The 1,035,247-nt window shown below is 45.2% G+C and overlaps 12 protein-coding genes, 3 long non-coding RNA genes, 3 other non-coding genes and 2 pseudogenes across 60 annotated transcripts; 14 read left to right on the top strand and 6 right to left on the bottom strand.

The window, feature by feature from the left end:
• Positions 1–321: 321 nt before the first annotated feature.
• On the top strand, positions 322–7,585 carry SELENOK (selenoprotein K). Of its 2 annotated transcripts, NM_001037489.3 has the most exons (5): positions 358–486; positions 4,563–4,653; positions 6,113–6,196; positions 6,773–6,862; positions 7,118–7,585. In NM_001037489.3, the coding sequence occupies exons 1-5, from the start codon at positions 468–470 to the stop codon at positions 7,119–7,121; spliced, it is 288 nt and encodes a 95-aa protein (NP_001032566.2). In that variant the 5' UTR covers positions 358–467; the 3' UTR covers positions 7,122–7,585. The 2 variants fall into 2 exon arrangements, 1 of the variants encoding a protein (NP_001032566.2); NR_144938.1 differs by lacking the exon at positions 4,563–4,653 and having other exon boundaries at positions 322–385; positions 6,119–6,196.
• A 1,328-nt stretch (positions 7,586–8,913) lies between these two features.
• Positions 8,914–24,225, top strand: ACTR8 (actin related protein 8). Its single transcript, NM_001076361.1, has 13 exons — positions 8,914–9,159; positions 12,951–13,121; positions 14,501–14,611; positions 16,237–16,341; positions 16,625–16,798; positions 17,313–17,406; positions 17,615–17,747; positions 19,398–19,551; positions 20,332–20,427; positions 21,052–21,192; positions 22,132–22,396; positions 22,950–23,113; positions 23,884–24,225. The coding sequence occupies exons 1-13, from the start codon at positions 9,037–9,039 to the stop codon at positions 24,025–24,027; spliced, it is 1,875 nt and encodes a 624-aa protein (NP_001069829.1). The 5' UTR covers positions 8,914–9,036; the 3' UTR covers positions 24,028–24,225.
• Positions 24,226–26,798: 2,573 nt separating this feature from the next.
• IL17RB (interleukin 17 receptor B) lies at positions 26,799–42,173 on the bottom strand. Of its 7 annotated transcripts, NM_001435119.1 has the most exons (11): positions 42,083–42,173; positions 40,311–40,335; positions 39,492–39,632; positions 37,646–37,773; positions 36,904–37,030; positions 35,016–35,063; positions 33,459–33,601; positions 33,023–33,088; positions 31,746–31,845; positions 30,535–30,633; positions 26,799–27,776 (listed from the first exon to the last, which is right to left on the bottom strand). In NM_001435119.1, the coding sequence occupies exons 1-11, from the start codon at positions 42,140–42,142 to the stop codon at positions 27,217–27,219; spliced, it is 1,497 nt and encodes a 498-aa protein (NP_001422048.1). In that variant the 5' UTR covers positions 42,143–42,173; the 3' UTR covers positions 26,799–27,216. The 7 variants fall into 7 exon arrangements, with proteins under 7 accessions (NP_001422048.1, NP_001422049.1, NP_001422051.1 ...); NM_001435120.1 differs by lacking the exon at positions 30,535–30,633; NM_001435122.1 differs by lacking the exons at positions 36,904–37,030; positions 37,646–37,773 and having other exon boundaries at positions 33,023–33,085.
• A 254-nt stretch (positions 42,174–42,427) lies between these two features.
• Positions 42,428–134,606, top strand: CHDH (choline dehydrogenase). 3 transcript variants are annotated; one of them, XM_059879501.1, is made up of 10 exons: positions 42,428–42,633; positions 79,743–79,879; positions 87,707–87,894; positions 109,839–110,597; positions 111,253–111,404; positions 112,352–112,481; positions 113,374–113,508; positions 131,378–131,520; positions 131,977–132,079; positions 132,804–134,606. In XM_059879501.1, exons 4-10 carry the CDS (start codon positions 109,895–109,897, stop codon positions 133,220–133,222), a joined length of 1,785 nt encoding a protein of 594 aa, XP_059735484.1. In that variant the 5' UTR covers positions 42,428–42,633; positions 79,743–79,879; positions 87,707–87,894; positions 109,839–109,894; the 3' UTR covers positions 133,223–134,606. The 3 variants fall into 3 exon arrangements, with proteins under 3 accessions (XP_059735484.1, XP_005222786.1, NP_001192493.1); XM_005222729.5 differs by lacking the exons at positions 79,743–79,879; positions 87,707–87,894; NM_001205564.1 differs by lacking the exons at positions 42,428–42,633; positions 79,743–79,879; positions 87,707–87,894 and having other exon boundaries at positions 109,895–110,597.
• On the bottom strand, positions 114,260–484,860 carry CACNA1D (calcium voltage-gated channel subunit alpha1 D). Of its 12 annotated transcripts, XM_059879482.1 has the most exons (53): positions 484,418–484,860; positions 482,143–482,452; positions 478,315–478,420; positions 303,900–304,039; positions 293,907–294,049; positions 289,129–289,281; positions 288,381–288,577; positions 281,563–281,666; positions 245,738–245,907; positions 230,639–230,726; positions 230,302–230,361; positions 229,306–229,332; positions 224,406–224,566; positions 223,244–223,469; positions 222,929–223,136; positions 219,385–219,505; positions 215,676–215,790; positions 215,154–215,223; positions 214,243–214,309; positions 213,261–213,408; positions 210,751–210,880; positions 207,468–207,527; positions 204,700–204,806; positions 202,880–202,967; positions 202,106–202,213; positions 201,967–202,019; positions 200,037–200,183; positions 198,183–198,384; positions 195,943–196,101; positions 194,530–194,640; positions 184,742–184,825; positions 177,133–177,177; positions 176,591–176,719; positions 174,329–174,394; positions 172,235–172,326; positions 171,186–171,345; positions 170,466–170,593; positions 170,235–170,331; positions 166,827–166,929; positions 166,411–166,512; positions 161,479–161,609; positions 148,644–148,760; positions 147,561–147,928; positions 146,533–146,559; positions 145,088–145,237; positions 143,757–143,926; positions 140,771–140,892; positions 139,676–139,996; positions 132,504–139,157; positions 131,328–131,606; positions 130,120–130,402; positions 126,804–130,038; positions 114,260–114,587 (listed from the first exon to the last, which is right to left on the bottom strand). In XM_059879482.1, the coding sequence occupies exons 1-49, from the start codon at positions 484,482–484,484 to the stop codon at positions 138,864–138,866; spliced, it is 6,552 nt and encodes a 2,183-aa protein (XP_059735465.1). In that variant the 5' UTR covers positions 484,485–484,860; the 3' UTR covers positions 114,260–114,587; positions 126,804–130,038; positions 130,120–130,402; positions 131,328–131,606; positions 132,504–138,863. The 12 variants fall into 12 exon arrangements, with proteins under 12 accessions (XP_059735465.1, XP_010815976.1, XP_059735464.1 ...); XM_010817674.3 differs by lacking the exon at positions 184,742–184,825 and adding an exon at positions 184,221–184,304 and having other exon boundaries at positions 126,804–130,402; XM_059879481.1 differs by lacking the exons at positions 184,742–184,825; positions 281,563–281,666 and adding exons at positions 184,221–184,304; positions 282,220–282,323 and having other exon boundaries at positions 126,804–130,402.
• TRNAH-GUG (transfer RNA histidin (anticodon GUG)) lies at positions 253,645–253,716 on the top strand. Its single transcript has one exon. It is a non-coding gene; the product is annotated as a tRNA-His (tRNA).
• Positions 484,861–564,656: 79,796 nt separating the features above from the next.
• On the top strand, positions 564,657–565,176 carry LOC783185 (microtubule-associated proteins 1A/1B light chain 3B-like; annotated as a pseudogene).
• Positions 565,177–592,127: 26,951 nt separating this feature from the next.
• LOC112443530 (U2 spliceosomal RNA) lies at positions 592,128–592,318 on the top strand. The gene has a single exon (XR_003031943.1). It is a non-coding gene; the product is annotated as a U2 spliceosomal RNA (small nuclear RNA).
• A 30,115-nt stretch (positions 592,319–622,433) lies between these two features.
• Positions 622,434–666,496, top strand: DCP1A (decapping mRNA 1A). Its single transcript, NM_001102330.1, is given in 10 exon segments — positions 622,434–622,619; positions 625,146–625,186; positions 627,138–627,265; positions 643,028–643,094; positions 647,960–648,098; positions 650,002–650,115; positions 657,562–658,311; positions 660,211–660,276; positions 661,992–662,210; positions 662,542–666,496. Coding segments are annotated over 10 exon segments (1,740 nt in total). The 5' UTR covers positions 622,434–622,484; the 3' UTR covers positions 662,623–666,496.
• A 16,741-nt stretch (positions 666,497–683,237) lies between these two features.
• Positions 683,238–706,749, top strand: TKT (transketolase). Its single transcript, NM_001003906.2, has 14 exons — positions 683,238–683,436; positions 693,007–693,124; positions 693,854–693,967; positions 694,623–694,720; positions 698,601–698,792; positions 700,252–700,370; positions 701,696–701,889; positions 702,157–702,321; positions 703,455–703,611; positions 703,732–703,862; positions 704,479–704,562; positions 704,671–704,764; positions 705,362–705,484; positions 706,460–706,749. The coding sequence occupies exons 1-14, from the start codon at positions 683,330–683,332 to the stop codon at positions 706,633–706,635; spliced, it is 1,872 nt and encodes a 623-aa protein (NP_001003906.2). The 5' UTR covers positions 683,238–683,329; the 3' UTR covers positions 706,636–706,749.
• Positions 698,629–703,462, bottom strand: LOC112443469 (uncharacterized). Its single transcript, XR_003031849.2, has 2 exons — positions 703,374–703,462; positions 698,629–701,689 (listed from the first exon to the last, which is right to left on the bottom strand). It is a non-coding gene; the product is annotated as an uncharacterized lncRNA (long non-coding RNA).
• A 91-nt stretch (positions 706,750–706,840) lies between the features above and the next one.
• On the bottom strand, positions 706,841–710,507 carry LOC104975561 (uncharacterized). Its single transcript, XR_814598.4, has 3 exons — positions 710,274–710,507; positions 709,589–709,819; positions 706,841–708,649 (listed from the first exon to the last, which is right to left on the bottom strand). It is a non-coding gene; the product is annotated as an uncharacterized lncRNA (long non-coding RNA).
• A 6,309-nt stretch (positions 710,508–716,816) lies between these two features.
• Positions 716,817–721,178, bottom strand: LOC100141064 (PRELI domain containing protein 3B-like; annotated as a pseudogene).
• Positions 721,179–722,123: 945 nt separating this feature from the next.
• Positions 722,124–756,475, bottom strand: PRKCD (protein kinase C delta). Of its 7 annotated transcripts, XM_059879513.1 has the most exons (21): positions 756,248–756,475; positions 755,261–755,415; positions 752,694–752,806; positions 743,322–743,433; positions 738,887–739,020; positions 737,583–737,782; positions 736,269–736,329; positions 735,942–736,104; positions 735,811–735,842; positions 734,575–734,660; positions 734,179–734,308; positions 733,465–733,565; positions 732,680–732,812; positions 732,402–732,499; positions 732,062–732,235; positions 731,670–731,761; positions 731,039–731,101; positions 730,162–730,300; positions 729,823–730,011; positions 729,094–729,222; positions 722,124–726,674 (listed from the first exon to the last, which is right to left on the bottom strand). In XM_059879513.1, the coding sequence occupies exons 5-21, from the start codon at positions 738,999–739,001 to the stop codon at positions 726,516–726,518; spliced, it is 2,064 nt and encodes a 687-aa protein (XP_059735496.1). In that variant the 5' UTR covers positions 739,002–739,020; positions 743,322–743,433; positions 752,694–752,806; positions 755,261–755,415; positions 756,248–756,475; the 3' UTR covers positions 722,124–726,515.
• Positions 736,522–739,162, top strand: LOC132343514 (uncharacterized). The gene is made up of 4 exons (XR_009492395.1): positions 736,522–737,057; positions 737,431–737,494; positions 737,617–737,741; positions 738,917–739,162. It is a non-coding gene; the product is annotated as an uncharacterized lncRNA (long non-coding RNA).
• A 9,196-nt stretch (positions 756,476–765,671) lies between the features above and the next one.
• TRNAG-UCC (transfer RNA glycine (anticodon UCC)) lies at positions 765,672–765,744 on the top strand. The gene has a single exon. It is a non-coding gene; the product is annotated as a tRNA-Gly (tRNA).
• Positions 765,745–788,800: 23,056 nt separating this feature from the next.
• RFT1 (RFT1 homolog) lies at positions 788,801–837,138 on the top strand. Of its 3 annotated transcripts, XR_814548.4 has the most exons (15): positions 788,801–788,886; positions 792,280–792,365; positions 794,069–794,185; positions 795,327–795,516; positions 796,529–796,630; positions 801,373–801,510; positions 808,393–808,471; positions 812,945–812,995; positions 813,875–814,005; positions 815,103–815,247; positions 821,268–821,373; positions 826,638–826,887; positions 827,209–827,495; positions 831,801–831,949; positions 832,111–837,138. XR_814548.4 is itself a non-coding variant. In NM_001192031.1 (13 exons), the coding sequence occupies exons 1-13, from the start codon at positions 788,824–788,826 to the stop codon at positions 827,374–827,376; spliced, it is 1,626 nt and encodes a 541-aa protein (NP_001178960.1). In that variant the 5' UTR covers position 788,823; the 3' UTR covers positions 827,377–828,231. The 3 variants fall into 3 exon arrangements, 1 of the variants encoding a protein (NP_001178960.1); XR_239403.5 differs by having other exon boundaries at positions 831,801–837,138; NM_001192031.1 differs by lacking the exons at positions 831,801–831,949; positions 832,111–837,138 and having other exon boundaries at positions 788,823–788,886; positions 827,209–828,231.
• Positions 837,139–852,859: 15,721 nt separating this feature from the next.
• SFMBT1 (Scm like with four mbt domains 1) lies at positions 852,860–973,758 on the top strand. Of its 14 annotated transcripts, XM_024982608.2 has the most exons (23): positions 853,453–853,616; positions 854,385–854,506; positions 864,207–864,278; positions 919,312–919,466; positions 928,863–928,957; positions 934,316–934,556; positions 940,224–940,312; positions 942,895–943,141; positions 943,864–943,955; positions 944,820–944,921; positions 946,233–946,383; positions 948,588–948,670; positions 952,426–952,552; positions 953,811–953,924; positions 955,681–955,723; positions 956,546–956,610; positions 959,157–959,296; positions 960,045–960,154; positions 960,877–961,052; positions 965,076–965,254; positions 965,437–965,682; positions 966,564–966,692; positions 967,859–968,527. In XM_024982608.2, exons 4-23 carry the CDS (start codon positions 919,439–919,441, stop codon positions 967,997–967,999), a joined length of 2,598 nt encoding a protein of 865 aa, XP_024838376.1. In that variant the 5' UTR covers positions 853,453–853,616; positions 854,385–854,506; positions 864,207–864,278; positions 919,312–919,438; the 3' UTR covers positions 968,000–968,527. The 14 variants fall into 14 exon arrangements, 13 of the variants coding, with proteins under 13 accessions (XP_010816000.1, XP_059735591.1, XP_059735588.1 ...); XM_010817698.4 differs by lacking the exons at positions 853,453–853,616; positions 854,385–854,506 and adding an exon at positions 852,860–852,941; XM_059879607.1 differs by lacking the exon at positions 864,207–864,278.
• Positions 973,759–976,169: 2,411 nt separating this feature from the next.
• On the top strand, positions 976,170–1,027,356 carry STIMATE (STIM activating enhancer). 2 transcript variants are annotated; one of them, NM_001076117.1, is given in 8 exon segments: positions 976,207–976,481; positions 1,011,791–1,011,839; positions 1,013,650–1,013,745; positions 1,017,042–1,017,163; positions 1,022,241–1,022,353; positions 1,023,362–1,023,439; positions 1,024,193–1,024,342; positions 1,026,590–1,027,356. In NM_001076117.1, coding segments are annotated over 8 exon segments (885 nt in total). In that variant the 5' UTR covers positions 976,207–976,321; the 3' UTR covers positions 1,026,707–1,027,356.
• Positions 1,027,357–1,032,013: 4,657 nt separating this feature from the next.
• MUSTN1 (musculoskeletal, embryonic nuclear protein 1) lies at positions 1,032,014–1,033,161 on the top strand. Its single transcript, NM_001040589.2, is given in 3 exon segments — positions 1,032,014–1,032,076; positions 1,032,482–1,032,614; positions 1,032,821–1,033,161. Coding segments are annotated over 3 exon segments (249 nt in total). The 5' UTR covers positions 1,032,014–1,032,067; the 3' UTR covers positions 1,032,928–1,033,161.
• The last annotated feature ends 2,086 nt before the right edge of the window (positions 1,033,162–1,035,247 follow it).

Consider the following 1,035,247-nt stretch of genomic DNA (forward strand, 5'->3'; position numbering starts at 1 on the left):
CTTTTCGGTTTGATCACCGTCTTAAGGCCCCTCCCGGCACACCCTCAAAGATCCACAATTTTGGAAAATTCTCAGGAATCTCCTCCTGCGAGCGGTTCTTCAAGCCACTCCACACGTAGCCTTGCCTCCCCAGCCTTGGGCCCTCCAAACTAGAAAGCGGCGCCTCTTCTCCAGCCGGAGCAAACCAGCTCTCCTAGAAAAAGCGAATGTTCACAGACTAAAACCGCAACATCACTTCCGATCCCCGGCCCCAGCCGCCGCTTTACACCGGAAGTCGCCGGCGTGACGTGGCCAAAACGCCCGTCGGGGGCGTGTCCCCGTAGAGCCAATGGGCTCTGTCCACCTCCCTTCTCTGTCACCGTTTTGTCGATTCACGGCCTGTGATGTAAGAGGGAGGCGCGGAGGGAGATAAGGAATCCAAGAGGGGTCAGGCGTCGCCGTCGCCCTGAAGACGGAGGAGGGGCAAGATGGTTTACATCTCGAATGGTGAGTTGAAGGGGCAAAGTGGGCGACCTCCGTGCTGGGAAGCCGGACCCCGGGTTTCTTCCATCCTCGCCCGCCGGCCTGGCACCGCTTTCCCGGGCACGCCCCCCGGCCAAATGGAGCTGGGGGCGAAGTCGCCCCGGCCTGCAGCTCCTCAGCCGATCGTCCCTGAGCCGGCGGCGGGGCTGAGGTCCCCTTGATGACTGCTATGCCGAGCGTCCGGCGATCTCGCCCTCCTGGAGCTTCTGCTTGTGGGTCTTGAAAAGTGGTCTTTCCTTTTCGGGCGTCAGTGTCCTTAAGTATTAATAGTGAAGACCACAGTGTTTACACCATCTGCGTTGCGCTATGCCTTTTTAAAAAGAGTCGCTCGTGTGTCTACGCATTCAGTCTCTATATCGCCTTATCCGGGTGAAACGTATTGTCTGTTTTGCGGGTGGAGACTTAGCCGCAGCCGGATTAATTAGTTTGCCCAGGATCACAGAAGTAGTTCTGATGGTTTATTGGGGTTTCTAACGCCGGTAGGCTGACGTCAGCTTCCTTGCGGTTATCTACTACGCTGCCTCTTTCCGTAACTTGTAAGAGCCTGGACTAAAAGCTTTGGATAGACTTTTTCCCTACAGGTGAGAGAGAGCTCGTCATGCAGGTAATTTTCTGCCCTAATATCAAGGGGCATAGGGAGAAACAGCACTCCCTGTGGGAACAAGCTGATTATTCCTGGAATGGAGAAGCTGAGAGAGACTTAATTCAGTGGTTCCCCAAAGACAGTGAATGGAAAGAAAGACACAGTATGACTGGGAAAAATGTCAGAACTGCCTGCCCAGTTGTTTGACTCAGGTAACACAAATGTTCTGGTGCCCTCTTAACTAGTTCTTGGATCACAGGAGCCAGGTTCTGGTTTCGTTTGAATCATCTGTTTATCTTAAGAGGCTATGAAGACACTGTAGTCTGAAGTCTTCTGGCTCAGCACACTTTGCATTTCTTTGCTTTTCAAAATCTCTCTTCTGCTCCGAAACTCAAAAGTTTCGTCTTGGTTTTAGGCACTTGCAGACTTTGTGTTACATCCTTTGTGGTTAAGGCTGGCAGCTTCTATTATTTACTGACTACTTACATATATTTGTAGCGTGTCTTATGTATGCCTTGTCGTCTTTCATCTACATAAATGAAGTCTTATTAGGGCCTCGAATCTCACTTGTATAGTTGAGAAATGCCAGTTGCATTCAAGCCACTTATTTCTATCTGAGGAGAAGTTTCTGCCTTCAGAAACTGGGAGAAAAAGCACAAAAAACTGAATGGTACAAATGCATTCAATAGGCTCTTTAGAACTGCATAGGAAGAAATTGACCAGTTCTAGTTAGATCTCTTTTCTTAGAAGGACTGTATCAGTATTTCATAGGTGACAAAAATTTTCTCTTACTGTCAGATGACTTTTTCTTTTTCCAATAATTCTGTATGATGACTAGTCTTGGAATGCTTTTTCTTAGAGAAGGAAAATGTCTCAATGATGCAGAGCTAGTAAGAGGCCGAACAAAGCCAGTCACATACTGTTGGTATTGTTCAGTTGCTCAGTCATGTCGGTGTCAGACTCTTTGCAGCCCCATGGATTGTAGCCCACCAGGCTTCTCTGTCCATGGCATTTGCCAGGCAAGAATACGAGAGTGGGCTGCCATTTCCTTCTCCAGGGGATCCTCCCAACCCCAGGATCTTCCGGACCCAGGGATCGAACCCATGTCTCCTGCATTGCAGGTGGTTTCTTTACCACTGAGCCACCTGGGAAGCCCTCACACTGTAGTAGCCCCCTTTTCTCAATAGCTGTGTAAGAGCTCAGATCCGAGTGGATACTGAAAGTAAGCTGGTCTGTGAAAGAGGAAAAGTAAGCTGTAGCTGGGGGTGGGGGTGTGTGTGGGGGGTGGCAGTGAGTGTGGTGAAGCCCGAAGCCCTTGGGAAAATGGAGACAACATGTAGTTGACAGATGGCTCTTCTCTCAAAATATTCTGACCTGTTGATTGACAAGACTGAAACTCTATATTCACTTTTCCTGATATAGCTTCTATTATTTAAAGTGGTTTGAAAAGTAGATGCATTTTTCTGTTAGATAAAACTGGAGTCTGTAATTAGGATCAACAGCATTCTGTTAAAGAAATAGCCATAAGCCAAATGTTCTTTAGTACTTCAGTTCAGTTCAGTTCAGTTCAGTCGCTCAGTTGTGTCCAACTCTTTGCAACCCCTTAGAGCACACAAATTTTTTGACTTTTAGGAATTTTAACATAACAACTGTTATGTGCTTATAAAGATTTTAAGAGTATGTATAAACAGTCTTTTTATCTAGGCAAGAGACTTTGCAAGTGAAAGAGATACTCCAAACACATTTAGGAAATGGAAGTGGTGTGAGCATTCTTTATACTCATTCATCTCATTTGTTTCCTCAAAATGCTTGAATAAACAGATATTTGTACACCCATGCTCTTAGTAGCATGTTCACAGTAGCCAAAACATAGAAGCAACCCAAGTGCCCATCAATAGATGAATGGATAAACAAAATGTAGTATATGCATACAGTGGAATATTCATCAGCCTAAAGGAAGGATATTTTGACATATTCTACAATATGGATGAATCCTGAAGATATTGTACTAAGTGAAATAGCCAGTTGTTAAAGTACGAATAGTGTATGATTCCTCATACAAGTTTCCTAGAGCAGTCAAGTTCATAGGGACACCAAGTAGAATGGTGGTTTTCAGGGTCTGGGGAGCAGAGAGATGGGAAGTTGGTGTTTAAGGGGTGTGGGGTTGTTTGGGGAAGATGAAAACGCTCTGGAAGTAGCTGATGATGATGGTTGTACGGTAATGTACTTAATGCCATAAAATTATACACTTGAAATGATTAAAGTGATAACATTTTTTGTGTATATTTTACCTCATTAAAAAAAAGAAAAATTCTTGAAATATTACCCACCAAAAATTACAAACTATCAGATCAGATCAGTCGCTCAGTCGTGTCCAACTCTTTGCGAAACCCATGAATCGCAGCACACCAGGCCTCCCTGTCCATCACCATCTCCCGGAGTTCACTGAGACTCACGTCCATCGAGTCAGTGATGCCATCCAGCCATCTCATCCTCTGTCGTCCCCTTCTCCTCCTGCCCCCAATCCCTCCCAGCATCAGAGTCTTCTCCAATGAGTCAACTCTTCACATGAGGTGGCCAAGGTACTGGAGTTTCAGCTTTAGCATCATTCCTTCCAAAGAAATCCCAGGGCTGATCTCCTTCAGAATGGACTGGTTGGATCTCCTTGCAGTCCAAGGGACTCTCAAGAGTCTTCTCCAACACCACAGTTCAAAGCATCAGTTCTTCAGCGCTCAGCCTTCTTCACAGTCCAACTCTCACATCCATACATGATCACTGGAAAAACCATAGCCTTGACTAGACAGACCTTTGTTGGCAAAGTAATGTCTCTGTTTTTGAATATGCTATCTACGTTGGACATAACTTTCCTTCCAAGGAGTAAGCATCTTTTAATTTCATGGCTGCAGTCACCATCTGCAGTGATTTTGGAGCCCCCCAAAATAAACTCTGACACTGTTTCCACTGTTTCCCCATCTATTTCCCATAAAGTGATGGGACCGGATGCCATGATCTTCGTTTTCTGAATGTTGAGCTTTAAGCCAACTTTTTCACTCTCCTCTTTCACTTTCATCAAGAGGCTTTTGAGTTCCTCTTCACTTTCTGCCATAAAGGTGGTGTCATCTGCATATCTGAGGTTATTGATATTTCTCCCTGCAATCTTGATTCCAGTTTGTGTTTCTTCCAGTCCAGCGTTTCTCCTGATGTACTCTGCATATAAGTTAAATAGAAGGCATTATTTGACATATGAAAGGAATGACGTCTAGATCACAGAGCTTCTCTTCCCCAAACCTTTCCTTAGGACCATATACGCATAACAGACTTCTCCTTGCGTAGACTATTTGGAACAGCGAACATGTTGAAAATTGAGCTTATGATTGTTACCCGACTGATTAAGTGTAATGTTTCTTGTGTTAGGGATTTGTAGCACTAACCAAAGTTTCTTCATTCTTATCTGCAGGACAAGTGTTGGACAGCAGGAGTCAGTCCCCATGGAGATTATCTTTTATAACAGATTTCTTCTGGGGAATAGCTGAGTTTGTGGTTTTGTTGTAAGTATAGCAGTGCTGTTAACAGCCCTGATATTTAAGTTGACAGGGGTACATTAGAGACATTACGGTGGTATCTTAAACAAGCTCAGCTTTCCTGAAGCAGTTTTCAATTCTGAATTTTATTAATAGTTTTTCTAAGAGAGATGAAGACCTGTACACTGGTAAAACTCCCCTCAAACACCTTGTATGATTATAAATATCTTCTTGAGTTAGTAAGGTTGACCATGACTTAGCCCTCGTGGTAACCATTTCAGCCTGCAGCTATGGGGCCAGACCAACTCCTTCTGTTGCCCAGTGACATACCTCACTTTCTGTACGTGCAACTATTATTGCACAGTATACATTGAGTAAACAAGGGGAATTAGATCTTGAATTTTAAGAGCTCCCAAGCCATAAACATTTTTTCTTAAATGAAGGATTAGCATCAATACACAGGATACACATAATTCACCATAATTTCAAGCAATTCTTAGTTAAATTCTTTTTTTTTTTGGTCTTTCATATTCTGTTTTATGAAAATTTTTCATCAACTACTAAAAATTCTTACTCATCCAAAATTTAAACATACATTTGAGTGTCTCATGGGCCAAGAACTGCAGAGTTGTGGGAGATAGTTTCTTCATTGACTTTAATGTCAGTAAATACTTTCATTTTACAAGGGGCCTTGGGGGAGGGCATGATGGTGGGAGGTGGACATCAGAGGAGGTTATTCCAGGTGGGAGAGACACAAGAAAGATGGCAGAGGAGTTTGAAAATCAGCCTATGGTATTTACACTTAATTTGATGGTAGCTCTGGTATATAAAGTTTAATCTGATGGCTGCATGTAGCATAAATTAAAAGGGTAAAATGGAAGAGACTACCATAGAGAAATACAACAGGGGACAGAGAGGCCTAAGTTTGGTACTCACTGCAAAACTTCTTTGCAATCTCTTACAAATTTCACCTCCATATTGTTTATTTAATTAATTTAGTTAAATTTTAATTTAATTTAGTTAAATCCTTTCCCCTTTACAAATAAAATTCCATTTAAATGAATTCCCAGAAAGCCCTGTGCCTCTGGCATACCACCTCAACCCCTCCTTCCCCAGGGTAACATTAGGTAAGCTTTTGGCACAGGAAATACACATGCAGTACTTTAAAAGCAGTCTCTGGGGCTTGACAATCAAGACAGAGCAGAGGAAGAAAGTTGGAGTTGACTCTGGTTTCAGAGTCATTGGTAGACTCTGTGTAGAAGAGTTACAGCAAATAAGAAAGACAAGAGATGGTAGCTTCAGCACAGAACACAGCATACTATGTTGAAACCTGTGTTTGTGATAGATGGTGTTGTCTAGCTGGCCTCAAGAAAGGGAGCTTTGGAGCTAAGTTAGTTTAGTCTTCCTCCCACAAAGATGATAGTTGAAGCCATGGAAATTTTACAGTGTTGAAAGTGGATCTTCTGTTGTTTTCTGCTCCTTTCAGTTTCAGAACTCTGCTTCAACAAGATGTGAAAAAGAGAAGAGGCTACGGAAGCTCATCTGATTCCAGATATGATGACGGAAGAGGGTATAACTTTTTAAATTAATAAAAGATGTTTTTACCCCTCTGTGTAATTTATTAAATTAAAAATAGGCAGACAGACATATTAGGCTCATTTAAAGGCTTAAATTCTGTTTACAAAATTAATGCATTATTGTAAATCAAACAAGTTGCCTCTGATTTGATAATCTGAATTAATCTGACAAAGCTAAATGTATCAAATATCCTATGGGAAAAGTCTAAATTAGAGATGAAAAGCGATGGTCAACATTAAAATCTAGAGATTTCACTTCAGAGTCTATAGATTTCCAGCTGCTAATGGAAATCTCAAGATCCAGCAGCACTGGGTGAGGCTTGTGTTTCCATATGGCTAAAATAAACTGGAGTTGGGTTTCAGGTAGGCATTTTAGGAGCTGTTGTTCCATTTATCATAATTCTTGCTTGACTCATGTATGTAATGTATCTATCTGGTCTCTTTCAGTATTTGAATTTTCAACTCAGATCTAAATAAATGGTAGTTCCTATTTTAAATTAAGAAAAAGATCTATTTGAGTGTTTGAAAAGAACCTACTAAACAGTAGATATTAACTTTTCTTATCTTAGGCCACCAGGAAACCCCCCCAGAAGAAGAATGGGTCGAATTAATCATCTGCAGGGCCCTAATCCTCCTCCAATGGCCGGTGGATGAGGAAGGTAACTTACAGTCTGCAGTTCTCCAGAGATTTCATTTTGAAAATGCCTCCTTAGGAAGGCTGTCTTTAGGAAAATAGATGTCACAGCATTTTATACTCAGATGTCTTATTTGGAAAAATATTTATATCTTAACCCTTGAAAAATTATCTTTTGAATCAAAATGTCTTTTGAAGAAAGTTTTATAACATGCAATGACTGAGTTTTTCATACAGATCCGAATTACCAATTAGTAACTATTATAATGTTCTCTTTTAGGTAAATGTCTGCTCTAAGAAGCAGACAACTGGACGTGCACATTAATAGCAGAAGGAAACCATCAAGAAATGGAGTATGGATCATGCTGGACAAGTTAGATGAATGTGTACGTCTAAACAAGGATTGCTCTGTGTCCTCACAGACGAATGAGGTCATGCTGGGAATTCCCTCCGCAGGGATCTGGCATGACTGACATGCAGTTCTATAAATGCACGTTTGTCTCATCTTTTTTGTATCGTCTGTGAAAGTGTTAATATAGTTTTAATAAGTAAATATTTTTAGGTTACAAAGCTGACTTCTCATCTTTATAAAATTAAAACTCAAAAAGCTGCAAATTTGAAGGAAAATAAAAGACTGTATATTGATTACTATTAGTGTCACCTTTTTCAACTTATGAAATATTGTTCGTTGTTGGGTTTTTTGTTCTCATTTATAAATAAATCACTGTGCTTATTTCAGTAGTATGCATATGATATCTATACTCTTGAATTAATTTTAAATCTTAAAACCTATCTGTCCCATGGATCTTTAATACAGTATGTCTTATTTGCTACCAAATGTAGTTAGCAGGGTACTTATAAAGCCATAATCAACAGACCTGAGCTACAGAATGTACGTTTGATAAATGGTCTTTAAAATTACGGACTTAAGTGCTATCTGCCAATTTTAGTTCTAAAGATGCTACCTGTTAGCTTTAACCCCATCTGAATCCAGGTAACTCTTCTTTCACTAGAATGAAAACTATTCAGTTAGGGATTTTTCTTCTTTATCCCAGTGCTTTGAACCGTGGCTACATGTAATAGGCACTGAAATAGTTATGAAAAAATGAATAGTACAGACAATTCTGTGTGTCTTTGGATCCAAGGTGTTCAGGTAAAAGTATTTTTGTATCCATATGTAAGCATTTATTCAACTCTGCCTGGAAATGGGAGTGGAGGGGCATTAATACACTGGTTTGTATGAAGACCGGATCACAGGAGGACAAGATTGGAAGCAGGGGAATGCGTTCAGAGGATGTTGTGTTCTAAGTGAGACAGTAGATTGGACTAGGTAATGGTGGTAGGAACGGAGAGGTGGTTGCATTGAAGGCGTATTTGAGAGACTGTGGGATTTGCTGATGGATTTGGTTGTAGAAGATGTGGACGGCTGAAGAAACAAAGTGAAACTGGATGGTTTAAGTGAGAGTAGATACGTGGGGGATCAAGAGTTCCATCTTGTATATGTTTGCAATATCTTGTAGACATCTAAGTGGAGATACTAAAGAAGCAATTGGTTATCAGGGAGAGATCCAAACTGGAAATACATATTTGGGAGTTCTCTTCATATTTAAAGCCATGAAACTGGATCAAGTCTTCCAAGGAGTGTGGGGAGAGAGAGAGAGATGTGTGTGTGTGTATATATATATATATATTAAATATATATATAATATATATATGTATGTATGTATGTATGTATGTATGTATGTGTGTATGTATGTATGTATGTATGCCCTAACTCTCCAGGGAATACTAACATTCCTAACATCCGAGGCTAGACTGAGCACAGCCAGTGAAGTACGAGGAGAACTAAAATTATGTACGTTATCTGAGAAGCCAGAAGAAACACGTGTGAGGTTTAAGCGAGATGCTAGGTATCCCCGATTCAACAGCAAGTACACAAAACAAAACACAAGTAGGTGGCCGACACGCTGCAGCCGTGACCAATCGCATCAGCATCCGCCCAATCCACTCCCCACCCCGCCCGCTCCGGGCGGCTCCGCCTCCGCCCTTCCGCCTTCCCGGAATCCTCTGGGCCGACGCCTGGCGGCCACCTTGTCTGTGGGCTGTCGCCCAAAGAGGTATCGTCTGCGCAGAGACCAATTCTCTGGCACTCGCGTCGCGTCACTGAAGCTAGAGACTGCAGGGGCGTCGGCGGCCGACATGACCCAGGCGGAGAAGGGAGAGGCGGAGAACGGGAAGGAGAAGGGCGGGGAGAAAGAGAAGGAGCAGCGCGGGGTGAAGCGACCCATCGTGCCCGCGCTGGTGCCGGAGTCGCTGCAGGAGGTGAGGCGGCGGGGGCGGACCTCGGACTCGGCTTCCGGGCCCGGGCGGGGAGCTGGGCGAGGGGAGGAGACTGGCGAGCCGACCCGAGGCTTCGGGCCCTCACCTGGGTGGGTGGTGCAAGGGGGTCATTTCCCGTTCGCTCCGAGGGCTCTGGGCAGATGGCCAGGTCACTGCGTCCCCGCCCGTCGCCCCCAGCAACTGCTGTACGAGCCCCTTCCGGACCGTGAGAGCAGGACAAGGCTGTCACTTTACTGTCATATGGTTGAGGGAGCCGACTGGATGGTGTGTAGGGGCCACCACAGTTCCACTCTCTAGGATTCTCCCACTTTGAGAGGAGGAGGCGGGAGGAGAAAGCTCCAGTTGAGTGGGGGCAGTAGGTAACAAGGCCTGATGTGGGATGGCTACATTGTTGTTCAGTACCATTGATGTTCAGTCGCTACGTCGTGTGCGATTCTTTGCGACCGCATCGACTGCAGCACACCAGGCCTCCTTGTCCTTCATCATCTCCCGGAGTTTGCTCAAAATCAGGTGCATTGAGTTGGTGATGCCATCCAACCATCTCCTCCTGTCATCCCCTTCTCCTCCTTTTTTTCAATCTTTCCCAGCATCAGGGTCTTTTCCAGTGAGTCGGCCCTTCACATCAGGTAACCAAAGTATTGGAACTTGAGCTTCAGTATCAGTGCCTTCAATGAATATTCAGGGTTGATTTCCTTTAGGATTGACTGATTTGATCTTGCAGTCCAAGGGACTCTCAAGAGTCTTCTCCAGCACCACAATTCAAAAGCATCAATTCTTCAGTGCTCAGCTTTCTTTATGGTCCAACTCTCAAATCCATGCATAACTACTGGAAAAACCATAGCTTTGACTATATGGACCTTTGTTGTCCAACCCAAAGTGCTATCTCTGCATTTTAACGTGCTCTCTAGGTTAGTCATAGCTTTTCTCCAAGGAGCAAATGTCTTTTAATTTCATGGCTGCAATCACCATCTGCAGTGATGCTGAAGCCCAAGAAAATAAAGTCTGTCACTTTTTCCATTTTTTTCGCCATCTATTTGTGCAGCTGACACCTAGACAAAGACCTAAAGGATATTTAGGAGTTAGCCATGGGGAGTGTGAGGACAGGAGAACATTGTGGAGAAGACCTGGGCCAAGAGAGCATAGGAAAGCATTGGAGGTGAGAATATCTGGAATCAGGGAAGAAGAGAGAGCAAGAAATGAGACTGGAGATCTTAAGAGGGGTGTCCTCATGAGAGTGGTATAAGGCAGAGCCTGGCCTCTTCTGAAGGGGAACTTTGGAAGAGCTAGCCAGACTCCGAGCTGCATGATCAACTCTTTTAATCCTCATAGTAGCTCTCTGAGGTAGGAACTTCAGTCAGAGCCAAGAAGTGGCACGGTCTGAATTTGAAGCCATGTCTGTGAATCCAGAGCCTGGGCCCTTAACCACTGTTGGAATATTTGTTTACCATCAGTCAGTCATGGAGCACCTTTTGGTTTTTGCATGTCCTCTGTGGCACCTCTACTGTTATTTGCAGAATGCCTTTTTTTTTTTTTTTTCCTTCTGAATCTTTTCTTAAGCAATAACGTCCAGGAAATGATATGTAGGATTCACTGGCTAGTTACTCTAATATGTTAAAATAAATATGTAATTATTAAAAAGTCCTTGTCCAGACTTTGGAAAACTGTATTTACTACCCCAGAGCTTCCCAATCACTGTCCTGCAGACTGTGTGCCATTGATGGGGTACAGGTGTCCCCTACAGCAGGCTTCCCAGGTAACTCATTGGTAAAGAATCCGCCTGCCAAGCAGGAGACGCAGGTTTGATCCCTGGGTCTGGAAGATCACCTGGAGAAGGAAATGGCAACCTACTCCAGTATACTTGCCTGGGAAACCCCATGGACAGAGGAGCCTGGGGGACTACGAAGCAGCCCTGTCGGTTTAACTCAGTCTCCTAGATATGTGTTGTCTGCCGTAACACACAAAAGCCTGAGGAGTCTGCTGAATAGCATCAGGCCTTTGTGAGAATGGTGCCATCACCATGCAACAGATGACCTCTGTGCCATGCACTGGGCATAGAGCAGTGAACGAGACAGTAACAGTCCCCTCTTACATGAAGGTTTTGTCTTCTGGGAGAGCAGTCAGTAAATCATTGTAAGAATGACAAGTGTCATGAAAAGGAGGGGTGCCCTAAGATTTTATTACAGCAGGACAAACACGCCTGGTCTAATGACAGTTAACTTAACACCTGAAGGGAAGAGTAAGATTTAAAAGGGAGAAAGAACACTGCAGACAAAAGGAAGTGCCTTTGTGCAGGCCTGAAGGTCAGCACTGTAAGCTAAGAAATCAGGAGACATCTGGATTTGGAAGACCAAAGAGACTGAAAAGGAAGTAGTTCTAGAGTAAAGCTAGAGAAATAAGCAGGGTCCTGATCTTGGATGTTCTGAACTGTATCTTACCAACAAGTTACAGAAATGTTTTGAAAGGGGGCAGGCCAGGAAGACACAACTGTAGCCAATGGGTGGAACGGACTAGGTGCTGGCTGAGGAGTCGTGCTGGAAAGGCCATTCTCAATGCAGGCATCCATTTGTCAGAAGGACTGTTGGAGTCTCTTTGAGTCCCCCCTGAGTCCCTCAGCGTGTTTCCATGGTAAAGGTTCCTCAGTCACTCAGGTTATGTTCTTCTCCATTGAGAAATCTGGATCTAAAAGCCCACTGTCTCAATTTGTGCTCCTTGGTCAGTCCTTGGTGACTGTCTCCCAAGAACGGGTGGTGAAAGGCAGACATCCGAGGATAGAATTGTGAACTCCGGCCTTTTAACTCCAGACTCTTACCAGATCAGGTAAATAGCACAGAGTCAATAAGGGTAACGTATTTAAAAAACAGTGACCAAAATACAGTTTATGCTCATTCTCGAAAGTGGTTCCTGTATTGAGCCTTACTTTCCAGCATTAGAAAACAGTGATTCTGTTCTAATACTACATTTCTTCCCTCACCTACTCAACCAATGTTGTCATAGCTGAGCGATGATATTGATTACCTCAGGAGCTTTTGTAAATTGCAGATTCCTAGGCTGTCTCTCAGAGAAGGCAATGGCACCCCACTCCAGTACTCTTGCCTGGAAAATCCCATGGATGAAGGAGCCTGGTAGGCTGCAGTCCATGGGGTCGCTGAGGGTCGGACACGACTTCACTTTCAATTTTCACTTTCATGCATTGGAGAAGGAAATGGAAACCCACTCCAGTGTTCTTGCCTGGAGAATCCCAGGGATGGGAGAGCCTGGTGGGCTGCCGTCTATGGGGTCGCACAGAGTCGGACATGACTGAAGTGACTTAGCAGCAGCAGCAGCAGGCTGTCTCTCCCAGGAGATTCTGAATCAGAAAGTTTGTAGTGAAGCCTTAGGGTCTTTTTATTTTGTTTTTTTTTAACAAGGATCTTTAGGTGTTCAGATTTAGGGAACCCAGCACTTCACGAGTCATAGTATTCCCCACACTCTTATTCCTTATTTGTCTTCTTTAGTAAATGGAAAGTTCTCTAGTGGCTGGGACTTTGTCCTTGTCATCATTGTACCTGTAGTGCTTGGCACAGAAACACCCTCAAATCATAGCTTGATTTGCACTGGGTACTTAGGATTTCATTCATTTAAACAAAGATGTGTTGACCTTTGTGCCATGAGTCAGACCCTCGAAACACAGATACAAAATGAGTTTGATAGTCATTACAGGAAACTAACGTCTTTAAGTCTGTTACCATCTATATTATTTTCTAAAGTCACACTCCTATGTTTTATATTTACAGCAAATCCAGAGCAACTTCATCGTTGTCATACATCCAGGTTCCACAACTCTGAGGATTGGTCGAGCCACAGACACACTTCCTGCCAGCGTTCCTCACGTCATTGCACGAAGACACAAACAACAGGGGCAGCCACTGTACAAGGACAGCTGGCTGCTCAGGGAGGGACTAAACGTAAGTCAGGGTGAGGACCTGGAGGGGTGCCCCGGCAGTCCAGGGGTTAAGACTCCGCTTTTGCTGCCAAGGGGCCAAGTTCAGTCCCTGGTCAGGGAACTAAGATCCCACAAGTCACGCTGTATGGACAAAACAAAACACCACACACACACAAAATGTAGGACCTGGAGCGAAAGCCCAAGGCTGTCGCCTTGGGAGGGCTTAGATACTCAGTGTATGGCGTACTCTTGAGCAACATCTTCATAGCTTTAATGTATCTTAACATAATGACATTGTTCAGGGTTACAAATATAATTTTTTATCAGAGCTAGCAATTTCAGATTGTACAGAAATAATTGTAACAAAAGAAAATTAATTTTTATAACCCATCAGGATGAATTGGGTATTGAAGAAGCTGATTTTTAGTGGAGGGTACAGAATTGTCACTTTCTTAAAATGATGCATCCAGGTGTCTGTTAACTGACTGCTGTATTTTTTCTTCCAGATATTTAGATTTTATATTGAGCTTATTTTTTCAATCTGTAGCAAATTGAATTCCTCCAATAAGTACTTGTTATAATCTTAGGTTAAATCATAATTTAAAGGCAAAAAGTAAATATGTCCTTGGGGTCATTTACGTAGGATGCAGTAAGTGTCCTATTTTGCAGGTGATAATTAACAGGAAAATTTTTCATGATAGGTATTGAATATGTATATAACATTATAATCCATTTTTAAGCTTTAAATCAAGGGTAGTTTTAGGAACTTGCAGTTTCTATAACTCTGATAGTAGGCCTTAGGGTTTCCTTTTCTAGCATAACTAGCAAACCATCCTTAAGTCCATTTCTAAGCTTAACTATAACTTGACAATGTAAGGGTTTAAAACTCACTTATATCCTGGATCTTCTAATTCTATCTTAGGGACTAAATCTCTGGAGTAAAAATAGGAAGAAAATAAAATAATCTTTTCAAAAGTATTTATGGAATGTTCTTTTCAATATCACAATAACTTGAATACTCATTAACTAAGTGAAATAACACATGTAGGAAAAAATATTGCTATAAAATTGTAAGCGTGAAAATTCTATCAATATATGGAAGAGTCTTGAAATACTTGGTAAGTTTAAAGTATGCTATGCTCTGATATTAAGTCAAAAGTCCCTTGAGGTATAGAAATTTGCAATAGTTGGTTTATGGTGATGGTGCTTTTCTGATTTTTTTTAAAATAAATAATAAAAAGGTTACTTTGTATTCTTAGGGTTAGCATATGTGACATAGTGAAGGACAAGCTTGTTGATGAGGGAGCATTTCCTCTTGCTAGATTAAATTAGTATTTTGCTGTTACTTTCTCTTTTTCACTAAATCATTGATGCTGTTCATCACTGTTTCTTTTCTGCCAGAAACCTGAAAGTAACGAACAAAGGCAAAATGGCCTTAAAATGGTGGACCAAGCAATATGGTCTAAAAAGATGTCGAATGGCACCAGACGGATTCCTGTGTCCCCTGAGCAGGTTGGGTCTCAGCTCTTTCTTCAGATTCATTCCCTGACCACTGCTATTATGTCGTAACCATTCGTGGGCACTCCCTATTTCATTATGCAAATTATTAAAGATGGGATTTTCTTTAAAAAGGAAAGAAAACCATTTATAACCACCTGCAGAATACCTAAATTGGTGTTACAAAAGTCTAGGCAAGCCAATTTGTAAGGTAGTGTTTCTTACGTCAAGTTGATGAAAATTTAGTTACCTGTGAGTCTTGAGTATATTATTCCAGCATCTTGATGAGAAGCTGTATTCTTACACGTTTGTCCTTTTAGTGTGATAAACCAGTACTGCTGGGGATGGACACGAGTCTGTGTCCAAAAAGTTCCTTCAGTTTTTAAGTAAAAATAAAAGACAAATTGTTCATTTTTACCAAGAACTTTACTGAACAACGTGTTCACTGTTTTGTTCCGCTGCCTTCTACTGTTTTTCAAGCAACTTCATAATTCTGTCTTCCCCAAATTTTTTATCTTTCTGAGCAAAGAACTGTTCTAAGTGCCTTTTACAGACTTCCAGGGATCTGAAATTTTTTTCACTAAAAATTTTGTGAATAAAATAAATGGAAATCTAAAGGTGCAGTGTCTGGTGAAAACAGTGGATGAATCAGAAATTCCCATCCAAGCTGTCGTAGTTTTTCCATATAGAAAAACATGTGGTCTTACATTATCCTGATGGAAGACTGTGCATTTTCTGTTGACTAATTCTGGATGCTTTTCAATGAGTGCTTCTTTCAGTTGGTCTAATTGGAAGCAGTACTTGTTGGAATGAATCATTTGGTTTTCCAGGAGACCATAATACAGGACTCCCTTTCAATCCCACATCAAAGCAGTTAAAATAACCAAGCTGGTACAAATATTACTCATTGCTCGATTGGGATATTTTCAGTATGTTGGCTCTCTCTTGCATGGTACAATGTTGATTATTCTCAAGTAATGTCTCAATTTGATTTCTATCAACTTCACTGGTCTACTGGACCAGGGAGCATTGTCCAGTGAGGAATCTCCAGTGCAAAACTTTGCAAACCACTTTTGACACATTCGATAAGTCATAGCACCTTCTCCATATTACTGCACATATCTTTTTTTGCATTTTTACCTTTTTTGAAATAACAAAGCATACTATGCAGAAATGTTGCCCTTTTCCCCCCATCATCAATATTAAGATGGCTACACAAAAATTCACCCGTTTTGACAAGTTTTTGTTTTAAATGCACACTGACGTTACAGCTGTCACAACATAATCTAACAGTTGTTTTGAATAAAGTTAAAGACAGCTAACTGCTACTTGAGCTGTCTTACAGAAAAAACCCAAATGAACTGTTTGGTTAAGCAAATATATAAATTTATGTTCACGTTTCAGCAGAGTGCAATATTCATTTTAGACTGGCTGTGAATCACAGCCTGAGGGTTAACACGATGGGAAAATCAAGGTTGTGGAAAAGGGCAGGAGAGTCCACTTGTGATCAATCCCTATTTTGCACCGATCTTGGATTCATTATTAAAATTTGCCACTATATCTATTCTGTGAGAGGAGAAGAGGACAGCCCCTTTTTTTCTTGCATAGACTCAGAATTTTCTGATGTTCCTTTGTTTCAGGCACGTTCCTACAATAAGCAGATGCGACCCGCGATTTTAGATCACTGCTCTGGAAATAAGTGGACAAACACATCTCATCACCCTGAGTTTTTGGTGGGAGAAGAGGTAGGAGACTTGTTTACAGTGAAATGGAAGAAGAAAACGGAGGTCCTATTTATAAAATCAGTGTGCTTTGCCACCCAGTTCTGGTTGTTCCCAAGCATTCTGTAATCTTACCCTGAGGAACAGATAGTCACACTGGCTCCTAAGATATTAGACACTCCACTCTCAACATGAGAACAGTCAGCAAATGTTAATGATAACTTCTGGCCTTTGGTTTTTGAATGTGAATCTGGGAAACCCTGAGAGAAGAGTTCTAACAATGTATTCATCTCTCCATCATTTCCAGGCCCTGTATGTTAATCCTTTGGACTGTTATAATATTCACTGGCCTATCAGAAGAGGTCAGTTAAATATTCACCCAGGACCTGGGGGCTCTCTTACAGCTGTTCTGGCAGATATTGAAGTAATATGGTCTCATGCAATACAAAAATACTTGGAAATCCCACTGAAAGATTTAAAGGTAAATGGAAATTCCCAGTTACTGGATTGTCTTTAGAAATTCTTGGTCAATAAAAGTACACTGTTCTTTGTAAAACAGTGTCCTTGAAGCCGTCTCCACTTTAAGGTGTTAAGGATATCCTTTTCCTTCACTAAATTCCCATCTGGTGCTTTCTTTTTTTCCCTTATTTTGTTTGGTTTTTGGTATTTCTGTTGCTCTGCAGGCAGCAAACTTGCTCATGTTTATACGTTCTCTCTGGACCTTTTTCGGACACATCAGTTGTCTTATTTTTCATTTTACAAGTTTTAAATAATTCAAAAGGAATAAAAGGTCCACAAAACTTCAACCTTTTTTTTTTTTTTTAATATAAAACCTAAAAGATAGCAGAGAGCTTTGAGCTTTTACTTTGGGCCTCTAGCCATTGCTGCCGCTGCTTTAGAGAGAATTCTCTCTGAGGACAAGTGTGGTGAAATTTGTTTTGACCTGATTTGAATATTAACCATTTAATCTTTTTCTCCTTTGTTCTTCTTTTTAGTATTATAGATGTATCTTGTTAATTCCTGATATCTATAATAAACAGCATGTGAAAGAATTAGTGAATATGATCCTAATGAAGATGGGTTTTTCAGGTATGTCTGTTATTCCAGGGAAACCTACCTGAAATGAGAGTGTTTTGTTTTTTCCTGACACAGTTGATTTAATTCACTGCTTGACTGAAATGCTTATTCTGGGAGGGTCAGTGATGCTTGCCTGGGGGTTCCTAGACTTTAACTAGATATTTGTCACAGGATCTTCCCTGCTCCCCAGCTGATCACCCCTCTGCCTTTTGTTTTTCAGGGATTGTGGTCCATCAGGAGTCTGTGTGTGCCACCTTTGGAAGTGGCTTAAGCAGCACGTGTATTGTAGATGTCGGAGACCAGAAGACAAGCGTGTGCTGTGTGGAGGATGGGGTCTCTCATCGGAACACTCGGTGAGGAGCTTGAGAGGTATTCTCTGCTTCCTCTTCCTTTACAGCCTATTCAACTAGAAGCATCTTGAGTTAGAAGGTTTTTAAGGAATTATATGTTGACTTTTTTTTTTTTTTTTTTTTTAATGAAGCCACTGAGATTGTGGAAGTGCAAATTTGAACAAGGCTATAAACTGGTGATTTCTGCTATAATAAGGCTATAAACTGGTTCCGTTGGAACCCTCTGACATGATGAGCCCAGGCTTCCTGGGTGGCTCCGTGGTAAAGAACCTGCCTGCCAATGCAGGAGACACAGGTTCAGTTCCTGGGTCAGGAAGGTTCCCTGGTGAAGGAAATGGCAACCCACTCTAGTGTTCTTGCCTGGGGAATCCCATGGACAGCGGAGCCTGGCAGGCTGCAGGCCATGGGATCACAGAGAGTTGGGACATGACTTAAGTACTAAAAACAACAACAATGTGAGCTCACATCATTGGGTTCATGAAAGCCCTAGTGTGTGCTGTGTGCTTTCCCACAGAAGTGTGTATGTTAGCTCTGTGTCTTTCACTGGTGTGGCAGTCACACTCACAGCAAAGCTTTATATAGGCAAGTCATTTAGGGGAGACAGTAGGTTTTTAGGTCTAAATTGTCTAGCTAGCATTTTGAGTATTTGCTTTTCTCTCTCTCTCTCACTTTTTTGGCCACACTGCATAGCTTGCGGGATCTCAGTTCCCCGACCAGGGATTGAATCTAGGCCACCACAGTGAAAGCTCAGAATTCTAACCACTAGGCCACCAGAGTCTCCTGAGTATTTGCTTTTCTTGTCAGATTGTTTTTGATCAGTGAACAGTAACTTGGTGGTGGTCCAGTCCCTTCATTACATTATCACTGATAGAAGATTTAATAAAGTAACTAGCCCAGCAGGTTTGCAGCTTGCTTATCTGAGACAAGCCCAGCACAGGTGAGCATACCAGGTAGTGCCTATGACCAGTTCTCTGCAGCATTTTGTGCTTCCAGGATGGCTGCTTCAGGATGATTTTAATTCTTCCTGTCACTCATATAGGTAGTTTGACTTTTAAGGCATAGAAACAAACTTAAAAGGGTCTAAGCAGTCCTTGAGAAAAGTTAAGCTGCTACCTCCTAGGTTACAGTGCATTCTCAAGCCCTGATTGAGTTGTTTGAGCTCCTTCATTTGTATTACCTAATGCCATTGCTTCTTGAAGTATAGAGAGAACACTGGACCCCAGGTCTTCTACCACTGAAACAGCACAGCAGTGATCCCTCCAGATGGCAGAAATGTTCAGGGAGTGGCTAGTAGTCTCAGAGTTTTTCTCCCACAAAAGAGATTTGTCTTATGATGTTATTCCTTGTCGTCTCTATATGCCAGTAAGCGTAGATAGGCAAACAGCTGTCATATGCTATACATATGGACCTAGAAATGAGCTGGACTTAATGTGTATTCTGTCTCTTGGATTTTTTTGCAAGTAGCATTTTTTACTTGATACTCACCACTGGTTTTTTTCTAGTTTCCTTTCTCTCTCCCTTACATCCATTCTGCCCTTTCATTCTTTAACTTATCGTTACAACATTTCTTGAAACTTGCTGCTTTGCTGTGCCTAACTGAGTTTTTGGAACACCCTTTGCATCTTGTTAGCTGCCCTTTTCTCTTGACTCTAGGCTCTGTCTGGCATATGGTGGATCTGATGTGTCAAGATGCTTTTACTGGCTGATGCAGCGAGCTGGCTTCCCTTACAGAGAATGCCAGTTAACAAATAAAATGGATTGCCTTCTTCTGCAGCACCTTAAAGAAACTTTTTGTCATTTGGATCAGGTGGGAGCAAAATCAAAATTGCTGATTATTTTTGTTTTCAGGGAAAATTGAAGATGTTTAAGGATAATTAAAAAATTAACAGTACTGTGCTACCCATTCAACCCAAGTTGATAAAACCTTGAGGCTGAAGCTCTTAAGAAGTGAGAGATTTGGTAAGGTCAGACCCATACAGAAGTATCTCATACTCAGGGAAACACAGCTAGTTTTTTCTTAAGAGAGTAGATTTCTCTCTTCTTAGGATCTGTGATCATTCTAAGGATAAACATTAACCTTTAGATGTAATGAACAGCAGCAGGTAAATACATAGTTACAGACAGTTAATAAAATGGTATCATTTGAAGTACTTTCTTACTATTGTGAACAGTCAGCATTTAATCGTTGTGTATATGAATTGCTACCTTTTTATACTGTTCATTGTAGACTTCTTTTAAAAAATCTTGTTTGAGTAATAAAATTCTGAGTAAAAATTTTTTTGAGAAATGTAGAACAGGGTAACATTTCCCAGTTATTGAGGGAATTTGCTTGTTGGTTTGGACATTGTTTGTATTCGTGTATATTGATAATGAAAGAAACCAGAAATACAGATAGTGGCAATTTCAGAAATGTTGAAAGAGAAACAAGGTACAGTTGAAGTCCTGTTTTTTAAGTTCCAGTGGAAGTGGTAGAAAGCTGTAGTGCAGCCCTTTCATGGGTGAGATTTAGACCGCAGAGAGGCTTGTCATTTGTAGAGTTTGCGTGCACTTTTCCTGATTGACTGACAGCATCTTTCCCCGGATTTAGGACATCTCTGGGCTTCAGGACCATGAGTTTCAGATTCGACATCCGGATTCCCCTGCCCTTCTTTACCAGTTTCGATTGGGAGATGAAAAACTCCAGGTAACATATGGGTGTGTATTTCCCATGGGTAGAAAGAAAGGCAGCCAGGTTCAGTCAGACTGAGAGAATGTGTATTTGCTGGAAACCTCATGAAGTCAGAATGCCAACTGGATGTAAATTAGCTGCTAGCCCAACATTTAAACCCCTGATAGAGTATAGGTCAGAAGAGATCTGAGCCATCTTTTTAATTAGCCACTATGTGAGGAGTTGCTATTTAGAGAGAGGCACCATTCTGGGAAATTACAAAGTAGTTTCAGTTCAGTTCAGTTCAGCCACTCAGTCGTGTCTGACTCTTTGCGACCCCATGAATTGAAGCACGCCAGGCTTCCCTCTCCGTCACCAACTCCCAGAGTTCACCCAGACTCACGTGTAGTTTACTAGGCACGTATTTTGCATTCACTTTGAGATTACTCTCTCAGGTGTTACATCACCCATTCAGTTTGGTGATGAAGCCCATTACACACTGAAGAAATAATGCTCCTTCCAAAAGAGAATGCTTACCCAATCCAACTTACAGGATCTGACCTGCCAGTTTTGTTTTTGGAAGGACACAATTTATTTAACGGGTCAGTTTTTTCAGGAGGCAGTAGCCTTGATTGGTCATTCTTTTCCGTCCCCGCACAGGCTCCAATGGCTTTGTTTTATCCAGCAACTTTTGGAATCGTTGGACAGAAAATGACAACTTTACAGCACAGATCCCAGGGTGACCCTGAGGATCCTCACGATGAACAGTACCTGCTGGCCACGCAGAGCAAGCAGGAACAGGTCTGCGGTAATTCGGGGTCACAGGAGATAGTTTTGTGCCTGAGAGAGGTTTGCCCACACTTAATGGATCGTTGCAATGACTGCAGTCTGACAGTATGCTACAGCTGATACTGTTTTTAGGACCATAGATGAAGTCCACATTTAAAATCCAGATGGCAGATTTCTTTGTTCAGCACACATCTATTTTCAGAACACTACTCCACACATGTAAAAGTTAATTTAATGATGATGCTTCCCTTTCGGTGTGTATTATTTCTGAACTGTTCCTCTTTTGAATATTTGCCCAGGAGTATTTTCAGTAAAGTCTCACCTATTTTTTTTCTCACCTGTTTTAAATTATCCATGAAAGGTGGGTAGGCACAGGCAAGGAACCGAATGCCTTTGTCCGAGCTGACCCTCGTTGTAGGGTGTCTGCTGCAGGGGCACAAAGGAAAGCTCTTATCTGCCCGTGAAACAGCAGCTCCTGATGGAGAGAAGAGGGCTGTAAACCTGCTCTGGTCTTTGTTCCTGTCCCAAAACTGAGCATGAGATTGCTTAGATAAGGTCTGAAAATGAGGACCCATGACAGCCACTGGCCCAAGAATTCCACTGAAATAACTATACTCAAAAACTCAGGGGGGAATAGTTCATCAACGTCAACATTTCAGTCTTAAAATCCGGCCAATATTAGGAAAGTTCTGTGGTCTGCCCTGCCAGCCTGGGGTTGCCTTGGTTTGTTAGCATGTCCTCGTCTTCTGCATCCACCCCACCCGGTTATCCAGGGCGGGGATTGGGTGCTAGGTTGCACGCTGTGGGGTGTTTTCTGTCTGCGGCACAGGGACAGGCCTTTGTTTTATAGAGTGTCCAGCAGTGGGGTGGGGAGGGGACGTCCAGCTGGAGAACACTGATCACTCTCATAGTCGGACCATCCATTCGACTCTCCTTTTGATTGATTTAAAGTCTGCAAAAGCTACTGCTGACCGGAAGTCTGCATCCAAACCCATTGGATTCGAAGGGGACCTTCGTGGCCAGTCCTCTGACCTTCCAGAAAGACTGCATTCCCAGGAGGTGGATCTGGGACCCTCCCAGGGAGACTGTTTGATGGCTGGCAATGATTCTGAGGAGGCTCTCACTGCACTGATGTCCAGGAAGACTGCCATCTCGCTGTTTGAAGGGAAGGCCCTGGGACTGGATAAAGCCATCCTCCATAGCATAGACTGCTGTTGTAAGCATATCTGGGGAGCCGGGAGCAAGCAGTTCCGGGGTTCAGGCTAGGGTGTAGTTTTATCCTGCAGCATGTTCATTCAAAAGCTATCGAGGACCTACTTTGTGCTGCCATTGTCAGGTATTAGAATCTGATTCCTGGCCTTCTTGAATATAGAACCAAGTACCAAAGGCCAAAATAAGTCAGATTACCACATAAAGGCATTCTAGGTAGAAGAAGCAGCCTGTGTGCAGGCCAGTGTGACTGGGGAGCAGAGTGAGGCTGTGGGAGGGGCCAGTACACACCACACTGGACTTTGTAGCCCCCTTAGAGGTTGAGGTCCTGATCCTGCTAGTAGCAGGGTTGGGGGCGGGGCATGTGTGGGGATAGCAGCTTGCTCAGGTTTTGTGCTTTGCAGGGTTCCTCTGGCTGCATTGTAGCATCATCGAAGATAGGTGGGGGAGAGCGCTTTGAGGGGCTCCTGCCATTATCAAGCAATAGATGATGGTGGCTTGGCCTAGGGTGGTGGTAGATACAGAGAGAAAGCATGAAAGGGATTTCTCTGTCTTTTCAGCATCTGATGAAACCAAAAAGAAGATGTACAGCTCCATCCTGGTGGTGGGAGGTGGTTTGATGTTTCATAAAGCCCAAGAATTTCTGCAGCACAGAATTCTCAATAAAATGCCACCTTCATTCAGGCGAATTATTGAAAATGTAGATGTGATCACAAGGCCCAAGGTATGTTGTACATGGTGCAGGTCAGACTCTTTTCCAGTGAAACAGCATTATTTGTAGTTGTATGTGGACAGAGAAAATCCTGGGAGGCATGAGGCTGTGTGTGGGGCGTTCTCGGGGGCTTGAGGCTAGTAGAAAAATGACTTTCAGCAGGTCACACAGATGTGGTGGAAGGAGCTCTGGACTCAGGGACTGGATTACTGGCTTTCAGTCCCTGCTGTGTTCTCCAGATCAGCATGACCGACTTCTGACTTTGTCAAAGGACGGGGTGGGCAAGGAGAAGACTGACTGTACTCACACTGTCAACTAGAACAAGTCCATTTTCATCTCTTTCATATTGAGAATCTGCTGGGCCCTAGACCAGGTGATCATCAAGGATCTTTTTGGTTTGAACTGTCATGGAAACCATAAACACAGCAATTTAGAAACAGATTGTGTCTGTATTTTATCATTCTCACTGACAATTCCGGGGAATATTTCTGTTTAATTCTCATTCAGAGGGAGAGGTTATGGGATATATTCATTCCACTCAAATTTCAAAATAAGTTATTTCCTTAGAAATGGTCTGGCCTATAGGGACTATTAGTGGAATAATAGTAGTGAATAATAGCATCTTTAGTAATAAAAACCAAAAAATTTTCTTGTGAACTGAAATAGAAAATATCTGTGGTTAGTTCATAGGTCCTGCATGAGTCTGCCCCTAAATTCCAGTAAATGATTAAGTATATGTCTTGTCCGTTTTCATTGAAATATCTTTGTCATTTCTTCTCTAGGACATGGATCCCCGGCTGATTGCCTGGAAAGGAGGGGCAGTGTTGGCTTGTTTGGATACCACACAGGAACTGTGGATTTATCAGAGAGAGTGGCAGCGCTTTGGCGTCCGCATGCTACGAGAGCGAGCTGCTTTCGTGTGGTGAGATGGACAGAAAAGTCCCTGTTGAAGACCAACACAGACCTTGTGGTATAAAAGACTTAGTATAATTTATTGACTTAGGTGCTTTTCAGTTTCATGAAAATAAAGGAATCTTAACTTTTTTTGGTTGAACACATTACATTGGTGTAAAAAAATAAGCTGCTTTTGTAGTCAGGACATTTGAGAATAAATATGAACTTAGTCTTCCGTGGTGAATTTTCCTGCTCTTCCTCGGGGTCTCAGACTCCCGATGATGTCTGTTGCTGCAGTAGAGTGGCTCTCAGGTGGTGAAGCCCTTCCTTTAGGTTGACTTCTGAGTGTTAGGCAGTCTCGGGTACCCATGAAGGGTGGGTGTGTGAGTACCTGAATTGTGAGAAATGTCTGATTACACATTTTCCCTCTTGTACAGCATAAACGTATGTCATGACTTCTGTATGCTGCTAAAATTCCGTGGGGAAAAAAGGTATTTTTGTTGTTGTTTCTTTCCATTTTTAAAATTTTCTCTTGGATTACAAAAAGTAGCGGGGCCCATTCAGGTCCAGATTTCCAGAGCAAAGATTTAAGGTTGGGCTGGTTGGCTTTTGTTACCCACATGATCTGGGGTGGGCTTGGGAAAGGAAACCAGTCACTATTTGACCAGAACAGAAACAGAAAAGGCAAACTCATTTTCTTCCTAAAGCCAAATAGAAATGGTTTATATATAATTTAGACAAGATACCTGTCATAATTACTAACTTAATCAGTAGCTCCTCAGTCTTCCTTGACCTGAAAAACAAGTGAAAGTTCTCAGAGTACTTCTTGTTCAGTATGATCTCTAGAACTGGGGCTGGGGGTGGGACTGGCAGAAAGAAAAAGTAGGTGAAGGTAAGAGACTCAGGCCAGTGGAATACAGAAACAAGGATGGTTGGGAGCTTTCCCTGGCGGTCCACTGGTTAGGAGTCAGCGAATTCACTGCTATGATCATAGGTTCAATCCTTGGTCAGGGCAGTAAGACCCCGTAAACATTTGGGCCAAAAAAAAAAAAAAGGATGGCTGGAAGTTTAGGACATGGAGAAATATGAGAGTATTTTAAATAAATAGGATTATCTTGAGTGTGTGCTCAGCAGGTTGGAAACAAAGAAGAGCCTGCCAATGTGACAAAATTTTAACTTGCTTCTCTTCTTTGGGATGCTTGCCCTCAATCTGAAAACTGTATGCTATTTTAATTTTTATTTTTTTTTAATTTTTAATTAAGTTTATACACTATGATTTTACATTTCTGGATTGTTTCAACACAATTTAATACTAGCTACCTAGTTCTAAAAGCATAATGAATTCTGTGTATAATAGCTCTTCACATAATAGCAATTTGCTCTCAAAACTGGTAGAGGTTGATTCAGAGGAAGTTTGTTTCTGGTCCATGTTTTGACATAGGTCATGGCCATTTTTTACTATCAGCACTTAAAAGCACCATGCAAACTGAACACGACAAGTAAGTGAGCTTTACCACAGTAACTGTTTTGCCTCAGGCATTACTAATTATTTGCTTGTGAAGCTGTACACTCTGCTTCTTTTTTTTGGTCTTTGTAAGATATGTATCCGGAGAAGGCAATGGCACCCCACTCAGTACTCTCGCCTGGAAAATCCCATGGACGGAGGAGCCTGGTAGGCTGCAGTCCATGGGGTCGCTAAGAGTCGGACACGACTGAGCGACTTCACTTTCACTTTTGACTTTCATGTGTTGGAGAAGGAAATGGCAACCCACTCCAGTGTTCTTGCCTGGAGAATCCAAGGGACGGGGGAGGCTGGTGGGCTGCCGTCTATGGGGTCGCACAGGGTCGGACACGACTGAAGTCAGTTAGCAGCAGCAGCAGCCAGGCATGTATCAGAGGAGTGGCATGGCCCTTTAGGGATACTCGACAAAAACATTTTAACAGTCGTCCACCTGAAACTGATCCACATTCTAGAGCAGATGCAGGCTTGCACTGTGTGAGAGAGACAGGCTTTCCTAGAAAAATACAAATGGTAATATAACCAACTTTTGGTGACTTCTGCATTAAGGAAAAGACGCTTTGAGAAAAGTCAAAAAAATTGGAAGACTTAAAATGCCACCCATCTCTATGTTCTGTAATGCCAAGGTAGATTCTGTTTTTTTACTTAAGTAAAACAGTATAATAACTCATTTATAAAAAATTAATTACTTCAAGAGGGCTAACTTCAACATAGGAATTATTTTTGTTTTGAACATGAAAAGTTACGTATAGTCAACAAACTCTGAATTCTGACAGTTACTTCTAATGGGTAACTTTGGGCAAAGGTAGACGTCAGCTCTGTAAGTGATATATTTTGTTGATGTTAAAAATCCCCTGCCCAAGAGTCAGGTAGGACATGAGGCTAGTTCAGCTGGTTCAGAGGGAGGGTCCTATGCAAACACCAGGTGTAGAAGTGTTTCCACACAGAGTAGGGCACATGGTCAGCAAAGATCGGCGCAGCCTGTTATTCCCTATGTCTGTTATAAAGATTTTTGTGTGTTATAGAGGGTTTTTCACCTAAGAAGTTATTGAACTAGTGAGGACTCTCAGTTTTGGCCTTCATTAATTAAACTTAGTTACAGAGCTAAACAGTTCTACCTACTCTGCAGGGCATGCCCTATTCAGGACTGGATGTTCAGGTGGGAAATGCTTTATTACTGATTATCACTGTGGCTATAGTTGTACAGTGTTCCTGATTTGTAGATATGAAATTGAGGTTTAGAGTTATAAATTTAGTTTCCGTTTTTAATGTCACAGTCTTTGGTAATATTTATAACAATTTTATTGGTATAACATTTAATTACTAGATTAAGGTGTATATATTCCTTTATAAATTATCCTGTTGTAAATCCTCCCTATTCCTTTTGCTCAAGCAGATATACATATGGTTGACTCTTGAACAGTACAAGTCTGAACTGGGCAGATACACTTAAGTGCATTTTTTTCAGTAAGTAATGCACTACACATCTGCAGATGGTTGAGCCATGGATAGAGATGATGGACTGTGAAGTTCTCCCTGGATTTTCCGCTGCAGAGGGGTCAGCACCCTTGGGTTGTTCAGGGTTCAGCTGTAATCCTCCCTGCAAGTAGCCTATATGGTAAACTTGAGATGCTTACAGACCCTTTTTTCCCTGTGATTGGAGGGGTTAGAAGGCTTTAGGGTCTCCTGCTTCGTGGCTGGGCTACAGGGAGCAGCAGCTGTAGTGACAGGTGCGTGACCTTCTCCCCACCGACACATGCTGCTTGGCACGGAGGAGCTCTGCACAGAAACCTGTAGCGTCCTTCGTGAGGCGGTACGTGGGGCAGACGCTGAGTGCCCTGTAGCTGTCTGCGATGTCACCCTCTCTGAAGTAGACCACCACGTATTTGTGCAGATGAGCCTGGCTTCTCAGATCACTGCAGAAGAGGTTAAAAGCGAGGTGGAACAGGTCTCGGGAGCTCTCACAGGGGCCGCCCTCCTTCTCATCACAGTTACCATCGCACGTGGTGTTACCATTGGAAAGAAGGAAAATGACCTTATCCGCTGCTTCCTTCTGAGTGGTAAGCCACTGCACGGGACCCATCTCGGCTATTTTCTTTTTCTGCCACTTCTCAAGGATAACTTCACTTCTGCAGCGGTTTTGAAGAAACTCAGTGAAGTAACAAACTGTGTGATGGAAGCATATTTCAGAAGGGTAAACCACAAGAACCTTAATGGAGGGCAGTAGCGTGGTAGTTGAGAAGGAAGTCTTCTTGATCCTTTCTGTGGGGGAGAGAAGCATTATGTCATCTCTGCACAGCAAGTAACAGGCTTTCACGCCAGTCGAAACCATGGCAGATAAATGACCCCTTGCTAGGGCACGCTGGCTGAGCATCAGAGGTGTTACTACTGCCAGAGAGGAAAATATCCCTAAAGTTCCTTTCATACACATGATCTGAAATATACCAGTACTTAAACCTTAAAGATGCTGCAAAAGATTTATTTTCTAAGTCCCTGTCACTGAGTTCTCTTGATCAAGCCCATCCCTTTTCACATAAATTCACAGAAACTATTTAGGTTCAGAGTACTCTGTTTCAGGTGGGTGGTTGTAACTGTAGGATTTTCAGTGCCATACATAAAAAGGACAGCTGACCTCTGCCCTTTCACATCATGTTTTGAGTTGCGTCAACTAAGTAGTAATTCCATCTTCTACCTGTAGGTGGTAGGGTTTCTTTACAGTTACATAAGGTTAAGTGGTAGGTCATTTCAGCTGGTCAACTGGAATTCTGTCCTATACATGGTACAGAATGGAAGCTAGTTATGAAACTACTGTAATGAATAGATACAGGTCAAACAATTCCCACTAATAGAAGTATTTCTAAGGTCAGAGTTCGATACAGCTTGCTTACCTAAGAAAGAACACGGGATTAATCTTGTTCTATCTGTAACATCACAGACAGCTCAAACGCTGCATTTCCATGTCTGTGTGTGGAGGGGAGGGGAAAGCAGAGGTTATCAGTGGGCCTCCCCCTAGCAGTTTATATCAATACTGATATCTGATTTCTCATTCAAGTGTTCAGTGTTTTGGGGTTGGCAAGATCCTTGTTGTTCAGTCACTCAGTCGTATCCAATTCTTTGCCACCCTCATGGACTGCAGCATGCCAGGCTTCCCTGCCCATCACCAACTTCCGGAGTTTGCTCAAACTCCTGTCGATTGAGTCAGTGTTGCCATCCAACCATCTCATCCTCTGTCATCCCTTTTCCTCCTGCCTTCGATCTTTCCCAGCACTAGTGTCTTTTCTAATGAGTCAGCTGTTCCCATCAGGTGACCAAAGTATTGGAGCTTCAGCTTCAGCATCAGTCCTTCCAGTAAATATTCAGCGTTTATTTTCTTTAGGATTGACTGGTTTGATCTCCTTGTAGTCCGAGGGACTCTCAAGAGTCTTCTCCAACACCACAGTTCAAAAGCATCAATTCTTTGGTGCTCACCCTTCTTTATGGCCCAACTTTCACATCCCTACATGACTATTGGAAAAAACATAGCTTTGACTATACGGACGTTTGTCAGCAAAGTAATGTCTCTGCTTTTTAATATGCTGTCTAGGTTTGTTACTGCTTTTCTTCCAGGGAGCAAGCATCTTAATTTCATGGCCGCAGTCACCATGAGCATTTATTTTGGAGCCCAAGAAAAGAAAGTCTGTCACTGTTTCCATTGTTTCCCCATCTCTTTACCATGAAGTGATGGAACCGGATGCCATGATCTTCATTTTTAAATGTTGAGTTTTAAGGTAGCTTTTTCACTCTTCTCTCTCACTTTCATCAAGAGGCTCTTTAGTTCTTCTTCACTTTCTGCCATAAGGTGTCATCTGCATATCTGAGGTGATTGATATTTCTCCCAGTGATCTTGATTCCAGCTTGCACTTTATCCAGCCTGGCATTTCACATGATGTACTCTGCATATAAGTTAAACAATCAGGGTGACAATATATAGCCTTGATGTACTCCTTTCCCAATTTGGAACCAGTCTGTTGTTCCATGTCCACTTCTAACTGTTGCTTCTTGACCTGCATACACGTTTCACAGGAGGCAGATATGGTCATCTGGTATTCCCATCTCTGTAAGAATTTTCCAGTTTGTTGTGATCCATACACACAGTCAAAGGATTTAGCATAGTCAATGAAGCAGATGTTTTTTCTGGAATTCTCTTGCTTTTTCTATGATCCAGTGGATGTCGGCAATTTGATCTCTGGTTCCTCTGCCTTTTCTATATCCAGCTTGAACATCTGGAAGTTCTAGGTTCATATACTGTTAAAGCCTAGCTGGGAGAACTTAGAGTATTACTTTGCTAGCATGTGAAATGAATACAATTGTGCGGTAGTTTGAGCATTCTTTGGCATTGCCCTTCTTTGGGATTGGAATGAAAACTGACCTTTTCCAGTCCTGTGGCCACTGCTGAGTTTTCCAAATTTGCTGGCATATTGAGTGCAGCACTTTCACAGCATCATCTTTTAGGATTTGAAATAGCTTAGCTAGAATTCCATCACCTCCACCAGCTTTGTTCGTTGTATGCTTCCTAAGGCCCACTTGACTTCATACTCCAGGATGTCTGGCTCTAGGTGAGTGACCACACCATCGTGCCTATCTGGGTCGTGAAGGTCTTTTTTGTACAGTTCTCCTGTGTATTCTTGCCACAGTGTTTTTCTTACGCCTTGGAAGAATTTATTTTAAAAAGTAGGAACTAGCGTAGATCAGCTATCTCGAATAAGGGGCAGTTTGTTATTAGCTATCTTTGGACCATTTCAGTCTTGGTAGGTGCCTCAGTGATTTAAAGAAAAAGGTGACTTAAAAAGGTGAGTGAAATCCTGAGTCCCAACCTTTGCTTTACCCTTGCAGGTGTGATCAGTCTTTAGGAGAGCTCTAAGGTATTAAATAAATGTTGTCTGACTCTATTCTGATGCCAAAATGTGATTGCCTCTGGAGGAAGCTCCTTTAAAAGAAAAAATCAGCGTCATTCTTTAAAGAGCTGAATTATAACCCTTACCGTGCCTCCAGATCAGATAGATGCCAGCCACCAGCACCCATGTAGCCACAAGCAGAGCGGACAGGAGGAGAGGCAGCCAGCCACCCAGCACACTTCTGTCTGGGGAGAACAGAACTTATTTATCTTAAGCAGCACACAACCAGATTTTTCTCTTATTTGAAGACTAAAATTTTTATTTGACGCTTTGTAGACAAGTTTGGGTTCCTTCAAAGCCAACAGTCAGTAGATCTCTGCAGATCGGTATTTTTTTTTTTTTATAGAGTGTCCAGGTCTTTCAGTAGATGCTCAAAAAGGAGAGGGGGCCCAGGAGTTTAGGAATGGTCCTTCAAAATCACTTTGGCCTTTTACTCCACATTTTCACTGTGGTAACCAGAGTTTACATTCAGGTTTTTTTTGTTGTTGTTCTTTGATGAATTAATGTTATTCCGGGTGCAATTACTTCATATAATACATAGTATGCATAGAGGGCATCTTTAAAGGCTGTTCTGTCAGACTGACAAATGTGAGGGTAATGCCACCCGGTCACAGGAATGCTGAGAGTCAGTTAAGCTCCAGGGTGTGAAACTGCTCAGGAATCCGTCGGCACTGTGCCCACACAGCAGGATTGTCAGGAGGCTGGGTATCTAAAAACAGCACCTTCCAACTTTTGACCCTATGCCGGGCTAGTTCCGGAAGCATTTAATTTGAAAGAACTAACATCATTAAATCCAGAGAGACATTCTCCAGAACAGGCTGCTCTCAGGCACCAACGAGGTGTGTCTCCCCGGGGCCACTATTCCTAATTTGTTATCCAAATGTCTGTGTGGCCGCATCGAGTTACAGTAACAGCCGGCCCTGGGCTACTGAGACAGATAAGAAAGTCAAAATGCAGTGAAATGCACGTTCCTTCATTCACTCAGTCCTTTTACACCACTGACGTTTTTCAGCAGACCCTTGGGGTGTTCTGAACATCTATTTTGCACCACTGATTTTTTTTCTTTCCCTTCTTCTGTATGTCCTGCTTGGTCAGGATCTTGATCTCATAAATGAAGCCTCATTCCTATTCCTATTGTAGCTGTTGGGCACAGAACCGCTATCTTTCCCTGCACCCTGTTCAGCACCCACAGGCCAGGACCCTCTCTCACTCTACCCCCACACCCCCAGCCTGTTGCATTCTGAATGGGGTAGGGCTGGGGTCCTTCCTGTCCTGAGGCTCTGTGCTGGGCACCTACCATGATCCTGAGGAGAAGAGACTCCCGTTTGTGGGCACTGCACCACGGTTCCTCTTTGTCGGATGCAGTCGTTGCCACAGGTATGGAAATACGGAGTCAGCTAAGGAGAAGCAAGGGGCTTAGCATTATTCCTCCTTTTCACCAGAACTTCTCATCCCTTTTTTCCTAGCTTCAACCCCTCTCTGGCATTGTAGTAAGGCATTTTTTTTTCCCTTGGTCATACTTCTGTTATAAAGCCCTAAAATCCAGACCAGTGACCTAAGACCAGACACCTCCTACAACTCCTGGGTTATGGATCTAAACTTTGTACATGTTGCTGAGAGGTTTTGCATGCTCAGTTGTGTCCGACTGCAACCCCATGAACTGTATGTAGCCCACCAAGCTGCTCTATCCATGGGATTTCCCCGACAAGAATACTGGAGTGGGTTGCCACTTCCTTCTCCAGGGAATCCTCCCGACTCGAATCAAACCCGCATCTTTTGCATTGGCAGGCAAATTCTTTACCACTGAGCCACACGGGATGCCCACTAAGAGGTTAGTTTCCTTATCTAAAAGGGTTAGGTCGCATCCTAATACATAAATATGTCCTCAAAAAATAGGGCAGTGGGACGCCTCTTGACCTAATCAGCACTTTTAAGTCCCTTGGGACTAGGAGAGTCTGGTTCCTTAGAAAAGAGGTGCAGTTCTAACATGCTGATGGGTATCTGCTCCCCTGGGCATGTCTGAGTGCTGCCTTTATGTCCCCAGGAATGAAGAACAAAAGAGTCTTATATCTTGGGTGTGGCTCTGTTCCAGTGGGACCCTCAATAACATGAACTCGGAGCAGAAAGAGCCCTGAGAGCATCTGCTGGTCTGACTTCCGTTCTCCAGTGGACTAATCACTGGTCCCGAGAGGACCGAGTTGCCCTTCAAAGTTCATAAACCGATCAGGAATTTTACTTCATTTTGCAGTGGAAATGGAGGCTTGGGATAACAAAATGGTATTCCTGTCTCAGAATTCCTTTGTGGCTCTGTGACAGCAAATGGGAATAAAAACATATTGGAAAGTCATCAGCCACTCACAGAAGCCAAAGGGACCTTGACAATAAGTTCACCTTCCTGACCTCATGGATTCCCCATCAACATCACATAATGGCAGAGAGGCTGCTGGCAGAAGCGAGCCGAGGAGAGAACGCATCTGCTCCAACCAGAACGGACCGCTCAAAAGCAGCGAGTGGCGGTGCAGTGGGTCAGTGAGCCCCGTTCTGTCCCCGCCAGAGCATCTTGTTCAGCTTTACCTGGACCACAGCACCTTCACTCTCCCCAGTCACGTGAACCACCACGGAAGTTCGAGTTAGTTCCTTCTGGTGCAGGTGAGTGAGACAAAATCAAGAATTAGGAGCATAGGAGGGAGTAGGTTAAAGACTGCCAGTGAAGCCACTGCTCTTCCCAGACTGACTGGAACTCGTTAATTTGCGTGAGCCAGATGCACTCTGTACTTCTGAGACCTCTACCTTTGGTGGGTTTTAGGTTCACAGGGATGTTTCCAGAGATGCCCCCAGGGGGCTTGGTTTTGTTTTTTTTAATTAATCAAAATAGCCCAGCACGTTTGTATATCAGTCAGTCCTGCCTGTTGCTCTCTCAAAAGAGTCTGTCCAGGGAAGTTCCCCAAGGGAAGGAGAGCTGGGGGTGGAGGACAGGACTGGTCTTGAGGACATGAGGGGAAGAAAGCACCTCTGACACGTAGGAAGTCCCAATCACAGCGGTACTTTGGATGAGCGCCATGTATCTGTCTCCAAGGGGACTGGTGGTAAAATTCACTTCCACCGTGTTCGCGCTCCTCTTGCAAGCGGTGATGTTTGGCTTCCACAGACTTCCTGTGAGTCAGGAGAATCACAAGGATGGAGCTGCAAACTGAGCCCTCAGTTAAGTCCCCGAAAGGGCTTGACCAAAACAGATGTCTGTTCTGAGGCACACCTCCACGAGATACAAGCTACTACACAGCGTGTCTTTTATTTATCATCTCAGAGTAACCTGCTGCCCAAGAAAGTTTAGTGACCCCACGTCACTGCTTTGCTGAAAACAGCTTCCCTGGGCTGACGGTGATGGGAGGCACAGGCCAGGTTCTACTGCTCTCTTCTGCTCTCGGCATCCATTTGGAGTGAAGGGCTGGGGGTCAGGATTTCTCCCTTTCCGGGATGGGGAGCAAGAGCCACAGCTTAGGAGACATGTCTGAGTTTATAGAGCAAGTGAATTCAGCTAGAGCTAGAATACTCTGGATTCCAGAACTCCATCCATCAGCCTGCTTTGCCCCAGCTTAACTGAATGTCAGGAAATAAGGAAGTGCCTCATGGCTTAACAGAATACCCTGACAGGTCTACTCTGTGAGAAAAGCCAGTTGTTTCAATCATGTGCCTTGCAAATCAGCACTTGGTTCATTTCCAGGAACATGATATAGAAGAGCATGCATTATTTTCCCCACCCAGGAGGCCATTTCAAGCCCTCACTCCCAACTATCTTACTGTCTTTAGGGGTTGGGTCCCAGGACTGATTCAAGGCCCTCGGGCCCCCTACACCCCAAAGGGTCCGCCGCTCCAGATGCCGGCAGGGGGCTACAAGGAGGCGCAAGCTCCAAGTCCACCATCAGCGGGAGACACATGCTCGGCCTGCTGGGGTTCACAAGGACGCCTGTGGGGCGGGGGTGCCTAAAAGACAGGGGCTGGTGCCTCCAAACCATTAGCCTCATTAGCACCCTAAGACTATCATTACCCAGAAATGCACAGAAATCCTTGTAAACACCTTGGAAATTGGATGGTTGGGACTGATTAACCTGAAGGGGCTTATTTCAAAAATCAGAGGGTAGGGGCAGTTTCTAACAGGCTGCCTGTGAGCTGTGACCCCTGTGAGGTCACAGGTTGGGAGCATGCTTCTAGGCCATTACTTTAGCTAATGCTGCCACCTTGAATGTTTGCAAATCCAGGTAGGTCCCTGTGGCCACAGCTCAGTGGTGCTGGTGTCTGAGCGGGCGGAGGACTTTCATGGAGTCCCATCCAGGCAGAGAGGGCCTTTGTTTGGGGCTAAAATGTTACTTTAATCAAGGGAATGGGGTGTTTTTCCTGTGACTTGCTCACCGCATAAACCTACCAAGAGTTTGTCAGGTTGGGGATCAGCCTTCACTGAGCAGACCTACTCTAGGCCTCAGTTCCTTCATCGTAAAAAGTCTGATTGAGCTGTGCTGGCTCGAGCTATGGATTTCTTCTCATAACAAAAGCAAATGCTGAATTTACTTACCTGCCTCGATGCACTTTTTTTTATATTTCATTACGTGGTCCAGGCACCCTGGAAATTTGAAAGTTTTCACATTTTAGAAAAAAGTAACCCTGCTCCACCCCAGTGCCAACACGTGTGCACACAACACATGCTTACACACCTGTAATGAATTGCCAGAACATTTCCGATGAGGGCAGATAGCAGATGTAAATAAGATGCTAACATACTGTTAAACAGAAGACTATCTACCTGCGAAATGATAACCAGAATCTAATTTGAATACAGCCTTTATCAGAATGCTATCTGTGATCCCCAAGAGAAGACCTCGAAACCAGCCATTCTTGAAAAATGAGGTTCGGTATTACGTGTAGATACTGCCCCTTCCAAGAGGTGGAGCTTAATCCTACTCTGTGCCCCTCCGCCCCAGGGTGGGGTAGGCTTAGTGATTTGTTTCCAAAAACTAGAGCTGGGGAAGGGAAAGATACTAGATTACATGGAGAAACCTGGCAAGACACCACTCAACAGTGACACAGGTGAGCATCACCCGTGAGGCCCTGTGCATGTCACCCGCCCCACAGGCGCCACAGGAAGACTGCTTCACCTGTGTAGAATTCTCATCAAACTCCTATATCCCCAGTCTGATCATGAGACAAACACCCGACAAGCCCAGATCGGGGGAACATCCTGCAGGAGGCATGGCCATCACTCCTCAAGACCCATGGTCGTGAAACACGGAAACACTAAGAGACCGCCACAGACCAGATGAGATGAAGACACCGGGGACTAAATGCCACTGGGACAGAAAGACGACATTAGTGGAAAAGCAGATGAAATCCAAATAAAGTCTGGACTTTAGTTCATAGAAATACCAGTGCTGGACTCTTAGTTTTGACTAATAGATTGTGGTAACATATCCTATGTAAAAGAAAAGCCTTTATCAACAGTAAGAAACTGGGTGAGCACTATATGGGAACTCTTTGTACTAGCTTTGCAACTTTTCTATAAAAGTATTCCAAAATATTTTTAAAATGAGATTTGGTCTCACCAAGAAACCTGGGAACTACTGTGTAGTAAATGATGTGATGCTGAGAATACACTAGGCCAGAACCAAGGAATGCAAACAGATTGGAAATTGCCCCCATTTGGCTTCAGTGGCACAGCTGGCACAGGGACAGGCGTGGGGACAGAACAGATGACCCAGCCCGAGCCGGAGTGATGTGGGAGCTGCTGGGGCCAGGCACCTTGCTGGGCCCTCCTCACCAAAGACCTTGTCTCATCCTCACACTGACCCCATGTGTGATCGTGCAGGTGTGACACCAGAGGGCTGAGTGTGTGTCATAGAGCAAGGGAAAGAACCAGTGCTCACCTCAGTGCCATCAGCCTCTCCTCCCAGCTCAGGGGGCAGACCCACTGGAGCCTGTACATCCTCAGAGACCAGCCACACATGGTCAAACTACACATCCTGCCCAGAAGCTGAGGCTGGAACAAGCGTTTTGCGTCGACCGCAGAGAATGGCAGATGTGCATCAGTCAAGAAGGACCAGAGTTTGACCAGCAGCTTCACTGCGCTGTGTGTGTAACCAGGGCAACTTCCTTAAGCTCCCAGTTTCTTTTATCTGTAAATCAGGGCTGTCCCAACCTTGGGGGTTTTGACAGCCCGAGTGAGATGATGGGTGTCAAGTGCTCAGTCAGTGCCCAATGCACAGGAATGGGCTTTCCCCTCTGTTTCACCTGACTCAGTCCTCTCCTTGTGAGTGACGCAGTTGCTGTATCCCTAGTACACATGAGGAAACCGAGACTCAGCAAGGCCAAACATCTCATCCAGGGGACCTGGCCTGTCTCTACCAAACCACATACCAGATCAGGTGTCCCAGCAAGACAGAGGATAAGACAGGAGTGAGGATGTGTACCTGGGGAGGTGAAGTTCACAGCCATGGAGGGACCGTCCTCATTCATATTTGCATTGGGGATGTTATGGGCCCCAATGAAATAGACTGTGTTCAGCTCGACAGGAAAACCAACGTAGGAAAACGTCCACTGCAAAGCAAAGCGGGAACCCTTGACTTGCCATGTCCTTTCATCTATAATTCCATTCCTTAACCCACTGCTAAAACTTATGTCTCTAGCCAATGTCTACTAATGAAATTGACCCCACACAGTTTGCCAGTGTAACCCACAGAATCAGAGAAGTGTAAAATTCTAGAGCCAGGATATAATTTAGGGTCAGTTTCCCTCACTTGGGCCCCCCCTGCTGGCTCAAACGGTAAAGAATTTGCCCACAATGTGGGAGACCTGGGTTCAATCCCTGGGTCAGGAAGATCCCCTAGAAAAAGAAATGGCAACCCACTCCAGTATTCTTGCCTGGAGAATTCATGAACAGAGGAGCCTGGCGGGCTACAGTCCATGGAGTCACAGAGTTGGACATGACTGAGCGACTAACACTTCCCTCACTTTGCTGATGGGGAAATTGAGGCCCAGGGATGCTAACTTGCCCAAGGCACACAGAAGAGAAATGGCCCCAAGTGGGATTTGAACCTGAACATCTAGGTTCCAGGTTGTAGCTGTCAGCAGCCTGTATGTGAATACAAATCCACACCCCCAACAAAGGACCCAGATTAGTGACAGCCCTCCCAAGTATCTCCAAGTGCTTACTTTGCCACCAGAGGGTCTGGTCTGAGTCTGGAAGGCCTGAGTGTAATTGCACCTGATGCAGCTGTAGGACTGGAAGTGGCTTTTGCCCATCACGCAGATCTTGGTGGCCTTCAACAAGCGGATGCTGGCTGCCAAGGTGGGTAAGAGGGCAGTTGTGTATTTAGTGCTTCCTCTGTAGCTGATTTGATGCTAGACAGCCTACCTGCCTTCACATTCACCGTGGCTCTCAGAGGTAGGCACTATGATTGTTCCCGGTTTACAGAAGGGGTAAGCGAGGCTGGGAATTGCAGGGAGCTGTGCCATAGCTTACAAAGGTCATAGGGACCATATGGATTCAGATTCCAAAGCCTTTCCTCCTCATAGGTGAGCCTGAGTTTCACAGGCACCTGCAAAGAGGAGGCTACCTTTACACTATCCTGGACCTCTGTTAAGAGGAACAGGTGTGCTGTGTGGAGCAGAGGCCCCTCAGAGTGTCCTCAGCAGCCAAGCCTGTTCTGTCCGTACCTTTATCCTTGCTGATCCATCCCTGCAATGCCTTTTCCTCCTGTTCTTGGGTGCATAGGGTCACTCTTTCTCCTTCAAGGCCCAACTCATGCACCACCATCTACAATGACAGCTAACAAACACAGGAGCTCACTCTGTGCCAGGGATGAAGCCAAATGCCATCTAATTTACTGTGGTCTCATCAGGGCCCGCTCCTCCTCCTCTCCCCTCAGCCCCACCGAAGATGAAGTACAGGTCCCTCCAGGATTCCCCTGACAGTCTGTCTGCCTCCCCCTGGCCCCTGAGAACCTGACTGAGCAGGAACTGGAGCTTGCTCACTTCCCCGTGCTTGGCACTCCCAGACTATGACCATATGGAATTTAGTGAGGGGACTCTACAGACATGAGCTTTAGGCCCCCAGTATTGGTTCATCCAAAGTGCCTCAGAGAAATGCTAGGACTTCCATGATGTCCTTTGGGAGATGGAAAAGTTATCTACCCAAGAGAATGTTTTCCTAAACCTGCAAGATCATCTCTGGCCCTATCCCGCTTCCTTCCATGAAGAGCAGTGTAACATGTAAAAAAGCACACCAACACCAGCACACCACCTGATGAGTTTTCGCACTTGTGCAGCCAGTACCCAGGTCAAGGAGCACCCCAGGAGTGCCCCTCAGGCCTCCTTTCAGTCACTCCCCACCCAAGAATGGGCTTCTCTGGTGGTTCAGATGGTAAAGAATCCACCTGCAATGCAGGAGACCTGAGTTCAATCCCTGGGTTTGGAAGATCCCCTGGAGAAGGGAATGGCTACTCATTCCAGCATTCTTGCCTGAGGATCTCATGGACAGAGTAGCCTGGCAGGCTACAATGAGTGCATAGGGTCACCAATAATCAGACATAACTGAGCAACTTTTACCCAAGAATAGCCTCTGTCCTGACTTCTGACTACATAGAGTAGTTTTGCCTGTTTTGCACTTTCCGTTAGTGGAATCATCTGGTGGGTAGGACCGCAGGCCTGCGTCTAGAGGTGTAAGTATGAACGCCCGAATCTGGCTTCTTTTGCTTGTGAGAGTCATCCACACATCGTAATAAATCATTCATGCTAATTGATATACTGGATTCCGTTTTGTGAATCTAAGTCTGCTGTCAGGCATTGAAGGCATTTTGTTTTTGGCTGTTGTGAATACTGCTATTGTGTGCATTCTCGTCCGTGGCTTTGGTGCATGCATGGCATGTATGGTGTATCTGCGGCATGCGTGTATGTGTTCTGCTGGGTATGCCGGGAAGGGACGTCACGGGCCACAGAGTCTGCCCATTTCTGCTTTAGTAGACATGTCGGGCCTTACCGTTGATGGATGCAGACTTACCATCTGCCCGGAGGATCCAGCTTATGTTCATCAAAATTGGAGAGTCCTCCAGGTCAACATTGCTTTTAATAGTTTCCACTCGGAGGTCCCTCAGGTCTCCTGGGGTCAGGGTGTGTCGGACCATCCATTCTGGAGACGGTCCTGGGAGAAGGCAAAACTTCCCATGACACCCTTTCCCCAGCCCAATCCAATGCCACTTGCTCTACATGACCCACTGTGACCACCCCTCACTCACAACTCATCTCTTCTTTCAGCTAAGGCAGGCCAGACATTTCTCAGTGCTGGCTGATGTGCAGCCAAGGTGATGCTGAACCTCCTAGGCCCAACGTACAGGGCACATGTGCCCACTCTGGGTCCCTTCATACATATGTATGTATCTAATTTATTCGACATGTTTATTAGAATCGCTTCTGCCCACCCCCACACCTCAGCCTGGACTCCAGCCAGCTTACCCCCATGACTCCCCCTTCCTACCCCTTAGTCTCTGTCAGTACCATCTCTTCTCCAGCTCACTCTGTCCATCCACATTTCTTGGGCAGAAACACACCCATTCTTTAAATGCTACCATCTCCAACACTCCTTCTTCTCTAAAACATTTGCTTCCTGTTCCCAAGTGTAAATGACGTCCCTCCCATGGCACTTGATCTCCTGTGCCTCTTTCCAGCCAGGAGACCAGCCCACCCGAAACCCTGGGAGCTCTGCCTTGGGCAGATGGAGGCTTCACCCGCGCCTGGTCTTCGATGACCTACTGCCGGGATTCAGGTCCCCTGAAAGTCCAACTGTACTTCTGACGTAAAGCCCTGTTTCTAGTGCACCTACCGGGTTCAGAGCCACACTGAATTGTCTGCAAGAGAGAAAGAAACTGAGTGCCATGTTGAATACCAGCAAACCACAAGACTTCATTTGCCAAATTAGACAAAACACCATCTTTTCCCTTAAATGCATATACAAGTGGTGCATGTTCAAAGAAAGGCTGATCTGGTCCCACCTCACAATTTGGGAGACATTAAGCAGCCCTATGATAGGCTATGATGGGCCATAGATTAACCACCATTTACTTGAACGTCAAGCCTGGCCATCATCTCCCTTAAAGATCAAAGGTGGGTTTACACCCCTCTCTGCAGCTCAGCCTTCCCTGCCACAAGCAGGGGATAACTCTGGACCATCAAAGAGGCCCCTTCACACTAACTGTAGCCTTCTAGGACAGTCTAGAATATTTATTGAGTTTCCCCAGGTTAAAGACAGGCTGTGCCAAGAAGAGCAGAAGAATGCAGTCCATGGTACCTTTCCAAGGTTCTTTAAAAAAATTCCCCTTCTGATATAAAAGGACTCACTCGAACTATTTACCAAATCATAAAGCAACTATGATTTCATCATGTTATCTTTTAAAAAGAACTTATAAAGAATATCATCAGTATCTAAGAAAGGCCAATATTAAATCCTTTGGATTAACTGCTCATGTCTTTTTATTAAAAAAAGTAGTTAGTCCTTTGGTTTGGGAATAAAATTTAAGACCTAAAAGGAAGCAGCAAGTTCCCGTGACACAGATGACACAGTGTAGGGTAAGTCCACCGGCTCTGGAATTTGAGCCCTTGCAGCCTCAACATTTCTCAACACCATGAAGACAGAAGGCAAGACTTTGTTGATTTGAGTAATATGAGTTGGGTGGAACTGTCAGTCACTCATCTTTGTCTTTTTAAAGCTGAACTCCAAGGGATGTCACCAGACAGTTTTTTAAACAAGCCACCATGGTGATACTGGGAGCTAAGTTCTTGTCAAGGGGCTGCTGAGATAAATTTTAGAAAGAAGCAAAGCCACAGCTCTAAGCTTTGTACAGAGTTCAAGCTACAGGCCTAGTAGCAGGTACTGCAAAAGCAATGAATTCTTCCTCTAGGGGAAAGGTAGGGGTGCGGTGGAGTGAGGGGGTGGGCTCTGAACTGAGACAGGACAAGGAGAGGAGCTGAAGACATCAAGGCAGGGTATGCCTTTCCATCAGCAAATGACATCACGCTTTAATGCTGCATGCTATGCTTAAGGGCAGCAATATAGCTTCAAACGCTATTTTGCAAATGAGGTTTTGTTTGAAGACCCAGAAAAGTCCCTCAATCCTTTAAGGCAGGGGAAGAAGGGAAAGCTGCAGAGTTCAGGGGCTTAGCTCTGGGGACAAGGGCCCCAGTATAGCAAAAAGAACACGGCAAAAAAGGCGACTGGAATGTAGAAGCAGCTCTTGCGACCCCAGGCAATAACAACAGTGAACGCCTACTAAGTGCTAGGCTCTTTGCTGCTATTTTACGGCCCCTATTTTAGCTGTCCTTCACTAAATCCTGGTGAGTGAGGGATATGACCCTTCAGTTAGACAGATGAGGACACGAGGCTTATTGAGCATAGATGGCTGGATCAAGAACGCATGGTGACATCCGAACCCGTCTGATTCCCTCGCCCCAGACTTAAGCAGTCCGACGCCCGATCCCGGCTTCAGACGGCCCTCTGCGAACGCCTCGGAGGAGCATGAGCTGATGGGTTGGGACGCGTTTGGGTCCGGGTTTGAGGGACCGGAACGCGGGAGAGGGGAGCAGACAGGGGGTGCTTACCGGCTCCGGAGGCACGGCCCCACAGCACAGCGCGGCCAGGCTCAGCAGTACTAGCGACATCGCGGGGCCACCGCCCGCCACAGCGCGGGGTCCGGATCGGCATCGGGCCGCGCTCTTATCCAGGCGCCCGGGGCCACACCTCCGGGCTCCGCCTCCCCCAGCACCGCCCGGGTAGGGGCGGCCCTCTGCCGCCCTCCCAGGGTGGGGAATGTAGTGCCCGGCCTGCAGGGGTCGCGCGGGATCAATGCCCGGGTCCGAGCGTCTCCCGGGCAGCCACGCACGCGCCGGCCCAGCGCACCGGTGCGTGCGGTGAGCCAGGTGCGCGAGTGCGCGCACGAGCCGCCCGCCCCACCCGGCAGGCCCGCCTGGCGCCCGCTCGCCGCCGGGAGCAGGTCTGGTCCGAGACGCCCGCGGTACCCCTCCTGGCCGCCCGGAGCGCGCGGAGCGCGGGCGCTGCCGGTTAAAGTGTAGCGGGGCTGGGCCGGGCCGCCGGCGCCAGCTCCTCCGACTCCGCCGCCGACCGTCCCGGCACTCGGACCGACCTGCCCACGGTGAGTAGTGGGGAGGCGCTCGACCCGGGGCCGTGGCCGCACTCCGGAGCCCGCGGCCGGGTCGGGCCGGGAGGTCGAGTGGGTCTGGAGAACCCAGGCTGGACGCCGAGGTTGGCCCCCACCCCACCCCCACCCCCGGGAAACGTGTGGGACGGGAACAGCAGAGTCGCACTGAGTTACTCGCAGAAATTTAAGTTGTGTGTAATTTGTGTAGTAGAAACCGTCCCTATCGCTGGTTTTCTGGTCAATGTATCTTTCCACAAAATGAGACCTGATGCTAACAGTTGGGTCTCCGAAGAAGAAAGTCTTCACCCTTTGGGTTTGGAGGCGAGTTCTTGAGTTTCAGGGAGCTCGGGATTTCTGAGCAAATTTTGCAAATTAAATGCGGCCTCAGAGAGCCGACCTAGCTGCTCAGAACCAAGTAGGGTCTGGGAATTGCATTTAACTTGATCTCGCTGGTTAATTCTGCGCAGATGGACCAGACCCATTCTTTGAGAGACATAGTGGGTTTGGGGAAAGGTTAATGAAAATCAGCTGGGCTAACAGTGAATCAAAGTGTTTGAAACTCTTCCGCTTTAGGCGCCTGGGTTTGCAGAGGAGGGGGAGGGTGACCAACTCAAGGTCCCTTAAACTTCTAGGCTGAGTTAACTCCACTCTTCAGATGGGAGACCAAGGCCTAGGGAGGCACGGAGTTGTCAGCTGGTGAAAAGTTGACTTAGTCAAGCAGTTGTTTTGCTGAGGTCCTGTGTACCAGTCCTGGCCCAGCTGCCTGATTCAAATTTTGGCCAGCATGGAGCAGGCCCCAGTCTCAAGGTTGGCTGGGGATTCTGGCATGCACATATGTGAGATGCAGGCGATGTTTTCCTGAGGGTTGGTCTGGTTCCTCATCAAGGTGAGTGGCTCAGGTGAGGGTATTGCCTCACCCATGCCTGGGGCTGGGTCACCCGCGGCCCCTTGCTTAACGTCTCTGAGTTGCTTTGAGCCCTAGCCCTGTAGTCCCAGAGATCACTTGCAGCTCTAATAGTTGTCTGTATTCTTGAGCCAACGTGTGCAGGATGCCTGTGCTGGCATGCAAAGGTGCCAGCTAACAGGTGCCCTCGGACTGAGAACGCAGGCGGTGAGAGTATGTTCGAGGGCACGTGGGCTCCCCACTTCTGCCATGGAAGTGCAGATGCAGTCTCATCTTCCTGCTCTTGGGATTACAACCCTTGTCCGTGGGGTGCCAGACGTTTTGGTGATGGTCATTTTTCAGTGTTAGGAAGGTCACCTGGCTGGCTATGCCAGGCCATGGGAAGTCAGTCCCTCTGAAGGCAGTGAGAAGAGGCCGCAATTAGTCTGAATCTGTTCGCTGGACGAATAGCCCAGTGTCTGTATGGGCCAGGCTTCAGGCTGCACCGGCTTTACAGCCATGCCCCAAAGCAGGCCCTGTTGCGAGAGCTTGGGCTCTTGAGGGTCAAGGCTCTGGGGGTGACCAGGGATGCAAAGGTTAGTCCTGGAGACAGAGTTTGTGAGTCAGACATTTATAGGGGTTAGTAAAGTAGGGAAACAGTGGAAACAGTGTCAGACTTTATTTTTTGGGGGGGCTCAAAAATCACTGCAGATGGTGATTGCAGCCATGAAATTAAAAGATGCTTACTCCTTGGAAGGAAAGTTATGACCAACATAGACAGCATATTCAAAAGCAGAGACATTACTTTGCCAACAAAGGTCCGTCTAGTCAAGGCTATGGTTTTTCCAGTGGTCATGTATGGATGTGAGAGTTGGACTGTGAAGAAGGGTGAGCGCCCAAGAATTGATGCTTTTGAACTGTGGTGTTGGAGAAGACTCTTGAGAGTCCCTTGGACTGCAAGGAGATCCAACCAGTCCATTCTGAAGGAGATCAACCCTGGGATTTCTTTGGAAGGAATGATGCTAAAGCTGAAACTCCAGTACTTTGGCCACCTCATGCGAAGAGTTGACTCATTGGAAAAGACCCTGATGCTGGGAGGGACTGGGGGCAGGAGGAGAAGGGGACGACAGAGGATGAAATGGCTGGATGGTATCACCGACTCAATGGACATGAGTTTGAGTGAACTCTGGGAGTTGGTGATGGAATGGGAGGCCTGGTGTGCTGCGATTCATGGGGTCGCAAACAGTTGGACACGACTGAGCAACTGAAATGAACTGAAAGAGGGGTAGAGAAGGAAATGGCACCCCACTCCAGTACTCTTGCGTGGAGAATCCCGTGGACAGAGGAGCCTTGTGGGCTACTGTCCGTGGGGTCACACAGAGTCGGACCCGACTGAAGCGACTTAGCAGCAGAGAGGGGAGGTGGATAGGGTCCCAGGAATGGATATTCCCTATTCCCTTCTTTCTGTAAGATCCTAGAGTGAGGGAGCAGCCATGGTGTCAGGTGAGACAGAAGGGCCAAGAGTGGCCTGGCCTGCGGTGGACCCCTGACTTAGATCTTCGGCAAGAAGTGTTGAGACGAGGCATGAGAGGAAGTGGCTTTCGAGATGGGAGAAGGCTGGTTTTCTTCCAAGAATGAGCAAGGTTGAGATAGTTTCTCCAGGAAAAGAAGCTGATGGGCAAAGGAGAGGAGAAAGGCGAGGCGAGCAAAATGCCAAGGTAGCTGAGCATCAGGTCGAAGGAGTGGGAGGGGGGAACCAGAGCAGTGGATGCTGGCCATTGACTTGGGATGCAGACCGAGTGACCTCCCCATGCCCTAGGTGCAGGGCTGGGCATGTGTGGGCACAGAGATGACACCGCACTGTCTCTGGTTCTCTGCTGCCCATGGCCGGGTCTGAAGGCAGGACCGCAGAGTGAGTAGTCCCGAGTGATCCCTTTAGCCACGGCTGGTGTGCTCTGTGGGCCAGCAAGTGTGCCTGTTCAGTAGGAGGGGTCCACACTGGCTCGGACGGTCATTCTGAAAAGTGTTCCTCCGTGAGAGGGCCTTGCTGGTTAAGCATGGAGCCTCCAAGCTGGCCCGCTGGAAGGAACGCCGTTTGTTGCAACGCCTAAGCCCAGTAGTGCCGTAGCTTTGTTAATGGGATGCAGGGCCCCTGTGGGTCAGGAGGTCTCAGCTGCTTCCCCTGTGACTCTGGAAGTCTCAGCCCTTCTCAGAGCCTCGGTTTCCTTTGCTGTCAAGTGTAATGGCAGTGAGGTGACTCAGGTCTGTGAGGGAAGTGCAGATGCTCTCACCTTTCCTCTTTGGCCATGAGTTCTGCTGCATCTGCATTCTGAAAGAGCCTTGTACAGCATTCCTTCTTGTCTGAGTATTTAGTAGGTGCTTATTAAATGCTTGAATGAATCAATGAATGAATGCATACCTTCCTCCAAGCCAGGGGCCCAAGCCTACCCAATCAGAGCTGGTTTGGGTTTCCTTCTACTCTTCCTTCTGTGGTGGGGTGAGGAGCATCTCATCTGGAGTCTGGAGGACCCCTCTGTCCACTACCCGTGGCCCTGGCCCCAGACTCCCCTGGGACAGGCTCTGTGCTGCCACTGGGTTCACATCTCCTGGCTGTGCTATTCGTTCCCCAGTGCCACCCTTGAGCGAGGCTCTGGGTGTCGTAGGGCCTCAGTCTCCCCTCCATAACATGGGGCTGACGTCAGTCCTGCTGGCCTGGCAGGGCTGTTGGGAGACTCTGAAGGGGTGGGAAAAAACTGGAGGACTTAAAGGTGCTGTGTAAATTTAAGGACAGGGGAGGTGGGACAAGAAAAAGACAAATGAGCCTGGCTTTGACAAGGACATTCCTTTGGACCCAAGCGCAGAGACACCTTCAGGCCGTCCCTTTGGTCGGCCTCTTTGTTTCTCTGTCCTCCCCGTCCCCAGGAACAAGGCCATTAGAGGTTGTTGACCTGTCCCAGGCCCGGCCTCCACCCACACAGGTGGAATTTTCCACTTTTTTTTTTTTTTCAAACATTAATCAAGGCCCCAGCCGGTCAACAGTGGATTCATTGTCTCTTGAAGAGCAAGATTCAAGCTGTTTCTGGCAGACACTGGCTGCCTCCCAGGGCCCCAGCGGCCCACCCAACTGGATGGGCTGTACTGGGGGCACCTCCACCCACAGTATCGCACCCCCCCCCCCACCGCCCGTGTTCTCCTCCAGTTGTGGAGTTTTGCAGAGTCAGTGGTCATGCACACTTTGAGGCAGGGACCCAGATGCCCCCCTGAGTGTTTGCCCCCTGTCCCCAGCAGGGCCACAGAGCCACAAACGGCCTCTCTGCTGCAGTGAGGAGGGCTGGCCCAGGAGGGCTCACTGGGTTAGGTCCCTGTTAAATCTACGAAACCCTGTGAGGCCGCAGCCTGTGTGTGCTTGCCTCGATCTCCACACGCACTGCCACCCTGGGCCTGGGGAAAGTCCGAGCGCAGAGGAGGCCGGCACTGCTATTCCGTCAAAGCCCCATCTGTACTTGGGTGACTGAGGCAGCCTGGGCCCAAGGCGGGGTTACTGGAGAAGTTGGTGGCGGGGAGCAGTGGCAGGTGGGGCTCATACCACAGGGCTGGCCGTGTATTTCTCCATCAGTGATGCTTTAAGTACTCTGTTATTAGTAATATCCCTGTTATTCATAGTCACAGCATCACTCTCCGTACTGAAGGGGATGAGTGAGGATGCAGGGAGGAGAGCAAGGAGGGAGTAAGGCCACGGTATGAACTTGACAAAATTACCACGTGCTTTTGACTTTACGCCTGTAATTCTCTGAAGGGTGTTTTTGGCTCATTTCTTTTTCCTCTCATAACCAACCTAAGGAATGGGCAGCTCTGTTCCCATTTTATAGATGTGGAAACTGAGGCCCAGCGTTGCTAAACCATGAGTGGTGACAGAGTTGAGACCACAAACCATGGATCTTGACCTCCAGCTCCTTTCACTCTTTTTTTTTTTAAGTGGTGAAACTTCAACGTGAAACCTCAGTATATATGACACACATACAGATGGTGATGTTGCATATTAGTGTGAGTTATCTTGTAAGTTCATCTTTGTAATTTATGTGTGTGTGTTTGACTTAAATATTCACAACCTAATAGTCAAGAGCTATGTTTCACTCACCGGGAATTTTTAGGACTTCAAGCTCAGGAGGCAGCATCTCAAGTGACCATGAGAGAACTGCTCCAAAGAGGCCAGGCTGGAATAGCCAGGTTATACAGAAGTCTTACAACAAAGGGCAGGTAGTCTGAACATCAGGAGGCTATTGTTAAGTAAAGAAATCCAGATAACCCAGGTTAAGGAATCCAGCACTTTTCCGTGTATGAGAGGATGTACGGTCTGAGCTCACTGAAATCATTCCTTTGATGTGCACCTCACTTATCTGGGGCCAGTGTCCTGTGTATTTTTTTTAATTACTTTATTTTTATTTGGCTGCGCTGGGTCGTGGTTGTGGCGTGCAGGGGCTTCTCTCTAGTTGTAGCACGTGAGTTTCTCATTGCGATGAAATTTTAAAATTATTTTAAGAGAGTTTCCCGAAAGCTGTTATCTCATTTACATTTACTGTAAAGCTTCATCATATCAAGTTATTTTGCTTGCAACAGATGCAATAACGTCCGTCTTATTTGACTTCTGTTAAACCTAGGTATGGAGAAGGCAATGGCACCCCACTCCAGTACTCTTGCCTGGAAAATCCCATGGATGGAGGAGCCTGGAAGGCTGCAGTCCATGGGGTCGCTGAGGGTCGGACATGACTGAGCGACTTCACTTTCACTTTTCACTTTCATGCATTGGAGAAGGAAATGGCAACCCAATCCAGTGTTCTTGCCTGAAGAATCCCAGGGATGGAGCATCCTGGTGGGCTGCCGTCTATGGGGTCGCACAGAGTCAGACACGACTGAAGTGACTCAGTAGCAGCAGCAGCAAACCTAGATACAATAAAGTATTATACTTAATGATTCTAAATACATGCCTATAATAATTAGATCAACAAACAAACTTTAATACCAGGTAGCATCTTAATCAGAGAAGGCAATGGCACCCCACTCCAGTACTCTTGCCTGGAAAATCCCATGGATGGAGTAGCCTGGCAGGCTGCAGTCCATGGGGTCGATAGAGTCAGACACAACTGAGCGACTTCACTTTCACTTTTCTCTTTCATGCATTGGAGAAGGAAATGGCAACCCACTCCAGTATTCTTGCCTGGAGAATCCCAGGGAGTGGGGAGCCTGATGGGCTGCCGTCTATGGGGTCACACAGAGTCGGACACGACTGAAGTGACTTAGCAGTAGCAGCAGCATCTTAATATTCAATATTTCTCAGTTCACGTGAACCTGAAAGTCATTTTGGCCTGTTTCTCTTTATTTGTAAGTACTTTCTTTGAAATTAAATAGAGCTCTTTATAAATTCAATGTTGATGATACTATCCTTTCCAGAGGCAGAGATATCTCATAGGTGCAATGTATACATAGGGCATATGAATAGGCAAAACTAGAGATCTCATGGTTTTACCTAATTATGAATCGGGTATCACAATATAAAGTTGCTAGTTTACAAAGAAAAGTTGGAATACATTACATTGGCCAGCTCAGATGATTAAGGTTTTACTCTTTGTGAAGTTTGGCTGAGGGAACTTTCCCAGCCCCGTGAACTTTAGAATTGTCACTTTGTCTCTTTTCTTCCTTGGTTTCAGGTATTGCCTGATTGAGCTAATTAGGCTCAGTTTCAGGTCCTGTGGCCTGTATTTACATTTTTGTCCTGTGGAGATTTGTAAGAGACAGACAGTTGCTTTTAGTTCCCCAGAGAACAGGTCTTTCACCTAAAGGATACTGAAAGATTGATTTCTCCAACTGTATATTGTCAGTGAGAAGATTTCTAGCTTACCTGAAATGTACAAGTTCTGTGAAAGAGTTTCAGATACCTTCAAAAGCTTGTATAAGGCCTTCAACAAAGACCCTCATTCCGAGTTTACCAGTTAAACCCAGAGAAAAATCACTACTTTTATTTTTTTATTAGCTCTTGAATTTTAGTTTGCAGTTTTTGCTTATTTGTAAGGCTCAGGAAATCCTATTGGTTTCCTTTAGAATGTTTAGTATTTCCTGAGGGGCAGATTTATATACCTTGTCTTGAAATACCATATAGTATTTCCCAGTGAAGCATGCCTGTCCTACAACATAATTAAACAAAAGAGATGATAATCATCTTCTATAAAGCCCATTAAATATACCAGTTTGATACACTTTCATCTCAATTTTGTCAACTTTTATACCTTTACTTTTCGTTAGTGTCTGATTAACAAGCTTTCATCTTATAGGAAGACTTTCAGTTTTTGTCTTTTTATTCAGTGTTTCCTGCCCATTTATCTGTTTTTATATAAAAGGCTCTGGGATCCCCAGAGAGAGGTTCAGTGGTGGAACTCAGGCCCTTTGGCCTATCTGTTGCCCCCAATAATTGCTGGTCTGGTACTCAGTGTAAATTTTTCTAGCTCATTAAATATTTATTTTAACACTGGGGGTGAATAGATCAGACTTGTTTGGCTTTTACTGTTGGGAACTAGTGGGGGTATCCTTTGACCCATTTAACTTTAGGTAGTGTAATATAAAACCTTGTGTTTTAACCACATAAATGTCCATTTTATTTATCATACTCTAAACAACCATATAAAGATTTCTTTATTCATTTGAGATAATTCCTTTAAAATTTTTTACCTTTTTGGAAATAGTATCTAGAATTTCCTTATAGGATTTTTCCCATAAACCCTAATTATTGTACTGCTTTTGTTATCATCTGTAAGACCCATTGAGGGGAAGCAAAGACCACAAATGAAGCTTCCCAAACCAGTTTTTCTTACTTGTTTTAAACTAAAGAAGTTCTTAATTATTAGATATATTTTTTCCACCTTAAATTTGATTTTTGTTTTTATCAGTTCAGTTCAGTCGCTCAGTCATGTCTGACTCTTTGTGACCCCATGAACCGCAGCACGCCAGACCTCCCTGTCCATCACCAACTCCCAGAGCTCATTCAAACTCATGTCCATCGAGTCGGTGATGCCATCCAGCCAACTCATCCTCTGTTGTCCCCCTTCTTCTCCTGCCCCCAATCCCTCCCAGCATCAGGGTCTTTTCCAATGAGTCAACTCTTCACATGAGGTGGCCAAAGTATTGGAGTTTCAGCTTCAGCATCAGTCCCTCCAATGAACACCCAGGACTGATCTCTTTTAGGATGGACTGATTGGATCTCCTTGCAGTCCAAGGGACTTGCAAGAGTCTTCTCCAACACCACAGTTCAAAAGCATCAATTCTTCGGCCCTCAGCCTTCTTCACAGTCCAACTCTCACATCCATACATGACCACTGGAAAAACCATAGCCTTGACTAGACAGACCTTTGTTGGCAAAGTAATGTCTCTGCTTTTGAATATGCTATCTATGTTGGTCATAACTTTCCTTCCAAGAAGTAAGCGTCTTTTAATTTCATGGCTGCAATCACCATCTGCAGTGACTTTGGAGCCCCCCAAAATAAAGTCTGACACTGTTTCCAGTGTTTCCCTGTCTATTTCCCATGAACTGTGTTTATAGGTACCAATAAAACAGCTTTATAATGAGAGTGCTATATATTCACCAGTTTGTTTCTCCAGTTTTAAAGGGATCCATCATTTGACCATTAATAAAATATATATTAATAGTGATTCAAACCACTGAAGTGCATGAGGCTTCCTCATAAGAGAGTGGGGCAGGATATTACCTAAGCAACATCCAGAGGGTTTGCTCTCAAAATAGCATGGCAGAGGTCAAGTTTTCAAAACAAGTACATGTAGACACACACATACACAGAATGTCCTAGGAAGATCATGTAGAATTTTACAGCTCAAAGACCCAGGAAGAGAAATGGAAGCTTTCCCCTAGAAGAACTTTGTTTAACATCAAAATTCTGAAAAGATATTTTTGTCAAGCCAGCTTTTTAACCTTAATTTAACTGCACATGCAGTAAGAGAGGCCTCTCATTTTTAGGGCAAGATTTCCTTTAGTTCCCAATTAAGTAGGTACTTGTAAGTTTTGTATGTACATTCACCTGCCTAGGGAGTTAGCTGGAGGTTGGCAGTCTGCCATTCCTTTTATCTGTTTGTACCTGTGCTGGGCTTCGTTGCGGTGCGGGCTCTCTCTAGCTGTGGTGAACAGGGGCCACTCTCTCGATGCAGTGTGCAGGCTTCTCATTGCAGGGGCTTCTGTTTCGCAGAGCACAGACTCTAGGGCACTCGGGCTTCAGCAGTGGTGGCTCCCAAGCTCTAGAACGCAGGCTCAGCAGCTGTGGTGCGTAGGCTTACGGCTCCGCAGCGTGACGGATCTTCCCAGATCAGGGATCAAACCCATGTCTCCCGCATTGGCAGGTGGATTCTGAGCCACCAGGGAAGTCCTCCTTTATCTTTTATTTTTTAACCTTTATTTCCCATTCTGAAGTTGGTTTGCTGAAATAAAATTACTAGTGATGATTCAGTGTGATGCGTCAGTGTGCCGCTTGAGAGCGTGAGTCCTCTAGGTTTGGCGTCAGATTTTGTTTCGGCTCCCTCTTAGGTGTCTTGGGTTCTCCGAGTGGCACGTAAGACTACCATGGTGTTCAGATCTCAGCGTGGTCAGTTTTTCTTCGAGTCCCTGGTTGAGCGGGTTGTTAGTGAAATGAGTGGGTCTCCCTATAGGGACAGCTGCCCAGAATGTGGTCTGGCCACCACCTCTCCTGCAAGTTTCTCAGTTACCTCAGCCAGGAGGAGAGAGTCCCTTCTTTGGAGCTCCGAAGCGCTCATAAATTTCAGTTTTTTTTTTTTTTTTAATTTTGACAGTCTCTATTAAGGTCGCCGATTCAAGGAAAACCAATAAGCCAGTCTTCCCCCCAATGACTCAGGTGGGAGTTAAACCTTCAGTTCAGTTCAGTTGCTCAGTCATGTCCGACTCTTTGCGACCCCATGAATCGCAGCACACCAGGCCTCCCATTCCATCACCAACTCCCAGAGTTCACTCAAACTCATGTCCATTGAGTCGGTGATACCATCCAGCCATTTCATCCTCTGTCGTCCCCTTCTCCTCCTGCCCCCAATCCCTCCCAGCATCAGGGTCTTTTCCAATGAGTCAACTCTTCGCATGAGGTGGCCAAAGTACTGGAGTTTCAGCTTTAGCATCATTCCTTCCAAAGAAATCCCAGGGTTGATCTCCTTCAGAATGGACTGGTTGGATCTCCTTGCAGTCCAAGGGACTCTCAAGAGTCTTCTCCAACACCACAGTTCAAAAGCATCAATTCTTCGGCGCTCAGCCTTCTTCACAGTCCAACTCTCACATCCATACATGACCACTGGAAAAACCATAGCCTTGACTAGACGGACCTTTGTTGGCAAAGTAATGTCTCTGCTTTTGAATATGCTATCTAGGTTGGTCATAACTTTGCTTCCAAGGAGTAAGCGTCTTTTAATTTCATGGCTACAGTCACCATCTGCAGTGATTTTGGAGCCCCAAAAAATAAAGTCTGACACTGTTTCCACTGTTTCCCCATCTATTTCCCATAAAGTGATGGGACCAGATGGCATGATCTTCGTTTTCTGAATGCTGAGTTTTAAGCCAACTTTTTCACTCTCCTGTTTCACCTTCATCAGGAGGCTTTTTAGTTCCTCTTCACTTTCTGCCATAAGGGTGGTGTCATCTGCATATCTTACATTATCATAAGTTAAACCTTACTCAATGTTTAACTGAGCAGTCTTCCCAGCCTTTAAGCTGAGAATAACCACTCACTATCTAAACCGAGTCTGCCAGTGCCTTTTACACTGAGCAGAATCTTCCCAGTACTTCAGCTGAGGATAACCGAGGTACCACTTCTGGAAACTAAGTTTCAAAGATAACTTATTCCCCCAGTATATGAAACTTAACGATCATCAACAGATAATGGGAGATCCTAGAACTAAGGAGAGACTCACCCAGAGTTGTCTGGACTCCTCAAAGAGGTGGGTGGGCACAAGTCGCCTCCGCTGGTACCAAGGCTCCAGATCCTTGTAGAGTTCAGGTGAAGGAGAGGAATCTGCTCTGGTCCCTTCATCAGTCTCTGTAACTGTAAACAAAAAATATTCACAACCTTTAAGTTGAGAGTTCTGTTTGATTTGGCGGGAATTTTTAGGACTTCGTGTCAAGAAGGCAGCATCTCAAGTAAACCTGAGAGTTGCTCTGGGGAAGTGGAGGGAGGAGCCAGGTTATATACGAGCTTTGCAACAAAGGGCAGGTAGTCTGAACATCAAAAAATTATTGGGAGTTAAAGAAAACCAGATATCTCAAGCTAAGAGGTTTAGCACTTTTCTATGCATGGGAAGATCCATGAGTCTGCCTCAGCTGAAATCATTCCTTTGCTATGCCCCTCAGCGCTCAGGGGCCAGTATCCTGAGTTTCTTCAGGGCTCACTGTCCGGAGTGGCTGCAGTGTGATGGCTGCTATACGGCAGGTATTCCTTCCTTCCTGAGTTCCCTCCGGGCTCAGCAGCTCACCATCGGTGGTGGCTGCAATTGCTGATGTCTGTGACATCCTTCATTTACTGATACGGCAGGAAATATTCCATTTCTTATTTGCATGTCATAGAACAGCAATACTGTTTTCTGTGAAACCAGGAAACCCCATGAAACCTGTGAAACTCTTGAAACCAGGACCCGTGGGTGCAGGTTGATGTCATCCAGCAGCCCTGCTGCCTGATTGATTTCCGTACTTCCATTCAGCGATAGAGCTGTTTGTAGTTGGCCCAAGGAAAACAGTGGACGTTTTTGAAGCAGTCCGCCTGGCATTCCTTAGGGCTCTCTGCAGCTAAGCCCCTCCAGCAGCTTGAAAGGGACACGTGGACATGTGTGGGAAAGCTGGCTGACTCATCTCTCACTGTTGGTTTACAGATCAAAGTGGCTGGCTACCTACCCCTGGGGCTGCTCCAGGGTTTGATTTGGTGCCCCTACCATGCTGTGGCTGGGATGGCACTTTGAGAGGGGCGTGTTCCACACCTCCTGGGCCTTGTGGCCGTACGTGGAGAGTGGCTCCAAGCCTGTGGTAGTGCCTGAGTGAACGTGGGTTGAAGATCAAGGAGGCCTGGCAGCTGCTGCTGTCTACCCTCTGCTCAGCCCTGTGTTTGCAGCAGATGCCAGAACTGGCACTGCCAGCAGTGGGAAGGGACACTTTGTCCTGGGGCCTTGGGCAGGCCACCTCAGCAGATGGGCCTGGGCCCCCAGGGGTTGACGTCCAGTCCGTAGTAGCATGTCTTCAGCTCCCTCTGAAGGACCACACTTGTTTGGTTTTTAAATTTTAATCTTGAGTGAAATGATTTTTAAAATGTAATTAAAGTTGTTATGATAAAAACAAAGATACCTTGCGTTTAAGCCCATTATCTTATTAGGAAACGCGAGAGACATCAAGTCACTATGTCAGATTGGTGGGAAGATTTGTAAAACTGCCTTTTGATTCGATGCTTATCTTTCACAGACAAAAATAGCATGCAGGCTGGCCCTGCCCACCACAACCCCCCACCCCCACCTCGAGCCTGAACCCTTCACATCTGGGTGTGAGGTGGGTGTTTCTTAATTGAGATTTTTTAAACTGAAATGTGTTTGAAGGAGGAAGCAGATAGCAGACCTTTGTGGAATGCCCCGACTTCTGTGGAAGAGGGTGGAGTCCACGAGCCAAGACCAGGCTCCCGGCCTCAGCGTTTCTCCCGCTCTGCCTTCTTTCTTTTAGTCCATTAGCAGGGAGATTTGAGACTCAAAACAGACAGCAAAAACGAAAGCCCTTTTTGTTGTGGAAACTTTGGAACACGTACAGAATTAGCCAGAAGAGCACATTGAACCCCACGTGCCACCCCCTCACGGGTGATCCTGGTCTGTTTGCCCCCCAAATCCCTGGGTTATAAACAAAATCCCAGATACCACTTTTTTTTTTTCTGTTGGTATTTCAGTAGGTATTTCTGAAAGAGTCACTGTAAGCCACATAACCACGAGACCAGTGTCACATCTGACAGACAGTGACCTCTAAATACCCTCCGGTATCCACTCAGTGTTCAGATTCTCAGGACCTGAATGAGATCCATGGGTCATTCTCTCTCCACGTTTGGGTTTCCCTCCGTCTCTCTCTACCTTGTTTGTTTTTCACTTGAACTTGTGGAAGAAATGCCCCTTGGCCTGCATTCCATGCGTGGGATCCCTCGGGTCCTTTCATACCTTCCTCTGACATTCGAATTTCCTCTGAATCGGTGGGTGGATTTAGAAGTGTGAGCAGACTCGGGCCTGGGAGTTTTTGGTGAGGATATTTCATTGTGTCACCCCTGTCTCCACTTGAGGGAAAATCATTTGATTTTTCAGTTGCGTCCTGGTGGTAGGGATACTGCTAGGATGCCAGCGGGACTTGGTGGGGACTGGCCCACAGATAGGCCGAGGTGGGCAGATTCCTTAGTGCCGACCCCACCCCTTACAAGAGCTGTCACTGCCCCTCTGTGCCTCGGTTTCCATTTTTGCCTCCTCTTGTGAAGTGAACACTGTGTTTTTACACACTAGTCAATAACACGTGGACTTCCCAGCTGGCACAGTGGTAAAGCAACCCCCTGCAATGCAAAAGACATGGATGCCATCCCTGGGTCGGGAAGATCCCCTGGAGAAGGAAATGGCAACCCACTCCAGTATTCGTGCCTGGAAAATTCTGTGGACAGAGGAGCTGGTCAGGCTACAGTCCATGGGGTTGCAATCAGTCGGACACAACTGAGTAACTGAACATGCACACACACACACACACACTAACAAGCATTTACTGAGTGTCTTAGTTTTCTGAATGTTGAGCTTTAAGCCAACTTTTTCACTCTCCTCTTTCACTTTCATCAAGAGGCTTTTTAGTTCCTCTTCGCTTTTTGCCATAAGGGTGGTGTCATCTGCATATCTGAGGTTAGTGATATTTCTCCCGGCAATCTTGATTCCAGCTTGTGCTTCTTCCAGCCCAGCATTTCTCATGATGTACTCTGAATATAAGTTAAATAAGCAGGGTGACAATATACAGCCTTGATGTACTCCTTTTCCTATTTGGAACCAGTCTGCTGTTCCATGTCCAGTTCTAACTGTTGCTTCCTGACCTGCATACAAATTTCTCAAGAGGTAGGTCAGGTGGTCTGGTATTCCCATCTCTTTCAGAATTTTCCACAGTTTATTGTGATCCACACAGTCAAAGGCTTTGGCACAGTCAATAAAGCAGAAATAAATGTTTTTCTGGAATTGTCTTGCTTTTTCGATGATCCAGCGGATGTTGGCAATTTGATCTCTGGTTCCACTGCCTTTTCTAAAACCAGCTTGAACGTCTGGAAGTTCACGATAGATGGGGAAACAGTGGAAACAACGTCAGACTTTATTTTTGGGGGCTCCAAAATCACTGCAGTTGGTGATTGCAGCCATGAAATTAAAAGATGCTTACTCCTTGGAAGGAAAGTTATGACCAACCTAGATAGCATATTCAAAAGCAGAGACATTATTTTGCCAACAAAGGCTGGATGGCATTACCGACTCGACGGACGTGAGTTTGAGTGAGCTCCGGGAGTTGGTGATGGACAGTGAGGCCTGGTGTGCTGCGATTCATGAGGTCGCAGAGTTGGACATGACTGAGGAACTGAACTGAACTGAATTGAGTGTCTACTCTGTGCCTGGCTCTGGGAGCTATGAGCTCCATCCCCTGCTGATTGTGAATAAACAAACATGGTCATGGCTCTGGACAGGCTCTACTATAGAAATCTTGGTAGACCACGGTCACTCTGCCACTGAGCCTGGCACAAAGGGGACCTTCAGCGCCCCCGAGAGGGAAGAACAGTCTCTCTTCCTGATGTTATGCCTTTACCGTGTAAGCGGGCAATGCCAGGGTCTTCTGTCCCTGCAGCCCACCTCTGGTTTTGGCTCAGACTTACCCAGACCCACCGCAGTGGGTCCCTCCGCATCCTCACTTTCACGTGGGCCTTCTCTGCTGCAGGAACCCACTCACCCAGGTTCGGGCAGCCCCGAGTGCAGGGGCATTCATGTCTGGAGGGGCTCCTTTGTATCTCAGGACCAGCTCCAGAGGCTTCGTCCCTGATCCTCAGCGTGTCAGGGAGGGTCCCCGTGGGAATTGAGTCCCCGGCAGCAACCACAGTATTGCACGTGCCTCCAAAGTGCATCTGTGGGAGCACACCAGCAGCACAGATTGGATCCACAGACACACCTGCGAGGGAAGGAGGAGATGGCAGGCAACCCCAGGGAGCTGCCTCTGGGTGGTAAGGTTTCCCGTCTTACCCTGCTGTTGGTGAGACCACCACCATGGGGGTTTGAGAAAGCAGGGAGGTCACTGTGGAGTCAGGGACTGTGAACGGAGGGCAGATGCCTGGAATGCACGGTGCGAGGTCTCACTGCAGAGGTGAGGAGGGAGGAGCTGCAAACATCAGAGGCCCCGCAGAGGCCAGTTCCCACGTCAGCAACCAGAAACCCCCTGGCCTGGGTCACACAGCAGTCCCGGCAGAGCTGGGGATGAAAGCCTGGCCTTCGCTTGGTGTCAGACTTGGGGCTCCCTACTGGGGCTCTTTTGGCAGCCTGAGCAGCCTCTGCCTGGTCCTGTGGCCCACCCTCAGCCCCAGGAGGGCCCAGGCCGCCAGAGTTGTCTCTGAGGCAGCGAATGGTTAGCTGTTTCAAGAGAAGAGGGGTAAGTTTCTGATTCATTTGTTTATTTGGCACCAAGATGTGGGAGATGAGAGTTTTAGGAAGAGAAACCTGACTTTTGAAGAAAATAAATCTTTTTAATTAAAAGATAAAGTATTTATAAAGATAAACATGAAGTATTTCCTGCTGTGCTGTGCTTTTGTGACTTCATGGACTGTAGCCTGCCAGGCTCCTCTGTCCATGAGATTTCCCAGGCGAAAATACCGGAGTGGATTGCCATTTCCTGCTCCAGGGGATCTTCCTGACCCTGGGATGCAAGTCACGTCTCTTGCATCTCCTGCATTGGCAGGCAGATTCTTTGCCACTGTGCCACCTGGGAAGCCCCAATCAACATGAAAGTATACTGATGTGAATTTTCATTTGTATAAAAATTATGTATGTATAATTGCACACCCAGGTGATCATCACCAGGTCAGGATCCATAATGTTCCCTGTGCCCTTTCTTTTGTATTTAGGATCTTGGTTCCTAAATCCAAACCCACACCTCCTGCAGTGGAAGCACAGAGTCTTAACCACTGGACTGCCAGGGAAGGCCCACCCTGTCCCCTAAGTGGTAGCTCTCTCTGCCCCGGCACAGATGTATGAATTGAGCGCCCACATCTCAGACAGCCAAGGTGTGGCAGCCGTAGGCTGCGTGCTGGCCCAGCCCCGTCACATCTCTGCTCCGCCTTACAGAGGGCCAGGCTCTGCATTGGGACCGAGGCCACAGAGCCTTTGGCTGGGGCGGTGGGTTTCAACAGCTCATTTCATTCTTAGAGTGGAGGTCTCCATACGTGGTATAAGGAGAAGCCCCAGGATGGACGTGGCCAGTGGGCAAGGCGGGCTTCTCAGAGGGAGCATTGGCTGAGCAGGGCCTGAGGGAAGGGAATGAGTGACCCAGGTGTGATGCGGTGTGGACCTGTTACCTGGAAAGGGGAACATGTGCAAAGACCCTGTGTGGGACAGAGGGAAGGTGGTCCCAACGCCTGGAGCCCAGAGCGTGAGGCTCATGGTTGGGTGAGAAGTGATGGCTGGGACAGAGGCAGGAGGCAGGGCTGGAGAGGGGCCCTGGAGCTGTGAGGATGCTGGCGGAGTCATCTTGGGAGGACTGATGACCTGGTCTGGGGGTGGGCAGTGAGGTGCCTGTGGCAGGAGGAGGCAGCTGCCCAGAGTTCTTGACCGGACCATTGCTCCCTGACGAGATCCTTCCCACCTGGGTCCTTTGCACGTTTGCCTCAAACTCACCTCCCACCCAGGGCTGGCCCCTTAGGTGGCCGTGCCATCAAGAAGGCTGTGCCGGACTGCAGGAAAGCAGCTGGACTTCACCAGTTTTCTTGGCCTCCAGAGCCCTGGAAGGCACGTGGTGCCTCGTTCCCATTCCATGTACTGATGGTGACTTTATAACTCCCAGGATGCGGCTTTGTTGGTCAGGCCCGTGCTGGGCGGGTCCTGTGTTTGAGTTGAAGAGGGCCAGGTCTCCCCGCTCAGGCTTGTTTCCCTTTCTGTGATGTCGGACTGACGGCGATGACGGTGACAGCCATGAAGCCTGCTCACCCAGTGTCTTTGGGGGGTTCACAGTGTGTGATATACCCATATGAAGTGCTCAGGATGGGTGGCTGCCCCTTTTGTTATTGCTGTGCTTATAACGGATTCTGTGGCTTAGTGGAGCTCTGTGAACAGACAGTGGCAGGCTATAGGACAGTAATCATTTGACCCACCCAAAGCCCGGCCTAGGAGGTTGAGAACCTCATTACAGGTCTTGTAGGAGAGTGGGTCAAGGCCGGGACTGGAAGGCCAGGTTGCAGGCAGGTGGCCGGCTCTGAATCCTTCATTGGAGAACTGCCCCCCGCCCCCGACCCTGGAAACCCCCAGGAGGGGGAGGATGGTGGTGCCTCCACCACACTTTTTACAGTTCTCCCTTGGGATTGTTGTCACCACTCCGGCCCATGGGCTCAGAGAGAATGTGAAGGCCAAGTACCTCTGAGGACCTCTGCCAGCCTTGGGAACCAAGGGGCTTAGTGCCCAGGTTAGCTTACGCCGTGTCTGCCGTGATAGGGCTACACGGTCAGTATGTAAAGAGTTAGCAGGGTGCTTTCTCATGACCGGGCCATTTTTCATGCTCTGTCCCTCAGCAGTGGACAGTGCGGCTTTCATCATCGTTTGCCATCTGAAACAATCTGGGACAGACCTCGAGGTTTCAGTCGTGCACAGTTCTCTTTTGGTTGAATTCTTAGAAGTGGGACTGCTGAACCAGAGGGCTGCCCCTGTAGAACCCTGAGGTGCCCATGACCTTGGAGAAGGTGTACATGCTCCCCAGCTTGCTCAGAGCAGAATCACTGTTACCATTGGCCCTGCCCGGCGGAGCTTTTCAAAGGTTGAAGAAGTTCTTGAGCGCTGTTTCGCGTGCAGGCCTGGCCGAGACTGCTGTCCCTTCTCCAGAGTTCTGTCCTCTCTTCCTGGGTGACTGACAAAGGCCAGGATCTCAGTGGCCCCAGGGATCTGATGCTAGTCTGGTCCACTGGCCCAGAGCTAGAAAGGAAGTACACACACGTGCACACACGCACGCATGCACACACACACGCACGCGTGCAGTAAATTAGGAAGAACCTTCTTCAAGGGTTGTTTCAAAAAAGTTTGGTCAGCCTTCCAGCTGTGCAGTTCTAGAGGCTGTGTCTGAGTATGGGTGCTCTAGATGTGGGTAAGCATTTTTTTTTGGTCACAGGTCTTTTGCAATTTGACTTCGCCAGAATTATCAAGTTTGTTGTGCAATTGACCACAGGCTTAAAATTACATGGAAATCTGGCTTATCATGCGAGGCATTCAGTGTTCCAATCATAAAATTTGGGAAATTTTTCAAAACCAGTGTTTGCTTATCGATTTCAGAGTTAAATGAGAATTGTTAGTTGCGACAAAGGACTCGGTGATGAAAGCCACAGTACTCAGAAGGGGGTGGGGGCCCTACCTTCGTTCTCCTTCATTGAATGTCACCTCTTCACTTGACGTTGTCTTTCCACACCCACTGTGTCCATCACTGGTGTTGAGGGTCATGGCCTGAATTGACCAAAACCCTCTTCCTGGCTGGAGGTACCATGCGGTCCAGGTGTCCAGCTCCAAGCTGACCATCTGGATGCCATGTGTGGCTTGGTGTGCTGCCCTGCAGCCCAGGAAGATGCATGTGGTTGAGGGTCTTCTCCCCTTGATTGGGAGGTGGAGTGGGTGGAAGCGTCCTCTCCCTCCATCTTCCACTCAGAGCTGTAGGAGTGGACAGCCAGCCCTAGTCACAGAGTCGAGGCTGGTTCCAGAAAACGGGGGAGTCAGGGTACAGGCACTCCGAATCAGAAGGAAGCCTTGAATGCCCCCACCATGGTACAACCCCTGTACTGCCCTCCTGCACCCAAGACACACACTCACACACAAACACATACAACACACACACGCACACATACGTGTGAACACATGCATGCACACACACGTGAACACACATGCACACACAAACACGCATACACCCGCTCATGAACACGCACACATGCACACACATATGCACATGCGCATGCGAGCACACACACACCTGCACGCATGCATATGCACACATGCACACACACACAGGTGCTATCCTGTCTTTCTCTGGCTCCACAGTTCCCGCCCCCGCCCCACCCCTCATGCTCCACAGTGCCCGTGACTGGCAGCCCTGGACTGTGGAAGGGGCTGCTTCCCTGTGATGCCTGACCCTGTCGGTCAGTCTGTCCACCTACCCACCCAGTATGGGAAACTGAGGGGCACTGTTGGGGTTGGAGGATCTCTGCCCTTTGGGTAGCAGGCCCCTCCCTCGTCGGCGCTCCCACTGCCCCCATTCCCCAGGCTCTGTAGGTGTAGGTCATGTACTCTGTACGTGTAGGTCTCACCACCTCCCAACACCATGAGGCCAAGACTCCTCTGCTCCCCCAGCTCAGGGCCTGGCTGCTGAGCGGGGCAGGAGGGAGGCAGCCCCCTAGGATGGGTCTCAGGGACAGAGACATGCGGTTCTGAGGTGGGAGCCTCCCTCCAGGGCTGGGCATCAGGACTGCCAGGGGCAAATAGCAGAGGCCATCCCACTCCTGGCCATGGCACGGGGTGGAGAGCTGCCTGCAAGCACCACGAGAAGGGGAAGTGAGAGTGGGCAAGTGCCCTCGGCTGTCTTGTCTTCACTATTTAGCAAATCCTGGGCAGAAGACTTAAGGGAGTAGGGCTTCAGGGTGCAGGCACATGGGAGCATTTCTCCTCTGCAGACGTGGGGCCACAGTGGAATGTCCAGCTTGGTCCAGCCCTAACCAGGGGCCAGAGAGATCTCTGCCTAGTCCAGGATGGGACTCAGACCTTTGAGGACAATGACATGTGCTCTCCATGTTGGGGCATGCTGGAGAAGGATGTCAGAGAAGAACTGTGATAGAAGCTGAGGTCTGGGGATGGCTGGGGCCACGGAGAGCAAGTGACCTGCTGCCACCCCATGAAGAAGAGGTCTGGTAAAATATATATAACATGAAACATCGTTTTAACCACTTTTTGTAAAAAGTGTATAATTCAGTGGCATTAAGTATATTCACTGTGTTATCCCATCGTAACCACTGTCCATTTCTAAAACTTTTCATCACCCCAAATAGTTCCATATCCATTCAATAGGAATTCCCCATTCCCTTTCCCCCAGCCTCTGGTAATTGCTCATCTACTCTCTGTCTCTCTGGATTTGCCTCTCATAAGTGGCTGCTGCTGCTGCTAAGTCGCTTCAGTTGTGTCTGACTCTGTGGGACCCCATAGACGGCAGCACACCAGGCTCCCCCGTCCCTGGGATTCTCCAGGCAAGAACACTGGAGTGGAATTGGAATCATACAGTAATTGTTGCTTTGTGACTGGTTTATTTTACTTAACCTGTTTTCAAGGTTCCATGTTGTAGCATGGTTTTTTGTTTTTTGTTTTTTTTTTTGGTTGACATTAATTTTTATTTATTTTAATTTTAATTTATATTGGAGAGTAGTTGATTTACAGTGTTGTGTTGGCTTCCATGTGTAGCTGAGTGATTCAGTTATACGTATATCCATCCTTTTACAGATTCTTTTCCTATTTGGATTATTGAATAGACTATTGAGTAGAATTCCCTGTGCTATACATTAGTAGGTCCCTGTTGATTAACTTTGTTATATATAGTAGTGTTTAATGTTAATCCTGCTGCTGCTGCTGCTAAGTCGCTTCAGTCGTGTCTGACTCTGTGCGACCCCTTAGACAGCAGCCCACCAGGTCCCCCGTCCCTGGGATTCTCCAGGCAAGAACACTGGAGTGGGCTGCCATTTCCTTCTCCAGTGCATGAAAGTGAAAAGTGAAAGTGAAGTCACTCAGTCGTGCCTGACTCTTAGCGACCCCATGGACTGCAGCCTACCAGGCTCCTCTGTCCATGGGATTTTCCAGGCAAGAGTACTGGAGTGGGGTGACATTGCCTTCTCCTAAACTCCTAATTTATCCTTCCCCTCCATTTTCCTCTGCCCCTGCAACCAAAAGTCTGCTTAAGAAGTTTGTGAATCTGTTTCTCTTTTCAAATAAGTTCATTTGTATCATTTAAATATTCCACATCTAAGTGTTGCCATGTGATACTTGACTTTCTCTGACTTCACTTTAGTAGGATAATCTCTAGGTCCATCCATGTTGCTGCAAATGGCATGATGTCATTCATTTTATGACTGGGTGATATTCCATTGTGTGTGTGGTATGTGTGTGGTGTGTGTGTGTGTGTGTATACCACATCTTCTTTATCCAGTTGTCAGTGGACATTGAGGTCGCTTCCGTGTCTCGGCTATTGTGAGTAGTGCTGTGAAAATAGGGGTGCATGTATCTTTTGCACTTACAGGTTTTATCTGGATATATGCCCAGGAATGGGATTGCTGGATCATATGGTGGTTCTATTTTTAGTTTTCTGAGGAAGCTCCACGCTGTTCTCCGTAGTGCTTGTTCCGGTTTACATCCCTACCACCTGTGTATAGAGCTCCCTTTTCTCTACACCCTCTGCAGCACTTTTTGTTTGTAGACTTTTTGATGATGGCCATTCTGAGGTGATACTTTATTGTAGTTTTGATTTATATTTCTCTCATAATTAGCAATGTTGAGCATCTTCTCCTGTGTTTGTTGGCCATCTGTATATTTTCTTTGGAGAAATGTCTATTTAGATCTTCTGCTCATTTTTTGATTGTTTTTTTTTAACCTTTTAAATTTTCTATTGGAGTTATAGCCAGTTAACAGTGTTGTTACAGTTTCATGCGTACATCACCATGCATACACGTGTATGGAACTCATCCATACATGTGCATGTATCTGTTCTCCCCTCAACTCTCCTTCCATCCAGGCTGCAACATAACATTGAGCCAAGTTCCCTGTGCTACACAGTAGGACCTTGTTGGTTATCCATTTTAAAAACAGTGGTGTTTATGTGTCGATCCCAAACTCCCTAACTATCTCCTCCCAGTTCTTTCCTCTGGCATTTGTTGTTGGGTTTTTTTTTTTTTTGTATAGAGCTGCATGAGCTGCTTGTATGTTTTGGAGATTTAATCCCTTCATTTACAAATGTTTTCTCCCATTCTGTAGGTTATCTTTTCACTCTGTTCATGATTTCCTTTGCAGTGCAACAGCTTTTAAGTTTAATTAGGTCCCATTTGTTTATTTTGTTTTCATTTTCATTAGGCGGTGGATCAGAAAAGATGTGCTGTGACTCATGTGCAAAAGTGTTCTGCTACGTTTTCCTCTAAGAAGTTTCTAGTACCCAGCCTTACATTTAGGTCTTTAATCCATTTTGAGTTTATGGTGTTAGAGAATGTTCTAATTGCATTCTTTCACATGTAGCTGTCCAGTTTTCCAGCACCACTTATTGAAAAGACCGTTTTTTCTCCATTGTGTAGTCTTGCTTCCTTTGTCATAGATTAATTGACCATAGGTGCATAGGTTTATATCTGGTCTTCCTGTCCGGTTCTATTGATCTGTATTTCTGCTTCTGTGCCAGTACCATACTGTCTTGATGACTACAGTTTTGTAGTATACTCTGAAGTTCCGTTTTCCTTTTCAAGATTGTTTTGTCTATTTGGGGTCTTTTGTGTTTCCATACAAATTGTAAAATATTTTGTTCTGGTTCTGTGAAAGATGCCATGGGTAATTTGATAGGGATTACATTGAATCTGTAGATTGCTTCTAGTAGTATAGTCATTTTCACAATGTTGACTCTTCCAGTCCAAGAATAGGGTGTATCTCTCTGTGTCATCTTTGATTTCTTTCATCAGCATCTTATACTGCATATAGGTCCGTTGCCTCCTTAGATAGGATTATTCTTGAGTATTTTATTCTTTTCAGTGCAATTGAGAATGGGATTGTTTCCTTAATTTCTCTTTCAGATCTTTTGTTTGGCGTATAGAAATGCAAGAGGTTTCTGTGTTTTAATTTTGTATCCTTCAGCTTTACTGAATTCAGTGATGAGCTCTAGTAGTTTTCTGGCAGTATCTTTAGGATACTTTTCTACTATGTATAGTATCATGTCATCTGCAAACAGTGACAGTTGTACTTTTTTTCCAATTTGGATTCCTTTATTTTTATTCTCTGATTGCCATGCTTAGGACTTTCAAAACTATATTGAACAAAAGTGGTGAGAGTGGACATGTCTTGTTCCTGATCTAGAGGAAATATTTTCAACTTTTCTCAGTTGAGAGTGATGTTAACTGTGGGTTTGTCATATATGCTCTTTATTATGTTGAGGTAGGTTCTTTTTATGGCTTCTTTCTGGAGAGTTTTTTTTTTTTTAATCATAAATGGGTGTTGAATTTTGTCAAAAACTTTTTCTACATCTATTGATATGGTCAAATAGTTTTTATTCTTCAGTTTGTTGATACAATATATCACAGTTTGATTTGTGTATATTGAAGAATCCTTGCATCCTTGGGATAAATTCCACTTAATGATGGTGTGTGATTATTTTAATGTGTTATTGGATTTTGTTTGCTAGTATTTTGTTGGGGATTTTTGCTTCTATGTTCATCAGTGCTAGTGGCCTGTAATTTTCTTTTCTGTGTAATGTCTTTGTCTGGTTTTGATATCAGGGTGATCTTGGACTCATAGAATGAGTTTGGTAGTGTTTCACCCTCTGCAGATTTTTGCAAGAGTTTCTAAAGTATAGGTGTTAGCTCATCTCTAAATATTTGATAGAATTTCCCTGTGAAGCCAACTGGACCTGGACTTTTGTTGTTAATCACAACTTCAGTTTCATTGCTTGTGATTGAAAGTGAAAGTGCTAGTCGCTCAGTTCATGTCTGACTCTTTGTGACTCCATGGACTGTAGCCCAGTAGGCTCCTCTGTCCATGGAATTCTCCAGGCAAGAATACTGGAGTGGGTAGACAGTCCCTTCTCCAGGGGATCATCCCACCCAGAGATCTGACCCACATCTCCTGCAGTGTAGATGAATTCTTTACCATCTGAGCCACCAGGGAAGCCTGCTTTTAATTGGTCTGTTCATATTTTCCATTTTTTTCTTGGTTCAGTATTGAAACATTGTACCTTTCTAAGAATTTGTCCATTTCTGCCAGGTTGTCCATTTTATTGATGTATAGTTGCTTATAGTTGTCTCTTATGATCCTTTGTATTTCTGTGGTGTCCGTTGTAACCTCTCTTTCTTCATTTCACATTTTGTTGATTTGAGTCTTCTCCCTTTTTTCCCCCTTGATAAATCTTGCTAAAGTTCCATCAATTTTATTTATCTTTTTATAAAACCAATTTTTTGTTTCATTGATCTTTTTTATTGTTTTCTTTGTCTCTGCTTCATTTCATTCTGCTCTGGTCTTGATAATTTCTTTCCTTCTAATAACTTTGGGTTTTGTTTGTTCTTATTTAAGTTGCTTTAGGTGTAAATTTAGGTTGTCTATTTGAGATTTTTCTTATTTCCTAAGGTAAGATTATATTGCTGTCAACTTCCCTTGTAGAACTGCTTTTGTTCTGTCCCATAGGTTTTGGATCATCACGTTTTCACTGTCATTTGTCTCTGTATTTTTCGATTTCCTATTTGATTTCTTCAGCGATCCACTGGGTAACATATTGTTTAGCCTCCACGTGTTAGTGTTTTTTATAGTTTTTTTTTTTTTTTCCTGTAATTGGTTTCTAATCTCATAACATTGTGATGGGAAAAGATGCTTGATATGATTTCAGGTTTCCTAAATTTGCCACGGCTTCATCTCTGGCCCAAGATGTCTTGGGAAATGTTTCCTGTGCACTTGAGAAGAAAGTGTATTTTGTCGCTTTCAGATGAAAAGCATTTTATACATATCAATTTTTATAAATTTTACAAATATCAATTAAGTCTATCTGGTCTAATTTAAGGCCTGTGTTTCCTTGTTGCTTTTCTGTCTGGATCATGTGTCTCTTAACGGAAGTGGTGTGTTAAAATCCCTCATTATAATTGTGTTGCTGTCAATTTCTTTTTTTATGGCTGTTAGTGTTCGTCTTAAATATCAAGGTGTTCTTATGTTGGGTACATGGATATTTATAATTGTTACATCTTCTTTGTGGATTGATCCCTTGATCTTTATGTTGTCTCTAGTAACAGTCTTTATTTTAAAGTCTTTTGTCTAATATGAATATTGCTATTCCAGCTTTCTTTCATTTCCATTTCCATGGAATACCTTTTTCCATCCCCTCACTTTCAGTATGCATCTGTCCCTCGGTCTGAAGTGAATCTCTTGTAGCCATCATACATGTGGGTCTTCTTTTTGTATCCATTGAGCCAGTCTATGTGTTTTTTGAAGCATTTAATCCATTTGCATTTCACATAATTATCGATATGTATGTTCTTACTGCCATTTTGTTAATTGTTTTGGATTCATTTTTATAGGTGTTTTTTCTGCCCTTCCTCTTGTTCTCCTCTTGTTATTTGATGACTATATTCAGTGTTGTGTTTGGATTGCTTTTTCTTTTTTGTGTGTTTATCTATTGTAGGTTTTTGGTTTGCAGCTCCCATGATGTTTTGATATAGCTGTCTATACATATAGGAGACTGTTTTTAGTTGCTGGTTGCTCAGTTTGCAGTGTATTTCCAATATCTTGCATCTGTACTCTCCTCCCCTCACATTTGCTGGTTTTGATGTATTTGTGTATTTCCTGCCTTTGCTTTGTGTTTGCCTTTACCAGTAAGCATTCCCATTTGTAATTTTCTGGTTTCTAGTTGCAGCTTCTTGTTTTTCTCTGGATGTAAAGTTTCTTTTTTGATAGGTCCCAGTCTTTTTGACTGATTGTTGTTCGGCTGTTAGTTGTGGTTTGGTGATTCTGTGCGAGGTGAGCCAGCGCGGGTCCTCCTGTTCCACTCTATTGTCCAGAATCGAGGGGCTGCTTTGAGTTTGGATGCTTTCTGCCTGTTTTCTCAGTGTGTGCTGGCCATTAGCCCCTTGATGTGGGGTGTGTAGATGTGGTGGCCCACACGCACTCCTCATGGAGTGGAGGCAGTGACTGGTGCCCACCCTGTGGGTTATGCAACAGGGCTGGTGGGCCACATGGTCCCTGCACAGCAAGGGCAGTGCTTAGCACCTCCTTCCAGGTCCCCTAGCTGTGGCCGCAGCCTACACACCCCCGGGACAGCAGGGGCAGCGACTGGCACCTGCTCCCAGGTCTCCTCGTGGCAGCAACAACCCACACACTCCTGGGACAGCAGGGACAGCCATTGGAGTCTACTCGTGGCCTGTGGGTGCTCCCCAGGTGTCGGGGGCAGTGTGTGACACCCACTTGTGGCTCTCCCAGTGGCAGCGGCAGCCTGTGCAATCCCAGGACAGAGGGGCAGCCCTTGGCACCCACTTGTGGGTTCCCTACAGCAGCAGTGGCCTATGCGTGCCTTGGTCAACAGGGACAGTGATTGGTGCCCACTCCTGTGTCCTGAATTTCATTCCTTTTGAGTACTGACTGATGTGGCATTGTTAATACAATCATCTGTTGATGGACATTTGTGTTGTTCCCACCTTTTTGATATTGTGAATAATGCTGCTTAAAAACACTGGCATTCAAGTATCTGTTCGAGTTCCTGCTTTCAGCTATTTTGGGTGCACACCTAGAAGTGGAATCGCTAAATCATATGGGCTTCCCTTGTGGCTCAGCTGGTAAAGAATCCGTCTGCAGTGCAGGAGACCTGGGTTCTATCTCTGGGCTGGGAAGATCCTCTGGAGAAGGGAAAGGCTACCCACTCTAGTATTCTGGCCTAGAGTAGTCCATAGGGTTGCAAAGAGTCAGACACAGCTGAGCGACTTTCACTTTCACACGGTAATTCTATCTTTAACTTTTGGAAGAATCACCAAACTGTTGTCCACAGCGGCTGCACCATTGGCGTTCCTGCCAGCAGTACACAAGTGTTCTGTCTTCTCCACATCCCCGTCAGCATCTGTTATTTTCCTTTTTTTTTTTTTGGATGTGAGGTGGTATCTCATTGTGATTTTTTTGTTTGCTTTGCTTATTTGAGTTTGGGTTTTTTTTTTCTTTTTTGGCTGCATCGGGTCCTGGATGCGGCACACAGAACCTTCGCTGTGTCGTGCGGGAGCTTGCCTTTCGGCACACAGACTTTCCAGTCGTGGTGTGTGGGCTCTGTGGTTGTGGTGTGTGGGCTCTGGAACGCGCAGTCTCACTCGTCATACTCGGGCTCTCCCGCTGTGGTGCATGGGCTGCGTTGCCATACAGTACTTGCAGTGTGTGGGCTTAGTTGCTCTAGCATGCGGGATCTTAGTTCCTTGACAGGGAAGTGAACCTGCATCCCCTGTATTGCAGGGCATAATCTTTTATTTTTTTAATTAATTTATCTATTTTAATTGGAGGCTCATTACTCTACAGTATGTAGTGGTTTTTGCCATACATCGACATGAATCGGCCATGGGTGTACATGTGTCCCACCATCCTGAACCCCCCTCCCCACACCCTCCCCACCCCCTCCCTCTGGGTTGTCCCGGAGCACCGGCTTTGAGTGCCCTGCTGGTCATCTATTTTACATATGGTAATGTACATGTTTCAGTGCTATTCTCTCATATCATCCCACCCTCACCTTCTTCCACACAGTCCAAAAATCTGTTCTTTATATTTGTGTCTCTTTTGCTGTCTTGCATATAGGGTTGTTCCCATCTTTATAATTTCCATATATATGCATTAATATACTGCACTGGTGTTTCTCTTTCTGACTTACTTCACTCTGTACAATAGGCTCCCATTTCATCCATCTCATTTGAACTGACTCAAATGCATTCTTTTTCACAGCCGAGTAATACTCCATTGTGTGTATGTACCACAGCTTTCTTATCCATTTGTCTGCCAATGGACATCTAGGTTGCTTCCATGTTCTGGCTACTGTAAAAAGTGCTGCGATGAACATTGAGGTACATGTGTCTCTTTCGATTCTGGTTTCCTTGATGTATATGCCCAGCAGTGGGATTGCTGGGTCGTATGGCAGTTCTGCTTCCAGCTTTTTAAGGAATCTCCACACTGTTCTCCATAGTGGCTGTGCCAGTTTGCATCCCACCAACAGTGTAAGAGGGCTCCCTTTTCTCCACACCCTCTCCAGCATTGATTGTGTGTAGACTTTTTGATGGCAGCCATTCTGACCCAGCATGAGATGGTACCTTACTGTGGTTTTGATTTAAATTTCTCTGATAATGCGTGATGTCGAGCATCTTTTCATGTGTTTGTTAGCCATTTGTAATCATCTTTGGAGAAATGTCTGTTTAGGTCTTTGGCTCACTTCTTGATTGGGTCGTTTATTTTTCTGATATTGAGTTGTATGAGCTGCTTGTATATTTTGGAGATTAATTCTTTGTCAGTTGTTGTGGTTTTTTTTTGCTATTTTCTCCCATTCTGAAGGCTGTCTTTTCACCTGGCTTATAGTTTCCTTTGTTGTGCAAAAGCTTGTAAGTTTAATTAGGTCCCATTTGTTTACTTTTGTTTTTATTTCCATTACTCTGGGAGGTGGGTCATGGAGGATCTTGCTGTGATGTATGTCAGAGAATGTTCTACCTATGTTTTCCTCAAAGAGTTTTATAGTTTCTGGTCTTACATTTAGACCTTTAATCCGTTTTGAGTTTATTTTTGTGTATGATGTTAGAAAGTGTTCTAGTTTCATTCTTTTTCAGGTGGTTGACCAGTTTTCTCAGCCCAGCTTGTTAAAGAGATTGCCTTTTCTCCTTTGTATATTTTTGCCTCATTTGTCAAAGATAAGGTGTCCATAGGTGCATGGATTTATCTCTGGGCTTTCTATTTTGTTCCGTTGATCTATATTTCTATCTTTGTGCACAAGACATATTCTTAACCACTGTACCAGAAGGCAAGTCCCTCTCATTGTGGTTTAATTTGTATTAGTGATGTTGAGCACTATTTCACATGCTTACTGGCCACTCTTGTATCTTTGGAGAAATGTCTTCCAGTGTACTGAGTGTTTTTATTATAAAAGTGTATTGAATTTTGTCATATACTTCTGCATCGAGATGATTATGTGATTTTTATTTTCATTCTATTAATGTGATATATTATATTGATTGATTTTCATATGTTGAACTATATTTGCACTCCTGGGATCAGATCAGATCAGTCGCTCAGTTGTGTCCGACTCTTTGCGACCCCATGAATCACAGCACGCCAGGCCTCCCTGTCCATCACCAACTCCCGGAGTTCACCCAGACTCACGTCCATCAAGTCAGTGATGCCATCCAGCCATCTCATCCTCTGTCATCCCCTTCTCCTCCTGCCCCCAATCCCTCCCAGCATCAGAGTCTTTTCCAATGAGTCAACTCTTCGCATGAGGTGGCCAAAGTACTGGAGTTTCAGCTTTAGCATCATTCCTTCCAAAGAAATCCCAGGGCTGATCTCCTTCAGAATGGACTGGTTGGATCTCCTTGAAGTCCAAGGGACTCTAAAAAGTCTTCTCCAACACCACAGTTCAAAAGCATCAATTCTTCGGCGCTCAGCTTTCTTCACAGTCCAACTCTCACATCCATACATGACCACAGGAAAAACCATAGCTTTGACTAGACGGACCTTTGTTGGCAAAGTAATGTCTCTGCTTTTGAATATGCTATCTAGGTTGGTCATAACTTTCCTTCCAAGGAGTAAGCGTCTTTTAATTTCATGGCTGCAGTCACCATCTGCAGTGATTTTGGAGCCCAGAAAAATAAAGTCTGACACTGTTTCCACTGTTTCCCCATCTATTTCCCATGAAGTGATGGGACCAGATCTACTCATGGTATGTAATCCTTTTTTAATATGTTGATGAATTCATCAGTGAAATCAGTTTGCTTGTATTTTGTTAAGAATTTTTACTTCACTGTTCATAAGAGATATTGGTCTGTGGTTTTCTTGTTAACACTTCTGTTTGGCTTTGCTATCTTGTTAATGCCTGCCTCATACAGTGAGTTCATTTGTCCTTCTCTTCAATTTTTGGGAAAAATTTGAGGAGAATTGACTTTAATCTTGTAAGTCTTTGGTAGAATTCACGACTGAAGCCATTTTGTCCAAGGCTTTTCTTTCTTGGGAGGTTTTTGATTATTCTGTCTCCTTACTGGTTACTGGTTTATTCATATCTTCAACTTATTCATTATTCAGTTTTTGTAGATGGCATAGTCCTGGGAATTTGTCTATTTCATCTAGGTTATTCAGTTTGTTGATACACAGTTGTTCACAGGACTTTCTTATTTGTTTTTTGCTTCTGTAAAGTTGTTAGTGATGGCCCCACTTAAATTTCTGATTTTACCAATTTGAGTCTTCCCTCTCTTTTCCTTAGTCAGTTTACCTAAAGTTTTGTTCAAAAAAAGTTTGAGAATCAGCTTTTGGTTTGACCGTCTCTATTGTTTTTCTGTTCTTTATTTCGTTAATCTGTGCCCTGATCTTTATTATTTCCTTCCTTCTGCTCGCTTTGGGTTTAGTTTACTCTTGTTTTTCTAGTTCCTTAAGATGTAAAGTTTGATTTTTCTGATATCTGTCTTCCTTTTGAATGTGAGCGTTTACAGCTGCAAATTTCTCTCCTTACTCCTGCTTATGCTGCATCTCATATGCTTTGGCATGCCACGGTTTTTTGGATCTTTTTGACAAAATACTGCACTTATTACCTATGTTCGGAAGATACATTCTTAATCAGATACATTCCTAATGAAGATATCAATTATCTTCATATTTGAAAAGAATTTCAGAGTAAATTAATTTTATACAGCATACAATCCAGGGTAGGATTGGGCTCAGGGGACCAATTCATTGTTCACAGAGGACAGAAGCCTCTGCATCCGAACGTTTTTTGAGCTAGTTTAACTTTCAGCTCTGAATCCTGGTCCAAGTCTTGAAATCACAGAAGGCTAGGCATTTGGAATTACTCAGCCCTAGGGATGAGCTTTTAGTTTAGACACGAGGAGAGGGCTTCCTGCACGGGACCAAGAAAGCATCTGCAGCAGAAACAGAAGATGAGGGCAGAGGGGGCTGAACCGAGGGGCCTGGCACGGAGGGAGGCGAGGCGCCCTGTCACAGGCCAGCCTTGCCCTGGGCTCGCTTGTGTCTCCACTCAGTGGGCCGGGGCCGGGTGCTCAGCCACTCCGTTGTTTCTGCCTCTTTGTGGCCCCATGGACTGTAGCCCACTGGGCTCTTCTGTCCGTGGTATTTCCCAGGCAGGAATACGGGAGCAGCTTCACATTTCCTACCCCAGGGGATCTTCCTGACTCAGGGACCAAACCCATGTCTCTTGCGTTGGTGGGTGAGTTCTTTACCACCAGTGCCACCAGGGAAGCCCAGAACGGGGGCATGCCACAGTTTCATTTTCATCTGTCTTATTTACTAATTTCCTATTTGATTTCTTCTTTGACACATTGGTTGTTTAAAAGTGTGTTGTTTAGTGTCTACATATTTGTGAATTTTCCAGTTTTCCTTCTGATACTGATTTCTAGTTTAGTTCTATTATGATCAGAAAATGTACTTTGTATTATTTCAGTCTCTCAAAATTTATTAAGATCTGTGACCTAACGGATGATCTATCCTAGAGAACGTTTCATGTGCACTTGAGAAAAATGTATATTCTGCTGTTACTGAGTCGAGGATTTCATAAATATCTTTAAATCCATTTGGTTTACAATGTTATTCAAGTTCTTTATTTTCTTACTGGTGTTCTGTCTGGTATTCTATCCATTATTTCAATCTGAGTATAGAAGTCTCCATTTATTACTGTATAATTGTCTCTTCCTTTAAATCTGTCAGTGTTTATGTATTTTGAGAGTCTGATGTTAGGTACATATATGAATTGCGTGTTTTAAAGCTTTATGTAAAGGCCTCATTCAAATCATACCATCTTTTTTTGGTATATTTTGAATCTATTTTTAGGATCCAACCATATTGATATGAGGTACTGTAGTTTCTTCATTTTCATTGCCACATGAGGTTTCTTTTTATCTGTACTGTAACTTTTCCTGTCATTTGCATTTCCATATACATTTTGAAGTCAGCATGTCAATTCCTTAAAAAAAAATTCCTGTCATTCCATATAAAATCTGTAAATCAATTTGAGGAGGACTGATATAACAATATTAGGTCTTGCTATTCATGGTATCTCTCTCTGTATATTTTTGGGTCATCTTTAACTTCTGTCAACAATGTTTTGTAGTTTTCAGTGTTTAGGTTTTGCACATAAATATAATCCTAATTATTGCAGATTTCCTGATGTTCTCATAAGTGATATTGTTTTGTCTTGTCGGTTAAATACACTTCCTCACATTTGTTTAAATGTTGGGACTGATGGTACCACACATGTACCAAGAGGCCATGGGAAGTTTTATTATTCCATAAGGGGACTTTCCCTGGTGGCTCAGACAGTAAAGAATCTGCCTGTAGTGCGGGAGACCCAGGTTTGAGCCCTGGGTGGGGAAGATCCCCTGGAGAAGAGAATAGCAACCCACTCCAGTATTCTTGCCTGGAAAATCCCATGGATGGAGGAGCCTGGTAGACTGCAGTCCATGGGGTCGCAAAGAGTTGGACATGACTGAGCAACTTCACTCTCAGTTTCAAGGGAGCTTTCTAGGGGGACAGGATAGGCACCCAAGCTAGTCTGGGATAGCTTGAGTGAAGGGAAGGGGGAGCCGCTCTGGGGAGTTGATCCTATATATGGGATTTCCCATATATGATTTGAGTTTTCATGGTTTGAACTTACCTACTGACAACTAAGGCAGAAATCAGAGCTTTTGTACTGACTTGCTCAGATGTGAGTCAAGAGGGAGAAATGGAGCTTGAAAGCTGTCAATGGCCAAATATAAGAAATGGACTCAGACTCTTCATTACATTTCTTTCCACTTAAAATTTTCATTACTCATTAATTGTATATAAAAATGCCATTAACTTTTGTATGTTAACCTTGTATCTTGTGATATTGCTAAATTCACTTATTAATTCCAGTAGCTTTCTTTATAAATTCCTTGGGAATTCTGTGTAGATGACTGACCATCTTGTCTTTGAGTAAGTAAACACAATTCTTTCTTGCAGTCTTTATGCCTTTTACTTTTAATTAACTAATTAATTAACCTTAAACCCTTCATGAGAATATTCAAACAATGTTGAACAAAAGTGATTAGAGTTAACATCCTGTCTGGTTTCTGATCTCCTGGGGAAAACTTCTAGTCTTTCACCACTGAGTACAAGATCTGTGGATATTTCATAGATTCCCTTTATCTTCTTTAAGTACACAGATTTTAATTTTATGGAAGTTGTACATATCCAAATACTTTCTGTATTCTTATTAAGATGATCAATCATATCTTTATTCTTTTATGGTGTGTTAAACCATAGACTGATTTTCAAATGTCAGATCAGTCTTACATTCCTGGAATAAATTCTAGTTGGTTGCAATATATGCTTTTTGTATGTTGGCTTTGATTTGCTACAGTTTTGTAAAAAAAAAAAAATGGTGCATCTTGGTTCATGATGGGTATATTGGCCTGTAGTTTTCTTGTTATGTCTTTGGTTTTGGTAAGTGGATACTGCTCACCATATAAAATGAGTTGGGGAGTGTTCCTGTCTGTTTTCTACAGACTTGATATTATTTCATCTTGAATGTTTCTTAGCTTTTACCAATGTAGTCTATAGAGTTTTCACTGTGGGAAAAATTTAAAGTATGGATTTAAGTTTTTAATAAATATATACAGCTGTTTATGTTATATAGTTCGGCTTGTGTGAACTTTGATAATCTTTTAAAAAATGTATCCGTATCGTCTTAATTATCAATTGTATTGACATAAAGTTATCATAATAGTCTTACTGTCTATGGAATATGTAGGGATGTTCCCTGTCATTTCCAGTGTTGGTAATCTGTATTATGACTCTTCTTTTCTTTGCCTGGCTAAAGGTTTATTAATTTCATTACTTATTTTAAGAACTGTGCTTTGGTTTTATTAATTTTTTCTATTTTAAATTTGTTTTTAGTTTGATTGATTTCTATTGTGCGTATTACTTTCTTCTAATCACCATGGGACCAATTTTCTTTTTTTCTGACCTTTGAAAGGTGAAAGTATAGGTCCTCAATTTGAGATCTGACTTTTCTAATGTAAGCTTTTTATTGCTGTATTATTCCCTCAAAGCACTGCTTTCCTGCATCCCACACGTTTTTGTCTGTTGTGTTTTGATTTTCATTCACTTCAAACATTTGCTAATTTCTCTTGCGATTTTTTTCTTTGATTCATGGGTTAATTAAAAGAGTTTTAAAATTTTCTTAATATTTAGGGATTTTTCAGATATATTTTTATTATTTATTCCTAAGTCAATTCTTTTGTGGTTAGACAAGATACTTTGTAGCATTTCAGTCCTCTTAAATTTGTTCAGATTTTTAGGATGGCCCTGGTGACCTGCCCTTGTGAAGGACATGTGTTCTTCTGGGTTTTTGGGTGTTCCTGCTAAGTGCTAATTAGGTCAACTTACACTATAATTAGTGTCTTCTTACTGACTTATCTAGTAGTTTTATCTATTACGAGAGGAGAGTTTTGAAATTTCCAAGTAGAGTTGTGTTTTTATTCATTTCTTTCAGTTTTATCAATTATACTTTGTACTTTGGAAGCTCTACTAGGCACACACTTAGAATTGTTTTGTCTTTATGATATATGGACCTCTTCATTATTCTGAAATGTCTTCTAGACCTTGGATAATATTCACTACACTGAAGTCTACATTGTCTGATATGAATGTAGTCACTCTCTTTTTTGTTTAGTATTTGTGTAGTATATCTTTTTTCCACTTTTAAATCTGTTTCTTATGACTTTATATTTGCAGTGGGTTTTCTTTTTTTTGCAGACAGCATTTATTTGACTCTTGCTTTTTTAAAAATCCTATTTGACAGTCTGCATTTTGATTGTATAGCCTGTTTATACTTTGTGCAGTTATTAGTATGGTTGGATTTAAACCTACCATTTTGTTGTTTGCTCTGTCTCCTCTTTGCCTAGTTTCTTCTACTTCTTTTCAATGTTTTATGGTATTTATCTCCATTAGTGGCTTATTTCCTGCAATTCTTTAATTTTTTAGTGGTTGTGCAAGGTTCTGCAATATATATCTGTACTTTAGCACACACCTCCAAATAATATTTCTTTTATACCACTTCATTTATGGTATAAAAACCTTGTATACTTATGTCTGTTCCCTCTCCCATCCTTTGTGCTACTGTTGTTACATAACTGTAATATTACATGTATAATGAACCCTATAATATATTTTAGTACTTTTGTTTTAGTCAAAACTTGCCCTCCCTCCAAGCATACTAGGAAGTCCGCCGGCTGTGCTGGACTCCTGCCTGGGTTAAAGTCATCCTGGGGTATCTAGACAGGGCTTTAGCCCAGTGCTGTTAAGAAGAGCTTTGTGTATTAGCTGTGCTCAGGCAGTAGGATTGTCTTCCCAGGGACCCCTCTACTCTTCAGCTTTGAAAGTAGCGAATCCAATCAGCTGTTGGTGGACCTGAACGTGAAGCCATCCCCGACATGTGGTATTTGGGCTCCAGGTAACGGAAGCTGTACTCAGCAGCTGACTGACTGCCCCCCGCGGTCTGACCGTGGACACGTGTGAGCTTCTTCATTTGAGACGCCGTCTGTTCCTCCGTTTCCTGACACAGTCTTGTCTTAAGCGCTTTCCGTTTTCCCTCCCGTTCACCGTCTAAGCAGATTCTCTTCTGAGGCTGTTTGCTGGACATAGCGTATCCCTTTGCTTTCTGCTTGTGTCTGTGTTCCTTTTCCTTTTTCTCACCTTAGATGCTTTACAGATTTCTTCTTGATGCCGTTCTGGTGGGCTGTGTGTTTCTAGGAAGTTGTCAGTTTCTTCTAGGTTGTCAAATTTGTTGGTGTTTAATTGTTCATACTATTCTCTTATTTATTTTTAATTTAAAACAATTTTGAATTTCTTTTGGCCACACTGCGCAGCTTGCGGGATTTTAGCTCCCTGGCCAGGGATCAAACCTGCGTACTTTTACCACTGTGGGCAGTGGTTAAGTCAGCTGTTTCACTTTCCTCTTTTACCTTTATCAAGGCTTTCTATCTTGTTCCACTGACTTATATTTCTGTTTGTGTACCAGAGCTATAGTGTCTTAGTCACTGGAATTTTCTAGTATAGTCTGAAGTCAGGGGGCTCGATTCCTCCAACTTCATTTTTCTTTCTCAAGATTTCTATGGCTATTCAGGGTCTTATTGTTCCCATTAGTGTTATTATTTTGTGACTACAAATTGTGAATTTTTTGTGTGGTAGTTCTATGAAAAACAGCATTGGTAATTGATTATGGAGTGCATTGAGTCTGTTGATTACTTTATGTAAGTATAATCATTTTCATAATATTGATTCTTCCAATCCAAGAACATGGTATATATCTCCATCTGTTTATGCCTTCTTTGATTTCTTTTATCATTATAGATTTCTGCACACAGCTATTTTATCTCCTCTGATGGCTTTATTCATGGATATTTTCTTCTTGTTGTTGCAGTGGTGTATGGGATTGTTTCCTTACCTCAACATGATAAAGGCTATATATGAAAAACTCATAGCAAATGTTATTCTCAATGGTGAGAAACTGAAAGCATTTCCTCTAAGATCAGGAACAAGACAAGTGTGCCCACTCTTGCCACTATTATTCAACATAGTTTTTGAAGTCTTATCTACAGCAATCAGAAAAAAAACAGAAAAGGAATCAAGATTTCAGGAGAAGTAAAACTCACTGTTTTCAGACTGCATGATACTGTACGTAGAAAACCCTAAAGATACCACCAGAAAGTTTCTAGAACAAATCAAAGAATTAGGTAAAGTCGCAGGGTACAATATTAACACACAGAAACCCCTTGCATTCCTATTCACTAACAATGAAAAGTCAGAAAGAGAAATTAAGGTATTTTGTAATTTAGAGACCCATTTTCAGACTCTTTTTCTCCATCCCCCAGCCTGTATAAAGACCAGTCAATGTTACAATAAAGTTAGAAATTTTTCCCTTTTCATCAGATTTATTTTTAAAAAATTACCAATTTTTAAGGATTCATTCCAGAGATGTTTTTTCTGGCTTAGAAGAGGACCCTCCCACGTTGAGTAATCTGAAACCAAGAGCGCTCCTAGAAGTGAATGAAGCCCAGCATCCCAGAAAAACTTAGAGGAGGATTTTGTCAGAAGTGGGTAAGAGTATACCCTGAATTCCTTTCTCACCTAATGGGATTCTGACCACGCTCGACTCTCCCAGGAATTAACCAGATGTCTCTGGTCATCCCCGTCCCTTGCAAGAGGGGTCCCCAGTAAGGGGCCGTTTGAACCCATGCATTGCTAGGACTCCCCTGAGAGGGGTCTGTTGTCTATAATGCTTATGTCCTATAACAGGTTTCCTGATGCTGAGTTGGATTCCTTGAAATTGGGCATTTATAAAGCCTAGGAATGGGGGCTGCTTGGACGTGGCCAGCGCAGTAAGTAGTCTGTCACTGCGTAACGGCAGCCAAGACCCGGAGTGAAGGATCTCCTAGAGGCGCAGAAAGGAACTCCTGGAGAGATTGGAGTTGGCACAATGGAAAATGGCCCAGGGGTCAGGATCTGAGGCCTAGACGTAGGAGTATTCCCACAGGGGATATTATGGACACAGAGTAAGGTGGGAGACTGGAGAGCTCAAGAACCTCAAACCCTTTCCCCTGTATGCTGGGCGGTTGTGGTAGAATTGGAGAAAGCCTGACGATTGCATCTGACACAGTCAACCGTGAGCTGGACAGTGTTTCCCATATAATTTAAGATACCAGCTCAGTTAGTTTAGGATCTCTCTTTGGGATGCTCCAGGGCCCCTGTAAAGCTTCCAAAGTTGCTAGCAGGAGATCAAAAGAACTTTAATTAGTATTTGATATTTGGGAAGTCAATCAAAAATTTCAAGAAATTTTAAAAGACCCAGTTAGAATCAGAGTTCACAGTGAAACAATTATTCCTTGAATTAAGGTGAAAAAAAGATTTCAAAAGTAAATACACGTCAGTTGAAGGCACAAAAATGCACACAATCTGTTATCAAAAGCAGCATTCCAGAAAAACTTTCATCTCTTCAGAGAGACCAAATTTAGTTTACATCAGCCTATGATAAAATCCATTTGCCTAGTTTAAGTTTAATGCAACCTTTGAAAATTCTGATGACGTTCAACATTCTTTTCTCCATGTTCTATTTCTGCCCAGTTTGCTGCTGCTGTTCTTTAGTCCCTTAGTTATTTCTAACTCTTTTGCAACCCTACGAACTGTAGCCCACCAGACTCCTCTGTCCATGGGATATTCCAAGCAAGATTACTGGCATGATTTGCCATTTCCTCCTCCAAGGGATCTTCCCGACTAAGGGAATTGAAGTCATATCTCCCCATCTCCTGCATTTCAGGCAGATTCTTTTCTAGCTCAGCCCCCGGGGAATGAAGCCACCTTTATCCCAGTTACATTTACTTAAAAATCTAGTCTTATCATTTCATTTTCCCTGTTGACAAATTTCATAACAAATATGATATTCATTTACTGACTTTCAGTAATCCTAGGTACAATGAGAATATTATACTTTATGCTGATGAGTCTAAAGGCAGGTCTGTTAATTAATATTAAACCCATAAATTTAAGCCAGAAAAGTTAATCCCTACAGAACGAGAGATCTCATAGTTCTCCTGCTTGAATTTAAAATGGCCTTTTCTTCAGTCTTGGGGACTACAGATGAATCAGGCAGTTTCTTCGAACAAAGCAAAACAGTTAAATTGCAAAGGGCAGAGGAGGGGGAAATGCAAGCTTCTTTCTAAAGTCCCAAGAAGTAACCCAAGGCTGGAGTGTCCGGCAGTGTGGGCTGTATATGTATTTCAAGATTTAAATGCTCTAGTCTGCCCACAGTCTTGGCAGAGACTTGGAGGAGCATTTGAAGAGAAAAGAGTACATAAAACAAAGACGCGGATGACAAAACCTTGAAGACACAAACAAGTTTGTAGGGTAAAGGCGATGGGAGTGCATGTATAAGGATCAAGGGTGAGGTACAGCGGGGAGGAACCAGTAAGACTGAAAAAGTGAGAGACAGGAAATTAAAGGCGAAAATACTAGGGCTTACAGCTGCAACTGATACCAAGTTTAAACCTGAATGACTCTCATAAATCTCCCTTCAGGGGAGCCTGCTGCACCAGGGTCTGCAGGGCCTGAGGCGAGCCTCTCCCACCCCTGCTTGTCTCCTATCTAGATGAGCTGTTGGCAGCCAGAGGGAACAGGTCACAGAAGTTGAGAGGAGGGAGGCTGTAGCTGCCCGACATCCACTGTCTCAGAAGGAGAGAAGACAGGACAGGGAGCAGGGAAGTAAAGAGATTTCAGGGGAGGGAGAAGGACAAGGGGGAGGGGAAAGTGTTCTTTGAATGAGATCCTGAGACCCCCAGGGGCCAGGAAAGCTGCCTTACCAAAAGCGGTGACACCGAAACAAGAGGCTCATGTGGCCCCTTGTCACCCACGAGGAAGCTGCATTCAGTGGCTAGGTCCTTTCCCCAGAAGGGGACAGCTGCCCCACCTTGGGAGCCATAAATCTGATAATGACTAGGGTTCTTGGCCTTCTCAAATCAGTACAATTTGTTTAGAGGCCAGCAAGAAATCAGGCAAGGTCTTATTGGTGCTCCTGAGCCTGCTGCCGAAGGGAGCAAAAGTCCAAGTTCCCTTGCTTCCGCCCTGAGTAGGGGCCAACCCATTCCTTATGTGGGATGAGGGTAGGCGTGTGTCCAGGAGTTGGGCTGGAGACACTGGCTGAGCTAGTTTGCCCCTGGTGGTGCTGAGTGCAGGGGACAGTCTCAGTACCCGGTTTTTACTCCCACCACCTTTTTTTTTTTTTTCTTTTTTTGGCTTCCAGCTCTTTGCAAATAGCAGTTAGGGTTTTTGTTTTTGTTTTCTTTGTCTCTGTATGTTTTGTGCCCCAGTTTGTCCCAACTACACACAATTATTTTTATTCCCATACAGTTCTTTGTATTTCATACCTTAGTAATGGTGTGTCCAGGTGCAGGCTTCATACCATTGCAGCAAAGGGTCCCAGGTCCATGTGTCTCATTTCACCTGCAGAGACTCTACACCCTTATGAAGGCATATGGGGCTGAAGTTCTCTTCTGAAACTTCTTCCTGCTGAACAGGGCTGCAGACCCCAGTCTACCATAGCGGTATAGGGGTCACTCAATGACTGTTCCAGGGACCTGTAGGGACCTGGGCCACTTTCGGTGGAATGGTTTGAATTCCTTGAGCCATCATGAGCCCTGATGCAAACTGTTGCATCCTAAAAGACACAAACATAATCAAAAAGTTAATAAACAAGTGTTAAAAATGTGAAGTACAATAGCTATTTCAGGACCTAGAAAGGGAAGACATCAGGGTAACTTTGGGAGGGCTGTCTTAACTGTTGACCAGACGGGGTGATGTTACCCCTGCCAAGAAGTCATTCTGCTTAGATATTTATTTTTGTTAATATATTTTCCTGGGCTCCAAAATCACTGTGGATGGGTGATTGCAGCCATGAAATTAGAAGACGCTTACTCCTTGGAAGGAAAGTTATGACCAACCTAGATAGCATATTCAAAAGCAGAGACATTACTTTGTCAACAAAGGTCCATCTAGTCAAGGCTATGGTTTTTCCAGTGGTCATGTATGGATGTGAGAGTTGGACTATAAAGAAAGCTGAGCACTGAAGAACTGATGCTTTTGAGCTGTGGTGTTGGAGAAGACTCTTGAGAGTCCCTTGGACTGCAGGTAGATCCAACCAGTCCATCCTAAAGGAGATCAGTCCTGGGTGTTCATTGAAAGGACTGATGTTGAAGCTGAAACTCCAATACTTTGGCCACCTCATGTGAAGAGCTGACTCATTTGAAAAGACTCTGATACTGGGAGGGGTTGGGGGCAGGAGGAGAAGGGGACGACAGAGGATGAGATGGCTGGATGGCATCACTGACTCGATGGACGTGAGTCTGAGTGAACTCCGGGAGTTGGTGATGGACAGGGAGGCCTGGCGTGCTGCGGTTCATGGGGTTGCAAAGAGTCGGACACGACTGAGCGACTGAACTGAACTGAATGTCTAACATGTTTCTCTGTTTTCGGCGTGGAAGGTCTGGACCTGCTGGACCCAGGTCTCCTCTGTGGACTGAGAAGTCTCACCCACAGGTTTACAACAGTAGGGAAGACAGCAGAGCACTAGAGGAAATATGGCATAAATCAGCACGAATGAAAAGAAAACAGTTAAAAGAAAATAAAAACTTCCTGCCAGAAAGGTTTACTGTACCTTGTCAGGTCCAGGAGAACAAACTGGCGAACCAGTTTTCAGTTTCCCCACCCATATCAAATAGCGTGGTTTAGTGGCTAATTGCTAAACCACATAACTTGTGCAGTTTTCCGTGTTGGTTTCTACTGGGAAGAGGTGTTGACATATGTGCTCAAAAAGTCTTGGCCATCTTACGTACCCCGCCTTTCCCTGCCAAAAGATAATCAAAGGTCAGTTTCCTTTTGATGCCTAGGGCAGTGACTGACGGCTACTAGTTTTGAGTTTTGAGCCACTTCTGTAAGATGACAAATGCCAGCCCCATATTTTATAGGGGAATTTTTTGCATCCATAAGCCCTTTTTCTTTCCAGATAGCTACATGGGCATGTGTATAGAATAAGGAAGGCATATTTCGAGTCTGTTCAGTTCAGTCGCTCAGTCATGTCCAACTCTTTGCGGCCCCATGGACTGCAGCATGCCAGGCCTCCCTGTCCATCACCAACTCCCAGAGCTTCCTCAAACTCATGTCCTTTGAATCAGTGATGCCATCCAACCATCTCATCCTCCGTCGTCCCCTTCACCTCCCGCCTTCAATCTTTCCCAGCATCAGGGTCTTCCCTAAGGAGTCAGTTCTTTTCATCAGGTGGTGAAAGTATTGGAGCTTCAGCTTCAGCATTAGTCCTTCCAATGAATATTCAGGACTGATTTCCTTTAGGGTTGATTGGATGGATCTCCTTGCAGTTCAAGGGACTCTCAAGAGTCTTCTTTAACACCACAGTTCAAAAGCATCAGTTCTTCAGCATGCAGCTTTCTTTATAGTCCAACTCTCACATCCATACATGACTACTGGAAAAACAATGGCTTTGACTAGATGGACTTTTGTTGGCAAAGTAATGTTTCTGGTTTTTAATATGTGTCAAGGTTGGCCATAACTTTTTTTCCAAGGAGCAAGTGTCTTTTAATTTCATTATCATTTAAAGTCACCATCTGCAGTGATTTTGAAGCCCCCCAAAATAAAGTCTGTCACTGTTTCCACTGTTTCCCCATCTATTTGCCATGAAGTGATGGGATCAGATGCCATGAAATTAGTTTTCTGAATGTTGAGTTTTAAGCCAACTTTTTAACCCTCCTCTTTCACTTTCATCAAGAGGCTTTTTAGTTCCTCTTCACTTTTTGCCATAAGGGTGGTGTCATCTGCATATCTGAGGTTAGTGATATTTCTCCCAGCAATCTTGATTCCAGCTTGTGCTTCCTCCAGCCCAACGTTTCTCATGATGTACTCTGCATATAAGTTAAATAAGCAGGGTGACAATATACAGCCTTCATGTACTCCTTTCCTGATTTGAAACCAGTCTGTTATTCCATGTCCACTTCTAACTGTTGCTTCCTGACCTGCATACAGATTTCTCAGGAGGCAGCTCAGGTGGTCTGGTATTCCCATCTTGTTAAGAATTTTCCACAGTGTGTTGTGTTCCACACAGTCAAAGACTTTGGCACAGTCAATAAAGCAGAAGTAGATGTTTTTCTGGAACTCTCTTGCTTTTTTCAATGATCCAACAGATGTTGGCAATTTGATCTCTGGTTCCTCTGCCTTTTCTAAATCCAGCTTGAACATCTGAAAGTTCACAGTTCATGGACTGTTGAAGCCTGGATTGGAGAATCTTGAGCATAACTTTACTAGCGTGTGAGATGAGTGCAATTGTGTGGTAGTTTGAGCATTCTTTGGCATTGCCTTTCTTTGGGATTGGAATGAAAACTGACCTTTTCCAGTCCTGTGGCCACTGCTGAGTTTTCTAAACTTGCTGGCATACTGAGTGCAGCACTTTTACAGCATCATCTTTTAGGATTTGAAATAGCTCAACTGGAATTCCATCACCTCCACTAGCTTTGTTCATAGTGATGCTTCCTAAGGCCCACTTGACTTCGAGTCTGTAGATCCGTTTATAATTTTTCTTTCCCCCAAGGTTTAGGCTCGAGTTAGGGTTATTAGCTCAGCCTTCTGGACTGAAGTGTCAGGTGGCAAAGGTTTTGCTTCTATCTTCTGTAGCACTGTAAGTGCTCACAGTAGCATATGCCTGCCCTCCTGATCCCATCTTTAAGGAAACTACTGCCTTCAGTAAACCATTTTTCCTCGGGGTTTTCTATGGTCTGGTCTGTTAGATCAGGCCTACAGGCATAAACCTGGTTAAATGCATCAAGGCAGGAAGGTGTTAGTCTTGGCCCTCATGGGGCATTAGTGTAGCCAGGCTAAGAGTAGGGCAGGTTTTGAGGGTTAGCTCTGGGGAGTCACAGATTAAAGCCTTGTATTAACCGTAAGGCAGCCCCCAGTGGTGGCCAGCATCTCTTGGCCTTGATGAGGGGTTTGAACCCTAGTGGCTGTGCAAAGGTAAGCTTGTTAGTTTCTTGCACTAATAAAGCAGTGGCAGCTACCACCCAGAGGCAACCGGGCCAAGCTTGAGCCCCCAGATCTAGTTGTTTGGAAAAATAGCCTGTAGGCTGAGGAATTTCTCCTAGCTTTGTTAACAGCCCCCAGAGCTGTCCCCTATGTACAAGATAAATGTTTTTTTTCAATGAGGAGTTCCAGCACAGGAGCTCTGGCGAGGACCTCTTTGATACTATTAAAACTCCTTTCTTGTTCCTCAGTCCAACGTAATGACTCTGTATCTCAGCCTTTAGTGGTTTGGCCATTAGTGTGAATCCTGGAATCCAGATTCTGTCAAGCTTTACCATGCCTAAGGAAGGATGAAGATTTTTTTTGTCTTTGGGGCACTTAAGTGTAATATAGCTTGTTATCTATCTGCAGATAACTGTCTGCTTCCAGGATTTATAGTATTGGGTTGATGTAAATGTAATTATGGTTTCAGACCGTGATTTTTACATTACATTCAGCTCAAACACATCTTTATTAATCAAAATAGGAATCATTACAATCAACACATTTTTGCCAACAAGATATAAGTTTGCTTATACCTGTAGCATAAAAATAAATGCTTTAAGATTTGGCAAACTCTTGGAATGCATTTTCTGAATCCTGCTGGTTGTGGAAGCATTTTCCCTGCAGAAAGTTGTCGAGATGCATGAAGAACTGGTAGCCAGTTGGCAAGAGGTCAGTTGAATATGGTGGATGAGGCAAAACTTCATAGCCAATTTGTTCAACTTTAAAAAAAAAAAACATTTATTTATTTATTTGGCTGCCATGGGTCTTAGTTGCGGCACACAAAATCTTTAGTTGTGGCATGTGGGATCTAGTTCCCTGACCCTGGATCGAACCCAGGCCACCTGCATTGGGAGTTTGGAATCTTAACCCCTGGAGCACCAGGGAAGCCCTCTTCAATTTTTGAAGCATTGACTGTGCAGTGTCTGGTCTGGCACTGTCATGGAGAACTGGACCCTTTCTGCTGACCAATGCCAGCTTCAGGCATGGCAGTTGTTGGTACATCTCATCAGTCTATTGAGCATACTTCTCAGATGTAGTGATTTCAGTGGGATTCAGAAAGCTATAGTGGATTAGACCAGCAGCAGACCACCAAACAGCAACCATGACCTTTTTTTGGTGCACATTTGGCTTTGAGAAGTGCTTTGTAGCTTCTTCTTGATCTAACCACCGAGCTGGTCATCACTGGTTGTCATATACAATCCACTTTTTCATTGTAGTCACAACTCGGTTGAGAAATGGTTCATTTTTGTTGTGTAGATGATTATTTTTTTGGCAGCTCACGAGGCACCCACTTATTCACCTTTACAGTTTGCTTCAAACGCTGAACGACCGTGGAATGGTTGCTGTTGAGTTCTTTGGCAGCTTCTCGTGTAGTTGTAAGAGGATCAGCTTTGATGATGCTTCTCCGTTGTTGTCAGCTTCCAATGGCCAGCCGCTGTGCTTCTCATCTTCAGCGCTGTCCTCTCCTTTGCAAAACTACTTGAACCCACTGCACGGTATGTTTATTAGCAGTTCCTGGGTCAGACGCATTGTTAATGTTGTGAGTTGTCTCTGCTGCTTTACAACCCATTTTGAACTCAAATAAAAAAATTGCTCGAAATTGCCTTCTGTCTAATATCATTTCCATAGTCTAAAATAAATATAAAATAAACAGCAAGTAGTAAGTCATTAGCAAAAAACCATAAAGTGAGAAATGCACATTAAAATGATTGTTTGGTCTTTGTATCTTTTTTGCCCCAATTTGCCCCAATCGCCTATGCACACAATTATCTTTAGTTCTATATAGTTTTATTTTTTTGTATTCTGTAGCCTGAGGATAGTCAGCCCCATATTTTATAGGGGAATTTTTTGCATTCAAAAGTCCTCTTTCTTTCCCGATAGCTGCATGGGCATGTATATAAAACAAGGAAAGCACATTTTGAGTTTGTATGTATATGTTTATAATTTTTCTTCCCCCCAAGTTTAAGGTTCAAGTTAGGGCTATTAGCTCAGCCTTCTGGACTCAAGTGTTAGGTGGCAAAGGTTTTGCTTCTGTCTTCTGTAACACTGTAAGTGTTCACAACAGCATACGCCTGCCCTCCTGTCTCCATCTTTAAGGGAACTGCTGACGTCAGTAAACATTCTTCCTCAGGCTTTGCTATGGCCTAGTCTGTTAGAGCAGGCCTACAGGCTTCCCTGCTGGCTCAGAAAGTAGAGAGTCCACCTGCAGCACAGGAGATCTGGGTTCGATCCCTGGGTTGGGAAGATCCCTTGGAGAAGGGAACAGCTACCCATGCTAGTATTCTGGCCTGGAGAATTCCATGGACTGTATAGTCCAGGGGGTCTCAAAGGGTTGGACACGACTAAGCACCTTTCACTTTCATGGGCATAAACTGGTAAAGGGCATCAAGGCAGGAAGGTGTTAGACTGGGCCCTCAGCGGGTGTTAGTGTGGCTGAGTTGAGAACTATGGCAGGTTTTGAGGTTTAGCTCCGAGGAGTCACAGAGTAAAGCCTGATATTAACACTAAGGCAGCTCCCAGTTAGCCAGTGGTTGCCAGAATCCCTTATCCTTGATGAGGGGTTTGAACCCCCAGTGGCTGTGCAAAGGTAAGCTTGTTAGCTTCTTCCACTAATAAAGCAGTGGCAGGTACCACCCAGAGGCAGCCAGGCCAGCCTTGAGCCCCCAGATCTAGTTGTTTTTAAAAGTAGGAATTTTAGGAAAAAGTAGGAATTTCTCCTAGCTTTTGAATAAGTGCCCCCAGAGCTGTCCCCTATATGCAAGATACATGTTTTTTGAAAATTAGAAGTCCCAGAGCAGGAGCTCTGGTGAGGTCCTCCTTGATATTATTAAAATCTCTTTCTCGTCCCTCAGTCCAAAGTAATGGCTCTATATCTTGACCTTTAGTGGCTTCACATAGAGGCTTGGCCATAGTCTGAATCCTAGAATCCAGATTCTGCCAAACTTTACATGCCTAAGAAAGTATGAAGATTTTTTTTTTTTTTTGTCTTTGGGGGCACGTGGGCCTAATGTAGCTTGGTGTCTATCTGGAAATAACTGCTTCCAGGATTTAAAGTATTAAGTTGGCGCAGACATAATTACGGTTTTGGACTGTGAATTTTAAATTATAACTTGGCTCAGACACATCTTTATAAATCAAAATAGGAATCATTACAATCAACACATTTTTGCCAATGAGAAATAGGTTGCTTATTCCTGAAGCATAAAAATTGGTGTTTCACAATTCCATAAGCTCTTGGAATGTATTTTCTGCATCCTGCTGGTTGTGAAATGTAAAAGCATTTTCCCCACAAAAAGTTGTTGAAATGCATGAAGAAGTGGTAGTCAGTTGCCGAGAGGTCAGGTGAATATGGTGGATAAGGCAAGACATTGTAGCCCAGTTTGTTCAGCTGTTTTTAAAAACATAATACTGACTAATATATTTGGATGCTGTGGGTCTTAGTTGGTGGCATACGAGATCTTTAGTTGTGGCATGTGGGATCTAATCCCCTGACCAGAGATGGAACCCAGGCCGCCTGTGTTGGAAGCTCGGAATCTTAACCTCTGGAGCACCAGGGAAGCCCTCTTCAGCTTTTGAATCCTTGATTGTGCCACCTGTGGTCTGGCATTGTCATGGGGAATTGGACCCTTTCTCTTGACCAAAGCTGGCTGCATGCATGGCAGTTTTTGGTACATCCCATCGATTTGTTGAGCATACTTCTCAGATGTAATGATTTCTCTGGAATTCAGAAAGCTGTAGTGGATTAGACCAGCAACAAACAGCAAAGATGAAGAAGGCAATGGCACCCCACTCCAGTACTCTTGCCTGGAAAATCCCATGGATGGAGGACCCTGGTAGGCTGCAGTCCATGGGGTCGCTAAGTGTCGGACACGACTGAACGACTTCACTTTCACTTTCACTCTCATGCATTGGAGAAGGAAATGGCAACCCACTCCAGTGTTCTTGCCTGGAGAATCCCAGGGACAGGGGAGCCTGGTGGGCTGCCGTCTGTGGGGTCACACAGAGTCGGACACGACTGAAGTGACTTAGCAGCAGTAACAGCAGACAGCAAAGAGTTACCCTGCCCTTTTTTGGATGCGAATTTTGATTTGGGAAGTGCTTTGTACTTACTGCTTGGTCCAACCACTGAGATGGTTGTCATTGGTTGTCATATACATTTCACTTTTCATCACATGTCACAACCTGGTCCAGAGATGGTTCATTGTTGTTGCGTAGGATAAGAGAAGACGACACCTCAAAACGACATTTCTTTTTTTTTTTTTGGGTGAGCTCATGAGGCGCCCACTTACTGATCTTTTTCACCTTTACGATTTGCTTCAAATGCTGAACGACTGTAGAATGGTTGCTTGAGTTCTTCAGCAGCTCCTCGTGTAGTTGTAAGAGGATCAGCTTCGATGAGGCTTCTCCATTGTTGTTGTCAACTTCCAGTGGCCAGCCACTGTGCTCTTCATCTTCAACGCTGTCTTCTCCTTTGCAAAACTTCCTGAACCACTACTGCACTGTATGTTCGTTAGCAGTTCCTGGGTCAGATGGCATTGTTGATGCTGCGAGTTCTCTCTGCTGTTTTATGACCCATTGTGAGCTCAAATAAGAAAATCTCTCAAAATTGCCTTCTGTTTAATATCATTTCCATAGTCTAAAATAAATATAAAATAAACAGCAAATAATAACTCATTAGCAAAAAACACAAAGTAAGAATTGTGCATTAAAGTGATGTATAACATAACCACATTTATTTAGAATGTATTCCAGTATCAAATGGCAAATTTCAACAATGCAAAAACCACAATTACTTTTGAACCAGCCTCATATATTCCAAATATTTAACTTGTTGCTTTGAGATTTGTTTTTTTCTCGAAGATCCTTTCGTTTGGGGCCAGAAGGAATTAAGGACTTCTAAGATCAGTTGTATTCTGATCTCAGGACTCCATAGTGGGACCCCATATTACTTTGTCATCTACATACTGTAGAATGGCCCCTTGTTTTAGCTGTAGTTCCCTTAGTCCCTAGGCTAAGGTGAACAAGTGTGGCGTCTCCCCAAACCCCTGACAGTCTTGTCCACATATATTGTTTTTGGCAAGTCCAGGGTTAGTCCACGTGAAGGCAAAGAGATACTGAGATGGGAGGTGAACTGGGCTGCAGAAGAAGCCATCCTTTAAATCAAGCACTGTATACGTTTGGCATCCTGTTATAAGGGTTGGTCACAAGGAGATGCATAGGGACCACTGCATCATCTGCTCTAAGGTCTTGTCCCATTCAGCATTCCCCATTTGGCTTAACAACGGACAGAATAGGGTATTGCATGGAGACTGACACACTTCCCAAGGAACTCACTGATAAAGAATCCACCTAACAGTGCAGGAGACATGGGTTGGATCTGTGAGTCAGGAAGATCCCCAGAGAACGAAATGGCAACCCACTCCAATATTTTTGCCTGGGAAATCCCAAAGACAGAGGAACCTGGTGGGCTACAGTCCTAGGGTTGCAAAGCAGTTGCATACGACTTAGGAACTAAACAACAATGATGGAAGCACCAAGAGGCCATGTTTTACGAATTAAAACATGAGAGGTTGCAAACCTTTTTTTTTTTTTTTTGCTTCCAACTTTATGGGGTACCGTCTCTTGTTATGATAAGCAACTTCTGGCTTAAGGCTAAATTTTACAGGTTGGGCATTTCTAATAGCATTCCCAGGATTTCCTGTGTCCCAAACTGCAGGGTTTACTACATGTAGATTATGGCTGGGAATCAGCATTGTCCTGTCAGCTGATTTGTCTTAGGGTCAAGAAAAGGGGCTGCTTGGGGCCTCCTAACTGTAATATTGCTCCAAGGAATCCCATAAGACCTCTCCCTGGAAGTGAGGTAGGACACACAGGCACAACTAAAAAAGTATGTGAAACCGAACACTGCCCCAGTGGACAAGTGAGAGGCCCAGTGAAAAAATGAGTGTGAGGCTTTCTGTGAACACCAGTCACAGCACAGCTTGGTGGAGGAAAGAAGCCCAGCCTGAGAAATCAGAGCACAGTAAGTGGCTCCCTTATCAGTTAAAAACTTGATTTTCTTACCTGCCATGTCAAGGGCCACCCGCAGCTCCTCGATAGAGATAAACATCTTATTGTAGGGAGCCCCCCAAATCCCCAGGCTGCCTCAGGTACTAGTGTGGCCATCTGGGGAGCAAGAGCCCCCACTTATGCTTCGGGCTGGGAAGAGTCCCACTTCCAGTGACCTATTCGTTTGCAGACTCTGCATGGACAGGGTTGTTCATTTTGGTATTTTTGGCCTCAGGGGCCAGCTGATTGATATTTGAAGCATCCCCGTTGCTGGTTTTACCTCCAGGTGAATGCTTAAACTTCTTGGGCCCCCTTCCGTGATCTTGTGGTTGCAAGGCATGGCTGACAGCTGTGACCATCGGTCTAGCTTGAGTCTTGGCTGACTGTTTTCATGTCAGGTTCTCTGGTCCTCAGCTTGATCTCAATTCTAAAATGCCCAAAGGCCACCTCTCCGAGTTGGGGCATCAGGGTTTGTGGGCTGAGTTGTAACTTTTTTGGAGTTTCTGCCTAATATCGGGGTGGCCTGGCTGATAAAATGTTCTCCCAGCAGGGTGTGACCCTTGGGAGTGGATGGATCAATGTTAGTAAATTTTCTGGAAAACCTCCACAAGCTATACCTGGGGCTTCCCAGGTAGCACTAGTGATAAAGAATCCATCTTCCAATGAAGGAGCCATAAGAGACACAGGTTCGATCCCTGGGTCAGGAAGATCCCCTGGAGGAGGGCATGGCAACCCACTCCAGTATTCTTGCCTGGGGAATCTCATTGACAGAGGAGCCTGGCGGGCTCTGGTCCATTGGGTTGCAAAGAGTTGGTCATGACTGAAGCAACTTAGCTATTCATGAGAGGACTGGGTTTTCTTTTGCCTTAAGTCACTCCTTAAACCTTTTCCTAGTTAACTGGCTTTTTCATACACTTTCTCATCCCTTCTAATACTCATTGGATCAGATGCTTCCTGGCTTCTATTTCCTCCCCAAAATTGGAAAGAAAAACTTCAACTGGGCTTCTGATTTGGAATTGCATCTCCACCCATAGCAAAATGTTCAGGTTGGACCCTGGCAAGCTGGTCACCATGTCCCTGGGCTGTTGCCCAAATTCTGTTTTTCCTCAGGGTTACAGCAAGTAGAAGGACTATCTGGGCATTCTCTATAAAGTTTTGTTTGTTTAGTTTTGCCTGTGCGTAGTCTCCGTTGCTGCGCTGGCATGTCTCTAGCTGTCACGAGAGGGGCATCTTTCTAGTGTGCACGGGCTCTTCATGGCATGGCTTTTGCTGCGGAGCATAGGCTCTAAGGTGCCCGCTTCAGTAGTTACGGCTCCTTGGTGCTACCGCAAGATATTTGGACATCTTTCCAAGGTAAACCCAAGGCCAGAGCTAGGGCTTAAAACCCTTCAACAAACTTACTGGGATCTTCACACCCTGACCTCCTGTCTGTTGGCCTTGTACTGAGTCCTGTAAAGAGAAGAGCACATACTCTGATTGTCTCATTACTGTTTGCCACTGAGTCTCAACTTCCTATCACCCGGATCCGGAAAAGTGTGTCGTCTGGACCCACTTTTCTGGATCTTGGGTGATAGGAAGTTCCACTGCAAGTTGTCCCTCCCTCCTGAGGTAACGGAGGGTATAAAGGAACATTGGGAGGCAGAGTGTGGGATTGGTCAGAGGAAGAAGTAGGTGAAGAAGTGGGTGCCTTTGGAGAAGTATGTGGCTGTGGAGAAGCACGGGAAAATTGGTTTCCCCCCTGAGAATTGGGGAATATTCAAAGGGGATCATCTAATTAAAAAATAAATAAAGTGGCCAAAATGTCAGGAGTGTTTCTTATTCCCCTGGCTTCTGATGAAGGGAGCCGTTTACCAAGGTTTTGGTAAAGGACCATGAAGACCTGGACATATGGAATCTCAGTGCATTTTCTGATATTGTAACAGTGAAGACCCAGTTGCAAAACAGTATGGTAATATATTCATTTAATTTATTTATTTTTAACTGGGTGATAATTGCTTTCCCATGTTATGTTGGTTTCTGCCATACAACAGTGTGAATCGGTCATAAATATACATATCTCTACTCCGTCTTGAGCCTCTCCCTTACTCCAGCCGTCCCACATCCTCATTCTTCTAGGTCTTCATAGACAACCAGGCTGAGCTCCCTGTGTTATACAGCAGCCTTCCATGAGCTATCTCTTTTACACATGGTAGTGTATATGTTAATGCTACTCTCTCAATTCCTCCCACCCTCTCCTTCACCCACTGTGTCCACCCTCTCCTTCACCCACTGTGTCCACAAGTCTGTTCTGTATGTCTGTGTCTCTATTCCTGCTCTGCAAATAGGTGCTTTAGTACTATTTTTCTAGATTCTGTATACATGCGTTAATATACAGTATTTCTTTTTCTCTGACTTACTTTACCCAGTGTGACAAGCTGTAGGTTCATCCACCTCAGTTCAACTGCTTCAAAAATCGTTCTTTTTTATGGCTGAGTAATATTCCATTGTGCATATGCACCACAGCTTCTTTGCACATTCATCTGTCAGTGGGCAACTAGGTTGCTTCCCTGTCGTGACTGTTGTACATAGTCCTGCAGTGCACACTGGGGTATAGGTGTCTTTTTGAATTATGGTTTTCTTGAAGTGTATGCCAAGTAGTGGGGTTGCTGGGTCATAGGGTAGTTTTACTCCTGGTTTTTAAGGAATCTCCGTGTGGATCTCCACAGTGGCTGTATCAATTTATATTGCCACTAGTGGGCTTCCCTGGTAGCTCAGTTAGTAAAGAATCCGCCTGCCATGCAGGAGACCCTGGTTCAATTCCTGGGTCGGGAAGATCCACTGGAGGAGGGATAGGCTACCCACTCTATATTCTGGTCTAGAGCATTGCGTGGACTGTATAGTCCATGGGGTCACAAAGAGTCAGACATGACTGAGCAACTTTCACTTTCACAACAGTGCAAGAGCATTCCCTTTTCTCCACATCCTCTCCAGAATTCATTGTTTATAGATTTTTTTGATGATGGCCATTCTCATCAGTATGAAGGGATACCTCATTGTAGTTTTGATTTGCACTTCTCTAATAATGAGTGATATTGAGCATCTTTTCATGTGTTTGTTGGCCATCTCTATGTCTTCTTTGGAGAAATGTCTGTTTAAATCTTCTGCCCATTTTCTGATTGGGTTGTATTTCTGATATTGAAATGCATGAGCTCTTTAGTATATTTTGGAGATTAAGCCTTTGCCAGTTACTATTGTTTCAATTATTTTCTCCCATTCTGAGGGTTGTTTTTTCATTTCTTTATATTTTCCTTTACTGTGCAAAAGCTTTTAAGTTTAATTAAGTCCCATTTGTTTAGTTTTGTTTTTATATCCATTGTTCTAGAAGGTGGGTCATAAAGGATCTCACTGCAGTTTCTGGTCCATGGGTGTTCTGGCAGTGTTTTCTTCTAAGAGTTTTAGAGTTTCTGGCCTTGCATGTAGGTCTTTACTCCGTTTCGAGTTAATTTTTGTATATGGTTTAGGAAGTGTTCTAATCTTCTTCTCTCATACATAGTGGCCCAGTTTTCCTAGCACCACTGAATTTTTACTCCAGCACCACTTAATGAAGTGGCCGGGTTTTGGTTTTTTTTTTGTATATTCTTTCCCCCTCTGTCAAAATATAAGGTGCCCGTAGTTGCATAGGTTTCTCTTGGGGCTTTCTGTTTTGTTTCATGATCTACATGTCTGTTTCTGTGCCAGAACTATACTATCTTGATTACCATGGCTTTGTAGTATAGTCTCAAGTCAGGGAGCTTGGTTCCTCCAACTCAGTTTTTCTTTCTCAAAATGTCTTTGGCTGCTCAGGGTCTTTGCGTTTCCATTACTGTTGTTGTTTGTGCTGTGCTGTGCTGTGCTTTGTCTCTCAGTCATGTCTGGCTCTCTGTGGCCCCATGGACTGTAGCCTGCCAGGCTTCTCTGTCCATGAGGAGTCTCTAGGCAAGAATGCTGGAGTGGGGTGCCATTGCCTTCTCCGGCTGTTGTTTAGTTGCTATAAATTGTAAAATTGTATGTTCTAGTTCTGTGAAAAATGCCATTGGTAATTTGATATGGATTGACTGAATCTGTAGATTGCTTTGGGTAGTATAGTCATTTTCACAGTATTGATTCTTCCAATCCAAGAACACAGTGTATCTCTCCATCTGTTTGTGTCTTATTTGATTTCTTTTGTCAGTGTCGTTTAGTTTTCTGCATACAGGTATTTTGTCTCCTCTGGTAGCTTTATTCCTGGATACTTTATTCTTTTTGTTGCATTGTTGTATGGGATTGTTTCCTTACCTCAACATAATAAAGGCCATATACAACAGTCCCACAGCAAACATTATTCTCAATAGTAAATAACTGAAAGCATTTCCTCTAAAATCAGGAACAAGACAAGGATGCCCACTGTCATCAGTATTAATATCATTTTGGAAGTCTTAGCCACAGCAATCAGAAAAAAAAAAAATAAAAGGAATCCAGATTGGAAAAGAAGTAGAAGTCATTGTGTGCAGACTACCTCATACTATGCATAGAAAACACTAAAGATACTATGAGAAAATCAATGAAATATGTAAAGTCACAGGGTACAAAATCAATACACAGAAGTTCCTCGCATTCTTATTCACTAACAATAAAAGGTCAGAAAGAGAAATTCAGGTGTTATAATGTAGAGACCCATTTTCAGACCATTTTTATTTATTCCCCCACCTGTATAAACCACAACACCAAGTAGTGTCACAGTAAAGTCTAAGTTTTTCCCTTTACAACACATTTATTTTTTCCAAATTTCCAATTTTTAAGGATCCATTCCAGAGATTTCTATTTGGGGAGGGGGCAGAGCTTAGTAGAGGACCCTCCCATGTTGAGTAACTTGCAACTGAGAGCCCTCCTCAAAGTGAATTCCAGCATCCCAGGAAAATATACTAGGGGGATTTTGTCAGAAGAAATCAGAGTATTCCTGAATTCCTTTCTCACCTAACAGGATTCTGAGCATCCTCGACTCTCCCATGAATTAACCAGATGTCTCTGGTCACCCCATCCCTTGCAGGAGGGGTCCCCAATAGGGGCCATTTGAACCCGTGCATTGCCAGGACTCTCCCTGAGAGGGGTCAGTTGTCCATAATGCTTTTGTCCTACAACAGGTTTCCTGATGTTGAGTTGGATTCCTCGAAACTGAGCATCTATAAAGCCGAAGATGTGGGCTGCTTGGAAGTGGCCAGCCCGAAAGGTGGTCCGTCACTGTATAAGGGCTGCCAAGGCCTGCTGTGAAGGGTCTCCTAGAGGAGCGAAAAGGATCTTCTGGAGGAAGAGAGTTGGCACAATGGAAAATGCCCCAGGGGTCAGGATCTGAGGGCCCAGAGGTGGGAGTCTGCCCACAGGGGTATCTTGGACACAGAGTAATGTGACAGTAGACAGCGCAAGGACCCAAACCCTTCCCCTGTATGTTTGGCAGTTATGATCCAATTGGGGAAAGCCTGATGATTCCATCTGACACATCAGCACAAGTTTGGACAGCGTTTCCCATGTAATTTAAGACACCAACCCAGTTAGTTTAGGATCTCTCTTTGGGATGCTCCAGGGGCTCTTTGAAGTTCCCATAGTTATTTAGCTGGAGATCAAAAGAACTTTAATTAGAATTTGATATTTGGAAAATCTGTCAAAAATTTCAAAATGTTTTTTTAAACACCCTGTCAGATAAAATAATAGATCACTGTGAAAAAATTATTCCTTGAGCTAAGGTGAAAAAAATGTTTTCAAAAGTAAATATAGCTCACTTAAAAGGCACAGAAACTCACACAATCTGATATCAAAAGCAGCATTCCAGGAAAAGTTTCTTCTCTTAACAAGAGTGAGACCAAATCCTGTCCTGATTCAGCCTATCTTAATAAAAGCCATTTGCCTAATTAAGTTTAATCCTACCTTAGAAAATCCTGACCACGTACAAAATTCTTTACTCGGTGTTCCACTTCTGCCACTTTTTGTAGCCATTCTTTGTCCCTTACTCTTTCCATTTAGAAATAATCAGCTTTAGGACAAAGTCACGCTTTTTCTGTTAAAAAATATATTTCCATTCCTTGTACCTTCTTTCCTAAAATACACATGCTACTTTCCTTAAACAGCCGTGAACTCTTTTGTATCAGTGTTTTATAGGTTGGTAGAGACCATCTCATTGAGGCACCAAACAACTTTTGTTCCTCTCTCACAAAAGACAAATTAGGTAAATTTGACTTGTTCAGCAATTAATGTTTCCAATATTTTATCTTATTTGAAATCAACTGGATAGTCAATGAGCTCCTATCATTTATCTTAGTTTATTTTTAAAATTCTTATCCCAGTTACATTTACTTAAAAATATAACCATATCAGATGACTTTCCCTGATGACAAATTTCATAACAAAAATAATATGCACTTACTACCTTTCAGTAACCCTAGGTACAATGAAAACATTATACTTAATGTTGAATCTAAAGATGCTCGTGCTCGGTCACTGAGTTGCATTTGACTCTTTGTGACCCCATGGACTGTAGCCCACCAGGCTCCTCTGTCCATTGAGTTTCCCTGGCAAGAATACTGGAGTGGGTTGCCATTTCCTTCGCCAGGGGATCTTCCTGACCCAAGGAGCGAACCCACATCTCCTGCACTGGTGGGCAGATTCTTTATCACTGAGCCACCTGGGCAGCCCCTGAATCTAAAGATAGATCTCTATTCATTAAATCTGCAATCTTTAGCCAGACAAGACAATTTTTATAGAACAAGAGATCTCATAATTTTCCTCCTTATATTAAAATGACCCTTTTTATTCGTCTGGGGAACTCTGATGAATCAGGCAGTTCCTAAGAACACAGGCAGAATAGTTACATATTAAAGGCAGAGGAGGGAAAAATGCAAGCTCCTTTCTAAAGTCCCTCCAAGTACCCCATGGCTGGAGCAGGCAATGTGGGCTGTGGTTGTATTTCAAGATTTAAATGCTTCACTGTGCCCACGATTTTGGCAGAGACTTGCAAGAGCAATTGGACAGACAAAAGTACATAAAATAAAGGCACCAATGACAAAAACTTAAATACGCAAAGGAGTTTTCAGGATAAAGGGGATGGAATGCAGCTACATGTATCAAGGGAGAGGTACAGGGAGGAAGAGCAGGGAAGACTGAAAAAGAGAAAGACCTAACAGGAAAGTAAAGCTGAGAGTGCTGGACCAAAGGGCTTCCAGCCACTGCACTCAGTTCAGTTCAGTCACTCAGTCGTGTTTGACCCCATGAATCGCAGCACGCCAGGCCTCCCTGTCCATCACCAACTCCCGGAGTTCACTCAGACTCACGTCCATCGAGTCAGTGATGCCATCCAGCCATCTCATTCTCTGTCGTCCCCTTCTCCTCCTGCCCCCAATCCCTCCCAGCATCAGGGTCTTCTCCAATGAGTCAACTCTTCGCATGAGGTGGCCAAAGTATTGGAGTTTCAGCTTCAGCATCAGTCCTTCCAAAGAAATCCCAGGACTGATCTCCTTCAGAATGGACTGGTTGGATCCCCTTGCAGTCCAAGGGACTCTCAAGAGTCTTCTCCAACACCACAGTTCAAAAGCATCAATTCTTCAGCGCTCAGCTTTCTTCACAGTCCAACTCTCACATCCATACATGACCACTGGAAAAACCATAGCCTTGACTAGACGGACCTTTGTTGGCAAAGTAATGTGCACCATACGAGGCTTAAACCTGTGTCAGCCTCATAAATCTCCCTTCAGGGGAGCCTGCTGCACCAGTGTCTGCAGGGCGTGAGGCGAGCCTCTCCCACCCCTGCTTGTCTGGTGTCGAGGTGAGCTGTTGGCAGCCAGAGGGAGCAGGTCGCAGGAGCTGAGAGCAGGGAGGCTGTAGCTGCCCAACACTCACTGTCTGGGAAGGAGAGAGGAGAGGACAGAGAGAGGAGCAGCAGAGAGATTTCAGGAGAGGGAGAAGGACAAGGGGGAGGGGAAAGCATTCCTTGAATGAGGTCCTGAGACCTCCAGGGGCCAGGAAGGCTGCCTTCTTGACACTGAAACAAGAGGGTCATATGTCCACTTGTCACCCACAACAAAGCTGCATTCAGTGGTCCTGGAGGTGCCTCTCCCCAGAAGGGAACTGCCCATCTTGGGCAGTCAGGGTTCTTGGCCTTCCCAAATAGAAATTGACTAGAGGTCAGACTGTAAACTCCCACAAGGCTTTATTGGGGCTCCCGTGCAGGCTGCAGGAGTGAGTAGGGGCAAGCTCGTTTCTTATACAGGGTGAGAGTAGGGATGTGTCCAGAGGTTCGAGCTGGAGGGGTGGCTTAGGTGGTTTTCCCCGCCTGCAATGCAGGAGACCTGGGTTTGATCCATGGGTTGCGAAGATCCTCTGGAGAAGGGAATGACTACCTACTCTGGTATTCTTGCCTGGAGAATCCCATGGACTGAGGAGCCTGGCGGGCTACATGCAGTCCATAGGGTCGCACAGAGTTGGACAGGACTGAAGCGACTTAGCGCTGGTGGTGATGAGCGCAGGCAGCATGCTCAGGACCCTGCTTTTGCTCCCAAGGCCCTTTCATGTTTTGGCTCCTGGCTCTTCAGGAATGGCAGGTGGATGTGGGTGTGGTTGGGTGTGTATCTTTTGGTCCAGAATTCTCCCCAGCTGTGCATGCATGCCATTATTTTTAGTCCCACATAGTGTCTTTGTGTTTTGTAGCTTGAGGAGAGGTGTGTCCAGGTACACGCTTTGCAGCATTGCAGCAAAGGGTCCGAGGTCCCATGCCTGTCTCATAATGTCCTGAAAGCATCAGTTGAGTCCAGCTGCTCTATCATTAATAGAATCTGTTGCCTGATTGATTTTTGTGTTTAAAAGATCTGTCCATTGATGACAGTGGGGTGTTAAAGTCTCCTACTATTATTCTGTTCCATCGATTTCTCCCTTTGTATCTGCTGGTATTTGTTTTATGTATTTGGTGCTCCTGTGTTAGGTGCATATACGTTGAGGAGTGTGAAATCCTCTTTTTTTTTAATTTATTTATTTTAAATTGAAGGATAATTGCTTTACAATATTCTGTTGGTTTCTGCCACACATCAGCATGAATCAGCCATAAGTATATATATGTCCCCTCTGTCTTGAACCTCCCACCCCATCCAACCCCTCTAGGTTGTCACAGAGCCCCTGTTTGAGCTCTCTGAGTCACAGAGCAAATTCCCACCGCTATCTGTTTCACATGCAGTAACGTATATGTTTCCATGCTAGTCTTTCCGTCCGTCCTACCCTCTCCCTCCCACCCGCCCCGTCTCCCTGTCCACAAGCCTGTTCTGTGTCTGCATCTCCATTTGTTGGTGGTGTTCAGTCGCTCAGTTGTGTCTGACTCTTTGCGACCCCATGGACTGCAGCACACCAGGCTTCCCTGTCCTTCACCATCCCCTGGAGCTTGCTCAAACTCCCGTCCATTGAGTCAATGAGGCCATCCAACCATCTCATCCTCGGTCGTCCCCTTCTCCTCTTGCCCTCAGTCTTTCCCAGCATCAGGGTCTTGTCCAGTGAGTCAGCTCTTCAAATCAGGTGGCCAAATTATTGGAGCTTCATATCAGTCCTTCCAATGAATATTCAGGGTTGATTTCTTTTAGGATTAACTGGTTTGATCTCCTTGCTGTTCGAGGGACTCTCAGGAGTCTTCTCTAGCACCATAGTCCAAAAGCATCAATTCTTCCATGCTCAGCCTTCTTTATGGCCCAAACTCTCACATCCATACATGACTACTGGAAAAACCATAGCTTTGACTATAGAGAACTTCATTGACAAAGTGATGTCTCTGTTTTTTAATACACTCTTTAGGTCTGTCATAGCTTTTCTTCCAAGCAGCCAGGGTCTTTTATTTTGTGACTCCAGTCACCATCTGCAGTGATTTGGAGCCCAAGAAAGTAAAATCTGTCACTCTTTCCACTTTTTCCCCATCTATTTGCCGTGAAGTGATGGGACCAGATGCCATGATCTCCATATTCTGAATGTTGAGTTTTAAGCCAGTTTTTTCATCAAGAGGCTCTTTAGTTTCTCTTTCCTTTCTGCCTTTAGGGTGGTATCATCTGCATGTCTGAGGTTATTGATATTTCTCCTGGCAATCTTGATGCCAGCTTGATTCATCTAGCCCTGCATTTTGCATGATGTACTCTGCATGTAAGTTAAATAAGGAGGGTGACAATATACAGCCTTGACTTACTCTTTTCCTAATTTTGAACCAGTCTGTTTTTCCATGTTCAGTTCTGACAATTGCTTCTTGACCTGCAAACAGATTTCTCAGAAGGCAGGTAAGGTATTTGGTATTCCCATCTCTTTAAAAATGTTCAGCAGTTTGTTGTGATCCACACAGTGCGAGGCTTTGGCATTCTCGGAGAAGCAGAAGTCGATGTTTTTTCTGGAATTCTCTTGCTTTTTCTATGATCCAATAGATGTTGGAATTTGATCTCTGGTTCCTCTATCTTTTCTAAATCCAGCTTGTACGACTGAAAGTTCTCAGTTCTCACTTACTGTTGAGACCTAGTTTGAAGGATTTTGAACATTACCTTGCTAGCATGTGAAATGAGCACAATTATACAGTAGTTTGAACATTCTCTGGTATTGGAATGAAAACTGACTGTTTCCATTTCTGTGGCCACTGCTGAGTTTTCCAAATTTGCTGGCATATTGAGTGCAGCACTTTAACAGCAGCATCTTTTAGGATTGGAAACAGCTCAGCTGGAATTCCAGTACTTTCACTAGCTTTGTTTGTAGTAATGCTTCCTAAGTCCATTTGACTTCACGCTCCCTGGATATCTGGCTCTAGGTGAGTGACCACACCACCTATGAAAGACCTACTATGTAGTGTCCTTTTTTATCTTTCTTTATGGCCTTTGTTTTAAAGTTTATTTTGTCTGATATGAGTTTTGCAACTCCTGCTTTCTAATCATTTCCATTTGCATGAAATATCTTTTTCTATCCCCTCATTTTCAATCTGTGTGCCATCTGCCCTATGGTGGGTCTCTACAGGTAGCATATTGTAGGCTCTTTTTTTTTAATCCAGTCTGCCACTCTGTCTTTTTGAATGGAGCATTCAGTCTGTTGACAGTTAAGGTAATTATTGATATATATGTCTAGTCAAGGCTATGGTTTTTCCTGTGGTCATGTATGGATGTGAGAGTTGCACTGTGAAGAAGGTTGAGTGCCGAAGAATTGATGCTTTTGAACTGTGGTGTTGGAGAAGACTCTTGAGAGTCCCTTGGACTGCAGGGTGATCCAACCAGTCCATTCTGAAGGAGATCAGCCCTGGGATTTCTTTGGAAGGAATGATGCTAAAGCTGAAACTCCAGTACTGTGGCCACCTCATGCGAAGAGTTGACTCATTGGAAAAGACTCTGATGCTGGGAGGGATTGGGGGCAGGAGGAGAAGGGGACGACAGAGGATGAGATGGCTGGATGGCATCACTGACTCGATGGACGTGAGTCTCAGTGATCTCCGGGAGTTGGTGATGGACAGGGAGGCCTGGTGTGCTGCGATTCATGGGGTCGCAAAGAGTCGGACACGACTGAGCGACTGATCTGATCTGGTCTGATGTGTTTATTGCTATTTTAAGCTTTGTTTTCCAGTTGATTCTATGTTTCTTTTTTGTTCATTTTTCTTTTTGTGGTTTGATGATTTCCTTTTATTTTATGCTTATGTTCTCTTCTTTTTGGTTTTTGTGACTCTATTGTATGTTTTGATTTGTGATTACCGTTTTACAAGTATATTAGACTTTTCCTATATCTGCTTACTGTAGACTGATAGTCATAAAAGCTCAGACACATTCTTTAAAAAAGAAAGAATCTGCATTTTCTTACTCTCCTCCTCCACATTTTTTGATTTTGATGTCTTTTTTTACATCTTCATGTTTATCCTTTTGCTGTTCTTTTATCATCACTTTCACAGTTTTCTTTTTTTTTTTTTATCTGTATACTGACTGATTTACTTTCCAATTGTGATTTCCAGTTTCTTCCTGCTTTTTTTCTATTCAGAGAAGACCTTTCAGTATTTCTTTTCAGATAGGTTTAGGATTACTGTATTCTTTTACTTTTTGCTTGTCTGAGAAATTATTTCTCCTCGTATTCTAAATGATCATCTTTCTTGGTGGAGTATTCTAGGTTGCGGATGTTTTCCTTTCAAGACTTTGAATATATTTTGCCGCTCCCTTCTGGCCTGCAGTGTTTCTGTAGAGAAATCAGCTGATAACCTTATAGGGATCGCCTTGTAATTAACTCTTTGTTTTCCTGTTGCTGCCCTAATAGAATCCTCTCTTTATCTTTGTGTGTGTGCACTCGGTCGCTCCTTTGTGTCCAGCTCTCTGGATCCCATGGACTGTTTAGTCCATCAGGCTCCTCTCTCCATGGCATTTTCCAGGCAGGAATACTGGAGTGGGTTGCCATTTCCTGCTGCAGGGATCTCCCCCGCCCATGGACTGAGTCCGCATCTCTCGAGTCTTCTGCAGTGCACGTGGGCTCTTTGCCTTTTTGTTACCACGTGTCTTGGCGTAGGTCTGATTGGGCTCATCTTGTTTGAGACACTTTGTGCTTCCTGTGTCTGAATATCTGTATCCTTCTTTAGGTTTGGGAAATTTTCAGCCGTAATTTATTCACATACATTTTCAATCCCCCTTTCTCCTCCTTCTGGAATCCCTATTATGTGTAGATGGGCACACTTTATGTTATCACACATTGCTTTCTTTTCTTGTTCACTTGATTTTCATTTTGTTTTTTTTTTTTCTTCTGATTGGATAATTTCCATTATTCTACCTAACAGGTCACTATTCTTTCTTCTGCATTATTCATTCTGCTGTTCGTTGCCTTTAGCTCAGCTTTCCTCTCAGCAAATGAATTTTCTCATTTTTCTTGGCTCCTCCTTACAGTTTCTAGTTCTTTTTTACAGTCATCTGCACTTCTTTCGATAACTTTCCTTAATTCCTTCAGCATTTTCATTATCTCCTTTTTGAACTCAGTGTTTGTCAGCGAAGAGGTCTGTTTCCTTGTTTATTCCTTCAGGGGGATTCTCTTGGCCCTTTAATGGGAGTGGTTCCTCTGTTTCTTCATTTTGCTTGTATTTCTCTTACTCAGTAAGTCTGGGAGAGACAATCGTCTGCTGCAGTCTTGGACGGCCTTTTATATGCAGGAGAGCCCCTGCATAGCTTGTGTGCATTTATATTTTTTGGCACGAGGATTGTTTTTGCTTTGGACGCTTGCTGTCTCTTTCCTCGGTATGTGCTGACCATTAGCCCCAACAAGGGATGTGCAGCCGCGTCACCCGTGCGCACTCCCAGAGAGGCAGGGGCATCCAGTTGTATGGCCCTCGGTGGCAGCAGTTCATGCCCACCCCTGGAGTCCGAGATGGCAGCGGTGGCCTGTCCCCACTCCTGGAGCTTCTGAAAGCGGCGCCCTGCTCCCTGACAGTGGGGACGTGGAGAAAGAGACTCTTTGGCAGTCCCGGCCCTCTCCTCGTGCTGTTGCTGTTCAGTCGCTCAGTTGTGTCCAACTCTTTGTGACCCCATGGACTGCAGCACCCCAGGTTTCCCTGTCCTTCACCACCCCCCGGAGCTTGTTCGAACTCTTGTCCATCGTGTCTATGATGCCATCCGATCATCTCATCCTCTGTTCTCGCCTTTCCCTCGTGCCTTCAATCTTTCCCAGCATCAGCGTCTTTTCTAATGAAAAGACCACCTTCGCATCAGGTGGCCAGAGTGTTGGAGCTTCAGCATCAGTCCTTCCAATGAATGTTCAGGATTGATTTCCATTAGGATTGATTGGTTTAATCTCTTTGCAGTCCAAGGGACTCTTAAGAATCTTCTCCAATACCACAATTCAAAAGCATTAATTCTTTGGTGTTCAGCCTTCTTTATGGTCCAACTCTCACATCCACCTGTGACTACTGGAAAAACCATAGCTTTGACTAGATGGACCTGTGTCGGTAAAGTAATGCCTCTGCTTTTTAATATGCTGTATAGATTTGTCATTGCTTTTCTTCCAAGGGGCAAGTGTCTTTTAATTTCATGCCTGCAGTCACCGTACACAATGATTTTGGAGCCCAAGAATATAAAGTCTGTCACTGTTTCCATTGATTCCCTATATATTTGCCATGAAGTGATGGGACCAGATGCCATGACCTTTGTATTTTGAATGTTGAGTTTTAAGCCAGCTTTTTCAAACTCCTCTTTAACCTTCATCAAGAGGCTCTTTAGTTCTTTGCTCTCTGCCATAAGGGTACATATCTGAGGCTATTGATATTCCTCCTGGCAATCTTGATTCCACCTTGAGCTTTATCCAGGTCAGCATTTCTCATGATGTACTCTGCATATAAGTTAAATAAGCAGGGTGACAATATACAGCCTCAGTGTACTCCTTTCCCATTTTTGAACCAGTCCCACTGTTCCATGTCCAGTTCTTTTGCTTCTTGACCTGCATACAAGTTTCTCAGGAGGCAGGTCAGGTGGTCTGGTATTCCCATCTCTTTAAGAATTTTTCACAGTTTGCTGTGATCCACACAGTATAAGGCTTTGGCATAGTCAGTGAAGCAGAGTAGATGTTTTTCTGAAATTCTCTTGCTTTATCTATGATCAAATGGCTGTTGGCAATTTGATCTCTAGTTCCTCTGCCTTTTCTAAATCCAGCTTGTACATCTGGAAGTTCTCAGTTCACGTAGCTTGAAGGATTTTGAGCATTACCTTGCTGGCATGTGAAATGAGTGCAGTTGTGTGGTACCATGTATGCCCCCCAGCAATGGTCCCTTGACTCTGGCACGTCGAGGCTTCTTCCCTACCCCCTCAGACTGTCGCCACACAGGCAACCCCAGTCCTTGCTCCAGGTCTGGTCTCTGAAGCCAGAGCCACAGCACCCAGCCCCCACCCACGTCAGAGGACGAATGTCTCAGGCTGGGTAGTGCTGGGTGGTCTCTGCACCGTCTCTGCAGGTCTTTCTCTGCTCTGTCCCGCGCAAGCTGGTTACCACACTCTCCTCTGAGGCCCCGAGGCTCCCTGTCTGTCTAGGCAGATCACTCCACTAGTGAGGCAGAAACGTCGTGTTTCACAGCTCCCTACTGGGGGCCCAGGTTTTGTCCCGATTCCTTTCTTTTCCTGTTTTTCTCTGTTGATCCTACTCAGTTACATGATTTTCTTGCTTTCCCCCCTCCATCTTTATCTGATCCTGGATTGTATGTTTATTATTATTTTTTTAATGCTATGACACTCATGTATTTAATTCAGTGATTTTCAACAGGGTGGTATAAAACATCCAAAAGATCGTATCTGAGTTTCATTCTTTTTTTTAACTTTTATCTGGTATTGGGGTATAGCTGATTAATGATGTTGTGATAGTTTCAGGTGAGCAGTGAAGGGACTCAGCCTTACATATACACGCATCCATTCTCCCCCAGACTCCCCTCCCACTGGGTTGTATGTGTTCTGATAAGAAGTTGCAGGCACTCTTAAATTTATTCCTCTGTACATGTTTTTGCAGGGGGCTAGCTCCTTTGATGATCTTCTGGGATTTCAGCAGTTTGACTGTGATATACCTTAGGTGTGTTTCTCATTATATTAATCTTGCTTGGGATGGTCTAAGCGTCTTGAATCTGTGATATTTTTGTCGGGTATTAATCTGGGGGCAGTCTGAGCAGTTATCTCTTCAGATATCTTTTCTCCGCTATGCGCCCTCTGTCCTCCTGCCTGCCCGCCTCTCGCCTTCTGCCTCTGCTGCTCCGCCTCTCCATCCCTCTTCTTTTTCCCTTTACCCTCTCCTCCTCCTCCTCAGACTCCAGTCGTGTATACTTCAGATAGTTTGGTCTCATCCTGTAGCTCTCAGCTGTTCTGTTCTCTCTTTCACTCTTTCTTCTGTTTGTATTTCCACTGGATGAGTTTTACTAACCTGATGTTCAGTTTCACTTGTTTCTCTGCCATTTCCAGTCAAATTGTTTATCTCTGGTAATTTTTTTTATTATTTGTAGCAGTTGTGCCTTTTTTTATTGTCAACTTTTTGCTGAAATTGCCCATCTGTTCAACATGTCCACCTTTTCAACGAAATCTTTCAAAACTTTAAACTTTGTTACTTTGAAGTCTTTGATAGTTCTAACATCTGGATGGGTTACCCCCTGGATCTGGTTCTGTTCACTACTTTTCTGTTTATAATGAGTATACATGACCTTTCTTATACATGCATGACCTTGGGTGTAACAGGATAAGAGGGACTGGAGGGTGAACAGTGTCTGTACCTAGGCAAGGGCATGCCTTTTACTCTGTCAGGTCCTGAGTGTGGAGTGTTGAAGTCAGCCCAGTTGGGAGCTGAGCAGTGGCCGCTTCTGCCTTGTGCTAGCATGAGGCCTGGAACGCTGGAAGGATCTCAGAATTCCTGCTTCAGATTTAGTTTTTAGGCGGCCTGCTGGTCTCTCTCCTATGCTTGCAGGAATGGAGTTAGGGGTAGGGGATTTGGAATCTTTCCACTCTCTTCTTAGCCTGTTTCCTGCAATAGGCTGCCGGCGACTTGGTGCAGGATTGTAGAAGAGGTGGGGGGAATCTATCAGGGTTTTCTTGAGGTTTTTCGGTTCTCTGATTGCAGCCTCAGTCTTGGGCAGGCCTTGTGTGCCTGAGCTTCATGGCAGTCATGCCTGAGCTTCTCAGAGATCCTGTGTCAGCGCAGGTCCTGATGGATATCGTGGCTCTTCTCCCCGTGTGCATTGAGCATGCTGGAATGGATGTGAACACTGTTGGGAAAGGACCCTCCAGAAATTACTGACGTTTGTTAAAACTCTGGCACTGGACAGAGTGATCTTTGAAGATTGTGGCTCTGACCCCATCCCCTGCTGCAAACCCTTCTGCACTCTGGTGCCCTCAGGTCAAAGGCTATAAGCTTTATAGTCTCTAGCCTCTCACCTTGACCTTACTTGGGTTATTTATATAAGTCTTGTCTGTCTCCCTGGTCCCAGACCATCAGTTTTGAGGGCAGATATCTTGTTCTCTGGGTATTCCTAGAGAGGGCCACATGGTGCCTGGCAGGTGGTAGGGGCCCAGCAACTTTCTCCGTGTCTTGAATGGATGAGGAGTCAGGGCAAACATGGAAGGCCCTCAAGCCCCTGCTTTCCAGCAGGTAGAGTCCTGCCCCCACTCCAGGTTCATGGACAGATGTCACAGGGAAGCCTTTCTGGAGACTACCGCCTTACACCCCGCAGGTGGGGAGGAGCCTCCTGTGCCCCCAGGCCCTGGGCTTGTCGCTTCAGGCACTGATCCCGCAGGACTGATATTCCTGCTTGTGTTTGCTCCTCCTGGTTCCCCAGGAACGTGCCACCCAGGCCTGCTGCACCCAGTGCCAGGCGGGCACCGATTCTGTACCATGCATGCTGAGTTAAATTTGCAAACCCTTTTTCTACTTTTAGGGCAGTGAATCATCACATTTCCCTTGGTGGAAGTAAGAGAACTTGGGCTTGGAAGCATGTGGTGCGTCCTGCGAGGCTGGCGGGGAGGATGCCTGGGCCCATGGGGAGCCCTGGGGGCGCAGGGCCCCCGGGGCCTCCGCGCTCTGGCCAGCAAGCACCCCCGGAGCCGAGGTGACTACAGCCACGTGGTGGTGGGTGCGGGCTCCGCCGGCTGCGTGCTGGCGGGCCGGCTCACGGAGGACCCCGACCAACATGTGCTGCTGCTGGAGGCCGGGCCCAAGGACGTGTACGCGGGGAGCAAGCGGCTCTGCTGGAAGATCCACATGCCCGCGGCCCTCGTGGCCAACCTGTGCGACGACACGTACAACTGGTGCTACCACACCGAGCCGCAGGCGGGCCTGGACGGCCGCGTGCTGTACTGGCCGCGGGGCCGCGTCTGGGGTGGCTCGTCGTCGCTCAACGCCATGGTCTACGTGCGTGGGCACGCCGAGGACTACGAGCGCTGGCAGCGCCAGGGCGCCGCGGGCTGGGACTACGCGCACTGCCTGCCCTACTTCCGCAGGGCGCAGGCGCACGAGCTGGGCGCCGGCAGGTACCGCGGCGGCGACGGACCCCTGCGCGTGTCCCGGGGCAAGAGCGGCCACCCGCTGCACCGCGCGTTCCTGGAGGCGGCACAGCAGGCCGGCTACCCCCTCACCGAGGACATGAACGGCTTCCAGCAAGAGGGCTTCGGCTGGATGGACATGACTATCCACGAAGGTAGGTGCGAGCCTCCTGATTCCCTGTCTCCCAGATTCCTCCTTTAAAAACGAAAAGCTGTTCTATCACAGCCTCATCCCTCCAGTCCCCGCCCCCCCCCCCCCCCCGCCCCCCTGGGTCAGGGTCAGTGTGGCCAGACTGGGGCTGGTTTGAGGTGGAGAGGATGTGACAGACTCACTGGCGAGAGCCCACAGGATACCACCCAAAGCCAGTGAGAAGTGCCCGGAGGTGGTGACACCTTGGGCATCCTCTGGTCCCATTTGATGTGGATAATGGAGAGCTCACCAGCCACATAGCCTCCGGTTTCAGAGCCTTACACATGGGCATACCGAGGCACAGAGCGGTGACCAGCCTTGCTGGCAGCAGGGCGGAGGCACAGCCAGGTTGGACCCAGGGCTGTCATTAGCCCTTCCTGGCCTCCGCCATCCTCTCAAGGATGAGGGATATCTGCCCACCTGCACCCAGGGACCCCAGGTCGATGTGGATTTCAGCTGCACAGGGCATCTGGGTCTCAGTCTTCCTTTGAAGACAGAGCTTGCAGAGTCACGGGAAGAGCAAACTCCCTCTTACTTCTGTCCTTACCTACCTCCTCCTGTATAACAGGTACCCAGGGAGCACGCATGGGCTTGACTGATCTCCTTGCTCTGTCCTGCAGGCAAGCGCTGGAGCACAGCCTGCGCGTACCTGCACCCAGCACTGAGCCGCCCCAACCTCACAGCTGAGACCCAGACATTTGTGAGAAGGGTTCTGTTTGAAGGCACCCGTGCAGTGGGTGTGGAGTACCTCAAAAACGGCGAGAGCCACAGGGTGAGTGAATTACCACCAGGCCTGAGCAGCTCACTCAGCCAGGAGGGAGTGGGCAGTGACCCCGAGGTCACAGTCAGTGTGGGTGGGCAGGAGTCGTGTTCTTGTCTCTGTCAACATGGTGATAAGGAGCGAGCGGCTGGTAGCAACAGCCTGAAAGACCGTCCCCAGGCCTGGCGGGAAGCAGTGGCCTGGAGAAGGGAGGGAGCCCCAGTCTGGCCACCGGCCGGTGATGTTCTGGCGTGAGCACCCTCCTGAACCTCAGTATGCTACTGCCTTCCACACTTGTCCAGAAATTGATAGGTTTATGTTAGAGGCTTTAAAAACCATATTGGGCTTCCCTGGTGGCTCAGATGGTAAAGAACCTGCCTGCAATGCAGGAGACCTGGGTTCAATCCCTGGGTCAGGAAGATCCCCTAGAATAGGAAAAGGCAACCCACTCCAGTATTCTCGGCCTAGAAATCCCGTGGACAGAGGAGCCTGGCGGGCTACAGTCCATGGGGTCGCAAAGAGTCGGACATGACTGAGCAACTTTCAGCTCAGGTAAAAACCGAATCTGTGATCACACTCCGTATCTCTGCACTGTGCAGTTTTCCACTTAGCAGTGTGTAAGGACTGTCCTGCATCCCATGTGGAGATCTGGCTCACCGCTTTATTTTAAACTGCTCGTTTGGGTGCTTGCTTCCTTTATCTCATTCAAGCACTACAGTCCTTATTTTAGGATCATTACTTTCTGGCTGTGGCAGAAAATATCAGAATATTTATGCTCACACCCACCCTGCACCCGGTACCTGTACCTACCCTTCCCCTAGTGGCGCCCTGAGCATCTGCTTCCGCCCCCTGGGGCTTGAGTAGGCTCCCTAAGTGGTCACGCCAAGGCCATGTTCTCGGGTGCTGACGGGCTCTCCTGGAAAGGAAGCATGACCTGCGTGGCCCCCTGCCTCTTCCAGGCTTATGCCAGCAAGGAGGTGATTCTGAGTGGAGGTGCCATCAACTCTCCGCAGCTGCTCATGCTGTCAGGTGTGGGCAATGCAGACGACCTCAGGAAACTGGGCATCCCGGTGGTGTGCCACCTTCCTGGTGAGCCCCCTTCCCCACTGCGCCCCAGAGGTATCTCTGCTAAATAAAACTGCTTATTATATTTTCTTAGCACGGAGTGGGGAGGGGACAGGAGTCAGGGCTCCTCAGAGCTGTCACTGTCTTCCCAGGAGCCTGAAGCCCCCCATTCTCACTGGAACATCCCCACAGGGAAACCTCAAGTCTCCGTGTTGTCTTCCTCCCGTCCCCGGCCGTCCCGCCCCTCTCAGCAGCGAAGCCCCTCTAGCAGGGAGCATCTGCCGGAAAAGCCCACGGGGCCAGGCTCAGGCGGGCCAGCAGGGCAGCCCTTTGGGGAGAGGGTCCAGGCCTTTGTGTTTTCCATCCTCAAGACTCACCAGTCATCCTGACATGCTTCTCGGGTTAAGATGGTTCTCCCAGGCCTAATATTTCTTCCATTTCTGATGCTTTGGGGGGCCTGGCCCAGTCCCTCTTGCCCTGTCTTACAAGCTCCTAGAGGGCTGGAGGCTTTATTGTAAGAGGCCTGTGAAGTGCTGGTCCATGGCAGTGAACTGCCCAGTGTCCCCTTGAGCTTGGATGGGCTCAGCATGACGCTTCCCTCCTTCCCCAGCCAGGGGCAGCTCACTGAGCAGTGCTGGCTCCAGGCCTGCGGGGAGGACTGCTTAGCAGGAAGGCACCTATGTGGTTACAGGTGGTGCCCGGGGAGTGAGGGGCAGGGGCAGGCAGCTCTGGCCAGCATCCAAAAGGGCCAGATGTGGCTGGGAGTGTGAGAACGGGGTTACTGGGAGTGAGCAGGAGCTGGCCTGGCAGATAAGTGGATGAAGGAACAGAGTTTTCAAAACCAGGGGGATGTTGAGAGGCCAGCCAAGCAAGCCCCTTTGGGAGACGTATTCCTAACCATTCCCTCTGGTTTCAGGAGTTGGCCAGAACCTCCAAGACCACCTAGAGATATATATCCAGCAGGCATGCACCCGCCCCATCACCCTCCACTCTGCACAGAAGCCCCTGAAGAAGGCCTGGATTGGCCTGGAGTGGCTCTGGAAGTTCACAGGTGGGTGTGCTCATCCATGACTGTGGGGGAGACGGTCTGTGGACAGCACAGCCTCCCTCTTGAGGTGCCTAGCACAAACTGTGGCTCCAGGTTTCTGGTTCAAAGCGGAACTGTGCCATTCATGTCAGCTGTGAGCCTCAGTTTTCCCATCCGCAAAACGGGGATACACAGTTCCTGCATGGAAGGCTGGTTTGAGGACCACACACCACACACAGGACTTGCCTGAGGTGAGTCTCTTCAAGGGCTGGCGCTGCTCCTCCTGACGAATGGACGGGGATGGATTTATCCTGGACCCGGTCGGGGCCCAGGGGCCCGGAGAAAGGGCAGTTGATGCTGGGCCACAGAATCAGCTTCCATCTCTCGGCATTTTCCATTTGGTTTCTAGCTGAAATCTTACTCATTCACTCAGCACGCAGTCCTCACCCCCTCTGTTTTGAGCTACATGGTGAGAAGTGCTAATAAGGGAGGTGTTCTTAGGGAGGTTATGCTCTAGTGGAGACAATGGATGGAAACTAAGTAACAGGCTCAGCTGTAAGTACAGTGAAGGAACAATCAGGGTGTTAAACTAGAGATCGGTGGCGTGGGGCCTGCTAGGCAGGAAGAATACATGCAGAGGCCCTGGGGGCAGGCGTTTGGTGTCTGAAGAACAAATCTGTTGGCCAGGAGACTGCAGCGCTGTGAGGTGTGGCAGGGCCTGCCAAGGCCCCAGGGCGGGCGCTCAGAAATGAGTTGTCTGAGGGGACAAACAGGCTGACACAGCTAAAGACTTTATTGGGAAGGGGGCCCTGGGTTGAAGAGCAGCCAGGGAAGGGAACCCACGAGAACTGCTCTGCTACATGGCTCACGGTCTCAGGTTTCAAGGTGAGGAGTTAGTTTCTGCCTCTGGCTGGTCGTCTTGCTTGGCTGATAATCTGCCTCGTGGTTCTTCCTGGTGACGTGCACATCTCCCAGCCAGAGTGGACTCCAGAATGGAAGGTTCGGGGAGGTTGATCGTTTCCTCCCTCTTTCGGCCCCTCCCACATTCTCTCAAGAGGTATGTTAACTCTGCTGTTGAGACTTCTCATTTTATGTGAATGCCCCTGAAATTATGAAAATTACTGATATTACTGCTGTTATTATTTGACGTTCTGTATGCATCTGAGTTGTCAGAATGTCGTCATGGTATTGGGTAGACCTAGGAAATGTTGTGGGAAGAAGGTTATATTTACCCCTACAAATATCATTACAAAGTAGAGTTTTGCTTCATATTGAGTGTATATCCTGAGAACAGTGAGACTCAAAATATACAAAATCTCCCATAATAGCAAATAACTGCTGCTACAGAGAATATATAGTGGAATGTGCAACTACGTAATATGTATCATGAAGGACAGTGTGTAGTGATGAGTTAGCTAGGATAATACCTGTTAATCCACCTATTGTAAAAAGAAAAATTAAGCCTAGGGCTCATTACTATTGCAGGAGATCATTTGATATTACCTCCATGAAGGGTTGCTAGTCATCTACATACTTTTACTCCTGTGGGAACAGCAATAATTATAGTGGCTGATGTAAAATATACTTGTGTGTCAACATCTATACTGCTGGAACATATGGTGAGCTCCTACAATGACTCCTAAGAATCCAATCGATATTATGGCTCATGCTATTCCCATATACCAAAGGCTTTTCTTTCCTGAATAATACAATATGCGGGATTATTCCAAATGCAGGTAAAATCAGAATATAGACTTAAAGGTGTCCGAAGAATCAGAATAGGTGTTGATATAAGACTGGATCACCCCCTCCTGCCTAGTGAAAAAAAAATTGTGTTTAGGGTTTGGTCTGTTAATAGCATGGTAATCGCAGCTGTTAATACAAGTAATGCTAATAGCAGCAATGAGATGGTTGGATAGCATCACCAACTCAATGGACATGAGTTTGAGCAAACTCCGGGACATAGTGAAGGACAGGGAAGCCTGGTACACTGCAGTTGATGGGATTGCAAAGAGTCGGACACAACTTAGTGACTGAACAATAACCATAGCAACAATATAGCTACAAATTAAAACTGGTCACACAAAATAATGGTGGAATATAGTGGGTGGTTTTATAATGGTAGTAAAATTACAAGTACCTAAAATTGCCTGGAAAATCCCATGGATGGAGGAACCTGGTAGGCTGCAGTCCATGGGGTCGCTAAGAGTCGGACACGACTGAGCGACTTCACTTTCACTTTTCACTTTCATGCATTGGAGAAGGAAATGGCAACCCACTCCAGTGTTCTTGCCTGGAGAGTCCCAGGGACGGGGAGGGGCCTGGTGGGCTGCCATCTATGGGGTCACACAGAGTCAGACACGACTGAAGTGACTTAGCATAGCAAAATTGAGGAAATACCCGCTAGATGTAGGGACAAGATGGTAGGTCTGCTGAAGCTCCAGTGTGAGCCGTTTCAGGCTAAGGGTGGATGTACAGTTGAGCCTGTACCAGCATCGGCTTCAATTATTGATGATGATGCAAGCAGAAGTCGGAAGGAGGGTGGAAGTAATCGGAAGCTTATGTTATCTACACAGGGAATGGCTGTGTCGGGTGCCCCGATCGTTAGTGGCACTAGTCAGTTCCCAAAGCCTCCAATTACAATACACGTAACTATAAAGAAAATTATTACAAATGTCTGCGCTGTTAAAACTGCATTGTAAATCTGATCCTCTCCAAGCAGTGTTCCAGGTTGGACTAATTCAGCACAAATTAACAAGTCCCAAGCACCAAACAGTAAGTATAACTTACCAGTATTTTTATGGCCAATTAAGAATAGTCAGTGGTTTATGAATACAAGATAAAATGGCTAAGTAAGCATTAGACTGTATATCTAAAGATGGGCTGGAGTCCTCTTTTTGCCTAGCCCTGTGGTCAGTTTTGCTTACCGAATTGCAGAATCAAAGAGTACAGCTTCAATTCTGTCGGGGCTTCTCCTGCCCACGCCCCTTTTTTTCCTTTCCTGGCAGCAGGAGAAATGGGGAGAAGTGGACTGCAGCCAGTTGACTAGGCTATTTACTTGTTAACTGAAAGTTTTGTGGGAAATGTAATCCCACCAATCCAGTGAGGATTTAGCTGAATTAAAGTGTTTGGTTTGCATTCAACTGATGCAGGAGAGAGTCCTGCAGTCTTCATTGAGCAGGAATTAAGTAAATTATACTTGCTTAGGGGCTTTGAAGGCTCTTGGCTTGTATAACTTCAATTCCTAGTCCATTACTGAAGGGATTGGTGTAAGAGGTAAGATTATTGTGGATAATATGATTACTGTTGGTAGGACAGTTGTTATATAAAATCAAGTTGTCATTTTATCTTTATATTATTTCTGGAGGGAAATATAGTTAGTGCTTCAGAATATGTGAGTTGTGTGTAGGAGCACAGGTTGAATAACTGCGACAGCTGTTAGTATGGGTAAAATAATACTGTTGTTTTCTTGTTATTTCTTGAATGATTATTCATTTTGGCATAAATCCTGATAGTGTGGAAGACTTATTGATAATGGTGTGATGAGAATGGAGGTTGTAATAATGGGTATTTTATGTGTGTGATAGTGTGGTGGTGACTGAGCTGTAAATGAATAGTATGAATATAGTAAGTGTTATTATAAAGTATAGGTTTAGGATTGTTATAGTTGGGTTATGCAGTATAATGGGTCTTACCCTACGTGAGCAATTGATGAGTAAGCTGTAATTCTTTATAGTTGGGTTTGGTTTCGTCCGCCTCATCCTCCAATTACAATACATGGTATAGATATGGATAGTACTGGGTTAGGGCTGATACATGGTGAGGTTTGGAGTAATACTGACAAGATGCAAGTTTTTGTCATGCTAATAAAATTAAGCCTGCTGTTCCTGAGACTCCTTATGCAACTTCAGGTACTCAGAGGTGGAATGGAGATAGTCTTAGTTTTTGTTTCCCTATTTGCAGCTTTCTTTATAGGTAACCGACACATAAGGTCTAAGTTTAAGGTGTACGACATGATATACATATACACTAGAAAATGCTTATCACCATGAGGTTAGTTAACACGTCACCGAATTACCTTTTGTGTGTGCTTGTGTGTGTGCGCGTGCATTGAGAGCGATATACATATACACTAGAAAATGCTTATCACCATGAGGTTAGTTGACACGTCACCGAATTACCTTTTGTGTGTGCTTGTGTGTGTGCGCGTGCATGCATTGAGAGCGATATACATATACACTAGAAAATGCTTATCACCATGAGGTTAGTTAACACGTCACTGAATTATCTTTTGCGTGTGCTTGTGTGTGTGCGCGTGCGTGCACTGAGAGCACTTAAGGTGTACTCTGTTAGTAACTGTTAGTGACAGCGTTGTCACCTGTAGTCACCCCGCCGTATGTTACATCCCCAGAACGTACTCATCTTAAACTGCAAGTTTGTAGTCTTTGACCAGCATCTCCTCAAAGTCTCTCACCCTGTAGCTGCTGGCAACCACCATTCTACTGTTTCTGTGAGTAGCTTTCTTAGATGCCATATAGGTGTGATACACAGTACTTGTCTTTCTCTGATTTCTGTCGCTTATGACAGTGCCCCCAAGATGCATCCACACTGTCACAAGTGGCAGGACCCTTTCTCGTGACGGAGTGCCACTTCACTGGATATGTACGCACCGCAGTTTCTCTCCATCACTCCACCAATGGGCATTTCCGTGGTTTCTTTCCTGGCCTCCTGTGAGTGGTGCGGCAGTGAACACCCGCGTGCAGTACCCCTCTGAGATCCCACTGTCATCTTTTTCAGATGCAGACCCAGAAGTGGGGTTGCTGGGTCATACATAGGGAAGTTCTCTTTGTAACTGAGGAACCTCCGTACTGTTTTCCATAGTGGCCGTATCAGTTTACAGTCTTGTCAGCAGTGCGAGAGGGTTCCCTTTGCTGTGCACCCTCACCACTAGTTACCGCTTGTCTTTTTGATGACAGCCGTTCTAACCTGTGTGAAATGGTTCAGCAGTGCTTTTTTCACTAATATACATCCCTCTTTAAAAAAAAATAAACTTTCCCTTTTCTGTTGGAGTACAGCCACAGCCAATTAACAATGCTGTGACAGTTTTGGGTGAACAGCACAAGGACTCAGCCACACACACACAGGCATCCACTCTCCCCCAAACTCCTCTCCCATCCAGGCTGCCCCGTAACACTGAGCAGAGTCCCAGGTGCTACACAGTAGGTTCTTGTTGTAGGTTAGCCATTTTAAATATAGCAGAGTGTACATGTCAATCCCAAACTCCCCAAGAGATAGTCCTAGTTTTATGGTTAGAGCTGTTGTTTTCACTGTTGGAGTGAAGATTCTTACAACAGTTCACTAATCACAGTAAAACAGGTTAGTGATAATGGCTATTGTAAGAAATATTGATGTAGTAGTGACTTGGGTTAGAAAACATTTAGTGGATGCTTCTATAGCTCGTGGCTTTGTTTTTTTTATTATAGTGGGAATAATGGCTAGTATATTTACTTCAAAGTCAATTCAGGTAAGTAGTCAGTGGGAGCTAGTTATTACAGCTATGCTTCCTGAGATAATGGTTGTTAGGATAATGATAAAGATGATGGGATTTTATTAGTACAGGAAGGATATAAACCAACATTTTCAGGGTATGGGTGGGCCTGGTAGCTCACCTTACTATAGAATATAGTGTAATGTGGTAACACAGAATTTTCAATTTTTAAGGGTAAGTTCAATTCCTATGATTCTAGAAATAAGATGGTTTAAACCTCCATTATGTACTCTATCATACATATACTGTATACTTTTCAGACATACATCTTACGTTTGTGATGCTTGATGTTATTATAATAGGTACTGAGACGTATCCTGCGCATAGGGCTAGCGTTGACAGTAGGAAGTTTTTCCAGAGTAAATGGATTAGTTGATCATATTGGAATCGAGGGCAGGATGCTTGAATTCATAGGAAAGCAACTGTTAGTAATAAAGTGTTTTGGTAATAAAGTTGGTTGTGTACAATTCTGATAAGTGGGGGTTATGGAACAATCCCAGAAATAGGATTGTTGAGAAAATATTTCATATTGTTGATGATACCTCATGCGAAGAGTTGACTCATTGGAAAAGACTCTGATGCTGGGAAAGACTGAAGGCAGGAGGAGAAGGGGACGATAGAGGATGAGGTGGCTGGATGGCATCACTGACTCGATGGACGTGAGTGTGGGTGAACTCCGGGCGTTGGTGATGGACAGGGAAGTCTGGCGTGCTGCGATTCATGGGGTCGCAAAGAGTCAGACACGACTGAGCGACTGAACTGAACTGAATGTTGGTGTATTTTGCTAAGAAAAATGTGGCAAATGGGCCTGCTGCATATTCTACATTGAAGCCTGAAAGAAGTTCAGATTTTCTATTAAGTCAAATGAGGCTTGATTAGTTTCTATAAGAGTAGAAAGAAATCATATTACAGTTAAGAGTCATGATGGGAAATTTTTTCGTAGATACTTTTGTGTGGTGATGAAAGTTGAGAGAGGGTAAAAAGACTCATGTCTTAAGAGGACTGATACAAGAATAATTGCTAGTGTTATTTCTTATGAAATTGTGCTACCACTCATAGGGCGTCTCCAATTAATGCATGTTTAGAGTTGGAACCCCATCAGATCATAAAATGGAGCATACAGCATACAGCTAGGCTTGGTATTGTTAATTGCAAACATAAATAATCCTGCTAGATACATACTAATAAGGGGGTAAGGTATGGGTTGGGGAATTCTTATGGTTAGGACTAGGATTGGTGCAGTGTTAAATGTGGAAATTCAGGATGTAGCTGGTTGTTGCGGTTCTTTAGTAAATAATTTGCACCAGCAGAGGCCTGTAATAGGCCACCTGGTCCTACAATATTTGGCCCTTTTTGAAGTTACATATAACCTGAAAATTTTTCATCCATTTAATGTTAGGAATGTTACAGGTAGAGGAGTGAGGATAATAAGTATTAAGATACTAATTATAAACATTTTGTTAGAGGATTTGAACTTCTAGTTATAAAAGTTTAAATTTTATGCAATTAAGCCCTGTCACCTTAACAAACCCTGGTTTCAGGTAGTATTTTCTATGTATTAATTAAATTAGGATTATACATTAATTGGTTTTAAGGTGCTTTTTAAAGTGGGCCTTTATTTCTCTGTGCTTTCATACTTGAATAAATATATACAGGATAGATACCAACCTGGATTACTCCTGAACTCAGATCACTTAGGACTTTTTACCTTTTATAGCCCTTACACCTTTGGAGTGTCCTGAGCCAGTATCAAGGTTGTAAACCCTGATGTTGGTATGAACTCTAGAACAGGACTGTGCTAGAGTCCTGTTATCCCTAGGGTAACGTGTTCCATTGATCAATTTTTTTAATCAGTAAGTGATAATGTTTTGACTGGTAAGTCTAGACTGTCATTGCTCAGAAGATTTTTTTTTGTTTTCTGAGGTCACTCTCATCAAAATTATCAACCCATATAAAATTTTGTTATCCCTTGGTGGTTTAATTAGGTTTTGGGGGGTTAATTAATTAAGTTCCACAGGATCTTATTCTGTTATTCCTGCCTCCTCATGGGAAGGTCAGTTTCACTAAGAGACAGTAAAACCCCCAAGTGGCCGTTCATTCAAGTTCTTATGTAGAAAACAATGATTATACTACCTTTGCATGGCCAGGAAACTGTGGTGTTTAACAGCTGTCACTGGGCAGGCAGTGCCTCTAATACTAGTTAGGCTAGAGGTGATGTTTTTGCTAAACAGGCGGAGTTTGTGTTTGCTGAGTTCCTTTGACTTTTTAAAAACCTTTCCTTGAGTGCATGCCTGTAGATTAACAGTGTGTTAGTAAATAATTTAGCCCAAATCAGTGGCTCAGATGGTAAAGGGTCTGCCTGCAATGTGGGAGACCCAGGTTTGATCCCTGAGTTGGGAAGATCCCCTGGAAAAGGGAATGGGAATCCACTGTAGTATTCTCACCCAGAGAATCCTATGGATAGAAGAGCCTTGCAGGCCCCAGTCCATGGGGTCGGAAAGAGTCGGACACGACTAAGCGACTAACACACACATACCATGAATAATTTAATGTTGAGTTATATTTATATACTGTTAATTATTGTATTTTATTAGTTACTGATGTAAACGTATGCAAGGAAAAATACTTCTTGTTACTCATATTATTACCTCTGTTGGCCAATAGATTAGTCCAGTATGAATCTAGGAGTTGATGTGCTTGTTACTGGCATTAATATTAAGGTAAAGTTGTTATTGAGCTTGAATGCTTTCTTAATTGGTAGCTGATTTTAAGCCAACTGTGGTGTTGTCTTTACTGTATCCATTTCTAAAAAGCTGTACCTTTTTAGATTAACATTTAAAAATACATTAACATTTCTATTTTTTTTTTTTTGGTAATTTTTACAGTTGAACTGAGATTCTTTTCCTAGACAACCAGCTATCAGTAAGCTTGTTAGGCTTGTCACCTCTACTTACACATCTCCTCTCGATGTTGCTACATAGATGAGTTTGCTCTAATAAACTGTTAATAAGTAGCTCCTCTGGTTTCAGGATATTTAACTTCTCTTTGTTAAATGTTTGCTAGTTAAATCATCACGCAAAGGCACAAAGGGTAGACTTCACTTTTCGTTCCTGTAAAGCTTCTTTCATCCTTCCCTTATGGTGCTTTCTCTATAGCGCTAGAGGACATTTTAAATTTCTATCCCCCGTACTTTAAATAAAACATTCCTTCAACATTTAGTCTCCTTATATTAGTAGATATGGAGAAGGGGTGTTGGGCTAGATGTAGTTCAGCATAGTAATAAATTATGAAATCTCCTAGGTATAAACTAGGTGCTTTGTTTGAGCTATGCTTTGATTTATCTAAGCACACTTTCCAGTAAGCTTCCCTTGTTACGACTTGTCTCCTCTCTTGTTATCAGTATTTGCTAACAGCTTATAGGAAGTTCTTACAACACTTAGGGAGAGTGATGGGCGGTATGTTCATGCTTCATGGCCTTATTCAGTTAAGTATTCTCTTCTTAATTTACTACTAAATTCTTTGGTTTTTAACTTTTCATAAAAACTTTTTTGTGTAATGGAGAAATAGAAAATGTAGCTCATATCTTCCCACCCCGTAGGTTACATCTTGTTCTAACATTTTTATGTACGATAATTAGGCTTAATTTTATTCCTTTTTAGGGTTTGCTGAAGAGGGTAGTATATAGGCCTAATTAGCAAGGGTTGCTGAGGTTTATCATTTATAGAACAGGCTCCTCTAGAGGACCGGCAAGTCCTCTGAGTTTTAAGCTGTTGCTAGTAGTACTCTAGTGAATAATTTCATCTTGTAATTATTCGAGTTTAGAACTAAGCATAGAGTATCTAGTCCCATTGTGTAGTCAGGAAATACTAAAGTCACCTTTATAGTCTGTTTTTATTTTAGTTATGACTTCTTATGGCTTAGTTAAAATTTAACTTTATTTTATATCACTGTTAATTTGAGGTAACTATATGACTGAAGTGGCCAGCATGGAATTTACCAACCCTACTTAATATAACTTAGTTGTACTTTCGTTTATGGCTTACTCTGTATCATTGCTGTTTCCTGTGGGGGTGTGGTTAAGCAAGTCTAAGTTATGTGCTACTAATATTGTGCTTAATACCTGCTCCCTTTAATCTTGGTGATTTAGATTCTTACTGGGGCACAGATGCTTGCATGTATAATTTTATTAAAAGTTAAGAGAAAGTCTGGAAGCAAACCTATGTGTTCATGGAGTTGGCAAATTCATCTGGGCATTTTCAATGCCTTGCTTTAGATTTTAAGCTACATTAACAAGCTGTTTTTACATAGTGAAATAACATATATATAGTTGTTTTATGTGGTTTCTGTTGGATTTGTTGATACAATTTTCATGACAATGGTCAATAGATCTAGGGAAATGTCTGTCTATATAGATGGCAAACATCTACGTAGTTTATTGGTATGATTGGGGTTTATTTTCTAGGCCTATCTAACTTTGAGCATTAAGTTACTCATGTTGAGTAGACAGCTAATTCTATGTATTTATATGTTTTTGCCTTGTTTTGGCAGGGTTACTTAGAGCATGGGCTTTAGCATGGGGGTGGTTAAGGGGGGTTGTTAACAGGCCATGTACTTGTTCGCTGCATGTACATGTAGAGTGTGTGTCTAATTTCCTTATGTCCTGAACTCGTTGACTGAATGACACCTTTTGATAAATAATATTCAATTAAAATCCAGTTACAATTTATTTGACTGTGTTAAGGCCACAACTGAGTCACAGCATCCCTTAAAAAATTGAAATCACAGTTATGTGTGAGCATGCGCTATTTTAGTCCATCAAGATGTCTTATTTAAGTGGAAAGACGTGGGCAGTTTTAGGTGAGATGGCCCTGAAGTGAGGTGAGATGTCTGATAAAGTTCATTAGCAGAAACGCCCACAAGTCATGGGCCTGCAGAGAGAAGAGGGACAGCCGCCAAGCAGACTGGTGGTCTCACACAGCTTGCTGATTAAGTTTGCAATCTATTGGATATGATGTTCGTGTTGACTAAAATTGATTTGATTTAATGTGCTACACATGACTAGTAATATGTGCTACGTGCTGTCAATAAGATAATGTGCATGCTTATAAACATGGGGTAAATAATGAATGTTATAACACATATATATATTATGTATGTACATCTTCATGTCATAGTGCATATATGCACAGTACATAGTTTATGCTAAAAAGAGGTGATTTTAATACTCACAGGTACTTAATAATGTCGTAATGTCCCATAACGAAATGTCAGGGTATACTCTAGGTAGAATTTCAGCTTTGGGTGCTGATGGTGGAGCTGGAACTTCTTCCTAGAGAGATGTGTTATTCTCCTTTGCTGGGTTACAAGACCAGGATAATAGATACACTGCAAAGACTACTCATTTTAGGAAATTATTTTTCAGTGATGTTAGTTGTTGGTGTTAGTACTCGAATTAAAAAGAAATATAAAATAGATGCTAGTTGTCTGACAGTAATGAAGGGGTGTCTATGGGTTGTTCTCGAATTCATGTTAGTGTTAAGAGGTCTGCTGCTAGTACTCAAAAATAGGCTTTGGCCGAGAGGTTGAAATGTTACGCTTTGTTCCTTAGATGCAGGGAGCACTGGGAAGTGCGGGAACTGAGACTGATAGGCTTAGGGCCCATACCGCTGCTAGTTTACTAGGGAGTGACTTTACTGGGGAGTGACAGCAAGGACTGTGGTGCAGATACTAAGTGCCCCTCTGGCTTGAGAGGCTGTGCAGTTATCAGGGTCTCCTAGGAAGTCAGGCACCAACATTAGTAGCATTAGGACTCCTAATAAGGCACTTAAGATGTCTTTTATTGTATAGTAGGGATGAAGGGGGATTTTGTGTCAGATGAGATTCCTGTGGGATTTTTAGATCCTGTGTCGTCAAGGAATAGTAAGTGGACAGCTGTGAGTGCTGCAGTAATGAATGGGAGAATAAAACGGAATGTGAGGAATTGTCTAAGAGTCGCTTAATCTACTGAAAAGCCAGTTCAGATGCTTTCACTGAGACTTATGCTGATATATGGAATTGCTGCGAGGAGGTTAGTAATAACTATTGCCCCTCAGAACGACTTTGTTCTCAGGTTAAGACATAGCCTATAAATGCTGTGGCTATGACTGTAAATAGGTGATTCTAACGAAGTGCAGTTTCTAAAAAAGTCTAGGATCCATAATAGAACCCTGATCCTACAGGAAGAAACAGGCACATAAAAATATGGAGGCTCCATTTCCATGTAGATATAAGATAACTCACCTGTAATCGATGTTCTTGGCTGGGTAACATTAACTACTGCTGCTGCTGCTAAGTCGCTTCAGTCGTGTCCAACTCTGTGCGACCCCATAGACGGCAGCCCACCAGGCTCCCCAGTCCCTGGGATTCTCCAGGCAAGAACACTGGAGTGGGTTGCCATTGCATTCTCCAACATTAACTAGCTAAGTATTAATGATGAGAAAGTGGTTATTGTGTTTGATGTGTAATGTATTGCTAGAAATAAGCCTGTTAACATGTGTAATGCTGAACAAATGCCCAGTAGGAACTGAAATCTCCTCATGATGGGTTTGATGGGCTGGAAGAGCAATAAATGCATTGTTAATAATTTGTATTAATGGGTGTGGTTTTCAGATGATGGTGATTGGTGTTCGTATAGTTGAATAACAATGATGATTTTTCATGTCATTGGCCATGGTTTGAGTCCATGTGAGAATAATGATAACATATATTGTATTTAAGTTCTATTTTTGTAATTTGTTTTGTGGGGTTTTCTTCAAAACCTTCACCTATTTATGGTGGACTTGGGATGATTGTGGGTGGGGGTTATGGGATTATGTTGAATTTTGGTGGCTCATTTTTGGATTTAACAGTATTTTTTTTTTATTTGGGGGGATGTTGGTTGTGTTTGGTTATATGACAGCTACTGAACAGTATCCTGTGGTTTGAGTCTCTAATATTAGAGACTGTTTTAGGTATATTTCTTTCAGGGTTGATGATAAGAGTTTTCAGTGGCATTTTATGTTTTAAAAGGTGAGAAAGTAGAGACTGTATTTAAATTTAACAGACTAGGGGTTGAGTGATGACAGAGGTGATTCTGGAGTTTTTAGTGAGGAGGCTGTGGGAATTGCAGTGTTGTGTAGTTATGGTTCTTGATTTTAATTGTTACTGGTTGGCTATTGCTTATTGGTGTTGCATTTAGTGTAGAGGTGACTTGTGACTAAATACGGATATGCTATGGTGAGGGTAGTGAGGAGTGAGAGAAAATATAGTTCTGGTAGGCCTTTTTTGATACTAGTGTAGAAAATTTTAGTTGAATGAGGGAGGTAATTTGTGGTAAAATACTCTCGAGTCCGATTAAAGCTAGGAGGGATGATGCTAATATGCTTCTTCCCATATCTGGAGTTACAGTATTACCATCACTGATCTCATATGGAACTATGTATCATCACCTTATCAGAGGCTCAGTCACACGTTTGGTAATGCAGGAAAACAATCTTGTAAAACAGGCAACATAAACAATATAGCTAGCAGTGTTAGTAAGGTCGTAAGTGAAAATTTAAGAACCTCCATTAGTTGCAGCCCAGCCCATCCCAGTTCATCTGACTTTGTCTGTCTGTTCTATACCAGCCCTTACCTTTTAGGGAAATTATATATTGGCATTGTCCACAAGGCACCCAGCCCACTAGGTTGGCCAACCCTAGTATGGTGTCACTGTCCCCAACGTAAGGGAGCCTTTAAGTTTAAATGACCGTACCTGGTGTTAACTTTCTGTTGCAGATCACGGAGTGTCCAATCTTCATCCCAAAAATTAAGCTTTAGAAAGAAACAGTGTTTCCTTTTAATAATTAAACTTTGCAGCAATTAACATAACAGCAAGGAACTATCTGAGAAGTGAGTCTTAGTGAACACAGACCTCAATAAATAACATTAGAATTTGGTATCCACAGAAGTCTCTCTTTCTCTCTAAAATTAGCCTCATTTTTATCACATATAGCCAAATCAAGATATCTTGATTTAAAATTAAGTCTGATTAATTGATTAAGATAGCCTCCCTAGGCCAGGAAAGCCACACCATGGCCTTGTCACAGATTTAGGTGAATTCCTCCCTTTTTGAGGTCCGTAAAATACCTTGAGATGCCTGCACCAATTAGGAGGTGGCCTTCCTAATTTATCTGATAAAGCTGCTGGGAACCTAAGAGTTTCCAATCTCTAGAGGAAATTAGGTACAGAGAAAGAAGTGTTTCAGTTCTGCTTACAAAGGTATAATTTAGCAAACTGCTGTAAGTCATAATTAGTTTGAGGGGAAGGTTTTTTTTTGGAAAACACATATTAAAATCTAGTAATGTTTCAGACTTTAAAACACTTGGTCAAATAAGATCATACAGCACTGTAAGATAATACTTACTCCTTACCCAAAGTTACAAGAGATCGCAAAAGCAAATACAGTGTGTGGAGCAGGGGATGGGGCACCTGAGAGCAGCACTGACACAGCCCCACGGCCGTGTGCGCAGTGGCTGGCGGGGGGCAGCTGTAGCACGGTTCGCTCAGAGCTCTGTGATGGCCTGGAGCGTGGGAGGGAGGGGCTGTATGCATACAGACAGCTGATTCACTTTGTTGTGCAGCAGAAACCAGCAAGGCATTGTAAAGCAATTATCCTACAATTAAAACTTTAAAAATAAATTCAAGGGGGGAAAAAAGCAAATACAGATCCCTTACCAGGTGGTGCTAGTGGTAAAGAACTCGCCTGCCAATGCAGGACACGTATGAGATACAGGTTTGATCCCTGGAAAGATCCCCATGGAGGAGGGAATGGCAACCCACTCCAGTATTCTTTCCTGGAGCATCCCATGGACAGAGGAGCCTGGTAGGCTACAGTCCATGGAGTCGCAGAGAGTCGGACATGACTGAAGCAATTTAGCATGCAAGGGCACAAAAACTCACACAATCTGTTATCAAAAGCAGCATTCCAAGGAAACTGTCCTCTTAATAGAGAAAACCAGTCTTGTACCAACCTACTTTTAACAACAAAATTAACTTTACTTTAAACCTAGCCAATCCTGATGATCCACAAAGTCTCCATTATTTTCTGTATCCATATGAGCCTGTCCTCCATTTTCTTCTTCTTTGAGAAACAACCAGCTGTAAGAGTCACTTTCTTTTCTTTTAATAAAATGCAATTCCATTCCTCATACCTTCTTCACTGACAATACACATCCTCTTTTCCTACTGTATACTGAAATGCTTCTTTTATTATTTCTATTAGCTTTAATTACATATTTAAATTAGAGTGCTGAACTCTTTAAAAACCTTAATTTCTAGTGAAAACTAAGAGGTAAGCAATTATGAATTATCTTTTGCATTAGGATTCTGTAGCTCAGTGAACATAAGTGCTAGTGATAATTCCTAAAAACATTTGCTTTCTTACAGAGAACATGTCAGGATGACACCAAACATATTCATTAATCATCCTAAATACCTTTAGTTTCTCTGTTTATTACAGTTAATGATGTTTCAGTGTCTTATTTGGGAATGACTTAGCTATTCAATAAATGTCCATCACTTAATTTAGAACAACTCTATATTTCAAGCAAATTTTCAAATATCTAGACAGAATTATCCTTAAGTAGACAGTCCTACAATATAATTATTCCTAAGACATTCATCCAAAAGCTCTTATCTTGCATTCATTTAACTCACTTATAAAATTTCATTATGCCACGTTACTTTCCTTGCTGACAAATTTGTAATAGATATAATAAGATCTTAATACCTTTAGTTACACCTTGGTTCGCTGCTAAGTCGCTTCAGTCGTGTCTGACTCTGTGCGATCCCGTAGATGGCAGCCCACCAGGCTCCTCTGTCCCTGGGATTCTCCACACAAGAATACTGGAGTGGTGCCATTTCCTTCTCCATACCTTGGTTTAATACAAGTCATATAACTTGATGACTCTAAAGTCATATCTATTTAAATTAACAAAGTTTAAAACCAGATATTAATTTAATACTATTTCCCAGTTCGCATGAACCTGAAATTAATTCTTGCCAATTCCTTTCTGTAGTTTTGAAAATTTATATAAGTGCTTAACTTTCTTAAGTAGAGCTCGTCGATGAATTAATTTTGATAATACCATCCAAAGGTAAGGAGATTATATATATATACAACCAGAGATCTCACAGGTTCATTTTCTAAACTTAATCATGAATTGGGTATTATAAAACTCACTAATTTATGAGTAATAGTTGGAGTAAGTATAGTTTAGAAAGGTTCCCCACCCACCCTCATCTATCTCAGGAAATAGAGATGATCTAGATAAAATAGGACCCGGGCCCTCAGGATCTGTTAAGGCACAGGGTGAGAAAACCACGTTCTCCTAGAAGGAACTGACCTCAGGGTCAGAATTCTAAAGGACACTGTATCAAGCTTGCCTTTTCTAACTGTATATACAAAAAGAACCAGTTTTGGAATTTTCAAGAGTTTCACCTAAACAGGTTTTCTCTGGAATCTAAAGAATATTCTGGCCACACAGTGTTATAATAAAATATCCTTCTCTTAATCACAGGCTCATAGCTAAAACCTTTTCAGTCAAGACAAATTCTCCCAAGAGGGCCCTGCAATGGAACAGAACCAGAGTTTCCTATTTCAGAAGGCAGAACGGCCTCACAAATCACAACACAGAACATAAAACAGGCATGGCTGTCCTAATCAGACACTCCCTTAAATATAAGATTGAAGGTTCTCAGAAAACCTTCTACAGAGATGCAGAACTTCCGATTTGAGTTCTGACCAACAGGAACTAAGGGGTGGCCTTAGACGTCTCCTGCCACCTGCAGACACCCAGGTGTGACAGGACTTTCCACCTGGGCTTACAGGAAGGGAGGATGGGAACTCAGCCTTACCGGAAACCAGATACCAGATAACTCAAGGTCCCTGCCCACAGGAGGTGATCAGGCTCCAGTCCTCAGATAACTTAGGCTCTTCCACTAGACTCCTGCATCCAGGACCAGAAGAGAAGGGTAGGATAGGAGGAAAGGGAAGGGAAAACAGGCCAGTGTAGTCGCTCGTTCCTTACCTGGTCAGGAAGCTCTGGCCAGTTGTGCACATCAGGAGGAGGCCAGGGACATTTAAAGGGTCCCAGTGCTGGCTGCTGGGTCCGGTCCATCAGCAGGCAGGCTGATCCCTGATGGTCAGGAGGTCAGTCGTAGCAAAAGAGAGATCCTACCAGTCAGTTGTTGAAGGAAGGAGGACCCCTTCTAGGGCCTGAGACCGAAACCACCTGCCTTGGCCAGGCACATGATGACCACTTCCTCAGCTGTCTCACAACAGGAGGTGTCAAGAAGAACACGGTGCTGCCACTGAAAAATAACCAGGAGGATTCAGGAGAGGGGCCAAAAGCAGGAGGAGAAGACCAGCCTCCCAGAATCCTTCACTCTGGCTGAGTGAATCCTTCAATCCTTCAACATCTTGGCTGAGAGATGCAGATGCCACCAGGAGGGACCCAGAGTCAGACTATGGGCCAAGCAAAATGACTGGCCAGAGACGACCCCGAAACTAACCCTATTCCCAGAAAACCTGAGACTGCGAACCACGTGGCAGAGCAGTTCTCCTGGGTTCCCTCACCCTGCTGCTCTCCAACCGGGGTTGGGGGGTGTGGTCCTTCCCAACAAAGTCTTTTGCTGTGTCAGAATGTGTGTCTCCTCTGACGATTCACTTCCAAGAGTTAGATAAGAGCCTACTATTGGGCCTCAGAAGGGGTTCGCCCTTCCTGCAACAGTGGGAGACTGGATGGAGGAGGGACTTGACCTTGATCGCGGTCTGTGTGTGATGGGCGGGCTGCAGGAGGCACAGAGAGGCTGGGCACCAGCTACCACCACTTAGGTGATGTGGGCTTGGATGGAGGTTGGGGTGTGGGTGGTAGTGCCAGGAAGGTGGGCTGAAGTTGATCTTGGAGCTGAAGATGGAGACTTTCTAACAGACGTGGTAGGGGGTGATGGCGAAGAGTGTTTTCTGACTTGCAGTGACAGCAGTGTAGTGTAGTCGGGGGTGGGGGCTGGGGTAGGTTTGGGACGCCCGTGTGACCTCAAGTCCCACAGTCGCGTTGGCAGTGGTGGAGTGGGAGGGGGGCAAAGCTGAAGCCTCTTGGCATGGAGCTGATACTGAAAGCCATGGTGGTGGGTGGGCCCACCTGGGGACAGAGGAAAGTTGAGGACGTGGGTCCAGTACTGGAACACAGGCCTGGAAGAGGAGGAGGAACTACCCACAGAGAGGAGTCGGACCCACCTGCCATGCCAGGACTGCTCTCTGCCTCATCATCATCTTCTGATCCTCAGGGTATGGAGCCACGGCCCATCTGGAAACGGGGGGCTTCATCCGGAGCCAGCCTGGGGTCCCCCATCCGGACATCCAGTTCCACTTCCTGCCGTCCCAGGTGATCGACCATGGGCGGGTCCCCCCGCAGCAGGAGGCTTACCAGGTGGGCAGGCGGTCTCCCCATCACAGCAAGACCTTCGGGGTAGGGGGGCCCTGAAGTCTGTGTCCTGCCCTCCAGCTGTTCAGTGTCTGAGGGGAGAGAAGCGGGGTGGGGAGTCAGAGGTAGAGTGAGACAGGTTGCACCCAGCCTGGGCCACCAGCTCTGGGTGCTGAGTACTAGAAATGGACAGAGAGGCCAGCTCTGCCCAGGGAATGCCAACCCTGAATATTTCGAACAATCAGGTATAAAGCCAGGAAGCAAGAGCCATCGACTGAGGTGGCTTGGTGCCTTGATTTGGGGAGGGGGGCAGGGGAGAGGTTACGATGCACAGTAGATGCCAAAATGCATCTGCTCTCAGTTGACTCTGGATGTCCAGTCCCGCCCCACAGGAAACCAGGGCATCTCTAAATGACTACGCTGGGGGTGACCGGGGTCATTGCTTCCTCTGGGCTCTTCCAGGTGCATGTGGGGACCATGCGGGGCACGAGCGTGGGCTGGCTCAAACTGAGAAGTGCCAACCCCCACGACCACCCTGTGATCCAGCCCAACTACCTGTCAACAGGTAATGCCCCAGTCACTTTTGCTTTGCCCAGACCTGAGCTTGTTGGGTCACTGAAAGATTGAGTGCCTCTGTGGGGTTCATATTTGCCCTGGAACCTTAGCCCTGGAGCCCACGTTTTGAGCCACAGTCACATTCTGTCCCCCATCCACCCCTCATCCTGGGCTGTAAACCTGCGCGTGCTGCACTGCAGTGCCCTGAGTCCCCACCAGTGGCCCCAGGATGGCACTCAACACAGATTTGCAGCTTTCAGAACAGCCTACCAAGAGATACACAGAGCTCTGGCTGTGTATAGACAGCTCACAGAGCATTTTTCCTACTGTTCCTGGGAGCATCTTCTAAAAGCAAATTATATTTCTGGACCTCTCTGTCTACGCACAGCCAAAATGCCGCCCCCACCAGGCAGGTTTGGCCCAAGGATACTCACAGGGCAGGGCGTGCAGGCTTATCTCCATTTTGCAGATGAGAAAATTCAAATCCCTGATTTAAATGAAGGTCCTCTGGGCCAGGCTGTGTCCGTCTAGGATGCTGTCTGGGCTTCGTGGGACTCTGCTAGGTTATGCTGTCACTGCTGCTGGGTAGGGGACAGGCAGCCTGGGGGCTCGGACCTCCACGTCCTTGAACTGTGTCCCCTTGGGCAGCTTCTTGAGTCTCTCCAAGTGGAGAATCTTCCAGCAGGGCCAGCATGGTAAGAGGAAATGTCTCACCAGTTTCTTCTCGTCAACAGAAACTGACATTAAAGACTTCCGTCTCTGTGTGAGGCTGACCCGAGAGATTTTTGCACAGAAAGCCCTGGCACCATTCCGAGGAAAGGAGCTCCAGCCGGGAAGCCACATCCAGTCAGATGCGGAGATAGACGCCTTCGTGCGGGCGAAGGCAGACAGCGCCTACCACCCCTCGTGCACTTGCAAGATGGGCCAGCCCTCTGACCCCACGGCAGTGGTGGATCCACAGACCAGGGTGCTCGGCGTGGAAAACCTCAGGGTGGTCGATGCCTCCATCATGCCCAGTGTGGTCAGTGGCAACCTGAACGCCCCCACCATCATGATCGCAGAGAAGGCAGCCGACATCATCCAGGGGCGGCCGGCGCTCTGGGACGAGGATGTCCCGGTCTACAAGCCCAGGACCCTGGCCACCCAGCGCTGAGGTCGGCCCTGCCCACGAAGGCCCAGCACAGCCCTTGCTCCACATGGACTTTCCTGAACCTGTCTAGAATGTTATCATCCAGTGGCCGAGACTTGGATAATCTCCTAAGAAAGGGGACCAGTACTGGTTAGTGAACTGGCTTCTTTCTTACCAGCATGTCCTCTCAGGCCTTCTGGGGCCCCTTCTCCCTGCCTCTGGGCAGGATAGCAAAGGGGAGGGGAGGCTGGTGCAGAACGGGCAACTCCTGGCAGGTCCTTGTCACGCGCTCCACAGCGCTCTTCAGTCCAGGGTCCTGCCGCCTTCCAGGGTCTGGGTCGGTGGGTCCTTCCCAGGCTCTGTCTGGAGGCAAGCCAGTCCAGGAACAGGGAGCTTGCACAGAGCCCAGGGCATTCTCCCCATCCGGCTGAAAACTGCACCGGAGGCCTGGAGTGAGGGAGCGTGGAGCTCAGCTGGGATGTGTGACGAGCCTCCAACATGCCTGGGCAGAGGGAAAGCTGCCTGCTGAAAGAAACAGGCTTCTTTCTCTGCTGCTTCCTGACTTCACCCCCAGAGGGAGACAGGAACTGGTGTTCAGCTGGGTCCCTCCAAGGGGCCTTGTAGCCCACCTCTATGATGCTTTTGTTCTTACTAACACCATCAGCCTGAGGCCGGAATTCTGGACCTTGCTTCAGGACTCAGGAGTCTGCAGGGCCTCTTTACTACCATGGGTTTTAGGATTTAGCATTTTTAAAGATCTTCCTGTTGCCAGGAAACCTAGAAACCCAGAGCAGACCTGTACCCCAGCCTGCTCTGCGCAAAGCCCGGGGAGATGGGGACTCAGCAGTGGCCACGGCTGGCTAATTCTCATTCTCCAGATGTCCCCAGCAACAGACCAGGCGGGAGCCAGGCTGACGGACAAAGCAGTCAAGTAGAGCTATGATCCTCGTCCTGAAAAAAAACGCAATTGATTTAAAGACAAATGAATTGGCGAAGATTTGAGCTTGGGGGAAAAACAAAGTAACATTTAAAACAGATCTCTGATCTTTAAACTTATTCTAATTCAATAAGGCAACCCCATAACTTACTTTTTAACTGAGATCCATTATCCAGACTGTCGTTACAAGGTAAAGAACATGTGGATGCGTTTTGGATTGATTTTTCTGACTGTATCCAGAAGCCCCTGTCTGGCAAGAAGGAAAGGAACTCCCGTTTGGAAACCTGCCCCACTGGACCCAGAATCAGAGGGAAGGAAGATGGAACATTCCAGGCTTTAACCCAGATCAGAGGGGGTTGAAGTGCCTTGGAGGCCCCACGGTTGAGAAAGATTTCTAGAAAGGTAGAAAGAAGAAAGCCATCATACCGGCCTGCCTTTAAAAATGTTTGAGTAAAATCTTATTTGATCTTACCTGTGTCTTTATTTTCTGTTCCAGCAGAGGGTCAAGAGAGAAAATTCTGTGTCTGTCAACAGACGTCTGTCTCCTAGAGAGGCCCCCACCAGCCCACAGGACTCCTCTGGGTCTGGAGCTGCTGGCAGGGGTGAAGGGCTGCAGGAGGGGGGTCCTGACCCCCCACTCTGAGGGCCACAGAGTGACACCTCCCAGCTGGTGACTGAACTTACCTCCTCGGGGGGGCATGGCAGGAGACGTGGCCATTCAGACCTGCATTCTCTGGTGCCTTCAGCCTCTGACACAGCAGCTGATAGGCTGGTGTGTGTGTGTAGGTGAGCAAAACTGCGTGTGTCGGGGGGGGGGGGCCCGTACTGTGGGGCACTGAGGCCCCTCTCCCGCTCATGGCGTACCATCACACAATACTGCCGCACACACAGGTGCGTTTCACAGGAGAAAAGCGTGAGTGTCATACAGCCGACACCCAACAGGAAACTGCTATTGGGGTCCAGACCTCAGATAGAATATTCTCTCTGAGGCAGCTGCCCCCTCGAGCCCTAAGTGCTGGCTGGCCGGGCAGAGTGGAGCAGTGGCCCGTGTCCTAACCACCAGCTGTCTGAAGGGTCCAGCGCCACGAAGGAACCATCGCCTGCAGAAAGAAAGGGGGCTGTTGGCTGAGGAGGCCAGAGAGGGGAGGGAAGTGCCGACCGCAATCGGGGAGGGTGAGCCAGTCAGGCAGGCCCGAAGGGCATGGAGGGCACTCAGCCTCTAAAGGAACTGCGAAGACACCTGCTAAGCCCCTTAGCAGAAAGCCTGCAGTGCCCCCCGAACAGGAGAACGTACATTTCCCAGAACGGTTGACAAAGCCTAACGGAAGCGGTGTGCGTGCCTATGGGCAGGCTCTGCGGAACACGGACCCCACTGAAGAAGCCCATGTGTGAACCTCTCCATCAGCACAGGATTCCTCCTGGTGGAGTAAGAGCCAGAAACCCAGCTAGAGCAGCGGCCCGCCTGCAGGTGACCAGAAAAGGGTGGGTCCCAGAGGTGGGACTCTGGCACCTAGAAACACAGCCCTTGTGCAGGCTGCAGGAGTCTTTTCCATAAATTCAAATAGAGTCTCCTTAGTCAAACCATGTTCCTCCACCCAAAGGGCATGTCATAGTTCCGCTGAACAACTTATCAGATCAAATACCTAGGCACCCTTCTCTTAGAAACCAGAAAAAACACACACACACCTTTCTCTGCTGGCCCTGTCTTGAGATCCAGGCAGCCTCCCGTGGCCTCTCCTGCCTCCACCCCCACGGGGCACCCTCACAGCCATGCTCACTCCAGTTCTCTGCTTGGAAGCAAGGGCCTCAGGCCTGCCTCTCTTTCTTGCATACTCTCTTGGATCCCCAGTAGAGAAGGAATATTATTTTGGAGAAATAAAAGCTTTTTCCACAAATGAAGGCGTAGCTGGAGTCTTGTTTCTGAGTCAGGAGAGGCTAATAAAGGAGCTTGGAACTCTGTGTGAAACTAACAGCTTTCAGAACAAACTGACCACCATCGTAACAATAAAAACCTTTGCAGGAAAGCAGGCAATGGGCAAAGACACTTAGGGCTGTGAAGCATAAACAGCACAAAATAAACTGCTCTGGTTTCTCTCACAAGCGTGGCATCAGACATAAAGCAGTCCGTCAGACATGTTAAACCCATTCTGTGCACCAAGAAGCTTCTAGGGCCTTCACAAGCTGCCCATCCCAGCCACCAGTTGATTCTGAAATATTTCAGAGTCAGGCTGGAAGGTGCTGTGTGGCCCAGCTGTCTGGATGGAAATCACAGAGGCTGCAGTTAACGAGGTTCGTGCTTGTCGTTTCCGTTTTGGGACGTTATGGACAACACATAATGAAGGAGACTTCATGTACTATTCCTGGGGACAGCCCCAAGATGACTACTTTTTTAGGGGATGGGAGGGGAATTAAAAAGGAGAGACATTTAAAGTTTCCTGGAAGAAAAGAAACCATGTTCTGCAACTTCAAATTTTTCTTAACAGAAAAATTTAATGTCAGACGAGCAGTTGAACCAGGTGTAATGCAGACAGATATTAGGAGTGGTGCAGTCTGTAAAAATGGCACGTTGAGTGCTGACTAGCAAAGATCACCGACTATGCCAGGAAACTCGGTCCTGGCAGGACAGTTTTGGACTAACAGTGGGAAGCCACACGCTAAGACCGACACTCAGTGGAGAGATGGAGTCCAAAATGACGGTGACCGTGGGTTAGCCCTTTAGGAGAATGGTGCTGTCTGCAACTGGAATTAAGTTACCACGGGCACCAAAGGAGCCACGAGAATAAGAGAGAATCTACATCATCACAGCAGTGCCCTCACAGAGTACCTGTTCCTCCGGAGGCTGTCACTGGCAAGCACCAGCTCTGTGCATGGAGAGCTCCCAAATACAATAAAATTCTTACACAGCCTTATTCTGAAGATCATTTTGCATTTTAATAAAAAAGAATTTATGTCAGGAAATAGTCATTTACAAACCTTGAAGTTTTTGCCTGGATCTGGAGTAAGAATGTCTTTAAGAAGAGGTTTGTAAGGTCTTCATAACAAAGTGTTATTTACAAAAAGAAAAAAAACTAACATTAACAGGTCATGTATTCTTTAAAAATTTTGAACCAAAAACTGCTACTCGTCTTTTTGACCGCAGGGAATCCCTGCCACGGTAACTCAACAAAGTTGGTGTAATTCTGTGAACAGAAAAGGAAGCCTTGATGGGTCTGATGATCCCAAAGTGGGTTTTCATTGAGAAGTAGAATTGGAGTGCGAGTGCATTCTAGTGAAAACTTCAGCCCTCATTCAGTTGCATATAAAAGCCCTCCAAGAGGACACACAGCACAGCACTGTTCTGTAAAAAGGCAGCAATGCGATTTGTACAGACCCCGCCATCTAGTCCTGTAAGAGCCTCCTCTGCCTCCTCGGTCCCCCAGCCTCCAGCACTCTTCTGTTTCCTCAGACGCGCAGCCTTACCAGTCCCAGGGGGACAGCAGCAGAGAGACTCATTCACCACTGCCATTATTTCTGCACCAGAAATGCCAGAATGTCCTGTGGGGCAGCTGAGGAAACCAGGACTGTGAATGAACGCCACAGGGTCCGAGTAACCAGCTCGACCTCCTCTGCAGTGAACTCATCGGAGGGGTTATTAAAGGAGAACAAAAGACAGTTGCAACCCATGGTGGATCAAAAGTTACAATATCAAATCACAGAACCCCTGCCCAAAGAAAAGACTGCAAATAGTCCTCTGGAATCTCTTGTGTAAAGATAGATTTATAGTGACTCAAAATATTTTAGAAAAATCTCTGTAGTGTCAAGTTCTTCTGAACTAAAGATTGTACCCCCAAAAGACTTTTCACTGAATAAATGAGAATTGGCTCTGTTTCTTCTATTATACTTCTGTATAGCCCAAGTAAAAATACTAATAGTTTCTAGATTTCAGTGGGGTACTACAGTTATTAGGACCCATGGATATTGCTGCATTTCAAATACGGTACAATAATTACAAAATATAGACCATCTCTTTACAAATACAAATTATAGTATATTACAAGTCATGTACAGTAAATCTATAATTTTTAAACAAACTAGCGTATCTAAGTTTACCTGGTTGCGAGTGCAGTATTATTCCAGTTTACAGTTGCCCTTAGCCTGACAGAAATCCGACTGTCGGAGCGACGCTCTCCTGCCTGTAAACTGGCATCACGTCACAGAAAACCCTGCTTACAGGGTCCTGCTTCCCCTCCCAGGATGACGGCTGGTAGGCTGGTCCTGACGTACACACTGTATTTCAGAACAGCTGAACAGGAATCAGGAAGCAGTGTGTTTTTGGGGTGGGGAAGGGTTTAAAAATGGATATGCTGGGCCCAGTGAACGTCTGATATGCTAGACCGATGGCTGAGGTAATGACACAGGTGTGGTGATCGTCATCACCTTTAAACCTTTCCCACCCCATGCCTGCGGGCTGCAGGCGAACGCTCCAGACAAGCCAGCAGGGCTGTCTGACCCTCCTCGCTGGTCCTCTCCAGGAGGGCTGGACCCGCCCTCGCCCACACAGCTGGGGCACGGCTGTCCCCTGCCAGGTTTATGGCTTCCTTGAGGCATGACATCACTTGTTACAAAATTCTAACTGCGAACAGGGACTCCGCGCTAGTGCCTAAATTTTCCTAACTACGAGGCACTTTTCCCCTGGCCCTCGGGCGCCCCACCTTGAGGCCAGAGCCTGTCAGCGGCCCCCTGCAGGGGCTACAGGGTGGTGATGCAAATCATCTCGTCTGCCAGGTCCTCCTCGTCCCTCCCGGGGTCCGGCTCCTCGTCGCTGTAGCCAGGCCCAAAGTCCTGGAGCTCGTAGTCTTGCCGGTGGGAAACGGGGCCCACGTCTCCATTGGCCCGCGGATGCACGTTCCCGTTCAGCAGGTTGCTGGCCGCACTCTCCATCTCGTCGATGGTTAAGTCACAGGCATCGGCGATTTCGTGTTTTGTCGCCGACACGAACTTTGGGTCCCTCGCGTACCGTCCTAAGCCTTCGGATATCAGAACCTGTATAGAGAAGAGGGTCAGTGGCATAGATGCAGAATGACAGAAAGACCACCTCATGCACTGACTGCATGATATGCTTTTGGGACCCAGCCAGTCCCATCCGCAAGACCGCATCCAGGGTAACTAAGCCTGGAGGTAAACGGGAATCTAAAGGAGCTCAAACACTGCACGTGGCCCAACAAGACTGAAACCCACAGCGGACAAATGTCGCAGAATAAACAAGTCATATTTGTGGGACTAACATACACAATCCTAGGTGCGGCCAGCAGGGGTGCTGTTTCTACGGTTTAGTAGCTAAGTCATGTCCGAGTCTTGCGACCCCATGGACTGCAGCGTGCCAGTCCCTGGTGGCTGGCGTGATGTTTTTATACTTGTGCTTTAAGTTCCATCCTTGCTGCCAAGACGTGGGCGGTTGTCCAGGTTCAGAAGAGGCATCCTGGCTCCGGAGCCCCCCCGCCCTCAGGACCACCTCCCCGGTGCCACCGTCCCTCCCGGGCAGACTTAGCGGCCACACTCACTGCCTCCACCAGGCTGTCCGCGCTCCTCTGCTTGTCGCTGTTCTTGTTGTGGAAGCTGCTGGGGACGGTCAGGCTGGCTGGTGTGAACGTCCGATAGGAGACGCTGGGCTCGTCCGTGTACCACGAGCTGCGGTGCAGGGACGGGAGGCTGCCGTTGACCTGGTCTGGGGCCTCTGGCCGCTCAACCTGGATCAGCGGGGTATAGCACGGCGTCCAGTCCCGATACGACGGCGTGGCCGGGGGCGTGGCCCACGACCGGGTGGAGTGGCTCGGCGAGTACTTCTGGGCTTTACTGGAATCTAGGCCGGCGACTGCCATGATCTGAGGAGACAGAGGAAGCGGGGTGAGGTCCTCAGGGGTCCTGGCCTCGGGTGCCCTCAGAACAGGCCAGGCTCAAGGCCCTGGTTTATAGGGGCTTCATAAGGATACAGCGCTCTGAGTAATTCAGTGAACTGGCTATAAAAACTTGGCTGCCTAACAGACTGTGTTTGCTTTTGCCCCCAATCTATATCTCCTGATCCCCAGGTGGGAATCAGTTGCTCGTGAAATTGCTTAGAAGCATGAAGACGACACAAGTCGTGGAGTACAAACATGCCACCTGGATGACTCTGGGTTTGAATAGGGAAGTGCCTTTAGGGCAAGCTGACGGCGCCCAGCGCTCAGAGAAATGGGTTGGTTCTCTCAGGCAACTCGTCTGCAGCCGGCACTCTGCTCAGAAGCACCGCCGGGTACAAGCCTGCTTCTTCCACCTACAGCGGTCCACGGCAGGCCTGCCCTGCATCCTCCTCTGCAAGGGGCACAGGGGACAGTGAGGCCAGGTCTGTGGCCAAGTCAGAAGCCGGGACCATCCAAGGGACGCACACACAAGCCTACGGGGACCTCCATGCCTACTTAGTGTGTGGTATGTGATGCCTGGGGCCTTCCCAGGGTTTGTCCTCCATCCACGACAGAGTAGGACACAGCAATTAATGTAAAAATGGTGAAAAGGGACAAGGTTGGCAGAAAGACCTGAAGAGAAACTCTGAAGCGGCAGCTCGTGTTTACGTGCTCAGGACACTGGGGTTGCGCCCCTGGAGCTGCCCGGGGGCCGCTCACCTGCTGCTGCATCAGGTGCAGAGGCAGGGCCGTGCGGGGCGGGAAGGCGGGCGACGGCGGGACCTCCTCCTGGCTGCTCTGCCGGCGCAGGCACTCGAAGTTGAAGGAAGACCTGCGGGGGGCTGAGACGTGAAGCACACGTGTGACTGTGGAACCAGCTGTCAGGCCCTGGGCTCTGGGCGTCCAGCAGCGGGGGCCCAGGAGGAAGCAAGCCAGGCACCCAGAGAAGAGCACTCAGCATGGTGGCGGGGGTGGGGGGTTGTCTCAGAACTTCAGGAAGAGAAAGCAGCCCGACTGAGGGGTGTTTCCAAAAAGAGACTTAATGTCTCGGCCCCGAAACATCTGTTCTCTCAGGAGGAGCCAGAGAGCCATGCTCTGACTCGAGGCCCCTGGCCCTGCATGCGGTAGGGACACAGCGTCTCAGGTCAAGTACATGACCGCACTGGAGAACCCACAGATGCCTGCCGACTGCCTGTTCTCTTCCTGAGCATCCCTGGGGCCGGAGTGTCCTGTGGCTGCTCCCAGGCTGTGGTCACCCTTCTGTCTGCTACCTGCCCGAACAGCTCAACCAGATTAACAGGCAGATCCCCTTGTGGGGCAAAGACCCAGCTTCCCAAGCCAGGAAGACAGAAGACACAGGAAAGGACACCTTGAACTGTAAAGAATGTGGCTAGTTGTCCTTAACAGACCACAAACAGGCTTCCCAGGTGGCGCAGTGGTAAAGAATCTGCCTGCCGATGCAGGAGACAGGAGACACGGGTTCGATCCCTGGGTCAGGAAGATCCCCTGGAGAAGGAAACGTGAACCCACTCCAGTATTCTTGCCTGGGAAATCCCATGGACAGAGGAGCCTGGTGGGCTATAGTCCATTGGGTCGCACAGAGTCAGACATGCCTGAGCACCTATGCATGTCCTGTTAACAGCCACTCCAAACAGAGGCTTCTAGACAGGCTGAGCAATGACAAGGTGATCCAGGCTCGAGGCCCCCCAGGGTGCCAGGCCCAGGCGATCAGTCTAAATTCTGGGCCCTGTGCACAGGCCAGAGGGCTCCCCGGGACACCTCTCCTTACCGGTGGCCTGCAAGGCAGCATTGAGTCACCTTGACATTCCTTTCTTGAACTCTGCTTTCTCAGCTCACAGGGCATTTATCCTACCCTAGCACAACTCCACACACCCCTGACTCTTACACTGGCAAACTGCAGGGACCAGCCTGGGGAGCCCCTGCGGGCATCCTGAGAGGCACGTGAAGCAGCAGAGCCCTCTTGGTGGAGGTTCAGCTCCAAAAGCTCATGAAAACCAGAGATAGCCCATGCCAGCCACTGCTCAACTGGGCGGGAGGCCCTACAGACAACCAACCTGTCTTGCAGGCCCACTGTACACCAGGCAGCCTGCTGGGCCTCCTGGTCTACCTGCTTCTGGGGAACATGGACACCTGCCATCTGCTCCAGATGGCCTTCCTCCCACATGCTGCCCGGGGCCAAACTCAAGTGTTCTAAGAGAAGGACAGGCTTCCCAGGTTAGCACCACCTCTAGCTTCCTCCTGGGTCAGGAGGAAGAAAGGAAAACTACCACCGCCACCATTCAGAAAGCACCTTTCAGTTTTGAAAAGGGATCCACCTACGCCTGTCATCTTATTTGCTCTGCACAACCAGCTCTAATGCAGACAGTGACCTCTCTGGAGCTGAGCACATAGGAGTTCCATTGGTCACCCTGCCAGAGATCTGAATACATGGGCAGGAGAGCAAATACAATGCATTTCACCTATTCACAATTATAAATAAAGAGGGCAGCCAGCCGCCCACTCAGGGTCCTTGACTCACAGAGGCAGCACCTGTGAACAGTGGAGACGATCATGACCACCCAACGGAGAAAAGGCAGTGACAGGAGGGCAGCGGCACTCACGGGGCCCGGGGCTCAGCCCACCTGCACAGGCGCCATCCAGGACTGACAGCCCAGCACTGCTCTGTTCAGCAGCTTGTGTTTGGGGCTGTGAAATTCAATATTAACCATGGATATGGGTCTGACTGCACTTGCCCGCAGGACGCTGACAGCTGGGGAGAGACGGGCCTGGGCACCACCCAGCTGAACTTGTTACTATGCATGTAGATGGCAGACTCAGAGCCAATGTGTCTCATTTATTTCTGGTGACTGATTAGAGTCCTACCCCAAAACACACCTCATTCCTCAGCAAAGCCAGAAGTGGATATCCCTTAACCATCAACAAAATGTCCGCGTGTCCAAAATCAAGCTGCCAGCCAGGAGATGGCAGGAGTCGCTGCTTCATCTCTTTCCCCAGCCCATGGTCCTCGGGGTAACCCAGCTCTCTTGGCAGTACTGGTGATGCCATGTGTACCCGAAAAGCAGCCGGCCCCTGCCCCGTCTCCGCAGGATGTGATTCTCCGGCCGTGGGATGGGAGTGCCTACCCTAGTGGCCACCACCAAGGCCCCAGCAGGGGCACTGGCAGACCAAGGCAAAGGTGGGGGAGAGGGGGGCAGTGAGGTGAGACAGGAGGAGGCATGGGCACCACAAACCCTCAGGCACTCCTCAGAGCCCTGGGCCTTGGTAAGAGGCTTGGGCTCAAGTCCACTCAGCAGGTGGGCCCATCCTCCACCCTCAGAGAGCCCGTGACCCCATCTGGGGAGTTAGCCTGTCGAAGCCATGTGCAGGACTTGCCCACCCATCAGGGCAGACCCCAAGCTCAAAGGCAATGATGATGTGCCTAGAAAGCCCCTCCTCAAGTGCTACAAACTGTGCGACCATGGAGCCTACACTGCCTCCCCTGTTCTCAGCGTCGGAGCGCTTCTAGCCCTACCACGTGGCGCGTGGATGAGGAAGAAAAGAAAACCAACAGCCTCTCCACCCAGGGGGCTGGTGTTGAGGACTGAAGGCCCTTGACCATGTCTGGCCCACCCCCCCAGGCTGGGGCAGGCGGACAGACACACTACCCTCTGCGAGCCTGGATCCCAAACAAAAAATCTGGCCTCACATGTAGGGGTGGGAGGTAGTAGGCGTCGCCTCGGAGACCTCCGGGAATCGTAGCCAACGGGCGAGTCGTCGTCCTCTGAGAAGCTTTGGGGGTGATGGTAGCCTCGAGGCCACTCAAAGTCCAAGCTGCTGCCCAGGTACCAGTTATAGTAGCCGCAGCCGTAGCTTTGCCTGGTGGCCGAGAAGGCCAGGAGAGAGAGCAGGGGCACATGAGAGCCCAGTTAACAAGACCACATCCACAGTCTGCTCCCACCTCCTTGGCACAGCAGGACTAGCTAAGAACGCAGCCCTCGGCTCCACAGAAGATTCTAGAAGGAAGACAAGGGCTGCTACAAACACTTCGGAGGGCAGGACTGTGAGGAGCAAGGCGCGTGCTTTCCCTCCCTGGGCGGCCTCAGTCCCGGCTCAGATGTGGACTGTGGGTGCCTTGCAGGCTGGGCTAGCCCCACTTTCTCCCGGAAAACCCTCTCCCGAGGGGCTACCCGTGGCTAGGAGGTGGCGGCAGGATGGCGCCTGGGACAAGAAAATGCATGAAACACAGTCCCCACTCTCAGGGAGCAGAGCCAATACCCCATGCACGCAGAATTCTAATGCAGGCTGGAGAAGGTTCGTGCTGGAAGACAGGGCTTGGGGTGGGCCATGAGCTCTAGGGGTGGGGGTCCTTTCAGTTCCAGTCGAGGGAGGGAGGAGCAGGCCCTTGCAGGGGGTGGGGTCAGGCCAGCAGAGGTGGGGAAGAGGATCCAAGGCATGGTGCTCTGAGCCACGGCCCTGAAGAAGGAAACTGAGAATGCGGTTGGCTCAGAATCAGTGGTTCCCGAAGTCAGGCAACCCGAGGCCCACGGGAGGACAGGGTGGAGAGTGGAGGGAGGGGGGTTCTGGCTGTGGCCGGCCTGGAGCGTGAGGCTGGCATCTAACACCATCCCAGAGGTCAGAAGGGGCCTCACTGCACAAACACGCCCACTTGGATGGGCCCCATTCCCGGTGAGATGCGTCCCCGGGAAGAGGTGCCGGCCTTTGTGCCCCTGTGCCACCTGCTACCCATACACGTCCTACAGCAAATGTCCACTTTACCCCACCCATGCCTTCTTCAGGACAGAAGCCCAGGAGGCTCATCTGCTGAGTGATGCCCCTCTGACGTCTCGTCCCCTCACCTCCAGGAGAGACCTCCTTGATGGGAGCGAGAAGCAGGAGCTGTTCGTGAAACCCAGCCCAAGCTCTGGGCCGATGAGTCCCAGCCTTCAGGCCTGAAGGAATGGCCCCCACTTCACCACTCGCCGGCCTGGGGACCATGCCCCTGCTGCCAGGACAGTCCCCGGGCGATGGAGCCCTCACCTGCTCCCGGTGGGCGAGCTGTCATCCTCATAGTACTCCTCGCTGCTGAAATACTCCTGCTCCCCTGGGCAGTGGGGGTCCCTGAAGTAGCCGTGTATCTCCGGGTCCTCCCGGCAAATCGTCGGGAACTGCTCGTCTCCTGAGTCAGACCTGCAGTGGGGAGAGAGGGGCTGAGCGGCCGGGCGGGTGGTGGCAGCTTCTCTGGCCGTGCCTCGAGGTGGCCAGAGCATCTCTGCCCGCGGAGTGCTCCTGCCTCGGTGGGGATGGACTCTGCTGCTGCCTCTGGCAGTGGTGGGCGTGTGTGTGTGTGCGTGCGTGCGGCTAGGTGTGCACACGCCTGTGTGGAGGGGTGTGTGTGTGTGTGTGTTGTAGGTGGGGGTGTGGGGGGAGTGTGTGTAGAGTGTGTGTGTATGGGGTGTGGGGGGTGTATGTGTGGGGGGAACTGTGTGGCTGTGTGTGGTGTGTGTGTGTGTGTGTGTGTGTATACACGTATATACCAGGGAGGGGTTTCTCTCTCGGCGCCTTGATGATTCTAGCACCAAACCACTACCCTCAGAGGCCTGCCTGGGAACCGAGAGAGTAGATGTAGTTTGGGCAAGGAACAGGAGAACAGACCTGGAGACCTGGAGCAATGGGCTCCCAGGCCGCCTGCTTGGGTCCCTGGGAGGCACAGGCACCAGGCCCAGGGTGATTTCAGAGCTTGGAGCCCCTGACCCAGCAAGGCTGACAGGAGCTTTGTATACTGTGTCCCAGGGAAAGAGACTCTCCTGGACAACACTCGTTGCATTTTCCAAAGACGGCCCTGCCCCAGGACTGTCATGTGATGGGGCTTGAAACCCAGAGGTCCTGGCCTCAGCCCTCAGCACAGGCAACCAGGGCTGTGCTGTCACTGCTCTCCAAACAGAAGACTCTGGGTCCCCCAAGCTCTTCACTCTCTCCCACCCTCCTCCAGCCCCAGTGACTGCCCCCTTGATGATCACTAAACCCGGAGGTCATCGTCCCCACCCCCAACACAATGACCATCCTACCCACAAGTCCACTGGGCTCAACATGCAGGGAGCAGGGCCCTCTGCACGTAGGGAGATAAAGAAGGCCCTGCTCTTCAGGAGGTGAGGGGTCACGCTTTCACAAAGCCCCCACAAAAGGCTCAACCCCACAGAGCAGAACGACTGCCCAGCTCCACAGGTCTGCTGCCCCAGCACTGCGCTGAGGCCTGTGGGGCTACAGCTGTGGGCACATGGCATGGGAATGTGGGCCCCTGGATGGTAACCCAGTCTCTGCAGATACGGATCTGAAAGCTCTGCATCCACAGCCCCGGGCCATACCACCCTACACTACGCAAGCTGGCTCCCAGGGCACAGTCACCTCCCAGCACTGGAGAGGCCCTCTGGTCCCACCGGGAACACATAGTATTTAACACATCAACATAGGCAACAAGCACATACCTAATGTAAGTTTCATAATAGCGGGTTCTATCCAGGAAAGGCATAACGTGGGAGGGAGGGAGAAAATAAAAGTTAAAATATTTCCAGCAAACTTTACACAAAGGATATTTCAAGTTACTCCCCAGAGCCGGACTCAGCAAACTGTGGTTCCCAGGCCGAATATAGGCCGTCATCTGTTTCTGTATGACCCACAAGCTAGACTTTTTAAAGGACTGGCGTGCTGCAGTCCATGGGGGTGCAAAGAGTCAGACACGACCGAGCGACTGAATGAAACTGAAAGGACCGAAACAAAATCAAAGGAAGAAAAGTCATTTGTTGCATGTGTCTGTATGAAGCTGGCATTTTACTGTCCACAAAGAAAGCTTTGAAACATGTAAAATATCATGTATGAAACGAGATGCCAGTCCAGGTTCAATGCACGATACTGGATGCTTGGGGCTGGTGCACTGGGACGACCCAGAGGGATGGTATGGGGAGGGAGGAGGGAGGAGGGTTCAGGATGGGGAACACATGTATACCTGTGGTGGATTCATTTTGATATTTGGCAAAATTTAAATTAAAAAATAAAATAAAATTAAATAAATAAATAAATAAAAAATAAAAAAAAAAAGCTTTATCAGGACGCAGCTGCACACGTGTCTCTGTACTATCCATGGCAGCTTTCTTGCTACAACAGCACAGGTCAGTAGTCACAGGAGAGACTGCGTGTGCGCCAACTCTAAAACGTTTACGCTCTGGCCCATTACAGAGCAAGTTTGCCAATCCCTGTCCCTGAGTCTGTGGGACAGTTGGGGAAGGTCGAGTTTGCAGATGCTGTGTTAAGGCGCAGGCTGCAAGCTGGCCTGTGGCCCTTTATCCTTTGGGACCATCACGTGGCCAGTGCCTGAAGAAGCTAGGACCTGAGGGCACTCACAGGTGCTCATGGAAGCGCCCACAGGGAATCTCCCGCCTCTGCTGGAGATGGAGTGAGCAAGAGCCGCCTGGGGCCGACACTACGTTACCAAGCGCAAACCCGTTTGAAATGTTACCTTTTAATACTGCACCTTCTGTGAGGCTCACGGCCATGCTTGTGGAAGGAATGATGCCCGTTTTCAGACACAAGCTCAAGGTTCCCAATGCTGGGCCGCTTTCCAGGGGCAGCTTTGCACATATTGGCATTATTGAGATTGGCATTTGTTGAGCTGGGAACTTGCTTTCCTATGGAATTATGGTTATGATGGTTATGACACACCGAATTTCCTGCTGGAGGAAACAGCGGTTTCTCAGTATCACTTGCAGGTGGAATTGAAGGCCTTTGGACATGCAGGGGACGGTGGGTGGTATTGGTCTGCTGAAGGGAATCTCTCCTATCACTATTAACATGATTGACATGGTTTCCAAGCAGGGCACCATTTCTCTGCAAAATAATGGGAGACAACACCAGGTAATTTAACAAATATTTGATGCAGGCTAGCTATGTTAGGTCATATTTTTTTTTTTCTACACGAAAAACAAATTCTAGGTAAGCTCCGTAGGATCCCTGGGAAACAATCTGAGTGTCTCAGTGATCGGGGTGCCTGTGTGTAGCTGCTGGTCCCCCTGAAATGAGGAAGGTTACCGATTCCTGAGCTGGGGAGCAAGCACGTGGCTCTCACTCGAGGGGCTCTTCCAGTTGCTCCGAGGTAAGCGCACTTTCGCCCAGCAGGGCTGTCGGTGGCCCCAGCAGCTGAGGCCAGGCCGCAGGCATGTCTCTGGGCCAGGGGCTAGGAAGCAGAGGGCCAGCTGGCAGACCAAAGAGCCAGCCCGGTGGGGAGAGAGCAGGTAGGGAGGGCTGGCAGCTGCTAGAAGGACCCAGGATGCTCGTCCACAGCCAGTGGCTGTGGCCAAGCTCCTCCAAAGTGGCCAGTGTGCGGCAGAGGAGCAAGCTCAGAGCAGGAGGCCTGGCCCTGGAAAGGGTGCTGGGGGATGGGGAGCGTCTGCTGCGGGGGGTGAAGGCAGGGCCCATAAGCCCCTTAGGCCTGGGGGCTGCTGTGCGTCCTCCAGGCTCTCTTGCAGATCGTTAACTGCCCCAACTGGACTCCTGCCCTGCTATTTCCAAGTGGCCAGTGTGTAGCTAGGCGTGGAATAATTACTTTGAACACATCTTCTTCGTCTTCTCGTTTTGTTTCCTCTGGATCATCATCTTGCAAATCGCATGATATAGCACGCCGGATTTCTGGCCCAATGTCATGCAGTGTCCTTAATCCCGCCTAGATCAATGAGAACGGCAAAACCAGTTAGATGACACGGGTGGCCGGGGCGGGGGAGAGGGCGGGGGGCAGCCTGGGTCCTGGCTGTGCTCCTGCCTGAGTCAGCTGTGGGAAAGGAAGGTTTCTCCTGAGGACAGTCCAGGGGACTGACCACTTGTCTGAATGCCCCTGATGGTGTCCCTGTGGGCTCAGGGATATAGGGTGTGGTCGGGAGTTCAAGATGGCCCAGGCTGGGGTGCTTGAGGCCAGTAACCTTCTTTCCAAACACCTCCACTCGCAGGAAACAGGCCCTGGTTACCAGTACTAGGGTCTGCCATGGCCAAGAACCCAGGCCCAGGTCTAAATGACAGTCCATGGAAGCACGGTGGCAGAGCGCCACCTCCCAGACCTCAGGTGGGGCGAGGGGCACAGCCTGGCTGCTCTCCAGTGCAGGTGGGCAAGGGCTCATTGACCGTGTTCCGGATGAGGGAGTTGAGTGCAGGGGCCAGAGGGCAAGCAAACCAAGCAGCCGTCCAGGCCAGTGGTTCTGCTTCAAAGCCATGGGAGTGACGGAGTGACACAACACACCCGCAGCCACAGCACACTCAGGACCACAGCACAGTGGACAGACACGCACGGACCTGGGCCACGTGCAGGGCCGGCTTCCGTGGCCCTGTGGGCACCATGGCCTGCAGCCTACGCTCAGGCTGAGAATGGCCGATGCTTGGGTCATCCTCTTGAAGACCACAAGACACTGAAAGGGGCTCCAGCCTCTGGAGGTGGTCTAAGACCAACCAGGTGAGCCCTTCAGGCCCCTCACAGACATCCTGCATTTCCCCAGGGCCCTTGCTACCAGCCTGCCTCACCCTGGGCCCCAGGTTCCCTCGGGACAGGGCCTGGGAAAGGCCTCCCATTGTACCTAACTGTGTTAGGGAAACATTTAAGATGCTTACAGACTATCTGTGGGCAAGGGGTAGCTCTTGGCTCCAAGAAAATTATGTTTTCACCAAAGACTTGGAGAAAACCGGCAAGCTTAATAGGGACAGTACAGTTACTCAATCCTTCGCCACAAAAACACTGGCATCTCAGAGAGGCATTTCCTCCCCACCCCAGGTCTAAGGTCACCCGTCCTGTATCCAGGCAGCACCCCTTAAGGTGCTGGCAGTCTGTCTGCACCTCAGTGGCCGCTAAAGGTGTAAAGGACGTCCGGGGTCTGGCTGTGCAGGTCTCCATCTGCAGCTAATACTTCCCAATGTGAGGGCAGTGTGCAGAGAAGGGGGCCCTGCCCTGCCCTTCTTCCGCACGCCCTGGCAGTGGGTGGGTGAAGGACATAGACAAAGCGTCAGGACCACAACTGAGACACGCCTGGTAGTGGAGCGGGTGGGGTGGGGGTCAGAGAGGATGGTGGCCGCAGTCTTGCCAGATGCGGCAGGGCTGAGCCCCTCGTGTGGGAATGCTCAGATGGGCCTCCTGCAGATGCCAGTGGTGGGGGGCGGGGGGATGTTCATTTAGAACAGAAAGGTGCATGAAACCGCCCAAGAGGCTCCCGTGAAAATGGCCTTGTTCATTGCAGCCCTTGGCCTAGGAGAGGATCTTTTCAAAGATGGTGCACCAACCAGGCTGGGTCTGGTTTGAACCATTCTTTCAACATAGGAGCAGCAGACTTTTCCATTTTATGACCTGTGGGGATGAAACTGTGGCCTGGAGTCAAATCTTTAAGGTTCCCAGCTAGGAATGCTGTGGTCTCACAGAATGACACAGGTGTTGCAGGTCCAAACCCGGAACACTCCGTGGTGTAGTAAGACTGCCCCTCGCTCACCTGTCCCTCTGATCACAGGCACAAGACACACACTCACACGTGCCCACAGGTACACATACAGGCACACACGTGCACACATGCATATACACTCTCCCAGGACCCAAGCTTCCAGCACATCTGAGCCTGGGAAATCATTTCTCTTAGAGGCACACCCATACCACTCTCAGGGGGGCATCAAGAAGGCAACTCTAATGCCAAGTGGGTGAAAGCTCTTTCACAACAGAGCTGCAGGCCTGGGCAGCAAGGGCGAGCCCAGCGGTACTGAAGAGCCTGCAAGTCAGCCAGGCAGTGTTCTCTAGGGCACACTTATCAAGGGATGATACATTAAACCAGGGTTTCACCATCTGATTCTGGATCACTGGGAAGAAAAAGCTGTTACCCACTCTGAGGCTCCCAAATAAGATGCCAGGTTTGAGACACCCACTGCCATTGCACAAAACACACACAGGTGACAAGGCACCGAGTACACATCAGGTAAATTAGGTACCGTAATCCACATCCCAAGGCACTGTGGGCTGGGGACACTCAGTTTAAATAACAGCAGAGAGTCCTAATCACTGTCATTCAACTGACTGGACTAGGTCTGATTAGAAGAAATAGAAAACTATTTATTTGGATAATTTTTAACATCATCCTCTGTTGATGGTTTGACATTTCACTGAAATACACATATGACATAATTGCATAATAAAAACAAAAACTATCTCCAGCATGTCTTCAATGGTACACAGGATTAGGAGAGAGCAGTAAACAGACACAGGACAGAGATTTGTTTCCAACAGAAATCATGGAGAAAATTGAGAGGTGGCCCAGGAGGCCACTTCCAAAGACAAATAAAGACAATATGTTTATTAAAGAGACGTCAAAGGAGGAGAGAACGCAGCACTCTTCCCAGACAGGAAAGCAGAGGCTCAGAAATCACGGTTATAGTTCGCTTGCTCCACGGAGGAAGAAACACACCTTCTAAGAGTCAGGGATTGACTTCATTCTTTCACAGGGGGTCTAAGGAAGGACAGGTGGGGAGTGGGGTGGGAGGGGAGGGGCCACAGAGCAGGGAGGGTATCTGCCAGGGTTTGGAATGAGGGAAACACATGTTCCCAAACTTGAAGCGAAGCTTAAGCACAGCACCCTGAATTTATTACATATCACAAAACATGATAATGAAAAAATTTCTAGCACACATATCAAGCTAAAAGGTAGCTTAGGCTGCTCCAAAAATTCCATAGGCACAAGTTCCAATTCCGAAAGTGCAGAAATCTATCTTAAACCCTTGATAACGTTTTTTTTTTTTCCCCCCACAGCCCTTGAAAAAAGAACATTTTTTTCCCTTGAAATAAAACACTTTACAATCAGGAAAATTAACTATTCTTTCATATGTCATGTTTGTGTCTACCTCTATCAGCAAAATACTATTTTAATTTGAAATGTGGCCATTAGCATTTAAACCAACACAAAGCCATATAAAGTCATTCCAGTAACATCACAGAATTATGGTTTTGAATAAACACAGAATTGCTGCTATAAAATAGAAACATTATTGATTTAAGATGTCCAATCATATAAAATATTAAACAGAATCAAGCCTAGTTTCTGGTTGATTTTTAAATCCTAGATGTTCTCATATTTTTTTTTAAAAAACAAAGAAATGTTGGCATTTTGCCTGTAGACTGCTGCTTTCAATGTTAGACACCATTTAATTGGAATTTTATAGATATTTACTCTAATGAATAAGTCTAAAAAAACACCCCCAAACTATAAAATCTATTTCTGAAGCAATTGCATTATGTTATGCTGTTCTAACCTCAAATAGGAACATTCACATACCTTCTTTTCTCTCACCCTCTTTCAGGGATAAGTTTTTCCTACCTGGTGCGTTAGAAAAGCTCTCACTGCTCGCCTCCCTAAGCTAGCGTCATCACACACACCGGTGGTCTGCCAGCTCTCAGCACATAGAAACGCCCAAACCACCCCCTGAACCTACACTGTAACAGTGCAGATAAGAGATGTGGGTCTCCAGGTGGGACTGAGCCAGCCCATTCATCCTCGGGTGTGAGTGCCAGGCTTCCAGGCTTCAGCCCAAGAGCCCTTGCTGGGCAGAGCAGAGCCTGGTCTCTATCACAGGCAGGTCTCGCTCAGCCAGGGCTGGCCCTGCTCGGCCATCTCCTTCAAGGCAAGTTCTGGTTAACCCTTTAGCCGGATTCTTCCCCTCCCCAATCAGAAGGGATCATTTTAGACTAGCTCCCTCAACAGAAAAGAACTGGAGATTCAATTCTCTCAGAACACACCTGCTCATCCACAAGCCGTCCTCAGCCTCCCCCGCATGTCCACATGCACACTCATCACACACAGGCACACCCCTTCTTTTGTCATCGCTCTCCGCCTCTGAGTGTGGCCTTTGCGTCCATTATCAACATTATGAACAGCCCTCGAGTTATATATAAACATCAGGGGCTAGCATCATGAGCCCAGCACCCCCGTGAGTCATGCACAGTGATTCCAACCCTCACTGCAAAGTCAGCCATACAGCTACCGTGTAAGTTACCCTCAGGGGGGACACTGCGCCGAATGCAGCAAGTCTGTTACCTTCACTTCAAAACATAAAGGAAACTTTAAATAAATTGCCTAAAGTGACCTATCACATTTCCCTGCAAACAATCTGACAGAGCTCTCTGTTTTAGTTCCACCTTGCTTCTTGGTTGTAGTTTTAACACCAGAAATGGGGAAATGCTTGCCAGTTTCCTGAAAACAGAGAGTTTTACTTAAAATGGGGGCTTAGCAGAAGTCACCAGTCACGACTCCTATTCTGCTAGAATCTTTGCTGAGTGCTATCACACTCTTTATCCCACCACATCCTGGGAGGAAGGGTGTGGGTGGGGGGCCAGGATTATTCCCATGTGGTTAAGTGACCTGCCCACCCTAGTCAAGGCTCAACTAGCAGTTCTGATGCTCAAGCCTCCAGCGACACCATGCCAACCCCACGGTATTGGGTCTATGAAGAAGAATGCTGGGATCAAGCCACGATCACGCGCTCACTCACGACTGTGATCACACACGACTGTGGCTGCCGCCCAATCATGGTGTGACCCTTCTTCCCACTAACCCAGCTGCGCTCTTGTATTACAGCTATGACAGACGATCACTCGGTACCATGAAAACTATCCTCACTACACATTCTCATCTCCGCCATGCCACCCTCAGGAGCTGAGATCCTTACAATCACTTCGCTCTCACACACGAATTCAGGCCACCATTCTGCCAGAACAGCACGCATGTAGGGTATGACTCTTAGTCTGAACGCGGCTGGGACTGGGCACGGGCCTGGAAGGCAGGGAACGGTTCAGGGTAGGGCGAGATTATAAAAAGGCTCCAGCACCCTTTTCCTTTAGGGGGGTGGGCTCAGTCCCCTAGAGCAGCAGTTCTCAAAGTGCAGCCCAAGGACCCTGGGGCCCCTGAGACCCCTGCAGGAGGTCACTGTGATTTGCATGATAAGACAAGGATGCTTGTACGCCCTCATCCTCTCCCAGAAGCACACTGGGGTGTTCCAAAAGGCTGCTTGACCCCTGGGGATCTCATCTCTCCAGCATCTTTGTGCTTGCATATTCTGGGTTTTAAAAATCTGTTTAAATTCCTAATGTAGTAAATACTGATAGATAAGGGTCCTCAGTACTTCTTAAGAGCATAAAAGGTTCCTGAGACCAAAACATTTGAGAACTTGCAGCTAACCCACCCACGGACAGGCCACAGCATCTCTTCCTTGGGTGCTGGGCTCCTCCCCATCCAGAACTCCTGTGAATCTTCAGGGTCTTTCTCTATACTTTCGGAAGAAATGCCCCCTCATGGCTTCTCTGAGTGAGCCTTTGGCATGGTTGGCCTTCACTGTGCCTTACAATGACCTATCCTCCCATTACCCCAAAGAGCCCCCTCTCTGAGGGCTACTGTGTGCCATGGACAACGAATTAGCACAGCGTGTTAGGTAGTTCCCACCCATGGATGACTGAATTGTGACACGTTTGCGCTAAAGAGGGCTACGAGCTGGGTGTTATTCAACAACATGCCCCGATTAAAAAAAAAAAAAAAAATCACACCTTTTGCAATTACATAATGTAATTTTCCTTATTTTCAGTAATTCTATCATCTCAAAGACTCGTGAAAATAAGAACCACTCTTCTCAGAGAGGAAAGATTCTACTTTTAAGAGCAGACAACTGAGTGCCCAATAACCCTGCGGATCCACTGAAGATTTAATTAGGTCACATCATAGAGTAAGTTATTTAAGAGCCCGAGGTCCAATCCTACACCTGCTGTCCTACGATGGACTCTGGCCTGTGTCGTGTCTTCCATCCAGGAGCTTAGTTAAGAGTTTAGCACCATGGATTCTGGTGTCGGGCACCGAGTTTGCTGCGAGAGGCTGTCAGTCTCACACACTCCACTTGACTCGTCTCTCACAACTTTTCTACATCCAAACCTTAGCAGAAGCTAAGATTTTAGGGAAAAGGAGAGAGGTGTCTGCAGCTTGACTGTCGCCCAGGCTTCAGGGAAGCCTCGTTTGGAGCTGAGGCGGGAGGCGGCCCCTGCGATTCCTGACTGTCCTTAACCAACTGGCCTCAGCTACCAGCCACCACCGGGCCCATGTGGGGCAAGATTCTTGCATTTCCCTAAGTCCCACCTAGAAAGTTACCGTGTTCCAGTTTTTACTCATGTGGAAGGACCGTGGAGATACGTGTGTGGAGACACCAGCCTCAGGAATCGCTTAGGGCTCTTCTGTGGAGGCTCTGGTGTACAGACTCAGATTTAGAAGACAGGTGGTCACTTGAGGCCTCTGACATGGGGTGACACAATCGGGCGTGGGGGGTGAGCAAGTACATCCTTTCAGTGCTTAATAAACTTGATATCAGAGTAGGTGGGGGACAGAGGGGTCATTTGTGATGGTGGATACACTTCTCAGGTGCCCACAGGGCTGCTTCTTTTTCAGTTATGATACACCAAATACTTAATAACTGGTACATCCTGGGCACTACCCAGCCAGAGTGGAGGTGGGCCTTCAGACCAAACCTCCACAAGCCCCAGAGGTCCCCACTAAGGCAGGCATTAGCCCTTCAGTGACTGACTCACAGAGGGGTTTGGAGTGGGCCTGGGGTGCCAGCAGGAGGTGAGGAGACTCAAGGTACCGGGGGCCACCACTGTCAGCATCCAGATGTACCTCAGCATCCTCACAGGGGTCACCCCCATGCCACGTCACCGCCCACAGTGCTGTGTCAGAAAGGCAGCCCTTTTCTCCCGTCCCATGGACTCTGCTGTGAGGAAAACCCACCTCGAGCTCCTAGACGTCCAACAGTCTGTGCGTGTCGGAGCAGAATCAGGGGCCAGGGCTGCTTCCCCAGTGGGACAAAGGTCAGAGCACAGAAGACAACACTGGAGCAGACCTCACGGCTGGGAGGGGCTGAGTCACGCACAGGACAGGCCCGGGGGACTTCTGCTCGCACCGCTCTTCCCCGTGGTGATATGGCTCCAGGAGCCGGGCTTCCCCACGCACCGGGGCTCCACGCCCCACACACATGCACACACACACCTCCAATCTGCATAGACTGTGGCTTGTAACCCTTCTCTTCTCTAGACTCTTCAGGAACCTCGGGGTCTTACACTAAGGTTACTTTTGAATGCTGACTCCAAAACTCAGATTGACTCCTCTGGGCGTCTTGGGCTCAGGGTCAGGTGTACTGACCCCTCAACCACTGCTTGGAGTTGGCTGAGAATTTCAGATGGGGCCCCCTCGCAAAGCAACTTCTTGGGCAAAAATATACCCTTTGTGAGATGTGAGAAAACAACAACCTGAGTTACTTCTGTTTATATCTTTACACGTTTCCTAGATATCTCAAAAAGGGGGGAATTCTCTTTCTCGATGGATCACTACAAATACAGAACAGAACAAAAGATCAAAGAAAAACAAGAGTTTCTTAAAGTTCTGGTAGTAAACAGGCATATGATATTATTATTGTTGTAGTCTTAATAATAAGCAATTATACGTTCAAAGTGCTTTACAATCACTTAGCTATTCCTCACAACAGCCCTGTGAGGTAGGTCGACATTATTACCCCCATTTTACAGATGGGGAAACTGAGGCACAGAGAGGTTAAGTGTCTTGCCCAAGGTCACGCAGCAAGTGAACGCTGGCACTGGGACTAGAACCCAGGTCCCCTGACTCCCAGTGTCCTTGAAACTGGACCACACTGCTTCCAAAGAGGCATCCCCGGACTGGCTTTGAATTAGAGACGGACAATGTCGGATGAGGTTGGGGTGTGGTGGTGTTTCCCGCGGACGCGTTAAGATGGAACCTGAGGTGTCACCTGGGTTGGTCTGGGCATGCAGGTGTGTGTGTCAGTGTAAATGGGGGTGTCTGCGCTTCCTGTCCTGCCCCCGTCTCCCTGCACTGTGCACACGTCACTGCAGAGAGCTGAGTGGGATGGTCAGGATGGCCTGGCATATATAAAAAGAACTCTGTCGGCCCAGCGCCGAGCGGCCTGCCAGTCTTTGGTAGTTCGGGCAAACTAGGGATGCAGGACTTTGGAATGGAGTCAGCTGCCCACCTTAGGCAGGTCTGCTTAATCGTTTTTATTAATCTTTTTTTTTTTAACTGGCCAGCATCAGGAAGTTGTGTTCATTTCATTTCTCTTGGGGTGGCTGCCCCCTCCTTCGCTCTCTCTCACTCTTTCCCTTTCTCTGAGTCTCTGCTCGCAAGGGAAAACTGTTAAGCCCCGCTCGTTCCCTTCCACGAGAAGGAGCCATGTGAGCAGCATCCACGACAGGAGGCCACGGCCCCGCAGTTGAGCCACGGCCCCGCTTCCACCTTCCGGAAGAGTGCTTTGCTTGGAAGGGATCTCTCTGGGGCCTTGGGTTTGCTTTTTCCTGCATTTCTCCCGAAATGCTGTTTCAGTAGAAATAAGCCCACTTGAGACTTTTCCCTTTCAAGGCCTTAGCCACAAACGCCTTCCGACTAACGAGCTTGGTGCTGTAGCTCAGGCAGAAAATTCTAAAGCATCCGTTCAAGCATCTGAAACAAATGAATCAGCCAGTGAAATCTTATCTGTTAGCATCTGTTCTTCTCTTAGATTAAAAAAGAAAAAAAATAGCCTTTTTATGGCTTTAGATGGAATCATGCTTTAAAAAAAATACAAAAAACCTTGCTAAGTTTTGAGACTAACATGACAGTTGTGAGATACGTGACAGGTCCGTGTCTGTGGAGTACCCCAATTTCCCTCTGGGTTATGCCTGAGTCCCTCCAAGGAGGCCGTGTGAGGGAGTCATTGGATCCGATCCACCACCCACCTTTCCCCTGGGCCACCTACACCACCACCTGCCAGCTGGGGCTCAGGCTTTCACGTGAGAAAACCTGTCTAATTCTTTACAAGCCTTAAACCTAACTTTGAAACAGGTAAGAAAAAAAAAAATATACAGCCCTCTCAAATCTTCCTGTCATGAAGATGGGCAGGCTCCCATTTTGGCTGAGCGGGAAACAGTCTCCCCCTCAGACTCTACCAGAGTGTCTCTGGCATAAAGGAAATCCTTGGACATTGAAAGAAAAAGAAATGAACAAAACTCTCCCCACTCTGGGACCTGTTCTCTTTTTCGATCCATGAGATACTGGGCTAATGCGTGTCTGGATCTTGCGGTCCTCATCTGGAAAGCCTGACGGGGCAGACTGTCTGCTGGGGAGGGGACAGAGTTTCCACGGCTGTGGACTTGTGTTCATTTAGTTGCTTGTTCCAGGTGGAAATCTGCAGGTCACTGGGATGCAGCAACAATGGATGAAGAGCAAAGGCTGAGTTAAACTAAAGTGAATATGGCACGTAGGGGATGAGGGAGGAAAAAGAAAAAGCCTGACGCAGCTTCCCTCTGATCCCCTCTGGAGAGGGGCGGGAGAGAAGGCTGGCTTTACTGATGAAGATGGATGGACGGATGGAAACTGCACACTCATTCAGACCACAGAGGCCAGAGGACACCGGGTGCCGAGCTCCTGCCCACACGGGATCCAGGAGCGCCTCAAGTCACCCCCCCTTCATGGAGAAGGGGCCCTGCAGTTGGTCTGAACAGAGGGAGACCAGATGGAGCCCACGGGGCTGATAACCAGAGTGCAGCCGTGTGCCCGCCAAAGCCGCGTCACTGTGGGGGCAAAGAACGTGGGCCAGCTCTGACCCTGCTCAGACGGATGCACCCTGCGCGGCACAAGCAGCACTGGCCTACGTTCGTCTCGGGCGCTCACCCGAGGCTTGTGCTCCTCTTTTCATTAGCAGTTGAGCTGCTGGTCTACTGGCACCCCGACACAGGGAGGACCACCTCATCCCACTTGTTAATAGGCCACGCCCACTGTGAGGAGCTCCTCTGAGGACCTGTGTTCCTGTCCTAGCGACACGGCTCACCCATTTCTCCTCCCGCTGCCATCTGACCCTGTTTCCCTAACGTCACATCTGCTCGTATTATTTCCTCAATTCAGAAAGGAAGTGCTTCGTCTTGCTAGTTAAGTGCAGAGTGACAGGATACATTTAAAGCCCTTCCTACAGCACAGGACCAAAAATGTAATGAGAACTATCCTTCACGGAGGCAAAATTTTTCTGTTTTCAATGCCTGCTGCAGAATCAAGTGCATTTTCCAGAGTATCTGTCAAGATTATGAAGACAACTTAATTTACTAGGCTGGGTACACAACATAAAGTATAGTCACAGCCTCAACTCCCAATGGAACCATGTGGAAATGTGCTGATGTTGGTACCTAACTGGAAATATTTTAATTTCACCAAGGAAATAAAACTTTCTACAAACAACAAAATGAAAAATGTCCAGGAGAAAAACATGACTGTGGGACAACGCAATAGTCTTTTAAGCCATGACGCATATGTGCAGCTTCAGCATCATTGGAACCTTTGACTTAAAGACTCAGTGAAACCCACCCCACTACGTGGTTATTAATTATACAGGCATGTGTTGTCATTCAGGTCTTAAAACATCCAAACACTATATCCAACCTCCAGAGCGAGCACTGAAGCCTTCTAACTAGGAAGCCTTGGGGACTCAGCAAAGGTATAACCCTGTCTTCAAGTGGTCATTGTACCTGCCTTCCATGGAAAAGGGAAATCTCTTCAGCACAGCACTACCTTGGTTATTTATGATACATGATGACACAGCCATCCACGGAAGAGTATGTTTCCCCCTCCAGAAAAGTCAAGCCCCACCACACCCACCAACTAGAATCTGAGAACAGCAAGTGGTTTCCTGTAAGGGGGTGGGCACCACGACACCCTGGAATCTGGGCTGCTTTAGGGAGAAGCGTGCAGAAATGTGATCATCACTCCCTGCCTTTGTACCCAATTTGGCCACACCACCCTCTAGAACACATGGACCAGACCTGTTCAAGTTTGCAAATGCGTCTTTTCAGTTGACTGGCCTCTCTAAGGCTACGTGTGAGCTGTGCTCAGGAGAAGGGTTGTCATTTTTGCAAACTGGACAGGTCAGAGGTGACAGTGTTACTGAAATTCCACAATCTGGGGCAACAGTCAGCTATTTGCGCCTCAGATTCACTAAGCTTCCTTTAGCAGATGTTCTTTGATAGATTCAGCATCCATCTTTCCCCCCTGTCCTACAGCTGTCTGGGCAAAGCCCAGGTCATATCATGAATCCACAGGTCACTGTCACACAAGGTCATCTCCTAATCCACCAGGTGCACATACCTCACATTCCTCCCTTCATTCATCATCATTCACATTCATTCTCTCTCAACAAGATCACAGACAAGCCTTCACTTTGGTAATTACCATCACTGAGAACACAAAACGATGCTGGGCATTTTCCCCGGAAAAAATGCAGAAGACTATTTCACATTGAACCTTACCCATACCAACAAGACCCAGTTTAAGACACACATGGTAAAAGGGACATAAAAGGCAAACATTCTGTGTCAAGCTACTCGGAGAGCAGAGATGACAGGGTGCGCGATTCATTTGCAGAGTTGTTTCTGACAGCTTGCCAACCTCTGTAGTTCCCTTTTTGTAGTCTCAGCATCTTTGCCTCACTCCTCCACCTGCTTTCTCCATCACTGCAACCACAGACTGCCCTTCCTAGCCCTCTTTTCACCGGTCTCCACCAGGACACCATTTCCCTACACACCTGCTTCCCACCAGGGCTCTGCGCTTATCGAGGGTTCTACACCCTTGAATACATGGACTAGAGGTTAAAACCAGAGGTTCCTAAAGCCACATTCCCCCTCCAGGAGACCGGGCAGTTGTAAGGACCAGAGGCTGGCTGGGTCACGAGAGAACAGCATTTGCACAGCAAGGCTCACAGCCACCAGGAGACGACACGTAGACACAGACACGCTGCACACACACACACGCTTACACACACACACACACACACACACACACACACACACTAGGAGGTGATGGATGTTACTGAGATGGACCAAAAACCAACAAGCAGTGGGGTAAGAAATAAACAGAAACAAAACAAAGCACTTGCGTTCGGATGGAAAGCTGTTTCGTGGGCGGCCAGGGCCCGAGCCCAGGGCCGGGGGAAGGTGGGTGCCTGCTTGGAGGACGCTGCTGTTGGAGAAGCCCGGGGGAGACAGGGCGTGGGGCAGCTCTGGCTCCCCTCCCGCGAGGGGTGTGCCTTGGCCGCTGTCCTGGGGGGGTCCTACCACACGGGCCGGGCTGCAGTGGGCATGGATGCGGGGGCACAGAGGGTGCAGGGATGGGGAGGCACTTACCTGGTGGCCCAGAAATGGCTAGTCCACCTTTGGGGGAGTGTGCAGTATCTCAGTTTAAACAAAATCCTGGTGGTAACTGCTCAACCATGAATAGTCAGCTCTCTAGTGTTTCAATAAAGCTTGTAAAATTGTTAGTGAAAAAGAGAAAAAGACAAAAACAACAATTCACCTGTAGGGCAATTGTGCTGTTCTTCGCGGGGTATTTTCCCACCAGTCCTTGTTCTTTCCGTTTCTTGAATTTCCTAAAGTAGTCCTGTATCAGGAAAGTGGCATAGAACTTCCCCACGGTTACCTCATCATCTAAACGGAGAGACCAGACAGAGCTCTCCCGAATCAGCACATTTGCACCAAGAGCCTCAACACTTGCTTTGGGCAGGGAGGGGGCAGGGGCACTGAGCTCTCAGCTTAGGACACGGGAAACTAAATCTAGCGAAAAGCAAGATTGTGCAAAGCAGTTAAGCCCCAAAATTAGAATCAGTTACATAAACTGATACTCAAAATTGCAGAAAATAATGGACTTGTCATGAGTTTCATAGAGCAGCGTATTAGTAACACCATGAAGTGCCATCTCGGTTATTGACTCAAAAGAAAAATTACAGAACAAAAAAAAAGGCTTCATGGGTCATAGTTTCACCCGTGCATAGGGATTTGCATGTGTAATTACCGCGAACACCAAGGACAATTAACCATCCAAACCCCAATGCCTGGAGAGAAAGATAGAGAACTCAGAAAGGTGACAGACAAGCTCGGAAGGAGAGGCCAATTCCGAAAAGTGACCGCAGACCCAGATTTCCAAGTGCCCCCTTAATTCTCTGCCAGTAGCCTCGACATGCCGTGTCTCGGTTTGTAATTCAGAACTGCTTGTTTTCGATACTGCGAGTGACAGCTGCAGCTCACCTCAGAGCTGGCTGCCTTGTCTCTGCTTTGTTCAGAAGCAGCCCCACCGTGCGTGCCCAGGGAGCTGGGCCTCCGCTGAGCCTGATTAAAGGCGATGCATGAGGCAGAACAGTGGCTCTTGCTGTCTCCCAGGAAACCACCCTGGCAGTGCCGGTGTGCCCGGGGTCTCCACGAGGCCTGCTCTCCCAAGGTGCTCACCCCCACTCCTGCCCAGGGTGCCCACGAGGCTGGTGACCGGTGACCATGGCTTGCAGAGGCTGGGGGAGAATGGCTGCCACCCTCAGGCTTTAGCACCGCTCGACTTGTGGCCAGGCCGCCCTTGCGACTCACGTGCCATCGAGGGTAGAGGCCCTGGCCTCTCTGGGCTTGTGTTCTCACCCACAAGTGAGCCTGAGCCTCTCAGGAGAAGCTGTGAGGATTCCAGGACAAGAGGCCTGTAGGGCGCTCTGGGCAGTCTAAGTGCCAGGGGCCGGGTGACGGTGGACCACTGCCATCAGAACCACTGTTATCTAACAGCTCTCCAATAGTGCACCTACTGAAATAGGACAAGAACCACGACAGGGTGCAGGACACCGGAACCCTCAGGGGGGGTGCGCCCGGGGGGTGCATTTCCTGCCCGTGTGGGGACGGATGTCCGCGACTGGACACTGCTGGGCCACTCTGGGCTGCCTGCCCCCAACTTCCTTGTCAGAAGCTGCTCAGGGTTACTGTGTGAGAGGATGCCTGGGGGTGGTCGGCCTGGAGAAGTGTGTCACAGTCCTTCTAAACCCAAGCCAGGCAAGTCCCACAGCAGTGCAGGGGTCACCCCAGCGAACCTCGGCCTTTGGGCAGCAATGAAACCCAGGGCCCTCATCAGTCTAGGGCTGGTCCAAATGGTCTAACAATGCCCTGTGCAGAGGCAGGGAGGTGAGAGGCGAGTGGACAGAGGTTCCATGACTTGCTCCAGGCCAGGTGAGCTGGGAGATGGGCCTCCCAGACCTGGGTTCTCATTCTCCACCCCACTGACTCCCTGAGGGATGGCCCAGCTCCACCCCAAGAGCCTCCTGGTGCTGTGGGGCTGCCTCTCCCCAGCGAAGTCTACCTCTCCACCAGGCCACATGCAGGAAGCGGACCAACTGCGGCCCGACAATCCCAGGGTCAGCCAGCCTCTGCCAGTCAGAGTCCCTAGTCTCCCCTGTGGGCTCCCACAAAAACACCGGCCATACTCACAGGAAGCCCATCTCATCCCTCGCTGGGGTGCTTCCAGCAAAAGCAGGCCTAACTGCTCTCCCCCTTCAGCCTGGATGGTGCTAGCCTAGAGGGCCCAAGGGGGCTCCTATGGGAGAGTCCTGGCTCTCCCTGGCCCAGAACCTGGGTGGGGCAGTGGCGGGGTGGTGGTCGCTGTACTCAGTGAAGAGGGTGGATCGTGTTTCTGCCCAAGGGGTAGCTCCAGGGCGGAGGTGCCCACCTAGGGCTCTGCAAGCAGGGCCTCCAAGGGCTACCTGACCTTCTGCACTGAGATGCTGAGCTACTGAGACCAGGCTCAGGAAGAGTCTTAAGACAGCAAACTCACAGCTACAGCAGGACAGAGAAAGAAGGAAAAGGAGTGAGTGCAGGGAGGCCGGCTGGGCCCGGGACTTCAGAGAGCGATGGGGTCACCGCTCTGAACGCTCCTCAGGGGAAAGGAGCCAAAGATTCAGGTCCAGGAGCGAAGGTCCAAAGACAGAAGAGCCCCTGGGAGGACAGGGGAAGAGCCACGACTCGGCAGGAGGCCACAGCGGAGCTGAGAACACGAGCAAGATCCGGATGGGAAACGAGACACCTCAGCATGGACAGAGCGGACAGGCTGTCCCCACAGCCAGAGGCAGCGCCGGAGCCCGGCATTCTGGCCTGGCTCCCAGGCTCATTCCTGAGCATCACCTCATCAAGCTCCCGATGAGCTGGGGGCGCCTCACATCACCCCTGTGCTGGCAAGGCCTTTTAAGATGGGCCCTGACTCTGCTTTCCCACCAGGGCTGTAAGGGTTCCCTGAGTGCCCCACAAAGGCCAGTCCCAGGTGCTGGGCTGGCCTGGCTCAGTCTGCTGCCCTCTGGCCAGATTACCGTGGACACCGAGTCCCTCCGCCATGGGAGCTACCCACGCGCTGGCCCAGAGGGTCGTAAATATATCCCCCTTCTCTAAGTGCTCCACGGGGTGGGAAAGGCTCATCTACTGGGAAGGTAAGAGGAAAGACAAAGAGGCAAAGGGTGAACGCAGATGCTACAACCCTGCCCAGCAACTCAACCAGAGCCTCTGCCCTAAAGCCTAAAGTCTCCACCTTCGGAAATTCAGTGACAAGAGCCCTTATTTGACATCAGCCTGGATAAGCTCTATGCTTGGCACATCCACCACCTGGGCCATAGAACTTCTTGAGCATCCCATCCCTACTAAGGTGCTGTTTCCTTTCCAGGTTTTCTGGGGCTCTGACTGCCATTTTGGAAGAGATTAACCCTTGTCACCCTAACCCCCAATCCACGTTAAGAAATGCAGAGAGAAAAGCAGGGCCCACCATTGGGCCAGGAAAGAGGAAGACTATGTAGCCTTCAAGAAAAGCCTAGTAGGGCAACAAGCTGATCAAAGGAAGGGAGGCAAATTCCAGACCCCTTTTTTTTCTTGGTGAAATAGAAACAAATGAAGTTTCACAGAAATGTGAATGACTCTCCCCAGGTGAGCCTTGCCAGGATGGCACTGATGTGAGAGATTGGGCTGTAGGGAGGGTGGTGCATCAAGAGAGGTGAGACGAGGCGGGGGCCTGCGAGGAAGGTTCCCCTGAGACAGGTACAGCCCACTATTCTGAAGCATGCATCTGCATCGTGAGAAATATGTAGGGGAATACAGTTGGCAAGAGATAACTCCGATTCCATGCCACCACCCTAAAACAGAATTGCTTCAGAATATTCTGAAAGACTGAGACTCGAAAGGAATGGAGGCTGCAGAAAAAGCTCAAGCACATTGTTACAACAATTTAAGAAAAGCAATTCGTCTCAGCCATGCGAACACCTGGGTGTGCAGCTAAAAAGAAAAGAACGGAAACCAAAGAGCTGTTTTAAAGGTGCAGGGTCAGTTCTCCTGTGGGGAGCCAGGCACCTCTCTCTGGGTGGGAGTTTTTGTTTGGTTCTGTTGGTGTTTTGTCTTGCACGCTTTCCCTTAATCATTTCTTGGTGGGTCCTCTTTCCCAGCTCTGAGCTGTTGGCCCTGCCAGCTCTGGGTGGCTCCCTCCAGCAACAAGAGCTCACAGTGCTTCTGGCGTCACGTGGGGAACAGAGCTGGCCAGCAAGCTGCACTATCCCCCAGGATCCAGAGGTTGCCACTTTCTCAAAAGGAGAGGCCACTGTCCTGGCCTGGGGTTCCAGACTCAGCTTTCAGACCTGAGCCAGCGCCACTGGGAGTGACGCAATTCAGTTTGTTACAAAACACACCAAACATTTCTAACACACCCGGGGCTGAGGGGGTAGAGGCCGGGTGTGTTTGCACTGAGCAGACGGATCCTGCACCTTTAAAACTCGAAAATGAAAGTCAAAACACAACCACCTCCACTTTTAAGTCAATGTGTACTTAAACAAAAATGGAAAAACAGTATCTGGATTATATATATATGTGTGTTATATATATATAAGTCTGAGAAAAGTTTAGTCAGTTATTTTATGATAAACAACAAAAAGAAATAAGCATGCCTGTTAGTTCCATCTCTACTCTAAATTCTAATTAAAGGGACGTTTGGGTAATAGATCTAGTCTTAGAGCATTTCAAAAATACCATTTTTCAAAAGCTTTTTTTTTGTGAGACGTTTTCGACAACATGTTGAAAGATATATGGAAACTATAGTACTGAAGTACTAAGTACTTCATTTTGGGCAACTGCCCCCTCCCCCTCAAAAAAACACAGGCTTTTGGTTTTGAGGCCCCAAGCTTGCTCTCCTAACATGACTTCCTCCACCCACAAGAGAACCTCTGCTTCAGCGATCTGGGTCTCAGTTTCCTTCTCACTGAAGCCTCTCCTTTGTCTGGAATGGTCTTCACGTTACCACAAATCATTACACTGATGGCCATAAGGGCCTTCTTTAGCTGCTGGCCTCGATGTTCTGGCTGGTACCTCAAGCCTTCTGCAAACACGCTGGGATTCCTGGAGACTAGCACTGAAACCAACATGTTGGTCAAGAGCTACTTAGGAAATAAATTGCACTGACCACCAGCTGGAGGAACAACTTGGTCAAGTAGTTTCATGCTGGTTTTCTTCCAAATTTTCTTGATCACAGCTCGGAGTTCTTCATTAGCTTGTTCCAGGTTGCCTGGATTCAAAATGCAAGAGAGGCAAATGAGCCTTGTTTCTTTTCCCCTGCAACGCCTCTCTGTTCTCACCAGAGCTGCCGGTGGCACGAGTCACCTCTGAGCTCTCTGGGACAAAGTGAGCATGAAGGGAGGAGAGAAAGGTGGAGGAGGCTGGCCTGACCAGAGGGCCCAGCACAGACATCCTGATTACATGCACCACCCCGGCCCCTGGGGGGGGGGGCTTCTGACAAGAAGAGGTCTACGTGAGAATTAAGGTGGGACATGGCCTCCCCGTCCTCTTCTCCCACCTGTCCTGCTTCCAGGGAGGGCTCACCTTCAGTCTTGATTTTAAGAGCCGTTCGAACCAGAGCAAACAGAGTTGCATTAAACATGACTGTCCCATCACTGTTGAGTGGCATGTTCATAGCAACTAGTCTCTGTAAACAGAAAGAAAAGTCCCTTGATAGAATGCAAACAACCGAGGACAGCTGCAGTCCATTCCATTTATTTTCTGTTTATTCTCTCCAGCTCCTTTCTAATGGCTCCTTGATTCAGGTTAATGGCCATTGAGGGGCACCTACCATTTGAGGGGCTCTGAGATGACAAAGCACAAATGCTGGCACTCAGATAACGTGTTTTTTTTTTTTTTAACTGTTTAGTTCCCTACTATTCATGCATTCCTCTCCCCTTCTCATCAGCTGGCTCCCCTGTGTCTTGGGGTCAAGCCTCCATTCTGGGCACATCTTTAAAGGCTGTTTGGGGGTAAAATGATATACCAGGTATGATGAGCCAGGCACAGAGTCTGAGACAAAGGTCCTCAACCAATGAAGCCCATTACTTTTCCTAACTTGGGGAGTGTCCTTCAAGGACCCTTCCCCGGAGACACCACTGTGGAGTGTTTTGTATAAGTCCATGTGGTTCCTCTGAGGGTTTGGCCTTGCAGAGCTGGATCCCCAATGTCCTGCTCCTGTCTTCTCTCTCTTTACCCTTGTAACACCAGCACTGAGAGCCGGAGAGGACTAGGATCAGAGAAAACACCCTCTCTGGCCCCAGCTGATGCAGATGACATGCCCAGAGCCAAGTGCTGTGCAAGGGTTAAAGGATATCATAGACACTAAGGGCATAGACACTTCAGCTGGGTGCCCGGCAGGTGTAAGTGCTAAAGAAGCGGTACTTAGAATTACTAATAGTTTCACATTTCTTACTTTCGGCTGACAAGGTGTCCCAAAAGAAAGATGTTAAAAGCTTTTCCTCCTCCCTATCAATGGACTACAACCTTGGGTACACAGGATTCACCCTACCTGAATTCCTAGTCCTAGGACAGCCTGAAAATTTACTTGGACTGCTGCTGCTGTTAAGTCGCTTCAGTCGTGTCTGACTCTGTGCAACCCCATAGGTGGCAACCCACCAGGCTCCTCCGTCCCTGGGATTCTCCAGGCAAGAGTACTGGAGTGGGTTACCATTTCCTTCTCCAACGCATGCATTTACTTGGACAGCCTGCACATTTACTTGCATCTCCTGGTAAATTTCTGAATCAGCAAACTGCTTTGTCCTTAGAGCACAAAGTAGTCCACTTTTACTTACACAGGTCCTTCCTTAGATCTTTTACATAAAAGGGTCTGCAAACGCAAACATAAAACAATAACCATGAGCTAGAACTCATCTTGTTCTTGGAAAGCAGAAAAGAGCCTGGTACTGTGAAATCTATGGGAAAAAGTCAACATCCATGGCTTATTCTCTGCGCTGACATCCAGAGTTCAGGATGAGCAGAAGCAAAGACTCAGGCAAGGAGCCCAAGGACTTGCCAATGAAGCTTTCTGGACTTCCAGCGCAGGGCAAAATGAGTTAGACTCAGATTTCTCTGAAAGCCTGAAATACACTGTAGACTCCACTCTACTGCGATTCTGTCTAGAGCTAGCCTAGCACCCCTCTGAGGGTAAGGTGAACCCCTGACCCTGAATCCCATCAGATCTGTGGGAAGAGGGGACCAGGTGTTGCACAGTCTGGCCGGATTTCTACACGGCACAGTTTCAACAGACAAACCCCCACATTTCTCCTCTAAAACACGGGGGTCCTTTTCTGTTTCTACAGCTGATTCCAGGTGATTTGACATGAACTCTACCGAAAAAAACCAGATCTCGAGGAGAGCTTACAGCGAGCATGGTCTGATGTGAAAACGTCAGGAATGGGGTGAGGTGGTGATAGGAATGGAGCAGGATAATTAAATACTTAGCTTCAAAGTCCCACTAGGGCATTGAAGACAGAAGGGAATTCTAAGCGAGCTTGGGAGACTGTTGCAAGCCTTCAGTCACTCAACAAGAGAATCCAGTAACCAAGCAACAGTGTACACAAGCAAAGCACCAGACAGTAGGCATGGGGTCTGAGTCTCATTCACCAAGTCAGGGAGCTGGAGAGCAGCACATCTGCATGCGGCCGTGACAGGAATACAGGTGAAAGGGAAAAGAAGCTAGGTGAAAGGGGATACTATACCAAAACCTGAGATCAATTACCTTGTTTTAGTATACACTACCACCCTTTTGTTAATAAACATACGATTTAAACACCACCATGATGGTCCTGGTTACACCATAAAAGGTTAAAAGAGGAACGAAGGGTATCAGCCTTGATATCTACCTAAAAATGAGGAAGAAGGGGATATTCTCTCCTTTACTTTTCCTTTGATTATAAAAACATAAACCTCTCTGCTCTCGGGGCTGCGCTCGCTTGCCTGCCCCCTGTATCTCTCACAAGCATCCTATGCTAATAAACTCACTCTTTGCCAGCCACTCTGCCTCATATTGAATTCTTTCCACATTGAGACAAAAAAAAACCTGAGTTTCAGTAAGCCCAGGTGAATGGTTTAAACTAAGAGACTGTGTTTGAGTCCCCTCCTAAGGCAGGGATTGTGGGTTCAAGTCTCAATCTGAGGTGCAGATGGGTTCAAGTCCCATCTGACAAAGAGTGTGGTTTTAGCAAGAGACTTGAATCCACCCCTGAGAGGCCACCGCTCGATGCAGGCTCCCTGGGAAGGGAGCCCTGGCAACAGAGGGTCACCATGTGCACCATCACACCAGCTCGGAGATGTTCAGATCACCAAGTCCTCTCCATTCTACTCCCTAAGCAGACCCCTAAGCCAACACCTCCTCTCCACGCCCACTCCACTGCCCTCCCTCCGGCTCTTGCCATATGTTGCAATGAGATAATGCAACAGCTCTCCTGGGTGTTCTCCTGTCTCCAGTTTACCTCTCTGTTGTCTAGAGGCAACTTTCTAGAACAGACCTCTATTCACGTTCCTTCCATGAGACTCAGCATGACACAGAAGGCTCCGCGCAGCTACACTCAGCTGGGGCCTCAGGCCTCTGCCACCTTCTCTCGTGTTCCAGCCACACCAGCCACTCTTTGTTCTCCTGCCTCCCCGTCTGGGCTCTCTAGGCTCCCCTTCTGTGATGCTCTTTCCGCTCTGACAAACTCCTACTTCTCTCCTGCTGAACCTGATGTGTCACCATTCCCTTCTCCCAACCAGTGACAAATTACATAATTCCCTCCTAACCTTATCGTTGGCTGAAAGGGTGACTTGAGAGTTATACATTCAAGAGCTCCTCAAGGATGGCAACCACATAACATTCATCTCAGCACCCCGCCAGCGCCTGACGGCAGGCTCCACAGAACATAAGTTAATCAGTGCTGACTAAAGCGGGGAGGCCCTCTGAGAGGCCTTCAGGCACGCCAACAAGACGCTCACCTTGCAGGCTACCCGGTGTGGACACAACTTCCCGAAGCCCAGGGGAGGCTGGATGCGGCGGAGCAGAGTGACCACGTCCAGGTGCTTGATCCTGCCCCTGGAGGCAAAGTGCAGCGTGAGGGCAGGGTGGCACCACCTGTCCAGGCTTGCGGTCCCTCCCACCTTCCCAGGGAGCACAGCCAACACCCAGAAACAGCTCATACAAGCCACATGGAATTCTTTTCCACTTACTTTGCCTCGGGGTCATATTCAGACCAGATCCGTTTGAATTCATCTAAATGGTGAGGCCCCAGAATAGACCAGTCCCGGGTGAGATAATCAAAATTGTCCATGATGACAGCCACGAAGAGGTTGATGATCTGTAAAAGCCAATCGAGGGGAGTTTCAGGTGCAGTGAGTTTAGCTGGGTTCAATCCTAGTGAGTGCTTCCTGATTATAAGGGTCACAAGACATCTGGACCCATTTCTCCCAGAAAGGCTGAAAAACTTTCCTTCTAAAGAATGATTAAGAAAAAGCAGGCTTCCAGCTTTCACAAATGGTTTGGGTATAGTCCCCAGGGGTGGCGGGGAGGGTGGCGGGGGGTGGGTAGGTATTGTCTGATCTTTTGAAACACACTGGAGTTTTATAAGTTGCACCGAATAACTCACTGTCGTAAGTTACTACTATGTGCAGTGGCTTTGAGATTTTTATAAAAGAACCAGCAGCCCTAAGAAGCTAGAGTGGTGAAGCCTGTTAGTGAGCACCAAAACCCCTATTACAACAAAGGCGTTTATATTAACACAGGCCTCACTCAGCAGAAACCTCAACTGCCCAGTGGAGTCTAGAGTGTTCGTCAACATAAGATACCGCACAGCTATTTGATGGGGCAATATTACTGGTCTGAATCTCAAATGCTACATGAATATCCATGAGAGGAGTGCAGGGGTTTGTGAGGCAATTCTGATCACTTACCAGAAATGCGCAGAGCATATAAAAACTGATGAAATAAACGATGGCGAAGTTGCTCCCACATGTGTATTCCTCCCCGGGGTTGTAATCCGAGTCGGGGTCACATTGCTTCCCCGGGAGGCAGGCTAACATGATTTCCTGCCAGGCCTCCCCCGTCGCACACCTTTTTTGGATCAAGCAAAGAAAGAAAGAAGGCATATAAGACTTAGACCCTCAAGAAATTTTAAGAAAAAATATTTTTCAATTAGATCAAAACCTAAGTAATTTGGGAGGAAGGCAGCTTGATTTAGTCAAAATTCCTAAACTGAAAATCCTATTTTCAAATGCAACTTGTATCAGTAAGTGGAGGACCAGCTGAAACTCCCTTTGATATGCATCAACCACTGGATACAAGCACATCAATTCTTTTAGTATAAAGGGATGTTTGTTTTGTTGTCTTCTCTCTTTTAGACACTTACACTGTAATTTTTAAATGATTATTATTTTTAGCAACCTAACATCTGACAGCTTGATTAGATTCCCCATTCAATTCTGTTGAAAGAAAAGAACTGGAAACTAACTTACAAAGAATTTGCTCTCCAGTCACTAGAGTCAATAGAAATTACTTGTATGGTTTCTAGAAAGTTCTCACACTTCAAGGCACTCTGTTTACAAAGTTATTAAAAAGAGTTAAAAACAATCCCATACAGCTTGAAATTGTGCATCTCACAAAGCTCCCCACTGACTGTGCAAAAGGCTTCCATGTTCCAGCTAAATTTTCATTTTCCTGGTTGTTTGAGTGCATGCGCCCACGTGTGAGCATATACTCCATACCCTCCCAGTGGCTCAGCAGACCTACTCATTCACTCCCAAATGGAGAACCTTACGCCAATCACAATGTGAATGACCAAAAGCCAACAAAATTCCTCTGTGACTAAAATGCTACCATGTCCATGTAAGAATACAAAACAAATACAAAAAACCACCAGGACCCAACTGCTTTAAGAACTCGGGTCCTCTTTTGCTCTGGAGCCCAAAGCCAGAGACATCTACTCGGGACTGGACTCGGTCACCTGAAGAGCAGCAGCACCGCCTGGGGAAAGGTCTGGAAATTGTTGTTTCTGTTGATCTGGTTGTTATCTCTCATGGCCACTTTCCCGAACATCTAGAGAGAGAAATTATTAGGGGAAAAAGAAAAAATTTTATCATATGGAGGAAAAAAAAAAAAAGCCCTCCACATGTGAATTTAGAACTCAAGTTCAGTCAATACCCAAAATGCCTGGCACTTGATTCATCCCACTGAGGTGTGCTGGGCTCTCTTCTAACCACTGGGCACATCCTCAGCTCGGCAAGTTCCTACCCTGGGGAAGGGATGCAGAAATAACCAGACAGGCAGCCCTCCCAATGGGAGTTCGGCTGGTCCAGCCCCACAGGAAGCACAGAACAGGCTCAGGGGATCCCTGAGGCTGGGGGCTGGCACCAGGGAAGGCTTGCAGGAGAAGTGAGGACAAGGACTGGACTGAAGGGTAAGGAGAACCCAGTCAGGCGACAAGGAGGGCAAAGGGTGCTCCAGGCAGAGGGTGCAAGGCCTGCAAAGGAGCAGAAGAGACATGGCCTGGGTACTCCAGGAAATGAAGCCAAAGTGAATGTGATAGACAGACCAAAGACAGGCTGTGGACAAGCACGGGGGGCTGGTGGGCTTTGCTGTAAGGGCCAGGAGAAGTTACTGAGTGCTTCACTCACAGAGATTATAGAAGCAGACTGACATTTAGGAAGAGCCTGATGCCCAGCAAAGACTCTTCAGTGAACATAGGGTGGTACGTGTGATGCAGTTTGCAGTTCTCTGTAACACTTAAGTTTTACATGAGGACGTTATGGCATAAAAGACCTTTCGGGGCCCAGAGCACCAAAAGCCGCTGAAATACAGGGGCTCAAGCACACTGACTCTTCATTCAAAACCCCTGGTGACATGGAATCTAGAAAGATGATACTGATGAACCTATTTGCAGGGCGACAGTGAAGATACAGACTCAGAGAACAGACTTACGGACAAGGGCGGGGGGTCGCGGTGGAGGAAGGAGAGGGTGAGGTGAATGCAGAGAGTAGCATGGAGGCATATACGCTACCATACGTAAAATAGGTAGCCAACGGAATTCGCTGTATGACTCAGGGAACTCAAACCGGGGCTCTGTAACAACCTAGAGCAGTGGCAAAGGGTGGGATGTAGGAGGAAGGTTCAAGAGGGAGGGGACATGTGTCCAGCTATGACTAATTCATGTTGATGTATGGCAGAAATCAAACCAAGATTGTGAAGCAATTATCCCTCAATTAAAAATAAATACACAAGTTAAAACCCTGGTGAGTCCTGGTGACTTACACATGCTTCTCTGCTTTAAGAATACAAAAGTAGGGACCACCACGTCTCTGCCACTGGAATACTTCTCCTCCTCCTCATCACAGCACTCCCTGACCTGAACCAGTGGAGAGCAGGGCAGAGAGACCCCGGGGTGGAGGGTATCCAGGACCAGACTCCTTCACCTCCCTCTCCCCACAGAGGCTCTGCCCCAACCCAGCCACTTCATGTTAGGCTCAGTTGTTAGTGAGCTCCTGTCCCCTCTTCATTAGGGCTCAGTTGTTAGTGAGCTCCTGTCCCCTCTTCACACCTCACGAGGGGCTGGAGAGCAGACCCCAGGTCACAGGAGGGCTTGCTTGCATGCTTCTTTTTAGAGGGGCGCTTCTGAGGCAAGATAATGGCTCACTTCAGCCCCAGCATCTGAAATGCTTTCAGATGATAAACAGATTTTAGTATCACTCAGTATCCTTTTAGCAACGGTGGTACAGAAAACAGGACAATTACGGCTTCTTTCAGTACTGCACTTGTCTACACTCAACTGTGGGTTTTCTCCATCAGTTGGCTCTCCTCAGACACAGATCGGGGGGTGGGGAGAGTCCTAAAGTCAGCTTAACCTCCTCACACCCTTCTAACCCTGGGGCTCTTGCTGGTACAAGCCCTGTCCCGCAGGGCCAAGTCTTTCTCAACTTTATTGCTCTTTAGCAGCCAAGCCGGGCTAAAAAACCATGACCTGCCTTTCCAGTCCACCTGTCCCAAGAGCAGCATGCTGGGGCGATGCAGCAAAGGGATCCAGGGGAGAGGTGCCGGAGCATACCTGCATGCCGATGACCGCGTAGATGAAGAACAGCATGGCGATAAGAAGGGCGACATACGGGAGCGCCTGGAAGACAGGAGGCACTCGGGTCAGTGTGAGCCTCCGGCCCCTGCGGCACCGATGGCTTGGGGGCGGGGAGGGGAGAAACTGAAGGCCCACATAGGGAACACCCTCTGTTCTTTTCTATGCTATACTGAAAGGACATCAGTAGTGAGGAAGAGCTTTGTAAATAAACCCCAGCGCAGCAGCACAGCTTCAGCCCTGAGGACAGCAGCCCATACACATGTGCTGGCCACGGTCATCAACAGTGTGTCCTCCTCTTAAATAGTGTTACCTCTCACAATAATGCTTAAATAACTGTTGGATTCCTTTGTGAAACTACTGTAATTGATAAAATGATTCCAAACTGCTTGCTTCCTTCTTTTGTGGGTGTGTCTGCAGCGGGAGCAAGCAGCTGTTTTGCAAAGGAACATCTTTATTTAAAATCACCTCGTGTCTGCTGAACTACTTCCTTAGAGTGAAGTGTTAGGAGTGGAATTACTGGGTCAGAGGGGAAGAACTACTTTTTGGCTGTGGCTGTAGAAAGCAAGACACTTTTCTTAAAATGCACCCTTTTTGAAAGAAATGCAGAGCTGGGGGCTGGGACAGGGAGGAAAAGGAGCTAGCCCTGTGGTGGCTAAGCCTGGGCTCTCCTTAGGAACACCAGATAAAAGCATGGGTGTGAGGTCAGACAGACCCCTGGTCTTTTAAGCCAAGGCTCCTCAAATGCTTTTCTCCCTCATCTCAGGTGACAGAATACATCCATGTGCTCAGCATGCCTCCAGGGAGTGCCCAGATTGTTAAGGCCAAGCTCACATGCATAAAGCCTCCACTTGTTCTCCTGAGAAAGGTCATCAGACAGCCAGTGGCTAAAAAGCCTCCCGACTTGTGCCAGGTCTGGGTCTGTGACTGCCAGCTTGGCCCAGAGCGGCTGCACCATCATGACAGCTGGGCTGGTTAACAGCCCCACAGGGTTAGTTTCCGGCTGTCCTTGTCATACCAACATTCATTTTCTCCCTAGATAAGTGTTGAAGAATTTTGTTGGCACAGCTTCTCAATTTTTATGGTCCGCTACTTGGTGACATGAATTTATCTATAGTGACCAAAACCTTTTTAAAAAGGACGAATGACATTATTGCAGGAATCATTCTATCTTTACAGCAGCTCAGTCACAAACATTGGTGCTCTGCATTAATAACAACAGCCTAGGCTTTAATCCCTTTCCAGGACCTAAGCTCACCTGCCTGGAACCCCCACTGGCCCTGTCTCTCTCAGAGCCACAGCTCGGCTCCTTCCACAACCTCATTTTCCCCAGCAGGACTCGTGAATTTCCTTCGAATCTCTGGACTGACCTCCTTCCCCAGATGCACACCTTCTCCTCTTCACCTGTTAAAAATCTGCCCACTGTGGAAAAATGTCTCCTGGGATATTAACAACAGTTACTTGAGACGTGGGGTGGGTTGTTCTCTGTGTATCTTTGGATAACTTCATTTGTTAATGTGAGCATTTATAGCTTTTGAATTAAGAACTGTCAAAAGATAAAGAAATGAAGATCCATGACTTATTTTCTAATGTTTGTGTGCATCTACAAGCTCCCCAAGTGGTGTACCTCTGGATAAGAATGTGGGCCCTTCCCAATTGAGTAAGTCCAAAAGACTGGAATATCTGGTGTGGGGTGCCAGAAGGTACAGGAGAAGCTGCGTTCTGTTTGGAGCAGCTTGGAGAGCACAGCTGACAAAGGGGACTGGCTTATACCTAGATGCCCTCCACTATGCAATCCTGCCAGGCACAGGATAACCCAGGATGGGGGATGGTGTGCTGGCCCAGGCCAGCTGGTCTCTTGACTTCGTATTTATCAACAGGTTAGCCACCGGACTGGACTGTGGCAGCCTTACGACGCTTCCAGGGATCGGCTGGGACCCTCCCTCTCTCAGACATCACCATTTACCCCGGGCGTGAAGCCCTATATCTCTGTCCGTCTTGGAAATGCCACAGAGCTCTCAGCTGCGGGTCCTTACTGCTCTTTCTTCTGCTTCCTTAAGCAACTCATCCTAGGTGATTTTCCCAAGCAATGCTGGGCGGTCTCTTCCGCGTTTTATGTCCTCCATGGACCTTGATGGTCACAGTGGTCCTGCCGAAGGGAGGGTGGATCCTCTACGATAGGGAACGACCTCTGACTTACACATGATCTTCAAAGAAGCCCCTGGCATGGATGGCTCTTACCTGGAAGGACTTAATAAAAGTCCACAGCAGCGTCCGGATGCCTTCCCCCCTGCTGAGAAGCTTCACCAATCGCATCACTCGGAAAAGACGGAAAAAGGTGATGGAGATTCTATTGCTCTCTTCAGAGTTCTGAAGGGTTATCATGGAGAGGTCAAACCCAATGGAAAGTAGAACATGCAACACTTTCAGAAAAACAGCAACAGATGCACACAGAGGTGGCAGAGGTAAGAATTCAAGATGTGTTTCTAGGGCTTTTGCACTTTACAAAGCATGATATGAAAGGAGAAGTTACATGCTAACAACACAGGGCTTTGGAAAACTGCGTCCACACAGCACATGCATGTCCATGTGGTCTAGAGTGTTAAGAGGAGGACGCTGGGCTGGTCAAGAGTACTGGACACTGATGATGAATGCAAACCACTGCAGACACTGTTCTGGAAGGACAATCATGGAGAATACAGAACAACTAGTGGAGGACTCGACATGGCCAAATAAACTCAAGGGAAAGACCCAGCCCCCTGGGGACTAGTCACTGATCTTACCCCAGGTGTAGCGGTTGGGACAGGGACACTTTCACTTTCAGTTGGCTTTAAGAAATCAAAGATTGAAAATGCATTAATGAACTGGGAAGGAAGCTGGGGTTCAGGAGAATAGCCCCTCCCCGCTTTTAAACATTCTGTGGTTTGTGTCTCAGGAGAACCCATGTGCTTCCTCCCTGAGGAAATGCCACGGCACTGCCTGGGGCTGGACTTGAGGGTGGGCAGCCACTGACGCAAGCTCAGACACACTCCTTGCCAATCGACACCCCAGGATGTGATGTTCCAAGGCTGACAGACATCCAGTAGAAGATAACGCTGCAAGACCTCGGGGTCCCCACACGCAGAAATGCAGGGTGGGATTCTATTTTCTTAGTCAGGGTTGTGGGTCTGAGGAACGAACTGCTCTGAGGGAAACCACTCCTAACCCTGGGGAACAGGATGACTCTACCCAACAGGGAAAACTGAGTGGGAGCTGCCTGTGGTCCTCAAACCTCCCAGACTCCACTCTGCTCCCAGGCCCACAGAACTGGTGGGGCTGAGTCGGAGCACACCGGAGAGGGGCTGGTTACCCCCTAAAGCTGTCACGGCCCCACTGAGAAGGCTCGGCTCTAGATAACTCCTGGGAAGAAGCAGCCTAGCACCAGCGTGCCCTGGGCTTCTTCAGCACTGCCTCACCTGAGGTCTGGCTGGGCTCTGGTCCCCAGGGTGCAGAATCCCAGCCCTTGCTGCCCTGTGCTCACCTGCCTCCCTACTCAGGCTGGGAGGCCCCAGGGGCAGGGGCCTCACCTCATTCCAGTCAGTGCCCAGCACAGTGTCTGGCACTTACCAGAGGTTCAGTAAGTGATTATGAGAATGCAAAGAGGTTGTAAGCCAACTCACAAATATCAGGAGGCATCTTCAAATTCAACAACGATGGCTGAACAAGAGTTGGGAAGTGCCAGCCTTCCCTCCAGTGGGGTCACCTCTGCTGAAGCGGCCAGGCTACCGGGCAGCCAGCACAGGAAGGGGGCTCTTCTGGCTGAGGGGCCATGAACTGCCGGGCGCTCTCCAGGCCTCTAGGGAACCTCCCTGCATGGCATGTCTGTACAGCTAAGGGATGTGCATGCATGCCTGGATGCACACAACAATCAGCTGGGTTCTCCTCCCTGGAGATACCAGGAGAGGAAAAACTCCCTTCTGAAGGCTCACTCTTGTTTACGGCTGCCTCCTAAGACCAAAACTAAAACTCTGTAAAATTCATAAAATATAAGCCATTTGGGCACGACATCTCACAACTGAAATTCAACAATGAGATTATGAAGCTAGGACTAACAGGTTCTGGAGGGGTTAGGAAGGGGTCCCTGCTTCAGCTGGGATGCTCTTTTTACATTCCTTCTATTATCTCACCTCAAAAGAGACTGTATCTCCTTAAAGGGACAGATGATGGTTTTTAACTCATGACTGTAACAAATGAAGGACTTTGTTTACCTGCTTTCCCACACCACCTCCCTCAGGGCTATGTGCAGGGGGCTCCAGTCTCACCCACACAGCTGGCCTGTGAGGAGGTGTGTGCGTGTGTATGTGTGCTCAAGGAGACCAGAGTGTGTACCAGACAACACTCTGTGGGATACTTTTGCAAAGTCGTGTTAGACCTGCAAGAGAATAAAAGGCTGCTGGTCGGGGACCACACTCTTTTTGGCCATGACCTGGCTCAAGCCTCTCCAGGAGGGGCCTGGCTGACCCCTCCCTAGCCGGCTCCAAGAATGACCGAGCTTGTACACCCCGCTGGTGACATGGGAAAGTTAGCTGCCAAACGGACTTTTGAAGCGTATGTCTCTTTTTCAACTGCTGTCTCTGAAGTATGCCAGATCTTGGGCTACGAACATGAAATCATGGGTATTCTTGTTCAAAAAAAAAAAAAAAACAAAAAGGAGGAAGAGATAGCATTTGTGGAGGGACAAGGCAGCATGACATACAAGAATGGAAGCACAGGGCAAACAGCACACCAGGCTGCATGCGTCCCCAGAGCAGCCTGGGACGCCCCTCCCCAGCCCCCACATGCTATGCTGGGCAGGGAGGATGTCACTGGTAACACTCGGGGAAAAGTCCAAGTTGCCAAAATATCTTACAAACTGAGGGACCCTGAGGATGGCTTTCCTAAACTACAAACGCCAGCCCGATGAAAAGGGCAGGCCAGCTCTCACCCTGGGCTACCCATAGGAACTATCTGGGGATCTTTAACACTCTGACGCCTGGGTCCAACTCCAAAGATTCTTATTTAAAGGACCTGGAGTATGCCCAAGCTTTGGGTATTTTTAAAAGCTCCCAGGTGGTTCCAACTCAGCCTGTCACTCACAACAGCTCATTCCCTTTAGATCTGGAGCAGCCACACAGAGTGGGGCCACCAGAAAAGCCCACACAGGCTGTTACAGCTAAGCAATGGGTTCTTCTGGGGTTGATGAGGGTTCAGTACTCAGAAGGATGCAAACTGAGTAGGGCCATCCCCATCTTCCATGAGGGATGGAGGCGGCTCACAAACCCAGGGAGCTGGCGAAGGGTATAAACGGACCCTGAGCAAGACACCACTCTGCCAGACTCCTGGGATCAACCACAGGACACTCCTAGAGGCCAGGACGCTAGGGAAGGTCTCAGTCCCCAGGAAGCTTCTACAGACAGCACTGAGGGTTAAACGATCAGTCTTCAATAGGGGGGTTTCCAGGGTCATCCTGGGCCCTGGGCTAGATGGCCTTGCTAGCTCCTTCCTGAGATGCCAGTCTTCGTTCTGAAACCCTACAGGAGCATGGACCCTCAGCCTTAGGAAGCCAAACTATACACCAGGGTCTGGAAAGCCCTTTCCCACAGGGCTCCTAAGCAGGCTCTTGAGATGTAGGCTCCAGGCCAACCCCTCTGCAGCCACAGGAGTCAAATGAGTCCTGAGTTCCCCAAGTGCACAGGGAGCAGTCTGCATTTAAGCACTAAGTCTCATCTTTTCCAAAAAAAAACTGGAAGGATGCCATTTTCCAATCCAGACACAAAGCAAACCAAGTGAAACTGAAAGGGGCTCCGTCGTGTCCGACTCTTTGTGACCCCATAAGACTGTACAGTCCATGGAATTCTCCAGGCCAGAATTCTGGAATGGGTAGCCATTCCCCTCTCCAGGGGATCTCCCCAAGCCAGGGACTGAACCCAGGTCTCCCACGTTGCAGGCAGACTCTTTACCAGCTGAGCCACTAGGGAAGCCTGCATTTATGCATTAAGTCTCATCTTTTCCTGAAAAAGCTGAAAGGATGTTGTTTTCCAATCCAGACAGGAAGCAAGCCAGCATCCCAGCAAATCAGTTACTCTGAAGCATACTGGGGAATTCCTATGGGGAGCCTCTGACTTCTGACCTGACAGGTAACACCTCTGGCATGGAAGGCTTCTGTCAGGGATTGCTGAGTCTGTCTCCAGAAACCAGCTACCTGGTTCCTGGAAAAGGGTGAGCATACAGCATGGAGGGCTGAGCAACCTGACTGTGGATTCAGAACAAGAGACGGAGGATAGCTGTGGGCCACCTGGTCCACCCTGGGTCCACAAGTCAGCGACAGTTCTGACGTGCCTGGGAGTGGGCTCCCTACTGTTGCTCTTGAGTACCAACAATGCAGACATGGCTTCTAAACAAGTGTGCTGCCTCCCCAGTAGCAACGACACAGGCCAAGTCTAAATGTCAGCGACAGCCATTCTCTGGGTTATGGAGAATATGAGGCTGGGTCATTTCTCCACTCTAGGAACAAACAGGCATCAAAGAAGGAGCAAAAAAGAGCCCGCCAGTCCTCATCTGACATTTTAGCAGCTTGATGTTGTGATGACCAACTGTGATGAAGACAAGTCCAAGAGAGCTCTCACACCACGACTGGGGCTGGGTGGGTGTTGGGGAGGAGGGAGCAGGATGAAGAGGCTTGGGTGAGCATGCAAGCAGACAACGGAAAGGGCCATCCAAACTGTTTTCACAAAGAGCACAAACGCAGGCTCGATTTCTCACTCCCAGGTCAGATCAATTCATTCCTGTGACTACGCTGGTCTGTCACAGAGCCACGTGTGACTGACCAAGATGGCCCCAGCTCAGGTGCCAGGCTGGAGACACAAAATAGGGCCCAGCAAACAATGTAGATGACCACGACCCACAGCACTCCTGTGAAATTCAGCAAAAACCAAAGGTGGGGAAGCCAAAGACAAGAATACAGTCTTTTGAGTGCTTTTGCTTTAACGACTTCACCGTATATATGTTTATATATACTTGCCGCTACAATTTTCTAAAAACAAAACCAACATGAAAATCAATTAGGCAACAGAAAAGATCAACAGAGGTTGGGAGAGACAGCACAGCAAATTAGACATTGCGAAAAATGATGACTTATGGCAGCTAAAAACAGCCAACGATGGACCAAGAATATTCATGCTCAGCTGAGTCAGGAGTGCAAGGGATAGGCCACCAGGGAAATCCTGTGTGCTGCTTCCCTGCGGAAATCGGCGTGGGAGAGGGCGGGCTGGAGGAGCCACCAGTTACACTACGAGAGTTATGTCACCAGAGGTTAAGGACACCTAGTCTCTCTTGTCTCTGTGCTGTGGCCTGTGGGTCATAGATGCCCAGTGAAGATGTGATGAAGGACTGAGTAAACGAGAAGGTGGCCGTGAGCATCCCTTCTACACGGAGGCCCAGCACAGAAATGCTGAGGCCCCTAAGGTCCCCTACTGGCCCAGGGCCTTGAACTGGCACTGCTCCCGGCTCAGGGAGGTTCGGTCTCAGGCTCCATCTGACCAGGGGAAAGGTCACAGTTACTGAAAAACAGTACAAGGATGTTAACCGGTGTGATTTTTGAAAGCCTGATGGAATGTCAATGAAAGCCTGTACTGCACAGACACCCCAGAGTCAAATGCTAACTACAAAATGGTCTGCGGGCTTTTATAGACCTGGGGCTTTCCTGACCAATGCAAGGTGAAGGAGGACACATCTGAGACACTGCTGAGCAGGGCTGAACCAGAGGGAAGGTGCAGTGGGCTCAGCCCCAGCACGTGGTGAGGCAGCCAGGAAGCTGCGTGTGCTTCTGCGGGTGCACCGAACGGGGGTCAGGCATTACAGAGGCGGGCTGAACACCTGGTGCACAGACCTTGGCCATATCCTGGCACACAGAAACTAAGCATGAACTCCATCCACCACCTGCATGACAGCACTCCAAGGAGGTCTGCTCCAAGTATCATTTATGGTATTTGCATTAGAGACCATCTCTGACTTAAGGGTCTGGTTCCAGAATGTTCACATAAGTTTTCTTTGATGGAGGCTGTAAGTGCTGTATGTGGTGAGATGATTAGGCAGGGAGATGTCTGATCGTAAACTGAGAAGAGAGCCCAGGGCCACCCAGGGAGGGTCCTGCTGTTCTCCCAGCATCAGATTATTTTATAACCAAGCATAATTTACACATGAGGAATGGCAATTTTATACCTGACTCGGGGAGTATGTCACATAAAGTGGAATTTATAGACATCTAAGCTTATGGAGGTTGGCGGATCTAAGTACCTAAGTCTAACAAAATACCATTTCAGTACCTGGTCATGGCATGAAGTTGAGTGTCACGAGGCTTAACTCACATCCTCAAGGACACAGTAAGTTCATTTCCCTTATTATTACAAGGAAAATCTACATTTAAAGTAACGATGTTCTATCTCCCTAACACTTTGGAGTTTTTTAGCAAGTACATTCATAAATACTCCTATCATTTTATCATTGCAATGTACCTACGAAGCAGGGAAGGCAGACATCATTCACCCTGGTGGGTCCATGAGGGAACTGAGGCCCAGGTCCAGCGGTCCACTATTCTATACTCCACTATCAGCCTGGCCCCCAAAGCAGTGGCATACAGAGACCTCCTTCTCCTTATTTGATACACGCTGTCTGGGCACCAGGATGGACCATACGATCCCACAGATGTCAGCCAGGCAAAGCGTGGCAACCCATTCCCAGGCAGGCGTCAGGGGCAGAGGGTCAGGCTGGTACCATGGAGCAGGAAGCCCCGCACAGCACACAGCAACCCACCCCATGCTCCACCCATCCCTGCAGAGGGCTCCACACAACCTGGGCACGCGCTGGGGACAGACCAGGTGGGCAGGGCCTGTTCTGCCCGCAACAGGCCCCCCTGGTCGAGGCATGGGTCAGATCCCAGAGGGGCCAGTGGGAGGCGGTGCTGCCCTTTTTTGGAGCCTCTGAGTTTTGAGAAAGGCTCTCTGGATGTTTCCTAAAGGGTGCAGGGGGTGTCACTCCATCTACCACACTGCTCCCAACACAGGATTCAACTGGGTGCAATGCAGGAGTGCTGACACCCTCTCCTGATACACTCGAGGGCCCCCTTGCCTGGCTTGGGGCCGCCTTCGATCTGCATCACTACTTGGGAGCTAGGACGGGGACGTTCTCCAGTGTCACCAGTAGGGCAGGGTACAGGTGAGGATATCTAGGGCATGGCTGTGGGGTTTCCCTCCTGTGCCTCCACAGAACCACGGTGGGCACCAGGGCTCACATTATCAACTCTGTTTTCCAGCTGGAAAAATTGAGGCATGAAGCAGCTGGGGGCCTTGCCAAGGTCAGACAGCTACCGAGCGGCAACGCTCACATACCCACACAATTAACTCCCAGCCCCTAACATCTTAAGAAGGTCTTTACTAATCATGTTTTCATTCCAAAATGGCAATTCCATGTTTACTTCCCCACTGTCATTCAGGGGAAGGGGATGGGGGCGGGAGGGAAAATAGTCTTTTGGAACAAAAGTGAAAGTCGTTCAGTTGTGTCTTGACTGTTTACGACCCCATACACTATACAGTCCATGCAATTTTCCAGGCCAGAATACTGGAGTGGGTAGCCGTTCCCTTCTCCAGGGGATCTTCCCAATCCACGGATCGAACTGGGGTTTCCTGCATTGCAGGCGGATTCTGTACCACCTGAACTACCAAGGAAGCCCTTGGAACAAATGTGTGCGTGAATTTCTAAACGTGTATAGAGACGCATGGGGGAGGGTTTCTGGTCTCTTCCACGTTAGACTTAACAAAAACAATTAGGTTTATAGGACACAAAGTTGGCTACTTACATTCACTTCAGTTATAGCAATATCAACGACGCTACCAACAACAATTAAGGCATCAAAAGTGTTCCATGCATCAGTGAAATAGTGCTGTTAGGCAAGCAGCCAGAAGCCACAGAAGGGAGGAAGCACAACAGGAAAAAAAGAAGAAAAGGACAGTGTTATCAAAGGGGAACATTCTAGCACGGAGCCGCTTGGCTACTTAAAAAATCGCCCTAAAATAAAAATATACTAGGTACGTCATTTTGGGTATCGCTTCTGACAGAGCAAATAAAAACAGTCACGAGTCTGTCTTGCCCTGCCTACTGTACCATCGTCAGTCCCGCCAAAGACCATTCGTGTCTCAAAAGGCTTGCGGATCAAGTTCTACACTAAAAGGCCTCTCTTCCATGCTCTCCCTAGCAAACTCCTGGTTTTGGATCAAGTGCGATCGGGCTCTGTGACTTGTCCAGGTGATGCAGTGCAGGGTGGGGGGGCTGTGCAGACAGAGACAGGACGGGAGGCACCCTGGGCGGGCACATACTCACGTCGGCTTCGCTGAGGGCCACGTCTACAATGCTGCCGATTACGATGAGGGAGTCAAAGGTGTTCCAGGCGTCACTAAAGTACCCCTGGACAGAGCAGGCAGGGGCAGATGTTCATGAGCATGTAGGAGGGAGACGCCACGCCGACCACATGGGGACATACCCAGGCCCCGCAGCACCCACGGAAACCAGGAGCCAAAGGGACGTGACCACACCGTCCACCAGTGGAGAGGGATGTGGGGTGGGGCACCTAAATGTGTGAAAGAGTCCATACACACTCGCAAACACACACATGCATGCACGCACACTCAATGCAGATCTTGGTCCTAGGCGGCACTGGACCAAGCCACATACCTGCAGGACAAATAAGAGGGAGGCACGTGGCGATCCTGCCCTGGCACCCAGAGTCACAACCCCAAGCTGAGGGAGGAGAAGGCCCTCCTACTCCTTGCATGGGGGCCCCAACTACCCCACTTCCTTTAGCCCACTTGAGCACTATGACCGGCATTTCACACATTCTCACTGTGTGCCCTGGAAACAAACCAGTATCCCTGCCCCTCCTCGCCAGTCCAAGTACTGCAGAGGGCATGTCCTGAAAGGATGTCCTCACAGAGTTCTCGGTCAAAGGGACACGAAGGTTTACAGGGAGACAGCCCGGCAATGCACATGGTCCAGGTACAGAGGTGCAGGCAGGGGGTCAGTGCAGGCAAGGTCTCATGGGGGAGGAGCACTGAGCTAGGGTGATGATGGTCGAGGCTCCAATTGTCCCCCAGAGCAGCGTCAACCCCTCAAGAGGCTCCTCTTTCTCTCCTGTCTTTCCCTCCCTCTGCATCCTCCAGGCAGGATGTGTTGTAGAAATAAAAACTCCGGTCTGAACTAAATAAAAAGAGGCCCAGCATGCTTACAACTGGGTGTACTTAGTGCTGGATCAAGAAGACCAGAACGGAAGGTTCTGTGAAGTGTCAGGTCCCAGGAACTGGTATCAAGCGCAGACCCAGAGGGAGCCGCTGCAGAGCCCGGGCCCTTTATGCCACTGTGGAGAAGGTGGACAGGCTGGCTGTTCCAGTAGCTGTGGTAGAGATGTCCATCCTGATCACTGTTAATCACCCCAAGTGCATTTACAGGGGAGCTCTAACACTGCCTGAGGGTTCGGGATTTTTAAACAATTTCATCTTAAAGAATGTACAACCTTCCCGACCAGCTGCCATGACTTCTGACCGCAGCCCCCCATCTCCTCTCCCCTCCCTGCCCACAGTCCCAGCACCTCCCTCACAGTTCCTCACCCTTGTGACTGCCACCTCCCAGACCCCTCTGTCAGCCTCTATCCAGTAAGCAAAAGCTTGCCTGCCCCAACTCTGTGATCTGTGGTACACGTTACGTGTCTGACGGGAGGGCCTGCTCAATAAATACCACATCTCACATCTTAGAGCTCCTCTTCTCACGAGGCGGGGCTCTTGGCTGGCCAAACTGAGGAGAACGGCGCCCCCATGTGAGGACAGGGCTGGTGCCCCTCAACAGACTGGCCGCACTGGGCAGCGATGAGACCAGCACCCGGCCGCAAAGGCACAATCTGCTTCCCTCACCCAGGATGGCGCTGGACCACACAGTCAGCTGATGACGCAGTGGGCGTAACGCCGCCACTATACCGGACTGTGAGAACACACGTTTATTTTCAGATTATTTGCATCACTGCAAACAGTAACGCACAGAGGGCTAACTGGCGGCCTAGCCACAGAGCACACTCTTGCAGGCAGAGCCTGTCCTTTGTTTAGGGGTTTAACAGCAACGCAGAGTCACAGAGCACGTGCAGGGCCTTCCCCTCACCTCGATAGAGGAACTGATGCCTTAGAAACACGTGGTCCTCAGGAGCGACTGGGCCTCAAGAGACACAGAGACCAGTAAAGACCCACTGTCCCTCCTGTTGCATCCCGCACACAGTCAGCCCCTGTCTTGTCCTGCTGTGGCACCTCCCTTAGCGGAGGCCACACCCACCGCCTGTGCACTCAGACCCACTCTGCTTTGGACTTTATTCCGCAGGAGCTCCTCGCAGGAGTCCCTGTCTCTCCAGAGTGATCAGTGTTCACCTCTGGACCACTCCTATCAGCCTATGAACTATTCTCCAGCTGGCCCACCCTGGTCCATTGTGACGTATAAAGTCACTCAGAACCAACCTGACAGCAACTTGACCTTTGGGGTTCCAGAACTCTTTGGCAACCTCATCAACTCCCTCTCCAGAGAGTTTACTGTACTCACTAAATTGTGCCCAAATTTCAGAGGGTTCCTGGACTGACACCCCTAATCTAGGAGACAGGAGGCTCGAGTTAGTGCAGGTGCCTGGAATCCGTAGGCTCTGGCCAGGTGGCTCCGCTAGGGGTCCAGGGGAGGCAGAAAATGCCAGCCCTCCCCTTCTTCCCACATCCCATTTCCCTGTTTAGTAGCCTCCTCTGTAATAAAGTCACTGTCACTGAGTATGACTCAGCCCCCACCCTTCCCATCAAAGTCACCACAGCATCTGGTGACCAGCAGATCAGGCCAGGGCTTCCAGCACGGCACTGCCTTCATGCTCTCTCCTCTTAGCCTGTGACAGGAGGGTCTCCTACAACTGAATGCTGAGGCTGGGGGCCCGCACGTGGAACCAGCAGGCCCTAGCAGCCCAGTCAGAGTTGGCCCTTATTATTTTTTTCCTTTCTCACCCATTTGAAAGAACCAAGCAAGTCATTCCCAAGCAATAACATCGATTATTGGAAAACACTTCTGACTCTGGAAATTCAAAACATAACCCAGATTAACGTGGACATAGGACCAGGAAGTTTGCCGTTTCTGAGAACTCCGTCCTGATTGTCCATCAGTGTCGTCTCCCGCCCAACTACAGGCTCCTGGGAGCCAAGTTGGACCCACAGCCAGGACAGAGTACAGGCGTGGCATGCGTTAGGCAGCAAGGTGTTTGTAGTGGAAACGAGAAGCCCAAGTCCATGCTCTTTTTGCTGCCTGGAGTCTCTTTGCAGATCGAAGAAGCTGAGGCAATCACTGGCCTTTTGGGGTTTACTGAGGCAGCTGAATGAGGCGGTTTTCATTCCAATCCCAAAGAAACACAATGCCAAAGAATACTCAAACTACCACACAATTGCACTCATCTCACATGCTAGTAAAGTAATGCTCAAAATTCTCCAAGCCAGGCTTCAGCAGTACGTGAACCATGAACTTCCAGATGTTCAAAGTGGTTTTAGAAAAGGCAGAGGAACCAGAGATCAAATTGCCAAGATCTGTTGGATCATCGAAAAACCAAGAGAGTTCCTGAAAAACATCTATTTCTGCTTTATTGACTATGCCAAAGCCTTTGACTATGTGGATCACAATAAACCATGGAAAATTCTGAAAGAGATAGGAATACCAGACCACCTGACCTGCCTCTTGAGAAACCTGTATGCAGGTCAGGAAGCAACAGTTAGAACTGGACATGGAACAACAGACTGGTTCCAAATAGGAAAAGGAGTAGGTCAAGGCTGTATATTGTCATCCTGCCTATTTAACTTATATGCAGAATACATCATGAGAAACGCTGGGCTGGAAGAAGCACAAGCTGGAATTCAGATTGCCGGGAGAAATATCAATAATCTCAGATATGCAGATGACACCACCCTTATGGCAGAAAGTGAAGAGGAACTAAAAAGCCTCTTGGTGAAAGTGAAAGAGGAGAGTGAAAAAGTTGGCTTAAAGTTCAACATTCGGAAAACGAAGATCGTGGCATCCGGTCCCATCACTTCATGGAAAATAGATGGAGAAACAGTGAAACAGTGGCTGACTTTATTTTTGGGGGCCCCAAAATCACTGCAGATGGTGATTGCAGCCATGAAATTAAAAGAAGCTTACTCCTTGGAAGGAAAGTTATGACCAACCTAGATAGCATATTCAAAAGCAGAGAGATTACTTGGCCACAAAAGGTCCGTCTAGTCAAGGCTATGGTTTTTCCAGTGGTCATGTATGGATGTGAGAGTTGGACTTTGAAGAAAGCTGAGTGCCAAAGAATTGATGCTTTTTAACTGTGATGTTGGAGAAGACTCTTGAGAGTCCCCTGGACTGCAAGGAGATCCAACCAGTCCATCCTAAAGGAGATCAGTCCTGGGTGTTCATTGGAAGGACTGATGCTGAAGCTGAAACTCCAATACTTTGGCCACCTCATGCGAAGAGTTGACTCATTGGAAAAGATCCTGATGCTGGGAGGGATTGGGGGCAGAAGGAGAAGGGGACGATAGAGGAATAGATGGCTGGATGGTATCACCGACTCAATGGACGTGAGTCTGAGTGAACTCCGGAAGTTGGTGATGGACAGGGAGGCCTGGCGTGCTGTGATTTATGGGGTCACATAGAGTCGGACACGATTGAGCGACTGAACTGAAGTGAGGCAGCTGAATCACCTACCAACTTCTTCTAGGGATTATCTAGGAAGCATTCAACCCAAGGGTTGACCCATCGTGCCAGCTTTGGGCAGAAACTGTTAACTCACAGCTTTCTAACCAGCATAAGCTTTCCCAAAGGGCAAGCGGAGGCTTGGAGAAAAACACATTCATATTTGGTCACTCTGCTCTGCCTAAACCCCTGTGATGGAAGAGCAGGTAGTGTCTGATGCCAAGAGCCTGAACTCACAGGCTTACCTGTCCATTCTTTTCTTCCTACCATCACTTTTCTGAGTAACCTGCATGTAGCAGGCACTGCGTGAGACAAACACGGCCCAGCCTGTGACCTTGAGCAGCTGCTCATCAGCTAATGGAGGGAGAGACATGGGTGGAACTGATGTTGACAATGCACACTGATCATCTAACAGAAGCACGTGTGCAGGGAGAGTTGACTCTGGCTGGGCTGGGGGGACACTGTCATGAGGAGCCCACATTCCAGACAGGCCTTAAAAGACAGCAAGGTGGACAAAGGGCTTCCAGGCACAGAAGCATGAGCCATGGAGAAGTCCAGCAGGCTGACAGTTGGGGATGGGGGCAGAGGAGGAATGGCCAGGAGCTCACAACCAGAAATGTGGCAGACGTGTAAGTGCGCCAGTGTTTGGTGCTGGACTTTGAATACTCAACAAAGAAATACCTCCCCCCACACCCAAGCCCGCCACACACACACAATAGATGCACGGTCACCTTTGGGTTTACAAGCGAGTGCACAGAAGGTGAAGGGAAAGGGCCGAGGCCAGAGGCAGGAGATAGTTCAGCAGCTGAGTGACGCAGGAGGGAGTAGGGCAGTGGAGGCTGGGGTGAGACAAGCTGGCCACGAAGCCCTGGGCATGGACGTGTCTTACCAGGGGAGAAGGAGACCAGGAGGGAGCTGTGGACAGCTGAGCCCACAGATGAGCCTGATATCAAGTTCTAGTTAAGGAGAGGCGTATTTCCTCTTAAGTGTTTTGGCTGCTGCTGCTGCTAAGTCGCTTCAGTCGTGTCCAACTCTGTGCAACCCCATAGACGGCAGCCCACCAGGCTCCCCTGTCCCTGGGATTCTCCAGGCAAGAACACTGGAGTGGGTTGCCATTTTTTGGCATTAAAACACATCACTGAGATATATGCACTCACTGATGAACTGAAAAGACAGTATCGAGGTTTCATTCCAGGAAGTGCAAAATATACTCCAGGAAAACTGCCGGTGCTGACTGAGCAGCCTTATTTCTGCCAGGGACCCAGGGGAGGGAATGCTGTCCTGGGAGGTGGACGGAACCAGGTGCCCAGTGTTTGCCGCATGTCTGCTCTGCACAGTAGCAGGAGGACAGTGCTCAACCGCTTTCTTCTTCCTCCAAACCCAGTAACTCGACTTTTTCCACACTCCAGTGTCTTGGTGTGTAGATCAGGCATTTTCAAGGCACAGTTGACCCTTGAACAATGCGGGTTTGAAATGTGCAGGTCCACATACAAGCAGATATTTTTCAATAGTAAATTTCACAGCACAATGTGGTCCGTGGTTGGACGAATCCATGGATGCAGGGGAACCTCAGATAAGGAGGAGCCACTCTAAGTTATACTTGGATTAACCCGAATGTTGTTCAAAGGTCAAATGTAGAACCAAGAGCAAAATGCTTAGCATTCTAAACCGTGGGAACAAAGTGTGGCTCCCTGAAGAAAGGCCGATAGCAGAGGCAGGTAACATAGTTGAACACGTGTTGGACAAAACACCACATGGGTGGCTTCCAGAAGCACAAAGAAGGAGACAAAGCCCTCCTTCGGGCAAGAGAACCACTGGAGGATTCCAGCAGCTGCCCCTCGGGAGAATTGGAGGGGAAGGCCAGGGGAACGAGACTTGTTTCTTACTCACATCAGGGCCCACCTTTCAAAACCCTAGGGCGCCCGGGTCACTCCAAGTGCGTGAGGTCAATGCCCGATGGGTGGGTCTTCCCTGGGGAGCTGACACCACCCACTGAACAGCCTACTTGCCCTGCCCTCACTCCCTGGCTCTCTGGCCTCTCGACACCTTCCATGCTTGCTGAACTCACACTCCAAACAACTCTCTCTCTGGAAGGATCCCACCTCCCCACCAGGGAAGCTCCCAGCCTTGTGGGAGGTGGTTCCTACTTCCATCCCCCAGCTCGGCCCTTCCTGCTTATGGAGACTGGGTGATCTCAGCTTGCAGAGCCTCAGACCATGTCCCCCTAAATGTGCTCTCAAGAGGCCCCCTTACCAGCCAGGCCTTGCAGAGAAAAGAAGTCAGGTTCCTCCACTGGTCGGAACCCTTCCTCTTGCGATGCCGTCTCGCTTCCAGGAGGGACTCTCACCTCACCACGCCACTTCAGGCTGTGCTCCACACAGCAGCGTAGCCGCCAACAGTACCCCCGGGCTCCTGCCTCCCTCACTATACCCCATCTCCAGCTCTGGTGCCTCCACACTCCTGACCCTCTACCTGCGAGCACTTCTCTCCCACTGAACCCACCTCCGCTCAGCCCCCAGCACCCCCTCTGCCTTCACCAGATGGCACCTGCCAGCAGGCAATCTGCCCAGCATTCACTGACTGATTCCTGAGTGCCAGGGCTGGGTAAGTCTCCAGGGACCCTGTGGGTCTGTCAAGTGGGAGCACTGATCCTGGGCGGGACCCGCATGGTAGGCAACTCGCAAACTCAGTTGGGCCAAGGGCTATCCGGACGGCCACCAGGAGGGCTGTTTTCATGGCCACCCATCGGCCAGCATGCCCGACGAGAGCCCCCATCCAGCCACCACGCTGCTACACTGAGGCCCACCTGAGCTAACTTCACTCTTCGTATTTCTACGACAAAATAGCTGCAATCCCATCTCTCTTGCCAGATGCCAAAAAGTTCTCCCAGAAGGTGTGTCCCTCACCGTGGAGAACACGACCCCAGAGGACCCTGTGATTTGAGCACTGCCGGAGAGACAAAGACTTTCTGGACTGAAGCTGCTGGGCCAGGTTCCCAGCCCTCTGTCTTCCTGGCCGTCTCCCTCACAGAGATTCTCCCCTCGGCTGCCTCTGCCACGTGCTTCCTCAGTCCCACTGCCTCTGACGGGGAGCAGGGCCTCATGGACTTCTCTGCGGAAGGCCTGACCTTGCTTTGCTAACACAAAAGAGGAGACAGGAGAGTCAGGAAGTGTTTTAAGAAGAGCTTTGCTTCTTGGTGAAATGACTCTCTCTGGCTCCTCCAGACACACAGTGACAACATAAAATCTGTCTGCTTCACACGTACAGCGACAGTGCCCCTCTAGTGTAGATATGCTGCTGCTGCTGCTGCTAAGTCGCTTCAGTCGTGTCCAACTCTGTGCGACCCCATAGATGGCAGCCCATCAGGCTCCTCCATCCCTGGGATTCTCCAGGCAGGAACACTGGAGTGGGTTGCCATTTCCTTTTCCAATGCATGAATGTGAAAAGTGAAAGTGAAGTTACTCAGTTGTGTCTGACTCCTAGCGACCTCATGGACTGCAGCCTACCAGGCTCTTCCATCCATGGGATTTTCCAGGCAAGAGTACTGGAGTGGGGTGCCAGTGCCTTCTCCGAGAGATGCTGCTGCTGCCATAAAGATTTCTCTCACTTCTAATCTGAAGTTGTCTTCTGCTGTAAAAATACCTTGTGGAGGAAAACTACAAAGCAGCGCAGTTTCTAACGGAAATCACTCATTTTAAAACTCTGATCTATCAGTACTGATTATAAATTAGCTACTGACTTCCCCTTGGCCACTGAACTCCCCTCCCAGCTTTGTTATCAGCGGCCCACTGGACACAGCCACCGACAGCGCACACACGCAGACACACACAGACTCACACGTGTGCCATGGGCAATGTGCCTTCTGGGAGCTTCATCACCGGGTGGGGGGAAGACAGGGCTCAGGGATCTGGGAAATGTTCCATAGATACGTTCCGTGTTGCCTGGATCAAGTACTTTCAAAGTTCTTATTCTGCAACCTTTCCATCAGTCCAGACAAATACTGTTCAGAGATGGAAAGGGCAGAGGGATACAAACCAAAATCGCAAAGGAAATCCAGAAGAGTTTGGGAGGGGAGGAAATGTGTATGTATGGAGATATGGACAAGTCACAGGAAACAGCATCTGGCCATGCAGAAGTGCCAAATCTGACCCCACTGCAATCACCCCGATCAGTCACTTACAAGTGTCCTTTCTTTTTGGTCCACAAAGATCTGATAAAGATGGCATAGAAATTAATTCGAATTAAAGAAAGGAACAGTTCTGAATTAGAATCCCACTAAAGTATGGAGTATGTGAAACCATCATTTCGTAATCCAGGTCTTACTTAGATCAGTATTGTCAGATACTTTCCACACCAATGAACAAATACTGGGGGTCGCTAAACTCATTCTCTAACTTGGATGGGTGGAGGGTTTGCTAGTAAAGAAACTGAGGGTCAGATGTCCCACAGTTGAGCCTGGACCTACTCCTCCGTCTAGTTTCAGGACAAAGGAACATCACTGCTTGCTGAGGAGGACGCCAGTGGTCACAGTGACAGTCCTGGCATGTGTACAGCATGGGGCTGTGTGCCAGGTCAGGCATTCCAGTAAGCATGGCACACAGAGTGATTCTTACTCCTCTAAACCATGCTATGAAACAGGACTACTAGTGTCCTCATTTCATGGATGAGGAAATGGGAGTCGCAGAGCAGAGCAGTCACTCGCTTGGGGGTTTGAATCCAGTCTGCTTCCAGACTCGCGCATCTTCCCCACACCGTACTGTCCGTCTCTCACACTATGCATTGACAACTGTGGGCTGGACGCACGGCCTCCCCCAGGGGACGTAATATGCAGAGCAGTCCAACACAGTTTAAAATAAATGTCCTGTTTTGTCTTAAAGTGAAGAGAAATTTTTCTAAATTAAACACACGAAAGATGGTGTGGCTCTGAGAGGTCTGCAGCTGGTTGAATTTTCCATCAAAGGTGAAAAAGATGCTGTAGACCAAGAACAAAGAAAACTGAAGTTTTTATGCTGGAAATCTAAAAGTAACATCAGGGCAGAATTATATCTGATGGGTTCTGTGAAAGCAATGTCTCCAATGCTCAAGTAAGGAGGTGAGCTTCTGAGACAGTGTGACACATGCTCTTCTAGAAACAGAAAATCTGGTTTCAAAACAATCTTCACTGTGCAAATTCCTAATTTGCTCTTTTTCTCAGAATTGTTTTTATGAGGTTTAGGTTTTACAAATTTATTTTCCCCTGTGTACATAGATGCCCTTATCAGGTGATAACCTAGTTATCAGCCAGAACCATTCAGCATAATCCAGAAACACAAGACTAACAGGAAATGCGCACTTCTCGGAGATGATTCAGCAACAGCCCTTGACAAATGACTTCAGCAACTTACCTTAGGCTTAAATGCAATGACTTTCAAAACCATCTCGACAGTGAACACCCCAGTGAAGACCATGTTCAGGATGTCCATGGCGTCATTAAACATCTTGGACTGCTCGTAGTGCTGTGGATGGAGGCAGAGGCACAGTTCTCAGGGTCTGCTCCAGATTTGCAAAAGGAGGCTCCCCAGCCCTCCAGCCCCAAGCAAGCATCCATCCCACACTTGGACATGGAGGTGACCTCCCCATCCAGCACCCTCTCCCAGTGATCCTACTGACCCTGCACGGGCACATGGCTGACCCCCCACAAAGTGCAGGAGCCTCGACAAGATGAGGGTGACTGAACAATGAAGGGAAAAGAAATCCATTTCCTCTGCTCAGGATAAAGGGAATCCACCCTTTCTCCCGCCAGGGTTTATATTCAGGCCCTTGACCCAGGTACAATGCAGAAGACACCCACAGGTCTATGGACAAACGTATGACTCAGTTAGGTCTACATTTTATGCCATTTAGGCCTATGTTCAATCAAAGTCAGTATTATCTTGACTGTATGCTTTTCCCTACATCAGCAGAGGATCCTTTTCATTCATAAAGAATTCTTCAATTTAAGGAAAGGGCCAGAAAATGTATCCTTGGCTGTCTTTAGAGCCATTTTCCAGACAACACCGGTTTGCTCAAATCCTTACAGTCAGTGGGAAACTGAAACTAGACCTCGGCCACTCTCGTCCTGGCACAACAGCCATCAGGCAGTGTGAGTGCTGGAAACTGTCAGTCCCGCTCTGAAATTCAACACGGCCAACTGATGGGAGCTGCAGCTCCTGCTCCCAGCATGAACAAGGAGAGGAGGTCACACAGGTCAGACTCCATACTCCACGAACCAGAAAGTTTCCCACCGTCATGCTGAGAGTGACTTGAGGATAAGAATGTCACTCAGATGGTCCCAGGGCAAAGTGCCTGACACAAGTCATCCAGCATCAACTCTGTCTCCCACTTTACCAACAAAGAAAGCCAGGCCTGGCAGATGAAAATAACTTGCCCTGGATCACCCAGGGGCTGAGGAGTCAAGTCAGGATTGAATCCCCTGTCTTTTCAGCTCCACACTGACAGAGCTTGAGTCCTCACCCACTCCCTGGCCACAGGAGCCCACAGGATAGGTTTACAGACTGGAAGGCCATGCTAAGGCTCCACAGAAATGTCACTGATGGTCACAATGTATATACAGTCAGTCTCTTATGCAAAAGAGTGCCTGTAAACTCCTGCCCTGGCAACTGCTAGCCAGAATGGGAGTCTGGCCAAACTGCAGCCCAGACTCATCCGAAAAGCAAAGCCTTCCTCCTGTGAGGGGGCGGCATTCCACCCTCAGGATCTGGGGCGTGGGGCTGCACCGAAGGCCCACATGTGATCCGCGTGGCTGTCTCCATTTTTACCTGCATGGCCAAGCAGAGTGTGTTGAGCATGATGAGGACAAACATCATGTATTCGAAAGGCGAGGAGTTCACCACGTACCAGAACTTGTACTGGTAGGGGTTTTTGGGGATGTATCTCCGCAGCGGACGTGCCTTCAAGGCGTATTCAACACACTGACGCTGCAATGGCAGAAAAGAGCAACGGGGGTCCTGAGCACATCTATGGAAGAAGGACACAGTTCTCGTCTGCCCTGAAAAGCCGGTGCACACCTACTGGGAAGGACCATGGATGACGGGAAACCGCCACAGCAACCCCCAAGGGTACCACTCAGCATCACTGACAATGGACCCCCAGATCCATCACCTCATCCACCCCCCACAGCAGCCTTGGAGGGTACGTGGAACAGCCAACGTGCTTTCATTTTGCTTATTAAAAGACTGAGGTCCTGTAGTGCATTAAGCAGAGATGCAAGGCCTTGATCCCCATCTCTGCCTGCCATTCCTCAATGCTGGAATGGTGGAATTCTCCTGCCCAGGAAAAGAAGCCAAGTAATGAGAGGCAAGGAAATCCTCAAGAATCAGAGGGGCTGGGCTGATTCCCTGAGACTGGAGGTCCCTGGCTGCTCCAGGAGGGACCCACATAAGACATCACCCAGAAAGAGAAGCGAGGGTGTTAACCCTGAGCATCTAGTGGTGAGTGAGCTGAGTGTCTGCTGAGAACTTATGAGGCTCAGGAGCTCGTTGAGTTTATCTCAGAACCCCAGGACATGGTCTGTGATGACAGCCAGGGCACTGCCCCAGGCACTCACATGGGGGCCGAGACCAGTGCACCACGTGCAGCCAGCATAGAGGAGCCTCCAGCCTCGAAAGCCTTCAGCTCAGCATCAGACCCTCCTGGCTCCTTGGCCCTCACTGACCCCTATTCTCGGCTCTGTCTCTGGATTCTGACTTTGGACAGGCTCCTCTCCATCCAAGGCCTGGCTCTGCTGTGACCTCACATACTGCCTCTTGGGACCCCTGTTCGGAGCCTCTTTGGGACCTTGTGGTGACCTAGTTTGAGCTCGGCTGCTGCTTGGGTCCTGCCCTGACGCTCTTCTTCCTTGGCGGTGGTCAGGAGGGTGAAGAGCTGAGCCAGGCCTCCCTCAGACTGTGGCTGATACAATCTGCAGGCGCACCCGACGAGAGTGACATCTCCCTGAAAACCCGGCAGTCCTCGTGTTTCCCCTGGCGGGGATGCTATAGCCCGAGACAGACGGTCTCACCACGCTTGGCCACTTCCCCCCAGGAAGCCCAGGCTGGCATATGACCCTTGCTCACTATGTAATCATCAGAGATGGCTACTGATAGAGGGCCTGGGGGAAACTCCCAAAACACAATCTCCGTCTCACAGACTACTTTTCAGGGCTGAAAGTTAACTCGTTAATGTCCTCAATTTAAAAGAGATAAGGGAGCTAACCCAGACAGGAGGGGGAAAGCACCCACAGTCACAGAGCAGGTTCAGGGAGAATATGACCAGACCCAGTCTCCCAGCCCTCTCACATCATCAAGCAAGCAGAGCCAAAGGCCCCCATGTCTGTCAGCTTGGTTAAAACGAGGTGCAGGGTCAAGAGAGAGTGGTTCCAGTGCAATCTTGGTCTCAAGGTTAAAGTTAGTAACTTTCCCTGTGCTGTGAGAGGGTACTTCCTTCTAAGTCAGTGGTTCTCAACCAGGGGACATTTGACAATGTCTGAAGATGTTTTTGGTTCTTGCCAAAAACAGTGCAGAATGGGGGGCGGTGCAGAAGGTGCTGCTGGAATCTAGTGGGTAGAGGCCAGTGATGCTTCTAAACCATGCACAGGAAGCACAACAGAGAGAATTATCCAGCCTCCAGGGTCAACAGACCCAAGGTTGACAAAGTCAAGGCTATGCCCCGCCAGGGACTGTGCGAGTATCAGGGGGTGTTCTCTGTCCCCAAGCCACACCACCCTGCATGACGCTGAGCTGTTACAGGTAGGTCATGACCACACAAGGCGGCCAAGGTATTCTGGCTTCTCACCCACATGTGGGGGTAAATTTAAAAATTACCGCCTCATCTGTCTCTGGGTAACTAACTCTCAATACTGATGACTCAGATTGGCTGAGAGTATGCTCTGAGCAGGGCCTGAGCCCCAGGGGCAGAGAGCAGGTGGGCACCCTGCTCTGCACGTGGGGAAAGCCATCAAAAGAGAGATCAGTCCTCTTTAACTCAAGGGACGGAAGCCCAAACAGTGTGTGACTTTAACCTGATTTTTGTCCAGCTCACAGTTCTTATACTCTTTCTCTCCCTGCTCCTGAAATGTGACGATGACGAAGCCCACGAAGATGTTCATCATGAAGAATGCGACAATGATGATGTAGATGATGAAGAAGATGGAGATCTCCACACGGTAGTTGTAGATGGGGCCCACATTCTCTCCGTTCGAATCGATGGCTTTGTACAGCAACCTGGAGAGCAGAGAACCAGTCAGCACCAGCCCCACTGCCTTCTGAGTGCCTCTGGGGGCACTGACAGTGGGAGCCCTCACTAGGAGCCCACCCCAAGTGCCCTGGATACACGGTGGTCCCCCAGGAAGCCTCCTGAGCATCAGGCCAGGCAGCCCAGCACCTGGGGGAGGAGGGAGCACCTGGGATGTATTTGTGAACTGATTGCTCTGAGAACCAAGAAAGATTTACAAGTATTGAATAATGCTCCTTCCTAGTCGCAGACAGAAGAGAGGAAGAACATCACACGCAAGTCTTTGGTGGAACGGAAAGCTATAAACACGAGAGCACAAGTAAGCAGCCAGGGCAATTCCAAAGAACTACAAGAGGTTCCCCAAACTGAAACAGGCACTACCGTGAAATACGTGCCAAGCAGAACTCTGAGCAGAAGGAGGGGAGATTACTGCAGCAGCCTCCAGTTCGATTCACGCCCGTTCCCATGCAGACGCAGCCTCTCCGAGGACTAACTGCACGCCGCCCTGTGCTGGATGCTTGTGCATCCAACTGGAAAGGTGGACACACTGCAGTCCTGTCTCACAGAAGCTCAGGGAGGGGTCTCAGTGTCCAAGGTCAAGGTCAAGGTCCTGGGGGGCAGACTCAGAGTGGAGCCCATCTGCCTTGAGCCCCAAGCTCATTCATTTTCCTGCCATCAGATTTGCTAAAGTGACATGTTTAAAATCTGAGGCCACAGCCAGTGCCTCTGAGAGTGCAAGCTCTCACCCCATGCTCCCCTCCCCCAGGGCCAAGCCCCATCCAAGTGTCCTTTTATTCTGCAGGTACTCCACACATCCAGAGTCCTGCCAGCCCGTCCACCCTGCACAGCTCCTCTGGGCATGACAACTTGACATGCAGACCACCACCAGTGTATGTATATTCTGGTGGCAGGAGCTGGGGTGCCATCAGAGAGCAGAGAACAAGAAACGTGTAAGAGACTCTCCTTTTGTATTCTACTTCCCTCCCCTTTTCTTACTCCACCCGTCAAAACCCAAGTCATTCCTCAGGGCCCCGTGCTACATGTCACTGACGCACCAGGTCTCCCCTGCCTGGCTTGGCTGAGGACACTGACTACATGCGGGCTTTGAAAGGGGGAACCATGTCTAGACAGCTCCGTTCCTTCCACGGGGCTTAATACAGTGTGCTGCGGAGAGCTAACATCAAGAGCACATTTCATGAACAACCGAGTGAGTGCATCAGTGAAAGACATGACACGCCGGTACGTATTAGGACTTGGAGTGAACGGACAGCCCGGGACACAATCAAGGGCCTCTCTAGGACAGCGTAATGGCTTCACTGATGGGGCAACACAGGGGCTGGCCTGAAAAAGGCCTCTGGGGATTCCCCATTCCCATCCAGGGATGCCCCCCTCACCCCATCCCAGCTTCTCAAATCTGAGAGTCCTGGCAGCTGCCCATAGAGGTGAATCATTCACCGAATCAGACAGCGGAGCCCTGTGCATCAGGAAGTGACTGCTAAGTGGCCCAAAGTTACAAAGTCAGAGAAGAGGCCTGCAAAGCTGGAGAAAAGCAACAGGACTCGCTCCAGGAGAGACGGCTCAGCCCAGGGTGCTTTCGAAGCAGCAGGGGCATCCCTAGGAGACACATGGTCCTGGTACTCACGCGGGCCAGCCCTCGAACGTGGAGACTGTGAACAGAGCCATCATAGCCGAGAGGACGTTGTCAAAGTTGAAATCACTGTTTTGCCAGATCCTCTCACGGACCACAGGACTATCAACATCCCCATCCTTGTAGAGGATGAAGAGCCCCCTAGACAGGAAAAGAGGTGGGGTCACCCAAGCTGGACATGGAATGGGATGACACGCCAATCCCTCTGCAACCCCGGGCACCATCCTGCTCAGTCCACAGCCAGGCCACAGCTCTGAGCACAGCACAGGCTGCCCTTCTCCATATACTGGCCTGTGTTTAGTCTACTCTTCGGTTCAAATAACCAGTTAAACGAGTATTCTCCAAAGCTACCAAGCAGACACCTAGCACATGCCTGATCACAAAGGAGAACTACTGAACAAGAACCATCTCTCCTACAATGGGCTCCAAGTGTGCAATGAAGAACCAAGAGCTTTGGCCGTGCAGAATTCCACAGCTCTGGGAAACCAGCCCAGGCCTCCTCTTATCTCTGTCTTAGTTTTAATCGAATTCCTTTTCTGATAGTAGCAATATTCCCAGCTTTCTTTCCAAAAGAATTCTGTAATTGCTGGCACACAGTATTTCTCATACAATTTCACTTCTGGAAGGGTTCCAGCCCCTTTGTTCCACAGAAGAGGAGGCTGACATAGTGAGGGACGGGAAGGCTTCCATGCTGTCACCTCCATGGGGACCCCCCCAACCCACAGTGTGAACGGGGCCCCCAAAGCCCACAGCCACAGTCACACGGCAGTCAGATAACTCTCTGAGAGCCCTGACCGCTGAAAAGAAGTGCCCAGTGAGCCCCCAGTGCAAGCGGCCCAGCCATGGCTGGCGACATCTCAGGACGGGGACACAAGAACATCTACGCTAAGGTCTCAGCACTTCAGGCTGTGGTTCCGTGTCTGCCTTCAGAGTCAGGTGGATGAGCTGGAGCAAGAGGAATGAGTATTCACCACCTGCTCTCTCCTGTCACCATTACTGTGAATGAAAACGAGACCAAAAGGCAGGTGAGGGGAGCACGTGGGGAGAAGCAGCCTGGGACTTAAGTCAGCAGAGGCGGCCAATCCTGGACTCCCGGCAGGTTGAGCTCTGAGTTCTGGTTTGAGGAAAAACTTGGATACGTGGCTGTAGGGAGAGCTAATTGTTATTGTAAGTTTTAGTGCCCATCCTTCAGTTTACTGATTCTACACCAAACATCAAAAGTCATCAGTCCATTCGCTCTCTTTTTTAAAATATAAGGAATCTTTGCTTCTTTTCTTTTTAAAACAAAACAAAACAAAAAATTTATTTGGCTGCACCAGTTCTTAGTTGCGGCATCTAGTTCGCTGATCAGGGAACGAACACAAACCCGAGCCTCCTGCATCGGGAGTGTGGAGTCTTAGCACTGGGGAAGATGGGGAGCTCCTCATGTGTCCATTCTTTAGGGGTGATCAAAAGCTCCGGAACCGGCCTGAGGTGTCGCTCGTAGCACAATAGGGCTGTATGAAATGCCACTGAACTGTGCAGTGTGAAGAGGTCAATTTTATGTTCTGTGAATTTCACCTCAAAACCAACTCCTCCATCTTTCCAGCTATGAGCTGAGCTCTCAGGACTCTTGTCCTCTACAACAAAACCTTCAGAGACACTAAATATGAACAAATCCTTGAAGCTCTCTATCTGTTCTTCCGAATTCCCCACTCCCACGTTCAGGACAGGCTTCCTGGGCGGCTCAATGGTAAAGAATCTGTCTGCCAATGTAAAAGACATGAGTTTGACCCCTGGTCTGGGAAGGAAATGACAACCGACTCCAGTATTCTTGCCTGGAGAACCCCCTGGACAGAGGAGCCTGGTGGGCTACAGTCTCTGGGATCATGAAAAGTCTGACGCGACCAAGCGGCTACAGAGCAACAACGGTCAGGACACTCACCTGCACTCTTCGGGGTTACTTTTGGCTTCGTCTGTGCAGCGATAGAACTTTCCCTGAACACAAAACAGACAGGCAGTCAAACTCTGGTTCCCCCTGAAGAGACGGGCTCAGCTCCGTGCTCAAGGGCCCTGCCCTGTACCTTGAAGAGCTGGACCCCGATGCAGGCGAACATGAACTGGAGGAGCGTGGTGACGATCATGATGTTGCCAATCGTCCGGATGGCCACGAAGACACACTGGACCACATGCTGGGGAAAGGGGCGGGGAGCGGACAGGGGGCTGTTACTTGCCTGTGCTATTTTAGCCGCAGGGTGAACTAATATCAGCCAAGATTTTCTATGATTACGTGCATTTTTCTATGCGTTTCCTACTTGACAGTCCTCTATGCCTTGCCTTGCAGGTAGTGATCTATGGCGAGCTCCCCTCAGTGCATAGTGGCCACTTGGGAGGGACGCCCTGTAAGCAGCTGCTCCTTGGTTTCCTTGAAAGCAGTGAGCTTAGGGTAGAAGAAGAGCCATGGGGCACAGCAGTAGCTGGCACACAAGCCCTTCTTATGTACCCCATAAGATGACTTGGGAAAATGTTAACCCTCTGGCCTTTTGTACAAACTCCCTAAGAACAGAGCTAAAGACTGAACTATACCCAAAGGAATACTATTTATAATGAAAAAAGTAATAAAGTATGACAGTAGTCAGATAAAGAAAAATATTTTAAATTAACAAAAATTTTAAAATAGCAATTTTTAAAATGCTACCAGCACTTGGGAGGGGTAGCCTCATTGACTAGAAATGTTCTTTCTAAGCCAAAACCCACTTGAAAAATCCATCAGGCCTCAGCCAAGCTCCGGCCCAGGAAAGTCGATGATGACAGCTAACCCTGACCAAAGCTAGTCCAGCCTGGGGAGGAATCCGAACCTTAAGTCCTTTCGCTCTGTTGATGGCCCTGAGAGGCCTCAGGACCCTTAGGACCCTCAGAATCTTCACAACAGAGATGGCACTGGATCTAAGGGAAAGAGCAGAGGAAAGAAAGCAAGCAGAGTGTATCACAGTTGGTAAAATGCTGCGAGATGATTTCACTGCAGTGCGATGATGGTGGGACCCCAAGGAGCAGAGCCAATCTCTCCCCACAGGAGGACGGGTCTACTCCTTCCCATCCATACTCCACCACAGTCCTGGATCAGAACTCACGGAGCCCTGAGTCACACAGCTGATGCAGCAGAGATGCGACTCTGGGTGCGCCTGGTTCTTCCCACCTGATGTCTACTCTAGGTGTGACCTGGCCGGGTTGTGCTGGTTTGGTTTTCTAAGTTTGGAGGCCCTGCTGTGCTGCTCTGATGCTGGGCTTCCCTGGCCTTCAAGGAGGCTGCTGCTGGGTGGGAGAGATGGGCAACTGCAAGCCAATGTGCAGGAGTGGCAACAGAGGGAAGGCAGCCAGGGGAGCATGCCTCGGTGGGGCTCTGGGAAGGCGCCCTGGAGGTGATAGCCAGGTGAGTACCTGGGGGTGATGGAATTACCTAGACAAACAGGGAAGGGGCTCCAGCCGAGGGGGGCAGCACCTGCTCAGGCCCTAGAAGGGAGGCTGCGGCTGGTGGAGAATGGCAGGTGGCTGAGTGTGGCCGCAGCACGAGCTCTCAGCAGGCAGTAGGTGGGGGCGGAGAGCCAGGCACAGCCGGGAGCCCCCGGGAGCTGCAGAGATACTCGTGAGAATGTCCGTTTAGGCTACGGCTACACGGCTCCCCACACTGGGCACTGAAGGGAGGTGAGGGAGAGGGTTAGCACAGGGCAGCCTCGGCAGGGATCCTCATCTTCTGATGGGGACAGAGCCTCTTATTCACCTTTAGTTCAGAGGCCGTGTGCACACAGGGCTCTTCTATGGAGAAAATGGTGGTCAGCACCCAAGCAGAAGTGCTTTGAAGTCCACAGGAAAGCAAGGCCCCCCGCCAGACGCTCCCACTGGAGCCTCTGCCCCACGCCCCCAGATACGGCAAGCTGCGGCTATTCCCCACTAGAAATCACTCAACGCCATGGAAAGGCCCCGAGGCTCTAACTTGCAGCTTTGCCCTTCCCAGATAAAACTTTTAGAGACTGGAAGAAAAGGGTCACAGCAGCAGATTTATCCTGGACAGCAAAGAAGCCTTTGATCCTCCAGCTAGAAGGGCTAAAGAGGCCACCTCGTACTACCCTTCCTGTTCAGAAGTGGAATGGAGATCTCAGGAAAGGAGGCCCCCCAGGACCTGAAGAGCCCACGGAGAACCCAGGCTAGAGCCCAGCTGCCCTCCCTCCTAGTTCAGACTTCCCTCACCCTCTTTTGAAAACAAAACAAAAAAATCAGAGAATAGTGAGCACAGCCCAGCAAATGGCATAAACAGAAAAACAGAAGCACAAGGAAGCATGCGCTGTCACAATGCTTTCTGGTGTGGGTGCAAATTAAGCTTTCCAGTTAACTGAACGCCAGTTCAGTTTATAAAAGCGTTAGTCACTCAGTTGTGTCTGACTCTGTGCCACCCCACGGACTGTTACCCTCCAGGATCCTCTATCCATGGAATTCTCCAGGCAAAAATACTAGAGTGGGTTGCCATTCCCTTCTCCAGGGGATCTTCCTGACCTAGGGATTGAAACTGGGTCTCCTGTATTGCAGGAAGATTCTTTACCATCTGAGTCACCAGGGAAGCCCCTCACATAGACCTGCCTGCCCAACAGTCCTGTGTACACACACACACACACAGAATACTTACTGGATGCCAAATGACACCAAAGACACCCCAACAACCAGCATATCCAGTAAGTTGAAGTAGTTCCTGCAGAAAGCGCCTTTGTGGAGGAAAGCGCCAAAGGTCATCATCTGTGAGCAGAATCGTAAGTGATTTAGTGTTTTTTTCTCTTTGTTTTTCTTTCCAGGGGAAAAGAAACCTGGGCTCTTTACAAAATCTTGAGCGAAGTATGACTTTATGAACAAGTGTGGGTTAGGAAGCCAGAAACGCAAAGCAACAGGGCCGAGTAATAACCAAATGCTTTGTTCAAAAATGAAAAAAGGGCAGTTGATTCCCAACACATTTTAAAAGAACACACCAACTGGGACTTCATTATGGCGATGACAAATTTCAAATATGATTATATCACTGGCACGTCCAAAGGCTCTGTCTCAGGGGTGGTCCACATGACCAGGTTTCTCAGGATGCAATCGCTGCCCAGACAACCTGGCTTCCCCATAAAACTCTGGTTCCAGCCCCTCTGAGATGCCAGCACAGCCCATGTTGCTCCAACTCAGGCTTCTCAGTGAGGCTAGAAGTGCCGGAGCCCTGGCCTCACACACACAGTTGACAAAGACACTGACTTCATTTCCCCAGGCCCCATACTGCTCTTAACAGTCCCGAGTGATCTGTCCTTTTCCAAGGGCTCCTGCAAGTCCAGCTACGCTGGCACATGCCAAGTGGGGCTCAGAAGCTGCCACGAGTACCTCATCTGCTCTCTAAGTCACACCCCGAGTGCCCGGAGCCCACACTGCATGTGCTCACTGAGCTTCCTAAGTAAGGAGCTTAGTGAGGAAATGCCCCAGAGAAAAAACTGAAAAACACATGGAGTTACTGCTTATTTTTTAAAAAGATGGGGGAATTTTCAGATAAGTACAGGAGAGGAAGAGCTGGGAGTTAATCATACTAGACCACATGTTACTGCCAATAATCAATCCTCTTTGACCCACAAACTACAACAAAAAGCCCACTTCAAATGTAACCCAGTAACCAAACAGCCTTTCAAACCTTCCCCAGGCTGTCAGGAACCACCCTTTCAATGTCAGCTGCTTCTCAGAGATTCTCCACTTTCGGAATCCCTCTTGTTTTAGCTTATTTTCCACTCTCTAAGATTTCTTCAAAATGAGGATTGATTTGGAAGATTTAAGTCACTGGGGCAAATACATAGAAAGTGAAAAGTAGTAATTGTGGGTTTTTTTTTTTCTTTTAAATAAACCTGTATCTCTTTGCCCTGAAAGCCACTTCACTGAACAACTTAAAAATGTGGAAAGGAAAATAAAACCTCAATTAACCAGGCTAACAGGCTAAGGATGACATTTCCAAATTCAGTCTGAGGAGATGGCAAATCACCAAAAAAGAAAACCTGGGATGGAGCACAGGCCAGGTGGGCACTGCTGCACCCCACACCCTGAGCCTTCAGCTGTGATGCCCGTCACCATGGAGACGGTGGTAGAATCTGCTCACCAATCCAGGCAGCATCTCACTTCAGACCACATTCAACCACATTTACTGACCTGATGGCAGGAAAATGAACTCAAACATCTAGAAGATTTTTAACAAAGGTTTAAACAGAGGTTGGTTGGTCAGTAATGTGCTAATATTTTCAGTAGCCAAAAAAAAAAAGAGAGAGAGAGAGAAGGACAAAAATAACTACTCTATTGCCTGGAATGTTAACTGAGGTTTTATTTTACAGAAGATTTTGTAAAGAGCCCAAGTTCCATGGTAGTCTACATGAAAATACTTTTTTTTTTTTTTTTTTGGTCCTGAGATGCACACACAAAAACCCCAACATGGTTTAAAGAAACTTGTGGTTACAAGTCCCCATATCCCTGAGGGTCTCCCCACCAGGAGATGCTGCAGGCCACACTGTCCCAGGACTTCAAGGATGCACACCCCTGGGCAAGTCTGGGGTTCTGGGATGTCCGCTGTGGGTCTCCAGACTTCCGAGTCCATAGAAATGGAGGCTGGCTCACCCAAGGTGGCCTTCAAAACCAGGACGCAAACCACATGCAGCAATGGCGACTGGCAGCTCATGCATGGGCAGTACATTCTGGGCACCCTGTCCAGAGGGTGCTCTTTTTGTTTGTGTAAATGTAAGCCCATCCATTAAAACATATATATCTTAACACAGAGAGACCCATGGTATCTTGCAAATCTTGTTGCAAGAAAATAGTGTGTTACTATTTCCGGGCACTGAAAACATAATGCAGTCAAAGAAACGAGAGAGGCGTTTCCTCTGTAAGAGGAAGGCGTTTCCTCTGACTTCGAGGTCAGGAGGTCAGGAAGGGTGGAAGAGAGTTCACACACAGCACTGGACTGGTTGTCAGTTGACAAATTTCAGAAGATACTAAAAAAAGGAGCAAAATGTAATTCCCAATCACTATTAGGAAGCCAAAGTAGCTCCCACATGCATTCAAAGGTTTTTTGAAGAAACAGCAACAAAAGGTTGAATGGTTACAGGAAAAAAATCCTTTGATTTAAAAAAAAAAAAAAAAAGTGGAGGTTGATCACAGAGGACAAAAACTGAAAATAGCCAAAAGCACGTCACGTGTCTTGGCCGTGTGTCACACATAGGAGCAGGCCCCTGAAACACACTCCTGCGATACCTGTTACCTTTAAAACGATCTCAAATGCAAAAGTACCAGTGAAGACATAATCTGCATAACCTAGCATCTGGAAGGTAAACAAAGAATTGCCAGCGTTATTGCTACTGCTGCGTTAGAGTATGCAAGGATCCATGAAAAAGCCGTTACCTTCAACAGGATTTCAACAGTAAAGATGGCTGTGAAAGCATAGTCAAAGTAACCCAGTATCTGCAAGGCACAACACGTGGAGATGAGAAAATGGCATCTGGACAACTCCCGACAGCCCACATGCGCTCAGAGACCCGTCATCCCGGGAGGAGCCTGTCACCCTGGAGGGAAGTGCAGAGATGCTCCAAGGGTCCCACTCGGTCCATCAGAGCTCTGGGCACACTTACCTCCTGTGACCACTCTTGCTGACTCCCCTCCCAGCCCTGTGTTCTGGGCAGCAGAGGCTCACTTAGCAAAGTGTTTTATTAATAACCTTTGTTCATCGGCACACGATGCTGATAAGATACTTGTGGTGTCAGATTAATTAGTCTCACACACATTTTAGATCCTTAACTGCCCTTTTGGCAGAATGAACTACGCTGCCCTCCTGCTGAGCTTCCGATTGGAGGGAAAATGTAAACAAAGGTATAAGTGGCATCAAAGGGGGTCTTGGGTCCCCTTCTAATTCCCACCCATTCAGTCAGGGAGCCAACACCTTCCTCCACTGCCGCGCCGGGCTGGATAAATCTGCAAGGAAGAGTTTCACTGATCCTCTTCCACCCGCCCGCTGCTCTGTGTCTAACGCTGCACTCTCTCCCTCAAGGCAGGTTTTCTCCTTGCTGGGCCCATTTTATCAGCACTCCCCCAAATACCACCGACATTATAGCCGCTGCAGTCCTGTCTCCCCTTCTAGGGTCCCTGCTTCTCCACAGATCTGGGGGGCAGGAGGGAGGGCAGGTGGACGGCAGCAGGCCTCAACTAAGGAGGCTCACAGGAAGTCCTCAGCCACGCACAGGGCAGCTGGGACCCTCCAGTGGAATCGGCCACCTTGGCTGCTTATCTTCACAACAACTGGGCTGTACAGTTTGGGGGAACAAAAGAGACCAGCGCTGAAGGTAACCCGTGGAGCCCACTCAGGCCGACTCCGTTCATTTCCCAGATGCGGATGCTGAGAACAGAGGCAGCTGCTCAGGCCAGGCGGCCAGTCTCTGCATCACTGGCATGGGGCCAGGCCTTTGAGATGCTGGTTGAGAGCCCTGGGCCCTGCTGTGTGCATGTGGGACCCACCCCAGGGGAGTCCTCACTGCTATGAGACTAAGACGAGAACCTCTGCTTCAAAGGCCAGCTGTCCTCCCCGAAGTTCTCTCTTCAGACAGCATTATTCATTTTCCAAACTGCTTCCATTTGGGGATTTATAAATGTTGCTGGAACACTTCTGGTATAACTGTGTTTCTGTCCAGCCAATTAAAGGTCTTTCGCAGGACACCACGGAGGCTGCCCACAAGGAGCCCTGTCCCTCACCCTTATCCCCTCCAAGGTCACAGCAGGTTTCTGTGTGTGTTGAAAGCGGGTGGGGCGCCAAGAAACACACAGCTTCTGGCAAGCCAACAACCCGGCCTGGTACCGAGGGGCAAGGCTCTCGGACTCAGGTTGCTCTCTGTTCACTCTGCCTACTTTTTCTTTTTCACTAATAACTCAGCTAAGGTTAAAAAAAAAAAAAAAAAAAAAAAAACAACCCGCTGCTAGATCTCAGTTATATGATGTATCTAAGGTAATCAAACTCACAGACAGAAAGCAGAAGGGTGATTGTTAGGGCTGGGGCAGGTGGACATGGGCATAAAGTTCCCCACATAAGGTGAGTAAGCTCTGGAGATCTGCTGTCCAACATGGTACTCAGAACTAAGGATACTGTCTTGTATCCTTAAGAATTTGTTAAGGAAAAGCTCATGCTAACTGTTCTGACCACAGTCAAATATAAACAGTGCAATATTTTTAAAAGCAAGACACACATTCATGTGAACATCTATTTAAAAAGAACAATAACATTTCTTGGAAAAGGCAGCAGGGAAATAAACCCATGGGGAAGTAATTACAATAAAAACTAGAATATGAGGCCTGCAGGTAAACAAACTCTTGGTCAATCTGTGTTCTACGATCAGTTTGTGACCTAGTCTGTCACACAATGGTACTTTTTCCCGAAACAGCTTTCCCCCTCTGTGTCTCATCTTTATGATGGAACTGATGACACCCTGTTGTGCTTTATTCCATCTGAGCATTTAGACAGAGACCTCAGGAACCTTAACAAAAGCTGTAACCCCTGGGTACAGGTTGAGACAGGCTCAGGGCTCCATCTTTACGTCACCCAACCATGCTTTGAGGGGAAGATCTTTTCATCTTCATATCAGGATGCCCATTATCTCATCAGTCTCAGAGATTGGGTTTGCCAGGCTTCAAACCAAAAGCACGGGAAATGGAAAGACAGCACAGGGCTTGGTTGTCACAACTGAAGTCATGGGGCACTGATCTGATGACTTGTCTAAATCCACAAATCTCAAAAGTCTCTTGTACAGAAAGAGGCACCACAAGGGCAAGGCAGCAACCCCTGACAGCCTCGCACACTGGTGGGCCTGCCTCCCCGGGCGGCTTTCTGGGAGATCAGCTGAAACTGCGCTACAGCATCAAGGCCTGGCAGTCAACAGGCTACTGTCTTGTGAAGCTGTCTTGCCTCAGGATTGCTCTCAGTGCTTATGGCTGACCTGCTGAGACTGACCTGCCCAGGCAAGAACTGACTTAGGTACCAGTCTCTGCCCAACACAGATGCCAGGCAAGGGAGTCAGCCCTGAACTTTGAAAACTGATTAATAATAGAAGATTAAACCCTCTCTTCTCTTTGAAAAGCCACCTACTGGCCCAAACTAACCTAGGCTTCATTCTTCTCCGCTGAATGCCTCAGGTCCCCATCTGCCATCTCCCTGACTTGTATTTCTCATCAGTAACAGTAGCTGTGTGAATTTGAGTCCATATAAGTCTTCCTGCCAACCCCAAGTAAGAGCCCCCTAGGCATGTGACACACCAGGTTTCAATTTTCTTTTCTCTCTGCTGGATGCTGCCACAAGCAGGAAACCTCAAAACAGGTGTGCACATGAATTTGAGGAGGGGAAAAGAGGAATCAAAATGTCGGCAGCGATGCAGAGAAGCAGGGCTCCTGAATACACTGTTACTGCAGAGTATCTGAAATGAGGTGTAAAATATATGATTCAATAAAGGTTTGTGCCCATAACAAAAAAATCTCTCTGGCACTGACAAATCTGCAGCATAAAATGCCTTCAGGGGAAGGAGGGGCCCACATGAGCTTTGACCCTCGTAGCCCCTGCAGGCCCTGCCTGGACACCGGCCTCTGCCTGCGAGCCCAGCACTGACTGGGAGTGGGGGGGTCTGCCCTGACACCCTCGCTGGGGGCTTACAGTGTTCCGGAAGGAGTGGCTGCGGATGGGGTCCTCAGCGGCGAGGGCGGCGCTGCTCAGCATGATGAAGACAAGGATGAGGTTGGTGAAGATGTGGTGGTTGATGAGCTTGTGGCAGCCCACGCGGATCCTGCAGGAAGAGCCACAGCATGGATGAACCCTGGAAGGGCCCGAGCCCACCGGCCAGCGCTCTCAGCATGCTGGGGCCACTCCATGGTGATGGACCAGGTGGAGGACCGCTGTCCCTATGCCACCCAAGCCCCACCCAGCAAACTGGAACCACCAGACCATTCTTTCCCTGAAACCCTGAGGGTTCTGTGTGGACAAGCCCCACAGACCATTCACTGCGTCCTGAAAAGCAGGAACACCACCCTTCTAAAGGTGAACAAACTGAGGCTTCAGCTTGTGAAAGAACTTTCTTAAGGTGACCCAGCTATGGGAATTCCCTGGCAGTCCAGTGGTTAGGACTCTGCGTTCTCACTGCCAAGGGCCAGGGTTCGATCCCTAGTCAGGGAGCTAAACTCTCAGAAGCCCCATGGTATTGCCACCCGCAAGTCCCCAAAAAGGTGACTCAGCTAGTAGGGGACCAGGGCATATTTCCAATCCAAGTCTGATGGTGACACCTCCCCACTGTAACATGAAGCCCAGAAGCTCCCTTTTCCTGCCTTGAAACAGAGACTGAGGTCAGAGTTCATCGTAGAAACTCACACAGAACAGGGGTGACCCCAGCAGCCAGGCTGGCTGCATCCTGACCTGACCTCAGGGAGAGAGACTGGGTGTACTCTCCTGCTGTGTGGACATCCTGTCAGAAGTGCTATTCTGGGGGCAGCTGACCCACAACAAGTGCTTCTGAGAAAGTCAAGTGGAAGTCACATCATCATATAAGAATCTCACAAGCATCTCCCTGCACCCGGTGGGGCAGAGCCATCGCAGGCTCCTCCGGTCCCATGGAACAAGGAGGGTAGCACGTGCCCAGCACCCCAGCCCTGACTCTCACAACAGCACCGCAGGCTGTCAGAGCCTCTCCTGATGCCCCTGACAACATCCCAGACTACTTAGTGTAGTTAATGTCTGACTTCCCTTAACTTCAGTTATTTGACTTCAGAACTTCACTGCTGGTTTTTTTGTCTATAGAATACATGCAGGTTTTCCTTTGAAAAGTTTTTTCCACTTTAAAAACCAGAAGTCAACTTTATATGAAGATGATGTCTTGTTTCATTTTTTCTCCCTGGGGCTGCTGAATGCCTGGCTGTGGTCCCTGGAGGGCCGGCAAGCTGTCAGCAGCTGGGGAAAGCCTGACAGTGCTGTGAGGGCAAGAAGTGCTCAAAGCTTTGGGGGCAAATGGAATTCATTCCTCCCGTATAAGCAGACACAGTGAGCTGCAGGGGTCAGTGAGGAGGCTGAATAACTTTTTAAAAGAGATATGCAAACTCTCAACAATGATGAGCTATAAAAACTACCATCCAGGGACTTCCCTAGAGATTCAGTGATTAAGACTACGCCTCCCAATGCAGGGAGTGCAGGTTCAATTCCTGGTCAGGGAGGTAAGATCCCACATGCCTCAAGGCCAAAAAGTCAAAACTTAAGACAGAAGCAATACTGCAACAAATTCAAAAAAGATTTTTAAAAATGGACCATAAAAAAAATAGATTACTATCTAATCTTCAACTCCGTAAGAACTGTTCCCACCTTGCTTCTCCCTGTGTCTCCCTGGAGCTTGAGAATTTACAGATTTCTCCTCTGACAGCCCAGAACTGCTTCTGCAATTCCAGCAACCTTTCTAGGAGCCATCTATTCCTCCTGGCATTTCACTCTGTCCCAGATGATTTAAAACCTAGAAACCAGCTAGTAAATACACATCTTCCTCTTAGAGTACTTGTGAGTAATTACCAGGTTCCTGGCAAGCACTGGATCATTTTAACAGGAGAAATGCTATTTTAAGCAGGCTATCATGGAGCTGAACTGAATAGCTACCACTTACAAACTATCACTGAGCAATACTGGTACATTGCCATCAAGCTCAATAGGGAAAAGTGATCGGCTACACTGGGCCTCTGAGTGAAGATGTTCAGGAAGCTGGTCAACACCCTCATCTCCCACAGCATCTTAGCAAAAACTTCCTTACGAAGAAAGGGTCCTTTGGATGGAAAACGCTTCACAGGTGATGACCCACAGAATACCAGAGCTGCAGGACTGCACCATTGCTGCCCCAGGGTGGGGGCGTGTGGGAGCGGGGTCTGGAATAGCATTTCTCCCAAGGCCTGGTCACCCCCCTATACCCCTGTCCAAGCACAGGAAGGCCAGGAAGAGATGAAGAGGGCAAAGGCAAAGCTGGAACAGGACAGGGGTCGGGGGAACGGGGGGCCTCAACACTCAGGCACAGAAAGGGGCTGTGAACCATCTTCCCTTGCACTGTCTGCCCCCCTACCCCTGGCCCCCAGCCACTCTCAAGCACTCTGCAGGATCCGGGGGAGATGGGGCAGCCACGTGACTAGAAAGGCGATATTTACGGGTTGGTCTTGCTGAGAATGAAGAAAGCACTCCCTTCCGGGATGGGGGCGATTTTCTCTTTCATGTTCAACTCAGAGATTCTGCGAGGACGGGGGCCAGCAGGAACCTCAGGTTCATCCTCTTCCTCCTCCTCTTCCTCTTCACCTACTTTAAAGGAGATACTTTTTTTTTATAGGCATGAAATAAGGATTGCATTTGTGTTTGAACGCTCATTTTCAATTTCACATGAAAATGTGGCTTAAACAATGTGTATCAGCTTACACAGGGCTTCCCAGGTGGCTCAGATGTAAAGAATCTGTCTGCAATGCAGGAGACCCATGTTTGATCCCTGGGTTGGGAAGATTCCCCTGGAGGAGGGAATGACAACCCACTCCACTACTCCTTCCTGGAACATTCCATGGACACAAGGTGGGCTACATTAATCAAAACCTTCCAAATATGAACTGACAGTGTGTGGGTTGGGGCTGAGAAGCGCTCTCATCTGGTGAGTGTGTCCCTTTGTGGGAATGAGGCCCCAGCACCAGGTGAAGGTGCCAGCCCCCAGCACCTGGCTGCTTCCCCAGCAACCTCCACACTCAGCTTCAGCCTGATAAACTGTGCAGGGTTTCAAGTCACACACCCGCAGTCTCCCAGGCTCCTTGACTCCACAGGACCTCCCTCCAGCAGCCCGTCAAGTCCCCAGTCAAGGTGAAAGTGTCCAGTGAGTCTTGGCCACTGGCTGCCTCCTAGAGAGATACCCAGTGCAGGCTGCACGCGCCCTGCTCCACATCTGTGTTCTCTCCCCACCACCTGGTGTCTGGGTTCCCTAAGCTGCCCGAGAAAAACCTGAGCTAACCAGCCCACAAGGGGACCGAATCTCTGGCCTCGGCAGCCCCGGCAGCCCTGCGTGTGCCCAGCTGGGCTGGCCACAGACCCAGGCGCTGATCAGTGTGAGGACGTTACTCATGAGCTCAGCGTCCATCTCTGGTGTCCGCCGCATACCTGGCACATCACAGGGTGGGTAGGGGTCCTTGTCCTCATCCTCTTCTCTGTAGTCGTCGATGGTAACCTGGGAGGACAGAGAAGTCTTGGGAGGAGGGAGACTCTGACTTCAGTGGACTCGAGAGGGGCGGTTAAAGACCTAACCCTACCATTCAGCCCGGGGTAGGGGTGTGATCTCCAAAGTGGGTGCTGTGTGAGTGTGTCAGGAGAGCAGGTACCCCCAGATGATGCCCCTGCTTCAGAGAGAAAGCCTGAGAGCAGATGAGGAGCAAACTGGTGTCCCCCCTAGCCAGCCATGGCCAGCCAGCACTGGAGCACGCGCTACATGAGAACCACCTCGCAGGTTCCTGCCTCCTCGCCAGACTGCGAGCCCCATGTGAGCGCAGATCTCACTGCTCTTGGTCATTCCTGATCCCTGGTATCTGACACACCATCGCCACTGAGAAAGGACTTACTGACTCAGTGAATAAATCAACAAATTCAGGAAAAATCCACAGCTGCCACAGTGCCTGAGTGTTCACAGTAGGGCCCTGAGTGCCCAAACCCTCTGATCCTGAGACACCCCCACTCCCACCTCCCAGGGACAGACATCTATTACCAATCTTTGATTTTAATCCCCACCGAGAAGATAGGGACACTGGTCAGATGTGCCCACACCATTCCAATCAAGAAAAAATAAGGTGTGAGACCAGTTAAATATGTATCACACCAGCTCTCTGTCTGAAATACTGTTAACAACCAGTTAAGTGCTCCACTTCACGCAGACACTCCTGGAAAGCCAGCATCTGTGACGGGGTGCCACGCTTTCACTCTAAAATAGCACCCACAACACTGTCATGGTATAAAGGTGACACATTTATGGTGATATCAACAAAATGATTTGGAAACAAAGCGGAAAATGTAACATATACCTTGTTGTCACTGTTGGCTATCTGGTTGACTTCTGGTTTGTTGTTCTTTTTATTTTCCAGACTTTCTTTTCTACAGAGAAGAGAACAGAAGGAACCAAGTAACCATCCTGTTTTATATAGAAAAAACAGTGGCCCATTTAATTGGGAACAACCCTAACAGCAAGAATACAGCACAACCCACACTCAGTTCATCTCAGTGCACTGGGTTCATAACACAGATCATCTTATTAAAATTCTCATTCAAGGGCTAATCAGCACTGGACGCATCATTTATTTTATGATGCCAGAATTAACTGCAGAGATTCATTAAGCATGGGGACGTGACTCCTACTTTCAGCTTCAAGGGAATAAGAGCCAAGGGCCTGGGATCTGCCCAAGAGTCCATCTTTTTCGGTCAGCCTCTTAGGCCAGCCACCATCCCCACAAAGCAGCAGCATGGGAGCCCCAACAGGTCACACCTATGACTGGCTCCCTGGGTCAAACCCTTCATTCAGCAAACCTCCCCAGGGGAAAGGCGGTTACCTGGCAATCTTTTTCCTTTCCTTTTCTTCAGCTTCCTCCTTCTGAGCAGTATTCAAACTTTCAGCATCAGCTAAATTGTCTACAGCGATGGCCAAGAAGACATTCAGTAGAATATCTAATTTGAGAATGTTAAGGATGAAGCATGGTTCTAAATGCAGCTATACCAGGTCAACAATGGCAGTGTCACACCCCTGTGCTCGAGAGGCTGGTGACAGGTTGACTGTCCCCTAGTGCTTTTCACTTTCCTGCACTGGGGAAAGAAACGGCAACCCACTCCAGTGTTCTTGCCTGGAGAATCCCAGGGACAGGGGAGCCTGGTGGGTTTCCATCTATGGGTGGCACAGAGTCACACACGACTGAAGCAACTTAGCAGCAGCAGTGCCATATTCACTTGGTAAAGCCAGGAGATTGGAGCCCCATTTTTCAAAAAGAACCAGAACCTGTAGAAGATAAGCTGGCCAGAAGCAAAATTAAGATTCACTAAAACCCATGAAAACCTACAGATGCCAATATTTCCCTTCATGTGTGTACTACGTGTGTGTCTATACATCTAGGTATTTATGGGTATGAAACACACTATATAAAACAACCTGTAACAAAAATGTAACGTTTTTATGCATTTTACATTCACTTTATGCACTGCGTTTTCTTTGAAAACATGCACACCCACAACCTATCTATCTGGGGTGTGCTCTCCAAAATAAGACCCCAAGAAAGGCTACGCTTTATTCAAATGATGACCTCACAAGGCAGTCTGGGCCTTTCTCATTTGAAACGATCTTCCAAGTTTGCAAATACCTCATTCATGCATTCCACACTGACTGACTAGAGCACATCTAACTTATTGTCAGATGTGCTGGCCTGTCCTTCTGCATTGTCACACAGTGACTGTATCTGTGACTCTTGTGGTTGATTTTTATTTCTTTCAAAGAGTAGAAAGTTAGGTAACTGGACAAGTTACTAGCTTTTCGGCTTTTACTATAATGCTGTTTCTGTAGTTTCCTTGAGTGACTGAAAAAAAACAAAACAAAAACATACTCTGAAGATGCCTGTTTCTTACTTGCCAGCAGTTAAGTACATTTTGGAGAAGCATAGGGATCAGAGGGCAACAAACAGGTCAATGTGACTCCCGTCTCTCACTGATGCTTCCCTCTGGCTGATGCAAGGCCATCTGCATGCAAGACAATGGGAGCCCAGGGGCCCCGAGACAGGAGAGGCACGCCACAGCCCCACACGCCCAGTGCAATCTGAACTCTCATGTGGGTTGCTGAACATGTCAACAAATACAACCTAACAAGGCAATGATAATGAGCAAGCTTCAGGGGATGTCATGCTTGACTAACCTATTCAAGTCTTTAAAAAGAGGGTAGAAATGTGAGTAGATTCTATTAAGACTGTCAAAACACCTCTGATACACTAGGATTACTTTTTAAACAGAGCTGCAACCAGCCTGGGGAAGCAGTTTGTTTTGGGCTGGCCAATGATTTGGCAACACGAGCTCTCCTCTGATGAACGTGGGATAATTGTGGCTCAGAAAATGATCAGTGCTGGGAATAACTGCACTGAGAATTCCTACTAATGATGGCAATGAAGAAATACTGTGTCTCTAGTCTTACGATGACACCAGATTCTTTCAGTAGTAGAAAGTAAACCCAGAGTAATAAACCACAGGAAAATCTTACAAGATTGTAACAGATGGTTTCCAAGAGCGAATACCCAATAGATATGTTTAGATGTATAACCCACCAGACCCTCCTAAACACTGGTGTGCCATGGAATTCGTCTGACAAGACCTGCCAAGCAACTCTGACATGCTGGTTAGAGTCCGGGTTCTGGGGACATGAGAGGAAACAGGACAGATTGGAGACCTGGCTTCCAAGTAGCATCTGTTCTAGCTGGGGGAGATAGACCGTAAACCATTTAAGGACTGCAGAGAGTGATACACCCACTATAAAGAAACTACAACATCTAACTGGAGGGAAAGTGGCTAGAGAATACTTCTGTGCAGATTGGAACCAGTATACGGCTGTGGCCTAGAGAATTAATCACGAGAACAGAAAAAGAAAATACTGATCATTCATTTAACAAACACTGACCAAGAGCCAACTGTGCGTGATCTTGTGGTGTAAGCCACAAAGATGTGAATACAAAAAGAGACTGCAGACTCAGGGAGCTTATCGCCTATTACTAGTTGGCAAGATGGAGAACTGCACCCCAAACTCTAGCAGGAGCCGCAAGTGATGAGAGGAGCATGGAGAGAAACTGGCGGGAGGGCTCCCCTGGGGGCGGGGGTGGGCAGCGCGGCTCCCTGCAACAGGATTTGTGTGGGCTGGGAGAGGGGCTTCCACAGAACACTCCGAAGTACAAAGCACTGTTCTCACAGCAGGCTTGCACTTGGGTTTCCACCCTGAAGAAGGTTCACTAACAAGCCAGAGAAAATGAAGGGGAAAACAGCCCACCAGACTTCTTAGAAGATTCTAGATTAGGATTCTTTAAAATAAAAAAGCGAAGACCAAGGAGCTGTATTCATACCTTGGTCCAAGTTGTTCTCTCACTAAGCATTAATCAAGGAGCTCTATGTGCCAGGTCTCGTGCCAGGGCAGCGAGGGCACAGAGAGAGAAAGGAGACACAACCCAAGGCTACAGGGTCAAGAGGGGCCGAGCGACGTAAAGGGAGGTCTGAATTTTCTAAAACCTAGGGTTAGAGTGACTCTGGCTGGGAGAAGGAAGAAAACAAGTCAGAGAAAGCAGGACAGAGCAGCTGGCCAAGGGACGCGTGATCCCCAAAGACATAGAGACCAGCAGAGCAAAATGAGGGCCAGGGGAGCTCAGATCAACCCACTGAAGATAAACGTCCCCATCCATTCTGAAGGGTCTCAGGAAGTCAGAGATGTACCCCTAACCTTTTAATGGGGCTTGGAGTGGGCCACCCCAAAACAAGCCAAGGTGGCATGTTGATGACTTTGAATTAAAGTTATTCGAGAAACAGCTGGTATAAGAAGAACACTCTGACCCACATCTGTTCCCCTGGGAGCAGGAAACCAGCTCCCTGAAAGGCATCCTCCCTAAGCCGGGAGACAGTGCTGGCAATTGGGGATCCGAGGCTGAGAAGGCTTTACAAACAAAGCTTGTGACTTCTCAGTTACTTTGCTATCCCAAGCAAACACTACTTTGTTTTGTCAAATCTTCAGAAATAATTGATTTTTTCTCTGAAATATATATGAAATGTATATGAACAGCCTGCTTTGGCTATTTCTTAGGTCCTACACCTACGGGGTCTTCATATGTATGAAATTAAATGTATTTTCCTATTAATCCGTCTTACGTCAATTTGATTAGTAGCTGGTCAAAAGAACCTGAAAGCCAGAGAACACTTTTCCTCCCTATACTCTCAAGGGTGGCAGCATACAGAGCACATGGCTTTGTCCTAAGCCATCCCTTGGGCTGTGATGTCACGCGGAGCGGGTGACCACTGGTGTAGCCCACGTGCCACCTCAGGCTGCCTCCGTGGCTGCTCTCATTCCTTAAGGCCCGGAGGAGACTCTGCCGCTCCCCTGCTGTCCCAGCAACAGAGGAGGACACACGGGAACGAGGTGAGGATGCTCATGTTCCCATCACCCTGGCCACCACTGCCCCCACCCCGGGGAACCTTGGAGAGGAGGACAGCATATGGTGACGACAAGGTGACCCCGGCGGTCCAGAAGGATACAGTTACCGCAAATGAAGAGGATGATGAAGTAGATGCAGACGATCATTCCAGAAGATGATGGGCCCCCATACGCCATGATACCGTCATACATCACAGCATTCCAATCTTCGCCTGTCAGGATCTAAGAAGCCAAAAGTGGGATCAGCGGGCAAGTGGACTCACAGTTCCCACGATTCTCCCAAGCTCCTGGGGCTGCCTGGGTCTGGTGTCAGCTGCCTTGCACAATTCAGTTTGCACAGAACAAATGCATCCGTCAACCCATAGTCTTCAAAACATTACACTTAATCACACAAATACATGAGTTAATTATTCTGATGAAAATAAGATGACATTCCCACATAAGACATGTGTACTCTTTGCACCCCAGCCCATTCAGCCCCTGCTGGTGTGTCTCTCCAGGACCTCTGTCTGTCTGTGCATTTAAGCACATATATACACATCCGGCGGAGAAGGCAATGGCACCCCACTCCAGTCCTCTTGCCTGGAAAATCCTATGGATGGTGGAGCCTGGTGGGCTGCAGTCTATGGGGTCGCTAAGAGTCGGACACGACTGAGCAACTTCACTTTCCCTTTTCACTTTCATGCATTGGAGAAGGAAATGGCAACCCACTTCAGTGTTCTTGCCTGGAGAATCCCAGGGACGGCAGAGCCTGGTGGGCTGCCGTCAATGGGGTTACACAGAGTTGGACACGACTGAAGCGACTTAGCAGCAGCAGCAGCAGCATACACACCCGGAGAAAACAGGCAGTTGGTATCTTATTTATTTATTAGAAATAGAGGGTATCATACTATTTGAATTTTCTGCAATTTGCTTTTTATTCTCCCTCTCGATGTATTCTGGAGACCCTCTGTGTCACAGGGTCACTTTATTCTTTTTAACGGCTGCCTAGCATTCCTCATGCTTTATCAACTGTGGAAATGGAAAATCATATCTATGATGTGAATCACTACCAAACAGAAATTTGCCAAATGATTGGAAAAGGTAAAGCAATTCATAGAGAAGGAACTATAAATGGCTCCTAGTCACATGAAAAGATATTCAACCTCATTCCTGACAAGAGTAGTATCAATTAAAACTACAATGAGAGAACACTTTCATCTACCAGACAGGCGGTGATCAAAATGTTTGTGTACTCACTGTGCTAAAAGAGAGTGAGGTGACAGACAGAATCCACCCCCATCACTGGAGGATCAACTACCACAGCCTTAAAGAGAAGACTTAAGCAAGAGTGTCGAAGTTGAAAATGGACACACCCCCTTTAAGCCAGCAATTCCATTTGAGGGGATTTATGCCATAGATCTAATATCACACACGAGCCCCACGATGTGCATGCAAGGCTACCCACTCAGCCAAGACACAGTTTACTATTCATTCAGCAGCAAGGGACCAGTTCCATGAATTATGGCACACCCACACCACAAAATGGACAGACACGGGGGGGCTCAACCCAGTGCTCTGTGACAACCTCGAGGGGGAGGGGGAGGAGGGAGGTTCAGGAGGGAGCGGACATATGTCTACCTGTGGCTGACTCATGCTCATGTATGGCACAAACCATACAGTAATTTGTAAAGCAATTATCCTCCAATAAAAAATAAATGGAGGCAGCATTGAAAAGGAAGAGGTACCTTTTTATGGACCAATAAGACAGGTTCTTAAGGACACTTTAGGTGCTAAAGAAGAAAGATTTAAAAAAGCACGTAGAATCAGCTACCATCTGTGTAAATTCATCTGATCGTAGGTAGACAGATAAATTTATTTACATCTGAGCAAGCACACTGGGAGAATACAGAAAAATCTGCTTAATGGTGGTTGCCTCCCACAAGGGGAAATTGGTGGCTGGGTTGGAGATAGACTTGCTACTTTACATGTTTTTCTAACATTTAAATTCTGTGCCATACACATGTACTACAAAAACCACCAGCAAAATGCAGGTTTCTCTGGAAGCATCAAAAAAACAAAACAAGACAAAATGAATAATTCATCAGTGGCCAAAAATTAAGTTTAATTCAAAAAGCTGAGTTAGGGGACTTCCCTGGTAGTCCTGTGGTTAATAATCCTCCTGCCAACGCAGGGGACACAGGTTCCATCCCTGGTCTGGGAAGATTCCTCATGCAATGCAGCAACTAAGCCCATGCACAACTGCTGAGCCCATGTGCTGCAACTTCGGAAGCCCGAAAGCCTAGAGCCTGTGTTCTGCAAAGAGAGAGGACACTGCAGTGAGGAGCCCAAGCGCTGCAATGAAGATGAGCCCCTGCTTGCCCCAACTAGAGAAAATCCAAGCACAGCAACGAAGACCCAGCACAGCCAAAAATAAACAATTCTGAGTTATATTATACTGTATTGCTATATACCAGGCCTGTAGCAGTGATAGCAATTCCATTCAATTCAAAATGTCCAAGTAGGAAAGAACCTTAGAGATCATTCCTTCTAGGCTCCATCTTTCAGAAAACAGTCACTTTACAAAGTCACAGTGCTGAGCAATGGAAGAGCCACCGTGGGAGGTCAGGCCTCCCACCAGGCCGCCCCGCCCTGCCTGCAGGACTCGCTGGCATTACATGTGAAAAGCAACAAGGGCAGATGGGTTTTTAAAATTTACCTGCCAGGCTCTGTCCAAGGAAGGCCACAACACACAAGGAGGGGGCTTGGAACACCTCAGGTGAGAGCCAGGTGGGGTGGAAAGGCTGGGCCTCTGAGGGTAGGGCCACCTGTGAAGCCCTAACCCCGTGGCTCCCTTCTCAGCTTGATGCCCACCAGGGCCGCACCAGCACAGACATCCCTCAGAGTCTGTGTGTCCCCATTCCATCACACGACAGGGGACAACATTGGGACAGCAGTTGTCGCAACTGTTTAGTCACCCTGATTCCTGACTATACACCACAGCATCAGGGCTTTAGAAGTCACACTATGCATAAATCCATTATAACCAGGATTATAAAACTTGCCTGCCATCAAGAATGAGCAAAGTACAAGAAGAGGATTTCAGACCCTATGAAACCCCAGAAACCTCATACAGTCAAACACAAACGTGAGGTTTATTATTTCATAAGACATCCAGTGGAGAAGGCACTGGCACCCCACTCCAGTCAGTACTCTTGCCTGGAAAATCCCATGGACGGAGGAGCCTGGTGGGCTGCAGTCCATGGGGTCGCTAAGAGTTGGACACGACTGAGCGACTTCACTTTCACTTTTCACTTTCATGCATTGGAAAAGGAAATGGCAACCCACTCCAGTGTTCTTGCCTGGAGAATCCCAGGGACGGGGGAGCCTGGTGGGCTGCCGTCTACAGAGTCACACAGAGTCGGACACAACTGAAGCGACTTAGCAAGACATCCAGTGATCTCACAAAAACATGAGATCACAGCACATCCCTCTGGACTTTGACGCAAAATAAATGACTTATATGGCACAAAATTAATCAGAGTGTTATTAGAACAGAGGTTGCTGGTACAGTGACGATGGAATCATTTTGCCTTGTTGAGTCGTGGACAGATGAGAAGGTGTCTCCTAAGGCGCCACCCAGGGATAGGAGGGCGGGGCACTCACCTGGAACACTGTGAGAAGGGCTTGCGGGAAATTATCGAAGGTGCTCCGCTTGGTTTGCGTTTCATCAAAATTAAACTTGCCGCCAAACAGCTGCATCCCCAGCAAGGAGAAGATGATGATGAAGAGAAAAAGCAGAAGCAGCAGCGAAGCGATGGACTTCATGGAGTTTAACAAGGATGCCACCAAGTTGCTCAGGGAGGTCCAGTGCCTGCAAGTCAAGACGAGGGGGTAAGCCTAGGGCGCCGTGTGGGGTGGAGCAGATGGTCCCCCCAAGTGGGGTCGGGAAACCCCTACAGTGAGCACACGCGTCCTCACCTGGTCACTTTGAAAATTCTCAAGAGCCGCACACAGCGGAACACAGAGATGCCCAGGGGAGACATGATTTCCAGTTCCACCAGGATCGTCTCGGTAATTCCGCCGCACACCACGAAGCAATCAAACCGATTGAAAAGAGAGACAAAGTACGCCTGGAGACCCAAGCTGTACATTTTGACCAGCATCTCACAGGTGAACAGAGCCAAGAGGACTTTGTTAGCAATATCTGGAAACACAAGGAGCACGTGTCCATGGGATCTCAGCATGGGAGCATCTCTGACCCCTGGTCCCCCACCTCCCCTCCCACCAGCCGCTGCCAGAAGGGCCCCAAGCTCTCGGCCCACAGTTTTGCTCTTGCCCTCTCTATAGAAATGTGGCAGGAACACCCATGGTCCACTTGTCTTCCAGGCTCCGGTCTTGCTTCTGCTACCACCCAGACGTGTGCCCCCTAGCGAAGTTCCTTGGTTTCTCTGGGGTTCACTTTCACTGACTGTACAATGGGGAGGGGCAGCTTACCACATAATCTCTGTGGCTTTCGAGGCCTGAAAGCCTACAAGTCTGCATTTAGACCATTGTATTATTTTTATTTGTTTCAGTCACACAAGAAATCTGTCTGGTCTTACTTACTGCCCCCAGATCTAAGAAACAGCTGCCTGTCAAGGTCACTTCAAAAAATGCCACCCAGCAGGCTGGAGAGTTGAGTAGAAACAGATATAACTTGACATCAGGTAGGTCTTCACAATGGCTCAAAACTGTCCAACTCAGAAAGGGGTGAGCTCCCACACCACCCTGCTGGGGCAGTCGAGGTGGGCAAACAGCCACCACTTGCCGAGGAAACTACAGCGGAAAATAAAGCTTCCAGCGGGCACAGGGAGGAGGGATATGAGGTCCCTTCCAGCTGCCAGAGTCCTTGATCCCACACAGGGTTCAGACAATGAGCTGCTCTGGAGTCATTAGCTCCAACGTGCATCACACACCACACGACCCGGACCGCACACTCTGGCCAGGTGCGCCTGTGCTTGGCTCTGCCACCCTCCAAGTTCCACTGCTCACTGGAAATGGTCCTGGACAACCACACGTCCATCTGAAAAGACTAGACTGCAGCTGGGCAGCCTCGGGGATCCCCTGTTTGGAGCAAAAAGGGAATGGCTTCTGCTTATACCTTGAATCTGTGTCAACCAGTCAGGCTGGTTGTAGTGCTCGGAGGAAATGGTTAAGGTGTTGAGAAACACCAGGACAATGACCAGCCAGTAAAACGTGACGGACTTCACAGCAGCCCTACACCTTCTGCGACTGAAGCGGTTCCAGCGGCGCCAGCGGCGGCTGTAAGAGAAGCAAACGTTACCCCCTGGATGACAGACACACACAGCACCTGATCAATATCGCTAAGGAATGACTGCACTCTGGAGGTCCCCACCAGGGTCGGGGTGCAGGGAGGAAAGAGGAGAACAAATGACACAGAAATGACCAGACCTCATAAGACAAATAACGGTGGTTTTAAAAGATGACTTTTTAAAAGCACAGTATTGACTTGATCATGCTATCTGTTTCCTTCCTATGGCTGCAGATAACCCCGTAATTTGTCATATGCAGTCCTCAAGCCGGTCAGGAAATCTAGATGTTCAGAGTCACCAGCTTGTACACATCCACAGTTCACATGCCCACCACGAGGCTCTCGGGTCTGATTGAGCTGTCAGCGCACAGAGACGCCAGCTTATCATCCACATCTCTTGCAGCACCTCGATCATCATGTGGAATTTATCAGGCAGCCAAGGGCTCCAAAACCTGAGTTTTCTTTTTAGGGAACCCTTCAGTCCTTTCGTAAATCTGGGAGGTAGCTCTGGAGCCAGAGAGAGTCATCAATGCTGAGTAGGACATGAGTCGTACTCCTGAGTCATCAGGTGCCCTTTCTAACTAGCAATGCTCAAAATATACCTTTAGGAGGAGAGCTAATATTGAATCATGTTTCCATACAAATAAAATGAACTAAGCCAAACAGACAAGCAGCATGTTCTCTACCAACTCCCAGTTGCAGTATGTAATTAGAGTATTCTCGGCCTCAGCCCGTCTCCCTACGGGAAACATTCCCTGCCACGGGACGGTTTGGTGAAGGGGGTCTCAGAGAACGGCTGACCGAGTGGCAGTGTCAGCCCGGTCCGGGCTGTGCTCACAGACTGGGGTGGTGGGCGCTTCCTCTAGCACTTGAGTCAGGAGAATCTGCAGGCTGTGTCAAGGCTGCAGCCCTGGCTGACTCAGCCGCACTGCTCTGCTAAGAACACTGTAACCCAGGGGCCAATGAAAGACTTGCGCCAGCTCTTTGGCAAGACCTGGAACAAGCGAGGTGCATTGTATTCCTGCTCTTGCTATGTGGGTTTCTGATGGTAACAGCAGCTGGAAACATGATAACAAGAGTAGAAAAATTCCACTGAGGACACTCAAAACTGTTCCCACAAGACTGGGTTTCTCCCATGATGCATAATGCAATACACACAAGCAAGGTGGCCTGAACGACATCCAGCCCAAGGGCACGCAGCCTTGTCCCTGCAGCCCTATTCATGCTGCAGGGACAAGTGACAGATGTCTCCCAAGTCCGGGGGAGGCTCGGTCTGTGACCCCACCCTGTAACAGTATGAGGGCTGTGGCAGGCAATCACCCACACCAAGTGCTACGCCCAGGGTACTGCGTACAGGAGGAAGGAGAAGGGAGCCACAAGAGAGCTGAAGGGTCAGGGAAGGCCTCCTCAGAAAGCTGAGGTTTGGGCTGGCTCTCCCTCTCGAAAGCTGAATAAGGATTAGCCAAGGGTGGACAGGGAGAGAGCAGGGCGCTCCACTTAGCTCCCGCCAAAGAGACTGGGTGGGAAGAACTGGAGTGTGTGGTCCATTTGACAGCTGGAGAGCAGTCCAGAATAACAAAGTGCGAAGTCTGGGAGGAGTGTCTAAATACCCCAGAGGTCAGAGGGTGATCTGGGGGCCAAATTATGAAGAAATTTAAATGTCCTCTGGCAACAGGAAATTCATGAAAGTGCTTTTCATTTTGAAAACGCTGTTAATTTTTTTTTTTTTTTTTTTTGGCCTCGCCACACATGCTGTGGGGTCTTAGTTCCCCAACCAGCGATGGAATCCATACCTCCCTCATTGGGAGTACACAGTCCGAGCTACTAGACTACCAGGAAAAGTCCCCTTAATTTTTTTAAAGACAGGTTTATTAAGATATAACTTACATATGGCAAAATTGACTTCTTTTTCTTCTAAAGTTTGTAATCACAACCACAATCAAGACGTAGAATATTTCTAGCACTCAAAAAAAAATCCTTAATGGCACTTTATAGTTAATCCACTGCTCACCCTAGCCCCTGAAAGCTACTGATTTGTTCTCTTTCTCTATTATTTTGCTTCATTCAGAATCCTATCAACCGAATCATACAATATATAGCTTTTTGAGACTGGCCTCCCTCATTTAGAAAAAGTTCATTTGTGATCCATTTGTCTCATTGATCTCTCAGTAGTTTTCTCCCTTCTTGTTGCTGAGTTTCAGTCCATCATATGGATGAACTATAATTTGTCTACCTTACCATCTGATGGGCATCTGAGTTATTTGCAGCTTTCGGCAATTATAAACATATAAATGTTGTATTTATCAATTATACATATATAATGTTTATGAATAAACATTCATGCAAAATTTTTTGTGTAGGCATCTATCTTCATTTTTCCTATATAAATACCTTAGAGGTGAATTGCTGGGCCATATGGTAAATACGCTGGACTTTGTAAGACACTGACAACTTGCTTTTAAAATGGCTGTGTCACCTGACCTGTAGCAGTATATAAGAATTTCCACTGATGTGCATCCTTGTCAAAATGCCAGCTTTCAACATTTGATTCATTCTATAGGTGCATCATGGTATCTCAGCTGTGATTTTAATTTGCATTTCCTAATGACCAGTGGTCATTTCATGTGTTTATTTGCCATCTACATGGACTGTAGTCTGCCAGGCTCCTCTGTCCATGGAATTCTCCAGGTAAGAATCCAGGAGTGGATTGCCATTCCCTTCTCCAGGGAATCTTCCCAACCTGGGGATCGAACTCAGGTTGCCTGAATTGCAGGCAGACTCTTTACCATCTGAGCCATGAGGGAAGCCCCCTCTATGACTACATGCCTACTAAAAATCTAGTGTCCATTTTTATTGGGTTGTTTTATTATTACTGATACTATTCTTACGTATACTTGATACGAGTCCTTTCTAAATTCTGTTTTGCAATAATTTTTTCCTCCAGTCTGCAAATGATCTTTTTCTTTCAAGAAGTAGTAGTTTTAATTTGGATGAAGTCCAATTCATCAGTTTTTCCTGTTATGACCAGTGCTTTGGGCGTTGTACCCAAGAAACTTTTGCCTAACCCAAGGTCACTAAAATTTTCTATATTTTCTTCTAGGATTTTTTTTTTAAGATATTTTATTGATAGTTATGCTTTAAATTTCCATTATTTCTTCCCTTTAATATTTCTTATTGATACCATTCATTATTACTCCCTACTTAAAGTGACATTAATTCTCTAAAGCAAATATTAAAAATTCAAAAATTCAAAATTTTGAATTAAAAATTCAAAAATTCAAAATAGAAATAAACCATCAAAACAACAGAAAACAGAAAGCATGTTACTTCTGACTACACAAAGAGAATGCAATATATATGCACATACACGTACATATGTATAATGCTCTGCAGAAATCTCAAAGAGTTTATCAACTGGCTTTTTTACATATTGGGTTTAGAATATCAATAAATATTCTTTCACAACCCAGATATTAATGGCTGAGTATGGTCCAATAGCAATACTTTTTAAATTTTATTTTATTTTTAAACTTTACAATATTGTGTTAGTTTTGCCAAATATCAAAATGAATCCGCCACAGGTATACATGTGTTCCGCATCCTGAACCCTCCTCCCTCCTCCCTCCCCATACCCTCCCTCTGGGTCGTCCCAGTGCACCAGCCCCAAGCATCCAGTATTGTGCATCGAACCTAGACTGGTGACTCGTTTCATACATGATATTATACATGTTTCAATGCCATTCTCCCAAATCTCCCCACCCTCTCCCCCTGCAACAGAGTCCATAAGACTGATCTATACATCAGTGTCTCTTTTGCTGTCTCGTACACAGGGTTATTGTTACCATGTTTCTAAATTCCATATATATGCATTAGTATACTGTATTGGTGTTTTTCTTTCTGGCTTACTTCACTCTGTATAATAGGTTCCAGTTTGATCCATCTCATTAGAACTGATTCAAATGTATTCTTTTTAATGGCTGAGTAATACTCCATTGTGTATATGTACCACAGCTTTCTTATCCATTCATCTGCTGATGGGCATCTAGGTTGCTTCCATGTCCTGGCTATTATAAACAGTGCTGCTAGGATTTTTACAGTTTTACAAAAAGAATTCCATGGACAGAGGAGCTTGGTGGGCTAGAGTCCGTGGGATGGCAGAAAGATGGACCGACTGAGCAACCAACACTTCACCTTCAGTTCTATTCCACTTTAAGTGAATTTTTGTCCACAGTGGTAAAACACTGTTTCTAACTGAAAAATAATACTTATATGGGAAAGTAACAAATCACTGGTATACAGTTCAATGAGTTTTTACCAACTGATTATGTAACCTGCACTCAGAGCAAGTAAAACCATTACGAGGAACTCAGAAGACCTCTTGAACTTCCTTCAATGGAAAAAGTTTACAGCAGAAAAGTGACAGGAAGTATCTCTCTTAGAGGAAATGACTCTGGGAGGGTATACAAAAAGGGTTGATTAGTAGGCAAAACATTATTCATGGTTGCATCTTACTGATCTGTTTTTTTTGGGGGGGAGTGGTTTTTTGGCACCTACTACAGTTCTACAAGGCAGGTACTCACTGTTTACTGGGCAGGCTGATCTTCTACATGAATGTTAGAGCCCACAGTATAAAAAAATCAGGTCTAGAGCAATTCTACATAAAGTTCAGAAGGTAGAACATAAAAAGCCCACACAAGTTTAAGAAAAATTAGGGAAAGAAGATACTGACCTGAGCTTGGACTTTGAGATGGCTTGACTGAAAGAAAAACAGAAAGAATATGATTCCTGTTAGGAAGGCTCCAGGATATGTTCCCCTCCACCTTTCAGCAGAGATACCATAAAAGCCATGCATGGAAGCCTGGTTCCAGCACCGCTGGCTCCTGAAGTGAGCCAGCTGGGGTGAGCATGGAGCAGGGGGCCAGGCAAGAGAAGACTCTCAGCTGCCTGAGCAGCCCTGGCACAGGTGGAGATGACAAGGGTTCTTCTCCCCCCACCCCCAAACTGCTCACACTGCAGCCAGCGGGGCTGCTCCTGCCCACAGCTCAGCCACGCATCTCCACAACAGCACGTGCTGCTGCTACAGTGAGAAGAGCCCTGGGCTTGGAGCTCCAGCTCTGCTCTTCACTCTACGAGAGCTCAGGCAAGCAGCACAGCTTTTTCAGCCTCAGTGTGCTCATCTGTAAAATGGCAAGACAAACCCATTCCCTACCTACTTCATGCTATTGTAGGAGGGCACAGCAAGGAGGAGGAGGAAAATTTACTTCATAAACTGTTGAGTTTCCTGCTCCTAACATCATTTTTACGCATCTCCACCAAGGAGATCAGATTCTCTTAAAAATGACACCTGTACTCGACAGGCATAAGACCTAAAGGACACCAGCAGAAAGCAAATAAAAGAGAATTGCATGGGGCTCCCCCAAAGCAGGCGGTGCTTGGTGCACTGCATGCAGCTGGAGTGCCTGCTCCTGCAGCCCAGTGCATCCAGAAAAAAAGCCAATGTGTGCTCATGTGAAGGCATCCTCCAAGGTTAGGAGAGGGGGTGCAGGGCTCCAAACAAAGTGTATGAGCCGAGAAGGGCAGGGTCTCATTATCCAGCCACTATGCACAAGGTTGGGAGAGCCCGTAAATGAAGGAAACTTAAATAGGGAGCACATTCTGTGAGCAATTCTGCCATACAAGCCCTTCAAAGCACTGACACCAGCACCAGGCTCAGAGAAGCCTTTACCCCCAGCGCCGACACCCAGAGGGCCCGGCCTTGGCAGCGCCTCTTCTTCTCCACCAGCACCTAGTGGACACAGGGGAATTGCCAGGTTACCTGGCTCAGCCCAGGCAGGTTCCATCTCAGCAGGACGGACCGCTTTGGAGGACGAGGCAGGTGATATGCTGGGGGTCTGGGGGGCCAGGGCTAGGAGGGGGACCAAGGGGCCCAGGGTGAGCCCGCCCACCCCTCTTGCATCTGAGGCCATGGCTCCAGGCTCCACCGAAACCTGGGCAACTCACTCATATCTGCTTCTCTAAGAAGCCAGGAGGAGCCCAGAGGACAGCGCCTCAGCCCCACTCACCAGAGACTCCCACAGCAGCCTCGGTTCTCGCCTTCCCCGCTCACGTTCTCTGTGTTCACAGACTCCGTCTCACTGGTGGGCATGCTGGCTGCGGGGAGAAGAAACGCTTTAGATTGTGCCGTGGCTTCAGGAATTGGTGACGGCCAGGGAAGCCTGGCGTGCTGCCATCCATGGGGTCACAAAGAGTCAGACACAACTGAGCGACCGAACTGAACTGACTGACTGGATGCCCTGCGCACCCAAGGATGGGACAAACGCAATCTCTGCCTCCAGGATGAGCCTCTGGGAAGCTGGGAGGAGGGTGAAGAACATGATGAAGGGTCCCCAGGGACCTGACTGGCAAAAGGAGGTGCTGAGAAGCCCGGTGTCTCACAGAGGAGCCTTCACTTCCATGATCTGCCAAGGAAACCCAGAAAGTATCCCAACAGGAAGAGAAATCCACTATCCAACTTCCCAAGGAAAGAAGCCTGGGGACCAAAGTGAGCCCTGTAGCTGTCAGTGCCAGCGTACTCCTCTGATTTCCAGGTTTGCCCTGAGAGGCCATCACAGCATCTCAGTTACAGCTACATCTTTTCTCGTGCCCGCAAGAAGTACTCTAGAACATCTGTGAACAAATCTAAGATTTCATAAACAAATTCTTACTTTAAATATACTGAAGGAGAGGAGATATTATCAAGGGAGGAGCATATGAAGGTACCAAGCAAAGAATCTCTTTAAAAACGGAAGTATTCAACTCATTTTCCGTTAATCCTACCTGATGTTCTTCTGCCCAGCTTGTGAAGCCAAGATGCTGAAGGACGTCAGTTAGATTAACAAAAAAGACTGTTGACCAAAGATGCCTGCACTAGAGCTCAGAACATGGTCCTATGGGGAAAGAAGGTTTTCTCCCAACCAGCGACCAGAGGGCAAAGCTGTCTGTGGTCCTAGTGCACCAGTGTCTCTGGGCACTTCTTCCTTCCCCACAGCACAGCATCAAGCAGAAGCAGAGGAAAAGTTGAAACATACCCACTCAGGTCAGGAGGCCCAGGGACCCATTCAAGAGTCACCATCTGGCACATGGGTATTTTCTTCTCCTCCGCTTGATTCAACCCTAGAAACGTCTCCAACATGTGCTGGGGAGCAGGCGGCAGAGGAGGTGCAGGACACAATGAGGGACCCGGCCCTGCGCCTGTCCTGGACGACCCAGGGGAGAGGCAGCACCCAGTGCACTTCGGTCCACCAAGATTAGAGCTGCCTCAGGGGTTTGGGCAAGTGCTGTAAGGAATGACTAACTCTGCTCTGGGGTTAGGAGCGGTCATCAAAAGCCGAATAATGGGAGAATCACCCCCACACGTGCATGTCTTTGCCCTGATGCATAATTGCGAACTGCAGCGACCTGGTTTTGGAGACCTGATGGCGTCAACAGGGAGGCCTTTCCCCTGCAAGCCCTAACCATATGGCTCCTCCTCTGAAGGATGCCTGAGTTTCAGCTGTAAAACCTGACAGAGGTACCTGGAGCGCCATGGGGAGCAGTCTGAGCCCAGCCCAGACTGGCCTCAGGGCAGCGCAAAGGAGCAGGACGAGAGAGCTCTGTCGGTGCGGCTGCACAGCTGTGGACCCTGCTCGGGGGACAGACAGGGTGTGAATGACAAGGATGGACGTGGACCCCAGAGAACTGAGAAACACCTTTTCTGAGGCACCAAAGACGACCCCTTCCCTCCTGTGAGCACCCAGAGGACTGAACTTGCCAGGGTGAGGGGGTGAAATAGCCATCTCCAGGCACACTGAGGCAAAGGCTTCAAATGGGAAGGCAAAATGAGCAGAATTACAGATGATACAATACAACCAGTACTCTCACAGAATAACCCTTTTCTTCCTTAGTCAAGTCAAAAGAAACCAACTACAAATTTGATTCACTTTTTCACAACTCCATGCAAAAACACAGACACAGAACCAAACAAACCGTAAAGAAAAACATCACAATCCAATCACAGAAACCTTAAACAAAAAGCTCCATCAAGAGACAGAAACACACATACACAGGAGGCTGCTCATACAATTTGCTTCTCCACGACTATTCCATGCCTGACTTCAGCAGAAAGACTAAAAAGTCATAAGAGTCAGCCAAGTTCACTGTTACAGGTTACTCCCACAGGGTCACCCTCTTCTTCAGGAGCAGGACAAGGAAAATCATGGTGGGAGACCCTTACAGATATGGCCAGGAGTCATCTCTGCAGAACGTTTTTCTTGGTGGTTACTGCCACCATGGACAGAAGCTAAAAGCAGCAGGGTGGGGGTGCCACTGGGTGGACCAGGGTTCTCAGGCCTCAGCAGGGTCCTGGCTCTGCCCTGGGCAGTCCCACCTCTCTCCAGGCTTCTCCAGGTCCTGTCTGAAAAGTGGGAACACTATCCCTAGGCTCTGGAGGGTCACTTTCCTCTACAGCAGTGTAATACTTCATGGTTCTAATATTAATCATGTTGTAAACTCAGCCACTATGTCCAAGAAGAACAAACTTTTCATGGGCAAAACTCTGTGGCTTTTTACTCTCTGGGGCCATGTCCCGTGATGATATCAATAGAATTACTGCATGTAAGCTCTGGGAGTTGGTGATGGAGAGGAAAGCCTGATGTGCTGCAGTCCATGGGGGTCGCAAAGAGTCAGACACGACTGAGTGACTGAACTGAACTGACTGAAATTCAGTCACTATTTCCAAGAAGAGCAAACTTCTTTTCATGGGTAAAACTCTGTGGCTTTTTAATCTCTGGGGCTATGTCCCATGATGATATCAATAGAGTTGCTGCGTTTCACTCTTAAAGCTTGTTTTTCAAAAGATCTGATCCAAACAGATAACTCACAGCTTGCCCATGGGAAAGGTGGGGGGACACTACTTTGCATTTCTGGTTCCATGTCAACTAGGGAATGAAATGTACAAGCGCTCCCTAGACTGAGGTTGGGGCTGCAGAGACAAGAAGTCAAACTGAAGTCCCCAAGCAGAAACTGAGGCTAACTGTGGGGCATGGTGTCAGGACTGCACTGACGGAGAGAATCCTCCTGCTTGCCAAGCAGGCTCCACCCTTCAAGTAGGATGGGGCAGTGGTTGAGAGCAGGCCTCTCAGGTTGGCCAGGTCTAACCTTACCCCCACATTTGTGACCGAACTTCTCCAAGGCTTCATTTTCTCATCTGTTGAAATGGGACGTACTTTAACTTCACTGGGCTGTGAGCAGAACTATAAGGGAGGGGGTGCAGAGTGATCCACAGTGTCAGGCCGTCAGTGAAGCTCCTACATGACGAATCCATCAGCTCAAAAAGCTTTCCTGGAGCTCCCTGGAAGCAAGGGGACTCTCTCTGGATGGTCCAAGCCCAGGGTCACTTCAGCCCACCCACTTCTACAGCCACACAAAGGATTCTCGTGTGAACACCTTCCACACTTCTGACCCAGCCTTGGCCTGCACTCCCAGTTTGTATCACATTCTCTGCCTTAAGCGGAATTATTTTACCTTAGCCTGTTGCATTGAGAGCAACTTTTCTGTCACCTCTATTTGACACCTGCAGAGCCACAGAACCCTAATAAGTAAATCTGCTCTGGAATCATGCCCCCGGGGGCTCAAGAGGAAGAGAGGAAGGGGCGGGTGGAGGAAGACAGCAGTGACTCCACCAGAACGTGGCGACCTCATTTGGTCCCAGAAATAGATGTGGATCCGGTCCCTCCACCCGAGCCTCAGAGCCACACTCTGGCCGGGGCTCCGGCAACCTTCCCATCCCGCCTCTCCCTCCCTGCCATAGGAGTGTTCCTTTTTCAGAAGCATACGAGACACCGGGCCCAGTGGGCATAACCAAGGAGCTTGTTTGTACATTAAAACATTTCACCCTTCACTTGCACCAGACTTTTTTTTTTAACATTCCTAAATTGATATGCACTTCACTTCACTCAGCCCCAATAGGATCTCATCTATGTTTTAAAAAAATCAAGACAGGAGAATCAGAGACTGTTAGAACTGGAAGGGGCTTCTGAGAGGACATGAACAAATACTGTGATTTCACAGATGAGAGAACCGACCCGCTTGCCTTGGGACACACAGCTCAGATGTGAGAGGAGAAAGCTCTCCTGAGCCACCCTCACCGTGCAACAACCCTGTGGCTTTGGTACATCCTTAAATACACTGGTGTATGATTCAGTATCGGTACATGTTGGTATGTGCACTGGTATACACTTAAAACTCCACAAATCAAAATGCTCCAAAAACCAAGTAAGCCTGTTACCTGCCAGCCATGCTGTGCTGTCCTAATGGCCCTCATTAACCCCTGGAAACCGGGTGTAGAGCCAGACCACTTCCAGGAGATCAGCCCAGCAAACGGGGAGGGGGGGTTATACAAAAATACAGGTGTGCCAGGGACTACTAGGACTTCATAAAAGCCCAAACAGAAAGACTCATAAAAGCCCAAGGAAGTAAACCCATGGATGACTTTATCAGAACACGTGGCATTCTCCCTAACCAGTTGCCTCAGCATCAGGACTGCCCCATTCGGGGTGATCGCTCTGTCCCTGTGAGCATTCAGCATTCACTGCTGACAAGTGATTAGGTCTAATTAGGGCTACAGCAGAGAGACCCCTTCAGACAGAATCCGGACCCTCCTGTAGAAGGAAACAGGGCCATCTGCATGCAGAGAAGCTATCAGTCCTTTTTCCCTACACATTTCAGGAAATTTTAGAGCTTTGTTGAAGAAGTTTTCATTTTTTAAATATAAATTTGAAAGCAATTCTCAATGACTCCAGCTGAAACCAGGCATTGGGACAAGCCTGTGGCCTATGCAGTAATGCTGACTGGCCCTGCATCTGCCAGGCACTGGGATCTCTAGGGAGAGCCCCAGGGCAGACCCTTGGGCTTCCAGCGTGTGTTCACTGAAAAGGGGCCTCCAGTGGTAGGTCGGCGAGGGGATGGTGCCAGCCAGCAGCCCAGGACACCCTGGACTGTAAGTGAGAGTTGCCAGGGCCTCCCGGGCAGCCTGGCTCGGCCCCTGCTCTCCGTGGATAGCAGGTCACACTATTTCTCTTTAGGATCTAATTGTAGGGCCCAGATGTCATCATGGGTGATGCCACATGAAATAAACCAGGAAACAGCTGTTTTTCAGGCCAGCTCAACAGTATCTTCACCACCATGTAAACATTCCTCTATCTACCGTCTCTCTGAAGAACAACGCACACCTCAACCGTATCCACCTGGCCTGTGGATTCAGAGGGAAATCAATACACAAGTGCACACATGCGCCCGGGCATGGATGTGCGTGCCCAGGAGTCAGAGTGAGTCTGTGTGCAGATCCAGACAGGCAGCCCCCAAACTCTGGCCCCTCCCCCCACTCCTCCCAGACCAGCTTCCTGCCTCCAGGACAGAGGTCAGAGAGGCTTGGTCTCTGTCATTGCCGGGACAAGCCCCCTTTCCTCCCAGGGCTTAGTTACTGCACCTGCAGCTATTGGTCAGTTTCATCTCTAAGACCCATTTACCTCTGACCTGACAGGACTGCTGTGAAGAGGAAACACCCACAGGTTGTCTGGTTTTACTCTCAGCACCAAGGGGGTTTTCCTCACATGTCCCGCCTCCAGCTCGGCAAACAGAGCAGGAGGTGAGCAGTACTGTGAAGTCACAGCCCACCCTTCAGGAGGGTGGCCAGAAGGCCAGTAGTAGGCCTGTAACAACTGGTTCCAAGTCACCTCCAGGCAGAGCACCCTGGGGAGTACAGCAGCTCCAGGAGGGAGCAGCCCCCGGGACACCCTGGCGACCCTTGCCAAGTGAGCCCGGAGCTTGACAGGCCCCTCCTGGACAGGTCACACTGACAGCCTCACTCACAGATGTCCGGGGCCTCTAGGAACCTGGTTCCCCTGTTCTCCACAGGACGCACTTTCTTGCACACTCAGGGGTCTCTTTGAGCGTTTCCCTCTGTGCCCCAGCAGCCTAAAGCGTCTCACTCTTTCCTTTCAGAGGCAGGGGTGGGGGCAGTCAGGTTAGATAACTGAGCAGTGGCAGGATCATAGCTGCCTTCCTTGGGGACAGGGGCTCCGCAGCCAAGATCTTGTGTTTTTATCTCATTTTCATGACAAGCACGAGCAGCGCCATGACGTCCCCTGGAGGAATTTGCCTGTGCTTGCTAGGGGTGACACGTTCAGCCGTCACAGGCTAACAGACTCTCGTTGCTGTAAAGAAGCCAGGCTCGTGCTGGAGAATGTGGGTCAAGGCCAGACGAAGGTTTCTCTGTCTAAAGCAAGAATCATGCCATGCCAGCAAATATTTCTGTATGACCAGCAACAGTGGGAGCACAGCATCCCCACGAGGGCTCCCACCCCAGTAGCATCACCAGTAATGTCAGGGGCCTTCTTCTGGGTCTCTAAGTATTTCATTAAATTAAAAAAAACTCCACCCCCAACAAAATACAGCAAGTTTTCTGAAAAGTTACACTGCTTCCTAATCCTGCGGATCTCAAGGCTAATCTGAAATTCTCAAGAATCCTTGAAAAGTCTCAAGGCCCAAGCACCAGCCAAGGAGGGGGGTCTCTCCTCCCCTGGGATAGGAACCACTCATTTGCTCACGTAACTTCTCAGACTTGGAAGCCTAAGTCAGTCTTTGCAAACTCTTTTCTCACACCATCACAGTATTTCCTGCTTAGCAGAAGCCCATTTTTCCTGCAGAGGCCTTAGGAGTTCCCCACGCCCAGCCTCTTCTTCATGAACCCATTCCCAGCATCGCAGTGGCACGAGTCAGCTGTCTCCGCCCCAGATTCAGGCCCACTCTCAGACAAGTTCCTTCTCTCGGAGCCACCACGTCTTCTCAGTGTGACAAAGGGCTCATGTCTGTACCCACTCTCCCTTTCCACTTTGGGACCTTCTGAGGAGAGTAGGACTCGAATATATCCTTCATTCAGACCACCCAAGACTTGCTCAAGTCCAATTCCCATCACCTCCGTGCTCGGCATTCCCACGAGCGAGCAAACAGGGCACCGTGAACTCTCTGCTCTCCTGGCAGCTGGCATTGTGCCCCCAGTTCTCAATCTTCTCATGGAGGCTCCTCCAAGGTTGTGTGGCCAGGGCTGACCTTGGTGGCAGCAACCACGTGTGCACAGGAAAAGCACAGGGATGGCTCGAGCAGGCAGGACACCAGCTGTCTGCATAACTGCCCTGCATGGGGATGGCCCTGATGCCAAGCCCAGGGATTCTGATGACAGGCTGTGTTAAGCATTATTTTAGAGCACAGACTGAAACTGTTTCCCACATAAGCCCTTTCCCCATTCCCATTTGTAAAGGCAAGTGCCCCCAAATCATGGCATCCTCTAGAAGTCTATTTTTAACTTCATTCTTGAAACTAGCACTTCTAGCTTTAGCCTGGTCCTGGGCAAACCAGCCAGGGACTGCACGACGCAGAGGCCAACTGAAACATGTAACCTGGAAAAGAAAAATCAATCAAACAACATCACTGGAATTTCCAAACAGTTTAGATTAAAAAGCATCATTTGGAGGGAAGTGTTTAAAAAGTCTGTCTTCCAGTCTAAGAATATTCATGCAGAATTAAATAAATCTTCTGAGTTGGTTCAGCTGCTTCTTTAAAAGGTACAGTTCAAACAAAGAGGAAACTGCAATGCTGTCTTGGCTAAGACACATATTGCGGGAAAAGACAAGAGGAAAGCAGCACGAACAAGTTTCAAGGAAATCAAATGAAAATACAGGCATCTCACAAACACACCACACAGCACATGCACCTCACACCATGCCATGTGGAAGGAACAGGCGTCAGAGGTCTTGGGAGAAGAGTCTCCCGAAGAGGAAGTTCCAGCTCAGCAGTTTACCGTGATCTTTAGCCCTGCGTTGGCGAAAGCAGCAAAATCTCCTTTTCTTCTTATCCTCTTTTAGCAAGTCGGCCACTGTGACCCCTTCAGTGGAACACAGGCAATTTCATTATGCTTCAGTAGAGGGCAGCAACAGCAACGCCAGCAGGCGTGAGGAAGCTGAAGGCGGCCCCATCTGCCGGCTCTGACAGGCGAACCCCAAATCTGCCCTCCTCCCACGGAGAAATCTACAGTTCAGGACCTGACGGGCAGTGAACGTGCGCCTTCTGCGGCTAGTATACTGTAACACCCGTCTTCAAACACCTGTCCTACGCAGACACAGAGAACACAGTTGTGGACACATTGTGGGAGGGAGAGAGTGGGACAAATGGAGAGAGGGGAACGGAAACCTACCATTACCATATGTAAAAGAGCCAGCCAGTGGGGATTTGCTGTGACACTGGGGGCTCAACCCAGTGCTCGGTGACTACCTAGAGGGTGGGAGACAGGATGGAGGTTCAAGAGAGAGGGGACATATGTATACCTGTGGTTGATTCATGTTGATATATGGCAGAAACCAGCACAATATTGTAAAGCAAATAGTTTGCAAAAAAAAACCCCAAAACTACCTGTCCTAAATACACAACCAACTAACCCACTCTGGACAAATGTTCCCAAGGTTCGGCTTCCCCTCTAGGAAGGGCATCAGGGAGAGGGCACATCAGCAGGAGTCCTAGGTGCTGACTGGCTCTGCGAGTCCAGCCAGCATCACCCTATGCAGCAGGACATGGGGTTAAAGTAGTGGGCTCTGGAGCTAAACAGACCAGGTCTAATCCCAGCCCTCCCACAGACTGGCTGAATGACTGTGGATGTGTTACCTAACAGTGTTAAACCTCAGTTTCTTCACTCGTAAGATGTTAATAACAGTCAAACCTACACTTAGAGAGTCGCTCTAAGAGATTAACACTACATACAGTGAAATATAATGATACAAACACTGGCGAGGCACACTCAACCATGAAAACTCCCTTGTCTGGGTCTCAAGACAACGATTCCAGGGTCTCCAGCCCCAGACAGCTCTGTGACACAAGGGCTGCTCCAGGCTGGCGAATCTCTGCAGTAGAGGCCACATGCCCCAGGACAGCGCAAGGGCAGCAGAAGGAATGGTGAATGGACACAGGGCAAGCTTTCACGCACGGCTGGTGGCAGTGGGAAGTGGTGTCACTCGGCATAACGCTCACATTTCTGAAACGGGCCTCCTCTGGGACCCAGAAAAGCCATTCGTGGTCATCGCTCCCATAGGACCCTGGGCACCAGTGGCCACACAGGTAAGGCATTCGGGGGTTAGAGGCAATGAATGTGCAGGCTACAGCAAAGCCTCGGTTCAAATCCCGGCTCTGCAGCAGTCATGCGGCCCCGAGAGGCTGCTTCGTCTCTCTGTGCTTCATTTTCCTCTTCTGACAAGGTCTCACCGCACAGCGGTGTTAGGAGTAACAGACTCGTGTGCCCATAGCCCTGAGAAGAATGTCTGGCACAAAGGAAGCACCTGGTTAATGTGAGCAATGACCCGGTGCTCTTTCATTCAACAGTCAACCACTGGGAGCTCGGACCTGAGACAAAGACCCTGCCAGGTGCCAGCCGCCCCGTGCAGAGCCCTGCTTCTGCCTCCATGGAGCTCCCAGTCCTGCGGCAGAGGAAGACAGCGACCACGTGAACAAGCATAAAACCACAACTCTGGTGGCTGCTGTAGAGCCCGTATGCGCTGTGGACCATACCGTCCACTGTGGCAGCTTTAAACCGGCCATTTATTGAAAACAGCCAAAATGTTGTTTCAAAACACGGAAGGATATCCACAGAACATGGTTCAGTGAAAAAAGACAAGTGGCGGGGCCATCTGTGCTGGGCGATCTAGTGGTGGGGACCAGGGAGGGTGTTGTCTGTGCAAAGGTAGGTTCTCACGTGCCCAACTGAGGCCAGAAAGAGCAGGCTCCCAACTGCCAAACCTGCTTCTCTCTAAGGAGAGGATGAACGAATGATCATGCTCCATACACCTCGGTATTACATGACTTCCTTACAGTGGGCAAATAGCACTTATGTAATCAAGGTATATTAAATACAAACACTGCCCTGAGTCAGAGCTTCACAAACCTGGCTGCCTCATCACAGTGGCGCAACCATCACGAAGTCCGTCTCCCACCGTCTCCCACCGGCTCCCAAGAAGCCAGCCCCCGGTGAATGATGGCTCCCAGGACCACCCGGGGCTGGGGGCGGGGGTCTCCCATAACCTCAGCACTGGGCTCCCTGCAGAGAGGGCAGTTGCCCTGGATGTGTGTTTACCCTATGCAGCTCTAACTGCTGCTGTTTGCTTGACAGCTTTTAATTGAATGTTTTCCATTTTGAACTTGCACCCTGAGGTGGTTTAAGCGTGATGAAAGCAGTTTTGTAAATCAACATTTGAAGACACAACCTTTTTCAACAGGACCAACAAATGTCCATGCCTTGTGCTCGCACACAGCTTTGCCATCTCTGGTTTTCTGCCCACCCCAGAAATCAAACATGGCTGTAAAAGGCATCAAAGTGACACATACAGGCGGGAACTGACAGCTGTGACAACCTTGTGTGCCGAGGGGACAGCATCCCAGTGGGAGGCAGGCAGGGACAATGCTCACAAGCCTCCAGGACTGACCTGATGAAGAAAAGACAGGGTTCCCCCCTGCATTCAGGGTGTCCTGGAGTGTCAGGGTGTCCTCCCCTCCCTTCTTCGGGGCATCCTACATCCCCACTGACAGGGATTACTGATCATCCATAGTCCCCTCAGGAAAATGCCTTGCCTTTCTGGCCAGAGTTTTAGAATGAGCTTCCTTTAAAAGGATTTCATTATTTTTAATGCTTTTTTTTTTTTTTTAAGGACTAATCACTGACAATGAGAAGAGTTTAAAATAGAACGTGAGGCTTTCAGATCTTAATGGCCCCAGCAAAACTCCATTGTTCACTCAGAAGCAGCTGCATACGTCTAAAAAATCACTTTGAGATTTGGCAGAGTTTCTTAAGGAACTTGAAGCTCAGCAAAAAGTTAAATAAATTATCCTTGAAAATATCCCATATGCTCAGGAACTAACTTCCAAGGGAATCTTGTCCATTCAATTAATTGTGTAACACTAGCTTTCTAATAGCAAATGTAGGGAACAGGCATCATAAATAATCTGTGGACACACAAAGCCAGAGCTACCTGTCACTGTGGCACCAGACAGCCCTAAAGGTAGGGACCCCACTGCCTCTCCTCTGTCTCCTTCCAAGTGTGACACTTGGTATGGTGGCATTCAGGAGCCCCCACCCTGGTTTCACACTGAAACCTCCAGGGAGCCACATCTGGGTCCCGTCCCCAGTGAATCGGCATGGGGGTGAGGCATGGCACCAGGATGCAACCCCAGTCCCCAGGTGACGGTCACGCACAGCCAGAGTTGGGCACCACATGTACAGACAGTGACATGTAGTAGATCAGAGAGAAAAGATAATGCGAGCACATCTCCAAGTGCTTGATTTGACATCTGTTGTCCGACGCCAAGGTAGAAACAGACTTCAAGGGCCAGCAAATTGCTATATCTCGAAAGTGACTGAGTTGACAGATTTGTTTTCTATCAATACTTGAGAACCTTGGAGTTCTTGAACAGTATGGAAGAGGATGTCCTCTCTCTGAGTTTGGGTAGGGATCTAGTAGAATGTCCAAAAACAATTTTGTTTCAGGTCAAGTTTTCCTGGAGCTTGATGACCACAGCAGCAGCAAGTCCTCTGACAGCTGTGGCAACTCCTACCAGTTATGGAACACTTAATCCTCATGACAACCCTGTCATGAGGCAAATATCTTTCTCCACTTCCAGCAGGAAAGGAAACTGGGGCTCAGTGATGTTGGGTAATGTGCCTAGTGCTCTAGTCCAAATTCTAAGTCACTCAACTTGATTGTAGCCACCTCCAGAGAAGGGATGTAGCCATGCTCTCCAGGCCCACCCTTGTCTTCCATGGGCTTATGACACCTGCTGTTATCAACAGTCCCCTCTGTCTAGGCTGAGCCTCAGCCATCAGGGAGGCCTCTTCTCACACTTACTCAATTCCTCCATGTCTGGGAAGAAACCATCCCACTGCATCCCCAACCCAAGTGAAAAAGACACTCAGTGGAGTCAGCATCCCGCAGGCACAGGCAGGAGCTCCCCCCGCCCTTCCCCAGGGAGGACACAGGGCAGGGCTGGGGTGTGGGGTGAGCCTCACAAGCTCGGGGAGGATACTGGCAATGCCCACACTTCACGGGCTGCTGACAGGTACAGAGACCAGACGTGGCGTGTGCGGGTGGTAAGTCAGCCACTGTCAGTGGGTGAGGAGGACCACAGAGGCGAACCCCTCCTCCCTGTGTTTCTGTGACAAGGGGGAAACGGCTGGCAGCCACGGAGGCCCCAGTGAAACCCTGGCAGGGCTGCTCCCCCAGGAAGTCTGGGCCGCAGGGGAATGCATCGCTGCGAGGGGGCTTGGGGCTCTCTTCTCAAGTCAGTTAAACCTCAGCATGGTTCCCACAGCCTCAGATTTATGTTTCCATTCCCAGCCCTGATCCACTGGGGGTCTGGAACTCTGAGGCCGGGAAATACCAGTCTCCTGGTATAATGTCCGCTCCACAGGACACCCCAGCACCTGGCAAACGAGCCCACACAGAGTCGGCGTGCACCAGAAGGAGCTGCCATTCCAGACCAAGCGCTAAACCAGTCCTGCGTGCTGATGCAGAGCCTCGCTGAGCAGAGCAGAAGCCACGACGCTGACATCCCTGAGACACAGAGCAGCTTTCTGGGGATCCGCGCTCCCATTACACAGTGAATTCTGAGGCTCTGCAACTTTCAAGGGGGCTTGCTTTCCTTCCTTGCTTATTAAGAAATACACTTCGGGGTTTTGAACACGTGTACCACTCTACCTTGTTTATGCCATTTCATTAGCGTGAGAAGCACTCCCCCCAACCTTCCACAACCAAAGGCTACACTTGTCCCTCAGAGCGCGGTGGGGACACAGCCTCTCCCGCAGGGCCTCCCCTGTACGCCCCTCATCCCACATCCCTACATCCTCCTTGGGCTCCCATGGCAGACTGCGGGCCCTTGGTTACGATGCCAGCTTCTCTGCTCTGTCTCACACTAGGTGCTGTGGGAAGGTCTCCTCAGGCAGAGGCATCGATTTTGCCATCAGACGTTTCCTCACAGGCAGAAGCAGGACACAGGAAATGCACTGGACCCTAAGAGCGACCGGGAGACACTGGCTCAAGTCCCTGCTCCTCCAATCACAGGCCACAGAACAGTTCCAGTACAATGATGTTGGCTCCACGAGGTGGACCCTGTCTGTGACTAGAAGGGGGAGCAATGAGGAGATGAAACGACATCTGCCTGCAGGAGGGCCCTGGCTCAGCCCCTACAGGACACACCGATGCTGACAGAGCAAGGGGCCCTGCTTGGAAGAAGGGACAAGACCTTGGTTGACCTAAACACAACAGGTGACATGCTGGGCTTAGGAGAGCGGGGCAGGGAGCTGGTGGAGCCCTGGGGGCAGCGTCAAGGCCACAGCCTGGGAACCAAGAAGAAAACAGCGGGACAGGCAGCCCTGAGCTGCAGGCTTGTCCCTGGCCTCGCTGCAGGGACAGGTGCTCTGTGAAGGCCATGGGATTCTGCAGTAACCCCCTCCCTAGGCAGAGCTGGGCCAAAGATGTGTAGATACTCCTTACACCACGTCATCAGAGTCTTCAAAACTCTCATCTCATAGTTGAGGAACTTGGTCTAGTAACATGCTCCCTGGTTCCTTCACCCTCAGGGGGCGGCCCCCAGGCTCTCCTTGAGGAGGCAGCAGTGCAGCCTGGGAAGCAGGGGGCCTGCACACACCTGCTCGCCCCTCCGCCTCCCCCAACCATGAGCACACAGGATTGAGTCAAGTGCGCATCCCTGATGACAAGAAACACTCTCCACAGAAGCAGAGACTCAGAGTCCCAGGCTCGGACAATCGCAAAGGCCAACTCGGTCAGGCACGGGCTCCACCCTGGGTCTCAGCCTCTGCTCACCCATTCTCCCTGCACATGCCTGGGCTCCAGCCATAGGAATAGCCCTTCATGGCCTCCCTGAGCTTTCGTTTGCCCACTTTCATGTCCTCCTCACACCACTGCCTCAACTCGGAATGTTCTGCCTGACACATCTCAGGTCCATCCATCCTTCAAGGCCCAGGGCCCAGGGCCCACTGTTCAGTCCTAGACGATCGTCACCAGCCCCCCTCCACCACCCCCCGCCGTCAGCCCCCGGGACACGGTCTGCCTCCTCTCGCGACCTGCACTCATGTGTCCTGGTGCTACGTTCACTAGGGTGTGGGCCCGTCCTCACCACCCCAGGAGTCCTCCAGGCATCCGCACGGCCTTGCTGAACGGAGGCCTGACTGCATACGGTCTGAGGGTTCTGTGTGGGACCTGCTCAGTCATCTTCCACGGGGCAGGGCCTAATCTGGTTTCCCAGGCCTCTCAATGGACGAGCACCCTAGGTCTCTACTATCAACTAGTCTAGATTTAAAACCCATCACAAATGGCTTAAGTCAACTCTACTGTTGAATTTCAATTTCCCTTTTAGAGGCACAGACCATCTCAAGAAGAGCAGGAGCAAGAAAAGCATATGCTAAAAGATGCTTTGGGTGACAGTGGCAATCCCAGTGGACTGAACACAGGCCTTCCTGCTACAGGAAGGTGCCCGGCGCCCAGTGTCCAGTGTGGGGGACCAGCCGGGTATGCTCTGGAGCGGCCGCATGGGCTCTCATGCCTCCTAACACTGCCCTAAACACTGAACTGTTGTCTTCCGGCGGGCGAAGAGCTGAGACTTTGGCGTCCCATGTTTGGTGCAAATGGAAGCCACTTCAAGGAGCTGAGGGGTGGAAGTGGCCCTACTCTTCAAGGTCCCTTCCAGTAACTTGTTCTGAATTGGCGGACCCACAGTTTCATCTCCTCTGATACAAGGCACATTCCCATCTTAACACATCCTTGTCCCAGAGCTGAGGCTTATTGTATTCCCAGGGCACAAAGTGCAGCCAGCTGATCCTCTGCAACCAAAAAGCCACAAGACAAGATACATATCTGAACCCCGCGCCCCAGGCAGAAATGCAGAGTCAGTGCAAATAGGCTCTCTGATGTGCAGGCCGACAATCCAAAGAGCTAGAGGGTGCTCTGGGTCTCAGAGCAGAAGAGATACCTGCCGCAGGTGGGCATCTGAACAGCACATCGGCCCTATGGGTCCCGAGCAGCAGAGGCGCCACTTACTATTTCGTTTGCTCTCCTCGCCTCCTTCTTCTTCATTCTCAGGATCAATGTCTTCTGCTTGGGTGATCCAGTCCAAGTAGCCCTTAAGATCCTCTTCCAGCTGCTGCTTCTCCCGGAGCTTCTGGAAGTCTCCTCGTGCTTTTGCTTTCTCCCTTTCCTTCGAGAACTCTCTGAAGCGGGCAAAGAGAACAGGCACTCGTCAGGACGTCCCCGGGAGCCGCCCTGAGAGCCATCTGCCCGGCCGCACAGCAGTCTCGCGGCAGGACGCACGGCACCAAGTACAGCCACACGAGCACACAAAGGGGGCCACACACGCGGACAGGACACACGACAGTGCCTCCCAAGCAAGACTGTGGGGGTCAGAGCTGCAGAGACCACGCCAACGCACATGCACGCCCCTCAGAAAACCAGCACCCCTTAGGAGCTTTGCACTCCCAGTGAGCTGAGGCCCCAGATACCATGTGCTATCGTAATAGGCCCTTGATCCCCCAGCAGGGGCCTCAGAGATGTCCCCCCTCCCGCAGAGCCTCCTCAGATAGCGGGCACAATGCTTCAGAGAGAAAGGACCCAAAGGGGGCCGAGCTGTGCTCCTAGAGGGCTTCTTCCATCCTTGGAGGTAACACTCAGCATCCTAGTGTGTACTGGCCTCTTTGTCCAAACCATGAGCCCTGAGATCCCACCCCCACCCTCTGCAGATCCAGCCAGAGTAGTGGACAGGCTCAGAGCAGAGAGCCTGTCCCCACCCAGACAGCCCCGCTCCACACTTCCCAGACAGGAAATGGAGCACCCGTGAAGCAGTTATCTTTCTTAACTGTCGCTTCTTGCCATGATCTTTCCCACCAAAGTCCTCCCCATAGGAGGGGAAAAGGGAGCATGATTTGTTGCCCATTTATGGGAACACCTGCCCTGGAAAGGCTCTGGCAGACGAGGAAATGTTCCCAACTGTTCATGGTTTACTCAACTTTTCCTGTCTGCAAGCATGGATCTCTGCATATATACAGAATCCCACATTGGCTGAGGCAAGGCAGGAAGTCAGGTGGATGATTACCCAGTTCTCATATACAAGGAACCATCTGCATTTCCAACCGTGAACTGTTACAGGAGCCAAGGTATGCGTGGTATGGATTTAGGAAGTACGATTACAAAGCTGCTAAGAAAGGAGATGCGACAACAGGCAGTGCAGCCCCTGCACAGAGACCGCTGGATGCCGATGGCCGCCACGTCTGCCTTCCTTCCAGTCTAAAGCCAGCACGTCTCCCCTGCCAGGACCTCGTTAACCCAACCCAACCGAGGAAGAGCAGGTGACCTGCCTAAAGTCAACCTCTCCTCCCTCTCTCCCTGCCCTCCCTCAACTCTGGGCTGTGGATGGGCTGAAGAGACACTTGAACACCCAGTGACACTGATGCTTCGGGTGAGAAACCGGATTCCTCCCCAAGGTGCCGGCTTCTGCCCGCCCCCTCTAGAAAGGACACCTTCACTGCCCCTAAGTTTTTCAGATGCCCCGGGATCTGTCCTTTCTGCTAGAGCTGGTCTGTCCCACCTTCACCTGCTGAGAATTGAGGAGGGGGCAAGGCTGTGGGGCATCCTGAGCCTGGCTCTCGGGGGAGCCGACTCGGGGGGTTCTCGGGGTGAGCTGAAGCCGATCAAGGCCTAGAGCCTCCTGGGGAGACACTTTCCCTCTCAAAATGAAAGGCCTCTGAAGGCAGCACCTTGCTGCTCACAAGAACCATATCCTGAGAACAATATGGGGCTTCTCATCCTTGGCTTCCGGAGATACCAGACCTGAATAATTCATTCCTGGGCAGGTTCACGAACTGAATCTGAACTCTGAAAATGTCACACCGGAACCAGAATCTCCTCCTTGAACAAGTGGAGGGCCTGGAGTGTCACGTGTCAACGTGAAAATGCGTCACATAATCTGTTCTCTTAAACACATTGTAAAGACCAAGTCTGTGGGCCTTCAAGTCTATTGTTTACCAAAAGTAGTAGTTGTTGTTCAGTCACTACCTCGTGTCTGAATCTTCATGACCCCATAGACTACAGCACGCCTGTCTCCCCTGTCCTCCACTAACTCACAAAGTTTGCTCAAATTCATGTCCACTGAGTCAGTGATGCTATCTGACCATCTCATCCTCTGCCGTCCTCTTTTTCTTTGGCCTCTAATCTTTCCCAGCAGAAGTATCCCAGCATAAACCTTTCTCTGAGTTTGACTCTGAACTCAAGAGTACTCAATTCACATGAAAATGTATAAACAGGGTATTCTGATTCTGGTTACATATCTCATCTGAGTTCTTAAAAAAAAAATTACTAAGATAGCAGAAGAGTCGCTCTTAAGTTTCACAGGGGATTTGGCTTTAGCAACACATTTCATTAACTCTTTTTACATCAGAAATTCAAAAGACCTTCTAACAAACTGCATCACTGTTGTATGCACATTCTGGTAGTTGGGACACAGCAAAATACACCTAAGTAAAATCCTTTTGTGACTAGAATTTCTGAGACTAAAAAACACTGCCAAGTTCTGGCTTGTAGCCCATTTACTGTAAATACTAAAGACTATTATAACTGTTCATGTAACAAAACTGTTCATATAAACTCTCTGAACTGATTTTAGACAGTTCTGAACAGTCTGTATTCTGCTAATACTTCTAATTCTAAGTATTCTGCTAATACTTAGCAGGCACGTAACCTTTCCTGATTTGGACAGAACTGAGACTGACAAGGCATAAATATCCTGTCGGCTCTGAGATGAGGCAGAGGAGAAGGTGCAGGGAGTGGGCTCTTTGTGACAAACTCAGCTGCCCCATCGCTCCTCTCAGACCACACTGGGCTCTAAGTCTGAGACCTGGACTCTGTGCCCCACTCTGTCACTTCCTCTGTCTGAGCTTCAGTCTCCTCACCTGCAAAACCGACATGCTACCTGCTCTCCTGTCTCACAGGGACAAAGTCAGACATTCAACGAGATACTATCGTGAACATCACAAAGCCCTGCACAAACATCAAGTTCAAAAGTATAACATGTAGTTGTCGAATCTGGGTATAATAAAAGGCAACTGGAGGAGGTTTCTCACGTACTGAAAGGAGAAAAATTGCAAACAGCTCTGAATGGGCTCTAAGCTACATGACGCCAGGGGAACTGAGGGAGGCACAAACGGACACGTGGGATCCTGGGGCATGGAGTGACCTCAAAGAGCCAGCAAGTACCCCATCAACCCTGTACTGCTCTCTGCTCAGCGGAAAACAACTCGTTCACAACAAACCCTGCGTTCCGTAACATCTCACCTGAGCCCACTGGAACATTATCAACTTCAGTGGACAATGAAAACAGTTTTCCATTTCATGGAAGAATCTGTCATTCTAGAAGCCTAGTACTAAGGGACTAAGTAACACTCACTATTATAAAAGTTAATTTAACAAGTCTACTGGTAGAAACCACCAGACTTTCACAAGTGACTAGAAATCTGACAACTCACACGTGAGAGAAGCCTACCTGTTGCAGATAAAGTCAAAGTTGCTCAGTTGTGTCCAACTCTTGAGACCCCATGAACTATATATAGTCCATGGAATTCTCCAGGCCAGAATACTGGAGTGGGTAGCCCTTCCCTTCTCAAGGGGATCTTCCCAACCCAGTGATCGAACCCAGTCATCGAACCCAGGTCTCCTGCATTGCAGTGGGATTCTTTACCATCTGAGCCACCAGGGAAGTCCAAGAATACTGGAGTAGGTAGCCTATCCCTTCTCCAGGGGACGTTCCTGACCCAGAAAATGAACCAGAGTCTCCTACATTGCAGGCAGATACTTTACCAGCTGAGCTATCAGGGAAGCCAAAGGGAGATTTTAAAAGTGCTTGGAGAAAAAAACACATATATTGTATTACCCTTTGGATGCAAAATAAGAGAAAATAAGGAAACCTTAACCGAATGGCAACCCACTCCAGTGTTCTTGCCTGGAGAATCCCAGGGACAGAGGAGCCTGGTGGGCTGCCGTCTCTGGGGTCACACAGAGTCGGACACGACTAAAGTGACGCAGCAGCAGCAGCAGCAGCAACTGAAGGTTAAAGCACAAAGGGATGGAGACAAGGGACTAGAGGGCATCAAGTAGGAGTGACACTAAGTATACCTTTTTCTATAATCTAACTTTTAGAATCATGCTAATATTTTACACATTAAATTCTTAATTAAATCAACAAAGATAAGATGGAGAGAAAACACCCTTAAAGTAGAAGTGAAATAAATGAATCTGATTGTTCTTCAAATGAGTGTCATAACCACCCTGACGGAGAGAGACACAACTAGCTCAAGTAGTTTATGAACATTTGCTGTACGCTTTTATCATCTGGGTAGGGCTGGGATGAGGGTGGAACCACAGACAAATGCTGAACTCTTTTTAGTAAGCTTGTTTGTTTGCAGTGAGTGATATGGATGAAATCTTGCTGAAACGATATTAGATATACTATAGGATTTGGTATCCGGTCCCATCACTTCATGGCAAATAGATGGGGAAACAATGGAAACAGTAACAGACTTTATGTTACTGAAGCACTGAAGATGGCGACTGCAGCCATGAAATTAAAAGATGCTTGCTGCTTGGAAGAAAAGCTACGTCCAACCTAGACAGCATATTCAAAAGCAGAGACATCACTTTACCAGCAAAGGTCCGTAGTCAAAGCTATGGTTTTTTTCCAGGAGGCATGTATGAATGTGAGAGTTGGATTACAAAGAAAGCTGAGCGCCAAAGAACTGAAGCTTTTGAATTGTGGTGTTGGAGAACACTCTTGAGAGTCCCTTGGACAGCAAGGAGATCAAACCAGTCCATCCTAAAGGAAATCAGTCCTGAATATTCATTGGAAGGACTGATGCTGAAGCTCCAATACTTTGGCCACCTTATGCGAAGAACTGACTCCTTGGAAAAGACTCTGATGCTGGGAAAGATCGAAGGCTGGAGGAGAAGGGGACAACAGAGGATGAGATGGTTGGATGGCATCACTGACTTGATGGATACAAGTTTGAGCAAGCTCCGGAAGTTGGTGATGGACAGGGAAGCCTGGTGTGCTGCAGTCCATGGGGTAGCAAAGAACTGGACACGACTGAGTGACTGAACTGAACTGAGGATTTCACAAATGAGTTCATGTGTCAAGGCACTTGGGAGCCAAGGTTCTCCCTGTAGGAGGGACACAGAAAGATGGGAGAGGGACAGTTAGAAAGAACCCTTTGGGGATGGACTGCAACTAGGATGCTGACATGAATTCATGATTTCTAAAGATGTACACATATGATTATATGTATGTAAATGTATCTACCTCCTAGCTCTGTCAGAAAGACCTAGAAACAAAGACATTGCCACTGCTGGTAGCTATGAGCACACCTGGCATCCAGATCTTGGTCTCTAATACTATTTCCCATATAAAGATCAGTAGACTTTTGAGAAATGGCTGATTCCAGGGATGAGGCAGGGCAGATAACAGGACTAGGAAGATAAGAAAGTGCTAAAAAAAAAATGAAAACAAAAGCAAAATGTGATGGAATATGAGAAGCCACTGGCCATAATCTGAGCCCCTGAATAACTAAAAACAGTAAAGAATTTTTTTAATACTAAAAAACCAGTCCACACCCCTTACAGATAAATTAAAAAGCAGACGCAATATTAATAATAAGTGATTTTGAGTAAAAGATATCTGGATTGTTTACTAAGCTGTTCTTCTTCTTGCAACTTTTCTTGTATGTTTGAAATCACTTCCAAGAAAAATTTGTTGACGTATTTGGAAAACGTAATCATTCTGAAAGTGAAAGTGAAGTCGCTCAGTCGTGTCCAACTCTTTGCGACCCCATGGACTGTAGCCTACCAGGTTCTTCCATCCACGGGATTTTCCAGGCAAGAGTATTGGAATGGGTTGCCATTTCCTTCTCCAGATAATCATTCTAATCAACTGCAAATTTACATTGTTTTACATTCATTTCCGCTTACCAGGTAGACTATAGGCTTACTCCCTGGTGGCTCAGAAGGTTAAGAATCCACCTGCAATGCGGGAGACCTGGGTTCGATCCCTGGGTTGGGAAGATCCCCTAGAGAAGGGAACAACTACCCACTCGAGTACTCTTGCCTGGACAAGTCCATGGACAGAGGAGCCTGGCGGGCTACAGCAGTCCATGGGGTCACAAAGTCAGACACGACTGAGCAACTTTCACTTTCACAGGTTTATTGCAGGAGTGGACAATACTGTCCATTTCTTTCTACATCTCTCTTTCCTCCATGCAGCGCCTGCCTCAAGCAGGCATGCAGGTAGAATAAGACAACACACAGAAAAACGAGCTCTACTCCTTAAGAGACCAAAATGCACCAGGACAGAAAGCCCACGGTTCCTGGGATTGTCCAGAAGCCCAAGAAAAGTGTGTCCCATAAGGAGCAATCTCCCTGCCAGCTGGACCTGACAACTGCCACGGGTCTCACTCTGGCCCATGTGCGCACATCTTTCCCACCCACTGCGGCAGCTGGAGGGGCTGCAGCCAGAGCATTTCCTTGGGGTTTGTCTCCCTCCTGGCAGGTCACCATCAGTGCACTCCGGGACTCCATCCTGGTGTCATCCTGCTCAGAAGGCCTCGGGGCCACTCACTGCTGTCCTCAGGTATGAAGGCCAAACACCCAGGTCCAGCACTCAGGGGTTTTCAGCCCTCCCCCACCTGCTATTCCAGCTTTATCCCCACTCCTCACAGATGTACACCTTGTACTGTGGCTACACTCTTCTCTGCTCCACCAACCCTATGAGCCTTTGTCCACAGAGCTCCATCCACCTGAGCAGCCTTTGCCCATTCTGAATTCTAGCTCCCTCGTCAAGACCCAGCCTTCCCTGGTCACCCTAGCCAAAGAGCTCTTCCCTCCTCGAGAGCCCTCTCCACACTGAGTACCAGCCACGGATCTGAGTGCACACCCTCCACCTGCCAGCCTCCTCAGAGGTGTCCTTAACAGAGCCCCACACAGTCCTCAAACCTCATCCTCGCTGGAGAGTATGGACAGCGAGGGAAAGCTGGTGTCACTCTCTCTATACAGAAACTGAGGACGGGGAGGCCAGTTAGACAAGCCCATCCAGCTCTTGAATCCACCCTCCTAAGGACCTCAACGTGGGCCACAGGAGGCAAAGGAGGAAGAGAGTAAGTATATGAAGGGATTAGGATAGAAGTCAGCTTACAGTCAGGCCAGGAAAGGGCCTATATTCTTGCCTAGAGAATCCCTATGGACAGAGGAGCCTGGGCAGGCTACAGTCCAAAGGGTCACAGAGTCGGACATGACTGAAGTGACTTTGCACACACACACATAATCAGTCCAAGAAGGGCCTTAAATCCCAAACTGAGAGCTGTGCTTCCCTGTAGACAACAGGGAACCAACAGAAGGTCTGACAGAAGAGAGTTGCCATCAGCTTTGTTTTACAGGAGTGATGGGTTAAGATGAGCTCGTATAAGGAGAAATTCTGGTGAGGAGGTCAGAAGACAAGGACTAAACCCTGGGCGATGGACTACATTTAACATCAATAGGAATGCGAGTAAAATTACTTTTACCTGGAAGTAAAGGGGTGGAAGGGTGACCTCCACCCCTTCCACGTGGTCTCCTGGGGCTGGCACATCCACCATTGTCTTCTCAGCTACCAAAGGACCTTCCTGTGGGGGGCAGATGACGCACCACCTGCCAGGTGAACGTTCCCTGCCTAAGTGTACGGGCAAGAAAGGCAAACAGGAGGCCAGATGGAGAAGCGATGCCACAGAGGATCCATATCCCTGGTCCTCATCCTCTGGAAGGCTCTGGAAGCAGACCTGCTGTGTGCCCCCAGGAGAGGCTGGACATTGCAGAAGACTGCTTTCAGCACAACAGAAGGGAAAATTTTCTAATAATCCAAGTCTACCAAAAATGGTAGAGCTTCCCTGGTGGCTTAGAGGGTAAAGCATCTGCCTGTGATGCAGGAGACCCAGGTTCAATCCCTGGGTCGGGAAGATCCCCTGGAGAAGGAAATGGCAACCCACTCTAGTACTCTTGCCTGGAAAATCCCACGGATGGAGGAGCCTGGTAGGTTACAGTCCATGGGGCTGCAAAGAGTCGGACACGACTGAGCGACTTCAGTTCACCAAAAATGGAGCAGGAAGCCTTGGAAGCAGCACCTTCCTTGAGGGGTACAAACAGGGCCCTCTGATAGAAGGACTAACCCCCCGGAGGAGAAGCCGGTGCGCAGGATATGGTGAAGACCCTGCCATCTGTCTTCCCCAGGCCCCAAACCTCATCGCCCTCACGTGCCCTGCGCTGTATTTGATCATAGCTGTAACTCGCATCTCCCCGGCTTCCTGAATGGCTCAGAGGGCTGTAGGACACCCCACTGCTTCATTTTCCGCTCCTTCCCCTGGGCAGTGGCCTAGTACCCTGGCAGCCAAGAAGCAGAAAGGCCGAGAGTGATTATTAGACACGGCCATGAAGGGTGCTGACTGCAGAGCCCCTGTGGTGCTCACATAGGCAAAGACCTTCAGATGGAGCGCCACCAAGGACAAGCCTGGGCCCCCACCACCCCTCACTCATGATCGTGCTGGCCCTGGATGCCAGCCATCCTCCAGCAGCTCCAGAGTGTGTGCCAGCACGGCTGGGGGAGGACTTGGTTTCCAATGGGGGAGCCCAGCAGGCCACGGCCTCTTCTCTGGCAGCAACACTGCCAACACCCTCAGTATCAGGATGTGGATCTGGAGCCCCTGGAGTGGCTTTACAGTCACTGCCCACAGGCCCCATGGTCTCCCGGCGGCGCTCGCAGCACCAGGAATTTCACTCCCATTTCACAAAGGCCCAAAGTGAGGCTCCACAAGGTGATCCCACGTCACACGCCAGGTAAACGCTCTGAACCAGGCTTCAACTCAGGACTCTATTCACAGGATTCGCGGTCCCTCAGCCTCCTGGCTCAGGAGACGTGTAGGCTGGACACTTACTGGTTGGACCAGCGAGGGAGGGGGCAGGATGGAAAGCACCATTTACACTCATATCTTGATTTTGTTTCAGAGCCCCAACTCAGGCTTCCAGAAGGGTGCTCGTCTCCCCACGTGCTGTCCTTCACACTCCAGAATGAGCTAGTCATTCTCCGGGATCCCCTACATAACTCCCAGCCAGGAGTCGGACACACACTCCTCACTCTGCAAAGAGCTCCTGAACCCTGACACTGCCCAGGATTTACAGGCCTGCCGCCCGAGTTCTGGGAGCCCTAGCTTAGTCAACACGCCCAGAAGGCAAACACTTGGCCTGAAGCAAACTACCACCCTGGAATGGCAGCATAGGCCACACCAGTGCAGAGGGATGATGCACAGTCCGCTCTGGAATTTGTTATTTCTCAAATGCCCCATGAAATACATACGCCACTGAAAATCATGTTGATTTAGAGATGGAGATTTTTTTTTCTTGGGTTGTAATACTATTTGTTTTAACCAAACCCACACAAATAAAATTTCGACAAGCTAAATGCTTTGAAATTTATACACGTAGCACAGAGAAAACACACACAGACAAGCATGAAAACCTTCAGTGAGCGAGGCCAATGGAATCACTAGGACTCAGATTTCTATTAAAAAAAAATAAAGGACTCAGAAATTCATTAAAAACTAAAACAAACTCCCCACAAAAAGGCAAAGTGGAGGGGGAAGTTGAAGAAGTCACTGATTTTTATCAGCAGAGGCTAGTGTTCTTTAGACCTAAATTATTTCCCCTACACAGAAATACAGAGGAAATAAAACAGAATGGTTCAAAAAATATTCTGTTTAATTTTTTGGAAAGCATGCAATTTCCGTTTATGTTTGAGGAAACTGGGTGCTTTATTTTTAAAAATCAACAATAGTGTGCGATGTTTCACACACATAAAATTTTTTAATTATTGACACTGGTTTAGTTCAAAGTTCATCCAAATCGTTGGCTCTGTTCCAGTTTTTCCTCAACTGCAGAAAGGCAGGAGCAGTCAAAACGTGTTCTTTCTGCATGAAATAAATAGGCCAGAACGGGGGGCGGGCTTTGGACTGCAGCACCCCATCTCTAAGATCTGATCCCTTGCAGGTAACACCCATGGAGGGTTAAGAGGGCTAACGGGTGACAGCGCTCCTCAACGCAAGTTAGGCACTGGCCACCAAGAAGTGGAGGGAACTGCCGGCAGGCCAAAGAGACAAGAGCGTCTGGACGGCCCTTGTTTACACAGCAAGGATGTCCGGAAAAATGTGTAACAAGCACACTTCCAATCACCCAACTACATTATGACTATTCTTTGGGAGTGCACTCCTGAAACAAACCCCACGGGGAATCCCTATGTAAAGGGATCCTGGACCTTCTCATTTTCCTGTTTGCAAAGATTTGGGAATATTAAGAGATTTTTCTCAAAGCGATCCTCCCCTTTTCATGTCCTTGGCTGCTTTTATTGACATCAACGTCCATGAAGATATGTTATATAGAATAGAGTTAACATCTTTGGGGAGATGAACCATTTTGAAGGGGTGTTTCCTAGCTTTTAATGACTAGGGTGAGTTATTTGCTGTGAACGGCAGGTGGGCCACCTGAACACACCAAGCTCGAAGCAGGATGGCATTTACGCTGCCCCAGAGGAGGAAGCTGGGTATGGATGGAGGGGACAAATGCGGGGTCTGTCTGCTCTTTTCTCTTTCTCCTGGGCCTTTCTGACCACTCCCTGGCTTGAACCCTGTGCTCCAGCCATCCTTATATTCCCTCATTTTCTCAAAGGCATCGTTCAGCTCCAGGCTGTGCTCTAAGTGAGGCTCAACCCAACTGCTTCTCCAGATGTCACACCACTCGGCTGAGTCAGCCTACAGAAACATTTCTCCCATTTGCCCTGCAATTTGGTAATCTATATTCTCTCTGTAAGAGAGACTGTGAGCTCTGCGATGGAGGGGCTGTATCTGTCTCATCCCTGTATATTGGTTCCTTATCACAAATTCTGGCCATTAGTAGTTGCTCAACAAGAACAGGCTAAATTTAATGCATGGTTTTATAGGCTCAGGTCTTACATTAATGATGACCATGTCAAAGACTTGGGTTGTGGGCTCCGCGTGGGATGTGCTGTGTGTGTGCTCAGTCGCTCAGTCCTGTCCAACTCTTCTGCGACTCCATGGACTGCAGCCCACCAGGTGCCTCTGTCCGTGGGATTACCCCAACAGGGATACTGGAGTGGGTTGCCATTTCCTCCTCCATACCTGACCACCAATCCTCGAGTAATTTTTTCTGTCACCTGAAACTGCACCCATTGTTGTCACAAAGTACCAAAAAACTGAGCCAACCAGAGTCCTAAACAAGTTTAAGAGGTCATCCATGGGAATAAAGTATCTCAGAATGAAATACATTCCTTTCACCACATTCCCCTGTCTGAGGACAGAAGAGCTGTTATTTTCTTTGAAGAGTCAGCTTCCATGGCTACCAAAGACATTTCCCCAAATGATAAGAATCCACGGGGGCTGCAAACTAAAAGTCACAGACTTCTTATTTCAGCTTGTTTCCATAAAAAAACATGCTTTAAGAGGTGTTCTTCAAAATCACAGGCCTCTTGCCTGACATCATCTTCTCCCTGTGAAATGCATCAATCAAGGGAGCCCTGACAACATCACATCTTCTCATGATGGCTTCAAATACTGCTCCTTAAGAAGTCATTGAGAAGCACACCTTGCTAGACTTACCAGATTTTGGTTTAAAAAAAAAAGTGAGAAAAACATGTACCAGAAGTATGATTTGGGAGGGTGGCAAAGTCCTTCAAAAATCATCACGTGGGAAGAGACCAGCAAGCCCAGGGCCTGTCTGGCTTCTGCACCAGAAGAGCCTGCTGCTAAGGGCCTGGCTAAAGAGCCTGTGGAAGACAGAGGGCTGTACCACCCATGCAAAGGGCAGCTGGGGGATCTGCCGAGGAATGAGCCCCAGGAAGAAGCTGGAACTGAGTCCACCAGCTGGGAGGTCCTCAAAGCAATCCCGGTAGGAACTCCAGTCCAGGTCCCACTCACGTCAAAGGCAGACCACCTGGAGAGAGGCACTAAAGGAGATGAGGCCCCTTTCCTCCCATCCTGAACGGCAGGATGGGCGAAGCGCCCTTTCTGAACCATCGGACCTACTTGAGAACAAGGGGAAAGCATCCTATTACTGGGGTGACTTCGGGACTCAGAGATTGCCTCCCCCAGTAACAGGATCCCAAAGGACTTCTTGAGCTAGAATGGAATTTGTTCACAGCAGTTTTAAGAGGAAGAACAAACCAGTTTCTCTGAAGTCTCCATATTCCCCAATTCCCCTTAACTTTGAGAAATTAATTTGGGGCAAGAGACAGAAACTGGAAGGGCATGAGGAAAGGAACACCTTGGGACGTACCAGCACAGAGCCAGTCTGCTAGATGGGATCCCGGAAGGGCACCCCTCACCACACACAGAAAGAGCCTCCAATGATGAGAAAGCAGCCTGGGCTCTGGAGTCAAGCCGATTCAGATCTCAGCCCCAGCTTCCTCGGAATTCCTTCCTTACGAGCTGTGTGACTTGGAGAAAAACAAACCCTCTCCAAGCTTTGCTTCCCTCACCTATAAAATGAAGGCAAAAAACACTGTACTTGAGTCCTTGAGAAGACTGAATGAAATCAACTATATAAAGCACCTAGTCCAGTGTTAGGCACAGATGTGTATAGAACTGATATAGTGACAACAATAAGAAGAAATAAAGAAAAAAATCTCTCACATGATCCATACTCCAGAGTTGACAATGCCACAGATCTCTCTTCATCTGAGAGACACTGACCCACAACCATCTTCCACCTGGTGTCCTGGACTCCCAACTCCTCACCTCCTCCCCGACCCCACGCCCCTGCCACAGCCCCCAGCCTCAGAGCTCTCCTCATTCCACTCCACCCAGAGAGGCACTTTGCCTTCCAGGGCCAGCCCACCTCATCATCTTACTGCTCAAACACCTCAACAGCTCTCACGAATTAAAGACAAAACCCTGACTCCTTCACTGGGCACCCCTAGCTACCCATCGGCTCTTCTGCCCTCCATTCCCAGCCAGCACAGAGCATCCGGCAGCCCCACTGGCCAACTCACTGGCCCTGGAAGCACGTTCTGCCCCAGGTCCTGCTCCCTCACCATTTCCAGGATCAGGGATGCGTCCTCCTTGCTTGATATCCTTTAGTCAGTTCAGTTGCTCAGTCATGTCCGACTCTTCACGACCCAATGAACTGCAGCATGCCAGGCCTCCCTGCCCATCACCAACTCCAGAAGTTCACCCAAACTCATGTCCATTGACTCGGTGATGCCATCCAGCATCTCATCCTCTGTCGTCCCCTTCTCCTCCTGCCTTCAATCTTTCCCAGAATCAGGGTCTTTTCAAATGAGTCAGCTCTTCACATCAGCTGGCCAAAGTACTGGAGTTTCAGCTTCAACATCATTCCTTCCAATGAACACCCAGGACTGATTTCCTTTAGGATGGACTGGTTGGATCTCCTTGCAGTCCAAGGGACTCTCAAGAGTCTTCTCCAACACCACAGTTCAAAAGCATCAATTCTTCGGCGCTCAGCTTTCTTTATAGTCCAACTCTCACATCCATACATGATTAATGGAAATACCATAGCCTTGACTAGACAGACCTTTGTTGACAAATATCTCTGCTTTTTAATATGCTGTCTAGGTTCATCATAACTTTTCTTCCAAGGAGTAAGCGTCTCTTAATTTCATGGCTGCAATCACCATCTGCAGTGATTTTGGAGCCCCCCAAAATAAAGTCTGACACTGTTTCCCCATCTATTTGCCATGAAGTGATGGGACCAGATGCCATGATCTTCGTTTTCTGAATGTTGAGCTTTAAGCCAACTTTTTCACCTTCCTCTTTCACGTTCATCAAGAGGCTCTTTAATTCTTCTTCACTTTCTGCCATAAGGGTGGTGTCATCTGCATATCTGAGGTTATTGATATTTCTCCCAGCAATCTTAATTCCAGCTTTTGCTTCTTCCAGCCCAGCGTTTCTCATGATGTACTCTGCATACAAGTTAAATAAGCAGGGTGACAATATGCAGTCTTGACATACTCCTTTTCCTATTTGGAACCAGTCTGTTGTTCCATGTCCAGTTCTAACTGTTGCTTCCTGACCTGCATATAGGTTTCTCAAGAGGCAGGTCAGGTGGTCTGGTATTCCCATCTCTTGAAGAATTTTCCACAGTTTATTGTGATCCTCACAGTCAAAGGCTTTGGCATAGTCAATAAAGCAGAAATAGATGTTTTTCTGGAACTCTCTTGCTTTTTTGATGATCCATCAGATGTTGGCAAATTGATCTCCAGTTCCTCTACCTTTTCTAAAACCAGCTTGAACATCTGGAAGTTCACAGTTCACATATTGCTGAAGCCTGGCTTGGAGAATTTTGAGCATTACTTTACTAGCGTGTGAGATGAGTGCAATTGTGGGGTAGTTTGAGCATTCTTAGGCATTGCCTTTCTTTGGGATTGGAATGAAAACTGACCTTTTCCAGTCCTGTGGCCATTGCTGAGTTTTCCAAATTTGCTTGCATATTGAGTACAGCACTTTCACAGCACCATCTTTTAGGATTTTAAATAGCTCAACTGGAATTCCATCACCTCCACTAGCTTTGTTCGTAGTGATGCTTCCTAAGGCCCACTTGACTTCACATTCCAGGATGTCTGGCTCTAGATGAGTGATCACACCATCGTGGTTATCTGGGTCTTGAAGATCTTTTTTGTACAGTTCTTCTGTGTATTCTTGCCACCTCTTCTCAATATCTTCTGCTTCTGTTAGGTCCATACCATTTCTATCTTTTATTGAGCCCATCTTTGCATGAAATATTCCCTTGGTATCTCTAATTTTCTTGACGACATCTCTAGTCTTTCCCATTCTATTATTTTCCTCTATTTCTTTGCATTGATCACTGAGGAAGGCTTTCTTATCTCTCCTTGCTATTCTTTGGAACTCTGCATTCAAATGGGTATATCTTTTCTTTTCTCCTTTACTTTTTACTTCCTTTTCACAGCTATTTGTAAGGCCTCCTCAGATAGCCATTTTGCTTTTTTGCATTTCCTTTTCTTGAGGATGGTCTTGATCCCTGTCTCCTGTACAATGTCACAAACCTCTGTCCATAGTTCATCAGGCACTCTATCAGATCTAGTCCCTTAAATCTATTTCTCACTTCCACTGTATAATCATAAGGAATTTGATTTAGGTCATAGCTGAATGGTCTAGTGGTTTTCCCCACTTTCAATTTAAGTCTGAATTTCTCAATAAGGAGCTCATGATCTGAGCCACAGTTAGCTCCCAGTCTTGTTTTTGCTGACTGTATAGAGCTTCTCCATCTTTGGCTAGCCTTTGCTCCAATGCGCCATCTGAGCCTGGCATCTCAGGGAGCCCTCTCCGACCTGTGAAGCCTCCACTGTCTCCCCAGGCACTCTGGTCAGTACAGATGGTGCCGAAGTACCCTGGACTGAGAGCCAGAGGGGACAGGGCGCAGATGCTGGGATCCATGCCTGGAGTGCCCTGGAGTTCCTCCCTATGTCTCCACAAGCCTGTCTGTAAGGAAGAGCATATGATTCAAAGACAGGTGGGCTTCTGGGAACAGCACACCTCTGGGCAGGCACTGGATTAGAATCCTTCAGATGCAGTGAAAGCCGTCCAGATTCAGAAGCTGAAAAGCCCCAAACTCTTGGATGCTATGAAGGTGCCAGCAGATAACTTAAACCAAGATTTATTTTAAAGCAGAATTTCAAGGGAATGATCTAGTTCTGGGTGGATTAATATTTGATCCCTGAATCCAAAACAAACTCTATGACAATCAGACTTAGAGAAATTAGGTTAGAGCTTCAAGTGCCACTCCAAGTCCTAGAAAGATGTGGGCCCTGGAGACAAGAGCTTGCAAGTGAATGTTCAGACTGCAAATATAAATTTAGTCTTTTCAAACTCACAGAACGGCCTCTGAGCTAGCCAATACTGAGCACACCTCACATTTGTAAAGGTCTTTACAGTTCACGAGGTCCCTTCCCATCCGTTTCTCTCCTTGGCTCTCAGGACAGCACTGTAAGAAAAACGACACGGCAAAATGGGGCCACCGACTTTGGGAGGTGAGAAGACCCTGGCTTGCAGAAGTGAAACATACTAAGCAAAGGCACGTCACCGGGAAACAAGGCACCAGGACAAGGGCCAAGGCTCTGACCTCTGAACTTAAGTTCTTTCCACTACAACATGTGGAAACCAATTATCACAGCAACTAGGAATCCCCTGGACCACAGGAGCCACTGCAGGTGCAGCCGCACTCAGAAGCCCCGGGCATGGCACTGCACACCCCTCAGCTGTGGGTACCCCCACTGGAGTTACCAGCACCCTTGGGCTGTCCCTGCAGAGACTGAAGCTTCTAGTACACATCTCAGGCCAGGTGAGCCTAGACCACCGCCCCACATCAAGTAATCTCCATTGGCCAAGGATCCTCTCCCAAAGGAAACCCTCACCACCACTAAGCCTCTGCTGACGCCAGCAGTCGCCTGGCAAAGCACAAGAGACATGTTCGAGGGACAATCCCCATCAGCCAGTGCATTGTCATCCCCGAGATCCTCTGAACTTCCCCATCACTGGCTCAGCTTCCTCTCACTCGTCAACCCTTCCCTGTGCCCCGCCCCTGGAACTGCTACTCCAGAGGGCACATTCTCCTGTACCCTCAACCTTCTCAAAGGGACCCTCTTCCTTCTCCTTGCTTTGATGGAAACCTGGGTCACCCTCAAGCTTACCACTTTGCTTCCCATGTAGCCCTCTCCAGACCCCACCTTCCTCTGGGATCTCAAGGTGGAGTTTACAGCCTTCTTGCTTTCCTGTTCCTCTTCACATCTAGAAAAATACTTGATTATCCTGCTGCAAAAGCCAAACAAACAAGAAGGTCCTGCTCCTCTGAGGACAGCACCGTAGGATATGTGGCCTTTTCCCCTTTCTCTGTGTATCTTCTACTTGCCCCGTGGACTGAAGTCTCAGGCTCCCAGATCCCAGGCTTCCTCCCCATCCCTACTACTACCATCTTCCTAGGGGACTCCAGTAGCCCTTGGTTACGCCATCAAGCCCTGGCTTTTTAATCCCTTGACATATTAACCTCCATTATTATCAATCCCCAAGTCTTACCAGTCCTAACCATGAATTCAAGCTTTCTGTTCTCTAACCACAACCTTCTCTCAGACAAGCTGACCTGTCTCACTACTCCCAATGGAAACAATACTAACCTCTTTGGAACGTCCAGTCTACTGTGGGTGTGCTCAGTCACTTCAGTCACCGCTGGCTCTTTGTGAACCCATGGACTGCAGCCCGCCAGGCTCCTCTGTCCGTGGGCTTATCCTGGCAAGAATACTGGAGTGGGTTGCCATTTCCTGCTCCAGGGGAATCTTCCCAACCCAGGGATCGAACCTGCATCTCCTGTGGCTCCTGAATTGGTTGGTGCCAATTGGTTGGTGCCCAAAGAACCACCTGGGATTTATTCCCGTCCAGTCCACTGAGCACCTCCCTTTTTCTCTCAATCTGTTAGGCCTCCCCTCCCATCCTAATCTACCTTAGACTTTACAATCCATCAGCGATGCATTCAGTGATGTTCTTACTGGTATACTAAACTTTCTTGCATCCTTTGATCATACAGAGAAAGGAAAACCCTCGCCCCAGAAGAGCTCAAACACTCCCTTTATCCATACCTAGGTAAGAGCAGTCAAACATGGCTACAGAAAGTCATACAATGGGATAGACTGGCATTGGTATGGATTCATCATCACCAGCTTCAAACAAGACCTCAATGCTACCAAACATCTACCTCAGTTCTCTGGTCCACTCACTCTCCAACGCCCTGCAACCACTCTCTTGAGCCCTTTCTAGTCTCCAGACATGACTCTGCCACCTACCCCCTGCCTCTGCCTCAACCCTGCCTCCTGCTTCAGAGACACCAGGAACTAAGCAGAAATACCCCCAGCTTCCTAAGACCAAACAAACGTGTATTTGCCCCACATTCTCTTCCTTTCTTCTCATTACCAAAAAACCTCTTCTTAATCCTACCTGTTTTCTGACAGTCTAAGAAAGTAAGTTTTCCAATCCTCCCATTTTTTTGAGGCTTTCTTTAATTACCTTCAGCAAAGCTTCCTGTAGAAGTGATCTGGTACATCCTTCATTAGATTTATTCTTAGGATCTTGATTTTTTTTTTTTTTTTTTTGGCTATTTGTTCATCCTCCATGTCTCTGATTAACATTTTGGACACATGGAATGCAGTTATTAATGACTCTTTTTCATGTCCTTTTCTGCTAATTCTAACATCTGCGTGAGTTCTGGATCCTTTTCAACTGATTGATTAGATCTTCTAATTATGGGTCACAGTTATCTGCTTCTTTGCATGCCTTGTAACTTGATCCCAGACATTTTACCTTGTTGGATGCTAGATATTTTTGTATTTCTACACATGCTCCAGCGCTTTGTTCTGGGGTACATAAGTTGGACCAAACTGATTGATCATTTCAGGTCTTGCTTTAACAATCTGTCAGGTCAGTCTGAACACTACTGAATCTAGGGCTAGCAATTCCATTGCGGAGGCAAATCCTTTCTGAGTATTCTACTCTGTGTCCTGTGAATTGTGAGTTTTTCCAGTCTGGCTGGTGAGAAAAGGCAATATTCCTGGCCCTATGCAAGCACTGAACACCATCCTTTCTAATCCATTCCAATTTCTTTCCCCAGCTTCCTCACACACACACACGTCCTGCATAGTTAAGGGGGGACATCTGGAATTCTCCGTGAAATTCTCTCCTCTGCAGAACTCTGTCCTGGGTTCTTTAGCCACCGTAGTTTTTGCAGACTCTTCGCTTCATCTTCTAAACCCAGGGAGACCACAGGGCTCTGCCTGGGCTTCCTGCTCTTCTGCTGTGGCCCAGGAATTCTCTTAAGCCAGTAAACTGGGACAATCATGAAGCTCGTTGAGTTTTTTTCCTGATTCTCAGGGATCACTATCCTTCATTGCCTGATATCCAGTGTCTTTAAAAACCATTGTTTTACATATATTGTCTGTTTTGGGGTTTGATTTGTTTCAGGTGGGAGGGTAAATCTGGTAACTGTTACTCCATCTTGACCAGAAGCAGAAGACTTTTAATTCTATTTTAATGGTGTTTTCAAATCAATTTTATCAAGACGCAAGTCACGAACAATAAAATGCACACAATTTAAGTTTATGGCTTGGCTAATGTTGACAGCATGTAAACACCACCACAATCAAGATATAAACATTTACAACACCTCTCAGAAGTTTTCTCATTGCCTTTCCCCATCAACTCATCCTCCTCCCACTCTAGAAAATGATTTAATTTCTGTATGATAGATTAATTTTGCCTATTCCAGAACTTCATCATGTTATTTTACAACTGGCCTCTTTTCCTCATCAATATGTTTTTGATGATAATACTGTAATAGTACTTCAATCCTTTTTACTGCTACTGAACAGTATTCCAAAATCTAAATATACCACAATTTCCTCTTTTATGCTACCTACTGATAGACCTTTGTTTTTTTTTTTTTTTTTCCAATTTTAAGTTACTAAAAACAATGCTCGATGAATGCTGGCATACAAGTTATTTTGTGGACAGAAGGCTTTCATTTCTTTTCAGTAAACAACTAGAAAGGAGCTGCTGACTTATATCTGTTTAATTTTATGAGAACTTTGACAAGCTTTTCTGAAGTGGTTGTACCGTTTCATGTTTCTATGAGAAATGTGTGAGCATTATCAGTTGCTCTATACCACTGCCAACACTTGATACTGCTTTTCTCTTTTATTTTTAACTATTCCATATATGTAGTAGAGGCATGCTCAGTCATGTCCAACTCTGTGACACCATGCGCTATAGCCTGCCAAGCTTCTCTGTCCATGGGATTTTCCTGGCAAAAATACTGGAGTCAGTTGACATTTCCTTCTCCAGGGAATCTTTCCAACCCAGGGACAGAACCCGTGTCTCCTGCATTGCAGGCAGATTCTTTACTGGTGAGCCACTGGGGAAGCTGATATATGTAGTAGAATTTCACTGCATTTTTAGCTTTCATTTCCCAGATGACTAATAATATTAAACATCTTTATATGCACATTGGCTATTTGTGTTTATGTGTGTATATATATATTTTTTGTTTGTTTGTTTGCAAAGAATCTGTTCCAGTCTTTTGCCAATTTCAATTGGGTTATCTTATTATTTGTTAAGAGTTCTTGTATGTTCTCTATACAAACTTTGTCAGATATATGTGTTGTACATATTTTCTCCTATTGCATGCTTTTCTTTCCAATTTCTTATTTATGAAATGCAGAGATATTTTTAGAAAGTATTTACATTTTAGCTTTTTAGTTAGATCTGAGTGTTGAAGAATTGATGCTTTTGAATTGTGGTGTTGGAGAAGACTCTTGAGAGTCCCTTGGACTGCAAGGAGATCCAACCAGTCCATCCTAAAGAAAATCAGTCCTGAATATTCATTCGAAGGACTGATGCTGAAGCTGAAGCTCCAATACTCTGGCCACCTGATGTGAAGAACTGACTCACTGGAAAAGATCCTGATGCTGGGAAAGACCGAAAGACAGGAAGAGAAGGGGATGACGGAGAATGAGATGCTTGTATGGCATCACTGACTCGATATACATGAGTTTGAGTAAGCTCTGGGAATTGGCAATGGACAGGGAAGCCTGGCGTGCTGCAGGCCATGGGGTTGCAAAGAACTGGACACAACTAAGTACTGTCTGGGGAGGCCTTACAAATAGCTGTAAAAAGAAGAGAAGAGAAAAAGCAAAGGAGAAAAGGAAAGATATAAGCATCTGAATGCAGAGTTCCAAAGAATAGCAAGAAGAGATAAGAAAGCCTTCCTCAGCAATCAATGCAAAGAAATAGAGGAAAACGATAGAATGGGAAAGACTAGAGATCTCTTCAAGAAAATTAAGAGATACCAAGGGAACATTTCACGCAAAGATGGGCTCAATAAAGGAAAGAAATGGTATGGACCTAACAGAAGCAGAAGATATTAAGAAGAGGTGGCAAGAATACACAATGAACTGTACAAAAAAGATCTTCAAGACCCAGATAACCACGATGGTGTGATCACTCACCTAGAGCCAGACATCCTGGAATGTGAACTCAAGTGGGCCTTAGGAAGCATCACTACGAACAAAGCTAGTGGAGGTGATGGAATTCCAGTTGAGCTATTTAAAATCCTGAAAGATGATGCTGTTAAAGTGCTGCATTCAATATGCCAGCAAATTTGGAAAACTCAGCAGTGGCCACAGGACTGGAAAAGGTCAGTTTTCATTCCAATCCCAAAGAAAGGCAATGCCAAAGAATGCTCAAACTACCCCACAATTGCACTCATCTCACACGCTAGTAAAGTAATGCTCAAAATTCTCCAAGCCAGGCTTCAGCAATACATGAACCGTGAACTTCCAGATGTTCAAGCTGGTTTTAGAAAAGGCAGAGGAACCAGAGGTCAAACTGCCAGCATCTGCTGGATCACTGAAAAAGCAAGAAAGTTCCAGAAAAACATCTATTTCTGCTTTATTGACTATGCCAAAACCTTTGACTGTGTGGATCACAATAAACTGTGGAAAATTCTTCAAGAGGTGGGAATACCAGACCACCTGACTTGCCTCTTGAGAAACCTATATGCAGGTCAGGAAGCAACAGTTAGAACTGGACACGGAACAACAGACTGGTTCCAAATAGGAAAAGGAGTACGTCAAGGCTGTATATTGTCACCCTGCTTATTTAACTTATATGCAGAGTACATCATGAGAAACGCTGGGCTGGAAGAAGCACAGGCTGGAATCAAGATTGCCGGGAGAAATAACAATAACCTCAGATATGCAGATGACACCACCCTTAGGGCAGAAAGTGAAGAGGAACTAAAAAGCCTATTGATGAAAGTGAAAGTGGAGAGTAAAAATGTTGGCTTAAAACTCAACATTCAAAAAACGAAGATCATGGCATCTAGTCCCATCACTTCATGGAAAATAGATGGGGAAACAGTGGAAACAGTGTCAGACTTTATTTTTGGGGGCTCCAAAATCACTGCAGATGGTGACTGCAGCCATGAAATTAAAAGACGCTTACTCCTTGGAAGAAAAGTTATGACCAACCTAGATAGCATATTCAAAAGCAGAGACATTACTTTGCCAACAAAGGTCCGTCTAGTCAAGGATATGGTTTTTCCTATGGTCATGTATGTGAGACTTGGACTGTGAAGAAAGCTGAGCGCCGAAGAATTGATGCTTTTGAACTGTGGTGTTGGAGAAGACTCTTGAGAGTCCCTTGGACTGCAAGGAGATCCAACCAGTCCATTCTGAAGGAGATCGGCCCTGGGATTTCTTTGGAAGGAATGATGCTAAAGCTGAAACTCCAGTACTTTGGCCACCTCATGTGAAGAGTTGACTCATTGGAAAAGACCCTGATGCTGGGAGGGATTGGGGGCAGGAGGAGAAGGGGATGACAGAGGATGAGATGGCTGGATGGTATCACTGACTCGATGGACGTGAGTCTGAGTGAACTCTGGAAGTTGGTGATGGACAGGGAGGCCTGGCTTGCTGAGATTCATGGGGTCGCAAAGAGTCGGACATGACTGAGCGACTGAACTGAAGTGACTGAACTGAACTGATGATCCATTTCAAGTTAGTGCTTGTGTTAAGTGTGATATAAATGTCAATGTTCATTTTTTTAACAGATTCCTAGTTTTTCCAGCATTTCGCTGAAAAAAAATTATCCTTTCTCCACTGAATTATTTAACATTTTTGTCAAAAAACAACTGACTATATACACATATTTCTGGATTTTCTATTCCATTCAATTGTTCTATATATCTATCTCATGCCAAAATGACAGTGTATTTACTACAGCTTTATGGAAGTCTTTAAATTAGGTAGTATAAGTCTTTCAGCTTTGTTCTTTGTCAAGATTGTTTTAGTTATTATAGGTCCTTCACAATAATATATAAATACTAGAATCATCAATTTCTTTTTTTAAAAAAGGCCATTAGTATTTATGAATGGGACATCACTGAATAAATAGATGCATTTGATGAATGCATGATAAATGCAACATCTTAACACTACTGAATCTTCCAATTCATGATCATGGGCCATTATCGTTTACTTAGATCATCTTTAATTTGACCAATCAGTATTTTGTAGTCTTCAGTGTAGAGGTCTTCCATAACTTCTCTTACCCTTACTCCTAAGTATTTTTAAATGTGTTAATGTTATTGAAAATCTTATTTTCTCAAAGTTCATTTTTTACATTATTGGAGCTTGTATATGGGAATAAGACTGACTTTTGTACACTGACCTTATACCCTGAGACCTTGTTATAGCCACTTATTAATTCTAATAGGTTTTCAAGGCAGTTTCTTGGGAATTTCTAAATAGATAATCATATTTTTTGTGAAGAGAAATACTTTTCCTTTCTTTCTAGTCTCTCTTTTATATCCTCTACTTGCCTTACTGTACTGACCTACTGGTAAAGCTGAGCAAAAGGGGTGAGAGACGAGAGACAATACTTTGTTCTTAATCTTACAAGAAAGCATTCGGCCTTTCACCATTAAGTATGGTGTCAGTTATAGTTTATGTGTTTTCTGTAGACAATCTTATTCAGGTTGAGGAAGTTGCCATATATTCCTAGTTTGCTGAGAGTTTTTATCATGAACGGTTATAGAATATTGTTGGCGGCATTTTCTGCATTTATTGAGATGATCATATGATTTTTCTCCTTCATTCTGTCAATACAGTAAATTATACCGCTTGATTTTCCAATGATGAACTGATCTGTGTTTCTAACATAAACTTCATTTGATCATGAGGTATTATTCTTTTAATTATTGCTAGATTCAATTTGTTAATATTTGAGAATTTTACATCTGTATTAATGAAGGATATTGTTCTTTTCTTATGGCTTTTGTGTTTGCTATTGAAGTTATTCTGGCCTCATAAAAATGAGTTAGAGAATGTCCCCTCCTATACATTCTAAAAGTTTTTCTAGGAATGGAATGTTATTCTTTTCTTGTAAGTTGTTTGACAGAGTTCACTCGACATTATCCAGGCCTCTGGTTTTGAGAGAAGGTCTGTGATTCAGAATTCCATTTGAAAAGCAAATACAGGGCCCTTCAGTTTTTTTCTTTCTCTTTGAGTTAGTTTGACAAGCTGTGTTTTTCAAGGAATATGTCCATTGCTCCTAAATTATTGAATTTACTGTCATAAAACTGTTTATCCTAGTATCCCGTTATTTTAATGTCTATAATATTTGTGTTGACATCCCCTCCATCATTTCTGATACTGATTGATTTTTTTAATTAGTCTTGCTAAAGATTTATTAATTTTATCAAGCTTTTCGAAGAGTCTACTCTTATCTTTGTTAACTTTACCCATTACTTGAGTTTTCTGTTTTACTGACTTCTCTCATTTCTCTTTTACTTTCCTTGGATTTAATTTGCTTTCCTTTTCTGGATTCTTAGATGGGAATATAGACCATTGAATTGAAAGGCATTTAGAGCTATAATTTCTAAGCACGGCTTTAGATGGATAATGCACATTTTGATTTGCTGTATTTTCATTATCATTTTTTCTTTTTTTACTGAAGAATAATTGCTTTACAGAATTTTGCTGTTTCTGTCAAACCTCAACATGAATCAGCCATAGGTATACATATATCCCCTCCCTTTTGAAGCTCCCTCCCATCTGCCTCCCCATGCCACTCCTCTAGGTTGACACAGAGCCCCTGTTTGAGTTTCCTGAGCCATACAGCAAATTCCCATTGGCTGTCTATTTTACACATGGTAATGTCAGTTTCATGTTACTCTCTCCATGCATCTCACCCTCTCCTCCCCTCTCCCCATGTCCACAAGTCTGTTCTCTCTGTTTGTTTCTCCATTGCTGCCCTGCAAATAAATTCTTCAGAACCATTTTTCTAGATTCCGGATATGTGCGCCAGAATGAAATAGACCTTAAAATAAAGAAGATTACAAGAGATAACAAAGGACACTACATAATGATCAAGGGATCAATCCAAGAGGAAGACATAACAATTGTAAATATCTATGAACCCAATATATGAGCACCTCAATACATAAGACAAACACTAACAGACATAAAAGGAGAAACTGACAGTAACGCAGTAGTAACAGGAGACTTTAACACCCCACTCACACCAATGGACATATCATCAAAACAGAAAATTGATAAGGAAACACAAGTCTTAAGTGATATATTAGATGAGATGGATCTCGTTGATATCTTCAGGACATTCCATCCAAATGCAGAAGAATACACCTTCTTCTCAAGTGCACATGGATCATTCAGTTTAAAACATCCCTTATTTTCACTGTAATATTTTTCTTTAACTTATAAGTTATTTGAGATGTCTTATTTCATTATCAAGAATCTAAAGAATTCTAGAATTCTAGAGACAATTCTAAATAGCTACTATTACTAGTTTATATTTTTAATCAATTGCTGTTAGAAAAAAACATACTTTTCAAGATTTTAATCTTTTGAGCCCTTTTTTTAAACAGCGCAGATGTAGCCTATCTTGGTGCCCCTGAACAGAATATGTTTTCTGCTGTTACTGGATGTAAGTACCAATTAAGGTCAGTTTCATTGGTAGTGTTCAGATGTTATCTATGTTTAGTTTTTTTCATCCCCATGTTCTTCAATTATCAAAATGGAACTATAAGTTTTTCATCTGTGTTTGCGGATTTACTGATTTCTCTATTTAATTTTGCTATTGGTTTTTCGTTCGTCCCACATGTTCTTTGTTCCTTCTCTGCCTCATCTGTCATCTCTCAGTTTGTTTGTATTGATGGCCCCACCCCATCTTGATTATAATGTTTTCCTGCTTCTTTTCATGGCCCATAACTTTTAATGATCTGGGGGAACACTTGGGAAATGTCTGAGATTTGGGGTCTTCCTTTAATGGGTGTCGACTTGTTTTGGCAGGTGTTTAGTTGGCCACTTGTCCTGATCCTTCTGAAGGTTGTCTGTAAGATTCACTGGGGCAGGTCTAGAGTGGCTTTTACTCCAGGGGTAAGGTAACCCCACCCCAAATGCCTGGTGTTTCTGAGGTTTCACTTGAATGTCCAATGTATTCATCAAGTTCAATCTAGTCTAGCTGATCAGAATCCCTCTGGTGTCCAACACTGAGACTTCCAGCAGCTTGCAGCTTTGTAGTAGCTGCTCTCTGTCACACTTCAGTAGGTCCAAGTGGCACACAGCAGCTTAGTATATGGTTAAAGATTTCAGAGACTCCTTTTCAGATATCCTGAGTCCCTGCTCTGCCTACTGCTCTCCAGTAGCCTGCCCTGAAAATTCCAGCTATCTTGGCAGTTCAAACTCTGCTTTTTGCCTCTTAAGCAAATAGACCGTGGTCCTCTCCTGGGCTCTGCCTCCCTGAGCCACAATTCTAAAAGCATCTCCGGGCAGAAAGCCAAGGCAATTGTGGCACTTACTTCCTGCGTTTCCCTTCTCTTAAGGGACATAATCCTGTGCTGCCTATTTCTATCTTCTGGGGAAAAAAATGCTTCGTATGTTTTGGCCAGTTTTACAGTTGTTTATAGTAAAAGGTCCATTCTGGCACTGTTACTATACTGTGACTGGAAGAGGATTACAATAGTCTTAAATTGCTCTCCCCTCATCTAGTCTTGCATCTCTATGGTCCATTCATACCACTGCAGCCAGAGTGATTTTTATATGCTGAGTGTTTCCAACATTAAGGAAAAATTTCACATGTTCATAAAAGTAGGAAGACTTACACAGTGAACACACACATGCCTACCACCTAGTTTCCACAATGAACATTTGTTACACTTTATCTCCTATCTATGCCTCTATCCATTATATTTGTTGAAGCATTTTAAAGTAAGTTGATGATATCAGAACACAGAGTAATTTTCATTAAACACAGATAGAAATCACATCACTCTGAGCTGAAAGTTTATCAGTGGGTTCCTTTATCCTTCAGCTAATGACCAGAATCTGTGACATGGTCTTGAAGGACCCTTGTGATCTGGGCTCTGCTGATCAGTCTCTTTGTTTTCCACCTTCTTTTCCCAGCCCCTGGGTGCCCACCCTGGCTTTCTTCAGTTTCTCTAATACCCTCTACTCATTCCTACTGTCGGCCTCTGATGGGATTTTTCCTTTGACTGTAATACCCTCTCTGAGTGTCTTTCCCATCTTGCCTGGATATGATGGCTATTCCTTCATCCTTCCCTTTCTTCAGCATGCTTCCCCCAAACATTTGTTCTCCCTGTTAAACACTCTCACAGCATCATGGACCTTTCCTTTAAAGGATTTATAAAACTTTGCAGTTTTTCCTCCCCCTCATTATACACAAGCTTCATGAAGATAAGACTCTGCTTTGCCTCACCACTCAAATCCCAGAGCCTGGGAAGGTACTTGGCAAATACATCTATCACTGTGTAGGCACATGAAAACATTCAATGAATTAATGATGGACTCATTTTTTTCTTAATAAGTCTAAGAGAGAGAAGAATATTTAGCAAGATTGTCTGCTTCTTATTAGTCTGTCACACTGAACTCTTATCAGGTGGTACAGGGTTAGCCCTAAATACTGCCTCCCAACCAAGCATATTTGCCCTTGTCCAGATTGTTGGGGACAAAGTCATTCAGAAAGCCCCCCCAAGTCAGGAAATTTACCATTTTTTCAGTACTCTTTTACTTTTTTTTTTTTTAGTGTTCTTTTACACAGTCAATCTAAATTCTTATAATGCTGTGGATCTGTATCTTCATTTGATTCTCAGAAATATAGCTCTGAATCTTGCAGTTTTATTTTTAATTCAGAGAAAATATTTTGGTTTTTGGGGGGTGCTGTGCTGCATGGCTTATAGGGTCCTACTTCCCCGACCAGGGATCGAACCCAGATCCCCTGCAGTAGAAGCTGGGAGTCCTAACCACCAGACCCACCAAGGTATACGCCACAGAAAATACTTTTAAAATATTAATAACAGCTTTAAGGGTTTAAAATAAGGTAGTGCCCAACACCTTATTCTGCACCTCTCTGCACACACACTCACTTTACATACCCTGGCAGTGACAACAGTTCTGCTCCGTGGGACCTGAGAACACTGCCGCATACAGGAGGTGATATATTTACCCTGGGTGCCCACACCTGCTTAAATACAATATCGCTTCTGTGTAGAATCTAGGAAAATGGTACAGGTTAACTTATTTCCAAAACAGAAATAGAGACACAGATGTGGACAAACTTATGGAAACCAAGGAGGGATGGGAAGGTGGCATGAACTGGGGGACTGGGATTGACATATATACATTACTATGCATAAAACAGACAACTAATGAGAACCTACTGCATAGCTCAGGGAACTCTACTTGGTGCTCTGTGTTGGCTTAAGTGGGAAGGAAATCTAAAAACGAGGGAATATATGTATACGTACAGCTAAGTCACTGTGTTGTACAACAGAAACCAACATAACGTTGTCAAGCAACTATACTCTAATAAAAATCAATTTAAAAAACAAAAAAAATGTTTAAAATAAAATGTTCCAGGAACATTTTATTTATTAGGACAACTGCCGAACTTGAATAAAGAAGAGCCCCCAGTACCACAGACATATAGGTCTTGCTATCCTAAGCTGTTCTGCTATACCAAGATTTGATTTCTGTAAGCAATTTTACCAGCCTATAAAAGAATATTACAAGGAAGGAAAAAGAAAAAAAAAAAACTGATGTAAGCTTGACAGTAGCACCTTAGGGCAATCATCAACATGTTCCTCACAGAAGTCAAATTATTAAATTCATAAACAACCCTTCACTGCAGAAATAAGAACAATTGTTAATGCCGCCAACTGAATAGGGAACACAGGAAAATTATGGCTTTAATTTCAACTGCTAAGGTGCCAGTGGCTTTATGAAGAACTGAGCCTCTGCATGAACGCTCAGTGATGAATTCTGCTAAGCTCGGGAGGGCACGTGTGGCCAGAGAGGCCTCCTGGGCCCTCAGAGGTGTTTTGCTGCATCTTATAAAAAAGGATTGGGTTAGGAATACATGATAGCCACAGCTGACAAGTGAGAGAGCTCTCCTCAATCTGCTGCTGTGCCTGGCTGCTGTCCACTGCTGTTGCCAGGGAAACCGACATCAGCTTGATGGAAACAAGGATCAGGGAAAACTTGCACTTACCTCGTTTCCACTGATCCCAACAGCCATTTCTATGGAAACAGTCGCTGCCAGCCAGTGGCAGAGAGGTTACCACTCACTTGTTAATGTCAGGTGTAGCTTTCAGCCTATTCACTTCAGGTATCACAGTACCCACAGCACTGGTATCCAGCTGTCAGCTACCCCTGACAGCATCTTAACTCTGCAACAAGAAAGCTCAGTGCTTAAAAGTCTATAAAAATGTTTAGCACAGTTCTTTAGTAGAAAAAGGAAATTTAGCGTTCTTCCACATAGAGCTGAAGCAGGGCTTAATTTCTTGTTCTACCAAAACCAAAACATGTGAAGTTACTAAAGAACCATAGATCTCTCCCGCAGCTTTCAACCCCACTCATAACACTACTTCCAAGTTCAAGAAAAGAGACCTCCAACTGTGTGGACAACTCTTTCATCTATGAGTCAAGTCAAACCAAAGATACATCCAGTTAACTGTGGGGAAATATTTTGCTACATGTGATCAGTAAGAGTGTCTTTGTCTGGCAACCTGATCATCACTAATTACACACAGGAAAATCTTTTTTTTTTAATTGTAAGAACTATCTACAAAGAACCCTCCACTGTCCCCTTGTTTTTGAACTAGACCTCTGTGTGTTTTCTCTGCCTGTTGTCAAGATATGGAATTAACTCATTAACTCAATACAATTTTATTCTGTAATGTAGTGGTAACCAATCACACTGATAGCCTGGTTATCCCATTACCCAACAATACCCCTTTCAATGTCACAAGCAATTCAACTACTCTTCTAAGATGCAGATCTGTTTATGTACAGGAAGAAATTCTGTTGTTCATTTTTTGTGAGCAGATGCTGGTAAAACATTGAATGAGAGTAAATTCTAATCCCAGTCATAAATAATTTATACAAATGCCTATTCCCAGAGGGTATGTCTCCACAATATACCTGGTATGTTTTTCCCTCTGAGCCAACATTCAAGGGGAGGGAACTAGAGGCAATCTCTGACCATGGTTCATAATGGTGTGAATTTAACAGACTAGGGTGCAAATTATGATGCCCCCAAACCCGAGCCTATTTTGTAAAATTCTAATACAGTACCGTCACCCCCACTTGCCATGCCACCCCCTTCCACTCCCTCTATACCAGCAGTTACACAAGTAGAGAAGCCATGCGTGAATCTCTGCCTAGGTTTTTTTAATCCCAACACTTTCAACCAATCACCAAGCATCCTCTTCCCCCAATTAATGTGGATTAAAGAGAAACCAAATGGACTGAAGAGAAATATAATGTTTTGGACAAATATGAGTAAAGTCTAAGGATTAGGAGATGAAATTCATTAATCACCTTTTTCCTCTAAAAAAGTGACTAGAGGGACTTCCCTGGCAATCCAGTGCTTAAGAATCTGCCTGCCAATGGAGGGGACATGGGTTGAATCCCTGGTCTGAACCCCAAATGCCTGGAAGCAACTAAGTCCTTGTGCCACAACTCCAAGGCCACACATCCAGAGCCCCCAAAAAAGAAGCCACGGTGATGAGCAGCCTACACACCACAGGTGGAGAGCAGCCCCATCGCCACAGCTAGAGAGCCCGAGCCTAGCAACAAAGACCCAGCACAGTCACAAACAAATCCATATTTTTAAAAAGACTAGGGCAGAGGTCTGTCCCAATATTGGTCATAGTTTGGCACATAATTAAAGAACCTTCACATTATGATACTGAATGTATATAAGAAAAGAGAATGGAGTTTTTAAACTCCATTTTATGGCAAGGAATATCCAGGCACCAAGACAACAGTGTTCAAAACAACTGAACAGAAAAATATTCACAGCATAGGATCCTAAAATTGCCCTTTGGATTTACTATGAAAAATGGCATATGGGGCCTGACTTCAAAGGCCGACAGAGAACAGATGCATCAAAGTCTGGGTTATATTACACTAATCTCTTAAGGGTCTTTTATCTAATCTCTTCCTGGCCATTGCTAAGTGCCAGGGATCTGACTGCTACTATATAAATATCAGAGATTATCTAAACTTCTCAGGAGAAATCCATCTAATAGACATCAAAACCAGTCTAGGCACCGTGGGTCCTTAGTCTGTCTTTGGCAGAAACAGAAACAAAGGCAAATGAAACCTTTGCTTAGCAAGGACTTCATAATTTACCAACTTCTAAGTATTTTCATTTCACCTCCCTGCTCCTCTAAGAGCATTTTTGGACATTAGATCCTCTAAAAGCAAATTCTCTACTCTCAACTAAGTAGAGAATACTTAGTTTATTAACATCCTGAGTAGAAGAATCATGCAAATTAAACTCTACCTATAGGCCTGGTCACAAGGGAAAAAAAATAAAAAGAATTGAGTTGATTAGATTTTTCTTGCATCAAATCTCATTTTATATACTCTTACTGAAGCCATCACCATCAGAGTAACGAAGCTCTCTACACTCTTCAGCTCACTGAATCCTCTTGCAACTCCCCACAGTTAATATTATTAATATCATTTTACAGACAAGCAAAGTAAAGCTCAAATAGGCAAACCATTTCACCAAATCTCATAGTTGGTAGAAGGTAGAGCAGAGAGTTATGTCTTGATTATCTGACTCTAAAGCCAGTGTTTAACCATATGTTACAGCAATGTCATGCCTCCCTACTTGTGCAAAAATAAATCACTGTCAGAACTTCAATCACGACTGAGAGCTGCACCACACTTTATAGATGACAAAGAACCTCCATGGCCTGATTGTGGGGGCACTGAGTACAGTATTAATGTGCATACAAAGCCCATTTCTGCTGGTCTCTTCCTGGGAAATTCAGAAAATGGTACACTTCAGATATTTTCCAAATAGCCTCTTAGCTGTTCCCACTTCACCCAAGGAGGGGAACGGGAGGAGGTCCACAGAGGTAAGAGAAAGATACATTCAATGAGTAAAATTCTTTGCAGTATCTCTTTTTCAAAGCACTTTTACATTCATGAGCTGACCTAAAGCCACCTATTCTGTGTGTGGGGGTGGGGATGGCACAGCAGCAGCATCCCCCTTTGAGGGGCCAAGAGATGTAGGCTCGGGACTCCTAAGTGAAGTCCCAGAGTTATTTAGCACGTGACCAGAACTCAGGTCTTCTAATTCACTTCTCATCCACCAGCCCCTTTTTGGGGGTCTGGCCCACACCACAGGGGCTCAGAGGGCCCTCTACCTTGCCGCAGGTGCGCCTGGCATCAGGTAGTCCTTGCAGGTGAAGACGTGAGCCCACTGCCCATGACCACCATCCCCCCGGGAATCTGGCAGTGACTCTAAAGACAAAAAGTGCTGAAACACCACCGTGTTCTCTTATCTTACCTACCTACAGGAAAGAACCCCAAAGGGGACAAGAGTTAAGTGAGCAATTTTGAAAGTGAAAAATCATCAAAGCCACCATGAGAAGAGCCAGCTGAACTGTAGACTTAATTGAGACATTCTTTTTAACACTTGGTCATAATGGGACCATCTCCTTGATAACAACTTAGTATGAAATCAGAACTCTAGTTACTGACTTTCTCAGCTCCTCCCACACAGCACAAGTACCTGGGTTGGGGCAGGGTGGGGCAGGAATGTCTTCATCCAGGATCATGCTTGGCTATGCAGAGCATACAGTTCATGAACCTCATACTCACCTTGAGAAAAACAGTGTGCTGTAAAACCAGAGATATTTCAAAGCATCAGTCTTAACAATGCTTCAAAAATGTACCAATACCAAATCAAGTGCACAGATTAAAATCAGTTTAAGGATACAATAGGATGGCATGGCCACATGGAAAAAAAGGAGGAGCCAAGGAAGAGCAACAAATATTTCCAAATGGTTGACTTAAAGACACACAGCATCTTACAACGACCCTTCATTAGAAAGCAGCAGTATGGTCTAAAACAGGAGAGCCTTTTAATTCAGGGCTTTTGGAATTACATTTGTGGTGGTCCAATGGTCCCTAAGGGGCTATGCAACATAAGCCATCTCCTTTTGAATATTTATGCCCTTCTGATTTTGTATTTCCTCCAATGTTCCCTAAAAAAGTTGGGAAGAACCCTAAGATTGAAACTAAAAAATTTTTTTTTATTTCATTTCTCTGAAACAAAAAAATAAATACAAATGACTGATTTTGATTTTTTGTTGCTTTAGGGGAAAGTCAAGGAGGAGTACCCAGGCAGAGAAGCCCAAGTAACTAACTGTTAGGAAAGGTGGGAGCAGCCTGTTCTCTGGTTTCTCCACCCCTAGCCCACCCCACCGCCACCCCCACAGACACCTTATCATCTTTCAACATCCAGCTCATAGACATACTGCTTTCGCAGTTTCTCTGTCCCTGCCCCTACTTTAGCTTGGCCATCCTGCACTGCCCAATGACAATTCCACCCCAGACAATGACTGTCTGCGCACAAGGCCCCCATCTGTGTCTTAGACATCTTGGCACCCTGGCCCCTGGGCCCAGAGCCAGACATGCAGCAAGAACTCAGGAAAAGCGACCAAATTTGCGAACACACTGGAAGACTGCTCTGCGGACGTGGTTCCTCCTTCAGCCAGAGCACTGCTGGACATCTCCTACCCAAGTGGCCTCGCACGTCCAGGCAGGGTCAGCTGCAGCCCCGGGGGAGCTGGGGCACGTCGTGGAACTGACTGAATATTGCTGGGAATTCTTGGGTTTTATTTTAAGAATTCAAATGTCATTTGCATTCTCCTTCATAAGAGATCTAGTTTTGTTCTGGTTTAAAAATATTTTAAAGTTACTTATTACTTTCCCCAAAATATATTTCAGCAAACTGGCTGTTCCATCATGGTGTGTGTGTCTTTATCCTCCAGCTGTGGGTACCCCCACAGGGTGCATATTTAGCATCCAGCATTATAATAAGGGGTCCCTCCCGGCTTTTCCCCCTTTTCCCTTCTTAAGTCTGCCCCATCCTGCCGGGGTGATGTTCCTGCTCTGGGAAGCTCAGAGATAAGGCATGTCACTGGCACTGTTAAAATTAGTCGTTTCCATGGCCTCAGTTTAGTTGGGTTTAGGAGACACAGGGCGCCAAGGAATTCACAACAGAATTGCTGTTAACCTTGTATGGGCTGTTCCTGTAATAAAATCAACATGATGCTGTTTCTCCAGGGATAAATTCCACCCTCACCATCCTGACACTGACCTAAGGCCACAGAGGGTCATTAGGAAGAAGGCACTTTTAAAGAATGACGTGAAAGAACTTTAGGCTTGAAGAGCCATTTATCCATAGAAAGAATCTTCGGCCGGGTCGGGGCAGAGGGTCAGCTGTCACACCCAGGACTCAGGCCCAGAACCCCTTTTCCCCTCACTGTAAGGCATGGGCTCCTGGCTCATTTCTAGATGGGGCTTCACAGGACAGTGCGCATCCATGGTGTGAAAGCGACCACACTCGGTCAAGGAGAATTCTAAACGCCTGTCCCTGAAAACAGGCAGGGTAGCTGAGAGGGAAGATGAGGAGAGGAAGCAGAGATGGGTAACCAGTTCGCTTTCTGCTCTGGAAAAGGCAGTGTTTAGAAAAGTGAGATAAAGGTCTCTCCACTGACTCAGCATTACATGAAGACATCACTTCCCCTGAGATATCAGCTCTTAGCAAGACAGAGATAGAGTGAGTGAGGAGTAGATAAACTCACTGGGAATCAAGTCTATCAGCAGTATCTCCGGAGGATGTCTGAGCTCGGGAGTGACAGGGGCTCCTCAGGGGAAACGGGCACCTATGAGCCCCGGTCACCCTCCCAGGCCCTGGCAATGGCGATAAGCTGGCACTGAGAGCCTGGGGAGGCCCCACCACAGGGGCTCAGAGGGCCCTCTACCCTACCGCAGGTGCCCACTCCCTTCTCTGGGGTACCCCCTTGTGTGGGGTGTCTGTGTGGTGGGGAAGATGCTAGGCTGCCCAAGAGGGCTCTAGGATGGCAACCACAGAAAAGACAGAGCCCCACTCTGGTCCCAGTCTCCACTGAACCCCCATCAATCCACAGAGCCAAGGAGGCCAACAAAGTGAAATTTCAAAAATGATGACTGAGGGACACGGACAATGATAAGGCCGGAGGAAATTTAGGTGCAAAAGCTGATTATTTCTCTGCATTAAAGACCGATTCTGTGAGCTAAGATTAAAAACGAATTCAAGGAAATATTCTCACAGTGACAGCAGCAGAAAACCAAGCTAATAAATGATCCCCATGGGAAGGATGTGAGATTTTAAACTGTCCAGTATTTCTGTGCTAATCTAGGCTTATTTATCCTTTACCATGAAATCTGAAACACCACTGGAAATAATCATAATACACTGCAAGTAACTTTAAAGGGCCAGGCTATGTACTAATACTAATGGGAAGACAACCACAAAAGACAAAGGCCCTTTGCTGGGGGAGACCAAGGCTGGGCATCCTTTTAGTCACTTTTAATCCACTCCTACACACTAGCATATAAATGTGACTAGCTTCAGGGAAATGGTTTCATTCAATTAATAGTTTGGCAAGCATCAGAAACACAGAATCTCACAGACAGATACGAGCATTGAGAATTACAGTTCAGTCCCAAAGCAACACACAGGGGGGACATCAGAGTCCACACGCATGCAGAGAAAGCCGTGGGGAGCTGCCTGACACATGGCAGCAGCAGAATGTGGGACACAGATCCAACTGCTTACCCACTAAGGACACCGAGAACCAGGTTAAGGACGAAAAATGAGCCAAGGATGATGAGACTAACAAAATACACCCATGGCCATTCCCATCCTATCGCATCATTTACCTGTAAAATGTAAGGAGATTAGTTATCAGTTATCCATTTGCCAAAGAGCAGAGCCCCAGGAACTGCTGCTGGACCACGAGGGCTTTGACTGAGGACTGGTGCTCCAAGGATGGGATCCCGCCAAGGGCCTTCCAGTTTTGTTCTTTCAATAAGGGCAGGTTCTGCTGTGAAAATCCCCAAATGTGGCCTACCGAAAGTCATTTAGCTACTGTTTGGTACCAATTAATCTGCATTATATTTGGATCCAGACCAATAAAGCAATTATAGATGTATCTCCTTTTGGGACAAATGGGCAAGCAATGCCAATGATTTAAACCCCAAGTGACAACGCTGATTAATCTCTGGTCAATAATTATCCTATAGCTTTCTTTCACATAGGCTGGTGAGGTTCCAGGAAATGTCTTGGTTTGGGAAGCCTCAGCAGAAAAGAAAGCATCTTGGAGGACACATAAAACACTTGGCACCCACCCGGCGGCCCCCATCTAGCAAGCCTGTGTGGTCTTGGCAACTGTCCTCAGGACTCTGCTTTCAAGATGAAAGAGGTGTAGCTTACCCGCTCAATACACCAAGTACAAGATTTAGTACGAAAAATGACCCAAAGATGACGAGACTGACAAAATACACCCAGGGCAATTCAAATCCCATAGCATCATTCATCTGCAAGAAATAAGATGGTCTCATAGGAGTGGGTTAATAAGAGAATCTAATAAGGAGAGAGGGTTACATTAGAGAGCATTCCATACATTTAATTAAACATTTACTTAGCTTCAAATCAGACAACAGTAGCCAATGCACATTCATTATATATTCCCAACACACACACACACACACACACACACACACACACACACGAGTCATCAAAACTTTCAGGGCAAGTAATAGCAAACTCTGGCTACGGCTAGGGCAATCAGCTGGAATTTGGCTCTCTCTTACAAGAAATTGCCTTGGTAAGGGATTTTCAGAGATCTTGGTAGAAGACAAAACTAGTGCTTAGCTAGAAACTATTTTCTACTCTGCCCAAATTGTTGGTAGTATTCTTGCTTTCAAAATTTGTGATGGCGGAAAAGTCTTAGCTATAGAGACAAATTTGTAGCATTTGACTCTATAAATTCTTTTTTAAAAAAAAACCTAAAATAATAACTTTCCAGTTATTGGATTTCGGGTATACTGGAAGCCAATCTATCCCAGGAAACCTAACCCACTTTAAATCTGGATTATCTGCTATCAGTCAGTGCAAGCACAGCTAAATTAATGCAAAGAAGGAAAGTATTCAGAAGTCAACTAGCCGACATATTCAGGGGTGCTTTGGGGAATGAGACTTTTTTTTCTCAACTGCACCCACAGAAGGACCCAACTGCTTGCCAGTAAGGAGAAATTTAAAAAGCCCTCACCTCTCAAATCTAGCTTGAACCTATATAATCTGCCCTGAGACAGGTGGCTCCAGCTGTGAGTTCTTTCAAAGGAACCTGGTGTCCCTACTTCTGTGCCAAGTGAAGCAGCACAGTCAGACGTGGCCCCCTGAACACACCTTCCCGGGGAGACCAGCTCATGAGCAACTTTTGTGCTGGAGCAAACAGATGCTTCAGGGTTCACGGCTGGATGCAACTTTCTAACAGCACAGGTCAGTGTTAAATTGGGCAAAGTCTTCTCCAAGAAAGATGTGAAGCACCAGTGAGAAGACTGAATGAATGACCCCAGGCCTGACTCTGCTGGAATCCCCGCTAACAGAACAGTATATGGCCTGGGCTGATTCATGGTTCTGGCTTCTGAGGTCAAGCCCTCAGGCCGTTGAGCATGTGCTTTCTTTACATTATCTGGCGCTAGGTTTTTAGCTTTACAGAATGAAACTCATGCATTTCACTGTTTGCCTCAAGCAGAAACCAAACAGAAAAAGAGAACATTAAAAAAAAACAAATTACCTAACATCTGTTGCTGAAGTCTACGGAGAGGGCATTAAAGCCCTTATGAAACACCTGTTTGGCCACATGAAAATTGATGTGCTTACTTGAACTGCTATCAGTCTGCACATCTTATATCGGCAATTAGAGTAATGAATGAGGCAGGGCCGTGGTTGCAATTGTTGATCTCATTAAGTTGGATAAACTAATTTCAGCAGGAAGGCCGAGGGTAATTCTTCCAAAGCAACTACACCACTAAACTTATTTAATAACCTAGATGTGCAGGAGAAGAAACAGGCTGCCTGGCGTAGTAACCAGAGCCCAGCCTGGAATCAGGGCCTTCCGCAGACCCTTCTCTGGGCCTGCTTCCCCTTTGCTGGGGCAAGAGGGGCGCCCACAACCGGGGAGAGTGTGCTCGCTCACGGAGAGGAAGTGGGTGCATGTCCAGGGTCCCCACTAGGCGACCCTGCCCTCTCACACCTCAGCAAAGTGTGTTAGCCGTCAGCCCAGCATCTGCCCTGCCCATCCTCTTTTGGGCCTCAGCCCTGTGCTCCAGAGGATGGTTCCGGGAACAGCTGTCTGCTCCAACTTGGGAGGGAACATTTTTTTTTTTTTCCAAATAAACTTCTGATTTCTTAGAAATAAGTGTTTTTGCTCAAATCAGAAATATCACCTGGGATAACCCATGGGGGACAAGGGAAAACCAAAGGCCACAGGAGACCCTAAATCTCCAGAGCGTGAGAAAGAGAAATAAAAATTAAGCTCTAAGGGCCAGTCTTTCTTCTGAAGAAACCTTCTCAACCCTGGTCTCTTTTCAGAGGCTAGCATTTCTTAGACTTTATCAGTCACACGGGACACATCAGAACTGGCAAGCCGGTCCCCGAAATACCCACACAAAAATAGAGACTCTGCTTGGGATTCTGTCTGCGTGTCCTTTGTCAGCAAGGGAGAAAGTGGCGTGAGCTCAATTGTTTCGATTTAGATTTTTAAAATATTTATATCAAAGTCATCATGTCGTGTCCCTGTACTCAGGAAATAATAACCTAGTTTCAGTTTCTCCTCACTTCAAAGACTGAGATGCACATCCATATCTCTGTAATCTAAGGCTTTTTGTTTTTTCTGTTGCAAAAACTACTAAAAACTTGATATATTGGTTGTGGCTCCCCTGAGCCTAGACTCGGAGAAAGGAGCAGAAAGGCAAGCTGCTAGCTAACTAAAGAGGGAGTTCCCAGGTACCCTGAATGAAGAAGACTATCAACTTGGCCAAGGGAGCTTCCTGTTTGAGTCTGATAGCCAGCACTGCCATAGGTGTGCTGCTCACCAAGAGAAGAGGCTGGCACTAAGGCAAAAGGCCACAAATGACTGATATGGATAATTCTTTCCTGAAATCAATTCTCATTATTTGAATTAATTTCCTACATTTAAAACCATTTCCTTGGAGTTGAAGAAAAAAATAATAGGATCGTGTAGTGTTACTCCGCATCTTGTGGACGACACACAGTTAAAGCCCAGAGTATTTGGGTGACCTACCCAAGGTCAGGCGCCTAGCCTTCTCCAGCCTAAGGCTCTTTCCTTGCACTACACCTTTCTGACTCTGGACAACAAACGCGTGGATCAGATAGCAGCTTAATTATGCTTATGGAATTCACTTCAAAAAAAGAGCACTAAAAAAATGGCTTTCTATCAGAAGTTAATAATCCCATTCCCCACATACCCAAAGGTCCTGTTCTACACGTGTCTTTCTGCATACTGGGCCCACCTTCCCAAGACCCTGCCTCTTGCCAGGCACTCCTGGGGACTGAGGCATCCATGAACTTGGGAACACTGACTGAACATAAACTCAACCAGACTCAAACTCATCCCTGGCAAAGACTTTGTCCACCATATACAAACACCTAAAGGACTGAAAACTTGGCTTGCAAATCGAGATTAAGATTAAAGTCGAATCTTAGTTCTCTCTCAAGATGTTCCCTTTACACTCTGGCTATGGTAAAAATCAGGAATTTTAAAAGGCCCATCTACCCTGAGACAATGGGACTGTGAACTTGAAGAGTAATGGTAGCTGGTGTCTGCTGAGCACCAGCTTTGGGCCGGGCGCTGTGCTGGGCAGGGAGGTGCTGTTCTGTGCACAGCTGTGGATCCCACCGACTGAGGCCCATAAAATAGGAAGAAGGCTGGGGCCTGGCTCCTGCCTATGTCTATGCAGAGTTAATAAATGTAATCAGGAAGTAATTAGAAGCAACTTGATATGTTTGAGAATAAGATCTCAGTGAGCACTCTGGGAGACATCCCTGAGCTGCCCCCTAGTGTTCCAGAAGGGCTCACATGAGAATGGAGAAATGCCAAGGAAAGAGAGGGGGGTTCTAGTCTAGACCAGGGGTCATGACATTATGACCTGTGGGCCAAACCAGCCTACCACCTGCTTTTGGACGGCCCTTGAGCTAAAAATGGCTTTTACATTTTTAAATGGTGGGAAAAAAAAATCTGGACTATCTCATGACACAGGAATGCTATACGAAATTCACATGTCAGTATCCATAAATAAATACTGGAATGAAGCCACAGGTGTACATGTTGTCTGCAGCTGCTTCCAAGTGACACGGGCAGAGCTGAGCAGTTGTGACACAGACATTATGGTCTGCCTGGCCACATATATTTACTGTCTGGTCCCTTATGAAAAAAAAAAAAGGTCTGTAGACCCTTGTAATCAAATACCACGACCACTTGCATCAGGACCTTGGGGATGTCTAGGGCATCTATATTCCACTGTTTCCCAGACCTGCTATAAAGGGATATAGACTGGCATAAGGTTGATAAGTTATTGGAGTTCCTCCATCAGAATAAAGATGCCATGTAATTCATAGAGAATATAATTATTATGTTGTCAAATTATTAGCCCTGTGACTGTCATATGAAAAACAGAGGTAATAATTATATCATCCTAGGTGATACTTAGAGGTTCTCAGGAAAGCAAGTAGAAACTTTTGTTTCTAGGCGTGCGGAGTCTTCTCTCCTTTAATCACACACTCCCAGAGTTTCCGCTAACTTGGCCATGGGAAGATCGTAATGAGAGAATCAATGTGCGGAAACATAAAGTCTGCAACTGTCCATTAGGAGATGTCAGATCAGCAGTGTCAATACACCATAAAAACTGGGAGAACAGAGCTGAGGAGTCACCAGTTTTTTCATTTGTTTTAAATCAAAACGTGTTCTGTACTGTTTTAGGGGGAAGGACCAAAATTTGGGCTATTTGAATCATGCTTTTTCTATTTATCAGAAACTTCAAAGGAAGACTGGAGATTGCGCCCTCCACTAATCTAACCAGAAGTGGCAACTTAAAACATAATATTGAAAATGAGCTCTTTACCTAATTAGAGGGTCCTCATGCATGGCCATGGGCTTGGCTCATCCTATATAATCTTCCTCTTTCTCTTCACAAAAAATTTTACAAAAGGCATTGTGTTATGGATATAAATAACAGATTGCATACATACACACACTCTCTCTCTCTCTCTCTACTATGACAATTAGAAAAAGGAGGGGAAGGGGAAAAAATAAGATATGACATGCTGGTGATGTTTTAAAAACCTTATTACCAAACTAGACTAACACTTTGGGGATGAAAATAAAAATGTATTTTCTTTGCCTAACACATACAGACATTTCTACAACCCTGCAAGCATGGAATTCACTTGTGAAGGGAAGCAAAAACCTATTTACAACCATTATGTTCTCTGAAGTTATAGAGTAATGGGAAATCTTATAAAGTGTCTAAAATTTAGATACTATTAGAAAATACTTCTCAACGTGCAGACTGTCTAACTGGAGACTGACCATTTAAGAAGTATGTTATTACTCATTACCTTTTAACAAATCATTATTGGAATCCTGGTTAATCCCATTTGGACCTGGGTTTATGCTCAAAATCTACAAGGCAGCTGTTTTTCCCAACAACTCTGTGCCATGGAAAAATAATTTCCAAACTTCTGTGAGTTTTTTCAAATTCTATCAAACACAGAAGTAAACAAATAAACTCAACTCTGAGAAATGACTGTTAAAATATGACTGCTCTTCATCTGTAGCAAACCCTACTGGTTCTGTTGGGAACAAGAGAAGCTAGCTCCGAGCCATACAAAGGGTGTCCATCTGTTTTCATGAACAGGTCCACCAGCCCTGGAAGGCTGATGTGCCATCTCGACCTTCTCTGCCAAAGTTCTCTAGCGCCAAAAAAAAAAGGAAGAGAGAGCTAAGGGCTTATGCTGGGCTGGTTTGTAGTAATACTGAAGATGCAAAAGGGAAACACCGTAATAGGGGAAAAACCCATTTGGGCTTTAAAGCTGTACTAAGCTATGGAAAGCCTGAAAAGAATCCAATTAATTGATGTTTTCTACCTTCCATTTAGGACCTGGTAGAGAAACCTGCCTCTAGGTATAAAAGATTAGTTTTAGTCTATGTAAGTCCGGGGGCCTCTTACTCTGGGGAATGACCCTGGGCTCTTCAAGTTTAATCAGGACAGCCCTGGCATGCTGGAGTTCCTCCAACAAAGGGAACTACTGGGCATGCTCAGTAGTAAGTCCCCAGGAGACACTGGGGATGCGAGGAAGTCCACGTCCTGTAGCAGCTTTCTACAGCTGAAAGCAAGGCCCTGACGGGGAGACGTAATGGGTCTTGCTGAGTGAAAAGGCGGTCTGCTTCCCTTCCCAAAGAACTCACTTCCAGGGGGTCTTTTCCAGCCAGCTCCCCAATGGCTCTAGCTAATGAAACACTTTTATCCGAGGAAAGCACGCTCCGTCAATTCCCTCCGCAAGCTGCTTACCCAGTAGAGCACGTCTGTCCAGCCCTCCATGGTGATGCACTGAAACACGGTGAGCATGGCAAAGGCAAAGTTGTCAAAGTTGGTGATGCCGCCATTGGGGCCAGCCCAGCCACTCCTACACTCCGTGCCATTGGCGGTGCACTGGCGTCCGTTCCCTGAGAACGCACACGGCGCTGGGTCCTCTTCAGCCACCATATCTGCAAACAGAAGCGGCAGGCTTCACCACCCAGGGCAGGAATGACCCTCGGGAGCCCATGCCTCCCTCCTCTGTCCTCACTCCCACAGCACCTTTCCTCAGCCTATACAGACTGACAGTATTTTTTAAAAAAATATTACATTTTACTCATTTGGCTGTGTCAGGTCTTAATGCAGCACATGAGATCTAGTTCCTGACCAAGAGTCAAATCTGGGACCCCTGCATTGGGAGTACGGACTCCTAGCCACTGGACTACCAGGGGAGTCCCAGAGAAATATTATTGATTCACCTCATACTCCAGTTTCAGGGGGGCCCCCCAATCTTGTTTGCCAGAACACATTACATAGGAAATTAAGATAGAAAAAGAGACTAAATTCTCATTAATTCTAAATATAATTCACACTAAGAACTGGCTTAGATTTACCAATGGATTTGGCTTTCCATTTTTTTCACCCTCCCTCTCTGTTTTAGATTTTCCCCAAACCAGAAAAGTTGTTTTGGGGAAAGCCAAATTTTTAAATAGTCTGGTTAGCAACCATTTTCATTACTCACCTGAGTCAGCAAAAAAACATGTTTTGTGCATTTTTCCAATAAAAAGCTCCAATCCTATAATAGCATAGATTATGATTACAAATAATACCAAAAGGGCTATGTGAAGGAGGGGAACCATGGCTTTTATAATGGAGTTCAGGACAACTTGTAAACCTAGGAAAGACAAAAACAAGTTTGTGAGCCAGCAAAATATTTCAGGGATACATTTATGTACTTCCTAATGATGCCTGTTCTGTATGGGGCACATGGTAATAAAACTCAAGGAGGTATTTCAGAGCTTTGAATTAACATGAAACCTGGGTGTGAGAAAAGTTAAAAAGATCCTCTCAAAGATCATCTACTCTAACTCCCTTTACTAGAAAGATGGGAAAACTGAGGCCTAGAGAGGGAACGGCTGGATACAAAAGTCACTCATTTCTGCATTTGTTCATCCACTCAACAAAATTCCTTGAACATCCGCCACATGGCAAACATAAGGCGGAGTGTTTTGGGGACTATGAAGATGTATTACACAATGTGGTTCCTCCCAGAGGTAAGGTTCCAGTGGGAGACATAAGCATTACACATGAATTACTCTAAGGTAGCCCACAGATGCTAGATGAGTAACATCACACGGTGAAAATTAAAGGAAGGATGAAAGACATCACTTCTGAGTGCAGTGTGGAGAAAGAGGGCTGGGCAGGAGCCTCCCTCTCTGGAGGGCCTGAAGGCCAAGCAGGATGGATTTCCATAGGCAGATGGGTCGTGGGCATGGGAGAGAGGCTGCTCCAAGCAGGGGAAGAAAGTATCCAAAGCACAGAAGAAAGTGAGTGTCATGTGAGCCAGGGATGGCGAGTCTTGGTTGGCGGTCATGCGGTGCAAAAGGGTAGCAGAAAAGGCAAGCAGATTGCAGCTGCAATCTACTAAGCAGCTCTGGGTTCTGGATTCGGATTACAGGGCCAGACTTTAGTCTACTTTAGGGGACTTTAGAGGCTTTAGAGGCCAGACTTTAGAGGCTGTCAAAAGACAGCTTCTTCATTTATTCTAAATAAGAGAAAATCAAACAAATGTTTCATAACATGTATACATGGGAAAGAGCCAAGAAAACTCAAAAGGCAGCCTTTTTAGAAAGATAAAAAGTGAAAGTTGCTCAGTCGTGTCCAACTCTTTGCTATCCCGTGGACTATAGCCTGCCAGGCTCCTCTGTCCATGAAATTCTCCAGGCAAGAGTGCTACAGTGGGTTGCCATTTCCTTCTCCAGGGGAATTTTCCCAACCCAGTGATGGAACCTGGGTCTCCTGCATTGCAGGCAGATTCTTTACCATTTGAGCCACTAGGGAAGCCCCTTATCAAGACAAGTGGGGATGCAAAAGGCAAAACAGGCAGAGAAGTAGCTGGAGGGTGCTGGGCTCTCCAGGGAGGACAGGGTGAGGATCCAGAAGAGATCCAGACTCAGCAAGTGAGTCTGAGTTAGAGGAAGGTGCCCAGGTCGGCAGGGTCATGAGGCTAACCCTGGGGCCTGAGCAAAAGGAGGCTCCCCTGGAGTGGGGGAGGTAAAAGAGCGTTAGAGGAAGGGGAGGGTGAGGACTGAACACCTGGTGAGTCTGATCACTTCACAGGAAGGAGGCTGTGCCCTGCGGCTGAACCTCAGACCTTAGAGATGAGGGAGAGATGTGCAAACCTTGGAGCTACCCACACCTGCAGCAACACTGAGAGCCATGGTACAGGAAGAGAAAAGACCAGGCCAAGAGGGACAGTGGGGCAATACTCAGGACCAGGTGGAAGGAAGCAGGAGCTGGAGGGAGAGCGGTCAGCAGGAAACCAGAGCCAACTAGATGCAGGCCCCCTGACACCTTGCACGCGCCCTGCACAGTGAGACACGTGGCCACCACTGAGACCCACCTCAGCTTCTCCACCATCAACAGACATACCTTCCCAGGCATTTTTAACAATTGCAGGTACTTAAGCAATCACTAGTCCACAGCTGCCAACCAGCACAGGAAAGAGCATGACCCAGAGCCCCCAATCCATCTTTCTCCCCCTTTTCTTTTTCTTTCCCTTCCTCTCCCTGCTCTCTCTCTCCTCCAAAGTGCCCTTTTCTAGTTTCTTCTCACAGTAGCTTCCCAATACATATCCAAGGAAAGAACGAAGAGGCTGAGATGCTAGAATGAAATACATTAGAAATCAGAACACACCGAGCAAAGAGAAAAATACTTATCAGCAGTAACAGTAAAAGTTCACCTTGATATGAAGTACACGGGAAGAGGTGGGGGACGGGATGGGGAGGGAAGAATGATAAGAGGTTTTTCAGACTCACAAAGAACTTCTTTCCAGACTTTCATTAAGACAAAATCCTACATGCTGCCTTCGGATATTTAAATGTTCAAATGATGTCTTCTGAAGAAAACAATGATCAATAGGATGACTTGTCATGTTTTCATCTTCCATAAGGAATAGATGAAGAGAAAAAGAAACATATGCTCTAATCTACTTGGACAAGACGGGGTTTGTTTGTTTTTTCATTTGGTTGTTATTTTAAGACATGCAAGGGCCATCCAAAATCATCATCCAGCATTAGCTCTTCTCAACTGAATGGCAGTGAGCCCTATGTTTCATAAATATGTTTATTGTAACTGTAATATTTCAGATGGGCCACATTTATGAAATAATGACATTATATCTTCAAGTGCATGTGTACACTTTCATGGTATTAGGCTCTTTTGTACACGACCAATGTGTCCAGCAGATTTCACAGAGCTCTAACCAAGGAAGCTGTGAAATGGAGCAGAAAGAACACTGAGCCAGGAACTAGGAGGCCAAGGGTCTGGTCCCATCTGGCCACCCACTAGCTGTGAGAACCTGCCCAAGGTTTCTGCAAGCTTCCTCACCTAGAAGACAGTGCTCTTGGACCAGATGATCTTGATGGTTGTTTCCTATATAATGCTCGAGGATTCTCATATGTACTTATTACCTGAGAGTGGGTGGTGAAGAGCTCCACACACATCTGAAGGACTCTATTTGAAACACATATTTACCTTCCATGGAAGGAACTTATGTCCACATACACACACAAAATCAGTCTTGCAGGACAGTCTGAGTTGTCTTCAGAAGGGATTAGACATCTCCAAGGTACTTGTAAACAGTCACACCTTCCCAGGCATTTTTAACAATTGCAGGTACTTAAGAAATCACTAGTCCACAGCTGCCAACCAGCACAGGAAAGAGCATGACCCAGAGTCCCCAATCCATCTCCCCAAAGCCCAGCGGGGTCTGGTGAGAGACTTGGATGCTCCCCACAGGGCAGTTAACGAACACAGGCTGAGAAGTCCTCACGTATGACTCAGATCCACAGAGCCACAGCACCCGCGCGTCTGCTCACAACAGAAATACCGCAGGCAGGCTGGCCTGTCATTTGCTCTTTGGGGGAAAAAGTTGCCGTGGTTACTTTGAAATTAGATTAAGCTGTAACAACTGAATCTGAAACCTCATGTTTGCTCACTGAACTTCTCATTTAATCATGGCACACGCAACAGGGCCAGTCATTTTCAAGGTATGTCTATTTTTCTCAATTGCTTCCAGACGGTACTGTGGCTTTGACTTGTGCTGATCTTTTTCAATGAAAAATAAATGAACCATCTGGAAAAACAAGTACACACAAAACACCACTTCCTACATTTTAAAATGTTAAATTTGGAAGTTTTTTTTTTTTTTTCCAGAGAATTTTTGGTGCATTCTGAGTGCCAGTGGGTTTAATACAATTTTATGAAGAACTTCTGAAGAAGCAAAAACATGATCTGTGCTCTTTTGAAGGTTTTATGAGCTGTGAAAAAAAGGCACACCCTGCAATCCCATAGCCATCCTGCAGCTGGAAGCAGGCAGTCACCTCACAGCCACAGTCCTTGGAGAGGCACTAGTATCTGCCCTCAGAAGTCCCCAAGAGAGATGTCCTCTCACGGGCAGAGCCCAGGGAAGCACACGCCTTGCTCCTTATGCAAATTCCTGGCTGGGGCATGGATGGGGCATCTTTTCCATTTTCAGGTGGCACTGGATCTGGCCTGGAGATCTGGAGCAAAGAAGCAAACGAGGGCCTGGCACAGACAGGTACCATAGACGAGCGGGTGACACAGCATCTCCCACACTGAGCACCCCGTCCGACTCCAGACCTTGTGCTGAAGGCTCTCTCTGCATTACTGCAATCAGACCTTACAACCACCTTCCGGCAGGTGCTACTGTGCCCTACACACAGGGAGGACCCAGAAGCATCCACTTCCTCCCACAATGGGATGGGCACAGCCCCTCTGCGGGACAGTTAAGTAGACGCTTTAGGATTCCAGGCCCTTGTGGCTCACTTTGAGAAAAGGCAGTCAGCTGAGCCCTCTGACACTCCTGTCTATATAACCCACCATGCTCAGAGGGGCAGGCCTGAAAGTGGGAGGAAGTGATGGTGGTGATGGTGTCAGAGGCTGAAGACCAGACTGCAGCCAGGAGGCCTGAACTCACGGTCTCCTACCACCATTCACTTGGCCTCTGCCCAAGAGAAAGGTCTCTCTTCTACAAAATTAGGAAGACAATGATCACTACCGTCCCTACTCTACTCCCACTGGGGCTGTCGCAGGGACCCAAAGTGACAACATAGCAAGAGCACTTTGTACACAGTGAAGGCCTCCACGGTGTCGCCTGCAGAGACCCTGGCTGGAGAACAGCAACTCACCTTATCACGCCCTGCTTCATAATCCCGAGACCCACCCAGAAGAAAACCATCCACAAAATCCTGGCTTTAGGAAACGAAACGTGCTTACTGGGCACTCCTGATACTAGTCGAAGTGGTCGTAACACTCGAAAGGCGCGGAGGGCTTTGACGTCAAAGCCTCCTGATTTGCCACTGGAGTGGTTACCGCCTTCTGTTTCTTTGGTTAATTGTTCCAAAATTACACTAAACAATCTGAAAGAAGAAGAGAGGAAGAAATGTTAGAGTCTGTCACCCAGGGAAGCAAAACAGGATGGTGAGCATAGCTACTTTTGAACAAAAGCTAATTCTGTAAGGCTGATGCTTACGGGAAAGCAAGGCAGAGGTGAGAACTGGGCTGTGACCCCTGGCTAGGATCCTACATCTAAAAGGACCAGAGATGGGACTGATCTCACCTGTTTTCCTGCCAATGGAGCATCCTAGCAAGATAGCCCCCTGGATCCCTCGTGAATCCCCTCTTTCAATGACGACAATGGAATTGCCCAAACAGCAGTAATGATGACAATAATCATAGCAGTTCCCATTCATGAGCGCTCACCATGTGCTAAGCACTTTTCGTCAGTTATCTTGTTAATCCTCAAAAATGTTATGCAGTGGAGATCATGGGCACTAAATTACATGTGAGGAAGCAAACTTGGTGAGAACAAACAACCTGCCCAAGGCCACACAACACATGGCAAAACTAACATATGAATCCAGGTATGTTGGCCTCACTGAATGTAGGCTCCACATGTTAAGTGGAAGTCACTTCAGTCGTGTCCGACTCTGCGACCCCATGGACTGCAGTCCACCAGGCTTCTCTGGCCATGGGATTCTCCAGGCAAGAATATTGGAGTGGGTTGCCATTTCCTTTTCCAGGGGACCTTCCCGACCCAGGGATCCAACCCAAGTCTCTCAAGTTTCTTCCACTGGGAAGCAGGTTCTTTACCACAATGGCAGGGAACTGTCGTCTCTCTGTTCGTTTAGTCTGTTTCAGCCCAGTGCCTAAAACAGTTCCTGACCACAGGAGGCACTCAAGAAATATATGATGAATAAGTCAATGAGTGAATAACTCCAAACTCCCAAATCTTATTCAGTATGTTATACCACTTCCAATACAGTCACTGAGTCACACAGCCCCACCTCCATCCTCACAGGGATGTTCAGGGCATGCTGTAAATCACAGATGCCAAGGAGCTGAGCAAAAGCCAAATGCAGAAACCTAAGACAAGGTACTAATATCGTCATTTTCTCTTTTGAAATGTGAATAATATTGTATCTGGCAGCCACCACAAATTTTTTCCTATTCTCAGAAGGTTTTTTGAATAAAGCTATTTTCAGGCAATCCCCTCACTTGACAGTTACTTTTGCTCTTTCAAATAAACATTTTTTTTTTCAAATAAACATTTGTTCTTTGGAATTGTTGCTTGTTTTTCAGAATAAATAGAAATTTGCCCCTTTCAAACAGAATCGACTCAGGCCAATCAGATTGTGGAAATGATTGGCCCAGCAACAAAGAAAAGGTTTCCAAAGTTTAATTAGCAGCTAAAGTAGAAACTCTGCCCCCACTGGCATGCCTCAGGATAGCCAAGACACTAAGTCCATAAAATACAGGGTGGTCTGATTACAGCCCTGATGGGGCAGAGCCATAGCATTCTGGGGTGTTTAAAGACGGGTCATTTGTTTTAATAACAGTACCACAATTAGCAGTGAACTTAAGGGGGTGGGAGGCAGGGCAAGTGGAGCAGGAGTATGTCAGGTCTTTACCTTTTCAAAGCTACAGAAGGCAGGCTCTTTCTGGTTATGGGAAATGTATCCCATTTATGACAGGTCTCTCTCTCTCTCTCTCATTAGCACAGTTTTGTCATTACTGTAAATCCCCCCCAGTCAAGGCTGATGTTAAAAGTCTGCCCTCCCAAACAAGTTCACAGTGTCACAAAAACAAAGCCAAAGGAAGAAAGAAAACCTCCAACTCTTCTGAAATGCAGCAGCCACAGGAATTTTCATCCCAAAGGGTTAGGAAAATAATTTACGCAGGTGGTGACTTAAGATTGCTTTCAAGTATGAGTGTTTTGCAATGTACACAACATGGCCCTTTGCTCCCGTTCTTCAGTGACGCCCTTGAAAACAGGTGAACAATGCCCCCCTCACTGAGGAGCCTGAGTCAGACAGGGAAAGCTGACTGTTGTTTCCAGGCGGCCAGAGGCCTCAGGGGCCAGGCCTTGCTTCCATTCCTAAGAGCTAGGAGGTTTTAGGAAAGTCTCTTTCCTTCTTGGGGCCTTAGTTTATGTCGGTGGAAACTGAGAAAACTGATTAAATGATACAGAAGCCTGTCCTTCCCATTCTAATATTCTGAGAGATTACACCTTTCATTGTCCTCCCCTTCCACCCAACCAAACTAAGTACCGTGTGCCTGAAGAGATGAGGACAAAAGAAGAAAGTATTTGATCCTCAGTTGTTATTAAAAGCATATCTCCAGACAGAAGGAAAAGGCAAGGAGCTACCCAAACTGACACAAATTAGAACTAAGGGAATGAGCCCCTCGTGTTCACAAAGCTTACGTGATGAGCTTGAATGCCTGCAAGACATGTTTATCGGAAAATTTAGAGGAGAGGAATACAAGTTGGCTCAGATCAAACTTTTCTATACAGAGAATTACATCAGCTCTGGTAGACACGTTGAACCTTCCTGTGGTCACATTATAACAGTTAACATTTTAGAAAATATCAATTACTTTCCTAACGTCTCTGTTATTGGGAATCTTGACAAAAGCAATAGGTCATGGTTGACTTGGAATGGAAAATCCATTGGATTAAGATAGAATCGGCAGTTGGAAACTTTAGTGAGTAGGAATTTGATTCAAGTAAAGACATAACAATTAAATTTTCCTTTTTAAACTTTTCTTCTGCTCTTTGACTATACTTTTGTACATATTTTAAATAAAGGATAATCTGATGTTCTAAAGGTCTTCATATTTAATGAGAAAAAAAGATCGAGGCCAGTTCAACTTGAGTTTCTTAGATGATTTTTTTTACGTAAACCAACTTTACTGTGGCTTACTTTATATAAAATAAAATGCAAGCATTTAATGAGTACAGTGAGACAGGTTTTGACAAAGGCATGAGCCCAAGTAACAAACACTCAAACAGTTCTCTCATGCCTCTTTACAGTCATCCTCAGCTCAGCCTCAGGTGTCCACTGACTTTATCCGTTTTACCATGTAGAGTTGTTTTGTTTTTATTTCCTTTTCTAGAATCTTACATGAATAGAGTCATACAGCATGTTCTCCTTTTATCTTGTGTTCACCATAGTTTCGAGATCATCCAAGCTGCTACATCGGAGAAGGCAGTGGCACCCCACTCCAGTACTCTTGCCTGGAAAATCCCATGGGCAGAGGAGCCTGGTGGGCTGCAGTCCATGGGGTCGCGAAGAGTCGGACACAACTGAGTGACTTCACTTTCACTTTTCACTTTCATGCACTGGAGAAGGAAATGGCAACCCACTCCAGTGTTCTGGCCTGCAGAATCCCAGGGACGGGGGAGCCTGGTGGGCTGCCGTCTATGGGGTCACACAGAGTCGGACACGACTGAGGCGACTTAGCAGCAGGAGCAGCAAGCTGCTACATTTTATTGTTGAATTATATTCCACTATATGAACATACCACAATGAGTTTATCCATTTATCTGCTGAAGAATATTTGGGTTGTTACCAGTTTCTCTCTACTATGAAGTCTCTTTGTGAACATGTATTTTAACTTATTTTGGTTAAGTACTCAAGAACAGGACTGGTCATATGAACACTGTATAGTTACCTTTGTAAGAAATTGGCAAACTTTTCCAAAGTGATATTACCATTTTCTATTTCTATAAGCAGTGTGTAAGAGTTCCAGTTGCTCCATATGTTGTTTAACATCTGGTATTGTCAATCTTTTTACTAATACTAGTGGGTATGTAATGCTATGTCACTGTTTTAATTGGCATTTCTCCAATTATCAATAACACTGAACATCTTTTCAGGTGCTTGTTGACCATTTACACATCTTTTGTGAAGATCTGTTCAAATTTTTTGCCCATTTATGTACTGGGTCATATTCTTACCTTCTAGTTATAAGGGTTCGTTACAAATTCTGAATACAAGTCCATGGTCATATATATGTAGTGGGAATATTATTTCCCAATCTGTGCCGTATCTTTTTATTTTCTTCACAGTGTCTCTTTTGAATAAAAGTTTTAATTTTGATAAGGTTCAAAAATTCTATTATTTCTTTTGTGGCAAATGCTTTTTCAGGTCCTAAGAAGTTTCTACCTAGCCCAAAGTCATAAAAATTTTCTCCTATAAATACAGTTTTAGCCTTCAAATATAGGTTTATGATTCATTTTAAGGCATTATTCGTATATGGTATGAGGTAAGAATAGAGAAAGTCGTCTTTTTCACACGGACAGTTGTTCCAGCACTATTTGTTGAAAACTGTTTCCTTAATCCATTGAGTCATCATGACACCTCTATCTAAAATCCGCTGATCACATCCATATGGGCGTATTTCTAAACTTTCTATTTTGTTCCACTGATCTGTATTTCTACCCCTTATTCTAGTACCACACTGTCTTGAGAACTGTGGCTTTGTAGACCGTCTTAAAATCAGGTTCCAGGTTTGTTCTTACAGATTTCCTTGGCTAGTCTAGAGCCTCTCTAATTGTCATATAAAATTTTGAATAAATTTGTCAGTCTCTGCAACAATCTTACTGGGATTTAGATTAGATTCAATCTATATCACAATTTGGGAACGACTGATATTCTAACAATATTGAGTCTTCCAGTCCATGAATTGGAACATTGGGTCTTCCAGTTGATAACATGTATTTAGGTCTTTTTTAATTTCTCTCAGGAGGTTTGGTCATTGTCAGTGTACTATTTATCCCTCAATAGTCCATGGGTTTGATGATATAATAAATAATAATGTTAACATTTCTTTTTCAAATTGTTCATGACTAATATATAGAAATTTACATGCTTCTTTAAAACACTGCTAAATTCTTTCAAAACATCCTTTCATATTATTTTAATCTTCTTAAGTTCACTGAGATTTATTTCATGACCCAGAATATGTCTTTACTGCTGAATGTTCGACATGCACGTGAAAAGAATGTGCATTCTGCTCCTGATGGGCACAGTGCTCTGAAAAATCAATTTCCTCGAGTTGGTTGATGGGACTGTTCAGAAGTCCCTATATCCTTAAAGATTTTCTGGCTAGATGGTCTATCAACACTTCCAAGAGAGGAGGATTAAAGTGTACAACTGCAATTGAAGATTTCTCTATTCCCCCCTTTCATTTCCATCAGTTTGTGCTTCATGTATTTTGAAAATCTGTTATTAGGCACATATATCATCACAGCATATAAGCCTACCAGCCAATCTACATACACATACGCACACACCACATACACGTTTAGGATTATTACATCTTCTTTTAGAGAAGGAAATGACAACCCACTCCAGTACTCTTGCCTGGAAAATCCCATGGATGGAGGAGCCTGGTAGGCTGCAGTCCATGGAGCTGCTAAGAGTTGGACATGACTGAGCGACTTCACTTTCACTTTTCACTTTCATGCATTGGAGAAGGAAATGGCAACCCACTCCAGTGTTCTGGCCTGGAGAATCCCAGGGACGGGGGAGCCTGGTGGGCTGCCGTCTATGGGGTCGCACAGAGTCAGACACGACTGAAGCGACTTAGCAGTACATCTTCTTTATGAAATGACTCCTTTATCATTATGAAATGTCTGCATCCTTGATAACATTTCCTGTTCTGAAGTCTACTTTGTTGGTTATTAACAAAGCTTTCTTTTGATTGGTTTTTAATTTTGATTAGTTTTGCATGATATATAGTTTTCTGTCCATTTATGTTGGGTTTAGTCACTCAATCATGTCCGTCTCTTTGTGACCCCATGGACTATAGCCTGCCAGCCTTCTCTGTCCATGGAATTTCCCCAGAAAGAATACTGTAGTGGGTTGCCATTTCCTTCACCAGGGGATCAAACTCCCACAATGGCAAGCAGATTTTTTTTTTTTAACCACTGAGTCACCTGGGAAGCCTCTTCTCTCCTTTCACTTTCAAATTATTTGTCTTTGTAAATTAGGTTTCTTATAGAATTGAGTGTTTTTCCATCCTAACACCAAATACATGTATAAAATCTGATAACCTCTGGATTTTAAATAAGGGTATAGCTGGGTTTAAATCTATCATCTTGTTATTTGCTCTCTACTTGCTCTATCCACCAAACTTTTCTTTCCTGCTTATTGAAAAAAGAATTAAATGAGCTTTTCAAGAATTCCATTTAATCTCTAATACAAACTTATCAACTATACCTCTTTATTTTTTGAGTGTCTCTTCTAGATCCAGTGTCAGCACAAGTTTTCTGTGGAGTGCCAGAGAGCAACTATTTTAGGATTTGCAGGCCACAGGGTCTCTGTGACAACTAGTCAACTTTTCCATCCTAACACCAAATAGCCATAAACATGAGTGAGTGTGACTGTCTTCCAATAAAACTTAATCTGTTAAAGCAGACAGCCAAATACTTTGTCAATGTAGGAGGTGAAAAAGGCAGTAAATGTCTTTTTTGTCTATGAGCTGAAGCTTGCTGGTCTATGCTCTATGGTTTACCATAAACTCTTTAACTTCTCATTGTCTACCTTCAAATAATTCTACCAAGTGTACAAGCACTTTTCTATGCTATATGGATATTTCCTTGGGTCTATCCTTCATGCTATTTTTATATTTTACTTTCATAGATGCTATAAACCCCACAATCCACTGCTATTATTTTTGCTTTAAACAATCAATTGCTACAAAGAAACTTTAAAATGAGGAAAGAATGTTTTCATATTCATACATGCATTTACCCTTTCTGGCATTCTTCATTCCTTTTGTATGGATTTGTATTTCTTACTAATGTCTTTCATCAGTGTGAAGAAATTCCTTTGTATTTCTTAAGGTGCAGGTCTCCTGGTGGCAAATTCTCAGCTGTGGTTTGTCTGAAAAGTTTTCTTTCTTACTTCAATTTTTTAAGGTATCTTCACTGAATAAGAATCCGAGGTGGACCTTTTCCTCTAGAACTCTAAAAATTTCTGTTGTCTTCTGGATTGCATAGTTGTTGACAAGAGGTCTACAATGACTTTTTCTCTACTTTTAAGATTTCTCCTTATCTTTGGTCTTGAGCAATTTGATTATGATCATGATATGCCTCGACGCAGCTTTCTTCGTCTTCACTTTGGGCTTTGTTGACCTTCTTGGATTTGTGAGTCTAAGTTTTTCATCACGTTTAGAAAATATGGACTATTTCTTCAAATATTTTTGTCTCCCCTCTATCTTCTATCTTCTGGGACTCCAAGTATATGAATAATAGATTATGTCAGACGGTAAAGCGTGTGTTTACAATGTGGGAGACCGGGGTTCGACCCCTGGGTCAGGAAGATTCCCTAGAGAAGGAAATGGCAACCCACTCCAGTACTCTTGCCTAGAAAATCCCATGGATGGAGGAGCCTGGTGTCCGTGGGGTCACAAAGAGTCGGGCACGACTGAGCGACTTCACTTCACTTCACCCCACAGGTCACTAAGGTGGTATTCCTTTATTTTCCATCATTATTTTTGTGTGTTACTGCTATGTCTTCAAATTACTTGATTATTCTATTGAGTCTACTCTGCTGTTACATCAATCCAGGGAATTTTTCGTTTCAGATATATTTTCCAGCTCTCAAAGTTCCATTTGGTTCTGTTTTACATTGTCCCATCTTTTCTCACTGTGGTCATATATTCCTTTTAAGTATATAAACATGTTTATAATAGTTTGTAAAGGCTTGTAAAGTAATTCTCCACTAATTCCATCCTGTCTGTCATTTCTAGGTCTGCCTCTATTAATGGAATTTCCCACTAGTTATGGATCACATTTCTTCAAAGTCTAGAAATATTTGACTGGATGCTGAACACTTTATCTGGATTTTGTTGTCTTCCTTTAAAGAGTGTTGAGTTTGGCTTTGGCGGGCATTTAAGTTACTTGAAAGTCAGTCTGCTCCTTTTCAGGCTTTTTTTCAAATACTATTAGCAGGGGTTTCAGGTAGTTTTTACAGTAGTACAGGAGTTGTGAAAACTGTTTTGTAAGGGGCCAGACAGTAAATATTTTAGGCTTTCTGGACCTAAACCGCATAACTCAACTATGTAAACAAATGCTTGTGACTGTGTTACAATAAAACTTTATTTACAAACATTGGTAGCAGGTTGAATTCGGCCCACTGATCACAGTTTGCCAACACTCACTCAAGAGTTAGTTTAGCTGTACTATTGATGGCCCTTCTGGGGTTTCTACTGACAGTCCAGGGTGTTCAACAAGGTCTTTCCACTCTGGTTGGTTATAACTTGAACAAATCCCAGACCTATATGAACCCTAGTTATTAGTCAGCTGTAGCCCCCAGCTCTTCCTTTTTCCCTAGTAGTATTCTTTGCCTGGACTTATGGACTATCATCCCATGTACGTGTAGCTTAGGCTTCAGCCAAACCTCAAGAGGGCCCCAAGGCATATTTATGGACCTCTTTCTCTGAATAGGTCCCTCGCTGCTCCCATACCATGCCTCTCCAATTTTAGCCATCTCAACCTTCCTAAACTCTCGTCTCTGTCTCTGCAACTCAATGAGATCGCCACTCTCTGCTTGATTCCCTCCCTGTCTTTGTGCTGTATGATAGTCGGAAAAGTGCCTCCAGATGGAAAGTTGATTGCAGGGTGGGACAAAAGAAATGGAGCTAAGATGAACAGACGGTCCAGAGTCAGGAGAGTTACACCAAGATTATTCCAGAACCGAGAGGCCTGTAAGGCTCCTGCTTGCCATTCTTTGTTAGAGTTCACCAAATACAGGAAGGTGTGATACATATCAACTGCCTGTTCATTTCAGTTGCACTATCTTTGCCATAATGCCTTAGGGTCCAGTGTACTAGGGTGGCTTTTGCAAAAGTTAGTATTTTTTTCCATAAGTCTAATAATACTGTTGGGCTACCATTTTGGATCCCACTCTATCTTCCTAGATTTGAAAGAAGAGGCTCAAAATTTATCCCACTCTCCAAATATCCAGCACTATTAGTCTCCCATGAAAAAGTAAAGGATTCATGATAAATAATAATCCAAAAGAAAAAATCACCCTGCTCAACTGCAAAAAGCATTTGAATGAAGTTATGGAGATGAAAACAGAAAGCCCATTTAATAATTTCTCTCTATGGGAATACATACCATTTTAGGAACAACCCATCTTACAGCTAGGCAACTAAGACTGAGTGAAGGGATAGATCTTATTTTCCTGTGTAGGTATTTGGTCCAAAGACCCAGCATTCCTCTGACACTGATTCATTTCTCTCTTGCTGGAAACATTTCCAGGTGTTGAAGGACCAAACTAACACAGGCCACTGGTTTTTAACATTCTCCTTTAACTCAAACTGTTGGTGTCTTCTTCCTGTGACAGGATGCGGGGATAGTGTCTGCTTCTCTGCATTTTCTGGCTTATTTCACTTCATGCCGGATATCTGACATTTTTCAAGCTCTTGTTTTGTTACTTGAAATGGGATAGTAGTGTGCCAAATCTTTTCCCCAAGGCAGCAGAAAAAAATTAATAGCTTTGCTCAAGGGATGTTAAATAGCAGAGTATCTCACTGCTATGAAGGATTTATTACTGCTTTATTTTGGTTTTTTAACTTAACAGGGTGTTAAGTATAAGAGCTCTACACATTGGACTCAAATCACCAGCAGAGCTGGCCTATTTGTAAAGGCCCAAGGCCTTGTAAGAAGAACCCTCTCACATCACTAGCTGAGCTTGAACTTCCTTCCTTAACACGTTCCTCAAAGAGGGAGTAACAGCAATGAGAGAATTTCAAATTGGTCTCTGGCATCGCCAGGCTTCAAAGAACTCCTGACAGGTTCTGGCTACAATCACCAGCATAAAGCATCAAGCCTGTGCCCTTAAAATACTGTTTTCTGTTACTCCCCACCTTCCATGTTCCAAAAAAACACTTCCCCAAATAAAAGGGACTTACCCTACTATGACTATAACAAAATCCAGTAAATTCCATCCATTCCTAACATAAGCATTAGGATGTAGCAATAATCCATATGCTATAATCTTCAAAAATGTTTCGACTGTAAAAATAATCAGGAAGGCATATTCTACTTTTTCCTGTGAAGAGAAACAAAGAAACAAAACAAAAAATTGGGGGTGGGGGAGAAGAAGAAAAAGAAATAGGGGTTAGAATCAGTGTCTCAGAAATACTAGCATTTAACTCCAAGCCAAGTTTTATTATGAGAAATGAACAATTAACACTACACCTGGAGCAAGAAGCCATTTTAAATTCTAACACTGACTGTCTCATAAGCAACTACGTGTAAAGCACTTTTCATCCTGGACTGCACGCTCGCTCCTTGCCACCTGCCTTGATGTGTGCATGGTGACCCTGCCTAGGACATAACCGCGTGTTTGTTATTTCTGCACATTTGCAAAACGCAGCATGTTTTCCTCCTAAGCTCGCCCAATCAGGCCCCCAGGAAAGCCCAAGGGTGCTACAAAGAGTCCCTCGGGGCTTTGAACAGAATGTCCTTGGGAAGAAAGGAAGATGTGTCTGCTTTGACCCTCTCTTCCTCTTGGGTTTCCACCTTGACTTCTAGGTCAGGATCGGCTTTGTCACTGAGCAGCAAGATGACCTCAGCAAGCCCCTCCTGTCCTCTGGACCTGCATTTCCTCACCTGCACAGTAAGGGTGTGGGAGGAGGGGATTCAGGATGGCAAGCCCATGGCCACCTTATTGGTGTGCCACCTCTCCCAGCTGACAGTGCTGATGGGTAACCACACACATTCCCAGGGAGCCTGGGCTCAGTCCTGGAATGCCCGTAACAGACTCAGTAGCCACTTTCATCTTACTGCCACAGATCTCTGAGATGCCACCCTCATGCTATGGGAATCTCAGAATCTTTCTGATTCCAACTTACGTAATTCCAAGAATTGTAGAAAATGCATCTAACAGCAAGTCTCAAAATGTTAGTTCTTTCCTCTTTTACTAAGGTTTTCTTTGTATGGCTTGGGTTTCAAAAGAAATATGGACTGTTGAGATGTATGAGGTCAATTTTACAAGAGGTATGTGCTGGCAAAAAGCTACTTAAAGAACAACTAAGTGAAAAATCCTAATTAAAACTCTTTTACATGGACCATAAAGTCCTCTGCTAATATTAATTCTCTGTGAGCCCTGAGGAAAGCTACCAATGCCTCAGGAAAACAGAAGTCATGGAATTCACTTATTAAGATGCCTAGTGCAAGAGGGCAAATAAATTTGACTCAGGAAATACTTAGTGAGCACCTCTTCTCCACGATGGGCCCCACTCCAGGAGCCAAGATAAGAAAAACATCATCACAGTGTTCCTATCTTTGAAACGTTTAGTCCAGTGCAGGAGGTAAGGGTTTCAGATGTGATACACAGAAGATATTGCAGGAGAGGGAACTGACAAAGAACAGTTCTGCACCTTGATAAGCAGTTCTGCCCTCTGATAAGGCCAAAGGGTTAGACCCTTTCTCCCCTGCTGAAACTGAAGCTCCAATACTTTGGTCACCTGATGCAAACAGCCGACTCATTAGAAAAGACACTGATGCTGGGAAAGACTGAAGACAGAAGGAGAAGGGGATGACAGAGGATGAAATGGTTGGATGGCATCACCAACTCAATGGACATGAGCTTGAGCAAGCTCCAGGAGATAGTGAAGGATAGGGAAGCCTGGCATGCTGCAGTCCACAGGGTTGCAGAGTCAGACACAACTGAGCGACTAAACAACCACCACTCCTGCAAGGACTTGCTTTGCTCCACAGAAGCAATGTTTTGTCTAGGCCACCCTGGGCTCTAGCTGCCACCAGAGTACTACCCCTCCATCGCAGACGAGTCCCAGATGGGACTTCCCTGAGTTTTGCCACTGCATTCTTCCTGTTTACCAGCAGGGAACTGTCCAACCCTGGAGGTACCCCAGCCTTTATCCCCGTTCTCCACTCCCCAGTGGTCATGCTGAAAAGCCAGTTCATCAGTTCTTCCCTTCAGGTCCGTGTCATTCCTCACATGCCCTCAAGAGCACCACTTGATCCTCAGAACACCATCCGAGTGGTCTAATAAATTCCTTTGTGGTGAAAGTTAGCCCTAGTCCATGTGTTTTCAATTTTAAAAGTCTTGCTCATCCCCAGCCCCCACATTCATGCTTCCTCCAGATCGCCCAATAGGTCCTCTCTCGGTCTGGCTCATCCCGTGTACCCCACACCACCCTTCACCAGGCTGCAAGACCTTCTTGGACCATGACCTACTCCCTCTGCACAGCAGCCACACCCTCCAGGCTGGGGTGAGCAGCTGAAATCTCCCAGAGCAACAGCATGTGTGCCACTTTGTCCCCCAGGCAGACCTCCAAGGACTCCTCTGTTTACTCTCTGGAGTCCCTGTGAGCCTCGTGAGAGCAAGGGCTCATTTTCCCATTCACCGCCACATCCCCAGCTGGTGAGCTCCCACGGGGTATACACTCAGGCCACTGTGGATGTTCTGAAGAACAGCGACCGACGTCACTACTGACTGCAGAGGAGAGATTTGGGAAGGCTTTGATGAGGTAGTGACCCTAACTTAGAGACCTAAAAGGAGAAGATTTAACCAGAAGCAAAACTCTCTGAATAAACCAATCTGCTGCCCTCAAATTGGACCCTGGCCACCAAAGGTAGACCGTCAGGATGTTTTTGAGAGTTAGTTAGAATTGTAAGGGAACAAGATAAGCAGGAAACAGCATGTCGATTTTACAATTCTTCTTCCCTTTTTATCCTTTCTGCTTTATTTACTGGGCCAAACAGAAAGAAAAAAAAAGGCTTTTGCTCCCATCAATATTCAGAGCAGTAACGTCTCTACGTCAACACAGCACTATACTTTAGAGCAGACAAACAAGACAGGGAACAGAGAGTACACTACACCTACCAAACACAGCTTGTTTTCCCTCTGCAGCTTTTACTTATAAGTAATTTTGCCACAATAATACAAGGGCTATTTGTGAAACTGAATTGTTTAGGGTTCTTTTATCCCTCTCTCATCCTCCCCTCTCTCCTTTTTGAAGATTTTTGGCTTCTCTTTCCAAAATCCTCCGCACATTACTTGATGGAATTGATTATATGAAATGTAACCTTGCTTTAATGCAGTTCTTTACTACAGAGATTCTACCATGATGCCAGTTGACCAATCACAGCCTGAAGAGCATGGCAGACCAATCTGCCTAGAAGCCAGGTCATCCTGGCCCCCAATCCTGCTGTTCAAAAGGACTCTTAGGAAACAAATACCCTTCTACGTTAAGCAAATGCAGTGTTAAAGAAAAATCTTGCAAAACAACAATCCTTAGAAGGGGAGGTAATTACTTCACGAGAGGATTGCTCACTTGAGAAAAGAATGCTGGTTAGTGATTTGAAAGGAAGCCACCAGAAAAGGCCAGGTTCTTTACCAGATAGGGTGAGAACACGCACCTGGGTGAAGGACAGTGAGAGGCTGCACAGAGGAGACACGCAGCCAGAGTCCTAGGTGGGTGGGAGCACAAGGAAGCCACCACAGTAAGGATGAAGGAATGCAGAGACTGAAGAGAGGCAAGCGAGCCCTCCAGAGATGAACATGAAGTGAGGTGGCCCCTGGGCAGGGGCTGTATCTTAAAAGCCCTATGCTATGCTATGCTATGCTATGCTAAGTCGCTTCAGTCGTGTCCGACTCTGTGCGACCCCATAGACAGCAGCCCATCAGGCTCCGTCATCCCTGGGATTCTCCAGGCAAGAATACTGGAGTGGGTTGCCATTTCCTTCTCCAGTGCATGAAAAGAGAAAAGTGAAACTGAAGTCGCTCAGTCGTGTCTGACTCTTAGTGACCCCATGGACTGCAGCCTACCAGGCTCCTCCGTCCATGGGATTTTCCAGGCAAGAGTACTGGAGTGGGGTGCCATTGCCTTCTCCACTTAAAAGCCCTACTCCAGGCCAAACAAGAAGAGTACATAATTCTTGTACCCCAATTTCCCTGCATTTGCCAGGCACACCCACCCAGACACCAGCAGGGATCCACCTCACTAACAGGGGATCCTGGATGAGCAGGGCCAGCCAAACCATCTTTTAAGAAAGCAGAAAGCACCAAGTCTTCACCAGAGACCACTCTGTTATGTGAATGAAAGTCCCCTATGAGACCCAAGTCACTAGAGAAATGAAAGCTGAACATCTAATTCTGAAACCTGATTTACCTTCTTTCAACAGTGAGGTTTCACCAAGCAGGAAAGGCTCTAAAGCAAGAGTCTCTAAACCAGTTAACCCCATACAGAGCCTTGAGAAACAGAAACTCAACTAGCAGGGAACAGTTGATGCCAGGATCCTTACCTGTACTTGGAGGTCAGCTGTCCTATTTTCAAGGATCCCTTTACTAGCACTGTGATACAAACATTCATCCATCATGAATCTCTCTCTCCATTCATGCATCCCTGAGCACCTGTGTCTCCCTCAGAAAGCCTGGTCCCTACCCTCACAGAAGTCCCCACCTGCTGTCAAAAGATCAACAGAGGCTTCGTGAGCCAGGTAAGGCTTATCTCTTTGCTTTGCTCATCACCCCTAAGGCTCAAGTCTTTGCAGAGGTCTCCTGGCATACACCCTGGCAGTAAAAGACACAGAGTCTCCCCATTCACACACACATCCCTTCTGGGTCCTCCACCTGGGCTCCTTATAGGCAGAGATCATTTCTAACTGTCTTTGTAATCCCAGCATCCAGCACCATACCAGTCTCTGATGGCTCAGATGGTAAAGAATCTTCCTGTAATGCAGAAGACCCAGGTTTGACCCCTGGGTCAAGAAGATCCCCTGGAGAAGGAAATGGCAACCCACTTCAGTATTCTTGCCTGGAGAATTCCATGGACAGACGAGCCTGGTGGGTTACAGTCCATGCAGTCACAAAAAATCAGAAATGACTGAGCAACTAACATTTTCACTTTCCAACACCATACAGGGCACACATAAAGTACTCATGGGTCCCAATAGGAGGTAGAAAAGAAAAAAAAAAAAAGACAAGGCATTAAGCAACAAGGCCAGACTGAAAGGGGGCTATAAAAACATGAGAACTTAGGATTCTCGCATATGTACCAAAAAGCAAAACAAGCAGGACAGGAATCTTTCTAAATTACCAAAAACCCTTCCTAGAACAAGCCTGGGCTCAACAGTCAGACTGTAGAGAACAGCTGATCCCAGCGTCTCCCAGGTCCTTCCTTTCAATGCCAGCTGGAGCCCCTGTGAACACCCTTACCTTCCACCCTTCTGTCCCTTCCAGCCTCCTCACTCCTCTCCTGCAAGAGCATCCACTGCACGTCACGGGCTGACCTGCTCCCTTCCACTATGCTCCCAAGTTCATGCTTTCCCTTCTCCACACCTCGGTCCATTCTGCTTCACCCACCTTGTGTGCTAGCCCTACCCCTACAGGTGTCAACGCCCATCTCTGGTGAGCACACAACCCTGACCCGGGACTGACACAAGCCCAGCACGGAGCTGTGGAGAGAACACAGGGCCTGGAGTTGCATCTGTATTCTGCTAGCCCCACTTAGGCTCGACTCACTCAGGTCCACATCCTGTTCTTCACCACAGGATGCCTCCCTCCAGCCTCACCCAATTCCTGCCTTTACATCATGCTAAGTTCCATCTGTCCTTCAAAGCTCAGCTTAAATGACACTTTCTCAGCAAAACCTCTGCTGACCTCCCAGACAAAATTCAGGCCCACTGGTATATGCTGGCAAAGCTCACCATATTTCTGCACAGCACTCTTCACAACGGAAAATTTAAATTAAAAAAAAAAACTACCTCTTTGATACTTGTCTATTCCAATAAATGATAATTTCTTATAAAATCAGGGACCATTTCTATTTCATACATCACTGTATTTCCAAGTCTGTCACAAAAACAGATACTCGATATTTATAAATGAGGAGATAAATGGGCAAAATGAGAGGTTCTGACCAAACATTAGTCAACGGCCTTTCCTGCTAAGATGTTCCGTAATTTTTTTAGTCGGCTCAGGCTGCCGTAACAAAATACCATCGGCCGGCTGGCTTAAATAACAGAGGCTTATTTCTCAGTCTGGAGGCTGAGAAGTCCAACATCAAGGTGTCAGTTGATCTGGTGTCTGGTGAGAACACTTTTTCTGGCTTGTGGAAGGCTGGCTTCTCATGCTGTCCTCATCTGGCCTTTCCTTGGTAGAAATGTACACATAGAGAGTTCACCCTTCCTCCTCTTCTCAGGGCACTAATCCCATCATGAGGGCCCCATCCTCAAGACCTAATCTAACCCTAATCACTCCCCAAAGGCCCCACCCTCAAACACCACCCTATTAGGGTTGAGTTTTGAACACATCAACATGTGGGGATACAGACATCCCACCCATAACAATACTACAGGCCCTGTCCCAGGAAAACACCCATGACTAAACACCCAGGAAGAACCTTACAGCTTCCACTCTGTACCATGACCTCCCAGCCTCGTAGGAGAGAGGAGCACCCACAAAGGCAAATCGGTCAAGGGCGATGAGAGGTCCAGGGCTGCAGGAGCACAGGTGTGAGGGGAGGGGCAACCAAAGGAACCAAGGGACACATGGACCTGGGGTGGTTCTGAGGCCTGGCTTCCATTTCTCATCTGTAAAACAAGAAGTCTGAATGATGACGTCTTCCAGCCGGGAAACTACAACTCTTGATGACATGAGCAGCAGTGTCCAGACTCAGGCTTCAGAAGGAGGCCACTTCAGAAGGAGGGCCCAGGGATGCTGGGGAGGATGACCAACCAGGAGCAGCAAGATCCAGGAGAAGCTGCTGCCTTGTCAGGTGAACAGGTCACCTGAGGTCACTGAGAGACCCTCACACCTGCTGCCTCACATTCCAGGAGGTGCTCTCAGCAATGTGTCACCTGAGACACATTTAGCCACTCGTACAGGGTTTCTATGTGTGATTCAACCTCCTGTAAACTCTGCTGGAGACCACGGCAGGGGGGACAGCAGATGGCCTCCCCTCAGAGAACTAGCATGTAAACAGAGGTGAGGCTTTCCTCTGCGAGTGTGAACGAAGTCTTAGACGGCTGCCAGTGGGTAGCTGGGCGCCAGACTTATGTTAAGAGACTGGCTGGAATAGTCAGTGTGCCTTCCTTCTTCTTCACCTTTGGTTTAAAAGTACACATTGAAGAGCACACGCGACTGAGTCCATTTCTTGTGCCTCTCAGCTGAGTCATCTGCCCCCCTGCCTCTCAGTTTCCTCATCTATAAAACCGGGACACTCATCCTTCCCACCCAGGTGACAGTGAAAACCAAATTAAGTGAAGTCTGAAAGAGCCCTGCGAATGGTCAGACACTCGCCATCAGAGGCCTCTGGCAACAGGACAGGGAGAGGCCACACTTCAAGGCTCTGGAAGTAGAATCCCAACAGGAGGATCAGGAGATGGGACAGAAAGCTTACAGGACCGATGCCAGCCAAGTGACCACCCAGGCTGGGCAGGGCCACTGCACAGGATGTCATCCAGAAGGTACCTGAGATGACAAATGGAGGTGGCCAGTGAGTGCCCTGGCTGACTGCTCCATGGAGACCAAACTCAAAGACATCTGATTGGTGGGAAGAAGTCAGATGAAGCTGACAGGGCCCTTTCTCTTGTGGCCTCCCCACTCACTGGCGGTACAGAGGCTGCAGGAGCTAAAGCAAGCCACTGGCAGGGGGTGGCTCCTTACGGTTCTTGTTACCTAGCAAAACTCACAGGGTAACAGCTTCCTGACTGTCCTCTGAGAATTGCTTCTTCCCTACTTTCAGCCCAGGGGCCTCAGGGGTGGCCTGTGACCCAGGTTAGTAGCCCAGGGATAGGCACGTGACCCAATGCCCACCAACCAGGTCCAGTCAGAACTAATCCTGGGTTTCACTCAGCCGCTAGGCCAGACGTTCTGCCACTGGCTCTACTGAGCTCTTTGAGGCTACAAGCCTGGAGTTGCCAGGAGAACATAAAGATGAAAAGCCAACACCAAGGGAAGTCGAGGCTAAAGATGAGGAGAGGGAGTCAAACGGAAAGACAGAGGCAAGCGCCCGGCTCTGATGACACCATATGAGTCCCTGGATCAAGCTGAACCTGGAACCTGAAGCCAAACTTCTCTCCAGACTTTGGGCTTTTCAGTTACAAAAGCCAATAAACTGAGCCAGTTTAGGCTGGGTTTTGGGTCAGTTGCTAACTAAAGTCCTAGGTAAATATCAGGGGCCTACAGAATCACTCTGCTTCTCTGAAAGTTAAAGAATCTAAAGAGACTCTTCAGCAGCTCCTCACTTCTCAAGAGATTCAACTCCTTGGATGACTCCCTTTGGCCCACAGGCTTAGGAATGGTTCTCTAGGCTTAGGACCCAAAAGCCCTGCAAGCAGCTGCCTCTAGGAATTCACTGAGACTCAGTTTTCCTGACTTCATTCTTCCATCTCATTCATGTTGTTGTCCTCAACCCTACGTGGTTTCTGGGACTCTATACACTCCTGTAAACTTGATGCCTCAGACTTGCCTTGCCTCCCATTCCACTCGTCCTGGGACCCCTTGGTAGCAGGTAGGTACATTCTATGGTTTGCAGCCATTCACTTTCTCACCCAGCTTCACCACAAAGGCACTGCCCAGATCTGCCCCATCTTGGCTGGCAGTTCAGGAACCCTATTTCAGTTTAACTCAACCATATTCACTGGGTGTCTATTCCATACCAGACGTGGTCCTGAGCACTGGAGATCAGTGGTAACTAAGACACTGTCCATGTCCTAAAGGAGAACAGCAGATGTATATGTAAATGTTTATAGACACAGCAGACAATGATCACAGCTAAAGTAGAGCACTGGGAATATCCTGTAGGGAGATATGGATTGGAACAACTAATTGTGTCTGGAGCATTTGGGAAAGCTTCTTGAAAAGCAGAGGACTGTATCACGTCTCCATTCCTCCATCTGGCATCCCCAAGGACCTCTACACAATCTGTCTATGCTATACATACCAACGACCACCTGATGCGTTACCCCACCAGACAAAGGGCCTCCATCCCACCCGACTCCGCCTCCTCCTCCACGACTCCCTCTGCTCCAGTGCGTCAGCTCCCAGAACACCCTGCATACACGTCACACTCATTGGAACTTCTGGTCTCTGCTGCTCCTCTCCATCACTGAAAGCACTTCTTTCTACTGATCTAAAGCCTACTCCACCCTTTCAGGAAAGACTGAGGAGTTTCATTTCCTTTGAGTGCTCTTCTGCTCCTGCTTTCATAAGCATGATGCACTTATCGAGGAAGACAAATGACCCCCAGGTACATACTGCCTCTGCTCCCCAGGCACCCCTGCAGCAGACACTCCTCACCAGTCTCCAGTCGGCAGCCCCCCACTGTCCCCTAACACAGCTGCACACGCTGCCCAATTGGGCATCACCCCTGGAATGGAGTGGGCATGTGAGTCAAAACTCTTTGCCACCTCAGAGTTAAACGTTGCACCATTTGCATTTAATCATCAAAGTAAATCGTAACAACAAATGCTTGAGTACTAACTACCCATGAGGCCGTGAAAGGGGCAGAGAGGGGCAACGTGCTGCCCTGCTTTCCAGACTTCCTGCTCTAAGTTGGGAAGGTGAACCTATGAGGCGTTGTCTTGTATTATCTGAAGATTGTTAGGACCTTGAAGACAAGAACCACTGCATCTACATCATATGCAACAGAGAAATGTGAGCTTAGCTTCAAAAAATACCATAACGGCATCATCCACCAAAAAAGAAAAAAGAATAGCCCAATGCTGCATTTCTGAGCCCCCAGGCTGAGACCTTGTCTCACCGTCAGGGAGCCCCACCAGTAGTTCTGACACCCAGACCCAGATCTATTCGCCTCTTCTGGGTGGAATTACAGAGCTCGGCTTTCTTCCTTAACTGTGTCAGGCCTTTACATCCTCTTCTGACAGCTCAGGTCAATGTAAATGGCAGTGAGATTACGTGCCCTACATGGGGCTGATCAAAGTAGCTCACTGCCTCCCTGGGATCTAATGGGCCCAGGTCATGCGAAAACTGCCAAACCCCATCATTTTAGAAATGAAGTCTTTTCTTAGCATTGCTTCTTTTGCCTGACATGAATCAAATGCTCCAACTTGTCCATCTCCTTGGCTGAAAAGAAATGAGCAAACATTTCAAAATGGCAGGAACAGAATAAGTTTAAAACCAAACATCTTCATTTTGACACGAAGACAGCCATTCCTTTTTCCCATTAACAGAACTAAGAAAAACCTTTCACATCTGCCTACGGTTAAATTTTCTGACATCTGAATTCTGGGTATAAACTCATTTCATGCCCTTGATGCTCACTTGTATGCCTGTAAACACACTATGTTGCACACCTGGACACAGCACTTGAAAGAGAGAAACATGTTCCAATCTCTTACCTCAGGGGACTCTCCAACCTATGGAGTAAGACAGGCAAAGAAGGGATTATTATTATAATCATGTGTGAGGGTCACAGTGAACAGCAACTACAGAGAGCAGTAACCATGCCCCTTGGTTTGCAGACACCTGACTGCACCTGCCTGGGGGGGAAGCACACCTCCCCACTGGTCCCGTGCCCATCAAAGCTAGCCTGGGCTTTCATGGAGCTCCACCAGGACCTCAGCCTTGGGTCATCCAGGCAACCTGGACAGAGAAATCTGAGGTGGCACCCTATGGATGGAGCAGCCGACTGTAATAGTGCTGGTACCTGCTGGGCAGTGCTATCCCCATTTAAGAATATTTGCAATCATGTGTCCAAATGTACTGTGACCTAGTCCAGTGGCAGCAAAGAGCCTGGGGACAAGTTCCAGATCCACCACTTATTGGCTATGTGGACCCAAGCAAGTGTCTTTACTCCTCTTTTGTCACTGCTTCTTCATAAAATGAGAATATGAAGGCTAGGTTTGTCGCTGAGCATGAATGAGGCAACACAGGTAAAACACAGGTTTTGTGTGGACTGCACACGCCTAGACACTAGCTCACTTGAGTGCTGCCTCTATCTTACACACTGCCCTGGCCTGGCTGCGCCCCAGGAACAGCACGGGACGTGGCGTGAAGCCCATGCTAACTACTCACCACACAGGCACTAGGACAAGGGCCCAGCTCGCTGCCCACCCGCAGTGCAGGCATCTCCTTCTGGCGGGAGCTGGCCCAGGGTCAGCACTGCCTCCACTCCCAGGGAGACAGACACCCCTCTGCAACAGCTCCCACACCTCCTGGACCACCCAGCAAAGTCTGCCTATGGCACATCACAGAACGGAGCACTCAGGAGGCGAAACACCTGCTCCCAGACTCCGTGTCACCCCCTTCTTCCCCTGCACAGCAAAGGAGCAGGTCCCTGCGGGTTGGCGGTGGGGATGAGGAGGGTGCGGGCAGGAGGAACAGGAGCCATTCAGTTCACCATGTGCTTTTCTCTACCACTCCTTTGGGATGAACAACCCTCACTGGTGGTACACTTTTTTCCCAGGGATTGTATGACATCATAGGAATATAGATCATTTCTTTCTGAATAAATTCATGAATCAAAGTTTAAAAATACATAAACTGCAGAGTCTATAACTGAGATAAAACATGTGATACCTTTACTCAGAAGATTAATAACTCCATGCCTATAATCTATCATTGTTTTAGTATTAGAAAGTAAAATTAATTTAAGAGACATTGGATGGCTTAAAAACCAGGAAGCACCTAATTGTGGTCCTGAGGTAGAATCAATACCCAAGGCAGTGACTAAGCAGAACTAAGTGTCTGCAGACCCACTCGAGCTGGGAGCACCCCTCATATTGATCTGGCCCTTCAGTCAGACCTCCCCCTCACCTGTCACTTAACACTTCCCAGAAGCAGGGGGAGGGGAGGGCTCTCCCACCAACCGCCAAGCTCAGAACCCACACGGGCTTTCTAGGAGTAATTCCACTCCCAGGAAAACCAGGGGCTCCAGAAGCAGTCACTAGAGGGGATTCTGCTTGGTCAGGTGGCTAGGTCTAGTCACTAATTGCTACTGATCTTTTTAAGGTAAAATTTTATGTAGGTCTGTCTCATTCCAAAAAAGAATTCTAGGCAGCAAGAATATAAAAATTTGAAGTAAGAAAGGGAATGCTAAATGACTGTTTCAAAGAAGAAGGAGATCTACAGACAGGGCAAGGAAGGATGCCCATCATACATTAGTACAGGAGTAACACAAATAACATGACAGCCTTGGTGTCTGAAAAGACCTCTTAACAAGCCAGTCTGCAGCAGAGATACCGGAAAGCGAAAAGGCTTGCCTCTGAGAGCAAGATCATGGTGGACTGTCTCTACTTTTGCGTATGTCTGATCTGTGTTTTTCTCATTGAGCATCTTTATAATCAGCTGAAAGTCAAAATATTTAGGACAAAGGCATAAGACAAGAGATAAAAATGAACAAGAAAGAGAAAGTAAAATGAAGCAGGAGTAAGAGCTTAATGAAGACGCATACGATGAAGTCATTTGCATTACTGTCCCTGTGAGATTCCTAACAGCTACTATGGAAGAGAAGCAGACCAGTGACACAAGTTTCCTTATCTTTTTGAATGAAATTGCTTCGCAGAACATAGAAGTATTTCTCCAGAGGATTTTCACGGAGAGAAGAATCAGCTGAAAATGTGAACTAAACACGGATTATGGGGGACATAAGAGAAATGGCCGCAACTAGATTAATTTTTGCCTGCCTTCATGGAATTTATACTGTAACGGAGAAGACATTTTAAATGGAATACATCTGAAATTAATTTTGTGGTTTACATCCAGAAATTTTTGAAAAAAATGAAATAAAACAGAAGGGAAATTATTAGACTGCATAGCAAATACCAGAACTTATTAGTATATTTGCATCAAACATGTCTCAGATAATATATACATAAATGTAAGATGTATATACTTTTGTTGGCAAAAGTTTTAAAAATTGAAAAACATAGCTCTGAAAGCCAGTAATCTGCATCTACCAGTGGACACCAGTGGGTAAAAATAACCACTCACTTTTGCTTGCTCATATACTCTTTCCACCGCCAGACACACATACATCCACAAAACTCTTCAAGTTAAAAGGTACTGAAAAAAATCCCTGTGTACAGAGCCAAACACCCACGAATCAAACCAAACAGTAAAACAGAATCAACCCAGAAAGCAATGGGAATGGAGGTACATGTCCTAGGTCTGTTTCACAAAGAAGAACTGAATCTCCACTTAAGGAAACAGCGACTCAGGCCAAGGTTGGGCAGTGAGTTCCCTGCCTGTCCTAGGCGACCAAGTGAGGCCATCCTGGGAGTCAGCCAACTCTAGCGCTACCTGGAGAAGAAGGAATGGAGATTGGGTAAGACCAAGACAGGAATTTTTATGGGAAGAAAGATTATGCAGGTTTGGAGACTTCCCTGGTGGTCCAGATGGTAAGACTTCAAGCACCCAATGCAGGGGGCCCAGGTTCAATCCCTGGTCTGGGAATTAGATCCCACATGTCACAACTAAGATGGGCTCAGCCAAATAAATTAAAAAAAAAAAAAATATGCAGGCTTGCAGAGGACCACAGAAGGGAGGATGGGATGGGGAAGGCTTTGAACCACAGATCCAGAAGGCACTCCAGAGCCCCAAGAACACTGTGCTCTCATAGATGGAGAAACTGAAACTCAGAGAAGGAAGGGCAGCACCAGCACACGGAGCACCTGAGGCAGGAAAAGCAGCAGTGGACGCCTGGGCGCTGGACATGGGAAGGAGGGAAGGTCCTAGCAGACCCGATCTACCTCACAGCCTGCCCACCTGCCCTGATCCACCTCGAGTACAAGTGAGGAAGAGCTTGTAAAATGTGACCAGAACAGAGAGTGAACCGACACCCCCAGTGGGCCCCAAGTGGGACCGCAGGTCAGAGAAGTAGGGTAGGGAGCATGCGGACATCTGAAGACCTGGGCCACGGTCCCCACCCAAGGCGGGCTCATAGGCCAACCAGAGTCAGGGGGCTTCCCGCTGTCAGGCACACACACCCCTTAGGTGGCAGCAGAGCAGGGGTGTCTGCAATTCACATGGGAGGGGGGACACCAGGGAGAAATGGGGCCTGTCTTCTCTGGCTGCTTTATGGGAAAGGTGGGTGGCTAGGGTAAAAGGCTCTCTGAGCTGGGCCGGCTCTACAGAGCCTGAGGCTGTTCTTTTGAAGCATGGTTTCATGTCTTCATTCATTGGATGAGGTGAAGTCTTTCCTCAGTTTTCTTAAGACTGCAGTGATCTACCAAAAGAACACTCTTTTAAGGAAGTACAAAACTGAAGATAATGAAGAATGAATCCAAACCCTGGTTCTGCTGGACAAGATGTATGGTCCAAGAGAAAGACCTCAAATGGTCAAGCAGCAGCTTCCTCATCCTCTCAGCGGTGCCACCACCACGACCCGGGGGAGCTAAGGATTAATAACGATGGTGGAAACGCCTGGTACACGTTCTGCACTCAGTGAGGGGCTGCTGTCACCGTGCAGCCGTGCTGTGAAGGAGCTGTGATGCTCCCAGAAGGGCCTCCACAAGCATCTCCGCAATCAAGGGTGGGGTTGTGGGAATGTGAGAAGCCACCCTACTCCTGCCACTGCACACGCCGCAGAGCTGAGGCTCAAGTAGCCACACCAAGCGTTACACCCCAACCCCAATGTTTTTACCCTGTGAAAATAGTAGAAATATTACTAGAAAATAGTATTGTAGGGTTGGCAAACACAGGAAGGAGCCTAAATAAACAAGCGCCTTGAAATCAAAATCACTACAAGTCCTGTTTGGCTACAACTACAAAACCTACATCCATCCTGTTAATTCAGGCATAGGCAGATGCCTTTTTAATGGTTTCATAATCACTCAGATCAATCATCATTTTAATAATGATTAGTGTTGGAAAAGGCAACAGGCTTAATCACAACTGCCTCAATTCAAAATTCATTAACACTCTGTGACCGACTGAAATCATTACACTTGAGCTCGCGATACTTCATAATGTATCTCCTAAAAGAACTGTCGAGCTGCTTAATTTCTATACTCTGTATTTTGAAGCTGCCTTTACATGACAATATAGTTCACTATCCACAGTCACTTCCCAATGAATTAGTGTTCAGGCAAACTCCCATCATTAGGATGACTTGGAGACCTATGAGCAGATGATCAATCCCCTGAAAGCTTCAACAACTAAATAGATGCTATTTGCTAAAATATCTAGGTTCATTATTTATAAAACATCCTAGTGAGTTAGGATAAAATGGGGCAAACAAATACAGGTTTTTCTTTAATTACAGTAGTGTTGGTGAATCAGACCTGAAATGTCTGGAAACTACCACTTTCTAAAACTTGTGATTCTGCACAAATGCCAAACTTAAAAAAAAAAAATCCAAATCCAGAATAGTTCAACTGTGACATCCAGTCGTACATTTTTTCACAGCCCAGACATATATAAGCACAGAAAAAGGCAAAGATATGAGAGAAGACTACCCCTCACTACAGTCAGTAAAAGGTGAACAGGTGGGTCCCCAAAATCAAGTGTCCTGTAACACCCCTGTAAGGCCTACACTCTACCAGTCTGCTCCCGACTTTTAAGCAACCAGACACCCCTCAAGCCAGGATAAGGAAAACTGGTAGAATGAGCAGTGGTACGCTGAATAGCGTGGTGAATTTTAGAGTCAGAGAGCCTGAATTCAAAGTTGCTACTGGGTCCAGAGATATAACCTGGGACAAGCACTTCAGCCTTTTGAGCCTTGGTTTCCTAATTGGCGATAGCCCTGTCAAGAAAATAAACAGACTCAAGTGCAACACCCAGTGCAAAGCATGCACACAATAAATGCTTATTATTATGCCGGGAATTGAGGAGAAGTTCAGGTCTTGACCTTTTTTCTAATACAGCAAAAATCCTCTAAATTGATTTGCATTTAACCAGCTGGTCAGATGAACTGACATTCATTGCTTCTTCTGGGTAAAAGATAATGACTAAAGTCCATGCCACATGGAACCCATGTGGCTCCCAAGGTAATTTACAGAAAATGTATACATTTTTGTCCTCAACACTTGTGTTGTATGCCTACCAAGAATGGGTTATGACTCCCCATTATTCCCCAAGTTTAATATCAGGTGGACGTGTCCTGTAACTATCTAATTTAATTGCATGCTGCAAAATAACTGCAGATGGAAACTGCAGCCATGAAATTTAAAGACGCTTGCTCCTTGGAAGAAAAGCTATGACCAATCTAGACAGCATATTAAAAAGCAGAGACATAACTCAGCCATGAAATTTAAAGACGCTTGCTCCTTGGAAGAAAAGCTATGACCAATCTAGACAGCATATTAAAAAGCAGAGACATAACTTTGCTGACAAAGGTCTGTCTACTCAAAGCTATGGTTTTTCCAGTAGTCATGTATGGATGTGAGAGATGGACCATAAAGAAAGCTGAGCGCCAAAGAATTGATGCTTTTGAACTGTGGTGTTGGAGAAGACTCTTAAGAGTGCCTAGGACTGCAAGGAGATCAAACCAATCAATCCTAAAGGAAATCAGTCCTGAATATTCATTAGAAGGACTGATGCTGAAGTTGAAACTCCAATACTCTGGCTACCTGACACAAAGAATTGACTCCTTGGAAAAGACCCTGATGGTGGGAAAGAGTGAAGGCGGGAGGAGAAGGCGATGACAGAGGATGAGTTGATTGGATGGCATCATGGACTCAAAGGACATGAGTCTGAGGAAGCTCTGGGAGTTGGTGATGGACAGAGAAATCCAGAATGCTACAGTCTGCTACTGCTGCTGCTGTAGTCTATGGGGTCTCAAAGAGTCGGACATGATTGAGTGACTGAATTGAAATGAAATGATGAAACACAAGTGCAAAAAGAATCATCGCTTCTACAAAAACTCAGCTGAATCACCTGGAAGTACCACATAAAGAACGCTGCTCAAGGATTTGTTGAGTTGGATACGGGTATCGAAATGACAGCAAGCGACAAGGGAAAACAATACACTTTTAGAATTGCTCCCTGTTTTCTTCTCATGTATCTTTACGTTATTTTTCTTCCTTTTTTTCTTATAAATCTCACTGTTTACTCCCCCTGCATATTTCTACCTTCAAATTAGCCTTTTGCGGTGCTGTGACGTTTTCCTCTTTGTTTTTCTTGTCTAAAAAAAAATTCATTTAAATATTTTTTTTTTGTCTCTTTTTCACCCTTTTTTCTGGATGAGTTTTTTTATTTTTATTTTTTTATATATTCAACTGCTTTTCATATAGTTCTTTACAAGCTATACCTATTCCTGAATATATATAAATCTTTTTCACATACATCTATTTATCTTTGCTTTTCTATTTTTTTTCTTTTTTCCACCCATCCTTTTATCTTTTCACTATCTTCTTTTTTTCTCTCTTTTTTCTCCTCCCTTTTTTTCTTCACTCTTTTTTCAGTAAGTTGACTTGTTGAGCTCTCCTTGCTGTATTCCCCAGCTGGCACACTGCTCGTGCTCAGTTTTTCAGATTGAGCATTAGCTAGCTCTGCTTTTAATTGGTCGATATCACTTTTCGTTTCCCTTTTTCACCAAGTCAATCTCTTGTACTCTTTTCTTCAGAAATCTTTGGTTATAACTGTATGTGTGAAAGTGTGTGTACATGTCCCATTATATCTGTAATTACCTGCATGATCTACTTGATCTCCTCCCACTAGAACACAGGCACAAGTCACCTCTAACAAGAAATCAACACAAACCAGTCAACCAACCTTTCCCTCCAAGGGAAAAAACCAAAAGGAAGAAGGAATACAACCCTAAAGCCTGGGAAAAGGAGACATCAAGTGGACAAGCTAGAGAAAAAAAAATGATGAAAAGAGAAATACAGCACAAATGAAGGAACAAGGTAGAAATTCACAAGACCAGATAGAGGAAATAAGCAATCAACCTGAAAAACAATTCATAATAATGATAGTAAAGATGCTGTGAAGACTTGAAAACAGAATGGAGAAAATGCAAGAAACACTGAACACAGTTAACACAACCAACAAGCACATAAAAGAAATAAAGAATAAGTAAAGAGAGATGAATAACACAATTACTGAAATTAAAAATACTCTAGAAGGAACCAATAGCAGAATAGCTAAGGCAGAGGAACAGATAAGTGAGCTGGAAAATAGAATGGTGGAAATACTGCTGAAGAGCAGAATAAAGGGAAAAGAATGAAAAGACAGAAGGAAAGCATCAGAGACCTTTCAGTTCATTTCAGTCACTCAGTCATGTCCGACTCTTTACAACCCCATAGACAGTAGCATGCCAGGCTTCTCTGTCCATCACCAACTCCCAGAGCTTCCTCAAACTCATGTTCTTTGAGTCCGTGATGCCATCCAACCAACTCAAACTCTGTCATCCCCTTCTCCTCCCATGTTCAATCTTTCCCACTATCAGGGTCTTTTCCAGGGAGTCAGCTCCTTGCATCAAGTGGCCAGAGTATTGGAGTTTCAGCTTCAGCATCAGTCCTTCTAATGAATATTCAGGACTGATTACCTTTAGGATGGACTGGTTGGATCTCCTTGCAGTCCTAGGGACTCTCAAGAGTCTTCTCCAACACGACAGTTCAAAAGCATCAATTCTTTGGCGCTCAGCTTTCTTTATGGTCCAACTCTCACATCCATACATGACCACTGGAAAAACCATAGCTTTGGGCAGACAGACCTTTGTTGGCAAAGTAATGTCTCTGCTTTTTAATATGCTGTCTACCTTGGTCATAACTTTCCTTCCAAGGCTCTTTTAATTTCATGACTGCAGTCACCATCTGCAGTCATTTTGGAGCCCCCCAAAATAAAGTCTCTCACTGTTTCCATTGTTTCCCTATCTAACTTTCCATGAAGTGATGGGACCAGCATATTAAAAAGCAGAGGCATTACTTTGTCAACAAAGGTCCGTCTAGTCAAGGCTATGGTTTTTCCCGTGGTCATGTATGGATGTGAGAGTTGGACTATAAAGAAAGCTGAGCCCCGAAGAATTGATGCTTTTGAACTGTGGTGTTGGAGAAGACTCTTGAGAGTCCCTTGGACTGCAAGGAGATCCAACCAGTCCATCCTAAAGGAGATCAGTCCTGGGTGTTGGAAGGACTGATGTTGAAGCTGAAACTCCAATACTTTGGCCACCTCATGTGAAGAGCTGACTCATTTGAAAAGACCCTGATGCTGGGAAAGATTGAGGGCAGGAGCAGAAGGGGATGACAGAGGATGAGATGGTTGGATGGCATCACCGACTCAATGGACATGAGTCTGAGTGAACTCCGGGAGTTGGTGATAGACAGGGAGGCCTGGCGTGCTGTGGTTCATGGGGTCGCAAAGAGTCAGACATGACTGAGCAACTGAACTGAAGTGACAACAGCAATAGGTCAACAGGCTTTCTGCTTTATTCCTAGCGGGAGAGTAAAAGGCCTCTTCCCTGTCATGGAATTAAACCTCTCTCATCATTTCAGAGTCCAATTGGTCCAGTTTACGTTACCTGGCACGATTAGCAGTTGTCTCTTGCAGGGATTAAACCTAGGATTGGGAAGGATTGACTTAGATCTCTTGGAACCCATTCTTGGCTGCTAAGTTGCTTCAGTCGTGTCCGACTCTGTGCAACCCCATAGACGGCAGCCCACCAGGCTCCACTGTCCCTGGGATTCTCCAGGCAAGAACACTGGAGTGGGTTGCCATGATGGGACCAGATGCCATGATCTTCATTTTTTGAATGTTGAGTTTTAAGCCAACTATTTGACTCTCCTCTTTCACTTTCATCAAGAGGCTCTTTAGTTCTTCTTCACTTTCTGCCATAAGGGTGGTGTCATCTGCATGTCTGAGGTTATTGATACTTCTCCCAGCAATCTTGATTCCAGCTTGTGCTTCATCCAGCCTGGCATTTTGCACGATGTACTCTGCATATAAGCTAAATAAGCAGGGTGACAATATACAGCCCTGACGTACTGCTTTCCCAATTTGGAACCAGTCTGTTGTTCCACGTCCGGTTCTAACTGTTTCTTCTTCACTTGCATATAGATTTCTCAAGAGGCAGGTAAGGTGGTCTGGTATCCCCATCTCTTGAAGAATTTTCCACAGTTTGTTTTGATCCACACAGTCAAAGGCTTTGGCATAGTCAATAAAGCAGAAGTAGATGTTTTTCTGGAACTCTCTTGCGTTTTGAATGATCCAGTGGATGTTGGAAATTTTATCTCTGGTTCCTCTGCCTTTTCTAAAACCAGCTTGAACATCTGGAAGTTCATGGTACATATACTGTTGAAGTCTGGCTTGGAGAATTTTGAGCATTACTTTACTAGCGTGTGAGATGAGTGCAATTGTGCGATAGTTTGAGCATTCTTTGGCATTGCCTTACTTTGGAATTGGAATGAAAACTGATCTTTTCCAGTCCTGCGGCCACTGCTGAGTTTTCCAAATTTGCTGGCATATTGAGTGAAGCATTTTCATAGCATCATCTTTCAGGATTTGAAATCGCTCAGCTGGAATTGTATCACCTTCACTAGCTTTGTTCGTAGTGATGCTTCCTAAGGCCTACTTGACTTCACATTTCAGGATGTCTGGCTCTAGGTGAGTGACCACACCATCGTGATTATCTGGGTCATGAAGATCTTTTTTGTACAGTTCTTCTGTATATTCTTGCCACCTCTTCTTAATATCTTCTTCTGCTTCTGTTAGGTACATACCGTTTCTGTCCTTTATTGTGCCCATCTTTACATAAAACGTTCCCTTGGTATCTCTAATTTTTTTTAAAGAGATCTCTAGTCTTTGCCATTCTATTGTTTTCCTCTGTTTCTTTGAATTGATCTCTGAGGAAGGCTTTCTTATCAAAGACCTTTGAGACAACGTTAAACACACAACATTCAAGTTACGGGGTTCCCAGAGGAAGAAGAAAAAAAACAAAGGCACTGAGAAAATTTTTGAAGAAATTATAGTTGAAAACTTCCTCAACATGGAAAAGGAAATAGTCAATCAAGTCCAACAAGCACAGAGAATCCGTTTCAGGATAATCCCAAGGAGAAACACATGGAGACACATATTAATCAAGCTAACAGAGATTAATCACAAAGAAGGAATACTAAAAACAGCAGGGGAAAAGTAACAAGTAACATACAAGGGAAACCCATAAGATTAACTGCGGATCTTTCAGCAGAAACTCTAGAGGTCAGAAGGGAAAGGCAGGGTATATTTAAAATACTGAAAGAGAAAAATCTACAACCAAGATTACTAACCCAGCAAAGATCTCATTCAAAATTGATGGAGAAATCAAAAGCTTTACAGACAAGCAGAAGTTAAGAGAATTAGCACCACCAAAGCAGCCTTGCAACAAATACTAAAGGGACTTAGATCGCAAATAAACACAAGAGAAAAGAAAGAGCTACAAAGACAAACCCAAAACAATCAAGAAAATGCCAATAGAAACATATGTATCAATAATTATCTTAAATGTAAGCAGATTAAATGCATCAACCAAAGATAGATTAAATGGATACAAAAACCACACCCATATATATGCTGCCTACAGGAGGCCCACTTCAGACCCAGAGACACAGACAGACTGAGAGTAAAAGGATAGGAAAAGACATTCCATGTGAATGGAAAGCAAAAGAAAGCCGCAGTGGCAATCCTTATTTCAGACAAAATAGACCTTAAAATAAAGAACACTGTAAGAGACAAAGAAGGACACTACACAATGATCAAGGGATCAATCCAAGAAGATGACATAACAATTGTAAATATTTATGCACCCAACATGGGAGCACCTCAATACATAATGCAAACACTAACAGGCGTAAGAGGGGAAATCGACAGTAACACAATAATAGTAGTGGACTCTAACACCCCACTTACACCAACGGACAGAGCATCGAAACAGAGAATCTATAAGGAAACACAAAACTTAAGTGACGCATTAGACCAAATGCACGTAACTGATATCTTCAGGGTTTTCCACCCACATGCCGAATAATACACTTTCTTCTCAAGTGTACGTGGAACATTCTCCAGGATAGACCACATCCTGGGCAAAGTAATCAAGCCTCAGTAAATTTAAGAAAATTGAAATCATATCAGGTATCTTCTCTGACCACAATGCTATCAGAATAGATATCAACTACAGGAAAAAAAAAAAGCAAAAAACACAAACTCGTGGAGATTAAACAATACATTACGAAATAAAAAGAGGTTACAGAAGAAATAAAAAGGAAAATCAACAAATTCCTAGAAACAAATGACAATGAAAACACAATGCCCCAAAATCTATGGGATTCAGCAAAAGCAATTCTAAAAGGGAAGTTTATAGCAATACAATCATACCTCAAGAAATAAGAAAAGCATTGAAGAGACAACCTAACTCTATATCTAAAGCAGTGAGGGGAGGGGGGGAAGCCCCAAAGTCAGCAAAAGGAATGAAATCATAAAGATCAGAGCAGAAATACATGAAAAAGAAATGAAGGAAACAAGACCAAAGATTAATAAAACTAAAAGCTGGTTCTTTGAGAAAATAAACAAAACTGACAAACCACTACCCAGACTCATCAAGAAAGAAAGGGATAAAAATCAACAAAATTAGAAATGAAAAAGGAGAGGTTACAATAGGCAACACAGAAATACAAAGGTTCATAAGAGAATATTATAAGCAACTGTATGCTAATAAAATGGACAACCTAGAGGAAATGAACAGATTCATAGAAAAGTTCAACCTCCCAAGATTGAACCAGGAAATAGAAATAGAAATTATGAACAACCCAATTACAAACACTGAAATCGAGAATGTGATCAAAAATCTCCCAAAAAGCAAAGACCAGGGCCAGATGGCTTCACAGGGGAATTCTATCAAACATTTAGAGAAGAGCTAATGCCTATTTTTCTGAAACTCTTCCAAAAAATTGAAGAGGAAGGAGCAATTCCAAACCCATTCTATCTAATCACCCTGATATCAAAACCAGGCAAAGACAATACACAAAAAGAAAATTACAGGCCAATATCACTGACGAACATAGATGCAAAAGTCCTCAACAAAATTCTAGCAAATAGAATTCAACAACACATTAAAAAGCTCAAACACCATGATCAAATCAGGTTTATTCCAGGGATGCAAGGATTCTTCAATATATGCAAATCAGTCCATGTGATACATCCTATTAACACACTGAAAGAGAAAAACCATATGATCATCTCAATAGATGCCGAAAAAGCCTTCAACAAAATTCAGCACCCATTTATGATAAAAAAAAAACACTTCAAAAAATGGGCACAGAAGGAACCTACCTCAACATAGTAAAGGCCATATATGATAAGCCCTCAGCAAACATTATTCTCAGTGGTGAAAAAACCAAAAGCATTCCCTCTAAGATCAGGAACAACACAAGGGTGTCCACTCTCACCACTATTATTCAACATAGCGTTGCAAGTCCTAGTTATGGCAATTAAAGAAGAAAAAGAAATAAAAGGAATCCAGATGGGAAAAGATGAACTAAAACTCTTACTGTTTGCAGATGACATGATACTATACATGGAAAACCCAAAAGAAACTATCAGAAAATTACTAGAGCTAATCAGTGAATTCAGCAGTCATGAGATACAAGGTGAATACACAGAATTCACTTGCATTCTTGTACACTAACAATGAAAAATCAGAAAGAGAGATTAAGGAATCAATCCCATTCACCACTGCAACAACAACAACAAAACAAAATATCTAGGAATAAACCTACCTAAGGAGACAAAAGACCTGTAAATGAAAAATTATAAGACACTGGTGAAAGAAGTCAAAGATGACATAAACAGATGGAGAGAGAGTCTATGTCCTGGGTAGGAAGAATCAATATTGTGAAAATAACTACACTACCAAATGAAATCTACATATTCAGTGTGATCCCTATCAAATTACCAATGGCATTTTTTACAGAACTAGAAAAAAATTTTCACAATTCTTATGGAAACACATAAGATCCTGAATGCCAAAGCAGTATTGAGAAAGAAAAATGAAGCCAGAGGAATCAACCTTCCTGACTTCAAACTATACTACAAAGCTACAGTCATCAAGACAGTATGGCATAAGCACAAAAACAGAAATATAGGCCAATGGAACAAGATAAAGAACCCAGAGATAAACTCATGCACCTATTTTTGACAAAAGAGGCAAGCAAATACATTGGTGAAAGACAGCCTCTTCAGTAAGTGGTGCTGGGAAAACTGGAGAGCTACATGCAAAAGAACGAAATTAGAACATTCCCTAATTTCAAATTCTAAAAGATGATGCCGTGAAAGTGCTGCACTCAATATGCCAGCAAATTTGGAAAACTCAGCAGTAGCCACAGGACTGGAAAAGGTCAGTTTTAATTCTAACTCCAAAGAAAGGCAATGCCAAAGAATGCTCAAACTACCACACAATTGCATTTATCTCACATGCTAGCAAAGTAATACTCAAAATTTCCAAGCCAGACTTCACCAGTATATGAACCGTGAACTTCCAGATGTTCAAGCTGATTTTAGAAAATGCAGAGGAACCAGAGATCAAATTTCCAACATCCACTGGATCATTCAAAACGCAAGAGAGTTCCAGAAAAACATCTACTTCTGCTTTATTGACCATGCCAAAGCCTTTAACTGTGTGGATCAAAACAAACTGTGGAAAATTCTTCAAGAGATGGGGATACCAGACCACCTTATCTGCCTCTTGAGAAATCTATATGCAGGTGAAGAAGACACAGAACCGGACATGGAACAACAGACTGGTTCCAAATTGGGAAAGCAGTATGTGAAGGCTGTATACTGTCACCCTGCTTATTTAGCTTATATGCAGAGTACATCGTGCAAAATGCCAGGCTGGATGAAGCACAAGCTGGAATCAAGATTGCTGGGAGAAGTATCAATAACCTCAGACATGCAGATGACACCACCCTTATGGCAGAAAGTGAAGAAGAACTAAAGAGCCTCTTGATGAAAGTGAAAGAGGAGAGTGAAATAGTTGGCTTAAAACTCAACATTCAAAAAACGAAGATCGTGGCATCTGGTCCCATCACTTCATGGCAAATAGATGGGGAAAGGGTGGAAACAGTGAGAGACTTTATTTTGGGGGGCTCCAAAATCACAGCAGATGGTGACTGCAGCCATGAAATTAAAAGATGCTTGCTCCTTGGAAGAAAAGCTATGACCAACTTAGATAGCATATTAAAAAGCAGAGACATTACTTTGCCAACAATGTCCATCTAGTCAAAGCTATGGTTTTTCCAGTAGTCATGTATGGATGTGAGAGTTGGACTATAAAGAAAGCTGAGTGCTGAAGAATTGGTGCTTTTGAACTGTGGTGTTGGAGGAAGACTCTTGAGAGTCCCTAGGACTGCAAGGAGATCCAACCAGTCCATCCTAAAGGAAATCAGTCCTGAATATTCATTAGAAGGACTGATGCTGAAGCTGAAACTCCAATACTCTGGCCACCTGATGCAAAGAACTGTCTCATTTGAAAGGATCCTGATGGTGGGAAAGATTGAAGGTAGGAGGAGAAGGGGATGAAAGAGGATGAGTTGGTTGGATGACATCACCAACTCAATGGACATGAGCTTGAGTAAACTCTGGGAGTTGGTGATGGACAGGGAGGCCTGGCATGCTACAGTCCATGGGGTCACAAAGACTCATACACGACTGAGCAACTGTACTGAACTGAACTAATGCCATACACAAAGATAAACTCAAAACTGATTAAAGACCTAAATGTAAGACCAGAAACTATAAAAATTCTTGTTGTAAAACACAGGCAAAACACTCGATGACATAAATCAAAGCAAGCTCTTCTATGACCCACCTCCTAGAATAGTGGAAATAAAAACAAAAATAAACAAGTGGGGCCTAATTAAACTTAAAAGCTTTTGCAGTGCAAGGGAAACTACAAACAAGGTGAAAAGACAACCCTCAGAATGGGAGAAATTAATAGCAAATGAAGCAAGTGACAAAGAATTAATTTCCAAAATATAAAAGCAGCTCATACAACTCAATAGCAGAAAAACCAACAACCCAATCAAAAAGTGGGAAAAAGACATTTCTCCAAAGAAGACATACAGATGGCTAACATATGCATGAAAAAATGCTCAACATCACTCATTAGTAGAGAAATGCAAATCAAAACCACAATGAGATACCACCTCACACTAGTCAGAAGGGCCATCATCAAAAAGTCTACAATAAATGCTGGAGAAGATGTGGAAAAAAGGGAATCCTCTTGCATTGTTGGTGGGACTGTAAAATGACATAGCCACTATGGAAGATAGTATGGAGATTCCTTTAAAAGCTAGGAATAACATGTCAATGTATGGCAAAAGCCACTACAATATTGTAATTAGCCTAAAAAGTCTAGGAATAAAACCACCATAGGACCCAGCAATCCCGCTCCTAGGCATATGCCTTGAGGAAACCAAAACTGAAAAAGACACATGTACCCCAATGTTCACTGCAGCACTATTTACAATAACTAGAACATGGACTCAACCTAGATGTCCATCAACAGATGAATGGATAAAAAAGCTGTGACACATATACAATGGAACACTGCTCAGCCATAAGAAGGAACACATTTGAGTCAATTCTAATGAGGTGGATGAACCTAGAGCCTATTATACAGTGAAGTTAATTCAGAAAGAGAAATATAAATATTTTATACTGATGTATATTATGGAATCTAAAAAGATGGTACTGATGAATTTATTTTCAGGGCAGCAATGGAGAAACAGAGATCAGAGATAGAGGTCAGAAATAGAGATCAGACCTATGGACACGGGGGCAGGGGAGGAGGGAGAGGGTGAGATGTACGGAGAGAGTAACATGGAAATTTACAATACCATATGTAAAACAGACAGCCGATGGGAATCTGCTGTATGACTCAGGGAACTCAAACGGGGGCTCTGTGACAATCTAGAAGGTTGGGATAGGGAGGGAGATGGGAGGGAGGGGACTTGAGTGGACCTATGGCTGATTCTTGTTCCAGTATTACACAAAACTACAAAATTCTATAAAGCAATTATCCTTCAATTAAAAAAATAAATTAAAAAAAAAAGTGCTTCTGTCTTTTTAAATGAGTATCCCTATAACTGACTTTTTAGAATAACCAGCTTACAGATCAGATCAAAGGCCAGGAACTGCAGGAGGCTGGAGAGACTAACCAGGCCTCAATGCTGTCCTCAGTTCCCATCTGAGGTCTAGCATCTGCCTACACTCACCATGACTCAGTCTCTGGAACCTGTATGATGGTACAAATGCATCACTGGTCAGCAGTGCATATATATTTAAGTGAATATCTTACTGTTCTTGTGATCACTTTGTGGCCCATCTGGGAAAGCACCAAGTACCCCCTCTCCCTGGGGACTCGGGCTTGATGGTGGCAAACTTTCCGAAGTTGAATCTACGTAGCCACCTCTCTCATCTTGTGTGCCAGAGTACAGAACTGTGTGGCAGCATTATGTGCTAGGGCAAGAAAGAGGAAAGGAGGGAGGCAGTGTGGGTTGAATTTAACTGAGAAAGAGAGAAAGCGTCTGAGCAAGAAAGCCCCACACAGCATCGCACATGGAAAAGGAGGCTGGCAACCCCCGGTGGAAATTCACAACTGGTGAAAATCGCCCCGGAAATCTTGCACGTGTTGACTGCTAACCATCACCTTACCCATGGACTTCATCTAGGCGCTCAAAGATTCTTTCACTCTCTGTTTCCTTGTGTTTGATACACAGTTCCTGAGGTAGTGTGAAGAGGAGGAAATGAGGCATTCTCTTGGAGTCAAAAAAATCTCTGCAGGTGTGATCACATTCTCAGAAGACTGAAGACCAGCCTGCCCTTACATCCATGTTAACAATCAGCGGGAGGAGACTTGTGATGGTACAAAGTCCATCAAGCGAGCAGTCTACCTTTGGGGCTGGATTAGACTGTCAGTGGCAACTCAAAACCTGTACTTCTCCCTAGACCATGCATACATGCTAAGTCGCTTCAGTCGTGTCCAAACTTTGTCACCCTCTGGACAACAGACCACCAGGCTCCTACGTCCACGGAATTCTCCAGGCAAGAGAACTCGAGTGGGTTGCCACTTTCTCCAAGGGATCTTCCCAACCCAGGGGTCAAGTCCATGTCTCTTGTGTCTCCTGCACTGGCAGGCGGGTTCTTTACCACTAGCGCCACCTGGGAAGCCTCGTCAGACCAGGGGCTGGTAAATCACGGCTCACAGGCTCAGTCTGGCCCACTGGCCACACCTTTGTAGCTGCAGTTTTACTGCAACTCAGTGGGGCTCATTCATTGATGGATCATCTACGGCAGCTTTTGCATTACAACAGCAAAGCTGAATCACTGTGACCAAAACCGCACAGTCTACAAAACCTAAATTACTTATTATTTGATTCTTTACAGAAAAGGTTTGCTGACCCATGCTCTGGACCCTAAGGGCCCATGAGATAGAAAGGAGAACGCTAGTGATTATCTAGCCCTGATCCTCCTACTGAGATGAATGGTCTAATGCTTTTACTTAATGGCCAAGATATGTGTGAAATACTAGCAAAAATCTTTGCAAACAAACATTTTTAAAAACAGGTCTGGCAGTCCTTCTAACTGCTTGCCATAAAAGCACAAAGGCACTAAAATTACAGTGACCAGAGGCTCTGGAAACACACACATGCACCGTCACGTATGTTTCTTATCTTCGTGTGGATAGGCAAACAACAACTCGGAATTGCAGGCACAAGAGAAACTGCTACTTACGGAATATTTTTTGAAAGACCTTGATGGACCTGACTCCTCATTATTCCCTCCTCATTATTCCCCAAGAAGCTTTCAGTTTTTACTCTGTATTTAACCAAAGTTCCTACGAGACTGTTTAAAAAAAAAAACCCAGAGCCACTGTGAAAATGAGTTAAAATAATAGTTTCTGCAAAATACTTGAATTGCCATGGCATTCATCCTTTAGAACTGGGTTATGGAGTACTATAATTTGGCCTGTCAGCACTGATGGCAGCGTACAGCAGACCCAGAACAGCGCAGGTTGACTCTCTAAGCTTTTAGGGGGCAGGAGGTGGTCTGTGACATTATAACAGCCTTAAATAAGACTTAACATTCATCCTTCTACAAGAAGTGGTCCTCAGGCTCTGACAAACACCACTGTCACAGACAGAAAACCAGAACCATGAGAAGACAGCCCCATGAAAGGGTGCAGGCTCTGCATGTGACACTCAGTGTGTGTACAGATGCGCTATGGCAGGCGGTGTGGGTAAGGATGCAAGGCTTAACTCTGTACTTAAACAGGAGCTGGCTACGATGTGTGCTGTTACGCAGGTATCAGAGGACAGGGCTCCCCGCGGAAAACAAGAAGTATTCAATACGAAGCATCTCATTTTCTAAGTCACCGAGAAAAAGGACTCACCGCCTCCTCACCCAGGGCTCACTAAGCCAGCTCTCTGCCATCAACCACCTGCCACCCCTGGAGCCACAGTGCAGAGAGGCCTGAGGGAAAGACAGAGAGTTGATTGTAGTGTCTGGGAGGAAGAGAAGCAAGAGGGAGGCCCCCTTCTAAATCTAAGTGACAAGGACTCAAGAGAGTCATGAAGATGGTCACACTCCAAAGGAGGAAACATGAGCTCCTTCCCCACTGAGGACTCTATGTCAGCCACAGTTCTGAACCACTGCTCTCCTTCCCTGAACAGAGAGAAACGAATAGGCAGGGCAGTCACCATGCCACCTGCTGGCCTGGCCGGGACCCACGAGCTTCCCCATGGGGTCCCAGGCTTGGGTTATCTCAGGGACCTCACCATGAAAGGTGGGTCAGTCTAGTGACACAGGAGGTGCAGTTGGGATTACAGGGGCTAAGGCACAGCTGCAAGACCCACTTCAGGGTATCCATGACACAGAAACAGACTGCAGAGAACAGACTTGCGGTTGCTGACGGGGAGGAAACAATCGGCAGTTGGGGCTTAGGAGAGGCAAATCGCATATGGGATGGATAAGCAACAGTGTCTTACTGTGCAGCACAGGGAATCATATTCACTAATGTGTGATAAATCATCATGGAAAAGAATATGAAGAAGAATATCTATTTAGGTGGCAGACCCTTTGCAAAACCCCAGAGACCTTGCACACAGATGCCTGCCAGATGGAGGGTCTGCCACCTGGCCAGTTTCAGGTATAAAAGCTGCAAACCAACCAGGAAGAAACTCTCAGTCATAACTGAGACAAAATGGGCACTTAATAGATAACAAATAAACAAATGAACAAATGTGCCCACCCTCTTAAAATTGTTTATTGTTACAAATCAGGGCACCAACCTGGCAGAGACAGGAGTGCTCAGGTCGGGGGAGGTACAGCAGTGATGCAGAGAACACCCCCGAATCCCACAGCAGTGAACCTTTCTGAAAGTGTAAACAGTGCTACCATGGCTCTCACACAGCTATAGAGTGAAACAACTATCTTCAAGAGAAGTGCTGAAAATGGGACCTAACCACACTTACAAGCTCTGTACAGCAAAGAAAATCATTAAACAAAAAGACAACCCACAAAACGGGAGAAAATTCTTGCAAATGATGTGACCAACAAGGACTTAATTTCTAAAATATACAAACAGTTCATACAGTTCAATAACAACAAAAACTCAATTGAAAAATGGGCAGAAGACAGAAATAACTATTTCTGCAAAGAAGAAATACAGATGGCCAAGAGGCACAAGAAAAGATGCTCCACGTTTCTAATAATCAGAGAAATGCAAATCAAAACTACAATGAGGTACCAACTCACACTGGTCAGAATGGCCATCATTGGAAAGTCTATAATAAGTGCTGGAGAGGGTGTGGAGTAAAGGGAACCCTCTTATACTGTTGATGGGAATGTAAACTGGCACAGCCACTCTGAAGAACAGTATGGAGGTTCCTCACAAAACTAAAAACAGAACTATCATTTGACCCAGCAATCCCACTCCTGGGCACATACCCAGACAAAACTATAATTTGAAAATACGTATGCAGTTCACAGCAGCACTATTTAGAATAGCCAAGATGGGGGCAACCTAAATGTCCATCGACAGACGAATGGTTAAATAAAGATGTGGTACACATATACCAAGGGATATTACTCAGACATTAAGAAGAATGAGGTAATGCCATTTGCAGCGACATGAATGGACCTAGAGAGTATCCTACCAAGAGAAGTCAGAAAGACAAATACATTTGATTTCACTTACAAGTGGAATCTAAAAGATGACACAGGTGAACATATCCATGACACAGAAACAGACTGCAGAGAACAGACTTGCGGTTGCTGACGGGGAGGAAACAATCGGCAGCTGGGGCTTAGGAGAGGCAAATCGCATATGGGATGGATAAGCAACAGTGTCTTACTGTGCAGCACGGGGAATCATATTCACTAATGTCTGATAAATCATCACGGAAAAGAATATGAAGAAGAATATCTATCAATCTATAATGAGTCACTTTGCTATTTAGCAGAAATAAACCCAACACTGAAAATCAACTATACTTCAATAAAATCTTACAAAAAAAAGAATATTACCCACAGAGAAAGAATATATTCAAAATAAAGTATGTATTAGTAAAATGAAAATTTTTAATTATGTTTTTAAAAAAGAAGTGCTGGAGACAAGAAGCAGATGTAGGGTGTAGGAAAACAGCAAAGCAGTTTCTACAACACCAAGAGGAAAGGGAAGGAGACACAGTGAAAACATGCCATGGACACAGTTATATCCCCTCTGCCAAATTTAGGGAAGGTAGATGTAGGGTTCATCTCACCAGCATCAGCACCAGTGCTGAGACCCAGCCACCCTCACTGCCCTCGGGGCTCCTTCCAGCTACTCTTTCAATGCTGGGACACGGAGGCTCAGACATGAATGAAATGTGGTTTCTGCCTCTTCGTGGTCTACACCCAGAGTCCACAGTGCTGAGTTCTGTCCACCGCCCAGGAACTGGAGACAAGTTGAGCCCTCTTCACGGAGGGCAGTAACAACGGAGGAAACCCGCGGGCCACTGTGACAATCCTGGGCTACTGACACCCCATCTCCCCCTTTCCCTACCCTTTATAGAAACAGTGCCCCATAAAAAAGCAACTGTTCAGCTTTCTTACACCTCTCTTCTATCAATGCCATTTTCACTGTCGCCAGAATGCTTTGGGTTTCTAAGCTTCTCAACATACCAACGGAGTGTACATTTCTGAGACTCTCCTACACAATCCCACTGGCACCACTTGGACAAGCCCAGTCTTGGGTCTATCAGCTGGGGACCTCACAGAAATTCCATTTCTGATGACTGACCCCAACAAAGCCATAGCTCAAGGCTTAAGGGGTGTGTTATGTAATCAAAATAACTGTAACACCAACTAAAAGTCTGTTGGCAAACAGCAGAGCGCCTCATCGGAACCCTTCTCAGGAAAAGCGCCGTATCATGGGAGGCAAACATCAGGAGAACACACCTTGCAGATAAGTGATGATAGCTGGGCTCCAACAGGCAGGAAGAGAGAGCAAAGGCCTCCCCAAAACATACCTGGGTAGGAAAGGCTCAGTGTGGCAAAGGGCACAGGGCCCAGGGAAGGACGAGAGGGAACCTGACCAGCCAGAGGGCTTGGGTTCACTTTCTTTCATTGTTTTCATTATCGTGCAAGACCTCACTAGCCAATGCTCTGGCCCCTTTCTTCTAGTTTGCCTTTCCTGTACTTACTATAACACTGACCAGGTCAAAAACTAGGTTCATTGCAAATAAAAATGAGAACAAGATCACTGGGACTTCATTCCAGAAAAAGAGAAAAAGGAATGAGTGTTGATCTAATCTCTGCCTCCCACTCACTTGGTGATTATCTGTAGTGGTTTATAACTTCCCCTCCCCACTCAGAGGCTGGCCTGGTCTAACTTGAACAGCATCGTGGGCATTTCTGTCTCAGCTCCCAAGAGTTCTAATGGATGGTTCTTGCATAATTCACTAGGACACTGCACGTGGGTCACTGGTGACAAAGGGGAAAGAACAACCCAGTTCATCTATTTAAATCTTTGTTGAAAAGCTAGCACTCTGCTGTGGTCACTGAGGATCTTTTATATTGCGTAGTGAGCTCTGCGTCCTCCCCCATATCTATTTACCAATCTCCTTCTGCTTGTCGGTTTTCTTGTTCTCCAAACAGTCAACATGATTGTGGAACTACTCCACACCTTGTACTGAGGGAAACACATCCTTGGGAGTTCATGTTCAAGCGGGGGAGAGAGAATTAAGTGATGAGAAAACTAACCCTAAGGTATCCAGGTGATACAAATGAATCAGGAAGGATGGCAGGACTCTCCTGAATTTGATAAATCGGCTCTATTGCAGAAGCTCCTGCAGAGGATTTTAATGGAATCTTGAAGAAGATAAGCAAAATAGCCCCATGTAACAAAGGGTGATAAATCACAATTATTTTCTATTCATATTTCTGCAAATTGCATCTTCCACTTGAGCAAATTTATTCTAACATTTATTATAAACATTTTCAAACATGCCAGAAGAGCCAAAAGAATTTTACAGTGAATGCCCCTACATCCAGTACCTAAATTCAGTAAGTATGATTTTGCTCTACACACTTTCTCACACATTTAAGCCACCACTCCAGCCACCCACTATGCATCTGATTTTAAGATACACTTTAAAATGAGGTACAGACCTCTGTATAAAAGTTGTGCCTTTTCCCACCTGGTCACCACCCCACATTTCCTAGAGGCGGTGACTGATTCTTATAACCACATATTAGTTCTTAGACAGGCAAACCTAATTTAAATAGACTCAAAGTGCACTTTTATGAAAGGTTTCTTTCATTCAGCCTAATGATGCTACATGGATCAGTAACACAGGCCTTTTTCCTACTGAGTACTATTCCCATGGTATGAATATACCAGTTTATTCATTCTCCTATTGATGGTCACCTATACAGTGTCTAGAATTTTTTTTTCTATTATGAATAAAGCTGCTATAACCATTTGTATATAAATCTTTTTGTGGATGTTTTCATTTCTCTTGAGTAAACATCCAGGAGTAAAACTGCTGTATAACTGGCCTTATCAAAAAACTGCCTGAGCATCTTCCAGAGCATGTGGACCACTGCCCAGTCTCACCAACAATACGTGAGAGCACCTAGTTGTTCCACAGCCTCACTGACATCTGGCCTTATCACCTTTTTTCATTTACTCACCTTGGTGGGTAAGGAATGGCACAGCACTATGGTTTTAACTCTCACTTGTCTGATGACAGTAATGCTAAACATCTCTTCATGGGCCTTTTGGCCATTTGTATCCACTATTAAAAATACCTGCTATAATTTATGAACACAGTGGGGGCAGGAGAGGGTGGGATGAACTGAGAGAGTACCAATGCCATATATGTAGTACCATGTGTGAAACAGATAGCCAACAGGAAGGTGCTGCATAGCACAGGGAGCTCAATACCATGCTCTGTGACTCCAGCCCTCTAGGTCAGGGCGGGAGTGGGAGGTGGAAGGGGGTTTCAGGAGGGAGGGGACACATGCATGCCTGTGGCTGATTCATGTTCGTATGTTGCAGAAATCAATACAGCATTGCCAAGCAACTATCATCCAATTAAAGATAAAGTTTAAAAATATCTGTTACATCTTTTGCCAATTCAAAATGCAAAAGTTTGTCTTCTTATTGTGTTGTATGGATGCTTCACATGCCCTGAATACAAGTCCTACATCCATTATGTTTTACCAGTGTTTTCTCCCAACAGGGGGCTTACTTATTCATCTTCCTTTCAGCATCTTCTGATGAGCACCCATTAGTCATTTTGATGAAGTCTACCCTATCAGTGTTTTCTTCCACCATTATTGCTTTCTATGCCCTGTCTTAGAAACCTTTGCTTATGCCCACATCCCTGATTTTCTTCACATGAGTGGATTTAACTGATTTGCTCCTCTCTCCTCTGCCAGGGCAACTTTTCTGAGCAGCACACACCTGGGCTCCCCTCCTCAGTACCAGGCTCTTGTCCCCACTCCAGCCAGACAACATCAGCATAAAAGCGGCCTCTGGCCACTCAGGTTATCTCTGGCTCAGTTCCAGCACAGAAATTTTGAAACGACAAAACAAAGGAGACATTTAGTCAAGACCCAGGGCTGCCTAGATTCAGTCTCAAATCAGGGGAGAAGCTGAGGGAGTGGCAGTCCCAGCCCCCTGCTTGTTGGTTTCCATGGATGATTTTGTTTTTTCCCCTTAATTGCATTCACAGGTCTCTATCCCAGTGTTTAAGATGGATTTTTCATTTTTAATAAAAGGGTATACGCTAAGGTTTTAAGTATCAAGGGAAGGGGAAGGTAGTGGAGTTTCAGCCTGGCATTGGAGGCTGTGTGTTGAAATGTATAGTCTTATCCTATTTAGGAGATGCCCTTCCTGCTCCCTTCTCGTGTTCTGGGGCCTGTGCTCCTATAGCAAAGTCAGGGCTTACCCTTGTGGAATGGGGAAGATGTCTTCTTCCTAAGGCCTCAAGGTCTGCACACCTACCTCCTCTCTGTTGCCCCCAATCCTCACCTAATATTCAAGTTTTTAGTATCTTTCAAACAGCAGTGGAGTCTTTTAGAAACCACCCTGAATAGTCTTTGTTGTTGTAGAAATCCAGGTATATCTGCTTATCCCCAAAGTATAGGGTGTGAACCAAGTTCTTATACAAATCTGTGATTCCAAGTGCTGGAGGAGGGGAGTCCTCAGTTAGAAAAACATCCCCATACCACAAAAGTGCACATTTTATTCCTTTGGGACTTTTTTTGGCCTTAAAAGAGGAGCCAGAACTGGATGCAAATGGTAGAAATTAAAGATCTTGATACCTTTCTCAAAACAAGGCCTCTCCCAGTCCTCCGGGCCCCTCCACACACACCATCCATGGAAAGCCCGCTCACTGGAAATCTGCCCCAACTCCTCAGAATCTGGCCTTCTCTCAAAACAGAGAGGCAGCACCACGGCCTTTCCAGAGCTGATATTAACTCATGATGACCCTATAATTTGTCTGGGTGTGTTTTTATTGTGTTCTGGCTGTACTGCTATTTAATTTTTCATGAATTTTCTTCATAGCTCTTACAACCATCTATAACAACTTGATGATCTCTTTCTCACTGCATATGTCTAAGAAATATTTTTTTTGGTCTAGTTTAGCACTGTATTACCAACCCTTAGGAGAGTGTGGGGCACAAAGCAGACCCTCAATCTCCATCTATTCCACAGAGGGAGAGGTGCCCCATGCATTGCAGCGTGTTCCTGCGTTTCTGGTGGAAAGAAACGACGTGTTCCTCTTCTTCCACCTGCCCAGGGTTTCTTCATACTTAAAAGAGAAACAGAGCAAAAGGAAGCCTTTTACTGTGGACAAGAATCTGCTGAAGAGCCTCTACCAAGCAGGGAAGGAGCAGGGAGGACTCGGGCAGGGAGAGGACACATGACGTCAGTGCCCAAAGATGAGGCCTTGCACCCCAAGCCTCCTGTACAATAAGGTCGGAAGAGGGGCCCCTCAGCACCTCTGGCGCTGTGGACCACACTGGCAGCAGTGAATGATGGAGGACGCCACCATCTAATAACACTGGTCACCTCTCCAGCACCTCAAAGACCCAGGCACCCTCCCAACGTGTCATAAAGATCTGCCAAAGTTAATTACTTCAAGGAAATAACCTGAATCTATGATCTTCACAGATAAAAAGCAAAGGGGAAAGAATGGAGAAACTTCCACCAAGAATTCCAATTCTGAGTATTAATTTTCTGAGCACCCAAGATATAAGGCATGAGCACGCTGAAAATCAAATTCCACCACCTCCTGTGAAGACCAAGTCTGAGAACAGCCAGCTCTGAGCAAGGTGTGGAAGCCATGGGGTCGGGAAGGGAATGGAAATTAGAGCCACAGGGCTCAGCACCCCTTCTCTTGGTGTGAGTCCTGCATCCTGACCCAGCTTGCTGCTGTGCTAACACTTTACAGACGTGGTTTCCACCTGGAAGGAGGTGGAGTTGGCCAGAGAAACAGGTTTGAATGAACACAGGGGAGATGGTGCTGTTAGGAGCTCCCTTTGGATCCACAAACTGCCATGTGCAAAGGGCTACAAATACCGTGGCTCACAAAACTCTGGCACATCAGAGCTGTTAACCGCACTTCACCAACGAGACTGTGAAGGCCAAGAAGTTGCATGACTTGCCCAGGTCATATGGTGGGAGAACAGCAAAGCCAGAATTGGAATCCCAGGCTGTTCAAAAGCAAAGATGATGTCGGCACTGCTGGAGTGCACTGCCTTGCAGATGAGCATGCCAGATGGAAGCAAGGACTGCCTGGGTGCTGCAGGTTATAAATGGAAGAATTCACTCCAGCTAACAGGAGGGGACTCGTTGTGACGGATGACCCCTGAGCAGGGAGGGAAGCTGGGAGAGCACGGCACGCACATTGCAGAGGCAGGTGCTGTGAACGTCAGTGTCAATGGTCCAACCTCTGGGTGTACTGGGGGGCTGCCAAAGAGTCGAGGTTGCAGAAGCACGGGTTTGGGGGCCTGCCGACTGGAAGTGAGCAGGAGATGCCCAGGAAGAGCTGATGGAGCCAGAGCTTCTCCAGGGCCCCAAATACCATGCTCAGAGATTTTACCCTACAGCCAACCAGACTCTCGAGGCTGCCGACCAGCAGAGAAACAGGGAAGTGGGGCCTGCTGTCAGAATGCTCTCGACTCTGATGAAGCTGTAGCAACAGCAGCAAGTCTGGCTGTCAGGGAAGTCCTTCAGTGTCAGCACAAACCCAGGCTGTCCATGAGCTGAGTACTCCTGCAGAGCCGGCCAGCCCGGCCATCTGAGGACAGCCACACGCTGCCCACAGCTCTGCCAGCACCTGGCACCCTCCCTGCCAGTCAGCTCCGTCAGACCGTCATGTTCCCGCCTCTCTACCCAGTTCTCCAAAAGCACAACTGAGGTAAGACATGTGCTGGGTGGACGGTGGATGCCAGCAAACCTCAGAGAACCACATCCTAAAGGCCCAGCCCCTCCTGCACTGGGCCAGGGTGGGGGAGGTGGTCCCTGTGACTTGGAGGCTGTGGGAGCTGTTAGGGCTACCCAGGTCAGGGGGACAGCCAGCACCCCAGCTCAGGGATCCTGGGTATTCCTTCCCAAAGGAGGACTGAGCACCGACGATGTGGCTGGCCTTGTCCTGGGTGCAGAGGGCACTCTCCTCACAGAGTTTCTGTTCTGTGTCCAGTCAGGCTCTTTCCCTTCTGCACGAAGATGCCTCCCCCTGCCACCTGCCCCAGCACACTGGGTGCTCACGGGAAATGGCCTTCCTCCCCACTGCACCCGACTACCAACCACCGGGCCAGCACAGTGGCCAGGGGGCTGGCCTTGGAGCCAGCACTGAATAATCCAGTCTGTGCCAGGTGGCCACGACTGACGGTGCAACCCGATGAAGTCACCTCCTCCCCTCACTCCCTCTCCCTCAACTGCAAAAATTACACCCCCACCCCTTCAGCATCTGTAAGCACTGCCTCCAGGCCAGCCATTCTGCCGAGCCCGTCATAGCCCTTGTGCCATTCAACTGTCATAATCCTACACCCAATGAAACCACAAGTATCACTCTCGGCATTTCATGGAGGGGGAAACTAAGGCACCGTAACTTATTCAGGGTCCCATAGAATAGCCAGGATGTGACTCCAACATGCACTCTGCGCCCAAACACTGAAGCCCTCCTCCCTGCTCCCATGCCCTCCCCACCCCCCACGAGCGTCAGAGGGCCTCCGGGAGAATCCGAATAGACACAGGGGACACAGTAAAGGCTGCATGCATGAGCGTCGCACACAGCTACGGCGAGGCGGCTATTTCTGTTATAGGCAGAGAGTACTGTGAGGCTGCAGTCGCTATGCATGGTTGGTCCTGACAGCATCAAGCAAGTGCTGGGCCTTGAGGGATGCACAAAACGTGCAGAAGCAGCAAAAAGGGCGGCGGCATTTTAGGCAGTTGCACGGGCAGAGGTAAGCGTCATATAAGAGAAAGGCCCAGAGGCTGCAAGAGATGTTTAACGCACAGCAAGTCAAATCGTCGCAACCATACTCAGTATCACCAGCTCCAAAACTCCCCGCTGACACCGAGCCCTACCCCCTTTGCTCTCAACCAGCCAGGTAGACACCACATCAGTGTCCAGTGCCTGCCTCGAGGGAAAGCTGCCCAGTACATCCTCCTCTTTTGTGACTCCCAAATTCAGACTGCAAGCACATTATTTAAAAAGAAAAAAGGCAAAGCTGGCGTGATTCCAAGTTTCAAGCCTCCTGCCTTGTCTCCTATACACTCTGCCACAGTGCTTATTTGCATGGCTGATTGGACAACCAATTATAGAGTAGAATATTTTTAGGTCTTCATCTCAAAAAAAAAAAAAAAAAACCCAACCACCAGGGAGAGGATAGCGTATTTCCTCGTAGGCCTGCTGCAACTGCCAAGAACAGCACAGGCCAGGGCGGGCAGGAGGAAGGAACTGGAATGGCTGTCTCCTCATTAAGACTGGTTGACTCCAGAGCGTCTGCATCTGGTAGGAAAGGAGAGAGAAAGAATATGTGTGTGTGCACCTCTGTGCGGGGGATAAGGAGAGGAAGGCAGCAGGCATAGCCTGGAAATGTCAAATGCCTCCACCTTCCTGTTCTGGTCAGCTCTCCACAGCGTGGCCCTTCCCCTTCCCTCTCAGCAGGTCTGCATCCACACCCAAAGGAAGGAGCAGTGATCCCAGAGCGCTGGGGAAGAGACACAGCGGCGTGATTACTGGTGGAGCAGTGCCCTTCCTTCTGCTAAAGACAGAACGAAATTCAAGCCGCAGACACCAAGGATAACGATGATGATGATGATGCTGGGAATGTCTCAAGGCTCAAATCCCGCCCCCCAACATGTAACAACCCTGGCATCAACAGCTCACTCTGATCCACACGTCCCAAGTGATTTCTCACGACAAACCCTGCAAGGTCACTCAAGTGAGAACACACGACAAGTGGGAGGTTTTCAAAGGATGATCAAGTCCAAGCCTCCCACTCTTCGGATGGAGAGGTGAAGATCCAGAGAGAGGAAAGGATTTACCTCAAGTTACACACCAAGTCGTAACGGAAAGCAGATGAGATAGGAAACGTGAAAATCAATGAGCCAGCTGGAACAGAAACACAGAACCTGCAGGAAACCTGGTATCAGTACAACAGCAAGAATGGTCAGGGCCCTGTCACTGGAAGCGGCTGACTGGCTGAAGGTGAAAAGGCTTTTCTAAAGACTCTGTTACGGCACCACGTGGAACAGAGCACCCTGAAAGGGTGGGATTCGGTTTCACAGGAGGCAGTCCATGCTTTGAGTCAGAAACCAACACACTGTGCAGTCTCTCTCTCAGCCAGAATACACGACCCAGAACGTAAAGGGTGGAAGTGAGCAAGCCTCCTCTCCCATCACACCTCACAGGATACCTGATTCCCATCTCAGCAGCTGTGATGCGTGGTTTGGAGACCTCCATCCCCAAGGAAGGAACACTTCCACGAGGGTGCATGAATTTGAACATGAGAACACCACCTGGACATTTAGGTCTCTTTTGCCACTGAACCAACTGGCAGGGGAAATGGGGTTAATCCACTGACTATAGTGACTAATTCCGGCTGGCAAGGGGAAACTGGGTTGCTTTTATACAACGGAGACCAGCAGGCAGTACAGCAACCAGGCAATTCTCCAGGGCTTCTCTTAATACTTCCATGCCCTATCGTAAAGGTTAAAAGAAAACTCTGGCAAACCAGGCAAGGAACTGTAGATTTGGACCCTTCAGGAAGATGTAGGTCATTCCACCAAGTAAAGAATCCTGATCTGCTGATGCTGTGTCTGAGAGCAGAGCAAATACAAACTGGGGAGCAGATAAAGGAAACCATCGATGGCAACTATGGTCACATGGTGAGTTACAGAAATTAGGACTGTAGCAAACAGAAATTAAGACTGTAGCAAATTTTTTCTGTTCATCTGTTATATGTTTATTTTTTCATTTGTACATGTTATTTTCTTTTCTCTCCTTCCCATTTTGATGTCATGTATGAGTTGTTGGAAGTTAACTTAGTTAAGAATTTCATCAATAGGCAACAGAATATTCAATGGGATTGTGATGAGGAGGAGTAATTAATAAAGTCAGGCAGGAATTCAGTGGCTCCTGGGACTGTGTCTCCTCACTGGGGTTACAGGTGAGAGCTTCTTCACATGTAACAAAGTAAGCTGCATCTCCTCAGGCAGAAACAGTCCTAGGTCCTCACCTTGTCACACAGCAGTTCAATTGTGTCGACATTCTAAGTCAGCTAAAGCACACATCACTGAGTCCTTCTCACTCTCTTAACCTGACTACTTCTACCACACCACTATAACTGGTTTTTCTGCCCTGCTTTTCAGATATTAAGGGTCCATGGAACTCACTGGTCCATTAACCCAGGATAATCCCCTACCTCAAAGCCTGTTGATCAGCAACCTTAATTCTATCGACAAAGTTCCTTTTGTAATATATTCACAGGTGTATCACCTAGGGCGGGGGCAAAGACAATGGGGACCTAAATTCGGCCTACCACACCATACGATCCAGCAATTCCAATCTGCTGTTTTTCCCAAGAGCAAAAAAACATTGTGTTAAGAAGGTTCATAGCAGTTTTATTTGTAATAGGCAAAAAGATGTTTCCAGTGTTTGGACCCAAATGTCCAACATGAACTAAGTGGATAAACTGTGCCGCATCTATACAATGGAACATCATCCTGCAATAAAAAGGACAAAGCTTTCATAACCCACACAAGAGTACATCCTGAATTATTTCATTTCTATGAAACTCCAGGAAAGACAAATCTAACCTGTAACAGTAATAAAAAGCAGATCTGTGCTTTCCTTCAGTCAAGAATAGGGGTGGAGACTGACCAGACAAGGCACAAGGGAACCTGACGGTGATGGGAATGCTCTGTATCTTCACCGGGGTGGTAAATACAGAGGTATATACATTTACCTAAACTCAACATTCTGTACACCGCAACGTATACATTTCACTGTCTATAAATTGTACCTCATTCAAATGGGTAATCTCCTTCCTCAAGCCCTTGCAGGAACCAGACCCCACATCATCTACAACCTCTGAGAATGGTAAAGAATGTCCATATTCCTTGGCCTGCCACTGTGCCCTGCACCCAGATCCTAGGCAGCTGTCATTTCCAGGTCTACCCTCCTGTCTTTTCCTTCCATGGTCAGGGATATCAAAGCAGCCAGCTCCCATCAAGGTGTGCAGGCAATAATGCGGTTACATGTAGTTCACCGTAATTGAAGGTAATTCATGTTGTCACATCTGCTGTAACCAGAGGTCTTGTGAGCCAGTGAGACTGCTCACATTAATTGTAACTGACACCTCTTCTCTCCTTCAGGGGAGTCCAGCCCCAGTACAAGGGGCGTCTTTGCTTTGGGTTCAACTAAGCCCAACTGGATCTCTCAGTCTTTCTTTTTATTTCAGTGAAAAATGACTAAGACGGTTGAAAGATAAAAAGGAAGAGACAGTTGGGAAATCTCAAGTCAGCCCATTTGGTGCAGTGGCAAAGCTGACTTCAGCACTTTGGGCCTGTGATTCTGTCCAAGAGGACCCGAGCACTGACTTGGGTGATGACTTTCTTTCACTCCCGCACAGCCTTGCTGACATCTCCCAGGCTTTTCCTCCAGGGTCCATTTAAGAAAGTGGGTAAGAGTAAAAACAAACATCTCCCCAGAGCCATGCTCAGAGAAGGATGGCGGCAGCTCTGGGCACAGGGCAGACACTAGGAGACATACCACCTTCTTCCCAAGTGGCTCAGTCCCCAGGGCCCAGGCCTTTAGGGGAAGCACAGCACAGCTGTGCCCATCGGCACTGCAGGCTTCAGGCCACAAGCCAGCACTGCCTTGGTTTGACTGTGTTTGATGTTTTCTTATCCATGGACAAGAATAGTCCTGAGCTCTGAAAATCAGCAGCAGCATACCATGCTTCTCTTCTAAATTCCTGAATGCTGGTTTTATAGCGCAGCCCTCACTATCTATAACTGCTTCTCTGATTTCTTGTTGCCTGTCTGGCTCCTGAAGACATCCCAGGTTCACAAAGCTATAAAATGTAAAACGTTCTGCATTGAAGTTATTACTCTGGTTTGCGTGATCCATGGTTGCCTGCCCTTCAGCGTGCTGATCAATTACACCACTTCAATTATTCTGAATCCTCTTCTCTCTCTGAACAACTCCTATAAAACCTAAAAGCCTACCAGTCATTTGGATTGTTCACTATCTTCCCAGAAAGACTGAAGTACTTTAAGGGACCAGAAAAACGACAGTCCATCTATCTCCCCAATAACTTCCTCAGCACCAGACACACGGGGTAGCCCACCATGGTGGTCTCTACCTGGGTTCATGGCTCTTATCTCGACAAATGCCGTGTGGGGTATCACATGTCATTTATTCCTAACAGAACAGTAGCAAAATCCATGCATAAGCTATTGTTTTTTGGGGGGTGGGGTTAATCAGTTAGATGAATCCAAGATGACCTCTAATGATCACACTCTTGAAGACAAAGAAATGGAATCACAGCAGAGTTCTGGAAACTGGGTATAACAAGTCACGCAATGCAACAGCCTCAGTGGGAAACCATCACAGACAGTCATTACAGCTGTACCACCAGAGTCAGCACAGAGCCCTGCCCTGCAATGGACTTAGGAGGGAGCCATTCCTGCATCTCAGACCATGATTTGAAGGTAATGGCACATGTCTCTAGATCCTTAGATCTGGGGCCCTATCCTCACTATCGAGTACCCCCAGCCCCATCTAGGGGCAGAGACTGCTCTCTCTTCCTGTGCCAAGGTGGATGCTATGTCCACATCACAGGCAATGTTTCCATATAAATGAATGGCACTTAATGGTTAACAAAGCTGCCATTCATAACCACTGCTTCCTCCAGCTCTATGGCAGCTCTGAAAAAGGAAGGATGCCTATCCCCATTCATAGCAAAACTGAAACCAAACCAGCTGCTAGATGCTGGTCCAAGGGCTATCACCGACCCACCCTGGCATCCCACTTAGCTTTTGTGATCGCTTCACTAAGAAACTTTTACAGGCTTTTTAGCTACAGACAGAAAGAAATGAGTATGGGGATGAGAAAGTGTTCAATGACCCTTTAATAAACCCTCCATTCCTAATCCTTCTTCTTAAGGATATGCCAGGCCTCTCTTTTCATTGAACTACAGCCTACAGCTCATTCTTTGCTCCCAGACTAATGAGTTCGGAATGACTAGGCTAACTTCCTGTCTGCTGGCCAGTCACCCAAATGCCTGCTCACCGTATCTTCTGTATTATGCCCTCTGCCTGCAGCTTTTCCTTCTGCAAAATCCCGCACCCACAGAGCCATTCCACCTACACATTCAGAATGGGAACCCAGTGTGCCATCCGCAAACCAGGATTCAAAAACTGCCCACTTCCAAATCTTTTCAATTACACCCTCACGCCTCACCCAGTTAACAGTCTCCATCACCACTGCACCCCCATGGCAAGAGAACCAGTCAGCCAGTGAACACTGACCTTAATAAAAAACAGAGCCAGACTCTCAACCCCAGGTTTCAGGTGTCAAGAATTTCTTTCAGACAAGTTTGCCTGTATAGCCTCTCTCATATTATCTAATGAGCATTTATTTAAATGCAGATACCCACTATCAGACACTCTCCCAAATTCTTTTGCACCCCATTAAATATAACCAACAAATTCTGTTAGACCATGCAAGTCAGAGGTTCCCAAACACTGGTCCGCAGACCCGCAGCACCAGAATCACCTTGAGAACCCTCTGTAAGATCATAACAATGACGAAAAATGACGACTACAACTTCCAAGGTGCACCCTTCCCTTTGTCCTCCAACATTCTGACCCTACTGGTCTGGAAAGGACCCAAATGCTATAGATTTCGAAGTTGCCCAGAGATGTTAATACACAGTTCAGTCCAGGCATCACTGCTCCAGGGAGCTCATGTCATCTCTGGGCTCCCTATCATCTCTGATTACCCGATTTTACTGCTGCTACATGAACTAGGATTATCAGCTATGCTTAAACTAGAATGTTCCATTTCTTCATCTTTCGTCATGAAGAGTATATGAATATTATTTTGCAATTTATGAAGCATTTTCATTTGGTTTAGAGAATCAAGTGATCTAACAACATGGTATATGCTCAGTCGCGTCCGACTCTTGGCGATCCCACGGACTGTATCCCACCAGGCTCCTCCGTCCATGGGATTTTCCAGGCAAGAATACTGCAGTGGGTTTCCGTTTCCTTCTCCAGGGGAAAATTGGATAGCTACATGTAAAAGAATGAGATTAGAACACTCCCTAACACCATACACAAAAGTAAACTCAAAATGCATTGAAGACCTAAAGGTAAACCTAGACATTATAAAACTCTTAGAGGAAAACATAAGTAGAACAGTCTTTGACATAAATCACAGAAGATCTGTTTTGATTCACCCTCTAGAATAATGAAAATAAAAATAAACAAATGGGACTTAATTAAATTTAAAAAGCTTTTGCACAGCAAAGAAAACCACAAACAAAAATACAACCCTCAGAATGGGAGAAGATATTTGCAAACAAAGCAACTGACAAGGGATTAAACTCCACAATATACAAAAGCTCATGCAGCTCAATGTCAAAAACATGAAAAACCCCCCAAATCAAAAAATGGACAGAAGATCAAGACAGACATCTCTCAAAAGAAGACATACCAATGGCCAAAAAGCATATGAAAAGATACTTAACATCACTAATTATTGGAGAAATTCAAATCAAAACTACAATGAGGTATCACCTCATACTGGTCAGAATGGCCATCATCAAAGACTCTACCAACAATAAATGCTGGGGAGGGTATGAGGAAAAGGGAACCCTTCTATACTGTTGCTGGAAATGTAAACTGGTACAGCCACTATAGAGACCTAAAAAAAGGAAACTAAACTAAAAACTAAAAATAGAACTACCCTGTGACCCAACAATCCCACTCCTAGCCATATACCCGGAAAAAAACCATAATTCAAAAAGATACATGCACCCCAATATTCACGGCAGTACTATTTACAATGGCCAGAACATGAGAAGGCAGTCTAAATGTCCATCAACAGAGAAATGGATAAAAGAAGATGTGGTACATATGCACTGTACATATACAATGGAACACTACTCAGCCATAAAAAGAACAAAATAATGCCATTCAAAGCAATATTGAGAGACCTAGAATTGTACTGAGTGAAGTAAGTCAGACATAAACGGCAAATATCATATGATATCACTTTTATGTGGAATCTAAACAAAAGGGTACAAATGAACTTATTTACAAAACAGTAGAGTCACAGACACGACTGAAGTGACTTAGTGGCAGCAGAGTAACAGATGCAGAAAACAAACACTGTTACCAGGGGATACACAGTGGAGGGATAAACTAGGAGCCTGGAATTAATATATACACAATGCAACGTATCAGAGAAGGCAATGGCACCCCACTCCAGTACTTTTGCCTGAAAAATCCCATGGACGGAGGAGCTTGGTAGGCTGCAGTCCCTGGGGTCGCTAGAGTCGGATACAACTGAGCAACTTCACTTTCACTTTTCACGTTCATGCATTGAAGGAAATGGCAACCCACTCCAGTGTTCTTGCCTGGAGAATCCCAGGGACAGGGAAGCCTGGTGAGCTGCCGTCTTGGGGTCGCACAGAGTCGGACACAACTGAAGCGACTTAGCAGCAGCAGCAGCATTGCAATATATAAAATAGATAACTAATAAGAACTTACTGACTAGTACAGGGAATTCTACTCAGTACTGTATAATGACCTAAACAGGAAAAGAATCTAAAAATGAGTGGATATATGTATATCTATAACAGATTCACTCTGGTGTATACCTGAAACTAATATAACATTGTAAACTGACTATAATCAAATAAAAATTAAGGGGAATAAAAAAGAAAGGAGGAAAGAGAAGGGAAACATAACTAGTTAGTGGTGGATGGGAAGGGAGCTTCCCAAAGTTTCAAAACCGCTTCATGACAGGTAAGACCCAGAACTCAGTCTTGGCTCCTGCATCAAGGTCCAGCCATGGTCCACCTAAGCATGCACTCTCGAAAGATTAAAGTCATCAGCTCTGACCACAAAACACCTTACCACCTAGTGAATGAGACTATTCACATCCACATACACCCAGTTCTCGTTCCAGAAATGATCTGTGACAGCAAAGACAATCCAGGACAACTCAGGTGAGTAAAACTTCTGTGATGCAGCAGCAGTAGCACACAGGGTAGCAACAGGAAGCTGCAACAGGGTATCTGGGTTAGAAGCACAGCACTTCGGTATCAGGTGACATGAGTTAAAACTGCAGCACCTCACTACCTAGTTGTGAGACGGGGAAAAGGCTGAACTCCATGAGCCAGTCGCTGTAAGAATTAAATATATGAAAAGTGCCCTCTGCAATGCTTAGCACATACTCAATGCTGGCTACTACCATCAGCAGCAACACTGCTAACAAAATTTAACATCTTCTATATGGAGTCAGGAAAATCAATGGTTAAGCTATAAGAGAACACTTTCTTCTCAGCACTGAGTGAGGTCTGCAGGGCTCTCCTCCCATACCCCAAATCAGTCTACTTTTAGAATCCTGGGGTTTGTTTTAATCAGTCGCCTGCCTTCCCCCTTGCTACTGAACCAGTGATTCTTAACCAAGGGGTGCACCCCACAGAGGATACATGTTGGCAAAGTGTGTAGGCTCACAGCAGTGGGTGTAAAATGGAAGGAGAATATTTCGTATCAGAATGTAATTTCATAGTTTAAAATTAAAACCCTCAATAGCTGTGACAGGAAGCAAAGCTTGACCTGACCTGTGCTGATGGGATGTACAGAAAAGAAACACAACCCTCTTTGAACGTTAATAATCCTCACACAGGATGGGTAGGAGGCAGTGAGCACATTCACAAAATTGGAAAACACATCAGAACCTTAGAAGTAGGGGCTGGAAGCTTTATGTTCATAACAAACGGGCATGACCTCAAAAAGAAAACAGTAAGTGGTATCAGCCCCAGATGGTTTCCCTGCTCACATCAAGCTTAGACTGAACTGCAAAGTTTCAGAGTCAATAACCCAGCATGTCAGGACTGCCGAGAAAGAAAAGTATCAAGACTTCATCAGACCTGCGGTATTGGATTCGGCATAAAGGGTGTGCGCACGCATTAGGTAAGAGGACCACCTATTTTATCTTTCAGAACAAAATTCTTGAGAGATTTGGGGGTTTAGATCTATGTATTAAACAGGTGAGTTACTTTCATATAGTAGTTTATTATTTTGTTGCTTCTACAATTATATGAAAATGTTCTCTGAGGACAGGTATCATACCTTTTTGTCTCTGCACACTCTGGTGCAAGAGCAGCATAACCGATGGGTGAATGATAAACCTCATGATGCAGACAGGTACAAAACACATTTTGATAAGCAGGTATTTGTTGAAAGATGGTATCACTGGTGGTTAAAAGCACGAACAGTGGAACCATACTCTGCAAGGATGGGGATCTAAAGTCTACCATTGACTAGCTGCATGTCTGGGCTTGTTCCTCTTCACCCCTCAGCCTCCTCATGCTCCTGTCCCCTGGGTAGTGAAGACTGAATACAGGAGGGACTACACACTCCGGGATCTGGAACCCCATGCCCAGCCCAACCCCTCCTCCCCCACAGCCCTTGGTGACAGCCCGAAGACTGGATCACTGGGGTTTTAACGGAAAGCAACTGCGTATTTAAGGGCCCGTGGGCCTCTCCCTCAGGAACAAGAGGAAGAGAATCAGCAAATGTCTCGTCTCTATCAACCACTGAGGAAACTGAAAGGAAAGCAAAGCCCTCCTCAGGGGAGGAGCTGAGGAATCCCTTCATCATATGCAGTGGGAACAGGGAGAGGTGACACAGAGTGGGGAGTCGTAGGGAATCACCAGTTCAGCCACGGACAGAGGTCCTGACCAAGGACCTCAGCTGGGCTCCCTGATTTCCGAGTTCACCAAGCTGGCCCTGGTGCCTGTCAGTACCTTCCTATCTGCAGAATTTCTCAAGGCTGAGAAACCAATTTCTTCCACGCCTGGGTAATTCCCAAGCAACTAAATGGATTGCTTCATCTAGCTGCAAATAAGCATGAGAAATTTCAGCCTGATTAGTTTGTCTGAACATATAAATGTCTGAAGGCAGACTTTCAGAACTAGGACCGACATCTCAACCCTGGGCACAGGGCACCAAGAGGGCGGCAGGTTTGCTCGTGCCCACGGTGGCGGCCTGGGAAGAGGGTGCAGAGGAGAGGGGACCACGCCAGGCCTCACATGCTGCTGGTGAACGGGAGTGGTTGCTTGCTGTACAAATTAACAGGTCTCCATGGAGAGAGTTCACATGCAGCCTAGGGTCTGACTTACACTCCATGATTCCACTAATGCTCACATTTCATTTAAGCTGTTATTATACCCATTCTATAAAGGAGGAAACTGAGGCCTAGAAATGTGAAGTAACTTCAAAGTCTGGGTTCTTGAATATCCAATTACTTTAACACCAAAAATTATCAATTGTATAACCTTTTAAAAATCAACAACAAAGAAATGCTTTGAAACTCATATCAACATCACAGAAACCTATGCTCTATATACTTTCTGTTGTGCAACTGCACATCTAAAAATGTATTCTAAGAAAATACTCATGGACATATATGGCAATTTTGCCACCAAGATATTTAATGCAACATGGTTTATAGCAGTTAAAAAGAAAACAACCTAAATTTCTAACAACAGAACATAGGTTAAAGGGAACAAACAATTTTAATGGAATATTATGCAGTCAGCAAGCATATCTATAGACGACCACAAGATACCAAAGACATTCACAGGATGTCATGCAGTTTCAAAAGAGTGTGTTTAAATGATTCCTTTTTTATTTCCACCAAAACATGTATTACAAGGACAATAAGCATTTATGAGATTGAAATAATGAATTCTAAAAGAAGAATCAGCCCTGATGCGAAAGGCTGACTCATTAGAAAAGACCCTGATGCTGGGAAAAATTGCAGGCAGGAGAAGGGGACAACAGAGGACAAGATGGTTGGATGGCACCACCGACTTGATGGACATGAGTTTGAACAAGCTCCAAGAGTTGAAGGACAAGGAAGACTGGTGTGCTGCAATACATGGGATCTCAAAGAGTTGGATACAACTGAGCAACTGAACTGAAAAGAAGAATCAAGCAAAGAAGAGAATCTTTTGGTGACTCACAAGCCAGCTAGGTGGCAGTACACAGTAGGGTTAGGGGCAAGTTTCTTCAGAAGTTCTTCAGAAGTTGTGTATGTTCAGAAGGTTATATACCTTCAGCATCCAACAGAGGTGAGGGAAGAGTACAAGACCTCTACACTGAAAACTACAATAGCTTGTTGAGATCAATGAAGAAAGAACTAAATTCATGGAAAACCATCCCATACTCTTCGATCAGAAGGTTTAATCTAATAAGATGTCAATACTCCATGAATAGATCTAAACATTCAAAGAATCCCTTCCCAAATCCCAGGTGGTGTTTTGCAGAAACTGACAACCAATCTAAAATGCATGTAGAAAATGCAAGGGGCTCGGAATAGATCAAGGAATAAATGATTCCATTTTATAAATGTATATTATTTTATTGTTCTTGTTCCTGTTTCCTACATGCCTGAAATGAACATGTTTTACTTTAAACTTTTCTAAGCTGATATGAAAGGGGAAATGCAGGCAGAGCCCCTTCCTTTTCAGGAGGAACTAATTTGTACAAAAGGAAGGATTCCTTCCACTGGAAAACTACTTAAAATTCAATTTTCATACAGCTTTGTTTTTAACCAGGAACATACCTGTGGTATTTACCAAAAAAGAAAAAAAGAGGATCACCGATAACATATCCAAATTTGGCCACTTAAAACATACTTACTTCCAGGGTTGGCTAAGCTGCTAGAGCTCTGAAGAACATTTTCAAGTGGAATCAAGTTTCTCTGCTGTCCAGGACCCAGAAATGTCTTCCAAGATGACAAGGGTATCAGTTGCAGAACTCTGCCAAGACGCAATCTCTCAACACCAGGCCTGGCACATTCCTCTCCACCAGCTGTGCCCCAGCCTTCCCTAATTAACCAGAAGTTCAATTCCTTTCACTGCAGCTAGCCCCAGGGGTTAATTCTTCTGAAGTCAGCCTTTCTTTTGGCTTTTGTAGAAGTAGCAGTAAGAAGAAATAAAAGGCAAATGCAGTCTCAAACTGAGTACAACAGAGCAACACGGCTTTTCTTCCAACTCCCTTTCTTCAACAGACGGCATTCCAAAACCAGTCTTAGTCTAAAATCTATACTGTTTGAGTCTATCGGGGCTTCCCTTGTAGCTCAGTGGTGAAGAATCTGCCTGTAGTGCAGGAGACCTGGGTTTGATCCCTGGGTTGGGAAGATCTCCTGGAGAAGGAAATGGCAACCCACTCTAGTATCATTGCCTGGAAAATCTCATGGACAGAGGAGCCTGGTGGGCTGCAGTGCATGGGGTCTCAAAGAGTCGTGCATGACTGATCAACTAACACTTACTTACTTGAGTCTATGAAGACATATTGATAAAACTTATTACTTATGAATTGTGACTTGTTAATGTTTGATAGTAAAACATTTTCTTTTCATTCGTCTTACTGCCAAGCACCCTTTCATTGTCAAATCAGAAATTGAGAAGTAAGTGAATGGAGAGAGGGGTAATAAGGAACAATTTTAGATATTCCCTTTAAAAGTTTGACAGCTCCCTAGAAAAACCTATTTCTAAATGTTGCAAAATGATAAACATCAAACTCTTGAGAGAAAGGCCATGCTAAAGAAGAAAACATGATTGCAGGCCACCATCTTCCCCAGGTCGTGGTCTTGCTCTCAGGCCTCCCCTGAGATGGGATGCCAGCGTTTACAGGGAACAGAAAAGGGACCCGCGTGCGTGCTGTCCTAGCCTGCTGGGCTGCCTGCATTCCTTGGCTCATCACCAGCACCAGAACTGGCCAAGTTTTCTGGAATTTTTATTGCAGAGACGGGAAGGAGTTAAAAATATAAAGTCCAGAATGGCAGCAATTTTTTTAAGCAGCAGCTGGCACTAGGGACTCCTCTCCCTTAGAAAAAACAAATAAGCAGAGTAAAGCAGAGATTTCTGCTGGCCTGAGAGGAAGATCAGATCAGGCCTCAGGATCCCAAAAGACCTGGGTTTAAGTCCAGCTGCCCCACTTCCTGGTGCTACAATTTTGAGCAAATCCTCGGCCCTGCGAGCTTCCTTCTTGTGCCGCTAATGTGCATATGACTAGTCCCCCAAACAGCTCTATTTATTTTTCAGACCAATTAATTATCAGCCTCCAATATCATTCATAATTTACTTAGTTATTACGTTTAGTTTATCATCCATCTTCCTCAAGAACAGAACCTTCAACGAGGAAGAGATTTTTGTCAAGTTTACTCACTGCTGTGTCCCTAGATCCAGAACAGCATCTCAAATACCTGATGAATAATTTTAAAAAAAAACGAGAGTTCCAAATTGTTTCTTAGATGGTGAAACAAATTAAATCACAAAACAGTGGAAAACATCTGGCACACAAAGACTGTTTATTTCTTCCCTCTCCTTTTAAACTTTTCAAAGAACTGTTTGGCTTTTTTTGTTTGTTTGTTTGTTTTAAATCTCATAGAGTTTAGAACAGAAAAAACGTGGGGTTGGGGGCAGGGGGGAAATGCATGGTCCAGTTCTCAGCCTCAGGGAAGGTATCATTTTTTGCCCCCATTTTAGAATCAAGGCAACTGAAGAAGACTGAGCGCTGAAGAATTGATGCTTTTGAACTGTGGTGTTAGAGAAGACTCTTCAGTCCCTTGGACTGCAAGGAGACCAACCCAGTTAATCTTTAAGGAAATCAGTCCTGAATATTCATTGGAAGGACTGATGCTGAAGCTCCAATACTTCGGCCACCTAATGTGAAGAAGTGAGTCACTGGAAAAAGACCCTGATGCTGGGAAAGACTGAGGGCAACAGGAGAAGGGGGCGACAGAGGGTGAGATGGTGGGGTGTTATCACCAACTCAACAGTTACGAGGTTGATCGAACTCTGGAGACAGGGAAGGACAGGGAAGCCTGGCGTGCCGCAGTTCATGGGGTTGTAAAGAGTCAAACACAGCTGAGCAACTGAACAACCCAATTCTAGAGAAGTAAGTGATGTATTAGTCTCTTAATGCTGCTGGGAAAAAATGCCATAAATGTAGTATCTTAAAACACAAAATTATTATCTTACAGATTCTTGAGGAGAGATGTCAGAATGGGTCCTATGGGGATGAAATTAAAGTGTTGGCGTGACTGTGTTCCTTCTTGAGGCTCTAGGTAAGAATCTGTTTCCTTGTCTTTTCCAGCTTCTAGAAGGTGCCCCCCCGCCACCTTCCTTAGCTTGGAGTCGAATCTCTCTGACCTCTGCTTCCATCATGACATCTTCTGTCTCTGACCCTCTTAGAAAGATTGGGTGGGCCCACTTGAAAAACCCACAAATTCTCTAGCTCAAGATCCTTGACCCAATGACACCTGCAAAGCTCCCTTTGTCAAGTAAGGTAGCATATTCATATAATTCCTGAGATAAGGACATGGACACCATTTTGGGAGCTGTTACTGCTCCATTTTCCCCCAAAATGGCACAGCAAATGACAAAGAGAGGACCACTACCCAGGGTTCCTGCCTCCCAACAGACTCCCTTCCAACACTGGAGTTACCTCTCTACAAATTCATGGGCTCACACGTGTGTACACACACGCAGTGGAGGATAAACCGTAAGAAAGCAGGAGCCCCCCAAGGGCAGAGGACCAGGCTGAAGGTCTCAGAGTAAGCCTGAGATTACCCAGGCTCTCTGCTCCTGCCCTCCTCCCCACGTGCCGTGCAATCTGCGTGAACATCGGCCGGAGGGGCATACTCACAGTGTACATGCCATGAGGTTCTCAGTGCCCCATGGATCTTGACCTCATTCTCCATTTCTTTCTGACATTTAAAGCAGTAAACTGCTAAGACTCATTTCTTTAGTGATGACAGAATTCTACAACTGAAAAGAAACACTAGGAGATCAGGAAAGTCTATCCTGATACCAGGCTGGGCTGCCTGTCAACAACAGATGCCACCATCTAGTAATATATTTTACTATACACACCCTACATCCCCCTCCTCCTGCTCAGCCAGTCTGTCTGAACCATCCCCTGGGCACATGTCACAAGATGCCTCTATCATTCACATCTTCATGAGTACCAGGCTGTAAGTCCTTAAAGGCAAGAACCATGAAAACAGTTTTCCATCCTTTTTCATTCTTACCTGGCATCTCCCTTGCTACACGTCCCACTGCATTCTAGGCAAACTGAGTGTGGTCAGACAGGTGTCACCAGGAGCTGGGCTCACTGAGTGGGTGATGGCAGGCAAGGGTCCAAGACAGCAGAAGGTCTGGTCTGAGTTGGTGGGCTCGTCAGGGAGGAGCAGGGAAGTAACTCCAGATGCTGAGCAGCTCCTGGGGCCCGTTGGAAACTGAGAACCAACGCATGGTCCTTCCTGGTTCTTGGGGCCTCCACAGTGATCTGGGGCTTTGGAGACGGTCATGTGTGGATGAGGGTTCCAGGGCAGTGGGGGGGAGTGGCATGTCCTCCACTCCTTGATTTAACCTCTGGCGCTCATCTTTCCTTCCACATTAAAGTACTGTTAGCATCCGTCTCAACTCCCACCTAATGTCCCCACCAGCATCCTCTCGTGGATGTGCCCTTTGCCTTCTCCTCAGGGAAAAGGCACACAGTCCAGGGAGGAGCCAGTCATCACAATCTAACTGTTAACACGAAGCCAGGCTGAAACTGCCAAGGTGAAGCTCCCTATTAAGCAGCTGTGTACGACCACTCAGCTGAACTAATGAACCACTCTAATGCCTAAACAGTTAGCTCCCCCAGAAAAGGGACAATCGGTGGACAGACCACGTGGAGAACACACAAACTGAAACATAGGGAAAGCCACAACAGGACATGAGAACTATGAGGGAGAAAACCCCTTCCAGCACACAACTCCAGACTGATGGGGGAATTTGCAAAGTCGATGTTTCATATTTGGGTGATTGCAGGGAAAATGATAGAACAGTCTTCAAGTCTCAAAAGGCTCCAAGCTCTGATAAGAACTCTTCACACCTTGGTCCAAGGGAAGATAAAGATCTCGGAAAAGAGGCTCCCTGATGCCCATGACTGCACCGGCTGCACACACCCACGTCTGTGGGTTCCACTAGAATGTGAGCAAGGGAAGAGGACTCGAGGGTGTGACTGCTCTCTCATGCACGAAAACCACGGGACCCACTGCATTCTCTTGTGCACAAAAAAAGAAACAAAAACACCTCTGCTTCTTTCTGTATTAGGGGCTCTGTACCTTCCTTCCGCTTTGAAAACAGTCTCAGGGCCCACCTACCGGGTACCACGTCACCTCACTTCATGTCCTCTGTAAGGCAGGTGCTGTCTGAAGTTACCTTCTCTGGTTTACCTGTTTACTGCCTGTTCCCCACAGGAAAACATCAGCTCCACGTGGAGACTGTTCACCAAGCAGCCCCATTACCAAGCATGGTCACTGCCATGCGGCAAGCGAAAACTTGAAGTAACTGAACTAATGGAAAACATAGCATGAGAAACCTGGGTCTAACTTCTCAAGTGACTTGAGTCTCAGTAATCCCAGAGCCTTTGAGGGACTTACCCTCGAGTAAGGCTCAGACAACCACCTTTCATACCAGCTGGTGACTTCAAATGCTCTAAAGGAAAACAATTTCTCACCTTAATGCTGTCTAAATTTGGCCAGTACTATTAACCAGAATGCACACTTACGGGTGAGGGCGTGCGTGTCCACGCAGTCTCCCACTTCTTTTGCCTTTTCACACCTGCACACGCACACACCTGCATGCACACACACGTCTGCCCTCCCTTACTTGTAGTTAAACAGACTTTGCCAGGCCCAGCGGGTTCTATTGCTGGACTTTTCTGCTCTTTCCTCTTCTAAGATTCCGCCTTACTCACATCTTTCTTTTTTTACACCTTCTAAGAAAAGCAGCAGCTCCCTGAAGAATGGACTCTAACATCATTTGTGATCGCAGCTCTTGCAGAGCTGGCTGGGGTTGCAGCCATCCCTGCTGGGGACCCAGGTGGGACACAAGGTCGTGTCTCAGCCGGTCGGGTGAGGCAGCGCCTTCGGCCCACCTGCTGGCGGGAGGCAGGGGTGGGGCTGGTCAGGCTGAGGAGTAAAACAGTCCAGCTCCCTGGGTGGCCTTGGAGCATAGCCCTGCTCATACTTCAAGGGTGAAGAGGAGCCACCCCTTGCCTCCCTCTTTTCCCTCACTTGCTTATGAACTCAGCACCAACTGGATGTTCCTGATAATTTTACAGTCCTCAGACAGAGGGGAACAGACCCTCTTGTACAGAGCTACGATCAACAACGTTTTCATCACCATCAAATGCCAAGTGTCTGTGGGGGGTTTATACAAGTCAGACGAATAGTGTGAAGTGGCTGAATTCAGACCTCAGAACACCCCACACTGACTTCTTCAATTTGTGCTCTCCAAAAGGTACCTGAAGTTTAAAAACAGGCATATGGGCAGTAGGGCAAGCGTCCCTGACTGGCTCAGCGGTAAAGAATCTACCTGCCAATGCAGGAGACACAGGTTCAATCCGTGGGTCAGGAAGATCCCATGGAGAAGGGAATGGCAGTCCACTCCAGTATTCTTACCCGGGAAATCCCATGGACAGAGAAGCCTGGCAGGCTACAGACCATGGGGTCAAAGAGAGTCGGACATGACTTGGCAACTAAACAACATTATGTGCAATAGCATTTTAAAATCTGAAAGAAAAATGTGATGTCCACAGAAAGTCTTTGGAATTCTTTGCCTTAGCTAGTAACAGAGTTTTGTGGTGACAAAAATATATATATAAAACCACTGGGATAGTGTATGTTTCTTCCAAAAACTGTTTACCACTTACATGTGTGCCATCAGAGGAAGAAGCAGGAGGCATTTGGAGTCACTTAAATCCAAGCAGGCTATTACACTCCTTTTGTTGATGGGCCTCACCCGTGAAGTAATTAGACAGGTGCCCTTCTGTTAAAGTACAAGTGACTTCCCGCCTCCTACAACTGAGCTCGTTCAATTTCCTTAAGCTCCTGACAGATGTCGGGTGACATTACATAAATGAGACTGTGTCCCTCTGCTCCTCAAAACCCTCAAATGGCTCCCTATCTAATTCAGAATAAAATCCTAGGCCCTCGTAGGAGCTGGGAAGGCCTCAGGCAACCTGGTCTCCCGTAATCCCCTGCCCCTACTCCATCTCTGTCAGACGCACCCCTTGCCATCTTCCCAAGACAACACACATTCTCCCATCTCCTTGGGGCCTCAACACATGCTGTTCCTTCTGGCTCGATATCGTTTCTCTGGATGTGCACAAGCCTTTCTCCCTCACTTGATTCAGGTCCCTGCTGACATATCGCCTCAGCAAAGAAGCCTTTCCTGGCCCCTCAAAACGTGTAACAGCGTCACCCTGCCGTCTTCTCCTCCCTTCACTCTGCCCATATGCCACACCCTTGCCAGAATGTCTCAGGGACGCTCCCTCCCGGTGGCGTGCGTCTCCCCCCACCAGCGTGCAGGAGAGCCTGTCCGGCTCACTGCAGCTCCTCGGTGCCCAGACGAGGGCCTGCCTGTGACACAGGAGGGAGGTGCCCAGCAACTCCTGTCCAACTGCTGAGTGGATGTGAGCAATTGCTGCCTTAGCGCAGAAAAGACTCAGCTGCTCCTGGAATGGCAGAGAAAGAACAGAAAGAGGCAGGAGGAGGGACAAGTTCTGGCCACCCAGTTTTGCCAGAAGTTGGTGGCAAAATGTGTTGAGTGACACGTATTTAACACACATCCCAGGGTACATATGATATTTAGGTATTAATTAATGAACACCAGAACTAGGTCACCTGGTTATTTCCCTCCGTCAACAAGCTTTTCCTGAATGCGTAGGAGGGACTGAGTTCATTTATACTTTGTGCAGTTTCCAGCAAAGAGAAAACATCACTCCCACCTTTAGAAGTTTATCATTTCAGAATTAAAAAGACAGAAATGAGGGCAAATCCACACAGCTCTGAGTGGACAGGGGGCCACACATACAGGGTCAACAGAGTCAGCGGACACACACACAGAGTTTGTGAAACTGGTATTAGCCGGCGTAGTCGACATGATGCTAGATCCAAGGAAAGAGAGCGGGTGTCCCAGACAGAATGAGGGGAGGAAGACGTGAAGAGCCACTTGCGACGTAAAGGTGGAGAGAAGGCGGTGATGCCGAGAGGCCCAGATGCGCAATGAGGGGGAATGAGCTGCTACTGGACAGGTGGACGCGGTTCTGCATTGCAGGCTTGAGAGGGTTTGGTGCCTTCTTAAATGTTTGTTTCAATCTCCAAATGTTTACTGAAAGCCCACATGTAAAGGAACAGCAGGAAGCACAGGTGGTAGGGTTTTAAGTCCCCACAGTGATGGAGAACAGCTCACAGCAGCAGCAGCCGACATGTCCTGGATGCTCCCTGGTGCCCTGAACCCTCTGTGCACTCCACGCCTGCATCTGCCCATTTAATCCTCTCAACAATACCAGAAGGTGCGCACTACTGCCAGCTTCTAGATGAGGAAGCTCTGAGAGGTTACCAAACCCAAGGTCATCCAGCTCTAAGAAGTGAGGTCACGCTTTCAATCAGCAGCCTGGTCCAAACCCTATGCCCTTTACAAATACTCCACTGCACCTCCAGACACCAGGGATTGTAACGAGGACCACCGTCTTCAGGAACACATGCTGACAAAAGATTTTTGAGCCGCTTCTGAGTAGCAGAGACAGTCTGGGAGATGGCATTTGGATGCCACGGTGTTAAGATTCCTGGGGCATTTCATGGACACAAAGGAACAGAAGGTCTGAAGTGAGAGCTGCCCTGGGAAGCCTGGACCAGGTATGGAAGAGAAGCACAGAGACAACGAGGGACAACACGGGCAGAGAACCAACCAGGGCAGGGAGAGACTTGACCTCAATCAGGAGCAGCCCTCCCCCCGGCCCCCGGCCCCGCGAAGCAAATGAGGGTTTTGGAGATGCAACAGCAGCAAAGTGAGAGAGGAGCATCCCAGGAAGAGAAAAGGCCCCCAGGAAGAGAAAAGGCCACTCTGGCATGAACCAGGGGACAGGCGGCCAGGGGCACAAGAGCTGGGTCCATTCACCCAGGGATGGGGATTTCTTAGAAGATGCAGTAGAAAGGACAAAAGGGAAGAAGACCATTTGGGGAATCGATTTGAAAGGTCTGGAATGCAGGTTGGGCAAAGAGGAAAGCAAAAGTGTTCAGGGGTCACAGAGGAAGGAGAACAGGTCCCAGGCAGAGCCACACAGGGAGGGGCTGCTGAGGCAGAGGCTCAGGAGCTGGAACACTACCCCAGACGACGGGGTCCAAGGTACAGGCGTGGAGACTACATGGGGAGGGAGAAAGCCCCTTGAAATGAGAGGTCAGAGTATTGCTGAGGACATCAACGATATACTTGAGCCAAAACAGGCACGCAGGGAGATTACAAGTTGCCAGGGTCATCAGTGAACCAGGGGCACTCTGGCCAGTGGGCAGATCAAAATGACCCTGAATGTGTGCCAGGAAATGGCTAAAGTGATCCAGTGAGGACCAGACTGACCCTGACCCATGACCGGCCCTTCTGCCCCCAGGTTCCTGCTCTACAGTCCCTCCCCTGCACCCCATCCAAAATGCTGCAGCGACAACCATGCCCTCAGGACAACCACACTCAGGCGAACGGCGCGCTCCAGCAGTCCACGGTCTCCCACAGTATCTTTAAATGGTCACGTCTGCACACGTGTAGAAAAATGTGCCTGTACTCTCCCATTCACTGCCTGTAAAATATCCTCCCGCCTTCGGTAATCTCTTAGTTTATAAACTATGCTAATGAGAGGGCCTCATAAACAACATTAATAATGAAATACAAGACATGGAGCTCATTTGATAAAATATTCATTAAAGGTTTAATTAAATTGAAAAACAAGACATTGATTTTTGCACAAGGGAAAACTACAGATTTGAAGAATTAAAGAATCCCACATCTGTCACTGTTCAGAAGCTTTGAGTAATTAGAGCAGTGGCGGTGTGCGAAACGGAAAAGTACACACGGGTGCCTTCCCTATGAAATGAAAGGTGTTCTCCAAAAAATGTGAGCATGACAAAATATTAATCGAGACCTTTTCTCGCATTTTCTTCCAGAAGAGACCTTTACTTCTTTTCCCCCACAAAGGAAATCAGAATCTGTTACAGTTTTACATATGCATTATATACCTCTAACTGTGAATAGCTGGATGGATCAACTCAATAAATTATTAAGTCACTTAAAAGTTCCAATTTTTTGGAATGATTTCTCAGTGGCATTAAATAACTTTAAGGTCAGAAAACATCTGGTTAAAAACTCATACCTCCAAAACTAGAAGGTGAAAAAGAGTTGCCTAGGCAGAAGGCACTGGTCCTCACACAGGCCTCTACCTTCTCTGGGTGAAGTGAGGCTCCACCTGCTGACCTGTGTCCCTCTTGGCCAGGGCACTCCGACTCTGCCAGAGACAAGAGAACACTGAGCCCAGAGCCATCAGTCACCTCCACCACTTCACTGAATTGTCATAATCTCTGTGAAGCACTTCTCTGCTCCCCAAGCAGGAGGAGCATCTCCTTCTCGACACTGCCCCCACCATGCCTAGAACTCACTCAAAGCAGAGCTCACCCTCAGTGCTAATGGTCTGTGTCATGTCTACCCAGCTATTAGGCTCCAGCCCCAGGCTCCAAGCAGGACTGGGTCTGAGTCACATTTATGTTCCTCGTGGCAACAGAGGTGCTGAGCCAGCACCAATGAGGGGGTTGTTTCCTCCCCAAGCTCTCTGAGTGTCTCAAAGAGGGAGTTCGTTCAAACCCAGGAGGGCAACACTTGGTAGGTTTCAGTGAGAGAGACATGTAGGTATTGCCCCAGCAAGCTCAGGGCTCTCACTGATGTGAACTACTGGTCATCTCCGTAACAACAGTCACGACACATGTGCAGACTCGAGAGTCACAGAAGGCACCCTCTGGGTATCTATCCAAAGAGTTAAACTACAATATATGATAAAAGTATTTCAGAATTATTTCTAATTGTGCTGTATTCTTCTATTTGGGTAAAAGAAGCCATAAAAGAAGCCATAAAAAAGTCGTCACCTCAGAGACCATGTGCCAGCATGCCTTCAGCCAACCATTAGTTCTTAAGTTAGCGATACCCAGATATCAGAGTAAGTGCTTTTGTTGGTTCCACTCACCTACTGGATTTCCCTTTTGCACTTCAGGGGCTTTGCTGAGACCCGAGGAATAGCCTTTACTAAACTATCTCCAGATGTGACAATAACTTGCTCTAGTTCCTAATACAGGCGTGAGAAAACATCCCCCTCAAGATGCATGGTAAAGCAACACAGAATATGGTGACCTAACCCAAGCCCACTATTTCACCGATTCATTCTGTGTCAATGAATTCCAAACTCACGCCTCTAGCCTTGAGCCCACTTGTATAAGCTCCCACCCAATCGCTCCACTTAGTATTTTACAGGCATCTCAAACTCAGCACGTCCCAAACTGAGGCCATGATCCCGCTCTCCCTGCCAATACCGGTCCTTTCCCCCAGGGTTTCCTAACTAGAAAATGATCCTAGCACCCATCCAAGCCTGAATCCTGCAAGTCTGTCTTACTTTCCCCCCTCCACCTACCATGACCAGAAAATCCCAAACTGCTCCTCACTCTACTGCTCAATGGCTCTTCTCTCTTCCACAACCCCACTGTCACCGACATCATCCAGTCAGTCAGGTCAGTTGCTCAGTCATGTCCAACTCTTTGCCACCCCATGGACTACAGCACGCCAGGCCTCCCTGTCCATCACCAACTCCCGGAGTTTACTCAAACTCATGTGCATCGAGCTGGTGATGCCATCCAACCATCTCATCCTCTGTCTACCCCTTCCCCTCCCGCCTCCAATCTTTCCCAGCATCAGGGTCTTTTCAAATGAGTCAGCTCTTCGCATCAGGCGGCCAAAGTAGTGGAGTTTCAGCTTCAACATCAGTCCTGCCAATGAATACCCAGGACTGATCTCCTATAGAATGGACTGGTTGGATCTCCTTGCACACCAAGGGACTCTCAAGAGTCTTCTCCAACACCACAGTTCAAAAGCATCAATTCTTCGGGGCTCAGCTTTCTTCACAGTCCAACTCTCACATCCATACATGACTAGTGGAAAAACCATAGCCTTGCCTAGACAGATTTTTGTTGGCAAAGTAATGTCTCTGCTTTTTAATATGCTGTCTACCTTGGTCATAACTTTCCTTCCAAGGCTCTTTTAATTTCATGGCTGCAGTCACCATCTGCAGTGATTTTGGAGCCCCCAAAAATAAAGTCTGCCACTGTTTCCCCACCTATTTGCCATGGAACTGGATGCCATGATCTTAGTTTTCTGAATGTTGAGCTTTAAGCCAACTTTTTCACTCTCCTCTTCACTTTCATCAAGAGGCTGTTTAGTTCTTCACTTTCTGCCATATCTGAGGTTATTGATACTTCTCCCAGCAATCTTGATTCCAGCTTGTGCTTCATCCAGTCCAGCATTTCTCATGATGTACTCCGAATATAAGTTAAATAAGCAGCCTTGACGTACTCCTTTTCCTATTCGGAACCAGTCTGTTGCTCCATGTCCAGTTCTAACTGCTGCTTCCTGACCTGCATACAGGTTTCTCAAAAGGCAGGTCAGGTGATTTGGTATTCCTATCTCTTTCAGAATTTTCCAGTTTGTTGTGATCCACACAGTCAAAGGCTTTGGCGTAGTCAATAAAGCAGAAATAGATGTTTTCCTGGAACTCTCTTGCTTTTCCGATGATCCAGCAGATGTTGGCAACTGGTTCCTCTGCCTTTTTAAAACCAGCTTGAACATCTGGAAGTTCACAGTTCACATACTGTCGAAGCCTGGCTTGGAGAATTTTAAGCATCAGTTTATTAGCGTGTGAGATGAGTCCAATTGTGCGGTAGTTTGAGCCTTCCTTGGCATTGCCTTTCTTTGGGATTGGAATGAAAACTGACCTTTTCCAGTCCTGTGGCCACTGCTGAGTTTTCCAACTTTGCTGGCATATTGTGTGCAGCACTTTCACAGCATCATCTTTTAGGATTTGAAATAGCTCAACTGGAATTCCATCAGCTCCACGAGCTTTGTTCATAGTGATGCTTCCTAAGGCCCACTGGACTTCACATTCCAGGATGTCTGGCTCTAAATGGGTGATCACATCATCATGATTATCTGGGCTGTGAAGATCTTTTTTGTACAGTTCTTCTGTGTATTCTTGCCACCTCTTCTTAATATCTTCTGCTCTGTTAGGTCCATACCATTTCTGTCCTTTATTGTGCCCATCTTTGCATAAAATGTTCCCTTGCTAGCTCTAATTTTCTTGAGGAGATTTCATGTTACCATTATTTCCCCCCCTCTGAACAACTCCAGTAGTTGCATGACCAGGCTCCCTAGCTTTTCCTTTTTTATTTTCATTTTACTTAAATACAGTTGATCTACAACATTATGTTTCACACGTACATCAAAGTGACTCAGCTATACAGATTTTTTAAGTTTTAATTTTATTGGCATACAGTTGATTAGGCTAATTCTTTCTTGTTTCATTCTTGCCCTTCCCCCAATAGATATCCACGCTGTTGTCAAAGCCGCTTTTCTAAAACACAAGTTAACCCCCTGCCTAAACCCCTCAGAGGCTTCTCACAGCCCTTAGACAAAATCAAAGATCATAAGGCCCTCTGTAAGATGACCTTGTGGTCCTCATGTTACACAAAGCTCCATCTAATTCCTTGAACATGCCACACCCTGAATCATCACATCTATCTTTATACCCTCTTCTCACTTAGCAAAAGCCAACCCAGCCTCCATGTCTCACACACCACTATCTCAGGGCAGCCCACCCGACCCCCAGACTAGTTAGGTCCTTCTTCCTATATCCCTCAGTGTCTTATATTTATCCTGGTATTTATTCAATATCTTTCTTCTCAATTAGACTGTAAGTGTCATGGAGTTAAAGACACAGCCTGTCGGGTTTTGAATTAACGCATGCGAATTTAGTTCAGTTGCTCAGTAGCTCGTAAGTAACCTTGGTCAAGGACCTTATTATCTTTAGGTCTTAACTTTCCCACCTGTAACACAGAAATATTTAATAACCACCTGTCAAATCCAGAGGGTTTATGGAAATGATGAGTAAGACAACCTAACTAAAGACAGTCTAAAGTTCACGAAGATCTGTACAGCAATGTAAAGGATATTAAATACATATAATGTATTATTAGATATATTTATTGCAGTTAGTTTTCATAATGCTAAATCAGTCTCCAGCTCTCATAAATATGTTTCAGGGGCCACAAGGAATTTTAAAAAGCGAAGAGGGTTAATTTTGCTTTGCTATCTTCTGTGATATGCATTCTTATCATTGGCGACACTGCAGGGTGAAGAATCTTTGCCTCAGAGAGAGTCAAGACAATCAAAGAAATAGATGAGAAGGATACCAATAAATAAGCAGAAGAGGCCCCTTGGAAGTAGGAGCTACTGGTCTTCCAAGGGGGAAAAACAGAATAGAGGCAAGAAATAAAACAGTGGGCAAATCCTCCCTTCTCTGTGTGAATTCCTGTGGCTGATGACTTGCCGTGGGGTTGTCCCAGCCCACGAGGAACCGGAGCCCTTCCCCTCGTCCTGACCCAGAGCCCGCCGTCAGATGAGAATGCTCAGGAGACCTCAGTGGCCAGTCTGTCACATGCAGGTCCTGCACAGTGTGGGGGCTACTTTGCTTCTGAATCTCAACCACAGCTGGATGTGCTTAAACCAAGTGCAGGGGAGAATAAACGATCTGGAAGGGAGTAGAAGCTTCCCGAGGCAGGGGCTCCAGGTCAAGGGCTCCAACAGGCCCACGGGGGGTGAGTTATCACTGCAGGCTCTAATCTAGGCCTCCCCCACCCGCCTGTGTGAGCTTCCCTTTCCTCCTCTGTGGACCAAGGATGACATGGCCCTCTGGGCCTGCCTCCCCAGGCTGCTGTCAAGGTCAAATAGGGAGACTGAATGCACTCTGTGAAAGGTAAAGCCCCATGCTTGGGGGAGGCAGCTGCCATCCTCTCCCAGGGGGCCGTCTCCCAGGCAGGGAGCAAGCAAGTGCGTGGCTCTGGGAGGCTGTACCTCAAGGAAGCTCCGCCCCCAGGCCCAGTGGGAAATTGCACTCCCCCAGACAAGGTGTTCACTCTCTCCCAGCTCAAATCAGGTGTTCAATTCATGTGACACCAATAAAAGCACGTTTGGGAGGTAGAATCACAAAGCAGGCTTTGCAAGTGCTGTGATGAAAATAGGTCAACTTGCTTTGAGATTCAAACCTGGCCTCAACCCTGATTTTTTTTTTAAGTCAAAAAAATTTTTTTAGAGAAAATGACAATTGTTTTGTCATCAGGACTGTAAGTGGGCCAGGTGTGTCTGCTAAGAAGCAGATCTACACTACACACTGTGGATGAATGCCCCAGCCTGACTCCCAGAATCCTGGCTCCCCATGTGTAAATCCAGCTCCGAGAGCAAGGTCTCCGCAGGCAGGCAGGAACCCGTGCTCACCAGAGTCGTCAGCCCTGGGTTTCACCTTCCTATTTCTACTCATTATATTTAACTCATGAAGCAAGTATTTTAGCAGAAGTCTAGGTGTGATTAGATAAAGGCACGTGAAGACAGCAGCTCTGACCCACATTAAAAATGATTTAAGCAGCTTCAATTGACACACCCCTTTCTTTTAAAAACAGAAAAAGTGGTAGAAGCATAAAGATGAGACATGAATTAAGTTTTCTCACTCTTCAGAAAAGCCTCAAGCACAGATATACTTTGGGGATTTTTGCTATTGAGACATTGTATTTTTTTCCCCCAAGTCCCTCCCAGCACTCCGGCTTTATAAACCAGAACTAAGAGCCTCTCATAGAGACATCTACGCAATGTGGCAAGCAGGAAGGCAGATGTGCTTTGCAGATACACATTCTTTTAAGCCTATCATTAAGCAAAGACACCAGGACTACAGCTCCAGCAATCCACTGAACAACAAATCTTTCAGTCTTCCATGAATATCAAAGAAGAGCTCTTCTTTGACCTTCAAGGAGCTTACAGTTAAGCTAGGGAACAAAACCCCCAAAGCAATTTGGACAATGAAAAAGCAAATCAAAGATGAGCTCCCTGAGAGCTGGGACTGTCTTTTTTTCCTGCATTCCTGTCTTGGGGCTTTTAAATGTTGGATAGTGAAGGGATAGATGGATGCATGGGATGGACAGGCAGATGATGGAAGGGGCTATAAATACAATAAGGATTACAGATGGAAACAAGCGGTAAAGATTCTGCAGGTTTAGAAGAATAGAAAGAAAACAGGTGAACTTCCTTGGTGGCCCGTGGTTACGACTCTGCTTTGTAGTGCAGAGGACGTGGTTCAATTCCTGGTCAGAGAATTAAGATTCCACATGTCTCAGAGCAACTAAGCCCTCAAGATGCAGCTACTGAGCCTGTGTGCCACAGCTAGGCAGTCTGTGCACCACAGTGAAGATCCCGTGTGCCACAACTAAGACCAGACTCAGCAAATACGTAAGTAAATAAATAAAAATTAAAAAAAAAAAAAGATATAAAACAGGAGCATGTCCAAAGGAGCAGGAGCAACATTTCTAATCACCTCCCACTGTACCACTGCAGCCCCCACCAGCACTCATCTCAAAAACACTTTAGGACACTAGCCGGTGCTACAGCCTTCTAGAAGGCTCTCTCAAGGTCAGATCCGTGTGCATCTGTTCACTCTACGTATGTCAGATGGTCAGTGAGCTACCAAAGGAATGAGAAAGAGACAAATGAGAGGGTTCATGCAAGTGACAAATGGGGTCCCAGACCCACCTGGATTAGGACCTGCCCTACTTGGCTTGTCATCCGAGAACATCACACAACATAGTTGCTGTCTTTCTCAGAAAGGCCAAATCCCTTAACAAGTGAAAATCAAATCCTCTCTTTGTGCCTTTCCAAAAAGGAAAAAAACGACCTAAAATAACCGTGAAGAGACCCCCTCCTCTCCCTTGATTTCCCCCATGGTGCTATAAAGCAGTCTGTATCAGGTGGGAACACAAATGACGCCACCACCACAGCTCCGAGCTGCCCCCAATGAGCCCCAACTTGCATACCTACTTAACAGAGTGCTAAGGTGGTTGTCTTTTCATTCTGTTCACGGGGTTCTCATGTTCTTGCAGTCCCTTGGACTGCAAGGAGATCAAACCAGTCGGTCCTAAAGGAAATCAGTCCTGAATATTCATTGGAAGGACTGATGCTGAAGCTGACACTCCAACACTTTGGCCACCGGATGCAAAGAACTGACTCCTTGGAAAAGACCCTGATGCTGGGAAAGACTGAAGGCAGGAGGAGAAGGGGACGACAGAGGATGAGATGGTTGGACAGCATCAGCGACTCAATGGACATGATTTTGAGCAAGCTCCAGGAGTTGGTGATGAACAGGGAGGCCTGGTGTGCTGCTGTCCATGGGGTCATAAAGAGCTGGACACCACTGAATGACTGAACTGAACTGAGGTGGTTGCCAGGGCCCTGCCCTCTTCTGGGCACCTCATGTCCCCCTGGCAGAGTTCCTGACCAGGAACAGTGCAGACTCGCCAAGCAGAAAGCCCCAGAGGGGTGTCCCAACTGGTAGTTTTGCAGCCACAGGAGGCCTTACACTCTAACTCAAGCACAGGCTGCTGCCAGCACAAGCTGTTCTCAAGTCAAGGAGGGGTGAGCTGAGGTTGCCAAGCATGTCCCCCACCCCCTACCAGGAAAGGTAAAGAGGCACATTTGGGTCCAGTCCCCTCTCTGCAATCACAGGGTCTAAGTGTTCTTTGAGTGAATGAGCTCAGACTGCATTTGGCAGGTACAGGGCAGACAGTCCCAGCCCTCAGCTGGTCCCTGTGCTGAGCAAGGAAGGACCAGGCAGAGGGACTGACATTCAAACTGTCTGCCCCCGACAGGGCCAGCCTCCAGATCCCACAGGCGGCCAAATGGTCTCCGAAGCCCACTCAACCACAGGGCAGCAAACATGTGGACCAAGATCCCCAGCGGAGCCATTTCATTCCCTAAAGAGACATCACAAATGGCACGTGTCTGAGGCCAAGTTCTGGGCCAGGTGGTGGGACTCGGAGATGACACAGAGAAGAAGGGGGCACTAGGGCAAGTGCCTGAGACCAGCGGGTGTGCCTGAAAAGAGGGAAGGCTTTCCCACTGAACAGAACTCCCTCCCAATAAACTTCCTATGACCTGAACAGAACTCCCTCCCAATAAACTTCCTATGACCTGAGAGTTTTCAAAATGAGTTTTTAAAATTCATCCATGTGCCAATCTTCTTCATTCTAGACTGTAAGGTGCCTCACTTTTCAAGAGAAACAAGAGACCTCTGAAAATTGGAGGGAAAAAAGTGCACACAGATACAAAATTGTGCACCCAACTGCAGGCATTCCCAGGTCACCTGAAACCCAACAGCAAGCACCAAGAGGTCCATGGGCCCTTGGTCAAGAGCCCTGTCCCAAAGGAGAACTAGTTCCACCAGCTGGCCAGGCCACTGGCACCACTTGTACTAGAGCAGGTCCGAGACACAAGATGAGGCAGGTGGTCCCCAAGTCCCCCTCCTACTAAGACAAACACTCAGTCTGCTTCTGCTGAGCCCCAGACTCCAGAAATCCTGAAGGTCCTTCCTGGATGCCCCCAGCGAGGATCCACCCCGACCCTTCTCATCTCGTACTCACTCCACCTGGAATGCTTGTCCCTGAAACCTCCAAGAGTTCAAAGCCTAATCATTTTTTTTTTTTTAAACTTTACAATATTGTATTGGTTTTGCCAAATATCGAAATGAATCCGCCACAGGTATACATGTGTTCCCCATCCTGAACCCTCCTCCCTCCTCCCTCCCCATACCCTGCCTCTGGGTCGTCCCAGTGCACCAGCCCCAAGTATCCAGTATCGTGCATCGAACCTGGACTGGTGACTCGTTTCATACATGATATTATACATGTTTCAGTGCCATTCTCCCAAATCATCCCACCCTCTCCCTCTCCCACAGAGTCCATTAAGAGACAGCAAAAGAGACACTGATGTATAGAACAGTCCTAATCATCCTTTTCAAGTTGAGCTCAAACATTCCTCCTTTCAAACCCATGCCTGCCCATCTCCCTACCCTCCTGCCCTGAGTATCAAGCACTGTATCTGCCCCTCTCTTGGGTTTTCAGTCACTATACAAACTGAGCTATAACTTTCCTATATACATGTCACCTCTCCTCAGACTCAGACTCTTCAATTAAAGGCAGGGGATTCACAGACGCAGAAGCCCCCAGAGGTAGCCTCACTGGGGACCTTATGCAGGAAATGCTCACAAGACAACCATGGAGTGGGAGGAGGTAGATTTACACATTTGTGAGAGAGTAAGGCAAGGACCACCTGAAGAAAGGAGGACCCCTTTCTGCTATGCTTTAATGGCAAGGAAAGAGAAATGTTAGGACATCTAAATGAAAAACACAGGAGAATATATTCCCACCAAGGTGAGAACCTTAAATCAAGTCCAGAGTCTGTGCCTACACACAAATGATGGTAGCCAGGAGGGGGGCCCCAGATGTAGATCTATACAGAAAATCAGCACGCGGAGAGAACAGTCCGAAAACACCAGCTGCTTCAAGATGCTCAGGCTCTATCCTCAGATACAGCGGCGTCCCCAAACCCAGAGACAAACACAGGTTGAACAAGCACTGGCTTGTCTGCTCAAAGCACCAACCCCATGGAGGCCCCGGTGCCTCCACTTTAACTCATCAGCAGGGAGCAGAGTGGCAAGAAGACACCAGGTGAGGTACTGGGTTTCAGCTCTGCTATCATCCAGCTCTGGGACCTGGGAGCCTGCTCCATGGCCCCCTCACCCCAAGGCCATAGTTTTCCTGTACTTAAAATGAGAACATTCAATTGTAACTCAGAATCTTTCCAGCCCTGAGGTTCCAGAAATCTATTGAGTATTTAGCAAATATCTTCTCTGTCTCACATCAGACAAGGCCCGGAGGAAGTTATAGAAGAATGTTAAGACAGCACTCTTTCTTCTGAATTGACCACTGTTGTAGACTGCTTTTGAACTGTGGTTTTGGAGAAGACTCTTGAGAGTCCCTTGGACTGCAAGGAGATCCAACCAGTCCATCCTAAAAGAAATCAGTCCTGAATATTCATTGGAAGGACAGATGCTGAAGCTGAAACTCCAATACTCTGGCCACCTGATGCAAAGAACTGACTCACTAGAAAAGACCCTGATGCTGGGGACTGAAGGTGGGAGGAGAAGGGGACGACAGAGGATGAGATGGTTGGATGGCATCACCGACTCAATGGACATGAGTTTGAGTAAACTCTGGGAGTTGGTGGTGAACAGGGAGGCCTGGCGTGCTGTAGTCCATGGGGTCGCCAGACACAACTGAGTGACTGAACTGAACTAATAGACTGAATGTTTGTGTCCTCTAAACATTCATTTGTTGAAGGTCTAACCCCCAGTCTGATGGTAACTGGGTGGGAGGGGTGCTTTGGGAGGTAAAGGTCATAAGAGTGGAGCCCCCATGAATGGGATGGTACCCTTAAAAAAGAGACTTCAGAGACCTCCTCTTTCACAAAGTGTTATTCCGTCACTAAGTCATGTCAGACTCTTTGTGACCCCAAGTACACCAAGCTTCCCTGTCCTTCATTATCTCTTGGAGTGTGCTCAAACTCATGTCCATTGAGTCGATGATGCCTTCCAACCATCTCATCATCTGTCACCCCCTCATCCTCTTGCCTTCAATCTTCCCCAGCATCAGGGTCTTTTCCAAAGAGTTGGCTCTTGGCATCAGGTGGCCAAAGTATTGGAGCTTCAGCTTTAGCATCAGTCTTTTCAATGAATATTTAGGGTTGATTTTCTTCAGGATTGACTGGTTTGATCTCCTTTTGTCCAAGGGACTCTCAAGTGTCTTCTCCAACACCACCATTCGAAAGCATCAATCCTTCGGCACTCAGCCTTCTTTATGGTCCAACTCTCACATCCGTTCACAATGTGAGGACACAGCAAGAAGGCGCTTGTCTGCAAGCCAGGAAATGGGCTCACCAGACATCAAATCTGCTGGCACCTGGATCCTGGACTTCTCAGCCTCCAGACTGTGACAAATAAATGTTGTCTAAAGCACTCAGGCTATAGTATTCAGTACAGCAGCCCAAGCTGACAGCAATTTACTTCAGAAAATTACACACAAAAAATAACTATCAGATGACTGAAATCATACCTCACATGTCTATGTGCACTGTGTGTGTGTGTGTGTGGTGTGTGTGTGTGTGTGTGTGTGAGGTGTGTGTGTGTGTGTGTGTGTGTGGTGTGTGATGCATGTACTTCTGCCTAGGAAAGGTTATAAATTATTCCATAAGGTTAATAGTGGTTATCTTGGGACTACTGAGTATGGGTAATTACTGTTTTCATATTTATACTTTTCTGTGATATTCTAATTTTCTACACTGAAGTGTAAATCTGATTTATTGATCTAGTTATCTATGAAAAATAAAGCCAACAGTCCTCAGGGCAGACTGAGAAGTAGGTACATGCACAGCAGCCACACATTCCATGTAACTGAATCCCACCCTGTTCTGGTAATAAGAATGAGTCTTCCAACGGGTACAAGCCTTGACTCTCCCAAGCATTTCCCGTCCTTTCCTTCCTCACTCGCACAGTCACCAGAGCAGCGACTGCTGACTGCACTCTACACGGCAGGACTCTGCTGGATGCACACAGCACACCTGGCCTACTTAGACAAGATCTCCAGACTGGTTACCAACCGAACTCCAGAGCTTCCAACTCCTACTCGTGGCACCTTCCTTTACCGACTGCCACTTCATTTCCTGAACCAATACCAAATAATCACTGTGTGTCAATCACTGTGCTGATCACTGCAGACAGGGGAAGAGGGAGAAAGAGGAGGTGGTAAGGGGGAAGAGGAGAATGTAGAAGGAGAAGACTTGAGGACTAAAACAACTTGGAGACACGCATACACAACTATTTAAGAAATGAACTTCTACTGGAACGTAAGAAAGACAGGTGTATTCCACTCATTTGTTCCTCCCTTCAACAAACATTTATTACCTGCTACATACCAACTCCTGCACCAGCCACCAGGGAATAAACACCGAGCAAAATAGAAAGACCTTCACAGGTTCTGGTGTCAAATAAGGGCCAACTGAGGTCATGTGGCTGCTTGAGCACAAAGCTGTCCCTGCACACAGAAGTCACAATGCACACTCTACAAACAGTGATGGTGTCTTTCTTCAGGCAGGTAAAACAGCATTCATTCAGCTGCACGTTTATTCATTCATCCAACAAGTACCTACCGTGCTCACAGCAAGATACTTGGGGGCGAGAAAGAAACCGAGGAACCAGCCAGGTGTCTACAGTATGTTCCCAATTCAAGGTGCCAGGCCTCACGAGAGAGGCCCTTAACTAACCAGTGCCCACAGACCAGTGCTCACCATCACTGCAGAAGGAGCACCGAGATAAGATCAAACACATCACCATCATCGAGGGCCAGAGAGCACAGGAAGGAAACTTCCTTTTTCACCTAACTTTGTGGGCCCTCCATTTATAACATCATATATTCCTCCATACTTCCCCCCGCCCCAGGAAAAAAAAACACTGTATTTAGAGTGTGGCACATCTGGATGGTACCAAGTTACTCCTTTCATAGAAAAGATGCACGAGTCAGAGACAGCTATTTTGGATGGCCAGGTGTGAGCAACAAACACCAGGAAGGAGAAAGCTACAGGAGCCTCTGTACTTCCCTAGAGGCCATTTTCTATAAAACTATGAAAAGCTGTACCAGTCTGTCCACGAGACTGGAGTGAAGTCCTCTGATCTGTTCCCAAGCCTCACACCCTGGTCCCTCTGGCCATGAGCTGCTTTCCCAATTTCAAGATGCCCCAGCACAGCATCTGGACAGCACTGCCTTGACCTCATGTCCTTGGAACAGAAGCGCTTTGTCCGTGTCTGTGCCAGACAGGAAACAGTACAGTATTTAAAAGTCAGACCTGAAGGTCAAAACCACACACCCTTCTCAGCCCCACTTCTCAAAATACTGCTTACACCTGGTTGAGACCCCAAATTCAGGGCAACCTGGACTTACCTGAAAGATGTGTTTGAAAAATCACTAGGTAAATACACAGACATGTTAATTTCTGTGTTGACTGAACAAAAGGGAAGTGCATTCCCTCATGAATCTTTGTAGATGAAACAACCTATTGAAATCTCAGAAAGGATATCATTTCCTACATGGTAAGATTTTGGGGGGAGTCAGCTATCATGTATCAGGCATCTTTAACTGGGGTACTCTATAATAACAAGTCCTTTAAGTAAAAGAAATCAAAATAGGAAATTACTTAGGAAGATGTCTCAAGATTAAATAAAGCAAAATGTGATTGTGATTAGCTGAAGTTCAAGTGATGATTTGCTGTTTTTAACATGATTGCTTGGTCCATCTGTTTGATTCCAGAATGTCTTTTCTGGTTATTTTACAATCATTGAATAAGCCTGCCAATGTCAGCTTCAGCTTACTATTGAGAGTAAAAATATTAAGACAGTCTCATAAATTTCGGTTTGAAAAACCAGCCTTATCCACCAGAAGTTCCCTGGCTCAGAGGGCAGTACTGAGCATGATGAGCCCCCAAGTCAAGAGCAGAAGCCAACTCTGGCTCCTCCCTCCCCAACCCATTCTGTTCAGTCTGAGGTTCAGGCTCAGCCACAGGTGTCTTATGCAAGCCTCCCTCTCTGTCTTCCCCGAGGTCCCCAGTCTCTCCTCTGCTAAACCACATCCCCCCCTCCACCCTTTCTCTCTTCTTCACTCTGGGGGACACGTCCCGAAGCCCAGCTCAGGCTGCTACCACATCACCCCACTGCAGGCTACATCATTCTCAGAGCCCAGCACAAAGTGAAAACACAGGGCCCTTTGTTTCAAAGTTACTAAGAGATGGGGAGGGAGGGAGGAGGGAGGTTCAAGAGGGAGGAGACATATGTACACTCATGGCTGAATCATGTTGATTTCTGGCAGAAACCAACACAATTCTGCAATTATCCTTCAATTAAAAAATAAATCAATTTAAAAGGAAAAAAAGTTGCTAAGAACTTTCAGACAACAGCAGAACATTAAGCCAAGCATGGGGCCCTGGGCAGCTGCAGTGGTCACAGGCCTGTGAAGCCTTCTCTGGAGAACCACTGCCCAGAGAATCACAGCGAACATCTGAACCTGACACCCAGGGTCCTCCACTGCCTGCTCCTTCTCACCTCCTCCTTGTGAGCCTTCTGCCCCAGAAACAAAGCTGCTCATCAGCCCATGGTCCCCTTCCACCATCCCATCTCTACTGCTGCTCGTGCCCTTCACCACTGGGAATACGAGTTGACGACCTCGTCCTCTAGTCCTCGCCAGACTCCTACAGACTCCTGTCTGGGTGTCCGGGACTGACATTCTTCCTCTACTACACTGAGGAACTCTTCTTCACCTCTGAATGCCCAGCACCACACACAGAGCCTAGGATGAGCCAACCCCCCTCCCTCACCTCTCTTTCCTGCCGCCCCAACTTGCTCCCTACAGCCTATGCCTAAAGCACCTCCCTCTCCAGACTCTCCTGCATCCTCCCGTGGTCCTCCCACAGCCTCCCTCCTCCCCAGCAGCACTTTCTCATATTCTACTTCATGTCACAGCACCTACACGCTTGACCCACCACCCACACCAACCGGCCTGCAGACGCCCCAAGAAAGGGGCTTTTCTCTGCTCTGTCCCACCCTCTCAGGACACCCGAGGGTCTTGTCTGTGGCAGAGTCTGTCCTTTTTGACTGAACAACAAAAACAGATTCTGTAACCATTCCCCTTGCTGTGCCTCCTTCCTCTATACAGATCTTTTCAAAACACTTCAAATTTGCAGCTAAGTCAAATGAAAAGTTTATGGAAGTATGAAAGGCAGAATCACCTTAAAGAAGTGGCTTTAGAACCAATCTAAAGAAGCTGCGCTCCCTGGGGAGTAAAACGAAGGGTAAGAGAGAAAGGGCTCCATCCGGGGCCTCGTCTGCCGGGCACCACTGCAGTCCACCCATGGCCACTGTTGCTGCCTCTCGCGGCCGTGGGTGTCGCCCACCCCGCCCTCCTGGCGGGAGCCTCCTCGTTGAGGGAACCTTTCCTCTTGTGGTTGTGGTGGAGGTGACTCTATCCTCTGCCACTGCAGGGCCAAAACCCCTCTTCCCTGGCCACGGTGAAAAGGACAAGAACAGACTGTACTCCAGGCCAAGGACTCAGACTGCATGGGATTTCTCTGATTTTTCTATTGGAAAAAATGCGGTCTCTTTTGGCTGGGTTGCCAAGCTGGTAAGATATGAATGTGAAGCTGCCGACGGCTCAAGCCAGCACATCGAAGGAGACAGTCCAGGCAGAGAAAAGCACTGCTGAGGGATAGACAGACAGCCCTTCACCACAACATGAGGGCTGGTATCTGGCAACACCCAAGCAAGTGGCACCCTGCCTACGTGCCTGAGCTAGTAACCCTCTCATTCTACACAAGTCAGTCTGAATTGGGCTTCTGCCACCTGGAACTTAGGGCCTGAGTGAGTACAAGTCTATGAGAGAGCACGTAGCACCCCCATCTTACAGATGAGGCTGCTGAGCCTTAGAGGCTTGCTGAAGCACACAGGTCACACGGCCAGGACACAGCAGGGACAGGAGTTGAGCCCGGGACTCTCCGATGCCCACGTCTCCCTAAGATGGGGCTGATCAGGCAGCTCAGAGAGCCCCCGCAGCAAGAAGAAGTGGAGAAAATGACACAAAGTAAAGATCTAAAGTAAACACGACTGAACAATGTAAGCATTTCTCAATTCCATGTAGTGAATCAAAAGAGTAAGTGTAGAAATTCAATGGGAGAAAAAAAGACTTCAACCCTTCGTTTGTGACACAGGTAAACTCTGATTGGCTGCTACTCAGACTGGCCACCATGTTCCACCAGATGGTAAAGGCCCAAAATAAAAAACCTCTGCGAAAGCAACTCAGAAAAATTTGAGAATAATATGAGTAGTGGCTCCATAATAGCTTATTAAGGGAAGTTACCCATGTTTGAACCGCACCCCTAAATTTTAAAAGGTGATGGCAAGAAGGGTCACCAGGGCCTCCCAGAGTGACTCCCTTAATTTCACTCTCAGCGTCAGAAAGCTGTACTGGAAAACCATTAGTCTGATGGAGGATGTAAATGCTTTTGTTCTTCCAGGAAATCATTACAGAAAGCAATGATTCTGAGTACAAGGGCTTTTAGTATTTCTGCACACTGAAGATTTCACTGAGAATTATCACATCCACAGACCAAATTTTATTCAGATCTATTTAAAATTTAAGAGGATGCACTCACCAGAAAGTGTGCACTGTTGCCATTTTAAGAACGAAAACTGAACTACAAGTCAAACTTGAAAAGCTTCTTGTTATTTTTCTGTAATATGTAACCAACATCGGTGGTTATCTTCCAACTACTTCATGGGCCACTGTGATGGAAACAAACAGTAAAATGTCCCCGGTGAAAGAGAGTAGCATACCCTGCTATGGGCCTTAGGCCTGGCCTGCAGCTAAGACACCCAGGAGAACACAGAAAGCAAAGAAAACAACAAGGACCGACAAGAACCATCAAGACTTGAGCTTTGTCAAGTCTCAGTGCTGAGAGGGAAAGTGCCCTGAGATGCAACACTTCCTCAGAACTAATACATAAAATGTCAAGAAAATAATTGTAATAATGTTTTCATCTGTGTGGCCATTTGTAAGCTTACTTTTAAGAACAGAAAAACAGCTATGCAAATTAAAGGACATTTTTCCCCTTCCAACAAGACAAAAGCAGCTTTCTCTTAATGACCTCTGCTGATCCAAAGGCAAAGCTGTGCATTCTGTGTGGGTACAAGTATGATCAATACTGCAAAAACAATCAAGCAGGAAGTCTTATCATATCAATGACTCCAAGTGTCTGGCAAAGAGTCTAGCACCTTTTAAGATAAACAAAGAATGGACTGGTGATTTTTTTAAGAAGAATGTAATCAGAAAAAAAAAAAATCTATCAAAATAGAGTAAACCGATCAGTGTCTGTCTTTATTCTCATGAAGCAACATTTAATGACCTAAAGGAACACTGCTATTTTCTACCTGGCTGAGTAATCCTGGGAGGTTAGGAAGACTGAACACTCTGTGCACCAGCAGTCTGACTGACGGCCCTGGACCCTGCAAGACTGTACTGTGGCCACCTTTGTGGAAATTCAGGAATTCCCTGACAGACACTAACATTACTATCTCTAGTGAAGGCAAGTCGAACAGCAAGTGAAGAGAGCTGACAACAGAAATGAACATAATCCCAATTAAATTCACTTTCTGTCACTGACTCTATCAGACAGGAAGCTGGCCCCAACCACAATCCTGCCCCACACCCCAGCTTTCTGCCTCACTGCTCCCCTGCACCCGTCTCCAGCCACACCAAGGGCCCTTGACCCTTGACAAGTACCTTCGTGAACGCTCCCCTAAACTTCACCTGCGCCCCTCCCTGACACAGCAGGCTTCTCTCTCTAGCACTCCCACAGCTTTCAGCGCACAGAACAGGCCCACACTGAGCAGCAGCCAGGCAGGGACAGCTCTGTCTGCGGCACTGTACTGTAAGCTCTCCTGGGGCCCAGTTATGTTCAAATCCCTTATGCCGGAATCCTCTCTGAACTCTCCAGACTGACACAGTGTCAGACCCATGGCAGCAGCATACATAAGACTGGGACTTCAGTAGAGAAGACCCAACACTTAGATGTGCCTGCCTTGTGCTTCCATCTTAAGACTTCAGTGGGGTCATGAAGAAAAGACACCACTGCAGTGTCACCAAGGAATCCAGAGCAGGACATGGGATAGAGACTCTGCCATGAGGGTTTCAGGAGAGCAGCACCTGAAATGGTGATGTGGACAAAAACATGGATGTCTGTACAATTCAACAAGCTTGTGAAAAGGAAAAAATAAATAAATAAACAAACTTTAAAGGGCTTGAAGCAATCCTCCCTTTCCACCCATCTGGGAGAGTTTCAATCAAAGACTCTGACTTGCACTTAACATTTTGGGTTCCGTGTAATCTGGTTTACTTTAGAATTAAAAATAACACTGCCCTATCATCAGTGGAATTATCCAAGGAGCTGAGAGCTCCAAGGGAGGCTTCAGAAGGGCCCTCTCCTGATAGGGATCCAATAAGAAAGGTTCAAAGGAGAAGGAGCACTTCCCTTTCACATCACTAGAAAAGCTCAGAACGTTACACTCACATCCTGAGAAGGCACGGTGCAGGTGTGAGCACGGCTGGTGGTGCATGGTGGAAAGAAGGGAAAACAGGCAGGGCCCAGACCACACAGAACCACAAAGAACCTGGGTTCTTTGAAGTAGCCACCAGGCGTCTTGCCATGGTCCTCAGACTCTGCCCCTCACCCTCCTGCAAAGAACACTGGGCCCCAAGTCAAGCGACCTTTATTGCAAACCTGCTTTCCATTCACTCAGTTGCTCACTTATTCTTGGATTCTTTCATTTCAGAAAAGAGAACAAAGCAGATGGTGGTGATGGTTGCACAACCGTGAGAATGTATTTAATGCCACCTAACTGTACACTTAAAATGGCTAACAAGTTACAGCGTATGTATACTTTACAATAAGAAAGTGTACACAGTGCCCCCTGGGTGCTGTTCACTGAGCATACATTATTCATGCAATTATTCACTCATTCCACAAACATTTATAGGATGCCTATGTGCCCAGAACTGTTCGAAATACTGGGTATGTAACAGTAAAAAAAAGAACAGAAAGAACAGAAACTCACAGAATTTTCATTCTCCATGGGGAAAGCAGAGAACAAGGTAAGTAAAATGTGCCACACACTGAAGTGATGAGTACAAGGAAGAAAATTAAAGCAGTGTTGGGCAGCATGGACGTATCAGGACAGGTGCAATTTTAGACACAGGGGCCAGAAAAGACTTGAACCAAAAAGGTAACTTTGAGTAAAAATATAAAGAAAACCAATCAACCCATGCAGATATCTGGGGAAAAAAATTTCTGGACAAACAGCTCTGCAAGTGCAAAGGGCCTGGAGCAAAAGCAAAAGGAGCACTTTTGCAGAACGACAACGAAGCGTGGCTGGAATCAAACACAGGAAAGGCGGAGTAACAGGGGATGACCTGGAGACGAACCAGGGTTTGCATGAGTGAGCAAAACCAGCATGGCAGCAGTCAGTACAGGCAACAACCAAATTAACAAATAAGTGATTATAGACAAGGCTATCAAGAAAATAAATTAGGTGTAATGACAGAAAAAAAATGGAAGAACTTCTCAGGCAGAGGAATTACCTAAGGCCTAAAGGAGGAGACATTTGAGCTAGGAACTCATGGATAAAAAGGAGTTTCCAGGTACAATGAATATGTTTGAAATCGCTGTAGCCATCAGAGCTTATTTTAAAGAAACTAAAATGATGTGGATGTGGCTGCAGTGTCACAGACAAAGGAGAAGGCAGACAGGGACGTAGGGGAGGAGGCAGAGATCACACAGAGCCTCAGAGACCCCACTGGGAAAGTCAAGTTCACTTCATGTAAGAATGATCTAGGAAGGGTATGCAGATGGGTGAGTATCATGCTCAGATTTGTGTTCACAAGGCCATCTGGCCACCATGTGGAGAAGAGACTCCAGCCACAGAAGACGATGCAGGCTTAGACGAGGGAGGTTGCAGAGCTGACGAGATGTGGAGAGGGGTCAAAATAAACCCAGCAGCAGAGAGAACAGGACTGCCTGGTGATCCTACTGGTAGGCTCAGGAATAATCAGGGATCCAGGAAATCCTCAGACTTGGAATGTCAGCACCTAGGTGGATGGGACACCATCTATTGGAAAGGGCAAGGCTGAGGGTGGCCAGGCTTGGGGCAGGCAGGAATGGGGATCTGGGCTCATTATTGGATACGTAGAGTTTGAGATGCCTTTGAAATATACAAGTCAAGATGACTGCTAGGTCACTGCTAGACAGGCATATAAATTTAGGACTCAACAGCAAATACATATAGCATTGGCATTGCTGCTGTTCAGTCATCAAGTCATGTCCAACTTTTTGCAGCACTCCAGGCCTCCATCTCCCTTACCATGTCCCAGAGCTTGCCCAACTTCATGTTCATTGAATTGGTGATGCCATCCAACCATCTCATCCTCTGTCACCCTCTTCATACATACATACAATCTCTCAGAGTCAGAAGTTCCGCATCACCTATTATTTAGAGAGTATGTGCTGAGCCGGCCAGGGTCCAGCTATGGTCTGGAGTACTCGTGAGAACACAGCAGCTTGGGATTCATGATCACGGTCACATAGCTACTGCTTTTTCTTAAGTAAGCCTTTCCAGTGAAGCTCACTGTTTTATAGCTGCTGCTGCATCGCTTCAGTCGTGTCCGACTCTGTGCGACCCCATAGACGGCAGCCCACCAGGCTGCCCCGTCCCTGGGATTCTCCAGGCAAGAACACTAGAGTGGGTTGCCATTTCCTCCTCCAATGCGTGAAAGTGAAGTCACTCAGCCATGTCTGACTCTAGTGACCCCATGGACTGCAGCCTACCAGGCTCCTCCGTCCACGGGATTTTCTAGGCAAAAGTACTGGAGTGGGGTGCCATTGCCTTCTCTGACTGTCTTATAGAGAGGTACTTAAATTGTTGTTTTTGTTGTTTAGTTGTTAAGTCATGTTCAACTCTTTGCAAACCTATGGACAAACTGTAGCCCTCCAAGCTCCTTTGTCCATGGGATTTCCCAGGCAAGAATACTGGAGTGGGTTGCCATTTCCTTCTTCAGGGGATCTTCCCAACCCAGGGATCGAACCCGTGTCTCCTGCACTGGCAGGTGTGTTCTTTACCACTGAGCCACCAGGGAAGTCCACACTTATATTGTGGAGGCCTTAAAAAGACAAGGTTATTTTCCTGTTCAGGGCTTATGTTCAACCTGAGCATGCATCTACAGCTGTGGTTCCTCTGGAGAAGTGTGGGCCTCGCCCTGTGACACTCACAGCCCCTCCGTTCCAGCCCCCCACTCCATCTCAGCTTCACTGACAAAAAAGCGCCCCTGGTGACTCACATAAAGGCCTGTGTGAGGTCTTCCCTGGTGGCTCATTGGTAAAGAATCCACCTGCCAATGCAGGAGACAGGGTTTGATTCCTGATCCTGCATACCAGGAAGATCCTGCATACTGTGGAGCAACTGAGCCCATGCCCCGTAACGAATCAGCCTATGCTCCAGAGCCTGGGAGCCACACTACTGAAGCACGCCAGCCCTAGCGCCTGTGCTCTGTAACAAGAGAAGCCACAGCAATGAGAAGGCCATGCACCACAACTAGAGAGCAGCCCCCGCTTGCCAAAACTAGAGAAGAGTCCGCACAGGAACAGAGCCCCAGCGCAGTCAAAAATAAAATAAATAATTAAATTTTTTTAAAAGGCCTGTGTGAGACTGTGAGCTCCTGGCCACCCCCTTCAGCTAGTACAACCAACTACCGACAACCATGAGAGTGAAAGTGTTAGTAGCTCAGTGGTGTCCAACTCTTTGCAATCCCGTGGACTATAGCTCACCAGGCTCCTCAGTCCATTGAATTTTCCAGGCAAGAATACTGGAGTGGGTTGCCATGCCCTTTTCCGGGGGAATCTTCCTGACCCAGGGGCTGAAAATGGCCATCCTGCACTGCAGACAGCTTCTTTACCATCTGAGCCACAACTGACACCAATGCTTTCCCAGTAAACAAAAGAGAGAGTTGAGCCAATGAATCAATATAAAACCACTCTCTGGTCACCCCAGGGCTTCCCTGGTGGCTCACTGGTAAAGAAACTGCCTGTAATGCAGGAGACCCTGGTTTGATCCCTGGGTCAGGAAGAGCCCCTGGAGAAGGAAATGGCAATCCACTCTAGTATTCTTGCCTGGAGAATCCTATGGACAGAGGAGCCTGGCAGGCTACAGTCCATGGGGTTGCAAAGAGTCAGACACGACTAAGCGACTAACACTGGCCACCCCACTGCTCCCATCCCATTCCTGACACACAGTATAACAGCTAAAGTATTTAGGAATGGTTCCATGTTTCTGTCTAAAACCTATTCCTCCTTTTTCTTCTCCCCCACAATCACCTATCACATCACCAGAGAGAAACACACAGCTAAAGGCTGCCCTCATGGAGCCATCTCTGAAGAACAAGTCAGACACACGCAGGAAACTGATGGTTCAAACACTTCCCCACAACAAGGTTTGTCCCAAGCTCCCTCTCCTGACCCTCCAACTTAAGAACACTGCCTCTCCAGTCTTAAAGTCACAAAACACCCAAAATCACAAGTGGCAAACAAGGACATGACTTAGGGACAATGCACTGTGTTCACAGGGAGGCTATGAACAGCTGCTATCAACAGCTGTTGATAGGTGATCAACAGCCCCATCCTCCTAGAGGTGGGTATAGACTGGCCGGAGAACCATCCTCTCGTTGCTGGCTGGACCAGCCTTGTCAACTGCATCACATGGAGACATGTTCTGACTTAGCCTAATGCCCAGTTCCAATCTTACTTTTTCCAGGAAGCTTTCTCTGCCCATTTTTAGCCTTTGTTAATTACTCCTTCTTTGAAACCACAGTACTTAAATTTATCCCATTCACTTGGCACTTACCACATATTGTCCAGTGAAATACATTGGACTGTACTTTGCACTGAAGATTTTACTCTAGTCCTACCAGTCAACAGTGTATATGTGTGAAACCACGTATACATATGGCCACACACAGATATGTGTTTGCAGGTACTGTCTCAACTTTCTTGCTCAGCTTCCTTTGATCCAGGGCTATTTGCAACCAACCCTTCTTCTCCAAGTAGGTACAATCAATAAATAATTATCATTAAAGCAACTGCTGTTGACATTTGGGGTTCAAAGCCAAAAAAACTGTAAGATCTCTTTAAGCCTATATTGTGCTTGTATTCAGAAGCATCGCCTACACTTTCTATAGCTTACAGCTCAGGGCAATCGATACAGAAGTTCAGGTAAGTATCTCTAGGTCAAAGTCAAGTAACCAAGAAGTGACTGAGCGCTTCCTGTACACTTAGGAATTACACTCCATGTACATATAAAGGCATTTGAGAAAGAGCCTCCCCCACAAAAGGAGTTCCTTTCTCATTAATTAGTAGATTCAATTCCTCCAGAACATTCCATTCCTGAGCACTCTAGTTAAGTAAATTTTACTGAAAGGCAGTCCTTGAACTTTGTAGCAGAATAAATTCCTGAAAAAGACTGTAAGTTGAAACAATGTAAATCAAGTCTAATTTTTACCACAGAAACAATGTTGTATTAAACAATCAAATTTTCAACCAAAGACAAACTGCCAACATTTAAAAGGAAAAACTGCAAAATTTTTATTCTAAAAATTTTAGAATTGCTAGCAACCCTAAACTCATTCATACAGGTAAGGACAGGAATTCTAACAGTCATCACTGTTGAACACCTATCATGTGCCAAGAATTACGCTAGATGCAGTCCATATCCTTCAGCATTTAACTTCTCCCAACAACCCTACAAAACCAGTATCTTTTCATATCACCAATGAGAGAAAACTAAAGCCCACGGTTGCTATGTTTTGACTTAAGCTGTAGCTATTTAGTGGCAGAGCAAGAATTTAAACTCGGAAGAATCTGGCTCCAAAGTCAAGATCTTTCTACTACTCCAAATAGCCTCCCTACATCAATCATACAGAATATACTTAACACTGCATACTAAAAATGCCTGACACTAAACAGTGTTGGGCTTCCCTGGTGGCTCAGACAGTAAAGAATCTGTCTGCAATGCAAGACACCCAGGTTCGATCCCTGGGTCAGGAAGATCCCCTGGAGAAGGAAATGGCAATCCACTTCAATATGCTTGCCTGCAAAATTCCATGAACAGAAGAGCCTGGCCAGCCACAGTTCACTAACACTTTCACTTTCAAGCAGTGTTATACAGGAATAATACCATTTTGCCAAATGGATTCATTAAGAGATTCCCAAGACCAGGACCACTGATGAAGGGCTGGAGCACCGCTGGATGGAGAGAGAGCAGAGACATTGTGGTAACAGTAAAGTATTAGTCTTCACTGAATAATGCAACCTAACACATCCACTCTGCCTGGTATGGTGGCTCCAGCAGTGAACAAAAGATCTCCCTTGTGGAGCTTCCATTCTAGTACAGAGCAGAGATGACAACCAGCAACCAGAGAGCAGAGCCACAGCTTGTCAGTGGCAACAAGTGCTTTGTAGGAGAACATGCAGGGTGAGCAGGACAGGGCATGCCTCTCCAGACACAGGTGGATACACAAGCCTGGAGGGCAGGTGCGAGGCCTGAGCCGGAGCGCCCGGGGACATCAGCCTCTGGGTATTGGCCAGAAGAGGAGGTCCACTGCCTGCATCCCAGAGCACACCAGCAGGAAGAGGTCCAGGGGGACCAGAAAAGGAGGCGGAGAGAGAGCAGCAGGGGAAAACCCAGAGAGTGTGGCAAGATGAGCAGACAGTATATCAAGGAAGAAGGGGGCTGCATGTGGCAAGTACTTTGGGTGCATTAAATACAGAAAGGGTTGAACATGGACCACTGGAATTAGCAACAAGATACATAATCATCTTGATGAGAACAGTTTTGAGGGAGTGGTTGTAGCAAAAGCATGATTAGATGAGTTCAAAGACGTAAGAAGAGAACAATACTACAGGGAATGCAGAAAATATTTTGAAAAGTTTACCTAGGGAGGAAAAGAGAAAAATGGGTTCACAACTGATGGCTGAAAAGGGATCAAGAGAGAGTTTGTACCCAAATGGGGGCAATAATGAGAGCATGTTTCTGCACTGACAGGAAAGACCAAGTATAGAAGGTGAACCCAACAGAGCAGGAGAACAGCAATGCCGTGTACTTGAACAGGCAAGACAGAACGTGATCTGGAGATGAAGTGAAGCAGCTGACCTTGGCCAGGGGCATGGGTAACAGGAGCAGCAGACGCTCCTGCAGACAGAAAGGCAGACAGATGGGTGGATGCGGCTGTGCGAGCTCACAGGAATTCTTTTCTGGTGACTCCAACTTCCTCAGGGAGGAGGTAAGTAAGGCCATCAGCAGAGAATAAGGATAGGGAAGAGGTGCTGGAGCTTTAAGGAGAGAGGAGAACACATGCAATGAGTGTCAAGGAATCAGAGAGAATGAACTTCATCAAACACAGTGTAAATGCCAGGGGCATGAAGCTGTCACTTGAGATTGGTGATCATTTTAAAGACTACCAATCAACAAAGTTTGCAACCGTGACGTTTGCAACCATGCTTAGTTGTACAGGTATAAGCACATAAGAGGATAAACAGTTTCAGTTATTCAGGTTTGGAGTCTTGCCAAGCTTGTATACAGTACTACCTCACCATCTTATTTTCACAGAAATTCATTATCCACATAATGAAGAATCACATTCACTCACTTAATCTAAACATCACCCCCTGTATTAAGTGAGGACACCAAGGCTCAATTAGGTTAAAGACTTACTTAAAGTCACAAGACTAGGTCTGCTGACTCCTAGCTCTATGCTCTGCCCAACCATGCTACTTCCAGTCAGAAAGAAACTCATAAACTAGAACTCCTCATTGTCTAGGAATTCCTGATACAATTCTGCCTGGAAAAACTGGCAAAAGCTTCAGCCCTTGCTGTGCCTAAGCACCATCCAGCCACACGCCAGGCAACGTATGCCAGACATGGAATACATTTCATCACAACCAACTGCTTATGAGTGAGGATGTTCTGAACTATAGACAATTGGCTTAACTTATCTTTTATGAATACAGATTTTTCTGTCAAAGGTTGTGTTATCTTCCCTTGATCTCTTACATTAATTCTAAACTGTAGGTTCTCATTCCTCAGTAATCTGTGGAATTAACTAAAGAAAGCTCAGCTGAAATTAAAAGTCAGAACAAGCTATAGGATGCACTCTCATGTCCTACCATGCATCATGAACTACTCCAACAGGAAAGTGTTCCCTACTTTACTATCCAAAAGGAAAAAAACTCTGGGCTGGGCCTCCAACAGCCCAGCCAATCAGACACTGCAGCAGTCCACCCAATGAGAGGCTTCCATGCTTTGGACTCTCAGCTTCCTCCAATGGGCTCTTTGGTTATTACAATCTCTCCCAACCCCCACCCACTTTCCCTACATAAGCAAGTTCCCCTTTTTTGTCCTCTGAATTGGCCTAGGGTCCACCACAGATTGCTTGTCCAGGGTCTCCATTTCTCTGGTTCTTCCTGAATAAACTTGCTTTTGCTAGTGAAAACTGGCTACACTATTATTAAAATTGATAAACACTTGAGGCTTCAACTCTCTAATAAGGAGAGAGCAGAAATGTTAAGTATTTTGGAAGTTGGATAAATTCTTCAAGGTCAAAGAAGCACCAATGAAAGAAGCAAAAGCAGTAAAGCACTCAGAAGAGACTTCCGTGTCTGAACATCTGGGAATATACCAACTACAGAATAGGGGAGGACACACCTCTCTACACCACAGGAGGCCAGGTGAACAAGGAAGGCTCTTTCACAAGACACTGTTGTTCCCTACAGAGCCGGTATGGATAGTGTAAGTAATTCTTGTAAGTTTAAAGTTTGACATCAATAATAATAATAAATTTCATATAAACTAAAGTTAATTTCAGCCGTGTGTGACTGGTAAACATTTACTGAGTGGATGCCAAGAGTTGAGCACTGCTTTGGGGGTTTTGTAGTAAACAGGTCTCTTAAAGGAAACTCAAGAAAAAGTACATATAGGAATTCAGAGTGGAAATGCTACTTCAGTCAAAAGTTTGCATAAGAAGTGGCCACTGCCTGATTTACTGCTCTTCTCCTTGCTACCTACATGCTCTGTGAACAGAACACTGAAGAGCAAGTCTACCATGAGCAAGCAACATGCAAGGCTCAGTCCTAGGCCCCCGAGGAAGACAAATGAAAAAATTTAACCAATATTCTTGCCTCTTTAGGGTGTAATGAAAAGAAATACCCGTGGAAAAAGCTACCTACACAGTGCAAGTTCCAACAGAGAGGCAAGCAAGATGCAGTGTAGAAGCTATTACTTTAAAGGTTGCTCGGAGAAGACCTCTCTGGGAAGATGACCTAAGAGCAACCTGGGTGATAAAGGAGTGAACAGGAATATATCTGGGGAAGCACATTCCAGGCAGAGGAAGAGGAGAGTCATTCTGAAGACTAATGAGGATGCCATCATGGTTGGAGTGGACTAAAAAGAGGATGTGACTAAGAGACGGAAGGCAGATGACATACTGATATTTCCTTGGTCCATGGTAAGACGTTGCTCTGGTCCGCAGGCTGGAAATACTTCAGACTGTCAAGTTTTACTCAGGGAAACGGTTTCCCCATCCCATTGTCCAGAAATTCTCTGCCCCTCAGTCAAAAAGAAACAGTAATTATAATTTTCACAAAGCCTTATCATGCCTCACTTTGGCCAACTAAGCAGGGAAAGGCTATGACTTAAGGCACTTGTATTATTTGAAAGCTGGCTGCTGTTTGCAGCATTAATGATACTTTCTACAGAAGAAGGGCCACAGGATAGAGCAGGATGCGCCTGAATACATATCATACACTGCATTTAACTCCTCTGACAGAACATCTAGGGAGTGAAAGTTTTCCCAGTAGAGGTCTTCTAGTTAAATTTCTTGGAGAGAATCAAAGTAACATAAGCACCAAACTGTACATCAGCCATTTAAGACCACTTGAGTGCTGTTACCTCTGACTTTGTAAATGAGGGAACTTAACTGATAAGACACAGTATCTTGTTTCTCAACTTATGGAAAGTGCTTTAAAAGTGTCTAGTACATAGAAAGTGCACCATAAGCACCTATTAATAAACTAAAAATAATCCACGAATGACAAGAAGAATGAATTAGCTACATTAAAATTAAGAACTCTGTTCATCAAGACAACACAAAGAACAAAAGGACGTGCCACAAACCAGGAAAAATTTGTACAGCATGTAATCAACCAAGGATTAGTCACCAGCACAAATAAAGAACATCAGTGAATGAATAAGACAAAGGCAATCCAGCCAAAAAATGGGCATAAGACTAGACAGACACTTCAAAATAGAGGAAAACTAAAGGGCTTTATGGAGAAGGCAATGGCACCCCACTCCAGTACTCCTGCCTGGAGAATCCCGTGAACGGAGGAGCCTGGAAGGCTGCGGTCCATGGGGTCACTGAGGGTCAGACATGACTGAGTGACTTTACTTTCACTTTTCACTTTCATGCATTGGAGAAGGAAATGGCAACCCACTCCACTGTTCTTGCCTGGAGAATCCCAGGGAAGGGGGAGCCTGGTGGGCTGCCGTCTATGGGGTCACACAGAGTCGGACACGACTGAAGCGACTTAGCAGCAGCAGCAGCAGCAGCAAAGGGCTTTATAAAAAGATGCTCAACCTCATAAGACAAAGAAATACATATTAAAACCTCAATGAGACCTTTTTAGAATCATCAGATCAGAAAAATTAAAAAGTACAACATCAAGTGTCACATAAATTTATATGACCCTCTGGAAAACAAGTGGCCATCATCCAGTACAGTTGAAGAGGCGTACACACTTTCCAGTTACACTCCGAGGCAATCCTGTGCAAATGTGCACCAAGAGAGATTCGGAAGCCCATGCCTGTAGCACCATCTGAACTAGAAAAACATGGAAACATCACAAATGTCCACCACCAGTAAATGTATAAAAAGATCATGGTATATTCTGATATACTTCAGTGAAAATAGATGAACTGCAGACAAACATCAGAGATACAACTGAGAGAAAACTACAAGTCAGGGCAGAGAATGTATTCAATCTAATTCCATTTATATAAACCTCAAAAACGTGCACAGCTAAAAATAGGTTGCTCAGGGATTAAAACACATGTGGTATAACTATCAAGAAAAGTAAAGATGGATAAGCATAGAATTCAGGATCGTGGTCCCCTCTGTGTGGAGAGAAAGAGAAGAGAAGGGGTACATGGAGGAGTGAAGGCAATGGTCATGTATTTAATAGGGACTGTGGGTCTGCTGATTTTCACAGTATCTTGAGTTGAATTTTAAAGTATTTTATAAATATTCTTTAGTATCAAATCAAATAAAAAAAGAAGAACAAGATTTCCTCCATTTCTAAACACAAGCAAATTATATTACAGGCCCAGCTGTCGTGCTCTTTTCTTGGTTTTCTCTTCTGGACTCCCACTGGCACTCCATTCGGCCCTGGATGAACGACACCGTGGTAAAGCAAAGCGGTAAGATCATACCGAGGTGGTAACTGTGGCTTCGCCACTCACACAACTGCATTATCTTAGGCAGACTGCTTACCCTCTTCATGTCTCAGCTTCCAAACTGTAAATAAGGAACAATAAGGGTATCTCTGTCACAGGGTCATGCTAGGGATGGACAATCCCTTCCCAGAAACGTCTGGGCTCAGGAGGGCTTTAGAATTCAGAATTTTTCAGACTGCAGAAAACAAATACCTAACATCCCAGAAGGATCTGGAGGAGCACTCTATAACCAAATACTTTTCATGTTTCTTCAGCAGAACACTGAAAATTGACACTAAAATGAACAAAAACTGTATTATAATCTCATACAGGCTCAAGAGAATTTGAGGGGATAAAGAAAATGCTGTAGGACTGAACTGTGTTAACAGTAATACAACTCTATAAATGTACTGAAAATCGCTGAATTGAATGCTTAAAGCAGGTCAATTTCATGGTATGTAAACTATACCTCAATAAAGTTGTTTAAAAGAAACTGTCAGCTTTAAAAAAAAGTCTCACATCAATTCAGGTGATGTTTTATCACCAAATTGGTTCATTAAAAAAAAATCCAGTTCAGTTTTAGAGATTTTTAAATTCAGAGCTGCGTTTCAGAGAACATGGACCTGTGTTTGTCGAGCTCTCTGAACACACAGGATGTGCTCAGCATGCAAGTGTGTATTATTGTCAATATTGTTATTTCATTCAGCCTAGTATTTCTCAAGACAGGGTCTATGGGAATTTGGGGTGGGGCAATTCTTCACTGCAATTCAGCCCCACACACTGCCATCCAATAGTGCTCTCAGCACCTGTGACAATTAAAACTGCTCTGCACATTTCTAAGTACTGAAGGAGAATAATGCCGGTTGAGAACCATTAAGCCTATTAAACTCTAAATTCCTTAATGGCAGAGACCAAGTCTTGCTCATCATGGTAAAATGAGACTACTTTGTAGAAGAGCATGTACGAAAATTGCTAGCACGAAGCAGCACTCAAATGTGACTTCATTTCTCTCCTTTTTGATTTTTTATGACTGTTTACATTTTCCATTTTCACCACATTTGAAAGAACATTAAATCAACGACATAATTAAGATATGTGTTGTGAAAGTAACTTCTTAAAACTGCTAGAGTGAACAAAGAAAGCAATGAACATTTTCATATTATGCCATCAAGTCTTTAAGAAATGCTTTACTACTTGCAGAACAGATTTCAGACAAGGTATACCAGTACTTCATCAAGACCCACAGTTTCTTAAGCATTTATTGCTGACTTCCACTGATAGAGGTTCAAAGAAAATGGCACTAACTTATGTGGTAATAAATCAAACAAAGTTCAATCTAACAGCATACTGTGAAAAACTGAAAACAAAAAAGAAGTACTATGACACTGCTATGTTGAAAATGGGTAACCAACAAGGGCCTACTGTATAGCACAAGGAACTCTGCTCCGTGTTATGTGGTAGCCTCCATGGGAAGGGAGTTGATGCATGTCTAAGTAAGGCTGAGTACTTCACTGTTCACCTGAAACTATCACAACATTGTTAATCGGCTACACACCAATGCAAAATAGAAAGTCAAAAAAAAAAAAAGAACTGGGACTTAAAAAAAAACATCTATTTCTAAGATACCACCAAAAAAAGAATGAAGTACTATGTTTCCTCTCTTTTTCTTTGTAGCTACAAAGCTCTTAGTCAACTACCGCCACAGTGCAGTCCAGGGCCAGGCGTGCTCCCTATGGCTCTCCCCAGCCCTCCAGGGATGAAATGTACCACCACCCCCTCCCAGGGTCCTCATCCATGGTTATGATGCTTGCTGCCAAAAATCCAGAAAACAAAACCCACAGTGACAGAGGGACAGACATCGGCTGGCCCAATTCCCTATTTTATAGGTAGAGAAACTAGGAACTGGAGAAACAAAGATACTTGCCCAGATTCACACAATGACATATGAACTAGTCCAGAGGACAACACAGAGGTCATAAGTACCAGGTCTTTTGCTGACCTACACAGCTATCAACAAGGCCTCTTTGTAAGACCACAAGTCAAAATGGAGAAAGGAGTCCTTCACTGCCCTAGAGCCCTGGCACTGGACCAGCCCAGTACAGTCATGACTCGGACCATGTAACACTCTCCATACCTTAGTTCCTTCATCCGCAAAGTGAGGATGAAAGCATCTGCTTCAGAGTAATATGGGGGTACACTGACACAAAGCATATAAAAGGCCCTCACTCTCTATGCTGCTGCTGCTGCTGCTGCTAAGTCGCTTCAGTCGTGGCCGACTCTGTACGACCCCACAGACAGCAGCCCACCAGGCCCCACCGTCCCTGGGATTCTCCAGGCAAGAACACTGGAGTGGGTTGCCATTTCCTCCTCCAATGCATGAAAGTGAAAAGTGAAAGTGAAGTTGCTCAGTCGTGTCCGACTCTCAGCAACCCCATGGACTGCAGCCTTCCAGACTCCTCCGTCTATGCAATTTTCCAGGCAAGAGTACTGGAGTGGGGTGCCACTGCCTTCTCCGCCTTACCTCTTTAACTGTATGTATATATAAAAGCTGGATAGCTTCTTCTGCACATCAAAGGAAACTATTAGCAAGGTGAAAAGACAGCCTTCAGAATGGGAGAAAATAATAGCAAATGAAGCAACCGACAAACAACTAATCTCAAAAATATACAAGCAACTCCTACAGCTCAACTCCAGAAAAATAAACGACCCAATCAAAAAATGGGCCAAAGAACTAAATAGACATTTCTCCAAAGAAGACATACAGATGGCTAACAAACACATGAAAAGATGCTCAACATCACTCATTATCAGAGAAATGCAAATCAAAACCACTAGGAGGTACCATTTCACACCAGTCAGAATGGCTGCGATCCAAAAGTCTACAAATAAATGCTGGAGAGGGTGTGGAGAAAAGGGAACCCTCTTACACTGTTGGTGGGAATGCAAACTAGTACAGCCACTATGGAGAACAGTGTGGAGATTCCTTAAAAAACTGGAAATAGAACTGCCTTATGATCCAGCAATCCCACTGCTGGGCATACACACTGAGGAAACCAGAAGGGAAAGAGACACGTGTACCCCAATGTTCATTGCAGCACTGTTTATAATAGCCAGGACATGGAAGCAACCTAGATGTCCATCAGCAGATGAATGGATAAGAAAGCTGTGGTACATATACACAATGGAGTATTACTCAGCCATTAAAAAGAATACATTTGAATCAGTTCTAATGAGGTGGATGAAACTGGAGCCTATTATACAGAGTGAAGTAAGCCAGAAGGAAAAACACCAATACAGTATACTAACGCATATATATGGAATTTAGAAAGATGATAACAATAACCCGGTGTACGAGACAGCAAAAGAGACACTGATGTATAGAACAGTCTTATGGACTCTGTGGGAGAGGGAGAGGGTGGGAAGATTTGGGAGAATGGCATTGAAACATGTAAAATATCATGTAAGAAACGAGTTGCCAGTCCAGGTTCGATGCACGATACTGGATGCTTGGGGCTAGTGCACTGGGACGACCCAGAGGGATGGTATGGGGAGGGAGGAGGGAGGAGGGTTCAGGATGGGGAACACATGTATACCTGTGGTGGATTCATTTTGATGTTTGGCAAAACTAATACAATTATGTAAAGTTTAAAAATAAAATAAAATTAGAAAAAAATAAAAATAAAAGCTGGATAGAAAACATGGAGCACCTGAGGACTCTGACAAGTCAATGGTAGCTGGTAGACCGAGGAAGAAAATCAGAACACAGAGGACCACCAAACCAGTGGTGAATTTTCCATTGCTGTATTTGTTCTCTATAGTATTACCCAAGCTGAATTCAAAGGTCCAGCACCCAGAAGCGCTCACTAGGAACAGAAAGAATGAACTTGGAAGAGAAGCCCTCACTTTTCAGCCCAAGGAATTAAAAAAAAAAAAAAAAGTAACTCTTAATCTCCTAATGTTCAGGGAAATCCCCTGTATTGGTTTTGCTTTTTTCTGATCTCTCTTACCTCAACCCCTGGCAATCCCAGAGCCACAGAACAACAGTAGAAGTGAGCAGGCACCTAAAATTCAGAGAAAGTGGAATGATTTTCTCTAAGAGGAACTCTAGTTCTAGAAACAAGAGGATAAACCCCCACTGCTGCTTCTTCTCACTGGCCTTCTGCTGCTCAGACCTGCACAATCACAGACAGCAAGCAGCAGAGCAGGAGAAACAGTCCTGCATTTCTGGCTGGAGGCCAGCAAAAGAGGACCTCAGGGAATCAGAATTGTCAGAAAGATTTCAGAGAGAAGGGAACTTAAGGGAATTTATCACAAGGTGGTATATTAGTATTTGGCTCATCTCTGAGCTGTTCACCATGCATCTGATTCTAAACAGCATGCCAACAGCTTTGAGATTTGCCCTTTGGAATAGATGACTGCCAGGTTCCAGACTGGGCAGTGGAATGGAACACACAAACACGGGACAGATTCAAATGGCACTGAAAAAGTTTTGAAAACTGAACTGATGTTAGAAACACAGCCCATGGAATGCAAGTCAAAGCTTGCAACCAGATCAATCATCTGCTTACAGAAGAAAAGATAAACAGTCTCCATAAGATATAAACAAGACCCAGAAAACCATAACATAATATCCAAATGTCTAGAATGCAATCTGAAATTACTCGGCATATGAAATCCAGGTAACTCAACTTGCAAGGAATAAAACAATTAAAAGATATCAACTCGTTGTCTGGCAGAAACCAATACAATTCTGTAAAGCAATTATCCTTCAGTTAAAAAATAAATAAACTTAAAATTAAAAAAAAAAGACATCAATCTCAAGATAACATAGACAATGGAATTATCTAATGAATAGTTTAAAGCAGCTATTATAACCATGCCCCAGGAAGTAAGGCTGAACACTGCTGAAACTAATGGAATGACAGAAAAGTTTAGCCCTGTCCCAAAAAAGACATCAAGAAAAACCAAATGGAAATTTTAGAAGTGTGAAAAATACAGTAGTATATTTTAAATGTCACTGGATGAACAAAGAATTACAAAGATAGACAGATTCCAGGAATATGCAGGATATTACTAAAAGGTCTAACAGTCATGTCATCAGAATCCCAGAAAGTGAAGAGTGGGGAAAATATCTGAAGAAATACTGGCCAAAAATTTCCTGTATTTGTCAAAAGGCCTCAAGTGACAGTTTAAAGAAACTCAGTTCAGTTCACTCACTCAGTCGTGTCTGACTCTTTGCGAACCCATGGACTACAACACACCAGGCCTCCCTGTCCATCACCAACTCCCAGAGTTTATCCGAACTCATGTCCATTGAATCGGTGATGCCATTCAACCATCTCATCCTCTGTCATCCCCTTCTTCTCCTGCCTTCAATTTTCCCAGCATCAGGGTCTTTTCAAATGAGTCAGCTCTTCGCATCAAGTGGCCAAACTACTGGAGTTTCAGCAAACCCTAAACAGGATAATCTCAGAGAAATCCATATCCAGATCTATCATAATCAAAATGCTAAGAACTACAAAGAAAAAAATCTTCAAAACAGCCAGAGGAAAACAGTACATAACATATAGGGAACAATGATTTAAATGACTTCTCAGAAGAAACCATGGAGGTCAGAAAGTAGAGAAACAGTATTTACAAAGTGCTGAAAGAACTGTCAGCCCAGAATTCTATAAACATCCTTCGAAAAATGAAGGTGAATGACATTTTCAGAGGTTGGTCCCATCACTTCAAGGCAAATAGATGGGGAAACAATGAAAACAGTGACAGACTTTATAATCTTGGGCTCCAAAATCACTACAGAATGGTGACTGCAGCCATAAAATTAAAAGACGCTTGCTCCTTGGAAAACAGGTATGACCAACCTAGACAGCAATATTAAAAAGCAGAGACATTACTTGGCCAACAAAGGTCCATCTAATCAAAGTTCTGGTTTTTCCAGTAGTCACGTATGCATATGAAAGTTGGACCATAAAGAAAGCTGAGCGCCGAAGAACTGATGCTTTTGAACTGTGGTGTTGGAGGAGACTCTTGCGAGTCCCTTGGACTGCAAGGAGATCAAACCAGTCAATCCTAAAGGAAATCAGTCCTGAATATTCATTCAAAGGACTGATGCTGAAGCTAAAACTCCAACATTTTGGCCCCTTGATACAAAGAACTGACTCAGGAAAAGACCCTGATGGTGGGAAAGATTGAAAGCAAGAGGAGAAGGGGATGACAGACGATGAGATGGTTGGATGGCATCACCGCCTCGATGGACATAAGTTTTAGCAAGCTCCAGGAGTTGGTGATGGACAGGGAAGCCTGGCGTGCTGCAGTCCATGGGGTCACAAAGAGTTGGACACGACTGAGCGATAACTGATTCACTTGGTTGTACAGAAGAAACTAATACAATACTGTAAATCAACTATACTCCAATAAATTTTTTTTAGAAAGAAAAAAAATTTTAATGATGCCAACAAATTAGATAAGGTACATGAAATGGATAAATTCTTAGGAAGAAACTACTAATACTGACTCAAGATAAAATAGTAACTCTGAACAGGTCTATGGTTAAGTAAGGAGACTGAATTAGTAACCAAAAATTCCCAGAAAGAAGAGCGCAGGCCCACATGGTAGTGAATTCTACCAAATGTTTAAAGAAGAATTAATGCCAATCCTTCATGAACACTTCCACAAAAATCAGAAGCCTTACCTTGATATTAAACCAGATAAAGATATCACAAGAAAAAAACTATATATAAAATCCAAAAACTTCTAATGATAAAACACTCAACAAAACTAGGAATAGAAGGAAACTTTTTTGGTCTAAAAAAATTATGAAAAACCATAGCTAACATCATAATTAATGGTGAAAGATTGAGGGTTTTCCCAAGATCAACAGATATATTTAAATGAAATGTTAACAAATATTCAAATAATCCAAAAGGAGGCAGAAAATGGGCAATAGAAGAATGAAAAAGAGACAAAATATAAATAATAAAATGGTACACCTAAATATAAACATATTGATAATGTGTGGATGATCTAAACACATTTATGAAAATAGAGATCATCCTCAATGAAATAAATCAGAGGACCTACGTAAATAGAGAAATACACTATGTTTATGAATTGGAAAATTCAATATTATAGCTGACCCTTGAACAACATAGGTTTGAACGGTACAGGTCCACTTATACGTGGATTTCTCTCAGTAAATACAGATGCAGTTCTACACGATCCACGGATAGCTGACTCAGCAGATGTGCGGCTACAGATATAGACGGCCAACTACAGTTATACACAGATTTTTGACTGCACAGAGGGTCAGCACCTCTAACTCCTACATTGCTCAAGGGTCAACTGTAGTTAACGTGTAAATTCTACCTAAATCTGTAGATTCAATGCAATCAAAGTAAGCTTTTTTAATTCCAGCAAGCTGAATCTGAAACTTAAGTGAAAAGGCAAAGAAACGAGAATAGAAAAAAACAATTCCTAAAAATAAGAATAAAGTTGGAAAATTCAAAACACTTGATTTAAGACTTAGAGCTGTACTGGTGAATGAATAGATCCATGGAACAGAACAGAGTCCAGAAAAAGTCTCAAGTATGGCCAGTTGATTTTTGACAAATGTACAGATAATTCTATTGAGAAAGGATAGGCTTTTCAACAACTCATGTTGGAACAACTGGACACCCGTGTGCAAGAAACAAACAAAAAGTACCCTCAACCTAAGCCTCATACTTTATACAAAAACTCAAAATGGATCACAGATTTTAACATAAAACTACAAAAATTTTAGAAATAACACTAGAGAAGAAGTATATAATCTGGGAGAAAGTATAACCCCTCAAAGAAAAAAACTGAGAAGTTGGATGTCATCAACAAGAAAACTTTTGCCCTATAAAAGACATTTCAGAGACAGAAAAGACCAGTTACAAAGTAGTAGAAAATATCTGGAAATTACATATCTGAAAAAAGACCTGGATGCAAAATACATAAGGAATAACAATCCAGGAAATAATAATAATAATCCAGGCTCGGGTAAAATGATTTTGCTTCAAAGTCATTATGGTTTTTCACCATTATTGTATTTCAGTATATGTTCTTTCAATTTTCATATAACCCTACCTACTTGCCAACAATATTAACAGAATGCAAACCTTACTGATTGCAACAGTAAGAAACCAAACAATCCAATTTTTTAAATGGGAAAAAGATAAAGACAGATACTTCACCAAAAAGGATATACAGATGGCAAATAATCAAATGAAATGATGCTTAGCATCATTATCCATTCAGTTCAGTTCAGTTCAGTAGCACAGTCGTGTCTGACTCTTTGGGACCCCATGAAGCGCAGCACGCCAGGCCTCCCTGTCCACCACCAACTCCCAGTTTACCCAAACTCATGTCCATCGAGTGGGTGATGCCATCCAGCCATCTCATCCTCTGTCGTCCCCTTCTCCTCCTGACCCCAATCCCTCCCAGCATCAGGGTCTTTTCCAATGAGTCAACTCTTCACATGAGGTGGCCAAAGTATTGGAGTTTCAGCTTCAGCATCAGTCCTTCCAATGAACACCCAGGACTGATCTCCTTTAGGATAGACTGGTTGGATCTCCTTGTAGTCCAAGGGACTCTCAAGAGTCTCCTCCAACACCACAGTTCAAAAGCATCAATTCTTTGGCACTCAGCTTTCTTCACAGTTCAACTCTCACATCCATACATGACCACTGGAAAAACCATAGCCTTGACTAGACGGACCTTGGTTGGCAAAGTAATGTCTCTGCTTTTCAATATGCTGTCTAGTTTGGTCATAACTTTCCTTCCAAGGAGTAAGTATCTTTTAATTTCATGGCTGCAGTCACCATCTGCAGTGATTTTGGAGCCCAAAAAAATAAAGTCTGACACTGTTTCCCCATCTATTTCCCATGAAGTCATGGGACTAGATGCCACGATCTTAGTTTTTTCTGAATGTTGAGCTTTAAGCCAACTTTTTCACTCTCCACTTTCACTTTCATCAAGAGGCTTTTGAGTTCTTCTTCACTTTCTGCCATAAGGGTGGTGTCATCTGCATATATGAGGTTATTGATATTTCTCCTGACAATCTTGATTCCAGCTTGTGCTTCTTCCACCCCAGCGTTTCTCATGATGTACTCTGCATATTAGTTAAATAAGCAGGGTGACAATGTACAGCCTTGACGAACTCCTTTTCCTATTTGGAACCAGTCTGTTGTTCCATGTCCAGTTCTAACTGTTGCTTCCTGACCTGCGTGCAGGTTTCTCAAGAGGCAGGTCAGGTGGTCTGGTATTCCCATCTCTTTCAGAATTCTCCACAGTTTATGGTGATCCACACAGTCAAAGGCTTTGGCATAGTCATTATCCATTAGGGAAGTAAAAATTAAAACCAAAATGAGATACCACTAAACACTTATTAGAAAGACTAAAATAAAAGGTACTGACACTATTAAGTGTTGACAAGGATGCAAAGTAATTGGAACTTCCATATATTTCTGATGGGAATGCAAACTAGTATGGCCATGCCACTCCGTGAGAACAGTTTGGCAGTTTCTTACAACATTAAACACACATTTACTATATGATCCAACAATTCTACTCCTAGGTATTTACACTAGACACATCAACTTATAGTCACACAGAAACTGGTGTGTTTCTAGCAGCTATACTGAAAAATCACCAAAAACTAGAAATAAAATTTCCTTCAACAGGTGAACTGTGATATATCCATAAACATAATACTACTCAACAATCAAAAGGAACTATTGCTACACTGTTGAACATGGATAAACCTCAATGGCATTATACTGAGTGAGTGTATTTACATGATATTCTAAAAAAAACAAAAGTCTACAGTGATGCAGAACAAATCAGAGGCTGCCCAGGGCTGGGGTGAAGGGAGAGTGTAATTGTAATTACTTTTTGTAACAAGGCCAGATGATCAAGTTTTGGGGTAGTGGAGCTGTTCTGTGTTCTGATTGTGTGGTGGGTGGACATGAGAAGTCTTTTATGTGTTAAAGCTCACATAACTGTACATCAAAAACAACACCAATTATGGTATGTTAATTTTTTAAATTAAAAAAAAAAAAGACTCATCTGGGCAAGGTCTATCCACATAAAACAAAAAAAACTATGGGCAGAGAAAAGAGCCCTTGGAAAGATGCAGGCAGGTACTCTATGTGTACCAGACCAAACAAGGTCTAGTCTTCCTTCCTAATAGGTCATCTGCAACTGATGAGACAGACAAAGAGAGAAACGGAGCAGCACTGAGAATGACTTAAAGGGGGGGGGAAGGAAAAAAAGAGATGAGTCAATACAGCAGTAAAGGCAAGACCTATGAGCTTTACGTATAGAAAGCCATAAATCCCCCTTTTATCCTTGCTTTTTGTTGATTTATTTCTCTATTCCCTGGGAAGAGCTTCATAGGAAAACAGAAAAAAGCAGCCTGAAGGAAACAGGGCAAAGGGCAGGAGAATCTCCCTCCAAACTGAACTCCACAGTATAGCCCTCCTACATCGCGTTCTGTCACCATGACTGAGATCCCTGTTCAAAGGTTCAATATTTTCCATGGTTTTATAAAACACAGGGTGATAAAAAACATAGCTGGAAATTCCAGTACTGATTCATCTCACAAGTGCGTGATACTAAATGCTTGATACATCTTGTTTTTTCAGTTTCTAATTCAATAATCTGGGTATAGCACTCTCAAGGGACACTTAGATACACCACCCAGATCCCAGAAATAGTGTGAGAGAGGCTCAGGAAAAATGATTTTGCTTCAAAGTCATGGTTTTTCACCACTATTGTATTTCAGTATAGAGTCTTTCGATTTTTATATAACCCTACCTACTTGCCAACAATATTAACAGAATACAAATTTAAAAGGAGGGGGTTGTTATTCGTGATTCAGTGGACGCAAGCATGTCGAGGGGAGTTTGCTATCACCCTATCCCCAGGAGAACCCTTTCCCATTCATAATCAGAAACCGTCATCGAACTCTACAGATGAAGGAATCAGCTTTAGCAATTATTAATCAACAAAGTATGTACACTGATTTCCCACTGAGTGCAAGACCATGTGTTGGTTCCTCAGTGGTGACAACAAGATAAAATGTCAGCCACCAAGATGTATTAACCTCATGCAGTGAAAGCCACACACACACATACACACACACAAAGAATTGTGAGAGAAGGAACAACCAACCAGCTAATCCCTACCCTTAAGAAAACTAAACTGTAAGTAAGGAGGGATGATGAAGGCATTTGGAAAAGACCTAGGAAGTGGGGATCAGCTCAAAGGGCACATTCAATCCCATGGCCATCTTTTGGGCTGAAACAAAGGCACACAAAGAAAGGAGTCTCTTGAGTTCATCAGGGCGAGTTCACAGAGAAGTGAAGTCTGGGGGAGGGGAACCCACACACAATATTGTGCCTGGAGAGGAGGGACAACCCATCTCTTAGGATGATGTGAGGCTGGAGGCAGCGGGGACTCCTGTGAATGTAGTTTTTATAAACAGCAGTTTACTGGCTCACAACTCCTTCCACTTTTGTAAATAATTTTTATTATTTAGATTACATACTTTATTTTTGCCTGTGGTATGATAATGAAAATGCCAATTTTAAAACACACATGCACACACACAACTTAAGACACTTTCAAAAAGTATTTACACAGCTGTGTTTTGTAGCATAATTTTGCAGATTAGCACAAGTTTCTAAGTAACAGAAACTTGTATGGAGCATGGAAAGCTCCTCTCACAAAGGCTTATCACAGTCCCCAGAAGAACCTTTGAATTTAATCCTAACAGTCCTGATTGGTACCTTCTCTTCCAACCAGGTACTGACTGCCAGGGAATCAAATCTGTTGACTGTATTGGGCTAAACATTACACAACCTGGTATCCTAGCCCATGTGTGACATGTGTACCTGGGACTTGTAAAATAGCTGGGAGAAGACTCTACTTAGACCTCCCTGGTGGACCAGTGGTAAAGAATCTGCCTGCCAACGCAGGGGACACAGGTTCAATCCCTGGTCCAAGAAGATTCCACATGCCGCAGAGCAACTAAGCCTGTGTGCTGCAATTACTGAAGCCCTCGCACCCTAGAGTCTGCGCCCTGCAACAGAAGCCACCGCAATGAGAATCCATGCACCGCAACGAGAGAGCAGCCCCACATCACCACAGCTAGAGAGGGCCCACACAGCACCAAAGACCTAGTGCAGCCAAAAATATTATTAAAAAAAAAAAAAGATGCTATTTAGTTACACTGTTTCAATTGCTTTGAGAATAAAATGGTTCTCACTACAAATTTTTAACAACTATCTTTTTCTCATCAGAAAATATTCTTTATAGAAATTGTGAAATCATACCCGCACGTACCTCTTACTATGCTCTGAAGAGACACATGGGTAATTGCCTAGAATCTACATATGGTGAATAGTCTAAGATGTTCACACAGACATATGAGCAGGGAAGCTGCATCTACCTAGAAGATTTTTAAAGTCTGCCATATTTACTGCTCTCCAGCCGTAGTTGTGCCTTCTCATTATTGGGGGTCACATTTCAGAGCTGTACCCTTGATCATAATTCTGGAACCTGAACTACTTTCTACCTGAACCAAAGATAACTCTAAGCTGACGACTGTTCTGGACTCCTTCCCCCCAGCCACTGTCCTCTAGCTCTTATTCACAAACAAAATGGTTATGTTTAGCCTGTACCCTCATCCTGGGGTAATGTCTTTCTCTTACCAGTAGGCCCTGATTTCTTTTCAGGCCACTGAATGTGGCCCTAAGGGGAAAAAACCTATTCCCCACTCCTAACTCTTTCAAGCTGTGTGGTCTTAGCATGGCACTTAACCTCTCTGAGCCTCCCCTCAAGTACAGACAACAATGGCACATGCCTTATAGGATTAAGTAGGATAACAAACACACCACTCGGAATACAGTGCAACATAAGAATGTTCATCAAAATGTTTGCACCTTGTTTTATGTCCCTGGATATGTTTTAGTGTTTCCTGGTTTATAGTCCATGGGAACTGGAACAGAATTTGTATCCTGCTGCTGTGTTGGGAAAAAAAAGAGTGCTCATCAAACACTAGCTCCCGATGACATGGCAGGGGGACCTGGTTACAACAGCAGTGGTAGTAATATTTCCTTATCCCCACCAGTATGTGTCTTTGATGAGTGGTAGTAATTTGTTCTTGGAGAAGGCAATGGCAACCCACTCCAGTACTCTTGCCTGGCAAATCCCATGGACGGAGGAGCCTGGTAGGCTGCAGTCCATGGAGTCGCTAGGAGTCAGACACGACTGAGCAACTTCACTTTCACTTTTCACTTTCATGCATTGGAAAAGGAAATGGCAACCCACTCCAGTGCTCTTGCCTGGAGAATGCCAGGGATGCGGGAACCTGGGGGGCTGCCATCTACGGAGTCGCACAGAGTCGGACACGACTGAAGCGACTTAGCAGCAGCAGCAGCAGCAGCAGTGATTTGTTCTTAAAATAAGGGGTAACAGGAAGAGAGCAGAGGTACTCCTGGAGGCTCTGCAGCCAGGTGGTGATGTGGAGGGACAGTGTAAACACATTTTTTTTAATAACTTGATAACTAAGAAACAGGGACTGTGTGAAACACAAGCCTAGCCTAATTAGATAAGTTCCAGAAATTAGGAATTTACTGAAAACTTCACTGAAATGCTCCACTAATTTGTAGCAAGTTCATTCTGAATGTGTCAACTAGAATACATTCACATAAATAAAACAGCATTACTGTATTTTTTAAATTATTGGTTGATTGATTTGGTTTTGCCGGGTCCTAGCTGCAGCATGCGGGATCTTTAGTTGTGGCATGCAGGATCTATTTCCCAGTGCAGGGACTGAACCTGGGCCCCCTGCATTGGGAGCATGGAGTCTTAGCCACTGGACCACCAAGGAAGTCCCCCAAACAGCATTAATTTAAACTGCTTTCTAAGCTAAGACAGTGTTTCCCTGTAGTGGTTCTTAGTGTCCCTGCTTTAATGCATGTGCAGGCAGCTTGATTTGTGTCTGCAAGTAATTTTTTAGTGCTCCTGAGAGCTTTTAACATAACTCTGAAGCAACTGTACTCTTATATCAGGTCAGCCCTGCACCGTTCTGTCCTGTGTTCATTAAGCACCCAGCAGGTAAAGATACAGCAGGGACACACAGAAGAATAAAACGTAGTTACAGGCCTGAAGAAGTTTATAGTTTAGAAAGGAAGGGAATTCACAGGAATACTAAATCTTTTATAAAGTGTATCATGGAAATCAGGAGTTTAAGACAGCAGCACAGGAAGAGCCTGAACTTACCTCCTTCTATGGACACAACAAATCGACAGCTACATATGGAATAACTGTTCTCCAAAAAGGACCCAAGGACTACATAAACAGTGGCTTCATAACCAAAAATAGAGATGCACCAAGACTAGTAAGAGGCAGAGACTGAGTCTCACCCGGGAACCCCGAGAGGTACGGTGCCCCGCGGGAGTAAAGAGATAGACAAAATACAAAATTCCCCCTTGAGGAGAGAAAGGACTATGTCACACATTTGGTCTCACACCAGAAAAAAAAAAAAGAGCCCCCAAAATGGCTGGTTTCTAAAATCAACAGGAAGTAAGTCCAGGGAACCACAGAACTGTAGGGAACTGAGAATCTGCTCTTAAAGGAGTGCAGACCACTGACCCTGAGACCCAGCAAAGAACCAACAGTGTAGAAAGTGCCAGGACCATAAGTGATGGAGAACCACCCACTACCCCCACAGCAGCTGCCAGAAAGGCGGGAACCTTCAGGAACGTTCTCTGGTGTTCATCTCATTCTAACTTGCTGGTGACAGAGCTGGCGGACACCATTTGTCCAGCACCACCCCACACCCACATGGTGCGGCAGCACAGGCCTGCCATGACCTCAAGGGCAGGCATGAGGGGTGCCCCCTGAGCGCTGCACTGTGAAGGGCAGAGGAGACTGCACTTCCGGGCCGCACAGATCATCTCCCTCATAATACTACACATTCCAGACTGGGAGAGGCAGCCCTTTCATCTAATGCATACAGACAAATAAAAAGAGTCAGGCAAAATGAGGTGACTTAGAAAGTTGTTCCAAACCAAAGGAAAAAACAAATCCCCAGAAAAAGACCTAACAAAATGGAGATAAGCAACCTAACTGATAAAGGATTCACAGTAATAGTCATAAAGGTGCTCACTGATCTCGGGAGAAGAATGGATGGACGCAGTGATAACTTCAAAGACATACAAAATACAAGAAAGTAACAAACAGAGGTTATGACTGAACTGAAGATACAACTGAGGGGCTCAACAGAGGACTGGATGAAGTAAAAGCACAAATCAACATGACAAAGCAATGGAAATCACTCACACAGGGCAGCAAGACGAAAAAAGAAGTTTTAAAAGGGAGGAAACCTTAAGGGACCTCTGGGACATCATCAAAGCAGAACAACATTCACATTGTAGGGGTTACAGAAGAAGAGAGAAAGGGTCAGAAAAAATATTTGAAGAAATTATGGCAGAAACTTTCCTAATCTGGGAAAGGAAACAAATATACAGCTCCAGGAAGCTCATAAAGTTACAAATAAAATGAATCCAGAAAGAACCACACCAAGACACATTAAAATTAAAATAGTAAAACTTAAGGATAAAGAGAATCTTAAAAGTAGCAAGAGGAAAACAACTTATTATATACAAGGGAAACCCCACAAAACTATTATTCAGTAGAAACTGTCTAGGTCAGAAGGGCATGGCATGATATATTCAAAAGGCTGAAAGGAAAAGACTACCAACCAAGCATCCTCTACCTAGCTAGCAATGTTATCTTTCAAAATTTAAGAAGAGATCAAGAGTTTCCCAGACAAGCATCACCAGCCCTACAAAAAAAAAATGTTAAATGAACTTTTTAAGCAGAAAAGGCCATAACTAAAAATACATGAAAGAAAAAAATTTCAGTGGTAAAGGCAAATATGTAGTAAAGGTTGTAAATCAACTACTTAAAAAGCTTGTATGAAAGTTAAACAAAAGTAGCAAAAATCAGTAACTACAGTATCTACTTGAGGGGAAAAAATACAAATTTGTAAATTATGAAATATGGGGAAAGAATAGAGTTTATATCAGATTGGTACAAAAGTAATTGTGGTTCAGACCATGACTTTTAAATCATTAAACTAGACTCAAAAACATCTTTATTAATCAAAATAGGAACCATTACAATCAAACATTTTTGCCAATGAAAATCCGTGCTTTGGGATTTGACAAACTCTTGGAAAGCATTTTCTGCCTTCTGCTGGTTGTGGAAACATTCTCCCTGAAAAAAGTTGTCAAGATGTTTGAAGAAGTGGTATTCGGTTGGTGAGAGGTCAGGTGAATATGATGGATGAGGCAATACTTTGTAGCTCAATTCATTCAACTTTTGAAGCATTGGTTGTGCGATGTATGGTCGGGTGTTGTCGTGAAGAATTGGGCCCATTCTGTTGATCAGTATCAGCTGAAGCACTGCAGTTTTCGATGCACCTCGTCAATCTGCTGAGCATACTTCTCAGATGTAACAGTTTCACCAGGATTCAGAAAGCTGTAGTGGATCAGACAGGCAGCAGAACACCAAACAGTGACCATGACCTTTTTTGGGTGCAAGTTTGGCTTTTGGAAGTGCTTTGGAGCTTCTTCTTGGTCCAACCACTGAGCTAGCTGTCACCAGCTGTCGTACAAAATCCATCTTTCATTGCAGGTCTCAAACTGATGGAGAAACAGTTCATCGTTGGTGCATAGAATAAGAGACTGTGACACTTCAAAACAACAATTTTTTGATTTGCGGTCAGCTCATGAGCACCCACTTATTGGCCTTTTTCACCTTTCCAATTTGCTTCAAATGTTGAATGACCACAGAATGGTTGATGCTGACTTCTGTGGAAACTTCTCATGTAGTTGTTTGTAAGAGGATCAGCTTTGATGATGCTCTCCACTGATCATTGTCAACTTCTGACGGCTAGCCACTATGCTCCTCATGTTCAAGGCTCTCGTTTCCTTCCCGAAATTTCTTTGTGAATCACCACTGCACTGCACATTCATTAGCAGTTCCTGGGCGAAATGCGCTGCTGATGTTGCAAGTTGTCTCCACTGCTTTACAACCCATTTTGAACTTGAATAAGAAAATCATCCGAATTTTCTTTTTGTCTAACATCATTTCTATAGACTAAAGTAATTATGAACAGCAAATAAGTTATGCAGAAAAACAAAGAAAGGTGCATTAAAATGATGTATAACATAACCACATTTAAGAATGTATTCCAATGTCAAAGGGTAAAGTTCAATAATGCAAAACCGCAATTACTTTCACAACAACCTAACAGACTACATTTGAACATAGGTGACCATCAACTTAGGATAAACTACCATATATATATATGTGTGTGTTTGTATATGTACATATCGTTATACATATGTTGTTATATATGAACCTCATGGTAACCAAAAACTAAAAACTTGTAATGTGTGTATGTTAAGTTGCTTCAGTCATGTCCAACTCTTTGCAAGCCTATGGACCGAAGCCTACCAGGCTCCTCTGTCCATGGGATTATCCAGGAAAGGATACTGGAGTGGGTTGCCATGCCCTCCTCCAGGGGATCTTCCTGACCCAGGGATTTTTCCCACGTCTCTCATGTCTCTTGCATTGGCAGGCAGGTTCTTTATCACTAGCACCACCTGGGAAGCACCGAAATTTATACTAGATACACACAAGAGAGGAAGGAATCCAAACACAAAACTAAAAAAAGTCTTCAAACCACAAGGAAAAAGAACAAGAAAAAAGGAAGAAAAATGGCAAAAACAACGCAAAAAAATTAACAAAATGTCACTAAGTCATATCTATCAATAACTACTATAAATGTAAATGACTAGACTAAGTTCTTTAATCAAAACACACAAAGTAGCTGAATGGATAAAAAATAAGACTCACCTATATACTGCCTATAAGAGATCCACTTCAGATCTAAACACATACACAGAGACTGAAAGTGAAGAAATGGAAAAAGATATTCCATGCAAATGGAAATGAAAAGAAAGCTGGGGTAGCAATACCTGTGTCAGACAAAACAAGCTTTAAAACAAAGACAAGGCAGTGCATTGCATAGTGATCAACTCCAACAACAGGACGTAACATTTGTAAATACACAGGCACCCACAGAGAAGCACCTACATACATAAAACAGGATTAACAGACATAAAGAAAAGAAATAACAGCAATACAATAATGATAGGAAACTTTAATACCCTACTTAAATCAACGGCTAGAAAGACCACCCAGACATAAAATCAATTCAAAAAGTTTAGCCTTAAATAACACATTAGACTAGACTGACCTTGGTAAACAGACCCAGAACATTTGAACCAAAAACAGCAGAATGTGCATTTTTTTCAAGAGCAGGTGGAACATTTTCCAGTACAGATCCCATGTTAGACCACAAAGCAGGTCTCAATAAATTTAAGACTGATATCATATCAAGCATCTTTTATAACAACAGTATGAAACTAGATATTACTAGCAAGATGACATACAAACATATGGAGATTAAATAGGCTATTAAACAACCAATAGGCAAACAAAGAAATCAAATAGGAAATCAAAATACTCCTTGAAACAAATGAAAATAAAAATACAATGTTCCAAAAAATCCACAAGACACAGAAAAAGCAGTTTTAAGAAGAAAATTTGTAGCAATATAAGCTTATCTCAAGAAATAAGAAAAATCTCAAATAAACTATTTTTACAAGTAAAGCAACTAGAAAAAGTAAAACACTCAAGGCCCAAAGTTAGGAGAAATCAGAGTGAGACTGAAACAAAGACTAAAGCAATGGAGAATACCAATAAAATTAAGATCTGGCTCTTTGAAAAGACAAAATTGATAAACCTTCAGTCAGTCTTATCAAGGAAAAAAAAGGCAAGACCCCAAATAAATAATACCAGGAATGACAGAAGAGAAATTACAACCAATATCACACACCAAAAAGAAAAGGATCTTAAGAAAATACTATGAAAAATAATATATCAACAAATTGGACAATCGAGAAGAAGTTGATAAATTCCTAGAAAAACACAAGCTGCTAGAACTAAACCATGAATAAATCAATTACTAATAATGAGAACAATCAGCAGTCAAAAAACTCCCACACACAAAATCCAGGACTAGACGGCTTCATAAGTGAATTATACCAAACATTTAAAAAGGAGTTAATACCTATCTTTCTAAAACTATTCCAAATAATTGAAGAGGAAGGTATGATTCCAAACCCATTTTTATAAAACAGCATAACCATGACGTCAAAAAGAAAATTATAAGCCAACATCACTGATGAATTTAGATGCAAAAATCCTCAACAAAACACTAGCAAACCAAATCCAATGATATAGTAAAAGGATCATACATCATAATTAACCAGGATTTATTTCAGGAATGCAAGGATAGCTCAACATCTGCAAATCAATGTGATACACCACATTAATGAAGGCTAAAAATCGTATTTTCATCACAATAGATGCATAAACAGTTTTTGACAAAATTCAACATCCCTATATAATTTTAAAATCTCCCACCAAACCGCGTAGAGAGGCAACATGCCTCAACATAATAAAAGTTACATATGACAAAACCCATAGCTAACATCTTTACTCAATGGTGAAAAGCTAAAAGCTTTTCCTCTAAGATCAGAAATAAAACAAGGATAACCACTTTCACCACCCCTTCTCTCAAGAGGGTATTAGAAGTCCTAGCCACAGCATCTAGGCAAGAAAAAGAAATACAAGGCATTTAAATTGGAAAGAAAGAAGTAAAACTGTCACTGTTTGCAAATGACATGATACTATATATTAAAAACCCTAAAGATGCCACCAGAAAGGGCCCAGCCCTACCCATCAATGAACAGACACAAGCCCCAGCACAACCACAGCTGCACCCTGCTGTGGCAAGACCCTTGCCACAGACCAGCAGTCCATAGCCAGCCCCCAGGCCTCCTGGGCCCAACAATCACCCACTGGCAGACCAATACCAGGCCTGAGACACCTTGTGCCCTTCGGCCACCCACCGCAGAATCCGACCCCACTCCTCAGTGGGCTGACACAAGCTTCAAGACCCTCTGGGCCTCACAGTCAGCTGTGTGAGAAAACAGCTCCTCCCATCGACAGTCTGACATTAGCTCTGGGATCCATGAGCCTGCAGCCAGAGACTCCAGGACCCAGCTTCACCCACCAGTGGGCAGGAACTAGCCCCAGAAACGCCATGGCCCCAGTCATACACACCAACAGGTAGACACTAGCCCCAGGATCACTACAGCCCTGCAGCCTGCCTTGTCAAGACCCAGCCAACACACCAGCAGGCCAGCACCAGTCTGGGGACCAAACAGGCTCCAGCTCTGCCCACTAGCAGGCCAACTCCATTCTGGAACATCTTGACCCCTCTAGTCTATGGCCCTTGGAGCCAACTCCACTCACAGCAAGCAGATACCAGCTTTGGGATCCCTAGAACCCTGCAGTCAGAGGCTGGGGACCAAGTTCCACTCACCAGTAGAAACAGCACTGGCACCTCCTGGGCCCCAGCAGCAAGCCAACACCAGCTTTGAGATACCCTGAACTCCTCAAACAGCCACCTCAGGATCCAGTCCCACCCTCCAGCCCCAAAGTGGGCGAGCACCAGCTTTGGGACACTCTGGAACCCACAGCCAGCCATGTCAGGAACTGCTACACTCCCAACCCAAACCCCAAACAAAATAGCACGCCAACACTAGATCTAGGAAGACTTGGCTCTGCAATCATCCACCTCAGAACCCAGCTCTGCCCCATGAGTGAGCCAGCATTAGCCCTGGGACCTGCCAGGGTTCTACAACCAGCTGCATCATCACTTGGCCCTACCAACCAGTGTCCAGCAGCCTCCACACAAGGCAGGGCCTGGCAAACAACCAGATTAGGGACCAATCACGACTACCAGGCGGCCCACAGTAGTCAGCCCATCACAAAGAAGGACCCATGCAACCCACAGAGGGGGCACTCCTGGAGCATATGGCTCTGGTGACCAGAGGGAAGTGCACTGCTGTGATTCATAGGCCATATCCTACAGAAGCTCACTTCACAAAGGTCAGGAAACATAACCAACCTAGTAGAAACATAGAAATAAAAACAGAAAATTAAGAAAAATGAGTCAACAGAGGAACATGTTCCAAATGAAGGAACAAGACAAAACCTTAGAAGAATTAAATGAAGTAGAGATGGGCAATCTACTTGAGAAAGAATTCAAGCTAATGATCACAAAGATGATCAAAGAACTTGGGAGAAAAGTTGATAAACAGAATCAGAAGTTAGAACTTTTAAATAAAGAGTTAGAAAACACTGAGTTGGTTAAAAGGTTTGCTCCGTTTTTTCAGTAAGATGGTTCTAATAGCTCTTAGTTGTCTTTAACTTCATTCAAAACAATTTTATTAGATTCTATTGTGACAGCTGTCATATGAGCATGCATTTAAAAACATTTATCAAAATTGCTGTATTTTGTGTATCCATGTTAATATTGAAGATGGGAGGAAAAAGCAACATTTTTGGTATATTATGTTTTATTATTTCAACAAAGGTAAAAATGCAACTGAAACACATACAAAAAAAGATGTGTGCAGTGTATGGGGAAGGGAAGATGCTGTAACTGATCAAATGTGTCAAAAGTGGTCTGTGAAGTTTTTCATGCTGAAACTTTCTCATTTAACAAAGCTCCACAGTTGGGTAGATCAGTGGAAGTTGATAGCAATCAAATAGAGACATTAACTGAGAACAAGCAACATTATACCATGCAGGAGATGGCCAACAAACTCAAAACAGTCAAGTCAAGCACTGAAAATCATCTGCACCAGCCTAGTTATGTATATTGCTTTGATGTTTGGATTCCACATAAGTTAAGCAATAAAAACCTTTTTAACCATATTTCCGCATGTGGTTCTCCACTTAAACATAATGAAAACGTTCCACTTGTAAAACAAATTGTGACAGGCAATGAAAAGTGGATATTTTATAAATAATGTGGAATGGAAGAGACAGTGGGGCAACTGAAATGAACCACCACCACCAACCACACCAAAGGCCAGTCTTCAACCAAAGAAGGTGATGCTGTGCATATGGTGGAACTAGAAGGAGTCCTCTATTATGACCTCCTTCTTTAAAACCAAACAATTAATTCCAACAAGTACTGCTCCCAATTAGACCAGCTGAAAGTAGCACTTGACAAAAAGCATCCAGAATTAGTCAACAGAAAATACATAATCTTCCATCAGGATAACAACGATGGCATGTTTCTTTGGTGACCATGTAAAAACTATTACAACCGGGTTGGGAAGTTCTGATTCATCCACTATATTCACCAGACTGCATCTTCAGATGTTCATTTATTTTAGTCTTTACAAAATTCTCTTTTAATGGAAAATTTCAATTCCCTGGAAGACTGTAAAAGGCACCTGGAACAGTCCTGTGCTTAAAAAGATAAAAAGCTTTGGTAAGATGGAATTATGAAGTTGCCTGAAAAATGGCAGAAGACTGTGAAACAAAGCCATGAACATGTTGTTCAATAAAGTTCTTGGTGAAAATGAAAAATATATCTTTTTTACTTAAAAACTGAAGGAGTTTTTTGGACAACCCAATATAAAGAATCAAAAACAGAGGTGAAAAATATACTAGCAGGAATTGATAGTTGATTAAATGATTCAGAGGAACAGATCAGTGAGCTATAAGATAGTAGTGGAAATCACTTAAGTTGAACAGAAAAAAGAAATAAAAACAAATGAGAACAGTTTACAAGATCTCTGGAACAACATCATGTTGTTGTCCCAGATTAGTAAACATCATGTTTACTAATAGTCACAGGATAGGGGTTCCAGAAGGAGAAGAGAGAGAGAGAGAAAGGGGCAGAAAACATATCTGAAGACCCAATAGCTGAAAATTTCCCTAACCTTGGAAAGGTAACAGACCTCCAAGTTCAAGAAGCACATAGAGTCCCCAAAGGATCAGCCCAAAGAGGCCTGCATGAAGATGCATTGTAATTAAAATGGCAAAAATCAAAGATAAAGACAGACTATCTAAAGCATCAAGGGACAAATCAACAAGTTGTGTATAAGGAACTCCCAGGAAGCCATCAGTTTACTCTTTAGCAGAATCTCTGCAGGTCAGAACAAGGTAACACAATATATTTAGAGTGCTGAAAGGGGAAAAACCTACAGCCAAGTACACTCTACCCATCAAGGCTTTCACTCAGATTTGTTGGAGAAATCAAAAGTTTTAAGACAAGCAAAAGCTGAGGCTAAGAGTCAACTCACTGGAAAAGATCCAAATGCTGAGAAAGATTGAGGGCAGGAGGAGAAGGGCGTGACAGAGGATTAGATGGTTGGATGGCATCTCTAACTCAATGAACATGAGTTTGAGCAAACTCCAGGAGACAGTGAAGGACAAGGAAGCCTGGCATGCCACAGTTCACGGGGTCACAAAGAGTTGGACATGACTTGGAAACTAACCAACAATGAAAGTTAAAAGAGCTTGCTGCTGCTGCTGCTCAGTCACTTTAGTCGTGTCCGACTCTGTGCAACCCCCAAGACGGCAGCCCACCAGGCTCCCCCGTCCCTGGGATTCTCCAGGCAAGACCACTGGAGTGGGTTGCCATTTCCTTCTCCAATGCATGAAAGTGGAAAGTGAAAGTGAAGTCGCTCAGTCGTGCCTGACTCTTAGCGACCCCATGGACTGCAGCCTACTAGGCTCCTCCGTCCATGGGATTTTCCAGGCGAGAGTACTGGAGTGTGGTGCCATTGCCTTCTCAATAAAACAGCTTAGCAACACCAAACAGATCTTCACAAGAAATGTTAAAGGGACTTCTCTAAGCAAAAAAGGAAAGGTCACAATCAGAAACAGGAAGCTCATCAATAAAGGCAAATATACATTAAAGGTAATAAACCAACTATTAATAACTACAAAGCTAGTAGGAAGGTTAAAAGACAAAAGTAGTAAAAGCATCTATAGCCACAATAAGCAGTTAAGTGATATAGCAAACACACAGATTGCAAGCAAACAGACTTTAATTGAAAATAGACTAAATGTTCCAATCAAAGACATAGGGTGACTGAACAGACACAAAAACAAAACCCAAATCTATGCTGCCCATAAGAGATTCACTTCAGATCTAAAAACACACATGGACTGAAAGTGAAAGGTTGGGAAAAAATATTCCATGAAAATAAAAATCAAAATAAAGCCAAGGTAGCAATACTTTTGGGAGAAGGAAATGGCAACCCACTCCAGTATTCTTGCCTGGAGAATCCCAGGGACAGAGGAGCCTGGTGGGCTGCTGTCTCTGGGATCACACAGGGTCAGACACTGTAACAAAGAAAGACACTACATAATGATGAAAGCATAAATCCAAGAAGAATTATAAATGTGTATGTACCCAACATAAGACCACCAAATACACAAAGCAAATATTAACAGACATCAAGGAACAAACTGACAATAACACAATAATATTAACAGATTTTAACATCCCACTTACATTAATGGACAGGTCGTCCAGACCACAAATAAATAAATAAGAAAACACTGGCTTTAAATGACACTTTAGACCAGACTGACTTAATATTTCTGCAGAAACTAATGCCTGTGGCTGGCAATTTGTCATGTAAGTGATTACTGAAACATCTCTGGTCAATAACATTTGGATAACAAACACCATATTAATACATCTACAGTCAATAAGTTAATAGATTTGCAGAGAATATTACATCCAAAAGCAGCAAAATACACATTCCTTTCAAGTGCAAATGGAACATTCTCCAGCACTGATCACATACTAGGTCCCAAAACAAGCCTCAGTAAATTTAAGAAAATTGGAATTGTATCAAGTGTCCTGTCCCACAACAACACTATGAGACTAGAAATTAGAAGTCAACTACAGGAAAAAAGCAACTGCAACACACACAAACACATGGAGGCAAAACAATACACTACAGACCCACCAGCAGATCGTTGAAGACATCAAGGAAGCAGTAAAAAATAATAATAATTAACAAATCAATACCTGGAGAGAAGTGAAAACAAAAACAGAATGATCCAAAAATCTACGGGACACAGCAAAAGCAGTTCTAATTGGGAAGGTTATGAGGATACCTCATAAACAACCTCAGGAAACAACCTCATAAACATACCTCAGGAAACAAGGAAAAAATCTGAAACAACCTAACCTTACATCTAAAGGAACTATAAAAATGACAAAAGCTGGTTCTTTGAAAAGATAAACAAAGCTGATAAACCTTTAGCCAGCTCATTAAGAAAAAGAGGGGTGGGGGTCCAAATAATAATTTCAGAAATGAAAAGGGAGAAAGTACAACCAAGACCATATAAATACAAAGAATCATAGATCACTAGTATGAATAACTATTAATATATGCAGATAAAATAGACCATCTAAAAGAAATGAAAAAATTCATAGAAATGTATAATCTCCCAAGACTGAACAAGGAAGAAACAGAAAATGTGAACAGTAATGAAATTAAATCAGTAATTTTACAAACTCCAAAACAAAATAGACCAGGAGCAGACTGCTTCACAGTTGAATTCTACCAAACACTTAAGGAAAGTTAACATCCATTTTTCTCAAACTATTTCAAAAAACTGCAGAGGAAGGAATACTTCCAAACTCATTCTATGAGACCAGCATCATCCTCCTACCAAAACCAGTCAAATATATCATGAAAAAAATAAAATTACAGGCAAATACCACTGATGAACTTACAAAATACCTCAAATATCAGCAAGCCAAACTGAACAGATCCAATTAAAAGGATCATACACCACAATCGAGTGGGATTTATTCCAGAGATGTAAGGGTAGTTCAATATTTATAAAATCAATGCAATACATCACATTAACAAACTGAAGAATAAAAACCATATGATCATCTCAATAGATGCAGAACCTTCTGACAAAACTCAATATCCATCTACCATAAAAATCATACTCTCCATGAAATGGGTATACAGGGAACATACCTCAACATAACAAAGGTCATAAATGGTCTGTCCAAAACTAACATCAAACTCATCTGTGAAAAACTGAAAGTATTTCCTCTAACATCAAGAATAAGACAAAGGTGCCCAGTTTCACCACTTTTATTCAACATAGTATTAGAAGTCCAAGCCACAATCAGACAAGAAAAAAAATAAAAGGAACTTGAATTTGAAAGGAAGAAGTAAAGCTGCCACTGTTTGAAGATGACATGATACCTTCTAAATGTATACACTTATAAAACTATACATTCAGTTCAGTTCAGTCGCTCACTCGTGTCCGACTCTTTGTGACCCCATGAATCGCAGCACACCAGGCCTCCCTGTCCATCACCAACTCCCGGAGTTCACTCAGACTCATGTCCATTGAGTCAGTGATGCCATCCAGCCATCTCATCCTCTGTCGTCCCCTTCTCCTCTTGCCCCCAATCCCTCCCAGCATCAGAGTCTTTTCCAATGAGTCTACTCTTCGCATGAGGTAGCCAAAGTACTGGAGTTTCAGCTTTAGCATCAGTCCTTCCAATGAACACCCAGGACTGATCTCCTTTAGAATGGACTGGTTGGATCTCCTTGCAGTCCAAGGGACTCTCAAGAGTCTTCTCCAACACCACAGTTCAAAAGCATCAATTCTTCCGCACTCAGCCTTCTTCACAGCCCAACTCTCACATCCATACATGACCACAGGAAAAACCATAGCCTTGACTAGACGAACCTTTGTTGGCAAAGTAATGTCTCTGCTTTTGAATATGCTATCCAGGTTGGTCATAACGTTCCTTCCAAGGAGTAAGCATGGTTACTTTCACGGCTGCAATCACCATCTGCAGTGATTTTGGAGCCAAAAAAACAAAGTCTGACACTGTTTCCACTATTTCCCCATCCACTTCCCATGAACTGATGGGACCAGATGCCATGATCTTAGTTTTCTAAATGTTAAGCTTTAAGCCAATTTTTTCACTCTCCCCTTTCACTTTCATCAAGAGGCTTTTTAAAAAAGTTCCTCTTCACTTTCTGCCATAAGGGTGGTGTCATCTGCATATCTGAGGTTATTGATATTTCTCCCGGCAATCTTGATTCCAGCTTGTGCTTCTTCCAGCCCAGCGTTTCTCATGATGTACTGTGCATATAAGTTAAATAAGCAGGGTGACAATATACAGCCTTGACGTACTCCTTTTCCTATTTGGAACCAGTCTGTTGTTCCATGTCCAGCTCTACCTGTTGCTTCCTGACTTGCATATAGGTTTCTCAAGAGGCAGGTCAGGTGGTCTGGTATTCCCATCTCTTTCAGAATTTTCCACAGTTTATTGTGATTCACACAGTCAAAGGCTTTGGCATAGTCAATAAAGCAGAAATAGATGTTTTTCTGGAACTCTCTTGCTTCTTTGATGATCCAACAGATGTTGGAAATTTAATGTCTGGTTCCTCTGCCTTTTCTAAATCCAGCTTGAACATCTGGAAGTTCACGGTTTACGTACTTTTGAAGCCTGGCTTGGAGAATTTTGAGCATGTGAGATGAGTGCAATTGTGCGGTAGCCTGAGCATTCTTTGGCATTGCCTTTCTTTGGGACTGGAATGAAAACTGACCTTTTCCAGTCCTGTGGTCACTGCTGAGTTTTCCAAATTTGCAGGCATATTGAGTGCAGCACTTTCACAGCATCATCTTTCAGGATTTGAAATAGCTCAACTGGAATTCCATCACCTCCACTAGCTTTGTTCATAGTGATGCTTTCTAAGGCCCACTTAACTTCACGTTCCAGGATGCAGACATCCTAGGTCTGTGATCACTCTAGGTGAGTGATCACACCATCGTGATTATCTGGGTCGTGAAGATCTTTTTTCTACAGTTCTTCTGTGTATTCTTGCCACCTCTTCTTAATATCTTCTGCTTCTGTTAGGTCCATACAATTTCTGTCCTTTATCGAGCCCATCTTTGCATGAAATGTTCCCTTGGTATCTCTAATTTTCTTGAAGAGATCTCTAGTCTTTCCCATTCTGTTGTTTTCCTCTATTTCTTTGCATTGATCGCTGAGGAAGGTTTTCTTATCTCTTCTTGCTGTTCTTTGGAACTCTGCATTCAGATGCTTATATATTTCCTTTTCTCCTTTGCTTTTCGCTTCTCTTCTTTTCCCAGCTATTTGTAAGACCTCTCCAGACAGCCATTTTGCTTCTTTGCATTTCTTTTCCATGGGGATGGTCTTGATCCCTGTCTCCTGTACAATGTCACAAACATCCGTCCATAGTTCATCAGGCAGTCTGTCTATCAGATCTAGTCCCTTAAATTGATTTCTCACTTCCACTGTATAATCATAAGGGACTTATTTTAGGTCATTAAAATACCCTAAAGACACCACCAAAAACTACAAAAGTGCACTGAATTTGGTTAAGGTGAAGGAAACAAAATTAACATATAGAAACCTGTTACATTTATATACACTAACAACAAACTATCAAAAAGAGAAATTAATAACATAATCCCATTAATAATCACATAAAAAAGAATTAAATCCATTCAGTTGCTCGGTAGTGTCTGACTCTTTGCGACCCCATGGACCACAGCACGCCAGGCCTCACTGTCCATCACCAACTCCCGGAGTTTACCCAAACTCATGTCCATTGAGTCGGTGATGCCATCCAATCATCTCATCCTGTCATTCCCTTCTCCTCCCGCCTTCAATCTTTCCCAGCATCAGGGTCTTTTCAAATGAATCAGCTCTTTGCATCAGGTGGCCAAAGTATTGGAGTTTCAGCTTCAACATCAGTCCTTCCAATGAACACTCAGGACTGAATGGATACAAAAAGAAGACCCCTATATATGCTGTCTACAAGAGACCCCACCTCAAAACAAGGGACACATACAGACTGAAAGTGAAGTCACAGGTATAGAGAACAAACTACTGATTGCCAGTGGAGAGACTGAAGAAGGAAGGGACAGATAGAGGTAGGGGATTAAAAGACACAAACTACTATGTATATGATAGATAAGCTTTAAGGATATACTGTATAGCACAGGGACCACAGCCAATATTTTGTAATAACTTTATTTATTTATTTGGCTGCAAAAGGTCTTAGTTATGCCACATAGGATCATTAGTTGTGGCATGCAAATCCTCAGATGTAACCTGTGGGATTTAGTTCCCTGACCAGGGATCAAACCTATGCCCCCTGCATTGGAAGCACAGAGTCTTAGCCCCTGGACCTCCAGGAAAGTCCTGCAATGACTTTAAATGGAGCAGAATGTATAAAAATTGTGAAATACCTGAAACTAATATTGGAAATCAACAATACCTCAAAAAAATGACAACAAATAAGTTTTGGTGAGGGTGTGGAGAAAAAGGAAACATATGCGCCAGTACTGGAAATATGAGTTGGTACAGCCACTATGGAAAACAGTCTGCAGGTTCCTCAAAAAAAATTATATCAGATTGGTATAAAAGTTACTGTGGTTTAAGACCATGAATTTTAAATTATCGTAACTAAGCTCAAACACGTTTATTAATCAAAACAGGAACCATTATAATCAATACATTTTTGCCAATGAGAAATAAGTTTGCTTATTCCTGTAGTATAAAAATCCATGCTTCAGGATTTGACCAACTCTTGGAAAGAATTTTCTGCCTTCTGCTGGTTGCAGAAGTGTTTACCCTGCAAAAAGTTGTTGAGATGCTTGAAGAAGTGGTAGCTGGTTGGCAAAAAGGTCAGGTGAATACAGCAGATGAAGTAAAACTTTGTAGCCCAATTTGTTCAACTTCTGAAGTGTTGGTTGTGCAACTTGAGTTCAGGCATCATCATGGAGAAGAACTGGATCCATTCTGTAGAACAGTATCAGCTGGAGGCCTTGCAGTTTTCACTGCATCTCACTGATTTTGCTGAGCATAATTCCCAGATGTGATGGTTTCGCTGGGAATCAGAACTTTATAGTGGATCAGACCCAGCAGCAGAACACCAAACAGTGACCATGACCCTTCTTTTGGTGCAAGTCTGGGTCTGGGTAGTGCTCTGGAGCTTCTTCTTGGTCCAACCACTGAGCAGGTCATCCCTGGCTATTGTATAAAATCCACTCTTCATCACACGTCACAAACTGAGAAATGGTTCACTGCGTAGAACGAGAGAAGACACTTCAAAATGACAATTTTTTTTTTTTTTTGATTTGCAATCAGCTCACGAAGTACCCATTTATTGAGCTTTTTCACCTTTCCAATTTGCTTCAAATGCTGAATAACGGTAGAATGGTCAATGCTGAGTTCTTCAGCAACTTCTCACGTAGTTGTAGTGGTAAGAAGATCAGCTTCAATGATCCTCTCAATCAGTCACTGTCAACTTCTGATGCCTGGCCACTATGCTCCTCAACTTCAAGGCTCTCGTCTCCTCCGCAAAACTCCTTGAACCACCACTGCACTGTATGTTTCTTAGCAGTTCCTGGACCAAATGCATTGTGATGTTGCAAGCTGTCTCCGTTACTTTACAACTCATTTTGAACTCAAGTAAAAAAATTGCTCGAATTTGCTTTTTGTCCAACATCATTTTTTCAGCCTAAAATAAATATAAACTAAACAGCAAATAATGTCATTAGTAAAAAAAAAAAAAAAAAAGTGAGAAATGCACATTAAAATGATGTATAACATAACTACATTTATTTAAGAATGTATTCCAATCTCAAACAACAAAGTTCAACAATACAAAATCACAATTACTTTTGTACCAACCTAACAGAATTGCATTAGAATCCAGCAATTCCACTTTGGGATATTTATCCAAAGAGAATGAAAACACTAATTCTAAAATATGTACACCCCATGTTCATTGCACAGCATTATTTGCAACAGTTAACGATATGGAAACAACCTTAGTGTCCACTGATAGATGAATAGATAAGTAGATTTGGTATGTGTGTGTGTGTGTGTGTGTATATATATATATATATAAATATATTTATACACAACGGAATATTACTCAGATATATAAAAATGAAATCTTGCCATCTGTAACAACCTGGCTGGACCCAGAGAGTATTATGCTACATGAAATGAGTCAGAGAAAAACAAACACAGTATGATTTCATTTATTTCTATGATCCAAAAAAAAAAAAAAAAACCAGAATCAGAGATTCAGAGAACAATTCTGGTGATTGCCAGAGGAGAGCGTGTTGGAAGAACAGGCAGAAGTAGAATAGTTGAAGGAGATTAGAGGTACAAACTTCCAATTATAAATACCTCACATGGATATAGTGTACAGCATAGGGACTATGGTTAATAATTCAGTAATAACTCTACACTGACAGATAGTAACCAGAATCATGATGATTTCATAATGTATAAAAATATGGAATCCCTATACTGCACACCTGAAACTAATATAGTATTTCAGGTCAATTACAATGCAATAAAGAATAATAAAGTGTATCATGCATGACAGTTCCAAGTTCAGATGAGGGTAAAATGGGAGCATGTTATCTTTCCACTCCAAAATCAAGCAAAATGAATACAATGTAGTTTAGAAAAACACCAGGAGAAATCAAACAAAAAAAAGAGAAATCAAACCAAAAAAATGAAATCAATCTTACATTGCATATGTCAAGAACAGAAACAGAAGAATCTGGTGGCACAGAAGAGTTCCTGACCCCACTCCACTGCTGTGGGCAATCCTGAGAAAAGACGAGAGCCAAGAAAACCCTGCACATTCCTACTCATGGGCTCCTAGCTGGAGGGAAGAAGGCTGGGGAGGCAAAACTCACGGTCTTTAAGAAGCAGAATGAACGCCTCAGGAGCAGAATGCCACAGAACACCAAGGGTATGGGTAGAGATAAGAAGAGCCTGGAGTCTCTCATTTCTCAGGACACGTACCCAGCTCCTCTGGGGAGTGGGCCAGGGAAGTAACAGGACGCCAGGAGAGGAGCTGGAACCAGGCCCCCAGCAAGCACCCACGCCCTTGTCCTGGCTCAGCCCTTACCATCCAAGACCCCACATTCCCAGCACTCCACCTGCAACCCCAGGAGGAGACACAATGTTCCAAAAAGGTGGGCAGGACACCTGGGAGAATTTGCCCAGCCACCATCAAAGCCATACACAAGGCTCCTGTCAGATACCCAGCAGTGAAGAGAAACAGCCTGGCAAACATGCAGAGATGATTCGGGAGAAGCACAGGTCCAGGCTGTCTGAGCTAATGGAGCATTAGCTGAGAGTCCAGCCTTCGTGTCCTTGGTAAAAAGAGAACCAGTAAAGGTGCCTGACCAGGGGTTGGCAAAGAACTGCAGAATGTTATCAGTGTAAACCTCAAAGTGTGGTTTCAGGAAAAGTAAAACTGGTTGATTCCAGCATCTACTGTGGCAAACCCCAAGCTCATCACCAGCAACAAGCACAAGCAAGCACACCAATGTGGGAGCTGGCAACTCACACAGCAGTGGCCACAATGCAGTGGGGGCCAGGAGATCGGCTTCTAATGGGCAGCAACTGTGCTTCTGTCCCCACCCCCTCTGCCCGCCGGCTGTCCAGCCAGGGGGCAGAGGTTCGAGAACCTGATAACTTCCTGAGGCTGTTCTCATGGAGAGCTGGAGAGCCGTAGCTCCCCAGATGGAGGGCAAGCTGGGCACTCGACCTGAAACCTGCCCAACTCTAAAACCAATCAACCCTCTGGAAAGTCGCCCTGTGACCTTGGCCAAGGAAAAGTGCTCGCTCCTGTGCTATTTAAGTGTTCATCAGCACTAAACTGAGAAGAACATTTTTTTCTGGGATTGAAATCTGGCACCCTGGGGCTTCGGCCCAACGCAAATGTATTTCCTCAACTATGAAAACAGTCATCTAATTAAACACTAGCCAAAATAAGTGAAGAGAACTATATGTTCATCAGTTTAAGATGTTTTTTGGCATAGAAATTCCTACCCCACGCTCCCCCTAAAAAATGTAGTTTTAAAGAAAATCTGGCAAAACAATTAAGCCCTAATCACTTTGCCTTGATACCTATTCAAACATTTTAAGCAGGAATGATATCATCACTGTAATTTTATTTATTTCAAAGGAAGCTGACAAAACAAATTTCAGGACATATTTCCATCCCCAAGAGAAGGACATAATTGCTCATGTAAGTAAAAAAACACTTCTGGGTCTCAGTCTCTTGTCTCTCTCTCTGCCCTTTACTAAAATATCCATAATTCAAAAATCTGTACTTTCCTCCCAGTTCTCTCTCTCTCCACCTCTGGAGCAGGTTAGGGTCACGTGGGTCCAGGGATTTCTCATGTGCTTCTCCTCAGATAAGAAGCAATAAAATGGAGATAGCAAAAGAGAACGTCTTCAAAAAGTCTACAGTAGCTGACTGCAAAGAAGACTACGAAACAACCTATCTCAAAGAACAAATGAAAAATTATCCAAATTTCTCAAACCACCTTGCATATCCATGGAGAATCTGAAAAATGATCCATGAAATGAACATCTTTTCAAAAAAGAAATTGGCAGGCAGCAGGTCACATGGCTGCCTGACCCAATTATAAGGGAAAGCCTGATAGTTCATTACGAGTCAAGGAATGCAGTCGGAGACTCAGCTGCCTCCGGGTGCCAGTGATGCTGCTGAGGGAGAGCGATCTGGACCTGGGGTGAACGGAGAAACGACTGCTGTCAGCCCCACGCCGTGGTTCCTGGGGAACTGAGCTCCAGTACTCGCTGCCTTGAACGTTCTGGTAATCGGGGGACATTAAAAACACAAAGGAGAACTTAACCTCTCCCCTGCACTGCCTGATGCAGGTGCCACATGTCACTGGACCAAAGCACAGAAAGAAACCTGGAAGGCCGGCCAGCCCCACTGCTGCCACCTGCCCTCAGCAGCACCCTAAGAAGGGTATCCTGGGTTCTCCTCCCTCTCCTCCAGCAGGCCCTTCCCCCAGGGGCCTGTGAAAATGCTCTTTGTCTTTTTTCTTTTACCAGGGGCTGTTCAGAACAGACCAACAGCACACACGGTCTCTTCCTCCCAGCATCTCTGCAGAGGTTTCAGCACAATGATCAGGCTGCTTTTACCCCTCTGTGTACTCAGTTGAAATCTCCTCCTTTTTAACTTCTTTTATTCTACTTCCGTCCTATATAGATATGCAGAGATGCTCAGGAGAAAAAATAACCCTTTGAGTATTTGAAGGGAAGGAGACTTCTCTCCCCATGCTCTCTAATTCACTCACTGTGAAAGGGCCAAGGTGAACAGACAGCACTGCTGCTGCTGCCGCCAAGTCACGTCAGTCGTGTGCGACTCTGTGCGACCCCAGAGACGGCAGCCCACCAGACTCCCCCGTCCCTGGGATTCTCCAGGCAAGAACACTGGAGTGGGTTGCCATTTCCTTCTCCAATGCATGAAAGTGAAAAGTGAAAGTGAAGTCGCTCAGTCGCGTCTGACCCTCAGCGATCCCATGGACTGCAGGCTACCAGGCTCCTCCGCCCATGGGATTTTCCAGGCAAGAGTACTGGAGTGGGTTGCCACTGCCTTCTCCGACACACAGCACAAGAACATCATTAACAGAAAATTTACCAGTTCAGAATTTACAACAGAGACTTCCCTGGTGGCTGAGTGGTAAAGAATCCGCCTGCCAATGCAAGAGACATGGGTTTGATCCGGGAAGATCCCACATGCCGTGAAGCAGCTAGGTCTGTGAGCCACAACTACTGAGCGTGTGCTCTAGAGCCCCGGAACTGGAACTACTGAAGCTTGCAAGCTCTAGAGCCTGTGCTGGGCAACAAGATAAGCCACTGCAACGAGGAGCCCGTGCACCACAGGTAAGAGAGTGGCCCTCACCTGCCGGAACTAGAGAAAGCCCGCACGCAGCAATGAAGACCCAGCGCAGACAAAAAGTAAATAATTTTTTAAAAAGAATTTACAATAAATTAATCTGAAACAGGTCTGAAAACCACTTCTGAGCTCTCTACAAAAAAACACTTGAAAAGCCAATAAAGAACATGAAGAAAATAACTTTAAAAAACACAAGACTTCAAGGGCAAGTATGCTATGCTATGCTATGCTAAGTCACTTCAGTCGTGTCTGACTCTGTGTGACCCCATAGATGGCAGCCTACCAGGATCCCCCATCCCTGGGATTCTCCAGGCAAGAACACTGGAGTGGGGTGCCATTGCCTTCTCCAATGCATGAAAATGAAAAGTGAAAGTGAAGTCGCTCAGTCCTGTCCGACTCTTAGCGACCCCATGGACTGCAGCCCACCAGGCTCCCCCGTCCATGGGATTTTACAGGCAAGAGTACTGGAGTGGGGTGCCGTTGCCTTCTCTGAAGGGCAAGTATAACATCCTTCAAAGAATCAACTTTCAGATAATTTTATAAATTAGTGGTTTACATTTAAATAGCACTGCTTATATAGCTCTCTTCAGAGCAAGCACCTGTAGACTTGCAGCTCTGGTCGCAATCATTCAAGAAAGAATACACTCTTCATAGGATGTCCCAGGCTAGAAATTCCACCAGATTTCCTTTCCTCCTCCTTTTAAAGTAGAGGAGCTTGGCACCCAGAAGAGTCATGTCTCTGCTCAGGGAGCCATAACAAGTTAGTGGCAGGGAGAAAACAGGAGCCTAAGCCTGCTGTCTAATCATCTGGTGCTGGGTTCACTCTATCGATAGGGCTTCAAAGGCTCAGGCAAACGTAAATTTAAGTGCATAGGTGCATGTCATTTCCATCTGGCAGAAGCAATGTAAATAAATTTAAATCAAGGCCCTTCAGGATGAGGACAATTAGACTGTATAAATGAACACCAATTATGACATCAGTGTAGATGAAAAACAAAAATGACTACTGCACTCAATGGAGCTCTGGTCTGGAGAGCTGAGCCGCAAAGCAATGAGACTACTTTTGCATTTTAATTCAATTTACAGACTGTTTCTCCCATGCTTAAATCCCTTTTAAGTACCATAAGACAGCACAAAGATTTATGAAGTCCTGTAAATAACCAGACAATTTATTTAGGAATATTCTATTATTCAAACTATTTCAGTGTCACTGATTAACACCCCCTACAAATTATTTTTAATTAATGATGCTTAATAGGTGGTGGCTTCTCGTGTAGTTAAGTCGATAAAGAATCTGCCTGCAATGCAGGAGACCCAGGTTCGATTCCTGGGTCGGGAAGATCCTCTTGAGTAGGAAATGGCAACTAACTCCAGTATTTTTACCTGGAAAATCCCATGGACAGAGGAGCCTGGCAGGCTACAGTCCACAGGGTCACAAGAGTCAGACATGATGGAGCACGCACATGCAAACAATAGAAGCCCCCAATGAATGCCTGTTGAATTAATTTGCTGTATTTCAAGCAAGGAGGATATGTGGTTGCCTTCTTTGCTGCTCAGTTCCCTCTTCTTACAGAAGGATGATGGCTCTACAGACCTGGCAACTGTGTGGGCATTAAATGGGAACATGTGTGCAAAGCACTACCGCAGTGCCTACATAAGAACCCACTATATGGTCGATGTTGTTCTTACATTTCCAAATAAATTGCGCTCTTGTTCCCACACACACAGATTAGAAGGGAGAGAAAGTGCAAGCAAAAGTAACAACAAACATTTGTTACTGTTTAGTCACTAAGTCCTGCCCAACTCTTTTGCCACCCCATGGATTGTAGCCTGACAGGCTCCTCTGTCCGTTGAATTTCCCAGGCAAGAATACTGGAGTGGGTTGCCATTTCCTTCTCCAGGGGATCTTCATGACCCACTGATCAAACCTGAGGCTCCCGCACTGGCAGGCAGATTCTTTACCACTGAGTCCCCAGGGAAGCCCAGAACACCTAACACAGTGGAAGGGGGTGGGAGGGTGGGGAAAGCCCAGATATAAGGATGAACAAAGTGTGAGACTCTGGCACCTTGTACTATAGGGGGAAACACCCTGAAGGCGTCATTTCCCCAGCAATGAACAACCACCTCTGAAGTTGGGAACAGTGACCCTGTGTGACGGAGAAAACACTAGGTGAGGTTCCCAGTGGTCTGCTTACAAACACAGTGTACGTGTACGTCCAAAACACTTCAGAGGATTCCCTTACAAGGTGGATTTTTTTTCATTAAAAAAAAAATTTTGCTGTTTACAATGCATAAAACTCAGCTTCAGCATTCTGGAAAACTCAGTTCTCTGAAAAGACACACTCTGGGAAGGATCACAGCAAAGATGTGTACTCTTCAATTTCTTTGCATACCAACAACTAAGCCACAAAAGAAAGAAAGTGAAGTCGCTCAGTCGTGTCTGACTCTTTGCAACCCCGTGGCATGTAGCCTGCCAGGCTCTTCCATCCATGGGATTTTCTAGGCAAGAATACTGGGGTGGGTTGCCATTTCCTTCTCCAGGGGATCTTCTTGATCCGGGGATCAAACCTGGGTCTGCCGCATGGTGGGCAGACTCTTCACTGTCTGAGCTTCTAGGGAATCCCTTCCCAAGGAAGCCACAAAGCCAGTGTATTTAACATGATTCTAGCCATTCTGCCAAATTCTCTTTCAGGAGAGAAAGGTGCAAGGAGGGGAAACAAAGACTTGACATAAGGCAAAATGAATCAAAGAACTGAGGGAGGAAGACGAAAACCAACCACAGAGAAGTCTGCAAATCACCTCTAGCCCATGATGCAAGGGGAAAAAGACTTTCCTCATTTTATGAGTCCAGACCTCCCTCTGCCCACCCGGATGTGAAATCTGGGATCATTCTCCTCAGCCCCTCTTTCCTGGACCAAGCCCAGCCATTCACACTGGAAAGGTAGCCCAGCAGTGCCAAGTGGTGGTCCCACTTTACTGCCTGCTTAGGGGAAAGCTCTGGTAGGAAGAGGATGTTATAGGGACAAAGGCAGAACTTTACTGCCTTGTCGCATCCAGCTCTACTCAGAGCAAATAAATCAGTACTAAAATTTCACAAGTAGGATGAGAGGTCCCGATGAAATTGCCAATGTCCCACTGTGGGTCATGACAGCCAGCAGGAGAGGCCATGTCCTCGAGGGACCACTGCCATCATCTTTAAGAGCTGGTTCCAAATGTGTCTCCTTGGAGCGAGCTCCCTGCCTCTCCTGTCTTCACAGCCCTCCAGCCCACAGACGCATCCTCCTCAGTCTCCAACTGCTGAGCACACAGAGCCTCAGGCATAGGCAGGCGGAATTCTAACGGGCATGATCCAAGGAGTCGTTGCAGGACTTCCCAGGAGGAGAAAGATGAAGCCCACAGAGAGCCAAGTCTCCCTGCACCCCTGCCCCTGACAAATTCACAGGAGGCAGAAGAGAAACAGGACGCACTGACATCATAATTATTATAGTCCACCTCCCCTGCCAGATCATAGGCTCCCGGAAGGCGAGCGCCAGGGCCCCTCGTTAATGACATTCTTAACACCCAGTAGAGGCCCTGGGCACCAGCTGCCCTCAGTCGAGAGTGAATGAATGGGGGCAGCAGATAGGCAGGTGAGCCCTCAGGACCATGACCAATGAGCTCGAATGCTCTGCACTCAGCACACAGTGATGGCAAGAGCACTTGCCTCACTGTATTACTTACGTGGGCCTTTACTCAGTAAATCCACCCTGCACAAGTCACAACACCCGGGAGCTTTAGTGCCCCTCCTCTGTCAAATGGTGGCTGAGAGTAACGATTCCTGTCTCCTTCTTGCACACACTTACTGATGGCATCCAAAAGAAACAACAAAATAAAAGTTTGGGGGCAAATATTCAGTACTACTTAAGTAGAGTATGCAATAATGCAATTTACTACAAACAACTTTCCTACAGAAAAGCTCACGTGACATGAGAATGCCATCTTATGCCTTTAAATTTCCACTGTTTGAATAACTTACATGCATTTCTTTATAACCATGGTATATACTGCTGCTATTATCTCCACCTTGAAAAAACTTTTAAAATTAAAAACAAAACAAAACTTAGAAGAGTCAAGCTACTCACCCAATATCAGGGGGCAGGGCCCTTTTCCATCTACTTACTTTGCAATGTTTTTTATGATGCAATGGGCTTAATGATAATCATGCTGACAGGGCCAGGCTAATGAGTTGAGCCTTATAATGCAAAGCTTTCCACAAAGATATGGGGGTGGGAGGTGGGCCTCAGTGTAGAAGGGACAAAAACAAATGCAGAATAAATGGCCAATCATAAATGAAGCAGGGTCTCTTCAGAACTGGCTTCTCATCCCTGCTAACCACATCCTTGCTCTCATGGCCTTTTAAGGGCTATATTATGGCTGTGAGCAGTCACCAGAGGCATAAGCCAAAAGCCACTCTAAGATAACAAAACCAACGACAGAGATTAATCTCAACCTGACCACCAAATAGCTCTAAACTCAGTGCCTAGCAGCAGTAGCAGCACCACCCAAACCCCAACCCACTGAGATGAAGGTCCAAGCATCGCTCCAGGGTTCCTGCATCGTCCACACTCCAGATGCAGTTGTCAGTTTCCCCCAGGGCCCAAACCTCCCTTGCAGCACTACAACACAGCAGCCGGGCACTGACCTTTCACGGCCAGGCAGTGGTAACATCTAAATTACAGCCCGGCCGCTGCGGCCACCACGGCAGACACATTCCTCATGCAGCCAGTAAGCCACTTAGAAGGAACTCAGGTGCTGGAGGGCCTTGCCAGAGAGGCCTAATACGCAATACTCATAACCCTGTGACTATCATTGCCCCAAAGAAGACTCTCTCCCTGCCCCTTCCTTACACTCCTCATCCCCGACAAGCTGACACCCAGTTTGCATCAGTTATCCATTCTAAAGGGCTCTGATCCACGCTGCTCCTGCCTGTTTGTCCCTGCTTCTGTAATTACTTTACAAGAAGGATGCGTGAAATGGAAAGTGATAAACCACAGAGGGCAGGCAGACAGAATTACATCAGGGCACACAACAGAAATAATCTGGCCTTTCCACTGCTGCCAGAGGGCCTCCTCCCCACCCCTGCCCCAATGCTGCTTTAGCCTGTGCCCTGAATCCCATCTGCTTTTAGAATTACGGAAGTATCCGGATTGAGCTAATTGCATCAAACAAATCAAATTTTGACATGATAACAAAGGAGGATTTTGAGCTCAGTCTTTACAAGCTCTTTCATTTTTCCCTGGACCCCAAGTTACTTTGTTTTCATTTATAAAGAAGAACATCACGACCTTTTCCAGCTGTCAGGAGCCTGTAAGTTACTGCTTTACTAAGACAGTCCTAGCCTGAAGCTCTCCTGGGAATCGTGTCTCCTGAAATCCTCACCCAGCTCCTCCAAGAACCTCTTCCCAGCTCAGTTTCGACACAAGGGCAAAAGACCAAGTGAGGAGTATCCATATTTCACACATTCCACCCCACACAAAAGGAACCTGGCTTTCGTTTTCTAGAATACGCTCTTCTCACAAACTCTGAGGTCTACAAGCCTGCTTCCTCATTTGGAAAAGTGGCAGGATGGGTTAACTGCCCGTTAATGTCATGGCAAGGCTCAAACACGGAAATGTTCTGACCATAGCTTGTGTTCAGTGAGACAGTCTTTAAAACAACAGAACTATACAAGGGGTGGGGAATGGGCAAAATGAGTGAGGTGGGTCAAAAGCTCCAATTTCCACATACAGAGTAAGTTCTGTACGGATATGATGTACGTGGTGACTACAGTTAGCAGTACTGCATTGCAAACTAGAAAGTTGCCGAGAGAGGAGATCTTAAAAGTTACAATTAAAAAAAAAAAATCTGTAACTATGTATGGTGTAAAACCGAAAAACTACAGTCATACAATTCTAGCATGGGTAGAATCTCAGAGATCCCCGAGAGCCATCATCTCACTGTCCAGGAAGCTGAGTCCCCAAACAACGTTAAAGTGACTCGCGTAGCCTCATAGCATTTCTGGGTGCACACAGAGAGAAGATGCCGGTTTTCCAACCGAAACATCCCATCTGTCCCCATCTCTAGAATTATCATATAAAATACTGGCTTGTCTTTACTGAGAACTCACTCTGGGCCAGGAGCTGTGCTAAATGCAGGTGTCGTAGGTGGCCCTGCATTCTACAAAGGAGAGGCTAAACAATCTACCAGGTCACACAGCTAGAATACACAACAGCCGAGATGGGAACCACTGCAGCGGACCAGGACCTGAGCCCTACCGACGGTCCATCGCTACCCTCGGACCATTGTGTCAGCTACCTCAGCCTGCACATCGAAATATGCACACACGTGTGAGATGCAGCTGGTTTGGAAATATAGCTGTTCTTTTCATATTTCTGCAAAGAGGCAGCTCTAACCACCAACCTCCCCCCTCTCAACACTGGGAACAGACACAAGAACAGGTGATTCCTGCCAATCACCAAGCAAACGACTGATGACTCACCCGGTAAAGTCCCATCTGATTTTCTTTCCCTCACCTAGCCCTCTCATTCAATATTCAATATCACAGTAACCATTCACAATAATCACTCAATATCACAGTAATCCAAGTCTATGCCCCAACTACTAAAGAAGCAGCAGCTAAAGTTGAATGGCTCTGTGACGACCTACAAGACCTTCTAGAACTGACACCAAAGAATATGCCCTTTTCATCATAGGGGACTGGAATGCAAAAGTAGGAGGTCAAGAGATACCTGGAATAACAGTCAAGTTTGGCCCTGGAGTACAAAATGAAGCAGGGCAAAGGCTAACAGAGTTTTGCCAAGAGAATGCACTGGTCATAGCAAACACCCTCTTCCAACAACACAAGAGACGACTCTACAATGGATATCATCAGATGGTCAATACTGAAATCAAATTGATTATATTCTTTACAGCCAAAGATGGAGAAGCTCTATGCAATCAGCAAAAACAAGACTTAAGAGCTGACTGTGGCTCAGATTAGGAACTCCTTATTGCCAAATTCAGACTTAAATTGAAGTAGGGAAAACCACTAGACCATTCAGGTATGACCTAAATCAAATCCCTTACAATTATACAGTGGAAGTGACAAATGGATTCAAGAGATTAGATCTGATAGAGTACCTGAAGAACTATGGAAGGAGGTTCGTGACATTGTACAAGAGGCAGAGATCAAGACCATCCCCAAGAAAAATAAATGCAAAAAGGCAAAATGGTTATCTGAGGAGGCCTGACAAATAGCTGAGAATAGAAGAAAAGCAAAAGGCAAAGGAGGAAAGGAAAGATATACTCATTTGAATGCAGAGTTCCAAAGAATAGCAAGGGGAGATAAGAAAGCCTTCCTCAGTGATCAATGAAAAGAAATAGAGGAAAACAGTAGAATGGAAAGACTAGAGACCTCTTCAAGAAAATTAGAGATACTAAGGGAACATTTCATGCAAAGATGGGCACAATAAAGGACAGAAATGGTATGGACCTAACAGAAACAGAAGAGATTAAGAAGAGGTGGCAAGAACACATAGAAGAACTATACAAAAAAGATCTTTACGACCCAGATAACTATGACAATGTGATCACTCACCTAGAGCCAGACATCCTGGAGTCCGAAGTCAAGTGGGCCTTAGGAAGGATCACTAAAAACAAAGCTAGTGGAGGTGATGGAATTCCAGCTGAGCTATTCCAAATCCTAAAAGATGATGTTGTGAAAGGGCTTCACTCAATATGCCAGAAAATTTGGAAAACTCAGCAATGGCCACAGGACTGGAAAAGGACAGTTTTCATTCCGATCCCAAAGAAAGGCAATGACAAAGAATGTTCAAACTACTGCACAACTGCTCTCATCTCACACACTAGCAAAGTAATGCTCAAAATTGTCTGAGCCAGGCTTCAATAGTACATGAATCAAGAACTTCCAGATGTTCAAGCTGGATTTAGAAAAGGCAGAGGAACCAGAGGTCAAATTGCCAACATCTGTTGGATCATCAAAAAAGCAAGAGAGTTCCAGAAAAACATCTACTTCTGCTTTATGACTATGTCAAAGCCTTTAACTGTGTGGATCACAACAAACTGGAAAATTCTTAAAGAGATGGGTATACCAGACCACCTGACCTGCCTCCTGAGAAATCTGTATGCAGGTCAAGAAGCAACAGTTAGAATCGAGCATAGAACAACGGAGTGGTTCCAAATTGGGAAAGGAGTATATTAAGGCTGTATATTGTCACCCTGCTTATTTAACTTATATGCAGAGTACAATATGCAATATACCAGACTGGATGAAGCACTAGCTGGAATCAAGATTGCCAGGAGAAATAACAATAACCTCTGATATGCAAATGATATCACCCTTATGGCAGAAAGCAAAGAACTAAAGAGCCTCTTGATGAAAGTGAAAGAGGAGAGTGAAAGCTGGCTTAAAACTCAACATTCAAAAAACTAAGACCATGGCATCTGGTCCCATCACTTTATGGCAAACAGATGGCGAAATAATGGAAACAGTGACAGACTTTATTTTCTTGGGCTCCAAAATCACTGCAGATGGTGACTGCAGCCATGAAATTAAAAGACGCTTGCTCCTTGGAAGAAAAGCTATGACAAACTTAAGGAGCATATTAAAAAGCAGAGACATTACTTTGTCAACAAAGGTCCGTCTAGTCAAGGCTATGGTTTTTCCAGTAGTCATATGAGAGGTGGACCATAAAGAAAGCTGAGCGCCAAAGAATTGATGCTTTTGAACTGTGGTGTTAGAGAAGACTCTTGAGAGTCCCTTGGACTGCAAGGAGATCCAACCAGTCAATCCTAAAGGAAATCAGTCCTGAATATTCAATGGAAGGACTGATGCTGAAGCTAAAGTTCCAATACTTTGGCCACCTGATGCAAAGAACTGACTCACTGGAAAAGATCCTGATGCTGGGAAAGACAGAAGGCAGGAGGAGAAGGGGATGACAGAGGATGAGATGGTTAGATGGCATCACTGACTCGATGAAGATGAGTTTGAGCAAGCTCTGGGAATTGGTGATGGACAAGGAAGTCTGGTGTGCTGCAGTTCATGGGCTCACAAAGAGTCGGACACGACTGAGTGGCTGAACTGAACCGAAGTCCTCCTGGGACTGGAGGTTCTCATGACCTTTCATAGTACATGGAACTTTCTCCCAGATTTGCAGGTTTTCCACTGGGTGCAAGCCAGACCCAGTCCCATTAGTCCAGGAAAGTCTCCAGCCAGCTCTATACCCACCACGCACACAGCACAGACTCTCCCAACGGGGTTATTGTTAGCCCCATACTTTTTCATGTTTACCAAACATTCTCCATAATCCTACGGGGCTGCAGCATGTGTCCCTGTACAGACATTTTCTGTAATGCTTCACAGGAGGTACAGTCTAATAGCTGGAGGAGTGGAGAAAGATTAAGGGGACACTTTGGAAAAGGAAGGCGCTCCCTGAGATGGATCATGGTGTGGACTTGTCAGGTCTGCATCCAGTCTCCATCCCACCCCAGTCCCCAGCCCATGAAGCATCCTGATTTATGCCTTGTGTGTCCTCAGTCCCAAGGTCCTTTAATGAACTAGCAACGGCCTTCACCGATGGGCTGACAGAGATTGGGTGGATATAAAAATAAATCAGAAGGCATATAAACAGACTGAAAGAAAATACACAGAAACACTAAAGATGGGCATGCCCGTGGGGTAGAATTATGGGTGGCTTTTATTTTCTGCTTTGTGCTTTTCCTTGTCTTTTAATTTGTATTAATTGTGTAATAAAAATGTTACCAACTGCATGTCCCCTCGCCGCTGACAAGAAGTTGTTCAGACAGATCTGGGAGTGAATCTACCCATCACTGGCCATATGACCCTATGCAAGACACATGACCTGTCTCAATCTGTCTCCTCACCTGTAAAATAACAGTACAAGTGCCTTCACCACCTCAGTTTTAAGAACTATGCAAGAAAATTACACCTTTGACCGTCAGAGGGTTTTTTCCTTGCTTTCGTAACAACCTAAAAATACACAAGCCCAGCACACAGTAAACAATCCACACATGTCAGTTATTAGGACAGCATTTATTCACATTTCTCTCAATCAGATGCTATATTCCTGGTAAGGCCAGAGCATCTTTACACAAGGCTTGGCAAGCACTGAGATCTCGATAAATACACATCAATTCCTAAGTATAGACCATAAACCTACCTGAGAAGAGGGCTCTGAATCCTGCACATTTGGGGACTAACAAATACTAACTCAACTGGAATATTCTGCTGAAGTAACTGCTGAAGCTCCAATACTTTGGCCACCTGATTCGAAGGGCTGACTCACTGGAAAACACTCTGATGCTGGGAAAGACTGAAGGCAAAAGGAGAAGCGGGCAGCAGAGGATAAGAGAGATAGCATTACCAACTCAATGGACATGAATTTGAGCAAACTCCAGGAGACAGTGGAGGACAGAGGAGCCTGGCATACTGCAGTCCACGGAGTCACAAAAAGTCAGACACAACTTAGCAACTGAACAACTCAACTGTACACTCAAGTTCTTCTGTACACTCAAGTTCTTCACCCTACCTCCTCACTCACGGCATAAGCAAAGCGGGGGAAGGGGAGGAAAACACCATTTAAGATCTGTATTAACTATAAATTCAAAGAAGTTACACAAATTTGAGTTAAATGGGTTTGTGGGCAATGTTTTGGTTTGGTACATTGTTTTGTGTTTTCCCTGCAAAAAGAATAATGTTGATCCCTTCTTTAAACAGCCTCTGAACAGCAGTGACTCATACTCAAGTGAGGAAGGAAACAAAGCTTCAAATCTATTGGTAAAAAAAAAAAAAAACCTGGCTATTTCACTTACATCAAACTGACATCTGTTATAGGACCCTTCCTCCAGACCTGGGAATTCTGTATCATCCGTTCTTTTAAGCAACCAGAGAACTTCTAGGGAAAGCTCACTGAGCCAGCAGAGAAAAAACAGTTGCATTGATTTTAGTATTTCTAACAGCTTTACTGAGATATAATTCACATACCATACAATTCACCCACTTAAAGTGTACAATTCAATAGTTTTTAGTGTATTCACTGATACATGCAACCACCACCACCAATTTTTGAACATTTTCATCACATCAAAAAGAAACCCATGTCCTTAAGCTATCATGACCCAACTGCCCTCTATCCCCCAGCCCTTAGCAACTACTCCTCAACTTTCTATCTCCATACATTTCCCTGTTCCAGGCTTTTGTCTTAATGGAATCATATAACATGTGGTCTTTTGCTGCTTTGATTTAAATGATGCCTTGAGGAGAGTAATACTCAATTAATGGTAAAAGCCCATGATACATATAAACTACCATCTAAACCCTCCTATGAGATAGTAATCTGCTTGAAGACAAACAATAAATCTCATAACCAATCCTCCACCTTCCCCAGAGCAGTCACTCTCCCCTAAAACCCAGTTAGGTACTCAGGAAATGATTGAGGAAAAACTACTCAAAGAATTACTAAACCAAGAGGAGGGGAAAGCATTTCAATTTGAATAAAATGTAAGATCCAAAAGTCCCTACTTTGGTGAAGATGATGACTCAGAAACCCAAGAACTCTCAAGTGAGCTGTCACAAAGAACAGCACAGTCCTTCAAAGTGGCCTCTCCGCACGGATTTTACAGCACAGTTAAGCACCTCTTGCCTCCCTGTTCTTCATGATGTATACTCCACACAGTATAGACTCTCCCAAGAAATTTGCTCCAAACTCTAATTTGGCTAAACTAGCAATTTCTTCCTTTGAAATATGGAGAATGATAGGTGTTGACTTTTTAAAATTAATCATATACAATCGATGTGGATTAGGTCTAAAAAACACTTCATATCCAGATAATTTCTCTGGATGTGATCAGTGGGACTGCTGGCTATTTCACATGTATTAATGAAGAACAAATATTAATACTTATTAATATTTAACACAAGCAAATAGTTGGACCCAGAAATTCTACTGTGTAGAATCTGTTTTATCAGTATACTCACAAAGTTATGCACAAGAGGTTTTTTCTGGCAGCACCACATCTTACCAGGAAATAAAACTGGAAACAAAGGTAGATTAGTATATGGATGATGTAGAAAGATCTCAAAAATAAAACTATGTGAAAAAAAAAATAAATAAAATAAAATAAAACTATGTGAAAAAGTAAGATGCTGTATTACTCCTGTGTAGATTGTTTAAGAGAGAATGTACATACATAGAAATACAAAGCTGTAAGGCTTTTGCAAGATCAGATTTTATTTACATACTTTTACTATAGAATATTTTACATCCTTATTATACATTCTAACCTATCTCAGAGTTGAGGAAGATTTCCTAAAATAAGATATAAAAAAGCACAAGAACTTATGCTAATCAAAAAGCCATCATAAAGAAAATGAAAATGTATAGAATGAGAGAAGACACCCACAACTCAAACAACCAATGAGAACCTGAATCCAGTACATATTAAAATGCCTACGAATTAAGAAGAAAAAAGACAGTTCAGTGGGAAAATGAGCCGAAGACTAGATCAGAAACATCACAAAAGGAATAAATCTAAACAGTTAAACATACAAAAAGGGGTTTGACCTTACTGGTTATCAGGGAAACACTGAACTGATGTCAGAGTGAGTTACCACTTCAAACCAACAGACTGGCAAGAAAATGGAAAATCTGAACAGTTGCAGGTTGGGAGAGGACATGAAGCAATAGAACAACAGAACATCTCACCGTCGGTGAGAGCATCAGCTGGTACAACTCTTTAGAGAAATACACATTATCTTTTGACACAGCAATGCTACCTCTAGTATATACCCTTTGGAAATATCAGTCGATGGACAGTCTTAGCAGCATCTTTTAACATCTCAAAAGGAGAAACAACTCAAATGTACATCATCAGAAGAATCAATAAATAAGCTATGGTCTGTTCATTCAATGGAATATCATACTGCATGAAAAATGAAAACAAATGGATCTTACAATGCTGAATGAAAGATAATATAAAAAAAATCACACAACCAGATCCATTTATATAAAATGCAAAAACAGATAAAACCAAGCTATATTGCCTAGGGATGTAGACATATAAATGATAAAAAGAAAAACTAGGAAGTCATTATCATCAAAATTAGGAGAGTGGTTACTCTGAGGGGAAAAGGAGATATGGTCAGAATGGGACCTACTAGGGTATTTCTGAACTGCTGCCACATTCTCCTTCTTGACTGAGGTGATGGTTACATAAGTGTTGTACTTTATGCATTATCTATATGTGTTTTTATTATAAAAAGTTATTTGTTTTTTTATAGACATGTACTTTTGAGCCCAGACTATGTCTGGAAATACTGTTTCCAAAAAACAAACAAAAAAACAGGACTGACTTCTTGGAGAAATGGCTGATTCCAGAACTGGGGCAAGAAATGTCACCTTGACCATCTTAATACCAGACAGAAAGAAAGCTATCAAAGACTACTAGGCTCACGGCAAAAGGACTCCGGGACCAACTTGAAAAGGCTCACGCAAGCCAAAAAGGAGAAATTTTGAACATCAATAACTTTGATAGAACACATTAAATATGTTTAAATTCATAATATTTCTATAAATTCTAAAAACAAGAAACCAAACCAGTCACTGTTAAAGGACATTAATAAGTCAATACAATACTTTCAATCTAGTAAAAGTAGAAAAAAATGAAATATCTCATCTGATAAATGGCAAAGGAAGGACAGAATTAGAGCATCACCATTGTACACACATAATGAATGGCTGCCTATACATATTAAACACCAACCAGTGCTAATATCACAGAAAGACATTTAGAGTCTCCTACTGAAAGAATCCACCATCACCTATGAAGTAGCCCTGCTTAAACACCCTCCTCATCATTAAAGTAAGCCTGAATGTGATCCAGCCTCAAGATGCAACTACTAACTCACAGGAAATTTAAAGGACAGAAAAAAAAAAAAAAACATTAAACAATACAACAGGGATATGAAACATCTACACAGCAAATAACTTGGTTTCTTTGAAAATTAAGAAGGAGGAAAAAGGAAGGGGTGTTCAGGGAACTTATAGATTAAAATTTACTTAAAAAGGACAACAATCAATCACATTGTGTAAGCCTTATCCAGATCTGATTCAACCAAGAGTAAACCATGACATTTAAAAAAGAACTGGGGGTGGTGAGGAGACAACTTTAAATAATACCTGGTGTTCAAATCCACATTAATTTATTTTTTTAACAGTTTTAGTTTGTGGACATGTTTTTGAAAGAGTCATTATCTCTTAAAGATACATACAGAAATATCTACAGATGAAATGAGGTACCTGGAATTTCTTCAAAATAACATTGGAAGTGGACTGGACAGAGAAAACAGGATTTAGTCAGGAGCTGAAAAATACTGAAGCTGAAAAATGGGTTCCCAAGGTTCACTGTGCTTTTCCGTCATATGCTGTACACGTTTGAAATTTTTCCTAATAAAAGGTTAAATAATTAAGAAATATTTTACTAGTGAACTAAGCATTCTGTGAGAATGTTGTTGTTTAGTCGCTAAGTTATGTCCAACACTTTGCAACTCCATGGACTGTATGTAGTCTGCCAGTCTCCTCTGTCCATGAGACTTCTCTAGGCAAGAATACTGGAGTGGGTTGCCATGTCCTTCTCCAGGGGATCTTTCCAACCCAAGGATCAAACCCCCATCTCCTGCATTAGCAGGCAGATTCTTTACCACTGAGTCACTAGGGAAGCCTTCTGTTTAAAAAAGGATATACATATACATATACTGGTGTAACCACAAAAAGATTTTGGCATGTTAAGTATTAAATTATTAAGTGTTAACCTTTGGGTTAAAAAACTGGGATGGGGAAAAAGTAGGGGGCAGATTTTTATTTTATACCTTACATTATTTGAACATTTTTACCATGAGCATTTTTATTTTTAATCACATAAAATGTAAATGGGTGATCTGAGTAGTGGGATTAATAGGCCATGTTTGTTGTTGTTCTCTATTAATAAAAGTTTTTAAACAGCAAAAAGGCTTAAAGTTCAAAAGCTAAACTTCAAAAAAAAAAAAAAAGCCATGTATCAACTAATGTATCTTAGAACAAATATTCCTCAGCACCTAGATTCAAGACTGGCAAACTTTTTCTGTAAAATGTCAGTCAGTAAGTATTTTAGGCAACTATTCAATCTGACACTGTAACACAAAAGCAGTCACAGACAGTATATAAACAAATGGGACTGGCTGTGATCCAAAGAAAAACCTTACTTACGGTCACTGAAATGCAAATTTTATAGAATTTTTACATGTCATGAAACAGTACTCTTCTCTGGATTTTTTTTAACCCTTAAAAAAACACATCCTTTGCTCACAGGCCATGCAACACGGGCAGTGGGCTGGGCTTGGCCAAGGGCCATGGTTTCCAACCCCTGCTCTAGAAGCTCTAGACAATTCTCGTGCCTCTTCGATCCTCTAGTCTGGAGATACCATCTGGACTGTATGAAGCACTGGCTATTTTTATGTCTTTTAACCTGGTAGTTCCCATGCATTTCAACAATGCTTCTGCAAAAATCAGTACCATATGTTAACAGGACTGTTTGCAATTATTTCATTAGAGATAGAATCTATCTTCTCAGTTTAAAAAAAAAAAAAAAGTGAATGGTCAAGAGGACATGAATTTGCTTCAACCCATGCCAAGTTCAGCATAAAAAATGACCAGAATAAAAGAAAAATCTTTGACTCTTAAACTCCCCTGTTATTAATTGCATGACTTAAGCTTCAAAATCTTTTGCAAAAAATAAAAAGGAAATTCAAAACTTTTAGTCCTTTTTGGAACCATGAGTCCCTTTCAAAATTTCCATGACAAATATAGTTAAGTCCCTAAAAGAACCAGTGTCCACAGAAGCACAAACAGCCTGTGTTATTAAGTCCAGCCAGACACTGTAACTAACAAAATGAAACCAACAAGCAAAAATAACCACCTAGAACTTCAGCAGGTTTATCAAAGGGCTTACCATTTACCCATATTTACTGAACACATGATCTGTGCTTGGCACAAACTTCCAATCGATCATCACTACCTCCTATAAGGTGGGAGGTATTCCCACCTGTATTCTGTTAGACAGTCGTTGAAACTAGAGCCCGTGGATGTCGAATGACTTGCCTATCACTGTGCTAAAACTCAAGACTGGAAACTTAATCTAACATTCTGTGTATCTGACAGCCCACAAAATGTAACCAAACTATCTAAATCTAAAATGCAATTTTTCTCTTCCAGAAAAGGAATACAAATCTGAGGTCCAAGACATACCACAATCTTCTCATCTATCTGCCCCAGCTTTCATCTAACTTTTATGGCTGATGAAACAAGATTTCAACTTCTTCGTTTACTTTCCACTAGTCTGGGAGGAAGGGGATTCTTGTTTGCAATTCCCAACCTCCAAAGAAACAACATGTTCTAATTCTGCTTTGCAGAAAACATTAAGAAGATAAGTCTACAGCAGAGCTCTAATTTACAGGCTCGCGTGCAAGCCTTTCTACATGGGAGGTGATGCTTGCCAGTCAATATTCACCCACAGGCCAGGCGGCTAGAATTCTAAGCCAGAGATAGATTTTTTATTTACCTTTAAACAGAAGTGACAAGCAAACACCACATAATCTATTCTAATACCGGATCCTCTATTTCCTGTCACTCCACTTAGAAGCCTCAGAGATGGGCTGGTTTCCCCACTGCCCATTTGGGGAGGGGGATCACATGGGACCACAGACAGGCCGGGAGAGGCTCTGATTGCTTCTGCCAGCCTGCCTTTGCATCAGCAATGCACTCAGGGGAGGGTGCTCAGGCTCCACGTAACATGCTGCCGTTTCAGAGCAGCTTGCAGAAGGAAAATAAAGAGCAGGGCATGAAACTTTAGTTCTTTATTGGTTTCTATGAGTGGCCTCTTAACTGAGCACTTCTGTTCCTCCTCACTCACCCAGGGATCCGTGAGCCTCCACAAACAGGGATTTATGGGGAGGGGAAGGGCCAGTCCATACAGACGATGTGCTTCAGAGAGAAAGACAGCAACACAGAGAGAGACATACAGAGCAGAGAGACACGGAGACAGAGAACCCATGAACATCCCAGGGGAGCTGGCAGGAGTAGACATTTGCAAACAGTGATCTGACCCAGTGCTGACAGCCAGGTCTCTTACAAATACATGCACGGAGTGACATATTGATATTAAAATAAACATATTACATATTTAATTATACCAACTGCAGTTCATGATTTAGATGAACAGATGCTTGGAGTAAAAAGAAATAGTGAGCATGTAAATGTGACAGAAGGTATGAAAAGCCAGCCAGCAAGCAAAAAAGGTCAAGATGGGGGTGGGAAGGATATGGGTCAAAAGACAAAAGGAAGCAGAGAGAGATGGGGCAAGAGGACGCAGGACCGACTCTTAGAAGCAGCAAAATATGTCAATGACAGACGACGATGACTGCAAGGAGGGGAACACATAATGCACCTGGGCGCCAGAGAAGCAGAGATTATGCAAATGCTGTCCCTATCCCCCTCAGGATGTGGAAGGAGCAGAGGAGAAATGGAAGGGACAGAGCAAGCACAGGGCCCCATGATGCTCTGGATGTACAAGGCTGGAAGAGATAAAATTAGATAAAATAAAGCTGAAGCCAGCAATCTGTAAAGAATAGCAATCAGATGAATTACAGAAAGGAATAGCCACAAAGAGGGGAGAAAAGTGGAGGGGAGGCACAGCCGGCCACCACGCTCCACCTCCAAAGGACTTTGGGAAGGCATGCCAGCATCTCTCTGGGCCCACATCAACGGGCTGAGGGGACTGAGGTCCCTTCTTCATAAGCCCTAATATCTAGAATGACTGCAAAGAGGTGTCCCAGTAGGCCCTCACACACAAGAAACACAACCTAGAGACGGGAACTCTGCTCCCCGGCCTTGCCCCACTGTACCCAGAGACCTCCGTTCCTACAGGGCCCTCAGTTCCTCCCCTCAGGCTGCTCACATCTGCCACTAGGAAGGAGTCTTCAATAGTATTCCTCCAATATTTATTGCCTATCCTATTTGTAATTATTAACAACTCTGCTGTCATCATTAAGTGCTTAAAAAATACAGCACCTATCTCAGTGCCCAGCATATAGCTTATGCCAAACAATTGTTTGTCGGGGGCATAACAGCTACTTCTAGAAGCCAGGCTAGAATAAAGGGGCCCAGTAACTAAACCCAGAATCTTCCCCCTCCGTATTCAAGAAGGATTAGCCAGCAGCTACACATGCTCAGCCCTCACCTCCTCGGCGGTCCTAGGGCTCCAGGAGAGCTGCCTCAGGCCCCAAACAAGGAAGGAGAGGGAGGGCATGTGGCCCCCAAACCTCAGGGAATCATAGGTCTGACTACAAGGTCAGAACTGAAGGTTATCCAGCCTTGAGTACTTCCATAATCAAATAATCATTATGAAGAAAAACCTTCCTCCCGATGCTTACCCCCCACATTAGAGGACAGCAAAATGAGCTGTACAGACCATCTGATAGCAAATAATAATAAAAAGGAGTTTAAATGCAAAATCTATCCCTACTTTTTTTTTTTTTTAACTAAAGTCACCCAGATCTGTTTCTGTTTGTCTGATGACTCTCCTCCTACAGAAACGATTCTTCAATGTATACCTGACCTACTTCACAAAAATGATTTAAGGTGGATGCAATCAAGGACACAAACAAGATTTTCAAAAGAAAAAGAAAAAAAGTCACGTAAAAAATATGTATTTAAAACCTTGGCCAACCCGGGAACTACAATCAAGCAATAAATTTAGCTCCAAGTTTCTTTGAAGCCAAGACAAAAAGGAAAACATGATGGGAAATGCAGATACTCCAACAACTCACGGAGAGATTGCTCAAAAGGGGCATGGCTGAGACATCAAAAGCAGTCTGATCTGGTCAACAGCCTGCTTCTTAGTCTACATATCAACCATCCTAACCAAAGGCCAAGAAGTCGTCTCCAGCACCACCAGAACAAAACCTGCTCGGAACCCTAGAAGGTCAATCAAGGGTCCCAGAGAAAAGACCATGGGCTGGGCACCCAAGTCTGACGCCGAGTGTCAGCACCTGCACCAGCTGATGTGGTATTGGGCACAAGTCACACAGCCGGGCAACGGGAAAGTGACCAGAATCCAAGATGGCTGCCTTCCCTTCACACCCTCACCGCCTCTCCACTCGTCCTGGCTATAAAAGTATCTGCCTCAGCCCACAAAGAATATAAAATCCAACAAATGTAAAGGGTTTTCACAAAACAAATATCAAAAGTAATCAACATAAAACCAGCCTACATGCAAAAGTCAGTTCCATGACAGAGCAATCTCAACTGCTAGCCAATGACACTTATCTTAAAAATCAAAAGATGATAAAACTTTAGTTATTACTGAAGTTCTTAAAATCTCTTACCCTTATCCATCTCTTCAATCTCTTTTCCTGCTGTGAAGCGCCCACTTTACACTTCTCTTTGAATTTTGTATACCCACCTCAATACAGCCTCTTGGAGCCTCAGGGTACTTTCCTGCCCTATGGTGTGACTACTGTTTATGGAACAGAGCAGCTGCTCCATCAGTTCAGTTCAGTCACATCTGACTCTTTGTGACCCCACTGACTGTAGCACGCCAGGCTTCCCTGTCCATCACCAACTCCCAGAGCCTACTCAAACTCATGTCCATGGCATCAGTGATGCCATCCAATCATTTCATCTTCTGTTGTCCTCTTCTCCTCTCACCTTCAATCGTTCCCAGCATCAGGGTCTTTTCCAGTGAGTCAGTTCTTTGCATCAGGTGGACAAAATACTGGAGTTTCAGCTTCAGCATCAGTCCTTCCAATGAATATTCAGAACTGATTTCCTTTAGGATGGACTGGTTGGACCTCCTTGCAGTCCAAGGGACTCTGAAGAGTCTTCTCCAACACCACAGTTCAAAAGCATCAGTTCTTTGTTGCTCAGCTTTCTTTATAGTACAACTCTCACATCCATACAGGACTACTGGAAAGACTATAGCTTTGACGAGACAGACCGTTGCTGGTAAAGTAATGTCTCTGCTTTTTAATACGCTGTCTAGATTTCATTCGAATTCCAAAAACAGGCAATGCCAAAGAATGTTCAAACTACTGCACAACTGCACTCATCTCACACACTAGTAAAGTAATGCTCAAAATTCTCCAAGCCAGGCTTCAAAAGTACGTGAACCGTGAACTTCCAGATGTTCAAGCTGGATTTAGAAAAGGCAGAGGAACCAGAGGTCAAATTGCCAACATCTGTTGGATCATTGGAAAAGCAAGAGAGTTCCAGAAAAACATCTACTTCTGTTTTATTGACTATGCCAAAGCCTTTGACTGTGTGGATCACAACAAACTGTGGAAAATTCTGAAAGAGATGGGAATACCAGACCACCTTACCTGCCTTCTGAGAAATCTGTATACAGGTCAAGAAGCAACAGTTAGAACTGTACATGGAACAACAGACCAGTTCCAAATCAGGAAAGGAGTACATCAAGGCTGTATATTGTCTCCCTGCTTGTTTAACTTATATGCAGAGTACACCAAGCAAAATCCTGGGCTGGATGAAGCACAAGCTGGAATCAAGATTGCTGGGAGAAATATCAATATCCTCAGATACGCAGATGATACCAACCTTATGGCAGAAAGCGAAGAAGACCTAAAGAGCCTCTTGATGAAAGTGAAGAGGAGAGTGAAAAAGTTGGCTTAAAGCTCAACATTCAGAAAACGAAGATCATGGCATCAGGTCCCATCACTTCATGGCAAATAGATGGGGAAACAAAGGAAACAGTGAGAGACTATATTTTGGGGGGCTCCAAAATCACTGCAGATGGCAACTTCAGGCATGAAATTAAAAGAGTTTTTCTTTCCTTGGAAGAAAAACTATGAGCAACCTAGACAGCTTATTGAAAAGCTGCTTCGTAAGTGGCAGGAATTACGCTTACGGTCTCCTCAGGACTATCCACGCCAAGCCTCTCCTTTATTTATATCCCCAAATCTCCAAAGAGGACAGAGTAAGTATTCACTGACTTCCTGTGGCCTTAACAACTTCCTAGGCATTATACCTAGGAATGTTTTTTATCATGGGACTAGTATTTTGTACACGTCACATCTGCCACTGGGTAAACACCAGGAAAAATGCCTTTCCAACAATTCAGCAAGTTCAAGGGTACAAGCCAGAGCCTGAGGACACTCACCTCCCATGGCTATGAACTATCAAGGTCACCTTACCTGTAACGTAAGCAACCCAATGGGAAAGCATTTACCACAGCCTCTGACATGCAAGGACAGAGGGAACCTCTGGGGTAGAGCAAAGGGAACTGTTAAGCAACCATCAGAGCCCTTGCTTTGTGCTGCATGGACATGCATTCTCTCAAATTCTGCCACCATCCTGCAAGGAAGGCTTCCTCCTCCTCCTTTTTAAAAAGAATAAAAAGTCAACCAGTGAGATGGACTTGCTCAGGATTACGTAGCCTGAGATCTGATCCTGCAGAGATTTGACGCTGACACAAATATTCCAAAAACAACTGTCAGAGAAGCCTTAATAAAAAGAGCACTGGGGCACAGAAGCCAACAGGGGAAAACAACTCAAAAATCCAAACAGAGCGGGTATGGTAGACAGAATTCATTAATGACAAGAAGGTACTGCTGCAGAAAAATCTTACCGTGGAGTCCAAAAGTAAAGGAAAGAAGGCAATCATCAACGGGTCAAACTGAGAAACCAAGACCTCAAATAACTTTTGTTTCTTTTACCCTAAATTCTCCGCTCTCATAGTCATGATAACCTAAATCCTCTGCTTGTTGCAAATGCTTCATTTCCCATTGTGTAGTATAAGAACTTTTTTTTTTTTTACTCCTGCCAAGTAAATAAACAGAAAGACTCCATTCTGTGTCACTTTATTTAAAAAATCAGACCTAGACTATACTTCCGAAATAAACCTTCAAAATGTGTTACTTCTTAAGACTGTACTAAATAATACAAACATAAAACATAGATCGTAAAGGGAAAAAAAGAGAGGCTTGAGTAGTTGGGAGGGTACTGAATGAGCCTTCAAGCATGATGGGATATGAACGGGTGAAGAATAAGGAGGGACATTTCATGCTGGGGGACTACTTTATACAAATGTGGAAATGGTCCCCAGTCCCAAGACCCTTTTGATAAGCATCCCCCAGAGGAACAGGGAGGCAGATACTGGGGGCAGCATCAAAGTCAGGCCTGTGGCATCTGAGAACATGCAGACCACCCCAAAGGCAGCCTATAACTCAGGCTCCATCCAGGAACCAGGGATGACAGCAAGGCGGAGGGAACACCTTCGGATGTCACCAGGTGCTCCAAGCAATATTTTGTGTCTCTGTTTACAGGACTCTTAGACAGAAACAAGGGAGAAGATCCCTCTAAATCACATGGGGACATAAACCCCCCTTAGGTAGCATCCTCTAGGCCTGGAGGGACACAAGAGAAGCACAGCAAGTACTGCTGAACACAGTATAGGACGTGTGTCTAAACACGTCATGCTGAAGACAGAGGTGTAGAAGTTGGCATGTTTCCTGAAGCATCACAACACACCCCCAAAAACTCTTCCAGAACGACTTCCTTTTCCCCTGTGCTTTTCCTGTACTATCACTATGGGAACGCGCATGGTTGCTCCCAGTTCCCACTCACCCACTGCTTACTTCACACAAGATTTGTACTTCACCAAAATTGATGGTGTGTTTTCTCCTAACTCCATTCTTTACTGAACTGCTTGCTGAGTTAGACTGAATTTATAACCTTTCTTTTTTTTTTTTTTTTATTATTAAAAAAAAAAAGAAAAAAAAATATAACCTTTCTTTTTGAAGGCAAGTCTCCCCAAAACAGAAACCACAGCAGCAGTGGCAACCTACAATGTCACTAGCGAAAAAATATTTTTATTTTGCCTGAGGCCATGTGACCAACTCCAGGCAAAATAACGCAAAGGTAAAAAACGCTAGCTGACTTATGAATATAAGCTTTTATTTGGGAGAAATACAACCAAAAGAGGGTAGAAAGAGAAAAACAATGAGACACAAATATGAACATACAATAAAGCTTATTAATTGAATATTCCAAAAATTACAAAGGAATGACAATCAAATAAGATAATTCATTCCCTCAGTGGTTAAACAAATTTTGCCACTAAAATAGAAATGCAATTTTAGCATAAGGGGAGGTAGGTATGAGTTGTTCATCCCACTTGAGGTAAAACATTTTTCAGCATCTGTGATGTATTACTTCATATACAACATACTATTCTATAGATGTTTTCTATAATAAATCAGGAATTCACAGCTAATTATTAAAACAACACCATTTCTTTTACCCAACAGTCATCACTCTATGCACTTAAAAGAAAACTGGAACTCTGCAGCCAGTCATGGCAGAGTAACTGGTACCAGACTACTCCTCTTCATGAGGCCAGCATAACACTGATACCAAAACCAGACGGAGCCATTACAAAAAAAGAAAATTAAGACCCCCATATTTTTCAAGAACATGCATGTAAAAATCCTTAATAAAATATTAGAAAATTAAATCCAGCAATACATAAAGAGGCTGATGCATCAGGACCAAGTGGGGTCTAACTTGGTAATAACAGTTGGTTTAACATTCAAAATTCAATGGAATTAACCACATTAATAGAATAAAGGAGAAAAAGCCTATGATTACCTCAATACATGCAGAAAAAGAACCTGACAAAATTCAACACCCTTTCATAACAAAAACTCTCAGCAAACTAGAAACAGAAAGAAACTTTCTCAACCAATAAAGCACATTTATGCAAAACCTAAACTAAAATTGTACTTAGTGATGAAAGACTAACCACCGTTTCTCTGACTTCAAGAAAAGGACCAGGATGTCCATTCTCACCACTTCCATTTCAACACAGTACTGGAATCCCAGACAACTGTGGTTTAAAGAACTGGATATCCACTGGGAGAAGGGAATGAAATAAATCCCTACCTCATGCCATAGATAAAAATATGAAATGGACATGAATGTAAAAGATAAAACTATAAACCTTCTAGAAGAAAACAGAGTATCTTTGAGATCTTTCTTGGGACCTAGAAAGTATTAATCACAAAAGAAAAAATTAATAATTGACTTTAAAATTAAAAGTAATAAAACTATATTCCTCTTCAAATACTCTGAACTCCAAACTCAACTTTTCCCTTTTAGTTTAAGTACTATTTAGTTTGATCTGGCTATGTTCATTAGAGAACATTTCCAGAATGCTGTAAGACCTTCAGGAACCTCCTTCATGATCCAATGGTTAAGACTCCCAATACAGAGGACCCAAGTTCAATTCTTGGTTGGGGAATTAGACCCCACATGCCTCAAATAAAGATTCTGCATGTTGCAACTAAGACCCAGCATAGTCAAATCAATAAATAGAAATATATTTTAAAATATTTTAAAAAATAAGACCTTTGGAAAGAAAGAAAACGTCTCATATATTCTATTTAACATTACTGAAACACACTCCCAAATATAGGTGAAACTCTAGCTTCCCCACTGTGAAGGAAAACAACTGGACAAAAGAGAGGTTCTTCAAGATTTATTCAGAAACAAGAAAGGAAAAAAACACAGGAAATTACATATCAAGGGAAGAAAAGGGACTCATTAAGACAAAGAATATAAGTAACAGAAAACAAGTAAGGACTCTTTCTACAAGGCCTTTTATAACCATTCGCATTACATATGAGGGAATTATTCCAATCTCAGGAAGAAATAGCTGAAACAGAATACCAACTAACACATTCCCTGACCACATCACATGCCCATTCAGTAGAAACCATAGTTCAAATTTTGGATTGTGATCTTCTCCAAGGCTAGAGATACACCCTCTCCTGACGTAGGGCAGGGCAGTGAGTGCAGCTCTCCATCAGCCATGCAATCAAGAGCATAAACAGCCAATAAAAGTACAACCATGTGTACCCATTCAACCACTTAATAAATTCCAAAAGCTATTCAACACTTTATTATAAAATAAATTTTGTGTTGATAAGTTTGCTAATCTAAGTGTTCTTAGCACAGTTAAGGTAAGTAAAGCTAAGTCATGATGTTTAGTAAGTTAGAAATATATAATGCATTTTCAACCAACGTTATTTTCAACTTACAATGGATGGTTTTATCAGGACATTGGGCTTCCCAGGTGGCTCAGTGGTAAAGAATCCACCTTGCCAAGCAAGAAACACAGGTTCTTTCCCTGGGTTGGGAAGATCCCCCGGAGAAGGAAATGGTAACCCACTCAAATATTCTTGCCTGAAAAATCCCATGGACAGAGAAGCCTGGGAGGCTACAGCCCATAAGGTCACAAAAGAGTCAGACACAACTTAACGATTAACCAGCAACAGCAATTTCATCATTAAGTCGAAGAAGATCTGTATGTGATAATATCAATAATCTTCTCACAACAGTCTATTGGCTAGACACCCTCAGCTTTTCTCAAATACTTAATGCCATCATAATTACTATCCACTACTGCAAATATGCTAGTGCACAATGCTTTGATGGGTGTGGTTAGGAAGAAATGAGCTAGGTGCTAAAGAAATTAAGAAATTTAGCATTTAACTCTCTTTTCCACGAGTCCAACCTCCCTCAGAAATCTGTATCTTAACCAAGATAAATGGCTTGGACTTCAGCGAGGCAAGTTTTTCTAGTTCTAATTGGGAAGCTACTGCCTAGAACTTTGAAATGTTATAAACTTGACTTATGTTATTTCATAACAACACAAATTGAGCTAATTTGGTTTAATGGCAAGAGAGGTTTGCAGTACAATCCTGATGAATTAAGCCAATGAACAAAGACAGAAGTGAAAGGATAATTTTATTTTTCACTAGATAAACTCAAGGCTTCTTATTTTGATGTACTATACAATATGGCTGTCCGTGCAAATCCATGTGAAACCATGGTAGATCTGTAATAAATTCAATGAATTATATTAGAAAGGCAAATCCACACTGGAGTAGCATAAAGCTACAAAGGATATGGGATATCTGAGAAGATTCCAGACACTCGGACTTGCCCTACCACTGTCCCATAAGGTCCTTGAGTCATGGATGAGCTTCCTTGCCCATAAAATGGGGATCGTGATTTCATCACAGGCTATTCTAAGAATCAAATGAGAGCATGCATGCAAAGGTACTCAGTGAATTATAAGGTGAGGCTATGGCCTGTGAGAGCTTTCCAACATCTCATCCCCAGTGAAGAAGCATCTCCAGTTTTCAGAGGTGTGGGCAGTGAAAGAAAGGTTTTCATAGATTCACAGAATGGTCACACTAAAACTCCACAGAGATTATCTGGTAGCATCCCTACTCATCTGAAAAGTTAGGAAATGACAACAGCTACCTCTATGGACTGGATACTATGTTCCAGGCACTGGGCTTTACTCACACTACTTCATTTACTTCTCTCAACAACTCTGAGATGGTTACCATTTATAGATGAGGAACCTGAAGTCAGGATGTACACTCAGTTCTCCTTCCCAAATCTCGGAAGTCTGTACCATTCGCCAATCTGCTATTGGAACCCCAGAAAGAGTAAAACATGCTAATCTGAATAACATGGCTGACTGGAGGGGTGCCCATGCACCACTGTCCTTATTCACCTGTATGCCTCTGAGAGTCCCAAACAGTACCACCAGGAAGATGTTCATTATCAGAGTCAAGGTCCTAAGGCTACTCTGAAATGTTTCCCTCCCAACCTCAGAAAGAACGGTGTTCTCGGGGCAGACAAGATTTGGTGTCTAAATCCACAGTGCAGCTAAACCACATGGAAACAAGATGCTCTGCTCCTCATGGAGTAAGTTGTGACCCATGGGAACGTCAGGTGGGAGTACAGCCCCAAGTTCAGCCTGCCATGATGCGAAGTGAGGCCAGAATTCAAGCCTGATCCCGTTACCTTTCCCAGAAATCAACATTCCAATTTCTCTCCATTCTTAGCCCACAGGCTTAGAGTAGAGATGGCTCCACCCTGGGTTCAGGGGTGAAGTACAGGGTCAGTTCTTAACTCAGGCAGTGCCTCACATGCCCCAGCCATGTGGCAGATTCAGGAAGGCACCTGCCCCAGCCTGAGCCAATGAGATCAAACAAGACTGCCTGGCAGAGCTGGACACAGACTCTCACACTCTCTTTTGCTGGAAGCAAGGAAGGAAAGAGGCAGGCCTAAGAACTTCTGACAGCTATCTTGCAATGACAAGGGGAGGGCATTCTGAGAACGGGGTCAACACATAGGAAGTGGAGGCAGAATGGGGAGAGAGAAGCCAGACCCTGATGACATCATTTGAGCCACTGAGCTGACTCCAGATTTATCTCTGGACTGGTCAGTTGTGAGAACCAATAAATTGCTATTTGACTTAATCCAGTCTGTGCTGGGATTGGGTTCTTTCCTTAGATCAAAGGAATACTAATACTTGGGATCATTAAGGGCCATCTGTCCCCAACTGAACTCTGAGCTCCCTGTGGTCAGGGACTGACTTCTGACTCCTTCCATTAACATTCAGTCAACTGGGCTGGTCCTTGGCACATTCTGAGAGCTCCAAATACATAAGGATTAAATAGGTCATCTCCACGCTTTACAGAGCAAAAGCTATATACCCAAAGCAGAAAATAACAAAAACCTCAAAGTTCTGTATTGATCATTTAATCATTAGTTCCAGTTTAATCCCCACCGTACTCCCCACCACCCCCACTGCAAAGCCACCACATTATATATGGTCCGTTACCTACTCATCCAAAAAATAGCAGAGAAAGATAAGAAAGCCTTCCTCAGTGATTAGTGCAAAGAAATAGAGGAAAACAATAGAATGGGAAAGACTAGAGATCTCTTCAAGAAAATTAGAGATACCAAGGGAACATTTCATACAAAGATGGGCTCAATAAAGGACAGAAATGGGATGGACCTAACAGAAGAAGCAGACGATATTAAGAAGAGGTGGCAAGCATACATAGACGAACTATACAAAAAGATCTTTATAACTCAGATCACAATAATGTGATCACTCACCTAGAGCCAGACAAACTGGAATGTGAAGTCAAGTGGGCCTTAGGAAGCATCACTACAAACAAAGCTAGTGAAGGTGATGGAATTCCAGGTGAGCTATTTCAAATCCTGAAAGATGATGCTATGAAAGTGCTGCACTCAATATGCCAGCAAAGTTGGAAAACTCAGCAATGGCCACAGGACTGGAAAAGGGCAGTTTTCATTCCAATCCCAAAGAAAGGCAATGCCAAAGAATGCTCAAACTACCGCACAATTGCACTCATCTCACACACTAGCAAAGTACTGCTCAGAATTCTCCAAGCCAGGCTTCAACAATACACGAACTATGAACTTCCCGATGTTCAAGCTGGTTTTAGAAAAGGCAGAGGAAACAGAGATCATAATGCCAACATCCGTTGGATCATCAAAAAAGAATTCAAAAAAAACATCTATTTCTGCTTAATTGACTATGCCAAAGCCTTTGACTGTGTGGATCACAAGAGACTGTGGAAAATTCTGAAAGAGATGGGAATAGCAGACCACCTAACCTGCCTCCTGAGAAATGTTTGCAGGTCAAGAAGCAATAGTTAGAACTGGACATGGAACAACAGACTGGTTCCAAATCGGGAAAGGAGCATGTCAAGGCTGTATACTGTCACCCTGCTTGTTTAACTTATATGCAGAGTACATCATGCAAAATGCTGGATGAAGCACAAGCTGGAATTAAGATTGCTGGGAGACATATCAATAACCTCAGATACGCAGATGATACCACCCTTATGGCATAAAGCAAAGAAGAACTAAAGAGCCTCTTGATGAAAGTGAAAGAGCAGAGTGAAAAAGTTGACTTAAACTCAACATTCAGAAAACGAACATCATGGCATCAGGTCCCATCACTTCATGGCAAATAGATGGGGAAACAATGGAAACAGTGAGAGACTATATTTGGAGGGGGCTCCAAAATCACTGTAGATGGTGACTGCAGCCATGAAACTAAGACACTTGCTCCTTGGAAGAAAAGTTATGACCAACCTAGGCAGCATATTAAAAAACAGAGACATTACTTTGCCCACAAAGGCCCATCTAGTCAAGACTATAGCTTTTCCAGTAGTCATGTATAGATGTGAGAGCTGGACTATACAGAAAGCTGAGTGCCGAAGAACTGGATGCTTTTGAACTGTGGTGTTAGAGAAGACTCTTGAGAGTCCCTTGGACTGCAAGGAGATCAAACCAGTCAATCCTAAAGGAAATCAGTCCTCAGTATTCATTGGAAGGACTGATGCTGAAGCTGAAACTCCAATACTTTGGCCACCTGATGGGAAGGACTGACTCTTTGGAAAAGACCCTGATGCTGGGAAAGATAAGGCAGAAGGAGAAAGGGACAACAGAGGATGAGATGGTTAGATAGTATCATCAACTCAATGGACATGAGTTTAAGCAAGCTCCAAGAGTTGGTGATGGACAGGGAGGCCTGGCATGCTACAGTCCATGGGGTCGCAGAGAGTCAAATGTGACTGAGTGACTGAACTGAACTGACGCTACTCATCATGCCTGAATCCTTTTCCTCCCTAGGAAAAGAATTTTAGAAGACAGGAATAAGTTCATACTCTGATCTACCTGGGGATAACACTGAATACTTTGAATACAAGATCACTTGAAGGGCCTGTGCTCATCTGTAACACCAGGTTTCTTACTTCCACTTCCCGGAAAAGCTAAGTAACAGCTGAGTTAGAGGCAAAATTGAGATCTGAGTTCAGCATCTATCCTGTGGCTGATTCTTAGGAGGAAGGAACAAATCCAAGCCCTCAATGTTCATCATGGAGACCTCACTGACTCGAGGACAGAACACAGAGCAAACTGTCCGCTAACTGCATGCAAGAGACATGTCAAATTTTTTTCTCCCCAGATGAAATCTTAAGTGAAAACCTCAACCACACACATAAGGGAGGGAGGGAGGGAGAGAGTGAGAGTGTGGGGAGCTGCTCTGTGGGTGAAATGGGTGGCAGGGCACAGTCCATTCTCCCAGGCCGTACCCTCCAGCTCCAGGCCCCAGAGGTATCGCCAAAGGACCTTGAATGCCTGCCTCAGCGTCATTTCATTGCTTCTCAAAAGATATGAAAAATCAAAGAATAAACAGCAAATTAATACATGGTTGAAATTCATGGCTCAAGTGAGTGTTTAAAACCATTTCCATTTTCCTTGGCTGAAAAGGCCAGATATCCACAGGCTATGTGAAAAAGAAAACAAAGGCAATGATCCAAGTAATTCAGCCTGAAAACTTACTGTGCTCCAACCAGAGAAACTTGGGTCCTGTTAAAGGCCGAACAAGAAATTAATTAAAATGAACCCAAAAACAGAGGCTTCAAATGCCAGACGGACAGGTGCTCTGACTGGGTCACATCCCTGCTCCATAATCTTGTCCCCAGAGCCCTGTTCCTAATAACTAACTTAAAAGTACAGCAGCTGAGCCTAAGATGCTTCAACCTGTTTTTAAGATTGTCGTGCAAATCTTTTGTAAACTGCATTTCCAGTGCTAAACTGGTGCATACGTTTATCTCGTAGTTTTGTGTGTTGGCACAGTAGTCATTAAGCTTGTCTTTGAAAAGAACGGTTTGCCACCTCTGGAGGACAGAGCAGAGAAGTTCCACTATGAAGTGAGATATCCTGTGTTTATGGCCTGGGAGGCCTTCCACAATGCCCTGCTTACCCCTCACTGCTCTGGGAATTCTACCCAGCATATTGTCAGGTTTTGTACACCTACTGCCCAATTTAGCAAAAAGTAGCCTTTACTCTCTTGATCCAAACATGAAAATTCTCCAGCTCTCATAAAGTTCAAAGTCGAAATGCACAACTCTCCCTGCAAACAGGAAAAAAAAAAAAAAGATTCCATTTCTCCTGGTCGCTATTCCCAAATCAGAAGTGACAAAGTTTCAGCACCACCTGGAGAAGGGACCTCGTACCTCAGAAACCCATTCAAAGGGTAGTTTTCCTGAAAAAGGCAAAGTTCACAGATATTCCCCATCTGAACACACTGTGCCAGTCCCCAAGTGGTGACAGATGACGCTGGCCTTGCCCTCAAGGCTCTCAAAGTCCAGTGAACAAGGCTGACCTCAAAAACAACAAGTCTCTGTTTCCCAACGCTTTCTTTAAAGTCAAGGACAGACCTCCCTGCAGAAAATAGATCCTGGAGATAGGGTGCAGAGAAGGAATGAGAACCTGGGTGATCCTGCCTTAATTGAAAGGTTTCTTAATATACTTTCAAATGACGCAAGCAGCAGAGGAGGACTTAAAGGCAAGACCAGTGCCTCACATGGGTTAAATTAATTCATGTCTCACCCTGGGCAACATCTCCATGAAGTCACTGTGTTTGTCCTTTATGTAAATGAAGAAAAAAAACTGGCATGTGGGATGTGCATAAGGCCAGGTGCCACAGGACCCAGATTCTCATTGGTTTTGCCACCACTAACTTGCTATGACCTGGGTCAATCCCTTCTTCTCTCTGATATCCTCTAAGGCTCCTCTCTGCTCTAATGCTCCAACTTGGTACAACCACGATGTCTTCAATCCTTTCACATAAAGCACTTCCTGTGAGAGACTTTGCGCAGCCCTGGTGACCTTGGAGTCAGCGTTCTGAACAGCCCTCAGGATTACAGGCACTAAAATAAAGGTGACTCCCACCAGGGCGCTGTGCTTCCCTGGTGGCTCAGCAGTAAAGAATCTGCCTGCAATGCAGGAGCAGCTAGTTCAATCCCTGGGTCGGGAAGAACCACTGGAGGAGGGCATGGCAACCCACTCCAGTATTCTTGCCTGGAGAATCCTATGGACAGAGGAGCCTGGCAGGCTACAGTTCATAGTGTCACCAGGAGTCAAACACAACTGAAGTGACTTAGTACCAGAGCACTACACAGGACAAGGCCACCATCTGCCATGGCACTGACTTGGTACACCACATTTCTGACTCCTCCCGTCTCCCTCCTCATGCCCCTTTGGAATCTTGCAAATCCCTGGAACTGACTGCCTCTAAAGCAGCGGCCCCCAACCTTTTTGACACCAGAAATCACTTTCATGGAAGAGTTTATCCATAGACAGTGTGAGGGGATGATTTAAGTGAATTACATTTATTGTACACTTTATTTCTGTTATTATTACATCAGCTCCATCTCAGATCATCAGGCTTTAGATCTCAAAGGCTGAAGACCCCTGTTCTAAAGGGAAAAATGAAAGCGTTAGTCACTTAGTCATGTCCAACTCTTTGCAACTCCATGGACTATAGCCCACAAGGCTCCTCTGTCCATGGAATTCTCCAAGCAAAAATACTGGAGTGGGTAGCCATTTCCTTCTCCAGGGAATCTTCCCGACCCAGGGATTGAACTCAGGTCTCCTGCATTGCAGGTAGATTCTTAACCATCTGAGCCACCAAGGAAGCACCACTCAAAAGGCTACTTCCCAATGCAGCCAAAAGAACTAAACTCCAAAAATGTTCAACTTCTTCCTCTTGTCCACCAAGCAGACCAACACATTCATTCATTCACTTTCAGGAGTTAGCCTTTCCAAGAAAGAATGCACTTCTCTCCAAGCATCTTCCAGCTCAATTTCTGCAAGACATCCACCAGCTGAAGTGAGGAAAGACACTGGTCTCACACTGGTCTCTCTACTAGCAACCAAGTCCAGAAGCCACAGAAAAGCAGTGTCTCTCCCAGTAGGACCCACAGACCATCTGATCTGAGGAGGAGGCTTGACAAGAAGCCCAGAGGCAGCTACACACATAGGAAGTCTCAGCGGTGGAGGAGGTACACACAGCAGACAGACCAAGCCTGTGGGTCCAGAGAAGCAGCCTGGGTCAGAGGTGAGGGTGGAACCAGCGCACAAGGCACAGACGCCTCCAGGCCAGCGCCATCCACCACCACTTGCTGTAGCGACGGCAACGTGTCGTATGCGTGCTGCCCCACGTGGCAGCCCTATCCGGACGCTGAACAATGCACGTGAGGGCTGTGTGGCTAAGAAGATAAATTTTGAATGTGAGTTAATTTTAACTTAAGGTCTCACAGCTACAGGTGACTAGTGACAATGACCCCTGACAGCACTGATCCACGCTAGTCTCTCATAGATGGCACCCTCCCAAAGAAAGGACCAAACGTGACAGGACCCTTCTATACTTAAAAACAAATGACCCTCGGGGAGAGGCCAGTCCATCCACAACGAGAGCTGAGTTTGGAGTCTGTGCGCCTCCAGGAAGATGAGAACAGTTCAGTGCTACCAACTCTTTCCCTACACACCTAAACTTACCACCTTCAGAAACAGTGGGGATGAAACTGAGGCTTCCCAGAGGTTAAGCTCCAGTCCTTTATTAGCCCGTGATCTTGAGGAAGGCATCTCCTCTGTGGACCACGAGGCATGTCACCACTAGGACAAGAGATTCAGAACAGGCCACCACAAAGGCCCCATCCAGCTGTAAGATGCTAAAAATGCACATGCCTCTCGGTCAAAATGTTAAACTTTTGTGAAGGACACCATCAAGCAAATGAAGAGACAACCCACAGAAGGAGAGAAAATGTTTGCAAAGCATGGATCTGATAAGGAACTGGTATCTAGAATATATAAAAAATTCTTACAACTCAAGAATTTAAAAAAACTCAATTTTTTAAGTAGGCAAAAATCTGAATATGCATGTCTCTAAAGAATACATACAAATGACTAATAAGCCCAAGGAAAGAAGCTCAACATCACAGTCATAAAAATTACAAATCTATAATGAGATACTACTTCACATCCTAAAGATGCTAGAACCCAGCAGATATACATTAACAGGTGTCAGGAAAGATGTGCAGAAACTGGAATCTTGATACAATGCTAGTGGGAATGTAAATGGTGCAGCTGCTTTGGGTAACAGTTGGACAGTTCCTCAAAATGTTAAAGTTACCATATCACCATATGTCCCAGCAAATTCTACTCCTAGGTATGTATACTCAAGAGAATTGAGAATTTAAGTTCATACAAAACTTGTTCATGAATGTTCAAAGCAGTATTCATAATATCACAATGCAAAAAATGGAAACAATCCAAATGTCTACCAATTGAGGAAAGGACACAGAAAATGTGACATATCTGTACAATGGAATACTATTCAGCCACAAAAGAAATTAAGTACAGATACAGGCTACAACATGAGTGACTCTTAAGAAGAGTATACTAAATTAGAGAAGCCAGACTTGATAGAACACATATAATTTAGTTTATATAAAATGTCCAAAATAGGAAACTCCATAGAGACAGAAAGCAGATTAGTGGTTCCCTAGGGCTGGGGAAGGGAGGGAAAGCTGGAGGAAAACAGGGAGTGATGGCTAATGTGTATGGGGTTTCTTTTCAGGTGACGAAAATAAGATCGATCTTGATGACGGTTACATGACTCTGAATATAATAAAACCACTGAATTGTATAATTTAAAATGGCGAACTGTACAGTATGTAAATTATATCTCAATAAGGCTGTTTAAAAAAAAATGTGCGTGCCTTCATCCCACCTACTTAGTGGAGACCAATTAATTGCTATTTATCTCCCCCAGGTCCCAACAAGTGCCGGTGGTGACCTTCTGAACGTGCACAGAACACGACTTAAGTTGAAGACGCCACACTTATAAACGAGAGGCTATTTTTAAAGCAGCCTGTATCGTCTCGCACACTTCACACACAGGAAGGGTGGAGCTCTTTCTGCTGTCACTACGATGAAAAAGTCTAACCTAACCAGGATCAAAAGTGCATTTTTTTTAAAGGCAAGGAAAGAAAAACTGCAGAAACTCACATATTCTAAGTCAAGCCCAAGGAGCCCTCCTGGGAACTGAAGGAATTCTACTTGTGAAAATTACCAACACGACAACTGTGAATGATACAGTTCACAAGACCCCCAAGTCCTAGTGGGGGTGAGGCAGGTATCCCCACTTCTGAGAAGCCCACATCTGAGTCCCCTGATTCCAGGGTAACATGAAAGTCTGTTGTGCCAGGGACAAGGAAGGCCTTTAAAAGCCAGGCTACAGCTGGGAGTGAAATACGTCATCTGACGGTGTTCCCGGGGCCAGTGGGTAAAGAGGAAAGTCTAGGGGGATGGATTCTTGGCACCAGATGGGACTGTAGACTTAGGGAAGTGTGACTGCAAAGTAGGAAGGCTGTTCTGTTTAATCAACACACCAGAATCACATAAACAAGTGTTGTTCCCTTCAAAGGAGGAAGCTTGGGAAGCGGGCGGTGTGGTGCTGGGAATACCGCCACCCCTCGGAGCAGCTCCCAGGGCGACCTTCTCCAGAGCCCAGGACACCCTCCTCTTGAGAGCTTCACAGACAAGAGAATGTGGCGCTCTTTGAAGACAGATTTGATTTTCTCAGAAATACCCAGAATCTCTTTAGGAAAAGGCTAGTGAATAAGGTCAGTGATCAACCTGGTTCACCCCTACCTTTTGCCAGAAACAAAAGCAAAATGAAAAGTAGAAATTGGCTTTGAAAGCGATTCTTAATACAAGCATTCCTACATCACTGGGACAAGGGCTCAGCCTCAGAACAAATGCTTTGAAGAGAGCCCCGTCTTTTGGTTTTGTAGGTTTTGCTGTTTTCATTAAACAATCACATTCTCTCCCAAAGGGAATATCTCCCTCTCCCATCCCTCCTGTCTCTCTCCCTCTCTCCTATCTTCATCTCTGCCTCTCTGTCCTGCTGTGGGTCCCCTCCATTGCTCTATCCCTCTCCCCAAAGTTCTGTTCCCAGCTTGCAAAGAGACACCATCAGGCCACATTAAGAAAGCAGTCAGAGCGATAAGGCAACCTCAGAACAGCTGACACAGACACGGTGATGCTTCACTAACTGGTCCACTATTTACAAACACCCCGTGCCAGGAGCCGAGGCGGCGGCAAACAAGGGCAGGCTGGGTCCCTGCCCACAACAAGTTCATACTCTTGTTGGAAATAAGAAAACAGGGTAACCAAACACACACAAGTACATGGCTCAGGGAACAGGCTGCCCATGGTGGGCGACTCTGTGAAGCTCCTAGGGAAAAGCGCCCAACTTCAGCTCACAAACCACCAGGATGGCAAAGAGTCAAGACCCACGGTCAGGACCTCCAGCCTCAATGGTTGCCCAGCTGGCATCCAGGAGCAGCTACGAGGCATTCCCTGACCCCAACCCTCATAACGCAAAGAGAAGGGAAGGGGCACGCTCACCAACCTCCACCGACTGGGCTACACTGAGGAAAAGAGAAACAAAAATCCCAGGGCCCCTGTTCTGCACCTTAGCACTGTTTTCTTTCCTCTTCTGAGTAACATTTAAATCCAGACAGAGCCAGGGTCTCCCACCTGGGCCGAGCAAGAACAAGACACAGCTGGTCACGTGGACTCACAAGTTCCCATGGAAGCATGCGGGCAAGGACGCGCGCCAAGTCTCGCGAGAGGCTGAGCTCTGGATTTGTTCTGCGTTGCCTCACCGGTAACTCTGTAGGGCGGGGGAGGGGGTGGCGTCAGGCTTCCCATCTGTGGGAACCAGATCCTGATCACTTAACTCAGCTCCTTTCTTTCCCCGGTGTCCCGAGGGCAAAGCAACAGCCCTGACCACTGTCTAAGCGAAGATGGTGCAGTCCAGGTCCACGGCCTCCTATAACGGGCGGGTAGCTTCCTGTTGATACGACACCAGGCCCCTCCAGCACCCTGTCTGTCCTCTACGTCTCAGGCTTTTCACGGAACAGAAGGAATGGGTCTGTCCGCTGAAAACATCTTCTGTAAAATGACTTCGAAAGCAAATCCCTGACCCAGTGTCCGGGAAACCTGGCATGGCTGGAGGGGTCCCACTCTCACCCGATGCCCATTCTCTTGCTCCCTCACGGGCAGGAGCCAGCGGTCCGTCTTCCCGAACCCAGGTTCCTCACCTGGAAAGCGGAGGACAGCAACCCCTACCTCCCAGGACTGCAGGAGGCTCAAGGATGCAGCCGCGCTGGCAACAGTGAGCCCACGACTCCATGTCACCCAGGAGTCAGGGCTCCGCTCACCCTGCCAGCCGCCTAATCTCTTTTACAGAAAAGGAAGGGACCGGGCAAGGAAGAGCAGCAGCGTGACCACAGCCCTGACTGCTCACTCTTACCACCGACCCATGCACAAGAGCCCCCACACCTTCCCTTCACGAGTAACGCTTTTCACGGAATGAAAATGCAATAAAATCAACGCAATGCTCAAACCTAAAACTCCTCCAAGTCCCATTTTAATTGGGTTCACAAGGCGCCTCAGGAGATGGTCAGAGGGCAACCCTGACTCTCTCCAGCCACAGCCCCACCCGACCTGGCAAGGCCTCTGGGCGGCGGGAATGCTTCCTCTGGAAGGAGTTTCTGGGCCAGTCCCCGAACCCAGGCCTGAACCAAAACCAGGGCCGGGAAGCCCGCGCAGAGACCCACCTGGAGGTCCCGGCGTCGCGCTACCCGGCGTTTAGACGCCAGCGGCCTATGAGGCCCGGCTCGCCTGCACCGCCTGCTGCTGGAGCGTGGGCTGCGGAGGCAGAAAGCCCGGATGCAGACCCAGGCCCTGCCAATTAGGAGGCCTCGGGGCCTCGTGTGAGCAGCTTCACCACTCCCAGACGTTTTTCCTCACCTGTGAAATGAGGCTCTCAGTAGTCTCTTCCTCATGGCTTTATCAGATCAGATCAGATCAGTCGCTCAGTCGTGTCCGACTCTTTGCGACCCCATGAATCGCAGCAAGCCAGGCCTCCCTGTCCATCACCAACTCCCGGAGTTCACTCAGACTCACGTCCATCGAGTCAGAGATGCCATCCAGCCATCTCATCCTCTGTCGTCCCCTTCTCCTCTTGCCCCCAATCCCTCCCAGCATCAGAGTCTTTTCCAATGAGTCAACTCTTCACATGAGGTGGCCAAAGTACTGGAGTTTCAGCTTTAGCATCATTCCTTCCAAAGAAATCCCAGGGCTGATCTCCTGGCTTTATGGTGAGGATTAAAGGAGAACTAAGGCGATTCCACCGGAGAAGGCAATGGCACCCCACTCCAGCACTCTTGCCTGGAAAATCCCATGGGCGGAGGAGCCTGGTAGGCTGCAGTCCATGGGGTCGCTAGGAGTTGGACACGACTGAGCAACTTCATTTTCACTTTTCACTTTCATGCATTGGAGAAGGAAATGGCAGCCCACTCCAGTATTCCTGCCTGGAGAATCCCAGGGACGGGAGAGCCTGGTGGGCTGCCATCTCTGGGGTCGCACAGAGTCTGACACGACTGAAGTGACTTAGCAGCAGCAGCAAGGAGATTCCACATACAAAGCACACCTAGATCAGTAGATGTCAACCATGAGCTCGTAACAAAGGCAATTACCTCTGTGCCTTGTTATGGTCAAGAGGACAAAGTAGGCCAGCCACCCAGAGCCAGATGACCAAGGAGCAACAGCCCCCGCCCCTGTATTTGTCAACTGGCCCCCTGATCCCTACCTACCATCCCACACCCACTGGCCACTGCCCTCTTTCCCTAAAATGATGAAGCCATCTTTGGCGAAATGATTCCTGTATGTTAATAGGCATGAAGCAAGTAAAAGAATAATTAATGAAGTAAAAAAGGTGAGGGAGGGATGATCAAAACTATCTTATGGAAGACAAAAAAAAAAAAATCGAGGAGATAAAAAAATTGAGATAGCTCAAAGTCGGCTGAATGCCCAGCTTGTTCTGAAGAGACATTCTTTTGTCATCTGATTTTCCAGATGTCACATGCGCCCCTGGCATCCTCAGACCTGCCAGTCAGATGGGAAATGCCTGATTTCAACCTGGATTCACGGCTGTAACGGAGAGGGTGGGAAGGAAACAGACCCGGAGACAGACCCCACTTGGCTCCTCTCTCACTGCGACCCTAAGCAAGTCAACTGCTGGGTCTGGAAGAGGAACACATCCATCTGAAGGTCTCTGGGGTCCTGCCCAATCCCAGCCTCACAGGGTCTGTGATTCACAGTCAATACCACCCAGAGTAAATCAGAACCAGCATCTAAGCTACTGTTCCCCACCCCCCATCCCCTGTCTTTAAGATTATCAGTTAGCTTATTCAGCTGACCAACCTAAAATAGCACCAAAGCTTTCTCAGCCCCAACCAAACTAGTCCCAACTCCACAGGGCTTTCTAGAAAAAAAGATTTCTTAAACACCTCTCTTTTACCATATTCTTGCTGGGTATCACCACTTCCCCACATTCTAATTTAGAACCTTTGATGTTTAATTTCAGTCCCACCAGATAAAAATTCTGAAGAGAGCTTTAGATAGATTCACTATTAATTTATATTTCAATAATTCAGAATTTGTGAATGCCCAAAAAGAAGCACACTTTTGCATTATCTTAAAAAAGAAAAAGTGCTAAGGGACTAATTCCTGGTATAAAGGGGCATCATTTTAACCATTTACTCTTTCAAGCTACTTTTGTACAATTTAAAAGGAGTCATTTAAACAGTGTTTCATTATGCCCCATTGTTATCTATTTACTAAAGAACATTCAAGGATGTCTTCCCTTTTAAATAGTGGTCACTTCTTTAGTACACATTAGAGTAAAATAATAAAACCACAGCTCTTCCAAAACGAGGGTCTGGGAGTGGTTCTTTGCATTAATTCATATTATCCTTTTGTACTCAGGCTTAAACTAAGTAAAGGCAGTAAGTGAGTATGTTTAATGGACTATATTTTACATATAACAAATGCTCCAAAAAGGACTTTATATATGATTAAATGATAGTTATTTTAAACTACTCTTTCTTTAATCTTCCCAGTTTTTAGTTCTGTAAGTAATTTATATCACCAAAAAGCAAAACTGTTATAGAATACAGAAGTGCCTCCGGTAGGCCAGTTTAATGCTGTGCCCTAACCCTTCAGGAGCTCTGAATCCAGAGACCATCTGCTTGCAGGGCATTTATTTCTCGTTAACAAAAGCACAGCAAAGACGCAGCTCCCCGCACCCCAACAGTACCTTGTACAAGGACCCATGCTGTAGATTCCTGCTTGGATCTGCTTCCTAGAAAGTGCCTCTCACAATGAATGAGGCCGCTTCCCATTGTTGAGAGGATAAAAAACCCTGTAAGTCAGAAGTGCTCCCTTTTGCCACCACTGCTACAAAGCCTAAAGGCCAGTTCGGTGCTCGGGTGTTTGCAAACGGTTGGCCTTGTGCAACCTGGGCAGATCTGCTTTTGGTTTGTATTCCTGGCTGCCCCATCTTTCATCAGCTTCCATTCTCTAAGCCACATCAGAGCTTTTGGAAGTAGAAAGGGGGACAAATCCTGTAATAAATACCATAATAATAGCAAGGTTCTACTGTGTGTGAAAATAGAATAATTAATAATCAAGGAGCACGAAATAGCAGAAATATACCAGGTGAGATATTTTTCTTCCACAACTAAAAGGAATATGAAGGAAGTATTTGCCTTAGAACTCAACTGTAGCAAGCAAACACTGCAAAACTAAAGGCTCAGTTTTTGCATTAGGGACTTGCTTATCTGTCAGCTAATCCCTAGTGGCTCAGACGGTAAAGCGTCTGTCTGCAACGCAGGAGACCAGGGTTCGATCCCTGGGTTGGGAAGATCCCCTGGAGAAGGAAATGGCAGCCCACTCCAGTATTCTTGCCTGGAAAATCCCATGGATTGCAGGGCCTGATAGGCTACTGTCCATGGGGTTGCAAAGAGTCAGACATGACTGAGCGACTTCACTTTCACTTTCACTATCTGTAAGCTATCTGAAATGAATGTTTCCTTTGAAAGAATCCCGGTCCCCCATTTCACGTCAGTCAGAATGGCTGCGATCCAAAAGTCTACAAGCAATAAATGCTGGAGAGGATGTGGAGAAAAGGGAACCCTCTTACACTGCTGGTGGGAATGCAAATTAGTGCAGCCACTATGGAGAACAGTGTAGAGATTCCTTAAAAAACTGGAAATAGAACTGCCATACGACCCAGCAATCCCATTGCTGGGCATACACACTGAGGAAGCCAGAATTGAAAGAGACACGTGTACCCCAATGTTCATCGCAGCACTGTTTATAATAGCCAGGGCATGGAAGCAACCTAGACCATCAGCAGATGAATGGATAAGAAAGCTAAGGTACATATACACAATGGAGTATTACTCAGCCATTAAAAAGAATACATTTGAATCAGTTCTAATGAGGTGGATGAAACTGGAGCCTATTGTACAAAGTGAAGTAAGCCAGAGGGAAAAACACCAATACAGTATACTAGCGCATGTATGTGGAATTTAGAAAGATGGTAACGACAACCCTGTATGCAAGACAGCAAAAGAGACACAGATGTATAGAACAGTCTTTTGGACTCTGTGGGGGGCGCGGGGGATGATTTGGGAGAATGGCATTGAAACATGTATGGTATCATATGGGAAACAAATCGCCAGTCCAGGTTCGCTGCAGGATACAGGAAGCTTGGGGCTGGTGCACTGGGATGACCCAGAGGGATGGTATGGGGAGGGAGGTGGGAGGGGGGTTCAGGATGGGGAACACGTGTACACCCGTGGCAGATGCATGTTGATGTATGGCAAAACCAATACAATATTGTAAAGTAAAAAAATAATAATAATAAAATTTTTAAAAAAAGAATTCTCACAAAGAAAAAAAAAAAAGAATCCCGGTCCCCAAGTGCATGGCACCCAAAGCAAGGGAAAGAATAAGCAGCCTTGATGCCTTTCATCTCAGTCAGTGGTTCAAAAGAGATGACGAGTCTGGTGCTCAGGGTTCCAGGACTTGCTGCTCTAACCAGATGCTCTGGGTGTCTACCAGACATCCAAGAAAGAGGCTGTACTCTCTCCAAGCCACTAAGATTTCCTTTCCCATGGCCTGAGATAAGGAACAAATGAGGTCACTCATCAAAGGCCGACTGATCTCAAGGAGCTGCGGGGGTGGGAGTGTAAATCGATAGGGGCTTAGTGGAAGCCAATGCAGCAGGAAGTATGGAATTAAAACGCACTGTCCTCCCACCCAGAGAGTTTACTTCTAAGTACTTATCCCGAGAAATGTTTACTTGTACACATAAAGAGCACATACAAGGATGTTCAAGGCAGCATTGTTTCAAACAGCAAAACTTTAGGAACTAACCTAACTGCTCACCAGAAAGAGAATAACTAAATAAACTATGACACATACATGGAATATTTTATGGCGGCTAAGGAGTTGTCAGATTTCTACACACAGATATGGAAAGATCTGTAAGACACATTAAGGGAGCAAACATATAAGCTTTACAATGCACACAGTCTCCTTCCACTTGTGTAAAATTTTAAAATACCCAAACTGCATAGATACCTATTTCAAAACGCACAGATGTTAAACACATACAGACGTAGTTTAAAAAAAAAAAAATTATGAAACTGATTATTGTAATTAGAAGGAGCTGGATAGGCAAAACAATGCAGTCATTTTTATCTGTATTGTTTCAATAGTTTAGAAGAACATATGTGTGTATTATTTATATAAACTATTTCGATAAGTTTGAATGATGATTTACTGTAAGAACACAAAATATGAAAAACAAAGAAAGCCTTTCTCTGACCCCACGTGGTAGGTTTTCCTCATGAAAGGGCGACATGGCACAGGAAGCCCACCACAGCAACAGCTACAAGCTACAGGCCTGGACCCCTCAGTCTGATATGCTTTGCAGAGCAGGTCTCAATAAATATTTGCTGAATAATGGTGCCTCGACTTCCTGTCTTATAAACAAGAGTCCTTACACACTACAAAAGTGTGAGTATGCCGTGCTAGACCTCCCCATGGATGCAAGGAAAGGAGGCAGGGTGGGCCCCTCAGAAGATGACCACGGCTGGGAAATCATGAACCTCACAGCCAGCCTGCTCTGCATCCTCAGGCCAAGCTGACCAAAGATACCCTCTCCTTCCTTCCCAGGTGGGGTCCACCTGTTAGCTGCATCTCTCCTGAGAAGGGTGCAGCTGGCCTTCCCTCTCTCAGGACGGTCCCCCAATTCCCTCCAGCCTGACCCTCACATTCAGTCATTCAAAAATTTCAACAGGTGATTTCTAAATGTACCCATCAACCAGTAAGGAGGAGGAAAAGAAATTAGCAGAAGTAACTGCTTTGTGGTTCTGGATAAGAAAGTCATTTTCCCCAGTCTGGACAGTGTCTGGGGCCCTGCTTAGTTAAAAATCTCCAAAAGAAGTCTTCATGCTACAAGGTGTGTGTCAGAAAAACAGCCATCTGTCTATCTACCCACCACACTCTGCCCCAGCCCTCATGCACACAGAGGGGACGGGTCCTCACTCAGACACTTCCTCTTCCAACCCCATCTTTAGCTTTTCTCACTGTGCCCTCCTCCCCACCTCCCAGGGCCAGTCTGCCTGCCCAGTCAAGCACATCACTGTCCACAAGAACCCCAGCTGTGAGAATCTCAATCTCACCTGAATTAAAAAGGGAAGACACCTTCTGGCACTTTCCTATTTCGAACACATGGCGAGAACACGTCTTGGGGACATATCCTGCAGGGCTGACGGCAGAGGGCCCCAGGACTAGGAGCATGACAGGAGGCTCAAGTCTATTCCAGAATGACCGGCCAACCCCCACTGCCACCCCACGGGGCAAGGACACCCACCAACAGCGCTTCCTGCGGCTCAGCATCCAAGCAAGCAGTAACATTCTGCTCAGGCACCAGCATTCCAGAGCCTCTGCAATCTCTTTAGAGACTTTCCTAGGGGAGGTGCAGGTGAGGGTCTCTTCTAGAGTACCCCCCACCCCCGTACCACCACCACCACCACCACCCCGAGTTAACAAGACTAAGTGTCTCTACTGCTGGGCAAGTACTTCCATAGCAAGTCCTTCTCATGTTTTGCAGACAGTTAGGTTAGAAAAAGAAGCTACCCATGAATCTGCTACATGGGTCTTCTGTTTCTCACACAATCATTTTTAAAATATTGAACTTGAACTGAGGTTAAAGAAGGAATGCATCTCCCAGGGAGGGACCCCAAAGACCCTCCCTGAAGTGGGCTTATAAGATGCACATTTCAGGTGGTGTGTAAGGGGGAGCTGCTGGAGGCCAGTCAGACTGTGCCTGGGGGACAGGGGTGCTGGGGTGCAGGGTGGGATCCCGAGTCCCTCTTTTAAGCCCCCTTTCCAGCTGTATCTGATAACAGTTTCTACCCTTTGGACTTCTCAGTTAGCTCAGTTAATAAATTACAAACACACACGTACTTCTTTTTTCCCCAACTAAGCCAATTTGTGTTTCTGCAACTGGTAATCCAACAAGTTCTGGCCAATACACCAATATATCCTCACTCCAAAATAGGCTCATTTTTTAAAACACATTTCGTTTCTTTAAGTGTCTTTTGGTGTGGACCATTTTTAAAGTCTTTAGTAAATTTGTTACAATATTCCCTCCATTTTATGTTTCAGTCTTTTTTGGCCACAAGGCATGGGGGTTCTTAAGTTTCCTGACCAGGGATCAAACCTGTGGCGTCTACATTAAGGCAAAGTCTTAATCACTGGACTACCAGGGAAGTCTCTAAGATAGGCTCATTTTTAAAGGGTCTAAGCAGGAAAGTTCCAGTGTTTGAGGTGTGTCTATAAAACAATGAGATTCACTTTTTAACAATCCTTAAAGGATCCTTTGGGAATTCTTCTTAAGGAAGTAATAGAAGTAAATCTGAATCCTTTAAGACTTGGATTTGATTTCCAAAAAACTGCCAATACTCAAAATCTGTTCAATAAAAGGTCAATCTGGGTAACTTGTTCTCTGTCAACATGAGGTAAGATGACAAAAGAGATGCTATAACTTGTACAAGACATAAATGGATTCACCGTTAAGATCAGGAAACCACATCTGGATTAAATGTTACTACACAAGTCCATCCAGTCTGGTCATTTTGCTGCCCTCCCTCCACCAACCTTCAAACGAAATGTCTCACAAACACACATACACACACAAGTACAACCACTCACACATGGTTCACACACAATGCTGAGCACAGAAGCCGGCTTATGACGCAGGGATTCAAAAAGTATTAAGCACGTGTCTTACTTCTCTCCTGCTTCAAATACAAAGAGCTAAATTTGCCAAGAAATATACAACCCTGAAATTTAAGGCAAACTCTGACAGGTATTTCCTGAGATTGTCATTAATACTGGACAACGAAAGTCAGCCTCTCAGGCAAACATTAATCATTAGCCAATTGTTGAAAGTTAACTACTAATCTATAAAGGACATGCCACAGAGCCCTGCACATCTTTCATTTATGGACCTACTCATTTCACATGCATTTCCTCGTGTGCCTACTGTGCCCCTACGCAGAGTGAAGCTCACAACACCACAGAGATCAACCAGACTCCAGCCTCAGCATGTGCTACATTCGTCCAAAGTCAGTTAGCTCATCATCCAAAGAGCCAGGCTGTCAGAGCCCAGAGACCATATACAGAACTGCACTCCACACACCAAGCGACATCCCACAGTAGTTACAGAATAAGGTGAAAAGGGGTGAATGTCTGCAAAGAGGAAAGCAAGTACTATTTACACAGGCTGGTGGGGTAGACGGTGCGGACAAGGACCAGAGAAGGCTGCAGTGAGGGCAACACAGGAGCAATCCTTAAAAAAAAAAAAACAGAATCTAGAGGTACGCAGAAATACACACAGTTCAAACAGAAAGACACAGAGACGAGGTACGGAACTAAAAGCCACCTTCTAGGCAGAGCCCAGGGAGCCAAGTGATGACACTGTGTCTCAGGTATTTCGGTTCAATTCACACCATACACTATGTGAGATGCTAAACCCTGGAGCATGCAGAGCCAATGAACTTCCTTTTTAAACCCAGGAAACACAGTGTGGGGATCTCAGCCATGGAGGACAGAATGTAATCAAAGTAGGCTGTCCCCCAGCACTCCCGGCCCTCGTAAAGCATCTGGTCTCACTGACAAGAACCCCCAGGCGGCACTGCTTCCCAGGGAGCCTCCCAGCACCCTGCTACTACTGGCCCTGGAGCCGGAGCACAAAACCTACAGGAATGCTCAGTAGGGAAACCCAGCTCCAATGGCACCTCAGCCACCGGGACATAAGAAGCAGGGTCAGAAGACCCTCAGTTCTTCAAGAGTAAACACTTGGAACTTGCCACCCACCCCCAACCAAGGATTTGGGAGGCGTCCACGGAGAGGCCTGCCACCTGAGGAAATCCTGAGTTCAGAGGAAAGACTGAAGGGTGAGGAGATTCTCCTGAGAGTGGTCATTCAGTGGTCCTCAACAACCCGCGTTTATGAACATCATGTACACACCTTTGGGCTCCGTGCTGGTGGGGTTCCAAAAGGATTCACTGTGAATTGTATTCTGAAGAGGCTTGATAAGATAAAGATAAGATGTGCACATAAATAACTAAAATATAGAGTGTTTCATATGCAAAGTGCCAGGAGAGCAGTTCAGATAACAGTGTTACTTCTAATCAGGTTCAGAAAAGGCTTCACAGAAGAGACGTCCTTTTAAGATTCTTCCTAAGGACAGTGATGACGATGAAGGGGTGGGAGGGGGGAAGAGGTATTTCAGATGGAGAAAAGGCCAGGAGGTGGACCAGAGTAGGGAGGGGTGTTTAGGAAAGGCTGGTGGGTGAATAGAATAGGGTGGGGTGGGGGGCATGAAGGAGAGGCACAGGGAGTCAACCAGAAAAGGTCAGGAAGACCAAGGAGGACTTGGACTTCCTTCGGAGAGCAGGTGGCTCCTGAAGCCTCAGGGTCATGCCACCCGGCCACAAAGTGAATGGAGAGGAAGGGGAAGGGGGGGGGGGGGGGGGGGGGGGGGCTTTTACCTGGTAAAAGGACAGGGTGGCAGAGGCCATGCCCCACCCACCCGCCCCCGCCGACTCCATGGCTGCAGACATTGAGGAAGCTGGGTGCCCCCTCTTTGGAAGGTTCTAATTTGAGGCTGTTTAGCACTATAGAGCCTAGGAGTGGGGTGGGAGTTCCAGGTACAGGATGCCCAGACTGAGGCTTAAGTCAGTTGCTTATGAGAAACTGAAGTTTGGAAAGCCAAATAAAGCATTTTCCACCACAATGAAGTACAGGAATTGTGATCGTCCCCACTCTGACACTCCATAAAGAAGCGCTCTCCGCAGCCCCTGCCCCGTGCTAACAAGAAAATTAAATGAATGATATATGCTTTCAATAAGTGGAACTGAAGAACCCCTGCGACTGACTGATCTAAGAGGGAGATGGCTGTGGGAACTGAGTTGCACCGTTTCCATGGCTGCAGCCTCCATGGGTCCCTGCAAGTCCACAAAGGAAAGCTGCACAGAAACTTGAGACTGTTTATATATATATATATTTTTTTTTATAAAAACTACCCCTGGGAAAACTTGCTGCCCCCAAGGTAATCTCAAATGCCCAAAGCTGGCTCAGTGACGTGCAACCCAGGCCAAACCCACACTGGACCGAGGGTAATGGCCACATTTCTTAGGCAACGAAAGTAATAATTTCACGACAAACTACCTGCAACAGGCAGAAACATCTTCCACAAAACTGGCCCTGAACTGTACTCTGTGTGCTCAACATCCACATTCCCAACAGAGCCTGCAGGCAAAGGAAACCACCAGCTCCCTGACACGTACAGCTTTGCAATCCGTATGGGTCTCTGCCCTTTGTTTTGCCATTCACATTCATTGAAAGGTATTTACTACAGATGAAAAATAAGCTTCATTCAGCTGCCTCTAAACCAACCCCCAAAATAGAGCAATCACTTTGGTATAAATGGGGTCACATATATTAAAAAAAAAAAAAAAAAAAACTTGCTCCCTGGAAGGAAGACTGACATGGCATGGGACCTTGATGAGAGTCAGGGGGGAATCCACAGTTTTCCCTTCCCACAGTGGGACAAGAGATATTTAAAGAGTTAGGCAGAGATTAAACTCATCCGGCCATGTGACCAGCCAAGTAAACGAAGACACAAACTAGAATGCTCTAAGCCTTAGAATATTAAGAGGTCAAAGAAATAAATGTTGGTTTTTTAAAAAGGCTTGCCAAACTAACACCCTGCCCTCTCCCATCCACAAAGACCACTATTTAAGAACTGTCAAGAAAAGATCCACTGGCGAGGGACTGCAGGGGTTAGGAAGAGAGATTTATTCATTTCCTATAGTGTGTTTATTTCCTATATTTATTCCCTCAGTTATTAGCTGAGAAATCCAAATGGTCTGACACTTCTTATATTAGTGCCCTAAATTTCCCTGGGGGAAAAAAAAATCGGAATATCAATTGACTTATACATGCAGCTACATTAATTATTCCATTGATCTGAATTAATCTGCCTTTCTGAAAGGTATTTATTTTCTAAGTTTGTTTAATCATGTTCTCTTGAGCTACAAAAAGCAACAAACTGGGTCACCATCCACGTTGTTAAATTTGGTAACAAGGCTGACACCATCTGTGGCCTAGACTGATGATCTAGCCCCACTGATGGGGGCTTTTCACTACTTCTGCTTCTCCTTTGAAATGACTGTCTAAAGGCACATGTCTACAACCAAATCAGAAGCTATTTAAAATAGCCAGAGTCACACAAATCATCTCTAACACAGTATAAATATATACTAACAGTCAGTCTTTATCTGTATATCCAACTCCCATTTCCAGTTGTTCTTGCAGTAGCAGTATCCATAATTTTTTAAAATTCTCTACACAGCAGACTACAAAAGCCCAAAGATGAAGAGACATCACACTACATATAAAATATGCTGCACATGAGAGATGCAACATGAAATCCCGTACATAAACCATGAAGTCTAAAGTCATAAGAGCATACGGTCACCGTCTCCAGACCCTGGGAGAGCTCTCCCCACCTAGTTCTACCTTTACCACACACAGCTAAGAACATTCAGACCTATTAAAATACAGCTTCAACAGAAGAAACCAAAGACAAATGGAACCAGCTGAGAGAGGGAAAAGCAAAGCAGGAGAGAGAATTGCTGTTATCTGGGACCAGGCCCTCATTCACCTCATTTCTGCATGGGCTCCGGTCATGAAGGACTGATCCTTGCAAAGAGGATGCCACAGCACCAGAAAAATTCTGAATTCTGAATCATCAAGGCAAGATTACAGGATGTCAGAGGTAAAAACAACCCTGGCGATCTTCTCGTCCAGTCCCCTGAATTGACAGATGGGTCAACAGCAATGCAGAAAGGATCTGGGAAACGCCCCAAAATACAGCCAGTTAACAGCCCAGAGGGACAATTCCTAGTCCCATTCCAGTGCTTCTCAGTGCTTTTTTTTTTTTTTTAACGATATCAACCTTTCCCAAAGGAAGTTCCATGAAACACTGTGATGCACGCTGCCAAAAAAATGTTTAAAGAATCCATGACCAATTACTTTTAGGGACTAAGCTGAGTTAAACAAAATGAAACTGGTTTTTTAACTACAGACTTTCCTGGAGCTTTTACTGAGTTAATGTGCACGATAAATCTTTAAGAGAGCAATAAAGTATATGGAAGTATCCCAATTTATTTCACTATAGAATCATTTTATCCTGGAGCATGTCATAGGACTAACAGGAGGAACTTAGACATTCTATTATATTATTCTCAGAATTATGTTCTATGATGATTAGTTTTGTCATGCTCTACTTCTGCAACAATAGCTGATGTACAAAATCTACATGATAACTCTCTACTTACCAGAAAAATCGACCAAAGTACCCCAAACTCCCAAATAACACTAGATAAGGGGAAAAAAGCTAACATTACCAGGAAGAGAATGGCAGAACCAAAAAAAAGGCTACATGGAGAGAAAAGTTATTTTTAAATCTGCTACAAACCTCTTCCATGAAAAGTTTCACATCTATTTATACAAAATTCATGACTTTAAACACTTCATTCATTCAGTATAAATTTGAGAATACAGCTCAAAAGAGAAAAAAAAAAAAAACCCACTGCTGCAAAACTCTGTGAAACATCACACGCATCATTGTAAATTTCAACCACTCAGAAAGCCAGCTGCCCACTTCAGTACTGAGGTCAATGACAAGCACACATCAAGACAAGCAGCAATTCTAAGGACACTTACCAAGTTATGATTTGTTGAATTAGAATCATCTTCAGGGAATGGGATGTAAATAGCTAAGGCCACACAATTGGCAAAAATAGCCAATAATATAAATATGTCAAATGGTCTGAAAGTTTTTGTTAAGGTCTATATGTGTCATGCTAACATACACCATCTCTCTCATCACACTCTCAATCACACCATCTTGAACTGCTTTTTAAATGACAATCTTACACACAAATCCTTATTCAAATGACTGCTGTGACGATGAGGTTTCCAGCAGCAGTAATCATCAGTGGTCAACTCACAGCAGATCTTCCTATCAAATGACCTCTCCACGAGTCCTTTTCTTCTGTGGTAAGGATTACGTTACACTCATCCTTCTGTTGGACATTCTATATGAAAACCTAAAAGTCCATCCAATTAGGGCACTGTGTGAACCAGGTTTCTGCTTCGTGTCGTTTTCACAGCAACAAGGGCCTTAGAAAGCTAAATTCCTGGCTGTTGTAGACACAAAGAAAAATCATCATGAGATAAACCTCTTTCACAAATCCCTGCCACCATGTGCTAGAGCCATTTTCTTGGTGGCTCTTCTTGGCCAGGTCCGCCTGGATCTCCTGCCTGGACTAGAACAGGACAAGTCACCGAGGACCTTTTCCAAACCACCTGCAACTGTCTCGTAGCTATTCCAATCCTGTAACAAGCGAGTCAGGCTTCATCTCCCTCCTCTGCTTTCCTTACTAATCAGTAGTTACCACTGTTTCAGATTAGAGCTGGACTGTAGCTCTGTTTATAATGTGTTGTTATTGTGTTCAATTCATAAACAAATCAAATACAAGGCCATAAGAAATCAGCACCAGACACTTTCAGAGTTCGATTTAACATTTCTAAATCTCAGGGGTCTGTCTGGAAGAATCACTCTGTGAGCAGCCTCAACAGATACTTGCTTAAACATTCTGGTGTTATTAAGAGACACTGTCAAAACTGGCAATACAAAATTTGACATCTGCCAAAAATGACTGTTTTTCCTCTCTTGGTTTTCAGCCTTTCCAAATGCAAGGTTTCACAAGCACCAATCTAATCCCGAACTCCAGGCTTGGTTGTACAGCACTGTTTCTCCCAAACGCTCATCCACTACAGGCAAAGCCACAGTTTCACTCAACACCTCCAAGTCCTAAAGCTGGGAGGACGTGCACAGATTTTCTGCATTTACCTGGACTTCCTTCTGGAAAATCCAAAGATGCTGAAGGAAATAAAGACCCCTCATGTCTCTGTTCCATTGCATTTCATGAAACCTCAACCTTCTGAAGGACTTTAACACTCACTGAAACATGGATGTGAATGATGTTATTTCCTTACTAATTTGATGGGCTTATTTTTCAAGACACTTTTCCTTCCCTCATAGTCATTCTTTTAACTCACCTAGTATTACAAAATATCTTATGTAGGGATCCAACTTTAAGGCAATCTACTTTAAAAAGACTTGAGAAACTCCTTTTCATCTTTCCTTTTGGCAATTCCTTCTAAAACTTAAAAAGTCAATTGCCCCAAAGCCATCCTATATGGAAACACACTCACTGCCTCTTCCATCTCCCACATCACCATTCTGCCTTTTAAATTTCCTGATACCTAGATGATAAACCAGCAAATCAGAGAAGTACTAATGCTATTTAGGAAAACCAAACAAAAGACTACTTTTTTCATCACAGTGAAAAAAAGTTTCAGATTGCAGGTAATGCTGGATCCTCTCCTTCTGCCACAAGATTCTGACAAGCCAAGCAGAACAGTGTCAGAGAAATAGATGGGGCTGATCCTAAATCTCCCTTCCTTGTTCCCCCAAGTGCAGGACATACTGCCTTGCCTGCATGTATAAACAAACAGCAGGTTCAAAAAACTCATTCACCCAGTGCTGACAGAGCCTGGCACAGCTGACTTTAGAAGGCTGTCTATGCCCTGCTCCCAGAACTTAAAGGAAACTGTCAACTGAAAACAACACATCACATATCGTTTCAGAATCTCTTCTGTAAACGCTTCCCGTCTGCAGGGCGGCTTCTCCCTGTGCTGGCAGCCACAGCCCCTAATTCCTGCACATACGTGTCTGGTGGTGCGGGAAAGGGAGTCAGCAGCACCATCCAGGAGTTCACTCCATAAATTACTATATACAAATTACGGAGCACAAAGAGAAACAGCACCAGGCCTCCCACCTCACTCCGCATGAAATTAATGACCCCACTGAGAGGTCTCTGCTTACTCAGAGTCACATCAAGCCAACCTGAGGGGGAGGAGACCTTTGTGACTAAGTACGATCTGACTAAGTGCTCCTACCATGTCGCTGAGAGACCACCCCTCCTGAGGGACACCCCCTCCCTGTGGATCCCACTCCCTCCTGGGCCAACACCAGCGTTCAGTCCTCAGACTCAAAAAGAACCTATACAGAAAAACACATCCACACAACCCCAGCCATGTGAGAGACACCGCAGCACCCGCTGGAGAAGAGACATCTGTTCTGGAAAGGAAACGCACATGAAAACCCCTCAAATCCTACCCTGGGCTACTCTCTCTACAACCTTTCTAGACAGTTACCTCATTTTAACTCTCCGTGAGCACAGAAAATAGCCAGCTGAGACAGAAGGCTGCCTCGCTAGGCACTCAAATGATAAGGGGGTTCCAGCTCCACTCGCCAGCCAGCTGGTAACCAGTATCCTCTCTTTAGAGCATGGCCTCTTGACCCGGGCTCGGTGGGAAAGCCCTACATACATACTCCTTCCCAAGCCTAGGAACTGCTCAAGGGCCCGGGTCGACCCCAAATATAATTCTGGGAAAAGGAAATGCTGTGCTTTACCCAAACCAGTGAATCATCTGACTAATTAGAAAGCTATTTGCTCAGAAAGAAGACCTCAGTCAACCTTTTCTGATGGGTGGCAGGAACTAGAGCCTGGCCTCCAGGTTAAGGGAGGGGCTGAGCAGGCAATGCACCCCAGTTTTCCAAGATCTGAGCCCTAATAACCTGCCTGGGGCATTTGGAGTTCAGGTTTAAAAATACAAAGGAGAAACCCAGAAATGTAACTCCAGTCCAAGGATACAGAATTTTTTTTTTATAAAGGCAACAACTGCAAATTCCTCCACGGAGAGGCCTGGGCGCTAACTCACACGGGCTTTGGAAGAAGAGGCACACACAAACCTCTCCCTCCACAGGCTCCCTCATGCTCACATTTCAAATGCTGTTTTGGAACTTGTCAAAAGGAAATTCCAGGAAATCATAGCACTGATGACCAAATCGCTCCCTCCCTGTGAAGCAAATGTTCATATTTGTAGCTACCTGAACAATCAGACTCACCAAATGGCAGACCTACAAGCAACCTTAGCATTAATTGGAGTATCCAAAGCAAATTCCAAACATCAGAATGAGAAGAATTCCACTAAAGGTCAAAAATGTATTTATTCCTAGTAGAGTTTTATTTTTTAAGGAGCATACCTTATTTGCAATAGGTTCAATTCATACCGCTGCCAAAAAGCAAAGGTGCATTTCAACTAGCCATCTAGTGTCAGATGACCAAAGGTTAATTTAAGTTTCAGGTTGTCATTCCCTGCCCCCCCCGACCACCACTACACACACACACACACACACACACACACACACACACAGTAGCCTAAATTTACCCAGAGAGATACCCTTCTGTACCCAGAGGAGATAGGAAATTATATACCATGAAACCCTGTACACACGGCTTCTGTTGCTCACATTCCAAAGTGCTATCACTTTGTTAAGTGCCATTCCAGACAACAAATCCTTTTAAAGAACAGATGGTAAAAGAGAAAATGAGAAACACTTCCCCCATAAAAGGATACTTCCATTCCACTATACTAATGCAGGCTCTTCGGATGGGGTTATTGAGAGACAAACAGAAAAGGGCACGGGCAGGTCGGCTGTTGGACGAGTTACCCTGTTTTTTGCTCTTGGCGTATTGCTGACGTTTTCTTTGGGAGAGAGATCCGACAGGTGGGGGTGCGGAGGTGCTCATAGTTTGGGCAGCCTTGGCCTGTCTAGCAGCGTCGATTGCAGCTTGCCAAGACAGGACGGTTTGCTTGGAGCTATTCGGCTGAGAAGTTGGTCCTTCACCAGATAGAGGGAGCCTGGTGCCTCTTGCATAGTTTGCCTCTGGGAAGAAGGAAAAAGAAAAATTAAAAAAAAAAATGACACAATGAGAATCCAGTGTCAGAAGAAAGCTGAAGTGGTTCCCCATCAAGAAGAGCAGGGAAATCATCCCCATGTTTGCACTGGAAACCTCATATTCTATTTTTCAGAAGCAGGGTTAGGTCAGCCAGAGCAGCAAGAAAGTCCCTGAGCTCTGCCCAGAGTGTCAATAACACACGACCGCTGCATTTCGCCCAATGGGTTAGTACCTCTCTACATCCATATCTTCACAAGAAGTCTTTCAGTGCCTTACTTCAGACAAACTGAGGTCATTTCCACTTATACTCCACATCTTTTCTGACTTTCAAAACCCGTGTATCTCTAGTGAGTTAACAGATATATACCACAGCTTTCCTCCAAAATAACTACCATCACCAAAAAAAAAAAAAAAAAAGCAGTGGCAATAATTCAATAGTCTTAATCATTTTCAGGGTGTTACTCCAACATCTTTCCACAGCCACAAATGCATTTTTTTCAGCATGGGAAAAATAAATAAAAACTGGCACCACTGGCACCAGGGCAATACCAAGAGCCCCATAACAAATACCTAGATTATGCACTGACACTTCCTGCAAATGAAAATTCATGATGCTTGGGACTCATTTCCTCCACAGGCTTCCGAAAACAGAAAACATCTTTGGGCTTTTTTGCATTTTAAATTGCAGCGACAGCAGCCAAACCAGCAACCAGAGAAACAGACAAGGCAGGCAGCCTGCATCCTTACACCTAGAAGAGACAGGCTGAGTTATGTCAGGGGCCCTCAAGGCCTAAACAGGAACCATCTCAGCATAGGCTGGGACCCAAGTACACACAGGATAGAACCCCAAGGAGGCTTCATGTGCAAAGCCCTCTCCAGCCTGGGGTCAGGCCAGGACCCAGGCAGGTCTCCCAGGAACCTGCCTGCCTTGGGTCACAACCTCCTTACTGAGACAGAAGTCACAACGAGAGGGATGGGCATTTGTGAAACCAATTCTTGCTAAGTAAAGAGCACAAGGGAGAGTCAGAGCCGAGCACAGGTCTGCCTGGTTAGCAGCCTGAGAGGGGTCCACAGGAGTGGGCAGCAGAGGTCTGAACCAGGGGAGGAGTCGTCCCAAGTCTTACCTTGGGGAGCGCTCATTGGGAAAGATGTGAGCCCACAGAGAGCTGTGGGGACTCCAGCGACCTCTAAGGAGGAGTGAAGAGGGCTGGCCAGGAGCTGCACCCTCTTCCTTCGACCCAGCCGGGCCGGCCGGCAGCGTGGTAACTGCACGTGGTGCCCGGGCCGGGCTAGGGAGGGGAGCCCCACAGCGGCTGTGACTCCCCGGGCATTGCTAGGTTACCGACGTGTGCACAGCGGCGCTGGGAGCGGGAATACACTTTCCATCCGACCCTCTGGCTAGCGATTCCGAGACCCAGCCTCCCTTTCAAGGGTAGCAAAGTGCTTCACCCACCGACGAGAAGGGTGAAACCTGGCAACCCTGTAATTTTCCAGATGCCACCAGAGACCTTCTTCCTAATATACCAGGGGGCGGGAAAGGAGGCAAAGAGGCTAGAAAGGGGGCTCGGGCTGAAGACTCACAGCCACCCTCTTCCCATCGCTCGCGAGCGTTGGAGGAAAGTTGAGCCCGAGGACACTGAACCCGAATCACCTAGGCTCACCGCCCCTCCGGCGGCGGCGGCGGCACCGTACTCCACGGACCCCACGGCCACCCCACCCCACAAATGCATAATTAACTCTGACATTCAAGGCCTGAAGGGGAGAATGGAGTGGTTGTCACGCATCTCCCCTTTCTATGTAGATGACACCGAGCTAGAAGCATCCTCTCCAACCCCCTCAACCCACCAGCGCATCAGAGACGGGAGGGGGGTGAGAAGGAAGAGGGGGTGGAAAGAGGAGGACCATGACAAGGATGAGATTTGGCAGCGGGTGCCCAGGCTCTGGCTGCTCACCGTTCGCGTGGTCCGCTTGCTGCTGCCGTTGATGCTGCATTTTTTTCATCATCATCATCATCATCATCCACGAACATTTATTGAGCGCCTACTGTGTGCAGGGCACTGTGCTAGGCGTTGGGGCGGGGGAGGAACGGGTAAAGGGGGTGACCGATAGGTAAGAGCCGCGGTCCCTGCCCTTAGTCAAGCTTCAGCAGGGGGTGGGGAGGGACGGGGACAGATAACAGAAAATAAGAATAATTTATAAAAAACCGCTGGCCACCCACGCTCCCTCTTTTTCAAAATTGGAGCAAAATAAACTTTTTCTAAAAAATAAGATCAGATGTATATATTATCCTGATAATATATACATGCAATTTTTTTTGCTGCAAAGGAGAATTGGCTTGGTCCCCCCCTCTAGCGGAGGGACGCCGCGGGGATGCCGGCCCGGCCGCCGGGGCCGCTCGGCGCGCCCCCCATGCCCGCCCGCTCGCCCGCCGCGGTGCCCGGTGCCCGGTGCCCGCCGCCGCCGCCCGCGCCGCCGCTGGCTCGGGACCGCGGGCAGCCGGAGCTCACATCCGGGGACGGAGGCGCTCGCTCGCTCACTCCGCGCCCGCCGCGCCGCGCCGCACGCCGGCTTCGCCCTGGCGACGCTGCGCGCCCGCCGCCGCGTCCTCCTCCCTCCCCCCGCCCGCCCCGGGCCTCCCACAGGCTGCGCTGCGCCCCGGCGATCAGAGGCCGACCCGCGGCTCGCCCCGCACGGCCCACGCGGTGCGGGTGGCCGCCGCGTGGGACTCGGGGGCCCGCCGGCCTGGCTCGGCTGACCCGCGGGCGCCGAAGGGTTAAGCGCGCTCCAGCCGCTGGCCGCCTGCTTAACCCCCTCGGCGCCGCGGCGTGCTCTCCCCTTCCCCCCCCCCGCCCCCGGCGCGCCGCCGCCCCCCCCCCCCCCCCGCCCAACTCGCGGGCACAGCCCGCGGATCCCGCCGAGATCGGGTGCGGATGAACCGCTCCTCCACCGGCATTTCTTCAGGTCGGGCGGCCGGGGGACTTTAGGCTCCCACGGCGGGCCTTGGCTCCCGGCTCCATCCTACCCCGCTGCACACCTGGAGGAGGCCCCGCCCCCTGGGAACACAGGTGCGGGCGGGAGGTCGTCGCTTGGGTGGCGAGGGCCTCTGCCCGGCTCCCAAACCGCTCCGGGGCGGGGCTGGAGCCCCGTACCTTTCCCCGGCTCTTTCCAATTGCGGGGGGGCTAGGGAGCCCGGCTGTCTGGAGAGCACTCACTGCCCCAGGTAACAGCCCCTTTAGATCTAACCTGGTTTGCAAAGCGTCCTCCATCGCCCCCTCCCCCGCCTCCCCATCCCCCCCATCCCCCTGTGCAGGATCTGGCTTGGCTGTGGGCTCTGAAACCGTTGGGGGAGGGGGAGGACATCGCTCTTTCCCACTCCCTCCCTCCCTCCCTCTCCATCCCCACCCCCACTTGTGTCAGGAGGCAGGTACGGGGAAGTCAAAGCCTCCAAGGTCTTGCAAACTGGGTCCCTTGAAGGAATAGGCAGTGCTGCTAGAAACTGCAGACTCCCGTGTAGAAGTAAGGAGAGTAGTTGGTTTTATGGTACCTTCACGGTCTCATTTCGTGGGGGGCGGGGAGGGGGGGGTGCGGATTTTGCAAATGGCAGTTCCCGTCCAGAGGGGAAGCTACTGTCTCTAGTGCGTGACCGGTATTTCTCATGTAGCGGTCCTACTGGCTCTTGAATAAGGACGTCTGCTTAGTTACTTCACAAGGTCCGATATATTTGCTTTGGTTCTGATCTGCATGTTCCTACAGCCTTTTAGAATGTTTGGGAACAGAGACTTAAAAGCAAAAACAAAGCAAAAAGCTCAGCGCAAACCAAGAAATTAAGGGAAGGTGTTCTTTGGCCAAAGAAGGCACACTGGGCACCCTTAGCTGTTGGGGGCCACCTGAGGAGTGGGGAGGAGGGCGGGGAGAACCTTCCAGAGAGGGCATCCGGACAAGATGGATGGGACAACCAACCTTCCTGTCCTTTTCTGTTTTTACAAGGAGAGGCAAGGAGAGAGCCTTGAGGCCTAGTTGGTAATAGAAAACTGGCCTGGGCCATCTCTGAGGCTGCTTCTGAGACCAAATCTGAAAGGAGAGTAACCAGCTCCCCTCAGAGAGTTTCCCATCCTGGACCCCTAGGTCCTGAAGTGTGTTTAAAATACACAAGTACACTTGTCACTTTCAGAAGTCTAGGTCTAAAGCTCTGCCTCTTGAGACCTATTCTGCAAAATCCCACCCTGTTATTTGCTCACAACTCAGCATTCACAAGGCACCTGGTAGAAACAGGGGACAAATCTACGGCGCAGCCCCTCCCTCAAGGACCTAAGTACACTCTAGTACAGGAAGTAAAGACTGTGTATTTCTAACACTATTTGGATCACAGGCGCTATAACAGGTATGAAGAAAGTGCTATGTGAGCATCAGAGAGATTTATAATAGAGGAAATCAAGTATTTTCAAAGAGATGACATTTTAACTGATTCTTAAAAAACGGACAGGGAAGGAAAGAGGAAGGGACAAACAGATGAAGGACGGGGATTTCAGGGCAGTGAATATGCTATACAATATTGTAATGGTGGGTGTAGAACATTATTTTTATGCATTTTCAAAACCCATAGACGTGTACAACACAAAAGAGTGAACCCTAATGCAAACTGTGGAGTTTAGTTAATAATGTAGCAATACTGGTTTATCGGTTCTAAGAAACCACAATAATGCAGAAAGTTAATAACAGGAGAAACTGTTGGGGAAGAGAAGTACACGGGAACTCTACTTTCTAAGCAATTTTTCTGTAAACCTAAAAATGCCCTTAAAAATAAAGTCTATTAAAAACAGGTGACTAATTTTGTAGGGCATCAGTGGAGTAAGAGGAATGGGCTTTGAGGGAGAGAGTTGAAGGCAAGGGAGACTGCTGTACAAGACAGGATGTGTTCAAAAATTAGCAGGAGAGCAGAGCAGCTGAGGTGCAGGCCACCAGGCTGGGGAAGGAAAGCTAGCTGGCTTGCTAAAAAGAGCAGATTTATCTTCTCTGCAGTGGAAACCAGGGAAGGTGTTTAAGCTGAGAAGTGATATTAAATTGTGACTTGGGTTTCCCAGTTTTACACTTCAGATCTTAATGAGTTTATGGAATTAGAATTTTTCACATTTTTCCGTCCCAGCTTCTGAATCCCATCTTTGCAATGTCTCCAGCAAGTTTTTGTTTCTTTTTTCTTCTTTTTGAGGGCCTTTATTCAGCTTAGTTCTGAAGGCTTTGGCCCACTGGGTAATTTAAATATTTCTATTCCCATGATAATCTGAATTCCTGAATAAATACATAATAACAACTAATATTTTTTAAAAGCTTCCCATGTGCCAGGCACAAAATACAGGCACTTTACATGTATCACCTCGTGTAATTCTCACAATGAGGCTATGAGACAGGTCCTATTAACTTATTAATCCCCTCATTTTACAGATGACAAAACCAAGACACCAAGGAGTTAAGTAATTTGCCCCAAAACACATGCAATTATTTAGTAGCTGAAACAATAAAAGATGAAGGAAGTCTAGAATAAAAGATTTCATCTCTAAATCAGCCACATGTGATAAGCCACATCACCCAATTATGTCACTAACATGCTACTGTGGAGTTTTAATCCCTAGGCCTTTATATATATAACACTATCATTTAAAGCGCCATACTGGCATTCTTGACATGGTGACCTGAATGAATTTCATTCAGAAAACCTCACCCCAGTCCTCACCATACCCCAGGGCTTCACCATCACACACCCCTGGGCCACTGATTAGATGCCCCATCTCCTTTCCTCCTCCCGCAAATAACCCATCTTGTGCTCAGAAAACACCGTGTCACTTCCCTAACTAAAACAGAGAAAAAGCTAGTTCCTCTTTCCTTCTGACTCCAGTTTAAACTCCTCTGACCAGCTTTCAACCTTATCATTTTGCACCATTCACCTTCATCGTGGTCAGCAGCCTCCTCATTAGGCTGTGAACATGCTGTGCTCATTCCTGACTCTGCCCTGGCTCGCTTTTATTCTCTGACCCAAAATCCTGCCTTGCTGACCTCTAACTAAACCCTCCCTGTTTAACAAGTCCCCAGCAACTCCCTGCCTCCTCCCAGGAGCCTGCTCAGATTCCTCTATGCTGCAAACGCCCCCACCTCCCCTTTCCTAAAGGCCTACAGCACCTGGTTATTCCTTTGATTAGATACCTTCTTGTGTCTTGTTTGATTTCTTCTTGGCTATAAATCCTGTCTCTCCAAGCACAGTGCACGTCCTTAAGCAAGGATCACCTCCTTAGCCCCCCTCCCCCAACTGCCAAGTGTTCTGCTCACAGCAGGCACTAAATACTCTGATTAATCTGCACGGGATCATAAAAGCCCACAGATATAGCTAGAAATTGTCAGCTAATATTTACAAAAATCCCATAAAATTTATGGCAGGGTACTTGGCCTTTTCGATGGTAAAAAATACATATAAACAGAGGGAAAATTGAGTCCTCTGCACTCCAGGAATTCTATTTAAGGAAGAGAAATAAACAGATCCTGAAGGCTAGATGCACCATATAGCCATAAACAGATTGTGAATTTGGGTCGGAATGAGTTTCCATCCTCAGGCCCTAAGAAGCTAGCTCTGACCCGCTAAGCAGCATACAGGTGGATACAGGAGGTGCAGACATGAATTCCAGGCAGAGGAATGACAAGAGCAGAACATGAGCAGAAAGTCAGTTAGTGGGTGGTTAGGCTGGAACCTGGAGAAGGCAATGGCACCCCACTCCAGTACTCTTGCCTGGGAAATCCCATGGACGGAGGAGGCTGGTAGGCTAAGTCCATGGGGTCGAGAAGAGTCAGACACGACTGAGCAACTTCACTTTCACTTTTCACTTTCATGCATTGGAGAAGGAAATGGCAACCCACTCCAGTACTCTTGCCTGGAGAATCCCAGGGACGGGGGAGTCTGGTGGGCTGCCGTCTCTGGGGTCGCACAGAGTCGCACACGACTGACGTGACTTGGCCGAAGCAGCAGGCTGGAACCTGGGAGTACTTCTGAGTCATAAGTGAGGTGGCAAAAGCAGGATGGAGAGGAATGGTGGCAAGTCCCCAGTATCTGGCTCACCAGTCCAGGCATTGTCCTGTAAGTGATTCTTAAGCTTTTTAGTCTCAGGACCCCTTCACATGCTTAAAGATTATCATAGACCCCAGACAGCTTTTGCCTTGTAGATTGTCTCCCTTGATATTTACCATATTCAAAATTCACAATGAGAACATTTAAAACATCATTTCTAGTTCATTTTAAAATAGTAATAAGATCATTACCTGTTAACATAATTTTTAAAGGAAAGTAACTCTAGTTTCCAAAACAAAATAAGAAGTATGGCATTCTCTTACATTTCTGCCAATCTCTTTACAGTCTGGCTGAGAAAGAAGACAGCTAGATTCTCCTATCTCCTGCAGCATTCAATCTGTAGTGATGGATTATTTGTATTGAAGTAAAGGATGAATATTCAGTCTAATGTGGATATGAATTTGGAAAAGGTTTTAATAGCCTTTTAAGATAATTGTGGATATTCTTCTTTGGTATGACACCAAAACTTGACTTTTAAAGGTTAGTTGAAATACGGAATTTGAAACCATAACAATGCAACTTTTCATACACTGTTCTATTAAAATCAATCAGTTTATATTGCACTGTGAATGGATCTTTCTACCCATGCAGAATTTGGTAACATCATGCATCGGTCATTGAAATATTTTGGCTCCCTGAGTTACACAGACCTTCCAAATGTTGACATGTTTCATCGTACAAGATCCCAAAAAACCACATTCATTGTTATCACTGCCTGTCTCATCAGAAAGTCTTTAAGCATTGGGAAGCTGTCAAGCTCTCGGTGGTAGACAGAAGTTTTTCAAAATTCTCATTTTCACTTGAAGGCTCAAATTTTATAATTGGCACAAAGACTGTCAAGATTTTTCTTGGAGGTAACTGGCTCACTTCATTCATTTTCAACAAAATATCTGCCAGATATTTAGGTCTCCATAACCAAAGTTTGTCAGTAACAATGGTGTTACACGAACAAGCAACCATTTAGCTCAGCACCTTAAACCACTGTACAAATGAGACAGCCACTGCATGCAGCAGTCACGTTTTATATCTGCTTCTCAATATGTCACCCAGCATATTAAGAAGACATCTATACAAGGATGAGATTTAATAAAACTAATGATTTTTACTGCTTCATCAAGGAGATTAGTAAAACTGACTTTTTTTTTTTACTATGAATACACGACAGAGATTGTATATCACATGATGTCCCCCAGTGCACTTTGGGGTCACTGCATTGACACCAGAAGTTTGAACTGCTGTTGATTTTCCACCATGAATGCAAATGTCAACACAGTGGGAATAGCAAATAAGTTTTAGTGTTACTGTGAAAATAGTTTTGACCTCAAAGACCCCTTGAAAAGGATCTTAAAGTCCCTAAGGTGAGGGCTATGGATAAAATACAGGATGCTCAAATATTGCGTGGGACCTAGACATGTTAAAACATTTTTTTGTTATCTGAAATTCAAACTTAATTGGGCATCCTATATTTTTACTTTCTGCAACTGGCAACAAGTAACTGAACCTTACCTCTGGGGTTCCATAAACCACACTTCAAAAATAGCTACTCTGGGGCCATCTTTGGGCAGAGAATCAGTATCAGAGTTACGCTTCATGAAAATAGCTCTAACTCTAGTGGGCAGGATGGATCAAAGAGTGGAAATATTTGTAGGTGCAGGAAGTCCTGATGCAACAGTTAAGAATATGTTGTGTCCTCAGGCACTCAGCTGTGTCCAATTCTTTGTGACCCTATGAACTGTAGCCTGCCAGGCTCCTCTGTCCATGGAATTTTCCAGGCAAGAACACTGGAATGGGTTGCCATTTTTCTACTCCAGAAAGAATATGTCACTTCTTATCTATAGTTATTAAGAGGGGCAACACTATCCTAAGCTTGGGCAAGGAAAACAGAAAGACTTGCAGAAGGCAATTTAGAAGTCACTAGAGCATGGTGAGTAGGGGAGGGCATCCCCATTCCACTATTCTAACTAGCCACCCTCCTCCCAACACCTCCATCCCAATCAAGACTTCTTGACTTCCACAGACTTGTATCCCCACCCAGGCTTCCCAAGTGGCTCAGTGGTAAAGAATCCACATGCAGTGCAGGAAACACGGGTTAGATCCCTGGCTCTGAAGATCCCATAGAGTAGGAAAGGGCAACCCACTCCAGTATTCTTGCCTGGCAAATTCCATGGACCGAGGAGCCTGACGGGCTACAGTCCATGGGATCACAAAGAGTTGGGCATGACTTAGCACTCACACAACAGCAGCATAGCCCCACCAGCAAAGTATTATTTAAAGGCCTTGCTTCTTGCTTTGGTCACATGGAAAGTAGAGCCCAGCTGGTCTTTATCCTTCATCAACTAACTATTCACTTGAAGAGCAGGATTTATGTTTCATATCAGGCTATGTAATTCCAGTTCCTTTTAACTGGTTCATTCCCATCCCCCTTGACCCAATTCTTATATCTTATCCATCACTCTCTGATGCAGCAAATCCTTTCCATTTCCCCAGTTGGGAAATCCTGGCAAAGTGTAAGATATACAGTCAACACCCTATTATCCACGCTAACTGAAGGACAGTGAAGAAGGCAAGTCTTATTTCCTGTCTGTGGAATAAACCGGTTATAAAACATGATCTCTAAGGGTTCTTACCTTTCTGATATTAAATACTGGAAACGCTACACTTTAGAGACAGGTATTCGTGGGCTCAAATCCTGCCCCTGACAGCTAGTAACTACATGGCTTTGAGGAACTGACTTCCTTCGGGTAAAACAGGGAAACTATCACCCATCTCATTGATTTATTGCAAAGATTTAAAATAACGTTGTAGAAGCTCAGAGATACACCTTCACATTGAATCAGATATCTCATGTGAATTTAAGTATATGCAGTTACAGAGAGAAAGGAAGGAAAGAAGGGTACCACTTAATGGTGCTGGCAGGGACTTCCCTGGCAGTCCAGTGGTTAAGACTCTTGCTTCCACTGCAGGGAGCAGGGTTTCCATCCCTAATCAGGGAATTCAGATTCTGCATGTCATACTGTACAGCCAAAAAAATTAAATAAAACATAAATGGTCTGCCCTTCCTTTGGTTGGTCTTTGCTCTCACCTTTATGGCCTGACCTTAACACTTAACTCTTTGCCTGCATTAAGATCAATCGACTGTGATGACTGTCCTTTTCATTTGTGAGAATCCTGTCACTCAATATAGTCCCAAAGCAAGAGAATGCACTTGGATTTTTTTTTCTTAAATAGTTTTGTATTTTGCTTCATTTTCATTTCCAGTACACACTTTACTGTTTAAGGTTTAACAACCAATACTGACAACCAAAGCAGATAAAGCGAAGAACAGAGATATTAGTGAAATAGGTATTTACATCCAGGCACACAAGGACAGTGCCATGGAACACACTGAATGTGAAAGGGGACACATACGCAGCACATCAAACATTGGGTTTAGTCAGCACCACTGCACAGCCGCCTCCATGTTAAAAGCAACTAACCACTGGAAATAAAACTGGTGTAGTCACACACAGTGATGGAAAAATAATACAAGTCTGCCTCTGATCAACCGCAGGAGCAAATTTATGAGGACAGGAAGTTGTTTGGGAGATCCAGAGAGTCAATAAACATCAGAAATTTTATAGGTCAAATGTTATAGTTTCCTTTCATTTCCTCAGAGCAGTTGTTTAAACTATTCAGTTTGCAAAACAAAAACTAAAGTTTAAATGGCACCGGTACCTTTCAGACCTGGCACCCACAATATACGTGGACTTGTTCACTTTTCTTACCGCTGTAAAAAAAAAAATCAAAGTCACAAATCCTTGATATTGACATAAGCCTTTTCCACTTTTAAATCAATGTTTTGGGAGAACATTAAGTAGGAAATGATAAAAAAAAAATTAAGAATCTTCATTTCATTAATTTTAAGTTGCTTAATAATACACAGAAATAAGCAGCAACAAATCTTAAATGCTTTGGACCCTTTAATCCCCTTGGATTAGCAAAGTAGAGAGTATTTAGCCAATTCAAGAACATTTTCTTTCCGTCTGACAAAAATGCAACATGAAAATGCAGTAACTTCTCTTAGCTTCATGATTATAGTCATAAGTAGATGCTAAAAGTTGGAATTTGACCGTGAGTTTGAAATTTCAAAAAAGTAGTCAGATCTTTCTACATCCTAGGTTATTAGAACATGCACGCAGGGGGAAAAAATGCCTCTTTTAAAAGGATTCCAGTTCGAAAAAGTTTTATAAATGAAAAGGAACATTGTAGGAGTCAAAAGAGACATTTATTTGAAGAAGAATCATACAAAGTTATGTAACGCACTACAGATTATCTGTTTTGTGTCCTAATAACCAGGTTGGCAACGTATTGCCTCCAAAAATATGGAACTTCCTATTTGTCAGTTTTATCATTTTTTCAGGTTGCTATTTTTAATGTGTGTTTATAATACACTGAAGACATCTCAGTCAATCATGTATTGAGCAAAATAATCACCATGGCAGGGAGACACACATGGTAGTCTTTATTGTCAACACGTCTATAAAACCACATAAATATTTGTTAGTGTTCCATTTTGATAAATACAAGGAACACATGGGGCTGAAAGGGAAACATATCCAGAGCTTCATAATTTTTCTAAGACTGACACTACTTTAATAGTAAATAGCAAAGAATGCCAGGGTCGGTGGGAGGGGCTTTGCAAACACTCTTTACATCAGAAACAGACTAGACTTTGATGTGGGTGAGCTGGTGGCTCAGATGATGAAGAATCTGCCTGCAGTGTGAGAGACCTGGGTTCAATCCCTGGGTCGGGAAGATCCCCTGGAGCGGGGCATGGCAACCCACTCCAGTATTCTTGCCTGGAGAATCCCATGGACAGAGGAGCCTGGTGGGCCAGAGTCTATGGAGTCACAGAGAGTTGGACACGACTGAGCGACTCTCACACAGTCAAGTGACTCCAGGACAGACCACCGCGTATCTTGTCCCTGAAGCTAGGTGCTACAAAAGGCTTTTCAGAATTCTTAATTTTCTACTAGCTTGCCCCTCTTCCCCTTTCCCTCAGCAAGTCTCTCCTGGGCTTCCTTTCCCAGCTGCCTAACTGGACCCTTTCAACACTCAGAGACCTTTCTTCTTAGAAGCTTCTTCCCTCTATTCTCTTTGTTTCCTCTTCCAAATATATTTCTTCAAAAGTCTCCAAAATGCCCCCAACTGTTAGAGCTTAGACTGCAGAAGGCAACGTGAATAAAAAGAAACCCACAGAAAGGATTAGAAGATTGAGGGTCACGTTTTGGCCACACCTGGCAGACGTCCTAGAACTCAGCAATAGTACACTTTAGAACTAGAAAAACGGTTCTAAGAGTGGGAGGCTTGGAGACCCACCTCTGCTCGTCAGTGACTGGGCGGGGGGGGCACACTTCAGCGATCACTGTCTTTCTGCACTTACTTCTTCATCTGTGAAGCACCTGCCTCACAAGGTCACAAGGTGTGAGAGGATCATAAGAGACTGGAATGGGAGAGCATTTTATAAATTACAAGGCACAGGACCCACAGTTTCCAAAGTATAGCTCGTACAATAGCACCAGCAGTCTCCGAAAACCTGTTAAAATACAAATTCGTCAACTCACCCCAGACCTACTGAATCAGAAACTCTGGACAGTTTCTGGGTGGTGTCCAGCCATCAGTGCTTTAACAAGGCCCCCAAGTGATTCAGATGCCTGCTAACGTTTGAAGATGCTGCACTGTACAGATGAATTGCTTTTCAAGAGATTTCTGCTGGTTGCTGCTTCTGATGGTTCTGAATAGATTCTGCCACCGTCAGGAACATTAATGCCCTTGTACTGCAGTGGTACTTATCCCCGGAGGAGCACAATAGCTTGCTCTCCTCTGTTCTCTCCTGGATTCTCTCAAAATTCGACAAAGTAATGCAACTGGATCCATTTCACAGAATCCCAGAGCACTTAAATGTGGATCATACAATTCATGACATCTCTGAGGGCTGAGAATTATTCCACCACAAAGCCAACCTAACACCTGAATGGAAGCCTGTGTACTGAGGTTTCAAGGATACTGGAAAGATCTAATTCTGCACTTTTCCACCCAGCTCACCGATGCCAGAAATTCCATCATCAGAGCTTAAAGCCTTAAGCTGAAATGCCAACAGCCCTAGAAATCTCACAGCCAGCCCTTTACTTCCCAGGTAAAGTGTCCTGTTCCTGAACAGTGGGACACCCTTGCCTGCTTTGCAAACCATATCCTGAAGCGTTACCTCAGGTCACTATAAGTAACTGCTTCCTTCGCAAATTTGCCCAAGGCCAGGTGTGCACACAGAACCAAATATGCATCATAGGTGTGTTAAAAAAATAATAATAATAACCTAAGGATTGACTTGGGGAGTCTCAGGCTGAAAGAGGAAGGATGAATAGATCACAACAGAGACAGAGCCAAACAGGGAGATTCCTGCTTTTTTGGTGCATTAGGAAAGACAGGGAACTTCCCAAACTATCACGAAAGCAAATCTTCCAACTTCATTTGGTCCTCTTCTTCCACATCTGTCTATACATTTGACATTCTGTGTTCTTTTAAAAAAAAAATTATAAGAGTGTAGTTTGCAAAGCACTCTGACATGCAGTACTTCATGTGCTCTCTACAGCCCATGAAGAAGAGAAAATTCCTCATTTAGCTAAGAAGGAAACTTGTGCAAGGATTCTGTCAGTAAGTAGCAGATCTCACTTAGATTTGAACCTGACTCTAAAAGACTACTACTTTCAACTTGGTGTGTATTTTCAATCTGGTTGGTACCCTGTTGCTGAAGTGGTCTGTGTATTACTGTTCAACTTGCAGCCTCCCTTTTGGAGAGGGGTGCTGGCCTGTGGATCCCTGGTGCAGAGCATGAACCCCAGGTTCCTGCCATCCACGCAGGCTCCCAATTTTCTCCCACTGCAGACCTCCTCCCTGATTCCAGGACACAGAGCTTGATGACGCCACAGATGGGCAACACCATCAGGCATGGAAAAGAGATTCTGCCACACGTAATTTTACTCTGAAAATATCACTGTGGAAGTGTGTAGCTGAGTCACAGAGTTGGCAAGGGAATGTCACACAGGCCAGGCCCTTCCGGCAATGAATTCCATGGGGCTCTACACGGGGGCCCCGGGCATGGTCCTTCACTGATCTAGGCTGACAGTTGCTGAGGCCAAGTTGGAAGGACATTCCTTGCACTACCACTGAGGTGGAGACACTTGGATCATGCAGAGAAGTCTGCCCTAAAGTCTTCTAAAATTCCTTCCAGGCCTCCCATTCTAATTTATACACAAGAAAAGCCTTTATTTTGTAATCTGGTCTTCTTATACCATTTGTATGACTCAGGCTCCCACTGAATCACAAATCCACACTTGAGCACCACCCTTTCACCTAAGCTCCAGTGCCACACCACCAAGTGCCTGGCAACTATAGTTGGCATCAAATCTAAGTGGAAATGTCTTAAGTCAAACTAACGTCTTTGCAAACCAGCTCCCAGCAGCAAATTCTAGCACAACTATTTTCTCAACCGGCAAGACTCGACCTGGTGGAGTGGCCTTCTGTTTCATTTTGTGTCTTTGGTTCATTGCCACTAATGCCTCTTTCCTGAGCACACTGCTCATACTGCTGCCTGCCTTATCTTTATTAAATCTTTCACCGTGCTATTGTCTGATCCAATATTTTCATTCTTGCTATACAGCCATGAAAACAGTACTTCTCAACCTTGACTGTAGGTTAGAGCTTCTTAAAACCTTTCATGTCCAAGCCCCATCCCCAGAAAATTCTGATTTGGGAGGCCTGGGGGTCAGAGATCAGACATCCTATCATTGAGAACCACTGTCCTGAATGACAGCACTTATCAAACTTTAAGGTGCACAGGAATCACCTTTATTGTTTAGTCACTAAGTTGTGTCCAACTCTTTGTGACCCCATGGACTGTAGTCCACCAGGTTCCTCTGTCCATGGGATGTCCCAGGCAAGAATAGTGGAGGGGGTTGCCATTTCCTTCACCAAGGGATCTTCCCAACCCACGGATTGAACCTGTGTCTCCTATATTGGCAGACAGGTTCTTTACCTCTGAGTCACTAGGGAAGCCTGAAATCACTGCTGATCTTGTTAAAATGAAGATCTGGATTCAGTAGGGCTAGGGTGGGCCTGAGATGCTGTGTTTCTAACAAGCCCCAGGTCATAATGATGCTCCCAGTTCCAAGCCCATACTTTGGGTCTCCTGGGTTCTAGCACACCAAGTATAGGAGCTTCAGCATTACCTGGGGGCTTTGGTGATTGTAAGGCCCTTCCTCATTTCCCAGGCTTCCTGTTCTCACTAGTACATCTCCTGACTCCTCCTAACACACCAGCCCTGCCTTGCATTCTGATTTATTTGGGAAGTCTGACTCCCTCCTCTCTGCCTAGTTAAATCTTAGCCCTATGTCAGTTTCCAGCCTAGGCCCTGTTCTGCAATTTAGTCTTTCCCAACTATTCCATATAGTTTATTAATTTTTTTTCCTCCAATCTCCCACAACTATAGGAAGTGTCATGATCATTCCATCATATAATAAACTCCACAGCTGACAGCAAGAAGAAAACTGTAAGAAGAGAGATCTGGAAACTAGGATCCATTTTTGACACATTGTAACCACTGGCACATCATTTTCCCTTTCTCTAAAATTTCTCTGAATTCAACAATACATTAAAAAGATCAAATACCATGATCAAGTGGAATGTATTCTAGGAACGCAAGGATGGGTCAACAACTGCAAATCAATCAATATGATACACCAAATTAACAAAATAAAGGATAAAAATCATATGAGCAAATTAATAGATGCAGGAAAACATTTGACAAAATTCAACAGCCATTTATGGTAACAACTCTCAACAAAGTGGGTATAGAAGGAACACACCTCAACATTACAAAGGCCTTATATGATGAGCCACAGCTACTGTTATACTCAAAGGAGAAAATCTTAAAGCTTTTCTTCTAAAAGAAGGAATGAAAGTGGTCCATTCTCACCACTTTCATTCACTGTAGTATCAGAAGTCCTAGTCAGAGTTCTTAGGCAAGAAAAAGAAAAACAGGCATCCAAATTGGAAAGGAAGAGATGAAACTGTCCTATTTGCTGATGACATGATACTATATATAGAAAACCCCAAAGACTATCCAAAAACTGTTAGAACTAATAAATGAATTCAGTAAAGTTGTAGGATACAAAATTAACATACAGAAACCTGTTACATTTTTATACATTAATAACAAACTATCAGAAAGAGAAATTTAAGAACACAATCCCATTTACATTTGGGTCTAAAAGAATAAAATACTTAGGAATCAATTTAACCAGGGGTAAAAGACCTGTACACTGAAAACTGTAAGACACCGGTGAAAGAAATTGAAAAAGACACAAATAAATGGAAAGATATTCTGTGCTCATGGGTTGGAAGAATTACTATTCTTAAAATGTCCACACTACCCACATCAATCTACAGATTCAATACAATCCTTGTCAAAATTCCAATGGCATTTTTAACAGAAACAGAACTAACAATCCTAAATGTATATGAAACCACAAAACAATAATCAAAGCAGTTTTGAGAAAGAAGAATGAAGTTGGAGGTATCATGCTCCATGATTTCAAACTATATTACCAAGTTAAAGTAATCAAAAGAATGTGGTCCTGGCACAAAAACAGACATATAGATCAATGGAACAGAGCCCCACAATAAACCTATGCATATATGGTTAATTAATTTACAACTAAGGAGCCAAGAATATACAATAGGGGAAGGTTAGTCTCTTTAATAAATGCTACTGGGAAAACTGGATCACCACGTTCAAAAGAATGAATCTGGACCAATATATTACACTATATACAAAAATAAACCCAAAATGAATTAAAGAATTGAATGTAAGATCTGAAACCATAAAACTCCTAGAAGAAAACATAGGTGGCAGTGTCCTTGACATTGATATTGGCAATGACTTTTTGAATTTGATACCAAAAGCAAAGGCAACAAAAGCCAAAATAAACAAGGGGGACTACATCAAACGAAAAAGCTTCTGCACAGCAAAGGAAATCATCAGCAGAACGAAACTCCAACTACTGAATGGGAGAAAACATTTGCAAATCATATATCTGATAAGGGGGTAACATCCAAAATATATAAAGAACTCATACAATTTAATAGCAACAAAACAGAATCTGATTTTAAAATCAGAAAAGGATATGAATAGACATCCAAAGAAGACATACAGATAGCTAAAAGGTACATGAAAAGATGCTCAACATCACTAATCATCCGGGAAATGCAAATCAAAACATAATGAGGAACAAACAACCCAATCCAACAGTGGGAAAAGACCTAAAGAGACATTCCCCCGAAGAAGACATACAGATGGCTAAGAAACGCATGAAAAGATGCTCAACATGGCTCATTGTTCGAGAAATGCAAATCAAAACTATAGTGAGATATCACCTCACACTGCTCAGAATGGCCATCATCAAAAAGTCTACAAACAATAAATGCTGGAAAGGGTGTGGAGAAAAGGGAACACTCTTGCACTGTTGGTGAGAATGTAAATTGATACAGCCACTATGGAAGACGGTATGGATATTCCTTAAAAAACCAGGAATAAAACGACCATATGACCCAGCAATCCCACTCATAGACATATACCCTGAGGAAACCAGAACTGAAAAAGACACATGTATCCCATTGTTCATTGCAGCACTATTTACAATAGCTAGACCATGGAAGCAACCTAGATGTCCATCGACAGATGAATGGATAAAGAACTTGTAGTACATTTACACAATAGGATATTACTCAGCCATAAAAAGGAACGCATTTGAGTCAGTTCTAATGAGGCGGATGAACCTAGAGCCTATTATACAGAGTGAAGTAAGTCAGAAAGAGAAAGATAAATGTCGTACACTAACACATATATACAGAATCTAGAAAAATGGTACTGAAGAATTTATTTGCAGAACAGCAATGGAGAAACAGACATAGAGAATAGACTTATGGACATGGGGAAAGGGGAAGAGAGGGTGAGATGCATGGAGAGAGTAACATGGAAACTTACTTTTCCATATGTAAAAGAGATAGCCAATGGGAATTTGCTGTATGGCTCAGGAAACTCAAAGAGGGGCTCTGTGTCAACCTAGAGGGGTGGGATGGGGAGGCAGATGGGAGGGAGGTTCAAAAGGGAGGGGATATATGTATACCTATGGCTGATTCATGCTGAGGTTTGACAGAAAACAGCAAAATTCTGTAAGGCAATTATCCTTCAATTAAAAAATAAATAAATTGTTTAAAAAAACATAATGAGGTATTACAGTACACCTGTCAGAATGGCTATGATGAAAAAGACAAGAAATCACAAGTGTCGGCAAGAATGTGGAGAAAAGGGAAACTTCGTGCCCTGTTGGTGGGAATGTGAATTAGTAATCCCATGGATGGAGGAGCCCAGTAGGCTGCAGTCCATGGGATCGCTCAGAGTCGGACACGACTGAGCCACTTCACTTTCACTTTTCACCTTCATGCATTGGAGAAGGAAATGGCAACCCACTCCAGTGTTCTTGCCTGGAGAATCCCAGGGACAGGGGAGCCTGGTGGGCTGCCGTCTATGGGATCACACAGAGTCAGACACGACTGAAGCGACTTAGCAGAAGCAGCAGCAGCATGGAGAACAGTACAGAGGTTCCTCAGAAAACTAAAAATAGAACTACTATATGACCCAACAATTCCACTCTGGACATATAGCCAAAGCAAATGAAAACATTAATTCAAAAGGGTATAATCTCATATATGCCCTATGTTTATAGCAGCATTATTTATAATTATTATTTATACACACATTTTATATATACCTCCATATAACTGAATACTACTCAGCCTTGAAAAAGAACGAAGTTTTGCCATTTGCCACGTGGATGGAACTTGAGGGCACTATGCTAAGTGAAATAAGTCAGACAGAAAAAGACAAGTGCTTCATGATGTCACTTACATGTGGACTCTAAAAGGGGGGAAGAAGACAAGCTCACAGGAGCAAAGAAAAGATCTGTTGCCAGAAGCAGGGGTGGGCAGGTGGGCAAAATGATTGAAGGGAGTCAAAAGGTACAAACTTCCAATTATAAGTAAGTCACGGTGATATATGTAGAGCATGGTGACTATAGTTAAAAATACCGTATTGCCTATTTGAAAGTTGCTAAAAAATAAATCTTACAAGTTCCCATCAGAAAAATAAAATTCTATAACTATGTATGCAATGATGTCAGCTAGACAACAATGATGTCAACTAGGGTTATCGTTTCACAATATATACAAATATCAAATCATTATGTTTTACATAGGAAACCAATAATGTTATATGTCAATTATACCTCAATTTTAAACGGATCTCCAAATGGTGAAAGTCCACCTGGTAAGGACAAAATACATCAGTGTTTGTTGTTGTTGTTGTTTTACATGTCATTTATTTTATCTTTAAAATATCCTCAGAAACTTGGTACAATAGAATGGCCCTATGGACATGTGAGACAAGTAGTAATTAACAAAGACAGACATACCAGTGGCTGAAACTACTCCTCAGAAAGTTCTCAGAGGAACTTTGGGGATCACCGATCTAGCTGTCACTTTCTCCATCATTTTATTGATGAGGAAACTGAAACCTCAAGAAAAGAATTGTTTCCCCACATGCCCAATTGGGTAGTAGCAAATTCAGTACCAGAGCCCAGAATCCTTGCTTTTTATGCTGTGCTTTGTTGATCCAGTAACTGCACAGCATTTATTTTAGAACAAGAAGCTTTTGATTCTTCCAGATATAGCATCTTCCTAGTGTTTATGGGGAGCCATTACTGTATTAAACAAGCCACATGTCAATGCACTGTGACTAGACGGGCTGGCTAAACCTCAGGAAACATGTGCAATGGCGAGATGTTACAGGATGGTAATCTGTGAGGCGTACACCCTCCCCGTAGCAGAATCCTCCTGCCTTCATAGGAGGTCGGGCCCTACAGTTCAGTGTCAGACTCTGATGGTGGCTTCAAGGTCCCCTATAATCTGGTTCCATCCTAACTTTCCTACATCCCTTCCTGCTAGTATGTTCTATTCAAACTCAGTTTCTCTCTCTCTCTGTCTCTCTCACACACACACACAGCTCATGCCCTACTGACTGTTAAACCACCAGAGCACTTCTCAGCCTAGAAACCCACGTGGACGGGGTTCACTTTGCTCCATGACCTTTGACATCTCGAAGTTTGGAACTGAGCTAGACAAGTGCTCTGAACAATCTGAACAAGGGTCCAGACCTCACAATGCTTCCACCCTTTCAGCAACTGCAGGCATGATCTTTCCAAGATAAAGCAGCTTTTTTTTTCCTATTTGGCTGCCTAATGCCACCTCAGGTGAAGTTCCACTCTGTGGAGCCCAGACAATTGTCACGCTGTGGCCAGAGATGTTTAATTGGATTTTAAAAGATGAGAAAGCAACAGGGAGCTGATTGTCAGTCCTCTGACAAGGCCACGCGGCCTAGGTGGCCTGGCAGCACCGAGGAGGGGTGTCCTGTCCCGTGTCAATTACTGTCTCCACTTGGGGTGGGGGTGGCGAGAAAAGGTGGGGAAGCTGGCAGTGGTGGCAGAGCCTTTTGCAAACTCAGTGCCAACATTGTCCTATGCTCTGCTTTTACCCCCAAGAGTAGGACTCTCTCAGGAGGCAACCAGGACTTCCTTTTTTAACGTGCCCCTCCTCCTAAAAAAAACTTCTCTAAGCTGTAATTTCTTTTTATAATTTTAATAACACTTTTCCATCTCCATGCTGCCCTTTAAGGATTACTAGGTCTCTGAGGCAGCTGGTCAGGCAAAATATTACCACTGCCAGTTTATAAAGCAGGAAACTAGATGAATTAAACTGGGACAAGAGTTTGCCCAAGGTTATACAACTAGTACATGGTTAAGCCAGAACTGGAGATCAGCTGTCAAAGACCACTGATGAAAAAGGAGATAAAAGCTGTTTTAAACATGACAAGTATACAGTTCCAGCTCCTGCATCTTAATACTATTCCCCAAAGAAATAAAGATCTCTTTGTTGTGACACTGCGTGGAGAACAGGCTATGCCCTAAAGGCTAATTAAAAACTGAGGTTCCCACATACACCCTTCATCCTTGGATTGACAGAAACACAGACATTTCCAGGGCACACGAGGCTCTCTCTGTGCTTTGCTGCTTCTAAGCACAAAGGAGTTTATCGGTTCATGAGAAAGCTAGTGGTTAAGGAGAACCCTCGGATGCTACTCAGAGTCAGATAGTACATGGTGTGGCCATGAACCCAGATTGCTAGATTCAACTTCAAGATGAACAGGGCTCTGGAAGATTATATCTGTCACTGAGTATGTGAGGTGATTCTTCTACATAGTTTTTCTCAGAAAGTTCTTTTTTATTAAATTTATTTTCAATTGGAGTATAATTACTTTACAATGTTGTGTTGGTTTCTGCTGTACAACAATGCAAATCAGCTATAAGGAGGGCTTAGATAAGAGAAGGGCTCCCCAGGCGGCTCAAGTGGTAAAGAACCCACGGGCCAATGCAGGAGACACAGAAGAGGTGGGTTCGATCCCTGGGTTGGGAAGACCCCCTGGAGGCGGAAAAGGCAACCCACTCCAGTATTCTTGCCTTGGGAAATCCCATGGACAGAGGAGCCTGGAGGGCTACAGTCCATGGGGTCGCAGAGTCAGATGTGACTTAGCGACTGAGCACACACACACAGATGTGAGAACACCTTGAGAATACAGTTTCCTGACGCTGAACTTTCACACTGCAAAACAATCCCACTCACACGCCATTTTTAAAGACTTAAGGGATGATACCTTTCCTGAAACAAAGAACAGCCTTCATCCTTTCAGCCTTGCCTGTAAAAAGATTTTCGTCTCTCTCAGGATGGTCTACGCATCCCTGAGAAAGCATAGAGAGTAGCTACAGGCCTGTAAGAAAACTGGTTCAGTGATGCCAAGAGCAGTGGTTCAGAGAAGACAGGGAGGTGGAAGTTTGTTTCTTAGACAGCATCTAAGCCAAACCAGCCAGAGACACACAAGCTCGGAGAGCTTGGTGTGTCCAAACCACCTGGATTTCAACATGCACCATGTTACTGTAGCTCTTATAAATTCACAGTGTTGAGAGAATACAAAAGAGACACTATCCTGGTCCAAGAAGAATTTACAACCTAAACACATCTAAGAATAACTCAAGGGACTTGAGTTTCAAGAGGACAGAGTAGTGGAGACAGTAAAGATATTTCCATCCTGATTCTTCTCCTAGAAATTACTATAAAAAATAATACAGAAAAAAATCCAACTTTGGTGAAACTTGCAGATATTTGTAACCCTGAATCACAGCACTTGAAGAGAGAAAACGCATAAAGAAAGGCAAATGATGTAGCAGAGCAGAGGAAGGTATAAATGCAGGCCCACCAGAGAGAGACACCAACAGGAAAGAAGCCAATAAATACCATGGCTGATCAATATCAAAAAAGAGAAAAAACTATATAAATTAACAATGCTAGCAATGATAAATTTATTATTTAGATAATGCTAAGAGATAATTGGAAATAGATGGGGAAACAGGGGAAACAGTGTCAGACTTTATTTTTTTGGGCTCCAAAATCACTGCAGATGGTGACTGCAGCCATGAAATTAAAAGACGCTTACTCCTTGGAAGAAAAGTTATGACCAACCTAGATAGCATATTGAAAAGCAGAGACATTACTTTGCCAACAAAGGTCCATCTAGTCAAGGCTATGGTTTTTCCAGTGGTCATGTATTGATATGAGAGTTGGACTGTGAAGAAAGCTGAGCGCCAAAGAATTGATGCTTTTGAACTGTCGTGTTGGAGAAGACTCTTGAGAGTCCCTTGGACTGCAAGGAGACCAGTACATTCTAAAGGAGATCAGTCCTGGGTGTTCTTTGGAAGGACTGATGCTAAAGCTGAAACTCCAGTACTTTGGCCACCTCATGCAAAGTGTTGACTCATTGGAAAAGACTCTGATGCTGGAAGGGATTGGGGGCAGGAGGAGAAGGGGATGACAGAAGATGAGATGGCTGGATGGCATCACCAACTCGATGGACATGAGTCTGGGTGAACTCCGGGAGTTGGTGATGGACAGGGAGGCCTGGCATGCTGTGATTCATGGAGTCTCAAAGAGTCAGACACGACTGAGCGACTGACCTGAACTGAAGAGGTAATACATTTTAAAATGTCTGTGATTTAAGGAAATTAATGTTTTCCTCTTGCTCATCTAACAGGTGAAGGCAAACCTTCTGGTTAACAGGCGGTTCTTCACCACTCATTGATTTAGGGACCCCAGTTTACACCACCCTGGTGTTTCTACATCCCCTTAGAATCTTTTAAATCTTCAAAAAGGCAAATGGATGGAGAAAAATAAACCATACTGACACTAATTCTAAAAAGCTAAATTTATGCCACACTGAGCAGGCTTTAAAGCAAAGAAAGATATCAGGAATAAAGTGGAGTGAACATTACATAATGATAAAGGAGTCAATTTTCCAAGACATAACAGTCCTTAATGCATATGTACCTAACAACAAAACATCTAACTATATGAGGCAAAAACTGACAGAACTGTAGGAGTAAATATAGGAGAAGGCAATGGCACCTCACTCCAGTACTCTTGCCTGGAAAATCCCATGGACGGAGCAGTCTGGTAGGCTACAGTCCATGGGGTCTCTAAGAGTCAGACATGACTGAGTGACTTCATTTTCACTTTTCACTTTTCACTTTCATGCACTTGAGAAGGAAATGGCAACCCGCTCCAAGGAGTAAATATAGAAATCCACTATTATAGCTGGAGATGTCAACACCCCTCTCTCAATGGAATCAACTAGAAATTAATAACAGAAAAATCATCTATCTTCTTTTGGAAATTCCAAAATAGTTGGAGATTAAATAACACAATTGTAAGTAACACATGGGTTACAGAAGAAACCTCAAGAAAGGTTTTTTTTTTAATATTTTGAACTAAATAAAAGTCAAAATACAACTTACCAAATTTGTGGGATGAAATAAAAGCAGAGCTAAGAGGGAATTTTATTTATAACTCTGAATGTACATATTAGAAAGGAAGAAAGATGTTTCCATTAAGACATTACCAAAAACCTGAACAAACATTTTGGCCCACCCAACACTTAGTTGTAAGTCCAACAAAATATGTACAAGAGCTATATGAGGAAAACTACAAAACTCAGAAAGAAATAAAAGAAGAATTAAATACATGGAGAAATATTCTGTGTTCACGATAGGAAGATTCAATATTGTGAAGATGTCAGTTCTTTCCAACTTGATCTGTTGATTCAATTCAATTTCAATCATAATCCCAGCAAGTTATTTTACAGGGTATCAACAAACAGATTCTAAAGTTTATATGGAAAAGCAAAAGACTGAAAACAGCCAATACAATACTGAGATAGAAAAAAAAACTAAAGAATTGACACTGTCTGTCTGACTTCAAGACTTACTAAAAAGCTACATTAATCAAGAAAGCATGGTATTTGGGTAGAAGAACAGACCGATAGGTCAACGGAACAGAATACAGGATCCAGAAACAGACCCACGTAAAAACAGTCAACTGGTCTTTGACAAAGAAGTAACAGCAATACAAGGGAGCAAGGGGAGTCTCTTCAACAAATGATACCACAACAACAGGACATTCGTGTGTTATAAAATGAGACTAGACGCAGATCTTACACCCTTCGCAGAAATTAACTCAGAATGGATCACATACTGAAATGTGAAATACAAAAGTAGAAAACTCCTAAAAGATAACATAGGAGAAAATTAAGAGGACCTTGTAGATGGTGGTGAATTTTCAGGTAGACTATGAAATGTACAATTCATCAAAAAAATAATTGACGAAGTAGATGCCATTATAATTAAAATTTTCTGTTCTGTGAAAAACAGTGATGAGAAAATGAGAAGACAAAACACAGACTGCGAGAAAATATTACAAAAGATACATGTGATAAAAGACTGTTATCCAAAATATACAAGGATCTCTTAAAACTCAATAATAAGAAAACAACAGCCTGATTAAAAAATGGGCCAAAGAACTTAACAAATACCTCACCAAAAAAGATACACAGATGACAAAGAAGTATTAATATACGAAAACGTGCTCCATTTAATATGGCATCAGGCAAAGGCAAATTAAAACAACAGTGAGGATTCCACTACATACCCATTAAAATGACCAAAATCTGGAACACTGACCCCAAAGGCTGGAGGACATGGAGTTGTGTGGATGGCTAGTGCTATAGCAAATGAGAAGGAAATGAGAAAGCTGACAGTGAGCTTTAAGATGAGAAAGATAGCAGAGGCATTGCTAAGGAAGACAGGGTGCCCTCATCTCGGGGCTAAAGACAGGACCCAGCATCTCAGTCTCATGCATTAAACATCCATGTTCTTTAGCACCTTGGGTACTTTAGCTCTTGCCCACTCTACAATATTCCAGTGACACCCTTTCCTGTGTTCCAGTGACCCAGCCAATCTCAGGATTCCATAATACTATTATTTTAATACTGATGGTAAACTCCTAGAAAATCATCCATAACAATAGTAAAGACAAAGGTTGCTTATATGATACAGTACTCTACTTATCGCAAAACATTTACTTTCATTTTCATAACTGTGAAGTGGGTGAGAAACTATTGTACCCATTGTACAGATAAGGAATCAGGAGGCTCAGGGAAGATTAAGTGAACCCCCTGATATCCCACAGCAAGTCTATGGCAGAATGGAATGCAAACTCACATCTTGTGACTCTGAGATTAGTAGATAAATTCAGTCCATCCAAAACACAAAATGGTATAACTCTATGCATGACACCAGACTCGCTGGTCAAGTCAGAGCCAAAGTTAAAAGTGGGAGAAAAAGCAGAAGAGGTAACTCTTAAATTTCCACATCATTGATGGCATTTTAACTGATATACAGGAGTTAGGATATAAATATATAATAACAATGTTGAAGGAACCATGGTGTCCAGGACTCAATGGATCTAACTAAAGGCAAAGGGGGTTCTTGATGGAAGCAGCAATGGTGAGAAAATAGAATATTAAAGAAAAGGTAAATGCAGAAAACTCATGTCAAGCCAGGAGCTCAATTACGAAAATGCACAGAAAAGCATATCCAGGAATAAGCAAGCAGTTGCGTTAAAGATCTTGGAGGAAGAACAGAACTCAAGAACACTCCCAGCTGGAGATGAGGAATTAAATGAGTTTTCTAACTTAAGAGGCCTCCAGGGAGAGCAGAAGTTAAAAAGGCAGAAACATCAACACCACTTCTGGGAGAGAAAAGCAGGGAAGATCTGACTCAGCAATAACTTTTATGGCCTGGGAATTAGCTTTCAGAAGGGTAGCATGGCCAGGAAAAAAAAATTTTTTAAGCTTATCAGTGATCCTAATACTGCCCTCAACCACCTGAAATGGGTACCAAAACCATCTGAACAAAAGCAGCAAAAATCTGATCAGATTCCAAAGCAGTTTTGAACTATGGGATTTTTTACCAGGATTCAAACCACAACATGAGCAATGCCATCCGACAGTCAAAGGCCGCTTTTGACTTTACCAGTCACTTGAATACACAGTATTTGCATGACAGCAGTCTTTCGCATGTTTGATGAGGAAACTGAGCACGCACCCTCCAAAAAAAATAAAATAACTCATCCAAGGTCATATGACTATCTAGTGGTGGAACTAGAAATAAAATAGCTTTGGAATCGCAGCTGACTTTAGCTTGAAAAAATTTGTTTTCTTGAAAGATTTTGTTTAAACACTCATAATTTCACTTTTCTAAGCACTAGAACAGGTCCCATTTGAACCTGGTGACTGATTAGTGCTTGTGTCAGCTGACTCATTCCTGCATTGATAGGTAATAGGAAATAGTTGAAAGAATGATTTGGAATACACAGAGGAAAGTTTCAGTTCAGTTGCTCAGTCACGTCCGACTCTTTGCGACCCTATGGACTGCAGCACAACAGGCTTCCCTGTCCATCACCAATCCCAGAGTTTACTCAAACTCAATGTCCATCGAGTCGGTGATGCCATCCAACCATCTCATTCTCTGTCGTCCCCTTCTCCTCCTGCCCCCAATCCCTCTCAGCATCAGGGTCTTTTCAGATGAGTCAGTTCTTCACATCAAGTGGCCAATATAGTGGAGTTTCAGCTTCAGCATCAGTCCTTCCAGTGAACACCCAGGACTGATCTCCTTTAGGATGGACTGGTTGGATCTGCAGTCCAAGGGACTCTCAAGAGTCTCCTCCAACGTCAAAAGCATCAATTCTTCGGCACTCAGCTTTCTTTACAGTCCAATTCTCACATCCATACATGACTACTGGAAAAACCATAACTTTGACAAGATGGACCTTTGTTGACAGAGTAATGTCTCTGCTTTTGAATATGTTTATCTAGGTTGGTCATAACTTTTCTTCCAAGGAGCAAGTGTCTTTTCATTTCATGGCTGCAGTCACCACCTGCTGTGATTGTGGAGCCCCCAAAAATAAAGTCGCTCACTGTTTCCATTGTTTCCCCATCTATTTGCCATGAAGTGATGGGACCAGATGCCATGATCTTAGTTTTCTGAATGTTGAGCTTTAAGCCAACTTTTTCACTCTCCTTTTTCACTTTCATCAAGAGGCTCTTTAGTTCTTCACTTTCTGCCATAAGGATGGTGTCATCTGCATATCTGAGGTTATTGATATGTCTCCCGGCAATCTTGATTCCAGTTTGTGCTTCATCCAGTCTGGCATTTTGCATGATGTACTCTGCATATAAGTTAAATAAGCAGGGTGACTTAATACAGCCTTGACGTACTCCTTTCCCAATTTGGAACCAGTCTGTTGTTCCATGTCCAGTTCTACCTGTTGCTTCCTAACCTGCATACAGGTTTCTCAAGAAGCAAGTCAGGTGGTCTGGTATTCCCATCTCTTGAAGAATTTTTTTCCACAGTTTGTTGTGATCCACACAGTCAAAAGTTTTGGCATAGTCAATAAAGCAGAAATAGATGTTTTCCTGGAACTCTCTTGCTTCTTCGAGGATCCAATGGATGTTGGAAATTTGATCTCTGGTTCTTCTACCTTTTCTAAATCCAGCTTGAACGTCTGGAAGTTCATGGCTCATGTACTATTGAAGACTGGCTTGGAGAATTTTGAGCATTACTTTGCTAGTGTGTGAGATGAGTGCATTTCTTTTCTATGGGAATGGTCTTGATCCCTGTCTCCTGTACAATGTCATGAACCTCATTCCATAGTTCATCAGCCACTCTATCTATCAGATCTAGGCCCTTAAATCTATTTCTCACTTCCACTGTATAATCATAAGGGATTTGATTTAGGTCATACCTGAATGGTCTAGTGGTTTTCCCTACTTTCTTCAATTTAAGTCTGATATTGGCAATAAGGAGTTCATGGTCTGAGCCACAGTCAGCTCCTGGTCTTGTTTTTGCTGACTGTATAGAGCTTCTCCATCTTTGGCTGCAAAGAATATAATCAATCTGATTTTGGTGTTGACCATCTGGTGATGTCCAAATATAGAGTCTTCTCTTGTGTTGTTGGAAGAGGGTGTTTGTTATGACCAGTGCATTTTCTTGGCAAAAATCTATTAGTCTTTGCCCTGCTTCATCCCATATTCCAAGGCCAAATTTGCCTGTTACTCCAGGTGTTTCTTGACTTCCTACTTTTGCATTCCAGTCCCCTATAATGAAAAGGACATCCTTTTTGGGTGTTAGTTTTAAAAGGTCTTGTAGGTCTTCATAGAACTGTTCAACTTCAGCTTCTTCAGCATTACTGGTTGGGAGAGGAACCAGAGATCAAATTGCCAACATCCGCTGGATCATGGAAAAAGCAAGAGAGTTCCAGAAAAGCATCTATTTCTGCTTTATTGACTATGCCAAAGCCTTTGACTGTGTGGATCACCATAAACTGTGGCGAATTCTGAAAGAGATGGGAATACCAGACCACCTGACCTGCCTCTTGAGAAATTTGTATGCAGGTCAGGAAGCAACAGTTAGAACTGGACATGGAACAACAGACTGGTTCCAAATAAGAAAAGGAGTTCATCAAGGCTGTATATTGTCACTCTGTTTATTTAACTTATATGCAGAGTACATCATGAGAAACGCTGGACTGGAAGAAACACAAACTGGAATCAAGATTGCCAGGAGAAATATCAATAACCTCAGATATGCAGATGACACCACCCTTATGGCAGAAAGTGAAGAGGAACTCAAAAGCCTCTTGATGAAAGTGAAAGTGGAGAGTGAAAAAGTTGGCTTAAAGCTCAACATTCAGAAAACGAAGATCATGGCATCCGGTCCCACCACTTCATGGGAAATAGAAGGGGAAACAGTGGAAACAGTGTCAGACTTTATTTTTCTGGGCTCCAAAATCACTACAGATGGTGACTGCAGCCATGAAATTAGAAGACGCTTACTCCTTGGAAGGAAAGTTATGACCAACCTAGATAGCACATTGAAAAGCAGAGACATTACATTGCCAACAAAGGTTCATCTAGTTAAGGCTATGGTTTTTCCAGTGGTCATGTATGGATGTGAGAGTTGGACTGTGAAGAAGGCTGAGTGCCGAAGAATTGATGCTTTTGAACTGTGGTGTTGGAGAAGACTCTTGAGAGTCCCTTGGACTGCAAGGAGATCCAACCAGTCCATTCTGAAGGAGATCAGCCCTGGGATTTTTTTGGAAGGAATGATGCTAAAGCTGAAACTCCAGTACTTTGGCCACCTCATGGGAAGAGTTGACTCATTGGAAAAGACTCTGACGCTGGGAGGGATTGAGGGCAGGAGGAGAAGGGGATGACAGAGGATGAGATGGCTGGATGGCATCACTGACTCGATGGACGTGAGTCTCAGTGAACTCCGGGAGTTGGTGATGGCCAGGGAGGCCTGGCGTGCTGCGATTCATGGGGTCGCAGAGAGTTGGACATGACTGAGCGACTGACCTGATCTGATCTGAGATGAGTGCAATTGTCTGGCAGTTTGAGCATTCTTTGGCATTGCCTTCCTTTCTTTGGGATTGGAATGAAAACTGACCTTTACCAGTCCTGTGGCCCCTGCTGAGTTTTCCAAATTTGCCAACATATTGAGTGCAGCACTTTCACAGCATCATCTTTCAGGATTTGAAATAGCTCAACTGGAATTCCATCACCTCCACCTAGCTTTGTTCGTAGTGATGCTTTCTAAGGCCCACTTGACTTCACATTCCAGGATGTCTGCTTCTAGGTGAGTGATCACACCATCGTGGTTATCTGAGTCATGAAGATCTTTTTTGTACAGTTCTTCTGTGTATTCTTGCCACATCTTCTTAATCTCTTATGCTTCTGTTAGGTAGGTAGAATAGGGAAAAGGAATCCAAAATGGCAGTGGCTAAAAGACAAGGAAGGTCCGAGGACCAGAGTGAAGACTTCAGGCAGAACAAACAGCACTCCTGGCTAAGCCCAATTTACGTAGGGCAGGCCCAGGTGGAAGAAAAAACATATAAGAGGAGGAGCCAAAGCGCTTTCTCTCGGACTCTCTCTCCCGGGTGCATGCACTCTATCTCTCTCTCTCTCACTCTCTCTCCCCCTCACTCTCTCTGGCCCCCTCCCCACACACTCCTCCACTCTCTTCTCTTCAAGTCTTGGATTCTCCTGCTATCTTCTAAATAAAATAGAGCTGTAACACTGATTTGCCTAAGAGCTGTAGCACGGTTTGTCCAAGACCCAAGAGCTGTGACGCGCCGAGGGCTTTAATGTCCGTCGCTCCAAATCTTTGTTGTGACGAGACAAAGAACCGAGGAACATACGCTCGCGTGACACTTCTGTTAGGTCCATCCCATTTCTGTCCTTTATTGAGCCCATCTTTGCATGAAATGTTCTCTTGGTATCTCTAATTTCCTTGAAGAGATCTCTAGTCTTTCCCATTCTATTGTTTTCCTCTATTTCTTTGCATTGATCACTGAGGAGGGCTTTCTTATCTCTCCTTGCTATTCTTTGGAACCCTGCATTCAAAAGGAAAGTTTACTGGGCATGAATTCTCATTCATTGGAGGAAATGTGAACTTGATAAGCCAGGTGAATTCCTAGAGGAGAGAGAGACACCCAGCACAGCCTCCTATAGGAAGGCAAATATTTCCATTGGCCTCAAGGTCTTTCAAAAGCAAAGAATGTCTTCAGAGCTCACAAACCATATCCACCATGTAAAAAAAAAAAAATTATAAACAGAAATCTCAGTTAAACAGAAGGGGGAGCTCTCATGCCCTGCAATGATAGCATAGCCCAGGAGAAGACAGACATCTCGTCTTTCCCAGCAAGAACTAAGCCAGCAAGAAGCCATGGACTCTGTTGACAGCCCTCACCACTTCCTTTCTCCTCTTCTATAAAAGTGTTTTCCTTCCCTTGTGTTGGGGAAAATTTGCATGTGGCCTGCCAGGGTTACAGACCCTGAGTTGCAATTCTCTACTGATCCTGAAGAAACCTACATTTGCCAGAGCAGTATCTGGCAGTCTATTTGTTTTAGGTCAACAACAACCCAGGGGCTCATAGGTGGCAAAGCCAGCAGCAAGCAAAAAAACTTAGCTCCTGAAGCTCAGCTTCTCAGAGCAATTTCTCCCCCTAAGCCCACATCATCACTGTCTTCTGAACCTCCTGCTCTTTCTCTCTGAAAGGACTCAAGCTTCAGTCATTTACACCTTAATACTATCTGAAGCTTTGTTATCTTTCCCCCAGGAGTTTGCATTCTAAGCCTTTATTCCTTTAATGGAAGAAAAACACCAAATTAGTGAAAGAAAGTTTAGCATCAGCCAAACCCTTTAAGGAAAATTTGCTCCCCCCAATAGAAACACACCTTAGCAAAAGAAGTTAGCCCCTAAAAATCAAAGTTATGCCTGGTTCTCTCTGGAAGAAGAAAGAGAAACACAAATATGTAACTTAAGGGGAAAAGAAATATCTATACAGGTCCTCTTGACGTTAAAAATAATGCACAAGACATATCAATACAAGGAAAGGGGGAGGTTTGGGAATAATACCTGAGAAACCTCTGTACTAATTCTGTGCTCTGGTTATGTCTCCTGTTCCCCAGTCAGCCTGCCTATTTGCAAATGTCAAAAACAGTTAAGTCTACTCTATAGCTGCTCCTCTGGCCTCCTTACAAGTGCTAACATGGTTTCTGCTAACAGGTAAATGAATAGCCCTAGCTCTTATGTCTTGAAGTTGTTCTTTCCATGTGTAACATAAGATCTTAAGGCTGTTCCTCTCATGTATATGCATAGGGGCTCAGCAGTGTGTTTGGTGCCAAACTTGGAGTCTAGTAGGGAAGACACACACTGCAAGGAAATTAGCAACAGACAAAACAGATAGTGTGTTGGCCTCTCCATCTTCATTTCAAATGACTCTTTCATCCATTCTGATGCAGCAGCCTGCCTACCCTAGTGAGATCTCTCTCTCTCTCTCTCACACACACACACACACACTGCTTCTGTTTTTCTAAATTCAAACTCCAACCTCCTATTCTTTTGATGCCAAGCAGGGCCCTGTGGGACTGCTGGGCACAGAGGCCTTTTTGTCCCCCATTTCTTATAGACAAGACGCCAGCCTCCATGACCTTCTCTCAGTTCCAAATGGCAGAACAGTTGCTAATCAAAGGAGGAACAGCGACAAAATCACCTCAGGTGAGATTAAAGGACCAGGGAGGCTCATCAAGATTAGCGGACTGGACCGCCTAAGACCCTGTGCTGTGCTTAGTCGCTCAGTCATGTCCATCTCTTTGCGACCCCATGGACTATAGCCCACCAGGCTCCTCTGTCCATGGGATTCTCCAGGCAGGAATACTGGAGTGGGTTGCCATGCCCTCCTCCGGGGCATCCTCTCAACCCAGGGATCAAACCCAGGTCTCCCGCATTGCAGGCAGATTCTTTACCGTCTGAGATACCAGGGAAGCCTAAGAATACTGGAATGGTTAGCCTATCCCTTCTCCAGGGGATCTTCCTGATGCAGGAATCAAACTGGTGTCTCTTGCATTGCAGGCAGATTCTTTACCAGCTGAGATACCAGGGAAGCCCCCTAAGATCCTGCACACACACTAATCTTGTCAGCAACTCCATCCTTTTGAAACTCTGCAGAAGACTGTTACTGCCTTGAATCTTATGATATTCTCCTGCCTGACTATATAACCTTTCCCTACTCAACAAGGGAGGGGGCACATTTCTTGAGGTACTTAGCCTACTGTGTTTCCCCTTTGCCTGGCAAAGTAATAAAGCCACTCTCTCCTTCTCCTCCGTAACTCTGTCTCTGTATTTCTGTTTGGCATCGGTGCACAGAGAGCCAAGACTTTGGCAGCATTTCTGATCTACTTGCTCCAGTATCCCACCTACACCAATTCTTCAACATCATTTTGGAGCTGCAATGCACTTTCTCATATCAGCTCTCTCTCTCACCACTTCCCCCCTATACTCTTTAGATCCCATGTTCCATCTTAGTAATCTCTTCTTTACAAATCCCCTCAATGCTCTCTTGCCCCTCTCCTCGTATTGTTGTGTCCCTCTCACAAATCTCCCTGCTTGGATGTGTTAGGCAGCTTTCTTCACCAAGGGTGCGGGGAAGTTAGAATTAAAGCAGACAAAGGATACAGTTTCAGTTGCAATCTTGAGATCAGCTGCAGTGAAAAGGCATTTCATCCCCCTAACTTTGCTCTTACCCATTTTCCTCATGAAAAGAGACCAACCAGAATCTCTGAGAATTTCTTTCCAGTTTGGCCTGAAAAGAACTACAGCATGTAATGAGGGAGGAGTTTACTTGAATCAGAAGTCAGGTTGAATTGTAAGCTTGCCTAAACTGTATTTTAACTACTCAAGTTGATTGGAAAGTTATAGGGTCTGCCAAACATTCACCAAGAGGTAGGAAATTGGGTGAACAAGGTTGAAAGCAATCTTTGGGGGAAAAAAGATGGATCTGTTTCAAGTTTATATCCAAATGAATTGAGAATCCTCAATGAACTGTTTATTCCTATTACTCCCATATTGTCTGTCCTACTCCATTGTAACATCCAGGAGAGCAGGAATCACTATGTCATATAGCGCCCAGTTCAGCCCTGGTAACAAAGCAGTTACCAAAATACAGTTCTGCTGCTGTACATATGAAACAAGTCAAAAATCGTGTGCAGAGTCTCTAAAATCTAAAAGCCAAGGGAGAGCAATGAACATGGATAGACAGAGAAGCCTTCATGGGATTAAGCTGGGCTCTGAAAAGTATCTAAATTTCCCTTCTTTCTCCCTGTAGAGTAGGGTCAGCCCTCTTTGCTTTCAGCTATCACTTTTTGATCCCATAGTTATGACCAACCTAGATAGCATATTCAAAAGCAGAGACATTACTTTGCCAACAAAGGTCCGTCTAGTCAAGGCTATGGTTTTTCCAGTGGTCATGTATGGATGTGAGAGTTGGACTGTGAAGAAAGCTGAGCTCCAAAGAATTGATGCTTTTGAACTGTGGTGTTGGAGAAGACTCTTGAGAGTCCCTTGGACTGCAAGGAGATCCAACCAGTCCATTCTAAAGGAGATCAGTCCTGGGTGTTCTTTGGAAGGAATGATGCTAAAGCTGAAACTCCAGTACTTTGGCCACCTCATGTGAAGAGTTGACTCATTGGAAAAGACTCTGATGCTGGGAGGGATTAGGGGCAAGAGGAGAAGGGGACGACAGAGGATGAGATGGCTGGATGGCATCACTGACTCGATGGACATGAGTCTGAGTGAACTCTGGGAGTTGGTGATGGACAGGGAGGCCTGGCGTGCTGCGATTCATGGGGTTGCAAAGAATCTGACATGACTGAGCAGCTGAACTGAACCGAATTGAACTCCATAAACAAGTTGCTCAAAAAGTTCAGTGCTCTACATATTGTATGGGAATTCTTTAAACATTTAATAGCACCAACACTGTTTACAATAGCCAAGACATGGTGTGGTACATATATACAATGGAATATTACTCAGCCATAAAAAGAATGAAATCATGCCCTTTGTAGCAACATGGGCAGAACTAGAGATGATCATACTAAGTGAAGTAAGTCAGACACAGAACAGCAAATATCATATGATATCACTTATATGTGGAATGTTAAAAAAAAAGTACAAATGAACTTATTTACAAAACAGAAATAGAGTCACAGATGTAGAAAACAACAGATGTAGAAAACAGATAGAGAAGGGGGAGGAGGGATAAACTGAGAAACTGAGATTGACATATACACACTACTATATGTAAAATAGATAGCTAATAAGGACCTCCTTATAGCACAGGGAACTCTACTCAATACTCTGTAATGACCTACATGGCAAAAGAGTTTTAAAGAGAGTCTGTGCTGTGCTTAGTCACTCAGTTGTGTCCAACTCTTTGTGACACCATGGACTGTAGCCCACCAGGCTCCTCCATCCATGGGGCTTCTCCAGGCAAGAATACTGGAGTGGGTTGCCATGCCCTCCTCCAGGGGATCTTCCCAACCCAGGGATCAAACCCAGGCCTCCTGCATTGCAGGCAGATTCTTTACCATCTGAGACACCAGGGAAGCCCACGAATACTGGAGTGGTCAACCTATCCCTTCTCCAGGGGATCTTCCTGACGCAGGAATTGAACTGAGGTCTCCTGCATTGCAGGCAGATTCTTTACCAGCTGAGTTACCAGGGAAACAGAGTGGATATACACATAACTGATTAACCTTACTGTACCCCTGAAACGAACACAACACTGTAAATCAACTATACTCCAAGTTTAAAAAAAAAAAGAAAATATAACAGCATTGCTCCCAAAAGATTCATCAGTTTAGGAATCACCAAGTACTGAAGTCGTCCCAGTGTGTTAACTGTGTCACAGTAACTAAATCTCCTTGTGCAAGTCCAAGACAGACTGAGTTCATACTGAATTCATCTCCACAGTTAAGGCTGTTGTAGTGGGGTTCTACGATCTGTTTCATGTTTAGAGGTCTGCAAACAAGTTTTAATAACAGAACTATGGAAATGTTGTGCTATGCTATTCTAAGTCACTTCAGTCGTGTCTGACTCTCTGCAACCGCATAGACGGCAGCCCACCAGACTCCCCCGTCCCTGGGATTCTCCAGGCAAGAACACTGGAGTGGGTTGCCATTTCCTTCTCCAATGCATGAAGGTGAAAAGTGAAAGTGAAGTCGTTCAGTCGTGTCCGACTCCTCGCCACCCCATGGACTGCAGCCCACCAGGCTCCTCCGTCCATGGGATTTTCCAGGCGGGAGCACTGGAGTGGGTGCCATACTGTGATCCAAAACCTCACCTTTCAAGTACACAGAAAACACAGCAACCTCTGGCACCTGGATCCAAGGACCTTCATCAGAGAGATGCTAGATCCTTCAAAGGCAAGTCGGAGAGTCAAAAGGTCTGGAATATGGAAGCTCTAAAGTCACTGATTCAAATATTTAACCCTGATCAGTAAAATTTTCTCAACAAAAACTCTCTGAGGGTATGAAACGTATAAAAACTGAGAATTCCAGCCTTTCTGAATTAGTCCAGGTCCTCTGTTTTTAGTTAAAGTACCCGTGTTTAACATTTCTACCAAACAAATCCTCCCATTCTGTGAAATGCAGGGAAAGTTCATCTCTCCAAACGTGCAGCAGTCAACTTCCAACTTTCTTGGGCAAAGACATCTGTTTGCCGAGCCTAGGTCCACTAAGCACGATTTCATGAGTATATACAAAAGCATGGCTGTATTATAAAATTGAAGTGAATTCCAAAAGAAGAAAACCCCTCTATTGCAAAAAGCTAAATCCCCAGAACAGAAGCTCTTTCCTGTGGTACCTACCCATAACACACTCTCTCCCTGTCCACCTGTACAATATATGGTATATGCTGAACTACCCTGAGTCATGAGCTCAATCATAAGCTCCTTGGGGCCATGAGTCTCACGTGATGCCTTGCATAATAAGATGTTCAGTACTTGTATATGAGAGATAAAGGGTGGAATAGATCATTGTATATAGTCAGTGTCAGGCCACAGGTATGTGAGACGCTCCTCTGAACTAGAACAGAAAACGCAAACAGATAGTATGTATTCTCTGTGCCTATTTTTTAAAGAAAGGTGGGGTGGGGCTGGGAGGAGAGAAAGAACAAAAGGAATAAGATAAAGGAAAACAAGAAGACATAAAGAAAAACATACCCTAATATAACTTCTGCCTGTTATCCTAGCTTCTGCCTCCCCCAAGAGCAAGAATCATCCATCTTCAACTCTGTGCCTGGGAGTTGGGTAGATGAATACGGGCTGCGCGTGAAAGTTCATTGTGAGGATTATTTCTGGAGCCATAGTATTGCCCAACATCTCTTTTATGTAGTGAAGAGTTCAGGTTCAAGAACTGACCCCTTCACTGAGTAAATAATTTTTCCCTGAATTAAACTCTTCAAGCTTTAATAACTAATACCAGAGTGCTTGTCGTCTGCGTACTCTAAAACCGTCCTACATGCTGGAGAATATTCCTATGAAATGAACACAATGATTTTATGTGCAGTGAAACATTTATGCGCTTTTCCAAACTTGGTCAAGAATGGGGCTTTTTTTGAAAGCTTGGCAGACTATTGCAAAAAGCCATTCTTTTAAAGTACATACAAAGATTCTTTTGGAAAGCTGGAAAGTGAGGGCTTATAAGTTTACCAAATAGGCCAAAGGAAAGGTAATTGGTTTCCTTGAAAAGGAGTAACTGCTTTATTCCCTTTCACATCTACAGCAGCAGTAGGTACCTAAGAGAGGAAACAGATGCTTTCTTTTGAACTCATTCGTAAGCCATAATTTGCTATTTTCTGGTGCATATAACACTCATTTTGTGTATCATTAACTGTTTTTTAATCTCTTTAACTGGCTTAAAATAAATTAAATGACTCTTAATTTAATTTTGCTTTTCAAAAGCTTTCTTATAATAAAATTAATGTGTACTCATCTTGTTTTAATCATTTAATATATTGTGAGCTCTTTTTCATGTCATTAAGCAGTCTTAACAATTTCTCTTTTTTTGACTTCTCAAAAGTAACTTCAGAAATATCTCTTTTAGTATCTTGGAATATTTTAATATTCCAAGGATGGTGCCAAATTTTATTTTGCTGTGGTTCCTCCAGTTTTGACTATATGACTAGTGTTGGGATGAACATAATTGCACTTTTATTTTTGCCCAAATTTCTGACTGATTATTCCTTTGAGACAGAGTCCTAGAAAGGCAATGATAAGATCAAAAGGTATGAATTATCTCAAGTGTGGACTGTACAAGTATTTCTCACCCTCTCCTCAAACCCCATTTAATACTTGGGTGATCTGGAATCATCTTCCCTACTGTTCATCTATGGTAAAGAATCAAGCTGCCTCTGATAAGACTTTCAATATTTTTAGACTTTAAGCCTATCGCCAAGGAGATGCTAAACATCTGGATGAAAATATCCATTAGGATTTTCAGTACTGAGATGTCCTCCTCTCAAAACTCTCTTCAAAACAAGAAGAAACAGAAAGAGAAACTCCATATAAAGTCGGAAAGTAGGTGTAGGAAGGATTAATGGCTTTGAAGAGAAAAGGGTCAAACCTGAGAGCATACAAAAGAAGAGGCCACTAAAAGAGAAGCTCATTCACTCTCAACAACACGAGAGGAATTCAGGAAAAGTTAAGTACCAGATAGAAGGCAGAGGTGAGCCTGAGACATCAGGTGAGCTCTAAGAACCCACCCTCACCCTGGCAGAATCAGCTAATTCCTCTTCTCACAGGAAATAGAAGATCAAGTCTCAGGAGACACTGAACAGAGACAATCAAGTCTAAAGGACATTAAGCCTGGGGAGTAGAGGAAATATGGTCAGGAGCAAAACTAAAAACTAAAAGATGAAGTAAACATTTGCATATTGGATATGAGAACCTCAGTCCCTTCCACTGCAGAGCTACAAAATAATGGGAGACAGGCTTCTTACAATCCTTGGACAGGTGACTGGGTGATCTCTTGGAGACACTGAAGGATACACAAACAAAGACCCCCAAATGCTCGAATTTGGAAGTCCCCAACAAAAAAGCCAGCCACTCGCCCATCCAACTGTCCTATTGTTAAGTCCATCAGACAACAAGTCTTGCACATACACACTCATTTATTTAATACATACTTATGAAGTGACTACTGTGTTTTAAACACAAAGGATTCAGCAATACAAGAAACAGAAATCCCTATCTTCACAGAGCTTCCATTCTAGGGCGTGCTAAGTTGCTTCAGTCATGTCCAATTCTTTGTGACCCTATGGACCGTAACCTGCCAGGCTCTTCTGTCCATGGGATTCTCAAGGCAAGAATACTGGAATAGGTTGCCATGCCCTCCTCCAGGGGATCTTCCCAACCCAAGGATAGAACCCGTGTATCTTATATCTCCTGCATTGGCACATGGGTTCTTTACCACTAGTACCACCTGTGAAGCCCTCCATTCTAGCAGCAGATAACAGATAATCAACACAACAAATAGATAAATGATACAGTACATGGTGGCTTTCCCTGGTGGCTCAGTGGTAGAGTCCGCTGTTGCAGGAGATCTGGGTTCAATCTCTGAGTCAGCAAGATGCTCTAGAGAAGGAAATGGCAACCCACTCCAGTATTCTTGCCTGGGAAAACCCACGGACCGAGGAGCCTGGTGGGCTACAGTCCATGGGATGGCAAAAGAGTCAGACATGACTAGGGACTAAACAACAGCAACATAGTACATGGAGGAAACCAGAGCAGAAAAGGGACGGGAGTGCCTGGAAGTCTAAATAAAGCCGTCCTCTGAGAAGGTGACATGAGAACACAGGCTTGCAAGAGATGAGAGAGTGAGCTATTGGACACCTGGGAGAAGAGAGTTCTGGGAAGAGGGAGAGGAAATGCAAAAGCCGTAAGACCCCTGTGGCTGTAGCAGAGTGACAGTGGTAGGAAATGAGGTCAGAGAGGTAACAGGGAGCCAGACCAGGTACGGCCCTGCACACCATTTGCGGCAAAGACTCCCATCTGTCTTGGGCACCCTGATCCCCAACTTCTAATGTTCATGCCTTTGTGTTGTTACCTACTTCTGCACGTGAAAAAGATCTGTGACTTGATTCTAACTGAAAGATTAAGACAAAGAGGCTAGGCTGTCACTCTTGTGATAGGTTACATTATAGAAGACTCTTGTCTTGCTAGCAAACTTGCCCTAGTCCCTGCCTCCCTCCTGTCTCTCTCCTTCCCTCACCCCCGCTCTCTCCCCGTCTCTCCTCTCCCCCTTGCTGGCTTGAGGAAGCAAGCTTCTGTGAGTCCCACCATCACAAGGAACTGAATGCTGCCGACCATCACGCAAGTTAGAAAACAGGTGCTTCCCTAGTCGAGCCTCCAGATGAGAACCTAACCCTGGCCAACCCCTTACTGCAGCCTGTGAGATCCTAAGCAGGGGACCCGGCTGAGGCATGCCTGGACTTCTGAACCACAGGAACCAAACTAGTAAATGTGTGTTGTTGTAAACCACTAAATTTGTGGCAACTTATTACACAGCATACATAAATAACATATTATTGTAAGCTTTGAGCTTTTTACTTGGAATAAGATGGGAAGCCCAGTTCAGGCATCTGGAACAGAAGTGATACAGTATGACTTAAGTTTTTAAAAGATCACTCTAGCCTCTGTTGAGAATAGTCTATAAGACATAGGTATGTGGAGAAGGAAATGGCAGCCCACTCCAGTACCCTTGCCTGGAAAATCCCATGGACAGAGGAGCCTGGTAGGCTACAGTCCCTGGGGTCGCAAAAAGTCAGACACGACTGAGCGACGTCACTTTCACTTTCACTTTCCTTACCTCCTACTCTTCTCTGTCTATAAAAGAAACTGGCATTCAGACCCAGATAAGACGATATGCTGGGGCACTAGCCTGCCATCATCTAGGATGCCTAGCTTTCCAGATAAAGTTGTATTCCTTGCTTCAAAAAAAAAAAAAAGACATAGGTATGGAAGCAGGGAAACCAATTAGGAGACTGTTGCAATAATCTAGGCAAGAAACAATGGTGATTTGGACCAAGATGGTACAAAGGAAGGTGGTAAGAAGTAGGATTCTAGATAAAATTTTATATATACAAATAGCTCTTTAGACCTCATCCTTATACGTGAATAGACAGCATTGGATTTTCAGACATTTGAGAAATATTAGAAATATTTCTAGTATAGTAGGAGAAAAGAAAATAAACAGAACCTCAGAAAAAAACAGATATAACCAAGGAATAGAAGAAAACTCAATTAGAATTTCAGAGAAATGAGAAAAGATATTAAGTTGGCCAAAAAGTTCATTCAGGTTTTCGTCAGAAAGCATGAAAACCTGAATGAACATTTTGAACAACCCAGTATTTCATCTTTGAAATAATAACAGAACACTATATATAAAAGTTTTAAAGTAATAATCCAAGAACAAAAAGAGCACTCTTCAAATTAAAAGTATATAAAATTTTTTTAAAGTATATAAAATTTTAGTCTCTGAAAATCTCTTTAAAATAGAAGTTAAAAGACCAAGAAATGAACAATAATACTGAAAAAAAAAGGGAAACAGAAGCAATCCAGGAGGTCCAATTTCTAAATAATACCTCCAGCCACAGAACAAAGGAAATGTGAGAAGGAAAATTTCAAACACAAGTACTTCTTTAAAAAGGGACATTTCTGGGAACTAAAGGACATGATCCTCCAGACTGAAAGGGCCTACCCACCAAGAGTCCAACACAGTGACTGGAAAACAACACAGGCCAGGCAAATTATTATAAAAGTTCAGAACATTAGAGTTAAATAAAAGATCCCAAAATACCTGGAAAGAAGTAACTGGCTACCTACAAAGAACTGGAAGTCAATGGTATCAGAATGGTATCAAATGGTCTGCATATGTATGGCTGAATCCCTTCGCTGTTACCTGAAACTATCACAACATTATTTTGTTAATCAGCTATATTCCAAATCAAAATAAAAAGTTGAAAAAAAGAATAATAATAGTACCTACCACAGAAGGCTGTTGTGCAGAGGAAATAAGTATGTATAAATATGTAAAGTGCTTAGACCAGTTCCTGTCATGGAGTGTTATGTAAGTGTTTGTTGCTATTATTATTACCTGTCATAAAAATATATACCTATAAAAAAGTAACCAAAATTCACTAAACATTTACTTTGTGCCACGTAGTTCACATTTATAACCTCAGGTGTTATTAATATTATCATATTCTGTTTCAAAGATGAAGTTCAGCGGTGTCAAATAACATCAATATTATGTAACTAGGAAGAATCAGGGTCAGTGTTGAACCAAATTTTTTTCCAGTTTTGTGTAAATCATATGCTCATATTTATGACTCTATATCTATTTAACAACATTAATTATATATGTATTAATTAACATATGTATTAATTAACATATGTATTAATTTTCAAATTGTTATTAGAATATAATGGCTTTATAATTGTGTGTTAGTTTCTGCTATACAACATCATGAATCAGTCAACTTGATTACCAAGTTCATTAATGAATTAAATACCTATTCCCCTTTGTAGTATTATTGTGAGGGTAAAATAAAATTAAAAAGATGAAAGTACTTTAAAAGAATTTTAAAGTAATGTGCAAATGTGTAGTGCTTTATTATTTGCTACCCCTTCATAAAGATCATTGTAAGTTTTGAATTACTATATAAAAATCTAATGGTTGTTAAAAAATCTAATGGTTGTAAAAAAAAAGTAGTATCAGACTTACCGAGAGCAACACTAAAGTTGGAAAGCACTAAAACAATACCTTCAGAATGGAATTTTTATCTAAAATTACTATACCCCGAAAAAATGGGAGTGGAAAACAGACACTTAAATTTTTCTGTTTCTAAAGATTTATCTCCCATATACTCTTCTCCAAAAAGCTACTGGAAGATGTATTTCACCAAAATTAAGGAGTAAACCAAGAAAATGAAAGGTGTGAGAGTCAGGAATTGGGGGCTAGAACACAGAAGAGGAGATGAGCTAAAAGGACTTCTCAAATGATGGAAAAGAGAAGTCCTAAGACAGTTTGCATGTGTTCCTGGAGAAAGACAGGACCAGAGTGGGAGGAAAGGACAAAGGTTGCCAAAAGAATGCCTGCAAGAAAGAAACATGAAATTGAAAGCTAACTTTTGCATCTATTAGAATAGAGACAATAAATAACATCTAAAACAATAACCTAAGAGATCATGGTACATAAATATCTTTTGAAAATATAAAGAAACCTGAAAAAGGGATTCCATAAGTTGAAGGTGGTTGCCTCTTAGGTTGGGAGAAGCCATGGGATCACTGAGTTTTGTTACTAGCCCTACTTGAATTTTTAAAACACGTTAATTTATTCTCTTGCCAATAGTAAAAATTAATCTTTAAAAACTTATGTGGTTTATCACCCAAACTTGACAACATCAGAAGAGGTAAAAGGCAATATTTTGCATTAAAATGAAATATTAAAAAATATTTTTATAGGTCAATGGCAGAAATAAAATATTTCAACCACAACTGTTGAGAATTTCATCTCCTTCCTCTCCAACTCCCCTTCTATCACACTTCTAGAGGCGTACCATTAGAGTAGACGTCATTTGGGGAATCTGGATAAGGGAAAGTTGAACTGTGGATACATTTAGTTTTGCTTTAACTGGGAAATATTTATATGGGACAAAGTCACTTCTATGTAGAGTTAAGCTTTGCGTTCACTTTTCATCTCAGAGAGACTTCCAGAAATGCGCCAGCTGCCCACTCAGCTGGCTCACTTGCTATCTATCACGGTTTGAAGATGCAGAAGTTAGGCTGTGTCGTGATCTCAGCATGTCCCATGACACCCAGCTCCTGAAGCATATGATCAGTGCATGTACCTAACTAGAAGCTAGCCTATGGAAAATTCTTCTCATCATCAAACATGTGAAATTATAAATGAAGGATCAGGTGTTCACTGATGGCAAGTCGAAAGAGAAGTTTTCTCCCAAAAGAAATATACTTGATAGTGAGGCCAACACAAATACAAAAACCCATTTTTTCCCCTCTCTTTTGGTGGGAATCATACAAAATTGAATTTATCAGAATTCTTGTCTATACATTTCCTGCTGGTTTCACATGAAACATGACTTGATGAAGACAATTTAAAGTAACATAAGCTACTAAAACAAGAACATCAATGACAAACTGGTTAATGAGTGCTGTCAGTTTAAGGGCTACTTATGATTGGTCACTGTACAAAAAAAAAAAAAAGTTTTATCTTACAGCTTACATAAAAGAAACTAGCAGCTTTCCCAAATCTGATAACAATCCTAACAATTGATATGATCATAAGGAGCCATGACACTAAAAGAAAATTTTCTAAATTATCATTAATAGAAACAAAATTTGATCAACCATGCTGAAGTAAAGACTGAATTATTCTTCCTTGTCTCTACAGAAAATGATATTAATATCATGTGAAGAGATGATTTAGAGGATACCACAGGGGGAAAGTCTTAAAGAATATTTTAAAATATAATTTTAAAATTACTAGGTGTTTGTGATGTTTGTGGTACCTATCAGCTTTTGAAATTTTCATAATTTCTTGCCATTACTTTTCACATGGTAATTACCCAAGTTCCTACCTAATTTTCTATTTGTGGTTTTGATGCTTTGTTTAAAGACAAGATCCCCAACTGAATAAGTTTTGAGACCCATAATACCTGGATCTGCCCTCTGTGGAGTCCCTGAAGACTTAGAACAGCATCAAGTTCAGTAAATCTCCAGGGAGTCAGTACTGCCTGCACCGCCCCCTTCCCTCTCCAGTATGTTTTGGAAATTGCGGTGGGTGTCTCTGTTGTTCTCCCAGTAATTTGGAGAGAACCTCCTAACATTTGCTGGGGGTGGTAAGGGATGCTCAACATCCTGCACCGTGGAGAAGAGTCCCACCCACAGAGAAGTGTCTCAGTCCTCCTGATTTCTCAAGGTCCAGGCTGCCAGTTACATAAGAGAAAGTGTGTGTGTAATTACTTATCTGAGCCTAGGGACTTTCCTGGTGGTCTGGTGGTTAAGACATGCTTCCAATGCAGGAGACCCAGGTTTGGTCCCTGGTCAGGGAATTAAATCCGACATGGTGCAACTAAGATCCAGTGCAAATGAATAAATAAAAATAAAAAATATTTGTTTTAAAAAATTATTTGAGCTTAGAACAAAACTCCTTTCTACATACAGGCACATGACTTTTTTTTTTTTTTTTTTGCACAGTTTAAATATACAGTGATTTTTTTCTTTTGGAAAGCAACCTAGAAGGGAAGATCATGCTTTATTTTGTTTGGAACTTTACCAAGAAATGCTCACCATTTTGGAAAATCACATCGCTGACAGCGATGCCACGAGTTGTATTTGATGGCCAATAAAAATGATAAATGAACGCCAACACCACATACTCCTGGTTGTAGCATTTGTAGCTGTCACATTTATAGTGATGCTATGTATAGCTGCAAATATCTGATGACTTTACATCTGGTGGGCCTGAGCATTTACATATCGAAATATATAGTATTTTATATAAAATATTTTCCTTTCATTTCTTTTTCTCTTACAGTTAAGGTACTCTATTGATTTCTTTTTCAATCCTATACGTAAGTAACTTATATTATCTCCGAGTTTCACTTCAGAATAGTCTGAATTTCTTTTCAGAACAGTAAAAGAAGAGCTTTAAATAAAAAAGAAGACATTGATATCATAGAAAAACACTGATTAAGTTTAACAGCCTTGCGTCATAAACAAACTGAGGGTGTACCCATTCAGTGTGCAAATCTCAAAGTCTTAATAACCAGAACCTAGGACCCCTCTCTGCCTTCAGGGGCCATACCCCCAGACCAAATAACTTTCCAATATTTTCAGATATTACTAAGAATCTAACCACTGTTAAAATAGGAATGCCACACTGAATCCCTTTGCTGTTCACTCGAAACTATCATAACACTGTTTGTTAATCATCTACGTCATTGTTGTTTAGTTGCTAAGCCGTGTCTGACTCTGTGACCCCCACGGAGCCCTTCGGGCTCCTCTGTCCATGGGGTTTCCCAGGCAAGAATACAGGAGTGGGTTGCCATTTCCTTCTCCAGGGGATCTTCCCAACCCAGGGATTGAACCAGGGTATCCTGCATTGGCAGGCAGATTCGTTACTGTGCCACCAGGGAAGTCCTAATCAACTATACCCCAAAACAAACAAACAAACAAAAAAGATCAAAAGAGAAATAAACTTCTGATAAAAAGGAAAAAAGTGAATAAATTTAGTTATAATACAAAAAATGCCACAGAGAAAGGAAGTGAAACAACATCCAACTTTAATAACTATGCTTGAATGGTACGATCTTATTCTCTTCAAGTGACCCAGAAGTTTAGAGAACCTTCCTGCCTGGATCACCCATTGGGAAGAAAATAAAAGTAGGGAAAGGATGTGGAAAGAAACACTGACCAAAAATGCCAAAGACAAATGTCCCCAGCAGCAGTCTTTTGCCAAACATTAATCCTGAGAATAATCCTATTAGAAAAGACATGTCATCCGCCATCCGACCTGGCAATGACATTGCCATGACCAGTACCTCCAACTCTGCAGCCTCAGCACGTGTCTGACCCTGGATACAAGGAAGGAAGGTGATGTCACTAGTTATAGAGACTGTCCTAGGAGAGTGGCCACTGCCATGACACTTGAGAGAACTCTCATGCAAATGGATTTAATTCTAACAACCACCTTGAGTCAGGCTCAAAACATTAATTTCCTGGGCATACAGGATCTTGCCTGGATTGAAGTGCAGAAATAGCTGAGTTTCCCAAGTAAACTAAGAAATCCATGCTGAAAAAAGAAAGGTAGGGTCTTTCAAACAGTCTGAGGATTAGCAACAAGGATGAAGAGGAGGCCAGATCTGCCATTCCATCATGAGCAGCTTAATCCTGGTGCATTTTCATGACCCAGGAAAACCAACCATATAGTTAGCTTTAGTAGACAATATTATACATGTGTTCAGTCTAAAATTAAACTTTTACCTCCCCACACGACCACCTCAAATCAGCTTCTCTTTCGGTTCAGGGTGCCATTATTCTAATAAGCTCAAAACCTCAGGCTTTAGTCTGTATCTGGTCCCTCATTCTGAACATTCAATCAGTTGCCAGATTTCCTCTGAAACTTTCTTACGTCCCAATTTTGTACTCTTTCTGCAGCTAGTTTAAGCCTCAGCCTCTTTCCCCAGATACCACAGGAACTCCTTAACCTCTCTCACTTCTCTCTATTCATCTTGCCAAGCAAGGTTCCTAAAGTGCAGGACCAATTACATAATTCCATCCATGCATTTATTTGCTCATTCTTCCCTTCATACGTGCATCAAAAACTTGAGCCATTATATGCCAGGCAATTGGAATACAGTGGCCACGTGTCACAGTCTGTCCTGAAGGAGCTTCCTGCCTGGAGATGGATACAGAAGACTCAGTACGTGTTAGAGTTGAGAGAGACGACAGGGTGACCATGGGTGAGGGAGGCATGTAGGACCAGAGTCCAACTCAGTTAAGAGGTGACAGGGGAGGCTTTTGGAGGAAATAATAGGTGAAACCTCAAGAGTAAGTTAATTAAGTTCAGTCGCTCAGTCATGTCTGACTCTTTGCAACCCTGTGGACTGCAGAACGCCAGGCTTCCCTGTCCATCACCAACTCCCAGAGCTTGCTCAAACTTGTGTCCATTGAGTCAGTGACACCATACAACCATCTCATCCTCTGTTCACTACAGAATAAATTAGAGTGGACTGTAAATAAAGGGATGGGAGAGGAGGTGGAGAAACAGAGGCAACAGAACAGGGAGTCTTGGTGAACGGCAGGTAGGTCATCATTTCAAAGGGTATGTACCTGTGAATTGGGATGAGGAAAGAATAGGCTAGAAAGAACAGTGTAGGGCGGATGAAGAGTATTATAAACTCTGCTAAAACTCTTCCAATACTTATCAAATTGAATGTACTTTTCTCAACTGAGTGAAGTCAGAAAGAGAAGAAATATCGTATGACATCCCTTGTATGAGGAATCTTAAAAGACACGATACAAGTGAGTTTATCTACAAAACAGACTCAGACTCAGAGAATGAATATCAGGTAGACAGAGAACAAACTTATGGTTGCCAGGGATAAGGATGGAAGAAAAGAAAGTTAGGGAGTTTGGGATCACCATGTACAACTGCTGTACTCAAAATGGATAATCAACAAGAACCTACTGTATAGCTCATGGAACTCTGCTCCATGTTATGTGGCAGCCTGGATGGGAGGGGAGTTTGGGGGAGAATGGATGGATACATGTGTATGTATGGCTGAGTTCCTTTGCTGTCCATCTGAAACTATCACAGCATTATTAATTGGCTGTACTACAATATAAAATATGTTTTTTACAAATAAATTAACTTTTCTCATCCTGGCACTCAAGGTTCTATCCACTGTGACTCAGTCTACCTCCTGGTCTTTCTCACTTGCTAGGCTTTTGCTCTGATGCTGTTCTATGATGAGGCTTATACTTCTCTCTTCCTCATTTCTGGGCTAACTTAACCTTGGCATTGGTTCTCATCACACACACACATAAATACACACACATGCTGAAGGTGGGCCTCACTTTAAGAAAATTAAATATGGGAAATCCAGGAGTGGTAAACAGATATATAATAGGTTGAGGACCGAATGAATCATGCCTCAGTTAACTCAAAGTTAATCACAGTGATCCCAAGTAGTAGTTCTTGAATATATTTGATATTGTTAGCCTATATCCTCTGAACTGCTTTACAAAGTCCCTGAGCTAGAGGGGGGAAAACTTAAAGCTTAAAATGTAAGGAATTAGTTTTGAATTCAAGGCAAATTAGAAATATAGTGATCTTTCTTCTCTGAATGAGAATCAAGAAGAAAGTCACATTCTATTTATTGAAATTCATTTTATATATCACTTTTCAGAAATATATTTCTTATAAAAGATGCACTTCAATTAATCACTAATCTCTTCACTCATCCAGCATTTACTGAATACATGCACATGCCAGGCAGTACAGTACACAGAAGGGATAGAGCCTTGAGTAAGATGGGCATATTGTTTGGTGGGAAACTCATCCCATATCAGAAAACACAGCAAACACTGAACACTGGCATCCTGTAAGGGTCAAGAAGGAGCCATTTCAGATGAGATGGTGAAATCACAGGGGCGGGGTGGGGAGAAGTGTCTGAAGTCGGGTCTTACTCCTGATTCTGCCAATTCATTAGTATGTGGTTTTATGCAAAACACATACATTTTGGGCCTTGATTTCTCCATCTATCATGTGGAGAGTGGATCAGATGATTCTAAAGTCCCTCAATCCAATAGCAAACAAAACTGAGAATAATTATCAGATGCTTGGCTTTGAACATTTTGTAGACTAGTGAATGTGCGAGTAACTCAGCATGATCACTGGAGTGTGGAAGGGGACGATACTGTGCTTGATGTGATTCTGTGTGTGCGCCTGATGGCACATGAGCATGCTGAAGAAACTGAAGCATTGCAAAATTAAATGCCCAAGATGATAACCACAGATCTGCTGTAAAATGCATAAACAATTTGCATGAGGTTGTTTACTATATTCTTCTTTAGTTGGTCTCCAGTTATTCTCCAAAATGAGTGACTTATTTAGAAGCTACACGTATCAATAGATAACCCACAAGGACCTACTGCATTGTATAGGGAACTCTAACTCATTATTCTATGATATCCTATGTGCAAAAAGAATCTAAAAAAGAATGAGTGTATGTATAACTGAATCACCTTGCTGTACACCTGAAACTAACACAATATTGCAAATCAACTGTACTTCAATAAAATGAAAATGAAAAGACAGGGATTCTCAGAATGCTTCTGGTATTAGATCATCTGTTTGGTTTGTATATTGTCTGCTTCCCCCACTAGCATGTAAGATTCATGTGGGGAGGAATTGTGTCTCCTGTACCTTAAAAGTGTTAGTTGCTCAGTCATGTCCAACTCTTTGCAACCCCATGGACTGTAGCCCACTGTGCTCCTCTGTCCATGGGATTCTCCAGGCAAGACTACTGGAGTGGGTTGCCATTCCCTGCTCCAGGGGAACTTCCTGACCCAGGGACTGAATCCCGGGAGGTCTCCTGCATTATAGGCAGATTCTTTACCATCTGAGCCACCAGGGAAGCCTGTACCTTGAACTGGGCCTAATACAGAATAAGCCCTTTATAAATATTATGGATTTGATAGATAAATGTTAAGTACTCTGAGAGAGATGAACAACCTCAGATGTTTTCTCAACTCTGAAGGGCATTTTCAGAGGGCGCTTGGAACTACTGAACAATACAGAATAATTTATAAGCAAGAATCAAATTATTTAACATAGATTTGTACTGTAGAGTTGAGAAAATAGACTAAAATGATCAGCAAATGCTGTAGCAATCAGGGAAGCTGCCAAAATATGTGTAACTTGAATCAGACTCTGAAAGATGGAGACCTTGGGGTCCAGAACGAGGGAGTTGGAGAGCACTGAAGGCAGGTCAATGAAAATGGCCCAGAGGACCACCACGCTATTGGTGAAAACATGAATTGGTGCAGCCATTATGAAAAAGTGTGGAAGTTCCTCAAAAAACTAAAAATAGAGTTTCCATATGATCTATCAATCCCATTCCTATGATCTATCAAGCCCGATGACAAAACCGCATGCACCCCTATGTTCACAGCAGCATTATGAAAAAGATACATGCACCCCTATATTCACAGCAGCATTATTCACAATTGCCAAGACATAGAAGCAACCTAAATGTCTACAGACAGATCAGTGGATAAAGAAGATGTGGTGTGGGACTTCTGTGGTGCTCCTGTGGTTAAAAAATCAGCCTGCCAATGCAGGGGACACGGGTTCAATCCCTGGTCTGGGAAGATCCCACATGCCAAGAACAACTAAGCCTACGTGCTGCAACTACTGAGCCCACACTCCACAAGCACTGAAGCTCACGTGCCTACAGCATCTGCTTCACAGCCAGAGAAGCCACCTCGGTGAGAAGCCTGTGCCCTGCAACAAAGAGCAGCCCCTGATCATCACAACAAGAGAAAGCCCACATGCAGCAACAAAGACCCAATGCAACCAAAAAGAAAGAAAGAAATCTTTAAAAAAGATGTGGTATGTGTATATACATATACAATGGAATATTAGCCATAAAAAATAATGAGATAATTCCATCTGCAACAGCATGGATGGACCTAGAGATTATCGTACTAAGTGAAGTATGAAAAAGATGAATATCATGTGATATCACATACATGGAATCTAAAATATGACCCAAATGAACTCATCTACAAACCAGAAACAGATTCACACACACAGAGAACAGACTTGTGGTTACCAAGGGGTGGGGTCAGGGACGGATGGACTGGGAGTGGGGATTAGTAGATGTGAACTATACAGGATGGATAAACAGCAAGGTCCTGTATAGCACAGAGAACTATATTCAACAGCCTGTGATAAACCATAACAGAAACGAATATGAAAAAGAACATATATACATATAACTGAATCACTTTGCCGTACGGCAGAAATCAACACAATGTTGTAAAGTCACTCAGCCGTGTCCAACTCTTGGTGACCCCATGGACTAGACAGTCCATGGAATTCTCCAGGCCAGAATACCAGAGTGCGTAGCCTTTCCCTTCTCTAGGGGATCTTCCCAACCCAAGGATTAAACCCAGGTCTCCTGCATCACAGGAGGATTCTTTACTAGCTGAGCCACAAAGAAAGCCCAAGAATACTGGAGTAGGTAGCCTTTCCTTTCTCCAGTGGCTCTTCCTGACCCAGGAATAGAACTGGGGTTTCCTGCACTAGAGGCAGATTCTTTACCAACTGAGCTATCAGGGAAACCCATTGTAAATCAACTATCTGTCAATGAAAAAAAAAACTTTCCTCCCAGATTAGCTTGCAGCAACTCTCCTTTTCTTGGGTCCTCAACAAACAATGACCAGGGCTGAATATACAGTAGTTATTTAATTACCAGTTTTGATTGATAGAATTTCAATCAAAGATCCCGATCTTCTATCAATCCTTTATTACTCACAGACCCCACTGGAAAGGGGGAACTGCATAATTTTATTTCCCATCCATCTTTTATGCCTTTTCTCATGTCTCCTGCTATTTACAGTTCCAGGCGGGAAAAATGTATTACCAACCAAGTCACTGCCTCATTAGGAAACAGAGTCTGATCTGAAAACCAATTTTTCAGAACAATGACTGTTAAGTGCTGAAAAACGCAGTGTTTAGTCATGGAGAAAATAAAGACAGATTCACCATGCAATTGGGTTTGTGTGGGTTTTTTTTAATACTAAAAGATGAGAATTTTAACAAGGGGGAGGGGGCACCAGTCCATTATTAAGTCTCTGCTAGTTCATGAAGGGACACAGAACATGTTCCTTGGTGCACAAACAGAAAAGGCTTCCTTCACCCCTGCTCCTCCTAATTTTTTTACTTAAAATTCAAAGCGAATGTCCGTTTTGTAAGAAGCTGAGCAAGCTCAGAAAGGAGGGTGTGCAACACTTAGAACAAATCTGTGAAGGCCAAGTTGGATGAGCGATTGCAGGTGAGCGGGGGGAGTGAAGGCCTCCAGGGTGGCCAGTGGAGGCTGATTTCTCTAAAGAGGACCACTTGCTGTCCTGGATGCTGAGCGGGAGTGTTAGGAAATTCAGACAGTGGGAAATCCACTGCAAACAGCAACGTGAAATGGAGCGAAGGTGATGCCAGTTTTACTCAGGAAGTATCTCAGAATAATTCAGTGGGAATAACTCCCATCCTGTCATTTATTTGCTCTCTGAAAGATAAATGGAGAGCAAATGGAAAGCACTTGACTCCATCCATTAAGAAGACCACTGAAGGAAGAAGGAAGCAGAATACTAATGCTACACTATTGTTTCAGCATGAAACAGAAAATGCTCCAAACTACGGCTTAACATAGCCCCGAGTGCATAGTGCAAGGTTCATTTCTTCTGTGAACTAGCTGTTTTCACTCTGCTCCTGGCCACAGATTTTAACCATAACCCCAACAAGTGAGTCAGCAAATGTGTACCATATGTTACCAGGAAAACCAGATCAGAGGATAGAGTCAGATCAGATCAGTCGCTCAGTCGTGTCTGACTCTTTGCAACCCCATGAATCGCAGCACGCCAGGCCTCCCTGTCCATCACCAACTCCTGGAGTTCACTGAGACTCACATCCATCGAGTCAGTGATGCCATCCAGCCATCTCATCCTCTGTCGTCCCCTTCTCCTCCTGCCCCCAATCCCTCCCAGCATCAGAGTCTTTTCCAATGAGTCAACTCTTCGCATGAGGTGGCCAAAGTAATGGAGTTTCAGCTTCAGCCTCATTCCTTCCAAAGAAATCCCAGGGCTGATCTCCTTCAGATGGACTGGTTGGATCTCCTTGCAGTCCAAGGGACTCTCAAGAGTCTTCTCCAACACCACAGTTCAAAAGCATCAATTCTTCGGCACTCAGCCTTCTTCATAGTCCAGCTTTACTCAAATTTACATTCACTTTTGGAGAAAATATCTAAAACATAAGTTCAAACTGTGTCCACCACATCAGATTTTTACCTTTAAAAATAATGTAAAGTGAAAAAGAGCAGAACACATCCCCAGTGCAGGGTAGGCTTTCCAGAGTTTCAAGCATTAGTCCCATGCTGGTCTTGTTGGAGAGAATTGTGGAAATGTTGGCTTTCAGAGGCATAGCCCTAACTATTTCATACACGTTCATTTTTCCTTTCCAGCTCTAAGAGTATGTGTGCATGCAGGATTTTGGTTCCCTGTCCAGAGATCGAACCTGTACCCCTTGCAGTAGGAGTGCAAAGCCCTAACCACTTAGTTCAGTTCAGTTCAGTTCAGTCGCTCAGTCGTGTCCGACTCTAGGTAATTCCCTGTAGATTCACTTTTAATTTAGAGCCACACGGTTTGGCTCTTAATTATAAGCTCTATTATCATGGTGGTGCTAGTGGTAAAGAAGCTGCCTGTCAATGCAAGAGATTTAAGAGATCCTGGGTTCGATCCCCAGGTCAGGAAAATCCCCTGGAGAAGGACATGGCAACCCACTCCAGTATTCTCGCTTGGAAAATCCCATGGATAGAGGAGCCTGGCAGGCTACAGTCCATAGGGTCACATAGAGTCAGACATGACTGAAGTGACTTAGAACACATATTATCATTATGGACTTCCCAGGGGGTTCACTGGTAAAAAAAAAAAAAAAAAAAATCCACCTGCCAAGCAGGAGATTCAGGTTCTATCCCTGGGTGAGAAAATGCCCTGTTGAAGGAAATGGCAACCCACTCTGGTATTATTGCCTGGAAAATCTCATGGACAAAGGAGCCTGGCAAGCCATAGGGTTGCAAAGAGTCAGCCACAACTTAGCAACTAAACAACAATAATATTATCATTATAGTTTAAGGTCTGCATTTTACTCTCATATCATCTACTGTAAATTATAAACTGTTTGGATTGAGAGACTGTCTTCACTTTCCTTTCTTCCAAAATGCCTATAAAAACGTTGGGCATACGCTTTGGAAAACAGGTTGGCAGTTCTTCAAAAATGTAAACATAGTTACCCCTTGACCCAGCAATTCACTCTTATACCCCAAAGAACTGAAAATATACAAAAATCTGTACACAAATATTCAGAGCAGCATTATTCATAATAGCCAAAAATTGGAAACAATCCCTATGTCCACCAATTGATAAATGGACAAACCAAATGTGGTATAACCATACAAAAGATTAGTATTTAACCATTAAAAAGGAATAAAGTACTGATACATACTGCAACTTGAGTGACCTTGAAAATACTATGCTCAGTGAGAGAGGCCCAACACGAAGGCCATCTACATGATTCCATTCACATAAAATGTCCAGAATAGGCAAATCCTTAGATACAGAAAGCAGATATGTGGTTGCCAGGAATGAAGTGGGAGGGACAAGAGTGGGAAGTGATGCTAATGGGGTGGCGTTTCTATTGGGAGTGATGAAATGTTCTAAAATTAGATTGTCATAATACTTGCACAAGTTTGTGAATATAGGGGGGAAAAACACTCAATTGTATACTTTAACAGGTGAACCTTATGATACGTGAATTATACCTTAACTTTTTAAAATGCTGGGCGCATAGAAGAATTAAGTGTTTGAAAGTGACTTGGCCAGAAATATTTTAGGAAAAAAAATAGAAACTACGCTTAGAGACTTTGGTACAACTTTTCCTTTCTGTGTTATGAGCCTGGTCTTACTCCCCTCCCGGCTGCATCCCGAGAGATACTGTGCAGCAGCCAGGCAAAGTGCCCCCGGCCCCCGGCTGCAGGGAGCCTACCTGAACACTGGCCCAGCTGCTCCGCCTCTAGATTTGCCACCATACTTGTGCCAGGCTTTGGCCGGCCACACCCAGCCAGTGACTGGGCACAGCAGGGCTACTTAAGGCAGACTCATCCAGAAGACACAGAGTCTTCCAACAGGCAGCTTTGGCTCGAGGACTCCCCTATCCACCTGGCTTCACTGAGAAGGCCATCAGAGAACCAGGCTTGTTAGTATCTACCGGGACAATGGGGCTCAAAGCACTAGGGGCCAAGAGAGGCAGGCAAGGGGGTTTGACACTCAGAGAGCTGGGAGATAGTTAATGTGTAAGAATAATGTTCCTGGAGGTGACATAAATAGGCAGCCATCAAGAGATTAAGGTACAGGCTTCCCTGGTGGCACAGCGGATAAGAATCCGCCGGCCAATGCAGGGGACACGGGTTCGATCCCTGGTCCGGGAAGATTCCACATGCCTCGGAGCAACAAAGCCTGTGGTGCATTTCCTGAAGCCCTCACGACTAAAGCCTGTGCACCACAACCAGAGGCACCACAGTGAGAAGCTCACGTACTGCAACATGTAACCAGCTTGAGGACGCCCCGTTGGCCTGGCTGAATCTTTGCTGGAACCATGCTGTCACCCAAGACTCTTCTTACCCTGCTTTCCTTGCCTTCTTCCTGCCTCAAGTGTCAGACCTGTATCACTGTGCCTGCCTTCTCATGCCGCCTACCTCTGCTCAAGAAATCTCCTGCATGCTTAACGCCAGCCTGGAGTCTGTAGCTCCAAGGACTCGAACTAACACGGGCTGGTTTTAGCTGGGCTCTGTGGGTGGAGAATACCACTGTGAACAGGCCCTGTGTGAGTGCAGGGGGTTTGTCATTACCCACTCTGCCCCAAATAGGTGTCATTATTACCTCCTGCCAGGAGCTGAGAAGTGATTGAGTGGAGTGCATTAGCCATCATCTAAAACACTAGAAATGATGAATGAGGTAAATTTCGAAACTGCGTTTGATCAGTTCTCCTTATCTACTCAATTTCTACTGAATAGACAGTGAGTTCTCATCCACTCCTTACCTGCCCAGTCCCTTACACACACTGCCAGGAGTGCTAGCGTTTGGAGACCTCTGAGGAACTCTGGCTTTCTGCAGAAACGTAGATGATTTGGAATATAACTAGAAAAACAGACAAGCCCCTTCATTGCTGCAGGAGGGCTCCAAACCTCCTGTCAGAGCACACCAGTGAGCGACAGCCCACTCATCCTCACTACCCTAGCCTGCGGAGCACATGAGGGTGTAAAGGCAGGGCCCGTCCATGTATTGTCAATATTCTCACTCATCTCCTTCCTGGGACCCCTCTCTTCACATCACTGGTGGGACTGTGTGATAAGGCAGCAGTGCAGTTGTTAAAATTTGTAGCTGTGGTGAACTGGGGATGCTACACTGGTGGAAAGAAAGGCATTGGCTGCCATGATGTATCATGCATTGGAGAAATAGTAAGAATGACGAAATTGTGTGGCTATTGCTAAACACCACTGACACTATGGGAAAAGATAATGAAAAGCTGAGAGTGAGGAATCATCAATTAAAAGCTACAGGTGAAAGCCAGGTGGCCTCTTTGATCACATGTAAAGAGGCTGTCATCACCTACGGTGGGAGACAGGAACGCTGAGGATAGGTCCTAGGACTTGAGAACAAGAGCAACTGAGCTCCAAGGTAAAGTCCTCACCAGTGTAGATTTGCTGTACAAAGGACAGAGTCCTGGTTGGGAAAGAACGGGACCATGACTCATGGGATGGGGGCATCCGGGTTGATCCAGCTGAAAATGCTAAATTCCTATATTTCCCCGAAACTTCTGAGCCTGCCGATGTGGCCCACTCCTCCTATGAGGGGCTAGCCCTCCGCTCTCGCTTGGAGGTGACACAGAGCCTTCTCCCCAGCAAAACAACGCATGCCCCCCTCAGGATTCACCCTCACCTCCCCTTCCCATCATTAGGCCAATAACAAGGTTTCAGTCAGTTCAGTCACTCCAACTGAAGTCATGTCCAACTCTTGCAACCCTGTGGACTGCAGCACTCCAGGCTTCCCTGTCCATTACCAACTCCTGGAGCTTACTCAAACTCATGTCCATCGAGTGGGTGATGCCATCAACGTAACCCAGCTCTGTAATCATAAATACTGCATGCAGGGGAAGTGTAGGCAAGCTGGGAGAGAAGTGGAAGACAATCATCCGGCCCAGGGGCCAGGTATGGAGGAAGGGGCCACTCAAGAGATGCGGGCCCTCCCCAGTCCACAGAGGCAGGAGGGAGGTGGGCACAGAGGGCTCCTGAGCCCTGAGCAGGCTCCCATCGATGAGGGCATAACACAAGGTTGAATAACGGAGACTTTATCTCTTGGGGAACAATCTCCTGAAATACATGATACAACACCCTGGCACGGCTCGCGGGAGAGGGAGCCAACATATTCCTAGCATCATTTCTGAAAGCACAGAAAAGGCAACAGGCCACACTAAGTGAAGCAGAAATACCAGAACTGCCATGGTAGACCACCATGGAAGAAGGGCCAAAAGGTCTTCAGGGATGCCAGACGGAAAGGAAGCCAGAAAAACCGCCAGAGGATGCAGCACTTACCAAAGCTGAGCGGTTCAATGAAGTCGCCTCCTTGGGCCAGAGACACGGTTACAAAACAACTCATTAACAGCAATGAGGATGGGACATATGATCCACGCCACCACGTTACCCTACCCCCCTGGCCAGGTGACAATGCTTAAAGGTCAGAGGGAAGGTGCATGTAATTATCACAGTGCGTGGCAAGGTCGGGGGCAACCAGGAGGTCTGAGACACAGAGTTATGAAAACGACTAACAGAACATGGGATCCCTAAGGGCAAAATAAGTGGGATCCTAACAAAGGTATTAAACTGCAAAATCAAAATAAATCAAGGTCAGGGGACTTCCCTGGTGGTCCAGTGGTTCAGACTTCATCTCCCAATGCAGAAGGTGTGGGTTCGATCCCTGGTCAGGGAGTTAAGATCTCACATGCCTGCCTCATGGCCAAAAAACTGAAACAGAAGCAATATTTTAACAAATTCAATAAAGAGTTTTTTAAATAAATAAGTAAATAAAGGCTGGATAATCAGGAAGCTGAGGTCTATTGCCTCAATAAAACATCATGGGTCTTTGCCCGGTTTCTGAACTTGAGCCAGAAACGGTTTTTAGACATGGAAATAATTGCCTGAAAGAGAAGCCAGTTGGACCATAAAGAAGGCTGAGCGCCGAAGAATCGCTGCTTTCTTGAGAGTCCCTTAAACAGCAAGGAGATCAACACTGAATATTCATTGGAAGGACTGACACTGAAGCTGAAGTTCTAATACTTTGACCAGCTGATGCAAAGAGCTGACTCACTGGAAAAGACCCTGATGCTGGGAAGGACTGAGGGCAAGAGAAGAGGGTGACAGAGGATGAGATGGTTGGATGGCATCACTGACTCAATGGACATGAGTTTGAGCAAGTTCGGAGAGACAGTTAAGGACAGGGAAGCCTGGTGTGCTGCAGTTCATGGGGGAGTAAAGAATTGGACACAACTTAGCGACTGAATAGCAACAATATACATCATCAGAGCAGACGGACAAGTGGCTAGCACACTGGAGAACTTAACACATATACTCTCCAGGAAGTGGGAGATAAAGCCTACAAAGATTTACTGTTACATCAGTAGAATCAGCTTACACAGGAGGACCCTCTAATTAGAATCCTGGAGGAGCTTCCCCCAGACTTTACACAAAAGAAGTGGATCTGAGCCCCACAGAGCTAGACTCTTCTGAGCTACAGGAATTACACTGCTGAGTGGCCGGTCAGTAGGAAGCCCTCCGCTGTTAGTCCCCACCAGACTCCTGCCCCTGGGACTGCCTTATATGGAGATCACCACCTCACCCAAGGTCACACTCCTCATCCAATCACTGATCAGTGGGAGGGGTAAGGGCCAGGCACCCAGGTCCCCATGGGATCAACCGCAGCATCCTCTGAAATGGCATCAAAGTATCCCCCTCCGCCCAATCTTGCTTTCCTCCCTTCCCTTTTACAAGTGTCACTCCCAAAGGTACTCCTGAAGGCACTTTCTGAAAGCAAATTTCAGTTGCAAAATCTGCTTCCCAATGACAACAAAGCTAGGATGAGCCTTGAGATGTGATTCCGAATCCTGATTCTGACATCACTATTGGAGAAGGAAATGAGCCCACCTCTACCACAGTCCTGGAGTCCACATGTGATGGAAGAGAGAACCCTTGCCAGTAATTTTTAAGCTTTGGGGGAAGGGTGGTGACTATAGGCTCCTTTGAGATTCTGATGAATGGTGTGGCCCCTTGGGCTTCCCTGGTAGCTCAGATGGTAAAGAATCTGCTTGTAATTTGGGAGACCCAGATTTGATCCCTGGGACAGGAAGATCCCCTGGAGAAGGGAATGGCTACCCACTCCAATTTACTTGCCTGGAGAATTCCATGGACAGAGGAGCCTGTCAGGCTACAGTCCATGGGGTCACAAAGAGTCCGACATGACTGAACAACTAACACACACACTACCACCTCCAGCAAACTATATGCACACATACACACACACATGCAACAAACACTGCTTGAATTTCAGATGGCTCATGGAATAGCCTAAGACCCCAAATTAAGAATTCGGAAGTTACATCATCTCTAACAGACCCCACAGTTCTAGAGATTAAACCATATATCCCACAGTAAAACATATCGTAGACATCCAGTAAAATTTTTTGCATTTCATAAGTACTCAATAAATCTTTGTTGATTTGGTATGACTTTAGATACAGGATGAAGGACTAAAACTAAAATTTTCTTTCTCTAATTGTGCCACCCACCCCCCACCCAACAGTGATAGCAGCTGGAAAGTCCACCTACTGCACACCTTTATCTCTTCAGCTTGAAGCTCTGCTTCAATTAAATGAAGATGCTCCTGAAAGATATCAAAATAGCTTATCATAAATCAGCTTACTCTAGCTTGCATCAATCACATTCAATCTTGAACACTGATGTCGCTTAGAAGTGAGCAAGAGTCATCAAGAGGGCACTGGATAAGAGATGAGACTCAACAATTGAAGGGCTGGGAAGAGATGAAGAAAGGAAGGTGCTGGCAATGAGTAACAACTTTCCAGCTTCAGCTGTTCTGCACGGGAGGACTAGTTCTGCCCCCAAACTGATGTTGTATCAAGTACTAGTCCAGAGCAAATGATGGTACCCCAAATTTTGCCTGATAAAAAATAGATGATTACTTTGTGACATTCTTTTTAAGGAAAAACAAGAAGTCTGTTATAATAGAACCACAATATCAACATGATTTGACATGAAATTTAATTTCCTAAGAGGTATGCAAGATCTTTTTGAGGCCACATGATTCTTTTTTTTTTTTTTTTTTGACCATGCTGTGTGGCATGCAGGATCTTAGCTCCCCAGCTAAGGGAACTAAGATGGGAACTTAGTTCCCCAACTAAGGGCGCAAGGATCAAACCCATGCCCCCTGCATTGAAAGTGGGGAGTCTTAACCACTGGACCAATAGAGAAGTCCCAAAGCCACATGATTCTCAACTGCCACTCTTTATTTCGTTTGTTCTGCTTAATCTCCTCTTCTGGCTCCCTAGCTGAGGCGGCCTGGATGCTAAAAGCATTAACAGGGTCACAGATCAAACAGCCTGTCCTGATTTCTGACATGCTCTGGGGAAGAGAAAAGGCACGTGCATAACACAGACTTCAGTTCCAGGCATCCTGGCTTTCTCTCGACACCATTCTTATATAGGAGCAGAAGATCTGGGCTGACCTTCCAGCCTAGCATTTACAAACTAGATTCTCGGGCAAATCACTTTGCCTCCGCATTCCCTAAAGTAAGAACGTTACCTGTTTACTCAGTGAACATGAGTTTGAGCAAATTCTGGGAAATAGTGAAGGACAGGGAAGCCTGACGGGGTGCTGCAATTCGTGGGGTCGCAGAGTCAGATGCAACTGAACGACTGAACAAAGAACAACCACCTGTCTACTCAGCAGTGCTCACTGAGGCAGTGAGATCATATATGTGAAAGCACTCTGCAGACTCGGATGCGTCAACACTCGGCAAGTTCTATTTCTGTCACGTCTGAGCACACTTTCCCTCCTCTTCATCTCACCCTTCAAGCCCTACCATCCTCTCTGAAATCTCACTAGTCTCTTCTACCTTCTGTATCCAACTCTATTCTGGGTTTCTCCTCCACGTCTAATATATTCTGCACAATCCTGCATTTTACCTACCAGCTTGTTCTTTTCACTGTTTCATGGATGCTAGTCCTCTCTGAAGTTTGAATAAAAACTCATTATAAACAAAGACAATGTCACATATTCTTAAACCACTCTCTAGCTGAAAACATAAGTCCCCATAAATAGGAATTTGATGAGCTGATTCTAGATCACAATATTTTTTTAATTTATTTTAAATGAAACAAAGATGAATATTTTTAATGATAAAAGGTACAATTCACAAAGAAGATAGACATCATAAACCATTAGAAACCTTAACAACAAAGAAACAAAGATACATAAAGCCAAAATCAGGAGAAATAAAAGGGAAAAAAAAATATATAATCACAGTGAGACATATTAACATTTCTCTGAGAATATCAAGTGCAGAAAAAATAAGAATAGGTACATGTTGAATGATGTCATTAATAATTTAAATATAATAGATCTATATTTAATTAAGTTATATTAATCATATCCTATACAAATATATTTAAAATTTTGTATCTCATATGTTGTTATTAGATGTCCACAGGACATTTAGAAAAACCGGCAAAAAGATAAACATTACTAAATTTAGAAAGTAGAATTCTTTTTTGTGTGTGTAATCCAGTTATACATATTCACATATGTTATTTTTGAAATTATCTTCCATTATAGTTATTACAAGATATTGACTATAGTTCCCTGTGCTATATAATAAACCTTTGTTGCCTGTTGCATATCTATTTTTTAAAATTAGAAATCCACCATTCTATTCACAGTAAGTCAAAGAAGTGTAATCAAAATGTCATAAAGTTTTTAGTTAGGCAAAAATTCATGTTTTCTAAAAATATATTTTATTTTTTAAATATATATTACATATAATATATATAATATATAATTATATTATATATTATATTTATATAATATAAATACATTTATATATTATATTAATATAATATATATTATATATTTATATTATAAATATACAATATTTATTAAATATAATATATTTAATAATAAAATTTATTAATTATTTTATTTAATAAAATATATTTATAATAAAATAAATATTTTTATATATTATATTAATATAAAAATATATATTTATATATTTATAATTATAAATATATATACACTATATTATATGTATTATTTATATATGTATACAAAAGCTTCTCTACTACACCTGATAAAGGCTTGAGAAAGAATATTAAAAAAAAAAACAGAGAAACTGGAAAACATAAACTAAATTAAATGGGAGCACTGAATATGAAATAGAAATAGACAAACTAGATAAAAGTAAAAGATTCTCATATAGTCCAGTTGTTTTTAAACATGGCTGTGATGAGCTGATTCTAAAATATATATGGAGGACTTCTCTGGTAGTCCAGTGATTAAGAATCTGTCTTCCAATGCAGGGGACGCAGGTTCAACCCCTGGTCGGGGAACTAAGATCCCACATGCTGTGGGGCAATGAGGCCCTCATGCCGCACCACTGAGTCCATGCACCACAATTAGAGAAAAGCCTGCACATCACAATGAAAGATCCCGCATGCCGCAACTTAAGACTCGATGCAGCCAAAAATAAAATAAATAAATAAATAATAAAATACATATGGAATAGCACACTTGACAAGATCTGAGGGGAAGACATGGTTTTGGAATTTGAATCCTGCCAAGGTCAAGGGGCTTAGAATGGGCTTGCTGCAGAAATGAGCTTTGCACAGATCCCAACAAAGTGTAAAACTAACTGCACAAATCCAAGGTGACCTGCCAGTAACAGAACTGCCTGACAGAACACAAATCACCCCTCTTCAGACGAAGACAATAAAATCCAGAGTCTCAGCAATGTATTGGCAATAATCTCCATTATACAATTTAAAACTATTAGATATGCAAAAATCAAAACAAAAATGTGACCCCAAGATGGCACAGATGTTGGATTAGCAGACATACTTCAAGCAGCTATAAGTATGTTCCAGGACTTAAAGGAGCATATGATCTTACTGAGTGAACATATAGGAAATGGCAGCAATTAAACAAAACATTTTAAAAGATCTAAACGGATATTCAGTTCAGTTCAGTTCAGTCGCTCCGTTGTGTCTGATTCTTTGCGACCCCATGAATCGCAGCACACCAGGCCTCCCTGTCCATCACCAACTCCCGGAGTTCACTCAGACTCACGTCCATCGAGTCAGTGATGCCATCCAGCCATCTCATCCTCTGTCGTCCCCTTCTCCTCCTGCCCCCAATCCCTCCCAGCATCAGAGTCTTTTCCAATGAGTCAACTCTTCGCATGAGGTGGCCAAAGTACTGGAATTTCAGCTTTAGCATCATTCCTTCCAAAGAACACCCAGAGCTGATCTCCTTTAGAATGGACTGGTTGGATCTCCTTGCAGTCCAAGGGACTCTCAAGAGTCTTCTCCAATACCCACCAGCAGTTCTAAATAGAGGGACTTCTCTGGTGGTCCAGTGACTAACACTCTGTGCTCCCAATGCAGGGGACCTGGGTTTGATCCCTGGTCAGGGAACTAGGTCCCACATACTACAACTAAGAGCCCACATGCTGCAACTAAAGATTCTGTGTGCCACAACGAAGATCCAAGATCCCAAGTGCCGCAACTAAGACCTGGCCCAGCTCCCCGGGTAGCTCAGGGATTCCCTAGTAGTTCAGCTGGCAAAGAATTACCCTGCAGTGCAGGAGTCCTGGGTTTGACCCCTGGGTTGGGAAGATCCCCTGGAGAAGGGAACGGCTACCCACTCCAGTTTTCGGACCTGGAGAATTCCATGAACTATTCCATGGGGTAGCAAAGAGTTGGACACGACTGAGAGATGCTCACTTTCAGCCAAAATTAAATAAATAAATATGAACAAAAAAAGATCTAAATGGAATTGAAAAGAACAATAACTGAAATGAAAAATTCACAGGATGGGCTTACCAGATGAACAAAGGGTTAGCAAACGTGAAAGTGAAAGTCAGTCATGGCAAACGTGAAGAAAGATCTTAAAAATCATCCAATCTAAAGAACAGAAAGAATAAAGTTCAGCCTCAGGAATTTATAGGGCAATTATCCAATAGCCTCATACACGTGTCTTCCAGTTTTAGTAAATTCTGTAAAATTTAGTAAAATACTAAATTTAGTAAAGTCTTGTTTGAATACAGCCCCACCCATTCACAGAGCTGAGAAGTTCCAACAGAAACTATGCAGCCTGCAAAGCCTTAAATATTTACTGTGTGACCCTCTATGGGAAAGGCTTGACGACTCTCAGTCAACAAGGGACAAAGGGAGAACACAGTGTTGTAAAAACACATAGACAATAGTCACCTGGCAGAAGCTGGAACCACAGTGGCCTGTCCAGAACCTAGAGCCAGGAGAAGTCTCAGCCGTGGCCACTTTCAGAAATACTGCTCAAAGCAGAGGGGGAAAAATGCCTGACTTCTCTCTTCCATGTCCCTCCAACACCCCCCCCACCCCCCACACTGTCTCCCATTCACCAAACCCAGCAGACACGAGAGCCTGAAGCATACAGCCCATAGGGTCCACTTCCTGCAGTACACAGCAGATCAGCAGAAAGGCAAGAAATAGACACGAGAGTAGGTCAAACCAAGAACCACCAAATAGCTTGGAGACATTCTTACATATCTACATCAAAAGACAGGTACAGGAATGTTCTAGCAGCATTGTTAGTATAAAAAAAAAAAAAAAAACCAAAGTGTTTATCAACAGGAGAATGGTTAAAAGCACTGCAGAATATCCACACAGTGGAATACTACACAGCAGTAAGAATAATTTAGGGCTTCCCTCATGGCTCAGTGGTAAAGAATCTGCCTGCAATGCAGGAGACCTGGATTTGATCCCTGGGTTGGGAAGATCTCCTGGAGAAGGGAATGGCAAACCACTCCAATATTCTTGCCTGGAGAATTCCATGGACAGAGGAGCCTTACGGGCTACAGTCCATGGGGGCAGAGAGTCGGACATGACTGAGCAACTTTCACTTTCAAGAATAAATGAACTATAAACTACACACAATAACATTTGTCTGAAAAATATAATGCTAAGTAAAAAGAAAATCAGGATACCAAAAAATAAAACAAAACCATAGTCTGACATAATTTACCTAAAGTCTAAATATGTAAAACTAAATAATACATTGTTTTGTGATATATGCCTATGTATTAAAATTATAAAAAAAAGAATTCATGATCATTCCCTGATGATCCAGTAGCTAGGACTCTGTGCTTTCACTGCTGGGGGCTTGAGTTCAGTCATGGTTGGAGAACCAAGATCCCACAAGCCATAGAAAAGTATTCAGGATAGTGATTTAATGGGCTGGGTTTGGGGAAGCAGAGAAATAAAATAAAGGAGAAATGCAAAGTAGTTTCAATAGTGTTGGTTATATTTTATTAGTAAGTTGAATATCAGCTTCATTAGTATTTTACTGTTGTTTAGTTGCTCAGTCATGTCCAACTCTTTGCGACCCCATGGACTGTAGCCCAACAGCCTCCTCTGTCCATGGGATTTCCCAGGCCAGAATACTGGAGTGGTTGCCATTTCCTTCTCCAGGGGATCTTCCTGACCCAGGGATTGAACCAGCGTCCCCTGTGTTGGCACATGGATTCTTTACTACTGAGCCACCAGAGAAGCCCAATAATCTATAAATAATAAAATTAAGTAATTTATTTTATTATTTACCTTCATAACATACATATATGCTTGTGTGTGTCTACCTATGGATAAAGATTGACTGCTTTCAGGAGATGTTTTAGGAGAAAATGCCTGGTGAATTGCAACGGAAAGAATAAAATACTTAGGAATATATCTACCTAAAGAAACTAAAGACCTATATATAGAAAACTATAAAACACTGGTGAAAGAAATCAAAGAGGACACTAATAGATGGAGAAACATACCATGTTCATGGATTGGGAGAATCAATATAGTGAAAATGAGTATACTACCCAAAGCAATCTATAGATTCAATGCAATCCCTATCAAGCTACCAACAGTATTCTTCACAGAGCTAGAACAAATAATTTCACAATTTGTATGGAAATACAAAAAACCTCGAATAGCCAAAGTGATCTTGAGAAAGAAGAATGGAACTGGAGGAATCAACCTACCTGACTTCAGGCTCTACTACAAAGCCACAGTTATCAAGACAGTATGGTACTGGCACAAAGACAGAAATATAGATCAATGGAACAAAATAGAAGCCCAGAGATAAATCCACGCACATATGGACACCTTATCTTTAACAAAGGAGGCAAGAATATACAATGGATTAAAGACAATCTCTTTAACAAGTGGTGCTGGGAAATCTGGTCAACCACTTGTAAAAGAATGAAACTAGAACACTTTCTAACACCATACACAAAAATAAACTCAAAATGGATTAAAGATCTAAACATAAGACCAGAAACTATAAAACTCCTAGAGGAGAACATAGGCAAAACACTCTCTGACATACATCACAGCAGGATCCTCTATGACCCACCTCCCAGAATATCAGAAATAAAAGCAAAAATAAACAAATGGGACCTAATTAACCTTAAAAGCTTCTGCACATCAAAGGAAACTATCAGCAAGGTGAAAAGACAGCCTTCAGAATGGGAGAAAATAATAGCAAATGAAGCAACTGACAAACAACTAATCTCAAAAATATACAAGCAACTCCTCCAGCTCAACTCCAGAAAAATAAATGACCCAATCAAAAAATGGGCCAAAGAACTAAATAGACATTTCTCCAAAGAAGACATACAGATGGCTAACAAACACATGAAAAGATGCTCGACATCACTCATTATCAGAGAAATGCAAATCAAGACCACTATGAGGTACCATTTCACACCAGTCAGAATGGCTGCGATCCAAAAGTCTACAAATAATAAATGTTGGAGAGGGTGTGGAGGAAAGGGAACCCTCTTACACTGTTGGTGGGAATGCAAACTAGTACAGCCACTATGGAGAACAGTGTGGAGATTCCTTAAAAAACTGGAAATAGAACTGCCTTATGATCCAGCAATCCCACTGCTGGGCATACACACTGAGGAAACCAGAAGGGAAAGAGACACGTGTACCCCAATGTTCATCGCAGCACTGTTTATAATAGCCAGGACATGGAAGCAACCTAGATGTCCATCGGCAGATGAATGGATAAGAAAGCTGTGGTACATATACACAATGGAGTATTACTCAGCCATTAAAAAGAATACATTTGAATCAGTTTTAATGAGGTGGATGAAACTGGAGCCTATTATACAGAGTGAAGTAAGCCAGAAGGAAAAACACCAATACAGTATACTAACGCATATATATGGAATTTAGAAAGATGATAACAATAACCCTGTGTACGAGACAGCAAAAGTGACACTGATGTATGGAACAGTCTTATGGACTCTGTGGGAGAGGGAGAGGGTGGGAAGATTTGGGAGAATGGCATTGAAACATGTAAAATATCATGTATGAAACGAGATGCCAGTCCAGGTTCAATGCACGATACTGGATGCTTGGGGCTAGTGCACTGGGACGACCCAGAGGGATGGTATGGGGAGGAAGGAGGGAGGAGGGTTCAGGATGGGGAGCACATGTATACCTGTGATGGATTCATTTTGATATTTGGCAAAACTAATACAATTATGTAAAGTTTAAAAATAAAATAAAATTAAAAAAAAAAATTCGATTATAAGAAAAAAAAAAGAAAATGCCTGGTGATGTGGAAAATTAAGAAAATCCTTTAAAAATAAGTGAATAAATAAATAAATGAAAACTCTTTATTGGGAACATTCCTACACTGTTGGTGGGAATTTAAACTGGTGCAGCCACTATAGAAAACAGTATGGACGTTCCTTAAAAAAACTAAAAATGGAATTACCATATGACCCAACAATCTCTGGGTATGTATCCAGGAAAGATGAAAACTCTAATTCAAAAGGATCTATGTGCTCCAGTGTTAATAACATCACTGTTTACAATATACAGGACACGGAACCGACCTAAGTGTCCATTAACAGACGAATAGATAAAAATATGTGCTATATATATGTGTGTGTGTGTGTACATATATATATATATAAATATCACTCAGCCAGAAAAAAGAACAGATTATTGTCATTTGCAGCAACATGAACATGGATGGATCTAAAGAGTATTATATTGAGTGAAGTAAGTCAGACAAAGACAAATGTTATACATCACTTACATGTGGAATCTAAAAATAATAAAAATGAATTTAGTTACAAAACAGAAACAGATTTACAGACATGGAAAGCAAACTTATGGTTACCAATGGAGAAAAAGTGAGGAGTGATAAATTAGGAGCTGGGAATTAACAGATACACACTACTATATGTAAACTAGATAAACAACAAGGATTTACTGTACAGCACATGGGCCTATATTCAGTATCTTATAGTAACATATAATGGAAAAGGATTTGGAAAGTGTATATACGTATAAGGAGACGACAGAGGATGAGATGGTTGGATGGCATCACCAACTCGATGGACATGAGTTTGAGCAAGCTCCAGAAGTTGGTGATGGACAGGAGAAGTCTGGCATGCTGCAGTCCATGGGGTCACAAAGAGTGAGACACAACTGAGCAACTGAATTGAACTGATAACTGACACTTTGCTGTACACTAGAAATAAACACAATACTATAAATCAACTACACTTCAATTTTTAAAACCCAGGGGGAAAAAAAAAAGAAAATCCTTTATTGATATGATTAAAAGAAAAGAGAACATCATAACACCAAATACCAGCACCTGCTCACCTTGCTCTCTACACTCCCGGGAAGTCAGTAGAACAACTCTAGGCTCTGCTAGGGAACGGTGGTTTTGTGCAGGGTAAGGCCTCCTGCCAAGACCTCCCAAAGAAGTCCCCTGCCTCTGGTGTACTGGTGGTAGTAAGGATGATGGGGGATGCTTCTAGATCTGGACTCAAGGCAGAGCAGAGTACCTTGCTAACTGATTAATGCTAAATGAATGAATGATCCCCCAGCTGGCAACGCACAGTGTGAGATGCTTCCCTGGATACAAATCGCATGGCATTCAACACACTCAGATATATTAAAACTATAAGCAAAGCCTAAGAACTTCACTGACACATTTAATAGTTCAGCATAAACATATGCAAAATGTGTAACAAATGTTTATAGAGATGATTTCATTCTCGAAAATAGTATAGTTAATGCTTCACAAGCTATATTAACGCTCTTTTTTTACTTTTTTGAGGCTAAGGCCAAATTAATCTTTCAACAGCCAACTTCAAAGATAACTCAGCCAACAACCCATCAAGACAGCCTTATTTGTGCAACCTAAGGGGCCCTGAGAATCTGCATCTTGGTAAAGGAACCCACCTCATGTGTTAGGCCACTTCTCCAGAGTCCCCAGTCACTTACGGTGTGACACACTGACCCTGTGGATAAGTGGAGTCAGCGTTCCACTTCACTGAGACAGCAGATGGCTCAAGGACGGAGGCTTAAAGAATGCAGGCAACCAAGGGAGTGGAGTCAGACAAGGTCAACAGGAGGGTTTCCAGTAAACCTGGCTGAAAATACTGAGCTCATTCTTCTCTAGATCAGCACATCTACCTTATCACTCCACAGCTGGTAATCAGATTAAATCACAGGAAGGAAAATAATTAATGCAAAGCTCCCACCACTCACCTGTTTATACCATGGTCAGTGGACTTTGTGGCTGAGAACTGAAGTTCCACTTAAAGATCCTCAGATATGACATGCCTTGTCTCCACTGGTTGAGATGCTACTAAACACAGGCTGTTCAGGAGACCTACCTGGAGTTCAGATCCTCTACAGTAAAGGATAGTCATAACTTAGTTCTTGCCAGTGGGGTACAGGACCTCCAAAGTCTAACTACATCCTTCTTATTGTGACTAATTATATATATATATATTTAGTTATATATATATAGTGCTACCCAGGAAGCATGGGTATGTGTGTGTGTGTTTATATATATATATATATGGTAAAGAGCCCCTCTGCCAATGCAGGAGACATAAGAGACATGGGAAAGATCCCTGGGTCAGGAAGACCCCCTGGAGGAGGACAAGGCAACCCTCCCCAGTATTCTTTTTTTTTTTTTAATATATTTTATTTTATTCTTTAACTTTACAATATTGTATTGGTTTTGCCATATATCAACATGAATCTGCCACAGGTATACACGCGTTCCCCATCCTGAACCCTCTTCCCTTCCCGTACCATCCCTCTGGGTCGTCCCAGTCTTGGCCAGTATTCTTGCCTGGAGAATCCCATGGACAGAGGAGCATAGTGGGCTACAGTTCATAGGGTTGCAGAGTGGGACATGACTGAAGCAATTTAGCATGCAAGCACATGTACCCACACACACTCACACACATATAATTTGCCCTTCAAATAATTTTAGGCACTCAATTCAGTGGCATTAATTATGTTCACAGTTTTGTGCAACCATCATCACTATTTCCAAAACCTTTTCATCACTTCAACAAAACACTCTGTACCCATTAAGCAATAATTCCTGATTCCCTCCTCCCGTAGCCCCTGGTAAACACTGATCTACCTTCTGTCCCTATGAATTTGACTATTCTGGGTACTACATTTAACTAGACTCACACAATACTTGTTCTTTTGTGTCTGATATTTTATTTAGCATGTCCTTAAGATTCATGCATGTTGTAGTACATGTAAGAATCCCTTTCTTTTTGAAGGCCTGATAATATTCCATTGTGTGTATATACCACATTCTGTTTATCTACTCATCCAATGATAGACACAAGTTGTTTCCACCTTTGGCTACTGTAAATAATGCTGTGAACACTGGTATACAAATATCTGTTCAAGTCCCTGATTGAAATTCTTTTGGGCATACATTCAATTCTTTCGGGTGCATTTTTAGAGTTCCATTTTTATTTGTTTATAATGTTTTTAGTATATCATTTTATAGTTTTTAATTGTTACTCTAGGTATACTGTGTGTGTATATATATATATTTATCAGTTCAGTTCAGGTGCTCAGTCGTGTCTGACTCTTTGCAACCCCATGAATCGCAGCACGCCAGGCCTCCCTGTCCATCACCAACTCCCGGAGTTCACTCAGACTCACGTCCATCGAGTCAGTGATGCCATCCAGCCATCTCATCCTCTGTCGTCCCCTTCTCCTCCTGCCCCCAATCCCTCCCAGCATCAGAGTCTTTTCCAATGAGTCAACTCTTTGCATGAGGTGGCCAAAGTACTGGAGTTTCAGCTTTAGTATCATTCCTTCCAAAGAAATCCCAGGGCTGATCTCCTTCAGAATGGACTGGTTGGATCTCCTTGCAGTCCAAGGACACTGTGATTACTGTATATATATTTAGGTAAATATATATACAGTAATCACAGCCTCCTAGTGTTGACATTTTCAAGTCAAATAAAGGGTAAAAAACTTACTTCTATTTATTAATAGATTGCTTTCCTCTTCCCATTTTCAAATACTATTTCCTCTACATATATCGAGCACCATATGAGACGGTGTAATAGCATATTCTGTTATGCTTACACCCTCTTTTAACACATTCCATTGTTTTTCTATCCTTTCTGAAGCCCTTCTGTTATCATTTGTTATGTGTGTTTGGAGAGCTTTCTTTATCCATTCTTTAAAGGTAGTTCTGCTAGCAACAAATTTTTTAGTTTTCCTTCATTTGAGAATGCTTTCATTTCCCCTTCATTTCTGAAGGATAATCTGTGTGAATGTAGGATTTGGGGTTGACAATTCTTTTCTCTCAGCACTTGAAAAATGTTGTGCCACTTCTCCCTGGACCCCATGATTTCAGATGAGCAATCTGCTGGCATTTAAACTGATGTCCATTTATGGTTGTGGGACAGTACCTAAGATGTCTGGGAGTCTTGCTGCTGACAGTTGCTAGCAGATCAGACTGCCTCCTGGCCCAAGGTGTGAAACACGGATTGTGACTCCACACTGGGTCTCTGTTGGGCTTCCCTTCTCCTGATCCTTTGGCCACAGAAGGCAGGCTTTTCTTGGTTCTTCTGTCTATGGCTGCTGGGGGTTCCAGATTGCAGGACTCCTCTGTCACCTGGAGCCAGGAATACATGGGAGATAAAACAAAAACCCTAGGAATTCACCATGTTGTCATTCCTCGTGTCTTAGCGTTTCCTGCCAGCCTGCTGCTTCTTTCCAGCTTTCAGAGTCCTGTTGTTATTGTCTGTTCAATGCTTCCAAGTATGGGGCTTCCCCAGTGGCTCAGTGGTAAAGGCTCCGCCTGCCAGTGCAGAAGACACAGGTTGGATCCCTGGTCCAGGAAGATCCCACATGCCATGGAGCAACTAAGCCCATGCCCCACAACTTCTGAGCCTGTGCTCTAGAACCTGGGAGCCGCAACTACTGAAGCCCATCCACCCTAGAGCCTGTGCTCCACAACAAGAGAAGCAACCACAACGAGAAGCCCGCAGGCTGCAACTACAGAAAAGCCCACACAGCAACAAAACCCAGGACGGGCAAAAATAAATCAATAAAACTGTGAAGTAGCTCAGATGGTAAAGACTCTGCCTATAATCTCGGAGACCCAGGTTCAATCCCTGGGTCGGGAAGATCCCTAGAGAAGGAAATGGCAACCCACTCCAGTATTCTTGCCTGGAAAATCCCATAGACGGAGCAGCCTGGCAGGCTTGGCAGGCTGCAGTCCATGGGGTCTCAAAGAGTCAGACATGACTGAGTGACTAACATTTCACTTTCATTTTCATAACTACATTTAAAAATAATAAATCCAAGTATGTTTAGTTGTGTTCAGAGGAAAGAATTGAGGAAAAGTTCTTTTATTGCATCTTGTTCCAGAATCAGCAGCCCAAATCAATTTAAATAAATTTGTATTATCAAATCAAGAAATCACCTCTCAATTATATAAGGAAGTGATTAGGTTATACGCAGAAATACCAACACAAAGACACTGTGTATAATAAAAAGCAATGACTCCATGAAGTCAATAAAGTGTTTTCAGATTGTCAGCTCAGAGTGCCATAGCGCAGAGCCAGGATCCTCAATAGTATTTTACTTTAGAATTGAAAAAAAAAAAAAAAAGAGAGAGAGATAATCAACTAAGAAAAGATCAGTTGCTAGCAAAATTTCAACATGATCATAGTCAACTTCTGGGTGCTGTACTGAGTGGTAGAGGGAAAAATTAAACACTGACATTTTAAAAATACGTCTGAATGCAATCTCTTCTGAGCCAATGGAATTGGCACAATTTCCTGCAGAACCATGGATTTTATGTAGCAACATACACTGATTTGGGTGCCCAAAAGTGAGGCTTCAGTCATGAGTTAGAAGAAAACTGGGAAACCAAGAAAGAGCTACGCTCTTCTGTCCACGAAATTAAGAGAAACCTGTTGTCAAGACTGGGTAGAGAAGGAAGAAAAGAAAAATGGCAGAGAGACAGGAGCAGAGCACTGTGATAAGAAGGATGGAACATCCAGGAAGAAATGTTGAGGAAGGACAGGAGTCTCAGATAACAAATTTAAGAAACTGTTTGCCATGTAGTTCTGAATCTGTGATACAAAATGCTCTTTGCAGATGGCCTTTGCTGCTAAGTCACTTCAGTTATGTCCGACTCTGTGCGACCCCGTAGATGGCAGCCCACCAGGCTCCCCTATCCCTGGGATTCTCCAGGCAAGAACACTGGAGTGGGTTGCCATTTCCTTCTCCAAAGCATGAACGTGAAAAGTGAAAGTGAAGACGCTCAGTCATATCTGACTTTTATCAACCCCATGGACTGCAGCCTACCAGGCTCCTCCGTCCATGAGATTTTCCAGGCAAAAGTACTGGAGTGGGTGCCACTGCCTTCTCCGCATATGGCCTTTAGGGATGTGCAGAGAAAAGACATTGTATTCCGTGTCTAGGCAAACATCAGAGAGAGAGAGAACGCCTAAAAGGAGGTGAAATCTGGGTCAGATCTAGAGTTCAAAGGAACGATAAGTTAGATGTAGAGGTGACCATGAGAACACAACACCTGGAAATTCACAAGTCAGATGGGAGAGGGGGTCAGGCTGATTTTCTGTATGCCTCTAAGGATAGCATACTCTTGGCTGCAAGAAACGTATGCATCTGTGGTATGTGAGCTCATACAATTGGAAGATAAAGAGGCAAAACTGACGAGCTAGCTGCTTTTCTCGTGTATAGCATGGGTAACGATGAGACTGTAACCTGGAGTGTCTCAGAGGTGTAGACAGTGATAAGGAACACAGTGAAGTCAAAGGGCAGGCTATTTGGAGAGAAGCAACAGAAAGGGAAGGAAAAGTCTAACCCTTCTACAGACATGACTCACTTAAACTTTTGTAGATGGAGAAACATCACAGATGTGTTTTGGAGCCCCGTCATAAGGCCTGTTTCCTGCCAGTTTGCTAGAATTACTATGAATTCACATTTTTATATATTAGACACTTTAAATTTTAATTTAAAGTAAAAATAAGATTCAACTGAATATTTGAAAATTTTAATATGATTGTGATAGGTCTTTATCATATATGCAAAGAACATGAAATGTACAAATTAAAATCCAATCTGATGTATTGATTAGCTTTGATGCGGTTTGTAACTTTAAATGTAGGTTCCCTCGACTGAGAGAAAGAAGAAATTAAGGATAATTTTAACATTATCCAAAAAGTTCATCTTGATGGGCTATGGTTTCTGCTGCACATTCTGTTAGTGAACTTCAGAGGTTTGATCGCAGATGAGTAAACATGCACAAGGTAAAAATCAAACAGAATTCCAAATGACTGCCCTAAATTCCATAGCTGCACAACTGATGATTTCAAAGAAATGGTAGAAATGTTCCTGCTCCCTTACAGAGAATTGGTAGATCCAGCCCCTGTAAGAGTCTTGGATAGTTGAAGCTGCCATAATGGCAGGTGACCATGTAGTACAGGAGAGATGGCTGGAAGGTGGTGGTGGATATGGAGGCATCCTTGGGGAAGATGACTCAAGGGAGGAGAAAAAAGGAGACACCAGAAAGGGATGGTGGGCTTCCCAGGTGACGAAGTGGTAAAGAATCCATCTACCAATGCAGAAGATGCAAGAGAGGTGGGTTTGATCCCTGGGTCGGGAAAATCCTCTGGAGTAGGAAATGGCAACCCACTCCAGTATTCTTGCCTGGAGAATCCCATGGACAGAGGAGCCTAAAGGGGTATGGTCCATGGGGTCTCAAAGAGTCAGATGTGACTGATCAACTGAGCACACACCCAGGCAGTAATGGATGATCTGCAAGCTGACCACGTCTGCTAAAGTTAGTATGTCCAGGCTGACGAAAAGGATTGATTCATTTGGAGAACAATAAATAACAACAATCACAGGCATATGTAGAGTATCAGCTTCCTGAAGACTTCCACAAGTTTTCATGTGAATAACCTAGTTTATAACCAAGCAGTTCCTGTGATGAGTCTGAAAATCCCCTGTATAAGTCTCACAGCTCAAAGAAAAGAAAGCTAAACAGAGAAGGTTTCCTCAAGACCACATGGGAGCTATACTAGATGGATGGTATCTGAAGGGTTCTAGAACAAATGGTTCCAGATTGTAAGAACAACCCGTAGTTAAGTTATTGGATGCCTGCAATATACCTTCAAATCTAGTAAAGTCTAAAGAATTGTTGTTAATATTATTCTTGTTAATGTAATTTTAAATCTGAAGACAATCATGAAAATAGTTCTTAAAAGAAATGATACATAGTGTGAAATGGTAATTTAATTGGGAGCTCAAATCTGTTGCTCTGTGACAACCTAGAGGGCTATGAAGGAGTAGAAGGTAGGAGCAAGGTTTAGGAGCAAGGGGTCATATGTATCCCTATGGCTGACTCTTGTTAATATATGGCAGAAGCCAACACAATAATGTAAAGCAATTATCCTCTAATTAAAAACAAATGTAAATTTAAATGGTCATTTAATAATAACAAACACATAGATCATGTTTGCTATGTACCAAGTACTGTTGTAAGTGCTTTACATATATAGTAGTCCCTTGGAATCCATGGGGCATTTGTTCCAGAACCCCAAGGATACCAAAAATCATGAAAACTCAAGTCCCTTATATAAAATGGTTTCAGATCAGATCAGATCAGTCACTCAGTTGTGTCCGACTCTTTGCAACCCCATGAATCGCAGCACGCCAGGCCTCCCTGTCCATCACCAACTCCCGGAGTTCACTCAGACTCACGTCCATAGAGTCAGTGATGCCATCCAGCCATCTCATCCTCTGTCGTCCCCTTCTCCTCCTGCCCCCAATCCCTCCCAGCATCAGAGTCTTTTCCAATGAGTCAACTCGTCGCATGAGGTGGCCAAAGTACTGCAGTTTCAGCTTTAGCGTCATTCCTTCCAAAGAAATCCCAGGGCTGATCTCCTTCAGAATGGACTGGTTGGATCTCCTTGCACTCCAAGGGACTCTCAAGAGTCTTCTCCAACACCACAGTTCAAAAGCATCAATTCTTCAACGCTCAGCCTTCTTCACAGTCCAACTCTCACATCCATACATGACCACAGGAAAAACCATAGCCTTGACTAGACGAACCTTTGTTGGCAAAGTAATGTCTCTGCTTTTGACTATGCTATCTAGGTTGGTCATAACTTTCCTTCCAAGGAGTAAGCGTCTTTTAATTTCATGGCTACAGTCACCATCTGCAGTGATTTTGGAGCCCAAAAAAATAAAGTCTGACACTGTTTCCACTGTTTCCCCATCTATTTCCCATGAAGTGATGGGACTGGATGCCATGATCTTCGTTTTCTGAATGTTAAGCTTTAAGCCAACTTTTTCACTCTCCACTTTCACTTTCATCAAGAGGCTTTTTAGTTCCTCTTCACTTTCTGCCATCAGGGTGGTGTTATCTGCATATCTGAGGTTATTGATATTTCTCCCGGCAATCTTGATTCCAGCTTGTGTTTCTTCCAGCCCAGTGTTTCTCATGATGTACTCTGCATATAACTTAAATTAGCAGGGTGACAATATACAGCCTTGATGTACTCCTTTTCCTGTTTGGAACCAGTCTGTTGTTCCATGGCCAGTTCTAACTGTTGCTTCCTGACCTGCATACAGGTTTCTCAAGAGGCAGTTCAGGTGGTCTGGTATTCCCATCTCTTTCAGAATTTGCCACAGTTTATTGTGATCCACACAGTCAAAGGCTTTGGCATAGTCAATAAAGTAGAAATAGATGTTTTTCTGGAACTCTCTTGCTTTTTCCATGATCTAGCGGATGTTGGCAATTAGATCTCTGGTTCCTCTGCCTTTTCTAAAACCAGCTTGAACATCAGGAAGTTCACGGTTCACATATTGCTGAAGCCTGGCTTGGAGAATTTTGAGCATTACTTTACTAGTGTGTGAGATGAGTGCAATTGTGCGGTAGTTTGAGCATTCTTTGGCATTGCCTTGCTTTGGGATTGGAATGAAAACTGACCTTTTCCAGTTCTGTGGCTACTGCTGAGTTTTCCAAATTTGCTGGCATATTGAGTGCAGCACTTTCACAGCATTGTCTTTCAGGATTTGGAATAGCTCAACTGGAATTCTATCACCTCCAGTAGCTTTGTTCGTAGTGATGCTTTCTAAGGCCCACTTGACTTCACATTCCAGGATGTCTGGCTCTAGGTCAGTGATCACACCATCGTGATTATCTGGGTCGTGAAGATCTTTTTTGTACAGTTCTTCTGTGTATCCTTGCCATCTCTTCTTAATATAGTCTGCTTCTCTTAGGTCCATACCATTTCTGTCCTTTATTGAGCCCATCTTTGCATGAAATGTTCCTTTGGTATCTCTGATTTTCTTGAAGAGATCTCTAGTCTTTCCCATTCTGTTGTTTTCCTCTATTTCTTTGCATTGATTGCTGAAGAAGGCTTTCTTATCTCTTCTTGCTATTCTTTGGAACTCTGCATTCAGATGTTTATATCTTTGCATAGGAACCTGGAATGTCAGGTCCATGAAACAAGGCAAATTGGAAGTGGTCAAATAAGAGATGGCAAGAGTGAGTGTCGACATTCTAGGAATCAGCGAACTAAAATGGACTGGAATGGGTGAATTTAACTCAGATGACCATTATATTTACTACTGCGGGCAGGAATCCCTCAGAAGAAATGGAGTAGCCATCATGGTCAACAAAAGAGTCCGAAATGCAGTACTTGGTTGCAATCTCAAAAACAACAGAATGATCTCTCTTCGTTTCCAAGGCAAACCATTCAATATCACAGTAATCCAAGTCTATGCCCCTACCAGTAATGCTGAAGAAGCCGAAGTTGAACGGTTCTATGAAGACCTAAAAGACCTTTTAGAACTAACACCCAAAAAAGATGTCCTTTTCATTATAGGGGACTGGAATGCAAAAGTAGGAAGTCAAGAAACACCTGGAGTAACAGGCAAATTTGGCCTTGGAATACGGAATGAAGCAGGGCAAAGACTAATAGAGTTTTGCCAAGAAAATGCACTGGTCATAACAAACACCCTCTTCCAACAACACAAGAGAAGACTCTATACATGGACATCACCAGATGGTCAACACCAAAATCAGACTGATTATATTCTTTGCAGCCAAAGATGGAGAAGCTCTATACAGTCAGCAAAAACAAGACCAGGAGCTGACTGTGGCTCAGACCATGAACTCCTTATTGCCAATATCAGACTTAAATTGAAGAAAGTAGGGAAAACCACTAGACCATTCAGTATGACCTAAATCACATCCCTTATGATTATACAGTGGAAGTGAGAAATAGATTTAAGGGCCTAGATCTGATAGATAGAGTGCCTGATGAACTATGGAATGAAGTTCGTGACATTGTACAGGAGACAGGGATCAAGACCATCCTCATGTAAAAGAAATGCAAGAAAGCAAAATGGCTGTCTGGGGAGGCCTTACAAATAGCTGTGAAAAGAAGAGAAGAGAAAATGGTTTCATATTAGCATAAAACCTACACACATCCTCATATATACTCTGAATCATCTCTAGATTATTAATAATACCTAAAATAACACAAATGCTATGTAAATAACTGTAAACATAATGTAAATTCTATCCAAATAGTTGCCAGCATGTGGCACACTCAAGTTTTACTTTTTGGAACTTTCTAGAATTTCTTCAAATAGTTTCAACCCGTTGTTGATTGAATCCGCAGAGGACTGTGATACAGAGGGCCAACTATCCTACCCCATTTAATCCTCAGAACTGCCCTTTGATGAAGGTATTATTACCTCTAACTTTCAAAGGAAAAAATTAAGGCAGAGAAGGTATGTAAGAAATCTCACACCATTGATAAGGAAAGGAGCTGGGATTCAAACCCAGGCAGTCTGGTTCCAAAATTTTAACCACCATTCTAGACTTCCTCTCAGTACTACTAGCGATAATCCAAAGTGAGATTCTTAGTGTATATTATGTTTACAAAAGCTAACCTCAAGGGAAGGAAAGAGGAAGTGAAACAAGCTTTTTTTTTTTCATTCAAAAAGAAATCAATTTTGTTCTTGAATTTAATCATTTGAGAAAAAATACATTCAGGTTTTAGAGAACTAGAAGGAACATGAGGGAATTTGGGGATGATGGTAATGTCTGTCTTAATATGAGCTACATGGTTGTATGTATTTGTAAAAAAATTCAGTGAATGTACACTAAAACTTTGTGTATTTAATTTTATGTAAATTTTACATCAAAAGATAAAAGCTGTACATAAATACTAAGCTCTGGTTAATGGTATACAGTACCCAAGTACTTTGAGGGAAGTACACAAATGTCTGTAATTTACTTTGAAACGTAAAATTAAGGTGAGTTGATGGATGGTTGAATGGGTTGGCTATATATATGTTAAAACAAGTATAGTAGTGTGTTAACAATAGAATGGGCTTCCCCACTGGCTCAGCAGTAATAATGAATCTGCCTCCAATGCAGGAGCCATAAGAGCTGTGGGTTTGATCCCTGGATTGGGAAAAACCCCTGGAGAAGGGCAAGGCAACCCATTCCAGTATTCTTGCCTGGAGAATCCCCTGGACAGAGGAGCCCGGAGGGCTACAGTGCATAGGGTCTCAAAGTGTCAGACATGAGTGAAGCAACTTAGCATCACGCAATAACAGAACACTTGGGAGAACTTCCCCGGTGGTCCAGTGGCTAAAACTCTGAGCTTCCAATGCAGGGGGCCGGGTCAGAGAACGAGATCCCACATGCCGCAACCAAGGGTTTACCTGCCCAACTAAAGATTCCGCATGCCGCAACTAAGGATCCCGCATGCTGTAACAAAGAACGAAGATGCCGCGTGCTTCAGCTAACACCTGGAGCATCTAAATAAAAAAGTAAGTACCCCCCCCCCAAAAAAAGAACAGAACACTCAGTAAAGTATTCTCCAGGTGCCCCACACTAATCACAGCCTCCAGCTCTCCCTCTAACCTTCCTGTGTAACCTTCCTGTGTTACTTTATGGTTTTACCAACCAAGGGCACAGTAGGGTAGTCGGCTCCCTCTGCTGACTTGGTATATCCCCGTTCTGTCCCCTTCATTTGCTCACAGTATATCTGCTGAAGTACCTAAGCTGTTTAATCTGTGCAGTTTGCTCCAGCCTGGACTTCTACCACACTACATGCGGTACAGGCCAGCATATTCCCCTATCCTGGGTTTTTCCCATGGATTGGCTACCAGATCCAGGGGGTTGATGAGACTCAGATTCCGTCTCTTTGACAAGATGAAGTGGTGATATATTCTTTCACCAGGGGGTACATAATATCTGGTTTTCATTTTCTTTTAATATTGGTAGTTGTCAGTGCTCACTCAATGCCTAGGTTAACTGATTCATTTGAGGTAGTTAAAATGGTGATATTCTATCACATTGTTTGTATTTATGAGCTAGAAGCATTTCACAAAGAAATACTTCCTCTCGTTTACTTGGTTGCAATTCATAAAGGAGAAGCAATACAAACATTCGATTCTTTGTTTTTATTCACAGTTTTCATAATAAAGAATTGGTTACCTGGCATCCTCAGAAGGTGACCAGTTAGCTTTCTTTTTAGATACCACTGTGACATCATGGATTTAAATATATTTCAATGTTATTCTCATTAAGGCTCAAACTGCTTACCTTTGACTTGTGGGAGCCTCTTCAGAATGGCCCCTGAGACTTGTCTGTCCCTCTAGTTGTCTCTGATGGCCTTCCTGCTCGTGCTACGTCAAGACGCTCTAGTTCATCTTATACATTTCCTAGTCCAGACCTGGAATCAGCCATTTCTCCAAGTCCTAGTTTCTTTTAAGGGAACACAGTGTATCAGGACTAGAGCTACTAGGGGATTGCACCCTTTATTCCGAACCAACAATCCTAGTTCTCAAGGACCGCAAAGCTGACAGAATCAGAATATCCCATCATTTGCTCTAAGCTATGACAACTGTACAACAGTCTTAGAATAATAATAACACTGTCACAGATTTTGAATAGAGAAAACACTTTAAAAAATGTTTTTCTGTCGGAGCTGTCGCCGCCTCTGCCGCCGCCTGCAGCCTCCAACTCGCCGCCCCCACCCAGCCTGCAGCGCCATGCCGTCCGAGAAAACCTTCAAACAGCGCCGAACCTTCGAACAAAGAGTAGAAGATGTCCGACTTATCCGAGAGCAGCATCCTACCAAAATCCCGGTAATAATAGAACGATACAAAGGTGAGAAACAGCTTCCTGTCCTGGATAAAACAAAGTTTCTGGTGCCTGATCATGTCAACATGAGTGAGCTCATCAAGATAATAAGAAGGCGCTTACAGCTCAATGCTGATAAGCCTTCTTCCTGTTAGTGAATGGACATAGCATGGTGAGTGTGTCCACTCCGATTTGTGAAGTGTATGAAAGCGAGAAGGATGAAGATGGATTCCTGTATATGGTATACGCCTCTCAGGAGACTTTTGGAATGAAATTATCTGTGTAAGACTAAAAGAAAAATGCGTGTTACAGAATTTTTTAAACCCTTACCAAGGAATAAAAAAGGGATATTACCAACTGAGGTTGATCAGTTCATCTAATCACCGATCATCAAAACAGTAGTTTCCTGCCTAGGAGTTTTAGGAAGTTGTTTTTTTGTACTTCAAACAGAAAAACTGAGCTCCAGATGAGCACATTCAGCTTTGGGAAACTTTATTATTTCACCTAGGCTATCTTGTTTTTAAATTTAATGTTTAAAAATAAAATACTTTGCATTATAAGTTGCCAATAAAATAGACCTTCAAGTTAATGTTTTTTTTCCCCAAAAGAAACTTGCAGTTTTGAGCATTCAGAGAGACATTGTCTTCTCTAGGTTCACAGAAGCTGCCAACTTTTTATAGAAGGGTTTGCAGTCAACTGGAGGAATCTCCTTGAGAGGATCTTTAAGTATATGTTGTCAGGTATAGCCACGCACCCCCAATGCATTTGCCATAATAGTTGGCAAAAAGCACGGTGAATGGGGGTGTACAGGAAATAAGGAAACCGTGCTGCTGTCCAGGGTCCCCACTTGCTAATAAGTGTGTTTCAAGTTAGCACTCTCGTTCCAGAGTTCTCATTTGGTTTGTTCTCTAGACAGTAACACAGAAAAACACCACTGCTCAATAGGAACCTTGAATAATTTATAATTTTGGTCAAGTTTCTCAGAAGGCCTAGAGAAAGACATTTTTTGTTTTGAATATTCTCTTAAGAGCTCAGAATGGTGCCTGCTTTGGTAAATAAACAAGCAGTTACATGGGTTTCATTCTTTGGGACAAAGGTAGAAAGCTGCAGGATACTGAAACTAAAAGCATTGACATTCAGATACTTCTGCCTTTTGGCTTGTAGCTGTAGATGATCCATGTTTTATGTTGTGTGTGACTAAAATATGTTATTAAAACATTTTTAAGAGTATTTCAGTTATCACTGTTAGGTCAGGCAGTCATCAAAGTACTCCCACTCCATGTGCATGTCAATTTTGAAAATAGCAAAAGGAAACGTTCTTCACAGATACTGATGTCAGACGTTAAACATTTTTGAAGTCCAACTAGAGTAAATAACGAGTGCTTCCTACTACCTGCATGGGATTCACTATGTACCATTTTTTGTGAGAGCTGCCACAGAAGGATCAGACCCACTTGAGACTGTACATGCAGCAGGCCACCGTTCACTCTTGTGTATCTAGATGTGTGTGGAAAACCTGTATCTGTTAGTGGCAGTTATTTACTGTAATTGAGGAAGAAAAAGCAATATTACTGCATACGGGCGCTCAGCCCCAATCTGCTCTTCCTGCTGCATGCATCTGTCCACATGTAACTTTTAATATGTATATTTTTACATTATGTACATTCTTAATTAGCCTGTCTTGTTTAGATTGTATACATCATTATATCTGACATTCTTGTAACTACTGTGTGATCAATAAGATTCCTATAAGGAAAAAAAAAAAAATGTTTTTCTTAGGTTAGCCTTATTCTCTCTTTTTCAATGGTTGCACTAGATCTATGCTGACAGATTATATAACCTTTAGATATTATAATCTTTCTCTTTAACCTTCATTAAGTCTCAGTTCTATAAGCAAACATGGATTTCATGCTCACCACCAGTTCTTCTGTATCTCTCTATGTCATGGACTTGATCTCTAGTGGATACTTTAATAAGGAAGGGCCCTTGAGAACAATATTCCCTGAGTTCTTGCAAGTTGATCACAGCTAGTATCAGTCTTACTGGAGATAAAACTTTTCGCTTAGATTTTGTTTCCTCGAGTATCTTATTCCATCTTCTGGCATAAATGTTTGCTGTCACAAAGTCGGGTAATACAGTGGGGAGGTGGTGGTTTAGTCACTAAGTTGTGTCCGACTTTTGTGACCCCATGGACTGTAGCCCGCCAGGTTCCTCTGTCCATGGGATTTCCCAGGCAAGAATATTGGATTGGGTTGCCATTTCCTTCTCGGGGAAATGGCAACTTCTCGGGAAAGGGGACCTTCCCGACCCAGGGATCAAACCCACATCTCCTGCATTGCAGATTCTTTATCTGCCTGCAGTGCAATGGGGAGAGGGGAGGGGCAATAGGTTGGGGATCAGTAGGTACAAACTATTGTGTTAAAATAGGGTAAAAGATGCATTGAACAACACAGGGAATACAGCCAATATTTTATAACAACCATAAATGGAAAGTACAAATTGCATAAAATAATTTTTTTAATTTAAGTCTGGTAATAATCTAATTTCCTTTCTTTCATAAGGCACATGCTATTTGTGCCTTAAAAGAAATTAAAAACTTTTCTCTAAAGCCCAGCAACTGTTCTAGAATGTGTCCTGGTATTTGCAGTTCTGGGTCAGTATAGCTCTTTCGATCTGTAATTCAAAACATTCCAGGAAATAGTTCAGAAAAGTTTTCTTGACCTCCAGTTTTAATGCTTGTTCTTTCCCTTTCTTTGCTCTTCTTCCCCTTCCATTAACCAGATTTCTGACCTTACTCCTACATCTCACTTCACTCAAGTTCTTTTAATTTCTCTAATTTCTTTTTTATTGTTAAATTATATTTCTTTTTACCTTCTATTATCTGTTTGTTCTATTGTTCCTTCTAGTTCAGTCTTCTTTTCTAAAATGACTTTTTTCCTTTTATTTTTAGTTCTTTCTTGAATTCTGTCACCTCATTTGTAGGTTTTGCTGCTCTGATTAATAAGGTTCTGCTTTATGGCTTTTATAATTTTCTTAATGTCTTTCAGTTCTTCTGAACTAGTATGTGACTATATTTAATGATCTTTCCAGCATGCGCCTCTGACAAGCTTTCACTATCTGTACTGTCTTCGTTTTTGCACAAAAATACTGAGGACCAGAGAGTGGTCACTGACACAAGTTCACTTTTTGAAGCATGAAAAAAAAACTTAATTTTAAAAATAAATTTGCATCCTAAGGCTTTCTTTGGACAAGAGTAAGGAAAAGTGGTTCACAACGCCAGTCAACAACACACTGAGAACTCCCAGAGACAAGCCAGCCTTGCTCCTGAGAAGGGGGTTTCTTTCTGGTAACTGTTTTTCCCTTCCAGACTTCAAAAGCAAATGAACTGTCAATTTAGGCAGAAGAAAGTGCACCCACATAACACGCTTTCAAAAAGGCCTGCTGAACCTTTCCTCAAATCTTCTGCAGTGTCAGTGCAGCTTCTGCCTTTGAGGTCCTCCCTAGAAAAGAATCGTTTCTGTTCCTTTGTGTGAGTCAAAGAGAGAGACTGATGACATCTTGAATTAATATGAAAGAGAGTTTCAACCGCAGACACCATTCAGCAGCAACACTGAGCATAAAACTGTCTTCACTGAAACATTTGATCAATTGCTTGACGTCAAGCAATATTATTTAATGAGATGTTGGTCTCTCTTCACATAAAGACAGATTAGTATATTATACAGAGGACTGAATTTAACAATTTCCTAACAATAAAATAAAATTTTGCCCTCAAAGTGTTTTAACGACTTAAACTTTTAAAATGCAAATTGTCTGTAGTTACTTTTTATTTTCTTTGAATTGATAAAAATTTATTTACTATTAAGATAAATAAATACCTATGACTCAAAGACAAAGAAAACAAACTTACAATTACCAGAGGGGATAGAGAAGGGCGGAGGTAGAAGACAAATTAGGAGGTTGGGACTAATGTATACACACTGCTATGCGTAAAATAGACAAATAACAAGAGCCCCTATTGTATAGCACAGGGAACTATATTCGTGTCTTGTGATAACCGACAATGGAAAAGAATCTAAAAAGGAATACATATGTGTGTATATATCCCCTGGTGATTCAGTGGTAAAGAACCCACCTGCCAATGCAGGAGACACAGTGTCAATCCCTGAGTGGGGAGGATCCCCTCAAGGAGGAAATGGCAACCCATTCCAGTATTCTTGCCTGGAAAATTCCATGGACAGAGGAGCCTGGCCATGGGGTCACAGAAGAGTCGGACACAACTTAGCAACTGAACAACACAACACATATACATGTATAACCAAATCACTTTGTTGTACACCTGAGGCTAACACAACACCATAAATTACACTTCTATTAAAAATGGATAAAATACCAAGAAATTCTGAAAAAAGGATAAATACCTATGAAAAACAGTTATCTTGCATAGCAGTATAGAAGATACCCAAACATCCCTTTGATTAAAAGACAAATTATCTGAGTATTTGCATATTAAAAAAAGAGGTTCTAAAACTTAATTGTGGCTGGAAATCTTACATTAGGTTTTGTCACCCAAATAAGTGTCTCTGAAATCCAGAAAAAGATCCTTATAGACTTTTCCCAGCAGTAATCTCCTGTCCATCACCAAACTCACTCCCAAGGCTTAGTCACAGTTATTCCCAATGAGAAACAAAGACAATGGCCCTGTCCTCAGGCTACTGGGCACTAAACAATCGATAAAAGAATCACCAATAATGTTAAGATACGAGCTGGGAAGGGAAAAGAAAGTCAAAATGAAGAAAAGGGGAAGATGTAAGTGGAGCCATGGAGTAGGGCAAAAGGCAAGAAAGAAATGTTTGAGGGCCATCAACCTCCAGCTCCTCCAGCTCCTAACAGAGTCACCTATCACCATGGTTACCAGCCTCATCATATGACGTCACCATTTGCTTTGTACTTTCTGTGTACTGAGCACTCTATTTGGTGCCTTACATGCCTCCTCTCACTTTATTCTTACAACAACCTCATAAGGTAGCTGTTCCCACTTAAAACCATAATTGGTTTGTAAATGAGTGTTCATGGCAGGATTATTCATACTAGCCAGAAAGTGAAAACAGCCCAAATGTCCATCAACTGATGAACAGATAAACAAAATTTGGCATATTATTCAGCAATAAAAAGAAATAAAGTATTAATACACGCTACAGCTTGGATGAACCTTGAAAACGTTATGCTAAGTGACAGAAGCCAGTCACAAAAGACCGCATAGTGTGTGATCCCATTTCTGTGACCATTCCAGAATAGGCAAATCTATAGAAACAGAAAGTAGATTAGTGGTTGCCTAGGGCTGGCTGTGGGGGCAGAGGAAGAATTGAGAGTGACTGCTAATGGGAATAGGGTTTCTTTTGGGGGGATGAAAGTGTTCTGACATTGATCATAGTGACGCCTGCACAATTTGCCCGTATATTAAAACCACTGAATTGTACACTGTAAATGAGTGAATTGCACAGTATGTGGATCATACCTTAACAAAGCTGTTATTTAAAAATTATAGATTATAAAAAACCACAGATTGAATTGGTATACAGTCACTCCTTGAGGAAGGAAACCCAAAACGGTTTGTTCAAGCATAACAATTGGCCTATTTCTGAGATATTTAAGAGGCCCTATGAATATGGTAGAAAAGAACTCCCCACCTGGGCTGGGAGCCAGGGATCTGAGGTCTAGTGTTCTCCACTAACCTGCTGGTGACTTTGAATAAGCAAAATCTTAAAATATGGGGAGGCACAAAAGCTGCTGTTATTAAAGAAAATACCATGTGTGTCCTGCTTTGTACGTGGCTTCAGTTTGTAAATTCAGCCGCCACCTAGTCATCAAGTACTGGAGACCCTGCCTCCTAACCTCCTATCCCATCGACTCCATTTTCTCCATTTCCACCACCCGCTGCCTTGACTTAGGCCTTCCTCTTTTCTGGGTTACTGTAATCACTCCTGACAGGGTCTATCTGCCTCTATCAATGGCCTTTCCATTTCCAAAAAAACTGGACACCAAGATGATCTCTTTAAAATTAAGATCTTAATCATTAGGGAAGTGCAAAGCAAAACTATGTGGAGTTACCACTGCACACCCATCAGGATGACCACTATCCAAAAAGAGGAAACACCAAGTGTTGGCAAAGATGTGGACAAACCAGAACCCCTGTGTACCACTGATGGGAATGCAAAATGGTACAGCTGTTGTGGAAAACGGCATGATGATTCCTCAGAAAATTACACGAAGTATTACCACATAATCCAGGCATTCCATTTCTCAGTATATACCAAAAAGAATTATGAGAGTCTAAAACAGATATTTGTACACCCAATTTCATAGCAGCATTATTCACAAAAGCTAAAATGTAGAAGCAACCCAAAGGTCCATCAGCAGATAAATGGATAAGCAAAACACACTTACACAAAATGCTGAATACATACAAAGAATCCAGCCTTAAAAAGGGAGGAAATTCTGACATGTGCTACAGCATAGATGAAGTTGAGGACATTATGCTAAGGGAAATCCGCCAGCCGCAAAAACACAAACACGATTTGATTCCACTTGTGTGAGGTTAAAGTAGTCAAAATCATATGGACAGAAAGCAGGACGATGCTTGCCATAGACTGGGAGGAGGGGAGAATGGGCAGTTACTGTTTAGTGGGTAGAGTTTCAGTTTTGCAAGATGAAAAGAGTTCTGCGGATGGATGGTGGTGGTGGTTGTACAGCAGTGTTAATGTGATTACTATCACTGAACTGTACACTTCAAAGTGGCTGAGATGGTAAATTTCATGTTGTTTATTTTACCTCAGTGAAAAGACTGGGATTGTTAAGTAGCAAAAAAGCAAAATAAATTTAAGTGCACTGGTCTTTATACCACTACCACTACCCTGCCTGAATCCCATCCATGCTCCTGTTAAATAAGATGAAAGTCAAGCTCTTGACTGCCCATCCTTTAGTGACCTGACTCCTAGCCTCACCTTTGACAAACCACCATCCAACAGAGACGACATTCCCATAGCTCCAGAGCTACAATGACGAGAGGACGGGGGTCCCTTACACGCATCACAATTTCTCACCCGTCCATGCCTTTGCACACCGGGATTGCCCTTCCTCCTCCCTTCCTGTTGTAAATCTCTACACCAAGGCCCATTCACCTGGTTGCCTCTGAGATGGTGGGGTACTGGCTGGAAAGGACCACAGAGGAACTCTCTGTGGTGCTGAAAATTATTAATATCTTGATTGGGGTGGTATTTCCATGGATGGAGGCATTTGTCAAAATTCACTGAACTATATTACAATGTATGCAGTTTATTTAACTGGTTTATAATGGGAAACAATAAGGAAAGAGTCAATCCAAAGCAACATTTCCCATAAGAAGTTTGCCCTGAGCCCCATGCACTGATTCAGACACGCCTGCTTTGTGCCCCCTTAACACTCCACAAACACTTCTATTGCAGGCCTTACTCGATCCCACTGTATGTCTATGAGTGTTCAATTGTCGACCCTGCCAGACCAAAAGCTTTAGCAGGCAGACCATGTCTTAACAGCTTGATTTCCCTAGTGCCCACTGTACCTTGTGACATCTCCCGCATCACCAAAAGCAGTCAGCACACAATCATCTATTGGATGGATCTGAATGAAACATGATGAGGAGCAGAAGATGGTGGAAGTGGCAAGAGGGAGACCGGAAAAGACCCCTGAGGTCATAGTCAAAAAGATATCACATCACAGTAAGATGTAACCACCGATTACAATTAGAATCCGCGTATAAACCACCCCCACCAGTAGCGACTATCCTCTTTTTTTTTAATTTATTTATTTTTTAATCGAAGGATAATTGCTTTACAGAATTTTGTTGTTTTCTGTCAAACTTCAACATGAATCAGCCATAAGTATACATATGTCCCCTTCCTCCTGAACCTCCCTCCCATCTGCCTCCCCACCCCACCCCTCTAGTTTGATACAGAGCCCCTGTTTGAGTTCCCTGAGGCATACAGCAAATTCCTGTTGGCTATCTATTTTACACATGGTAATGTAAGTTTCCATGTTACTCTCTCCATACATCTCACCCTCTCCTCCCCTCTCCCTGTGTCCATAAGTCTGTTTCTCCATTCATCATCCCTTTCTTTATTGTTCCTTTTAAACAGTTTACACCAAAATTAGTGAATTTGGGGATCACAAGGGACATTTTCCCAATGTGATGTGAAACTTGTCTGTTTATTCCCCCTCCAATCTCTATCAAAATTCCTGTAGAAAGACATTTAGAAGCCATTCCTGGTGGCTCAGATGGTAAAGAATCCGCCTGCAATGCAGGAGACCCAGGGTCAATCCTTGGGTCAGGAAGATCCCCTGGAGAAAGGAATGGCTGCCCACTCCAGTATTCTTGCCTGGAGAATCCCATGGACAGAGGAGCCTGGCGGGCTACAATCCATGGGTCACAAAAAATCAGACAGGACTGAGTGACTAACACTTTTGCTTTCACTTCACTGACAGTGAATTTACACTCTGCTTGTGGATCAACAGGAATGGTGGAAATCAGTTTTCCGGGAAAGGCTCCTTGTGAAGGGAATTCAACTCTAATCTCCTCACAACACCTGTGTAAGTGAGTTTTATCATCCTTATAATTAACTTAATTTAGATAAATATTAGTCTCCAGAAATTTTACATCACAAGCCTGGCTACAGCTGACTGCTCCAGGAGGCCCCTATGTGCTGCAGGAATCAATGAAACGTTAACCAGCACTGACAGCTCAGCAGGTGCCGCAGAGCGGAGGAGAGTCCGGAAGAGGGCTTGCTCCGCCAGGCATCTCTGCCCCCCTCATCAAGGGGACCTTCCGGCCACTCGTCCACCTCCACTCACGGACCCAGAGGCACAGCCTCAGCCTGAGCAGCCGCTGACATTCCTCCTCATCCCACATCCTTCCCCACTCCCCTGCCCACTCAGCCCCTCCGCCCACGGAAACCTCCATCAGGAAAGAACTAGGACTCATTTGCTCAATGGAAAATTCACTGATACAGTGCCATGTTCTCTCATGAGCGATTCCAAATCCCAAAACTCTAAAAACAAACAAACAAAAAAAAACCGTCCTGAAATTTGATGCAAACTCATATAGCAGCACGCCCTGGCCTGAACTGACATGAGACCATTTGTAGTCTTTATCCCATCTGGTCTAAACATTCATCTTTCATTATAGACAGTTGCTCCAGGTCATGTTGGCAGTACTGCAGTATATAAGGCATAGGCAACGTATCATCTTTCTAAAACCCCAAAATGTCTGGATGCTAAAATACATCTGGCACCAAATACTTCAGATATGGGATTGTGGGCCCGAACCCATAAAGAGACCAACCAGATCTGTTTGTAGTGGGTACCCATAAGGACACGTCTGGGCCCAGGTGGAAAAGAAAGCACCATGGTAGGTGGTTTTTGGACATCTGATGCTGGTGACAGAGCAGAAGTGGGGCAGGCAGGTCTGGCAGCTCCATCCCTGACTGCAAGCATCAGCACATCCATGGCCTTTACACGCCAGCAGCCCCAAGTCACAGGAGCTCCACAATGCCATGCTCTTGCTCTTGAAAACAATGGTTAGGAGATGATGAAGACCCACTGACTGCCCCAGTGACAGCGCCCCGAGGCCAAGCTCAGAGAGAACCTACGAAGTTTGAAAACAAACTTTCAGAACTACCATGCCTGGGTCTCATCTCCATGGCCGCAGGTCAGCTCAGCGGATGCCGGTCCCCATTCCATCATGCCAGTTTGTTGCTATCGTAAATACGCACATGGAGGTTGAACTGAATTGCTTTCTTGTTATTGAAATTGACAAACACGCAGCACAGTGCACACATCATAAGCATACCATGGCACGAATTTTCACAAGCTGAACACGCAAAGTGAAGCAGTGTCCATATCAAAATATACAGTGTGCCCACACCCCAGCACTGCCGAACTTCCTCCATGTCTCCTTCCAAGTCACAACCACGCCGCTCCCCACCGAGGGCAAGTGCAGCTCTAACATCTCAGAGTCTACGTTTCTAGTTTGATTTTTTAGATTAAATTCATCAAGTGTTTCCCACTATGTAGACCCAATTTTGGAGTTGATCAGGTCTCTTCCCACCTTCTGAAGGTAGTACTATAAAATTAGCTGAACAGGAGTTGAAGAAAAGCAACCACAGTAAATTCTGATACAATGCAAGAGGCATATGCCCTACTCCCAGCCTGGTGTTGCCTCAAGATCAAATTCTGACAAAGACCATCATTAAAAAAAAAAAATCTACAAACAATAAATTGCTGGAAAGGGTGTGGAGAAAAGGGAACCCTCCTACACTGTTGGTGGGAATGTAATTTGATACAGTCACTATACAGAACAGTATGGAGTTTCCTTAAAAACCCAAAATAGAATGGCCATATGACCCATAATCCCACTCTTGGGCATATACCCAGAGAAGACTTTAATTCAAAAAGATACATGCACCCCAATATTCATTGCAGCACTGTTTACAACAGCCAGGACATGGAAGCAGCCTAAATGTCCATCACCAGAGGAATGGCTAAAGATGTGGCACATATATACATTGGATTATTACTCAGCCATAAAAAGGAATAAAACTGTGCCATTTGCAGAAACATGGATGGACCTGGAGACTGGCACACGGAGTGAGGTAAGTCAGAAAGAGGAAAACTAGTATCACGTAATATCACTTATATGTGAAATCTTGAAAAATGATGCAGATGAACTTATTTGCAAAGCAGACACAGATGCAGAGAACAAACATATGGACACCAAAGGGGACAAAGGATGGGATAAATTGGAAGACTGGGATTACTATGTATAAACTTTAGACAACCAATAAGAACCTACCATAGAGCACAGGCAACTCTACTCAATGTTATGTGGTGACCAAAATGGAAGGAAATCCAGAAAAGGGGATACGTGTATGCATATAGCCGATTCACCTTGCTGTGCAGCAAAAACTAACACAGCATTATAAAGCAACTATACGCCAGTGAAAACTAATAAAAGACAAAATCCAAGTCTGACAGATATAAAAAGAGGCAAAGCTTGCTTGCAATAAACAGCACAGAAAACTAATTTAAATAAGATGATTCAAATATACGCATGACTTCAAGTTTGTAAAATGCCACTTCTTTAAATTGAGATAAAATTCACTTAACGTAAAATTCACCGTTAGCCACTTTTAAAGGCATAATATAGTGGTATGTTCCCAGAATTGTACAATCATCATCACTGTCTAACTGCACAACAGTCCATCACACCGAGAAGAAGCCCCATTTCTGTTAGCAGTCACTCCCAGTTTCCCCATTCCCCCCACCTCTTGGCACCCACCACTCTACTTGTGGTCTCTATGGATAGGCCTACTCTAGACACTTCATGTATATGGAATCGCACAATATGTGGCCTTTTCTGTCTGGCACCTCTCACTTAGCATCATGTTTTCAGGATTCATCCATGGTGTAGCGTGTGTTAGTATCCTGTTCCTTTCTACGGCTGAATAATATTGCGTTGCACAGATACACACCACATTTTTTTTAATCCAGTGATCATTTGGTGAACATTTGGGGTGGTTTCCTCCTTTTGGCTATCGATGCTGCTATGAGCATTCATGCACAAGTTCTTATGCACTTGTTTTCAAAAGGAAACATATGCTTTCAACCCTCTCGGGTGTATACCTGGGAATGAAATTGCTGAGTCATAGGATAACTCTAACATTTTTAAGAAATGCCAGTCTGTCTTACCAAATGGCTATTGCATTCTACATCCCAGCAATGTTTGAAGGCTCCAATTTCTCCACATCCTCACCAACACTTGTTATTTTCCATTGTTATTATTTTAATTATTATTGTAGCCACTGTAGTCGGTATAAAGCAGTATCTCACTGTGGCTTTGACTTCCTTCCCTGATGACTAATGATGCTGAGCATCTTTTCATGTTCCTACTTGACGTTTGTGTATGTACTTTGGAGAAATGTCTGTTCAGATCTTTTGCCTATTTTTATTAATTTTTCTTCCAGCTTTGTTGCAATGTAACTGACATTCAGCCCTGTATACAGCATAGTGATTTCACTTACATGCATCATGAAACGATTATCGCTATAAGTTATTTAACATTTATCATCTCATACAGATACAACCTTAAAGAAATAGAAAAACAAACATTTTGTAATGAGATCTCTTAGGAATTACTCTCTTAATGACTTTCATATATGACATACAGCAGTGTCAATTATATTTATCATGTTGTACATTACATTCTTACTGCTTATTTTTCTTATGGCTAGAAGTTTGTACCTTTTGACTGCCTTCATCCAGCTCCCTCCCCTTCACCTTCTACCTATGGTGACTACCAATCTGACCTCTTTTTCTATGAGTGTTTGTTTGTTTGAGTGTTTGAGTGTTGTTTGTTTTTGAATTATAATTGACCCACAACATTGCGAGTTCCTGTTACACAACATAATGGTTTGGTATTTCTATACAGTTCAAAGTGATCACCATGTTGTCTAGTTATAGCATGTCACTGTATGGATACTATTTTGACTGTGTTCCCACTGGACATTTCATACAGTGACTCATGTATTTGGAACTGTAACTTTATACCCCTTAATCTCCATCACCTATTTTCCCTTTGCTTATTTTTAAATTGGACTGTTTGTCTTTATATTGTTAAGTTATAAATATTGCTTATGTACTAGACCCTTATCAGAGACAAGATTTGCAAACATGTCCTCCCATTCTGCAGCTGCCTTCTCACCTTCATGATCGTGTTCTTTGATGAACAAAAGTTGTTAATTTGGCAAAAGTTCAATTTGTCTCTGTATTATTTTGTTGTTTATGCCTTTGGTGTCATATTTAAGAAACCAATTCCTACTCCACAGTCATAAAGATTCATACCTGTATTTTCTGCTAAGAGTTTTATATCTTTGTAAAATATCATTTTATTAAATCCTGTTTTGCTTTATGTAAGACAACTATCATATCAAAGCTCTCTTATTATGAGTTACAAAAACATAAAGAAAACATGCAAAATATACTTTAGTTTTATCTTCCACAGCAGAAGAGTTTAAAACATAGTCACTGGGGTCCAATCCTGGATGCAACATGTCCAAGAAGCGCCTTTGAAAAACCCATGTGTCTTGATTTAGAATGACTCTTTTAACTTATATATGTGGCCTATATATTTTTCTACAATTATCTATATGTTCAAATCTATGTAAATATAATACACAGTTTTACTACTAGAACAGTTACAGGAGACAGGGATCAAGACCATCCCCAAGAAAAAGAAATGCAAAAAAGCAAAATGGCTGTCTGAGGAGGACTTACAAATAGCTGTGAAAAGAAGGGAAGAGAAAAGCAAAGGAGGAAAGGAAAGATATATTCATCTGAATGCAGAGTTCCAAAGAACCGCAAGAAGAGATGAGAAAGCCTTCCTCAGGGATCAGTGCAAAGAAACAAAAGGAAAACAACAGAACGGGAAAGACTAGAGATCTCTTCAAGAAAATCAGAGATACCAAGGGAACATTTCATGCAAAGAAATGTTCAATAAAGGATAGAAATGGTATGGACCTAACAGAAGCAGTAGATATTAAGAAGAGGTGGCAGGAACACACAGAAGACCTGTACAAAAAAGATCTTCACGACCCAGATAATCATGATGGTGTGACCACTCACCTAGAGCCAGACATCTTGGAATGTGAAGTCAAGCGGGCCTTAGGAAGCATCACTACAAACAAAGCTAGTGGAGGTGAGGGAATTCCAGTTGAGCTATTTCAAATCCTGAAAGATGATGCTGTGAAAGTGCTGCACTCAATATGCCAGCAAATTTGGAAAACTCACAGTGGCCACAGGACTGGAAAAGGTCAGTTTTCATTCCAATTCCAAAGAAAGGCAATGCCAAAGAATGCTCAAACTACCGCACAATTGCACTCATCTCACATGCTAGTAAAGTGATGTTTAACATTCTCCAAGCCAGGCTTCAGCAATACATGAACCGTGAACTTCCAGATGTTCAGCTGGTTTTAGAAAAGGCAGAGGAACCAGAGATCAAATTGCCAACATCCGCTGGATCATCAAAAAAGCAAGAGAGTTCCAGAAAAACATCTATTTCTGCTTTACTGTCTATGCCAAAGCCTTTGACTGCATGGATCACAACAAACTGGAAAATTCTGAAAGAGATGGGAATACCAGACCACCTGACCTGCCTCTTGAGAAACCTGTATGCAGGTCAGGAAGCAACAGTTAGAACTGGCCATGGAACAACAGACTGGTTCCAAACAGGAAAAGGAGTACATCAAGGCTGTATATTGTCACCCTGCTAATTTAAGTTATATGCAGAGTACATCATGAGAAACGCTGGGCTGGAGGAAGCACAAGCTGGACTCAAGATTGCCGGGAGAAATATCAATAACCTCAGATATGCAGATGACACCATCCTTATGGCAGAAAGTGAAGAAAAACTAAAGAGCCTCTTGATGAAAGTGAAAGAAAGTGAAAAAGTTGGCTTAAAGCTCAACATTCAGAAAACGAAGATCATGGCATCTGGTCCCATCACTTCATGGGAAATAGATAGGGAAACAGTGGAAACAGTGGCTGACTTTATTTTTCTGGATTCCAAAATCACTGCAGATGGTGATTGCAGCCATGAAATTAAAAGATGCTTACTCCTTGGAAGGAAAGTTATGACCAACCTAGACAGCATATTAAACAGCAGAGACATTACTTTGTCAACAAAGGTCTGTCTCGTCAAGGCTATGGTTTTCCCAGTGGTCTTGTATGGATGTGAGAGTTGGACTGTGAAGAAAGCTGAGCACCGAAGAATCGATGCTTTTGAACTATGGTGTTGGAGAAGACTCTTGAGAGTCCCTTGGACTGCAAGGAGATCCAACCAATCCATCCTAAAGGAGATCAGTCCTGGGTGTTCATTGGAAGGATTGATGTTGAAGCTGAATCTCCAGTACTTTGGCCACCTGATGTGAAGAGCTGACTCATTTGAAAAGACCCTGATGCTGGAAAAGATCGAGGGCAGGAGGAGAAGGGGACGACAGAGGATGAGATGGTTGGATGGCATCACTGACTCAATGGACATGGGTTTGGGTAAACTCTGGGAGTTGGTGATGGACAGGGAGGCCTGGAGTACTGCAGTTCATGGGGTCGCAAAGAGTCAGATACGACTGAGTGACTGAACTGAACTGAATGTGAGGGGAAAAACAAAAACAGAAAACTGTATAGACTGGTACAATCCCACTAAGCCACAGAAAGCGAAGCGTATGTCAATAGCAGAAGAGCTGTCCACTAACATAAGATTAAAAATATTTTTTGAGACTGAGGAAAACCCAATTCAAGTTATATAATCTCTCCAAGCTTCAGTTTTTGCCTCTATAACATGAATAATATGAAGATGATAATACTACCTACCTCACATAGCTTATGAGGATTAAATATAATAATGTATGAAAAGTTATAATAGCATCTGCCACACATAATATGCTTAATGAATGTTCAGTTCAGTTCAGTCAGCACTCAGCTTTCTTTATAATCCAACTCTCACATCCATACATGACCACTGGAAAAACCATAGCCTTGACAAGACAGACCTTTGTTGGCAAAGTAATGTCCCTGCTGTTTAATATGCTGTCTAGTTGGTCATAACCTTTCTTCCAAGGAGCAAGCGTCTTCTAATTTCATGGCTGCAGTCACCATCTGCAGTGATTTTGGAGCCCCAAAAAATAAAGTCTGTCACTGTTTCCACTGTTTCCCCATCTATTTCCCATGAAGTGATGGGACCAGATGCCATGATCTTAGTTTTCTGAATGTTGAGCTTTACGCCAACTTTTTCACTCTCCTCTTTTACTTTAATCAAGAGGCTCTTCAGTTCTTCTTCACTTTCTGCCTTAAGGGTGGTGTCATCTGCCTATCTGAGGCTATTGATATTTCTCCCTGCAATTTTGATTCCAGCTTGTGCTTCATCCAGTCCAGCATAAGCAGGGTGACAATATACTAGCCTTGATGTACTCCTTTCCCGATTTGGAACAGTCTGTTGTTCCATGTCCAGTTCTAACTGTTGCTTCCTGGCCTGCATACAGATTTCTCAAGAGGCAGGTCAGGTGATCTCGTATTCCCATCTCTTGAAGAATTTTCCACAGTTTGTTGTGATCCACACAGTCAAAGGCTTTGGCGTAGTCAATAAAGCAGAACGAGATGTTTTTCTGGAACTCTCTTGCTTTTTCGATGATCTAACATGTTGGCAATTTGCTCTCTGGTTAGCCATTATTATTTTTATTATGCTTAATGTACATTAAAATTGTTTTCTAGTAGGGAATTTCCTGGCAGTTCAGTGGTTAGGACTTCACACTCTCACTGCTGAGGGTCTGGGTTCTATCCCTAAGATCCTGCAAGATCCACAACCTAAAAAAAATTTCTTAATTGTTTTGTAATAATTTTTTTTTAAATAGCACACTTCCTTTGCAACTCTCTCTGTTCTCTTTTGCCCACAGAAAGGTATAAACTCTATGCAAGCAAATGATGAAATAATTACTTAAGCTGAAGATAAACAAGCTTGGGAGAAATCTGCAGGATTGGAGAGGTACACTGGAAACTTTAGAGTGGTTAAAGACAGAGAGATGTTCATTTGTCAGTCTCTTGGATGGACTGTAATTTCTTGTCCACTGGCACTGAGCCTTTTGAGAACTAAGAAGTTAACCTTGCCCAACATACCTGAGCATCTTCCGGACTATTTCCTTGTTTACTGGGAAGGCAGTATAATATATTCCAAAGAGTGAGAATTAGGAATCCTGAGTTTGTGTTCTGACTCTGCCATTAACTCTGGGAGCCTGGAGATCTGCCTCATTTCTCTGGCTTTTGGTATCTGAGAAGGAAAGAAAAAAAAAGGAGGGAGGGAGGAAGGGAAAGAAACTCCCTCTTGATTCTAAAAGTCTGATTACTTGGAAAATTCTACATTTAAAATTTCTTCTCTCCTTCAACCAGAGCAGGCAGAATTGCTCAAGCCAGTTTTCAAGCTACTCGTGCACACTAGTCTTTGTGACAGCACTTCCATTACATTTACTTTGGAAGTAATCCATAGCCCCAAAGATAATCTTCCCTTCTCTGTTTGGCATTTCTACCTAAGAGCCAGGCATCCATACATTTGTAGGGAAGGAGGGCTGAGTCCCAGGCTCACAGATAGGCCTAAATGTTGACTCCCCAAGAACTTCGGGAGAGCAAAGGGGAAGACACACTGACTCAATGGCCAGGAGGACTCGCTGTGAGCCCAGAGCTCATTCCTGACCAGCCTGAGTTTTAAAAAGGAAACACAAGGCCTCTGGCATTTCACAACAAGCAGAAGGCAACCAAAATAATGCTTCAAAGTTCCTGTGGGGGAAAGAAGTATTCAGGCAATTCATTCACTTATTCCATAAAAATACATTGACAGCCTAAGATTTGCCAAGTCCCAATCTAGGTGCTAGGAATATAGCAGGGAACAAAATCATGTTCCTATACCCACTAACCTTACCTTTTAGTGGGGAAGACAGGCAATAGACAAATAAACAAGTAAATGAATAGGTGTACATGTGTGCATGTAGGCTGGCATCGGTGGAGAGCGTGTGCACAAGTGGATGTGTATACTTATGGCTGCATGTATGTGTCAGTAGGTAAGTGCTTTGGAAAAGAAAGGCAGAGAAAGTGACATGGGGAATGGGAGAGAGGTTGGTGCTTTTCTTTTCTTTTTTTTTTTTTTTTGGTCTGTGCGACATGGCATGCAAGATCTTAGTTCCCTGACAAGGGATCAAACCTGTATCCCCTGCAATGAAAGCAAGAGTATTAACCACTGGACCGCCAGGGAAGTTCCCATGTTATTATCTTAAATAGAATGGTCTTCATCGATTAGGTGACGAGTAAACACAGAACTGAAAGATGAGGAACTGAGATATCTGGAGGAACAGCATTCTAGCAGAAAAACAGTGAGTGCAAAGGCCCAGAGGCGAGCACAGGTGAGCTGTCTATGAGGAATCCAGTGAGGATGACTCAGAGAAATGAAGGCAGAGAGCAGCAGGAAGTGAGTGGGATGGGGTCGGGGGAGGCCACATTTAATAGACTTGTTAGACACTGTAAGAACTTCAGCTTTTATCCTGACCAACATGGGGATCCATTGAACAATTCTGAACAGAAGAGACAAGTGACCTGACTTATGCTTTTAAATGATCCTTGAGCTGCTAAGAATATACCCTAGGAGGGTGGCCGCAGGGACATCAGTTTATTGCCTCTGAGAGGTAATGGGGGCTTAGACAAGAGGGTTTAGCCATGAGGGCTGTGAGAAGGAGTTGGGTTCTGGATGTGTTCTGAAGGAAAGGCCAGGTTGATAGATGCGATGTGGGGAGTAAGAAAAACATTCAAGCGTGGCTACAAAGTTATTGGTCTAAGAATATAGAGGGAAAATCTGTGGGAGGAACAAATTGGAAAGCAGGAGGGTGTGGTGGCTCAGGAGCTCGATTTTGGACATGTTTTTGCAACGAACGTGAGACATCCAAGAAGAGATGAAGATTTAGCTCTGGAATTCAGAGAAAAGGTCCTGGCTAGGGACACAAGTTCAGGAGTCGAAGGTACAGGTGTGACGCAGGTGGGATGTAAACCCTTGAGACTGGATGACGGCCCCTGGGGCATGAATATAAAGAAGTCTGGTGTCTGAGCCCGGGCTCACCAGCAGTAAGAGGACTGGGCGATAAGGAGGAAGCATCTGAGACCGACAGATGCAGCCAGAGTCGCAAGAAGAATGCGAGAGACAGGGTGCCCCAGAAATCAAAAGAACAAAGAACAGAGATCAGTCATGGCAAATGCTGCTGATTCGTCAAGATGAGGACTCGGGACTCATGCGACAATGCGGATGAACCTTGAAAACATTACGGTAAGTAGAAAAAAGCTAGACGCAAAAGGCCACATGCTGTACAGTTTCGTTTATATAAAACGTCCAGAATGCACACATCCACGGAGACAGAAAGTAGATTAGTGGTTCCCAGAAGCTGGGGGAGGGAGAGACAGGGGCCACCTACTAATGACTGTGAGGTTTCTTTCGGGAGGGGCTGAAATGTTCTGGGATTAGAAAGTGGCGATGGCCGCACAACTTTGTGAATAAACTTCAAAACCCACTGAACCATTTATATCAAAAGAGTGAATATCATGGTATGTGGATTATATCTCCATTTTAAAAATCTTTTAAAAAGAGATGTCAGCGTTAACTGTTGGACTTTGTGACATGTAGGCCAATGGTGACATTGACAAGAGTGGAGGGAAGTATTAGAGTTTAAGAGAGAGAGGGAATAGAAAAATTGGAGCATCATATGAATAACAACTTTAATGGACTGAAACATATCTAATATGTTTAAAACATGAGTTCATAATGAAACTTGAAAAAAAAAATCATCCCCAAACCCAAATTAGGATGCTAGGGAATCAACTCATTATTCTGAAAGTCAATTTTTAATGATCAAAATTTATCTTGTTTTTCTTATATAAACTGTACCATTGGATATCCAAATAGTAAATGAAGGTAAATTTCTCTTTTAAAACATGTTTCAGCTAATAAACATATGAAAAAGGAAAGATAAAATTAGAATATCACCTAATATATTTTGAAGCCTCTAATGAGTTAATGGAAATAAGCATTAATCATCAAGAAGGACTAGCATCTTAAGGAGAGAAACAGACTTTTATAAGCCTCCTGATGGAAGAACATACCAGCACCTATGAAGTCGGCCTGGCCCCACACCCCCAACATCAAACCTGAATCTGCAAGGGTCTTTTATTTCCTTTTTAAAATTATTTTTAGCTTTTTAAGAGAAAATAATAATTAAAACAACTGCCGAAAATGCCACTGCCCAAATGTCCCCTGTTAATATTTCTTTGTTTTTTTTCCCCTTGTTAATATTTCTCATAGAAATAATAATGATGAAAAACAGAAACCTCCCTCCCCACTCCTAGTTCTATTCCCCCTACAACCATTGTTTTTTATTTTTCTGGTAAATAATAACGATGTCATATATTATCAGCATATACATGTTAGAATAAAAATTCATTCACAAAACCATCCTACTGTAACTAACCTGCACCTTGCTCTTTATCCTCATAATTACCTTGGCAATCCCTCTCAACAGTGTTACTTTAATGACCACAGGGCACGTTTTTAAAAGTGCTTTGTGGTTTATCACACCTTAGTCTCATTGAAATACATTGAAACAGAATATCGCTACTTTGCGGATAACTGAAGCGGACCCAGGGTGAGATTAAAGGACCTGTCCACCAATTTCACTTGAGTTGGAAGCTGAGGCTGGGTTAGACCTGGGTTCCCTTCATTTCCTAAACCACAGCGCCTCCCAGTGGCAATCAGGTGAAATTTTCTGCCCGCAGCCCCAGGGTGGCCATCTTTTTAGTCCTCCAGTTTCCAGGAAATTCTTCATTTGAATGTATAAAGACCATCTCACACCTTAAGACAGGTGTCTTTCTTTTTCATAGAGCTTCTCTGTTTGTGAAATCATTTCTATAATCATTACATTGGGATTTAAAATTCATACTAGAACATTAGGTTGTATATCCTACAATATCTAATATTCCAAGCCTGACAATGCAAAAGAACCAGAAACATTTAAAAATACTCTGTACATTGGAATAAATTTTAAAAATTGATAAAAAGGAACTTTTCTGGGGAATCTATTCCTTCTCTTTCTACATGAAAGGCTGGAACATTTATTATAGTATCTAATATTTATAATATAGAGAATATCTAACATCTATTTTATAATATTTAATATCTATATTACAGAGATATCTACATATATTATCTAATATCTATATTTATAGATATCTTATATCTATGTTATATAATATTATATACAATTATATATAATATAAATATATAATTATAATGATGTTATAATTATAATATTTATATATTTTATATATTTTAGCTATATATAATATATATAACCATATATTATATATAATATATTATGTATTATATATAATAATATATTATATATTATTACATTATATATAATATAATAATTATGTTATTATACTAAATATTCATATTAAATATTTATATATTTATTGTATATATTAAATATATTCATATTATTTATAATTAGTTAAATATATTGTATATATAGTATATATAGGTAATACATTACATATATATAATATATATTATATATTATATATATTATTAATATATATAATTAATACATTATATATTTTTAATATATTTATTATATATAATTATATATTATGTAATATATTTATATAATTTATATAATACATAATATATATCATTATATATAGTATATAATATATAATTATTATTTATATATTGTATATATAATATATACTGTATACTAGTATATATATTATATAATATATATAAATTATATATAATTTATATATATTAGATATATAGATAGCTATAGACATATATAAACAGACATATATAGACTTATAGATATATACAGATAGACTTTCCTGTAGAAAGAGAAGGTACAGATCCCCAGAGAAGTTCCTTGTTATCAGTTTTTAAAATGTAACCCAAGGTGCAGTTCAATTCAGTTCAGTTCAGTCGCTCAGTCGTGTCCGACTCTCTGCGACCCCATGAATCACAGCACGCCAGGCCTCCCTGGCGTGCATCACCAACTCCCAGAGTTCACTCAACTCACATCCATTGAGTCGGTGATGCCATCCAGCCATCTCATCCTCTGTCATCCCCTTCTCCTTCTGTCCCCTATCCCTCCCAGCATCAGAGTCTTTTCCAATGAGTCAACTCTTCACATGAGGTGGCCAAAGTACTGGAGTTTCAGCTTTAGCATCATTCCTTCCAAAGAAATCCCAGGGCTGATCTCCTTCAGAATGGACTGGTTGGATCTCCTTGCAGTCAGTCCAAGGGACTCTGAAGAGTCTTCTGCAACACCACAGTTCAAAAGCATCAATTCTTCAGTGCTCAGCTTTCTTCACAGTTCAACTCTCACATCCATACATGACCAGAGGAAAAACCAAAGCCTTGACTAGACGGACCTTTGTTGGCAAAGTAATGTCTCTGCTTTTGAATATGCAATCTAGGTTGGTCATAACTTTCCTTCCAAGGAGTAAGCGTCTTTTAATTTCATGGCTGCAGTCACCATCCGCAGTGGTTTTGGAGCCCAGAAAAATAAAGTCTGACACTGTTTCCACTGTTTCCCCATCTATTTCCCATGAAGTGATGGGACCGGATGCCATGATCTTCGTTTTCTGAATGTTGAGTTTTAAGCCAACTTTTTCACTCTCCTCTTTCACCTTCATCAAGAGGCTTTTTAGTTCCTCTTCACTTTCTGCCATCAGGGTGGTGTCATCTGCATATCTGAGGTTATTGATATTTCTCCCGGCAATCTTGATTCCAGCTTGTGCTTCTTCCAGCCCAGCGTTTCTCATTATGTACTCTGCATATAAGTTAAATAAGCAGGGTGACAATATACAGCCTTGACGTACTCCTTTTCCTATTTGGAACCAGTCTGTTGTTCCATGTCTAGTTCTAACTGTGCATCTTTAAATGTTTGTGGTTCTTCTGCATTGGCAGGCGGATTCTGGGATGATCATGAACGCTCTGCTATATTTAAAATGGGTAACCAACAAGAACCTACTGTATAGCACAGGGAACTCTGCTCAATGTTATGTGGCAGCCTGGATGGGAGGGGAGTCTGGGGGAGATTGGATACATGTAAACATATGGCTGAGTCCCTTAGCTGTTCACCTGAAACTACCCCAACACTCTTAATCGACTGTACTCCAACACACAATAAAAAGCTTTTTTACAATGTCTGTGGTTCCTCATCTCTTGGGGGCACATGGACACTTTTGAGAATCTGATGAAGGCCACCCATTCTGTCCTGAGACAAAAGCACAGACACACAAACCCTGCTTTTAATCCTGGAGCGGTCACAGAGTTTCTAACGGCCCTCCACAGGCCCCAGGTGAAAAACCACTGCAATCATGATTTCCTCTTCCGAGTTTTCTACAGCCAGGCATATCTACTTTTTAATGTGTCACAATATGCTTTTAATTCACTCTAACTTTTAACATATCAGCCAAACCTTCTCAGCCTGACTGCATATTTATAGATATCACAATATAAACTATCTCAGGCAACCAGAACACCCTAAAATATTTTGTTTCAAATGTTTTTAAAAGTACAGAATTAAATTTCAATTTCCATTGAAATATTCAACAACGAAAAAAGCTATTGAAATTAATGTCTGACCTAGATTACTCAGTGATAACTTGATGCTCAGTCCTTACACTGAAAAGCAAACCAAACAAAAATCTAGGCTTTGATTATGGTAGGGAGGGAAGGGGACTAGAATTCACCACATCAATTAATCAGTAACTTCAGAAATAAAATGACCCTCAGGGGCAGAGAAAGTTTACTCTATTGGCTTTGGGTGGTAAAAACCCCCCTGAAGAAAATCTTCCTTCTATCACCTTGAATCCTCCACTCTAGTTAACTGGGTCCTTTTTCTGAGGTGTCCTAGGACGTCACCCTTCAAAGGCTCAGATTCCCATCGAGATGGAATCTGCATATAGCACCATCAATAAATAACGATGAAGAACTGTATCTCCTTTTTCTTCACACGGTTAAAACTACCTGTAATTTTCCTTTTCCACAGCGACTATCCAACTTTCCGGTCTGTAGGCCACCCCGAACAAGAGGTGTCAGCTGCCTAGAGTGTGAAAAGGCTATTTTCAAGCATTCCAAAAACTGACCCTTTTTTCACTGTTTATAAGGCGAGAAAAAGAGGGAAAGAGGGTAGTAACAATAACATCACTTTCTCACCTCTAAGAGCTTCTCTAAGGCTCTGACCCAGCACCAACCCCAACTTCATCTCCCACAGAATTAACACTTTCTTAAACACGAATCCAGTCCCTCTTGACTGACTCTCTGAGTGTTCAGGGGAAAAAACAGCACAGAGGCCCCTGCAGACACGGAAGGCGGTGGCCAAGCTGAGCCAGACTGGCTGCCCGGTAGAACCAATTCCTCAGAGCCCCACAAAAGGGGCCCCCTTCCCGTGTTAGCAGCAAATGTTAAAACAGGTTGGTTCTACCTTCTGAGGTTTTCAGGGGTTTTGGACTTGGAAACGTTTCTCTGACTGGCAGTATTTTGTCATCTGTGGTTATTGTTCTTCTTATTATTATTAATTCAACAGAACCCTTAGAGCTTAAGGACACAGGACTTATGGGTATGATCCTGATTCAATCCAAAATCACACTTGGCTTTCAAAGGGATGCTATTTAGCTCGCTAGGGGCTTTCCTGGTGGCTCAGCTGGTAAAGAATCCAACTGCAATGCAGAAGACCTGGGTTCGATCCCTGGGTTGTGAAGATCCCCTGCAGAAGGGAACGGCTACCCACTCCAGTATTCTGGCCTGGAGAATTCCATGGCCTGTATAGTCCATGGGGTCGCAAAGAGCCAGACACGACCGAGCGACCTTCGCTTCACGGGGGACCTATGATAGTGCAACCCTCCCCCCGCCCCCACTTTCTTCAATTTCTAGATTTAGAACAAGCTCCCTAACCAGATTCTCCCCTAAGAAGCGACTTTCCCCCTAAGAAAAAACCATTTTTTCCCCTTCTGTCGGCCAGCAGAGAGCCAGCATGTCTGCCACATCCGACTGCATTACCATTGCATTTAGAAGGCCATCCAGAAAATATATGCAAGAAAAATGAGTGTAGCTCCATGCTGGGCTAGCTCCCTGGGAAACTTCTGATTACCTAGCAATATGCACTTGTCCTTGGCTAACAAATGTCTTCGCTTAACATATGTGCCTGGCCTCAGCACTTTTCAGTCCTGAACTCTGCCGCCCCTTAATCCTCTTGACAGCGTGCATGTGTTCTGGGGCTCACGAGGCACGTGGATGGCAATGTGCTGGGAATTGCAACCCCCAGGGTCCCCGTTCATTCTCCAGACAGGGAAGAGGGTCTGTGGGCAGCCACCAGCGAGAGGTCAGGCTTAGGTTTCCGGGAAAGCTGCCCACGATTCCAGAGACCAGCACTTCGGCAGAGGTACCCCCTCGTTCACGTGCTGTCAGGAGCCATGCTGCGTGTCCCCGACTCAAAAAACAAGCCCATCGACTGTGGCCTATGAAGCGGGAAGAGAACACATTCATCGACTGAGCCTTCCTATGTCGTAGGCACTATCTTAATTGATTTGCCAACATTTTCTCACTGTGGGCAAATTTCTCAATCTCTACAAGCCTGGGCGGTGGAAAGCATTAACCCTGTTTTTTTCAGATGAGAAAACAGACCCAGAGAAGTTCAATGACTTCTCCAGGTGGTGGAGCCAAGCTGGAGTTCTTGTTTGACTTTCTGACTTCAAATGCTCAGATGCAGGCTGTCTTACAGCTACTGCTGAGATACTGCTTTAGTCCAGCAAACAGGAGAACAGAAGAACATTCTTCCTAAGAGCAGTCCAAGAAACGGAACTCAAGAATGTAGCCCCTGCTGACCATCTGAAACTATCACAACATTGTTAATCAGCTATTACTCCAGTATAAAAGTTAAAAAAAAAAGCAACTCCAAAGAGAATCCATATGGTTTTCTATGGAACAAAACACAGAAAAAGAAGGGACTTGCCATCCTCTCCCCTCCTCTCAGCCTGTCCTAACCCTGCCCACCGCCAGGGCACAGGCCCCGGCCCGCCTCCTGCGTTCACCAGGAACACAGCCCTGGGGAGCAGGCCCACTCAGTCGGTACTTAACCACATCCAGCTTTATGTTGCTACTTTCTTTTAACTATCCCTCTGAACTCCTAGTTGTCTTGGTAAGTAGAGAAATACTAAGAAAAAAAAAGTAAGTATATATTGATGGATGAATGAATGAAGAAAATATGGTATGTATATATACATAAATATAGTAGATTACATACAAATACCCATACAATAGAGTATTTTTCAGCCAGAATAAAGAAGAACATCTTGCCGTTTGAGACATGTATGGAACTTGAGGGCACTACGCAAAGTGAAATATCAGACACAGAAAGACAAATATTGTATGATCTCACTATATGTGGTATCTAAAAAAAATTAAAAGCAAAATTATGCATACAGAAGACAGACTGATTGTTGCCAGAGGCAAGGTGTGCAGGTGAGACGAGGTGAAGAGCGTCAAAGAGTACAGACTTCCAGTTTTGGGTAGCTTCTCCAGGGTATCTTCCCAACCCAGGGATTGAACCCAGGTGTCCTGCACTGTAGGCAGATTCTTTACCATCTGAGCCACACCAGGGAAGCCCACATACTACTGTAGAAAAAGAATACGGACCTACTGTGTAACAAGGGAAAGTGTAGTCAGTACTCTGTAATGACCCATATGGGAAAAGAATCTAAAACAGAGCGGATGTGGGAATTCCCTGGTGGTCCGTGGTTAGGACTCCATGCTGTCACTGCTGGGGGCCCAGGCTCAGCCCCTGCTCAGTGAACCAGTGATTGTGCAAACTGCACAGCACGGCCCGAAGAAAAAGAAAGAAAAGAAAAAAGAGCGGAGACTCATTCCCTTTGCTGCGTAGCAGAAACTAGCACAACATTGTAAATCAACTATACTCCAATAAAAATTAATTTAAAAACACTCAGGTTTAATTAACCATTTCCTTGGGTCTTCATTTCATGATGGTTCTCTTGTGTCACATAATAAATAAATGTGTGTGCTTTTCTCCCGTCAATCTTCAGCAGTTTAATCTTCAGGCCCAGCCATGGACCCTACAAAGGTTGAGGAAAACGTCTTCCTCCCCTACAGCAAGGAGCATATGAAAAGATCAAAGTACCAGAACGCGATGCTTTGCCATCATGGCAGAGTTCCGATGTGGTTTATTAGTGTTCTCATCCTGGAACTGTCAGATCAAGATTGTTTGGTCAATTAATTCTAAGCAAAAACAAACTGCTTATTTGTTGGAAGAATGCTACTGAGTCCTTACCAGTTTGTTGCTTATATTTTTGGCTTAAAGTTAAAAGTCAAGGGCCTTCCCAGGCAGTCCAGTGGTTAAGACTCAGAGTTTCCACTGCAGGGGGTGAGGGTTTGATTCCTGGTCAGGGAACTAAGATCCCACGCGCCATATGGTGTGGCCAAAAAAATTTTTTTTCAACAAAAAACAAAGTTAAAAGTCAAGTATTTTAGTGTACATACATCTGATGGTGATGGTTTTCAATAAAACTGGATTTGAAAGTTGGATAGAAGATCTGTGTTTTTCCCTCAGCTTTCAAAATGCTCTTTCAATCGCTTCTCGGCCTTTTGGCTAAGATCAAGTGTAGTATCTGTTCTTATCAGTTTAATATCTGATACGTTCTCTATCCGAGGACAATATATTAAATGGATTTTTGGAGCAGGGAGTTGGAATAGGAGCTTGCTCCGTCCACTCCACGCATCGACCTGGTATTGCAGTACTTCCAGGAATGGTGCACCCCCTCAGGGGATATCACTGGAGTACCTAAAAGCAGAAATTGGTTTTGTTTTTTTTTCTTTTTTCCTTTTTTTTTTTTTTCTTTCTTTATCTTTTTCTAGTTTTTTTTCTTTTTTTCTTTTTTCTTAAAAAAAAAAAAAAAAAAAAAATGCTCTTTCACCCCATCCGCACGGTGGAGGACATCCGACCCTCCAGCAGAAGGCCTGGCCGCACCACGAGACTGCACGAGCAGCTGGCTTTGCTCTGCTCAGGCCTGTGAAGTACATAGGTCTAGTACTGCTGCTGCTGCTCAGTCGCTTCAGTCGTGTCCGGCTCTGTGCGACCCCATAGACGGCAGCCCACCAGGCTCCCCCGTCCCTGGGATTCTCCAGGCAAGAACACTGGAGTGGGTTGCCATTTCCTCCTCCAGTGCAGGAAAGTGAAAAAAGAAAGTGAAGTCGAGCAACCCCTTGAACTGCAGCCTACCAGGCTCCTCCATCCATGGGATTTTCCAGGCAAGAGTCCTGGAGTGGGGTGCCACTGCCATGTGAGCCTAACCCATACTTCATAAAAGGTCACTTTTCGTCTGTTTCACAATGTTACTACATTTACCCTCTGTCCGTCTTAAGGATGACATAAACTCTTGGCTTTGCCTCTGAAACCTCTTTGGCATTACCCATCTCCAGTCTGAAGGACAAAAATCCCAAGACTGCTCTTTTTATTTAACGTCAATGATACATTTTCAAAAGACCTTTCCAGCTCACACCAGGAAAGATCTCTGCTATTCCAAACACTTTAAAAATTAGTCAGCTTCTTTTGGGGGAAGAAAAGACTCCTTGCTTATTCTGAGAAGGCATGCCAAAATATGACACTGAGATTATCTGTCAGTTCAGTTCAGCTGATGTATTTCTGTCGATTGCAAACTACACGGTTCATTTCTCTGACGCGATATGCCTTTCATCAGATCTCTTGGCGGCTTTCTATAGAGGATGTACCACAATCCTCAGGGACTCACTGACTTAAAAAAATGGAGATTTTTTATTCACATATTCTATTATAGTATAAACTGTAATGGACATTTTTTTCCTCCCAAGCCCTTGTTTTCTGTATGTTTCTTTAAATGCAGGAATCTGTAGAAAGCAGAAAGTGTCTGCACAGTAATGTTTCACCCAATTCATCATATTTCCACTGCCTGTGCTAAACCATGAGGCAATTTAGCTCAGAATCCATGGAATGGTTGAAAACTGTGAATGTTCTCCTGGGTTTCATTATTGAAGAATAAAGGGCCATCAAAGGAAAACAAAGATGGGGGAAAATATCTCTGAGTAACAAAAACACTTTCTATATGAAAACATCCATTAATAAGAAATAAATGACTTTAAAATATTTACAAATAAGATGCCCCAACTTTCCCCCAAGTCCCTTAAAATTAAGTTACTTCTGTGATGAAGCAGGTCCACCTATATTATTTTCCAGTATTAAATATTATACAAATACACGTGCTAAAATACTCTTTAACAACAACAACAAAGACTTAGAAATGTCTGAAACATTAAAGGACCATTAATAAATTACTTTTCCAAACTATATATAGCTCTTTTAAGAAGTAACTTTGCCAGCTTTTACTCTGAAAGATTTTACATAAAAATAACAATACAGTATTTTTTGTAGCCAGAAGGATATTTATACCATATGATATTTTTAATATCACTCTTTACTTCACCTCCATTATTTTTTTTGGCTTCTATTTATCAGCAGTCTAAAATAAAAACACGAATATACAGAGTTTACACAAAATGAGATACTATTTGGTGATCATATTTTAACATTACCTTTCTACACCATTTGCCTCTGGATTTCCCATAAAAAATCTTTTGCTTTGAAAATCTTCATCTTTGCCAAAATACAGTTTCTAGAGCTTTGAGACGCTGTCACGCTAATACAATCGCGAAATGAAATGGCACGGAGAAGCTGGGGGATACGGGAGAGTAGGTATCAGGACCAGATCCTGTTACGTTTCAGGACCAGATCATTGTTTCTAGGAGGTAATCCATACATTTTTAATTCTTTCAGTGTTCTTGAGCAATGTAAAAAGAACCATTCCTAACCCAGTTCAACCTCTTGTCACAGGAGTAGCATTAATTTTACTGTGCAAGAGACACTGGTTACTCTGTTATCTTTTGGGTTAATGCTTATTGAATGGCAGAGTATAATTTATGTCTTTCTCTTTGATAATGAACACCCAGTTCCCTTCATGGCTCGGAACAGGTAATATCCCTTAAATTCAAGGCTGTAGACAACTTACAGATGAGTGAATGGCTTTTCATACTGTGACAGTTAATCTTCATTAAATTATAGTGTTTCAGTAATTCAGAGTGATTTTAATGATCCTGTTTGACATCAATGCCTGTGTTACAAGTGCACTTCAATGGGAAAAGAATTTCCTAAAACTTCAGCCTTCAGGCTAAATGAGTTCAGGTTTAGAAAAATCATTTGTAGATCATGTTTATTCTTCCACAAATCACAAAATGAGCAGTATCCACAAGAAAGGCTCCCAATAAATCATATGGCATTTTTGTCTAAGGTAGAACACATTTCAAAAACCCAAAGTGAATTAATATATAAACAGAAAAACTAAAGCATTGAACCCTTAAAGTATGTAACACTATGGTTTTACCTCAAAGCAGGAGTTTATAATGAATATAAGTAATTGATTCCTAAACCTATTTCTGTGCAAATACAAACCATAGAAGTTCAACAAATTTCAGAAAGGAGGGAGCTAAAATTCATAAAATAAATTAAATTCACATGTATAAATGATCATATTAAAAGTGCTAAAAAATAAATATTAATGAAATAATAGCAAAAAGACAAAAAAAAAGCCTGTAATAAACCCCAGAAAAAGGGTAACAGAAAAGAAGAAATAAAAAGAATCTACAGGCTCTATTATCTCTGCTTTATACATTTTCATAACTATTTAGAGGGTCAAGGAAAAAACCTTTCATCTTTCAGACTTGACACAGCAATATAGGACTTACTGAAACTTTTCTTACAGTGTTGGCTAAGGAAATAATTCCATTCTCAGGGCAGAAGACCTAAATAGTGTTTTGTCCAGAGAAGACATACATATCCAACAGGCACGTGAAAATATGCTCAACATTGCTCATTATAAGACCCATGCAAATCACAGCTACAAAAAAGAACTACTTCACACCAGACCCGATGGGCAGAATCAAAAAGTTTAGAAACAACAAATGCTGGATAGAACATGGAGAAAAGGGAACCTACACAGACTCTTGGGTGTCTGAGCACGTGCATGCGTGCTAAGTCGCTCCAGTGCTGTCGGCCTCTTTGGAAACACGTGGACTGTAGCTTGCCAGGCTCCGCTGTCCATGAGATTTTCCAGGCAAGAATACTGAAGGGGGATGTCACGCCCTCCTTCAGGGCATCCTCTGGGCCAAGGGGTCAAACCTGCATCTCTTATGTCTTGTACATTGGTAGCTAGGTTCTTTATCAGTATCGCCACCTGGGAAGGGCCTGTTTAAGCAGCTTCCACGCTTATTCACAAACCCAGAACGCCAGAACGTCAGGGTGCCTTTGCCTAGCAAACCTGAGTTGTGTCTGAAGCACTGCTGCCGCCTTGTGGACAGATTTTGTAACAACACCTTGAGACCCCTGCGTAAGGGCACTTCACGCAAGCCAGTCGCCCAGGGCTGCCCATGAAATCTACCCTTAGAAATGCCCTGGGGTGAGCTTTTCCGGTGATCCACTACTTAGAATCTGCCTGCGAAAGTTGGGAACATGGGTTCGATCCCTTCCCGAGGAGGATCCCTCACGCCTCGGGACGAAAAAGCCTTTAAGCCACAACTACTGATCCCTCAATCTGCAAGAATTTAAGACCGCCAGCTCGGAACCAGGGTTAGCCAGCAAAAGATACCGCTGCAAAGAAAAGCCCAAAGGACCACAGCTCCGCTCTGCGCATCTAGAGAAGGCCGGCGAGCAACAATAAAAACCCACGACCACTACGAATAAAAATAAACAAAAAATCTTCACTAAAAGACGAAAAGACCTGGGATAGTCGTTCACAGCAGGAATCAAATCAGGGCCGCCCCTCCACCAGTCAGTTTCAATCGGGACGTATTTTTCCCACCCTGTATGAAAGGAACATAACCAGGAGAAACTGCTTCACGTGGCTGTATGCCGGCAAAGCCATCCTCACATACACCCAGGAATCACTGCACACCACTCCCAGTGGCGCGCGTCAGGAAGGCTGCGCACCAGAAATCCAGGAGAAATCTCAAAGGAGAAAAAGAACCCCCGACAATTCCGGGGGGAATGTAAACTACCACCGCCGGCTTTTCTTTAGAATCGCCCCAGCTTCCTGGGACATCTCCGTCCGCATGGAGGTTTGGCTGGAGTTCAAATGACTCTTGCGGGTGGAGGGTCACGTGGAAGTGCCAGTGACAAACTTGTGGTGTCTCTGTAAGCACATGCCACCCCCAGGAACACGCCTGGCCCTCAGGCTCACGGTGCCTAGGGAACCTGCCTTGGGATTGGGGAAGTGCTGCCGCCTTGTGGGCACGTTCTGTAACTACAACTAGAAACACCCGCCTTAGGGCACTTCAGACTGGCTAGTCCCCCACCGGGCCACAGATAAAATCCACTCTTCAGAAACGGCCTGGAGTGGCCTTTTCCGGTGATCCACGATTTAAAGTCTTCCCGACAAACTTGACGTCCCTTCCCCAGGAAGAACCCACACACCTCGGGGCAAGAGAGCCCCTGAACCACAACTACTGATCCCTCGCTCCACAACAGCTGAAGCCCGCCGCCAGCCAAGGGCCGGAACTCCGGAACTCCACAGCAAAAGAAGCCACGGTAATACCAAGCTCAAAAAGACTGTAGCCCCGCTCTGAGCATCTCGAGAAGGGCGGTATGCACCAAAAAGACTCGGGACAACCAGGAGGAAAAATAAAGAAATAAACTAAAAATCTGTACTAAAAGAAGAAGAGCCCCAGGTAGTCATTCACAACAGGATTCAAAAAAGGGCCACCCCTCCACAAGCCAGTTACAATCAGGACATTTTCCCCCACCCTCTATACAAAGGAACATAATCTGGAAAAACTGCTTCATGAGCCTATATGACAGCAATGCCATGCACACAGACACCCAGGAATCACAGCACACCACTCCCAGTGGCACACAGCAGGATGGCTTCACACCAGAATTCCTTGAGAGATCTACTAGAAAACAGAACCTCCGACACTTCTGGGGGGAATGTAAACTACCACAACGGGATGGAGAACACCGTGGACGTTTCTTAAACATCAATGAACTGAGGGACCAGACGATCGAGCAACCCCACTCCTGCACCAGCATCGGCAGGAAACAGTCATTCAAAAAGCCTCATGCATTTTGATGCTCACTGCAGCACCCTTCAAAAGAGCTGAGGTGAGGAGGGAACCAAAAGTCCATCCAAAGATGAATGAAGAAAGCAGATGTGGTACAAAACATAGTGAGATAGTGCCCAGGCTTTAAAAAAGATCTCATGACACACGCAGAAACAAGGACGGACCTACGGATGGTCCGAAGAAGTGAAGTCAGACAGACAAGGCTAAATGGCATCTGCCAGCACCTACCTGGCAAGTCTAAAGTGGACACAAGTGAATCAACAGACTGCCACCCATAGAAAAACACCACTGCTGACCAAAGGGAAAGGTACTGTCCAGAGTAAAGACAGAGGATGCTATATATTTAGATAGATAGATGCACCCTAATAAGTACATAAACAAGTATATGTACACAGTGTCTGCCTACGTATAGATACAGATATAAAAACATGTAGATATACATGTATCTATGAAACAGATATTTAACTCTTACTCTTGTTGCTGTTGTTTAGTCACTCAGTTCTGTGCACCCTTTCACCGACTTCATGGACTATGGGCCCCCAGGCTCCACTGATCATAAGACGTCCCGGGCAAGAATACCGCTGTGGCTTGCTGCTTCCCTCAACAGATCTTTCACCCCAGGGAGCGAACCCGAATCACCTGCCTTTCAGATGGATTCTTTACCAAGAGCCACCAGGCAACCACTGTAGATCACACTGAATTGGAAATAACACTCTGAAATAACATGTATGGGAAAAGAATCTGAGGAAGAATTGATGGATTGAATGGATTTCGCTGCCAGATATGGAAACCACACACAGTACTCTAAATCATGTACATTCCCAGGAATGAAAATCAAATTAAAAAAAAAAAAAAAACAGAAAAAAATGCCTATTCTACTTTTTCAGACCTCGGGATCTCGACTCTTTTCACATCACAGCTGTCTGATGGGGGTGGATCCCAAGGCTGGACTGTCCTGGGGCTGATGGAGCCAAGAGGATGCAGCCCCAGGGGCAGGGGGAACACCCTCGGAGCAGCAGTGTCTCTGGCCCCTGAAAGTACGCCCCCTCACCATGTCCATGCCGGCTCACTTATAGCCAAACCGAGCCCCCTATACATGGAGCAGTCGACTGTCTCGACTTAACGAGCTGGGAAATTATCCTGGTGTCTAGGTTATCTGGGTTGTGGTTCCCACTTGCGGGCTTTAACTTTAGAGTTGCCCCAGCCTCCTGGGAACCCCTGTCGGCATGCTGGCTTTGCTGGAGTTCAAATGACTCTCGTGGGTAGAGGGTCACGTGGAAGTGCTAGTTACAAACTTTTGGTGTCTCTGTAAGCACATGCCACCCCCCTGGAAAACGCCTCGCACTCAGCCTCACGATGCCTAGGGAATCTGCCTTGGGATTGGGGAAGTGCTGCCGCTTTGTGGACACTTTCTGTAACTACAACTAGAAACACCCGCCTCGGGCACGACTGAGCGACTTCCCTTTCACTTTTCACTTTCATGCATTGGAGAAGGAAATGGCAACCCACTCCAGTGTTCTTGCCTGGAGAATCCCAGGGACAGAGGAGCCTAGTGGCCTGCCGTCTATGGGGTCGCACAGAGTCGGACACGACTGAAGCGACTTAGCAGCAGCAGCAGCAAGGGCACTTCAGACTCGCCAGTGGCATAGGGCCACAGATACAATCCACTCTTCAGAAGCGTCCTGGGGTGGGGCTTTGCGATGATCCACTGCTTAGAATCTGCCTGCCAAAGTAGGAGACACGGGTTCGATCCCTTCCCCAGGAGAACTCCACAGTCCTCAAGGCAAGAAACCCACTGAGCCTCAATTACTGATGCCTCTCTCCCTAGCAGCTGAAGCCCAACAGGCGACAGCCGGGACTCCGCAGCAAAAGAAGCCACCACAATACCAAGCCCCAAAGGACTGTAGCCCTACTCTGAGCATCTAGAGAAGGCCAGAGTGCACCAAAAAGACCCGGGACGACCAGGAGGAAAAAAAAAAAAAACAACCTAAAATCTTAACTAAGAGAAGAAGAGCCCTGGGGAGGTCATTCACAACAGGATTCAAAACAGGGCCGCCCCTCCACAAGCCAGGTACACTGGGTACAGTTTCCCCCCCCCGCCCTGTATGCAGTGGAATGTAACCTGGAAAAACTGCCTCACTTGGCTGTATGACAGCAATGCCATGCACACACACACCCAGGAATCACTGCACACCACTCCCAGCGGTGCACAGCAAGACGGTTACACAGAAATCCTGAAGAGAATTAATTCAGAGGAAAAAGAACTTCCGACACATCTGGGGGGAATGTAAACTACCACGGCCAGGATGGAGAACACTGCGGACGTTTCTTAAACACGGAAGAACTGAGGGACCCCACTCCTGCACCAGCATCGGCAGGAAACAGTCATTCAAAAAGCCTCAAACATTTTGATGTTCACTGTGGCACCTGTCAAGAGCAGAGGTGAGGAGGGAACCAAAAGTCCATCCAAAGATGAACGGAGAAAGCCGACGTGGTACAAAACATACTGAAATGGTGTTCAAGTTTTAAAAGAAAAGTCTCAGGACACACACAGAAACAAAGACGGACCTACAGATGGTCCGAAGAAGTGAAGTCAGACAGACAAGGCTAAATGGCATCTGCCAGCACCTACCTGGCAAGTCTAAAGTGGACACAAGTGGATCAACAGACTGCCACCCATAGAAGAACACCACTGCTGACCGAAGGGAAAGGTGCTATCCAGAGCAAAGACAGAGGATGCTATATGCATACAGATGCGCCTTAATATGGACATAAACGTGTATGTACACACTGCCTACATATACATACAGATATAAAAACATAGATATACACGTATCTATGAAATAGATATTTAACTCCCACTCTTGTTGTTGCTGCTGTTGTTTAGTCATCCAGTTCTGTGCACACGCTTTCACCGACTCCATGGACTACGGGCCCCCAGGCTCCACTGATCATAAGATGTCCCAGGCAAGAATACCGCTGTGGCTCACCACTTCCCTCAACAGAAGATCTTTTACCCTGGGGATGGAACCTGAATCTCCTGCCTTGCAGATGGATTCTTTACCAAGAGCCACCAGGGAACCACTGTAGATCACACTGAATTGGAAATAACACTGAAATAACCCACATGGGAGAAGAATCTGAGAAGGAACTGACGTGTGTATCAGGTGAATGGATTCATGGTGCCGGATGCCGAAAGCAAACACAGTGAGCATGGTAAATCATCTGCACTCCCACAGCGATGAAAATCGAATTTAAAAAAAACACGGAGAAAATGCCTATCCTACTCTTTCAGGCCTCAGGACCTCGGCTCTTTTCACATCACGGCAGTCTGATCAGGCTGGATCCCAAGGCTGGACTGTCCTGGGGCTGGCTGGTGGAGCTAAGAGATTGCGGCAGCAGTGCAGAACCCCCAAGGACCAGCAGTGTCTCCTGCCCCTGGAAGGCACCCCCATCACCGTGTCCATGCAGGTTTACTTATGGCCACACTGAGCTCCCTGCACAAGGAGCGGTCGACTGTCTCACTAAGGACTCGGGAAAAGTAGCCTGGTGTCCAGATTGCCTGGGTTGTGGTTCCTACTTGCTGGCTTTTCTTTAGAGTCGCCCCAGTTTCCTGGGGCACCCTTCATGGCATGGAGGTTTGGCTGGAGTTCAAGTGACTCTTGTGGGTGGAGGGTCACGTGCAAGTGGTAGTGACAAAATTCTGGTGTCTCTGTAATCACATGTCACCTGGGAACAGACTCACAGTGCCCAGCGAACGTGCCTTGGCAATAGGCAGGTGCTGCCTCCTTGTGGACACATTCTGTAACTACAACTAGAAACCCCCTGCCTAAGGGCACTTCAGACTCGCCAGTCCAACAGGGCCACAGATAAAATCCACTCTTTAAAAATGCCTTGGGGTGGCCTTTTCCCAGTGATCCACTGCTTAGAATCTACCTGCCAAAGTAGGAAACACGGGCTCGATCCCTTGTCCAGGAGGATCCCCATGCCTCAAGGCAAGAAGCCCTGGGGCCTCAATTACTGATGCCTCTCTCCCCAGCAGCTGAAGCCCGCTAGCTGAGAGCCAGGACTCTGCAGCAAAAGAAGCCATCACAATACCAACCCCAAAAGGACCGTAGCCCAGCTCTGAGCATCTAGAGAAGGGTGGTGTGCACCAAAAAGACCCAGGACAACCAGGAGGAAAAATAAAGAAATAAACTAAAAATCTTTACTAAAATTAAGAGCCCTGGGATAATCATTCACAACAAGATTCAAAACAGGGCCGCCCCTCCACAAGCCAGTTACAATCGGGACATTTTTCCCCATTCTGTATGCAAAGGAACATAACCCGGAAAAACTGCTTCACGTGGCTGTATGACAGGAATGCCATCCACATGTACACCCAGGAATCACTGCACACCACTGCCAGTGGCACCCGTCAAGACGGCTACACACCAGAAATCCTGGAGACATCTCAGAGAACAAAGAACCTCCGAAACGTCTAGGGGGAATGGAAACTACCACACCGGGATGGACAGCGCCCTGGGCATTTCTTAAACAGAGTGAAGATGAAGGCTGCTGTACATAGATACAAGCGAACACATACACATATAAAATGGTACAGGCTGGCACTTTCTTGCTAACTCTAAAATGGACACAAATGTATCAAGGTACCTTACTCAAACAGACTTGCACCTGTATAAAAAAAACACTACTGCCTACCAGAGGTAAAGTTTGTGTCCAAAGTAAAGAAGGACAGTGCTATTTCTAAATACACACTAATATGTATATATGCAGGAGAAGGCGATGGCACCCCACTCCAGTACTCTTGCCTGGAAAATCCCATGGACGGAGGAGCCTGGTGGGCTGCAGTCCATGGGGTCGCTAAGAGTCAGGCACGACTGAACAACTTCACTTTGACTTTTCACTTTCATGCATTGGAGAAGGAAATGGCAACCCACTCCAGCGTTCTTGCCTGGAGAATCCCAGGGACGGGGGAGCCTGGTGGGCTGCCGTCTATGGGGTCGCACAGAGTCGGACACGACTGAAGCGAGTTAGCAGCAGCAGCAGCATATATATATAATGCATGTTTATGTACATATATTTCTATGTGAGGTATGTGGTAGACGGGCTCCAGGTTGAACATTTATAATCAGCCAGGCTCCTCTTTGGCTTCCCTAGTGGCCCAGATGGTATAGTATCTGCCCTCAATGGGGAAGACCTGGGTGTGATCCATGGATTGGGAAGATCCCCTGGAGATACTGGCATGACAACCCACTCCAGCATTCTTGCCTGGAGAATCCCCTTGGACAGAGGAGCCTGGCGGCCACAGTTCCTAAGGTCACGAAGTGTCCAGCACAACTGAACAACCAAGCACACCCAGCAGAGGCTCCTCTTTGCATTTTCTGAGGCTGGAGACAGGCGGGCTCCCGGTTCTAAATTCACCATCAAACAGCCTCCTCCCAGAAACCTTCACTTCAAGATCCATCGTGGCTCAGGGGTGCATGGGCACCCCAGGGGCGGGTCCCAGGTTAGATCACGTGTGGTAATAGAAACCAGATCATTGGCCTGAAGGAAGACACAGACCTGGAAGTACTGACCTATATAAATGACTTAACGGCCTCTTTACTGAGCTCCTCCTCACTGGTGGGACACACACACACACACACACACACACTCCCTTTCTCCAGGCATGTGCATCTCTGCATTGCTTCCATCTCAACTAAACAAACTATTTCTCTATGCGGTCTCCCACTTGTTGTGCTATATCTGTAATAATAAACTTTCTGTACGTGCCTTTACAGCTTTTGCCTCGGTGATAAATGCATTTTTAACTGGTGGTAAAGATCCAGGGAAAATTAGCTTCTAGCCTCTAGCCTTTGCTGGTTTGGTGGCTAGGATTCCTGGTGTTCATGCAGGCTACCCAGATTCTTCCTGGGCATGGAATTAAGATCTCATTTCATGCTACTGCTCACTGCTGCCTGGCCAAGATCATATGTATATATCATATGTATATATAGACACACACACATATATAAGCATATAAATATATATGTATCTATTAAACAGATGTTTAAACAAGACCTATTGTTGTTGGTGAGGTTGGTGTTGTTCTTATTTAGTTACCAAGTACTGTGGACTCTTTTTACGACTCCATGGATTATAGGCCCCCAGGCTCCACTGACCATAAGATTTCCCAGGCAAGAATACTGGAGTGGGTTGCAATTTCCCTCGTCAGGTGACCTTTCCACTTAGGGATCGAACCAGAATCTCCTGCCTTGCAGATGGATTCTTTACCCCTGAGCCATCAGTGGTAGTGGAGGCTAGTCTAGATCACACTGAATTTAAAATAACACTCTGAAACAACCTGTATGAGAGAGGAATCTGAGAAGGAACACATGTATGTATCAGTGTAACAGACTCACATTGACATACACCGAACACAAACACAGCACTGTAAATCATCTACACTCCCACACAATATATAAATCAAATTTAAAAAATAATGGATGAAATGCCTACTATACTCTTTTCAACCCTCAGGGACCTAGGCTCTTTTCACATCACAGCAGTCTGCAGTCTGATCAGGCTGGATCCCAAGGCTGGACTGTCCTGGGGCCTATGGAGCTAAGAGATTGCAGCAGCAGCGGGGAACCCCCTACGACCAGGAGTATCTCCTGCCCCTGGAAGGCACCCCCATCACCATGTCCATGCAGGCTTACTTATGGCCAAACTGAGCCCCCTGTGCAAGGGTTGGTGGATTCTCTTGGCTTAAAGAACCTGGAAAATTCCCCTGGTGTCCAGGTCTCCTGCGGTTGCGATTCCCACGTTCAGCTTTCCTTTATAGGAGTCACCCCAACTACCTGAGACAGCACTCTGCATGGACGTTTGGCTAGAGTTCAAATTACTCTTGCGGGAGAAGGGTAAGTGGGAAGTGGTATAGAGAGACAAACTTCTGGGGTCTTTTCCAGTGCACACCACCCTCGTTTACAAACTCCAGAAGACATCCTTCCCTCAGGATCCCGGTGCCTAGGGAACCTGATACACTGTTGGAGAAGTGCTGCCGCCTTGAGGACACATCCTGTAACTACAACTTGAAACCTCCGCCTAAGGACACTTCATATTCCGCAGGCTGGCAAAGCGGCAAATAAAACCTACCCTATAGAAATGCCCTTGATAGGCTTTGCTGGTGGTCTAGTGTTTCCAATCTGCTTGCCGATGTAGAAGACACTAGTTCGATCCTTTCCCCAGGACAATCCCACATGCCTGGGGGCAAGTAAGCCCTTGAGCCACAACTACTGATCCCTGGGTCAGCAACAGCTGAAAACACCAGCCTAGAGCTGGGGCTTCACAGCAAGAGAAACCACCTCAATGACAAGCCCCAAAGGACCTCAGTCCCTTCTCCGCATCTAGAGTAGGTCAGCATGAAGCAATGAAGACCAAGGACAACCAGTAATATAAATAAATTAAATAAATAAATCTTTAATAAAAGCAAAAGACTCTTCCTCTGTCCATGGAATTCTCCAGGCCAGAATACTGCAGTGGGTAGCTGTTCTCTTCTCCAGGGGATCTTCCTGACCCAAGGATAGAAACCAGCTCTCCTGCATTGCAGGCAGATTCTTTACCCAGCTGAGCCACCAGGGAAGCCCAAGAATACTGGCGTAGGTAGCCTATCCCTTCTCCAGCAGATCTTCCTGACCCGGGATTCAAACCAGGATCTCCTGCATTGCATGCAGATTCTTTACCAGCTGAGCTACCACGGAAGCCCAAATAAATAAACGAATCTTTATGAAAAGCAGAAGAGTCCTGGGGTAGTCAGTCACAACAGGATTCAAAACAGGGCAAACCCTCCAGCAGCCAGTGCAATTGGTACATTTTACCCATGCTTTATAGAAAGAAAGTAACCAGAAAAAGCTCCTTGACATCGCTATATCAGAGCAATGCCATCCACAAACACACCTAAAGAATCACTTCACACCAGCCCCAATGGCCAGCATCAAGAGGGCTACACACCATAAATCTGGAAGAGAACTTGGGGAAAGAAGAACCACCCACACATCTGGAGGAGATGTAAATTGCCACAGCCAGGATGGAGAACACCTTGGAGGTTCCTTAAAAACCAAAAAATTCAGATGTTTGAGCAGCCCCACTTCTAGACTAGCATCGGCAGGAAGCAGTCATTCAAAAAGCCTCAAGCACCTTTACATTCACTGCAGTGCCCTTCAAAAGAGCCGAGGTGAGGAGGCCACCTAAGGTCCATCCAAAGATGAATGGAGAAAGCAGACGTGGTACCAGAGCATAGTGAAATGGTGCTCAGGCTTTAAAGAACAAGGTCTCAATGCAGACACAGAAAAAAGGATGGACCTACACATGGTCCGAAGAAGAGAAGTCAGACAAGACAAGGCTAAATGTCATCTGCCAGCACTTAACTCACAAGTCTAAAGAAAGCAAGTCAAGTCGCTCAGTCATGTCTGACCCTTTGTGACCCCATGGACTGTAGCCTACCAGGATCCTCCATCCATGGGATTCTCCAGGCGAGAATACTGGAGTGGGTTGCCATTTCCTACTCCAGGGGATCTTTCCAACCCAGGGATCAAACCTGGGTTTTCTGCATTGCTGGCAGATGCTTTACCCTCTGAGCCACCAGGGAAGCCCTAGGCAAGTCTAAAATGGATACAAATGAATCAACAGACCAGCACCCATAGAAAAAACACCACTGCTGACCAAAGGGAAAGGTCGTGTCCAGAGTAAAGACAGAAGATGATATATATAGATACACCCTAATATTTCATAAACGTGTTTATGTACACAATGTCGACATAGATATAAATACAGATATAAAAACTTATAGATATACATGTATCTATGAAACAGATATTTAACTTCTACTGTTGTTGGTGATGTTGTTGTTGCCGTTGTTTAGTTACCCAGTTCTGTGCACCCTTTTATGGACTCCAGGGACTGTACAGCCCCCAGGCTCCACTGAACATACACTTCTCAGGATAGAATGTTGCTGTGGGTCACTGTTTCCCTCAACAGATTTCCATCCCCAGGGACTGAACCCGAATCTCCTGCCTTGCAGATGGATTCTTTACCAAGAGTCACCACAGAACTACTGTGGATCACACTGAATTTAAAATAACACTCTGAAACAACTTATAAGGGAAAAGATTCTGAGAAGAAATTGATCTGTGTATCAGTTGAATAAATTCATGTTGCTGGTCGCCAAAAGCAAACAGTACTGTATATCATCTACACTCCCATAGGAATGAAAATCAAAATTGAAAAAAAGAAAGAAAATGCGGACTAAAATGCCTACTATCCTCTTTTCAGACCTCGGGATCTCGGCTCTTTTCACATCACAGGCAGACTGGACTGTCCTGGGGCTGGCTGATGGAGCTAAGAGGATGCAGCCGCAGTGGGGAACCCACCAGGACGAGGAGTGTCTCCTGTCCCTGGAAGGCACCCCCATCACCATCTCCACGCGGGCTTGCTGCTGCTGCTGCTGCTAAGTCGCCTCAGTCGTGTCCGACTCTGTGCGACCCATAGAGGGCAGCCCACTAGGCTCCTCTGTCCCTGGTTTTCTCCAGGCAAGAACACTGGAGTGGGTTGCCATTTCCTTCTCCAATGCATGAAAGTGAAAAGTAAAAGTGAAGTCGCTCAGTCGTGCCCTACTCTTAGAGACCCCATGGACTGGAGCCTACCAGGCTCCTCCATTCATGGGATTTGCCAGGCAAGAGTACTGGAGTGGGGTGCCATTGCCTCCACGCGGGCTTACCTATGTCTAAACCAAGCCCCCTGCAAAAGGAGGGCTCGACTCTCTCGGCTTAAAGAGCCAGGAAAATTCCCCTGCTGTCCTGAGCGGTGGTTCCCACTTGCCGGTTTTCTTTAGAGTCGCCCCACTTTCCTGGGACACTACTGTCTGCATGAAGGCTTGGCTGGAGTTCAAGTTACACTAGCGGGTGAATGGTCAGAAGGAAGTAGTAACGAGAAACTCCTGGTGTCTCTTTAAGCACATGCTACCACCCTGGCACGTGCTTTGCCCTATCTCGCAGTGCCTAGGGAACCGGACTCGGGAATGGAACAGTGCTGCCGTCTTGTGGACACATTCTGTAACTACAACTTGAACACCCAGCCAACTTCAGTTCAGTTCAGTTCAGTCGCTCAGTCGTTGTCCGACTCTTTGCGACCGCATGAATCACAGCACGCCAGGCCTCCCTGTCCATCACCAACTCCCAGAGTTCACTCAGACTCATGTCCATCGAGTCGGTGATGCCATCCAGCCATCTCATCCTCTGTCGTCCCCTTTTCCTCCTGCCCCCAATCCCTCCCAGCATCAGAGTCTATTCCAATGAGTCAACTCTTCACGTGAGGTGGTCAAAGTACTGGAGTTTCAGCTTTAGCATCGGTCCTTCCAATGAAATCCCAGGACTGATCTCCTTTAGAATGGACTGGTTGGATCTCCTTGCACTGCAAGGGACTCTCAAGAGTCTTCTCCAACACCACAGTTCAAAAGCATCAATTCTTCGGCACTCAGCTTTCTTCACAGTCCAACTCTCACATCCATACATTACCACTGGAAAAACCATAGCCTTGACTAGACAGACCTTTGTTGGCAAAGTAATGTCTCTGCTTTTCAATATGCTATCTAGGTTGGTCATAACTTTCCTTCCAAGGAGTAAGCGTCTTTTAATTTCATGGCTACAGTCACCATCTGCGGTGATTTTGAAGCCCAAAAAAGAAAGTCTGACACTGTTTGCACTGTTTCCCCATCTATTTCCCATGAAGTGATGGGACTGGATGCCATGATCTTAGTTTTCTAAATGTTGAGCTTTAAGCCAACTTTTTCACTCTCCTCTTTCACTTTCATCAAGAGGCTTTTTAGTTCTTCTTCACTTTCTGCCATAAGGGTGGTGTCATCTGCATGTCTGAGGTTATTGATATTTCTCCCAGCCATCTTGATTCCAGCTTGTGCTTCTTCCAGCCCAGCGTTTCTCATGATGTACTCTGCATATAAGTTAAATAAACAGGGTGACAATATATAGCCTTGACCTACTCCTTTTCCTATTTGGAACCAGTCTGTTGTTCCATGGCCAGTTCTAACTGTTGCTTCCTGACCTGCATACAGGTTTCTCAAGAGGCAGGTCAGGTGGTCTGGTATTCCCATCTCTTTCAGAATTTTCCACAGTTTCTGGTGATCCATACAGTCAAAGGCTTTGGCATAGTCAATAAAGCAGAAATAGGTGTTTTTCTGGAACTCTCTTGCTTTTTTGATGATCCAGTGGATGTTGGCAATTTGACCTCTGGTTCCTCTGCCTTTTCTAAAACCAGCTTGAACATCTGGAAGTTCACGCATGGTTCATGTATTGCTGAAGCCTGGCTTGGAGAATTTTGAGCATTACTTTACTAGTGTGTGAGATGAGTGCAATTGTGCAGTAGTTTGAGCATTCTTTGGCATTGCCTTTCTTTGGGATTGGAATGAAAACTGACCTTTTCCAGTCCTGTGGCCACTGCTGAGTTTTCCAAATTTGCTGGCATATTGAGTGCAGCACTTTCACAGCATCATCTTTGAGGATTTGGAATAGCTCAACTGGAATTCCATCACCTCCACTAGCTTTGTTTGTAGTGATGCTTTCTAAGGCCCACTTGACTTCACATTCCAGGATGTCTGGCTCTAGGTCAGTGATCACACCATCGTGATTATCTGGGTCGTGAAGATCTTTTTTGTACAGTTCTTCTGTGTATTCCTGCCACCTCTTCTTAATATCTACTGCTTCTGTTAGGTCCATACCATTTCTGTCCTTTATTGAGCCCATCTTTGCATGAAATGTTCCCTTGGTGTCTCTGATTTTCTTGAAGAGATCTCTAGTCTTTCCCGTTCTGTTGTTTTCCTTTTATTTCTTTGCACTGATCCCTGAGGAAGGCTTTCTTATCTCTTCTTGCTGTTCTTTGGAACTCTGCATTCAGATGCACATATCTTTCCTTTTCTCCTTTGCTTTTCGCTTCTCTTCTTTTCACAGCTATTTGTAAGGCCTCCCCAGACAGCCATTTTGCTTTTTTGCATTTCTTTTCCATGAGGATGGTCTTGATCCCTGTCTCCTGTACAATGTCACGAACCTCAGTCCATAGCTCATCAGGCACTCTATCTATCAGATCTAGGCCCTTAAATCTATTTCTCACTTCCACTGTATAATCATAAGGGATTTGATTTAGGTCATACCTGAATGGTCTAGTGGTTTTCCCTACTTTCTTCAATTTAGATCTGAATTTGGCAATAAAGAATTCATGATCTGAGCCACAGTCAGCTCCTGGTCTTGTTTTTGTTGACTGTATAGAGCTTCTCCATCTTTGGCTGCAAAGAATGTAATCAATCTGATTTCTGTGTTGACCATCTGGTGACGTCCACATGTAGAGTCTTCTCTTGTGTTATTGGAAGAGGGTGTTTGCTATGACCAATGCACTGGTCCTGTAGGACTGCAAACAAAATCTACCCTCTAGAAATGCCCTGGTTCCAAACTGGGAAAGGAGTACATCAAGGATGTATATTGTCACCCTGCTTATTTAACTTATATGCAGAGTATATCATATGAAATGCTGGGCTAGATGAAGCACAAGCTGGAATCAAGATTGCCAGGAGAAATATCAATAACCTCAGACATGCAGATGACATCACCCTTATGACAGAAAGTGAAGAACTAAATAGCCTCTCGATAAAAGTGAAAGAGGAGAGTGAAAAAGCTGGCTTAAAACTCGACCTTCAAAAAACTAAGATCATGGCATCCAGTCCCATCACTTCATGGCAAATAGATGGGGAAACATTAGAAACAGTGAGAGACTTTATTTTGGGGGGCTCCAAAATCACCACAGATGGTGACTGAAGCCATGAAATTAAAAGATGCTTGCTCCTTGGAAAAAAAGCTATGACAAACCTAGACAGCATATTAAAATGCACAGACATAACTTTGCTGACAAAGATCCATCTGGTCAAAGCTATGGTTTTTCCAGTAGTCATGTATGCATGTGAGAGTTGGACCATAAATAAAGCTGAGTGCCAAAGAATTGATGCTTTTGAACTGTGGTGTTGGAGAAGACTTCTGAGAGTCCCGTGGACGGCAAGGAAATCCAACCAGTCCATCCTAAAGGAAATCAGTCCTGGGTGTTCTTTGGAAGGACTGATGCTGAAGCTGAAGCTCCAATATTTTGACCACCTGATGAAAAGAACTGAGTCCTTAGAGAAGACCCTGATGCTGGGAAAGATTGGGGGCAGGAGGAGAAGGGGACGATAGAGCATGAGATAGTTGGATGGCATCACCAGCTCGATGTACATGAATTTGAGCAAGCTCCGGGAGTTGGTGATGGACAAGCAAGTCTGGTGTGCTGCAGTCCATGGGGTCACAAAGAGTCGGACACGGCTGAGTGACTGAACTGAAAATTGCCCTGGGATGGGCTTTACTGGGAGACCAGTACTTAGAATCTGCCTGCCAATGCAGGAGATTTGGGTTCAACCTCTTCCCCAGAAGGATCCTATGTGCCTGGGAGCCAGTAATTCCTTGAGGCACAACTACTGATCCAGCAACCTAGAGACAGTGATCACAACTACTGAGCCCTTGTCCTGCAACTACTGAAGCCTGCGTGCCTAGAGCCCATATTCCACAATTAAAGAAGCGTTTGCGATGAGAACCCCGCCAGGAAGAGTAGCCCCACTCTTGGCAACTAGAGAAAGCCCTAGTTCACCAAGTAAGACCCAGAATCATAAATAAAAATTAATTAATCTTTAAATATTATAGGGAAAAATGGACATATTCTGGGGTAGTTAATCACAACAGAATTCAAAAGAAGGCCCGCTTTCAAGAAGCCAGTCAATAGGTACTTTTTACCCACTCTGTTTACAAAGGAAAGAAACAAAGAAACTGCGTATCCTGGCCCTATTAGAGATATGGAAACCACCACTACCCCCAGGCATAATTTCGCACCAATCCCAATGGCCAGCATCAAAAAGGCTACAAATGGTAAATCCAAGAGAGAATCTGGAGAAAAGCGAACCTCCTTTGCATTTGAAGAAAATGTAAATTACTAGTCAGTATGGATAACACGTTGGAGGTTTTTCAAAAAACGAAAAGTAGAGCAACCAGACAACTTCATTTCTGGGCAAGTGTCTGCAGAAAATCATGTGTGAACATGCACATGCATGTTGATGTTCACCGCAGCAGTCTTTTTTTCACAGCAGCAGTGTATACGACAGCCCAGCCTCGGAGGCATGTGTGATGTTCGTAGATGGATGTATGGACGCAGAAATTGCTGTACGTATATACAATGGCATATTCCCGAGCCCAGAAATGAATGAAATGTGCCATTGCGGCAACATCGGTGAACCCAGAGAAGATCACACAAAGTGAAGTAAGTCAGACACAGAAAGTCAGATATCACGCCATTCACTTACATGTGAGACCTCAAAATGGATACAAATGACACAATGTGCTAAATGGAAATAGATTCAGAGACTTCGGAAACAAACTCATGGGTACCAGGAGAACGTTTGTGATCTGTAGAAGGCAAAATTTTAAAATTGGGATTGACATATTCATACTATTACTTTTGAAATAGATAAGGAACAAAGACCCACTGTATACCATAGGGAACTACTTTATTAATCAACTTTATCATGTCATAATCTAAATGGAAAAATCATTTTAAAAAGAATATATGTAGAACTGAATTACTTTGTTGTAATCCTGAAACTGACACAGTATTATAAATCAACTGTGGTCTAACTTTAAATAAAAATTTCTGAAAAACCAAATTCAAATTATAAAGAGAAAATAAGAAATAGTTTCCTTTTAGTATGTCAGGTGAAAAAGACGAAACAGAAACCCAGGAGTTTCCGTGGAAAGTGCCATAGACTAAGCCAGTGTACCGTTTGTCTTCAAGGGTTTTTCATGACGCAATTACAAATTCAGTTTGCTTATGGTATAGGGAACATTATTTTTGGTCTTTAGCCACTTTGTGACTCTGCAAATTTGTTGCTTATCATCGATTGTAAATGCAGAGCTTTGACTGGAATTCTTTTATAATTTGGACTTATTCTCAAAGCCCTAAGCCGTGTTCTGGTCAGTCATATGCTTCATTTTAATTTTACTTCAGAAGATTGAACTGTTATTTGTGACTTGTGACTTTCTAAACAACCTGGAGCAGTAATATAGTTGGGATAGGCTGAACTGGGGTAACTAAAACTCCTCAAATAACACAATCCCTCAAACCAAACAGAGCCTACTTCTCATTCCTTATAATAGTCTCTCAAGGGCACCCTGGCTGGTGGCCAGCTCTCCTTCATGCGGCGGTTGGTTTGGCTCTTTTCATCCCGTGTCACTGCCATTTCTCCTGGCCTCACCATGACAGCACCCAGGCAGCAGAAGGTGTAAAACACGGCAAGCGGAAGGTGCTCCTGAAGGCCTTGGCCTGCAGCAGGCACACAGTGCTTCTGCTAACGTTCTTCTGACCTGAGCTTGGTCATGGAGACAAAGGGAACCCAGGGGAGCTTGGGAAGTGAAGCCTGGCTGTGCCTCCGTCAACGGAAAGGGATCAAGGGATTGTTGGTGAACAGTCTCCTCCAGAGACAAGTCAACTCATCTTGTGCCTCTGGCTCTTTGACATGCAAATGAGTAACAGTGATCTGCATCCATATACCAATTGCGAGGGCTTGCGAATGTGTACTGTCGAACCCAAAGAGAAAAAAAAGGTGGCAAATTAAAAAACAACTTATTCGAGATCTGAGAATTCTGGAGACGCAGACTTGGATAAAACCAAAAGTGTGCTCCTTGGGAGAGAAAGAATCAGGCGCTTCTGAAGACAAACGTCATCACATTGTTACAGTTGCCTGGCAAGAACTGTGACTCAGACACAAGTCAGGAAATCTCTGTCCTTAAGGAAGAATGGGTTATTTTAGGGTAAGAGGTGATAAATATCTTGAGTTTCTGGCAGATGTTCTGGATGCTTGCATTAGGACACTAACTGGTCAGAAGTTCAGATTCCATACAGGCTGAGACATGCGTCAGTCACACTTCCTCAGTGTCCTGCCTGTTCTGTTTTAGAGAACTCCCTTAGCAACACCAACTCCATTTTTATTTTCCTTCCACAGTCTACCTAAGAAGCACTTTGATCCAAGGATAAGCAGTTAAATACACTGCCATTGTTTATGACATTCCTATGCTATTGGTAATTTGAAACATAACATTTGGTAAAGTAACATTAAACCACATAGTCCTTCCTACCAAAGAACACTGTCAAGAACACCATGTTAAGTGCAATCTTCCCTGGCAATAGAGGGATGACCTATTAATAAATGTTGTTCTAATCCCATGTTATTTTATTCTCCCTACATTACTCTATATGGGACAGCTATTTCTTTCTTCCTGGTTGAAAATATTATATTTCTGCTCCAGGACTGATAAACTAGTGCAACATATCAGAAGTGTAATTATAGAAAGCATCTGTGCGTGTGTGCTCAGTTATCTCTGACTCTTGGACTGTGCCTCTAGGCTCCTCTGTCCATGGGATTCTCCAGGAAAGAATACTGGAGTGGGTTGCTATTCCCTTCTCCAGGTAATATTCCCGACCCAGGGATTGAACCCGTGTTTCCTGTATTGGCAGGCAGATTCTTTAGCACCGGGCCACCTGACTACACCACTTAAAATACTTCCATAGGGTAACATTTTAAAATACAGAGGTCTGAGACCTTTCTAGAGAAACTGAAGGAAAGCACTACCGTCCTAATCATCTGGCAAGGGTAATTTAATCAGTGTTACGCTTAATAGTAAGTCTAAAATGTTTTGGATATCAATCATGTAAAATAAATCTCAGTAGTGAAACAGCAACACAAGTAAAGTAAGTTTCATTCATGTGTAGACAGTATAATTTAAAAGTGTGGCTTCAAGTTGATATGTCTAATGTCTTATTTTACCATGTTTTTGTTAGATTAACCCATTTTTGATGTAATAATAGTTCAGTTGTGCTCTTTTTGTTTGCTTGATATTGTTTTATTATGTGTCATTATCTCATAGATAGTATTTTCCTTCATTAATAAACCTCACTAATTTATATTAAAAAAAAAAGTGTGCCTGGCAGAAGAGTAGCAAGATGCATGATCCACCTGGAAAACCAAGGTTCAGTTCAGTTCACTTGCTCAGTCATGTCTGACTCTTTGCAACCCCAGGGACTGCAGCACACCAGGCTTTCCTGTCCATCACCAACTCCAGGAGCTTTCCCAAATCATGTCCATCAAGTCGGTGATGCCATCCAACCACCTCATCCTCTGTCATCCCCTGTCTCCCTCTCCCTGCCTTAAATCTTTCCCAGTATCAGGGTCTTTTCTAATGAGTCAGTTCTTCACATCAGCTGGCCAAAGTCTTGCTTGCTTGCTACGTTACTTTGGTCGTGTCCAACTCTGTGAGACCGCATAGACAGCAGGCTCCCCCATCCCTGGGATTCTCCAGGCAAGAACACTGGAGTGGGTTGCCATTTCCTTCTCCAATGCATGAAAGAATTCCAGCTCAGCAAATGAAACATTATATGACCTTGGGAAAATTAGTTTGGTTTCTCTACCTAAAAAGGCAAAACATTAATAAGCATATACTTTGAGAAAATTTTTTTTTAATCTGAGGGAGAAGGGGAAAAAGACAGGAAAAGAGGGAGGCTTAGAGATGGAGAGAAAATGGACAGGGAGAAAGTTGCAAGAGTGAAAAGATGCCAAATGCTTGTCCTGGGCTATACTAAAAGCAATAAGTACAGAGCCTAAGAATCAAAATATATCAGTACAAGTAAATCAGGCATGATGATTTGTTTAGCACTTATGACAAACAAATATTTTGTTGGATGTAGAGATGAAACAACCATCCCTTCTCTCAGCTCTATGTGACAGAAGTCATCTTAACACTCTTAAACATTTATGAGGTCTGGCCTCTGTGTCAAAATGTGGTAGTAAATAAGGCAGACATGTTTCCTGCTTCACTGCGCTGATGAGACAGACGAAACATACGTGAACAAAATAATTACAACTCACAGATAAATGCTATGAAGAAAGCTAGAAAACGAGCTATCACAGGGATATCAGCAAGAAGAATGCTCCAGAAAGTGAGAACAAGTGCAAAGGTCCCGAGGCAGGACTCATTTAGCACCTGCAGGTCGGTGAACTGGGATGGAAAATTGAAAGAGAAATTCACAGGAGATGGAGATAGAAAGGAAGCAGGAGAGCAGGCCCAGAAATGCCTCCTCCCAGGCCATGGCAAGGACCTGGGATTTGACAGTGGAGAAAGGGGAAGCCTGGGACTAACAAAGCTACATGACTAGCAGATTTGGAACTAAAACACTGATCTTATGACTTGTACTTTAGTGCTCTTTATCGTAGACTCCATGGCTTACATTTGATTCTTATTTTTTATGTATTTATTTTGGTTGCATGGGTCTTCCTTTCTGCTAGCGGGCTTTCTCTGGCTGCAGAGAGTGGGGGCTCCTCTCTAGCTGTGGCGCATAGGCTGCTCACTGCAGTGGCTTTGCTTGTTGCAGAGCATGGGCCCTAGGCTTGTGGGTTTCAGTAGATGCGGGCTGTGGACTCAGGCTGTAGGGCCTGAGCTCAGCAGGCGTGGTGCACAGGCTTAGTTGCTCCATGGCATGTGGAATCTTCCCACACCAGGGATCGAACCTGTGTCCCCTGCCTTGGCAGCCAGATGCTTATCCACTGCACCACCAGGGAAGTCCTATTTTATTTTTAAAAATGAAAGAAGGTTTATTCAGGGAGATATACACTCCACAGCATGAGAAACACTGGACTGGAAGAAACACAAGCTGGAATCAAGATTGCCAGGAGAAATATCAATAACCTCAGATATGCAGATGACACCATCCTTATGGCAGAAAGTGAAGAGGAACTACAAAGCCTCTTGATGAAAGTGAAAGTGGAGAGTGAAAAAGTTGGCTTAAAGCTCAACATTCAGAAAACGAAGATCATGGCATCCAGTCCCATCACTTCATGGGAAATAGATGGGGAAACAGTGGAAACAGTGTCAGACTTTCTTTTTTGGGGCTCCAAAATCACTGCAGATGGTGACTGCAGCCATGAAATTAAAAGACGCTTACTCCTTGGAAGGAAAGTTATGACCAACCTAGATAGCATATTCAAAAGCAGAGACATTACTTTGCCAACAAAGGTCCGTCTAGTCAAGGCTATGGTTTTTCCTGTGGTCATGTATGGATGTGAGAGTTGGACTGTGAAGAAGGCTGAGCGCCGAAGAATTGATGCTTTTGAACTATGGTGTTGGAGAAGACTCTTGAGAGTCCCTTGGACTGCAAGGAGATCCAACCAGTCCATTCTGAAGGAGATCAGCCCTGGGATTTCTTTGGAAGGAATGATGCTAAAGCTGAAACTCCAGTACTTTGGCCACCTCATGCGAAGAGTTGACTCATTGGAAAAGACTCTGATGCTGGGAGGGATTGGGGGCAGGAGGGGAAGGGGACGACAGAGGATGAGATGGCTGGATGGCATCACTGACTCGATGGACGTGAGTCTGGGTGAACTCCGGGAGTTGGTGATGGACAGGGAGGCCTGGCGTGCTGTGATTCATGGGGTCGCAAAGAGTCGGACACTACTGAGCGACTGAACTGAACTGATACACTCCACAGACAGAGTTTGGGCCATCCCAAAAGGTGAAAGGACCTGAAAGAAGGTGTGGTTAGTTTTCATAGGCTGGGTAATTTCATAGGCCAGTGAGTGGGAGGATTACTTCAACTATTTTGGGAAAGAGGTGGAGATTTCCAGGAATTAGGCCATGGCCCACTTATTGGCCTTTTCTGGTTGGCCTTGGCCTGTTGTGGCGCCTGTCACGGGTATACTGAGGCTCAAGGTCTAGTAGAAGTCAACATCTCTGCCATCTTGGACCTAGAGCCCATGATTTAAATGCCAAGTTTTATTTATTTTACCACAAAAACACTCAGAGTGGCAGAGACATGGGTTTTAGGTTTTTCGTATTTAAAATTAGTTTTACTGTAAAAAGTTGTTGGAACTTCCCTGGTGGTCCAGTGCCTAAGACTCTGAGCTCCCCATGCAGACGGCCCTTGTTCGATCCCTGGTCTGGAAGGCAGATCCCACATGCCGCAACTAAGACCCGGCACAGTCAAATAAATAAATATAAAATGTGTTCCATTCATAGAACACAACGCAAAACTAACCAAGGTTTTCCAGTGCAGAGTAAGATTCCTTTCCACCTCCCCATCCCTCCCAGTAGTCTCTTCCATGACCATAAGGGAGTTGGGTTTTAAGACAACATTCACTGTATTTATTCAAAGTCTACTCTTTGCCAGGAGCTGTGTCAGGTACTAGAGACCTAATGGACTAAGATGTAATCTCTGACCTCTCAAAGCGTATTGTGTGAAACACAGAGGAAAGGTCTTCATGTTTGATTCACAAATGTAAGGTAAAGTCAGGCGTCAAAGTAAATGAGAAAGATTTTCAATTCCAAAATACTCATATTCTCTTTAATATATCTTAATAGCTGAATAGGGCATCAAAGTCAATTAATATAATTGGGGCCATGCAAATATGCATGCATGTTGAAGCAATTTTCTATTCTGAATATGAAAAGTCCCTAAAATAACTGGGTGTTCTTCACTAGTCTAGTCTTCTTCAATCAAAAATAAAGTTAATAATTAAAAAGGACATGTCTTAGACTATTTCAGGAAATCTATGTAAGAAGAAAACTCATGAACAAGGAACAAGAATATAACGAATAGCATGGTGACTACTATGATTTTGCATTACATATTTAAAAGTAGCTAAGACAGTGGATCGTGAAAGCTGTTATCAAAAGAAAAAAAACGTGTAACTATGAGTGGTGATGGGTGTTAACTGGACTATTGTGGTGACTACTTTAATATATACAAACATCAACTCATTATGTTGTAAACCTGACACTAATGTGTCAACTGTGTCTAAGGTAAAAAATAGGAGTTAAAAAACCTAAATTGTTTCAGGTGTGCCTTTGAATTTTGTACCAAGGGAATGTGTTACTTATTCCAAAATTACAGTTAAAAATTAGGGTACCGATAGTTTAAATGCTCCCTTGAGAGTGGGTGGATGGGGAGGGATAGGGAGTTTGGGATTGACAGCTACACACCGCCATATTTAAAACGGATAACCAACAAGGACCTACTGTATAGCACAGAGAACTGTGCTCAATATTCTGTTACAACCTAAATGGGAAAAGAATTTGAAAAAGAATAAATGGGCTTCTCTGGTGGCTCAGTGGTAAAGAATTCGCCTGCGAGTTCAGAAGACACGGGTTCAGTCCCTGATCCCAGAATATCTCACGTGCCACAGAACAAGCCCATGTGCCACAACTACCGAGCCAACATGCTGCAACTTCTGAAGCTCAGGTGCCTAGAGCCTGTGCTCCGCGACAAGAGAAGCCACCGCAACTGGAGAGGAGCTCCCACTCACCGCAACTAGAGAAGCCCACTTGCAGCATTGGAGACCCAGCACAACCAAAATAAATAAATATTTTGAAAAGAAAAAGGATAGATACCTGTATGCGTATAGCTGAATCACTTTGTTGTACACATGAAATTAACAGAATATTGGTTTCTGTTGGTTTTTTATGTTTTTTCTTTATTTAAATTTAAAATTTTGGCTGCTCTGGGTCTCTGTTGCAGCGCATGGGCCTTCTCTAGTTGCAGTGTGCAGGCTTAGCTGCCTGGAGGCATGTGGGATCTTATTTCGGGACAAGGAGTCAAACCTGCATCCCCTGCATTGGAAGGTGGATTTCTAACCACTGAACCACCAGGGAAGTCCCCTAACACAACACTGTTAATCAACTATACTCCAATATAAAATAAAAAGTTAAGGAAAAGAAAGAAAGAAGGTAGCGGGAGATGTAGGACTCTCTCCCCAATATGAAGAAAGGCAGGCATAGCATGGAGAAAAGGACCCTGGTGCGGCCTAGCCCCTGGATTCTAACACCAGATCCCCCTGACTTGTGCGGAACAACGAGCCAGTGACGTCTCCACCCAGCTTCAATTAAGCAACCATCAAAAGAGGATGAGCACATCACTACCATTTAGACTGTGATATGAAAGGGAGTCCTTGCCTGTCCTTCCTGATGAACTCATCCTTATTCCTGAAACACTAATTCAAACATCATCTCCTCCACCAAGCCTTCCAATACTCTTCTGACAGATGAAGTTACTGGCTCCATCCCCTGGGTGTCAAGTGAGACATCTCTAGCATTGCCCCTACTTCTTTCAGTTTCTCCCAGAACCAGAAAATTGTCTTAGACTTTGAAGCTTCCCAAGGGACTCAGTTCAGTTCAGTCATTAAGTTGTGTCTGACTCTGCAACCCCATGGACTGCAGCACCCCAGGCTTCCCTGACCATCACCAACTCCCTGGAGTTTACTCAAACTCATGTTCATGGAGTTGGTGATGCCATCCAACCATCTCATCCCCTTCTCCTCCTGCCTTCAATCTTTCCCAGGATCAGGGTCTTTTCCAATGAGTCAGTTCTTTGCATCCCAAGCGGATACCCATTCAAAGTAGGAGGTCAATAAATATTTGCTATGGAGAAGGGCAACCTGACCTGCCTCTTGAGAAATCCGTATGCAGGTCAGGAAGCAACAGTTAGAACTGGACATGGAACAACAGACTGGTTCCAAATAGGAAAAGGAGTACATCAAGGCTATACATTGTCACCCTGCTTATTTAATTCATATGCAGAGTACATCATGAGAAACGTTGGGTTGGAGGAAGCACAAGCTGGAATCAAGATTGCCAGGAGGAATATCAATAACCTCAGATATGCAGATGACACCACCCTCATGGCAGGAAGTGAAGAACTAAAAAGCCTCTTGATGAAAGTGAAAGAGGAGAGTGAAAAAGTTGGCTTAAAGCTCAACATTCAGAAAACGAAGATCATGGCATCTGGTCCCATCACTTCATGGCAAATAGATGGGGAAACAGTGGCTGACTTTATTTTTCTGGGCTCCAAAATCACTGCAGATGGTGGCTGCAGCCATGATATTAAAAGACGCTTACTCCTTAGAAGGAAAGTTATGACCAAACTAGATAGCATATTAAAAGCAGAGGCATTACTTTGCCAACAAAGGTCCGTCTAGTCAAGGCTATGGTTTTTCCAGTACTCATGTATCAATGTGAGAGTTGAACTATAAAGAAAGCTGAATGCCGAAGAATTGATGCTTTTGAATTGATGTGTTGGAGAAGACTCCTGAGAGTCCCTTTGACTGCAAGGAGATCCAACCAGTCCATCCTGGGGGAGATCATTCCTGAGTGTTCACTGGAAGGACTGATGTTGAAGCTGAAACTCCAACACTTTGGCCACCTGTTGCGAAGAGCTGACTCATTTGAAAAGACCCTGATGCTGGAAAAGACTGAGGGCAGGAGGAGAAGGGGAGGACAGAGGATGAGATGGTTGGATGGCATCACGGACTCAATGGACATGAGGTTTGGGTAAACTCTGGGAGCTGGTGATGGACAGGGAAGCCTGGCATGCTGCTGTTCATGGGGTCACAGAGTCGGACACGACTGAGCGACTGAACTGAACTGATGGAGAAGGGAATGGCAATCCACTCCAGTATTCTTGCCTGGAGAATGCCATGGACAGACGAGCCTGGTGGGCTATAGTCCATGGGATTGCCAAGAGTCAGACACGGCTGAGCAACTAACAAAAATACTTGCTAAAGAAACAGTAAATGAATATGTTTCCTTGTCTGCATTTGTACATGTAACGTGGTTCTGCCAAGAATGTAAAAACATGAAGTATCTTTCCGTTAACGACCTCGGGATGTAAAATCATAAACAATACAACTATTACAGTCAATAGTTTTTTTCAGGCAAAAAAAATTCAACCTACACCCCGTGCACTGGAAGGGTGGAGTAAACCACTGGGCCGCCACAGACACCTCTCGGTTATCTTTTCAGTATAAAAAAAGGTTTTTTATAACAAACCGGGGGAGGGGGCGGGGGAGTGGGTGCAGAGTTCCCTTTATCTTCCACGCCTTGTTTTACTCTTTAGCTAGTAACTGGCTCTTTTAAAATGTCTTAAAATATTAAGCAGATGTTTGCTAAAAGGATGAGTTACCGTTTTAAAGCTTTAAACGATGCACGGCAAACAAGTTTTCACGGGTTCTTTCCAAAACTGGATAAAGATTTTCGTGGGATTCAGAGGAAGAAAATAAGTTGACAACAAAAGACATTTCCGTGTAGTTACAGACGGGCTAGTTTGGCTTTTTCAAAAACTTCCTTTATAAAAACACTAACAGATCTGAGATCTGGGGTACTTTCCGAGGTTCCCCCACCCCCACCCCGTTTCTCCCCGCTTTTCTGTTTTCTAAATCGCCGGTGGAGCCCTGCCTTGACGCAGCTAGGTTTCCAGTCTGCGGCCGCAGGAAACTAATACGGCAGGAACGGTGAGAAATCTCCAGAGCAGCCTTGTTCCGAGCGCCGGTACCTTTCAGCCCGCGGAAAAGAAGAACCAGCGCCCAGGCCTTTTTGCTCCGCCACGCGGCGGCGGACGCCACCTCACACCTTCAGTCCACTGGGACCTGACGACACCGGAACCCGACGACACCGGAACCCGGCGCCCCGGGCGTGGGTTCAGCGGAGCATAATAGCTGCCGTACCGCCCGGCCGCGAGGCCCGGTGGATAGGCGGAAATTGAGGGCGCTGACGCAGCTGGGGGAACTTTGCCTCCATGGCACCTTCCTGTCCTCGACTCCGCCCCGCCAGAGGGGCTCGGCTCCGGAATTCAAGATGGAGTCGCTGAGTCGAGCTGGGCAAGAGATGAGCTTAGCAGCCCTGAAGCAACATGACCCCTACATCACCAGCATCGCAGACCTCACGGGCCAGGTCGCACTGTACACCTTCTGCCCCAAGGCCAACCAGTGGGTGAGTACAGCCAGGCCGCTGAAGTTGCTCTCCCAGCCGCCGCTTCTTAAAGGGGCCGCGCCGACCGAGCTGGGTAGGGGGCGATGCGGGAGGCCAGGGTGGCGGAGGCGAGGCCAGGGACTGGAGGAGAGCCTGGCCGGCGCCTGAGAGGTGTCGGCGCCGCTGGGGATTGGGTGAGAGGAGAGAGGGAAGTAGGTCCAAACATCCGGGGGGAAAGCTGATAGAGGGGAGGGTTGAAGAAGGGTTAGTCTCCAGGGGTCCAGTTCGAGGATGTGGGCGACCTGCCTTCTTTGCAGGTGTGTTGGAGGATATGAGACCGATGGAGTCAGAACGACGCCTGTAAGATTGTCTGAAGCTTTGAGAGTTGTTAGATAAATTATATATATATAATCTATAAAGTAAACACCCCTCTCCCCCCAACAGATAAATCAGAACCCCCTTCGCAGAGGTTATTAGGATTTAAAGCTTGAAATCCAATTAGTTTCAGTTCTTGGAAAGGCGAGAGGGTGGGGATAAGTCCCGCATTTATCAAACTACACTGTGTTTCCAGAGTTTGGAAAAGATTTCAAGGCACTTAGGAAAAGGGCTTGCTTGTTAATTTTGTTACCTTGAAACCTTTGGATAAGAGACCTCGTGTTTGTTTCAGGTATGCTGCTGGTGATGTCACTTCTGAATGCTCGCATCAGACTTTTTGCCTTTTTTGCACGAGAGAGGTTGCGAAAAGTTACATTCAGTTAGTTCACTGATTTGTTAGCCGGTTTGAAGCTTCGGTGGTTGTTTACATGTCAGAATTTCGAGACTTCCCTGGTTGTCCAGTGGTTAGGACTCCCCGCTTCTACTGCAGAGTTCCATCCTTGGTCGGGGAACTAAGATCTAACAAGCCACCCAAGTGGCTAAATAAAATATAAATAAATAAACGTAACATCATTTCCCTTAAAAATATGAATCTTCTTGATTAACTCATTTAGCTATATAGGCTTTATTTAAAAAATAATCTGTAAATGTTTGTTGGATTGAATTAATGATTCACATTCACGTTTCAATAAGAATTGAAGTCCTTGTACTAACAAAATGGAAAGATTATTATAATATATCCTTTGCAACATAATGCAGATACATGGGTTATATTTAATCATTAATTTTGTGAAAAATCATTTCACATTTATAAACAGTTAAATCAGATGCGGAGAGTTTTCAAAGTCATATTGCTTTACTTTGTATCGTCTTTCCTTCACCCCCTGGAATAGAAGGAGGTATGGCAAGCCACATAGAACAAAATTATAGATTTTTTTTTTTTAAGTGTGACTGTTTTACTAGATATTACTTTAGTTTAAATTGTTTGGACCATTGTTCTTTTCTTGCTGTACATAACATTTTTGGAGTGTGGATTGCAGACAGATGGTGAATATTTGGGGCATGAGCTTATTACTGACAAGCTTTTATTTCTAGTTTGTCACAGACTTCCAATATTTTGGAATTTTAATTGTGCCATTCTTCTTTAAATACAAGCTGAATGAAATGCAAGCTGAAATAACCTGAATTGAAAACTAAACTGCTATTATTCATTTGTATCATGGCAGTGATTTGTAACTTTACACAATTGTTTATTTGGGTAAGTTTTCTTTCATTGTGAAGCAAGTGATTACCAATTTCTTATATTAATAAAGTTTGAAAGGCAAGAAATACATAAGGAAAAATTCCATGATGATGTTTAAGTTAGAAATCAAGATGGTAAATATCTTTTAAAGTTCTTTTTTTCATCCCACCAAATTCAATTCTATATGACTAACATTTAAGTTTACTAATAGTTTGCTGATTGCATTAAACTATTTAGATCCTATCTGGGCTGTGAACTGTAGACTAATTTTTTTTTTTTTTTTTTTTAAAAACATTGTAACTATTTAAAACCTAAATACACTCTTGTCACAGCAAATGAAAGATGATGAATTGTACTTTCTTAATCAAACGTTTACTTTAAGCTAAAAAAAAGTTTAAAATTATTTGTACGAACTATACAAATTATACTAAGTATAATTTCAGTATTCGTGATTCTTCAACAAAGTTCTAAGAATAACAAACTCATTGTGTTTGACAGTAGTTCTTAACTAATCACAAAATTTGCTGCTCGTGAAAATATGCCAGAATCTCCCAAGTGATGAAACAGTGTCCTGTAAGATAAAATTTCTTTTTTTTTTTCCTACTGACTGATAAACTTTAAAGGTGAAGTAATGACTGTATATGGACGTTGACTTTAAAATTAAGAAATTTGGCTAAAACATTTTAGTTTTAAAAAATGAAAGCTAATTCTAGATATTTTTCTCCTTTACATTTTAAAAAAGAAAAGAAAAGTTACTGTAGATATAGGCATGTTGCTGGATAGAACATTGCATATCAATTAACATGCATTAATTAATTAATTAATTTTAAAATAAATAAGTTGATCTTAAATGTGAAGTACTTTTCCACTGTGACAACTTGTGGTTAGATTATGGGGGGAAAAACTAATTGACTCATTGTCTGTTACAGGAGAAGACTGATATAGAAGGGACCTTATTTGTATATCGAAGGTAAGCTTTTTAAAAAAGTATTATTTTTTTTTAATTTGATGGTGAACAATGTCATGTAGAGTGATTCAGCCCTATTGTAATTTGTGTTTGGAACCTTCCTGCTTGACCCTTCCAAGTATTCATCCATCCCTTGCTGTGAAATCTTAACCAAGTAATGTCCCTTCTTTGACAGTTCCTGTGATTCAGAATCAAACAGAACTTATTTAGGAACCTAGCAAAATAGAAAACATTTTGTAGTAATGAATGAATCTAAAGCAGATGCCTTTCTCCTTCCCCCATATTAGGAAAACAGAGATATGTTAGTCATTGGAGTTTCTTGTTTTCCTGGATCCCTCTTAACTCTCGCTCTGATTGAGATAGATGCCTTTTCTTGGTTTCTAAAGCTTAGGAAACTCAGCAGGATTACTGATACACATACACACACGAAAAGAACTGATACTGGTTCTTTTCGTGTGTGTGTGTGTGTGTGTGTGTGGTAAATTATTTATGGATTGCAACAAGAATTTGTCAAATATTCTTCTAAATTGTGTTGTGCACCTTTGAGATCTTGTTTAAAAAACACTGATTTTTTTCTTCCTTTTAAGTGATTTAATGTTACTCTTTCTTTTTGACATTTTGTTCCCTGTTACTCATCTTTCTCCTTTAAAAAAAAAAAAAAGACTTTTACCTGGTAATATTCATTACCAATATAAATCTCTAGAAGCTCTTCAACTATTATTAGAACCTTGGTACTTGGGAAGCACTTTCCTGGCCTTATTGTAACAGCGTGGATTCACCAAATTACAGAAAATGAAATTTAGTTTAGTGACTGACTTGATTTAATAAAATTTATGGAAGCTTCCACTTGTATTGATTCCAATAAAAGGAGACCAGTGAGACTCTGTTTGGGAAATGTGGGAACATGTTATGGATGAAATGGATAAATATATACCAGATGTCAGAATGTCCCTTTGGAGAGACCTTAGCATAGAAGAAGCATGGATTTGGAATCAGAAAACCTAAAAGCTGAATCCTGGTTATTATTTGTGTGACTTAGGGTGCAGGCCTGAATCATCCTAAGCTTGTTTCCTAATCTGGAGAATAGAGTTCTAAAACCTCTCCCATTAACACAGAAATATTCCGTATACAAGTGAGAAGTACCTGAAGGATCATGTGCTGGATCACCCTGACATGGGAACCAAGATGTTTCTTGTAGGATTCAAAACATTTTCTTACTAGCTCAAGTCTCTCCATAGTTCTCCCATTTGATATAAGCAAAATCATTGTGATGGTGGGCAATAATTATTGTAACCAGTCCTGTACCATATTTAAAATAAATGATATTTTTATTGAGCGTATATTCACTAAATATCTACTATATGGCTCTCTTGGTACTTACCTGAAAAAAAGAAGAATCCTATTTGCATGGTACAGTTTAGTGGAGAAGGATGGTAAACACAAAAAATCATGGTGTGGAAAAAGAGAGAAGGGTTAGAGGTATTGAGCTTGGTAGCATTGAAAAGGGTAGTTCTGTAGCAGGCCTTAGTGAGAATGGGACATTTGAACAGAGGCTTGTGGGAAATGAGATAACTGTAGATTCTGGGCAAGTAGCCCAGACAGAGGTCTTTAGGTAGAAACATACCTATAGGAAGAATGGTAAGGAGTCCAGTGTGGCTGGAGCAGGAAGAACAGGGAAGAGGCACAGGCGTTGAAGTCAAGGGGGCACATATCACTTAAGGCCTTGGGTGGGTGGCCTTAGTTAAGACCTTGGCCTTTATTCTGAGGGACAGTCCTTGAAAGCTCCTGAGATGGGGAGGGGTATGATCTGACTTAAATTTTTTGTTTATGATTTTGAGTGCTAATAATATTATATAATGCAATATTCCATTCATTTTTTAAAATGGAACTAAAAAGTAGATAATATTTCAGCAAATTTAATGACTACTTTTTTTTTTCTTCTATTAAATCTAAGGTCAGCTTCACCTTACCATGGTTTCACCATTGTGAATCGACTGAATATGCACAATCTAGTTGAACCAGTAAATAAAGATTTGGAATTTCAGCTCCACGAACCATTTCTTCTGTATAGAAATGCAAGTTGTGAGTATCTATCTGTTAATTATAGTTCATGTGTTTGCTGCTTAATTGAGTGACTTTAGTTTCTGTCAGCACAGTATTCTTGGAAATTCAGGGTACAATAAAAACTATGGTCTATACGCTTGGTCATAAGTGAGTCTCTTGCTAAGATCAGAGCTTTTGAATTGAACTTCTAAAATTGAAACACTCTTTGTATACAGTAACTTATTATTTTAGTAATAGTTAACTATATTATTCTATATAATTATATTACATTATATTTCTACTATTTGTTCTATGAAAATAAATTTCACCCTTTGTTTTTGTTGTGATATGTGTTATTGGCTGCCCATGCCTGGTATGCTACGATTCATGGGGTCGCAAAGAGTCTCACATGACTGAGCGACTGAACTGAACTGAACTGATGCCACTGAGCAAAAGAACTTAAAGACAGATACTACTATTTCTGTGCACAAAAAAAGGACTGTCTTTGCCCTGATTGTGGTATTTTTCAGTCTGTTTATTTAGTTGAGTGTTGGGTACAAGTGCAGGGCCAAGAGCTATTGTACTTTAACATCAATAGTGTAATAACTTTTAGGGTAGACAGGCCATTAAGTCAGCTGAGACTCAGGTGAGCGGCCGCTGCTCGGTTGGAGAGAGAGGATTGTAACCCTTTTTGCTGCTTCCTAGTCCAGGGTCCTTTCAGGCATTTTAAGACACGAAAAATGGTTGGGTATAGTCAGCAAAGCCAGAGTGGCCTTTTTAAGAAATAAATACTAAAAAGTACACCTGGTTCTTGTATTTCAACATGGGATTGGAGATATGAGTGTTTGGGAACAGAAGACAGACAATTTGTCTGGCTTTGCTGGTAGGAATGTCAGCCCTGGTTATTCTGGTAAGGGGACTGTGCTGCAGCCATCATCTGAGGAGGCTGCTGGAGAGGCTTGGCTTCTAACTTAAAACCTAAAAGTATGAATTTCACTTGAGTGCGAGGTAACTAGTATTGGGGGAATGTCTTCAATAGAACATGTTTAAAAAAAAACTCCTAGAAAGTATGCATCTTTTCATTCCCTGAATGAGAAGTGACAAATCTTTGTTGAAACTAAAAGCCCCAAATTCTTCTCCCTAGCTCACTTTTAAGCAAAATAAAATCTGTCTCTTGAATTTTTAGTAAACAATTTGTCCAGATAATTCTCTCTCTTAGTTTGAATGGATGGATTTATTTAAACTATTATTAACAGTAAGAATTACTTCAGATAGCTGTTTTTTTATGCTGACTATTCTGTTAAAGGGGAAAGTCTGCAAAGCAGTGCAGATCCAATTTTTATTTAAGGAAAATTGGGTTAATTCTGTTTTTATTACCTGAAAACTTAATCTAGCTGTTGCCTCTAATATAAGTTTGATTAGTAAAGTAGTCTGCTGCTGCTGCCGCCAAGTCGCTTCAGTCATGTCTGACCCTGTGCAACCCCATAGACGGCAGCCCACCAGGCTCCCCCATCCCTGGGATTCTCCAGGCAAGAACACTGCAGTGGGTTGCCATTTCCTTCTCCAGTGCATGAAAGTGAAAAGTGAAAGTGAAGTTACTCAGTCGTGTCTGACTCTTAGGGAGCCTGGGGACTGCAGCCTACCAGGCTCCTCCGTCCATGGGATTTTCCAGGCAAGAGTACTGGAATGGGATGCCATTGCCCTCTCCGAGTAAAGTAGTCAGTAGGGGAAATTATCAGAGGCCCATGGACTTAATTACCATTTAGCATAAGCCTGAAATGAGTTGTATTGAACAAGTAAAGTTACCTATGAAGTTGAAGTGCAAGATAACACAAATAAAAATGAACCATGATTAACCAAAAAGTTTTTTATATTAATTTTTATTGGAGTGTAGTTCATTTCTAGTGTGTTGATTAACCAAAATGTAACCAATCAGAGCCTAAAATATCTGTAAATATTTCTATAGTCCATGTATGGAAGAAATGAAGGCAAATTGTAAAGGGAAAAGGCTAATGTTTTATTTTGTGAAAATTAGCAAATTTCTCATGTGTTACTTGGGATCAGTACTATAAGTTTTACCACACTATAGTGTCATAGATTGATTTGCTGTAATGATAAGACCTTAAACCATCAGAAGTGTTTCTTATGTTAATTAGAATATTCTTGAGGGGGACAGTGCACTAATGATATTTATTGTAGAAAGATTTTCAACAGAAGGTTGAAACAAAGGTTTCCTTAGTTAAACATAAGAGTCATTTAACCTAGATCATTCCGCTTCTCCGTTAATTGAGGCACTGAATTATTTCTTAAGGGCCTAACAGTTTCTGGTATTGCTAATTAGATATTCAAGAGCACATCAGTTTGGTTTTAAGCCAGAGAAAAGCCTGAAAAGGTCAAGAACAGTACTGTGGATATATGAGAAATAATCTAGAAGAAGAACTTGGGGAAAGTATTTAGAGGCCTTTTTGTACTGGGGAGAAGTGACAGGGCAGCATAAAGTGATTCTGAGAGTATTAAAGCCTCTGCGGAGTATGTTTTGTCTCCCTAGTCTTAGACCTGACAAGTAGTCTTGTCAGGTCAGCAAGCTACTGAATTGTTTAGGGATTTGATCTTTAAATAAAAAGTTAATTAGTGTCTGATGTGTATACAGGTAATTATACATGCTTCTGTAGCTGTTTTCTGTCATTTTCTCATGGGAAATACCACCAAGACACCTGACCCATTGTATTCCAGCTATACCCTCAGATCCAGCCTCTTTCTCTTAAATCAATTTTTAGAGTTGACAGAATATTGAGCTATAACTTTTTCCAGTTCTAACTTTTTTGGGGGGTAGGGGGGCATGCACTGAGTGGCTTGTAGGATCTTAGTTCTCCGGTCAAGGATGAAATTCAGACCCACAGCAGTGAGATCACAGGGTCCTAACCCCTGGATTGCCAGGAATTCCCTAGTTTTTCTTTAACACCCCACCTCACCATCCCAAGAGAAAGGTAAAAGCTTAGAAAGGAAATGCTTGCACCTGCCAGAAGTTTAGGTTTGGTGATTCTCTTGCACCTTTTGGAAACAGTTTATTTTTATACCTTTTGCCAGCCATAAGACCCCAATAAGGGTTGAGGAGACTGCAGATTCTGTACTTACTAAGTGAAAATTATATTCCCAGCACCTGATTTCTGATTCCCCACTTACAGATGAGGAAACAAGAGTCCCAGAGAAGTTAAGAAACTTGCTCAAGAGTCAACAAAGTTTATAAGTAACAGGCAGAAGTCAAATCTAGGTCTCTCTTGAGCTTCAAAACAAATGTTCTTTCTACTTTGCTACAACAGTAAAATAACTTATTTCATCAGTCCACTCTCTAGAGCAGTGCTGTCCTGTGGACTCTGTGATGATGGAAATGATCTCTATTGATACTGTCCCGTATAGCAGTCACTGGTCAGCCACATGTGACTGTGGAACACTTAAAATATGGCTGGTGCAGCCAAGAAAAAACAGATTTGTAAAGTTTATTTAATCAGTTTGCATTTAAATAGCCATATAAGACTAGTGGCTACCATATTGGACACCAGAGTTCTGAAGCATAGATCCATGCAGAAACATACTTGGGCACCTTTAGATTTGTATGCCTCTCATTTAATCATTTCTTTTTAAAATTTACAAATGATTTCTGGATGCAAGGGCTGCAGAAGATATCCCTGAGGGTGGGTTTGCCATGGTAACACTCTTTGCAGTAGAATTTAATTTGCAGAAAAGAATTCTATTCTAGGCTTTGCCATTTTCCCAACTGTAACTGGGTAAATCACTTAAACCACTGATCTGACCTGCTTGTCTTAAGAAAGCGTCATATATGTAAAGGTAAGTTATCAGGCACTTACAAATTAAAATATTATAGACTGTGTCTCTGTCTTGGACTTAAACCAAGTGGTCTTATTAGTGAAAGATCTTAAAGACTTTATTATCCAGGTCCCCTAATGAGTTGTGTATTAGTAAATTAGGAAGATATCAGCCTATCAACCTAGGGAGATGACAGGCAAGCTTATCTACTTCAGTCTGTGCTATGAACTAGAGGGAAGATTTCCCCCCTAAAAATTATAGCCAGAGGCCTCTCATATTTCAGATTTGAGGTTCAAGTTATAATATTCATTTGGTGTAATTTCTTACCCAGGCCAAAAAATTAACATGAAATTGATTCTCACCTGTTGAATACTCTAGAACACTTGGCAAAAGCAAATGCAAAACTTTTTTGGAGAGAATATTCTTAATCAAAATTGCCCCAGGATCTTACTGGTAAGCCCCAGGGTCCAAAAATTACAATAAATACAAAGACATAATTCACAGTCGGTAAAGCATATGGTAAAACAAACAGCCAGCCCTTCCCAGAAATTTTGGTTAATGATATGATCAGTTAGAGACTTTAATGGATAAGAATATCAGATGTAGATTATAAAATAAAGTGACAGGTAGATTTGAAAAATAGCTAAGTAAAACTTTAAGAAATTAAAATTTTAGTTGTTGAGGTAAACTCTCTACCTGATTTAACATTTAATTATAAAGACTGAAAAGAGAATTGGGTACCTGGAAGAGACATCTGAGGAAATTATCCAGGATGCAGTCCAGAAAGGGGAAAAATGGAAAGTTTGACAGAGAGCAAAGGGTTGGAAAGTCTTAGAAAGTTTAACATATGACAGAGAAGAATTTCAGAATGATAAAATATGTAGAGGGCGAATTTTTTTTTTTAAGAGGGAATATTTGAGGAGATTATAACTCAGAATTTTCCAGAATCCATGAAAGACATAAGTCTCGGATTTAGGCAATAAAATAAGGCCTCAAGCAAAATAAATAGAAATAAATACAGACTTGGACACATGGCAAAATAAATAGAGACCTGGATCAAAGGCAAAGACGTAAACAGCCAAACTGTTGAGATCTGTTATTTAGGAAGAGCGTCAGTTAGACTGACAGCATATTTGATTGCAGCTACTGAGTTTAGAAAACAAAGGAATTTTATTTTCAAGTACTAAAGGAAAAAAATACAATTAACCATCAATTTAGTAATTCAAGAGAGCAAACTAAGACATTTTTCAACAAAAACAGAAGTTAACTCCAGCAGACCTTTGTCATATGTGCTTCCAAAGCAGTACTGTATGGTAGCTATTGAACCCTTGAAATGTGCCTAGTACAACTATGTTTTTAACTATAAGTTCTTAATTTAGTTTAGTTAATTTATTTTTACCAGTGCAGCTGTAAAGGCTATAGTTCAGAAAGAAGAAAATTGAATACAGAAGTAATTAGGTTTAAGCAACAGTAAAACAAAATAAGCATTGACTGTATAAAAAAATAAAATGCCTAGCTTGAGTAGAGGTATTAAAAAGGTAAAGCAAAAATACCAGACAGCAGTATAAGATAAAAACTTTCCAAACCAAAAAATTACAAAGACTGAGGTGAGGGTAGATAAATTGATGACCAATAGACTTGTAAGTCAAGCTATGTTTTGATCAAAAGATTCAGGGTAATCACTGCAGAACAGAAATAGGGTGTCTTAATTTTAAACCAGTACAGTTTGAGATGGGAGAAAAGTAAATAGAAACTATGGGGAATAGCCCAGTTCTAATAAAATGGCAGAAACAAATAAACCAGTAACTGAAACAAATGTTAAGTGAACCATACTTGACAGTTAAAGGAGATTCTGAGATCGGATAGATACAGAATTTGCCAGTAATGCTGTTTTCAAAAAGCGTAAAACTCCAAAGCCAGGAAAAGTTGAAAGTAAAAGAATAGGATGATATATGTCAGGTAACTATTAGCCAAACAAGACTGATGTAGCTGTGTTAATCACATGTCATAGAATCTGAGGTAGGAAACATCAGGAATAAAAGTTATCCCATAATGACAAAAGAAGTAAATTGCCTACAAGAAAAAAACAGTTCTAAACTGATACATACCTTGTATTTATCAGCATTACACATCAAATGTTTAAAATCCATAATTATAGTGGGAAATATAAACAGACCACCTCAGTAATTGACAGATAAGGCAGATAATTTACTAAGGTTATGGGATATTTAAACAACACAGTTAGACTTGGTTTAATGGACAAAGGAAAAAACCCTGCTTCTAGCAGTTCAAGAATTTGCATTATTTTCAAGTATGTATAGAATTTTTATTAAAATTATCATACATAGGTAGGAATATGAGCAGATAGATCATATTAGCAATATGATCTATCTATCTATCAATATTAGCAATAGAGCAGATCAACAAAACAAAAGCTTTCCCCTATGACCTGATTGATCCAACAGGAAAAAGAGAAGGAGAGACATAAATGGCAATATTAGGAATAACATATACTATATATATATAATACAGCAACTAAGGATAGAGAATAAAAAACCACTGTAAAGAACTTTTTGCACAGAAGTTTAAAATTTGGATTATATAGACAATTTCCTGGAAAAAAACAGTGTAACAAAACTTAGGAGTAAATGGATTCAATGAAATAATTGGGTCAGTAGTTTTAAAATCTCTTCTATCTCATCTAAAAAGAATGCTGAGAAGAATGTTTTCTCCAGTTCAGTAAGTGGTACTAAAGTAGTCATCCATATAGCAACGGGCCTCTGAAAAAGTAACTATAAGATCTTCACATTTCTGATCTTACCACAGGAACACTTACCTCCATAGAAAGGAAATCGTGCTTCATATTATCCACTATTCCTTCAAGCATTTGATGAGCACTGGCTACAAACAACAAAACCTCACTAAGTATGTTTCTCTTAGAAGGTGCTTTCCCCCAAGATCAGTGTCGGGTACTTTCATTTTCGTTTCTGTGGGTATCTTCCAGGGTTAACATGGTAACCTGGAATTTGTTGTATATATATGTATATATACTTCTGAATTAATTATGAGATATCAGGTCTAACATGCACACAGAGTAGAATAATCACTTCTCTTTTAGCTAAAACCACCATCACACACTTGTCTAAGGACAGAATAAAGTTTGATGTGAGAAGAGAGGGGACCTTAAGGCATAGACACCCTGTAACCAGCTTAACAGCAACAGCAGATCACCACACCGGGAACAATTGGAAATAAAAATCTTATCACTGTTTAATATTTTGAAAGAACTTACCTCCAAAAATCTGTGTGAAGTACCCCTTCATTTCCGCTTCACTTGTCACTTTTCCTTTATATCGAGCATCAGTCTCTTGATATAGAGCATTTTTAATTAAAATTAGATCACTAGAAAAAGCAGGGAGATTCATTTCCATAGCGTTGAAAATGTAGCTGCCAAATGGTAAGTTTTATTAGAAGAAATATTGTAGTGTGTACGTGTGTTTTTCTTGGTCTCTGCTTGGCCTTTCTCGGTTCAAGGGCAAGAGCAGTAGAGATGCTAGGTGGCTGTTGGCATTTGGTACAAATCTTCAAACTTAAAAGCACAATACAGGAAATTTCCTTGCAAGAGTAATTTTACAGTTTGGCAACTCAAGTAATGTGAGTTCTACCACCAGGCTAAAAGACGACTTTATGAACAGTTTCTAAAGTTCCACAGCCCATACTTTGTGATCTTTGAATCCAGTACACACTGCTTCTTACGTAGCCTGAAGAGAGGCAGGCAGTCTTCCCCCATCAGCAGCAGCAGCTGCGGCTGGTATGATTCTGCAATCAGCGTAAGAGGAAGAAATCTTTGGCACTGCATTCGTCTGGCCTTCTGAACCAAGATAAAGAAAGAGCCTTGCTGTTGTCACATAACGTAGACGGAAGAGGTAAAACACCATGAAAACAGTGACTTGGACTCCGGGGTTGATCTGGTGACGCTGTTAGGTCAGAGATATCAAAAACCTTTAATGCTTCCTAGCTGTTGTAGGTCACTACTTAGTGTTCCAGTAGAGCCTCCATCGGGTACCTTCTTGTTAACTTGAGTCTGTGAACAGTGGAGAATTTCCAAAACAGATTCTTTTCATTATGCCCAATTACTGGCTTCCCCTCCTCTCCCCAGTAGTGTTTTCAGGTGAAAGCAATTTTTATCATTTATTATTATTATCTTAGTTGTAAAGATTTTAAAAGTTGACCATGTGTGCTCTATTCATGGCAAGTGCTATGCGGCTATAGTGACGATAAATCCTAAAAGAGGTGAAATCCTAGTATGACTCACTGTTTTATTCAGGGTTACCCATCATTACAGAGTAAAAAGTTTATAAATAGGAATCGTCACTTGTGATATTCTTGGGTTTTATTTTCCTAGTCCTCCAAAAAGTTTAGTGGTCATTTCATATGTCTGAATCCTATACTGAAATTACGGTTAAAAGGAACTGTGGAAGCAGTGTTGCTGGTAAATATTTTCGGACTTGATTTAGAGAAGAGTACCATATTTAAAAATAAACTAAAGAGCTTACAGAATAGCATTTTTAATTTCCTGGAAGAAGTCTTTTAATCAATGTTTACTAAATAGACATAATTTAAACTTTAGAAAGTGAGCTCTTTTTCTGCCATGTTAGTGTTCAGTGGTGTTTAAGTATGTCTACTCTTTGGCCCCAAAAAGTTAAGCTGCTGCTACAACCCGGTTACACTTAGCAGCCTTGCTTATGATTCACAGCGTTTCCTCACCTGCCTGTTTGCCAGCTGGCACACTGTTGTGCTGTAATCCCAGGTCCAGCAGTCTTTGGCTCAGTAACTTTTCACCTGTATGTGTGTATTCTAACCTCCACCCCAGAGACTTTCTCCTCTGTCTCTTTCCCAACCTTTTGATATTGCTATGGAGCCACCAGGCTTCTTCTTATCTTAAAGGAAATGGTCTGTCAAAGCGTTTGTGTTTTCAGTTGTCAGGGCATGCTTATGTATATGTCATCTATTCTATTCTTACAGTCCTTTTGTTATCAGAAGAGTCTTCCTTATTCCACAGTAAATATTTCTGGTTATGTTCAAAGTACATTTTGTTGTGTTTGTTTCCTGGTCTAGAGGACATTTGTTGGTGCCATCTTCACAAATGTTATAAGTCATAACACCATTGCCAAAAGCTTTATCAAACCCCCTTTTCAGCTTGGCAGCATACTGAGAAAATCTCCAGCCACCTCAGATCCTTTTAGAAAGTAGGTCAGATGTAACTAATAAATGAGTCAAAAAGGCAGCACGTGCATGAAAGTGGTCCCCAGGTCTGTTTTAGTGACATTTTACCAGATTGCTAGAAGTCTCAAGGGATTTTGTAAGGGCTCCAAATTAATTTGGATTTTCTTGACCTTGTGTGTGTCATACACCACTCCTGATGAGAAGCAGAATGAGGTATAACATCAGATCATAATTGGCTGCTGAATCTTCAAACAGGACTCTCCAGGGAAACAGATGACTTGCCCTTCAGCTTTTGAAAATTTCTCAGCATTAAATAATCCAACAACTTTGATCTTTGTCAGTTGCACTTTTCATATGTTCAAAAGAAGAGGGCTGTCATTTGAGAAGCAAGGGAAACAGTTAATTTTGAATATGCTTTTCTGCATTTTGATATTTTTTATGGAAGTACAACATAAAGTTATTTAAATGTCCTGTCACACCCGCTAACTCTTCAGGGACAGCGTGACTAATTGGGACAGTGGTTAACAGCCACGATATGTGGTGGGTGTCCAGTAACTGAATAGTTTGCTTTCATCTTCAGAAAAGCCACGTACAAAAGATGATGCCATTGTTATTTACCATAGCAAAATTATACTGTATTGCCAAATGTCTAAATCCTCTGTGGCATAATTAATCAAGGAAAATTATTTCAGGATGTTTTAGCAAGCAGATGGTTGGCAGAATATGTTGGGCCTTAGAGTGTAAGTTCCCTTGAGGGAAGAGTACTTGGCTTTGGTGTGGAGACAAGGTCTTCCATGGTTTTAGCTATCTGGTGAACTTGTCTGTCTTTGCTCACAGTGACAGTGACAGGCTCAGTGGCAGCTCCCTGGGCCTCCTTGCCAGTTGCATGCACTGATCATCTGATATGTTGGCAGACAGAGCTGATTCTTGGATGCGTGTCTGAACCTCTGCATGTCTGCTTTTGGCAGAATTGAGTGTGACTCTTATCCTTTACCCATTAAGCTATCATTATGGCTTCCTTATCTCTGTTTCTTCTGCAGCATGCCTTTGAAAGTGTTTGACTCTTTTTTGGCAGTTTATTTGATAATGCACAAATGTGGAAAATGTGCATCTTATTTCTATCTAATATAGTGTATTTCTGCAAAGGAAAGAGAGTGGGACTTTAGGTAAAGATTTGTCAGAGTAAGTCGACAGCTCTTATTTTGGACTTATTTTGATTATTGATATGGAATTCTTTCCTAAGAGTTTGATTTACACACCCCTCTATGAAAACTTAAATGCCTCTGCTTAGCGCCCTCAAAATGTTGTATGTTCCTCTCTGAGCCTGATGTATTGCATATCATCCTTGTGTCCATTAGAGAAAAATTGGTGTCTTTTGTATTTGGTCTCTTGTATTTTGTGTGTTCTTTAGCCAGGTCAGAAGAGGCATATTAGAGAAAGATGATTGTGTGTAATTGCCATAAATGGAGTCTTTTCAGAGCCCCAGTCCGATTTACTAGGGGTCAGCAAAGAGTTTTTAGACTTGAAATCCACAGAAGGCATAACTCATAAATTGGACTTTGCTATTGACAAAAGAGAAAATATTTTCAAACCACATCTGACAAAGAATTGGTTTCTTGAATATATGAAGAATTCTCAACTGAACAGTTTAGAAAACAATCCTTTGGGGCAAAAGATATGAATAGACATTTAATTAAAGAGGATATATAGATGACAAGCACGTGAAAAGACATTCTGTATTATTAGTCATTAGGGAAATGTAAATTAAAACCACCATGAGATACCACTACACACCTATCAGAATGTGTAAAATTAAAAATAGAACAGCAAATGCTGGCAAGGAGCAGAGAGACTAGATGGCTTATCCATTGTTGGCAGGAATATAAAACTGGAAAACAGTGTAACCGTTTTTTTTTAAACATGCAACTACTATGACTCAGTAACTATTCTTTTGGACATTTAACCCAGAAAAATGAAAACTTAGGTTCACAGAAACCTGTACACAAACATAGCAGCCTTATGCATAATAGCCCCAAAGTGGAAGCACTGCAGATGACCTTCAGTGCATAAATGGTTAAATAAACTGGTACATCCACACCAAGAAATACTACTAAGCAAAAAATAGGAGCAAACTTTTGATGCAAGTAACAACTGTAGATGAATATCCAGAGAGTTACATTGAGTCAGAAAAGTCAGTCTCAAGAAGTTGCATCCTCTGTGATTCCATTTGTAATACATTTCTCGAACTGGCAACATTATAGTATGAAATACAGAGATCAGGGTGTTTGTCAGAGGTCAGAGATGGGGGATGGGTACCAAGGGAGATGGGTGTGGCCATAAAAGGGCAACAGGAATATCTATGGCAATAGGAATGTTCTGTATCTTGATTGTATCCATGTCAATAGTCTGGCTGCGATATTATGTTACAATTTTACAAAATGTTACCATTGGAAGAAATAAAGGGCACACAGCATCTCTGTTTCTTTTTTTACAATATGTATGAAGTTACAATTGTTTCAAAACTGAAAGTTTAATTAAAAAAAATAAAAGCATACCTACCCTTCTTGTGCCAGAGCCATATGAAATAGAATGCAGCCTGGGATAGAGATGAGCCATGCCTGTCCATGTGTTTACTTTGACTTATGTTTTCAGTATTTCTGGTCTCAGTTCAGTTCAGTCACTCAATTATGGTCTCAGTTCAGTTCAGTCACTCAGTTATGTCTGATTCTTTGTGACCCCATAGACTGCAGCATGCAAGGCCTCCCTGTCCATCACCAACTCCCGGAGTTTATTCAAATTCATGTCCATTGAGTTGGTGATGCCATCCAGCCATCTCATCTTCTGTCATCCACTTCTCCTCCTGCCTTCAATCTTTCCCAGCATCGGGGTCTTTTCCAAGGAGTCAGCTCTTCACATCGGGTGGCCAAAGTATTGGAGTTTCAGCTTCAACATCAGTCCTTCCAATGAACACCCAGGATTGAGCTCCTTTAGGATGGACTGGTTGGATCTCCTTGCAGTCCAGGTGACTCTCAAGAGTCTTCTCCAACACCACAGTTCAAAAGCATCAATTCTTCAGCACTCAGCCTTCTTTGTAGTCCAACTCTCACATCCACACACGACTACTGGAAAAACCATAGCCTTGACTAGACGGACCTTTGTTAGCAAAGTAATGTCTCTGCTTTTTAATATGCCGTCTAGGTTGGTCGTAACTTTCCTTCCAAGGAGTAAGCAAGCGTCTTTTAATTTCATGGCTGCAGTCACTATCTGCAGTGATGTTGGAGCCCAAGAAAATAAAGTCTGACACTGTTTCCCCATCTGTCTGCCATGAAATGATGGGACTGGATGCCATGATCTTAGTTTTCTAAATGTTGAGCTTTAAGCCAACTTTTTCACTCTCCTCTTTCACTTTCATCAAGAGGCTCTTGAGTTCTTCTTCACTTTCTGCCATAAGGGTGATATCATCTGCTTATCTGAGATTATTGATATTTCTCCCGGCATCTTGATTCCAGCTTGTGCTTCTTCCAGCCCAGCGTTTCTCATGATGTACTCCGCATAGAAGTTAAATAAGCAGGGTGACAATATACAGCCTTAACGTACTCCTTTTCCTATTTGGAACCAGTCTGTTCCATGTCCAGCTCTAACTGTTGCTTCCTGACCTGCATACAGATTTCTCAAGAGGCAGGTTAGGTGGTCTGGTATTCCTATCTGTTTCAGAATTTTCCAGTTTCTGGTGATCCACACAGTTTCAAAGCTTTGACATAGTCAATAAAGCAGAAATAGGTGTTTTTCTGGAACTCTCTTGCTTTTTCCATGATCCAGCGGATGTTGGCAATTTGATCTCTGGTTCCTCTGCCTTTTCTAAAACCAGCTTGAACATCTGGAAGTTCACGCATTGTTCACATATTGCTGAAGCCTGGCTTGGAGAATTTTGAGCATACTTTACTAGCGTGTGAGATGAGTGCGATTGTGCGGTAGTTTGAGCATTCTTTGGCATTGCCTTTCTTTGGGATTGGAATGAAAACTGACCTTTTCCAGTCCTGTGGCCACTGCTGAGTTTTCCAATTTGCTGGCATATTGAGTGCAGCACTTTCACAGCCTCATCTTTCAGGATTTGAAAGAGCTCAACTGGAATTCCATCACCTCCACTAGCTTTGTTCGTAGTGATGCTTTCTAAGGCCCACTTGACTTCACATTCCAGGATGTCTGGCTCTAGGTCAGTGATCACACCATCGTGATTATCTGGGTCGTGAAGATCTTTTTTGTACAGTTCTTCTGTGTATTCTTGCCACCTCTTCTTAATATCTTCTGTTTCTGTTGGGTCCATACCATTTCTGTCCATATGAGCCTATCTTTGCATGAAATGTTCCCTTGGTATCTCTAATTTTCTTGAATGGATCTCTAGTCTTTACCATTCTATTGTTTTCCTTTTATTTCTCTGCACTGATCACTGAGGAAGGCTTTCTTATCTCTCCTGGCTATTCTTTGGAACTCTGCATTCAAATGGGTATATCTTTCCTTTTCTCCTTTGCTTTTCGCTTCTCTTCTTTTCACAGCTATTTATAAGGCTTCAGAAAGCCATTTTGCTTTTTTGCATTTCTTTTTCTTGGGAACGGTCTTGATCCCTGCCTCCTGTACCATGTCACAAACCTTCATCCATAGTTAATCAGGCACTCTGTCTATCAGATCTAGTCCCTTAAATCTATTTCTCAATTCCGCTGTATAATCATAAGGGATTTGATTTAGGTCATACCTGATGGTCTAGTGGTTTTCCCTACTTTATTCAATTTAAGCCTGAACTTGGCAATAAGGGTCCTCCTTATGCAAGAAGTATTTATATGTAAAACACAGACAATCTAGCCAAAATTGTACTAACTATAAATGGAAAGTAACCTTTAAAATTGTATAAAAAAGTAAAAGTAAAAATATATTCAAGAAGTATTTACAGCAGTTTTATATTCTTTATAATACAGTTCAATCTATCCATCCACCAGGTTTTTCTCTGTTTTTATTGAAGTATAGTTGATTTACAGTGTTGTATTAATTTCTGCTGTTTGGCAAAGTGCACATATATGCATTCTTTTCTGTATTCTTTTTTACATATCCTATTGTTTTTAATATATCCTGGCTTATCTCAGGATATTGAATATAGTTCTATACAGTAGGACCTCGTTGTTTATTATTTACCACTGTTTTGGGGAGCTTTCTTAGCCGTGATCACCATATTGGGAATAAAAGATTGGAAAAGAAGTGTGGTATGGAGCTCAACCTGGGCACGTCCATTTCAAGTGTGAGTAGAGTTGATCATAGAAGGTTCTGGGGTGGGTGTTTGTTTTTAAAGCTTTGTTTTACCGTAACATGGTATTAATTTTATATTTTTAAATTTCAAGAGACTCAAAGATTCTGGTGTTTGGTTTTGGAATGTGGTTTAATGTGATTTTCACTACTTTTTCTCTCCACATTTGACTGTCAATTTGGAAGGCATTTTGCAGTTAGTGACCAAGTGAAGAAAAATAAAACCTAAAAGTTAAAGGTTAAATTTTATTCGGAGACTTTTCTGAGAACTAAGGCCTAGGGGATAGCCTCAGATAACTCTGAAGAATGCTGTGAAGAGATGAGGGAGGAGCCAGGGTGTATAGGAGTTTTTGCTGAAAACATGTGGTCAAACATCGAAATATTACTGCTATTCACAAAAAAAACAGATACTTCAGGTTAGTGATTTTTGTGCTTTTTTCTGTGCGGGAAGATGACTGGGCTCATTGAAATTATTCCTTAGGTAGGCATCTTAGATATACAGCCATGGAGGGCCATAGTATCCAGAGCACATAGTTTCCTGTTTGTCTCCATCCTGAATTTCCCTTAGCACTCACCGTGGGGCGCTGCAGCAGGGAAGGACAGCATTCCTTATTTACTGGAATGGTAGACACCGTACCCTTTCCACACAATCAGTGTTGTTTCTTAGTTTGTCTTGTGTATCTTAATCGCAGAGTCGTGTCCAACTCTTTGCAACCCTACGGACTGTAGCCTGCCAGACTCCTCTGTCCATGGAATTTTCCAGGCGAAAATACTGGAATGGGTTGCCATTTCCTATTCCAGGCAGGGAATCTTCCTGGCCCAGGGATCCAGCACTAGTGTTCGATGTTCTCTTGTGTCTCCTGCATTGGCAGGCAGAGTCTTTACTAATGTGCCACCTTGAAACTCCTAGTTTAATTGGCAGCATTTTTCCCTTGCTCCTCATGCGAAGAGTTGACTCATTGGAAAAGATTCTGATGCTGGGAGGGATTGGGGGCAGGAGAAGAAGGGAACGACAGAGGATGAGATGGCTGGATGGCATCACTGACTCGATGGACGTGAGTCTCAGTGAACTCTGGGAGTTGGTGATGGACAGGGAGGCCTGGTGTGCTGCGATTCATGGGGTCACAAAGAGTCGGACACGACTGAGCGACTGATCTGATCTGATCTGATCTGAATACATAAAATAATAATGAATCTTATAGTTTAGTGTCATCTTAAACTCAATGAGATCTGATAATGATGTCTAAAACCAACTGTCTGTATACTTTACCTGGCCCAACTTTATTAATTTATTAAACATTTTGTGGGGAGGTTTTTTTTTTCTTTAGAGGAACTGTTAACAGTTTGAGGGTCTGATGGTAAATTCTGTGACATTTTATGGCAATAATATATTACTGCCATATACTCAAGTACTGAAACCTCATTTCTCCTTATCTTTTTGTTTGTTTGTTTTTCAAGTGTCAATATACAGTATCTGGTTTTATGACAAGAACGACTGTCACCGCATAGCCAAACTCATGGCCGAGTAAGTATTTCTGTAACACCATAGATTTTAATTAGTGATATATGGCAGATGAAAAAATAATGTTTCCCCCTTCTCTTTGTTACCAGAGTCCACTAACTCATATATTTTCCCCCAATTTCCTTTTATTGTCAAAGTTTTGAAAAAGGCAGAAAAGCTTAAAGAAATCTCAAATTATCAATAATCCAACTACCACCAGTCTCTTTTTATATGTACCTTGGGTTGATGTGTGTGATTGTTTTTTATTCTTTTTTTTTATGTTCACTGAAAGAAAAATGCAAAACAAAAAAAGTTATAAGCTAATTTTTATTAAGTGACTATATTAAGGCCTATAGCCTGGGAGGTAGCCTCATCTAATTATTTAAGAGATAATACCACCAAGAGGAGAATATCTAGGAAAAATATTTACATAATTGGAATCATCTAAAGACTGCTTTGTTACCAAATTAATCAAACCAAAAAATGGTATTTAGTGTAGTCATATCAGAAAAAAAGAATTTAAAATATGATCCTCTGCAATAGTAACAAGAATTTTAAAATACTTCTGGAAAAAATAAAAGCAAAGACAAGGGAGCTAGAGAAGAGAATGCCAATAAAATGAGGATAGGTAAACTTTTTTGCTGAGAAAAACATATAATCAAGTATCAAAAGATTACTCCTAGTAATAACCAGACATCTCATGATGAAGATTTTAGTGCTTTCCTATATGTGGGAAGGTGCAAGAATCTGAGGTCAGTGAAGTGATTCCTTGGATATGCATCTTAATTATCTATGGGCCAGGATATCCAGAGCCCAGAATGTTTCCTGTTTTCTCCATCCTGAGCTCCTCTCACTGCACACTCTATGGGTAACTGCAGTGGCCCGTAGGCTTGATCCTTCTTGAGCTAGAATGGCAGGCAACACTTTTTTTTTTTTACACTTGCAGAAGTAAGATTACGCTGTACATTGGACTTTTCACGTCCACAGCATTTTTCCAGGACATTAAATAGTCTTCTGTAGTATTTATGTCTGCTTTGTATTCTGTTCTGCAGACAGATCCTAATTTAACCAGAGCCTTGCTGTTCAGCATGTGGTTAGAACCGTCCAGCTGCCTCGCTCCGGAGGGTATTCTCTGTGTCCAGAGCACAGCCCACCACTTGCAGTGCATCTGACTCTGATTCTCTCCAGATTTCCACTGTAGCAGGTGGAGCTGTGTTCAGTAACTGACAAAGAACTCCCACACACATCCATGGCTACTTCCTTTAAGAGAACTTATTTTTGACACAGATTCCAGGTTTAGAATCCCCAGTCCTTTAATGGGTTATGTCCCAGGAGAGCTTTTGTGAATCAGAATCTTGGAATTTGGAAACTAATTTTCATTGAATTGATGTTCTGAGGGATGGTCGTTGTCCTTTCTCAGACTGGCCCACAGAAGCCATCCCTCTGTATTGCTGGTACTGCCATTATGGTTTCTGGGAATCTAAGACGCAGGTGTTAGAGGGGCGTGAGGTACTACCACACCCTGGACAGAATGCTGCAGTGGGCAACGAGTTCTGGTGGATTTAAGTTTTCCTTTTCAGTTTCTGCCTGGATTTCCTCAGAAATGCTGGCCTCTCTTCCCCCTCCATCAAATCAGAATTCCCTTTGCTCTTCTGCAAAATTTTTACATGTTTGGGAGAAAACAGTTGATTTTTTCTTCTTTTGTCTAATATTAAACTAAATCCTGTTAAACTATAAATAAATAATTGGCCCCACATCCCATTTCCAGATATATTTGCATTTTAAAAGAAGTGCACATGGCCAAGGCCACATTTTAGTCCAGGACTGCTAACGTGTCTCAGTTGGGTTTTTTTCTGCTTCCCGCTTTGTTTGCTGTGGGTGTGACCCCAAGGACATTGTTCCACGTGAACTTGTGTCATTCATTTGAAAATGCATTGGCTTTCCACAACCAGACTTTTCTTTTTAGAACTTTTCTCTTAAAAAAAAAAAGATAGAAACTACTTTTTTACAAAGCCGTTTATTTAATGACCACTATCCGTACTTTTGAAAGGAACAGCAGAGGCAGTTTTTGATAACTTAGAAGACAGAGATTTGTTGATTTTTGGTTATCCTGAAATTGACAGTATTTTTCTTAAATGTCTATATTTTGGAGTATGTTAATACATAGACTTTCTCCTGCAGATTGAGAGCTTTGGGGCCCAAATTGAGAGACCCTGGCTCTTTCAGCTCTAACAGTTATTTGCAGGAAACCATTTTGAACTGTATTCTCTGTCAGTAGGCAGTACCCGTAAAGCAAGACTTCAGATCATAGATAAAGCAGAAGATAAAGCAAGGCTTATCTGAAAATACTGTAGTGAACATAAAAATAGGATGAGGAAGTAGAAACAGGAAGCAGAAAGGGAAAAGAAGGACATTCAGGTTTCCTTCACTAGAGATGCCCAAAAGAGGGGCATTTGCTTAAACGCTCAGCTTGTTTTACTAGAAGCAGTGGTATTGAAAGTGATTAGCAAATGCCTGCATGAAGCTGTTGATAGTGAGTTTTCAAGTGTCTGGCCTATTTATGGCTGAAGAGAATACCAAATATGTTCACATTAACTTTGTGATAAATGGCGTTCTGGTCACCAAAGATAAAAAGGTTATCTTTGTCTTCCTTTGCTCTGACTTTGCCTGCATACAGCCTCTTTTCGCTACGTATTTCAGAATATAATCTCTGTTAGCTGGAGAGACAGGTAAAATTCTCTGGGACATATTGTGCATCTAAATAAAAGTGCCTGCCACTGCCCATTCTGTTAAATCTAGTTCTTTCTACCACTGTTTTGACAGCTGCAATATAATAAAAATTCTTGAAGTAAAACATTGATTTATTCCAAAAGGTTGTTAATAAGAACTAAGAAGGTATATAGAACAGGTAAACTTCTAGACCTGTTCTATAAATAAATCTGGAAATTCTCTTTGATCAGTAGCAAAATTGAAAATTCACTAAACTTGGAAAATGTTGCCTCTCCTAAAGAGGAAATGCAGTCTGCCAAAAAGTGTTTTTAACAAAACCTAGTCTGAATGTTTGCCTATACATAGACTATAAAATTTGGAGAACTGATAGAAGTGAGCCCTATTCCTGATCTTACAAATGTCTTGGGGCATACTTTGGGTTTGGGAGGAAGGGAGAGGGGCAGGGCTGTTCTTCCCAGAGTGTGATTGGAAGAGGCCTTAGAGTCCAGAGCTCGGTGTGCCTTCCATGTTGCCAGCCAGTTTCTGCTCTCAGCAGTGGAGAGCTTTATAAGGTAGCCCGTTGGGTGGATGAACAGTGGTGATTATTAGAAATGTTTTTCTTTTGAGTGAAGATCACAAATCCAGTCCAGGTCAGAGAGAGGTGAATACTGGAGGTGAATACTAGCATGGCTAAGCCAGACAGTGTAGCAGGTGGTGGGTAGAAACGGGCTGTGTGGCCAGTCCTTGATGGTTGGCATGGCCTATAACTGAATATTAAATAATAAGTGTTTTTTCGGTTTTGGCTGCATCACTAGGTTTGTGGGATCTTAGTTCCCCCACCAGTGATTGAACCCCAGGCCCTTGGCAGTGAAAGCATGGAGTTCTAACTACTGGACCACCAGGGACTTCCCAGTTTGGGGAAAGCTTTAAACCCATCCTTGGAGAATCATAATACATTGTAGCTTATTAAAAACGCAGAACAATGTTGCTGTTTAAAAAAAAATCTGTGTTTAATATTGTTTAATCCGATGTTTTCAAATAAGAGAACCATCCCACACACACTAATAGGAGTTCCTAGGCCGGCTGTTTTAAAGCAGTGAACTGACATTGGGTACCCTGTTCTATGCCTCGTAGTCCATAAAAAAAAAAGCCTTTTACTACTGAATTATTTTATTGCCTGTCATCCTCACTGTCTGAAAGTTCTCAAATTAATTCAGTTATCAAGCTGTGACTGTGCCTATACTATCCCGTGGCAAGTAGGCCTGTTCATTACAGTTGGACTTGAAACCTGAATGGATGTTTAAAAGAAAAAAAGATTAGTTATCTTATTAAAATTTATTACATTAATTTCAAGCTTGAAAAAAAATATAAGAAGCAATAAAACATTTATGTGCTCACCACCCAACTTTTAGTTTCTCACATTTTGCTTCAGACTTTAAGATGTGGCAGGGAGAAAGGATGTTCCTAAGAAATGAAACCCCTCAGATAGATTTGCAGACCGCAACCCTTGACTTAGACCTTGACTTTTCATGCTTTTTTTAATATATATTTTCAAGTGCAAAATTAGCTTAAGTAGCACTAGTCAAGATAAAGAGCATTGCCTCAATCACCCTGACTTTAGTTACCCACTTAGTGATTTTTTTAAGGAGACAAGGAAAATCTTTTGTTTGCTTGTAGAGTTATCGCTGATTTTTGAAGATTCACCAAGATCTTCATTTTCAAGATGCTAAGCTTTTTCCTTGCTCCCCATTATTAATACACACTCTCCGTAGAAGTTGTTCACCTGTACAGCCTTCCTTTGTCTTGGTGGCATTGTCCATTTTCAGATTTACTTTACCAGTTAGTTTGACTGATCCTGAGATACTTGTAGGAAAGAGAGAGAAATAATGAGTAATTTAGTAGATTTTAAACGTATCTACTTCTACCAAATCTGGAAAGGAATTCTGTATTTTTGGCCTTCTAACAGTGAACTATATTGGTTGATACTGTTGTGAGTGAGATGGTGAAAGAAATCAGTCATGTCTTACTGGGATGAGGTAGCTGAGGCTCTGTGTTGTGTATTGTGAGGAAGGCATTGTTACCATGAGGCAGTCTTCCAGTATCCTTGGAAATGGACGCCAAAATCTTGGGTCATATTGTGTCAAAAAAGGTCTTTCTAAAACTTGGTTCTCTTCCTCTAGTGTGGTAGAAGAGGAGACACGGCGGTCCCAGCAAGCAGCTCGGGATAAGCAGAGTCCCAGCCAGGCCAATGGCTGCAGTGACCACAGGCCCATCGACATCCTGGAGATGCTAAGCAGAGCCAAGGATGAGTACGAGAGGGTGAGGCTGTGTGCGCTGAGCAGGAAAACCAGAGCAGGGAGGAGACCTGTGGTGGGTCTGGTGGACTGGGGAGCTCACCTCCAGGGCCAGCAGGAATAAGTAGTTCAGAAAGAAAACATGTCTTATAGATAAGGAAGGGGATTTTCTTACCTCTGAAAATTCAGAGTGTTCTTTTTCTATTCCTAAAAAATTACTGCGGGAGAAAAGGATTTTGGAAAATAAAAGGTCCCACTTCCTGGGTAAAGAAATGTACATTAGAACCCATGAGACGTTTCAAGTTCTACCAGATTCCTCAATGTCTGTCTTAGAGAATTACAAAGAATTTATGGATCTATGAAAATTAATACAGGAAAGGCAATCATCTCTATAATGAATTCATTGATTCTTAGGAAACTGGATGAAGTAAATAAATTTCAAGAATCATTTCTGAGCTTTTAAGTTACCATGTATTACCATAAATTCCCTCCCATACCCTTAATGAGATATGCGTTATCTACTTGCCTTCTGTTTTTATAGAGACCTTTCTGTGTTGTGGTGACAGCTAATAAGTTGAGAGCTCTGTCACCCATTCCCAGTGAGGACGAGATCAAGGTGCCACTTGGGACAGAAAGTATAGGTGCTGCACACTAGAGCAGACCCTCCAGGAGGTGGCCCGCCTTCCTCCTCAGGCTGGGAAGCAAGTCATCTCCAGAGGAAAGAAGGAACTGAAGCCTTGTTTCTGTGTGCAGAGCTGCAAAGGAACTCTAGGTCACATGAACAGTATAAAAATCTGACATGATTTCTGGTTAATGCACATTGCAAAGGTAGAAAATAATTGCTGTTGTAAAGAAAATTCTTCTGGTATGGTATGGAGTAAATAAAATTTCTGTGGTTGGATTAAGACTAAACCTTTGGGGATTTAGTTAAATCTTTGATATTTCCTTCATAATGTGTTCTTTCTATTTTTGAAGCCATCCATAAATAGGTGGCACTTCCTTAAACAGGAGTATTGTTGCTTGTCTGCACTCGCCTGTCATCTGTCATATGCTGTTAGTCTTAGCAGCGGCCCATGAGTTCACTTCTTAGTGTTTGGATGAGCTCTCCTCTGCCTCAGATGGTTCCAAGTAGACCCTTTATCTTTAGGTAGAGACTTGGGAGATTGCCAGATTCATCTGTGCAACAACTTGGGTGAATCTCAAAGGCATTATGCTAAGGAAGCCAGCATTCCATTTAGATGACAATCTCGAAAAGACGGAACTAGCGCCAGAGAAGAGTCACTGGTTGCCAGGAGTGGAAGGAGGGCACAACTGCATTGGGATAGCACAAGGGAGTTTGGGGAGGTGATTGGATATCCTGATTGTGGTAATGGGTACACAAAACTATACATTTCAAAAGTTAATTTTGAAAGTGAAAGAAATGGTAGCCCTCCAGGCTCCTCTGTCCGTGGAATTCTCCAGGCAAGGATACTAGAGTGGATTGCCATTTCCTTCTCCAAGGGATATTCCCAACTCAGGGATCAAACCAGGGTCTCCTGCATTACAGGCAGATTCTTTACAATATGAGTCACCAGGGAAGCCTGGTGATACATTTCAAAAGTTAATTTTACCATATATTAACTTTAAAAAAAAATGGAAAAGAATATATAATATAGTAATGCTGTTTGCTTGTCCTTAAGGGGTTATAAAAATAACAGTTGTTACGAACACTATTGTCTAAAATCATGTGCTTAGCTTTCTAGAAATTTTATTGTCCAGTTAATTTCCATATTTACATGCAGGTCCAAAGCAAACATTTGGCATTTGGCGGGGGTGGTTATCCTTGACTTTTAAAATAATACTTCTGTTAACAGTAACCTTAAATGCTGTTTTGTAAACCAAACAATAGCAAGTTTTTTCACATGATATACTTTTCCTTTTAATTTAAGAATCAGATGGGCGACTCAAATATCTCCAGCCCTGGGCTGCAGCCAAGTACTCAGATCTCCAATCTGGGAAGCACTGAGACGCTAGAAGAGACACCATCTGGGTTGCAAGATAAGGTTTGTACAGCTCAAGCCCTAGCTTTGTCCAAAGTAACCTAACACAGAGTCAGCATTTTGTAAGGGTTTTGATGCAGTACAAGTTTGAGCCGTTGATCATCTGTCAGAGTATGTGCATATAGGCAGTAGCGTGATGTCATCCTCTCATGTCATTTCCCCTGGTCCGTGTAACTGTCTTTCATCCGGGTTTTGCAGTAGCCTCCTATCTGGTTTCCCAGCTTTTGCCCTAGCCACTCCCTCTCCTCTTCTTGACCCAGGGGTCAAAGTAATCCTGGTTTAACCTAAGTTAGACCGTGGCCTTCCTCCAATCGTGTCTCATCTCACTCGAATAAAAGCCAGGGTCACAACAGTAACCCTTAAGGCCCTCTCTGATCTGGCCCCCTTAGCCCTGGCCTCATCTTCCATCTTTCTGCGTCGTTCCCAGCCTCATAGGCTTCTCTACCTTTTCACAGATGTGTCAGTCCTGCCTCTGCCTCAGGACAGGCCTTTGCAGCTACAGTCCCCTTTGCAGTCAGAGTCCCCACAGCCTGAAAGACTTGCCTCCTAGAAGTACCTTTCTCCCATTCTAGTGTCTTCCATATAGGTGGGGGCCTTTCACACCACCCTATTTTAAATAACAATCCTTCCCTACCCCTGTTCCACTGTGCTTTATTTTCTTCCAGCTATCAGGGTTCGTGGTTTTTTTAAGTTTTGTGATTGTCTCCTCCCCACCAAAATCCAAGTATCATAGGGGGCTGCCTTGTTTGCTACTGTATCCTCAGCACCCAGCACTGTAAATATTTGTTGAATGAAATCGTTCTCTTTGTTTTTATTTCTTTTTATTTTACTATTTATATTTTTATGAAGTAATTCTTGAAACTGATGACTTGATAAGTGAACAGATATCAAGTAAAAGCCATAGTTTTTTAAGCTTTTTATTTTAAGATAATTACAGATTCATATACAGTTGTAAGAAATAATACAGGAAGAGTAAAAGCCATAGTTTTTTAAGCTCTTTAAGATCATTACAGATTCCTATGCAGTTATAAGAAATAATACAGAAAGATCCATGTCCCTTTCACCTGTTTACTCCATTGATACCAGCTTGAAAACTAGAGTACAGTATCACAACCAGAATATTAACCCAGTATACCCATCTTGTTGGAGAAGGAAATGGCAGCCCACTCCAGTGTTCTTGCGTGGAGAATCCCAGGGACGGTGGAGCCTGGTGGGTTGCCATCTATGGGGTTGCACAGAGTCGGACACGACTAAAGCGACTTAGCAGCAGCAGCATACCCATCTTGTTCACGTTTCCTCAGTTGTTGTATTCATATTCGTTTCTGTGAGTATATGCACGTGTGTGTTTGCATGCGTCCTAAATTGCTTCAGTCGTATCCAATTCTGTGCAGCCCTATGGACTGTAGCCCTCCAGGCTCCTCTGTCCTTGGGATTCTCCAGGCAATGCCCTTCTCCAGGGGACCCTCCCGACCCAGTGATCGAACCCATGTCTCTTGCGTCTCCTGCACTGGCAGGCGGGTTCTTTACCACCAGCAGCACCTGGGAAGCCTCATCTGTGTGTGTTTAGTTCCATGCAGTTTTATCTCATGTAGAGCCTTGTGTATCTACCACCACAGTCAAGATAGAGGACTTCATCACCACAAGAATCCTTTGTACTGCCCATTTGTTATCACACTGACTTATATGTCACACCCTCTAGCCTTCCTCTGGCATCCCTAACCCCAGCAGTGACTGATATGTCTCCAGCTTTATAACACTGTCATTTCAAGAATTTTCTATAAATGGAATCATACAATATATAACCTTTTGGGAGTATGTTTCTTCACTCAGCATAACTCATTGAAGAGATTCATTGAAATTGTTACATATATTATAGTTCTGAATCTCACTGCTGAGTGGAATTAACATTTTTAACCATTCACTCGTTAAAGGACGGATGTGTTGTTACCAGTTTGGGGCTATTGTGAATGACATTTCCATGAACATTTGTATACAGATTTTTGTATACACATTTCCTTTGTTGTTCCTTTGTCCTTTCTGTTACTAAATCATGTTCGACTCTTTCCAACTCTATGGACTGTGGCCCACCAGCTCCCCTGTCCATGCGATTTCGCAGGCAAGAATACTAGAGTGGGTTTCCATTTCCTTCTCCACGGTATCTTCCCGACCTAGGGATTGAACCTGTGTCTCCTGCATTGGAAGGCAGATTCTTTACTGCTGAGACAGCAGGGAAGCCCAAATTTAAATTTCCTTTACTCTGGGTTAAATGCCCAAGAGTACAAATGTTAGGTAATTTCATAACTGCAAGTTTTAGTTTAGAAATTGCCCTACCATACTGTTTTCCAAGAGGCTATCAGATCAGATCAGTTGCTCAGTTGTGTCCGACTCTTTGCGACCCCATGAATCGTAGCACCCCAGGCCTCCCTGTCCAACACCAACTCCCGGAGTTCACTCAGACTCACGTCCATCGAGTCAGTGATGCCATCCAGCCATCTCATCCTCTGTCATCCCCTTCTCCTCCTGCCCCCAGTCCCTCCCAGCATCAGAGTCTTTTCCAATGAGTCAACTCTTCACATGAGGTGGCCAAAGTACTGGAGTTTCAGCTTTAGCATCATTCCTTCCAAAGAAATCCCAGGGCTGATCTCCTTCAGAATGGACTGGTTGGATCTCCTTGCAGTCCAAGGGACTCTCAAGAGTCTTCTCCAACACCACAGTTCAAAAGCATCAATTCTTCGGCTCTCAGCCTTCTTCACGGTCCAACTCTCACATCCATACATGACCACAGGAAAAACCATAGCCTTGACTAGACGGACCTTTGTTGGCAAAGTAATGTCTCTGCTTTTGAATATGCTATCTAGGTTAGTCATAACTTTCCTTCCAAGGAGTAAGCGTCTTTTAACTTCATGGCTGCAGTCACCATCTGCAGTGATTTTGGAGCCCAGAAAAAGAAAGTCTGACACTGTTTCCATTGTTTCCCCATCTATTTCCCATGAAGTGATGGGACCGGATGCCATGATCTTTATTTTCTGAATGTTGAGCTTTAAGCCAACTTTTTCACTCTCCACTTTCACTTTCATCAAGAGGCTTTTTAGTTCCTCTTCACTTTCTGCCATTAAGGGCGGTGTCATCTGCATCTTTACATTCCTAAACGATGTATGTATAATGTTTGTACGGATGCAGGTGGTAAATTATTTAAACCAGATTTTGTATACTACATTTCTTTGCTCCATTTTTACTGTATTTGAATTTAATATCCTGAAGGTCAAACGTATATTAAAAGAGAAAGTGTTATGTAAAATTTAATTTTTAAAAAATATGTGTTAAGAGAAGCAGCAAGTGGAGGAGCAGATTCCTTCTGGTCTGGCTTATCAGCCATGAATGTCCAGTGGGCTAGTCACTTTCCCTTTCATTTCTGAATCATGGGATTAACGATTCTGGCTGTATCTGACTCACAGATTTACTTTGAAACCCAAATGAAAAAATGAACCCCAAAAGACTCCATTTTATAGGCTAAAGTGACAGCACTTTGTACAATACTGAGAACTGGATATTGTTGAGCCATGTGATTGTCTAAAATTAGCTCAGATCCATAACCAGGCCTGTACACAGAAGAGTACACTGGTTTAGTAACACTGCCATCTAGTGCTGAGGAGCAAATAATGCTGTCAAGCCTTAATTTTATTTCAGTTTCATTATTTACTTAGTAGAATTTCCTTGGGACAATTTCCCTCGTTTGTTTTGTATTATTTTTGTTTTTGTTTTTTTGTTCCTGTGGTTAAGAATAATCACACCTTCTAGTGTGCCCAGGGCACTAATGAGTAGGAAATCTGACAGGGACACAGTAAATTCAAACAGAAATATGAAATTCTGTAAACAGCAAGAGCTGTGGGGTGAGAGAGGAACAATGGAAAACCTGATATAGCTTCTTTAAAAAAATTTTTTTTTCAGTCCCATATATACTATCACTTATGAATTCCATTTCACAAGGGAATGGTCAGATTAAAATTTGATTTAAGTGAAGCATTACTGAACTCAGAATCCAGACTGTAAGTATATTCAGATATGAGTAAAGAATAAAATTTCACCTTTTCTGTGGATGATGGAAGATGAATCCATGAATAAATAAGCCCAACAACTAGAGGAATGCAGCCAGTTTTTCTTGTCAGAGGCAGAGGAGAATGGAACAGGTCCTGTCCAAACCAGCTCAGAGACAATAAAGCTTTAGGGAGTTTGTGTAAAGACACATGCTCTGCCCCCTCAGCCTCTAGTGACTAATTCACCCAGTTACGTGATTCCAAAAGTTGGTACAATCTGACCAGTCACTGGCTCTTAGTTATTCAGGTCTTACTTGCACCTCTCTTTTCCAAAGGATCATTATCACCATTCAGTTGATTAGATAACCTGTCATCTGCACGGTGGACATAATGGTGCAGTGGCATAATGGTTAAGAATACGGATTGTCTTGTTAGAACTAGGTTGGCATCTGGTTCTGTTGTACTTGGGCCTCATCCATAAATGGCGATAATAATAGTACTGCCCTCACCGGTTAATAGAGTAACGCATGCAAAGTGTGTAGTACAGGGCCTCCTGTACAGTGAGCCTTCTGTCTGTGATGATTCTTCCTGCCTTATAACCTCATTTCTTCTGCCTTACGTAAGGTACCTCTGAAACCTAATGCTTTACCACACACCCTATTCCATAAAGTCTAATAATCTGTCTCTGGCCTGGCAGATGTTGCAGGGAGGTAGCAGGAGAAATTGGAAACTTACTGCTGCTTTTGCATACTACCAGATGACTTCATTTTTTAATATGAAGTAGATTTTAAATGATCAGAAATACCTGTTCTTAAGTTCAAGTATAGAAACACTTCACATGTAAATGTGGGTAATTTTAGTTTTGTAAGAGTTCGTTTTTGTTCCACTAGATAGATAAAAATTGCTACCTGGATCATTTTTGAAGCCTAAGGTGTATTTCATGGTGAGGTTTCTCCATGTCTGGTTTTTGATTGTTCCTTTTCTTAAAAATAGTATTCTTCACTGGAAAAGACTCTTAAGTTTTTACAAGATCATTCCAATATGATCTGTGTTTTCTAAAGTCAGTCAGTTCAGTTCAGTCACTCAGTTGTGTCCGACTCTTTGTGACCCCATGAATCGCAGCACCCCAGGCCTCCCTGTCCATCACCAACTCCCGGAGTTCACTCAGACTCACATCCATCAAGTCAGTGATGCCATCCAGCCATCTCATCCTCTGTCGTCCCCTTCCCCTCCCGCCCCCAATCCCTCCCAGCATCAGAGTCTTTTCCAATGAGTCAACTCTTCACATGAGGTGGCCAAAGTACTGGAGTTTCAGCTTTAGCATCATTCCTTCCAAAGAAATCCCAGGGCTGATCTCCTTCAGAATGGACTGGTTGGATCTCCTTGCAGTCCAAGGGACTCTCAAGAGTCTTCTCCAACACCACAGTTCAAAAGCATCAATTCTTCAGCGCTCAGCCTTCTTCATGGTCCAACTCTCACATCCATACATGACCACAGGAAAAACCATAACCTTGACTAGACGGACCTTTGTTGGCAAAGTAATGTCTCTGCTTTTGAATATGCTATCTAGGTTAGTCATAACTTTCCTTCCAAGGAGTAAGCGTCTTATAATTTCATGGCTGCAATCACCATCTGCAGTGATTTTGGAGCCCAAAAAAAGAAAGTCTGACACTGTTTCCATTGTTTCCCCATCTATTTCCCATGAAGTGATGGGACCGGATGCCATGATCTTTGTTTTCTGAATGTTGAGCTTTAAGCCAACTTTTTCACTCTCCACTTTCACTTTCATCAAGAGGCTTTGTAGTTCCTCTTCACTTTCTGCCATAAGGGTGGTGTCATCTGCATATTTGAGGTTATTGATATTTCTCCCGGCAATCTTGATTCCAGCTTATGTTTCTTCCAGTCCAGCGTTTCTCATGATGTACTCTGCATATAAGTTAAATAAGCAGGGTGATAATATACAGCCTTGCCATACTCCTTTTCCTATTTGGAACCAGTCTGTTGTTCCATGTCCAGTTCTAACTGTTGCTTCCTGACCTGCATACAGATTTCTCGAGAGGCAGATTAGGTGGTCTGGTATTCCCATCTCTTTCAGAATTTTCCACAGTTTCTTGTGATCCACACAGTCAAAGGCTTTGGCATAGTCAATAAAACAGAAATAGATGTTTTTCTGGAACTCTCTTGCTTTTTCCATGATCCAGCGGATGTTTTCTAAAGTAGGTATATCTAAATGTTGGTTTGTGCATGTGTGTTTGTGTATACACACACACATATATATATGTAAAAGAATATGGTGGTTAAGAGTTACGTAATTGGGATTTGCCTGAGGGTCCAGTGGTTAGGACTCTGTACTTCCACTGCAGAGAGTACTGGTTCAATCCATGATTGGGGAACTAAGATCCTGCAAGCCATACAGTGCAGCCAAAAAATAAAATAAATGAAAGGAGTCCTTTGGGCCCAGGTCGGAGCAGGGCCTGGCACCCTCTGCATACCCAGCAAATAAAGGTTAAATGAATTCAGCAATACTGCTTGAGGGGAAGGTGCAGGAAAGCTCACAATTGAGAACTATGAACATGTCTCCTCTGAATCATTGCAGTGGTATCAGTAAACCAGATCACTAAAATATAAATAAGTTTAACATTTCCAGACTTAAATGCTTTCCTTTTCCTCCAGCATCTGTGATTTGGGAATTGGAAGGTTGCTATTTAAAAAATGGTTAAATTGGGAGGGGCAGTATAGGGGTAGGGGATTAAATGGTACAAATTTATTATGTATAAAATAAATAGGCTACAACAATAAATTGTACAGCACAGGGAATATAGCCAATATTTTATAGTAACTTGAAATGAAGTACAGTCTATAAAAATATTGAATCACTGTGTTGTATACCTGAAACTAATATAATGTTATGTCACCTATACTTGAATTTTTTTTAATAGTTAAATTTATTTTCTGGTATTTGAGGCCTAGTCCTTAAGGTACAATGCCTGCCTTTTAATAAAAAAAAAAAAATGAACATATAGGTAGGATTGCTTGATCATCATTTGGTCCTCATATCCTCTTGAGTGTAATTTCCCTACCATGTGTGACTGGCATGGGGCAAATTAACTTTGAGCAAAATAATTGCTCCTTTACCTTACATGTGTTTGCGAAGCAAAAAAGGTGAATTCTAAACTATCACCTGAGTCCCTAAAATTTGATTTTTATTACAAATGTAGATATCTCTTCACCACCTTGGGGATACCAGGTGCATTCTTGGCCTTAATCCTGAGGACATCTTCAGCCTGTTCCATTTCCTATTTTCAGACTCCACCTAGCCTTGCTTCTGCAAACTGATTTGGTTGATGGAAAAGAAACTTAGTTATGCTGGTTTGCAAGAGTTTTCTCTCATTGGGTGGTTTGATTTGTTTCTCAGTCTGCTCCATCTGGACACAAACATCTGACAGTGGAAGAATTATTTGGAACCTCTTTGTCAAAGGAACAGCCAGCAGTTGTGGGTCTGGATTCAGAAGAAGTGGAGAAGCTGCCAGGAGATGCCTCCCAGAAAGAGCCCAACTCATTCCTACCATTTTCCTTTGAGCCTGGCGGGGCACCCCAGTCAGAAAACCTGGGTGTCCATCCTGCTGCCCACCCCTCAGTCCAGCCCGAAGTCACCACCCCGGTGCTAATCACTCCTGCTTCCATCACTCAGTCCAGTGAAAAGCAGGCCCCCAGCTATGCCATCCCATTGCACTCTGTGCTCAGTCCCAGTCTACCAGCAGAAGCTTCTACTGGACAGGCTCCCCCCAGCCTACCCCGAAAAACCACCATGATGCAAACAGTGAAGACCGCGCCTAGGCAGAGGTCTCCACTCCTGAGTCAGCCTGTCCCTGAGCTGAGCCACGCCAGCCTGACTGCCAGCCAGAGCCCATTCAGGGCCCCGCTGAGCGTGACAAACACAACCAGTCCGTCTCTCCCAAGTGTTGATCTTCTCCAGAAACTCAGGTTGACCCCACAGCATGACCAAATACAGCCACAGTCACTCGGGAAAGGTGCAGCGGCACCCAGCTTTTCGCCAGCAGCCGGCCAGCTGGCCACGCCTGAGAGCTTCATAGAGCCTTCCCCTAAAGCGACAGCAGCGAGAGCCCCAGCCTCCCTGAGCAACATGGTGCTTGCTCCCCTTCAGGTACTGGCGGGAGATTGGGTGGCTGTAACCTAGTGGGATGAAACTGGATTTTGATTGAGAGGAGACAGAGTTGTTTAAAGAGACAACCGTTGAGTATGTCAGGGGCTAGAAGAAAGGAGAGGTGAGAAGCCCTGCAGTGATCAACCAAACCATCAGTAACTGGTGGTGTAACTCAGTTCCACTTCCCAAAATAATCTCAGCTGAGAAAAGCTGAGAAACTGTATTTTCCTTCCTGGGTGTGCATTTTAACGTTTATTTTTGCCTGACAGGTCTAGGAGTCCTTATTTGACTCAAGACCATGGATCCAGATTATCCCAAACTTTGTTCCATCCCCTGCTCCCTGAGTACTCTGACTGAGTGCCCGCCTTGTGCCAGGTTCATTAGGGCTGCCATAAGAGCATCCCACATTTGCAGGTCTGAGGTCAAAGAAAGCTTCCTCGGGAAACTGGCCATCAGCTGAGATCTGAAGACTCAGGAGAAATTAGCCAGACCTAGAGGTAGGAAGAGTGTGTGAAGGCAAGGAAAACAGCAGGTGCAGAAGCCTAGACACTAGAGGGCATTTGGTGAACTGTGGTGACTGGATCTATGTGGAAAGAAACGGGGGAGCAGGTATTGGTGATGAGTAAAACTTTGTAAATAGTGTCAAGGAGTTAGAGGTTTGTTCTGAGGGCCCTGGAGAGTCTTTTAAGTATGTGAGCCAAGGGTGGCACGCTGGGAGAGGAGACGACGGAAGGAGGACGACCCATCAGAAAGGAGGTCGGGGCAGTCACCCGGCCTTGAGCGGGTGGGGGCCTGTACTGGGCAGTGTGGACATGTGGATTTATTAAGAAGGAGGATGAGTGGGACTTGGTGGGATTTGGATATAGGGGTGAAGAAGAGGTTTGTCCCTCAGTAACTTATAAGGTTGGTGAGTTTACAAATGAGGAAATCAGGTCACAGTTGAAGTGACTTGTGCAAGATCACAAAACTGAAAGGGGGTGGAGCCTTTTAAGGTTTTAGTCTCATGCCCTTTAATAATTACAATCCCCAGCTCTTGAACATTTTACCAAATAATATTATACTGGCTCTCCTGTATAATATTATTTCTTAGTTAATGGAGTGTTTTGTTCCGTTCTATTAAAATTTTGTCCAGAAAAAGAAACCTAGTGTCCTGGTTACATGATTAAATTGTCAAATTTGCCGTTTCTGTCTGCGAGAATATTCTGTTTAGTAAAACAACCCTGAAATGTGTCTGCTGCCACTATTCCTGTTGTTCTAGAAATACAACCAGCAGCAGTCGTCAATACCGCCCCCTCTAGATTTGGCCTCTGGGACAGCACCCTGCTCTCCAGCATGCCTCCTGGCAGAGGAAGCTTACAAACATGTTCTTTCTCATTTATGTGGCTGTATCAAATTTTAGGACCTGGGACCGTACTGAGTCCTAATGTGTTTGCTCTGCTACAGGAAGTTCTGTGTCTCCCAGGGAATAGGTGTAACATTTGTCTGTGGAAGTGTGTGGCTGTGTAAGACTGTTTAGTGCCACCTTCCAGAGTGTGAACCGCCTTATCAGGAGGCTTCATGCTGTCAGGATCTTGCGTCTCAACATTCTCAACAGCAAAAATATGCTTGGTCTGTCCCCGCTCTTAAAGAGACCCAGGTTTCAGCTTTTTCTGTAGAGACATTTTCAAGGCTTTGCACACCCCTTTTCTCCGGTGGAACTGAAGGGGGTTGGGGGCTGTCCCGAAGCTCCTATCCTGCATTGTCACAAATTCTGGTCAGCCACTTCCCTCAGGAATCTAGGAACCAAGTCATGTTTGAACTCCTCCTTACAGTTGCTAACCTAGATTTTTCCCCAGTAACTAAGAAATCTTAAATGAAAAGTTGCTACATCTGTTCATCTTTTCTGTTTAAACATTGCAGTCTATGCAGCAAAACCAGGATCCTGAAGTTTTTGCCCAGCCTAAGGTGTTATCCAGTGCCATCCCGGTAAGGATCCCCTTTTTCTAAAGAGCATAGTATGTCTTAAGTTCGTCTGCTGAGTGTGAAGTGAAACGTTTCAGCTTTCAAACCTAGGTCCCTCTTAAATGTCCCCTCCCACTCCCCCAGGCAGAGCTCATTGCTGTGGCCTCTGCAGTCCTCAAGTCGTCCATCCTCAGTGATGAGTTCCCTGAGTGTGTGTATGGGAGGGCAAGGTCGGCCACAGCAGGGGCGCTCCCTCCCTCCCTCTGTGTTGTGAATGGGCGAGTGCTGAGAGCCAGTCAGCCCCGTGTCTATGGATAGGAGACAGCCTTTGCCCAGAAGAACCGTGGTGCCCCAGTGGACCAGGCAGTGTCACTACTGCTCGCTGGCTTCCCGTTGCCCTGTGGGCAGAACCTCCCAGCCCAGGCCTGTGTGCTCTGCGCCTTGCTGCTTCTCCCCTGCCTCATTTTGTAGACGTTGTCCTCATCCTCCATTCCCTACCAGCTTTGACAGGCACACTCATCTTTTTCAGTTCCTAAACTTTTAGGTTCCATTAGCCTTTGAGCCTTAACACCTCTCCTGAAGCCTAAGATTGTAAGCAAAAGCCACCTTCTGACTGGTCTTAGCAGGTCTTCTTTGCAGCTGGTCCTGCTGCATGGTGGTCGGCATACCACTTCTTGGTGATCTCTCAGCCTGGTGTTGTACCAAAAATAACCACAGATGGTGCAGAACCCAGAAACTGCACTCTCAAAACTATGGACAGTTTGGTTCCTTGTAGATGAGGAGGGTGACAGATAGGAGGGAAAAAATATGTAGTTTTCATGTTGAGTGTATCAAAATATGAGAATTAGTAAAAAAAAAAAAAAAGGGGGGGGGTGCTGCCCTCATATCTCAGTTGGTAATCCACCTACAATGCGAGAGACCTGGGTTTGATCCCTGGGTTGGAAAGATCCCCTGGAGAAGCAAAAGGCTACCCACTCCAGTATTCTGGCCTGGAGAATTCCATGGACTATACAAGTCCATGGGGTCTACAAGAGTCGGACATGACCGAGCAACTTTCATTTTCAAAAAAAATATTACTGTGTTCTGCTGGTTAGCCATTGTTAGCCCAGAAGTACATCTAAATGAAAGGAGATAAATATTAGTTTTATGTTTTTAAAATTGTATCTGTGATGACTGTGGTGGCATAATAAATACATTGAACACGACTAAAGAAACTAATGCTTCATATAATTCTTTTTATTGAATTAAAAGTTATATATAATAAAATGCAGATTTCTTAAATTGAGTTTTAATACACATATATCCTTTGGGTAGTGAGAAGTTATATAACACTTCCGTCACCTCAGAAACTTCCTTCACACCCTCCTCCAAGCATTTCTGAGTCCCTCATGGAAAAACTTTACGTATTCAACTTAATCTCAGGACTGTTCTTACTGTGCCTACCCTGCTGTTAGTTATCAGGTTCCCCTTCTGTAGTGATGGGGCTTGGCTTCTCATAACAGCTCTAGGCCATCCTTATCATGTAAATGGGCTCTTCATCCTTCAGCTAACAAGCTTCCTAACCAGACATTAAATGCTTAGATACTGCTTCCGAATCTTTATCTGAACTCTAAATAGTTAGCGCTGGACTCTGCATTCCAGCCTCCTACTGCTGTGCTTGTTATCAGGCGTCCCCTCCTCTGGGCCTGGCTGCTGGCTCCCACGCTCTTTGTTGCAAAATGGCTGTTGTTCCCCTGCAGGTGGCAAGCTCCCCTCTGGTTCCCGCAACAACCTCGGCAGCGCCCTCAGTCCTGCTGTCCCCCAGTGTTTTCCAGCAGACAGTTACAAGGTCCTCAGACCTTGAGAGGAAAGCCAGCTCCCCTTCTCCTCTCACCGTCGGGACGACAGAAAATCAGAGAAAGCCTTCCATCATCCTCAGCAAGTCTCAGCTCCAGGATACATTAATACATCTAATCAAGGTATGTAGAATATCAGTTTAGTCTTCGGATTTTCATTCTGTAAAAAAATAATTGTATGATTCTAAAAAAAAATCAATTCATAAAAAAAAAAAATCAATTCTTAAAGAAAATCCAAGACCAGCTAGAACCAGTGTTTCTCTCTCCCTGTGGGAAAATTCTCAAAGTGGAAAAATAGATATGTGTGAATTCCAAAATATTCCTCATGATTGTCTCTGGGTGGTGGGATTCTTGGCATAATTAGTTATACAGAGCACATATATAACTTCTTCCTAAGCTGTTATCATGACAGTAAGCTCTAAGGAGGTAAACGTGACATGACCATCTCTTCCAGAATGATTCCAGCTTCCTCAGCACACTTCATGAAGTCTACTTACAGGTTCTGACCAAGAACAGAGACAACCACAACCTATGACTAGAGCAGAGTAATTCTGAAGGCAGAATGTCGACCTCAGAAACAAACAGGCCTCATCATGGAAACTTCTAAACGGAACATTGAGCTTTGAGAATTCTAAAATTGAGCCTATGAGAAAGAGACTCATTGCTTAAGAATGTTTTCCAAGTGACGTTCTCAGTGATAATGGAGGTTTCACTGTGAAGCATCACCAGCAGACCTTTGTTTTGGGGGTAAAAAAAAAGACCATTGTGTTCAGTTGTGTGGGTGTTTTCATCAGCTCTAAACAAGTTTGTGAAATAAGGAATCTGATTTTCAACTCACTTTCGTATTCAAGGTCTTAAGGAAAAGAGGTCACCAGCCCTGAGGCAGTCAGCCCAGCCCATACCCCCATTCCCCTCCCTCATTTCCAACTAAAAACTTGAGCCTTGGGCTGGTAGTCAAGTTCTGAACAGAGCAAAAGTCGGCTCTGTGCAAAGTAGCTTCGGGTTTTAAGGGTCAGAAGTTAAGCTGGCAAATTAGGACTGGTTTGTCCAAGTGAAGTGTATTTTATATGAATGCCCCTTTGGGGCCTTAAAAGTTCTGAAGTTTATTAATTGTATTCTGTTTTTAAGTGTTCCCGGTGATGCCACGCAAAGGGCTTCCCCTGTGCGGATATGTTTGAATAGGGCCCTGCTGGCCCTGTGCTGAGGTGGGAGCGGGCGTGGCACACCTTTGGAGTAAAGGCTGGGACTGGTAAGACCCAAATTCTATCAGAAATCTTCACTTTAAGTTAAACTCTCCAATGGTTTTGAAAATGTTAAGCTTGTGTGTGAATCATAGCCTTATTTTCCTTTTCTGTCTAAACACAGTGAGAGGTCATTGTTAATTGTTTCCCTTAACACTTTGACAAAAGGACCAGTGGACCAATCTGACAAAGCCATTCTGGTTCCATTCCTCAAGTCTACTGAGAATAGTTTTAAAGCTATGCAGAAAAGGGAACTGTTATTCACACTGCCCTTACTTTATTATAGAATATGGAATTAAAAACCAAGTGTGATATTCTGAACTTTACCAATGTATTCTTAGGCTGTGAGTACTTCTGCAGCCCAAAGTCTGAAAATATGTAAAGATGCTTTGTTATGCTGCTATTGATCTGCCATGATTTATATTTATTCTTTTATGGCATGTAATGGTGATTAGTAATATTTTAATGTAGATTTGATTTATTTCAGCAATAGTAATTTTAAGATATTCTTTGAATGAAAGTGTCTTCGTTTCTATGATACAGGTCATTTTGTAGTATTTAACCAATTAAAATGCACTGCTTACTTTTCTGAGCACTATTTAATGATGGGATAAAAACCCAATTGGCTCAACCAGCTAGCTTAAGGATTAGCTGTGAATAATGCTGACAGATATGATGGTTCCTTGGGAACAATCATATAAGCTTTAATGGTAACTCAATCATAAATCCATAGGTTTTTTTCCTTTTAGCTGAGATTTTAGAAAATTACTTGTGAATTACATACTTGTTTTAGTTTGTGCTTGTTTTCTGTTTTCTGTTTTTTAGCATAAAGAATACCTTGATTGGCTTTTGTTAATCTAAACGTGCCTCCTGGGCAACTTTTCTGCTTCCAAATTTAGTGTCTTCTATTGTGTCTACCTATTATTTGTGAATTGTGCAGAAGTCCAGGAAGCTTCTAAGTTCTCATACTCAGTTAGGAATTAGGAATAGTTTGTTTTCAAAGGTAGTGTGTAAATTCAGCAACCAAAAATGAATTGCTTGCGCATCACCAGGAAAGAGATAGTTACAGTAAGGTGTGAAATGTCGCTGACCCCAGGAGGTGGTGTCCAGGGCGCCCCGTGACTGTTCTCCGAAGACAGTTGCCCTGGCAGGCTGGCATGCATCCAGGTGTAAGTCTCTATGGGCTTTGGAAAGCGGGAGAATTGAGGGGTTCTTGTTATGATAGATGTTTGAGTTGAAATGATGCTTTGAGTAGGGTCAATATTACAAGACAGTTGAGAGACTGTCCTGAAGAGGGTCTGTAATCAAATCTGTTCATTTTCACCCTTTAATTCAAGGAATGAATAGGATAGACAGTAGAGAATCTGGGATGAGGTTTCCTTAGTGTGAAAGTAAACTTTTAAGTGCCCAAGTCATGGAGACTTGAAAAGGGTAAGCCTGTTTCAACTCCCAAATTTCTGTATTCAAAGCATTTTGAAAATTCAGAAGCCAGAGGTTCACCGTCATGAGAACCAGGAAGTTCAGGCCAGAATGAGTCAGTAGAGAAGTCAGGCCGAGCCTGAACAGTGGCAGTTGGATGACCCTGGGCCAAAAGTCACAGTTCAGTTGCCTTACCCCTCATTCAGACTTCTGTCCAGAACCTCATGCTAGTTTAGGTTGCATGTTTACATTGCTGCAGTAACTTTACTGGAATCTTAAGTTTTAAACCTTAGTTGAGTCAAAATGGACACCAAAACAGAGACGCTTCTTGCTAGGTTTGCAGAACTCCAGGTGCCCTGCACTTAGGTCACCGTGTCTGTCTGTAGAGCCCCTCACCCGAGTGGGCGGCCCTGCTCTGCTTTTCTTGCAGTTACCGTGATGTGTTTGAGTGGACTCCCACCCCCCAAACAGCCTCGTTCCTTTAAGGCAGAAGCTCCTCCTCATTGTGCATCTCCCCCCAGGTTGGTAAGGTGTGACTTGGAATCCCATGTTGTCCAGTGACTGTCAGCTCCAGGAGTAGCATTCATGACATCTGCATGTGAATGTGAATGTCCACGGCTTACTTTGGAAGGCTTTTGGGAGCTGGGTTTTGTTAAGAGCCCAAGTTGACCTGGGTACTTCTCTGCCAGAGGAGGCACAGGCTTAGTTGAGAATAGGACCCGATTTTGCATGTCAAGAATTGTTCTTTTTCCACCTGTGTGTTCTTGTAAAAAATCTTAAACCCCATCAAATCTACTAGGTAAATATTTTTAAACCATGCAGCTTTATTACTCTCCTCCCCAAAGAATGTAGTTTGACATTTTTCTCATTTTGATAGTAGAGGCCATAACTGCCATTGTATTACTAATAATGCAACATGAAATTGAAGGTGCCTAACTGCTTAAAAAACAAAATCAGCCATCATACTGTAACTCTGGGCAAAATGAAACACAGAGGAATGAGAGGCGGCACAGGCACGGGTAGGCTCGGTCCGTGTGAGTGAAAACGAGGACTCACAGGGACGTGTGTCCTGCATTCTTGCTGCACGTTTGCTGCTGAGCACATGTTTCTTTCCTACCTGTCTTTGGTTTTCTTCAGTTGTATTCAAAGGGCCTGCTGGAACCAGTAGCGCCCTGCGTTTTCAGGTGTCTAAAATGTTAAGATCTGAAAGAAGTAAAGCAACTTACACTGAGCTCTTTAAAAGGTGTGCTTGAGAACATTTCCCTGAGTGGGCCGTCGCCTCCAGGAGCCCTTTTTTTTCAGCAAGAGAGACATGTGCAATGTTTCACTTGGCTTTGTGTGTGACATCTTCATTTGAAATGCTCTGATGCAATACCGTTCACTTTGAAAGGGGGAAATGCAGAGTTGTGTTTCCCTTTTATCTGTGTGATTCCTTCAGAAACATGTTTTTAAAATATATGTTCTCAATGGTTTTTTATTCTGTATTCCTGCTTTGGCCATGTGGCTCTCATGACCTTCAGTGTACCAGTCTCATTGCCCTGAATGTGGGCCTGAAAAGCTCTGGGACTGTGGCAAGATTTTTGTTCCATGAGCGCAATGCAGCATCATTAACATTTTTAATGGTATGGATTTTATACCATCTGTGTATGTTTGCAAATATTAAGTTATTACCTGTTTTCAGATGAGCATTTTTCATCCTAAATTTTATATGTTTGCAAATATATTTTTTTAATAAAAGTTCAAAACCAAGTTTTAGCACCTACTCAATTTTAATTGTGTTTTTATTGAACTTAAAGACTTAGGAACTTTTGGATGAGTTGCCACACTGTGCTAGAGCCCCTCCTACTGCTGAGAGGGAGTAGGGTGAGACAACAAAACAAATCCATTTATTCCCAAAAGGTTTCCCCAGATAGAGGGAACAGGTCTAATCAGGACGAGAAATAGTCTTTTATAGGGGACTTTTATCTTCTGAGTCATTTCTCAGATGCACTCATGTGCCTGGTGTCTAGGTTGATAAAGAAGGAAAGAGGGAGAGAAGAAAATAAACTGTGATTGTTATGGGAAATAGGGAAGAGGGTAGAAAAGTGTTAATCATATAAGTCCCTGATAACTGTTCACATTAAGTATTGGGTTGGCCAACCCAGTATGTTTCCAAATGAAATTCTCCCTAAAATGTTTGCTTTACCTGCCTGCTTTCATAGAGCAGAGCATATGCTTAAACCTTGCTTTATGACTTGTTTACTTCATGAGTGGCTCAGATGGTAAAGCGTCTGCCTACAATGTAGGAGACCTGGGTTCAATCCCTGGGTCGGGAAGATCTCCTGGAGAAGGAAATGGCAACCCACTCCAGTATTCTTGCCTGGAAAATCCCATGGACGGAGGAGCCCAGTAGGCTACAGTCTATGGGGTCGCAAAGAGTCGGACACGACTGAGCGACTTACTTTCTTTTCTTCTTATGACTTTTATACACACACTCAGTCACCACTAATGCATGCTCATTCAACACATAAACATTGCAACTATTTTCTTGATCTTCACAATAACCCATTTTAAAGAGAAAGGAGTTGAAGCCAAGAGTGACAAGGATGTGCCAAAGGCTGCTGCTTATTAAGCCAGCACTGAGTTAAGGACCTGAAGCCATGCAGACTGGAGGGTTGGTCTAGAATTCCTTTCTTGATTCCATTGCCTCCATGATAAATTATTCTAGATTGCTGTTGCTGGGGCTTTTATGTATGTCAGAGCTACAGGAGGCAGCCTGTCTCTCCTGGATGAGCAGCTGGAAATCCAGCCACGGGGTTTCCTCTAAGGATGAAGCAGGGTTCTTGGAAAGCAGAAGAGAAGAGCAGCAGGAAACAGTCACTAAATCAAGCAAACCCTGGAGCCCAGCCTGCATTCCCTCTTTCAGACACTGCATCTCTGGTATCTGTAATGGGAAGAAGTCAACAAGTTTCTAAAGGGCTTAAATCCATTCAGGATCCTCAACCTCCTAGACTTTGCTGCCATACTCAACGCAAATAGAACTCATGACATAAGCCTCCTACCTGGCAGGAGGATGGGGCTTCCACACATCAATTCAGGTTCACCAGGCAAATAAATTCTCTGCGGATGGCTGCTAAGAGATATGTTATGCCCAACTGGTAGAATGGCTCAGAAGGAGGTGATAACAAGAGCAACATGACAGTCACATCATGTTTCACAAACATTTCTTTCAGTTAAGTTGGAATAAATTTGAAATACAGTCCCATGAGTAATCATAACCAACATGTGTTGTGTGCTGTGTGATTGTGTGCATTATTTGTTAATCTTCCCCACATCCCTGCGAGGAGGAGGCCATTCAAAGTGCAGCCTCCAGAAAGGGCTCGAAACTCACCAGCTTCTGTCATCCTGAGAAGGGGAAGAAGGGGTACGGGGTCTGGTTAGACTGATGTCAGCCCGTCCATCTGAAAAGAGCTCCAGAACGTGGAGCCGAGAAGGCAGCCACGCTCCATAGGAACTGGTGTCTTTGTACCCAGGTCCCTGCCACTCCAAAAAGATGAGTCTGGCATTGCTTGAGCCCTGCCAGAGCTCTAGAGACACCCTCAACAAGCCACACGCCATTTTCGGTGGAGTTTCTCACAGTGTTGGCAATGGGGCCCTGGCTTCTGAAGCAAGTACAAAATCTGGATCCCTACACATTTTGCGACCCAAGCCCCATTTATTGTTTCTGTATCTGGCATCTGAGTTGATGCTTTTGTACTGCGGTGCTGGAGAAGACTTGAGAGTCCCTTGGACTGCAAGGAGATCTGAGCAGTCAACTCTAAAGGAAATCAACCCTGAATACTCACTGCAAGAACTCATGCTGAAGCTGAAGCTCCAGTACTTTGGCCACTTGATGGGAAGAGCCGACTCATTGGAAAAGACCCTGATGCTGGGAAAGATTGAGGCAGGAGAAGGGGACGACAGAGGATGAGATGGTTGGATGGCATCACTGACTGGATGGACATGAGTTTGAGCAAGCTCCGGGAGATGGTGAAAGACAGGAAAGCCTGGCATGCTGCAGTCCATGGGGTCGCAAAGACTCAGACATGACTTAGCGACTGAACAACAATATTTGAGGTGTCCCTACCCCCAGAGGTTAGCCCTTCAGCCTCTCAGGCTAACATCCTCTCCTGTCCTGCTGGCACCCAGAGGCTTCCTTGACTTCTACTTGACCCCTTACCCTGGAAGGGCCCCCGATGGGAACGGGGGCTCCAGCAATGTTGCCGGCAACACCAGTTACCTTGTTATCTGCACCATGCGCTGCGTGCACCCCAGCAGGCACCTCACCCCATTTTAAACAAATAATTTGTCATTTCACCTTAATCACTGTAAAACGTATTTGTTTGCTTAATTTGTTTCTTTGACTGTGCCAGGTCTTAGTTGCAGCATGTGGGACCCAGCTCCCTGACTGGGATCAAACCCAGGCCCCTTGCTTTGGGAGCACAGATTCCCAGCCACTAGACCATCAGGGAACTCCCTCACCTTTACCATTTTGACCCAGAATTCACAGAGAATGTAACCTCAGTTCATTTTAGTTCAGTCGCTCAGTCGTGTCCAACTCTTTGTGACCCCATGAATCGCAGCACGCCAGGCCTCCCTGTCCATCACCAACTCCTGGAGTTCACCCAGACTCACGTCCATCGAGTCAGTGATGCCCTCCAGCCATCTCATCCTCTGTCGTCCCCTTCTCCTCCTGCCCCCAATCCCTCCCAGCATCAGAGTCTTTTCCAATGAATCAACTCTTCGCATGAGGTGGCCAAAGTACTGGAGTTTCAGTTTTAGCATCATTCCTTCCAAAGAAATCCCAGGGCTGATCTCCTTCAGAATGGACTGGTTGGATCTCCTTGCAGTCCAAGGGACTCTCAAGAGTCTTCTCCAACACCACAGTTCAAAAGCATCAATTCTTTGGCACTCAGCCTTCTTCACAGGCCAGCTCTCACATCCATACATGACCACAGGAAAAACCATAGCCTTGACTAGACGGACCTTTGTTAGCAAAGTAATGTCTCTGCTTTTGAATATGCTATCTAGATTAGTCATAACTTTCCTTCCAAGGAGTAAGCATCTTTTAATTTCATGGCTGCAGCCACCATCTGCAGTGATTTTGGAGCCCCAAAAAAGAAAGTCTGACACTGTTTCCACTGTTTCCCCATCTATTTGCCATGAAGTGATGGGACCAGATGCCATGATCTTCGTTTTCTGAATGTTGAGTTTTAAGCCAACTTTTTCACTCTCCACTTTCACTTTCATCAAGAGGCTTTTGAGTTCCTCTTCACTTTCTGCCATAAGGGTGGTGTCATCTACATATCTGAGGTTATTGATATTTCTCCCAGCAATCTTGATTCCAGCTTGTGCTTCTTCCAGTCCAGCATTTCTCATGATGTACTCCGCATATAAGTTAAATAAGCAGGGTGACAATATACAGCCTTGACGTACTGCTTTTCCTATTTGGAACCAGTCTGTTGTTCCATAGCCAGTTCTAACTGTTGCTTCCGGACCTGCATTCAGATTTCTCAAGAGGCAGGTCAGGTGGTCTGGTATTCCCATCTCTTTCAGAATTTTCCACAGTTTATTGTGATCCACACAGTCAAAGGCTTTGGCATAGTCAGTAAAGCAGAAATAGATGTTTTTCTGGAACTCTTGCTTTTACCATGATCCAGTGGATGTTGGCAATTTGATCTCTGGTTCCTCTGCCTTTTCTAAAACATCAGGAAGTTCACGGTTCACGTATTGCTGAAGCCTGGCTTGGAGAATTTTGAGCATTACTTTACTAGCATGTGAGATGAGTGCAATTGTGTGGTAGTTTGAGCATTCTTTGGCATTGCCTTTCTTTGGGATTGGAATGAAAACTGACCTTTTCCAGTCCTGTGGCCACTGCTGAGTTTTCCAATTTGCTGGCATATTGAGTGCAGCACTTTCACAGCATCATCTTCCAGGATTTGAAATAGCTCAACTGGAATTCCATCACCTCCACTAGCTTTGTTCGTAATGATGCTTTCTGAGGCCCATTCCGTTTCTAAGACTTCACATTCCAGGATGTCTGGCTCTAGGTCAGTGATCACACCATCGTGATTATCTGGGTCTTGAAGATCTTCTTTGTACAGTTCTTCTGTGTATTCTTGCCACCTCTTCTTAATATCTTCTGCTTCTGTTAGGTCCATACCATTTCTGTCCTTTATCGAGCCCATCTTTGCATGAAATGTTCCCTTGGTATCTCTGATTTTCTTGAAGAGATCTCTAGTCTTTCCCATTCTGTTGTTTTTCTCTATTTCTTTGCATTGACCGCTGAGGAAGGCTTTCTTATCTCTTCTTGCTGTTCTTTGGAACTCTGCATTCAGATGCTTATATCTTTCCTTTTCTCCTTTGCTTTTCGCTTCTCTTCTTTTCACAGCTATTTGTAAGGCCTCCCCAGACAGCCATTTTGCTTTTTTGCATTTCTTTTCCACGGGGATGGTCTTGATCCATCTCCTGTACAATGTCACGAACCTCATTCCATAGTTCATCAGGCATTCTGTCTATCAGATCTAGGCCCTTAAATCTATTTCTCACTTCCACTGTATAATCATAAGGGATTTGATTTATTCATACCTGAATGGTCTAGTGGTTTTCCCTACTTTCTTCAATTTAAGTCTAAATTTGGCAATAAAGAGTTGATGATCTGAGCCACAGTCAGCTCCTGGTCTTGTTTTTGTTGACTGTATAGAGCTTCTTCATCTTTGGCTGCAAAGAACAGAATCAATCTGATTTCTGTGTTGACCATCTGGTGATGTCCATGTGTAGAGAATGTAACCTAGGCCTACATAAATTTTAAATTAATATCTTAATTGTAATACACAGGAGAAATTTTCCAGTGATTTATAATCAGATGTTCTATATTAAATATGTAAATGCTCGGGCATGACTACACAAATTCTCAGAATGCCCCCATAAGTCAGAGCCCTGGCCTTCACTCCAACACTTCCCCTCCCCCACAAAAGACAGCAGCTCTCCCGTAGCGGGCCTGCCCAAGGCCGACACACCTGGGAGTCTGCTCCGCCACCCCTGCACTGCCCACTCTGTCTCCCTGGGCTCCTGCCCAAAAGGAGACTGAGGAGCTGTTTGCACTTCAGCCCAAGATGGTGAGGTTATTAATGCCTCCCAAGGACTTCAGCACCCTTAACTGATGGACCAGTGCAATGGCTGGTGGCTCAACCTCAGAGGAAGTTAGGAGGGAAGATGGGAGAGAGACACACATACACAGACCCTACTTGTTGGTCCCCATCTGACCCTCGGGGCTGCAGGTAAGAGCTATTCTGTCTCACACCCAGTGCTGGACACCACGTGCACACACGCCTGCCCTGTCCCCTTAGACTGTGGCTCCGTAGGAAACCGCGCACTGGGGAGCCTCTCTGTACCCACAGTGTGGCACAGAGCAGGGATGCAGGGCTTCCTTTCACCCTCCTGACCAACTGGGGGACACAGATGAGGGAACTGGCCATTGAGTGATCAGCCAAAGACCATCCGTCCAAGTTCACCCAGCTAGAGGGCAGCAGAGGCAAGAGTTGAAGTGGACTTACTCCCACCACCTCTCTCTGGGTTTGTGGACCATGGAGAAAGGCTTCGGGTCCCTGGAGAATTTCGGAGCACATTTGGAAGTGACAGCAGCCTTGCTCCCAATCCCCTTCTGTTATTCCTCACTTACAGGAATAGTTCTCAGAGGGCTTTCTTAGCCCTAAGCCAAAGAAGGTGAGAAAGTGGGAGAGTGGATTAGAGGCATCCTGCCAGGACACCGGCCAAGCAGGAAAGCCAAGGCCCAGGTCTGAAATGATTTTATTGTCTCAATCCCCATCACCCATGCCAGCTTGACACAGGTACAGTTTGGGGGCAAATTGGCTGTTGGTGGTCACTTCCTCCTTAGAGCCTTCCCTGATCTGCAGCCTCAGGAGGCAATTCTTTGTATAGATCACAGGGACAGAGCCGCATGGCCCCCACTGACCTATGACCTGTGAGCTGAGAACTGATACAGGATTGTCTTCAAACATCTAGCACAATATCTGCACACAGGCCTTGGCAAATGCAACGAATAAATTCATGAGTGAATCAAAATGTCATTTGAGGCCTCATCAAAGAAGGAAATGGCAACCCACTCCAGTATTCTTGCCTGGAGAATCCCATGGTCAGAGGAGCTTGGTAGGCTACAGTCCACGGGGTCGCAAAGAGTCGTACTGAGCGACTTCACTTTCACTTTGTTTCAAAGTCACCAGAAGGAAGGCTGACTAGATGTCGTTGCTAATTCTGAGGGTGGGGTGGGGAGAAAAAAACCATTATGTTGTAATCTGAGTAGTGGAACTTGGGCACCTCCCTTGGGTGAGGAGCAGCCAACTCGGGCATGGGACTTCCTATAACTGCTGACTGCTCTTCCCAGCCAAGCACTCCTACAGCTTAATGTTTCCTAGGAGGAGCTATGTAGCTCTGAACAGGGAAGTGATCCCTCTCCATGCCTTTCTCCAGAACCCTCGCCTAAAAAACGACCACTTCAGCTATTCAGTAACTGCCCAGGAGGAAATCCACTTAATCTCACCACAACAAAAACAAAACGGTCATCTGTAATATCCACTGGAACAAAAGCCACCCCTGCTGCCCAGCTTGCTCAGGGAAACGAGCACTCAGAACAAGGCACAAGGTGACATCTCTCCCCATTCCATGCTGCAGGCCAGGCCAGCTGCCTTAGAAGTGCCCCGACTGTCAGTAGCACTATCGGAGCCCAGCCTGTCACGGTGCCCCCAGACAGGAGCTGATGGGGGTTGACTCCTTGCTCCCAATGCAGGGGAGGTGCCCAGGCTCCGCTACTCAGATTACAAGCTGCAGTGACTAGGCACTTTTCTTTTGTGTGCAAGAAAAGCAGGCCTGGCTTGGCTGGGCTCCAGCCTGGTGCTCACCTGTTAGGAATGGCAGGTGCCTTCAGCCCTGGCCTTTGGTGGTGACTCAGAGGGTCAACCACCCAATTTGGTGCTGAGATTGGCCAAGGACACACAGTGAAAACCAAAAAAAAAAAGAAGTCCTCTCTCCTGGAAGCTAGTGCTAGCTGTTCTGAAAGCACACATATTGTTAATTACAGTGCAAATGCCAAAGCAGTGTCCAACCGAGGGGGGCCAGTGGATAACCTACCTCTGCCCAGTGATAATCCTGGGGGAGAAAAGCATGTGGACTCTGTGGAAAAGAATTTAAGATGCACAGTGATGTAAACCAGAGGGGTCATGACCTGGTTTGAAATATTTATATTCATGGAGAAAAAAAAGACTGGAAGGAAATAACCAAGATGTTGTCCTCGGTAACCTTGGATGGTGGGATTATAGGGGATGAAGTTTTCCTCTTTGTGTATCAGAGTTCAAGTAGAGAAGCGGAAACTGTCTATATTAAGAGATTTGATACAAGGAATTGAATTGCTCTATGGCAGGGAGGAGAAGGAAATGGCAACCCACTCCAGTGTTCTTGCTTGGAGAATCCCAGGGATGGGGGAGCCTGGTGGGTTGCCGTCTATGGGGTCGCACAGAGTCAGACAGGACTGAAGCGACTTAGCAGCAGCATGGCAGGGAGGGTGGGGAGTGACTGATCAGGTAAGTCACAAATTGCAGGGCAACCTGTCAGGAAGTGCAGGCTAGACCCTTGGGCTCAGGTGGAACTGCCATTGAAGGAGTTTTTCTTCAGCCTTTCAACCAACTGATCAGATATTCTAGATAACCACCCAGGTTATCTAGAAGAATCTCTTTTACTTAAAATATGGAATTTAATCACATCTATAAGATATCTTCACAGCAGCACTTAGTGTTTACTTGAATAATTGGGGACTACAGCATAGCTGAATGACATAAAACAGACCATCACAATATTTTTGTTAAATTCTCAAATTTTCTGCAAGGGACATGTGTTGTTACTTGTATAATTTTTTTTTTAAAAATCAGTAAATGACAAAACCACCATGAGATACCACTTTGCACCTACAAAGCTGATTAAAATAAAAAAGACAAGATAATAACAAGGATTGACAAGAATGTGCAGAAATCAGAACTGGCATCCATTGCTGGTGAAATTATATAATGGTGCAGTCACTTTGGAAAACAGTTTGTTTTGCAGTGTATACCCAGGGATATATATATACCTGGTTCCCTTTCCCCACCACTGCCTTCCTATCACGGAGAAGGTAATGGCACCCCACTCCAGTACTCTTGCCTAGAAAATCCCATGGACGGAGTAGCCTGGCAGGCTTCAGTCCATGGGGTCGCTAAGAGTCAGGCACGACTGAGCAGCTTCAATTTCACTTTTCACTTTCATGCATTGGAGAAGGAAATGGCAACCCACTCCAGTATTCTTGCCTGGAGAATCCCAGGGACGGGGGAGCCTGGTGGGCTGCCATCTATGGGGTCGCACAGAGCCGGACACGACTGAAGTGACTTAGCAGTAGCAGCAGCAGCCTTCCTATCATGGGGCGCCCGCCCAGTGCCCACATCCCAGAGTTTGCCTGTGTCCTGGAGAAAACCATCTACAAAAGTCATCTCAGAATTCTCTCGGAGGGTACAGTCTCCAATCACTCCTGCTGCCTACATACCACTACCAGAGAGAGCTTACAGTCCTGTTAAAATGAAGGCAGGCTCCCACCCTTGAACGTGCTTCCCCTAGGCAAAGAAAGGGAAAACAAGAATACACCTCTGTTTAAGAATGAGCCCATTTTACAGATGTGAGGGATCCATCCAAGGCCATGGGGGCCTTGGATTCCCTCCCTCCACCCTCTGCCCCAGGCACAGTCTGGGGCAGATGTACTGAGGCAAAGTACCAGAGTCACAGAACCAGACTTGCTGGAGAGCTCTTTGCCAAATACGTATCAAGGGCTTTAGAATGGTTGCCACCCTCTGACTTAGAAGTTTCCTAGTTGAGAACTCCCAGTTCAGACCTAAGCTGCCAGGACAAGGATTTAGGTACCACATGTTAACTGCAGGGTAGTATATCTTGGTGAAAACCTGGAAGCACTCCAAATACCCATCACTGAGGGATGGTTCACAGCTAATCAATATGATGTCTTTGAAGAATTTGAGAATGCTAATGGGAGAATGTAAAAGAAAATGGTAAATGTTATATGATCTTGACAATATTAATAAAAAAAATAGTAAACACCTATTGAGAGGATGCCCAATTCTACTCTGCAGCCCCTATCCCTAACCCTTGACCCTCTTCTATTCTCTACATAGTTCAGTCGCTCAGTCGTGTCTGACTCACGTCCATCGAGTCAGTGATGCCATCTAGCCATCTCATCCTCTGTCATCCCCTTCTCCTCCTGCCCCCAATCCCTCCCAGCATCAGAGTCTTTTCCAATGAGTCAGCTGTTCGCATGAGGTGGCCAAAGTACTGGAGTTTCAGCTTTAGCATCATTCCTTCCAAAGAAATCCCAGGGCCGATCTCCTTCAGAATGGACTGGTTGGATCTCCTTGCAGTCCAAGGGACTCTCAAGAGTCTTCTCCAACACCACAGTTCAAAAGCATCAATTCTTCGGTGCTCAGCCTTCTTCACAGTCCAACTCTCACATCCGTACATGACCACAGGAAAAACCATAGCCTTGACTAGACGGACCTTTGTTGGCAAAGTAATGTCTCTGCTTTTGAATATGCTATCTAGGTTGGTCATAACTTTCCTTCCAAGCAGTAAGCGTCTTTTAATTTCATGGCTGCAGCCACCATCTGCAGTGATTTTGGAGCCCAAAAGAAGAAAGTCTGACACTGTTTCCACTGTTTCCCCATCTATTTCCCATGAAGTGATGGGATCAGATGCCGTGATCTTTGTTTTCTGAATGTTGAGCTTTAAGCCAACTTTTTCACTCTCCACTTTCACTTTCATCAAGAGGCTTTTGAGTTCCTCTTCACTTTCTGCCATAAGGGTGGTGTCATCTGCATATCTGAGGTTATTGATATTTCTCCCGGCAATCTTGATTCCAGCTTGTGTTTCTTCCAGTCCAGCGTTTCTCATGATGTACTCTGCATAGAAGTTAAATAAGCAGGGTGACAATATACAGCCTTGACGTACTCCTTTTCCTATTTGGAACCAGTCTGTTGTTCCGTGTCCAGTTCTAACTCTTGCTTCCTGACCTGCATTCAGATTTCTCAAGAGGCAGGTCAGGTGATCTGGTATTCCTATCTCTTTCAGAATTTTCCACAGTTTATTGTGATCCACACAGTCAAAGGCTTTGGCATAGTCAATAAAGTAGAAATAGATGTTTTTCTGGAACTCTCTTGCTTTTTTCATGATCCAGCGGATGTTGGCAATTTGATCTCTGGTTCCTCTGCCTTTTCTAAAACCAGCTTGAACATCAGGAAGTTCACGGTTCACGTATTGCTGAAGCCTGGCTTGGAGAATTTTGAGCATTACTTTACTAGCATGTGAGATGAGTGCAATTGTGCGGTAGTTTAAGCATTCTTTGGCATTGCCTTTCTTTGGGATTGGAATGAAAACTGACCTTTTCCAGTCCTGTGGCCACTGCTGAGTTTTCCAATTTGCTGGCATATTGAGTGCAGCACTTTCACAGCATCATCTTCCAGGATTTGAAAGAGCTCAACTGGAATTCCATCACCACTGTAATAAATCAATATTTGTCAAATGAGTGAAGTCCTGGTCCAGTGGTTAGAACTCCGAGCATCCACTGCAGAGGACACAGGTTCGATCCCTGGTGAGGAACTAAGATCCTACATGCAGCTGCTGCTGCTGCTAAGTCCTTTGAGTCGTATCCGACTCTGTGCGACCCCATGGATGGCAGCCCACCGGGCTCCCCCATCCCTGGGATTCTCCAGGCAAGAACACTGGAGTGGGTTGCCAGTTCCTTCTCCAATGCATGAAAGTGAAAGTGAAGTCGCTCAGTCATGTCTGACTCTTAGCGACCCCATGCACTGCAGCCTACCAGGCTCCTCCTTCCATGGGATTTTCCAGGCAAGAGTACTGGAGTGGGTTGCCATTGCCTTCTCTGCTACATGCAGCATGATGTGGCAAAAAAAAATCTCAAATGAACAAATGACTTTTAATAGTGGTCCTCTTTGAGTGGAATTATGTGCAATTTTAGTTTACTTTAAAATTTTCTGTACTTTCCAGGTTTTTACAATTAGCATGCTTTCCTTTTACCTTTGTAGGGGGGAAACGTGTTTTAAAAAACAAGAACAATAACAAAAGTCAAATCAGAAAAGTCAGAGGTTCTGTGAGTTAACTGTGTGAGAGCTCACATTCCTGGGGGCATCATTATCAAAAGAAGCATTTCACCAAAAATGCCTCTGGAAGGAAATTCAGGGCACTAAGAGGAGAGATGGGGACTTCCCTGGTGGACCAGTAGCTAAGACTCTGGAGTTCCCAGTGCAGGGGGCCCAGGTTCAATCCCTGGTCAGGGAGCTAGATCCACATGCTACAACTAAGACCCAGAGCAGCCAAATAAATAAATAAAATTAAAAAAAAAAAAAAAGGAGAGGTGGATTTATTAAAGCTCGGTTCTTCATCAACCTACAGTCCTGTTAGAAAGTGTCCGAGAATGGGCCCTCTGCAGGGCATTAGGGAGCACCAGGCTGGACTCAGAAACACACACTCACACAGGAATCACCTCAGGCCCCCACGGGCCTTCAGTCCTGGATGTGAATCAAAGAAAGTGTCCTGAAGACCCGGGCTGGCTTGTTGGCTCCACTGCAAGCTCAGTGCTGGCTTGGGCCCCCACTGCCAGCCCAGGCCTGCCCCAGGAGCATGCACATAGACCAGAGCTGCCAAAGTGATGCCCAGTGCTGTCACTCAGGAACACAGCTGCTCAGGGCCCGTTCACGCCTCATTGGTGTCCACTCAGGGGACATGCAGGAGCACATCAGGATAGCTTTGCCCTGCCTTTCATGCAGACAGCTGGGCAAGGGCAGGAGAGGCCCCCACTGGTGAGCACCCCCACCGCCTGGAGGTTTGCTCCCAACTCAAAAACATCTAGGGCAATGGCCTGGCTTATGAAACACAGAAGCAGCTTTACATAATCACAAGAAATGATGAGAAAAAGTACGTTCATAAAAGTGCATCTCCCAATCGACAGTAATTTTTCAAGACAGAATTTGGTTTTGCTGGCTGTTTTTTTTTTTGGGGGGGGGTGGTTTTTTGGGGGAGAGGATTATAAAAGTCAACAGTGTTCACTAACACTAAATTCCAAGCAAAGAAAAATTCATAGAAACCAAATACTCTTGTTGAAATGAAGAGAAAAATTAACCAGTGGGTTTTTCTGGCAGATTTATGGCTGCAGGATAATTATCCATCTTCCACGGGTGGAAATTATAGCTTTTACCATAAGGTCCCAATTCCTCCAAAGTCCCCTGTGACTTGGAGTGCATCCTTGCAGCCTCTGCTTTGCCCAGGCACACTTATGAACATGCATGTGCATAAGAACAGATGCATGCGTGTGCACGCTTTCGTTTATTTTTGACAGAAATAGGATCACACTCTACAGGCTGTTCTGTACCTTGCTTTACTCTGTTTACAACATGGCACAGACATCTCCCCACCATAGCTGATCTTTCAGTGCTTCACTCAGCCCATGGGGCAACCAGCAAGGCACTGGCCTCAGATCTCCCTGGTGTTTTCCTTTGGAGAGTTCGCAGAACACCAAAACAGAACTGCCTGAGGGTCTTCATAGAAATGCAGAGTCCTAGGCCCTGCCCCATAGGGCTTCCCTGGTGGCTCAGTGGTGTTTCAGTCCCTGGGTTGGGAAGATCCCCTGGAGAAGGAAATGCAACCAACCCCAGTATACTGGCCTAGGTAATCCCATGGACAGAGGAACCTGGTGGGCTGGTCCATAGTGTCGTAAAGAGTCAGACTCGACTTAGTGACTAAATAACAACAGCAAGCAATCCTTCACCAGAGATTCTGATTCTGAAGGTTAGATGTGACCAGGGATTTGTATGTAGAATGACTGCTTCAGGAAGGCACAGAGCGTACAGAGGTTTCAAAGCTATGTCCTTTCTTATCAGACTGAGGGCAGAGCCACATGTCTGGTCTCTGATGTGGCATACCCTTGGGGCTATCTCACTCTGATCTAGCCTGCAGCCTTTGCCAGCTTTGGGGCCAACCTTGGGTGGGCAGGCCTCCATGGTTTGGGTCAGCAGGAGCCAAGGGCCATGGGATGCACTTGGCTTAGAGTCTGGCTGGGCATCTGGGCACCAGGCCAGCAGAGGAACAGCTGAGGAGCAACTGAGGTGGGGTGCAAGACTCACTCACACTCAGTCCATTGTTCCTCATGACCCAGAGCTCTGAGTGTGGGTCATGCAAAAGACAAGAGGGCCCAGGTGAGCAAGGCCTGGCCCCTTGCCTCCCGCAGATCTGATACAGCCTCCTCCTCAGCCACTGATTTAAAGGGATCCCTTTGTCCTCGGTAATGTAAAATGGAGCTTCTTCCTGTACAAGACATAGTAGAGTATCCACCTCCTGGGGCAAGTGAGGTGGGTGGACTCCACCAACAGAATCTGTGATAACTGTCTCCTTCCTACTCCCATTCTGGGGACCCTCATACCCCTAGGGCTCAGGAGACCTGGTAAGAGCAGAGGTGAGTGCTCCTGTACCTACACCCTGTAGGTGCTGGGATCAAACCCAGTGATCTCTCTCAGAGTCAGCCGTGTTATTAGGTCCTAATAACCTGTGAAGGGCTTGCCTCTAGTAATTTCTCAGTTAACACTGCTGCTGCTGCTAAGTCACTTCAGTCATGTCCGACTCTTTACGACCTCATGGACTGCAGCCTACCAGGCTCCTCCGTCCATGGGATTTTCCAGGCAAGAGTACTGGAGTGGGTTGCCATCGCCCTCTCCATTAACACTAGCTAATACTATTATTACTAGTGCTAAGTCACTTCAGTTGTGTCCGACTCTTTGTGACCCAGCAGACAGCAGCCTGCCAGGCTCCTCTGTCCATGGGATTCTCCAGGCAAGAATACTGGAGTGGATTGCCATTTCCTACTTCAGGGGATCTGCCCAACCCAGGGATCGAACCAGCTACATTTTCCTCTTCTGATTGTCAGGCAGGTACTTTCAGTTCAGTTCAGTCGCTCAGTCGTGTCCGACTCTTTGCAACCCCATGAATCATAGCACGCCAGGCCTCCCTGTCCATCATCAACTCCCGGAGTTCACTCAAACTCATGTCCATCTAGTCAGTGATGCCATCCAGCCATCTCATCCTCTGTCGTCCCCTTCTCCTCCTGCCCCCAATCCCTCCCAGCATCAGAGTCTTTTCCAATGAGTCAGCTGTTCGCATGAAGTGGCCAAAGTATTGGAGTTTCAGCTTCAGCATCATTCCCTCCAAGGAAATCCCAGGGCTGATCTCCTTCAGAATGGACTGGTTGGATCTCCTTGCAGTCCAAGGGACTCTCAAGAGTCTTCTCCAACACCACAGCTCAAAAGCATCAATTCTTCAGCGCTCAGCCTTCTTCACAGTCCAACTCTCACATCCATACATGACCACAGGAAAAACCATAGCCTTGACTAGACGGACCTTTGTTGGCAAGTAATGTCTCTGCTTTTGAATATGCTATCTAGGTTGGTCATAACTTTCCTTCCAAGTAGTAAGCGTCTTTTAACTTCATGGCTGCAGTCACCATCTGCAGTGATTTTGGAGCCCCAGAAAAGAAAGTCTGACACTGTTTCCACTGTTTCCCCATCTATTTCCCATGAAGTGATGGGATCAGATGCCGTGATCTTTGTTTTCTGAATGTTGAGCTTTAAGCCAACTTTTTCACTCTCCACTTTCACTTTCATCAAGAGGCTTTTGAGTTCCTCTTCACTTTCTGCCATAAGGGTGGTGTCATCTGCATATCTGAGGTTATTGATATTTCTCCCGGCAATCTTGATTCCAGCTTGTGTTTCTTCCAGTCCAGCGTTTCTCATGATGTACTCTGCATAGAAGTTAAATAAGCAGGGAGACAATATACAGCCTTGACGTACTCCTTTTCCTATTTGGAACCAGTCTGTTGTTCATGTCCATTTCTAACTCTTGCTTCCTGACCTGCATTCAGATTTCTCAAGAGGCAGATCAGGTGGTCTGATATTCCCATCTCTTTCAGAATTTTCCACAGTTTATTGTGATCCACACAGTCAAAGGCTTTGGCATAGTCAATAAAGCAGAAATAGATGTTTTTCTGGAACTCTCTTGCTTTTTTCATGATCCAGCGGATGTTGGCAATTTGATCTCTGGTTCCTCTGCCTTTTCTAAAACCAGCTTGAACATCAGGAAGTTCACGGTTCACGTATTGCTGAAGCCTGGCTTGGAGAATTTTGAACATTACTAGCGTGTGAGATGAGTGCAATTGTGCGGTAGTTTGAGCATTCTTTGGCATTGCCTTTCTTTGGGATTGGAATGAAAACTGACCTTTTCCAGTCCTGTGGCCACTGCTGAGTTTTCCAAATTTGCTGGCATATTGAGTGCAGCACTTTCACAGCCTCATCTTTCAGGATTTGAAAGAGCTCAACTGGAATTCCATCACCTCCACTAGCTTTGTTCGTAGTGATGCTCTCTAAGGCCCACTTGACTTCACATTCCAGGATGTCTGGCTCTAGGTCAGTGATCACACCATCGTGATTATCTGGGCGGTGAAGATCTTTTTTGTACAGTTCTTCTGTGTATTTTTGCCACCTCTTCTTAATATCTTCTGCTTCTGTTAGGTCCATACCATTTCTGTCCTTTATCGAGCCCATCTTTGCATGAAATGTTCCCTTGGTATCTCTGATTTTCTTGAAGAAATCTCTAGTCTTTCCCATTCTGTTGTTTTCCTCTATTTCTTTGCATTGACCGCTGAGGAAGTCTTTCTTATCTCTTCTTGCTATTACCACTATTATGTAATCTCATTTTCATAGTCCTCACCACCCTCGAGGCTCATGCCCTGGGCTCTCTCTCTGGGGCTAGGGCTTGAGGATGGGGCACTTTTGCTAGTACTGAGCCCAGAACCCAACAGCCCTGTGACTTTAATTGACCTTGCCAGTTTCAATTTGCTCATTTTTTAAAACGGGATTACCAGTGAAACCTCCCCTGTCAGTTTCGCTCAGGGCTATTATGGGGAGGGAGGAGATCTGTCTGCAGGGAGGATTCGAATCCACAGGAGAATTCTGGACCGGGCCTAGAACCTGGAGTTATGATCACATTATTTGTGTGTGTGGTTAATCCCGGCAGGGCAGTGCCGCTTGACTCAGGAGCCTGGCAGCTCGAAGCTGCCCCGCAGATTTCGGGGAGAAGGAAAGAGGAACCGAGAGGCGAGGCGGGTGGACAGCATCGGGTCGGATCGCTAGACGCTCAGGCTCCCGGCGGCCTCAGTTTCCCTATCAGCGCTGGAGGGCTGGGGCGGAGCTGCCTGCGCAGGTCCGGGGGCGGGGCAGGGCGCTGGGGCGGGGCAACCTGGGGTGATGCCGGCGCCCCGCCCCGCGGGCGGCTCCCGGGATTCTTAACGCGCCGGCGAGCGGCCTCAGGCCTCCGCCGCTGCTTGCAGCTCCGCAGCCCTGCGTCTTAGCTTTCCAGTCTGCGTCCTCTGCCTCGCCACCCGCCCGTTCGCCTGGCTGCGCCATGGAGGCCTACCATAAGCCTGATCAGCAGAAGCTGCAGGCCCTGAAGGACACGGCCAACCGCCTGCGTATCAGCTCCATCCAAGCCACCACGGCGGCCGGATCGGGGTGAGTTGGGACGCTGGGCGGCGGCGCCGGCGTGCGGGCACGTCGGCTCCGTGTGGCGCTGCACAGTGCCACCACGGAGGAGGCGCCAGGGCTGGGGATGGGGGGCGCGGTCTCATGGTGGAGTGCGCGCCTGGGAGGTTCTGACCGGAGGATCCTTCCTCCGCGCCGGTCCTCCGCCTGGCTTCCGTCCGCTGGGGCCCGGCTCTCTGAGCGCCTTAGGCCGGCTCGGCCCCTCCTTCCCCTCCACTCTAAGGCGCAAGAGACGCGACTCGGCACTGCGGAAACCTCTCGGCCGCCGTGCCCGGAGAGCCACCATTAGCGCGCTGTCGCCGAGAGCCAGGCCCTGTGCTTGGGATCTGCGCACGCGGCCCCTGGACCCTTTACCCCCTGGTAATTGATAACCTTCCACTCACACGTGAGGAAACCGAGGCTCCGAGTTTGTCAGTTGGCCGGGATCGGGCGCAGCGAGAGCTGGAATTTGAACCGGCTCTGCCCGAGACGGGAGCGCCTGTTTTAATATCTCATCTTGCTGGGAAGCCTGGGGCCCTGCCCTTGTCCCTACCTCAAACTACCCGTCCCTGTCGCCACCTCACATTCCTGTTAAGAATCAAATTCCTAAAAAAAAAAAAAAAAGGAATCAAATTCCTGCCACCTTGGGTTTGGAGCGAGAGTGCTGCGACTCCAGGGGAGTAAGGGTGAGGAGGGAGGTGGCCACGTGGATGCAGAGCCGTTGCATACCTTGTGAACTGAAGGTCTTAAGTGAGATCTCCTCTGGGGCGGGGACAGGAGGAGGGGATGGGCTGGAGGAAGGGAGGTTTGAAAGGCTTAGAGAACCGAGAACCAAGTCTCAGGGCTTGCGGTGAACATGCAGGGCCAGCCTCCACATGCATTTTCCCCAAGACAGGCCCATCCCCCAACGCTCTTTCCCGCCAGCCCTTGTGGCTCAGAGGCGGAGAAAGGCTGCTGTCCATCTCAGGGAGCCTTCTCTGAAGGTGGCCAGTTGGCAGGGACAGTAATGATAATCGGTCACTGTGTAGCTGGAGGCGTCCGCTGGGGTACTTAAGAAAGTCAACCAGTGAGTCACTTCAGAGCCTGTTTCCTCCTCCGTAAAATGGGAACAATAGTAGCTCCTACACAACTCTGTGGTTTCCAGGATTCCAGCCCTTTTGGGGCTTGGGACCAGGCTGCCCAGACAGCATTTCATGATTGGTTCATGAAATAATTTTGAAGTCTGGGTGGGGGATGGTTTCCAGGGAAGTCTGTAGAACAAAGACAAGATTCTACCTTCTGGCTAATTTCATACAGGATATATATATATATTTTAATTGAAGGATAATTGCTTTACAAAATTTTGTTCTCTCTCAATCCTCAACATAAATCAGCCATCAGTTCAGTTGCTCAGTTGTGTCTGACTCTCTGTGACCCCATTACCACGGCACACCAGGCCTCCCTGTCCATCACCAACTCTGGGGGTTTACCCAAACCCATGTCCATTGAGTCGGTGATGCCATCCAACCATCTCATCCTCTGTCATCCCCTTCTCCTCCTGCCCTCAGTCCTTCCCAGCACCAGGGTCTTTTCAAATGAGTCAGCTCTTTGCATCAGGTGGCCAAAGTATTGGAGTTTCAGCTTTAGTATCAGTCCTTCCAATGAACACCCAGGACTGATCTCCTTTAGGATGGACTGGTTGGATCTCCTTGCAGTCCAAGGGACTCTCAAGAGTCTTCTCCAAGACCACAGTTCAAAAGCATCAATTCTTTGGCGCTCGGCTTTCTTTATAGTCCAACTCTCACATCCATACATGACCAATGGAAAAACCATAGCCTTGACTAGACGGACCTTTGTTGACAAAGCAATGTCTCTGCTTTTTAATACGCTATCTAGGTTGGTCATAACTTTCCTTCCAAGGAGTAAGCGTCTTTTAATTTCATGGCTGCAATCACCATCTGCAGTGATTTTGGAACCCAGAAAAATAAAGTCAGCCACTGTTTCCACTGTTTCCCCATCTATTTGCATTGAAGTGATGGGACCCGATGCCATAGGTATACATATATCCCTTCCTGTTTGAACCTCCCTCCCATCTGCCTCCCCATCCCACCCCTCTAGGTTGATACAGAGCCCCTGTTTGAGTTTCCTGAGCTATACAGGAAATTCCCATTGGCTATCTGTTTTACATGTGGTAATGTAAGTTTCCATGTTACTCTTTCCATACATGTCACCCTCTCCTAGGAAATGTTTTTAGTGAGTAAATCCTAAGCTCCAGTGAGGGGCTCATGTTACCAGGAAGACTTCTTGGACAGGTGGGAAGCACCAGGCCAGAGAATGGAGAGAAACTGGAAAGGGTGGAGACCAGGCTCAGTGATGGGCATCTCAGGCATTTGAAGCTACTTGCAGAGAAATGAAACAAATATTTACAACTTGAGGTGGGGGGCTCCCAAAGGGAGAGGGTGTGTCTAGTGGGACTCCTGCCTGGGTCTTTGTTAGATAGTTAAACTCTAATTTCTACAAGGAAAAGATAACTGGATTTGGCAACTGAGTTACAGGCAGGTTTATATTGTAATGCCTGAAGGAGGAACTCACTGAACTCAAAGTGTCCATTTACAAAGAGAAAAAAAGTGAAAGATACAGTGATTCCTGTGAGTTGTGAGCAAGCCTAAAAGATTCAGGAAAGAAGTACTTAGAGAAACATGCCTCAAGACAAAAAAAAAAAGAAATACTTAGAAAACTGAATTTTCAGAAGGAAGTAACATTACTATGTAACCTCTGTCAAAAGAGATTTTGAAAGGCATGTGCCAAGAGTTGTGTGTGCAAAAAAAAAAAAAAAACCCCAATAAAGGAAGCCTTGAACAGGCCTCCAAGATGTTTGTTTTGAGGCAGTTCCTCATGAGTGGATGAGCTTTGCAAAGTGAAGGTGCAGCTTTGAGGCCTTGCTGCTGCTGCTGCTGCTAAGTCGCTTCAGTCGTGTCCGACTCTGTGCGACCTCATAGACGGCAGCCCACCAGGCTCCCCCATCCCTGGGCGCTGTGCAGTCATGGTCAAGGTGACCATCCTGCCAGGCTGTCTCCTTCCTAGGGAAGCTTACGTCCCTGGTGATGCAAACAGCACTCTGACCAAAAGTCTTCTCATGGTCACTGCACATGCCGGATTGATAGTGGGTCAGTGAGGACCATGGGGTCCTGATATCTTGGTAGCTTTCCCCTTTGTCTGCCATCACTGGGCAAGTGACAGTGAACCTCCCCAGGCCTGGTAAGTGTGGACACTGGCCTCTGTGTCGTGGAGCTGAGGGACGGCCTGCATAGAGGACTCATTGTGCAGCAGCCAAGGCTGCTCCAGGTCACCTCACTCTCCCTCCATGTGCCGCAGGAGCTGTGGCAGCCGTGGCAAGGGTCCAACTCACCCAGTCTTTAAAAGATGGTATTCAGGGATTTCCCTGGTGGTCCAATGGATAAGACATAGAGCTCCCAATGCAGGGAACCTGGGTTCGATCCCTCGTCAGGGAACTAGATCCCACATGCTGCAAAAAAGACCTGGTGCAGCGCCCCCCCACCCTCCACCAAAAAAAGGTGACACTCAGTGGCCTTGTCAGAGGGGCCCTGACTGCTAAGGCTCTTGGTGGAGATTTCGTAGTTCTCACCAACCACGCTAGACTCACAGTATCCAAACAGTGCTAAGTATTATCTGAGGACGCCATTAGAGTCAGACCTGAATCTGAAGGTTCAGGCTGTGCTTAGAGGTCCCCAGGGCTCTGACCCACAGTGTTGGGCTGGGTACTCCGGAACAGAAGGTCTGGCCAGGCCTGGCTGGTGGGCACAGAGGGACAAGAATCTCACCGTAGCTGTGTGCTGAGTGACTGTGCCTTTGTTGAAAAGACCCTGTTCCGTCTGAGGCCTCAGTTTCCCCATCTCTAAAGAAGTTCACAGCTAGGTGGTTTTCAAGCTGGGTTTCTTGAGAGCAGGGCCGGGGGACCAGAATGAGTGAGCTCTGGGGTCCTGCCACCACCTGTTGTGGGTTTCATGTCCTGAGGAGTGTCCCTGTGACCTTAAAGTGGCTGAAAGTGCATCCTTGCCACCCAGCTCTGGTGATTAGGGACTTGGAGTGCTCAGAGGGCCCCTGTGGGCCCAGCCTATCTGGGCAGAGAACTGCTGCCCAGGCCTTCTCCAACTGGTCTGTCTTCACCCCAGCTCGGCCCTGACTGAGGCAAGAACAAGCCTGTTGGGATTACCCCAGCAGCAAGCAGTATGTCCCAACTCCCTGTGAGGACACCTGGCTGTCGTGCAGCCACTCTGTTCTCTGCCCCTGAGCTCAGCAGCGCTGGTGGGAAGTGCTTCCTGAAGCTGAGAACCCGGTGCACCTAGTTAGGGTCTCCTGGCTTCCCGTGAGCGGATGACACTGTGGCCCCTGGGCCACCTCTCTCTGACCCCTCCCTGGACTTGGCCTCTGTAGGTGGGTCTGTTGTCTCTAGAGCCCAGTCCCACAGCACCAGCAACTCCCTTATTGTGCACAGGACCCAGCTGCCTGCCCTGGATGCTGGGTCCTTCTGCCGACTCTTCTGCAGTACTTTTTCCCTGAGCAGTGAGGTCAAGTCCACTCCACGATGTGGGCTTGCAGGAGCTGGTAGCATGTGGAGCTGGCTGACCGGAGCCTGCACTGTTTGACCTCCTTGCTCAGAAGTCAGTTGCACCCATGGCCTTGGCTGTAATCTCTAAGGACTGCACAACTGGGTAAGGGAGTGTGGCCTCTCCAGAACTTCCTCATCTGGGCCCTGAGCACCTTCTTCCTTTTAAACACCACCCTTTTACAGCTCTAGTGAGGTATAATTTTCATCTCATGGCATTCTTAGTGTACGGTTCAGTGGCTTCTAGTAGATTTAATGTATTGACAGTGAGTTATTAATGCAGTGAGTTTTAGTGAACTTACCACTTCCCATTTTAACTCTTCTGGATATTTCATATAAATGGGGTTCTACAGAATGAGGTCTTTGAGGGTCTGGCTTTTTTCACTTAGCACAATATTTGGAAGGTCGTTATGTTGTAGCAGGTAGTGAACGTACTTTGTTTTTATTGCTGGATAGTCAGGTGTTTGGATAAACTACATTTTGTTTATCTATTCATTCTTACTCTTAGCATTTTGCTTTTCTCCTGGCTCTTCTGATGGTAGACTGCAACCTTGGGCAAGGCACTTCCTTTCTGTGGACCTCAGTGGTCTTATCCTCAAATGAGGAAGTTAGATTTCATATCTGATATTTTTAGAGCTAGGATTTTACTGAGCAGTTGCCATTTTTTTATGCACTGTGCCAGGCTCTTTACACACAAAAACTACCTCATTCAGATTCTGCTATATCTCCATTTTACACGGAGGAAACTGAGGCTCAGAGAGTTCACATCCCTGGGGTCTTAGAGCCTTGGCACATTTATTTGTGCACCGTTTGTGCCAGATGCTCTTCAGGCCCGAGGCTACTACAGTGAAAAGGCTCAATCTGAGGTGTGGAGGCAGGCTTCTCGGGCAGGAGCCACCCTTCATGGTTCCTGGAACAGGAAGAACAAGGATGGCTTCTAAGGTTTGCTTCTGCCTTGGCATCCTAGGATTCCCTCCTGAGTTGTTGTTTTTTTTAACATATGCCTAAAAAAAGAGTATAACTGATGTACATATTATAAATAATGAGCCTGGTAGAATACCTTCCACCAGGCCTAAGAACGAGGATATTACAGGGCTTTAGAACCTACTGGGTGTCTTTCCCTCCTCATAGAAAGAGGGTTCCCCCAAGAAAGAGCTATACCCTGAGTTTTGCATTTTATTATTTTCCTTTTAGTATAAGTTCATAAATAGTATGGTCTTCCCTGGTAGAGATCTGTCTGCAGTGAGCTTTGTTCACGTGTCGTATTTGTGAGATTTTATTGAGATTGCTGCATAGTGTTCCAGAAATATGTTGTCATCAAATACCTTCTCGATAGACATGAAGGTAGCTTTCAGATCTGATCATTGCACGTTTCACTGTGGATGTGGTCTTAGAAGTGGAGATGCTGGGCCTTAGGGAATGTGCATTTATAGCTGTTGATTTGGTCTTTTTAATAGTTAAAAGATTACTTAGATTTTTCTCTCTTCCTGAGTCAGTTTTGGTGAATCATTTTCTCCTAGACATTTTCCTGTTTCCAAATGTATTTGTATCAGGTTGTTTGGAGTATTTTATCATCTGTTCTTGTGCCCTTCCCTGCACTTCTAATAGCACCCTTTCCTTTTTCTGGATCCTGCCTTAAAAGAAGTTAGCTAAACCTTTCATCTTTTTTTTCTTTTCCGAAGAGCTGACTGTTGGCTTTGATTTTTAAAAATCGTACATTTGCTTCATATTTGATAAATTTCTGTTTTTATCTTTCTACTCTCTTTGAGCTCAGTGCATTTTTTAACTTTTTAGGTTGGATCTTCACTGTTGGGTTTTCAACTCACATTTCTTACTTTTTCCTTCAGGAACTTAGTTTTTTGTTCATAACAGATTATTTTTCTTCCTGTTTTGAGGCATGAGAGAGGCTGTGGCCGTGCCCACCGCCCTGGTTTGTTCAATTTTTTGAGGTCTTGAGGTATGTGTCGGGCAGGGAGGAGGGCCATCATGGCACCTGGCAGTAGTACCTCTTGATAATGGAGCGGAGCCCGGCCAGAGGGCTGAGGGATCTTCTCTGCATTTTTTCTGTAGGAAAACCTGTGAGCAGGCAGAGAGTGCTGAATAGAAGGGGGAAGAGAGAAGGGAACATCTAGAAGGTGTGTCTTCCCCTGGGGTGGGTGGAGAGGGCTTTGGGAGACTTACTTAGGCCCAGCTCCCTCACACCACCTTCATAGACTGAGCTAATTGGGAATAAGTAGACAGGTTTTAGAACAACCTTGTAACTCCCATGCATCACAAAGAGTTGCTTAGCAGATAAAGTTCCCTGCAGCTGCCCACCCTGTCCCTGCCCTTCCCCATTTCTGCTGCTGCTGCTAAGTTGCTTCAGTCATGTCCGACTCTGGGCAACCCCATGGACTGCAGCCTACTGGGCTCCTCCGTTCTTGGGATTTTCCAGGCAAGAGTACTGGAGTGGGGTGCCCTCGCCTTCTCCATCTCTAGCCAGTTTGTATTCATAGATGTGTCCTGAGCAACATGGGAGGTAGGCCCCCTCAACCATAGTTGTCCCCGCCAGGGCAGGCTGCAGTTGCTGGGGAAACACAGGTCTTCGGGCCCCAGAGTCTGTACACTGGAGCTCCTCTACTAAGTTGAGCCTAAAAGTCTCCCATGAGTTTGGCAGAGCCCCATCTCAGTCCACAGCTTTCTTCCCTCCTGCCTGCCCCGTGGTCAGCAGAGGGTCTCAGTCCCAGCCTGCTGATGAGTGGGGGCGCTGTTGAAGACCAGAGCGTGGCATCTGGTCTTCCAGCAGATGCTGATGGTGACCTGGGCACTTTGAGTTCACTGTCTTAGTTCCTTGACTGTGGATGTCCCCACGTAGCATACCATTTACAAGTGAGGAAGCTGAGCCTCATGGGGCTGAAGCACAAGCTGAAGCCACACAGCCGCAGTGGCCCATATCCCCACTGTGGGACACATCTCGGGGAATTCCCTGAAAGCTCTGGGGTGGGGGTGGGCAGACGCCTGGACCCTAAGCACCCCTTACTCTGTATGTTTTTATTTGGCAGGTATGAAGGTAGGGCCAGCAGTGTGTCCATCATGCAGGCTTTCTTCTTTGTGATCCCATGGACTTAACCTGTCAGATTCCTCTGTCCATGGAATTCTCCGGGCAAGAGTACTGGAGTGGGTTGCCATTTCCTTCTCCATTTCCTGATTTGGTGGTGACTATATAGGCACATAGATCTGAACTAAACGCTTAGAATGACCGAACTAACACTTAGAATGAATGCATTTTATAGTGTGTAAACTAAATTTCAATAAAATTGATTTTAAAAAAGAAGGGATCTTCCCGACCCAGGGATTGAACCCAGGTCTCCTGCATTGCAGGCAGATTCTTTACCAACTGAGCTACTAGGGAAGCCTGGTTAAAATCGAGTACTTTTCAGTTTTTGGTTTGTCTTCATGGATGACCTCCCTCCCTCCATGTCAGCTTTGCCCAGGCGGGCATGCCTTTGCCATGCACAGAAGGTGCTTTTGCCAGGCCTTTATCCCTGGAGCCCCTTCCTGGAAACCACTGATGGGCAGGAGAGGCTGAGCCCTGTCCTGTGCCTGCCTTCTGTCTCTTGGAGCAGTTTGGCCTGCTGTCCACCCGCATCCTTCCCCCACTGTTCTCCTCACAGGATCTTGACTTTTGAAAGAGGGTTCCTCAGGGATGAGGCTGCTCTCGGAGGGTGGGGAAGGCAGGAGGTCAGCCTGGCCGGTGTTGACTAGGGTGTCCGTCTGTCCCCCCTTGCCCCGCTGAATTCTGTGCTAGGGACAAGGGAAGCTGGGTTCCTGCCAGGCAGGGAAGAGGTTTCTCGTTCACATTTCCTCACCTCCCTCTTTCAGGTCTAGTGTCTTTCCCCATGACCCAGGAGTTCGTAGAAGTGGTTAAGTATAAGACAACTGTGTGCTGGGGATGTGGCTACTAAACCAGCATGGACAGTTCCGGGTTTCTCTACTAATGTGTCTGCTCTGGGAGTGACTCACCCCTAACCCGTGCGGGGAGCCGGCTGCAGGGAGGAGGGAGGCCCACGTGAACTCCAGATGGTGCATGTGCCCTTGGGTTTGGCAGTGGGCATGTTGCAGTGTGGAGGGGGCAGCTGGGAGACACGTGCCCTGAGGCTGACTTTGTAATCAGACTGTGGACCAGAGGGCTTCAGGAATTATAGCATGTCCTGCCAGGAACCCTGGGGGCTGGGACTGAATCAACCAAGTGGGTCCTGAGAAACCTGAATAAGTCTCATCTCTAAGATGTACTGTCTCTAGCTAAGTCCTCTGCCTGGTCGCCATTCAAGTAAGTATACGGTGAATAGAATGAGAGCCTAATAAAGGCAGCCCCCTTGACCCCACCAGGAAGGACAGGCTCTTGGCTACTGTCGGCCCCACCCCAGGTCTTGTCTCAGGCAGAGGAATTTTTATTTTTATTTTTTTAGGATTGTATCCTTTGTAGAAGATAAGAGATTGCTTTTGCCTTTTCAGTTCTGTACAAAAGCTTGGTTTCTGGTGCTATACCAGCCCTCAGAATGCCCATTAAAAGGCTGCTGAGTAGCCCAGTGATGCTCTTGGAGAGCCTAAAGCCCCAGTTGCCAGACTACCCACCCTATGGGTGGAGTCTACTGGAAGTCTCAGTCCATTAACCTCTGACTATGGCCATTGGGGCCCTGGATCTGTGAGGGCCATGGAGGCCAAGTTGCCCTGACAGGTGGGCAGAGTCCTGGGCAGTCCCACTGGGATTTAGCTCAATGGTCCTAGAGGGGCTACCGCAGTCTCCTGGGCCCCTCCTCCTCCATGTCTCTGAGGGTGCAACCCCCATGCAGCCCTCCCAGGGCCCAGATCACGTGGCTCCTTGACACCTGCACCCCCAGCGCTCGGGCGTGGTGAGCCCTGAGGCCAGGGGTCTGGGCCGTGACCCACATGTGCATGTCTCTCCTGGGCCACAGCCACCCCACGTCATGCTGCAGCGCTGCTGAGATCATGGCTGTCCTCTTCTTCCACACCATGCGCTACAAGGCCCTGGATCCCCGGAACCCTCACAACGACCGCTTTGTTCTCTCCAAGGTAGGAGGCCAGCCCCCCACCCTTCATGTGGGCCTGGGTGGGCCCTGCAATGGCGAGAAGGAGACCTGCCTCCCTGATGTAAGCCCAGCTTTTTGCCACCCTTCCTCACCCCAGGCTCCTTCTCCACCTGCCCCACCCGGCCCGGCCCCCTCTTGCTCTGTACTGACCCTGCTGGTAAAGTTTAACTAAGAAATAAATGACTGAATTAGTAAGAGAGAATGGAAATGATCCGTCTCTGCTGGGTCAATACCCAGGCCATGCTCACTCCCTCAGGAGTGGGGGTGCCCTGCAACAGTTTGGGATGGGGAGCCCTGATCGCCCCCCCGACCCCACGCACCGCGTGAGAGCCACAGCCGCAAGCCATGCCACGAACACCCCAAATCCACCAATACCCAGGCCTGGCTCCGTGGTCTCTGGTCTCTCGAGGCAGGCATGAGAGCTTAGAAGTCTGTCCAAGTCGGCTCACATGCCAGAACCCAGGGATTAGGGTGACCGGCTGCCTGCTGGGGTTTTGGCCTCCGCAGCCTCACAGCTGTGTTCCGCCTGCACCTGTCCTAGACTCCGCTCGGCCTTGACTGTGGGAACCTCGGGCTAGAGAAGGATGAAGGGAGGGGAAGTGGCCTTTGCTTGCTTCCTTCTCTGAAAGGGATATCCTGGCCGGCAGGCTCGGCCAGGCCCCGGCGGGAACAGCTCCTCATCTGACCTCTCCCCATGGTCCGTCCCCTGCAGGGCCATGCGGCACCCATCCTGTATGCCGTCTGGGCTGAAGCTGGCTTCCTGCCGGAGTCAGAGCTGCTGAATCTGAGGAAGATCAGCTCCGACTTGGACGGGCACCCTGTCCCGGTAAGTCCACCTCACCAGGAGCCCTGCAGGCCTCTGCCTCCATTTCCTATTTCTCAAGGCTTGTGGGAAGAGGGACTGAGGAACTGAGGATGTTAGAGAGCAGAGGAAGAAGTGGGTGCTTGGGCAACACTGTTTACCCCAAGCTTATGCTGAAGTCTGAGGCCTTTAAAGCCCCAACCTAGGGTGCTCTGGGCTGACTGCCAGGAGGGCCTTTCCCCAGCACCAAATACCAGCTTCCCTTCCCCGCTGGGCCTCCTTGGCCATGTAGACATGGCTTGGGAGATGAGGTGCACTAAGGGGGTGGCAGCCGGATACTGGTGATATCCAAGGAAGGGGCCCAGTGTGTTCCTTAGAGGGTACCATGAAAACTGTCACATCCCATCGGGGCCAGCCACTAACGCTAAATATTCAGTTTTGTCCTGAGTTCTCGCACCCGCTTCACAAGGTGGGCTCTTTTACAGGTGAGGGAACAGATTCAGTCCATGGCCTGAGGTCACACAGCTCCCTGTGGACTGAGCTGGTATTTGAACCACACCCACAATTACTGCTGCAGGGAGAGTGGGAAATCATGCCCCCTGGGTCTGGGTGGGGCAAGGATCCTGGGAGGCACTTCCAGGAAACACTGCCTGTGGTAACTGAAGCCCTGTCATGACAGAAACAAGCCTTCACCGATGTGGCCACTGGCTCCCTGGGCCAGGGCCTTGGAGCCGCTTGCGGGATGGCCTACACAGGCAAATACTTCGACAAAGCCAGGTAATGCGCCCACTCCCCAACCCCACCCACAGTGGTTTGGTGGGTGGTCCTGGGGGCCCTGTTTCACTCTCCGCCCCCAAGCACCTCCTTGCCTGACGGAGACTAAGTAGAAACTGTGTAATTAACTGTGCATGCATGGTGTGAGGCTAGTACCAGGGCTAGCCTCCTTTTAAGATGAAGAAATCGGCTCAGAGGAATGAAGGGGTGTGCCCACAGTCCCTGGAGAGTGGCCAGCAGGGCCCGCTTTGCGTCTAAGGCTGCATGCTCTTTGGCCAGAATGCTTTGACTCATGAGTTTCCTTGTTGCCCTCTTGAGCCCAGCTCCTGGAGCCCGGAAGTTTTAGGAGGCCCCATCCCACAATGCCTGACTGGGTGCCACAAACCTAGGCCTGAGCCACTTAGCCTTACCTCAGGAAAGGAGTAGATGGTGTGCTCTGGGGAATTCTGGGCCTCCCTGAGCCCCACCTGTCAGTCAGGGAAGCAATGAAGCCTGGAGAGGTTGGTCTGTAGGGAGTGAGCAGCCTGGTCAGAGCTTTGCTGCTCTAGCACCCGGGCAGTTTGGGGGAGATGCCCCTTGAGGCAGGTTTCAGCCACAAGGCTGTCCACCATGGCCTGCAGACAAGTCTCTGCTGTGGAGGGGAGGAATGTTGGCTACAGGCTGTCAAGGTGGTTTCTGCATTCCTTTACCCTTTGGGGCTCTGTACTCTGCTCAGAGCTTTCTAGGGTTTCACCTTGATAAGCCCCATGGGCTGGGTGGTGACATGCGCACAGCTGTCCCTCCACACAGATGAGGAAACAGAAGTAAGATGTTTGCCTTGTGATGGAGGCAGCCTTTTGAACCCAGGGTGTGCATCCAGAGTCCGTATTCAGGGTCCCTAAGGCTGCTCTGAGGTGCCCGAGGGAAGCACAGGAGAGTCAGGGGGCCCTGCGAGTGGGAAGCTTCCCAGAGGAGAGGCTGAGGGAGCCTGGCCTGCAGGTGGCAGGTGGCTGCAGGGAGCCTGACTGGATGCTGCACCTCAGTGAGCATCTACTTTTTCAGGGGAAGCTGCTGAGACAGTTTTCTCCAGGAGGTAGACTGGGGCTCTGAGGTCTTCCAGACTCAGGCCGGTGTCAACTGACTGCACAGCCTCCTTGGCTGGGCTCTGGGGCCAGGCTCAGCCACACCCAGACGTGATGCACTGTGAAGTGAAGAAGGTCGCAAAGAAGGGGATGTGTGTTTAAGAGTATTTTATTTGGCTCAGAACCAGAGTTGTGAGTTAATTATTCTCTACAGTTGGTTGAAATAATTGCTCGTGAAGGGTCATTTCCTGACCCTTAACATAATGGGAGAAGCCAGTGTAGGGAGAAGGGGTTTAGCGTGGTTCTCGGCAGCCAGGGTTGGCTAAGGCTGAGGGGTCGAGGGAATGATCAGGCTGTGCCAGCTGCCAGGGTTCCTGATAGAGCAGATCCAGCCTCCAGTCCAGTCTGTGCAGCCAGCAGCCGGGGAGCACACATCTAGCTGGCTCTTTCCCATTTCTCCCTCTCTCTCTTTTTTTGGCTGCACTCTGCAGCTTGTGGGATCTTAGTTCCCTGACCAGGCATCAAACCTGGGGCCCCGGGCAATGAGACGGTGGAGTCCTGACTACTGGCTCACCAGGGAATTTCCCCATTTCTCTTTTAAATAATTTTGGGGGGGGATTATAAAATACGTACTAATCTGAAACACAGGAATGCATTAAAAAGAAATGAACATTTTCCCTATTCTTAACCCCCTACCCCCATTTCAACCTTCTTAACAACAATGCATTCTATTCCCTCCGTGTTACTGTGAGAAGGAACTTACAGATTCATCATCCTAGTATTTATACACTTTCACCTAATGCTTTCTGGGAAAATCTGAACATTTCCTCACGCATCATGCACTGTCAAGAGCTAGTTTTAATGCCCATTCTGTTTCATGGGGATGCTATAACGCGTTTAGACAGTCATTTGTTGTTGGATATTTGGGGTGGTTTCCCAACTCCTGCAACAAATATTGGCCCTCTCATTAGGGTTTCTTCATGGTCGTTCAGGACTGTGGGTATTTGCAACTTCCTCCCCAAATCTAACAGCTTTAGGCAATACACAGCCTCAGGGTTAGCCCTAGCTTCTGCTGGGCACCCTTTTCTCCTTTCCAGTCCAGTGTCTCCCCAGGCTGCCCTCCTGACCTGAATCTGAGGTTGTGCTGTGACTCCACTCTTGGCCCCAGTTCAACTTCCTTGGAAGTGGGTGTGGAGTTGGGAGGGTCACTGATCGTCTTCCCTGGAATCCCTTTCTGGAGAAGTCAAGTTCCCTGCTGGCCTCTCTGCTCAGCCCCATCAGACTGGTCATTTAGGGGAGCGGCTGTGCAGGACCCCCTGTTCCTGGTGGAGGAACCAGTGGCCTGGCCCACTGGAGGCCGCAGAAGGGAAGATACAGGCCTGAAAGGGCATGGAGAGGATGAAGGAACTCTCTGTGACCTGGAGGCCTGCAGTGGTGCTGAGTCATGCTGACAGCACCACGGCTGGCCCCGCCTCTTCTCCAGCTCCTCCTGCCTTGGCCCTGCAACAGGGAGGCATGGAGGCCCAACTCGCTCAGCAGCAGGCAGGCTGTGTCCTCTCTGACCCATCCAGGCATCAGCCTCACTTCCTGGTTTCACACAGTTGACACTGAGCAGGCGAGTGGGGGGTCTCCACATCCTGGCGCTCCTTCTGCTACATGCAATCCTAGTCAGCAAGGACTGGGCAGTCAGGCCCAGGTTTGAATCCCCACTCAGCTGCCCAGCTGATCCTGACAAGTCCTCAGCCTTTGAGCCTGTTTCCTTATCTGTGTGTGTTTTTTTGGAATAACAACTGCACTTACCTTATTGTGGGGCTTACCTTCATAAGGGGCTTCCCTTGTGGCTCAGCTGGGAAAGAATGCACCTGCAAAGCGGGAGACCTGGGTTCAATCCCTAGGTTGGGAAGAGGAGAAGGGAAAGGCTACCCACTCCAGTATTCTGGCCTGGAGAATTCCATGGATTGTATAGTCCACAGGGTGGCAAAGACTCGGACACGACTAAGCGACTTTCCCTTTACCTTCTTGAGAGGGTTACTCAGTGCTAAGCACAGTTAAGGGGTGGGAGGTGGGGTCAAGGTCTCTGGGTTGCTCTCCCTGCCTCCAGCCTCACTCTTGGCTCCACCCTCCCCAGGGAAGGTTCTATTTTTGGATAATTTATCCCAACCTCATTGCCCTTTATACTGTGTCATACTGCCTTTGGAAAATCATGGCTACCTGGGTTGAGGGCAGGAGATGGCCCCTGGAGGGGCAGAAAGCCTAAGCCCAGCTCTAGTCTTGAGCAAAAACCAGTCCCAGAATCTTGGGAGAAGCCCATCCTGGGAGGCAGCTGCCCCCAACGGTAATCTTGGCCTTTAAGCCCCTTGGGAGTGCTCATCTTCACCTGAAGCCTGCCTCTAGAGTGCTGCCTGGTGTGCATCACAGGGGGCCTCTCCAGCCCATCTCCTCTGAGCAGAAGGTCTCCTGTCCCTCTGGCCTGCCCAGTGAGTCCCAGGGCTCCCCCAGCAGTCCTGGTTCAAGTTGGGGTAGAGGGAGGCGGATGCACCCCTGTAGTGGGTGGCTCCCACCCAGTGTGAGTAGTTAGCCCCCATGAATCTCACTGTTTTCTTCATGCCCTAACAACTCCTGATTGTCTGGATCTTATCGGCCAGATGGCTGTCTGGAGCTCTTTTCTTGGCAGCCAGTACTACTTTCTGGAGCTCCTGACAGTTTCCATCGCAGCCCTTTCCTCACTGGGTGTGGACTTGGGTTTGGCACAGCTGTTGCATGTCCCAGAGGGAGAGGCCAGGGGCACAGGGACAGCCTCTAACCCACCCCCCCATCCACAGCTACCGGGTCTATTGCATGCTGGGAGACGGGGAGCTGTCAGAGGGCTCCGTGTGGGAGGCCATGGCCTTCGCCAGCATCTACAAGCTGGACAACCTTGTCGCCATCCTTGACATCAACCGCCTGGGCCAGAGTGACCCTGCCCCGCTGCAGCACCAGATGGACATCTACCAGAAGCGCTGCGAGGCCTTCGGGTACGTATGGGCCAGTGACCTGAGGACCCTCATAGCGAAGGAGAACTCTTATGCCAGGAGCTTTGTAGGTGCAGGGGCTGAGCCGGAGGTTAAGCCGCATTTTGATGCAGCCTCCCTTCAGGGTTTGACTCACTTGGCATTTGGGCTTAAAGGGGCCGCCTTGGCCAGTGCCACGGGTTTGTGGGCTGAGACGTAGCTCTGAGTTCCTGTATTTGCACATTGGTGTGATGGTTCTCAGAGCTTCCACGTGATGCAATCTCATACATCCTCACTTTGTTTTTCAGTGAGAAGGCAGGAGGTGCACAGTGTAGACCGGGTTCACTCAGTACATCAGTCCACTGGTCACCTACGACCAGCCAGCCTGGGGAGGAGGAGCGGGCCCTTCTCCTAGGGAAATGAGAGATAAGATTTCCAGATCTCTCCCCTTGGCCTCAGAGTCACCTATTACAAAGCAAGGAGGTCTGTCTGGGTGGGTGGCATCCAGAGGGGCCCCCACCTTGATGTCCTTCCCCTGCCCCAGGTACCAGCTGCTCTGCAGTTGGGCTCTGAGGGCCCTGGGCCTCTAAGGCCACCCTTCAGAGATGAACTGGTGGCCAGGGAAGGTGGAGGTGGAGTTGCAGTACCCGGTCACATAGATACAGGGCTGTTACCTCTTTTGTGACCTTATAGAGGGAGAAAATGTGGAGAGGAAAGATTTCTCTGGATGAAGGAAGAAACAGAGCCACAAAATGCCTCAGGGACACACCTCCCAAAAACCACATGGACCTGGGGACTTAGAGAATAACCCTGGCAGTGTCCTTGGGTCTGTGTCTATAACCTTGTGACTATGGAACCAGATTCCTTAAGTCCTGGCTCCATCACTTAACTTGCTTTTGTGACCTTGGGCAGGTTGCTCCACCTTCAGTATCTCAGTTTACTTGTCTATAAAATGGGGACAACAACAGGCTTAAGTGGGTTGACAGGTGCTCGGCTCAGTAAGTGTGAGCTGCCACTTCTATTACTATTAATCTGCCAAAAAGAATTCCAGAAAGGACTGGCTGAAAGAGAAAGTTTCCTTCTGGATGTTTGACAACATAGCTTGTTTTATACAAGTTTCTAACACTGCATCCAGCAGCCATGGAAAGGTCAGCTTAAAAAATTCATCAAAAATCTAGTAGTAGATTCCAAACTCAGCGCATTGTCCCAAGAGCAGCTTTCAGTAGGAAATGAATAGCTCAGGAATGAAAGACAATAAGTACACCAGGCTTTGTGTTACTTAGGAGGGAGGAGGAAGGTCTGTCCAAAGGCAAACAAGAGGAAGTAAAACAATGTGAAAAGAGAAAATTAAACCCAAATTGGAAACAGGCAGGTTTGAGCCATCCCAGCTCCTCCAGGTCCTTTCATGCAGTGGAAGGAGGGCAGGCCCTTCCCTGGACCCTTGTCAGGGCCCTTGCCCCTCATACCCTCTCTCTGTTCCCAGTTGGAACGCTGTCATCGTAGATGGGCACAGCGTGGAGGAACTGTGCAAGGCCTTCGGGCAGGTGAAGAACCAGCCAACAGCCATCATTGCCAAGACCTTCAAGGGCCGAGGCATCACAGGTCTGTACGTGAGCCTTCCACCCCTGCCCTGCCCGGGACTGGGCCCTGCAGCTGACTTTAGAGCTGGAGGTTTTGGGGGGTACCACTGAAGAGCCTGCCCCTTGATTGCTCAGTGGAGTGTACCCAGTCTGGGGAAGGAGGTGCAGGAGACTCGGTGGGCAGGGTGGCTGAGCTGGGATTTAGGACCCTGGCCTATGGGGGTCATGTATAGGCAGGAGGACTTTGAGAGGCCTCTGGGTAAGCAGAAAGGACACTCTCTGGCTGGCATTTGCAGAGCGAACTTGGCAGCTCCAGCTGTCTGCCCTGAGCCGAAGGGCTGAGGCAGGGAGCCCCAGGAGAGCTTGGGGAGACCTAGATTCTCCCCTCAGAGGTGGGCAGGGTACCCCTCATGCAATGGAAAAGGGATTCCAGAGGCTTGTGCAGGTGGGTTGCCCAGGAGGGTCTGGAAGATAGTTCCTGAGCTGAGCCTGAGAGCTCTGCAGGCATTAAGTCCCTCCCTAGCACCCAACCATGGGTTCCAGACCCTTGTTTGGGGCTAGGATGGCCATTGCCGATTGTAAAGAAGGGAAGATGGGACTAGAAGTGGCCAGGAACTTGACTACGGAGTCTGGCATTAAGAGAGCTAACTGCAGACCCTGGGCTGGCTTCATGCATTGTGCCCAGATGGCCCCCTGCCCACCAGGGGTCACATCCCTCTCTGCCTGTGTGGACTTGGGGCAGATGAGGACATTTCACTGCAATCTGGGGAGAGGTGTGCAGCCCTCTGAGCCTCTGGGATACTGTCGCAGCCTCAGTGCTGCTGACACTCACCCTTAGGTGTTACCACTACGGCTCCTGGGGGCGGCCTGAGTCCTTGGCTCTCCCTGGGCTGTGGTGACATCTGAGGTGACTGAGAGGAGAGGGGTACTAAGCCTCACTGGCTCTCCCACACAGCAAGGCACCATGGCAGGGGGTGACTTTTGGCAGTGCTGACCCTGCCCTGGTCCTCAGCTTCCCTCCCAACTTCTTCAACAGAGTGTGATTTCTGCAGCAGACCCCATTCTCTGCAAGCTTGGGGTGGGGAGGTGACGCAGAGAACGGGTTGGGCCAGCATGCCAGCAACATTCGTCTAGCCACACATGCCCCCTCCCACTGAAAGCTCCTAGAGGCCTGGGCTGCCACTCAGTAGGGGCCTGCAGTTGAGCACTGGTCAACACAGTCCTCTCCTTACCCTCTGTGGTGGTGGCCTGCCCTCACATGGAGGGCCGGGTCCCCCAAGCAGCTTCCTGGTCCCCTGGGAGCTGTCACCTTACCTGTCCCTCTCTCCTCCAACGTTGTACCTGTAGGGATAGAAGATAAGGAGTCTTGGCATGGGAAGCCCCTCCCCAAAAATATGGCCGATCAGATCATCCAGGAAATCTCCGGTCAGATCCAGAGCAAGAAGAAGATCCTGGCGACCCCCCCAGAGGAGGACGCCCCCTCAGTGGACATCACCAACATCCGAATGCCCACCCCACCCAACTACAAAGTTGGGGACAAGGTACCCAGTTGAGCCTCCAATTTTCTGGACTGACTAGGCTGGAGTGGCAACAGTACTCATTTCCGGAGAGTGGGCCCAGGAGAGAGAAGAGAGGTTAGTTCAGGGGGAGGAGGAACCCTGAGATGTTGCTCCTGGAGTTATTTACTTTTCTGTCCCTATATTTTATCCCTTTTCTCCCTGGTGGAAGCTGTGGCCCAGGGGCTGAGCAGGGCTCCAGGCCTCATGCCTCCTAAGGTGCTCAGCCTACCCACTCTTTCCTCCCCACAGATAGCTACCCGCAAGGCCTACGGACAGGCCCTGGCCAAGCTGGGTCATGCCAGCAACCGCATCATTGCCCTGGATGGGGACACCAAGAACTCCACCTTCTCAGAACTCTTCAAAAAGGAGCACCCGGACCGTTTCATTGAGTGTTACATTGCTGAGCAGAACATGGTAGGTAGAGCTGGGGTCTGTGGGGTGTGGGGGCAGGGCCGAAGCTATATCGGCATGCTGGTCCTTGACCCAGCATGGACCCATGACCTCAAGTGACTGGTGGGCGAGGGGTGATGTGACACCCAAGGGCTGGGTGAGTGGAAACGGGATGCTGCATGCCAGCCAGGCATTCTGTTGGATGGGCTTTCTCTGGGGGTAAAGGGCTCTGCAGATGGAAGGGCAGGCACAGCCAGGAGGCTGGTAGTTTTAGCAAAGGCTACTGAACTCTTATACACAAGGCTCTGGCCCTTGCCACCCTGCGGGATACAGAGATGAGAGTTTGGTGGACCGCTACCATGTGCATGGTTGTATTCACAAGTCCATATCAGGAACTGTGGTTGTTAAATAAGGAACAATGTTTTGTCCAGTTTTTCAAAATATTCGCTCCTTTCTGCAGAGGAGCCCTGCAGGGCCTGCAGGCCCCTAGGAGCTGGGAGCTTCCGCCCCCTGGTGGCCACTTGGCTCTATTGCACCCAACATTCTTCCTCTTAATACCTGAACTGGAAGTTGTCTCTGGCTTCTGGCCTTGGCAGCTAGAAGATCCAGATTAAACTGGTGGGGTGTGGAGAGGGTGGGGGCTGGGGAGGCCCCAGGTGTGCTGGGGAAGGAGGGCTCATGTCACCTGGTGGATTTCATAACTATGGAGGTGGTGCCAATTTGGAACTGATGCCTGCACTCAGTGCAACTAGGCCAGGATTTGGGGCCTGGAGTTTACGGAGCTTAGGGGTGCAAGGGCTTGTCTTTGCAGAGGCCTTGGGGAAACAGGGAGATGGTGTGGGGGGGGGGGCTTGCATGGGCCTGGGAGGGATGAACCATCCATGCCCCAGCTGACTAGCTTCTCTGTGAAAGGCTTTGCTTACTGCTAGAAAAGTATTCCCCAGGAGGGTGATTTTTTTGAGAAATGGTTATATCAGTTCAAAGGAGTCTGGAAACAGACTGGAGTTCCTAGGTGCACCGGATCACTTGCATGAGAGGAGGAGAATTAACAGTTACTAGGATGACAAAACACTCACCTCCCAGGAGGTGGCCCTGAGAGGTCCTGGGCTTCCTGGCCACCTCTCCCTCGGCACTGACTCCATCTGCTCTGTCCCCAGGTGAGCATCGCCGTGGGCTGTGCCACACGCGACAGGACGGTACCCTTCTGCAGCACCTTCGCAGCCTTCTTTACACGGGCCTTCGACCAGATTCGCATGGCAGCCATCTCCGAGAGCAACATCAACCTCTGCGGCTCCCACTGCGGCGTGTCCATTGGTGAGTAGAGCTGGGGTGCTTACACCTGTGACGTCCTCAGACTTCTGGAGCAGGGTGTAGGGCCAGGATTCCATTACATGCATGGGGTCTTACATTGACATATCCTTTCCCACACCCTAGGAGAAGACGGGCCCTCCCAGATGGCCCTGGAAGATCTGGCCATGTTTCGGTCTATCCCCACGTCAACTGTCTTTTACCCAAGTGATGGGGTGGCTACGGAGAAGGCAGTAGAATTAGCAGCCAATACAAAGGTGGGTCATGTGACTTCTTTCTTCAGCTGCAGCTAGTCCTTCCCTAGAGAAACAGGAGGGGAGGCCAGCATGCCAGCCCAGAGCTGCTCATTTGCTGCCTCAGAATGGGTATCTCCTGACTTTGCACTGGTGGTGTAGCTTGGAGGAGTTAGACCAGGAAAAATGAAATACACACCACCCTTCCTGCTATGTGGCAGACATTGCTAATTGATCACTGCGCTCTTTGCCCATTTGAGCATCCCAGCAGCTCCTGGGATACTGCAATCCAGCTCCCTGCCTCCATTCTGGAAGTTGAGGCTTATCTGCCCTCCCTGAGTTGGGTTCTCCAAAACAGAATGAACTGAGTCCTGACCAAGAGCCACCTGCTGTTGACCAGACAGCCCCCACATGGTTCTCGTCCTCTGTCTGAGGACAGGGAGTGAGGCACAGCACTTGGGTAGGGGCAGCCCTTCCTGGAAGCTAGTCTACCTGATAGAGACTCTTCTATCTGGGACTTGGGGCTGGCTCTCACACAAGAGGAGTATTTGGAGAGGCACATGCTGCAGAGGAAAGACTCCTGCCCTTGAGATTAGATGTCCTACATCCTGAAATCCTTCGTTATTCTGTTTCATTCCAGGGTATCTGCTTCATCCGGACCAGCCGCCCAGAAAATGCCATCATCTACAACAACAATGAAGATTTCCAAATCGGACAAGCCAAGGTCAGTTGCAGTTTATGCGCCAGTGAGACCCCGTAGAGTGAACCCAAGGTCGGGACCCACCCCAGGCCACCAGTTTCTGAGCCTCACTGGCCCCCATGTTGCCCCCAGGTGGTCCTGAAGAACAAGGATGACCAGGTGACTGTGATTGGTGCCGGGGTGACCCTGCACGAGGCTTTGGCAGCTGCTGACCTGCTGAAGAGAGGTAAGGAAGGTGGGACCCGCAAAGTCTTAGACAGGGCACTGACTGCAGACCAGGTCTTGGGGGTGAGGAAGAATCTCATCTAATTAAATGATGAGAATATTAATAAAAGCCAGACTTGGAGCCCTTATTGTGTGCCCAGCATGGTGACTAGATCAGAAGCCCTGGGGCCTGACCACAGGACTTAAATCTACTTAGCTGGCCTTTAAGTATGTTATTCAGCATCCCTGTGCCTTACCTTACCTCAGGGCAGACTCTTGGAATGTCCCACTGGCTTCCTCTTTAGCTTGCAAAGCATCTTTGATGGAGTTTCCTGACACTCCAAATGCCAACATCCTGCAGCCCAGGGCAGGAGGGGAGCGGAGGGGTGCTCCTCATCTTCCTGGAGACCAGTTGCTCCCAAATCAGGCCAGGCAGGCTCCCAGGTGGAGGGGTGGGTGGCAGAGGACATGGCATCACAGGTCAACAGAGGAGGGGGTGAGCTATTAGGGGTGGGTAGCTACGTGACGGGCTCCCTCCCAGGGCGCTCATCCAAGGCCCTAAAGGGCAGACCCACAGCACCCAGCTCCTTTGCCTAACCCCCTTCTTCTCCCCTCACAGAGAAGATCAACATTCGCGTATTGGACCCTTTCACCATCAAGCCCCTGGATAAGAAGCTCATTCTTGACAGTGCCCGTGCTACCAAGGGCAGGATCCTCACTGTGGAGGACCACTACTATGAAGGTGAGAGAGCTAGGGGCACACGGCTGGACATCCAGCCCCAGGAGGGCAGCTGCAGCCCAGGAAACCCAGAGCAGCTGGCACTTGGTTTCCTATTAGACCTCAGGCTGGGGTTGTGGACCAGTGAACTCAATGGCTGGAATGGCTCCTTGGATCCCTGCCCGATCCAGGAAACCTACAAGGGTTCCAGCCTTGCTGAGAGCACATGGTGGTTATGTCCCTGAAGTTCTTGAAAGTTAAGGCTGTTGGGGAGAATCGAGCTGGGAAAGCGACACAAATATCAGACTTGTATGTGTGTGTTTGCTTAGTTGCTTCAGTTGTGTCTGACTCCGCGAACCCATGGACTGTAGCCCACCAGACTCCTCTGTTGATGGGGTTCTCCGGGCAGAAATACTGGAGTGGGTTGCCATTTCCTCCTTCAGGGGATCTTCCCATCCTGACCCAGGTATCGAACCTGGGTCTTCTGCATTGTAGGCAGATTCTTTACCACTGAGCCACCTGGAGAAGGGAATGCCAATCCACTCTAGTATTCTTGCCTGAAGAATTCAATGGACAGAGGAGCCTGGCGAGCTGCAGTCCCTGGGGTTGCAAAGAGTCGGACATGACTGAGTGACTAACACACATCTGGGAAGCTTTTATCAGTTCTTCACAAGACCATCCTCTACACGCCATTCCTCCCCTGGGGAAGAGATAGGCTTAGACCCTGAAGTCAAGTGCATACGTTCAATGGTTGATGCCCAGAGAATGGTGTTAAAAGTGATTCAGAGGCCATATTTGGGCTTATGGGGGAAAAAAAGTGCTGTGATTGACGTCTGGTCTGGTTACAGGCGTGGGGCAGGGTGGAGTATATGCCCGTCCCACATCCTTAGGAAAGGGGATAAACTCAGACTGATTCGGGGCTGGGGGCAACTAGGGGTGATCTGCCCACCACTCCCCCTGAGGCTGCATCCCCTTACTCACCTCCTTTCCTTTGTCCAGGTGGCATAGGTGAGGCAGTGGCCTCTGCAGTTGTGGGAGAGCCTGGCGTCACTGTCACCCGCCTGGCAGTCAGCCAGGTGCCCAGAAGCGGGAAACCAGCGGAGCTGCTGAAGATGTTTGGCATTGACAGGGATGCCATCGCGCAGGCCGTGCGGGGCCTGGTGACCAGGGCCTAGGGAGGGTGTGGGTATGGTGTGGCAGTGAGTTCTACACATTCCTGAGATCCTGGCAAAGGTGCTCAAAAGATGTACTGAGAAGAGTCATAAAATATATGTTTTGAGAAAAATGAACTGGCTCCTGAAATGTTTCTTCTTGGATGTGAATGCAGCCGGTGCTGGTTCAGAGGAAGAAGGCTAGAGGGAAAGGTGGGGAGCTTGGTGCACTTGGGAGGTTCTGGACCACGACCTGGGGAGGCCCCTCATCTGCCCCCTACTGTCAGCGCTGTTGCTACCTCTCAGGCACCACCTTCCAGCCCAGAGGCAGAAACCCTCAGCCTCGGCTGGCTTTACAATCTAAGCCCTGTCAACCCCAGAGAAGCAGAGGGATATAGGGCAGCTCCTGGGGAAGAAGGTGCTTCTCAGGTTGGCATCAGAACTGCAAGTGGCAGAAAAAAACAAAAAGCTCTCCCCCAGCACCGCAGACCAGCTCTCCTCAATTCCAAGTGCGCAGAACTCCCTTCAACTTGTGAAAATGCCTTGCCTGTGGGGCCAGGGACTCTACTGTCCAGGAGCTTCTGTGCAGGCCTGAGCTCCCAGGACCACCGCTGATTTCTCCCTTGCTCCCTGGGCTCAGCTGGGGTAGTCCTTGTTGTGCTTAGCCACGCTGTCATGCCCAACTCTTTGCGACCTTTTTGGGCTGTAGCTCCCTAGGCTACTCTGTCCATGGCGTTTTTCAGGCAAGAATACTGGAGTGGGTTGCCATTTCCTCCTCCAGGGAGTCTTCCCAACCCAGAGATTGAACCCTCGTCTCCTTGTTGCCTTTGCAGGCGGATTCTTTATCTGCTGAGCCATCAGGGAAGTCCTTGCTTATAACCAAATGTATAGAATCTTATTCTGACCTAGAACAAACTGATGCCAGGGAAAGAGGGCTGGGTACTCCTAGCCACTGGCGGGGTTCCCAGGAAATCCGTAGAGTCTTCGGGGAGATGAGACATTCGCAGGCATGTCCATTTGTCCACCTAACAATTTGGACAGTATGAACCAAGTCACCCACATTTAGCAAGCTGCTGCTCACAGGGACTCAGCCAGGTTTGGCTGGGCCAGGGGCTGTGTGCCTACCTTTGATACCAATTCCAGAGGGTGCCAGGAAGAGCAGGGGTAGAGAAGAGCCCTGGGCCAGGGCTTGTCTGCCTGCTGGCACCAACTAGAGGTGACTTAAAACACTAGAAGAAGCCAAAGTCAGGGTGAATACCAGGGAGGCTGGCACCAGGCACCATAGGAAGCCCACATGGGTAGAGGGAGGAGGGGAACAGACAAGCCCTCTCTTCTTGCCTGCCCAATGGGGTGGGGGAAGAAGATAGTTCTCAGCCAGAACTCTGGATCCTGATGTAACCATGGTGCCCCTTTTATTGAATATAAACCATAGAAGAAAAGTAAGGAAATCCATGGTAGTCTGCAAAGCCAAGCCTGGGGACAGGGAGCTAGAGGGGTGGGTGCCACCTGGCGGTCATCCCTGGTATTGTGATGCTTGGAATGGCTCCCCAAGGTAGGGCTGAAAATGGGAGTGGGGCAGCGGTTGTCCCAGGACTGGGGCAGCAGCCAGTCAGGAAGGGTGAGGAGTGGGGAGTGAAAGTGATACGGCCTAACACCTGCAAGCCAGCGCTTTATGTGTACATATCTATGTGGCATTTGCAAGGGATTATCCCCATCTTTCAGAAGACAACTGAGACTCAAATGAGACAGCAGTTACCCCAGCACAGTAAAGGGCAGAGCTGGGATTGGAAGCTACATCTCTCTGACTCCAGAAGCCCTGACATCTGTACCCTACTACCCCACGGCCCCCTTGGAGAAGGGTCTTGGGTCCTCCTGCAGGACTATGACCATGGGGAATGTGGAGGGAGTAGCCTGAAGCTCAGATTCTGTCATCTGTCAGCAAAGCCACCTGTGGTCCTTGGGGCCTAAGGCCCATGCAGAGAAGTTTCCAGAAGCAAACGATGAGACTTTCCTGGTGGTCCAGTAGTTAAGAATCAGCCTGCCAATGCAAGGGACACAGGTTCAATCCCTGGCCTGAGAAGATCCCACATGCTTTGGACCCACTAAGCCCATGCACCACGACTACTGAAGCCCGTGTGCCTAGCGTCCATGCTCCGCAACAGGGGAAGCCACCACAGCTAGAGAAAGCCCTCTCAGTCAAGAAGACCCACCACAGCCAAAAATAATATATACATATTTTAAGCAGAAGGAGGGGAACAGAAATTCATCCAGAGGTCGCTGACCACCCCCTAACACACACTCAGGCCAAGGGTGGTGGAAACCCAGAGCCCCCATTCTTTATCCAGGTCTCGCTGCAAAAAAAAAAAGAGCAACAGAGTTTCCAACACTGGAAAACGTTTTTCCCCAGAAAAGGTCTTTCTGCCTCAGTCCTCAAAATACCAAGGATGAGTTTATTAGTACGTAAGTCGTACACAGCCCATTTTTATGTTGCTTTCAGATCTTAACATGCAGTTTTTTTCACACATTTTCACGGGGGTAGGAGGAAGCCAATCAGAGTTTTAACAAAAACGTCCTATCTGTATGTGGCACCTTAAATTCAAGACGTTTGCACCTCTGCTCCCCCGTGCCCAAAAGACTGAGAAAACCACCACCCAGTTCAGAACTGGATGAGTAGTTTTTTGTTGCTATTGTTTTATACCATTGCTCACTCTCTCTTTTTATAAATTTAATTTAATTTATTTATTTGGTTGCACCAGGTCTTAGTTGAGGCATGTGGGATCTAGTTCCCTGATCAGGGATTGAACTCTGGCCCCCTGCATTGGCAGCGTGGATTCTTAGCCACTGGACTGCCAGTGAAGTCCCTGGATGAGCAGGTCTATCCCCACAAGAGGTATTTGGAGACAAGCCAGGGCCTCTACACCTGCATGAGCCCAGGTCCACTAGGCCAAGGATGAGGAGGGTTGAAGTTTAGACTCACCAGGAATTCCATTTTAGCTGATCCCGGGAACACAGACCTCAGCAACTAGCCTGTTTCTCCATCACCTCAGAGGTCCAAGTCACATCACTTTGTGGGAAGCAGGGGCCCATGTGGAGGAGAAGCCTACACCTCAAGTGACAGGGTCAGGGAGGGGCTGACTCATGGGCCAAGACCCTGGGTTGCAGCAATGGTTTCCAGTAGTCACACAGCACTGAGGCGTCAAGATGCATCCTGGGACAAACAGGAAGGTTTGGGGCAATTACTCACCCCCAATCCCTCCCACCCGGCCACCCCTGCCCGTGGGCCTGGACAGAATTCTCTCCCAGTAACTCCAGGCCTCACCGACTTTCCTTACTGTGGCTCAGATGCTCAGTCATGTCCAACTCTTTGTGACCCTGTGGACTGTAGCCCACCAGGCTCCTCTGTCCATGGGATCCTCCCGGCAAGAATACTGGAGTGGGGTATCCTCTGCCAGGGGATCTTCCCAACCCAGGGATTGAACCTAGGTCTCTTATTTCTCCCACACATGCCGCCTTCTGTCTTCATCCTGCTCCAGACCTCCGTCATCTCTTCTTCCACAGAACACAGTCAGTGAGGACGCCTTCTGACCTCAGCCCCCGCCCCCAGCTCATTCTGTACATAGCAACTCAAGGAAAACTTTTCAGAACCTGACACAAGCACTTACTGGTCAAGCACATTGCCTCCGTCATGACTCCCACTGGGTGAAGACAGCCTCTGGCTGAGCCCCCGAATGACCTCCTCCTGCCCTGCTCCAGCCTCACTTCAAACCATCTCCCCCGGCTCTCCAGCCCCAGCCCCAGCCCAGCTTCTGCCACTTCCTCCATGGGCTCTGCCACTTCCTCTTCTGCCTACCCCGCCGCGCACGCGCGCCCCCACCCCAGGCGTCGCCGGTGCTGGAACACTTACTGCTGGGGAAAACACGAGGCAGTTTGAAAATAGGACGAAAAGGGGGACCCAAGAGGAGGAAGAGAAACCTTTGGGCCGGGGGCGGGAATCAGAAAAGAATTCTGGGAGGAGATGGCACCTAAGCCAAGCCTTCCGGGGCAGACTGGGTTCTGACCAGAGCGTGAGTTGCGGGAGGGGCGGGGACGGGGGCGAGGCCATCTCAGGAGGATGGCGCGGCCTATTTGGGTGACAGCCCACACCTAGTGTGACTAGAGGGCACACGTTGCGGGGTGGGCATTCGGTAGGGGGTGTGGGTAGGGGAAGAATGCACCCTTGAATGCTAGCTTCACTAATTTAGATCTCGACTCTGCCTAAGAAGACTTCCAGTTTTACTTTCACAGGAAGAGGAACTCCTTTGTTTCCTTTTCCAAACAATACTGAATGCTTTCCATGACCCAGGTCCTGTGCAAAGAATCCAAAGCTGGACAGGCCCAAAATTGTGTCCTCCAGACCAGTGATTCCCCAAACTTGGCTAATGAACAGAATGGGAGATTGCCACACAAATCAAGTCCCAGGCCCAGAAAACCACCTCTCTCTGACTTTCCTTAGCAAAGACAAGATGGGCTGAAATTCTCATAAAAGGATCACTAAACCAAGAGAAAGCAAAAAGTATAAGTGCATAGAGTAGTTGAAATACACTTTTTTTTCTTTATGGCCATGCCACATGGCTTGTGGCCTCTTAGCAGTGAAAGCATGGAGTCCTAACCACTGGACTGCCAGGGAATCATTCCCTTGAAGTATAACAATTAATTAGACTTTTCCACAGATTCCGAAACTCCCAAACCAAAAAGGTCATCTTTCTGTTCACACCCCAATCCTAAAGTAAATCAACCCTGAATATGCATTGGAAGTACTGATGCTCAAGCTTCAATACTTTGGCCACCTGATGTGAAGAGCTGACTCATTTAAAAAGACCCTGATGCTGGGAAAGATTGAAGGCAGGAGGAGAAGGGGACAACAGAGGATGAGGTGGTTGGATGGCATACCGACTCAATGGACATGAATTTGAACAAACTCCAGGATGTGGTGAAGGACAGGGAAGCCTGGTATATTGCAGTCCACGGGGTTGCAGAGACACGACTGAAGTGACTGAACAACAACTGAGAAATCTGCTGCTGCTAAGTCACTTCAGTTGTCTGACTCTGTGTGACCCCACAGACGGCAGCCCACCAGGCTCCCCCTTCCCTGGGATTCTCCAGGCAAGAACACTGGAGTGGGTTGCCATTTCCTTCCCCAATGCATGAAAGTGAAAAGTGAAGGGAAGTCGCTCAGTCGTGTCCGACTCTTCTCGACCCCATGGACTTCAGCCTTCCAGGCGTCTCCATCCATGGGATTTTCCAGGCAAGAGTACTGGAGTGGGGTGCCATCGCAAGCAAGCCCAAACAACAGTCATAATTTCCAAGTCCACTCACCCTCTTACCTGCCACCTTTGGAGATAATCAAGATATTCTGGTGGTGAAAACTATGTTCCTCCACGTTGTTGACTCACCATCCATTATCCATGCATTCTCTCCCCATCTCTCTTCCTTTCCATGCCCCTCCAGCTTCAAACATACTAAAGTAACAGAAGGCTGGAGCATGAAGCAGGGGGAGAAATTTTATATTTTAAGCATTTAATATTTTAATCAGCAGTTGCCAGCAAATGACAGATAAGGTGCAGCTTTTCTTAAGTAAATATTTCTAAATTCTCATGCTTTGGAGGGTTACCTAGGAAATAGCCTTTCTTAGATCTCTGGTTGGGAGAAATCCCTCCTGGCCTTTTCTGTATTTCTTCCTTTCATAAAGCAATTATATTTATTACCTTCTCTCATGGTGATTTAATCTAGATTGTGAAATCCTTAAAACCAGGGTAATTTTCTGACTCATCTTTTTCTCCACATAGCCAGTAGCATGCTGTGTTGTGTACAGGGCAGATGTCACATGAATGGCTCTCCACCAAATTGGGTAAATGAGAAATGAGTAGCTGGGACTTCCCTTGCAGTCCAGTGGTTAATATAAGAGGTCCAACGTAGGAGGCGTGGGTTTAATCCCTAATTGGGGAACTAAGGTCCCACATGCCATGAGATGTGGCTGAATTTTTTTTTAATAAATAAATAGAAATGAATAGCAAAAGAGTACCAGTAACCTGAGAAAATTTCATTGAGGTGGTTGAGAAGGGTGCATGCAGATGCATTGCTAATTTTCTGTACTTCATTGTCTACAGAAACAGTTTTCCTGCCTTGGATCCACCCTTATAGCAATAGTGACATTTTTATAAAGCAGTGTTAATCATGTGACCTCTGGAACTAAGATGGCCTCCATTTGCAGTTTAGAAAATAGTTCACCAAAACTTCATTACTATACCAGGTCATCCATACTATTGTGCTTGGGATTCACTGAGCTTCTTGGACCTTGTTTTCATCAAGTTTAGAAATTTTTCTGCCATTATTTCTTCCAATATTTTTTCTGTACCATCATCTCCTTATACTTGAGAGATTCCTCTTAGATACACATTGGATTGCTTGAGATTGTACCACGACTTACTGGTGCTATTGATTCCACCACCACCACCACCCCCCCCATCTCCCAGGTTTCATTTTGGATATTTTCTATTGCTATGTCTTCAGGTTTTTAACTATAATGTCTAGTCTGCAGTGAATCCCAGCCAGCATATTTTAAAATCTCAGACATCACTATGTCGTTGGGATCTTTTTAAATATCAAACATATATTCTGCTTATTTTTTTTTTTTTTTGAACACAGGCTTTATTTTTTAAAGCAGTTTTAGGTTCACAGCAAACCTGAGGGGAAGGGAGAGTTCCTACATACCCCCTGCCCCCACATGTCATAGCCTCCTCCGCTATTGACATCCCTGATCAGAGCGGTACATCTGTCACAATTGATGAGCCTATATTGATGCATCATCACCCAAAGTCCATGTTTACATTAAAGTTCACTCTTAGTGTTATATAGTCAATGAGTTTGAATAAATGTATAATGAAATATATCAATATATTCTTAGTTTTTTACTCATTGCTTAAAAAATCTGCTGTCTTTTGCCTTTTCATCCTCTACTTCTTGAAATATGAAAGAGTTATGATAACTGTTTTAGTGTCCTCATCTGCAAATTCTAATATTTGTGCTGGTCCTGGGTCCATTTCAATTGACTGATATTTTTCCTGTTTATTTTCACGCCTGGTCATTTTTTATTGGATACCAGACATCGGGGGTTTTACCTGATTGGGTGTTGGATGTCTTTTACATTCCCATAAATATTCGTAGCCTTTGTTCTAGGAACTTTCTGGGTACTCCACACAGTGACCCTGAGTCATGAGGATTTCCAGTCTGGCTTCTGGGGAACAAATACTGTTCCTGACAACAAGTGAGTTCTGAGGATTGCTCCCTCTCACCCATTCAGATGACCCTTGCCTGCCTTGGAGTGTTTCTCACACGCATGTACTGCTGAGTACTCCAGGAGAATTTTCTACAAACCTCCAGCCTTTTCTCTCTCATCTCCCAAGGACTACATTGTGAATTCTAGCCACCTTGGCTTCCCTGAACACCCAGTTTCATCTTCCCAGCTTGGGGACCCCACAGGGCACTCCCTGGGTTCCCCTCCTGGAGCCTCAGCCTGAGGACTGTCTTGAGGCAGTAGAGCTGGGCAACCATGGGACTCACATCCCGTGTTTCATGTCTCTCGGGGAACACTGCCCTTTGTAGCCTCATGTCCAGAATCTTGAGAACTGTTGTTTCATTGATCTTATCTTGTTTGTGTTTTTAGGTTTTGGTTTTTTTCTCCCTGCTCAGGCAGGACAGTCCCTTTTACTCTATCTTGGAAGGATAAAAGCAGGGTTCTACATCATTTATTTGTATGAAGTGTGGTCATTGTATAAGATAGAATATCACACAACCCTGAAAGGAATGCCTTAACCAGTCACAAGAGACTACATGTTGCATGATTCCATTTATGTGACGCATCCTGAAATAGGCAAATCTATACAGTCAGCAAGTAGATTAGTGGTTGCCAAGAGCTAGGGAAGTGGGAGGCTGATGGCTAAAGGGTATGGGGTTTCTTTTTTGGGTGCTGAAAGTGTGCTAAAATCGACTGTGGTAATGATTGTATAACACTGTGGGCATACTGAAAACAATTAAATTGTACACTTTGAGTGGAGGAATTGTATGGTATATGAATTATATCTCAAAGCTCTCACAAGAAGGAAGGAAATACACTTGAGCTGTTACAAGGGCTTAGTAAAGGTCAATTTTAAAAGTATGCGTGGGTGGGGGGTTAGAGGGGAAATCTGGGGGCAGAAGGATCCTCTGTGCATGGACTCTATTTATAATGACGTTTAAAAACATGCAAAACAATTGCCTAGGCGATGTTCAGGGTCGCCTATGGTACAGTATGGTACTAGTCCACACACCAAAACCAGCTGCTGGTTCCCTCTGGAAGAATGCAGAGGAAATGAGGAAGTTGCCAGGGGTGACGTGTTACCCTTTTCTTTAAGAGCTTTCTTAAGAAGAAGCCTTGTCAGATAAATCAGCCCCATTTCTACTGATTGTGCCCCTCCATCTCTGGGCAGGCCCAGCACCCCACTGGGAACACCAGCCCCACGGAGCCCGATTTCCCATCGCTGAGGCAGAAATAACACCAGAGTTTTAAAAACAACTCTTGAGCTTGTTTCTGGCTTCCCTTGGGAAAACTCAACTAGCCCATCACTCTTGCCCCTTTTGTGTCTTCCTAAACCTTCCCAAAGCCACAGAAAAGCCCACCGAGCTGATGCAGGTGGCCGTCAGCAGGACCTCAGGGGCCCAGTGGGGCCACTGCTACTCTGCGTCCAGGGTCCTCAGCCCTCTTTCTGCAGCCCGTCAAGCCGCCAAACCCTGGCCACGAGTTCTTGCATTAGCTCAGCTACTGCCTCCAGTGAGAAATGCCAGCATCATGATAAGCCCCACCTGGGGACCTCACACCTGCCGCTACCACACCAGGAGGGGCTTAAACCACTTCATCAAGCCCATCGTCTCACTCCAGCCAGTGCCCCTGCTTGAGCCCTCACTTTCTATTCAGCCTCGCGCACAAATCAGCCCGGCTGGTCCCCCAGTGCAGAGAGACAGATCACTGTGGGCCAGGGCCGGGTGCAGGGCTGTGCTCAGGGGACCCCACTCAGCCTCAGGCTGGGGCTTCCAGGGCCCTGCCCAGGGCCCAGGCCTTTGCCCTGCTAGTTCCTCTGCCTTGGATGGCTTCCCCAAACCCAGCCTGTCACCTACTCATTCTTTTTAACGTTTAAAAAACTGTGAATTGTCACCTCTGTAAAGAAAAGCACAAATCCACAGTGTAAAACAGTCATGCTAAAGGGACACCTGGGTAACCAGCAGTCAGGTCAAGAAACAGAACGCCTACCTGTTCTCTTAAAAAAGAAAAACTAAAAAAAAAAAAATTATGAAACATTTTGAGCGTGAAGCACAGAGAATAAAATAAGTATCTGCAGACCCTCCACTTAGCTCTGTGAACCTCTACTGGGTTTTTTGTACATGCTTCAGATGCTTTTTAGTGAGGTAAAGCCTTACAGACAGAAAAGCCCAGCCCTTAGGTAGCCTCTGGAGTCTAGGCCTCCCCCACCTATTTCAGAGGAGCCAGCACCCTGGCCCCTGGGGGTCTGGGTCCTTCACAAAGAAGCTTGTTTTCCTGAGGTCATACAGCGCTGCTCTTTTCCGTTTCATCACCCCACACGTATCCTTCCACATTTCCCCTTAATGTGGGCTTGAGGCTCTATCAGCATTGAAGCCGGCAGCTCTGTCCACTGTGAAGGAAGATGAGCCATACCCACTGCATGAACTCACTTCCATTTCTCCGTTTAGTCTTCTGTGTGGACATTCAGTTGTTTCCAACTTTGCACTTTACAATGTACCCAGGAAAAATCTTGCCTGTGTGGCCATCAATACTGCGACCAAGACTTTCTCTAGCTAGAAGATCTTCAGCATCCCCCAAGGGTGTCAAGTTGCCTTCTGGAGGAATGAAGCCAATTTCCTTCCCACTCCTTGCTAACAGGGACCCACAGCTTTGCATCTCTGCAATACTTCGTATTAGCAGATTTTAAAAGTGTTGCTGGCCCAACAACTGGACTGACTCTTTCTTTGGACCTCAAGATTAAACGTCTCCTTTTCCAAGAGGTCTTCCCAGTTCCTGCTGCCCTCCCAGGAAGAGTCGGCACCTCCTCTGTACACCCACAGCCCCAGTGGGCACCCTGACCCCCACCTTCCCTAGTATCGTAATTGCTTACAGACCTGCCTCCCCCAGGAAACCATGAACCTATTCCTCATTTGCAGTTTCCCACCATCCTGCAGAATCCCTGACATACAGTCAGCGCTTACTAAATGCTCACAGAGTGAACTGATAAGTCCAGACTTCATTTCGGAGTCCTGACCACAAATGTACTAAAGAAGCATCCGGTGCAGGATCTGACCTTAGTGGCTGTTCAAGAAACATCAACTGAACCTGTATATGTCTGCATCTCGGATGGTATTTGGGGGCCCCCGGGAGACTCTCCAGCTCTGCCTCGGAAACATGCTGGGGAAGGTCATGAGGGTCAAGGGAAAGGTTTTCCTGTGGCCCTGAGATCAAACAAGAGGAGGCGGAGAAGGGTTGCCCTCCAGGCATCGGCCGCTCTTCCTGCTGCTGTGGCAACTTTCAGTGGATTTTTGTGACAGTGGGAATTACTACCTTTCATGTCATTGGGTTTTAGTTTGTGCCAAGAACTGGGAGTATTTGACATTCTAATTTTCATAATTTAAAACCTCATGAATCCTACTTGCCACTCATGTCAATTTTAGACTCTCATTTTCCTACGGTAGAGCTGGCTGATGGCCCAAAGCCCAAGGCGAGGGAGGAGGGGACGGGCCCTATTGGAACCCATTCGTGACTCAAAATCCAGGGCTCTTCACTCCACTCCCATCCAGGAAAATTGTGTCCCCTTTCTATAAGATTCCTGAATACTAGCCTGGGCCCAGCCATGCCTTGTACTTAGAACACTGTTGTGGGGCAGACATGCTTGGAAACATGGAAGATGTTCGTGGAGTTAAGAACAATATTCTTAGATTTCCTGAGCACTCACTGGGTGCTGGGCTGCATGAAGAGTTTTCCAAGCTTTGGCCTCCTAACAACCCTATAAAGCAGGTATGATTATGCACAACGACAGGGGAGGAAACTGAGGCTCAGAGAGGCCAAGTAAGGATGGATGGATGCTTGGATGGCTGGATGGAGCGGAGGATGGGGCAGGCAGGCATAGAACCAGATCTGACTCCAAGTCTGCATTTCATGGTTTGTCATCAGCGCCTCCACTTCCTGTCCCACGCTAGGCTGAGTCTGAGTATGGGTCCAGTGTAAACAGGGGCATGTGCTATCCAGCTATTACAAACTTAAGCCAGGGTTTAAAGGCAATCTTTTTTTTTTTTCCTTTAAAAAAACCATACCTTGTTTCCAGAGTACTCAAGAACAATTAAGCTAACTAGACCCATCTTTAATGGAATGCAAGCATTTTGTGAAGTGAGTTATTTTTTAATTTGTCATTGATGCAAAATGCATCTAATTCGCTTCATTTTTTCTCAGCTCATGATTTAGACCCAGGAAATGGTTCACAGAGGTTTTGCCGATACTATTGATGGCAAGTTTCTAATGGGCTGTGGCTGGCTACAGCTGTCTTGCTCTTGAGCCAGGTCCCAACCCTCAGCTGGGGCAGTGGGCCAATGCCACCTGTCAGCTGGAGGACATTGATTTCTGAGTTCCTGGGGTTTGGTCACCTGATGCTGCTAATGCCACAAAGTAGGACTGGCAGCCACCCCTGTTTTTACCTACTCTTTAGTGTGTCCCCAGAGCAGGGGCAAGGGAACTCATATCAGTCATTCGCACCTTAGTAAGGAATAAATTGGGGGAAATGGGATTCTAATTGGGTGATGGATGCTAGGGAATGGGTTTGAGGTTTGGGGCAGTCCAGAGACCCTCTTAATGCCAGGGGAGCTGTCTAGACGTGTAATCTCCACATCTCTGACTCTCTGCAAAATGGTCCTCAGGCACCTTGTTGCTGGAATATTTCCCCCGAGAGTAATGACAGGAGGTGGGTTGTAGCACTGAATATGAGTCTAGCACAAAATGGTCCTCCCTGGGCCTGAGAGCTGCCTCCCACCAGGGGGCGCTATAGCCACCCCAGCCGCTGCAGGCTCCCTCCCCTGTGCCTGTTTGATCCACCAATCTTCTGCCTATGGTGGGCGCTCCCACAGGGGTACCAGGGTCCAGCAGTGGAGCCTTCCTCACACAGGGGCTGGATGATACTGGTTGGTGACTTTGCCTTCCAGGGTGTGGCCCGCTCACAGCAGCATCTCCCTGCTCCAACAGGATGACTGGGCAAAATGCAGATTCCTGAATCTCAACCAAGTGACACTCAGTCCTGGTGCCCATTGGATTGTGGGGCGATTCAGCAATACTGATGTGGGGTCCCCCCCAGAGATCACCTAGAACTAAACCCAGGGCGGCCTGGGCATCACGTTCCAGCGCACAGTCAGGGCTGAGACCTGTTGGTTAGAACCTGGCATAAAGGACGTATCTTATCAGGATGCGTTGCGTGCTGACTATGAGAGCCACTGCCATGAAGGGACTGTGGTTTGCGCAGCCCATTCATTCATCCTTCACTTTTGGGTGCCCTCATAAGCTGGCACATGGAACCACAGAGTGGAATCACTCTGAAATTATGGTTCTCTAACTTGCTTGTCTCGATCCCTTTGCCCTGCACCACTTTCCACATCAGGGAAGTATTTAACCACCACCCCACCCCGCTAGCTGTTGAGGGTCCTGCTTGCTTCCGGTTTTCCCCAATTAAGCCATGAAGTGGTGGGTATCTTGGTCTGTTTCCTAGGGCCTCTGGGTGAGTCTCCTTTGGGTAACTGCTTGGGAAGGGGACTGCTGACTCATGGGGTGGGTGCATTTTAGGTTTTAACTGAAACTGCCAAGGTGTCCTCCTGCAGTCTGGTCAGAAGGCCCAGGGGTTCCAATGTGCAACTGACAGGCTGCTGTCCTAAGCAATTTTAATCCCCTTGAAGGGATGGGGTCACTGAAGCTGCCATTTACTAAGCATCTACTGTGTCTGGAGCCCATGGGATGCACTTACAGAAATCATCCTAGTCCATAAGCAGCATCATAGTTACAGGCATAACTTGGCAATACTACAAGTTTGGTTCCAGGACACCAAAATAAAGCATGAGTCACACAGAGTTTTTGGCTTCCCAGTGCATATAAAAGTTGTGTTTAGATTATACTGCAGTCTATTAAGTATGCAATAGCATTTGGTCTGAAAAAAGTGTACAGGGACTTCCTTGGTGGTCCAGTGGTTAAGACTCCACACTTCCACTACAGGGGGCATGGGTTCGATCCCTTGTTGTGGAAGTAAGATCCCGCATACTGTACTTCAAGGCCAAAAAGTAAAATAATAACAAAATAATTTAAAAATTAAAAAGTGTACATACCTCACTTATATAGTACTTTATTGCTAAAAAATGCTAGCCATCATCTGGGCCTTCAGCAACTCATAATCTTTTTGCTGGTGGAGGGTCTTGCCTCCATGTTGATGGTCGCTGAAGGATCAAGGTGTTGGCAGCTTGAAGACTGAGGAAGCTGTGGTGATTTTTTTTTTTAGCTGATCCCTTTAATTTAGAAACCCTGCACCTCTTTGCTTTGATCAAGTCACATAGCTTTTCTTCAACTTATTAAAAAAAAATTCTACCTAAAATAGAGTTGCATTTTTTAAATAACAAATATACTGCCAGCTTGTAGAGCTGGGGAACTGGGTGCTGTGTATCAACTTCCATTATCATTTCTCCCCAAATGCTGCTGCTGCTGCCATTGGCGTCCATATGCTTCCTCTTGCCGAAGCTGTCAGTTCCTCACTTTCAGCATTTATGTATTACCCACTCCATTGCTTCTTGGCCTTTGTTAGCATTTGATGATATCATACTTGCCATTAGCCCTTCAAGGTAATGGCTCAGACTGACTCCTTTCACGGTAATTATGGCTTCATGAGTCAAAATAGTTTTTCTGAGTCTTGAGGATGTGGTTTGTATGTAAGTCTCCCATCTATTGAAACCATATTTGTAAGTGAAATATTTGTAGATTTAAATTCCATTGTTTTCTCTACAGGATCCACTACAGAATATTCTTGCACAGATGTTTTGGTTCTTGCTGCACCAATAATAGATTTCACAATGGAAGGCAGTCCCCACTCTGTGCTGAGAAGTCTACGGCTGGGCGACTTTCCAGAGGGATCTGTGTGTCTGTCCAGTACATCAACTCCAACCACCCTCAGGTTCAAAGGGTTTGAACTGCAGCTGTTGTAACAGTTTCCCATGGGTGGTCAAAGTCGTGCTCCGAAGTCCAGATCTTCACGGTACCGGCGGCCAGCACAGTGTCAGGGCAGCGCTAGAGGCAATTTCTTACAATAAGACAGCAATGAAGTTTGCTGTATTAAATGACTCTTCCGTTCATGAGAAACTTTTCTGTAGTACACAGTGCTGTTTGATAGCATTTTACTCACAGTAGAACTTCTTGCAAACTTGGAGTTGGTTCTCTCAAGGCCTGCCACTGCTTTATCAACTACGTTCATGTAACAGCATTCTAAATCCTTTCAACAATCTTCACAGCATCCTCACCAGGAGTAGATTCTGTTCCAAGAAACCACTTTCTTTGCTTGTCCATAAGAAGTAATTCCTTGTTCGTTAAAAGTTTTGACATGAGATTGCAGCAATTCAGTTATGTGTTCAGGCTCTACTTCTAGGGCTTCTGTGGTTTCCACATCTGCAATGACTTCCTCCAGTGGAATCCTGAACCACTCAAAGTCATCCATGAGAGTTGGAATCAAATTCTTCCAAACTCCTGTTAATGTTGATGTTCTGACTTCTTCCCATGGATCAAATGGCATCTAGAATGGTAAATCTTTTCCAGCAGGTTTTCAATTTTCAGATCCATCAGAGGAATCACTATCTGTGGCAGCTATAGCCTTATGAAAGGTATTTCTTTTTCCCTTTTAAATTTTATTTTGGCTGTGCTGGGTCCTTGTTGCTTAGCTGCAGTGCGCAGGGGCTGCTCCTTCACTGAGGTGCACAGGCTTCCCACTGCAGTCACTTCTCTTGTTGCGGAGCACCGGCTCCAGGTACATGGGCTTCAGTAGTCGGAGCACACGGACTCAGTAATCGTGGCACATGGGCTTAGTTGCTCCATGGCTTGTGGAATCTTCCTGGATTAGGGATTGAACCTGTGTCCCCTGCATTGGCAGGTGGATTCTTATCCTCTGTACCACCAGAGAAGACCCTGAAAGGTAATTTTTAATAAGATAAGACTTGAAAGTCAAAATTACTCTTTGGTTCATAGGTGGGATGTTGTTTCAGTGGGAACGAAAACAACATCAATCTCGTACACATCTATCAGAAGTCTTGAGTGACTAGGTACATTGTCAATAAGAAGTAATATTTTGAAAGCAATCTTTTTTTTCTGAGCAGTAGGTTTCAACAATATGCTTAAAGTGTTCAGTAAACCATGTCGTAAACAGATGTGCTATCATCCAAGCTTTATTGTTCCATTTACAAAGCACAGGCAGAGTAGATTCAGCATCATTCTTAAGGGCCCTAGGATTTTTGTAAATGTAAATGAGCACTGGCTTTGGCTTAAGCTCACCAGCTGCAATAGCCCCTAACAAGAGACTCAGCTTGTCCTTTGAAGCTTTGAGGCCAGGCAACGACTTTTCTCTAGCTATGAATGTTCTAGATGGCATTTTCTTCCAAGATAAGGCTGTTTTATCTACAATGAAAATCAGTTGTTTAATCACTTTCAGTAATTATCTTGGTTAGCTCTTCTGGATAACTTGCTGCAGCTTCTACAGCAGCACTTGCTATTTCTTGCACTTCTTTGGAGAAAGGTCTTTCCTGAAACCTCATAAACCAACCTCTGCTAGTTTCAAACTTTTCTTCTGCAGCTTGCTCACCTCTTTCAGCCTTCACAGATCTGAAGAGAGGACCTTACTCTGGGTTTCCCTGGCGGCTCAGATGGTAAAGAATCTGCCTGCAATGCAGGAGACCCAAGAATTCCACGGGCAGAGGAGCCAGGCAGGCTACAGTCTATGGAGTCCCAAAGAATCGGACGCGACTGAGCTACTGACTGTGAAAGTCGCTGTCATGTCCAACTCTTTGCGACCCCATGGACCATACAGTCCATGGAATTCTTCAGGCCAGACTACTGGAGTGGGTAGCCTTCCCCTTCTCCAGGGGATCTTCCCAACCCAGGGATCAAACCCAGGTCTCCCGCATTGCAAGAGGATTCTTTACCAGCTGAGCCACAAGAGAAGCAACTAACACCTCCACTTTTTTTTCAGGGCCTTACTCTAGATTAGGCTTTGGCGTAAAGGAATGCTATGGCTAGTTTGATGTTCTTTCCAGACCACTAACACCTTCTCCACATCAGCAGTAAGGCTGTTCAACTTTATCATTCATACAGTCATGGGATTAACACTTTTAATTTCCTTGAAGAACTCCTTTACATTCCCAATTTGGCTAACTGGCCAAAGAGGCCTAACTTTCAGCCTGTCTCAGCTTTCCACATGCCTTCTTCACTGACCTTAATCACTTCTAGCTTTGGATTTACAGGAATGTGCGACTCTTTCCTTTCACTTGAACATTTAGAAGCCACTGAAGGGTTGTTAATCGGACTAACTTCAAAACTGTTGTGTCTTGGGACTTTCCTGGTGGTCCAGTAGTTAAGAATCTGCCTTCCGACGCAGAGGACATGGGTTTGATCCCTGGTCACAGAACTAAGATCCCACGTGCCTTGGGGCAACTAAGCCTGCACACTACAGCTACTGAGCCCGTGCAATGCAAAAAACTATCTTGAGTGTTGCAACTAAGACCCAATGCAGCCAAAAATAAATAATACATGTTTTTTTTTTTAAAGAAAACATATTTAAAAAAAAAAAAACAACAACACAATACTGTTGTGTCCCAGAGAACAGGGAGGCCAAGGAAAGGAAGAGAGATGGGGGAACAGCCAGTGAGTGGAGCAGACAGAACACATGTAGCATTTACGGGTTAAGTTCTTATATGGGTGCAGTCTGTGGTACTGCAAAGCAGTTACGATAGTAACACCAGAGATCACTGATCACCATGACAGATATAATAATTATCTAAAAATTTGAAACATCCAGAAAATCACCAAAATGTGACACAGAAACACAGTGAGCAACTGCCATTGGAGAAACAGCACTGATCAACATGCTCCATGTTGCCACAGACCTTACATTTGTAAAGAGCATGACGTCTGCAGAGTGCACGAAAGTGAAGCACAACAAAACGCGGTCTGCCTCTATCCCGTTTACAATAAAGGAAACTGGAGCTCCAGGAGGCTGTCACATACTGAGGTCACACAACTAGGGACGTGCAGGCTTTGAAACCAGGGGCATGTGACAGCAGAGCCCTGCTCCTGCCCCTGCCCCCAGGACCTCCCGCATCTGTGGTAGTCCGCTTGGCAGGAGGATGAGGCCAGCTACACATTTGAGGTGGGACCAGGGCTTGCTGCTCTGCCGGCAAACCTACTTGGGAAGTGGAGGGCTGTCTTCCTGTTTCCAGACCCCCGATCCCAGTGAAAGTGTGACTCTGGGCCCAGCCACTACAGGCACTTCCTGGGCCACCAGGCAGGCCTACCCAACTCTGGGAACAGGTCTGGAGCTGCATGGCTTTCCAGGCAGTTTTGTAGCATCTCTGGTAGCTTGTTCTTCTGTCTCTTAGGCTTCACCCAGCACCACCAGGTACTCGGCATCAGTCTCCTCAGAGCCAGGAGCTCCACGAGGCAGCAGAGAGTAATGGTGCCATTTTACAGATGAGGAACTGAGGCCCACTGAAACAACTCATGGCAGTTGCAGTTTGTGGGTGGCGGACTAAACACACACTCCCATTCTTCCTGCCACCCTCCACTGCCTCTGGCTAAAAACTACTTATTCACCCAGCCCACACTGGAGGAAATGAGGTCTGGGTGCACGGCCCCACCTTGGAGCTGCAGAAAGATGGCGAGAGGCTCTGAATTCACACACCAACTGGGTATTTCTGTTCTAAACCCACTCTGGACCAACTCAAGGCTTTCTGGGGCCTGGGCAGCAGAGGTGGGGAACAGGGGTCCCCAGGCTCCTTCTCTAGGCTCTCATGGCCCCAGCGTGCCCCAGCACAGCCCATGTCACCCGGTGTCTCCCCGACCTGACTGTGAGCCCAAGGGGACAAAGCCCCACTACTGGATGCAGAGCAGGGATTCAAGTGTTTCCTGAGAAGATGGCAGGAGAGAGGGGAGAGGGGAAGGGGACACTTGGTCTCTCCGGGGAAGTTTTGACACCCTCCAGCCCCCTCCCCTGGCCAGCACCAGCCCCCCTCCACATCCGACTCCTCTCCAGCTGTGGAAACTTGCACCTCAGCTCAGAAAATGAACTTGCTGGAAGCCACCTGCTTGGCTGCCAGGGCCAGCCAATCAGGCTCTGGGGTCACCTCACCTACCATCAGGGACGAGGGCTGGGGGGGCTGGATCTGAAGGGCTGGAGGGCGGACCTTCCCCAGGGCCTGTGCCCCGAGAGAGAGACAGGAAGAAACAGGAAGCCAAGAGCAGGTCACGGAGGTGGTGGGGACAGAGACCTGCAGGCTCGGGGGGCAGTGGCCACCCCCAGTTTCCTGGCTGCACCAGGGCACGCTGGGGCAAGGCTCTCGACCCCGACCCAGCCACTCGGCATTTTCTCCCTTTTTCCTCCTACCTTGCTCCCCTCCCTGTCCCCAGGGCTCCTGGGGAATAGATTCTAGAACTCAGACACAGACTCCTCTGTGGCAAGGGCAGGGACAAACTCGAGGAATTACACTGAATGACTCAGGCCCATTGTACAGATGAGGAAACAGAGATTTCGGATGATTGACATCTGAAAAGCCACATCTTTTGGCTCCTCTGCGATTTGAATCCACATCTGCCTGAAGTCTGAGCTGTGTTTCCTTCCTCTCCCCTCCTCTCCTCCCCGGTCCAGGCTGGCCTCGCCACCTTTGCTCACATCTTCTGGCCGGGCCTTGCATTGTCATGCTCTTCCACGCTCACCCCTCATTCTTCTGAGATGGACTTTCTGCAGCTGGTCCCATCACCCCAAAGAGACAACTGTGGCTCCCTCAGCCACCCAGAAAAGTTTTCTGCTTTTGGCCCCCAGCTCTGGAGCTAGGGGAAACCCATAAATACAAACACATTTGCATGAAAGCCCAGGGGTTCTGCATCTGCAGCTAATAGCTAGGTTTAGCGTCCAAGACAGCTGCCGAAAGCGGGAGCAGCAGCCACCAGCTTCCTGGGACAAATGTGTCCCAACAGCCACTTGGTGTTTATTTAGACAGACAAATCAAAGTACCTGGTGGTTCAAACAGCTTGTGCTCCTTTTTCTTTTGGAGGCGGGGTAGGAGGTTGGAAGGGTGTGTGCCATATATATATAATATATATATTTTAAAAGATCAACATATCACCAGTCCCCACATTTTTTCTCTACTGAGCAATATATACAGCCTATATATATATATATGTGCATATATATATATATATATATATGTGCATATATATATATAATATATATATATTTCAATAGATAACTACATTCAAGTCATGAAACACAGGATTTACAATTTCCCTCTGAGGGAAGAGGAAAAGCAAATTCACACACAATTCACAGAGGAAGTACCATGAAAGCCCAGCTAGACAGGAACTGAGGCCCCTCTGGGGGACATGGGGGGCAGGCAGCAGCAGCAATCACGACAACTGCACAGTTGCTTATTGTGGGGAGCAGGCAGGTGCCGATGAAGTGTGGGCCCCACCTGCGCTGCCGGGTCGGCAGGCGGTGCTGGCTGACCCAGGCTCCCGGGCTGGGATGGGCTTTTGGGGCACACGTTCAGGAACCTCAGTTTTCCAGGAGCCTCTCAAATTTGGGGTTCACGAAGGAGAAGCCAGCAAATGCTGTTTGGTCCATGGACTCGATGAGGTTCTTGTCGCTGTAGGAGAGGCGCGGCTTCTCATTCAGGAACTCCTGGTCGAAGTTGCTGAAGTCTCCAGGCGACTTCTGCAAGCAGAGGGTAGGGGTGTGGAAGCATGACTCAGAAGGCGAAGGTTCCTGAGGTTCCAGGGACCCACCCCTGGGGCCAGAATCCCTTCTGGGGTGGGCCAAGCAGAGCCATCCTTATTGAGAACAGAAAAGGGGGCCTCTCTGCTGGAAGGGGGATGCTGTTACCCAAGGGGCTGAGGGAAACCAGCAGGGGGCCTGGAGGAGGAAGGTGGGCATTTGCCCAAGCAGGCAATACAGCCCTGGGTCAAACACCTCCCACTACCTGTTTCTGTAGGTCCCACAAGCTCAGATTGGATTTTGCATTTTTAAATGTTTAGGAAAAAAAAAAAGGAGAATAAAATTTCATGACATATGAAAATTAAATGAAATTCAATGGTTCAGCATTCATAAATAAAGTTTTATTAGTACACAACCATGCCTACTAACTGACATGCCGCTATGTCTATTGCTACAGCTATGGCCACTTGGAGACTATCTGGCCTGCAAAGCCTACAGTATTTCCTATCAGGCTGTTCACAGGAGAAGTCTGCCAACTCTGCTTCTCAGGGTCCAGTGAAAGTGTGATAGAAAGAGGTCTTAAGCTGGTGGCCCTCAGGCCAAACTGAACTGCAGGTACAACCATTTTGACTAGCCATGAGTTTCAATGGCATTTGAGCCAATTTTTTTTTGGCCACACCACGTGGCTTGTGGGATCTTGGCTCCCTAGCCAGGGATTGAACCTGGCCCCTAGGCAGTGAAAGCTCAGAGTCCTAACCATTGGACTGCCAGGAAATTCCTGTGCCAATATTTTTAAATTAGGCAATATGACATCAAAATCAAGTTTTGGGGACTTGCCAAAACCATGGGTTCAATCTGTGGTTGGGGAAGTAAGATCCCATGTGCTGTGCGGTGCAGCCAAAACAAATTTAAAAAATCCAGGTTCCTGGCTTCTTTGAAACACTGACAGAGCAGAGCAGTTTGGGCCAGTTTCCTGGCAGGTCTGTTAACTCTTGGTGCTGAAACCCCTTGGGGCCAGCTCATCACAGGCCCCTACCTCTTCCTTCCGAGACGGATTGCTGCTGATTAGCACATATGCCTGGTATTGTTTAAAATCAGTCCATCCCTCTTTCTATCAAAAGCATGACACTAAATGCAGGCTGTGGGATGTTCCTACAGCCTGCCTTGCCTGGTAGTAATGTGCCCAGTGCAGGAGGCAGCGAGTTTTAGGTCCCTGGAGTCGGGGGAGTTCTCTGCGGTTTTAAGACACAAACACTGAAGCATGTTACACAGGCTGCTAGGTGGTAACAGCGTCCTCAAGGGAGTGAGGGGAGGCAAAGGAGAGAAAGAGGAAGAGCGGTGATCAGAGAAGGGCCTTGGTGTCTGACTTCTGAGAAGTCCAGCCTGCCTCTGCTCTCCTGCTTGCTCCTGGCAGCTTCTCTAGATTCTAGGCTGTTGTGTACAGCAACCCTGCTTTCCCTGGAAAGCATCTGGCCTCAGCCTGGCCGAGCCTCCTCAGCCCTGCCCGCATCCCATTTCCTCTCAGACCTACTCCAAACTCTGGATCCTGGCTCCTGCCGACAGACCCTCCTCATGGCAACTGATGGTGTGTGGCCTCGTGACATCTCTTATACTGATGTCTTTTATCATAAATGATCATCGGCATGCAAGTTTCTTATCTCTCTGAGGAGCTGGGGCCCTCCAGTTCTGGGACTGGGCCTCCTACTCTGCTGTGCATGCAGCCCAGCTCAGTGCTCTGCACTCAGAAGGCGCTCAGCATTTTCAATATTTATTGCAAAATGGATTGAATGGGTGGATGGATAGATGGAAGGAGGGAGGCTTTAACTCTGATTACCAAAGCATACTCCCCTGCACACAGTGGGTGTTAAAGAATGTATGGTTGGACTTCCCTGGTGGCGCAGTGGATAAAAATCCACCTGCCAAGGCAGGGGACATGGGTTCAATCCCTAGTCTGGGAAGATTCCACAATGCCTCAGAGCAACTAAGCCCGTGCACCACAACTACGAAGTCTGTGTGCCTGGAGCCTGTGCTTCGCAGTGAGAAGCCACCGCTCTGAAAAGCCCATGCACCACAACAAAGAGCAGCCCCCGGTTGCTGCAACTAGAGAAAGCCTGCATGACACGATGAAGACTCAGTGTAACCATAAATAAATAAATCAAAGAGAATGTATGGTGAAGGGTGCTGGATCCACTGTTACCAAATGTTTGTTGAATGACTGACTGAGGAGAGATCATGAGAACACAAGGGTAGAGACTGTGACTCAGCCTGCCAGAAGGCTTGGGAGAGCTCGTCAGAAGAAGGGAGAGGAGGAGAGCATGTAAATGATGCAGGAGGGAAGGGCAAAGCAGGAGAAGCCCACCTGGGAAGGCAGTAGGGGGCAATGTGGAGTCGTAGCCCCCACCGGAGTCGGATTACATACCACTTTGGGCTTGAAGGGTGGCTCCACTGCACGTTTCTCCAGCAGAACCCAGTTGATGGTCTTGAAGAAGGGGTGGATTTTGATGTTCCCTGTCACTCCCAGCCTCTTGCTTACATCCCGTTCAAGCAGCTGCAACCCAGCAAAGGAACCTGGTTAGCACCCAAGGGCTGCAGGAAATGGGTTCCCCAGAAAACCCCCAAGCAGGCCCAGGGGTACCCAGGCCAGTCTGGCCCAGCCCAGCATCACACCCCAGAGCCTCTGGGGTAGAGGAGTCCTCTCTTGTCTCTGCTCCCAAGTCTGCATGGATGGGGGCTGCTGGGACTCTCAGCGGGTGGGATTTGTGAGTAAAAGCAATGGTCATTTACTGGGTGTTTACCGTCTGCCTGGCACAGGCCTGAGCATCACACATTTATGTTTCCCCCCACCCAGAAGTCTGTGAGAAAGGTTCTCTCCTAGCTTCATTTTGTAGATAAGGAGACAGACTCAGAGTTTAGCCTAGGGTCTATCTGTCTCCTGACCCCAAGCCTGTCACTGCCATGCCAGATTAACTCAGTGCAGGGAACCCAGATAGGAGGTCCTGGGATCACAGAAGGAGGGTGACTCCCCCAGGTGGATGAGGACCAGAGCATCAGCAAGGCCGCCATCCCTGAGACAGGGGGCTTCTGGCACTCCCAAGACCTGGCATCTGCCAGCCCTCACCCCGGGCCAGCCCCGCCCAGGGCCTCCCACCTTCTCCAGGATGTCCTTGGACTCCTTGGTGATCCAGCGAGGATAGTATGGTGAGTCTAAACGGATGGACTCGAAGAGTTCGTCCTCATCATCACCATGGAAGGGGGACTGACCAATGAGCATCTCATAGAGAAGGACTCCGAAGGACCACCAGTCCACGGAGAACGAGTATTTCAGGCCCTGCAGGATCTGGAGTAGACAAAGTGTGGGAGCTGAAGGGGCCCCGGAATACAAGCCGGGCCAGATCTCCTCAGCTTCCCAGTTGTGGCTCAGACATCACAACTCACGCCCGCCCTGTGGAGGCGAGGTGTTGGCCGAGGCCGGGAGGGTGCCGCTCACCTCGGGGGCGATGTAGTCAGGGGTGCCGCAGAAGGTGCTGGCCTGTCTGTCCCCGGACATGTTCTCCTTGCACATGCCGAAGTCGGCAATCTTGATGTGGCCACTGTGGTCCAGCAACACGTTGTCCAGCTTGAGGTCCCTGTGGGGAAAGGACAGGAGAAGGAGTCATTAGGGCCCACTCCCCTCCTCCAGGCAGCTCCCCCCGCCATGTACCCCCTGTCAGTCTAGCACTGAGGAGGGCAAAGAAGTGCTAAATATATGTGCTTCCTGTAAGCTGGCTACTGCGTGTTCGACACACACCATCCTACTTCCCTAGAGTGAGTCAAGGCATGGACGGCATGTTATAATGTGCATCTCACACCACCTTTCAAAGCCTGGAGCCTAGTACTCAGTACACACTGTCCCATGGATTGGTTTCCCACTTGACGACATCCCCTGGCATCATCCAACAGCACAGAGCCCGGCCTCATCCTTTGGCATGGACACATATTAACAGCAGGATAGGACTGTCATTTATTGGGTGAGAATTTATGAAATCAGTCCCTGTGGGTGGAAGTTCAGAGTGCTCGGATGGGGCTTTAGAGGGAGACATCACAGGGAGAGAGACACCATACTAGTCAGTGCTGTGCTCCCTGACTGGCATCGAGTATGCTTGGGGAGTTCCCAGTCCCCGGAGCTGTGCTAGCCTCAGCTAAGGGGCCACAAGGAATTCTAGCAATGGAGTAGGTGGTTTAGGCAAATACCCAACTAAAAGACCAACTCCATGCAGAGATGGGGCCACAGCTGGACCGGGCCCCATTCAGAGCACTTCAGAGGATATGATGTAGTTGGGGCCTCCCCTCCTAAACAACACCCCCTCATCTCCCGATCCCCGCACCTGTAAATGATCCCTTTCTGGTGCAGAAACTGTAGTCCACAGACTATCTCAGCTGCGTAAAACCTGGATGAGACAACACACACACACACACATACAGTGTCCTGAGATTTCTATGAGCAGCCCCGGCTTCTTCCTAGGTCTTCCTCTATCCCCCCAGGGACAGGAAATGCTGTGCGTAACTTCACAGACAACCTGGGCCTCATCAAGTACATCTTGTTTCGGGCAAGTAGGGGCTGGTAGCCAAGACAGGAAAGAAAATTAAGAAGGAAAAAGCTCCAAAGGAGACTATTCTCTGTCCTGAGTGTCTGTGTTTATACAGATATGCCTATGTGCACACACAGTTTAGCGGTGCATGCAGGTTTAAGGGCCACCCATCTGGGTCCTGCATTGAACAAGATCACCCACCTGGCTGAGGCCCAAGGAGGGGACAGGATCTGGCATATGACCAGGCTGGGTTCCCAGCCACAGCTCACCCACCACTCCTGGCTTCCCACACTGGGCGGGGGATGGCCCTGGCCACCCCAAGTCTCTCCAACCCCAGCTCCAGCCCAGGCTAGCTTCTCCAGGGGGCAAGGAGAAGGAATGGAAGGCAGGCGGGCAGAGGGCTCTTCCCCCATGGGGCCTCGCATACGTGGCACGGGAGAGCTCGAAGCGGCCTTTGTCCTGGATGTGGTACATCAGGTCGCCCCCATTGAGGAACTCCATCACAAAGAACAGGTGGTCCTGCGGGGGCGGGAGGATGGTGAGCAGAGGGACAGAAAACGAAGGGAGGCACCCTGACAGGATCACCAGGGGCAGGCCCTAACAGGATGTAGGGAACAACCCTGTCCTGGGGGACCTGCGGGGGGAAGAATAGCCCTGCCCTGCGACATCTGAGGATGGGGGAACTCAGCCCTGCCTTCAGGGATCTGAGGAAGAAGAAGGGGCCCTGTTTTGGCAAGTCTCAATGGGAGATACAGCCCTGACCTGAGCAACTGAGGAGGGCTGTGGGCCAGGGGCACTGACAGTGGGTGGGCCAGGCACCTTTGTCTGGAAGGTGCAGAAGAGGTGGGTGAGAAACGGATGATCCCCGGCGAGGGCCAGCACCCGCTTCTCCACCATGGTGCACTCCACGTCGTCATCGATCAAGACCACGTCTTTCTTGAGAGCCTTGATGGCGAAGAATTCCTTTTTGCCCTTCAGCTCTGCGAGCAGCACCTGATGGATGTAACAGGGGTGCTGAGCGGGGGAGGGCCAGAACCAAGCCCAGGGTGCATGGCCCCACCCAACCGGGAAGCAGACAGAGAAGGTGGGAAGCAGGTGTCCCCGGGATTCTGGGCTCAGGTGGCTCAGGCTACCTACCCCGAGGCCATGGGGCCCTCACCTTCCCGAAGCTGCCTTTGCCCAGGACCTTGATGAAGGTGAAGTTGTCAATGTTGCACTTGGTGCTGCTCTCCCAGATCTTGCCGTAGGTCCCAGTTTCTGCCGAGACACAGCTGCTTCTGACTCTGGCCTCTGACCGGAGGCCCAGAAGGTGGCCCTGCCCTGCTGGATCCCTCCCAGCGGAGGGGCCTCCTCTACAGGTGCGTTCGACTGTGTGGGGAGACAGGGCCCCATGCTGGTGGGGGAGGGGAGGGGCTTTCTTGGAAGGCTTGGGCATACCTTTACCTGTGAGATCATCTCCAGAGACTCCTGGCTTCTTCTCAAAATTCTGGTAGATCCCAACAGTGTCTTGGGTCTCTGTTTCCTTCTTTACAGATCTCTGGAGGAGGGGGTGGGGGTTGGGGGGAGCGGCCTAGAGGTCATAGCATGGTCAGAACTCCCAACTCCGAGGGAGGACCCCAGCCATCCATAACTCCACCCTTAATGCCAATGGGGGACAGCGAGGGGCAGAGCCCAGGACCCCTGGGTGGTACGTGTGCATGTACACATGTGCGACAGAGTGCACACAGAGACACACATATACACACTTCTAGCACAGAGATGCCCTGCAGGTCTGAAAGGCACTGGTTACAAACAAAAGTTTTGGAAATTGAATCCTACGTGCCCAACCACTTAATAGAACCTTGTTTTTGCTGTTGTTGTTGTTTTCCTTCACTTGGGATAGATTCTACAATTTTAAAGTTTTGTGACATCCTTCAAGTTCCACCCACACGCCCAAACACACACACACACAAAACACAAACATATAAAGGCTTTAGTTCCAGGAGTTCCAAACTTGTAGTCCTCCAGGTTCACCCTCAGAGCACTGCTTGAATAACGAATATCGTACGAGAACAAGCCCACCACTTTCTAAGGACCAGGCCTTGAAATGGATCTTCCAGAAGTGGGAAGATCCTAGGTATAAATGCCCCTCACTGCAGTTCACCCCCCAGGAGTGAGCATGAGCCTGGACTGGTCCCCAACCCCAAGACCCTCTGTCCAGGCTCCCCACAGTGCCTGCCCACCTGGCTAACTTGGTTCAAGGCCTCGGCCAAGAGCTTCTGGTTGATGCCACAGAGGTTGGCCACTTTCATCTGGCACTTGTGATGCACGTTCATGCCACAGTCTGTGGTGGGAAGAGAAGCACATCATCAGGGCTCTGGCCCAGGCTGGCAGCCAGTAGGGCGGGGAGGGACGGAGGAGAAAGGAGGGCAGGGTCTGCTGGGTTTCCTGCCTTTAGAAAAAGATGTGTCTGAAATCATCACCACAAACCTTTTCTTACTTAAAAAATGAAAAACAAATGTCTGGGACAAACTAGAGAAGTCCCTTTTCCTCCAGAGGTCTCTTGCTACAGTGAAGCTGGAGGTGGCGGGGAGGGCCAGTGAGGAGCATGTTTTAAGCTGCTGAGACAGGCCCCTCCAACTGAGCACCTTCTGCACCATGTTCCTCAGTGACTGGGGCCAATTCGACTCTAAGCCCCGTTTTATAATTGAAGACATGGAGCTTAGAGCGGTGGGGCCACCTTCTGATGGTCTCATAGCAGTAAAGGGTAGTCGGCTGGGCCAGTGGGGAGGGGCCAGGAGGCCTCACCCACGTGAGATTCCCCAAGTGAGGGAGCAAAGGCAACCTTAGCGGGTCCTGGTTTCCAGGGTCTGGGTGAGTTGGGCCCCCTTCCCCCCCTCCCCCACCCCCTCCCACCCCCACCCACCCCTCCTACCCCTGCCCCCACCGGCATGCACCTTCACACTTTAATCCCTGCTTCACCAGCCCCCAGAGCAGGCTGCCACAGTGGTCACAGAAGGTGGGGCTCATGTAGTTATAAACCTTGAACCGGTGCGGCATGTCGATGTTGAAACGTTCTTTCTGGAACTGGGATGCAGGATCATGGGTCAAAGGTCATATGCCAGCTCCAGCCCCTTCCTCACCCCTTAACTTTCCCCAACCCAACCCCACACACGGTAGATTTCCCAAGAGGGCCTCATGGGGAATGGGAAATCCAGGGAATCCCAGGGGTCAACCCAGGAGAAAGAAGGATGAAGGAAAATAGGGAGGAAGGGTGACCCGACAGGGAAGGGGTGGGGACAGCCCAGATTCCACCCCCACTCCCCCCACTGCCGCCCTGGGCCCAGCCTCACTATGGTGTCCCGACTGTTGGCTGCAGTGCCTGTACACCGGCCGATGATCTTGTCGATGCATTTCTTGTGGATGGCAGCATTACATTCTTGAGGAGGCACAGGCCCAGGAGGGGGACAAGAAGGCCCAGGAGGGGCAGAGTGTGAGCTGGCGCCTGCTGGCCCAGTCCTGCCCTCTACACAAAGCCACCGTTCTCCCCGACCACCCACACCCTCACTCCACAGAGGCCTCGGTCCCGGAGCTTGATTTTTCTCTCCTCCCGCCAGTCCCTGTGGGAGGCGCCTGGGAAGGATGGGGCAGGGAGGACAGGCTGATCTGGGGTAGGGAGGCCTCAGAGATTAGGGAAGGCTCAAGGAGTCTCAGTGGGCAGGGGGTGGGGCAGAAGTGAAGGATGGGGTGGGGATGGCACTGAGAGAACTGGAGGCAGGGGGGTCCTTGCTGTGGCCCAGGACAGCATCCAGCTCCGAAGCTCTGTCACCCTCTCACCGCCCCCACACACTGACACACACACACACACACAGATGCACCCCTACACAGGGACCCTCGGGCACACATACACAGCAGAGTAGTAAGGACAAGACTTACATAGCATGCTTACAGTGCACCACTCACACTTAGAACACAGCTTTACATATTTTACCCCATTTAGTCTTCACCATGACTCTATTATCCCCATTTCACAGATGAGGAAACTGAGACACAGAGAGGTTAAGTAACTGTGCCTAAGGTCTGACAGCAAGGAAGTGGCAGCACCGGGGTTCAGACCCAGGCAGGCTGGCTCCAGAGCCTCTGCTCACTACCAGTGGCCCACACCACCTTGTGCACGCACCATCATGGTGTGCTGGTTATGTGTGTACCCAGATGCACACAGGTCTAAACAAGAGCACATGTGTAGCCAGGGACGCACTGGCAAAGCTCTGATAGCCTCTCTGGGGGGAAAGAGCCCTGATGTGCAGTGCTGGCGGGTTCTGTGTGCGTACTCCACTGGGGCCTCTTTCAGGCCAGTGTGACATCACTGAACGGGAAACGCTGGGAAGAGGCTCTCCAGCTCTGGCACTCATTGATGCAGTTATCGTCCACACACGCCCACCCGCCTGGAACACCACACACGCAAACACACACACAGGCTTCTTGCAGACACACCATCCCAACACAGGGACACAGACTTTGCTGTGAATGCACACAGGCACACATGTGCATACGCTTGCGCATACAGACCAGGCCGTGGAGACACTTACGCCTGCACTTGTAGCCTTGCTTGTTGAGACCCCTGAAAGGCAAGTGGCCAGTCTGGGTGAGTGTGGGGAAGGCCAGGGATGGCGGCCGTCCTTCCCCGCTGCCCCACCCCGGTGGGCACAACCAGTCTCACCAAACAAACTCTCTGCACACGGAGCAGAATGTGGGCTGCCCAAAGAAGGTGGCGATGAACTCGTGGTGCCTGATGTAGTGAATTTTGGCCTGTTTGATAGCTCCACGGCGGTTCATTGTTGGGAACTTGGCCTCGTCTTCACCCCGCATAGACTGCTTGCAATCTGGGGGCCGGTGAGCACAGAAGTCAACTCTGGCCCTTGGGAGGGGCCTCACCCTTTCAGTCCCTCCCAGGGCAGTCCCAGCCAGACCGCTGATGGAGGCTTCTTCCCTAAACCTCCATTCTGGCCTCTGAACCCCACCCCCAGCCCAGGTAGGGAGGGCTTACCTACGTCTTCCAGGAAATACTGCACCGACATCAGCACCTTGGCCTGGGGTTGCAAGTCCAGCTGCAGGGGTGAGGGTTGGGGAGTCAATGAGGGCGGGCCTGGGCCAAGCCAGACTCAGAACCCGCCCCCATGGTTGGTCCCTCAAGGCCCAGGGAGTCCTGGCCTCCCACCGGCCACCTGTCTGCCCAGAGTGGGCAGGGCCCCACCCCTGAGCCCCGCCCCCACCCCTCATCCTGGGGTATTATTACATTTGGGGAAGTGAAAGGATCCAGCCCACACCCAGCTTGGCCACATGGCCCTGGGAACAGAGTGGGAAGGGAAACTCCCCACCCTCAACCCTGGCCACCCCCTTCACTAGGATCTTAGAATGTAGGTACCTCTCCCTGCCCCCCAGACATACATAGGCACATGTGTACTGAAACGGGGTGCTGGTTCTCTCTCTGTGGCCAGTCTCCTCACACAGACTGGCTGGTCCTCAGGACAGGACCCTCAGCTTCCCCAGACCCGGGGCCTGGAGCCTGACTGTGTCCACTGGGGTACTGGACGGACACACGAGCTGTCTCTGCCTGATTATTCAAGACTGCGTGCAGCCCCCAGATCAACCTCGGTCCTGGCCAGTTCCTTCACCCCTCACTGGAGGCTGAGCAGAGTCACAGGGTCTTTCCTGGGGCGGGGGGCGGGGAGCCTACATGTAACCCCAGGGGGTAGGGATGCTCTGCCAGCATGGGTATCCTGTGGTCACAAGGGACACTCGGCCACATGTGGATGCAAAGTCCAGGTTTGGGCAGGTGAGTGGCGGGCTATGATCCTGCTCCCCACCCCTTTGTTGTGGAAGATCATAACTGGTGTTCCCCAGTGCCTGCCCGGGCCTGGAATATCTGCGAACATTCCAAACAGAACTGGGAACAATGGGGGCCTCTGGGAAGCAGGGCCTGGGGCCTGGTGTTGGGGCCAGGAGCTGCCCTTTTGTATAGCTTGTTTAACTCCGTACATCCTGCCTTTGCAAAATTAAAAGGGAAAAAATCAGCCACTACAATAGGAGGTCTCTCTCGAGAGCTGCCTGAGGGCCAGGTGCTGCAGTAAACCCTTCACCTTCTGCTTTTCATTCCATGGAACAATCGACCCCAAGGTAGGTCTCTTTAGCAGCTTCTCCTTTTACAGATTCAGAAACGGACTCAGAGAAGCTAAGGATTTGATGACTCGCAGGACCAGGATTCAAACCCAGGTTGTTGGTGGCCAGAGCCTGGGGTGCCTTTGGCCATCCCCGCTCCCTTTGCCCACCCATGTTGCGTGCCCGTGGCTGCGCCCCTCACCCAGAACTCGGCCTTGCCATTGTTCTTCTTGCAGCGCTCGGCTAGCACTGACACACCCACCGTCACCTCCGACATTGGCTCTTCGGCGGCTCGCATCAGCACTATCTGGATAACGCGGCCCTCGTAGATGTGAGCATCGAATGTGGACTTCCACTCAGGGTACATGGTGGGCTTCTTCTGCACCAGCGTCTTCCCGCGATCTGCAATGGGCCAGGCGGGCAAGGTTGGGCTAGGGCCCCTCTGTCCCTCCCTCCCCATGGCCTTCCATACTGTGGAGTCTGCCTGCTCTCTCCCCAGGGCCCAGGTCTCCATGCCTCAGCCCTCATGATCTCACTCATTATCTGTTCCAGAACACAGAAACACCGGCCGTTCCCTGAGGGCGCCCTCACTAGGTTCCACCCTGAGCCTTTGTTCTTGCTATTTCCTTCTCCTGTGACCCTCTTCCTCCAGCCCCTCTTAGATGTCACATTCCCTTACACATTCACTCAGTGAACACTGCTGCGGGCTCCCACATGCCAGACATGATACTTGGAGGCAAAGAACATGGTGCCCGTCCTAGAGCCCCAGTCCTAGGCAGAGACATGAATCAATTCACCCCTCAAGTGAATATTAAATCATAGCTGTGATGAGACTGAAGAGGGCAATGTCAGTGGGTCTAGACCTACCCATGGTCAGGTGGCCTGCCCCAGCCTAAGAGTCAGGGAAGGCTTCCTAAAGGAAGGGACAGCTTAGCTGAGACCTAAAGGATGACAAGGGTTCACCAGGCAAGGACAGAAGCAAGCAGGAATGATGTGAGATGTTTGCTTCTTCCAGGAAGCCCTCCCTGACTGCAGCCTGGGATGGTACCTCATCTGGATTTCCCTATCACAGGATTCACTGTCTGGCTCCCCCACCTGACTGTGAACCCCATGAGGGCAGAGCCTGGTCAGCCTTGGAGCATGGCAGTGTCCTCTGTTCCCAGCACAGGCTGGCACAGATGGACACATGGAGCTCCTGCAAGGAGCCCATTCTTGGGCAAAACAACAAATGGGGAGGAACCAGAAGCCCTGGGCCCCAGGGAAGGTTCCATATAGCCAGTGCAGGAGGTCCTATAGGCAAGTGGGTAGTCTCTACTGTCCTGCACTGCCAGGTGAGCTGGGCAGGGAGATAAGGACAAGGAAGAGAAGGATCCCTCAAAAGTTCTAGGAGAACAAGACACAGTTCTTCCCACTGCCGTCGCCTCCTGGCTCTGAGTTCCCTGCACCACTGGCAATTCCCTGTTGCCAGTGGCTGCAGCGTGGGTGGGGTCCAGCCTCCAGCCCTACCTGTGCTGAGAGCCTCCTTCATCTTCACAGCACAGAAGGGCTGGCTTGCCTCGTCCGCGGCCTTCAGGGAGCCCAGCTCGTAGGAGTTGAAGGAGATGCGCAGGAACGGTGCCATGTTGGGGCCTGCAGTGGGGCTGTGGAGACAGAAGACCTGAGGCAGGCAGCAGGCACAGCCTGGAGAGGGTGGTCAGGTTGCCACTCCCCTCAGAGCTCCCACACGGTGCTTAAAAGGCACTAGTCCTAGTTGCCAACATTAAAATGGAGTTTTACATAAGACGAGATTGGTGACTTCCCGATGAAACTGGAAGGTGTGACATCAGGCCCACTGGGCAATATCTGGGGGCACCGCCCCCTTGGTTGAGCACCCCTGCCAGTTCACTCTAGTTCAAAGCCCTGCTTTCACTTCTCTCCAAATCCTACCTGGGCCCTGGAGACATGTGAGCCTGTGACTTCCATCTCATTTATTTGGAGAGTCAGTCATTCAATGCCCCCTTTAACAGCCAATGGCTGGGCACCTACTACGTGCAGGTACCTAGTATACGCTGGGCTCCAGCACCTCAGTGGCAGCCAAGATGGGAAGGACAATACCCCATCCTCCTTGCCCCTTGCAGCCCACCTTGGTTTTCATAGTTGTTTTTTGCCCGTAACTACCTAGGCAGACAGGGCTTCCCTGATGGCTCAGTGGTAAAGAATCTACCTATAATGCAGGAAACACAAATTCGATCCCTGGGTCAGAAAAATCCCCTAGAGAAGGAAATGACAACCTACTCCAGTATTCTTGCCTGGGAAATCCCATGGACAGGGGAGCCTGGTGAGCTACAGACCATGGAGTCGCAAAGAGTCCAACATGACTTAGCGACTGAGCACGGCACCCAAGTAGACAACCAGGGTCAAGATGATTACCCCCACTTTTCCCACAGGAAACTGAAATCCTGAGGATGAAGCAGAACCTAAAGCTGAGAGTCTACTAATTAAGTCCCCATTTCATCTGGAACCAGGGTAGTAAAAAGCCCCACCCAGATCGGTATGCCTGACACTTCTGAACCCGAGCCCCTTGGTGCCTCTTGCCTACCTGGAAAGTTGCCTGCACTCTTAAGTTAACTTTTTCCCAAATATAAAACTATTTTAATATTAAACATAATGCTGAATTTGCTTCTTATACCACACATGTTGGCCCCACACACCCCCATTCCTCACAGTTCCTCAAATCAATGGTCATGACAGGTGACCCTGAGGGTCTTTTGGCTTGTCATCGTGGAGGATGCTCAGCTGTGCAAGCCACAGGTGCACACTCATACACCTGCCCAGACACTGGCTCTGGGTCCAGGGTCCATAGGGGAGAGCTCCACCACCATGGCTGCAGGAATGCTCACTCATGTATATCTACATATACACAGCCTTGCTCCATCCTGAACATCAGATGGCACAGAGGCAGATTAAGACACCACCTTGGCCCTGGGATGTCTCCCCTAGCTCCTCCACATGGCTGCAGAGCAGGAGCCAGGCCTGCTGGGAGTTCCAAGCCCAGATGAGCTCACAGGAAACACTGACCTCAGCCTGCAGCCCAGCCCAATGGTCCAGCCAGTCCTCTGAAGCCAGCCACTAGAATATAGAAGAGGGACCAGGCAGCACAGACTCCACCATGTCCCTTGCCCGGGCCTGGCTCCTACTTAGAAGGAGTGAGCGTGGGTGTGTGAGCTCACGTCTGAGACCAGCCGCACTGACCTCTCAGCAGGCAGGGAGGGAAAGCCATCTGTGGGCTGCTGCCGCCTCCTCCCTGGGCCCCAAGCAGGCATGAGTATGCAAGCTGGTGTTAGGGGAAGGCGGGGGCGTACATGCGGGTGTGACTCCATGGCCATGGAGATGTGTGTGCCTGTGAGGATGTGTGAGTGCGTGACAGGCGGTGGGTACACAGTGTTGCACTGGACAGTGAGCTGCACAGGCCTGGCTGGGAGTGCATGTCGGAGCCTGGGTGAGGGTCTCAAATTTCTAAGCAAAAGGCTATTGAACTCATCCTGTCACCCTGTGTGGTCTGGGGTTCCGGAAGGATCAGCATGACCCCTACGCAGCACACACTTGCCTCATGTCTGCAACCACATTCCAGGGCCTGACCCTCAGCACACATGGCTCAGCCTCAGGCTTCCCAACAGGATAAACCATCCTGGCAGAGGGGCCCAAGTCTCGGTCATCCTCATCCCCCAGATGAGGCACAGTGCCTTGCTGGAGGGCTGCTGCACTGACGAGAACTTGTACAGCCAACAGCAACGCCACAAGACTCAGATGGGGGCCTCTTGCCACCATCACCCCTTCTTGCTAATAGCATCCCTCCTTCCTCTGTGCACCATCCTTCATAGCTTACAAAGTACACTAATATCACCACATCCAGGTCTCCAGGCTCCTAGTAGCCTGGAGATAACTGACCCTACCTCTCAGAGAGGAAAACTCAAGTCTCCAGGAACAGAGCTGCTTATCCTGAAGTGGCCAACGGGCTCAGCACCTGCAGGCTGGCTCCTCATCCCCCGCCCCCATCCCCATCTCCCCTCAGGGCCCAGTCCAGGTGGCCCATGGGCTCTGGGTCACCGAGCAGGAGCCAGCCGTCCACAGGACCATGGCAGAGACAGAGTCATCAGTCTGCCCTCCGGCTCTGCAGCACTCAGAACAGCTGGTGCTTGCAGTCAGTTAGAAGCCACCGGAGGGAAAACCACAACCACAGTGGGCCCTGTCCTGGCCCCAAACCTGCACAGTCCGACCGCAGTGTCATGAAGAAGAGGACCACGGGCTGCCCTGGGGCTACCTGGCAGTAACCCAGGGTGAGGTCACCTAGCCCCAACTACCTAGGACTAAAACTAGAGCACGGGCCCCAGCCAGGTTCCCAACACCATCTCCACCCCAACTGCACTGTGTGGATCCCCAGAGGAAGAAAGACACTGTAAGCGGACGTCATCTTCCATCGATCTCGCCATGAGACCCTAAGAGAGGTCTTGGGCCCTGGCACACCGGGTCTCCCTGCACAGCGGAGCCAGAGTCACTCACCTACCTTGCAAAGCCTCTCAACACCGGTGGGAAGGCCAGGGGGTGGAGTGATGGCACAAAAACAAGGTGAGCCAACTATTTATAGCCCTCATGCAAATTGGCTTAGGTCCACAGGCCCCAAAGGAAGGCCGCTGGCTCAACCTCATCCCTGCTCTGCAGGCCCCCGTAGGCAGCAGGGGTTGGACTCCACATAGGCCTCCATGGGGACTAGCTCCTTGGAGCCAGCCGAAGCCAGCCAGACCCTTCCCGACCACCTGTCTCTACTCTTCTGCTTCTCTAGCCCACAATAGAGGCAACCCTATGAAGCAGAGAGCACTGGACTTGGAGTCAAAGGGCCTGGGTGTGAATCAGCGCCCTCACTTATAAAAAAAAAAAAAAGATCATCCTTCTATACAGATGGCTAATAAACACATGAAAAAATGCTCAATATCACGTATTATTAGAGGAACGCAAATCAAAACTACAATGAGGTATCACCCCACACTGGTCAGAAAAGCCGTCATCAAAAAATCTACAAACGATAAATGCTGGGCAGGGTGTGGAGAAAAGGGAACCCTCTTATACTGTTGGTGGGAATATAAACTGATAAAATCATTATGGAAAACAATATGGAGATTTCTTTAAAAACTAGGAATAAAACTACCATGTGACCCAACAACCTCACTACTGGGCACGTATCCTGAGAAAACCATTCTAAAAGACACATGTACCACAGTGTTCACTGCAGCACTATTTACAACAGTCAGGATGTGGAAGCAACTAGACGTCCATCAGCAGATGAATGGATAAAGAAGTTGTTTACATATATACAATGGAATAGTACTCGGCCATAAGAAGGAATGAATCTGAGTCAGATCTAGGGAGGTGGATGAACCCAGAGCCTGTAAAACAGAGTGTAATTCAGAAAGAGAAAAACAAATATCGTGTACTAACGCATATATACGTAATCTAGAAAAATGGTACTGATGAGCCTATTTGCACGGCAGCAATAGAGACACAGACACAGAGAACAGACTTGTGGACACAGTGGGGAAAGGACAGAGGGACGAATGGAGAGAGTAGCGTTGAAACATACGCAGTACCATGTGTAAAGTAGATAGCCAGTGGGAATTCGGTATATAACACAGGGAGCTCAACCTGGTGCTCTGTGACAACCAAGAGGGGTGGCCTGGGATGGGATGGGATGGGATGGGAGGGAGGGTTCAAGAGGGAGGGGACATATGCATGGCTGATTGATGTTGATGTACGGCAGAAACCAATACAACACTGTAAAGCAATTATCCTCCAATTAAGAATTTTTTTAAAAAGATCTAAAAAAAAGATAAATTAGAATTAGAAAAAAAATTCATCCTTCTCTGAGGCCAACACACAACAGATTAAGCTTCTAATGGAATTAACTCACTTTATCCTTGTGTAGATCCCAGAGGTGCGTAATTTGCTGATGAAGAAACAGGCTCAGAGAGGCTAAGTGATTTGCCCAAGATCACACTGCTAATAAGTGCTAGAAGAAGGATCTGAAAAAAAAAAAAAAAGAAGGATCTGAATCCAGGCCTATCTGATGTTGCAGCCTACGTTCTTCCTGGCCTGCCATGTCAGGAAGAGGAGATGAAGGGCAAGAGGGGACAAAGGTAGAGACAGATAAATGTGCTGGGAGCAGTGTACAGGAACACATCCGTGAGGGTAGAGAAAACAAGGAGGGGGTGAGGGGACCAGAAGGTAAGTCTCCTATGCTTGACCACCCAACCCCCTCCAGGCCTTACCTTGGGGAGCCCCCTACTACTGTACAAAGAAGGTGGGTACAGACTCCTGAACTGCTACTACTTCTCCCACCCCAGACACTTGGGCCAGACTCCAGTTCTCAAAACCTGGGGAAGACCTAACTGGATCCCAGCCTCAGGGGATGAGGGCTTGCTGGCCCTACTCCCCACCCTGCCCTAGACTACAGCCCACAGGTAAGGAAAGGTGGTACCGGGCCAGGCCAGAGCAGGCAGCCTGCCTCCTCCAGGGAGGTGGAAACCTGCTCCTAGCCAGTCAGGGGCAGTAGGCAAGGCCGACCTCAAGGTGACCAGAGTGACTACACCAGCCGAAGTTACTGGTGCACGGAGGACGGTCGTGTACATTATACATTTCCTGTGTGTGTGTGTGAGGGTGAGTGTGTTCCAGTAAGTAAAGGGGGCAAATAGGAACACAGCCCGAGGGGCATTCTCAGGAACAAGGATGAGCTTTCTCCTTTTTCTACAACAATCACGTGTAACCATTTTGTTAGAGGTAAAAAATAAAACCCATCAAGCCAAAATACCTCCCAAGAGCTGGGCCTTCAGAAACTGACCTGTCCATCTCCTCTTTATACACATGGGGAAACTGAGGACGGGGTCCTGTCATTAAGGTTCTCTGGTCTCTAGATTCAGCTGGTTCCCTTCCACCCTAGTCCTTCCCTGGCATTTGGTTCTGCTTCACAGGCCACAGGGGGGTGCCTGCTGGACCGAGGGCCAAAGCAGAGCCCGAGAAGAGAGGCCTCGGCAGACTTTTGGGGGATAGTGTGAGAACATAAAGGGAGAGTCCCTCTCCAAGTCAGCCAGGGGAACAAGAGGAGGCAGGCTGAGGTCAAGCAAAGCAAGGGTGAGCAGGATCAGATGAGGCTCTGGTGAGCCTAGGCTCTGGCTCCCTTGAATGGACCCCTGAGGAGTAAGGAATACTCCCTTCCCATGCCACCCTCCCTCCCAACACACACCTGCCCAGCTCGGGGCGGCCCCTGCCACCTACCCACAAAAGGCACCACCTGCTGACAGTCAAGGCGGGTGGTGGCAGCAGCAAAGCAAAGTGGGGCAGTGTTGGCCTAGGACCTCTGGGGTTGCAAATCCTGCCTGAGGGGAGCGCAAAGTCCAGGCCACATCAGTCCCGAGGGGTGACCGGAGGGAGGAGGACCCAGGAAGCCCAGGTAATGGAAGGGAAGGAACGAGAGAGACAGTGTGATGGCAGCAGGGAGCAGGGTTTGCCCCAGTAGGGTTACAACAGGGTGAGGGGGCTGGGCGTGGCAGAAGCTGCCAGGCAGGGCAGGCAGGCAGGCAGGCAGGCGGGCAGGCAGCAGTTCAGCTGGGAGGCTGGCTTCCCCAGATGGCCTTCCCAGACGGAAGCAAGTTAAAGAGGCTACAGGGGTTTCACAACCCAGGAAATGGGCTCAGCAAGAAAAGGAGGCGGGGGAGGGAAGGGCTAGCAAAGATCTTCCAAGGGCCTTCCCCTTGTGCCCGTGTCCCCAGCCCCCACATCCTGGGAGGAGGACCAGCCATGGTCCCAGGTCATGGGCAAGGCCCAGAGCAGGAGACATGTTCCCCCCACTCCAGGTCAGGACTAGCACCTTATCCCCCAGCTGAGACTCCAATCACTGTGGACTGTCCTCCTCTTCCCCAGTGACCCTTCCTGACTGTCACCACTCCCGGTCCCTCCCTGTTCCATTCTCACAGCTTGGAACCTCCTGGAGAAGGCCCGCCTCTCAGCCTGGCCCTGGCCTGCTCACCACCTCAAATCTTACCCCCTGGCCACTCTGTGAACACGTGCCTCCATCTGAAGCTCCCCTGTGCTTTTGCACACACTGTTTTCCTCAGCCAGAATGTCCCCCTGAATTCCTACATATCCTTAAAGATCGCTCTGAAGTCCAGTCCTTTCTTCCCCGCTTTCCAGGAGGTCAGCAGCTCCTCCACCTCACAGGCCCTGGCAGGTTCCCCGGGTAGGTGTCTGGGATCACACTCAGCGGAGGACTTGGGCGTCTGCCTGGAGCTCAGCCTTCCCAGCTCCAGCCACACATCTGACTGTCCTGGGGACACTAAACACCTCCACTGCAGGTCAACCCAGCCCTCGGACAAGAATCAGAGGAGAAGCTGGGGCAGCACAACTCAATTTTTTGCCATTGTCATTCCCTCAGAACCAATGAAAGACCTGGCTTTCCCCCGCAGGAACACCCGTGCCTAGGGACACAAGATTCTGCACATGATTGCGTGCTGGCTCTAGGGCTCCAACACCCAGCCTGGCCCCAGGTCACCCTCAGCCCTCCTCAGACCCAGCCAGTGGGCACCACAGTGACAAGACACACCAGGCCCATGGGACAGCCTGACAGAGGACATGCAAACAAGCATGTCATTATAGAGAAGGACATGACCACCGCTCGGGCAGTGAGAGGGGCTGGGGTGGAACGGGGGCCAAAGGGGCCTGTTGGTGGGAGGACGTCAGGAAGGGCCTCAACAGGGAAGATGCCCAGTGTGACACAGGGCCACCTAGCCAGAGGGTATGGAAGGGTTAGAGGGGCAGGTCTTGGGACACTGGCTGGTACTGGCTCATACTCACCCCTGCCGGCATGTATGGCGCATAGCACCTGGGTGGTATGGGCCTGAATCACTCAGCTGGCCCTAGGATTGGGGAGGCCCTGGGTTCAGCCAGAGGGAGGGCCCCAGGTACCCCTGAGGGAGGAACAAGAGCCCCTTCACAGCCAGACTGAGAACAAGGGGGCCTCTGTGAGGAGCCGGGCTGGGGGGTACGTCTGGGCCTTTCTCGGAATAACGTCACATGTGCACACATGGGCACACCCACCAAAGCAAACACAGCGTTACATGTGGGGAGCCCTGCTTGCAGTGAACACACCCTCACCCTTACACGGGCACAGCTGTAACCATAGGCCCTCACACACTCCTATGACAACTGAGTAGCACAAACACTGAGAAACACACCCCCTGCAGCGGCTCTCACGTGTTGACAGACACCAGGCCCACACAGATCACACGGGACATTCACACCCTCATTCAACAGCACAGAGAGATCTGCATACACACAAGGTACACACCGGAACGGAGACGCTCCAGGCAGGCAGAGATCAACTCACAAGCCGGGAAGGACCCACATGTGCCTGACGAGGGGCCGCCACCAGAAAGTCCCAACGTGGCTTTTTCTGCTGCAGCCGCTGGGGCCCAGTGGCAGGGGACAGGGGAGGGAAGGGCCTGGATGTCAGGCGGGCTGGGTTTCCCCCACTGAGGGAGGTGGAGAAAGTCCCTCCCGCCCCGGGCGAAGTCCAAAGTGCACAGAGGAAGGAGTGGGCCGGTCAGGCTCCTCCCTGGGTAGCCTTCCTCCTTCTAAGAGGGGAGGTCCTTGGAGGATGGGAACAGGCTGGGGGTCACAGGTGCAGATACAGGCCTGGTGCACAGAAGGGCCGGTGCTCCTGTGTAGGTGGAGCAGCTGTGCAGGCACCCCATTCAGGACCTCCAGACTCACTGGGAAGAAACTGACAAGGAGATAGTGGGTAATTCACCCAAAACCATGAACTCAATGGGGTGGTCCCCAGAGCGACAGAGAGGAGACCTCTGTTTCCAGCCCCAGAACTGCGTGTCTGGCTTTGAGGGAGACAAGGGCCAGTGCTAGATGGAGGGAATGGCTGCTCTGCCAGCCCCCAGAGACCACTCCCCAGCCCTCTCTCAGTGCACCTCTTCCTAGAGTCCCTGTGGTTTTCCTGGTTGTCGACAGTAGCCTTTGTGTTCAGAAGGAGAGATGGCCATCTAAGGCTTTTGCCTCCATCTCTTCCCTGGTGGCTCAGATGGTAAAGAATCCGCCTGCAATGTGGGAGACCTGAGTCCCATCCCTGGGTTGGGAAGATCCCCTGGAGAAGGGCATGGCAACCCACTCCAGTATTCTTGCCTGGAGAATTCCACAGATAGAGGAGCCTGGTGGCTGCAGTCCATGGGGTCCTAAAGAGTTGGACACAACTGAGCGACTAAGCACAGCAGAGCACCAGGAGGCAAGCAGGGCCCCGAGGATGCCTCCCCACTTTAGTGATGGGGAGCAAGCTGGAGGGAGGCAGGACTGCGGTGTGCCATCCCATGGCAGGCACTGAACAGAAGAAGTGGAGAGCAGGGGCTGGGTGTGGGCTGGGTTAGGCTGGCAAGTCTAGTTCAGGCCATGTCTGCCCTGGGCGCCCTGTGACCTTGGTCCAGGCGCTCTGGCACTGTCTGTGAAGGGCGTGATCGTGGCCTGCCCGGGAGGCGGTGCTGAGTGTGAGAGCTGTGGTGGCATCCTTGTCAGGCCTGTCATCCTCGCACCAGGTCCTTGCCCCACCGCCCCTTTCCAGCTGTCCTATAGTCACAGGGGCCTCCAAACTTCCTTGGATCAGTGGGGAAAGGGGTTCTCTAGAGCCACACAGCCCCATGATCCCCTGCTCTGCTGCTCTGAGAAGAGCCCAGGCTGGGCAAAGGTAGCTGAGTCCACTAGCAGACCCCAGGCTAGCTACTGTCTCTCAGGACCTCAGTCCCCTGTCTTGACAATGGACACCTCTCAGCTTTCTCCAGCTCTGACACTGAACGACCCTGCAATTCTCCTCCTGTCTCCCCGACCCCCGCATCCCAGCCCCAACAGCCTGCCCCTAGCGGACAGGGACCTTGGCCTGTCCTGTTCCAGCCCCAGGCCTTGGCGACTGGCTACTCCAGTGCACCTGTTTACCCAACACAGCCACAGACATGATCCAAAGCTTCCGGGGCTGTTGTGAAAACAGTGGCTCAGCCACCACAAGCCTGCCCTCATGGGCACCTTGGCAGGGACCTTCAAGGGACAGGCATCCCAGTCCTATAACCAGGGCCTCTTGGACTTGCCCACCAAAGGCCTGCTGAACTCTCTCCTCCCCTCAGTCCCGGCTTTACGTGCTACGTCTCGAGTTTCCGCTTTCAGCCCAGACCCTCCTGAACTGTAATATCCCCAACTCCACCATCTGGAGGTGCTCAAATACGTCCAAACACCTTCCCCATACAAGTGCCCTGGTCTCCTAGCAGCAACAGCACTCAGGTCAGACACCTGGGGGTCGTTTCCACCCTCCCCTTCCTCCCCCTACAGCAAGGCTATCACTTTTGCCTCCTATCTGTCCTGAAGTCCTCTCTTCTCTCCGTCACCACCCCATCCCAGCACCATCGCCTTCCCCAGGCCTGCACCAGCCTGCTCACTGCCCTCCAACCTCTGCTCTAACCTCCAAGGTCCCTCTGCCGCAGTGACTAGAGAGATCTCCTAAGATCGTGCAGCAGATCTTGTCACGCCTTGTTTAAGGCCCAGTTTTCCCAGGCCCCTTTCCCTGAGCTCCTGGCCATACCCCACCCTGCTCCTCAGCCCCAACCCCGGCAAGCCACTTTTGGTCCCCTAAACATCCACATTCCTTTCTGCTCAGGAGCCTCCGAACTCACTGTTTCGTCTTCCTGCTCCTCTCCCAAAACACACACTGGCTCTTTCTCATCATTCAGGTCTCTGATGCACACTCCTGGATCTGCCCATTTCACAGATGGGATGACTGAGCCTTCAAGCAGCCTAGTCCCTGGCTTCAGTACACAGCCAGTAAATATCAAGCAAGGATTTGAAGTCAGATCTGTCGACGCCTGCAGAAGTCTTGCTCCTAAACCTTCAGGAGACCCTTACTTACACTCCCAGCCCAGGCCCCTGCCCTTCTCCACCCTCCAGGCTTCTGACCTCTGCCTACTGCAATGTCATCATTACCACTCAACACTTGAGGCCCCCAGCCCCTTACCACTCACTAGCGAAAGCCGAAGCTCAGCAACCCCTTCACAGGGCTGACCTTCTGCGTGTCCCTGGGACAGGCAGGGTCCTGCCACCAGCTGCCACCTGGTGAGGATGTGTGCATGAATGTGTGTGAGGGGATCTCCAGCTCTCCCCACCCCTCCAGGCTCCATCAGTCCCCATGTCCGCCTCCTTCCCCAGACCAAAGACCGACTTCAAGAGTCCCAAGTGGAGATAGGCTGGCAGCAGGGCTCAGCAGCCACTCCCACACCAGCAGCCTCAGCTTTTCCAAGCCCCATGTCCCGCAGGGGGCCAGAGCAGGGGAGAGGTCTGGGGGAGGCCTGTGGGGGCAGCAGGCAGCTGTGCCTGCCTTTCCCTTCCCTGCATCCATTTGTCAGGAGATCTGTTTTTCTCCTTTTGAAAGGGAGTGAGGGGGAGAAGAGCAGGAGAGGGCTGGGCCGTTGAGTGGGCACAGCTGCTCCACCCTGGAGTTCTTCTCCTAGGAGGACCCAGAACAGATTGAAACAACAGAACCCTCCCCATCCTGCAGCGTTACCACTGGAGGCAGAATCGGTGGCTTCTCAGTCAGGCTCCGCAGCCACTTGGCCCTGTGATACTGGGCCTGTGCCCAGGCCATCAGCCGATAATAATCCCATCATCAGTACCACTTGCTGTTCTTCAAACAGTTACCACGAACCGGGAGCTGCATGCTTTATATAACTACAGTTTCTACTTCTTCATGGAGAAGGAAATGACAACCCACTCCAGTATTCTTGCCTGGGAAATCCCATGGACAGAGGAGCCTGGCGGGCTACCATCCGTGGAGGTGCAAAGAACCGGACACAACTTGGCGACTAAACCACTGCTACTCCTTAAACATGAACAGCGTGCCAGGCACAGTGCTGGCTACTTTGCATATATCATCTGTTGTTTCCAGCACAACCCAGTAAAGGTGGATGCCGTTGTGGTCTGAGGTGTCAGAGGGGGACACTGAGTCACTGGGAGTCAAAGCCACTTGCCCAGGTCCATTCATATAGTGCTTAGGGCTGCCTAATCCCAGAGATGCAGCCCAGCATCTCTCACACACAAGGTGCCCTTCCTGCCAGAGCTTGTGCTCTGAGCCTCGGCTTACAGCTTGGAGGAAAGGAGGAGCTGGGGTCATGGTGGCTGCGGGGGACTCTGTGGCCTCAGCACCCCCATTCCCCTCCTTGAGTCTCCATCCTGGGCTGGCCAGCCGTGGCCGAGGAAAGCCCGATCGGTCGACCTAACCCACTGTCCAGACACTGTTCTCCTCGGGGGCCAGGCTGGGGCGGAGCGAGCCGCAGATGGAGAGCTGGTCAGTCCCACTTTAAAACCACTTCCTGGGCAGCCCAGAGGAAGTGGGCCTCCGGAAACACCTCAGACGGTTTCTCCTTGGGCCCGGGCCTTGGAAAGTGCACAGACTGCCCCGGGAGAAGTCCCCTGCCTGCCTCCCAGTCCCCGGGGCCCAGCAACTCTGCCTGTACCAGGCGTGGACACTGCAGGGCACAGACAAGCTGATAGAATCGCCCACCCGCCTGTGAGCACCTTGGGCCCATGACCACAGACAGCCCACTTCCTCCTCTGTGGCAGCAGCCACAAACGGCACAGCTGACATGGCTCCTCCCCCGCACTCATCCCCCCTCCCCCCGCAACGTCAAGCCCGGTCAGCCTGGGGGCCTGGCCCAGGCGGGATAACTGGTAAACGTCTGGGCAAAGCTCACCTCCAAGGGTGGCGCTGTCCCCTGGAGTGCCTGTGGTCACAGTTACACCTCAAACCTCACCTTCAGTGCCAGATTCAGGCTGAGCTGTGACGCTGACCAAGGACCGCCGCCCCCACCCCTTTCTGACCCAGAATGGGCACAGTGTGGTATGTGTGGGCAGGCGTCTGAGTGCACGGATGACTGGGTGAGCGGGTGAGCGTCTGTGTGCGTGTTTGAGCGTGCCTGCCAGTGAGTGCATGTGAACACCTGTGTTCATGTGTGCGCATGTGTGGTGCGTGTGCAGGCACTCGCGGGTTTGCGGGTATGGGGGCAGAGTGCAGCTCAGCCTCTGTATCCCTGTGTGTGTTTATATGCCTATGCTAGTGAGGTAGGTGACCTCTGAGAGCAGAAAGTAGGCTGGCTTCAAGGTTAATTAATTGGACTTCTTAGGGAATGAGGCTCAGTGGTGGGCGGGAATGGCCCCCTGACCTCACATAGCAGAGTTCCCCAGCCAACCAAGGACACGTCACTCCCTTCCCACCAAGTTTGAGGAAAGGTTGAATAAACAGAAGACCCAGCATAGACCCTGCCCTTGTTTAGCCCCCACTCCCACTCCAGGAGCCACGGCCCTGATGTCCTGCCCTCCCTCCAAGGGGGACCCCAGCCCCCACCGTCTTTTCACCCTCAAGATCTGTAGGTGCCAGAGCCAAGGGGGTGGGACTGAGGGGTTGATCTGGGAGGACTCTTTGAAGGAAAGAACATCTTTGCCACCCTCAGCAGCCCCCAGTGCCCCCAAGGATCCTGTTCACTGGACTCTGGACACCCAAAGGGTAACTTTCACTTCTGTACTGTAATGCAGGTGGAAGGGGGCAAGTGTGACCCAAAGGAGGGAACTTTGAGCTTTATAAGGCACCTGATAGAGTACAGCCTTCCCGGCATTCCACAGAGAGTTCCAGCGCACCCTGAATCTGGGGGCTGCAGACGGGGACTTCAGGGCTCTCCTCTGGCCCCAGAAAGGCCAGGGTGAACTGGGGATGTGGAAGAGAGTTTGGTTGTGCCAGGAGCTGGGAGACCTTGTGTCCAACCCCTAGAAGGCCCAGGGCAAACCTCAGTTTCCCTGTGTGACGATGAGGACGGCCTGAGGCAGAGAAAGGGACCATGGAAAGCGGATACATCCGCTCTCACTCTGGCTCAAACAACGCCTCCTCCCTGCCTGGCCAGCAGTGTCACCACTCCTGGCACCCAATCACCGGTGGCCCCCGGTCTCTGAGCTTCAAGGCCAAAGCCTTCCCTGGGTCAGAAGCCACTTCACAGCAGGGAGCTCTCAGGGCCAGAGTGAACTGCTACCCTCCCTGGGCACCCAGACCCCACACACAGACTAAGGACTCTGTGTGCACGCCACCGCCCACCTCCACAACCCCATACCGACTCCAGGGCCAGGGCAGAAGGGGAGAAGCCCAAAGTGGAAGGCCATCCCTGTACACTGTCCATCTGTCCACCTGCCTAAAAGGACCCAGTCTTACCTGAGGCTCCCAGATCCCCGCAGCCTCTAGTCCTGGCTGCCGCGGCCACCACTGCCACACAAGCACCACCAGAAGTAGGCCTGTGCCCTCACCTGGGCCAGTCCCCGGCAGATCTGCAAGAGCAAGAGAAAACAGCTGAGCCGGTAGGCACCACCAAACAGGCTTTCCCCATCTGTCAGCCCCAGCATGGCCAACACAGGCCTGGGTCAGCCTCGTCTGGTTCTGAGACCTTGGCCTCTTTGGGCCTGGCTGTCTCTTCTGTGAAGTGGGGTATTGGGGTCATCTTTTCCAGGGCACCGGCTATGTGTCTACTCCATGCTAGGGGTCGGAAGACTATGTCTTAGCCCTTGGAGCATTTCCGGGTTACAGACACAGCAAAAAAGCTGTCCCCAGTCCTCTCATCTTCAAGAGCCTGCCCTGTGGCATTGGAGGCCTACGGTTCAATCAGGGACCACTGCTTTATGGCCTGGGGCAATTCCTCTGAGCCTCAGTTTGTCTCATCTCTGAAGTGGGGCAATGTCTCAAGTGGTTGTGAGGTTCCAGTGATGTGGTGTGCCAGCTGCTGTACTGAACTCACTGGAGTGCCAAACGAATAATGACACTTCTTCATTCTTTGTTTTGTACCTTCTAGTTCAGGTGATTCTCTCACTACTGTTGTGCCCATTATACAGCTTTAAAAACAGAGGCCCAGGGAGATCCTAGAAGGAAGTAACAGCAAAGGCAGCAGGATACCCCAGGTCTCCTGGCTGAAAGGTCTAAGCACTTTCTCTGCAGGCCAGTCCAGGTCTCCACAGAAGATTCTCTTTCCCAGATGTGAGCCCCTCCTCCCACTGAAGACCCCCATCACCACTCCCTTGGGACCGAGGCACCCTCGAGTTTTATCTTTTTGTCTGCACTTCAAGTTATTTCTAATTTTAAACTCCAATTAGCTGTGCCAGCTAAACGGTGTCAGTGCCCTGCGGTCACAACTCCAAATCACCTCCACCAGCACCATTTCTGCTGCTGAGACTGGTGGAGGGTATCATGTGGGCTGGCCTCAACAGGGCTGGATGCAGGTAGGGTCTCTTCCCTCCAAGCGGATGGGAGGGGGCAAGAGCTACATCACAGGCAGGAAGTTGGGTTGGGGCTATCTGGGCTTTTAGCAGCTCCAGCTCCCAGGAGAATGGGGACCATACAGTTCGGAGGGGCTTCCCTGGCGGCTCAGTTTTAAAGAATCGACCTGCTAATGCAGGAGACACAGGTTCAATCCCTGGGTGGGGGGAGATTCCCCTGGAGAAGGAAATGGCAACCCACTCCATTTTTCTTGCTTGGGAAATCCCATGGACAGAGGAGACTGGAGGGCTACAGTCTATGGGGTCGCAAGAGTCGGACATGACTTAGTGACTAAACAACAACAATGATGATGATGACAACATTTGAGGGCAGGTAAGTGTTCACCAAACAAGACTTAGCATCTGCTGAGCTTTCACTATGGACCAAGGCTGGAGGACCTCTGGTCCTCACAACTTTGTCCACTCTGCAGATAAATAAGGAAACCGCCTTAGAGAGGCCTAGTTCCCAGCTCTTGTTCTTAAAAGGCACAGTGAGTATTTAAGCTTAAATCTTTCTTGGGTCAAGCCCAAGGTCTTGCTCACAACACTGTGACTTAGGGTGTCTGTGAACTTGAGAGAGTGGAGGAAGGTGAGAGATGGAGGGTTTTCCCCATCTTCCCAGGAGCCAGCGCTGGGCTTGAGTGTGTCACATGCACATCCACAACCTCATGACCTCCCACATGTACATACACACGTGCGCGCGCACACACAAGGGCTCTTACCTTCCCTCTCAGCACTGCCACCCCAGGGCACAGGCAACATACACCTTGTTGCACCTCCTTCTGCTATGACACCCACGCCCAAGCACTCTCGGTTCCCCACAATCACAGTGACTCCCCAAGCACACATCCGCACAATTTCATAGAGTCACAGTGTGAGTCTCCCACCAGCCATTCGCTTAGCCTCGCCCCCAGCCAAACTCCTGTCACACGCCAGATCCCTCCTACCACCCTACAGCCAAATACAACTGTCCAAACACCTCCACATCTCTCTCTCTCACGCACACACACACACAAGTACAACTGCCCTCTATTGGCTTGTCCACCACACCCCAGCTCAGTCCACAGCAGGAACGAGGAAACCCAAGGGACCAGTCACCTCCCTCAGTGACCAGGTCAGCCTGGTCACAGCAGCTCAGTGCAGAGAACATGTAAGTGCGTGCGCGTGCACACACACACACACGAGCCTGGGGGGCTGACACCAACACTGATGGCTGTATGTGGGTCACTATGACGTACCCAGTGTGCAACACAGGACCCTCCAGGCACATGGGCACACATCCCAACACATAGAGGGGAGTCTGGTGACAAAAACCAGTCCATACATAGCTGCAAAGAGCACAAAGAGCTTCAGGACACCCAAACAAACATACACACATACACACAGGCAAGTCACACATGTTTAAAAGGACACACAGGGGCAAGTCCCAGACCTGGGGGCAAACAATACACAAGGAGACACAGATATACAACATACCTACGTGATAGGTACAGGCAACTGAGCACAAGAAGACAAGGTCCAGGCGCATAGTGTAGGGGCCAGAAGAGAAAGGAATGTCACTACTCCAAATCTACTCACTCCAAATCCTTCTCACCGGGTTCAAGTGGGGGGCTCAGTGGGCTCTCCCCTCCCTGACAAGGACAAACAGAGGAGTTGGGGAAGTGGGGCAATTCTATCGCCTGACCTCTCTTCTCCTCCACCCCTTCCCCTCTCCTGGCTGGGCCCCTACAGGGGAAGCATCTGGATTGGGAAGGGACCACCAGAGGAGGGGGAGCAGGGAATGGCATGGGGGGGATGGTGGAGACTGGAGCCACGCCCAGCCCGGAGACAGATGGGGAGAAAGACACAGAGACTGAAAGAAGAGAGCAAGCGAAGAGGAGGCGCCGCGGCGGCTGGGCCGGGCAGGGTCCCAGGGGCGGGAGGCGAGGCCCAGTGGATAGCCTGGTTTCAGCCCCGTGGTAAAAAAAAGAGAGGCGGCGGACAGGCAGGGGCGGCGAGCGTGGGCCAGGGGCGCAGCTCCCACAGGACAGGATCTAGAGGGTGGCCGGAGGCAGGGTCGGATGGGGTGATGGGGAGCCAGGAGGGCAAAGGGCAGACAGATGGGGACCAGGGAGAGGCGGGCGGGGAACACTGAAGGAGTGGGGACGGACGGACGGACAGAGAGCTCGAGAAATTTGGAACAGATGAGAGGACCCTCAGAGGCGTTGGAGACACGAGTAGAGAGGGGCCGAGAGCAGACGGATGAGAGCCCCTCGGCCTCCACCGCTGGACAAAGGGCCAGACTGACCGACAGGGTTACGGAGGCACCGGCGGGTCTCGGAGCTCGGCGGGACTTTCGCCGGCCGCAGCTCAGTTTCTTAGTTTCGGAAACGGGAACCGGAGCGGGGAGGGGAAGGGAGGAGCGGCGCGCCCTCGGGGCAGCCTGATCCTACGGCCCGATCTTACGGCCCGGCACGCACTCACCTCCGGGCGCAGGGCCAGGCGCCAGGGGTCGCGGTGGCTGGGGTCCGGCTCGCGGCGCGGCTCCCGGGAGCGCTCGCGGAGAAGGGGTCGGTGCGCGCCAGACCCGGACGGGCCCGGCGGCCGGTGAGTTACCACCCGGGCCTCGGCGCGGCGGGCGAACGCCGGGGGTCGCTCAAGAGATCCCAGGTCCGCCGCCTCCCGCTCCCGCGCAGCGGCACACGGAAGTGCAAGGGGGCGGGGCGGCGCGACCTCACCCAGGTGCCGGCCCCAGTCTCGGCCCGCCCCCGCCCTGGGCCCGCCCCTCCGAGGCCCCGCCTACGCCGGCCACCCCCGGGGGTCCAGCAGCTCGGCTTCCCCAGGCCCGCCCCTCAGTGTCTGGGCCTCTCCGCCGGCCCGAGCACCCCTCGCCCCACTTAGGGCACGAACGGGCCCTCAGAAGGGGCCTCATTTTACTGAGGGCGCGGAGGCCCCGGGGGCCCTTTCCCCACCCTACGCCCCGCACACGGAGCCCGGGAGGCGACGGCGGGGGTTCCCCAGTTCCCAGCGCTGGCGCCCGGGACTCCCTGCCCGCCAGCTGGCCCTCCTCGCCGGGCCTTCGCTCTTTCTCTTCCTGTTGGCTGGAGTGCGGACGCAGCCGGGCTCGGTGCCCGCCGCCAGGCCGGCTAGTCCCGGATCTGTGCCCGGAGACGAATGGGAAGACTCCAGGGCGGGAGGCTCTAGTCGGTCCACGGGTGCTGGTCAAGCGATTCTAAGAGCGACTCCTACCCTGATCCATGAATATTCCTCCCCCTTGCCCCTGCTTTTCAGAGTTCCCCATCGCCTCTGGGAGGCTCCTGAGCTTCCTTTCTAGACTTAGAACTTGATTATCTGGCATAACTCATTCATTCATTCACTGAGTACCCTCTGGGCTTCAAGTCTGGAGAGAGAGAAAGGCCCAGGGAATCCATTCCTTTGCCCCAAGTATCAGAAAACCATTCCATAACAATTCCATACTCCAAAGAAATGTCAGTTTCCAGAGGAAAAGAAGAGGGTTCCAGTTCCAGACCTATCCTCCTGGGGGACCACCTAGAGGTCATGCGGACAGTCTGGACAGCTCTTTCCAGCTGAGGCATAAGGGATGAAAATGGGAGACAATCCCCGAGGAGGCCTGAGCTGATCAAGGGGCCCATGGCCAAAACAGGCCATGGCCAGGACATTAGTCTTCTCAAGGAGCGAGTGCTGGCAGCTATTAGAATGGAATGGGCTTGTGGAGGAAATGGATGGGATATAGTGGCTGAGGAGAAGAGAAGGGCTGGATAGGGCCAGAAGAGCTGCCATGTTGCTCAGGTGGGAGGACCCTAGGTTGGGGAAGATGGGTGGGAAGAAGGGTCCAGACCTTCTGGGTTACAGGGCTGTGGGGATGGCGGGGGAGGGGTTGTCTAATGACACCTCCAGGGATGCAGAGCCCTGGCCAAGATGGGAATCTGAAACTGTGTGTGTGTGTGTGGCAGGGGTGTGTCTGAGCTGGAAAGAAGAATACTATTGATACAATGATTTTTCCCACACATGGTGGGATGGGGATGCGTGCTACCCTACATTCCACAAAGAAGACCTAGTTTGAAAACTGCTTAATGTCTAAGTTCCCAACTCTGATGCCTGTCCCTTACCCCACTGGGGTTGGCTCTGTCCACCAAGATGGACCCTTCAGGTCACACTGGACCATCATTTAGGGAAGAAATCTTATGCCTTACTGCCTACAACCAATTTTTGTACACACTGTTCCCTGGGCCTAAATGTCATTTCCCACCCACTCCCAAATCTCTACCTGTCTTGGTTGTGTCCATTCAAATGCTACTCCTCCCTGATGTCCAGCTGTGAATCCATGGGACTTCCTTGAGCTAAAGGACTCTATTCATTAGTGTGTTCTGTGTCCTAGTCCCCACCCCCACCCCATGGCTTAGTTGGGCTTGAGCTGAAGAAAGCGTGAGCAAGATGAGTTTCAGGTGACTTTTGCTCACCTGGAATCAAGTTTCCTCTCTGGCTCCTCCCTCCAGGTCCACAGTGGCCAGCTGAGCCTCTCCCTCTTTGTCAACAATAGGCCCGGCTGGTGCCAGGGACCACTGGAAGGAGGGCAATGAGGGCCACCACTTGGAGATTACTAGGTCCAGCCACCAGGCCTTTGCTCCCACACCCTGAGGTTCACCTTGGAAAATGGAAAAGAAGAATAATGGCCATCATTGACAGAGCTGCCCCAGTGACAGGTCCTGTGCTGGGTACTGGATCTGGGCAACCTGATCAGACCTTAAGACCCTTCACAGTGAAGGCCACTATTAGTGCCACTTTTGGTGATGAGTAAACTGAGTCTCAAATCCACTTGCCCAAGAAGACACAGCTAGTAAATGGCAGAAGTGAGATTCAAACCGAGGTCTGCCAGGCTCCAAAGTCCATGTTTTACATCAGGGGTTCTCAGTCTCAGTGATGCTAACCTTTGGGTCAGATCATTCTTTGCTGTGGGGGCTGTTCTCTGCACTGGAGGATGTTTAGCAGCATCCCTGGCCTCTACCCACTAAAAATGTCTCCAAAAAAGGGAACCCTCCTACACTGTTGGTGGAAATGTAAATTGGTGCAGCCACTATGGAAAACAGTATGGAGGTTCCTCAAAAAAAAAAAAAAAAAAGCTAAACTAAAAATGAAATAAAGTTGCTATATGACCAAGCAATCCCACTCCTGGGCATATACCCAGATAAAACTATAATGTGAAAAGACACACGCATCCCTATGTTCAGAGCAGTACTATTCAAAATAGCCAAGACATGGAAACAACCTGTCAGTCAACAGATGAAGGGACAAAGAAGATGTGGTACTTATGGAATATCATTGCTGCTTAGTTGCTAAGTCATGTCCAACTCTTTGGCGACCCCAAGGACTGTAGCCAGCCCAGCTCTTCTGTCCATGGGATTTCCCAGGCAAGAATACTGGAGTGGGTTACCATTTCCTTCTCCAGGGAAACTTCCCGACCCAGGGATCGAACCCACGTGTCTTGCACTGGCAGGCAGGTCCTTTACCACTGAGCCACCAGGGAAACCCACATATGGAGTACTACTCAGCCATAAAAAAAAAATGAAATAATACCACAGCAGCAACATGGAGATGGACCTAGAGATTATCACACTAAGTGAAGTGAGTCAGAAAGAGAAAAATAAATACCATATGATACCATTTACACAAGGAAATCTAAAATATGGCAAAAATGAACCTATCTACAAAAGAGAAACAGATTCACAGACATAGAGAACAGATTTGTGGTTGCTGAGGGGGAAGGGAGATGAGGGAAGGATGGATTGGGAGTTTGGGATTAGCAGGTGCAAAGTATTATATACAGGATGGATAAACAACAAGGTATATAGCACAGGGAACTATATTCAATGTCCTGTGATAAACCATGATGGAAAAGAATATGAAAAAGAATATACATACATACATGTGTATATATATATATACATATATATAAACTGAGTCACTTCGCTGCACAGCAGAAATTAACACAACATTGTAAATCAACTATCCTTCAATAAAATAACATAAAAAAAAATGTCTCCAGATACAGTCAAATGACCCCTAGGGGGCAAAACCACCCTTTGTTGAGAACCACTACTTTAGAGCAGGGTTAGCGTTATAGGAACAAGGATTTATAAAGTAGACATCAGGAAGCACTTTCCTTGCCCTCAGGATTATGCAGACTCAGGAACTCAGGGGCTGCAAGCATACACTGGCCTCAGCCAACCTTTCTCCCCTGGAGATGCCAAGGGAAGGCAAGATGTCCTCAGAGAAGGTGGAGGGGCTAAGGCTGTGCAGGTCACACTGTGGTCAAAGCAGAGACGGGATGCAGGTGGGCTCCCATCTAGAGACAGGCGCTGGGATCTAGGACACAGGGAATCCAGGCCAAGCTGGGCTGGAGTGGCTCTGCATGTTGGAGTTGCCCTCTGGTGCCACACTGGATGTGCAAGGGCACGGTCCAGATGATCTTGCTTTTATGCCCCCACAACTGAATGGTACTGACCTTAGTAGGACCTGCTGAGGCTTGGGAGCAAGCCTGGGCTGTGTCACATGCTAACTGTATGACTCTGAGCAGGTGACCACACCTCTCTGATCCTAAGTTCTCACCTGTGAAATGGGCTGATGACAAACCACTACTTTGGAGGCTAAGTGTTGTGTGAGATGATGTGCGTGGAGCCTCAGCCAGGGTGGACACCTGGTGAGGCTCAGCTCACCTTGGCCATGGCACAGGTAAGGTCAATTTGCCAAGTCACAGGCTGTCAGCCTTGGAAGAGTCCTCGATAGCCTGTCATGACATGGGGCATAAATCCCTAAGCTTGGCTGGGTCCACAGCAGCCACCCAGAAGTGGTACTTTCCCTTCTTCCCTCTCCAGGTTTGCAGCCAAGGAAACGGGCCCATCAGAGGCAGCACTGAGCAGCCAGCCACCAGACTCCCACCCCCAGCATCCACTCTGTCCCCATAAAGGCTCCCGGAGGGTCAGACCAGAGGAGGGGCAGCCTGACCCCTGCAACCATTACGCCACAGAGGCCACGAACCCTGGAGGCCCGCAGACCCCTCCACAGGAAGTCCAGGACTCAACCAAGCAACGTGGAAAGGACCTGGACATCCCTCAATCTCTGGGGGCGGACTGTCCACCTGAGCCGGGAGGAAGGGGTCCCTCACTTGAGCCCTGCCAAGAGTTGGTCCTTGATTTAGCCTGTTACTGCTTCTCTATCACCATCCCTCTCCCTGAGGCTTTGGCTGCCAGCACCACCCCCATCACACCCAGAGCACTAGGCTGGCCAAGGGAGAGTGGGGCTCATGTTTCAGGGTTAAAAAGGCCAGGCTAGCAGAGATGGTGCTCCTCCGCAACTCCTAGGGATGGCAGAACCTGGATGGATCCTGCTGGGTCTAGCGCAAGCGAGAAGGGCACTTGGAACATAGTCCAACATGTAGCAGTGCCTCAGGTCACTGAAATGATCGTGGGCCTGGATTTCTGCCTCAGACACTGGGTAGTAAGGGCAGAGGCTTTGAGGGTAGTACCAAACGGCAGGAAGTGCCAGATTAGGGGCCTGGAGAGGCCAAGTTTACACCCTATGTCTTAACTGTGCCTCAGCTTTCTCAACTGTGGAATGGGCACGATAACAGTAATACTGGCCTGGTAGGTGGCTGAGAAGATGGACAAGATCAAGCTTGTGGGGTACTCTGGGAGCAGAGCTCAATCCATACTGGTGTTAACTGGGAAAGAGTTAGTGAGGCCAGCTAATGGTTCACAGCTCCTGTCCTCAATACATCAGTGTTTGGGTGGAACTTCAGAAATACTTGGAGTAGACAAGGGGAAGGTGCTTTCTGGGAGTTCAGGGCACAGAGCTTTCCTAGGGTTCTTACAGGGTAAGGAGCCCCTGGACTACCCCGGTCCTGCTCTGACCACCGCACAACCCCTGCTCTTCCGGGTCTGCTCTTCCGCCTCCTCTACCCCTCTGCCCACCAAAGGGGCATGGGTGGGTGTTGTTGTCAGGGGCAGTCACAAAGTAATAGATATTCCCTGGCAAGGAGACCCAGAGGAACTCCCAGTTTCCAGCACCACCCCTACCTCTCACCCGCACACAGCAGTACCCCCGGCTGCTAAGATCTGCCAGGTCTCACTGTAGGCTCTGACACTTGAGGAGTCGGGGGTGGTAGGGGGCTCCGTCACCCACAGGGCGTGAAGGGCCGCGGGCTCCATCAGCTCCCTGGCTTGCTCACCTGCCTCAGTCTCCCTCCGCAGCGGGCAGCTCACCAAGCCCGGTTTGGCGGTTGGGAAACAGGGACCGCGGGTAGGAGCGGCCCTAAGCTGACAAGGTGCAGAGCGACCACCAGGCACACCCCGACCCCACCCCAACAGTTTCGCCCGCAGCAGCGGCTGCCGCGCACACGCTCCCGCAGATGTGTCTACCGCGCACCGGGCCCCGCCCCGCCGGGCCCCCAGGAGGCCTTTCTCAGCCGCGGGCAGAGGTGTCCGCCCCGTCACATGACTCAGGCCCGGCTATAAGAGACCCGGCTCTATTCCCGGATCGGGCCGGCGCCTGGAGGCTGGAGTGGCGCCGCCTTCTGGGCCGCGGCGGCGCCCTCTCGCCCTTAGCTGCTGGCGCGGTCCCGGAGTCAGAGGCTCGGGCACGCCCATTTCATGGATGGCGTAACCGAGAGCCTGGGCGAGAGTGTTGTCCAAGGCACCTGAACCAGCGCCCTGGCTGGGAGGACAGAGGGCTGGATGGGGGATGCCAAACAGGGACGGAGAGTCACAGAAACCTAGAAGAGAAATGAATGACACACATCGGCTGTTCTGATGAAAAATAGAGCACGTCAAGGAAAACAAAGACAAGTTTACAGAGATAAGTAGAAATCTGTCGTTATTGCACTGATAATTTCATCTCCTCAGACAGACCTACAGTCCACACTGTCATTGCATCTTAAAAATTGTCTTACTGGAAAGCACAATCAGGGCAGGCTTCCTGGAGAAGGTGGCTGTGTGGTGGTGGCAGAGCAGTCTGGGGCTCAAGACCCCTTGTTCATTTTACCTTGGTACCAGGATGAGGGATCCCAGGCTCCTGACCAAGCTTCACCCAGGGATTGCCAACAACGCTTGGCAAGGCTGTAAGCAGGGGCAATGAGCAGTGCCTGGAGAGAAGTGGTTAGGCCAGTTGGACCAGCAGAGCCTGAGCAAGGTGCCTGCACAGCCAGCACCTTCCATTCTGACTCCTCCAGGAATCTGAGAGGCACTGAGGCGCCAGGACAGCCCTGCCAACTCACTGCCCCGACCCCCCGCCCCCCACTTCTCCTCAAGGCCACTGCTCAGGTTGTGCTTTGCTCTTAAAATGCCATTCCATTAAGCTCTTAACCATCTAACAAGACCCCATGCAAAAGGTCCTCCTCTAGATTCCTGTCTCTAACTGAGGAGGGCCTCTGCTTCCTATGAGCTCTGCCCTCACCTCCATCCCACTACTGGCACGGTCCAGGGTCTTTCCTGGGGCACTGACCACATGTACAGAGGCTCCACAGTAGGAAGAACTCACATGCTGCTTCCACACTAACTGGCTGTATGACCTTGAGCAAGTGTCAGCCATCTCTGAGCCTCAGTTTCCTCATTTGTAAAATCCGGAGCCCATGAGGCTGCTCTGAGGATGGATTGAAATGTTGGTTGCAGAGGGTCTAGACCTGTGCCCAGCACTGGACCCAGACAGCTGAGCTGTTCACGTCTGTCTCCCTAGGCTCTGAGCTCCCTAGGCACACATATGCATCCTTGTCAATGTCCAGCAGCCTGCAGTGGAAAGAGACAGGTTGGCAAGGAGGAGCTTCCCCAGGGAGCTAAGTCTCACCTTTAGGCTACTTGCCCACCCTACCACTTTCACATGCCTTGGCCTTGCCTCTGCCTGTAGCCTTCTGTAGGCACAGGCTGAGGCCATCTTGGCCACAGTGGCTAGGCAGGTGGCCAGGCTATTAGGCAGGCCTTGGACAGCAGGATGGTGAGCCATTGGGGCTAGAAACACAGCCGGTTCCCAGGCCAGCCCCTCAGGGTCTGTGGGCACCAGGCGGTCATCCCGTGGCAATAGAAGGAGGAGTTCCAAAAGAAGGCTGAAATTTCCGGATGGGGGTGACATTTGGGTCAAAGGCTGGGATACATAATTTAAACCCTCAGGTTCAGACCATGTGGGACCCTTTACACCCTCACTCTAGACAGGAAGACGGGGACATGAAGACTCAGGCTAGCTGTATGCAGGTGCACCAAGTTGCCCCAGGTGGGCACTGGAACGGGGGCCTCGGATCACAGGGAGATCTGAGGACCCTGCTTGGGAGCCTTGCAAAGAAGATGAACTAGACTTTCAACTTCAGGAGGAAGATCTGGTGGCTTCAGACGCAGGGGCGTCTGGTAGTTAAACCTGGGCCACAGGTTTCTGGGTTCCCCTCCGAGCTCAGCCTTCTCTGCTTGTGTTACAGCTGGGCAGGTGGCTCAGCGTCTCTGAAACATGATGAGGATGTTAAGAGCTCCAGCTCTCAGTGGCCGTGAGGGTTAACTGACCCAGTGAGGGTAAGGAGGAGGCCACAGGCTTCCCTGTCCCATCTCTCCCCACTCCTCAGGTCCACAGGAGGACCTGCTGGGAGTGTGGACAGGTTCCCACAGTCCTACCGTTCTGTCCTGATACTTTCCTCTCTTTATCCCTTGGCCAGGAGCCTCACTCAGGCACCATGGCGAGTCCCCTGATTGCTGTCTAATTGCCTCCACCTAGATAGACTAACCCACTCCAGTACTCTTGCCTGGAAAATCCCATGGATGGAGGAGCCTGGTAGGCCGAAGTCCATGGGGTCGCTAAGAGTCGGACACGACTGAGCGACTTCACTTTCACTTTTCACTTTCATGCATTGGAGGAGGAAATGGCAACCCACTCCAGTGTTCTTGCCTGGAGAATCCCAGGGACGGGGGAGCCTGGTGGGCTGCCGTCTATGGGGTCGCACAGAGTCGGACATGACTGAAGCGACTTAGCAGCAGCAGCAGCAGATAGACTAAGCATTCTGAGCCCATCCCACAGATGAGAAAACTGAGGCTCTGGGGCATCCCTGGCCAAGGCCACACAAGGCCAGGGTTGTTGGAAGAGAAGGAGGCAGCAGTCCAAGGCCTTGCCTGTCCATATGTCCTATGAAAAGATTCCTGCCCCTTCCCTAGACAAAGGCTGGATGCTGTGGTGGGAGACAGCTCTGCTGCCCTCCAGTTGGTTCTGAGAGGGGCAGATTCAGGACAGTTTCTCACGAAACTGGAACAAGGGCAGCTGTTTTGTCTGGCCTGGCTGAGCCCAGATGGCAACCGGGACTTTGGCCAGTATTCCCACCAGAGGAAGGGATGGAGTTCAGCATGATTTGGGGGGCTGGGCACCTGTTTTTCTCTGCCTGGCCCAGATGCCAGATGTGAGAGGCCACATTCTTGGGTGACTGCCCTTCAGGGTTCCCTCTTCCCTTCCATGTGCCTGTGGGGTTCCAGTCCACGGTGCAGCCCAGGCCCCTGAGCCTGAGCCTCCTGAAAAGGGCCTATCCTTATAGATGGTTTTAGAAGGCAGTGGCTGAGCTCAGGAGGCCTAAGTCTGAGACCAGGAGTCTCCTGGCCACTGGGGGCTGGTTTCTTGCAGTGTGACCTTGGGCAAGTCATCTCCCCTCTCTGGTTTCATCTTCCTTATCTCTCATTGGGGTTGTTAATACCCCTCAGAGACTCAGGGAATGTAGACAGAGGAGGTCTAGCACAGGGCTTAGGTCAGAGTGAGCTCCCAATAGATTACTACTATTTTTGTTATATGGTTTAATATTAACAGGATGTGTTTAGGGATGGGAGGGGAAGCTTACACGGCCTGAAGTCCTCTGCATAAAACCTAAGGCTCTGGGACTTCCCTGGTGGTCCAGTGGCTAAGAGTCTGCACTTCCAATGCAGGGGGCCCAGGTTCAATCCCTGGTCAGGGAACTAGATCCCATATGCCACAACTAAAAGTTCCCACATGCCACAACTAAGACCCAGTGCAGCCAAATAAATAAATTAAAATGAAAGTGTTAGTTGCTGAGTCATGTCCAACTCTCTGTGACCCCATGGACTGTAGCCTGCCAGGCTTCTCTGTCCACAGAATTCTCCAGGCAAGTATGCTGGAGTGGGTTGCCGTTTCCTACTCCAGGGGATCTTCCCAACCCAGGGATCAAGCCCGAGTCTCCCACACTGTGGGCAGATTCTTTACCATCTTAAACAAGTAAATATATATATAATATATATGTAAAACCTAAGGCTCTTAGAAGCTTAATACAACCATCTCATCTAACTCCCCTTTAACTTCCCATCGTATAGATGGGAGACTAAGGTCCCAAGAGGCCAAGTAACTTGCCTAGGTAACCAGCACAGACTCCAACAGAGCCCAGCATAGAACCTAATTCATTCATTCCCTCCAGCAATCGTTTAGCAAGCACCTACTGTGTGGATGTGAGAGTTGGACTGTGAAGAAGGCTGAGCGCCGAAGAATTGATGCTTTTGAACTGTGGTGTTGGAGAAAACTCTTGAGAGTCCCTTGGACTGCAAGGAGATCCAACCAGTCCATTCTGAAGGAGATCAGCCCTGGGATTTCTTTGGAAGGAATGATGTTAAAGCTGAAACTCCAGTACTTTGGCCACCTCATGCGAAGAGTTGACTCATTGGAAAAGACTCTGATGCTGGGAGGGATTGGGGGCAGGAGGAGAAGGGACAACAGAGGATGAGATGGCTGGATGGCATCACTGACTCGATGGACGTGAGTCTGAGTGAACTCCGGGAGTTGGTGATGGATAGGGAGGCCTGGCGTGCTGCGATTCATGGGGTCCCAAAGAGTCAGACACGACTGAGCAACTGATCTGATCTGATCTGTGTGCCTGAGCCTGTACTAGAGCTGAGGAAGTGAGGATGGCTCCACCGGAGAGTGCCCCTGGTATGGGCCAGAAAGGACAAGGAGGAATTCCTTCTCAGACAGTGGTGAGGAAGCAGAAGAGGCACTCACAGCTGGAGCAAAGACAATGTCCAAGACCAATCCTAGGAGCATCAAGGTGAGCCTGGAAGGCTGGAGCATGGGGTACACAGGGGACCCTAGGGGTCAGTGGGGGATTCACATTCTCAGGGGTCTTGGATGCCATGCAAGGGCTGGACCTGCATTTGGGCCCTGTGCTGAAGATAATGGGAAATGAAGATTTGGGAAAGGCACTTTCCGGACAGAAACTGGAGGTAAGAAGATTGGGAAGACAGGCATTCTAGGTACAGAAAAGGGCAGGGATCTGGAGGCAGGCCTGGCTCCAGTAAGCACCTTTAAATGAGTGAGTAAGTGCAGCATGGCCTTTATCACTCATGCTGCCCTGTGGGTCCAAAACAGTGAGGATCAGAGTACCCTGCCACGTCCTGCTGATGGCACCTGTAGGGCAGGGGTGGAGACACAGAGCTGATACAGAGCCCTCTACCCACCCCATATGCCCCTTCCCCCACTGCTGCAGGCTGATGACAGCCTACTCCCTGAGCACAAGGTTTGCCCACATGAAAGGGCACACAGGTGTGGGTCCAGGGAGACTTCTCTGATCTTTGCCCTTCTGACCTTTGCTGTGTGAGCTTGGAGGTACAGCCCTGAGTGATGAGTTTCTGGGACTCTGAGCAACAGACTCAGGGGTGAGAGTGTGGGTGTGTGTATGGGGTTCCTGCACCACCTCAAACACCCTTCCTTTCTTTCACTATTTGTTTTGGAACCTTTGCCTATGGGTCTCTGGGATCCCTGGTGTCATGGTTCTGGCATGTGACCCTCTTGGTGCCTGTAGGGTTGGGCTTGTATGTCTTTGTTCTTTCCCTAGCTGTAGGGCCACATTCCCTTGAGCCCATGTCCTCTCCTCCTGACCCCTCCTCATGCCTCCACACACATGACTGCCACCCCATGAGGGTCAGGCACACTGTAGGTGCTTAGTGAAGGCTGGCTTTCCCGGGGTGGCACCCCAAGCCCAAGCAGTGCTCAGCAGCGTCTGTTCACCGCATCTGTTGGCTTCCTTTGGGTCTCCACAGGGCAATGGGGCCGGGGCGGGAGCCCCTTCCCCAAGGAAATCAGGGTGGCTGGGGTTGGCCTGAGCCTCTGGGGCTCCTTGTCCTGTACCCCAGCCTTGGAAGCCCCTCTGTGGATCCAGGGACACCCCAGCCCTGTCCTGGGGAGAAAGATACACTAGGTGGGGATGTGCCCAGAAGAATCAGGAGTAGCAACACATGATGCAGCAGCTCAGGGTAGACCCACCTCTGCTGATGCCCGAGAGTACCCGTAGCATTCAGATGCAGGATCCTCTCTGCAACCCCAAGGCTGACTCCTGGAGTCTCTACCTCTTGCTGCTGTAAGATGAGGAAGTTTGGGGTGGGAAGTCACCATTACTTCCTCCCTCATCACCCTGCAATTGCTGACATGGTTGATTAGACAAGGAGGTGTGAGAGGCCTGGAGCGTGGGAGAGCCAGAGGGTGCAAGTGCACACGGCGGTGAGTGGAAGGTCAGGCTCCAGCCAAGCAAGGGTGCGCGACCTCCAGAGACGGCTCAGGCTCAGGCTCCAGATTTGCCCTTGAGGCACCATCATTCCCAGCCACCGCTGCAACGGCCAGCAACTGTCCTCGTAAAACCAAGGCCTGGGTGTCTGAAGGGAGGAGGGAAAGGGGATAGTGACTAGGAGGACAAGGATGGAGAATGTACTTTGGGTCCTTAGCATCCTTCACATTCTGGCTTAACACTGTGTCCAGGAGGCCCTGGAGAGCTCCCCATCAATTCTCCTGGCTCCCCAGAGTAGTCTTTGCCTCCGGGGCTGGGCAGAGGTGGATCTCTAGAGACTGTGGGGATCCTGAACTCTTGGAGCCTGCACTCAGAGGTCAGCCTCCTTGGAAGGGTCTCCTCCCCAAAGAACTCAATCTTCATCTGTGTCTAATAGTGGCCAGCAGGTGTGGGGCTGCCCAAGGTCACTGAATGGGCAGCAACATAAAACTTGACAATGGTTTCCCCCGCCCAGTGCCACAGAGCTCTGCTGGAAGGTAATTATAGATGGGATTATAGCCTGGGATGGCTAACTCTTTCCACAGCCCAGAGCTCAGCGGACCCAGAGGCCTCGGGGCTGCACAAAACCTCTGCCTGGCCCATCAGACTCTGCCCCAGGCCTTCAGGTTCAGGGCATCCCAAGTCCCCAGCCCTCCACCAGCCTTGATGCCTACCAATCTTAGAAGAGGTCCCCCAGGAGTCCAGGTGGAATCAGGACTCTGCAGAGGATGTGGTAAACATCAACTTGGTCTCCGATTAGAATCATAACAGGAACAATAATTCCAACCCTCACATATCAAGTATTCACTACCTACCAGGCCCTGAACTAACCCTTGATATTTATTAACTCACAGTCTTTCCACAAAGCCTTTACAATGTGGAGACCATCGTTAGCCCCGTTTTACAGGAGAGGAAACTGAGGCCCACAGAGGCAAAATGACATGCCGATTCTCACACAGCTAGGATGCGGCCAGACTGAGCCTCACATCCCAGACTATTCTGAATTCCAGGCCAGAGCTCATAGGCACTAGGCCAGGGTACCCCTAAAGTCACAGGAGCAGTTGGGGCCAGGGGAGCAGTTGGTAACTGGTCTGGGTGAAGTCAGATGAGTAATGGGTGTGGAGGTGTTGGCTGCTAACAGGGCGAGGACACAACACCCCTTCTGGAGGCTTGTTCCCCAGCAGTGAAGGCTTGTGCAGACCTTCCTGTGTGGCCTCACAGGGTGGATGTCCAAGGGGTAATGAGAAGCTGAGGGAACCAGGGTAGGCACACACAGGCTGCCCCACCATCGGCTCTCTGGAGCTTGTCCCTTCCCCAGAAACCTGCCCAGGTTCTCCCATCCCAAAGGGAGCATCCTGCCTGGCCCCACCTGCTCTGGCTCCACCAACATTCTTTCCCCACAACTTGGGAAGCTATGTGAGGGAGGGGCTCATGCAGGAGTTGCATCTGGTACCCTTCTGTGCCCCTTGCATTGCCCCAGGCCCAATGGGGATGCCCGAGTCTGCCAGACTTCATAGAAGGCTTGGGCCCCACCTCCTGCAGCACAAAGAGCCACCCCCTGGGTCCTTGCCAAGATTTATCTCTGGAATTTGCCTCTGAAAACTCTTGGTTCTTGCTGACTGGTGAGGGCAGAGCTGTGCCTGGGTTCAGGATCTCAGTCCATACTGCCCAGAAGTTCTCCTGCACATCTAACTTCTCACTTCCTGTCTGTCATTCTTTTCTATTCTCTTCTCCTTGTTCCCTTCCTGGTTCTTGCAAATGAAGAGTCCCTGGGTTCATATCTCCATCTCCACAATTAACTAAAGTAGAAATGACTTCTGTCCTGACCTTAGTAGTCAACAGTGAACCACGGGACTTCCCTGGTGATCCAGTGGTTAAGACTGCCTTTCAAGGCAGGAGGTGTGGGTTCGATCCCTGGTCAGAGACTTAAGATCCCACATGCCTTGGGGCCAAAAAAAAATTTCGAAACAATAAAGGCTTTAAAAACGGTCCACATAAAAAAAAAAAAAAAAAAACCTTAAAAAAAACAGTGAAACTTCAGAACTTTATCGGGTTCCTACTCTGTGCTGAGAGTGGAGGAGAGGTGAAAGGAGGGGCTGACAAATTGTGACATGGGCTACTGTGTCCCCCTCTGTACTGGTGGCCGATATTACTAATTGATCACAGCATTTCTGAGCCTGGAGGGATACAGCTCAGAATCCTCAACACAGCTGTAGGGAGCCCTTGGCAACCAGCTGGAATCGACACATCAGTTGAAACCCATTTACCCTCCTTCCTTTCTGCAGCCCACCTCCTGCCAAGGATTGAGGCCAGGGTCAGGCCAGGGCTTCTTGTGCAAAGCTGTCCTTGTCCTGTCCCACCTCTCACAGTCTGTGCCCTGATTTCCTTGTCCTCGTTCTCAGCACCTGACACGGGCTGGGGAGAGGGCAGACAGGATCATCTGTCTTTGCAGCTCAGCTTCCTCTGAGGCTGTGATGGCCTGGTTAGGGACTTGGCCCCGAATTGGTGCAGTTCCTTTGGACGGAAGGCATGTGGGCCACTGAGTGTAAGTACCTTCCAAAGCCACCTCCATCAGGGCCCCAAGACCCTCCCCAGAAACACATCTTTTCAGAGATGCTCTGGAGTCCAGAGAGTCCCCTGGCCTGGTCTCCTGCTCCCGAGGTGCTCACTGTGCATTCCTTCCCAGGTCGAGGGCAAGATCCTGACTGCTGCCTTGCCTTTTGTAGCCATTCACACACATGGATTAACGTCTACTGGATGCCAGAGCCTATGGCAGGGGTCAAGGCCCTCCCAGCAGAAATACGTCCCAGATTCAAGGAGCTTGAGGTCTGCACAAGAAAGAGATGTGTTCCCAGGTAGAAAGTTGAGAAAGCCTTAGCCTCAGGGCCAGACAGGTGGGAAGTCAATCCCAGCACTGCCACTGGGCCTCGGTTTTCTCCTGTGTAAAATAAGGATGATTGTAATAAGAAACTCAATAACCCCAATAAGACTTCACAGACTTATTTAAAGATTAAACAAGATAATTTATGTTATTCTTCAACACTGTTTATTGAGCACCTACTATATGCCATGCTTTGCCTTTAGCTCCAGGGAAACGATTGCTCTCTTGGAGCTGAGAATCAGAAGGAGAGCAGGCAAGTCACTAGGAAATGACCACCTCCAGGAAGCAGAGCTCACATGGGGGAAGCTTAGGTACTATGAGAGCCAGGAGAATGCCTGACTCCACCTAGGAAATCAAAGAAGGCTTCCTGGAGGAGGTGACTCTTGAAGGAGGAGGATGAATTAGCTAGACTTAAGGAGAAAGGTGTTCGAGGCAGAGGGAGCAGCCTGAGCAAAAGTTTAGCAGTGAAGATGGTGCATATGAAAGGGCTCAGCACTGGGCCTCAGCATTTGTTTAAAAAGTGCAAGGCAGGAGAGGGGGCCCAGACAGACTGACCTGGGTGCTGGATGTGGGGCAGATGAACTAGGTCGGGTGCATCTAGGGAGCTGCATTATTTACCGTCCCATCTATAAAATATTTACACGGGCTTCCTGATGATTTATGGTGTTTGTTTTCCTGCCTCTGGGCTCCTGGCAGGTAAACCACGTGCCCTGCAGCTCACCCTTGGGAGGAGTTCCAGGGCACCTGCATCAAGCATCTAACTGGGCCAGGAGGAGGGCTCTGTCCAGCAGGCCAGGCCATTCAGCAGCTCCGAGCTCTTCTAATGAGATGTGAACCCCACAGACCTCAAGTCCACGCCCCAGAATCCCCGAGGCAGAGCTGGGAATCCAGGTAGCAAAGGTCTGGGCTGTGGGGAGGGGCAGACCCAGACAGACGGTGGCCCAGAGCTCCCTGGCTATGTGCCAGACCACGCTCACCTTGTCTTCTCCCCTGTAAGAGGGGGTTCATGGTGGTGCCGTGTTTGGAGGAGTAGATTGAGGTCACATAGCACAGGGTGTTAGCTCAGGGACAGGAAGCTTGCAACTCTTACATGTTTCTTTAAATGTCTGCCAAGTGTAATATTAGGACAACCTGTCACCTGGAGCACACGTAAGAGAAGAGCACAGCTCTTATAAAGTGATTCAAACGTGTTTTATGTGGGAAGCAGGCGCCTTTTAACTTGTTGGGGTTGAGAGCCAAGAGCCTGCAGAAACCTTAGACGGGCCTGACCTCAGCCTCCAACGGAAGGTGACTTGCTGTCCTCTCGGCTCGGCACCTCTCTCAGAATCCTTCTAAAAATCTTATCATATCTCTTGAACTGGCCCACTTTCCTGTCCATTTCTGGAAAGGAAAAAAAAGGAGAAGCTCCAGATAGAGGGAGGGAGGTGGGGCAGAAGGCTTGAGGGGAACCCGGCCCAGGCTGGGTGGTGCCTTCTCCTGCTCTGAGAGGGAACAGCCCTCAGCCAGCGAAAGTGGAGCTGGGGTGGGAGGTCTAGCCCCATAGCTGATGGGCTGGCAGGCTTGTGAAGACTGGACCACAAGGAGAAGAGGGCACTGGGCTGGGTGACTCCAACCTGAGACAGCAGGATGGACAAGACATCAGATGGGCAGGTACTGTGAGGTCAGCAGATTCCTGAAAGCAGCTTCTGGAGAACTGTGGTGTGGACGTGGATGAGAAATCAGCCCACACACTCAGGGTCTTCTTCCAGGGCCTGCCTGGACCAACTACCAACCTCACCATTGAGCAGATGCCAAGCTAAGGCTAGAGAGAGTAGGGATTAGCAGGCCATGCAGGATCAGAATGGGAGCAGAACCCAGGAGAATCCATGCCCTTGCTCTAAGAGTCACAGATCCGTGGACTTTCAGAGAGCAAGTGTCCTCAGGAACTGTCAAATCTGACCCCTTGCTGCAGTAGATAGCAGAATGTGTCCATCCCGAGCCTGCGTGGATGCTAAGTCACTTCAGTTGTGTCCAACTCTGTGCGACCCCATGGACTGTAGCCCACCAGGCTCCTTTGTCCATGGGGTTCTCCAGGCAAGAACACTGGAGTGGGTTTTCATGTCTTCCTCCAGGGGATCTTCCCCATCCAGGGATCAAACTCGTGTCTCCTACGTCTCCTGCATTGGGAGGCGGGTTCTTTACCACTAGTGCCACCTGGGAAGCCCACCCCAAACCTACTTACTTCAGATCATTCCTCACCCTTACCCTGCTCTGATGCTTGTCTATGGCAAAGGGGTCAACCTCTTCGGGCTGCACTCCTTAAACTTCCGTGGCTTAGTTTACTCATGGAGGGCACAGGGAGAAAGGTGGAGGGAGAAAGGAAGAGAAATGCCTTAGGCAATGTTTCCAGCAGTGGCAGCCTCTCCTCTGTGACGTCCGATCCCTCTGAACAGGCTCTATGTGATTCTAGCTTCTTCTGGATACCCAAGTATCAGTCAGTCACACTTTAGTGAGAATCAGCTGATGAAGTTCCTTAAGTTCACTGCATTCCCAGATAGCCCTCCACAAAGCAGGGAGAGGCTGGCACAGAGTGAGGGTAAGGAAGGTAGATTCCCCCAAGGGAGAAGGGGCTGAGGACGCACAGGATGGATGCCCCAGGCAAGCCCTCTGATCCCAGACAAGTGGCCTTACCTCTCTGGACTTCAGGCTCCAATAGGAAAAGAGAAGCCACTTTAGGTATTTCAAATAGAGGGAGTTGAATGTAGGGAGTCCATTACACAGGTGATGGAAAAGTGGAGGAGCTATCAGGGAAAGGAATGGCAACCCAGAGAGTAGCACCAGCAGGAATCCACCATGCTTACAGGCTAAAGGGACAAAGGAGGATCGAGTGGTGTGCACACGCCACCCCCGGAGATCCCCCACCTCCCAGAGCCAGCAGCCTGGTGGATTTTCCCCTCCTTGTTTCTCAACTCGGTGGTTCCAGCAGCAACTTCCCCACTGAGCACATACTTCTGTCCTTTGGCTGCAGCTCTGGGGCACAGCTGTCTGGAAAAACCTTCAGTTTCCTTTACCCAGCTGGTCTGTGAATGCGAGAGGCTAGGCCTGTGCATTGCCCCAGAGTTCCCAGAGAGAGAGTCAGGGGCTGCTGCCCAAACCAGGGACTAGGGCAGAGAGAGCTGAGGACTGAGCCTCTCTGAGCAAGGCCCCAGAAACCGAGGAAGTTGAAATCTCTGCCCTAACTTCTTAACTCCAAACAGTACCGCTCCCTCAGGGTCTCGAAGCCAGTGCCAACCAAGTTGCCCACAGATCTTTACTGAGCACCTCCTGTGTGCCAGGTACCATTAAGTCACTTTGGTTTTACCTGACTCCAAACCTGCGAGTGGGTATTATCACATAATCCCATTTTGCAGATGGGGAAATCAAGATTCTAAAGGGCTAAGTCACTTGCCCAGGCTCCCTACACTAAGATAGGGCTGTATCATTTTACATCTCTTCCCTCAGAGCCTTGAGGGATAGACATGGAGGACCCTTGGCATTACCATTTCAACATGGTGGCTTCAAGTGCTTGAGAGTGACCCCAGAGGTTGGGGATTTTCTGTAGCATTGCTGAGGCATGAATTTGAACCCTGCATAGGTACGGCTGGTGGTGGGAGGGAGTTACTGACTTTGAAGCAGGCTAAGCATTTCACCAGCACCCTGTGTGAAAGCATGAGGGGCTATTAGGCTCTGGAGTCACGTTACCCACCCCACTCCACAGTTGCTTGACCGTCAGCCAGTCCCTTTACCTCCTCAGCTATAAGAGGAGATACATAATCCTGACCTAGAAGGGTTCTTTTGAAGACTACAATCACGTATGTAAAAGTTCCAGTGCTCTGGTGCCTCGTAGGGGCTCTTAGGACAGTGATGTTATCTTGGCTTTTGTAAATGGTAGCATAATTCAGGGTTCTGTGGTAAGTTGTGAGGTCCGAATTAGTAGGAGCTCCAAGGGCAGGCAGTGTGATCCTGGGGGGCAGGATGTTCAGAAAGGTCCACGTCGGTGAGATTCGTAGGGCAGGCAGACAGGAGGCACTGGGTTGTGTGTTCAGAGCCTCTAGTCTTTGGGGTCACAGAGGCCTGGATGCAAACGGCAGCTCTGCCCCTTCCTTGTGCGTGTTACTTCAACAGGGCCTCACTTTCCTTGTCTATAAACTAAATGAGACATTAATGCCCATTTCCTAAGGTGTGTTGAAGAGGTTAACTGCAGTAATACACCTGGTATGTGCCTGGCATGGGCGAAGTGCTTAGCAATCATCAGTAGTTAATATTATTTACAACATCACGGGTTATTATGACTTTCATGAAGGTTGGAACAGCATTTCAGGACATGAGTGGAGGTTCCTCCACAGCCCCAGCAGTGATTCCTGGGTCCCAGCCGCCTTGGGCCCACTTGCTTACCAGCTCTGGTCTTCTCTGAGGGAGATTTCTCTAGTCCCCACGGGGAGGAGGTTTTTCTCCATTACTTCTCATCGGAATTGGACTAGGGGAGCGGTGGAAGCCTTCTGGCCTATGGTACTTGTGACAGTTCCACCTGTCCCTAGAAGGTCACCAAGAAAAGAGGTCTGGAGGGACTTCTCTAGTGGTCCAGGGGCTAAGATGCCACACTCCCCATGCAGGGGGCCCAGGTTTGATCCCTGGTCAGGGAACTAGATACCGCGTGTTGCAATTAAGACCCGGCACAGGCAAATACATTTTATATATATATATATATATATATATATTTTAAAAACTAAAGAAAATGGGTCTGGAGACCCAGCTGACAGGAACTGGCTCCCGTACCCTGGCGTCAGCTCAAATGTCACTCTGTAGAGCCCCTTCCTGTCACTCTGTTGAAGGAGGCCTCAAGATCACATCACCCTGCCTTCCTGACTTCAAGGCTCTGATCAGAATCTGGAATTATCTTATCAGCTGGGCTATAGGTTTACAGTCTACATTTCCACACTAGGAGGAAAGCTTCTTGAGGCAGAGTCCTGGTCTGTATCTTAGAGCCCAGTTTGGTGTGTAGCTCTCAACACGTCCTCAGTAAACATTTGCTGGATGAATGAATGGATGATGGCCGGGGAGGTAGAAGGCATGTCTTGGTGGGAAGTACAAGACCACCGGACAGAGGGGTGAAGGCTGAGTCCATAAGCCCAGCTCTGCCCCAACCAGCTGTGTGACCCTGGGCCTCAGTCTCCCCATATGGACCAGGAAGTCTTTGTGGGGAGGAGCTACAAGTCCCTTCAGTTTCCAACTTCCTGTGCTTCCATGAGGTCCCAGAAGCAGCAACTCTAGGAAGCCTCGTGGGCCTTCTGAGAAGCACGGCATCTCCATGATAAATGCAGCTGGTGTATTTTGAAATACATTCTTGATTTGATTGTGTCTGGGCTTTGAGTGACTAAGCACAGAGAATTCTCCCTTCCCTCAGGGCCACCACCATTAGTGAGTGACTCGGAGCACCTCCCCCATGAGCACATGCACACATGCACTCACTATCAAACCTGCTGTACACACTCACATACACTTGCTCATGTGTGCACACCATATGACACAAGTGAACACACACACGTACTCATACACATATTCTCACTCAGACACACACACATGTACACAGATGCTTACTCACACATGCACACATATGCACTGGCATAAACACATGCATGCAGTCACACACTTTCGCACTCCTATATGCTCACACTCATTTGCACACTCTCACATGCACTCACACTCACACGTAAACTCACAATGCTTATGTATTCAGTCACATGCTTGCACGTGCTCAGACTTCACCTTATATACAAAAGAACTCACAGACTCAGCCTGCATATACTCACACATACACTCACACACATTCATGCATATCCACTCTCATACTCACACATACTCACAATTACTATCACACATGCTCAGTCATACAAACATGCACACACTCACACACATGTACACACATCATTCAGTTGCACAAACCTAACCTCCACCCATCTGCAGCTTGCCTCTCCAGACCTGCCCAGGCCTGGCCCCATCTGATGGCTGCTAGCTGCTCTCTCTTTTCCTTCTTGGTTCTATTTATTTTTCTTAGCCACAGTGAGCATATTTGGAGAAGGATCTATTTTCACTCTATCTGGAAACATACTTCCCCTCGGCCATGAGCTTGTCAGATCAGTGAGAAGGTGCCTGGCCGCCGTGGCACAGGCTGAGGCGAAACCGGGATGGAGACCAAGAGCCCCGGAGGCCAGACAGCTTCCTAGGATAGTCTGGCCTTCCCTGCGGCTGAGGCCGCTGCCTCTGAAATTCTTTTTGCATAACCCTGAGCTCAGGATGGCTCCTCCCCATAGCGGCAGCTGTGGCTGGGAGTCTGGCCCACCTCTTTGCTCCTTTCATATGACAGGAGGGTGGCCCTGACTCCTTATGACCTCTCTTTTCTAGGAAGGAGTCAAGCATTTGTAAATCATCTTGTCCCTCTCAGTTTTCAGATGACATGAGTTATATCTAGTGAACATTTCCTTTTTCCCAACCTGTGTAAACCCCTTTGCATACCTCATTTCATTTCAGCTTCGTAAGGGACTCAAGAGACTGTGCTGTTAGTTTCCCATTTCACAGATGAGAAAACTGAGGCTCAGTTTTCTGTCATGTGCTTTAGGCTTGTCAAGAGACATGCCTAAAGCACACAGCAGTCTGGGCTAGAGCAGGGTCCATTTATCTTCCTATTGTTTAGGCTCCAGAAGCCTCGCTGTCCCCAGCACTCTCCCTGCAGAGCTGCTTGGAGATGACCAGGGACTGTGTGGGAGCTCTGGCTGGGTGGTCATGGGTTTAAATTGGGACTCCCTGTGGGTACATACCCAGAGGGTGCCTCCTCTGTTGGTGACCTGGGTGGCTGCCATGCCCAGTCAGCTTCTGACTGCCAGGTATCAATCACACTGGTGTTGAGTGTGGCAGGGCAGCCAATGGGCAAGGCAGGCCCCTGGAAGGGTACATGGCACAGACAGAGCCTCCGAAACCCAAGGCCCTTCTCCAGCTTGTGCTTCCTTCCCTTCTGGATCAGAGTGCCTTCTATCACACACATGCTCCAGTGTGACAATCCTGGGAGGGGAGCAGGGTAAGCCTTCATGCCCCAAGCAGAGTCCATGGCTCTGTGTGCCCCTGCCCATCCCAGTAAGTCAGTACACAGTAGGTGCTCAGTAAATGTTAGCTAAAATAAAAAGAATTTTTAAATGACAAAGATTTCAAGAGACATGTCTCTCAAAAAAATATACAGATGGTCAACAAGCACATGAAAAGTTGCTCAACATCATAAGCCATTAGGGAAACGCAAGTCAAAGCCACAGTGACATATCACTTTACAACCCAAGAGGATGGCTGTGATCAAAAACATGGATAATCAAATGTATCGGTGAGGATGTGGAGAAATTAGAACCCTCATACACCGCCACTGGAAGTGTAAAATGCTACAGCCACCGTGAGAAACAGGTTCACCACAAGACCTCAGGTAACACGTGGTCACCACAAGACCACAGCAGTTCTGTTCCTAGGTACATAACCAACAGAACTGAAAGCGTACGTCCACACAACTGTCTGGATACCAACGTTTATAGCAGCATTACTCATAATAACCAAAGTGTGGAAACAACTCAAATGTCCATCAACTAACGAATAAACAAAATATGGCATACCCGTAAAAGGGAGTATTGTTCAGCCATAAAAAGGAATGAAAAATGATATCCGCCACAGCATGGATGACTCTACAAAACATTATTGCTAAGTGAAAGATTCTAGGTGCAAAATACCTCATTCTATATGATTCCATTTACAGGAAATGTCCAGAACAGGCAAATCCAAGGAGATACAAAGTAGATTGGTGGTTGCCAGGAGCTGAGGAGAAGAGGTAAAGAGGAATGTCTGCTAATGAATACAGGGTTTCGGGGTTTCTTTTGGGAGTGATGAGAATGTTCTGGAATGAGATAGTGGTGAAGGTTGGACAATGCCATCCAACCATGAAAATGCTAACACCCACTGAATTGTAAACCTTATTTTTTATTTTTTAATATTATGTTTTACTTTATTTCATTATTTCTTATTTTTTATTGAAATATAGTTCATTTACAATTAAATTGTACACTTTAAAAGGGGTGAATTTTACGGTATAGAATTATGAAAATAAGTTATATTTTAAAATACTCAAAAAGCCTAACCAAAAAAACCTCCAGATAATCTCTATGGTGGGGAGGATGGAGGTCCAAATGCTTTTCCAAGGTCACAGGGAGAAATGATGTCAGTGCTGTTGATGCAAATGCAATGAAAATGACACTCCTAGCTATTTGTTGAGCGTTCTCAGGCGATGTGCCTGGCAGTTTGGAAACATCTGCATTCATCCTCTCATGTAACTCTCATCATAATTCGTGGGGAAGTATTATTATCATCCCCAATTTACAGATGGGAAAACAGAGGCTCAGAGAAATGACCTGTCTTGCCTAAAAGACATGTGAATTTAGATCAGTCATCTCCAAATGGTTGAGAAAAATGATTCTATGTGACTTATTTTTTAAAACATTATTATTGTCTGTTTTGGTTTTTACATGGCACTTGCACCCTCAATGCAAGAAAAAAAGACAAGAATGCAAGTTGGTGCTACTGCCACCAACAGGCTGTCAGGGCCAAGAAGGGCCTGCCCTGGCTTCCAAGTCCATTCTGGTCCCCAGGCTCAATCCTTGCCTTTTTCAGGGACAGGTGCTGACAAGCAGCCTTCAAGAAACCGGGCTGGAAAAGCCTGAGGGTAACTCTCCATGCTGGGCTGTTGTTCCAGAGGGCAAGAAATACATCACTGCTCAGGATAAGGGCCTCCACTGGCTCTGGTCCAAATTCTTTGGGGTTTTGGATAAACAAAGACTGCCCCATTTCACCTCTGTGTGACCTTTCTACATGTGTAGCCCTGGGTCAGAAGACCCAGGTCCCAGGAATAGCCCCTTCCTACCTAGCCTGTGAGAAGCCCTGAGTGTCTGTGCCGGGTCCAGGCCAGGGGCAGGAGGGTGCCCGAGGCATTTCCTCCCTGGAGCTTTGTGAATTGCTAAGAAGCAGCTTGCATAAAATGATACAGCGGAGGCCTTTGAGGTCTGATAGTCTGAGCTCAATCGCAGCTCTCCTGCCTTTTGGCTGGGTAGCTATGAGAATATCACTTTACTTTTGTAAGCCTCAGTTTCTTCATCCATGTGTTGTTTGTTGCTGTTATATCTGGCTTTTTTGCGACTCCAAGAACTGTAGTCTCCCAGGCTCCTTTGTCCATGGGATTCTCCAGGCAGAAATACTGGAGTTGGTTGTCATTCGCTTCTCCAGGGGATCTTCCCAATCCAGGAAAGAACCCAAATCTCCTGCGTTGCAGGCAGATTCCTTACTCTCTGAGCCACCAGAGCAAGTCACTTTACTTTTCTAAGCCTCAGTTTCTTCATCTGTAAAATGGGATAATAACTCAGAAGATTACTAAATAACTGCTATAAACCCACCATGTAAGATTGTTGAGAAAATCAATTGAGGTGATGCACAAAAAGTGGAGTCCTGACTAAACAATATTAACCATTAATACACTTAAGGGGACCGTAGACCCAGAATCAGAAAGTCCAAAGGCTGACTCCCTGAGGTGGCACGCGTCCATGTATACCTGCGTGCACGCACACATTTGTTTCCCCATATGTTCACTGGTTGTGTACAATACACGTGATCTAACACTCAAGCTTTCATATTTGTGCTCACACATAAACCCACAAGCACATGCGTATGCATGTGCGTGCACACAGACTTTGTCTAAGGGCAGACCCTGGCAAATACATCTGCACACATGTACAGATGCACACTCACCTCCTGTCATGCATGTGAACGCATGTGCCTGAATTTGTTTCATTCACAAATGCACGTTCACACCCACGAACTTGCTATTCTCAGTGCCACCAACTGTGCACTGGTCACAGACCAGTGAGGAAGGACCTCACTGGGTCCCCCAGTGGGCTTGGCAATCTCCACCTCTGCATTCTCTGCCTGCTTGTCCCGCTGTCTGACCATGCCTTCTTGCCCTTCAAGGTGCAGCTCAAAACAGGCTCCAGCAGGAAACCTTCCCTTATACCTTATGCTTCAGCATAGAGTGGTGGCACAGGAATAGACACTGAGTTGAAATGAAGCAGGCTGATGAGCAGACATTGCAATTTATTCTCTTATCTCTGCACAAATCAAAGCCCACAGGAGCCAACAAAGCCAGGGTCCTGTGGCTGCTCACCCCCAGGCCCTGGGCAGACCCGGGGACCCAGGGGGTGCACTGTGCACCCTTCCTGGTACAAATCTTTCCCAAGCGGGGATGTCCCCAGTGGTCCAGTTGAGGGGTGCAGGTTTGATCCCCGGTCAGGGAAATAAAAAGATCTCGCGGACATTCAAGGTGGTCAAAAGATTTTAAAATTTAAGTAAATAAAAAAAAGCCAAAAAAATATTTCCCCAAGGCCCTCACACAGGCCCTACCTCCAGTCCCTGCTGCCTTGACCACTGAACTGCACCCCAATCCTGAGAGCAAGACTCCTTGTGGGCTGGACGGGCCTGGGAGCAGATCTCAGGACTCAGTTTGCTTGCTTTCAGCAGACAGAATTTTCCAGCCCACCAAAGGAGGTAGATTTTCCAAGGTGCCTGGAGATCTGCTCTCAGGCTGTGCTTCCCAGAGCTTGGTCCACTGTATCAGAACCATCCAGGTTAATGCATATTCCTAGGCCCACCCTAGTCTTTTTGACTCAGAACTGCTGAAGTGAAGCCCCAAAACTCAGCACTCACAATAAACACTCTGGTTCAGTCCTGGTTAAGGGTCTGAGAGTCACACATCCCAGAGCAAATTCTGGCACCGCCATTTACTAGCCCTTAGGCAGGTCCTTAACCCTACTAAGCCTCAGCCTCCTGGTCTGTAAAATGGGGATAATAACAGTGTGTACCCTGTGGGGCTGCTGTGGGAGTAAAATGAGATCATGAAAGAGAAATGTGCAGCACAGTGCCTACCTGGGCTCAGCAAACATGGATTATTAGTAATACAGCTGAATCCTCACGCCCAGGGACTTCTGAGAGAGGGACTGATTCTTGAGTTTCTTTTGCAGGGAGGGCCCTGGTGAAGATCCTCTGGGCAGCAGAACCCCTTGGCAGGGCAGGGCTAGTGGCTGGTATATGGGACCATGCCTTGCTGTCCTGCCTTCACGCAGCTGAGGTCCAGGGCTCCACTTGCTGTATCTTCTGTTCTGCTTCCCCACCCACCAGCCACCTCCCTCTCTGTTCTGATGCCCCAGGAGTCTAACTGGCTTGGCAACAGCCCTGGCACTCCCTCCAGCTTTGTAATAAAATAGCCAGCTCAGGTCAACTTTCCCTGGCAGGGAGGCTACCTGGCACAAAGAGCAAAAGGGAGGGGGGAAACCTGGGGAAAGCTCCTTCAATGACAGCTAATTACAGCCTAGTGTTCTTCCAGGGGTCAGTTGTCCCCCAAACCAAGGGACCCCCAGGAAAGGACTCTTCTTATCACCATTATCATTAATCATTTTGGACCTTGCCATGAGCTAATAAATCTCATCTACCCTTAAACATTTTTTTAACTGAATTAAAAAATTATTTTATATATGCATTCATTCAATCGGTATTGAAATGTCCACTGCACGCTGGGCACCAGAGCTCAATGTTGATCACCAAGAGTTGCGAACGTTTTCTTTAAAAGGCCATATAATAAATATTTTCACTTTTTCAGGCCAAACTACTCTGCTACCGTAGTAGGACAGTAACTATAGACAACAAGTAAACAAATGGGTGGATGTGGTTGTGTTTCTATAAAACTTTATTTGTGGGGAAGGGCAAGATAGGGGTAGAGATTAAGAGGTACAAACTGCTATGCATAAAATAAATGAGCTAGGACTTCACTGGTAATCCAGTGGGTAAGAATCTGCCTTGCAATGTTGGGGACATGAGTTCGATCCCTTGTTGGGGAACTGAGGTCCTACATCCTTTGGAGCAACTAAGCCTATGGGCTTGAGAGCCCATGTGCCACATGATGCAATGAAGGCCCTTTATGCTGCAACTAAGACCTGAAACAGCCAAATAAATAAATAAATATTATAAAAATTAATGAGTTATAAGTATATATGAGAAGACAGGGAATATAGACAATATTTTATAATAATTATCAGTGAAATATAACCTTTAAAAATGTGAATCACTATATTATTCACCTGAAACTTATGTAATATTGTATGTCAACTATACCTCAATTAAAAAAATAATAATTTGAAAACACAATAGAAATGTACAACATGATACCAATTTTCTAATTAAAAAAGAAGCTTTATATGTAGACGCTGAAATCTGAATTTCATGAAATTTTCATGTGTCATGAAATAGTCTTCTTTTGATTTTTCCTAACCGTTTACAATTCTAAAAATTATTCTTAGCTTGCAGGTGGTATAAAATAGGCAATAGCCAACAGGTCTCAGCTCACCAGCCCTGAGCTTAGCCCTCTGCACAAGAACTATGGAGTGTGCCAGGCCCCATTGGTGCCAATACCTTTAACAGAGGGGAGGCCTTTGGAGCAGCTCAGTGCTGAGGCGGGGGAGAACTTCAAGCGCACTGCATCTCAGCCTCTGCAGCTCTCCCAGAGTCCTAATCTGTAACACCTACCCGATGAGTTGTTGAGAGAATGAAGGGGTTAGTGCATGCATGTATGGTGCTCCCATGAGCACCTGACATGGAGTTAGTGCTCAGCGCTCACTGACTCTCATCACAGTTCTTTCTCTCCCACACACCCTTGTACCAAACATGACTCCTGGCACCGAGCATCTGCTCAGTGCCTCCTTGCTAAATCCTATCCTCTGGAATGAGAGAAAAGGGCCTTTGACTCCCTGCCCAGAAGTGCCTTGGAGTCTGTACCTTGGACTCCTGGGAGTCTTTTCACTTTGGACTTACCTTGGAGAATTTCCTCCTTGGCTTCTGTGCCCCCAGTGAAATGATTCCCTAGTCACTCAGCCCACCCAGATGACCAGGGTTAGAGTATGTTGACATGAAGAGCTCTTGGCTGGTTGTGCTCCAAGGAGGAGCTGTGGAGGAGGCAGCTGCTTCGCTGGGGATAAAGGGAGCCAGGGCCTACCTCACCTTCCAGCCTAAGGTCTGAGGGGGTGGGCAGGCAGCCCAGGTCAAGGCCTTGGACATCTCAGCCCACAGGCCGAATAGCTCAACCCTTCAGCATTTTGCTCTCCTCTCCAAGTGGATGTCTAATTTGCTCTGCCTTCCAGAACAGCACTCCTCCCTTCCCTTCTAAGAGCCTCTATTACCTTATTTCATTTTTTCATAGCACTTCTTCCTTTGTGAAATTGTATTATTTGTTTACTAGGCTTTTTCCCCCCCAGTCTTCCTTCCACTAGAATTTAAGCTGCTGAAGGGCCAGACTTTTGTCTACTTTAATCCTTACACTTGCCATCACAAGACAGATAACATCCCCTATTTAATAGCTGAACATATTGAGGTTACCTGGTTCATGAGTGGCAGAATGAGGATTCAGGGCCAGCTCTGTCTAATAGTCAAAAGCTTACATTCTGAGTCTCTGCCATAAGACAGAGCTTGATTAACCTGGCAAGATGGGAGTTGGGGGGAGTGCACAGTCCTTGAGCCCCATAGTCTGTTCCCAGCAGCAGTAATAGGTCAGGAAGCACTCATGGGTGTACTAGGAACTTTCTCTGCCACTGCTTCAGGAGGCAAAGTCAAGTGGCCTTCATTCCTGCCTTCTTGGAGCCCATGGGATGTCTAGACATAGTCTAGTCTCTTCACTGCAAACCAGACTGTGCTAGGCTGCTAAGGCAGCAGCTTTACTGGAGATAAAGGGAGCCAGGGCCTACCTCACCTGCCAGCCTAAGGTCTGAGGGGGTGGGCAGGCAGCCTAGGTCAAGGCCTAGGTTACAAAGTGCTTTACAGGTGCTATCTTAATCTGCTTAGGCTGCTGTAATAGAATAACACAGACTGGGTGGTTTAAACAATAGGAATTTATTTCTTGCAGGCTGGGAAGTCTAAGATAAAGTGCTGGCTGGTTCAGTTCTTGGTAAGAGCCCTCTTCCTGGTTTGTAGCCAGCCTCCTTCTTGCTATATCCTCACAGGGCAGAGAGAGAGTTCCTCTCTCTTCTCTTCTTGGAAGGTCACTAACCCCATTCATGAGGGCTCCACTCTCATGACCTAAGAGCCTACCAAAGGCCACAGCTCCAATTACAACCACATTGGAAATTAGGGCTTCAACATATGAATTTGGGGATGACACATTCAATCCACAGGAGGTGCTAGTGTACTCACAAACAGTGGAGTCTGGGAGGGTATGTAGTGCCTCAAAGAGGGCATTTTGGGCAGAGATAGCAGCAGAACAAAGGCCCATTAGGGCCTGTAAGGGATCTGAAAGGATAGAAAGTTTCAGGCAAAGGGCAGTGATAGTGTGAAAGGTGGTTGAAAAGTAAGTTGGGGTCAAATCATCTAGGGCCTAAAAGAGAGAGACAGGACTTTCCATGGCCTGCATAGCAGATGATAGCATGGACAGAACCACTAATGACTGTGTTAGGCACTTTACGTTTTATGAAGCACTTCTCTGTTCTCACAACTGGTAGTATGTAGATAAGAGAGGCACGTTTAGGATCAGGACTCTGGGGTCTGCTCCACCCAGGTAGAAATTGTATATACATGAACAAGTCACTTCACATCTCCAGGTCTCACCTTATTCCTCTCTGACAAGAGGGTCCAGTATTCAGCACTTGAGAAAGGATTACACAAAATCACAGATGTGAAGATGTTGAACTTAACTTCTCGTCCTCAGTGTTTTTGCTGTAAAACTGGGACAGTCTTGTCCAATCTGATTCAGAGGACCATGGCCGTGATGTTGTAAGCGAAGGCCAAATTATCAGACTCTTTTCATGCAGGTCCTTGAATAGTTTGTTCCTTTTGGCACATGAAGCCAGGGAAGGTAGGGTTTCTTAGTGGATGGGCTGGGAGCTTTAGAGAAGGGGCTTTGGCTACTTTAACAGCGTCTCTTAGTATGGTCACAATATTTAATTTATTTCGGATGCATAGGGATAGCAAACACCCTCTTCCAACAACACAAGAGAAGACTCTACACATGGACATCACCAGATGGTCAACACCGAAATCAGATTGATTATATTCTTTGCAGCCAAAGATGGAGAAGCTCTATACAGTCAGCAAATACAAGACCGGGAGCTGACTCTGGCTCAGATCATGAACTCCTTATTGCCAAATTCAGACTTAAATTGAAGAAAGTAGGGAAAACCACTAGACCATTCAGGTATGACCTAAATCAAATCCTTTATGATTATACAGTGGAAGTGAGAAATAGATTTAAGGAACTAGATCTGATAGATAGAGTGCCTGATGAACTATGGACTGAGGTTCGTGACATTGTACAAGAGACAGGGATCAAGACCATCCCCATGGAAAAGAAATGCAAAAAAGCAAAATGGCTGTCTGGGGAGGCCTTACAAATAGCTGTGAAAAGAAGAGAAGCGAAAAGGAGAAAAGGAAAGATATAAGCATCTGAATGCAGAGTTCCAAAGAATAGCAAGAAGAGATAAGAAAGCCTTCCTCAGCGATCAATGCAAAGAAATAGAGGAAAACAACAGAATGGGAAAGACTAGAGATCTCTTCAAGAAAATTAGAGATACCAAGGGAACATTTCATGCAAAGACGGACTCGATAAAGGACAGAAATGGTATGGACCTAACAGAAGCAGAAGATATTAAGAAGAGATGGCAAGAATACACAGAAGAACTGTACAAAAAAGATCTTTACAACCAAGATAATCACGATGGTGTGATCACTGACCTAGAGCCAGACATCCTGGAAAGTGAAGTCAAGTGGGCCTTAGGAAGCATCATTACAAACAAAGCTAGTGGAGGTGATGGAATTCCAGTTGAGCTCTTTCAAATCCTGAAAGATGATGCTGTGAAAGTGCTGCACTCAGTATGCCAGCAAATTTGGAAAACTCAGCAGTGGCCACAGGACTGGAAAAGGTCAGTTTTCATTCCAATCCCAAAGAAAGGCAATGCCAAAGAATGCTCAAACTACCACACAATTGCACTCATCTCACATGCTAGTAAAGTAATGCTCAAAATTCTCCAAGCCAGGCTTCAGCAGTACGTGAACTGTGAACTTCCAGATGTCCAAGCTGCTTTTAGAAAAGGCAGAGGAACCAGAGATCAAATGGCCAACCTCTGCTGGATCATGGAAAAAGCAAGAGAGTTCCAGAAAAACATCTATTTCTGCTTTATTGACTATGCCAAAGCCTTTGACTGTGTGGATCACAATAAACTGTGGAAAATTCTGAAAGAGATGGGAATACCAGACCACCTGATCTGCCTCTTGAGAAATTGTATGCAGGTCAGGAAGCAACAGTTAGAACTGGACATGGAACAACAGACTGGTTCCAAATAGGAAAAGGAGTAGGTCAAGGCTGTATATTGTCACCCTGCTTATTTAACTTATATGCAGAGTACATCATGAGAAACGCTGGGCTGGAAGAAACACAAGCTGGAATCAAGATTGCCGGGAGATATATCAATAACCTCAGATATGCAGATGACATCACCCTTATGGCAGAAAGTGAAGAGGAACTAAAAAGCCTCTTGATGAAAGTGAAAGAGAAGAGTGAAAAAGTTGGCTTAAAGCTCAACATTCAGAAAATGAAGATCATGGCATCTGGTCCCCTCACTTCATGGGAAATAGGGAAACAGTGGAAACAGTGTCAGACTTTATTTTTTTGGGCTCCAAAATCACTGCAGATGGTGATTGTAGCCATGAAATTAAAAGACGCTTACTCCTTGGAAGGAAAGTTATGACCAACCTAGATAGCATATTCAAAAGCAGAGACATTACTTTGCCAACAAAGGACAGTCTAGTCAAGGCTATGGTTTTTCCAGTAGTCATGTATGGATGTGAGAGTTGGACTGTGAAGAAAGCTGAGCGCCGAAGAATTGATGCTTTTGAACTGTGGTGTTGGAGAAGACTCTTGAGAGTACCTTGGACTGCAAAGGAGATCCAACCAGTCCATTCTAAAGGAGATCGGTCCTGGGTGTTCTTTGGAAGGACTGATGCTAAAGCTGAAACTCCAGTACTTTGGCCACCTCATGCGAAGAGTTGACTCATTGGAAAAGACTCTGATGCTGGGAGGGATTGGGGGCAGGAGGAGAAGGGGACGACAGAGGATGAGATGGCTGGATGGCATCACCGACTCGATGGACGTGAGTCTGAGTGAACTCCGGGAGTTGGTGATGGACATGGAGGCCTGGCGTGCTGCGATTCATGGGGTCGCAAAGAGTCGGACACGACTGAGCGACTGAACTGAACTGAACTGAGGGATAGACACACAAACCACCCATTAACACAAACCTGAGCGGTGAGGCGGCGCAACTACACTGACGCAGCCCAACTCCCGCCCCCTTAAAGGGCCAGATCTTCCAGTGCCCCTCCTCCGCCGTACGAAAGCTGCTAATCAGCGAGCGAGTCACTCGGTGACGCCATCTTCTCGAGACGAAGTGGGTTGTCGGCGGCGTTTCCTGATGACAGAGCCCGTGCGCCGAGGCTATGGGCAGCCGGGAGGTGCTGGGCCAGGCGGCTCGGTTGGCCTCCTCAGGTCTGCTCCTTCAGGTACTCTGGGGGACCGGCCCCAGCCCGTCTTGCAGCCGGGGTTCACGGGGAGGCCCTCGGGCCCTTGAGAGCCTATTCCGGCTTGGACACAGCTAATATGGAGGGGTTTGGCGAGAGGCGGTGGCGCCTGAGAGGGGACACCTGGGCCCAGAGCTGGGAGACTGCAGACAAATCACTTTCCCCTTTGAGCATTCTTTTTCCCATATGGCAGTAGGGGAGGGATGCCTTGGGTGCTCTAGAATATATTTTTTTTAAGGCAGGGTTTTTTTGTTTGTTTGTTTATGTTTTTATCCATGTCCCACTCCTTACCTCAAACAATTTTTTTCAAACTTTAACCCCCACTGAGTTCAGAGAGACAGTATGGCATAGCTAAGAACAGGGACCTGGGTTTACACAGGCCTGATTTGGAATCTTGGTTCTATCATGTGCTTGCTGCATGACCCAAGACTCCTCCTCATAAAATGGGAGTAATAACAGTACCTAGGTCATAAGATTGCTGTGAGACTGGGTTGGGCTTGTATGGATAATTGTTACTTAACACAGTAGTATGTTGACTACATCTTCCTTCCGGCAGTATGACCATGGACAGATCACTTACTCTTCTTGGCCCTAATCTTTATCATCTGTCAGATGTGATACATGTCAGTTGATCCAAATGTTGTCGTAAAGATTCTTTTAACCCTAGAACCTGGTCATTCTAAGTCATTTAGCCATGAAGTCAGGTCATTCATGTGTTTCATTTTTTCTCTGTCTTGCCCTTGAGCCTTTCAACCCTTACTCACAAAAGCCCTGAATCTACTCTCCGCCTTATTTTAGTGAGGCAGCTTTTCACGTGGAGGTTGAGAGAAAGAATCAGGCAGACCAGGGCTCACGTTAGGGCCTTGCCACTTGGCTAAGTGCCTGCCTTTGGTGAAAATCTCTTGACTTCTACAGTCATCAGTTTCTCATCTTAAATGAGAATGATAATGCAACCTCATAATGTCATTAGGCATATTGTAAATACTTACTAAATGTTAGCTGTTTTTATTATGGTAATACGAACTTTTAAAGTGGTTATTGTAGGAGTGAAATGAGACGAGCTACGTAAGGCACGTAGAATTCCTTGCACAAATATGCACTTAGTTAGCTATTCATGTAACCCTAAATTAGGTGAATCCCAAGTTACTTAGTTGTTTTTCTTTTCTATTTCAGCACATTGATAGCTGTTTGAATTCAGTACTTTATCCATAATGTTGATTCTTCAACCTTTGACGATACCTTACTACTGAGATTGGCTTCATAAAAAGAAAACAAGTCATAGCAGAAAAGCCACTAGCCTAGGAGTCTGATAGCCTTAGCCATAAGGTCAGGCTGGGTCATTTGCTTTTCGTGTGGCAAAACCCTTTGATCTGAGACTTACTTGCTTCCTGTGCATTTACCTGGTTGCTTTTAGGGTTCAGCTAATTAACAGGTGTGAAAGGGCTTTTTAGAAAAAACTATCAAGTCCTTTACAAAGTTAAATGAAGACTATGTTGCTAAGAAGGGCCACAATATGGAGCAAATATGGGGAATGTGAACAACCTTACAGCTTCATTAGCTCAAACCTTAACTTAAGCCAATTAAGTATGGATATGGCCTGAGACATTAAGTTTATTAGCAACAATAACTTTGAAGTTAACATAAATGTGTTTATGTGGTTATTTATTTTTTTGGTCACAGCATGTGGGATCTTAGTTCTCCAACCAAGGATGGAAGCCACATGCCTTGCACTGGTAGTGTTGCGTCTTAACCACTGGACCACCAAGGAAGTCTGTGTGTGTGTGTGTGTGTGTGTGTGTGTGTGTAGTAGCCATAATGTTTAGGTTTTTTGGAGTGTTTTAATTCAATCTTGTGTGCCTTTTCAAATTACAGTGCAGGCACTTGAGGTACAGTAGTTTTGCAATTACACTCTATTCTGCAAGAATTTGAGAGTTTATTGCCTGTCTTCACTCTGAGCCAGCCATAGTGAAATTATTAATTCCTTTTATTGTATGCATTTTTCAAAAATGCTTTCACTTCTATGGTGTTGTTTGGTCCTTGTTGTCAACTCTGTGAGACAGATAGCCTCATTTGATGGGGATGAAAATTGAGGCTTACAAAAATTCAAAGACAAGTTTAGCTAAATGGTGAGTTGAGATGCTGAGCTGAGAAAACTTTTTCTGTTAAGAGCTACATGAATTTGTTTCAAATCTCTAAAACTGAATACAGAATTTGGTGTCTTATGTATGTACCTGCATCTTTCTCAGGAGAGGCTACCGAGCTTTCCTGAGATTTTCAGAAGGTCATCTTGGACTCCATAAAGATTAACATTGTGATGTCTTGGCTTTGGAGACCTTGCTGCTTTGTGACACTTTGGGGACCATGTTAGACTGCAGTGTCCCTTTTGGTCATACCTTTTCCCAGAGATATACTGTGGGAAATATCACTGTGGTCCATTGGCATACTTCAGTTGAATCTTCCAGATAATAACTGTTCATGTGTAACTCAGAGTGCTTGACACAGAAGTGATCTGTCATTTGCATCATTTGCACTGGAGTGCCCTTGAGTTACACCTGTGGTGCTGCGAGGTTGCAGAGGGGGTGTCACTTAATGAGGCTTGCACCCCAGCCATTATCCTCATTTGGCAACCTCATTTAATCACAACCTGTTTTTCTCTGTCTCATGGGAAGAATTCTTTGTTCAGGTGGTTTTTTTGAATTGAGAGGCTTGAAAATCTTGGGGCATTTCCTTTTCCAATGGCATTAGCTAGACTGTTTTCCTTTTCCCTCTGTTTTATATTATTGCAGTTGTTTAAAAAATATTTCATCTCTCTGGAAAGTGGCGAATATTCAGTAAATGCATATAGCCTTTTCTGCTTCCTAATTGACAAAACTAAGGTTGAAAGAGATTCAACGTCAGTATCAGATCCTTAGGTATTACTAAGCAGAAAAGAAGGAGACATTAGATGCCATGATTCCTGCTAAGTCTGCTATATCATGCAGACTTCCACTTGCTAAGCGCATGCTCTTTCTAAATAGGTTGGAGTGAGGGCCATTGTGAAGCACTAACTAGAATTCCCTTTTTGCCCACTGGAGTGCCTGACTTTGAACCTGAAGAAATTCAGTGAATCTGTCACGGCTTCCCTCTTCTTATCAGTAAACTAGGGAGACTTCCAAGCACCTTGGGTTCTTTGACCATTGCACAGGAGTGCCAAGAGACCCCAAGGAATGAGATTTCAGAAGCAGTACAGACCGCTTGAACATTTTAGAAAGAATCTCTCTGACAAAGCCTCTTATGTCATTACATTAAGAAGAACAGCCATCTTGTGTTCATTTCAGCAAAGTAAACCTTCCTAATATAGTTTATTCTTATGTATTTGTCTTCTTTTTTTGGTAGGTGTTGTTTCGATTAATCACCTTTGTCTTGAATGCGTTTATTCTTCGCTTCCTATCGAAGGAAATCGTTGGCATAGTGAATGTCAGGTAAGAAGGAGTGTACCCTGGCGTTGTCCACAGCTCACATCCCAAGTTGGGTTTTCTTCAAACTGTACCTGTGTGTCACCCTCAGATTCTAGAAGCCTGGACCTTTACCGGAAGCAGAGTGTTTTAGCAGTGGGCAGAAGAGGAGCGTGCGGGGTTTGGGGGATGAGCGGGCGATGTTGCTTTTAATGGACCCATGGTGTGTTTTCCATTAGCTGCCTCCAAATGCACATTTCTCTGCCAGCTCTTCCGCTGTGCCTGCTCTTAGAACCCAGGAGAGGAGTGGGAGTAATTCACTGCAAACTCCAACTCAGGTATAATCCTGTGTTCTTGTCCTGCTGACAGCAAAGGAAGCAGGAGTTCTGCAGATCGTGAAGATGTGCTTTGTAATTGCAGGGCCAGAGCAGCCACCTTCCCTCCCTCCTTAGTGAATTTTATAATTGGAAAGTGGCAGTGGGATGAGAACTGAGTCCTTGTCATCAGTTCCTCGGAGGCTCTTAGAAAGCCAGCTTGCTTTGTCTTTTAGATTCTGTTTCTTCTACTCTCCTCCTGTCTGTTCATGGACACCCACACATATTCTGTCTTCACAAATGACACAAAAGTATATGAAGCGATGTGCGTGCTCAGTATATCTCAGGTTCTCAGGTGTGTCTTCACATTCTGGTAAACAAGACAGTATGTTCCAGACAGCATTTTGCATCTATAATAATACTTCCTGAACATATGCTCTTGGTGCTGTTCTCGGAGCTTTAATGAATGCTCTCAAACTTTGGTGGGCAAAGGAATCCTCTGGTGAGCTTTGCACTAGGTGGGGCTGAGGAGGTGCCTGGGAACTGCACTTTGACAGTTTTTTCAGGTGATTTTGAAGTAGGGGCCATACTTTGAGAAATGCTGAGGTAAAAACAGGAAGGAAGAGGGCCAAGGTCTCTCATGTACTCAGACTTTAAAGCAGTTTGGGCCTCTGCCCAGCTGGCCTTCCCGATTGCCAGATCCCTGCACCGACAGCCCTTGTCTGGCCTGTCCACCTGCTTAAGTTACGGTTCAGTCTCATCTGGGCTGACGCACTGAGTTGCAGGATGGTCCTTGGGCAACCTCAGGTACCTTTGCCCTGGGCCGTCCCCACTCTGGCTTCATCCAGGTCACTGCCTGCTGAGGAAAGGGCACCATAGCTACTCTTTGCTAAGGTGCAGGAGGATCCACCTAGGTGCTGCCCTCCAGGAACGATGCAGACAGGCCTTGCTCCTCTGGGTTACAGCAGCCCCAGTCATGGCTGCCAACCTCGTTGCCTGCATTGAGATTGTCCAGGAGAGCCTTAACTTCTTTCACAGGGGCCATTAGGTCACCAGTGTCAGGGTGGCCAGGAGGCCCTCTGTGTGGGGTCATATCTTGTCCTTTTTTCCTCCTTATGGTCAGAGCCACACCTCTGCATAGGCACAAAGGCTGCAGCCTGGGGGGCCGCTATGGCAGTTTCTCTCCTGGGCATAACTCTCTGTGGGCACACACTCATATGTCCCTTATTGGGTTCGTAACTCTGTTACTGTGTGGGTCCAATTAGTTGGGGAAGGGGCTTCTGTAAGAAGCCATTGCTCCTTCATATCACCACCAAGATAACTGAGACCTTTCCTCCTCCCGGTTGCTGGAAAATCCCCGAAGTTGTCTCTATGAAAAAACTACACATCCTATTGATTTCTGCTTTTCCTTGATAGGCTAACACTGCTTTACTCGACCACCATCTTCCTGGCCAGAGAGGCCTTCCGTAGAGCATGTCTGAGTGGGGCCGCCCAGCGAGACTGGAGCCAGACTCTCAACCTCCTGTGGCTCACGTGAGTTGTGCTTTGGCCGCAGACAGTTTCACGGAGGCAAGTGTAGTAAGTGTGAGAAGTTAAATAGATTTCTTGCCTAAAGCTGAATAGTCTCCAGCTTGGGTTTTGCAATGGACTTCTGGGCCATTGGCATGGGGCAGGAAGTGGAGGACGTCTGTGTGAAGGAGCTTCCCTGGCTGTTTCTCTCAGGACAGTCAGGAGCCAGGAGAAGGCTTTGGGTGGGGGTTTCTATGCCACGTTTCTAGCCCCATTTCTACCCGCTTCAGCCTCAGAAACAACAGAGGTTGTTTCTGCTTTTTTGATTCCCACTGAGCCTGTGCCATCTTTTTTATTCCTAACCATTTCTCTTTACAGTGTTTTCTGATCTTTTAACAGCCACTTATTATTTTTTGAAAGCCTTTGAATTGTTTCTTTGTATCTTTCCTCTATTTTGTTTTGTTGATTTCACTTCTGAGCCTTTTAGACTATTCTTGAGGACCAAGTATATCAGCTAAAAATTGTAATGGCTCTTCTGCAGTTTAGATCCTGCCGGGAGGGCTGGTGGTTCAAATGGTTTCCCAGTCCTTCCCTTGCATAACTCTTTATTACCTCATGGAGGTGACTGTTGTAAGGGCTGGTAGGTGATTAGTTTATTAGAGGAATGACTGTTAGCCACCCAGTCACGCTGAAGAGCCTTCTGGTCACACCTGAAGGGAGACTGTGCACTGGACTACCAGTTATTTGAAGTGTAAGACCAGCTCTATACCATCCTTTAGTCATTCTAAGTGAAAACAGCAGGCGCTTCTGGGAGTTGTAAGTCAGTGTAACACAGTGGGTAGGAGCAGGCTTTGGAGTTAGGTCGGGATCGAGTCCTTCTTCTGCCCGTGACTAGCCGTTTAATAAGACCTTGGCCGAACTACCCAGTGCCTGTCAGCCTTAGTTTCTTCATCTTTGAGTGGGGGTAATGACAGAGTAATATGTGAGGACTCAGAGAGATGAACGGGCTGAATCATAGTGCCTGGCATGTGGTAAGTGCCGGAATAAGTGGTAGCTGTTTTTATCATGACTATATTTCTTTTCTGTTCAGTGTTACTATTTTAATATATATTTATTTTTATTGTTATATTTAGCATATTAAAAGACATTTTTTTCCCTTTTCTAGAGTCCCTCTGGGTGTGTTTTGGTCCTTGTTCCTGGGCTGGGTCTGGCTACAGTTGCTCGAAGTGCCTGATCCTCACGTCGTCCCCCACTATGGAACTGGAGTGGTGGTGTTTGGCTTCTCAGCAGTGGTGGAACTTCTGGGAGAGCCCTTCTGGGTCTTGGCACAAGCACACATGTTTGTCAAGCTCAAGGTCAGTGTGCTTTCTGCTGTGAATGAGAAATGAGAAGAATAAACGAAAGAGTGGTGTTTTAAAAATGTTTTTATAAGAGAGAATGCTCTTCAAATTTCCATGTAAAATATATTTGAAAAAAGGTAACATGATCAGTTTAGTTCATTCACTTGAGATTTGTCAGATGGGCTTGGTTGAAATTTAACTCTGCTGCACTATTAATGAAGAACAGGTTTGCTAATAGAGAAGTTACTAGTTTAAATAAGAATTTAAGAGGGCCATAGAGGTTTTTCAGGTTTTCCTAGTGATTCTATTTAATTGTATAATAATATTAACTTTTCATCTTTTAAAGTGTATTATTTGATACATACAAAACATTTTAGTATATAGTATATAAATCTTAAAGATCCTTGAACCTACTACCCAACCCAAGAAATAAAGCAGTATTTTTTTTTTTTTTAATTAAAAAAATTTTTAATGTGGACCGTTTTTGGTTTTGGGTAGCCATTCCCTTCTATAGGGTGTCTTCCCAAACCACTGATCGAACACAGGTCTCCTGCACTGCAGGCAGATTCTTTACTGTCTGAACCACCACCAGGGAAGCTATACATACAAAACAACATAGTATATAGCATATATATAAATCTTAAAGATCCATGAACCTACTACTCAACCCAAGAAATAGAGCAGTATTTTTTTTTAATTACAAAAATTTTTAATGTGGACCATTTTTAAAGTCTTTATTGAATTTGTTAAAGTTTTGCTTCTGTTTTATGTTTGGTTTTTTGGCCAAAAGGCATGTGGGATCTTAGCTCCCCTACTAGGGATCAAACCCACTGCATTGGAAGGTGAATCCTTAATCACTGAACTGCCAGGGAAGTCCCAAAGTAGAACATTATAAATACTGTGTCCAACCATATTACCCACCCACCCCTACCACCAGGGTAACCATTATCCAAGATTGTCTGGGATTCCTTTGCCTCTTTAGTTTTAATAATGTCTCTAAAGTATACCCTTCACTATGGGTTTGCAGGTGATTGCTGAGAGCCTGTCAGTAATCCTCAAGAGTGTCCTGACAGCCCTTCTTGTGCTGTGGTTGCCTCACTGGGGGCTGTACATTTTCTCTTTGGCCCAGGTAAGAGTTATGACTTTTAAATTAACTTCTGTATAATCTCGGTTTCTCCATCTGTTTTTTACTTCTTGTTCTTGTTACTGCATGGTTTACATTTGCAGTATTCATGCATGTGGAGAAGGCTGTAAGTTCTAGGAAGATGGTCTTGGCACTGCTTCTCCTCTGGCTGCCACGTCTGTCCAAGGCCACATGTCCCCACTGTGAGGGGAACATGAAAGCTTGTTCTCATACATGAAAGCTTCTTTAGATCTTCTGTGGGCAAGCCTGTATCAAACTGGTCTTTGATTGTCTGACAGTCTTCTGGAGGAGAAAAAAAGCAGCAAGGGGGTGGGGTAGGAATCAAATTGTCTGTTATTTTCCCTGAATTTCAATCGTTTTCAGAATAGCTGGAATCTCTGACAAGCCTCTTTTAAACTTAGATTGAAATCTCTCCTAATTCAGAGGGCGTGAATCAAGTCATAGGAGGTATGTTTTCAGTTTTAGCAGTTTTGGCTTCAATTCTATCCCATTCTCTAGTTCTAATTCATCTTTCTAGTTCTATTAAATATATAACTTACTTGTTGTTGTTGTTGTTGAGTTGTTTTTGTTGTTTAGTCACTAAGTCATGTCCCTGACTCTTTGTGACCCCATGGACTGTAGCCTGCCAGGCTCCTCTGTCCATGGAATTTTCCAGGCAAGAATACTGGGGTGGGTTGCTATTTCCTTCTCCGGGGGATCTTCAGGACCCAGAGATCGAACCCATATCTCCTGCTTGGCAGGTGGATTCTTTACCACTGAGACACCTGGGAAGCCCCCCATAGCTAGACTATAGGTGCTAATTTAAAAAATGAAACCTAAGATCAAATAGTTATCAGACCATCTCATAGTTGAAATTAATTTGTAATTGTTCTTAATATATTGGAAAGCAAGTTAAAATTCTTAGTAATGATTTATGTGAAAATGTTTTCCTGTGTCCTAGGCAAAAACTGCTGCTATTTCTGTGAAACATAGAAGAGCTAGATTTAAAATTGTAGATTAAGAATGAGAATTGCTTCCTAAAAGCAGCTTGCAACAATTGCATGTTTTAGAAATGTTACTTCTGATTATTTTGCCACAGTTTATTAGATCTAGAACTGCCATTCTCAGTGTTCATCATTGTTTGTGATGTACTCTCCCTAATAGGATTGGAGGGTCATAGAGATGCCCAGTTATTGGTTGACTCTTCTTGGGAAAGGTACTTGCATTATGATTTTCTGATTGTTGTAGCTCCCACCCAGGGTACGTCATAGATCATAGGTCAGCTAGGCCAGTTCTGAGTTTGAGTTTTATTGGCATCCTTATCATAAGACTTGTGGAAGTTCTTCTCTGGGACATTGTCTGTCAGTCTCTGTGGGAGAGGTTGAAGAGCTAACAGCATCTCATATCAGCAGGGGAGCCCCACCTATGGCACTGGGATTCCCCTTTCTCCAGCTTGCCTCCCGGTTCCTCCTGAAGCAGGTCCCTCAACCCTTGGCATCATGACTCAAATAAAAAGAGTCAGTCTAGAATGATAAAGCGGAGAAGGCAATGGCACCCCACTCCAGTACGCTTGCCTGGAAAATCCCATGGATGGAGGAGCCTGGAAGGCTGCAGTCCATGGGGTCGCTGAGAGTTGGACATGACTGAGCGACTTCACTTTCACTTTACTTTCATGCATTGGAGAAGGAAATGGCAACCCACTCCAGTGCTCTTGCCTGGAGAATCCCAGGGACTCGGGAGCCTGGTGGGCTGCTGTCTATAGGGTCACACAGAGTTGGACACAACTGAAGCGACTTAGCCTAGCCAGCCAGAATGATAAAGAACTCTCACAATTCAATAACAAAAGACAAACCACCCAAGAAGTGGCTCAAGGACTTGAATAGATATTTCTCCAAAGAAGATATATAAATAAGCCCGTGAAAAGATGCTCAGCATCATTAGTCATTGCTGCTGCTGCTGCTAATTCACTTCAGTCATGTCCGACTCTGTGCGACCCCAGAGACGGCAGCCCACCAGACTCCCCCGTCCCTGGGATTCTCCAGGCAAGAACACTGGAGTGGGTTGCCATTTCCTCCTCCAATGCATGAAAGTGAAAAGTGAAAGTGAAGTCGCTCACTTGTGTCTGACTCCTAGCGACCCCATGGACTGCAGCCCACCAGGCCCCTCCGTCCATGGGATTTTCCAGGCAAGAGTACTGGAGTGGGTTGCCATTGCCTTCTCCATCATTAGTCATTAGGCAGATGTAAATCAAAACCACGATGAGATACTGTTTTGCACCCTCTAGGATGGCAGTTATCAAAAAGATAGGAAATAGCAAATGTTGTTGAAGATATGGAGAAATTGGAATACTCATACATTGCTGGTGGAAATGTAACATGGTGCAGCTGCTTTAGAAAACAATTTAGCAGTTCCCCAAAATGTTAAATATAGAACTGCCACATAATCTGGCAATTCTAGTCCTAGATATATAACCCAAAAGAATTGAAGACAGGTGATCAAACAAAAATTTGTATACAGATGTCTGTAGTAATACTATTCACAATAGTCAAAAGGTGGAAGCAACCAAATGTTCATCAGTTGATGAATGGATAAACAAAACATGGTATATCTATAGAGTATTATTCAGCCGTAAAAATGAAATACTGATATGTGCTACGATGTAAATGAACCTTGAAAGCATTATGCTACGAATATATATGGAATTTAGAAAGATGGTAACAATAACCCTGTATGCTGCTGCTAAGTCGCTTCAGTCGTGTCCGACTCTGTGCGACCCCATAGATGGCAGTCCACCAGGCTCCTCCGTCCTGGGATTCTCCAGGCAAGAATACTGGATACTCTGTATACGAGGCAGCAAAACAGACACTGATGTATAGAACAGTCTTTTGGACTCTGTTGGAGAGGGAGAGGGTGGGATGATTTGGGAGAATGGCACTGAAACATGTATAATATCATATATGAAACGAGTCGCCAGTCCAGGTTTGATGCACGATACTGGATGCCTGGGGCTGGTGCACTGGGACGACCCAGAGGGATGGTACGGGGAGGGAGGAGGGTTCAGGATGGGGAACACGTATATACCTGTGGTGGATTCATGTTGATATATGGCAAAACCAATACAATATTGTAAAGTTAAAAAAAAAAAGCATTATGCTAAGTGAAAGAAACCAGGCAGTAAAGGCCACCCATTATATGATTCCATTAATATGTAATGTCCAGAGTAAGTCCATAGAGACAGAAAGCAGATTAGTGGTTATCAGGGGATGGAAGAATGGAGAGTGACTGCTTAATGGGCCAAGAATTTCCTTTTAGAGTGATGAAAAATGTTCTGGAATTAGATAGTGGTGGTGGTTATACAACATTGTGAATGTACTAAAAACCACTGCATTGTATGCTGTAAAATGATTAAAATGGTCAATGTTATGTGAATTTTTCCTCAATTAAAAGGGGTGGCAGGGATCCTATAGTTAGGATACTCTGTGAAGAGACTGTTGCTCCTCCCCAGGCTCTGGTCAGCGGGAAGGTGACAGAGGCAGGAAAGGGGGCTGGAAAAGGTGCTTGTTACAGAGGACATTGGCATTAGATGGCGTGGCTCCCACAGCACTGCTTGTGTCTTAAAGGGTTTGAGGCATGAAAGAAGGATGGCAGGTGGAAGGTCTGTCCTCAGGCGTGGATGGGTTTGGAAAGCAGAGGGCTTACACCTGCTAAATCCAAACTCCTCTTAGTCCTTGATGTGTGCCTTTTTTACACGATAAGCCTTGATATTTCCAGATTGAAAGTGGTGCCTGGAGATCCCAGTCCTTCTTGAGCTACTGTGCAGTGCTGTTCTCAGGGTGAGAGTGAAGAAGGGAACTTGTAAAAAGGGGTTCTTGGGATACTTCTCCCCAACCTGCAGACAAAACCCCAGGCTGCTGCTCCTCACCAGAAGCCATCTTTCTGTCTCAGATGGGAAGAGGGAGGAGTTGTGGGGCCTTTTATCTCCTCTTCCCTCCCAGTCCTGTGGTAGCTCTTGCTCTGTCCATGCGCTGGGCAGAGAGGAGAGCCAGCAGCTCAATTCTGCTTTTTAATCATAATGTCACAGGTTTCCAGGGTTCGTGGAAAATCCTCAGCCCTAGATGATGGCACATCCCTGGATATTAGCACAGCCAGGACACGTGGATCCTCACGGTGTGCTGTCTAGGTGGGAAAGCCGTCCCTTTGGCCAGATACAAGTCTCTAAGAATGTATCTGACGTTGCTGCGTGGTTGCCCTAGTGGGTGTCTGTCATGGAAGTTATGTTCTGCCTGCCTGGAAGAACTATTCTCCCAGTCAGGTGGAGTGTTGTGATGCCTTCCCCAGAGATGCTGCAGTGGAGCTGAGTGTTAGTGACTAGTACTGTTGACTAGTACTGTTTTCCAGAAGGTGAGTCATTGCTCAATAGAAAGTACAGTTAATTAAGACAGTTCTATTTCTTGACTGGCCTTTAAGGTCAAATCTAGAGGCACATCTTAGTTATGGTGGTCGTGGTGGTGGTTTAGTTGCTGAGTTTGTAGCCCGCCAGATTCCTCTGTCCATGTGATTTCCCAGGCAAGAATCCTGGAGTAGGTTGCCATTTCCTTCTCCAGGAGATTTTTAGGACCCAGAGATTGAACCCTCATCTCCTGCATTGGCAGGTGGATTCTTTACCAGTGAGCCACCCGGAAAACCCCTTCTTAATTATGCTTACATTAAAACAGTGTAATTAAAACCCACTGTTTTCTTTGTTTCAGCTTTTCTATACTACACTTCTGGTGCTCTGCTATGTTATTTACTTTGCAAAGGTATTGGGCTCCCCAGAATCAGCCAAGCAACAAGCTCTTCCTGTCTCCCGCATGACAGATCTGTTACCCAGTATGACAAGAAGTAGAGTAAGTAATGTATTTTGTCTCTTATCATTTTAATCACAGATGCTGGTTATCCTTGAGGGAAAGAAATGACAATTTATTGTTTATAGTTACAGTAACAAAGATAATTTGATAACTCACGTTTATGAAGTGCCTGTTATGTGCTCAGCCAAGGTTTCTAAATCTTGGCACTAATGACAGTTTGTGTTGCATGATTTTTTTTTTTAATTAAAAAAAGCTTTTATTGAAATGTAGATAATTTATAACGTTGTGTTAGTTTCAGGTGTACGGTACAGTGATTCAGTTATAGATACATAATGTATATGTGCACATATATATATATTTGTTGTTTAGTTGCTAAGTCGTGTCCAACTCTTTTGTGGCCCCATGGACTGTAGCCCGCCAGGCCTCTCTGTCTCTGGGATTTGGAGTGGGTTGCCATTTCATTCTCCAGGGTGGGCCACATAATTTTTGTTGTGGGGGCTGTCCTTTGCGTTGTAGGATGTATAGCGGCGTTCTGGATCTTTACCCACTAGATGCCAGTAACTACCACCCCTCAGTTGTAACAAGCAAAAATATCTCCAGATGCTCCCCTGGGGGGCAAAATTGCCCCCAGATGAGAAACCCTCTGCCACTCCCTGTGCCAGATGATTTACATACTGTATTTAATGGTTACAGCAACTCTTTGGGGCTGACATTATTAGAGCTGAGGCTTAGCAACTAAATACCTGCCCGGGCTGGGGGTCAGAGTGAGGCCAGGAGCCGGATAGGCGTGACTCGAAGCAGAGCGCAGGCTCTCACCCAACGCTCGAGCTCTGTTTTGCTGCCGTCTCTTGGTTTTTCCGGGCCTGACCTCCAGCACGGGCAGTCTGGAGGTGCTGATATAACCGAAGGCCCCTGCAGGGTTCCTTTGTCTAGTGTCAGGCCACTCTCTCAGATGATCCGCTTCCCCAGGTACACAGTTGAGGCTTCCAGAGGCTGATGGGTGGGAGGGAGGCATAATCTCTTTCTACTCAACACTTCAACTCTCGGTCCATTTGACTTTTATCTCCCGACTCTTGTGGGGTCAGAGCTAGAGTCTCCGGCCCAGGAGTCACGCCTGTGGTGTTTTACCACACTGCATCTGTGTGGTGGCTCTGTGACCTGCTCTGTCTGGGCTGATCCACTTTCTCTTTTTCTCGTACTTGTTTGTTCGCTGGAGGTGGTTCACTGAGTTGAGGTAAGGCTTCAGCTGGGCTTCTCCTTAAAGCTCTTCCATGATTACTTGAAAAATGTAATAAAGTATTTGGAATTCAAGTCTCAGAATGTTAGGAATCTTGTTGTACAACTTTTCAAGAAAAACCAGATCTGATGTAACAAAGCCATGTATGTTCTTGTTAGAAGAGAGCTCTCCATTCTGATCTTACCTTTCGCCTAAATCAGCATCACAGTTTTTGGATGCCATGGTGCCTTATCTGTAGGCTTAGTGGATCAGGACTCCAGATCTCTTCTCTTACCTGGAGCTCCCTGCCCACAGAGCGCATCTGAGAGTACAGAAAAGTTCCTCTCCTCGAGTATTCCCCAGGGCCCACCTGTACCAGGCCTGGCCAACTTGTCGTATAGGGCCAGTGCCTGTGCCCAGCAGTATTTTCAAGTGCAGCTTTTGCACTGTTAATACAGGCAGAGAGAAAAGAGGAAGAGTCGGACAAGTGTGTACTTAACCCTGTAATGGGCTCAGAACTCTGACCTTCAGTTTCCTTATATAGCAAATGGGCATAATGAATTGTTCAGTCGCTAAGGCGTGTCCAACTCAGCGACCCCATGGACTGCAGCACACGAGGCTCCCCTGTCCTTCACTAAGTAAGAGTACCTCCCTCCTAAGGTGGTTGTGAGAGCCAGATGAGACGGGGCACGTAAGGTGCTTAATGCTGTGGCCTGGCACGAGTGCTCATCCATAAATGACAGCCCACACCGTCACCAGCACCTCACTGCTGCGCTCAGAGCTGGAGTAGCTCCGCTGGAGCATCCTAGCCAGGCGGACACTGTTGACTGCTGAGAGTTCAGCGGCTTCATCTGTCCACCTGTCACGAAAGTACCCGTGCTCATACTGTTAGAGGCATGAGCATGAGAAGGTCGAGTGTACCTTCAATCTGTGGCAGCAGTCCTCCTGACAGAGCCCAGCCCCTGCTTGGGTGCTCTCTGGGATACAAACACATAGGACGGTGACTGCTTAGCTTCAAGGAGCTTCCTGTTCATTTGGGAGGCAGTAGGTCTCCAGATCTCTGAGTTCTCACTTAAAAAAAAAAAATTATTTATTTGACTGTCTCAGGTCTTAGTTACAGCATGCAAATTAGTTCCCTGACCAGAGATGGAACCCAGGGCCCCTGCATTGGGAGCATGATGTCTTAGCCACTGGACCTCCAGGACAGTCCCAGGGGTCCTCACTTTTAAGGTGAGATTATTGGTCTACACGACCCCTGAGGCCCCTGTTAAAGACTTACAGAGTTCTGTGGAAGTATTTGAACTTTGTCAAAGAATTGTTTGTAATAACTGCCATTGACTGCATACTTACTCTGTGCCTGGCCTTAGGCTAAGCACTTGGACTTCTGTCCTTAAACCTCATAGTAACCCTATGAGGTAAATACTGTTGTCTCCCAATTCACAGATGAGAAAACAGGTTCAGAGGAGTTAGGTGATCCACCCCAAATCACACAGCTGGCTTTGGGCCCACTTCTTTCTAACTTTTGTTTGTGAAAAAAACCTTAGTCTGTGTGTTTAATCTCTATGCTCTGAATTCGTCCAAAAGAAATTAGCTTATTGCCCAAAGTAATTATTTGTTTTACTTAAAGATTGGGAGGCTCCAGGTAGAGCAATTCATTATTTAAGTGTTTTTTGTTTGTTTGTTTTTTGTTTTTTTTTAAGAAAAGAAGTGAGCTGAATGTGAATGCAGTGGGTGCCTACACCAGCCTAACTTGACTCTCTGGAGCAGCTTTCTGTCCTGGGGGCTCCTTTGTACAAAACTGGTCAAACAAATTACATTTACTGTCAACTTGACCAAATTAGGAGATTTCTTTCCTCCTCTTATAGAATTTCATCTTCTTTAAAGATATTTATTTAGCCTTGAAATAATGACACTTCAAATAATGGCTGCCGTTTACATCTTTTGTACTCTTTGATACTTCTGAGTGGTTTAATATGCAAGATCAGCTAGTATTCAGGTAAAGCTGAGGAATTTAACACAGCTGTCATGTACTGAGCAGCATCTGTGTTAAGCACTGTACCAGGTACCCTGGGTGGGGTCCCTGCGCTCAGAATTTGCACTGAAGTCCTGAGATAGGACTTCCTATCCCATTTTGTAGGTGAGAAAACTGAGGCTTAGCAAAGTTAAATATCTTGCCCATGGCCTTTGTACTCCGTAAGTCAGGAGCTGTAGGGAATTCCCTGGCAGTCTGGTAGGTAGGACTCAGCTTCCACTGCAGGGGGCATGGGTTCGATCCTTGGTTGGAGAACTAAGGTCCTGCAAGCCACTTGGTGAAGTAAAAAAAAAAAAGTGTCAGGAGCTGTAATTTGAGTTCTAGTCCCTGAGCTCAACTCTAAAACCTGAACCCTGCCACGAGGAGAGAAAAGGTTTAAGATCAGGAGAAGGCAGTGGCAATCATATGTCATTTTTCAAGTGATGAGGACAAAGGAGGGTGTGTGGAAATGGAAGTGTGGACAAAGGGCAGTCAACAGCCCTGCAGCAAGAGGGAGAGAGAGGAGTGCCGTGTAGGGTGTGGAGGTGATGGAGGGCAGGGGACGGGACCATGTCCCCTGTGACTCTTGACTGTGTGGTAAAGATGCAGCTGGTTGGACCATTGTAAGTCAAAGGGGTTTGGGAAGTGGAAGAGTAAAACTTAGGGTAAAATACAGTGAGCCCTGAGTTGTGATTCCAGACCTTCTCCAGAGGTACTGCCCATCACCTTTCGCCATCTGTACCTCAGTTTCTCCATCAGTACAGGGAGGCAGTGGAATGGTTTGTTGGTCAGGGGATTCTAGAGAAATTCACAGCCGGATAGACCAGCTCAGCTAGATTTCGTGGAAGGGGCCTCTTTTGACCTTTCCAAGTGACAAATCCATTCAGAACAGTAAAATCCCTAAGAATGCACTTCTTCTTCTACCACTTAGCAGATGCCTCTGAGTAGAAACCTAATCTCTGCTCAAACTTCCTGCCTCTCTATCATTAATGAGCATTTTGCAGTTAGTAAGCAGTGTGGCCATTCCTTCTAAACCGTGGGTCCATTTAAGCTGAAGGCATTAGGAGGAAGGAATGCTCAAGTGTATGAGCTTGCAGATCAGATACACTCTCATGATAGCACTCTCCTAAAGAACTTTTTATTTTTTTAAGGGCTTGGAGAAGGAATTGGCAACCCACTCCAGTGTTCTTGCTTGGAGAATCCCAGGGACGGGGGAGCCTGGTGGGCTGCCCTCTATGGGGTCGCACAGAGTCAGACACGACTGAAGCAACTTAGCAGCAGCAGCAGCCACCCTCCCAAACCAAATCACAGCCTGACTGGCAAGTAGGCTTCACAGAAGCCTTGTGGACACACTGTAACTGTTCATTTCCTTTGAAAAGAGCACAGTTACTACTTTGTAGACCACACACCTCGCCCCTCCAGAGGGCCACCCGGCATGGAGAGAGCAGAGTGTGAAAGAGAGAGAAGGTGCTGTGCTCTGGCTCCCAGGAAGCCAGCTATGGGCAGGATCAGTGTACGTCATCAGAGAATGATATGGTCCACAGTGCCCCCTAGTGGTGTAGGGAGGTCTGGCACTCTGTTCTGGGAAAAGTGAATGTTCAATTTCCTTCTCAGTTCATTCAGTTCAGTCGTTCAGTCGCTTAGTCGTGTCCAGCTCTTTGCTACCCCATGGACTGCAGCACGCCAGGTTTCCCTGTCCATCACCAGCTCTGGGAGCTTGCTTAAACTCATGCCCATCGAGTCAGTGATGCCATCCAACCATCTCATCCTCTGTCATCCCCTTCTCTTGCCTTTAATCTTTCCCAGCATCAGGGTCTTTTCCAGTGAGTTAGTTCTTCACATCAGGTGGCCAAAGTATTGGAGTTTCAGCTTTAGCATCAGTCCTTCCAATGAATATTCAGGACTGATTTCCTTCTCATGAGGAAAATTTACCCCTGGACTATAGCTACCCTGGCATTGGCTCCTGGTCCAGTGATGCACTGAAGTCAGTGTGGTTTGGAAGGATTCAAAACTACCTTCCAAATAGGAAAGAAAGGTTCTGAAACCAAGGGGTGATAAGATTTGAGGACTGGAAATGACCCTTGTTTCAAGTGGTGCTCTAAACTTGCTCTGTCATAAATGGTAAGCAACAGCCACATGTGGCTGCGGAGCATTTGGAGTTGAGCTGTCAGTGCCCTCAATGCACATTGGATTTCAGAGAACTAATATAAAAAATAATATGAAATGCTTCTAGTATTTCTTTTCATGTTGCCATGATAATATTTAAGGTTTAATCAACGATTTTAAAGTGCCTTTTACCAGTTTCTTTACTCATCACTGTAGGATGCTAGAAAACGTAAAACTATATTGTGGCATGCATTATATTTCTACAGAAGTACAATGTCCACTGCATAGGTGGACTTTGGGCCAAGATCAGGGGCTCATGTGACTGGGACAGGTTCCATAGCTAAAGTTGACATTTTGGAGAGATGTGGTGGGCTTGCCCTTATGAATCACCTGTTTCCTCCTAAAGAGCCCCCTGAAATCCCACCTTTGAAAAGTCATCAGTTTAAGTTAATGAGAACTTTTCAAAATGCAGGTACCTTGAGATTAAGAACCTAACACCTAAACCAAGTATTCTGGAATCCTTGGTTGCCTTCATGATCAAGGGGCCCCAGAAAGAATTAGGAGGAAGTAGAAACAAAGAAGTCCTGTCCAGCTAGCTGCCCTTCTTCAGATTTTGCAATCAGCTCTCCGGCTTCGAGGCTGCCTGTCTGTCTCTTACAGGTTGACCTCTGTCCTTCCTGAGCATTTGCTTCTTTCTTATCCTCCTTGTCCTTAGGAAATGGGCTGTTTGGGTGCTTCCCCTGAGAGTTTTAGAAGAGCCATATCAGAAGTTTTGTTTTCTCTGTCATACCAATTCTTTGTGGCTTTACTGATCTGGAAGGCCTTACTTTCTTTTGAAATATATGAGCCAAATTCGTATGCTCTATGTGAAGGGACCCTGAATGGCTAAGTTGGCTAAGTAGAGCACTAAGATGTGGAGTACATTGAGCAGAGTTTGTCTTGCAGCTCGGCATGCTTCAGACGTCTTTTAAGGGAAGAGCTGACTGTGATTGTGTATCTTCCATTGGTCAGCTTACTCCCAGGGCAGCAGCAAGGGGACAGCACAATTCTTTAGGGGTCTCAGTGAATGAATCTTGGGCAGGCCCCACAGGTAGGCTTTTCCACCTAGAGCCTTTGTCTTCACATTTAGAAATATAAATTCTTTGTCAGTATTTGTTGGATGTTTTCTGTGTGCTTAGCAGTAAATGATGGAGAAGGCGATGGCACCGCACTCCAGTACTCCTGCCTGGAAAACCCCATGGATGGAGGAGCCTGGAGGGCTACAGTCCATGGGGTCGCTTAGAGTCGGACACAACTGAGCGACTTCACTTTCACGCATTGGAGAAGGAAACGGCAACCCACTCCAGTGTTCTTGCCTGGAGAATCCCAGGGACGGGGGAGCCTGGTGGGCTGCTGTCTGTGGGGTCACACAGAGTCAGACACGACTGAAGCAGCTTAGCAGCAGCAGCAGCAGCAGCAGTAAATGAAAAATTAGTGGGGACTATCCAAGTTGGGATTTAGAGACCAAACTGAGTTTGCCTCCCATGTAACATTTATTGTATTCTTAGACTTGCAATACCTAGAGTTTTTTTGTTTTGTTTTTTTCTAGGCTTTTGTAAATTGGGAAGAGGCTAAATTGACTTGGAGTTTTTTCAAACAGTCTTTCCTGAAACAGATTTTGACAGAAGGTAAGTAAAAGGTTGCTCTGAGCAGTCAGGAAACTGCAATATCAGTGACGGGGAACTTCCTGGCTGTCCAGTGGTTAAGACTTCAAGCTTCCATGCAGGGAGCATGTGTTTGATCCCTGGTCAGGAAACTAAGATCCCACATGCCATGTGGCATGGCCAAAAAACAAAAACACACAAAACCAAAACCAAAAACACACAAAGTATCAGCGAGGGGAATTCTACAGAACTGCTGGTTGCCTAGATGCAGACCACCTGCTTCCTAGAGGCCCTGGGTCAGAGGAGCCTCAGAGCTGGGAGGGTTTTAAATAAGGAGAGGAAAACTAGCATTTATTAAGTGTGATGCCTCAGTTGTCTAATTTAAATCTCCCCACAGCCTTGTAAGAAAGATATTGTTCTTTTTATTATGGATGAGGAAACTGAGCGTCAGTGAAGTTACATTACTTCTGCAGGGTCCTAGAAGAGTTAGGAGCAACTTACTTTGAATCTGAGTCTCATTCCAGAATCCCACTGAATAATAATGTAATATTATTACATATATTATTATATGTAATAATAACTGTATTATAGAAATATTCTATCAATTACAGAAAGTTTAGAAAATATAGAAAGCTATCTATAATCTTTCTTGCCTGGAAAATTCCATGGATGGAGGAGCCTGGTGAGCTACAGTCCATGGGGTCCCAAAGAGTCGGACATGACTGAGCAACTTCACTTCTATCTATAATCTTATTTTCTGAACATTTTATACACTTTCTCTGAGCTTTTTTAAAAAAATACCTTTTAAAATTTGTTTACTTTTGGCTGTGCTGGGCTTTCGCTGCTGCTCAGGCTTTTCTGTAGTTGCAGTGCACGGACTTCTTGTGGTGGCTTCTCCTGTTGCGGATCACAGGCTCTAGAGCACAGGCTCGGTAGTTGTGGCACACGGACTTAGTTGCCCCACAGTATGTGGGATCTTCACGGATCAGGGATCGAACCCGTGTCTCCCACATTGGCAGACAGATTCTTTACCATTGAGCCACCAGGAAAGCCCCTTGTGACCTTTTTAAGAACCCAGTTTTTCTCATTTGGAATTGAGATGAGCTGTAAGTGCACTCAATACATATTGGATTTCAAAGAATTAGTATTAAAAAATAACATGAAATGCTTCTAGTATTTCTTTTCATGTCGCCATGATAATATTTCGGGTTAAGTCAAATATATTTTCTTTAACAATAAGATTCACTGGTGGGATAGTTTGGTCAACCTTCCAACTTCTTAGGACTGTCCAGTTTAACAGTGGCAGAACTCTAATGCAGAGGACAAACCAGAAGCTGAAAGTACATCTTATTTTATATATATGTATGTATTTATACCCAGCTTTATTTCAAAGAATGAGATTGGAGGCAGCTATAAGCTGCTGAAGGTAGTAGTTTCTCTCTATAAATTTCATGTGTCTATACATGTATGTATCTATTACTGAACATGTTTTTTAATGTCTTCAGAAACTATCTTTTAATTATAAAAATAATATAATCCCATTACAAGAATTTTGGAAAATAGGAAAAAGTTTCCTAAAACTCTAGCATTCTAATACAAACATCACTGTTCCTATCTTGTTGTTTTTCTTTGTCCACCTTCTTTACTTTTCTTCATTATACTTCCAAAGGGAAGCCCCAAGCCTCACTTCCCTCATTGGTGGTTTAAAAGATAGAACTAGGAGGTGCCTGAGGGCTCCCCGAGCTTTGAGAACACCTGTTTCTAGCCTGAGGCCGTAACATTTCCATCACAAAAGTGAAACTGTTCACAGGACTTCTGGAGGAAGTAAAGGTCAGAAACCTTCGGAGAGCTGAGTGAAGGTGCCTTAACTCTTGAGAGCAAGGGAGCATGCTGTTCACCACTGTCTCCCTGACACCCTGCTAGGCCTGGAACGTTGATACGTATTCAGCAAGGTTTGGGTTTTTATAAATATTTATTTGTCTGCACCGGGTCTTAGCTGTGGCTTGTAGGATCTAGTTCCCTGACCAAGGATCAAACCCAAACTCCCTGCCTTGGGAGGACAGAGCCTTAGCCACTGGACCACCAGGGAAGTCCACAGCAATTATTTTTTGGTAAAGAAAGGTAGCTATAGTGAAATTGTATATTGTGATAGTTCACATTATTGTTAGAACAGGCAAAACAATGGAGGGAGTTTGAGGATGGGTAGTTACTTAAATGCACTTTTTTTTTCTTTCAAAAGTTTAAAGGGCAGTTTGAATGAGTTTAGGAATGGCCCTAACTTGGTTGTCTGTACTGCTGTGGCTAGTCATGTGTGGCTAGTCATGTGAACAGTGGCAGGTTGTCAGCCACATGTTCGAGCCTCCCGAGGGCGGCCTGCTTCATCTTCGGTTCATCCTGGCCTGGCTGGCAAAGGGCCTTAGGAACTTCCTACGGCCTCCCTCTCCATGGCTGTGAAATAAGGAAGGGGCCTGACAAGGACACCTAGATTCTTTTTCTCTGAAAGCTACAGCTCTAAAAAATTTAAAATCATTTGTTGTTATAGCAAAAATGTGTGTGTGTGTATACACATGTATATATACACACTCACACACACATATGTGCTGTTACCTTCTACCCCCGCATTTCCTGAACACTGTGTGTCATGTGCTGAGAATATACAGATGACTGAGGAACAGGACATGGCTTCAAGGAGCTCATTCCCTCTGCAGAGACTAAAGCATTTGTGTGGTTAACTCTGATACAGGGGTGTACTTGGAAACAGCTCATTCTCCAGACGTCTCTTGAGTGCTCTCATTTCCAGGAGCTCTGCTAGGCAGCCAGGGGCATGGAGATGACCGAGACATGGTTCCTCAGGGAGCTGACAGAATGTGGGAGGGAGATGCCTTTTGTGCCAGAACCCAGGGAGGTCCCTGCAGAAAAGCCATTGCAGGTGGTGAGGATACCAACAGCTGAGCCTGGGAGCACCAGCCCAGCCTGACTCAGAAGAGCTGGAGGGGTGAAAACCTCCATGTAGGGTGTAGCAGAGGATGATAGTGTGATGGTGGGGGGTTGGGGTGAGGCTGGTGAAGGGAGGCTGAAAAGATAGCTTTCAGTTCAGTTCAGTCGCCCAGTCGTGTCCAACTCTTTGCGACCCCATGAATCACAGCACGCCAGGCCTCCCTGTCCATCACCAACTCCCAGAGTTCACTCAAACTCATTTCCATCGAGTCGGTGATGCCATCCAGCCATCTCATCCTCTGTCGTCCCCTTCTTCTCCTGCCCCTCCCAGCATCAGAGTCTTTTCCAATGAGTCAACTCTTCACATGAGGTGACCAAAGTATTGGAGTTTCAGCTTTAGCATCAGTCCTTCCAATGAACACCCAGGACTGATTTCCTTTAGAATAGACTGGTTGGATCTCCTTGCAGTCCAAGGGACTCTCAAGAGTCTTCTCCAACACCACAGTTCAAAAGCATCAATTCTTCGGCGCTCAGCTTTCTTCACAGCCCAACTCTCACATCCATACATGACCACAGGAAAAACCATAGCCTTAACTAGATGGACCTTTGTTGGCAAAGGTCAGCCTGTAAAAGGTCCCAAATGCAAAACCAAGGCATTTGGACTTTTTGCAAACACAATAGAGCCATTTAAAGGAGTGAAAGAAGAGATGACTTAAGATCTGTATTTGCAAAAGCTGGAACTGTTATCGATGAGGATGGATTAGAGAAGAGCAGAGATACTGGGGGGCCCATGCCTGGAAGGATCTGCAGAGGTCCCTGCCACCACCCTGCCTAAAATGGGACATTGTAGGGAGGAAAGGATCGGGAGAGGGACTTGAGAGAATATCACATTCTCATCTCTTAATGCTGCTTTCTTCTTTGAGAAAGTGTTTAGGAGGAGAGAGTTGGCCCTTCAGGGCTGTGGCCTCCTCAGTGCTCCTCCTCCATAGCAGTCAGTGTTTCCCATTCAGGGATAATAAGAATATTCATGGAAGTGGGGAATAGGGCTCAGGGCTAATGTCTTTACCTTGAAGGCGTTAGACTGTCTTAGATTTGAACTGTGAACTAGGACTGCTGAGAATTGCTGGCCTCCACAGAGTTTTTTCCACTCAGAGAGGAAACTTCTGATGAGTCTGTGCAGTTTATCATGGACCTTTCATTTCACAGAATTACACTCAGATTATCTGACCTCCCTGAAAACCTGAGATTATCATTTTTATTATTAACATTTCTGTAACTCTTCACACTTTTAAGAAAACGTATCAGGTTTTATTGATTTTTGTTGTTTTTAATTGGTTTGTAACTTTGCTATCAATAAAGCCACCAGCACTTTCCAAATTGTTATTATTTTGAGATTATTTTAAATCAACATTAGGACAAGGACCATGTCATTAACCAAGTTTCTAATTTTTCTGCTTTGACAGTATTTACCAACTGGAAGAGACAATAGACAATAAGAGAAAAGGAAGCAAGAAAATACTGTGTATTTGAAATGCTAATTATTTTCTTTTCCATTTACAGGCGAGCGATATGTGATGACATTCTTGAACGTGTTAAATTTTGGGGATCAGGGTAAGATGAAATTCTGTAGTGTTTTAATTAAAGATGAGCTATCTTCATGACACTTTCTAATGTTTGCCTCTGTAGTTTGATTCTTTTTAAAATATCTATCTACTTATTTATTTTTGGCTGCACTGGATCTGTTGCTGCGTGCAGGAACTGGTTGTGGCGTGCGGGCTTCTCAGTTCAGTGGCTTCTCTTGTTGCAGAGCGCAGGCTCTTGTATTACAAGGCAGATTCTTAACCACTGGACCACCAGGGAAGCCCCTGTAGTTTGATACATTTCATGAAAAAATAAATCTGAAGATTATAAAAAGTGAATCCTGAAGATTGAAAATTGTAGGTCTTTATAAATGTATATCTGACTATTCCTTCCTGTGTATCTTGGGCAGCAAGTTCTCTGTTGGGATTCCCTGTCCTTACCCAGCTTTCTGCAGAGCTCTGGGGCTCATTTTGGGGGTCAGAGGGTGCCAGAGTTACAGGGAGGTCATCACAGTCATGAAGATTTGGCCCATGTGTGTGGCTAAATAGGTCTTAATATTTTTTCACATTTATTTTTGAATACTATCCCTAAGTAGTAGAAATAAAAACAGAAAAAAATCAACTTGGCATTATGACTGTTATAAAAAAGTACTAGTGATACAAATGTTCTGTGTCCTGACTGAATTTATATCAGTGATCTTTTGCTGTAACTTTTCAAGAATTTACTATTTGGGGGGAACTGGGTAAAGGGTACATGGTTCTCCCTTTTATTTCTTACAACTCCATGTGGATCTATAATTATCTCAAAAAGTTTAATCTAAAAAATTATATGAGAAAAAATGTTAATAGTGCTATAAAAATTCAAGTAGAAAAACCAGTAAGACTTATTTTTTTTTCTTTTGTTTTGTAGGTGTGTATGATATAGTGAATAATCTTGGCTCCCTTGTGGCCAGATTACTTTTCCAGCCAATAGAGGAGAGTTTTTATATATTCTTTGCTAAGGTGCTAGAAAGAGAAAAGGACGCCACACTTCAGAAGCAGGTAGTCTTGGTTTTCATGTCCCCACCTTCCAAGTGTACAGGAGCAACAAGACAGAAATGAGGAGCTGTCTGTTTCCCTCTGTTTGATCTGAAATTTTCTTCTAGTTTTCATTCTCCTCTCACATTCTGAATGATGGCAAGATCCTGAGCTCACTTCTTCTTTCCAGCTTCTCCTTTTCCTCCTGGTCAGCCCTTTCTTTTCACCCTGTGTCCTCTGTGACCTTTTCTTTGTCCCAGCCCTCTCAGAACTCTATAGCTGTCCCCAGTGCAGCACAGACCCCTTCCTATGGTCTAAGGTTTAAGAATGAGGCTGCCTCCCCACTCCTCAGACTCTCAAGAACCAAAGATGAGCCGAAGGATGCAGAGACTGGGGCAAGACTAATTGAGGGCATGGAGAGGAAAACACGGGGCATCTGGTCTCGCTCATCACAACAGTTGTTTAGCTTCTTAAGGACTGTGACGTGCCCAGAGCTCCATTCTGACCCTGAGAATCTACGTAGTCTGGCCAGTAAAAACAGAAGAGATTTTAATCCAGGAGTATTTGTGTGTAGAAACTTCCCTTTTCCTAGAATCATTGAAAATGTCTGACTTAGAATTAAAAGCAAACTAGTTAGCCTCTTATGTGTCTTAGAATATATTTTGCAGACAACAGTTCATGCATAATATCTTTTCAAAATGAACCAATCTGGTTCTTAGTCTGATTTAGGAATGTTTTCTCAGTGTCAATTACAGAAACATCAGAAATTGGACTTGTTTGTCAGGAGAAGCACACTGACAAAGCTAGCTAGTGCTGTAAAAACTTGTCCCTTTGAGAATAAATGTCAGAGGGGAAAGTGAGTGTTTCCTAGGCAACATTTGAGACAATTTATCTTAAATGAGTTAAAAACGAACCCTCCCCTGCTTTCTTAAGGAGGCACACTTTGTCTTTTTTCCTCTATTTGTTAATTGAGTAGAAACAAACCCAGGCTGTAGAAAAGCAGCAGTGGTTCTCAGCAGTTGAAAGAGTGATCCATGAAATAGCGAAGGGAGAAAGCCAGATGGGAGGTTTCTCTCCAGCTCATGATTCATCCCACTTCCTTCCTTCTCTCCCGGCCCCAGGAGGATGTTGCTGTGGCCGCCGTGGTTTTGGAGTCCCTGCTAAAGCTGGCCCTGCTGACCGGCCTGACCATCACTGTTTTCGGCTTTGCCTACTCTCAGCTGGTTTTGGACATCTATGGCGGGGCCATGCTTAGCTCAGGATCAGGTATGCACAGAGTTTTTTTCCAGATCTGTTCTAATTTCCCAACTGAAGGAGAGGAGTCTTATGAAATTTAGATACGGTTGACATGTGTGTCTGTATAGGGAAGATTGCCGATGGCTGGGGCACCTGAGATCACACCAGCTCAGGGTGCAGTTGGGGCTTTGGCACCAGGTTGATCAGTCCCCACAACCTTACTTGGAGAAGTTGTTAGGAATCCTTAGCTTTCCTTTCAGGCCTCAAATGTGTTTTGCCAAGTGCTTCCCTGTGCTCCCTGTAGGGTAAGTGAGGAAGGCAGAGAGCAGGCTCTAATGAGTCTCCACTTGGTACTAAACACATCTGAAGACAGTAAGTGCCACATAAATCTCACGGCCTGATGCATAAAAGCCTCTGAAGGATAACCCAGAGCCATTTGCAGAGAATGAAATTGATCTCAGCAAATAAAATGGTATATTTAATCCAGTGACTCTTGGGTTTTGAAAGAGAAAAGTATTGAGTGTGTCTAACTTGGAAACACCTGGTGCCCAGGCCACTGAGTGTCTCACAGTGTCGCTGGGCCCTGGGGACTTGACCAGTTTCAAGATGCACTGGGTCACAGACTAGCAATCCACTTAGAGTGTTTCCTCTTGGGCTGAGCAAAGATGTTTTTAATTCCTCACATCACTAGACAAGATCCTTGAAGACTTTTTTCTAATGCCCTGTCTCAAATGTAAATGGCCCTTTCAGATGCCATTCTGCAAGATCACTGGCATGTTTTTGTCTCCACTATAATGGGCCCAAACATTTAGTATTAGGGAAAGAAGGGCTGAGTTTCTACACAAGAACAAAGGTCATTAGGTTTGGACAAACAGCTGCTGTGAAACCAGTGATGTGGTTTGCAGTGCCCTGGGTCAGGCAACTATAGGAAGCCATTAGCAAGTCAGTGCACAGAGAGCAGGACAGGCTATTTCACAGCAGCTCTGCCCCTCTAGAAAGGTAATCACCAAGGAGCAGCCTTTGTAATGCAGCCATAGGACAGTGCCACAGGGGAAGGGCTGTCCCATCAACGTAGTATTCACTTGCCTAAGTCATTAATCACTAAAGATATATCAACAAACTATTGTCATTGTGTGGGCCTTTTACTCAAGTGAGATGCTGGTGCCAGTCTTGAGCACCGATGATAGATTTGTCAGCTAAAAGGGTCAGTGTTACTTGGTAAATGAAGGTAATGAATTATGTCTCTGATGTTTTATATCAAAGTCATTAATCATTTTAGACTCAATAAGATATTCTCTTGGTCTCATCTTCAGAGAGAGAAGAATCTTGAGAATGGTCTGGTTCCTTAGTCTCTGAAAAGGATGTATGGTTTGCTCTAGTCACTGCAGCATCTTTAGGACCCTTGTCTCTTGCCTGACCCAGGCCTCCATCAACATCCCTGCCCCAGCAAGGTCTTCCAGCATCTGTCTCCTCATCACTGCTCCCTCTCATTTTGACCAGATTTCCAGCTGTGTGTGCCTTCTGGGAGGGTGAGTGTGTCTCCCCAGGGTGCCTGCTGGCTTTCCTTCCCTGTCTCCACACCACGCCTCTTCTTGTTGCCCTCTTCTTGACTCTGCGGACTAGTGCTGCAAATCCAAATGCCTTTCCTGTGCCAAAGACATTAACACTGCTGCTCTGCGCCCCAGTACTCCTCGCCACAGCCTTTTTTTTATTCCCTTAAATACTCACAGAACATTGACTTTCTCCAGAAAGTCTTACTGAATCAGAAAAGAATGAGGAACTTTCCATGGCGCAGCCCCGCCACTTAGTTTTGAGAGTGGAACTTGCAGCGCTGCTGTCCTCAGTTGCCCCAGTTGCATGTTGCCTTTGTCCTTGCCCGTGAAGTGGACTCACCTGTGACCAGACCTGCAGTGGCTCCTTTAGAGACCTCTGTGCTGCTTTCCTGGAGAAGGCGATGGCACCCCACTCCAGGACTCTTGCCTGGAAAATCCCATGGACGGAGGAGCCTGGTAAGCTACAGTCCATGAGGTCGCTAAGAGTCGGACACGACTGAGCGACTTCACTTTCACTTTTCACTTTCATGCATTGGAGGAGGAAATGGCAGCCCACTCCAGTGTTCTTGCCTGGGGAATCCCAGGGACGGGGGAGCCTGGTGGGCTGCCGTCTGTGGGGTCGCACAGGGTCTGACACGACTGCAGCGACTTGGCGGCAGCAGCAGCAGCAGTGCTGCTTTCCTAAAGGGGGACTTGGCTGCAGCGCAGGCAGACTTCCGTGGAGCACTGAGGGTTTGCTTTGCAGTACTTGGGCTCAGCCTTGTGTGTAATTAGGGGCTGTGGAAGTGGTCTGAGACTTTGATCAGACGTTTTCCTCATATCTAGCTTTTCCATCCTAAAGGAAAATACAAACATTCAATGAATCTCCCTGAGACTTCTCACATTCATCTCTTAGGTGCTTCTGTCTTGCCCTTTCTTTTACTTTTTCTTTTTTGGAGAAGGAAGAGCTTATTATTTGCAGCCAGTAAGGAGAACACTTGCTTTCCCAAAGCAGTGTCTCCTTTTTCACTTTTTAAAAATCTTTTTTTCTTCTCAGGCCCCTAATATTAGTTTCATAGTGCTGGGATCACAGTGTGTCATGAACTAAGTGGCTTGTAAGAACAGAAATTGATGGTCTCACAGTTCTGCAGAAGTCTGAAATCTAGGAGCCAGCAGAGCTCTGCTCTCTGTGGCAGCTCTAGAGGAGGCCTCATTCCTCACCTCTCTCAGCTTCTGGTGTTGGCTGGCAGTCTTTGGCTGGGAAATACATTACCCCCATCACGTGGCTGTCCTCTCCCTGTGTGTATTCACATCATCTTCCCTCTGTGACTATCTCTGTGCCCAAACTTCTGCTTTTCATAAGGATACCAATCATAATGGATTAGGGCCCATTCTGATGACCTCGTTTTAACTTATTATAAAGATGCTATTTCCAAATAGACCATACTCTTAAGTTACTGGTGATTAGGACTTCACACTACTTTTGTGAAAGTGTTAGTCACTCAGTTGCGTCTGACTCTTTGCGACTCCATGGACTGTAGGCCACCAGCCCCTCTGTCCATGGGGATTCTCCAGGCAAGAATGCTGAAGTGGATTGCCATGCCTTTCTCAAGGGGGAATCTTCCCAACCCAGGGATCGAACCCAGGTCTCCTGCATTGCAGGCAGATTCTTTCCCATCACATTACTTTTGGGGGCAATTTAATTCAACCCATACTACCACTCAGCTCAACCCAGAGTTTAAGGTTCCATCTGCAAGTTCCCCAATTCCAACCTCTTTCCCTAAAGTTGACTCAAAACCCTTCTATTCGAATCACCGTTTCATGCCGGTGTTTGTGTTCTCCACCTTGCAAAGCAGCGCGCTGTCCACGTGGCATCAACTTTCAGTTACCAAGTGAGAGGTGCAGGTTGTGAGAGGAGCCCCGCTCCTCTCTGCTAGAGAGAGGAGGACGGAGAGAAGAAGGAAGCACACTGAGCATAGCCTCGAGCTAGCACAGGCAGACCCTAGTCCCTGCCTCCTCTGCTGGAGTCATCCCACGGCTGTGGCAGGGGCCAAGCTACTTCTGTAGCAGTTTGGGGGAATGAGATGCAACCTGACATGATGAAAATGTGGAACCCAAGAGAGGGCCATCAGCGCTACTCTGTTAGTACTCCTTTTGTCTTTGTTTTGTTTTTTGGTTGTTTGACCCACAGTATCTCTGAGGTGTGCTGGTTCCCAACTCCAGTCTAATTTAGCCATCGTGACCTGAATGGGGAGAAAAAAACTCAGAAATACTTGGGAAGTTCACAATCCAGAGGCGTGCTCACTAAAGATTGAGACCTAATCATAGGACCATAGAATGCTTCTCCTCACCCATAGCTCACTATCCCATTCCTAGGCCTATTTAAAACAGTTCTTTTTTTTTTTTTTAACATTTTATCTTTTTCACACAATAGTAGGATGCAAATTCTATTCAAGTTCCCATAGACTATAAACTGGGAGACCCTGAAACATCCAGGGACAAACATAGTGGAAAACTTTCAGAGATAAAGGTATTGAAATCATGCAAGAGTCTATTCTCTTGTTACTGAGCAGTTCTTTTTATCCAGTCAGATCAAACCAAATCAAATCAAACGAACCCAGTCAGTCCCATGAAATCAACTCCATTAGACCACCAACATCAGGCAAGCCCCTTCACCAGTAAGATTACAGCTTGCTGAAGGCTCGGATAATGGGTAGCATTTTTTAGCAATAAGTTATTTTAAATTAAGGTAACTACATTTTTTTAAGGCATAATGCTGTTGCACAACTAATACAATACAGTATGTTGTCATAACTTTTATATGTACTGAGAAGCCAAAAAAATGTGACCTTCTTTATTAAAATATTTGCTCTATTGCAGTGGTCTGGAACCAAGCATGCAGTGTCTGTAAGGTGTGCTGATTCCCAACTCCAGTCTAATCTAGCCATCCTATCTCATCTGAGAGGGGAGAAAAAAACTTGGAAATGTTTGTGAAGTTCACAGTCCAGAGGCAAAAGCTCACTGAAGACTGAGACCTAATCATAGGACCACAGAATGCCTCCCCTCCTCAACAGCTGACCACCATATCACTTCTTTTTGTTATTTTTGATGGCCATGGAAACTATTTAGTATCCCCTTGGCACGGGGACCTTTCATATTAAGCAGCTTTCATAGCCATGACTAAGTTTCAGATTCTGAGACTCTGGAACTCCCCCTGGCCTGCCCTTTTCTTTTAGTGGTTTCTTTTTTTTCTTTATTGAGGTCTAATTTACATAAAGTAAAATACTGTACTCTTAAGAGTTTCGACAAATGTCTACACCTTGTAACCAATATCCAGATTAAGATACAGAACATTTCCGTTACCCCAGAAGGTTCTCATAGGGCCCTTTCCACCCAGCTGCCCCACTGTACCTCAGCGGCAAGAACTGCTCTGATTTCTTATCACCGTAGGTTAGTATTACTTTTAAAAAGAATTTCGTATAAATGAAATTATACAGTGTAAGCACTTTCACGTTTGGCTTCTTTCCCACAGTATGAAGTTTTTGAGATTGATGCATGTTTTCACATGGATCAATAGTTTTTTTTTTCTTCTTGATTGCTGAAAAGTATTTCTTTGTATGGATGGCCCATACGTTGTTTATCCTTTCTCCTGTCTGTGGTCATTTTGGGCTGTTAGGAATAAAGCTGCTACAGATGTTTTTGTACATGTGTTTTTGTGAACATTTGCATTTATTTCCACTGGTTGTATACCCAGGAGTAGAATTTTTGGATCGTAGGTTGCATTCATGTTTATTTTGTTGGAAACTGCTTGACTGCCTCTCGGTAATGGCCCTTTTAAAAGAGGGGCTCAGGGAATTCCCATCCTATAGGTTAGAAATCCACACTTTCACTGCTGACAGCCTGAGTTCAATCCCTGGTCAGGGAACTAAGATCCCACAAGCCACATAGCACAGCAGAAAAAAAAAAAAACAAGAAAGAGGGGATCAACTCCATTTTAAGGCTCCTGATCTTCTGTTAGCAGATTTCCCCAAAGCTTGTTAGTTAGCTGTAGAACCTAGAAGAAAATAACCTTACGAACTCTGATTCTCCCTGCAGAGTTGTGGGTATTCTGTTTCCTTAGTGTGCTGCTGCTCCTGAGTCCTGGGCTTCTTCAGGGCTTCTTCAGCTGACTTTGTCTTCACCTGCAGGGCCACTAGTGTCCCTGAGTGCTCAGACTAGCAGGCTTCTTCATGCTGTTTCAAAAAGTGAGATTTGTTTGCTGGCCAGATAAGCTTTTAGTTGCTAAGCAAGAGATCTGTATATCTATTCCTAACTGTCCATTTGTTTTTAGCTGTTTATTTTGGTCAGTGCGCTGGAATGCTCAGAGTCCTTGCAGATAGTTAGGACCACACATCTGCCCAGTGACCACACCAGCAGGGCTCATGACCCCTCTGGTGTTCTCTGGCCACCCAGCCGATGTGAGGATGCACGGGGGCCTCCCCCTTGGGCTCTGGAATCTCAGCAGTTGTTCCCTTACAGGTCCTGTCCTACTGCGAGCCTACTGTCTTTACGTCCTCCTCCTTGCCATCAATGGAGTGACTGAGTGTTTCACATTTGCTGCCATGAGCAAAGCGGAGGTAGACAGGTGGGTAACCTTCAAGACACACCTGTAATCATGGCCTTCTGCCAAAATGAAGTAGCTTCTTTCTTTTCATTCTTAACGTGTATTTATAGAAGACTCTTTTAGAGCCTGCAGTGCGGTGCTTTCCTCAGGCACCATTCAGTGAGTCTTCTCTACACTAGGGCTGGGGAGCAGCCACTGTTCCTCGCCTCCCTTTGTCAAGGGAAAAATCTAGGCCCTGAAGGGCTGTGTTAGTCCTGGTTGGCAGAGGCAGGCACCAGACAAGACCCCCTCCTCCACCACCTCCTTGCCTAGTGCTCCAGATGGTTACTCAGGAGCTTCCTCAAGAGGCAGGTCTACAGGTATTTCCCTGATGGTCCAGTGGTTAAGAATCCACCTACTAGTGCAGGGGGCACAGGTTTGATCCCTGGTCTGGGAAGATTCCCCATGCCTTGGAGTAACTAAGCCCATGAGCCACAAGTACTGAGCCCGGGCCTCCTAGAGCCCATACTCCACAGCAAGAGAAGCCACCACAATGAGAAACTTCAGCACCGCAACCAGAGAGTAGGACGAGCATAGCAACAAAGACCCAACACGGCCAACAATAAAGAAATAAAAATTTTTTTAAAAAAGCAGATTCATGGACAATCTCAGGGCTCTGTGACATGTCTCCTCAGAGAAAGACTCAAGTGCACATAGAAGTTTTGCCACATTTTCTCCCGTCCATTGACCCTGAGGTTGGGACCTCTGCCCTGAGCTTCAAGCAGTAGTTCTTAATACTGGTTATGAGTCAGAATTGCCCAATGGAGCTTGTTAGAAATGTAGATTCCTGTCCACTCGACTCCCACCACTCTCTCTCCTACCATACCTACAGAATCAGTAGCCCCTGAGCATGTAAATGTTTTCTTTAAAGCTCCTCAATGATTCTGATGTCAGCTTCTGGTATGAGCCTCTGATCCACACCCAGGATCATTCATCTCTTGTGTCCCAGACGCCAAAAGTAGAAAGGTAGTATCTGAAGACATCACTGTAGGATGTAGTTGAGAAGAAGGATAATACTGTTAGCGGCAAAGGAGAGAGAGGAGAGGGGGTGGGAGTAGGAAATGGGGCCAGTGGCTCTCGTTATCCCTTTGCCCCTTGAGGTCTGGGTCCCATGGGGGTTTCAGGCTGCCTCTGTAGTGCCTTGAGTGCTGTTGAAACCCCTCAGAGGCCTGGTGGGGTACGGGGAGGTGGGCAAGGATACCTCAGAGATGGGGGGAGCCCTTCCTCTCATTCACAGCAGCCTTTGCTTCCCACTGTGGCCTGTCTCAGAGGTTTGGTGACCTGTGGGCCACACCATAGTTGAGAGCTGGAGTGTAGAGCAGTGGTCCCAGCCCAGACTGATTAAACTCCCCTCAGAAGTTCTAGCCCTCTCCTACACCAGCTGAACTGAAATTTAGGGGCTTGGGCCAAGGAGTCAGCTCCAGGAGATCGCTGATGATAGCTAGGGCTTGAGGAACTGCTGGCCCAGACCAGCTTTCAGAGTAAAAACTGCGTTGAACACTGTGACCCAGTGCATATTTAGGTGTGACTGAAACGAGGCTTCCACAAAGCAACAAGTACCCCAGGTACAGAACACACTGATGATGGCTTTTAATTCTGTTTCAGTTTTTTAAACTGCCATGTCATGATGCTCTAAATTGATTTCCTAGCCCACTTTTAGGTCACAACCCATAGTTCTCAAATGTGGTCTAGACATGGTTTTTACTTCAGACAGTTAAATTTATAGCTATACACTGCTTTGAGTCTGTCCTTTTTTTTTTTTTTTTTAAAAGTGGATAAAAAGATCTCTAAGTTTAATTTTGAAAATATTATGCTTTTACTTGAAAGGTGCTTCTAACATGAAATAATTTTAAAATATAATTTAAAACATACTAAATAAGGTACTGAAGTGTGTTGGAAAGAACTCTGGACTAGGAATCTATCTCTTTGAAGGGAATTTTGTTAAAATAATTGCAGCATTAATGTTGAAAGGGAGAAACAAGACTAAGCCTGCTTAAAACATTAAAAATATATTATCTTCCAACAAATCATGAGGGAGTACAGACAGTGACTGATTGCTTTGGTTTCTCTTACATTGCATTGAACCAGAGGAAGCAGGTTTTTAAGTTAGTTGTAATGGGACCTGGACAGCATATTAAAATCTGGAAAATGATTTTCATGGTATTAGTCGTCAACATAGAGAAAAGACAGAGCCATATTCTCATTTGAAGTAACTCACTTCCCCTAGGAGTAAAATGTGGTTTTAAGCATGATCTCCAAGTTTGTATTAAATGTGGAAGCCCCCTTTTTGTCTAGGCCCCTGGCCCCAACCCCCAGTCTTGTTCTGAACACGTGGAGCACCTGAGCTCATCACTGACCCCAGGCTTTTTTTCCTTTCTATGAATTTAGCCAGACATAAAACTGTAGTAAGATTTTTTTGTAGTATAATTGAGTAGTTTTCATCTATTTTACTTACTGAACTACAGGTTAATCAGTATTTGTTTGTTTTTTAATAAAAATAAGGCATTTGGTTGGATGTGAAATATTAGAATGTCCTTTGAGCTGCAAGTTCCTTTGTTGTTAATAACTTCATAATCTATATAGAAGATTGATGGCTTCACATTATGCCCCATTGAAGAATCTTGGTTGTGTTTTGTTAAGCCTGTCTTGTTTTCTTTTGTTCATTTGACAAATTTTTTTGAGCATCTGTTTTCTAAGAGACATTGCTTTAAGCTCCAGGAGTACAGCCATGAACAACGACGTGATCCCTGCTCTCCTGTAGCTGACAATAAGGGAAGCAGACAGCAAACAAGTAAATAGATAAGAACATTGTGCTCTATGGACAACTAACGGAGAAGGCAGTGGCACCCACTCCAGTACTCTTGCCTGGAAAATCCCATGGGCGGAGGAGCCTGGTAGGCTGCAGTCCGTGGGGTCGCTAAGAGTCGGACACGACTGAGCGACTTCACTTTCACTTTTCACTTTCATGCATCGGAGAAGGAAATGGCAACCCACTCCAGTGTTCTTGCCTGGAGAATCCCAGGGACAGTGGAGCCTATGGGCTGCCATCTATGGGGTCGCACAGAGTCAGACACAACTGAAGCGACTTAGCAGTAGCAGCAGCATGGAGAACTAAAACAGGGTTATGGGGTGAGAGTGGGAGCCCTTTTAGATCGGGAGGTCTTTCTGAGAAGGTTGCATTACGCTGAGGCCTTGATGACCAGGAAGAGTCTGCCATGTATAGATGGGCTAGAACCTTCCAGGCAGAGGGGACAGTGATGCAGAGGCCAAGGATTGAGAGCTCCTTTGTCTGACTTGTCGGCCCTTGAGTGCCCCATGTGGAGCTGGACTCCGTACTGTTGACTGAATGAAGGACAAGTGCCGTCTTCTCGCCTAGGCACATAAGAGACCTGTGCCGTCCTCTACGTAGTTACCTAGGCCACATTGTCATGGCCGTACCTTGATGTTTTCAGCCAGCACCCACTGGGGGACACTTCAGTTGCTTACCTTTTGATAAACCTGATTAAAAATAACTTCCTGTTTATGTTAACCAAACCTTAGAAAATAGTCATTGTCGCTGACTAATTTCCCACTGATTTACAAAGTGGCATTTTAATTTTATCTTTAAAATTCTTATTTTATCCTGAAGTGGATAATGCCTTTAAGACTATAGATTTGTGTTGCAAAGTTCAACAGTTGCAGAGCCCTATTCTAATGAGAAACAGTAGACGTCCTCATTGTTAGCGCCTCCCAAGTGACTACACCAAAGAAGCCACACTGTGACTTGTCCCTGCTGGAGTTAACATGAATTAGCTACCAGTTTCATTCATTGTTTCCCTTCTGCTTGGAGTTGGGTGAACATGACCCAACAGGTTATGAAAGTTTATGAACCTGTAGTCTGAAGAAGAACCAAACATTACACATCATCTTCTTTTTGGAAAATTGGTCAGAGTACTGGCCCACCCTCTGTGGCTTGTTATAAAGTTGGCCATTCTGATTATTGATTAGCATTAGTGAAGATGCTTCCTCTGTAAAGATATGGGCTCTTGTACTTCCATTACTCATTAAAAAGAAACTGTGTCGACTAAGAAGCAAATTAATTACTTGTCTGGAATTCTAGATGAAAGCTCTGTCCCCTGTTAGAGTATAGGTGTGTGTGTGTATGTGTGTGTTTGTTCTTGATGACACACACTCCGATAATTACGTCTCCCATAGCACCTTGGGCTTGGTCAGCCAAAGGACAAGGACCCAGGCATTTGGGGGACCCAGTGGCATTCTTGCCACCCCTCCTTCCTGTGCAGAAGCTGAATGGTGGTCTCTGAGGTTTCCTAACCAGCTGACACAACTTGGGGATCTAAGGGGTTTGGTTTCCTCAACAACTATACACTTAGATTGCCTGCTGTGTGCTCAGCAGAAACCAGACGCTGGAGAATTTGGTTCATGGTTGTACCACAAGCCTTTTGGAAGATTTTTATCTTTTCTGAGATTCAGTCTAGAGCTGAAAACTGAAGATAACTAAGTGATGTACTGCCATGGAATCAGAGAAGTGAAAGGAACGGTGTAAGCCCTCCAGTCACAGGACCCACAGAGCTCTAGAAAGGTGGATGGAGAGCCAAGGAGGGATGTGTGAGAGTCTGGGAAACCCTGACAGTGGGCCAGGCCTTGCTCCCTCTTCTCATTCTGTTATGGAAGCTGGTCACTTGCTTTGAGTGAGATCTGCTGGCAAAAGTTACAGGGCTTCTGCCTTTCCCAAAGGAAGCAGTGCTACAGTTTAGGGGCCAGGGGTCAGGTTGGGCTGTTGGTTCACTCCTTAGGCAGATTCCTCAGCCTCTCTGGGCCTGGTTTCCTTGTCTGTAAGATGGATCCAAGCTCCACAGGGAAACGGCCCTGTGTTTGTCCACCAGCACATTCCCAACAGCCCTCACAGTGCCTGTCCACACGAAACCATGAACCCGTGTCATATTGTTGAGCCTCACATTAAGGCAGGCTGAACAGGATTCTTATGGGTTTTGATTACAAAGTGTCACTTAACCAGTTATTATCCTTAAACACCATAAATACATTGAATTGTTCATTTTTTTACTCTTCTATTCAGGGCTGAGGGGGACAGTGACGTTTCCATGTTATCCACTTAGCATTTGATGTAAAAATCACCTGGATCATGGGATCTCAGAGGTGAATTCATGTTCACAGCCCCTTTCTTTGCAGCAGCCCTGCCTTGGGATGAGGTACCCACTGCCCTGCTTTGCCTGTCTTCTTCTCCCCAGGTACAATTTTACAATGCTGGCCCTGTCGTCTTCCTTCCTGATGTTATCTTATGTCCTGACCCGTTGGTGTGGCAGCGTGGGCTTCATCTTGGCCAACTGCTTCAACATGGGCATTCGGATCATGCAGAGCCTTTACTTCATCTACCGCTACTACCGGAAGAGCCCCCACAGGCCTCTGGATGGCCTGTTCCTGTCACCAGTCCTCCTTGGGACATTTGCCCTCAGTGGTGGCATTACTGCTGTTTCAGAGGTGAGACTCCCCATAGCCTTCACACCACATGCTTTTGCAGTCTGTCCAGTCTCCCTTGTTCCAGACATCCCCTTCCTGTTCTGCCTGAACCAGCTGGACAAGTACTTGCTTCCTCGTGCCCCTTCCCCTAAGCTTCAGGCCAGCATCTTGTGAAATGACTGAGCAGTGGTACCTGTGGGCACAGAGTAGACCCTAGTCCATGGCTGTCACAGCTTTTCCTGATTCGAAGCTGGAGTAGTAGAGTCCCACTCTCCCTGGCTTGCCCCAAAGGAAGGCGGTATGGCTGGAGGGCCAGGGACTGACGATGGTTTCTTTCCACAGGTGTTCCTCTGCTGTGAACGGGGCTGGCTAGCCCGGCTGGCACACATCGCTGTGGGGGCCCTCTGTCTGGGAGTGACCCTCGGGACAGCATTCCTCACAGAAACCAAGCTGATTCACTTTCTTAGGACTCAGTTAGGCGTGCCCAGACTCGCTGACAAAATGACATGACCTTGCGGAAGCCCTGTGGCGCCTGGACCAGCTGTGGGGCGGTCTTGTGAGTGGAACATGTGTTCCGTGGAGGAGAGCCAGGCCAGGGGTCTGCAGTGCAGTGAGACCAACCCAGGCAGGTGAGTTGTCAGAGCGATCCACCAGACCACTTACCATCCATTTGCGGTTTCAGATAGCAAGGGGTTCCCTTTTTAAGGGAAGACCAAAAAATTCTTTTAAAATCGATACAATTATTTTTTTCACCATTTTGTTGTAATTGGCATTTTTCTTTTTGAGTAATGTATTAATTCCTCTTGGGTGTGATTGACCTTAGGAACTCTGTGTCCCACATGTTCTATCTTGGGTGTCAGCTGTTAATAATCATCTAGCTCAGAAGGACAGATAGAGCCACTTGACCCTCCACAGGAGTATTTACCATGTGCTATAAAAGCATGAAGGAGACGTGGTGTTTTGTGATGTTATACAACAAAGTTGCTCCCAGAGTTGTGGCTTTCCCCACTGTGACCTGGATTTTTAGAGAAGAAGAAATGTTAATGGGAAGTCCAAGAAATGAAGACACAGAGGCTTTCAGATCACATTTCCCGCAGTTAGCCAGGCGGAGTCAGCATCTGTCCCCTTCACGGCTGTCCCTGCAAAGGCTACCTCATGCCTTCCCGTCACAGCAGGGGCAAGCCAGCTCATCTCTGGTCTGGTCACTGGAGAAAGGACACTGTGATCCTTCGTGAGCTATCTTGTTCCCAGAAGGGAAGCCCACTTTGCAGTTGGCTGTAAGTTCTCATGAGGAGGTTGTACAGATGACAGCTAGAGTTGAGTAGAGGTGTCTTTCTTCCATTCGAATAAAATAAGGTAAATTCTATATGGCAGGTATCACTGAATCACGCCCCTTTCCCACTGACCCCTTACTTCTGGCCCTGGTCAGTGCACCTGAATTCCAGGACAAGACTGGCAGGCCTGCAGGTCTGGTCCTCCAGGCCACAGTGAGCCCAGGTGAAGGCTTGCCTCTGGGCCCTGTACCCAGTAGGTGAGGTCACCAGGCGTTGTTATCAGGCAGCAAGGCATTTTTCTTGTTAATATATTAATTGATGTCATTAATGTATTAATTAGATGTAATGGCCTTTGGAGCTCCATGCGCAAACTATATCTTGGGTGATGATAGTTAATAATCACCTAGCCCTGATGTCCCCAAACCTTCTGTGTTTACACCCAGAGAACAGGGCAACTGGTATCAGATGGTGGTTTACCTGAAGTGCACAAATTTAAATGCAGTGACCCAGGGAGAATGGACACATTATAGGCATGGCTTAGTCTCTTCATTCACCACCTGAAACTATCACAGCATTGTTAATTGGCTATACTTCAATACAAAATAAACCACTTATTTTTAAAAGAAAAGTTTTTAGTTAAGTAAAAATAAATCCACTGGTCCAGAGCCGGTGCCAAGAGGCCAAGGATAAAGACACCCTGAGACTAGGATCCAGTTACTTGGACACCTGTGTATCTAGTCAAAGAGAGAATGCTTTATATTAATTGCAGGGACAGTAGCTAAATGCAAGGTGTCACTGAGCAGTCAGAGGCCCTCCAGAAGCGTGGGGCTGGTCCTGTGTTGTCAGGCAGGGTCAGCCCAGCTCAGAAGGACTGATTGCTCCACGGGGTAGGGTAGGTGGCACATAGAGAAGGCAGCCCTCCCTCTCAAATACTTCTTTGCTCTCTAGAACACACAGACATGAGCCTCCAGCCCTCACAATTTCTGGTTGACCACCCCTCTCTCTGCTAGGACCCCGTCCCACTTAACCCCAGACTTGAAGTGTGGGCCTCACACCACCTGCCTCAGAATCTCCTGGATTGCAAGTCAGAAATGTAGGTTTCCAGGACCCCTCCAGACCTTTGGCATCTGCGTTTCTGGCGTGGGGCTTACCCTGTCATCCTCACCCGAGTCAGGGCCCAGGGCCAGTTCTGCTCATGTTCACAGCATCTGTGCCCAGCTCTAGGAAGAAAGCCACCTTTGCCTGAGTAGCATCACTGGCTCCCTAGCTCCTTAGGAGTGTGAGTTCCACAGCTCCCACTCTGCTTTTCTGCCCGGAGAAGCTCTGCATCTGACAGCGAGGGCGCATCTCATCTCGTCCCCAAACAGCCAGCCAGGTGGTGCTGTCAGCACCAGGCTGGCCGCCAGGCAGGGCCAGCTCCTCTGGCGAGATGGCCAGCTGGGATGGTCACCCAGGGCTCTTTGCTGTGGCCTGCTTCCTCATTTATAGAAAGAGGAGTTCTCATAGCCCAGGCTTTTGGGAAACGGGTGTTTCCCACTACTAACACCTGCCTCCTGGGCTCCAGCACTTGGGCAGCAAGCCCCGTGTGGCCCATAGTCTCTGTCTCCACCCGGTTGCTCCCTGCAGCACAGCTGGGACCGGCCACTGGCTCTGGGGCTTCCCCGCCCCCTAGAGCTGCACCTGGGTCTGGAGGGGCTGGCCTTCAAGGGTGCTGAGCCGCCCCACATTACCCAGGAAGGAACTGGGGGGGAAATCACACTTCAGGCCTTAAGTACCACTTAAAATATAAGTGAGGCTACCTCTCCATGGAAGCAAGTCTCTAAAGCACATCCATTTATGAAACAGAAACCTTTGATGGTGAGAATGACAGCATTTCGTCTTTCTGTGCTGCCCTGGCCACATGTGTGTTGGTGACGTGGGGTTTGGCCTGTTAGGTCCCTCCGTCAGCGGCTGCTGCTGTGCCACTTAAAGCTTCTTTAGTGGTGACTCCAGGCTCTGGCAGTGTGCTCTGCCTCACCCCCTGCCACTTACCAGCCTGATTCACCAGGGCACCTCCTTCCTCCTGCCTTTTTAAAACAAGAACAACAACAACAACTTGGGTATATATTGCTAGTTTCATGTCAGTTTCCTGTGTGTATGCTCTGCCCCACCTGCCGCCACTTACCAACCTAGTTCACCAGGGCACCTCCTTCCTCCTGCCCTTTTTTAAAAAAAAAAAAAAAAAACAGTATATTCATATTGCTAGTTTCATGTCAATTTTCCAATTTTAAAATGAGTAAATTATTTTCTCCATATTTGTGTGAAGATCTTTCATATCACTTCTTCCAAAAACGAAACAAAAAATTCTTAAATTTTGAAAGAAAGGTGGGCAAGTACCTTAGGTATGTGAATCATTTTTGGTCATCGTCAAAACGGTTCTCCCTGCCTTGGTGGACGTGACTGGATGGTGATCCCGACTTGGAAAGAGGGGCTGGTTCCCTCGGCCCTGTGATGGAGACGTCTGTGTCCCGGACTGACAGGACTGGCATTTTACTCACTGCTCTTCCCTTCTACCCAAAACAATGTTCCACGTTCTTCCACTGATGAGGCAGTCTCTTTCACCACCTTTCTTCTCTCCCACAGTCTGGGCCCACAGTCTCCTTTTGGCTATAAGCTCTGTTCTGAACGCAGAGCCCCTGAGGAGAAAGGGAACTGGCCCAGGTTATCTTCATAGGGTGGCTACTGTGGGCACAGGGTCATAGGTGAACCAGCGGAGGGGCCACCCTGGGGGCAGGTGGGTGCCCAGTTCCATCAGCTCTCACTGGGCAGGGGCTGGAGAGGGTGGTGTGATTCAGCCAGAGTTGCCACTTCGGCCTTGGAGGAGCTGCCTGAGGGCCTGTGACGAAACAACCAACTTACGAGGGAATCCTCTAGTCCACCATTTACTTGTCTCATTACCTCCCTCCCTGCTGTTGACTGACGGTCACAGTGCTGCCCTGGTCTGACCAGTGTGCTTGGCAGGGGCCGCCTGGTGGGAACAGGACCTGAGAACCTGGCAAGCCTCGGTCCTTTAATCTCATCTGCATCACAACCTGGGGCCTTGGAACGGGGCTCTGATGCTGTCAGCACAGTGAGCAGTGACTAATTAAGACACGACTGCATTAGTCACGTTGGAGGTGACAACTGAGCAGCATGTTTTGGGTTCATGTCTGAGAGATCCTGACACACTTTTCAATTATGTGGAACTAATAGTGTGTGGCCTCCACGCAGCCGTGTCGGGCGGGGGAGAAGGAGAGTCTGCGATGAAAGTGTGACTCAGTACAGCTCCTCACTCACTTCTCTGCACTCCCTTCTGAAAATCACAATAGGTCACACCAGGGAGCGTGGCACTTGGGGTCCAGAGGGCTTCTTTCAGAAGGAGAGTTATGAGACAACTCTGGGTGACACAGGAGCCACGGCCCTCTCCATAGGCGCCTGTTGCGAATCCCAGCGTTAACGGCTCACTCTCCCTGGTCTCTGGGTGTGCCCTCGTCTGGGCCTGGCACGGCCGGGCAGGGAGAGCCAGAGGACGCAGGAGAACCAAAACATTGTCACTATGAGGGAAATGGGGTGTTTTCCTCCACAAAGCCCAACCAAACTAGGGAATGTTGCTAAAACAGCTTTCCTTTTTGTTCCCCCCAGGGCATTGACAACAATTTTATGAACAAACCAGATTAGCACAGCGCCTTTTTTATGTTCCTGAACTAGAGCCGAAGATTCCTTTCTTCCTGACGTGCTTTGTGAGAGTCCCTAAGTGGCATCTCTCCAATGACAAGAGGATGTTCTTGCAGGTGTGCAGATGTTAGGCTCGGGGGTGGGGCATAGAGGGGAAGAGCTGCTGGCTTTTCCTTTTTTTCCTTTTTCCTTTTGTAACCTGGAGTGACATCACGCGGGGCTGATGGCAAGATGCCCAAGCATGCGGGGCACTCATCTTTACCTCCCCTCCCCTCAGCTCTCCCTGCAGCAACCCTGCAAACACAGGGCCGAGAGCCAGGCTCTTTGGGGAGCACCCAGAGGTCCCTCCCGTCTGCATCAGCACCAGGGAGGCCCGCTTGCGTCATGTCCGCCTTCTGAAGCACACGAGCAGAGTTTGCTTTCTAAGCGGCCCACGGGGTCGCATCCATGGTTATACGCCAGCCTGGCTGCCCGTTTCTAACTCACTGGGTGGCCTTGAACAAGCCTCACTCTACCAACCGTGGCACATAGCAGGTACCATCAGCCTCTGGGCTCCATTCCTCACTCGTTCACAAAGGCCAGATCTAAGCTCTTTTGATAACCTAGCGCCTGAGAGGGCAGAGGGGTCTTCCACCTCCTACGCCAACTGGAGCAGCACCCTTCTGATCGGAATGAAAACTGGGGATTACTCCTAAGAATTTGCTTGGAAGAGGAGTTCTTTCTGTTAAAACAATGAAACCCTGTCCAGTTTGAAATCCACAAGTTTGAAGTTTTAAACCTCCTCCCTGACCTTCCATGACGTTTTCTCCCACAGTTCCCCCCGCTTTCCCAGTCTTCATCTCATCTTAAAGAATTTAAGGTAATTGTTTTGCACAGCCACTGGCATAAGTAACAGATGTTAGGGAGAAACAAATCTGGCCCCAAATTATGTTGTGTTACAAAGAAACAGTTGTCTCTTCCCCATGGTCCTCTCTCTGTTGATGGCCTTGAACTCAGGTGACATCACCAATGAGTGGGAAGGTGGCTGACTTCAGCCACTCCATCACTTTGTAACCATAGGCAGATCTTGCCTCTCTTTGCCTTGGTTTCCTCATCTGTCGCTAACCCACCTGGCATGGCACAGAGGGGATAGAAGGAAAACAGAGGCCGGACAGTCAAATGTAGCTCTGGAAGCTTCGGAGAAAACAGCCCATAGCAAGGCTTCCTATATGTCCTGTGTACCCACCTCTCTACCATCTTTCTCTTCTGCTCCTCGCCCTCGGCCAGTCCTCCCCTGACGCTCTCCACTCTAACCCCAGCCCAGGCTCTCTTCTCCCCACCCTTGCTCCTGTTGACCCAACTCCAGGCCTGTCTATGGTTGTGCTGGCAAAGAAGAAAGGAGTAAGGACATTACAGATACTGGTGATTTAACCCTTTTCTTCAGTGCTGTCACACCCAGAAGGCACTAAATCCCAGTCACGTGGCATTAGTAAACACGTGCCCATCCCTGTTCCTTGGCTCCTGCCTTGTCTGGTTCTAAGGGTGAGCTCTGGAGCCCCGCGGCACCTGCTGTCTGGCCTCCAGCCTTTCACCCCTTCTCACCTCTCTGCCTCCTGGGCCTCACCCTGTCAGGCTCAGTTGCACGTGTCGACTCTGTCACACTCCTTTCTCTTTTTTTCAGCAGCCCTATTTTCCTTCTCCCCTGAGAATTAGGAAGGCAGGTTGTGTGGGGGTTCCAGAAAGGGTCTTGGAGATGGACCCAGCACCACTTCAAACATGACCTTGAGCAAGGTAGTTCATGCCTACGTGCCTCAGTTTACTGGTCTAAAAATGGGCATTAGAACACTCACCTCATTGGGTATGGCAGGGAATCCGTGAAAGGATGGAGGAGCAACAAGCAGGGTGTGCCCCACCAGTCCATCATTCGTTCTGTGACTGGAATTATAAATCTACCAAACACAGAGGAACTGTGGCCCCTGGGAACGTTTGCTTCACCCCTACCTACTCCCTCCTCCCCACCTAAGCCCAGTCCACAGACATGTATGTGGTTGAATCTTTTTTCCTGCAGTGGCAACATTTCTTTCCCCTTTTCTTGAAGGCAGTGCTGCAGGTGAAGAGGAAACGAAAGCTCCTTTTCAGCCAAGCTTGCCTGGAGGAGCATAGAACGAGAGGGCATGGGTCAGGGAGACCGCCCAAGGTCTTCTGACTCCCAGCCAAGCTCCGGCGGCCCAGCTGGGGGAAGCAGAGCTATCGTTTCCAGGGAGAGCCCAGCAAATGCCCTCTTTCAGGCTCAGCCTGAACTGCCCCATGCCCCTCCCACCCCCCTGGTAAGAGGGGAGGCTTGCAAAGCCTATTAAATGATTTTCAGCAATTTCAGAAATTGCCTCAGCTGGTAGTTTAAAATTTCCCTGCAGCTTCAGATTAAAGCAGAAAGAAAAAAGACCCCTGGTGATAGACTAGAGTGTGGCTTTGTCCAAGGAGGGCCAGCTGCTGTCGGCAGCTTCTGAAGAAAACGGAGGGGTCCGAGTTGGTCCTGCCATGCGGGTGGGCGGCCAAGGGCACTGGCTCCCCTGGCCTCAGCTTTAGGCCTCGCCATGGTGACCATGAGGACACTCCCGCACCCCCTCACACACTGCCTCAGTCTCCAATTTGCCAGTGTCCTCACCTTGAACCCACTCATCAAAGTTGATCTGAAACTTGAGTTCTTCCTCCTCCTCACCCCGAAAAGGCAACAAAAACAGCCATTGCCTCTGCCATCAGCCTGCTTGTTGTTTTTTCCTTCTTTGGGCTGTAATGAAGGATGCAAGGTTCAGACCAACTGGCTTTCCCCTTCTGGAAGCAGCTGGAAGAGAAAGGCCAGAACCTAGGACAGAGGATGCTGTCTTATTTTTAATTTACCTGTTTTCTCCCTTGTTAAACTTTTTTATTTATTATGACTATCTATTTATTTGGCTGCCTTGGTCTTCACTGTGGTGCACGGGCTTTCTCTGGTTGCTGTGCGTGGGGGTTGCTGTCTAGTTGCAGCACATGGGCTTCTCACTGCCGTGGCTCCTTATTGTGGGGCAAGGGGGCTTCAGGGCACAGGGGCCTCAGTCGTTGCAGCATGTGAGCTCATTAGCTGTGGCTTGCTGTCTTAGTTGCCCCGAGGCATGTGGGATCTTCCCAGACCAGGGATGGAAGCCGTGTTCCCTGCATTGCCAGTCAGATTCTTAACTACCAGGGAAGTCCCTAATCTTATTTTTTTATTATTATTTTTTTTGGCCACGCCATGTGGCATATGTGATCTTAGTTCCTCAACCAGGGGTCAGATTTGTACCCCCTGCAGTGGACGTGCAGAGTCTTAACCACTGGACAACCAGGGAAGTCTAAGGGGGTATTGTCTTGAGTGCTACTGTTAAGATGGGGTTTTCGTAAGCAAGGAAGTGTGTTCTGCCCACAGTTGGGACTCAGAGCAGGGAGACACCAGACTCGTCTGAGTCTGGCCCTGATCCTTGAGTAAGGAGTAAGGCTGCTGACCTTGGTGTCTGGGTCATATCTGAGTGGTGGGGAGTCCATCAGGCCTTCCGCTTTCTCCTTCCTGCTCCTCTTCAAAAGGCTGTGACCTGGGTGTGCTGGTTCTGATCCACAGAGCCCGGTGCTCCAGGCCTCTTCATTCCCATCACCCTCTGTGGGCCATGCTCCCCAAGGCATGTGGGCAAGGCTTCTGGTTACCTTTGCAGCTTGGGAGATGATGTTTTGGCCCTAGGGACCAGCTGTTGATCCAGATAATCAACAGAAGCAGAGAGCCTGGAAATCCCATTCTAATTCTAGACCTGCCTCTGTCTTCTTGAAAGATCCTCTTCTCCATCTACAAAAGGTTCTGATCCCTACTCACTGTTGCTCTGGGACCGTGGTGGGGGCCAAGGAGAAGCCCCCATGCAGCACAAATTGGGGCTGAGTGGAGAGTGGGAGAGCTGGTGGGCCTGAGTGCTCCGAGGCGGGAGCCTGGGGCTGCCTTCAGACGGCACCAGAGAAGATGTCATCACAGTCTAAAATATCTCCGCGTATTGTTCTTCCTGATGGCAAATGATCTTATTTCATGACAGCATCATGTATTGTATTAAACAGGTATTTCTTATATTAACTTGTAAAGTGTCCTGGGGCAGCCAGTACCCTGTAGACAGAAATGCCCTCCCATGGCCTCTCTGTAGTTGGCATGTGGTGCATACATTTTCCCGTGTTCACACTGCCCTCTACATTGTTCTGCTTTTACTGCACGGTGTACCAGTTAAGTTGTCCCCGGATTCCCTGCACTGAAAACCACATGGTAGAGAACATCCTGGCACAGAGACCTTGTCTGCACTTTGCCCACTCCAGGCTCCACTGCTTCCTCGGCTGCAAGTGGAGTGTGCCAGGCACAGGGAACCGCTTCCCCAGGTGTCAGGAAAATCAACGATGCCCCAGGCCTCCCCCTGGAGAATCTGACTAATCAGCCTGGCTGGACGGGAAACTTGGGAGCTAAAGCTACCAGTAAACAGAAAGGAAGTGAAACAACTCAGGCAGGCACCTCTACCGTCTGCTCCCACTCCTCCCTTGGGGTGACGTGGCCTCCTCAAGGAAGTGGCTTTGGGCCTTGTTTCCCTGCCCAGAGGCATGGGGTGCAGCCTGTTAGGCTAGAGGCCCATTTGGGTAGCCTTCAAGGGCACTTGGTGAGCCACTGGCCCATAGGTGGAGTCCATGGTCGTGACAAGGTCATTCCAGAACTGACCATGGATTCCTGCTAAGCTGTCTCTCAATTCTGTGATCTGGACAATTTAGTCTACCTCTCCATCCTCAACATGCCTCTGTCTAAACTCTATTATAATTTTCAGTTTTTCTTTTGATCAAAAGAACACATGTACACAGTTTTGAAAGATAACCCCAAACAGCAAGTTCTGCATCCCCCTCCCAAGCTACCCGCTCCTTGGCTCATCATTTTAGTTCTTTTGGTCATTTCTTCATTTCCCTTCATATTTGTAAGTAATTTGCTTATGTTACTATTTCTTAATTGTTTCCCCTTTAGAATACTGACCTTTTATGGAACAATCAGCCTGCTCTCTGCATACTTCCCATCTTCCCAGTGTCAGGATTTGGGGTAAATTCATGTTTACATGTTTAAAACTATAAAAACATTGTTTTCTGCTAAACCAAGTAGTATCCTATTTCCTTTTTACTATAATCTGTTGATTATTGTCAAACTATTAATTATCTCATTATTTGCGTTCTTAAAAATACTTTATGTTCTTCCCTACAAAATCATAAAACTGAGCAAATACAATAAAGCTCTTCTCAACATGACTAACCTCAACAGGTATCACGGATTCTGTGTTTTCCCTGGAGACCTTGCTTGGGGAGCCCCACATCACCCCTTTTCCACTCTCACCATCCCATCTGTGGGCCCCTCCCTTCCCCAGAGGGAAAAGGCTCGGGGAAGTTAAGGAACTTTGCCCAGCATCGTAACAGTAGTAAGATGGCGGCAGAGATGTGGGTCTGTCCCAGGAGATGCAGTTACGGTCAAGAGTTGCCACCCCCCTCACCCGCCCAAGGATGCTGCAGCCCAGTGGGGTGGGGACCATGTAAACAGAACCACGTGGTAGGGGTCTAATCCACAACAGGATTGCACGTGGTGGGAATTCCCTGGTGGCCCAAGAGTTAGGACACAGCGCTTTCATTGCTGTGGGCCCAGGTTCAATCACTGATCAAGAAACTAAAATCCCACGGGCTGTGCAATGAGGCTGAAAAAAGGACTGCATGTGGTGTGGAGATCTCGGCCCCGACTGCAGAGGACAGAGGTGGGTCTTCCAGGCAAGTTCCCCTGCGTCTGTGTCCATCCCTGTCCCAGGCTGAGCCAGAAGCCCACCGACAGCTGGGTCCACGCTCTTCTTTGACCGCCCATGGCTGACTCCTCTTAAAAGAGGCAAAACCAGCCCTCACCTCACTGCCAGGCTGACGTGTGCCTCCCCTGGCCACCAGCAGCCCCCTCATCACAGGCCAGTCTCCCACCGCCTCAGGTCTCCTTCACTAGGGGCCTGAGCTCCGACCCCAGGCCCCGCCCTCTGCACCAGAAGCAGCTTCTTTCCTTTCCTGGTCACAGTCAGCTAAGCTCAGCTGCAGGGAAGGCGTGGAGGTTGCGGTGGTTCCAAGGGCTTCAGAGGACCTGGTCATCCAGTTATTCACACATGGGCAACTCCCAGCCGTGGCACCAAGTCCCTAAAGACTGCACATACCTGAGTAGGCAGAGAGCCTTCTGAGTCCAGAGCACTTGCTGGAAAACCCTGTGCCTCACACAGAAGAGGCCTGTGCATGATCTGGGGCTTCCAGTGACCACCATCCATCCGCCCCTGAGGCTGTACCCGAGTGTCGTCAGACAGAAATCAGGTCAGCCGGACCCCACCACGGGACACTGGGACTGGTGCAGGACACATGTCGCCAGCCTCAGCCATCAGGAGGCATTTGAGAAATAGAAGATGCGTAGATCTCTCCAAGCAGCCACATGCCTTCTAAACAGACAACTCCCCAGGACTTAATCGACATCTCACAATCGGTCTGCTAAGTAGGGAAGAAGAAAGTGTGGTTGTCATGGCGACACCAAGTTGCCCAGGACTGTTGGTCTCTCAGGTGGGAAAGGAGGGGACAGAGCCCAGCCTCTGCTTCCCTGTTGGGTGTTCTAGAGAGCGGGGGTCAGGCTGGACACAGCTGCTTTCTTCCCACCCCGCCAGCTCGGGCCCGAGGGCCTGAGCCGTGGGTGGTGTAAAGGGGGCTGGCTGACTCAGGGCCTTTACCCTGGGGTCTGGGTCCAAGGTTGCTCAGCATGAATGTTTCAGCGCCACCTCAGAGCATCTCAGACTTGGAGCCCCCTTCTCCTGCCGCCCCCCCCCCCCAATCCTAGGACTTCCTAGCAGTGCTGTGTCCTCAGACCTGGTCAGGGACATGCACACAGCTGGCCTTGCTGGCCTAGCCTCTGAGTCTTTCTGAATGACCAAGGGAACAACAGCCTCACCCAGAGCGCCAACCAGAGTCATACGGAGGAGGGAGTGGAGCTGGTCCACTCACCAGTACACTACGCTGCCAGCCCAGCCTCCTACTCTCCACCAGGAACGGGATGAAGCCTCCTGACGGGTTGCCCCCTATAGTCTATGCCAAGCTGGGCCCAGGCCTGTGTAGGGGTGAGCAATAGAAGAGGGAGATGCTCAAGTGGAAGAGGTGAGCACTAGGAACCGCAGCTGCACTCAGACTCCTCTCTGAGGCCCTGCTGACCAGCTGCACATCCATTTCTGTGGCCCCAGGGCTTCGTCAGGAGTCCATGAACAGTGCACTCATGAATGAGTGAGTGGATGACATACGCAGTGAAGACTGGGAGCAGAGGAAATAGAAAGGCCAGGTCGGGGTGAGGAGCTGGGAGTATGGCCTCAGAGGGAGGTGTTTGTCGGACTCCCCATCCTCCAGTCTTCCCCCAGCCTCCCCCAGGCTGAGGCTTGGGGCAGTTCCATCTTCCAGAGGGACCATTGAGGTCCCTGGCAGATGTGGCCCTGTCACTTGATCTCCCCTCAGAGAGACGGGGACCCCGGGGCCCACCCGCCCCAGGCCTGGCTCACCTGGTCCCTGATGGGGGCCCGCCTCCCTGGGACCCCCACAGACCTGACTCCTTTTGCTACAAGGCCTGTGGATTCTCTCGCTGTCCAATTCATGCTAATTGGGAGCAGGGAATGTGTGCCTGAGTCGGGGTGGGCCTGCAGCTTGAATGTCCTTGTCAGAACCTGGAGGCTTCCTGGGATGGGCCCTTGCCCAGAGCCGCAGGGTCTCTGTGGGGCTTCGGTGGGACTGAGTGGGCATGGTGTGTGCTGCCTGCTTTTCTCCAGAGGGCTAGTGCAGTCACTGTCCACCTCCTACCTTGGGCACCAGCCGCCCCAGGGCCAAGCAGGCCTACCTTGTTCATGCCGAATCCTCAGCAGCTGGCACAGAGCCACAACTCAGCATTTCAGACTCCAGGAATGAAGGGAAGGCCTCTGAGGCTGGCAGGAGAGGCATGGAGGGGCTGGGGGAATGACTCGGTCCCCACCTTAACCCATGGTTCAGTAGAGGCCTGGAAAGACGTGCTTAAGTTGATGGTTTCACACTTGGCGCCTCCCTTGAGGAACAGAGGGTGCTGAGGCCCTCCCTAGAGAGGTGGGACTTCCCCTGTTCCCCCTCTTTCCCCAGGTCCCTAACTCCTTTCACCTGGGGCACAGATGGGGGTGTCCAGAGGCAAAGCACCTGTCGTGTCAAATCCTAGGCTAAGTTCTCAAGTCCTGTGGTGCTCCCCTCACCCACAGACAGGCACAGGTCATGGCCTGATGACAGAGGCTGTGATGGGAGAAGCAGGGGCGTGGGCACGTGGGGAGCCTGGGCAAGCACGCTCCCCATTCTGGAGCTGAGGTTCTCCCTGTCTCCTGCAGTGCTTTTGTCGACCTGGTCTGTGAGGGCCCTCCCCTGGGCACGTCAGGCCTCCCTCTTAGTGAACACAGACCCTGTGACCCTAGGACTTGGGTTACCCAGAGTCTGGAAGCAGGGCCCTCAGGGGTCAAAGGTACTCAGAGATTAAGATAGCTGAGCCAGCTCCTGGGACCAGCCTCAGTTTCAGCCCCTGTAAAATGGACTTGTTCCTGTGCAGCAGGCACTGGACAAGCTGGTGGGGGCAGTTGGCTGCTCTGAGGTCCGGAATGCAAGAGGAGAGATCTGACTGCTGTTGGCCACTAGAGGGCAGGACCCTCCCGTGTGTTTCCTGCAAAGGACTCGTGAGCAGGACAGCCTGCAAGACAATGGCGAGGCAGGCCCTGGACACAGGCACAAAAGGCTGAATGGCTGCTCGTCCAGTCCAGCAGAAGCTGGAGCACTAATCAGAATTCCACCTGGGCCCTAGACCCCACAAGCCCTCACTGAGCCTTTAGGCTTTCACCTCCTGAGAGGCCGGTCCTGAGTCTGCCCTCCCCTTCTTAGAATATGAGTGGCAGAGGAGCAATTAGAACAGGTCCACCAGCCTCCTCTGTGGACACAGGACAGACTGCCAGCACAGACAAACTCCTGCAAGTCTCCTCTGTGGTCTTCCAGAGAGACACTGAGAAGTGAACTTGCTGAGCTAAATCACCCTCCAAACACTCCCATCGCACACCTAGGATTAGAGGACTGCTGTACTAACACTTGGATAACACCAACACTTGGATAAAACATCTCCTTTCAGTGTGAATTTCTTTCATTACTCATCTTGTCCAGTGTCCAGAAGCAGTATGAATGTGCATGCGAGCTCAGTTGCTCAGTCATTTGTGACTCCATGGACTGTAGCCTGCCAGACTCCTCTATCCATGGGATTTCCTAGGCAAGAATACTGGAGTGGGTTGCCATTTCTTTCTCCAGGGGATCTTCCTGACCCAGGGGTCAAACCTGGATCTCTTGCATCTCCTACATTGGCAGGTGGATTCTTTACCAACTGCACCACCTGGGGAATTCTGAACAGGTGGGGATACTCACCACTATACTGCTGCTGCTGCTGCTAAGTTACTTCAGTCGTGTTTAACTCTGTGCGACTCCATAGATGGCAGCCCACCAGGCTCCCCCATCCCTGGGATTCTCTAGGTAAGACCACTGGAGTGGGTTGCCTTTTCCTTCTCCAATGCATAAAAGTGAAAGTGAAAGTGAAGTCACTCAGTCGTGTCCGACTCCTAGCGACCCCATGGACTGCAGCCTACCAGGCTCCTCCATCCATGGGAGTTCCCAGGCAAGAGTACTGGAGTGGGGTGCCACTGCCTTCTCCGCACCTCCGCATCTCATTTGTTACTTACTAATTTATTTCTTGTTTATATTTAAGATATACAGCTTTATATCTTAAAGGCAGGAGCTGTCTGGTAGGACCTCTCCTGAAGCAGTTCCCTGACCCCTGCTCCTTCCGTGGGGCCAGGAGACCTGGAGATGGAGGTCAGTGGCCTGCTGGGCCCTCTCCTCCAGGCTGGACGTGGACTATACCCTGGCCCCGGGTTTCTTCCTGACATCTGACAGCAGGGCTGGCTGGGAGTATAGCTGGCATGGTCCCTGCTCAGGCTCAAACTAGGGGCAAACTGCCTTGCCCCAGAACAATTCACCTGGAAGAGACTGACTTTTCCTGGACTTCTTATTCTGGATGAACAAATTCCAATCTAGCTCTGGCTTCACTTCCTGCTTCTAGCAAATGGGGTGAAGCAGGACACAGGATGGAAGGTTGAGAGGCAACAGGCAGGCAGGTGCTTTGGCCAGTGGGAAGGTGGGGTCCTGGGAGCCCAGCGTGGATTCCACTGAACTAAGTGCTGGGAGAGGTGGAAGTGCCAAGCTTGGGGCTCTCCTGGGCCTGTCTTGGATGTTTCTCCCAGGCCTCCTTGGGAGCTCAGCGTGCCTCTTCCATGCTTTCCTTCACCCCTTAACAAACAGCACTGAGGATTTGCCCGCCAGTAACCACCAAGAGCCCAGAGAAATAAGAGAGCAAGCCCATTTGATGGGCTGTTGGAAAGCCCATTCTCGGGATGCGCCGATCTCTCTTCAACCAAAGGAGACCCCCACCCCCTGATCTGGGGGAGGGTGAGGAGACAGAGAGTGCAGGGGGCAGAGGCTGAATGGGCTTTCTGCCTGGCTGCAGTGCTTTGGGGTTACACTGGAGAGCATCTGAGTGGACAATCTCAGGCAAGTGACTTTTCCTCTGAACTCCTATGTCATCATCTGTAAAGAAGACAGAACACCACCTGCCATATGGGGTTGCGGTGAGAACTGAATGAATCCACACATGGACAGACCACCTAGCACAGGACTACACACATGTGAAAGAGACCACAAGCAGTCACTGACCAGACATTGCCCAGCAGTTAGTAGAGGCCCAGTGCTGTCACAGCACAGCCTCAGGCACCTGGGCGCATCTGTAAGTCCTCGCTTGTTGCCGTGGATCCTCCCAGCATGCGTGTGCATGACTGTGGGTGTTGTTTGTGTTTTTCCATAGGTAGACAGCCATATCTTGCCACAGATGTGGGTGTGGGCCCCCTGGGGTCATTTCTTCTAGAGAACCAGTGCTCAGAAGGTAACAGGTAGGGGGAAGTCTGAGGAAGGGCTGGTGATAGGATGGAAGGTGGAGTGGACAGGCTGAGCTTAGGGAGAACACAGGGCAGGAAAAAATAGAGATGAGGTTAGTCCACATTGGGTGCAGCGGCTAAGGTCTGTTAAGGTCAGTCCCTGACATCTTCTGCAACCGGGTTACCCCTTAGGAGGGGGTTGGGCTGGGCCCCTCCTTGCCAGCAAGGTTGGCAGCCAGGCAGTCCTGGGGCCTCAGAAAAGCCCAGACTCTGGTGGTGACAGGTGGCCCAGCTGACTTGAGAGCATGACGTGGTCCGTCCGGCTGTGATCTGCCTCCTAGGCCTCCCTGCTGTAAGCTGCCGCTTACATGTGTATGATCTCATTCACCAGCCAGTGGGCTCGACATTCGGTTGTCACTGAGACCAGAATCAGGAGGATCAGTTGCCAGCCAGGATCCTACAGGATAGGTTGGATGAAAGGAGGGCTTGTGTGCAGACACAGGACCTCTGCTTGCTTCTTCACAGCTGCTCACCCGAGGCTCCTCATCTTGGAGTGTATCCTGGAGGCTTATTTTCCTATGGCGGAATAAGTCACAGTCAGTAAAGAGCACTAATCTGGACACCATGTAACCATGACCAGAACAAGTTTCGTCACTGCAGAAAATTCCCTCCCAGTCACTAGCTCCTACCCAAGAAGTAACTACTACTATGGCCTTCTGACCTCCATCATCAGAAATTAGTTTTGCTGTCCTGCAACAAGTAAATGTAGCCACATAGCATGTTCTTTTTTTATGTCTAGCTTCTTTTAAAAAATATTTATGTATTTATTTGGCTGTGCCATGTTTTAATTGCGGCACATGGGATCTTCAATATTCCTCGTGGTGTGCGGGATTTTTAGTTGTGACATGTGAACTCAGTTGGGAGTGAGATGTGGGATCCAGTTCCCACACCAGAGATCAAACCTGGGCCCTCTGCTTTGGGAGCTCAGAGTCTTAGTGGAGCTAAGATCCAGGTACTGTGGACCACTAGGGTAGTCCTGAAGTTTCTTTTGATCAGCATGAAGTTTTTTAGATTCACTAGTTTTGCTGTGTCTAACATTTGTTCATTCCTTTTTATTGCTGAGTAGTACTCCATTGTGTAGATATACCACAAGTTATCTATGCTGTTGACAGGCATCTGGGTTGTTTCCAGTTTGTCTATTATGAATAGAGCTGCTCTGAATATTCTTGTGCAAGTATCTGTGTGTGGGTGTGTTTTTATTTCTCTTGGGTAAATTTAACCATAGAGTGGAGAAACTGGATCATAGGGTAAATGTGTGTTTAGCTTGATAGGAAACTGGCGATAGCAGTGGATGCGAATTCCACTTCTTCATCTTGGAGGCTTCTCTGCTCGAGATGCTTGGTTGCCTCAAGGAGACCACCCCATTTCCCTTCTATAAGTGAGCCTGGCTTCTAGAGGTGGCAGCGTCCTCTGGGAACCCAGAGTCCTGCTGCAGTGGAGGATCTGGCTGATGTGGGAGCCAGCAGATGAGAAGGGAGCTCACATGTGGGAAGCACCACCTACAAGCTGGGCACCACACAAGGCTTTTACTTGCCTGCTTTGACTTAATCCTCTGGTTGCTGGGGTCTCGCCAAGAATGGTGCACAGACGTTTACTACCTGCAGAGAGCCTGTCCCTACCTGCTAAGGTTGCCTGTCTCCAGCAGTGCCTCCTGGCTGCCATATTGAGTCTTTTAGAGGGCCCAGTACAAAGGCACTGGGAGGGTCAGCAGAGCATCTCCCTCTCCCCAGCCTGCAAGAGGAAAAGCCAGGCTCTGGGAGAGAAGGGACAAGTAGACCCTGATTTCCTGCTCCCAGCTCAGGAGAGGAAATCAGGCCTCCTTCTTTGGAGATAGGCCGTTTCTAGGACCCCGTTTCATTGAACCAACCAGGACTTCACTCAGCTGGGAGCATTTCTGGGTTGGCCATTTAGTAGATCTGTGTGGGCACCTCGGTCCCACCTGTGCAGGCACACAGCCAGCATCAGTGAGAGGAGGAATGCGTGAGTGATTTAGTCTGACTCTGCCACTTGGAAAGCTCCTTATCTGAAATAGTCACAATCGTGTTCACAACCCAATCCTAGATCTTAGAGCTGAAAAGAACCTCTAGGCATCTTTGAGTGTGTTGATCTACTTTCAACAGCCCAAATGTTACTAGCCACGTTTGAAGAATAAAGTCACTGATATCAGGAAGTTAAAAGTAACTGTCTCAGTTTTGTGCTCCAGAACTGACTGAAGACAGTGGAGAACAGAAACCAGAGGCCTTAGGAGCAAGACCCAACAGGAATGAAGACCACACATCTCAGGAATCATAAAGTAAGTAATGAGAAAATTAGAATTCGATTGGCTACACTTCATTTTTGTACAAAGCTTCTGAGTAGAGCAGGGTCCACTGGAATTTTCTCTGATGTTGTGTGTATTATGCAGAAATCTCTTTTCACCCAAATCCACCCAGTGCTGACTAGCCGGAAACCAAGTTGGGGGCCTAGAAGTGGCACCATAACATCTGGCTGGAAGCCCAGTCAGGTAAGCAAGACTCTTGTTTATCAGGGAGATTAAGCTTCCCTGTTGCTGTAACAGGTATCAAACAAACATAGTAAATGTCCCTGTTAACGTTTTATAGATTGACACCCATATCCTAATAGTTATTGAATGTAAGCCATATATTAATTTTAAAAAAGGGGGAGTGGGAAATGGCAGCGTGGAAGAGAACAAGGAGTGCAATGGAAGGCTTGGGACAGGAGGGAGCTCTGGTCCCCAGTTATGGCAAGCAGGTGGGGGTGGAGAGCAGACGGGGCATCAGAAGGATGCAGGCCACCCTTGCCCAAGTCCAGCAGATGGCTTTGGGGAGAGGCTGGGAGGGTCCCATGTCATGTCTCCCTTTACTTTTTCCTCTCCTGGTGGGCTTGCCCTCCTAATTCCCTTCCAAGGGCCCAGTGACCATTATCTTTCATGAACCTCCCACCTCTGATCCTCCAGGAGGCCACAACAGGCTTGGAGAATGTTCTATGGCTGAGTTGGCCCTAATCTATTCCCCTCTGGCTCCTAGGCTGTAACAGCCAAATACAGGAGCCCTCGGCCAGCATAGTGAGCCTTGGTGTCCTGCTTCCAAATGCCAGCTCCTCAGCCCCAACGTGGACCCCCAGGTCTTGGAATTGGTCTTGCTGGGGTGAAGCCTGGGTGACTGCTTCTTTTTCATGTGATATACAGAACAAGTTGGTAGAGGACCACAGGGAATGAAGACTAAATGTCCCATCAAAGACATACGCATTAGATAAAAGTACATATGAGTGTTTCTGTATTTACATATATATGTATGTGTGTGTTTTATATATATTTATATATACTTTTTAATATGTATGACCAATGGGACATTTATTATATATTTTAATTTACATGTTATACATTACACATTTCAAATCACACATACATATTCCTATACATTTAGTATTTCATTTTGTTTTATTATATGTTTTCATAGATCATATGTTATATTGTGCCTGTGCTAAGTCACTTCAGTTGTGTCCAACTCTTTGCAACCCTATGAATGGTAGCCCACCAGGCTCCTCTGTCCATGGATTTTCCAGGCAAGAATACTGGAGTGGGTTGCCATGCCTTCCTCCAGGGGATCTTCCCAACCCAGGGGTCAAACCAGCATCTCTTCTGTCTCCTGCATTGGCAGGCAGGTTTTTTACCACTAGTGCCACCTGGGAAGCCCCATATGTTACATTACTAATTAATAATTAGGAATATTTCTAATACATTTATTACATAATATATATGCTGTTAACAAAGAGGACTGAAAACAGACGTCCACAGATGGACTTATACATGAATGTTCATAACTGTGTTATTCATAATAGCTCTAAATTGGAAAGGATGCAAATCAACAAAGGGATGGATAGACAAATTGTGGCCTATCTGCACAATAGAATACTATACAGTAAGAAAAAGGAATGAGCTACTGTTACATGTAACAATGTGGAGGAACCTCAGAATCATTATGCTGTATGAGACTACCAACTATATAATTCCATTTATATAAAATTCTAGAAAATGCAGTCTAACCTGTAGCAACAAATGCACATCAGTGGCTGCCTGGGGATATTGGCAGAGGGAGGGCTGGATTGCAAAGAGATGTGAAGAAACTTTTGTGGGTGAGGAGAATATTTGTTTTCTTTGTTGTCATGATTTCTACATATATTCATATGTCAAAACTAATTGAATTATTAAACATGTAGTTATACTTCATCAATGTAAAAAAAGAAGCATTCTTAATCTCATTCCTTTTTAAAACAATGCTATTATTTTTAATATGATATATTTATTTAATATTGTTAATAATTTAATACTGTTTTGTGAGGACCAAAGTGATGATACTCCATTGATAAAATGAAAATTATTTAATGTTTTTAATTATTTTTATTTTACTTTTTAAAAAAAAAGATATATGGTGCTTTTAAAATTAACTGATTTATTTGGCCGCATAGCATGTGGGATCTTAGTTCCCTGACCAGGGACTAGATCTATGTCCCCTGCAGTGGAAGTGCTGAGTCTTAATCACTGGGCTGCCATAGAAGTCTCTGAAAAGTATTTTAAAGTAGTATTTATCTTATCATTACTTCTTCCTTTAAAAATTTTTATGTATTGTATATGTTTATAATGCATGTCATATTTTACTAGATAGACTACTATGTATGTGTAAAATAATGATTTAAACATAAACATAGTGGAGGGTGTATGCTCAAAACTTCACTGATGCAGATAAGATGTTTGGAAGAATGGCCCCCCACTCCAGTACTTTTGCCTAGAAAATCCCATGGACGGAGGAGCCTGGTGGGCTGCAGTCCATGGGGTCGCTGGGAGTCAGACACGACTGAGCGACTTCACTTTCACTTTTCACTTTCATGCAATGGAGAAGGAAATGGCAACCCACTCCAGTGTTCTTGCCTGGAGAATCCCAGGGACAGAGGAGCCTAGTGGGCTGCCGTCTATGGGGTCGCACAGAGTCGGACACAACTAAAGTGATGCAGCAGCAGCAGCAGCAGAATAGAGGTGCTGAATCTTCATTCCTTGGGCATTCTGTGTGATTAAAATAATGGTATTTAACCTGAAATAAAGGAGCAGTTGACCATCAGAGGAAAAAAGGAATAATCTTCTGATACATGTAACAACATGATGAATCTCAAAAACAGACACAAAAGGGTATTACTCTATGATGAAATTTTTTAAGAAACAGACAACACTAACTATGGAGATAGAAATTAGATCAGTAGTTGCCTGTGGGCAGGGGAATCACTGGAAGAGGACAGAAGGAACTTTCTGAGTGATGGAACTCTATGTATCTTGATTGTGGTGGTGGTTGCCTCTGTCAATACTCAGAGACTACACACTTATAAAATGGGTGCATTTTATTGTATGCACGATATACTCTCCCCAGGAAAAGAATATTGCAAAAAGCCTCATTGTGCAGATCAAGGAAAGCACCTTTTGTCCTTGGTACCAGTCACTGCAAACTTTAATCATTCAACTTTTAAATTGAGATAGTATTCACAAGGGTTTCCCTGGTGGCTCAGTCGGTAAAGAATTCACCTGCCAATGCAGGAAATCTGAGTTCTATCCTTGGGTCAGGAAGATCCCCTGGAGAAGGAAATGGCAACCCACTCCAATATTCTTGCCTGGGAAATTCCATGGACAGAGGAGCCTGGAGGCTACAGTCCAAGGGGGTGCAAGGGTCAAACGTGACTTAGTGACTAAACCACCACCACCATTACTCACATACCTAAAATTCACCCTTTTAAATAAAGTTTACAGTTCAGTAGTTTTTAGTATATCATGAAATTATGCAACCATCACTAAATTTTTAGCATTTCACCACCCCAAAGATAAATGCCATCTTTGTTTTCCCTGCATTACTGAGTGTCCTTGGTCGCCTATTCTGTGCCCTTAAGCTCTTGTTAGCAGGTAAGTTGAAGAGGCAAAAGGTTTAGGGAAGCTGCATGGCCCAATAATATAAAATTGACAACATTGTGCTGATTCATTTTTTCCCCTACATGAATTGGGAAAAGAGGGCAGTGGAGGTACAGAGGGATCCCAGGGCTTGTGACACTCAAGGATGGAAATGGGGTCAGGGAGCCTGTGGTCTTCCCAAGGTAGGTGACTGGGGAAAAGCAAGCTTAGTGCCTTAGGTAGACAGAGAAGGAAGTGGGAAAATCTTGGGAGGCCTCCTGCAAGAGGTGGCTTTGGACTATGCCAATTATTTCTCAAAATTCTGTTCTGCTTAGTTGGCAAAGAGTATTTATGAACCTTATGGTCTTGGATTCTTAGAAGCCAGCAAGATAGGTGTCTTTATTTGCATTTTTATAGAGATGAGGAAATTGAGGCCCAGAGAGATGAAGGGTCCCATATAGGATGTATTATTGGGGAATTTCCCTGGCAGTCCAGTGGTTAGGACTCCATGCTTCCACTGCTAGGGACCTGAGATCAATTGCTGGTTGGAGAACTAGGATCCTGCAAGTCACATGGCACCGCCAAAAATGAATAAATAAAACTCAATTAAAATTTAAAATAGTACATCTCATAAGCAGTGACTCAATCTGAACTTGACCCCCAATTGTGGGGAGAGAGAATCTTTTTAGGTGAAGTGGGCAAGGAAGACTTCTCTAAGGAGACCGCCTTCTTAAAAAATACTGGAACAATGAGATGGTACCAACCATGTGAAGGGCTGTGCATGAGGGGTGGGATGGAGAGTAACCCAGGCAGTGGGAACGGAGTGTGCAAGGGTCCTGAGGTGGGAAGGGCCTTGGCATACTTTAGGGATGGAAAGGTACAGGTGAACTGCAACAAGCAAGACAGGTGAGTAGTCCTGGTGAGTTTGTAGGATGACCAGAGCCAGTTTCAGAGGCCAAAGTATGTCTTTTGACTTTTTCAAAGTGCAATAGGAAGCCAGGGGAGGCTTTTGAGTAGTGGTGTGCCATGATCAGAAGTCAGTTTCCTCCAGCTCCTCTAGCACTGACTCTGTGAATAACTACCATCCGAATTTCCAAGCAGCAGAGGGGTTGAGGAGCTGGCCCACCTAGTTTGTGTTCTAGCTCTGCCTCTCACTGAGTGATCTGGAAGCTCCCATTTTGTTCTTTGTCCTTAAGAGAATGCCACGACCTATGCTGGGGGATGTTGCAAAGAGTCAAGATTTCCTGTATGTTCACACATGCCCACACCTACACAAGGCCCTGCACAAGCCAGACTTTTTTTTTTTTTTATTTCATTTATTCATTTTTGGCTGTGTTGGGTCTCTGTCGCTGCTTGTGGACTGTATCTAGTGGCGGAAGACTCAGGATTTGTGGCACAGGGGCTCAGTTGCTCCAGTGACATGTGTGTTTCTCCCAGACCGAGGATGGAACTTGTGTCCCTTGCATTGGCAGGTGGACTCTTAACTACCAGACCACCAGGGAAGTCCCACGTCAGATTCCTAAATGCTGTTCCTCGTGGCTCTCTGCTCTTCCTGTTCCTCAGGGGTCATGAAGGTGAGCAGCGGAGAGAGGCTGGAGTCAATGAGGAACCTCACTTCTGAGTTTTAAAATATTTGGATAAATGGCAAGATAGCACATGTCCTGGTTGGGAAAATGAAATATTATGAAATATTTGACCTGTTTAAATGAATTCATAGGTTTAATGTAACCCTATGCAAAATCTCAATGTTTTGCAAATATCAGCAACAGCTGATATTTACTGAGTATATATATGAATATATATGTTATACACACACATATTATATTAAACACACACACACACACACACACACACACACACACACACACACACACACACTATGTGCTAGGCATCATGTAGCTTGTGAGGCATACGTTACTTTTATTCCCATTTTATAGACCAAGACCCTAAGGCCTGGGAGTCATAAGCAACTTGCCAAGGTCACAGGACTGGTGAGTGTTGAAGCTGGATGATCCTGTCTCCAAAGTGAGCACTCTTAATTCCTGTATGATGATCCTAGAATGTGTATGGATTTATACCATTCTGTATATCAAGTGGTAAGTCTGAATGAAAGAAGACCCTATGAGGGGGGATTCTAGCCCTGCCAGATGCGAGAACCTATTTTAAAGAGCCAGTATTTAACTCCACATGGTATTTCCTTAAACCAAAGTCTATGAAAGGAAATGGAGAATTCAGAAGTAGACCAACCAAAATCAATAGCCTAGCATGAAAGTAGATTTTACTAAGCAAAGGATAAGGGAAGAATTATTTAATAAGTGGTGATTGCATGAAGAACTGGTGATGACGGTGGTTACTTAAAATCCATATTTTACTCCCACACAGCAAAATAAACTTGCCATGGATAACCACCAAAGAATTAAAAATAAAATTTTAGAAAACTAGCAGAATGCAGACTATCAGATGGATGGAATAAAGCTCACTTTGTCAGCACTGAAGCAATTTTAAAAAAAATCAAAAAGGACCAGAATGGCAGATTGAATAAAACAAAAAAGAACAATGGACTGGGAAATATTTGAATCACTGATGACAGAGGAGTAGCCATCTGCAACATAAAAATTTCTTATTCAAAATTAGAAGAGGTTCAAGTCCCCAAAAGACAAATGGGTATGAATAGATCATTTACAGAAAGGGAAATTTAGGTAGTAAATGCATGGAAAAACATTTTAAAGTCACCTAAGAAATACTGAAGTAACCTTGAACTACCAGTAGACACTGCTAAAAGAGGAGAGAAGATGGCATCCAATACTTAGAAATGTGTATTGAACTCTTTACATTTGTTCTTGGCAGGTGCAGAATGAGTTGGGGCTGCTGTTTGGAAAGCTCTGTGGCACTGTGGGCTAAGATAATCCTGCTGTTCCTTAACCTTCCACCTGGTTATTCAACTGCCAGGAGTTTGTCTAAGTGCTGAACTAAGAGATATATTAGCAAACAATTATCAGGACCAAAATAGGCAATATTAGGAGACAGAGTGAATGGATGACGATAATTGCACACATGAAAAATGAATGTGAACAAAACAAAAATGTTAGTGATGATAGCAAACACAAAAGAGGGTGTGTGGTTGCAACTATGTAAAGACTTGCATATAGGTGGAAGGTTTCATGTTTGAAAAGTTGCATTTTGTAGTAGTATTATGGATACTACTTCGTTCTTTTTGCTTTTCTTCCTGGTTGTCATATTGTCTCTTCAGTGGCATTAAAAAAAAAAAAATCTAGATTCAAATCTAGCCAGTGGTGTGACTTTGAGCAACATTGTCTGTGAAGTAGGGTAATATTTCCCAGCGCAGTGGCTGAGGTCATTGGGAAGTGACTTGAGCCGCATTCGGCACCCTAGACCTCCTTCTTGCTGTGGGGGCGCCTCTTCCTTTCTGAAAGACAGGAATCATCAGAGCCCTGTCAGAGACCTCCTCCCAGGGCCCGGGAATCCGGGCACTCCAGGGTTTCCGTGGTGCAGGGAACTCTACAAAGCAGGTGGGGATCCGGGTGTCTCACTGGCACCTGCCCTCGCTGGGGAAGGGGCGAGCTCGGGGAACACAATCGCCTGTGTGCACCTCGGGTTTCGGGGCCGGCTTGTAGCCACCTTCGAACTTCTGTCCCAGCCCGGGGCCCCCTGCTCTCCCGCCGGAATTCGGCAGCCGTCTTGTGCCCCCTCGCTGGGGCCCCCGAGCGACAGGAAAACTAGGATTTACAGGGTGCCTCCTGCGGAAGCCCGGAGACACCCGGTGCGCCGGGGGCCCAGGGTCTGACTTCGCAGACAGGGGGCACTTGGGTGCTTTCCAGATCTCACGGGAAGGTCCCCGACGTGGGCCTGGCGGACGGACGCAGCCCTCTCCCGCGGCGACACGCGCCGATCTAGCATCCAGTTGTCGCTCTGTCCGTTCCTCCGCTAATGCCATCTTGCCGGAGACGGTCACATGCAGACGACAGCATCGCGCTTCACCTCGGACGCCAAAAACGATACCAGGACGCCACCAAGTTCGCTGGACTCCGTCCTCAACCCGAGGTGAGGCGCAGGGGCTCTTCCCTCGTGGGTCGGAGCAGGGACTCGGTTGGCGCTGGGTCCCTGGGGCGCGCCTTCCCGTCGGGGCCAGTCCGCGCCAGCCTGCAACGCCGTCGGAGATGGGGACGCAGCCGTTAGCTCTGCGCCACGGCCTCGAGGTGTCAGCTGTAAGTTGTGGGCTGGGGGCATGAGGGGCCGGGGCGGCTGCCGCCGCGGGTGCCCCAGGACCCCCGTCTGCTGCCGCCTCGTCTCCCGTACTGACCCAGCTGGGCCGGAAGACGATCGAGCTAGCCCGGAGAGGCCCGGCAGGGGGGCGCCACGCGCGCCGCGCGAGGGGCGCGGGCTGCCGGGAGGAGCGCGGAATGGGGGGGGGGGGGGGGGGGCGCGGGCGCATGCGCCCTGCGCCCGTGCCATATTGGAATGAGTCGGAGCGCGGAGCGCCGCCGCCGCCGCCGCCGCCTCCGCCGGAGCGCGGGTGGAGGGGGGCGGGGAGAGCTGCCGGCCGCCCCGCTCCGCGGAGCCCAGCAGGAAGGAGGGCGCGAGCGGGCAAGCGCGGGCGGCGCGAGCGGAAAAAGCTTCCGCGCGGGGGGACGAAAAGAAGGAAAGAAAGAAAGAAAACGAGCGCGAGAAGGGAAAAGCAAGCGATTGAGCGAGGGCGCGCGCGAAAACTCCCGGCAGGTAAAAAAGCGGGGCCGCCGGCTGGGCCTTCCCGCGCGGCGGCCTGAAGGGGCGGCGGCAGCGCCGGGGCGGTGGACCGCGCGGCGGCCCCCTCGAGGCGGCCGCGCAACTTTGCCAACGAAAATCCACCGGGAGCCGGAGGGCGGCGGGCGCGCGGGCTGAGGCGCCAACGGGCGGCGGCGGCACGTTGGGGGCGGGGGCGGGGCGCCGGGGTGGGGGGGGGGAGCGCGGCGGCCGCGCGCGGCCTGGCGCGGCCCCGCGCGGCTGCCGGCCGGGCGGTAGGAGCGCGCCTGGGCGCCTCGCTGAGGCGGCGGCGGCCGGCAGTCCCGGGCGGACTCGCGCGGCGCGCGGCAACCCCAGGGCGTGAAAGGAAAGTGGCCGGGCGGCGGTACCGCGGGCGCCCAAGTTCCCCGGCGCGCTGGGCCCCTGGCGCGCCCCTCCCCGCGCGTCCCGCGCTCCCGCCCGCCGAGCCCCCGCGGACCCGCCCCCCGGGCTCGCTCCGGGCCCGGGGCGCGAACCCGCAGCAGGACCCGGGGACGCGCCGCCCGCGCGGCGATCTGAACTTCCCTGGGCCGAAGCGGCCGCGGCGCGATGGCTGAGCGTCTAGCGGCCGCCGCAACCGGTTGCTTCGGGCCAGCGTATCGGAGTGTGCCGGGCCTCCCCAGCGCCGATCGAGCGGGCCGTGGGCTCGCCGGGAACGCGCTGCCCGACCCCAGGCGGACCTGCCGCTCCAGAGGTCCGTGACCGTTTCGATTTCTGTTCTTAAAGTCTCGTTTTGGACCCTGAAAAGGAGACTGGAGAGGCGAGCCGAGTGTCCTGAGAAGGCAGGCCTGCTTTGTGGGGAGCAGAAACGCCTTGTGAGAACGGAGATACATTCCCGCGGAAAGGATGTATGTTAAGTTTTTCACAAAATGTCAGCTGCTCACTGGGGTCTAAAACTGAGCCGTAAAGGACAGGTCACCTGCACGTCTTGTTATACACCGGCAGTGGGGTAGGACACCCTTGCCAAGGACAGGCTTTTTATTTAGTGGGGGATATTCCCAGCGGGTCTCTCAAAGCCATGCGGGTGGACTGCCCCGAGCGAGGTTTCGTGAGCCCTACTTAGTCCTGAGAACCAAGAAACCATCAAAAAGATTGGAAAGGTAATAAGATGGATTTTATCAAACCCTGCAATGCCTTCTTCTCTGGAACCACATTTTTAAGATGTCACACTTGATTGCATCGCAAGTAAAATGCCTGAAAACGTACTTGTTCGTTTGTCGACTGTCTTGAGATGAGGAAGGAAGATGAGTGTACTCTTGAGTACACTTTGGGGCCTGTTGGCCTGGTATTTTAAGGTATGTAGAATCTTTCTAGGCCACAGGTAGATTCGGAGTTGAGATTTGTTTACAATGTCAGAAAAGTAACGGCTTGGTGGAAACGGGAGTGGCCCCAGATCAGGAAACAATTTTGTTACTACTCTTGTCATTGACTACTGCCTTATCTTGGGTAAGTTTCTTTACAGATTTGTTTTTGTTTCTTTGCAAAATTAGTGGATGAATAGATGATCATTGTGCGTCCTTTCAGTTCTGAAATTTGGTGACTTTCTAAAGAGAAAGATTAAAAAAATTTAGGTTTGTACTTTGAAAGGTTCTACAAAGAAGTGCTCACTCACAACCTGCATCTCTATTAAAATACATTCAGAAAAAAATACCTTGAGAGTTGTATCTTGGATGATTTTATATAACATTGTCTGGAAAGATAGTTACAAATGCATTTTAATATGTTTTAAAATTATATATTCATTTATTTATTGAAGCCTAATTTATAATAAGATCTCAATTTATGTACTAGAGTTCAGTGACTTTTTCATATGTATATGCACTGGTAGCTACACTCAGATCAAGATATAGAGCGTTTTTAGCTTCCCAAAGGGCTCTTTCTACATTTCTCCTTTTCAGTTAACACTTTCCCTCCCCCAGGGTGACACTGTACTGACTTCTATCACCACTGGTGAGTTTTGCTTTACAGCACAACCCTTTTTGGGGTGAATGGGGGTAATATTAGTAAACTGAAAAACAACACATCTGTTAACTGGAGTTAGGGTCATGGTCATTTTCTCCATGATCCTCATGCTTTTTATAACAATTTTTACATTTTTATACTATTTAAAATGACTAAAATTTCTGACCTGGGAGACCTCTTAGTCAGAAGGTCACCTTTTAGTTGAGGCAGTACTGTGCACGTTGGGATCTGTGGTTCCGGGAGTCCTTGTGAACATGGGCCCTGTATCAATCTGCTACTTCCCGTTTTTGGAATGCAGATATATTTGCAGACAGTAGGTTTAAAGGATGAATCATGAACTTTTCCCACAAGTCAGGTTTAAGTGTCAGTAGATGAATCAGTTCCTTAAAGCCTAGAATTTGCTGAGAAAATTAAATGAAAATTGATTTTTTAAAAGTTCATTGAATTAAAGAATGTGGGCATAAAGCTTTAACAACCTTTTAAATGACAGCAGTTAACTTGATTTATATATGCAAGATATTCCCCTGGTTTGTCAGATCATTAAAACTCTAGCAGTGAAAGCAAAAACAAAAGATAACTAAAAATTATGTCAGGTGGTTTTTAATTTTTGTTTGGTTTTTGCTTTTTGTGTTAGACCTAGGAAGTTGGGCCTTTTATGTTTCCCACTAAAGCAAGAACTTCAGCAATTTACTTATCTTTCCCAAATGCCTTTTAGTATATTCTTGTACCCTTTCTTATTTCTGTTGCTAAAGGAGAGGAGGTAGAGGTTGTAACTGAATTCTTGTTAGTTCTCAGGAAGGTCTGTGTTTTTTACTGCAAGGCTGTAGCAAGTTGAGAACTAAGTCCTGTGGTAGGGATGCATAGGGCATAGTCCACGAAGTTCAAAGGTTTTATTTTGTGAGATGATTCTGCTGAATAATTCTGTTTTTCTGTGACTGAGTCAGACAGTTGGCCAAAAACTAAGCTGAATTTGCTACCCTAAGATTCATAGCATCATTAGCAAAGAAAGTAATTTATCACTTAGTTATTATTGATCCACCCTTTTTTCTCCTTTCTTCCTTCCTCCCTCCCTTTTTTTGGTGGCTCTTTTTAGATTTCCTGGCTTTTGCACTATCAGATATTTAACTTAAAATTTGTTAAATTTTTGAGCGATGTAACTAAAGAGGTACAAAATGAGAAAACATTAAAGTGAATTCCGTCTTTGCTATTTATTGTTCTGTAAACTCTGATTTTTCTCTTTAAAAGTGCTTTTCTTGCCTATAATCTTGCTGCTTCTCTAGGGTACTTTTGCTTTCACAGTGGTAACTAGACTGGTCTTTACTATAGAATGATGATGTAGAAGCTGCTGTCTTTTGACTCTCTGAAGTCTGTAGAAAAGCTGAATTGTCCAAACTTCATTGGCCTTTTTATTATGACTTCATGTCAGTGAAGTGAAGTTGCTCAGTCGTGTCTGACTCTCTGCGACCCCCATGGACTGTAACCTACCAGGCTCCGTGGTCCATGGGATTTTCCAGGCAAGAATACTGGAGTGGGCTGCCGTTTCCTTCTCCAGGGGATCTTCCCAACCCAGGGATCGAACCCAGGTCTCCTGCATTGCAGACAGACGCTTTACCGTCTGAGCCACTAGGGAAGCCCGACTTGCTGTCATGTTCACATTAAATAAAGGAATACATCCAGAAAGCAGAAGACGTAAGGCAGACACTGTAAATTCTAAATATTTTTTATTAAAGCTTTTCTCTCTTATAAATTCTTAAAACTTTTCTTTCTGGAATTATTTGACTGTTACCCAATGCTTCAGAATAATTTAAGTGAGAATGAAAAGACATGTAATCAGTAAATGGTATAACTTTCTTATGGGAGAGTACTTTTATTTCTGTAAATAGACTTTATTTTCTAACTAGAATGTTTTGTAATTGAAAAAAATATTTCTTTTTGTACATAGTTGTTAAATGGGTGAAGCTCTCTGGGGATTTTGGTTACCTGGAAGATTTTGAACCATTAGACTTCAGGGAGTGGGATTTTGGTATGACTCTATACTTCTTCAAATGGAATTGGCAAATAATTAAACATTGGAAAATATTTAAAATAGAAAGGATGTGGTCAGGTTGTTACAAGTTCATTTTTAAGCTTTACAGAGGTGGGAGAGAGGATAAGAAGGCAGGTTATTAAAAGAAAAATTATGACTTTCCTGTAGAGGTTTTAACACATTTGATTGTAAACCTTTGCCTGTTGCTCAAAGGTACCTAAAGATTTGTAATTATTTTCTAGTCTCTTTTACTTAAGAGGATGTTTATAAATTTATTCAGCTCTCTGTATTTTTAAAATATTTTATATACATATATATCTTCATTTTTACTTATTTGGCTGCACTGAGTCTTAGTTTGGGCATGTGTACTCATAATTGTGGCATGTGGGATCTAGTTCTTTGACCAGAGATGGAACCCGGACCTCCTGCATTGGGAGTGGAGTCTTAGCCAAAGACTGCCAGGGAAGACTGCCTCTCTTTGTCTTTAGATCATTGCTCAGGGACATCATTAAAAAAATGTTGTCTATATATTATCCTAAAGGTATTAGGTCCCTGCTGACTTCATGGTTTGATGGTTGAGTAACTTCAGAGCCAAGCACTGTGGATAAATACTGCATGGTGGCATTTCTAACATGGTGTATGTCCTGCATGCAGGTTCCTTTCTGACTTTTTTACGTAATCTGGAGAAAGGTTAATTACTAGACTGATTTGGGGTGGATCGGGCAGTTGACAGTTACCTGCTTGGTCTGGGAAAGTTAGTTCTGGGATGAGATGACATTTGGAGAGGGTCTTAGATGAGAGATGGAGGGTGGTTTGTCAGCAGTTACAAGTACAGGATGATTGTTTCTGGAATGACAACATGAGAGGACTGAGAAATTTAGTAATCATTAAAATACCTGAAGAATTTTTCCTGCTGAAAAATTAAGTTTAACGTGTTAACCAGCAAGTACTTCGATTTGAATTCCAAATTACTATATTTTTCCAGAATAGTTTTTATTTGATGTGGCTGCTATGTAATATTTGCTCAGTGGTAAGGCCACCTGTGAGTTATCACTAATTTTCCATGTTAATTTCATGTTCATTCGGTATCCAGACTAGTGCTTTCTTGTCTCAGTTTTTGCTAGTGTTCTTTCTTGTTTGAAAAAACAAGAATTTTCTTGTTCTTGAAAAAAATGTTTTTTCATGTTTCTTGAAAAAACATGCATTTTCCGTGTTAAACATAGTGTATGTTACTTTGGAATCATAATTTTAAGCCACTTTGGCTTATTTTTACTCATATCATTATAAAATAACCTTGGGGTGATCAATGATTACACAGATGCACTGACTATATCATTTCTAGAACACAGTAATTAATAAGGAAGCAAACTTACATTAATTTAAAAATATTTAATTTTGTAAGTTGTGATAAAATATACACAACATAAAATTTGCCATTTTAATGGGTACAATTAAGTGGCATTAAAAACATTCACAGTGTTGTGCGGTGATCACCACTGTCCATTTTGGCAACTTTTTCATCTTCCCAAACTGAAAGTCTGTATTATTGACAATAATTCCCCATTCCTGCCTCCCTGCAGCCCCTGGTGACCAGCGTTCTGCTTCTGCCTCTGTGAATTTGACCGTCTGGCTATCTCATATAGGTGGAATTTTACAGTATCTGTCTTCTTGTGAGTGGTTTATTTCATTGTAGCGTAGTGTCCTCAAGGGTCATCTGTGTTGTAATACATGTATCAGAATTTCCTTTTGACAAAATACATTTCCACAGCAGGTAAAATAGGTCCTGGAACCCTGTATATGAGGGCTTGTTACCTCCTTTGGAGGAACTTGGTAGGTGCCAGCAGAACTGTGAGAACCAGGTACCTTTTCCTTAGATATAGTTCTGACATACATGGTTATTGGAAGGAGAGGGATGGAAGCAGAATATGATGACAGGGAAAGTGTAAAGCAAAGGTTGCTACAGTCTTGGATTTCATTTGGATGAGGACAGAGCTTTGTGGGTCTTCGTATACCCCCTTACTGTGTAGTCACTGATGTTCACAGTGTTGGTCTGAGTCAAGTGTTTGGTCCAGAACAGTTAACCAAAAGAGTTTATGCATTCTAAAGTTGTAAATAAGCCTTTGAGTATCTGAGAGGCATGATTATTCTGTGACTCATTCCCTAGCTGTTCTGGTTAGTTGAGGTTTTAACTGTATTTCAGTCTCATTTCTGTATTAATGGAAAACTAATTGAGTATTTAAAAGAGGCTTAATAGTTTACATAATAATGATACCACATAATTAATGCTCTATATTTTATGTTTTAGCTTTATTGTATTACTGTACCTCTGGATTTGAGAAATACAGATGTCCAGTCATAGAAAGCAAGTTGGGCACAGAGTATGAGTTGAGCAGTTAGCCCTTTCAGAATAGCTAAACAACTGAGCAACTAAACAACAGCCAACATATGTAAGTGTTTTTTAACACACATGTACACCTGTGGCTGATTTATATCAATGTATGGCAAAAACCACCACAATATCATAGAGTAATTAGCCTCCAATTAAAATAAATTAAAAAATTATTGTTTTCTTTACTGTTATTACAATTTTTAATTGATGTGTAGTTGATTTGTTGTGTTAGTTTCACGTGTACAGCAAAGTGATTCAGCTGTATGTGTGTATGTGTATATTCCTTTGCAGATTCTTTTCCATCATAGGTTATTATAAGATACTGAATATAGTTCCTGGGGCTATATACGTCTTTACTGTTATTTTTGATTCCTGTATTAGTAAACATGGGGTGACTTTCCTGAATACTGTTTGTTCCAGGGTGGTGGGGGGACACTTTAGAGCATCTTTTCATCACCCCTCCTCCCCAACTTGCTTCTTGACAAGGAGTGCTTTTGACTATCTTTGTGACAGTGAATGTTATGAAGCCTGATTTTTTTTTTTTTTTTTTTTGGTGCTTTAAATAACTGCTCAGTTCTTAAGAAAATCAGAGTGATTAGTTGTTTTCTAGAGTTACACTGTTAGACATAATTTTCTTTAAAAAAACAATAGGTAGCTGTTTTTTCCAGGAATGTAGTTTCCTTTTGATTACTTTTTGTTTTTATTATTGAGCAAAATGGGCAGGAGTAGGTGATCTAGTAGCTAAACCTAGAAATATGAAAAACTTTGGGTATTTTGTTGTTATCATTTATGGGCTTTCCTGATAGCTCAGTGAAGCCTGCCAGTACAGGAGGCATGGGTTTGATCCCTGGGTATGAAGATTCCCTGGAGAGGAAAATGGCAACCCCACTCCAGTATTCTTGCCTGGGAAATCCCATGCATAGAGGAAACTGGTGGGCTACGGTCCACGCGGTTGCAAAAGAGTTAGCCACAATTTAGCAACGAAGACAACAACAACATGGTCGTTTATGATCGGGGAATTGTGACCCCATGGACTACAGACCCTAGGCTTCCCTGTCCTTCACTATCTCCTGAAGTTAGCTCAGACTCATGTCCATTGAGTCAATGATGCCATCCAACCATCTCATCTTCTTTCACTCCCTTCTTCTCCTGCCCTCAACCTTTCCCAGCATCAGGGTCTTTTCCAATGAGTCGGCTCTTGGCATCAGGTAACCAAAGTATTGGAGCTTCAGCATCAGTCCTTCCAATGAATATTCAGGGTTGATTTCTTTTAGGATTGACTGGTTTGTTCTCCTTGCTGTCCCAGGGATTGAATCCAGGTCTTGTGCATTATAGGCAGGTTCTTTACTGTCTGACCCACCAGGGAAGGGCTTCTTTATTTTTGGCTGTGCTGGTCTTTGTTGGTGTGTAGGCTTTTCTCTAGTTGCAGTGTGCAGGCTCTAGGGTATTGGGCTTTAGTAGTTGCGGCACGTAGGCTCAGTTGCTCTGCAGCACGTGGGATCTTCCCTGATCAGGGATTGAACCCGAGTCTCCTGCATTGGCAGGTGAACCCTTTACCACTGAGCCACCAGGGAAGCCCGAGCATTTCTTAATGTAGGGCTGATGTTCATTACTTTCATTTTGTTTCCATTTTGAAGTTGATTTTAATCCTCAGTCATGGTTCATATTTGCATTTGAAATGTACGAAAGTTTTTATTATTAATACAAGTAATACCACATGCAGACTGGCAAACAGAATCTGCTGTTTGGCGTTACCTGAATCTGGTTTTCCTTAAGGGTTCCTGGGTGAACTGAGAGAAACTTTAAATGACTCTGCTGCCAGTAGTAGCTGTGACAGGGGATGCAGAGAGCTGGAGGGGCTCTTCTGGCCTTGCCTTGTAGGGTGGCTCTCCCTTCTTGCAGTGAATGCTTGAGGGCTCCAGGACTTTTGCAGCCCTGTCCAGGGCTTTGAGGCACAACAGGATTCTGAAAACAGTCTCCTCCCCGCCCACCCCTTGACCTTTACCCTGATTTTGGCTTCCTATTAACTTTGAGAGGAGCTCTTTTGAAAGCAGCTATACTACTGAAATCTCAGGTTCTGTGGTAGTATTCTTTTTCCACAAGCTCTTTGAGAGGCTTCCCTACTCTCCCTGTCTCATCTTTGACCTTACTTTGACCTCCTTTTCCTCTCAAAGAGTTTCAGCCCCTTTGGGCCTGGACCCATTGTCCAATCTTTTGTTTGCTTCCTGGCCAGTACCCTCTACCCTGGTTCCTTTGCCCTTCTGCAGCTTCTGCTCTCTGGAGCACCACCCCATCAGTCCAGCCTGTGCCCCGTTTGCTGTGGACACACCGCCTGGAATTCAGGGTCTCCTCTTGAAGGGGCCCTATTTGTGGCTGGTTCCACACAGTATTAACCTGAGGCAGACCTTTTTCTTTTTGCCTTCTGTGACCTTTGCAGCTCCTCTGTTGTTCCTCTGTTTGCACCTCCCTTGGGGGATCCCCCCACCTTTCCACTTCATCTAGCCTGTGTGCCCCCCTAAACCTTTCTACTGAGCTTCAGGTCCATATATCCTGTCTCTCTGGGCCTGTCCAGTTTGGAGTTCCGCTGGCCCTTTAATCTATAGGTCCCAAACAATTCCTTAGTCTGCCTTAAAGCTACTCCTCTAGCCGACTCATCTGCCTAGGTCTCTTTTTTTTTACCTTCCTTCTTGGTGATGGTGTCCAATTTTTCTCCTGACAGCTTTTTTTCTCCCCACAGCTCTCCTGTGGAACTGAGCCTTCTTATTGAAAATTACCAACCTTTGACTTAAGAATGTGCTGTTCTGACTTCTTGGTTTTCAGACATTTTTATAAGCTATGGGGCCCTTTGTTAAGTGAAATCTTTCCAGGAGGCCCAGTATGTAAAATAAGAAAAGACTGGAGTTCTGGTGGAAGGGGAATGAAAGGCCAGCATCCTGTCCTGCCACTTAGGCCTCCCCATGCTGCCCTCCTCCTCCTCCGAGGCAGAGCTGGTGTCTGGTTCTCGGCCTCTCTAAGTGGAACTCCCTGCAGTTAGTTGCTCAGGACTGCCTGAGGGTACTCTGCTTGTCCAAAAACCGCTTTATCTGTGCTGCACCCCGCCTCTTTCTCATTGGTTTTATTTTGTGACTGGTAAGTATAAAATTAATGCTGTGATGAAACTTGCCAAGGAAAAGCAGTGCCACTTTGGAAAGTGAAACTAGGTGGTAAAAAGAGCCAGCTCCTTTAAATGCTGAAAACCTCAGAAATGCCCAGGGGTTCCTTTCAACTTCTACAGAAGTGTTTATTGACTCTTACCTTTCTCTAAAGCTGCTCTTCTACAACATGAACATGCAAGTAAACTTAGTTTAGTTTTACTGTTTTTGTTTTGTTCATTTGCCAGTATAGCAGGTTTGTTCAACATATATAACCAAAATGTTAACCATTTGCAGTTAAAAATGTGTTCTGTTGCCTCCAAATGGTTGTCCATCCCCTTTACCCCACCCTTCTCTGATCCATCTGATACACTGTGGACAGATAGCTCTTTCTAAACAAACTTGATTTTATCACATAAATTTATCCCGCTGCCAGCAGGGTAAAGTCCAGGCTCCTCAGGAATGTGCACAGAATCCTTGAGCTTGTCTGGTCACCTGCCCAGCCCAGCCCCCTCTCACACGTGCCCTCTCTCCAGCATTGGCCAGACCCTGGTCCTCCCCACATCCTCTTCTCCGCATGTCCAGTGTGTCCTCCACTAACATACGGCTCCTCAAATGTCAGTCTGGCATATACCAATCTGATACTTCTGGCCCTATTTGACTACTGTAATTATTCTTTTAATATTTTAAAAATTTACTTCAAATTTGGACTTTTTAACTGAAATTTTATAAAGCATTATTACATTTTAGAAATAAAAATAATGAAATACAAGTAATAATAAATTAATCATTTTATTAAAATACATTCCTTCAGTAAGTTTCTCTTGTCTCTTCTCTTTTTGGCTGCACCACGCAGCTTATGGGGGCTCAGTTCCCCGACCAGGGATTGACTCTGGATCCTGGCAGTGAAAACCCAAAACCATAATTACTAGGCTACCAGGGTTCTCCGAAAGTTCCCAACTAAACCTTTTATACTTAAAACTTTTAAAAACTGTGTACTTCTTAATAGATGATATTAAGGAATTTTTTTTTTTTTTTAGGTATGATAATGACATTGTGACTATATATGAGAATGTCCTTTTTCTTGGGAGAATCAAACTGAAGAGTTAAAGGTGAGGTATCATGATGTTTCAGCACTTTTAAATGGCTCATAAAATATGTATATGTGTAATACGTGCACATATATATGGAAATATATATGCAAATACATATGCACATATATATGGAAAAATACAGCAAATCAGGAAAATTTTAATAACTTTTGAATCTAAGTGGAGAGAATTTGGAATTTTTTCAAAATCTCTGTGTTTGAAAATTTCGATAAAAGCTTGTCTTGGTTTAAGTATAAAAATGGCTTCAAAAGCTGCAAAAAAAGATTAACCCCAGTACACAGTGGGTAACACACATGCATACACACACACACACATACATACATACATACATACATACATATACACGGAGAGCACAGACCCATTTGTTGAAGTGACATTTAGACTACTGTGTTTTCAATGTTGTGGGAAAACCAAATGCTAGTGAAGGGTTTTCTAAATAACTTTTAAAATTGAGGTATAATTGATATATACAGCATTACATTAGTTTTAAGTATACAACTGATCATTTGATATTTGTATATATTGTAAAATGATCACAGTATGTCTAGTTAACATCTGTCACCATATCTAGTTACAAAATTTTTTTCTTATGACTTTTAGATACACTCTGATGACTTTTAGATACTTTCAAATGTGCAATATAATATTAACTATAGTCATTGTGCTATACATTACATCTCCATGACTTACAACTAGAAGTTTGTACCTTTGAAGTTCCTAACAAATCGTGTGTAAGCAATACCTGTGAAGTAGCAGTTGCATATTTTCTATGTTAACTCTTTTTTTCCCCATTCCACCTTAATGATGCTATATAAATTCTTTAAAAGAAAGTCTTCAGCAGCCCCTAAATTTTCTCACGTTCCAGCAGGGGTTTTGTTGTGTCTAGGGGACGACACTAAGGAGATTTCTTGTTTGTCCTGTAAGACTCAAGTTTCCTGTGGAGTTTTCCTTCCTGGACGCCTCCAAGCCAGGTTAACTACCCTTTGCCCTGGGCATTCAGCCTTCTGCATATTCTCCTCTTGTGAATGTTATAAATGTAATTACTTGTTCAGTGTCTGTACCAGATTGAGAGCTGACTGTGAGAGACCTTGTTATTCCTCATTGGTACCCTGGATACAACATAGCAGAGTAGACAGTAGATACATTATAGCTGAGGAAAGGCATGGAGGCAAAACTGCAGCAGCACCATTTGTAGCTTTGTTTCTACTCCAAAATGTATTATATTCTAAACAAAAGCTATGATGTTTAATCAGATCTGATGTAGTGACTCCTTGGTTTAAAGCCTGCCATTGGCTTTCTATAGCAATTACAGTAAAATCCAAACTTCTCTTGTGGTCTGTAATACCCTTTGCAATTTGTTCCTTGCCCACCTCTGCCACTTTTCTGCCTGCTTTTCCGCAATCCGCTGTGCATCTTTTCTGTCCCTCCAAGTACAGCAAAGTTTGTTACATTTAGTTCCTTTTCATCAGAGGGGTTAGCTCAGTCATGAACCCTTCCCTCAACATCCTTACCTCCACTCCCCTGGCTTTCCTGTCTCTTTACTGCTTGCTTTTCTTCATGGTGCTTATCACTTAATGAAATTATCTTACTTTCAGTTCACTTTAATACTTAAAAAATTTAATTTATCATTGACTGCTTTAAAGTCACAAGGTAGAGAACATTAAAACCTACTCCAGGACTGTTTCTCCTTGTTGTTCCTTGTGGGAAAACCAAACAGGGCACTAATGCACTGTTCTTGTGTTTACTGTTGTCAACTCCGTGAAGATAGGAACCAGTTCCTTTAATCAGCATGGCATCCCTGTACTAAGAATGGTGCATAGCAAATATGTGTATGTTGAGTGGAGGTGTGAATAAACAACCAGCTTGTAAATGATCTAAGAAAAAAAGTTTTTTTTTAAACTCCAGAGATTTGGGGGCAGTGTTATAGTTTAATTCTGCCTGTTCTGAATTTTTTTATAAGAAGTCAATACTTTGTCATATTTTGCTGCCTGGAGTGCCTGTTTATTTTTCTAGGTAAGCGTAATTCCTTTTTTCTTCAACTTCTTTTTTTTTTTTTTTTTAAATCACATTAACTTATAACTTCACTTTTTTGAGGATAACTGCTCATCTTTAGATCTTCAACAAACGCATTCCTTTTCTTAAAAAATAATTTTATTTATTTTTGACTGTGCTGGGTCTTCATTGCTGCTTGGGACTTTTCTTTAGTTGTGATGAGCAGGGGGCTACTCTCTAGTTGTCGTACTTGGACTTCTCATTCCGGTGGCTTCTCTTTTTGCAGAGATCAGGTTCTATGGTGTGCCTGTGTGTATGCTCAGTCGCTTCAGTTGTGTCTGGCTCTTTGCAACCCTATGGATTGTGGCCTGCCAGGCTCCTCTGTCCGTGGGATTCTCCTGCAAGAATTCTGGAGTGGGTTCCCATTCCCTTCTCCAGGAGATCTTCCCTGACCCAGGGATCAAAGCTGCATCTCCTATGTCTCCTGCATTGGCAGGTGGGTTGTCAACCACTTAGCCACCAGGGAAGCCCTTACAAATGCATTTCTATTAGTAAACATCAAATTGAAGGGCATTAGCTCCAGTCATTTGCTCTTCTTTTCATGAAAGTAGTTCCAAAGAGGCAGTTACCAGTCTGGTTTTTTATGGGCATGGGACAGGGCAATTCTACTTTCTTTGCCCTCATGTTCCTCGTGAGAACCTGTTATTTGCAGGTGTATGAGGCCCAGGTTGATCTGCAGAATAAAATCCAGTGAATCCACTGTCCTCCCACCATTGTTAATTGAATCGACGTTCTTATTGTGGTGGGAGTGCAGATGAAGATGTATCTGGATGGGAATGGGGGTCCCTGAGAACAGGGGAGGCATCCACAGAAGGGAAATAGGGTTGACCAGACTTTGACTTTGCCTATAATCCCTCCCACCCCCTCCTCAGTCCTGTTTGGAAATGGAAAAGTTTTGGAAATTTTGAAGCTATGGAGGAAAAGAAGCCCTCTAGTTCTTAATTAAAAATTTTTTTAAACAAATTTTTAAATTAAAAGTTTCTTTGTTGTTGTTTAATATATTTTGTTTGATATATTTTGTCCTGCTTCCATGCACAAACGAAAATGAGTTAGTATTCTAGTTTTTTACTCAATTGATTTTTGGCGAGAGTTTAGAAAATTTGGACTCTCAGGTAATCCTGAAGTTAGAAACAAAAACATATTTTGTAAAACTGGTTACTCATATTATAATTAGTATGTGATACTAACATATAAAATGTAACAATCTTAGTTGCAGATTTATTAGTATATTTGAATCATTTAAACTTGGATTACTGTGGCACCAAACACGTAAGGGATTTTTCCATCTTGGTTTGAGGAGAACGTATACATTCTTTTAGCATGGTGGCAAACAGTTGAAAGTTACTATGGGTAAAATGGACCTTTTCCTATACCACTCTTCCACCAACACATTTTACTGAGCTCAAATTTTGTCACAAATAATTTAGAAATAGGTAAGAAAAATGAGATGGCTTTTAATAGGCATCACTTTTTCTTGCATTGCTCTATTTTTATCAAATCATAAACTTAAGTATCAATGCTTAATCTTTTTTTTTTTTTTTTGGCTATGCCGCATGGCTTGTGGGATCTTAGTTTCCCAACCAGGGATCAAACCTGCGTGCGCTCCATGCAGTGAAGCCCCGAGTGCTAACCACTGAACCACCAAGGAAGACCCCTGGTCCCTTCTGGAGGTCACTGTTATTCCTAGTTTTTTTTGTTTTCTGCCAGAAAAATTCTATTTGTATAAAGATACATATTTCCCCACCCACTTAAAAAATCAGTTGATAGTGCTCTTTTCATTTAAAATATCTTGGATATATCAAAGTACACAGCAGTGTGCCTTGTTCTTTTAGTGATTGCCTAGTAATGTGTTTATACAGATGCACCGTAATTTATTCAAACAGTTCTCTGTATACTTTTGGGTTATTTCCATTTTTTTATGCTATAAACAGCGTTGTGCACTAATGATAACTGAATTTGCTTGGATTAAGACAGCTTTCTAATACTGAAAGCATTTTTTCCCCCTGAGTTCGAGTATTTGTATAAATACTGTTCACCAGCACTGGGTGTGGTAGAGTAAGGGGAGCTGGAGGTGAAGTCCTTGCCACCCCTTCCCCTTTGGTGGCATAGAAGGGGTGGAGGGGACAGAATTTCCAGCCGAGTCTTGGGAGACCGATGTGTCTGAAGATGTCCACAGACTGTGAGGTCTTAATCATGCCTTTAAAGCCCAAGACCTGTGTGTGTGCTGCTTATTATCAAATGATATTTGTGTTTTAGTTTTGAGAAAATCACAGCAGCATGGATCGACTAACAAATTATTTTACTTTCTGGAAATTTTTTAAAAAACACCTTTTTAAATTTTCTTGACTGTGTTGGTCTTAGTTGCAGCTCTTGGGTTTAGCTGCCCCGCTTGGGAGATTTAGTTGCCTGACCAGAGACCAAACCCGTATCCCCTGCATTGCAAGGCAGATTCTTAACTGCTGGGTCACAAGGAAAGTTGCTGGAAATTTTTTTTGTATTCTTTTGTTCATTGGCAGTAGACAGCTAAACTTTTTTCTTTAATTTGCTTTTTATCTGAGCTACTTGATAAATTTTAAACAGAATGCTCTGGTTCCAGTACAGTAACTTCTGAAGAAACTGAATTTGGAATCTTGAGGCATTATGTAGCTGAATCTTAGAGTGGTTATTATATTTCAATCATCTGAGTTTTTAGTTTTCATCCCTTTGCTGAAGAACTTCAGAATATTCCCTTGGAGCATACATTCATACTACCGTGAGTATCTCCTCTGCGTATTGCCATTGCCTCTAAAGCATTGTCCTCAAAGGATGGGTAATAGGGTGATGGGAGGGAGGTCCAAGAAGGAGGGGACATATGTATACCTATGGCTGATTTATGTTGATATTTGGCAGAACACAGCAAAATTCTGTAAAACAAATATCCTTAAGTTAAAAAGTAAATAAAACAAACAGAAAAAAAGATGGGTAACAATTGACTGTAATATATCCTAACCCGAGGCTGTCAGTGCTTGCACAGAGGGTGTGCACACCCAGCCAGCGGTGGGTGGATGGGCGCTGCTGGTCCACAGGCTCGGCTGCCCTTCCCTGCAGGGACTTGAGCTGCTAAGTGCATTATTGGGCTTTCCAGAATCAAGTGTGTTTGCTTTGCTGTGGCATTCTTTCTGCCATTTATTTTGTGTTCTAGTGAGTAGTTTTGACTCATGAAGGCAGACAAAAGGATGCAACTTGTAGACTTGGGATTGTGGCAAAAAAACAGTATCACAGAGTGTGGCAGAAAGCAAGTTTTTGTGCATTTATAAGGTGCCTTCAGAAAGTGATCTGAGAAGTGTAGAAATTGGCAATTAGGATTAGTCAAGTTCTTTGTATTGTGACTAGCATTGTGAACAACAGGGAAGCCTGGCAAGTTGCACCACTTAATGTTTAAAGAACAGGTGTAAGAAAATGGTTCGAAGGCTTATTTTAACGTCAGAGGATTTGAAGAGGATTGTAGAGCAAGCAAATTGCCTGTGGATAATGCCCAGTAAATTCACACAGGAATTCTGCTTTTACGCCCTCTCAGGTGAAAAAGGCACTCGAGGTTGGCCCTTGTGCACACCAGGGCTGTCAGTGGTGCTGGCCTTGAGGCAGATGATGGGCACTGAATTTCCTTCCCTTATGAGAATGACATTACCCCTCCCTGGAGGCAGGAATGTTACTTCTGCAGTAGAAAGTTCTGGTGTTTTCCTTTCTAGTGAATTGGAGGTATCATGATCTATTGACATAGAAATTTATTCAGCAGACTGTATAAAGTGGTGGTGCCAGGAGTTTAGGGAATGCAAAGATAAGGGAATTCCCTGCCCTTGAGGAGTTTATAGTACCATAAGATGATGCCACACAAAATAGCTAGTGTTTAAAGCTGTCGGAAAGGTACAGAGTGCCTCCTGTGGAAAATACTTTGACAGGGGTGGGTGAAGGGGCTAACATTTTTGTAGGGTGTTATTTTGAGAAACAGATTTTGTGGAATAATATTTGTGGGAGTAAAGGTGAGGGAGTGAGTGATCTTTGAATACTTACTCATATATCGTTATTGTTAGTGTAAGACTTTCTCAGACTTAAAATATTTCTGTTTTTAATGGAGAAAAGGCCCAGTGTAAAATAAGAACCCTGAACTTTTCCTTTTCAAATCTCTTTCTAAACCTTAATCTTTTAGTGCTACTTCCTCCTAAAGTTGTTTAACTTTGGTGAGGGTCTCACCCACTCTCCTTCTTTGAGAACAGCAGAAGCAGCAAAGAACTAGCTCCAGTGATTTGTCATATCTTAAGCTGTGGGCAGGCTCATTGGGACCTGCCTGGAACTGCAGTGAGCAGCAGTCGGGATATGGGAAGGGAAGGGAAACTGTTAACTTGTGTCCATAAGCACGCAGCTTGGCAAAAATGACAGTATTTCCTCAGTGGGCCCCAAACTTTTTACTTTTTTATCTGTTGAGTTCCCCTAATTTGCTCTTTAATTGCTGAGGGAGGTTATTATGCTGAATTCTTCCATGTGAGTCACTTGCTGTTTTGAGTTATTAAAATTTTTATAACCCTGGCATGTTATACATTAGTTTTTCCTTGTATTGACTATTGCTGAATGTTAATTTGCAGTTATTATGTTTTCTTTGGCTAATTATATGCTCAGTTGGTAGGAGTTTCTATTGATGTGGATTTCAGCAAGATTCAGGGACCAGCCCCTGACTTTTTTTTTTTTTTTTGGTATTCTTTTTTGTTGTTGTTGACTTTTTAAGAATCAGATAAGAGTTAAAGATACGTTCAGAATCTGCTCACCATCCTTACTGTCATTTCTTTGGTCTTACCTGTCGTCTCGTCTCATTTGGATTATTACGGTAGCCTCCTAACTGATTCCCCTCCTTCTGCCCTTGCCTGCTCCAGGCTGCCCATGATATAGTGAGATTCTGTTAACAGGTAAATCAGATGATGTCACTCTGCTCAGAACTTCCTGCTTTCACTCAAATTTTCTTCCTATCGCATAAGGCTCCCATGGCCTAGCCCTCCCACTTTTTAGGACTTCCTCCCCATTATCTGCTGTCCAGCGAGCCCAGGGGACTCCTTCCTAAGGGCCTTTGCACGTGTTGCATGTGTTCTTGCCTGGAGTGCCTTCGTACAGATGTGTGCATAACTAGCTCTCTCACTTTTTCGGGATCTTTCCCCAAAAATAAGCTCAGTGACCCGTGTGATTGATTTCAGCCTTCCTGTTATTATGCCCGGTGAAATAAGTCCATCAGAGAAAGACAAATACTGTATGATACCTCTTATATGTAGAATCTAAAAAATAAAACAAACTAGTGAGTATAACAAAATAGAAATAGACTTACAGATATAGAAACTGTTATGGAGTAGGGCAAGATAGAGGTAGGTACAAATTAAGAGGTACAAACTATTATGCAGAAAATAAGTAAGCAATGAGGGTATATTGCCCAGCACAGGGAATATAGCCAATATTATACTAACTATAAACTAGCAATAATATATACTAACTATATATTATTTTAACTATACTTTTAAAAATTGTGAATCACTGTGAATTACCTGACATTGTAAATCAAGTATACCTCAGTGAAAAAAAGAAAATTTCACTCCTCCTCCAACATTTCATATCCCTGCCTCTGCTTATTTTTTTCTCCTTAGCATTTATTATCTAACACTGTGTGTTTTACTTCTCCAGCCTCTGTATTATCTCTTTCCTTCGCTTGAATGCTAGCTCTTTGAGGACAGGGATTTTTGTCTGTGTTGTGTCGCCAGCACCTCAAACTAGATCTTGTCTTTAGTAGGTGCTCAGTAAGTTGTTGACTGGATGGATGGATGAATGTTTCATACCATAACTTCCTACCCTGGTTTGTGAATTGTGTAAATTCTGAATGTGGTAGGCTGTCAGACAATGTCTCATCGATAAACCTCTCCTAGGTCTTCAGTCAAAAGGGGGCTATGATTCTGTGTTTAACAGTCATTTTGTTATACTGCACAGATTGGCACACCATTGTGCACAAATCAGGTATACTTCATTAAAAAAGGGGGCGGCTATAATTCTGGGAATTGGATACAAAAGGAGTGGCTGGAGGAGCAAAGGGGAAGATGGTATTACACAGAATCCACGCGCCACCTTTTCCCACTTATACTGCTATAGTTCACTAACAGCTGAGCAGAAACCTATACACCTGCCAGGGCTGCTGTCGGAGCGGAGTGAGAGCCAACGGTCAGGGGGGCTGGCCGTGCAAATTCATGCGTGGGATTCAGGGAGAGTCTGGGAGGATAAGTGTGGGGCTGACACGTACCAACGTAAAGTATCCAGCACAGGTGGTGTTTATTTAATTCACGTGTGGAGATACACTTAGGTGTAGGACAGACTAAATTAATAACACGGGGTAAGATCTGAGATCATGAGTGAAAGATTAGAAAGCTAAGAATTAAATTCCAGCTTAGCCTAGTCACATCCATATGTTGAACCACAAAACTGAACTCAGCCTCTTGAAATGGAACACGACAGGAAACATGTCTTCACTGTGGCCGTGATCTCTTAGTTTGATTAAGTGCTCATTTCCGTGAGTTCAGTAAATCTGTGTTTAGGCCCAGTTGTGTCCCAGATTAGATCTCTGTCACCTAGAAGATCACAGTGGCCTCTCTTATTCTGATTATAGTCCTTCCTCAGAGCCCTGTTGTCACTTAAGATTCCAAGAGGTGACAGGCTTGTGTTTATGGTACCTCTGACTGAGTGCCTCCTCCCTTTGCTGCTCAGATCATTCTCACCTCTCCCACCCGCTCCAGGACGCATTGCCAGCATCTCGTTGCTCCTCTTCTGCCTTATGAACAAGGGTACCAAGGTCTGTTGCTGCTGCTGCTAAGTCGCGTCAGTCATGTCCGACTCTGTGCGACCCCATAGATGGCAGCCCACCAGGCTCCTCTGTCCCTGGATTCTCCAGGCAAGAGTACTAGAGTAGGGTGCCATTGCCTTCTCCAGTACCAAGGTCTAAATATACTTTATTGCAAACTATATTCATGTTCGGTGCTCGTTAATATTTATGACTTGAATCTGTTACTAATAAGCTTATTTTTGATTACGGATGGCAGCATTTAAATCTCTCAAGATGTGAAGGAAGATCACAGTGGAAGTGGTAGGAATAAGTGGGACTTTTGCTCGTCTTGCCCAGTTCCCTGCTTCTCTAGGCCCCAGTTAAAGTTGGCCGAGGGATTTAGGTTTGATGTCTGTTCCTTGGGTGTGAGGTCTCTCACTGATAGGTCACAAACTACTACTTCCAGTTACCGCCCTCAAAACGAAAGACAAAATGAAATCCAGTGCAGTGATTACATTTATAGATTTGGAATTTTATAATTTATTTATTTATGAAATTCACATCCTTTTTTTCATTAAAACCTGAAATTCTCAGGGCTTTTAATGTTAAAAGTTATCTTCAGGGAATAATTTATCATGCTCTTGGGGAATTAAATAATTTATGTTCAAATGCTAGCTTATTTCATTCATCAGGTTATTTTGGATTTCTGTAATGCTAATTATTTTTCTTAAAAGATGATCCTGTGCTACTTAAAAACTAAATGAGTCTTTCATGTGCCGGTTTGGATCTGTCTTATGTTTATGGATTCACTTGTAAGGATATAATCAGTCTTAAAACGTGACTAGCTGCAGTCCCTTACTTTCCTAATACAATTATTTTCTTCAATCCAAACAAACTAGAAATAAATTTCTGTTTTTTTTGTTTTCCTGAAGACCATCATTTTTCTACAGCAAAAAAAAAAAAAAAAAGCTACCACCAGAGCAGCTTACATTTTTCTGTTCTTTGTGCCACTTGATAAATGAGGCCTTCACATCAGCATCTCCACCAGCAGCAGCAGCAACATTTTACCTGATGTCATGGAGGAGGCCTGGAGAGGAGGGCTGCTCCAGCTGGGGATGCTGGCCTCTGGTGGATTTGCATTTAGTCTTCTGTATGAGCCCCCTTCAGAATCTGAAGCGCTCTTTAGAAAGAAATACTGCCTCATCCAGATTCTAGGAGAGAAGTATTTAAATTAAAGCAAAAATCATTTATTTTCCCCTTCTGCATGCTTCCACTACTTCTCCCTTTTAAATGGTTTTATCACTTCCATAAAGTTTCTGTTTTTGAGCTGTGGTTGTTGGAGAACTCTCATAGAAAGGTACTGGGCTGGAAGCTTGTGACACCGAGCTGGTGGGAGGGCCCACCGACGCTTCTGAGGAGCTGATGTCTTATGAAAACACCTTTAGAGACTGTTATCAATTCATTTAAATTAAGTTTCCAGTGGGCAACAGAGTGTACTTGAGCCAGGCAAGTATCTGTGACCCAGAGGTACTTACTTGGTTTTGATTTCTTAGAGGCATTTATTTATTTTATTTTGTATTATGGTAAATTTTAAACATACACAAAGAGATAATAACATAATATGTCCCATTTACCAATCACCCCTTATTAACATCATGTTCTTCTCGAGGCATTTCTAATGCATTTAGGCATAAAATGCTTGCATTTTATAATTATGTTTTTCTCCTTTTGGCATTGTGTTTTAAGCAAAATTTTCTCCTCGTTTACATTGGCAAATTGAAATGTGCACTAGTTAACTCCTGAGACTAGTTGTAGAGAAGCAATAATTTGATCTTTCAATAGAAATGCACTGAATACAAAATAAACAGACTGCTGTTAGAGATGTTCTTTACAAATTGGTTAAGTTGTGTGTAAAATATTACTCTTGCACTCAGCTCAGCCAACAGTGAACCTCTTCTACTTTCACTTATAGCATGGAAAAATCTGGTATTATAAAACTGATGGAAACTTGGATATAGATGGGAAATGTTTTTTTTTCCTTCTTGTCTCTCCTTCCTCCATCCTTGATTTATTTCTTCTTTCTGCTACTCATTCTACAAATATTTATTGGCATTGTAGATACAACATAAACAAAGGGATGCCTGTATTGTGGGAAAGTAGGAGGATAATAAACTAGTAAAGGAAATAAATAGGAGCTGGTATTTGTGATAAGTACTTGCTGGTAGGCTGAGTGATATGTTAGAGAATAAAATGAGGACATACTCAATAGGGTGATGAGAAAAAAATCTTTCTGGACTGCTGACTTTGAGATTTACAGTGTGAAGGGTGAGAAGCAGCTTGGGCAGAGGGATAGTCCTCAGGAAAGAGTCTGTGGTAGGTGGGTTAGGAACCAACAGAGGGAGTGTGATTGGAAGGAAGATGGAGTGGTATGTAGGGACCAGATCTTACAGGGTCTTGTGGATCCTGGTAAGGAGTTTGGAGTGTATTATTTAGGAAGTTAGTGAAAGCTTTACATATGATTGTGACAGAATCTGCTTTGTCTTTTTTGGGGTTGGTGGTGGTGGGGGAGGTCTGCTGCAGGGGCTTGCAGGGTCTTAATTCCTAGGCAGGGATTGAACCCGTGCCCTCTGCAGTGGAAGCATGGAGTCCTACCACTGGACCGCCAGGTAGGTCCTGATGCAATTTTAAATCACCCTTAATTCTTAGGGGTTACTTTTTTGGGGGTCAATTCTTGATTTTTTATTTTTTGCTGTTTCAAGGTATATATGTAATTAAAAATTCTTCACAAGATTTTTAGAAGTCATGACTATATTCTAAAACAAAAGGTACTTTATTTGCAATAGTAGTTTGTAGGAATGTTTCTGATCAGAGGCACAGGGAAATGATAATAAATGCAATGTTTTATTTTCCATTCTTTTGTTGAAAATCATTAATATGCCCTTGATGGAGAAAACTGCTTTTTTTTTCTGTAAGGTAAGAAGATATCAAGTCATGCTTTGTAACAAATGAGGTTTGCATCTTGAATTAATGACTCTATAATACTGTTACACTTTGAAAGGATTTAAGAATCTATAAGGAACCCATTTTCCAGAATTTATCTGGTGGCATAGTTCTTGAATTATGTTTGGTATTATGAAATTCTAAAACAGTGGATTTTAGTGGAACACTGCCTCTGTTCAGCTTTGATCTCATCTGTATTTAAAACCAAGAGTTGTGTTAATGATGACACATTCTACCCATTCTAACTTTATCTTTTACTTGTGGTCCCCTGTGTAGAAGAGCTTATTCTTCAGATGAAGGATTGAATGAGTACTTTTATTATTTTGAGTACAAGCTAATGTGCAAATTGTTATTTAGCAAGTTTTATGGTTGGCTGGGACTATTTCTATGTAAGGCTCAACACTGGAAACAGATGAAAAACTATTTTGCATTGAACTAGTTTTGCCAACATTATAATCAAATTCTATAGCATTACAGTTCCTATAGGAAGTTTCTAGATTATTGTGATTAGCCTTGCTGATGTTTTCTTTATAAAAACATGGTTTAGGATTTCAAAAAGGTATGTGAAATACTTTGTAATTTTTTTGTAGCTTAACAATCTCTGTGTTTTTGTTATTGGTCTCTAAGCAGTCAATGTTTTTCAGCTAGAAAGAAGGTAGAATATGTTACAATCAGTATATGTTCATTTGTTATCTTTATAGCTGAACTCTGTTAGTTGGTTATGGAATTGAGCTTGCAAAGACTAAAATGTATCTGTCATTTTCCTTTAATTCTAGCACCTTGAATAATAAGAAGTATGGGCCCTACCCTTTGACTTTTGGATTTGCTGGGCAGTGTTTTCCTAATTCCTTCAGTGAACAAAGGATTGTGAGAACTGCTGGATGTTGCTGCCCTTTTAAGGGGTCATTAAATCTTGTCTGTTTGCTGCTTGTTCATTTTATACCTAAATGTACAGTTGCTTCCCATTCACTGCATTCACTTTGTATCTTCATATTCTCATCTCTGCCACCCACATCACAGCCTCTGCTTCTGCCACAGCTCTCACACGTGGCCAGTGATCTTTGTGTTGGCAAGTCCAGTGCCCTTTTCTCAGTCTTCATTCTCCAGCAAACTTCTTTTCATATTTGTTTTTTATTAAAAAAATTTTTTTAAAGGAAAGTTTTGTTTATTAACTTACTTTTTGGCTGCACCCCGTGGCATGTGGGATCTTAGTTCCCTGACCAAGGATTGAACTGACATTCCCTGCATTGGAAGCCAGATTTTTAACCACTGCATCACCGGGAAGTCCTGTTAGGTTTAGTCTTTCCTCACAGTTCTGAGGTCTGCTTCTCTGAGTCAAGCCCTCAGCCTTTCATCCCTGGGCTCTTTTCTGCTGGTCTACCTCTAGTCCTAATTATCCTTTAACTATGTATATGTCAGCTAACAGATAAACTTTAAAATGTAGTACTCTTCAAGTCTTTCCTGCCTGGTGCCTTTTGCGTAGTATGTAACTTTCTGTGTATATGTACACCCTTCTGTGTGGCCTTGTCCTGTGCGTCAGCAAACTGAACTCTCCTGCCACCTTACATGCAATCACAGCTTCCCCTAATACACTCACACACTCACACACACACACACACACACACACACACACACACACACGTGTTGCCAGCCCTGAGCCTGCCTTGCTGCCTCTTGCATCCTGTTTGCCCTGCTAGTGATGTCTTCTACTCTTTCCTCTACCTTTCCAAGATTCCTTCTATCCTTTGAGATGAAGTTTCTTTACTCTTGCATGCCACTTTTTTTTGGTAGCTATCTTGACTTACGGTGAACTTTTCCTTCTCTGTGCAGCTGATTTTCTAATATCTTGCATTTCAGAAATTCCCCCGGTGGCTCTGTCTCTAACTGTAAAATCCTTTAGGGCAGGACCGACCTTTGTATCACAATCTTCCATCCCTAGTGCAGTGCTGGGAATGGAGGAGGTGCTCAGTAGTAGGTGGAGGTCAATTGCGAGAAAAGTTGAGAAACCCACATCGTAAACATGTGGATTTCTGATTGCGTTGGTAAATATTGAAAAACAGTTCTAAAGATAAAGATATAAAACATATTTATAAGGTTGGTGGTCTTTCCCGCACATGGTTTGTATCTTTTACCTGGTGTTGTTTTGTTGATGTTGTATAAAGAACATTGTGGAGTTAAAATTTAGTGGGAAAAATTTGAGCCAGGTATTTAAACACTATGTTTTATAAGGTACGTTCTGTATACAGAGAGAGACTTATTTGCCATTTTCTCAGCTACTGTAAAGACAATACTGTGCTATAAATAAAATGTCATTAGCCAGACAGACTGTATTTTGGTTGTACAAATTAAGTGAATGTCATCTGCTTTTGAAACATGGCTCCACTTTACCCCCTTGTGCATTTTCCCATCTAAGTTACGTAAAGAGAGTTAAGAACAGTTCTCGTTGCTGTAATTAATTTTCCCAAAGCATCTCTGTAATAGAAGGGGGCTACCAGTTCTACAGAGGGTTAGATCAGGATCCATGAGCTATGTCTCCCTGGTCAGGTAGCTATGTCCAGTCACTGCCCAGCTTCTCCCTCTTGAAAGCTGCTTACTCTGCCTTCCCCTGGGCTAGGGAGGTTCTGCCAGAAGCCCCCTGCACTCCAGGCTGTAGGAGCAACCGAGAGCTAGAAGAATTTCTGATTCTTCTCCCTTTACTCAAATGTGCCTTGTTGTTTACTGAGAAGACAGAACCTCTTCTCTGAGTTCAAAGGTTTCTTTTGTCCTTCTGCTCTAGGCCTTAAGACATCTCACCTTGATACTTGTTTTTTTCTCCTTTCCCACTGCTCCTGCTGCTGCTAAGTCGCTTCAGTCATGTCCGACTCTGTGCGACCCCATAGACGGCAGCCCACCAGGCTCCCCCGTCCCTGGGATTCTCCAGGCAAGAACACTGGAGTGGGTTGCCGTTTCCTTCTCCAATGCATGAAAGTGAAAAGTGAAAGTGAAGTTGCTCAGTTGTGTCCGACTTAGCGACCCCATGGACTGCAGCCTACCAGGCTCCTCCGTCCATGGCTTTTCCAGGCAAGAGTACTGGAGTGGGTTGCCATTGCCTTCTCCCACTAGTTAGAGGCAAAGGGGTAATTTTTTTTATCTTTGTAGCTGTTTCACAGTACAGCACAAGAACCAAGTATTTGTTGAATAAATAAGTGGTTCATGTGTTTAAAAGCCAAACTTTTTTCTCTTTTCTTCTCTCAAATTCTCAGCAGATTAACAGCTTTGTTGTCCAAACCCAGGGGTTCTTAAGCTTTTTGATATTCAGGTACTCATGTGCCCCTTTGGTAAGCTGGGGTTCTGTGGTGGCTCAGCTGGTAAAGATCTGCCTGCAATGTGGGAGACCTGGGATCAATCCCTAGGTTGGGAAGATCCCCTGGAGAAGGGAATGGCAACCCACTCCAGTATTCTGACCTGGAGAATTCCATGGACTGTACATGGGGTCGCAAAGAGTCGGACACGACTGAGCGACTTTCACTTCACTTCACTTTGTAAGCTAGTGAAGCCTTTTGACCATGCTCAGACTGCTGATTTTAAATAAATAAAATGAGTTTCCTTGGTGGCTCAGATTGTAACAAATCTGCCTGAAATGCGGAAGACCTGAAGGAAATCTTTATATATATCTGCGTCGTCTGTAATATAATACAAAAATATGTGTTCTTTCTGTGGTGACACAGTTAGTTACTGTTAATATTGCTGTGATTTGTTGCCTGTACTCGTATTTGAAGGAAATCTTAAATTTCCATTTGAGATCAGTAAAAAAAGATCTTCACAACCAAGGTAATCACAGTGGTGTAATCACTGACCTAGAGCCAGACATCCTGGAATATGAAGTCAAGTGGGCCTTAGAAAGCATCACTACGAACAAAACTAGTGGAGGTGATGGAATTCCAGTTGAGCTATTTCAAATCCTGAAAGATGATGCTGTGAAAGTGCTGCACTCAATATGCCAGCAAATTTGGAAAACTCAGCAGTGGCCACAGGACTGGAAAAGGTCAATTTTCATTCCAATCCCAAAGAAAGGCAATGCCTAAGAATGCTCAAACTACCGCACAACTGCACTCATCTCACAAGCTAGTAAAGTAATGCTCAAAATTCTCCAAGCCAGGCTTCAGCAATATGTGAACCGTGAAGTTCCTGATGTTCAAGCTGGTTTTAGAAAAGGCAGAGGAACCAGAGATCAAATTGCCAACATACGCTGGATCATGGAAAAAGGAAGAGAGTTCCAGAAAAACATCTATTTCTGCTTTATTGACTATGCCAAAGCCTTTGACTGTGTGGATCACAATAAACTGTGGAAATTCTGAAAGAGATGGGAATATCAGACCACCTGACCTGCCTCTTGAGAAACCTGTATGCAGGTCAGGAAGCAACAGTTAGAACTAGACACGGAACAACAGACTGGTTCCAAATAGGAAAAGGAGTACATCAAGGCTGTGTATATTGTCACCCTGCTTATTTAACTTCTCTGCAGAGTACATCATGAGAAACGCTGGACTGGAAGAAGCACAAGCTGGAATCAAGATTGCCGGGAGAAATATCAATAACCTCAGATATGCAGATGACACCACCCTTATGGCAGAAAGTGAAGAAGAACTAAAAAAAGCCTCTTGATGAAAGTGAAAGTGGAGAGTGAAAAAGTTGGCTTAAAGCTCAACATTCAGAAAACTAAGATCATGGCATCTGGTCCCCTCACTTCATGGGAAACAGATGGGCAAACAGTGTAAACAGTGTCAAATTTATTTTTTTGGGTTCCAAAATCACTGCAGATGGTGACTGAAGCCATGAAATTAAAAGACACTCCTTGGAAGGAAAGTTATGACCAACCTAGATAGCATATTCAGAAGCAGAGACATTACTTTGTCAACAAAGGTCCATCTAGTCAAGGCTATGGTTTTTCCAGTGGTCATATATGGATATGAGAGTTGGACTGTGAAGAAGGCTGAGCGCCGAAGAATTGATGCTTTTGAACTATGGTGTTGGAGAAGACTCTTGAGAGTCCCTTGGACTGCAAGGAGATCCAACTAGTCCATTCTAAAGGAGATCTGGAAGGACTGATGCTAAAGCTGAAACTCCAATACTTTGGCCACCTCATGCGAAGAGTTGACTCATTGGAAAAGACTCTGATACTGGGAGGGATTGAGGGCAGGAGGAGAAGGGGATGACAGAGGATGAGATGTCTGGATGGCATCACTGACTGTATGGGCATGAGTTTGGGTAAACTCCGGGAGTTGGTGATGGACAGGGAGGCCTGGCGTGCTGCGATTCATGGGGTTGCAAAGAGTCGGACATGACTGAGCAACTAAACTGAACTGAAAAAGAGAAGTAAAAACTTCCGCTTAGTCATAGTCATGCACCCCTGAATTCTCTTCACAGACCCTGGAACTCCAGGTAAAGAACCTTAATTATTCTAAAGAGTAGAAATAAAAGAAGCTATGTAAGGTAGGAAGACATTTTAAGAAATTTGCAATCCAATCCAAAAGTCTACAAATAATAAATGCTGGAGAGGGTGTGGAGAAAAGGGAACCCTCTTACACTGTTGGTGGGAATGCAAACTAGTACAGCCACTATGGAGAACAGTGTGGAGATTCCTTAAAAAACTGGAAATAGAACTGCCTTATGATCCAGCAATCCCACTGCTGGGCATACACACTGAGGAAACCAGAAGGGAAAGAGGCACGTGTACCCCAATGTTCATCGCAGCACTGTTTATAATAGCCAGGACATGGAAGCAACCTAGATGTCCATCAGCAGATGAATGGATAAGAAAGCTGTGGTACATATACACAATGGAGTATTACTCAGCCATTAAAAAGAATACATTTGAATCAGTTCTAATGAGGTGGATGAAACTGGAGCCTATTATACAAAGTGAAGTAAGCCAGAAGGAAAAACACCAATACAGTATACTAACGCATATATATGGAATTTAGAAAGATGGTAACGATAACCCTGTATACGAGACAGCAAAAGAGACACTGATGTATAGAACAGGCTTATGGACTCTGTGGGAGAGGGAGAGGGTGGGAAGATTTGGGAGAATGGCATTGAAACGTGTGAAATGTCATGTATGAAACGAGATGCCAGTCCAGGTTCAATGCACGATGCTGGATGCTTGGGGCTGGTGCACTGGGACGACCCAGAGGGATAGTATGGGGAGGGAGGAGGGAGGAGGGTTCAGGATGGGGAACACATGTATACCTGTGGTGGATTCATTTTGATATTTGGCAAAACTAATACAATTATGTAAGGTTTAAAAATAAAATAAAATTAATTAAAAATAAATAAATAAAAATAAAATGAAAAAAAAAAAAACTAAATGATAAAGAAATTTGACACCATTGCTGGTTTTTAGTAAGAACTATGATGGGGGAGATCCAACCAGTCCATTCTGAAGGAGGTCAGCCCTGGGATTTCTTTGGAAGGAATGATGCTAAAGCTGAAACTCCAGTACTTTGGCCACCTCATGCGAAGAGTTGACTCATTGGAAAAGACTCTGATGCTGGGAGGGATTGGGGGCAGGAGGAGAAGGGGACAACAGAGGATGAGATGGCTGGATGGCATCACTGACTCGATGGACGTGAGTCTGAGTGAACTCCGGGAGTTGGTGATGGACAGGGAGGCCTGGCATGCTGCGATTCATGGGGTCGCAAAGAGTCAGACACGACTGAGTGACTGATGTGATCTGATCTGATGATGGGGGAATGGACAGGATTATTGTAAATTGCTGAGGATGCTAATGGGCAAAGAGTTGGGGGTTAAATAATTTCTGTGTTATAGTGATGACATGATGGGAATGGTTTGCCTTTTGCCTTGCCTAAATCCAAGATCTCATTTCCTTATCTGTAAAGCAAGGATATTGGAGTAAAGGATCCTTAATATCCCTTTAACCTGAAAAGTTGTTTAATAGTAGGAAGCCTACTTCTTAGGCTCACTGAGATGTAACTTATTAACTAGATGCAGCCTGTAAATAGATTGCTTAGAAGTGGGAGAGAAGTAGTTTTGAGTATCTATAATCTAGAAGGCATTCTTAAAGGTACCATCTTATTTCATCCTCAGAGCCACCCTGTAAAAAAGATGGTATTCCCACTTTATAGATTAGGGGATTGAGACCCAGACGGGTGAAAAATCTTCCAGAACCACAAATTCATAGGTGATGAACTGGAGTTTGAAGTCGAGTTTTCGATGTGGAAAACCTTTTTTTTGGCTTTCTCTTTTTGCTATACAACACTGTTCCATCCTACCTCCCTAGTGATCCAATGCAAGACTCGGTTAGTACTCGTCCTACAGACAGAACATTTTTGTTGGAAAGAATACGTTTGTATGTATTAAGATTATATTTATTACTTTCATTTTGGAAAGAAAATCAATCATTTAAAAATATTTATTAAAAATGCGAGGCAACTGAAAACAGGGAAAAGCTCTAAGTACAGTAGAGAAAAGGGTTTCCCAATCCAGAACCCTTGGCCATAGATTGTCCATCTGATGTTCCGTCACTCCAGAACACCCTCATGTTTTACTTCCTACAGTGAGGACGTTCTTCTTCATAATGACAGAGTAACCACGATATCTGTAAAGTTAACAGTGAACACTGTTACCATCCAATACTCCTCAGACTCCATTCATGTTTGACCAGTTGCCCCAATAAAGTCTCCCACCTCCCCACTGTCCCTGTTTTTGGATAAAAGCAAACGGATCCAAGGGAATCGTGCTTCACATTTAGTTGTTGTCTTCAGCCTTTCTTTTGATTTTCATGATCTTGATATGTTTGGAGATTATAGGTCTATTATAGAGTAACCCTCAATTTGGGATTCTCTGATGTTTTCTGAGGATTAAACTCAGGTTATATATCTTTGGCAGGAACATCACAGAAATAATGCTGTGTCTTATGTACCCTTTTAGGAGGTGTAGATTTCAATTTGTCCTGTTTTTGATGATCAGCTGTTTAAGGTGGCATATGCCAGGCTTCCCATTGATAAATTACTCTTTCCATTTGTAATTAATTAGTATTTTGTGAATAAGTACTTTGAAACTATGTAACTATCCCATTCTTTGTCAAACTTTTAAATTTATTGATTTATTAGTTTATATAAGTATGGGCTTGTGGTTTTCTGTTTTATTCAGTGAGCTACAGTCTTGTTACTGTGTGTGTAAGTTGTCCCAGATTTGGCCAGTGGAAGCCCCATCAGGCTGGCTTCTTTCCCTTTTTGACCTGTGTCTGTCATTGTTTGGAACATTTTCTCACTTTCTGTCACCAAGTGTTCCAGGCCAGGGTTTTTCACCTTGGGTACTGTAAGTGCTCATATGCCTGGTTATTAATCTTAGTATTCATTCCATTCTTCAAGAAAATAGAACACTTTTGAAAAAATAGCTACCAAATGTCAACCTTTTTTGTATCCTTAGTGATAGTGTCACTCAGTGGGACTTTCTGATGCTTCTGTGAAGGGGCAGAGAACCGATTTTCCCTTTTGTGCATGTTTCTTTTTTCCTGCACAGGGGGAAAAAGAGGTGTTCTTGTCCAGGAACTACCAAAAAGAGGTATTGTAATTGTCAAAAATTTTCCATTGTCAGAGCAAACATTAAACAAAGCAAAACAAAATAAACATTTCAGTGTCATTGGTACAAGAGGATCAACGTGCTCTTCAGTGATTTGCTTGCTCATCTATCATGTATTTAATGAATGGCTTCTGGTATCAAGTACTGAGCAGGGCTCTTTGCAATGTAGCTGAAATTCTAGGGCATCAGAAATCAGTGGTTCCTGCATAACCTCAAGGAGCTTGCTGTCTACTGGTTAAGAGATGAATAGTCATGAAAAAGAAAAACATGGACTGACAGACAGTCATACAAGGAAATGCCCTGAGCAGCAGTTCTTTACTTATGAAATGTGACAGATGTTCTACTTTACAGATTGCTCTGAGGGTAAAATGAGCTCATTTAAGTGAAAGTCTTTTGTAAACTGCAGATATCTTATATAAATGAAGTGTTTCTTTCCTGTCACTCTATCTTTTGGTATTTCTGGTCTTTTTAGAATCATTAAAGTAAGCATCCCTGATCTAGCTTCTAGGCTCTTCTTCCCCACTCCATCCTGAGCATCACTGCCCATCTCTCTGTATGTGCACCACCATTTACTTTCATGGCACTTAACCCTGTTCAGAAGCTGAGTGTTACCATATTTTGTTCAAGTTGAAGTCCAAACCTTCGATAAATAAGGCGTCCAGGTTAGCATCAACCTAGCTTACTAGTCTTGTCACTTGTGTTGAAGCCCATAAGCCAAACCATATCGTCATTTGCTGTGTCTCAGGTACACTTTGCACTTTTCCATCTCTGTGCCTGTGCTCTTTTCCTTCTGCCTGGAGTTATCTTCATTTTCTTCAGTTTTCACAGTTACTTCCTCATTTTGGACCTGGTTCAAACCAAGGCCTTCCTTCACTTTGCTTCTGTTGTGGTCTTTCCAGAGCACTTGGTAGTCATCCTTTGTCTTCTTAGGTTGCTGTTAGGTTTTCCCAGATGGCATTACATGCTCTCAGCATATAGGGACCATATTTAGCATGTGTTTATATTTCCCATATTTATGTAAATTTTTTTCTGTTTGATAAGAAAAGTGATTAATTCATCCCAGCTCCCAAGAATTTAAAGGCAAAAGCAAAGTCTGACTTTTCAAAAATACCAACTGAGTTTGCACTGCAAAAAAATTATTACTCTGTACCAATTTTATGTTAAAAGTTACAACACATCTGACTTAACTTGTCCCTTGCCTCTGCAAAAGATGGACACCTTTGTTCTGTGAGTACACTGTTGTCAAGAAGAAGGGCCCATTTTGGTACCAGGGAGAGACTGCTTCAACTTAGCACATGGATGTATTAGCTAGTGTCAAGTGGGTGCCAGGCGATGTCAGTGGCTGCTGGTGCTGCTGAAATGGGCTCAAGACAAGATCCAGTATTTCTCATCTGTACATGAATGATAAAGAAGTTGTGTCTCAAAATCTGAGGACTCTGCCATTTAATTATCTACCTTAATTAAAAATGAAAACCAGAGTGAAACTACTTACATCATTACAAGCAATTCATTCTATTAAAAAAGAAAAAAAAAATGCCCCTGCATGCTATGAAGGAAAAGTGTTTCATGCTGTCAGAACAAAAAATAGGAGGAACCATGAGTTTAGGTTTTAGTATCTGAAAGTAATCTAATAATTGGTGATATCACATGTTTTTGAGTTAAAATTCCATATTATTCTAGATGGATTTTCAGTGATGGACCATTCCCCGCCCACCCCCCACCCCCCCCCCCCCACCCCCCGCCCCGGCCCTTACCACTCCAGCTTCAACATTTACTGTTGAAAGAATAGATTGTTGAAGAAAAGAATGGTCAGAAATTGGACATAGATAGCAATGATGATCTTTTAGTTAATACATACATGTATTGATTTTCAGAAAGATCTCTAAAATACAGAATGCATTTTGGATGTAATTGTTTTGGAGGTGATGTCATATAATTTGGGATATTAGTCATGGGAGTTGCCTCTCATGCTGCTGAGAATGCAGCAGGTTTTTACAGAGTAGTAGCATCCACGAATATCAGGATATCAGTTACTATGCACGCTTTTTATTTCTGTGTTTAAAGCAATTAATGCTGTTGCTGCTGCTTTCTTGTAGCCTCTAAGAAGGCTGATTATCACTATACTTTTTTTATGGTTTACTTTTCATTATGACAATATTCAAACATACATAGAAAGTCCCACTGCTTGGTTTCTACAGTTGTCAACATAGGGCTGGTTTTTTTTAATCTATACTTTTTTTTCTCTGATACACACAATTTTGCCTCCCTCACTGTTTTGTTGTACAAAAAACTTGTGTATTTTATCACTTTGTAAATAGTTCAGTGTTTATGATAACTACAATGATGACTTTTAAAAACTGTAATGTGTTTATCATGTGTAAAAATCAGTTAATTCCTTAATGCTATTGAATATCCTGTTGGGAATATGATATTACTTGTATGTGGAATCTTAAAAATACAGGTACAATTGAACTTATTTATAAAACAAGAAGAGTCACAGACGTAGAAAACAGACCTATGGTTACTGGGGGTGATAAATTGTAAGATTGGGATTGACATACACACACCACTATATATAAAATAGATAACTAATAACGACCTACTGTAAGCACAGGAACCCTCCTCAGTACTCTGTAATGGCCTCTATGGGAAAGGAATCTGAAAAGGAATGGATATATGTATATGTGTAACTGATTCACTTTGCTGTACACCTGAAACTAACAACAATCTATACTTCGATAAATTTTTAAAAATATAATATATCACTACTTTTGAGTTCTCTTCCATGTGAAGATTAGCATTTGACTTGTGTTGGCTGTTATGCAGAACCTATTTAGTTTTTTCTTTTGAAGTTGAGATATAAAAAGAATAGCTCTGTTTCTGAAATGAAAATTTAAATACCATAATTTTGTAAAAATATTTTGAGTTAAGACCAAAAAAAGCCCAAAGAACAACCAGCCACTGAAAATCTGTGTATAACAATCTTGACTAAATTCACTTGAATTGTATTTTTCCCATTGCTTCGGTACTTCATGAATGCCACACTGCTGCTGCTGCTAAGTCGCTTCAGTCGTGTCTGACTCTGTGTGACCCCATAGATGGCAGCCCACTAGGCTCCTCTGTCCCTGGGATTCCCCAGGCAAGAATACTGGAGTGGGTTGCCATTTCCTTCTCCAATGCATGCATGCATGCTAAGTCACTTCAGTCGTGTCCGACTCTGTGCGACCCCATGGACAGCAGTGCACCAGGCTCCTCCGTCCATGGAATTCTCCAGGCAAGGATACTGGAGTGGGTTGCCATTTCCTTCTCCCAAATGCCAGACTACTTGTTGGAAAAAAGAGGAGGCTGTTTTGAAAATGTGTGCTCCAGGTTTAGCAGGCTGCTGCCGCTGGGTGAAGAATTTGTCAGCGGTTCAGTCGGGGGCAGTCACTGGTCTTAGACTGGGATTTAGGGTGCTCAGGACAGGCATCCAGTTCCTCAGTATAGTTCATTTTAGCAGGTGCTTAAATAAGCACTTGCTCTATGCAAATTAAACATGAGGATATCTTAAGTATTGAATGCTGAGTTCACTTGAAATAATAATTCTCTTATTTCTGTCATAGTTCAGAACTATCACAATAGTGCAGATCATGTTTGAATCTTTAGAGGTATAAACTAGACTACCCTGTAGAAAACACGTGTTAAAATAGATTATGGCTTTCTTTTCTGTGCTTGTTTCTTTCCTTAGCTGGAGCAGTGTTGCTCCTATTTTAGAAATGAAGAACTGCTTGCTGATGAGAGCAATACGAGCTGCATCCACTTTGTATGGGATTAAAGATGTTTGAAAATGAGAGATTTTTCTGTTCAGGATGACCTGAGGATTTAAGAAAAATTAAGGTTTCTGGAACCTTATTATTTCTAAGCACCCATTTCTGTAGTAGAGAACCCACTCACCCATGTTTATATTATTAATTTGGGAAAGAAAGGAGGCAGATTATCACTTGTAAAGAATTGTGTCCTTCAAATTTTGTATGGTTCTTTTTAAGAAAACCTTTCTGTTCTGGAGAATTTTGAGTATAATAGTAGACAAAACAGTAAAATGAATATCCATATACCGATGTCCAAAGATTGTTTCTGCAGTGATTAATTCACAGCCAGTGGTATTTCATCTATACCCTCACCTGTTTCTTCCTCCCATATTTTTTTTTTCCATTTTAACTGTTTACCTTTATTTACCAAGCCACATATTTATTGGTAGGTATTTGAATAGTTTCTGAATTTTTGTTTAACTGTTACAATGTTATAATAAATACCTCTCTTTCCTTGCACTCTTCAGTGAGTTTCTTGAAGATAAATTCCCAGAAGGGAAGTTTAGTCAAAGAGTATGCATATTTTTTGTTTTTATAAATGTCCTTCGTATTTAAGATGTCATATCATTGTTTTCCAATAAACTCATACCAATTACCATTTTTTCTAAGACTCAAGTTCTCATTTTTAATCCTTAGAATCACCACTTGCTTTCCCTCTCTTATTTATATGTACATATATGTGTGTATATATACATAAAATATTTTATATAATCCTGAAACATTTGAGAATTCATTGCAGACCTCATGACACTTCTAATACTTCAGCTTACAACTCTAAGAGTAAGATATTTTCACACATTCCCTACAATACACTTACAACATTTGGGGAATTTAGCATTGATAAAATGCTAGCATCTTATTTCTCCGTGTTAGCATCTCATTTCTCTATGTCTTTCATAGTTTTTTTCCTTCCATTATCTAGCTAAGGATCATGCTTTACATTTGGTTGTCTTGTACTCCAAATATTATTTTTATAAGAATTCCAGATATGAAGTCATTTCATTGATAAATATTTTTGTATGTGCTTCTAAAAGTTAAGGATTCTGTTGTTAAAACATAAACACAATGCTATTATCAGTCTGTATTTTTTCTTAATAACATTAAAATCCATGCACAGCTCAGTTCTCATTGTTTCACACATGCTATTATTTTTTTTAATGTGTTGCACAAAAATGTGAATGTATATAATGCCATAGAACTATACTCAACAGTGATTAAAATGATAAATTTATGTTATGCATATTTTACCACAATAAATACATTTAAAATTTTGCTTGCAGGATCCAAAAGACCCAGTGCATTGCAAGTGGTCTCTTAATTCTTTTTAAAAATTGTCTTATTGAAGCATATTTTATACCTTAAGTGAACAGCTTGTTAAGTTTTAGTAAGATTATACAGTTGTGCAACCATCGTTGAAACTTAGTTTTAGAATACTTCCATCATCCCCCAAATGATCTTTTGACCATTTACTGATAATCTTTGCCTCTGTCCTGGCCCCAGGGAACCACTGATCTGCTTCTTTCTCTACAGTTTTCCCTCTTCTACACATTTCATGTAAATGGAATCAGTCAGTATGTAGCTTTTTGTGTCTTCTGGCATTATTTCGTTCACTGTGTTGTTTCTGAGATTCGTTCCTATCATGCATGTATTAGTAGTTCGTTTGTATTTTGCTGAGAAGTGTTCCATTGTATAGCTATACCACATTTTGTTTATCCTTTCACTAATTGATGGACCTTTGTGTGGTTTCTAGTTTATGGCAATGAACACTTCTGTAAATGTCTTTGTATGGATATATTTCCATTTCTCTTTGGTAGATACCACGAGTGGAATTGCTGCATCTGGCTTTTCAAGGAACTGCCAGGCTGTTCTCACAGTGGCTGTATCATTTTATATTCTTTCACGTTGGTACCAGTGTTGTGTGAGAGCTGCAGTTTCTCCACATCCATTCTTAACACTTGGTATTGTTAGTCTTTCACTTTAATAATCTTTGTTGGCGTGTAATGATATTTCATTGAGATTTTAATTAGCATTTCCCTAATGACTAATGAAGTTGAGTATGTTTTCATATGCTTGTCATTCATATATCTTTGTTGAAGAGTCACTTCACATCTTTTGTCTATTAAAAAAATCGGATTGTTTACTGAATTATAAGCGTTTTTATGTATAAATCCTTTATCAAACATATTTTGCAAATATTTTTCCTTCAGTTTGTGGCTTTTCTTTTTCTTAATGAAATCTTTGAGTAACAGACACTAAAACTTTGATATAGTCAAAATTTATTGGTTTTTCTCTTACCATTTGTGCTTTTTTGGGCATCGTATCTAAAAAATCTGTATCAACCTAGGTCAAAAACATATTCTCTTGTTTTTCTTACATGTTTTAAAGTTTTAGCTCTTATATTTAGCTTTATGATTCCTTTTGAGTTTTTCTGTACAGTGTGTGAGGTAACGGTCAGGTCACCGTGATGTTTACCATGTTCCTATGACTTCTCTGTTGGATCTAGAAGCTCTGTCTGATTCAGGTTTGGTTTTGCTTGCTTGTTTGCAGTATTGTTTTTTCTTTGCTGTTATATTCTTCCATTATCAGGCACTTTGACCTTTTAGGTTGTTTTTTGTTTTGTGGTTGATGTAAACTGTTTGCTGATGGTCAGCACTTAAATCTGTTAATTGATTGTTTTAGAGATTCTGCCATTCTTTCATCAGGATTGCTTTCTTTAAAAGAAGTCCTCATCTTTTTTGTTATCCAGTGGTGTGTATGATCTCTAGTTACAAATCCAGAGACTCTTGTTATTAACAAGTCGTTTGGGGTAAGTATTTTACCTCCTGCATCATTTCCCAAATGACTTGGCAGACAGAGTTTCAACTAATAAGCAAGTTTTTTTTTTCTTCCTCTGTCTCTGCATTAATGGCTTATGAACAAATCCTGTTGGAAACGCTGTATAAAAGTGTTCTCCGTGGCTTCTTTGTAGGCAAAAACTGTATGTATCCTGAATTATGCTTTATAAGAGAACATGGCAAGCTTAACCTTACCTTTTTCCAGCATAGTATTTTATGCAGAGTATGTAGTAATTGCTTGCCTTTTTTTAAACAGCTTTGATTTATGATACTGCTGTCTCTTAGGCTGCTTTATTGTTATGAAAAGGTTTTCTGTTCTTTCCTTGATCTTAAGTGTAAATAAGAAAAGTTACAAAGTTGACATGCTATTGAGTTTTTACTTTTTTTTTTTCATCTTTTGTACCTTGGTTATTAACCCTTTTTTCAGCATTCTTCCCAAATGGGATGATTTTTTTTTTTTTTTGGCTGTCAGTGTATCTGTTTTAAATACTAATCTACTGTCACAGTAACTCTAGAGTTTTGTGAATAGATGTACCTCCTAATAGGAACTATATGTAGCAGATGCTTACAGTGGTTAGAACTAAGTGAATGGATGGAGCCAGGGGTGGGGACAGTTTCTGTACTAATTGATCAGCTCAAATTTAGTGACTTTGTTACCTTCGGCTTATACTCAGAAGTGTAATTGCTGGATTGTATGGTAGTTTTTCGAGGAATTCCTGGGCTGTTTTCTGCAGTAGCTACACAAATTACATTCTCAGCAACAAGTGTACAGGGGTTCCCTTTTCTTCACATTCTCACCAGCACTTGTTATCTCTTGACTTTTTGATAATAGCTATCCCAGCAGGTGTGAGGTGTCATTATGGTTTTGATTTTCATTTTTGTGATGATTAGTGATGGTGAACATCTTTTCAGGTATCTGTTGGCAATCTGTAGGTCTTTGGAAATACATCTGTTTAGTTCTATGATTGGTTAAATTTAAAGAAATATAAGAAGAAAGGAACAGTTCTTTATTCCATCAAGACTGATTACCAAGCTCTCAGGATCAAGCTCTAATTAACTGAGCAAACTTAACTTTGAAATATTTTGCCTGGTCACGTAAGTGGTAGACTGTGTAAAGTGAAATAAAAATTGTTTGAAGGTTTTAATTCTTTTACATTCTGTTGCAATACAGACATGGAAATGTGTTTCAGAGGAAGACGGGGATGGTGAGGGAGCCCAGGACCTGTCTTAGGAAGCAGTGTTGGATCTTCCAGCTGTGAAGGGCTCTTGTGTGTGTGAAGGTGCAGTCTCATTCTGAATGGGCAACACCTTTGGGTAGAAGCCATTGGAACTTGAGGGTGGTTCAATAACAGAGTGTGTGGTGGAGCTGCTCAGAAGTAGAACAGAGTGTCACAGATGGTATTCATGGGAATTTTCTGTACTGTCGTTGATGGTGTTGCAATGCAGAACGGACAGCTTCCTTAGGAGTGAATGGGGAAGGACTTGGTAGAGAAGCAACATAGGTTAATGAAGAGATGTTATCTGTGGAAATATTGGGGCATTAGAATGGTGTATAATCACAAAACTATGAAGGTCATTGAACTAGATGTGACCTGTTGAGATTTTTTTCTAACTTTTAGACTTAACTAATAACAGTTATTTAGTGAGACAAAGAAAGATTAAATAAAAGATCACCCAGGCAGTCAGTATTGTAAAAGTATAGTGCTAGGTATGGTTCCTGATGGCATTAAACAGATGCTTGAAAATGAGACAGTGATGTGAGCATAAAATATTTAATTGTTTGGAAAAAATGAGTAAAAGGAAAAATATTTAAATGCTGAACTTCATTACTCATCATTTGAATAAGGTGGAAAAGGTATTTTATTCTCTTCATATATCACCTCGCTCCATCAATATCCCTCCAAAATTGCAAAGTGGACCAGGTAAGCCCACAGTAGTAATTTTTATTTATTAGATTTATTCACATGTTTTACAAGGTGTGCTGATGTCAAAATTCCCAAGGCCAAAATTGCATGATGTTTACTTCTCATCATAATATTTGTTAAAATAGGAAAGGCTTTTCCTCTCTCTCTTTCTTGACAAGACTTTTTCATTAAGGCGGTTCTTTCCTAACTGGCAGTCTGAATTTGTTTGACATTTGTTAAAAGATTCAGGCAAGAATAGTACGGTTGGTGCTTGAATAGCTTATTGATTTTTTTTTTTAAGACTGCTCTGAGAGGAATTTGAAGTTAGCTTATGACTTTTGGGTAGTTAGATTTGACATTAAGCCTCTTCCAGCATTGGATTTTGTTCTAAGTCAGCAAGGATGGACTGAGTATCCTGTCTGTCATCTGACTGGTGGGCGTGAATTTCCTATTTGATATGTCTAAACCTGGGATAATCTTCAAATTATCACTTTTGAAGAATTGAATGTGAGTTTAAACAACTGAATCGAGTTCTCTTTTATACTTTAATGGAGAATAATACTGTATTTATAATCTCACATCTTACAAGAAAATACTGAAGAAGCCCTGTTAATGACTTACAGGGTGTGCTTTGAATGGTTATCTTCATGATGTTTTTCCTGAGTGAGTGACTGTTCTGACCAACTAGTTCATTTATTTTCTGACCAGTTTAAATACAGTTAAAATAATAACTTTGTCTCTCTCTCTCATCCCTCATCCTAAAAAAACCCACCAGCCTTTGTATCGTAAATCAAAACAGTTTTCATAGATGGTGCTGAAAATGTTTTCCTCTGAGAGCTACATCAATAATCAGTTATTTAACCCTAGCCTACCTTTTGTTAATTGGAAAATAGTGAAGTTTACTTGTTGGCTTCTTTTGATGACTTAAGGTGCTTGTCTCTGTTTCAAACTTAAATTTTATATTTTATAAAAACTTTTTTTTCTTACAAAATATGAAAATTAGCATAGCATAGTCAGTGGTGTTAAAGATTGATTATTATGTAGATAATTTTGAACTACATGCTAATCTTAGAAAATTGGCAATCTTTTTAGTATCAAATTTGTTGTTGTTCAGTCAACAAACAACTCTGCAACTCCATTAACTGCAGCACGCCAGGATTCCCTGTCATTCAGTATCTCTTGGAGTTTACTCAAACTCATGTCCATTGAGTCAGTGATGCCATCTATCCAATCTCATCCTCTGTCATAGTTAGGTTTATTTAAATAATAGTTTAATGGCAGGAAAAATAACATTTTTAGGGAAAGAATAGAAAAGTGGGGGAGGAAGCATTGTTTTTGTTAAAAAGGTGTAGAGATTTAACCAAAAATCTCTATATATTTCACATAGGCACTTCTAGTTTTTAGAGGATGTTTCATTGTATATATTAATATATGTGGGTATTGAAGTCGAGAACAACAAATAACAAGCTACAACTTAATTCTAATACTGACCAAACAGGCTGCCAGGCCTCCTGCTAAACTCTAGAAAGACAGGTATGTGGACTGCTCTGCCAGTTAAGGTTTTGGTTTTACGTCTTGCATATGAATTTAATTGGATTCCTCATTAGTTAGCATAATTTAGGCTGGTTGTTCTTCTTATGCCTGTTTAATACTTGGCACTGAGTTATTTTGGAAATCTAACATATTTGCAGCTTATCTCCAGTAGTGATTAGAGGTTTCCTCTTTTTTTGGAGGCACTTATTGTTAAAGCTGCTAAAGACTTATTTTATTTTCTAAATAATTTATGATTTTTCTAAATAACTTATACTTGTTCCTTGTATCACTGTTATTAAGTGTTCAGCATGCTTCTTAGGCTTGTGGACCGCAGCATAACCTTAAGGCCCAACCCAGTGTTTGGTAGTAGATGGTCACCGTCAGGCTGTTACCCTGGGATTCCTCAAGGGACATCAGCATTGCCCTGGAGTTGGCAGGTGTCCTTGAGGGACTGGTTTTGTCTGATAGAACAGTATGGGTGTATATAGTGACTTTGAGGGGTTATAGCCTATCCAGAGTTACTTGGCATTTACAACTGATCATCTTTCAGGGCCTTAAGTTCTTTTTAAAAATTCTATTGAATTAATTGTACAGCACATGTGATTATAGTTCAGGAGTCTGTAGGGTTTGATGTAAAACTTTCACAAATACCTGTGTGCTTAATGTTACAAAATAAAGCGGCAAACTTCCCAAAGCATCCTGCCTTATAATCATGCCCTCTGTTGAATGCTTTGAGGAGAAAGAGTAGGAGTTCAAGTTTGGTGAAAGATTGGACAAAGACAGACTCCCAGAGGTCTGAAGACATCAATCACTGTAACTTGCCCTTGGTTCCCTTCTCGAAGGCCTTGGGGAGAGGCAGAAGCCTCCTTACTCCCTTAAGGCAGAGGCTTTGTTTGTGTGCTTTCCTACTGATTCTGCGGTTTTTGGTGATGGCTGTTTATCACGGATTCTTTTTTAGCCTTTTGACTGTTCTCTAACTCAGTATCATTCCAGTCCATCAAAGAATTAATAAATATAATTTTAAAAAATGTGTACTGTATAACTTTGCTAGGAGTTTGGAGTATATGTAATAAGAAAAATAAAGAGTTTCAACTCTGTATGGTCTGGGAATCATTTTAGAAACCAAGAGTATCTTCATTCTAGTAAAAGAAGCAATAATAGCTTGTTAAGCAATAATAGCTAATATTCTTTGAGGACTTACTGTACTGTAAACGTACTAATTGATTGAATAATCAAAGTATTAATAGCTTTATGGGCTAGCTGCTGTTGTTAACATCTCCATTTTACAGAAGAGCCTACTGAGGTATAAATTGATTCTGTATCTTGCCCAAGCCACACAGCAAGCAGGTCATGCATCTGTCAGCCCCTTAGTCTGCTTTTGAGGCCACATGCTTTCTTATCAGAACGGTCTAGTTAGTTTTCATATGGTGTTGGTTATTCATATACCTTGATTTTCTCCTTTTTTACAGGCCTAAATTAACCAATGAAAATATTTTATAAAACTTCCTGAGCTTTTGAAAGTTGTAGTGTAGGTTCAATAGTCTCTACAATTTATGACCCCTATAACTTCCTTAGCTGGAAAGACATGGTTGTATGGAAACATATCTCTGATGTAACGGACAGGATTCATTAGGTACCTTCTGTAAGTGTAAATGATATACCATATATATATATTCCCTATTTAACAGATAAGGAAACTGATTTAGTAAGTGGTGAATTTAAGCTGGGTCTCATTTTTATAGTTAGTCTGGTCCATCATTTCACTACCTGCCATTCCCCAGCATGTGAATTTTGTTGTTCACTATTCAGAGAAGCATTCGCCCAACTAATGGAGACAAAGGCACAAAGTCAAAGAAGAATTCTTTTTTGGGCACCTCTTTTGGTTTTACCCAGTGACCTTTTTCAAGATATTCGTTGGGCCGAACTTTGGGTAGAACATGTTTAGGTATACTTGGATCATTGAAAAAGCAAGAGAGTTCCAGAAAAACATCTATTTCTGCTTTATTGACTATGCCAAAGCCTTTGACTGTGTGGATCACAATAAACTGTGGAAAATTCCGAAAGAGATGGGAATACCAGACCACCTGTCCTACCTCTTGAGAAACCTGTATGCAGGTCAGGAAGCAACAGTTAGAACTGGACATGGAACAATAGACTGGTTCCAAATAGGAAAAGGAGTATGTCAAGGCTGTATATTGTCACCCTGCTTATTTAACTTCTCTGCAGAGTACATCATGAGAAACGCTGGACTGGAAGAAACACAAGCTGGAATCAAGACTGCCAGGAGAAATATCAATAACCTCAGACATGCAGATGATACCACCCTTATGGCAGAAAGTGAAGAGGAACTAAAGCCTCATGATGAAAGTGAAAGAGGAGAGTGAAAAAGTTGGCTTAAAGCTCAACATTCAGAAAACGAAGATCATGGCATATGGTCCCCTCACTTCATGGGAAATAGATGGGCAAACAGTGGAAACAGTGTCAGATTTTATTTTGGGGGGCTCCAAAATCACTGCAGATGGTGACTGAAGCCATGAAATTAAAAGACACTTACTCCTTGGAAGGAAAGTTATGACCAACCTAGACAGCATATTCAAAAGCAGAGACACTGCTTTGCCAACAAAGCTCCATCTAGTCAAGGCTATGGTTTTCCAGTGGTCATGTATGGATGTGAGAGTTGGACTGTGAAGAAAGCTGAGTGCCGAAGAATTGATGCTTTTGAACGGTGGTGTTGGGGAAGACTCTTGAGAGTACCTTGGACTGCAAGGAGGTCCAACCAGTCCATCCTAAAGGAGATCAGTCCTGTGTGTTCTTTGGAAGGAATAATGCTAAAACTGAAACTCCAGTACTTTGGCCACCTCATGCGAAGAGTTGACTCATTGGAAAAGACTCTGATGCTGGGAGGGATTGGGGGCAGGAGGAGAAGGGGACGACAGAGGATAAGATGGCTGGATGGCATCACTGACTTGATGGACGTGAGTCTGAGTGAACTCTGGGAGTTGGTGATGGACAGGGAGGCCTGGTGTGCTGCGATTCATGGGGTCGCAAAGAGTCGGACACGACTGAGCGACTGAACTGATTCAGCTTCAGCTGATTTTTCATTCTCTTCAAGAGAATAGATGGCTTTTAATGAAATATGATTGTCTTTTATGTTACTTTAAACAGTTCAGGAGCCAGAGAATTTGCAAATATAGTATAAGATCGAAGGCAACTAGGAATTTAGAGTGAGAAAAATGTGGACTGTCAGATAGTGGTTTGTTTTGGTCCGGTCTGATGTCCCTTTTTTTTTTCCTGACGTGTGTGTGCACTTGGTATCTTCTGTCTGTAGCTGAACTCTTACAGTTAAACTGTATTAGTGTCTCTGGTTTCACGATGATCTCTTTTAAGTATTACTCTTTCTTTTGGCCAGATTCCCTTGTTTCTTAATGTAAATTTGATCAAGTGCTGGGAGTTTTAGGCCATTCCTACCAGATGTCCACTTTATAGTCATGTGACCTATTCTTTTTGATGATGGTAATTGGAGGGAGAATAGAGGAATAAGGATACCAAAATCCATGAATAATTTAAAGTATTCATGATTTTGTTCCTAGCTCCACTTTCCCTTTTAATCTCTCACAATAGTTTTTGTTTCTTATGGGAGCCAGAAATCAGATTTTAAATTTTGACTTAAATCTTCATTGACTACTTCACTGTACTTACTGTTCTCTTTAAACATACTCCTTAAGAGGTATAGCAGAATTAATAATGTAGGAACACTTTCTCTTCCACTTTATACACTCATATTTTTGAGAAATCTGAAGTTTTCCAGTTTGCGTATAATAACTATGACACCTACCAATACTTATTAAATAGTCTCTGGTATCATATATACACACACACACACACACACACACACACACACACACACACATATTTTAGCTGTGTAACAAAAACTACTTTGTCGAAAGGTACAATAGATAACATTATCTGAATAAATCAAATTGCTAACATCCCCTGGATCATCGAAAAAGCAAGAGAGTTCCAGGAAAACATCTACTTTTGCTTTATGGACTATGCTAAAGCATTTGACTGTATGGATCACAACAAACTGTGGAAAATTCTGAAAGAGATGGGAATACCATACCACCTGACCTGCCTCCTGAGAAATCTGTATGCAGGTCAAGAAGCAACAGTTAATACTGGACATGGAACAACAGACTGGTTCCAAATCGGGAAAGGAGTACATCAAGGCTGTATACTGTCACCCTGCTTATTTAACTTATATGCAGAGTACATCATGAGAAACGCTGGACTGGAAGAAACACAAGCTGGAATCAAGATTGCTGGGAGAAATATCAATAACCTCAGATATGTAGATGACACCACCCCTATGGCAGAAAGCAAGAACTAGAGTCTCTTGATGAAAGTGAAAGAGGAGAGTGAAAAAGTTGGCATAAAACTCAACATTCAGAAAACGAATGGCATCTGGTTCCATCACTTCATGGCAAATAGATGGGGAAACAGTGGAAACAGACTTTATTTCTGGGGGCTCCAGAATCACTGCAGATGGTGACTTCAGCCATGAAATTGAAAGGCGCTTGCTCCTAGGAAGAAAATCTATGACCAATCTAGACAGCATATTAAAAAGCAGAGACATTACTTTGCCAACAAAAGTTTGTCTAGTCGAAGTTATTTTTTCCAGTAGTAATGTATGGATGTGAGAGTTGGACTATAAACAAATCTGAGTGCCAAAGAATTGATGCTTTTGAACTGTGGTTCTCAAGAACACTCTTGAGAATCCCTTGGACTTCAAGGAAATCCAACCAGTCAGTCCTAAAGGAGATCAGTCCTGAATATTCATTGGAAGGACTGATGCTGAAGCTGAAACTCCCAATACTTTGGCCACCTGACGCGAAGAACTGACTCATTTGAAAAGACCCTGATGCTGGGAAAGATTGAAGGTGGGAGGAAAAGGGGACAACAGAGGATGAGATGGTTGGATAGCATCACCAACTCAGGGGACCTGAGTCTTAGTAGGCTCTGGGAGTTGGTGGTGGACAGGGAAGCCTGGCATGCTGCAGTCCATGGGGTTGCAAAGAGTCGGACACGACTGAGCAACTGAACTGAACTGACTAAATAATAGTTTCAGTAAAGTTAATATTTTACAGTTTAAGAAGGTATTCTAAAAAGAAAAAAACCCCAAATAATTTTATTCTACCAAGGTGTTATTTCAGTAATTAATCATTTAACTTTGTAGTTCATTAATTCAACAAATATTAATTGAGTACCAACTGTGTCTTAGAAACGGGAATTTTAATGTCTGATTTGTTCATTATTCTACCCTGGTGCCCAGGACAGAGCCTGGCATGTACTAGACATTTGTCGTTGTTGTTGAGTTGCCCAGTCAAGTCCGACTCTTTGTGACCCCATAGACTGCAGCTTGCCAGGCCTGCCTATCCCTCACCATCTCCCGGAGTTTGCCCAAGTTCATTGCATCAGTGATGCTGTCCAGCCATCTCATCCTCTGACACCTTCTTCTCCTTCTGCCCTCAATCTTTCCCAGCATCGGGGTCTTTTCAAATGAGTCATCTGTTCACATCAGGTGGCCAAAGTATTGGAGTTTCAGCTTCAGCATCTGTCCTTCCAGTGAATATTCAGGGTTGATCTCCCTTAAGGTTGACTGGTTTGATCTCCTTGCTGTCCAAGGGACTTTCAAGAGTCTTCTCCAGCACCACAGTTCGAAGGCATCAATTCTTTGGTGTTCTGCTTCTTTATAGTCTAGCTCTCACAACCACACATGACCACTGGGAGCTAATTGAGTGAAGCAGTGCATGTTCTTGTGGAGTTTACTTTCTAGTGCATGCCCATATCTAGCACTGCAGGGGCTGGAAAAGAAGTAGAACACATAGCCTGTACACACTGTAGTGGGATGTGTGTGCCTACCCCAGCTGTGCCTGTCCCCAGTGCAAGGTGAACAGTGCCTAATATCAAAGACTACACATTTTGAAACTATCTTGCGTCTCTTATTAGGAATGAAAATATAGTTCCCAGAAGCTCCCCAGTAAACTTTTTCTTTCTTCTTTTCGAGCCAGGACTGGGTCACATGGCCACATCAGAACACAATGATTATCTGACAGAGTGGATGGGATGAGACTGACTGAGCATAATCCATTCTGTGACCAAATGTGGGTATAAGGGCATGGTAGAAGAGATGGAGGAAAAGACATTAGGCTGTACTAGTTGTGACCATTGCACAATTGGAGAGTTGAATTGGACTGGGCTTACCTTTGTACAGTGCTAGTTTCTAGGTATATAAAGGAGTAAAGTGGGAATTTAAACCTACTTGAGAAAAAACTTCAATCTTAACACTTTAAGCAAAAACCTCATAAATCCTCTTGTTTGGAAGTTCATTTAAAGAATAAGAAAATTATGACTTCCCTGGTGGCTCAGCAGTAAACAATCTGCCTGCCGATGCAGGAGACATTGGCTCGATCCCTGATCCGGGAAGGTCACAGATTGTGGACCGCAACATCTAAGTCCATGCATTGCAACTGCTCAGCCCACGTGCTGCAACTACTAAAGCCCTCACGCCCTAGAGCCTGTGCTCTGCAACAAGAGATGCTACCACAGTGAGAAGCTCAGGCACCTCAACAAAGATTAGCCCTTGCTTGCTGCAACTAGAGAAAGGCTGTGCAGCAATGAAGACTCAGTTCAGTTCAGTTCAGTCGCTCAGTCGTGTCCGACTCTTTGTGACCCCATGAATCGCAGCACGCCAGGCCTCCCTGTCAACACCAACTCCCGGAGATCACTCAGACTCACGTCCATCGAGTCAGTGATGCCATCCAGCCATCTCATCCTCTGTCATCCCCTTCTCCTCCTGCCCCCAAACCCTCCCAGCATCAGAGTCTTTTCCAATGAGTCAACTCTTCGCATGAGGTGGCCAAAGTACTGGAGTTTCAGCTTTAGCATCATTCCTTCCAAAGAAATCCCAGGGCTGATCTCCTTCAAAATGGACTGGTTGGATCTTCTTGCAGTCCAGGGTACTCTCAAGAGTCTTCTCCAACACCACAGTTCAAAAGCATCAATTCTTCGGTGCTCAGCTTTCTTCACAGTCCAACTCACATCCATACATGACCACTGGAAAAACCATAGCCTTGACTAGATGGACCTTTGTTGGCAAAGCAATGTCTCTGCTTTTGAATATGCTATCTAGGTTGGTCATAACTTTCCTTCCAAGGAGTAAGCGTCTTTTAATTTCTTGGCTGCAGTCACCATCTGCAGTGATTTTGGAGCCCAGAAAAATAAAGTCTGACACTGTTTCCACTGTTTGCCCATCTGTTTCCCATGAAGTGAGGGGACCAGATGCCATGATCTTAGTTTTCTGAATGTTGAGCTTTAAGCCAACTTTTTCACTCTCCTCTTTCACTTTCATCAAGAGGCTTTTTAGTTCCTCTTCACTTTCTGCCATAAGGGTGGTATCATCTGCATGTCTGAGGTTATTGATATTTCTCCTGGCAGTCTTGATTCCAGCTTGTGTTTCTTCCAGTCCAGCGTTTCTCATGATGTACTCTGCAGAGAAGTTAAATAAGCAGGTGATAATATACAACCTTGACGTACTCCTTTTCCTATTTGGAACCAGTCTATTGTTCCATGTCCAGTTCTAACTGTTGCTTCCTGACCAGCATACAGATTTCTCAAGAGGCAGGTCAGGTGGTCTGGTATTCCCATCTCTTTCAGAATTTTCCACAGTTTGTTGTGATCCACACAGTCAGAGGCTTTGGCATAGTCAATAAAGCAGAAATAGATGTCTTTCTGGAACTCTCTTCCTTTTTCCATGATCCAGCGGATATTGGCAATTTGATCTCTGGTTCCTCTGCCTTTTCTAAAACCAGCTTGAACATCAGGAACTTCACGGTTCACGTATTGCTGAAGCCTGGCTTGGAGAATTTTGAGCATTACTTTACTAGCATGTGAGATGAGTGCAGATGTGCAGTAGTTTGAGCATTCTTTGGCATTGCCTTTCTTTGGGATTGGAATGAAAACTGAGCTTTTCCAGTTCTGTGGCCACTGCTGAGTTTTCCAAATTTGCTGGCATATTGAGTGCAGCACTTTCACAGCAATTCCATCACCTCCACTAGCTTTGTTCGTAGTGATGCTTTCTAAGGCCCACTTGACTTCACATTCCAGGATGTCTGGCTCTAGGTCAATGATCACACCATCGCGATTATCTGGGTCGTGAAGATCTTTTTTGTACAGTTCTGTGTATTCTTGCCACCTCTTAGTATCTTCTGCTTCTGTTAGGTCCATACCATTTCTGTCTTTTATCGAGTTCATCTTTGCATGAAATGTCCCCTTGGTATCTCGTGCAGCCAAAAGTAAATAAATTAAATACAATTGTTTTTAAAAAAGAAGAAAATTGTATTTCTTTTTTCATGTGTTCATTAATTCAGAGTTTTCAGGCTTTTATTCTTTCATATGAATTTACCTGGTTAAGGACCTAGTAGAATAACATTTTGAGAGAAATTCATTGATGGCAACACCTATCTAGGTACCATCCAGATGCCTGGTTACTTACAATTCTAGTAGAACAGTGAAGAATCTTGAAGTTAAATACATTGAATAAACAGAAGGACTAGAGGTAAATCATTTAGGGCCATCGCTTTGTGGTGCAGGAGATAGACACCTCACAGTCATCCTGAGCTCCAGGAAAAGCTGGGAAAACCAGGGGAGTTCAAGCTCAGGAATCAGGCCAGGGTTCAGATGCTGCTCCTGGTGTTTCCTAGCTGTATAAATTGACAGATTATTTAATTTCTCTGAACCTCAGTCTCCTCATCTGTAAAATGAGGTTATCATGTATGTGATAAGAAGATGGTTGGTTAGGATTAAATAAGATATAGTTTTAAAATAGTTAACACGTTTTCCAAGTAATGTTGGGCAGTGTTTTATTTACCATATAACACACCAAATAAGCGTTGGGCACACACATAGTAGGTACTCAAATATTACTTCTTCCCTTTTTTAAAAAAAAGATAGATAGCTAACAGGCATTTGTTGAGTTGAAGTTTCTGATCTGTCACTTGACATGAGCAGGCTGAGAGACAGCAACCATGAAATGATAGATAGTTTCCAGGCTTTCTGTAACCAGACAGTCTTTTCCTGTAATCCTTTAATAAAATGATTGCAAGTGGTGTATTTTGACAGTTAGTGTTGGTGAATCAAGTACCTCTTTATTTAATCAGAGTAAAGACATATTGACTATTTTAACTTGTGCTTGTGCTACTGGCTCCCGTATTAAAGCCTGTAATCAATGAAAAATGTGATAATATTTAAGCTCTAGAAGATATGCTGTTTCTGCAGCTTACAAGATAATATAAGGATAAATAAATGATTCTTAAATGCTTCTGTCATATTTTGGTACAATGAAAGATAGTTTCAAAACCTTGATTTAGTATTCTTGGTAGCTGAAGGTTTGTAGGTGCTCAGTATCCTGGTAGTAATTAGCAATTGCTGAGGAAACAGGACTGCAGAGTGGCCATACTTACATCTATGAAAGGGATTTATAAATTGGTTGGCATGAAATTTCCAACCTCTTTATAGTATGATTCAGTTTTTAAAAATTATTTGTCTCTGAAATTTTTGAAAGATGTGCTTTAAGCAAAGCTTAGAAAAATTGACATTTTAAGCGCCTTTAATGGAAAATATCAATAACCTCAGATATGCAGATGACACCACCTTTATGGCAGAAATTGAAGAGGAACTAAAAAGCCTCTTGATGACAGTAAAAGAGGAGAGTGAAAAAGTTGGCTTAAAGCTCAACATTCAGAAAACTAAGATCATGGCATCTGGTCCCCTCACTTCATGGGAAATACATGGGGAAACAGTGGAAACGGTGTCAGACTTTATTTTTCTGGGCTCCAAAATCACTGCAGATGGTGATTGCAGCCATCAAATTAAAAGATGCTTACTCCTTGGAAGGAAAGTTATGACCAACCTAGATAGCATATTCAAAAGCAGAGACATTGCTTTGCCAACAAAGGTCCATCTAGTCAAGGCTATGGTTTTTCCAATGGTCATGTATGGATGTGAGAGTTGGACTGTGAAGAAAGCTGAGCGCCGAAGAATTGATGCTTTTGAACTGTGGTGTTGGAGAAGACTCTTGAGAGTCCCTTGGACTGCAAGGAGGTCCAACCAGTTCATTCTAAAGGAGATCAGTCCTGGGTGTTCATTGGAAGGAATGATGCTAAAGCTGAAACTCTAATACTTTGGCTACCTCATGCGAAGAGTTGACTCATTGGAAAATACCCCGATGCAGGGAGGGATTGGGGGCAGGAGGAGAAGGGGACGATAGAGAATGAGATGGCTGGATGGCATCACTGACTCGATGGGCATGAGTTTGATTGAACTCTGGGAGTTTGTGATGGATAGGGAGGCCTGGCGTGCTGCGATTCATGGGGTCACAAAGAGTCGGACACGACTGAGCGACTGAACTGAACTGAATGGAAAATTTGTGGGTATTGAAATTGAGGTTTTAAAATAAGATAACAGGACAGCATAAATTACTAAATGGGTATGAGGAGGTGCCTTCATGGATGATTAGTAAACCTAGAAAGAAAGGTGAATTGTAAGAGTGGGATTGAAGGTGACAAGAAGGTTTCCAAGGTATAAAATAAGGATTGAACCCATCTATCTGGCTGTTACAATGAGTTGTTACTTTGCTCAGATGAAGTTACAATTTATAAAGAAAATAGCTTATAAATTGGAAACACTTCAATAGTAATGATTATCCTTTTGTTGATTGAAAAAAAGTTCCCTAAACACTCAAAGAGTGAACCTTTAATATGAAGAAAGCAATCATTTTGCCCTATTTGCATTAAAACCCTCTGGATTTTTCTCCCTCAAACCACTCTTCCTTTAGGCTGTTTTTCCTCCAAGTAGCAATTTCATCCTTTCTAGGGGCTTCCCTGGTAGTTCAGCTGGTAAAGAATCGCTTGCAATTCAGGAGACCCCAGTTCGATTCCTGGGTCCGGAAGATCCCCTGGAGAAGGGCATGGCAACCCACTCCAATATTCTTGCGTGGAGAATCCTCATGGACAAAGGAGCCTGGCGGGCTACAGTCCATGGGGTAGCACAGTCAGACATGACTGAGCCACCAAGCACAACATTGCTTAGATCAAAGACTTAGGTGTCAGCCTAGATAATGCTCTTTCTCTCATACCCCACATCCAGTCTCTAATTTACTCTTCTCAATGTTTTTGCTGCTCCTTACCTGGAGTTAGCCACCAACACCTCTCACCTGGATTATTCTAGCATCCTTTAAATTGGTCTTCCTGCTTCTGCTCTTGCCCTTTGACAGTCTCTTCTCAACATAGCTTTCCTGGTGGCTGAAACAGTAAAGAGTCTGCCTGCAGTGTGGGAGACCCAGGTTCGATCCCTGGGTTGGGAAGATCCCCTGGAGAAGGAAATGGCAACCCACTCCAGTATTCTTGCCTGGAAAATCCCATGGATGGAGGAGCCTGGCAGGCTACAGTCCACGGGGTTGCAAAGAGTTGAACACAACTGAGTGACTTCACTTCACTTCACTCAACATAGCTGCAGAATAACCTTTTTTTTTTTAAAGGTCAAACTCTCTGTCTCTACTCAAAATCTTCCAGTGACTTCCCCCAAACTAAAACCTTCACATCAGTCTACAAGTGTATATGTAATGTGGCTCCCTGGTACCTTTGTAAACTCGTCTCCTAGCATCCCAGCCTTGATCATTGTGCTGCAACAGCATTGACCTTAGGTGTCCTGCACAAGGTCTCACTGAGGGTCTTTGCACTTATCTTTTTCCTGCCTGGAATGTTCTTCCCCAGGTACCCACTTCCTCCCTTTGCTCAGGTGTAGGCTCATGTCACCTCATAACTAAGATCTTAATCACCTTTTTGAAAATAGTACTCTCTGTCCTTTCTTGCTTCATTTTCCTCCTAACATTGTGTTCGGTATACTATACCCTTTGTTTTTCTCTCTCCCCACTCTGGACTGGGAGATTCATGAGGGCAGGGTTCCCCCCTCTGTTTATTTACCTAACACAATATGTGGCAGATGGTATGCATTCAGTAGATATTTATTGATTAATTGAGAAAGCAATTCCATGGCAGTTCGTATCTCTACTGCTGATCTATAGAAGTGAAAGTCTCTCAGTCTTGTCCAGCTCTGCGACTCCATGGATGTAGCCTACCAGGCTCCTCTGCCTGTGGAATTCTCCAGGCAGGAGTACTGGAATGGGTTGCCATCCCTTCTCCAGGGGGTCTTCTTGACCCAGGGATTGAACCCTGGTCTCCCACATTGCAGGCAGATTCTTTACCAACTGAGTCATGTGAAAGTGAAAGGTGCTCAGTTGTGTCTGACTCTTTGTGACCCCATGCACCATACAGTCCATGGGATTATGGGTTTGCTTATTCAGTACATTGCATATAAATGGAAGCAGACAGTGTATGGCCTTTTGTGTTTGACTCCTTTCACTTGGCACAGTATTTTCTAGGTTATCTGTGTCGTGGCATGTGTTAGTACTTTGTTCCTTTTTATGGCCAAGTAATATTCCATTGTGTTAGATAGCTCACATTTTACTCATCCATTAATCAGCTGGTGGACATTTGGCTTGTTTCCACCTTTTGGCATTATGAAAAATGCTGCTGGGTACATTCATCTACAAGTTTTGGTGTAGACATATGCTTTCAGTCCTCTTGAGTATATACCAAGGAGTGGAATTGCTAGGTCTCATGGTAAATCTGTATTTTAACGTTTTCAAAAACTGCCCGACAGCTTTCTAAAGGGATTTCACCACTTTGCATTCCCACCAGCATTACCTGTATGTTCTGCCACCCCCACCCCAGAGGAGTAGGGTTGTGGTAAATATCATGGTTCCCTAAGGAATAGGTGGGAGACAGTCACAAAGGAGACTGGGAGTGTGGCAAACAGTGTGAAGTAGATGACTCTCTTGCTTTTCCTTTGCTCTTGTTTGCTTTTGAGGCCTCTACTACCCTGGCTTCCTTGCTAGTCTTAGAACACAGCTCACATGCCCTCGTTCTAAGGTCTTGGTTCTGGGTTTTCCCTCTGCCTGTCAGACGCTTTCCTTCCATTTGTCCTTCAGGTCTTTGTCCATTGTTACCTTTTCAGTGATGCCCCCCTCCACCCTGTGTAACTTTTAGCCTATGGGTCTCCCCTGCCCAGCTCTGCCACTTACCATATTTAGAAAAAATAGTGTACTTTTTCTCTTTCCCACTAAAACATACGCCTCATGAGGGCAGAGATTTTGGCAGTGTTCTTCACTGATAGATCCCTAATATTTTGATAGGACTTCACACAGAGTGGGTTTCTGGTAAACATTTGTTGAAAGAATGAATAACTTTTCATATCAGTAAATGCATTTTTTTCTTAAAATAAAAATTTAAGTCATAGAAGTATACATTCTTAAAAAATTTTATTCAATGCAGATAAAGCACAAATTTCCTTTTATCCTGTTCCCGAATCTCACTTTCCTAGAAGTAACCACTGGTAGTGATTTGGATGTGATCTTCCAGATCATTTTAAAGGTATCTGTAGATATATAAAGAAATATATATATTATAGAAATAATGTAATTTTGAATATGTTTGAGTATGTTTTATAAATGTGCATACACACAGACTGCTATCTACACCCAAAACCTTTTCATCACTCCTAACATAAACTCTGTACCCATTACACTAGCTCGTTCTTCTTAACTCTCATCTTACAGATGTGCCCTAATTTACTGATTGATACTGAGGATTCCAATTTTTCCTTACAAACATTGTTGAAGCATGCAATTAGGCTTTTACACTTTGTACCCATGGGGGTGTTTTCTCTGTTTATGCTCTGAAAGTGAGAACAGTTTAATCTCTTTCCTTGAAATTGTTATGGTACCTTTTTTTTGGGGGGGGGATAGTTTTCTGAAATTGATATTGGAAATTGAATTGCTCAGAAGTAGAGAATGCAAGTTAAATTCTTTGATGGAATAAAATTCTTTAAGAGTCATATCCATTTGTGCTCTGTAACTGGTGATAGCAGCATTCATATCTTTGCCCATCTGTGAGTGAAAAATGCCTCATTTTAGCTGTTAAACATTTTATATGCTTATAAGTCATTTGCATGTCTTTTATAAACCTCCTGTTTGTATCTGTTTCACCCCTGTAAGGGTTGTTTTTTTATTTTTATTGATTTATAGGTATTTTCTATAATTATGGCTATTAATTTTTTGTCTATTATTTATAGAGCTGGTAATATTTTCTTCTTGTCTATAGTATGGCTTTGGAAGTGTTTTATGGCGTCTTTTTGCTAATCAGAAGTTTTAAATGTTTATGTTCTCAAGTATCCATTTTATAGCTTCCTTGATTAAGGAAGTCTGTATAACCATATTCTCTTGTGTTTCGCTTTTAATTTGTTTGGCGTCTTAATTTTCATGTTTTGCTCTTTTAATTCACCTGAGATTTATTTTTGTTGCAGCATGAAGTAAGGGTCTAATTTTTTTCTTCCCAAAATGAATAGCCTTTTCTTTATTAGTTTGCTCGTCCTTTCACAATTGATATGAGATGCCATTGTATCACAAACTATTCTCTCATATAAATGGATCTGTCTCTCAACCTCAGTCTATTTTATTGACGTATTTGTCTTTTCTTGCACTAATACCACATTATTTTAATATTTTGATAGAAGGAACTAGCTTCGTCATGTATCATCTTTTACAAAAATGTAGCTGAATTGTACATTTCCTCTTCTACATGCATTTAAAAATTAGCTCATCAAGATGAATAAAATACCTTATTGGTATTTTAATTGGGAAGGAAAACTTTTCTCTAACACAGTTTTAATGGTCAGGTAGTAATAGATTGTATGCTGCTGCTAAGTCACTTCAGTCGTGTCCGACTCTGTGAGACCCCATAGACGGCAGCCCACCAGGCTCCCCCATCCCTGGGACTCTCCAGGCAAGAACACTGGAGTGGGCTGCCATTTCCTTCTCCAATGCATGAAAGTGAAAAGTGACAGTGAAGTCACTCAGTCGTGTCCGACCCTCAGCGACCCCATGAACTGCAGCCTTCCAGGCTCCTCTGTCCATGGGATTGTATGCTTATGCCATATTTTACTTAAAAATTTCTCATTGTTAGACCAAAATAACCCTTTTAAAATATTACCTGGTAGTTTGACTTCTTAAAAGATTGAGATATAATTGACATAACATTATATTAAGCCAATATAAAACTGTAATTTATGTATATATACATATACAGTGCAAAATATATATTGCAAAAATGATTTAATTGTATATGTTCATGTGTATACACTATATCTTTTTCATCTCTCCATAGACACTTAGGTTGCTTCCATATCTTAGCTATTGTAAATAATGGTACAATGAATGTGGGGGTGTAAGATATCTTTTTGTGTTAGTGTTTTCATTTTTTTTCACTTCACATACCAGAACTGGAATTCCTGGATCATGTGGTAGTTTTGTTTTTCAATTTTTCAGGAAACTACATATTGTTTTCATACTGTGCCTTGTTGTTCAGTCGTATCCAACTCTTTGCGACCCCATGGACTGCAGCAAGCCAGGCTTCCCTGTCCATCACCATCTCCTGGAAGCTTACTCAAACTCATGTCCACTGAATCGGTGATGCCATCCAACCATCTCATCCTCTGTCATCCCCTTCTGCCTCCAATCTTTCAAAGCATCAGGGTCTTTTCCAATGAGTCAGTTCTTCACATTAGGCAAAGTATTGGAGTTTCAGCTTTAGCATCAGTCCTTCCAATGAATATTCAGGACTGATGTCCTTGAGGATTGACTGGTTGGATCTCCTTGCTGTCCAAGGGACTCTCAAGAGTCTTCTCCAACACCACAGTTCAAAAACATCAGTTCTTCGGCACTCAGCCTTCTTTATGGTCAAACTCTCACATCCATACTTGATTACTGGAAAAACCATAGCTTTGACTAGATGGACCTTTGTTGGCAAACTAATGTCTCTACTTTTTAATATGCTGTCTAGATTGGTCATAACTTTTCTTCCTCAGAGCAAGCGTCTTTTAATTTCATGGCTGCAGTCACTGTCTGCAGTCATTTTGGAGCCCAAGAAAATAAAGTCTGTCATTGTTTCTGTTGTTTCCCCGTATAACTTGCCATGAAGTGATGGGACCAGATGCCATGATCTTCATTGTTTGAATGTTGAGCTTTAAGCCAACTTTTTCACTTTCTTCTTTCACTTTCATCAAGAGGCTCTTTAGTTCTCTGCTTTCTGCCATAAGGGTGGTGTCATCTGCATATCTGAGGTTATTGATATTTCTCCTGGCAATCTTGATTCCAGCTTGTGCTTCCAGCCTGGCATTTCGCATGATGTGCTTTGCATATAAGTTAAATAAGCAGTGTGACAATATACAGACTTGACGTACTCCTTTTCCCAGTTTGGAACCAGTCTGTTCTTCCATGTCCAGTTCTAACTGTTGCTTCTTGACCTGCATACAGGTTTCTCAGAAGGCAGCTAAGGGTCTGGTATTCCCATTCTCTTTCAGAATTTTCCATAGTTTGTTGTGATCCATACAGTCAAAGGCTTTAGTGTAGTCAATGAAGCAGAAATAGATGTTTTTCCAGAGTTCTCTTGCTTTTTCTGTGACCCAGTGGATGTTGGCAATTTTATCTCTGGTTCTTCTGCCTTTTCTAAATCCAGCTTGAACATCTGGAAGTTCTTGGTTCACGTACTGTTGAAGCCTAGATTAAAGAATTTTGAGCATTACTTTACTAGCGTGTGAGATGAGTGCAGTTGTGCGGTAGTTTGAGCATTCTTTGTCATTGCCTTTCTTTGGGATTGGAATGAAAACTGACCTTTTCCAGTCCTGTGGCCACTGCTGAGTTTTCCAAATTTGCTGGCGTATTGAGTGCAGCACTTTCACAGCATCATCTTTTAGGATTTGAAGTAACTCAGCTGGAATTCCATCACCTCCATTCCACTAGGTTTGTTTGTAATAATGCTTCCTAAGGCCCACTTGACCTCTCATTCCAGGATGTCTGGCTCTAGGTGAGTGATCACACCATCATGATTATCTGGGTCATTAAGATCTTTTTTGTATAGTACTTCTGTGTATTCTTGCCACCTCTTCTTAATATCTTCTACTTCTGCTTTAGGTCCATCCCATTTCTGCCCTTTATTGTGCCTGTCTTTGCATGAAATGTTCCCTTGATAGCTCTGATTTTTTTTAAAGAAATCTCTAGTTTTTCCCATTCTATTTTTTCCCTCTATTTCTTTGCATTGTTTACTTAGGAAGGCTTTCTTATCTCTCCGTGCTCCTTGGAATTCTGCATTCAGATGGGTATATCTTTCCTTTTTTCCTTTGCCTGTTGCTTCGCTCCTTTTCTCACTTGTTTGTAAAGCCTCCTCAGATAACCAGTTCTCCTTTTTGCATTTCTTCTTCTTGGGGATGGTTTTGATCACTGCCTCCTGTACAGTGTTACGAACCTCCATCCATAGTTCTTCATGCACTCTGTCTATCAGATCTAATCCCTTGAATCTATTTGTCACTTCCACTGTATAATCATAAGGGATTTGATTTAAGTCATACCTGAATAGTCTAGTGGTTTTCCCTATTTTCTTCAGTATAAGCCTGAATTTAGCAATAAGGAGTTCATGATCTCAGCCGTAGTCAGCTCCCAGTCTTATTTTTGCTGACTATATAGAGGTTCTGCATTTGGGGATGCAAAGATTATGATCAATCTGATTTAGGTATTGACTATTTGGTGATGTCCACGTGTAGAGTCGTCTCTTGTGTTGTTGGAAGAGGGTGTTTGTTATGCCAAGTGCATTCTCTTGGCAAAACTCTGTTAGCCTTTGCCCTGCTTCGTTTGGTACTCCCAAGACCAAAGTTGCCCATTGTTCCAGGTGTCTCTTGACTTCCTACTTTGCTTTCTAGCCCCCTATGATGAAAAGGACACTTTTTTTGGTGTTAGTTCTAGAAAGTCTTGTAGGTCTTCATGGAACCATTCAACTTCAGCTTCTTCAGCATTAGTGGTTGGGGCATAGACTTGGATTACTGTGATATTGAATGGTTTGTCTTGGAAACAAAGAGAGATCATCCTGTCATTTTTGAGATTGCTCCCAAGTACAGCATTTCAGACTCTCTAGTTGACTATGAGGGCTGCTTTGTTTCTACTAAGGGATTCCTGCCCACACCATGCCTGCACCAGTGTTTATTCCCACCAGTAGTGCAGAGCAGTTTCCTGTCCTCAACATCTTTGCCAGCACTTGTTATTTTTTTCTTTTTGATGATAGCCATTCCAATAGGTATGCTGTGAGAGCTCACTGTGCTTTTGATATCCATGTCCTTAATGATGTGATGTTGAGCACCTTTTAAAAAAAGGGTATTCTTTAGGGTATTCTTTTCTCTTTTTATGAACTTTTTATTTTATGTTGAAGTATAGTTGATTAGCAGTGTTGTTGTGATAGTTTCAGGGGGACAGCAAAGAAACTCAGCCGTACGTATACGTGTATCCATTCTCCCCCAAACTTTATCCCATCCAGACTTCCACAGAACCTTAGGGTGTTCCTGAGTTGTGGCTTTTGTTGAAAGCTTTTACTGTTTTTGTAAGTTAATAAATATTGATTTGTTCAACTAAGGTAGATATGCCCTGTGTTGTGTTTACATAGTCATGAAAAGTTAAGTTAGTGTCAAATTTAATTTAGATGATCTGAGTGGCTAAGATTTGTCAACTTAACAGACTTATTTTTATGTTCCTCGTTCAACATGTAGCAGTGGGTGAAAAACAACAATAACAAACAACTTAATGAAACAATAGAAATTTTCTACTCCTGATAATCAAGTTACATTGATGTTTGACAGATGTAAGATTTAATTTACATAGTTTGTCAGATAGGATGTGCACAAGGTCAGGGAGTGAAGATTATCATATCCATTGTGGGGAGTGAAAGACAGACTGAAATCTACACGTGTTGGGGGACGAAAGTACAGTGACTGCACCACTAGCATCTGCTGTCGGGAGCAAGCTTAACTTTGCAAATCTGCCCTCAATGGAGCATCTGATTTGCTGAATTGTTTGCAGTTACCATATTTATAGCATACTTGAAATTATTACTGACCTTCCATTTGTTGAGTTGAGGGAGAGGAATGCAAATTCAAACATTTCAGTGGGAATTTTCTTTTTAACTGGTAAATATTTACTGAATTAAAACATTTTCTTGTAGCCACCATATATAATAGGTTATATCTTTATAGTCACACTGAGTTTTGTCCTTCCAAAGTGTTTTAAAAGTTGTGTCCAGCATGTTAAATCATTTGGCTGAGGACTTAAGCTATAGAAATCTCTCTGGCATTATTGTAACTTTTCTCTGCAATAAATATTCTTACTCAATGTTTAATCTTAGCCTTGAAAATCAAGTGCATTATCGTGGAGCCTAGTAGTATAAAGGGAAGGGGAAACATCATGTAGCTGTTTGTTGTTCAGATGACTTTTAGATCTTTTAAAAGACCTATTAAAAAGTAAGTATCCCATGGTGGTTTTATTTTACATTGATGTATCACTAAAAATGAAATAGTTAAATCCAGTTTTATTCTGCCTGGGTTTTGTTGTTTCCTTTGTGTGCCTGTGTATGTTTGACTTCAGGGCTTGTTTTGTACAATTAATTTTGCTTTTTAAATTGTTATTTATATTTCTTAGAGGTGTTTCATATTTTAGAATAGCTATACTTTGGCTTCAGTCTCTTTTATTAGAATCTCCTGTAATAGGCTCCTGTTTAGTTCACTGAAATAATTTTAAATAAGATGAGCAAGATCCAGATTAGTTAGTTCATGGGAGCTTATTTACATAAATAGCTCTTAATGTATTCTGGTCACCACAAGAGGAATTCTAATACCAAAATCAGTAATAAAATAAAGGCAATAAAATAATTTAACATGAATAGGAAATAAATGAAAAGTAAATTAAATTTTTACATGTTTCAAGCTCCTGGATATTTTACTGTTTTTTTTTTCCCCTCACTGCATGAAAAGACAGCAGACTAGCAATAAAGAGAAGGATCTGCCAGATGTTCTACAGCAAAAGGCTTCATCACTTTATTTCTCTTGATCCTATTAAGACTATGAACTGACTGTTTATTGGTTAAAAATCTAAGTGATGTTTTAAGATTGAAAAAAATCTCAATCCTTTTTCACAGCTTTGCATGGTGACAGATGGTAACTGGTCTTATTGCAATGATCATTTCATATTGTATAAAAAAATTGAATCACTACACCCGAAACTTACCTAATATTGTTTGTTAATTATAGCTCAATTTTTAAAATTTTGTATTCTTAGTTTCACCTGCGTAAGAGTTGCATTTCCCCCAACTCATATCTTTTTGGCTCTGAAGATTTACTTATAATAATTATTATTATTGCACTTTGTGGCTCACTTCCCAAAATATGGCGGTGTATTTCAAGAGTTGATGAGTGCAAGCAGTGGGTGCTATCTGCAAAGCCTTGTAAACCGACAGAAAATTTTGTTGTATCAGACCCATGACGAAGTTTCAAGACTATATGTTGAGATGACCACTAAATTGTTGCCGTAGAAACTTAAAACTGTCAACTGCATAACATAACTCAGCATTTACTATGTAACTCTCTGGTAAATGTTTTTCATGGTTTATCCTACTTATCTTATCAGCCGGTGAGGTAGGTACAATACTGTTAATCCCCACTTTTATAAGTGATATCATTGGCACAAATAAGGCATTTGTTGAAAGTCACATAGCCAAGTAAACAATGGACACAAGATTTTTTAAAGTTAATATAAATTATCCTTCACTTGCTTTTTTTCCACTGGGTGTAAACATGACACTCCCATATGCTTTTATAAATCTGCCTGTATTCTTCTAATGGATACAGAGTATTTCCTAGTGTAGTGTTTCATAACATGTGTAGCCATCTCTTTCACATTTGATGGTTTTACAGGCTGTTTCTGGTTTCTCACTGTTACAGATAATACTAAGGAGATTGGACATATTTTTGTAAGTTTTAACTCTGATTTTTAATGTGAGTTAATCACTTAATATTTTGCCCATTTTTATTTTTTATTGGTGAATTATAGGAACTTGTATTAATTAATCCATTATCTTACAATTTGCTAATATTTTCATCTATCTCAACTGTCCTTTTGTTTTTATTGAATATTAATTGACATAACATTATATTAGTTTCAGACACATAGCACAATGATTTGATATTTGTATACATTGTGAATGATTACTGCAGTAAATCTAGTTACATCTGTCACTAAACATAGAAAAAAAATTTTTCTTGTAATGAGAACTTCAGAACTACTCTCTTATCTTTGAATTTTGTTTATGGTGTCTTTTGCCATTTAGAAATTTGATACTTTTATGTTTTTGTCTCCTTTATGGTTTCTCTTTTTGGGTCCAGAGTGATTTTTTTTTTTCCGGAGTGACCATTTTTAAAACAGATTTGATCCTTTCTCTGCTTAAAAACGGCTTCCCTGATAGCTCATCTGGTAAAGAATCTATCTGTAATGCAGGAGACCCCAGTTCAATTTCTGAGTCGGAAAGATCTGCTGGAGAAGGAATAGGCTACCCACTCCAGTATTCTTGGGCTTCCCTTGTGGCTCAACTGGTAAAGAATCTGCCTGCAATGCGGAAGACCTGAGTTCAGTTGGATCCCTGGGTCTGGAATATCCCCTGGAGGAGGCCACGGCAGTGCACTCTATGGAGAATTCCAAGGACAGAGGAACCTGGCAGGCTACCTCCATAGGATCGCAGTCGGACACGACTGAAGTGACTGAGCATGCACACACTACTTAATTAAAGAAGCCCTTGATTGCTTCTCATTGAGAGGTAGTATATAGTATAGTGCTTGAGGAATTAGAATATGGATGCTTTGCTAGGTTTGAAACCTGATTCTCCTTCTTACTAGCTGTAGGACACTGGCAGGTACTGCTTATTCTGTGCTTGTTTCCTCATGGTGGCTATGGTTACCTTGTCCAGTTGTTGAGAGTATTAAATGGCTTAGTATGTTTAAGTGCTTTGGATAGTAGCCACACATGGAAAATCCTCAGTAAATATCGTATGTGTTATTTCTTCTCTTCCTGTCCAGTTTCCTTGTGTGCCACTTATCTGGTTGGTTTCGATGCTTCAGCCACAGAGGCCTCCTCTCAGTTCCTCCCTACCTTAGAGCCTTTGTGTGTGCTGCTCCCTGTGCCTGGACTACACTTTCTTTTCTGTCCTTTTTGACTCGCTGCAGTTTCCCCTTTGTTGTTGATCATTCAGTCGTGTCCAACTCTTTGCAATCCCATGGACTGCAGCACACCAGGGTTCCCTGTCCTTCAGTATCTCCTGAAGTTTGCTTGAACTCATGTCCATTGAGTCGGTGATGCCATCCAACCATCTCATCCTCTGTCACCCCCTTCTCCTCCTGCTCTTAATCTTTCCCACCATCAGAGTCTTTTGCAATGAGTCTTTCTTCACATCAGGGGACCACAGGTATTGGAACTTCACCATCAGTCCTTACAGTGAATAATCAGGAAATGTTGGTCTCCTTTAGAATTGACTGGTCTGATCTCCTTGCTGTCCAGTAGACAAGAGTCTTCTCCCACACCAGTTAGAAAGCACCAATTCTTCAGCGCTCAACCTTTAGTATCACCTTGAATATCTCCCTTAGCACCCCCCAGCCCCCACCCGCCGCCTCCAACCAGGGACCATGTCAGTGTCCTCTTATTTTAGGTTAGGTCTGCCGTTATGTTCTGTTTTAGCACCCACTGCTTTTCCTTCTTAGCACTTTAAATAATTGTTTTAAATTGTTAGCTTAAATTTTCTTCCTCCTATTGAAAATAAGTGTCATGAATGCAGAAACTAAGTCTCTCTTGGTTACTTTACCTTTACCCCCTGGAATAGTAGATGGTAATGAACTGGTGTTCCATAAATATGGGGAGTGAATGAATTATAGGTGGAATGATATAGTTTAAATGTTTTGGACTTGGAGTAGAAAAGGAAGCTGAGAGAAGAAAGCTTGTTCAGAGGATTTAAATCTCACTACCAAGTTTATACTCAGTTGTTCCTATCTGTGAAAGTATGAGTTTCAGTGCTTAAGTTGTATGAAAGGACTTTGGATAACTGGTAGTTACCTCAAATGGGATATCCGTAGTATTAACAGTTATTAAGATTTTCTCTATGCTCAGTAGGAAATTTAGTTTTAAAATCTGAAAAGGATGTTATGCTCATTTTACAGATTTAAAAAATGGACATAATGTAGTCTGTATAAGATAGCATATTTATCGTGGGTGGAGCTGGAGCTAGAATCTGTTTAAAAGGTTTTTATGAGAATCCATTCCTGGGGATCGAATACAGATTCAGAATCTTGTTGACAGGTGCAGAGGTATTTGCTCTTGTAGGTATCACAGGCAGCTGTGTCTGTTGAGTTCCTGTCCCACCGTTACGGTTTTCTGCATTGTTGTCCTTTTGGTCTGTTCACATTCTGCCTTCGGGCAGCAGCTTCTTTCCTCTTTCTACTCTATTAGGCATATGTAAAGGCAGTATCTGAGATTGTTTTGCATGTAAGTAAAGCAGGAATAAATAGATTCATCCATGTGCAGCATGGATGGGCCTCAAAAACATGCTGAGTGAAAGAAGCGAGATACAAGAAACCACATACTGTATGATTCCATTGCTGTGACATGTCCAGAAGTGACAAAATCTCTAGAGACAGAAAGTTGATCAGTGGTTGCCTGAGGCTGGGGATGGAACAGGGAAGAACTGCAGGTGGGAAGGAAGTTCTTTTCCAGAGGGATAGAAATATTCCAAAATTGGAGTATAGTGATGGTTACACAAATCTGTAAATTTACTGAAGATAATTGAATTGTACACTTAAAATGGAACATTTTGGCATGTGAGTTATGTCCCAATAAAACTCTTTTTTTTTTGAAGAATAAATGATATCAGAGCTTATTTTGGAAGAATTGTGCTTTTTTTGTAAGTGTAATTGTAGACAAATATAGTTCATACTTTTTGGTTCTGCATAATATTGTAGGTAAATGAGATGGGAAACTAGATAAAATAATACATTGTATCCTGAATCTTACTAAGACAGAGCTTTGAAAGCTAAACTCCTCCCCCATTCCCCAGAACTTCATTAAGAATTGGAGTTTTCGTGGATAGACCTGCTCAGTATTATAATCTGCATTGAAGAGGTAGTGATTCACATATATATGTTTATTTGTTGTGATTTTTAGATATCAAGATCTTAATAGCTTGCTCTCTCTGTGTCTACACACACACACATATACCTTCAAAATTAGAAAAGGTGTCAATTTTTGTTTCTAATTACATCTATGCTGCCAGTGTGTTTTTATCTGCCGTTTCAACCCACCAGAGTGTTGCGTCTTATGAGTGAGTAAACACTGGACTGCAGCCTGTTAATGTGTTCTTTTTGATTTTTCAGCACTTTCACTTGGACCCTTCGATGCCCATTGAACAGATGCTTGAGAATTGCAAGTAATCTTCAGATTGTAGCATAACCATAAGGCCTGTCCTCTGTGTGGGGAGGAGCTTACCCATGTGCTGTGGAAATGAACGGGGAGCAGCAGACTGATGCAGGTATCGGTTTTGCTGAGCGGAATCTGTTTTTCGGAGTGCAGAATTCCATTACTCACCTGTGTTACATTGTCAGGCTTATCTTTCTACCACTAAATGGGAAGCTCTTTGAAGATACGAGTTATCTTTCTTTGTACCTGGCACCAGGGGTGCTCAGCCTGTTTGCTGAAAAAGTAAATAACTTTTATGAGCAGACTTCGTTTAAAAAAAAAAGGTAATTTGTTTTGAAGTAATTATCAATTCATAGGAGCTTGCAAAGATTCTGACAGTCTTCATGTACCCATCACACAGCTTCTACTGTAAGTGACATCTCATTTAAGTATAGTGCAATATAAAAGCTGGGAAATTGATATGTGTATCAAATGTATGTATTTCTCTATGATTTGTGTAAATTCCTGTAACTGCCACTTCAGTCAAGATACAGAACTATTCCATCGCCACACAGAGCTTCTTTGTACTGCCCCTTTACAGTTACACCGACTCCTCTTCACCAGCATTCCCTAACCCGAGGTAACCATTAATCATTTCTTCATATCTATAATTTTGTCATTTCCAGAATGTTACATAAGTAGAACCACACAGTATGTGACTTTCTGAGATGGGCTTTTTTTCACTCAAAATAATGCCCCTGAGATCCATCCAAATTCTTGAATATATCAGGAATCTGTTCTCTTTTATTGCTTGGTAGTATTCCATGGATATACTGCCGTTTGGTTAACCATTCATCTGTTGCAGTACATTTTGGTTGCTTCCAGCTTTTGGCTTTTATGAATAAAGCTGCTATGAATAATCATATACATAAGATTTCATTTTTCTGGGATAAATGCCCAGGAGCACCGCTACTTTCCAGTGTGGCTGTACCATATACATTCTTTCCAGCAATGTATGAGATCTGATTTCTTCACATCCTCACAGCCATTTGGTATTGTCACTATTTTTACTGAAGTCGTGCTGATAAATTAACAGATCATCTTGGTCTTACTTTGCATTCCCCTAATGGTTAGTGATGTTGAACAGGTTCTTACTTGCCATCCCTACATCGTCTTCAGTACCATGGCATCGTAGTTTTGGCTCATTTATCAGTCATATTGTTTGTTGCTTTTTAATTGACAACTTTATTGAAGTACTTTTTTTTGAGATACAATTCACATACTGTAAAATTTACCATTTGAAAATATACAATTCAGTGGTTTTTAGTATATTCACAAGCACTACTACTTAATTCCAGAACATTTTCATCACTCCTCAGAAGAAACCATTGGCAGTTATTTCTTGCTTAATCCAGCCTCTGGAGATCATGTCTACTTTCTGTCTCTATGCTGCTGCTGCTGCTAAGTCGCTTCAGTCATGTCCGACTCTGTGCAACCCCATAGACAGCAGCCCATCAGGCTCCACCATCCCTGGGATTCTCCAGGCAAGAACACTGGAGATAGATTTTACCTATTCATACTCTTTTTTTATTAATGTTTCCATGGTATATCCTTTTCATCCTTTCACTTTCAACCTCTGTGAATCATTATATTTGAAGTACGTTTCTTATAAAACCATATAGTCATTAAAAATTTTTTTTCAGTCTTGTAATTGGTGTGTTTAGACCATTTACAGTTAATGTAATTGTCGATATGTTAAGGCTCATGTGTGCCTTTTTTTTTTTTTTTTAACATCTGCCGATTTTGTTCATTTGTTTTCTCTATTTTTTGTTCCTTTTCCTATCTTCCTGTGGGATACTTGAAAATGTTTTTAGAATTTTGTTTTGATTTGTCTCTACAGTGTTCTTTTTTTTTTTTTTTTTAAAGATTTTGTTTGCTGGAGTCTTTGTTGCCCTTCAGGCTTTCTCTAGTTGCAGAGTACAGGTGCTACACTCTAGTTGCAGTGCACTGGCTTGTCATTGGGGTGGCTTCTCTTGTGGCATAGCACAGCCTTTAGGCACACAGGCTTCAGAAATCGCGGCTTGCAGGCTCTACAGCACTGGGTCGGTAGTTGTGGCGCACAGGCCTAGTTGCCCCATGGCATGTGGGATCTTCCTAGAGCAGGGATCGAACCTATATCCCCTGAGTTGGCAGGCAGATTCTTAACCAATCTATCATCAAGGAAGCCCTGTATACTGTTCTTGAGTGTATCTCTTTGTGTAGCTTTTTTAGTGGTTGCTCTAGGTATTATATATACCTAACATATCCCATTGGAGAAGGCAATGGCACCCCACTCCAGTACTCTCGCCTGGAAAATCCCATGGATGGAGGAGCCTGGTAGGCTGCGTTCCATGGGGTCACTGAGGGTCAGACACGACTGAGCGACTTCACTTTCACTTTTCACTTTCATGCGTTGGAAGAAGGAAATGGCAACCCACTCCAGTGTTCTTGCCTGGAGAATCCCAGGGACGGGGAAGCCTGGTGGGCTGCTGTCTATGGGGTCACACAGAGTCGGACACAACTGAAGTGACTTAGCATAGCAAGCAACATATCCCATTCTGCTGATGTTATCATTTTGTTAGAGTGAAGTGTAGAAATTTTACCTGCTTTTTATATCTCCTTACCTACTCTTATTTATAATAAAACTTGTCTTAAATATTTCTCTACATATTTTGAGAACCAGATTAGATATTGTTAAAATTTGGGGGAACTTTCCTGGCTGTTCAGTGGTTAAGACTGCACTTCCAATGCAGGGTGTTACAGGTTCCATCCCTGGTCAGGGAACTAAGATCCCACATGCCTTCTGGTATGGCCAAAAAAAAAATTTTTTTTTTGGCTTCAGCTGTCAAATATAGTTTAGAAAATTCAAGAGAAGAAGGAAAATGTTTCATAATAATGTTTTCCACTATTTTTATTTTTTGTTCTTTATTAATTCCTGATTTTCCAAGATTCCTTTTACTAGCATTTCACTTCTGTTTATAGAATTTCCTTTAGCCATTTTTCTAGTGTAGGTCGGTTGGTGATAAAATTATTAGTTTCCCTGTCTCTGGTCACTTCCCTTAGAAGAGGTACTGTTTCTCTTGCTGCTTTCAAGATTTAATGTCTTTGATTTTCAGCAATTTGACTCTGTGTGTCTGTGTACAGATTTCCTTGGGTTTATCTTGTTTGGGGTTTTCTCAGCTTTTTAAAATTGTAGGCTCATGTCTTTTGACAAATTTGAAACATTTTCAGCCATTATTTCTTCTAGGACTTTTACTGCCTTGTTCTTTCTCTTCTTTTGGAACTCTGAAGACACTTTTGTTAAATCTTTGTTATTGTTGCACAGCTTTATGAGGCTCTTTTCATTTTTTTCTCTGTGTTGTTTAAATTGAAGTGTTTTCTATTGCTCTTTAATTTTAGTGATTCTTTGTTCTCCCCATTCTGCTTATAGAGCTTATCTATGGAGGGGTTTTTTTTTTGTTTTGTTATATTTTCAGTTCTAAAATTTCTTTTTTTAGCTGAGGAGGAATGAGAGATGGGAATAGGTCCAACTTAAAGTGCCACAATCCCACTCTTCTGACAGAGGTTCAATAACTTGTCTTGAATAGATGCTTTTCAGTTTGGGGTTTTTTGTTTTTTTTTTTTTCCCCTTCAGTTAATTTCAGAACTTTGAAATGGTCAAGTTTCATTGTTTAGCCAGTATTTTTGCTGCTTTTCTGAAAGAGTAAGGTATTCACTTTGCTATTTAGGAAGTTGATTTGTTTTCTTTTGTTTTAAATGTTGTCATTAACTCATACAGTATATATATTACGTGTGAATTTAAATCCGTTGCTGTCATCATTCATTTGATGATCAAATTATTCCATTCTCAAGCAGTGAGAGTTGTTTCAGATTGGTTCCTGTGTTCTTTGGATGTGATGTCATTATATCTCTGATAGTTTTAGCCCTTGCTTTCTGGCATAGTAAGATTCCAAGGTTCCTCCGGTACATTTCCTGCCCCAACTTTGCAATCTGACATTTCTCTGAGAAGCTCTTTTTTTTTTTTTTAAGTGGATATGATGTTTATCGGAGAAGGCAATGGTACCTCACTCCAGTCAGTACTCTTGCCTGGAAAATCCCATGGACGGAGGAGCCTGGTAGGCTGCAGTCCATGGGGTCGCTAAGTCGGACACAACTGAGCAACTTCACTTTCACTTTTCACTTTCATGCATTGGAGAAGGAAATGGCAACCCACTCCAGTGTTCTTGCCTGGAGAGTCCCAGGGACGGGGGAGCCTGGTGGGCTGCCGTCTGTGGGGTCACACAGAGTCGGACACGACTGAAGCGACTTAGCAGCAGCAGCAGCAGCATGATGTTTATAATCTACAGCCCAGATGCTGGGGTGCTCATTGATAGTAGCTTGCCATTTCTTCTAGGTCTCATCCATAAACATAGCTGGAAAATACACATCATTTTTTTTGTTTGATGCACGATGTGGGGGATCCTAGTTCTATGACTAGGGATCAAACCTGAGCCCCCTGCAGTGGAAGTGTGGAGTCTCAAGCATTGGACTGCCAGCAAAGTCCCAAAATACACATCTTTTGAAGAGAAAAGAAAATCAGATGGCTTCATCTGATATTTATAATTTTATAAAATTGTATAAATTTTATATAATTTCATAAATAATTTTATAAAATTACAGGGATTTTCTTTCTTTGATTTTTATATCTTTTCTTTTGAAAATGTGTTGTTTTGTAATCTTTAATATCATCACTTATTTGTTTTTATCCTCATTTAAACTTGTTTAAATTGTTTTATCCTTATTTAAACTTATTTATTTATATAATATTCATATAATTTTCTCACAACAAGAATACCAACATTCCAGATATCAATAGAATAGTAGTGTGTGGTTTAAGATTTCATTGTTTTGTCTTTAAATATAGTCCACTCAGGTTTGCAGTCAGAATTCTGTATTTTAATAATGACTTAAAGGGATTCTGTTTTCTTTGTGGTTTTTCCACCAACCATTAGGCGTGTTTGTTTAAGTTCATTTTCAGTTTTTAGAATTTTTAATTTAAATATGTTTCTAAATTGTGTAAAGAATATACGTAATTATAAAGTCAAAATTATATTTATAACAACATTCCCACTTTCAGGTTGATAGAATTCATGCTTTTTATTCTTCTCCATATATAAAGAAGGTTTATTACATTTTATCCTGTTGTTCATTTTTTAAAATGTAAAAAGATAGATGTGAGCATTTGCATATATATTCATATCTCTTTGACCCTATGCAAAAATTAGAGCTACAAGAAAAACTGCTCTATGTTTTGCTGTTTGACTTAATATGTACTGAGGATTATTCCACATCAGTATGTGGAAATCGTTCTCATTCCTTTTTACAGCTGTATAATGTTGGATGTATATACTATATTTTATTCACCCAGTTCCTTACTGATGGACATTTGGATTAATTCCAGTCTTGGGATTACATATATAGTACTACAATGAATAGCCTTGTACATACGTCTTTTTGTATTTTTGCCAGCATATGTTTGGGATAGATTCCTAGAAGTGGGATTGCTGGATCAGAAGGTAAATACATATGTAATTTTGTTAGCTGTTGCCAACAAAAATACAACCCCTTTCACCAGGGTTGTATCATTATACTTTACCTGCCTAATTACTTGCCTCACCATGAAGTGTGTTGTCAAACTTTTAGAATTTTTTCCAATCTGATATCTCAGTGTAGTTTTCATTTGCATTCTTTTAAAATGAGTAACTTTGCACCTCTTTCCATATGTTTAAGGACTATTTGCAATTCAAAAAATTCTCTTTTCATGTATTTTGCTCATTTTTTTATCAGATCATTAATTAGTCTTGTTTTTTCTCAGTTTTTAGGTAGTTTTTTTGATGTATGGGAGATTTTAGTCCTTTAATTCATTGCTTTTATTGCTCCTGTTTATTTATTTATTTTTTAATTAGCATGCTGCTTGAGGGGCTAGGGTTCTTGCCAAGGACCATGAATACAAATTGTCTAGCCTTGTTATGTTCTAGTGATGGAAGTTGGCTTTCTATTGACTCATGCTTCCAGGATGCTCCCAATAAAATCTTTATTGATTTGTTTTATTTCTAGTGAAAAATTTCAAATATGTAGAAATGAATGGAAAACATATAAGGAATACTTCTGTACCTACCATACAGAATTTAAAATTAATAAATAATAAATTAACTTTGTCCAAATTTGTTTTCATGTTTTTAAATTGTGGTATATTATCCATAACATAAAATTTACCATTTTAACCAGGTATACTGGTCATTCACATTGTTGTGCAACCATTAACACCACCATCTCCAAAACTTTTTTATCTTCCTGTACTGGAACTCTGTACCCATTAAACACTAACTCCACATTCCCCTCTCCCCCCCAGTCCTTGGAAACTCCCATTCTTGTTTCTGTCTCTATGAATTTGACTACTCTACCTCAAGTAAGTGGAAACATAACAATATTTGATCTTTTGTGCTTGACTTATTTAGTGTAATGTTCTCATAGTTCATCTACATTTTGTAGCCTGTCTCAGAATTTCCTTCCTTTTTGTGACTGAATAATATTCCATTGTATGCATATACCACATTTTGTTTATCCATTCATTTGTTGATGGATACCTGGGTCAGTTACTTCCACCTTTTGGCTGTTGTGAGTATTGCTGCTCTAAACATTCATGTACAGATACCTGTTTGAGTCCCTGTTATCAATTCTTTCGGATATATACCCAGAAGTGAAATTGCTGGATCATATGCTAATTATATTTAAAATGTTTTGAGGAACCACCAAAAAATTTTCCACACTGACTATACCATTTCCTATTCCAAGACCAGCAATGCACAAAGATTCCAATTTCTCATTTCCTTGCCAAAGCTTATTTTCTGCTTTTTGATAATAGCCATCCTAATGAGTATGAGGTGGTGTCTCTTTGTGGTTTTGATTTGCCTTTAATGATATTGAAGATCAGTCCTGGGTGTTCATTGGTAGGACTGATGTTGAAGCTGAAACTTCAATACTTTGGCTACCTGATGTGAAGAGCTGACTCCTTTGAAAAGACCCTGATGCTGGGAAAGATTGAGGGCAGGAGGAGAAGGGGACAACAGAGGATGAGATGGTTGGATGGCATCACTGAGTCAGTGGACATGGGTTTGGGTGGACTCTGGGAGTTGGTGATGAACAGGGAAGCCTGGTGTGCTGCGGTTCATGGGGTCGCAAAGAGTCAGACACGACTGAGCAACTGAACTGAATGATGTTGAACACACTTTCATGTGTTCCATTTTTTTAAATTAATAAAACATAATACAGTTTAAGTCTCTCTTACTTTTCTTCTAACCTTTGCTTCCCTCCATCCCCAAAGGTTATTGAAATGCATGTATTTATAAACATTATATTGCAGAGTTTTGTTTTGAGGCTTAAATTATATCTTGTACTTTTTATTCTGCACCTGCTTTTTTTTTTTTTACTTGATGTGATTTTTTTTTTTTTCTTTTTGAGATTTATATGTCAATCCGTTCATTCATTTCAGCTGTTACATAGTAGTGCTCCATTGTAGGATTGCCATCATGTATCTGTTCTCCTACTGATTGCTTCTGTCTGTTGCTGTTAGAAACAGTACTGTGGTGAGCGTCCCTGTGTTTGCTTGCCTCCTTGTGTCTGTGTGACGCATAGACTCCCCAAGGGTGTACTCATTCAGCAGCTGTTTATCGTAGACCTGGTAGTGTTAGGCATGGGCAGTGGGAACGCGTCTGAATAAAGCCCTGCTTCTAAGCAGCTTATGTGAATTGGGGTGATTGGGTTACAATGAAGTGTTTGAATCTTTGCTCCCTCAGCAAAAATGTGCTGAGTCTCTGCTATGACAGAAATAGAGCATTTTCCAAAACAACGTTGCTGTCTTCATAGAGTTTGTTGTCGAGTGGGGAAGATAAAAAGACATAAGGTATACTTTGAGGTAGGAATGAATGCCTTGAAGATAATGAAAGCAGAGGCTGGGGGCTTCTACTTTAGATGTGCACTGATGGAAGGCCTTTCTGGTTGCTGGAAGGTCTTTCTGAAGAGGTGTTTGAGTAGAGGCTGAATGAAGTAAAGCTGTGAATGACACAGGGGAATGAGCCTAAGCTGAGGTAATAACTAACCTAGGGGCTTTGAGGAGAGAACGTGGTTAGAAAGTAAACAAACAAACAAACCTCAGTGTTCTTTGAGTGCAGTGAGCAAGCAAGAGGCTGGTTGGGGATGCAGTGGCAAGGTCAGGAGCTAGGAGTCAGATCATATAGGGCCTTTGTAGTCTCCCAGAGATTTTAGGTTTATTGCATGATTAAAAGGTGAAAGGTATTGTTGTTAGACCTTGCACTTAGAGCAGTAGAAATGGTGGGAAGTGATTAGACTTGGGGTATTTTTAAAGATAGTACCTACAGAATTTTCTGATTAATTAAATGTAAGATTGAAAGAAAGAGAAAAAAGTAAGAATAACTCCACAGTTTTTGGGTTGAGCCAAAATATCAGCCAGTGGTATCTTTTACTCAATTTGAGGACACTAAGGAAGAAGAGATTGAAAATTTAAGTTTGAAAGACCTATTAAAGATCTCAAATACTTGGCAATTAGATACCAACTTACGGTCCAGAGTTATTATAATAGTTACACTCTCACCAGCTTTATATGATCCATTTAGGCGAATCCCAAATGGATCCTAGCAGGAGAGAGCATGTCACACTCTATGGTGTTGAGATTCATTCATAATCAGTGCATTAAGTGGAAATAAAAGTGTTAGTTGCTCAGTCATGTCCAACTCTTTAGGATCCCATGGACTGTAGTCCACCTGGCTCCTCTGTCCATGGAATTCTCCAGACAAGAATACCAGAGTGGGTAGCCATTCTCTTCCCCAGGGGATCTTCCCAACCCGGGGATCAAACCCTGGTCTCCCACATTGCAGGCAGATTCTTTACCATCTGAACCCCCAGATCAGATCAGTTGCTCAATTGTGTCTGACTCTTTGCGACCCCATGAATCGCAGCACGCCAGGCCTCCCTGTCCATCACCACCTCCCGGAGTTCACTCAGACTCACGTCCATCGAGTCGGTGATGCCATCCAGCCATCTCATCCTCTGTCGTCCCCTTCTCCTCCTGCCCCCAATCCCTCCCAGCATCAGAGTCTTTTCCAATGAGTCAACTCTTCGCATGAGGTGGCCAAAGTATTGGAGTTTCAGCTTTAGCATCATTCCTTCCAAAGAAATCCCAGGGCTGATCTCCTTCAGAATGGACTGGTTGGATCTCCTTGCAGTCCAAGGGGATCTCTGAACCCCCAGGGGAGCCCAAATCAGTGCATTAAGGGAAACTGCTATTTAAAAAGAAAACTTAGTTATCCTGGATGTAAAGTAAATTAACTTGTGAAGTAAGTTGTAAGTTAGGTTTACTAAGTTTATATTTTTATATCTTGAGTTTTCTCTAATTGGGTCTTGCCTGTTTTGTGTTGTTTTGTTTTAATTCCAGATGCTGGATCTGGAGTGGAAGAAGTGGAGTTAAGCTGGGAAGACTATCTAGAAGAGACAGGGTCCACAGCAGTTCCCTACGGGTCTTTTAAACATGTAAGTGGTGACTATATTGCTTGACTGCCTGATCCTTTTTCATTTAGAAAAAATGAAAATCTTTTTTCATTTGATCTTTTTTCATTTAGAGACCTTATCGTATGGATCAGTTTTAAATTCCTGATATGATAACATCTCTGCCATATCTGAGCTTGGTTCTAATATCTGCTCTGTCTATTCAAACTGTGTTTTTTGTCTTGCAGTAGCTCTGTAAGTTTTTGTTGAAAGCTGGATATGTTAATAATATACTGAGTAAAAAAAAAAGAAATAAATGAGTTTTCATTGTTTTCTGTTTATCCAGATAAAAGTTAGGCTGATTTTACTGTTCGTTTTAGCTGTGGGTGTGAGAGGCTAAAAGGTACTTTGCTGTCGTTTATTTTGCCTCACCTTTTGTACAGGAGCCCTCTTAATGTGGTGGTAAGGTACGAGGGGAGCAAAAGCATTCTCTAGTCCTGTGATTTGGTCTCAGTGTTTTAGTGAGCCTGAGTTGTGTGTATTCTTTCCCCTATTTTGGAGGCTAGAGGGGGCTGGAGTTGGGTATTTTCCTTACCTTAGATCAGTAAGGTTCTGTTCACTGTAGTTGGTTAGGACCTAGTGAAATAGTTTTTCTTGAGGGTTAGTCTTGTTAAGAAGAACAGAACGCTTTGGATGTATTTTATGATGCTGCTTTCTTCTCTCCCATATTGCAGGCAGATTCTTTACCATCTGAGCCATCGGGGAAGCCCAATTTTTGTTATAACTTGTCTCAAAGAATTTTCTAATTTCCTTTGTGATTTCTTTTTTGATCTGTTGGCTAGCTGTGTTTAATATGCACATATTTGTGAATTTTTTAGTTTTCCTTGTGTTACTGAGTTCAAGTTTTATTCCATTGTGATCAGAAAAGTTACTTTGTATGATTTTTTATTTTTGTCCTGATATGGTCAGTCCTGGAGAATGTTCCATGTTCATTTGAGAGGAATGTGCATTCTCCTGTTGCTGAGTAGTGTTCTCTTTACATCTATTAGGTCTCGTTGATTTATAATCTTGTTTAAGTCTTCTGTTTCCTTTCTGTCTAGTCATTCGATCCTATATTAATTGTAGGGTACCAATTTGTTTAGACATCAGCACAACCTTGATACCAAACCTAATAATTCAAGAAGAGAAAATTACAGAGATGTGTCACTTACAATGACTGATGCAAAAATAGCTTCATACAAAGTAAACTTTGTATACCAAACTGAATGTACCTGTATTTAAAAAGGATAATACATTAATAACAAGTTGATTTTTTACAGGAATGCAGGATGGCTTAACATTTGAAAATAAACCAGCATAATTCACCATAGTAGTAGAGTAAAGGAGACAATTTTTACTATTATCACAATATATAAAGAAAATTATTGATAAAATTCCATATCCACTTATGATAAAATTCTTAGCAATCTATAGATGAGAATGTCCTTAATTTGATGATGTGTATATATACAAAATCTACAGAAAACTATTAATAGTAATATGATTCATATTTCTTTTTATTATGGAAGAAGACAAAAATTATGCTGGTTAACATGATTCCTATTTGATAATTGTATTGGAGGATCTAACCAATACAATAAGGTAAGAAAAACAATTAAAATGTTTAAAAATTGAGAAGGAAGGGGAAAAAATCATTATTTGCAGATGAATAATATATAAAATAATGTACAACTATATTAGAATTAATGAGTAATTTTTGCAAGATTTTTAAATACAAGACAGATATAAAAAAAGATTATATTTCTATATACTAGTAACAGACAAAAATGGAAGCTGAAAGATGTGATTTACAATAACATAAAAAACATCAAATGTAACAGATATTTGCAAAGAGACACAAATCTTTATTGAAATAACTTAAAATGAAGGAATATGCCTTGTTCATATAATGGAAGACTCATTGTTTTAAAGATGTCAGTTCTTCCCAAACAAATCTGTAGATTTACTGCAACTCAAATCAAACACCAAAAAAAATTAGGTAGAAATTGACAAACTGATTCAAATAAGTAAAACCTGACCTCAGTCTAAGACCACAGATAGAGATTAATTCAGGGTGGATATTAGTTCTCAATATGAAAGGCTTCTAGAAAATAATATAGTAGTATTGATATATCTTATGACCTCTCGGGATAGGGAGAATTTGTTTAAAAATACAGAAAATTAATTAACCTTTTAATGGAAAAATATTGATGGATCAGAGTATATTGCAATTAATGACTTCTATTTATCAGACAACACTATCAAGAAAATGATATTTGTAATACAAGTAATTAGCAAACTGATATCTAGAATACTGAGTCAAAAGTTGGCAAAAAATTTAGGCATTCCCCAGAAGAAGTCTTAAGTGGCTAATAAAATATAAACATTCTCAAGTCTATAAATAATAATACAAATTAAAATCACAGCAAGATAATATAATACATGCTTCAAGATGGTTAAAATGAAAAAAGCTGAAAATACAGTAATATTGGTTAGAATGTTGGAGCAAGAAGATTTCTTGTACGCTATTGGGAGAGTACATTGGTGCAACCACTTTGGGAAACAGCTTGGACGTATCTTTTTAAGAACTCATGTAGGTATGCATCAAGTGACATACGGATCTATTCTTATAATCATGACAGTGTTATTAGTAGTCTTCCAAAACTGTGAACTATCCAGAGTGCCTTCTCCTAGAAGAATTAGAATGGATAAATTATGACGTATGTGTATAATGGAACATTATACAGGAGTGAAAAGAGATCAAGTACTGTTATGTGCAACAGCACAAATGAATCTCATAAGCAGTGTTGGGCAAGAAAAGCATTCATACTGCATAATTTTGCCCACATAGTGCTGAAACACAGGCAGTGTTAAACTGTAGTGTTATAATTTAGGATAGTGATTACCTTTGAGGAATACAGCAGGTTAGTGATTAGAATAAAAATGAAGTTTTACACAGGATGTATACTTTCCCTTTCTGGCTTCTCGTTTGCAGAAGCCCCCTCACTTCCCAGTGGTTATGATGGCCACATTGTACTTAGTTGTTGTGTTTCCATGGGCTCCTCCAATGCATGACAGTTCCTCATGCTCTCTGTCTTTCATGGTGTGGATACTTTTGAAGTGCAAATCATATACTAGTTATTAAGCTAAGCTAAGCTAAGTCACTTCAGTCGTGTCCGACTCTGTGCGACCCCATAGACGGCAGCCTGCCAAGCTCCCCCGTCCCTGGGATTCTCCAGGCAAGAACACTGGAGTGGGTTGCCATTTCCTTCTCCAATGCATGAAAGTGAAAAATTAAAGTGAAGTTGCTCAGTTGTGTTGGTACAAAAATAATTGCGGTCTTGCATTGTTGAACTTGGCTGTTTGATATCAGAATACGTTCTTTTATTAATGTGGTTATGTTACACCATCATTTTAATACACATTTCTCACTTTATATTTTTTTGCTAGTGACTTATTATTTGCTGTTTATTTTATATTCATTTTAAACTAGGGAAATGATGTTAGATGAAAGGCAGATTCGAGCAGTTTTCTTATTCGAGTTCAAAATGGGTCATAAAGCGGTGGAGACAACTCACAACATCAACAACACATTTGGCCCAGAAACTGCTAACGAATGTATATTGCAGTAGTGATTCAAGAAGTTTTGCAAAGGAGATGAGACCCTTAAAGATGAGGAGCTTTAAGCCACTGCTCTCCTCAGTGACTGGCCATCGGAAGTTGACAGTGACCAATTGAGAGGATCATCAAAGCTCATCCTCTTAAAACTACAGAAGAAATTGCCGAGGACTTCAATGTCGACCATTCTGTATTCGTTTGGCATTTGAAGCAAATTGGAAAGGTGAAAAAGCTTGATAAGTGGGTACCTCATGAGATGACCACGAATCAAAATACCGTCATTTTGAAGTGTCATCTTCTCTTATTCTATGCAATAGTGAACCACTTCTTGATTGGATTGTGACGTGTGATGAAAAATGGATTTTATATGACAACCAGTGATGACCAACGCAGTGACTGGACTGAGGAGAAGCTCCAAAGCACTTCCCAAATCCAAACTTGCACCGAAGAAAGGTGATGGTCACTGTTTGGTGAACTGCTGCCTGTCTGATCATTACAGCTTTCTGAATCCTGGCAAAACCATTACATCTGAGAAGTATGCTCAGCCAGTTGATGAGATGCACTGAAGACTCACAAGGGTCGAACACGACTGAGCAACTGAACTGAACTGCACAGAAAACTGCAATGCTTGCAACTAGTGTTGGTCAACAGAATGGGACAAATTCTCCTCCACAACAACACCTGACCATGCGTCGCACAACTAGCATTGGGCTATGAAGATTTTGCCTCATCTGCCATACTCACCTGACCGCTTGCCAACCGACTACCACTTCTTGAAACATCTTGACAACTTTTTGCAGGGGAAATGCTTCTACAACCAGCAGGAGGCAGAAAATGCTTTCCAAGAGTTTGTTGAATCCCAAAGCATGGATTTTTGTGCTACAGGAATAAGCAAACTTATTTCTCATTGGCAAAAATGTGTTGATTCTAATGATTCCTATTTTGATTAATAAAGATATGTTTGAACCTAGTTATAATGATTTAAAATTCATGGTCCAAAACTGCAATTACTTTTTCACCAACCTAAATGTTTTAGGTTTCTTAGTTGGGCTTTGGTTTTTCTCGTGATTAACTTGAATTTATGCATTTTGGTTTATGCACTTCTTTGTCCCACAGTAAGAAACCTGGCTCTCATTATTTAGTACATACATACAGGATTTTCAGAATTGCAGACTGCAACGTTTGTGACTATATAATTTGTCATTTAAATTAGGGCACTTTTGAGAGAGAGAGGAGGCATTATTAGTTATTATTCAGAGATAACAGGTGTAAACACAGACTGTTTCAGGGAAACTGGGAAATATGGCTCCCTCTGTATGGTATGTATTATACATATTTATTATCAATATAACTTCTGTTTGTCCTTTACTTTTTCTAGCTTCATGAATTTTCTTCTTTTGAATGATTAAATCACTCTTGAAATCTTAATGTGTTGAAGGTTGTTAAAATGGTGAACATTCAGTGGTCTGTATATTTAATAGAAAGCATATTCTATAATCATGATAGACAGCTTTCGTGGAATACTGAGTTCTCTTAAAGCTCCTTCAGGGTTGATGGGACCGAACAGCATTGCTAGTCCCTGTTTTGTTTGGATTACTCCTGTGAGTTAGAACTGAAATTTCTCAGATTTCCCTTGAGAAGATTTTATTGCATTTAGTGCTTTAGAATGGTAAGTCTTAAAGAATGTTGGCCAAAGAAGTACTCATTAGATGTTTTTCTGGTGGTTAATAACATGTCTCTGTTCAGGTGGACACACGTTTGCAAAATGGATTTGCTCCTGGGATGAAACTGGAGGTGGCTGTGAAAACTGACCCTGAAACCTACTGGGTTGCCACCATCATTACCACCTGTGAGCAGCTGCTCCTCCTCCGCTACGATGGCTACGGGGAGGATCGCAGAGCAGACTTCTGGTGTGACATTAGGAAAGCTGACCTCTATCCCATTGGGTGGTGTGAACAGAATAAAAAGACCCTCGAAGCCCCAGAAGGTAATGGCGATACGTCATATCCAGATGTGATGTGGTATTGATATAGGAAAATTTAGGCTGTCCACAGTCTTGAGATTTTCACATCTCCTAAGCACATTAGTCTTCCTAACTTCTTTGGGTTAGTATTTTGAATGAGAATATTTATAAGGAATAATATAAATTTCCATTAGAAAAAATTATTTTCTGTGCTCCTTATAAGCCTCAATCTTTTATGACATTCATAGGGAGCATCAGTTGTTTACCATCCTGTGGGTGTGTGAGGCTCTCTGAGTTTAACTTGTAGGTCTGGCTGTCTTAGAGTACATTGGGCCAGGTTGTTTCTCTTTCTGATTTTACTGTCCTCCCTCCTATTACCTTCAGACAGTCTGGGACCTGTGAGCTTTTAAAGTAAACCAGCTGAAGCTCCCTTTGAGGAAAGAGCCCTACTGGGAGTAGAATCCAAATTAAGCAGGACAGAGACAATAGGACAAAAGGAAGAGAAGAGTCATATAAACATGGAAAAAGGAAAGAGATGGCCTTAAGAAAATTTAGACCTCATATGCTTTTCTTCCAGCTTCTTATTTTGTTATATTGATAATTTTAGATTTACAGAAATATTTCAGATTTGCAAAAATATAGAAAATTCTTGGGGCCTTATTGTCAGCTTTCCCCAAATGTTGGTATTGTACCACATTTACTTTATCCTCCTTTCTTCCCTCTCTTTGTCTCTCTCTTTTCTCTCTCTCTCTCTCTCTCTCTCTCTCACTCACACACACACACACACACACACACACACACGTATCTTTTTAATGAACCATTGAGAGTCACTTGTAGACACAATGCCTTTTTTATTTTTTTTCCTTTTTACTCTTAACATGAGAATACACCTCTAAAAATGGACATTGATGAACACAGTAAAATAATAAAATCAGGAAATTAGCTTTGATATAATACTGTTGTTTAATCTATAGAGCTTGTTCTGTTTTCATCAATAATGTTTTTATAGTAAAATGTTCCTATAGTAAAAGAAAATCCCAAGTCATTTGTTACATTCATTTATCATGTCTCCTAAAGATTCCTTTAATCTGGGGCAGTTCCTTAGTCTTTTGTTCCAAAGTCTTCCATGACTTTGACATCTTTGAAAGTTACGGGCCAGTTTTCCCACTAATGTTCATTATGTCTTGGATCCAAAACATTCATTATTCCCCGTATCTTTTCCTTGTCCAAGATTTCAGTATATTTGGCTGTCATCTTTTTAGTTTCCTTAACCTTTCTTTGTCTTCCTTGATGTTGACATTTTTGAGGAGTATAGGCCAATTATTTTTTAGCATGTGTCACAATTTAGGTTTGTCTGATGTTTACTTACATTCAGACTGTGGACATTTGGTAGGAAAAAATGCAGAAGTAATGCTGTGTCCTTCTGGTGCATGATGTTAGGAGACAACATGCTGTTAATTTGTCCGGTCACTAACTTGTGATATTAACTTTCATCACTTAAGTTGATATATTCCAAATTTTTCCACTGTAAAATTACTTTTACCATTTTTAGTTAGTATCTTGTGGGCAGATACCTTAAAATTATGTAAATATCTCTTTAGTCTTTAAGCATCACCCACTATTTTTGGCATCCATTGGTAATTTTTATCTGAAACAGTTACTACTAATGCTTAGCGAGTGTTTTTTTCTAATTCCTTCTACATTTCATAATTGGCTTTCTACTACAGAAAGGGCTTTCCCTTTTCTCCTGTTTACACACATGCGTTTGTGTATGCGTCTGTATTTATGTATATATGTCAGTGTAGACTCATGAGTCTTACTCAGTGGATTATGATCCTTGCTGTCATTATTTATTTTGATGATCACACTGTCCTAGATTTGGCCAGTGGACACCTCTTCAAGCTGGCAGATGTGTCCCTTGCTATGTTCCCATTATTCTTTGAATAGTTTCTTATTCAGGAAACTTTCCCCTGCCTCAACCCTGAAATCAGCCATTTCTCTAGGAATCCCTGGTGATTTTCTTTTTTTTTTTTTTGTATTTTGAAGGATGATATTTACAAATGAAGATCTGAGTGTTTAGAGTCCTGGGGTTTTTGTGGGCTTCTAGCTGATCATTAACATTCTGTGAAAAAACAATGTAAGAGAAAGTTCTGGAGACATGAAGTTACCTGGCCCACTATCTCAAGAGTATAGCAAAATCACCTCATTTAAACATGAACAACAGGAAATGATTTCTGTCAAGTCTCATACAAGGTCAAGTTATAATTTTTTAAAAAAGGCAAAAAGGAAGAATAAAATCCTTCCAGAGAAACATAATCACAAAAGAGGTGAACACTGTATCAGACAAAAACATTTCAAAACAGGATAAAAGAAAATATTAACTACAATAGAGCAGTGAGAAAACCATAAATAAAATTTATAAAAATTAGAAAATGAACTGACTAGAGAAAAGGAAGATTTGGAAAAAAAAAATAGAAGTTAGACAAGAACTAGAAGTTTAAAAATAGTTGAAATGAAGACTAAGATGAAAACAGGAGTGACTCAAGCATGAGCAATGGAACAGAAAGAGAAGAGGAAAAAGAAGAAAAAATTTTAATTAAAAGAATTAAAAAGGACTTGGAGAAAATAATATAGATTGGCAAAAATAGACGTCCCTGAAGATAAGAACCAAAGCAATGAAATAATAAAATACTGTAAACTATAATTTAAGAAAACTATGGAAATCAAATAGGATGTAAAAATACATATTGAAAGGTTTCACTATGTACAAGGAGAAATCAAATGAGAACAGCTACATCAAGGTGTGTATTAAACTCTAAAGCAGAAATGGATCCCTTGATCATTTAGGCAAAAAACACTTAAGTTTCTTGAAAAGTTAAGAAAACAAGATTGTCACCAGACTGATCGACAACATGCTTTATGCCAAAAGATGACAGGGTAACATATTTAAGAAATTCAGTAAAAGAATATACAAGGCCAAGATTTTATGTTTAGCCAAACTGAGCTTCAGGTGTAAAGGCCACATGTTAGGAATATGTAGAGACCCAGGGAATATTGTTCCCATGAGCCCTTCCAAAGAAATCCACTAGAGAATGAGCCACAGAAAATCAAACAAATGAAGAAATGTTAGTGTGACAATGGTTAGTGAAACCCTAAATGACTCTTGAGAGTCCCTTGGACTGCAAGGAGATTCAACCAGTCCATTCTAAAGGAGATAAGTCCTGGGTGTTCATTGGAAGGACTGATGCTAAAGCTGAAACTCCAATACTTTGGTCACCTCATGTGAAGAGTTGACTCATTGGAAAAGACCCTGATGCTGAGAGGGATTGGGGGCAGGAGGAGAAGGGGACGACAGAGGATGAGATGGCTGGATGTCATCACCAACTCGATGGACGTGAGTTTGAGTGAACTCCGGGAGTTGGTGATGGACAGGGAGGCCTGGCGTGCTGCGATTCATGGGGTTGCAAAGAGTCGGACACGACTGAGCGACTGAATTGAACTGAAATGTATATATGGCTATAGAATTTAAAGCTAAAAGATGGTTATAAGAGAGACAACATAAATACAGTATAGCTGTAAAAAACATGGGACCACAGTGGAGAGAACAGGTGAATGGTGGTATAAGCTTATTCATCCTCCCTCCCCCTTTGAAAACAGGGTTATTGCCTAATAATTTAACTGATTACCTTTCATGTGTGAACTGGGAGTAAAATGCTGTTACGTGAAATGAGATGCTGAAAGAGAGGAGAAAAAGGAGGTTATTGCTAACTTAACGTTGTTTGTTAAAAAAAAGAAATAGAAAATAGTCTAAAATTAAAGAGGACTAGAATTGTTACATAAAGATTTAGTATAAAGATAACCAGAAGGAAAAAAGAACCACAGACTTTTCTAAGTGCCAAAAGATAGATTTTAAAAAGAAAAAGTATATATTTAAATAAAATATATCACATAGTGAAAGACTATAGATCCACACAGGTAATTTATGTAATATTAAACAATAAGTCAGCATTGAGGCCATATCTTTGATAATGTAAATAAATTATGTTTATAAATAAATTATATATAAATTAATGGGCTTTCTCTTCTATTAAAAGTAGACAATTCAGGTTGGCTCACAAAGTAAAACCCACTTCTGTGCTATTACAGGAAACATACGTAAATGGAGATATTCTGAAAGAATAAACAGAAAAGGATGGACAAAGATACGTAGACCAGGTGCAAATAGAAAGCAGGAGTCTCAGTCTTGATATCTGACAAAGGTGGAATTCAGATCAGAAAGCACTGTAAGAGACAAAGAAGGGTATTTTATTGTTATTTTTCTAATTGAAGTATAGTTGATTTACAATGTTGTGTTGGTTTCAAGTATTCAGCAGAGTAATTCAGTTATACATATTATATAAATTCTTTTTTAGGTTCTTTTCCATATAGGTTATTGCAAGATACTGAATATAGTTCCCTGTGCTGTACAGTGGATCCTCGTTGTTTCTCTGTTTTGTGTGTGCTCATGTGTATCTGTTAATCTCAAACTCCTAATTTATCCCTCTCCCTCCCCTTTGATAACTGTAAGTTTGTTTTCTATGTCTGTGAGTCTGTTTCTGTTTTGTAAATAAGTTCATTTGTATCCATTTTTTAGATTCCACGTAAAAGTGGTATCATATGATATTTGTCTTTGACTTATGTCACTTAGCATGATTAATCTCTTGGTCCACCATGTTGCTACAGATGGCATTATTTCATTCTTTGTTATAACTGAGTAATATTCTGTTGTGTGTGTATAACAATATATATCACCTTTCCAAAGAAGACTACTTCATAGTGACAGAAGGTACAGTCATTAAGAAAAAGAAACAGTCTATCTACATACATCAAAGGAGTGGTCTCCAGATGCTTTGTTACATGAATAAAGAAAAATCCATATTGAATGAGGGAGGAAGAAGATATATGAATGTGTGTGTGAATTTCATTTTTTAAAAATGAAGGAATACTTTTTTTAATTGAACAACGGTTGAATAGCAGTAAGGAACACACCATTTTAAAAAGTTACCTATAGGAAAAGGAGGGAATAGGATGAAGGGGACAAAGACAAAAGCCAGATTTTCTGAATGTAACTTACTTTGTAGAATTGAATTTTGAACCATGTAAATATTCTATATAACTTGTGAAAAAAAGTTTTAAAAAATGCAAATAAATCTGTGTTTGGAGCTTGTGAATTAACTACCCAAAATAGAAAAACTATTTCAATGATTTTCAAATATAGTAATTTAAATGTATGTCCCTGTGGGGAAAGTTACCTGTGGAGAAAGAACGGAATAGGATGAAGGGAACAAGGATAAAAGGCAGTTGTTGAAACTACCGTACATGGGGATTCATTATATTATTTTCTCTACTTTTCGGTATGTTTGAAAATTTCCACAATAAAAAAGTAGCTTATTTTTGAATAACATTATACTGACAGTGATACTTACAGTGAGTTGGGCCCGTTCTCCTTTTTTTTTGGATAAAACTAACCAGGAAGTAACTCATATCTACAGGAGTATTATTTTTAAGCTCTCAAAGAATCAATATGTTGGGCTCTTACATATTAAAAAGTTAAATGCACCTCTAAACCATTTTCACAGAGTTAGTTTTCTGTATTCTGTGTGGTTTACTTTCTTTGTGTTTCGTGGCTGACAGTATGATTCCGTCATCTAGGCATCAGAGATAAAGTGTCTGACTGGGATGAGTTTCTACGGCAGACCCTGACCGGAGCATGTAGTCCTCCTGTTCCACTGCTAGAGGGCGTGAGTATTATTGCTTCCAGAATCAGGATGGAAAACTAATGTTCCTCTTCAGGGAATCTTAAAATGGCTTGCTTATTTACCACTCTGAGTCAGTTCAGCATTACTACTACAAACCCAGGTGTAGGTCTTAAGGGTGTAAACTTAACCTCAGAGGTTGTAAACTGGTGGCTTGCTCAGAGCCTAGAATGTTTTTTAATTGGTTGCAAACACATAAAACGCTATAGTTTTCCAGATTCTTTCACGCAGCTTGGAAATGTGGCCTTTTTCAGCTCTCACTTGGGACTGAGCCAGGGTTGAATCTTTTGGTGTGGACATGTGTAACTCCCACACCAGGTGACTTGAGAGACCCCTTTTCTTTTTCCCAGAAGATCCTGCAGCACTACCTACCTGCTTTCAGCAGTTCTTTTAAATTAGTGTAGCTTTTGGGCTTTTTGGTGAATATAGATAATCTTATTTTTGTGAAATGAATTTATTGGTTATGATGTTTCTAATTTACATTTTGTCTCTGTTATACCAGCAAAATTGTTTGTAGCATATGTGAAATGTGGTTTATGAAGGTTCCAATGTCTTTACATCCTTACCAACACCTGTTGTTCTGTTTTTGGCTATAGCTGTCCTATTGTGTGTAAAGTGGCTTCTCACTTTGAGTTGCATTTCCCTAATGACTGGTAATATTGAAAATCTTTCTATGTGCTTCTTTTTTGGAGAAGTATCTGCTCATTTTAAAATTGGGCTATTTATCTTTTTATTATTGGCTTGTAAGGGTTACTTATAAATTCAAATTACAAGTCTAGATCAAGATATATGATTTTTAAAATGTTTTATCCTGTTTTGTAGATTGTTTTTTCACTTTCTTGAAGATATTGTTTGTAGAACAAAAGTTTATTTCGATGTAATCCAATTTATCTTTTTTTGTCTTAATCTTTAAGAAGGCTTTGCTTAACTCAAGGTCATAAAGGTTTGCTCCTATATTCTGAATGTTTTATAGTTCTAACTCTTATATATTTGATTCTGTGATCCATTCACAATTCCCCTTTTAAGCTTGATTGTTGAATTTGTTTCTAGGTGATCTTTATATTTTATACACGCATACCTCAATTTATTGTGCTTCACTTTACTGTGCTTTACAGATACTGCAGTTTTTACAAATTGAAGCTCTGTGGCAACCCTTCTTTGAGCAAGTCTGTTGGCACTATTTTTCCAGCAGTGTTTGCTTACTTTGTGTTTCTGTATTACATTTTGGTAATTCTCACAATGTTTCAAACTTTTTCATTATTATTATATTTGTATGATCTCTAATCAGTGATCTTTGATGTAACTATTGTATTAAGTTTTTTGTTCTGTATTTTTAAATTAAAGTTTATGCATTGTTTTTTTAGACATAATGCTGTTGCATACTTAATAGACTAACTATAGTACAAACTTAATTTTTATATATACCAGGAAGCCAAAAAATTAGTTTGGTTCACTTTATTTCTATATTTACTTTATTGCTGTAGTCTGGAACTGAACCTGCAATATCTCAGAGGTGTGTCTGTACTCTGACACATTTAATTACGTTTAGTCAGGGTCTGGCTCACCACTCAGTAACATATGAATAAATGAATTAATCTGCTCTGTAATGACTTTGATTCAGCCATTTTTATCTTTAGTTGTGAATGTGTGCCTTTGTTTGTTCATGTGTTCTTTTGCACATATATAAATATGTAATTATCATAGAACAGTCTTAGGAGGAAAAAAATTAAGTTTGAACATTAAGAAATGATGACATGATATATTGAAATCACTCTTTTTTATTTCTTTTTTCTAGTTTTTAGTAGTATATCTAAAGAATGAGAATTAAACTTTTCCTTTCGTTGAGTGTATTCAAAACACTTACTCTATTATTCGTAAGAGCATTGTTGTGAAATGAGTAAAACATCAGAAATAACTGAAATCCCATCAGTATGTAAGTGGATAAACTACTGCCCAAGTATAATAGAGAATATCAGTAAAGCAGATTAAAAGAATGAGGAAGATTTGTATGTGCTGTAATAGAAAGATAGCTATAAAATATTAAGTGATACAAACACACTGAAAAACAATATATAGTTTTCAAAAAATACAAGAGAGAGAAAAAGATAAGACATGGATGGATGTTGACTTGGGTGTAAAAAACCTATTCTCACAGAGTGTTTGCCAAAGCATTTATCGTGTTCTTTCCTGGAGGTGGGTTGTGGGTGATTTTTACTTTTGTCATGTTTGATTTTTTTTTTTTTTTAATGATGATCATACTTGGCTTTTACAAAGACTTAAGTAATGATGATATTTTAAAAATTCTTTCTAGATGAAACTATGTAGCATAGTCCTAGAGATAGAAATCTTTTAGAATAGTTCTATTGCTTTATAGTAAATTTTCTTTAAGGTAGATATTTTCACATCACCAGAAATAATACTATACAGACTTGTCTAATATTAGGCGGTTCAGTGTCCCTAGCTTTGAATGGATAAGAATATAAAAGCTAGTTTGAGTTCATTTAAAACTTGACTTTTAAAAATATTATGTTACCTCTCATAAAATCATTTTGCTTTTTTACTTATAGCTCCGTAACGGGAGGAATCCTTTAGATCTCATTGCTCCAGGTTCCAGGCTGGAATGTCAAGCTTTCCAGGACTCTTTAAGTACTTGGATTGTTACTGTGGTAGACAACATTGGGGGAAGGCTGAAGCTGCGTTATGAAGGACTTGAGGGTTCTGATAATGTTGAGCATTGGTTGTATTACTTGGATCCGTTTCTTCATCACGTTGGTTGGGCTGCTCAACAAGGGTATGAGCTTCAACCCCCATCAGGTGAGGAGCAATACAACATTTTTCTTTTAATATTGGGCATTATTGTTTATTAATATCAATGAGACTGAAAAATACATTATTCTGCATGTTACAAAAGCCTTTGTTGATTTGCATAATAGAAGTATTGCAAATGTATATGGAATATGTAAATGCCTTTTTTTTTTTGGAGGGGGGAGCTTTGTTGCCTTAGTAATTTGCCACACATACTGATATACCTTCTGCCCCAGCTTTTACTGACTTCTGCCCTAAGTTATACTGACCCCTTACCAAAACTGAAGAAAAGTTCTCTAAGTAGCATTCAAATAGATGTAGGAGTAGGACAGGTCTTGAGTTCAAAGCGGATTATTGATTAAAGATATTCCAGTTTAAAAAAATAAAAAACTTTTAAAAAAAGATATTAAAATAGGAGTTAATGTTGAAATCACTCGCATTCATTATTATATACCACAATTTGGATGTTGTATTATTTTGTGGACTGGAGTAATCCTTATGGTCTCATGATAGGTGTTTTTACTCAACTACTACCCAGGTTCTGAACAGAGGACACAAGGTACTGAAGTTTAAGTAGGACTGCTCTGAGTAAAGACGGTATAAGTGGGCTTGAACCCCTCCCTTTTCCCAGGGGAAAGTGACTTTTTTGTTTATGTGAATGATTTCAGAGCAGTTATAAAATTTGTAAGTTCTCAGATCACTTAAAGCATCCTGTCTTGTTTTAACTAAAGCCATCAGACATCTGAAAAATGAAGCTGAGTGGCAAGAGATCTTGGCCAAAGTCAAAGAGGAGGAAGAGCCATTACCATCTTATTTGTTTAAGGTAAAAACAAAAATGTGGTAGATAGGGACTTGTCTTCTCACAGTAGAGTACAGCAATATGAGGAAGCTGCAAAGTGTGAAATAACCCCTGGTGTCAGTGAGAGCGCTGTGATGACTGAAGGAGACGAAGAGGTTTCAAGGCTGGAGTGATGATCATCCTTCCTTTTTACCTGAAGGTAGTCTAGGTTTTCTCCCGAATGCTCTTAAAGCATTCTGAGTCTTTTCTCTTCTGCTTTTAAACTACATAGCCCTGACTTGTATTAAAATAAGCTTGTTGTTTTCTGTGGATGGTCCTTGTGTTCCAAATGTAGTGAGTAGGAGTGCTTGCTCCCTTTGGTTTTCGTTTTTTTCCTGAATAGTTTTTTCTAGGCTAGGAAGATAATTACAGGACTAGATTATTTAATAGAAGCTAGACAGTTTCATTATTTTAATTAAGAGTAGTTTTCAGGACTTCCCTGGTGATGCAGTGGATAAGAATCCACCTGCCAATGCAGGAGACAAGCGTGCAATCCCTGTTCTGGAAAGATCCCACATGCCATGGAGCAACCAAGCTTGTGCACTGCAAGTACTGAGCCTGTAGTCTAGAGCCCAGGAGCCACAACTAATGAGCCTGCATGTTAGAACTACTGAGGCCTGTGTTCCTAGAGCCTATGCTCTATAACGAGAAGTTACCACAGTGAGAAGCCCACACACCACAACAAGGAGTAGCCCCCGCTAGAGAAGGCCTGTAGGCAGCAACAAAGACCCAGTACAACCAAAAGCAAGTAAATAAAAAATTTAAAAATGAGTAGTATTCAGCTATATGTTAGCGTAAAGTAAATGTGAAAATACTATATTTTATTTCCTCTTGGCCTTTGCATTTCAGGACAAGCGAGTGATCGGCACTCATTCATTCTCTGTAAATATGAAATTAGAAGCTGTGGACCCCTGGTCTCCTTTTGGCATCTCTCCTGCTACAGTTGTTAAGGTAAAATGGAGGCAACTATCTTGGTAAGAATTCTTGTTAGGGTGGCTGTTTTAGGAAATTGGTGGTGTTTTGATCGTTAGACTCTGCTAATCCAATCCATTGTTTCTCCTAAGCTGTGAGGTTAGAATTAGTTCTGTGCACATCTTACGTTTCTAATGTCCAACTCTTTGTGGTGCATTCCTTTTTCAGAGCTTGGTTGCCCCAGTTAACCAAAGCCTGGGTACCAGAGGAGTGGGGTGCACATTCTTTGGGGGCAGTCGTAGCTGTGTCCTAGGGCAGTCCTCCATAACTAGAGGAGATCTAACCAGGAGGTAGCCCATGGTATCTGAAAAGTTTGGAGGCAGGCAGTGTCATCAATGTCCAACTAGGTGCCAGGCTCATTGGGTGAACAGGTGTGTGGAAAACAGTGGTCTTAGTGTCACAAGATTGAAAGTAGAGTTGTTCCAGCCATGGATTCCAGACGTAGACTTTTAATCTTTTGGAAGACTAACGAAAACAGGCTCTGGTTAGGAGTACGCACAAGAACAGGGCGGGTTGTCTGTGATGGTAACAGGCCCAGTTACTGGTTATGAGAACTGATGCATAAGGCAGAGAATTTTGTTTTAGGAGTAGAGCAGAAGTCCGTTTACTGAGAGTAGAACCAAAAGTCAGGTGTGACAAGAGGAGTGGTTACTTGGAAGCTGAATCATCTGACCTATTGAGATTTGAATTTTCCTTGTCTCAGAAGAGGATAATTCTTAGAACAAGAAGGGATCTTGAACCTGCAATGGGGCCAGAAAGTCCTTTCTGGAGTCTGAATGGTAGGTGGTAAGGAGCTAGGGGAGGTTCATAAAACCTTCTTTTTGGTATTTGAAACTAGGCTAGGATCTGATCTAATAAACTAGTGTAGCTGACTCCTCTCTAAGTCTGAACGAAGCTTTGTTCACAGCTCACACACTTGGATTTAAATCTAAGCTCTGTTTCTACCCGTCTGTGTAACATGGTGCAAGTTACTAACTTTTTTAAACTCAGTTTTCTTTTCTGCAAAATAGGGTTGATAATGGTACCTCATTAGATTGTTAGAAAGATTAAAACTGAATTAATATTACATGAAAAGCATTTGATTAAAACAATACTGACATAAAGATAAGATTTATTGAGTGCTTAGTAGTAGTATTAAAACAGACTTAACGTTACTATTAATGTGGCTACGAACTTTTATAACATGTTTATTAGCTACACCAAAGAAATGGCATGTGTGTATGTGCACACGTATGTATATATGTACACAAAAAAAGTTTATCTATTTTGTGTGTTAAATTATACATACAGGTTTTTGATGAAAAGTATTTTCTGGTGGAAATGGATGATTTGCGACTGGAGAATCGTGGGCAGCGATCCTTCGTGTGTCACACCGACAGCCCTGGTATTTTCCCTGTGCAGTGGAGTCTGAAGAATGGTTTACACATCAGCCCCCCTCCTGGTGTGTATTCATTCTTTTCTCATTTGTTTGCTTGGGAATGAGATTTATCATGAGATTTATGAGATAAATGAGATTTATCAGGTGGCTTTACCTGGATCTTTTGTCCCCCCCCCCCCCACACCCAGTCCAGTCCTTAGTGGTTTGGGGGCACAAGACAAGTATAAACAAAGACCTAGATTCCAGTTTCTACATATTTAAATGTTACAAATTAAGCTTGTGCTGCTGTGCTATGCTTAGTCGCTCAGTTGTGTCGACTCTGCAAGCCTGTGGACTGTAGCCCCTCAGGCTCCTCTGTCCATGGGATTTCCTTGGCAAGAATAAAAGTTTGCCATTTTACTCCAGGGGATCTTCCTGACCCAGGGTTTGAGCCCATGTCTCTTGCTTGCCAAGCAGATTCTTTACCACTGAGCCACCTGGGAAGCCCATAAATTAAGCTTGAAAACTAGGAAAGTATGTCCTACTACTTAGATAAATATCTTCATGACAACCTAGGATTCCATGCAGCCTCCATCTGTGTCTGTCGGGAGGCAGTAGGGGTGAGGGTAGGATGCAATGAGCTTTGGGAGCTGGCTTACAAGAAACAGCCTGAGAGCCAGAGTGAGGAGGTGGATTGATGACTGTTCGGTTTCTGGACCTCCTCTTAAAGGGAGATGCTTTGGACTTCAGAGGAGGATTTTGGTCAAGAGTAGAACTCAGGCTGTAAGTAGGAAAGTAGCAGCTCATTTTCCTCATGTTTGCAGCCTTGCAAAGTTTAACCTTTGACCCTTTAATTAAGGCTACTAAATATGACTTATTTGAGCTGAAATAAAAATTTTAATTTAGAGTATCTGGAAGTATAATATGTTTATCTGATTTTTATATCAGCAAGTCAGATTATTTGACTGGCGATGTATTATACTTTATTGGCAAGTCCTTGGTAAAATGTATCTTCACTTTCCAAATGGTGACTGCTGGAACACTGGACTGGGAGTGTTCTTTTCTGTTCACAAGAGTCACAGACTGTGAACCTTTGTCTTCCGTTCAGCCTTCATTTATCCAACAAACATTTGTGGAATGTTTGTGTTGAGCCAGGCCTTGGACTAGTCACTGGAGAAACAAAAGTGAGAACGACAGTTCCTGCGATGAGCAAATAGGGGAAAACAGTAGCAGAAGCCCCCTGGGTCTCCCTCATCAGTGACCAGACAGTGGGGGTGCCTGCCTGGTGAGGATGGAAGGGGTGGGGTACACACCTTCAGGAGCAAGTTCTTTGCGTGAATGCTCTGAACACCCCAAATTCCTTATCCTGTCTGCCGTCTTTTGTGAGAAGATAAAACATTTGTATTAAAGATATCAGCGCTTTCAGCATTTTTATAGACAATGCAGCTGTCTTTATAAATAGAAGGAAAGTAGTGGGTTTTGAATTCAAAATGGCAGGTGATTTACTGTCAGGAGTTGAAGTGGAGGCAGAGAAAATACGGTGCCAGTCTGAACCTGGGCAGAGGAGCTGGCTGCACATTGTAGGCTGGAGCAGTCTTATAGCCTGCTCTGTGCCTGTGGGGCACTGAACTCCGGGGACCAGAGAGAAGCACAGACCCAGCGGGGCAGCAGGGCTCAGTCAGCTCCTGGCATAGAGCCAGTGCCGTCAGGGTGTTGGTTTAGAGGGGCTTCTGCCAAGAACCCTGTAGACTGAAGCGAGGAATTAAGCTCAGGTTTTTTTTGTGAAATGAATTCATGACTCAGGTTATGGGAACATTGAGATTTTGTAGAAAAGGAAACTGTTGAGAGTATTAGTAGTAGCTAAGACACGTTTTAGGAAATAACTTTATGAAAGAAATCTTCATTGATTTAACCAGTGCTGTAGGTTGTTTGCTATCTCTTTTCCTTTAGCGCCTAAGTCGTAATAGAAGGATAATGAGACTGGAATTATTAGCACAGATCAAATTCAGTCATAACTGTTTTAAAATCTTTTGTTAAATTGTCAACAACTAATCATAAATACTGCTCAAATAAATGCTTGATTTGAAGTGTGAAAGTTGAAAATTCTCTCCAGAGTTGCTCTATTTTATAAAAATCAATAATACTTTAGATTTGATAGGATGTTTTTTCCTCTAAAATGATCAAGTCCTCAAATTAGCGAAATTAGAAGTCGTGGGTGGATACCAGCAGAGAGGTAAAGCCAGGCGAGCACGTGAAGTGTGAGTCATTGCTCTTTCGTCCCTGCCTAGGCTACCAGGGCCAGGACTTTGACTGGGCCGACTACCTCAAACAGTGTGGTGCTGAAGCTGCTCCCCAGAGGTGCTTCCCTCCGGTGAGAATCCCGTGCCCACAGGGCCACTGCTCCGGGGCTGTGGGGGACTGCTGCCTTCCTGCGCTGCAGTGATGTTTACTCTGAAGCCAGTTCTCTCATGCAACCCAGAAAAGCCTCTTGTTGCTTGTAATAAAATGGTCCAAGGAAAAGTTCATTTACTGCAGAAGTTAATTTGTTAATTTAATTAGCTTAACAGTTTTACTGGTTTATTTTTTTATTAGCTGAAATTATATGAATTTAAAATTTTAGTTTATGATTAATTTTGATAGTCCTTTAAATATGAAAATATGTTGAAATATTAAGGGGTGAAAATTGTTAAACTTACTCATGGTTAACAAGGGCAAATAACAGTGAAAAGCTTAGGACATAAAACAATAATTTCTTACTCTATCCAACTTTCCATGGCTTCCCTTCCCAGAAGTATTTACTTCCTATTCTTCTCACTGTTATTCTCATATTTATAGTTCTTTATTTATAATACACTGCTGTCTTTTGAGTTAATTTTAGATGTGTCTCTTGATTCTATATTATGATAAATGAGTAATCTGGCTATTTTACTACTTTTCTCCTCTGTCTTTCCTGTTTCTTCTTCCTATTAGGGTGATTTTACAATTTTTGGTTAAGTCTGAATTTGAGTATTTATGTTACCATGGACATTTAAGTGTTATTCACAGATTGCTGTTGTTCAGTCACCAAGTCCAACTCCCTGCCACCTGCATAGACTGCGGCATCCCAGGCTTCACTGTCCTTTGCCATCCCGGAGCTTGCTCAAATTCCTGTCCATTGAATTGGTGATGCTATCTAACTGTCTCATCCTCTGCCACCCTCTTCTCCTTTTGCCTTCACTCTTTCCCACCTGATGAGTAGTGCATTATTTTATGATTGCTTTCTCTTTTAATTTGTCCTCAAGTTAATAACTGCCTTGTTTTTCATAGCTTAATTTTCTTTGTTTCTTTGTTATAAAACTACCTTTTCCCACACCATTCAGTAGATTCTCAAAACTGTTTGCACATCAGGAAATCTGTCATTTAAAAATTTTTTTTTAAAGAGACACCCCTCTTAGCAACCCCTTTCTAGACAGGTTACTCTCTTGGCTTGCTGTGTAGTTTTAATTCTGGAAACTGCTCTTCTCTGTGTCCCAAGGAATTGCCTCTCCCTTTTCTTTGGACTTGAAATTCCTGTTTTGTATATCTCATGGCCTCCTTTTTTTGGTTTACTCCCTTGTTTTTGATGGAGTCTGTCTTTCAAAAGCTTCCTGAAATGCAGTGCAAGAGACATAAATTTTAGTAGACATTTTGTGTTTGAAAATATCTTCACTCAGCTAACTTGACTCATCATTTGGCTCAGTGTGGAATTTTAGGCTGAAAGTTATTTCATTGTAGAATTTTGAAAGCATCAATTGTTTTCTGCCTTCAGTTCAGTTCAGTCGCTCAGTCGTGTCCGACTCTTTGTGACCCTGTGAACTGCAGCACCCCAGGCTTCCATGTCCATCACCAACTCCTGGAGCCTACTCAAACTCATGTCCATTGAGTCGGTGATGCCATCCAACCATCTCATCCTCTGTTGTCCCCTTCTCCTCCTGCCTTCAATATTTCCCAGCATCAGGGTCTTTCCAGATGAGTCAGTTCTTTGCATCAGGTGGCCAATGTAATGGAGTTTCAGCTTCAGCATCAGTCCTTCTAATGAATATTCAGGACTGATTTCCTTTAGGATGGACTGGTTTGATCTCCTTGCTGTCCAAGGGACTCTCAGAAGTCTCCTCCAACACCACAGTTCAAAAACATCAATTCTTTGGCACTCAGCTTTCTTTATTTATAGTCCAACTCTCACATCCATACATGACTACTGGAAAAAACACAGCTTTGACTAGACCTTTGTTGGCAAAATAATGTCCGTGCTTTTTAATATGCTGTCTAGGTTGGTCATAACTTTACTTCCAAGGAGCAAGCATCTTTTAATTTTATGGCTGTAGTCACCATCTGCAGTCTTTTTGGAGCCCCCCAAAATAAAGTCTGTCACTGTTTCCATTTATTTGCCATGAAGTGATGGGACTGGATGCCATGATCTTAGTTTTCTGAATGTTGAGTTTTAAGCCAACTTTTTCACTCTCCTCTTTCACTTTCATCAAGAGGCTCTTTAGTTCTTCTTCACTTTCTGCCATAAGGGTGGTGTCATCTGCATATCTGAGGTTATTGATATTTCTCCTGGCAATCTTGATCACAGCTTTGGTTCATCCAGTCCAGCATTTCTCATGATGTACTCTGCATGTAAGTTAAATAAGTTTTCTACCTTACAGTGTTGGTATTGAGAAGTTAAAAGACATTCTTATTCTTGGTCTCTCATATATGACCTGCCTTTTGCTCTGTTCCTGGAAGATTATAGAATCTCTTTTGTCACTACATTTCAATGTGAAACCATGGCTTGGCCCATCTTCACCCATGTGCTGGTGCGTGGAGAGTGGATTCTCTCTGGACCTTTGCCTCTCTGTGCTGGGAAGCTGTCTTGAATCTCTTCTTTGATTCCTTTTCTCTCTCTCTTTTTTCCTTCTGAAATTTCTCATTTTGTTGGCCCTCTGGATCAGGCCTCTAATCCCCCACACCGCCTGCCCCCCCCCCCCCCCCGCCCAGCACCTTTCCTACTTCTTAGGATTTTTTTCCCTTGCTTTCTGGAAGATTTCCTAAACTTTATGTTTCAACTCTTGTTTTGAGTTTTTAATTTTTGATATCACATTTTAAAAAATAGTTTCTTTTTGGCTGTGTTCGGTGGGTTGCATGGGCTTGTCTCTCGATGCAGCAAGTGGGGGCTGCTCTCTGTTGCGTGCACAGGTTTCTCGTTGTGGTGACTTCTCTTGTTGCAGGGCACACATGGTCGGTAGTTGCAGCTCTCGGGTTCTAGAGCACAGGCTTAATAGTTGTGGTGTATGGGCTTAGTTGCTCCTCAGTTTGTGGGATTTTCCCAGACCAGAGATCAAACCTGTGTCTCCTGCTTTGGCAGCTGGATTCTTTATCACTGAGCCACTAGGGAAGCTCTGATATCACATTTTTAACTTTTAAAACCTATTTCTTATCTCTGAATATTTGTTTTTAATAACATGCTATTCTTATTTTAAAGATGTGGCAATGTTTCTTATCTTTCAGAGGATGTTAATTACTCCTGCTTTTTTTGTGATGATTCTTCTTGCATAATCTGGTTTCTCCAAGTTGCTTATTTTATCTGTTTTTGTCTCTAGCTTTATTATCTTTAGATACCTGTTAATTCCTCGGTAGGATTTGTTTGATTATATTTAAGAAATCGGGACTAAAAGAAAAGGCTGATTGGAAGCTCTGAGCATGTAGGTAGCACTTGTCCATCTTGAACTACCCAGTTGGGAAGGATCTGGCTGGCCATTTGTTGGAGAAACCTAAATCCATATCTTTATGTGTTCCTTCTTGTGCTTGTCATATTAACACAAGAAGTCTCTTTGAGTCCATTGCATGGCACGTAGAGGCAGAGGCTGGGCCTCCTGGCATTCCGTATGGTAATCCCTGTTTTGGACAGCATGCACACCCTCAACTGTTCCTGTGTCCTCCTGCCCAGGGATCTGATGTTTTACTGCCTAGAGGATAAGTCTCATCTTCTTTAGGGAGGGGAAGGGACAGTTATCCTGGGGTGTGGAATAGAGGAGTTACTCTGGGATTAAATGTTACTTGGAAAGATCTCTCAGATGAGCACATGAGTGAATATTGAGTATGTTATTTGATGAATTTATTTTCTAGTCAATTTCTGAGCATGAATTTAAGGAGAACATGAAGCTTGAGGCAGTGAACCCTCTTCTCCCTGAAGAAGTGTGTGTTGCCACCATTACTGCAGTGAGAGGCTCCTACCTGTGGCTCCAGCTAGAGGGTGAGTGTCAGCTCCCCTGAGAAGCCTTCCTCTGAACACTCTTCGTTGCCTTCCTGTTTACCCCTGTAATGTGACTTGTTCAACTTAATTGATTAACTAAATAAGGTTCTTGTTCAGAGACTTCTAATTTATAATTTAAGACCTAAAAAGTTGTCTTCCTGTCCTTGACCTTCACATTTTAGGAAATGAATTTGAATAAAAGCCTTCACTTATAGGGTCCCCTGTTTTCTTGAAGGGGAAAATATAGATTAAACAATATATATTTTGATATGACCAAAATATATGAGCTTGAGCATTAATAACCAGCTTATTCAAGAGATTATACTTCGGTTGTCCCCAACTAGAAGTACCAAAAAGTATGTGAAATTGACAAGATATATTATACTAAAAGTAATACTCAGTGATGGAACAGGTTTGTGAACAGAAAGTAGTATATGAGTACTCATCTCTACAACTAACTATGTTTGGCCTGGATTTTTTTTTATTATTATTATTCATTCCCGGATAGCCAGACTCGGTTCTTATGTTGTTCCCAGTTTGCAGAGTTAGTGTTTAACACAGGGATCAAGAACCATATTAGGTATACATGTTTATGCAGCCCCTTCTGAGCAACTTGTCTTTATCAGTTTCTGATTTGAGGTACCTTTTCTACCTCCTGGCTTGTGCCTGAGTACCAGAACTGATGTTTTTTAAATGAGTAGAACTATAACTTTTGCCTTTTATTTTCCAGTTATTTCATGGAATTCACTACCATATTTGTCTACCATCTGAATATTACTAGTAGTTCTAGTAGCTTATTTGCTGTTCCCTAACTAAGGGTCACCCTGTACATTGACTGCCCGTTTTGATCATTATTGGGGGACAGTTTACTTTTTTATAAATGTTTGTTGCACATGAAAAGTATGTGTGTATTTGCTCTGCCGTGTCTGACTCTTTGCCAGTCTATGGACTGTAGCCCACCAGGCTCCTCTATCCATGGACTTTTCTAGGTAAGAATACTGAGGCAGGTTACCATTTCCTGCCGACTGCAGTAACTCTTCCCGACCCAAGGGCTTGTGTCTCCTGCATTGGCAGGCGGATTCTTTACCACTATGCCACCTGGGCAGAAGTATGACTTTTGTAAAGGAAACTTGCTAAAGAAACTTTGTGTCCTTTGCAACAGTAGAACACTGGATACTGTCTACTAGAACACTGTCTAGGAAGTAGTTTATGAAGAAACTATTCAGTGGTCTTAAAATTGTTTTTTAAATCTAAACAGGTTCTAAGAAGCCCATACCTGAATTTATTGTGAATGTGGAATCAATGGATATATTTCCTTTGGGCTGGTGTGAAACCAATGGCCATCCCCTTAGCACTCCTCGCCGAGCACGAGGTAACTGTCTACTTCTGGGTTGAAGGTTTGATTGTTAAATAGTATGTTGTTTGGCTGTTATCAAGAGGGATGAATCTGGACATTTGAGAGAACAATAAAATTATATTCTGGTTATCCGTTCCTGCCTAGGAAATTATTCATTGCAACAAAACATTTATTATCTCACAGTTTCTATGGGTTAGGAATCTGACACAACTTTGCTGGGACCTCAGCATCGAGTCTCCGGTGAGGCCACATTTCAGGGTGTCAGGAGGGCTCTTGTCATCTCAAGGCCCAACTGGGGGAGGGTGTGCTTCCAAGTTTACTCAGATGTTTGTGGGCAAGAATTCATTTCCTTGTGGGCTACGAGGCTGAGGGCCTCTGTTCCTTGCTGGCTATCAGTTGGTGGCTTAGTTCAGTTTCTTCCCATTTGGGTTGCTTCATGGGGACGCTCACAGCACAGCAGTTGGCTTCCATCAGAGCCAACAACTGTGAGAGGAAGAGATTGAGCAAGAGGCAAGTGCCCATGTTTAGTAACCTAACTCTAAAGTGTTCCTGCCCCTTACTTTTAAATATTGAAAGGTATTTGTATACCATAAAATAACCTCCTTTAAAGTACAGTTGACCCTTGAACAGTACGAATTTAAACTGTGTGGGTCTACTTATACATGGTTTTTTCAATAAATATATACGTCAGTACTGCATGAGCCCTGGTTGGTTGAATCTATGGGTGAAGAACTGCACCTGCAGAGACTGGAATGTAAATTTATACGTGGATCTTTGAGTGCATGGGGGTTGGCACTCTAACCCCTGCATTGTTCAAAGGTCACCTGTTTTTAAAACCTAGTTCTGTGTATACTTAAGTAGCAAATACTAGAAATACGTATTGATATGTCTTTATACAGAAAGCCAAAGTAATATTTTTATGCCTCCCTAGGCCAGCTAGCTTCATTTTATATCCAGAGGATATAAAATTGTATAGCTGCTTTGGATAACAGCCTGGCAGATCCTCAGAGTATTAAATATAGTTATATACTCATGAGAAATGAAAACATATATCCACAGAAAAACGTGTACACAAATGTTCATGCTGGAAACAGTCCACATGTCCATCAGCTGATGCATGGATAAACAAATGTTATATCTCCATAATGTGGAGTAGTCTGAAATATAAAGGAATGAGGTATTAATACACACCAGAATGTGGATGAAGTCTGAGAACATTATGCTAAGTAAAAGCCAGTCACAAAAGAGCACACATTGTATGATTCCATTTATAGGAACAGGCAAATCTAGAGAGAGGAAAAGTAGATTGGTAGTTGCCTAGGGCTCAGGGGTGGTAAATAAAGAGGTGATTGCTATGGGGTACCAGGTTTCTTTTTGAGATAATAAAAATATTCTCAAATCAATTGTGGTAATCATTGCCCAACTCTCTGAATATACTAAAGACCAGTAAACTGTGTGTAGTTGTCCCTCAGTATACACAGGGGATTGGTCCCAGGATCTGCCATGGATACCAAAATCTGTAGCTGTACATGTCCCATAGTTGGCCCTCTGTCTCTGCAGTTTTGCGTCTGAGGAACCGGCCAACCTCAGATGGTGCAGTACTACAGTAATTACTGTTGAAAAAGTTCCTGTATAAGGAGACCCGTGTAGTTCAAACTCATGTTGTTCAAGGGTCAGCTGTAAGCAAATATTAGCTTAATGCATATGTAACTTTCCTTTGTCTTTTTATTTTTCTTGACATTTATTTATGGATTTTTTTTTCTTTGTATAGTACACAAACAGAGGAAAATTGCAGTGGTTCAACCAGAAAAACAGTAAGTAATAAAAAGTATGTTAAATAGAAGAAGGAAACATAAAAATGTTTCTGTTCTTCATCTGTTAAAAAAAAAATGAGTACAGATCTTCCTCAGCTTATACTGGGATCATGTCCCAAAAAAGCTAATGTAAGTTGAAAATATCATAAGTTGAAAAATGCATTTTACATCCTTAACCTACCAAACATCGTAGCTTTGCCTAACTTAAACATGCTCAGGACACTTATATTAGCCTCCAGGGTGGAAGAATCATCCGCCACAAGGAACACCCAACTAATATATTGACTGCTCTACTGCAAGCAAAGAACAGAATGGTTTTAAGTGTATTGATTGTTTACCTTGTGATCTCCTGGCTGATGGTTTGCTGCCCAGGATCGTGGATCATCCCGCATAACATTAGCCAGGGAAAAGATCAAAAGTCAAAGTATAGTTTCTGCTGAATGCATATTGCTCTTGCACCTTCATTAAGTTGAAATATCATAAAGTGAAACCACTGTCAAGCAGAGATCATCTGCAGTTTACTTGTGTTTTGAGAGGCCCACAAGGCAGTCTGTAGTTTGCTGCTCACATAAATGCAAGTTCGTTTGAATGTGCAGTATCACAGCACTGTCTACATACTGTTGTTTTCCCCTTAGAACATATAAATAGCTGTTAAAACAATTGCTTTTTTTAAAAAAAAGTATGATCAAGGAAGCAGTTTTTGCTACAGATTTTGCAGTCTGCCACATTTGCTTTCTTCTTAGATTTGAAGGAAAGTAATCCTCACATTTTATTGACCTTAAAGACTATCTCATTACATTTTGTTGCTTTTTCTTGATGCAGAATACCATCCTCAAGGACTGTCCATGAGGGTCTGAAGAATCAGGAGCTGAGCTCCACAGACTCAGGTATAAGTTCAGACAGTCTTAGGAAAAGATGACCTTTAATTTCCTGTAGTGGACTTTATCTAAAAATAACTTAAGTTTATTGGAGTAGCTTCATAGAGGGATCTCTTAATTGTGATTTTAAAGAGTTACAACTGTCTTAAGATATACTCAGTTTACTAATTATCTTTAGGCTAGTATTTCTGTGTGTTTATAATATTTTAGCTATTATTTACTGATCACTTGGCAGTGTTAAAGGCTCTGGAGGTCAATATATTATCCCTGAGTTTCATAAAGAACCTGAGGCTCTCCAGATTGTGCTCTTTTTTTAAACTGGGTGCTTGAAAGATAGATGTTTATTTTTCTTTAAAACCTTTCTATGATATACACACTATATTTTGTCTATATTTTGCAAAAACAGACAGACAGACAGCAACACTGAAAAACATCCTGTAGGCAATACCTGTTAAATGAGACAGGGCTCCTTGTTGGAGGCCAAGCTGTTGACCAGGACTCCTTGGCTCCCTCTTTCTGGTTGTATGACACGTAGCATCTTGGCTCTGTGTTTTAGCACACCTTAAGCTTTTGGGTGGTATTCAGTGAATGCCTCAGAAAGGAACCAAAGCACAGAGAGGTCACACAGCTTATAGTAAAAGGGTGAGAAAGGGAACTCATATTTCTCAAGTTCAAAACTTGCACTTTTGTCTCTTCTACCCACTGCCTTTTTGTAACATCATGGAGGATCAGGGCTGTGCATTTCTTTATTTTTGTTGTATTACTGACCATTCTAATGCCCACTAAAACCACAGAATTAAGATATTAATATCTCATGTGATCATAGCCGAAGTCTTTTTGCTTTGGGTTTTGTTGTAGGTCAAGTTACCTTGGAAGCAGAGCCTGAGATTGATATTTGCATGTAGGAGTTTCAGGGGAGTGCTTTTGGGAACACTTCTGGGAAGACTGGAAGGACACAGGACTGGGCAGAGGGAGAAGTTGAGGCACAGTGCAGTTGTAATAGAATTCCTTTCCAGCCCCACAGGGAGCCCTGGAGCTGGTGGAGCCGCTGAGTGTTGCTAGCAGAGGTGTGGTGGCATGCCCTAGTGTTCCCTCAGTGGTCAGCTATGGAAGTGAGCTCTTCCTCCCTCCCCACCTCACAGAGGGTGGGGCCTTGGGCCAGGTAGCTCTCTCCTCCTGAGGGGCAGTTCTAGACTGAGGGTGATTCCAGGATAGACTCACAACTGAGAGCTGTAAACCGGCAGCATTTCCAGGAGCAGGGTGCATCCCCAGAGGGGACCTGGGTGACAGAGATCAAATGGAAAAGTGGGCCCCTACATGTGCTAAGACTGAGTTCTTGGGAATTTCCTGGTGGTCCAGTGGATAGGACTCCATGCTTTCACTGCTGTGGCCCCAGGTTCAATCCCTGGTTGAGAAACGAAGAATCCTGCAAGTCATGCAGCGTGGCCTACGAATAAATTAACTAACTAAATAAATAAAAGACTGTGTTCTTAATTAGAGTGTGAACACTATGTCCTGCTGGGTGCTGTCGGCACTGGGCAAGGGGCTTTCCTAGTGGTCCAGTGGCTAAGACCCTGGGCTTCCAACGCAAGGGGCCTGGGTTCAGTCCCTGGTCAGCGAACTAGATCCCACATGGTGCAACTAGGAGTTCACATGTGCAACTTAAAAGAGATCCTGCATTCTGCAACAAAGGTGCAGTGCAGCCATATAAACAAATAAATATTTTTTAAAAACTGGACAGTTTACATACACTTTTCCTTTGGGTTAACAAGGCTGTCATCAGAAGAGCTTCTCTTTGCGTTGTCTGAAAGTAGAGGTTATAGTGTTTTTGAATTTTTTTTTTATATTTAGTAGCTGAATTGCCAACTACTCAATATGAGGGGTTAAAAAAACATTATATTGGAGTACAGTATTCATACAAAAAATAGTTGAACAGAGGGTTCTCTAGGCCCAGTTACACCCCACAATACCTGAAGAATTTAGAGGTGGGGTTGCAGCATGCTTTTAGCCCTCTGAAGAATCCCAGTGATGGGAGGGCTCCTGCATCATCAGAGGCTGCCAGTGTACTGGTGCTAAGTCACTTCAGTCGTGTCTGACTCTGTGTGACCCCATAGACGGCAGCCCACCAGGCTCCTCCGTCCCTGGGATAGTTCAGTGGTTTTAAGGGACAAACCGTAGTTCTGGATATTCACCATCACTGTCTAGAAATATTCTAGAACTGATTGTTGAGTAGTTGGTCTTCAGAAATTATCATGAGTTCTCAAAGTAAATCCTCCACTTCCTGTAGTGATAGAAGCATGGGGCTCTGGAACAATATTGCACTAACCAGGAGTTAATCTGCAGTAAATCAGGATATTCAATTTCAGCAGAGTGATAGCCCTATAATATACTTTTTGTTAAGTATAAGGTATTTCACACTCAGACTGCATGTGAAGCTTCAAAATAAGTCCTGACTTTATATAATAGTGGATATACTGGTTTTTTCTTCAGTAGTCTTGCTTTAGAAGCGTAGGGTAGCATTCTGTTCTGAATATTTGTTTTTCTTCATTTCTCAGTTGTGATTAATGGAAAATATTGCTGTCCAAAGATATACTTCAACCACCGTTGCTTCTCAGGGCCATATCTTAACAAAGGAAGGATCGCTGAGCTGCCTCAGTGTGTGGGACCCGGGAACTGTGTCCTGGTCCTCAGAGAGGTAAGGTTCCTGCCTAGAGTATAAGAACTTAAAGAAATTTCACAGCTGTCTCATAGACTCATTTAGACAAGGATCAGCATGCCATAGATGTGACACCTTCAGGTTTTATCAAAAGTGACTCACATTTCTCGTGTCTTGAACAATGAACCAGGCACGTGAATATTTTTTGCTCCATAGGGAACATTCAGTTGAGCAGTTCTTCACGTGGCAGTTCATCTCTGTCACTGTAGAAAAGTCTTCTGTTAGAGCCCACATGGTCCTCATGCATGACCATGAGAGGTGTCTAAGCCTGAGAGGCTGTGTGGCGTTAACCTGGGACCATGACAGAGTTACATACATACCTGCTGGGCTTGTGCTTCCCCACCAGCGTGCCACACTCCAGGCAACAGATGTGAGGTTATCAAACCTTTCAGGCCTTAGGGTGGCGAGGCTGTGTCTGGAGAGGCTGAAGCTTCTGTGTGTCTCATGACTGGTAAAGGATTGGGAAGCATATGCTAAGAGTAATTCTTGGTTTGTTGCGCCTATTCCTTTCTGACCATAATGTTTAGAATATTTAAGAGGGTCTCATTACTGTCTTACTTGCAACTATGGTCAACTGTCATATCTTCAGTACTATTATTTTGTTAATGCTTATTAATTAATATGACTAGACTTAATCACCTAGGTGACATTCTAGGGGATAGGAAGGTTCTAATGGTCTGCTTTGCTTTTTCCCAACCCAAATTTCTGCCTTAAAAATGGAGCACAGGTCCTCACTTTACTGATCAATGCAGCCTATAAACCCAGCCGTGTCCTTCGGGAGCTGCAGCTGGACAAAGACTCTGTGTGGCATGGATGTGGGGAGGTCCTCAAGGCCAAGTGAGTAGGCGCCTCCGCCCTTTTTTCTCACTCATCCTCAACGGGTGTTTCCGCGGAAAAAGTTAGGGTGCTTCTGTTCCCTGGGGCAGTCCTTCCTCAGCTCTGTGGTAAAGGACCAGCTTTGTTTTCTTTGTTTCAGTTGACATCCTATTGTGAGCCAATCCTATTATAAAATATAGTAAAAGTGAGTTACAGGAAATAAGGAATTTAGAAGATATAAAATGCAAGAACAGCTTTTTTGTTATCAGATTTAAGAGCCATAAAATTACTTTGGCAAGTTACTGTGAAAGTTTGTAAACATTTGCTTTTGTTTTCTGACCTGATTTTGTCATGGATGGGGGGGTAGGGCAGTTGGCTGGTTTTATTGGTCTGTGGCTCATACCCATGTATCACTGCTTCAGGATCAAGGAAGACTCAGTAAGAGTCACTGTTTTTTTAGTAGTTAGTGTAGAAGTTATTATTTGAAGACCTGAAACTTAGAAACAGAAAGCAGGAACTTTATTTTGCTAATTTAAAAAACTCAGCTTTTAGCTGTCACAGCTTACTAGATTATAAATTTAAGTACAATATAAATTTCTCATTGTTTTCAGAATCCTCAAACTGTAAGGGACATATAATACTCTAAGAAGCAAAAATATTTTTCAGGTCTGTTAATATACTTGATTTTTCTCTGTGGAATCACTTGCCCAATATATTTGGTGTCTGATGTCTTCCAATGGCAGATACAAAGGAAAGAGCTATCGAGCTACTGTCGAGATAGTGAAAACAGCAGATCGGGTGACTGAATTCTGCCGGCAAACCTGTATCAAACTGGAGTGCTGTCCTAACCTCTTCGGTCCACGAATGGTTCTGGATAAGTGTTCTGAGAACTGTTCTGTTCTTACAAAGACTAAGTATAGTGAGTCAACTTTTTCAGATTTGTTCACTAATAGCAGCTGACCATACCTCATCTCCTGCAAACTTTTAATTTTGCAGATATTCAGATATAGCTGAGGGACACAAACATCCTGTATAAAGGGCCAGATAATATTTTAGGCTATATTTTGCATATTTTAATATGACTAGACTTAAATCACCTAGGTGACATTCTAGGGAATAGCAAGGTTCTAATGTTCTACTTGTCTCCTTCCCAACCCAAATTTCTGCTTTAAAAATGGAGCTCAGGTCCTCACTTTACTGATCAACGCAGCTTATAAACCCAGTCATGTCCTTCGGGAGCTGCAGCTGGACAAAGACTCTGTGTGGCATGGATGTGGGGAAGAATATGCTTTTGCATATTCTTTTTCTGTTTTATTTTCATTTTTTAAAAGAACACTTTTAAAAATGTAAACCAAAACAGGCCATGGCCACATGTGGACTATGGGCCTTAGTTTGCCAACTTGTATGTACAAACGGTGTATAAGTTAGCTTTTGCCTTTAATAGGATATATAATCTGTTTTTACAGTCTGCAACTATTTATGTGTCCACTGTGTGCCACTACTGTTCTAGCACTGGGATACAAATGTAAAAAAAAAAATTCCTTCTCATTGAGTTTACATCTTAATGTGGGAGACATTAAGTGAAGTGAAAAAGTGAAAAAGTGAAAAAGCAGAAGTGCTATGGAGAAAAATGAAGCAAAGCAGGAGAGTGAGGAAGGCTAGCAGTTGGGATGTTGTTCATACAGGTGGCCAAGGAAGACTTCCTGGCAGATAACAACCTGAAGGAAGCAGCCAGCCATGCAGACTTCGAGGGAAGAGGCAGGAGTGTGTTGTAACAACACCTGCTACCTCTCATTGCTTATCTTTTCCCTTGTGAAGCTGCAAAAAGAAAAAATCACACAGAATGAAAATTTTAAAATATTGATTTATTTTGCTGCACGGGATCTTAGCTGTGGCACACAGGATCTTTAGTTGTAGCATGCAGGATCTAGTTCTCTGACCAGGGATCAAACCCAGGCCCCCTGCATTGGGAGCTCTGAGTCTTAGCCACTGGACCACCAGCTGCTGCTGCTGCTGCTGCTGCTGCTAAGTCGCTTCAGTCGTGTCTGACTCTGTGCGACCCCATAGACCACCAGGAGGTCCCCAAAATGAAGATCTTAATTTGGAGTCTTGTCAAGGCATTGTACCCAGAGACAAAATTCTGATCCTACTTTTCCTTAAATCCTACAAGCCCTGGTATACTTAGGAGAATTAATATAGAGGTGGATTTTACCCTGTTAAACTTGAAGATTTCTCTTAAGGCACTCTAATTTTGTGCGTCTTTAATTTTACATGTGGGCAAATCACCTAAGGATCTTGGTGAAGTGGAGACTCTGATTCTTCAGGGTGTATCTGGGGCCTAAGTGTCTGCATTTCCAACAAGATCCCAGATGCTGGTGATGCTGCTTATCCAAGGTCCATATTTAGCATGACAGGTTTTCTAATCAGTATATGAATCACAAAATCATATAAGAGTCTCACCTTCTTGTTTCCACTTACATTTATTGGAATGTAAACTTCTTAAGAGTGGGGTTTGTCTAGCTTATTACTGTTGTGTCAGATTCAGTACTTAGTTAGGCAGATTGCAATGATTAGGAGCTAAGTGAAATGTACTGTTCATATAAGCACATGTTTTAAGCACACCAATTTGAGCCTTCGGTATTATTTGGATTATGTTACACTTTTTGTCTGAATTTATTTTTCACAATGAGATAATTGAAATTAGCCTAGACTTTAGGAGTCCTTATAATTTTTCCCAATTAGTAATTTAAGTAATATCAAATGGATTTATATTCTCTAGTATTCATTTAGAAAAATTACATTATATTTTGATATTACTTTAATGTATAGCTCAGAGTTAAACTATATATGTGTTATTTTTTGAAGTATTTTTACATTCTATAATTCATATGAAAATACAGAGGACCTAAAAATAGTCATAACAATTCTGACAAGAATAAAGTTGGAGGACTTATTCTGACTTCAAGTTTTACCATAAACTATAGAAATCAAGAGTGTAGTATTGATGAAAGAATAGTCAAATTGAGTGATGGGACAGAATAGAGGGTCCAGAAAGAGAGACAAACGTGTAGCTACAAGATTTTCAACAAAAATGACTAATGGGAAAGGAATTTCTTTCAACAAATGGCACTGGTACAGTTGGACATCTAAATTGAAAAGGCAAAAACAAAACTCCTTGGTTCCACCTCACTATAGACAAAAATTAATTCAAGGTATGTCATAGACCTCTTGTAAAACTAAAACTATAAAGCTTCTAGAAGAAAACAAGAAAAGTACCTCAAGATTTTGAGCTAGGTAAAAGTTGCTTAGAGAGGACACAGAATTCACTAACTAACCTGAAGGAAAAACTAATACATTCAACACTACAAAGTTAAACCTTTTGTTCTTTTAATGATAGTATTTATAAAAGGAAAAGACAGTGCACAGTCTTGGAGAAAAAACCTCATTGTTTGTTTGTTTTGGCATCCCTGAACGGCACAGAGGGGAAAAGGTTCTTAGTACGCACATCCAGCAGAGAACTTGTCTCCAGAATATACTAAAACTCACAACTCACTAAAAAGAGAAGTTTTAAAACTGGAGAAAGCTGGTAGTTGTACAACATTGTGACTACATTAACAGGACTCAATTGTATGTATTTATATGTTTAGTTGTCATGTGATTTTATCTCAATTTAAAAATAAGATAAATAAAAAGAGGAATTAATCTGAAATTAGTGGTGGTGGATTTATCTGTGTCTAAAAACCACTGAATATGTACACTTACAAATGGTGGGTTTTATGTTATATGAATTACATCTCAATTTTAAAAAATGAAATAAGCAGAGAAAACTGTTTTAAAAAGTGAATAAAAGACTTGAATAGGCACTTCACCAAAAAAGTGGCCAAAAGCACATGAAAATGTGCCCAGTAGCATTAGCTGTCAGGGAAATGCAGGTTTAAACTATGATGAAAAATTACTATGTATCCACTAGATTGGCTGAAATGAAAAAAGACTGACAGTCCCACACATTGGCAGCAGTGAACTGAGCAGCAGCAGTGAACCGAGCAGCTCGATCTCTCGAATGTTGCTGGTAGGAGTGTAAAATTATATAACCCTCTTGGAAAACTTGGCAGTTTCTTCTATGTCTACCATATGATCCAGCAATTCCATTCCTAGGTATTGACCCAAGGAAAATGAAAACCTGCCCACTAAAAGCCTTGTACAAGAATGTTCACTGCAATCTAATAATTGCCAAAACTTGGAAACAGCCAGGTGCCCGTCGGCAGGAGAATAGATAAGCCAGTACATTCACACAATAGCATGCTATTCATCAATATGAAGAAATTTCCAGTCCAGGTTCAAAGCACGATACTGGATGCTTGGGGCTAGTGCACTGGGACGACCCAGAGGGATGGTATGGGGAGGGAGGAGGGAGGAGGGTTCAGAATGGGGAACACATGTATACCTGTGGCGGATTCATTTTGATATTTGGCAAAACTAATACAATTATGTAAAGTATAAAAATAAAATAAAAAAGAAAAGAAATGAACGTCTCACACATACAACATAAATGCAACTCAAAAACATTCTGCTGAGTGAAAAGGAGCCTTGTTGGAAAAAGTACTTACTGAATGATTCCTTAGATGAGGTAAAACTAACCTATAGTGAGGGAAATTAGACTAATGGTTACTTCTGGTGAGGGGGACTGATGAGGGAGTGACAATGGGAACTTTCTCCATTGATGGGGATATTTTACATCTTGATAGGATTATCTAGGTTTATGCATTTGACAGTTACTAATTGAACTATGCATTCAGAATCTACACAGTTAAGATTATTCCATTATATGGAATTTAACCTTAAATACTCTATCCATTTTGTGCTATGATAGTAGAATCTCTTGTGGTTTGAGGTACACAAAAATAATGAAACTACTTCATTTTTCTTTGTCATACACATTTAGCACACTACTACGGAAAGAAGAAAAATAAAAGAATTGGGAGACCACCTGGTGGGCATAGTAACTTAGCATGTGCCCTGAAAAAAGCGAGTAAGAGGAGAAAGAGGCGAAAAAATGTTTTTGTTCATAAGAAGAAGCGCTCCTCTGCGTCTGTTGATAATACACCAGCAGGCTCTCCCCAGGTACGAGATCTGTGATACACCAGTAATGTCTTTAAGCCAAGAGATCCCTGCTTTACAGTTCAAACAGAAAGAATATCTGCAGGTCTTTTTTAAATTCGAATCTCTAGCCAAGGAAGATGGTTTTGTGGTCCAGGAACTGATTTGTCTGGAATTTCAGTGACACATCTCCCCTTGTCCTCTAGGGAAGTGGGGGTGAAGATGAGGAGGACCCAGATGAAGGGGATGACGATTCCCTAAGTGAAGGCAGTACATCTGAGCAGCAGGATGAGCTCCAGGAAGAGTCAGAAATGTCAGAAAAAAAATCATGCTCCTCCTCCCCCACCCAAAGTGAGATATCTACATCACTGCCTCCAGACAGACAGAGAAGAAAAAGAGAACTTCGCACTTTTTCATTTTCTGATGATGAGAATAAACCTCCTTCACCAAAGGTACCCATTTTAAAACTACAGTGTTCTTTTTTCTCTCTTGACAATTTCCCTTGACAATCTAATGGTGAATGATATTGGCATTACACTTACTTCAATATGGAGTCAGTTGAATTTCCTGAGTCTCTTTTTAAAAGATCCCAAATTCAGATTTCCTTGCATTTCAAGGATTATTTGGAGATCAAATAATAATAATCCTTATCAGGAGGAAAGTCCTTCAGAATGACAGCTTATTTTAAGTTACAGAAGTTTCATTGGTAGTTTATTAGCAGTCTATTAGTCATTTAGTTTAGGGAAAACTGTCTTTTTGATATTTTTTATGATATATATGGTTTTATAGAAATAAAGTATTTATCTTTTTGGCTCCTGTTAAACCATTTTGTTGGTAGATTCATATATGCATATTATATAACACATACGCACATTATGAGAATGGAAGTTGTTAGTGTTTTAAACTTGGATTGCTTGTAAAATATAGTCTTTGAACAGAAGTGGTTAAAAATGATTTCTCCTGATAATTTAGATAAGCCTTCTCTTATTGGAAATACCAGCCCATTCACTTCTGCACCCTGACAGACTGTGAGCTAAAATAAACCAAGGAACAAATGGAAGATTTTAAAACTATTTTCCACTGTTAAATTATCCACATTATTTATATTGAAACTTTGAGATACATTCTTGTCCATTGATAGTTCTTATTATAAAAGACAAACAGTTTCTCAGTGCCTAATGTGTGTGGACCTTTTGCATATTTGCTGGGAGAAATCATGTCCTAAAAGCACTTTGAATTCTGCCTTTTAAAGGGTTATGACTTTCTGTAGAGACTTTCTTAGAATGAAGTAGCTCTAACACCATTTGTTTTGCTTTTGTTGTGGGAAATGAAGGAAATAAGGATTGAAGTTGCTGAAAGGCTTCACCTGGACAGTAACCCCCTGAAGTGGAGTGTGGCGGACGTTGTGCGGTTCATCCGATCCACAGACTGTGCTCCGTTAGCAAGAATATTCCTAGACCAGGTATCACAGAGACCTTTAGTTTTTAGTAATGCGTCTCTTTAGCAAAGGACTGTAATGCGTCTCTTTAGCAAAGGACTGTGGATACAATAGCAATAGCAATTTATTTACAAGTCTTAGGAAAAATACTTCTATCCAAACATAAAAAATTATTTCCCTGTTTAGGAGTAGAAACGTGATAAAAAGTTATTTATCTGACTTCCTTCACAGTTGAAGCAGATTGTTACTGCAGTCTTATTTTTCCTAAGAGTTTGTTTGCATCCTCCATTAAATAACTTAAAATCAAGCATGCTATACTTAATTATCCTCTTATGCCAAAATAACAATTTGCTTGTTTTAAAAAATAATTAACATCTATAATATGTTAGGATCTAACAGAAATAGTCTGTGACCTCAAACAGTGAAATAAATTTTGTTTTGATAATTGAGGAGATTCACAACTGAACATCTTTGAAAATCTTCTCAGTTCAGTTCAGTTGCTCAGTTGTGTCCGACTCTTTGCGACCCCATGAATCGCAGCACACCAGGCCTCCCTGTCCATCACCAACTCAGGAAAACATTGTAGTTTATAGGTAATATTTTCTTTCAGATTTAGGAAAGTTCCTCTAAAAAGATGATTCTTTCGACACATTTAGTTGTCAATTACAAGGCTAGTTAGTTTACTGGATTTCTGCAGAACAGAATAGATTCTTACCTGTGGTAAAACTTCTATTATTCATTCTGAAGATTCATTAGTATAGAGGACCATGCTGCTGCTGCTGCTGCTAAGTCGCTTCAGTCATGTCGACTCTGTGCGACCCCATAGACGGCAGCCCACCAGGCTCCCCTGTCCCTGGGATTCTCCAGGCAAGAACACTGGAGTGGGTTGCCATTTCCTTCTCCAATGCATGCAAGTGAAAAGTGAAAGTGAAGTCGCTCGGTTGTGTCCGACTCTTAGCAACCTCATGGACTGCAGCCTACCAGGCTCCTCCGTCCATGGGATTTTCCAGGCAAGAGTACTGGAGTGGGGTGCCATTGCCTTCTCCAAGAGGACCATGAGAGGTATTTAAAAGCAAATAATGAAAAGCACAGGGACCCTGATTTTGACAAAACCAAGTGAACCAGGGCTGTCATGGTTGAGTTGCCATTCATGTGCAATCACAGATAATTTGTATTTTATGCTTTAACAGGAAATTGATGGGCAGGCCCTATTGCTCCTTACTCTTCCCACTGTTCAAGAGTGCATGGACTTAAAACTGGGCCCTGCTATCAAACTTTGCCATCACATAGAGAGGATCAAGTTCGCTTTTTATGAACAGTTTGCCAACTGAGAAGGACAACCAAAGTAGGCTGTATCTTTGAAGCACAAAATGCAGCAAATCCTTCGCCCTGCTCTACAAGTGGAGCTGAAATAGTCCCAGGGCTCTGGGCCTGCAGGTGTCGGCTTGCTCTCTTTGCACTTTCAGGGAAGGAGGACCCACGCTGAGGAAGCAAAAACTGCACAAAAGTGGCTCTCCCACCAGTGAAAATGTGGGCATCTCTTGTTCATCAGATTGCAATTTTAAAAAAAAGATTGTGAAGAAAAGACTCATATAAAGAAGAATAAGCATTTCCACTGGTGTGGCCTGGAAACGAAGAATAATCAAGGCTGCTGGCAAGCAACCTTTTGATTTTCTTTTTGTTCTCTCTGTTCCTTCCCATTGTAGATGGAACTTTGTTCTCTGCTTTCTCTTTCTTGGGAAGAGAGGACATAGCTTTAAGTCGGCACTGATTTGGGACTGTGCCTCAGGCACGTCAGTGCTTCATTGTCATGTGTTTTAAAGCTTTTTTAAATTAAAAACGGTTCATTTTGGGGATGATTATGTGGCTCTAGGGTTTTGAATGTACAGTCACACTTTGATCCATTTTAAAATCTATTCTTAGGAGTTCCTTTGTTTACTACCTCTGTTGATAATTGAGCTCGTAGCCCTGTCTGAGGTTTTTTTAAATGATGCCATTTCTACATGAACACTAAAACTATGACAGAAGTTGGAGGAAAAGACACTGTTTTCTTTCTTAAGAGTAATGTGTGGCACTCACACCAGTTCCTTAAGTGACTGATCTAAGAACTCTACTGTCATCGCTTTCCATCCTAACCTCGGTTGGGCTGCCTGTTTCAGTAATATCTCAAAGACTGTTGCTGTTTTAAGTTGAATTGCTCTCTCCCCACTAGTTCTCAGAGGGACTTCCATAGCTTTTATTTTGTATTTACTTTTCTCTACAGTTGTTTGTCCAACTTTCATTTTGAGAGTCCTTACTTTGGGTAAAAATCAGTAGGTGTTTCCTGGACCCACAGTAAAGCCCATTTCCCCATTTTTCTCAGTGTCTCTAGACAGATAGTATAGAAGCACAAAAGAGAAAATACGTTTTGGGGGAGGGGGGAAGTGATGCAGAACATCAAGTTTCTGTCACAGTATGTTCTTAGTGGCCGGATAAAGATTGAGAGATGGTTAAGGATTCTAGAAACATCTTTGACAAGTCACATTTACATTTTCTTTGATCGAACCTTTAAATTGAATGTATTCTACAGTCAGTTCCCACTCAAAAACTCAGTTTCCTTTTAACTGTTTCTTTTGACCCAGCTCAACTTGACATTAAACAGAAAAATTTTCACTTATGATTGCACTGGCTGTTGGCTGTAATAGAAGAATAGCATTTACTGTACTGTTTCTGCCATGAGGAATGAGGAAAGATACATACATAGGTTGCTTCTTTTAAATGGTTTGCTTTGCTGAATGGTTTTTATTTTTTTTAATTATCCTAGTTACCTACAAATTTATAACCTAATCATTCCTCTTCAAGATTTGAAAATGTTTTAAAACGACAAACTGGGTAAATTCTAAACAGTTATACAAATATAAGGTAATTTTGTTACAAATTTAAACTGATTGTGATTTTTTTTCCTTTTCTTCCCTGCTGTTCCACCTTTTTTTTTGGACCTTGGCAAACATTTTGTAGTCTGACTCTTCTCTTTATTGGATAATTTATGAACCACTTGAGTTCAAGCCCTCCAACCAAACCCTATATTAAAGCATCAACTCTTTGCTTAGGTTACTACCAGCTATACCTGGAAAGAAGATTTAAGTAAAATTAATCTGTTTGAATGTATTGGGAGATCCAGTTTTTAAAGTTTTGATTGATTCTGTGCCACTGCAAGAGAAGCATATGTAGGATGCTTGGGAACAATTAGTCTTAAGTAGATCAAGTTTGGGGAGCAGGTATCTTGCATAATAATATTTTCTGAGAGCGTAGCAGTCAACACACTATGGCAAGTTCCTTGAAGTAGATCACTGGAATAGAAAAGTCTGGAATTGATTAACATTGTTGTCTTATTTAGGAAAGTGGTATTTATTTTCTAAGAGAGAATTTACCAAATGTAATGTAACAATGAATATATTATCTCTCTTTTGACCTCTTCAGAAACCATAGAATTTTAAAACACCTCCCTTCACAAGTGAGAGGGCAGAGCCCCTGAAAGATGAAATGCACGGACCTAAGTACAGTCTCTGATCAGAGTCAGACCCTAGCCAGCTTGTCTGTTTACACCATGATTAATCAAGCTCAGCTTTCTCCTAGAGAGAAGCTGACTTTAAACTGGACAAGTCAGTAGGGTTTTCGTTAATATTGTTTTGCATTCTCATACCAAGATAATAGTTTATCAGGCAACTACAGTAAAGAAGCATGATATACCCCCAGCCCCTCCTCCCAGATATCACATAAGAGAGGATAATTATTTGGGAATTTTAAAGTAGGAAAAGCTTCCCTGATAGCTCAGTTGGTAAAGAATCTGCCTGCAATGCAGGAGACCCCGGTTCAATTCCTGTGTCGGGAAGATCCACTGGAGAAGGGATAGGCTACCCACTCCAGTATTCTTGGGCTTCCCTTGTGGCGCAGCTGGTAAAGAATCCGCCCGCAATGTGAGAGACCTGGGTTTGATCCCTGGATTGAGAAGATCTCTTGGAGAAGGAAAAGGCAACCCACTCCAGTATTCTGGCCAGGGGAATTCCATGAACTGTATAGTCTGTGGGGTGGCAAAGAGTCGGACAAGACTGAGTGACTTTCACTTCAAAGTATAAAAAGGGCTTTTAAAGTATACAGTTAAACTCCATTTGCCTCAATGTTGCTGGGGCTGGACTGGACAGCAGTGATCGTCTGATTCTTTTGATTCTAAAACAGATGTTAAACCTGATAATAGCTCACCATGTTCGGTAAGATGTTTGTGTATTGCCCATAGGTATGTGAACTTTGTTTTTTAAAGATACCAACCTCTTAAATTTGTGAGAGGTACATTATGAGGGACTGCATTTATCTAAATTTCACCTTTAGCTGGCTCAATAGCCTCCCTAAAGTCAGAAAGTTTTCCAGCATCAATTTTTGATCCTGAGTTGACAAGCTTGGAAACAGGTGAATGGATTATATCATACTTCTGGACTTTGAAGTTGATTAACCAACATAGACCTCTTATTGTAGTGTCAGTGTGTTAGGGAGACCTTTTACCGCCCGTGAAGATTTGCTATGACATTTTGACTTTACTTGGTGGGCTTCTGGGAACTCATGCTATTTTTTATTTGTAAACTACCTACCTCCATCTCTCTCAGTTGAAGCAGAATTGAGGTGGCTAATGCAGGAAATGCACTAATAGAGTGGGAGGATACTTTTGTCCTGTCTGCCTTTCTTTAGTGATGTAGGTGGCACCCAGCATACATGAGGTCAGAAAAAGGTAGTTACCAACCTCTGGAAGAGTTGGGCTTCTTGGGTAAATATTTATTGAATTATGATAGAGGCAGACGTGGAATGCCAGTTCAGAACTTGACGTTTATATATTTCTTCTCCTGAAAGCAAAATTATTCTCACTGTGAGAGAAAGGGCATTGGACCAAAGCTTCCTGAGGACTTGAATACATTTTATTTGTTCTCATCCCAATTGTCCCTAATACAGCACCTGAATACACAATGAAAGCTTTAGGAGGGATCAGGTTAGATAGTATTCAGAACCATCCCCTCCCTCAAGCCAAAAAGTATCTCTGGGGCACACACAGAACATCAGGGAACTGTAGGTGAGATTTAACTAAATGGGGACATTGGGAAAACTATCATAGGCACTTACATATACTTGGCACCTGTCACCAAAGACTTTGCTGTAAGACACCGTGTGCTGGTTTGATTGATGCCCACAGATGCTCTGAGAGAGTTGTTAGGAGCATAGCCTTGACAGTGGAAACACACACCAGGTTTGAACTTCAGTGGTGTATATTGGGGATTTTGTGTAGTTGTGTATGTACGTGGAAGTTCAAAAGTGTTCAATGTTATCAGTTGGCCTTTTGAAGATGGAGAAGGCAGCACTAACAAATGAAGTATAAATCTTAATGGGGACTGTGTACCCCCTTTAAAAATTTGAATGTCTTTGGTCTTTGGGTCCAGTGTAAATAAGCATGTGTCATAGTCATGATGCTGGCTCAGAAACCCTGTAGGACAGAGGCTCCTGCAAAACAAAAGAAATCAATCACTTTCATGCAAGTGTAATTCTTCCTTGATTTTATTCACTTTACAGTGTTTTGCTAGTGAATTTTTATGATTCTCTCCCATTGTGTGAGGATGTGCATACTTGAGAAATTTGAATTTATCTAAATGAGCCTCCTGTGGACTTGGTGTTTTGGAAGAAAAGTTCTAAAGTCCAGCGCAGTCCAGATGGATCTGGTTCCAAGCCTGCTTGCCTGGGATTTCCTCTGTACCTGTTTCAGTTTTCACAGGTAGTTCTGTTTCTAAGGGGAGCCTTAGGGGTGAAGGTATAGAAGCTGATGGGCCCTAAGTGCACTGGAGGTCAATTTTCTTCATTCTTCTATTTCAGAAGTCTTAATATTTTTGCAAGAACCAGCAAAACCAGGAGTAGGGGTTGGAGGAATGGAGAAGTAGGGCTTAAAACTCCATTCCATTTTGTCACTTCTGACTTGATACACCGTTTGGGTCTGTCCTGGTGCTAGGACCTATCACAAAGGACTGTCTTCAAAGGGAAACAAGCCACAGCCTTGTTGGACACGTCTTTAACTCCAGCAGCAAAACTGGGACCCAGAGCTCTCGGGAGGCAAAGGATGACACTCACTAGTGAAATGTAGCTTTAATACCATTTCTAATAGGTGTGCCTGTTCACAAGATGTGTGGGAACTCATTCCTAAGGGTTTTTACATGTTTTAGTTAATCTAACTATGCCTAGCTAGGAAGAATGGATGTGGGCAAATAGTGTTGAAAGAATGAGGGTAGGCTTCATGGGGCAAATCCAGTCACAAAGCAGATGACTGAGGAAGATAACAGAGTTAAGACGTAGTTAAAACTGGGCAGTTCCTTATCTTCTTTTGCAAGAAATCTCTAGGGAAGTGGACTTTGAATGTTTCTCTTGAGATTTTAAAGTGTTTGTTTATTTTCCTCTTCTTCTTTTTTTTTTTTGGTTGAATACTCTCTGAAGACAATCAGAGGCCTGCCAGGGTGGGACTTCCAGCTGGTTCCAGCACTGTCCTTAGGCCTCTTTCTAACACTAACTCATTGGAATTGATGCAGTTTGTTTAATGGATATTGTCCTTTTTTTTTTTTTTTTTCTTCTTTTTTTTAAGCTGCTTCTTTGGAACAAAATGAAATGCATATTGCATTGTGTCCTTCCTTCTTGCTGTTTTTCTCTTAAATTTAAAAGTTATGCATTGAGGATAAAGTACATTTAAGAAATATGCGGAAGAATACCTATTAAAATAACTCCCATCAAATTTGATGGTATAACTTCAAGGGATTAAGAAATAACTATTTTGGATGAATATTTTGCTCAGTGGGGTTTTTTTTGGGGGGGGGTTGTGAATAAGTGTATATAAATGTGTGGTATATTACGACAGTTTTAAGTGGTCGTCAGAAAATTAAAACAGGTCTTAAGGTATATATTTAACTTCCTTTGACAGCAAGGAAGGCGTTTGACCAGAGTAAATCCTTCAGAACTTTGCAGTGGGACCTCAGAGAATCATCTCTGAATGGAGGAGAAAGTTCGTGCTTCAATAAAATTAACCTTTGCAGAATTCTCCCCGTCTCTCCTGCCGTCTGATCCTTTCCCCTCTGGATTTGGGTGCTTTTTAACTGCAGTTCAGAAAAGATAGGGAGAGTAGAATTTCCCAGAGTGAGCTTGCTCCTGTCACTGGGGACTCTGCTCCTGATCTCTGAAGACTGTTTGTTGGTCTTTACTTTTGCCTTGGTACAGCAGCAACTGGCCTTGGGATTCCTCCACATCTGGATGTGCAGAGCACTGCTTTGTCAAAAAGTGCGTTTTTCAGCTCTCTGTGCAATTTCCCTTGAGCTGTGTCTTCAAGCGATCAGTAATCTCCTTGAAATGCCCAGCTGCAGTCTCTTCTGCTCTAAGTTCACATCCTACTGTTTGGTTCTCTCTGAACATGAACTGTACCTTGAGCATACATACCCATAAGGGACCTTCGTAGACTTAAGACAACGGTAATGCAATTTTTCCTTACCTGTTTATTTTCTTAATTTTCTGTATTTTCCCATGGTCAATACTTGTGGAGAGTTTTAAATTTTATAAATTAAAAATCAGTTTAATTTAAAAAGCATTTTGTTGCATGCTGTCTGTGCCAGGCACTATACTGGATTCAAAAGTGTGAATAAAAATCAGTTCCTGCCCTCCAGAGGCTCACACTCGGCTGGAAGAGAGAGGTGTGTACAGCCGTCTAGCAGTCTAGACTGCTAAAAATTTAGCAGTCTGAAAAGTTCCCGTGGAGCAGCCAGCACACACAAAGTAATCTGGATGCATGAAGCATGGGTAGCAGTTCGTGACGCAGGGAAAAGGAAACTGTTCCATATAGCTAGAATGCTATGTATAGGCACAGAGGTGTGGAAGTACATTTTTTAAGAGAAGGGCTGGAGAATTGCTTCTAAGGAACCAATTAGCATTTGTGTTCCCCAGATAATCAAGTTAGTATTCCTATTAACCAAGAAAGCTTTTGGATAGCATTTAATGTTTTATGTAATTGGATTTTTTTTTAATTGAAATTTCTTGATGGCTATTTTAAGGGAAAATTTCCCTAGATTTGATTTTTATTGTTCAACAAATGTACCCCAATGTCTACTGGAATAATACTGTGTACATTGGCATTAAGTGGATGCAATCCTGATCAGGGACCTAAGAACACCAAGAGATGTCTGGAGAAAAGCCAGAGGTGACTGAGAGGGTAGATGTGACTGAGAAGGGTAGATGACAGAATGGGGGCTAGAGGTCCTAGGTGAGGAAGAGAGCAAGTTCCAAGGAGTCAGAGTTGAATAAGAATAAATGTGTTTATGTGGAGGGAGGCTCTGGAGACTGAAAATACCAGCAACCTGGTTTTCTTTTATGAATCACGTTCAAAATTAACAAGATGGGGATATATTCACATGTTTACAGTATATACCCCATATATTTCTATATGAAGGCAGTTGGATTGAAAGTGACTATGTAAATTACGTTTATGGGGGAAAAAATGGATTGGGGCCTGACTGATGAATTTAAGCTATGCCTCTTGGGGACTTCCCTGACTCTCCAGTGGTCAACACTTCACCTTCCAATGTAGGGGTACAGGTTCCATCCTTGGTCGGGGAGCTAAGATACCACACGCCTCCTGGCCAAAAACCCAAAACATAAAACAAGCGATATTGTAAAAACAGTCCACGTCACCACCCCCCCCCCAAATAATCTTAAAAGATCAACCTTTGGCCAGTATATTGGTACTAACAAGAAAGGTAGGACGCCGAACGTGTGGGTTGAAAGGAATATCAGTTTTCCTCAACGACCTGCCTCAGAATAATCCATGCTGCTTGCCGAAATGCAGATTATTGGCTACCTCTCAGAACAACTGAATCGGAATCTGAGGGAGGAATTCAGAACTATTTTTTCACAAATTCTTCAGGGGTGAGGGGTTTATCTTGGAGGGGAAAAAAGATTTTAGATCTTCGGAGAAGGCAATGGCACCCGACTCCAGTACTCTTGCCTGGAAAAGCCCATGGTTGGAGGAGCCTGGAAGGCTGCAGTCCATGGGGTCGCTGAGGGTCGAACATAACTGAGCGGCTTCACTTTCACTTTTCACTTTCATGCATTGGAGAAGGAAATGGCAACCCACTCCAGTGTTCTTGCCTGGAGAATCCCAGGGATGGGGAAGCCTGGTGGGCTGCCGTCTATGGGGTCACACAGAGTCGGACACGACTGAAGTGACTTAGCAATAGCAATTCCCTGCTTCTGCCCTCAGGACCAGGAGCTCGGGGTCCAGGGTGGGACTCTCAATCCGGTTTGAGCAGCCCGCCTCACCTGGTCCGTCCTACCTGTGGTGAGGACCCAAGACACCGCCCCCCTCGCCGACCGGAGCCCCGCCCTTCGAGAGGTAGAGCGGGAGCGGCCAAGGCCCGCCTCCACGCCGGGTCTGGCCAATCAGGAGCTGCGGTCTCGGACGTCACGTTACGCGCGGCGCTGAGTCGGCCGCGGGGCTGAGGTACCGGCTCCGGGCTCGGACTTGGGGCTCTGGGCTCGGTGGCGTGGCCCCAGCTGGTTGGGAGGCCCGGCGGGCGGGCGGGCGGCGGCGCCCAGCGCCCCTCGCCAGGCCCGCTATGCAGGGCCCTGCCGGGAACTCGAGCCACTCACTGACAGGAGGGCCGCCCTCCACAGTCGCGTCCGGAGCGGGCCGCTGCGAGAGCGGCGCGCTCATGCACAGTTTCGGCATCTTCCTGCAGGGGCTGCTCGGCGTCGTGGCCTTCAGCACGTTGATGCGTGAGTCCGGGACCCCCGCCCTTCCTGAGGCCTTGCGCCTCAAGCTTCTGGCCCACCGGCCTCCGGGACCCTCCTGTCTGAGGAGTTCAGGCCTTGGGCCCTTTGACGAAGGTTCCTTACTCGCGCGAGCCCAGGCTGGACATTCCCAGACAACGGGGAGCTCTGGCCCCAGACCCAGGGTCCTGAGTTCTTCATCTTATCGCGTCAGCCTCTAGTCAGGGGTCACTCCTCCTCTCTTCACACCACGCACGCCTCTCTTCTGAGATGTCCCCCTGCAACCGTATCATCGCGAATTAAAGCTACCTCATTGACAGCCTACGGCCATGACCCGCAGGTGGCATATTCCTTTCAGCCCCCTCTTAAAGTCTCTTCTTAGCCTCCTCTTCACACTTTGAATCCCCATCCCCCAGTCTGATACTGAGTTTTTTGTTTTTTCTTCACCTTTACGTCAGGATTTACTATCTCCCGTTTGCATGTAAATCCTGTCCTGTCACCTTGCAATACCGGACTTGTTAGCTCGTGCGTTCCGTTCCCAGTACTGCCTACCCCATCTCCCCTTCTCCCTCAGCCTAATTTTCTGTTTTGGTTGGAGCAGGACCCACCCATACTGCCTTCCCCGCATCTCCTTTTTTTTCCTCTCCTTTGCCTGAACGGGCTCACCTCTTCCATCTCTGTCCCAAGCTTTCCTAATCAAGTTGCATCTCAAGTCTCCCCTGACTGTTCCCTTTCCCAGCCCACTTTTGTTTGTTTCAAGTATTCTTCCTTTCTGTGAGACTTGGGCAACTTTAGAAACTTAATAGAGAAGCAGCCTCAGAGGGTCTGAGGAGGTCTTAGAATTTCTGTGCTAAATCATCAGGGGCCCTTCCTGGAGAGTTTGATGATGAGGAAGAAGGTCCCAGATAGGCCCTCTGGAAAACCACAAGTTCCAACTTGTTGTCAAGTGTACCACTGGTGACGGGTTATGTTTCCTTAGTGCACGTCCTTCCTTTTATTAAAGTGTGATTGCATTTCAGGGAAGGGAAGGGTTATAACTATTTTTTACAGAGGTATTCATTCTGAAATGACTTCTCAAAACTTCCCCACTATACTCACGTGTGTAGAATGGGAAGTTCCTGCAAAAACTGTGCTCCTCAGCATCTGGGAAGGAGCCTGCAGCCGTGTGTGTCTTGTGGAGTCCAGTTGCTGGTGTTGCAGCTTTGCTTGTTTATGATGCAGGCCTTCCTTATTTGGGTGAATTCTTCCAGGCTTTAAGTAACCCTGAAGAGGCTGTTCTTGGACACTACTTTTTTCTGGTTGCCTGACCATCATAAGTCTAGCAGCAAGTCCTGGATTGTATATGTTTGCTACATTTTCTCTCCTTTTCAATCTCTAGTTGCTTTGCTATATTTTCCCCACTGAACAAATACCCACTTGTTCCCACAGTAATAATATGTGACGACTTAGCCAAAACCAGCTGCTGACGTGAGTGCATGAACTGTATGTGTATGTGTTTGAGACTTTGTGTGTGGGTCTGCGCTCCTCTCCCCAAATCTCTCTCCTCCAGCTGGAACTCTAGGCTTAGGTTTGTTCCCTAACCTTTCTTAGCATAGCCCTTGGCTGTTTTCATGGGTTTGATTGATACTGACGGCCCCGCTTATTCCCTGGGGTTTGATACTTGTGATTCAGAGAGGGAAATGTGATTATGACAGGGCACAGTTGCTCACAGCTGAGAAGTGTGCCAGGTTGAAAGTTCAGAGTGACAGTACTGTCCCTGTGAGTCTTCAGGGACACAAACACTTCTGTACTTAACCTTCAATGTGAGCACAAGTGCACATCTCACTGTGGTTGGTATATTCCGAATGCAAAGGCAGGACTAGAAGTAGGGGTTTTTTTGCTCAGTGTGAGCTAGACATGGAGGAACTTTGTGGCAGTGGGTAGTAGGTCTTGGGACAATGATGAGTAGGGGTAATGAGGAGAAGAGTTGGAAAGGCTCAAGCTGTGAGTGCCCTGGACACAGGCATGGACATGAATCGAGAGCCTTTTTCCCCCCACCTAGAAACAGACAGCAGGCCGAGGAGAGTCCCACTGGCCAGGACCAGTACAGGGAAGTACTTTTCTTCTCTCTTAAACTTGTTGGTTCTATTGAAATAGAACTGTAGGGCTTTTCCATTTTGCAGAGGTAGGAAGAGTCATTTAGAAGCTGCTTTACATTTTGAAATGAACTTTGCTGGGGAAAAGGAAGGGGAAAGAGATGGTCTCAAGGAGGTTCTCCTGCTTGGGTTTGGCTGTCTTCCTGGTCACAAGACCTGTTCCTCAATCTAGCACAGCTGCTGTCAGGAGTGCCAGGCTCCCACAAGACTGCTCATCTTGTAACCCTTTGAGGGAGGTCTGGGTTTGTTGAGATGAGGCCACCTCATTCTTTATCAATTTCATTATTAGTTTCTTCAAATATAGTTCATCTCTCTTTTTTGGAGGGAGAGGGGGCACCATTCAACATGTGGGATCCTAGTTACCTGAACAGGGATGAAACCTGTGCCCTCTGCAGTGGAAGGGCAGAGTTCCAACCACTGGACCACCCAGGAAGTCCCCAAGCATATTTTTAATACCAGTCGTCTGTCCTCAGCAGTCAAAACTAACAGCCCCTGTCCTCTTTGGAGTTCCAATCATTTTCCTCTGGTGCTTTCCTCCTGTGTGGTGAACTCAAGACACTTCTGACAACTTCCCAGTTTTGAGGGCTGGTGCTATTCTGTTTTCCTGTTGGATCAGCTTTGTTCTATAGGATGGACCTATTTCTCTGCTAGACAGGCTGTATACAGTATGGTTACCTGGCCTTCATAAGTCTTGCAGCAAATCTTGGACTGTATATGTTTGGTACTTTTTCTCTCCTTTTCAGTCTCTAGTTGCCTTGCTGTAATGTTTTCAATCCCTTCACATCCTGATTTCAGTGAACTGTCAGACCACTGTTTCTATGTTTCTTTTTCTATCCCCCAAATCACTTTTTTTCTCGATTTACAACTTGCTGTGTTTTTTACCTGAAGGAACACCCTCTTATATCTCAGGAGAGGATTTTGATTCTCATGGGGATTTCTCATGCTGACGCGTGGCTCACTGTAGGGCTTTTCAGGCATCTCAGGCCAGGCAGTTGGGAGTTGATGTGATAGTTGATACGTATAGCTGATTCTTTAAGCTACATAAACATACAAGCCACCATCCACAGGCGTGTGCCAGTGTCAGCATCCCCTTGTTCAGGTGGTGAGCTTTCCAGAGGCTTCAGAGAAGGTACCTTCTGTGTGCAAGGAAAGCCCAACAAACTCAGAGATAAGCTTTTAAAGGGCCTTCCCCCTCTGGGTTTTCTGATGTGTTTCTGAAATGCCTTGGGTGTAGAAGTAGAAGGAATTGCTTTAAACGAGGGACCTTTGCCATGCTCTACCTGCTAAGCAGTTCCTCTTGTTTTGGTGACTTTACCTATGGTCTGTGATTTAATTAAGTCACAGCAGAGCTGAGCAGTTCTGGGGCTGCCTTGTGTGTTCTGGCCCAAGCAAGTGGCCCAGCCATCAGCTGAAGGTCGTTATTGACCAATGTGTATGTTGGCACTAGGGTTATTTACTCTCAGGACCTGTAAGTGCAAAGCCCACTCAAGCCTCCTTCACTGTGCACCATCAGAATCCTGGCTGAAGTGTAGACAGGATTGCTCTTTTAACATAAGCATTTATAGAGTTTGGATAAACCTACCTGCCTATTTTCATGTGACAGATTTGGGCACTAGCCAGTTAGGAGAAGGTGTCAGTGTTTTATGAGGACACTGCTGGCGTTGAGAAATTATAGCTTTTTTCCTGAGGTCCAGAGTAACATCACAGACTAGTCTACCCAGCTTTGAAATCTTGATCTCACATAAGAGTCCCTGCCATTCTGTCAAGCAGTAAGCTGACCCCCCTGTGTGTTCTGTACAGATATATGCATGTTGGGACAGCCTTCCCCTGGGATCACCCCTCCCCACTCCTTTCCAATATTTATCTTAAAAAATGTCAGATATACAGAAAAGACAATAATGCAATGAATGCATATCTGCCCTCCACCCAGATTCAGAAATTGTTCACCTTTTGCCACATTTACTGTATCTCTTTATACGTTTTTGGGGAAAAGGGGGTGATACATTTAACGATAACTTGAAGCCAGCATTACACTTTATCCCTAAAAGCTTCAGTTGAGTCTCCTAAAAATAAGGACAGTTGCCTTCATAACCACAGTTTCATGATCACACCTGTGAAAATTTATAACCCTGTAAGATCATCTAATAGCCAATCTGTATTCACACAAACACACAAAAATTCCTCCATTGTCACAGGTCTCTTATAGCTGGGATTTTGCAAAAACTCTGATCTGATCAAGGTCCACACATTGCATCTGGTTATGTTTTGGGTTTTTTTTTTTAATATTCATTTATTTGGCTGTCCGGCTTAGTTGCTCCAAGGCATGTAGAATCTTAGTTCCCTTACCAGGGATTGAACCCGTGTCCCTTGCATTGCAAGGTGGATTCTTAACCACTTGACCACCAGTGAAGTCCCTGGTTATGATTTTAAGTCACTTTTAGGCTGAAAGAATCTCCCCTATACGTGCGCATGCGTACACACACACACACACACACACACACACACACACACACACGAATTTTCTGTTGTTGTTTACTGCATTGCCTTTGGAAGAGTCCTGGCCAGTTGTGTATGGCACCCCATCTTCTGGAGTTGTCTGGGTGTTACCTCATTGAGGTGTTTGGGGGGTTTCCTGGACCCCTATTTTTCCTGAGTTTGGTGTGGTGGGACCATTAGCTTATGATGACTTTTCTTTGCAGCAAGAACACTGTGTGAGCAGTGCTGTATGCTTCATGTTACATGGTACCAGGCAACACATGACATCAGGCAGTCCCATGGTTAGTGATAAGGTTACTGGGCATAGAGGGCGTGTTTCTAGCTCCCTCCCTTGTAGGGTACATTGTCCCCTTTGCAGTTAGTATATTATCTCTGTGGCGGTAATGCTTAGAGATCTTGTGGATATCCTGTTCCCCGGTCACTTCACTTCTGGTAAAATAATGAAATTCAGTGATGGCTAGAATGGTGCTGAAGCTCATGTGTGAAGGTGCCATCTCTGGGCCTGTCACCCAACATGCTCTCGATAATGTCGCTTTCTGTTCCCCACTCCCCCACACCTGGAGTGTCAGCCAAGGCACAGGAAGAGCATTCTGTCACAGGCTGGTATTGTATCCAAGGGGGAAAGAAGTGTGGCCAACATTAGCATCAAGGAAGATGAGGGCTTCTTTTGAGGGGTGGGGGGGGGGTCATTATTTTTAGAAAGTTTTTGGTTTTCTAAATGCTGATTCATCTGGTAGCATTTATCAATAATGGTGATCTACTCCTTTTAAAAATTTATTTATTTATTTTTGGCCATGATGATCTCCATTGCTGTGTGGGCTTTTCTCTAGTTGCAGGAAGCAGGGGTTACTCTCTAGTTGTGGTGCTTAGGCTTCTCATTGCCGTGGTTTCTCTTGTTGCAGAGCCTGGGCTCTAGGGAGCACGGGCTTCAGTAGTTGTGACACGTGGGCTCAATAGTTTCGGCACCTGGCCTCTAGAGCACAGGCTCAATAGTTGTGGCACACCAGCTTAGTTGCTCTGAGGTATGTATGATCTTCCCAGACCTGGGATCCAGCCCATGTCCCCTGCCTTGACAGGCAGATTCTTTACCATTGAGCCACCAGGGAAGCCCTACTCCTTTATTTATAATGAAACTTCACCAGTTTGGAGTAAAATTGGGGCAAAAGAGAGTTGTCTGAATTAGGGGATAATCTGAGTTGTAATGAAATGCATCTTTTTAGCCTTTTAAATACCTCTGTTTTTCGTGTTGCCCTATAGGGGCCTGTCAAGCCTCTGCTGCTTTAATGAGCTGTTTAAAATCCTTTGCAATTAGTTTAGTACTTCCATGAAGTCTCCTGTTGAAGAAATTTTACAAATAGTTAAAAATAGCAGGATCCCTGGCTCTGGAATCCATCTGACCTGGCTTTCATGCCTGCCTCTGCCACATACTGCCCTTGAAGTGAAAAAGTGAAAGTGGCTCAGTCATGTCCAACTCTTTGAGACCCCATGGACTGTACAGTCCATGGAATTCTCTGGGCCAGAATACTGGTGTGGGTAGTTTTTCCCTTCTCCAGGGGATCTTCCCAACCCATGGATCGAACCCAGATCTCCCACATTGTGGGCGGATTCTTTACCAGCTGAGCCACAGGGAAAGCCTAAGAATACTGGAGTGGGTTGTCTATCTCTTCTGCAGTTGATTTCCCCAACCCAGGAATCAAACTGGGGTCTCCTGCATTGCAGGTGGATTCTTTATCAACTGAGCTATCAGGGAACCTTGTGGCTCAGCTGGTAAAGAATCCGCCTGCAGTGCAGGAGACCTGGGTTTGATCCCTGGATTCTCCTCTCTGCAGGATTCTCCTCTTTTAATCTGTCTTTATGGGCTTCCCTGATGGCTCAGTTGGTAAAGAATCTGCCTGCAATGCAGGAGACCTGGGTTCGATCCCTGGGTTGGGAAGATCCCCAGAGAAGGGAAAGGCTCCCCACTCCAGTGTTCTGGCCTGGATCGCAGAGTTGACATGACAGAGTGACTCACTTTCACTGCCCTTGAGCAGCCCACATATATCTCGAAGCTTTGGTTTCTTCCCCAGCAAGATGGGATGGATGATTTTTCTGGGAACGTGGGGATTAGAAAGAGTGTGTGTAAGGAAGCTGGATCAGTGCCAGGCACATGTTGGGCCCTTTGTAGTGGGAGGGGGTATCATAATCCTCATTGTTATTACAGTGTTCTCATTCAGAGTTCAGTTAAGAACATCTCACAAGTGCTGAAATAACTTGTTTTCTGAATCAGGTTAAACATTTTCCTTTCTGTCTTGTTTACTCAACATCTTTACCTTTAGCCCTCTTTTAAACGGTGTGAAATCAGTTCAGCCAAAAAATTCATTCAGTTTTTCCTATAAGAGCATACAGAAAAACCTGAACAAACTTTTAGTAGTAAAACCTGAACGAACCAGTAGTGAAAAATTGTAACCCAGCCAACACAGTGATTGCTCGTTGCAAGTTAGCGTGCATCCAGACCGGGTAGCTTTGGTGTAAGTAATAATCTCCTTCCTTCTTCTTCTTGAGTTTCTGCCTGTGGAGTCTCACGTGGGCCGTGAGTGGGCAGTGGGTGGATTGGGACAGCCCATTTACAGGTGACAAGGTCAGAGTCCCTGACTTCATCACCCCAGGTCTCATGGTAGCAGGTGGTGGCACTGGCCACTGGAGCCTGTGGATTCCTGCAGCTGGCTCTTTGCTGAGCCCCTAGTGTGCTGGCTTTTGTGCTCAGCTCTTAACGTGCTGCACAGGAACCTTGGTTGTTTTCCCTTCGCAACCAAGGACAGTGAGCAGGTGAAGTGTGGAGCACTGGGCCCCTGTCCATAGGTACAGAGCTGAGATGTGAGCCAGGTCCCTCAGGCCCGAGTAGTTCTCAGCCACTTCCCCTGCCTTCTTTCCACAGGCACGCTTCTAATTACTCTTCCCTGTCTACTTCACCTCATTCTTTTTTCCTGTTGGGATAATTCCGAGTTTCTTTCTTAATAAGTCTTCTTAATGTCCAGAGTATTATATGGAACTTCGGACTGTTTTGTGGCTGTTGATAACATGAAGCATGTAAATTTGAAATGACCTACCAGTCCTTTCATGTACATTTGAGTTACATCTTATGTTTGCTTTTCTGGCCTGGGCCTTTGTGAAGGGTTTCCCTGGCTGTGCTGGGATAGCGAGCCCACCCTGGGATCAGGGTCTAGCGTCTGAGGCACAGCCTCCCGGGGACCCAGGGGAGCCGAACATGAGTCCATTCTGTGACTGGTGAGGAGGGATTTCCAGGGCCGTTGGTGATTTCAGGTAACCTCAAGGTTTCACAGAATTTGTTTCCCTGGTGCTGTATGACTATAAGGAGAATAGTTAATAATCACAAGAGTTAGGGATGACCCTTAAGAGTTATCCTTTTCTTCGTGTATATGTAGAAGTGGTCTGTACACCTGTTTTAGTTCATGCTACTACTCAGAAGTTATCCATCTAACCCAGGGTTTTTCAACTTGACACCATTGATACCTTGTGCCAGGTAATTCTTGGTTTGGGGGGCTGTTCTCTGCATTGTAGGATGTTTAACAGCCTCTCCAGCCTCAATCCACTGGATGCCAGTAGCTCCCCCACCGCCACCCCATTGTGACAGCCCCAAAATATCTCCAGATACTGCCATTGACCCTTGGGGGGCAAAATTGCCCCTGTTAACTACATTTGTTCAGTTTGTGGATTACTCAGCAGACTCTCTGTGGACCCTAGTAGAATGGATCTGTTAAATAAAGACCTGGGTGCCAGGAGTGGTGGTGGGTGCTTCCTTGACAAAGAAGAGCTGAGACCTAGTCCCCTGTCCCTGAGGGGCTCACAGCTGGAGTGGACTGTGGGAGCCCTGGTGGGTCATCCCAGTGCAGCGTGAAGAGGGCTATTGACGTTTGAACAGGCTTGAGAGGAGGGATGAGAGTTTCTGCCAGGAGACCTTGGGAAGTGTCCCTGAGGAAGACCTGCTTGGTCCCAACACTGAAGGTGAAGGAGAGGTGAGGGGCTGTGGATACACAGGGAATGGTGAGAACAAGGTCCAGATAGGAGATCACGGGCATGGCCATAGATTCTGGGGGCTGGAGATAGTGGGGGCAGAGGCTCCCAGAAAACGAGGCAGTGCGTTTGGAGGGGTTCCAGAGAGCTGCCTTTTTTTTTTTTTCCATTTTCAGGCCTATTTTCTACAGCTTACACTTAAAAAGGGTCTTGAATTAAATCATTGGGTGGCAAGTCAGGTTCTGCATTCACCTCAGGCTCCTTTTGGATTGTTTCTTTGAGAACCTTTAAAGCAGTTTCATCACATTCCTTTTAGATCTCATGCGGTCCCCCCAGGGAAGGTCTGCTGTTTGTGTCTTTGGGGCTGTAGGAGAAGAAACAGGACCTAGTGACCTTCTCCCAATCCTCTGTTCTATTGGCAGTGCCTTCTGAGATAGGTGTTGCGATGATGTGGGCAGACCTGCTGGGCCTGCTCCGTGCCAGGCATCGTGAATTAACCCGATTAGTTCTCACAGTCATCTTGAGAGGTGGGTGCTGATATTGTCTCCATCTCATAGGTAAGGAAACTGAGTCACCGGGAGGTTAAGTAACCTGCCCAAGGTCACACAGCCTGTGAGTGGTAGAGGCAGGCCGCATGGCTCTGGAGACACTGCTTTTACCTAATAAGGGAAACAGTTCCTTATTGGTAACTGGCTTCTGTAGACTGTCCACTGCACTCCACACAGATAGACAGAGTGGAGATGCTTCACCCCTGGATTTTTGGTTCAGGCTTAGTTGTGGACAGCTGTCGGGGGTGATCTCAGAGACCCAGAGGGTAGGCCAATCCTGGGAACTTCTAGCCCCTCTGAGTGGGGCCCCAGGCTGTGGTGACCTTAGGCTTTGCTAACAAACCTCTCCTATGAGAATTCTAGTCTTCAGTACATGCTGGAACTCCTGCACTGGTGCAGTGGGATCACCAGCCCCTGAAATCACCTGCTTGCCTATTAGGAAAAAGCTTCTCACCAGAGTTAACTGTAGCCCCGTCGATGCGACATGGCCTCCCCTGTGTTTCCTTTGACTTAGAGCATCCTCTTCATTCTAAAGGGTGTCTTGCGCCGTAGTCGGGTTCCACTCAAGCTACTTTTCTGGTAGAGGATGCAGGAGCTGGCAAGACTCAGCCTGCCCTCGGGTGTGGTGTCACTTAGGGCCTTGGCGGAGGAAGGGTTGCTCAGCTGGCTGGGTTGCTCAACTAGTGTTTTCTTGGCTCTAAAATTCCTTGTAAAGACTTGATGTTGAGTGTTTGTGGCTTTTGCTATTAACAAGTGATAGGTGTCAAGAACTCTAATGCCTTTTCTCTATTTGGGACACATACGTTTTTTACATGTTTACCTTTCTCAAAATGCTTTACCCCCCACCTCCCAGTCCCAGCTTATATTCTAGTCCATGGACTTATCCAACCTCTTAGCTCATCAGTGTTCTTCACAGGCTTTTCTGTTTTCTTAGAAGACTTTTTTGCTTAATAACATGAAAATGACAGAGAGGTGAGGTGGTCACAACACCTGGATTAAATGACACAAGCCAGGCTGCAGTCCTGCAGGAAGAGATGAACCTTGGCAGCGTACACGCACCTCTTGCCAACCCCACATGCACTGGGAGCGTCTTGGCCCAGGCAGGCTCAGAGCACGAGCACAGGTTTTCTATCTGGGCAGCAAGTTTGGGTCTAAAGTATTTGTAAGTGGTTCCATCGAGGTCACGCATGGAATGGAGACTCACTCATTGCTCCCTTGAATGCCTTGCAGCACAAATGTGCTGCTCCTGCCTGCCGTGCCTTTGCTTCTGTGGTTTCCAGGTAGCAGGCTTGAGGACCACAGATCTGCTATTTCCAGCTCTGCTGCACCTCTGGCTGGTGGTGAGGGTGGGTATTGGAGTCCTGAAGACATAGTGTAGGGAGACGTAAGTGCATGTATTTTTTCCTGGCAAGAGGCCTGCTTTTATAATTTTGTCCCCAGATTCTCTGTAAGACATCTCATCAGTTACTAGCAAAAAAAAACATTCCAATTCTGTTACCTGAAATTAGAGTAAACAGGAATGTTCAGTTGCCCCTCAGCTGGCTTAGCAGATTACATAGTGATTTGTTTTTCTCACCGTGTGTTTAGGTAAATAATTTGCTAATACGCCAAATAGGTCAGACTCTCCGAGGAAATGTCCAACGAGCACTGTAGTCTTGCTAAGGACCTGCCTGAGTTCAAGGGCCACTGCTGCAGATGGAGCAGTGTCCTGCGTGCAGCTGTTTTGTAGTGCTCTTGTTCTCCCAGCAGTGGAGCTTCTCAGGCCTGGCCAGCATGGACATGTCTCAGGCTGAATTTTGGTCTGTGGTGATGTGAGGTGTGACGGTGAGGAGAGCTGAGGCCAGAGGCCACTGTCTGACCCTGTTCAAAGCAGGTAACCGTTGAACCATACCAGGAACTCCTGGATTCTTGCTCCCACTGGCCATGGCTGCCAGTGGTGTTATACTATGGGTCCTCCTTTGCCTGGGACTAAGGTAACATCTTGAAGGACAGCCAGGCTCCTGGACCTGTTTCTCCATCTTTGTTTTCTGAGCTCTTTCTGTGCTGCAGACATTCCAGCCACCACTGTCTGCACTGTAGTCCAGGCCAAGGACCACAGCCGTGATAGCAAACACTGGGCTGCAGCCAAGTGCCACCTGCTGCTCTTCTCTCAGCCCCCACACCTGCCAGACCCATTCCTGCTTCATCCCTTTACTCACAGTCCTCTTTCCCCTAAATGCTTTTCTCCTTCCTTCCACCTTGCCACATTCTCTGCATCTTCTAATAGGTGCTCCCTGACCTTAGCCCATACTGCTCTCCTTTGAAGTTGCAGGACATAAGTCTGTACTGTACATGTTAGGTCTCTGCGTGGCACTAGCTGAGCTGGACTGACTTGGCTGCCAAGCAGGTGCTGGTGCCCTGGCTGGGTGCTCAAGGCCAAGGCGAAACTTGTCCCCTACTGGGAATCTGGTCAGAGAGAGAGCTAGGAGGTGGGGAGACTGAGATTTTTTTCTTCTCTAATCACCACATGGTTTAGAATGCATTTTCTAAGAAAAACACAGATGTTCTCTTTTAGAATTGTGGTACAATTTGTCAATGCTGGAGAAATGTAACATTAGTATGCTATTAACAATTCACAGTCCATATTCAGATTTTATAAATTGCCTGAACACTGTCTTTATAGCTATTTTTCCCTGGTCCAGAGTCATACTTTGGATTCAGTTGTCACATCTCTAGTCTGGAATCATTCCTTAGCCTTTCTTTATCTTCTTAGCCTTGGTACTTTTGAGGAGTATAGGCCAGTGACTTTATAGAATGGCCTAGATTAGGTTTGTCTGATGTTTTCTCAAGATTACATCCAGGTTATGTGTTTTTTGGAGGGAATATTCCCCAAGGATTTCTGTGACTTCCTCAGTGTATCAAACCCTCTGGCACCTGATGCTGGTTTATCCCAGCATTGGAATAAGGCAACACCTGACACCTTGGGTGAGGTGGTTCCTCCGGATCTCTCCACTGTGAAGGTAACATTTTCCGCTTGTAAATTAAGTAAATTGTGGTGAGATACTTTGAGACCATGTAAATATAGGGTCTGTTTTCAGTCTTTCTTGTAAAGCCTCCCCTGGGTGGGAGGTAAGTGCCACAGGCTCTGAAGGTGCTTTGGCCAGTTAGAGGCCTGGTGGCAATACTGAGTCACATTTATAGGTTGTTCATTATGTGCCAAGCCCTAGTACATACCTTACTCATTTTCTTCTCACAAAACCACATAAGGTGGGTACTCATGTATGCCCTATTTTATACCTGGAGAAACTAGTGAATTATCTAACGATAAGGCAGTCGGAGAAGGCAATGGCACCCCACTCCAGTACTCTTGCCTGGAAAATCCCATGGATGGAGGAGCCTGGAAGGCTGCAGTCCATGGGGTCCCTGAGGGTAGGACACGACTTCACTTTCACTTTCACTTTTCACTTGCATGCATTGGAGAAGGCAATGGCAATCCACTCCAGTATTCTTGCCTATAGAATCCCAGGGACGGGGGAGCCTGGTGGGCTGCCGTCTATGGGGTCGCACAGAGTCGGACACGACTGAAGCGACTTAGCAGCAGCAGCAGCAAGGCAGTCACCAGGTGGGGTACTGGAATTCAGACCTGGTGGGTCTTACTCCAGCAGTGGGGCTTCCCACTGTGAGTGTGCAGTGTTCCCATGCAGTTCGTGGCACAGGGACACTGCTCCTCCAGCCTCTGGGCTTCCCATGTCTTCTGTGTATGGAGTTCTTCAACATCATTTGGTTCCCATTGTCCCTCATAGGCTTGGTTTTTCCCTGAGAGCATCATTGCAGTTATTTTTTCTAGGCATGATAGATGGACCAGGAAAAATCCAAAGGCTTTTCTTCTTGAGATTGAAATCCAAGAGGGCATATCATTGAAGCCAGAGGAATCTTATGTGGATAAATTTAACACTTGAGTTGTGCAAAAGTGGATGAAGAGGCTTTAGCCAGTGAGGGGACTACCAGTATACAACTCGTCTTATATTTTGGTAAGCAATCAGAAAACAGACCAAAATACTATATGAAACAACTATTTGCAGAAATTGGACATTGGGTAGCTCAGGAACCATGAGGGAAAGGAAATAATGAAGTGAGCCTCTGGTTCTCCCCCTCAGCTTTCTCCTGGAGGCAGTTTCCAGGTCTCAAAGTAGCGAGGAACAACCCAAACAGAGCCCAGCAGCCTTGCTGAGTTGAGAAGACAAAGTTGAGGAAGCCAGAGCATCTGGAATTTTCAGGGACAATATGGAGAAAAAAGAGCTACATAGAGGAAAAGCTCAAGACATTTGTTCAGAGGTCCCCATAAGTCCTTTTCTATTGATAGATGTTAGTCTCTGTGTGCGCAGGTGAAAATTCAAAGGCAGAGCAAGGAACTGCTGGGAAGCTATGAGCCGGACTATTTAAGACAGGAGGTTTTTCTTTCCAGTTAGAGTGAGAGACGTTGTTGAACACTGGGGGCGTTCAGTAGAGACCTCAAAAAAAGCATGCCCTATTTAGCCCTAGAGAAAGGGTACATGACTTAAAAACAAGCCTTGATACCATATACAAAAATTGGAGTAGAAATGCACCACAGATCTAGATGTATTGTAGAAGTGAAAACTATAGCACTTCTAGAAGAAAACATAAGAGAAAGTCTTTGTGACCTTGGGATAGGGAGAGAGGGAGGAGAATGGCTGGTTGGTGGAGTCGTCAGAAGCTACTGTATTTATGGATTTAGTGTGCCATCTTATATGGGTGCTGCTTGTAGTGCCCCAAAACAGGTGCAACAGTGAAATCAAAGGTCACTGATCACAAGTCACCATAATAAATATAATAATAATTTTAAAATATGAAATATCAAGAGAATTACCAAAATGTGACGCAGAAACATGAAGTGGAGCAAATCTTGGAAAAATGGCACCGATAGACTTGTTCGACACAGGGTTGCCACATACCTTCAGTTTGTAAAGAACGTAGTATCTGTACAATGAGATCTGCTCACATTCTTATGTTTGCCTCACCTTTAGCAAGCCAGCCTCTTTGCTCATTGCTTGTATTTTAACTGGTAGGAAATTGGAACTTCTGCGTTCCACATAGATTGTTGATACAGGATGAATTTCAGACTAATTTGCTATAAAATGAGCCTTTGAGTTATGTGTGGGAGTCAAATAGGGGCTAATCTTTTAAATGGAGCCTGCTCATCCTGTGCAGGTGACTTGCTACATGTTTTCAGACTTCTCAGCTCCTTTTTTGTAAGGAGTCAGTTGATGGATCTTTCTTTTTCTCCATCTTTTAAAAAGGGGCTGTTATCTCAATGCTAAGTGAAAGGAAGTGCTCAAGTTCTAGCTTGTATATAGTACAGAGCTTTGTTCCATAGAGTCTTTGTATAGAATTTTTGCTTGCTGCCCTGAGTGCTCAGTCTCTCCCAAGCCACCTGCTCTTCCCTTGCCCCTGAAGGTACTTGGGCACAGTTGGCACTTTCCTGGTTCTTGGGTCACGTTGTTTGGTCATTTCCTCAGCAAGTGACTGGGTTCTGTGCTTAAATACCCACATCAGAGGTCAGCCTCTAGCTCTTCTTGCACAGGGTCAGGCGTGGTGAGACACCCAGCTCAGTCTCCTGCCGGTAGCTTGGTTGAGGAGCAAGCCCAGAGGAACCATGTTCCTAGCACTGTTGTTGGGCTGTCTGAGGACAGGCAGTCAGGCCCAAACTGTGCCTCCATTTTCCCAAGGTCTCATAAATTGTGCCTGGCCTTTCTGATCAGGAACTGGCGTTGGTAGGCCTATTTCAAGTTAGAAACTGCATGATCAAGGCATGGTGATTCTCTGGGGTTGGTTTATGTTCTTCTAGACCTCTAGAGATGTCAAAGAATGTACAGACTATCATACATTTGTGCTCATTTTGCAAGCTAGTAAGGCTGTGCTCAAAATCCTTCAAGTTAGGCTTCAGCAGTACACAAACCAAGAACTTCCAGATGGGGTTTAGAAAAGGCAGAGGAACCACAGATCAAATTGCCAACATTCGGTGGATCATAGAGAAAGAAAGCAAGGGAAATACAGGAAAACATCTACTTCTGCTTCGTTAACTGCACTAAAACCTTTGACTTTGTGGATCACAAAAAAATGTGGAAAATCATGAAAGAGATGGGAATACCAGACCACTTTACCTGTCTCCTAAGAAACCTGTATGCAGGTCAAGAAGCAACAGTTAGAACCAGACATGGAACAACGGATGGGTTGCAAATTGGGAAACGACGTCAAGGCTGTATATTGTCACCCTGCTTATTTAACTTATATGCAGAGCACATCATGCGAAATGCTGGGCTGGATGATGCAGAAGCTGGAATCAAGACTGCCAGGAGAAATATCAACAACCTCAGATATGCAGATGACACCACTCTCATGGCAGAAAGCGAAAAGGAACTGAAGAGCCTCCTGATGAGGATGAAAGAGAAGAGTGAAAAACTTGGCTTAAAACTCAGCATTCCAAAAACTAAGATCATGGCATCCAGACCCATCACTTCATGGCAAACAGATGGGGAAAAAGTGGAAGCAGTGACAGATTTTATTTTCTTGGGTTCCAAAATCACTGCGGACTATGACTGCAGCCTTGAAATTAAAAGATGCTTGTTCCTTGGAAGGAAAGTTATGACAAACCTAGACAGTATATTAAGCAGAGGCAGCATAAAAAGCAGAGACATCACTTTGCCAACAAAGGTCTGTGTAGTCAAAGCTATGGTTTTTCCAGCAGTCATATATGGATGCGAGAGCTGGATCATAAAGAAGACTGAGTGCTGAAGAACTGATGCCTTTGAATTGGTGCTGGAGAAGACTTGTGAGAGCCCCTTGGACAGTAAGGAGATCAAACCAGTCAGTCCTAAAGGAATCCTAAATATTCATTGGAAGGTCTGCTGCTGAAGCTGAAACTCCAATAGTTTGGCCACCTGATGGGAAGAGCTGACTCATTGGAAAAGACCCTGATGCTGAGAAAGATTGAAGGCAGGAGGAGAACAGGGAAACAGAGAATGAGATGGTTGGATGGCATCACCAACTCAATGAACATGAGTTTGAGCAAACTCCAGGAGCTAGTGAAAGAGAAGCCTGGCGCACTGCAGTCCATGGGCAATGAGTCAGATACGACTGAATAACTGAACAACAACTTTGATCCACACCTGCCTTTCCTAGGGTGGCCTGGCACTCCCTGTGCTGAGGGTTTGGTATACTGATGTTGTCTCTCCCCCTTCACTAGCATACACTCTTCTCATTTATCACGCCATCCTTTTACCCAGGCCACCTGTTGTTCCCAAGTGGGGAAGAGGTGAAGATAGCTGTGAGAGAAACCCAAGGTGCCTGAAGCATCTGTCAGACTTCTCTAGATGGGATTTGTGCTGCCAGCCACTGAGGACTTACAGATATGTTAGTTCATAGGAGACAGATGAATTCTCTATTTATGGTCCCAGGGCTCCTTGGATTCAGGTTATTATTGTAAATTTAAGGCTTCCTCAGCTGCTCTCTGCTGCTCTGACACCTGATTCCCAGACTTTGGGACTAAGAAAATGAACTCTGTTGCTTCTGTTCTGCTCAGACTCTTGTTGGTTACACAACATATGTTGTTGAAAAAGAGAAGATTCCGTGCCAGCTGCCCTGAGTTGAGAAGCTAGGGAAAAGGTCTTCAGCGTTGGTTTATAACTGTGGTATCAAGAGAAGAGCTGATCTTCTATTAATTTCTCTGCTCAGGGTGCTTATCAGTTCACTTCCATCGATAAAGTTAGAAGGTGTAGCCCCAGTGCATTCCAGAGGAGAGTCCTCTGCTGGGCAAATGTGTGGTGCTGTCACAAAGCAGTGCTGCCTCTCACTTGCCTGGGCGTTGGGAGCCTCTCTGGTCTATGAACATATCTTCCTAACTGTGCCACTTGGTGCTGACAGCCGGGGAACACAGAGCCATGGGGAGGGGGTGCAGGGCCGTGGGGATGGTGAAGCGATGTTGCGCACACTAGGGGACCTGGGGCTTTCCCACTCCCAGCTGTAGCTGCTGGGGCTGTGCTGTGGGAGGCCAAGCAGTGGCAGGAGCAGCCAACCTTGGACAGTGCTTGTCAGAGGAGGCCTGTTGTGGCCTCTCTGTACCAATGAACTTTGCCAGCCAATCTCAGTTTCCACTTGCATTAAGACTTGAGTTGACTTCTTAACTGTAAGCCTTGAAATTTTGGATAATGCTTGAATTATAAATATATGCACTATTAGCTACCATCAGTATAGAACAAAGTTCTTGAATGATTTTTCTACCTATTCTTAAATTTTCTGAGCAAACTCTTTTTGGAGGCTGTTCTTGACTTGTTAATGCTGTCTGGATTACACATAGAGGTTTGTGTTTCACAAGCTTTGCATTTAATACCAAGGGGCCAAGCCCAGTCAGTCCTGATGCTGGAGCTTGTTTTGTGGGGGTACAGGTCAGCAGTGGCCTGGATTCTGGACCTGATTGCCGCTTGTCGCCTGTGAGATTTCAGCAAGTTCCTTAACTGCACTGAGATTCAGTTTCTTTATCTAAAACATAGGATAATACTGTCCTTCCAGGGTAGATGTGAGAAATGGTTCAGTTGGCATAGCCCACGCCTTCAGTCCATGGTGGCTCAGATGGTAAAGCATCTGTCTGCAATGTGGGAGACCCGGATTCGATCCCTGGGTTGGAAAGATCCCCTGGAGAAGGAAATGGCAACCCACTCCAGTATTCTTGCCTGGAAAATTCCACGGATGGAGGAGCCTGGTAGGCTACAGTCCATAGGGTTGCAAAGAGTCGGACATGACTGAGCGACTTCACTTTCTTTTTAGTATTCTGACGATGACCATGATGATACCATTCCTGATGAGGCTTTCCCAGAAACACTTGTAGGAACTCATGTGAATAAGCCTCGCGTGTTGGGTTTAGTAGACGAGGCTGTTTTCTTCAAAGATGAGATGGGGTTTGGTTGGAGACCCTTTGGGGTGTAAACCTGTCCTGGGCCAGTCGCCCTCACATAGCTTCCAAACTGTTCACAGGGGCTGCTGGATGAGGGAGGTGGGGGCCAGGTGGCCACTTCACCACTGCTAGGGAATGGCCTGAGCGTATCTGACCTGCAGAAGGCCAGAGGGTGAGTGGAGTCATCTTTGAGTGAAACAGTACACTGGGGTTTTCCTCCTAGTGAGATTCTTAAGGTTGAATGAGCCACGTCCTCAGCTTCTGTGTTTAACTCTCCATGAGTGGATGTATAGCTGTACCTGTACCCTCTCCTTCCGGGCCCAAAATGTGAACACAGCGTCCCTATATATCCATTATATGCTCTGTTCTCTGCCACGTTTGGACCACCTAAGCAGCTGGAATCATTTTGGAGCCTTGGATTACAAGGATGAAAACCCACTCTGTAGTCTGCAGCTCATCACTGAGCAGTTGGGCAAGCGGGTGTCTCCTCCAACTGTCAGAGGCAGTGTTGAAACAACTTTCCGTGCCAACAGTGATGGGCCAGTGGTCGTCTTCCCTGGTGGGACTGGACCCAGGCTGCAGATGTTCCCTCTGAGAAATTCGGATTCTGGGGCCACACCTTTTTCTCTTTGATTAGCCATGAGGTGCAGTCCTTTTAATGCAGTCAAAAGCCTCTTCTCCAGCACAATCAGAATTGCTATTCATTGGTTAATTTTTAAAAGGCAGAGAATCTGGGAAATCCTGTAAAATGTATATGTATACGATAAACATTTTATTTTAACTTATGCGTGTAAGCATCAGATGTGAGGGGAGCCCTGGCCTGGCTCACAGGAGCACAGGGACACATATCATCCACCAGGGATGGTAAATAGTGCAGTAGTGATCTTGCCCCTGGTTGAAGTGGACTAAATGGACTGAAGTGACATATTTCCCATCTCTAGTAAGCCCTGCCAGCTGGAAGCTTTTCTGTCAGAAGGAAATTTTCTGAACAAGTTGGGTTTGAGGAAGGCTATAAATTACCTAATATGCAAAATTGTATTATTGTTGTTTTTAAATTACTGTTATTGGTAACAGAAGCTTTTTTTCTCAGTTGTTTTTAGACCTTTTTTGTTTTCTTATCACAAAGTAATACATGTTCTTTGTAAACAAGTAAAGAAAACAGTATGGAAATTTGTAGTATAAAAAACAGAAGTTTCCTACAGTTCCATCCTCTAGAAAGCTACCCATGGTAACAGTTTATTGTGCGCCTTCAAATTTCTATATGTATATATAATTTTAAAATAAAAACAGGTTTACAGGACACATTGCTATTATGGTCACTGCTTTTTTCCCCCAGGCTTCTCTGTCCTTCACCATCTTCTGGGGTTTGTTCAACTCATGTCCATTGAGTCAGTGACACCATCCAACCATCTTTATCCTCTGTCGCCCTCCTCTGTCTCCTCCTGCCCTCAGTCTTTCCCAGCGTCAGGGTCTTTTCCATTGAGTCTGCTCTTTGCACAGATGGCCAAAGTATTGGAGCTTCAGCTTCAGCATCAGTCCTTCCAATGAGTAGTATGCAGGGTTGATTTCCTTTAGGATTGACTGATTGAATCTCCTTGCTATTTAAGGGACTCTCAAGGGTCTTCTCCAGCACCATAGTTCAAAAGCATCAATTCTTTGGCCTCAGCTGTCTTTATGGTCCAGTTCTCACATCTATACATGACTGCTGGAAAAACAATAGCTTTGACTATAGAGACCTTTGTCAGCAAAGTGATGCCTCTGCTTTTTAATACACTGTCTAGGTTTGTCATAGCTTTTCTTCCAATGAACAAGCATCTTTTAATTTCAAGGCTGCAGTCATGATCCACAGTGATTTTGGAACCCAAGAAAATAAAATCTGTCACTGCTTCCACTTTTTCCCCATCTATTTGCCATGAAGTGGCAAATAGGGTCTGGATGCCATGATCTTAGTTTTTGGAATGCTGAGTTTTAAGCCAGCTTTTTCACTCTTCTCTTCCATCCTCATCAGGAGGCTCTTCAGTTCCTTTTCGCTTTCTGCCATTAGAGTGGTATCATCTGCATATCTGAGGTTGTTGATATTTCTCCTGGCAGTCTTGATTCCAGCTTCTGCATCATCCAGCCCAGCATTTCGCATGATGTGCTCTGCATATAAGTTAAATAAGCAGGGTGACAATATACAGCCTTGACATACTCTTTTCCCAATTTGCAACCCATCCATTGTTCTATGTCCGGTTCTGTTGCTTCTTGACCTGCATACAGGTTTCTTAGGAGACAGGTAAAGTGGTCTGGTATTCCCATCTCTTTCATGATTTTCCACATTTTTTTGTGATCCACAAAGTCAAAGGTTTTAGTGTAGTTAATGAAGCAGAAGTAGATGTTTTCCTGTATTTCCCTTGCTTTCTTTCTCTATGATCCACCGAATGTTGGCAATTTGATCTCTGGTTCCTCTACCTTTTCTCAACCCAGCTTGTACACCTGGAAGTTCTCAGTTTGTGTACTACAGAAGCCTAACTTGAAGGATTTTGAGCACAGCCTTACTAGCTTGCAAAATGAGCACAAATGTATGATAGTCTGTACATTCTTTGGCATCTCTAGAGGTCTAGAAGAACATAAACCAACCCCAGAGAATCAACATGCCTTGATCATGCAGTTTCTAACTTGAAATAGGCTTGCCAACACCAGCTCCTGATCAGAAAGGCCAGGCACAGTTTATGAGATCTCAGGAAAAATGGAGGCATAGTACAGGGCCCAGTTGTTGAAGCCTCGCTTGAAGGATTTTGAGCATTACCTTGCTTGCATGTAAAATGAGTGCAATTATTCAGTAGCTTGAACGTTCCTTGGTGTTGCCATTCTTTGGGATTAGAATGAAGACTGACCTTTTCCAGCCCTGTGGTCACTGCTGAGTTTTCCAAATTTGCTGACATATTGAGTGCAGTACTTTCACAGCATCATCTTTTAGGATTAGAAATAGCTCTGCTGGAATTCCATCACCTCCACTAGAAATTGTATTGTGGCGTGATTTACATAGCATAAAATTCATTCATTGCAAGTGTTCCATCTCTGCCTCACTTTTTAACTGTTGTATTCCATTGTATAACTTACATGTAACCCCTCCCCTGTTGATAGACGTTTACCACTTAAGTCTTACACTCTTGCAGACAAAACGGCAATACATTCTCGCACAGAGTTTTGGATATTAGTGTGAGTGTAGCTATAAAAGAAAATCCTAGAAGTGTATTTTCTGGGCCGCAGTGTATAAATATTTAAAATCAAAGCAGAAATTACCAAAACATCTGCTGTAACTTTGTAAGTGATCTGTGAATTGATAGAAAACAACACACATCTTTGTCCACTAGGAGATTAAATGAAGTTCATAAATGTACCTGGCCAAGAAATCTGGTTAGCAGTGCAGTCACAGCAAATCTCTGATTTCCCTAGACCTTCCCAGGGACGCTGGCTCACAGAGTAGAGTTCCACTTCCCCACATTTCCCTAGTGATTGTACCATTTACTTTACTTTTTCTGCTCTTTAACTGAGTCCTAATATCCTCACTAAATGTTTTAATCTTTGCTAATTGGGGCAAGAATAATTAATATGCATTTTAAAAATCGGCCTTATTGGGTTGCATATCTTCTTGTGGGCTTATCAGCCGTTGGCATTTCTTTCCATCCAGTGGTTCCCCATGGAACTCTCCCACCCCTGCCGAGATCATCAGCATTAGCAGATGGCACAGCCACCCTGATCCCAGGGAAGCTGTGCTTCTAATGCGGCCCCATGTTTAGAAGGTTAAGCATTTTTATTTGCTAGACAGTTTATTCTCTCGCTTTTCTCTCAACCTTTGGCAGAACCACTGCTTGGGAGGATTAAAGGTAGATAGCATAGAACCTAGGCTTTGTTTGTAAGAGTCCAGTAAGAGTTAAGGGTCCTTACAAAAGGTGTTCATGAGCACTTAAACTGATTTCAAACCCAGAGTGTCTGGTTCTTGGTCTAAGACCAAATATGAGGCCTTGACGGGCCGGTTCATCCTGCTTCATGGTTAGTTAGAAGGAAGAAAGCTTAGGGGTAGTGTCCTCTGGCAGTCTTGCTGGCAGATTACTTTGTCCAAAGCCAAGGAAAAAGCTTAGCAATTTTGGTCCTGTTTCAGGACTAATGGTTTATAAACTAGTCCTCTGGAAGAACTCATTGTGCAAATTCTTGGAACTTACTGAATTAAAAATAGAAACCTGGACAGTCCTCAATAACTATGTCTTAAGTGACAGACTGGATGAACTCCTTTGTTCAACAAATATTGTGTAGCAACCTGTTAGGAGCCAGGCACCATTTTAGCCAGGGTGCTAAAAATGTGAGGATAAACAGAGCAGAAGGTCCTGGTCTTACAGAGCTTACTTTCTAGTTGGGAGAAAAAACAACAGTAGTCAGGAGAACGCTAAGAATTTCTGAGATGAGAGCTATTAGTGCTGTGAAGAGAATGGAATAGGAACGTGAGATTGAAGGACAGGAGCAATACAGGATGTGCACATCTCAGGTGAGATGGCCAACAGGGGCATCCGAGGAGGGGACCGGGAAACTGGGAAGAGAGGGCACTGACACTTGGCCAGCTGGGAGCAAACTGGGCAAAGAGAGTTCCAGATATTTTGAAAATACAGCTGTGGCAAGATGGAGCCTGGTGAGTGTGGTATGTAGCGAGAAGGCCAGAATGGCCAGAGGAGATGAGGGGAGGAGGTCAGGTGGAGCCATGAGTCATGTATTCCCTGGGCCTTGAGAAGGAGTCTGCGTTTTATTCTTCTGCTGTGGGAAGGCTTTGTGTTTGTTTTGTTGTTTTTAAAATTCTTTTAAAGTACACAGCTCTAAGGTATAAAGTTGACTTTTGGCAGATTTGTTTGCCATGGGAGTTTTAGGTGAAGAGTGGCATAATTTTATGTTTAACTATATATATTTATGAGACTTCCACAAAGCTCTGTGGAGGATGGATGGATGGATGGATGGACAGACCAACAAACAATAGTCTTTTTTTTTAATTAATTAATTTATTGTCTGCGTGGAATCTTGTTTCAGCACGGGTGATCTTCAGTCTTTGTTGCGGCACGTGGGATCTTTAGCTGCGGCGTGTGGGATCTAGTTCCCCCACCAGGAATTTAACTGGGGCCCCTTGTTGCTCAAGTGCAGAGTCCCAGCCACTGGACCACCGGGGAAGTCCCTGCAATAGTCTTATTGTGGAAAATAGTGTGACTTTCAAGTGGGACATGTAGAAAGAGACATTGCCGGTGGCCTTTGGAGCTGCTGCTTTGCCACCTGTGTCCCAGGTAAAGGCTAGGAGGTGGGGCAGGAGTGGTGGTTGTGAAACCCACAGCCATGGGCAGGTTAACTTTGGCTCAAGCCTGCATGGACAGAGGAGCCTGGTAGGCTGCAGTCCATGGGGTCGCTAGAAGTCGGACACGACTGAGTGACTTCACTTTCACTTTTCACTTGCATGCATTGGAGAAGGAAATGGCAACCCACTCCAGTGTTCTTGCCTTGAGAATCCCAGGGACAGGGGATCCTGGTGGGCTGCCATCTATGGGGTCACACAGAGTCGGACACAACTGAAGCAACTTAGCAGCAGCAGCAGGCTCTGCAGGCCCCCAGCAGCATTTGCACTGGTTTCTGCTCTGACAAGGTGCTCACTGGTCTTAGTGATCAGATCCAGTCTGGGTTCTTGACTGGGCCCAGCTGATTCAGCCTCCTCTCTGTGAATCATGTGATTGAAGGGGTGCTGGGGTTCACCCCTGGGGTGTGATTTCTGAGGGCTGTTAAAAAGATCTCTTTTCAAAGATATCTCTTCCATCAACCTGAAATTCCACCCCTAAAATATCTGGATTTTGAGTATATGAGGGCACCTACAAGTCACTCCCTATATGATGGGAGGCAGCAGAAGTTGACTGTATTGCTTCCCCAAGTGACAGTGGAAGGAGTTGGGGTGTAAAGCAGGTAAGTCTGTAAGGTTGCTTGGGGACTGAGAGAGACCCAGGACCTGAGGCCCTGTGTTCCGAGTAGACAGCTTGGGGAGGGGCTGCACAGAGGCCCAGCGAGCCTGCTGTGGGAAGAGGGCAGCGGCCCTCGGGATCACTGAAAAGACACTCAGTCCCCTTGCCCTCCCATCTCTTGGCAGTGGTTCTGGGTGAGAGGATGCAAGTTCATCAGAGGCCTCTCACTCTGTGGGGTGAGCACCCCCAGCTGAACTCTGACCATGGTGCTCCTCACTGCAACCGCCTGCTCAGCCAGCCCTTGGGACAGACGCATTGACCTGCTTTTCCTCCTGAGTCACAGTGTGATGACGGGGGTCTCATTCCAGGGTGTTGCTTGAATCAGTCAGCGATGTGTCAATTCAAATTCTTTCCTCACTCTAACTCTAGAAGAAATTCTGCAGCAGCCCCTAGTTGATTTCATGGTGCATTTCCCATCCTTAGCCAAGAGCAGCATGAGATGTCTTGACAAAGAACCAGACTTGACTTTTCCCCGGTAACCTTCAAAGCCTTTCGAGTTGGTCTGGAGTCCTCTTTCCTGACAGTCCTTCGGTGTTTCCTGAGCATGTCCTGTGTTCCCTGCCTGTCTGTGGTGAGGCGGGAGGCCCAACCCTGCCTGTCTGTGGGCTGCTCCATCCTGAGCTGTGCCCTGCTGCTCTGTGCAGGGTGTCCCTGTCACCGCTGTTTGGTGCTCACCTTTCAGAGCACCAAAGTCTTCCAGTGGCCATCCTGTGGGGCTGATGGAGGCTGGTGGACCAGGGAACCGCAGCCGCTGTAGCTTTGTTCTGGTCCCACATGGGAAGTGCAGGCCAGAAGGAGATTTGAAACCGGAAGTACAGTGATGCAATGGCTAATGATCTTGATTTTATTTAGATGATGGCATTTTAGGTCATTTCACTTTCTCTAGTTTCCAAACTTATCACAATGATCTATTATCTAAAAGAGGAAAGAAAGACTTTAGGGAGGCCCTGCATTCACAGCTTGCAGGCGGAGGAGTGCTTGCTTGCTGTGCGCAGGTGGGCCTGCACCTGAAGGCACATCTTCGTCTGACCGTGGTGCCTCTGCTCCTTCTTGTTGCAACGTGCTCACTACCTGCTAAGTACAGAGCAGCTTTAAATACTGTCTTGCTAATGCTCTAGTGAGGTGAATGCTGCAATTTCTTCCATTTTATAGAGGGGCAGATTGAGGGCCAGGAAGGTTAAGAGCTTTCTCTGGCCCCACCTAAGTTGCCGGCATGAGGTTTTGAGCCCAGAGCTTGCATGCTGAGTGCTAAGCCGTCACTTCCTCTGGCCCATGACAGAGCCCGGTGTGTTCCGCTCCATCTGTTCAGGTCAGTGCCTGCTTCCTTCTAGGTGCTGGGCTGGCTGCGAGGATGTAAACACAAATGAGTTAAGGAGGTGTCTGCCTCCTTAACTAACTGTCTAGTGAGAGAGAGAAACAGATCCTTAGCATTGCATGTGAAGTGTTAATCTGAGGGTGTTCATAGGAGACTTTGGGGAGCCAGAGGGAGGAAGGAGGCTTAGCTCAGTTACAAAGGAGGCATGTCTTAGAGTGGTCTGAACTAAATCTTAGAGTTATCCAGGAGAAGAAATATGGGGGCCCTCCCACACCAAAGGGACTGTGTGAGCAATAGCTAGGTTGGGAGATGCCAGACCATGGGGACTTGGTGTTACCAGCTTGAAAAGTCACAGTTGTGTTCCCTGAGGGGAGGGGGATAGGGTGGACTCTGGAAAGTTTTAAGCAAGGCGTGGCATCTCAGCTCACTCCAGCCACAGTGTGGGGGTGTTTATGGGAAGAGGACCAGAGTCAGAAGGACACATTGATGGCAGGAGATGGTCCTTGACCTCAGGGAGCCTCCAGGGCCCTCTCTGCCCTTGTGGTCCAGCCCTGCCAGAACCAGTGTTGTCTTGGATTCAGCGTCCTCAGGAGATGGGCTCTGGAGTGAGGCAGGTGTAGACGCACACCCTGGTTGTGCCACTTTGGACCTTCAGCAGACCCTCTGACCTTACCTGTCAAATGTGAATAATACACTTCACCGTTGTCGCGAAGATGATAAGTAGTGATGTGAAACCCTGGACTGAATGCCTGATGCAGGTAGCAGTGAGGCAGCCACGCCACTCGCCCACTGCAACTGTTTTGTTTTCACGTCGATCCTATGAAGTCGACAACAGAGGACGCTCAGACCCAGAGGAGTTAAGTGACTTGCTTCATATATTAAAACTTTTAATAAAGCAGAGACTAGATTTCAGGTTACTTGCCCCCGAATGGACTGCCTTTAGTTCCTTGCTGTAAGAATCACCTGCCTCTTCATTTCTCCTTGAAAGGTGGCACAGTTCAGTTCAGTTCAGTCGCTCACTCGTGTCTGAGTCTGTGACTCCGTGGACTGCAGCACACCAGGCCTCCCTGTCCATCACCAACTCCTGAAGTTTACCAAAACACATGTGCATTGGGTCGATGTTGCCATCCAACCATCTCATCCTCTGTCATCCCCTTCTTCTCCTACCTTCAATCTTTCCCAGCATCAAGGTCTTTTCAAATGAGTCAGTTCTTCCCATCAGGTGACCAAAGTATTGGAGTTTTAGCTTCAGCTTCAGTCCTTCCAATGAATATTCAGGACTGATTTCCTTTAGGATGGACTGGATGGATCTCCTTTTAGTCCAAGGGACTCTCAAGAGTCTCCTCCAACACCACAGTTCAAAAGCATCAATTCTTCAGCACTCAGCTTTCTTTATAGTCCAACACTCACATCCATACATGACCACTGGAAAAACCATAGCTTTTTTTTTTTTGAAAAACCATAGCTTTGACCAGGCAGACCTTTGTTGACAAAGTAGTGTCTCTGCTTTTTAATATGCTGTCTAGGTTGGTCATAGTTTTTCTTCCAAGGAGTAAGCGTCTTCTGATTTCATGGCTGCAGTCACCATCTGCAGTGATTTTGGAGCTCAAAAAAATAGTCACTGTTTCCCCATCTATTTGCTATGACATGATGGGACCAGATGCCATGATCTTAGTTTTCTGAATGTTGAGCTTTAAGCCAACGTTTTCACTCTTCTCTTTTACTTTCATCAAGAGGCTTTTTAGTTCCTCTTCACTTTCTGCCATAAGGATGGTGTCATCTGCATATCTGAGGTTATTGATATTTCTCCCAGCAGTCTTGATTCCAGCTTGTGCTTCTTCCAGCTCAGCGTTTCTCATGATGTACTCTGCATATAAGTTAAAATAGCAGGGTGACGATATACAGCCTGGACGTACTCCTTTCCTGATTTGGAACCAGTCTGTTGTCCCATGTCCAGTTCTAACTGTTGCTTCCTGACCTGCATACAGATTTCTCAAGAGGCAGGTCAGGCGGTCTGGTATTCCCATCTCTTTCAGAATTTTCCACAGTTTGTTGTGATCCACACAGCCAAAGGCTTTGGCATAGTCAGTAAAGCAGAAATAGATGTTTTTCTGAAACTCTCTTTTTCGATGATCCAGCGGATGTTGGCAATTTGATCTCTGGCTCCTCTGCCTTTTCTAAATCCAGCTTGAACATCTGGAATTTCACGGTTCACATACTGTTGAAGCCTGGCTTGGAGAATTTTGAGCATTACTTTGCTAGCGTGTGAGATGAATGCAATTGTGTAGTAGTTTGAGCATTCTTTGGCATTGTTTCATTTGGGATTGGAATGAAAACTGAACTTTTCCAGGCCTGTGGCCACTGCTGAGTTTTCCAAATTTGCTGGCATATTGAGTGCAGCACTTTCACAGCATCATCTTTTAGGATTTGAAATAGCTCAGCTGGAATTCCATTACCTCCACTAAACTGTCCTAGACTAGCACTTGGTCATCAGCCACACCCAGCTGCAGGGGAGGCTGATAACGCAGTCTACATGCTAGCAAAGGGATTTCCTTAGAAAGAGAGGGTCCAGGGGGGTTGGGGGACTGGTAAACAGCAGACTTCCTCAGTGTCTTCCTGGACTTTTCTCCCTGCCCAGAAGACACTGAGTACATTTGGGGTTTTCACACCACTAAGGGGTGTTAAAGAGGCTCAGTTGTTGGGGTGATCTTTTATAATTTAGAGAAAGTCCAGACATACTTCTGGGCTCTTCCTTGACTGCTGGTGAGGGTGGATTTACTCACCCCACCCCCAGGGGTTTCTGTCCTTTGGGATTGGGGTCCTGGGCACTTAGAACCAGCAGTTGGTTTGAGGTTACTGAAGAGCCACCTGTCTCAGGTGGCTTGTATTTCACCCCGGCTCCACTGCTAAGGACCTGGTGATCTGGGACACATCACCTCTTCCCCCCACCATTTTCCTCACCCTTTATGCTGAGGGTGTTGGCCCCACCAGGACCCTTCTGGCTGTGACTCAGAGTTCAAACTGCCTAGTTTATTCAGCAATCCCCAGCTGGCACTGGTGGGCCTGCCTTGCTGCTGGGCTTGCTGTGGAGTTGGGGATGAGGCTGCTTGCTGTTTGTCCCAGTAAACAGTTGGTTACCTTTGACAGGAAGCCTGTGTCGCATGAGGCCCTAGGCCATGGTACAGTTTGAGAAATGAGGCCGTCAGAGGTGTCATCCTGGTCAGCAGCCTGTCACTGGGTAGAAGGCTCCAAAATTATGGATTTTTTTCCTGGCTTCAGGTCACTGGAAGGAGAGTGTTTGCCCCCAGGAAAGAACAAGAAAGCATGAGCTCACAGTCTCTGGAGCTCCCCCACCCCAGACGGTAGAAGCCTGCTCACAGAGGTCCAGGGTCTCACATAGGGACTGGTGATTTTGTGGTCCCAGTGAAGAGCCTGTGACTCTGATTTCCATAGCCTGTGACACGGCGCTGCCCAGGATGTCTTCTGTTGTATCACTTTGTGAAATGCCAGACCCTCAAGTGGTCACTTTGTGGTCTGTGATCACCTTCCAGCTTTAAGAGTATGACTTCAGTCATAAAAATACACACATTCCACACGTTTTATTTTGTAATTGAATTGCCTCAGTGGATTTTCCTGGCCAAGAGAAGCTCTCTGCCAATAACCCTGCCCCGTTCATGAGCCTTTTTCTGTACTGTGTTCACAGCAAGGGGTGATTTTATACCCTCATCGTGCTGGTTTGGGAAGTACCATGAGATAAAGAGGGGCACAGGGGAATGCCACCTCCTGGGAACCATGTCTGCAGAAGCCCAGGTTGCCCCATTGTCGTTCAGCCTTGAACCCTGCTTTCTCTTCCCCTGGCAGTCAGGAGCCTCTTACTGCCCCTTACATGCCTCTCACTCTCCTTCACTCAGGCTGTGCCCGGCTTGGACCACACATCTCTCTTAAATTGTGTGGTTTAATTTCAAAATGGTTGTACTTTTTACTACTCGGTTTCTAAGTAGAGCTATAGCTGCTCTGTGGAAATTATTTCCCTTCCAATTCTTGTGGTTTGACTTTTAGTGCCACCTCATATGTCTTCCTGTGACATGAAACGCCCTGTATAGAATCCTAGCTCTCTTCCTGCACCCGGTGAGTCCTTGGAGCATCAGCTGGGCAAGGCTCCAAGGAGGGTGGGGAAAGGGGGTGCCTAGTCCGTGTCTTCTAGGTGCTGACTCAGAAAGCTGTGTGCGAAACCACATGACAGCATTACATGAGCAGTGACGAGGCTGCCTGTGTGAACAGGCAGAATCCCCTCACCCCTGCTGCCTTCCAGTTGTGTGGCACCAAAAGCATGAGACTTTAAAGCGTGACCACTGTGCCCTGGTCCTCTTAGGGGAGGGTGTGAGCTGAAGCGCAGAGCAGGTGGGCAGAGAGGCGGGCAGGTGGGAGTCTTGCCAGCCCCACTTGAGCATGCCTGGGAGCCCATGTGCCCTCATGAGTGCACCCTGCAGCCATGCTGGGGCTGCCTTCCAGTGACCACACTGTCAAAGCAAAAAGTTTCATAATACACAGTGCAGGCAGGGCTGTGGGGAAATGGGCACTTGTATGAGTTGCTGTAGCCTCTCTGGAGGGCAGTATGACAGAGTCAGTTGTACATAAGCTTTGACGCAACAAGTTCACCCCTAGGAGTGAACCCACACAGGCAGAGACAGCGCATGGCTTGGACATTCGCTGCAGTGGTGCTTGTAGCATAGACTCAGAGATGACACAGCCACGCCAGGGGACACCACATCACTTCCAATCTAAGAGATGGAGCCACATGTACAGTAGGTGAAGCTCCAGGGTGCTTTTCAGTGAGCACCGTGAGGATCTGACTCTGAAGTCTGAGACCATCTGTCTCTCTCTTTAAAGAGACATCTGTCCATCTTCTACTCACCTAGCACGTCTTTGGAAGAACCCACAGGACCCAGGTGACAGGGCTTGGCCCTGAGAAGGGAAATGGAGTGGGATTTCAGATGGAAGGGAGTGTTTTGAAATCTGACTTTTTTTTAAGAAGTAAGGGGAATTCCACTCTTTCACTGCCAAGGCCCCAGGTTCAATCCCTGATTGGGGAACTAAGATCCAGCAAGCCATGCAGCATGGCCAAAAAAAGAAAGAGAAAAAGTTTAAAAATTGCTTTGTTAGTTTTCTAGGAATGCCGTAACAAATAATCACAAACTTCTTGGCTTAACAGAACAGAAACTTATTGTCTCACAGTCCTAGAAGCCCAAAGTCCAGAATCAGTGTGTTGGCAGGACCACAACCCCCTCTAGGGGAGAATCCTTGCCTCTTCCACTTGTGGTGGCTTCCGAAGTTTCCAGGCTCCTGTCTTCACAAGACCATCTTCTCCTCTGTCATAAGAGTACTTGTAATCAGATTTAGGGCCCCCTGCATAATCCAGGATTATCTCTTCTCAAGATCTTTAACTTAATTATGGTTGCAAAGACCCTTTTTCCAAGTAAGGTCACATTCACAGATATTGAGGATCAACCTGGATCATAGCAGCCCCCCTTCAACTTTTTCCTTTTACGTAAAGTCACATGACTGGTAGCAGAGACAGGACTCACAGCCCATCTCTCTGGCTCTTGGCCCCTACTGCTTTTCTGGAGATGGGGCCCCATGCCTGTCTTCAGGATATGTGTGCTTAAAGGCAAGACAGCCTGCTTGGGAGCCCGTGAGGGCTCTGTGTCCTGATGGCCCCTTGTCTGTCAGCGCTCTCCACATCCTCACTCTCTTCTTTGTCGCACGAAGGTCTCTGTTAGGTGCTGCTCTGTCAACCTTGGGTTCCAACTCCAGTGTCACTTCTTATCAGGGGCTTGACCTACCCTTCAGGTTTGCCTGCTTCCCCTCCACTAGCCCTCCAGCCTCAGGGGATATTGGTGGATATGCTGGAAAGGATGAATTGCATGCTGCTTTGGCCTCTTGCTCCCTCTGAGTTTTCTCCATCCTGCAGGAGCACTAGGAATTGAGAAAACATGGATTGTCCCAGGGCTGTCCCTGAGAAACTCTGTGGAGCTTCTGAGGGGGCAGCTGCCAGACCCCTGTGGGAGGCAGGTCTGTGTCCATGAGACTGGTTACCTTTCTCACCGTCCATCAGGGACTCAGAGGCAGTTCTTTGTCTCTTCCCTGTAGAGAAATGTGTCTCCCCAGTTTTCCATTTCTCACCACCCCCAAACCGAAACCAGAAGTGCAGTGGAACCATGTAAGTTCCCAGCTCTGGAGTCATCCTGGACTGTTTTCTTCCTCTCATGCCACCCCCACCCCCCACCCTGTCGGCTCAGTGTTGAAGATAAACAGCCAGGAGCCCACCGCCTCTCGTCCTCTCCTGCTACCAGCAGGCCATGCCACCACTGCCTCATCCTGGGTTCTCATAATGGTCTTTGCCTGCTCTCCCTGCTCAGCACAGCACAGCAGGGGCTGAGCCTGTTGAACTGTGGGCCACAGCCGTGCTGCCCTGCTCCTGCCCACTGGTCACTGTGGGCAGAGGGGAGCCTTCACCCTGGGAGACCTGACCTCGTGTCCTGTACTTCCTGCAGTCCCTGGCCTCAGCCCTCTGCCTGATGGCTCTTTCGCAGACACGGGTGATTCTCAGAGAGCGATGCTCACCTGCTGGGCCTCCTCAGCCGCACCTGCACACCCGCTTCAGAGGCCCTTTGCCTCTTTCCTGCTCTCTATTGTTGCTATCTGACATGCTGTGTGTTTACTCCTCTATCCCCACTAGAGTGTAAGGAAGATGGAAATTTTTATTTATTTCATCTCCTGCCAACCGGCCCTCTCACATGGCAGGCCCCTCAATAAAACAGGGATGGGTGAACGGGTTCTTCTGTTCTTGTCCAAATTAGATCTGCAGTAGCTTTCTTAATGTTTCTTCATTTACTTAAATATATCAGAGTCTAAAATATATGTATTTTAGACTCTGATATATTCTAGGGAAATGGGGTGGAGAGGGAGAGAGAGAAAGCAGGAGAATCTGAATGCACTGTACGTCCCACCGAGGGCGCTCCTGGGTGAGACTGTTCCTAGGCATGGATGGCCTGCGTATACTCTTCCTCTCCCTTTTGTTGTCACAGAACCTAGCTATGAGTCACATCACTTTTCCCCATTTTGCTGCATTAATACAAGTCTGTGATAGGGTTGTCTTTTTTTTTTTTTTTTAATGAAAGCAGTATGAACATGGAAGAGTGTTAAGCCATTCAGAATGATATAAAAAGTCTACTCCCTGATCCATAATTCCTTTCATCAAAGGGAGCCCTTGTTAACAGTCACTTAACATTAACCCTAGGGGAAAAAAGCAACCCATGTGTTATATCAGCATAAATGTATATTTTTAAAACATGGATCTAAACAGAATCATGGTAGGCATACTCTTCTGTTATTTGTTAATATAATTTGTTATTCTTTCCATATTAATCCATGTAGACATACCTTGTTTCTAGCAACTGCCTGGTTTTGTGTCGTACTGTGATGTATATACTCGACCCCTTATTGATGGTGTTGGCTTCTTCCTGGGTTTTTGTTACGGCAGTATTTCAGTGAAGACCTATGCATCTTGGCACATGCTGCAGTAAGACTTGTACAGCACGTACCTGGCCAAGCACTGCAGGTTAAGGGACTGTGGGCATCAACAGTTTTGGTAGTTAATGCCAGATTGCCATCTGAATGCAGGCACTGGTTCATTCTTCTAGAGTGTGTTTTCCTCCCAACTTTTTATTTCAGAAAATGTTAGACTCATGGAAAACATCTAACGATTTCATGAGTACCGAAGTGTCCTTCCTCTAGGTTTACCAGTTACTGTGTTGCCCTATGTGTTGGTGTTCTAAGACTGCCAGAACAAACTACCACAGAATGGGCGCATTAAACAACAAACATTTTTTCTTCACAGTTCTGGAGGGTGAAAGTTCAGGCCAAGATGTTGGCCAGCTTCGTTTCTCCTGAGGCCTCTCTCCTTGGCTTGAAGGTGGCCGTCTTCTCACCGTGTCCTCTCACGGTCACCTGTCAGTCTGTGCGTGTCCATATCTCCTTTCCTTCTAAGGATACCAGACATGGTGGATTAGGGCCCACCCATGTGACCTCGTCTTACCTTTATTATCTCTTTTAAGGTCCCATCTGCAAATAGTCACATTCTGGGGTTCTGGAGGTTAGGACTTCTTCACAAGAATTGGGCATGTGAGAGGAGGAATACAGTTTGGCCCATAACATGGTATTTGCTTCTCTTTATTTTTTTTTTCCCCTCTTTATTTTTTATATATCATATTAATAGAATTACAAATACTTACTATAGAATCATCACTTACATTTGTTTTATTTATCATATATAATTATAATGTAGGGCTTCCACATTATAAATTATACCATTTATAATGTATCTATTATATATAATTAATATATATAACATAATTTCCCCCTAAACCACTTGAAGGTAAATTGCACCCATTCTGGTACTTCAGCATATGTCTCCCAAGAATGAGGGTGTTCTCTTTTGTTGTTTTAACATCCCTTATTTTATGCTATTAGGGACCGATTCCCCTGAGGAGCCAAGCAAATGAGCAGGAGGTACCCCAGCCCTGCCTGTGGGCCTTCCCTCTAGACAGCTTGTCCTGGCCCAGCTCCGTCCACCTCTCTTTCCTGAGCCCCCAGCCCTTCAGTGAGCCAGGAGGTTGCTCACAGAACCTCTGGGCCTCCCTCAAACTCCAGATTTTGTGGCCTTGTTGATGTTTTAGATCTGAGATGTGTCAGTGGGGTGACAGAGCTCCTCACAATTTCACTTGCTTTTTGGTCTATCAAAATGTCTTTAAAAACACCAGAAGTTTCTTTTATGTGGATAGGTAATCCTTGCTTTGCAGACTGGGGGCTGGCTGTATTTATTTAGAGAAGTAGGGCTTATTGATTCGGCACCGGTTTCTCCCTCGCTGCCTCCTTCCTCTTCGTGCATCCTCATTGCAGTTTGGGACTCTGCCAGAAGTCGATTCTTGCCTGCTACCATCGTGTCTATTTCTTCCTCAGTACTTTGTATAGGAAAATCCCACACACATGGCACTTGCATTGTTTGTTTTAGTAGAGTCATTGTGGAAATAGTCTGCCTGAGGCTTCAGCGGAGGACAGGACACTTAGAACATTTTTGCTTCCGTCTGTATAAGCGGTTGTGTTTGCAGACCCGCCTGAGGTCAAGATGTCAGTCTGGGGAGCCCTTTGTCATCCATCGTGGTCAGGCTGTTGGTGAATGAGCACACCACCCCCATTGTCCTGGGCTGGGAGGGCCCCTGCCTATTGCCTGGGGCTTTGCTTTGTCCATCCTGCCCTCGGAAACCCACCATCTACACCATTCAGAGGTGGTTTTCCACCTCTGTGTCTTTCTGTGTCTATGCCTCTGTTTAGCTCTCTCCCTTAGGTTTTCCTTTCCTCAGAACTCATTCCAAGCTCCATGGCCTGGCACTGAGGACCCTCCCCTCTCTAGCTCCTGCTCAGCCTGTCTTCCTGGTTACCTGCTGTATTAAAGTGTTAATCACTCAGTCGTGACTCCTTTTGATCCCACGGACTATAGTCTGTCAGGCTTCTCTGTCCGTGGAATTCTCCAGGCAAGAATACTGGAGTAGGTTGCCATTCCCTTCTCCACTGGATATTCCTGACCCAGGGTTCGAACCCATGTCTGCTGCATTGCAGGCAGATTCTTTACCATCTGAGCCACCAGGGAAGCCTGAGCAAGTACCCTGACTCAGTGGTGTGAACACTGAGTGTGCTGAGGATCCCCAGCTTATTAAATGCCCTTTGCTTCCTTATCACTGTGGCAAGCTACTGATTATCTGCTCTTTTTTTTTCCTTTAGTCAAACGCTTCAGAGAACCAAAGCATGAAAGACGACCATGGAGGATATGGTGGGTATTTAAATATTAACTCATTCCTAGAATAATTTTGACTATTTTGAGTTTTTTTGAGGGAGGGGGCGTGGAATGTGACCAGTTATACGTAGCATAAAGTGTTGAAATCCATTAGTCCGGTTTATCGTCATGAGTTGTGTATAATATGATAGAACTTTTGTTTCTCCAGGTAAGTGTTGAGCCCACGATAGGGTTAGTGACAGCCAGATGGTGGTGCTTCTGTCATCACTCTGCTGTCCAGTTTTAGGAAATGGAAGATGACACAGATGTGTCCGTCCACACTGCAGGCTTTGTTAGTTACTTCTTCCTGTCGACGGACTATGTTAAATCCTTGAATTCTCTATGTGTAAGCAAAAAAGTAATCTAAACGTGGAGATGAGTCAAATGTACAGTGTACATACTCCTCGCATCAAAACTATAGTCTTTCTTAGTCCTAGGATGACTTTGTGGCAGCAGTTTTTCCTTCTAAATATGCTGGTGAGATACTCAGACATAGCCTCCAAAGACAAAGCTCCAAAAAAACTAAATTCCTCACAAGGCAACAGGCAGCTCCTCAGGACAACATGATGCCCTCAAGAAGCTGTCGTTCTTGCACCTATCCTAACCATAGCAACTTTCCCTCCGAAGGAAACTTGTGAGAAATCTCTATGGTGAAGGCCCTTTAATAACATTTTAGCCGTACTCTTGATTGATCTTCAATACATTGTTTCTGAATGTTGATAATCTTCTCTCAAGTCTTGAGTATTTAACTTGGGCAGGGGGCCCTGGGGGAACCTGGAGCTGAGTTTTCCACATGGTCCCCTTTGGCAGCTCCTACTTTACCATGATTTTAGGAAATGGTTTTCAAGCCTCAGCAGCAGGGTTGGTCTGGATAATCTCTAAGGTCCATTCCAGCCTTGAGTCCCATGCCCATCATCCCATCAGTGGCCTGCCCAGTTCTGAAGGCCCAGCCTGGAAGGCCAAGAGAAGCGGCCGCAATCCAGAGGTCCCTCAGCCATGGACTGCAAGTGGTCTCCAAGTGCTCATGGTTGAAGAGAGACTGAGGGCCCATGTTGTCTCCACCATGCTCCTGCCATGTGTCCCAGAGACTACAGAACTTGTTTTTTCTTTTCTAAAATTCCTCTCCTCTAGCCCGGGATTGGCAAGTTATAGCCCACAGCCTCAACCTGGCCACTGTCTGTCTCCACAAGTAAAATGTCAGTGGGGTGCTAGTGACCCTGGCTGCCCTTGCGCTGCAGCAGCAGAGTGCGTAGTCATGCAGAGTACGATGACTCTCACAGCCTAAAATATCTATCCTCAGACCCTTCACAGGAACACATGTCCACCTGGGTCCCACCCATTGTTTAAGCTGCAGCATCTGAAGGTGGCTCAGGGTTCTGGCAGCAGTGCGGATTCATCCAAGTCTTGTTAAGCTCACATGTCATTGAGTTTGTGCATGAAATCAGTTGGGGGCTCTTTAAAGTAGAAGCACCTTGGACCTCATCCAAAGCTGTGATCGAGCATTTTGTTTTGAAGTAACAAAAATGAAAAGATAGAGACACATATTTTAAATGTGTTTTGTGTGTTTAAATCTGTTATCAGTCAGTGGCCTTTCAGGGCTGCACTGATACTGGTGGTTTTGAAAGACAGCTGAAAGGCCAAGCCCTAGTTAGTACTAGTGCCCCCAGAGGAGGGGACTAGTCATTGGAAGGAAGGTTGGGGTCTCGCCAGCAGCTTTGTTTGTCTTATTTCAGACTTAACGTTTCCCCCAAATTGGATATTACCCTCATGTCAGAGTGATAACAAGTGCTGATTCTGTTTTGTACAGGTTTTTAGACACTTCCAAACAAGCCATAGGAATGCTGTTCATCCATTTTGCAAATGTATACCTAGCAGATCTCAACGAAGAGGACCCTTGTTCACTGTAAGTGGACTGTATTTGAGTATGAACATCGCCTGGCCCTCCATGCCTTTCCGTCTGCTGCCGGTCATGTTCCCTCTGGCTTGGGGAGAGGGCAACTCTCCTTCATCCCCTGTTCCCCTCTGAGAGATCGTTGTGTGCATGCTGGGTGTTAGGGTTTTGCCCAGTGATGGTGGCCCTGTGCACTGGCTTTCTGCTTATCAACCTAAGTTCTGTCCCTTGGCCTTCTAGTGCCCTCATGTCTCCCAATTTCCAAGCAGCCCTTGCACAGCAGCTTGGAAGGAGTGACTGTGCTGAGACATGACACTCAGGGGCTTCTCTGTCATGTCAGCCACTCGGGGTCAGAGCCTTTGTTGACCACCATTGACCTCACTGACCTGAAGACCATGAGTGGTTCTGCCTCGTCAGTGCAGTCAATGTGCCTTCCACACAACCCCCAGAGTTGTCTGCCTGAAGCCCCAGTTGGGCCACGTCACCTGACCTCTTTGCTAACAACACTCAAACAGTGCTATGGAATGGAAAAGGTCGCTCCCCTGCCTTATCCTGGCCCCATCTGCTGCCTTTCTTGCTCAGACTTGGTGCGCCAGCCATGCTGGTCTGCTCCTGGTGGTCCTCAAGCCCACCAGCTGTCTCCTTCCTCTGTGCCTTTGCTTGCACTGCCCTCTGCCTGGAATGCCCCCCAGCCCTGCCCTGCCGTGCCTCTGAGGAAGAGCAGGCTGGAGGGCTGGTGGGTCCCTTGCCAAAAGATTTAGCATATATTTAAGACCATCTTGACTAGAAGATTCCTTTAAGCTTCTCTTGTTTGGTGACAGTATGCAATTCTGAGATTTAGTCCAAGTCCAGGCTCAGAAGGAAGTTGTAAAGTCTTCCCTCCCCAGGGTTTTTCCTGAAGACCTGTATAGGTTCTCATCTGTTTGGGTGTAGTCCCAAAGCAGGGGACTGGAAGGGGGATCATCTGTAGGGGAGTTAGTTAGGAAAAGGCCTGGTCCTTCCAGTCCCCGAGCCCAGCAGCAAGCTTGTATCATCCTCTGGTAAACCATCTTGGTTGGCTGAGATACACTGAGAGCCAGCTGCTCACCCTGGAGGCCTTGGGGTGAGGAACCCTATCTCCTGGTCCCACTGTGGTCATTGTGGGTCGTTGACAAACTGAATCACAGCCAGGATGGAGAAGGGGATGTTAGCTGCTGACAAATCTCAGGTGCTCAGCCAGAGGAGGAGAGGCCCAAAATGGAGTTAGGTGTTGTGGAAAGAGCCCTTGGCTGGGAAGCCACACTGTCGAAAGGTAGCTCAACTTCTCTGTTTCTTCATCCAGATCCCCAGGATCAGTGCGAAGTTTTCATGAGGTGATGGGTACAGGCACCATTGTAAGCCACTGGGGCACTTATCAATCAGAGGATATTGTCGTTAGAGCTTAGGAAAGATGTGGAGCTCCAGCAGTTGCTCGAGGAGCTGTTGGGGAGAGACTGGGCAGGCAGAGCAGGAGAGCACGCACCTGGCCTGTGGAAGAGTGAGTGCCAGAGTGGGATCTGTTCCAGCCCTGCCATTCTTGCTTTGCCCTGTGACTCTTCATAGATGGGGGAAGAGTTGGGCTGGACCTCGGCCATCTTGGGTTTTTGCATATCTACAAGGGAAACCAGTCAGTTCAGGGAGAGGAGAACTTAAAAACAAAGGAGGATGAGGCTCCCAATGGCAACAAGGGTTCCCTGTGCTGGGGGTACTGTTCTGGGTGGGAGTTTGGTCCTTGTGATATCTCAGGGGCTAGGATTCTAACAGACATCTGTGTAACACCTACTATGTGGCAGACTCTGTTCACCTGTATTGACTCATTGGATCCTCATAACAGCCCTGCAATATGGATATTTTGATTATCCTCAGTTTACAGTTAGAGAATTGAAGCAGAGAGATTTTTATAACTTAATCGAGTTCACACAGCTCAAGGGTGATGGAGTAGGAATTTGAACCCAGCCAGTCTGGTCTGAGGTCCACAGGATACCCTGTTGGCTGCCAGTCTCGCCTGTGTTGAGGGGAGGGTCTAGAGCTTCCTGTCTGTGTTCCCAAGGTCTGGTACACAGTAGGCTGGAATCAGTGTTGGTGAGGGAATGAATGAAATAATACATACATCTGTGTCAAGTACTCTTAATATTTTCAGGATGGGTCCCAGATGTCAGAACCGCTTGAAACCAATGTGGTCTAAGCATGAGGGCAGCGTTAGCCTAGGGCCAGAGCTCAGTGTGACCTTGGACAAACTGCTTGGGAAGCAGTCAATATGCCGTCTCTAGTCTCTGGTCTGAGAGTGACCCCTTGTGATTTTAAAGAGGAAAGGCAGGCAGGAGGAAAAGGCCGTTGTCCCCTCCCTCTGGTTTCCCGCCGCCCCAGGGCACTGGTTCCAATGTGCTCCCTTGGGTTTCAGAGTACTGCACGTGTTATTGAGGCCAGGCCTTGGGGCAGGGGCGTGGGGCTGCCTAAGTATCTCAAGCCTCTCAACTTGGAAATGCCGCAGTTAGTCTGTAGTATCTGCAGCTTCTCTGGGGGTTTCCAAGCTATGTGGCATCCAGGAGGGCACCTGACGCCATGACTGCTTGTCTCCTGCTCTGTGTAGAGAGCTGGGGCCTGTGTTCGGGGCCCTCAGGGGAGGGCTAGTGGGCAAGGGGCCAAGTGAGGGAAGAGGTGTGTGTCGGACAGATAGAAGCAGAGCCCACAAGAACAAGAGGTCAGGGTGGGCGTGGTCTTCTGACCTCCTCTGCTTCCTGCATCATCTTGCCCTTTCCGTAGGTGTTTGCTAGGGCTTGCCTCCGTGGCAGGCCCTGAAGCATAGGGATGAGCGAGGGCACATGGCCTTGACCTTTCTGGTCTGAGAAACCCTAGAGGCCATTTCCTACCCTGCTCTGTGCAGCAGCTCTGTCTCAGGGCCTTGGGAGGGCTGGGCCTTCACTGAGTGAGCAGTCATGGAACAAACTATTTTTATCAATTAAGTTCTATTTTCCTACCAGCCTCGTGGCTGCTCCCAGTCACTCTCTCCCAGTCTCTGTTTGGCAGGAATACTTGAGGTCTTTTGAGTCTCTTATCACTCTCTCACCTTCCTTGAGCAGGGCACTGTCCTAGGGTGGGAGGCCTTCCTGGGCTCCCTGAAGTGACCCCTACAGCCTCCCCCGCATGGAGGCTCCCCCTCCCAGAGCAGGGCCAGACAAGCCCGGGTCCCCAGCCTTGACCTTGACCCAGGAAGCACATGAGGCCTGGCTCCCTGGTGGCTGCTCCCCAGGTGGTGCTTCCTGATGGTGCGCCGTGTCCTCTCCTCACAGGTACCTCATCAACTTCCTCCTGGATGCCACCGTGGGCATGCTCCTCATCTACGTGGGTGTGCGCGCCGTCAGCGTCCTGGTGGAATGGCAGCAGTGGGAGTCCCTGCGTTTTGGCGAATACGGTAATGTAGCACGGACACCGGACGGGGGTGTAGAGGGGTCGTCCTGGAGGGGCTCTGCTCCTTACCCTGTACAGCCCTCCAGGCCGCTGGGTTGGAGAAGGTTCAGGAGCGGTGGCTGTGTCCTCTGTGTGGTGGAAAGGCTGGTTCTGGAGCCTGAGCTCCATCCTCCTATGTGAGGCAGGTGGGTGGGTGCCTGCTTCACTGCCAAGTCCCCAGCCTTGCTGGCAGAAGCCATAGGGTTCACCCTCAAGACAGGGAGGGGGCAGGGCCTTCCTCCAGCAGAGGGCACCAGCAGCCCTACCTGTGGGGCTGTAAGGCCACCTTTCTCCGCCATGCTTCCCACCGGCCTGCCTTGCTGGAGAGACAGGGGTGGCTCTCAGTTTGGGAGCTGCTCTTTTTTCTGCTACATGTCCATACTTGTCCTGTCACTGGGCCATTCCACTACTGGAGCTCACAAGGTCAGGACTGGAGTGTCTATCCCCAACCCCAGGGCCAATTCACCTTGCCATCACCTGACCGTGGGCTGGCCCCCGACCTGGTATCCCGCAGGTACAGTCACCAGGGACAGTAGGGGCATCCTCACTCACAGAGACAGAGCCTAGAACAGGTGGCCTGTGGATACTGGCACAGTGTTGACCCACTCCATCTTGTCAGACCGTGGGGATACAGTGTTGGTAGGAAGCTGCCCTCATGCTGGCTCCAAGTGCACATGGGGTACCTTTTACTTACTACCCCCAGAGAAAGAGCTGGATGTGGCCTCAGGGGCTGCTGGTAAGAGGGGCTTCTTTGATCCTTGCCCCGCTCTGGGGATCCACCTCTCTCCCACCTTCACAGGGGGCCCTGCTGTCTGTGGCCAGGAGCTCCCATTCATGGGCACGGCATCAGTGGAGCCTTTGTCATGAGGGGCACATGGGCCAAGATGGGGAGGACCCACAAGAGACTGGCATTTAAAGGGAGAGCCAGTTCGTGGAGCTGGCCGTGAGTGCCTGGGGTATTTCTAGAAATCTTAAGTAATTGTTTGTCTCCATTGACGGGAGGTGAGCTCAGGGGAGGGCTTTTCTTAGCCTTGTTACTTGACGCCTGATGAGTCACTGACTTAAGATAGTGTCCGACACACAGCGGGTGCCCCTGTGGCTCGGGGTCTTCCCTGTGGAGAAGCTCCAGGTCTGATTCCTTAGAATGGAGGACAGAAGTGGACCACGCGCACATGGACCAAAGTGGCATCATCCTCATTTATAGGATGGGCACCCACAGGGGTTGAGTGACGCTCACCCAGGCAGTGCACAGCTTGGAGGGCCTCTTGGCTGCTACACGGGGATACCCGATCTTCCCACCAGCTCCAGGAACAGTGCTCTGCTGATCGTCTCTGCTGTTAAGATCCCTCCTGGAAGCCAGGACTCTCAAGTCAGCTGTAGCTGAACGGTGCTAGGGAGAGCTGCTCATACCCAGTCATGCTGCTCAGTGGCCTGGGAGTGGACACCAGGCCAGGTCCCGACACGGGGGCCATTATGGTTGCACCTGTTCCCAGTGTGTTCTGTTTGCATCCCTAAGAGAGATGGAAAGAAGGTGGCAGTGGTTGTTTGAGCCTCTTGTTTCTGTGCCACCTTCCTCTACCCACATGCCCAACCCCTGCCCTTGGGTCATCCCACCCCCTGCGCCTTTGGGAACCGGAGTCCTCAAGCCAGGGTGTTTCCAGGTGAAGCTGCCATTTATTGAGGAGCATCTGGGTCCTCCCTGCCCAGGCAGAGGAAGGATAGTGGCTATTCTCAGTTACCTGGTTCCTGTTGTTATTGTTTTCTTTTGCTGCCGTAACAAATTACTGCAAAATTATTGGCTTCAGTTCAGTTCAGTCACTCAGTCGTGTCCGACTCTTTGCGACCCCATGAATCACAGCACGCCAGGCCTCCCTGTCCATCACCAACTCCTGGAGTTCACTTAGACTCAACGTCCATCGAGTCAGTGATGCCATCCAGCCATCTCATCCTCTGTCGTCCCCTTCTCCTCCTGCCCCCAATCCCTCCCAGCATCAGAGTCTTTTCCAATGAGTCAAGTCTTCGCATGAGGTGGCCAAAGTACTGGAGTTTCAGCTTTAGCATGTTTTCTTTTGCTGCTGTAACAAATTACTACAAAATTATTGGCATAAAACAGCACAAATGTATTATTTTACAGTCTGTAGTGGAGAAGTCTGACAAAGGGTCTCATGGACTAAAGCCAGATTGTCAGCAGGACTAGTTCCTTCTGGAGTCTGTACAAGGAGAACCCATTTCCTGGCCTTATCCAGATTCTGGACAGTGACTGTATTTCTTAGCTTGTAGCCCCTTCATTCATTTTCAGGGCCAGTAACCACAGGTTGAGTGCTTCCAAGTGGCACAGTGGTAAAGAATCCTCCTGCAATGCAGGAGACCTGAGTTCGATAACTGGATCAGGAAGATCCCCTGGAGTAGGAAATGGTAACCCACTCCAGTATTCTTACCTGGAAAATCCCATGGACAGAGGACACTGGCTGGCTAGAGTCCATGGGGTCACAAAGAGTTGGACACGACTGAGCAACTGATCATACATACACACAACTGCTGGTTGAGTTCTTCTCATATTATATCTCTCTGGCCTTTCACACCTTCTCCACTCTTAAGTGCCCTTGTGATTACTGGGCCACCTGGATAGGCCAGGATGCTCTCCCCATCTTAGGTTAGCCACTGTTATTGCACTTGCAGCCTCAACTCCCCTCTGCACAGTAGTTGCATAGTCTCAGGTTCTGGGGGTTAGGGTGTGGACATTATTCTCCCTACTGTACCTGTTAACTGGCCTGTCCACTTGAGGCAGTAGTTCCAAGTAGGGCTCAGAGCTCTCTTCTTAGGCTAGTGAAGGAGAGGGGCTTGTTTTCTGGGTATTCCTGTGGTCCCTAGAAAAGAAGGTGAACTTACTAAGAAAAACATGGGATGTGGGGAATAGACCACGCAGCCCTGAGGGATAAGGCAAGGTACAGGGAGAGGTGGTGTCCGCAGTCTGAAGACTAGGCTGCTCTTCCCTAGACAGAATTCCTGGAAGCGGTCTGTGTCTCTCAGGCACCTGTTGCTTGGGCTTTGCTACCAGCCTCTGTCCCAGTCCTCCCTCTGGAAGCCTCTCTACATACAGATGAGTTCCATCCTTTTGGTCCCGTTCCCATGATTTATCCTGAGGAAATAATCTAGCAAAAACACCCAAGTACCTGAGGGTGTCCAGTGTGGTAATAAAAAGCAGGGCACACGAGAATGCCTGGCTTGTCTCTCCTTGAAAGATGAGGCTGTGGGGAATGCCAGAAAGACTCTCAGATAAAACAAATCAGAAAAACCAGCGCGTGTGCTGGTGGTTATGTGGCTATGTGCTGGATGCTCAGGGGACATGGTCTGTGACAGTGGGGTCACATGTGACTTTTCTTTTTTTGCTTTAAAACTTTCTTATTCAAGCATCTACATTGAAGAAAAAAAAGGCAGCTGCAGCTAAGGGGGGTGACTCTGAAACTCAGCAGTGAAATTCAGGGTGTAGTGTGAGGACAACAGGAGGAAAAGCATTTTCTTCTTCTGTTGCCATTAAGACTTAGAGCAAATGGGGTGAGCATGATGCAAGCAGATTTTTGTTTGATATTAAATTTGTTGCCACTTGTCTTGTTGACTTTTAAACACACTAGTCTCACTTCATTCGTCTGTCCTACCAGTGCTCTGTCTGACCGTCCCCCATTTCATTGAACAGTTTTTAGCCAAGTATTTTGAGCTGCTGTTTTTGAGAACTTTCCTCAATAACGTCAGATAGTTTACCGAAAGGATTACAAAACTCCAGTAAAAATCTAGGAGAGATTGTGCTTCTGAAATGGCTTTTTGGCTCAGATGTGTCTTACCCAGAAGTGAGAGTAAATAGGACACCGCAGGAGACGCACTGAGGTCTTTCTGCATGTTTTCTGTGCACTTCTCCCAAGATTTTCCAGAAAAGGGAATGACCTGGGGTTGTATCCATTACGGCTGTGGAAGGCTTCCCCTGGGGCTCCACCAAGCACAGCGGGTTGGCCTGGGGACTGCTGGCACCCACCCCCAGACAGGGATTTCTGCGGACACTGTGGAAACAGAAGCCAGAGATCCCTCGGGGGGCCTGGATCAGGGCCTTTGTCTCCCCTGAAGTTACTGTCCAGCCCCCTCCTGGCCACCGTGATCAAGCAGCTCCAGCAGGGCTTCCCGAGTGGCTGGGGCACACCCCCCTCCCCGCCTCCCGCCTCGGGTCTTCTGCGCTGAAGGTGTGTGGCTCCCCAGGGACCCATCTCATGGGTTCTCCCTGTCACTGAAGATGGAGGATGTTCACTGGAGGGGTCCTCCACCCTTCATCAAGTCCCTTTTGAATCATTCTGGAGGCGCTTGAGGGGCCAAGTGTCCCCCAGTATGGACTGCTGGCCTCTTCCGTTTCTCAAGCACAGTGACTGACGGGATCACAGACAGACGTTTGTCACAGCCTCCTTACCTGGGGGGCTTCTCTCTTTGTTTCCTTGTCCCCAGTCCAAGGTGTTTTGGGGTGCCCCTAGACAGAATCTGAATACCCCCCAGAGTCAGGTTTCTTACTTGCAGGGCTAAGGGCAGCAGGAAAGTGAGGGGGAGTGGGGAATGGCGGCGGAAGTGGGATAGGGGTGAGAGGCAAACAAAGAGGTTGTTTACTGCCTTCCTGATTCAGAAACCATAGCCCGTTCATGGATGGGGAGAGGATGGATAGCACCACAGCCGCTGGAAACATCAACAATGGATAATAATAGCAGTCTTGCTTAACACAGCTTCTGCTGCCAGTGGACAGAAAGAGCCAGCTTTTCTCAGCCCCAGCAATGGACACTTACTAACTTTAGTGCCTTGTAATTATATCTTAGAGTCTCTGAAAGAAAGGCCACTTTGGTATCTCCAAATTAGGAATTCTCTGATTTTTGTTTGTTTAAGACAAGCTGATTCTTGGCGCTCTGGAGGGCTCATTTAGGAGCTCGTGGGTTGGAGGCGGGGATCAGGGCTCATGGGAGCTGTGGGTGATTGGGGTGGAGGCGACTCAGTGACCAAGCCCTCTCTCCCTGCAGGAGACCCTCTGCAGTGTGGAGCCTGGGTTGGACAATGTGCCCTTTACATCGTGATCATGATTTTTGAAAAATCTGTCGTTTTCATCGTCCTCCTAATACTTCAGTGGAAGAAGGTTTGCCTCTTGTTCCCTTCTTTACCAACTCCTTGAGATGTCAAGGAAGACAGTATTCCCCCCTTCCCCAATCCCCACCCTAGCCCTGTTGGGAAACCAAATTGGTTTTCTTTTTAACTACATGAAGGTACCTGGATTTGGTCTGATGGGGCAGCTCCTGGCCACGTATCAAGAGCAGTAACTTGTCACTTTTTCATATAGCATCCTTCTACCTCCCTTATACACATCTGCTCTAGATTAAGCCTTGGACATATGTAAAGCCCATGAAGATACAGTCCCTGCCCTGCAGTTGCCTACGTCATCAGGTAACTGTTAAGTGTTGTCAGCAGATGTTCTCTGCATCTGCAGGTGCCTCCTCATTCACCTCTCTTGGCCAGTGGTTTAATCAAGCCTTTTGGTGGCAAAGGCAGTTGTTGGTCATATGTTCCTGTGGTTCCTAACACTGCCCTCTGGCCCCAGGGCTGTGCAGATAAGACTCCACTGCCCACAGGAAACCAGCCAAAGTAGCTCAGATCTTTGGTTTTATTTGTGGCCGAGTTTTATTTTTTAAAAAAATAAACTAAGGCTTTTGGGAGCTGTTGTTGAGGAGGTGGTTGGGGTGCAGGATTTCCATTAGAAAGTGGTCGGCGCCTCATTGCTAGTATCTGTGATGACTGTCCACCAGCCTCACTCTTTCCAACTTGCTGAAGCCCACACTCTACCCTGTGCCAGCTTTGTAAAGTGCTTCAGCCTCCAGTCCCCCTACACTTCTCACTTCCACAGCAAGGGAAAGCTACTCAAGGATTACCTGCTCCTAGTGGGCTCCAAAGGGGTCCCTTGTTGGCAGTCAAGTCTGGGGACTGTGTGGCCCTGGGTGTGAGGTGCGATTCTCATCAGGGCTCTGAGGGAAGTGTCTTAGCAAAGCCTCCTCTCAGGGCCTCATGGGCCATTTCCCTACCGCTCTCCACCCCCCTGGAAACTATCTTTGTGGTCTTCCCCCAACCTCACTAAGTCTGCTTCTCTTTACAGGTGGCCCTGTTGAATCCCATTGAAAACCCAGACTTGAAGCTGGCCATCGTCATGCTGATCGTCCCCTTCTTTGTCAATGTCAGTGCCTTATTGCATTTCATAACCTCTGTTTGCTCCATGCCTTCCCGTGTTCCTTTCAAAATTCTGACAGAGAAAACACCTTCTAGCACTTGGGTGCCTCCATGCAAGTATTTGCCAACTCTCATCCCCACCCCAGACCTAGAAACATCCGAATTACTTCCTCAACATGCAGATCCTGCTCCGGGGCCTCTGTGCAAAGTGGAGGGTCCTGGGATCTTTGTCGTGCCCTCCCTACCAGGGAACTGCCACATATGTAACAGTGACTTCTAGATTAAGACTGTTAGGAATGAAGACTGTCAGGAATTTTCCTGACCTCAGGGCTCCTAGAGAAACTTCCTGACTGCAGGGCTCCTAGAAAAACTCACAAGCACACTGGCTAGAAATTAGGAAATAAGAAAAGAAATGGCAAAGGAACCTGGGGCTGACAGATGTGGTAGGTGTGCCGACCAGCGACTCCGCTCAGGGGAGGAGCCCCTACCAGGAGTCCAGAGACCTTGGCTCAGGCCCTGCTCTGCTGAGTGCATCAGTCATCAGCAAGAACCCCTTGCAGCAAAACTCTTAGAGGGCGCAGGGATTGGAAGTCTCTTCCTTGACTTCTGAGAGGGAGCAAGGGCCTGCATGATATCTTCCTCTCCCCAGTTCTTAATGCTGTGATCTGGAACGGGTCTGAGGAGGATGGGTGTGGGAGCTGCTTGCCTTTGCTTTCATAAGTGTGTTATCCCAAAGTGACCTGCATTTTTCTTCCCATAGGCTCTGATGTTTTGGGTAGTGGACAATTTCCTCATGAGAAAGGGAAGGACGAAAGCTAAGCTAGAAGAAAGAGGAGCCAACCAGGACTCAAGGAACGGGAGCAAGGTCCGCTACCGAAGGGCCGCGTCCCATGAGGAGTCAGAGTCTGAGGTAGGGCTAAGCCCTCGTGCCACTGACCCAGGAAGGGTCTGCTCTGTTCGAATGTGGCCGTCTCTTGAATGCTGAGTCACAGCCCCACCAGTGGGAGGGAGAGGAAGCTGACAGCTCCCGTCCAGCTGGGACCCATTCCTGCTGTCCCCTGGTCCTTCCTCAGGCTGGGAGCTGAAGCGTCTGGTGAGGGGTGGCCCTTTTCCAGCAGCCCCTCCATCGGGGGAGCAAGACAGGAAAGGGAGGAGAGGCACTGTTCCAGGGAAGCTGGCAAGGACTAGTGGGCGTGGTTGTCCTTTAAGCATCAAGGCGTTTGAATCCCTGCCCATCTTTCCAGAGCAAGGGAAGTGTTGGCTAAACTGACTGGAAACTTCTGTGGGGGTAGCTAGGCCTCCCAGGGAGAACCTCATCTCCCCTTATTTTCAAGTTTCCTAAGTTGAAACATTTGGACCTCAGGGAGATTGGTGGCCATAAATAGGAGCCAGGAGACAAGGTTGTATGTCCAAGGCAGGCCCGTAGGTGCATGGCACTATGGGTGTGGGTGACAGAAATGGCTGAGGATGTCTTCTCGGAGAGGCCTTCACACTTGTGGATGAGGTGACAGCCAGCCTGCATAGCCCATCTTAGCAGGCAGTGATATATTTTGAGATTGAAGTGAAGTGAAGTAAAAGTCGCTCAGTCGTGTCCAACTCTTTGTGACCCCACGGACTACATAGTCCATGGGATTCTCCAGGCCAGAATACTGGAGTTGGTAGCCTTTCCCTTCTCCAGGGGATCTTCCCAACCCAGGGATCAAACCCAGGTTTCCTGCATTGCAGGCAGATTCTTTACCAGCTGAGCCACAAAGGAAGCCCATTTTGAGATTGAGGCTTTGACAAAACCCTGTGAGAACTTGAAACAGTTGGTTTAGCCCCTTGGGGCATCCTGGAGAGTGCTTTGAAAACCACCTAGGTGGAAGACATCGGGGAAGCCTGCCTCTTCTCTAGCTGAAAGTGAAGTCGCTCAGTCGTGTCTGATTCTTTGTGACCCCATGGACACTAGGCTCCTCCATCCATGGGATTTTCTAGGCAAGAGTACTGGAGTGGGTTGCCATTTCCTTCTCCAGGGAACTTCCCAACCCAGGGATCGAACCCAGGTCTCCCACATTGTAGACAGACGCTTTATCATCTGAGCCACCAGGGAAGTCGCCTCTTCTCTAGGCGTCCCCTCAAATCTTGATGAGGCCAGCCTGTCGGGTTGTAAGAACATGGTGAATGTTGTGAAGGACAAACAGCGTTTTAGGCAGAAGCAGCTGCTCCTGAGGCGTCATGGTCCTGTGGTTTGGTGTTTGGGTAATAATGTGAAATTCACTGTGGCCAGAGTAGCATGTATTCCGGAGGGTAGGATAGCATGACAGGAAGTGGGTTGTAGGCCAAGATCTGAGCTAACTGGCTAGGTGGTTTGTGATCCAGAGCAAGGAATGGGCATGCGTTTGTACAGGTTATAGGGAGCCAGAGAGAGTGTTCGATCAGGGGACCAGGACTGGGGGCAGGAAGCCCTGCAGGGAGGGTAGTGAGAGCACCCTGCCCTGGAGGAGGATAAGCTTCCCCTGTGCAGCTGTGCTCTGGGCCTCTCCATCTTGGCCTGGGCTGTCCCCATCCTTCCCCGATGCTCTGAGTCCTGAGCAGCCAGGCAGGTGGGCAGTGAATGTTGTCTGCTCCAGGTGCCCTAGCTGTGTGGCTGTGTTGTTCTAGGGGCTCAGAAGAGCAGAGGGCTCCTGTTTGTCTTCAGAAATTTGTGAGGTTGGCTCATAGCAGCCACTCTGAAATGGCCCTGCTGTGTGTGCCCCACAGGTGTTTTCCTTTCCAAAAGGGACTTTTCAGTACTCTTGTGCTATATTTGAACCAATTTCAAGGACCTGGGACTCCATATTGCCAACACTGGGCTTTTTTGGCCAGTGTGACCTAATGCAAAGTTTGCTCTGATGGTGGTTCGGTCCCAGCCGGAGGTTGTATGGAGAAGCAGGAGCAGCGAGGCATGTCCACTCAGCACTGGTGTTAGCACCTGTGGGGGTGCACGTGGTGTAAACAAGGTCGGGCGAGGGACAGCTCGTCTCACTCTGTAAAGGGGGACCTCCCCATCTCCCTCTGTTAATCAACTTGACACTTGAGGCCTCCTGGCCAGGTTGGAGTTCTAGACGGGGGTCCAGGGTGGCCAGGTGAAGAGGGCATCGCTGGCGGTGACTCAGGGCCATGCCTATCCACCACTCAGATCCTGATCTCAGCCGATGACGAGATGGAGGAGTCGGACGTGGAGGAGGACCTCCGGAGACTGACGCCCCTGAAGCCTGCGAAGAAAAAGAAGCACCGCTTCGGGCTGCCTGTATGATGCATTCCCAAGCCAGGATCGGGTGGGGTCCCGCGGCCGGCCACCGGTCAGCCGAGGGTCGCTCGGCCGCGTCTTCCCTCCCCTCCTCTCTCTGCCCCTCTTCTACCTCCGCTCCTCCCGCGGCCTCTGCCGCTCCCAGATACTGTGACCCGGGGAGGGGGGCCGCCGGCTCCACGTGGCAGCTGGAGGTCCCCTCTCAGTTGCACTACAAACACTGACCAAATATGCAAGCGAGGCGTTCTGTTTGTGTTGTCGTCCCGGTGGTGTTGCGAGGGACCCGGAAGCCCTGTCCCGCGTCTTGCCGTGTGGCCTTGAGGCTGAGGACTTACCTGCACGTGGACCGTGGGTGGAGCTTCTCGTCAGGGCTTCAGCGGGGAGTGTGAAGACGGAAAATGTTTGGGGGCTGAGTTACTCATTGACCAAGTTGGAGCTGTGACGCTTTCTTACTCGAAATGGCTTTTGTAACTATTGATTTCTATGGCTGGTTTTATGAGCTGTCACAGTGTTAACGTTTTTTGAGTATGTGTTTATTTCCTATGGGACTAATGGGCAAAACATAGATTTTTAAGTCTTCCGTATGCTGTTGACTTTTATATGTTTAAGTTATATTTTCATACTATTGTATTTAAAAGCTCTTTTTTACCCCCAAAGAAATGGGTTTGTTTGCCTTTCATGGGACGTGAACTGGTGGGAGGAAAAAGTTGAGAGTTTTTTATTTGGAATATCGTTAGGTAATCTGCGATCCGATGCGGTAAATAATTCCAGTAGGAAGGGAGGTGGGTCCTTATCTGAAATCAGCAAACCCAGTCAGTGGTTCTGCAGAGGTCAGGCCTGAGCAGGAGGCAGCTGGTCCAAATGTGGATCCAGGGCCTGTGAGGGTGAAACAGGAAGGGCTCTGCCCAGAGCCCAGCAGCACTTGGCACTTACTTCAGCTGGCAAGTTAGAGTCTTGGTGAAATGTGACTGAAAAGGGAGCATAAGAGGATATTGTGTCCAGAGAAATTGAGACTCCAAGGCCACTCCTGTTTGTCCCCTGCATCTCTTCAGAACCTCCACATCTGAAGTTTAAAGCCCAGTCTTGGCCTCCCCGCCTCCCATGGTGCAAACTTCAGAGCCAGACTCTGGACCCACCTCTGGGAGCATCCTCTCAGGCTACCCCGTGCCTGTCAGCTTAGTGTTGCTCTACTCGTCTTATGCAGCAGTCTAGAGAACGCCTGTCTGACCATGAGATCCTGTTGTTTACATCCTCCAGAGCATCAGGGTGGCTGGGCATGGGGCGGGGCAGGTGGAGGTGAGTGAGCTTGCTGTCTGCATCCACAGGCAGGACGAAGTGCTTCTTTCTAAACTTGTGGCCCCCACTCCTCAGAATGAGCATAGGCCCCGTGGCTTTGGGAGTCTGCTGCCCGGCAGTGGAGTGGGCTGACCCAGGTACTTGCCTGCTGTGGGAGCAGCAAGGCAAAGCAGCCCGGTGTTTTGTCCCAGCCCAGGGTTGGCCTGAAAGTTTAGGAATAGAGAACTTCATGGCGAAGTTGAGAGCTGGAAGTGAGATCAGTGCAGGGAGCCCACACCACCCAGAACCTTCCTTTTAGACCTACATAACAATGTGTTTCACTCAAGCAGGTTGGGTCTGAATTGTGACGTGTGAGCCACAGTGTTAAACCAGGCATCCTGGGTCTATCCTCTGCCTCCTGCAGTCCCACCTGTGTGGGTCGTAAGGGCACAAACTTTGGAGAGGACTTCTCAGCTGTCATTCTCTAAGAGTCCAGAAGCAGGAGGGCCAGAGGAACCTGGACCTGAACTGCCATGGGTGGCGATTCTGCTTGGGTGGGTGCCAGTGGCCACAGGAGAGGAAGGTGAGATTGCAGCCCATCTCCACTCTCCCTTCACCCTATTCTCATCCCATGCTCTTCCCTCTCCAACCTTCAGCTATGTTAGTGGGCAGCTCTGCACTGGGAAGACCAGGCCCGACTCTGGTCCTGGTAGGTGGTAGGCATCGCTGACTCGCCTTACTTTGTCCTCCCGTTGCCTTTCGTTTTTAATAACCTGTGGTCACAGCTGTTTCCTGCACCTCACTGAGCCCAGAATCTGAGCTTTTCTTTCAGTCTTCAGATCCTGATGTTTCCAAACTAGCAACAGTGGGCAGGAGACACACAGGCTGTGAAGGATAGAGACTGGGTTATACAGATCCCAGATGATCTGCTTATCCCAGTGCCTGCTGGGCAGTAGGTTTTGGGGACTAAGAGGTAGTGCGCAAGTGGTGGTTTCTCCCTGTATCCTGATTTGCAAAGGAGTTTAGTCTCTGAGTGGCAGTTGTGTGGTAGCTGGCTACCTAGGGCATGGACATTGACCAGAGTCTAGTTATACAGGGCATCGTTGGCATGCTTGGCCTTACCCTCTGTGCACACTCACACGCACAGTTTGTATCCCCCAGGAGTGCCTCCTGTGGTTACTGAGTTCTTTGCTGTGGTGCACTGTCCCGAGATAGTAGGTACGGTGGGCCATGGCCAGGACTTAATTCCCGGCTGGCCTCCCTCCCTGGGGTAGGCTTTCTCTCCAAGTGCTCCAAGGTGCCTTAGGAGGTGCAGCCCTTCACCTGCCCTAAGGCAAGCGTTGTCATGTTTGAGAAGCCACAGAACACCAGCTGGATGTTGTGCGCTGTCCATCTGGTTTGTCTGAATTTGGATCTCAGACAAAGGTGGACCCCATGCCACCTTTCATAGAAACTTGTAAGGCAAGGCCAGGAACAAGTTTCTTGTAACTGATGGAAGTAACCTGATGAAGTAGAATTGTCACATCTACCGTCTGAATGAAGGAGACCACCATTGCCCATTTTCCCTTTGGCTGCCAGTGGATGTTGTCAGTAGCAAGGAGGAATGTTGATGAGATCCCCGGCAACAGTGGCTTCTTGGTCTGTTCAGTCCAAAGGCCTACCATGTGAAGTCCCACTAATTAGCCTTCAGGCACGCTGGTGGCCTCCAGCCTCAAGCTTTAAATTGTGCCTCTTCCTGGCAACAAGGAGTCATGGGTTAATGTTGACCATGCCTGTAAAGGGAATATATGTAAAGGTTCAAATTCAAATTGTTTCTTCCCCTCGGCAGCGTGGGCCTAGAGGCTGCAGCCCAGAGTCCCCGACTGAAGGCTGCCCCAGGAGCCTGGAGGGAGCAGCAGGTGTCAGCATCTCACTCTGCCCTCCAGACGGCAATCCACTGGCCGTTTTGCAGCCAGGTGAACATTGATGACTCTGGGAACTTACCATCAGCCAGAGCAGCCACCCTGGAGGGTGCAAGGCTGGCCTTTAGAAGTGTCACACACTTCCAGCGAGGAGCAGAGAGCTGTCTGTTTTACCCTGCAAAACATTGGTAGCTCCAAGGAGCTTTGCTTGGGGGAGGGCCTTTGAGCTCCTGAGGGGGTGGGTGGGTTGTTTTAATTTGGTTTCTCTTTTCATGAAGTTTGTTAGGAGTCAGACCTATGTGAGCAAACCATGGCCTCCCAGTGGAGGTGGTTCAATTTGTGGTGTTATGAGTCACAGAAACACATTTTTGAAGTGAAAGGGAAGATGATGTACTTACACTGTAAAATGGTTTACAATAAAGTTTGACATCTTATTACAGTTTCTAAAAAAAGAAGCTATCACTCTTGTGGTTGGTTGTTGGTTCTGTGTTCTGTGGAGCTGAAACAGCTTAGTGGGGTCAAGAAAATGTCCCGAGTGAGTTAGAAAGTTCTTCCCAGAAAACAGGGTGAGAATGAATCTGACCTCTCCTCATGGCGGACGTGGGAGCCAAAACCTGCCGAGGGGAAAAAAACAAACACGCTCACGCCGTTTCGTCTTTCCTGCTAATGCGAGTGAAAGCTCCTCTGTCTCCCCCCGACCAGGAGTGTGTGGTGCCTTAGAGATGGGGTGTAAGGCGTGAACATCCCACATCCTTGTTCCTGAGGCTGCAGGGCTGGAAGGCAGGTGCCTCCCTGGGCAGCGCTGGCTGTGGAGGCAGAGCTGAAGCACCGGGAGCTGGCAGCACAGGCCAGGCCTGTCCTCAGTGCCTCTTGGTCCCTGTTTGGAGTCCTGGATTCGTGCCGGCAACTGTCTGAAGGCATTCCTCATGTCAGCACTCGTCTCAGATGGAACCTGGCAGGGCTCGCGTTGGCCTCCCAGAGCCAAAACCAGGCAGGGGGAATTAGGGTGGGATGAGATCTGACAGCAATGGAATGGCGTTCCAGGTAGCCAAACGTCAGTGCCTGGTTGGTTCCGTCTGCTTGGAGCCTTCAAGGATAAAAATGTGCTCTATCACAAACTGACAAGGAGCCTGGGTATGTTTGACCCAACAGGACAGACCCTGAGTGCCCATCCACATCACATTCACTCCTGCCCTCACCCCAGGCCCAGAGCCCTGCCATGTGCCCTGGGGGTCTCCCCTTCAAGGATTGGGTGTTTGAAACTAGCAGAGGAGAGTTAAGTGACCTTCAGGGTCCCTGTCCGTCTGTCTATGACTGGAGTGGGCTTCACTGTTGCCCACCCTCTCATAACCTAAATATCCTTGGGCCAGTTGCCCTTCAGTGACCTCATCTCAGTCAGAGGCTCTGTGCTGTTTCCTCCAGCTCGCCTCATGGTTTCTTCCCAGCCCTTCCTGGGCACTTTTCCCCTTCCTTTATCCCTCTCCTAATAAAGTTGCACTGGGAGCTGGACAGAGAATGGGGGCATCAGCAAAACTGTTGATGGGGCAGCTCCCAGGCTTCCCTTGGCTGCAATTTCTCCACCTGGGAGCCAGGTGCAGGCCCCATGCTCTGAGTGTGATGGCTCAGCAAGCTGGCCGTGAGCACATGCTCCCCAGCGGCAGATTCAGGAAGCCTCCTCCCTGCTGCCATGTGGAGCTGGAAAGTCTCTTTCCTGTGGAATCCAGGGAGAGGGTAGAGAGAAAAACAAGCTCAGAGTTGTCCACCCTGGCCCAGGGCCCTCCCTTTCCTCGGGGACACCCCCACGCTGGGATGGACTATCGCAGATAGACAGCTCGGACAGCCACATGTATGTTACACGACCTGCATTCGTAAACACAAGTTGCTGCCAGGCCCAGCGCCTCCCTCCCACAAGAGAGCAGCTGTCCCCGAGGGTACGGGGTCTCCCCAGCTGTCTACTGTCGCCAGGACTGCAGCCCCCCAGGCAGAAGTGCTCAGAAGCCCCTATCATCTCCAAGAATAAACTCTGAAGCCAGCGGCTGCGTGGATCTGAATCATCGGGGAGCTGTCAGAGGAGGGGGAGTGACTTCCCAGGACAGGCAAGCGGACTATATAAGCCCCAGAGGGCTGGGCGCTGCTTAAATCTCTTCCACAGCCACTGCCTGCCAGGGAGCAGCTCCCCACAGCACCCACCATGTCCCAGGTAGGAGGGCCCAGCTCAGGGCCTGCTGGTGCCAAGGGCGGGGGTGGGGTGGGGGAGATAGACGCTGTCAACTCTGGCAGCTGTGTCTTGAGCTGAGCTCAGGGCATAAACACAGGAGGCTCTGCCTCCCCTGGAACGCCAGGGCTCAGGGAGGTCAGGCAGACAGATGGTATGAGACTGTGACAGCCACGGCCCCAGAGCTCCTGGTCTTTGGGGAAAGGATGGAGACTTGGGGTAGGGGGTGTGTGACATGCAGTCAGGAAGGCTTCTTGGAAGAGAAGTGATGCCTTGAATTGACTGGAGTTAAGTGAGCAGGGAAGAGGGGTCTGGGCCAAGGCGTGGTGGCGGGAAAGGGCCCTCAGCCTCAAGGCCTCAGGTTGTAAGATGAGGCTTGGGCTCCCCGAGGCTGGCGCTCAGGAAGCCCCCATCAAGAAGAAGCGGCCCCCCGTGAAGGAGGAGGACCTGAAGGGGGCCCGAGGGAACCTGACCAAGAACCAGGAAATCAAGTCCAAGACCTACCAGGTCATGCGGGAGTGTGGTGAGTGTTCTCAGGACGATGGGGGCCTGGATGCAGATGTGTGTCTGTGGGAAGGAGGATGGGTTGGGGGCGGGAGGGTCCCTCGAGTCCTTGTTCTAAGAGTTCAGAGCTTGTGGGCTCGAGGTGGTGCTTACCACAGTGGGGGCCTCTCCTCTCTAGGAAGCCAGGCCTGCCCCTGACCCACCTCCTCCCCATCCTTCCCGCAGAGCAAGCTGGTTCTACCGCCCCGTCAGTGTTCAGCCGCGCCCGGACTGGCGCTGAGACCGTGTTTGAGAAGCCCAAAGCTGGACCCGCCAAGAGTGTCTTTGGCTGAGAAGTGCATGCCACCCCATCCCTCACCACAGGCACCACTGCGACACAGGAACTTTTCCCAAGAAGTGTTTTTTTTTTTTTTCCCAAGAACTCTTTTTTTATGCCAGAACACACCTTCTCACCTGCCGCCTTGGGAAATGCCACCCCTGCCCTACAGCCCTGGCCCCTCAGCCCAGGGACTCTGTACTCACACCTGGGAAACACCAATAAAGAGAATGCCCAAGTGGCCCCAGCATTTGAAGGGTGTTGGTTGGTCACCGGCCATGGCCACTAAATGCCAGGGAGGGGAGGGGAGGGCAGGGCGGGTGTGGGGCACATTTTCCACCCGTCTCGACTTCTGGGAAAGTCCCAGAGGATAATGCAGGTGCTGTTATGCCCACCGCCACATGCCACAGAGAGCCTTGGGTGTGGAGACCTGGTGCTGACCTGTGTGACTTCAAACCGTCTCTCCTTTTCTGAGTCACAGTTTCCCCTAGTATGTGACAAGGGGCCCTATTGTGTAGAGCAGGCCATGGTCACAGTGCTCAGAGTGAAGCAGGTAGGGGCCTGGGGCTCACCCTGTCCCCACCCTTCACAGAAGCCATCGCGATGCCTCCAGGGACCCAAAGGTTCGGTGGAACTCAGGGTTCTCGAATCTCCCTCCCCCTTGGTCACATTGCCCACTGCCACCTCGCATCCCCTCAAAGACACAACTAGGTGGAGGCTCCTCTCCGGCCAGTGGCCGACCACTCCCTGAGCCACTGTCCCCTCACCCCAGCTGAGTAAGCCTCCCCCTCGCCACTCCCATGGCTCTGCCTGAGTCACGGAACACCAGGGTCTCAGGTCTTGTGTGATTCTTCCCGCTTCAGGCCTCAAATGTCCCTGAGCACCTGGAGCTGTCGGATTCAGGGCACTAGAGAGGCCTGTCCAGCTGTGACAGCAAGACCCCAGACAGTCCAGGCTAGTCGGGCAGGGCCTGGGCTTACAGTGCCTGGCTTGGGGCCGATGTCTGCAAGGAAGTCTCGCCCATCCCCTAAGCAGGTGGAGCGGGCTGCACAAAGCCTTTCGCATGTTCCCAGCCAGCCCTGCCTCCTTATATAGCTTTTTCAGACTGGGCCCGAGGGAGCAGACCTTCTGTGGGGGCCAGGCCTGGGCCTGCCCACTGGGCCCCTTGGGGAGGCCCTTCTCAAAGATTGCTGAAAGGCTATGTTCTCCCGTGTCATTCCGATCACATCCAGAGCCAAGGGGCGGGTGGTGCAGATGTGCACAGAGGTTCAGCTGAAGTCATGTAAAGAAAGGGAGTGTTTACTTGTAGCCACAGACCCAGCTCCCTTCCCTCGGGGCAGGTGCTGCTGGCATTGACAGAGGCAGGGCTAATGGAGGAGACCCCTTCCTGCCCTGTGACTCTCCCAAGTGGGACCTGAAGATGGCACCCTCCCTCAACCCCTATCCCCAGGAGAATGTCACTGAGCCCTCCTTCTCCGACCCAGGGTCTGGCACCTGGCCACTTTTCTGAAGCATCTTTAGCCCATATGTGGCCCAAGACTCAGGAACTGAGCTCTCCCAGATCCACAGGGAGACAAGCACCAGCTGTGTCCCCACCCCCTAATATTTATTTGCTTTATTGCTGTTACGAAAACAGTCTTTCAACTTTATTACAGAAAAATTGAAAAAAGCCATCCTTAATCCTACTGCAGGCCCTCCAGCCGTCCTCCTGTGGCCTGGGCCTATGACAACAGCACTGCCTTGGCGGTGGCTTGCTGACAGATCGGTGTTCTGCCCTTCCTCACTAGGAGTGATTCACGGGCTCCCTTGGCACAACTGACCTCCACATAGGCCACTTGAGCACACACGCCACCACCCTGAATCGCCCCCTCAGGAACTCCATGCTTCCCTCTCAGGAAACTCCCCACAGCCTGATCTCTGGGCCACAACGCGGGACATCTTGGTGACTCGGTTTGTATTGCCAAGTGCAGATCTTGTTTTGGAGGCCTTGCTGGAACTGCACCAAGATACCTGGCTAGAATAATGGGGCCTGAACAGCATCCTGGGCACCCCCCCAGCAGAGAGAAGGGGGGCCCCTTGGCCTAGCCCCACTCCTCCCCTAAGTAAGGCGTATCCACCCCGCCTTAGCCCCAGCAGATCTTGCTCCACTCAGGTGCCCCGAGGGGTGCTTCGTGCCCTTGGGTCCCAGTGACCAGTCACACTGACCTGATTTCCAGGCCCCCTGCTTCCCAGAAACCATACTTTGGCCCTCCTCTTCCCAGCCATGCCTCTCCTCTAAGGCTGGGCTAACGGAGAGCCGGCCAGTTCACTGCTGTGCCCCCCAGCCCTGGGGAGCT

Source organism: Bos taurus, chromosome 22, assembly GCF_002263795.3.
Source record: "Bos taurus isolate L1 Dominette 01449 registration number 42190680 breed Hereford chromosome 22, ARS-UCD2.0, whole genome shotgun sequence".
In the NCBI taxonomy this organism is placed as follows: Eukaryota; Metazoa; Chordata; class Mammalia; order Artiodactyla; family Bovidae; genus Bos; species Bos taurus.

Coding starts and splice junctions, on each gene's coding strand:
- ACTR8 (NM_001076361.1), top strand. CDS start 9,037: ATGACCCAGGCGGAGAAGGGAGAGGCGGAGAACGGGAAGGAGAAGGGC. Junction 17,407..17,614: donor AATGAAGATGGGTTTTTCAG/GTATGTCTGTTA, acceptor TTTGTTTTTCAG/GGATTGTGGTCCATCAGGAG. Junction 23,114..23,883: donor ATGTGATCACAAGGCCCAAG/GTATGTTGTACA, acceptor TTTCTTCTCTAG/GACATGGATCCCCGGCTGAT.
- IL17RB (NM_001435119.1), bottom strand. CDS start 42,142: ATGTCGCTAGTACTGCTGAGCCTGGCCGCGCTGTGCTGTGGGGCCGTG. Junction 30,634..31,745: donor CTCTTCTCCTCAGGATCATG/GTAGGTGCCCAG, acceptor TGTTCTCCCCAG/ACAGAAGTGTGCTGGGTGGC. Junction 27,777..30,534: donor CTATCTGATCTGGAGGCACG/GTAAGGGTTATA, acceptor TCTCCCCCACAG/AAAGGATCAAGAAGACTTCC.
- CHDH (XM_059879501.1), top strand. CDS start 109,895: ATGTGGTGCGTCCTGCGAGGCTGGCGGGGAGGATGCCTGGGCCCATGG. Junction 112,482..113,373: donor GGTGGTGTGCCACCTTCCTG/GTGAGCCCCCTT, acceptor CTCTGGTTTCAG/GAGTTGGCCAGAACCTCCAA. Junction 113,509..131,377: donor GTGGCTCTGGAAGTTCACAG/GTGGGTGTGCTC, acceptor TCTGATCCTCAG/GGTATGGAGCCACGGCCCAT.
- CACNA1D (XM_010817674.3), bottom strand. CDS start 484,484: ATGATGATGATGATGATGATGAAAAAAATGCAGCATCAACGGCAGCAG. Junction 281,667..288,380: donor GGACAGACGTGCTCTACTGG/GTAAGCAGCTTG, acceptor TACATTTTACAG/GTAAATGATGCGATAGGATG. Junction 143,927..145,087: donor AGCTCGCCCACCGGGAGCAG/GTGAGGGCTCCA, acceptor CTCGGCCACCAG/GCAAAGCTACGGCTGCGGCT.
- TKT (NM_001003906.2), top strand. CDS start 683,330: ATGGAGGCCTACCATAAGCCTGATCAGCAGAAGCTGCAGGCCCTGAAG. Junction 683,437..693,006: donor ACCACGGCGGCCGGATCGGG/GTGAGTTGGGAC, acceptor CCTGGGCCACAG/CCACCCCACGTCATGCTGCA. Junction 698,793..700,251: donor AAGCGCTGCGAGGCCTTCGG/GTACGTATGGGC, acceptor CTCTGTTCCCAG/TTGGAACGCTGTCATCGTAG.
- PRKCD (XM_024982478.2), bottom strand. CDS start 739,001: ATGGCACCGTTCCTGCGCATCTCCTTCAACTCCTACGAGCTGGGCTCC. Junction 734,309..734,574: donor CCAACAGTCGGGACACCATA/GTGAGGCTGGGC, acceptor CCTGCATCCCAG/TTCCAGAAAGAACGTTTCAA. Junction 729,223..729,822: donor CCAAGGACATCCTGGAGAAG/GTGGGAGGCCCT, acceptor GCTGGGTTGCAG/CTGCTTGAACGGGATGTAAG.
- RFT1 (NM_001192031.1), top strand. CDS start 788,824: ATGGGCAGCCGGGAGGTGCTGGGCCAGGCGGCTCGGTTGGCCTCCTCA. Junction 815,248..821,267: donor CATGCTTAGCTCAGGATCAG/GTATGCACAGAG, acceptor GTTCCCTTACAG/GTCCTGTCCTACTGCGAGCC. Junction 826,888..827,208: donor GCATTACTGCTGTTTCAGAG/GTGAGACTCCCC, acceptor TTCTTTCCACAG/GTGTTCCTCTGCTGTGAACG.
- SFMBT1 (XM_059879608.1), top strand. CDS start 853,301: ATGGGGGGGGGGGGGGGGGGGCGCGGGCGCATGCGCCCTGCGCCCGTG. Junction 944,922..946,232: donor CTCCTGCTACAGTTGTTAAG/GTAAAATGGAGG, acceptor TTATACATACAG/GTTTTTGATGAAAAGTATTT. Junction 948,671..952,425: donor CCCAGAGGTGCTTCCCTCCG/GTGAGAATCCCG, acceptor TTTATTTTCTAG/TCAATTTCTGAGCATGAATT.
- STIMATE (XM_059879788.1), top strand. CDS start 976,322: ATGCAGGGCCCTGCCGGGAACTCGAGCCACTCACTGACAGGAGGGCCG. Junction 1,013,746..1,017,041: donor GAAGAGGACCCTTGTTCACT/GTAAGTGGACTG, acceptor CTCTCCTCACAG/GTACCTCATCAACTTCCTCC. Junction 1,017,164..1,022,240: donor CCTGCGTTTTGGCGAATACG/GTAATGTAGCAC, acceptor CTCTCCCTGCAG/GAGACCCTCTGCAGTGTGGA.